At 41.5% G+C, this 1,106,365-nt stretch overlaps 5 protein-coding genes and 1 long non-coding RNA gene across 15 annotated transcripts; 2 read left to right on the plus strand and 4 right to left on the minus strand.

Annotated features, from left to right (window-relative positions):
- The first annotated feature begins 4,756 nt into the window (after window positions 1-4,756).
- cenpi (centromere protein I) lies at window positions 4,757-92,089 on the plus strand. 2 transcript variants are annotated; one of them, XM_048544597.1, is made up of 21 exons: window positions 4,757-4,864; window positions 5,839-5,971; window positions 14,558-14,683; window positions 14,964-15,082; window positions 17,901-18,008; window positions 18,791-18,839; window positions 26,735-26,781; window positions 30,376-30,465; window positions 33,624-33,746; window positions 34,071-34,220; window positions 36,982-37,102; window positions 39,546-39,637; window positions 41,624-41,735; window positions 45,449-45,513; window positions 59,272-59,381; window positions 64,559-64,694; window positions 70,379-70,503; window positions 77,782-77,830; window positions 88,304-88,537; window positions 89,588-89,626; window positions 91,472-92,089. In XM_048544597.1, the coding sequence occupies exons 3-21, from the start codon at window positions 14,668-14,670 to the stop codon at window positions 91,577-91,579; spliced, it is 1,893 nt and encodes a 630-aa protein (XP_048400554.1). In that variant the 5' UTR covers window positions 4,757-4,864; window positions 5,839-5,971; window positions 14,558-14,667; the 3' UTR covers window positions 91,580-92,089. The 2 variants fall into 2 exon arrangements, with proteins under 2 accessions (XP_048400554.1, XP_048400553.1); XM_048544596.2 differs by lacking the exon at window positions 5,839-5,971.
- A 4,157-nt stretch (window positions 92,090-96,246) lies between these two features.
- Window positions 96,247-136,825, plus strand: xkrx (XK related X-linked). 8 transcript variants are annotated; one of them, XM_048543980.2, is made up of 5 exons: window positions 96,247-96,358; window positions 116,085-116,182; window positions 123,218-123,555; window positions 130,077-130,336; window positions 132,455-136,825. In XM_048543980.2, exons 3-5 carry the CDS (start codon window positions 123,242-123,244, stop codon window positions 133,162-133,164), a joined length of 1,284 nt encoding a protein of 427 aa, XP_048399937.1. In that variant the 5' UTR covers window positions 96,247-96,358; window positions 116,085-116,182; window positions 123,218-123,241; the 3' UTR covers window positions 133,165-136,825. The 8 variants fall into 8 exon arrangements, with proteins under 8 accessions (XP_048399937.1, XP_048399940.1, XP_048399942.1 ...); XM_048543983.2 differs by lacking the exon at window positions 96,247-96,358 and adding an exon at window positions 100,464-100,910; XM_048543985.2 differs by lacking the exon at window positions 96,247-96,358 and adding an exon at window positions 100,901-101,000.
- A 12,265-nt stretch (window positions 136,826-149,090) lies between these two features.
- LOC125458851 (solute carrier family 25 member 53-like) lies at window positions 149,091-155,861 on the minus strand. The gene is made up of 2 exons (XM_048544605.2): window positions 155,194-155,861; window positions 149,091-151,486 (listed from the first exon to the last, which is right to left on the minus strand). The coding sequence occupies exon 2, from the start codon at window positions 151,473-151,475 to the stop codon at window positions 150,618-150,620; it is 858 nt and encodes a 285-aa protein (XP_048400562.1). The 5' UTR covers window positions 151,476-151,486; window positions 155,194-155,861; the 3' UTR covers window positions 149,091-150,617.
- Window positions 155,862-161,473: 5,612 nt separating this feature from the next.
- On the minus strand, window positions 161,474-209,251 carry LOC125458904 (ribose-phosphate pyrophosphokinase 1). Its single transcript, XM_048544731.1, has 7 exons — window positions 208,969-209,251; window positions 189,579-189,762; window positions 186,816-186,914; window positions 175,942-176,066; window positions 169,236-169,409; window positions 166,944-167,103; window positions 161,474-164,144 (listed from the first exon to the last, which is right to left on the minus strand). The coding sequence occupies exons 1-7, from the start codon at window positions 209,088-209,090 to the stop codon at window positions 164,052-164,054; spliced, it is 957 nt and encodes a 318-aa protein (XP_048400688.1). The 5' UTR covers window positions 209,091-209,251; the 3' UTR covers window positions 161,474-164,051.
- A 16,121-nt stretch (window positions 209,252-225,372) lies between these two features.
- Window positions 225,373-714,216, minus strand: frmpd3 (FERM and PDZ domain containing 3). Its single transcript, XM_059651432.1, has 17 exons — window positions 713,674-714,216; window positions 575,258-575,303; window positions 426,027-426,139; window positions 413,620-413,774; window positions 390,039-390,141; window positions 332,306-332,351; window positions 326,722-326,826; window positions 323,621-323,728; window positions 321,402-321,533; window positions 316,301-316,420; window positions 309,664-309,800; window positions 303,654-303,780; window positions 286,927-287,016; window positions 280,008-280,187; window positions 264,199-264,334; window positions 244,529-245,485; window positions 225,373-234,603 (listed from the first exon to the last, which is right to left on the minus strand). Exons 3-17 carry the CDS (start codon window positions 426,062-426,064, stop codon window positions 231,665-231,667), a joined length of 5,373 nt encoding a protein of 1,790 aa, XP_059507415.1. The 5' UTR covers window positions 426,065-426,139; window positions 575,258-575,303; window positions 713,674-714,216; the 3' UTR covers window positions 225,373-231,664.
- Window positions 714,217-753,132: 38,916 nt separating this feature from the next.
- On the minus strand, window positions 753,133-785,293 carry LOC125458620 (uncharacterized). Of its 2 annotated transcripts, none has more exons than XR_007248869.2 (3): window positions 785,212-785,293; window positions 754,655-754,854; window positions 753,133-753,441 (listed from the first exon to the last, which is right to left on the minus strand). It is a non-coding gene; the product is annotated as an uncharacterized LOC125458620 (long non-coding RNA). The 2 variants fall into 2 exon arrangements; XR_007248868.2 differs by lacking the exon at window positions 785,212-785,293 and adding an exon at window positions 776,397-776,475.
- Window positions 785,294-1,106,365: the final 321,072 nt, after the last annotated feature.

The raw sequence follows: 1,106,365 nt of genomic DNA on the forward strand, positions 1-1,106,365 counted from the left end.
AAAACAAGGGCATGCCAATTAAATATATATTTAGTTCTGTATTCAAAAAAGGAGAACACAAGATCTCAAATATTGGGAAACAGAATCCAGAGAGAGGAACTAAGTTTAAGTAGGAAAATTTATTAGATTAAAGGCTGATAGATACCTAGGACCCTATAATCTACATTGGATAATTTTAGGGGAAATCATGCTTGACAGAAGAGTTATGACCAAACTGAATATGGTAATAATAGATGGACCTCAAAACTAATGCAGCTTCAGTCTATAATATTTTGACAAGTTAGTCTAATATAAAAGGCAATATTTTATTTACCTCCTGGACTGCCTAAGAGTACATTTTACAGTCCAGCAGAACTATCCACCAAAACCTCAAGGTCCTTTTATGCGAGATAATGGGAACTGCAGATGCTGGAGAATCTGCGATAACAAAGTGTGGAGCTGGATGAACACAACAGGCCAAGCAGCATCTCAGGAGCACAAAAGCTGACATTTCAGGCCTAAATCCTCCATCAGAAAAGGGGGATGGGGAGAGGATTCTGAAATAAATAGGAAGAGGGGGATGCAGACTGAAGATAGGTGGAGAGTATAGGTGGGGGAGGTAGGGAGGGGATAGGTCAGTCCTGGGAGGATGGACAGGTCAAGGGGGCAGGATGAGGTTAGTAGGCAGGAGATGGGGGTGGGGCTTGAGGTGGGGGGTAGGATAGAGGAAGAAAGGTGAGGGAGGCAGGGACGAGCTGGGCTGGTTTTGGGATGCGGCGGGTGGGTGGGTGGGAGGAGGAGGAGAAGAGATTTAGAAGCTGGTGAAATCCACATTGCAGCCCAATGGTATCAGGGTTCCCAAGCAAAATATGAGTTGCTGTTCCTTTAATCTGCAGTGTTATCCAAAGCATATTGTTTGACATGTGTTGCAATTTTGCAGTATCTAAGTATTATCACAACTGTATTATCTTTGTTAACTTCATCTGCTCTGAAACCATCCCGTTCAGGTCCCCCTCGTCTCTTAAAAAAGTGGAAACATTACATCCACTCTATCAAGGCCTCTCAGTATTCGGAGTTTAAAATCAGATATACTTGTCATCCTTCCAAATTTCATGACTGCTCCTTAAGTGATAAGCCCTTCATCCCTGGCATAATTCTGGTAGACTTCCTCTGAACCCCATCAAGGCCAGCATATCCTTTCTTAGGTAGGAGGCCAAAAACTACTCAAAGTTCCAGGTGTAATTTGACCTGACCTTAATACAACCTCAAAAGTACATCCCTGCTCTTGTATCCTGGAGCTCTTGAAATGAACACAAACATTGCATTTGCCTTCCTAACTGCTAAGTGAACTTGTTCACCATAAGAGAAGGATGAGGGACCTCACTGAAATTTATATAGAATACTGACAGGCCTGGACAAAGTGAAAGGATGACCGTTTAGGATGCAAAAGGCATAATTTCTTCAGCTAGAGGGTGATTAACCTGTGGAACTCAATGACTTGGTCTCTACAGCCTTTGTGGCATGGAATAGATAGGTTCTCGATTATTAAGGGGAGTAAAAGGTTATGATCAAAAGGCAGGAGAGCACTGTTGAGAAACCTATGTGAGGATCAAATGGTAGAGTGGACTTGATGGGCCAAATGGTCTAAATTTGCTCCCACATCTTATGGAATAATGGTGGAAGAAACAAAATAAGTGGAATTTTCAGTTAATGATCCCTGCCAAAATGGCAGAGCCTATAGAAAGTTAGGAAGCCACTGATAGCTTAAGGGTCTTTGGCAGACCACTTCACTGAGCAATGACATTAGCATCTGCCTCCAGGTTCATTGGCCAGAGAGGGTAGTCAGGGCAACATGTGCCTTTGATTAAAAGAGTGTCAGAAATCATCAACTGGAGAAAAGATATCCAAAACCATAGCAACCACAGGAAAGAAGAGACATGGGTATCTTGTCCCTGAAGGAAATGCAGAGATCTGATGAACTACAGTGATCTCACCCAAACATTGGCAGAAGAGTTCAGATTTAGCTAAGCTGGACTTCATGGAAGTGGCCAAAAAATCAGCAGCAGAAATATTGTCCCTCCAGTTTTATTCAGTGCATCACAACAATCCAGGATAGCAGTCAGGTAAATGACCAAAGCTTTCAGATGTCAAGACCTAAATTCTTCTTTGTATATTGCTGCACACTGCTACTCAATACACTTGCTTTCCAGACACCTCCCATTCCCATCTAAATGTAGTATTTATGGTGCTCCATCCCACTCACTTCCTCTGTCTTCACCATATGTGTCCAAATGAGGTCAACTTCAACAAGGGAGCCTCCGAAACATCCACCTTCTTAGACAATTGAGGATTCCACAGCACCATTGTCAACAGGACCTGCAAACAGGTCAGAACCATCTCCTGCACTTCTGCCCTCACCCCCTCTTCCTTCTCACAACAGTGATAGAGCACCCCATTGTCTTTACCTACCATCCCACCAGCATCTATACTGATAAGATCAGGCACCATTTCCACCAACTCCAGCAAGATACCACCAGACATATTCCCCTCCCCCTCCTATTCCACCTGGACCATTCCCTCCAGGACACCCTGTTCTACTCTTTCACCAGAGCATGAAAGGATTTTTTCCTTTAGAGATGCCATCAGACCTGCTGACCCTTTTCCAGCAACTTCTGTTTCTGTAGCAATTATGGTAATTCTTTTGTACCCCCCACCCACTACCACTTGTCACACTATCATTGATAATGGGAACTGCAGATGCTGGAGATTCCAAGATAATAAAATGTGAGGCTGGATGAACACAGCAGGCCAAGCAGCATCTCAGGAGCACAAAAGCTGACGTTTCGGGCCTAGACCCTTCATCAGAGAGGGGGATGGGGGGAGGGAACTGGAATAAATAAGGAGAGAGGGGGAGGCGGACCGAAGATGGAGAGTAAAGAAGATAGGTGGAGAGAGTGTAGGTGGGGAGGTAGGGAGGGGATAGGTCAGTCCAGGGAAGACAGACAGGTCAAGGAGGTGGGATGAGGTTAGTAGGTAGCTGGGGGTGCGGCTTGGGGTGGGAGGAAGGGATGGGTGAGAGGAAGAACCGGTTAGGGAGGCAGAGACAGGTTGGACTGGTTTTGGGATGCAGTGGGTGGGGGGGAAGAGCTGGGCTGGTTGTGTGGTGCAGTAGGGGGAGGGGACGAACTGGGCTGGTTTAGGGATGCAGTAGGGGAAGGGGAGATTTTGAAACTGGTGAAGTCCACATTGATACCATATGGCTGCAGGGTTCCCAGGTGGAATATGAGTTGCTGTTCCTGCAACCTTCGGGTGGCATCATTGTGGCAGTGCAGGAGGCCCATGATGGACATGTCATCAAGAGAATGGGAGGGGGAGTGGAAATGGTTTGCGACTGGGAGGTGCAGTTGGTGCACTCTATCATTGCCTTGTTTTCTTATCCATAAAGGCCACTTTTGATTCTTTGCCTTGTGAGCATACTGTGTTCAAACAATCTCCCAAAGATAGCTCATTTTGGATCAAAGGAGTCACAAGGAACTTGAAACAAGTCTGTTCCCAGCACAAATGAAACTGGCCATTCTTCAGTCAATTAATTGCATGTCTTTTTATATTGTCTGAAAAAAATGCTCTCAAAATACCCCTATAATATTTGATCCACTTGACTTTATCCTTTAGAAACAAATCCAGCATTTTAATCCTAGATGAGGTGTACAGCTGGATGAACACAGCAGGCCAAGTAGCATCAGAGGAGCAGGAAGGCTGACATTTCAGGCCTAGACCCCCCTTCAGGAAATTTCTGAGGGGTCTAGGCCAGAAACATCAGCCTTCCTGCTCAGCTTGCTATCTCAGATTTTCCAGCATCTCCAGTTCCTACTAGCTCTGAAACAGCATTATGTCCTTCTTGTTTGGCCACTGTTCAAGAAAGTTATTTTAAAGACTAGTCAGAAGCTTGTTATCTCTCTTAGGGAGATATAGTCTCTACAGTATTAGGAGGACATTCTGCCCAACAAGTCCACACCACCTCCAAAGAGCATCTCGCCTAAACATATTCCCCTACCCCTGCATTTTCCATATCTAACCCACTTAACTTACACACCCCTGAACACTATGCACAATTTAGCATAGCTAGTCCACCTAAGCTGCACATCTTTGGACTGTGGGAGAAAACTGGAGCACCCGGAGGAAACCCACGCAAACAGGGGCGGGAGTGTGTAAACACCACACAACCATCCGAGGCCGGAATCGAACCAGGTCCCTAGAGCTGTGAAGCAGCCATACCAACCACCGAGCCACCCTTTTCCAAGATACATATTAGTCTGGTAAAAAGACTATGACAGCTTCACCTTTTCATAAGTCAATTAAAGTTTCACATTACCAATATTCTCGAACCTACGACACGCCTCCAAACTTGCTTCTCTTCATCCTCACCGTATCTAACATAGTCTGTTGAGGAATAACCCTGCATACCAGTACCTACTATTTCCTCAATCTGTATCAGAAAATTAGATTTTGACTTGACAGCCATAACTTGCCCAGTGTCCTTTTATTTATTCCCCAACCATCAATTTCCGCTCATCTCATGAACGAGAACCAATCTCTCTGTGCCCCGCACCATCGCGTTGTTCTGTCAGTGGCCTTTGTCCTCATTGCGCCAACTCCCCGCCCATATCCCCCTATTCTCATTGTGGTAGGTGCCTTTTCCCCCCCATTTCCGTTGTGGTAGGTGCTAACGGTTGGCCGGATGCGCGCGCTGGTTTGAATATTCCGTTTTGTTCTCTCAGTGAGACAGAGATGGCAGCTAGTTTGAGTGGAAAGGTGAAGACGCGATCGGGAATGGTCAGTGACAATGTGGAGCTCTTGCAGCAAGCGGTTGAGTATTTTACTACTGGTAAGTGTGGGGAGTGTTTGCATCATTAAACTCTTTTGGTGAAGAAGTGAATAGATTCAAAGTTTGCGGCGCAGCTCCTCCTGAGTAGTGAGGTTTTAGAAGCTCGGAGTGACGAGTAGGGCATAGGACTCGGTTCAAGGCTGGGGTGAAGCATTTATAAATGAGGGAAAGATCCTGGTTTATTTTAGGGGCATGGGGAGGGTCGGGCTGATGAGAGTGAATCAAGGTGCGAGCTGTGACAATCTGAAGAAGTTGCACCCTTAAAGGGTAGAGAGGCAGAGATGCGTTGATAGAAATAGATTTTTCAGAGTTGATCAAAGACGCGCAGGTAAATATTTGCAGCAATAAGGATCTTAAAAAAGGAGAGATTATATTGATGATGCACTGGATTTGTGAAAAGGATCACATGGGCCTAAAATATTAAGTTCTTTTACTGTCAGGCTTGACATAGGCTTACATAAGTAAGAAAAAAGTAACCACTTTTATCTTTATAAAGCTAGTTTTATTCATTCAATGTCATAGGTGTAGTGTCATTTTGATTAAACTGTGAATGGGTTCACTGGAGAGCAGGACTAACGTATTGTGACCAAGATAATTGTCAGTGGCTGGAGTTCGGGGTTGGCTGGAGTGCTTAGTAATGTTGAAAAGGTTCACATGGAACAGTGAACTCTGCTCAATTATACGTGGTTGTTATTTTCAGTAGCGTTATATCAATGACTTGAATTTTCAAAATCTGTCTGGCCACATGATTGGTGCCAGAAGAGTAGGCAACAGCTAATGGACTATTATTCAAGAAGGTTGTTAAAAAGAAAATAGGAAACCATGGGCCAATGAGTCAATGGGAGGGAAAGTATTAGAAAAAAATTGAGGGATAAAATTAATCTCCACTTGGAGACACCAGGATCAATCAACGATCCTTGACATGGCTTTGTTAGGTTAAATGATGTCCAACTAATTTGATTGAACTTTTCCAGGCAGTGATTGGGTGTGCGAATGAGGATACTGTAGTTGATGTGGTCTACCTGGACTTCAGTAAGGCGCTTTACAAGGAACCATACGGCAGAGCGATTTAAGAAGCTGAGACCTCATTGGATCCAGGGCAATTTGGTAAAGTGGATCAAAAATTGGGTTAGTTGCAGGAGGCTGAGGATGATGATCAAAGCGTTTTTGTAATGGGGTTTGGTGCTGAATCCCTTGTTTGTTATTTACATTAATGATTTAGACATGAATCTCAGAGTTATGATCAGTAAGTTTGCAGTGACACCAAAATTGATGTGGTAAATATTGAGGAGGAAAGTCTTTGACTACAGGATCACATAGGTGGGCTAGTTAGATGAGTTGAACAGTGGAATTTAGACCTGAAAAGTGAGATGATGCATTTTGGGAGGACTAACAGGTATGGAAGTACATGATGAATGATATGACCATAAGGAGTACAGAGAATCAGAGAGATCTTGGTGTGTATGTCAATAGATCCTTGAGGGTAGAAAGACAAGTAGAGAAAGTTGTGAAGCGGCCTCTGGGATATTTGCCTTTAATAATCAAGGCATCGAATGCAAGATTATGAAGGAACTGTACGTAACGTCAGTTCAGCTACAACTTGAATACTGTGTGCAGTTCTGGCTGCCACACAATAGGAAGGATGTAATTGCATGAGAGGATGCAGAGGAGATTCACCTGGGCTGGAACAGTTCAACTACGAAGAAATACTAGATAGCCTGGGCTTGTTTTCCTTGGAGCTGACAAGACTGATAGGTAATCTGATTGAGGTGTACAAAGTTATGAGGGCCATAGGTAATCCAAGATAGATAGAAATTTTCCCTTTTATTAGTTGAGTCAATCACTGGGAGGCGCAAGTTTAAGGTAAGGAACTAGATTTTAAAGGTGATTTGTGGAAAAATATTTTCATCCAGGAAGTTATGGGTATCCCACTGCTTGAAAGATGGTAGAGGCAGTAACCCTCGAGTATTTCAAAAAGTACTTAAATGCTCTAGCATTTGAGCAAAGTGCTGTAAAAAGGGATTAGATTGGTCTGAGCAATTCATCAAGCATCTGTCATGATTGGCCAAAGAGCCTCTTTGCATGCCTTAAAAACTGTGACACTAACATGTTGTCTACGAAGGTGATGCCAGGTTACTGGTGGCTATGTTGTTTGAAGCAAAAGTATTGTGTGGGACTTTACAGAGAAAAATTCCAAGTTGGTTTGTAATTTAAGAAACTTACTGGGGGTTTGCAGTTTTTAATGGTGAGAACAAGTGACCGCTGTTGGGATAAAGTAATAGTAGATGATGGTAAAAATTGGAAATTAAGAGCTTGAGAAGGAATTGATCATGTGGTGAGAAGGGATTGAGAGAAAAGAGCAAGAGCTTTCATGATTAAGATGAGTCTAGTAAAGGCAAGTTGTAAGATTGGAAGTGAACTATGGAAGGAAAGTTAATGGGAGGAATGGTGACCACGGTTAAGTTAATAGCTGAGAGTGGAGGGAGTTTTAGAGTCATACAACCCCGAAACAGACCCTTCGGTTCAACTCATCCTTGCGTACCAAGTTTCCCAAACTGAACTAATCCCACATGCCTGCATTTGGCCCATAGCCCTCCCAACCTTGCCTATTTGTGTACTTTTCCAAATGTCTTTTAAATGTTGCAACTGTACCTGAATCTACCACTCTCCTTGGCAGCTCATTTCAGATACGAACCACCCTCTGAGTGAAAATGTTGTCTCTCAGGTCCCTTTTAAATCTTTCTGCTCTCACTTAAAAATATGTCCCCCTGGTTTTAAACTTACCCACCTGAGGGAAAAGACCTTTGCTATTCATCTAATCTATGCCTCTCATGATTTTATAAACCTCTCTAAGGTCACCCTTCAATGTTCTTCATTCTAGTGAAAATAATCCCAGCCTATCCAGCCTATCTTTATAACGCAAACCCTCCATTCCCAGCAACATCCTTGCAAATCTTTTCTGAATCCTCTCCAATTTATTAATATCCTTCCTATAAAGGAGTAACCAGAACGGCACACAGTACGCTAGAGAAGGCCTCACCAACATCCTGTACAACCTCATCATGATGTCCTTAACTCTTATGCTTAGTGGTCTGAGCAATGAAGACAAGTGTGTTAAACCCTTTATTAACCACCCTGTCTATCTGTGATGCAATGAACTGTGTACCTAAGCCCCTAGGTCCCTCTATCTGACAGCACCACCCAGTGCCTTACCATTAACTGCATAAGTCCTGCCCTTGTTTGTTTTATCAAAATACAATACATCACATTTATATAAATTAGACTTGATGTGCACTCCTCAGCCCATTGGCCTAGTTGATCAAGATCCTTTTGTAATCGTAGATAACCTTATTCACTGTCAACTATACCACCAATTTTGATGTCATCTGCAAACATACTAACCATGCCTCCTAAACTGTCATTCAATTTGTTCATATAAACGACAAACTGAAGTGGACCCAGCACCAGTCCCTGCGGAACACTGCTGGTCACAGGCCTCCAGTCCAAACAAGTCCTCCACCACCCTCTGTCCCCAGTGTCAAGACAGTTTTGTATCTATGTTTCTCCTGATATCGTAAAAAGAAAGTTTGAAGAAGATGGAAGTGGGATGGGAGTGATTGTCATTAATAAGAGAATAGATGGAGTTGCTGCTGTTCAAATGATTTTGAGCAAGTAGAATTAACTAGGTTTGTTATTATTACTGACAATAATAGGATGCAATATCCTGTACAAGTCGATTTGTTTTAACTAGACAGATGTAGTTTTACATTTAGTGAATGAATAAATGGTGATTTGAGACAAGTATTTTTGCCCGGTGGCTATGCTGCATTATGATGAGAGATTGTTTAATTTAATTTTTGTTAAAAATAAAAGCAATTTTAATCTTTAACTGTACCATTGGCAATTTAGCCGAGCCTTCAAAACAGCATCATAATTGAGTGTTGTTTAAAATGTCATTGGCATTGACAGTTATGTTGATCTATTTGCCTGCGAATGCAGACATTCTGTCAGGTCCTCCTGCAATGTTAGAAAACTTGCATTATGTCCCACTTGTAACATGTATGCTTTTTCTCAATAAAAATTCTTTATGCAAATTAATGAAAAGCAATAGACATAATTGGCCAATTTATCTGTATGTTTTGTTACCTGTAAAAGGTGATCTGTTACTTAGTGCAGAATGAGGTCAAATGGTGTCTGCCTTTATTTGGTTCTCCCAGAAGCATATCTTTGTTGCTACCTCCTTTAATGAAACCATGAATCCATTTTAAAAAAAAGTATATGACTTTGGTGGGTTCGATTCAGTTTTTATGCATTTGTACCAAATATTTAAAAATAGATATGTGCGATTTAGATACGGAGTATTCTTCTTAAGTGATAATCCTTGAACATTTCCCATGTCAAGCACCAAAATCTCTGCAGACTTTCAAAGCTGTGTCTCCATGTATATAGTTCTTGCTAAATTTGATTTGATGAATTCTGACATTGTGGTCACAATGCACATGCTAATGATTAATTGATTTGCAGTGCAGTTATTTCATCAAATTCCTCATCTGTACACTTTCAAGTTCATAAGACGTACAGAGTTTTCTTGGAACTCTGTATTAGAATCAAAAGGATGAGTTAATGTATTTTATAGACTCTGAATATTTCTATTTTTTGAAAATATGACTGCAACAAATGTTTAAATTTTGCTGTTGTTCTGTAAATGCATAAGTGGTATTAAGATAAACTGGTCACATTATGTGCATTAATTCTCTGGAACTTCAAAATGATACAGAGCTACCAAACCACTATCAAATCTTCAGTTACACATATAAACGTTGTGGTCAGGAGCTGAGAATTTTTCAGCAAGTAACCCCACTCTTGACTGTCCAAAGCCTGTCCACCATTTCCAAAGCACAATTTTGGAGTTTGATGGAACAGTCTTACTTCCCTGGATAATGCAGCTTCACCGACATTCAGGAAGCTTGACACCATCCCAGACAAAGCAATCTGCTTGACTGACCATCCCATTTAATGCCATCAATGTTCACAATCTTTACTATAGATGCAGAGAGACAGAGCAGTGTGTACCATCGACGAGATGCATGGTGACAAACTGTTGTCTCCTAAGAAAACACCTTCCAAACATGAGCCCTCTACCACCTAAAAAGATAGGACAGTAAATACATGGAAGCACCACCACTTGAATTTCTCCTTTGAACTTCACACCATCTTGACTTGAAATTGTGTTGCCATTTCTTCTTATCGTCAGGTCAGGTTCTTGGAACTCCCTTCTTAAAGCACTGTGGGTGTACCTACATTACATGGACTACAATGGTTCACGAAGATAGCTCACCACCATCTTCTCAAGGGCATTGAGAGTTGGCAATGAATTTTAGCACAGCCAGCTATACCCACATACCATGATTTTTTTTTAGAAAAATGTCTGCTTGAACTTCAGCAAGAATTTTGATAAAGTCTTGCATTGAAGAGTGATAGCAAAGATAAGAGCCCATGAGTTTCAAGGAAATTTGGTGAATTGAATCCACATTTGGCTGATTCGAAGGAAACAATGAGTGATAGTTGAGGGGTATTTTTCTGACTGGAAGTTTGTGTGTAGTGGGGTCCCACAGGGTTCAGTGTTGGGACTGTTTCTGTTTGTGCTTTATACAGGTGATTTAGTCCTGAATGTAGGAAGTTCTCAGGTGATGCAAAAATTGACGGGATGGTAAGTGATGTGGAGGATAACCTCTAACAGCAAGATGAAAACTTTGGTTAGACCGCACTTGGAATACTGCGTCCAGTTCTGGGCGCCCTATTATAGGAAAGATGTGGATGCTTTGGAGAGGGTTCAGAGGAGGTTTACCAGGATGCTGCCTGGACTGGAGGGCTTATCTTATGAAGAGAGGTTGACTGAGCTCGGTCTCTTTTCATTGGAGAAAAGGAGGAGGAGAGGGGACCTAATTGAGGTATACAAGATAATGAGAGGCATAGATAGAGTCGATAGCCAGAGACTATTTCCCAGGGCAGAAATGGCTAGCACGAGGGGTCATAGTTTTAAGCTGGTTGGTGGAAAGTATAGAGGGGATGTCAGAGGCAGGTTCTTTACGCAGAGAGTTGTGAGAACATGGAATGCGTTGCCAGCAGCAGTTGTGGAAGCAAGGTCATTGGGGTCATTTAAGAGACTGCTGGACATGCATATGGTCACAGAAATTTGAGGGTGCATCCATGAGGATCAATGGTCGGCACAACATTGTGGGCTGAAGGGCCTGTTCTGTGCTGTACTGTTCTATGTTCTATGTTCTATGATATGAGTCAAAACCGAAAGAACTGTGGATGCTGTAAATCAGGAACAAAACCAGAATGCAGTGAAGTAACAGACAGAATATTGGAGTGGAGATTAGACAGATTGGGCTGTTTTCCTTGGAACAGAGGAGACTGAAGGGGGACATGATTGAGATGTGTAAAATTATGCTGGACATAGATAGGGTACACATGAAAGAACTCTTTCCCCTTTGTGGCAGGATCAGTGATTCGGAGGCTTAGATTAAGGCAAGTGGCAGGCGATGTGATGAAACATTTTTCACCAGAACGTGGTGAGAATCTGGATCTCACTGCCTGTAAGATTGGTACAAGCAGTAACCCACATAATATCTGAATACTTCTTGGGGTTAATGAAGGATATAGCAGGATATAGAGCAGTTGGAATGTTGGGCAGAGAAATAGCAGATGAAGTTTAATGTGAAAAATGAGAGGTGATGCATTTGGGAGAACAAATGCGAGGAAAACATACAATAAATAGCAGGATCCTTAGGAGCATTGACATATAACGGAATCTTGGGCTACAAATCAATGGCTCCCTGAAAGTGGCAACCCAACAGGATGAGGTGATAAAGAAGATGCATGGCATGTTTGTCTTTATCGTTCAGAGTTTGAAGCATAAAAATTTGCAAGCCATGCCAGTTGGGGAATTGTGTGCAGTTCTGGTCACCACACTATAGGAAGGATGTGGAGGCTTCGAAGAGGGTGGAAGAAATTTAAGAACAATAAAGCACAGGAACAGGCCCTTTGGCCTTTCAAGCCTGTGCTGACACATTTTGCCTTTCCGTAGTAAAACTGTCTTCACTTACAGGATATGTATTCCCCTATTCCCTTGCTGTTCCTGTATTTGTCCAGGTATTTCTTGAATGCTGCTATTGTGTCTGCTTCCACCATCCCCTCTGGCAGCGTGTTCCGGGCACTCATGACCCTTTGTGTAGAAAAACCTGCCTTGCACATCTCTTCTAAATTCTTTACCCCTCCAATCCCTGTTCCTTCAACCTACGTCCTCCAGTAATTGACCCCACCACCCTGAGGAAAAAGCATCATACTTTCCACTCTATCTACGCCATTCACAATCTTACAAACTTCTATTAGATCGCCCCTCAGTCTCCTGTGCTCCAGTGAAAACAAACCCAGTCTATCCAAATTTCTTCATAGCTAAAATCCCCCATATCAGGCAACATCTTGGTAAAACTTTTCTGTACCCTTTTCAAACACATTCTTCTGGTCATGTGGTGACCCGAACTGTGTGCAATATTTCCGTGATGCTGCCTGAATTGTGGTGTATTAGTTATAAAGAGAGGTTGGATAAACTTGGATTGTTTTTGCAGAGGCTGAGAGGTAACCTGACAGAAGTGTTTAAAATTAAGAGGCAGGGATAGGATGAATAGTTAGAGTCTTTTTGCCAGGGTGGAAATGTCAAATAATATGGGACATAGGTTTGAAGTGAGAGGGAAAATGTTTAAAAGAGATGTGCGAGGAAGGTTATTTGACTCAGGATGTAGTAGGTACCTGGAACGTGCTGCCAGTGGAGGTGGTAGAAGCAAAAAACAAAAACAGAAATTGCTGGAAAAACTCAACAGCATCTGTGGAGAGAAAGCAGAGTTAACATTTCAGGCCCAGTGAACCTTCAGAGATGTCATAAGCAGATGCAATAGTAATGTTTAAGAGGCATTTAGACAATGAACAGGCAGGGAACTGAGGCATACTGAGCATATGCAGGAGATGAGATCAGTTTAGAATGGCATCACGTTTGGCACAGACATGGTGCACTGAAGGGCCCTTGGTTTGGAAGAGTCTGTCTAACGGTTTTTGGTGAATTTCTGCACTGTATTTTGTAGATAGAACACACTGTCCATGTTTAAACCGAGGCTGTGATGAGGTCAGGAGCTGAGTGGCCTTGGTGGAACGCAACTGGGCATCATTGTTACTGAGCAGATGCTGCCTAATAGCACTTGATGACACCTATTGCTTTACTAATTATTGAGACTAACAGTGTGATAATTAGCTGGGTTGGATTTGCTCGGGCATGCATGGACAATTTTCCACATCATCGGGCAGATGCCAGTGTTCTATCTAGACTGGATGAGCTCGGCTAAGGGAGAGGCACCTTCAGGAGCACAAGTCTTCAGTGCTATTGCTGGAATGTTGTCATAGCCCTCAGCCTTTGCAATGTGGAGTTTCTACAATCTTTTCTTCATATCACGCAGAGTCAGTCAAATTGGCTGAAGATGGTATCTGTAATGCTGTGAACTGCTGAAGGAGGCAGCAATGGGTCATCCACTTGGCACTTTTGGATAAAGATTGCTGCGGATGCTTCAGTCTTATCTTTTGCACTGATATGCTGGGCTCTTCCATCATTGAGGATGAGGATATTTGTTGACTCACTTCCTCTCGTGAGTTGTTTAATTGTCCACTACCATGCCCAAGTTGATGTGGCGGGACTGTAGACCTTTGATTTGTACCATTGGTTGTGGGATCTCTTAGCTCAATCACTTGCTGTTTGGCAAGCACGTAGCCCTGTTTGGTAGATTCACCAAGTTGACACCTCATTTTTAGGTATGCTTGGTGCTGCTCCTGGCATGCACTCCTGCACTCTTCCTTGTACTAGGGTTGATCTCCTTACCAATAGTAATGGTTGAATGGGTGCTTAAGGTTGCAGATTGTGCTGCAGTACAATTCTGCTGTTGATGGGCTACAGCACCTCATGGATGGCCAGTCTGTTTGACGATTCTGTGAGACAGTTCTCCCAATTTTGGCTTGTGCTCCTGGAGGTTAGTGAGGAGGACTTTGCATGGTCTTCAGGGTTGTTTCAGTCATGAAACAATCTGGTTTCCTTTCTTTGAGACATTGGAGCAATTGATACAACTGAAAGGCTTGCTAAACCATTTCAGAGAGCAATTTCCAGAAGCCGCAGCTTTGATTACTACGATAGAGAAATAGTCGGAACTGCCGATGCTGGAGAATCTGAGATAACAGGTGTGAAGCTGGATGAACACAGCAGGCCAAGCAGCATCAGAGGAGCAGGAAAGTTTGACATTTCAGGTCGAGACCCTTCAAAAAAGTTTTTCTGAAGAAGGGTCCCGACCCAAAACGTCAAACTTTTCTGCTGCTGTGATGCTGCTTGGCCTGCTTTAAATACTAGATTGGGTTGGCTGGTATCAAATGGTTTCAGCAGTTGAATTGCCGCAATTGTCTGTGCTACTTCTGTGTTACTGGGAAATTTCATAAAGATTCCTGTTTGTGGTTAGCATCTGTTGATTAGCATTTGCAGGGGCCAGCTTGGAAAGTGTATGTATTTGCAAAGAAATTGAGATGTTTTTAAGTTTAATTGTGCATGTATGTTTAGACATGTAGAAAGTGCACTAATTGCTTTTTTTCTTTGTTCAGTGAAGGAACGAACTCCATCAAATGGAAATCTTCATCTAGACACAATTGAAAGCATTGCTTTTGACAAAGGCTTGTCCCCTGATGTAATTGAGTCACTTGTGGATGTGGCTATGAGTGCCAGACTTGGTAAAGTGTTCAATATTAATATTTAATACTTCTAAATTATAATATTTAGAAGGGGACAAAATGATCCCTTACCTGTTGACCTTACCAGGATTTTAATTTTCTGAGATGTTATTTTACCACTATCACGCAAACATTCAAGTATGACTGTTCTATGACATTGATGATGATAAACTTGGCTATAAACACAACACTTTGTGAAGTATGCGGTATCTTTATTTTTCATGAACTTCCCCTTTTCACCAAAGTAAAATGCTAATAATTTCTATGTTATTTTTCACAGTTGACAGATTTAATATACGCCTTTTAAAGTGCCTTATTCCTGCTTCTGTAGTCCCTGAATGCGCAGTGACAAATGCTATTTCTTGGATGTGTACAAGAAAACCTACCATTACTGTCCAGGTGAGTCAGTGTAGAAAATAAGAAAATTGTTAAAAAAAAAGCTGATATAGGCAGTTTGGCCCATTGAGTCACACTGATGTTCTACCTCAATTCCACTTACCTGCTTTGTATATGTATCACTTAGTTCGTTTTGTATCCAAAAATCCATTGACCTGTGTTTTGAATATATACCATGTCTAAGCATTCATGCCCACAATTCATATCCCTTTGAATTCCCGTTGATTAATGAGGGACAGAGGGCATTAAATGATAATATGAATAGAAACAATGTGCAGCAGTACAGGGAAAAGGCAGGATCTAGCCTATCTGTAGTTACAAACCCACACCCATGCATGTTACGAGTAATGATTATTAGACAGTACTGAAAATCAGAAACTCAAATGCTGCTTACAACATCTCCAGTCTAAAACCCAATGTGGGAGTTAACAATCGGCCCACATAGTTCAACACAGAGCAGAAATTAATTCGAGCAGAGAGGAAACACCATATAAGAAATTAGAATTGGAGTGAGCTGAAGGTGATGCTATTGCATTAAACAAAAAAATTCACAATCAACTGTTGATGCTGGAAACTTGAAACAAAAATAGAAATTCGTGGAGAAATTCAGCAGATCTAGCAGTATCTCTGCAGAGAAAGTAGAATTGATGTTTTGGGTCCTATGACTGTCTTCAGAAGTTTTTTCACCAATTTTCATTTTATATGCTATTACACTTGCATCTTAAAATCTGAGCAACGAAGTTTTTACAGTTTAAAGTTATACCACTAATTAAAAGTTTGACATGCCTTTTTTTTGTCGTGATATCAAGAGTCAAGTAAACTTATTTAAAATATTGGGCAGGAGCTATCATGTAGGTCAGCTGCCCATGCTTTGAAATCAATTGCTTTTATTTGGAAAAATTACAGTTTACGTTCTGTTATTTTTCTGGCAAGTGTCATTGTTTGATTGTTGGTATTTTAAATTTCATGGAAGATTTCTGCAGTAAGAGTAGAAGATGCGTATTAATTGCTAGAAAGTTCTGACTTCATTTACTGATGCTTCTGTTCTGCTATATGATCTTTGCCTTCGGATCTGCAAAAGGAGAGAATCCAGATATACTCCTTTTGTCAACTCTGATCGCAGTTCCTAAGGGATAGCAGTTGTACCATACCAGAATAGTCATCTTTTAAAAATCATCTGTATCTTGAGTTGGTAAACAGAGCCTTCGCTTTGCTCTCATAAATTGGGAAAGATGTTGAACACGAATTTAAAACCAGGCTTCTCTTGACATTGCCAATTACATGACTGTCTTAGTTCTACGTCTCTCTGATTGTGGTTAGAATCTTAAGCAACGTCTTCCCTTGCTGGCCGATACCGTACTTTGATGACCTGATGGTTTGTCTTTGGTACTTTCTTCAATCATATGGAGTTCAAAATAATGCCATTTAGGTTATAAGGTTTGTGCAAACTCTGTGAAAAAGCAGGGGAGTGGCTCTTTCCGGAGGCCTAACATTTTTTTTCCTCTTCAATTTTTTATCCAAGTTCCTTTTCGAATTTGTTTTGTTGCCTTTTTTGATACTGCATTCCCAATCCTAACAATTGTGAATTACACTGCAAGTTGTCTTTTGTGCTTTTGTTAATCCCTTTAGTAGTAACTTGCCAGTAACCAATCCTTCTGTTGCTGGAAACCATATTAACTATCAAAATATTTTAATGTTTTGAAAAATTATGATTTAACCTCTCACTTCTTACCCTTCTTTGCTGTGAAGAGAGCAGCCCATCTTCTCTCGTCTATCCATGTAACTGGAGCTGTCTAACTGGCATTATACTTGTAAATTTCCTCTGCAACAGGTTGAGAGATTCTGGTAATTGAGTGCATTTGAAAGAGAGGAATCCTGAGAGTTCTGGAAAGGTGTTTTTGCAGTGTTTGGTGAATCACTCAGAGAAGGGACCTTAGATTTGAGAGGATTAAGACACGGTTCAGGATTTGGGGGCATATGATGATTTTGTGATCAGTGTATAGAGTCTAGAAGTTTGTGAGCATATGAAGACATAAGGCTGGTGTTTTGAAGTAAAGGAAGGAATTGCTTTGTGGATGGTTAGTGAGAGGGTAAGCATTTCTGCAAGGGGGAGAAAGAGCAATGCTCATTTGCATGCAAATGGTCAACAGGCAAACAATACTGATTCTAGGAGCATGCTATGTTAGAGTTAGAAGTTGTGATGCCTTACAAATACGTTTAGTTACATTAATTACAAGAATTGACAAAAATGATTTGTAATTGAATAAAAATAGATTTTCTTAGATTTCCTCCTAAGAATTGTAGAATCCCTACAGAGCAGAAAGAGACCATTCAGCCCATGAATCTGCACCATCCTCCTGAAGAGCATCCCCCCAGACACAGTCCTCACCCTATACCTATTAGTCCACAATGACCATGGCTAATCCACCTTCCCTGCACCTCTTTGAACACTACAAACGATGTAGCATGACCAACCCACCTAACCTGTCCCTCTTTGGACTGTGGGAGGAAAACGGAGCAGCTGGAGGAAACCCAAGGACACTTAGAAAACATGCAAACTTCATACAGACAGTCAGCAATGGCTGGGATTGAGCCTGTAGATACAAATTCAAGTCCCACCTACTCTGGGATTGTGCATTAACATTGTTGAACAAGATGGTTAGAAAAATATCTCTGTTTTTGGAGCAGGAGGGACATGACTCCAGGCCTCCTGGTCCAGAATTAGGGGCACTACCAATGTTCCATGAGATCCCAATTTGGAAACTTCTTCAATTGACATAGAAATTGAACACCGCCTGAAGTTAATTTATCTCTTTTGCAGGTGCTGTTTATCAGATGGTTGATAACGGTCTTTGATCTTTTGGATTCAAAGAAGCAATTACATTCATTGTATGGCATCATTTTCTTCTATCTTCAAAATGACAAGTTGGTAAGAAATGCTATATTTTGTCTCTGATTAACTGAAGTGGATGCAATGGACATAACTGAATGCTAAGAAGGTAGAGTGGAACTGTTATCTGATAATTGACTAAAAGCTGTTGTTGTCCCACAATGAAGACTGGACACTTTATTGTTTTATTCGGAATAGCTGGTTGAAGATTTTGGAAGTTTCAAGAAAGACACTAGCAAGGTTGAAAAGAGGGAGTATGTGTAGAAAATTGGAGCCCAAGAAGAAGCTACCACTTTTAATGTTGAAAATTTCATGTGACCTGGCAGGGTTGTGTTTTCCAGATTTCCGCCATCCTTTAAGTGGGGGAAGTGCTTCCAAATTTATTTGCTAAATACATGGCACTAATTTCAAAAGAATATCCTCTTGCCTCGTACTTACCCATGAGTATCTCAGTAGCTAACATATTATTTTAGTCAACTAAACTCCATTCAAGCTTCTAAACACAAGAGGTATGATCAAATAACTTGTGCGGTAGGCACCTAATGAAAATTCTGTTTCTTTAAAAAGGAATTAATAATAATTAAACACTTTGGATGCGTATTAATTTTTTATAATGTACCACATGACTTAACTGTTTTTTTAAACCACACTTAATCAAATTTGGCCATGACCTGTAATAATAGCTATTTAGTGCACAAAGAAAACTTAGAATGGTTTAGTTTTATAGCTATTACTGTCTAAAATCATTCACATCAAAATATTTATCTTCAGCCTTTTTGCTTTTTCAATTGTGCTTTAACCAATATTTCTTTTTGTTTCAGTGTCCCTATATATGTCACCTATTGTACTTGCTAACTAAAAAGGAAAATGGTAAGTAGCAAAAGCAGCAGTAAAACATGCCATTACATGATAAACATCACTGTTATCAATATGTGGAGAATCAAATTGTGACTCTCTCTGTGATCCAAGTACATTCTTTGCTAATTATGTTTAAGAACATATTTCTAGTGGGTCAATGGCGTTCAATACAAGATAAAGTGATGGTAGCCAATATATACAATTGAGACATCGCATTTTTCTTTTGGCCCAGTTGACCCACTTGAAATTTGTTTTTGTTCTGTATTATTCAATGCAGTTTGTAGTTTAATAGCATAGGATTGATCTGGTCAAAAGTGGTTGTCATTTGAAAAATTGTATTTGATCTTGATTGCTATGATGCCTGAGAAACCATAGATAGATTTTGAAAGAATACCAGTGGAGCCTTCCAGATGACAGTATCAGGATACAAAAGAAACTGCAACCTATTGTACCTTGCCACTTACTCTAATCTGTAGCATTAAATTTTAGTGGCATGTTGTGTTATTAACAAGAGCGTGCGGCCGTACAACATAATTAACATACGAAAGCTGCATAAATTTCCTCACAGTGATGATGTAATTTTAAAAAACTAAACAAGTCAGAAGAGTTAATTATTAAACGGGGTGGCCAAAAGTGTGGTCAAAGAAACTATTTGGTTTAGAGAAGTTTGCAAAGCAAAATGAAGTAGAGTTGCAGTGTGCACTATGGAGAGAATTCTGAAGTGTTGAATCCGAAGGGTCTGAACTCATAGCTGCCAGTAGTGGAAGGAAGTTGGAGAAGATATTCTGGAGTCCAGTGTCAAATGACTGGTGAGTTTTGGATAGGTAGGCGAATATTCAAAATAGAAGAGAAATATCCAAGATTTCAGCAACAGATTGGCTAATGTAAGTCTGCTACTGTCCAGTGTTATTAGTGGAAGTATGCATCCTTGTGACTGTGGGTGGAAACCGGAGCACCCGCCAGAAACCCACACAGATATGGGGAGAATATGCAAATTCCACACAGACAGTTGCTTGAGGCTGGAATTGAACCCGGGTCCCTGGTGCTGTGAAGGAGCAGTGTCGTTGGAAGCTCACCTTAGAGTTTAATAGGATAGAAGATTGTGGACAGTCTGGGTTGGCACTAGGGCAGTATTTACAATGTGTGGTGAAATTAACATGGGCATGCAGAGTTTTACCAAGTAGCTTGAACATGGTTTGAGAGATATTTTGAGATTCACAAAAGCAGTTTGTGTCATTTAAAGTCAAAAATATATCCATTATGAAGATGGAAATACTCAAAAATGTAGGAGTAACTATGTAGTTGCTTGCTGGCAGACTTCATGACCAGTTGTGGATAAGATAGTTATTCCAAGGCTGGGATGATCACAATTATGTTTAGCTACAATGTGCCAAAACTTATACTTTCCTATGTAAAATTGCATTTGGAAAATACCTTACCTTCTTCCTAACTTGTCATTTCAGCATGTTTAATTTAGTATCCTGAGCTTCAAATCTATATTTTACTAAATAGTTTTATTTCTTTGTGCTCCTACGCATTTAAGTCTTGATTGTGGTTTTTTGTCAATTTCTTCCCCTCCAACCCTCGTGCTTGTTCTGTCATTTTCAAGTTGACTCCAGAGACTTGTTTGACAACAATTTATCTTCACCTGCAGAAGTGGCAAGTGGTGGGGCTGGGGGGAGCAAAGTTAAGATATTAAGCAGTTCTTAATGGATGTGAGTAGGGGAGCATGTTTTTTATTACTATTAGGATGCGTCATCAAAAGTTTGGGAAAAGATGAGCTTGAACTATTAACTTATCAATTGCATCCATAGATGCTGACTGACATGCTTATTGTTTCCAGAGAGTTTTTGTTCTTTGCCTTTGAAAAAAAAAGGAGCATAAGTAGGAACTAGAGTCAGCCATTTGACTCAAGCTCAATACATTCGTGGCAGATGTCTTTGTGATCTCAATGCCACTTTTTTACATGACCCCATAATCCTTGACACCCTTTGGATTACAAAGCTAATAATCAAAGTATTGATCATGGTTGGTGGTCCAGCTTTTGTTGTTCATAAGAAGAGAATTTCAACAATTAATAACCCTCTGAAAGAGGAAACTGCCTCATTTCCATCTTTAATGTGAGATCCCTTATTCTGAAGTTGTGCCCCTGATTCATGAGGCGGTGTATTAGCTTATCATATACCCTGCCATTCTCTCTCAGAATCTTATGTTTCAATTATCACTTCTCGTTATTTTAAACTCAAATGAGTAAATAAGATGGCGTTTGGACAGGTTTATAATGATGGAAAATTAGGAAAATGACTTTAAGTGTTTGGTTACATAACATGAGAAATAAGAGCAGGAGTAGGCCATCTTGTCCCTTGAGCCTGCTCTGCCATTGAACAAGACCATGGCTGATCTTTTGGTGGATTCAGCACCAATTACCAGCCTGCTCACTATAATCTTTAATTCTTTTACTGTTCAAGTATCTACCTATGTTTGCCTTAAAAACATTCAACAAGGTAGTCATAATTGCTTCAGTGGGCAGAGAATTCCACAGATTTGCAACCCTTTGGGCAAAGAAGTTCCTCTTAACTTGGCCCTAAATCTGCTCACTGTTATTTTGATGCTGTCGCCCCTCGGGCTAGTTTCACCTATCAGTGGAAACAACTTCCCTGCTTCTATCTTATCTGTTCTCTTCTTAATTTCATATGTTTCTGTAAGATCTCCTCTCATTCAGTTAAATTCTAATGAGTATAGTCTCAGTCTACTCAATCTCTCCTGATAAACTAACACTTTTAACTCCAGCCTCAACGTAATCAACCTGCTTTGCACCCCCTCCAGTGCCAGTACATCCTTTCTTAAGTAAGGAGACCAGAACTGTACACAATACAGTATTCTAGTTGTGGCTTCACCAGACCAAATTCGGCTGCAGCATGATCTTCCTGTTTTTAAACTCCATCCCTCTAGAAAACAAGGATGACATTCCATTTGCTTTTTTTAAAATTACCTGCTGCACTTGCAAACAAACCTTTTTGTGATTCATGCGCAAGGACACTCCGGACCCTCTGCAGAGTAGCATGCTGCAATTTAAATAACAGTCTGTTTTGTTGATACTCGTACCAAAATGGATGATCACGCATTTATCAACTTTGTACTCCATCTGCCCATTCACTTAACCTTTCTATATCCCTCTGTAGACTTTCAGTGTCCTCTGCACACTTTTCCCCACCACTTATCTTAGTATTGTTATGGTTCAGACCAGAACCTCTCAAAATAATTTAAGAAGGTAGCTTAAACCTTAACTTTCTCTTATTTTAAAAGCAAATGTAAATTGCCCATTCCAGGTGCAATGTGATTGGTCAAACTATTCAATGTTAAGTAAAACACAATTTATTTAAACACTTGTTAAAATACAACCAAAGAAAGAGGAATTTCGTATAACTTAACTCTTCTGGAAAACTTAACAGAATAATAGATACGGTAATTATTACTAATTCAGAAACAAAAAAAACAGAAGTTGCTGGAAAAGCTCAGCAAGTCGGGCAACATCTGTGAAGAGAAATCAAAGTCAATGTTTTGGGTCTGGTGATCCTTCCTCCACGACCAGATCCAAAATGTTAACTTTGATTTCTTATCCCAGACCTGCTGAGCTTTTTCAGAAACCTCTCTTTTCATTTCTAATTTGCAGCATCCACAGTCCTTTTGGTTTCTGACTATTACTAATTAACTGTTTCAATGTATTAACATCCATAAATACGTACCTTGGCAAAAAAAAGAAAGTTCAGATATAGATTCTTACATGCAGTTCTCCAATTCAGGAGGGGAAAAAATCTTCAGAAAATTCAGAGAGTAGCAGCAGCCAGGAGACACTCACTGAAGCTTCTAACTCTGAGACCCCAATAGCTTCTGATGCTACTGAAAAACCAAAACCCAGATATCCTGATTTGAGAGAGCTGGCCATACCCATTCAGGTAATCCAAAGCCTCCCAGTTGTTTACTCAAGAGATCATAGCTAGCCAGCTCAGCATCTCTGCTGTACGGCCTCTCTTCAAAACAAAACAACAAATTAACCCCTTAAAATGACATCATCTTTACAATGTCATCTGTGAACTTTGACGTAATAATTTGGTCCCCAACTCCAAATCATCTACATGAATTGTAAACTATTGAGGTCCTAACACTGATCCCTGAGGCACACCGTGAGCCACTGATCACCAACCAGAAAAATACCCATTTATCCCCACTCTTTGCTTTCTGTTAGTTAACCAATTGTCTGTCCATGCTAATACATTACCCAGAAGGCCATGCACATTTAACTTATGCAGCACCCTTTTGTGTGGGACCTTGTGGAATGCCTTCTGAAATCCAAATAGACCATATCCAACAGTTTCCCATTATCCATGAAGCTCGGAACGTCCTCAAAGAATTCCAGTAAAATAGTTAAACATGACCTGCATTTCAAGAGCCCATGCTACGTCTGTCCAATGGGACAATTTCTATCTAGATTTCTTCCTTATTAAATTCTGTAGTGGGGAAACTGCTTGAATCTAACCTAATGGGCCTATGGTTAGATGCCTTTTGTCTACCTCCTTTTTAAACAGTGGTGCCACATTTGCTGTTTTCCAATATGCCAGAACCGCTCCAGAGTTCAGTGAATTTTTGTAAATTAGTACCAATACATTTGCTATTTACCATTGTCATCACTTTTAGTACCCTGGGATGCATTCCATCGGGGCCAGAAGACTTTTTGTGCACCTTTTGTGCTAGTAGCTTGCCTAACACTGTCTCTTTAGTGATAATGACTGTTTCTAGGTCCTCACCTTCTTGTCCTCAATTATTGGCACGCTGTTGGTTTCTTCCACTGCGGACTGACATGCACTATCTGTTCAATGCCTCAGTCATTTCCTCATTTCCCATTATTAATGACCCTTTCTCATCCTCTAAAGAACCAATGTTTACCATAGCCACTCTTTTTCATTTTATATATTTGTAGAAAGTTCTGCTATCTGTTTTTATACTCTGAACTTGTTTACTCTCATAATCTATTTTATCTTTAGAGCTTTTCTCGTGACTTTCTGTTGACCTTTTAAAGATTTCCCAATCCTCCAGATTCCCACTAACTGTTTCTACTTTGTAGGCATTAGCTTTCAATTTGATACCCTCTTTATTTCCTTAGTTATCCATGGCTGGTAATCCCTTTTCCTACAGCCCTTCCTTTACACTGGTATATGCTTTTGCTGAGCACTGTGAAAAATTGCTTTGAAAGTCCTCCACTGTTCTTCCATTGCTCCACTGTATTGTCTTTGCTCCCACTCTCCCTTAGCCAATTTCTCCCTCACCCCATTGTTTCAGATCGGTGAAGAGTATACCATCTATACAGTTGTAAGGGCAAGTGGAAGATATATGAAAGGTCAATTTTATTGAACCTCAAGTGTTTAGGGAAGCATAAGTACCAACAAAAATCGGACAGAGTGAAACTAGAATTAAGAGCTAGGGTTTTATATTTAATGCGTTGAAGCAATAGACCATTTAGGTTAGCAATGATAGAATAATTGGTGAATTGTGAGATGTACTGTGGCTTTAAGAGGCGTATTTTGTCCTGGTGTCAGAGATAATGGGAACTGCAGATGCTAGAGATTCCAAGATAATAAAATGTGAGGCTGGATGAACACAGCAGGCCAAGCAGCATCTCAGGAGCACAAAAGCTGACGCTTCGGGCCTAGACCCTTCATCAGAGAGGGGGATGGGGGGAGGGAACTGGAATAAATAGGGAGAGAGGGGGAGGCGGACCGAAGATGGAGAGTAAAGAAGATAGGTGGAGAGAGTGTAGGTGGGGAGGTAGGGAGGGGATAGGTCAGTCCAGGGGAGACGGACAGGTCAAGGAGGTGGGATGAGGTTAGTAGGTAGCTGGGGGTGCGGCTTGGGGTGGGAGGAAGGGATGGGTGAGAGGAAGAACCGGTTAGGGAGGCAGAGACAGGTTGGATTTTGTCCTGGTGTTTTGTTTAATGATGTGAGGTTGAAACAGAGCTGCACAGTGCTGAGTTGCAAGCCAATAAAGTAAATAGCTTTTGAGGTCTTGGGGTTTTACTAAGGGTTTTTAGGGGATTTACAAAATTGGAACAGCTAATCAGTGGTAATTAACTTGGTAATATTATCTTGTTAAGTATTTCAATAGAATTACAGTTCAGCTTTTTTTTATTCTTATTTTGTCTGTGTTTTAACTGTAGTGTAAGAACGAAGTGTGTTTTGTTTCCAGCCTTGTAGCTTACCAATCAAATTGTATCTGGAACACAACACTGTACACTTGCCTTTAAACATTAAAAAAAATGTTGGGGTCTAGAGTATCTTCTTACTATTTTTTGAGTGTTTTAATCTGGTTCACAACAACTGGTACTGGTAGATGATGGGATACTGATTATTACATTTTGGAAAAATTGGAAACTGTGAAAGGCTGAATACATGTTGAAAAGGAGGCTAATGGCATAATTGTTTCTGGAGATGACAAGCAAAGCTGAGGGCTTCAGTGACGGAGGACAAAGGCAGGATGTATGAGATATAAACTATATGGTTCAAATTTAATGATTAGTCAGGAAGTGGACCTTTATAGAATGGGCACTGATAATTACCACTCATCTGTGTCTTGATATCAGACTACAACCTGCGAGACAAGAAGTGACTTGAGGAACAGAACCATTGGGATTAACCTATATCAGTGGATGATGTCACTAGTGGACACTATGAGCATAAAGAGGTCATGGCTAAGTGTAGATTCTTGGGTAGCTTCAAAACTAGGCTTGTTTTTGTGTCTCAGCTGCTTAAAATTGCCTTTGGATTAGCTTGAGTAAATTTCCCTCATTTAACTTGAGTCACATTGAAGTGGCCTATTTATAGTTTAAACTTAGGATGCCAAGAATCATTTGCACTGAACCCGAAGAGTTAGCGTTAGGCTGTGAAATGACTTGCTGTCTGTGGCGTGGATTTTTGCCTTTCCTGAAGTTACTTCAATTCCAGGGCCAACTATAGAGATCTTGGTGTCCAGCAAATTTGATTACAATATGGAATATGATATTCCATAAATATAAAATTCAAATTTTGATACTTGTGGATGTTTAGTAATTGTGAACTTAGTATGTAGTTATGCCTTATTCAGAAATGTATAACTTTTAAAATGCATTTTTGTAGTGAGACTATTCCACAAAAATGGAAACTCTTGTGATTGAGGAAAATAAGATCAGTAGTAGATCATTCTACCTTTTTGAGCCTGTTCGATCATTCTAGATCATGGCTGATCATCTACCTATCCCCATTTTGCTTGGTGTTATAAGTTACCAGTGCCCTCAATCTCTCATATGAATGACTGTTCCACCTTTCCAGAAATTGGTGTGGTGAACCTGTTTTGCAATCCCTAATAGTTACAACTATGAACAGTTCATCCTGTGGAACAGCACAAAATCACTGACAACATCTTTATGGATTTCTGCATTTATCTGCATAAATGTGGAAATCAGGTGTTGCAGTCTGTTTCACATTTTTATTGCAGCCACAGACTTGGACACATTACACCTGTTCCAACTCAATTCCTGGTTAGAGAATATAGAAATCCATCTGTGCTCTTGTTTAAAATATCCAACTTTTTTGGCAGCAGTTATAATGAGATGTCAGTTCCAAAGGTCTCCTGGATGGAACAATTCTATCTTTCAGTGAGAGGTGAAAGTCCAAAAAAAAGGAACAGAAGTGTACATTTTTAAACTCCAGAAACCTCTCGTATGCAATATGGAATTGTGACATTTGAGGCGATGCAATAATTCCTGATTTCTGTGGGTTTTTTTCTGGATCTTGAAGCTTTAGTGTGGGATTAGCATTTGCTTTTTGATTTGTAAAAATACCAGTTATTTATGTTGTACATTTCTGTTATTTCACAGTTAAACGATTCAGAGTCAAGAAGCTGATTGATCTGCAGGCCAAAATGGTAAGGTATATAATTTTGGCTTTGTATCTTCTTGTAGGTTGATAAATCTTTGGAACTCTTCTCCAAAAGCAGAAGAAGGCGGGCCTTTGAAAACTTTTAAGGAAGAAATGGGCTTGATTTTCTTTAAGCAAGAGAGTGAGGGGCTATTAGGTGTATCTGAGAATGTGTGTTGAGATTACAATCAGGTAAATTATGTTCTTAAACCAGTATTGTCTTTTGGGCTCGGTGACCTTCATTCAGAACTAATGGTAGCTAGAAAAATGTTGATATTTGTGCAGAAGATGTGGTGAGGAGGTTGAGGATTAAGTGCTGCTTCAACTGGAAGGTGTATCCCTTTGCTCCCTGCCCATCCATGTACCTGTCCAGATACATCTTAATCTATCATGTCTGCGTCTACCACCTCCGCTGGCAATGTGTTCCAGGGACCCACCGCACTCTGCGTAAAGAACTTTCCACTCATATCTTCAAAAGACTTTCCTCCTCTCACTTTGAACTCATAACCCCTTGTGATTGAGTCCCCACATGCACAAGGTAAACCAGGAAAATTACCGACAGTTTGAGAGGTCCTCTGTTACACTAAGAAAATGTACCCTGCCTGTATGGTTGTGTAATGTGATCTACTCCAAAAATGGAACTCCAAAGGCCTTTTATTTCTGTATTGTGTGCAATCCTCTCTGCTCGGCCATACAACAGAATTTGTCTTCTTTTGTCCTCCTTCATTAAGTTCCTTTAATCTATTTTCTTCACTTTGAAACTTAACATTTCTTTCTTTATTTATTTGTCCAAGAAAGAAATGTATCCTCGCAAGATTTTTAGTAAAAAGAACAGCTGTTGAAAGCTGCCACTTTTTGCTATATAGCAACATGATTGGATTAAATAGAAAAATGATATACATTTGCACATTGTGGACCAAGTACAGCATAAGTTAATAATCCAATTACCAATTTGTTCAATTTCATCTCACGTAAATGCTTATTCATTTGTGGGACTGTCTCACTTTAGCATTATCAATATGTTTTGAAGTGAAAGCTGGCACAACCTCCGTTTTAATGTACTCTTGAGGAAATTCCATTTAAAAACTTAGTTGTTCTTAAGTTGCCTGTAAATTGAACTATGTTTTTAGTAATCCACACTTGATCTTTGATGTATTCTTCTGCCTATCCCTGGACAAAGATATAAATATACACGACTTGCATATTTCTGAAAAACATGTTTTTGTTGAAACTTTTCACCTTCACGCATCAGAATATTTTGCAAGAATATCAATTCAATAGTCCTGTTATGCCACTATGTTGCTTCAATAAACCATGAACAGCACCTGTTTAAAACACAACCACACTAGAAACTCATTTAAACAGAAGGGTTTAGCAATGCAATTAACAGTGCCATTACACGTATAAATCTCTCTTACCTGTTCTGTTTAAAACCTTTGACAAAATCACTTTTTTTCCAGCCTATTCTCCAACTCAGCAGTTTTATGGACACCATTGCTGATACTAACTTTTTTCGATTGCAATTTTGTTTATTTCATCAATTGAATTCAAATTGAGTTATTATAGCAGTATTTGGGCTTGTGTCTCTAGACCATTAGCCCAGACATTTACTTTTGTTACTGAGCTAATAATCCATGCTGCTACCATTCTTGAAGTACATACATGCTGATTTGTTTGTTTTTCTTTTTAATCTGTGTTTTGTACTTCATTCTGTGATGTTGTTCAAATCAGTGGTGGAGTTGAAACATAGTTGTCAGCAATGTTGGGCAGTGAACAATGATGGACAATGTGAGTGATCCTGGTGATGGAGAGGAAAATCAAGTGAGAGGGCACTAATCAGAACATAACAAAGCTGTGTTAGAAACCCAGTACTCACCATTTTGCATTTCCAGTTGCATAGTGTTGCTGTACGTTGTGTTAAAGAAAGGCTGCATCTTTCTTCAGAACGCAGATAAATTAGGCTAGAATGTAGCAGCGCTGGGAGTAGTTAGAAGAAACAGTCTTCTCCATGTAACATCTTTGATGATCAAGTTTCGTCAAACCACAAGTTAATTACAGAGAAGGGCAGTGGAGGCAGACCCCAATTCGACATCTGTTGGAATGAGAGTCATACCATATACTCTTGGCAACAATCTGAAGTACACTGTAAACATATAACTGACTGAAGTGTATCTCTCACACAGACACTCTCCAAGAATAGCTACTGAAAAATTAAGCAGCCATTTCATGCTGCCATCAGATCAACTGAGACTGGGAGCTACATGTAGAAGTGATATCTTTTGCCATCCCACATATTGTGTGGAGAAGAATTTGTTAATGTCAACTAACCCTGACTGTAGACTTAATCTTGGTACACTTCCTAAGTGGTCCTCAGTTCAATAAAGTAGTAGTGAATAGTAGACAAGGAAGAGGAGCTGTTGCCGTCATGGTTAAAACACACATGGTTAAAGTGAAGGGCAGACCAATCCGATTGTCAGCATCATTACAGCAACAGCGTGTCATTTCCTTGGCCAGTTAAAGGCGGATTAAAACAAACCAGGAAGTATTGGAAATACTCAGCAGGATAGGCAGCATCTGTTGGAAAAGAAATGGTTCATTTTTCAGGTCTGAACTTCTGTCACACTGGCGTGTATGCTTTTTTTGAAAGAAAAACAGGCCTTCTCTCAGTTTTACTTTAGTTTTGGGCAGTTCTGTTAAGTACTTGGATGGAGCTGAGAAGGGGAAAATATTGCGAAATAGCTTTTAGAGTTAGTAGTAGCCGCAAACCAGAAACTTTGGCATAAAACCTTGAAGAAGTTACTTGAAGTTAGGTATGTTTAGCTTCAACAAAAGCTCAAAATAAAGGTATAAGTGTTTCCAGTCTAGTGATAATTGTCACAGTCACCTTAAACCTTTTGAGTTTTTTGGAAAGACTTCTTCCTCTGGTATGAGCATTGTACAGAGCATGTTGTTTAATTTTGGAATTTAAAAAGAGTATTTTTGGAATTAATGAGTTTATACTTTTTACTGTGTGTTTAAAAATCTTTTCAGTTTGAGTTAGAATAAATCAAACTACTTACTTATATTTTGTCACCTTTGTCTTGGTTGATAAAATTCTTTTTTATTGTAAAATAAAGTCTGCAACATTCTGTATTTACTTTAAGTGAGATACCACTTTCTTTTAAAATCAAAAATAAAACAAAATATGATTTATCATGCCATGTTCTAGTCTGGGATCTGTAAATCCATCAGCATGGATCACCATGGCTGAAAGTTGTCTCACACAGGATCGTGAAAATTTGAAATCAGTCATCCTTAAAGGCTGTGTATGCTTGGAATTGAAATTTCCAGAAATGGGATTGTGAGGTGAGGACATTAGCGATATGGAGCAAAGTCAAGTAAGTTGAAATGGAGTACTGATCTCTCAATCCAAGTAAACAATAGGACAAGCGTAAGTGGTTAAGTGGCCTACTTTGTTTATTTCCTGTGTTCCTGCTGTTACTACTTAGAATGAAGAATGGTAATGAAGGTATGAAAACCATATGTGTCCATATTATGCCTTAATTTTGTCAAAAGCTAATAAGCTGTCATGTGCATACAGATGTTGTCATCTATTTTTCAGGGAATGCAACCACACCTGATGGCTCTTCTCTTGCTGTACAAGATCCACGCACCTGAATACGTGTCTTTGGCTTGTGCTGGACAACCCAAGGTTTGTTGTTTTAAACCTTTGTAAAAAATTATATAAATATATACCAATTACTAGTTTACGTTTTTTCTTTGTTTGATGCAAAATGTTAATCTATTTTGGGATAGAATTGCAAATGGGTGCAAAATCTTGACTTTGGATGGCTTTCTTTACTGGGGCCCATTGACTACATGGCTGATTTGTGATCCAGAATGATGCCAACAGTGTGGGTTCAATTCCTGTGCCGGCTGAGGTTACAGTAAAGGACACCCCATCTCAACCCTTTCCCTCACCTAAGATATGGTGACCCTCAGGTTAAACCACCATTAGACGTCTCTGTCTCATGAGACAGGTGGAACCAAGGGTTATGGGGATAAGGCAGGAACAGGATACTGATTGTGGACGATCAGCCGTGATCATAATCAATGGTGGTGCTGGCTTGAAGGGCCGAATGGCCTACTCCAGCACCTATTATCTATTGAGACAGCAGCCCTACAGTCCAGAAAGACAACAATGACTTTACATTTATGTTTCTGAAAGACAGATTTCTTTTGATTTTGACAGGTTTTCTTTGACAGTGGAAGTGGGAGTTTGAAATTCTCTAACTGTGACAACCCAGTGAGAATTTTTGTTGGTAGGAATGTTGGAATTAAAAAGTAAATCATCAACTAATCAAAATTTTTCTTTTAACAATAGCTCGTATTTCCTTTCTTTGTAATGAGACATACTAGTATGAGATTACTGTCTGCCTAAACTGTAATTTTTAGGAGTCCGTCATTAAATTGTTCCACATGAAATTTTGTTGCATTAAAACAAATGTATTTAGAATCTCGATGTTGTTAACTGATTAGTTAGCTGAAAACACTGTATGTCATAAATCAAGCACAGTAGTGGAAATATTATTAATTGGACTTTTCCCCAGAATGACAGGGTAGTGAAGACGGCATTTGGTACACTTGCCTTTATTGGTCAGTGCATTGAATATTGGAGTTGAGAATCATTTTGCAGCTATACAGGTCATTGGCTAGGCCACTTTTGGAATATTGCATTCAATTCTAGTCTCCTTGCTATACGGAGGATTTGTTAGACTTGAAAGGATTTGGAAAAGATTTACGAGCATGTTGCCAGGGTTCGTGGGTTTTGAGTTATTGGGAGATGCTAAATAGGCTGGACCTATTTTCTCTGGAGCATCAGAGGTTTATAAAATTATAAGGGGCACAGATAGCGTGAATAGCCAAGGCTTTTCCCCCAGGATAGGGGAGTCCAAAATTAGTCAGCATAGGTTTAAGGTGAGCGGGGAAAGATTTAAAAGCGACTCAAGGGGCAACTTTATCCCACAGAGGGTGATACGTGTTTGGAGTGAACTGCCAAAGCAAGTGATAGAAACAGTTGAAATTACAACATTTAAAAGGCATCTGGATGGGAATTTTGAGTAGGAAGGGTTTGCAGGGATATGGACCGAATAGCAAATAGGACTTGTTTAATTTAGGATGTCTAGTCAGCAGGGACAAGTTGGATGGAAGAGTTTTGTTTCTGCGCTGTACATCTGTGACTCTGGGATTCAATTAAAACTTTGTCATCCTGAAAGCTCAGTACTTTCAATGTTGTGTAATGTAACAATTTGATACCAATTATTTAAGCTCACCTATCCTTTTACATTTGCAATTTGTTTGTACATGTACAACAAAAAGCATTTTATTGTTTGAAGCAAATTATTTGACTAATTTACAAGGTTAGCAAGACAGTTTATTTTATTTGAATGTGCTTTGACCTATTAATGTCAGCTGAGAGGAGGGATGTATGACCGAATGTTTATGCTGCCAGAACTTTTATATAGATGTATGTTGCACTGAAATGTACTAGCACGGTGCATTGCTTGCATTGTGAACAACAAAGTATTAAGAAATCAGTGTTAAGAAATACTCCTTGGAGTCTGAAAATTGTAGAACTTTCATATGTCAATACTTTTTGGACGGTATGATTTATAATAGATTGGACTCTTACTCCAAGAACATACAGCACCCTTTGGTCCCCCATATCTGTACTATCCATGTTAATATTCAAAACTAATCCTATCTGCGTGCATGAAGTCAATTTCCATCTTTTCCTGCCTGTTCATGTGTCTAAATGCCTCTTAGACTTTGCTAACATCTCTGCTTCTACCACCTCTCCTGGCAGCAAGTTCCAGGCACTTACTATCCTGTGTGTAAAACAAAAACTTTCTTTGCACATCTTCCTTAAACTTTTCCCCTCTCACTTTAAACCTGTGCACCCTAATAATTGACATTTTCACCCTGGACGATGTCTCCGACTATCCATACCGTCCGTACATCTTGTTATCTTACATACTTCAATCAAGTCTCCCCACAGCCTCCAAAGCTCTCGCAAAAACATTTCAAGTTTGTCCAAACTCTGCTTAAAGCTAATACGTCTAATCCAGGCAAATTCTGGTAAACCACTTTTGCATCCTGTACAAAACCTTGACATCCTTCCTATAATGTTTATGTGTGGTGACCAGAGCTGCATACAACACTCCAAACATAGCCTAATGGAAGTTTTATATAGCTGCAGCATGACTTGCCAACTTTTATATGGAATACCCTGACCGATGAAGGCAAGTATGCTATATTCCTCCGTTACTACTTATCCACATGTGTTCCCAATTTCAGGAAGCCATGGACTTGCACCGCAAGGTCCTTCTGAATATCAGATTTCCTAAGGTTCCTGCCATTTCCTGTGTATTTTTAATCTTGCATTTGACCACCCAACACACATCACCTCTCACTTGTCAGATTAAACTCCATGTGCTATTTCTCTGCCTCACTTTCCAACTGATTTACATTCTGTATTCTTTCATAACCTTCCTCACTAACATATTTTTGAGTCTGAGCGCTGATATTCAGTCTGTGGACTGTTCGATTTAAATCTGCCTATGCTGTGATTAAAATTCAATCCAGAAGCCAAAGATCAAAGTAATTCTGGTTGAATTCTCACATGAAATATTAATCTATTTTCTTCCCTTCCACGGATGTAAACTGATGTGTGCATTTCCAATAGTTAACTAAACTGAAAGCACGAACCATTATAATTTTGCTTTAAATCTGATATGTTTGAACTTTGGAATCCTGATTTTTGTTTTGAAGATTCCATCAAATAACTATGAAATCTCTGCCTTTTCACAGAACTTGCCAGTGTCTAGGTCATTCTGGAAGAAAGCCATTGAAAGAGTTCAGAACAATGGTTACAGGCAGTTGTCTCAAACACCTGAGCTAGTGAATTTAACAGAGCCTCCAATGCGGAAGAGGGTAGGTAAATTATTCCAGGTTTTACTTAATGTGTTCCAGCGCTGCTGAGGTCATTTAATGTGAAACACCTTGATCTGTACTTATTAGCACCCCCCCACTCAAGAATAAGCCAGAATGAGTTTGTGAAATCTTTTTCTGCCTTTCACATGAAAATTATGGTCCCTTGTCATTGACTGTTCAATGAAGGTAACAGATACTTGAGTAGCTGCCACCAGGCCTCCCAGAATAAGTTTGAATTTTTTTTACGGAATTGATAGCAATCACTAAGTTAAATCTTAAGAGATGATTGTCAATTAGTTTTAGCATTGTATTTCTTCATTTCAGAAAAAGAAGATGCATCGTGAGTTGATTCCAGTTGTCAGCAGTGCTCGACATTTAACAGAACAGTCTTGTTTCCTGATGCAGAGCAAAAGTTTTCCTTTGGAACAGTTAGCCACATTCTCCCAACTATTGGATAACTTTGACCGAATAGAGGTGAGGCAGAGAAAATGATATTTGAGTGATACAGCTCAATATATTTGTATACTGGTTTGGAATGGACTTAAACCCTGCAGAAGCAAATGTTTAGAGAAGTGTGGCAAGCCATTAGAAGTAGGGAGAAAAATTCCTGCTTTTTCCTGCTTAAATTAGTTATCCAGGAATAGGTAGCTATGTATTTAAACTAATAAAAGATGTGATAGTTTTTTGCTTTCAGTTTTACATAGCAAGTTGTCTTTTAGAAGAAATAATTCACTTGCTGACCTATATCCACAATTCCAAGTAATGTTAATCTCATATCCACACATGAATTCTTTTCAGCAGGCCTGTCTGGTTTGTGATCATGAAGGGAAATGATTTTTTTCCTTCCTTGGTATAGGAGCACTGTTACTTATTGTCAGACTTTTGGAAATGCCACTTCCAATGAACTAGCTGACCAGGATTCTGACATGTTTGACTGTTATTTAGTTTCACAAGTAGTGTCTTTACTCACTTAACCATAGAACTGTAGAAAAGTTTCATCACACAAATATGCCATTCAGCCCTGCATAGAATCGTAGAGGCCCTTCTGCTTGTTGAGTCCAAAAATGCACTACTGTCTACTCGAGTCTCATTTCTCTGCACTAGTCCCTTAACCTTGAATGTCATGATATTTCAAGTGCTCGTCATATACTTTTTAAAGGTTGTGAGGTTACCTGCTTTAAATACTCGCCCAGGCAGTGTATTCCAGACCCCCACTACCCTCTGGGTGAAAATGTTTTTCCTCAAATCCCCTGTAAACCTTCTGCCTTTCACGTGAAAATTATGGCCCCTTTGTTATTGACTGTTCAATGAAGGGAACAGATACTTAAGTATCTGTCAACATCCCGCTCTGCCCATTCTAATCCAATTTATCAACATCTGGTTTGTAACCTTGGAGAGTTACAGAGCTTTAAATGCAGATCCAGGTTCCTTTTAAGTGTCACCAAACTGGACTGTGAATTCTAGATGCCAGATCAAAAATTATTGTAAAACCTCAGTAGGTCTGGAAGCATCTGTGGACAGAAAGCAACATAACATTTCAAGTTCAATGACCTTTCTTCAGAACATAATATTTAATAATTTATGTTTATTTCAGCACAGTTTATACTACAAATGTGAAATGGCAAATTAGCTCTGATTTGCTGAGGCATTGCTACAAGGGATGCACCAAGTAAATACTGTATGCTATAATTTTTAAAAATTTATTAAAAGTCATAATGCTTGGATATGTTCCTGCACTCAGCTGAATAGCACTTTCAAAATGTTTCCCATTGTTCATCATCATTGTTTACCAATATAGTTTCCTCTTTCACTATTTACTTATAACAAGTCCCTCAAAGCATTCCTCTGCTTTAAGATAACAAGGTGTGGAGCTGGATGAACACAGCAGGCCAAGCAGCATCTCAGGAGCACAAAAGCTGATGTTTCGGGCCTAGACCCTTCATCAGAGAGGGTGATGAAGGGTCTAGGCCCAAAACGTCAGCTTTTGTGCTCCTGAGATGCTGCTTGGCTTGCTGTGTTCATCCAGCTCTACACTTCGTTGGAATGGAGGATTAGAGATAACAAAGTGTAGAGCTGGATGAACACAGCAAGCCAAGCAGCATCTCAGGAGCACAAAAGCTGACGTTTTGGGCCTAGACCCTTCATCACCCTCTCTGATGAAGGGTCTAGGCCCGAAACATCAGCTTTTGTGCTCCTGAGATGCTGCTTGGCCTGCTGTGTTCATCCAGCTCTACACTTTGTTATCTCTAATCCTCCATTCCAACGATGTCTTTTTCTTTTGTGTGTGTGTGTGGAAGTGGTTAATACTTCACGGAATAACGAGTAAGTTCAATGTTGACAGTTACTTTTTTTTTCCTCTCTGTAGAGAGAATCTATTTATCTGTCATAAATTATAGTTCTTGTGTAGTACTAAAACCTGGTCAGTGTTTTTTATTCACATGGCAGATAAATTGGGGATTTTGCGTACTTAATAACATTTTGCTTTTAGCATTTGTGACAACTCCAGCAATAGCAAGGTGTAATTTCCATTGCATTACTGTGTTGAGGTGTGACATATTTAATTCCCTATTTAATCAGCAGGCCTGGCAGCATCTGTGAAGAAAATAATCAGTGTTTATGTTTCGGGTTTGGTGATAATTCTGAGGAAATGTTAACTCTGACGTTTTCTTCAGAGATGCTGCCAGGCCTGCTGAGCTTTTCCAGCAGCATCCGTTTTTGTTTATTTACAGCATCTGCGGTTCTTTTGGTCCATATTTAGTCAATTTGCGTTCTTCTTCTTGTTCCTTCCACTTGTAGATGGTGTTTAGATTGCACTTGTTAGCATGATGGACCCTTTATTGCGCAGATGGCTGTGTTCCTTTTACCTACATGTATTACATTATCCTAGTATGTACATGTGCACGAACACCCTGCTCTTCCCCTCTTTCTCTTCTAAATATTATGCCCAGCAATGTTTAATTCCCAATCAAAAATTTTCTATAGCCACATCTCAGTAATTCTCACTGTCTAGTTAGTTCTGATGCTTGATTGCCTTCAGCTCCCCTGTTGCATTATGGACACACTATATCATTGCTGTACAGATATTTTGACTAATTTTCATTTACTTTATTTTTAATCATATGGTGTGGCATAATGGGTGCTAGCTTTCTAGATGTTCAGGAGCTGTTGTTGGCTTGCATTCTCTATTGCTTTCCTACTATTTTCCTCCATGTTTACTTTTATCATTTCTGTTCAGTTCCCTGCACAGATGGGCTCCATGCTGCGATCTCCTCTGTTGCTTCATTACATTAATTGGGTAAAAGATGACACTGCACTTCTGCGGCTTGATTTCTGGCTGGCGCAAACTCTTCATGAAGGTGAGGCACTGGTACTTTCCTAAAATTTCAAGTAAAAAGAAATTTGTAAAATATTGAGGAAATTATAACTTTGAAAATAGTAGCTTGGGAATATTGCAGGATGTAGTTCACGAATACCTAACCCACCACAAAGAAACAGGGTCGATAAGCATCGGCAGTTTTGTTTGTGAGGTCTAAATTGGTCAATGAATTGATTTGATTAAGGGCATCTGGGCATGGTGGAAATTAGTTTGTGACACAGGTGGGGCTACCAATGATGAGTAGTGGTTGGACTGGTATTTCTAGAGAAAAGGAACAGAAGGTAACAATCTTCTAATAATAAGGTTAGCCTGCTAGAAGGATTGGCAGGCAATAGCATGGAAAAGATGAATGGTGACTGTGGCGGAACAGGTGTGCAATGACAGTGTCATGGCAGTGGCCATAAATACATAGTTGTAGAATGAGGGGATGGAATAGATTGGTGTAAGAAGAGATGATAAGATGAACATACTATATACATGAATAGGAAAGGTTTGGAGGGATATGGGCCAAATGCAGGCACGTGGAAATGGTTTAGTTTGGGAACATTGTTGGCATGGAATAGTTGGACCGAAGGGTCTGTTTCCAAGCTATATGACTCTGTATGAGAATGATGAGTGGGATCGATTGGAGATGTTAGGAGAAGGATCTCATGAAGTGGACTGTTGCAATAGAGGTACTAACTTTGCTGTGAATGTTTTGCAGACTTCTGCTAGTTGACATATAAAACACCGAACGGCGACTTGAGTTAGATTTGTTGTATGAATGACTAAATTATTAAGATATAGAGGTTTACAAAATCTTTATCTAAATTCCTCAACTGGCTTCATTGTCGTCAGTGCTGTCAACTCTAATCAAGAACATATGAAATAGGACCATCATAGGCCAGTTAACATCCCTTAAATCTACTGCCATTCAATAAGATCTGAATGTGGCCTAACTTTGTTGCTTGCTGTCATGTAATTCATATCAATCAGAAATATATTTAATACTGCCTCAAATATATTTAATGACTAAGTCTGAGTTTCTGAACATTGGCATAATGACACTGAATCCTTGTTGGTAAATTGTCTTCAGTGGAATGGAGTGATTTTGTTCCTGTTTGGTTTTGATGAACATTATCCAACTAGTTTGCAATCGCTGAGGAAACTGAAGACTTTGAGATTTTTTATTTAGCCTAGGAATCCTGTGAATTCCAAATGGGCACCAAAAGTAGTTCAAATAAAACTGGATAACGATCAACTTCTTAGACTAACAAGAAATAGGTAATAAACATGACTTAATGAGCATTGCCTCTTATAAGAACTTAAATCCCTCAAGTCTGTTTCCTCATTCAATGAGCATGACTGATCTGATAATCCTCAACTACAGTTTCATTCATGTCTTTTTCCTATAATGATTAATTCAATTTCTGATTATGAATCTCCCTGTCTCAGCTTTAAATATGCCTAATGGCCTAGCCTGTACAGATTGCACCCCATTCTTCTGAACTCGAATGAATACAGACCTAACCTAATCAACCTCTCTACCTAAGACTGTCTGCTCCATGTAAGTTTTGTGAACCTTCTCTGGACTGCTCCCTGGTGCCCAGAACTGTTCACAGTATTCCAGTTGGGGTCTGAATAGTACATTGTATAGTTTTAGGAAGACTTTGTTGTGTATATGCCATTCCTTTGAAATAAAGGCCAACAATTCATTTATGAATTGCCTTCCTCATTGCCAGACCCTAGCTTTTCGTGATTTTTGTGCAAGGATCCAGATAACTCCATCTTCCGAATCTTTCTCCATTCAGCTAATAATCAGCTCCTCTGTTCTTTCAGACAAAGTGCATAATCTTACATTTCTTCATATTATATTCTTAAGACCAAATAATTTTGAAAGTAATATGCATTTTCAGCAGAGGGTGATTTCAATTTTCACCAAATTTTACAAAATCTACAAAGAAAACTTTTAAACAAATTGTTCATCAATTATTGGAATTCTCAATTTAATGGAATTGTAGGCTTTATTTTTTGTGAAGTCATTAAGCAAATTTTATTTGTAGTTTACTTTAAATCTTTTTTTTTCAAATAGCAAATGCTGGCTTACTTTTTACGCCAAAGTCCACATCAAGTTTTCCAGATACTACATCAATATGAAGTAAAATTCTTCATGTCAAGTCCCATCAAGTATTTCAAGTGTTGTATAGTTAATTTCATGGGAAAGTTCTTTCTTTATTCCTATGGTGACATGCTTCTGTTTCCTGTCCCTAAAGCATATTTAAACTATAACCTGTAAAATGAATATACAGTTTTAGGTGTTTTGTGCATGAATTTCCTATTGAATAGTAGTTGTTGTTATTATTATTGTTACTGAGGAGATTTTTTCCCCTCGTTCAGGGTTAAGATTGCTATTTATCAAAGCAGATTTGTTTCCTCTTTAATAGAGTTTGCAGATTGTAATGGTGACTCATTGCAGCGAGAAAAAGAATTCATTGAATTTCTAAATGTCATCATTAGAACTCAAGAATTTCTACAGGTAAGTACACTGGAAGCACTGAAAGAACATGTAGAGAAAAGTAGGCACCTGCTTTTGTAAACTGAAGACAAGAAAGGCAATCATTAGGAACTATGTCATTCCTTGGCTTTCATCATCTGATGTGTGTCTGAAAGTATCAAGAAGTGACAAGTGGTAGTCATGCAAATTTTGTATATTACACATTTTTCTTGTGTCAGATGATCACAACTAGCATGCAGCCATTGGGGCTGCGAGATAAGTTTTCTCTTGTCCATTAGGGTGCAGTTATTCATATGAACCTGTCAAGCTGCAAGGTTAGATTTTATGGTATTTTGATCAACAATTGGAATTTCTACTTTTATGGCATAAAAAGTCAAAATTCCAAGCTTGCTGATGACAAAATTTTGCAGTATTGTAGACAATGTTGAGGACAGTACAAAATTACAACAGGATATTGATTGATTAGGTGAATGAGGAAAGCTGTGGCAGATGGATTTTAATATAAGCAAGTGTGAGGCTATCCATTTTGGACCTAAGAAGGAAAGATCAGGTTTTTTAGAAGGCACAAAGTTTAATACAGTGAATGTCCAATGAGATTTGGGGGTTCAGGTGCATAGCTCTTTGAGATGCCTCAAGTAGATACAGAAAATAGCCAAAAGGCAAATGGAATGCTTACCTTCATGTGAAAGGGCTGGAGTTTGGGATATAGAAGTTATGCTGCAGTTATACAAAATCCTGGTTAGACCCCCTTAGAGTGTGAGCAGATCTGGGCACCATTCTCTAGAATTCAGAAGATTAAGGGTAATCTAATCAAAGTCCTCAGAAAATCAACGTGGGAAGACAGGGTAGATAAACTATTTCCACTGGTTGAAGATTCTAGAATCAAAGGCATAGACTAAGTATTTGGGCCAGGCTATTCATGAGAGATGTTAGAAATCACATCAACATGCAAAGAGTGGTAGAGATTTGGAACTCTTCTTCTAATGGCAGTCAATGCTAGCTTAATTGTTCAATTAATTCTGAGACAACTTTCTTATTAAGCATTGGTATTGAGGAATTTGGGCTGAAGACAGGCATATGGAGTTAGATCAGCCACAATCTTAGAACCCCAACAATATGGAAACAGACCATTTGGCCCAATGAGTCCACACTGTCTTAGTGACCATCCAACCCAGACCCATCCCCCACCTTGTCCCTGCATTTCCCCTGGTTAATGCGCCTAACCTCCACATCCCTGAACATTTTGGGTAATTTAGCATGGCCAATTCACCTAACTTGCTCAATGAACAGTGGAGGAAACTGGAACAACTGTTGGAAACCCATGCAAACATGGGCAGAAACGTGCAAACTCCTCACAGGCTGTTCCCCGAGGGTGGAATTGAACCTGGGTGCCTGGCACTGTGAGGCAGCAGTGCTAACCACTGAGCCACTGTATCGCTCCATTCTTATTGAATGGAATAGCACAGCAGGATTGGTGGTTCTGAATAGCCTATTCCTGTACCTATCTTCCTATGTACTTGTACACTAATGTGTTTATATCATGGCAATGGCTAATCACCACTGTTGCAGGTATATACTGAAAGATGGTATACAGAGAAAACAGCCACTCTGGACTGAAAATTGATGAGGTTTCTGGTAGATGCATGTAATTGGGAAAAATTACATTGTGGGTTCTTACAATGTTGAGATTTTTGAGAGTTGGATGGATGCTGACAAATAAGTTGCATATGTCTGACCACAATTAAACCATAGGAAGTGCAATTTAAGGTTTCTGTACATTGCTGCATTTCTTCACCTGGGACTTAATAATCATTTTGTAATATTTTAACATGGTCCTAGAAAAATTTTGATCTTCCTTCCTTTCCCATTACTTAACACCATCTTATTTAGTTACTATCAGAGTATGTTTGAGCATTTGTTCTGGGTTAGAGTCAAAGAACAAGTAGCTGGTGGAGGTGGGATTATTTCAAATTTGATACTTCAAATTGTGATGCAATTGTTTTTCAGGAAGGATTTTCATGCTGTGAGGATTTTGTGTTCAAGAGCTTATCTCTTTATGATAGTTTGTGGTGTAGCTCTCAGATCCTTGCCTTACTCACAAGGATTTCCCCAAGCACAGGTAGGTAGCAATTTTATGTTTTGGGAGAACTTGTTCAAGGTTTATTTCTGTCACTTATTTTTCTGATATGCAATACTTCACAGCTGCTAAATTTTATTTACAGCTCGTTTTCTTCAATCTAATTTTTGAAGTTTGAGCTGATTTATCTGATTCAACTGCATTTCTGATCTGCTAATTATTCCAATTTACATTGTGTCTCTGAATCTAAATTATCAATGTAAATCAGAAACCAGAAAGTCCCCGACAACCTGCCTCAATTTCTGCACCTAGTACCTCCTATTTCTGTGCAGCTAATTTCTTTATCCATTTTCAACTTCTGGCAGCACTGAGTTCTTTTTTAGAAATCTAAATCTTCTAGAAGTTTATTTTCTGCAGAGTACTTGGAACGTCACTTTCTCAAAATGAAGGAGATTGGTTAGGTAGCTCTTCTCTATCTGAATTCACATTTTGGGCTATCGTAAATGTAATTCTTAAATTTATTCAAGATTATTGCATTATTTCACAATGTAAGTAGTTTCCACAGCTGTTTTGTCACCTGTTTTGAAAATGGGAATTAAAGTAACTTGTTTCAATTCACAAAACTTCTCTCTTATCTGAGATAAATAGATTTTATACCAGATAAACACTTGTTTCAACCCTTAAAGTTGTCTTTGACCTCGCTTATTGTTAGCGTTAACGAGAGAAATATCAAAAAAAACTAGCAGGTATAGACCATTGGTCCCTTTTGAGTTGTACTGCCACTTGGAAGGAGAGTCTAGCAGGGAAGGAGGAGTGACAATGGCAGTACTTTCTGGGGATAATTTGGGAGGATAAGCAGAAATCCATCCCAAGGAAGAAATATACGAAAGAGAAGGACCAGGCAACCACGGCTGACAATGAAGTTGGAAACAGCACAAAGCGAAAGAAAATTCTTATAATGTGGTGAAGATTGAGAAGCCAGAGGATTGGGATGCCTTTTAAAAACTAGCAGAGGACAACTGAAAAAGCAAAAAAACCTGCAAGCTTACTTTCAGTGACTGCTGTACAAGGAGATCATATCTTGTTGCACCACCCCTTTCCCCAAACTAATGCCATTCAGACAATCTGTCTTCCAGTTTTTGATACCAAAGTGAATGACCTCACATTTACGCACTCTGTACGTCATCTTACACGCAACTGTCTACTCACTCACCTTATCCAAATCACTAAATCATCTCTGCATCCACCTGACATTTCACCCTCCCATCCAGTTTTGTGCTGTCTACTATGAGATATTGCATATAGTTCCCTTATTTAAATTATTAATGTATTTTGTGAATAGCTGTGTTCCAAGCACTGATCCCTGCAGTACTCCACTAGTCGCTGACTTCAGAAAAAAACCCATTACTCCTACTGTCGTTTCTTGTTTCCTGTCTGTCAAGCAGCTCTCTATCCACGTCAGTACACTACCCCAAACGCATTCCCTTTAGTTTTAAAGGCTAATCTCTCGTCTGGGACCTAATCAAAAGCTTTGAAAGTCCAAGTAAACCGTATCCACTGGCTCCCATTTACACCCTTGCAAAATTCCAATAGATTTTCAAGCATGATTTCCATTCAATAAATCCTTGCTGACTGTGAGATCCTGTCACTCTTTTCCCATCCTATTAAATCTTTTATGATGAATTTTTGCATCTTCCCTACTACTGCTGTCAGGCTAGCTGGACTATAATTCCCTGTTTTTCCATACCATCTTTTTTGAATAGTGGGGTTGTAGTAACCACCCTTCAGACATAGGAACTGTTTCACAGTCTGTACAATCTTCAAAGTGACCATCAATGCATCTGTTATTTATGGGACCACTTTCTGAGCATGTAGTTTATTGGCCTTTAATCCTAGCAATTTCCCCAACACCATTGCCCACTAACACATACCTACAAAAGCTTTTATAATCTGTTGTACGTTCCTGCAAGCTTATCCCTGCACTCTATTTTCCCTTTCTTAATCAATTCTTTCATCCTCCTTTCTGCAGTCTATCTCCATACCTCCATTTCTCATCCATGGAACCCTTCTTGTAAATTTCTTCTCCACTTTCTCTGATGCATTCCCATTGAGCCATTGTGCCATTGTCAAGAACAGTGGGTAGCACTGTTGCCTCTCAGTGCCAGAGACACATGTTCGATTCCAGCATTGGGTGATTGTGCAAACTCCACACAGACATTCTCTCTGTGTTCATGTGGGATTCCTCCAGGTGCACTGGTTTCCTCACACAGTCCAAAGATGTGTGGACTGGCCAGGTTACATTTCCCTGTCATGTCCAGGGTTGTGTGGGCCATGTGGATTAGTCATGGTGAATGCTTGGTTAACTACAGGGATGTGATGGAGGGGGTGCTCTTTGTAAGTTCACTGAGGATTTAATTGGCTGAATATCACTCAACCATTGTGTAGAGGAGCTATATGTTGACATACTAACATGAATGTAAAAATCTTGAAAACAGCAAATAAGATCTAGAGAAGCACATTTGTGCTATTTGTGAGATTTATTTTAATATCTCCAGTGACATTGTATAAAGTGTCAGGTTTCCATAAAACAGCATGGGTAACTAAGAATTATAAGTAATATATTGCACAGATTTTTTTTCAATTTTGGAGAAGGGACGCAACCTGGGGCTCTCTGAACATGCAGAAGTTGAGATTCTATGGCGTTGTATTGTGTGGAAATATCTAAGACCTTTAAGACCATGTGGAAGTCCAATTAGGCCATTCGACCCAGCAAGTCTGTTCTCCCATTCAGTCACTGCCGATTTGTTTCTTAACCACATTCTGCTGCCTTCTCTCTGTAACCCTTGATTTCCTTACTAACCAAGAACCTATCCCTGTTCAAATACACTTAATGGGCTTGGGTTCAACAGATTAACCATTCTCTGACTGAAGGAATTCCTCCTTATCTCAGTGCTGTTGAGTCCTAGTCTCTCTTCTTCATGTCCACGCTATCCAGCCTCTCTGTATTCTGTCAGTTTCAATTAGATGCCCCTCATCCTTCTATACTCCATTTGAGTATAGATCCAAAATCCTCAACCACACCTTGCATGACCAGCTTTCATCACCAGGATCATTCTTGCGAATCTCCTTTGGACTCCCTCCAGTGCCACCACGTCTTTCCTCAGAAAAGGGGCCTAAAAACTGCTCACAATGTTCCAAATGCAGCCCGACCAGAGCCTTGTACAACCTCAACAATACACCTCTGCAGTTGTATTCTAGTCCTCTTGAAATTGATGCCAATATTGCATTTGCCTTCCTATCTGTCAAATGATCCTGCATATTATCCTTCAGAAAAAGCTGAAAATAGTCGAAGGCAATTTGTAAATGTTGAAAGGGAGGGGCCAGTGTTTGGAAGTATTGAAAGCAGTAGAGGTATAAAACAGTAATGCACTGTAGTTCAGGGAAGAAAGTGTACTGTGAAGGGTCTTGGGATCTAGGTTGAAAACAATTCCTTGGTCCAGTAAAGTCATTCTGGCATTATTTTAAAATAATGATCTTTTAACAGCCTTGTGAAGAGTACCTGTAAAATGTCAAAATTTGATAATTTATTTCTTTCTAGAAATAAGCAATTGGCCTCTGGCTATTTGCATGGTGGCATTTGGAAGTTCCAATATTTTAAATTTTTTTTTGGAAAACCTTTCTACGCTCTAACCTGTCTTTCTTAAATAATTCTTTTGAGTGTCAAAATATTGTTCACATTGTTTTGTACATTGCAGATATGATTTCTTTTTATTTTGATCCATTAATGAAGCTGTTCTTCACTTCCTCAATTTATTTTAAGGTAAGGAGACATCTGTTTATCTACTCCCACTTGATTTTCCCTTGAAAGAGTGTTCATTAACTGCGATTTCTGTGTTTTCCGTTACCAAGAAGGATATTTTAAGCCACCTTAGCATAAATAGAAATACTGCTTTTTTAAAAAAATGTATAGGTCTTATTGTGAAGTAGGTCCTGTTGACAATTGCATAGTGTTAAAAACCATGAGTATGCTTCAGAATAGTAACTTCTTCGAGATCCTTCTTCAGAAAATGTCAAACTTTCCTGCTCCTCTGATGTTGCTTGGCCTGCTGTGTTCATCCAGCTTCACACTGTGTTATCTCAGATTCTCCAGCATTGGCAGTTCCTACTATCTTTGTAACACTTATTTAATCACTTCAGTTGTGTTTGCCAAACCTTTGCTTCACATCTGTTGAAATTTTATTCTTTAGCCATTTGATTATCTTCAGTTATTTTGAAATTAAGTTAGTGGGTTTTTTAAATTGTTTTGATTTTCATTTGCTGGATATGCTAGATTCTTGCCCACTGCTCAGGGATGCAGGAATTTGAATGTGTTGCTTTGTTATTGTACACAAAAAAATCCAGGAAAAGGAAAAGGTAAAATATCTTATCAATCTGTCATCTATTCCGTCACATGCGCATGCACACGTATATGCACACAGATACATGTTTATGTACACATATGTTGGAAAATATCATCTCCAACACACCCACAATTTGCCAGGTATCTTTCAAAGGAAAAGGAATTGTTTTTCAGTTTTTTCTTTCTTACCCAAGACTTAAAGATACTTAAATACTTGAGAATGGTGAAAGAACCTGTAGTGCTTGTAGCCTGAAGGCAGGACCAATTAAGCTAACGGTCAGCTAGGATGCAAGTGAGTTCTGCCTCGGCTGGTGGAATAACATTGTATTTTTATTCTTTGATTTAAGGGATAGCAGGAAATAGCTGCATTATGCTCCAAAGATAAGTCAGAGTTAATTGTTAATTTTCATGTAAAATGATACAATTGTTGATTTACTTTAAACTTTGTTTTGCCAGATGCTTTTCAGTAACTTTTTCATAAAGGTGTGTATGCCTATGCTGGCATGAGATAACTGAAGCAGAACTAATGAATCATTTCATTTTTGCCATTGTTGGGTAATACCGTTGTTTAAGCAGTCATTTGGCTGTAAATATGATCTAAAATTAGTAGTTATGGGAGATGAAATTGAGATTGCCCACTGTGGACCTGTGAAATTTATTGCAACAGTTACACATTTTCCTTAAAATTTAAAAATATGTTTATATTTTAAACCAACAGTGATGCACGTTTCCTTATAATGTAGTTTGCTATGAGTTCAGAATGCATTTAAGCATTCTTTTCTACTGATTTGGTGGCTTGCAGCAACCCTAAGGAGTTAATCATTGTAAAATTATTTTGGATGCAAGACTGAAACTCTCTTACCATTGGGTAGTTTTGATATCTGCAGAGATCTTTCATTCAAATCTTTACTGTGGGAGGTGTGTAAATGCTTTTTGGAGTGATGTATATCTTCAAGGATAGCACCAATTTGGTAAGATGACAGAAATTTAAAAATCTTCCTTGTGCATGAAAAATATGAGCCATCTGCACTACAAAGGATGTAGTGTACTACCTCTGTTTTCTGATGAGAAAACATTAGGTCGGAGAGTAAGTTCTCGGATGAACAGAATTTACAAAACAGTAGAGATAGATTAAGCAAGTGGGGCAACAAAATGGCAGATAGTGTACAATGAGGAAAAATCTGGGGCAGTCCACCTTGCTAGACTGGAAAAGCAGATTTGATTTTTAATTGGCGACACTGCACAATCCTGTGGTATAGAAGGATCTAGACACGCTTGTGCATGAACTATAAAAGTTTGGTATTCATGTCCTGCAAGTAATCAGGAAAGTAAATCTAATGTTGGCCTTTTTTACAAGGAGAATGAAATATAAAAGTAGGAAAGCCTTGCCACACATGTACAGGGCATCAGTGAGTCTACACCAAGAGTACTATGTACTGTTTTGTTCTTTTCATTTGAAGTGGGATATACTCACATGAGGAGCAGGTTAGTGAAGGTCCACTATACTCAGGCTGGCACAGTGGCTCACTGGCTAGCACTGCTGCCTCTCAGCGCCAGGGACCCAGGCTCGAGTCCGTCCTCTGGCGACTGTCTGTGTAGAGTTTGTACATTCTCCCTGTGTCTGCATGGGTTTCCTCCGGGTGCTCCGGTTTCCTCCCACAGTCCAAAGATGTACAGGCTAGGTGGATTGGCCATGCTAAATTTCCTGTAGCGTTCAGGGATGTGTAGGTGAGGTGGGTTATATGGGAATGTGTCTGGGTGGGATGCTATGGGTTGGTGTGGACTTGTTGGGCCAAAGGGCCTGTCCACACTGAAGGGATTCTATAAAATAAAAAAATTCTATTCTACATTGATGGGATGGAAGCACTTTCTTATGAGGAAATGTTGAGCAGGTAGGGTGAGATGATTTTATTAAAACATATAATCTGAGGAGAGCTTCATAGCATAAGTGCCAAGAGGGTGTTTCTCTTCGGTAAGGAATTTGGAACTAGGGAATGCAGTTTCAGAATAAGGAGATCTCAATTTAAAATTGAGGAGAAATTTGTTCTGAGGGTTGTCCAACTTTGGAATTTTCTTTCCTACATCTTTGCATGTTCTCGGCTGGATTACAGATTCTTTATTCACAAGAGAGTCAGAGATCAGATACGAAAGTGAAGTTAAGGCCACAGAAAATCCAGCCAAGATCTTAATGAATGGCAGAGCAGTTTTGCCCAGCCAAAGGGGAGGCTGCTTATTATGTTCTCATACCCTTCAAACTTTTTGAATTTCTTTGGAGACACAGGTGACCTTTGTGTCCCAAGCCTTCACCTGAAAGTGTCCCTTCGTTCACAAACTTGTAAGCATTCATCATTACACACTGACAACAAAATGTGAGGCTGGATGAACACAGCAGGCCAAGCAGCATCTCAGGAGCACAAAAGCTTTTTCCGCCGTCTTCGCCTCCATGCCTACTTCTTCAACCGGGAACCTAACCCTCCCTCCACTGACCCCTTCACCCGCTTCCAACACAAGTCCTCCTCCTGGAAGCTTTTGTGCTCCTGAGATGCTGCTTGGCCTGCTGTGTTCATCCAGCCTCACATTTTGTTGTCTTGGATTCTCCAGCATCTGCAGTTCCCATTATCTCTGATACCATTAAACACTTCTTGGGTGTCAAGTTGCTTACTATATACATTGTCTTCATCCTCATTATGAACACTGGTACCATTCCATGTGTTTCCTTGCAAAACTGTGGCCAGTACTTGGGACATGGCAAGGATATGTGCTCATAAATGTTACTATTTATCAGGAATAGGCATTGGTAGTGGAAACAAATATTAATTTGCACAACCATCTGATGCTAATCACAAGGAAGAGGCACATTAGAAAAAGAGCACACTTTCTAGATTTTACATGTCTGATGAGAGCATTTATGGATATATGTCTGCAATCTGTTTCACAGTTATTAAAAATTGCAGAGGTTTGGTTTGTGAATGCCATTTATTCTTGATGTGGCAACTTCAAAATTTGCTTTTATCGTGGAAATGTTGATGGAATTATTTGCTTTTACACAACAATGAATCTATAATCGACTTGCTGAATTTTTGTGTGCAGATGATTCTGTGTACAGCCTAGGGATGTTAAAGATAATGGTGGTCATAAACTGTCATTACAGAATAGTGCATGCTGTGGGAGAAGACTGCAAATCCACCTGAAACACATCTTTAATAGCCTCTTTTAATAGCCTCTTGAATCTTTAATAGCCTCTGCTGTAAAGCTCTTTTTGACTGATGGTTCTGAGTAGTTGGTTGGTATATTTGTATGCCCTGCTTTAGAGTTATCAACAATTCTGAGCTATATCCTTCTAGTACAGCCTCTAAGTCTCCTTTTTATATTACCACTCTCTTCCTTCCAGAAACAAGAGCATTACCAAAGGGGTGCAAATAGTGAAAAGCTGGGAGGTAGAAGGTAAATTGGACCTTCTTAGGAAATAGAATGATGACAGGAGCCCAAAAAAAGATGAAACTTTTAATAGTTACTGTAAATATAAGCCGTGTCTTTTTAAATTTACTTCAGTATTCATAGTAAGTAAGACATTAATGACCAAGAAGGGGTCACATTTGTCTCTTGAGATAAGCTTCTGATTTCGTGTACATGCTATCACTGAAATGACCTCTTTCCATTTCTATAATTTCACCTGCACCTTCTCAGTTCTGCCAGACTTGATGACTCCAATACAGAGTAGCTTGGTATTATCACGATGTGACATCCAGGTCGATGCTTCGGGGACAATGGTATGAATTCTCCCCATGGCAGCTGGTGAAATTTGAATAAACTTAATAAAATCTGGGTCTAAAAGCTGTCCTACTGGTGACTATGACACTATTTTTGATTGTTGTAAAAATACAGTTCCCAGTGACTTTGAAAAGAAAAACCTTTCATCCTCACCTGGTCTGGCATCCGTGTGACTCCAAATTTAAAGCAACATTGTTGCCTCTTAAATGCCCTCTAAAGTGACATAATAAAGCACTTAGACTGGATAGTGGTTTGATACAACTATTAAAAGAAATGAAATAGGATTGGCGACCCAGCATTGACCAAGGTTCTGGCAGCAACAATGACTGACCCAACCTTGTCTGCTCTGCAATGTTCTCCAGACTGACATCCAAGGGCTTAGAATCATGGAATTTTACAGTACAGAAGGAGGCCAATCTACACATGTTGTCTGTACTGGCTCTTGAAAAGACTGATCCACTTAGTCCCATTCTCCAGCCGTATCTCCGTAGCCGCTTAAATTGATCATTTTCAAATATATATTCAGCTCTCTTTTGGAACCACACATGGAATATGCCTCTACCACTCTCGCAGGCAGCATGTCACAAATCCTAAAAACTTTTGGAATAAATAGTTTCTCATCTCACTCTAACTTACTTGCTGCTTACCTTGAAATTGAGATCCCTAGTTACTGACATGCCAACTAGTGGAAGCAGAACATCCTCTATGCTTTTAAAAAAACCTTGTAATTTTGAACACGTCAGGAAAGTCACATTATAATCTCCTCTACTCCAAAGAGAATAAGCCCAATTTCTCTAATCTTGCCGTGTATTTATAATCCTTCATTTCTGGTATCATTCCAGTAAATCTCTTTTGCCCTCTCTCCAAGATTTTAACATTCTTACTTAAATAAAGTACTCAAAACTGAACACAATACTCCAAAAGGGATTTGACCAATGATTTGTAGAAGTGCAGCATCACTTCCTTGCTTTAATGTTCTATTCCTCTATTTATAAACCCCAGGATCCTATAAGCTTTCTTAACAAGTACATGGGGCAAATGCTGGCAAATGGGACTAGATTAATTTAGGATATCTGGTCACATTAGATGAATAGAACCAAAGGATCTGTTTCCATGCTGTATAGCTCTGAGACTCAATGATTCTAACTGTTTCAACTTGCTTAGACAACTTCAGAGAATTATGGCCTGTATTCCTGTGTTCTACTCATAGTTGTACTATTGAGTATTTGTTGTCTCTGTTTCTCCTCTCGAAATGCTCTTCCTGAAATTTCTCCACGTTGAATTTTGTCAGTGTCCCTCTGAAGTCACTCAGCGTTACCCTTGCAATTCACTGTTCTCCCTGGGTTAGTATCATATCCAAATTTAGGGATATTGTCCTGAAACACTCATTTCCAAATCATTTATAAAACTCCAAAAACCAAACCTCCCAACACCAATTCCTGGGGAACACTTTCTATTCATCTTCAATCCAAGAAATGCCCACATACAAACTGTTTCCTATCTTTTAACCAACTTTTAATCCACACTGCCAAGGATCAAACCCAAGCATTGTTAATTTGCCTCATTCTGCCACATAGCACAGTGTAGATGTTTTCTGAACATCCAAATGTACAACATCCACAGCACTACCGTCATCCATTGCCTATTCCACCTCATCAAAGAACTCAAATCAGTTTGTCACACATGACCTGCCCTTGGCAAAGCCATCCATGTTGACTGTCAATTATTAACTTATTTTTCTGTAAGTTTATATATCCCTTATCCCACATTATGATCTCCAGCAGTTTCGCCATTATAAACACCAAACTAACAGGTCTGGAGTTAGCTGTGTTATCCTTTGCCCCTCTCTTAAACAACAGCATCACATTTGCAGTCCTGTGTTCCAAGAGGACTGGAAAATTTCTGTCAGCTGCTCCACAGTTTGGTCCCTTACCCCTCTCAACAATCGAGGACGTATGTATCCGGGACTGCTGACTTCTCTACCTGGAATGCTGCCATCCTTTTTAGCACCTTTTCTTTATCTATCACTATACTATTTAGTTGCTCAACACTTAGGGTATGACAGAAATACTTTGCTTCAGTGGGCAGCTCACCCAGTTTATTTTTTATGGGCTCCACTCTATCCTTCACCAGTCTTTCATTATTAATTTGTTTGAAGAACATTTTTCTATTTGTTTTAGTGCAGTCTGACATCCTTTCCTTCTGATTCCTCTAAGCCTTTCCTTTTCCAGCCTTAGCTTCTCTCCTGCATTTGAGATACTCTTTCTGATTTCTGTTGCTATTGTTATTCCAGAATGAATTTTATGCCTCCTTTTTCTTCTTTATTTTCTGATAAATATCCTTACTCATCCAGGGTGCTCCAGCTTTGGATTCCCCGTATTTATTTCTCATGAATATGTATACAAGATAATGAGAGGCATAGATAGAGTTGATAGCCAGAGACTATTTCCCAGGGCAGAAATGGCTAGCACGAGGGGTCATAGTTTTAAGCTGGTTGGAGGAAAGTATAGAGGGGATGTCAGAGGCGGGTTCTTTACACAGAGTTGTGAGAGCATGAAATGCGTTGCCAGCAGCTGTTGTGGAAGCAAGGTCATTGGGGACATTTAAGAGACTGCTGGACATGCATATGGTCACAGAAATTTGAGGGTGCATACATGAGGATCAATGGTCGGCACAACATTGTGAGCTGAAGGGCCTGTTCTGTGCTGTACTGTTCTATGTTCTATGTATCTAGCTTACAATCTACTCATCTCTCTTTTGAAAATCTCCCATTTTAAATCTACCATTTTATCCAAAACTGTTCCGGTTCAACTTTTAAACAGCTAAAATCTGCCCGTTTACAGTTTGGGATTTGAATCATTGACTGATTTTTATCCTTTACCAGCTTAATATTGAGACTTATATTAAGGTCTATTTCCTAAATGCTCCCCAAATCTGACATACTCCACTTGGCCTGCCTGACTTCCTAGATCCAGATTCAGTACAGCTCCCTCCCTGGTAGGACTGAAATGTACTGTTCCAAAAGGTTATCCTGCACATGTTGAAGGAATTTCTCCCTTTCTGTACCTCACACTCTATCTTTTTCCCAATCTACGCTAGGGTAATTGAAATTAGCAACTACCACAACCCTACTTTTCCTCATTTTCATAACCTGCCTTCAAATCGTCTCTTTTACTTCTTCCCCACTACTTGAAGTCAATAAAAGTACCAAGCAAGATCACTGCTACTTTACTGTTCCTTTCTTCGAACCATACAGATTCTAATTCAGGAAGTGCATCTCGTTCAAGGGCAATATATCTTTGACCAAGACTGCTACATATCCTCCCCTTTTACTCACCCTGTTTTTACTAAAATCCGTTTAACCCAGAATGTCATGTATCCAGTCCTGTGTGGCTTGAGCCATATTTCTGTTAATGCTACAATGTCATGTCCCCCAGAGCAATTTCTGATACCAGTTTTCCAGTCTTGTTCATGATTGTTCAATGTATTTCCATACATAAAATTTAACCCTGTCCTTATCTCTTCCTTGCAACTAGAAGGTGACCATTTTCTTGTTCACTGTCAACAATCAAGCCTTCCCTCACTTCTTTTCCCCATTCCCTATCTCTCTTTTTGCCTTTGCTGATACTTCCAAAACTAGGCCCATTAGTCAACTCACTCTTACAAGTTTTAATCCACACCTACTACATATTTACTCCCTGAGCCAGGAGATTAGTTCCACTTCTGCTCAGGTGAAGCTCATCCCTTCTGAACAGTTTTCTTTTTTCCCAAAAGCGAACCCAGTGTCCCAAAAATCTAAACTCTTCCCTTCGGCACCAACTCTCAAGCCATGATTTACTGTCCCGATATGCTTTTGTAAAATGGTGCCGCTTGTAGCACAATTAGTATTTCTGACATTACTACCCTGTAGATCCTGTGTTTCAATCTACTCCCTAACTCCTGATACTGATCGTGCTATCCCTCCCGATGTTGTTAGCACCCACATGAACCACAACTACTGGTTGTTCATCCACCCTTTCATGAGGTTTATCCAGCTGCTTTGTTTCATCCAAAGCCCTTGCACCCAGGAGACAACAGATTATACTGGACTCACAATCTTGGCTGCAAATTCAACTGTCTATCCCTTCAGTTATTGAGTCATCCACAACTACAAACTTTCTACTCTGCCTAACAATTTCACTCTTTTCCCAGAATATCCTTGGGCATCATTTTCCCTCGTGACATCCACCCTCTATTAAGTTGTATTGCTCACTAAATAAATTTCAGATCTGTTAGACAGTTCCAAGGACAACTGAGTTTCCAGGACTTGTTGTCTCCTTTCCTTTTGGCAAATGGTCACCCACTCGTTTGCCATCTCTGTACTCTTCATTGCCTGCCTATCATGCAAATGCTCCCCCACTCTCTGGCATGACTATTCCAGAAACCCATGTCCTTGTATAGAGCGCATTGAGTAGAGTCACTACGCTATATCAGTCACATGTTGTTCAAAGAGTGCAAATGTGACATCCTCGATGTCCTGTAGATTGAAAACCATTGACAGTTTACAAGCTACACACATCTGCTTTCCTAGAGACCCTGATATCTTGACAGGTCAAGATGATGCACACTGTTTAAGCTCTGTTGTTTCTATGCTACAAATAAATTTTCGAACAGGTCCTTTTCTTTTTGTTCAAAGAGGAATGTGAGAGGAAAACACAACAGTCATGTATTACTTGGGGCTTCACCATTCTTTGACACCAGGTTCTCCATAATTCCTTCTGAGATGTGATGCGTGAGTCAACTTGTCAGGGTCCCAGTTACTTCTTACTCCTGCCCTTTGGATGCTGTTCCTCCTGCTGAGCATCAGGTCCTCCATGATTCCCTTCTCAGTCATGGTGAGTGAGCCGACTCTCCCAGAGTCCTCACCAGTCGTTTCTCACAGTTGCCTTATTTGGAGAGACAGATTTGGAGAGCTGTCACACAGACTAAGGAGGCTACAGCCTGGCAGTCACTTTCATGGAATTCTGTGTTTCTTCAGTGACACTGACATCATCCTCGAGTGCCCTGTCCCAATGACAGGACAGACCCACTAGAAGTGTCAACACTGTGGTATACAGTTGAAAGGGAGTTGCCCTGGAAGTCTTCAACATCAAGTCAAACATGGGCAAGGAAGCTTACTGGCTACTACCCAATGCTTTCTTTCAGCCGATGAATCCTTTCTCCATGTTAAACTATCAAGCCAGGGGAATCAACTTTGACTCAAAGAAGAGTGCAGGACAGCATGCCAGGAGCAACACCGGGCATGTATTTAAAGAAACAGGTGTCAACTTGGTAAAAGTAAAATGCAGAAATACTTGAATGCTAAACATTGGAAGCAGCCTGCAATAGACAGGACACAGCAATCTGACAACCAACAGATCAGATGTAAGCTCTGCACATCATGTCGCACCCAGTGGTGAATGGTGGTGGACAACTAAACAATTCACTGTGGGAGGAAACACTAAATAACCTGATCCTCAATCATGGGGAAACATTGCACATCAATGAAAAAGATTAGGCCAAAGCAGTTGTAAACAGCTTCAGCCAGAAGCATTTGATGGAACGGGTTCCAAAGAAGTGTCACAAAATATTAATTCTGTTTCTGTCTCCACAGATGTTACTAGCTCTGCTGAGTTTCTCGAGCCCTTTATGTTGGATTCTGGAGCTTTTGCTGCCGAGAATGACAATGGCAGAAAGTAGATGCAAACAGCACTACTTGAAATTTCTCTTCCAGATCATTCATCCATCCTAACTTGCAGCTATATTGTCATTCTTCACTCACAGGGTCAAAAACCTGGAACCCTATCCCTGCCAGCACTGTGAGGTAACCCCTGCGCCATATGGACTACAGTAGTTCAAGAATACTGCTCACCAGTGCCATCTAATGGACAATAAATACTTCCTCAGTAAACCTCCAGCATCTGCAGTTCCCATTTTCACTAATACTTCCTCCGTGATGTCGCCATCCTGTGAATGAATTATAATAATATACTTCAAGTTGGTCTCCCACAGTCTGCCTTCAGCAAACTTGAGATCACCCAAAGCTGTGCTGCTTGTAGCATCATTTGCCGGAGAATCATTTCCTTATCCCCAGTGCTTACTGAATTCCATTGTTTCCAGTTAAACAATGTCTTGATCGATCAATTATCAGATATTTAAATTCTTGTTCTTGTTTTCTTTTGCCTACATCGCCTTGCGCCTCTATAATTTTGAAATCTTCTCCTCCAGCCCCAAAACACTCCAGGATATCTTTGCTCTTCTAGTCCTAACCTCCTTTGCATTCATAATTCTAATTATTTCAATGTTTGTGGGCATGCTGTCAGTTCAAGAGTCCTAAGTTTTAAACTATCCTCCCTATCCCTCTGCCTCTTTACCTTGATTTCCTCTTTTAAGACTTACCTTTAAAACTGCGTCTTTAGCAAAGCTTTTGGTCAACTGACCTCCTATCTTGCTATCATACTTTGATAATGCACTTGTGAAGTACCGTAAGTCCTTTCGTTTCAATGAAGGCAGTATATAAATGTAAGCTGCTGTTACTACGTTAGTATCGTCCTCTTGAGTAGAAAGAGCTTGACTACTCATGTTAAACAGAAACAATTGCTCCCAACTCTGCCTCAAATGAAAATATCACATTGCTAGAGGCAGTGGGGGTCCCAGTAGACTGGAAAATTGCTAATGTGACACCCCTGTTTAAAAAGGGAGTAAGGCAAAATATGGAAAATTACAGGCCGATTAGCCTAGCCTTTGCCATGGGTAAGATTTTGGAGTCTATTGTAAAAAAAATTTAGATTTCTGAATATTTGGAAGTGTATGGTAAAATAGGGCAAAGTTAGCATGGTTTCATCAAGGGGAGGTCATGCCTGACAAATCTGATAGAATTCTTCGAGGAAGTAATGGGCAGGGAGAGCCAGTGGATGTTATCAAACTGGACTTCAAGAAGGCCTTTGACAAGGTGCTGCACAGGAGGCTGCTGAATAAGATAAGGGCTCATGGTGTTACAGGCAAGGTGCTAGCATGGATAGAAGATTGACTGTCTGGCAGAAAGCAGAGAGTGGCGATAAAAGGGTCCTTCTCAGGATGGCAGCCGGTGAGAAGTGGTGTTCCGCAAGGGTCAGTTTTGGGCCACAACTTTTCACTTTATACATTAGTGATCTCGAAGGAACTGTGGGCATTCTGGTTAATTTTGCAGATGATACAAAGATAGGTAGAGGGACAGGTAGTATTGAGGAGGTGGGGAATTGGACAGGTTAGGAGAGTGGGAAGAACTGGCAAATGGAGTACAATGTGGGAAAGTGTGAGGTCATGCACTTTGGTAAGAAGAATAAAAGCATGGACTATTTTCTAAATGGGGAGAAAATTCAGAAGTCTGAAGTGCAAAGAAACTTGGGAATTCCAGGCCAGGATTTTCTCAAGGTAAACCTGCAGATTGAATCAGTAGTCAGGAAGGCAAAGGCAATGTTGGCATTTATTTTGGGAGGACTTGAATATAAAAGCAGGAATGTACTACTGAGGCTTTATAAGGCTCTGGTCAGGCCACATTTGGAGTATTGTATGCAGTTTTGGGCCCCATTTCTCAGGAAGGATGTACTGACCCTGGAGCGGGTTCAGAGGAGGTTCACGAGGATGGTTCCAGGAATGGAAAACTTAACGTATGAGGAACGTTTGAGGACTCTGGGACTATACTCATTGGAATTTAGAAGGATGATGGGGGAACTCAGTATAATAAAGTCTGAGGTAGATAGGTTCTTGATTATCAAGGGTTACAGGGAGAAAGCGGGAGAATGAGGTTGAGGAACTTATCAGCCATGATTGAGTGGCGGAGCAGACTCGATGAGTCAAATAGCCTAATTTCTGCTCCGATGTCATATGGTCTTAAATTCCCCAACACTGATCCTTCTGTGTGATATTGAACGTATGCTGCATTACAAAAGATATGTCAAAATAAACATTAAATTGAGGCCCGTTTTGTCTCTGACCTGGATCAGTGCATTAGTCTGTTGTCCTGGCCAAAGTTTATAAATTATGCATTCATAAGTTATACATTTAATAACAAATCCAGTAATTTTGTCTCCTGGCTGTGCAGGGCGCATTATTGTGTGTTTCAGTTGTTCTATTTGAGTACGTACAACTGATTGCAACTCCATGCTTTTAATATAGTTATATTATGAAGGTGGAAATGGGTATTTTTAGCAATGGCACAGATGCATGATCAGAAGTTCATCTTTTGAGTCAAATGTTACAGCAGGTTTGTAAGCAGTTTGGTTGAGTCTTAGAAATTGCCAGACAGAGAGATGATAGTTTCAGTCTTTCTAATGTGCAGTTGGAAGGTATTTCTGTTTATTCTGTGTTCAGTTTCAAAAATGGTATCTGAAAGTGGCGTAGTTGGCTGGGAAATTTACATGAAGATGAAGATATAGTGATGATGGCAGGTTTGTGAACTCAGAGAGAGCATGATACAAACAAAAAGAACTGCGGATTCTGTAAATCAGGAATAAAAACAAAGTTACTGGAAAAGCTCAGCAGGTTGTGAGGAAGGGTCACCGGACCCGAAACGTTAACCCTATTTTCTCCTCCACAGATGCTGCCAAACCTGTTGAACTTTTCCAGAAATCCAGAAACTTTGCTTTTGTTCCTGAGAGCATGATACATTTTGATTGGGATTGAAATCACTGAGAATGAAAATCATGTCAGCATTGGCTGAAGTAGTAGTGACAAAATTTTTACTGTGGCGTTAGATGGGGAGGATTTGAATTGAGATGAAATGTTGAGGAGGGGTAAATACCAGAGGAGTAGAGGGATCAGGCTATGGTATGATTTGGTAGTAAGTGCTAAACTGATGAAGTGACTGGATTAAAATCATGGAAGATAACTAGGTGCAAAATTAGGATAAAGGGATCGTTGCATTCAGCTTTTGATAAATATATTGCAGAATATGGATTGCAAAACCTTGATAACAAATGAATAGACATTTCTGCAGGGAAATGTATAGAGGGGTGGTGAGGGCTGATCTTGGCAGAATCTACAAAATCAGCAGTGAGAGGAGTGATCAGCAGGAAGGAGATTGATGAAATTCATTTCCAGCAAAGAAGCTGGGTGGCTGCTCAGCAAGAGAATCCAAAAAAAAAACAATCAAAGGAGCTTAGGCTAAACAGAAAAGACATGTTTTCGTAAGAATACAACATAGAGGATGATGAGCTGAAGCCTGGAGAAGCAGCCATAGCGGACAAAAGGAAAGTTGAGGATTCAGAGGCTTAGTTACTATAAAAGTTAGGAAAATACAATAAAATCCGTGAAAGTTAATAGACATGTTGAAAACTTTTTTCAAATATATACACTTTCAGCAGGTTAGTCAATGACTGTGCTAACCTTTCTTTTTTTATTTATCTACAGTGCAGTGTAATTGAGAGTCTGACTAGCCTGCTGATGAAATGGCTAACCTGGCATTCTGTTTGTGTAGCTGATTTGGACAGAGATATTCCCAATGCTTTACAAAGTCCACAGTGAGTATCTATAATGTAAGAAATTCCCACAAAAATTGCTGACAGTCTGGCTCTTCGCTTATAGATTAACTTTAAAATGGCTTCGTATTGAATTTCCACAAACTAGAAATATCCTTGCTAATTGAATAATCATTGGAAAAGTTAATTAAGTCTGGACGACCCCAGTTTTCTGCTGACTGATCTCAGGAAGGCCAGCAGAAAACTTGTAATTCACCACAGCACATCCAGATTCTTCTTCTTGAGTTCTCTGCCTGAGTGCAGGTCTGACTCTTGGTGCTGCAGTCTCCACCATGATTGGACAGGGAGAAAGGTCCCAAATCCACTCCTGCTGAAACACGGATTAAAACTTCTACTGTCAACATCAATCTAATCCTCACTGGTCATTCAACCAATTGGCTAGATGAGAATTGAGTTGCTGTGCCATAAACTTTCACATGTGAGCTGTGGAGTTCTAGATAGTCACGGGAGAGCTACATAATTTTTCCCTCACATCACTGAGCCGGAACCTCTCCCACATTTTTCTGCCTGTCATTAGTCTATGTTCAATGGATTTATAAGTTGGCAGTGAATCTGTTTGGTCATGTTTAGAACACAACTTCTTTCGCCATAAAGTCAGTCCTGGATTGGAACTTGAACCCAGAGCTTCTGACTCTTTGGAAGGGATACGGGACACAGTACTCTGCACCACAAGAAATCCACACCAAGATTAGGGAGGGGGGAAAGAACCAACTGTTTTCTCATTTTAATTGCTCTCCAACATCTTTCTAAAACTTCATACGAATGGACGTTAGCTGAAGGTATATTGTGGCTTTGCTGCAAGATCTTTTGATTGAATGTTTTGTTATCTGTCAAAGTCAAAGTTTAACATGAAGATTGGCTAGTGATTCTGAAATCATACTCAAACAAGCAGTTTCAGAGATAATGGGAACTGCAGATGCTGGAGAATTCCAAAATAATACAATGTGAGGCTGGATGAACACAGCAGGCCAAGCAGCATCTCAGGAGCACAAAAGCTGACGTTTCGGGCCTAGACCCTTCATCAGAGAGGGGGATGGGGAGAGGGAACTGGAATAAATAGGGAGAGAGGGGGAGGCGGACCGAAGATGGAGAGTAAAGAAGATAGGTGGAGAGAGTGTAGGTGGGGAGGTAGGGAGGGGATAGGTCAGTCCAGGGAAGACGGACAGGTCAAGGAGGTGGGATGAGGTTAGTAGGTAGCTGGGGGTGCGGCTTGGGGTGGGAGGAAGGGATGGGTGAGAGGAAGAACCGGTTAGGGAGGCAGAGACAGGTTGGACTGGTTTTGGGATGCAGTGGGTGGGGGGGGGGGAAGAGCTGGGCTGGTTGTGTGGTGCAGTAGGGGGAGGGGACGAACTGGGCTGGTTTAGGGATGCAGTAGGGGAAGGGGAGATTTTGAAACTGGTGAAGTCCACATTGATACCATATGGCTGCAGGGTTCCCAGGCGGAATATGAGTTGTTGTTCCTGCAACCTTCGGGTGGCATCATTGTGGCAGTGCAGGAGGCCCATGATGGACATGTCATCTAGAGAATGGGAGGGGGAGTGGAAATGGTTTGCGACTGGGAGGTGCAGTTGTTTGTTGCGAACTGAGCGGAGGTGTTCTGCAAAGCGGCCCCCAAGCCTCCGCTTGGTTTCCCCAATGTAGAGGAAGCCGCACCGGGTACAGTGGATGCAGTATACCACATTGGCAGATGTGCAGGTGAACCTCTGCTTAATGTGGAATGTCATCTTGGGGCCTGGGATGGGGGTGAGGGAGGAGGTGTGGGGACAAGGCCTCAAGGCCCTCCGCTTCTTCCTGTCCCGCAGGCCCGACCAGTCCCCCTCCACCGACATTCTCATCCGCCTAGCTGAACTCGTCCTCACACTCAACAACTTCTCTTTTGACTCCTCCCATTTCCTACAGACTAAGGGGGTGGCCATGGGCACCCGCATGGACCCCAGCTATGCCTGCCTCTTTGTAGGTTACGTGGAACAGTCCCTCTTCCGCACCTACACAGGCCCCAAACCCCACCTCTTCCTCCGGTACATTGATGACTGTATCGGCGCCGCCTCTTGCTCCCCAGAGGAGCTCGAACAGTTCATCCACTTCACCAACACCTTCCACCCCAACCTTCAGTTCACCTGGGCCATCTCCAGCACATCCCTCACCTTCCTGGACCTCTCAGTCTCCATCTCAGGCAACCAGCTTGTAACTGATGTCCATTTCAAGCCCACCGACTCCCACAGCTACCTGGAATACACCTCCTCCCACCCACCCTCCTGCAAAAATTCCATCCCCTATTCCCAATTCCTCCGCCTCCGCCGCATCTGCTCCCACGATAAGACATTCCACTCCCGCGCATCCCAGATGTCCAAGTTCTTCCAGGACCGCAACTTTCCCCCCACAGAGATCGAGAACGCCCATGACCGCGTCTCCCGTATTTCCCGCGACACATCCCTCACACCCCGCCCCCGCCACAACCGCCCCAAGAGGATCCCCCTCGTTCTCACACACCACCCTACCAACCTCCGGATACTACGCATTATCCTCCGACACTTCTGCCATTTACAATCCGACCCCACCACCCAAGACATTTTTCCATCCCCTCCCCTGTCAGCTTTCCGGAGAGACCACTCTCTCCGTGACTCGCTTGTTCGCTCCACACTGCCCTCCAACCCCACCACACCCGGCACCTTCCACTGCAACCGCAGGAAATGCTACACTTGTCCCCACACCTCCTCCCTCACCCCCATCCCAGGCCCCAAGATGACATTCCACATTAAGCAGAGGTTCACCTGCACATCTGCCAATGTGGTATACTGCATCCACTGTACCCGGTGCGGCTTCCTCTACATTGGGGAAACCAAGCGGAGGCTTGGGGACCGCTTTGCAGAACACCTCCGCTCAGTTCGCAACAAACAACTGCACCACCCAGTCACAAACCATTTCAACTCCCCCTCCCATTCTTTAGATGACATGTCCATCATGGGCCTCCTGCACTGCCACAATGATGCCACCCGAAGGTTGCAGGAACAGCAACTCATATTCCACCTGGGAACCCTGCAGCCATATGGTATCAATGTGGACTTCACCAGTTCCAAAATCTCCCCTTCCCCTACTGCATCCCTAAACCAGCCCAGTTCGTCCCCTCCCCCTACTGCACCACACAACCAGCCCAGCTCTTCCCCCCCACCCACTGCATCCCAAAACCAGTCCAACCTGTCTCTGCCTCCCTAACCGGTTCTTCCTCTCACCCATCCCTTCCTCCCACCCCAAGCCGCACCCCCAGCTACCTACTAACCTCATCCCACCTCCTTGACCTGTCCGTCTTCCCTGGACTGACCTATCCCCTCCCAACCTCCCCACCTACACTCTCTCCACCTATCTTCTTTACTCTCCATCTTCGGTCCGCCTCCCCCTCTCTCCCTATTTATTCCAGTTCCCTCTCCCCATCCCCCTCTCTGATGAAGGGTCTAGGCCCGAAACGTCAGCTTTTGTGCTCCTGAGATGCTGCTTGGCCTGCTGTGTTCATCCAGCCTCACATTGTATTATCAACCAAGCAGTTGTTTGCTAGCGACCAAACAGGAAAAGAATTAGGATGACAAAGTGTGGAGCTGGATGAACACAGCAGACCAAGCAGCATCTCAGGAGCACAAAAGCTGACGTTTCGGGCCTAGCCCCTTCATCAGAGAGCTCTCTGATGAAGGGTCTAGGCCCAAAACGTCAGCTTTTGTGCTCCTGAGATGCTGCTTGGCGTGCTGTGTTCATCCAGCTCCACACTTTGTTATCTTGGATTCTCCAGCATCTGCAGTTCCCATTATCTCTGAAAGAATGAGGATGATACAGCTCTGAAGGAAAGTCATTCGACCTGCACAGGATTTCTCCAAGAGCAACTCAGCAATGCCTTTTCCCCCCACCTTTTCTTTGAAGCCTGCTAATCTCTATTCCCTTTGTGTAATTATTCAATTCTTTTTCCAATCAGAAATTAGTCTCTTCTCAAACCCAACTATCAAGGAATATTTTCTCCACATCTAGTCTGTCCAGATCCCTCGTGGTTTTGAGTAGCTCTAAACAAATCTCCTGCCAGTGCTCTATTCTGGACAAAGAACAACTCAGTTTAATTTATTCACATAATTGAAGTCCCTAATTCTTAGAATTTGTTTCTATATCTCTATAATGTCTTCACATCCTGTCTAAAGTAGGATACCCAGAATTGGATGCAAGTGTCCTCCTCCTTGGAGTTTGTTGTCATCTGTGTAGTTTGTCTTCTCCAATTAAGCACAAAGGAGGAATGGGGTGCAGATCCAAATTGATATTGCAGCAATCTCACTGCAGAGTCAAAATTCTTTTCAATGATACAAATCATTTTCAACTAATATGTTCTTTATGTAATAATTTTTAGGATTATGGAACTATCTAAGAAACAGAAAACCAGACAGCTGAGGTAGACATCACTAATCATGCCATGGAAAAAGTGGCCAAACATTTTAAGTGGAGGACAGTCCAAGATTTTATTCAGCAAACATTTCAGTAGAATTAATTTTGGATTCCAAGCAGACAGACAAAATAGGCTAAATGCTACCAGTTATGTTGTAAGCTTCTTTAGTTCTGTGATTAGCAGCAAGGCAGTGACTAACTTTTTTTTGTCATATGTAAGTTGAGGTGTTTTGAGCTAGGTACCGGATTTGCAAAATCGTTTGCTCACATTTCAATTATCGTGCATTCACAAAGTAACTGCATTTTTAATTTTAAATGTTTTGTTTTCCTAAATTTTCCAAGTCATCATTATTCCTCTCATAACACCACCTGAATTAGTAATTCTGTAGCTGTGAGAAAAGGGCTACAATTGTTTCTTGTAACAGAGATAGTGGGAACTTGTAGTTGTCTCCAAATATTTCTGGAGACTACATGATCTTTCCTTACATTGGACCCCATCCTACTGGAGAACTTTTTAATTCTGTTTCAAGGTTCAGATTGTAAAATGACTGGATTCAGACTTAACTGTTTTGCTGCCTGTCTGCTTTGTAATGTTGAGCTCAGTAAACTTACACTCAACTGCACCACACTTTCCAAAGAATGTTTCAGATCTCTTTCTGTAGCTCTATAATTAGTTGGCTTTGAGATTGTGTGAATAATAAACAAATTAAAGAGAACGTTTCTTTGAAAATTGTTTGTGCTTTCAGGAATGTTTCCCTTTCTGGATTGGTGAATTCTGTTTCTGAACTTGTGGAATTTACCGCAAGAATTTCAATTGTAGCACTTCAGATGGAGGCTTACAACAGTCTGCTGTTGCATTTCATACTCAATTTCTATGAGACGGTGAGAAGAGTTGATTCATGTTTAGGAAACTATTTTTGACTGTTAGATTATTAATTAGTACAGATAAATTAAATACAATTTAAGAGGCATGCAATTTGTAATTTGAATCCTTTCCCGTTCCTCCACACCTGTAAAATCTGATATATTATTAGAGATCAGCTTTTTTTAAACTTGTTCATGGGGCTTGCTGGCTGGGCCAATATGTTTTGCCCTGAAGAAGATGCTGGTGAACTGCCCTCTTCAATTGCTGCAGTTCCAGGGAGTAGGTGCACCCACGAAGCTGATAGGAAAGATTTTAATCCAGTGATGTCAGAGGAATAGTGATAAGAATCGAAGGGCGGTTGGTGTGAGATATTGCTATTTTATGTCAATGTATTCCACTTTTTGCTTTTACAAAATAACATTTGTCGATGTTTCAACCTTACTATTTCAACCTTTCAACCTTAACAATTCAAAGTAATTTCTTGTGCTTAAGATTAGTGTCGCTGAATTTGAATTTTACGATGCAATTCACACGCCAAACAGAAATTTAGGGTGGAATGTGTGCCTCCCTCAAGCAGCATGGACAATGGCGCAAAAGTTGAGGAAACTACAGTAAAATTGGAAAGAACAGATTGTTGACCTTGAGGGAATAAATGCTGATTTTTTTTTCTTGAGGACAGTTCATGGCTTATAGCATGACTCCACAAGTTAGGTGCTGAAGAGCCACAGCATAATTATTCCATATTTAATGAGCTGAAGCACAGAAGAATGCATGAGAGAAGTCGACAGGGGCCATGGCAGACAAGCCACCAGGAATCTCGTGTCAAGACGCTTTGCCAACAAATAGGAAATTTTAGCCTGTGGTGTTAAATTCGGAAAAATTTTAATTAGTAATATTGATTTAAGAATGTTAGACTAATTTGTGAAACAATAAACCAGAGGCAGGAGAAGTAAAATTGTTTTGAGTTGGATCTTTTGAAAATATTTGATAACCTTGAATTGTTATTTTTGTAAGAACCGAAAGAACTGTGGATACTGTAGATCTAACAAAAACAGAAATAGCTGGAAAAGTTTTGTGTTGTGATTTATAATGGGTGCAGCTGATTGGACAAGTTTAAGATAAGGAATTCAGTTGATTTGTGGTTCAAATGCTTTTTTCTAAATTCTTAAAATGTTTGAGAGTTGTGGTGCAGTATGTAATTACTGCCACTAGATGGTACAGTTGTTTGGAAACCTATCATTTGCAGTCTCCAGCAAAATACACAGGTAGTCAGGTAAAAATTATAGTCTGTAGCATTTTTGAATGCTAAATGCCAAAATAGACATTTAGTTCATTTAGTACGCACTGTTGTTCCACAAGTTACCTAGTCTAATTGTAGAGTCATGACCACTCTCCTCGCTCAATTTTTTGCTCCTTTTTTCTAGCATATATTTAATTCCCTTTGAATTAAGTTGAAAGAATTGCAGTGGAAAATAATCCTGCTTTCTCGATGCTATTTGTGTAAAAACAAAAAGTTTACAATTCTGTTTGTCATTAACTTGCATTTTGTAGTGTTGTCTGTAGTTCGGTTGGTAGTACTCTTGCCTCTGAGTAGAGGGTTGTGGTTTCAAACCCACTCCAAAATTTGAACAAAATTGAAATGACGCTCCATTTCAGCACGAAGAGAGGGCTACATGGTCAGAGGTACCATCAGACTGAGACCTGTTTGCTCACTCAGGTGGGGATAAAAAATCCCATTGCATTATTTTGAAGAAATACAAGACACATATCCCCGTGTGTCCTGATCAGTGTTATCTCTCAGTGAACATTATAAATGTCTGCCTGTTATCACTTTCTGCATGCTGAAGCTGTGCTTAAAGTTTGAACATTACAACACTTCAAAGTACTTATTTTGGCTCTAAAGCACTATAGGAAAGGTGCTTGTTGGAGATGTATAATTTTTTTCATTTATTCTTTTCTGGGATATGGATAGATGAAAATTTATTGGCATTCTGAATTGCCCTTGGTAGTGAGCTCCCTTAAACCCCTGAAATTTGGGTGGCATAGATATACCCACAATGCTATTAGGGCATTACAGGATTTTGATATGGCAACATTGAAGGAATGGTGATAAGGTTCCATGTCAGGATGGTGAGTGGCTTGGAGGGGAACTTGCAGGTGCTGGCATCTGCTGCCTTTATCCTTCTAAGTGGTAGAGGTTGTGAGTTTGGAAGGTGTTGCGGAAAGAGTCTGGGTGAGGTGCTGCTGTGCATCTTAAAGGTGGTACATGGTACACTGCTCCTCATTCATAGCGAATTAAGATATTGGATGGAGTACCAATCATGTGGGCATCTTTGTCTTTACGTACATTCTCAGTGTGTGAAAGTGACGCACTGAAAAGAGGGACGTGAATTTGACTGGGACAGCACATTGATAATCGCACAAACCAGAGACATGCTAAGGAATTCCTGGAGGCCTGGAATTCTAACTGGAACTCCATCAGTAAAAGCATTGAATTAGACCCTGTGTACAAACCACTGTTGTTTGTACACAGGGTCTAATTCAATGCTGACCACTGAGAAACAAAACTGGAAGTAATACCAACCACTCCAGAAAACCGAAGCATATAAATAACAAGTGGAACAGAACACAGACGCTTCACCAGAAGCGCACTGACGATGTTACCTCGCAGGGTGACTAAAAGTTTGCAGTCAAACCGGCTCAGTGAGCATGTCTACAACCTTGAATACTATCTTGTTTTGGTACAACCTACTGTTGTGAGTCAACATTTTCATATGTGACACAAATTAAAACACGCTTGAGACCTCATGATGGGTATTCACCTGGAGGACCAATTAAAGCTATGGTCAGTGATGTTTTGGAACCAAATATCTGATTTCTATCTCGCAAAAAGCAAACACAAAAGTCATTAAATGGTTTGTTGACGTTTTTCACTTCCTGTTAGTTCTGTTGTTAACTTTGCCAAACAAGTAATTGTGTCTTTGCTGAATTTTTGTTTTGTTTAAAGTCCTCATGTAAGATCAGGCTTTAATTAAAATTAGCAAACATGTCGACAAAAAATGACCTTTTGTTGTATGTGTTAAATTCTCAGCATGCAGCCTAATAGGATCTCGGTTAAATAAAATGTGCTCTCCTCCTCTGTTCTAATCAATGACAGCCCTCAGGGTGTTGATTGTGGGATATTCAATGATAATAATGTTTTGAATGCTAAGTATTGAGGGAATTGCCTGCCACTTGTATGGCAATACTGTTATGCACCACTTATCAGTCCAAGCCTGAATGTTGTCCAGGTCTAATGGAATGTCAACACCATCTGCCTCCATATATGAGAAGCCATGCATACTAGTGAACATTGTGCAGTGATTAGGGAAAATCCCTGTGTTGGATCTTCTGATGAAAGGAGGTCACTCCTCAAGCAGCTTAAGATGGTCTAGGACACCATCTTGAGGAACGCTCACAATGATCTCCCATTGCTGAGCTGATTAAATTAAATCTTTTTTTCTACTTTGGTTAGCAAGACAGAAGCAAGAGTGTGCAATGTACTTAATTTAAATTGTTGAACACCTCATTTAATCATGAAAAGAAATTAAGTACTTGAAGGAAAATAAGTTAGAGCTTTCTGTCAAAAGCTTGGGGGTTAGAATTACTTGTTTGGCTCTACCAACTGTTACTATCTCTAATATCTTAATGTTTAATGAGAAATTCAAACACCCAGTTCTTTGGTCAAAAGAACCATACTACAAGACTTGACATTTTTAAACATCAGGTTGAAGAAACTTGAGCTGTTCTCACTGGAACAATGGAGGTTGAGGGGTGACCTGATAGAGGTCTACAAGATTATGAAGGGCAAGGACAGAGTGGACAGTCAGGAGCTTTTTCTCAGGGTGGAAGAGACAGTTAGTAGGGGGCATAGGTTTAAGGTGAGCCGGGCAAAGTTTAAAGGTGATGAGCAAGGCAAGTTTTTTTTTAACACAGAGGGTGGTGAATGCCTGGAATTTGCTGCCAGGGGAGATAATGGAAGCAGATACAGTAGTGATTTTTAAAGGGCATCTGGACAAATACATGAATAGGATTGGAATAGAGAGATATGGTTTCCAGACGGGTAGGGGGTTTTAGTTCTGGGCAGCATTTCAGTGCGGGCTTGGAGGGTTGATGGGCCTGTTCCTGTTCTGTGATTTTTCTTGTTCTTTGTTCAAACTTTGTGTAAAGGAGCACTTCTAGTGTAACACTACCAGAACTTTGAGTATAAATTCAGTTCCTCTTTACTACTTAATTCCACTGAGACATCTCTTATCGTAAGATTTCATTCACTTCCTGAGGCAAATCAAAAATGTTATGTAGGCCAGGCAGCATCAGAATAAAGGAAAGTTAACATTTCGGGTCAGGACCCTTCTTCAGAAATGGTTCTGAAGAAAGCTACAGCTTTCCATGATTCATCTGAATTTCTCTTCAGTGTTCTAGCTATTCTCCCGAGCTATGAGATTTCAGGGGCAATCTACTATTAGTTTTTGGCCAAGCGACCCTCCAATTTTCTTCAAACTCCCATTATACTGAACATCTTGGCTCAAGCTTGGGACACACTGCACTTGTACCTAGTGACTGTAGTGGCCACTATTGGTTTGACTTTGGCCATATGCAAATTGTTCTCTCTCAATTTACTTCCAGGCCAACTATCTGGGGGATGCATAACTCCCCCTGCACCTTTCCAGTTGGCAGCAGGAAAAACATATAATTTATCCCACAAATAGCTTTCCCTTTTCCAGTTCTCCAGGCAACAGAAAACACCTTATCCTTGTCTCCAATAATAAATGTTAATTGGCTATCTCTGACTGCAATCGCTTTTCACCTTAGGAACGAAGGGCAGATTTCAGCGCAACAACCCGATACTGGTACCAGCTGTATTAGCTTCAAGAGGCTTAAAATCTTTCCATTGAGGACAGAGCATGGCTTGGTTCCCCTCTGATGTAAATATTAGTCAAATCCCTCTTGGTAACACAATTTAAGTTATCCCTTTGATCTCTACTAATTACCAACCAGTTCTTTTTGATCAGTCAGACTCCTGCACAGATTACATATTTGGTTTTGATTGCTCTAAATTTAAAGGTTCAGACCCAAACTATAATTCTGTCTTGCAAATCAAAAAATGTAGTCCTACTGCATAATGATTAAAAGACAGGCCATACATGTATGATGGGCCAAATGACTTCTTATGTTCCCATTAAACTGCATGGCTCCACAGTAATCTGAAACATTCCTCTCTAGAAACAAAGTGCAAGAAACTGCAATCTACTATTCGATGAAGCTGGAGTCAGGAGAATAAAGAGTTCAGAGGTGTACATCTGGTCTTGAGTTCAGTAAGGATATATAGATGGCTGAGGTTCTTAGAGTCAGTGTAGATGAGTTAAGATGAGAAAAATTTGGAGTTTGTTGGGGTAGAATATTGGAAGTAGAGAATAGATGAGCTGAAGTTTATGGAGGTTTGCAAAATAAATTATTGGTGTGGTAGTCATGAAAGGCATACATTAACTGTATAAATTAGGTTTTGTTTTTAACCGGTGCGCAACAGCTGTGCCGATGCTCTTCAAAAATATAATTTGTTTTGCTTTGTTTAGGGACAATCAGTCTCTCCCATATACAATTGTTTATTATCATAACAACATTTCTAGTTAACTTTGTGGTTTTTATGTGATTTCATTCTCAGGTATCTGATATGTATTTGAAATACAGTCTTCCCCTGGTGATTTTGCCACCTGCTGGTATAATTTATCCAGCATTATTGAGTTTGGAATCGGTGAGTCTGAATCAGCTGTGCCACATTATGTATAGGTAAGTACTGCATTTCCTAAAGTGCATCTTATTGTATATAATACCTCTACAAAACTGAGGCATTTAACTACATTTGCTACATTAAACCATAAAAATGAAAGGTACCAATGTCTAAATTATTCTCTAGCCTTCAGATACTCGTGGGGCCATCTTCAAATTAACCAATGCTGTTTCTTATTCTTATGTAATTTCTGTCATTGCATTTATTCCTGGTTACAGATAAAGATTTGCAGGTGGCTCGAGAAATGTACTGTTACTAATACTATTTGTTCATTTATCAGGAATAATGAGTGCATGTACAGGAAATCATATTGAATCTCCCTTGGTGACTGATGTTGGAGACAAGGATGTTACGAGCATTCAAGTCACAGAGCTGTTCAAAATGGAAAAAGGCCCTTTTACCCATCATATTTGCACTGGTCATCAAGCACCTATATTCTTGTGTCCCATTTTCCAGCACTTGACCATGACCTTGAATGCTGTGGTATTTCAAATGTTCATCTAAACACTTCTCAAAAGATGTGATTATTCGAATCGTACCACCATTTCAGACACCTACCATCCTGAGGGTGAAAAAATTCTTTTTTGAATTACCCTGTAAATCACCTGCACCTTACTACAAATCTATGGCCCTGGTTACTGAACCCTCTGAGAAGCTACTCCTATATTCAAGTCTAGATCATTAATGTACACGTCAAACAGCAAGAGACCCAGTAGCAAATCTATATCAACTATTGCACTGAAGTTAACAGCTCACAAGAACTAACCTTCGACCATCACCCTCTGCTTCCTTCCAATAAGCCAAATTTAGATTCCAACTTATCAAAATGCCTTCAATTCCATAGGCTGTACCTATACCAGTTTCATACTAGTGTTGTTAGGCTTACTGGCATTTGTTCCCTGATTCATCCCTACCGTGCTTCTTAAATAGTTGTATCACATTAATTGTCCTCCAGCCATGTGACACTTCTGTGCCCAGAAAGGATTAGAAAATAATGTTTGGGTCTCGCAATTTTCCCACTGGACTCCCAAGACCACCTCGCTTGCTTCCCACAGCAAGCTGAAATACGTTTCATCGGACCTTAGGGATTTATCCAGTTTTAAGCCTTTGAAAACCACAAACACCATGTCTCAAGTGTATCACAACCCTGTCCCGGATTTCTGTACTTCATCATCTTTTTCTTTAGTGAATACGGTTATGAAGTATCTGTTTAAAACCTCACCTAAGTCTTTTGGCTGCACCCACAGTTTGCCTCATCAGTGTCTAATGGGCCCTATTATTTCCCTGGTGATCCTCTTGCCCTTAATACACTGAAAAAATGCCTTGGCTTTGTTTTATGATTATTTTGTTTTACCCATTAGGATTTTTTCATGCCATCTCTTTGCTTTCCTAAATTCTTCTTAATGTCACTCTGTATCTCTAGAACTTTCAATGTTTTCTGTATTTACAATAAGTTTCCCAGTTTTTCCTTGACATCCCATAGACTTGTTCATTCACTTTTCACCTTTATAGGAACTTTCACTGTTTCATTTTGAAGGAGTCCCATTGCTTTAAATTAGATTTTCTTACAAACAGCTGCTTCCAGTCCACTTTAGCCAATTCCAGTCTTGTCACATTAAAGTCGGCCTTCTCCCAGTCCAAAACCTTTATCTCTAGTCCATCTTTGTCCCTTTCCATAATCATCTTAAATCGTACAGAGCTAAGGTCATTCATCAAAGTGCTCTCCCTCTGATAGTTCTATTATTTGCTTGGCTTTATTCTGTAAAATTAGATCCAATTCTTGAACATCTTTCTACATGCTGTCATGTTATGCTTACCCCATCAATATTGAGGGAGTTGAAATTCCCCATTATTAACTACTAATTTTACACTTCTGAAAGTTCCCTGTTTGACAGCAGTAATGTCATATCTCCATGTGTTATCCAGCACCTTCAACTCATCTGCCTTCCTTCTATGCGTCCTTACTCTAAAATAAGTGCCATCCAAATTGCCTTGTGCCTTAACTGCTTCTTAAATTCGTTCAAGGAATGTGGGTGTTAGAGAATTTCTTCTAATGCACAAATAATCAGACTGCAGCTGTCAGACTTTGAAGTATAGAGAATTTTTGATTTGTGATATCACGGAGAATCAACGCTAACAAAGGTTAGATACCGAAGACTCTGCAGCAATGCAGAGTTGCAGGATATTTATGGAGACAGACAAACAAATCGACATGACAGATAACAGTGATCTTCTAGTCCAAAGTTCAACGTTCTCTAGAAATTTCATCATCTTCCTGAGTTGCAGGCTTTCTTCTTCTGTTAATGTTTAGCTAACATGCACTTATTTCACTTACTAAGGCAAAAATGTGATTCGGATTCACTAAGATAGCAGTTACTAAGAACTAATGGGGGCTTTGAATACCTTGAGTTGACAATTCGTTTTAATGTTCTGTCTGTCACATAGTCTTTTTGCCTTTTTGATACTGACTTTTCTCGAACCTTCTACAACTTGCTAATTTCTTCCACAGTGGCCATCACTGGCATTTATTGCTTTCCCTAATCACCCAAAGATCAGTAAGAATTAAACACATTGCTGTGGGTTTGGGGTCAAAGGTAAACCAGACTTGATAAGGACAGCAATTTCTTTCTCTAAAGGACATCAGTGAACCAGATGCATTTTTCCAATAATCGCCAACAGTTTCATGGTCATCATTAGATTCTTAATTCGAAGTTTGGTATTCAATTCAAATTCTACAATCCGCCATGGTAGAATTCAAACCCAGGTCTCCAGAACATGACCTGGATCGCTGGATTAACAGTCCTGCGTTAATTCCAATAGGTTATCGCATCCACCCCACTTGAGAACACATGCTCGGTGTGCCAGATTGCCTTGGCTTTTCTGTGCATCACTTCCCATTGCATCTCCACTCTTTATCCTGCTCCCCTGCCAAATTAGTTTACCCCATCAAGACTAGAAAACCCACATTAAGGTTCAGATGCAAGCCACCAGTCTTGGACAAGTGCCACTTTCTCCAGAAATGGACCTAATGATCCAGGAATCTAAAGTTCCCACTCCAGCACCAGCACGTCAGCTGTGAATTCTTCTGCTCTAACCACTATACCCAGTACTCATTTGTACGTGGAACCAGGAATAACCCAGAGATTATAACCTTTAAGATGCTGCTTTTCAATCTGCCACCTAAGTCCCTAAATTCTTGTTGCAAGATCTCATCTCTTTTGGTGTATGTTGTTGTTATTAATGTCAGCCACAACCTCTAGCTGTTTGCCCTCCACCACCAGGATGCCCTACAGCCTGTCAGTGATGTCTTGATTCTTGCTCAAGGAAGATAACACACAATGTGGGAGCCATGTTTACAGTTGCAGACCTCTTGCAATGGAGTCTTCTTCCACTGTTGCTCTTCCTTTCTTTCTGTTTTCCCATGTGTTGTTGGGCTCTGGCTGCATTTCCCGGAAGAACTGTCACACTTAGCTTTTCTGTACTAGAAAATCACGTTTTGTTGAGTGAGATGCATTCTGGTACTTTTCAGACTACCTGGCTGTCTTCCTTCAAACTGGTGGTCACCCATTCCTTCTCGGAATGCACTTTCTTATGTTGTGGATGACCACATCTAAAAATATGCATCCAGGTAACTCTCAGTTTTGTTAATACACTGCATTGCCTGCAGATGTGCTTATCCAGACACTTCCCCCCCCAACCCCAATTTTATGTCAAGTAGAAAATTAAATGTCTTTAGAATTAACTTTAAACTGAATAAACGTTATTTTCACCCTAACAAATCTGGTTCCTCTCCTGTGCTGTGGATGCAAGAAAATTATATCTCAGTAATAAGACCATAAGACATAGGAGTGGATGTAAAGCCATGTGGCCCATCAAGTCCACTCTGCCATTTAAATCATGGCTGATGGGCACTTGAACTCCACTTCCCTGCACTCTCCCCGTAGCCCTTGATTCCTTGCGAGATCAAGAATTTGTCGATCTCTGTTTTGAAGGCATCCAACGTCCCAGCCTCCACTGCACTCTGTGGCAATGAATTCCACAAGCCCACCACTCTCTGGCTGAAGAAATGCCGTCTCATTTCAGTTTTAAATTTACCCCCGCTAATTTTAAGGCTGTGCCCATGGGTCCTAGTCTCCCCGCCTAACAGAAACAACTTCCTAGCGTCCACCCCTTCTAAGCCATACATTATCTTGTAAGTTTCTATCAGATCTCCCCTCAACCTTCTAAACTCTTATGAGTACAATCCCAGGATCCTTAGCCGTTCATCATACGTTAAACCTACCATTCCAGGGATCATCTGTGTGAATCTCCGCTGGACACGCTCCAGGGCTAGTATGTCCTTCCTGAGTAATCTGATGCCTCATGAAAAGGATATTGCTATATAAATTAATGGTCAGCTATTCTGCCCAAGATTGTGTCTAATTTGAACTCTGCTTTGGGTTGAATAAACCAATGACAGTGAGGCCATTAATTAAGAAGTTGAATTTAGCAATTCGTCTGCGTATTGGAGAAAAAATAAAAACCCCTTTTTTATTGTTCAGCACCACTTGCTTGAAATGTGTACGAAGGGCTCTTGTGGTGCAGTGATAATGTCATTACCTCTGGGCCAGAAGGTCCAGATTCATGTCCCACCTGCCCTTTGAGCAGGTTGATTCGAAAATATCCTGAAATGAGTATGATTTACTGTCAGGTTGGTGCTCAGCTGGCCTAAATTGTACTGATTCATGCTTTATTAGAATTAAGAGTAATTCTTAATGCAGCAATCTGGATAGTGACTAAACAGCTCGAATTTATCACAAGACAAGTCAGAATAGTTCTTTTAAAAAAAAAAATTCTTGACCCGAAACTTTGACTGTGTTTCTCTCTGCCGAGTTACTGCAAGACCCATTGAGTAATTCCGCCAACATTATCTGCTTTTGTTTGTATTTAACAGCCTGTTTTTACGTCTAAAGATTTAATTGATATTTTTGAAGTCTTTAGCAAGAGTTCCCAAACTTCCTTGTAGCTTTCATAACTTTTAACTGCTTTGCTTTCTTTATAACTCTCCATTTGAGTTTTAGTTTTCATTTTTGTGGACTTATTATTGGCTGTTTCCTTCAAAATTAGCTTCCTAGCCTCTTTTTTTCATAACATTTTAAGACTGATTGTAATTTCCCTTTTTAGGCCATAACTTATGCAGTCGCACTTTCTTCTTTGACTTCCTCAATGTTAAGCCCACTGTTGTTCTACAGTCCTGTGCTACTTGATTCATTTTTGGTGAGCTGCTTGTTCATTCCAAAATTGAGATTTACGGAGTGCAACATTACAAATGTCTGCCTCCCCATCCCAAAAAAATCCAGTATTCCTGAAGTGTCTCCTCATTCTAAGCTAATTTTAATGAATTGAAGGGGAATCAAACCTGGATAAATTGGAGTTAAAGACTGATCAGTAGAAGTGTAACAATCTGATGGTTAACATGCTCGATAAATGTTTGGCACTTAAAGAGGGATGTTTTGAATGAGGAATCATCAGCCAAAACTGACAGTTTGCAAGAATGGGATAAAGCAAAAAATGAGGTGGATGACAAATGTTAGTATCAGGCTATACATAAAAAGTACAAAGGAGATATGTTTTTAAAAGAAGCATTCAGGACAAGCAGACAGTAAAGCAGTCGATTGATGTCTGGTATAAAAGGGAACATAACATCCTTTGGCTCATAGACAATAAAAGTTGCCAGAGGAGTGATTAGTTGATTGGGAACCAAAATGGAGATATATGGTAGCAGGTAGAAGGCATGGATAATGCGTTAAATGAATACTTGACATTGGTGTTTATTAATGAAGAGGGTATTGCCAAAGTGAGGTTTCCACAATACTGGAAGAGATAAAAACAGTTAAAAGACAATGAAATAGAAAGTCTAGCAGTGCTTAATGGTTATGTTACCTACTCAAGATGGAGTGCATCATAATTGCTGAAAGAAATTAAAGAATAAATTGTAGAGATGTTGGCTACAATCTTCCCAGTCATGCTTGGATAGAGGAGTGCTGCCAGTGGACTGGAGAACTACAAATATTGTACCCTGCTGCAACAAGTGGGAGATGGATAAACCTGGCAATTTCACACTGGTATGATAATTGTCAATGGTGGAGAAGCTTTTAAAAAAATATTTTGGGAGAAAATTAATTCTCCACTTGGACAAGCAGGAACTGATACATGAAAGCCAGCACAATTTTGTCAAAGTTTTGATCAGGGCACACAGGATAGATGAAAGCAGTGCTTAAACTCATCAGCTGCCAAAATAATCTTTGTCTGTCAGCTCCAAATTTGACTGTTTTAGTTATCTCATAGTTGAATTTTCACCTGTCACTAATTTTAATTGATCCTAAAGTGCAAATTTAAAACCCTCCCCCCCATCCATTCTGTCCGCTCTGCAAGGATCTTGTTAATTTGTTTCCACTGTGGCCTTGATCTTCCCCCAGTATCTCTCATTTTAAATTCAGATCCCCTTGTTTTGACTCCTTGCAAAGCTTAGCCTCTCACTAGTTCTGTAACCTTCTCCAACCGCATTCCTCCTTTCTTCCAAACTCATTTTGGAAGCCTTTGTACCAATTATCCAGATATTGCTGATCATCTATCTTTGAGTGTCATTGGACATGCTTTCAGCTTCTAAGCTCTACGAAGTAAAATTCTGTTCCTAAACCACTCCATCTCCATACTCTGTGTGATACCTCTGATTAAAGCACACCTTTTGGACCAAGTGTTTTATCACATCCCTTGACATCTTTGATCCATTTTTTCTTGATCTGAGTATGGCTTTGGATGTTTTTCTATGATAAAAGCCCTATATGAAATGCATATACAGGCACAGTAAAATTCTTGTTCTTTGGTGTGCACATACTAGTTCTGGTAAATCAAAATGCAGATAACCTATTACAGTTTGTGATGCTAGTAGGAATTTTAAAAATGCCACCACACATACTGCAATTTGGAGGGTTAAAACCTCTTTTTTAACCTTTGACATTATTCCTCTGTAAATACAAGGGAAAATACTTCAACATTCACTTGGCTCCTTTACATTTACTTCAGACAACACACCATTATTGTATGTGGTTACAGTGAGCACTGCAAGTGGATATCGGAGATTTGAGTGTGGTGCCGCATGATGCAAATTCCAGTGTACACATTTGATTAATTAAACAGGTTGCATTTATAGTTTTTACTGATTACAATGCATTATATTTTGATATGAAAACAAATTGCTTGTAAAACAACAGCTCTTAACCTTTGTTTTCTTTCAGGTACCGGACAAATCTAACAGCTTTGAAATCCTTGGATTCAAGTACAAATGTAAGGTTGTTATATTTGAAGTGTCATTGTGAATCGTAATATTGAAAGCTGAAAACTGTGCTTGTAATGTGATGCTGTGGTTTGATTGATTGTTTTGAAATGTAAAATGACTTTTGCTGTTCACTTAGTTAAGTGAACATCATATAAATGGCATTTGCTGGAGCTTAAAATAGCTTTTAAATCATGCTGAAGGAAATCTGCAAGCAGTTGTCTGAACGTGAACCAACTATCCTTAGTTAGTAACTGATGTTTTACATATTACCTTTTTACAAGTTTGAGGTTGAATCCAAATGATTCTGAAACATTTTACAAACTGCTAGATCATTAATCACGTAGCTGTAGGCAATATCGTAACATATATGTATGAAAAAATAAAAAGTGCACATGTTCCAGGTATTGATTTTATGCCTTGACATAGTAAGAGCATAAGACCTCTTCCTTGTTTATGGTTGTATAAGTTTATTTCTGCATATTTCCACATTCTTTTCAGCACAAGTTTCTCAACAATATTAATGAATAAATTATAGCATAATACTAATCGACAAACCCATCCATTATATTAGCATGCCATTGGTACAGTCAAGAGTACTGTTGTATGAGTATCAGCAGCCATGTGGACAACAGTTGACATTTATGTAGTGCCTTTAATATAGTAAAATATCCCAGGCTTCTGCTGGTCACTGAGTTTCAAACAAAATTTGACACCAAATGTGTAAGAACTAACGGAAAATTTTATCAGTGGTGAAGTGGTAGCTTTCTCGGAAACAAAGACAGAGTGAAGAAATTTATTGAGGAAAATCTAGTGCAAAAGGCTGAGACAGTTAATGATATGGCTACCAATATTGGCGCTGAATTTCATGTCCTATGGATTGCTCTCTGTCCTCTCGAAGGGATGTTGTCTGGCAGAAGATATAGTGGAAAGAAACCTGCTTCACTGACATCTGAATGGTTGGCTGCTGTAATAGTTTCAGCAGTGCCAGAGTTCAGTATTGGATACTGCTGTGACTACAAGGGAAAGAAAGGAGGAGCAGAACACAGCTTGATGTCTTTTGGAGGGTGGTGGGTGCTAATGGACAATGCATCTTGAATGATGTGTTCCCTGACCAATTTTGTCTTTTTTTCCAACTTTTCATCAAAAATTAGTTTGTTCATTCAAACTGTATAATGGCATGGACAGTGAATTATACTGTTTGCTTGACTTGGTAACAAGCTCAATTGACTGGTATTCATTTGAATGAGTTTATTAAGGAAGAGGGCGTCGCCAAAGTGAGGTTTCCACAATACTGGAAGAGATAAAAACAGTTAAAAGACAATGAAATAGAATGAGGTAGTCAAGTTACTAATTACGATGTATGCCAATTTATCGTATTATGGGAGCAACTTGGAGGTTGGTGCTAGGTTTGCTCTCAGCACTTATCACCCCCAAATTTTTAGAGTTTAGATTAATTTAGATTTGTTCAGTTTAGTTGACTTCATTTCATTAAAATTCAGTTGCATCTTTCATTGAGACAAAACTCTTTCTCCATTTCTTCTTTCCATCAGAAAAAGTACCTGACTAGCAGGACTTGAGACAGCTTGAGGCTGAGGCTGAGATCAAGTCCTCAGTGTGCTTCTGCAGAGTGAAAGTGTTAGGCTTGAAAATTCACTTAGGAGAGCACAGTAATCATATTGTCACTTACAAATGAGGTTGGTGTTATTTTCCTCCTGGATTTCAATTGATTTATAGAATCATAATATCCCTACAGTGTGATAACAGGCCATTCAGCCCAACAAGTCCACACTGACCTGCTGAAAAGCATCCCATCCAGACCTATCCCTGTACCCTTTCCCCGTAACTCTGCATTTCCCATGGCTAACACGGCTAACCTAAACATCCCTGAACGCTATAGGCAATTTAGCACGGCAAATTCACCTGGTCGGCACATCTTTGGACTGTGGGAGGAAACCGGAGCACCTGGCAGAAACCCACGCAGACATGGGGAGAATGTGCAAACTCAACAAGAACAGTTACCCAAGGGTTGAATTGAACATGGGTCCCTGGTGCTGTGAGGCAGCAGTGTTAACGACTGAGCCATTGTGATGAGTTTGCAAATTTTTCTGTCTGTCCTGTAGGTGATGTCCACACTATTGGGAACCTTGTCCTTGATAAAATGAATAATGAAGGTGATGGAGAAAAGTGGGGGTGAGGGGGGCACAAAGATTCATCCCTGCTTGACTCCTGTCTTGACCTTAAAGATGTCAGTTATGTCAGGTTGTTATTGGTGAGGATATTTCCTCCATGACAAGACATTGGTACTGGGGGAATGTTAATGAAGTTTTCTGGACAACCAGCCTTCGACAGGGTCTTCCACTTCCAGATTGGTCTGACCAAGACTTTAGACTCAGTCACTAAAGGTCATATAGAGTGGTTGATGTTATTCTTGGCATTTCTCTTGAAGTTGCTGAACAGTGAAATCATATTCCTAGTTCCATGGTTTGGTTAGAAGTTATACTAGATCTCAGGAAGAATGTCCTCAGAGACTGAGAGAAGGTACGTACTGAGGATTCAGACGATGATCTTCCTAGTAATGGAGAGTTGATGATTCTCTTGGTACTTCCAATTTTGTCTCCTTTCTTGAAGACAGTGGTAATGGAAGCATGCCTGAGATAGGCAGTGATTTCTTTTTTGTCCCAGATTTTCAGAAACAGTTGAAGATGATGGGTAAGCTGTGCTCCTCCAAAGTTAAATCTCCACTGGCATCCCATCCATTTGTCATATATCTAATGATGGATTCATTTCTGTCACATTAGATAAGAATCCAAGAATTAGGGGCTTTTCTCAAATGTGTCCTCATTTACAACTGTATAATGTTTTTGAGGTTCTTTGTAGTGTTCTCTCCATTGGAGAGTGGTGTTTTCTCTATCTCCGTAAGGGTCCCATCCTTATTGTGCACTAGTTTGAGGCCAAGGATGTTGGATTTGTGGCACTGAAGAGGCCTTTGGTGTCATACTTCTTGAAACAGACTTGCAGATCCTTAGCTTTCTTGATACACCATTGGCACTTGATTTCCCTTGTTGTTATTTGTAACTCTATCTTTGTCTCACTGCAGATGTCATTTTGCCAGTCATGGAGAGCTTTCCTCTTTGTATTAGCGGGGTCTTTTGGATGATGTGGTTATTTTTGTCAAACCAGTCTTGGTGTTTCATGGTTTTGCAGCCGGTGGTTTATTCATGAGACCTTAGCTGTCTTCACAACTTTCCAGATTTCTTCCACTCCATTAAAATGATTTCTTCGGAGATTTTGGTGGAGTCATTGTTGGAGGTTTGGTAGTCTGCTTAAATCTTGAAGGTGCTCAATCTTGAGCTTTTCAAAATATACTTCTTCACCTTCAGCTGGACAGATACAAGATGACTAAAGGGCTTTTTGTGTTGCATTGGTAGTGTCCCTACATCTGGACAGGGATCTGGTTCAAGTTTCAGCTGAACAGGGTACGTAATAACACAGCTGAACAAGTTGACTGAAAGTATCTAAGATAACTGAAGTCTGAACCACGTCTGACTGCCTTATCTCTTAGAATGAACATGTTTGCCAATATTTCAGTGTAAGGATGATGTTATAGAGTCATGTGGCATGAAAGCAGACCCTTCGGTCCAACCAGTCCACACTGAACATAATCCCAAAATAAACTAGTCCCACCTGCCTGCTTCTGGCCCATATCTCCTACTCATGTAGTTATCCCAGTATCTTTTAAACATTGTAATTGTGCCCACATTCACTGCTTTTTCAGGATGTTCATTCCACACGTGAACCACTGTCTGTGCTTTAAAAACAATTGCCGTTGTGTCTTCTTTAAATCTTTCTCCTCTCACCTTAAAAATGTGTCCCCTAGTCTTAAAATTCCCCATCCGAGGGAGAAAAACATCTATTATTAACACCATCTATTCCCCTCGATGTTATAAGCCTCTATGAGGTCACTTTTCAACATCCTATGCTGCAGTGAGAAAAGTCCCAGACTATCCAGCCTTTCTTTATAACTCAAACCTTCCATGCCTGGCAACATCCTGGTAAATCTCTTCTGAATCCTCTTCAGCTTAATAATAATCTTTCTATACCTGGGCAAGCAGAACTGGACACAGTATTCCCGAAGAGGCCTCACCAATGACTTGTACAACCTCGACATGACTTCCCAACTCTTCAACTCAAAGGACTGAGCAATGAAGGCAAGCATGCTAAATTGCTAAGAACCTGGAGTTATCTTATTCACTTTGATTCCTTCCACGGACAGTTTGTTTCTTAGAATTTTAAAATATTTACAGCTATTAAGATATATCGAGGGGGAAAAAAGTTAAGCTGCTTTTATTCAGTATTGATAATTTATTTTCAGTTACATTGTAACTAGTGTTTAATTATTTGTTGCTAACTGCTACTCAATTCTAGTTTATCAATGCGTTTGAGATGGCTGTGTGGTTATATGGCAACATAAACTGGTTTCATTCAAAGACCATGTATTAATATGGAAAATAGCCTAATTCCCTTGTTAGACTAGCATAATACATACATTTGTAAAACATTGTTAAAATACAAGATTAACTAATTCTAACATCGCACTGTGGGTGTTGCTGCTGTTTTGATATTTTTAGTTTCAAACTGAAGAATAACATATATCTCCCTCTCCCAAAAGAAAATTTATAAATCCTCCTGCATGTGAGAACTCATCTTGGAGATTTATGGAAGTATATTAAAAATAATAAGTTTCATGTCCCAACATCCCATGTCCCTGGCATCTCCCAACGATGGAAATTTCAAAATAAATGCCCCATTTTGTTTTTTTTATTGTTTTATTTGCCCAATTAATATTTTCAATTTTGGGTTTTTCCTAGGCCTCAAAACTGGCATCTGATCTCAGATGGCCTCAAGGCCCTCCGCTTCTTCCTGTCCCGCAGGCCCGACCAGTCCCCCTCCACTGACACCCTCATTCGTCTAGCCGAACTCGTCCTCACCCTCAACAACTTCTCTTTCGATTCTTCCCACTTCCTACAGACAAAGGGTGTTGGCCATGGGCACCCGCATGGGCCCCAGCTATGCCTGCCTCTTTGTAGGTTACGTGGAACTGTCCCTCTACCGCACCTACACAGGCCCCAAACCCCACCTCTTCCTCCGTTACATTGATGACTGTATCGGCGCCGCCTCTTGCTCCCCAGAGGAGCTCGAACAGTTCATCCACTTCATCAACACCTTCCACCCCAACTTTCAGTTCACCTGGGCCATCTCCAGCACATCCCACACCTTCCTGGACCTCTCAGTCTCCATCTCAGGCAACCAGCTTGTAACTGATGTCCATTTCAAGCCCACCGACTCCCACAGCTACCTAGAATACACCTCTTCCCACCCACCCTCCTGCAAAAATTCCATCCCCTATTGCCAATTCCTCCGCATCTGCCGCATCTGCTCCCACGATGAGGCATTCCACTCCCGCACATCCCGGATGTCCAAGTTCTTCAAGGACCGCAACTTTCCCCCCACAGTGGTCGAGAATGCCCTTGACCGCGTCTCCCGCATTTCCCGCAACACATCCCTCACACCCCGCCCCCGCCACAATCGCCCAAAGAGGATCCCCCTTGTTCTCACACACCACCCCACCAACCTCCGGATACAACGCATCATCCTCCGACACTTCAGCCATCTACAATCCGACCCCACCACCCAAGACATTTTTCCATCCCCACCCTTGTCTGCTTTCCGGAGAGACCACTCTCTCTGTGACTCCCTTGTGCGTTCCACACTGCCCTCCAACCCCACCACACCCGGCACCTTCCCCTGCAACCGCAGGAAATGCTACACTTGCCCCCACACCTCCTCCCTCACCCCTATCCCAGGCCCCAAGATGACTTTCCATATTAAGCAGAGGTTCACCTGCACATCTGACAATGTGGTATACTGCATCCATTGTACCCGGTGTGGCTCCCTCTACATTGGGGAAACCAAGCGGAGGCTTGGGGACCGCTTTGCAGAACGCCTCTGCTCGGTTTGCAATAAACAACTGCACCTCCCAGTCACAAACCATTTCAACTCCCCCTCCCATTCTTTAGATGACATGTCCATCATGGGCCTCCTGCAGTGCCACAATGATGCCACCTGAAGGTTGCAGGAACAGCAACTCATATTCCACTTGGGAACCCTGAAGCCCAATGGTATCAATGTGGACTTCACCAGCTTCAAAATCTCCCCTTCCCCCACCGCATCCCAAAACCAGCCCAGTTCGTCCCCTCCCCCCACTGCACCACACAACCAGCCCAGCTCTTCCCCTCCACCCACTGCATCCCAAAACCAGTCCAACCTGTCTCTGCCTCCCTAACCTGTTCTTCCTCTCACCCATCCCTTCCTCCCACCCCAAGCCGCACCTCCATCTCCTACCTACTAACCTCATCCCACCTCCTTGACCCGTCCGTCTTCCCTGGACTGACCTATCCCCTCCCTACCTCCCCACCTATACTCTCTCCACCTATCTTCTTTTCTCTCCATCTTCGGTCCACCTCCCCCTCTCTCCCTATTTATTCCAGAACCCTCACCCCATCCCCCTCTCTGATGAAGGGTCTAGGCCCGAAACGTCAGCTTTTGTGCTCCTGAGATGCTGCTTGGCCTGCTGTGTTCATCCAGCCTCACATTTTATTATCTTGGATTCTCCAGCATCTGCATTTCCCATTATCTCTGATCTCATTTGGTTGCCCACTTGTCTATCTAGACTTTGCAATTTTTCCATTTCAGTTTTGGAAGTGGCTGTATCTTTTTGTGAATCTGTACTTTGACAAACTGTAATAAGGCTATTGTATTATTTTCCAAATAAGATTGCTGATGCAAATCAACAGTCTATCGATTCTGCTGGACTTCCATTCCAATGTATTTAGAAGCCCCAGAACCTGACTTAGATTTTGAATTCTGAAATTGATTTAAGAAGTAGTTTCCAATCCACTGCTTCCATGCTGCCTAAAAAAAAACCATGTGCAAGATAGAGTTGCCTGAAAGCTGCTCCCCACATTGGTTCAGTAAAATATTGTAAAATCAGTTTCAAACTTTAATGAGATGGATCTTACTGAGAAATATCAAACCCTTGAGGCATTATTTCAGCCATTTATGAATTTATTTAACTTCCAGAGTATCCCCACTGTATTTGGCAACTTTGAGAGCAAAGAAACATTTCCCTTTTGATTAGAGCTGACCTCCCTTAAGGTTGGCATCTTTAATCAAATGATCTACTTTCCCAAGCTAGTAATGCCAAGAAAATGTTTAAAATTGCTTTTCCTGCCATTTGTGAAACTACCCTTTTAGTCCAATCAGTAATCATTGCACACGTGCGCAGCAGCTCCAACATTACACAAAAAGCACTCTGATGCAAGTGCAGCATTGACTTCCAATTTCAGAAGTCACTGATGTAAACAGACCTTGGAGATCTGCACAATGAATAAAAAAAGGGGGAATGCTTCCCATCAAGGAACATCATTTCTGTGCATATTCACTCATTAGATAGTACTGGCTGTTCTGTATCCTGTACTTCTGTATCCACTCAAATTCTCTGCAGCTTTGTATTTTTTCCCTGTTTAATACCTTTTTATTATTCTGTCTTCTGATTTGTTTGTAGCCACTAACTCTTGCCCATCACAATGGCTTCTGATCTGGGCCATCTGTTTGATATCCCTTTCCTATTAAAAGCATTCCTTTCAGCAGTTTGTGATCTCATGCTTGGGGTAAGTTCACTTCCAGTATCAGTGTCCAAGAATACATTGTGTTATCTTACCTTCCATTTTTTAAGTTCATGATCACCCTCCTAACCACACTAACCTCTTGGCCCTCAACTTGTACATTCAACCAATTATTATAATTTCCAGTTGCTTCCCTTGGTCTATAAATAGTAGTTCCACTGCTTCTTTTCCCAGCACCTTCTTGGTAAATATTTTATTTTAATTACCAGTTTCGATAATTGTCTTTGCGTTTGAGCCACATTTGGAACTTCGGAACTGATCAGTCCTTCATGGGGCATACTTACTAGTGCAACTGTTGGTATTCAGTTATGTACTCTTCTATGGAGCTATTGTCAAAATCTGACCGCATCTCAAAATATTTTCCTTTTGATAAATTTTTACATAAATATAAGGAACAAGAGCAGGAGAAGGCCACTTTGACCCTCAAGCCTTCCTTGCCGTTCAACAAGATTATGGCTAATCTGCCCCAGGTCTCAAGTTCTGGTTTGTGCCAACTCAGGATAGCCATCAACTGTGATATTTTAATAATCTATAGCAACGTCTTCTTTAAATACTCTGTGATCTAGCCCCTACAACTCTCTAGGCTAGGAGATTCCAACTTCTAGCCTCTGGAAGATGAAATTCCTCCAATTTGCCATTTTAAATGAGTGTCCTCATATTTTGTAACCTCTTAATTTGAAATACCCCACTAGTGGAAACACCTTTTCAACATCTACCTTTATTAAATCCTACAGAATTTAGTATGTTTCAATAAGATCATTCCTCATTGACATTGATTCTGAAATGAATAGAGTTTAAAAGGAGGAGAATGTTTTTGTAACTAATGAAGCATTTGTGACACTGCACCTGGAGGATTGCATACAATTTTGATCTCCGTACTTGAGGCCTGTAGCTGCATTGTTGACAGTTCAGAGGAGATTGGAGAGAGGGGTTTGTCTAATGAAGAGAGATTAAGCAGCGTAGGCCAATGCGGTCTGGAGTTTAGAAGAATGAAAGAAGATTTAATTGAGACATGCAAGATGCAAAGGGATTTCCTCTTGTGGGGCAATTGAGAAGGAGAAGTCATAGCTTTATGGGTAGGGCAAGCAGATTTAAAATAGAGATTGGGAGAAATTACTTCTTTCAAATGGTTGAGAATTTGTGTAACTCACTACCCCAGAGCATGGCAAATGCCGGGACATTGAGTAAATTTAAGGAGGAATTGGTGGATCTTTAAATCAGTAAAAGGTTAAAGGGATATGGACAATGTTTCCTCTCAGGCTACAGGAAAATTGCAGAGGACTTGAGGACAACCAATATACTGTTAATGACATTTAAGAAGTATTTCGATTAGATTTCCTACAGTGTGGAAACAGGCCCTTCGGCCCAACAAGTCCACACCGCCCCTTGGAACATCCCACCCAGACCCATCCCCCTAGAACCCACACACCCCTGAACACTACGGGCAATTTAGCATGACCAGTCCATGTATCCTGCACATCTTTGGACTGTTGGAGGAGACCGGAGCACTCGGAGAAAACCCACGCAGACACGGGGAGAATGTGCAAACAAGGCTGGAATCGAACCTGGCTCCCTGGCACTGTGAGGCAGCAGTGCTAAGCACTGAGCCACCATGCTGCCCCTGTGGATGTGCAATTACAAGGCCAAGGCATACAAAGCTGTAGCCAAGTGCTGAAAACTGGGTTAGAATTGGTTGGGTTAATAAAGTGTGAAGCTGGATGAACACAGCAGGCCAAGCAGCATCTCAGCTGCTTGGCCTGCTGTGTTCATCCAGCTTCACACTTTATCATCTTGGATTCTCCAGCATCTGCAGTTCCCATTATCTCTGACAGAATTGGTTGGGTGATTGTTTGTGACCAGTACAGACAATAGGCAGAAGCAGGTTTTTCTGTGCCGTAGATCTATGATTCACATTGTTGCATATTATAATTTTTCTGCTTTAAAGTACAAATAGCAATAACACTAGACACCTGGTGCTAGAGATGGAAAAAAATTGTTCACTGATATACACTGCTTTACTGACTAAATAGGTCACAGTGGTTGCTGTTCTATTGTCAGTAATTACATGCTACTGAAATGCTTCTCCCAAAAAAAGGGAATGGAAGCTTTCTGCTGGAAACTATCCCATTGACTCCTATTCAAAATCATATTCGCAATTTCACCATTTACAACATCCTCTAAAGTGCATCCCTCGAAATGGTGTGACTTTGCTGTAATTGACTGTTTCTAAGCTGCTTGTCTTTCAAACTTTAGTTACTTCAGTTTTGTGTCACCAAAATATTGGAAATACTGAGTAGTCAGACAGCATGAGTTTTCCAACCTGTACATTTTCTTTGCTTTTGTATTAATATTTACATTGTGGATTTAACAAAATCTTTTGCCCAACAGTTTCTTTAAAATGATCACCAGATTAGTTGTTTACCATTTAAAACCATTATCTGACTTGCCTGTTATGAATATTTCATGTATTTTGTTTAAGAATATGTCTAGATATTTGTTACTAGTGCAATGAAACATTTGCTACCAAAGAGAATGGCCTTTAACTTGCATGGACGGATCATGTTCATTTAAATACTAGCTTTCTTATTTTAATTATAAGATACAGCATTTTCTATACTTTTGATTTACCTGCACAATTTTACAGAAAGAAATTCAAAATTTTTATGGGATTGGTTCTGGATAAAGAATTTGATCAATTGCAACATTCTAAATGTACCTATTCTTCATGTTTTTCAGGCGCAAATAGGTTTGAAGGTGAACAGAAAAACATTTCAACAATATAATGCATTTATGAAAGCTGCAGTCAGCTGCTTGTGGACAACAAGAAACTTTGAACAAGATATTCGTCCGATGGGTATTGGAATTGAATATAATCTGCTAGCACAGACCAAGGTTCCAGACTCTGTGAGCAGTTTTACTCTTGTTAATCATCCAGCACTGATGGGACATGCCATAAATTTTACCCAGAAGGTAAGACCCAAGTGCAAAAATTATGATACTGGTACATTAATGAACTGCTGTGTGCCAGTTAATTTTATTCTGCTTCTGCCGCGGGAACCCTGTACTTTTCTGGGAATATCATTGTTGAAAGACAAAATTGTACAGTTATCTTAGCTGTGCATTCAGATCTACAATGATCTGAAATTGGGCTTGAGTCTATGAACTTCAATTTCTGGCATGCTACTTTTTATCATATTTCATGTTTTGATGTGCTTTCCAAACTATAGAGCAAAAGCCAATTCCTTTAATATTAATACAAAATGGTGGTTACTCAAGAGCAAGAGAGAAATCCATGATAGAGCAGCTGATAAAGGAGGCATATAACAACACTGGTGCAGATTTGCCCAACCATAGTAATATCAAAAAATTATATGTGAATTGTTGTTTGATCATACAAATCTTGAGTACTTTTCACCTTATGCTGTTCAGGACAATTCACAAGAGATACCAAAGTACAGGCAATTCATAAGTGATACCATATTAAAGGGTGGAAGCAAAAATGTTGTTTTTGAGGAGAGTGTTGATTGGTTGGCAAGTGGACACTGATTAGCAGAGATGTTCCATTGAGAATATAGTTAAGTGCCAATCAAATTTTAATCCTGGCACTTTAGCACTGGTCTGTTTGTTCATTTCTCAGGGCAATTTTAATAGGTCAGGTTGATTTTAATGACATGCATTTGTTTGTAAATTTTGTCTGATTGTCATCTGAATCGGTTTGCCGTACATTGTAATTTGATGGTTCAATGGGAGCAGAGTTTAAACATATCTTTGATTATGGCTTACACAGAAATTGTGCATACAAAACATAATTTCAGTCATCTTTTAAACCCATGGTTGAATCTTAATCTCTTGAATGCTTTTTGTGCATGATTTTCCATGGATCAATACTGAATCCATATTTTGGCTAACATGCCCTCTGCAAAGTCATTATGATTTTTTACACTTGGATATTAAGACAGTGAATCAAACTTCCAAATCAGATACAGTTTTACCATAATAATCCCAGTTTTTTTTTTGCAGGGATGGCCCAATGGAAAGAAGCAATTACATGCAATACAGGTATGCTAAACAAATTATTTTCAAGAATACAGATGAGGGTATATAATTTGACTGGGGCCTCGTGCGTGCAAATGTTACGATCTGTTACATTTTGAAATAATTTGGTAGTTTATTCATCATTTCTACTTTGGATTTTAAAACTCCTCACTTTTGCTGCATTCCTTTCTTGAACTCTTCTCTCTCCCTATTTTCATCTCTCCTATCCCACTGTTTTGCCAGTTCCCACCGCTTCCTTTCTACCACGGTCTTATTTCAGCCATCACCACTACCTTTTATGACAGCTCTTTCTGACTGCTGTCACTTGTTACAACCTACAACCTATTTTCTCACTGTCATTCTCTTGATTTCCATTCCTCTGTAGAAGTTATATATTTTCACTCTCCCCCTGTACACCTTCGCTTAATAGTAAGCTCTCCAGCCTTTGAATCGGAGGTTTGGGGGTCCAAACAATTCACAGTCTTTAAGATCAGATATTAAATAATCAAACTACCTGTCCTGTTAGGTGCATGTAACACCTATGTGGAAATGATAATTGCACTATATCTGGCAATGACTTTGTCCGACAACAAAGTCTAACCAGTTGCCTTGACAGTACCATAAATGAATTTGCCCACCATCTGATTACCATTTTATATTTTATAGCAAGAAACTCATCGGACTCCCTGTAGCTTTTCTATCAACTTCAAAGCACAAGGCAGGGTTATGATGGAATACCTTTCACCTACTAGATGAGTGTAGCTCCGACAATACACTCACCGAATACTGTGCCGGATAAAGTAACTGACTTGATTGGCAGCCCAGCTGTCTTAAACATTCACTCTTTACCACTAGCTCTGTGAGTAATATTTAAAGATACATTGCAACAATGGGCCAAGACTTTTGCCCAGCATCAAGTTATAAAATTCTTATAGTACCAAATTATTTCAAAATTTAGCCGATCATAACATTTGTACCCACACATCCCAGGAAGCAATATCAACTCCAAGTTTGTTTGCAATTCACACATCTTTGTGTTCCTTGCCACAAACAAAAAATTTTTCCTTGTGGATTGCAATGATTCAAGTGGGTTGTTCTCCACTGCCTATTTTCCATGCACAAGTTTTTTCCAAGGAAAGAGCAGGAAAGTTCTCTTCATCTCTTAGCGGATACACATGTTTCCATTAACACTATGAAAAGCTATTGTCTTACTCTGGGGCTTTTCTTTGCACATGTTATAACAATAAGCACACTTCAAAAGTACCTTTGTTGCTTGTCATTTGGTTAATCTGAGTGAGGCAGTATAAATGTAAACTTGATTTATTTTCTCTCACATGCTTTGTTTCTCTCTCACATGCTTTGTTTTTCTCTCTCTCTCCTTGTCATTCTTCCAAATCCTCCATCTCAAATTTTTGCTCCTACTGTCAATCCTGCATGCTATTTGTTTATTACCCTGGTCTCAGTTCCTTTCCTCAGTCTGTTTTGTCTGCCTTTGTCTTTGTCTTTGTCTTTGTTTATTTTTAATACTGAAGTGGTGCATATTGTTATAACAAAATATTGTAGATGTTGCTAAGCATTTCAGCATTTTTTGTTTGTTTAATATTATAATGTTTTCTATCTCTAGGACCTATCTCAATATGGCTGGAAACTTACTCATTCGATCTTAGAAATCTATGATTGATGTGTACTTAGTTACATTTTACAATTAACCATTTTGACTTTAGTATGTGTGTATGAGTGTATCTATAATAAGTATCTTATTACTGGCTGAATCATAAAATAATGTTACTATTATGTTTATTTCTCCTGTGATGGTTATATTCTGTGAATTTGTTTTTAACAATTTGTACTTTTTTTGTTTTTGGCTAGGGAAAGATTTGGAACTGGTATGTTGAGTACTTATACAACCAAGGACTTGATGGACTTAAACATTTCCTTGAATCTTGCATCCACACAGTGTCCAGTTCAGAACATTAAATGATGAGATATTGCACTACTGAACTGTACTATTGAATAATTGATAGATTCCACAGCATCCATCTGCTTTTGCTAAATGCACAAGATACCCAGCTGCTTCCTGAATAATTGTCTGGACAGTAAATGGAGGATTGATATTAAACAAAGACAAACTGGTACACCTGTTGATCCAAACACATCATGTCTGATCTTGCACTGTTCAGGAACCTGCAGAACACACAATGTGTAAGAAGTAAAATGCAATGTTGCATTGAACTATATTATTAATGATCCAGGATAGCTAAGAAGGATGGCACAAAACACCAGATTATGTGGAAGTTTTCACGCTACAGATATGATTTTATCGAAATATCAGTCGTGTATAGTACATAAAAAATAGTGAATACTGACAGAGCATAAAATGATTGAGAATGGTATTAGACAGTTACTGTGAGAGGGCTTTTACATTTTGTGAAATTGTGTTTATAAATAATTTGATTGCTGACTTATCAGTAAAATGTTATCTTTGCATTTAGTGTTATTTTTTATGGATTAGCACTATATTGTTTTCCACTAGCAAGGTGGACCATTGCAAGATCTTTCTGAAATCACCTCTTACTCCACTGTAAACTTTTGGAATGCACAATTGTACTTTGTAGATGTCCCAGTGGATGGACAAAGTATCTTGCTGAGCATTTTGCTTTTTAAAGTATTGTTAGGTTGGTGAATGTATTGATTATTTGAGTAAGTTGTTATTACAGTGCTCACGATTTAATGTTGCCACAATTGATCGAGTGTCTTTTTAAAACAAAAATCATAATTGTAAAATGTAACTTGTTGATGCCTCAGGTATTTGAAGAACAAAAGATGAAATTACATTTTTATAGTGATGCCCAAAATTTTAGTTGTCAATGGCATTTTCTTCCCAAAGTGTTACAGATTCAAGATAAATATATTTCTAATAGTTGTTCGAGCTAATCTCTGAAATGGAACCTGACAGCTGAAAATAGTAGGGTTACAACCATCCAGGACTTTGGAAGCAAAATTTAAGGAGTGTTATTTATTATTGAAAGAATACCTTACATTTTCTTTTTCCTCAGTTCCAAATATGGGAGATGTAGAATCTAAACAGCTGTGTGTACACACTTGAACTAAAAGATTTTTTGCAGGATTCTGTTGCTCACAGTAATGTTAATGTCATTTTTTCAGAGTTTCAGCAGTTTTACATTTTGATGGTTGCCTTTGCATTTATGCCTATGCTGATGACAAATGTGTTAATTTCCAAATCAGAAGTGTTTGTCCATGATAAACAATGGGAAATGGTATTGATATTTATTGGAGGAAGTTGACTTAAGAGGAAGAAATTAAGTAATTGTTTTTCTTCAGGAATCATCTGAACTTGCAATGTCAAGTAAAGGGGTGCCAGCAGCTTACAAATACCTGACTTATGAATGCTCATGCCAATGTACATGATCCTATATAGGGGCATAATTTTAAAGATCTGACATACAAACATTTCCTGTACTTGTGAATGGCTACTTTATATTATCCTGCATTGTGTTCTGTCTCGTGTACAAATTGACTTGTGATTGGACAAGTTTACAGTGACACGAATATCAACTGGGTTAATGTGACTAAACTGCACATTATATACCAAACTCTATTTCAGAAGGCAGTGGAGGCATGGTCACTGAATATTTTTAAGGAAGAATGATTTGATTCTTGTTAGGCGAGGGAATCAAAAATTATCAGGGTTGGATTGGAATGTGAAATCTGGAACACAAATCAGCCGTGATCATCTTGAATTATTGAGTGAGCTTGTGAGGAAAAATGGCATATTTCTCTTTTTTTGTGTGTGTGTTCATACCTTCAGAGCTGCTTCTGTGAAGTGAAAGTTAACGGCAATTCAATCAAGGGGTTTGGATGATTTTATGCAAAGAATAGATCCATGGTAATAAGCTATAGCGGGGACTTAGTTGAGGACTCAACTAATTTGAATATAGAATAATGGCGATAAAATGTCTAATAGAAGGTGTAGGAACATTACCCACACACCCCCCTCCACACTCTCCCAGCGACCAGGGACAAAGACTCAGGAGGCAGGCAGGATTCAGGCAATGGCAGATTTTTATTCAAGCAACAACTGGTTAATGCAGGGAGAGGATCATAGATCTTCCCCGAATCTGGCCTCGATGTGAGAACTGAACCATTCTCTTAATCTATGACTCACATCAGCAAAGAGATCGATGACACACTCTGATTTTTACAGTGAAATACAGCATTTTTATACATTGTGTTACAATAATTACATACAGTGTGGACACTGTCCTTCCCCTTTATTCCATACACCCAATCCTGTGAAACACCTTATCAACAACGGGCATTTCAATGGATAGCCCCAAGTTCACATGATTTTGTAGTGTTTAACATGTGTAATCTCCAGGCCTTGGGATCTTTCTATGCATCCTATTAATTCACATTCCTTCATTACTGGCTATACTACTTCTGGTCTGTCCCAGGCTCGCTTATCTGTCAAGATTGCTTGAATCTTGTCATTCCTTGTATTCCATGAGCTATCTCAATGAAATTCAGTTATTACTCATATATTTTCCACTGTGCCAATTATATAAAATATATATAATAAATACAAAAATCTGTTGTTTTTAACTGACTGGTTTAAGATTTTTGGCATTTGTTTCCCATTATAAAATTAATTGTACTTTTTAACTTTTCAGTTGCAAACAACATTTTTCATTCAGGGCATACCAGTTTAAGAGACAAGTGTTTTCCGAGATTAACTAACTTTCACATCTAGGTTTTAAATGTTTTTTTCCCACATTTAAAACCTAGATGTGAAAGTTAGACCAAAGTTATACATGTATATACAATTACATTGACGTCTATCCCTATGATTGTCAGAAGGATCTTCAACTAGAACCTATTTCTTAATATTGTGAATTATTTCAAAGATACAACTGATTACTGCAAAATAACTTTAGCTTTTGTTTTCATTGCTGTTTTAGTGACTTAGGCTGACTGGCTCATGGACTGAGATTTACAGCACTTGTTCTGACTGGCAGTGTTCACCTAATTGGATGACATCCTTTCATTAATGAGGCTGAAATCAGACGCAGTGTTTTAATGAACATGTGTGCATCCTTTGATATCCTCTTATCAAACTGTCTTGGATGCTTGCTTGTATGACCTCCTGTTCATCTTGAAGTAGCCTTATTGGAAAGTACCATTATGTTTCACATAAATGCTACAGCAGGCTACTTTAATTCTGTTTATCCCTTGTCAGCTATTTTGTGTCTTTCAAACATGGGCAGCTCTGACAGAAGGGTTGAGGAATGGCAGGCTGGAATTTTTTTTAAATATAGGCGTCAGTTGAACATTGAGATTATTTTTAGTGGTGTGTGTTACAGATTGACTCAACATTTATTCCCTGTCCCTTGAGAAGGTGGTGAGCTAAAATTGAGTCACATTGGAAAATAGTTTGTAGAGAACTACTGCCGCCTTTTTACTCACTTTGCATCTACGTAATCCAACAACATTACATTCGGTTGTTGGTGCTAGCGGTAGGATGAAAGCCATAGTAACAGCAGTGAATGCAAACGATTCACATCAGTAATGGTAACAAAGTAAACGAAGCGTTAACACATTTTCCTGTCTACGCGATGTCAAATAATTTTATCTTTTAAAATGGACTCGCGTACTTCCACTCAACAACATGCTCTATGTATTTCAATACATAATAGCTCAAAAACAATTTGTCTTCACCCACTTCCAGCCCTGCCCGTGTGCTGCATTGAGCTGTTTATGACCTTTATTTCTCCCCGCTACAGTGGTTCTCGTATGCTGTTAGCCTCTTATGCTTCTTCCCAGCAACATCCCAAATTTTCCTTGTTTTCGGTCGAAATGTTATTATTGCACCGAAGACGTGAAATCTCAATTTCACATTACAAAATCGTCTCCGGATCGTGGTCACTTGTCGAAAAATTTCGATTATACCTGCATGTGACCACTTTGTGTGTACCTAAAACAGTTACTGATTATTATTCACAATGACTAGTGAACATTTGTTATCCACGGCTAATAAATAAGAACAACATCCACAGTTTTCGCGTTATCTTTCCAGCGAATTCCAACATGGGAATCCTAGTTGGAATTCGCAAATGACAGACCTGTCACTTCCTCTGCCCCTACGGCATCGGAGCCAAATTTAGCTGCTCAGCTGCCTTCCCAGCTGAAATCTGATAAATCCGCACAGATCAACAATTTTTAAAGCTTGGAAGTTTATAACAATATACTGAGTAACTGGAAACAGTATTTTCAAGGTATTAAAGGTAATCTATAGGATCTTGTCTTCACCCATTGAACAAGAATAATGAAGAATATTAATAGTATACTGGCTCCACAAGATCCGATACCCCAGTCTCGGAAGACCTGAGAACATTTCAGCCTGACTTCTAATTTAAATCTGCAAACAGTATTTAAAGATTCAATCAAATTGCGTTCCACTTGACTAAAAGAAAATCTATTATACCGATAATTTTAAGGAAAGTGAACTCGGTGAACATTTTTTTGGAATAGCAATGTTGACACCCATCTGATCTGGTATTTTCCTATTTTGGAAGTAATCTTTGAGGTATTTTTACAATGCGTTCTGACGCCGCACCACAGTGTGTCTTCTGGGTCCCAGTGCCATGAAGTTATTAGTTGGCGTTTCCTATATTAACTTTCCGTAGACATCACCTCAATCGACATTGATCTCGAAACCAAGTTGCATTTTAGTTATATGTAAGTGAAGATTTCATAAGTTCTTGTTTTTTTTTAAAGAAATCATTACTGTCAGATTCTAGAGATCTGTTACTATGCTGTCTGATAACTTTGGGCAATGCTGCGCATAAATGTTCGGAAGCAGGGGATTCTCACAAACCCGGGTTCAAGACCGTTTAATCATTGAGCCAACGTGTCCTGAAAACAATACAATCAAAGCAATTTTGTTTGTTGCATATTTCTATATAAATCGATTGTTTATGAAATTCCTCAAGTACAGAACGAACTAATTTTTGTATATTCGGTTTGTAATACAACAGTTTTAATATGTATTTATCTCGCTTCTTGATAATTCCCACGGAGGTCTGGAATTTCCATGCAGTTTTGATTCACATCTTTGTTCACATGTCCATTCTCCAACGATCCACTACTGGAACATTTGGGAGAGTGTCTCTACAGCAGACCATTTGCTGTTAATTTTTTTTACTATGCTGTTTATGCAAATGATCATCATGCTAACATAGTCAATATTTGGTAAACTTTTGCACTGCTGCCCAAATACTCTGCAATACTGTTCTAATTCATCCACGACTCCTGATCTCATTGACCTATGTTGGTCTGGAGCCCTCCAGCCTATCATTGACTTTAAAATCCCTCAACGACTTCCCCATTACACCTTAATAATAAAATGTGAGGCTGGATGAACACAACAGGCCCAGCAGCATCTCAGGAGCACAAAAGCTGACGTTTCGGGCCTAGACCCTTCATCAGACCTCTGGACCAGTCAAAGAAGGAACATTCCTCGTTACAATGGATGTTTTGGCGCTCTACACCGGCATCCCTCATGACGATGGCATCGCTGCAACAGCCTCAGTATTCAATACCACCAACTGCCAATTTCTAGACACCATCCCACAACTCATCCATTTCTTCCTCGAGCACATTGTCTTCACCTTCAACAACAAGTTCTTCATCTAAACACACGGAACAGCCATGGGGACCAGATGTGTACCCCAATATGCCAACATTTTCATGCATAAGTTGAACAAGACTTCTTTGCTGCATAGGACCTCTGGCCAACGCTCTCCACCAGATACACTGACATTTTCTTCCTTTGGACTCGTGGTGAGGAATCACTGAAACAACTACATTGTAGGATGAAACTTGTCGACATCACTATCAGACTTTCCATGGACTACTCTTTGGCATCAGTCTCATTCTTGGACACGCATCTTCATCAGGGACGGGCACCTCAATACCTCCCTCTACTACAAGCCCATGGATAACCTCATGATGCTGCACTTCTCTAGCTTCCACCCACATGTTAAAGAAAGCCATCCCCTTCAGACAAGCCCTATGCATATACAGGATTTGTGCAGATGAGGAGGAATGCGACAGGCACCTGAAGGTGTTGAAGGACACCGTCATAAGAACAGGATATGACGCTCAACTCATCGATCACCAGTTCCAACATGCCACAGTGAAAAACTGTAATGACCTCCACAGAAGATAGGCACTGAATACAAACAATAGGGTACCCATCATTGTCCAGTACTTCCCTGGAGCAGATAAACTAACATCATGTTCCTTGCAGCCTTCAAGATATTATCAATGACAATGAGCACCTGGCTATGATCTTCCCTCTGCCTCCACTCTCGCTTTCAAATGATTGCCAAACCTTAAACAGCAAACTACCCAGCCTTCAGGACAGCATTGATCACAACACTATACAACCCTGTCATGGTAACCACTGCAAGACATGTCAGATCTTCGACTTGGACACTACCATCACATGTGAGAACACCATCCACCACATGCACAACAGTTACTCATGTGACTCAGGGAATGTTGTCTAACTAATATGCTGCAGCCAAGGATGTGCTGGGGCATGGTATATTGGTGAAAGCAGATGCTATGACAACAGGTGAATGGACGCCACGCAACAATCGCCAGACAGGGATGTTCCCTTCCCATGGGGGAACACGTCAGTGATCAAGGGCATTTGATCATAGAATCCCTACAGTATGGAAGCAGACCCTCCAGACCAACAAGTCCATACAGACCCTTCCAGCATCCCACTCAGACCCATTTCCTCATAACACACCTAAGCTACACATCCCTGAACACCACCGGAAATTTAGTCCGGCCAGTCCACTTAACCTGCACATCTTTGGACTGTGGAAGGAAACCGGAGCACCTGGAAGAAACCCACGTAGACTCAGGCAGAATGTGCAAACTCCACATAGACTGTCACCCGACTGTGGAATTGAACCCGGGTCCCTGATGTTGTGAGGCAGCAGCGTTAGCAACTGTGCCACCCTATTTTGCCTCAGAATTTCCAGTAAATGTCCTCCAAAGCAGATTTGGGATACACAACAATGCAGAGTCACGAAGCAGAGACTGATAGCCAAGTTCGATACCTACAAAGATGGCCTCAACCCTGATCTTGGGTTCATGTCGCACTACAGGTGACACCACCACACCCTACATTCTCAAACACACACATATACACACACATATACACACACATATACACACACATATACACACACATATACACACACATACACACACACACACACATATACACACACACACACACACACACACATATACACACACACACACACACACACACACATATACACACACACACACACACACACACACATATACACACACACACACACACACACACATATATACACACACACACATATATACACACACACACATATATACACACACACACACATATACACACACACACACATATACACACACACACACATATACACACACACACATATACACACACACATATACACACACCCACACACACACACACACCACAATCTCTCTCTCCGTCTCTCTCTCACTTAAAGCTATGGGGTGAATTTGTATTTGTAGATGCATTTGTTCAAAAAGCACACAATTTATAGGCACTGTCAATAAAGCATTTTATAAATTCCTGCTCTGGAAATAAAACCATTCTTACTCCAGGTTAAAAGACAGATTCTAAACGATGCCTTACACCGAAAATGCATTATCTGACCTGAGATGTCACCTCTTGTATAAATTGACAAAACCTTTAGTTATCTCGGTGCAGTGACTTGAAAGAAATTCTGGGATTTGCATTTTAATGAATCGAAACCAGCATCTCCTTCAGAACTCGTTAAAGATCTAACGTGAGGTTGTCAGCTAGCCACGTTAGGTTTATTCAATACATTCTCATCAGTTGTATGATCTTTTACTTTATAAATTGTGTCCTGATGCCTCTTCTCTCACAACAGCTGAGGAAGGAGCAACCTTCCAAAAACTAGTTTTTTTTCACATAAATCTTTTAGACTATAACCTGATGTCGTGTGATTTTTGACCCGTTCCTAGTAGATTGTGTAACTTCCACTTTCTGGTCAGAAGTATTGGCTAACAGAACCACAGTAAAACTGCAAAAGCTCAGCAACCAATAAAATAGCTGATACTGCTCCACCATATAACATTATGTCTGGTCGTTGACATCAGCTTCCACAGGGTACATGACACATCGGCATTACGTTTCATAAATTTGCTGTTGGTCACAATATGTTTGTGCATTACTCTGTATATCTTATTACAAACGATCCATGTAGGAAGCAACGACTGAATAACAGGCAGAACATCACTGAATTAAAGCAGTAAAGCCTCAAATACAGAAGAGTAGTAATATCCGATGAGAAAATACCAAACCCATGTGACTCTCCTAAAAATTGATAAGTTAGTTTGCTGAATACGATTGAGAACACAAACTCTGCCAAGTCGCACCCATGCCTCACTAAACTGCCACAAAGTGGGGCCCTTCCCTCCTTTACACATTAGCCAAAAGAAACATGAACATCTGTCCGTTTGCAGATGGTGGGGGCTGTATTCTTTGGTCGTCTTCCATCCGTTATCCTTTCATAAAATGTAAGTTTTAGCGATTGAGAATCTAATGAAAACTGCAAGTCAGAGATTTCAGCTGCCTCTCGTTAAATAATTATATGACCATAATGCGTTCAAGATTAAGAAATAGATTTTGTCCCGTATAGATCCACATGGGACGTGAAATTCTAAGACAGGTGACGTGCCTCCCCAGAAGCTGGCAAAGCCTGTCCAAAAATAGAAGTTACATTTAATGCGTCAGAGGGGAATCTATCAGTGTCTCTATGTCCGTGTGACTGAAATAAAAACATACTCCACAGGTCTGGTAACATCTTTGGAGGAAACAAATAGAATGGTCTATGCTTTTTCTAACCAACTTGTCCAGCAATGCCATTTTTTTAGCCACCCCTGGAACAGGTGAGACTGGAGCCCGAGCCTGCTGACTCAGAGTAACTGGGTGTAACTGCGTTACAAGACCCAACATCGAAGCCAATGACACTAGCCTCAGTGCTGTAATAAAATGCCGAGGCTGCACCACGCCAAGTTCATGCAATGTGGGTTCTCTCTGTCGACATGAACAGACTCTCCTGTGTTTGATAGTCCCCGGCTCACAATGAGGCAACCGGAACATCGTTTGAACAACCTTTCCGGACTTTCGAGTTCGAACGTTCCTACGGTAATACGGCGGAGTTTTTCGAAGTTCATACCGTGTCAAAAGAAAGTTGTGAAAGCAAATAAACAAACAGCAGGGGGTAGGGGTCACGAGGTTGGTGTTTATCTACTCTATTTCTTCCTCTTTTCACACAAAGTGTTCCTGGTGGCGGGGAGAGGGGGTGAGTGTGCTGGGCTCACTGGGAGGTGTTCGTTTCGCTTAGGTGCGGGTTTTGCCTGAGTGAGCTTTGAAGTGACTCTCCAGGGGGTGGGGAAAGGGATACCGGCTGAGAGCAAGCTCAGGCAACCGGGTAAGTGGCAGAACGCGAGACTTACTTTCCAATTAGAGAGGGAGCTCGATTCAGAGCTGTTAGTCCGAAACTGCGATGTAAATGCAGCCTTTTACCGGATTGGTTCGGATCATGTTCAAGCGCCAATGGGGGTTGGTGTCTTAGGCAAATTTACTTGTTCTGGTCACCCTCTGATTGGCGCCTTCAATATATTATTCGTTGTGTCGGTGTGCAACACTGTCAGCAGAGTCCTGGAACAAACAAGGTGTGTAAGTAATGTCTGGGATTGCTTTTGGCGGTCTCAGTGTGGAGGCAAAACCTGAGAAAAACCATTCCAGTATGAAAGTGTTCCCAGTGCTGGTGCTTAAGTTGGAAGGTTTTTTTAAAAATTACGCTTGGGACGTGGCTGTCGCTGGCTGGTCGATATTTGTTTGTCTCCAGTCCACTTGAGGCAGTGGCGGTGAGTTGCCTTCTTGAACTCCCAATGCTGTAGGTTGGCCTTTAGGGAGGGAATTCCAGGGTTTTACCAGCAACATCCAAGGAGCCACGACATACTTCCACGTCTGGCTGGTGAGTGACTTGGAAAGGAACGTGAAGGCGGTGATGTTCCCTGCTACCTCTGTCCTTCTAAATGGAAGTGGTCGTGGGTTTGGAATGTGCTTTGAAAGGATATTTGGTGAATTTCTGCAGTGCATCTTGTGGATAGCACACATTGCTGCTGCTGAGCGTGGGTCGTGGAGGGAGTGGATGCTTGTGGATGGGGCACTCATCAGTGCTGCTTTGTCCTGAGTGTCAAGCCTCTTGAGTGTTATTGGACTTAACCATCCAGGCAAATAGTCTGCATCACATAGTCCATCACATTCCTGATTTATATTTGTAGATAAGCTTTGGGGAGTGAGGAGATGAGATACTGGCTGCAGTATTCCTAGTCTCTAACCTGCTCTCAACCATTGTCTTTATGCAGCAAGATCAGTTGAGTTTCTAGTCAGTGGTGTTGTGGGTAAATCACCTCAGTTACCTTTAATTTGTCTACTTATTAAAGAATCTCTTATAAAATTATGTACTAAAGCAATGATTTAAACTTCATTGCATGTAGCAACCAAAATAAGACACTTGAAGCTCAGCCTCTCAACGCAACTTGACTATTACCTGATTAATGGTGGAATTTAATCATGATTCCAACCAACACTGAGTCTGTGGAAGTGTTCAGGGTTTGATCCTCGTGCAGTGTTGTTCTTCAAAGTTCTGCTCATGAAAGATTCTGCAGTAGGATTCTTATAAAGTTTTTCTTGCCCTTCACGTCTATGGAGTGATATTATTCATAATCTTTTAGTTTCTTATATCCAAAGCATTGACTACCTCTCTGAAAACATCAATTCTGCAGTTTGCCATCTTATCAGAAGTAGTTTCCCTGTTTTTTTTGTTACATTTAGCATTGACCGTCTGTTTGAAGACACAGCTTTCCTTTGATTAACACCTTAAATTCTTCTGCAGGACAGTCATTTGACCTTGTGGCACAAAATCAGCCAGTTGTCAAGCAGGTGTCAAAACAGTTTTGTTCATGTAGCTTTGACTCCTTCATCTCCCAGGCATGGCTAATTGCTTTCAGTTCCTCTAAAAGTTTGTCCTTGTCCTTTAATCGTTTATGCCAGACACAGTTATTGCTGATTCCTTTGCGTGTAACAGTTTATCTTTGATTCTTTCAATCCATGAACAGTTACGAAAAGTCTGAAGTGTACTATCATAGGCCCTTCTCTTTTTTTAGTTATTTTTTAATATGATGAACAAACACTAGTACAATTGATCATTTTCCACCTGATCGGTTTGTATCCAAGGTGGATTTCTACACCATGTGCAACTTAAAAATGCACCATTTCATTATGCAGTATAGATATATGCAAACCAATAAATGAATATTTGAAGCACAGAATAATGATTAATAAATAAATCAGAAACATGCCAGTAAAGACATTAACTATTATTGTGAAATACCACAATGCAATACCCATTGTAGTTTTAAGATTCTTACTTCTTAATGAAACTAATATTCTTTTCAACTGATGTATTTGTTGCTGATGCTAATAGCAAAAAGCGCTAGTAATGGAAACAAGATAGACCCAAGTACACAGAGTCACAGTAACAAAAAGGTGTGAAATAATATGAACCCATGTGGCCGTGTGTGTTACTTCTCCAATTCCAGACATCATCCTGCCAAGAATGTTCCTTAATGTTTTTATAGCTGCCTTGATTCTTTGATTATTCTGCTAAAAGGGATTTTGAGAAAGGTACACCAGTTACAGTTAAATATAACTTGTGTATCTTTCTCAAAATCACTTTCCTATAAGATGCATCTTATAATTTTATATAGACTTCTAAATCAAGCCCTCAGCCTCTGCTACTCCGAAGAAAAAAAAAACCAAGTGTTTCTAACCTCTCCTTATAGGTCAAACTGCCTAATCCAGGCAGCATCCTGGTAAACCTCTTCTGCACTCTGTCCAAAGCCTCCACATCCTTCCTGTAATGTGGTGACTAGAATTGAAAGCAATAGTCTGTGTGGTCTAACCAAAGTCTTAACCTGCAACATGACAACCTGACTCTTGTGCTCAGTTCCCAACCAGGTGATTTCTTTACCATCTGATCAACTTGGATGGCCACTTAGGGGGAGCTATGGACTTGAACCCCAAGATCCCTGTATAATCAGTGCTGTTTCGGGTCCAGCCATTAACTTATACTTTTCCTTAACATTTGATCTACCAAAGTGCAGCACCTCCAACTTTGCCAGATTAAATTCCATCTGCCATTTCTCCTCCCATATCTGCAGCTGATTTACATCTCGCTGTTTCCTTTGACAACCTTCTACACTATCCACGACTCAAGTGATCTTTGTATTGCCTGTAAACACACTAACCCACCCATCATGTTACGTGGAACAGTCCCTCTTCCGCACCTACACAGGCCCCAAACCCCACCTCTTTCTCCGGTACATTGATGACTGTATTGGCGCTGCCTCTTGCTCCCCAGAGGAGCTCGAACAGTTCATCCACTTCACCAACACCTTCCACCCCAACCTTCAGTTCACCTGGGCCATCTCCAGCACATCCCTCACCTTCCTGGACCTCTCAGTCTCCATCTCAGACAACCAGCTTGTAACTGATTTCCATTTCAAGCCCACCGACTCCCACAGCTACCTAGAATACACCTCCTCCCACCCACCCTCCTACAAAAATTCCATCCCCTATTCCCAATTCCTCCGCGTCTGCCGCATCTGCTCCCACGATGAGGCATTCCACTCCCGCACATCCCGGATGTCCAAGTTCTTCAAGGACCGCAACTTTCCCCCCACAGTGGTCGAGAACGCTCTTGACCGTGTCTCCCGCATTTCCTGCAACACATCTCTCACACCCCGCCCCGGCCAAAGAGGATCCCCCTCGTTCTCTGACACCACCCCACCAACCTCCGGATACAACGCATCATCCTCCGACACTTCCGCCATCTACAATCCGACCCCGCCACCCAAGACATTTTTCCATCCCCACCCTTGTCTGCTTTCCGGAGAGACCACTCTCTGTGTGACTCCCTTGTGCGCTCCACACTGCTCTCCAACCCCACCACACCCGGCACCTTCCACTGCAACTGCAGGAAATGCTACACTTGCCCCCACACTTCCTCCCTCACCCCTACCCAAGGCCCCAAGATGACTTTCCATATTAAGCAGAGGTTCACCTGCACATCTGCCAACGTAGTATACTGCATCCATTGTACCCGGTGTGGCTCCCTCTACATTGGGGAAACCAAGCGGATGCTTGGGGACCGCTTTGCAGAACACCTCCGCTCGGTTCGCAATAAACAACTGCACCTCCCAGTCGCGAACCATTTCCACTCCCCCTCCCATTCTTTAGATGACATGTCCATCATGGGCCTCCTGCAGTGCCACAATGATGCCACCCGAAGGTTGCAGGAACAGCAACTCATATTCCGCTTGGGAACCCTGCAGCCCAATGGTATCAATGTGGACTTCACCAGCTTCAAAATCTCCCCTTCCCCCACTGCATCCCAAAACCAGCCCAGTTCGTCCCCTCCCCCCACTGCACCACACAGCCAGCCCAGCTCTTCCCCCTCCACCCACTGCATCCCAAAACCAGTCCAACCTGTCTTTGCCTCCCTACCCTGTTCTTCCTCTCACCCATCCCTTCCTCCCACCCCAAGCCGCATCTCCATCTCCTACCTACTAACCTCATCCCACCTCCTTGACCTGTCCATCTTCCCTGGACTGACCTATCCCCTCCCTATCTCCCCATCTATACTGGCCTCTCCACCTATCTTCTTTTCTCCATCTTCGGTCTGCCTCCCCCCTCCCCCCTCCCCCTATTTATTCCAGAACCCTCACCCCATCCCCCTCTCTGATGAAGGGTCTAGGCCCGAAACGTCAGCTTTTGTGCTCCTGAGATGCTGCTTGACCTGCTGTGTTCATCCAGCCTTACATTTTATTATCTTGGATTCTCCAGCATCTGCAGTTCCCATTATCACTCACCAACCCACCCGTCCACATTTTCTTCCAAGTCATTAAGATATATCAAAATTAGCAGAGGTTCCAGTACAGAGCCCTACAGAACACCACTAGTCACGGACTTCCAACCTGAAAAACACCCTTCTATCATTACCTTCTATGCTCTATGGGAATGTCAATTCTGAATCCGCATGGCCAAGTCATCATGATCCCAGATAATAAAGTGTGAAGCTGGATGAACACAGCAGGCCAAGCAGCATCTCCGCTCCGAACAAGTTAGTAAGACATGACCTGCCCTGCCCAAAGCCGTGCTGACTGTCCTATATAGGTCATACTTTTCCAAATGTGCACAAATCCTTTCCCTAAGAATTCTCTCCAATAACTTCCCATCCACTGACATGAGACTCACCGGTCAGTAGTTTCCTGGATTATCCTTATTTCCCTTCTTGAACAGAGGAACAACATTTGTTACCCACCACACACAGAAGATCATCAGATGCCATTTCCGCCACCTCCAGCAAGATACCACCATCAGACACACATTCCCCTCCTCTCCCTTGTCCGCCTTCCGCAGGGACCGTTCCCTCTGGGACACCCTGGCCCATGCCTCCTTCAACCTCAACACCCCCCACAGCCCTACGGCATGTTCCCCTGTAACTGGCGAAGGTGCAACACCTGCGCCTTTACCTCCTCACTCCCCAGTATCCACGGGCCCAAACATACCTTCCAGGTGAAGACAGACAAAGTGTGAAGCTGGATGAACACAGCAGGCCAAGCAGCATCTCAGGAGCACAAAAGCTGACATTTCGGGCCTAGACCCTTCAGAGAGGGGGATAGGGAGAGGGTTCTGAAATAAACAGGGAGAGAGGGGGAGGCGGACCTAAGATGGATAAAGGAGAAGATAGGTGGAGAGGAGAGTATAGGTGGGGAGGGGATAGGTCAGTCCGGGGAGGACGGACAGGTCAAGGAGGCGGGATGAAGTTAGTGGGTGGGAAATGGAGGTGTAGCTTGAGGTGGGAAGAGGGGATAGGTGAGAGGAAGAACAGGTTAGGGCGGCGGGGACGATCTGGGCTGGTTTTGGGATGCAGTGGGGGGAGGGCACGAGCTGGGCTGGTTTTGGAATGTAGTGGGGGAGGGGGAGATTTTGAAGCTTGTGAAGTCCACATTGATACCATTGGGCTGCAGGGTTCCCAAGTGGAATATGAGTTGCTGTTCCTGCAACCTTCGGGTGGCATCATTGTGGCAATGCAGGAGGCCCATGATGGACATGTCGTCTGAAGAATGGGAGGGGGCGTTAAAATGGTTTGCGACTGGGAGGTGCAGTTGTTTGTTGCGAACCGAGCGGAGGTGTTCTGCAAAGCAGTCCCCAAACCTCCGCTTGGTTTCCCCTATGTAGAGGAAGCCACACCGGGTACAGTGGATACAGTATACCACATTGGCAGATGTGCAGATGAACATCTGCTTAATATGGAAAGTCATCTTGGGGCCTGGGATGGGGGCGAGGGAGGAGGTTTGGGGGCAAGTGTAGCACTTCCTGCGGTTGCAGGGGAAGGTGCCGGGTATGGTGGAGTTTCCACTTCACCTGCACTTCCCAGAATCAAGTCTGCTGCATTCGCTGCTCACAATGTGGTCTCCTCTACATTGAGGAAACGAAGCATCGACTTGGCGACCGCTTTGCAGAACATCTACATTCTGCTCGCAAAAATGACCCTGAACTACCTGTTGCCTGCCACTTCAATGTACCACCTTGCTCCCTGGCCAACATCTCTGTCTCCAGCTTGCTACAGTGTTCCAGAGAAGCCCAACGCAAGCTGGAGGAACAACACCTCATTTTCTGCTTGGGGATCCTACAGCCTTCCGGACTCAATATTGAGTTCAATAATTTTAGGGCCTAAACTCCCCCATGTCCCAGACCCCAACCCAAAAAAACCAGGCCTTGTTACCACATAGCCTGCCACTACACACTCCCTGTTGTTAGTCACTAACAGTCCCCATTAACAACTATTCACCCTCCCAGCCTGATCATTAGCAACTCCTCTGTCTGTCCAACTGTCTTTCTCTCTCTTTGGGCTCCATCCTATCGTTTACTCCCTACCCCACCCACCTCCCTATTTTCTACATATAAACTGACTTTTTCCCAGCCATCATCAGTTCTGAGGAAGGGTCACTGAACCCAAAAATGTTATCTCTGTTTTCTCCTCCACAGATGCTGCCAAATCTGCTGAGGTTTTCCAGCAACTTTGTTTTTGTTAGTTACCTTACCAATCTATAGAGACCTCTCCAGTGGCTAGTGAGGATACTTTGCCAAGGCCTCAGCAATCTCCTGTCTGGCCTCTGTAAATAACCTGAGATAGATACCTTAGGATCCTGGGGACTTATCCAACTTAATGGTCTTCATGAGATCCAACACCACGTCTTCCTTGATCTCAAAATGCCCTAACCTTCCATTTCTTTCTGCTGGGGGAATACTGAGGCAAAGTACTCATTTAGGATCTCATCCACATCCTCTCTCTGCTAGCATAAGTTTCCCTCCTTTATCCTGGAGTGGTCCTACCTTCTCCCTAGCTATCCTCTTATTTTTTAATGTATTTGTAGAATGCCTTGAGATTCTCTTTGAGCCTACTTGCCAAGGTCATTTCATGGCCCCTTCTTGCTCTCCTAATTCCCTGCTTGAGTTCTTTCCTGCAAAGTAGTTAACTGTTTCATTACCACTGGACTCAAGTTGCACGTGGCTTGTCTAAATGGGTGTGGGACAAACAATAGTTTTATCAGTCTGCTGGCATTCCTTAAATGCTGCCCCTTCAGCTCTGACCAGCTCTTGGGGTGACTGAGTTTACGTGGCAAGTCCAGCTGAGTTTCTGGTCAATGCTAATCCCAGTGATGTTGATAGTGGGGGATTCAGTGATAGTAACACCATTGAATGTCAAAGAGTGGTGGATAGATTGTTTCTTATTGGAAAATGCCTGCCATTTTATGTAAATCGTGACTAACATTTTCCACTGCGCTGCCACCTGCTGAAATTCGGAATTTCAGAAGTGTATATTCTTGTTTGTACTTTTTACAGTTGGCAGATTTTTTTTCAAAAGTGAGTTTGGAGGCTAAATTAGCTTCAGGCAAAACAATGCATTTTTATATTTATGCAAAAAACACAACATGGGTGAAAATCATTTGCAGAATTCATATGAAATTCTAGATGGAGTTTATTTCTAACTCGAATGATAGCTGTGAAATAAACACACATGAAAAACATTATCACCAGTCCTTATAAATGAATTACCAATTTACACTGATCCCAAACAGAATGTTTCCTGACACTTTAAAATACCTTGATTCTAAGTCGGAATCTCGGCTTTGAATGTGCTTTATGAGTGAGAATCAGTAGCCTTCAGGCGTAGGGAATTGTTCTCATGTAGCCCAAAGTAATAGTCCCATTACCTTGTAATTACATCCTCTGTTTTAGATATTCCAGCTGGAGAAATAGGCTAAGATAATAAAATGTGAGGCTGGATGAACACAGCAGGCCAAGCAGCATCTCAGGAGCACAAAAGCTGACGTTTCGGGCCTAGACCCTTCATCAGAGAGGGGGATGGGGAGAGAGGGGGAGGCGGACCGAAGATGGAGAGTAAAGAAGATAGGTGGGGAGGTAGGGAGGGGATAGGTCAGTCCAGGGAAGACGGACAGGTCAAGGAGGTGGGATGAGTTTAGTAGGTAGATGGGGGTGCGGCTTGGGGTGGAAGGAAGGGATGGGTGAGAGGAAGAACCAGTTAGGGAGGCAGAGACAGGTTGAGAAATAGGCTGTCAGGTTTGTTTCAATTAGATCACTTTTTTGATTCAAACCCCCCAGGAGATTATTTTATTGAATCAGTCCTCCGAGGACAACCCTTTCGTTTCCAGGAGTCAACCTAGTGAGCTTTCATCGAATTCACCTCCAAGGTGAATTCATTCTTCCTCAGACACAAACACCAAGTGTGGACTCATCAAATTTCTGTGCAAAAGCACTCAACTTTACAAGAGGGGGGGAAAAAAAACTCCCATTGGTAAAAATAAGACATCTTCCATTTAATACGCAGTTCCTGAGTTCTCGCAGCTCTCATAGCAGTCACAACCTTTCAGAATCTGCACTGTTAAATCCCCTCAGGATCCAGTGAGTCTTAATGAGAAAACCTCTTATTTTTCTTCTAAACTTCAGTGGTTGCAGGCCCAGTCTGTCCAATCATTTGTCACAAGATAAACCCAAGTGCTTGCACTCATCCCTCAAATTCTAGTTAACAACGAAGTGAGCCATTTTTCCATCTCCAAATAGTGTTTTTGTGCATTTTACATCCTTTCCTGAATGAAGCAGAAAATGTACACCATGCTCCCCGAGGTGGCCTCACCAATGTCCTCCATAATTGTAAGAAATAATCCTTGGACTTATTTATTTCAATTCCCTTGCACAAAACAGTAAGTTTACCTGTCTTCCTAATCACTTGCTGTACTATTGACATAGTGATTTAACAATCGGAAAATCCAGATCTCTCCATACCTCTGCAATCTCTCAATTTAAATAGCATACTGCTTTTCTATTTTTCCAGTCAAGGTGGACAGGTTCACAATTTTCCACATTATACTATATCTGCTAAATGCTTACCCACTCACTAAAAGTGTCTGCAAAGGCATATCAAGAGGTTATGTACTCTTCACAACTTACTTTCCTAACTAACTTTGTGTCATCAGCAAATTTAATTTAATAATCATACATTTGGTTCCTTAATCCTTGTCACTTGAAATTAGTTAGGCCGTCTAGAAATCTAAGTACAGCACAACAGGTTCCCCTTCGTTCGCATTAATTAGATGTTTTGAGGAAGGGTTCTAATAGTAGGGGGTCTTAGCCTTCCTAATATCGACTGGGACTGCCATAGTGTTAGGGGTGTGGATGGACAGAAAGTTTGTTCCAAACACTCCGTGTTTTCAAAAAAAAAACAAAAGCCCCTATGTCTTTTTAAAATCTGTCTCCTCTCACCTTAAACATTTGCTTCCTACTCTTGAAGTCTCCTACCCAATGGAAAAGACACCTGCCATTCACTTTATCGATACCCTCTATGATTTAATAAACTCTACAAACGCCACCCCTCAACCTCCTACACTCCAGTGAAAAAAAATACCACCTTGCTTTATATCTAAAACCCTCCCTTCCTGGCAAAACTCTGGTAAATGTCTTCGGAACCATCTGCAGCCTTCCTAGAACAGGCTCACCATATCTGGACACAGTGCTCTAGAAGAGGTGTTACCAATGTCTTTTAGCCCCTCAATGTTATGTCCTAACTTCCATATTCAATAGTCTGAACGATGAAGGCAAGCATGCCAAATGCTGTGTTAACCACCCTCTCCATTTATGGTGCAAAATCCAGCCCTTGTTTGTTTTACCAAAATGCCATACATCACGTTTATCCAAATTAAACTCCATCTGCCACTCTTCAGTCCATTAACTCAATTGATCAAGATCTCTTTGTAATCTTAGATAACCTTCTTGACTGTCTACTATACCACCAATTTTGGTGTCATCTGCAAACTTACTAACCATGCCTTCTATAATTCTCTTCTAAATCATTTCTATAAATGACAAACAAAAGTGGATCCTGCAGCAATCCTTGTGGAACACTGCTGGGCACAGACCCTTGACAGAATTTAATTGTTAACTGCTTTGTTATGGATCTGGAGTGATCTGTAGGCCAGACCAGGTAGAAATGGCAGATTTCCTCCCTGAAGGACAGTAGAGAACCATGTATATTTTATATCAATTGATGATAGTTTCATGGATATCATTCCTGAGGCTAGTTTACAGTTCTAGATTTTTAAAACTAAATTTCAATGAATTCAATTTAAATTCCACAAGTTGCCATGGTGAGATTTGAAAAACCCTTAGTCTGCAAGGCCCCTAAAGATATAGAAGATATGAAATTAGCTGTTAAAATTACCATTTTAATCAAGTAACATTGAAACTCAGTGATATGTTAAAAAAACTTGCATTTCTTGTTTTATTCACATGAAGGATTATTGCATGATAACTTCATGTACTGCAGATGAAGCGTTACCTGAAAAGTGCTCCGTTTAAAAAGTACAAAGATCTAGATCTAGCTAGACTTGAAATACACAAACAAACCATTTTTCGGTTAAAAGGTGTAGAGCTGGATGAATACAGCAGGCCGAGCAGGAAAGCTGACGGTTCAGGCGATAGGTGGAGAGGATGCCTACCCTGAATACTAACCTCATCCTGTCCGACCTATCTCCTCCCTACCTCCCCACCTACACTCACCTTTTACTGGCTCCATCCCCGCCTCTTTGACCAGTCTGTCTCCTTTCCACCTATCTTCTCCTCTGTCTATCTTTGATCCGCCTCCCCCTCTCTCCCTATTTATTTCAGAACCCCCTCCCCTCTCCCCACTTCTGAAGAAGGGTCTAGGCCCGAAACGTCAGCTTTCCTGCTCCTCTGATGCTGCTTGGCCTGCTGTGTTCATCCAGCGCTACACCTTGTTACCTCAGATTCTCCGGCATATGCAATTCCTACTATCTCTGAAACCATATTTTGGTTGCTTACTTTGAGCAAGAAAACAGTGGGAAAACAACATGAACAAAATAGTGGAGGATACATAAAGCTTCTTTCTCCTTTCCCTTTGATCTCAGTAAGCCATTGCTGGTTGGGGGGGGGGGGGGGGGAATTCAACTTGAAAAAACATCCATTGACTAAGAAATCAAGGATATTTGTAAATCTCGCCTCTTCTGAGGAAATTGCTAAATAGTGGGGACTTGGGTTTCGCTCCGAGGACTGAAAGATTGTTCAAAAATTGTAAACTGCAATTGTTTTCATGTTGCTGGCTGTGCAAAATACAGCTCCTTTCCCATCATCTTTGTTAGTTTGTCAGAACACCCCGTGTTCTACGTGTGTTTGTTGTAACACTTTTGAGGGGTAATAAAATTCCACTCTTTTTCACTCATGAAAACCATGGAATTGGCTCACCTTCATTCTTGATCTGGTTAACTAAGTTTAATTGAAGTGTGATTAAATGCGTTAAAGAGGAACAAATACGCAAGATATTTTTTCTGATTGGCATGATTAAACAAAAATTAATCTTCTCATCTATTCATAACAATATTAAGAAAGATGAGGAATGAGAGTATACCACAGTTACAGGATGTTGTTGCAGCACTGATAAAAGTGGTTTTAGTGTTGTGGTAAGTAATGTTGCTTGCACATGGAAATTTCCATGCAGACTTGAGGAAGGCAGTTGCATAGCAGTATTATCACTGGACTATTAATCCACAAATTCAGCTAATGTTTTGGAGACCTGGATTTGAATCCCACCACAGCAGATGGCAGAATTTGAATTCAGCAGAAAAATATCTGGAAGTAAGAATTTACTGATTACCATGAAACCGTTGTCAATTGTCAGAAAGACCCATCTGGTTCAGTAATGTCCTTCAGAGAAGGAAATCTGCTATTCTCATCTGGTCTACATGTGACTCCGGATGAACAGCAATGTGGTTGACTCTCAATTGCCCTCTGAGTGGCCCATCAAGGCACTCAGTTGCATCAATCAGTACGCAGCCTGAACAAAGAATTGAAACTGGATGGACCAACAGGCATTGACCTAGGCAATGAAAAATACAATGGTAGAAACAGCTCTGTTGACCTGCAAAGTCTTCCTCGCATCTAGTGGCTAGTTCCAGATGTGAGCAACTGCTCAGCAATAACCTGCTTAGCTGTCTGAGGATCTGTGGTAGATATCTGCAGTGCATCTTATAGATCGTGCACACTGCTGCTACTGAGCATCGGTGGTGGAGGAAACAGCTGCTTTGTCCTAGGTGGCGTCAAACTTGTGTTATTGGAACTGCACCCGTTCAGGCAAGTGAGGGGTATTCCATCACAGTGATAACGGGAACTGCAGATGGTAGAGAATCCAAGATAATAAAATGTGAGGCTGGATGAACACAGCAGGCCAAGCAGCATCTCAGGAGCACAAAAGCTGACGTTTCGGGACTAGACCCTTCATCAGAGAGGGGGCAGGGTGAGGGTTCTGGAATAAATAGGGAGAGAGGGGGAGGCGGACCGAAGATGGAGAGAAAAGAAGATAGGTGGAAAATTCCATCACACTCCTGACTTGTGCCTTATAAATGACAGACAGGCTCTGGGAGTCAGGTGGTGAGTTACTTGCTGCAGTATTCCGAGCCTCTGACTTGCTGTCGTAGTCACTGTTTATGTGGTGAGTCCAGTCGAGTTTCTAGCAACTAGGGTGGGCAATAAAATGCTGGCCAGCCAGCAACACCCACATTCCATGAATGAATTTAAAAAAGACTAAGCACACATTACCACTCCCTATTTAAGTTCCTGTGTATGTGCAAGCCTCAAAGTATTTTAAAGTCCTGCGCCCTTAAGTGAAAAGGCTGTGCAAAACAGAAAGCAAGACAATATTAATGGCAGGACAAACATCTGGATGGAGTTCTGGGGGAAAAAAAAACTGTCTCCCCTAAATCCTGACCCGTTTTCGAAGAATTTGAAGGAGTGCAAATCACATACGGCTAGTACGTTTATGAGCAAGGTTTTTTTTTGCAGGAAGTAAGTGGTATAACAGTTCTAAACAAGATGTTTACATTCACATTATGTTGAAACACATCAGAAGAATAGAGTTCTTCTTGGGTGTGGGGAGGGCAGATGCTGTTATTTCCTGAAGTTTCAAGGAGCCATAAAGAATGATGGTTATTCCTCAACTGAAAAAAATATTTAACGTAATCTAGGTGTGACTATATCTCTAAGGATATTGTTTTCAACATGATTTACTGCATATTCTGACATTGGGAATAACTTAAATCAGTTTGACAAAAATACTTCTAACAACAAAGTACAACATAATCCCCTGTTGCTTTGTTTCCAACTAGAAATATGAAGACATTTTCACTTAAGAAATAAATGCACTCCAGTTTTGGTTCTTTTAAGTGTTAGATTGGTAACATCCTAATTGGATGGGGCAGTAATAGGTTAACGTAACAAAAGGGAAGTAGTTTTATAACAAAGTGTGGAGCTGGATGAACACAGCAGGCCAAGCAGCATCTTAGGAGCACAAAAGCTGACATTTTGGGCCTAGACTCTCTGATGAAGGGTCTAGGCCCAAAATGTCAGCTTTTGTGCTCCTAAGATGCTGCTTGGCCTGCTGTGTTAATCCAGTTCCACACTTTGTTATCTCGGATTCTCCAGCATCTGCAGTTCCCATTATCTCTGAAGTAGTTTTATTTTGGTTTGGTGGCTATCCGTTTTAAATCAATTCATAATACATAAAGTAGGTAAAAGGTGAAATCTCACACTCATACCTGGATTGTTTCAATGAATTTCAGGTTTTAAGGGAGAGGCCGCCATGTTCAAACAAGCATATACTTGTTCAGGTTTAATGGTTGTTTTCTTTTGAATCCAGATAGTATTTATTTAATTCTGTAATGTATGTGTCTGAATTCAACTGTGTGCAAATGAGTTGAGAAACTTTGTTTTAGGAGTTTTGGTTCAATTTCCATGATGGTAAGAAAAATACAAAGCCACTGTCAATTTACAGCAATGGTTGTTTAGGCACAAAAAAAATGTTCACTATGCTGAGTTTGTTCTCTTTTCAAATGTATTGTTACAGTAGCTGTTTATATGCCTCACTTCTTTTGCAGTAAGTTCTGTTTAATAATTTAAATGATATCTGTTGTATTACCATCTTGATTATTGAAGATGGGGGGGAATTATGTAAGGGCACAAAGTAGTTCAATTGGTTACTTGTATGGTTTCCGGTTTGTTGTCCTAGGCATGTTTCCTAAAGCTCACCTAAACTATTAAGACTAATGGAGATACCATCCAAGAGATTGACAACTGAAACTCTAGCACAAAAAATGATAACGTTAGAATGTAGTGTGAAGGAATTCAAAAATGCAATATATGCTGGACTTTACTCTTTCTCCTTCTATGTGCAAGATGCTAAAAAAAAATCCTAGGATCTCTGGAGTCACAATCTTTCCATAATAGATCAAAGCTATAACTTGTTTAACTAGTGGACTATTGATCGTACAGTGATGTCAGCATTGAAACCTGTTTAATTTGTTTTCTATGACCTCAGGCTGGGAGCTTTTTTTAAAACTGTGTTACTTAGAATTGAGGAATTGGAGGTAGTCTTCTGGATTGAATTGCGATTGAGAAATCATGGATGTATGTTGCTCTTAGTGCTGAGTAGCTCAATGGGTGGAGAGGTTTTGGGGTTTTGGGAGAGGTAGTAGTCTTGGGAGCGGGTGGTGGTAGAAGTGCAAGTCAGGAGGTGGTGTAAACATGCCATCAGAAAACATGTTGGGGAGTTTGTGTGGCTTGGAAACCTATCTTGATCATTAAGTTTGTCTTTTGCAGAGGTGACATTTTCATTTTCTTCACCCTACGTTGAACCTCAAAGCAGAACTATAACGCCCCCTGGAATCACAACACTCACGGTGAATTTCTGTTTCTTGGTAAGTGTTGAGCTTAAGACAGTAAAAACTGTTGACTATGTCATTTGATGTATAAACTTCACATCATAGCTAAAATAAATGATTTATGTTAGTGATGATAGATATCGCGTTATTTTGAGATTATGTAAATAAAGCATTCTGATCTGACCTTCTGATTTTGTCCTGAATATCTCAGACTATATTGTTTATTTTTAGTTAGAGAAACTAGGAGACTATATAGCTTGGAGTTAATATCATTGGAGTGGGGGAATTCAGCCTGTTATTTCTGAGGAAAAAATTGGCTAGTCCTGTAGGTCCTCACTTAAAATTGTGGCTGTGTTCCTAAAATGTCTTTTTTTTAAAAAAAAAACACTTGAAATGAAACAATGGTTCACTTATGTTAAAATTGTAGTTAGATTTTGTAGGAACTTTCTTACCAGAAAGAAACAAATATTAAAAATTTATACCCTAACTTACTACATTAGCCAATGAAATAGCTTTCAAAATGAAATAAGATTAAATATCTGAAAGTAAAACATAACGTGCTATTTACAGTTCCTCTTCCTTACCAGTGATCCTGCTCCCCAAAACTCCTGCTTCTCGATGCCCTGGTCATTGTAGACTTTCCCTCCTACTGGACCCTCCAAATTGTGGCCTTTTTTCCCCTCCATGAATTGCAGCCTCAGGATGCTACCATGCTCCCAGGGCTCATTCCCATTTATTATTGCCCATTAGAGGATGGTCAATAAAGGCCAGTCACGAGAGCTGTGCTTGCACGCTGTGAACAAAATTTTTAAAAGAAACTAAATGACAGGCATATTTTTCAGTGGAAACTAAACTACTTTGAAAAGCATTACGAAGCTTTACAGATTTGCATAATGCTATGACCATGAGTCAGAACCTGCAAAATTAACTTCTGGATGTTTTTAGCTTTTAATTTCAAAATGTGTTTTTCAAAGATGACTGGTACAAGGTCAAAATGACTACAGATATGGAAGAATTCTGTGGTACCAATGGAATGTAATACCTAAAGGTGTCAAAGAAAACCCAAAAAGATTTCTTATGATTTCTTACGACGACAAACTTAGCGATGGATTGAAACCTCTGTTCAACAGCAAATTAGCCCTGTGTCCGAAGCTACAGACATATTATGTGTGTGTTTTTCCCCCCCTGCCATGAAAACTGCACAATGACAATGAATAAGAAGTGAGTTTCAGTTTTACTGGAGGGACTGAATGTTCATGCGTGCTTCAGCCTGTGTTTGAGTGATAATGTATTGTGAAGGTCATGGTTGAAGAACTACACCCAAGTTGCGCTTGTGTTGCTGGCAAAGACATTCTCCCATTCTGAGAACTAGAAGTCAGCTAGCTAGCAGACCAACAACAGGAAGATCCTCTCTCACTCAGTACCGCAAACCAGTTGAAATAGGAATCGGGACAAAGCAGCATGCAAAATGAAGAATCAAGAAGATTCAATTACCCACGGTAAAATTACTAGTAACAAAGCCACAAAGTTCAATTGCTCTTTGCAAGCAATTTAAAGACCGATCGACATTTGGATATTTTAAATCCATCTACAAGTTACGTCACCCCAATGGAGCAGCTGCGCCTTGAATCTGTGCCTTCTGGCCCAGAGGGAAGGTCACTACTGTTGCACCACAAGAGCCCCTGATCACTATATATGATTAATAGATTTATTGTTGTCACATGTACTAAGATACAATGAAAAGTGTTGTTTTGCATGCTAAATAGGCAGATCATACCATACAAAGTGTATCAGAGTAGCAGAATAGTGTTGTAGCCACAGAAAAGGTGCATAGAGAGCGAGATCAGAATTAACATTTCAAGAGATTTCTTCAAAAGTCTGATAAGAGAAGAAACCGTTCTTAAATCTGTTTACTCAACGTGTATCCAACATATAAAAACCAAAAGAACTGTGGATGCTGTAAATCAGGAACAAAAACAAAGTTGCTGGAAAAGCTCAGCGGGTCTGGCAGCATCTTTGGAGGAAGAAAAAAAGTTAACATTTTTGGTCTGGTGACCCTTCCTCAGACCACAGACCTGGTTCCTTTAAAAATGTCAGTTCATTTGGATCAGGGAGAAAGGTAGCCACAACGGCAAATCTTTTTCCAAACTCTGAAAAGATGGATAAATTAAGAAGGGGAGGCCAGTTCATTCCTCCTTGGCTAGGATCTTAACACTTCTGGGTATCCAACCTGAAACTGTAATGAATTGGGAAACCTTACCTAGCGTCTACATGTAAAAATAACAATATTCTGATCAGGGAGGATGTGGCGTGTTTATGAAATGCAATATGTGGTGTTAGGTGTAAAGTTGAATGCCCATCAATTACTTCAAGCTCTAATTCAGTGCCTTGTATCCAAAGGATTGAATAGCTTCACTTTACCTCCTCTGAACTAATTTAGTAGTCAGCATAATTCAGTTGAATTATAAGATACTACAAACAGCCACTAATTTTTTGAAATTATCGCCATTATTAGGTATAATCCTCCAGAATAAATTACTGATTTTTGCCGAGAAAACTTAGTTTTGGTGCAAGACAATTAAACAATGCAAAACAACACAGCTGTGTATGCCCATATACACGTGTATATATCTATCAGAGGAGGCAGGATGGGTAGGCTACTTGTTCCTCAATACAGCTGAAGCTTGTGGGAAGCTTTTTAGCTTTGTCAAAGGAGAGTTTAACTTGATTGGGAGACAGCCATCAAGGTGAAATATTAGAGAAATTGGGAACTGCAGATGCTGGAGAATTCCAAGATAATAAAATGTGAGGCTGGATGAACACAGCAGGCCAAGCAGCATCTCAGGAGCACAAAAGCTGACGTTTCGGGCCTAGACCCTTCATCAGAGAGGGGGATTGGGAGAGGGAACTGGAATAAATAGGGAGAGAGGGGGAGGCGGACCGAAGATGGAGAGTAAAGAAGATAGGTGGAGAGAGTATAGGTGGGGAGGTAGGGAGGGGATAGGTCAGTCCAGGGAAGACGGACAGGTCAAGGAGGTGGGATGAGGTTAGTAGGTAGATGGAGGTGCGGCTTGGGGTGGGAGGAAGGGATGGGTGAGAGGAAGAACTGGTTAGGGAGGCAGAGACAAGTTGGACTGGTTTTGGGATGCAGTGGGTGGAGGGGAAGAGCTGGGCTGGTTGTGTGGTGCAGTGGGGGGAGGGGACGAACTGGGCTGGTTTAGGGATGCAGTAGGGGGAAGGGGAGATTTTGAAACTGGTGAAGTCCACATTGATACCATTAGGCTGCAGGGGTCCCAGGCGGAATGAGTTGCTGTTCCTGCAAACTTTGGGTGGCATCATTGTGGCACTGCAGGAGGCCCATGATGGACATGTCATCTAGAGAATGGGAGGGGGAGTGGAAATGGTTTGCGACTGGGAGGTGCAGTTGTTTGATGCGAACTGAGCGGAGGTGTTCTGCAAAGCGGTCTCCAAGCCTCCGCTTGGTTTCCCCAATGTAGAGGAAGCCACACCGGGTACAGTGGATGTAGTATACCACATTGGCAGATGTGCAGGTGAACCTCTGCTTAATGTGGAGTGTCATCTTGGGGCCTGGGATAGGGGTGAGGGAGGAGGTGTGGGGGCAAGTGTAGCATTTCCTGCGGTATTTCCTGCGGAAATTCCTCCGCCTCCGCCGCATCTGCTCCCACGATAAGACATTCCACTCCCGCACAGCCCAGATGTCCAAGTTCTTTAAGGACCGCAACATTCCCCCCACAGTGATAGAGAACGCCCTTGACCGCGTCTCCCGTATTTCCCGCAACACATCCCTCACACCCCGCCCCTGCCACAACCGCCCTAAGAGGATCCCCCTCGTTCTCACACACCACCCTACCAACCTCCGGATACAACGCATCATCCTCCGACACTTTCGCCATTTACAATCCGACCCCAGCACCCAAGACATTTTTCCATCCCCACCCCTGTCTGCTTTCCGGAGAGACTACTCTCTCCTTGAGTCCTTTGTTCGCTCCACACTGCCCTCCAACCCCACCACACCCGGCACCTTCCCCTGCAACCGCAGGAAATGCTACACTTGCCCCCACACCTCCTCCCTCACCCCTATCCCAGGCCCCAAGATGACATTCCACATTAAGCAGAGGTTCACCTGCACATCTGCCAATGTGGTATACTGCATCCACTGTACCCGGTGCGGCTTCCTCTACATTGGGGAAACCAAGCGGAGGCTTGGAGACCGCTTTGCAGAACACCTCCGCTCAGTTCGCAACAAACAACTGCACTTCCCAGTCGCAAACCATTTCCACTCCCCCTCCCATTCTCTAGATGACATGTCCATCATGGGCCTCCTGCACTGCCACAATGATGCCACCCGAAGGTTGCAGGAACAGCAACTCATATTCCGCCTGGGAACTCTGCAGTCTAATGGTATCAATGTGGACTTCACCAGTTTCAAAATCTCCCCTTCCCCTACTGCATCCCTAAACCAGCCCAGTTCATCCCCTCCCCCCACTGCACCACACAACCAGCCCAGCTCTTCCCCCCCCCCCCCCACCCACTGCATCCCAAAACCAGTCCAACCTGTCTCTGCCTCCCTAACCGGTTCTTCCTCTCACCCATCCCTTCCTCCCACCCCAAGCTGCACCCCCATCTACCTACTAACCTCATCCCACCTCCTTGACCTGTCCGTCTTCCCTGGACTGACCTATCCCCTCCCTACCTCCCCACCTATACTCTCTCCACCTTCGGTCCGCCTCCCCCTCTCTCCCTATTTATTCCAGATCCCTCTCCCCATCCCCCTCTCTGATGAAGGGTCTAGGCCCGAAACGTCAGCTTTTGTGCTCCTGAGATGCTGCTTGGCCTGCTGTGTTCATCCAGCCTCACATTTTATTAAGGTGAAACATTAACCAAGTCAATGTGCACTTAGAGGACTTGAGAGGCAAATAGCATGAGAGTCAAGATCATTCAAAAGTATAAAGGAACCAGTCAAAGGAAAAATGTGAAACAGGTCAAGATATGTTTTGGATTGATGTTGTGGGCGTGACCTTACCCTTGACCGCGAGGCCCAACTTCAAGTCGCACCTGCTCCAGAGGTGTGTACTAACATCTCTGAACAGGTTGATTAGAAAAATAAGTTGAGTGTAAGTACATGTAGAATGGTAAGTGAAGTTTTATTTTCTGTTTCTTGTGAAATGATCTGTAATCAATGAACATGAGTGCCTGAGGAAAGCTGTGACTCTTTAGGGACCAAAAATAAAGTATTCTTACAGAAAGACACCAGATGATGAGGCTGAGGATGTAGATGAAGAAGTAAATGAATGATTTCCATCTGTTTCACCAGAAATCAATGCTGCAAACGCGGCAGTAAAGAATGAGAGACTAATTATACTGGACGGGATAAAAATAAAGAAGGGGTCCTTAAAAGGTTGGCAATCCTCAAAAGAGAAATGTAACCTGATCTGGATGGAATGCATTCCAAGTTATTGAGAAAGGATGGAAATTCTGAGGCTATTTCCACATGCTTTCAGTTTCACTTTAAGTATGGAGATTATTCCAGAGAATTGAGAATCGCACCCTGTTCAGAAAAGATGAGTAGAATAAATTTGGTAATCAGAGGCCAATGGCCCTATTATCTGTGGAAGATTTTGGAAACTACAGGAAAAAAATTAATTGATACTTGAAAAGTTGTGGACTAATAAATGAAAACACAGATTTGTTCAAGGCTGGCTGTGTTTGATTAAACTTAATCATATTCTTAAATGGAATAATGACTAAAGTAACAGTTCTTTAAATATGAACTTTCAAATAGTATTGTCAAAAGTACTAAAAAAATCAATTTGTTATAAGATTTAATGTGACATGGCAATATGGATACAAAATGGCTAGGGAGCGGAGAACAGAGTAATAATGGCTAATTGTTTCCACGGCTGCAGGCCCTATGAATGGGAATTCTCCAAAGGTCGGTATGAGAAGCACTGTTCTTTTTAGCATTTATTAATGACCTGCAGGTTGTAGTGTTTGGTAGCCTGGTTGAGCAAAGCAATCCTTTAAATGGTTTGCATTTTCCCATCCTGTTGAGACCTGTTATCTGTCTGATTATGTCTGTCAGAGTTGTTTTTGGAATTCTGATAAGTCAGGCTGTAAAACACCATATTATCATAGCATAACAGCCATTTTTCTGTGGTTAACTTTTAATTATCATTCCACAAAACATTCCACAGCACAGTGGTTCAGTGGTTAGCACTGCTGCCTCACAGCACCAGGGACCCAGTTTCGATTCCACTCTTGGGCTACTGTCCACGTAGATATTGCACATTTCCACCCCACCCCGTGTCTGCATGGGCTTCCTCTGGGTGCTCCAGTTTCCTCCCACAGTCCAAAAAATGTGCAGGCTAGGTGGAAAAGTGCCCATAGTGTTGAGGGGTATGTAGATTAGGTGGGTTACAGGGGGGTGGGTCTGGGTTGGATGCTGTGTGTCGGTGTGGACTTGTGGGACCGAAGGGCCTGTTTCCACACTGTAGGGATTCTACGATTCATTGGTTTAATTGTGAGAATTTCTTTACTTTTGAAAATTAAGGATGACTTTGCTTTGATCATTCTGAACGCTTAGCAAAAAAGCTAAGCCTTGTTAAATATGGATGTTTCTAGCTCTTGACTCTAATTTGGACCAACAATGAAAAGACCCTTTGTCTTCATAGTAAAATGATTTTTACCTCTTTCTCTCCCATGCACAGCAGGTTTGTTGCAAACACCACTTTAATATATCTCTGGACATTAAGGCATTTTCCTGCATATTTGACTTGATACTGGGCGATAATGATAAATTCTTAAGTATAAGAGATGTGCATTCTGCTTATGGGAGAAGGTGATGATGTTGAATCTGAGAGAAAATCTCATGCAGAAATGAAACCTTTGAACAGGAGTTCTGTTCTTATAAAATATTAGTAATGATAAGTCAAAGGACATAATGTCACAGGATATCCACTGTATAAGATTGTAGCTTAACATAGTCCAAACCATTTATTAGTCTTTAGACCATACTATGTTTGGAAATAATGTAACCTTTTGTGTTTCTAGATGAGTCTTCAACTCTAAATTGGAATGGAGAAGATAGAGACAAGTAACGGCAATGAAGCTCATCACAACACAGCAACTCTTGTACTGCACCGGGCAAAGATGCCAGCCAGCATTATCATCTCCACGGTTCTGTTCATTGCAGAAGCTGTAGCTGGTGGCTTTCTATGTGCAGTGTACAGTTATTGGGGTGATTCATATTGGTTAGGACTAACTATCTCCTTCATGTTAGTACCATCTGTACTGGTACAGTTTACGTTGATCTTAATCCATCGTGAACTGGGCATGAACAGGCCTTTCATATTGCTGCTTCATCTTCTGCAGATGGGACCCATCATCAGGTTAGCAATGAGTGCAACTCATATAACAACATTCATTATCAGTCAAAGTAAATAAAATATAATGTTTGCAACTTGGTAGTAGCACTACTAAAATATTTTGGCAAGATTTTGTGCTTATCAGTACTCTTAACAATTATTTCGACCATGTGGTCAGTCTTGACTTCAAAAAGGTAAACTGTATTGCATTTTTATAATTTTCCATTTCCATAGATATATCAAGGGTAGTTTTTTTGTGTAATGTATTTACACACATCAAGATTGAAAGTTAAGACTACGCTTGAAACAAGCTGCACCTTAAAAGTCCTCAAAGTTTCAGTCCCCTTGTCTAGAGTTGGAACACAAGCCCAAGTGGTGACAATAGTTGGTCAACATACTTTGCTAGTCAGTTTGAACTGGAAATTAATTTAGACCATGTTAGAATAGAAGCTGCAGAAATTTGAAAAATATGACCCATCATTTGGGATGTAAACTACCAGGTACTGGAAACTTACTAACCATTAGTCTGAATATTTTGTTAGTTACCATTTCGAGTCATAGAAACATGCAGTTCAGAAACAGACCCTTCAGTCCAACTTGACCAAATATACATAAATCTACATAAATTTAATCCCATTTGCCAGCATTTGGCCCAAATCCCCCTCAACTCTTCCAATTCGTAAACCCATCCAGAAGCCTTTTAAATGTAATTGTAGCCTCCTCCACTTCCTCTGGCAGCTCATTCCTCACATGCACCACACTCAGAGGAAACTGTTGCTCCTTAGGTCAGTTTTGTGCTGTCCCCCTCTCACTTAAACCTATACCCTGACAACAAAATGTGAGGCTGGATGAACGCAGCAGACCAAGCAGCATCTCAGGAGCACAAAAGCTGACGTTTCGGGCCTAGAACCTTCATCAGACCCTCTCTGATGAAGGGTCTAGGCCCGAAACGTCAGCTTTTGTGCTCCTGAGATGCTGCTTGGCCTGCTGTGTTCATCTAGCCTCACATTTTGTTGTCTTGGATTCTCCAGCATCTGCAGTTCCCATTATCTCTAAACCTATACCCTCTAGTTTTGGACTCTCCAGCCCTGGGGAAAAGACCTTGTATATTTACCCTATCCACAGCCCTCCTGATTTTATAAACCTTTATAAGTTCCTCCCTCAGCCTCCAATGCTCCAGGGAAAATAGCCCCAGCCTATTCAGCCTCTTCTTATAGCTCAAACCCTCCAGCCCCGGCAACATCCTGATAAATCTTTTCTGAATCCTTTTCTAGTTTCGCAATCCCTTTCCTAAAGGAGGGAGACCAGAATTGCAGGCAATACTTCAAATGTGGCCTAACTGATGTCCTGTACAGTTACAACATGACCCCTCGACTCCTTACTCAATGCACTGTCCAAAAAAGACAAGCCTACCAAACTCTGCCCCAGCTATGCCTGCCTCTTTGTAGGTTACGTGAACAGTCCCTCTTCCGCACCTACACAGGCCCCAAACCCCACCTCTTCCTCCGGTACATTGATGACTGTATCGGCGATGCCTCTTGCTCCCCAGAGGAGCTCGAACAGTTCATCCACTTCACCAACACCTTCCACTCCAACCTTCAGTTCACCTGGGCCATCTCCAGCACATCCCTCACCTTCCTGGACCTCTCAGTCTCCATCTCAGGCAACCAGTTTGTAACGGATGTCCATTTTAAGCCCACCGACTCCCACAGCTACCTAGAATACACCTCCTCCCACCCACCCTCCTGCAAAAATTTCATCCCCTATTCCCAATTCCTCTGCCGCATCTGCTCCCACGATAAGACATTCCACTCCTGCACATCCCAGATGTCCAAGTTCTTCAAGGACCGCAACTTTCCCTCCACAGTGATCGAGAACGCCCTTGACCGCGTCTCCCGTATTTCCCGCTACACATCCCTCACAACCCGCCCCCGCCACAACCGCCCTAAGAGGATCCCCCTCGTTCTCACACACCACCCTACCAACCTCCGGATACAACACATCATCCTCCGACACTTCCGCCATCTACAATCCGACCCCACCACCCAAGACATTTTTCCATCCCCACCCCTGTCTGCTTTCCGGAGTGACCACTCTCTCCGTGACTCCCTTGTTCGCTCCACACTGCCCTCCAACCCCACCACACCCGGCACCTTCCCCTGCAACCGCAGGAAATGCTACACTTGCCCCCACACCTCCTCCCTCACCCCTATCCCAGGCCCCAAGACGACATTCCACATTAAGCAGAGGTTCACCTGCACATCTGCCAATGTGGTATACTGCATCCACTGTACCCGGTGTGGCTTCCTCTACATTAGGGAAACCAAGCGGAGGCTTGGAGACCGCTTTGCAGAACACCTCCGCTCAGTTCGCAACAAACAACTGCACCTCCCAGTCGCAAACCATTTCCACTCCCCCTCCCATTCTCTAGATGACATGTCCATCATGGGCCTCCTGCACTGCCACAATGATGCCACCCGAAGGTTGCAGGAACAGCAACTCATATTCCGCCTGGGAACCCTGCAGCCTAATGGTATCAATGTGGACTTCACCAGTTTCAAAATCTCCCCTTCTCCCACCGCATCCCAAAACCAGCCCAGTTCGCCCCCTCCCCCCACTGCACCACACAACCAGCCCAGCTCTCCCCCCCCCCCCCCCCCGCCCACGCCACCCACTGCATCCCAAAACCAGTCCAACCTGTCTCTGCCTCCCTAACCGGTTCTTCCTCTCACCCATCCCTTCCTCCCACCCCAAGCCGCACCCCCATCTACCTACTAACCTCATCCCACCTCCTTGACCTGTCCGTCTTCCCTGGACTGACCTATCCCCTCCCTACCTCCCCACCTATACTCTCTCCACCTATCTTCTTTACTCTCCATCTTCGGTCCGCCTCCCCCTCTCTCCCTATTTATTCCAGTTCCCTCTCCCCATCCCCCTCTCTGATGAAGGGTCTAGGCCCGAAATGTCAGCTTTTGTGCTCCTGAGATGCTGCTTGGCCTCCTGTGTTCATCCAGCCTCACATTTTATCTTGGAATTCTCCAGCATCTGCAGTTCCCATTATCTCTGCCTTTACTATCCTATTTACCTGTGACTCCACTTTGAAAGGAACTGTGAACCTGCACACAAAGGTTTCTTTGTTCAGCAACACTCCCAGGACCTTACCGTTAAGTGTCTAAGTCTTGCCCTGATTTGCCTTTCCAAAATGCAGCACCTCACCTTTATCTAAATTAAACTCTGTCTGTCACTCCCTGGCCCACTGGTCCATCTGTTCAAGGTCCCATTGTAGTCTAAGGTAATCAGCCTCTGTTCACTGCACCTCCAATTTTGGTGTCATCTGCCAGCTTACTAACAATGCCTTCCTTGCATATGAAATTCATCAAGATCCTTCACTGGAGTTAATTTGCATTGCCTTATTCTGGTAATCCTTCTCCTCTACTGTGAAAACTGATACTCACTATCATTACTTTAATTGAACCCATACTCCCCTTTACCATGTTTTTATCTTTTAATATTAAAACGTTTCTTATTTGCATTGATATTCATGATTTCCTTTTGTCATATTACCTTTTTTTGCCTCCTTGTTGCTTATTTTCTATGCCTTTGCTGTTTCTTTTTTGATCATCGCACCAACTTCCAAAAGACCTGTTCCTAAAATACTTTCCCAATGGATGCTCAGCTCCTGCACTATGGCCACAAAACTAAGGAGGCTACAAGTTTTTTTGGAATTTTCTGGTTATTTGGCCTCCTACATGTATAATGCTATTAGACTAGTGGAGATGTAAATCAACCAGCATTTCTGCTCTAACTCACTATCCCTTAACTGCTGTTAAAATGTACGTGAAATTTGGAGGTTTTGAAATTTTTTTTAATGGTATCTCTTAAGAACCTTGGGATTTATTTTAATATTCTGCCAACGTCTGCATATGGTGATTCAATTTTGGTTGAGGTAATAAATGGGTGCAACAATGAGTTCATGTATTCAAGTTTTGGAAATAATTTGCAAATTATAATCTACAAAATGGTTTTTTTTTGAAAACTATTCTTAATTGTCAAATGCCTGTAGTTGCCACGCTTTCTGAAGCATAACTTTTTTTGGTCTTGTGTACGTAAATGCAACTAGTACATGTTTTCTCATCTGTTAAACTCTAGGTGTTACTTTTTTTATTGAATTTTCTTGCAGCTCATTCACCCAAATTCTGTTTTAATACCCTTTCTCAAAAAAGGATAAGAAATTTCTTTATGTGGAGAATTCTCCAACCTGAACCAGTAGTAGATGTCTTATTCTTAATAGTAGCTTCCAAAAGAGAAATAGATAAATTTTTGGGGTGGGGGGGGAGCTGAGAGTGGAATGGGGGAAATCGGGAAGGGCAGAGGAACGGAACTGTAAATAGTGCATTTATGGAGCTAGCACTGGTTTCTTGGGCCAAATTCCTCCCTATTTTAAAAGTTTCATAACGTGACTTGTACCAAATCCTAACTATGACTGAGTCAGCTTGGTTGCACATGGCTTTCCTTGTCCATCTTTTCCTAAATCTGTATTTGCTGTGTGTCATTTGGAATTGAAGATCTTGCTATATTCTCTTTCAGAGCTTCTTATTTGATTTGACTGAATAACTTTAGACGGCATGGTTAAGTTATTTGACAGTGTTATTAGGTGGAGTGTGCTACTTGCATTGACCTTTTATCTGAACGTATTAAATACATTCCCAATCAACTGCTGTGGAACGATTTTTTAAAAATTAAAAGCAAGTGTTAATTATCAAGAATAATATTACATTTGTAAACTTATGAATTCTAAAAGTCACAACATGTTTCCCATTTGAAACTGATCCTATTACATTAAAATAATCGTGTTGTAACATTTCAATTGCTTCTTGGTCCCCAGCATCCCTTTACTTCCTTAACACCAGCTATCTCCTGAGACATGATCCATCCAAAGGAGAAATCATACAAGCAATGTGTTTTTTATGACACACAATTTTTGACAGTGACCGTCCAGTTAATTCATCCAAAACTTAGTAATGCCATTGGAAGAAGCAGGAATGTTGAAAGTGATAGAAACTTGACCTAGATCAAAGTGGAATTAGTGAAACTGTTACATTCGCGTAATCAAATTATTTTAAGCCTAACAGAGTTATTCCAAATGTGATCTTTCATCCCTAAAGGATCAGACTGTTAATCTCGATGCATGATATCTGAAAGCGCTACCCTCTAAAGTGTTGAACATACATCTTTGCTGCAAAAGGATACAGCAGATACTAGTCTCTTGTGATTTCTGATTTCAGAAGTGTAATCAATATCGTATTGGGCTTTGGACTTAACGACAAGCAACACTCTAACTGATGAATGAAATTTAAAATATCATTACCACAATCAGTCAGAAAACGTTTACTGAATGGCAAAAGTATCCATATGAAGGTGCAGCTTTTCACAGATTTACATTTTAACCAGTTTAACATAAGTGTAGAACTGAAATTCCTTTGTACTTACTATAAATATTACAATGAAATTGGGTCCTAATCATAAACAAAATCCCAAAGGAAATGGTGAAACTCTGACCTCCCGGATTAACAGAATTATGTGGTCCACGTTAATGGGCAGTGCCATTACTAGACAACATACAGAAAATACTGGAGAAATTAAGTTAATGTTTCAGGTCAATGGTCTTTTATCAGACTTTAGATTTCCACAATCCACAGTATTACTGCTTTTGTTTTCATTATCTTGCTGGGCTTTTTCAGCACAATGTAGTTTAAGGTATTAAAATTAAGGAGCCATTTGGCCTTCCTTAGACCTCAAATATACCAACAATGACATGCACGTCTGTAGACCCTTTACTATGGTAAAGTTTTCAAAAGTCCTTCATCGAAGCATTGTCAAACGTAGTTTAACACCACATTAGAGTGAATGACCAAAGGATTAGTAAAAGAAGGAGGTTTGAAGAGTTTAGAGAGGGAATTCCAGAGCTTAAGGGCTTGGCAGCAGAAGGCAAGATTGGCAGTGATTATTTGGTGAAACAAGTAAAGTCAAGAACACTAAAGAAGATGGAATTGTATGAAAACAAAGGATTGGAAAGCCTTAGGTAAGATTACATTCTCTCATAGGACTGAAGGGACTGAAAATCATTCAACAACTAGATTGATTCCTTCCTTCTCAAACAAAGGTCAAATATGATGGTTTGCCCTCTTTTTACTCCCACCATTCTTACCACTTTTAGCACTGACAACCATGTCTTCAGCTTGCATTATGCTTTGTTTAAACTGACGATAGGCAGTGGAGTAATGGTGGTTCTGGGAATGGATTTATATTCTGAAGCTAAGACTTACAAACATTCAAAATCAAAAGCATTTATGAAGAATTTTCACAGAGGAAGTTCAGCTCACAATGGGCTAGATAATATATCTATGGGGGGGAAATGTCTTTCTTCATTCTGTTGCTGATTATTTTCTTTTGAATGAATGCAGGTAATCCCTCCTCCATGATATTTCATTAAAGCTCAGATTAGACGCTGCATTTTAGAAAAACATTCTTTCTGTTTTTGTCAGGTGTGTGGAAGCTATAATTGTGTTCTGCAAGTCTGGGAAACATGAAGAGCCTTATGTCAGTATTACCCGCAAGAAAAGACTCCATCATGGCCAATCAAATGAATTTGAGAAAGAAGTGGGCCATTCAACAAGAAAGTTGACTATCCACCGTAATGCATTTCAGCGGGCGTCTGTAATTCAAGCCTTTCTGGGCTCCACCCCACAGCTAACCCTCCAGCTGTATATAAGTATAGTGGAAAAATACATTCCACCAGCACGAGGTAATGTGTTTGCTCTTGCTGTCTAACGTCTAAACAGGGACTCTGTAGCGCTTCTAGTGATATTGCCTGCCAAATCCTGGAGAAAACAACTGTGTAGATTTTGCAAAATTGTTTGAAAATACCAAGCAAGAGTACTCACTGATCTAATTTACCTTGACTGTTTACAAATATAACAATCTTAATCACCTCCATGGAAAATTTGCTTCATTGTATTGTATCTTTCATACTCCCTGCCATGTATTTGCCCACGCAAGCAACTTGTCCAAATCACACTGAAGACTTTCTGCATTGTCCTTGCTGTTTACCCTTTACACCCCAGTGATGTGTTTTCTGCAACCTCCAACTTTCACCATCTGTTGTGTTGAGACTTGAACCCATGTTCTCAGAGCGTTGGCCTGGGCATCTGGATTACTGGCCTAATGACATTTATCACTGCAACCCGCAACATTTGCTCCTAAACATAGCGTTAGAATTGTCAAGTCGTGGTGTGAGTCTCCAAGATAAATTTAGCAAAGCTGAGATTTTGTTCTCTTTCAAGACCTTTTGAAGAAATGCATTACCAAAATTAGATGATTTTTTTTTACAAAGAGATAACAAAGTGTGGAGCTGGATGAACAGAGCAGGCCAAGCAGCATCTTAGGATCAGGAAAGCTGATGATTCGGGCCTAGAAGGATCTGGGTCCGAAACATCAGCTTTCCTGCTCCTTAGATGCTGCTTGGCCTGCTGTGTTCATCCAGCTCCACGCTTAGATTCTCCAGCATCTGCAGTTCCTGCTATCTCTGAACCTTTTTTCTTGTACTTTATGCACTACGCTTCAAAACCAGTTGTAGCTGAAGTCAGACGAAGAGTGAGGCCTTGTGCTGATGTTCCTAATTTTTGAGATGCTGTCTCATTTCATCACTGTGACATTTCTTCAGGTTCCTGCTGACCTCAAAGTTGTGATGCTTCCGGCCTCTAGTTGGTGTAATCTGAGCCAGGAGTATGCCATATAAGCAATTCCGTGTTCTTTATTTGTTCAGGAATTTATTGCTAAAATCTTATTGCCCTTGAACTGAGTGGCTTGGGAAGCCATTTCAGAGAACATTTGAGAGTCAACTACATTGCTGTGGGTCTGGAGTCACATGTGGGCCAGATGAGATGTGGGTGGCAGATTTCCTTCCCTAAATGTCAAAACTGGAAACCTTATCTTTTCTATCTCTGGATGTGAGTTTGCTCGCTGAGCTGGAAGGTTAGTTTTCAGACGTTTCATCACCATTCTAGGTAACTTCATCAGTGAGCCTCCGACGAAGCGCTGGTGTTATGTCCCGCTTTCCATTTATCTGGTTAGGTTTCCTTGGGTTGGTGATGTCATTTCCTGTTCTTTTTCTCAGGCGATGGTAGATTGGCTCCAAGTCAATGTGTTTGTTAATGGAGTTCCGGTTGGAATGCCATGCTTCTAGGAATTCTCGTGCATGTCTCTGTTTGGCTTGACCCACTATCACTCGTATCCTTACATACAGATAAGGAAGGACACCACTTTGATTGGGACTACACATCCATCCTAGGACAAGCCAAACAGAGACATGCACGAGAATTCCTAGAAGCATGGCATTCCAACCGGAATTCCATCAACAAACACATTGACTTGGAGCCAATCTACCATCCCCTGAGAAAAAGAACAGGAAATGACATCACCAACCCAAGGAACCCTAACCAGATAAATAGAAAGCGGGACATAACACCAGCACTTCATTGGAGGCTCACCGATGATGTTACCTAGAATGGTGACGAAACGTCTGAAAACTAACCTTCCAGCTCAGCGAGCAAACTCACATCCAGAACCTCAACCTGAGCTACAAATCTCCTCTCAACTTGCTTTTCTATCTCTTGTTCTCTCGCTCATTTACAACGGTTTAAATGTGTAGTGAGTCAGGGTATTGACGTGAATTGTTGAGTACCTTTCCTGTAGCTATTCCTAACTGGGATCAGTTACTAGAACACAGTTCATGACCTTGGGACTCTCTTTTTATTTTGTATGATTTGTACTAACATTTTTAGCCAGCAATTAATTATCACTGGACTTTCTAGACTTAGTTTTTTTTATATGTATCCACTGAGTCATGTCTCTTTTTGTTCAGTTGCTCTCATGGTGATGTCATTGCTGTCAGTGACCTATGGAGCCCTGGTGTGTAACATTCTTTCCATCCAGATCAAGTATGATGACTACAAGATTCAGCTGAGACCAGCTGCTTACGTATGCATCATCCTGTGGCGCAGCTTGGAAATTGCTACACGAGTTACTGTGTTGGTGCTGTTCAGCACAGTGTTGAAGCAGTGGATCTTCGCTGTGGTCTCAATTGACTTTCTGGTCTGCTTTTTCCTACCGTGGGCGGAATTCTGGTATAACCGCTCACCATTCCCTGAAAACATTGAAAAGAACTACAAACAGTTTGGGACTGCTGTTGTACTGTTGCTTGTAACCACTCTCTATGCTGGAATTAATGTGTTCTGCTGGTCAGCAGTCCAGCTTCTGCTCAGTAATCGTGACTTGATTAGCAAGAATCAGAACTGGGTTAGGTTGTCTGTCTACTATATATTGCGATTTGTTGAAAATGCAGTGCTTCTAATTATTTGGTACTTTTTCAAAACAGAAGTGTATGAATACTTCTGCTCCCCCCTGCTGGTAGTTCAGTTAATTATTTGCTACAGCCTAGCCATCATCTTCATGCTCCTCTTCTACCAGTACTGCCATCCATGTAGGTTGCTTTTCACACACAACGTTGCAGACTGTCTCCAGTGCTCCTGTTGGAAGGGACCTTGTTTTGAGTCTACAGTTGAGGATCCATAATTCAGCTATGTTACAACAGGAGATAGCTGCAGTGAAAACATGTGATTTTGTTTTTTTTTCCACATCACCCTTCCCATAGGTATTGAAAGGTTTAGCAAGCTGGTGAATTTCACAGGAGCATGAATGATGAACAATGAAGAGACCAGTGTGACCTTGGAGATCAAAGCATTCTACTCTGTAATCTGGAACAGTGCCCGGAATGCTGCCTTCTACATGTGCTCATCACAAGAAGGTAAAGGTGATTTGTAGCTTTCTTTTATGTGAAAACTGGCAGCCAAAGGAGTTGCAATATTTCTGGGATAGTCATCCTCCAGAAAGCCCTGGACAACAGATGCTTCCATTAACGACGAAAATACCTTGGATCTGGTTAACATTTTGGGATATCAAAGCTGGATCCATGTCAGACAACGATATTTGTATTTAATGAATGTTTGTTTGTTTGTTTTATTTTGCATTGAGTTTTTCCTTCACCTCCTGAGTGAACTTTTTTGATTTCTGTGTGGTAGCCTCATAATTAGCTTTAAAATGTGACTTTTCTTAAAGTCTCAGAGTTATTTAACTTAATGTGAATTTGTGATTTATGGTGGTAAAGGTGGTTTATGTTTTCATTTATTGTCAAATTCTTCTTCATTCATTTTCCACAAATTCTGTCTTCCTTTCTTAGATACGGACTGATTTTGCATTCTGATATATATGGGTATTATCGAGCTTCTTTCATTCAGTCAAGGGATGTGGATGGCTCTGGCTAGGCCATCATTTATTGCCCATCCCGAATTGCTGGTTATCCGGTGTCTTAAACAAATAATGTCATTACACTGGTGAAGATGTAAATCACCCAGCATTTCTTTTCTAGTTCACTATCCCTTAACTGCTGTGGAAAAATGCACACAAAATTTGGAGGATTTGAAATGCTTGTTATGGCATCTCTGAAGAACCTTGGGATTTTTTTTTAAAACATCCTGCTAAGGTTTGCAAATGGTGATTCTGTTTTTGGTTGAGGTAATAAATAGGTGCCACAATGTTCATGCATTCAAGTTTTGGAAATAATTTGTGAATTATTATCTACAAAATGCTTCTGTTGAAAACTATTCTAATTGTCAAATGCTTGTGGTTGCCACACTTTCTGAAGCTTTTTTATTGGTCTTGTTATATGTAATTGCAACTAGTACATGTTTTCTCATCTGTTAAACTCACAGGTGTTACATTTTCTTATTGAATTTTCTTACAGCTCAGTCACCCAAATTCTGTTTTAATACCCTTCCTCAAGAGAGGATAACAAATTTCTTTATGCGGAGAATTCTCCAACCTGAACCAGTGGTGGATATCTTAATCTTAATAGTAACTTCTAAAAGAGAAATGGATAAATTTTTGGGGCGGGGGCAGGTATGGTTGAGAGGGCAGTTAAGAGTCAATCCCATTGCCATGAGTCTGGAAACACACGTAGGCCAGACCAGGGAAGGATGGCAAATTTCCTTCCCTAAGAGGCATTAGTGAACCTGGTGGGTTTATCCAACAATTAGCAATGCTTTTATGGTAATCATTAGACTCTTAATTCCAGTTTTTGATTTTTTTTATTGAATACAAATTCCACCATCTGCCGAGGCAGGATTTGAACTCGGGTGCCCAGTAAATTACCTGGGTCTCTGGATTAACAGTTCAGTGATAATACCACTAAGGCTGACACCTCTGTGACTGCTTTATCTAATCACAACATTATGTTTGTGAAGTTGTTTTGCAAAGAACATTACGTTTGGCCTACATCTTTCTTTTACCAAATGCATAATTTCCAGCAAGAGTCTGCAGATATTACCATACATGTGTTTGAAAAATCTGGTTGAGATCTATTTTTCTAGTTTGTTCACAAATTCATTTTGTTTTTCAACTTCCCATTCCGCACAGGCCTTGGTCAATTTCTTTCCAGCAGGAGAGACAATTTTGTCATTCTGAAGTTTTAATTTATACTTGAATGCTGTATAATATCAGGATTGCAGTGGAGCCATTTTGTATTAAAGCATGGTTTTCTCTTGTTTTGTCATAACTTGAAGTATGCCAGTATCTGGTTTTTCATACCTTTGTACTTCCTGTACATGTTTATTTCAAATAGCCTTGCCTCCTTTCCAACTACCATTAATGCTTTTGGGGTCAGTTTGATAACCAATGCTCTTTAAAAGTTTAAGCTTTTGATTCTGCAGACACTTTTTTTTAGTTGAAAGATTAATTTCTGTAGCAGGGTTACAGCAAGTCTCAGATTTTTGCACGTCAAGTGATTTCCATTAAATATATTCCTTTCCAACAGCTACACTAGCTTGCCTGAAATAACTGGAGATGGCAACATCTTATTTCTAGTTCAACAGAAATTCAAAATCTTTAGTAGGTAACTTGAGCACAATATACATGATCATTAGAATATGCCTACTCATGCACCTATCACCCATCAAGCCTGCTCAACCATTTAATACAGTTGCAGCTGATGTTAGGCTTCAACTCCCACCTCCTTGCCTGCTTCCCATATCCTGTGATCTCCCGAGTGATCAAAAATATATCTATCCTGGTCTTGAAAGCATTCAATAGTACATCACAGAACATGCTTGAATAGAGAATCCCAGAGATTCATAACCTTCTAAGTGAAGTAATTACTCATCTTAATCCTGAATGATTGGCTTATCTTAAAATCATGCTCCATATTTTAGAATCCCGCATTGGATGGACACATTGTTTGCACAATCAAGCCCCTTTAGAATCTTGGGTGGGATCTTTTTGGGCGGCTGGTTCGGACTCAATGGGCCGAATGGCCTGCTTTCACACTGTATGGATTTTGGAAGCAAAACTTGTATGATTTCCTGCACTCTCATCGATTCCAACTGGTAAAACATTCAACGCTATCAATTTGTCACAAGCTCTGCCTTCTGCTATAACTTTTTAGAAAAGACGTCCTGCAAATAATGAATGCTTACCTTTTCAATCAGTCGGCTATGTCAACTCTCATCTATAGCCAAAATAACTTGTTGCATGCTTTCAATAATATTTATCATCTAACTAGGTAGCTCCCACTTTGGCAACGTGAAGCAAATCACGGAAATCACAGGATTCCACATTAATCCCCGGTTCCTTTGCGTTATCCAGGCAAGAAAATATCCAACGTACAAGTTGAAACGTAGTATCTCACATGTTTAGCACCGTGCATTCCCAACTGAAATATCATGCAAAATAAAATGCATCAAAAAACATAAAATAATAAATATAAAACAACACTATAGCCCCTTACCATAAGTTTTCTAACAATACACCATATTGTGCATAACTCTTAGATTTATCAGGCTCGATCTAGTGGCAGAAATCATTGGTGCAGGGGATTTGATGCGTTTTAGCGCCACTTGCACTGACCAACATTCGCCACCAGGTGGAGCCCTTCAAAGGGAATTCCGAGTGGCAGCCAGGATAGAGGAGTGGCTTCTGGGCTGGCTAATTCTTAATGATCGACCTCCGGAAACTTGAGAATAGGTTTTTGTCTATTTTAATTTAAACGTCCTCAGGGAGGGAGGCCAATCCAGACCAGGTGGAATGCAAACTCTGATGCAGGAACTTCATCATGTTATACATCTGTAATCACATTCACAAATTTCAACCTTGTCTGTTCTTAATGATTCAATAAACAATGTTTCCAGACCTAGGTACAAATCTTGATCCATCTCGGCAGGGATGACTAATTCTGTCCTAGTCTGGTACTGTTTGCTTCAATCCTTATCTGTTTATTCTATTCTCTCCCCCTCCCCACTCAGTCTCATAAACCATTAATCCTTTGGTTCTTGAGGTTTTGTAGGGAAGGATGATCTCAACCATTATGGTATATAACGTTTATCTGGCAGCGTCTGCTATTTTACTTTTACTGTGAACATAGAAATCCCTGTCTAATCCGTTATAGTTTAATCTCTCACTTCAATGAGGAAGGAAGTTGCCCATGATTGGAACAGCAGAAACAAGGTAAGATCAAGGCAAAATCAGAGTGAGATAGCATCAGATTGGAGCAAGGCCAGTGTGGCTGACGAAGCAGTGTTTAGGTAACGCCTGAGGCTTGTGACAGGCAACAATGTTTGAAAACTGGAAATTCCAACATAAAATAAAAAATATCCTGAATATGCTAAAAAATCTACACATAGCAAGCCCAACAAGAAAGGAGATGTTAGGACATGGTTTTAAAGAATGAAGCTTGGAACGGATCTCTGGTGGAAAGCAGGATGTTATTTATAGGATACTAATGGAAAAGGACAAAGATGGAGAACTGAATTCTTACTCTATTTCAGAAAGTTAATTTTACAAACTGAGAATACATTGAGCTAAAGTGGATTGCAAGCAGCTCACAGAATCATAGTTACACAATGTGGAAACAGACCCCCTGGTCCAAACAGTTCATCCCAAACATAATCCAAAACTAGTCCCACCTGCCTGCTCCTGGGCCGTGATTGAGATTCCATGGTTCCTAGAGGTTCAGAATTTGAAAAGTTCACCACCCTCAAAGAAAAAAATCCTCATCTCTCTGTCTTAAACTCTTTCCGAGGCCATGTACCCTGACTTCAGTTTAAATAACTCCAATCCCATTAAAAGAAGCCATTGGGGATAAAAACTTCTTTAAAATCTGTTAAAACTATCTCTGTCACCAATTTCAGTTTGAAGACTTAACATAGCTGGGAGCAGTATCAGAAGAATTGATTTTGTCCTCAGCATCCCTTTGAGAAGTGGGTGTGTGGCAATTGGCAGGAATTCCAGGAAATGGGAGTGAGGGAAGAACTTGGAGAGAAGTATAATGAACAAAGAAATAGTACTGATTACCCTGTGCAAGTTGCAGGCTGAGAAACAATCGAGTCCTGATGCATTTCTTCCTAGAGTATTAAATGAAGTGGCTAGTCAGATGGTTGATGCATTGCTTTCAATTTTTCAAGCTCCCTAGGTGTAGGGTAAGTATCTTCCAATTAGAAGACAATAAATGTAACTCCTTTGTTCAAAAAGGGAGAGAGAGAGAGAGATCAGGAAACAGCAGGCTGGTTAGCCTAACCTTTGGAAAATGTTAGAAGCTATAAAAGGTATAGCTGGGACTTAAGTGCAAGGTACTCAGGGCAGAGACAACAAGGGAAATCATGTTTGACCAGTTTACTTGAGTTATTTGAGGAAGTAAAGTGTTGTGAACAAAGAGTAACCGTTGGATGGACTGTATTAGATTTCTAGAAGGCATTTGGTACAGTGTCGCACCAAAGGCTACAGCAGAAAATAAAAGCATTTGGTATAAGGGGTAACATATTGGCACGGGTAGACGATCAGCCGACTGATAGGGAGTATGTGTAAATGGTGTTTTGTAAGTTTGCAAGTTGTAATGAGTTGAATGCTACAGGAATCAGAACTGGAACCTCAACCATTTGGAATTCATTCTGGATGAAGGGACAGAAAGTATGAATGCAGAATTTGTTGATGAGACAAAGATGGGGAGGAAAGTAAGTTGTAAAGAACACACTTCTTGGGCTACAAAAGATGAAAGTGGAGTAAAAATGTGAATTCCTCCATTTTGGAAAGAAGAATAAGATGTGATTTGTCTAAATGGTGAGTGATTACAGTGGTCTGAGATCCAGAAGCAACTGAGTGTCCTGACGCCTGAAGCACAAAAGGTTAGTATGCAGGTACAGCAAGTGATTAACTAAGTTCATAGAATGTTATTTAGTGTGAGGGTATTATTGTGAATACATAAATAGGGAAGTTGTGCTTATACCATATCTGGAGTGTAGGGTGCAGTATAGGTCACTTTGTTTAAAGAAGAACGCAAAGGTATCAAGGATTGTGGGAGACATAGAAGAGTTGTGTAGAGAGAGGATCAGCCTTGATCATATTGAATGGCAGAGTAGCCTCGGTAGACCAAATGGCCTATTTCTGTTTCCTTGTTTGTACAAATGTGTCGGAAGCAGTTCAGAGAAGATTTCCTAGAAAAATAGTTGGAATGGACACGTTGACTTATAAAGAAAGGTTGGACAACTTAGGCTTGTGTTGACTGGAGCATAGAAGGGTATGAGGTGATTTGCTTGAGATATATAAGAACTTGAGAAATCTTGACAAAGTACATGTGGAAATGATATTTCATCTAATGGGACAATTTAGAAATAGGGTGTCACTGTTTAAACATAAGGGGCAATGCAGTAAAACAGATTTTTCTCCCAGTATTGCAAGTCTTTGGAACTGGTCAGTTTTAAGTTAAAGGTGGATAGATTCTTGGTAAACAAAAGGGCGAAAGTGGTAGATGGGAATGTGGACTTGGGCTTACAGTCAGATCAGCCATGATTTTATTTAGTTCTGGAGTAGGTCTGAGTGACTGAATAGATTACTCTTGCTCCTTGTTCAAATATTCATAACCACTGCAGTTCACGTGATGTCAAGTACACCCTGTTTAGAACGAAGTTCCAGGATTTTGACCCAATGACATTAAGGGAATATAGTTCAAGGCAGGACAGCATGTGACTTGGAAGGGAGCTTTTAGAGGGTAGTGCTTTCATGCATTTGTCTTTGGCCTCCTTCATAGTTGAGGTCTTAGGTTCGCAAGGTACTGTTGAAGAAACATTAGTGAATTGTTGCAGTGCATCTTGTAGATAGTATGTGAAGTAACACCACACAGGCCAGTATTCTGTCACAAAGTCACCCTTTATTTACACATGAACAGTCCTTAACTTTAGCGCTGCCTCTTCAGAGCCAGCTCTCAGAGTGGCAGTATCACAAACACTTTTTTATTATCAGTCAGCCAGAGCTCCCTGATTGGGCTGGATTAACATCCCCAAACAGGAAATTTATATTCTGAGGTCCAGCTGCCTGACCGTGTTACAATCACTGCAGCTCTCTCTCTCTGAGTCCCAGAATGTTGGCCAGTTCCTTTTCTGGGGGGGCCTCCTAGGGCATTTCAGCACTGGATCAGGTTCTTCTGACTTGGCATCTGATGCGGGCAGTATATAACCCACTGAAGTTCGCCTCTTGCACCAGGCGTGCCTCAGAGGAATTTCACTCATGTCTTCCAGCAGCAAAGGCATCTAGATGGTTATATCTGTCATGTCTGATCTTGAGGACTCATCAATGCTCAACAGAGATGGTGAACTCAGGGTTCCATACAGCCTTTCTGACTGCTCAGAGGGGCAGGGCATGTTTTACTCCTGCGTAACTTGCGAATTTTCAGCTTTCGTGTGGACCACATGCTTGTTCAGCACCATTGCACCTATCTGAACTTTATACGTAACTAGTCCTGACCTCATGTAAACCATGCCTCTTAACCATGTAGGGCTATTTCCATGAATCTTATATAGAACTTTGTCCCCTGTAGTAAACTGTCTCTCTTCACTTGGTGTTGTATGGAGTGGTCGAGTGAAATGAACTAGGATATGATGATATCCAATGAAGCTGTAGGCTGTTTCTTTAAAACTGCCGTCAAAGTTCGGACTGCTCTTTCTGCCAGGCCATTGGCTGATGCGTGGTACAGAGCTGTCCTTATATGTCGAACCCTATTTGACTTTAGGAAATACCCCAATTCCCTGCTGCAAATAATGGCCCATTAGCTGTGACTAACACTTGCAGGACTTTGTGTATTGAAAAAGATGTGAGCAGATTTTCTTTTGTTGTCCCTATGTTTCATGAATGGACCCTATGCATGTCCGATCACTTTGTGTGTGTCTGCAATGACTAAGAACACTAAGGCAATTGACCCATAAGTAGTTGACGCATAATCAAATCCAAAGTTTACCAGCTGTTTCCATAAATGTGGAACACTGGTGGTAATCTTTATCCTTGTTGGCACTCTGGGCACTGCCCCCACCATCACAGCATTGTCTGTATCCAATCCTGGTCACCAGAAGTAACTTCTCATCCATAACTTCAGTTTGGTCACCCCTGGATGGCCCTGTTGGAGTTCAGCCAGTGTTTGGCTGTGACATTTGCTCATGAAAGTCACTCTTGCTCTCAATTATAATATGCCACCCTTGACTGTGAGCTGCTCTCTCCAGGTCCAAACAGGTTTCAAATTCGGTTTCCCCCATCACCACCTGCTGTTTCTGTTTTTAAAGGACCAGATCTTTCTGTGTCCAAAGACTGAAATTGTCAGCTATGACTGGGAATGTGTTCAGAAAACTTAATACCCTTACTGACTCTTCCATTGTGGGTACCACTGGTGGTGTGCCTGCTAATGGGAGGTGGCTACTTGCATCCCTATTCGCTACTCAGCCTCCCAGACAATGTTCTCACATGTGATTATAAGCACTTAGTGTTAGAGCCCACTGCTGTATGTGGCCTAAAGCACTGGGCAGCACAGCCTTGTCTTCATTAAGCAGACCAGTAGGGATTTGTGGTCTGTTATTAACACAAATTTTCGTCCATAAAGGTATTGGTGATCCTGACTCCAAATCCTTCCCTTTCTAGATGTATTTATGCTCTGCATTAGGCCAAGTCATGGATGCTCCTCTCCACTGGGCTACCTAAGAGTAATGCCGTCCCAAAGCTGTACGGGGAGGCATTGCAAGTCAATACCAGATCTTTGTTGCGATCATAGTGCACCAACTTGTTACAACATGATAGCTATTTCTTACGGTGGTTAGCACTGCAGACACATAGCACAGGGACCTGGGTTCGATTCCACCATCTGGTGACTGTCTGTGTGGAGTTTGCACATTCTGTGTCTGCATGGATTTCCTCCTGGTGCTCCAGTTTCGTCTCTCAGTCCAAAGATGTGCAGTTTAGCTGGATTGGCCATGCTAAATTGCCCACAGTGTCTGGGGTGGGATGTGCAGGGATAGTATAGGGGGTGAGTCAGGGTGGGCCTGGGTGGAATGCTGTTCGGAGGGTTGGTGTGGATGTTCAGTGGGCTGAATGACGTGCTTCCGCACTGTGGGGATTCTGTGAAAACTAGGGCTTGTGTATGTGACTATTTCCAAGGATGGCCCTTTTTTTATCGAAAGTGCCAGGATGGAGGTCCAGTTTATTTATGAACTTTCCATAATTTACCAGCTCAAGAAATGACTTAAGCTATTGGGCACATGAAGCAGCTAGGGCACCTTTGATCACCCTCACTTAATCTTCCAGTGGGTGTAACCTGGTCTTATCAACTCTGTAGCCCAAGTAGGTCACTTGGAGGACCCGGAGCGTTCACATTTTCCCTTCATAGATGTACACCCACCTTGGAAAATGCCTTAGGGCTATATTCACGTTCCCTAAATGTTGGGTGTTTGTTTTCTCTGTTATTAGAACATCATCTAGGTTAATGGTGACCTGAGGTAGACCTCGCAAAATAGTCTCCATTGTCTGCTGAAAAATTGAACAGGCTGACAATATCCCAAATGGCAGTCTTGTATTTTGGTACGAGCCCTCCTGCATATTAATTATAGCATTCTTCTGGGAATTCTTTGTTTAAATGCAATTGCAAGTAAGCATGGTTCATGTCCATCTTAGTGAAGGACAGATCCCTGCCAACTTTGCACATAAATACTCAAAATCCTTGGATGGAGGATTTATCCAGCTGTGAGAAGTGGTTGACCATTTGTTTAAAATCCCTGCAAAAGTGAACTGACCGGTCACGCTTCACAATTGGTATGACTGGATTCTGAAAATTTGACTGGTTTGATGATTCCTCCACTTTCCAGCCTCTTGATCTCACCCCTACTTTTGCCCATAAGGCAAATGACACTGGGCAGGCCTTGCAAAACTGTGGAATTGCTTTCTGGCCAAAATGCAAGGTGGCCTTGATGCCACTGATGGTCCCTACACCTTCCTGGAAGTCTTTGGGCATTTGATTAGACTTCACTCAGGCAGCCATTTTCTAATTGAAAAATGTTGAGCCAATCTAGGTGAGTTTTTCACATTCAATTTCACCCAATCAGGCATGGGCTCCAGCCTTTTACTACAATCATTGGTAACTGAACTAGCCGCTTTTCGTGAGAGACTAGAACCAAAGTTGTACCCTTTTATGTGTAAAGGTTCCCCGATTTATGCTCTCAGTCTGGCCGAGGTCTGACACAAACTTAAGGGCTGGAGTCCAAAGCAAATTTTGTTAAAGACTGGTTCTGTGATCACTGATACAGTTGTGCCAGTATCGACCTCCATTAGAACATGAAGACCATGTAACCAAGTGTTTATTTTGATTTGGTCTGATTTGGATGTTGCTAAGCAATTTAACTGTTCCAGTCCAGATGTAGGTGGACATTCCAGGGTATGAACTCTCATGGGCACATTCCGAGATCCTGGCCTATGACCTATCTTACCCAATTTAGTAGGATCCTTTGGCTGTCTTGAGTCTGCATACCTGCAGGAAGTGCAATGGCTGAATAAAAACCGAAAGATGTGTGGATGTTGGAATCAGAATGAGAAACCAAAACAAATCGCTGGAAAGGCTCAGCAGGTCCTGGAGAGAAAAATCAGAGTTAATATTTCAGATCCAGTGGCTGAAGTGCAGGTAAGGCCATGCTTCACCTCGAAGGTATTTTTGGGGCCCAAGGAGGGAGAAAGTGAACAGGGAGCTGTCTCACCTATGGTTGTAAGGGTGTCCCAGAGGGAATGGTCCTTGGGGAAGGCTGTCTGGGAGAGAAGGGGAATATGTGACTGGTGATGGAACCCCTCTGGACATTGGGGAATTGGTGACTAATGATGCTCTGGATGTGGATGCTGGTGGGATGGTGGGTGAAGACAAGGAGACCATATCGCTGTTGTGGGAAGGAAGGGGGTGAGGGCCGAAGTGCGGGAAATGGGTTGGACCTGGCTGAGGGCCCCGTTGACAACGGTGCTGGGGAATCATCCGAAGAGATACAACGGAGGTGGAGGAATTGGGAGAATGTAATAGAGTCTGTACAGAAAGCAGGGTGTGAAGATGTATAGTCAGGGTAACTGCAGGAGTCATTTGCTTTGTAATGGATTTGGTGGCTAGCTTATCCCCAGAAATGTAAACAGAGATGTTGAGGAAAGGAAGGGAGGAGACAGAGATGGACAAGGTCACGATGAGAACAGGGGGAAGTTGGAAGTGAAATTGATAAACTTTTCCAATTCCGGATGAAAGAGGGAAGCAGCACCGATGATATCATGGAAATACTGGAGAAAAAGTTGTGTGTGGGGGCCGGATTAGGACTGGAACAAGGAATGTTCCATGTACCCCTAAAAGAGACAGATATAACTGGGGCACTTGTCAGAGGGGTGACCATGGGTACCCACCTGAAGAAAGCAAGAGGGGTTAAAAGATAAATTTCTCAGGATAAGGATGAGCTCGGCCAGATGGAGGGGGATGGTGGTGGAAGGGGACAATTCAGGCCCATTTTCCAGGAAGATGTGGAGAGTTCTGAGACCATTCTGATGAGGGATTGACATGTAAAGGGATTGTATATCCATGGTAAAGTGGAGGTGGGTGGAGCCCATAAACTGGAAATTCTGAAACCAAAGTAAATCCATAGAGGAATTGAGGATGTAAGTGAGAAGGTACAGGACTGTTTATGGATTTTAGGAAGGAGGCAGAAGCAAGCTGAGTGGGGTTGGGAGACTGTGAGCTTGGAGGTTGGGGGGTTTGTGGGGGTGATCACCAGATGAGATGAGGTTAGTGATCATAGTGGACACAATGGCCTGATGTTCCATGGTGGGGTGATGGTCTGGTGGGGAGATAGGAGGAGGTAGCTGAGAGCTGGCACTCAGCCTCTGCACTGTAGAGGTCAGTATGTCAGATAATAACAGCACTACCCTTGACAACAGGTTTAATTATAGGGTCAGAGCTGGATCTGAGAGCATGGAGTGCAATCCGTTCACGGGGAGATAGGTTGGAATGAGAGGCCAGCCAGGATCCCAAAGAAAACTTCAACCATCTGGCCAATGGTATTCCTCAACATCAGTTGGACTGGCGTGAGTGTCTATTTCCATCGGAATACTCATATGCTCCACTTGTCGCATTTTCCAATGATAAAGCCAGTTGTAGCATCTGTTTGAAGTCCAGTATGGCTTTCAGCTAGTAGGATTTTTTGCAAAGCTACATCATTAATTCCACATATCAAAGCATCGCATTAAGGGTTAAACCAAAGTCATAGGCTTCTGCCAATTATCTTAATGTAGTCAAAAATCCTGATACAGATTCCCTGGTTCTCCCATTGCCAAGTAAAAACAACAGGGTTTCAGACTTAGAGGAGACTTGGTGTCATAATATTCTTTAACTATGTCCATCAATTCTTGAAAGGTTTTAATATCTGGTGCCTCAGGGAAAGTTAGGCTCCTAAATAAAAGACTACAGCTCCACAGGCTATCAGGATAATTATTCATTTGTTTTTCATCTGCCACAATGTCATTTGCCTGGAAAAAAATAACACATTCTTTCCATTATACTGGGCCCAATCCTTGACATCAGGGTCGAATGAGTCAAGATTCCTAAACAAAGCCATGATATGAGAAATGGTTACCCCAACTCAAACTCAACTGTTGCGAACGAGTTTCTTCGGGATTGTTCTTTACTCTCATTGTCACTGAAATAGCTCCACAGGGGCTGGTATTCCATCACCAAGCCACCCTTTATTTACATATGAACAGTCCTTGACTTTACTCCTGTCTCTTCAGGGTTAGCTCTCAGACTGGCAATATCTACGGTGGTCCCCTTATTTTTATGTCAGCCAGGACTCCCTAATTGGGGCTGTTAACCTGGTCCAATCAGAGAACTCATATTCTATGAAGTCTAGCTAGGTGCCTCATTACAATCACTACAGTACATACTGTTGAAGCAGTTCATTGGTAAGTGGTTATCTTAGGGATGCCAATCAAGCAGGCTGCTTTGTCCTGGATAGTGTCAAGCTTGTTGGGAACTGTACTAATTTAGGAAAATTGGGGGCGGGGGGGCTATTACATCATACTCCTAATATGTGTCTTTTGTAGAAGTGGACAGACAGACATTTAAAAGTCAGGAGGTGTGTTACTTACTGCAGAATCACAAAATCTCTATGTTTCTGGTCAAAGGTAACCTCTAAGAATTAGGGATTCAGTGACGGTAACACCACTGAATATAAAGGACTTATGGTTAAATTCAACCTTGTTAAAGATGGTCGTTGCCTTGTTCTTGCACATCACAAATACTATCCAGGTCTTCCTGCAAATGGACACAACTCCTTGGATACTGAAGTACTCCATGACTGGTGCTGAATGTTGCACAATCAGCAGAAAGCATCACCAATTCTGTCTCTGGAGTGCAAATCCTTGCAGATGCAGTTGAAGATGGTTGGTCCAAAGACACAGCTGGGAGGATTTAGTGTAGCAAAATCCAGTGACTGAGATGATTGGCATTCAGCCACCACAACCACCCTCTTTTGTGTTAGATATGACTCCAATTAGAGGAGAGTTTTGTTCTTAACTCCAGCTGAATCCAGTCTTGTTCAGGATCCTTCTTGTCAAATGTAATCAAAGGCTGCCTTGATAATAAAAGGCAATTACTCTCACCTCACCTCTGGAGTTCAGTTTTTTTTTCCACATTTAGACCGAGGCTATAAGGTCAGGAGCCAAGTGGCCCTGCTGGACTCTGGGCTATCAGTGAGCAGATCATTGATGTGTAAGTGTAGCTTAGTAGTATTGTTGATGGTACCATCCATCTGTTTGCTAATGATCAGGAGTAAACTGACAAAACAGTAATTTGCTGGATTAGGAAGCCCTACTTTTTTTTGGGCTAGACATACCTGGATAATTTTTCATATGGTCAAGTGGATGCTAATACTGTTCTGGAATAGCTTGGTAAAGTTACAGCAAGTTCCGGAGAACAAGTCTTCAGACTTTTGTCAAAATGTTATCAAGGGCTCATAGGCTCTGCAATATCCAATACCTTCAACTGTTTCTTGATAGCACATGGAATGAGCTGAGTTAGCTGAAGGCTGGCACTTGTACTTGTGGGGCCCTTGGGAGGAGGCTGAGATATAGTGCATCTAAGAGTCAGTAGTCTAGTTAGGCACAGTGGGATTGATTTTCATATATGAATGAGGTAGGATCTCAGAAAATGGCAATGCACCGTTTCCCTTCTCGCTCCTTCTACTGACTTATTATCAAATATGGGCGGGCAATTTCTGGACAGTGATATCTGGGGCTAGCTTTATTGACATTTATATATAAACAGAGATTAACATCTATGCTGACTGCTTTACATACATACAAAAGCTGCTGCTCGTCTGTGTATTTCTAAATGGGAACTATAAGGTGTCTATGTAGTGTGAGGAAAATGGTTTGCACTAAATTGTGTTGGGATCACGGCAGGCACTGTTACAGCTATTTAAGCCAGACATGATGAACGTACCCTAGGTTATTGTTGTCATATGCATCTCCAAGAAAACTCTTAATTGTCAACTCCTGACTTGAACATTGCCATCAGCACTGAGTTTTGCACATCACTATGTTGGGAGAAGGATCAAATTGATTATAAGGTTAACTAGATCAGCCCTATGAGTACTGGCAATGAGTAGAAAAGAAGCTGTGCACTCTGTGCTCTGACCTCACAATCCCGCTGAATCATCTGTTAGGCCCACATTTTCATTACACAATGGAAGCAAAATTCAGGATGCTCAATAGCATCTAAGACAGAACAGATTTGAGCTGCTACCGCTGACCTCAGTATCCATGCTCTCTACAACTGTCACATTGGCTGCTCTATGGATTATCGGATGCGTTGACATAACTCATTTAAGTCTAATTCAAATATGCAAGGTGAATCTATGTCTTCTACTATTAAGAATGGCAATCGCATAGAAAAACAGAAGCATAGAATCATAGAAGGCAGGGGCAGGATTCAGCTATTCAACTCCTCAAATTTGTGTGACCATTCAATTTGATCATGGCTGATCATTGAGCTCAATACCCTAATCCTGCACTCCGCTGTATCTCTTTAGCCACAGGAGCAGAATCTATTTCTTTCTTGAAAACACAATGTTTTGACCTCAACTACACTCTGTGGTAGCAAATTCCATAGACTCACCACACTCTGGTTGAAGAAATTTCTCCTCATCTCAGCCGTAAAACGTTTACGCCTTATGCTTCAGCTCTGACCTCTGGTTCTGCACTCCCCCATCATCAGGAATATCTTTCATGCATTTAACTACTCAACTCAGTCTCTCCTCATATGTCCATTCCTACCATCCCAGGAATCAACTTGGTAAACTGTTGCTGCACTCCCTCCATAACAAAAACATCTGTCCTCAGACAGGGAAACCAAAACTGCAGTCAATATTCCAGGTGTGGGCTCATTAATGCCCTGTGTAATTGCAGCAAGAGATCCCTGTTCCTGTATTGAATCGTTTTGCTATGAAGGACAACATACAGTCGGCATTCTTTACTGCCTGCTGCAACTACACACTTAGATTCAGTGACAGGAGCACAGGACATCCAGGTCTCGTTCAACATTTTTCACTCTCAGTTTATAGCCATTCTAATAATTTTGCCTATTTTTTGCTACAAAAATGGATAATTTCACATTTAACTACATTACACTGCATCTGCCATGCATTTGCCCACTCTCCTAGCTTGTCCGAATCACATTGCAAAGCAGTGTGCATTAACACCACACAGGCACCCACTCCTGTAAATTCCCCTCCAAGTCAAACACTGTCCTGAAAAAAAGCCTATATTGTTGCTCATTAATGTCCGGTTGATCAAAATCCTGGAATTCTCTGCTAACATCATCGGCGAAGTGCTATCACCGTCAAGACTGCAGCGCAGCAAGAAGGTCTAGCACTGTCATCTTAAGGCAATTGTAGATAGGCGATTTTATTCTCTTTCCAGTGTTGCCCACATCTGAAGACTAAATAACTAAAAAGTGATAACTTATACCAAACATCCTAAGGTATTTTATGCAATATTATCAATATTATCGGGCCTAGACCCTTCATAGGCCCAAAATGTCAGCTTTTGTGCTCCTAAGATGCTGCTTGGTCTGCTGTGTTCATCCACCTTCACACTTTGTTATCTCTATAGCTTGAACAAAGAGGTAGGTTCTAAAGAAAGTTGTGCATGAGTCAAGAATTGGAAAGAATTCTGGGTTTCAAGGCCTAGGCAGTCAAAGACATGGCTGCCAATGCTGGATCAATTAAAATCAAGAATGTGCAAGTGGCCAGGATTGTATGAGCTCAGATAGGTCAGTGTGGGATAGGAAAATTGTGGGACCAGACGATATTACAGGTATATGGGTGAAACAAAGGATAAAAAATTGAAAACTAAGGGGTTCCAGACTATTAGGTCAGTAAGCACAGCAATAATGTGTGAATGAAACTCGGTGCAAGTTACAGACACTGGATAGCATAATTTGGATGAGTTCATGTTATTGGAGATGAAAAATGGGATCACAGCAGGAGAATAGTGTGTCATGACGTAATGGGAAGAATGTGCTGGAAATCAAACCCTATTGTTCCATGAATCATGAGTGAGAATTCTGAGCAATTTAATCTGAGTGTACCACTATTCAAGATGAATGAAACTTATCCTGGGTTTCATCAAAGAACAAGAAAACAGAAACTTATTCATTGTTACAAATTTAGCCTCTAACATAGCAAAATGTATTTTTAATTATGAATACGCAAACTTCAATTATACCCCTTTAAATCCAACAATGCACACATCCATTCACAAAAAAGTCAGGCAGGAGAGGTGAGAGTTCTTTCAGGAAAATTGAGGGTGCAAAATATTGGCAAAAAGGAACAAAGTCTGTGGTTGAGAGATTCAACTCAAAAGAGGCAGAATTAAGTGACTTCCCCACGGGTCTTTTATTTTTGGTGATGCTATCAAGCTGTTGTCAACTGCGAAGATCCTCAATTCAGTTAATCCTTTGGACCTAGGTCTCGGTTTGAGTTGGAAAGTTTCTTCCTTTGCAAAGTCTTTGCATGATATTCTTTTTCCACTCACAGTATCAAATTTTCAACAATTCAACAATTTTATAGCTTGAGGCACCTTCTTCCATGTCCATACACCAACTCGCACATACCTGGCCTTGTTGTCACATGGTGCACTATTATACATGACCCATTGTTAGCCATTAGTAGAACCCATTAGTAGCTATTCATTCTCCTAGGCTAATCACTCCTTTGTCTGTCCAACTGTTCACCTTTCTCCTTGGACTCTATCTCTACCCATCATTTAATCCTTATCCCCATCCTATCTTCTGCATAAAAACAAACATTTTCCTAGCTACCATCAGTTCTGAGGAAGGGTCACTGGGCCCAAAATGTTAACTCTGATTTTTCTCTATGGATCAAGCTAACATTTTGATTCTAATAAGAATCTTGTTCAGAATTAAAGACTCAGAATGTCTTGCTCTCTCTACCAAATTACAACACTTTATAACTCTGTCATTTCCAAATGTTGTTATACAATTCCGTATATGTTCATCAAAGTTATTCTAAATAGCCTGAAAAATGTATGGGTTACTCAGTTTGTCCAGAAAAAGAAATCTTAAATTATTCTAAATAGCACTAATTTTCAGAAAAATGTGATGCCTTTAAAAATTCATAAATAGTTGTGGTTATTCCCCAGGTTATGCAGGACCTCAGTATGACCAGGGAACCACCTCTGTATATGTACAACAAGCTTCGGGCACGAGATACCCAGAATTTTGCAATGAAATTCCAAAGGCTCATTTTCTTTTCTCCAATGTGAGACTGCACGTTTGCAATCACTGCACTAAGTGGATAGAGGATGAAACACACCATCATTCCATTGAAACTCCCAGAAACAAAAGCAGAAATGCCACTAGGTATGCCTCGCTCCAAGAATAAATCCTTAACTGGGTCTTTGAAAGAAAAATAAAGGGCACTGCCTGTTCCATTCCTCAGGAGAATGGAGAGGAAGCCTCGATAGTACCCAAGTTGTAACTTATTTTTAAAGCTGTAAGAATTAAACTCCTTTAGGATACTATGGGTATTGGGAAACTTGACATCTTTCCTGTGGTCCTGAAGGACATTTTGGACACGTTCAAATGGGGTCAAGGCCAATGCTTCGATGATTCCAGATAGGGATCCTGCAATGCAGCGATGGTACAAATATGTATCCTCTGTTGAGATATTTCTAATGAGGCTATCGTAAACACCAAACAGCAAGGTACCTTGGATGGTCTTGGCTAGGAGTGGAGGAAGAATTCCTCTGTAAAACTTGATAAGGCCTTCTTGACAGAGTTGAGTGACAGCTTTTCGGATAACAAAACCATGGATTTGCTGTCGGAAAATTGTCTTGTGAATTGGAAACGTCAGAAATGTCGCAAGACAGCTAGAGATAGCTCCAATTCCACAGTTCTTCAGTGAGTCTGCCACTGAGTCTTCAGAATCCTGCTGCATTTTCAATTTTTCTGTGTAATATATTAAAAAAGTATCGATATTCACTGCATAACTGTCTTCGTCACATACTATTTTCACTCAAAACAAGAAGAAAACGTTGTTTGATAATACACATTGGTACATATATCGCATATTGCATAATAACGTTCTCTGTTCGTTAGATGAACTTAATCATAATCCTGGATAAATTTATTATCACAATCAAATTAAGTGAAGTTTGTTTGTTGTAAATGTAATTTTTTTATTATCAACAGGCACCATCACACAATAGGTTTGGTAAACTCAGGTTTGTAAATATATAGCAAAAGCAAGTGCCTTTATTTTTATTTCATACACAAACATTCTAATTTATCACATTCTCGAACTCCCATCCAGGCCGACATCTGTTTCATTCTTGCTTCATAATCAACTTTACATTATAGACAGCCAATGGTCCCCAGTCGACTATCTCCCACACATGACTCTACCTATCCCAATTTGCATTGGCTGATGGAGCTCTCCAGCTACAATTTCACCTTCTACTTTGAAGTTTCACAGCTTATCAGCTAGTTAGATGAAGCTCCTACTTGATCTCTCGTCCTGACTTCAGCTTCACCTTCAGTGTGCATAAAAATATTAAAACACACCTATTTTCTCCAAACCACTCAGGGCACTATAGCCACAATGAAAAATGATCAAGATCAAGCACACAGGTCGAGGCCATCATATACCATTAACAAAATAAACAGGTGAGTGTGACTCAAGTTCCAAACTCCAAATGTTGAATCATAAACATTATTGACATCTCTATCACCTCAGCCCTCCTCTGTCATCTTGCACAGTGCCTATTCTTAATCTCAACCATCCGAATTTTATTAACAAGTCACCTGTTCTATTAGTTCTTGCCTGTTCTATTTGTAATGTCCATTCTGTATTCCTCCTCCTAATGCTCTTTGCATCTAGGTAAACTAAGCAACAAGAACTGAAATTATTGGCAATCAAGGATATACAGGATTGGATAAAGAGAAGAAGGGAGGTTTCCAGCAGATACCCGGGGCTGAAAACAGCAGAAGGCCAGGAGGAGCGTAGAATGTGCAAGATGAAACTTGAAAGGTATATTAACTTAGCTAAAAACGAATACTGATGGATACTGACAGGTAAAATAAATGAAACTCCTATGTTATTTTACAAGTCTAGTAATGGTAGAATGATAACTAGAGAAAGAGTAGGGCCCATTGAGAACCACAATAGTAGTTTGTGTGTGGAGCCAGAGGACATAGGTATGGTTCTAAAGTAAAATTTTGTGTTGGTGGTCACTAATTGGAGGGATGATGTGGGTATAGAAATCAGGGGTAACTATTAGGAATAATTCTGAGGGTCGGAGTTCATTTCCACTTGGAGAGGCAGAACTTAATCATTTGATGTAGTCTTCTTGAACTTCAGCAAGGCCTTTGATAGAGCCCTGCTTGGGGGATGTCACAGAATCCCTACTGTGTGGAAACAGACCCCGTTGAGTCCACACCACCTTTCTGAACAGCATCCCACTCAGACCCACTATCCCTGACTCCTGCATTTCCCAGGGCTAATCCACGTAACCAGCACATCCCTGGACTCTATGGGCAATTTTAGAATGGCCAAGCCACCGAATGCGCAAACTTCACACAGTCACCCAAGGCTGGAATTGAACCTAGATCGCTGACACTGTGAGGCAGCAATGCTAACTACTGAGCCATTGTGCCACCCTGGACTGGGAGCAAAGGTGAGAGCCTATGAGATCTACAGGATACTTGCCTTTATTAAGGTTAAAGTTTAAGAGTAGGGAGGTTATTCTGGAACAGGATAAAGGTCACAGCTAGAATATTGTGGATAGTTCTGAAATCCATGTTTTAGCAGGGATATGATTGCATTGGAGAGGAGACTTACCAGAGAGTAAATCTGGAGCCTTTTAGTTAGAAGAGAGATTGCCTTGGAGGAGAGAAGACTCAGGGGGTGGGGTAGGGGCTGGAGAGTAGAATATGAATCATAGAATCCATATAGGTGGAAGCTGACCCTTCAACCCAATGAGTCCACACTGCCCCTCTGAACAGCATCCACACCCAGACCCAGTACCCCGACCCTGTATTCTGCTCATCCCTGGACACGATGGCAATTTAGCACAGCCAACCCACCCAACCTGCACATCTTCGGACTGTGAGAGAGAACTTGGAGCAAACCTCTGCAGAGACAGGGAGAATGTCCAATCTCCATCCAGACAGTCACTGAAGAGGTGAAAGTGAACCAGAGTCCCTGGTGCTGTGAGGTGGTAGTGTTAACTACAGAGCCACTATGCTTACGTGAGTGAAATGTATAAAATAATGAAGGGCCTAAACAGGGTAGACAAGAAGGTAACTTTCCCCTTGATGGAGGGATCACTGACCACAGACGTAGATCTAAGGTAATGAGCAGAGGTTTAGAGGAGATGAGGAAAAGCTTTTTCACCCAAACGGTGGTGGGAATCTGGAACTCACTCTCTGTAAGGGTGATGGAAGCAGATACCCTCAAAACATTTAAGAAATATTTAGACATGCACTTGAGGTGCGAAGGCATACAAAGCTATGCACTAAGTTCTGGAAAATAGTTTTAGGTAATTGCTATTCACTGGTGCACTCAATGGGTCAAAGGTCACTTTTCAGTGCTGTAGACCCCCATGACTCTGCAGCTATCTGAGGAAATGAACAGGACTTATTCTGTGACATGCGATTTTCATGAATTGCAGGTCGTGGTGACTAGAAAAAGGCAAGTTCCTAATGAGTGTTGGGAGCAGTTATGTCTGAATTGAAAGCACCAAGCTTAGTGTTATCACCTTTAGAGTGATATCATTTAGACAGCTCAAATGCTAATATGGCCAATACGCAGATGTTTTTAAGTGGCTCTGCACGGTGATACTGGAGGCATAGGCTGTCTGCATTTCACCTTGTACATTATATCTCACTGAAAATAAACCCATCAGAGATCCTTAAAAGAACGTCGCGTGTTAGATTTAAATAACACAAGATTATTATTATGATGTTACATATTTGCAGAGATCACTGACACTGATAAGACGGAGGGAAGCTATGGTACAGAGGATGTGGGGGCGGTGTTCAATTTCACCCTCGGACGACTGTCTGTACGGAAATAACAAAATGTACAGCTGGAGGAACACAGCAGGCCAAGCAGCATCTTAAGTTATCTCCCGCAGTCCAAAGATGTGTGGGTTAGCTATGGGAAATACGGGGTGGGGGCGGTGGTCTGGAAGGGATGCTCTTCGGAGGGTCGATGTGCCGAATGGCCTGCTTCCTCACGCTAAGGATTTTAAGATAACGACTGGTACGAAGCCTGTGGTTCAGCCTGGATACACGTTTTCGAGTAGGTGGGGCGGTATGTCTTCAGACCCATTAAGAAGAAAATCGATGCTGCACGTTTAACTAAACGCATTATACTTTTTATGCTACCAATTCCCACAAAACGGAGAAGAAAATTCGCTAAGATTCAAATGATGTAGTTAGAAAAAAAATTAAAAACAATCCTAATCCACCAGTTTCTTTTTAAAATAAATCGAGAGCCACTGTTGTAGAATTGGACCCAAGTATCCTTAAATTAAGTGGATGTTACAACCTGTAGGAGACAAAGGATTGATCAAATATTTTCGATGGACAACAAAGAACAAATTCGCCCAAACTCAATTTTCCAAAGATGGAGCTAATGTTCTGAACTATACCTTGCTTGAATTCGGCATTTAATGTTTGAGGATGTTGGTCTAAAATCGTTGACAGCTGCTATGATGAGTATTTTCGATTCCCCCTGGTTTTCCTATTAACCTTCACAGTCAATCTTTACATGATGAGCGCAGTACCAACTCAGAGGACAGGTCCATTCCCTCCAATTTTGATTGGGCTATTCTGTGGAGTGACAGGCAGGCTCATGCTCTGATTGAACGACAATCGGGCCGGAGAGCATGAGATAATACGTGTAAGATTGCGTTGGGAGATTATTCCTCTTCGGAAGGTTTTAAAAAATAGTTTGAGGTGTTGTTTCAAGTGCGCCTCCCGAAAGCAACTGGAGCTTAATTAATAAATTGTATTTGTTTTTCCTCGTCGTTGTACCTTCTATTCTAGTTGGGATGTGACAACCAGACGAAATGAAGAACACTGTTCAAACCACCATCAAATTGCGTTCATATACAACCAGGCTCGAAACGAAGGAAACCATCCCACAGGCGGGGGAGTGAAGCCATTCATCTCGTTCTGCCCTAGGGCGGCACGGTGGCTCAGTGGTTAGCACTGCAGCCTCACAGCTCTAGAGACCCGGGTTCGATTCCAGCCTCGGGTAACTGTCTGTGCGGAGTCGGCACATTCTCCCTGTGTCTGCGTCCCACAGTCCAAAGATGTGCAGGTTAGCTGGATCGGCCATGCTAAAATTGCCCGCAGTGTTCAGGGGTGTGTCGGTTATAGGGGGATGGGTCTGGGTGGGATGCTTCAGGGGGCAGTGTGGACTTGTTGGGCCGAAGGACCTGTTCCCCACACTGTAGGGAATCTAATCAAAAAGCCAAAACACAACTATAACGCAAATGAAAATCATGGGTTATTTATACTTAAAGGTTGGAAAGGCCAGGGGAAACGTGCTCATAGCTTTATCTGATCTATATTGTAGAAACAAAAGATTTAGGACACTGCAGCACTGCTGAAGTACAGCTTTGAATTTCCTACGAGTTACCATTTGTGGTGCATTGTTTATTCCCATTGTTCTTAGCTGTTTTATCCTCGCGTAAGCTGCTGCAGTCGTGCAATTTTTACTTTTACCCTTGGGAATTCCAACTCCGATCTGGCTACTGGTTTTAGAAACTTCACACATTCCATCATTTTGGTTAATTTCTGATTTGTGTTTGCAGGTTCTCAATTTTTTTCAGTTTGGTATTTAGATGCTCAAGCAATACATGCACATTCTTGAGTGAAACAGCAAAGGACAAAGAAATTAAATTGTAGGTACCATCTCTGAAGAAAGCCTGGGCTATTTAAATTGTCTGTTCTAGCCCTAGGGGACAACAAGTACCATCATGTAGCTTCAAAACATGGATGAAAACAAGTAGTACAAGCATAAGCAGTTTAGGAAAGGCACATTAGTATGAGGTAGAAAAGACAAAGTAACACCAAGAGAGTTCTAGTGAGAACATATATTTGGCACATCTATGTGCATAATGGTTGAGATGGTCCTGGCATTGACCATAGTTACTGCAGCAGAAGAGGATTTGGGTTCCTGATGGCATCTGCATCCAACGCAGATTCATGGAGGTGGTGGCAGAGGCAGGTTTGCATTAGTGCAAAACGCTGTGATATTAGCCACAGCTGCAAGGGCTTGCTGCTATAATGCATCTTAAGTGTAAAAGTCTAGTTTAAGCAACTTCAGGAAATATGTGGTTTATCTTGCCCCGTGTGTTTGGTCATATCAGAAGTGGAACATATTTGCATACTTACACATAGACAGCTCGTTGGATAATTCTCAAAGTCTTATTTTATGGCTTGATTTCCAATGTCTTGAGTTCAAACTGCCCACACACCATCGTGATACACTAAGCATTATCAGTTACTTATAACATTCCCATTTTGATCAGTGTGTGATGATCCCCTTGTTTGAAAATGTAGTAGAAACTAGCTGTGTAATGTTCTGCAGTATGGAAATGATGCCTTACCTATTTCTTTGCTGGGGTACTTTCCATTATGCCAGAGGAAGTGTTAGCCTTTCTAGATAAGCATTTCAGTTGTCTGGCTTTAACCAATGTCAGAGTTAAACATTTACTTTGATATGGTTAGTTTCCTTTAACTCTAATATTAAAATGACATTATTCACAACAAAAACAGAAGTTGCTGGAAAAGCTCAGCAGGCCTAGCAGTATCTGTGAAGAAAAAAAATCAGAGTGAACATTTCAAGTCCGGTGACCCTTAAGTCAATTATTCTTTTTTTATTTTTTAGCTTGAATAGTTTATGCACGTGACTGTGACCTGTGTTTTTGCTTTATCTTAAAACCTGAATATTCAGTGGTATCACATTACTCAGCAGAAAGAATAATGAACTTTTTAAAAAAATTAAACCGTTTAAACTCCAATGCTGCGTTCTGCCCATTTATCCTTGTAAATTTCTTATACAGATTGTGACTATCTATTCCTGAATTTTGATAACTGACATTTTTGACAATATTTTCCTTTTACAGAAACTTGCAGCAGACTGCTGCAAATATTGCTTTGCTTTGGAATTTCCACAATGATCTGGATTGTCCAACTGCATACAAATAATTGAATTCTAGTTTACTAAGATGAAAATCCAACTACCTAATTTTTGTGGATGATCTCAAATAAGGCACACCCCTATTCAACAATTCTTGGAATACTATAAATTACATTACAACTGTTCCTACCCATGCAAGGTACAGGGTAACAAGTCAAAATGACCACTAGCATCATATGTTGCCCCAAGACATTCCAAATACAGACAATATGATTTTTAGCAAGATGGTGACAGAGTAAATTTTTAAAAATTCATTCACGGGATGAAGGCATTTATTACCACAGAGACAGAAATTGCTGGAAATGCTCAGCAGGCCTGGCCCTGGCAGCATCTGTGAAGAAAAGATCGATTAACGTTTGGGGTCTGGTGACCCTCGGAACTGACGGTGGCTGGGAAAATGTCAGTTTGCAAGCAGAAAAAAAGGGAGGGGGAGTAGGACATGGCGTAAACAACAGGATACAGCCTAAAGAGAGAGAGAGGAGTAATTGTACAGACAAAGAAGCAACAGGTAGATCAGAGATAACAGTGTGGAGCTCGAGGAACACAGGACAGGCAGCATCAGAGGAGCAGGAAAGCTGGTGTTTCGGGTTGGGACACTTCTTCAGAAAAAAAAATTCTTGCTATTTCTGAACAGGTAGTTCAGGGATTTTTTGCGAACAGAACTACCTGTTGCCTACCACTTAAACATGCCACCCTGCTCCCTGGCCAACATCTGTGTCTCTGGCTAGCTGCAGTGTTCTAGCAAAGCTCAATGCAAGCTGGAAGAACGACTGCACATCTGCCAATGTGGTATACTGCATCCACTGTACCCGGTGTGGCTTCCTCTATATTGGGGAAACCAAGCGGAGGCTTGGGGACCGCTTTGCTGAACACCTCTGCTCGGTTCGCAATAAACAACTGCACCTCCCAGTCGCAAACCATTTCCACTCCCCCTCCCATTCTTTAGATGACATGCCCATCATGGGCCTCCTGCAATGCCACAATGATGCCACCCGAAGGTTGCAGGAACATCAACTCATATTCCGCTTGGGAACCCTGCAGCCCAATGGTATCAATGTGGACTTCACCAGCTTCAAAATCTCCTCTTCCCCCACCGCATCCCAAAACCAGCCCGGTTCGTCCCCTCCCCCCACTGCACCACACAACCAGCCCAGCTCTTCCCCTCCACCCACTGCATCCCAAAACCAGTCCAACCTGTCTCTGCCTCCCTAACCTGTTCTTCCTCTCACCCATCCCTTCCTCCCACCCCAAGCCGCACCTCCATCTCTTACCTACTAACCTCATCCCACCTCCTTGACCTGTCCGTCTTCCCTGGACTGACCTATCCCCTCCCCACCTATACTCTTCTTTTCTCTCCATCTTCGGTCTGCCTCCCCACCTCTCCCTATTTATTCCAGAACCCTCACCCCATCCCCCTCTCTGATGAAGGGTCTAGGCCCGAAACGTCAGCTTTTGTGCTCCTGAGATGCTGCTGGGCCTGCTGTGTTCATCCAGCCTCACATTTTATTGTCTTGGATTCTCCAGCATCTGCAGTTCCCATTATCACTGGAAGAACGACACCTCATTTTCCACTTGGGGACCCTGCAGCCCTCCAGACTCAATACTGAATTGAATAATTTTAGGACCTAAACTCTCCCATGTCCCAGCACCCCCACCCCACACACCAGGCCTTGTTACCACATAGCCTTCCATTATACACTACCTGTTATTAGTCACTAATAGTCCCCATTAACAACTATTCACCCTCCCAGCCTGATCATTGTCAACTCTATGCCCAACTGCTCTTCTCTCTCTCTAGGATCTATCCTATCATTCACTGCTACCCCACCCCCTCCCTTTTTTCTGCATTTAAACTGACATTTTCCCAGCTGTTATCAGTTCTGAGGGTCATCGGACATGAAATGTTAACTCGACTTTTTCTTCACAGATGCTGGATAAGTTCAGCAGGTCTGGCAGCAACTTCGTTTTTGTTTCTGACTTACAGCAGCTGCAGTTCTTTTGGTTTTTATTTAGGATTTATTGTGCACCCCTAATTGCCCGGAGGAATCAACCACATTGCTGTGGGTCTGGAAACACACGTAGGCCAGATCAATTAAGGATGGTAGTTTCTTTCCCTAAAGATTCTTAGTGAACCAGATGGATTTTTCCGAGTCATTAAACTCTTAACTACAGATTTTTAGAACTTGAATTCAAATTCCACCATCTGGCCTGGTTGGATTTGAATCCAGGTCCCCAGAACATTATCTGTGTCTCTGGCTTACTAGTACAGCAATAATACCATGAGGCCATCACCCCCCACAAAATATTCCAGCAGGAGCTCCTCTGCTTTTTCTTTTTTCTCTCTTCTTTTTGAATGTTTTTCAATAAATAATGACTTGGAATTAACTGAAGCAGAACAGAGGAGCTAGCAAGCCCTGGAAGAAAATCCTGGGGTGAAGGCTGACATGGGGGAAGCAGTCCTGAAGAAAACCTACTTTGGAGCAGCTGACAGCCAATGTGGAGTGGGCTTGAGGTAGGGATGGTTGTTGGACTGGGGTCTGACAGGAATGGTGAGAAAATGTGTTCAAAAATTTAAGCCTCTGAAAAGAAATCCCTCAGCTCCGTCTTAAATTGGCATTCCTTAATTCAGAGACTATGCCCTCTGGTCTTAATTTCTCCTAGGAGGGGAAACCCATCTCTGCATTTACCCTATCAAGCCCATTAAGAATCCTACTTATTTCAATCAGATCACCTCTCATTCTTCTGAATTCCAGTGAGTCTCAACCTGTTAAACCTTTCATCATAAGACAATCCCTCCATTCTGGGATTGTCCTAGTGAACTTCTCCAATCTGCCACTAATGAAATATTTTAAGAAAGATGACCAAACCTGCTTTACATATTCCAGGTGTGGTGTCTTCAGCACCTTGTATAGTTGCAAGTCTTCCCTCCTCTCCTCCAACCCCGTAGAAAGAAGGGCTAGCATTCCAATTGTCTTCCTGATAAAACCCATTTAGAATGCTGGTATAGCCAGGCACACACACATCCCACGAACAAAAAAAAAATCACCTACTGCACTTGTGTACTAGCTTTCTGCTTCATGCCCCAAGTTCCTTTGTGTTAGTGTTCTCAGTTTAAATAATACTTTTTGCTCTGTCATCCAAAATAAGCAACACAGCAGTTGGGGCCCAGGCTCGATTCCATCCTTGGGCAAATGACCGTGTACAGTTTGCACATTCTCCCCGTGTCTGCGTGGGTTTCCTCCCTCAGTCTAAAGATGTGCGGGCTAGGTGGACTGGCCGTGCTAAATTGCCCGTGTTCAGGGAGGTGTAGATTAGGTGGGTTATGCAAGATGACTCTTGGTGGGATATTCAGAGGGTCAGTGTCAACTTGTTGTGCTGAATGGTCTGTTTTCACACTGTAGGGATTCTATAATTAATGGAATATATAGTAACTAACTGAATTGTAAAAACTCAGGACACGTGAACTCTTATCCAAGGAATTGGTTGAAGGCACAAAAAATCTTCCATGAACGGTAATGTGGCAAGACTTACTATGAAAGCTCAAGCTACTAAATGAGAACTTGGACAAGGTACTGAATGGGAACTGCTGCTCAGGATATTATGTCTCAAAATGTCACACGAACAAGACAGAATAGAAAATTTTAAAAAGGTAAATCAAATTGTAGCTTTTTTACATTATGACAATGAACACAGTAAAAGTGAAAATTAGAACACTTGCATGACAAACAACATCACACATTTATTGCAGCACATGATTGAACAAACATAAGCTCTTCAGCTTTTCTCCATATTGTAGAAAACAAGCTAAAAACGGAGTAACAATTGCAGACTTGAATTTGTAGAAATTGTCCCAATATAACTGTACAGGGTTCAACACCAAATTTATCAAGATAGCCTTAAAAAAATCATTTTTATGCTCAGATTGTAACATATGTTTGAACTGTATGTGTATATACGGGAACTCCAATCCAATGTTTAACCAAAGAACCCAAAGGCTACATTTCGCTTATTTGAGGTAATGTAGCTCTATACGGCACTAAATCAGATTTTCCATGCATTACCACTGCTCAATCCAGACAGACAGTTCAGAATAGCATTAGCTAGTCCAAAACATACAAAACACTGGGGTCAGCTGGAAGCAAAGCCCAGAATGAGCAACAGCATCATCCAGGATATTGATGAATGCACAGGACAACCCTTCCCTATCCCTCCCTGTGATTCAATATTGTTTTAATAAAGGAGTACATAAACAATGAATATGAACTGTGTGCACAAATATAGAAAATATTTCAATTTCTTGCTTACATTCACAGTAGGGGAATGCTGTGCAATTTCATCTAAAACAGTAGACAGAAGTTTCAACAAGTTTTAGAAATGCAATTTTTATAGAATTTTATTCAGCAATCCCAACTCCACAATGTCACAACATAAATTTGCACGTGGACAAAGCTGAGATTTCCCATGTTTTTCCCATGACCTGCCTGAGTGCCAGCTGGCTAAAATAATTCCATTGTGTATGCTCTGGGCAACTGAGAAGTGGCTTAAAGGAATCTCGTTTCACATTACAGTCAAACAGTAGGTAAATGAAAATGTTTATATCCTTGGTTGGAAGCTAGTCCCCAAGTGTGTAAGCCAGCATTTTAACACTCCCAAAAAACATTTTCAATCATGCAACATTTATGAAATAGCATCTACAACTTTATGTCATTTGATGCTGTTGAACAAACAGCAACATCCAGAACAGAACCAGCATTCCAACAGAGACAATGTCTGGAAATTCTTTTTGTAAAGCTTCAATGTACCGATTATGCCTGGCCTTTTTGAGCAAAGACACCTGGAAACCTAAGTTAAGTTCATTCTACAGCTTCAATACCTATAGATTTCCACTATATTTAACAGATTAAGGAAAAAGATGTTCATTTCAGGATGACATAATCTCTTCAGGTTTCTAACTTTGGAAGGGGAGTTGCAGAATAATTACCACAGTTGCAGTCTTCAAAATTCTGCACATGTCCATATTAAGAAATGACTTTTCAAGTCTCCTTTAAAAATATTCCAAGATATTCTCAACAAGATTTCACTCAAATGAGTTCTTCCAAGTTGCATTACTACTAAGTAGTAGTATACACCAGCACTATAGTTAACCATCAATCTAGGGGCAAAATCAATTTACTACTCTTCTGGATTATGTGCAAGAAACTGGACAGATTTAGTGTCTTTCTATCCACCCACAAGAGTGAGAACAAAACTACAAGAGTTGCAACTCAACTACATGAGGTCACAACTGTTGTTCTTAAATATATGGCTCATATATGTGTATGCAGATTAAGAAATGTGTCAAATAAATCAAATTGCAACACTGATTAAATTTGTATTGGTTTATCCAGGTTATTTGAATATGATGGAAATAAAGTACAATTCTCTTCTCATTTCCCATAAGAAAGCAGTTCATTTGGTTTTCAATGAAAGTGTTTTAGATCCAGGTTTAAGGGCAGATAGACTGCCTCAAAGAGTTATATTCAGTAAGGTTCCAATTAATTTAAAGTTTCTTGGAAAGTCAGCTGAATCATCATCTTGCTGACTGAAAAGAGCTCAATCCAAACCAATTACAACTCAGAAGGAATATACTGGTATGATGCATTAATGAAATTATTCATAACTATTAAATTACTGTACAGTTAGTAAGGCATAAAACAACATAAAACCAAGACAAAAATCATCTGTTCTTTCTCTAACAGTATACTGTTGAGCTGTTTCAGGTGGAAAATATACAGAACTTGATTAAATGTACTATTGCATTGATAGAAACAAATTTTACAACATGAAAAAGCAGGGAATAAAAATGATTTAATACATTAATTTTTCCCTAACACACCAGCTCTATTCCAGTTTTGCCAAAATATTTGTAAGCACCTAGTAACAACCTGCTCCATGTAAAACAGCGGCAAGCTTACACTGTGGCAGACATGGAGCAATCAATATTGCAACACAGAATATGGGGGGAAAAAAAAAGTTAGGCATGATTTTGTTTTAAGGTAAATACCAGATATATATAGCCCTATATATCAAAAAAAGTTAAGTTTCATACATATTAAACCCAATTATAGCTGCTGCTTTTAATTGGAAACATCTAACATACTGAAATGTCTACTCAATTTCAGTTCAGATAGAAGTGTACCACAATGTGAAGCAGAAGCAAAAGAATACTTTTTAACTTTTTGGTCTGGCAGGTGCAACAGAAGGACTAGAGGGGGGAAAAAAAACAATTTTGGTAAAATAGCATGGACTGCACAGGTATTACAATGGAACATGGCTGAACAGATAAGAGACAGATTCTCCATTGTGGGTTCTTCGAATTGCCTCAGCAAGGATCATGGAGATATCAATAACCTAGAAGAAAGAAACAAAATGATAATTCAATGTGTTGTGTATTGGAATACAGATGGATCAGTTTTTAATTTAGTCATACTACAAACTATACGAGAAACCAGTAACAGGCAGTATGTTAATTGAAATACAACTCAGACCAACTACACTAGTTTGACAATCTTGAGAAAGAGAGAGTCGGGGGGGGTAAATATACAACATTAAGCTTTACATTACAATTTGATGGCATTTACATCATGAAATTTACACTGCACTCATTGTAGCTAGTAACTTATCCTCATAATAATAAAGTAAATTGAAATTTTACAGGCCAGTTGAGTCATTTGGCCCATGACACCCATGCGAGCTCTCAAACTGCCGTCCATGTAATACTATTCAATGCCCTTTCTCTTACATTATTTTTCCCCAAGCAGTTACCTGCTGCTTTTACAAGCTGTTGTGGAACTTGAAATGTAGGGTAACAGAAGGAGGAATAGGCAGAAAGAAGTGAAAGGCTAGGCGTGAAGCAAACTGAGCAGAAATTGATGGCAATATCTCTAATTGCTGAGTGCCATGGTCTGGAATTTCCTCCCCAACATTTTCTCTTCCAACATATTCCTTTGGACCATTTCCTTTAAAATTATGGAATACTTCAATGAATTACTTAAAAAGGAAATTCACACTTCTGCAATACTTAGCATGGGATTACATTAGGGCCTGATTCTGGATGAAGCAACTGCATAAAGTCAGATCCTGAACACAGAGGCTCAATCTTGTGAACGAAGGGCACATAGACACCAAGTGATATTTCACTTTGGGATCTGTTTCAAGACAACTGCCGTAGCCAATGTGACATAAAGCTTAAACCTTGGCTGCCAACCATTAAAAATTAGGTTGAAGCAGATTAGGAAGCATATGATATATAGAACGAACAGCACAGAAACTGACCACGTCATTAGTTATGTTCGGTCAAGGTTCTTCCCGTTCTTTCTCATTTATCAGTATCTCTCTCTAATCCTTCCTCCCAGGAGTACCTAGCCTCGCCTTAAATGCATTTACTTCGACCATTTCAATAGGAGCAGGATCCACATTCACGATTGCATACAAAAATGCTTATGAATTTAGTGTACATTTTCTTGGCGATTTCTACTAACAGCCTCTAGTTTTGCTCTTCCCCTTAAATAAAATCTCTGTAGATTTTATTTTTGCCATGGAGAGGGTCCCTCTTCACAGGGCACCTTGCCAGAATTCAAATCCACACACTGCCACTACATCACACCCACCAAACTGCAGATGGAAAGTCTTTTGAAGGTCAAGTTCACTCTCACTTTTGTGTACCTGACTTGAGAAAGAAAATCAGGGCCTGCATTTATTCCAATAAAATCTTTGGTAATTTTTAAAAGCTACTACTACTGGGTCAACCCCTTCATATTATCTTTTTAAGACCCAGACAGCAGTATTGACCGCAGTCAGGTAAAAGCACCCCCCAATTCTCCGTTGGCTCCAATTTTGTGAGAATTCCTTAACGACACATGACACATTGTTAATCTGAAATGGCAGTCACTGATTTCAGTTCTCAAATTTAGTTCTTTTGTCAATTTTTGATCCAAGGTTGCATTTAAATCAGGAGCTGAATGGCTGTGGCAGAACCAAAACAGAGCACTGGTTTTTGCTGAGCAGATCTAGCACTTGATCGACAACACCTTAAAAGCACCTTGCTAATAACAAACAGTGGACTGATTAGGTGCTGAAGGGTCATACTATACCTGCCGTGCTGTAGGATCAGGACAACCATGACAGTCTTCTACATTATCACCAGATACCAATACTGTAGCTATATTAGAACAGCTTGGCCAAGTTTGTAGCTTGTCTGGGAGCACAATGCTTCAATACTACAGTCCTAACATTGTCAAGGCTCATAGCCTTTGCAGTATCAAGTGACTACAGCTGTTTCTTGATACTACGTGCAACAGATGGTTTGGCTGAAGACTGGCTTCAGTGTTTCTGGAGACCTCAGCAGGAGGCTGAAATGGATCATTCACCAGGCACATCTGGCTGAAGATGATGGCAAATGCTTCAAACCATTCAGCTAGAAAGAAGACCTGTGCACATAGTAGGAAATCCATTTCCTCTGTCCATCGATACAAGAGGTAGCCAGAATCCACTAAGATTATTTAATATTTCTTTACTCTATTCCCTAATTTGTCTGCATATTTATTCCTCAACCTCACTTCCAATATTGTTGTTATTAATTCGTTATCTATATCCATAAATTGTATTTTAGTCTTGTTTGTGGCAACATGTTATTCCAACCAAGTAGAGATATGCCACTTTCCAGTTCTCCTACTCTTTTGCAATGTTTAGTTCCCAGTTCTGGTTCTTCTGCGGCTCTCAGTCTCGGTATGATCTTGTCATTCACTCTAGTTCTTCTCAGTGTTACTTAATCCTCCTAATTTAATACTACCTACAAATTTAGAAAACATTAGAGTTAAAAATACAAGTTGTTCCAGCAGTTGTGTTCTCACTTTGAGAGGACTCTATAAATATTTGCTTATCCTAAGCAGTTCTTCCTTTATTTCAAAAGGTTAATACAATAGTTGATGACCACCCTCCTGCAGCAAATAGAGGAAAATCCTCAGCCATGTACACTAGAATACTTCCATAGATAAACGCTACTATTGGCCAAAAATCAGACAAAGAACGACTGGAAAATAAGCTTCAAACTTTATTCCAAAACAGTTCTAAAGGAAGTACTAAGGGAATTATCTCTTGATACTGCATCAGAGTTCCTCCCTGGTGCAGAAAAGCTCATTCTTAACATACCTGTATCTTGGGACAATGTTTCATCTTATCCTCTTGAGGTATCGTGTTGGTGACCACCACTGCTTCAAAACAGGCATTGTTGATACGGGAGATAGCAGGACCAGAAAAGATTCCGTGTGTGAGGATTGCATAGACTTTGGTTGCTCCAGCAGAAAGTAGCCTATGATGCACAGATAAATCAAACCAAAAACTAAGCTCCTTTCCTCTCACCAACTGCAGCATTTCATTTCTAATTTTTGATGTGTCAGTAACTGCTTGGAAAAACATGCACAATTACAAATTAAACAGAACGTTGGAGAGTTCAATTAAGTTACTCAATACTTTTAAACAAGCTAAATCAGTGGTCTATGCTTCTCTCCTACTTCTCAAACCAAAGCAACTCAAATTACTGAGTTTTACAGATCAGCACTTTAGTCAGTCTTGAGAAGAATACTGAAATTAAGTTCAACTGATAGTATTGGGAACAAAAAGAAGAGGCTGTTTATTAAGGAAATTTGTTAGAAACTGGTCATAGTTTGCTTCCCAGCATTTTATAGGATTTTGGAACTAACTTTAAAAAAACTTCAAAATGAAACAATGCAGTGAAGGCACTCGAATATATTAAAGGCAAATCAGACTACACAATGGGTGCATATCAACCTAAGACTTAAATTATTTGTTTTGGCCACACTGTAGATTTGTAAACAGCATGTGAAAACAAACAAACTGCAAATTCTAGGATGTGTGGGTGTGAACCCTGGAAATACTAATTCTAAGAATAGTTTAATTATAGTGAAGGCCCATTCTCGATGATGGTGGTAAAATAGAATATTTCTCAATGGACCATTTTATGTTATGTGTTGCATCATACGTAGGAGGAATTGGCAAACAGGACGGCAACTTAAGAAGTCAACTGCAGGAGGAATTGATCATTGGATTCACAGGAATGTTCTCCTGAAAAATCAACATGATGGGTGGAGATTGGAAGTCAAAGGAATAATAATTATACATATTGATTTTACTTGAAGGGAATAGGATTCTAATGTTACCAAGTTAGCAGTAGCACAAGAAAACTTTAAAAAATACATGGAGATATGCAAACCTTGACCATTTTCTCCACTTAAAGCTCAGATCAGACCTTCAAGTTAAAAGGGAAGGTGTAGGCTCACCTACCTACAGTATATTATTTGCAAAACTATTGCTATAATATTTGCAGTGCTGTTACGATATACCTCCTTTATTTCTGTCAAAGGAAGTTGCCCACTGCAAGCACATCTTCAAATATTGGCCTAATCTTCTGACAGCCAGACAATCATTATTCCAGCATAAACGAGAGTTGTGCACGGTGCCCCTGTGAATTCCCATTGCAGCATACTTGGAAGGAATTGCCTGGGAAATTGAGGACTCCATTGGGAGTTCCCAAACCCTCTGGACGTCACCATTTAAAAGCAGGTAATTCAAATAGTTTTGACAAAATTAAGCAAATAGTTACTATTTGCTATTAAGATGCTAGTCAGCAGACTTCATACTTACCTCTCAGACCCGCAAGTGCATCTCCTCCAAACTCTGACCCAACAAGCCCTCCCTTCGCCTCTGGGCTAGAACAAACACTCTACTCATCCACAACATTGGACCTCACCACCAGACTGTACTGGGCCAGACCAAAGATCACCTCCCTGCCCCTGGAACATTCCAATGGCCAAATTAGATCCAACCCAACTGCCCCAGCACTCTGCTGGACCCAACCTGGCCCCAGTGCCTACCCTGCCCTGGACCTGAATTCTCCTACCCTACCCAGATTGACGTTAAACAATGCATCACTTGCTTAGCCCCTGCAAACTGCATCCTGCCCACTCCCCACTTGGCAGCTGGCACCATAATATCAGTTACCTTAGGTAATTGCTATTTGACAGCAGCTGTCAAGACCTTTACATTTCAGAAAATGACAGCTGAGTCTTGTGAAAAGGAGGCATGGTTTGCCTTCCCCTGACATCTGTCAGAACTGAAATATGGGTCCACAGTTTTGAAGGAAACCTGATCAGAATCTTCTCCCAGAAATTTCATAAAAATGGGCCAAAGTGGCAACTGGCAGAAAATTTGTCTCATTAATAAATCACAACAGAAGTGTTGGAATGGAGATCTTTTGTTTAAAGGCTGTCTTTGTGAACATTGCTACAAAACAGAAACTGATCAAAGACGAGATTAATATTGTTAGTGCAACAAGCGCATTTAAAAAAAAGGGGAGTTTGTTTCCTTTGAAGGTGAGGTTGATATAAGAAGTGTACTTTTAGGTTCTGCAATTCAGCAACTCACTTGTCTGCAGCATGGCAAATTGTACCACAAGTATCGGCCATATCATCAACAAGGATTGCCACGCGGTCCTTCACATCACCAACCAGAACCATTCGGTCAACTTCATTGGCTTTTTTACGCTCTTTATGAATCAGTGCGAAATCTACATTCAGCCGATCAGCAATAGATGTAACTCTAAAAGCAAAAAAGGAGAAAACAGAATACATTTGATGTGCATGCGCTCTGCCTTACTTAAAATGACAGAACATGTACAAACTATGAACACTACATCTTTATGGCTTTTTTCCCCCTCATCCAGCCTTCGAATTCCTAGTTATCATAGTAATTGGATACAAATGTTGGCATAATTTAGGAATGGCTTGGAAAGAATAAGCACTGGGAAAGCAGAAGTCATGCAACTGGGCTTAAATTTAATACAGAGACCCTCACTAACATAGAACATTATAGCACAGTACAGGCCCTTTGGCCCTCGATGTTGTGCCGACCTGTCATACCGATCTCAAGCCCATCTAACCTCCACTATTCCATGTACGTCCATATGCTTATCCAATGACGGCTTAAATGTACCTAAAGTTGGCGAATCTACTACCGTTGCAGGCAAAGCGTTCTATTCCCTTGCTACTCTCTGAGTAAAGAAACTACCTCTGACATCTGTCCTATATCTTTCACCCCTCAATTTAAAGCTATGCCCCCTTGTGCTCGCCGTCACCATCCTAGGAAAAAGGCTCTCCCTATCCACCCTATCTAACCCTCTGATTATTTTATATGTTTCAATTAAGTCACCTCTCAACCTTCTTCTCTCTAATGAAAACAGCCTCAAGTGCCTCAGCCTTTCCTCGTAAGACCTTCCCTCCAGACCAGGCAACATCCTAGCAAATCTCCTCTGCACCCTTTCCAAAGCTTCCACATCCTTCTTATAAATGCAGTGACCAGAACTGTACACAATACTCCAAGTGCAGCCGTACCAGAGTTTTGTACAGCTTCACCATAACCTCTTGGTTCTGGAACTCGATCCCTCTATTAATAAAAGCTAAAACACTGTATGCCTTCTTAACAGCCCTGTCAACCTGGGTGGCAACTTTCAAGGATCTACGTACAGGGACACCAAGATCTCTCGGCTCATCTACACTAAGAATCTTACCTTTAGCCCTGTACTTTGCATTCCGGTTACTCCTACCAAAGTGCATCACCTCACACTTGTCTGCATTAAACTCCATTTGCCACCTCTCAGCCCAGCTCTGCAGCTTATCTATGTCTCTCTGCAACCTACAGCATCCTTCGTCACTAACCACAACTCCACCGACCTTAGTGTCGTCTGCAAATTTACTAACCCATCCTTCTACGCCCTCATCCAGGTCACTTATAAAAATGACAAACAGCAGTGGACCCAACACCGACCCTTGCGGTACACCACTAGTAACTGGTCTCCTGGATGAACATTTCCCATCAACTACCACCCTCTGTCTTCTTTCAGCAAGCCAATTTCCGATCCAAACTGCTATATCTCCCACAATTCCATTCCTCCGCATTTTGTACAATAGCCTATTGTGGGGAACCTTATCGAACGCCTTGCTGAAATCCATATACACCACATCTCATCTACCTGTGTGGTCACCTTCTCAAAGAACTCAATAAGGTTTGTGAGGCACGGCCTTCCCTTCACAAAACCGTGCTGACTATCCCTAATCAATTTATTCGAATATCCCTATTCAAGTTAGGCTTGATGACTCTGCTATGTTCAAAATTTGGGCTGACTTCACGCTATTCAAAAAAAAACTGAAACAAGAATGCCAAAATTTGTTTATTATTTAATGTAGAGAAAATGAGCAGTGATGTTACAATGTGAGAAAACAAATTCAGTTAGCAGTTAGAATTTAAAAACACAGGCTTGTCATGGTTAAAATGAAAAGGCCACAGCCCTGGCTAATTTGAAAATTGCAAATTTACCACCTAACTTCAAGAAAGGAAGAATACAGAAAACTATGGGTTAGACAGTCTAACGTCTACCATTGGGAAAGTGCTATGATACATTACTAAAGGGATATATAAATAACGGTCTGCTTGTACAGTGGTTGAGCATTTCTGAAAAAGACATTTTGTCCAAGCTTTTTGTCATACACCCATCAGGATAGTTTGCAAAATACTAACTTAAGGGGAAAACCAAAACTTGCACTACATGAGGAGAGTGGTGACTGGCTGGCCAGTGAAGTCTGATTTGTAAAGGCATTGCTGTGGCGAATGTACCAATTAATAACGACTTATCAGGACACTGCCTGAGAAATAAACCAGTGAATGGCGATTATCCACTTTGCTGATTTGAAACAGGTGCAGTCTGTACGTGGTCTTATGTGTTGACGAAGATAAGGCCCTATGTATAAACATATATAACTTCTGGTACACACAAGAGCACCCCACAGAAACTTCAGCTTTTGAGTTTGATATTGAGTTTGATTTATTGTCGTCAAATGTACTGCGATACAGTGAAAAGTGTTGCTTCCTGCGCTATACCATACAAAATGCATCAGGGTAGCAAAGCAGAGTGCAGAATACAACTGCAGAGAAGGTGCAGACAGAGAAATCAAAATTAACATTTGAGGGGCCTGTTTAAAAGTCTGATGAGAGTGGGGAAGAAGCTGTTCTTGAATGAGTTTGTACATGTATGCAAAATTTTATATTTTCTGCCTGACAGAAGAGGTTGGAAGAGAGTATAACCTGGGTGGGAGGGGGCCTTTGATGATGATGATGATGATTAGGAAGTATAGCTGGATTATGTAAGGCTGGTTTGTGTGACAGACTGTGGCAGGGATGGCACAACTCTCCGCTGCATACTCCCATTATTTGTTGGTGTATTTGTATGAGCACTCAGGATTATCCAACAAATGTACTATTCAACATCGTATCTCTTTCAACAAGCAAGGTAGAATGGGTAGAAGATTGCGCAATCGGGAACCTTCCTGTTCCGAGGAAGGGCCACTTGAAGCAAAATGCTAGCTCGGATTTCCCTGCATATGTGCTGCCATGCCTGCTGAATATTCTCTCCAAGCACATTAAATCAGTGGAATTCTCTTCTATTGCAGTCTAGCTGATTGAATATATACAAGGTTAAGTCAGACAGATTTTTGACTCCTGAGGAACTCGAGGGATATGAAGAAATCAGGCAGTAAAGTGGCGTTAAGGCTACAACCAGATTAGCTCTGATTTTACTAAATGGCAGAGCAGTGTCAATGGACCAAATGGCCTTCTCCTGCTCCTATTTCTCATGATCTTATAATTATTGTCTGTTGAATAAATGAGGAGTTTGGATGAAAGAGAGGTAATTGAGTCAATAATTGGGTCTTGAAACATTGAAGATCAAAAGATGAAAGGATCTTTCACTAATAATCTGGAAAATCATGATCCTGAACTGCTCTTTTACATTCAGCTTACAGCTCAATAAACATTTTAGAGTAATGAAAACGGCCAGCGGGGATAAGGGATTCTTCTTCAGGTTGACAATAGAGTTCCACAGGGATAATTGCTGGGACTGCAACTCTTTACAATACATAATTAATGACTTATACAGTCAGAACTAGACACCACAGAAACATACCTCTCGGTCCAACTTGTCCATGTCAATCGGCTATCTTAAACTGATCAAGTCTCATTCGCTAGCATTTGGCCCATATGCCTCTAAACCCTTCCCATTCTTGTAACTATCCAGATGCTTTTTAAATGTTGCAAGCCTCCACCACTTCATCTGCTAGCCTGTTCCATACATACACCACCATCTGTGTGAAAAAGCAGCCCCTCAGGTCCATTTGAAATCTTTTTCCTTTCACCTTAAATCTATGCCCATTCGTTTTGGATTCCCCTACCCTGGTAAAAGGCCCTTGGCTATTCACTGTTTGCATGGCCCTCATGATTTTATCAACCTCTAAGGTCTCCTCAGTCTCCAACGTGTGTGTGTGTGTGTGCGCGCGTGCGCAAGCAGCCTATTCAGCCGCTCCTCATAGCTCAAACCCTCCAATCCTGGTAACATCCTTGTTATTCTTTTCCGAACCATTCCAAGTTTCACAACATCTTTGCTCATAGAAGGGAGGCCAGAACGCAGTATCCTACAAGTGGCCTAATCAACATCCTGCAAGCCACATGACATCCTAACTCCTATATTCACTGTTCTGATCAATGAAGGCAAGCGTACCAAATGCCTTCTTCATGACCCCGTCAACCTGCAATTCCACTTTCAACAACTACTCACCTGCATCCTTAGGTCTCTTTCTTTGTTCGGCCACATGCCCCAGTGTAAAGTCTTGCCCTAGTTTGCCTTACCAAAATGCAACACATCACGTTGATTTAAATTAAACTCCACTTGTTACTCCTCAGCCCATTGGCTCATCTGATCAAGATCTTGTTTTATTCCGAGATAGCCTTCTTCACTGTCCACTACACCACAAATTTTGGTGTCATCTGAAAACTTATGAACCATACCTCTTATGCTCACATCCAAATAATTTACATAAAATGACAAAAAACTAGTGGAACGAGCACCAATCTTTGTGGTACACTACTGGTCATAGAGCTCCAGTCTGATAAACAATACTCCACCACCATCCTCTGTCTCCTACCTTCAAGCCAATTTTGTAAACGATTGGTTAACTCGCCCTGGACTCTATGTGGTGTAACCTTGCTAAAACCTATCATGCAGAACCCTGTCAAACACCTTGCTGAAGTTCAAAAATACAATGTCTACTGCTTTACTTTTAATTAACCTTCTGTCATTTCTTTAAAAAAATGTATGTGCAGCTCTTTGTTTTATGTTAACACTAACCAACCCTTGTTTTAATTTAATATTGCTGTTCATTAAATTTTATATCGAATGTAACGGTTTGCAGCTTTATCCTGTTTTAAAGGAATCTTGAACTAAATAAAAAGAAAAAAAACAAAAAAAAAAATCAAGAGAGATGATTTTCCATGCCCAAAGCCATGTTGACTATCCATAATCAGTCCTTGACCTTCTGAATGCATGTAAATCCTGTCCAACCAAGGCTGGTTGCGAGAATTCAAACAGTTTATACAGAGATACTGAGTGGTTATGTGGGCACAAGTTGGTAAATGGAATATAATGTGAGGAAATGTGAAGCATTTTGAAAGGCAGAGCACTTGGGGGTATTTATCATGAAACACAGAAAGCTAGCATATGCGTGCAGCAGGGTATTCAAAGCAGCTCATGGAATGCTGGCTGTTAATTTGGGGGCGTGGGGGTGGACAGTATAAGAGTAGGTAAGTCTTACAGCAATTGTAGAAGATGCTCGTGAGGCCACATTTGGAGTACTGTGAACAGTTTTGGTTCCTTTACTTAATGAAAGGAATGATTTCATTGCAGACGCTTCAGAAAAAGCTGCCTAGGATGATAACAGGAGGTGCAGATGCTGGAGAATCCGAAATAACAAGGTGTAGAGCTAGATGAACACAGCAGGCGAAGCAGCATCTTAGGAGCAGGGAAGCTGACTTTTCGGGCCTAGACCCTTCCACATAACCACTCAGTATCTCTGTATAAACTGTTTGTATTTTTGCAACCAGCCTTGTCACCTATTTTTGTGTCGTCTGCAAATTTTGTCTGAGGGACAGGATTTACATGCATGCGGAAGGGCAAGGACTGTTTATGGATAGTCAACATGGCTTTGTGCATGGAAAAGCATCTCTCTTACTTGATTGAATTTTAAGTTAGTTCAAGATTCCTTTAAAACAGGATAAAGCTGCAAACAGTTACATTCAATATAAAAGTTAATGAACAGCAATATTAAATTAAAACAAGGGTTGGTTAGTGCTAACATAAAACAAAGAGCTGCACATGAATTTTTTTTGAAGAAGGAAAGTGGATGTGAGAAATGTCAAGATCAGCAATGACCCTACTGAATGATGGAGCAGGTTAGATGGGTAAATGGCCTAACTCCTGTTCCTATTTCTTATTGTCTAATGGCTCCATCAGACTGCCTTTCTAAAATATAAAGATATTACAGAATGACCAATATGTTTCCCAGCCTAAATAAGCATATGACCACATTTGCTTGAAGTATTCACATCATACAACTGAAATGCAAATCTATTGTGATTGGTCAGTAGCTTTTCTGAATCAGGAGAGAATTATTATTGTAACCCGAAAATGGTCCTGCAATTCAATTCTGGTGGAACATCGGCACGTTTCCAGACTTGTGTTGACCAGATATCTTTCTAAGAAAAGTTTAAAAGGGCACCAAGACTACAATTACAACAAAACATGAATTTAACCTTTCTATTTAATTAATTTCAAAACTAGTTCAAAAGCTCTTAAAACTGAGCCACCTTAGTTCAAGATTCCTTTAAAACAGGATAAAGCTGCAAACAGTTACATTCAATATAAGTTTGATGAAAAACAGTATTGAATTAAAACAGGGATCGGTCAGTGTTAACATAAAACAAAGGGGTGCACATGCATTCTGATGATGCGCCATCGGACTTGAAATATTAACTTTCTTTCTTCCCGTCGATGCTGCCAGACCACCCAAGTTTCTCCAACATGTTCTGTTGTTGTTTGATACTTAATGTCAAAGAGAATCCTTCCCACAGTGGCAAGGAAACCACAAAGGGATGTATAATTAATCACTATACTGATACTGAGAATTTTACACTCCTCAAAATTGAACGTTTGACCTGTAATTTTATCTTTTGCAATCTTCTGGCCACCTACCTTTTGGCTCCACCAGCATCTGGAGACACTATGATGCCATTTTTCCATTCTGGAATATTCTCCTTAATCCACTTTAGCACTGCTGGTTCAGCATACAAGTTATCTACTGGGATATCAAAGAAACCCTGTGGGACAAGAGTTAATGAAACTTGGGGTAATATAAGCATAAACAACAGGGACTAGGAAGTTTTTAATACTGTAATTTGAGAAAACATGCAAGATATTTTCATAAAAAGTGTTAAATAGCATGACTTAACAATAAATTGACAAAAATATCATAATGACACACAGTTGTCATTCTACATAAAATGTTGCAAATTTCTCCAGTTCTAAAAAAGCACAGATCCACACTGGGTTATGGCCGTTGGTCGCTCCTCTTCCACTTTGTGTTAACTGTCTGGGGCATTCAATTCCCAAGGCTTATGTACACTTTCTAGTCCTGATCACTAGAAGTTTAGAATATATAAAACTTGTGCAGGAACAACCAGCAATGGCAGATCAGCGGAACACATTGGGAAAGTAGAGCACTTAAAAGCAGTTCAAAAGAAAGGGGAATATATTCCATGTGTGACATCACAGGAAAGAAAGTAAGCAATTCTTTTGTGAGATTTTATTTTCTTCTCAAAACAGCACACTGACTTAGAAGACTACAAGACCCAGGAACAGTTGACAGAAGGTTACAAACTACAAATCAGAATAATTAAAACAGTAAGCACACAAACCAATCGCAGGTTTTATTAGATTGCTCTGGAGTTTGACAAGTTAGCAAGTTGGTGAGGTGTGCTTGATTTTATCATCGGAATCAATGGTGTAGTGGGGCATTGCTGCTCTACCGGAGATCCAGACATGCAGGTAGTGCTTTTGGGCCTCAGTTAAAAATCCCATCTCAGTAGATGGTGTAATTAGAGCTCAATTAAAAAGATGATGGAATTAAAATATCTACTGATCACTGTGAAACCATCAACAATCATCTCAAAAATTCAAACCAAAAGAACTGCGGATGCTGTAAGTCAGGAACAAAAACAAAGTTGGCAGAAAAGCTCAGCAGGTTTGGCTGCATCTGTGGAGGAGAAAACAGAGTTAATGTTTTGGGTCCCGTGGCCCTTCCTCAGAACTGTTCTGAGGCAGGGGCACTGGACCGGAAACGTTAACTCTGTTTTCTCTTCTACAGATGCTGCCAGACCTGCTGCACTTTTCCGGGAACTTTGTTTTTGTTCCAGAACTCAAAAATTCATCTTGTTCACTTGCTTAAGGAAAGGTAATTTGTTATATGATCTGGTCTGCGTGACTCCAGAGCCACATCAGCTTGGTTGACACTCAAGTGACCTCAAACAGCTTAATAAGCCACTCAGTTACATTAAAGAGTTACAAAGGTCTCAAAGGAGCCTCAAAATGTCCACCTTCTTCCTCAACCAAGGATTCCCCAGCACCGTTGTCGACAGGGCCCAAAACCAGGTCTGACCATCTCCTGCATTTCTGCCCTCAAACCCCTCTTCTCTCCTGCAACAGTGATAGGATTCACCCATGTCCTTACTTACTATCCCATCAGCATCCACATACAAAAGATCATCAGACAGCATTTCTGCCACCTCCAGCGAGATGCCCCTACAAGGCATGTATTCCCCTCCACTCGCTAGTCTGCTTTCGACAGAAACCATTGCCTCCGGGACACCCTGGCCCACTCTTTCCTCACCAACAACACTCACAGCACTTTCCCCTGCAATGGGCAAAGGTGTAACACCTGCCCATTTACCTCCTCCCTCCCCACTATCCAAGGGCCCAAACATACCTTCCATGTGAAGCAACGGTTCAGCTGCACTTCCCAGAAACTAGACTACTGCTTTTGCTGCTCATAATGTGGTCTCCTCTACATTAGGGAAAACGAAGCATTGACTGGGTGACACTTTGCAGAACTTCTAAGCTCTGCTTGCAAAATAGACCCTGAGCTTCCAGTTGCCTGCCACTTTAACACACGACCCTGTTCCCTGGCCAACATCTCTATCTCAGGCTTGCTGCAAACCTCAGTGAAGGGTCAAGGCCCGAAACGTCAGCTTTTGTGCTCCTAAGATGTTGCTTGGCCTGCTGTGTTCATCCAGCTCTACACTTTGTTATCCTAGATGAGCAATTCCTCATTTTCCACTTGGGGACTCTGCAGCCTTTTGGACTCTATATTGAGTTCAATGATTTTAGTGCCTAAACTCTCCCATGTCCTAGTTTCCTACCCCATACACCAGGCCTTGTTGTCACATAGCCTGCCATTACGCACTACCTATTGTTAGTCACTAACAGTCCCCATTAACAGCTATTCACCCTCCCAGCCAGATCATTATCAACTCCTTTGCTTATTCAACTGCTCTTCTCTTGCTTTGGGCTCTGTCCTTTATCCTACCATTTACTTCCTTCTCTATGCCCCTCCCTATCTTCTGTACATATTCAGATATTTTCCCAGCCACCATCAATTTTGAGGAAGGGTCACTGGACCCAAAATGTTAACTTTGATTTTTATTCTTTACAGTTGCTGCCAGACCCACTGAGCTTTTCCAGCAACTTCTGTTTTTGTTCCTCAAAAGGAACAAAAATGAACAGATCACCCAACATTAATCTAGGTACTAGAAATAAAACATCGCATTCATTAGCGAGTGCACTGGGAATTCTCAATGTTGACTATAGACCAGTAAGTCAAACATGGGAAAGGTAATCTTCTGCCAATTACCACCTACTGCATACCCTCAGTATTCAATGCTTGAGTACTTCTTGGAAGCGTCGACAACGGCAAAGCTCAGGATGTAAAATGTCCCACCCAGAGTATCATATTCACCACTAACAGTGGCTTGACAGCACCACTACTCATTGAACTGGTCAAGTCATAAAAGGTGTGACTGTTAAGGTAGCAAACAAGAACGTGAACAGCCTGTTTACCAAACTGTCTGCTGCAGATGCTATCTGTCCATGACTGTATTGGTATGCCCTGTCCTAAATTGAGGATTATGTCTTGTAATCTGTTATACCACCACCATGCTAAATTGGGTAGACTTCACAAAAACATCCAATAATTCAAGTCTGGGCATCCACAAAGCACTGTCAGTGACTGCTTCCTGAATATCCACATGTTCAAAATGGTGGGACAATGCAACATATCAGTGCAAAAAATATCAAAGCTCCCGAGCATCACACATGCCAGCTTCTCTTCAGCTAATTCAATTAGTCCATTGATATCAAGAAGCAGTTGCAAGCACTCAATACTGCAGAGGTTTGGGGACTGATAATATTTCAGAAATAGCACTGAAGACTTCTGCTCCAGGACTAGCTGCATTCTTGGCCAAGCATTACAGCTACAACGTTTATCCAGCAACGTAGACAACTGCCCAGGTTCATCTTGTATACAAAAAGGACAAACCCCAATAGCTTCCATCATCAGTTAAACAATAGATGGTGTCATCAAGACTACCATCAACCGGCATTTGCTTAGAACATAGAACAATACAGCCCAGAACAGGCCCTTTGGCCCTTGATGTTGTGCCAACCTGTGAACTAATCTAAGCCCATCACCCTACACTATCCCATCATCATCCATATGCTTATCCAATAACCTTACATTTAAGTTTGGGTTCAGCCAGAGCCTCACAGCTCCTGATGTCATTAATCCATGTTTGTTCAAGGTTGCAAAGTGCTGAATTCCTAAAAATGAGGCAAGCGTGATTGAATTCAGCATTAAGACACCATTTTACTGTGTTGAGCATCAAGGAATTTTAGTAGAACCACCGCCAATGGGAATCTCTCCACTGACTGGATTCGTACATAGCACAAAAGATGATTGCCACGATTACTGGAAGCCAGTCATGTCAGCTCTAAAACACTGTTGGAGTTCCTGAGGCTAGTGTCCTTGGCCCAACCATCTTTAGCCACTTCATATGACCTTCCTTCTATCATGAGGTCAGAAATTGCATTGTTTGCTGATGGCTACACAATGTTCAGGAATCCTCAGATACTAAAACAGTCCATGTCCATATGCAGCAAGACCTGGACAATATCCAGATTTGTGCTGACAAGTAACATTCACATTGCACAAGCGTCAGGTAATGACCATCTCTATTTAAAAAAAGCCAACCATTACCCCATGACATTCAATGGCATTACCATTGCTGAAGTCCTCATTATCAACTGCTTGGGAACTACCATTGACACTAAAGTAGACCATTGTTTAGTAAAACATTGGCCACAACAACAGATCAAAGGGTAAGAATCATGAAGCAAATAGTCACCTCCTGACACCCTAAAACCTGCTCTAAACTGGCACTCCAATCACATTCAAATCACACATAAAAGACATCGCTGTTGAGGTAGCAAACAAGAACATGAACAGCATGCTTACCAGTCCACCTGCTGCAGATGCAATCTGTCCATGACAGTACTGATATGTCCTGTCCTAAACTGAGGATTATCTCTTGTAATCTGTTACATAGGAATACATTATATAGAAATTCTCCTCCAAGCCACTCACCATCCTGACTTGAAATATATCCCTACTTCCTTGATGGATTGAAATCGTGGAACTCCCTCCCTTAACATCATTTTGAGTCTACAGACACCAAATTGACCGCAGTGATTCAAGGCAGCGGCTCAATGCCACTTTCCCAATGGCAGATAGGGATGCATAATAAATACTGGCCCAACCAGCAAAGCCCACATCGTTTGAACACAAAAAAAAACAAAAATCAAAAGCATTAATTAAGACTATAGGCCAAGGCATTTAGCTAAATTTGTTAAAACAAATTTTTATTTATTTTTAATATGGATCATAGTGATACTTCAAACTAATTCGGCTTTCAAGTTTAAACGAAATATAATTGAGATGGCAGGACAGATTATTGCAGCCGGAGAATGAGTGAGATGATGGACACCAGTGATTCACAACATCTATAGCAAACGTTTGCAGGTGAAGATGATATAGTTCAGAGTGGATAAATTTAAGTTCAAGCTTCAGGCATGTGAGAATGTTATCTTGATGCTTTGCTCCAGCCCCTTTAGGTTCAGCACTCGAGATGTAACCCCTAATCAGAGACAGGAAGGTATTGAAGAACGAGGTAGATATGAGGATGCAGAATTTAACACTGGCGGAGCCTCAACCTAGTAATTAATTACCCAACAGCAATGTGATACAAGAAGCTATTGAAGTGGCAATGACAAAGTATGCAGCTGAGCTCGGGGACATATTAGGGGGGAACAGATATTCTTCTCAGCTTCAGAGAAGGATGAGTCCTGAAAACCAAACTGCGTGCCCACTGCAAGGTTAGCGTCATCTCCATGGGGTCAGAAAAGAACTTGAGGTAAAAGGAAAGACTTCAACGTCATGGTCCACATGGGTACCAAGGCCACAGACAGAAGTAAGAAAGACAGTGGTGAATGTTTTTTTGGACTTAGTCCCCAAGATAAACAAATCTGAGAAAACAGCAACTAGGTATAGGGCAAATAAGGTCAAAGTTGAATGCGTGGCTCAAAGATTTCTGTGGGGGTAAAGGATTTAAATTCATGGGGCACTGGCACCTGTCTGGGGAAACAGTGAGAGATATCACTGAGATGGACAACACACGAATCAATTTAAAGCTAACAGGGTGGAGAAGTGAGAGATGGGGACAGTTGCACTTTTGTTGGGCTTAGGTGAAGAAAAGTTACAAAATGTAAAGATAAAGGCAAGGTAATAGGGCAGGGAAATGATATGGATGATGATAACCAAGAATCTGACAGAAAGGAACAGAACACACTGTTTTTACTGTGCTTTCATATTTATAACACAGTGTTTGTGACTAGGTAAACTGATGGCACAATTAGATGGGGATGGTTAGATAACAATTACATTGCTGGGGTTGAAAAGTTACCAATGCTCAATGATATTTGACATTTTGGAAGAGTAGCTAGTCAGCTTAATTGCCAAAAGGACAAGATTAAATTTGACCTTGGTCTGGAAGATTAATAGATATCTAAGATTAGCTTGAGTGAAAATTAGAAATAACATGGGAGAGAAGTATAAGGAGGGACCTAGTGTGTAGGTCTCCTAATTATAGCTACATTATACGACTAAGAAATGCTAGAGGCTTACTCAGCTGTACAGAAAAATATTAGACAATTCCACATACAGCGGCTTAATCAATCCGTCAGCCTTGACGGAGAACTTAGAAAATGTGTTAGAGAAAATATCCTGAGTAACGTCTTACTAAACAAACTATGGCACAGTATATTTAAGATCTGAATAGCTGTAATGAACCAAGAACAATTAATATTCTCAAAGGATTCTCCAGGCAAAAGTGACCATAACATGTTAAATTTCACAATCAGTGCAAGAGTGAGAAATCTGGGTCTAACATCAAAGTCTTAAAAACTCAAAGGCAATTAAAAAGGGAATGAGTTGGTTAAATTAGGCTGTGAAAATATGTTAATAAAAAAAATAACTGCAGACGCTGTAAATCAGGAACAAAGAACAGAAGTTGCTGGAAAAGCTCAGCAAATCTGGCAGCATGTGAAGAAAAAAAAAATCAGGGTTCACGTTTTGGGTCTGGTAACCCTTTCTCAGAACAGAACTGATCTTGTTTTATTACGCCTAATCAGCTCTTAAATATGCTGTGTCATAATTTGTTCCATAACACGTTACTCAGGAAATTTTCTCTAACGCATTGTCTAAGCTCTCCCTGCGGACTGACTTTATCAGCTTTATTAAGTCACTCTATATGAAATTGTTCATTATTTTTCTATACAGATGTATAAGCTCCTAGTGTTTCTTGATTTATACTCTGTCCTATAATGTAGCTATCGTTAGGGGGCCTACACACTAGGTCCCTCTGTATACTTCTCTCTGTTATTTCTAATTTTCACGCAGGCTGATTTTGAATATATATTAATATTCCAGGCCAAGGTCAAACTAATCTTGCCTTTCGGCAGAGTTCTGAGGAAGAGTCACCAGGCCTGAAACATTAACCCTGATAGGTTCTGTCAGATACTGCTGAACTTTAAACAAAAACAGAAGTTGCTGGAAAAGTGTTAATAAGGTAATACAGAAGAAAACCATGGTAAGTATTCATGGTTCTACTGCTGAACAAAGACAAAATTGAACAAAAAAAAGCATATAATGTTGCAAGGGTTTGTATTAAACCAAAAAAATCTATGGTTTCCAAATTTTACAGAAATAACAATTAGAACATAAAGTTACAAGAAATACAAAACCAAATGGTACTAAGAGGATGCACTGAAAGAGAAAGTAACTTTGAAGACACTAACAGCTTTTCAAATATAGTGGAATATCGAAGGACAAAAGGAAATAAGACAGTAATTATTTTACCTGTACAAGAGAAAAGCTAGGTTAATTAATGGGACCAAAGGCCATCCAGTTCCATGGATCAGATAACCAATATACTAGTCTTAAAAGAACTGGCTGCAGAGAAATATGTTGGAAGCACAGCTAGTAATGCTTTGAACATTCTCTAGATTCTGGAAAGATCCTATTAGATTGGTAAAATGCAAGCGTAATGCTCTTAATCATAACGAGAAGGAAACATGAAGCAGGGAAAGAGATGTCAATCATTCTGACGCAAATTTCAGCAATTTTGTGATGACATTAAGCAAACAATAGCAAAGCATGTAGAAAATCATAACTTAATGAAACAGAGTCACTCTTTTTTGTGAAAGGAAAATTGATGTTTGTCAAAATTCAGTGGCAGAGAGGTTGAGGCCTCCGCCCATAGCCGACACCAACATTGCTCTGCCCTCGGCCTCCACATCCGGCAGCTGCAGAGGAGACAGTAACACTGAGCCCTGCTGAATCTTCACCAACCCCCCAAACCTCCCCCTTACTGAGGACGAACGGTCAGTCCTCAGCAAGGGGCTCACCTGTGTCGCCCTCCCCACACATCAATGAATACCAGTCACATTTGGACATTGAGCAGTTTTACTGCCGCCTTCGCCTCCACGCTTAATTCTTTAACCATGAGCCTAACCCTCCTTCTACTGACCCCTTCACCCACCTCCAACACATGCCCTCTTCCTGGACATCATCCCATGGCCTCCAACCCACCCTCGAGCTGTTCATCTCCAACTGCCGTTGAGACATTAACCGCCTCAACCTCTCCACCCCTCTCACCCGCAGAACGTACAGCCCAACGCTCCAATCCCAATCTCAGCATAAAACCCGTGGACAAGGGAGACACAGTGGTAGTATGGCACACTGACCTCTACGTCACTGAGGCCGGATGCCAACCCTCCAACACCTCCTCCTGCAGCCCCCTGGATCATGACCCCACCCTCAAGCACCAAACCACCATCTCCCAAACCATCCACAACTTCATCACCTCAGATGACCTCCCACCCACAGCCTCCAACCTCACTGTTCCCCAACTCCACTCTGCCCGCTTCTAACTCCTTCCCAAAATCCACAAACCTGCCTGCCCTGGTTGATCCATTGTCTTCGCCTTCTCCTGCCCCACCAAACTCATCCCCACCTATCTGGACTCCATTTTCTCCCCCGCGGTTCAGGAACTCCCTACCTACGTCCGTAACACCACCCATGTCCTCCACCTCCTCCAGAACTTCCAATTCCTTGGTTCCCAACACCTCATTTTTACTATCGACGTCCAGTCCCTATACACCTGCATTTCCCATGCAGATGGCCTAAATGCCCTCTGCTTCTTCTTGTCTCGCAGGCCCGACCAGTCCCCCTCCACCGACACACTCATCCACCTAGCCAAATCTGTCCTCGCCCTCAACAACTTCTGATTCCTCCCACTTCCTACAGACAAAGTGAGTGGCCATGGGTACCCGCATGGGCCTGCCTCTTTATAGGTTACGTGGAACAATCCCTCTTCTATACCCACTCTGGCCCTAAACCCCACCTCTTCCTCCATTACATTGATGTCTGTATTGGCGCTGCCGCGTGCTCCCACAAGGAGGTCAAGCAGTTCATCCACTTCAACACCTTTCACCCCAACCTCAAGTTCACCTGGACTATTTCTAACACATCCCTCACTTCCTGGACCTCTGTCTTCATCTCAGGCAACCACCTAGAAACCGATATCCATTTCAAGCCCACTGATTCCCACAGCTACCTCCTCCCACCCACCTTCCTGCAAAAAAAATATGCCATCCCCTATTCCCAATTCCTTTGCCTTCACCGCATCTGGTCCCAGGATGAGGCATGCCACTCCCATACATCTTAGATGTCCTTGTTTTTCAAGGACTGCAGCTTTGTCGCCACAGCAGTCGAGAACGCTCTCAGCCAAGTCTCCCGCATTTCCCGCAACTCATCCCTCACACCCCGCGATAACCACCAAAAGAGAATCCCCCTCGTCCTCACGTACCACCCCACCAACCTCTGGATCCAACGCATCATCCTCTGACACTTGTACCATCAACAATCCAACCTCACCAAAGACATTTTTTCCTCCCCACCACTGTCTGCCTTCCAGAGAAACCACTCTCTGTGACTCCCTTGTCCGCTCCACACTCCCCTCCAGCCCCACCACACCTGGCACTTTCCTCTGCAACCGCAGGAAGTACTACACCTGACCCCACACCACCTCCCTCACCCCCATCCCAGGCCCCAAAATGACTTTCCACATCAAGCAGATGTTCACCTGCACAGCTGCCAATGTGGTATAGTGCATCCACTGCACTCGTTGTGACCTCCTCTACATCAGGAAACCAAGCGGAGGCTTGGGGACCGCTTTGCAGAACACATATGCTCGGTTTGCACCTCCCACTCGTGAACCATTTCAACTCCCCCTCCTGTTCCTTAGATGATATGTCCATCCTAGGCCTCCTGCAGTGCCCCAACAAAGCCACCTGAAGGCTGCATGAACAGCAACTCATCTTCTGCTTGGGATCTGCGCAGTCCAATGGTATCAACATGGATTTCACAAGCTTCAAAATCTCCCCTCCCCCTACTGCATCCCAAAACCAGCCCGGCTCATCCCCTCCTCCTCAAACGGCACCCCCATTTCCTACCTACTAACCTCATCCTTCCCTTTGACCTGTCCATCCTCCCCTATCCCCTCCCTACCTCCCCACCTACACTCACCTCTACTCGCTCCATCCCTGCCCCTTTAGCTTGTCTGTCTCCTCTCCACTTGTCTATCTATCTTCCAAGTGCCTCCCGCCATTTCTATTTATTTCAGAACCCTCTTCCCCTTCCCCATTTCTGAAGAAGGGTCTAGGCCCAAAACGTCAGCTTTTCTGCTTCTAAGATGTTGCTTGGCCTGTTGTGTTCATCCAGCTCTACACTTTGTTATCTCGGATTCTCCAGCATCTGCAGTTCCTATTATCTGAGGCCAACATTAAATGCTTTAGGTTCATGGTGCAGGCTTGAGGGACCAAACTGTTTACCCCTCTTATGTCTTATGTTTTCAAATGGAGAAACATTGGCCTGTTACCACTGACGTTTATAAAAATTATTTATGGACAGACTCAACGTAAAAGAACCTGGTCACTGTCCCCTTTAACTCTACTAAATGAGGTTATGCAGAATTGTAGCAATTATTTTGTACTCAAAGTCTGTTGGTAATTTACAGGTTTTATATAGGTAGTTTAATATTTATTTCTGTATGATTACCTTTAATTGGAAAGTAAAATAGGATTTGCTTCAGCGGGTCTCAGGACTTTGTGCAAGATTTTAAATCATTAATTTTAACTCTCTGCTTTGCTCCTGAAACGTCGTTAGTAATACAATGTTGTACTCACTGATAAGCACATTGAGCTATGACATTAGTTTATTGCTGTGAAAGGAAAATTGCAACAAAATTGAATAGTTCTAGAAAACTCAATGCGTTTTATACCCATATTGTCCCAATAAAAAAAAACGTACCCATCTATCCAAGTATAGCAGAGCTTCTCACCTGTATTTGAGATGCATGCAGATCCATGGTGATAATGTGATCTGCCCCGGCCACAGACAGCATGTTAGCAACCAATTTTGCTGAAATAGGAGCTCGACTCTGAAAGCAAGACCAATTGAGTATAATAATCAAATCTCAGGCACTGGTATACAAATTGCAAAAACAATTTTGATATGTTTTAAACATCCTATCCAAAAGTATTTTTGCTATTTATTTCATAAAGTGTATGTTTTAGATATTTCATAACAACATTGTCAAGAAATTATAAAGAAAGTTTATTTTAGTTTCCTGTTCAACTGTAAGCACCATTATTAGAACTCAAAGTTTTATCATGACTGAGAAAAATAGTTAAAACCTTAGCAGTATATTGCTGTGAAATGGAAAAAGCTACTTCACCGCTCACCCCACGCACTTGTTTTTACATGATAGCTATTCTCCCCCACAAAGCCTGTCTTCCAGTCTGCAGCTCAAATGGGACAAACAATGTTGCATTCCACGTTTAGCTATCTAACTGTAGACAAGAGCATCATCAGAGGCTTTTCTTCACCTTATGTGATTACTTTTGGAGTTCAAGACCCTTATGCCTCATCATTTAATGGAAATAAGGCTGATTACTGACCAACAACCATACGCCTTATGATATTTGGCTACAAAAGTTCTTTTTGAAAAGCAACGTTTCAAAATTCTACTAACTTTATGTGGAAAACTGTTTCCTATTCCACTCCTGAACGGTTTGAATAATTATGGTCCTTTGTGTTAGATTCACCAGTGACCAGAAGTTGTTTCTCACAATCCAAGCAATCTGTTCCCGTTCTACTGTGAATACTTCAATCAAATCAAGGAATACAATTCTAGCTTGTTTTAACTTCACCTTGTATCTTAACCCTTCAGTACGAGTGTCATTCTGGTAAATCTACAGTGCTCTCAATTGAAGGTCAACACCGCTTTCTTAACATCTGATGCTCAGACCTGCTCGCTCCTGGTAATTTCTGAGAGTACTGTCCATAGCTAAAAAAAAGAGGATTTCTACCCAACAGTACTGTAGCATTCAGAGGTAGTAGGAACTGCAGATGCTGGGCAATCTGAGATAACAAGGTGTAGAGCTAGATGAAGACAGCAGGCCAAGCAGCATCAGAAGAGCAGGAAGGCTGACGTTTCAGGCCTAGATGCTTCTTCAGAAATGGGGGAGAGGAAGGGGGTTCTGAAATAAATAGGGAGAGAGGGGGAGGCAGATCGAAGATGGATAAAGGAGAAGATAGGTGGAGAGGAGACAGACAGATCAAAGAAGCGGGGACGGAGCCAGTAAAGGTGAGTGTAGGTGGGGAGATAGGGAGGACATGGCTCAGTCCAGGGAGGACGGACAGGTCGGGGGGTGGGATGAGGTTAGTAGGTAGGAGATGGGGGTGGCGCTTGAGGTGGGAGGAAGGACAGGTTCGGGAGGTGGGGACTAGCTGGGCTGGTTTTGGCATGTGGCAAGGGGAGGGGAGGTTTTGAAGCTTGTGAAATCTACTTTGATACCATTGGGTTGCAGGGTTCCCAAGTGGAATATGAGTTGCTGTTCCTGCAACCTTTGGGTAGCATCGTTGTGGCACTGCAGGAGGCCCAGAATGGACATGTCGTCTAAGGAATGGGAGAGGGTGTTGAAGTGGTTCGCAACTGGGAGGTGTAGCTGTTTAGTGCTAACCGAGCATAGGTGTTCTGCAAAGCGGTCCCCAAGCCGCCGCTTAGCCAAAGTTTTGACAAAGATCTGTACAGTGCTGTAGCATTTTAGAAATCAGATTAAGATTAAAAGTCTGCATTCATGAACTTTTAAAATTGTTTTCTGTACTTGTTCACGATATCTAAATGTTTTTAGTACCTGAATCCAGATCAGCCATCATTGTGTCATTGAAAATCTGTGTAAGGGGCATTCCACCCATTGTTTAACCAAATAGTGACCACAGGAAATAGTTATATTTCCTGTACAGATCCTTGAAAAGACACCAACAGTTGCATCTTGCAAATTGTTGTACTTGCCCATTATTTCCATTTCCTTCTCCAGTCTTTCATTAAGTTTCCAAGCAGGTTAATAATTTATTTTAAACTTGCTTCAACATTTGGCTAACAATCACATGTGCTGATCTTTAACAAATGGCTCCCGCAAGCTCTCAGTGAACATCCACAGACATTCCCTTTCTAATATTTCAATCAACTCTTCTAAATATTCAATCTGATTCATTATATTCTGAACTATAGGCTTGTAACTTCCTGACACAGGATTTTAAGCTAATAGGTCTAAAATTCCATAGTTTTCCTAACGCCTTTCTTAAATATTGGAGGTTGTAAAACTGTGCAGTGTGAAGGAACAGTTCCCAAATCAAGAAGTTTTGAAGAATATATTTAGGATTTCTATGATGATCTTCCCTATTTCTTTTTAAAGCCTAGGTTGGAATCCATCTGGTCCCAGGCATATCACTCTTTTACTCTTTGTATCTTCCTCATTTATATATGCTACATTTGTCAGATTCCCCATGCATGCTAATAACAGGTAGCAGTTGGTCAAACTGCACTTGCTGTTCCCCCAAAACCAATCCAGCCTGAATTCTGCTGGCAGTATGCTACACCACGTTTTAGTCATCCATTCATACTTGTACTTTTTAACTCACATTACTCCTTTTTCCCTCATCAGCTCCTATTTATAATTCTCATGCTAATTTCATGCTAACCCTAAATAATCGCTTAACATGAACTGAAAGTACTTCTAATTCAGAGTATAAATCTTACCTTGTCCTTCTTGTCTTGCCTGGCATAAGGAAAGCAGGGTATGACTGCAGTGACACGGCAGGCTGAGGCAATTTTGCAGGCATTAATCATGATGAGTAACTCCATCAAATTATCATTTATTTCTCCGCAACCACTCTGTACAATGTAAACATCTTCACCCCGTACGCTCTCGCCAATCTCCACGCTGTTGGGCAAAGATAAGAAATCCATTAACTTTTCTTTTGATTATGCAAAGGACAGTGCATCACAAACTGTAAACAGCATACATGAAACACTTGACTTATTACTGGCACACCTGAAAGGAGTCTGGATAGACAAGGGAAAAAAATAAATTTTAAAAATAACCAAGTCAACAGTGTCCAACTGCAAGCTCCCAAACCATCTCTGATTACATATCCAAGGGATGTGATCTTGAGCACTCATCTCTCACACAAAATAGAAAAGCAATCCATCACCATATTCAGCTGGAGCAGATCAAATTCTCACACTCTGCTCTGATAATAGTCCATAACTGCAACCCTAGCTCTGAACTCTCACCTACTCGAGTTTCTCTACCAAAGTCCTGTGTGCTCTGTATCCATGAGGCTTGCCTAATCTGTCAATCCCATTTCTTTAAACAGCTAGCTATCCTTCTTGGGAGGTGGGGGGGGGGGGGGGGGGGGGGGGGGGGGGTGTCATAGAAATCTAAAATTCTGACAGGTCTAGATGGGGTAAACGCAGGATGTTCCTGATGACCGGGGTGTCCAGAACCAAGGTCACAGCTAAAGGATATGGGGTAGCCATTTAGGACTGAGATGAGTAGAAATTTCTTCACCCAGAGAGTGGCGAGTCTGGAATTCTCTGCCACAGAAAGCAGTTCAGGCCAAAACAAAGAATGTTTTTGAGAAGATAGATACAGTTCTTAGGGCTAAAGTGATCAAATGATATGGGGAGAAAGTGGAAAGAGTACTAAGTTGGATAATAAACCATGATCACTGAGCCTAGTCTGCCACTCAACAGCTCTAAATGGACTACTCCTGCTCTTGTTTTCTATGTTTTTACATCTCAAAATTTTAATGTCTCCCCTGCTCCCAGGTACTGTACCTTTCCACCACAAAACTCTCTCCAATTCTATTTTTGAAACTAATATTCTGACCTGAACATTAAAATTGCACTAGTACAGAAAAAGGGTGCAGAGATTTGTAATCAAACAATAAATGGGCAGAGACGAGAAAAAGAAACATGACGAGTGGTGATCAAAGGTGGGTGAACGTTTTAGATGCCAGGAAAGTAGCACTGGAAATTAACAGAGTTAAAGAAAGTAAGAAAACAGGACATGGGGTAGTGGCTGCAGGGTTGGGAGGTGGCTATACAAACGGACAAAGCAAAGACAATGATTTTTAGAGTCAGCCATGTTAGTGGTCCAGGAACCAATGTGGGGTCAGGGAAGAAAGAAGTGTTGGGGGTGAGCAACCTGTATATGGAGTTGCAGTATCAGATGACGTGATGTTTATGGAAGATGAAGGAATGACGTAGTCAGCCTTGGAAAAGGTCAAATTTAGAGGTAACAAAGCAGTGCATGAGTGTTTCAGTAGCAAATGGCTCAATGCAGAAGGTGGAAGTAGGCCTAAAATTTTCTGGAATGAGAATCAATTGCATTACAAATTGCCCCATTCCCTGCTGCAATTTTCCAAGTGTGAACTAACAAATGCAAATTGCACAAAACATTGTCAACATAACAGCAAAACAGGGCCCTTAGCCACTCCAGCTGAGAAGTTGCTCCCATTGTATGACCATAAATGCTTAAACTCTGAATTTTAAATCCCGTGTGTAACTTAACACAGTGCTTTGCATGCAATTATAATAATTTGCAACTGTCTTATTCAGTTTTCAGCAACACAAAGTATTCATGACGAGATAAACAGGGAAAATTAGACATCCCATAGCTTATTTCTTAGACAAACAACACTCAATTCATGGCATATGTGATTATCTGAATATATATTCTTTGCATGACATTCAAATATTCTTGCCGCACAGATGTTAGGCCCTTACATTTTCAATGAGGGGTGGGGGAAGTGACATATAAGGGCACATCTTCAAATCAGTCTGAAATTTGAATGTTCCTCCAGACATCGTATCATTATGGGTCTGTGCTCCTTCCCAGGAACAAAAGATGGCCAATATTAGTGGCTTGGTTAACAAGAACAACTAATAAGCTGCCTCAGGAAAACCAAAAGGTTTGCTAAGAGTATTCAGAAGAGGCCATAAGGCTAACTTCAAACAAACCAGGGAACTGTGGCTTCGAGAGCACTAAAAGCATACTAATGTTTTCTTGGTTCCCCTTAAACCCAAAGGAGGCATACTTGTGCAATAATAATTTGTAGATTTTTTTCCCCCAGAAATCATATTAAGTAATCATATCCAAGCTCTGCTTCTCACTTTTCTACAATGGCCTATTACTACTAAATTTATGACCATCAGAACTAGCCCCAAGAAGACCGTCCACATATAAGCAGATGTTCACCTGCATATCTGCTAACGTGGTATACTCTATCCACTGTTCCAGATGTGGCCTCCACCACATCAGGGAAACCAAAAGGAGGCTTGGGGACCGCTATGCTGAACACCTACACTAAGTTCGCACTAAACAACTACACCTCCCAGTTGCAAACCATTTTAACTCCCCCCTCCCATTCCTTAGATGACATGTCCATCCTGTGCATCCTGCAGTGCCACAACAATGCCACCCGAAGGTTGCAGGAACTGCACCTCATATTCCGCTTGGGAACTCTGCAGCCCAATAGTATCAATGTGGATTTCACAAGCTTCAAAATCTTCCCTCCCCCTACTGCATCCCAAAACGAGCCCAGCTAGTCTGCACCTCCCTAACCTGTCCCTCCTCCCACCTCAAGCCCCACCCATCTCCTACCCACTAGCCTCATGCCACCCCTTCGATCTGTCCATCCTCCCGAGACTGACCTATCTCCTCCCTAACTCCCCACCTACAGTCACCTTTAAATGGCTCCACCCCCGCCTCTTTGACCTGTTTGTCTCCTCTCCACCTATGTTCTCCTTTATCCATCTTCTATCTGCCTTCCCCCTCTCCCTATTTATTTCAGAACCCTCTTCCCCTCACCCACTTCTGAAGGGTCTAATCCCGAAACATCAGCTTTCCTGCTCGGCCTGCTGTGTTCATCCAGCTCTATACTTTGTTATCCTGGCCTATAATATTAACTGCTTTCCGTCTTCAGATTTTGTCTCTCTCTCCTGCAGGTCTGCTACTAACACTCCCTTCCACCCAAAATACAGACCTTTGTGAATTAATCACCTCCATCTCCACCTATTAATTCATTGTCAAAGACCTTGAAGGTGTTGTCACCTCCAAAATCACCATTCCCTGAACTAAATATGAATTCCTTTGATCAGAATTCCACCTCACTGCAGTAACAAAATAGCACTCACAGTCACAAATGATATTCCATGGGACTGTGCCAAAGATAAAAACCACACACTCTTGTCACTTGTGATCTGCTTTCAACCTCAAACAATTACTAGACTATCTTATTCCCAGATCTCCCCTGTTGTCCAGCTGTGTGTGACTGCTTTTGTATGGTTTCATTCATGTATTTTCACGAAAATATCACTGAAATGATTTTCCTTCCCTATGCTGTGCCCCATTAACTATAGTTTTTATTATATATTGATCTCTGATGCCCCTGCCACGTCTTATTGACTTGATGCATCTCCACATTATCCAACAAGTGTTAATATTTACATATTTTGAAAAAACCCAACCGTACCTCATTGCCACATATAACAGAGAGGGTGAGCAAACTTATCAGACTGCTTATCAAGTGTCCAGTCCTGTTGGAGCAGACATTTCCTTCGATTAATTGGGAAGGCTGATGCCATTGCACCATCAATTTCATCTACATTCCTGACAACAACTAGAGATTGAACTAGGAAATTCACATCCTCTGAGCTGCAGTAAATTGCAACAACACATATAAAACTAATAAGACTGCCCATTTTTCCTTTGTAACAATCAAAACTGATACCATTTCAGCTTGTCTGCTGCAGAAAGCCAAAATCATGCCTTTATCATCTTGAGATTTGACAATTTCAAGAGTCCTGGCTAGTCTCCCACATTCCGTTCTCTGTAAAGTTTAAATCACCCACAAATATTCAACTCTCAAGCTGCTCACTCCTATTTATTGTCATCCCTATATTTGCAGGTCTACACTGGCACACAATCAAGCAATATCTTAATTTTAAAATTGTTGTCCTAGTTGCCAAAAATTTTCCTTGGCCTCATCCAGATTTCTGTAATGTTCTACAGTCCCACAACCCTTCAAAACATCTACACTCATCACATTCTGGCCTTCTGAGCTTCCGGATTTTAGGCAGTTCATGTTGGTGGCTGTGACTTCTGTTGCCCAGGCCCTAAACTCAAGGAAATCCTCTAATCACACTACTACACTTCGTGCTCCTCAAAGACACACCTCAAAAGCTACCACTTTCACTAAGCTTTTGGTCTTCGGACTGAATGCCCACTTGAGGTTTGATGTAATGTTTTTAAAAAAATGCTCCTAACCTAGATAACAAAGTGTGGAGCTGGATGAACACAGTAGGCCAAGCAGCATCTTAGGAGCACAAAAGCTGACGTTTCGGGTCTAGACCCTTCATCAGAATCCGAAACGTCAGCTTTAGTGCTCCTAAGGTGCTGCTTGGTCTGCTGTGTTCATCCAGCTCCACATTTTGTTATCTCGGATTCTCCAGCATTTGCAGTTCCCATTATCTCTGATATAAATGCTCCTAACCTATCCTGCATTTAAAAAAGGTTTTTACAGAACCGGGTTGCTAGATAGTGTCATATATGCTAAAGGAAAATGTCTGTAGTTACAGAGATCTCTTCTTTGTCGTAGCAACTATTTAAAAAGTGAAGATTACCTTCTTTAAAGTTTAATTGGCCGGAAATTCCATTGTTAAATCTACAACGGCTCCAAAGGTTTGTTTTAAATGTTATAAAAATGCCATTATCTTGATAATTTGTTCCTGTATTCTGCAACGAATGCAGCTTAATTAAAATTTTAAATTAGATTTAAATTTCTGGTGAGGGCAGAATTTGGTTATTTTAATGAGTTTTCCCTATGGTGTGTGCTCCATGAGCAGCAATTGCCTCCATCCACTGAAGTGTAAATTAAACACTCCCTTTGCCTAAGAGCAGTTAGTATTACTACTAACTTTAAAAATGACCCTGAAAGGGAGTTTTCAGCCCTTATTTCTGAGTATTTGAAGAAAAGGAGAAAAATCAATGGGAAGTTATACACCAAGAAGTATCCCTTATAATGGAACAAACAAGAGAGTCTCCTTGAACTTCTGGTTTTAAAAGTAGAAACTGATTTATCACTCTTTGTTCCGTCAGTCCTCAAAACTTCAAAGATTTGACGAAAACCAATATTCAATCAAGGCAGTTTGAAATATGGCTTTTGGAGATAAAAAGAGCTAGCAACAGTACAACAAGCCAATTAAAAACAGCCAGGGTCAGCACACTTGAATGAAAATCACTTGCAACTTCAAACATTGACAATGGTATCTGCTTTCAAATTTATGCATTAATGGCCGTTGAAATCAGAATTAAACCTCAAATTAGCTAATTTCATTTTGTTGATGTTTAGGCTGTTACAATGGGCACAAGAAGTTTCATTATGTCAAAATCTTATCTCTAATTTAAAATTTTATTTAAGCTGCATTCATTGCAGAATACGAGAACAAATTAAGGGGTGCCAATGTTTGTAGCTTTCAGTTGCAACTGTTCAACTGAAATAGTCAAAGCCTAGCCAGTGAACGATTAACAAAATCTATAACAGAAAGAAAATTTGTTACAGGATATGGAAATCTTCTGAGGATGGAGATAGAACGAACTACATTTTAAACAAAATTTTTTTTTTTAAACATCATTTCGGTTCCAAAAGCCATACTGCTTTCATCTAATATTCAGCATTTCAATTTATTTCCTATGCCAGATCTCACCGTATGCAAATGAGCACTCAACTGTCTGGGAATATCCTAGCATTAATGCATTCGTTAAGTGTTAATGCTGATTTCCCTATAACCACTTTGAACTCACCATCTCATGCATAGTTCAGCAATATGACTTTATTCCTGTTTACAAAACTCAACTGTTGTTCTTTCAGGTTCAGAATACTAAATGCCTCATAAACTAAGTAATTAGTAGTTAAACTAAAATCCCAGTAAACTAAAGCGCATATCAGATTAATTTACGTAAACAAGCAATCCGTGCAAAGTGGTTTCGACTCTGAAAAAATGTTCAAGTACTAGCATAATTTCAGAAGATGACCTTAATCTGCTTTCAGAGTGCACAGGAGAATTTTCACACCCTTCAAATGCAACAGTTATTGATGAGAAGTGTGGGAAAATACACCGAGAATGAGAAAAATCTAATTCACGACAGTACAAAATCTGATTTTCTCAAAGATTAAAACAGCAAGTTCTAAATCACACTAATAAGTGGCGACTACCTTATTTTCATGTACTCGCATACGATTAATATCAAAGCTTGTCTCACTTTTTCGCAGTTTGCAATTCTCCCACACAGTGCCGAGGAACTAGATGGAGCTAATTCTTAAATAAAAGTTGGTAACAATTACCTGCCACAAAGCTTGCTCCTTGTTTCTCTAAACCTTCACCTTAAGGTCCATTCACCAAAATCCCTTCATGTGCTCCATGAGCAGCAATTGCCTCCATCCTTTGTCCATGAAGTTAGCATTCGCAACACGTCAGCCTAACTACATCATTGTGGGTGACCTCAGACTAACTCATAATACACTTCAGCAATTCACTACCATACTTTGGATGTCACATACAGCCTAAATTGCAATGTCTCCACCAGATCATTCAGTATGCAGATATTTTGTGCATCTAAACAGTTCACCTTCTTAGTGTGCATCCACTTCATGTATATTTGGAAGCTCTTAGCATCCAAGTTGCCTTGTCTCTTAGCAAGTGCACACACAAGCATACTAGAGTACCAAGACAGAGGCTGAAGTGGTTTGGATTGAAGGCAATGTAGGTTTAACAGCTTCCTGTCTGTTCTGTAAGTTATTACTTGGGTCATTTGCAGAAGATTAAGTGAGGCAAGGTGAAGTGGCCTTCTGTTTTTGCATAAATGATCACCTCTTCCTTTACAATCAAACACTCGCCCTTTTGTCAATTCTGTTGCTCCCACCCCAGTTTCTATGCCATCAGTTGCTTAAACCTTGTGCCAGTTCATATGGAACGTCACTGACCATTGACCAAGATCATCCAACAAGGAAATAATTGCAGCAGCACGCACAGGCGCTGTATAGAGGTCCAACTGCAGCTGACTGCCTGGAGATTACTACTTCTGAGGCAATTCCCAATGGGGAAATTAGCTGGTGGTTTTAATACCGGAAAAAAGTCCCCCAACTCTGAATTAAAGTCAGAGTGCAAACTCATTTAGCTTAATAATTACTCAAATAAAAAACGAGGCCAGTGAGCTCACATGGCCAGACATTTGGTTTGTGATGCAGAGTAGCACCAACAGCATGGGTTGAATTCCTGCACTGGCTGAGGTAACCACAAGGGACTTGCCTTCGCAAACTCTCTCCTTGCCTGAGGCACGATGACCATCAGGTCAACTCTCATAAGTGCGCAGACTTGTGGTCTGATTGGACTATGGCAACGTTATCTTTTTACTTGGATAAAGTTAGGAAAATTAAAATCTGTTCTAACTCCTGGTTAACTATTAAACCAACCTTCCCTGCATCCCCAACTCACTGCTGACTGTTTCTGCTAAACACCCATCCCAGAATGACCTGGCCTACAACTTCTCCCCCCATCCCAGGCCTGACTCAGATCCCAAGTTTCATATCTATCTTGGACTATACCCTAATCTTCACCTGCAGCCTCACCCCAGAACCCCCACACCTCCCTCAGGCCCAAAACCATCCTACCTGTTCCACACAAACCCAACCCGCCACCTGATCTTTTCCCCCCAGCTCTCTTGGGCTGACCTATTTCCCAATCACTCCTACAACAACCTGACCCCCCACTTGACCTTCAACGCAGCCTAAGTGCCCTGACTTCTCTCAGACTGAAACCCTGCACCCCTGCCACAACCTGTCTCGAAGACCGTAGCTACTGGAAGTACTCACCCACTTACTTGTCATAATGTACCCTTATCCACTAGCCGTGCCTAGTTCACTCATGCAACAAGCATCCTGGTCCATTCACTCACCAAAACCATACCACCTCACTTATCTTTCTTCAGAAGTTGTGAAAATGGCTTCAAGGCCTTTAAATCCCTAAATACAATAGGAAATGTCAAAGAAAACGGTTTCAACACCCATCCAATTTGCTGCTGACTGTGTGGATTCTTGGGCTGTGCTAAGAAGGCTCCTAGCCCAGAGGTTTGTCTGGAGAACTCTTCTAAAAGACGGGTGTGTATATTTTATCCAATGAGGATCAGAAATAGGGCTCTGCTCCAAGAACTGGTCCATTAACTGTTGTTTTGTGCTCGTGCCTGACTTGTTTCTAGCATTTTTGTTTTTCACCAGATTTGCGGAATCTGTAGTATTTTGTTTAATTTAGAAAAAAGTGGCGGAGTCAGACAAAGACTGTACAGATTTATGAAAGGAAAATCATGCTTGAGAAATCTACTGGAATTCTTTGAGGTTGTATCTTGTAGTGTTGATGAGGGGGAGCCAGGGGATTTTTTTTAATAATTTGGACTTTCAGAAAACTATTAAACGAAAGTCCTATAAGAAATTAGTTGTAATACAAAAGCACGCGGTATTGGGCGTTTAGTGCATGGAATTGAGATGGATAGAAATCTGGTTGGCTGACACGAAACAAATAGCTTCAAAGCTGATCTCTGCAGTCATGATGGTTTATCTGGTCTCTCTGAATTATCAATCCATTTTGTCTATAAATACAAATCATTTGGACAGCAACTGTGCGTTTGTAATGTGCTTTTAAGAGCACCATTGTATAGCATCATACAGAAAGTCATACAGCCCATCGTACCTGATCATGAAATAAACCAGTCAAACAGTACATGTTCAAATCTCTAGATTATACGCAATTCCTTTCTGAAAGTTTCAAATTGCACAATATAAGGTGGATTCAAATTTCTTGTACAATATGGTATAGGTCATATTACCATGACATGTACACAGCGTTTCACACATAGTCAGACCAGAAAGTCAGCAATGTTACAATTAGTAGTTAGGTGTTGAAAATGAAACGGATCACGAGGAGTTAGAAAATGGTCCAACTGTGCTTGAATGGATTAGGGAAAGGTTATAGAAAAACAGCAAAGTCCCTGGGAATGGCAAAAAATTAGGATCAGGATGGATACAAGCTTTGTTTCACAACAGTGAAATTATCTGGGTTGGCACGCAGACACTCTCAATCTTTGAAATATCTAAATCCATGAGAAGAAGTGCCAAGTATGAAATGGATAACAGGAAGGGACTGGGTGCAGTAAATTTGTCAAAGACATTGATGTTTCCCTTTGTAGCCTAGTCATCAATTGCAAACCAAAATGAATGAAGCAATCTGCACCATAGCAACTTTTTTTTGGCACAAAGTTCAACTGCAGGATGACTCGTGCAAGTTCTACATTAATTCAGTATGCTGTAAGTAGTTTATTCCTAATGCATATAGCATATGGAACATGGACACTTAGAAATGAATCAGCTGTACACTCAATTTACATAGTCCGAAGCACAAACATTTTTAACGAATTTCTGCATCACTCAAGGTCAAGTGAGTTTTGTAATTTATTTGAATACGTTACATCACTAATTTCCAGATGCATCTGCCCAACTAAATATTCACTCCTGGATGACTGCAATAATATCAAGTACACCAGTAAAGATGAAATATTCCACGACTAATCATGTAGAAATTATCCACAGATTTGCATTAACTACTTATTCAGAACAGTTAATTTATTATGAAGAACTGTCGCTGCAATTTAAAGATAGAATGACACTGAATTTCTATGCAAAATCATTAGCATGTCAATGAAACATACAGCCCATCGTACCTGATCATGAAATAAATGTTTGTAGTGTTTTTTTTTGGGGGGGGGGAAGGGAAGGGAAGGGGTAGGTGGTATTAGAAGCACCCAAAGAGTCAGCAGGAAATAGAGGAGCAAATACATAGTCAGTCCACAGGGTGTGCAAGAGTAATAATCAGGTAATTCTAACTTTCCCAACATAAATTGGGATTGTCACAGTGTTTAGGATTTAGAGGGGTGGATTTCCTTAAATATATCCAGGGAATTTTTTGTATCAATATGTGGAAGACCCAACAAGGGATGATGCAGTGCTAGATCTGGTTCTGGGGATCAAAACCAGACAGTTGTTCAATGTGGCAGTGGGGGTACATTTCTGTGATAGCAGCCATAACATGGTACAGTTCAAATTTGTTACAGACAAGGTGAAAGAAGCCCTGCAAAAGTTGGTTTTGGATTGTGGGGAGGCAGGAAGACAGATTTTTAATAAAACAAAACAGGGTCTGGGGAGAGTACGAGTCCAACACGTAACTTCTAGGGGGAAATTATAACAGCAACATGTTCAGGGAACAAAGACAGAAGTTGCTGGAAAAGCTCAGCAGGTCTGGCATCATCTGTGCAGAGAAAATCAGAGTTAACGTTTTGGGTCTGGTGACCCTCGGGTATCTAAGACAATTCAGGACTGGATGACAAATAGAATAGCTTTTAGCAATCCAAAGGGAGCAATTCAGCTGCTGCCCTAAAGGAATATCAGAAGTGCAAGAGGGAACTTAGGAAAGCAATAAGATCAGCAAAAACGGGGCAAGAGAAAGGACTTATGAACAGGATTAAAAGGGGAATCCCAAGATATTTTGTGAATGCATTAAAGGGAAAAGATTAACCAGGGAACGAGTAGGGGCCATTAGGGTCGAAGGGGGCAATCTGTATGTGAAGCTGCGGTTCATTGGAAGGGTGTTAAATGAATACTTCTTTTTGGTCTTCATTCCGGAATGGGAGACCATGAGGAGCTTGCAGTTTGAAACAGGAAATGGGGAGGAATTGGAGGTTCTTAAAGGATAAGTGCCAGAGGTCTGGAGGACGGCTGATGTAGTTCCACTTTTCAAGAAGGGCAATAGTGATGGTCCAGGAAATTCTAAACTGTAAAAAATTATGACAGAGAGAATTAATACCAATTTGGAAAAGCACAGGTTAATTAGGGATGATCAGAATGGATCTATCAGAGGGAGGTCATGCCTAACAAATTTGTTAGAATTTTTTAAAAAATGTGATCGTGTGTGGATGAAGGAAGTTCAGTTGATGTTGTTTAAGTGGACTTTAGCAAAGTTTTTGACAAGGTAGCATATGGGATACTGATTGAGAAGGTTAAAGCATGTGGAATTCAGGGAAGCCTGATGAGATGGAACAGAAACTGGCTTTGTAGTAGGACACAAAGGGTAGCGGTAGAAGGCCGGTCGAGTGACTGGAGGCTGGTGTCCAGCAATGTCACAAGAAGGATCAGTACTGGGACCCTTACTGTTTGCTATAAACATAAGTGATATAGATTAAAATGTTGGGGGTATGTTAAATTAATCAAGATTGGCAGGGAGGTTAATACTGAAGCTTCATCAGAGGCTCACTGATGATGTTACTTAGAATGGTGACGAAACGTCTGAAAACTAACCTTCCAGCTCAGTGAGCAAACTCACATCCAGAACCTCAACCTGAGCTACAAATCTTCTCAAAACTCGCTAATAACGAAGAAGATGGTTGTAGATTACAGGAAGGTATAGGTGGGTTGGTCAGATGGGCTGAGCAGTGGAAGATGGTACTTAACCCTGATGAGTGCAAGGTGATGCACTCTGGAAGAAGAAATAAGACAGGAAAGTATTTAACAAACGCAGGACACTGGTTAGTTCAGACGAACAGAGGGATCTTTGTGTAAGTAGTCACAGATCCCTGAAGTCAGAGCACAGGAACAGGATAGTTAAGGTGGTAGGAGACAGTAAGGACGGTGGATGCTGGAAACCATAGTCAATAAACATGGAGCCGGACAAACACAGCAGGTCACACAGCATCAGTGGAGCAGGAAAGTCAATGTTTCAGGCCAAAACCCCTCAAGATTGAAACGTTGACTTTCCTGCTCCTCGGATATCACCTGGCCTAGTTAAGGTGGTATATGGGACACCTGCTTTCATCAGTCATGGGCATAGAGTATAAGAGTAGTGAAGTGATATTGAAGTTGTGCAGTGTTGGTTAGGCCACAAGTGGAGTAGTGCGCGCAGCTCTGGTCACCTCACTAAAGGAAGGATGTGATAGCATTAGAGTTATTGTTGGTGCAGATTCAATGGGCTGAAGGGCCTTTGTTACACTGTATGACTAACTCAGTGAAACATAATGTTCTGAATTTGCAACACTGAGGTAATGGAATTTGTTCAGTACACTGCCCTGCTTAACAGAATCCAACAGTAATGGCTACACTGATTATTTACTCACATTGTATCACACACACCTAAAAAGAGTCCTAAAGCACTCTCTCTCTCGAAAAGCACCCAGCCTACTTCAAATTACACTGGATCGTTAAGGCAAAGTACCTCAAACAAAATGAGCAACAGCTGAAAGTATCATTTCATCCTGCTATTTTCAGTAGTTAGGAAAGGTATTTTCCATTAATAGAACCCTGCTGTCAAGTCAAAGGGATGTTTTGCCCACCGAACAAATGAATAATGTGGTCTATGAATTTTTGTGTCAGTGCGATGTCAGGAAGACAGGCTGTAACTTCAAATGACTGATGGATGGTATCAAACAGCACATCTCTTCAGCTATACACAATAAACAGAGTACTGGCTGTACTTCGAATCAAAGAAATCTTAGTGTGGAAGCAGGCCATTCGGCCCATTGGGTCCACAACACCCCTCCAAATTGCATCCCACCCAGACCCATCACCTTACTATAACTCTACATTTCCCGTGACCAATCTACCTAACCTGCACATCTTTGGACTATGGGAGGAAAACACAGCATGCAAAGAAAACCCACACTGACACAAGGAGAATGTGCAAATTCTACATAGAAAGTTCCTCAGGTTGGAATCAAACCTCAGTCCCTGGTGCTGAAAGTTAGCAGTGTTAACTGCTGAGCCACCATGCTGCTCCTTAAATAGTGGAGGGTGGTTTCAATCCATCAACCCTGGGGTACGGGCCTAGCACACTCCTGCTGTGCCACTCTGCTTGCACTTATCCAATAGATCACTGTATCTGAAATCTCTTCCACAACCCAGCAAGATCATAGCTGATTTGTGACCTAGTTCCACATACCCATCAATTCCCCACATCCATTACCTTTCTCATAAAACAAAAAAGTTTGTTAATGTCAGGTGAAAATTTAATACCAGTAACTGAAATAGCAACAACTGTTGCTTGCAGAACAAAGTTCTAAAATGTTACTGCGTTGTATACAGGATTCACACTTCGTTCCTAAAATGTTTAGCTCCCTTCCTTCAACACTGCATCTCCCCCTCCACCCCCTGACATGACTTGTCAACTATAAATTAGTTTTATTTACACTACAGTTCCCCCCTTGACACGCTTAAGTCTTTGATGTAAAGGCTTCAACTTTGTCTTTTGCACGGATATGCTGGGTATCACTCTTCCTCTTGTTGGTTGTTTAATTTTCCGCCACCATTCTCAAAGTGATATGGCAGGACTGCAAAGGTTAGATTTGATTTTTGGTTGTGGGATTAATTTAGCTCTATCAGATGCTAATTCAGCTATTTGACATGTAAGTAGTTCTGTGTTGTTGTTTCACTGGGCTGACACCATGTTTAAATATGCCTGATGCTGCTTTTTGCAATCTTCAGTAAACTGAGGTTGATCTACCAGCTTGATGGCAATGGTTGGACAAGCATGGCAGTTACAGATTGTGGCTCAATACAATTCTACAACTGTTCACACCAACTCAATAATACATTATTTTGAGTTGTTGGATCTTTTTCATAATCATCACAGTAGGAGTGCCAGACAACTCAGTAGAGGGTACCCTCAATGCGAAGATGAGACTTCATCTCCACAAAAATTGTTTAATGGTTACTCCCAGCAATGCTGTCAAGGATGACTGTATTCATGACATAAAGAATTTGCCAGGATGAGGGAGTTAGGAGCCAAGTTAAAAAGCAGGACATCAGAGGTAGTAATCTCAGGATTGCTACCAGTGCCACATGCTAGTCAGAGTAGAAATGAAAATATATGCAGGAACAATGAGTGGTTTGAGAGATGGTGCAGGAGGGAAGGGTTCAGACTTTTGGGACATTGGGACTGGTTTTGGGGGAGGCCGGACTATTACAAATCGGACAGTCTACACCTGGACAGGCCTGGAACCAACGTACTAGGGGTTGCTTTTGCTACTGCTTTTGGGGAGGGTTTAAACTAATGGGGCAGGGGGTGGGAACCAAATGAGGTTAGTGGACAGTAAGGAAGCAGTAACTAAAGCCTGTAAGGAATTAGATAATGAAGTCAGTGTGACTAAGGGGAACAGTAGGCAAAGAGCAGATGATGCCTGCAAAGGGACAGGTGGTCTGAGGTGCATTTGTTTTAATGCGAGAAGTGTAGTGGGTAAGGCAGATGAACTTAAGGCTTGGATTAGTACCTGGGAGTATATTACTGAGATTTGGTTGAGGGAAGGGCAAAATTGGCAACTCTATATCCCAGGATATAGATGCTTCAGGCGGGATAGAGAGGGAGGTAAAAGGGGTGGAGGAGTTGCATTACGGGTCAAAGTGGATATCAGAGAAGTGCTGAAGGAGGGCACTATGGAGAACACCAGCAGTGAGGCAATATGGGCAGAGCTCAGAAATAGAAAGGGTACGGTTACAAGTTGGGGCTGTACTACAGGCCTCCCAACAGTGGGCATGAGAGACGCGCACATATGTAGACAGATTATGGAAAGATGTAGGAACAACAGGGTAGTTGTGATGGGAGATTTTAATTTTTCCAACACTGACTGGGATTCACTTAGTGTTAGGGATTTAGATGGAGCAGCATTTGTAAGGAGTATCCAGGAGGGTTTTCTCGAGTAGTATGTAAATAGTCCAACTCAGGAAGGGCCACACTGAACCTGGTGTTGGGGAACGAGCGCGGCCAGGGGGCTGAAGTAGGGGATTACTTTGGGAATAGTGATACAATTCCATAAGTCTTAGAATACTGATGGACAAAATTGAGAGTGGTCCTAAAGGAAGAGTGCCGAATTGGGGTAAGGCCAACTATAGCAAAATTCGACAGAAGCTGGGGAATGTGGATTGGGAGCAACTGTTTGAAGGTAAATCCATATTTGATATGTAGGAGGCTTTTAAAGAGAGGTTGATTAGAGTGCAGGACAGACATGTCCCTGTGAAAACGAGGGATAGAAATGGCAAGATTAGGGAAACCATGGATGACAGGTGAAAGTGAGAGACTAGTAAAGAGGAAAAAGGAAGCATACATAAGGTCTATGCGATAGAAAACAGACGAAGCTTTGGAAGAATATCGGAAAAGTAGGACCAATCTGAAACGAGGAATTAAGAGGGCAAAAATGGGTCACAAAATATCTTTAGCAAACAGGGTTAAGGAAAATCCCAAAGCCTTTTATTCATACATAAGGAGCAGCAGGGTAACTCAAGAAAGGGTTTGCCCAATCAAGGAGAAAAGAAGGAAGTTATGCGAGGAGTCAGAGAAAATGAGTGAGATTCTTAATGAGTACATTGTGTCGGTATTCACTGAGGAGAGGGACAAGACAGATGCTGAGGTTAGGGATAGATGTTTGCTTACTCTAGGTCAAGTAAGCATAAGGAGGGGGAAGTGTTAGATATCCTAAAAGGCATTAGGGTGGACAAATCCTCAGGTCCGGATGGGATCTATTCGAGAATACTGAGAGAAGCAAGAGGGGAAATAGCTGGGGCCTTAACAGATATCTTTGCAGCATCCTTGAGCATGGGTGAGGTCTTGGAGGACTGGAGAATTGCTAATGTTGTTCCCTTGTTTAAGAAGTGTAGCAAGGATAATCCAGGAGATTACAGACCAGTGAGCCTGATGTCAGTGGTGGGGAAGCTGCTAGAGAAGATGCTGAGGGATAGAATCTATTTACATTTGGAAGAAAATGGGCTTATTAGTGATAGGCAGCATGGTTTTGTGCAGGGAAGGTCAGATCTCACCAACTTGATAGAATTCTTTGAGGAAGCAACAAAGTTGATAGACGAGGGAAGGACTGTAGATGACATGTACATGGACTTCATTAAGGCATCTGATAAGGTTCCTCAAGGTAGGCTGATGGAGAAATTGAAGTCGCATGGGGTCCAGGGTGTACTAGCTGGATGGATAGAGAACTGACTGGGCGATAAGAGACAGAGAGTTGTAGTGGAACGGAGTTTCTCAAAATGGAGAGCTGTGATCAGTGGTGTTCCACAGGGATCTGTGTTGGGACCACTGTTGTTTGTAACGTACATAAATGATCTGGAGGAAGGTACAGATGGTCTGATTAACAAGTCTGACACTAAGGTTGGTGGAGTAGCAGATGGTGAAGGGGGCTGTCAGAGAATGCAGAATATTGATAAATTGGAGCGTTGGGCGGAGAAACGGCAGATGGAGTTCAAGCCAGACAAATGCGAGGTGATGCATTTCGGAAGATCCAATTCAAGAGCGAACTATATGGTAATTGGAAAAGACCTGGGGAAAACTGATGCACACAGAGACCTGGGTGTTCAGGTCCATTGTACCCTGAAGGTGGCAACACAGGTGGATAGAGTGGTCAAGAAGGCATATGGCATGTTTTCATTCAGCAGCCGGGGTACCGAGTACAAGAGTTGGCAGGTCATGTTACAGTTGTATAGGACTTTGGTTCGACCACATTTGGAATACTGCATACAGTTCTGGTTGCCACGTTACCAAAAGGATGTGGATGCTTTGCAGAGCTGCAGAGGATTTTCACCAGGATGTCACCTGGTAGGGAGGGCGCTAGATATGAAGAGAGGCTGAGTAGATTATGATTATTTACATTGGAAAGATGAAGGGTGGGGGGGGGGGGGGAGAAACCTGATTGAGGTCTACAAAATCATGAGAGGTATAGACAGGGTGGATAGCAAGAAGGTTCCCACCCCCACCCCCAAGAGTGGGTGACTCAATTACGAGGGGTCACGATTTCAAGGCAAGGTGGGGGGGGGGGAGAGTTTAAGGGAGATATGCGTGGCAAGTTCTTTACGCAGAGTGTGCTGGGTGCCTGGAATGCTTTGCCAGCGGAGCTAGTAGAGGTAGGCACGATAACGTCATTTAAGATCTTTCTAGACAGATAGATGAATGGGTAGGGAGCAGAGGGATACAGATCCTTGGAAAATAGGTGACAGGTTTAGATAGAGGATCTGGATCGACACAGGCTTGGAGGGCCGAAGGACCTGTTTCTGTGCTGTAATTTTCTTTGTTCTTTGAAGCCTCTTATTCATTTCCTCACCAAATGCTGCAGACAGTCTGGCAGCTATAGCCTTTAGGACTCAGCCAACTCTGTCAGCAGCAGTACTACTGAACCCTTCTTGGTAATGGGCAATGAAGGCTCCTGCCCAGAATACTTTGTGCCCTTGCCACTATCAAATTTCTTCAAGTGATGTTAAATATGAGGGGTACAGGTTCATCAGCTGAAATGTGGAGGTGTAGTAGATGATAATTATGTTTGTCCGTATTTAACCTGATGAGCTCGAGTCAATGTTGAGGGCTCCCAGGGCAACTACATCTGAACTGTGCACCACTGAAGTGCCACCTCCAGTGTCAGGGACAGTGATAGTGGCATCTGGATATTATCTGCAAGATATGATTCCCAGATAATTACTGTGTCACATTTATCTGTTGTACAGCTCTTTAACTTTAACATAAGCCCTCAGCTGTAAGTACAGAGGACCTTGCAGGGTTGACAGGGCTGGATTTATTGTTATCAATTCTGCTGACTAGGTTGATATCAGGTGGTCTATCCAGTTTCAATCGTTTCTTTAGACTTGTAGCAATTTGAAGTGACTTGTTAAGCCATTTCAGAGTCAACCACAGTACAATGTGTCTTTAGTCACATACAGGCCAGATCAGGCAGATTTTTTTACCCAAAAGGACATGAGTGAACAAGGTTTTTTAGAAAAATGACATTTGACCATAATAGTTGCTAAGATACCTCTACTTCTACTAGCTCCGCTGGCAAAGCATTCCAGGCACCCAGCACTCTCTGCGTAAAGAACTTTCCACGCATATCTCCCTTAAACTTTCCCCCCCTTGCCTTGAAAACGTGACCCCTCGTAATTGAGTCACCCACTCTTGGGGGTGGGGGTGGGAACCTTCTTGCTATCCACCCTGTCTATACCTCTCATGATTTTGTAGACCTCAATCAGGTTTCTCCAAGATTTTATTAATTAAATTCAAATTTCACCATCTGCCAAGGTGGGATTTAACCACATCACATAACTAGAGTGTATCAGAGATAATAGGAACTGCAGATGCTGGAGAATCCGAGATAACAAAGTGTGGAGCTGGATGAACACAGCAGGCCATCCAGCATCTGAGGCGCAGGAAAGCTTTGGAGCTGGATGAACACAGCTTTCCTGCTCCTAAGATGCAGCTTGGCCTGCTGTGTTCATCCAGCTCCACACCTGGTTATCTCCTTTGGATCACTCATCCAGTTACATTATCGCTATGCCATCTCCTCCCACTTCGCGCGATGATAGAGCAACGATTGTGTCCTGCAGTGTTGAGCGGGACTTTGAAACCACAACGTTCAGAGCTAGTGCACTCTGACATTTTTTAATTATACTAAAAGGTTTAATTCACGAAGGAAAATCAAACATCACTGAGCATAGCTTATGGGCTACAATAAATTATCCAGTGTTGATAAGGTTACACTACTGAAACCGTTGGCAAGACTATATATTTCCCAGTAAGAGACAATGAAGACATGGAAACATTCCACGTTCCACGAAAAGTGTTACTAGGTAAGTGAGGTTGCCCGCGAGTTCAGTTCCAGAATCTCAATTATTACAACGGGCCTCTTAATGCTGATAGTTATTTCCTACAAACTGCCTGTGGCAACGTGTTCCATTGCCGCCAGGGTGTGGCCATATGGGGGTTGTAGTTTTTCGATGGTGAGCGGCGCGCTCCTCAGTATGAAAAGACGTAGCAGGAGGGACTACAAATCCCGGCAGCACCCGTGCAGAGCTAGCGCGCTCTCACACACCTGCACCGCAAGGCCGCAGCAAGCAAACGACTTCAACAACCGTGTTGCTCCCTCCTTCATTCAGACCCAGAAGGAAGCTACTCCCACAATTAAAAATATATTATCCACGACGTACTCGCTCCCTCCTCATGCACTCACCAAGTCTCCTGATTACTGAATTTCTTGGTGACCACTTTACCAAGCTCGAGCCCCAGGCGATCAGCGATCTTCTGTGATAAATCCTGGTGAGAACTGCCGCTAAATATCTTGATGTTAGGCATACTTTCAATTTTTCTTATAAAACGTAAATTACAACGAATTAATACTTTTTTTAAAAAAAGACCGTAATGCCAAATTGCAGCAGTTATACAGTTGCAATTGAAGCCTACGCCACCATCTTTGGAGAGCGGCTTAGTGGTGCGCGTGATTTCCTCAGCGCCTCCTGGCGGGCCCCCCGTTAGCGGCCTGTTGATAGGTGTACAAATCTGTCAATCACACATCCCCGCCCCTTGGTTGGCCATCTGTGCAGGCTGTTTATGGGATTGGTCCTGGTTCCCTGACAATCAATGGATGGCTTACACAGCGAGTGGATCGTAGCACTGGTTGGTCAGGTCAGGACCAAACTGGTAACTTTTTCCCCTTCGGCTTGCAGAAAGCAACGACTCATTCAAAATCGCGTGGAAGGCAAACGCGTCAGGCTGTACACAATAGATAACGTTTGATGTGAATGTTTAAAATATCAATACTACATGAGCCAGTTTAGTGAGGCATCGGATGAACTGTATTTGGAAAACAATGATGTATGTCACACTTCATTTAACGTTCAAATTCGAACAATTATGTAATGTTCCTTTGAAAATTTTATGGGTAAAGTATATATTTTTGGAAATAAATAAAATCAGTTGATTCCAAGCTGACAGTAATGGTAATTGGGACTTAAAAATAAGCAACCCTAAAGGGACTCTAGTTTGCTCCGGTCTATTCAAACAAAAATCAGGCACAAAATGTCCCTATTTTAGAAGGGAGCAAGCAGTGTAAAAATTAAAGCAATAACATTACAGTTTCAAATAATATGGTCAGTTGCAAAGGAACAAGACTTTCTGTTACCTTGAAAATTGACCCTGAAGGTTTAGTGGGTGGTTAGCGTTGTGTATAGGGCTAGCAGTCTGATCAACCAATTAGACTGAACAGTAAAATCAGGATGTTTAAATTATTGTACAGGAAGTAAATTTAGATTAAGTTTACGTGTAATCAATAACTTTGAACTGATTCCATTTATAAAGACTGCAATGGTGATGACCTTGTGGCATGATTTTCAGCTGGACTGTTCATTCAGAGATAGAGGTAATGTTGTGGAGACTCAGGTTTGAATCCTGCCACAGCAGATGGAAGAATTTGAAATCAATAAAAATCTGGAGTTAAGACTCTAATAGTGACTGTGAAACCATTGTCGATTGTCAGAAAAACCCATCTGGTTCACTAGTGTCCTTTATGGAAGGAAACTGTCGCCTATACCTGGCGTAGCCTGCGTGTGACACCAGGCCCACAACACTTGGTTTACACTTAATTCCCTCTCCCACCCCCCGTTGGGCTGGCGTAGCCAGTGATGCCTACATCCTGTGAATGAATAAATAAGGAAAAAGCATATACTGTGTAGAAGCAGAGTAGATCTGGAATAAAGAAATGAAAATGCTGGAAGTATTCAGTGGTTGGACAGCATCAGTGAAGAAAGAGCAAAACTCATTTTTCAGATTGTGACTGTTTATAAGAACTTGGGTCATGACCCAAAATACCCTTTCTTCTAACAGTTGCTCCATAGTGGTTCAGGCAAAGTCTGCAAACTTAGAAAAACCAAGTAGAAAATAAAACAAAGAGCTGCTAATACTAAAAATCTGAAACAAAAGCAGAAATTCGCTTTGAGACATTAAAATGTTAGCTATGTTTTCTTCCCACTGATGCTGTTAGATCTGCTGAATTTCACCCGCAATGTCTGTTTGTGGTAAAGCTACGTGCTCACTCAGCTTGCTTCTTTCTGGTGCAGAAAGAATGAAATGTACCAATCTCCCTTTGAATAATGACTGATGTCCTTTATACAATATCTCCAGCTGCAGCCTGGAAGAAGCCAGGTACAAAAAATCAATTGCCAGTCACCACCACAGTTCTGCAATCCCTGAGGGTGCAGGTGAGCTTGCAGTAATGAACAATTTCAGTGAGAATGTCCTTACTAAAGCTGTGGAAAATTGTAAATATTAATTCACTTATGAAGATATCCTGATTACTATGTTATTTGTATTATTTTTTGATAAATTCCAAATTTAAGAATTCAGTAGATTCTAGAACAGTCCCAGCAGATTGGAGGTTTACAAGTGAGGAGAAAGGAACAAAACCAGGAATCTCAGACTGGTTAGCTTAACATCAATATTTGGGAGAATTCAAGAGTTTCTTAGGGAAGTGGTCACTGCAGTTGTTCAGGGTCACACCTAGAGTGTTCCTGCAGTTTCGACCTCCTTACCCAAAAAAGAAAATATTTTCTTTGGACTGAATTCAACAAATGTTCACCAGGCTGATGCCTGGGGTGGCAGGTTTGCATCAGGAGAGAGACAAAAAAACTGCGGATGCTAGAATCCAAGATCGACAAACAGGAGACTGGAACAAAACAGCAAGCCAGGCAGTATCTGCAGGTCAACGTTTCGGGTATTACCCATCTTCAGAGATTGGTTTGATTGTTCCTTAGCTCTGGCCATATTGATTTTGTCCTTGAACCCTGGAACATCCTCTTTCCCCAGTACTGCCATCCCCTCTTCAAGCAAAAATGCCACCCTGCAACCTTTTCTTCCTTTTCAGTCTCTTCTATAGATTGTGTAACGGTAAGTATTTAACATCCAGACCTCGCTTCCATCAGCACAGTCTCCATTATTGTCTCATCATAAATCCTCAAGGGATTCTGTACCAGTGACTGGACACCGATGTAAAGGGATGTACCAAAGTGTTCTACAGGTGTATGAATAATAAAAGAATGGTAAAAGAAACAGACTAGTGAGGGACCAGAAGGGGGATTTACGTGTAGAGTCAGCCAACATGGTTAAGTGTGAAATAAATACTTTGCATCTGACTTTACCAAAGTGAGAGATGCTACGCAGGCCATGGTGAAAGTATGATAAACTGTCACTAGAAGGGTTCAAAATTGATAAGGAAGAAGTGATGAATAGACTTTTGATATTAAAGTTGATAAGACACTAGGACCAGATGTGATGCATTTGAGGGAAGTGAGAATGGAAATTGCAGGAACACTGGCCACAATTTTCCAGTCTTCCCTGGACTAGGGGAGATGCCAGAATATTGGAAAATTGAGTGGAGAAGAAGCTTCTAAAAATAATTATTGAGGATAGAATTAGTAGTCACATGAAAAAGGGTGGGTTGATTAGGGAGAGTCAACATGGGGTTGTAAAGGGGAAACTGTTTAACAATAGAATTTTTTGAAGAGATAACAGGCTCACTGAAAGTAATGGTGTTGATGTGATGTCATTTACAAACTTTGAAATATGTACATGTAGATGAAACTTGGAAGAATTTTAAATTGTGAAAGGGACAGTGCAGAACTCCAAAAGGACAATGATAAGTAGTTTTTATTTCTGCTTTACACACCAAAGTCAATCATCTGCCATTTTCCACATTGCATACAATCTGCCATAGCTTTGCCCACTCACTTAGCATCTCCAAATCCACCTGAAGTATCTTTACATTTTCACAACTTTCACTTCCACCCCATTTTGTATCATCTGCAAACTTGGAGATATTACAATACCTTTAATCCCTTAATAATTTATCATAGTTCTGGGAGGGAGGGTAAAGATTAAAAATAGAAATATAGGGTCCCTACAGTGTAGAAATAGGCCATTCAGCCTAACAAGTTCACACCATCTCTCCGAAGAGTATCCCACTCAGACCCATTCCCGTACCCCTGCATTTCCCATGTCTAACCCACCTAACCCTAACATCCCTGACCACTACGGGCAATTTAGCATGGCTTATGCGAAAATTAAAACCTGGATGTGAATAACTTTTTGTGGATCTTCACCAGGATGTAGTAGAGAGGTTTTGGTGTTCTGATGCTATATTAAACAATGCTGTTGAGTGAACCTTGCTCTTAGTAAAGAGGCAAGCTCAGGTGAATGTTCAAAAGACCACCATTGATGAGGCGCACTGAAATCATATTAATTCATCCTTCCCATAGCAGGAAGCGTTTGACAACAATGATCTCCGCAAATCAGTAGCAGTCCTAGTATGCAGAGCAGCAGTTATCAGCACATTGCTGTCCTGCAGCAAGTCTTGGACTGTGCAATTCCGCAGAGTGCTGGAATAATTTTGTCAGTAATGCCTTTGCAGTGTCCTTTTGATTTGTTTGTGTCTTTCTTAAGCCAGATACACAGGCATTCAGGCAAAACTGCAAAATCATAATCTCCCCCGCAGAACGTGCAGCCCTCCACTCCAATCCCAACCTCACCATAAAACCCGAGGTCAAGGGAGGCACAGTTGTAGTATGGCGCATCACTGAGGCCAGACGCCAACTCTCCGACACCTCCTACCGCCCCCGGATCACGACCCCTCCCCCGAGCACCAAACCATCATCTCCCAAACCGTCCACAACCTCATCACCTCAGGTGACCTCCCACCCACAGCCTCCAACCTCATTGTTCCCCAACCCCACACTGCCCGCTTCTATCTCCTTCCCAAAATCCACAAACCTGCCTGCCCTGGTCGACCCATTGTCTCCACCTGCTCCTGCCCCACTGAACTCATCTCCACCTATCTGGACTCTATTTTCTCCCCCTTGGTCCAGGAACTCCCAACCTGTATCAGTGACACCACTCACGCCCTCCACCTCCTCCAGAACTTCCAATTCCCTGGCCCCCAACACCTATTTTCACCATGGACGTCCAGTCCCTATACACCTGCATTTCCCATGCAGATGGCCTAAAGGCCCTCCGCTTCTTCCTGTCCCGCAGGCCCGACCAGTCCCCCTCCACCAACACCCTCATCCGCTTAGCCGAACTCATCCTCACCCTCAACAACTTCTCTTTTGATTCCTCCCACTTCCTACATACAAAGGGGGTGGCCATGCGTGCTCACATGGGCCCAAGCTATGCCTGCCTCTTTGTAGGTTACGTGGAACAATCCCTGTTCTGTACCTACACTGGCTCCGTTACATTGATGACTGTATCGGCGCCGCCTCATGCTCCCATGAGGAACTCGAACAGTTCATCTACTTCACCAACACCTGTCACCCCAACCTCAAGTTCACCTGGGCCATCTGCAACACATCCCTCACCTTCCTGGACACCTCGGTCTCCATCTCAGGCAACCAGCTAGTAACTGATGTCCATTTCAAGCCCACTGACTCCCACAGTTACCTAGAATACACCTCCTGCCACCCACCCTCCTGCAAAAATGCCATCTCCTATTCCCAATTCCTTCGCCTCCGCTGCATCTGCTCCCAGGATGAGGCATTCCACTCCCGTACATCTCAAATGTCCTCGTTTTTCAAGGATCACAACTTCCCCCTGCAGTGGTCGAGAATGCCATTGACCGTGTCTCCCGCATTTCCTGCAACTCATCCCTCACACCCTATCCTAGCAATAACCACCAAAAGAGAAATCCCCTCATCTTCACGTACCACCCCACCAACCTCCAGATCCAACGCATCATCCTCCAACACTTCTGCCATTCTCAATCTGACCCCACCACCAAAGACATTTTCCCTCCCCACCCTTGTCTGCCTTCCGGAGAGACCACTCTCTCCGCGACTGCCTTGTCCGCTCCACACTCCCCTCCAACCCCACCAGACCCGGCACTTTACCCTGCAACTGCAGGAAGTGCTACACCTGCCCCCAAACCTCCTCCCTCACCCCCATCCCAGGCCCCAAGAAGACTTTCCACATCAAGCAGATGTTCGCCCGCACATCTGCCAATGTGATATACTGCATCCGCTGTATCTGTTGTGGCCTCCTCTACATTGGGGAAACCAAGCGGAGGCTTGGGGTGTGCTTTGCAGAACACCTATGCTCGGGTTGCAATAAACAACTGCACCTCCCAGTCGCAAACCATTTCAACTCCCCCTCCCATTTCTTAGACAGTATGTCCATCCTGGGCCTCCTGCAGTGCCACAATGATGCCATCCGAAGGTTGCAGGAACAGCAACTCATATTCTGCTTGGTAACCCTGCAGCCCAATGGTATCAATGTGGATTTCACACGCTTCAAAATCTCCCCTCCCCCTACTGCATCCCAAAACCAGCCCAGCTCCTTCCCACCTCCCTAACCTGTTCTTCCTCTCACCTGTCTCCTTCTCCCACCTCAAGCCACATCTCCATTTCCTTCCTACTAACCTCATCTGCGCCCTTGACCTGTCCGTCCTCCCCGGACGGACCTATTCCCTCCCTACCTCCCCACCTACACTCACCTCTATTGGTTCCATCCCAGCCCCTTTAACTTGTCTGTCTCCTCTCCACCTATCTTCTCCTCTATCCATCTTCGATCCGCCTTCCCCTCTCTCCTTATTTATTTCAGAACCCCTCCCTCTTTTCTGATGAAGGGCCTAGGCCCAACACATCAGCTTTTCTGCACCTAAGATGCTTGGCCTGCTGTGTTCATCTAGCCCTACACTTTGGCATCTCCTCACAGACTGGTGACTGTCCACATGGCTAAAATCCATCCCCACTGTTCGGGTCTGACCTTTCAAGTGTCAAATTGCTGATGTACCAGTGGACAACAAAGCAAATTGTTCAAAGACGTTTAACATTCAAAGAAGAATTCGACATCTCTGTTATCTACTGAAAGAATGCAGCCAAATGACTCCATGGTTGAAAGTATGTGAAGTTTACTATCGACTATCATCGTCAACTCATTCTTTCCTTTTCCATGATAATGTCCTGCACGATAACACAAAGATAAGTGACTTATGACGAGGATTCAGGACCAAAAGATGTAAGAGCAGAAGTAGACAACTTGGCTGATGGAGTCCATTCTGACCTTCAATGAGATCATGGCTGATCAGGTAATCCGCAACTCCACCTTCCTACCTTATCCCCATAACCCCTTGATTCCCTAAGTGATTAAAATCAGTCTATCTCAGTCCTGAAAATACTTCGTGATCCAGACTAAATATCCCTGGGTTAAGGAGCTCCACAGATTCCTCAGAGTGGTGAAAAAAAATGCTCATCTCTGCCTTAAAGAGCAAATCCTTGCTCTGAGATTGTGCCCTCTGCTCCTAGATTCTCAATGAGAAGAGATAACTTCTCAGCATCAATTCTGCCCACTACTCTAAGAATCCGATATTTTAATAAGGTTGCCTCTCAAATGTCTAACTCATTCATATTAAATAGCCAAGCAAATGGCCTGCTCTTGCTCCTAACTTGTATGCTTCTATATATATTTATATGTATGTCTTTGGCTACTCCTCATGTTCTTGAAAATTATTCAATTTTGTGAGGGGAACTTCTGCCTTTTCCATAACTTCTTTGTAAGATCAAGCCTAAGTTCACTTGCAATTGCGGCGCAGTCACTTAAACAGAAAATCATGAACATTTCTGACTTATAACAGTTCTCGTGCACTGTCTACAGCTTTGCCATAGCTGTTGACAAATTCCTTTCCTCTGCCTTCTGCATGTTAAACCGTTCTTCACTATGAGAGTTGCTGTAAATTTCTTTTTCCTAGTTCCAACTTAGGCATATCTTTCAGACTTTTCACCCCTCACAGAATTTCCCAACTGTAAGTCCCCCATGTTCCATATGATGAATGATAAAGTAAAATTTTCCGCACTAAGTGTGTAGACCTCGTTAGCATTTCAACTCTTTTACTCCCTTGACAATCAGTCTTCTCCAACGTTGATTATATGAGCTAGAACACATAGGAAAAGCCCACATCAAGGGGACATTCCCTAAAACCTACCTCCAGGGCACCATAATATATCTGGGATGTTTCTAAGAGAAATTTGAACTATTTTCCATATATCATCAATAAAGCATATTAACTCTGTGATGCATATGACTACTTTGTGATTCTGCTCTTTTGCTTGTCCAACTAGCTCAGCCAAGAAAACTCCCATTGTTTACAAAGATGATTTTAGTTTCTTTTATCTGGGAACTACTGGAATGATTACCTTATTAAAGTAACTCTCGATCTCCCGTTCACAGCAAGTTTAGAAATTGGTTATCCATTGTTTAAACGTTCTTAGTTGCAACCATGACCTTAACTAAAAACAGTCTACCCTTTGAAATGTAATTATCTCAGGTCTGTTTACCAGTTTCTCAACTCAACTGTTTACATTTGTGGTCATTTAAGTTTTAATTTTTAAACTAGAAGTTATTACATGAATCCTGAAATTAGACATTTTTGCAACAAGGCACTCTGAGACTTCCCTGGAAGTTGAACTAAATGACAGGAGATGTTTTCTACCCACTGTTAAGAATGGTGATGAAGGGTCTAGGCCTGAAACGTCAGCTTTTGTGCTCTTGAGATGCTGCTTGGCCTGCTGTGTTCATACAGCTCCACACTTTGTTATCTTGGATTTTCCAGCATCTGCGGTTCCCATTATCACAAGAATGGCGATGAGTTGTTCCACAAGCAGCATTGTGCTTGGTGTCCCAACACCTTAACGAAAAGGCAGAGCAGTGGCAGAGGACACGAAATCCAGCACTCCAGATTCCACTATCACAGAGGCCTTTCTCCACCATGAGCCCATATATCTGTTAGTCGGGAATCAGCCTGCTCAGCCACATGTAGATTCATGACAAAAAATAGTTTAGTTCAATTCAACTGAAATTGCAATCTCCCAATATTTTTAATATCCTAATTGAGTGATTACAACATAGCCACAAAATATGCACACTATTCAGGTTCAAAAGTGCAATAAAAGCTTTATTGAAAGATGTAAACAACATGTTGGAAGTCAAGATTTGTCAAAATGAAGCACAGATTGACTCACCTGGTGACTCTGTAAGTCTTCTCATTAGTCCTGGAAAAGCATCCGTTGAAAATGGATAGCTTCAGATCACAGTCCATTCCTTACTTTACTGAATGTTAGTTTGGCTTACAGCTATTGCCACTGTTTTTGCTGAATTACTGTACACGTGTTTAAACCCTACTCCAAAAGATAACATGGGCTGCCAGTGGAGCTGTGCTACTAGGAATTGGTACATTGTGGAAGATGTCCTTAAGATGATGTGTGAAACTGAGATCCTGTCTGCCAGATTAAATGAATATTAAAAATTAAATGGCACGATTACTATTCTGAAAGATGGGATAAAATAGATCCATACTATCTAGTATACTAAATGCAAATTCAAAATTCTAAATTTCTGTATCTTACATGTAATTTAGGCAGTAAATTTTGTTTTATTCATTTTTATTTTTCAGGTGCCTGCCGAGCCATCAGAAATATAGAAAATGTAGAATTGTATCGAGAATAACTGCTATATTGAGGGATTTGAAATAAGTTCTACCTGTAGGTTGTATTACCTGTCTATTGTAAAATATCATTGTTTGTTCAAAATCATAGAATCATGTAGTTTTATCCTCTTAGGTAATCCTTGGATTTCAATTCTTCTCTACTTTAAAAATCAAAACTATAGATCTTCAATAAATCATAACAATAAATCTGCACCAGTTCCATGATCATAAAGCTGTGTGAAGTTTAGAACAAAAAGAAGTGATCTCATTGAATCTTACAAGATTCTGTAATATTATGCACTGAGAGATTGCTTCTCTTGATTGGACAATCTAGAAAATAGAGTCAATGTGTCAAAATTAAGAACTAATCATTCAGGACTGAAATGAGAAATTTGATTGAGACTATTTGGAATTATCTGCTTCACCAATGAATATATTTAGAGCTGAGATAGATAGACTGAGAAACCAAAAATCTATGAAATGGTATGGGAGTGGATGCAAAAGGGAGTGGATGTCAAAGATCAGCCATAATTGCATTGAACAGCAGAACAGGCTTGAGGGGTTGAATGCATAACTCCTCACTTCCTATGTTGTCATCAGTTAAGGAAGGTAAAAGCTAATGGGCAAATCTATCTGTTACTATATGTTGTTTGACTCTCTGGGGTAAAATTTGGCGTTTGGCTGATTGACTGACAGAATGCACCTTGATCTGAAGCAGAAATTTCCTGACATGAGATGGTCATGGACACATAGAAGAAACTTATCAAAGTCTCATTTTTACTTGAGAGGTAATATTAAAAACTCAATTTGAGGCCATTTGCCCCATTAATGCCAGGCAACAGAAATGAAAGTTTTCTTCTTTATACTGAAGTTTGAATTATCGTGGCTCTTAATATATTTTGTTGCATTATTTTGGCGACAAGCTACAATGGGAGAGAGGACAGTTGTTATTACCTGCTTAGGTAAGTTGGGCAATGGTGGTGACCCAGAGGTTCCAGGGAGAGTAGCAAACAGGCTATGAAAGCTTTACAGGTTGCAATTTCAGTATCATAGCTGTAGATAAAATTCTATTATTGAACCATGAAATATTTCTCAAGTAATAGTCACATTATAGATGTAAAATGGGTAATCAAATGTAATTTACTTACATGGTATATCAGACAAGGAAAAAATGGTTTTGTGTCATTTTTAACAGGATGGATTTTCATTTATGATGTAGGGCAACTCCAGACTGCCAGTGCTTGATCAAGTGCATATCTGCTGATGCCAGGAATCTCAGGAGATGTTCCGGCAGTAGCGAGTGCTTCCAAGAATAGTATGTTGGGTGCCGTGGAGGTATGGTACGTAGTTAATGAAGTGGGTTTGGCATGGAAGCATGGGAAATCTTGCTAGACATCATGGAGACAAAGTGGTACGGTGGCTCAGTGGTTAGCATTGCTGCCTCACAGCACCAGGGACCCGGGTTCGATTCGAGCCTCAGGTGACTGTCTCTGTGGAGTTTGCATATTCTCCCCGTGTCTGCATGGCTTTCCTCCGGGTGCTCTGGTTTCCTCCCACAGTCCAAAGATGTGTAGGCTAGGCGGATTGGCCATGCTAAATTGCTCGTAGTGTTCATGGGGATTGGTCTGGGTGGGATGCTCCAAGGGTTGGTATGGGCTTGTTGGGCCGAAGGACCTGTTTCCACATTGTAGGGATTCTAAATAAATAATTTAACTTCTAGCAGGGAATGAAGCACCTTCAAGTCACCCTCTACCATCGGTTAGGCTACTTTTGGAATACTTGCTAAAGGAAAGAGTTCCAAAAAGATTTACAAGGATGTTGCCAGCATTGGAGGGTTTGAGCTGTAGTGAGAGGTTGGATAGGCTGGAGCTATTTTTTCTGGAGCATCTGAGGCAAACCTTATAGAGATTTACAAAATCATGAGAGGCATGGATAGGGTGAATAGTTGAAGTCTTTCCCCCAAGACCAGAAGGCATAGGTTTAAGGTGAGAGGGGAAAAATTTAAAAGGGACCTAAGGGGCAACTTTGTCACACAGAGCGTGGTGCATGTATGGAATGAATTGCCAGAGAAGTAGTGGAGGCTGGTGCAAGTATAATATTGAAAAGGCATCTGGATGTGAATATGGAATAGGAAGAGTTGACAGGTATAGGGGCCAAATGCTGGAAAATGAGATGAGATTAATTTAGGATAGCTGCTTGGTATGGACGAGTTCATTCATAGGTTCTGTTTCCATGCTGTACATCTCTATTGTCTTGAGATGACTGTTGAAGTGAGACTTCCGGAAAACTGCTGAACGTTGTCTGTTTCAAGTTGAACCTAGCTGAATTACTGTAACATTAAGCATAACATGATTGAGTCCAGCAGTGTAATGGTATTATATAATTTGGTAATGACTAAACATGGAATTATTTATCTCGATTCGGGAAAGGTTAGGTATCAGATTAGATAAAAGGATCCTAAACCTTTACCTTTTCTCTTTTTACATGGATACATGGAATTATGAGCAACACACCTCCTCTCTCACCCCTATCCCAGGCCCCAAGATGACTTTCCACATTAAGCAGAGGTTCACCTGCACATCTGCCAATGTGGTATACTGCTTCCACTGTACCCGGTGTGGCTTCCTCTACATTGGGGAAACCAAGCGGAGGCTTGGGGACCACTTTGCAGAACACCTCCACTCGGTTCGCAATAAACAACTGCACCTCCCAGTCACAAACCATTTCCACTCCCCCTCCCATCCTTTAGATGACATGTCCATCATGGGCCTCCTGCAGTGCCACAATGATGCCACCCGAAGGTTGCAGGAACAGCAACTCATATCCCGCTTGGGAACCCTGCAGTCCAATGGTATCAATGTGGACTTCACCAGCTTCAAAATCTCCCCTTCCCCCACCGCATCCCAAAGCCAGCCCAGTTCGTCCCCTCCCCCCACTGCACCACACAACCAGCCCAGCTCTTCCCCTCCACCCACTGCATCCCAAAACCAGTCCAACCTGTCTCTGCCTCCCTAACCTGTTCTTCCTCTCACCCATCCCTTCCTCCCACCCCAAGCTGCACCTCCATCTCCTACCTACTAACCTCATCCCACCTCCTTGACCTGTCTGTCTTCCCTGGACTGACCTATCCCCTCCCTACCTCCCCACCTATACTCTCCTCTCCACCTATCTTCTTTTCTCTCCATCTTCGGTCCGCCTCCCCCTCTCTCCCTATTTATTCCAAAACCCTCACCCCCTCCCCCTCTCTGATGAAGGGTCTAGGCCCGAAACGTCAGCTTTTGTGCTCCTGAGATGCTGCTGGGCCTGCTGTGTTCATCCAGCCTCACATTTTATTATTATGCACAATCTGGAGGCTTTGAACTTAGTTTCACAACTGCAGATGATATTTGTTAAAGCAGCACTATTACACAATCTAAATTGTATCATTTGTGCTGCAGCATGATTTGCATCCCAGAATAACAAACAAATGAATAATTATCAATACCCAGTAGAAATCCTATTGTATAAGTTCACCATATTGTAAGCATTCATTGCAGCTGTGCACAAACGTTCCTCACATTAATATAACTGATCCATAATTTGTGTTGGAAAACATGTTACTTCAAGAAGATCTAAAGCTGTCTACATCTTCCACTAGATCGATGATGGACCTTTTAAAGTGGGTTTTCTTTCCAGAAATATGTAAGGCAACTTTTCTTAGTGATTTGTTTCTTGCAGTGATGTACAGCAAAGATTAGAGACCACTACTTTGTAGTTGAAATAAAGATATATTTAATACACATCTTTTGTCTTTTATTTACAGAAAATTCTGTTACATTAGTACGTGAATACATTTCTGTATCAGCTTCTCGTTACATATTATACATTACAGCTGATATCAAACAAAGAAGGGGAATTTGAAATTTCCACTTTCCCAAGTACTCTATTTATGGGATGGTCCTTGCTGGGGCTGAACCAGCCTGAATTGACACAAGACATGTTATGAGCCTTGGCAGTAGTACATTAACTGCAATGTAGAAGTGGTGTCTATGATAGAGTAGAAATCAGACAGTAGCTGCAAAGGTCTCTGGATGCTCAGATGTACATTGCAGATTGACCTGCAGTTCACCTTTTACCAAAAAAAAATGCAGCGTACCTATTTGTGGATGTGAGTTTGCTCGCTGAGCTGGAAGGTTAGTTTTCAGACGTTTCGTCACCATTCTAGGTAACATCATCAGTGAGCCTCCGACGAAGTGCTGGTGTTATGTCCCGCTTTCAATTTATCTGTTTAGGTTTCCTTGGGTTGGTGATGTCATTTCCTGCATTGGTGATGTCATTTTCTGTTCTTTTTCTCAGAGGATGGTAGATTGGCTCCAAATCAATGTGTTTGTTGATGGAGTTCCAGTTGGAATGCCATGCTTCTAGGAATTCTCGTGCGTGTCTCTGTTTGGCTTGTCCTAGGATGGATGTGTTGTCTCAATCAAAGTGGTGTCCTTCCTCATGTGTATGTAAGGATACGAGTGATAGTGGGTCATGTCGTTTTGTGGCTAGCTGATGTTCATGTATCCTGGTGGCTAGCTTTCTGCCTGTTTGTCACAGTTCTTGCAAGGTATTTTGTAGATGACGTTCATTTTGCTTGTTGTCTGTATAGGGTCTTTTTAATTCCTAGGAGAATTCCTAGAAGCATGGCATTCCAACTGGAACTCCATCAACAAACACATTGATTTGGAGCCAATCTACCATCCTCTGAGAAAAAGAACAGAAAATGACATCACCAATGCAGGAAATGACATCACCAACCCAAGGAAACCTAAACAGATAAATAGAAAGCGGGACATAACACCAGCGCTCCATCGGAGGCTCACTGATGATGTTACCTAGAATGGTGACGAAACGTCTGAAAACTAACCTTCCAGCTCAGCGAGCAAACTCACATCCAGAACCTCAACCTGAGCTACAAATCTTCTCAAAACTCACTAATACCTATTTGTAGTCAATGATCTGCTGTCACAGAAATGTGTTACTTTGAAACACCTGTTTCTGAAGAAGTAATTTTGTTAACAGTCCATCAGTAATGTAGAAAAACAGAGATGCGGGGATGTGAATTTACTACAGAAAAAAACAACATTTTGTGGACATTTTTTTGAATGGCCATCCATCAAGAATCACTGGGTAAGTTGCCGTTACCAAGTACAAATGGACTGAGCGAAGGTGGTTCTTGCTGTCCTTATTGTATCAGAATATTGCAAGCAGGGTCCTACAATCAGCATAGGACCCTGGTTTATAATTTTAAACATTGCTTTCCTGATTCAATGAGGCAGACTAACACATCATTTACAGGCCACTTGAAAATTTAAGCAGTATGGTTTGTGTGTTAATGGGATGGCCAAGGTGAACAGCCCCATTTCTGACTATCAGGTGGCTAGTGGTTAAACAATCAACTGTAAAAAAATTGCAATAGTATCTTAAAAAGAGGAAATTTCTTGATTTTCAATCAAGATTTTTTATGATTCCTCCACTCAAGTCCTTTAATTATTAATCAAATTGACAATTTTGCCAAAGTAGTTCTCAAGATTTCTGGATGTTACACAAAGATTTAATAATGTATAATGGCTTTGAAAAAGACAAGATGATGAGGGACAGAGTTCACTGTATTCTCATACTGCACAAGATTAATTAAAGCCAAAGTTTATGTAATGGTATCATTCACTGAATCCCATTGTTGCTATGCTTTTGGATATTATTCATGGGACCTGCAATCTTGAAGCAAGACTTCCTAAGGTGTTGTGGGAGATTGCTTCAATTCAGGCGTTTGATGGTTAACCACCCAAGCAGAATGGGACCAAATTTAAATAGTGAACTCACACCCCAATAATGGCAACTATACAAACCCTACTTTAGATGCTGGCATGACTAACTACAGCAAAGTCTTGAATCCACTGGTAAAAGCCAATAGCAGCAATGATTCTGGCTTCTCAGGGCCAGGTAAAATTCAGTACTTCTTGTTTTTATTTTGAAGGTTGCTTGGGAGTCAGGAAAATCAAAGTACCCCCCTTGACTGTATATTAATAGCTAGTACTTGGCCTACCCCGGATTGCAACATCCCTGATCATTGAATTAACCGAACAACACAGCCTCACTCACATTTACCTCTTTAGTGCTTCAAAGAACGCCTGACTCACCCCACACAAACTTCAACTTCTCCCATTGACATTGATGTCATTTCGACTGGCCAGGTGAGTATTAATATCAGAGTATTAAAATGAGGCTTCTTATTCTAATGGGGCAGATGGATCACCTCTTGCTTTGAACTTTGATTTACACCTTAGGTTAAAATCAGGGTTCTTGTGTAATCAACCTTGAACACCCCTTGTAGAAAGCCAGATCTCCATATAGACTCATACCATGCATTGTATGGTATGGTTCAGGATCCTCACATGCTTTATCACACTATGGAGATAAAAAGCAAGGAAAAACATACTAGAATCAGCAAAGCTACAGGTCTTCATGGTAGTGAATAAATACAGTGCATAAGACAATAGTATGCTGTTGTATTGCAGCGTTATAACATGGAAACAACTCCTCACAGCAAAGCATGACTGCATTTTGGAATTTTAATTCTGTTTGCACTATGCACAATATTAGAACAGCAGGTAATGGAATGATTTGCAATGTGAATAAATGGGAATTTATTTCATCTGCATAAACTACAATACAGCAGTTCCATGTGTTTCAAGATCTGGGTAATTATAGACAGGTACAATTAGAAGTGGGCAGTCATGGGATTTTGGTATGTTGTTGGGTTGGGTGGTGTACTTCATTTTTTTTTATTTGACAGGAACTTCCTGTGCAAATGTGAATCCTGGATTGAATGCTGTGCATACTGTTTATCTACTTACGGTTATCCAAAGTCTGAGAATTATAAAATTACTGCACCATTATACACAAATATGTTAGCTATGCATCTTCCTATAAATATGTTTAAAAACATACAAAAACTATGTAAATTGGTAACTTAATGTACAATGTTTGAGTATTTTCAAAATATAGTTAAATATTGATTATCAATTCTTAAATTTGTCTTTTCAAGAATAATAATAATTCTAAGGAATCAAAATAAAATGAGGAGACCATGTGCTTATCCAGTGTCAACTGTGGTCATTTATGCACCATTTTGAACAGTTTAAATTCGTAACAAGTTTGTTAGTTTATCTAAATCTCCTAAAGAGATAGCGGTTTAATTGTGGCTTGTTAGATATTGGATTGGGTAATGATCTTATAAAATATTGGTGCAAGTTAGCTTGGTTGGTAACTAGGTTGTTGTTAAATGTGATGTTAGTTAGGAATGCTCTAAAACTCTTGTATGAGAAGGATCAAAGATTCCTCAAGACAGTGGTAAGTTGCAAACCCTTGAAATTGTCGTTAAAAAACTTGAATATGTCAGGAATGCTAGTACTAATTGTGATCTATGTATGTGAGTACCTGGTGTCATTATTTTACTCATGTTAGTGAATATAGCTCTAAATTATTTCCTTACTTCTCAGCTTCGGAAATGCCATTTAACACACTTGTTTGTCCCTACATTACCACTGTTTAAATTTAGGTGGCTTTTATTCTTCAATAGTATAGGCTCCTTAATCCCTGAATCTGTCCTGCCTGCTGCAACCTCAAAACTTATAAAATTTAAATGTGGAATTTCTGGCCACTACCTTGAGTAATTTTTTATTTAGAATTACTGTATAACTTTTGAGCTTTCCTTTGTTGTACCATAAGCTTTTATCAATTAACTAGAAAACAAACAAGCTTGCAAAGCCATTGTAAGATAAAACTTGCCAGTGGCAGCAAGCCCTCTGCAAGAACTTTGTCACAAGAGTCCATAAACAATTTTCAAAATCACTGGTTCAAATTCCTCAGGTTCTGAGGAAGGGACACTGGACCCAAAATGTTAACTCTTCTTTTCTTCGCAGATGCTGCCAGACCTGCTGAGCTTTTCCAGCAACTTTGTTTTTGTTCTATGTTTTATGTCCTATTTAAATATTGGTAGGGATTGAGGTTATATTTTTAAAACACTGGTGTCACAAATGTTTAACCTTATTTTTTGACTGTCTGTCTCTCTCTGCCGAGTTTAAACAATAAACTGTTTTGTGCACTAACTGATCTGCATTATTTCGAGTCGCTGGTATTGCCCTTTGGACAAAGTTCCTATGTGTGTGCCAGTATTTGCAGGGATGCCCAAACAGAGAACTTTCCAAACCATGGATAATATCAGCTTGCTCAAGAGTATTCATTTTTATATTATTGAGTAGTGTGTATATTTACAAAATATATAAAATTTTAATTGAAAAGAAACACATTTTAACTCTTCACAGCTTTACATGTCAATGTATTTTGATTTTTCATCAAGACAACTACATAATTTCACAAATCTGCTTAGAGGGCGGTGAGAATATGAAATTCACTACCATTGGATTGGTTGAGGCAAGTAGCTTGGATGCATTTAAGGAAAAATTAGACAAGTACAGAGGGGTAAAAGGAATAAATGAATATACTGCGCCAAATGCAGTAATGTGGATAGACCGTAAACATTGGAAAAGACACATTATGCTAAATAGCTTGATTTTTCTTATAAAATTGATGTGATTTTGAACAATCAATAAAGAGATGCTTCATAACTTGGATTTTTAACACTAAACCTTTTTACGTTTTATGGCAGGTTTTACCATTTGTTCTATTATTGGACTGCATTGGTAATTCTCTCCTAGCAGTTTTCAAATGACTATCTTGGAATTATCCCTCTTGCTGAATAAGTGACTGTATCTGATAGCTGAAGTTTGTAGTGTAGATTATTCTGCAAAGCAACACCCTGATTTTAAGGCAGGACATTATAGTTATTTAGGTTCCTGCAGTCATACTGTATGGTCTGGATTTAAAGAAGTGGGGATTTGTATGATGAAAGCATATGCAATCGACAATACAAACAAAACCTCTAGCTTTATAGATTTGGGAAATTTGCGGGTAAACATAACATAAGTCATCCCACAGAAAGGGCAAACTCGCCCTGTCTGGTTGACTTCATCCAGTTGAAAAGCTGGTGCACTAATGACGGGACAGCACATTTCTCTTTTCACAAAGTCATTGATAATTATGTTGGAATTCTACTTCTCTTAACACGACTACAATGAAACTTGGTCAATTATAACATTTGTACACATCTTTAAAATATTTCTGACTGCATGCATTTGCATAATATACAATCATGTTCTAACGTGTATTTGCATCAGTAATTTCCACTTTTATTTCGATATGTGGTTCAATGTTGGAAACTTCTTATGTCAACTTGTAATGTTGTAATCTCCTTATTGATTGTAGTGATGTGATGCCTTAGTTTTGTGTCTCTCACCTCCTCAGCATGTATTGAAGAGAGATAGTTATGTTCTGGCTCCACTTCTCCACTTCCCAAATTGCCTTATATCTATTTAACTAAATGGTATCAAATAAAGTTTTTATTTAGAAACACATACACATAAATGAGTTAGATTCAGTAAATAATAATTAAAAATCATGGATTAGCGTGCCCTTGCCAGTTATTCTCTGGTGCCTAATTCAACTTCACTTGAAGAGTACATTTGTTTTTAGTTCTCATTTGTAATGCTTTGGGAGCTCATTAAGTGTACTTTGAAATAGATTAATGTGATACCAAGCCATGTTTCATACATCAAACTCAACTTCTGCCTGCCCTTCTGCCTGACTCAGTGTCTGACAATTCGAACAGAGTTGTGTATTTTTTGGCTTAGTGGTTGACTGTTGTGGAACCTGTTTCTGTATATTGGTTCATTACGTTTTGTTATGAACATGGGAACATAGCAGCAGAGGTAGGTCAAATAAAAGTAAAATACTGCAGATACTGAAAATATGAAATTAAAACAGAAAGCACTGGCAACTTAGCAGGTCTAACAGCACCTGTGGAAAGAGAAACAGAGTTATAATTTTGAGTCCAATATGACTCTTTTGGAACTGAAAGCAGATGGAATTATATGCTGGTGACAGAAGAGCTAGTGAAACAGATTGTGAGGGTGCTCTAAGAAAAAGACATAGCGATAATAGTAGTAAAGAAGTAATAGATGTATAAACTAGTTGCAAATGTTCAATGAAATGAAAAGGAGAGAATTGGTCCATTCTGCTGAAAGCAAAGCCAACAAGATACAGCCAGTGGTCAGAGGAGGATGTAAGAAGAAATAGAGTACAGAAGTCATTTTATGAAGTTGTGGAATTCAATAGTGAATTCTAGAGGCTGTAAAGTTCCTAAGTAGAAAATGAGATGTTGTTCATCCAGATTGCCTTCAGCTTCATAGGCAGGCTGTAGCACACCCAGGATGGACATGTTAGCAAGGGAGCAAGGTGATGCATTGAAATGGCAAGCAACCAGATCATCAAAGTCATTCCTATGGACAGAGTGGAGGCATAATGCAAAGTGATCAATCTGTGTTTGGTCTAGCCAATGTTAAGTAGATTGTATTGTGTTCCTGGTGCAGATACATTTAGTTTCTCATAGATGGGGTTTTCCTGCATGGTGTTTATGCGGTGTGAAGATGTATATTTTAAAATCTGAGCTCATGAATATTTTTAATTAAAACTTTGCACTACTTGTGCCTTGCAGAGGTAGTGAATTTGTATGGAGTAGACAGGAAATTCTGTAATCAGGCAGTGGTTAAAAAGCTGTTAATTAAAATAAAACTGATCAAATCCCTTAGAAATGAATAGTTGTTTGTGGGATCCCTTTGAAGGCTGGAAGCCTCTGGCACTTGTTCAGCCATTTCAAAGGTTTTCAAAAGATGAAGGGTTATGGTAGCAAAGTTAAGGACAGAACTTTCAATGTATTGCAACTAAATGGAGCTTCCATAAAGGTAAGGTGGCACAGCTCTCACCTCTGAGGCTTATAATGAAAGTAAAGGTGGATGTGAGGTAGTTTGTCATATTTGACACATTTGAGGAGCAGGAGCTTCACTCTTGTATGTCTAGGAAGAAGTGACAGTGAGACTCTATGTTTCTACAGTACCTGTTTCACATGGAAACAAGTAGAGGTGAGGATAGATAATTTGAAGGGACCTGACTGAGTAAGATCGCTTAATGCATATACTAGGTATTGGTATTAAAATTCCATGCCAACATGTTTTACTTTTAAACCTATTTCATGATTAATATTAATATGTCAACTTCACACAACTATATTGCTGTCATTTTGATTCATACATATACCTTACGATATGGTACACTTTCAAGTGTTCCTGACAGCTTTTCACATCAATTCATGACAGCATAATCTACTTGCACGATGATGGCTGCTAACACACAGGTGCAGTTTTTAATGCCCATTCACTGGGCTGCGTGGAAGGAGTTAATATCCCTGTTTTGGTCATATAATATTCCAATGGGTCCACCATGATATCTCTTATAGTGAATGTCTGAATTTCCTTTATTTATGCAATGTTGCTCCTCCCCTTACACGATGGTATTAACGATTATACCATTAGGAATCCTAACTGTAAATAAAGTTTCAGTGGTTGGCATGTGAGGCGCTGAATTTCAACAATATCAGTGTAGATTTTGTAATCAAAATAACAGCATGAACAAATAGTTGAAGAAGTGTTTCCAGCTTCAGAAATCAGTACTCAAAGATCCCCAGCCTCGTCTGTGCCTCACCTCTTGTTACTGACAGCTACCTTACTCCAAGTGCATTAGAAGTTTTAAGCCAAGAAAATCGAGTTAATTCACATCTTGGTAATTGCACAAACCAGGCAACTCATGTTGGCAGTTTGTTTAAGTTTCACTTGCCATTTAATTCCATTGACTACATTGGAGGTAAAACTTGCTCATGCATATAATCAGGCAAATAGTGGGATCCTGCTTATTTTCAGTTCTTGTGCAAGACAAATTTTTATATCATTAATCAAGTGAACCATAGGTTAACCATTTTTAAAACATATTCATTGATGACATTTTGTGCAAAAATGGAAGCTTAACTGAATTCTATACAAGAGGAATGAATGGGGAGAAGTTTCATACTTTTGTATGTACAGTAGAGTGAAAGTAGAGGCTCATTGGAATTTAAGACACAGATCATGAACTGGAAAGAATTCTGAGTTATCAAAATTTCATACAAAACGACCGAATGGCTCTGCTGACAGGAACAAAATTATGCTTGGCTCAGTTGTATGTTTATTTGGCATCAACTAAACAATGGAGAAGTGCCAGCACTTTAGCAGATTAAAAAAAGAGTTTCATAGTAGCAACTAATCAGCTAAAATAATAGCAATTCCTGTTTTGGCTATAGGGTACCATAGTAACTTTTAGTTCTTTTGACATAACTTCTTTAATTTTGTACATGTAAAATATTCTATAACCTGTACGAAGTGACTTTGCTTGAGACCAAAACAAATGTCTTCATTCTGGCTTTTATTTTGGCCTTTCTTTTATTTTCTGTTGAACATTCATGCTCTCAAAATTGTAATTAAAACTGCAAACTTTAATCAATAATAATGAGTTATGACTTTTCATTCAAAATATTGTAACAATGTCATTTAAACCCTCAGGAAATATGCATTGCTCTATCATGTGATTGTGGTAAAAAATTGGCCTATGAGTTTCTACTACTAAATATTGCGTGAAATTAAACAAATGCACAGAACATTTCAATTCCCAATATTCTCTTAAATAAATTGCTTCAGATATTTCTCATTATTTTGATGAGGAAATAATTCTGTAATCCTTTACTTAATAAGACTTGAGCAAACTGCAAATTTTTCACATGAAAGCCTCAATATTCAAACAACAGAATCTCTTAACTATGTGTCAACGTAGAATGTGAACATTCTAACTTGTATGCATCATTTTATTCCACATAGTTTATTATAATAAAGTAAATTATAATGGAAATAAAGTCAGAAACCACAAGTTACAAGGAAATGAAAATATTTAGATTAGTCACTCTGGTTTAGGCAGTCCTTTGGGCTTTTGTAGCCCTGCAACAGCCAACAGCCCCCTTATACACTTGGTCACTTTTTTTTCTCTCTTTTGTCAATCTTTCTCTCTACTTATGCCTGGAACTGAATGGTTTCCTTCTTTTGTTGAAACATCTGAATTTATCAATAACTTTGACATAAGAATGGGGATGAATTACTGCAGGTTAAAAATGAAAGACAAAGTTGGCCTCTAAGTAGTAAGATAGAATAGGATAGACAGGTTAAGTGTGTTTAGGAGAAAGACTTAGCACATACATTCAAGGTAACAAAGACAGATAATGTGAGAATAAAGCAAGAGGGAAGTGGTAAGATACTAGACACATGAATAACTGCTAAGCACAGAACACTGGAGTGTATTTAGACAGCTTTAGTAACTTGTACACAAACAATGGGTGCATAGATTTATGAAGTTATTTGTTCATTAATGTTTTAATTGAGTGAGTGAATGTGCTCACCACTGTAGTCACCGATGCTGATTGCTTTGTTAAATTATGTGCAGCTGTCTTATTTGACGATTCCTCTGCTGCTCGGAGTAAAAATGTGTAGTTTACTACAACTTCCTCCACTTTTGAGAGGAGCTCTCTGCACTGCCTTTCCGATCGCACAATGGAAATCAAGTGCACAAAGGTCTCAATGAGACCACACAGCACTTGAAAGCTAGTTGAGATAGCTGCAAGCATGCGTGTTGGACTTTTATCTACTGCTGCAACTCTCCTACATGCAGTTCGCAAATCTTTAAACTTCTGTGTGAGCATTTGCTTGTACTCATCCAGGTGAGACATATAAAGTTTAGGACCATAGTTTCCACGGTTCACTGTACACTGCCTTAAGATGGATAGCAGTTCACTAGTATCTTCCTGGGCATCAATAAAACCAGCAGGTAACACATAAGCTCTGTTCCGCAAAGCATTAATTTTGTTTATGTTACTATCAGCATCACTCAGTACTGTCTCCGGTTGTGCATTGTCCCCAGTGCTGTTGGAAACATTTTTGTCTGACATTTGAGAAGGTTGAGCTAATGTTTCACTGAGTGTCACAGAACTGTCAGTCCGCAGATCTGGAAGAAGCTGCATTGGTACTGAATATGAAAGTTCATCCTTATCACTGCTGTCATCAGCCACGTCACAATTTCTATAATAAAAACAGTACCTAAAGGAGCAGCATCTGTTATTGTCTGTTATGTCTCCTTTGAGAAGTGGTACTGACTTTGAAGGTTTGAAATCCCCCTGAATAGAGAAAATTGCTGGAGATCTTTGTTTCTTGTCTACACTGGAAATGCTTATGTGAGATGGGACATCAAACTGGGCTGCCTCCTGAGACTGGTTTTTAAGGACTTGTCTTATAAATTCACTCTCTTTATCCAAATTCTTGGATTTTTCTGTCTCAGATATCGCCATATTTGTGCCGTTTTCTGAACATTCTGGTATTATTTCACTTACTTCTGCCTCAGAGATTATGTTGGTGACACTGTGGTGCCGCTCCAGTTTCCTGCCTTGGGGCATTTTCAGGCACTCACCTTGCGCTATCATGCAAAATACACCAGGCTGCTGTTCAGCTTTATAGTCACTGGACTCCAAACTTGAGGTCCGCCGCCGAATGGCCTTTTGTTTGGTATTGATATCGGGTGCAGCAGGGTCAACGCTGGTTTTGGGTTGCTTGTGAACACAAGGCCCTTTGGCTGTCTCTGATCTTTGTGATTCTAAAGAGCTAGGAATTGATGGAAAACACATTGAGTTACAAGCCAATCCTCGACGTTTACAGTCACAGCTACGACGTTGTTCTCGGGACAGTCCTGGAATGTTTCCTACTGGACTGCTTTTGATTTGACAAGGGCAATGCCCAGATGCTACGCGATATAAGTAATCCTCTGCAAATACATCAACTTTGGTTTTGGGCTTTAGTAATTCTTCAAGAAACTCGAGTTCATATTGTTTCACTTTTTGTAGTTGCTCCTGTCTCTCATCACTCTCTTTCTTATATCGTGCTGGGAAAGTAGCTGAGAAAAGGTTTTTAAAATTCAGCAAGGAACCTTTCTGTGACTTAGCTTTATCATGGATAAGTGACGCGTGTTGTTTAGCATCAAAGACATTTTCTGGAGATGATGTAACATGTGTCAAGGTGACACCACTCAGACTGGAAGGCTTGGAATACATTGGGATGCTAGTAGTTTTTTCTGAGCTAATGCTGGTTTTACAAGAACATATGTGACCCTGACGCTTCACCTTTTCAACTGTATCTTGCTGTGCTGCATTGTTATCTAATCGTGATGTGCCAATAGGGCACCTGTAAGGACTGAGATAATATTCTTGATTTGGGGAGCCGGTTCTTTTGGATTGAGTTTCGTTGTCTGTTTCCACGTGATCAATAATTTGACCAGCTGGTATATCCACCAAATCTATAAGATTATTATTGAATAATGCTGAGATTTCCTTACCTGTTGCTGGCTGATACTTCCTATTGTTTACTTTCATGTATGTCACTTCATTGTTCTTTGGTGTGCAAGTATGGAAGACAGTTGTCCTGTGGCCATGAGAATCTATTTGCTTTTGTGCAGCCTTCAGCAAATGACATTCACATGGTCTGGAGTTGCTTTGCATGCTTCTTTCATATTTCCAATACTCATTTTTTAAAGAATCACACTCAGCACAGATATCTGAATGCCCAGAAATTGTGGGAGGAGAGTTATCTGTTGAACCATAAATTAATGAATTTTCTTGTTGGGTTCTGGAACTATTATCGGAGTTTCTGCCATTCAACAACTTTTTGATACATGATCGGTCATGTTCTTCTTGAGTAAATGATCTGTCTGCACTCTGAATTGTTACCTCTTCAGGACAAGTTGGTTTCTTGGAAGAATCTTCCTTGGATTGAACGGTTTGTGGTTTAGACGTCTTTTCTTCGACTATTTTTGTACAATGAGGACAGTTCTTTTGTAAAATAGTCTTCAAAATACCATTACCTGGCCTGTTTATGATTTCATTACAATGAGTGAATACCTGAGGTCTCATGTGAACTTTACAATATCCTGTCACTTGCCCAGGTTTGAACTGCATGGACCCAGGCAAGGGACTCTGTTTTGTCAAAGCAGGTGCACTTAAAGTATTTGTTCCTTCACAATGTTTCTTTGGACAAGGAACTCCTCTGGAGGAAGGGTGGGCACAGCATCTAACAGCAGTCAGGGGCATATCCTTTTTAACAATTAGACCAGTTCTGTTCCCCTGATAAGTAAGTAAATGGTGCTGTTTAATTGCTGAAACCATTTCAGAGATGTCTGTCATTTCTGAAGAATTTGTTTCATGACCAGAATCCAGTGATGATTCTGGGGTCATAGCTGCCAATACAATCAAACCTGTGGATCACATAGAAAAGAGAAGTATTTTACAATAATCAAATAGCAAGTGTTGAGCTTTATATATACTCTGTACACCGGATAGCAAGTGTATTATCTGAAGGAATACTAATTATCGTCATTATATTCTTTATTGAAAGTAGCTTCAACCTCTTTAGAAAATTGAGTGAGGTACTTAGGATACATTCCAGTTCCTCCTTTATTTTATGTTATATGTTATGAGAATTAGATTGGTTCAAGTGAGCAGATTACATGCATTTTTGTTAATTGTTTCATGGGACATTCTTGATAAGGCCATGTATTCATACATTTTACTACGGTTAGATGTCAACAGGTTTTCTTTTCATATGAGAGTCATTGGCCACTGGAACAAGTTGCTGGTGTGTGTGATAAGGGCGCTACCAATGTTGGTGAATTGTTGATAATGCCTTGATGAGTTCCTAATGGAGACTGATATCATCACCTACAAAGGGCAGGGCTACTGGGTGAAATGCCTCATAATCACTCATTTTCCAGAACTTGTTTTGATCATCTTTCAAAGTCAGAAAGAAATCATGACAACTATGCTTTCATTTGAATTAACCTGTCTTTATTAATGTATATTCCCACCTCTTCCTGGAGATATGTGGCTGATAATGTATGAAAACATTGGAAATCATGATACTCAGGTGCAGTAATTCTTTGGGGTAAGGTGCACTTCACATTTTTTTTTACATATTCCTAGGTATTTTTATGTTTCAACATCATTTATAGCAGGTGCTCTCCGTGACTCAGTATTAGGCGCATAAGAGAAAACAACTGTAAGTTGTATATTAATGTCTTACTCCAGATCCTTGAGCACAAAATCAAGATTGACCCTAGAGTGCAGTAGTGAGGAAGTACAGTATCATCACATGCCATCTTTAAGATGAAAATGTAAAATTGGGGTCCTTGAGTCCTTTACAGATGATGGAAACAATCCCATGAAACAATGTTGAAAAGCAAGAGAATTTTTTCTGGTGTTTAGCCCAAACACACACATTGTCTGATCATTGTCATCTACTACTTGTGGCAGGTGCTGTGCACTTGTTAACTGCTGTGTTTCCTGTGTTATGACAGTGATTTACACTGTAGTAGTCCCTAGTTGGTTGGAAAGCTCTTTTGGACTTCTTGGGGCCATGGAAAGAAAAATGTATTTTTACATAACTTGAGGTGTACCTTGTTTTCTAAAATTCACTCATTCCTCATTTCTACTTTTTTTTAACTGAATTGAACCGCTTTGATTGGTGCATCTTTCCATTATTGGTACAGACATGTCCTAATTTCAGCCACTCAGATTTCCTCTCGTATAATGCTGCGTGCAGTGACACCTGAAATATAATGCTTTCTCATAAGTATTTAACCATGATGTGATGGGCAAGTTCTAAATGCAAAACTCTTTAGTTGACCATCTATCTACATGTTGTCAATCCTGACAGTTCAGTCTATGCAGGAAATAATCTATCCAATTTTAGCTGTGGGGATCAGGTGGTCAGGTGGACTATTTGCTGTCAATTTTTTGACTTAGTATTTGTTCAGAGACAAGTGCAGACAGAGCACTGGCAACAACTTGAGACACACTGTCTGACCTGTGCACTGCCTAGGTGTTGCAGTATATATGTTGACCACTGAGTGAAAATGACTTCTGAAGGTCTGCATTTTCCTGGGGATGTCATAACCCTAATTTTGGACCATTCAGGGTCTTTAACTGCCCACGTTTTTATCACATCCTCTGGCGAAACCTTCTGGCATGAGGCCTTGTAATAGGATAAGAAACACAGAAGGGCCAGTTAAGGGTGTCAGATGGGGTCTCAATGACACCGATCCAACTGGAAAGCAAGTAACAATACCAGGATGTTAGCTCCCAAACAGAGGCACCCTGTTCCATGCATTCAAGTTAGAAATTAAAAGTTGGAGGGGAAACACCTTCACAGACCTATTCATAAGTAGAGCTGTGGCTCATTGTCTTTCTCCATCGTTGGGGCATGGAGCCTCTGGAACCATTGACAACTTGGTCTGGTACTGGAAGGCTGCCTTGATTGATTCAATAGCCTTTGTACAGGGCAGATGACAATTTAGACAAATTTACCTCTTACTGGGATTTCAGTTGGCCTAGTGGTTGCCCACCTTTTGGAGCAGGTAGCTGAATTGGTTCCCAGTCTGGTCTTGGTGAGGGCTGGGTGGCAGAAAATGTATTTGATGCTGTCCAAAAGTGTCATCTTCCTATTTTGACAGCCTCCCCATCTCTAATCCCATCTATATAGGACCAAGAAAATCCAGCCAAGATATGCAAACTAATTCCTCACTATTTGATTACTAGATCTGTCAAAATGAATTTTATTCTGTTGATCATAGTACTTTGGCATTTTGAAGATATTACAGCTTTGTTACGTTGCAGATGCTACAAGCTCTGAACAAAATTCAAATCTATGAGCTCTGCCTTCTAGAAAGAAAAGGGCAGCTGGTGCATCGGAACACTTCTGCCTCCAAGTTCTCCTCCAGGTCTTATACCATTTTGATTTGGAAATATATTAACATTCCTTCATTGTTGCAGGGGGCAATTTCTGGAATTTACTCCATAAATGTACAGTGTGAAAATCCTCACCACATATAGTTCATATGACTCTTCACCACCACCTTTTGAAGGGGTAATAAAGAATGGGTAATAAATGCAGGTCTAATCAGCCATGTCCGTATCCAATAAAAGATTTTAAAAATTGTCTGCACAGCAAAAAGCTTTGTGGCCTAAAAGTTAGCCAACCCTGTACTGTGTTCTGTAACGAGCTAAGTGGATTGTGTATTCATAGGATACTGTAGTTCCTGTTGCTGCACAGCTAGCTGGTCTGAAACACAAAGTGACTGATCAGATTCCTTAAAGGATTTTTTGTTATGTGGCCTTCTTTAGTCTTCAATGTGGCTCCTTTAATATTTTTGCAAAGTTATGCACACTTTCAGTCTTGCTGTAATTCTGTAATACCCCACATACTTTATGTATCTCTGACTGTTGCACACTTGTAGGGAGGATGGTGCAGTGTTGTGAGGATGTTGCTGAGTGACCTGTCTTGCTGCTTTTACACCATACTGGTAAGAGGAAGAAAGGGGATACAAGTGCATCAACAGACCACTGTCGTGATGTCCTTGCAAGGCAATAGGTGGCACATTTTTCAGCAGACAGCATTCATTGATTCATTTGAAATAATTGCACAGTTAAGATATAATTTCAGTTGCACAAATCAGGAAGTGCATTCATTTTTGCAATTTTCATGTCACCAGTGCTCTAAACTGACTTCCAACTTATGTGTTGTATTATTGTCTTCATGATGGAGTGAGCAGATAGGATTGCTGAGACCCTCCAACTATCTGTACTCTGTGCTCAAGTTGTATGTTGAATCTTTTCTATATGGACAATAAAGATTTTATATTGAATGGGCATTTTGTACTGCATATTCCAGTTAGTTTGACTCTTTTTTGCTGTCTCAAGTCGATGTACTAATAGCTATTACAATAGCTTGCTGGCCCAGATCCTGAAGAAAATATTAGCTGAGGCTTGGCTTTGTTTTGGGGTTTTGCCGTGAGCTGTCCTAGAGTGCCTCAGTTCAAGATATATCCTGAGTGAAGCCTTGCAGTTTTCTTTACTCAGTTATGAGGATGTCCACTTCCATTGGCTTACCTTGTAACTCATATGCTTTACTTGTTGCATTTTCTAACGACAAAACCAGTTGCAGTGCTTGTTTGAAGTCCAGTTGGGCTTCAGCTAGTTAGCTGCTTTTGCATGGTTACATCATTAATCCCACATACTAAATAGTGTTTCCACATCTCATAAAGGTTTAAACCAAAGTCACATGCCTTTGCCAGTCATCTTAACTTCATTAAAAATTCTGTCACAGATTCCCCTGGTTCTTGAACTGTCAAGTAAAACTGATAGCATCTCAATTAAGGAATATTATGACCCCAAGCCTCCACTAATTCTATGTCCATCAATTCTTGAAAGGTTCTAGTATCTTGTGCCTTAGTAATTAGGCTCCTAATAACTGAAAAAGCTGCAGGTTCACAAGCTGTCAGGAGAATTATTCATTGCTTTTCATCTGCCCTAACATTGCTTGCCCATAAAAATAACACATTTTTTTGACACACTAGGTCCAATCTTTGATGGCAGTATCAAACTAGTCAAGCTACCCAAATAATGGGCATGACACCAGAAATGTTTACCTCAACTCAAAGATTACTCTCGCAAGCAAATTTCTTCAGGAGTGTATCTTTTTTTTAATTGCTACTGAAATAACTCCTTAGAGACCTGTACCTAGTGCCTTTTATTTACATATGCACAGTGCTTGGTAGTGGTCTGGCTTTCTCAGCATGAGCAGAACTGCTGATACTCCTGTTGACATTTGTCAGCCAGGGCTCCCTCTTGGACCAGATTAACAGCCCCAATCAGGAAACTCATATTCTATGAGATCTACCTGGATGACCCCATTAAAATCTCTACAGACCTTGAGCTGGATAAGGTACCAGGCACATAAACTGCAGGGAAGGTCAATGTTTAATAACATCTGTTACTGTAGAGTGTCTGAAATGCCCTGGAGTTGTAGTGAGCTTCTGATTCGCCAAAATATGTTGTTATATTCTCATGGGGACAGAAGAGAAGTGTATTAATAGTCAACACAAAGCCTGCAACAGGAGGGCACAGCTATGGCAGAGCCTCTTGGTCTGCAGTACAACCGGAAGGTGGAACAGACTGTGGAGAGGTTGAACTCTGCACAATTTTCTCTGCAAATGTGGAGTCACAAATTTCCATGCTTCTTGACAGTGGCATGGAGGCTGTCTGGAAGATCTGTAAATACATTCAGCATCTTAATGTGTTAACCCACCAGAGTTATGTTGTAAACCACCCAATCAAGATGCTTATTGGAGTACTCTGAAAATCTGCACTGTGATCGCACCCACTGCTCAGCTGGCAAGAAAACTGTCCTTTGCTCCTGGCTTAGCTGCGGCCTACTTATGTCCGATGACTCACCACCTTCTATTTCAAACATGAATTTGCCTTCAAGATTTGCACAATACCTCATCTGAAATGCTCAAGTATTAGATCAAGTGTTAGATGTTTTCAACAGTGTGATGCTGTTGCTCTCACTTTCTTGCTTCTTGGGCTGCTGTCGCTGAGCAGAAAGATGCCTGAAAGCAGGAGTGGAATGTGGCTATGAGAGTCAGAGATAGATTAGGAAATAAGAAGTTCATGCCACACCATCAGCTTTTGCAGTATGTCTGATTACAGAATGAAGGTGAGCTGGGAGTTGAGTAAAGGCATTAGGGGGAAACACATCAAAATAATTTATGCTCTCAGTAATTCTTGGCTCCATAATATTCGATCCATTGTTGCAGAAAACCACTTCTGCAAGAAGTGCAAATAATCTTGGTCACCAATGGTTTCATTCTGCTCTCTGCTACAATGTACCACCTTGTTCTGTGAAAGACTGGGCAGAATGTTGTGCAGCACTGTGTATGATTTCCTTGCCACTGCTGAATAGCTGGAGATGTGCAGGGAAAGCGAGGTGGGCCTGGTGGGTGAGTAAGGCTGACGCAAAGCATCTGGTTATTAGATTTCAAGTACCGGGAATGTTGCTGGTTGGGTGAGATGGATATGTGGTGCCTTAAGCTGTATGAGGGGCTGGTGGAATAATACATTCAAACTAACAGGTGGAGATGCATTTATTGACATTGACAACCTTTGTGAGATCATTAGACATCTTGTTGCACTATTATCGGGTTCTTTGGACCAATCTCTGGGGATTGACTGATGTTCTTACTTCCTTCCAGATCCCTCAGGGCTCCTTAGCCTGTCATGGAACAAAGGTGTCTTTCATTGTGCACAACTCATTTACCAAGGGAAAGTAGGGCTTAGAAGTATTATTGCTGGACTATTAATTCAGATACCCGGGTGACATTCTGGGGTTCCAGGTTCAAATCCCTTCAGAGCAGATGGTGGAATTTGAACTCAATAAAAATCTGGAATTGATAGTCTAATTTTGATTATGAATCATTGATTATTGTTGTGAGGAAAACCCCATCTGGCTCACTAACGTCCTTTCGGAAAGGAAACTGCCATCCTTAACTCATTTAGCCTACATGTGACTCCAGACCCACAACAATATGGTTAACTCTTAACCACGCTGTAGGCAACTAGGGGTGGGCAATGAATGCTGGCCTAGCCAGCAGAACCTGCATCCTATGAAATTATATATATGTGTATATATGTGTGTATATATATATATATATTTTTTTTCCTGGTATTTTGTTTTCCATAGTTTCAGTTCTGGTAACTCACTGTAACCATAAGAAAAGCAGTTATCTTATTCGTACAGTCCATTTCTGAAGAAGGGTCCTGACCCAAAACGTCAACTTTCCTGCTCCTCTGATGCTGCCTGGCCTGCTGTGTTCCTCCAGCTCCATATTGTATTGTCTCTGACTCCAGCATCTGCAATTCTTGCTAACTCTTGCTTAAATACATTCTGTCAGCACATTACTGTGCAGTCTCTGCTAAATGCAGAGATAGTGCATAAAGGATGCAGTAGCCAGGAACCCACTCACTCTCATGCTACAATCAGGTAAATAATGTTGGAGGACTAATTTTGTGAACCAGCAAAGGCAGGTTACAAACTGCTAAAAATAAGGCAGATTAATTTCAAATCATCAATGAGAAAAGGGATGATGATGGAAAACAGAAGTTAGCATTAATGAGACAAGTAAAGAAACAAAAACTGAATGCCAGTAATATCTGAGTGTAATGCCATTAATTTATTCCAAGTGACCTCCTACCTGAAGCTGCTAGTGCTAAAGTTGCTCTTTCAGGCTTCCATCCAGGAAGTGACAACAACATTGTTTTCAGCTATTAGCACCTCATCTAAGCACTTAGTAATAGGACACAAAAAGTGTGAATTATTCAATGTGAGGTAATTATATCTGAAATCACATTTGTCTACACACAGACGTAAGATGCTAGAGGATTTCAATTCAAAGGAAAACAACATGCAGAGAGCTGAAACTTTGATTAGTCATTTGATGCATTACTGCTGAGTGCAAAGTATTGCCCAATTGTTTTTCTTGGTCTTCTTCTACAGCTCTGCTTCCCAAGATTCGCAAATACCCAAATAGCAGAGCGAACACAAATTTTTTATTCCTTCTTGGGACCAAGGCACTGCTGGCTAGGCCAGAATTGATTGCTCATTCCTTGATATCAATGAGAAAGAAGTGAACAGTTACTTTCTTGAATCCATGTGGTGTGTTTGCACCCAGAATGCTGTTTGAAGGGAGTTCCAGGATTTTGACACACCAAAGGAATAGAAACATTGTTCTAAGTCAGACTAGTGTGTGTTTTGAAGGGAAAATTTCACATGTTGGTGTTCCCGTGTATCTGCTGGTCTTGTCCTTCTAGATGGAGAGGTCATGCATTTGGAAGTTTCTGACAAAAAAGCCCTCCTGTTGCACTGTAGTACAAATCTTCATTTGTATGGTTGCTGTTGTGCCTTCATGGTGGAGGGAATGAATGTTGAACTGATGGGTATAGTGCCAATCAAGCTCACTTTTTGTAATCTAACCTTTTGAGTCAACTACCTTGTGTTTTCATATAGAATTGTGACAAAGTTATAATATCAACTTCACTAAACAAGGAATGACTAGAAACAATGATATTTCATTATTAAAACTCCATTTGTTCATTCATCTATTTCACATTAGTTTACCTGGTATCTTATATTGGTCGCATATTTTTCAATCTATCTTCCATGAAGACTGGAAATTATGTATATAAGATTACTGTAATAGTAGGATTTTCGTGTTACAATTATCAGTTAATGCTAACCTTTATCTTGAGATTGGGAAGTAAAAGTTTACTCCTTATCATAAGGGAACACATCTGCTTCCAGCACTGATCAGGTCCTAGAGTTCAAAGAGTAGCTGGTACAAAACTGTAAAAGGGCACAAGTAAGCTGTTTTCTTCATAGCCATTCTCATTCTTCAAAGCAGTATTTTTCTTCAAGCTTCACAACTTCCTCAAACAACCCATTCATAGTTCTACGATGATTAACTCTGTTCATTGCCAGTGCAATGACTATCAATGTTTGTTTGACCCTTTGATTAGTAATGGTCTGGCTTTCTGTATGATTATTGTTCAACAATATTAACTATTAGTAGTATACCTTCAAAATATCTAACTTTCTAATGTTTAATTTGTTCCTTTCTCATCTTTGGAAATTGAACAATCCAACCAGAACAGCCCATAGCATGCTACTTGTCTATAAATTAAAAGAAAATGTTGGCTGTTCAGTTAATTGATGCAGGTGCATTCTCCAGATTATTCTGAATTAGCTATATATTTAGGACTTCCTTCTAGTACATCCAGTAAAATCATCCATTCCAGCTTTTATTGTAAGGGGATTGGACCACAGGAATAAATGACCCTCAGGAATAAACAAGGAATAAATGCTACAGCGGTGCAAGGTTTTGTTGAGACCACATTTGGAATACTGCATACAGCTTTGATCTCCATATCAAAGGTTGGTCATACTTGTGTAGTACAATGGTTAGCGAAAGTTCATTACATTTGTCCTTGAGTGAAAGGGTTGTCCTGTGATGAAAGCCTGAGTAAATTGTGTTTATATTCTCTGGAATTTAGAAGAATGAATGACAATCTTATTGACACACCCAAGACTGTGAAAGGCATTGACAGTGTGGATGCTGAGAGATTGTTTCTGCTTGATCAGGGTATCTAGAACAGAAGGGCAGTGTCTCAGCATTAAAGGTTGATCATTTAGGACCGAAATGTGGAGAAATTATTTCACTTAAAGGTTTGGGAATGTTCAGAATTTCCTACTTTGAAAAGTTGTGAATGCTGCAACTTTGAATGTGTTTCGAACCAGGGATAGCTAGAAGTTTGATCCCTCAAGGAATCAAGGGATATGGAGAGTGGGTGGGAAATTAGTGTTGAAGGTGAAGATTAGCCATGATTGTTTTGAATGGAGGAGCAGGCCTGTCAGGCTATATGGTCTACCCATATCGCATATCTCGTATTCCTTTGTAGGCATCAAAATGTGCCTATCATTTAAATTCTAATTACACACTATTACTATATATATAGCTAAGCAAAAGATGCTTTCGTCCTGTATAGCGCTGACCAAAATTCCTTGACAGAAGCGAGCTGACATACAGAAGATTTATCCCAGATCCAAGGAAACCCCAATGGATAGCTTTGATGAATATCAGACAAATTGCACTGTAATTTACAGAAGAAAGAAACAAAGCTGCAGTCTAAAAGACTTTCATATAAACTATTAGCAAATTAAGCAGAAAGGTTTTGCAAAGAGAATGATGTTAAACTGATGTGATGAATGTTATTAAAACCCAGATGCCAAATATTACTTGCAGCATTGTTTCCTGAGATCATGCAAACTTCATTGCATCTGTGGCCATTTGAAATTGCAACTTCCACTGTATGAAATAAGATTTGCCAGTGAAAATGCTGTCTGTAATGGATTTCAACAGAATGTCCTCATTGAGGGGAAAACCCAATGAGCTAGTGATGACACTGATATTTTTCAAGGGTAAAGAAATTCATGGTCATTCCCTCAGATGGGCAAAGAGGATATTTTGGGGAAAAAAACTCTTCGTCAACATCTATTTTCCTTGTAAATGTCACATGTAAATACATTTTGTAAGAATGTTTGTAACCAAATCCCAAAATACATTAACAGCTTGGTGCATTGGAGCTGATGCTTGACAAAGCATAAGAAGAGTTTGATTACCTATTGCCAATTTTGTTAAACATATTGTTAAATAGTAAATTGTTATCTGAATGAAATGCAATTTTGAAACTTGAAAGCTTTGAAATTTAGCTAAAATCTGATAATTGTGTTACCTGAACCTTCTTGTGGTTGACTATGAGGACACTCTTCAGCTGCAGCTAAAGCTTCCAGGGCTTGTAGTGTAGAAACCAGAGCATCATCCAGTTCCTGGGCCCGATGCCTGACAGTCCTTGTTTGAACACCATCAATTAGTGACACTGGAATGTCATTGAAGTGTATCTCACAAGGCTGTGGACCAGATGTGAGACTTTGATCGGTCCTTCGCTTAGAATCATCTTCATCTGAACTATTATCCCTGAATCCTGGTGGAGGAGCAGCCAATATAGGAAGTAGAAAACAGCATTCATCTCCTTCTTGTTCCTCATCGCTTCCAGGCAGAGGGAGAGTTGTCAGGTCGACAATGTCATCCCGATAATTGCAAGAGTTTAAATATTTCTCCGTACTGTTTCCTTTGGGAATAACATTGCTTTTCTTTTTGACTTTACAGGCATCACAAAGCAAGTCATCATTTTCCTTGATTACTATGGGAACAATCTTAGCACTATTCACTTTGGATAGTTGCATTGGGATTTTCGGACACATACAATTATGGTGATCAGTGGTGTAAGCAATTGCCATTTTCATTTGGCTGTCTAATGTATTGGCTCTTCCCCTGCTCAGAAATCCTTGCAACCCAGAACCATTCTTGTCAAAGTTGCTTTGTCCAGTTTTTGACGTTTTCGGTGTAGGGTCAGACTTTGTTCTTGGTCTTGACTCCTCAAAGAAGATGAGGTTTTCATTAATATCAATTTGATTTTCAAGTTCCTTTCTTTTTTCTTGCATTTGTAAAATGTGAAATCTTAACAGATTGGACTCTGGGGTGCTTACCATCAGGTTGCATGGAGTCTGAGACTCATTGTTGTGTGAGAGTTTGTGAGGACAACTCATACCTCTTCCCTCGGTTTTTAGTACAGGACCTGATGACGAAATAGCCCATTCTGGTTGCAGAATGTTTTGTATATTTCTGTGGTCTGTTAATGAAAAGGAAAAATATCATCATCTTCAATAATAAATTCTGCCTTCCTTGTCTGTTTGAAAAATATTTGACACATCCTTCTGTTTGAGAAAGAAGAAGAGATGAGAATTTAACCTCTATTCCACCTGGCAGAATCTGAGCAGGTAGGCAGCAGAAATCAATTGAATGACTTTCCATGGCAACTTCATTGCATTCTTGTTGTAACTTTGGCAGGAGATTTGCTGAACTATTTCAATAAGGGCTAAGACCTGAATACACGTGTTCAGATCCTAGCCTTACCACTGGTTCTCACCTGAGTCGGGAAATCCCGATTAGTGGAGGTTTTCCTTTCCCTTGCTAGGACACAGGGGTAGTATGGGGTTAGAAATGATGTTACAAATCATTAAGAGCTTGGTGTTAGATTGGAGATTGATACAATATGTGAAATGAGGTTTGAAGTTGGCCTTGTGAAGAGGGAAGGCATGTCCAGAAGAGGGAAGTGACCTAGACAACCAAGCAAAGGACAATTTCTTTTTGAATTTATGATGTTTTGTACATTGGGAGTCAAAAGATGGTGAAATATAGAGTTGGATTGAATTGCAAAACCTCACTTTCAAATAAAAGTTTTAGGCAGAGGGTGACCAATTGAGTCTATTGCACTTGGGTGCATGTTGGCCCCATGCAAATGAATTGTTCTTTCATTATCCTGCAAACATTGGTGAGGCCAATGCCAGGGGTATGATGCTAGCATAACTTTTTAGATTAAATCTTGAACATTTTGGGATTTTGTCTGCTGTACACAGGTTTCTATAAATCTCTGGGATTGCATTTTTTATGGCGCATTGTTCTACTGAGGATGATGTGCATTTTCCTAATATACATAGCTGGATTAAGAAGAAACATAATTTAGGAGGAATACTAATACTATATAATTCATATAAAAATGTATCTTAAAGTACATCAATGTATCCATGCCCAATATTTCCAAATACAATGTGACATATTTCACCATTATCAGAATGTCAACCCGAACTGAACCTCAGCTATGTGTTCAAACTAAAACTAATCAAGTGGCAGTTTTACATGTGAAAACACCAATTTGTACAGCATACTAATGCATGTGAAGGTATTACATGTTCATATTGATAAGCAGTGCAATGTGTGTAGCAAACTCACTTCATTTTGCTTTATTTTTATGAACTGCAATAAATATGGATGTCTGCTCAATATTTCTGTGAATGACTTATCAACCACTAATAGCTCATATCCAAATATTTGCGACATGATTAAATTAAAGAGGCAGGACTTAAAAAAAAGAGAAAAACAACAAAGTGAATGAATGTAAATAAGTTTACAAATGTTAGCATTCTTATACATTCGATGTGGATTTCAGAAGTTAATATTGATGGTAATGAAGCCATTCAGGACAGAAATTAGAAAAATAAACTTTTTACTTCAATGGTCACATAAAACTTGGAGGCAAAATAAATGTAGTTCACAGTCATCATACATATCATTGTCTAATACTTTATCTGTAACCATTGTTAAAATTTAATTTCAGTTTCAATCAATAATTTGGTTAAACAATTGCCAAGTATTTTAATATTTCTCCTTTATTCCCTACAACATTTGTATTTTCATAGAAACCAGGGTCATTATTTAATATAGTCTAAATATCAACATGAAGCATATTAAAAGATTACAGTAGCAGCAACATATGTTCATTTATCATGCTCTGGTCTAGAATCAGACAGAGCATTGGGTATCAACTTTTTGATGAATCAATTAGCTGACAGGTCTTATATGGGAGAGAAGTCTGGATCAGAATCACGTCATTAACAGAAGAATTAGATGTTTTGTCAATCTCCCCACATCTCTTATCTTCCACTTTACCACTACCCCATGCCAAGGAATATTATGACAGTTTTATTGCAAGTACTTGGAATTGCATAGAAATTGGATGGTTCAAATTCATGTAGAAACCAGATTGACTGGAAAGCCAAAACACTAGCCCAGCTATTTTTAATCTAGAAGCATAATTTAAATTGGATGAATGTGAGGTGGCATTATGCCACAGTTTGATATTGATGGGTACGACAATCACCTGATGAAAATAGCCTTTTCCAAACAAAGGAGAAACTATGTCAGGGGTAGAACTTCAAACAAACCTCATGTCAAATGCCAATTAACTATCACGCTACATTTTAACTTTCACTAGGCACTCTTGAACCTGAAGTTTGGGCACACTTGAGCTGAGGAATTATAATATAAGATTATTTTGTTCATTAGGGGGCTAACCTTTTACAAGTTTTATTCCTTTTTACTTCTTTTAATTTAAATTTGATCATAGAATTCCTACAGTGTGGAAACAGGCCCTTTGCCTGAACAAGTCCACACAGACCGTCGGAGCACCCACCCAAGCCCATCCCCCTACAACCCACCTAATGTATGTACACTACGGGAAATTTAGCATGGCCAATCCACCTAGCCTGTACATCTTTGGACTGTGGGAGGAAACCAGAGCACCCAGAAGAAATCCACGCACACATGGGGAGAGTGTGCAAACTCCACACAGGCAGACAACTGAGGGTGGGATTGAACCCCGGTCCCTGGCGCTGTGAGGCAGCAGTGCTAACCACTGAGCCACCGTGCTGCCCTAAAGGTGCAGTTAATTTTTGAGATTCTTGACTTGTACACAATTGACAACACTGTTAAGTTATTGATTGAACCTTAATTATGTTAATGACAAGGAATCATTAAAAGCCGCACTTTATAGCAGTCAACTACTTAAAACAATTTGAATCATCTACGTAGATTGAAGATTAATTGTTCTTAAAATACTGGGATTCACTTAGTCTCATCAAATATTTACATGTCTAACCTGTAATGTGTAAAATTTTTCTACCTTGTTTTCATTGAACAAAAGAAGACCAACTGAGTCCCTCAAAACACATCAAATGAAAATCATCTAACTTTTTAAAATCTATGATTAAAGTTAATATTGGACATTGCTTCTCTAAAAGACTGGCAGAAAGATATGATTACAGTATAACACTTATACAGAATAACATAAGCTAAAGAATGTGTGTAGATACATATTGTTAGATACTTTGGAAATATTGTTGCAATCTGTGATTTTGTATCCTTTCCATAGTTGTATGGTTTTAACCTAGATTAATGTCTGGTCAAGTTGTTGTTAGTTTAAAGTAAACAATTAAACTTGTTAGAATAGAGTTTTGCAACTGACTTACTTTTTGTTAGAAGTTGCTTTTTTTTATTTGGAAGTCAGTTTGTGAATCTTTGCATGTTGTATCACTCTACAGTCAGACAATTATAGTTATGATATTCACATGATTCAGGGTTTCCTATCCTTCTTGGTGGAAAATTTATTATGGCAGAGGTTCTAGACTAGACTGGCCTGTAAACTTAAGGCAATTGCATGATATTCACAACGTGTGATATTCTGGTATAGAGGTACCAGCATCATCCTCAGTCCCCTCTCTCTACCTAATAGAGTGAGTGCAATCTGTCGGTTTATGTATGTAATGCACAGTAGCAGCTGTACGCAAGGACGTAAAACTGTGATATTGTAGCTTTGCAGGTAGCTAGCGTTTCAAATAATCTTCAAAATATGACTCAACAGAAAAACTATCTCTTTTTTGATATTTAATAAACCACAAAAAGCATCATGATGGCAGCAAATGGCCACAAAAGCCAGTTGTGACAGGTCGGTTGTGGCAGTGGCAGGATGCCAAAGGCTGAAAAGGTGACAGTGTTTTCTTCCTAACAGCCAGCCATCAATCTGTTTAAATTCAGAGCTGAAGTTACAATGATAACCAAAGCTAAAGGCTACAACCTGTACAGAAGCACAGCAAGATCTCTGCCTTTCCGTCTCACTCTTTTAAAAGGGAAGTAACTGCTGATCCAATTTTTTCAAAAAGGTAATTTTAAATGGTCCTGATAGGACAGCTCCAAAGTGTTTCTAGAAGAAAGTACAGCTTATAAACACTTAAAAAACTATTTTTCTACATTGAAAAGGCTTATGTATACAAACATTAATCTAGTCGGCCATTTTCTTTTTCCAAATCAGCATAAAAATTAAAAACAAGTCCATAGATTGTCATCCCTCCTTTTTTTGGTGAAAACATCATCTACAGGTAAAACCTACCTCTACAAGTCTGCAATTTTTACAAGGGACAGTAATGTACAAGAAAAATACCATGATAAGCCAACAAACAAACAAATAAAAGCTCTACACAGCAATACTGATTCTTAGACTAGCATTTTAGTGAGCATAAAGCGAAACAAAAGAATGATAGAAAGCAACCATCTAACCATGGGCTGTCATATTTTCACATACTGCTCGAACTTCACTTACTTAAATGAAAAATGAATCTTTATGAAACACGATCACTGTCAAAGAACAATAGGCAATCAAATGTGTTCTTGCTTTGAGCACCAGACGGTTCAGATGAATAAAATCCACTGGTATTTCTGATGACGACTGCAAAGATATTGATCAGGCTTTTCAGATTTTACAGAATTAACATAAACTGAGTTAATTCCAGGATACACAGGCTTGAGTTCATGTTTTATCTGGCTATTGTCAGAATGGCAATCAACCAATTTTTAGATGTTGATACAAAGATACAGAGCGTGATTTCACCAAAGCTAGCTTATGGAATGCTTCTGGAAGAGATCATTGCCTTTACGCCCATTGACTCATTCACAAAAACATTCTGGATAAACCTAAAGGATATCCCTTTGATACCCTACTAGAAAAACAATGCAAATTCAAAACAATTGAAGGAGGCCAGTGGCATTGGCAAGTGCTTTGGTCTAGAACATCTATTCCAGCCATTAACAGGTACAGAGAAACATCAAAATCTTGCATCAAATGACCTTTGCTCACTTGGAGGAAATGTCCAGTTGTTTTATAACATATGGAAGTTATGTTTTTCAAGAAGTCATTGAGCTAAAAATGTGTAGGCATATTCCAGAGAAACATGAAGAACAACACAAAAGTTCCATAACTGAATGTGAAGAACTGATAACCAAACAACAATGCATATAAGCTTCCACAGTTCTGACCATGGCACACAAACTTGAAAGTACTAGAAGTAAGTGCAACAGTACCCTTGCAGACGCCAGTCAGACAGTACACATAGTAAATCTGACACCACATAGAATCATCCAAAAATTTGAAGCCTTGACCTCCATTCAAGTGATCTCTCCAAAAAGAAATGAACAATACACACCAGCTGCCAAGATTGACAGTGGTGCCACTGCATCTTACATAAGATGTACTCAGGAAACCAGCATAATATCATGCAGTCCACACAAAGTAAGTTAACTGTTTTCAAGTATATGCCATCATGTTACGATCACTATCCATCTTAAATGCCAATATGGATCACTGGGACGGTCATCTGAAACTCTTTCATGGTTGATTCTCTAAGGCTTTAATCATCAGTCGACTGACATGCATGGATCTACATATTATTACAAATCCAACAGGTACAACTCCAAAGATTCCAAATGTTAACATCAATCTCTTACACATTTGTTGCAGCAGCAAGCAAGTTGGATTAGGTGCCGCAGCTCAAAAAAAGTCATCATCAGCCAGAAGGCATCCAACAAGACCCTAAGTTGGTATGCTCATTCTAGTCATATAGAAACAAGCTTGTGACTGTCCAAAAAACAAAATCTTCAACAGCAAACAATTCATAATTCTGTTAACATTAACATTGAGACATGCTGGACCATAGGTGATATGGATGCAAACAAAAATGAAGAGGCCAGTGCATGACGTCATATGTTGGTCCAGCATTAATAAAGCCATCATTGCACAAATCAAGTTGTGAGAAACATATTAATTCCATCAACCTCAAAAATCAAAAGAACCTCACCATCTATCCGGGATTCGTTCTGAATCATGGTGCATGATTGTGTTGAATATTTTCCATGTTCAAGGATACAATTACATTCTGGTGACTGACTACTTAACTAAGTTGCCTTTAGCATGATAAATCAAAAATACCAATAGCACAATAGTTGTTGAAACACCGACTCTCATATTCGTTACTACGGTGTCCCTCAACAAATTTTATGTCTGGCAATGACATATATTACACCAGTGAGTCCTTCCAAAACATGTACAAGAGGTGGAATGTTCAACGCATTGCCTCTTCTTCTCATTAGAACATAGAACATAGAACATAGAACAGTACAGCACAGAACAGGCCCTTCAGCCCACAATGTTGTGCCGACCATTGATCCTCATGGATGCACCCTCAAATTTCTGTGACCATATGCATGTCCAGCAGTCTCTTAAATGACCCCAATGACCTTGCTTCCACAACTGCTGCTGGCAACGCATTCCATGCTCTCACAACTCTCTGCGTAAAGAACCTGCCTCTGACATCCCCTCTATACTTTCCACCAACCAGCTTAAAACTATGACCCCTCGTGCTAGCCATTTCTGCCCTGGGAAATAGTCTCTGGCTATCGACTCTATCTATGCCTCTCATTATCTTGTATACCTCAATTAGGTCCCCTCTCCTCCTCCTTTTCTCCAATGAAAAGAGACCGAGCTCAGTCAACCTCTCTTCATAAGATAAGCCCTCCAGTCCAGGCAGCATCCTGGTAAACCTCCTCTGAACCCTCTCCAAAGCATCCACATCTTTCCTATAATAGGGCGCCCAGAACTGGACGCAGTATTCCAAGTGCGGTCTAACCAAAGTTTTATAGAGCTGCAACAAGATCTCACGACTCTTAAACTCAATCCCCCTGTTAATGAAAGCCAAAACACCATATGCTTTCTTAACAACCCTGTCCACTTGGGTGGCCATTTTAAGGGATCTATGTATCTGCACACCAAGATCCCTCTGTTCCTCCACGCTGCCAAGAATCCTATCCTTAATCCTGTACTCAGCTTTCAAATTCGACCTTCCAAAATGCATCACCTCACATTTATCCAGGTTGAACTCCATCTGCCACCTCTCAGCCCATCTCTGCATCCTGTCAATGTCCCGCTGCAGCCTACAACAGCCCTCTACACTGTCAACGACACCTCCGACCTTTGTGTCGTCTGCAAACTTGCTGACCCATCCTTCAATTCCCTCGTCCAAGTCATTAATAAAAATTACAAACAGTAGAGGCCCAAGGACAGAGCCCTGTGGAACCCCACTCACCACTGACTTCCAGGCAGAATATTTTCCTTCTACTACCACTCGCTGTCTTCTGTTGGCCAGCCAATTCTGTATCCAAGCAGCTAAGTTCCCCTGTATCCCATTCCTTCATTACTCTCAAAAGAATGGTCTTGCAGAATATATTGTTCATACCAAAAAATCCATTATCGTTAAATGTAAAGTGACTTGCCAAGATTTTTGGATAGTTATGTTAAATTTGTGTTACCCCTCTAGGCAATAATTTACTATATCCAGCAGAACTTCTGTTTGAGAAACAGATCTGCAGACTCTTTTTTGACTCTCACTACCAAACAACATGTGCACAGCTCATGGTTGGAAAGAGGGGAGAAAATAGTACAAGAACATACAGCCAGTCATTCAACCCAGAGAAGAACAAGGCATACATGTTTCACACAAACAAATTGATTCATAGAAAGCTACCAGATCATTGTGTCCAGCCTAGATCAAATGACTTTGTCATGAGAAATGGTCAAGGCTTGTGAGAAAATAAACAACATATTCAAACTGCATATTGTTAACTACCCACCACACAGGATCACTACTTGGATGCTGAAGGTATCATGCCAGGCAAAATCCATTCACGTATGGTAAGTGATACATATTCATTTGCAGAGGCAACAGAGCATGTCACAGAGTGAAACTACTTTACCATGTCATCATACTTGTATAAGGAACACATCTGGTCATGTTTTATGTCTGCCAAAGTGCAATCTGAATGTATAGAGGCAACTGGGAATATTTATCCTTGTACATAAATGTTTCACCGCATAGCTCCCAGGCCAGACAGGCCTGTGTATCTGAGAGACAGCTACACGACGTCACAACATCTAAGCTTTTGGTATAAAGATTCCCGTCTTATTTTCAGTCACTTTGTCTGTGCGATGGAGTGAGTCAATTGTGTGAAATGTACACTAATATCTAAGTGCAAAATCCAAGCTGTGTTTAAATCTGTGGTATCATATTCTTGTAAATTATTAGTGTTGTAAATAAACTGCAAGATATCTTGATTCAACTGAGCCCAGCAATCTATGATGTATGTTACATGCTGTAACATATAGTAAACCACAAATAGCATCAGGAGACTTCACATCAAGCTGTGATTTGCTGCATGGAGCTATCTCATTTCCCTTTCAGGGACCTGTATGTTGGTGAATACAGGATAGGTGCTGGCATTGTTACAGAGATAGTAGAAACTGCCGATGCTGGACAATCTGAGATAATACGGTGTGAAGCTGGATGAACACAGCAGGCCAAACAGCATCAGAACAGCAGGATCCTGACCCGAAACATCAAGCTTTGCTGCTCCTCTGATGCTGCTTGGCCCGCTGCGTTCATCCAGCTTCACACCGTGTTATCTTAGGTGCTGGCATTGTTTCTGTTTTAGGATAACATTGTTTTATAGTTCCTAGACTTTGAAACTTCATAGCAGCATTAACTGCCATTTGAATGAAATGTTCCTGAGGGAAACTGCCATGGCTCAGAAGAGAGCTTCAGTTGAAGGCTGCAGAAATAGAACATTGATAGGTAAATTTTCTGGATAATTTTAATGGCTCATGCATCTACTTTCTGACCAGAAAATCCAAGATGATCATAAAGTGCCATATCTATCCATGCTTCATGGGAACATTCTTGAGTGATAGGCTATCTGTCTTGTATTTTTGTTAAGCAGTACTAAAATTCTAGGAGGCAAGAACAATGAGGAAAAGTAAAATAATCCCATTCTGGAAGTACTCAGAAGGTCGAGCAGCAGCTGTGAAGAGAGAAACCAACTGTTTCACAACATGATGAAATAGTACTCTCAGTGTGAAGAAGGGACTTTATCTTTACAATTCTCACTAATACTGTCATGGACAGAGGCACCTATTACAGTCAGGCAGAGGTCCAGTCAACTTTTCCTCCCTGCTGGTTCAACTGCTGATGCATTCCAACTGATAGATACTTCAGGGTTTGGCCAATAGTAGCGTTACTGAGGAGCTCCTGGTGGTAGATTGTGAAGTCCTCCATCCAGAGTTCTTTTTGTGCCCTTGTTATCCTCAATGTTACTTCCAAGTGATGCTCATCACGAATGACTACTGAATCATTCATTGAGGGAGGGCAATCGGTGGAAACCAGCAGGAAACTTTCTCGCCCATGTCAGTACTGAAAAGAGGTTTATCTTTGATTGGAAATTCAATTTTTGAAGTGAGACTTGATTTGAATGACTGTTTAGAATAGGCAGCCATTTGTGCCATTCAGTCTTTTTGGCTGAACAATAGTGAGGTTCCAAATTTATAAACTGCATGATCAACTTGCTTGAGCAACTTTAAGCCTTTCAAAGCATGTATACTATGATCCAATTACACTTTCCTAAATACAAAAATAACTTGCAAGGTGTTGACAGGAGGTATTATTTTAAGATTGTGTAATAAAGTGGATGCAATAAATAGATCAATGCAGAAATTGCTTTATTCTATCACAGTTTGCGATTGCTAAGTAATAAGTTATCACTTGCAGTAAAAATTAAGGAAAAGGAACAGTTTGCCAGAATTAAATGTACCAACCCATGTAATTTAGCACCTTACAAAGAACATGGCTTGTGGCTCAATTGCTGATTTATACTGTGACGGGTTAGCAGGACAATGGGAAAACACTACATTTGATTAGAGAAGAAAAAGTCAGTGAAGAGCATCCAGCTTGGCTATTATTCTGTGTTCCCTGCTGGAAGGGTGCATGTATGAATAGCAATGAGTACTGCGCTAGGCTCAGCTATGAAGCACCCAACTGTAAGTAGCCTGACAATGTTTACTGTCAGGTTCACTTAAAGAATAGCCACTTTGCAAGATATATCAGCGAGTGATTCCGTATTTTCTTGAGGGGTGGGGAGAGTGAATCAGTCAAATGCTAAGACCTCAGCATAATCTTTCAGTATACTTCCTTTCTGTTCCAAAAACTGAATTTATCTGTCTCACCAAAATTGTTTCCTCAGAAACTAGCTAAATGTAAATACTAGTGAAGCAATGTCAACATGTTAAGGCTTCAAGTTTGCCAGCATTGACAGAAAACGGGGTCAGAGTTGCAGAGTTTTGACAATGTGGGCAGTGGGGTGGTGGTGGAGATAGAACAGCTGCTTAAGTTGGTTAGCTTCAAACAGTAATTTGGGAATGTATTGCAGTTACATGGCAGTGTTATGCTCACTGCATCTCATTGGTGGAAATAAATGAATGAAATGCCTCGACCCACATCTCACCTTCCAATACGTCAGGACATTGAAAATACTTAATAGCTAAAGAAGTACTTTTTAAGAGTAGTCATTGTACTTGGATAATTTACAGAGTAGCCAATGTTTAGTCAACAAGGTCCTATAAACAGCAATTTGCTCATAGTCAGGTAATCATTTTTAGTGATGTGGATTGGGTGATTGAACAGGACATGAAGCAGAACTGCTCTCCTTCAAAATAGTGGCATCTGATCTTTTAAAAAGAACAAAGAACAAAGAAAATTACAGCACAAGAACGGGCCTTTCAGCCCTCCAAGTCTGAGCTGATCTAGATCCTCTATCTAAACCTGTCACCTATTTCACAAGGATCTGTATCCCTCTGTTCCCTGCCCATTCATTTTTATCTGTCTAGATACATCTTAAATGTCGCTATCGTGCCTGCCTCTACCACCTCCGCTGACAATGTGTTCCAGGCAACCACCGCCCTCTGTGTAAAGAACTTTCCATGCATATCTCCCTTAAACTTTTCCCCTGTCACCTTGAAATTGTGACGCCTAATAATTAAGACACCACTCTGGGAAAAAGCTTCTTGCTATCCAAACTGTCTACACCTCTCATGATTTTGTAGACCTCAATCAGGTCCTTCCTCAACCTCTGTCTTTCTAATGTAAATAATACTAATCTACTCAACCTCTCTTCATAGCTAGTACCTTCCATACCAGGTAACATCCTCTGCACCCTCTCCAAAGCATCCACATCCTTTTGGTAATGTGACAATCAGAACTGTACGTCGTATTCCAAATGTGGTCGAACCAAAGTCCTGTACAACTGTAACATGACCTGCCAACTCTTGTACTCAATATCCTGGCTGATGATTGAAAACATGCCGTATGCATTCTTGATCACTCTATCAACCTGTGTTGCCACCGTCAGGGTAAAATGGGCCTGAACACTCAGGTCTCTCTGTGTATCAGTTTTCCCCAGGACTTTTCCAATTACCATATAGTTTGCTCTTGAATTGGATCTTCCAAAATGCATCTCTTCACATTTGCCTGGATTGAACTTCATCTGTCATTTCTCCGCCTAACTCTCCAATGTATCTCTATTCTGTTGCATTCTCCGACAGTCCCCTTCACTATCTGCTACTCCACCAACCTTACTGTCATCTGCAAACTTGCTAATCAGACCATCTATACCTTCCTCCAGATCATTTATGTATATCACAAACAACAGTGGTCCCAGCACGGATCCCTGTGGAATACCACTGGTCACAGTTCTCCATTTTGAGAAACTCCCTTCCACTACAACTCTCTGTCTCCTGTTGCCCAGCCAGTTCTCTATCCATATAGCTAGTATACCCTGGATCCCATGTGCCTTCACTTTCTCCATCAGCCTACCATGGGGAACCTTATCAAACGCCTTACTGAAGTCCATGTATATGACATCTACAGCTCTTTCCTCATCTATCAACTTTGTTTCTTCTTCAAAGAATTCTATTAATTTGATAAGACATGACCTTCCCTGCACAAAACCATGCTGCCTGTCACTAATAAGCCTGTATTCTCCCAAATGTACCTTCTCCAGCAGCTTGCCCACCACTGACATCAGGCTTACTGGTCTATAATTACCTGGATTATCCTTGCTACCCTTCTTAAACAAAATGACTACATTCTCCAGTCCTCCAGGACCTCACCAATGCTCAAGGAGTTTTACATTCATCTGAACTGGCAAATCAGGCATGGTTTCACACTCAGTTGGAGGACAGCACCTCAAATGGTATACCACACTCACAATATAGCAGTGGATTGTCAGTTTAGATTTGTACTGACGGTTCCAGTGTGGTGTCTGAACGCACAAATTACAGTCAAGGGGTACAGTTGCTTTAAACTGAGCAACTGTTGATAGCTTACTAGAATATCAACACTGTTTTTGAGAGAGGAGAGAGAGTAACACCAAAACCACGAAAAAGCAGGTGGAAATGACTATTATGAGGGGGCATAATGTTAAGGTGATTGGAGGAATGTAGAAGGGAGATGTCTGACGTAGATTCTTTACACAGAGAGTGGTGGGTATGTGGAAAGGGCTGCCGGTAGTGGCAGTGTAGTCAGATACATTAGGGACAGTTAAGCGACTCTTGGACAGGCACATGGATGATAGTAAAATGTACTGATTGCAGGGTAGTTTGATCTTACAGTAGGATAATAAGTTGGCGCAACATCATGGGCCAAAGGTCCTGTACTGTGCTGTACTATTCTATGCTCTATGTCCTAAAATGAAAACATGTAGCAACATTTTTCTATGACCATTGACTATCGATGTCAATCCAAAATAATACCTAGCCAGGTTTCTAAGATGATAATAATTTGGTGTGTTCCAGCTCCCACAGGGATTGCAGGTTGCTGCGATGGAAGTGCTTCATGCATTCTTGTTATAATCTAGAACAATGGATTCTGATAATAGAAGCTCCAACTTTGTTTCCATAATGTATTAAACCAGGAATCTCTCCTTTTCTTACCACCGGTCGTTGGCAAGTTTTGGAAGATTTTGCTGTTTGGCTCCATTATGAACACACCTTCTCTGGCCAACAAGTCCAGCAAGAAATGGAACTTGTGGTTAGTGGTCTTAGTTCGAGGCAGGATGCTACCCATTGTACCACAAAGTTCATCAGAACAAACAACTACTATTAATTATAACAGAGTTTAGTGTTGTATGTATTGTGGAACCAACCATTACCAACTAATAGCTTTGGTACAATCCTGTCACGAATCCTCTTTTATAGATAGTTCTTATATCAAAATTTTCAGAGATATAGTCACTATGATTCCATGATGATTAGCTCTGAAGCAAATGGACTGTAACCCAAGTCTCCAGGATCAAAGGTAGGAACATAATCACTGCACCAGAAGAGCCCTTTCAATTGTTTTTTTCTACTCTCTTAAAACAACAAATGGTTAGACAGTCCATAATGAGGCACTACAACAAAAATGCAGTCAAACAGTTGACAGAAACATATAGAAAAGGAATGGAAATTTATTAAACCAAAGTAACATTGTCTGGAGTGATAATGCACCCCAGACCCTGTGGTGCCCACTGGTCTCTAGTGGCCTCTATTGTGCTGGTGGACACCACATGCTCCCTCTCAATGGATGCCCAAGTGTGGGTGTAACCATGAATAATCCTCTTGTTTTCTTCTTTTTATCGAGGCATGTTTCTATGCACCTCTGAACTTATTATAAACTATCAAATCACCTATGTTACTTTACTTATATCCCCATCACTAAATCACCCGTGTTTTTAATTAAACAAAGAAAAACATTACCAGCCCTGCCCTTCAACAAAGGTGAGGAAAAGTGGATATATAGGATGGGCTGAAGGGCTAAACTTGTTGAGGATATTTGACAGCTGCATGACCTTGAATGCGTCCTGTAAACATTCCTGTATGTGCTGAAGCCAGTGTAAACAACATGCTTTTCAGTTGTGGTTTCTTCTGTGCCTGGTTGTTTGTTACACCATATAAGAGACAGAATTTTGTTCCAAGTCATCAGACTTCACCTTGGACTGGGATCACAAACGGTGCCAGGAACAACTTAAGCCTCCAGACCAGTCTTCGATCGCGTGGTCCCCGACGTGCAGGAGGGCATGAGGCTTGTGCTTTCTTTTCCTTCCTTTTTCATCTTTTATTATTACTTAATAAACGTGTGCATTTAAGCACATTGCTGTTGTCAAACCTTCTCTCAACTGCATTTCACAGAATCTGAAAAGAACCACGCGGGTGCACTGTGATCCAAGATACTTTGGGCGACAAGGATGTGATTTGGGAAAATGTGTAAGTGACAGGTAAAACAAACTGATGCTCCAGAGACCTTCTGTATTCCAGGGTGGAATGTAGCAGACTCTGAATTTGGGTCTGTAGCTAATATGTTAGCACAATTAGAACCCCAAAAGGATGGAAGGCAGTTATAACTGGAAAAAGAGAGAACTGGAGGTCAAGTTTCTGCACTGTGCAAGTGCACTGAGCCCTGTAGAAGTGTTAACTCTTCATGGTCTGGTTTGAATGCACCTCTGTTGGTTGCTCAATGTCATCCTATACAATTTGTGTCTTTTTGTTCCCAAAGTAGCTGGGGATACTCTGAAGTCTTAGTTTGCATTTTGGGAATGTCTGGTAATTTGAAAGTGTTTTGTGTGCCTGCATCAGTGGGAGACATGTATGGTTACTGTAATGACCTTTCAAGAAACTATCAGTGGTTGTGTAAAGTAAAAACAAAATTTGCAAAATGTTGATTCAAAAATTTGTTTTGTAAACCTTGGTAAAAAAAACCTTTTGGAATTGGCTGTGTGTTGTGTTTAGGCTTGGGTAAACTTTAATTCCAGAAATTACCATGTTTGGAATTTCATTTTCTGGCCAGAGAGAACTTCCAAATATTGTTTGAACATGAATGAATCTTTAATGCTGGATGATTAAATTGACTCATTGTTAATGTCCAAGTGATGGGGACTTTGAAGCATTGAAAATGCAACTCCCTATGAACAAGGAGTTTAGGAAAGGCAACTGTAACAATGGATGGGCTTTTCTTTCCTTCAAGGAGGAGGAGAGATGGATTATGTAATAATGTGCAGGAGTTTATGTCCCATCCTCCTTTTGAATCCAAAGTGGATTAATACTAATTAGCCCATTCTGCTTGATATGGAATGCACAGAGCATGTTTGTTTTTTTTTAGAAATTGGAGACACTGAAGACTGAACCCATTTGCAGAATTTCAATGTTGCAACACAGTGATGGATGAGGCACCCTCAACCCATCAAGCCATTCATCAATAACACATTTCAGTGATAGGGAAGTACTGTGGAAATATTAACTATAGCCAAGAATCTCAAAATCACCAACCTGGGAAACACTTAAGCATATCATGATAAAAATTATATTAAAACTCACACTCCCCAGTATTCTAAAATATTTAAATGGAATAGTTACCTGAAAACTTAAAGATATTTTGAGAAATGATAAAGACCATGCAGACAGTCTCAGCAATTTCAATGAGTATAAAAATAATTAGTAATTTTAAGGGAGTAAACAGAATATTAAGTGCGGACAAATTTACATAGGGATATATCAAATAACTGGGAACAGTTATCAAGTGGGTAATTTTAGCAAAAGAACAAACTGAATATGGTGTGCATGAGTCAAACAGAAATGTTTGACTAATGTTTTAAAATATGATAAGATTATGTTCCATAGACTACAAATCTCTACAGATCTTTGGAATTAGATACAGTAGTAATAGTTAAGTCACAAATTTGGATGAGATTAAATAATTAAGGGTGGGGACAACCAAAAAGGATTTAGAATAATGGGTTGAAGTGGCAGTTTAGGTTAAAATGTTACTAAAAGAAGGTTTAGGTGAGAAATGGATGGTGTAAAGGAGCAGCCCGTACAGGAGAACCCTCTGAACCAGGCAGAAGGCATCTCTGCGGTGGCTTAGGTGGTGGGAGGCTCTGGATCCTGAGACTGAACTTGCATTCTGTGTGCACAGGCAGAAGAACAGCACATACCTGAATGTCCTCTACCAGTGCATGATATCTGGTCTGAGTATCACCATTTTCAAGTAATGAATGGTGTTGGCCATGAGCTGGACATTCTCCTGGTGCTGCACTTGCTGACTCCTGTGGCAACATCCAGCCCCAGGCCTCCACAAGCCAGCACGTCCCCATCTCTGTCATCACTTCAAACTCTAATGAAGGTGTGGATTCCTGTACATTAATCCCAGCAGCAGGAAGTTGCGATATGAATCGACCTATGTTTTAGACCTTGATCGGGTCCTTTGTAAAAGACAGCAAGTGTCCTGAGGGACAGACCCACATGGTTATACATAGGATCTGTATGTCATAATTACGGTTGTTACCTGGCAGAAGAAATCTGTCACCAGGACTCACAATGTGCGAGGAGGTTTGATGTAAGTGCATTGTTGTAGGGTCAGGAAGGGGGAATTTGCCACCTGGGTGCAGAGGCATGTCAGTAACAGACATCCCTCCTTAATGGGGAGACTTAGAATCTCTGCGATAACCTAATTCATCATCTTGCCCTAGAAGAAGTTGACCTACGCCCTCTAGATGCTCAATAAAAAACTGGAGAGGTGCCAAATGGGATAAGCTGCAGCATGGAGGTCACCAATTTTATGACCAGCCCTCAGAATAATTATGTCTGACACTCCAGACAAGCTGAAACACCTCAACAGACAGACACAATGGTATCAATGGTACTACACTGCCAACTTGAAGGTCGTAAGCTCTAATTCTACCATATTAGATATTTTCCATTTGACCTGTTCAGTGATGTTATTACACTCTGAAGCAGGTGGTATTTGAACCTGGGCCTCCTGGCAGGGACATAACACTGTACCACAAAACCCCTTTCAATTCTCTTTTCTACTCTTTTATAATAACAAGTAGTTAGACAGGCCCTTTGGAACAAAAACATGATCAAACAGTTGACAGAAACTTTTAAAAAATGAGCATAAAATTATTGAACGAAAATAACAATATCTGTGGTGCTGTTGCACATCATGTGCTTCTCTTCAATGAACAGCCAAGTGCAGATGTAACCACAAGCAATCATTCTCTCTATATTTCTTAATTTGGTTTAAATTTCAGCATCTGCTATGGTGGGATGCAAGCCCATGTACTCAGAAAAATCAAATGTAGGGTTCTTGTTGAGTAATCTGGTGATATCACTATCATCTAGCACCTCATTTTCCTAAAAGTTCTGAGATGCTGTTACACACCTCTGGAGCAGGTGGGACTGGAACCCAGATGTCTCGGTTTAAGGGTAGGGACATGATCACTTCACCACAAGAGGGCCTACTATTACCTTCCTCATGATTAAGGCAATCAATAATAGTTTCATGATCACCATCACTGAAACTAATTTAATCCTGTTTTCTATTTTGGGTTAATGGGCCTATTTGGTTAACAATTATAGATGATGAACCACTAGTAAGTGTTAATGAAAAGAGGTACTTGTCTTACCGAGATGTGGTTTACTGCACGATAGAACAGGTACAATTTAGATTGGCTAATAGGACCTAATAGCTAAGACTATAAAAGATAATGATGACACGTCTGTCACCATTAGGATCTTGTGCTAAAATTCTCTTTTTGCCTCTCAAGAATATAAGACATCTGGTTAGAGAAGCTTAATGCAGTCTCTAACATTTATATGTTCATCATCATGAGTTCTGCTGATTGTTCGTTTGTGTAAGCCCTTCCCTTGCAACTGCTGACTGAGTATTTCTAAAGCAGTAACATTTATAAAGCTTAAATGCATTTGCCCTCCGGCACTTTCTTTATCCTCCTAGGTCCAACAGATTTTCCAATATTGTTACCTTGCCATGTTTAAACAATGATGCCACCACTTTCACTGTGTGTATGTACTTTGGAACCAACCACAACCTCCTAATAGTTAATGCAGAATGCTTCAGGTAATCCTCCTGATCTAAGTTTAAAAGTTAAAAGCTATGGATAACTGCATTGGTTGCTTATTTAGATGTAATAACTAAGACTATCAGGAGACAAGGATGACAAATGTTTCCATCAGGATTTTGACCTTGGCTCCTCTTTACCCCACACAAACTGCATGATATTGTCAGATTGGGTGGGGCTTAATGTAAACTCCAACATTAACCCTTCAAAAATCATTAAATATTCTGGAGGAACGGGATTCAGGGTATTTCACTCTACCATATCTTTCTTGTATCATCATTTAACACTGTCGCACTTGTACAGTACAAAAATGTCTACAATATAGATCAAAGTCCTTTAAGGATCTATTATCTTGTATGGTGTAGACAACTTGCACTCATATTTTGGGTTACTCAACTGCTTCAGACCTAAACACATTAATGATTTAATCTTTGCAGACATATTGCATTTATTCTGTGGCTCGATCTACTGCTGAATTGTCAACTGAATCAATTGTTTTCGGCAATCTTGACAAGGAACATGGATGAATGAGTCAACAGCTACAAGTATTGCAAGCCTCAACTGTGATTGACAAGATGATTTAAGCATTTGCGGGTGTAACTGATGATAACTCAGTCTCATGGAACAATTAAATCAAATAGATACATAAAAGGGATAAATAATAAAAATCTCAGTTTGTGTGATTATATTTGAATTTAAGAGGACAGAGTTTGGATTATTAGTTTCATTTATTTAAATCATTGTGATAAATAACCACAGAAATCATGCTTACAAAAACTTTATCGGTAGGTGGGACTAGTCTGTAAAGTAACTTCAGTATTGAAACTGTTAATGTACCAACCATACCTGCCTTATTCACTTGTGGTTGAACTTTGGCACTACAGAATATCATCTTCTTTGCATCAATGAATAACCGGTAATAACCGGCTATCAAACAAGCGAAGTTTACAGCTTCTGTTGATTCCATCAGCAACACGATAGGCTGAAAAAGAAAGTGTCAAGATTAACATTGCAAGTTGTCAAGAGCGATTAGGATGGACTTAATAAAAATGGCCATGTTGTCAGCACAGCATTGGATGGTATTTTAGCCAGCTTCTGAGTGCTGCATGGATAATTGCGTAACACCAAGTGATATTGAGTTAATAAAGTCTGAGATTTAATTACTGATTTTGACTGGGTTCAATCAATCCAGGAGTGCAGCAGTAGGATTCCTAAATATTTCTGAATCGACCAGTTAGAGATGTTATTACACTCCTTTGGAGAAGATGGAAATTGAAACCAAGCTTCAATGTAAATTATACAATTGATCGCATTGTCAGAGTAAACACGGAAATACACTGGTCATTGTTATTAAAATTGAGGGCTTTTGAGTAATAACAAATGCAAAGTGTGTGTGTGTGTGTGTGTGTGTGTGTGTGTGTGTGTGTGTGTGTGTGTGCGCGCGCGCGCGTGCATGTATGTGCGTGTGGACAATGTATGAGAGAATGCTTAAGCCTTAGCTATTGACTGTATTCATACATAACCAATGGCTGCATGGAAGCAGTGTTGAATGGTATGATGAAGAAAAATAGAAGTAAAACATTTTACATGGTGGTGGGCACATAATGGCTCATTTTTGACTGATATACTGAGACCAAGGAACTAAAGATATATATGGAGTTATCTGAGATCTTAGCTGCTTCATCAATATTGATGGATCAAGGAATATGATAACAGTAGATTGATAAGGACAGATAGTTTGTCAAGTCTATCTCATTCAGCCAGGTTGTAAGATGGCAAAACAACTTGTAAAACTCCCCACCTGCCTTCAATCTTGTCAGATTGTGCTGCTTTACTGAAATACTGGTGGAACTGGCTATACCACTTGGGGCACAACAAAAGATTTTGTTTCCACTTCCAGGAAACAAATTGCCAGTTCAAGGGATACAGGCATCCACCACAGAAATATCTTGGCAATTGCTCCTCTATAACTAGATCACAATTGTTCTTTTTTAGTTATTATTTTCTTCAGAGGCCCAACCATAATCCTGACCTGGACTCTGGCTAACATCCATTTCTGCCTTTCAGGAGCCTGGTCGGTGTTCCTGGTTATAAAATGTCACAGATGAAATTCTGATCCAAACAGAGAAAAAATGTCACAGCACAGAAACAAATCATTTAGTCTAACGAAGTCCATATATTCTGCAGTAAGTAAAGCGTTCTAATCAGAAGGCGTATGGGATATTTGTCTTTATTAGCTGAGGCATAGAGTTTAAGAGCACGGAGGTGATGCTTATACTGTATTAAATGTTGGTTTGTTCACAGCTAGACTATGTGTGCAGTTCTGGAATCCATGTAATGGGAGGGATGTGTAGCACCGGAGAGGGTGCATAGGTGATTTGCAAGAACGTTGCTTGGGCTGGAGAGTTTTAGTTATGAAGTGAGATTGGATTGAGGGGGACAATGAGTGAGATATATAACTTATGAGGGGCCTAGACAGGGTAGACAGGCAAGAACTTTTCCACTTAGTTGAGGGATCAATGAAATGAGGCATAGATTTAAAGTAAGGGGCAAGAGGTTTAGAGGGAATGTGGGGAATTGTTTTTTTCAGCCACAAGGCGGTGGGAATCTGGAATTTGCTGCCTGTAAGGGTGGCAGAGACAGAAACTCCCAAGACAATTATAAAGTATTTAGATATACACTTGCAATAGGAAGGCATATAGGCTATAGGCCAAGAGCTGGAAAATGGGATTAAAATAGTTAGGTGATAATGGGAACTGCAGATGCTGGAGAATCCAAGATAATAAAATGTGAGGCTGGATGAACACAGCAGGCCAAGCAGCATCTCAGGAGCACCAAAGCTGACGTTTCGGGCCTAGACCCTTCATCAGAGAGGGGGATGGGGTGAGGGTTCTGGAATAAATAGGGAGAGAGGGGGAGGCGGACCGAAGATGGAGAGAAAAGAAGATAGGTGGAGAGGAGAGTATAGGTGGGGAGGTAGGGAGGGGATAGGTCAGTCCAGGGAAGACGGACAGGTCAAGGAGGTGGGATGAGGTTAGTAGGTAGGAGATGGAGGTGCGGCTTGGGTGGGAGGAAGGGATGGGTGAGAGGAAGAACAGGTTAGGGAGGCAGAGACAGGTTGGACTGGTTTTGGGATGCAGTGGGTGGAGGGGAAGAGCTGGGCTGGTTGTGTGGTGCAGTGGGGGGGAGGGGACGAACTGGGCTGGTTTTGGGATGCGGTGGGGGAAGGGGAGATTTTGAAGCTGGTGAAGTCCACATTGATACCATTGGGCTGCCGGGTTCCCAAGCGGAATATGAGTTGCTGTTCCTGCAGCCTTCGGGTGGCATCATTGTGGCACTGCAAGAGGCCCATGATGGACATGTCATCTAAAGAATGGGAGGGGGAGTGGAAATGGTTTGCGACTGGGAGGTGCAGTTGTTTATTGCGAACCGAGCGGAGGCACCTTCCCCTGCAACTGCAGGAAATGCTACACTTGCCCCCACACCTCCTCCCTCACCCCTATCCCAGGCCCCAAGATGACTTTCCACATTAAGCAGAGGTTCACCTGCACATCTGCCAATGTGGTATACTGCACCAACTGTACCCGGTGTGGCTTCCTCTACATTGGGGAAACCAAGCGGAGGCTTGGGGACTGCTTTGCAGAACACCTCCGCTCAGTTCGCAATAAACAACTGCACCTCCCAGTCGCAAACCATTTCCACTCCCCCTCCCATTCTTTAGATGACATGTCCATCATGGGCCTCCTGCAGTGCCACAATGATGCCACCCGAAGGCTGCAGGAACAGCAACTCACATTCCGCTTGGGAGCCCTGAAGCCCAATGGTATCAATGTGGACTTCACAAGCTTCAAAATCTCCTCTTCTCCCACTGCATCCCAAAACCAGCCCAGTTCGTCCCCTCCCCCCACTGCACCACACAACCAGCCCAGCTCTTCCCCTCCACCCACTGCATCCCAAAACCACTCCAACCTGTCTCTGCCTCCCTAACCTGTTTTTCCTCTCACCCATCCCTTCCTCCCACCCCAAGCTGCACCTCCATCTCCTACCTACCAACCTCATCCCACCTCCTTGACCTGTCCGTCTTCCCTGGACTGCCCTATCCCCTCCCTACCTCCCCACCTATACTCTCCTCTCCACCTATCTTCTTTTCTCTCCATCTTCGGTCCGCCTCCCTCTCTCTCCCTATTTATTCCAGAACCCTCACCCCATCCCCCTCTCTGATGAAGGGTCTAGGCCCGAAACGTCAGCTTTGATGCTCCTGAGATGCTGCTGGGCCTGCTGTGTTCATCCAGCCTCACATTTTATTGTCTTAAAATAGTTAGGTGGTTGTTTTTGACTGGTATAGACTGGATGGGCTGAAGAACCTTTTTCTGTGCTGTAGCCCTCTGACTCTATGAACAACTCATTGTCTATGTCCTTTCTTCACCTTTTCTTACATCCACCTAACCTGATCTTGAATGATGCTGCCACAGTTCTGGCTGAGCTATAGTGACAGAAATTCTGTGGAAATTCAGGGGCGTATAGTTTCTACATTCATCACTCAGTCTGGAGTAGAATTTCACAGCCTTACAATTATTCAACTTGGATAGGCATTAGCCCTTTTGTTTTAATGCAGTAAGCATTTAGACAATTGAACTTACAGTCTTTGGACCATAAGACAGAGGAACAGAAACAGGCCAGTCAATCCGTTGAGTCTGTTCCAGCATTTAATGAAATCATTGCTGATCTGATAACCCTCAACTCCATTTTCTTGCTGTTTCCCCAGATTCCCTTATGGATTAAACATCCATCTTCGTGTTGATTATACTTAACAACCCAGTCTCCAGAACTCTCTTTGGAATAGAATGCCACTATCCTCTGAAAGAGGAAATTCCTTCTCATCACTGACTTAAAAGGGCAACACTTAATTCTGAGATTATTCCCTCTGGTCCTAGATTCTCCCACAAAAGAAAAACAACATTTCTGCATCTAACCAGTGAAGTCCTGAAGAGTCTTTCATATTTCAATAAATCTCCTCTCATTCTTTTAAACCCTGAGTACAGGCTCAACCTATTCAATCGCTTTTCATAAGGCAATCCATATCCAGTATCAGCCCAGCAAACCTGCTCTGGATTGCTTCCAATGGCAGGAGATCTTTCCTTGATAAAGAGCCCAAAACTATTCACAGTATTTCAGCTGTCATCTGACTAGTATCTTGTATGGTCTTGGTAAGACTTTCCTATTATTATGCACTATTCTGTTTGAAATGAAGGCCAATATTCTATTTACTTTCCCAATTGCTTGTCTGCTAGCTAACTGAGACTTATGAATGAGGACTTACAGTTTCTTCCTGCTGTAGCTTTTTGCAGTGTTTCTCCATTCAAATAATATTCTTCATGCCAAAGTGCATAATCTCACATTTTCCACATTTATAATCCATCTGCCAAGTTTTATTGTCTCCTTATTTAACCTATTTACATCCATCTGCAGACTCCCCATGTCAAAGTTACCTCTTGTCTTCCCCCTCTACTTTTGTGTCATCCACAAACTTGACAATAATAAATTCACTTTCCTCATTCAAGTCAATACATTATATTGTAAATAACTGCAGAACAGCACTAACGCTTGTGGTACTCCACTCGATACAGGTTGCTATCTTGAAAATGCTCCCCTTATCCCAAATCTCTTGTTTTCTATTAGATTACCATATTCTGTATTCATGCTAAAGAATCAGCAAGGTGATTAGCATTGTTGCTTCACAGCACCAAGCACACGGGCTCATTTTTACCCTCAGGTGAATGTCTGTTTGCACATTCTCCCTGTGTCTACGTTGGTTTCCTCTGGGTGCTCTGGTTTCCTCTGGGTGTCTAAAGATGCGTAGTCTTGGTGGATTTGCATGGTAAATGCAGGTTTATGGGGTCAGGGTGGGTCTGGGTGGGATGCTCCTTGGAGGGTTGGTGTGGACTTGATGGGCCGAATGACCACCTTCTGCACAGTGGGAATTCTATACTACCTCCAACACCACAGGATTTTATTTTATTTAGTTGCCTAGCATGTGAGACCTTATCAAAAGTCTTCTGAAAATGTAAATTACATACATTACTTTTCCTTTATCTAACCTGCTTGTTATTTCCTCAAAAATTCTAATAAATTTGTCAGACATGATTTCACCTTCAGGAAGCCATGCAGAATATATGCTTGATTAAATTTTATACTTCTCAATCCACTGCTGTTACATCCTTAACATTTTCCCAAAACAGATGTTAAGCTAGCCTAATCTGTTGCTTTTTTGTCTCCTTCCCTTTTTAAATAAAGATATTGGCAGTTTCCCACTCCACCGGAATTTTTCCAGCACCTAAGGATTGTTGGAAGATTACTATTAGTGCTTAAATTGTCTCTTGACTTACTTCCTTTAAGATCTTTGGATGCATCCCAGCTTGTTCAGGGGACCTATCAGTCTTTAGCCCCGTTAGTTTCCTTTGAACTTTTTCTTGAGTGGTATTTAGTATATTTATTTCCTCTCCTCCCTTTTCCCTTGATTATTTAATATTTTTGGAATGCTACTAGATGTCTCCTAATGTGAAGACTGATGCAAGCTGTTTATTCAAGTCCTCTGCCATTTTCTGGCTCCCCATTGTTATTTCCCAGCTTTTTTTTAACTTTGGCCTCTCTCTTCCTTTTTATATATTTAAATAAGCTGTGGCTGTTCTTGTTGACTTTACTTGCAGGTTTGCCCTCAAAGTTTATATTCTCTTTTTTGTTAGTTGTCTTTTGTTGGTATTTAAAACTTTCCCAACTCACTGGCTTACTCTTTGTAGTGATTGCAATGAGGTCCGCCAGGTGGACATCATAGAATATGTGGTCCCTGATTAGAGCTGTTAATCTGGTCCAATCAGGGAGCCTTGGCTGACAGATATAAACAGGAATGTCAGACATCCTGACTTCTGAGAACTCGGAGGGAGCTGGATCAGTGTCAAGGGCTTTCCATGTGTAAATAAAGGGTGACTCGGTGATAGGATACTGGCTTCTGTGGAGTTATTTCACTCCTAATATTTGCCATACTGTATATCTTTTCTTTCAATTTGATGCTTACCTTAAATTCCATGGTTATCCATAGTTTGCTTATCTCCTTCCTAGGATCCTTTATCCTCACTGGGGTGTACCTTTTCTGTGAATCATGACTATTTTCTTAAATTTCTCTGATTCTTCCACAACTAAGTTGCTGCTAAACTTCTTTCCCAGTCCACTCCAGCCAGCTCTATCTTCAAACCTTTGTAATTACCTTCAGACCTTTGTAACTACCTTCATTTGAGCTTAGCACAATTCTGACCCAAGTTCCTCCCTCTCAAATTGAATGCAAAATTCTACCATATTATGGCTACTGTTTGTAGGGATCTTTTACTCTGACATAACTTCATAAATTTGTCTAATTTCACATTACTAAATCCAAAATAGCTTGATCCCTGGTTAGATCCACAAAATTGTTCTCGTAACTTTCCTGAATATTAATTTTTCCTGTGGCTACTCTGACAAACTGGCTAACCCAATTAATATGAAGATTAAAGTCACCCTAAATTCATGGACTGTCCTTTTCACATTCTCTCACTACCTCCTGATTTATATCAACACTACCAAATAGACCCTGTCGGGGGGATTGTAGACTACTCCTATGAGCGTCGTCTTTTCCTTGTAATTTCATAATTAGATCCAGATGGATTCTACATCTTCAGATGTAAGATCATATTTTGCACTAATACCTATTCCATCCTGTGCTAACTAGGCTATTCCACTACCCCCTTCCTTCCTGTATGTCCTTTTGAAAAGTCAGTTAGCTTGAATACTTAGTTCCCAGCTTTGACGTCCTTCTAACCATGCCTCCATAATGGCTATTAGTTCATAACAACTTACCTGTAATTGTGTCATCAATTAATTTAATTTTCTTTTGAACACTATGCGTAAATGAATAAAGAGCCTGAATTTTGCCTTTTTACTGTTCCTCCCACTCCCACCCCTTGTCCTTATTTACTGCAATTTTTCTATGATTGTACATTTTGTTCCTTCCTGAACCACTCTGTGTATCATTATCCAAACAGTTGTCCTGTAATACTGTCTTATCCTCTTGCTTTCTCATTCCCTACTAATTAGTTAAAGCCATCTCAACAGCCCTTGTTATTTTATTCACCATTCTATTGATTTAAGGGGGACAGGAAAATTGTATTGTTCAGAGTATTAGCTTTTCACATATAGCAGAGGTCAATTTTCTTGTCACCACACGTGTGCATTAGGAGCTTTTTGTGGATGTTGACAAGTATAGTTAGGAGTTAGGTATTTAGCAGCTTGCTAAAGTGATAGATCCAAGACATTTCCATCTCTAATTCAATGTTATGCAGCTTGTAAAAGTTTGGCATTCCACGGAAAATCTTAGAAGCTCTTCTTTTTTTGCTCCAAGCTGCTCTTGGTATTGGCTCAGCAATATGCAAAAAGACAACCTTCTGCACAATACAGTTTTCCTTTCCCCTTCCAATATATATTAAATTTTACTGAAGTTGCCTGAAAGGCTGTAGTACCACAGTAACTCAAAACAAGGACAATACTACAGTTATCAACAAGGAGGCTTAATAGCATTGCTTGGAAATGCTATTACTGAATTATTACAGTGGATAGAATTTAGGAGCATTTTAGATACTGGAGAGAGGATAGAACATTACATTTCCATAAATGTATTCCTACAATTATCTAGATTTAATTTAGTAGACATCTCATCGTGAATGCATCTTACTTTAATTTAATGGCATGCTGATTGTCTCCCTGGCAACAGTCTTATATTAAGTCAGCATAGTTGTTTGTTATTACATTTGATCCTGAGATGAGCTTCCTTCTCACATTCATACTGTCATAAAGTCTGCCTATTTCACCAAAGTAATGATTTCTGACCTCTCTCATTTCAACTTATAGAATCTCAGAATCCCTACAGTGTGGAAACAGGCCATTCGGCCCAACTTGTCTACATCACCCCTCCAAACAGCATCCCACCCCGACCCATGCCCCGACACTTTCCCTGTAACCCGGTGTTTCCCATGTCTAATCCACCTAACTTATACACCCGAGATGCTACGGGCAATTTAGCGTGGCCAGTCCATCTAACCTGTACATCTTTGGACTGTGGGTGGAAACAGCAGCACCTGAAGGAAACCCATGCAGTCACAGGGAGAATGTGCAAACTCCACACAGGCCAAGGATGGAATCGAATCTGGGTCCCTGGCATTGTGAGGCAGCAGCGCCAACCAGTGAGCCAACGTGCCACCCTAAACATTTTTGCCATGACATCTGCTGCTGGAACCCTCATCGTTTGTTTCCTCCTACCTGTTACAACTCCACCACACACTTCTATCCTTCATATATTTAAAACATGTAGAATGCTGCTTTCCATGTCTTAATTTGAAACAAGCCCCATCCCCTATCCATTGTGTTCACTGACCTACATTAGCTCCTGGTCAAGCTTCTGAAGACATTCAACAGCAGCAATGTGGATTGTCGATATCAGATGCAAGCACTTGACTCCACTAGGATCTCGAAGTGTTCCAATGTTCCCCCTCATAGTTTTCAGAAAGTAGTACCGTAACTTTTCTATTTTTATTATTCAAGTTTTAAACTTTTCATAAATTTAGCTGGGGGAGCTATGAAACTCTCTCGACATGTCATAGTGAATACATATGGTTTATATGGACTTCAGTAAAGCTTTTGACAATGTTCCACACAAAAGGCTGAAGGGAAAGTGAAGAGTCTATGGGATCCAAGAGAAGTTAGCAACATGGATCCAAAAATAGTTCATAAATAATGTTCATAAACATAATAGGAAGCCCGTGACTAGCAATGTACCATAAAGTTTGATGCTGGGACCCTGGCTATTTGTTATCTTTATTAATGACTTGGATGTGAATGCAGAAGATAAAATTAGTATGTCTGCAGTTAATATAAGAATTGGTAGTATCATTGATACTGAGGAGGATGGTCTGAGGCTACAGTCTGATATTCATCAGCTGGTAAATTGGGCAGAGCAAAGATTTTTCGAATTTAATCCCAGGACGTACAGGGAGATGTACTTTGTGAGATCTAATAAAGGAAGGATATACACAGTCAATGGTAGATCCCTAGAGAATACTGAGGAACAAAGGGACCTCGGTGGACAAGTCCACTGATCCCTGAATGTGTTGGTACAGGTAGACCGGGTGGTGAAAAAGGCATGTGGGCAGCTTGCCTTCATTAGCCAGGACGTAGAATATATCAGCAAGGAAGTCATGTTACCAGTTGATAAAACATTGGTTCGGCCACAGATAGAATACTATGTGCAGTTCTAATCATCACACTGTCGGAAGAATAGAATGCAGAGGAGATTTACCAGAATATTGCCTGAGATGAAAATCTCCGTCATGAAGACAGACTGGGTAAGCTGCATTTGTTTTCTTTGGAGCAGTGGAGGCTGAGGGGGAATCTGAATGTTGATTATGAAAGGCATAGACAGAGAAGGTTTTGAGAATGTTTTCCTCATGAAAGATGTGTCTAAGACCAGAGGGCAGAAGTTTGAGGTGAGGAGCAACTGGTTTAGAGAGGATATGAGAAAGTGATTTTTCCCCCAGACAGTGGCAGAAATATGGAATGTGTTGCCTGAAGGAGTGATGGAGGCAAATACTTTTGCAACATTTGAGAAATACCTTGTTGCGTGCTTAAAATACCGAGGCATCGTAGGCTATGAATCAAGTGCAGACATATGGGGTTAGTGTAGATTGGTGTTTGATGGTTGGTATGGACATGGTGGGCTGAAGGGCCTGATTCTATGTGTATTACTCCATATTCAAACATAAGTAACCTCTAACAGATAAGAACAAAAGCAAGTTAAAGGTAAAGTTTACGAAGATTACTGATGCTGGTGCTCCAAGTTTTTTAGGAGTGCTGGGAGTGGGCAAGGGAGTGACATTATTCTTAATAATTGTCCTGTTTTTATTGGCTAGCAGTATTCAAATGGTTGGTTGATATAGGGTAAGTTACCAGCCCTGGAAATAAGATTTTTCAACAAGCTTTCAGGTACAGGGCCAGTCCTTGTCAGATGGCAGTGGTTGCTAGGCAGCTGTCTTCTTCAGATGTAAGATAGCTTAGAAGTTAGAACATAGAACACAAACCGTAGAACAGTACAGCACAGAATCGGCCCTTTGGCCTACCGTGGCTGTGCCGAACACGCCGCCACTATTAACTAATCTAGCCGTACATGTTTCATATCCCTTTGTGCCCTGTCTGTTCATGTATCTGCCTAAATGCCTCTTAAACATTGCTAACATATCTTCTTCTCACATCTGCGCTGGCAGTCTGTTCTAGGCATCTACCATTGTCCTCCCACATCTTTCTTTAATTTTTCCCCTCTCACCTTAAACTTAAGCCTCCTTATATTCTACTTTCCGCTCTGGCAAGAGACTCAATCCATCCACTCATCCATGCCTCTCTTAATTTTATATACTTCTATCAAGTTTCCCCTCAGCCTCCGATACTCAAGTGAAAACAATCCAAGTTTGTCCAGTCTTTCCTCAAGTCGAGTACACTCCAATCCAGGCAACTTCCTGGTAAACCTCTTCTTGCACTTTCTCCAAAGCCTCGATTCCCGTCCTATAGTGTGGCAACCAGATCGGCACATGATATTCCAAATGTGGCCTAACTAAAGTTTAAACAGCTGCAACATGCCCTTCCCATTTTTATTCTCAATATCCCATATTGAGATATCCATTGGTGCGCTCAGCTAGGATTTGCACACTGACAAGGGTGACACTAGTATGCAGGGAGGTGCCATGATAATTGCTACCATCACTGTGGTCAGCATTGTTCTTGCACAGGGTCATGATCTTTGAACTCAAGCATGCCATATGCCTTATTGACTTGTGTTGCCACTTTTGGAAGCTTTGGATTTGGACTCCAAGATCCCTTTGTATATCAATGCTCCTAATAAGTTCTTTTATTTACCATATACTTTCATGTTGTGTTTGATTTCGCAAAATGCATCACCCCACACTTGTCCAGATTAGTCTGCCATGAGAATTATTACAATCACTGTGGTCAGCATGGTTCTTGCACGGGGTCATAATCTTTGACTGATACATACATATCCTTGGGCAGATACACCTCCTGCTAGTGAAAGGCAAGTTGTGCAGATACAGCAGAAACACCAGTTTGTTAAGTTTGGTGAGATTGGCCAGTATAACATCAGCATTTGGAGTTCTACCCATGAAAATGATAAGTAAACTGTCTGTGGTGTCTTGAATTTCCACAGTGACTGAATCTTCCCTAGCTAGTGTTCCATTCAGCTTTTTATATGTTTATTGAAATCAGTGATGACCTCCACTGCCTTTATTCACCAACACATTCCTTGTGTTGAAGGTCATCTCAATATGTTGGCCAAGTCGTAACCAGTACTTATTGGTACACTACTTAATTGAGTCTTATCAAAGGGATAATGGGTGATGCAAATTTGATGCAGAATGATACATTGGTGTTAGATGAGATGAAATATATATAGAGGAGAAGATTAGGAGGTGAGTCAGGAGAATAGTGCAATATGCGCACATAGGACTGACAAATGCAGTTATCACGGTTTGAGCATGTTTAGGAGTGCTGAGATAGGGCCAGAGATGGATTGTAATATGGAAGTGAATTGAGGTAGTTCTTACGTGAATATAAAGCTGCAAGCTGACTCTGTGTCACATCGAATAATGGGGTTCAATCTGAGATAGTGGCTGGTGAAGAGATTGAGAATCTGTGGAAGGTATATGCAATTTGTCATGGCAGCTCAAAGCAATATCTTTGCTCTTTCCATTATTTAACTGCAGAAAACTGTGACTGTTCCAATATTGGATGTCAGACAAAGAATCTGTTGTCAGAATTTGACAACAGCAATGGATTTGGTTGAACTATTACATTTTGTACCTGCAAAACTCTGAGGTCTGGGGAAGCTAAGAATTTTAGCCACAACCTGTGGTTATATACTAGACTTGAGACTTACCCTCAATGCATAATACATAGATTGCAAGGCCATAAGATCTAGAAGCAGAATTAGTCTATTGAACCCATGGAGTCTGCTTTGCCAATCAATCATGGCTGATATGTTTTTCAAACCATTCTCCTGCCTTCTCCCCTTGATTCCATTACTAATCAAGAGTCTATCTATCTCTGTCTTGAGGACATTCGATGACTTCTGTGACAATGAGTTCCACAGATGAACTACTTTGTGGCTGAAGAAATTCCTCGTCTTCTGTGTTCTAAGAGGTCATCCCTTAACTCTGCGGCTGTGCCCTAGGGTCCTGGTCTTTCCTACTAGTAGAAACATTTTCTCCACATCTATTCTATCTAGTAATCTGTACGTCTCAAAGAGAAACCCTCTCATCTTTCTAAATTCCTTTGAGTAATGACCCAGAGTCCTCAACTGCCCCTGACATGACAAGCCCTTCATCTCTGGGATTATTCTTGTAAACCTCCTCCTCCAACTCCAGCACATCCTTATTTAGAGATGGTAACCAAAACTGCTCACAATATTCCAAATGTGGTCTGACCAGTGTCTTATACAGCTTGAGCAGTATATCTCCGCTCCTTTATTTTAGTCTTCTTGAAATGGACGCTAATATTCAGATATTGAAAGCCTTTCCTCCTTTAGAAAATAGCGCATTCCTCTATTCTTCCTGCCAAAATGCATAACTTCACACTTTTCCACATTATATTCATCTGCTAATTCCTTTGCCCACTCTCCTAGGCTGTCCAAGTCCTCCTGCATGTTCTGGCTTCCTGAACGCCACGTGTCCCTTCACCTATCTATGTGTCCTCTACAAACTTCACAACAATGCTCTCAGTTTCTTTGTCCAGGTTGTTAGTGTATAATGTGAACAGTTTTGGTACCAAAACTGATCCCTGCAGTATTCCATTAGTCGCCGGTTGTCATCCTGAAAAATATTCCTTTATGTCTGCTTTCTTCCTTCTGCCAGTCATCCAATCCTCTGTCAGTACCAGTACCATGCCCCTAACACCATGGGCTCTTATTTAGCAGCCTCTTGTGCGGCACTTTGTCAAAGATCTTCTGGAAATCCAAATAGATCACATCTACTGGCTCTCCTATTTCCAATTTGCTCATTACCTCCTCAAAGAATTCTAACAGATTTGTTAGGTATAACCTACCCTTGACAAAGCTGTCCTGACTTAGCCCTATTTTACTGCGTACTTCCAGATACTCCACAATCTCATCCTTAATAACAGGCTGTAAGAAATTACAATGACTGAGATCTGACTAACAGGCCTGTAATTTCCTGTCTTCTGCATCTCTCACTTCCTAAATAGGTGGCAATTTCGCAGTCCTCTGGCACCGTCTCTGACTCCAGTAATTCCTGAAAGATCACCACTGATGCCACTATAGTCCCTATGGTCCGGCTGATTTATTGACCTTCAGAACCTTCAGCCTTTCCAGCTCCTTCTCCTTTGTGATGGTAGCTATACTCACTTCTGTCCTGACCTTCTTGAAGTTCTAGTATGTTCCTTCTATATTCCACATGAACACTGATGCAAAGTACTTGTTCAATTCCCCTGCCTTTTTTTATGTTCCCCATTACTATTTCTCCAGCCACACTTTCCAGCTCCATATTCACTCTTGCCTCTCTCTTACCTTTTACTTATGTAAAAAAGCTCTTGAAATATTGCTAGCTACTAGCTTACTTAGCCATCTTCTCCTTCCAGAATTGCCTTTTTTGTTATCCTGTGCTGATTTTTAAAGGCTTTCCAATTCTCTGGCTTCCCACTAATCTTGACCACATTGCATGATTTTTCTTATGCTTTCAAGCTGTCCCTGACTTCTCTTGTGAACCATAGTTGCCTCAACCTCCACTTAGCATGTGCCCTTTTCCTTCTGATTAGTTTGCACTGTGCCTCCCAAGTTACCCCAGGAAGACAGGGAAAGTTCCTGCATCAATGAGCAGCTGTTTATTATGCCTGTGCTCAGCTTATTAAGGTTTCAAAAGAAAATTAATTAGGTTTCAGCATTTGAATCATGAGAGTTGAATTCCTATTTAAACTGAATTTAGGCCTATCTGCCCTATTGGTCCCTGTTTATTAATAGAGATTACATATTTTGATCCAATAATTTCATTAGAATTATCTCATACTGCTTTTGCATTTAGGCATTGCAGATATTCACATAAGCCCATCTACATTCTGCAGTTCTGATAAAATGTCACGATCTAAAATAGTAACTGTTCCTTTCTCCAGACATGCTGAGTATATCACCACTTTCTATTTTATTGTATTCTGAAGGTGTTTGTCAATGGAACTATAATTGTTGGTAGACTAAATAGGAACAATATCTTGCCAGCTATTCTTTCTCAGGACAATAAGAGGCAATGGAGGCTATGACCTGGGTTTAGCTATTCAAAATGATTGTGATTCGATGTGGCTTGCAATCTCACCTTCAAAGGGCAATCATCGCGGAATGAAAAAAAGAACAAACCTCAACCCAGTGACAGAAGATGACCAGCCACCTTTTGTGTGTCTGTAAACTTGCAGCAAGCAGGTATCATATTTTGTCCACAGGACTGTTTTTTCTTCATCATATTTCAAGAATGATAGCAATATAAGAACATTTGAAATAAGTACAAGTGGGCTCATAAAAGACCTTGAGTCTGTTGTGTCATTTAATAAGATCGCAGTTCATCCTCTATCTCAACTCCACTGCTTCACCTGGTTCCCATTTCCCTAAATGCATCTAGTAATAGAAGCACAGTAGAAATGCATTAGCACAGCAGCAATACAGAATACTGGGATATGGGAATATTTGTAATTTGGAAAGTATAAGAATAAATGTTCTGAATGCACACTACCGAGTTTACAATGAAATGTGTTTGGTATATTTTTAAAGGAAATATTGCGAAATTGAGCACAGTAAAAACAGCATTTAAAATTGGGCGAAAGTGTATCTTGGCAACATTTCTGAACCATATAAATTTCTTTCTCATCTACTCCCAGGGAACACTGCTGAATAGTCTTTACTCTTTTTGATAACTACATCTAGACTGCTTTAGTAGTCTTTGTGTTGCCCTTCAGAGATGTGTGTTCTTGTCTTAAAAACATTCTTTTCTGCACTTTCTGCAGGACATCCAAACCTACCTCCTAAAAGATTATTAATTGTCACATTTATATTGCTGCAGGAATTTTCCCTTTAAAAATACATCATATTTATATGCTGATGACAGTCATTTATAAATTATGATTGCTGAGAGTTCCATGGTTTTTGCAAAAACAAAGAATCCCATATCATTATGTGAAGCCAGCTCATTGCATTCCTAGTGCATAAAATAGAAGAGATTGTCGGAACTGCAGATGCCGGAGAATCTGAGATAATAAGATGTAGAGCGGGATGAACACAGCAGGCCAAGCAGCATCAGAGGAGCAAGAAAGCTGACATTTTGGGCCTAAACCCTTCTTCAGAAAGGGTCTAGGCCCAAAACATCAGCTTTCCTGCTCTTCTAATGCTGTTTGGCCTGCTGTGCTCATCCAGCCCTACACCTCGTTATCTCGCATAGAATAGAAGGCCCCTTATTCACATACAAATTTGACTTTCTGGCTATGATTTTAAAGTAAAACAAAATTACGTAGTCTCATACCTTAGCTTCTGATATGGTTAGCTCAACCCGAGCTACATTCTCTTTCTCTCTGAACAACTGTATACGGCTCACGCGACCAAATTCTGCCAGAATGGTGGTGAGATTCGTTTTCAGGTCTATAACATGGCTGATGCCGTGTTGTGGACCAACTAACAGCGTCATTTCTGATTGTTTTGCATCCTGTAAGGCAGTAAATTACACATGTCACTTTGCTGAATAAGTACACCACAAGTATTCATGTTACAGTATAATGTTAAAAGCTTTCAGTAAACAATCTCATGGGATTTTTCACTTTAGTGTTGATGACATTAACTTGATATATACTGTTAGTAATATCAACACACAAATGCATAAAGGTTTTGAATGAAATTCTCTGCTCTGTCAACTTAGCCATGAACTAATTTATTTTAAATTGCTTAATGCTATTGTTGAAATAACATGCCAGAATATCAAATGCTAACATTAAGAAGGTCATTTTCAGTTTGGACGCAGGTGTGAAATTGATCATTATTGATTGACTGCCTGTTAAAAATCTTATCCAATTTCACTTTCCACTGACTGCAATATCGTTCCAAAATGGTCAATTTTCTCCCCAGGATCCAAAGTGATAATAAATCCTGTGCTTGTCCACTTATAGAATCGACAATCATTTCTGGATTCTTAAATGTCTCTTGCAAGTGTTGTGTGAAGAAACCATAAAGACATTAAAAACAAAGAATAGGAAATTATTTTCAGCTGCGCCACTTCACTTTCTGTAACTTTGGGCATTTGGACCCTCCAGTGCATTCCAATTGCAGCTTCCATAGATCCTATTTAAACACAGGAAGAAGTTGTATTTGTGGAACCACGTTGCCGAGCTTCAGAGTTTGGCAAATCACTTTATGGCCGATAGGTACATTTGAAGTTTAATCTTTTTTTTAGTGTATGGAAGTACAAACAAAAGGAGCTTTTATCAGCTTGCTATAGAGCTGGATTGGTTCGGAGGAAATTTTGGGCTAAAATCTCAGAATTAGAACCCATATAAAGCAACAGTTCGCCATTAACTCCCTACAAAGAGAGAGTGGGGGAAAGAACATTTGAATCTTCCAGTTCATTCCTATTGCAGCTTCCAGAGATTTCTATTTTGGAAATTAGATGCAAACTAATGTATTGGACTTACTTAGTGCAGAGTTTTATGACATGGAGTTTGTATTCAAATATGTCCAGCCAGTTTACAGTGAGCGTGACTATTTTTGTCTTGGAATAGGATAAACCCTCTCAATGGCACTCTGCCTTCCTCACAATCACAGACCTTTCCTTCCATTCTTTTCTCTCAACCCTCTTTTCTGTATCTATGCACTTGCTTAAAACTTGTTACCTTTCCACCCTTTTCTCATTCTGTCAAGAGATCCCTAGCCTGCAACTTTTTTTCTCCATAGATATTGCCTGTGTTGTCATTTCTAGCGTGAATGAGCCCATCATCCATACATGTAAATAATAAGCAGCGATTCAAGATTTCTCAGTTTCACGTACTTTTCAGTCTTTGATCGCTCCAATGATTCATTTTTCTCAGAAGATTTGGAAGCTTTGGGTCAAATTTGCCTACTGCATATGTCTATTTTGAGCAGCGCTACTACCATTTTTGATCTTGCATTCACTATCAGTTTAACCCAGGGGAAGGTGTGGCATCTCTGATGGCCACACCCTTAAAGCAGTCACCTCTTAGCAGCATGGAACAAAGCAGAATCTGCAGCATTTGAAGAGGATGCCTCTCATTCGATGTTACCTCAATGGAAAATACAGACTGATTAATTCTATGACTGCCTTTGTTTTTTCTTTCTCAAATGGTCTTTGTGAATAGCATGAACTAATTAATGAATTGATGATCATCACTCCCAGACTGTCAAGTAATTTGCTGGGTGTTCCCTTGAAGAGACAGCATGAGTCATTCAATGTCTGTCCAGCTGGTACACAAAACCCTGATTCCTCAACAAGCATCCAGGTAACAGATCTGTGATAGATAGCCAGGAAGTTATTATGTAGTAGTCATCCTTCAAAATTTGTCTCTATCTCTTTTCCTGGAAGTATTCAAGGTGTTTTGGGAATACTTCCTGTGTCTATAGACAACGATCCTGCTCAAAATAGCCTCAACAGCAGTTTGGCCATTCCAGATGTGTTAGTCTGAGTTCCCAGACAACTCCAGGTTGTGATCCAAAACTATCCAGTCTCTGCAACCTTGGTACATCAGACTTCAAAATGAGCTCTCTCATCTCACATTTGTGCCATCATCAAGGCTGCCCATTTCTACGTTTGTAATATTTCTTGAGTTTGCCCTGAGTCAGCTCATCTTCTGCTGAAATCCTCACCTTGACTTTATTACCTCTAGATCCAACTATTCCAATACATCTCTCACATTCTATTATCTGTAAACTTGAGGTTGTCCAAGATGTGTGACACTGTGCATTCACCTACAGCCAATCCCATTCCACAATCATCCCTATGCTCTCGACTTTAAGCAATGCCTCAAGTTTTAAATTCTCAAACTGTGTTCAGATCCCTCTTTGACCTTATCCCCTCTCTGACTGTAACATCCATCATCAATTCAATGCCCCAAGATACCTGCTTTCCTCTAACGCAAAGCTCCTTCTAATCTGCGTGACGGCTTGTACGTGCAGTTGTTCCGATGTTCTGTGCACAGCGATTGATAACTTGCAGCACAATCGGTTTGCTAAATACTTCCCTAATGATTGTAATTTCACTAACTTCCTCTCTCCCTTCCACTTCTTGATTTACAGCTATTTCTGGAATACTTTCGGTATCCTTGATGGTGAAGACGGACACAAAATATTTGTTTTCATTTAAATTCTGAGGCGTGGTTCAGCTGTGAACTACCTTGTGCAGACAGGTGGTAAAATATCTACATCATTTAATGAGCAATGAGAAACAAAATAACATTCTTTTACAGAATCTTATAACTGACACAAGTACCTAAACCAATGACTCCGATCATTCAGATCAGACATGTGTGTTAGATTTTTGAAACATCTGCACTACTCCTGATAAGGTTCCCATAGCTACATTGTTTTCTTTTTCAATTTCATCTTGAAAGTTAATATTGAATTTGATTCCCCACCATTTTAGAGAGCACACGTCAGATTAATTTAAATTTTTTTTCCTTCTGGTTCTTAATTATCTTCAATCCAGTATCTCAAAATTCCTGATAATTTTACGATAGTAAGAACTGCCAATGCTAGAGTCAAAGATAACAGTGTGGAACTGGAGGATGCTGCTAGGCTTCTTGATAATTTTGAATTGTTTTCTTCGATCTTGCATTATCTACTGTGCTCAAAGGAAAAAATAGCACAATGTATTCTCTCTGCATAACTTATGTCTCTCAGCCCTGTACATCTCCTCTGTAGCCTTTCCAAGCCTTAATATCTTTCTTACAGTATAGTGCCTAGAATTGGTTACATTTCTGTCTAAGTTCAGCCGGCACTTTACACTTTTCTTGCTTTTTTTGTGCCTTTAGTATAAAGTCATGATCAAATATGCTTGGTTACAGTAGTAATTTTCTTATGTATCTCACCTGCACCTTTCTCAACTCCACTGTTGCAAAATTATCAGGCAGCTTGTATGATATCCAATAATGTGGGTGCAGATATTTCTTCCACTTTAATATGGTGAAAGTGGAAGTCATTGTTTTTGGTTTCTGCTCCAAACTGCATTCCATCACTGTCAACTCCATCCCTCTGCTTGGTAATGGTCTGAGATGTGGTCAGTCTGTTTGCAACTTGAGGTGCGGTAAGAGCAACAGCCCTTGATATCCAGGCCACATTCAACTGAGTGTGACATTAAGAAGCCCTAGTAAAACTGGATTCAATGGATCTCAAGGGGCAGACTCTCTGCTAGTTGCAGTCATAGCTGGCACATAGATGGTTGTGGTTTTTACAGGTCAGTCATCTCAGCTCCAGGATATCTCTGCAGGAGTTCCTCAGTGTAGTGTCTTAGGCCCAACAATCTTCAGCTGCTTCATCAATGACGTTCCCTCCATCATAAGGTCAGAAGCGGGGATGTTTGCCGAAAACTGCGCAATATTCAGCGCCATTCACAACACCTCAGATACTTAACAGTTCATGTGAAATTGCAACAAAACCCGGACAATATTCAGGCTGGGGTTGACAAGTGAGAAGTAACACTGATGCCAATCAAATTCAAGGCACAGCCATCACCAATAAGAGACATTCTAACCATTGCCCCTTGACATTCAATGGTGTTACCATCACTGAATCCCCTGGATCAACGCTCTTGGGGTTACTGTTAACCAGCATCTCAACTGGACTTGCCACATAAATACAATGGCTACAAGAGTAGGTCAGATGCTAGGAATACTGCAGTGAGTAACTCACCTCCTGACTCCCAAAGGCTGTCAACCTTCTTCAAGGCATAAGTCAAGAGTGTGATGGAATACTCCCCCACTTGCCTGGCTAAGTGCAGCCCCAACAATACTCCAGGACAAATCAGCTCGCTTGATTAGCACCACATCCACAAGCATCCACTCCCTCTACCACCAATGCTCAGTAGCAGCAGTGTGTACTATCTACAAGATGCACTGGAGAGTTTACAGAAACTCAGCACCCATGGAGCAGTTGAATCAGGAACATTCCTTATCACAATGGACATTTTGGCACTTTACACCACCATCCCCCGATCGATGGCATCACTGCAACAGCCTCAGTACTCAATACCAATAACTGCAAATTTCCAGACCCCATCATACAACTCATCTGCTTCATCCTCAATCACAGCATCTTCATCTTCAATAACCAGTTCTTTATCTAGCCTCATGAGATACTCATAGAGACTGAACTTGCATCCCAATAAGCCAACAGTTTCACGCACAAGTTTGTGCAAGACTTTTTTGCTGAATAGAACCTCCGACCAATGCTATACACCAGATAAATCAATGACATTTTCTTCCTTTGGACTCATGGTGAGATATTACTGAAATGACTACATGACCATATCAACTAGTTTCATCTCACCATCATACTTACCATGGACTACTCTTCAGAATCAGTCTCATTCTAGGACACGTGCATCTCTGTCAAGGTTGGACACCTCAGTGCTTCACTCTACCACAAGTTCACAGATAACCTCACGATGCTTCACTTCTCTAGCTTCCATCCTAAACATGGTAAAGAAGCCACCCCCTACTTCAAGCACTGGGTGTACACAGGATCTTCTCAGATAAGGAGTAACGTGACAGAGACCTACAAATGCTGAAAGACGCCTTCATAAGAACAGGATACGATGCTTAACTCATCGATCACCAGTTCTGATGTGTCACAGCAAAAAAAACCACAACAACCTCCTCAGAAGACAGACACAGGACACAACTGATGGAGTATCATTCATCATCCAGTACTTCCCTGGAGCGGAGAAATTATGCCATGCTCTTTGCAGCCTTCAACTTGTCATCGATGACGACAAACATCTTCCAAGGTCATCCCTACACCTCTACCTCTTGCCTTCAAACAACTGCCAAACCTCAAACAGGCCATCATTCTCAGCAGACTACTCAGCCTTCAGGAGAACATTTGCCTCAGTGGCTTTGCCACTCCCTATTTATGCAATCTCTGCCTTTCCCTCAACCCTCCAACATATCTGCACTTGTCTAATTCTGGCTTCTTGTGCTCTCCTGAGTGTATTTGCTTCACCGTTGACAACCATTCCTTTAGTTGCCTAGGCCCCAAAACTGAGATTCCACCTGCATATCCCGCCATCCTTTTACTTCAATTTCCCCCTTTTCAGCTTCTTTATAAATCGTACTTTTGGACCATCTGACTAGCGTCCATGTGTGCACGTGTCATTCCTTGATTTAAAGTGATTCTGTGAAATGCTTTAGGACGTTTTATTTCATTCAAGGCACTACATAAATATCAGTTGCTGTTATTGTTAAACTGCATTGATAAACTTGTCTTGTCACATTCAAAGACACGCTCATTGAATGCTAGGGTCTGTGTTCCTTCAATCCCTTTAAAATTGCACAACTTTGTTTATTTTCTCTCTCCTTAATTTTTTTGTACCAAATGCACTGCTTCATATTTCTTTGCTTTATGCCTCATTTGCTATGTATTTTTCCATTTTGCCATTCTATGTCCTTTCTTACGATTTCTACTATTTTCCTCACAGTTCCAAGATTTGTTTCTTCTGCAATCTTCTAAGTTGCACTTCCTATATACAAGTCCAGGTCAGTAAAAAGCCAAAAAAGCAGTCGTAATGCACCACAATTTTAAAAATAAACTTGTAACTTAGTTGGTTTTGCATCTGTGCTAAAACTGGCAATTTAATCCCAGGGGCTCCAATTCAGCTAACAAGTCTACTATGGAGCACTTTATCAAATGCTTTTGAATGTCCATAAACAAGTCAACCACCATTGTCAACTATCATCTTGAAGCATGAAAGCAAACTGGACGGATGTAGCTTGAATTTACCAAATTTGTGATTGGCCATTATTATATTTACTATGTGCTTTTTCGAAAATATTTAATGTGTCTTCAAACATCTCCATCATTGACATTGGACTGCTTGGCTTGCAGTGACTGGATATGAATCACTGTAGTATGACTTTCCCTTAATTCATTTGTAGGTCCAGGCCCACAGTGTTGACTGGGTATTTAGCAATGGGGAAATCACCCCTGAATCTGTTCCTATCATGATACAATATTCAGAAATACTGTCATCCATCTGTGCCCCATGAGCTCTACAAAATTTTCAACTGAGAACTCAGCAAAATATTTGAACAAGCTTCTTCTTCTGTAAAGCTAAGCTGGCTCAACCAGATTGAGCTATCAAGAACTGAACTGGAGTAGGCTTCTACTATTATGTTGCTAGCTGTCAGGAATTAACAAATAAGTAGATGACATATTGGTAACATTACCAGTACAACAGAGTTAAAGAGTCCTCCTGGATACAATGGGAGTTCATTCAGGATTCGTAGGTACTGCAGTTTGGCTTGGGTTGCAGAGATCTGTATGAAACGTAAAATACATCATTGTGGCTTTCAGGAAATTGTAACATGTCAGAATATGTAACAATATAAGGAAACCCATGCTAAGAAATTTACAGAGTCACTTATGATGGAATGAGTCTTTTTATCAACACTAAAACAAATATTAAGTTTAAAAATCTCTAAACTTTATAACAATCATTCTGCAAACTAACTTAAATTGAATACAAAATGTTTTCACGTTTAGTTCACAAAGAAGTACTCCAGGAAAATGTTTGCAAAAGATTATTCTTCCTCATGCAGCATTATCTTTAAACAAAATTAGATAGCAGACATTTAACATTTTAACAATTTATTTTCCAAATGTGGGTGTCACTGCCTCCGTGAGCATTTACTGCCCATGTTCAATTACCCTGGAGATGGTGGCAATGAACTGTCTTCTTGAACCATTGCATTCCATGTTGTGCAGATGAATCTATTGTGCTTTGAGAGAGAGAGTTCCAGGATTTTGACACAATGATGGCAAAACAATGACAAAATAATTCCATGCCAGATTGGTTTATGGTTTAGTGGGGATTTTGCAGTTGGTGGTATTTCTATACATCAGCAGCCCTTGTCCTTTTGGATGGTAGACGTTGTGGATTTGGAAGCTAGCATCAAATTTGTTGAATTTCTGCCATGTCTCTTGCAGGTGATATACATTACTGCCATTGTGTGTTGGTGGTGATGGGAGTGCATGTTGAAATTGTTAGATAGGGTGTCAATCAAGCAGGAACAAAAATTGAAGTTGATGGAAAAGCTCAGCAGGTCTGGCAGCATCTGTGAAGAAAAAATCAGAGTTTATGTTTTGGGTCCAGTGTTCTGAGGAAGGGTCACTGACCCTTCGTTAATTCTGACATTTTCTTCACAGATGCTGCCAGATCTGCTGAGCTTTTCCAGCAACTTGTTTTCACCCCTGATTTACAGCAACCACAGTTCTTTCAGTTTGTATTTTGTCAATTTAGCAGGTTGCTTTTCCTGGATGGTGTTGTGCTCCTGGAGTGTTGTTGAATCTATACTCCTCAAAGCATGTTGAAAGTATTCCACCACACTCTTGACTTGTGCCTTGTAGATGGTGGATAGGTTTCGAGGAGTCAGGAGGTGAGTTATTCATTGTGGAATTCCTAGACTCTGGCCTTATTTTGTAACCATGGTATTTATGTGATTGGTCCTGTTTATTTTTTGGTCAATAGTAATCTCTAGGATGTTGATAATGGGGGAATGCAGAAATATTAGAGCCTTTGAATATCTAGAGTGATGGTTGGGTTGTGTTATGTTGGAGATGACCACTGCCTGGCACTTGTTCAGTCGGAATGTTACCAGTCACTAGTTGGTCCAAGCCAGGGTATTGTCTAGCCTCAGGTACACTTACAGCAATGCCCTGCAGCTGAGATGGTTGAACACTAGTAACCACTTTGAACTAGGTATGACTATGATCAGTGGAGTGTTTTCCTGAAATTTCCATTCATCTCGCAGAATCTCTGAACTGTTGCAGTGCAGAAGGAGGCTATTCAGCCCATTATGTCTTCATTGGTTCTTCAAATATGCAAGATGACTAACTTCCAATTTCTTGCCTTTTCCCATTAACCTTGCACATTGCTTCTATTCATCTATTGCTATTCAATGCCTTTTTTAAGCCTGTCACCACTGGAATTCCAGACTGTGGCATTCCAGACCCTAACTACTCACTGTGTAAAAAGATTTTTCTCACACTGCGTCAGTTTCTTCTGCAAGTTATTTTAAAACTGCCTTCTCAATCTCAAATAACACAGTGTGGAGCTGGAGGAACACAGCAGGCCAGGCCTTTCTGAAGAAGGGTCCCGAAACGTCAGCTTTCCTGTTCCTGTGATGGTGCTTGGCCTGCTGTGTTCATCCAACGCTACACCTTGTTATCTCATAGTCTAACTAGTGTTTTATGCAAATTTAGCATAATCTCTTTGCTCTTGTACTCTATGCCCCTTTGAATAAAACCGAGAATACCGTATACTTTATTAACTACTCTCTTCATCTGCCACCCTTAATAACTTATGTACATATACACCCAAGTTTCTCTGCTCTTGAACACTCCCTTTTAGAGTAGTACTCTTTATCTCACAATAGAAACAGAAAGCACCGGAGATAGCCAAGAGGTCTGGCAGCATCGGTGGAGAGAAAATCCGAGTAAGGGTTTCAAATTCAATTTGACCTTTGTCAGCATTCTGAAGAAAAGCCATATCAGGTGTATAATCTCAATTCTGTTTCTCTGTCCACAGATGCTGTCTGACCTGCTGAGTTTCTCCAGCATTTTCCTTTTTTTTCAGATTGCTAGCTTTTTATTTGACCCATATTTCATACTGTGTCCTCATGTTCTTTCTTCCAAAGTGTATCATCTTACCACACTTATCTGTGCTGAACGTCATCTGGTACCTATACACCAACTTGAATATCCTTTTGAAGTTGTACACTGTCATTCTCACAGCTTACAATGCTTCCAAGTTTTGTATTGTCCTCAAACTTTGAAATGTTCACCTTTTCACTAAGGTTGAGATCGTTATGTACCAGGAAAAGTAAGGTTGTGAATACCAACCCATGGGGAACACCACTATGTATCTTCAACCCTGAAAAATATGCATTAGCCATTAGTCTCCATTTCCTATCACTCAGCCAATTTTGTATCTGTATTGTCACTATCCGTTTTGTTCCATGAGGTCTAACTTTGTTTACAAGTCTGCTGCGTGGCCCTGAATAAAATGCCTTTTGGAAATTCATGTCCACCACTGAAACAGTATTATCCTTATCAACCTGTTCTGTAGCACCTTCAAAAAACCCTAGCAAGCTCATTAAACTTTCTTCTTAAGTACTCAATTCAGGCTCTCCTTGATTAACCCACATTTGTCCATGTGACCCTTTAATTCTAACCTAGATTATAGTTTTGGAAGCTTCTCCACCACAGATGTTAAACTGAGTAGCTTGTAGTTGAGAGGCTCATTCTTACAAGCTTTTTTTGAGCAAGGGTATTACACTTGCGATTTTTTTGTCCTCTGACACCAACACAGAATCTTAAGAAAGACCGAAAGGTTATAATAAAACAAAGAATCTTGGATGCTGGAAATCTGAAACAAAGGTAGAAAATGCTGGAGAATGTTGACAGTGTCTGTAGAGTGAGAAACAAAGTTAACCTTTCAAGCCCAGTGATCATCAGAATTGAAAATTTATGAGTGATAATGGGAACTGCAGATACTGGAGAATCCAAGATAATAAAGTGTGAAGCTGGATGAACACAGCAGGCCATACAGCATCTCAGGAGCACAAAAGCCCGAAATGTCAGCTTTTGTGCTCCTGAGATGCTGCTTGGCCTGCTGTGTTCATCCAGCTTCACACTTTATTATCTTGAAAAATTATGACCAGTTTTTCCACAATTCCCAATTACTTCTCTCACTTCCTTTAACCTCTGTGGAATCTGGTTGTGTAAAGGCAGTATCACTGGAGTAGTAATCCAGACGTTCTGGCAAAGGGTGTGAGGAACAAAGACAAAGTTGCTGGAAAAGCTCAGCAGGTCTGGCAGCATCTGTGAAGGAAAGCACAGAGCTAACGTTTCGGGTTCGGTGTTCTGAGGAAGGGTCACTGGACCCAAATGTTGACTCTGTTTTTTCCTCCACAGATGCTGCCAGACCTGTTGAGCTTTTCCAGCAACTTTGTTTTTGTTCCTGATTTACAGCATCTGCAGTTCTTTCAGTTTTTAGAGGCTGTAAGGAATTGGGTTCAAATTGCAATTTGACAGCTGGAGAAATTTCAAGTCAAAAAAATCAAGAATATAAAGCTAGTTTCAGTAATCATGAACATGAAATTATCATTAATTGTTGTCAAAACCCACTCATGTCCTTTTAAGAAGGAAATCTATCATTGTTTGCAAGCCTGTACTGACAGTTTACCCAAAACCTCCCTCTAATCAAGTGTTTGAAATTTTCTCCACTGTCATCAAGACTGGGTATCATCTGTTTTCTTGGTAAAAACGGTCATGAAGTGACAGTACAATACCTCAGTCATGTCCCTGCTTTCATGTCAAATCCTCATTCTGGTCCATTATCAACCCTACACCTCTTTTTCCGTTATTTCATGGGATGTGGGTGTCACTGGCAAGGTCAGCATTTGATGATCATCCCAAATTCTTCTCAAACTGGATGGCTTCCTAGGCCATTTCTGAGAGCAGTTAAGATGCAAACACTTCTTTTCAAAGACAGTATATTTTCCTGTCTAAAGTACGCTGGCGATTAGGATGGGTTTTTTTTGCCCTAATTGTTGATATTTGTCATGGTCATCATTACTGAGACTAACTTTACATTTGAGATTTATTCATCAAATCCGGTGTGTCCAGTGCACGGATGATGTTACCAGTAATGTTACCACTAAGCCACTAGCTGCCCTTTTATAATCCTTCTAATATTTATTTGGCTACTATAATCAAATATTGATTTTGCCATTTCCTTTTTAATGAGCTACCAATCTCTCCTTGCTTCTGTTATTTGTTTCTTTCCTCTTTGTTCTAAATGCTATATATTTAGCTCAGGTTTCAATGATATTTCCTACCTGTAACCTGCTAGAAACTCACTTCCTTTTACCTTTACCTTAATTTCTATCACTGTTTGTTTGACCTACCTTTTTCCTTTCTGAGGGAATATACCTTGACTGCACTTGAACTAGCTCTTCTTTGAAGGTATCCCCTTGTTCAGCTATGGGTTTTTGCACCAATCTTTGGCTCCAGTCTATCTTGTCTTGTTCTAGTCTTGGCCCATTGAAGATAGCTCTTGCCTCATCAATTATTCTTACTTTGGTTTTTTCAGTGCTCTTTCCACCATCATCCTAAACCATATGACACATTGATCATTGTATACTAAATGTTCCCTCACTGATACTTAATTAACATGGCCCAATCATTCTCAAGAACCAGGAGTAGCAGTGCCTCCTTTCTCACTGGACTGGACACATACAGCTGTTTAAGAAAAATCTCCTGCACACAACCGAGGAACATCACTATCCCTTGCGCTACCACTTTCTCAGTCTACATTTGGATAATTAAACTCCTATTTTGCTTGGGCTCTTTGCCACTCTTGGTATACAGCTCCTTTTGACAAGTGCAAAATAAATATAGTATAGTAGAGTGATGTTAAAGTGGCTGGATCATGGCTTGAGTTCTAATTATGGTTTTCTGATTGCTAGCGCCCAATTTGAAGACCTGTTTGTGATGCAAGATGAATGAATGATAAACACACACACATATCTAAGTTATTTAGCTCCGAGTTTGAATTTGAATTTGTGATATATGGGTTTTGTGTGTATGAAGGGTTCATGAGTAACTTTTAAGTATTTTTGTAGCCATAGTGATTCTTTAAACAAAAACACAGATGAAGGGGAAGGCTTCCTGGAGAGAAATGGATGTTTATTTACATTGGGACAACTTTAGGAGTGAACAGAATAAACGACTACAGGAATGTAGGAACTAGACCATTCAGCCGCTGAATCTTTTTACATCATTTAATGAAATCATGGCTGACATGTGATCTAACTCCATATACCATTTGTCCCATATGCCTTAATATCTTTGGGTAATAAAAATATATCTATCTCATTTAAAATTAGCAACTGATCTAACATCCACTGCCAATTGTGAAAATGAGTTCCAAATTCTGCCACCCTTTCTGTGTAGAAGTACTTCTAAAAATCTCACCTGAATGGTCTGGACCTAATTCTCAGCTTATTGCAGTAGATGTTAGTTTAGAAGGTCAGGGATTGATATCTTTTTGATTGGGGGCCACCCATTGTTTAAAAGCACGAGATTATTATAACATTTCAGTTTGGGCAGTTTTACAGTGTGCTTGGCTGAGTTGGGTGTGTGAAGCAATGCTTCTAAGCAAGGGCAATATTGCTTAGAATTGTTAAAAATTGGTTACTTCAGTGTAAGGAGTTTTGAAAAATATCCAGACCAGAAGTGTGCTCCTAAATTTTATGCTTGACCTGCTGTGTTCATCCAGCCCCACACTTTGTTATCTTGGATTTTCCAGCATCTACAGTTCCCATTATCTCTGGTCCAGGCCAGAAGTGTTTGGTTAAAAACCTAAAGGGGTTATTTGAAGCTGAGAAAATTGAAGCTCACTTGTATGAAGGCTTGAGGAAGAGGCTATCAGATTCTCAAAGTTGGGAGTTTAAACCACATTTAAATGAAAGCCCATGGGGTGATGGAAAAGGGAATTCTCTCTGTATGAATACTGTGAAAGAGCTCCTTTGGAATTAATGAAATTATATTTTATATATTTGTTGAAATGTTTAATTGTGTGTTATATAAATAGTTTGGTTTATTCTATTTTATCTTCATTTCCAACTTTATTGTTAATGCCAAATCTGCAGCCTTGTGTGCCTATGTTTCAGTGAGAGAAATATGATCAATCAAGTCAGATTTCAGTATGGGATCTGACTGGACCAATAAGAACATCAACTAGGGTCATAATATATTGCATTAAAACTCTTCCCTCTTTGTTCAATGAGTTTCCAGGGAAGAAAACAGGGACTGGGGTCTTCCAAAGAGGGTGTTTTATTGCAATATTAAGGGGAGAGACATGTTATCATTTCTCGACATCTTTATGTTTTATGCTTAATGGAAGTGGTTTCTTTTTCCATTCCTTTAGGAAAGAATTACAATGATAGAACAGATTTTACAACCGTAAAACATCACAGAGCATTTTATAGCTGATAATGTACTTTTGATGCACTGTATTTGGCAAACACAACATCTGATTGTTGTGTTTGTGGCTCACTAGAACCACAAATTAGACTGAAGGAAAATTAGAACAGGCAATATTTTATTGTGCATCCTCTCAGCTTCACAGTCAGTCTTAAACGGACCCTTTAGCATTCAGCTCCAGGTCACCTGACCCACACTCTTAAAGCAGCAATACTCACCCAACTACATACATAACATCCCTGCCCCTTTCACACACATATATAACAATTATGACTGTTATACAAGCATTGTAGCTAATATATATAGTCAGTAATATATACAAAAAGAAACATGGCAAAAGAAAATGACCCTTCTGCATCTACATTGACATGGTCAGTCTCTTGGTGGAATGGTGATTACTAGGAAACTGTCTCATCTCTGGAACATTTTCCAGTATAGTCACCTGTGCTTCTAGCAGCTCCAGTTGTTTCACAGGTACATATCTGATTGGATGGCCATTGTTGTCCTGTGACACTGCCATCGTCTTCTCCCTGGGATTGAACAGCCCTGGCTCAGAGACACATGGCTCAGTTGATACCACGGATCCTATCTGGACTGGTTTGGTGTTCTGAGGAACCTCTTGCCTGCCTTGGTGAGGTGTGGCAACAAGATGGACCGCGTGTCTCCTACAGACCAGTTCATCCCTAGTATGGACTGTATATGACAATGGTCCTGTTGGAGCCACCACTACCGCTGGGATCCATTTCTCCCCAGATGAGTAAATCTGGGCCAATACAGTCTGTCCTTTTTTGGAATACACTTGACCTCATGGTTCCTGCTCTTCTGACTATCTGTCTTTCTTGATTTCACTCTACCACCTCTCTGGTCTCTTTCGCCCGCAGTAAGACAAACATGGTTTTCAACTGCTGGTTGAACATTAAGGACGAGGTGGCAAGGGTGTGGCATGTTCCTGTTTATGCTGAGGAATGTGTTGACTTGCCATCTTAGTGACCCCTCCCCTTGAGAGACCTTGTAAGGCCCGCTTCAGGGTTTGTATGAATCTCCCTGTCTGATTGTTTGCCACAGGATGATACAGAGTGATCTCACACGTTTGACTCCATGATCATAGAATCCATACAGTGTGGAAGCAGGTCATCTGGCACCAAACCTCTGAAGAGCATCCCACCCAAACCCACACCCCTCCTGGTATTCCTGTAACCCTGCATTTCCCATGGCCAGTCTACCTAGCCTGTATACCTTTGGTCTGTGGGAGGAAACCCACGTACACATGGACAGTTTGTGCAAACTCCACATAGACAGCTGCTCCAGCGTAGAATCAACCCCTGATCCCTGGTGCTGTGAGGCAGCAGCACTAACTACCGAGCCACTGGACTGCCCATTATTCAGGTGGTACTCAAACTCCTGTGCCACAAACTGTGGACCTTTGTCATCATTGCTGCTACTGATACTGACTTCATGACCGCCACCTCGGGCCAGTTGGAGTGGCTATCCACAATCACAAGTAACATCTGTCCCTCTGCTTCTCCCACAAAATCGATGTGAATCTGCTGAGGTGATTCCTATGGGCGAAGGGGTGACAACAGTGGCACCTTCCTTACTAATGGGCAGGATTCATGTGATCCCTCTTTCTCCTCAATTTGGGACTCCACATTCAGCCAGCAAAAAGGGCGCCTGGCTATTTCTTCGCATAACACCAAGGTTTCCTTGGTATACTTACTCCATCACCTTTCCTCTTAATGGGGAAGGAATAATAACTCTCATTCCCCATATTAAACACCTGTCTGATATAGATAACTCCCACCTCTTCGACAGGTAAGTATGCAATTCTGGGCAGTTTCCATGACAAATCCTTTCCTCTCGGGATTCCACCTCTAGGCTCAAAAGCAGGTCATTCCAGGTGGCATTCCACACCTGACTTGCTGACACTGGTACCCTAGGAAAGGCAGATCATTTTCAGGTTCCAGTTGGGAACATCGTTATCTCCCGGTAGTAGTAAATTTGACAATTACTGTGCTTCTCCGGCTATCTGTATCAGTCTAACAGAGCCAGTGCCCATTTCTACAGGCATGCTGCCACCATCGATGGAATTCCTGTACACAGGCAAAACTGGAGGTTAGCTGCCTGTGGTCTCTCAGCAGCACTAAGTGCCCGCTGTAAAGGGAAGGGTGAACTTCTTAACACCGGACATGATGCCCAATCCTTCCTTTTCCACTTGGGCAAACTTCTCCTTTAACTTTGTGAGTGACCGCGATATGAACTCAATGGACCTTTCCTTTCCATTAGGCAAGATATGTGACAGTACAGCATCAACCTCGTAAAGCGAGGCATCGCATGTCAACTGCATAGCAACTTTAGATCAAAATGAGCCAACACTTCCAACCTTTGCGCAACTTGCTTCACCTCCTAATAAGTCTCCTTACATTCTTGGGCCCATTTCCCCAGTTGCCTTTTTCTCAGAAAGAGATGCAGGAGTTTTTCGCACAGTTGCCTGGTCAAACATGTTCTTGCCATTGTAATTTACAAGTCCCAAAAATGATCTCAGTTGAGACACATTGTCTGATGTGGGGGCCTTCATGAAGGCCTCCACGATCTTGGGTGCCTTGTGTAGTCCCTCAACATTGAATATATGGCCCCTGTTTTCTATGAAGTTTTTAAAAAACTCGTATTTCTCCCTTTTTACTTGAGGCAGTGTTCTTGTAACTTGTTCAGGGTGTCTTTTAGATTTTTAAAATGATCCTCTTTGGAGGGTTCAGTTAACACTGGGCACCTGGTGATCCATTCAACATTTGGGTCCATGGCCCTCTGGGATTAGCGCTGATGTGATGCCAAAAGGCAGTTGCTTGTAGTGACACAGTCCTGTGTGTCACTATTGTCAGGGGAGGCTGGGATTCCTTCACAACTCCCATCTGCCAATAAGCCTGTGACAGATTCATTTTTAAGGGTCATATTCCCCTGGACAAGTCCTCAATGTGTGGAAGTGGGTATTGATCTGCATTCAGGGCTGGGTTGACTGTGGTCTTAAAGTCACCACAAATTCTCATCACACCATCCCTTTTTAAAACTGGGACAATTAGAGTGGCTGATTCACTAGTGGTTACTGGTCCCAAAGCTCCCAGGTTCAGCAGCCATTCCAGTTCGGCCTCCGCTTTAGGCCGGATGGTGCATGGTAACAGACATGCCCTCAGGCTCCTTGGAGCAGCCTCCTGCTTCAACTGAAGTTTAATTTTTACTCCTTTCATTTCCCTTAGTAGCATCCTTATACCGGTCCAAAATCTCTTCCAAACTAATTTCTAAGACTACCAGCATATTAACCATGTCCCAATGGGTCTAGGCCCGAAACGTCAGCTTTTGTGCTCCTAAGATGCTGCTTGGCCCCACACTTTGTTATCTCTATCCCTAATTAAACTAATTTCTGTAACCAGAGCATCTGAATAACGCAGGGTTGTCACTTTTCACTACATACAGATGCAGTTTTGGCATACCAGTCTCTTAGCTTTACTTTTACCAGTATACACTTGTTCCATGTAGGTATGTGCAGTATAATCCTGGCAGGCCTCAATGGCAGTGCCTTTACCTTTTCCCTGTGTACTGATCTGGGAAACAGAGACACTGCTGCACCCTCAGTCTCTTCTGTCTTCGCTGTCTTCCTCTCTAACTTGGGTAGCACCCAGAATTGATCAGCTTCACCCTGTTCCGACAGAATGTTTAACTCAAACTCTGCTGTAACTGGGCCTTCTGCTTCTCCCACAGACCCAGCTGACCCCCAGTCCACTCTCTAGCTGTTGGCATGTGCCTTACGTCTTGTCCTCTCACTTGTCTCCTTTAGACATCCTTTCTCCTGTTTGAGTTGGACCCAGCAATTTCGGGCAATATGGTCCACTTGCTTACTCCTGTGGCACTGGGCTTCTCGTGTCCAAAACATTGTCTCCTAGTGGCCTCTCCTGCCATATCAGTGACATTCTACATTTGGTACTGTGCTCTGCTGAGATTCCCTGAGCTTTTGTACCTGGGTGTTGTCACTCAACTGTGTGGTTTTGCTGGTGGCAAACTCCATCAAGGTAGCAATTTTGAAAGCTGCCTTGAAGTCTAGGCCTCTCCTTGTTAGTAGCTTCTGTTGAATTGCTTCATGTCAGAGGCTATAAACCAAACTACCCCACAAGGCAACTTGGAGAAACCCTTTGAATTTGTAATATTCCACTAACCTCTTTAAGGTGTTCACAAATTTGGCAATGGACTCTCCTTTGTGCTGTACCTGTTTATCAAAATGGAAATGTTTTGCGATCATCTGTGGCTTTGGTACAAAGTACCTCTCAACACTTCACATCATTCTTAGTATGTCTTCTCTGTGGATTTCTCTGGTTCTGCCAGACTCCTTAGAAACATGAAGGTTTTGCTCCTAACGGTACTGAAGAAAACTGGTACCATTATATGTTCAGCCACCTTGTTTGTCTTTAAATACACAGCAAAACATTTGACATACAGCGTCCAACATTCTATTGCTTCCTTCGCTCCAAACGGTTCCATCAAATGGTTCCACTGCTCCAAACTGGCCCACCATTTTGTTCTCCCACCAGCAGGAACTTTTCTGCCACTTGAGTTTAGTGGCTGCTCACAGCCCGAGTCCCCTGGGTGAATTCCAAGATAACAAAATGTGAGGCTGGATGAACACAGCAGGCCAAGCAGCATCTCAGGAGCACAAAAGCTGACATTTCGGGCCTAGAACCTTCATCAGAGAGGGGGATGGGGTGAGGGCTCTGGAATAAATAGGGACAGAGGGGGAGGCGGACCGAAGATGGAGAGTAAAGAAGATAGGTGGAGAGGAGAGTATAGGTGGGGAGGTAGGGAGGGGATAGGTCAGTCCAGGGAAGACGGACAGGTCAAGGAGGTGGGATGAGGTTAGTAGGTAGATGGGGGTGCGGCTTGGGGTGGGAGGAAGGGATGGGTGAGAGGAAGAACAGGTTAGGGAGGCAGAGACAGGTTGGAGTGGTTTTGGGATGCAGTGGGTGGGTGGGAAGAGCTGGGCTGGTTGTGTGGTGCAGTGGGGGAAGGGGACGAACTGGTCTGGTTTAGGGATGCAGTTGGGGAAGGGGAGATTTTGAAACTGGTGAAGTCCACATTGATACCATTAGGCTGCAGGGTTCCCATGCGGAATATGAGTTGTTGTTCCTGCAACCTTCGGGTGGCATCATTGTGGCACTGCAGGAGGCCCATGATGGACGTGTCATCTAAAGAATGGGAGGGGGAGTGGAAATGGTTTGCGACTGGGAGGTGCAGTTGTTTGTTGCGAACTGAGCGGAGGTGTTCTGCAAAGCGGTCTCCAAGCCTCCGCTTGGTTTCCCCAATGTAGAGGCAGCCACAACGGGTACAGTGGACGCAGTATACCACATTGGCAGATGTGCAGGTGAACCTCTGCTTAATGTGGAATGTCATCTTGGGGCCTGGGATAGGGGTGAGGGAGGAGGTGTGGGGGCAAGTGTAGCATTTCCTGCGGTTGCAGGGGAAGGTGCCGGGTGTGGTGGGGTTGGAGGGCAGTGTGGAGCAAACAAGGGAGTCACGGAGAGAGTGGTCTCTCTGGAAAGCAGACAGGGGTGGGGACAGAAAAATGTCTTGGGTGGTGGGGTCGGATTGTAAATGGCGGAAGTGTCGGAGGATGATGCGTTGTATCCGGAGTTTGGTAGGGTGGTGTAACCCCAACACACCCGTCACGTTCCCCTGCAACCGCAGGAAATGCTACACTTGCCCCCACACTTCCTCTCTCACCCCTATCCCAGGCCCCAAGATGACATTCCACATTAAGCAGAGGTTCACCTGCACATCTACCAATGTGGTATACTGCATCCACTGTACCCGGTGTGGCTTCCTCTACATTGGGGAAACCAAGCGGAGGCTTGGAGACCGCTTTGCAGAACACCTCCGCTCAGTTCGCAACAAACAACTGCACTTCCCAGTCGCAAACCATTTCCACTCCCCCTCCCATTCTTTAGATGACATGTCCATCATGGGCCTCCTGCAGTGCCACAATGATGCCACCCGAAGGTTGCAGGAACAGCAACTCATATTCCGCCTGGGAACCCTGCAGCCTAATGGTATCAATGTGGACTTCACCAGTTTCAAAATCTCCCCTTCCCCAACTGCATCCCCAAACCAGCCCAGTTTGTCCCACTGCACCACACAACCAGCCCAGCTCTTTCCCCCCAACCACTGCATCCCAAAACCAGCCCAGCCTGTCTCTGCCTCCCTAACCTGTTCTTCCTCTCACCCATCCCTTCCTCCCACCCCAAGCCGCACCCCCATCTACCTACTAACCTCATCCCACCTCCTTGACCTGTCTGTCTTCCCTGGACTGACCTATCCCCTCCCTACCTCCCCACCTACACTCTCTCCACCTATCTTCTTTACTCTCCATCTTCGGTCCGCCTCCCCCTCTCTCCCTATTTATTTCAGAACCCTCACCCCATCCCCCTCTCTGATGAAGGTTCTAGGCCCGAAACGTCAGCTTTTGTGCTCCTGAGATGCTGCTTGGCCTGCTGTGTTCATCCAGCCTCACATTTTGTTATCTTGGAATTCTCCAGCGTCTGCAGTTCCCATTATCTCTCCCCTGGGTGAATGTTCTTTGAGCTAGCTGCCCGCTCACCGACTGTGTCAGCCTTCAGCTGCTACCCTGGACCCCTCATAACCACCACTCTCGGCCTGCTCCCATACTGTTCTTCACCAATATCACCTGCAGCCCGAGACCCCTCATGACTGCTTCCCTTAACGTCACCTCCAGAATTCTGCGCTATTTTCAGAGTCTGGCAACATCCTTTCTCCCCTCATACAGTTTGCGGCCCGAATCGAGTCCTCGTTGCCAGTTGTTCTATTTCTGGTTGTAGTGAACCACAACACATGAGGTGGATGGAGGTTAAACTTGAATATTTTGTTGTGCATCCTGTCAGCTCCACGATCAGTCCCAAGCTCTCTCCTCTGGGTCACCTGACCTGTATCTCTTAAAGTGGCAACACGCACTCAGTGACATACTTAATACTGAAATGCTCACGGCAAGGTCACAAGTATGATAGACACAATCTGGACAGATGACTAGATTATCTTTTTTGCTGATGTTGGCTTCTAAATACTGCCAGGAAACCAGGAGAACTTTCCTGCTTTACTTCAGACTTAGATTGATCTAAGAGATAGAAAGCAGAATCTCAATTTAGCTCCTCATCCAAAACAGCGTCTCCTAAACACAGCAATCCCTCCAAACTGCACTGAAATTATAGAATGCCTACAAATGCAGAAAGAGGCTATTTGGCCTTTTGAGTCTGCACTGAATCCCCCCTCACGAGTATCCCGCTCAGATTCTCCCACCAGCAACGTAACCCCACATTTACTCTGGCTAATCCACCTAGCCTGCACACTATGAGCAATTTAGCACAGCCTATTCATCTACCCTGCATATCTTTAGACTGCGAGATGATAATGGAGCACTTGGAGGAAACTTATGCATATATGGGGAGAATGTGCAAACTCTACACAGACAGTTGTCCAAGACTGGAGTTGAACCCGTGGCCCTGATGCAGTGCTAACCGCTGAGCCACTGCACCACCGAAAAATGTTTGTTCAATGACCAACTCAGCATCAGATTGGTGCTGGAACACAAATCTTTTAAGTCGGAGGCAGGAGTCTACTGCCACTAAACAAAAGCTGTTACAATATGTGTAAAGCTGCTGGGAAACAAGCTATAAACAAGTAAAGATAACAAAATGTGGAGCTGGATGAACGCAGCAGGCCAAGCAGCATCTCAGGAGCACAAAAGCTGACATTTTGGGCCTAGACCCTTCATCAGATGTCTAGGCCCGAAACGTCAGCTTTTGTGCTCCTGAGATGCTGCTTGGCCTGCAGTGTTCATCCTGCTCCACACTTTGTTATCTTGGATTCTCCAGCATCTGCTGTTCCCATTATCTCCTCTAAACAAGTAAATACGTTTTTGCTGCCAACATTAATTGGGAGCAGTTAAGAAAGACAATGATTCAAAGATACTAGTTATAAATGAACAAATCCCCAGCATTGAGAAAGGAATGTACTGTGGGGAGTCACCCCTTTGCTCTCACCTTCAAATAATGACCTCATTAAGCTGCATGGCCGCACTGCCACTTAGAGGTTCTCTGTACGCAAAGACAAATTGACATCTGGTTCTGGAGTCACTGCCGCACACAGATTTTGGAGGCAGCAAAAATTAGAGGGAATGTAACCATCAACCTCTGTCTCCCCCTTGCCTTTGTTCAACCCCACAACCCCATTCAATAAACAGTCTCGCATGAGTCCTGATTCTGGTGGCTGATAGCCATTTGACCAGCAGCTACCATTCCCTTCCTGATGGCACTGCATGAAGTTAAGGACTGATTGGGTAGGACCTCTTAAGTGGGTAGCATTCCCACTCACATGGTCTTTAGTTCTGGATAAAAATGACAAAATGTCATTTAATATAGTGGGGTTTCACATTGGAGGCAACACCAAATTTTCCAGTTGCTGAGACCCTTGACAACAAAATTAAATTTTATCCGTATATCTCACTCTGGAACCGGATACACATTAAAGTAGGAGTCCATTAAATTTTACACAGTTAATTATGTAAGGCAGCCTTACTGCATGATGGACATCTATTTTCGGTCACAAAAACAAAGTTGCTGGAAAAGCACAGCAGGTCTGGCAGCATCTGTGAAGGAGAAGACAGAGTTAACGTTTTGAGTCCGGTGATCCTTCCTCAGAACTTCAGACCCAAAACATTAACTCTGTTTTCTCCTTCAAAGATGCTGCCAGATCTGCTGAGATTTTCCAGCAACTTTGTTTTTGTTCCTGATTTACAGCATCTGCAGTTCTTTTGGTTTTGATTAACTATTTTCTGCCATATGTTTGTCAGCACGAGTGGGCTTTATCAACACACAGTATCTAAATTTGACTAATTCTCATTAGAATTAAAATATCCAATTTTTGCTGCTGATTCTTAGGAAAGAAGATGTGCCATTGTATGGGGTGCAGCACAGATGTTCCAGAATTATGGAGCAGTGTAAATCATTACATTAGAAATGAAGTATTCTCATGAATTTAGAAGGATTATCTAATCAAAATATTTGCTGGGATTTGGTAAGATTCGATGCATTAAAACTGTTTCTTCCTGGTCAGGGAATATACATTAAAAGTCTATAATCTGGAAGTTAGAGACAAATCAATTGGGAATGAAATCAAAATGCAAAATACAAAGCTATCTTTGGTTTCGGGTCAATTAATAGGGTGGCACAGTGGCTCAGTGGTTAGCACTGAAGCCTCACAGCGCCAGGGACCTGGGCTCGATTCCAGCCTCCGGTAACTGTCTGTGTGGAGTTTGCACATTCTCACCGTGTCTGCGTGGGTTTCCTCTGGGTGCTCCAGTTTCCTCCCACAGTCCCCAAAGATGTGCAGGTTAGGTGGACTGGCTATGCTAAATTGCCCGTAGTGTTCAGGGGTGTGTGGGTTATAGGGGGATGGGTCTGGGTGGGTTGCTCCAAGGGGCGGTGTGGACTTGTTGGGCTGAAGGGCCTGTTTCCACACTGCAGGAAATCTAATCTACTCTAAATAACACATTCAAAGTTGGGCATGATAGATTTTTGTTGAGTAAAGATGGCAAGTCAAGTCACAATGGACCAAAGTACTTCCACTCAGTCGATGTAGAAGACATAGTTGATTGAACAGCAATTCAGAGAGAAACTTTTGCCCAGTCTGCTCTCCCAAGTTAGCATTTCTATGCATCCATTGCACACCTATTCTCCTGCCACACAGGAATCCTGGGTAGACCCTTTGATTTTGAATGCAAACATCCAATAAAGCTAACATAACATATTGTCTTCTTTTGAGAATCCTGCTAAGGTATAGCTTTTATTTGTTTTACCTTTTTGCCTGAAGGACCTGGGGCTTGAGTTGCTTTGAGATGATGCGCAAGGATTTTCCGTTTGTGCTTTTCTTTTATGTACAGCAGAAGAGATGATGGTAAGAACATCTCTAGGCCCCATTCCTTCCTAAAAGATTTAACAAGAAAAATACTGAAGTTTTGCATTCGTCATAGGTGAAGAAATAAAGAAATAGGATCTAAAAAATGGCAAGCAACTTTTTTCTACAGGGGCAACAATGGAGTGGTGTGAACAAAAACACAAGTTTTTGTATACCAAGACTTTGTGCCTTCATATTATTCCGTTCATGTATTTTGAAAATTGTCGCTTTCCATCGTTGGCGGAGCACGATTGTGAGGACATGCTTAGGGCTGTTCACAGCAAATCAGTACAAAGGAATAAAAAATACAGAGCTAATATACAGAAACACAGAAGACAGGAGCAGTAGGAGGCCATTCGGCCCTTCAATTCTACTCTGCCATTCTTCACGATCACGCCTGATTGTTCAACTCAATAGCCTAATCCTGCTTTCTCCAAATAACCTTTGATCCCATTTTCCCCAAGTCACCTCTTGAATACATTCAATGTTTTGGCATCAGTTACTTCTAATGGTAATGAATTCCACAGGCTCAGCACTCTTCTGGTGAAGAAATGTCTCCTCATCTCCGTCCTAAATCGTCTACTCTGAATCCTCATACTGTGACCCCCGGTTCTGGACACACCCACCATTGGGAACATCTTAACTGCTTTGTTTGTAAAGTCTTCCTTTCTCTCATGTCTTGGGACATGAAAATAAAATGACATTCTTAGTCTTTCTGGAATGTTATTTGGGTGGGTGCAGAGAGTGTTTAGATAGAATTCAAAAAATCCATTCCCTGTTCTTCTTGCTGCTCATTACAACTTTTGACCCATGTTGTTGCCAACAGATAATTTGCCCACTTGCAAACACAAAAGTGATTCTTTATGGCTTATTTACAGCACTAACATAATTAGCAAAACCAACTGCAAAGGATATCATTGGGTTTTGTGAGCTCAACGTCATTAAGACCAGAAGCAATCAAAAATGAATAGGCTTGAGTTTTAATATTACAATTGATTGCAAAGTAAAATAAACACCATTTTTAAAGCAAAAGTAAAATATTGTGAATGATGGAAATCTGAAATAAGAACAAAGTACTGGTGAAATTCAGAAGGTCTGGCAGCATGTATGGAGTTAATATTTTGAGTCCAATATGACTCTTCTTTGGAACTGAGGAGAGAGGTGGCAAAATAATGTGTTTTCCTTTGTAGATAAAATGGTCAGGAGAAGTGGAACAAAACAACAAAGAAACAAGACACTGCTGGAGGATGGGAGGGGGTAAAGACAAGGGAAGCAATATGGAGAACAGATTCCAAGGATTGAAGCTGTTGAACTTAATGTTCAGTACAGAGGCTGTAAAGTGTCCAAACAGAAAATGATGTGCTGTTCTTACAGTTTGCATTGGACTTGACTGAAGCATTATATCAGACTTCGGAGAGAAATGTGAGCATGAGTGTGCCGCAGAAAAGAGGAAGGAGTGATTTTAATTATTTTACTATTCTTTTATGTCATGTCCATAATAGATACGGGTTTTTAATTTCCTTTCTTATTTTCTTTTCCCATTTAAAAATAGGTGATGCTGTGCTTTTCCCAAACCTTGTTCACCAAATCCAGTTTAAAAAGAGTTCACATCAATTTTTTTAACGTTAAAACAAAGTGGGTTGATGAATACTTGAACCATTTGCAACAGGTATTCACATAAACTCGTGTCCAAAGATGAAAGCAAGAGAAAGGAAAGAAGTTACAAATTATTTAAAATCAAAGATGCTGGCATTAATGTATGTGAAATAGCAGCCAGAAATTTTATTAGTTTTACTTGGCTGTGTGCAGAAGTTCCTGGAGCTCAGATGTAGTCAAACTGCAGGTGAAGATGCAATTGTTGTAAACTGGGAAGTGGTTCACTTTGCAGGTGAAAACAAAAGAGTTCCATTCAGAAATCAGGCCTTTAAGAATGACTGAGATCAGAGGCAGACAGTAGCTAAGATTTGACCTGTTTATGATATGCTCTGTTCTGGTGTTACAATCAGATTGATGAAAGAAGTCAAAGATGTGTAATTAAAGCTGTTTAAAACCCAGCATTTTCGATGAGGACTGGCATGTCATGTTGAGCCACTTTGGTTAACAATGTGGATTTGATATAAAAAATCATCATCAAAACCTATTATGTTGTCTCGTTGTTATCACCATCTCTAACACAATGTGTTTCAATTTATTTTATTTGTTCTGAGGCTGGCTGGTGTAAATATCTATGTTTTCTATGTATTGGCTTGGCTGAAATGTCTATACAATGCAAGGTCTGTGACATTCCAGGAGGATAATGAAAGCTTTTGTCTCCTTGTAACTACAGATAAGAACTTTCCAGAAATTGGGGTCAACCGGCATCATGTGATTAATGATAACCATGTTGTTAGCCCAGCAAAGTGATCATTTGAACAAGATAATTTAAAAAACATTCGAATTACCCTCTTCCTGAGTATTAACAGAGCAAGCTTGTGTATTAAAATGGCAAGTGACTGGAAGGTAGTAGACTAAGTGGACATGTTCAGTGCACCGAAAGAAAAATAGGGAAGTATTGCCCATGGTATCTTCTCATACAATTGCATCAAGTGTAACGTTTACCCTTTCACATCCTCCCTCCTCATTCTTCAAGACCTCAGTGATTTAATCGTACATCTTTCAATCTATTCTATTGCATTTGCTGTTCTCATTGTAGTCTTCTCTATACTTGGGAGTCCAATACAGACCGGTGACTGCTTTGTGGAACACCTTCACTCAGTCCACAAGCGTAACTCTGATTTTTCAGAAACTCAAAACAAAAAATGCCTTGACCTTCCAGTGCCATTTTAATGTACCATTCATGCTAACATTTCTCTCTCAGGTCTGTTGCAGTGTTCAGCAGAATGAAGCCTAACACAAAGTTAAGGCACATTCATGCATTTAGGACACAACTTTAAGTTCAACAAAGTCAGACCATGAATTTTTCCCTCTATTTTGATTCCCCTAACTCACCACCCATGCTCACCATGTCTATTTTTTATTTGGTTTTCGTTCCAGCAGAGCTGACCTATTTTCTGTCATTAATACCTAGTATCAATGCCTACGTTACTTCTCCCCAACCATTACTGCCCTTTTGCTTTTGCCTTGTAACATCTGTGATCTCTAATCTCACTCACCCACGAGATCTTTCTCTGACTTTCTCCTCTTTATCTTTATCCACTGTATAAAATCCATCACTTCTTCACCTTTCTCTTCAGTTCTTAAGAAGAGTTATATTCTGCCATAGAAACATTAACTCTCCTTCTCTCTCCAAAAATGCTGCCAGAGTTGCTGATTTCTCCAGCAGTTTCTGCTTTAATTACTATTTGTTTAAATATATTTCGTCGATTACAATGACAATATGGTAAGGACTGTTACAGCTTTTCATCCTGCAACTTAAACCATGTGCTCTAGTCACAGTGCTAATGGTGCAGATATGCACCTGACCTATGCAAACAAATTGATCCACATTCGGCAAAGTGGGTATTTGGTTCCATTTCAGAAACAACCGCAAGTGTCATTAATGGAATTTTGACCACATGATGCTGCTGTTGTAATGAAAAACATGCAAGTTCCATTAGATTACTGTTTAATATCTCCATGTGCTTTGAAATAGCTTGAGACTGATCATTTAGTGATGATTAAGGCATATTCTGTTGTCTGATGAAATTCTTCAAAGTTTGAAAGTACATAGTTGATACGTCTAAAATACATTACACTACATTTAGAAACAAAGCTTTTTATTAAGATTCATAACAAATAGAATTGTTGATCCCAATAAAGTTAATTTCAGAAACATGTTTCTTACGAGAGAGGACAAGTCGCAGACCTGATAACTCTGGGTAGATTGGAGACAATCACTGCAAATATATTTCCACCTGTAAAATACTCATTCAGGATATACTCATACTTTCCAACAAGTGAACATTGAAATTATAATGCTTCCGCTGAAGAGAGAGAAGCGTTGACTTTAACACTCAGCCTGCCGGAATTAGAAAGTTGTTGAACTTCTTATCATATTTTTTGATATGTTGGTGTTTTTATAAGCCAGCATGACCCATCGATCAATGCAACCAGGGGTCCTACTGGGTGAAGTTTTATCTGCAGATTTCTTTTCAGTTTATCCTGGTGGTCACAAGGAAGAGAATTGATCTAAATGATTTTGTTGGTTTTGTGTTCCTCCAGGATTCCCAAGAATGGACTGTTGTTAGTCTTGCATTTCCATATTGCTGTGCCCCACTATCCCTTCCCTTCAATTCACAATGTCAACTTTCGGCCGTGTGCTCATTTCATGGGTCAGGAAACTGGATGGCTGAGAATTATGACAGCAGGAGGTTCTGTTTTGGTAACTGGCATGTAGTAACCTTCCACTAAGGCAAGTCGGGAAAGCTGGAAAATTTCCTAACACAACCTTGTCGCAAAATTCTGGGCCACAGGCACTCTTCTTACTCCTTACTCAGCCTTCAGTGCAAACTACTTTTCACAGCAAGCTAAAGGATTTATCTTATTAGATTCCTCAGTTGTCCCATGCTCAGCGACATAAATTTTACCGACTAAACTGTCAATCAGATCACTTACTCAACATTTCGCAGATTTATTTTCTGATTGGTCCTTTACTGGAAGTGGGGTTGGCACAGAAGGGGCAGCATGTGTATTTCTGAGAGGGTACTAGGAGGAGTGGATCTCCTTTTTGTTTGAGTGCAACACTGCCCTAGTAGTTTACAAGATTGTTATGGAGTGCTTTTTCTCCTCCATCAATGCATACTAATCTGTTTACCTATCTGTTGAAAGCAGTACAGTTTCCCCTTTACTGTCACTTCATGATAGAATCATTCTCCTATTCTGTGTTTCATATTGACATGTTTCTTTCTGTGTCCATTTAATTAAAGCTGTTACTCTCTTCTGCTTTGGTGCCACTTCTACCTCCAATCTGATGTTATTTTGAGGAGTTTAATGGTATCACTGGAAGTTTTTGATTTTGCCAAACCATGCAAGGAATTCTGCCATAGTGACCAGGTTCACACACCTAGATCAGCAGCACAGAGGAGCTGGGAGGTAAATTGAGGGGCAGGGCCGAAGGCAATGTGACGCAGAGTGATTACTAGAAATAAGATTGATGTTTGTTCCTGAACACAGATAAAGAAATGATAGCCACAATGTGCTGATTTCTCATTCAGGCTATCTCCTCCCTTCTTGCTAACAATTCTGATATGTTAGATATGCAATTATATATGGAAAATCTCAGATAAACTTTTCATTTTTTTGTCTACGACTGCTGAAGGCAAGTTGCCTTGGCAAAAATCTCCATGAACCAGTTTGTATCCAGCTACTCCATGTTACTCGTAGAATTTTCCAACACAGAAACAACTGACTGTCACCAGGGGTTCCTTTTGGGTCAAACACTACCTTGACCACTTTCCCTTGCCCTCTGGATTTTGAGCAGGCTACACTTTGTGATCTAACTCCTTACAACGTGTTAATGACAACTTTAACCCTCAGACTGAGTGCTTTCTCATCGAATTTTTTTGAGGATCTGTGGATTTGTTTCATTCATATATAGATATTTGACTTTTGGGTTCTTTTGCTTGTCCTGCATTAGAAAAGTATCTTATTTCAATGCCCTATCACCCAATGTTGCACTGTGAAGCTTAGAAAAGAAACTTGCCTTTTATGTCTTTATTACGAATTATATTGAATATTCTGCTTCCTGCAAATTCTAGAAGATGTTATTGTAAAATCTTGGTCATCTTCAAGATGTTAAAATAAACCTTTGATAAACAATAATCAAAATGTCCAAAGCCAATTTAAGCTAAAGGATTTATCTTATTAGATTCCTCAGTTGTCCCATGCTCAGCGACATAAATTTTACCGACTAAACTGTCAATCAGATCACTTACTCAACATTTCGCAGATTTATTTTCTGATTGGTCCTTGCATTGGAGACGGTGATGTAGATATGCAGTGCAGTCAGTTGGAGCATTACATCATCTGATAGATCACCACTGAATCGTTCTTTCATCACATCGCTGCAGCTCTACGGAAGGAAAACAATGATTCTTGAGATAAAACAGTAATTATTAAGCAGAGTGGAGCTTCATAGATTTACACATTCATCAGGTTCCCAGTTTTGGTGATGTGTCAAGTTGAAGCCACAATCAGAACAGTCATGATCTTATTTAATTTAGTTGTGGGCTGAGGGGCAATCGGCCTACTCTTGCTCCTAAATTGCATGCTTGTATGGTTATTCTTGTTCCTCTTTATGAAAATATTGAGTCTTCTGGATATGGTTGCATTATGGTACCTTTCCCAAGTAGGCATTTCTCAAATATAAATCCAGATAGTGAGTCTTGCCTGGCTACCTGCCGGGGAAGGCATTTCAGTCATATCAGGGTTCACAAATGCACACCAGCTGTAAATGAACAATAAATAGGGGCAGGAACTTGAGCTTTTTTTTCTATCACTAATCTGTGATGTTGAAGTGAGCCACAGCAAATTATATCACTGATGCAGCTGAAGTTGCCCAACTCAGCACCGTACAGTTTAAACATGGGAGATTTCCTGATTTGCAAAGTGTGCTTTTCCCCATTCACGTCATTGAAGGACCATTGCAATGAGCCTTTTATACCAATCATTTGACATCATCGCTTTTCAGAACATGTTCAGCTGTATGACTACATTTGGTGCCATAAACATCATGCTATATATGCTATTTGTCATACAGTCACTGAGATGCTTCTTTCTTCATGCCCACTGTAGCCAAATTCTAGAGGAAAGCACCTCCTGGTTCCCTTTAATGATCTATCTAAACATCGTGAGAGGTATTCTTTGAGTCTTCCTTTCCAATGAGCTGTCTGGAAATGGCCAGTAGTTGTTCACAGCTTGCTGACTTGATGAAAATAAAGCTCAACTCCTAATATCGCATGCATATTGGTGCTACCCAAGGCACAGGGATCATTCCTATATGTCTGTTTTTGCCTATGCTTAAGTTTCCAGATACCAATGTGTAAGGTCACAATGAACGCTGCCACATGTTGGATGGTTGCTATTTATTTCGAGAGGACTAGAATATAAAAGCAAGGATATACTTCTGAGGCTTTATAAGGCTCTGGTCAGATCACATTTAGAATGAAACACAATGTGGGAAATTGTGAGATAATGCACTTTGCTGAGAAGAATAGAGACGTAGACTACTTTCTAAATGGGGAGAAAATTCAGAAATGTGAAGTGCAAAGGCAATGCAAAGTGTGAGTCCTAGTCAAGGATTCTCTTAAGGTAAACCTGCAGGTTGAGTTGGTTGTTAGAAAGACAAATACAATGTTGGCATTTAGTTTGAGAGGACTAGAATATAAAATCAGGGATGTACTTCCAAGGCTTTGTGAGGGTCTGATCAGACCACATTTAAAATACTGTGAGCGTGTTTGGGCCCCGTATCTTAGGAAGGATATACTGGCCCTGGAATAGGTCCAAAGGAGGTTCATGAGATTGATCCCAGGAGTGAAAGGCTTAACATATATAAGGAATGTTTGAGGACTCTGGGTCTATACACAATTTCATCTCGAAAGATGAGGGAGAGCTAATTGAAACTTACAGAATATTGAAAGGCCTTGATAGAGTGGATGTTAGTCGGCGAGACTAGGAACTGAGGGCACAGCCTTAGAGTGAAGGGAAGACATTTTAGAAAGGAGATAAGGAGAAATTTCTTCAGTCAGAGAGTGGTGAATCTATGGAATTCATTGCTATTTAGGGCTGTGCAGACTAGGTCATTGAGTATGTTTAAGACAAAGAGAGAAAGGCTCTTGATTGTTAAAGAGAGCAAAGGCTATGGGGAGAAAGCGGGAGAATGGGGTTGAGAAACTTATCAGTCATGATTGAATGATGGAGCAGAATCGATGGGTCACATGGCCTAATTTTTGCTCCTATGTCTTATGGTCCTACCTGTGGAGGAGTTACCTCTGCATGACTCACTTCCTTAAAGAAGTGAAAATTTGATTTGGGCGCATAGCTACTGTTGAGCACATTTCAGGACATGAATGAATGACTTTGGGTTAGAAAATTGTTTTAGGTTAAAAATAGTCAATTACTATTTGTTTCTGTGGAGCAATTTCAGAAGTTTTATGTTTTAGCATTTAATTGGGAAAACAGAAAGCTATTTACTCTCAAGCAGACATGCAAGTATTATCCTAGAATCATTATTTTAAGAAATCTTAATCATTAAGATAGCAAATAAAACTATATTAATATATTAGCTTTCAGATGTTAATACAATACAACATTGATTTCAAGAGATTTCCAAGAAAAATAAAGATTTACAATTCATCCACAAAATTTACTCTACCAATCAAATATCGATAAATTGTAGCATTTCCAAAATTTAAAGAATGGTATGTTGTAAATATGGAGGCAGTTCACTCAGTTGGCAAGATTATTTAAAGAAATGTCAAGAATGTGAGTTCAATTCCTGGTCCAGCTGCTGTAGTCATAGGGTCTACCTCCTTGCCCCCTTCTTGAGAATGAAGGAAGCGGCAAACCATTACAAATTAAAAAAACTACCACTGCCACAATGTGATACAAGATAAAGTGCCAAGGACCTGCTTTTGGACAGACCACACATATATACTGCCAATGTAGACCAATCTCCTAGAAATTCTTCTTATTGTATAAGTTGTATTATTCAGGCTGGGAAGAGATGCATCATGATATTGATGTAATTGTCATTTCTGTAATAAAAGGTAGAATGGTCTTTGCTATGGTCGATAATTAGTTAATTTAGATAACTACTTTTTGAGGCACTTGAGAAGGAATTGCTTTATTAGAGGGCAAGAGATACTGATGCAATGAAAATGAGTGAACCTATCAATGTAGTTTACCTGTTTAGTGTTTTACTGTAAGGAATTGTAAAACAGGATGTTATATTCATGTAAAATTGGAAAGGTAGTTACTCAATATAGGAGCTGAGTGTGGCAGTAAATGCATTGATTATTCACAAATTCAATATGCGCTGTAAAAATATTATGTATTCGAGTGCAGTAACCCTGATCAATGGAGCATGAACAGATAACTCAAAAATGCAGCTCTCATGCAGCCTCATTGTGACTATCTGCTTTTTATCACTAAAGTGTGAAATGTTTAGGAAAAAGGATTTCTTCTCTTTGTAAAACTATCTCCAAGTACCTATTAAATACAGTCGTCATTACCTGAAGAAGAAAGTAAGATCTCCTTCAAGTCAATATTCAAGCAAATAAATGTGCCCATTCAGATCAGAATGTCATACAAGTGAGCTACATTAGTTTCTAGCTGTCACTGTTTTAGTGCCTAAGACTATATGTCAGAATTTATTATTAAAACTAAATGCAGACCAGAACCTCTCTCTAGCAATGCTTCTTTAAATTCTGCTGCAAATATTTTGTACTGTAGGTAGAATTCATGCCAAAGCAGAAATTCATACCTGCAATATGCATTAGCTGACATTATTCAAAGCAAACAGTAACATTTGGGAAAAAGGGTGAAAAAGAGTAATGAGTTATCAGTATCAGTAAGGCGTTTTATCACAGTGCAAACACATACAGATGTTCTAGGGTACCCATATTAATGTGTTATAGAAGTAAGAAATAGAATGGGACTCAAATCTTCACAATATTTCTCTATTTACAGAGTTGACAAACCTGTTAAGTTTTTAACCAGGATTTTCTATTTTTATTTCAGACCTTAAGCATTTGTAGATTCTTTTTGTTTATTTGCTTTGTGTCTCAATTTGAAATTTGCTCACATTTTCTGTTTTTAAATGAGTGTTAACTTTTAGCTTAACTTCAAACATCCATCAATCCTTCACCTTTTAAGCAGTGAAGTGATGGTCTTGTAAGTAAAACAGGAGGTCAACCATCAAAATTCTATCCCAAAAATAATTACATAACTTGCCTCTTAAATCTCACTGAACTGCCTGCTAGATGCTGTACTTAAACAAAATAGGAAAGTGCAGCCAAGTGTCCTTGAGATTTCCTTACATTTATATTCACTTACCGCATCATAAAATTATTGTTAGAATAAAGTTAGTGAATCTGAGTCTGTATAATGCTTCCCTGAAGAGAGAATTTAGGGAGGTGAACACTGTGCAATTCAGCAATGCTGTTTTAGTTGGGAGAACATCTACAACCTTCTGCCAATTTTGAAGAATTCACTGAAAGAAAGAACATTCACCTTCTCCTCAGTGGTTGTATTCCCTCAAGTGTGGGTTGCTATTTGTGTTAAATCTGAGGATATAATGGCTCATTTTAATGCCTTATAAACTTCATCTGTGGATTGGTTTCATTCCCTGAATGTTCAGGTATTGAAATATGCAGGCCATTTCAATCTGTCTCTTAATATAAACTACCTTAGAAGTAGCCCCAGTATGCTTATTCTCAGGCAATTCAACTTATCTACAGAGCTCAGAAAGGCAAAGTGATAGTGATGCTACATTGGTTTCATTTTTGATTTTGGAAACCAGGGAGAGAGACTGTAGAATTGCTCAATGGGCCCTTGGGCATAGCAGGTGTGGAACGGATGATCAGGATTCTAAAGTCCCATGGACAGTTAGTGTGACTCCTGTGGTGTGGTACAGAAAGAATGCTCGGAATTTTATCGGACTGCTGCATCAGCAATAAGTTGGTCAGTATAAAATGAATGGGACATTCAAGCACAGAAGGTAATGAGAGAGAAGCGGCTGCTCATGGCAAACAGTGCCAGGGAAAGTTCTGGGTCTAAGAATATTATTTGGGCTCTGAATGACATAGGCTATGGCGAGATTTGTGTCAGAATCAGGTAAGAATTCTCAGTCAAGGAGCTGCAAAGATGTGTCTGCTGATCATTTAGGAGGGTGGCAGTGAGTGGCAACACTGGATTGCTGAAGCTTGTCTGGGTGCACAGTAGTCATTCAGAGATGGCTTGGGTGCAAGGGCTGATGGTCTTTTGGAAGATAGGTGCTAAGTCAGTTGTTCTGAGGAACGATGCACAGTAAGAAGTTCCATCATTGGAACCAAAAGTGGCAGTGATCGCACTTTAGTCAGAAAGGGGTTTGGGGAACTGCCAGTGGATCCACCTTGAAATTAAGTATGGCAACTATCCATGACAATGATGGCTATTGCTGTGACTCCAGCTCCAGTGGGAAGCTGCTCCAGAGTCTGCCAGCCTTGATGTAAGCTAAGTACGATCAAGGAATGCTGGAGCCAGGCATGCATGCTCCTGCAATTGACAGGGGGTGTGACAGAGGGAGAAAGGTTGTGAAGTACCAGCAGGGCTATTGCCACATGGAACTCCTTTGTGGGCAATTGTGTACTGACAGGGGAGCGCAACCACACCCCAGGAAACAGCTGAAAGGTTGCCAGCTTTAAATGAGAAGTCTCCCCATTTAAGAGGTAAGATAAAATGCCTATAGAGTTCGGAAGTGATCCTTAATTGGCCACTTAAAAATCTCAACTGGATCCCTAGGAGTAGCCCATCTCCAACTTTCTCACCTTTGCAAAATGGATAATAGCAGAAGGATGTCAGTCAATTACCTTCTTATGCCATTTTGCCAGCCTATCTGTCTTCCAGCCTACTACTGAAGTGCCAAAAAGATTTCTGAAGAAGGGTCCAGACCCGAAACATTATCTTTCCTGCTCATCTGATGCTGGCCTGCTGTGTTCATCCAGCTTTACACCTTGTTATCTTTAAAAAGATTTTGCTGTCATTTTAACAAAGTTAGAGCTGCAATAGCACGCCTCAGAGAACAACTTTTGGATTTCCACATATAACTACCCATTTCCACTTGCCATAATATTTATACTTAAATTTAGAGTGAGTAAAATGAATGTTAACAGAATATTGTGGTTCTTTATTTTTGCCACAGCTTTCTAAAATAATTCACTATTCTAGTTCTGCTTTTCTTAAATCTTTATGCATATTCATCTCTATTTCATTCCAATTTGTCATTTGTAAAGGACCTGTGTGAATTTTATCATTTTGCTTCATTTTCCTTAATTTTATCAATGTGGATCATTCTTTGTGCAATCAAATAAAATATATTTGTGTTCTGATGCTTTGACAGAACTCTTTCATCATACTTTTGCACATCTATTTGTTTCAGTTCTATTATTCTTCAATAAGGGTCCTGGCCTGAAACATCAACTTTTCTGCTTCCCTGATACTGCCTGGCCTACTGTGTTCCTCCAGCTCCACACTATGTTATCACTGACTCCAGCATCTGCAGATCTTACTATCTCTGCATTACTTTCATTTTGTCTATTCCCATGCACATGAAATAATATAAAATAGGTTCTCAAAAATCTTACCAAATTTATCATTGAGATAGAGGTGGAAACAGTAGAAACTTTTCTTTGGGAAATTAAATGGCTAGATTTGTTCTTTAATAGGTAAGGGTTATAGAAGGACTTAATACATTAATCAAGATGATTTTTCTCACTGAAACTTTCTTACTAATGGATGCGTGCCTGCTGTCTACAATTTCACTGATCCGTTCTCCCTGTAATCTCTGAACTCCCATTCCCTAACTGTGCTTACCTGAGCATAGAGATAGTCAAATGCCACAGGATCTCTCCTCAACAGGTCCACTGGATCCTTTGGAAAGAAGGTAATTCTCAGGATACATTTCATGGTGTGAAAGTGACTGCGCTGCACAACCTAAATGAGAGTCACAACAAAAACTGATGAATGCACTTGAGTCTCAATAGAAATGTTAAAGTCAAACAATTCACACTTTATAATAAAAGCTAATTAGCCGATACATAAGATTGCTATTTAAAAATTATACATAAATTCAAAGAATGTAGTTTGTATTACATGTCAATTTAGTTTGTTTATGCCCTGCAAATGTATAATAACATACATGTCGTATTTTGGCATTCACGTTAGACTAGATATTTGTAGGATGTTTGGTGATTTTATTATATACACATTGCATTTTCACCACTATCACATAGAATCCTTGCTGCTGATAGTTTAACTGTTCAACTGCTAACTGTAAGCATCCTACAGCAAATGCTGTATGTTCAACTGATATCAATTGACCAGAAGCTTACTCATAACTTAGCCAAATTTGCATAAGGTTAGGACAACTATGCATAGAAGAATTATAATGGTAGCTAAAGTAAGAAAGGGAAATATCACAGAAGTGCAAAATGAGGAGTACTTTCTTATAGGTAAGGTATATTTCTGAGACAAGTAGCGTAGCATTACTCTGCACCACTACAAATATCTGAAGAATAGTATAGGGAAAGCTTTACTCTGTATTTTAATCAGAAAACTACTGAACTGGGAGTGCTTCATATGAATATTAGATATCAGGCTTGATATCAATGAGTGAAGATTTTAATTTTTCTGCAAACCAGCACAGCTAATCCCACACAATAGATTTTCGAATGCACACAAATAAATCACTTAAGAGCAGGAGTGGGCCATTTGCTCTCTCATGTTTACTTTGTAAGATCATGGCTGATCAATTGTAATCGCAAGACACATTCCCTCCTATCCTACAGAATCCATCTATCCCTTGCTAATCAGGAATCTATCCATCACTATTCTAAAAACATTCAAAAACTCTGCTCCCACTGTCTTTTCAGGAAGAGAGTTCCAAAGACTAATGGCCATATGTGAGAAAAAATACATCTCATCTCTACTTTAAATAGGCAAACTTTTAGGTTAACTGGTGACCGCTAGTTTTAGATTCTCCCGACAAAGGGAACATCATCTCCACATCTACACTGTCAAGACCCCTCAGGATCTTACATGTTTCAATCAGGTCACGTCTTACTCTCCTAGACTCCAGCAAATACAAACCTAACCTGCAAACTTTCTTAACAAAACAATCTGTCCATTTCATGTATTAATCTGATAAACTTCTCTAAATTGCTTCCAAGGCATTTGCATCCATCATTATTAAACAAGCTGACCAATACTGTGCAAAATACCACAGATGTGTCTCTCCAATGTTTTGGATAACTGAAGCACAACCTCCCTATTTTTGAATTTAATTCTCTTCATCATAAATAATAATATTATTTAAGCTTTCCTAATTGCTTCTTGATTTTGCACATTAGCATTTGTGTTTCATGCTGGACAACACTTAGATTGCTCTGAATCTCAAAACTCCACAATCTTTCAGTATTTAGACAATAAGCTTATATTTTTATTCTTCTTCTGAAATGGAAAATATTATATTTTTGCATAGCCTTCTCTGTTCGTCAGATCTTTGCTCACTCATTTAATTTATCTTTATCTCTTGTAGCCTTCTTGTTTTTTCACAACTTACTTTCCTACCTACCTTGGTCACCGGATTACAGAGTCATACAGCATGGAAACAGACCCTTCAGTTCAACCAGCCCATGCCAACCACAATCCCAAAATAAACCAATCCCCACCAGCCTTCACTTGGTCATTACGCTTCCAAACATTTATTATTCACTTACGTATCCAAATGTCTTTTAAATGTTGTAACTGTACCCACATCCACCACTTCCTCCGGACGTTCACTTCACACATGAAGCAGTCTCTGTGTAAAGAAGCTGCCCGTATGCCTTTTTTAAAACTTTCTCCTCTCACCTTAAAAATATACCCGCTAATCTTGAAATCCTCCATCCAAGGGAAGAAACACTTGCCATTCATCTTTTCCACAGTCTACAATATTTTGAAAAATTAAAAAGAATGCATCAACTATCTCACTTGTCACTTCTTTTAGACTGAAATCTATTAGGACGTAAGCACTTGCCAGCCTTCAGCCCCAACAATTTATTCAGTACCACTTCTCTTGTGAGTATAATTTTCCTGAGCTCATTCTTCCATCCTTTTATATAACTGCTTCTAGGATGCTCCTTGCATTCTTTATATTGAACACTGAAGAAATATATCTCTGCAATTCATCTGTCATCTCCTTAGTTTCCATTATCAGTCCTCCAGATTCACTTATTATAAGTCTAATTCTCACACTGTCAACAGTTTTCCTTTTTAATTATTTATAGAAATACCTGGTATTTATTTTTATATTTGTGGCTGGCTTTTACTTGTTTCCCAACGTTTCCTTCTCCTTTAATCAATCTTTGCTGTTTTTTACATTTGGTAAAAGTTTTTTTTACAATCATTTGACCTATCACCTTTCTTTGCACAATTGCAAATAGTTTGTAGGTCAATCCCCTTCAGTTTAAAGGTGATTTCGATAAGTATTTTGCTTTTTCTTTAAGTTTGATACTACCTTTAACCTTTCTAGTTAACCATCCATTTGGAATTTTTCTTTCTACTCAGAATTTATCTTTTCTGTGAATTCTGAAATTTCCCCTTAAATATTTGCCACTGTATCTCTATTGACTTAAACTTCAATCCAACTTGTCACCATCACCAGTTCTGCTTTCACATCCTAATAATTGCACTTATTTCAGTTTAAAACATAAACAGTCTCAGATCCACTCCGCCATCCCTCAAACTGCATGTAAAATTCAATCATGTTTATGGCCCCTGTTACCCAGGTCCGCGTTCGTTACGAGAACATTTATGGATCCTATCACATTGCATAGTGTCATATCTAGAATAGCCTGCTCTCTGGCTACAAAACATGCTGCTCTAACTGTTGCTCGAAACATTTTATGAACTCTCATCTGGACTACCTTTGTTATTTGGGGTTTTCCAGGTGATATGAAGATTTAAATTTCCCATGTTTATTGCCATGCCTTTCTGTCAAATTCCCACTATTTCTTCTATGCTCCCCTTTAGGCAGGACAATACAGTCCTCCCACAGGTGACTCCTTGCTTTTATCATTTCTCATCTCTACTCAAACTGATCCCTGATTTCCTGAACTTAGGTCCCTCACCGTTGTGTTATTATCATTATTAACCATCAGAGCCACCCTGCAACCTTTTTTTAACTGCCCATCCTTCCTAAATATTTTGAGCCTTTCAAGATTCAGGTCTCAATCCATTTCAACCTGCACCCATGTCTCGGTAATGGCTATCAGATTCCACTTATTTCTTTCTACTTGTATTTTCAATTCATCCATTTGTTTAAGTGCTACTACATTCAGTTGCAGTGTCTATTGTTTTATCCTTTTATTCTTTTTGTAATCTTTAATCTTATCTGTTTGATTTGAATTCTCTTTTGCTCCCTGTCATAATCTATTTATAATTCCATACTCATACCTTTCTCTTGTGTGTTTTGTCTATACTTTGATTTACCACACCTTCCTAAATTTGATCTTTTGCTTCGGTGACAAAATTGAAAATCATACCAATCCTGACATTTGTGACTGTGCTTATGTTTCAGAGGAAGACCACTAAGTTAAATAAAATAAATAAAATCCTTCAGCCAGATTTCATTTTGGATCTGATTTGTCCGGTAGTAATATCAGTTGAGATTGTTACACCTACAAGGTATATTTTTCAAACAAAAGATCATCACTCATTAATTGTAGCAGAAGGTTTTCCTTAAGTAATATTTCACAATGATCTGAGATCTCTGGAGTATTTCTGTGAAAGATAGGCTTTCCACTCTCTGTATTAAATGTGTGAAGACATTGGCCATTTCATTTTTAAGTCTCAAAGGAATGATTGTATTGTGTGACTGCTAATTATTGGGATTTTGGGTCACTGGTCTGTTCGATTAGTTAGACTGGTCCAATTCTTGTTGAATTTGGTCTGGTTGAACACCTTTTGATGCTGGGCATTAAATATCATCACAGCATTCTGCATCTCTGGAAATACTATAGAATTCCTGAATGCTTTCAAAGGTTGCTGAAATATAGTCTTTAGTTGGACTTTTCTGTACAGTAACAACTTGTGAATGTATTGGCCTGAACTGACTTGAATCCAAATGTGTCCTTTTCCTTGCACTCTTACCATTGTTGAACTGCCACTTCTCCCAAGAAGAATATCTATGAGTTCATGGTAGCGTCTACATCTTGGACAGTTTTAGTCAGAGCTGGTGTGTTTTGAAACCTCCTTGCTGCAGGCTGAAACCTCTCATTGTTGTTTTGGCAAACAACCTTAAATTGGCCTATTTTTGCATGGTGTGTGGCATTAAGCATTGCTCACTAGCAGGGTTGGCACTAATGTGGAGATTTCCCACCAAAACATGCTCAAGAAGCAAGAGAAGCCCTCTTCCCCTTTTGGCTGTTGTTTTCCCAATGCCTTAATAGCCTTTTGATTAACAAATTTCACAGGGATTCCCACTTCTTTCAAATACATCTAGGTGAAACAAAAAAGTGACAGGATGATGTTGACTTTAAGGTATTTATTCCATGTATGCATCCAAAACCACTTCTCTTGTGTTTACAAGCTACCAACTGTCTCCCCTCAACACATCTAGCCTCCACTCCCCAATCTCTGTATCATACAGAAAGACAAAAGATTTAGGATCACTGCATCCATTCATTATCTAATAGTTGTGCCAGAAGTGAGTATCAATCAAGTGAGGGGAGTGTCAAACATGAATGGACAGATGGTACCATGGCCCACTCAATAATAATACAAAAGTACTTCTTTAAGATCAGAAGGGCAGAGAATCATATCCTCAGATGTGTTGCTACTATATACAGAAAAGAGAAACCTTGACAAAAAGACAAAACAAAATAGATGCTGAGACATGAATGTGAGAATAGTATTAGAAGCAGCTTGTACTGACCTGTATCAGAGTCTCTGCCTCATGAAGCAGAAGAAGTTTCTTCTCTGGCCCTTCATTGCCTACCTCCAGTACTAGGGCAAAGTGTTCTATGCACCTGAGACACAGCTTATCCTGCAGCGTAAGAATCACGTCCTACAAATACATAACACTATGTAAATCAGAAGCGGCAAACCTCTGATAAAGAGTTCTCAGGGGTGAAACAACCAACACTATTATACAATGTGAGTGTTACACTGTTGTAAAAAGATATGGTATCGAATTTCCATTTGGAGTTGTATACTGTAACATTAGTGGAAGACCCATGGAAACCCTAGATAAATCTTACAATATTCATTCCATTGACAACTTTCCACATTTAATTGTATCATTTTAACAACTTTGAAGAACTGTGTAAATTACTTAACTACCATGTTTTATATAGTACAGAGTCAGGTATGGACTCCACTTGAGTATAAGTTTCCATTGTAATTCTTTCATCTCCCTTTGTCAGTACTTTTACTCACGGAATCAAATGTATAGATATGAGCATAGTACAAGATTCTTGTTTTGCAATGACTGAATACTGAAATCATTTATACTAATGCACAGAACAAATTGTCACTATCATCATAGGCACTGGTGTTAAGTAGGCATCAACAGGTATGGTATCTGTAATTTTAAGTTATGTATGCCATATTATATTTACTTTCTTATTTGGACACTTGTACAGCAATAGAAGATTCAAGAGAAATCGACTGCCACAGAAATGATTGATTTAAAATACCCATATTCCGTATAGAATTATCATAAGTATGGTGAAGCTTAAACATATAAACAGCCTATGTTATCTTACAACATATTTTCAAACACCGAAACTTAGGGAGATAGCAAAATGTGGCAGTTATAATAAAAGCTAATATTGCAAATTCAGGATTTCTATGGATAGTTCCTTGGGTTCATCAGCATCTATTGATCCCATTTATGGTCCAAGTATCATCTGTATGGAGATGTACTAACATTGCCCTTGTACTTCTATATAAGTGATGATATTTATACCTTTTGCACATACACTTCTTTAAACTCTCCAAAGGGAAACCAAGCAAGCAATTGGTGAGACAAAGTCAGATACAAAAAAGATAAGAGCTTTATTTCATGGTAAAGTGGTTATACACAGAATATTTAATTTAATTCAATTAGGACAAATTGTCTTTGTGCAATCATACAAAATATATAGGACATGCCACATTTCGCCATGTCACTTGTGACATTTGACTTAAATAAGATTACTTCCAATGGTACATCAGAATTGCAACATCATGAATCTCAATATAGCTTTCTACTTAAAAAGAACCTGAATGTCTACTTGTCTGCCTTTAGAGTATACCCTGACGTTTTGAAATAATGCTAACAATGAGTTGGCAGCTCATTTTACACCTCTCCCCAGTTTTTATTTTCATTGATAGGTGATAATTGCTATCATACATTTTACATCATCACAAAATTCAAGATTCATCCCTTTGAGCATTTTTCGTCATTTTTTTATGACTAGAAAACCATTAAAGACTATCTCTCACCATGTTATGAGTTGTATTTGATTTCCAAGGCAGGTTAATAAATTGTTTATTTTTACAGTCTATGGAAAAATAACAGCGACTTCTTTAGCGTCTTCATTACCTATTTTGCAGCACGTTTTAACACACATGAATGTACTACACTTTACAATATAACATTTAACTTTTCTGAGGCTTTTGCACGCGAAAGATCCTGTTATAAAAAAAGTAACTATATGAAAGGGTAGCAGGACTGATGTAATTATACCGAACATTATATGACTCGTAGCAGTTAAAGAATGGAACTGAGATACATGATGATACAATTGTATCTACTTTAGAATATGACACTTGCAGCTTTGCACTTTCTGAGTACGAAAGTTGAAGGTAGACATGGAAAGCGGGAGGAGTGCCTCTCTGCAGAAAGATTTCATTTTGCAACATGACTTGGTGCATTTTATATCATGTTAGGAGTTAAATATAACGTTCAAAAATGGGTGGGTTGGGTTTGGTTGGGATATAAAAATATTTTTAAAAAAATGCAAACCTAATCCAACCCGTCTTGAAGCTGCCCACATCTGATTTAGCAGAGGTGGGATTTGCCTGTCAGGCAATAAAGATAATTCTGTATTTGCTGGTTAAAAATAAATTGTGGGTTTAAGCTTCCTTTTTCTTCTGAGATGGCCTTACCCTTACGGTTGTTCTGCTGTCAAAGGTGAACGATTTCATCTGACCGTTTTCCAGGTACACATTCAATATGTTCGAGATCAACATCAGAGTTTCCTCTTTCATAGGGTCCTAACAGGAACAGAAAATAGTTGCATTTATTTGAATAACTTCTGTAATATCTTATAGATTTTGTCCAAGAAATAGCATAACGTTTATTGCACTACAATTACTTTTCATATTTATGACTCTGTCGCTGTTCTAATTGTTTAGCACATACTAGAAGTTTGTGGCTTTAAATCACAATTCTGTATAATTCTGTAATCCAGGATGAAATGAACATTTTCAAAGTGGTATCTTTTGAATGAAAGCTTAAATTGAAGTCCTGCTTGAAAGTTCAGGGCAAAGTAGTGGTCTGAGATCAGCTGATAGCATAGCTTCAGTGAAAATAGAAAGTCAGAACACAAGCTGAGTCTGGATAGGTGAGGAACGAGTTTTCAGATGTTATTTTTAAAAAAAGTCATAGAGCCTGAAGGTCTGGGGAGGCGGGGGCGGGGGGGGTGGCGGTAAGAGTTCACAGGTAGAACAGCAGAAGACTTTGTGGAATCAAGGGCTATGAGGATAGGGCAGGAACAGGATACTGATTGTGGATGATCAGCCATGATCATAATGAATGGTGGTGCTGGCTCGAAGGGCCGAATGGCCTACTCCAGCACCTATTGTCTGTTGACTATTGTCTATTGTGAGAATTATGGGGCATGGTCATGACATTGTATTACAGCAATACAGGCGAATATTCTGGAGACAGAATTCAAACCCCATTGTGGCAGCTCAGGAACTTTATCAATTAATAATTCTGAAATAAAATCCTAACCTTGTTTATAATGGTCATGGAACGACAACAGTTCCATAAGTCTCATTGTCATCCATGGGCTGAAAGCTGCATCCATACCCAATCCAAAATAAAAACCGAAGTTGCTGGAAGTTCAGCAGGTCTGGCATCATCTATGAAGAAAAAAATAGAGTTAATGTTTCAGGTCCAGTGACCCTTCCGCAGAACTGGACCCGAAACATTAACTCTGGTTTTTTCTTCACAGATGCTGCCAGACCTGCTGAACTTCCAGCAACTTCTGGTTTTGTTTCTGATTTAAAGCATCTGCAGTTCTTTCAGTTTTGATTTAGAATCCAATTCAGAATACACGTTTTTCAAGATTCATAGCAAATGACAGTTAACTGCCCTCTGAAATAGTGTCGTATGCCATTTTGATGTTTGAAACCATTACGTAGTTCAGATTAAAATTTAGCAGACTGACCTTCATTCATTGAGGCAATGGAAAAGAGATACACAAGCCTTGTTGTGTCAAACCTGCAAATTCTTTCTCACTAACATATTGCGTGAGTTAAAATTGGAATTGCATTTCCACAGACTAGTATAGGCATAGGCATACTCATGAAAACACATGTTTGAGCCAATGTCCCAGAATTCTCCATCACTGTACTTGGATATGTTCTGTCTCACGAGCAGAATATACCACAGGCAGCAACATAATGATATACAGTAGGGAGACAGTGGTTCTGGAAGTTGTTAGCAAGTACTCGAGACCCCATGAGGGCTCTGCTATTAGGTCAAACATGGGCAAGAAGGTATCCTTTTGAGTATCATAAATTGCCTTCCTCAGCTGATCAGTCAGTAAAGATAGAAGGAGTACAAAATTTATTCTGGGTGGGAGACCTAATGTCTATAACCAGAATGGTGCAAGAGTACTGATGATCTGTTCAAGTCCTAAAGCACACATAGTAAGGACTTATGTTAATTAGCTTCATGGTAAATTGTCTGGTTTAACATTGTTCAGTTAATAAGGATATTTTGTGTTGGAGGTTTCATTTTAACATCATTTTATGCCAGGTCTAATGCAGAGGTGTGTTTCTGATCAGTGTTATTCTGGACTGGCCTTTTCCACTCCTTAAACGTCCCATTCACTGCCAAGCTTCTTTCTGACTGCTGATCCTTTTTGGCTCTGTAACCCTGCAGCTCTAAACTGCTCCCCTTATCCATAGTCACAGGCAATGTCCCAGAGAACTGGAAATAGCCAACTTTGTTCCTTTGTCTAAGAACAGCAAGGGATAATCTGGGAAATTACAGCCAGTAAGCCTTACATCAGTGGTAGGGAATTAATGAAGAAGATGCTTATGATAGGATTTATCACATTTGGAAAAATATGGACTTATTAGTGATAGGCAGCATGGTTTTGTGTGGGGAAGTGACAAGTGACAAAGATGATTGATGAGGGCAGGGCAGTTGGTGTTGTCTACATGGACTTTAGCAAAGTGTTTGACAAGATTTCTCATGGCAGGCTGATACAAAAGGTAAAGTCACATGGAATTCGCAGTGAGCTGGTAAGACAGATACAGAACTGGCTTTGTCATAGAGTGATAGAAATCAGATAGTAGTGGTGGAAGGGTGTTTTACTGACTGGAGATCTGTGAGCAGTGGTATTCCATAGGGATCAGTGCTGGGACCTCTGCTATTTGTAATATATGTAAATGATTTGGAGGAGAAGGGAGGTAGTCTGATTGGTAAATTTGTGAAGACATAAAGATTGGAGGAGCTGCAGATAGTGAGGAGGATTGCCAGAGGATACAGCAGGATATAGATAGGCTGGAGATTTGGGAGTAGAAATTGATATGAATGCTCCAGTTCTGTGAATTTTCCAGGTTCAGCCCAAATAACGTCACTGAGCATTGTTTGTGGGTCCACATGGCAGTGGGAGGAGTTCTCTGACTGCCACAATAATACTATACAAATGTCCATGGAAAGGTCATTCAAGAAAAGGATGGGAAGAGTTACTGAGAGGCATCAGGTATGTCCACAAGTAGATTAACTGTGGTGGAAGCCAGGACTAATGGCAGTCTGAAATATTCTTTTGAGTCTAGACCAGCAATTCCTGTATCACCCAGTTTGAAAGAGTATTCCTGTGCCTAATCTTGGGCTGGTTATGATGGAGGGTATGGGGTTGCAGCATGATGTCTTTCTATTATCTTTACTCCTGCACTGCTACCACTGGGTAGGGTGCAAGCATTAAAATTCATCTTTTCAGACTGAAACAGAAATTGTAAAGACTCACAGAACCGTTTCCATTGATCGTGACCTCTTCAGAAAATCGTACTTTGACAGGATTCGTCCGAAGCTGTTCTTTCTTCGCTGCACTAATAAAGGCAGATTTTGGAGACTGAAAAAGTAGGAATATTTCCTGGGTTATGTTAACATGGCAATATCCTAGCTGTAACCCAATACCTTGTCAAATAAACAGTAACAAACGCGTTGTTTCTTGTCTTTTTGAAATGGTAACAATGTGTACTTTATAAAAGGAAATACTATACAAGTGTAACCACAGTCTCATCTGTTTTACTCAAGTCTATTTTCTAACCTGGACTTCATTTTTTCTTTAATTTTTTTTACCTGTCTAACCAGATTTTGAAATTTTCATTAATATCCCTGTGATACACTCTAGTCCCAATTATGATAACAGGCTACAAATCTGCAGTTAAGTTTCAAATAAGGCTGTTTACTGTGGGTTAGAGAGATTTGGGAGAATCTTCTCGAGAGAAACGCTTAGAATGTTGTAACAAAGAAATAACAGATACTTTCCATGTGTCTTTGTGGTGTCTTCGCCAGTGGATGATACAGCTGTCTCACAAAACCGTACTGTTCTCCACAAAGTCAAGGCTAACAATTAACTGACTCTTGCTCAGAAAATAATTGACGTTTCAACACTGACTCTGCTGCCTTCAGTAGTGATAGTAAGGCAATTCACTTTATAAACATATTTCGGGATAGCTGTGCTGCTTCAGTCACATGATGTCATTTCAGATACCCTACAAAGGAGATTGGAACTGACATTAGCTGCAATATTTTAAAATAATTATGATGGGTATATAAGGTAATGTAGAATATAATGTTATTAGTAGGATCATTGTTCCTAGAAAGTTTAATGTCCGTCGATGGGTACATTTTGCTTTTTTCCCTGTGTGCGTGCAGAACATAAGTTTTTATGTCATAACTTATGTTCACTATAAAATGTTTTATCTTGCATTTTGCTCACTTTGCATTCCTGGCCAATGACTACTGAGAGATGCATCATTATTTATCTTTGGTGCCAGAAAATTAAAAGAAACCTCAAAATATTAATTGAGATTGCTTCTAAACTCCCCAATGAATTGACTGCAGCAAGTTAGTACTAGGCAAAGTGAGCTCAAACTATTAAGAGGCAATGTTTTGTATCTGTCCAATAGTGTTCATTAAGTTGGCCTTTTGCTGTTAGCAGCACATTTATGCTTCATTTGCGGCCATCAATCTGAAAGTCCAATAGACACAGACATTCTTAAAAGGTGTTCGGAATTCACTTCTGCCACTTAACATTTTATTTTCCATTCTTCATTTCAAAATCTTCATCTATAACTATTCATCTCATCTTTTCTGCAGATTTGGCAAGAAAATGCTCTTTCAATTTAAAACTCCAAGGTGATAGGAATTTTAATGGATGCCTGCATAGTGATTTTATGATGGGAGTCTGTGAACAACCTAAGCACTTCCTTCCAACTACCTGTGTAATAGTAATATAAAACAAAGAACTGCAGGTGCTAGAGACCAGTAACAAAAACAAAAAAAGAGAAACCCAGAAGGTTTGGAGAAGGGGAAAATTTCTTCTCTGATTTTATAGAAAAATCTTACATGAGTTCTTCGTCAATGTATTTCCAACTTATTTACGAATGACAATCATTTTGTTTTCCAAGTTGCAACTTATTCTTAAATTAGAGTACTTAGGAAAATATCAGAGAAATGACAACAACATGAAATAATGGAAATGTTTATTCCTAGCTTAGTTGAAATAAGCCAGATATAAATCATGAAAGTAAAAGCTCTTAGAGATGCAAACTTGTATACCTTTATTCACTCACTGGTGCCTGCTGGGTGCTAATTATAGATACCTTATGCCTCACAAACCTTAATTAATCGTTACTCTAATTGGGAGATACTAATCAGGGATTTTTGGTTCAGTACTTGGCAATCTTTGATCTTCAAGCCAGAAAGCTGACTCATGGTTGAACAGACCACATACTGAATATTGTAACACAAATGTAGATAAGGCTAAAAAGCATACTGAATAAGAGGAATAGGGTGAAGATTAGAGAATGCAAATAGATAGTTGAAAGAAAAATTAGATAAAATTATCTATATTGTTTGTTATTAGATTAATAATAACATAATTTAGTGATTTTTGCAATTTTGACCATGTAAATGTTTTATAATGCAGGACATAGGCTATATAATGATAACAAAATGGTTTGTGAAGTCCATTATTAGGTCTAATGCTCCTGACAGTCTGACCTCACTTGTACATAAATGAACTGCCCTCATCTCATAATGTGAACTCTGTTGATTTACCTAAACTGTACCCTGTCTCATTACACAAAACATGATGCATCAGAACCACCATGTAGAGTGGGAGCTAGTAATCAAGTGTCAGCAACTAGTTATGGGACAGTTAGCTATGCCTGTGAAGAACCATCATATTTTGGCATTGAGAACATCAGCTATTATGGGAAAATGTTCTAAGTTCTATAACTTCTTCAACTTTTTGAGACTTTGATACTGTGCCTGGCTAGGAAGTCTTAAAATTGGTTCGTACATTGAATATCTATTCCTATTCAGTGGTGATTTGTCAGGATTACTTCAATTTTGTTTGACTAAGTTGTTTTACACATGTCTGGTTCGACCTGTATGTGATTTCAAACCCAGAGCAATGCGCTTGCTTCTTAATTGAATTAATCCACTGCAGCAGAGCTGACTGAGATTAAAACTGGATGATCCACCTGATGTTCAAGTGCTGTAACCTGAAGGGCTATGAACAAAAAGCTGGAAAATGGCAATAAAGTGGGTAGCTCATGGTGTACCAAATGGCCTGTTTTGGTGCTGTAAATGTTCAAGATTATATTATTACTGGACTGAATAATTGAGAAGCGTGTAATAGATGCATGCATAATGATTTTATGATGGGAGTCTGTGAACAACCTAAGCACTTCCTTCCAACTACCTGTGTTATAGTAAAATAAAACAGAGAACTGCAGGTGCTAGAGACTAATAACAAAAACAAAAAAGAGAAACCCAGAAAGTTGGAATGACAATTAATAACTATTTAGAATTAGTGTTCAAGTGGCCAATTGTCAGGTAGGTTCAAGCAGCTTAGTCTTCAAAATTACAGTGATTATGTACCTGAAGCTCCTTAACTACTAGGGATCTGGACCAATCGTTGGAAAATGTGATTAGCCTGCATATCTTGTTTCTCAGAAGGCCGACACAGCGCCATTTCCTGCTGTACCCTTCTAAATATTCAAAGTATTCAGAGATGTGAGGAGAGGACTGCAAATTGGCAGAATGTAATTTTCTCCTACTGATGGCCAGCACCAACATGAAGAGTTAAATGGCCTTCTTTTGTGCTGGTAATGATTCAAGGCATTGGAAGTGGGCACAAATACACCCTGCCCTGTCAATGATGCAAAATTCTTCTCACTAACATTTAGGGACTTGTAAATCATTGAATCACAGTTTACAGTTAAAATTCCAGCAGCCACCATCAGCATCCACCATCCCTGGATATATCTGGAAAGGTTAGACCCAGCTGAGGATTTGAGGAAGGAATGATCCAGGGAGTCTTCAACACTAACTCGAGACCTGATTAAGTTTTACGGCATCAGGTCAGACAAGGGCAACAAGGCCTCTTTCTTACTATCCCTTACTGGGCTCCCTCAACTGATAAATCAGTGATCTCCTGTATCAACACCATGAGGAAGAAGTACTGAGGGTAGCAAACAATGCAGTTTGCCTGAAGGAATTCAATATCCATCGTAAAGACTAATTCACAACTGATCTATTAACAGAGTCCTTAAGGGCTCGGCTGCCAGATTAGGCCTGTGGCAAGCAGGGAGCCAACTACCAAGAGGGAAAATCTATTTGATCTTGTCTTCATCAGTCTGATGTATATAATGTCTGTTGTATATAATACATTCAACACAACGTTCGTACAATTTATGTGAAAATCATGTCTTGTCTTTACATGGATGACACTCTCCATTCGATTGTTTGGGACTAACACTGTAGGACATGGGATCAATTCAGAGGAGATCTAGCAGCTCAACACTATGCATCTATGAGGTGCTATGGGCTATCAATAGTAGAAAAATTACATTTAACCACAATCTATAATCTCAAGTCCAGTGTATTTCTCACACCACAATTACCATCACACTGTTGTTTAATGAGGAATGCATGACAACCAACAGGAGCAGGGCTAGCCATACCTAAAATTGTGATGCTAGACTGATAAAGTTATGTTTGATGTAGATCCTGAAGACAATGTGGTTCCGGAAAAGGTTAGCTCATTGGGAGAGAGCAGGAGACAAGTGAAGAGGAATTGTAATTGCCAAAGGGAGATGGCGCTGAAGGAAAAGGTGCCCCAGTTTCTGGATGAGTAGATCTCCTCTTACACCTTTGAGGATGAGGGGGCTTTTTTCCTTCCCCACGTGGGTGCGAGACTGCTAGATTCAATGTGCCACCTCATTGTCTTTGCTGCAGTGGCAGGCTATGGCACAAACTCTCTCCCTAAGGGCAATCAGCAGCTTCAGAGATGGCTGCCTTGGATAACTAAAACTCGCATTCATTCCTGCTCCTGCAGGACACCTGCCTGCATTTCATTTAAGATCTCACACTTTGGAACATATAAAATTCAGCCACTTTCATATTAGAGGCAGAAAAAGAAGACCCCGGTCTGGTTTTCCATCTCCAAAGTGAAAAACAAACTCTTGGTTTATGAAAATATTTTTGCAAAGTAACAGAAAATATCTATAATCATCCTCGAAATTTCAAGTACATAAAATTAACAAATTATTTTAGAAGACCCATGTTGTGTAACAAAGTTTAGAAACCTAAAGATACATTCATCACTCGATCTAAGCAGCTCCTATCCAATGTGAGCGTAGAAAAATAGGCGAGATTTTAGCTGTGCTGACAAAAATGCCAACAATCCCTGAGAATATGCCATTTAAATGACCATCGGTCTTAATTTAGATTGAATTTTGGTTTCATGGTTGTCAAACACTTGGAGTGCACTGAGCAGACTAGTTCAAAGTAGCCCTGCTTCAATGAATTTATTTTTACATAGTCAGGACACGACTTTGGAGAAGTGAGTTACCCTGCGGCTTTGATGACAGGACAACGTGTGGGCAATCAGATACCTATAGAGGGTTGGTCATGTGCTCTGGATTATGAAAGGTAGACAAGAATATAATGAAAAAGTACATAAAACTACCAGAGCTGTCAAAATTTCAAACAACTTAGAATGTAAATACTTGTTTTCATAAGAATTTAGCTTAAAAATATTTCAATGCACAGCTTTCTTTTAGTAATGAGTGTTATTTTTAAATTAGTGATGCTATCAATAGACACGCAACTCTACCTTATGTCAGTAAAACTCCGGAGTTTGCCCTTGGTAAATATGAAGTGGACAAATTCAGTTTAAAATCTGGAATCAGACCTGGAATATTTCTCCAATCTATGAGGAGCATTTACCAACTGATGCCCAATCGATTTTAAACCATCCCTCATTAGATCATGTGCAGATTATACATGACAGAATTAAGAAACACACTCACTTGATGAGGCTGAAGGACAGTTAGAATAATGGAATCCTTGCCATTCCTACAAAAAAAAGATAAATTACCAGTTATTACTGGGTACAGATTTCAAAGTTCGGAAATTTATCTACTGATAGCATTTGAGAATCAACATTTTACATCCCTTACTGTGTTACACAAATTTTCTCTGAGCTGAATACAGTTTATATAATTAAATAAATTCTGGTAAATAGCTAAACCCACATCGAACTCATTTTGAATTAATTAGTTTGAGAAAGCAAGATTCATGGGTACTAGCCTGCATGGCTGAGGAAACGAAATTAATTTTCAAATGCAAAACCGTGCAGAGCATCAACTTCCCTGCCAGTTTTTATGCCTGTCCGTAACAATGGCTGGATGGTTATGGATGCAGTGAAATTATGGAGGAACTCAATAGGGAGTTGGCATCAATTTTCACAGTGGAAGATACCAGCAGCGTCCCACAATATCAAGACAATCTGTCAGTAAGGAGATGGTGCTGGGGAAGCTGAGAAGTTTTAAGGTGGATAAATCGATCAGATCAGGTGGACCAGACCCCAGCATTCTGAAGGAGGTTGCTGAGAAGAGTGTGGAGGCATTGGTTGTGACATTTCAGGAATCACTAGAGTCAGGGAGGGTTCCAGAGGACTGGAAAATGGCTAATGTAACACTCGTATTTAAGAAGGGAGGGAACCAGAAGACAGGAAGCTATAGGCCTGTTAGTCTGATCCTGGTTATTAGTAAGATGTTAGAGTCCATCATTAAGGGCGAGGTTGCAGAGTACTTAGAAGTGTATGGTAAAATAGGGCTGTGTCAGCATGCCTTCATCAAGGGGAATTCATGCCTGACAAATCTGAGGAGGTAATGAACAAGTTAGACCAGGGAGGACAATTAGATATGGCCTATTTGGATCTCCAGAAGGCCTTTGACAAGGTGCCACACAGCAGGCTGCTAAATAAGATTACAGCTCATTGTGTTATGGGCAAGGTGCTGGCATGGATAGAGTTTGACTGATTGGCAGAAGCAGAGAGTGAGGATAAAAGGGTCTTTTTCAGGTGGTAGTCAGTGACTAGTGGAGTTCCACAGAGGCTCATGTTGGTACCACAACTATTCACATTATACATTAACAATCTGAATGAAGGAACTAGAAACCATTGTTGCGAAGTTTACAGATGACACAAAGATAGGTGGAGGGACGCATAGTGTTGTGGAAACAGGGATGCTGCAGAAGGACTTGGACAGGCCAAGAGAATGGGCAGATGGAATACAGTGAGGCAAAGTACGAGGTTTTGCATTTTGGTAGGAAGAGTAGAGGCGTAGTCTATTTTCTGAACAGGAAAAGACTTTGGAAATCTGAGGCACAAAGGAACTTGGGAGTCCTAGCTCAGGATTTTCTTAAGGTTATCATGCAGATTCAATTGTCTGTTAGGAAGGCAAATGCAATGGTGACGTTCATTTCAAGAGGGTTAGAATTCAAGAGAAGAGGTATACTGCTAAGGCTACATAAGGGTCTGGTTAGGGTGTAGTTTGAATATTATGAGCAATTTTGAGCATCATATCTAAGAAAGCATGTGTTGGCGTTGGATGGGGTCCAGAGGATTTTTACAAGAATGATCCCAGGGATGAAGGGCTTATCATATGAGAAGTGGCTGAGGACTCTGGGTCAGTACTGAATGGAATTTAGAAGGATGGGAGTGTGATCCGATAGAATCCGATATAAAGAATACAGCACCTAGGGGTGGCACGGTGGCTCAGTGGTTAGCACTGCTGCTTCAGTGCCAGGCACTCGGGTTCAATTCCAACCTCGGGCAACTGTCTGTGTGGAGTTTGCACATTTTCTCTGTGTCTGTATGGGTTTCTGCCAGGTGCTGTGACTTTCTCCCACATTCCAAAGATGTGCAGGGTAGGTGGATTGGCTGTGCTAAATTACCCATAGTGTTCCAGGATGTGTAGGTTAGCTGTGTTAGCTATGGGAAATGCAGGGTTGCAGAGGTAGGGTAGGGGGATGGGTCAGGGTGGGGTGGTCTTTGAACGGTTGGTGTGGATTTGTTGGGCCGAATGGCCTGTCTCCACACTTTATAGATTCTATGTTTAGAGATTTAATGTACATAATTCTATCTTTGAATTCATGTCTCCCCAAGCCATTCAAGAATCATATTTATACACAAAACAATAAATGGCTTGTTGATGGAAAAAGAAAACTTCAAAAAAAGGCAACAATATACATCCTCTCCTGTTTGACATTTTGTGTGGATTAATTTTCAAATTGTGGAATGCTACCAGTGCATCAAATGTTATCAGATCGTGCAAGAAATATGGAATATCTTAGTCAGTTGATGGAGAGGAAGATGAGGAGGGATTCTGCTGAAAGCAAAAATGCCACATCTGATCCAGAGTCGGATTCTTTTGATGATGCCATAACTAAAGTGACTCAATAAATTTGATAAACTCTTTGCATTAGATACAGTTTCACTTTGCTTTGACTGTGCTGAATGTGACTTGTGCAGTTATTTCATTCAGTAAACCCTGCCACATGATTTTATTATGAATGACTGGTGTTATGCTTTCTTTTCCCCACATTTCAAAATGAAAACAATTTACAGATTTATATTTTATACTCTGTATATAAGTGGAACCTGGTTTGGGAAGGATTTTTGGAATTTTCAAAGATCAACTAATATGCTGTAATCTGATAGTTGAAAATAAGGGAATGGGCTAGACAAAAATGCGTAAGAGTAATCAGCTGCATAGTAAGATACTTCACAACAGGCCTGTTGGAAAACTTTGGGCTCATGACATAAGACTAAATGAAGTACATATGCAATACCCTCACAATTTTTCTAAAGTTGAACTTCACCACTCATGATGCTGCAAAACACCAAAAATGTCCTTGAACATTTAAAAAGATTACAGCTTTCAAATCAAGTAACTATCATCCATGTGTCACTTAATCTCAGCAGGACTGGTTGTTCAATGCAGTTGACACTTGTAATCTTTCCATATTCCTGTTAAATAATAGATCCTTCACAAGGTCCCTTCAAACTCTGAAAAACAATATCTCAATCTGGTTCAAAAACAAAGTTGCTGGAAAAGCTCAGCAAGTCTGGCAGAATCTGTGAAGGAGAAAACAGAGTTAACGCTTTGGGTCCAGTGACCCTTCCTCAGAACTCAATCTGGTTCAGTTTGCTCACCACCTTGCCATGTATTTTATGCTCAGAAGAAAGTTAAGAAGTGAAATTTGATCACACAGCTAAAAGAATGTCTTTTAACTATCAACAATACCATGGAAGTAGCTTCACTAGCATTCTTGTGTCTGGTACTCATTCTGTTAGATACATCACCTTGTATGAACACAAATAATTACAAAGAACATTTAACAAATACAAATCAACAAAAACCTACCAAATATTTTCAAAAATTATTTCAATCACCAATTTCAACTCTTGCCAAAATGAATAAGTTAAAACTAAACAAGATTTGTACCTAATAAAGGCATAAGGTGAAACTTACCAAAATATAAATAAATGTAATTTTTATTATGTTTCATTGGGGTAGTGTGCTGGAAATGAAGTTCTGCTTTTCCTGAAGTAATCACTATAGTTAAAGTATTTTATGTAAATACCCAAAATTTCCCAAGGTGCTTGCATTTTCAGACCTTGGTTGACAGAAAGCATGGACCACATCTTTGTACTTAACAAGATTGGCTATTCATTACAAATAGTTTCTAGCTACAGGTAAACAGTTATGCATTGCAAACATTTATGTCCACAAGATAAAACTCATAAAACTCCCCCTAAACACAAATAATTCCCCTTGCAGATTTAAAACAAAATTGCTGTTAAGGTCAAAGGAAAAACGAGAAAGGCAGATCAATCATCTCTGTTCACAGGGTTCACTTAGATGATGATTTTTGGCCTGTCAAGACTTGCTGTTGATTGATTTCTCTTTCTTTTTCTCCAGGCGTTTTTCTCTCCTTTGCATGAAACACAGAGCAATTGGTTTCCAACTTATTACGTATTGGTTAAAATCCACAACTTACAGCAATTGTCGAGGAAAAATGTACTGGTTTTCTTTAAGCTTTAGGTCTTCTTTTACTGAAAAGGTAAAGGTAGCACCTTCTTTTCTAAGGTCCAAAGGTCCAAATGTTTCTGGTTCTTGATAACAAACTGTTCAGCTACCTGGGAGCCAGCATATAGTTGTTAGCAGGCAGAAGGCCTTTGTCATTGACAACTAGTCAGAATTCCCCAGACCAATCATTTGCTTGCTGCTGGGTGCATCTATCCTTTTATGAGCTATCTGGCTCTAGTTCATCTGCCTCCGTGGTTGAACAAGCAAAAGGATGAACAACACTTACAATAAGTGCCAGCAGTTAGCTTTTAGAAAGTGAAGCAATCCCTTCCAACACAGGGATAGGGTAGGGGTTAAGTCTGGCTGGAAAGCTCAGTATGGGCTTGATAGACCAAATGGTCTGCTTCCACACTGTAGGGTTTCTATGATTTCTTGTTTTTTAAAGTTGTTCCTTTCCCATATTTACATTCAAAAATACGGAAGAATAAAAAAGTCTTGACATTTTACAACATTACCTCCTGTGTTTAGAATATGTTAAACAAAATTCTCCATGGCTCCTGAACTTCTGAAAAACCTACAGCTTGATTTCATGTGGCTGGCATCCCAAAGCTTTATTGGTATAAGAAGACAAATGAGTTACAAACCATAATTTTCAATTATGCCTACAACTACGATAATTTTGATGGCAAAGCTGACAGAAGGACAATGGCACTCAGTCCAGCAGCTTTACATTGAATTCCTCCCCTTTACAACTCCATTCATGGCCACCATTTCTCCAACCCCTTAAAATCCTAAAATCCCCATTTTCTTTAGCAGACATATATTAACTCAATTGCCAAATTTAAACTGCAGATTAAAAATATTTGTCCAGACCCCAATCCATATTTGTTCTCTGCTTTCACTTGTGGTCTTTACGGCTGTATATCTCATTCATTTTCTGGATTCCAAGAACTAGTTGCTCTTTTCATTCACTGCATGTTTTCGGGTGCTTTTGTGTTGCCAATCACAGTAAAATGGGGCAGCATTATCCACTGGCACAATGCTGCACCAGATTTGTCCTGAAGAAAATGTATTTGTCCCCAGTAAGGTCTTATATTTAAATTGAATAAAGTGGGTATTGTCAAGCATTCAGCTCGATTGGTTTTGCCCAAACCCTGATCCAAGTTAAATACCAACACTGTAAAATGGCATAATGAGTAGCTCAGTAATATTCTTCAGGTTGATGTTACATTCAAGAAACCATTTGTTTCTTAGAACATTTATCTTACTTTGCCTATGTATTGATTTTCACTTCAGGAGTGAGAGTTTATGTTCTTTGCTGGACTAATTCTACTGCAGACCTGGCATCCTTCTGTGAGCTTAGTTTCTGCTCCAGTTTTGACATACCTGATTCACATTGGTGTGACTCTGATTGCCCCTATAGGCTCCCATCATAATTAGGATGCTACTTCCACGCTCACTGATCTCTGCATTCCTGCTGATTGCTTACTTTCTAGAATCACAATCTGTGATCTGCCTTATTTATTCTTTTGACCTCCTTCACTGGATTCACTTGATCAGAATCATCAATCTTCTGGTATAAGAGCAGGTTACAGAGTTGATTGATCAGTTACCATTATGCTGAATGATGGAGCAGGCTTGAAGGACTGGATAGCTGACTCCTGTTATTTTCTCTGTTTCCCATGTTCCTGAGTCTGTGAGATCCTTGCTGCCCTGCCAATTTAACTGAGACAAACTCCTCATCTGCGTTGATTTCAGGGATTTATCTGTCATCTTCATACATTGCTATTAGAACTTCATTTTGACTTTGGCCACTCCTTGCCTTCCTCTTGGTCAAATGGAGACATTGATACACAGTGCTGAGCACAGGGCAGTGGATACTCCACCTGACCCCAGGATCAAGGTTTCCTTCCCTTTGACCTTCTGATTCCACTGGACAGTTAAATCAGTTGATATTCTGCCCCTCAAATAACTCCTGTACACAATCCCTCTCCACAGCCAGCTCTGAACTCATACAATAGTTTGTGGACTGTCAAACTGATACCACTTTAAAATGCAAGAAATGACAAAGATTAAACAGGATTAATCCAAACAGCAAAAAAAGTGATAAAATACATGGTAAGAGTCAAAAAAGTACGTATGCAAACAATTTACAAAGGCTATTGAAGATTAGTTAAGGGTTAATATTTTAGTTAAAAGTGTTTATGGTAAAAAGTAAATGGAACAAAGCTGAAGGATCACAGCTGTGCAGATATAGAGTAAGGGATGGGAACACAAAAACAAAACAGCAAGGTCAGGAATGCAGGCAGTATGGGTCAGGTAGGCCACACAATCAGTGAAGATAAAGAAGACCTTGGTCAAATACAAATATTGCCTGTTGTGTGTATTGTGGGAAATGAGTAAACTAACACTGGGACATCTGTGAATTGATCAAATAAAGAACTTAACACACGACCTGTTGTCATAAAAGCTGGGAATCTACAGGACTTTGCAGAGTTTAGTATTAGACTGATAAGGCTGACTCTCCTTGTATTCACTCGAATAAACAATTGTAACATGTTCTTCAATCTCTTGGCAGATGTCAAGGTAAAAGATAACTATCAAAATCAAAATATCAATAATTGCACTTAAGTTAAGAAAAATTAAAAGGTGATGAGCAATGTGAATTTCTGGAAAGTATTTGAGGTGATACTATCATTGGAAATAAGATAAATGGCGGATGGGTCAAATAATTACATGACATCAGAATTGACTGTGAAGAATCATATAGAATCCCTATACATGCCATCCACCCCATCGAGTCTCACTCACCCTCCAAGGACATCCCACAGAGACCCACTCCATTCCATTCATTACTCTGCATTTCCCATAGCTAATCGAGGCACCTGCACATCTCTGGACTGTGGGAGGAATCCAGAGCACCTGGAGGAAACACACACACAGACACGGGGAGACTATGCAAACTCCACGCAGTCACCCAAGGCTGGAATGAAACCAAGCTCCCTTGCACTGTGAGGCAGCAGTGCTAAGCACTGAGCCACTGTGCCTCAGGAAAGGGTTGTTAGACTGGGTCCTGATACTGAATGTTTGGAGATCAGCTGGATATGAGATCAGCCACATACAGGGGCCATTTGCCTTGACCCAGAAACCACCAACATGGATCTGGCAGGTAGGGGACAATCTAATTCCCATCCCAAGTTTCTTCATTATTCATGCTGTCTGTTGTGTGGACTGACCTCCAGCCTAGGAGATGGTTAGAGTACAGACTGTGTGTGCAACAGCGCAAATGGGATCACAGCCAGCCCACAGACTGAACAGGATGTCCTGAATTCATAATAATACAGTATCAGGCTGCCCCTTTTCCATTCTGCAGCAGCTGCTTATAACTAGGCTTTGAATCATTAAGTGTCCCTCCCTTGTTCAGCCTGAGCTCTCGTATATTCCTCTCTTTCTTCCAGATAACTCCTCTCTCTAAGGGTTACAGGGACAGACAGAACTGTGTGACAATGTCCAGCTCATTTCAGTGCAGGACATTGTCTGTCTTTGATGACTCAAAAATAGACTTTTCTACGTGGCCTCTCCTCAGATTTACAAAATATCTCTGATGACCCCTTTCTCTCAAATCTTCCCAATTAATATTCTCTTGGGAAATAAGGCAGGGCAAGTGACCTAAGTGTTAGTTGGAGAGCACTTTGGGACTAGTGATCACAATTCTATTACTTTCAAAATAGCTATGGAAAAGGACAGGCCTTATAAAAAAAAGTTAAAGTTCTTTATTGGGGTCAGGCAAATTTTGACAGTATGAATCAAGAACTTTCAAAGGTTGATTGGAATAGACCATTGCAGGTAAAGGGACAACGGGCTTTCAAAAGTGAGATAATGAGAGTTCAGTGACATTATGTTCCTTTTAGAGTGAAGGATAAGGCTGGTTAGAGAAGGGAACAATGGATGAATAAAGATTTTGAAGCTCTGGTCAAGAATAAGAAAGAATTGTATATCAGGTATGGACAATTGGGATCAAGTGAATCTCTTGAAGAGTATAAGGAGTGTATGAGTATGCTTAAGAGGGAAAACGGGAGGGTGAAATGGGGATATGAGACAGTCTTCGCAGATAAGGTTAAGAATAATTCATAGAGAGTAAACAAGTACATCAAGAGCAAGAGAGCAACTAGAGAGAGAGTAGAGCCCTCTAAGATCAAAGAGGTCATCTACATGTGGAACCACAGGAGATAGGAGAAATAATAAATAAATATTTTGTATCAATTTTTACTATGAAGAAAGAAAGAGATTAGAAAACTTGGAGAAATAAATATTGATGTCTTGAAAACAGTCCACATTACAGAAAGGGAAATACTGGAGCCTTTAAAAAAAACATTAAAGTGGATAAATCTCCGAGTCCTGAGAAGTGTATCCCAGAACATTGTGGGAGGTTAGGGAAGATAATGCAGGACACCCAGCAGAGATATTTGTATCATCCAAAGCCATGGTTGAGGTACCAGAGGACTGGAGGGTGGCCAATGTTGTGCCTTTAAGAAAGATTGTAAGAAGAAGCCTGGGAACTATATACCAATGAGTCTGACATCAGTGGAGTATAAGTTCTTGGAGAGGATTCTGAGAGATAGTATTTACATGCTTTTGGAGAGGCAAAGACTGATTAGAGATAGTCAGCATGGCTTTGTGCATGGGGGATTATGTCTCACAAACTTGATTCAGTTTTCTGAAGATGTAACCAAAAATATTGTTGAGGGCAGAGCAGTAGAGATTGTTTACGTGGACATTAGTAAAACCTTTGACAAAGTTCTGCATGGTACAGTAATTAGTAAAATTTGATTGCATTGGATTCAGTGATTGGATCGCCAATTGGATACAAAATTGTCTTGATTGTAGGAGGCAAAACAGTGTGGTGCTGGAGGTTCACAGCAGGACAGGCAGTGTCAGAGGAACAGGACCTGAAGGATCCTGACCCAAAATGTCAGCTTTTCTGTTCCTCTGATGCTGCCTGGACTGCTGTGTACCTCCAACTCCACACTGTGTTACCTCTGACTCCAGCATCTGCAGTCCTTACTATCTCTGAGGGAGGTGGTGGACGATTGTTTTTTGGACTGGAGACCTGCGATAGGTGGTGTTCTGCAAGGATCAGTGCTTTGTCCACTTCTGTTTATCATTTATATAAATGATTTAGACGAGAATATAGGAAGCACAGTCAATAAGTTTGCAGATGACACCAAATTGGTGGTATAGCCAACAGTGAAGAAGGTTATCTAAGATTATATAGGGATCTTGATCAACAGGGCCAATGGGCTGAGGAGAGGTGGATGGAGTTTCATTTGTAAAAATGCAAGGTATTACACTTTCATAAAACATATAATGGCAGTGGTAGGGTTGTGGGTAGTGTTGTTGAACAAAGAGATCTAAGGGTTCATGTATGTAGTTGCTTATCTTTATCACTCAGACCATTAACTATAGGAGTTGGGCCATGTTGAGGTTTTATAGGACTTTGGTGAGGCCACTTAATTTTGGTCACACTGCTATGGGTAGGATATTATTAAACTGGAGGGAATTCAGAAAAGATTCACCAGGATGTTACTGGGACTGGAGGGTTCGAGTGATAAGGAGAGGCTGGCTAGGCTGGACTATTTTCACTGGAGCACAAGGAGATTGAGGGGTGACTTTATAGAGATTTATAAAATCATGAAGAGTATGGATAAGATGAATAACAAAGGTCTTCTCCCTCGGGTGGGTGTGTTTAAAACTAGTGTGCATATTTTTAAGGCAAGAGGAGAAAGATTTAAAAGGGACCTGAGGGGTAGATTTTTCACACAGAGGATGTTTCATACGTGGAATGAATTGTGAGAGGAAGTGGTATTTGCAGGTATAGTCACAACATTTAAAAGACATTTAGATAGGTACGTGACTAGGAGAGGTTTAGAGTGATACGGCCCAAATGCAGGCAAGTGGAGCTAGTTCAGTTTGGGAAATCTAGTTGACATGGACAAGAATGTGCTGGATGACAATATATCTAAGTCAGAAATCCTAAAAGCAACAAATATTGAATCTGAATCAGAGACTCAATAAAAATAATATCACTAACATAGCAGTAATGAAGAAAATAATGGCACTAAATGATATCAAATCTCCAGGACCAGACAATTTCTCTCTAAGGGTTTTTAATGCAATGAGATGAGAACATGATTGATAACTTAGCATTTACAAATTCTCTGATTTGGGAACCATTTCTTCAGACTGAAAAATTGTATTACTGTGCTACTCAAGAATGGTAAGAAAAAGGTTAAAGTAAAGGGAAGGCATTTTCGAACAGAGAGAAGGAGAAATTTCTTCAGCCAGAGAGTGGTAAATCTCTGGAATTCATTGCCACAGAAGGCTGTGGAGGCCAGGTTATTGAATACATTTAAGACTGAGATAGATAGGTTCTTGATTATCAAGGGGATTAAGGGTTATGGGGAGAAAGCAGGAGAATCGGGTTAAGGAACTTATTAGCCATGATTGAATGGCAGAGCAGACTCGATGGGCTGAATGGCCTAATTTCCACTCTTATGTCTTGTGGTCTTAAAATGAGGAAATTATGGATTAGTTAGCCTTTTATCTACTGTTGGGAAATTGCTAGAATCTACAGTTGAGAATAGGATGACTGGGCCCCTTGAAAATGTTCAGCTGCTCAGAGAAAACAACACTGATCTTTAAAGGTAACAAAGTGTGAAGCTGGATGAACACAGCAGGCCAAGCAGCATCTCAGGAGTACAAAAGCTGACATTTTGGGCCTAGACCCTTCATCAGAGAGCTCTCTGATGAAGGGTCTAGGCCCAAAACGTCAGTTTTTGTGCTCCTGAGATGCTGTTTGGCCTGCTGTGTTCATCCAGCTTCACACTTTGTTATCTTGGATTCTCCAGCATCCGCAGTTCCCATTATCATTGATCTTTAAAAGATTGGTTATGCCTAACAAATCTGACTACATATTTTGAAGAGATAGGTAAGGTAGTGGACAAGAGAATTCCATGCATGTTAATTAAATGGATTTCTAGAGGCAAAGGGAAAGCACCTCATATGAGACTGTAAGTGAAAGCTGAAGCTAAAATTGAAGACCAACTATTGATCTCTGTAATAAATTGGCTGAGTGGCAAGAGACAAAGAAGAGGGATAATGGGCCATTACTGTGAGTGACAGTATCGTACTGGTCATGTTCGGGAAGGAACTGTATTGAGGTCTTAAGTATTCACTGCCTTTATTAATAAGGTGGATGATAGAGAACCACATATCTAAATTTGCCAATTACACGAGACATTGGTATTATGAGCACAACAGATGACGCATAAATTATGACAAGACGATGATTAAGTAAAAAGGCAAAGTCCATGTCAAACGGACAGCAATATAAGCAAATGTGGGGTTATTCACATGAAACAAAGTAGGATAAAATTGCATTTTCTGTTCGATAAAAAGCTAGAAACTCTAGACATTTAAATTATGCAGATATCATGAACAGTTACAGGAAGTAATTGACTAGAATACTCACCTTTTAATCTGAAATATAACAGCTAGAAGCTATCCTTCTGTTGTATAAAGCCCTGGAACATACTTGAATTATTTTGAAAAGCTCTGATCTCCAGATCTTAGGAAAGAATTAATGGCCTCGTAAGGAGTGCAGTATAGATTTCCCAACATGATATCTGGACCCAAGAGTTTAAATTACAGGCAGAGTTTCACAAACTAGGGTTGCACTCTCTGATTTGAGAAGGTTAAGCGGCAATTTGCTTGAAGTTTTCAAGATAATGAATGGAACAAACAGAGTTGATGAAGAAATTATTGGTGCAGATATTCTAATTAGGGTCAGAAACCCTATTTATGGATTAAATGTTACTCATTTATTGTCAGATATTCACTGTACTGGATGATTTTGTGTTGAGTCAGTATCAGGTGGGAGGCTTTTTTAAATTCATCCATGGGACCTGGGTATTGCTGGCTGGCCAACATTTATTGCCTATCCCTAATGCCCTTGAGAAGGTGGTAGTGAGCTGCCTTCTTGAACCACTGGAGTCCACCTGCTGCAGGTTGACCCACAATGCCATTAGGGAGTGAATTCCAGGATTTTGTCCCAGTCACAGTGAAGGAATGACAATATATTTCCAAGTCAGAATGGTGAGTGGCTTGGATGGGAATTTACAGCTGATGGTGTTCTCAGGTATTTGCTGCACTTGTCCTTCCAGATGGAAGTGGTTATGGGTATGCAAGGTGCTATCTAAAGATCTTTGGTAAATTTCTGAAGTACATCTTGTCGATAGCACACACTGCTGCTGCTGAGTATCAGTGGTAGAGGGAGTGAATGTTTGTGTGTATGGTGCCAATCAAGCAGATGCTTTGTCTTGGTTGGTGTCAAGCTTCTTGAGTGTTTTTGGGGCTGCACTCATCCAGGCAAGTAAGGAGTATTCCATCACACTCCTGATTTGTGCTTTGTAGATGCTGGACAGGTTTTGAGGAGTCAGGAGCTGAGTTACTCACTGCAGTCTTCCTAGCTTCTGACCTGCTCTTGTAGCCATGGTGTTTATGCACTGAGTCCGACTTAGTTTCTTGCCAATGTAACCCCCAAGATTTTGAAAGTGAGGGATTCAGTGATGGTAGCACCATTGAATGTCGACGGGGTTGGTTACATGGTGATAGTCATTACCTTGTATTTTTGTAGCGTGAATGTTACTTGTCACTTATCAGCCCAAGGTGTTGTTAGCTCTGGGGTCTGTTGGAGTAGCAGGTGTGGGTGATCGTGTCAGTTCCTAGGGTGGTGGTGGGGGACAGGGTCAGACCTTCCTCAGAGTGTTGAATCAGGATGGCTGTCGTCAGGCCTGGCTAGGTATTGGTCTACAGTCCAGTTGAGGGCACGGTATGCCATGTCTGAGGAGTGGGAGAGGGTATCGACTTTGGTAGTGTGTGGAAGGGTTACAGCCTGTTTGGGGGAGAATCAGACCACAAAGGAGCACGGGACGTTGGGTTTGCAATTGTTGTAAGGATTAAGGGGAGTTTTATTTGCCCAGGGGTGAGTGGGGTTAGTTGGGAATAATAGTAGATTATGGAGTCTACTTAATACTTACCCAGGAGATACAGTAGGTCTTTAATGGACTGTCTTTGGAGAGTTCCAAGTATAGAAGAACATTGTCCATTGGAAAACGCAGTTTACTGGACAACTCCCACAGTGTCTGCTCTATTGAAGATTCCGCTTAGTTCCAATGCACAAATCTAGAATTACTATCTGGAAGTCAGAATATTTGGGCCATTTTTAGACAATAATGCATCTTGGATTATAAATCCAGACTATTCAGCAGTAAAATTATGCAAGATTTCTCAACAAAAAAGCGACAAAAATTTGGAACTCTCTTTTACAATATCAACTGGTGAGATAAAGTGTTGAATGTTCCCAGAAAGTAGCTTAGTGTTGTTTCATTGCGTGTTATAGATTTGCTTTGTACAACCTCACAGGCTTTCCTGCTCATTTGTCAGAAACTCACCTCATTAACTAGAGATTATGCCCTTAGAGTGCCCCTCTGGTCTGATATTAGCTCCATTCTCCCACTTGCTGATGTGCTTGCCACTGCCAGGACACTCCAAGATTCCTGGGGCCAGCGCCATATTTAAATGGCATTGTGCTGGCATTCCAGGTCTGCCCTGCATGATTTGTGACATTTGCCCCAGACATTGCAGGTAAGAGGAAATGGGCATGCTATTTTGTGCACAGGGACCTGGATGTCCAGGGGGACAGGGTAGTACAGAGAAGGGCTGTCCTCTTCCCCCACAATCTGTAGCAGAAGAAATGACACCAGAACCTGTGAACTTGGTCTGAAGTTGCCACCCAGGTCAGTGTACTGTCAATGATCTGAAGAAATACCCAGCAATGCCTCAAGAATGTCAATATCCTTCTCTGCTCTCTAGAGTAACTGCCACTATTTTCTCACTGCTACGTAAACTCACTCCACCTCTGCCTCTGCATCCATTTCCAAACAAGGCTCACTCTCTTCGCCTCTTGCTATCACATATAGCAAGTTCTATCACTTGCTCTTTTCCGCCAATCCCCACAGATTACTAATCCTGTGTGGCCTCTGAATTTCCTATTCATTCACTTGGGACAGCCCACAATTTTTTCCCAGTTAGCACCAGCTATTACAAACGTGCCTGCCACTGTCATATCATTCAGTTCCTCCCTTTATCTAATTGCAGGAGAAATTGGCCCCTGATAGGGCCAAGAGAGAAAGACCGTTGATGAGAAGCCTGACATTTGGCTCCACACCCCATACAAGGAGAGGATCTGACCACGACTGACCATGCTCAAGGCTCCGCACTAATAATGGACAAAGTCCTTGATTGACTGTATTGGAACACCATGACTGATGACAAGCTTCTTAATTTGACAAAAGACTATTATTCTTCAGTTTTCAGTCACATCCATTTACTTGATGTGCTTGCAGTACATTTGCCACATAGACTTCAGGTGCATGTTGTAGGTGTGACATTGAGAAGAAGGTGCCAGACAGCACACTGTGTATCCCCTTGACTGATGACTGCTGACAACCACGACAAGCGGCCTGGCTCTCTGTCTGTGCTAAATGACAAAGCAAGGAAAATATACTATGAACATTTAAACTGTGGCTGAGATCATAGGACCGTAAATGTAAGTGCAGAAGTATTTAGCCTATTGAGTCTACTTGCCACGGCTGATTGGATAACCATCACCTTCACTTTTTTAGCTTCTCCATAACCTTTGATTCCGTTATTGATTAAAAATCTGCCTTAATATACTTAGCGAGACTCAACAGCCTCTAGGTAAAGAACTTCACCGTTTTACTACCCTCTGAGAGCAGAAATTCCTCCTCAGCACTGTCTCAAATGTGTGACCACTCATTCTGAGATGATGCCTTCTGGACCTAACCTCCTCTACCTCTCAGCATCCACCATGTCACTTCGCCTAAGAATCTTATAGGATTCAATAGGTCACCTCCCACTCTTTTAAACTCCAATGAGTACAGACCCAACCTGCTCAACCTCACCTCATAAGACAATACCTCCATACTTGGTATCAGACACGTGAGCCTTCTCTGGGCTAATTCCAATAGCAGCATATCTTTTCTTCGGTAAGACGTCCAAAACCGTTCACAGTATTCAAGCTGTCGTCTCACAGCGTGTCTTGTATAGCTTTAGCAAGACCTCTCTAATTTTATACTCCACTCCCTTTGAAGTAAAAGTCAACTTGCCAATAGCCTTCCCAATTACCCACTGAACTTCGATACTCATTTTTTGTTATTCATGTATGAAGACTCTAAAATCCCTCTCTTATGTGGTTTTCATCAGTCTTTCTCATTTAAATAATATTCACCTCCTCTATTCTTCCTACCAAAGTGCATAACTTCACACTTTCCTACGTTAAATTCCATCTGTCAAGTTTTGCCCATTTATTTAACCTGAGTCTATCACTGTGTGCTCTTTATATGATGCTCACTATTTGCCTTTTCACTCCTTTTGTGTCATCTGCAAATTTGGTGACAGTGCATTCACCTTCCACATCCAGATGAATAACATGTATAGCAAATAATTTTCGGCCCAACACTGTTCCCTGTGGCTCTCGAGAAGTTAGAGGTTGCCACCCTACTCTCAACTCTCTATCTTCTATTACTCAGCTGATCCTCTATTCTTGCTAATATACTGCCTCCAACACCATGAATCCTTACCTTATTAAGTAGTATTATGTGTAATACTTTATTAAAAGCCTTCTGAAAATGCATATATGTTACATTCACTGCTTTGCCTTTATTAATCCTGCTTGTTACCTCGTCAAAAAATTTGCCGGGCATGATTTCCCCTTCATGAGTCCATGCTAACATTGCTTGATCATTTTATGTATTTCTGAAAGACCCAAACATTTTCGCAATAACAGAAGTGAAGTTAACCGGCCTGTAGTACCCTTGTTTTTGTCTCCTTCTCTTTTCAAATAAAGGGGAGAAAGTGGAAAAAAAAAGCAAAGTAACTGAACGTCGAGATAGGCACAAAGGGAGTGGCCACTAAGCAAGTGTGCAAACAGCCCTGAGATGCTCCCTGGTCCAGTCCATGAGCTGGGCACCAGTCCCTGGATGAAAAGTATCTTTGCAGCAACATTCTCTGGAAAGGTGCTGGTGTCTCCAAAGTTCAGCACTGAAGTGCCGAGCCGTACTGTAGGCACATTAGGGATGTGCTGTGATAATATGGAGAGTAGCGCATGATGGTTGATAATATCCATGGTTGAGAGGGTACAGTCACTGCCCATGGAGTATTCTGTGAGATACTGGTGCCTGGAGCCCAAGATGGAGTTCTGGAGGACTAAGAGGTGAGCTTGAGTAGCAAGGTACTCTGTTTGACTTTTGTTGGGATTGATTGCAGTCTAGTTTCTATCCAGCAGGTGGAAGAATGGGAGATTGCATATCAATGATGCTAGATTAAGTATTAATGTGGGTGATAGTGAGTGGCAATCCATACTAGTTCATCTCCTCCTGCTTAATCACAAGTATCTCATCTCGATATCCAGGACTTGGTTGGAAAATGTGACTTTTTGGGGTCTACATGGAAAAGGGCCTGACTTGACATCTCTCTCAATTTCCCCAAATTTCTTGGTATTCAGAGGTCAGGACGACTCTGCCCAATGACCCACTTTAAAACTGTGATCAGCTTTTTGTTAGTCATCGGGATTAAAGGATGCTGGCGAAAGTGGGTTACTAAGATTTAGCAATTCATCCATGAGCTTGTTGAATGGCAGAATAGGCTCAAGGGGGTAAATCTCCTGCTTCTGTTCCATGTTCCAATGCACACTGTTCTTACTGGCATTTCACAGAGTATGTCAGGATTTGCTGTTTCTTATCTTCACTCATGCATCGAGTGACAAGATCAGTCAGTCATGAAATCACTTTTGGGCTCTTGAACATTTCTTGCATGAAATTTCAAAACAAAATACAGCAAGAATTTTCAACTTATTAATAGTAAACTTCACTGAAAATAATTGTTTTTATCAGTTGTAGTCTATTTTCTAATTTTGGTTCATGGACTGTGGTGTCACTGGCTAGGCCAGCATTTCTAGCACGCCTGCAATTGGCGTTGAGAAAATGGTGGTGAGCTGCCTTCTTGAACTGCTGCAGTCTTGCTGATGAGATGATTGGTCTCCAAACATCGCAATAATTCTCCTTTGTGCTAGATTAGACACCACAAGAGCTTTCCACTCAAATTTCACTTATTCATTTTTATTGGGACTCCTTGATACCATACTCAATCAAAAGTTGCTTTGATGTCAAGGTCAGTTAGTTTTACTTCCCCTCCAGAATTCAATTCCTTTGCTCATATTTGTTCAAGGCTGGAATGAAGACCAGTGTTGAATGCTCCTAGTTTAACCAAACTAAACATTGATGATCAGTTATGATCAAGTAATTGTTAATTGATGGCACTGGTGACAATATCATTCATAACTTTGCTGATGATTGCGAGTGGACTGATGGAGCGGTAGTAGATGGATTGAATCTGTCCTTTTTTTGGAAAGGGCATTCCTGAGTAATTGTTTACCTTGTTCAGCAGATATTAGTGAGTTAAAAAACTGTTATTCATGACATTGGGATCTTAGCAGGAGATGAAGGTGATTTATTTGCTTTAAACTGTATGTAGCTGAAAATGTCTCAGTCTTAACTCTTTCGTGCTCTCTGGTGTTGGGATTATTCATGGAGTCTCCACATCCTGCTAATTGTTTAATTGTTCACCACCATTCACTATTGGATGTGACAAGAATGCAGAGCTTTGATCTGATCTAGTGGTTTGGGATTGCTTAGTTCAGTCTGTAGCATGTTGTTCATGAAGTTTAGCATATATGTAGTTTCGTACTGTAGCTTCACCAAGTCGACAATTTTATTTTGATGTGGAGGTGCCAGTGTTGGACTGGGGTAGACAAAGTCAGAAATCACACGACATCAGGTTATAGTCCAACAGCTTTGTTTGAAAACACAACCTTTCGGAGTCTTGCTCCTTCTTCAGGTGTTAATCTAAATTTGTGTTTTCAAATAAACCTGTTGGACTATAGCCTGGCATTGTACGATTTCTGACCTATTTTTACTTTGGGCATGCCTTGTGCTATTCCTGGCATTGTCCCCTGTATTCCTTATTGGAAGTGGGCTAGTTCCTTGTCTTAATGGTAATGATAGAATGAGGTGTATGTTCTGTTATAATTGGTTATAGATAATACTAGGATACAATTCTGTTGTGGCTCATGGCCTATGGATGTCTACTTTGTTGTTAGGTTTGCTATGAATCTATCCCATTTAGCCATTAGGTGCTGCCACACAGCTTTGTGGAGAACATGCTCATTGTGAAGTTGGGATTTGGTCTCCAGAAGTGTGGTATTGTTGTTACTCTGATCAGCATAATCATAGATGATTGGGATCCATCTGTGAAAAGTAATTAGTGAGGACAATGTCAAGTAGGTTCTCTCTCATTTTGGTTCTCTCACCACCAGCTAACTCAGTGGTATCTAGACCCTTCAGGACTTGGTCCCTAGGACTGCCTGTGCCCCTCCCACCCTAACTGATTTGAAGAGACAGCCCTGAATGATATCTGACCAATCCATTGACCATTCTCAGTGCATCTTCATGACTGATAGTCCATTATTTTCCTGCCTGTTTGCACTGCACCCACAGGAGTGATCATTGCTTGGTTGCAGTGAGATTGACCCCTAACCCAGATAAGTGCAAGCAGAGGTCTGGTCACACCCAAGCTCCTTAACTGAACATTACACTGGGCTCGACTAACAGCAGCCCCTCTGACTTGACCGAGTACTACTCTCCTTCACCTTTGAGGGGTGTCCACTTGGTTGATGTACATGCAGCATATTTGTTGTATAGGTTGCTGGTACATGCTTTGGGTGTACGCTTGACACAGAACAGTGCCGTAAGGCACCATATCTACCCCTTTGGTCAATGACTGCTGACAACTATGATGGACTATCTGGCTTTGTGTCTGCACTAAACAGCCAGGCAAGGCAGAAGAACTGTGGGCCATTAAAGTACAGCTGACAGGAATGCTCTGAGTATCCAGGAAAGAGCTGAATGCTAGGCACTAAGAGAGGAAATGAGCAGCCCTGAGATACAAAATAAAAACCAAAGAACTGTAGATGCTGCGGATGTTAGCCCTGAGATACAGCCTGGTCCAATCTGTGATCTGGATGTCTGCCCCTGCACACACAATTACAGCAGCACTCCAAAGATAGTTGCTAGTTTGCTCCTGCAGCATGGTGCTGCAGAAGTGGATCAGATTTGTGCAAAGATGGTGCAGTGAAGCTGGTACCAGTCAGATGCCAGTATCCATGGACATAGGGTGCTTGTGGCTGCTTCCCATGGTGTGCATCCAGAAATGTTGGTGCTGGATGTCTACGATAGAAATTCAGACGAGCAGGCAGTGAGCTGGAGTCACTAGGTACCCATTTAGGAATTCTTGGAAGTTAGTTTTTATCTGGTGGGTGGTAGAGTGAAAGAGAGCATATTAATGAGGTGTGATTAAGTATGAAAGAGGATGCTAATGATCAATAATTCCCTGTTAACAGGTCTCTCACCTCTCCCTGGTGAAAATCTTGTCTCAATGGTCAGGTCTGAGTTGGAAAATGTAATCTGTTGCTCCCGAATCAAGAAAGGCTTCTCAAAACATTCTTCTAAATTTCTCGCCACAGTCCATGTCACTCAGGGCCTGGGAAGATTTTGTCTTGTGACCCTGGCTATAATAGGTTATATAGTTTATAAATGACTAAGTGCTCAATTTTCAATTGAATCTCACTAAAATTCTCCTTCCTGATTGTGTGAGCAAATGGCTGGCAGCCATTCCATCTGCTGTTGTTTGGGTGGTGTCTGTCACATCTAACATATAACAGGTGGGAAGTCAGCCAGTGAGATTTAACTGAGGCTTCGCTTTTAATGTGAACAGGTTTCATTCCATCAGAAATAAACTAGCTATTAAAATCCAGGCTATGTTCCAAGTAATTACAATAGTTTCATATCTTTGCATTGAAAATCCAAAAGCAAAAGATAAATTTAAGTAGCAAATGCAAATCTATTATTAAATTAAATGCTTGGTACCATGTTTATAGAATTACTTTATAAATAAATAATGTAAATCAGTGTAATATTTTCTCAGTTTTATATATTTCAGCATACATGCAGCATATTTGTTGTATAGGTTGCTGGTACATGTTTTGGGTGTACGCTTGACACAGAACAGTGGACTGATAGATGACAAGGTAAAAAGCTGCTTTCTCATGTTACATGCAGGAATTTCTTTGTCTGACTTTGTTAAATGAGGAGAACAATTTTTTTTTCTTTCCGCTATACATATTCCTATGTTTTTATGGTGGTATTTTTACCAGCCTTATGAACACAGGGCAGCATGGTGGCTCAGTGGTTAGCACTGCAGCCTCACAGCACCAGGGACCTGGGTTCAATTCCAGCGTCGGGCGACTGCCTGTGTAGAGTTTGCACATTCTCCCTGTGTCTGCATGGGTTTCCTCTGGGTGCTCTGGTTTCCTCTCGCAGTCCAAAGATGTGCAGGCTAGGTGGATTGGCCATGCTAAATTGCCCATAGTGTTTAGGGGTGTGTGGGTTATAGGGGAATGGGTCTGGATTGGATGCTTCAAGGGGCGGTGTGGACTTGTTGGGCTGAAGGACCTGTTTCCACACTGCAGGAAATTTAATCTAAGCTAACACACTGGAATTGGTCTTATCAACAAAGAAAAATAGCTTTAATAATTGTGCCCGGCCTTCAACTTAAGACCAAAATGATTTATAATCTCTGAGAGCAGCTTATAAATTATAAGAAATCATTAATGGTTTTGTCAGTGCCCACTGGTCAGTTTCTTTGCAATTTTTAAAAAAAAGAAATCTAACAGGTTCTAAAATATGTATTACAATGCTTGCGCAGCTAGGAAAATAAACAGAATTTGGAAGCGTACTTCCAAATCAGCATAATCAATAGTCTTGTAATTCAGATCAGGGCTGTGGCCCTTTATGAAGGAAGCCTGATCCAGATGAATTAAAAGGTGAACATACGTTATTGGTAGCAGGATAACATGAATGAAAATGGCTTTGATGTATCTCTCATTCAGCTAACATGTGAACAGGGGTGGGGTTAGCAACTGTTTGCACCAATTTGGCTGATTTTGCCCAGACTGAGCTAAAATTATTGGTGTAACTGTGCAGAAACTCTACTCCATATTTATTTTTCAGCAACTGATCAAAAGACACATACTCTACTCTTTGAGGGTGCCTTTTACAAACTTTTTTTCAAATTCCTCCAACGGAGATTTACAGTAACCATTGTGTCACATCTTTCAAAGAAAATACTACTGTAAAAGTAAATTCAAGCACTTTACACTACCAAATGTGTGGTGCAAAATACTGCTCAAATAATCATAAAGCTGTCAAATGATCAAATATCTGAATGAATCAAAAGTGCAAATAATAACTAATTATTGAATAACTAATAGAAAAACAATGAAAATTCCTGATTTCTAAGTAAGAGTCTTGAAACAAACTCTGTTTTTCTTTCTATAAATGTTGCTAAACCTTCTGAATTTCTCCAGCATTCTCTGTTTTTATTTCAGGTTTCCAGTATCTGTAATATTTTGCTTTTATCTTAATGAAATCCCGTTTCTTTCAAAATTAGTTCTCAAGAGCAGCAATGATTATTGAAATGATCATCCAAATTGCTTGCTAAGTATCTTTACACTGCCAAGGTCATGTTTTCCAAGCTTATCATCACTCTCTCTGTTATATCCTCTCACATGACTTAAATGCATCCAGCTCAAATGCATCCATCCCAGAGATACCATAGAACATAGAACATAGAACATTACAGCACAGTACAGGCCCTTCGGCCCTCGATGTTGTGCCGACCTGTCATACTGATCTCAAGCCCATCTAACCTACACTATTCCATGTACATCCATACCTTGCTCCACACCTTGTTATCTCAGATTCTCCAGCATCTGCAGTTCCTATTATTTCTGGACAACTCAAAGCTGTTTACCAGTTGCCTGCCTGAATAAAACACTTTATCACCACTGTCACAGGACCGCTTTGCAAGGGAAACAGGACAGAACACATCTCTATTCGGCACAGTATCATCACATCAGTCAGAAACATAGGAACATAGAAACAAGAGTCAGCCACTCAGGCCCTCAAGCTTATTTTGTCATTCAATTAGATTGTGGTTTATCTCTACATGAACTCCACCTCCTTAAATTGATTGTGCAACTTAAACTCATTTCTGAACAAAGCTCTATTGATCTTAATTTTCAACTTTTCAAGTGCATGAACCCTCCCCTAGTGAGGGATGCTGTGTTTGTGTATGATACTTGCTAATTTTTTTTTAATGGACTGTTTTTAATTTTAAAACTATGCCTCTATATTCAGGGCTCCCCACCCTATAAAATCCATTAATCGTCTTTAATGCCTCAATTAGAGGAACCCTTAATATTCCATATTCAAAAAGTGTAAAACTAGCGCACAACCCTTTCTCCCTAAAGAGTGGAGCACAGAACTGAAAATATCATTCTAAATAAGATGTAACCAGATTATCATAATAATTGTACTATGACTTTATATTCTAATCCCTGTGAGAAAAACATCAGCATTCTATTTCATAACAGAACTGTGAATGGCCTTTTAGAATAGAGTATCAAGTGGATGGAAACAAGATGGTTAGGCAAAGGGAGGTTCCCCTGTGTCAGAAGATGTGATCCTGGTTCGTGAACCATTATTTTTAAGTGGATGAAACAATAAACTGTTATAGTATTTGGGGGATGAAGCTGACATTTCTGACATGGCTACAATTCTATGGGAGCCTAATGGTTGAATATATGAGATTCTACTACAGATAATGCATAGTTTCCAGATTGTTTTGATATGAATGACAGCACCTGGTCAGTCTCCAATGCAATTAACTGTAACTGATGTTACTGTCTTGACTTTTGCATCTCCAGTCAGCTGCAATTTTGTCATCACTGCAGTGTCACCTTCTCTTGTACTGTTTTTCTTTTATTTAGTGAGGCCAGATCCTTGGAGCCAAGCTACAGCCTCCTCATTTGGTGATTAGTCCACCAACTAGTCTGTAGAAGTGAACTCCATAGTGATGTGCAGTGTGGTTTGTGTCTCTCTATCAGCACTTAAGAGGCTTGTACTGAGTCCTCAAGAGCAGAAATTTGCTGCGCAGAGGCCCTAGCTTGTCCTAACCATATCTGGCAAAGATTAATCTTGCCAAAGCAGCTCAATGCCTGCCATGTGACAGGTGGGCTTGATCACAAGGAACCTGTTTATGACTTCCTGCTTTCCCATTCGTTAATCCAAAGAATGTCTGCTGGTTGATCTTGCTCAGGTGGATTGCTCAACATGGGGCTTAAATCGAAGGCAGGCAGTAGCTTGATTGAACATGTCACTACGGAGAGTAAGCAAGGTTCAGCACGTGTGATTCCAACCCCAGTTTGTGGGTTCTTGTCAACCAGTTAATCCGTTGGGGAGTGATTTTGCAAGCACAGCAAACTAGGTGAGTGCTGTTGACTGGGGCATTTCCATTATAATTTATATTGCTGCATTCAGTTGAGTGTCAACTGATGTGTATAATGTATTATGGTATTATGGTGGATATGTGCACAGTACTCTGGACCACAACACTTGTCCTATCATGCTCTAGAGCAAAGTGGTGAGGTAACAGCACCCTACATTGACCCAGCAAGTTTGCTTACTAAGTTGATTCTGATATTGACCTTTGTTGCTTTTTATTCTATGTTCCTGGAAGGACAAAGTCCTCTGGAGACATGCTTCCAATTGTATTTGGAAGCACGCATTAGTTTCTGACCATCCTTATGGATCTGCAAATATTTTCTGGCAAGGGTATTGTGGAGGTTGAAAACATTGAATATGGTTTGAGAAGGAATTAATGTGAGACACCATATGCTGTAATGATGACACTCAAACAACTTTTCAATGTCTCTGTTAAGGATCTGGTCCAAGGTATAGAAAGATGAAGTTTGGATAGTCTCACAGTTGTCATCAGTTTAGGTGAGCTTGTGAGACATGATTGTTGGTAGGTCATTTATATGTGTGTTGAGCAGTGTTAGAGCTTGTTGGCCTTCAAGGTCCATATGCAACAGCAGCTTCTGGAAGTGAAAGCCATTCATCAGCATACTGATCGACATGCAGGGAGCTTCACAGTAATGGCAGTTTTAGAAGGTGTATTGCCTCACCTGGTTCCCTGTGATACTCCATTGGCCAGTCTTCTTGCTCATTTCCCTTGTCCAAAGTGGGCTCTAATCCTTCTTTTGCAAAGGAATGCTTCATGCTTCACCAACTGTGCTGATCCAAGTTAGAAGCAGTTTGGATAGTTTTAGCAGCAGGGACATGAGCTACACTACATCATAGAATCCTTACAGTGTGGAAACAGGATCTTTGGCCCAACAAGTCCACACTGACCCTCAGAGAATCCCAACCATATCCATTCCCCTAATTTACATATCCATGAACATTCTACATGCAATTTAGCATGACCATTTCATCTAAACTGCACATTTTTGGGCTGTGGAAGAAAACCGGAGCATCTGGAGGAAACCCATGCAGACAAGGGGAGAATGTGCAAACTCCACACAGACAGTCACCTGAGGGTGGAATTGAACCCAGGTCCTTGGCGATGTGAGGCAGCAGTGCTAACCACTGAGCCACCATGCTGCCCATAGGCAGATGTGAGATCTAGTTGAACTATACCTGTCTTCAACTTTTTAAAAGCCATTTTTATGAGAGTCAGAGCTTGATCACAAGTTTCATACCCATTATGGAAACCAACTTGATCAGCATTAAGGAATGTCTGTACATGTGGACATATGTGTTGCAGAATAAGATGTTCAAAGATCTTGTAGAACACAGAAAGTAGGGAAACTAGTCAATTACCTGGCTGCCCTTGCAAAATCATTTCCGTATTTTAGAATCAGAATGACTTCTGCCAAATGCTTTGGGACTGGGGTTGAGCTGAGTTGATTATTCTTGTGTCAAATTGAGTCAGACAGGCACACGCAAGGATCAAGTTGTTTAAGGAATTCTGGTGTAATGTTGCTTTACCACATCACTTTACCACATTTCTGGTCCTTTAATGCTTTCTCTTGCTCTGTGATCTTGAAAGAATCAGGACCACCACATTCTTCATGTTGCTGCTTTTTTCAGTTATGTACAGGTGATGCATTTTATTTGCTTTTTCATTTGAGTCCTTGGTATACTTTATCCATCAATGACCTATATAAAAATTATATAAATACTTTTGTGATGCCTTCTATTCTGCATGTCTACCATGCCAATTACATCCTGTTCTTTGATATAGACATTGTTTTACTACTAGAGGAATGTGAACCAGCTGGTGACCTCAATGTAGCAAACCACTTCATCAAGGTACAATTTACAATCTATTTGATAACATTGATTTATCTCACCAAATATCAACTGCTTCTGGTGTTAATATTAAGTACTGCCTCAGTAGAAAACTCTTAAAAGTCAATCACCTTTATTCCAAAATTAAACTAACCACTACTAATGTGAATGATCTACAGTTTGCAGATGACTGTAGTGGATCCACAGCACAACAATGCACCTCCCCTCGTGCTCTGGCTATCATATTACACTATGAGCTACTGGACAGTGTGAATTCATTTCCATGCTTTAGAAGCAGCTGTCAGAGTTGGCAGATTGATGATGAAATTCAACATCACCTTCATTTGCCATCACAACCTTTGGCCACCTGAGAAAGTATATGCCTGATGACAAAGTTCTCAAACCTAACACCAAATTTATAATCCACAGGCCAGTGTTGTTCCAGCCCTCCTGAATGCATCAGAAACATGGACAATGAAATTCCTTGAGAGATATGCCCAGTGATGCTTCTACAAAATCCCACAAATCTACTGGCACGATGGGTGTTCCAACATCAGTGTTCTCTCAGGCCACCATCCTCACCAAGCTCTCTACTCTAAGCTTTGTCATTGAAGGTAGAGGTATTGCTTCAAGAACATTCTCAAAATCCCATAGAAATAATGCAATATCTCCACTGATTCATGGGAATTTCTAGCCCAAGTCCCCTCAAACTGGAGAAAAACCCACACGAGGTCCCGAACATTTTAGACATCTCTGACGGGCTAAGTGAATGCAAATGACAGAAAGTGTGTGCAATAACTCAAGCATCGCACCACACCACCTGAACAAACACCAGCTACGCCCAGCTCCGACAGGGTCTGTGGATCTAGTATTGGATTGTTTAGTCAGACCATAGAATCCACAACACCCGACTGAAAGAAAGTCATCCTTGATTGTGAGCAGTTGCTTGAGAAGAAGAGTTGATTTGCAAGCACCTTTTGGCATGGGAGTACACAATAAAAGGTAGAACTCTAGGAATCTTGGAGGAACAGAGGGATCTTGGAATCCTCATCCACATACCCCTGAAGATGTCAGGACAGCTTAATAGGGTAGTTAACAAGGAATATGGGACACTTGTCTTTATCAGTTGAAACACAGATTATAAGAACAAGGAGATTATATTGGAGTTGTGCAGGACCTTGGCTAGGCCACAGCTGTTGTACCGTTTGCAGTTCTGGTCAGTGCCCCATGGAAAGGGTGTGATTACACTGGAGGGGGTGCAAAGGAAATTCACCAGGATGTTGTATCAGTGATAATGGGAACTGCAGATGCTGGAGAATCCAAGATATTGAAATGTGAGGCTGGATGAACATATCAGGCCCAGCAGCATCTCAGGAGCACAAAAGCTGACATTTCGGGCCTAGACCCTTCATCAGAGAGGGGAATGGGGTGAGGGTTCTGAAATAAATAGGGACAGAGAGGGAGGCGGACCGAAGATGGAGAGAAAAGAAGATAGGTGGAGAGGACAGTATAGGTGGGGAGGTAGGGAGGGGAAAGGTCAGTCCAGGGAAGACGGACAGGTCAAGGAGGTGGGATGAGGTTAGTAGGTAGGAGATGGAGGTGCGGCTTGGGATGGGAGGAAGGGATGGGTGAGAGGAAGAACAGGTTAGGGAGGCAGAGACAGGTTGGACTGGTTTTGGAATGCAGTGGGGGGAGGGGAAGAGCTGGGCTGGTTGTGTGGTGCAGTGGGGGGAGGGGACGAACTGGGCTGGTTTTGGGATGCAGTGGGGGAAGGGGAGATTTTGAAGCTGGTGAAGTCCACATTGATACCATTGGACTGCAGGGTTCCCAAGCGGAATATGAGTTGCTGTTCCTGCAACCTTCGGGTGGCATCGTTGTGGCACTGCAGGAGGCCCATGATGGACATGTCATCTAAAGAATGGGAGGGGGAGTTGAAATGGTTTGCGACTGGGAGGTGCAGTTGTTTATTGCGAATCGAGCGGAGGTGTTCAGCAAAGCAGCCCCCAAGCCTCCGCTTGGTTTCCTCAATGTAGAGGAAGCCACACTGGGTACAGTGGATACAGTATACCACATTGGCAGATGTGCAGGTGAACCTCTGCTTAAATGGAAAGTCATCTTGGGGCCTGGGATTGGGGTGAGGGAGGAGGTGTGGGGGCAAGTGTAGCATTTCCTGCGGTTGCAGGGGACGGTATCGGGTGTGGTGGGGTTGGAGGGCAGTGTGGAGAGAACAAGGGAGTCACGGAGAGAGTGGTCTCTCCGGAAAGCAGACAAGGGTAGGGATGGAAAAATGTCTTGGGTGGTGGGGTCGGATTGTAGATGGCGGAAGTGTCGGAGGATGATGTGTTGTATCCGGAGGTTGGTAGGGTGGTGTGTGAGAACGAGGGGGATCCTCTTTGGGCGGTTGTGGCAGGGGCGGGGTGTGAGGGATGTGTTGCGGGAAATGCGGGAGACGCGGTCAAGGGCGTTCTCGACCACTGTGGGGGGAAGTTGCGGTCCTTGAAGAATGTGGACATCTGGGATGTGCGGGAGTGGAATGCCTCATCGTGGGAGCAGATGCGGCGGAGGCGGGGGAATTGGGAATAGGGGATGGAATTTTTGCAGGAGGGTGGGTGGGAGGAGGTGTATTCTAGGTAGCTGTGGGAGTCGGTGGGCTTGAAATGGACATCAGTTGCAAGCTGGTTGCCTGAGATGGAGACTGAGAGATCCAGGAAGGTGAGGGATGTGCTGGAGATGGCCCAGGTGAACTGAAGGTTGGGGTGGAAGTTGTTGGTGAAGTGGATGAACTGTTCGAGCTCCTCTGGGGAGCAAGAGGCGGCGCCGACACAGTCATCAATGTAATGGAGGAAGATGTGGGGTTTGGGGCCTGTGTAGGTGCGGAAGAGGGACTGTTCCGCGTAACCTACAAAGAGGCAGGCATAGCTGGGGCCCATGCGGGTGCCCATGGCCACCCCCTTAGTCTGTAAGAAGTGGCAGGAATCGAAAGAGAAGTTGTTGAGGGTGAGGACGAGTTCGGCTAGGCGGATGAGGGTGTCGGTGGAGGGGGACTGGTCCCAGGCCCCAAGATGACTTTCCACATCAAGCAGAGGTTCACCTGCTCATCTGCCAATGTGATATGCTGCATCCACTGTACCCGGTGTGGCTTCCTCTACATTGGGGAAACCAAGCGGAGGCTTGGGGACCGCTTTGCTGAACACCTCCGCTTGGTTCGCAATAAACAACTGCACCTCCCAGTCGCAAACCATTTCCACTCCCCCTCCCATTCTTTAGATGTCAGGTCCATCATGGGCCTCCTGCAGTGCCACAATAATGCCACCCGAAGGTTGCAGGAACAGCAACTCATATTCCGCTTGGGAACCCTGCAGCCCAATGGTATCAATGTGGACTTCACCAGCTTCAAAATCTCCCCTTCCCCCACTGCATCCCAAAACCAGTCCAGTTCGTCACCTCTCCCCACTGCACCACACAACCAGCCCAGCTCTTCTCCTCCCCCCACTGCATCCCAAAACCAGTCCAACCTGTCTCTGCCTCCCTAACCTGTTCTTCCTCTCACCCATCCCTTCCTCCCACCCCAAGCCGCACCTTCATCTCCTACCTACTAACCTCATCCCACCTCCTTGACCTGTCCGTCTTCCCTGGACTGACCTATCCCCTCCCCACCTCCCCACCTATACTGTCCTCTCCACCTATCTTCTTTTCTCTCCATCTTCGGTCCGCCTCCCCCTCTGTCCCTATTTATTCCAGAACCCTCAACCCATCCCCCTCTCTGATGAAGGGTCTAGGCCCGAAACGTCAGCTTTTGTGGTCTTGAGATGCTGCTGGGCCTGCTGTGTTCATCCAGCCTCACATTTCACCAGGATGTTGCCTGGGATGGAGCACATTAGTTATGAAAAGCGGATGGATAAGCTCGGGTTGTTTTCTTTGGAGCAGGCAAGGTTGAGGGGGGGAATGTAATAGAGATATATAACATTGTGTCTTATGGTCTTATGAGGCATGGACATGGTGGATAGAAAGCAACTGCTCCCCTGGTTGAAGGGACAAATCAAGGGGGCTTAATTTTCAGGTGAAAGGCAAGAGGTTTACAGGAGGCTTCAGATAATATTGTCTTACCCAGTGGGTGCTAGGGATCGGGAATTCACTGGATTGGAGGGGAATTGAGACGGGTAACCCAAAAACTTTTAAAATGTAATTGGATGAGCACGTGAATTGTCATCATTCAAGGCCAAGCGCCTAGTGTGGAAAGTAGGATGTGTGTAGCTTTGGTATAGTTTTGACAGTACACTCAATGGCTGAAGGGCTTCCTCCATACTGTATAACTTTATGATTCTATGATATTGGCATACTAAATTGGCATTATGGGACAGTACCGAAGTAATGGGTGCAAATTAGGTCCTGCACTCAGGAAAATATATCCTTCGAAATTTCACAGAAATATTCCTGAATAGGGTCCACAGCACAGTTTCACTTTCAAAAGAGTATTACAGAATTCTGGAAAAAAGAATAATCTTAACTTGTTATCCTGCTGAGAGAATGAGAAGAAATTGAGAAGATTTCTCTCTTTCCATACATTACAAGCAATGATACATGGTAACAAAATAATAGATACAACTGAATTAAAAATAGTGCTGGGATTCTCACATATTGCAAATTTTTTATCGTGATTATATCATATTCTTTGGCCTTAATCATTGGATTGATATTGGATTCAAATGAAATAAAAGGATGATGCATGACTTTTAAGTCTCACAAACAGCAGCAGTTAAAGCAGTACATGACATTTGTCTGTAACAATGAATAGTTATTACAAATATACTTGGGTTAAAACAATTACGGTTGACGGAATAATAACTGAAAATGACTTCTTTTACCTGTTTCAGTTGAAGTGCTCAATTTATTTTCTTACATTTCTATGTTGTCTGTCTCTTTGTAAACTGTCTGTCTGTTTCACTCTATTTCAGTCTCTTGACTGTATCGCTTCCTCTTGGTGTTCCTTATGTAACAGACCTACTTCCACTGGTAGTCAGGAGAAGCTGCCCTCAAGTCTGCTTGCTTGCAAAGCCCCTCAAATGAAAATTGAAATCACCTAGCAACGCAGCAGCTACAGGCAGCGTTAGAGTGAAACATCTTTGATAAGCACTGCCCTGCTGGAATCGAGATTCAGCTGCAACAGATGGAAAAAGCGACTGTTTTATTTTACCAATCTTCCAATGAGCTAGTGTTTGTTGAGACGTGCAAATGGTTTATTATCACTCCGTGCTCTGTGTAAATTTTCATGGCAGTGAGTAGAGTTATTTCAATTGTAGAAGATAAATCTAATAGCTTTTTCTATTATTAAGTCTTCCTGCTTCAACATTGCTTTGAATTATTTTTATTTTCAATATTTTACAACACGATTAAGAACTTTTAGAGTCATAGATGGAAAGAAAGCAACACGGCAACACTGGAGGAGAGTGTCTTCAAATGCAGCCGCTGCAACCGAGACTGTCACTCCCATGTGGGCCTGTACAGCCACAACAGACACTGCGCTATCACCAGCAGCTGAATCAAAACACTTCAGGCGCGGATCCATGGTCTCTCGAGACTGACGGATGCCACACACACAGAGTCATAGAGTTATAATGCACAGAAACAGATCCTTCGGTTCAATCAGTCCATGCCAATTCCAAATTAAATTAGCCCCACCTGCCTGCAGTTGGCCCATTTCCTCTCAAACATTTCTTATTCATGTATTTATCCAAATGTCTTTTAACTGTTGTAACTATACCCACATCCACCACTTCTCTGATAGTTCATTCTGTACATGAAACACTTTCTGTGTAAAAATAATTGCTCCCAGGAGATTTCTAAATTTTTCTCCTCTCACCTTAAAAATATGCCCCTAGTCATGAAATCACCTGCCATAGGGTAAAGGCACCTATCATTCACCTTATTCTATACCTGTCATGATTCTATAAATGCCTGTAAGGTTACCTCTCAACTTCTTACCCTCTAGTGAAAATAGTCCAGCCTATCCAGCCTCTCCTTATCACTCAAATCTTCCATTCCCAGCAACATCCTGGTAAATCTTTTCTGAATCCTCTGCAGCTTAATAATATCCTTCCTATAACAGGGTGGCCAGAACAGGATGCAGGATTCCAGAAGAGGTCTCATCAAGTTCCTGAACAACCTTAACATGACAACATTGGTTCACTAATATAATAAAATGTGAGGCTGGACGAACACAGCAGGCCAAGCAGCATCTCAGGAGCACAAAAGCTGACGTTTCGGGCCTAGACCCTTCATCGACCCTGCAGTTGGTTCACTAAGTTGATTCTTGGGACGAAGGAACTGTCTTATAAGGAAACATTCACAAGGTTAGTCTTATACCCACTGGTATAAAAAAGGAGTGGCTATATAAGATTCTGAAGGTGTCTTAGCAGGGTTGATGCTGAGAGGATATTTTCCTCATGGATAAGTCTGGCACTTGGTGGCAAAGTTTCAAAATAAGGGGTTTCCCATTTTAGATGAAGATGTGCTGAAATTTTTTTTCTCACATTATTCTTATCTTTGCAATTCTCTCTCCTAGCAAACTGCAGAGTCTCCATAATTGAAAAGATTCATTGCCCAGTGGACAGATTTTGGATCCACAACTAAGTCAAAGTATGGGGACAAGCACAATACTAGAGTTAGGGCCACAATCAGATCAACCTTAGTGAATGGTGGAGTGGGTTTGAGGCGCTGAATGACATATTCCCATTCTGATTTCTAATGTTCTTTCAGATAAGATGTAAACTGAAACTCCAAATGCCAGCTTGGATGGATGCAAAAGATCCCAGAGCACTATTTTGAAGGTGAGCAAGAGAGTTATCCCTGATGTCCTGACCAATATTTATCTTTCAAACAACATTACAATGACTTGATTTACTCATTATATCAGGACTGTTTGTTGGATTTTGTTGAGCTCAAGTGCTGTGTTTCTGACAGTGAAAAGTACTTCCTTGGCAGGAAAGTGCTTTGAGACATCCCACAGAAAGGCAGGTCATATAGTCAGAGAGCTGTACAGCATGGAATCAGACCCTTTGGTCCAACTTGTTCATGCTGACCAGATATCCTAAATAAATCTAGTTCCCATTTGTTAGCATTTGGCTCATATCCATCTAAACGCTTCCTATTCATATACCTATCCAGATGCCTTTTAAATGTAATTGTACTAGTTTCCACCACTTCCTCTGGCAGCTCATTCCATACGCATCACCCTCTGCATGTAATAGTTGTCCCTTAGGCCCCTTTTAAATTTTTCCCCTCTCACCTTCTACATATGCTTTCTAGTTTTGCACTCCCCCACCTTGGCTATTCACCCTATCCATGCCCCTTATGATTTTATAAACCTCTATAAGGTCACACCTCAGCCTCCGGTTCTCTGGGGAAAATAGGCCCAGCCTATTCAGCCTCACCCAACAGCTCAAAGCCTCGAACCCTGGCAACATCCTTGTAAATTTTTTCTGAACCTTTTAAAGTTTCACAACATTTTTCCTACAGCAGGGAGACCAGAATTGCACACAGTATTTGTAAAGTGGCCTAACTAATGTCCTGTACTGCTGCAACATGACCTTGCAACTCTAAAACTCAATGCACTGACCAATAAAGGCAAGCATACCAAACGCCTTCTTCACTATCCTGTCTACTTGGAACTCCACTTTCAAAGAACTATGAACCCCGACTCCAAGGCCTCTTTGTTCAGCATCATTTCCCAGGACCTTACTATTAAGTATGTGAGACCGGCCCTGATTTGCTTTTCCAAAATGCAGCACCTCACATTTATTTAAATTAAACTCCATCTGCCAATCCTTAGCTCACTGGCCCATCTGATCAAGATCTTGGTGTGCTCTGAGGTAAGCTTCTTTACTGTCCACTATACCTCCAATTTTAACGTCAATTGCAAACTTACTAAACATACCTGCTATGTTCACATCCAAATTATGTACATAAATGACAAAAAGCAGTGGACACAGCACTGATCCTTGTGGCACACCAGGTTGGTCACAGGTCTCTAGTCTGAAAAGCAAGCCTCCACCACCACCCTCTGTCTTCTACCTTTGAGCCAGTTCTGTAGCCAAATAGCTACTTCTCCCTGTATTCAATGTGATCTGACCTTGCTATCCAGATTACCATGGAGAACCTTATTGAGCGCCTTACTGAAGTCCATTTAGGTCACGTCCTCTGCTCTGCCCTTATCAATCCTCTTCATTACCTCTACAGGAAACCCTCCAAAAACTTGCCCACCACCAATATCAGGCTCACCCATCTATAGTTCCCTGGCTTTTCTTTACCACCTTGCTTAAGTAGATGACACCTTCCAATCTTCCAGTATCTCAAATACAAATATCTCAGCAAGGGGCTCAGCAATTACGTCCCTAGCTTCTCAAAGAGCTTTAGCGTATAAATACAAATCTATTTCATTTCTTATTTTTTGTAGGCCCATCACTTGTATAACTTAATAGATTGAAATATATTCCGTCAATGTTCGATTGTTAACCAAACTTCACACTTTTGGCAACTACTCAGCTAAGGTCCTGTTGTTTCTTTCTCCAAGGTCATTGTTACCCTTTTAGGATTTCATTTGAATGAACAGTCCACAGATCTGCAGTAGTGCTAGACATAGAGATAAATTAAACAGTAAGTATATTTTATCAATAACAATAAGTTGTTAAATGAACAATAAAGGAAAACAAGGAATAACTTAATGATGTGATGTACAAGATGTGCAGTGCAATTTTAAAGGCATTTTTTTCTCCTATAGAATGGTTTATATTGAATATTAAATGGTAGCTGGCAGGCTTTCTTTACTTTAGCTCAGCCATTCTTTCAGCGCCACCATAATTGTTTATGGCAGGAGTGATAGATGAAGCAACAATGGAAAGTTTATATCCTAAAAATCTAGTGGTAAACAGATTTTGGATTGACAACATTCAGACAATTCGTGGTGACTTTTATTAGAATCAGTCTTCTGAAAATAAAAACTGAATTTAAGTTCTTATTGTCACCTTGGTGAGACTGCAAGTCCAGCAACATAATTGGGACTCTACAAGCACTGCTAACAATTATTGACTGCCCCATAAATTTGCTTTATAAAAATACATTGCTTTCCATCAAAGACTCCAATCCTTTCATTTTTGAAGGTCATTTGTAGCCATCACACATCAATCCAAAAACAGTCTCTTACATCAAACAATTGTCAGCCTGAGCGATAGGTCATCTAGTCATGTATGATAACAACATATGCTCATGGTTTAATGTGCTGGTTTTCATCTTTTGCAGTGATTTTAGTGCATTTTATCTGGAATGCATATTTTTTGTTTAAAATCCCCCCCCACCCCAGTAGATTTGCTTCTTGCAAAGTAGTGGGGTTAAATTCTAAGCACTCTTTAGCAAAGAAACCGAATATAAGGACCTTCTCACATTTCAAATCAGAAGGCACTGAATAGAAAAGCGAAGGTCATATGATGATTCTGTATACTTCTAAATATATAATCCAACCAAAGAAACAGATATAATTCAGCAGAACCTGAGTGTATATTTTCGTCCTTTCCTTGGTTCTTATGTGATTATGACAAGATTTTAAATATCTGCTGATCAAAATGACTGCCAGCACTTATTTTATTTTCATTAAATTCATTCTTTCAAGAGCAATATCAACAAAAAGAATCCTGTCTCTCTATTGTTGCTGTTTTTGCATCTTCTATCACTTAAATTGAAACTTAGCATGTAAAACTGAGGCAAAAGCTTTTATGTAGCTATTAAATAGGCAAAGCTTCATTGCAAGGCAGTCAACAGATTTTGCTTGAGCAGATACCTTTTCTCACCTCACCGCTGAGATTAACAGTCCTGACTGTATCCAGTTACTGGGGCTGGATTTTATGGCTTTGCGGCATGTTTGAAAGTGGGTGGATTTTCTAAATTTCAGCTAATGTTCCATCCACTATCTTGATGCTGACCTCCATCCTATCTTCTATTTTGCAGTGGAAGCACCAGTTGGCCAGCTTGCTCTTGAGGCTTTTGAGACCCTTAGGTGGTCAATTAGTGTTTCATCTCAGTCCTCCTGGACTGTATACAGCAGATACCTCAAGGTGCTGGAGCAGTTTCACGAATGCTGTCTGCTCAAGATCCTGGGAAGAAAGATGCACCAACACCAACGTTCTTGACCAGGCTAACATTCCCAGCATTAAGCCATTGCCAACCCTTGATCAGCTACTATGGGCTGGGCATGTCAGAGACTCCACACGCAGGTGCTCTGCTCTCAGCAGGCAAGCTCCAGGTGGGTAGAGAAAGTTCTTCAGTGATACTCACTGGTGAAGTGCAGCATTCCCACAGGCACCTGGGAATCACTGGCCTCCACCTTTTACCCCAAGTCTAACAGAGCCTGTGGAAGCCACATCTGTTGGTACAGCTACCTACAGACTCACCGTGAGAATGGAATACAGTCGTACTGGTCCGCGAGGGGCCACCATGATGACGACGACCACAATTTTATCCACGGCAGGCTAGCCTGCCAGATCTTACACAGGCTCATGTCAGGCAAAAAAAAGTTTCTCCGCCTTAGGGGTCATTTGTGTCCATTAAAGGCAACTCCCAAGGTCATATGCCCTCTTTAATAACATTCCCAACAGCTTTATAAATACTGCATGCCATATCTGTCATCCCTCTCACTATGGTGTGCAAAACAGGGCCTGCCAACATCCTGGGCATCTCTGAAGTCTGGCTCCATAACCTCCTTTTGTTTGGGGACTGCCTGTGTTCCTAGCACTGGCCACTGCATGAAGCTGGCACTATTGGCACTACAATGCCAGGAGGTCTCCAAGTAAACAGGCAATGACTGACTGAGGGATTATGGTGCCCCTCCAGCCTTCCTGGCTGGACTGAACTCCTTCATTTAATTTACAGTGTGTGCTACTCTTAAACATGGGTAGCTTGATTACATATGGGTAAAAAAAAAGCCAATATGTTTTTGTCGAAAGCTTAAGAGGATTAAAGTAAATTTATATTACTGTACTGTATGAATGGTGCATTTGTGAGCACTAGGGGAATTCTTTAATGTGCAGAAGACAGATGTTGGAAACTGCATTTGATGAGATATGCCATTGAAAGTTAGACTGTATGGAGACAGCTGACTTCAATCAGAGATAGCAGGAACTGCAGAAGCTGAAGTCAGCGATAGCACAGCGTGGAGCTGGAGGAACACAGCACCCCAGGCAGCAATGGAGAAGCAGGAAAGTTGACGTTGTGCATCGGGACCCTTCTTCAAAAATGAGGAGGGGAAAGGGAGACAGTATTGCCCTTGTTCTCACATATCACTCCACCAGCCTCTGCATCTAGCTTATCATTCTCCGCCAGTTCCACCACCTACAATCTGACCCCACCACCAAAGAAATATTTTCTTCTTCACCCCATCGGCCTTTCATAGGGATCGCTCACTGCGTGGCTCCTTCGTCTGCTCCATACTCCCCACTAACCTCACCACACCCAGCACCTTTCCCTGCAACCACAGGAAGTGCTACACCTGTCCCTACAGCATCCCACGTCACCTCCATTCACGGCCTAAAGCAAACCTTTCATATCAGACAGGAGTTCACTTGTACATCCGTCAACTTGGTCTCAAGCATCCGCTGCTCCCGATGTGACCTCCTCTACATCCATGAAACCAAATGTAGACTCCGAGACTGTTTTGTAAAGCATCTGCGCACTGTATGTGACAAACAACAACTCCCTCTGGTCACCAACTATTTTAACTCCCCCTCCCACCCCCTGGGTGACATCTCCATCCTGGACCTCCTCCAGTGCCACAAATACAAGACGCACAAACTGGAGGAGCAATATCTCATATTCTGCCTCAGGAGTCTACAGCCTGGTGGCCTAAACATGGAATTCACTAGTGTTAAAATCTCTCCACCCTCGGCCTCAGCCCATGTCCAAGCCTCCCTCTCATTCCCGCCTCCTTGACCTGACACAACCTGTCCATCTTCCCTCTCACCTCGCCACCCCTCCCACCTCACTGACCAATCCTCACCATTCCCTACCTGCACTTATCTATCACCAGCCCACCTATCTTCCCTAGCCCCATCCCTCCTCTCTCTACTTATTTCCCAGCTCCCTTACCTCTCCCCCTTTCTGAAGCAGGATCCCAACTCGAAACGTCAACTTGCCTGCTCCTCTGATGCTCCTGGCCTGCTGTGTGGCTCCAGCTTCACACTGTGTCATAGCTGACATCAATCTCTGAGTTGGTAGAATAAGGCTGACATCAAAAGTGAAGCTGTTTGTAGAAGACTGACAGGAACTGGGCAAGGGAAAGAGGGCACATATTGGGAGAACAAGTTAATATGGGTGATGCAATTGCATACTCTGCACCAGCACAATCCTGCAATGATACCTCTTCAACAATAACTGTTATCTGTGCTGACCTTGTCCTTCTTTCATAAGTCTCATTGCTTTTCAAAATGGAAATTTAGCATATCCATTATTTTCATTCTCTCTGTGCGATCTTGTTTGATTTTTAATATGGATTTTTGATTCTGTTTTCATAGTTGGAACATTTCTTTAATAAGCAATTTTCTTTATCTGTTTGCAAATTTCCTCACACATATAGCGAGCTGTCAGCAAAACTAAGATCTATGTTAATAATGGAAGAAACCGCTTAGCATTTTGTTTACCATATTATTAAATTTTTAATTGCTATTAACACTACAAATGTCAGTTTTGTCTATTAATATCCGCACCCGGATCATTATTACTGTGTCAGATAAAACATCCCATGGGACATAAAGGATCACACCACTTTGCACTTGTACTCAATGCCCCTACTCATGCTGAGAATTTTGTATGCTTCTTTTAATCACATTCTCACCTTCAGTGATTTTTGCACAAAAATCTACAGGTACCTCTTCATCATCATTATACCTTCTCATTTATACTGCCAATATTCATGCTTCCTAGAAAATATACCACCACCTTACACTTCAGTGCTTTTAATGTCACCTGCCTATTCATGCCCTCCTCCAGTTGTATGCTGACATCTTCATATGTCACTAAACTTCCTAAATTTGATCAATAATATTTAAATTGCGTCCTTTACATCAAGTTCAAGTAATTGTTGTATGTCAGAAAAGCAGTGATCTTACTGTTAATGATCTCTGTACAGAACTACTAAAAGAAATTTAAACATCCATTCATATTTCAAAATCAGCAGAACATTTACATTTGCTTGGTAGGCTATGAAAAAAAATTCGATTGTGTTTATCAACAAAATTTGAAGAATAGATGTGTGGTTGAAATGTGACAACATTGTCCAGAGCTGATATTGAGACCAAGTAGTGAACATCAGCCTAGTGAAGAGTCAATCAGACACACGTGAAGTGAACAGAAGAGCAAGACAAAGCTGTGGACTGTTGGCAAAATTATTCAATCTGTACACAGCTCTCAAATTTAAATCATTAAGTGTACCTTTTGTCACAGAAATTAGTCATAAATGTAATGAGCTGTGTTACATTGCTGATACGCTACTTGAAGATTCACAAGAGACAGGGCTGGCACTTCCTTGAGGAGAATGAGGCAGCAGCCGCAGCACAGCTGCATGGCCAGCAAGAGTAGAATATTGAACTTTAAATGAAACCGTTGGCTAGGTAGTTCTGCCCTTAACAGAGTCAGGGCAGTGTTCAGTAAGATTATCCTCCTTTCCTGATTCTTCACTGTCTCTGCTGAATAACAGCCCCTGCTTCTTGATATGGAACTGCAGGCAACAACAGTGAACAGCAGCAATGAGGTCAGTATAAGAGCCATTTTCCCTGGCACCAGCCTGACACCACCACATGTATTTGCATCCTCACAATCATGTTCTTTGTGTTAATGGTGTGTATAAATGTTCTTGCTCCATCCAATCATTTCCCCCATTCCCGTTTAGGTTGTTTCCGGCTTGCTGCAGTGTTCCAGTGAAGCTCGACACAAGCTCATTTTCTGCTTGGGGATCTTGCAGCCCTCTGCACTCAAAGCTGAGTTCAATCATTTTAGGGTCTAAACTCTTCCTCGTTCTAGCCCCCTACCCCACACACCAGGCCTTGTTACCACATAGCCTACCATTACACACTATCTTTTCTGAGTCACTCACATCTTTGAGTTGTGGGAAGAAACCGGACCTCTGGGGGGAAATCCATGCAGATTGTGCAAACTCCATGGAGACAGTTGTTCAAGGCTGGAATTGAACCTGGGTCTCTGATGCTAGGAGGCAGCAGTGCAAACCACCATGTCCCTCTTTCAGTGAAGTCTCCGTAACTGGAATAATATCAGAGTTCCATGTACTAATCAAAGCTCTATACTTCTTGCATTGAAACACATGCATTTCAGAACACTTTCCCATCTCACTTCAGCAGCATTTCCCTGTCTGTCTTGTTCTTCGTAACGTTTGCCTCGGTTTCTATCTCTCCTCACAGCAAGCCCAGCAGCATCTCAGGAGCACAAAAGCTGACGTTTCGGGCCTAGACCCTTCATCAGAGAGGGGGATGGGGAGAGGGAACTGGAATAAATAGGGAGAGAGGGGGAGGCGGACCGAAGATGGAGAGAAAAGAAGACAGGTGGAGAGGAGAGTATAGGTGGGGAGGTAGGGAGGGGATAGGTCAGTCCAGGGAAGACGGACAGGTCAAGGAGGTGGGAAGAGGTTAGTAGGTAGAAGATGGAGGTGCGGCTTGGGGTGGGAGGAAGGGATGGGTGAGAGGAAGAACAGGTTAGGGAGGCAGAGACAGGTTGGACTGGTTTTGGGATGCAGTGGGTGGAGGGGAAGAGCTGGGCTGGTTGTGTGGTGCAGTGGGGAGAGGGGACGAACTGGGCTGGTTTTGAGATGCGGTGGGGGAAGGGGAGATTTTGAAGCTGGTGAAGTCCACATTGATACCATTGGGCTGCAGGGTTCCCAAGCGGAATATGAGTTGCTGTTCCTGCAACCTTCGGGTGGCATCATTGTGGCACTGCAGGAGGCCCATGTCCATCCTGGACATGCCCTGCCTGCAACAGTAATAGACTCGCCAACTTTAAGGGCATTTAAATGGTCATTGGATAAACAGGTGGATGATAATGGAATAGTGTAGGTTAGATGGGCTTCAGATTGTTTTCACAGGCTGGTGCCACATTGAGGGCCAAAGGGCCTGTACTGCGCTGTAATGTTCTATGTTCTATGTTCTAAATCATGCAAGGACAGCAGATTTCCTTCCTAAAGGTTATTAGTGAAACAGATGGGTTTTTACATTGTCACCATTAGGCGAGCTTTTCATTCATGTTTTTAAAATTAAACTGAAATTTCACCAAGGTAGAATTTGAATGCATGTGTGCAGAACACCAACCTGGGGTTCTGGGATTACTAGCCCAGTGGCAATATCACAATGCCAATATCTACGCCCTTGTGTATTTCTCCTCGGTAAATTGTTTTCTGCCTCTGACGTGCATGATGTTAAAAAACTTTCTTTTTTATGTTGTGTTGGCTAAACTTCTTGAATCTCACTTTGGCTGCTGTGGTCTGCCGGGCCCTATCATTGCAAGCGTAATCATTTACCCTTATGTCTAATCACTCTGGAGGATAGAATTGTTGGCAATTGGGTTAATTGCAGTGAGAAAACCTCTCACACCTGCTCTGCTGCATGCATTGAGCTCAAAGTCAATACCTGGTAAATTGTAGCTCAGAGGATAAACCTGCAAAGACTTGAAACTGAGATGACTGTTTTACTTTCTGTGTCACAAGTTGAATTTGAGTTTGAGGAACACCTAAATGTAGAAGATGGATTAGATAAAAGAGTCCAATAGGAACATCAAAAGGTTTAACGTACGATGAATGGCTAAGGATCCTGGGATTGTACTCATTAGAGTTTAGAAGGTTGAGGGGAGATCTAATAGAAACTTACAAGATAATGTATGGCTTAGAAGGGGTGGACGCTAGGAAGTTGTTTCTGTTAGGCGGGGAGACTAGGACCCATGGGCACAGCCTTAAAATTAGAGGGTGTAAATTTAAAATGGAAATGAGATGACATTTCTTCAGCCAGAGAGTGGTGGGCTTGTGGAATTCATTGCCACGGAGTGCAGTGGAGGCCGGGACATTAGATGCCTTCAAGGCAGAGATCGACAAATTCTTGATCTCACAAGGAATCAAGGGCTATGGGGAGAGTGCAGGGAAGTGGAGTTGAAATGCCCATCCGCCATGATTTAAATGGCAGAGTGGACTTAATGGGCCGAATGGCCTTACTTCCACTCCTATCTTTTGGTCTTAAAATTTGAAAGGATGTGAGTTTGTTGCCAATGAGCCCAGTTCAAACGAAGGTGACCCTGCTACTTGGCCAAATGTAGTGATTGTTTAGGAGAGATCATGGTGGAACACAGAGCAGAGCAATTCAAATAAGTTTGGTTTCCCTGTACATTACTCTCAACAAATCATCACAAAGAGATTCTTGCCAACGAAATTGAAATGTACTATCAGTGGCTACAGTAATCCAGATCAAAGGGCTTCAAGTTTTGCTTCATTGCAAACTCTTCAGTGGTAATGCACCATCCTTTTAATCTGATATAAATTTGAAGGATTGGAAAAGCATGACTGTAATTCCAGCAGTGAGAGTAGCACTGCAGATTTGGGGAATTTTTCAAAGTGGAAAAATTTTTAATTGCGATTGACAACACAAAAAACATGAAGAAAATATGTACCTCATTAAACAAGAAAAGTATTGATGACAAATCTTAGAATAATTGATTGCTTTAATGAGAGTTCTTGTTTTCAAAATCTGGCCTTTTGGGGAGTTTAGAAAAAAAGCACACTTCTGTAGTGCGGACTTCTTGAGGCTTGTAGAATATCTAGTTTGTTTGATCCACTTACAGATGAGCATCTTCACAAGATAAAATACAATGAGAAATGTGTACATTAAGTTGGGAAAGAATGAACTCATTCAGATGTGATCCAACAACAGGATAAAAAAAACCGATCATGCTGCCAACTACATATGAATGTATAGACATACAAAGTAGGAAGATGAATAGGACATTCAACCCCTCTAGTCTGCTTTGCCATTCAGTATGATCACAGCTGATCTGATTGTGACCTCAACACTACTCTCCTGCCTGCCCAGAATAATTATAGATCCTTGACTGACAACGGAGTCAATCTACTTTTTTGTTAACATATTTAATAATTTTGCCTCCACTGCTGTCAAAAGAGAGTTCTGAAGTTCATGATTCTCTTGAGAGAAAAATAAATCTTTCTCACCTCCATTTGAAATGGGAGACTTCTTTATTAAAACTGTATGCGAAAAGTTCTAGTTTATCCTGTAGTAGAAGGAGATATGAATAAATTAATGGTGATGTGTAGGTGAAGATACTAACTCTGACATCACTGGAGCATGAAACAAGTAGAAAGAAGCATGTAACGGAGTAAGAGAAAAATTGCTGTAGCAGAAAGCTGTGTTCAGTAACATATCCATAAGTGTAAATGATGAGTTTACAGTACTGAGGAGAGTGAGAGAGACTTACTGTGGGATAAGCATAAATTAGGAATGCTCGGGCTCAGACAGCAGCAGGCCAGTGAGTCAAAACAGCCTCTAAGATTGAAAATGCAGACATTCCACATTCCAGTGAACCAAGAGAGTATAAAACCCATGGCGGGGGCGGGGGTGGGGGTGGGGGGTGGGCGGGGGCACAGTCAGCAAGCAAAAATCTTTGTGACAAAGCGGTCTAATATCAATTATTATAATTTGGGAACTTGGATTTTAAAAAAACTAAAGGTAGCTGGGTTTTGCCTTCAGTTCTGTAAAGATGTAACTGTGAACTGTTTGAAATCTTTGACTCATCTACATTGAGAAAGTAAGCAGCTAAATTAAAGGCAGAAATAAAAACAGGATCCCATAAAGATGATACACTGAAAGTGTCTACCTAACGTTTAGAATTAAAAGGAGGGAGACATTAAATTGATGCCTTCACTAGAATTGGCTAAGATTCAGTTAGAAATGAAAGAAACAACCTCTAATTAGACAACAAAAGAGAAAACCTTATTGAAAAGAAAAGATCAAAGTGAAAGGCAGGAGAAAATAAAAACCTTGAATTAGAGAGTGAGGAGAGAGGAAAACAAAGGGAAACGGAAACAGTTAAAAATCTTGATGACAATGAAAGAGAAAAGCTTAGAATAAAGGAAGAAAGAACAGGTTCAAAGGATGATTCTGATTCCATTGAGAGATTTTATACAATTAATCATCTCTGTCTAGTACCTAAATCAACAGAGAATGAACTGGAAAGACATTTCACCTTGTTTGAAAAGATGGCTGGGAAGAGGAAGTCGCCAAAATGTGTATGGAACTTAATGTTATAGAATGTTTTGACCCATTAAAGCGATCAATGTGTTTACTAGTTTGTCAGAAGTACAATTTGCAAATTACATAACTGTTAAAAGAGTGATACTCAATGCTCATGAGTCAGTTCCTGAAATTTATCTATTAAATTCAGGATTTGGAGAAAGAAATCAAATCAGACATACATAGTAACTTTAAGAGAAAGAAAAGATAAATAGTATGGTATCAGAAGTTTGATCACTGTAAGTTAGAGAAACATTTCAAGAGCGCAAAGGATATTATGATTGTGGAAAAAATTCAAAAATTGTATTGCAGTAAATTTAAAGATTATTTAGAGGAGTGTCAAGTTTCAAAGAGGCAGCTGAGAAACAGCAGTTCTGGCAGACACTTATGATATTTTAGACAAATTATTATTTGTGGGGAAATGAACACATGGGAATTAACAAGGAAATTGGAAGAAACAATCAGAATTATGCCAGAACAGTAAGGAGAAAAGCCAGAATCCAAAGGATGCACAAAGAAAACAATATGTTTCATTTTAAAAAGACTAGACATACTAAAGCCAAATGCTTGAAGTTAAATGGGGAACCAACTGCAGTAAAAGGAATACTTTAAAAATCCTCAGAAATTGGTACATCAGGAAAGAAAATGGGTATTAAAACTAAAGCCACAGTATAAGTGGAACATGTTCCTTTAGAATATGTTAGACAGGAACAAAAATGACTGAGGAGAGTTAAGAAAATTCTTCTTTAATTATTGATAAAGAGAACCGGACTAGCTGAAGTTTCAAATGTTTCATAAGGAGACATAGTTCCAGATGCTTCTAATGAGGAGGTAGATCAATAAAGACATTGAGAGACACTGGACCATATCAGTTGTTGAAGTGTTTGATATTACAAAATGTTTTTCAGTGCTTCAGGAAGGAAGATATATTGTTTGGAGGTATACACGGAGGTTACGAACTGTCTCATTATAGAGAGTTATATTTACGAGTTACTTAGTAAATGGAGAAATTACAGTCAGAGCGATAAAAACATTGTTATAGAAGGAATTGCTTTTATCTTGGCTGCTATGATCATAAACTAGAGGAACAGATTTAGGCCTTTTGGCCCATGAAATCTGCTTTGCCATTCAATCACAGCTGAAAAATTTCTCAAACTCATTCTCCTGCCTTTTATGTATAACCCTTGATACTGTAACTAAACAGGAACCTATCTATCTCTGTCTATCAATGATGAGGCATCCAGAGCCTTCTCCAGCAATGAGTCACACTGATTAACCACATTCTGACTGAAAAAATTCATTGTTATCTCAGTTCTAAAGTGTTGTCCCTTCACTCTGAGGCTGTGCCCTATCTCTCCTGCTAGTGGAAACACCTTCTCCATGCACACTCTATCCAGGCCTCTCAGTATTCAGTAAGTTTCAACAAGATCCCCTCCTTATTGTTGTAAATTCCGTTGATTAGAGACCTAGAGTTCTCAATCAGTCCTCATATGAAAAGCCCTTCATTCCTGGGATCATTCTTGTAAGCCTCCTCTGGATCGTTTCTAACACGAGCACATTCTTCCTTAAATACAGGGCCTAAAACTGCTCACAATATTCCAAAAGTGGTCTGAGCAAAGCCTTATACAGTTTCAGCAGTACATCACTGTATTTGTATTCTAGCCTGTTGAAATGAATGCTAACGTTGTATTTGCCTTCCTAACTGCCAATTGAACCTACATGTTAACCTTAAGAGAATCCTAAGTTAGGAGTCCTAAGTCCCTTTGTGTTCAAAGTTCTGAAGTCTTTCCCTGTTTAGAAAATAGTCTATGCCTCTATTCTTCCTACCAAAGTACATAACCTCATACTTTCCAACATTGTGTACCATCTGCCATTTCTTTGCCCATTCTCTTAGACTGCACAAGTTCTTCTGCAGCCTCCCCAATTTGTCAACATTATCTGTCCCTCCACCTACCACCTATCTTTGCATCATCTGTAAACTTAGCAACGATGGCCTCAGTTTCTTTGTCCATGGGTTATTGTGTAACATGTATAGTTGTGGTCCCAAACTGCCGCCAACTGAACTCTATTAATCATTGGCTACCGTCCCAGAAAATGTTACTCTCTGCCTTCTGCCAGTCAACCAATCCTCTTTCTTTGCCAGTTCCTTACCCCTAACATTATGGGCTCTTATCTTATTTAGCAGACTCCTGTGTGGCACCTTGTGAAATGTCTTCTGGAAGTCCAAATAGATCATGTTTAGTGGATCTCCTTTGTCTAACTTGCTCATTACATCCACATAGAATTTTAACTGATTTTTCAGGCTTAACCTCTTGTTTATGAAGCCAAGCTGACTCAGCCCTATCTCATCCTTAATAAATAATTCTGAAATCTTATCAATGACTGAGGTCAGACTAACTGGCCCTTAGTCTCCTGTCTTCTTTCTCCCTCCCTTCTTAAACAGGGGTGTTACATTAACAATTTTCCAATCCTCTCGGATCGTCCCCAACTCCAGTGATTCCACCAATTAGGCCTCTACAAAAACAAAGTTACTGGAAAAGCTCAGCAGGTCTGGCAGCATCTGTGGAGGAGAAAACAGAGTTAACATTTCAGGTCTGGTTCTGAGGAAGGGTCACTGGACCCAAAATGTTAACTCTGTTTTCTCCTCCACAGATGCTGTCAGACCTGCTGAGCTTTTCCAGCAACTTTGTTTTTGTTCCTGATCTACAGCATCTGCAGTTCTTTTGGTTCTTAATAAGGCCTTTATAATACCCTCAGCTAGGTCCTCCAGAACTCTGTGGCGTAGTCCAACTGGTCTGGGCGATTTATCCACTGGTACACCTTTCAGATTCCCCAGCACCTTCTCCTTAGTGATAGCCACTGCACTCACCTCTGTCCCCTGACTTTCTTGAAGTTCTCATAAGCTGCTGGTGTCTTCCACTGTGAAAACTGATGTAAACAATCTATTCAGTTCCTCTGCTATTTCTTTGTTCTTCATTACTACTTGTCCAGCCTAATTTTCCAGCGGTCTAATGTCCACTCTTGCCTCTCTCTTAGCTTTTATATATATTTTAATAATCTCTTATAATCTTCTTTTCTTTTATATTACTAGCTACCATACCCTCATATTTCATCTTCTCCACTCTTATTGCTTGTTTTTAAAGGCTTCACAATCCTCTGGCTTCTCAATATTCTTGACCACATTCTCTGGTTTTTCTTTTGCTTTTATGTTGTCTCTGACTTCCCCTGTCAGCTATGGTTGCCTGGTCCTCCCCTTACTGTGTTTCTTCTTCCTTGGGATGAATTTCTGCTAAACCTCTCAAATTACCCCAAAAACCTCCTGCCATTGCTGCTCTACTGTCTTCCTGCTAGGCTCTTTTTCCAATCAACTTTGGCCAGATCCTCTCTCATGTCTTTGCAGTTATCTTTACTTAATTTGTAATACTGTTACATGTGATCCAGCTTCTCTCTCTCTCATTGCAGGGTGAATTCTACCTTATTACGGTCACAGATTACTAGGGGTCCCTTTGCCTTCAATTCCCTAATCAAGCCTGCCTCACTACACACTGGCAAATCCAGAATTGCCTGTTCCCTAGTGGGTTTTACCACAAGTTGCTCCCAAAAAAACCCATCCTGTAGATATTCCATGGATTCCTTTACCTGGGTTCAGCTACCAACCTGATTTTCCCAGTCTACCTGATTTTGAACTCCCCCATGATTAGTGCATTAGTGTCTTTTGTACATGCCTTTTCTTTCTCCTGATTTATTTTCTGCTCCACATCCTGATTACTGCTAGGAAGACTGTACACAACTCCCATCAGGATCTTTTTCTCCTTTGCACTTCCTCAACCAACACATTCTATGTCTTCCTTCTCCTCATAGCTGAAGGTGGTCGAACAATCAGTGGAAGTAACAGAAACGGAAATGTTAAAGGAAGCACATTGTGGATTTTTTCCTGAATGGGTTTTAACTACATTTCAGGACTGTAGAATTAAACAGTAAAGAGAATATTTGAAAAATAAAGATGACAAGCTCTGTAGCTTGGGTTGTGGGTGAGGTTTTTGACTTGCTCGCTGAGCTGGCTTGTTTTCATTCAGAGATTTTGTCACCATGCTAGGTGACATCATCAGTAAGGCCTTTGACGAAGCTTCATTGGAGAGTTCACTGATGATGTCACCGAGCACGGTGATAAAATTTCTGAATGAAAACAAGCCAGCTCAGTGAGCAAGTCAGCAACCTGAAACAAAGATGACTTAGAAATTCAATTATGTAACATCATTTTTGAAAATCAAATAAAAAGTATGAAGGGAAAGAGAATAAGGCTGAATGTTTAGCCCATTTTTGATTGAACTGCAATAGATAGTACTCTTTCAATTCAGGATCCAAAATACAGCTTATTCAGAAATTGAATCAAAACCAATACCTGAGTGTTATTATTTAGAATGTTAACAAGAAAATGGAAACAAACTACTAGCCAACAAGGAATGGGGAGTATTGGGAAAACACTAGCTGAAATACTAAAACTTCTATTGACCAGGATTACATAAAGACATGACAAAATGTCTGATGTGCCATGTGGATCAGGTACTGGGGAAACCCTGACCATAAATTAAACATGTACCTTTAATTCTGATATCAGCTTTTAAAGAGTCATTTAGCAGTGTCTTAATTTACTGTCTGGGATGGCTCATGAAAACTTTGAGTGAGAGCCTATATCTTTTGACAAATATGGCAAGGTTACATAATGCAGTGCTTTTGGGATAAATTGCTGCAAGAATAGACAAGGAAAACTCAGTTCAATTTTTTTTTACAAAGTGTGGATTACTTAAAAGAAACGCAGTCAAATCAAGATTTAAAATTTATATCACAGATATTCAAATAAATAATAAATCGTTCGGAAATTAGTTAAATTAAACCTTCAGCCTATCATCTACTATCTCAAGGAAAATTAGAAAGATGGCATCAAACATTAAAGACTGTGTCTAGAACTCATTGTCAGGCATGTATAATGATGAGAATAAAAGAATTCCCTTGTTACTACAGAAGGCCCATGACGAATTCACAGCATTCAGTTCATTTGACCTGATGTGCAGACAGGAGGTGATTGGATCCCTTAAAATAATAAAGAAGACATGAATAAACCAAAGTTCAGATACTTTCAACCTATGCATTAAGTTTTACAGAGAAACTATTCAAAGCATCATGTCTGAAAAGCATTTGAAAAGTAATCCAGAATGATAGCTAGAGCTGATTAAAAGGTCAACATTCAGAAATTTGTTGCTGAAGACAAGGTATTATAATTTGCTTCAGCGGACAATTAGAGTCAAGGTTCACTGGTCATTATCAAATTAGAAACATGAGTTATGCAGTTAATATTCCAGACAGAGGGAAAAATCAATGTGTGTATTTTTAATTTTTAAAGCAAAGTTATGACAAGGAGTTTAGTCGAGAGTTAAATAATATATACAGTGGTAAAAGAAACAGGGAGTGCAACATAAGTAACAGAACAATTTTAGAATGAATCAGAAATTGAAAATGCTAGAGTTGATCCTCCATGAATGAGATTGGATAAGATGGAGGTGCTCAAAATGTTAGGTGGAATATTATGCCATTTTCCAGAATGCCTATTCGTGAATCTGATACAAATTGTAACAGACTTCGACAGTTTTCTGGAAAATGAATGTCTGAATAGGCAAGGATAAATGTCTTTTGCTGTACATGATGTTAATGCAGGGAGTGTGTTAACAATAAAATAACATTCCTTCCAGACTCAAATCAGAGAAATTAACTCAAGCGAGGGAGGAAATTAAGAACATGGTGGGCAATTGCATTATTCAACCAGGTAGTACCGTCTGGAGTTTACCTATTGTGATGGTGCTCCGATCAAATGAATCACAAAAGCAAGTTATTGTTTACTGCAATGTCAACACTATATCAAAGGTGTTTTCACATCTGATTCTACAATCAGAAACTTGTGCGCATGATTTGTTACAAAAAATGACCCGTTAAATATCTATTATCAAGTTCTGCGAATTAACATAGGCAAAGAGACACTGGAAGTGTAAAACTGGATAGACTTGATCAAGGTAAAGTCATTGTGTCCAGAATGAAAATATACATGTAACTTTTCAATGGTTCACATATGAACATTAGAACAGGGAACAACAGTAGATGTATTCGAGATAATGGGAACTGCAGATGCTGGAGATTCCAAGATAATAAAATGTGAGGCTGGATGAACACAGCAGGCCAAGCAGCATCTCAGGAGCACAAAAGCTGACGTTTCGGGCCTAGACCCTTCATCAGAGAGGGGGATGGGGGGAGGGAACTGGAATAAATAGGGAGAGAGGGGGAGGCGGACCGAAGATGGAGAGTAAAGAAGATAGGTGGAGAGAGTGTAGGTGGGGAGGTAGGGAGGGGATAGGTCAGTCCAGGGAAGATGGACAGGTCAAGGAGGTGGGATGAGGTTAGTAGGTAGCTGGGGGTGCGGCTTGGGGTGGGAGGAAGGGATGGGTGAGAGGAAGAACCGGTTAGGGAGGCAGAGACAGGTTGGACTGGTTTTGGGATGCAGTGGGTGGGGGGGAAGAGCTGGGCTGGTTGTGTGGTGCAGTGGGGGGAGGGGATGAACTGGGCTGGTTTAGGGATGCAGTAGATGTATTCTTGATTTTGAAGGGGATGGACAATTTCTGGGGATATGTAGGAATTGTTCAAGTTAAAAGCAGATCAGCTATGATCTACTGAATGGTGGAGCAGGCTGGAAGTGCCGTGTGATCCACTGTTTTGCCTTGTTCAAATACTCATATGTGATAAGGACATAATGAACCTGTAAGGGGAAGTATACTTATAGGTTGAGTGAGCAGGCAAAAACTTAGCATACAAATTTAATGCAGGATAAAATGAGGTCATGCACTTTAGTAGGAAAAATCAAAATATAGACTTTTAAATAGAGAGACTTCAAAAAAGTGTAGTACAGAGAGATGTAGGTGCTCTTGTGCAAAATGTTAGCATGCACGTGCAATAATTAAGAAGGCAAATAGAATAAAGGGGCTGGCTTATTAAGAATGGATAAATAGGTTAGGTCTTTATTCACTGGAGTTCAGAAGATTGAGGGATGATCTTTTTAATAATCTGAGGGGGCTTGATAGAGCAGATATTGTAAAGATGTTTCTACTATTTGGGGAATCTCGCAATAAGGAGACATATTTATAGGATAAGGGGACACCTATTTAAAACTGAGAAGCAAAGGAATTTCTTCTCCCAAAGGGTAGTCACTGTCTATAATTCTCTTCTTCAGAGAGGTGTGGAATCTAGAACACTAAAAGTATTTAAAAATGCAGTAGAGATAATTTTGAAATATCAGGGAGTTCAGGACTATGAAGAGGTGGCATGAAAGGGGAGTTGAGGCCTGGAGCCCATCATTTTTGATCCTTTAAAATGGCGGGGGAGGCTTGAGGGACCAAATGATCTATTGCTGCTCCTGTTTCTTATGGTTTTAAATTCTCACAGAACAGGGTGTCAATTGCTTGAGCAGGTGGACCAGGGATGGCTGAGACTGAGGACTGAGAGCACAGGAGGTTGCAGAATAAGTGAGAGTTATCTAGGCTTTCTTTTAGCAGTTTAAATATTGATTATTCAAATTATTTTGGAGCGGCAGGGGCAGGTATGGATGTACAATGCCAAAAGGCTTGTCCGAGGTGCCAGTAGAAAACCTTGCACTGACCCTGAAGAGACTTCCTACAATGCGTCGTAAATGAAGTAAAATAAACAAAATCAAATATGGTTACAGAAATACTAGGAACTGCCGATACTGGAGATTTCTGAAGAAGGGGTCCCGACCTGAAAAGTCAAACTTTCCTGCTCCTCTGATGCTGCTTGGCCTGTTGTGTTCATCCAGCTTCACACCGTGTTATCTCAAAATCAAATATGGTTTGTGTATTAACATCGAAAAGACAGAAACAATGGTAGCCAAAAGAAATAATTGGAAGAAACTGGAGTGAAGATTGAAATGGAAGATGCCACATTGGAATTAGTAGATACATTTGTATGTTTAGAACAAATGATAACTGGAGATGGTAGATAGATTCCAAAGTCAAAGAAGAACTGAGATGGCCAGAAATAATTTTATAAAGATAAAGGACATGTTAACAATGAGAAATCTCAAGCATGTAACAAGGAAATGCTCATAACAATGTTATATTCTGACCATTTTCCTGTATCCTTCAAAAATCCAACAACTGGTAAAAATGTGTAGAGGAAGAAAGACCTTTGAAATGTCGATGTCAAGACAGATGCTTAATATTTGATATCCATATCATAAGATGAATGAATAAGTAACAAAAGCCAAATGCTAACAGTGCTGTAAATAAAGTGTAACTCAGCAAGTCGAGAAACATCTGTGGAGAAAGCAAGAAAGTTGACATTTCAAGTCCGTATGAATCAGAAGACTGTAGGTTCAGATTCCAATCCAGAGGCATTTGTTAAAAAAGTCATTTATGAGATGTGGGTTTTATTCATTTCCCTAGACGCTCTGGAGAAAGTGGTGATGAGCAGCCTTTTGGAAGCGCTGCAGTCCTTGGGATGTAGGGACATTTACAATGCTGTTAGAGGGAGTTCCAGGAGTTTAATCCAGTGACAGTGAAGGAATGGCAATATAGTTCCGCACCAGGATGGTGAGTGACTTGGATGCAAACTTTCAGGTACTGGTGTTCCTATGAATCTATTGCCCTTGTCTTTCAAGGTTTGAAAAGTGCCGCAGGTGGAGCCTGGGTGAGTTACTGAAGTGCATCCTTCGTGATGGCACAGCTCTGATGTGCTCTTGCAGCCACAGCATTTGCGTGGCTACTTTACCTTATTTTCTGTCCAATGGTAACTTCCAGGACGTTACTAATACAGGTTTCAGTTATAGTAATGCCATTGATTGACTAGGGACAAGGTTAGATTCTCCTTTGTAGGAAATGGCTATTGCCTGGCAGTTGCATGGCATGAATGTTACTTGCCACTGATAACCCAACTTGAGCACAGAAATTTAGTTTGGCACTTCAGCGCAGTACTGAAGGTGTGCTGTATTGTTCGAGGCTCTGTTCTTATTAAAATATTGAACTGATACCCCATTTTCTCCTTCAGATGGATGTAAAAGATTTGATGTAAAAAAAATGTCATGGTTAATGTTTATTCCTTCATTAACATTCCCAGAAGAAATTATCTAGTCAACAAGGGACTGCAAGGGATTTTTGTGAACAATTTTCTGAGGATGGTGATGGTATTATCATTGGTCTCGAAATGCATAGACCTCAGTAATGTTCTGGGGACCATGGTAGGATATGAATTTGATAAAAAAACTTGGAATTAGATTTGAATGTTAAGCGTAAAACCATTATGGATTGGCATACAAACCCATCTGGCACACTAAAGTCTTTAAGGAAAGAAATCTGCCATCCTTACCCGGTCAGGCATACATGTGGCTCTAAACCCAACCTAAAGTGGTTGACTCTTAACCAGTCTACAAAATCACTGGAAAACTTCAACAATGTGTGAAACTGGATGGGCAACATTACAGGTGGTTCTACCATATGACATTGACTAAGGCGCTAGAAATGGCAACCGTAAGCTGTTGGCCCTGCAACGTCCTCCTTACTAATAACTGGGGGCTAGTGCCAAAATTTGAAGAGCTGTTTCACTGATTAGTCAAGAAACAACCTGATATAGTCAGAATCACAGAATAATTCCTTCTAGACAATGTACTCGATAACATTGAAACCATCCCCACTGGGAAGGCAAAATTGGGAGAGTCTAGGACCTGAAGGCATAATCTCAAAAAAGGGTGTTGCACATTTAAAACAGAGATGAGGAAGAATTTCTTCTTTCTGAGGGCTGTGAATCTGTCAAATTCTTTAGCACAGAGTCATTAAATATTCCAGGCCAAGATAGATTTTTAATCATTAGGGGAATCAAGGATTATGGAGAAAAGGCAGGAAAATGGAATTGAGGATTCCTCACTGGATGGTGGAGCAGACTCACTGGGTTGAATGGCCTACTTCTATACCTGTCTCGAGGTCTTATGAGTTGAAACATACTGTCATGAGGGAGCTGTCCTGGGACTCCACAACATAGAGTTAGGACGTCATGAAGTCTCATGCAATCAGGTCAAAATGGGCAAGGGAATGTCCTGCTGATTACCACATACTGTCCTGCACCCTTGCTCTCAACAGATGGATCATTACTGTTGAATGGCACATTGATTAAACTCTGATGGTGGCAAGGGCACACAACGTAGTCCAGGTGGAGAACTTCAATATATGCCAGCAGGAGTGTCTTAACAGCATTATTAATTACTGAGTACTGGTCAAGTATTATTGGACATTGTTGCTAGCCTTGGCTTCTGGTAGGTAGTGAAGGAGCCAAGAAAATAAAAGGAAAACATACCCAGCCTCATCTTCACCAATCTCCCTGTTGCAGATGCTTCTGTGTATGGCTATATTGATAAAAGTGACCACTACATGGCATCGTTAGTGTCAAAGTCCCACTTCACATTGAGAATACTGTCAGTGGTGTTCTCTAGCATTATCATCATGCTAAATGAGGTAGAAAAGATCTAGACACTCAAGACTGGGCAACCATGAGGTGCCGTGTAAAAACTGAAAGAACTGCGGATGCTATAAATCAGGAACAAAAACAAAGTTGCTGGAAAAGCTCAGCAGGTCCGGCAACATCTGTGAAGAAAAAAGTGAGAGTTAACATTTCGGGTCCGGTGACCCTTCCTTGGAACTGACCTACCCTCCGTTATATGGTCAGAAGTAGCAATATTTGCTGATGACTACACAATATTCAGCACCATTCATAACTCCTCAGCAATCCATGTCCAAATGTAACAAGATTTGGACAATATCCATGTTTGGGCTGACAAGTGGCTCGTAATATTCATGCCATAAGAGTGCCAGCTTATGACCATTTCCAACGAGAGAAAATCAAACCACTTTCCCTTGACATTCAATGGCATTACTGTCACTGAATTCTCCCACTATAATATTCCGGAGCTTTACCATTGACCAGAAACTGAACTAGACTAGCCACATAAATACAGTGGCTACAAGATCAGGTCAGAGGCTAGAAATCCTGCAATGGTAACTCTCGTCCTGCCTCCCCAACTCCATGTACAAAGCACAAGTCAGGAGTTTAATGGAATACTCTCCATTTGCTTGGACGAGTGCAGCTCCAATGACACTCAGGAACCCTGACAACATCCAGGACAAACCGGCCTGCTTAATAAGCACTATATCTATAAATATTCAATCCCTCTACCAATGGAGCAGCAATGTGTACAATTTCCAAGACATACTGCAGAAATTATCCAAGGCTCTGGAGAAGGGTCTAGGCCCGAACGTCAGCCTTTCTACTTCTCTGAAGCTGCTTGGCCTGCTGTGTTCATCCAGCATTACACCTTGTTACTTCATTGGATGTAACAACTTCTTGTGAGATTATAAAAACTGTTAGTGAAATGCAATTACATTCAATGCAAACTTTACGTCGCAATCTGAAGTATCCTGTAAGACCCTGTAAATGAACTTTTGTAACGATCCACTTGTATGGTTTGCACCTTCTCTTTTTGTTCTTCAGTCAAATCCATACCTCTGTCTATACTAATCACCTGCAGTATTGGGTCACTATTTTGCTTATGGCATATTGTAAGCTGTTTTCTAAACAATCTGACAGCTGAAATATTGCTGAAGCATTTCAAAATATATGCTTAGCCAATTCTGGTTCGCATATGCTTCACTACATTTGTATGGTGCACCTTCTGTAGAGGATGCATGTTCTAAGCAAAGCGCTTAGTTCTCATTTCCATCAAAAAATACAAATATGTTAATAAATAACCATGAATGCTCCCTAATGAATTGTTCATCCAATCTTTCAGTCATTTGAATTATTCCTGCTTTGCCTTATAATTTTATAATTTTGTTAAGTTGCCTTATCTTTTGAAGTGTTTGATGATATTAAACTGCCATTAATTATAATTATCATACATGTCCTTTGGGAATTCTGAGTGGTAGGTATGGCCTTTTGCTGGCAGTCACCCATTTGGTTAGATATGGATGAAAATGGAAGCCTTGTTGTCAGTTTCACTTCAGATGAGAGTATAACAATCTTGTTCAGTATGGAGGCAGTGCTACAATGCTGAAAGTGCTGTCTTTCAGATGAAAAATGGAACTGAGTCCTTGACTGTTCTCTGAGGTGGGTGTGAACAAACCCCTGACGAAAAGAGTGGGGTTGTCATCCCAATAGTACTGGCAAATATTTAATCACTATCACTAAAACAGATTGCCACATTGTAGAAAAATATGAATGATTGTGCAGGTTTCCTGAATGCAACCTGGCTGTTGTATTTTCTTTGTTACAACAATGGCTGCACTTTTTAAATATTTACTTCACTATAAAACACTTCAGGTCACCCTGTTTGAGAAAACACTTGGCAAATGCAATTCTTTCCTTTTTATGATGATAGATTATAGGATCACTGATCGCTCTCTTGGGAAAGACAGCACTTTAAAAAATAACATTGGCTTTCAAACAGAAGAAATGTTGAACTTGAAAGGTGCTTAATAGAGGGAATGTTTTTGTTCATTACTTCTACATGCATCAGTGAATAGCAGATGCCTTGTGAAATGTAGATGCCTGGAAACTAAACACAACAGTGACTATCCTCTTTGAATATCCCCCCCCCCGATCCTGGCACTTTGTTTGACATGATGTGTTAATCAATCTTTCTGTCATGACTTTGAGCTTCATCACACGCTGCATCTCTGTGAAATCAATGTAGAACCTCCTGCCGTGTTGCTCTAGGCAATGGAACAGTGCAGACTTGGCATCATGCTAATGACAAAGAACACAAATTACCCAAGCTAGTGTCACATTGAGGGTGCCATGAGAATTTTTGAAAATCATCCCAGCGCTGATACCTGATGTTGTTTCGGCGTTATGGGTAAATAAATTCAATTCCAGAGTGAGAGTGAATTCTTACTCAACAATGGCTGTTTTACCCTGCAGGAGAATGAAAACTTTGTTGTACGGTATAAACAAGCTTAAATTGTAAATGGTTACATTTTCATTAGTATTTATAGCCATGATATCAAAATTGCCAGAAAACTCAGGATAATTTTATTACCAACAATAAATTCTGCTGCTAAATTTTATGTGGTTTTCCATTTCATTCAATCCACTATCCTATTGTTGTGAATGTTAACATCCAGTGGTTAAAACAGTTTCTTTTGTTGTTACTGAAATATTTTCTTTACTCCCTGCTATGGAAGCATTGAAAGCTTCAACAATGCAGTTTGAAGCTACCAAAAATTGGATAAAATATTGTGAGATTAGGGGCTGGATCTTACCAAATATTGGCTAAGTGTCACTTTTGACAAATGGCTATGGCCCATGGAGCATGCCCTGAGATCCTAGTGATGGCTGAAGGTCTGGAGGAGCAAACGGTGAGCTGGGTTTGCCAAATTACCACTTTGACTTTCAAGTTTGGATTTGTTGCCATCCATGTCCGGTGGGTGGGAGAATGGGAAACTGTATATCAAGAAGCAAGATGGTGTAATATTGAGGATGTTAATGCTTGATAATGCAAATGGACTTCAAGCTGCTAACTAGCAAGTATTTTGTCTTGCCATTCAGCAATTAGTTGGAAAAACGAACATTATAATCTTGATGTTAAGAAACTCCTGACCAGTGACCTCATGCAATTCTCCCAAATTTCTCACCAATGTCCATGTTTTTCAGGGGCTGGGAAGATTCCACCCAATGTAACTAAGTGTCTAAAATAATCAGAGACCTGATTATTGCAGGTAAATGACCATTTGTATGAATATAAGTTATTGTTATTAACTGGCTGAACAAACAGAAGATTACCTTACAAGGTCTATGACTCTTTCCCTCGGGGCACTGCTGACGCCCTCATCATTTATGGCTAGAATCTGATCGCCTGGTATGAGTCTGCCCTCCGATGGACCGCCTAACAGAGAAATACAGACATTTACTCCAAACAGAAATTTGGTTGATCCCTGGTGAAGATAGTTAAATAAATAAAGTTGCTTTCTAGCCAAAAAATCTGTCGGTTCCTCTGTTGATAGCTCAATCCATTAACAATTCTTGCAGTGAAATATGTTGCTATTATCAAGTGACATATTCCATTGTGTGTTTTTAGCATAAGACCTTATTGGAATTACTGGACTTTATGCAATAGTGGAAAATTAGCAGCGCATTTTACATCTCATCAATGAGTGGTATTATGCTCCGTACCTGGTGGCACCCCAGACTGACTGAGGCAGCCCAGTCTCGTATAGCATCTTGTCTCACATGCCAGCAAAACAATGTGGGTCAGGGGGTGAGATGCTCACCAGGAAAAACACCCTTGCCAGGTGGACCGTTTGAATGCATTCAGCTGGATTTTATTGAACTGCCACGCGTAAACTGTTACAAATATTGTCTTGTCATTGTAGATGTATTCAGTAGGTGGATAGAGGCTTTCCCAACGACAAACAACAAAGCCTCAACAGTAGTAAAACTGTTATTAACCGAAATAATACCAAGGTTAGTTCGGACAATGGCCCTTACTTTGTGGGGAAAATTAATAAGGAACTGTGTGATACATTACACATCCAACAACAATTCCACTGTGCCTACCACCTTCGGGCAGCAGGGATAGTAGAGAGAGCTAATGGAACACTTAAAACTAAACTGACCAAGTTGACATCAGAAACCGGCCTTAATTGGTTAAAGGTTTTGCCACTAGCCTTGTATCACATGCGAATAACGCCCCATTTTACTACAGGGCTCTCAGCAGCGGAAATAGCCTATGGCCGACCCAGCAGAACACCATGGATGTCAATATCAGCCCACCCACCCAAACTGACCTAAGTGTGATGGGAGAAGAAATGCAAAGGTACTTCCGACAACTAACATCATCTTTAAAGTTTCTCCGTTCGCAGGTGAAGTGCGCCTTCGGACCACCTCCGCAGACACTGGAACAAGACTTCGAGATTCAGGATCGATCTTCGTGGCTGCAGATTGGAGATTTTGTACTTGTCCGGGACTGGGGTCGCCCCAAGCTTGGACCAAGGTGGAAAGGACCGTACCAAGTGCTTCTTCAGACTGTGACAGCCCTTAAAGTTAAAGGACAGAATCGCTGGATCCACTTAAGTGACTGTAAACAATAGATTTCCTCATCAGCGTGCAGTTAACCATTGGGCTGAGTGTTATTCTGCCCATGCATAGCCAGCAGGACAATTTGTTTTATAGAACACACATCCAGCTGCTCGGGAATCAGACAGCATGTTACCCACTAGTACGGTCCGTAGAAGCGTTATTTGTGGCGACACCTGCCTGGCACCCTAGTCAGCTTTATGAAATAGAGTATTCTGGTAAGCCTTGCCGAGGGGAGGGGGGATCTTGGACGAGGGGTGTACAGGGTACATGTGTGAAACTGGTAGTTAGTGGTCTTTCTGGTTGTGGGGACACTAGACCTGGGCATGGGAAGAAAGGGGATAACTGTACAGGTCCCAATATCTATCCGTTTTGCTTCAGTGGAACTGGGACTTGTTGTGTGCCTGCTATAGTCACTAATCACCCCCCAAATGTTTCCTGGCCCCATCGGTACGTAAAGAGAAATTGCACCACTAGAGGCGGATTGTTGAACTGCCCCTGCTTGAAATCTAAGCCCATAACTGTGACCCCGGGCATATAGTGGGCTTGTGGGGATTGCAATGGCACTCATGTAAAAACAGACTATGGGTCACTTCCATTTAACTCTGCAAATTTCCATCCACATAAGGGTCAGTCCTCCTGGCATAGCTATCAAGAAATACGTGAGTCTGTTACCTGCTACCGGGCTAAAAAGGGATTTGTTTTCCTCCTTAACAGGACCTTCAGTACTGCCACTCCTACCCTGCCGGTGCTGTTTCCTGTTGGGACCATTGGGCCCCTCATGGTCCCTTGTCCCCAACAAGCACGAATTCAACAGCGAATTGTCACACGCTACCTGAGCCGGGAGTTTTGCGCTGCATGGCAGAACCCAGTTGCCCTGGGCTCTTCCTTGGGATACAGCTTCCTGGGAACTGGTGCTTGGGAGGCTCCCCTGGGGTGGTGGCCACAAAAGAAAATTCGAAATTACCTTGTATGTGGACTCACCGCCCTGGGGAACAGCACAATGACAGCATTGGAGGCAGTCAGCCAAGAATTGGCTGAACTTTGGCTCTATGCTCAGCAAACCCGGTATGCAGTGGACTATCAGCTGGCTCAGCAAGGAGGAGTATGCACTATTATTGGGGACAAGTGCATTACCCACGTCACCAACGAGTCCTATAACATTACCCAGGTTATCCAAGCCATACAGGGGCAGTTGGAACAGTACAGTGAGGGACCCTGGCCTGGACAGGGTTTGTTGGGATGGCTTATGCGCGGTTCTTGGGGCTCATATTTGCTGCATGGGTTAGTTGTTCTAGTGATTGTCATTGCTGCCTGCTGTACATTTATGGCATGCCTGAACCCTTGCTGCAGATTTGTGTTTGACAGGCTGGCATCTCCCTTCTCGGCCCCATTATAGGTTATCATGAAATGATAAAAGGAGGGGATGAGATGTTAATGTGATAACATCCCATTGATTTCTATACTTCTATAAATTAAAGTCTTTTATCTGCATTTGATTCCTATACAGAGACTTTAATTTATAGATGCCCTGAAGCTTCCTGCCCAGCTAGGAATTCAGTGTAAAGCTTTGGTAACTCCTTATCTTCTCACACATCGGTATGCAGACACTGTCTTAAGCTTCCTGACTGAATTAAAATTAGAATCAAACTGTTTCAAATAGGGTTAGGTGGGTAAACTTTGTAAAGGTGTGAAACCTCTAAAGCATGTAACTTCTGTTGCCAGGGCACTGACTTTGTTCTAGCCAGACACACTGCCAACTTGAAATCAAAATCTGTCCCGGACAATAACTCAAAATCGCCTCCTGCCATTAGCAGCTACTTCACTAGCAATTGATACTATATCCTGGTCTTTTATGTTGTTGATGTAATAATTGCTTGGTATCATGTTTTTGTCTGTTGTAGTAATTGTTTTATGTATCATGCCATTGTAAATTGTGAAATCGTTTTATGTATCATGTCTTTTGTAAAGTATAAAAAGCGGGGACTGTCCGCTGCTCGGGGAGAATTACTTGCGAGACTCTGCACTCTGTGCCGGGTTGACTACAGTGATTCTCCACAGCTTGTACTTGCTTGGTAATAAAAGGATTTGTGTTTTTCTAAACAGGTCAGTGTCTTGTTATTGCAGCAAGTCCGTGAGGGTCTCCAAAAACGAGCATGACAGCCTGACTTTTATTTTCATTATAGATAATTAGGTAAGCAAAGATCAAACAGGAAATTATAAAATCCAGGAATATATCAGAGCTATTTTCTCATTAACATAAAGCAAATGAACAAATGAATAGGGCCACTAAAAGATGAACAGGATAAATTCACCAGAGATGCTGTTAAAATAGTATGGATGCTGAAGAGGTATTTTGCCTCAACTTTCACTGACAAAGGAAATTACAATAATAAAAGTCAAGGGGAACATTACAACTGCTAAGATCAAAAGAAAAGAGACTGTACATAAACTAAGGAGGATAAAACTTCATGTTCAGATATTAAATCTAGAAAAACTCAGGGAAACTAAAGGAGTTAGCACAGAAACTAGTGTCCATTTTTGAAAGTTCAAAAGAGAAAGGAATGATGACAAAACACTGGAAGACAACAACATGCTTGTTTTCTTCAAGAAAGGAACAGATCTAATCCATAGTACTTTTGAGCAAGTTGGTTAATGTCACTGGTAGGAAAGATACTGGAATCTTTGCCAAATCACAAGGAAACTAAATATTTAGAGGTAGAGCATATTATTAAAAAAAAATTGAATGCATTTCTGAAAGGAGGATTACAGCCATAATTTTATCTATTAAAAGCTTGTGGAAACTGGGTTTTGGGGGTAGGAGGCCAGGGGGAAGTGGGGAATGCAAAAGTGGTTTGTTGGTGTGGCTACAGTTAAAATAAACGATGCTAATTACCCCTAATGATTCCACTTCCATCCAATTTTTGTTACTTCCCTTCCAGATCACAATCACTTACTGCCTCCCCGCATTTTGATAATGTTTTGCTGGTTTCTTTAAATGGTTATGACCCGGATGCAACTCCTTAGTTAGCTTGTAAAAAGGAATTCAGCGTAGCAGTGACAATACTTTCAGGGAATATTGTGTAAGGAACTGCAAAGGGAGTACAGATAAAGGACATGTGAAGTTGTGGAATGGATTCAAATTTAGATAGAAAGCAGAAATATTTGTGACAAAAGCAGAAAGGGGGTGTGTTATCCTGCATGAGTCTGAAAATGAAAAAATGTGTTTTTCATGTTTGATTAACCAATGTATAGTTTACTTAATTCAGGAATTGCAAGTATCTTGACGTTTATAAGTGATGAAAGTAAGGGGAGCCTTCGAAAAAACTGACAGGATATTGGTGATACCCCACTTGGAGTACTACATAAAAATTTGGTCTCCTTGTCTCATATGATATACTTGCACTGAAGACAGTTTAGAGAAGGTTCACCAGGTCGATTCCTGGGTAAAGAGGTTTGTCTTATGAGGAACTGTAAAGCAGGTTGAGTTTTTACTTGGAGTTTTGAAGTATGAAAGCTGATCTTATTGAAAAACATAGGGTTCTCAGAGTGTTTGACAGAGTAGGCAATCAAAAAATGTCTCCCCTCATGCATGAATCTAGAACAAGGAGCAAAGTTTAATATTAAGGGATTTTACATTAAAGACTGAGATTAGAAGGTTTCTTTTTCTCTTGAAGCGTTGTTAACTTTGGAATTCAGCAGCCTGAGAGCAGTGGAACCTTGGTTAAGAATATATTTGAGGCTGAATTAGACAGACTTTTCATCTATCATGGGGTCAAAGTTTGTGAGGAATAGGCAGGAGAGAGAAATTTAGGTCATAATCAAGTCAGCCATGATCTTACTGAATGGCAGAATAGGCTTACATGGACTAATGGCTTAATCCTGACCTTATTTCTTATCTTCTTATGTCTGAATATTCATATGAATAGATAGACTGTGATTTAATGAAATAAGGTTCCTCATGGGATCAGAGATAATGGGAACTGCAGATGCTGGAGAATCCGAGATAACAAAGTGTGGAGCTGGATGAACACAGCAGGCCAAGCAGCATCTTAGGAGCAGGAAAGCTGATGTTTTGGGCCTAGGCCCTTAGGGTTTGGTATATATTTGTTTTCTTGAAAAACTAAAACAAAACCTGAGCATAATAAGCATAAAGCCAGGAAGCTCCTTTACGTTTGTACCAATTTTTTTACTAACATAAATGAGTGTAAGGTAATATACCCTAGAGCATTAAATTTGACTTTGTATGTACTTGACTCTCATCAATCGATAAATGTGCAGTCAAACATGAACATCTGCAACTTCAGTTTATATAGCATCTTAAACAGAAAAAAACATCCCATGGCATTTCACAGGAATCTAATCAAAAATAAATGGTCACTGAACCAAAGATGGAGATATCTGGAGGTGAGTATTAAAGAAAATCTTTAAAGGGTGAAAGGGGGTTTGAATGATGAAGTGGTTAAGGCAGGAATTGTTTCATTTTTATATTCATTGGTTGTATGTGTTGCTGACAAGGTCATCATTTATTGCTCATTCTTAATGATCCAGGAGAAAGTGGTGATGGGCTGCCATTTTAAATGCTGCAGTCCAAAATGTTGCTGGGGAGGGAGTTCTAGAATTCTGATCCCACCGACAGTGAAGGAATCATGATAATATTTCTAAGTCAGGATGGTATTTAAATGGTGAGATAATAGGATCTGCTGATGCTGTAGAATCTGAGATAATAAAGTGTAGAGCTCTTTGAACACGGTAGACCAGGCAGCATCAGAGGAGCAGGAAAGCTGAAAATTTTGGGTCTGGACCCTTCTTCAGAAAATTCTTCTTCTGAGGAAGGGTCCAGAAACGAAACTTCAGCTTTCCTGCTCCTCTGATGCTGGCTGGTCTACTGTGTTCATCCAGCTCTACACTTTATTATCTCTGGTATTTAAATGGTGATGTGTTTGTCCATTTCACATCAGCATAACTGATCATATGGCATGGGTTGGTTAAAACGAAAATGTGGATTCTTTACTTGAACATGAGACAGTATGCATACAATGTTAACTGGGAGAGTGGAATATAAAATTACTTCAACTGTTGCTGCTACAGACTGAGTAGAATCATGGGACAACTACATTACACTATGCAATTTTTCTCATGTTCTTCTTGGTGGTAGAGATCATTGGTTTGGAAGGTGCTAGGCAATTTGCTGCAGTGCTTTTTCAAGATGTTACATGCGAGTGCCACACCACACCAGTAGTGAAGGAAGTGAATATTTGAGGTGGTGGAAGTGTGACTGTTAAGCTGATTGCTTTAACTTAAATGTAAAGATCCTGGAGTGTTCTCACAGCTTCACTCATCCAGGGAAATAGTGATTATGCCATCCTACTCTTTATTTGTGCCTTGTAGATAATAGGCAGGCTTTAAGAACTCAGGAGGTCAGTCACTAACCACAGGATTCCAACCATTTGGCCTGCCTTTGAAGGCACAATATTAATGTGACTTGTTCAGTTAGGTCTCTGGACTATGGTAAAGCCTCCATGACGTTTATGGTAAGGGATTCAATGATGGTAATGCCGTTGAACATTAAGGGGGACAGTTAGATTCTCTGTTGTTTAAGGTGGTCCTTGCTTGGTATTTGTGTGAGCATAAAGTTTTCTTTCAAAATAGTATCAGAGATAATGGGAACTGCAGATGCTGGAGAATTCCAAGATAATAAAATGTGAGGCTGGATGAACACAGCAGGCCAAGCAGCATCTCAGGAGCACAAAAGCTGACGTTTCGGGCCTAGACCCTCTGATGAAGGGTCTAGGCCCGAAATGTCAGCTTTTGTGCTCCTGAGATGCTGCTTGGCCTGCTGTGTTCATCCAGCCTCACATTTTATTATCTTTCAAAATAGTACATTGTTCTTGTCTTGCTGTAATAAAGCAGAGATTGCTTCATTATCTGAGGAGTTACTTGTGGAACTGAGTACTCAAATGGTCAGCAAATAACCCTTTCTCTGATAATGGTAGTAAAGTTATTGATTAAGCAGCTGATGATGGTTGGGCTGCTGAAGAGCTCCTGCGTCAGGATTCTGGCGTTGAATTGATTGGCCTGCAACAACTATGACTATTCTGCTTTGTGCTAGGTACAATCTAAATAATGGAAACATTTGCCTCATGCAGACTTCCATTTTATAAGGCTACTTGATGTTAAACTTGTCCACTTGCTGCCTTGCTGTCAAATGCAGTTACTCTTTAACTCTGGTTGGCCATTTAAAGGGCTCGAGAGGATAAAGGAGGACGAAGAGGGATAGTCCACTTCAGTCACAGAGGATCCCAGTTGTGACTTAGTCTGCGAAAACAGGGGAAATCTGAATGGAGAGATTCACACGAACTCGCTGGAAAGATATGACATCAAGCAGATAAATTCCAATTTCGATTGAATCATACCTGGGATGTGATTCACTTGATCAAGAAGTTAGGATAATACTGAAAGTGATATTGAACTATTAAGTTATGGAATGTTTAGCTTTATGGAAAATGATGCCCTTGCACAAAAAAACGAATAAATTCAAAGGATGAAGAAAATAAAGAGCATATAGAATAGTTCATGATCTCAGGACATTTATTTTGATGTGTTGTCACAGTTGTGATGAAGAATATGTGGCTGCCAATTTATGCTAAATTCCACAAATAGCAATGCGATCATGACCAGGTGACCATTTCTAGTCATGTTGTTTGAGAGATAAATATTGGCTAGGACACCTTGCAACTCTTCTTTGCATAGTGCCATGAGATCTTGTGTATCCATCTGAGTGGGCAAATAATGCCTAGCTTAAAGTCTTTTTTAAAATGCAACATTTCTTCAATAATGCAGCACTGTGGTGTCAACCTGGATCATGTGCTTAATCAAATCTCCGGAGTGGAGCTTAAACTGACAATCATCTGACTCCGAAACAAATGTGCTGCCACCAAAATAAAGTTACAAAGGCTACTTAAATTTAAACATAACCATGTTGAAAAGTTTGATAGTAAAGTACATTGTAATTCATTGAAAACAAGAGAAAAGGAAATAGTACGACCCACTTGAATTGAGTTGTGAGACAATAAGAAGGCATTTGAGGACTGACACTGAAAATGAGCGCTCCAAATGAGGAGTGATGTTGACAAGGAATGCAACTTGTGAAACTGAATGCCTGGAATGCTCCCTGTATACATCATCTGTCAGTGGAAACCCTAAATTGCAGAATCATTGTCTTGGTTTATTGGAATTCAATACAATACAAGCAAACCAGAGGGGATTTAGATCACTGGGGCAGTAAATAATGGGAATGAATGAAAAATTGTTTGGTCCATTAGAATACTTCACATTCTGGACTGAAGACTGTTTAATATGAGGTAAATGAATGGGAGTTCTGCTTTTAGACAAAAAAGAACAATAAAATTTGTAACCGATTCAATGGGGTCACTAAATGTCATACATAATTAAGTTAATATCCATACATGTGATTAGTGACAGCTTGTATATTAGAAGCAAGTATTTTTCTGCAGCAAAAGGCATTTTAGATTCATTTTAGAAATTCTTCCTCATCTTTGTCCTAACAGGGAAATCTGTTACTCTAAGGTTATACTGTCTGGTCCTAGAATCTCCCACAAGGGGGACCAATCTCAATTTCTACCCTGTCAAGTCCCCTAAGTATGATGTGTATTTTAACCAGATTGTCTCCCAATCTTCTAAACTGTAATGAGTACAGGCCCAGCCTGCTTGAGCTCTCCTTATCAGAAAATTTCTCCATACAGCGGATCAACATAGTGAACCTTTCCCGACTGCCTCCAATTTCACGGTATTTTTCCTTAGATAAGGGACCAAAACTGTTCAGAGTATTCCAGGCATGGTGTAATTTTTGCCTTGTATCATTTTTTTGCAAAACATTGTTACTTTTATGTTGTATTTCCTTTGAAACAAAGGTCAGAAGTCACATGGCACCAGGTTACAGTCCAACAGTTTTATTTGAAATCATCAGACATCACATGTCAGCTGATGAAGGAGCAGCGCTCCAAAAGCTTGTAATTTCACATTGTTCACTGCAGTCCAACACCAGCAATAACACCTTTCAAACAAAGGCCAATATTCCATTTGCCTCCTCTATTATCTATTGAACATGTGTGCTGGCTTTATGAGGTTTCTGTACAATGATTCTCAAGTCCCTCTATATTGCAGCTTCCTGCAGTTTTCCTAAACTTAAATAATATTCAGCTCTTCTTTCCTTCCTACCAAAGTGTAAAACCTCACATTTTCTCACATTTTGTGAGTTTTTACCCAGTTGCTTGACCATCTTTAATCCTCTGCAGACTCTTGGATCATCAACACTTTTCCAATTCTTTGTGATTTTTCCTGAATCAAAGAGTTTTTGGAAGATTGCTACAAGTGTATCCATTATCTCTGTACCTACTTCCTTTAATATCCTAGGATGCAACCCGTCGGTCCATGGACATATTGGTTTTTAGCACCATTAGTTTCCCTACTACTTTATCTTTGGTGACAGTAATCATAATTATTTTTTTCTCCTCCTTTTGCCCCTTGATTATTAGTATTTTTGGAATGCTATTAGTGTCATTTACCCTGAAATCTGATGCAAAGTATTGATTCAATTTCTTTGTTTCCGATTACTATTTCACAAACCTTATTCTTTAAGGTGCCTATGTTTACTTTGGCCTTTCTTTTTCCTTCATATATGTTTAAACAAGCTCTTGCAATCTGTTTTTAGTGCTACTTGCAAATTTATCCTCAAAGATTACTTTCTCCTTCTTTGTTTATTTGGTTTTTTTGTTCTTTAAAACATTCCCAATCCTCTGGCTGACCACAAATCAATGCCACATTGCATATTTTTTCTTTCAATTTGATACTACTGTTAACTTCCTTGGTTAAACAGGGTTGATTTATCCCCTTCTAAAAATCCTTCTCATTGGGATATATCTTATTGTGAGCCATGAACTATTTTCTTAAACATCTACCATTGTTCCTCAAGCATCTTTTCTGTGAACTCAGTCCACCCCAACTAACTCTGCTCTCATTCCTTTGTCATTATTTGGGTTTAACACATTTATTTGTGACTCACTTGTTAAACCCTCAAAATGAATGCTAAATTATATTACATTATGGTCACTGTTTCCTGGTGGATTTTTTTATTCTGAGATCATTTATTAAACCTGCTTCATTACACATTATCACAGATCCAAAAATGGAACATGACATTATTATACTCATTCTAACTTGTGACTAAATGAACTGATTATTAACAAAACGAGTTACATAGTTCATGCTAATGCTTGATGAACATTTTTGCAAAGAAATGCTGGGATACAATTTCAAGTTATCACTTGAGTCTGAAACTAATTTACAAATCAGCAACTGCACAATCTATATTTCCATTGAAAAGTTTGCCAATATTTATTTCCAACCAAAAATATCAATCATTCATTTTCTGTAACCAGTGCTGATCTGCAAAACTATTTTTACACTTAGATTGCAAATATGCCATCAATCTAAGCTTCTTTAATCCTTTGAAAAATGACCTACAATTTCTGGACTATAATAAATATTTAATTATCTTTCTTCTTATAAAGTCCAAAATCATAATAACCACAAAGAAATATGCCGCAGGTTGTTTCAGAGAATAAATGATGGTTGTGAGTATTTGACCAACAGAAGTAGAAACATTGTTCAGGCTACCAGATTACAATGAATGCCTACAAACACTGTTTGTCTTTGATGCAATAAAATCTGTGATTTACTGCCTACCTCCCATGTATCAAAAAATTATACAAAACAGCAGAATTGTAACTTTTGCTCAGCTATTTTTGTTTGATTGTAATCTGCAACTTTTCAATTTATTAATCTCATATTAGACTTACAGTTTTATCTGCTCTTCCCCTTCCAAAAGTCTGGTTGAGGTAAACTGCCCTTCAGTGAATCTGTCAAAAAAGCCATGCACCACAGAATGCACCAATAATTGTGTGTGTGTGTGTGTGTGTGTGTGTGTGTGTGTATGTGTGTGTGTGTGTGTGTGTGTGTCTAAGTGTGCCTTGTGACTCTTGACCAAATCTGTGCTAGTTTTGCTTGAAGTTAGCAGCACACAAATTTGTTGCTGGTACATCATTTTCATAAGTGTAGCAAAGAGAAAATGTTACCATGTGTCTGGCTGCCTCAAATCTCAGTAGTATTCCAAACAGTGTTCTGCAGATTGTATACAATGCAACCAGTTTGCTCTTCTTAAAGACAGTCTGTCCTTCATATAGGCAAGCAGCGACTGATGATTTGCTCTCTGGGTGAGGAGGCAGAAACATACTCTGCCATATCTAGGAATTCACCACAACACTGCCAAAAGTACTTCAGAGATCTTCCAGATGCTTTACAAAGCATAAATGGTTAAAAATACACTTCAGTTACAAGTAGAAGGTCTGACTTTTTAGATACTGCTAGTGTTGTTCCTTCTTTGCAGCTACATGTCTAATCTTTAATTATTGAGGAAAAAAATCATACAATAGATCTAAGATAATAAAATGTGAGGCTGGACGAACACAGCAGGCCAAGCAGCATCTCAGGAGCACAAAAGCTGACATTTCGGGCCTAGACCCTTCTCTGATGAAGGGTCTAGGCCCGAAATGTCAGCTTTTGTGCTCCTGAGATGCTGCTTGGTCTGCTGTGTTCGTCCAGCCTCACATTTTATTATCTTGGAATCTCCAGCATCTGCAGTTCCCATCATCTCTGATACAATAGATCTATGTGGTTTGTATTTAGACAAGTGGCACCATATTGTCCAGTAAGATTGTGTAACTTCAGGACAGCAAACGTTCAGTTGCTTTTGTATGTGTTTTTCTTAACATAGCTTACTGTCCATGCTGTGTCTGACATGGCTACAGATGCAAATAGGCAGCCCAAGAAGTGTATTGCTTTTCATAATGTCCGCAAGGTAAAATTTTCATTCTTTGACCTTGAATGAATTGCATTTGTGCAGATTTTGGCCACACAACATCTATTTACATGAAACTTACAGCGAGAATCATTCAGGACTGGAATTTCTGTCAAAAATGTAATCTCCCTAACACAGGACCAATGTAATCAAAGATATATGCTGTGAATTGCCCTTGAGTCTTGGTGCGTAAGACAGCAGAAAGGGCAGATAATCAGGTGCTTGGCGCTATTTGCCCCTCTCCGCCATCTTATCATTGAAGTTTATGGTGGGAAGTTCCATGTTTGACTTTTCTGGCTTGCCACTAATTAAAGCCCTTATTTGGTCAATGGATAGTCACTTGAGGACCTTATGCTGCTTGCAAATCAGCTCTTGGTGAGTCAAGAACCAGCTGGTCCACCTGACTGGATAAATCAGTGAGTGGAGTCTGTCAGTTTAAAGGGGTGGCAATGGAACCTGTGACCTGCTCTTATTTGTGCATGATTAAAGGATTTGACCAAGGGGAAGGAGGTGCCCACTGAGAGCTACACCCTGCCCTCACTTTTGAACCCCCTTTCACCCCTTTAAAAAAGAAAACTCAGGCATATGTAGGATTTAGGAAACTAAAGACAGACAGAGCCCTCAAAAAATATAAGGAAAACAGGAAAGAACTTAAACAAGGAATTAGGAAGGCTAAAAGGGGCTGTAAAATGTCTTTGGCAAACAGGATTAAGAACAATCCCAAGACATTGTATATGTATATAAGAAGCAAGAAGGTAGCTAGGGGAAGGATTGGGCCACTCAAGGACAAAGAAGCAAATTTATGTGTGTAGCCAGAGAATGTAGCAAGGCCTTTAACCAAAGCGAACAGCAAAGTGGGTGGTGAATCCAGAAAGGGGTACATTAATATTGTGGGGCATGTTGAAGTAAAAAAGGAGGTGGTGATGGGTGTTTTGAAAAACATTAAGGTAGAGAAGTCCCCAGAACGTGATGGGATCTATCCCAGAATGTGAGGGAAGTGAGGAAGGAAGGGGCCTTGTGTGAAACTTTGTATTCTCTTTCGTCATAATGTCCCAGAGGACTGGAGAATAGCCAATGTTATTCCTTTGTTTAAGAAGGGCAACTGAGATAATCCTAGAAATTACAGGCTGGTAATCCTTATGTCAGTGGTCGGGGCATTACTGGAGAAGATTCCGAGTGGCGACAGGCAGCATGCCTTTATGTGGGGAAAGTTGTGTCTCACAAACTTGATTGCATTTTTTGAGGAAGTGACATTGATGATCGATGAGGGTGGGACAGTGGATGTTTTCTACATTGACTTTAGCAAAGCCTTTAACAAGGTCCGTCATGGTAGGCTGATGCAGAATGTGATGGCATGTGGGATCTGCACTGAGCTGATAAGATGAATGCAGAACTGGCTTGATCATTGAAGATAAAGAAAAGAAGTGGAAGGGTATTTTTTTGACTGGAGATCTATGACAGGTGATCTGCAGGGATCAGTGCCAGGGCCCCTTCCTTCTGAGGAAGGATCACTCAACTGGAAATGTTACCTCTGATTTCTCTCCACAGATGTTTCCAAACCTATTGAGCTTATCCAGTAGCTTCTATTTTTGTCTCTTGAACCCCTGTATTTGATATGTATATTATATAAAATATATTTTATGATTTGGCAGAGAATGCAGGTTGTCTGATTAGTAGGATTATAGATGACGCAAACGTTGGGACAGCTGCGAACAGTGAGTAGGATTGCCAAAGAATATAGCATGTTATAGATAGGCTGGAGCCTCAGTTAGTGAAATGGCAGATTGAATTTATTCTGGACAAGTGTGAGTTGATGTATTTTAGAAGATATCATACAGATGGAAATATATAGTTGATGGTCTGCCTTAGAAACCTCAGTAGCATCAACATACAATGGAACCTAGAGACATACAGGTCCATAGTTCCTTAAAAGTGGCAACACAAATGAAGAGGTGGTAAAGGAGGCAAGTGGCAAGCTTGGCTACATTGATCAGGGTGCAGAGTATAAAAATTGGAAAGCCATGTTACAACTGTATAGACCTTTTGTTAGACCAATTTGGAATATGCGTTCAGTTTTGGTCGTCATACCACCAGAAAGATGTGGAAGCTTTGGAAAAGATAGGGAAACGGTTAACCAGAATGCTGCCTAGTTTGCAGGGTGTTAATTATGAGGAGAGATTGGACAAACTTGGTTCTTTTTCACTTGATTATTGAAGGATGAGGGACAGCCTGATAGAAATATACAAAATTATGAAAGGCATGGATAGAACAGACAGTTGGAGTAATTTTTTTCCCCAGAGTAGAACTGTCAATTAATAGGGAACATAGGTTTAAGGTGAAAGAGGGAAAATTTAAAGGAGATGTGACAGGCAAAGCTTTTTTTTCCACACGTAGGGAGTGGGCGATGCTTGGAATGCACTGCCAGAGGAAGTGGTGGAGGCAGATACAATAGCAAAGTTTAACAGGCATTTTGACAGATACATAATAGGCAGAAAATAGAGGAATACAGACAGGAGAGAGGCAAAGGCTTTTAGTTAAAAAAAAATCATGTATAGACGCAGTCTTGTGGGCCGAAGTGCCTGGTCCTATGCTGTACTGTTCTTTGTTCTTTGTGAATGATCATTGCCTGAAACTCGTTGGGTGTAAAGTTTACTTGCCACTTGTCAGCCCAAGCCTTGACTTGTCCATGTTGCTGTAATTGGACATAGACTGCTTCAATATCTGAGGTGTCACAAATAGTGCTGAACATTTGCAATCATCTGCTGAAGTCCCCTCATTTGACCTTATGATGGAGGGAAGTTTACTGATGAAATGGCTGAAAATGTTTGGGCTCAGGACATTACTCTGAAGACCTCCTGCGGCGATGTCCTGGAGCAGAGATGACTGACCTCCACCAACCATACCCATCTTCCTTTACACCATGTATAGCTCCAACCAGCAAACAGTTTGCCCCCTGATTCCCATTGACTCTGGTTTTGCTTGGACTGCTTGGTGCGCACTCAGCCAAATGCAGCCTTGATATTAAGGGCCGTCACTCTTGCCTCACCTGAGGAATTTAGCTGTTTGTCCATATTTGAACCAAAGCTACAATGAGGTCAGGAACTGAATGGCCCTGTCAGAATCCAAACTGGGCATGACTGAGCAGGTGCTGCTTGATAGCACTTTTAAGACAACTCCATCACTTTTTCTGATGATTAAGAATAGTCTAAATAAAAACTGAAATAACTGTGGATGCTGTAAATCAGGAACAAAAACAGAAGTAGCTGGGAAAGCTCAGCAAATCTGTCAGCATTTTGAAGAAAAAATTAGAGTTAACGCTTCAGGTCTGGTGAACCTTCCTTGTTCTGAGGACAAACCTGGGCAATCTTCCATGTTGTAAGCTGGATGCCAGTGTTGTAACTGTACTGAAAAGTTTTGCTACAAGTACAGCATATTGGAAAACATATCTTCAGTACTATTGCTGAAATGTGAAGGCCCATAGTCTTTGTGGCATCAAGCATCATCAGCTGTTTCCTGATATTACATGGAGTGAATAGAATTGGCCAAGACTGGGCATCTCTCTGGCTGGGAATCTTCAGAGAAGGCCAAGGTGGATCATCCATGATCCACTTCTATCTGAAGATTGTCAAAATGCTTCAGTCTCATCATTTGCACTGATGTGTTAGACTCCCTCATTATTGAAGCTGGGGGTATCTTTGGAGCATCCTCTTCAAGTAAATTACTCCTGGCATGCCTCCTGAGCTTATCATTGGGCCAGGGTTGATTGCCTTGCTAGATGGTAATGATAAAGCGGGATAAACCAGACCATGCAGCTACAAATTGTGTTGGAGCAAATTTTGCTACTGTTGATGGCCCATGGCCTTTCACGCTGCACATTCTTGAGCTGTGAAATCTGTTCTAAGCCTATCTTATTTAACATGGGAGGAGTGTCATACAACATGATGGAGGGTATTTTCAATGTGAAGACCAGATTTTGATTTCACAAGGATTGTGCAGTAGCCACAGTAGTATCAATACTGTCATGGATAGATTGTCTCTGGCAGGCTGATTGATGAGAATGAGGTCAAATATGTTTCTTTCTCTGAGTGGTTCCCTCTCCATCTGCTGCAGGCTCGGTCTAGCAGCTCAGTCCTATAGGACTAAACCAGCTTAATTTACCGTGGTTCTGCTGAGCTACCCTTCATGTCAGACTTTGAAGTCCATCACCAAGACTGCATTCTGTACCCTTACTACCTTTAGTGCTTCCCGTAATTGGTGTTTAAAAATGGGAGTGTACAGATTTATTAGGAGGAGAAGGTTTGTTGATCAACAGAATGTTTCCAGAGGTTCTGAGGAAGGGTCACCGGACCCGAAATTTTAACTGTTTTTTCCTTCACAGATGCTGCTCGACCTGCTGAGCTTCTTCAACAACTTTATTTTTGCTCCTGATTTACAGGATCCACAGTTCTTTCAGTTTTTATTTGGAATGTTTCCTTGTTCATGTTTGACCTGATGCTCTGAAACTTCATGGGGGCAAGAGTCAATGTTGAAGACTCCAGAGCACTTGCTCTTGCCTGTATACTACTGTGTAAAGTGGAACAGGACATACCAGGGATGATGATGTATAAAACATTATGCTTAAGGTATAATTCTGTGAGTATGAATATGTCAGCCTATTGATTGATCTGTGAGACAGTTCTTTCAATTTTGGTGCAAGACCTGAGATGTTTGTTTGGATGTTTTGGTAGGGTCAACAGGACTGGATTTGCTTGAATTGATTCCATGCCACCCCCTTGATTTCATTCTTAATCGGAGGCTTTTTAACCAGCTCACTTCAGAGGCAGTGATAATGGGAACTGCAGATGCTGGAGAATCCAAGATAATAAAGTGTGAAGCTGGATGAAGCAGCATCTCAGGAGCACAAAAGCTGACGTTTCGGGCCTAGACCCTTCATCAGAGAGGGGGATGGGGTGAAGGTTCTGGAATAAATAGGGAGAGAGGGGGAGGCGGACTGAAGATGGAGAGAAAAGAAGATAGGTGGAGAGGAGAGTATAGGTGGGGAGGTAGGGAGGGGATAGGTCAGTCCAGGGAAGACGGACAGGTCAAGGAGGTGGGATGAGGTTAGTAGGTAGGAAATGGAGGTGCGGCTTGGGGTGGGAGGAAGGGATGGGTGAGAGGAAGAACAGGTTAGGGAGGCAGAGACAGGCTGGGCTGGTTTTGGGATGCAGTGGGGGGAGGGGATGAGTTGGGCTGGTTGTGTGGTGCAGTGGGGGGAGGAGACGAACTGGGCTGGTTTTGGGATGCGGTGGGGGAAGGGGAGATTTTGAAGCTGGTGAAGTCCACATTGACACCATTGGGCTGCAGGGTTCCCAAGCGGAATATGACGGAACCCCGCCCACGGCCGACGCCGACAGAACCCCGCCCACAGCCGACAACCTCATTGCTTCGCCCACAACCTCTACAGTCAGCAACCCCAGAGGAGACAGCCACACTGAGCCCTGCTGAATCTTCACCATCCCCCCAGACCTCCCACTGACTGAGGACAAATGGTCAGTCCTAAGCAAGGGGCTCACCTTTGTCCCCCTACAACCACACATCAACGAATACCAGTCACATTTGAACATAGAGCAGTTTTTCCCCCGCCTTTGCCTCCATGCTTACTTCTTCAACCGGGAACCTAACCCCTCACTCCACTGACCCCTTCACCCACTTCCAACACAAGTTCTCCTCCTGGACACCACCCCCAGGCCTCCTACCCTCACACGACCTCTTCATCTCCAACTGCCGTCGAGTCATTAACCGCCTCAACCTCTCCACCCCTCTCACCCACTCCAACCTCTCCCCTGCAGAATGGACAGCCCTCCGCTCCAACCCCAAGCTCATCATCAAACCCACAGACAAGGGAGGTGCAGTGGGAGTATGGCGCACTGACCTCTACATCGCCAAGGCCAAACGCCAACTCTCCGACACCTCCTCCTACCGCCCCCTTGATCATGACCCCACCCCCGAGCACCAAACCATCATCTCCAACACCATTCATGACCTCATCACCTCAGGGGACCTCCCACCCACAGCCTCCAACCTTATTATTCCCCAACCCCGCACGGCCCATTTCTATCTCCTTCCCAAAATCCTCAAACCTGCCTGCCCTGGTCGATCCATTGTCTCAGCCTTTTCCTGCCCCACCGAACTCATCTCCACCTATCTGGACTCCATTTTCTCCCCTTTGGTCCAGGAACTCCCTACCTATGTCTGAGACACCACCCACGCCCTCTACCTCCTCCAGAACTTCCAATTTCCTGGCCTCCAACACCTCATTTTCACCATGGACGTCCAGTCCCTATACACCTGTATTCCGCATGCAGATGGCCTCAAGAAACTCCGCTTCTTCCTGTCCAGCAGGCCCGACCAGTCTCCCTCCACCGACACCCTCATCCGCCTAGCTGAACTCGTCCTCACCCTCAACAACTTTTCTTTCGATTCCTCCCACTTCCTACAGACAAAGGGGGTGGCCATGGGCACCCGCATGGGCCCCAGCTATGCCTGCCTCTTTGTAGGTTACGTGGAACAGTCCCTCTTCCACACCTACACAGGCACCAAACCCCACCTCTTCCTCCGTTACATTGATGACTGTATCGGCGCCGCCTCTTGCTCCCCAGAGGAGCTCGAACAGTTTATCCACATCACCAACACCTTCCGACCCAACCTTCAGTTCACTTGGGCCATCTCCAGCACATCCCTCACCTTCCTGGACGTCTCAGTCTCCATCTCAGGCAACCAGCTTGTTACTGATGTCCATTTCAAGCCCACAGACTCCCATAGCTATCTAGAATACACCTCCTCCCACCCACCCTCCTGCAAAAATTCCATCCCCTATTCCCAATTCCTCCGCCTCTGCTGCATCTGCTCCCACGATGAGGCATTCCACTCCCGCACATCCCAGATGTCCACGTTCTTGAAGGACCGCAACTTTCCCCCCACAGTGGTCAAGAACGCCCTTGACTGCGTCTCCCGCATATCCCGCAAACACATCCCTCACACCCCGCCCCTGCCACAACCGCCCAAAGAGGATCCCCCTCGTTCTCACACACCACCCCACCAACCTCCGGATACAACGCATCATCCTCCAACACTTCTGCCATCTACAATCCGACCCCACCACCCAAGACATTTTTCCATCCCCACCCTTGTCTGCTTTCCGGAGAGACCACTCTCTCCGTGACTCCCTTGTTCTCTCCTCACTGCCCTCCAACCCCACCACACCCGGCACCTTCCCCTGCAACCGCAGGAAATGCTACACTTGCTCCCACACCTCCTCCCTCACCCCAATCCCAGGCCCCAAGATAACTTTCCATTTAAGCAGAGGTTCACCTGCACATCTGCCAATGTGGTATACTGTATCCATTGTACCCAGTGTGGCTTCCTCTACATTGGGGAAACCAAGCGGAGGCATGGGGACCCCTTTGCAGAACACCTCCGCTCGGTTCGCAATAAACAACTGCACCTCCCAGTCGCAAACCATTTCAACTCCCCCTCCCATTCTCTAGATGACATGTCCATCATGGGCCTCCTGCAGTGTCACAATGATGCCACTCGAAGGTTGCAGGAACAGCAACTCATATTCCGCTTGGGAACCCTGCAGCCCAATGGTATCAATGTGGACTTCACCAGCTTCAAAATCTCCCCTTCCCCCACTGCATCCCAAAACCAGCCCAGTTCGTCCCCTCCCCCCCACTGCACCACACAACCAGCCCAGCTCTTCCCCTCCACCCACTGCATCCTAAACCAGCCCAGCCTGTCTCTGCCTCCCTAACCTGTTATTCCTCTCACCCATCCCTTCCTCCCACCCCAAGCCGCACCTCCATTTCCTACCTACTAACCTCTTCCCACCTCCTTGACCTGTCTGTCTTCCCTGGACTGACCTATCCCCTCCCTACCTCCCCACCTATACTCTCCTCTCCACCTATCTTCTTTTCTCTCCATCTTCAGTCCACCTCCCCCTCTGTCCCTATTTATTCCAGAGCCCTCACCCCATCCCCCTCTCTGATGAAGGGTCTAGGCCCGAAACGTCAGCTTTTGTGCTCCTGAGATGCTGCTTTCAGTTCAGAGGCAATCACTTTTCTGTAGATCTCAAGTCACGTACAGGCCACAGAAGGTAGAGATGGCAGCCCCTGAAGGACATTAGTGAACCAGATGGCTTCTCTTGACAATCAACCATGGTTTCTTTGTTATAATTAGACTTGTAGCTGAATTCTAGAATTTTATTGAATTCAATCCTGGTATGTGATGTGCTGTGCTTACCAGGCCATTAGCTGGGTCACTGGATTATTCATCCAGCAACAATACCTCCACAACGTCATCACCCCTTGTTTCTCCCGCAGTTTCTGTTTTTATATTAGAAGAACAAAACTGGTTTGTTTCACTTTTTGTTGAAAATATTCCTTTCTGATGCTTTAAACTGTCTGATCTGAAATTGGTTGCAATAGGGTTTTATAATCATTAATTTATTAGAGAGCTGAACTGACACTTTTTGTTTTTTTATATTAAATAAGGGAAAGTATGCATTAAGGAGTGACTGCAAGGAAAGGTACGAATTAGGATTCAGTATCAGAAGTCACAAGATCAACTTTCATGTGAACTTCAGGATTATAGGAGTGTGTGAATAAGGAGCTGAAATAGGCCATTCATGAAGACCATGGTGGATACTTCTGTGTTTTGAATTCCACATTCTTATCAACCACTAACAACCTTTAATTCCTTTGCTTAACAATCCACAACCACCCGAAAAACATTCAATTACTCTACGTCTTCTGAGGCAGAGAGTTTCAAAGTCACACAATTCTCTGAGCGAAAACATTTCTCCTCATATCTGTCCTAAAAGCTTGAGCTCTGATTTCAAGCAGTGCCCCGAAGCTGTGGACGACAAATTTGAAATATTCCATTGCATTGGTAATGTCAGATAATACGATCTGAAGAGACCTGAGCTATGACAGGACATTAACAAGAAGTTACCCAGTACTTCTTTCAAGCAGCTGCTTTTCTTAATGGGACAGTTATCACATTAATTTGCCATTGGGATCAACAAATCTAAGCCAAATCCTGCATTTAATCACACAGATATTTCAGCATGAAGTCACTGGATAGCCATGAACAGAAGGACTGCTTGGTGAGTGCACCCCCTTACCTGTTTAGGGCCACTGAGGCAATTATACAGGCTAATTACTTCCTTAGCCAATATCTCTCATCACAGCATGGACACAGGATCAAATCTCAGATCGGTCCTTGCCTATATAGCCCAGTTCCAGATTAGTTAGTTTAATTAATAAGTTAATTCATTGGGGAAACACATTAATAACTTTTAAAAAAAGCACAGCTAATTTTTGTTCTTCTATTTTTCTAAAGTTGTTTGAAAATGACCACCCAGAGTTTTCCCAATATCCTAAATATATTTATTCAGTGTTTAATTGAACTATCATGATCTCAGGCTTAATTTAGTTGATTGCAGCCTTGGCAAGAATAAGGATATCTAAGCGCACTTGGGCTAGAAAAGAATAAGCCTTGCTCCTCATTCTATTTTCTATTCATTCATAGGACGTTGGCATCACTGAGTGAACATTTACTGTTTATTTCTAATAGCTCTTAGGAGTAAAGATGTTTTACTTCACTAGAGCTTGGCAAGATCACACCTGGAGCATTATGTGCAACTTTGGTTTCCTTACCTAAGCAAAGCTATCCTTACAATAAACGGAATGAAACAAACATCCACCAAACTTATTCCTGGGATGTAGGGATTATCCTAAGAGGAAAGGTTAAGTAAATTAGCACTTCATTCTCTGGAGTTTGGTGGAATGAGAACTGATTTATTTCTAAGATACAAAAATCTTACAGGAGCCAACAGAAGTAGGTGCAGGAACCCCTGGCCGGGGATCTAGAACAGGAGATACCATCTCAGAATAGGAGGTAGGTTATTTCGAGTTAAGATGATGAAGAGCATTCAGAGGGTGGTGAATCTCTGGGATTCTCTGCCCCTAAGGATGTGAGGCTTAGTTGTTGAGTTTGGCTTGAATAGATCAATTTCTACAGTTTAAAAACATTAAGGGACCCAGGGATAGTGCAGGAAAACGTTTTTAAAGTAAAAGATCAGTCATGATCTAATTGAATGGTGGATCAGGATTGAAAGGCTGCATGGGCGACTTCTGCTCTTTATTTAAAAAACAATCTTGCCTAACATAGAAAAGTGAGCTGTTCTTTTGACTGCCACAAAGTGGTTTGCTAGGCCCTATCAGAACGAAGTGTCAATCACATTGTTGTGGAATTGGAGTCATACCTAAGGCTGATTTTCTTCCCTAAACAATGCTAGTTTACCAGTTGTGTTTATACAACACTGCCGTAGTTCTATGTTTATCCTTCTTACTCCAGATTTTGTCTAACTAATTGAATTTAAATTGCCATTACTATGGTTATATTCAATATCATGTAGTTAGAGCCTTTATCCAGGTGGCTGAATTACAAGTCCAATAACACACCGTTCCTCTCAATGACTCCTCTTGCAACTTCACAAGTGTTGATGTTTGTGATATAAGGGTGGTCAATATTGTAATGGGCTTTGTGATGAAATGGCCTGTCAGCATTCACTGCCAAAGTCCACACATTAATAGTTATACATTGAAACCAGAATAAGTCAGCTATGGCACTGCATTTCAGCAAGGAGTCAATACATTAGGTCAGCAGGGATGAAAACAAATTGATGGAAGTTACTGAGCGTAATACATGAACATTAAAATATGAAGACTCAGCATTTGAGTTCCATTATTTAATTTCACATCTGAGTTATCTTTCAACAAACATCAATGGAACAATTTTTTCAGCGAATGGCAGGAGTAGAGCAGTCGCTTTTTCAAATAGATCATATTTCCAAATTTGATAAAATTCTATTATACTCTGTAAAGTATCTCAAACCATGTTAACTTAGGTCCATTAATGGAACTATTCGGGAAAATAGAAAACCAAAGTTTCTATTAACAATGGGGAGGACAAGTTGGACCCTGGCAGTGGTTTTCTCTTGATAGACTACCATGGTATTATTCACTGAGTTCACTCAAGTGCAGTTGCCAATTGAATGGAGTACTTGAGAGCAGCTATTGATTATGTAATCACACTGAATCATGAATCAGCATTTTTGGGAGAAGTGGGGAGCTAGTCAAGCATGAAGGACACATTGTAAAAATAATTTCAAGTCATTAATACCATTTAACTGAATGAGGAGAGGAACGAGTAAATCTTCATTATTAGCTAAGAATGTAGGACAGATAAAGATGGATCAAACACTCGAGCATAATAAAGGACTCTCAAAAACTTTTATTGTCTCACCTGGTGACACAGCTCGCACTATCACAGGTTTCTCACCGCCAGCGATAAATCCAAATCCGTAGACAGGGTCTCGTTTAATCTTTACTTGTCGGGTGGCTAAGGCAGCTAAGTGGTCACATTCCATGTCACTGAGGGATACAGCTGGCATCACATGACTGTAAATGAAAGGTTATTGGTTTTAGATTCCTTTAAAGATTGAATATTTTGCAATGTCCAGTTGAGAAAAGTAATTCAGGTCTCCTCAGTTTAAGCCGCCTTCATTCCATTGCAACAAATATTTTTGTTTTTTAAGCATTTAGTCATCATGCTTCAATTTCAACAAAAGAATTAAGAAGCCAATTAGAAAGGTTTCTGCAGTGAAAGTAAAATTAATTTTATTACCTATGAGGCCCAAGAACAGGTAATAAAAATGTGCCATCAACATTACATAAATACAGGTGATAAATTTAAAAGGGGCCGAGTGACTGGCCCAGATAGGAAGAATTAAGACTACATCACAGTTCTGAAGAAGAATAATTTTGAACTTGAACATTTAACTCTACTTTAATGTGTTCAGATGCTGCCAGACCAGTTGAGTTTCTCCAGGATTTCAATTCTTATTTCAGATTTTTTTTTATTCACTTGTGGCACGCAGCTTTCACGGGCTGAGCCAGCATTTATTGTTCATCCCTAGTTACCCTTGAGAAGATAGTGGTCAGTTCCCTTCTTGAATTGCTGCAGTCCCTGCACTGTAGGTTGATCCACAATGCCCTTAGGGAGGGAATGAAGGAACGGTGATATATTTCCAAGCCAGGTTGGTGAGTTGCTTGGAGCAGAACTTGCAGGTACCAGTTCCTCTGTATTGGCTGCCCTTGTCCTAAATGGAAGTGATTATGGGTTTGGAAGGAGCAGACAATGGATTCTTGGCAAATTTTCAGCATCTGCAGCACTTTGCTTCAATTAAGATTTTTTAAATTAAGACAGTCATTGATTAATTATTGACTGGTACCCTCAGCAGTGGTGAAGTTTATTGATACCTTTGAGTCATCAATGAATTTGCTTTTTCGCTGAATGTTGTTTTTGAGTTAATGTGATGGAAACAGGAAGGGAGGGAAACGGAGAGAGAGGAAACAGGGAGGATGGGAGACAGGGAAAAAGGGAGGAGGAATGAGAGAGAGTGGTCCAGCTCTTGTCAGTACTAATTTGTTTTGACATTTCTCTGCTGGGCTGATGAAAAGAGCTGCTGAAGTATGTATGTATATATAAAGGTTATAATGCTAAGTCTGACTTCACTATTTTTCCAAACTAATTAACTGGCAATGAGATTTTTTCTTTTTTCAATATGTAAAATTATCATTCAAATGAGAATTAAAACTGGAGATGTAAATTTCTTGATGTTGACTGATTTCAATGTCCTTAGATATACTAATTTCAGTGCATCTGGTTTTTGTTTATTCCACATGGGTGCCTTGAACTCGCTTCAAACTATGGTCAGGTCATTTTAGGTTATAATGTCCTTTTTGACAGTGATTTTAGACTATGAAAGTTGGTAGGCATGATAATCAGGTGATGGAAATTGATAGTCCATATTTACCACTGTTGTAACACAGGCAGCTTATATACCCAAGATTTTTACAAACTGCCGTACCTGAATATGGAAGTACCTGTCAGAAAGGTTAGTGACTATGGTTAGTGCTAGCTCCAATTTTTCCAAATTTGTTTCAGAGATATGAATACCCACTAGTTGCAGCTAATTATATCCCTATTAAGAACCGATGACCATTCAGATATACAAACATTTTCCAATGTTCATATTACTTCAATTTGTCCACCTGCTCAGAAGCGTGCAGAACTATTAAGGTCGCAAATAATGGAAATGGATTTTAAGAATGGCATGATAAAATCATAGGAGCAACTTAATACTATCTGTGAATTTTTTGGCTATTTATTTTGTTCATTTGCTACCTCCACTTAGTTGTTTAGTCCATCTTTGTTCTGTTTGCAATAAATGTGTTTCAAAATGGAAATTGCTCCTACACTTTTGATTTTTAAATGAAGACTAAAGGTAAGAGACAGCTATGTAGGCCAGGATGCAACACAGACACTTACCAGCATCCTGCAAAAGCAAAGTCAAGGGCTTATCTAATTGATAAAAATTATTTAAACTGGATGCATAGTCTCAGTTGCAGTTATATAGCTATACTGTTGTTAGAACAGCCATAGCAACTGGCACTACCCATTGTATAATATTCAAGTTTGTGTTAAAATGGACTTCTTCCACCTCCAAGGAATGACCAAAGTGTCTTGTACTGGTATTGGCAGGCAAACATGGAAGTAGGTCATTCAGCCCATCAAATTTGCTCTGCCATTCAAAGAGATCATGGCTAATTTGAGAATCCTCAACTCCCACTTTTCCCATAGTCCTTGTTTCCCTTACTCAGTCCTCACTATTTTTAATGAGCTGGTTTCGGCAGCCTTCTGTGGCAAGGAATTCTACAGATTGGTTTCACTCTGAGATAAGAAATGCCCATTATCTCTGCTGTAAGTGTGCGGTCCCTTATTCTGAGATTACACCCTCTCGTCCAAGACTCTCTTACAAAGGGAAACAACTTCTCTGCAACACCCCTGTTAGTACCCCTAAGAATATTGCATGCTTCAGTAGGTTCACCTCTCATTCTCCTAAGTTCCAATGAGTACAGCCACACGTTACTTGATCTCTCCGCATAAGACAATAACTCCATAACCAGGATCAAGCTAATGAACCATCTCTAGACTGCCTCCAAAATCAGTCCATCTTTTCTTAGATGAGGTGCCTAAAACTATTCACTATGTCTGACTCTTGCCTTGTACAGATTTAACAAAACCTCCCCACTTTTATATTCTACTTGCTTTGAAATAAAGGTCAACATTTCTGTTGCCCGCCTGCTGAGCTCAGACACCAACATCCTGTGATTCATACACGAGGACTCCCAAATCTCTTTTCTATAGCTTTCAGCAGTCTTTCTCCACTTAAATAATATTCTGCTCCTCTATTCCTCTTACCAAAGTCCATAACCTCACATTTGCCCACATTATATCAGCCACGTTTTTGCCCAATTGTTTTAACTGTCCATATTCCTCTGTGCTCTTTGTTTCACTTCACTGCTTTCATTCCCATCTATTTTTGTGTCATCTGCAAACTTACTATATTCAATTTCCTCATCCAGCAAATAACAGGCATAGGGAGCTCTGTTGCTAGTGCGTGTTCTGCAAAGTGAATTGGCTACAATACAAATGACAAATGACAAATAGAGAAATGCTATTTCTAAAGTTCAAACTTCTGTTGATTATAACGTGATTCCATTGGGTAGGCATTCTGCTGTCAGGAGCTCTTTGTTAATGACACCTACAGCATACTTGTACAGTGCTGTGATTCTGACAGCCCTGGAGAAAGTCTCCCTGTCCACCTTCATTAAAACTGACAAGAAAGAAGCCAGCAAGTCTGTTATCAGGAAAAGTACGGTGTCGGGGAGAGTGAAAAACAGTATATTTATAGTGTGGTCATAGGATAGCTGAATGAGTCTCAGTTGCTATGGAAACATCCACATATGTATATGTTACAGCCTGGAACTATGGATAGTGATAGTGGAGTCTCCAGTATTCTTTTAGTCACATGGCTGACCAGGATCTCTCCCAACTTTACAGTCTGCTATTGGCAGTGTTGGAAGAACTTACCAATAGATACTCAATCTCTTTAGTCACAATGTGAACGCATCTTCCCTGGCCATTGAGTTCTGAGGCAGGACCTGAACCTAGATCTTCTCGCTTACAAAAACTTACACATTTCACAACCTCAGGATGTTACAAAGAACTTGACAGCCACTGATGTACTTTTGAATTGCAGTCATTGTAAAAAATACAGCAGATAGTTTTCACACAACACTGTCCCACACAACAATGAGATAATGACCAGGCAATCTGTCATTGTATTGCTGACTTAGGGATAAGTATTGACCAGGACAGCTGGGTAACTGTCCTGTACTTTTTGGAAATAGTGAGGACAGTTGTGCCAATCCAAGAAGGAGCTGCAAAGCTGCTTTTATGGTGGTATATCCCTAGCCCCGTGTTTCCCATCGGCCCAGTTATTTATAATTTTCAATAACATGTGGTTGAGCTGGAATGCAACTATCGCGATATAACAGAATCCCCCGCACTGAAAATAATTGTAACTCCAATTCTGACCACAGTAGCACTCTACTAATTACAGGTTGCCATTCTGAAAATGTCATCTTTCTCCCAAATCTCTATCATTTATTAGTTAGCCGATCCTTTATTCATGTTAATATACCACCTCCAACACCAAAGGTTCTTATCTTATTAAGTAGCTTAATGCATGTACCTTATCAAATGCCTTCTGAAAATCCAAATGTACAGCAACCACTGTTTTCCCTTTATCTATCATACTTATTTCCTCATCAAAGAATTCTAATAAATTTATCATGCATAATTTCCCCTTCATAAAGCCTTAGACTTCTTGAGAAGCTACAGAGAAAAGGTAAGTGTCAGAGGTATGTTGACAGGTAACTGATTGAGGGGTTAGGTGCCAGGCTGGTATAGGTGTTAAGTGGGTAGTTGTGTAGGTAAAAGTATAGGATGGCAGTTGGCTGACGGCATGGTGTAAATTAGGGGCTAGTCAAATCTGGCCGGGGGTATTATTGGGATGCATGGTCAAGTTTGGGTAAATGCGTTGGATTGAGGGAGGTGAGGTCATGGGTGTAGCTGGGTGGTTTGACCAGCGTAAATACTTGGATTGGGACAATGGTAGAGGTGTAAAGAGTCAGAGGGTCCAGTGGGGAGTCAGTGAGGTGGAAGAGATCAATTGTATAGTTACTCAAAAGTTACAACTGTTTTTAATTTTCTCAACGCTTCCTAGGTAACTATCCATGTAAACAAACCAGAACCTTTTGAAGCTCCAAAGTCTTCAATTCTAACTCAGAGTTGAGTAATTACCCATGTTTAAACTTTGTGGGCATTTTCTGCGTAGTCATTTCATGGAGACATCTGAAGGATTCCAATGTTTCTCTTGTGGAATACAATTTATCTCTGAGGATCAGTGGACTACAAGATCCAGGCCATTATAGACTGGGAATGGGTCAAAGCCATGAAGAATGAAACCTCTCTGGCCTTGAGTTCAGAAAAGTCTAACTAATTTTTTAGGCAATAACAATAACTTGAAAGTTACAGAGTACTTGTAAGTAGGAAAAGCTTAATCAGTAGAAATAAGCACGACAATGCTAAATCACTGCTGGGAATTCTCAATTAACTTTCATTTTCCCCGGTGAAATACTGCAGCACTCGTAATGCATCTTTTGGCAGATTCTAACCGATTAAAAGCCAAGCACATCACTCCATTTTATTTTGATAATTCATTGCAATCAGTGTAGAATGATTACATACTGTTGAGTTCAGTATTTTTTATTCAAGTCAGTGCTTCTCACATTCTTTGAATGCTCTCTTCCTAACAACATACACTTTTGACATTCATCTTTTGGAAACTAATGCATTGCTTTTACCTTGATTAATGGAGCAAGACTTAACAAAAAAGGTCTTACTGAGTTGCCTACGAATGACAAACTTTATGAGCTAATAAATGGCACAAAGATCTGAATGGATGAGGGAACCAACTTGCTTATAAAGCAGTTTTGAAGCCATTAAATACTGTCCAATCTTGCAATTCTGACTTTTATCCATGTTATATTCCATTGTTTCATCTACAGACTTTCAGAGAGTTTTCATGTAATTCTGAAAAAAGAAATAGGTGAACATTAGTCTCACTTACATATATTATTTGGGGTGCTATAGTTCAGTGGTATTCTCTCTATCTCTGGACTAGAGTTCTAGGTTTGACTCCCACACTAGGACTTGTTGTCCATGGAAGCTGTATTTGTAACTTTTCTAAACAGATTGATCAATTATTAACATGTAAATGTTTCCAGTATGATTGATGTCAATAAACTAGTGTGTGAGCGTTTCCCAGTCATCCTGCATACTAATAAGTGTGAATCAATCCAATGGATGTCCATACACAATCCTCCACAGCAAGGATTGAGGAACAGATAGGCATTTGTGTGTGACAAATTGTATTCTAAATTAAAGTTTTGACATGTGTCTTATCTGATAATTATTTTGTGGATCAGTCTGTAAATAACAATTGGTGAGACACTTTTAAGTCGTGATTTACCAGTTGTACTGTAACTGGCATTTATCAATGTTTTGATATTTAGCAGTTACACATTTTTAATGTTTTTGGTTAAACTTATTCATAAGCAATGAGGAGGATATGAAATCTAATTGTCACATTCCACATTAGTTGAAGTATTCTCTTTTAATTTACAGAGATAAAAAAGTGTGGAGCTGGATGAACACAGCAGGCCAAGCAGCATCTTAGGAGCACAAAAGCTGATGTTTCAGGCCTAGACCCTTCATCATGAAGGATCTAGGCCTGAAACGTCAGCTTTTGTGCTCCTAAGATGCTGCTTTGCCTGCTGTGTTCATCTAGCTCCACACATTGCCATCTCAGATTCTCCAGCATCTGCAGTTCCCATTATCTCTTTTAATTTACAAAAGTGTTTTATTGCAAGTGTAAGAGATGAGAGACATTATTCTACATTGCTACATTTTGATTCACTTACTGTGCCATAGCTTTTTCAAGCACAGGTTTTGTATATATTTGTGACTGAACTCAGCCTGTACACTAAAGGATGGCAGACCAAGCGTGATGCTTTATTCCAACACTTTGCTTAACTCTAAGGTTTGCACAAAATATTAATTTGAATTAATTTAAAAATGGAATTATTTATTGTTGTGGTCTGCGAACTGTCAAAGAGTGTTTTCTGATCCAATGTTAAATAACTATTGGGAACGTTAAAGAGCTCACTTAGTGTCAGTGTTCTTCATGCTAGGGTGCGAGGGCATGATGACTTCTCCTTTTGGAGCTGCTTGATATGGCTTTCTGTAAAAATGATCCTGGACATCAACAGTGCACCCGCTATATGAGAAATGTGCCTGCATAACAGTACGATGACTATCTCTACAAAGCTAGACTGTAGAAAACTGTACCAATCAGGCTATTTCATTGACATGCTCCTTCAGACACTCAGCATCTTTCCCCTTCTGCTCCACCAAGGAAATCATGTGCTCACCATCACAGATCCACTCTTCTCCGAAGCACCATGTTGCGTAGGGCACAGCAGACCAAGAGAGCCTTGACAATATTGGAGAATACTGCGGTACGTTCAAAGCACCAGAAATGAATTTTGAGCAGGCACAGAGCCTACTGCATGGTGGCGCTGATAGTCAAATTGCAACGATTGTATTTCTTTTGTGCCTCTGGGGTGGGGTTCTGGACTGATGTCATTAAACATGGGCTTAGCAGATATTCCTTGTCAGACATCATCTACAGTGGCTAAAGTGACTAAAGGAATGGGTCTGGGTGGGATGTTTCAAGGGGCGGTGTGGACTTGTTGGGCCAAAGGGCCTGTTTCCACACTGTAGGGAATCTAATCTAATCTAATCTAAAGTGTTGGGGCAACTGAACCTCTTAAAATGGAAATGTCATGGTGGCGTTCGGGTTCCTAGCTCAAACTTGAATAATCCTTTCATATTGATCACAAGCCAGCCAGGTGTTGAATGAATAGAATTCCAACATGTTTACAAATGCACCTTGATAATCTGAGGAAACATAGATTGTCAGTTATATGCAGTCTATCACATCCTGCATCTTAGGAAATCCTGCCAAGAAGGTGCGAATGACAGTCTCTTCTCTTATATTGCAGCTTCTATCTGGAACCTAATGTTATCTGATTTCTTCTCACACAAAACATTCTTTACCTCTCCAATGCACTCAAATGATAAATTTTTATGGGCTGAACCTTAAGAGTTTTGATTAAATATCAATTTTGCTGAGTTTGTTGAAGAGTTCCTCTCCCCAAGGCTGAGTGGGTTTTCTTATTGTATCTTACCAAATACATCTTATTAACTACTGATCCCATCCCTATGGCGCCCCTCTGTCTGATTCCAGCCACAATCTACTACTTACTGTACCCAGAATAGCTCACTACTGCCACATGTTCCTACAAGAACCTGCATCCATGGCACCAACACCTTCTTTAAAAGGCCATTGTGCACCTGGACATGCACCGTCAGAGTGGAGCTGTCCTGACATTTGCCTCAGATGTAGAAGATGAGTGAATATCAGCTTTGCAGGCAGTGATCTGGGGTTCCTAGTGGAAAGGGTAGGACAGAGATGGACATCATCCACTCCATAACCAGAAGAACAGACCACAACAGCAGACTGGTCTGAGGTTGCACCCAGGTTAGTGCAATCACAGCCAAGTGAAGAAATACCCACCTTTGAAGAAAGAAGGTCAATTACCTTCTTGACTCCACCAACCTAAGTGGAACCTCACACTCTATCTCGGTATCCACCAACGGTTTATGTTCCATCCCTCTTACTATTGCCTGAAACTCCTTCCCTCACTCTAATGACACAATCCACAACCCCTAACTCTGCATGTCCTCTGCACTGCCAAGTCACTCCTTTTGGATACCTCCTCACCTGCATTACAAGTAACATCTCTGGCAAACACTTTCATCTTTAGTCATACCTGCACCACTCTCATACCAGGAGGAAGGCGTGCCAAAGTAGGGCAGACAGAGTCAGGACTAGCAGTGGGTTGACCAACATTCAACTCACCTCTTAACAGGAGAGGACTGTAAGGATCAGGATCCTAAGTGGCTGAGCGACAGTGGTCAAATTCCTGTATTTCCTTGGCTTACTGTGCTCGGAGCCCCTGACTGAAGCTGCCCTCCTTAAGTTGAACGAGGATTTCTGATAACGGTGACAAACGTCTTGGCTTTACATCTGCACTAAACAGCAAGGAAATACAGCTGTACTAGGAGCTTGGTAACTGGCTGATGGACATGGTGCAAAGGGCAAGTCAAGGCAAGCAGGGATGCTGTCAGCATCCAGGTAAGCCGAAAGTGAGCGAGTGCCAAGAGGCCAAATGACCAGGCTGGAGATGTAGACTGGTCCAGCCCATAAGCTGGGTGTGTCCCCTTGCAGGAGCATTTCAATGTTACTTGCAATTCAATCCTGAGGTGCAGAGCCAAAGTGCAGATGTGCCCTGTGAGTAGATTGGAAATGTGCCATGTGGGTTCTTAGAGTCTGATGCATGTTGGATGCCAATGCTTATGGACATGGATGCATGAGACTGGTGCCAATGGCTCGTGTCTTGAGACGTTAGTGCATGGTATCCAACCAGATCATCCTCTGGAGGAAGTGGCAAGTTGGAATCACCAAATGCCAGTCCCATTTCCATGGCGACCACAGTCAATGCTTAGTTTGCTTACAGCAGATGGTAGGATTAAAAGTCACACATTAATGGGACAGATTTGCATTTACTAAGATCATTAATAAACAATAATCCCCTTTAATAGACAGCTCTTTGCTGCCTGTCTTCACACTCAGAACGCTTCTGTTTAGTTAATGTCCTGAAAGAATTCAGATTGAAGTTGCATTCGCTCCACACAAACTGATGAGCCAAACAATCTTTGGGCAAAGAAAAGAAATCAGTCTTTCATGAAGCCCCAAGGGAGGCATACATGACATACCTCACTCTTGATAGTCGTTATTATGCCTAATTAATTAAAACTAATTTTACCTATTGCTATTTTGCACCAAACCATACCTTGTGTAAGGCTAGTGCTTTTTTTGTTAAGACTCTGTAAGGTCTATTCTCTACCACTGATAATTAGACAGGATCTTAGACTCAGCAGCTGTCCCACTTGGTCAAGTTGGTGACAATATATCAAAAAAAGGGAAGATATGGGAGTGGGAGCAGTGGCAGTGTCCTTACCTCAGATCCAGAAAACCAGTGTCCAAGTCCCACCCACTCCAGACACGTGCGATCACATCTTTGAATATGTTGATTAGAAAACGTTTAAAAACTAAAGATTAGGAGTTTTATGATGCAGTGGTAGTAGCCCTACCTCTAGGCCAGGAGGCCTGAATTCAACTCACATCTATCCTGGAGGTCTGTCATACATGTCTGAATAGCATGTTTCGAAATATCTAATAAGGAAGGATCAGGACTTGTTGTGATGCAGGTGGCAGCGTCCCTACCTTGGGATAGAATGTATGGGCTCATGCTGCACCTGTTCCAGAGATGTAGCATCATATATCTGAACAGGTTCATTTAAAATTAACAAAAAGGAAGTTTATTCCCCGTTAAAGGGAGTTGGTTAGGATGAGGACAAAGCAGACCCAAGTTTATATTTTGTTTAGAAAGATTGATGGCAGCAAACGACTTCAGCTACAAGCCACCATTGGCTGGTAAAGAGAGAATGATGACGTGATAACTCGCAGTGCAGATTCAAATTCCATTTGATGCTGAAGAAAAGAAAAATGAAGACAAGTGACTCTACCAATTTAAGAACATTCCCATTTTAAGAACACACAGGCAGTCAGTCAGCAACTGAAACTGGCAGTCAGCTGCAGCTGTTGAAGCAATAGGAGGGTGCGAAAAACACCCCAGAAAAAGGAATCTAACAGAAAAAACATGTTTTGTCAATTTTAAGACTTTTTTTTAAAAGAAGTGGATACTTGGACTTCATCTTCAGTTGAAAGATTCACCAAGACTGTAAATAAAATGCGTTGTTTTAAAACTGAACAAGAGGATGTGCTTGGTGCTTAGACCTGTATCTGGAAGTGGAGAAAAACTCCATCTTAACTGCAAAAAGTTAGAAAAGCCCGCTAGAGTTTGGGAATCACTGTTTTGACCATTAAAACATTCAGGAAAGCTCTTTGCAAGTGGTACAGAGATTCAGTATTTCCATTTAGTATAATTTTAAACTGAAAAAGTACCACAATACAGTATTCGTAGTTAATAGAATTTAAAGATTTATTGAAAGAATATCATAGTGCATTGCTGTAACATAATCTAAATTCTGATGACTTTAGGACTGCAGAATCTAAAACGAGGCTAACAGCTATGGACGTTGGAGATCTGAAACAAAAGCAGAAATTGGCAGCGAAACTCAGCGAGTCTGGCAGCATCTGAGGAGAAAGCAGACTTTGCCTTCTGCACTTCTGTATAACTCTGTTTCCCCGCACAGATGCTGCCAGACATGCTGAGTTTTGCCAGAATTTAGAAAGACATTGATTTAATATAAGAATACTAAATAGAAGGCAGTAGATTTCAAACAGTACTGAGGTGCTACAGATTGTAGCCCTTCCAAAAAATAACAGACAGGATAGTGGAGAGGACAAATGAAGTTCAAAAGAGAGAAGTTTGAGGTTGTGCAAATTGGCACAAAGAACATGGAGAGACAGTGCAAGGGATACTATTCTAAAGGGTGTATAGGACTAGAGAAATCCGGTGTATATGTACTTAAGTCATTAAAAGTGGCAGGAAATACAGATTTAACTCATAATAAAACAGACTACATTCTAGGCGTTATCAATAGGAGGCAAAGAGTACAAGGGCAGGGAGGTTGTGATTAACACATACTCTGGTTAGACCTCAGCTGGATTATTATGTACAGTTCTTGGCTCAACGGAACAGGAAGGAGATGAATGCATTGGAGACAGTGCACGGTTGTAAGAATGGTTTTAGGGATGAGACACTTCAGTTAAATGGAAAGACTGGAGAAGTCGGGATTGTTTTCCTTAGAGATGAAAAGGCTAAGAGGAGATTCAATTGAAGTCTTCAAAATCATGAAGGGGTGAGACAGTGTGGACAGCAAGAGGCTATTCCCATGCATAAACAGAGAGGGAACTGATATGTTTTGAAGTGTGTTGCAAAAGAAACAAAAGCAAAGTGGGAATTTTTTTTATTGACTCAGCAAGGAGTTAGGGTCTGGAATATATTGCCTGGAAATGTAGCTGAGGCAGGTTCAATCAAAGCATTCAAGGAGGCATTGGATGGTTATTTAAATAAAAAGCAAGTTGCATGATTATAAGGGAAAAAAATGGAAAGATTGGCACCATGCTAAAATGTTCAAAGAACCAATGCTGACACGGTGGGCTGAATGGCTTCCTTATACATCTCTGAGACTGTTTAACATTTAAATCAAGTATAAGTTGACACTCATATCAGTGAGACTGTTTTATCAGATAATATGTATTTGATGACATTATATGATGAAACTTTAATACACTCTATAGTTTATTGTTCTAATCCGCATTAAGTAGAGTCTCTTATTAGTTAATTTTGCTTAATAAGTTAGAATTGCCCTACTACTTGTTGCTTGTGTTGATTACTGGTAACCCTTAGTCAGTTAATGCTCCTTTATCAAACAGTCTTCCCATGTCAATGAGCATTCTTTGATCAGCTGGTATTTCTTTTTCAGTTAATTGTTCTTTTCCTTTGAACACTCTTCTATCCTACCTGCCTTGTTGTTTGTGTCCATCTTGGTCTTGTGCCATCACCAGTATGGAAAGTTTGAAAAGTCCTTTGGATTTTTTGGTAGATCCTCACAACTGCCAGACATGGACCTGAGGCTGAATGAAATAGGTATCACATAGACTGTATTCCCGATTAACATGCAGTCAAGAGACAGGTGTGGTTTGAACGAATAACTCTCTGGAACAGCTTTGGATTCAGAGTACTTGCAAATTTTAGCATTATGTCAATAATTCATATCTTTGCATTTCTGTGCATAGCATTTCAAACACAATGTTGAATGACTTTTTATCTCCCTGTCCCTACTATATAAAAAGAAATCCATATTGAAAAAAACATTTTATGGAATTTAACACATAACTTAATTAATAAATGATACAGTAATAATGAAATATTATGATGCCCTGGTTCAATCAATTCCCTGTGAGCAGTGAAAATTCTCTTCTGGAGCTATGTAGCAGTGTGGGTCTGCCTTCCAAGTGTGGAATTTTCTGGTTGTGGTAAGGTTGTCAGTAGTTACCATAGGAAACGTGCAACACTTCTGCTTGGAAGTGGTAGGTGGCAATGCATGACCATGTGATGGTCAGCTAATCAGTTATGCATAGTTGAGCATCAGAATGAATAATATGGCAGGCAGACAGGAAGATGACACTATTAGCTCTTGGGTCGAACGGTGCCCAGCTGTAAAGCCACCCAGACTGCCATTCATTCTCTACAAACCAACGTCATATGTCTCTCCAAGCAAGCATCACGGTTACTGTTGAACCTTTCATATTTTCCCCCAGCCCTTAGCTATGTCTCGATAGAGCAGAAAAAGTGTGGCGCCAGAGTATAGCAACGCCTCGCTGTAGGTTCTCTTCTAGGCTGACCAGGAAAGACAAAAGGTCCTGTTTCGCACGTACGGTTTCTCTCCTGAACAAGGCAGATTAGACACAGGTCACAACACAGGTTAACACCTATCGAGTCAACTCCAGAACCTGGTGCAGTGCTAAAAGATAATAACCGATTTACTACACTGAGTCAGTTGTCACTGCAAAGTGACACTTGTAACAGCATCAGGCAGTGTAAGTATGTGAGTGCAGAGGTTACTCAGATAATCTTGAGACAGTTCTTGGTGTTGAAGTTGGTTGGCTTGCCGAGCTGGTTTGTTGTTCTGCAGATGTTTCGTTACCGTGCTTGGTAATATCCTCAGTACAGCCTCTGATGAAGCGTCGGTGTGTTTTCCTGCCTGATTTTTAAACTCTGGGGTCCATTGTGATGGTTTGCCTCACTTCCAGGTTTCCTCCATAGTGGAATGTTTATGGGGTTGAGTTCAATGTGTTTATTAATAGCCTGCTTTGTGGAGTGCCATGCTTCCAGGAATTCTCGTGCTTGTCTCTGTCTAGCCTGTCCCAGGATTGTGGTGTTGTCCCAGTTGAAGCCGTGGTTCTCCTTGTCCATGTGGATTGAGATGAGTGAATATTGGTCATGTCTTTTTGTAGCCAGTTGGTGCTCATGTACTCTTGTTGTTAGTTTCCTTCCTGTTTGTCCGATGTAGTGTAGGCAATGTCATCTACAAGATCACCTGCAGGGACTGTGAGAAACACTACATAGGACAAACAGGAAGGAAACTAACAACAAGAGTACATCACCAACTGGCTACAAAAAGACATGACCAATACTCACTCATCTCCATCCACATGGACAAGGAGAAACATGACTTTGACTGGGACAGCAGTAAGATTCTGGGACAGGCTAGGCAGAGACAAGCACATGAGAATTCCTGGAAGCATGGGACTCCACGAAGCAGGCTATTAATAAACACATTGAACTTGACCCCATATACATTCCACTGGGGAGGAAACCCGGAAGTGAGGCAATCCATCGCAACGGACCCCAGAGTTTAAAAACCAGGCAGGAAAACACACCGACGCTCCATCAGAGACTGCACTGAGGATGTTACCAAGCACGGTAACGAAATGTCTGTGGAACAACAAACCAGCTCGGCGAGCCAACCAACCTCAACACCCACAACCCGAGCTACAAATCTATTCCAAAACCTTAAGAGTTCTTGGTATCTTCCACTGAATGAATATCCATTCCCAGTTAACTGTCAATGGTCATTTATTGATCTTATATGCTGGACTATTTCAAAGAAAATGTCTTCATTATATATATATATCTACTATGAGCTTTCCAATGTATTACCTTACAATTATCCACATTAAAATCTATCCATTCGTTTAAATAGTCCAGGTCTTTAATGAATGCTATTTATTTTTCTCATATGTGTTACCTAGTGTTATAATTGTGAACCATCAGTTACTTTTAGAATATTAAATGATACATTTTCCTCCAGATCACTTGCGAAAATTGTTACCTGAAGAAAAAAACTTGTGGAGTGGAGGTAATAGTTCCACATGTATATTTGCATGTTTCATTTTTACAGAACCTCGATTTTTCACTTAGTAATGTATTTATATTCAGCTAATACAAAGCACAGCACTGAGACTGAAATGCCTAGCTAGTCAATGTTCACACTGTTTTTCTGTTATATTTCATGTGGAATGCTTCAGTGAGGTTTTGTCCCTCCACACTCAAATCGTACAAATTGGAACTTTGAAAATTTTGCAGCTGGAACTGTCAACATCATCCTACTGTCTGGGACTAACACTTCTAAGAACGAAAACCATCTAAGTAGAGATTTTGTATCAGACAGTTTTCACAAGAATGGTCGGATCAAACTTCTAGAAATAATGGGAATTTTTGGATGAAGGTTCTCGGCCCGAAACGTCAGCTTTCCTGCTCCTAAGATGCTGCTTGGCCTGCTGTGTTCATCCATCTCCATACCTTGTTATCTCGGATCAAACTTCTAGTTTTTTTTGTTTACTTTGTTGTATTGAATAGCCTAAGATACATTTGAATATAGGAACAGGAGTGGACATTCTACTCCTCAAACTCAATCCAACATGGCTATAATGTAACTTAAATACATCAATCTGCTTAGGTTCCATAACACTTAACACAATGTCAACAATGTAAAACACAAAAATAATTTATGCATTAATAATAGGCAAGGCAATAAGTAAGGGAACTAGAACTTACTGAAGATTAAGAAGGAAATCCATCTATAGAAGTGGAAAATATTGATATGGTTCTCAGTTAAGGCTTTTTGTGTATATTCATAGAAGATAGGGCAACACAGAGATTACAGATAAGAAGGAGGAATTTGAAATATCAGATATTAGAAATAGAGTGAGAGAGGAAATATTAAAGCATCTACCAACTTCAAGTGCAGTTAAAATGCCATTCCTGGGTGAAATTTATCACTGTTTGTTAAGAGAAACAAGGGAAGAAATATTGGAAAACTATACTTTTATTTTCCCATCCTTTCTGGGTAAAGGCAGAATATTATACCAATGTTTAAGACAGAAAAGGTTAGTGTGAGTAATTGTAGGACAATTAGAATAATTTGGGTGGTATGCAAATCATTGGGAAAAGTTCTGAGGAATGCTATTACACATTTAGAAGGATAACAATTAATTAAGGATAATCAACATGGATTTGTAAAGAGAAGATCATCTGTGACTAACTTGATAAAATCTTTTGAGACGATAACTTGGAGGGTTGAAGAAATTAATTAGCATATTTTATGCAGTATAAATGGATTTTAGTAAGATTTTTGATGAGGTTCCACATGACAGACTGGTCATAAATGCCCATTGGATGCAAGGGAAAGGAAAAATAAATCCAAAATTGCCTCAGTGGTGGGAAGCAAAAGATCATAGCTGACTTGTGTTTTGGTGACTGGAATCCTTCAGTGTGCTGTCCCTTGGTGTTTGTGGTGCAATTTGAACTTGAAATTAGAAAGCATGATTCTGAGCATACATACATAGAAACACATGTGTGAGGACCAGAGGTGAGCTACTGTACCATTCACACAGAACACGTCTGATCTGCTTACTGCACAGTCTTACTGGCTGTTAACGATCTTTCACCTTTTCACCCCTTGCTATCAATGAAGATGTTTGCCCATTGTATAAAATGGCTGTATGGTTAATGGTGAAGAAGAAGTGATACATTGTAGAGAGCTATCAATGCATTAGTCAGGTGGGCAGAAGAGTGGAAAATGGAATTCTGAGAAGTGTGAGGTAATGCATTTGGGGAGAGCAAACAAGGTTAGCAAGTACTTAATAAATTGGAAGATACAGCGATGTGCAGAGGAATAAATGGGCCTCAGTGTGTATGTTCAATGAAAGCTGCAGGACAGATAAACTTTTCTTAGCAGAGATTTCAAGTAGTTGATAGATTGAGGGAAAGTTGAGGAAGAATTATTTTGTACCTGAGGATGGTGGTTGCCTGGAACTCACTGCAGATAAACATGGTAGATGAAGGAACTTTTGTTAAATTTATGTGCTTGCACATTCATGACAGCCTAACAGCTGGAAAGTGGGATTACGCTGGATTGTTCTTGCTTGGTTCACACTCATGAACTCTCAGCTTTAAATTCTATGATTCTATAGTGCAGGCAGAGTCATGTAAGTTCACGGGCATTTGAGTTCCGGAAAGGGAGGAAAGAAATGAAAAGTTAAAGCATGGCACAATACATCAAGCGGTGGGCGACTAAGAGGACTCATTTCATTTAATCTAGTGCATATTTTGCTCTATTTTCAAATGGTGCAAGCTGGTATCCTGAGTGGCTATTAATGTGGGAACAGTTATCAACTCTAGGTTATTAATATATTTAGATGCTACTCAGTTAGTCAGAATTCATTTGTAGAAAAAAATATAGGTGAGTTCTGCAAGTGGTTAATATTACAGTGAAGAGGAGAACAGGCTGTAGCAGCACCAGCAGCAGGCTAGCTTTAAACAAGGTAGTGGTTATCTGACAAGGTGCTGTAAAATACAAGTGAAAGATATTTTACTTCACTCAATGTTCAAATTTTGTATAATATCTCAATGATTAAGTACTTTACAAAATGATAACAGCAAATGTGACAGAAGAATTTTACGATATTGCATTTATGAGAAATAGTATGCAGGCTGTTACAATGCAACAACTAACCTCAAAAGCATCAGGTTCTGTGACCTTCACTGAAGATTTCCTGCCCCAATCCAAGGTACTTCCACACTCATTAATGAACCAGTTCCCAGTCTTGACGAATCACATTGCATATGCCAAAATATTTTGTTACATCATTTTGAAAAAAACAATTTTATTCAAAGCTTCATCTGTCTCTGACAATGCCATACGTTATCTTGCTAAAATCCTTCCAAGCTATTCTCGCATCGACATCAACGCAGAGAGAAACAGGAGCAGCAGAGAGCCACGTACTTCAGAAAGCAGCTCATGGTTCAGACTGCATAATGAAGACTTGTACATAAGCTCGCAATCTTACACTGTGGACCAGATATGCTGGAGTGCAACAAAAACTGGATGAGACAGTTCTTTCAGTTGTGTAACAACATTCAGCATCACCTGTCGTGAACAATTACTTTTAACATACATCTTGTCAAACACTACAGAGTATGTCATATTAACTAAACTGTCAGGTTGACAGTACAACAATGTTCACTCCTCATTTAGGTATGCTTACATGCACCCTCTTTACATACATCTTCATTAATAAATCTGGTACAAAATTAAACTGCCCGTCTGTTCCTCTTGTGCTTGCACTGCAAAAGTGGAGGTGCAATTTTAAATCCATTTTATGAAAGGCCAGTGTTCAAAGGACTTGCTTTGGTCACCAAGTAACGTTTCTCCTCCTGGACATCCAAGTGAGTTTCTATGTTGTTATATTGGCTTGTTAGGCTGGATTGCAAATTGAACATGAATCATACAGACTCAGCGAACACGTCTCATTACATAATAACCTTGGTTGTCAATTTCTGTTCTTTAATTAATTTGATTTTTTAAATAAAATTTTATTAATTTATGGGAAGTGTTCTCCAAAGAGGGTAGAAAAGCAACTATAACTATTTTTATAACTGTTCTGAACTCCTGTTGCACTTTAAATTGCAATGAAGATGCTGTAAAGTGACTGTTGTACATGTTGTGCTATCCTATTTTAGTACCAGAGATGGTGCAACATAAGGAGAAAAGGGGAAAGAGACATAGCACATATGACAAGAAATCAAATTTAGGGATTTTTTAAAGTGCATTTTCCATTTATTGCTAAAATGAAATTGTTCATTTTCCTGTAAATGTCTGTAATACACAGTGACGGATTGCCTCACATTTACCTGTCTTACTGAAGTTAAAGATTGTGGTCTTATATTCCACCAGCCTGCACACAATTAGAAGTTATAATCTATAGCAGTCCAGGCAAGTCCCATCTGATTCAGAGATGTGTCATAACATCTCCTTGAATAGGTTGATTGGGAAATACGTATCTAGGAGTCCAAGGATTGGTGATGACCTAGTGGCATTATCACTGGACAATTAAATCAAAGACCCAGATTTGAATCCAGGGTCAAATCCCAACATGGCAGATTGTAGAATTTGATTTCAATTTTAAAAAATAAATCTTGTGATGCAATGGTAGAATCACTGCATCTGGCCAGAAAGTCTGGGTTCAAATTCCATGTCCTCCAGAGGTTTGTAATATACAACACTGAACGGGTTGATTGGAAAATATAGTACTGCAGTACAGAGCCGTGGCAGCACTCGTTTGTGACGTTGTTAGATGTTCTAGCCTCGAAATGAAAGACCAAAACTTGTTGGTGTGTGGAAAGTTGCATCTCACGAACTTGATTGAGTTCTTTGAAGAAGTAACAAAGAGGATTGATGGGGGCAGAGCACTGGATGTGATCGATATGAGCTTTAGTAAGACGTTCAACAAAATTCCTCATGGTAGACTGGTTATCAAGGTTAGATCACACAGAATAGAGGGAGAGCTAGCTGTTGGGATACAGAATTGGCTCAAAGGTAGAAGACAGAGGGGGAGGGGTGAAAGGTTGCTTTTCAGACCAGAGGCCTGTAACCAGCGGTGTGCCACAAGGATTGGTGCTGGGTCCACTGCTTTACATCATTTATATAAATGATTTGGACGTGAACACAGCAAGTATATTTAGTAAGTTTGCAGCTGATACCAAAATTGGAGGTGTAGTGGACAGTGAAGATGGTTACTTCAGAACACAACAGGATCTTGATCAGATGGGCCAATGGGCTGAGGAATGGCAGATGGAATTTCATTTAGATAAATATGAGGTGTTGCATCTGGGAAAGGCAAATCAGGGCAGGACTTATACACTTAATAGTAAGGTCCTGGCGAGTGTTGCTGAACAAAGAGACCTTGGAGTACAGGTTCAAATTTCTTTGAAAGTGGGGTCATAGATAGACAGGATAGTGAAGAAGGTGTTTTTGTATGTTTGCCTTTATTCGTCAGTGCATTGAATGTAGGAGTTGGTAGGCCACTATTGGAATACTGCATACAATTCTGGTCTCCCTGCTATAGGAAGGATGTTGTGAAACTTGAAAGGGTTAAGAAAAGATTGCCAAGGTTGGAGGGTTTGAGTTACAGGGAGAAGCTGAATAGATTGGGACTATAATGCCGGAGGCTGAGATGTGATCTTATAAAGATTTATAAAATCATGAGGTGCGTGCATAGGGTAAATAGACATGATCTTTTCCCAGGATTGGGAGTCCAAAACTAGGCAGCAGAGGTTTAAGGTGAGAGGGGACAGATTTAAAAGGGATCTAAGGGGCAAATTTTTTACATAGAGGGTGGTATGTGTAAGGAATGAGTTGCCAGAGAAAGTTGTGTAGGCTGGTGGAATTACAACATTTAGAAGGCATCTGGATTGGTATATGAATAGGAAGGATTTAGAAGGATATGGGCCAAATGCTGGCAAATGGGACTAGATTTATTTGGGATGGTTGGTTGGCATGGGCGAGTTGGACTGAAGGGTCTGTTTCCATGCTATATATCTCTATGACTCTAAGACTATCTGCAAGTTTCAATGTCTCAGGTGAGTAATATTTATTCCAAGACATTAATTGAAGGAAAGGAGGGAATTCTTTTGATATCACAGCCAGTAGTTCATCTCATCTTTGGTTGTGTGGCCTTACTGCTTGAAAATTATTGTCATTTTTGCCTACATTAAAAATAGATGCTGCATGTCACACACAGAAAATACATTCTAAAAAGAGGAGATTTGGTCTAACAAAACCAATTTAGTTACAATGTAATGTTGAAGCAAAAATCTCATTTATGCATAGATAATTTTACAGGCTTAAAGAAAATATTTCTCGAGACAACAGGAATATTTATTGATCTCAACTAAAGGCTACAATAACTGCTCTAAGAGAAATCAAAAAGGGCATTGGACAGGGTGTTGGATAGCTGTGGCAGCAATTAAAGGTATTTGTCACCTACGTTTGGAGTCAGAACATCATCAAGGACAGTATATAATCATTGAGTAGTCCCTAGAACAGATCCAAAAAATGGCAGTTTGCCAATGGATGCTTCATGTCACTGTCAGCTGCAGAAGAGATGCTGAGTTACTAACAGTGCATTGTGGAGTTTGATGTTAAATCTGCAAATGCTGATATAATGCTCGCAAAAATGAAGGATTTCAAGATAGGTTGAGCTATTCTTCTTGTCAATATCATTCAAAGATTCTCAAAGTTACGAGGCTGCGCTCTCACTTCCATTCCCCAAATATTTGGCAGCCCAATGAGATATTGGATTGTTTTGAAGGATGACACTTGTGGCACCAATATTTTAAATGTCAGTGATCAGGACCTAGAAATCATAAGCACATTGGCTTCTGTTCCAGGCCAGGCTTCTAGAAAGGATCGTTAAAGATATGTAAACCTTCAAGAAAATTGGGGCAGAACCTTATAGGGATCTGAGTGACACCAGTGATTTTGTTGCCCAAGTCTGACAAGGCCACCTCACTGTTGGGAGCTTCTTACACCATCTGTTCCTGCATTTGAAAAGTGATGTGGTGAATTTCTCGCAGTGGTAGCGAGTTGCCAATATAGGCAGATTACTGCTAGTTAAGCTCCTTTTTAAATGCCCCAACTCGTCTCATTAAAATTCAGCTTTCTATCTTACTAAAATTACCAAACAACTACCAGAAATGTTGACATGGAAACCAGAGCAGTAACCTGGCAAACTGTGTGCTCTGAAGGACCTCAATATTGGACACTAGGCATCAACATCTCAGGGCATCCTCCATTGACACCAGTCACACTCGCCCCTCATCCTTGGATATTGGCATTTGCTATACGCCAGCTTGCCACAACTCACATGGTACATTTCAGATCCAGCTACAGGGGATTTCTGCACTCTATTGCTACACCTTGGGTTGCACCGGTAACTATCATTGTAATGCTGCAGCATTAGCTCAGGAAGACACATCCAGTCTGGGTGTCACGGTGGCTCAGTGGTTAGCACTGCTGCCTCACAGTGCTAGGGACCTGGGTTCAATTCCACATTCAGGCAACTGTCTGCGTGGAGTTTGCACATTCTCCCTGTGTCTGTGTGGGTTTCCTCCGGGTGCTCCAGTTTCCTCCCACAGTCCAAAAATGTGCAGGCTAGGTAGATTGGCCATGATAAATTGCCCATAGTGTTTAGGGGTGCCTAGGTTAGGGGGATGGTTCCAGATGGGATGCTCTGAGGGTCGGTGAGGACTTGTGGGGCCGAAGGGCCCATTTCCACACTGTAGGGATTCTATGATTCATGGACAGGACAAGGCTGCACTGCCAGGCTATTTGCTCACTATCATAAGTGCTCAGTCACTCCGATGGCTATAGTATCACTGCCCTGCATTATCTCGCTTTGTCTTTGTGCACTTTGTTCCCTCAGCCAGAGCTACTAGGCCCATATTACTTCTACCTGGTTGTGAAGCACAGCCTTCAATGCAGGAAGCCTGTCATAGTTGTCAGCAGTCCTCAGTCAAGTCAAGACGCTTCAGTCAGGGGCCCTAGCACAGTAATTTTAGGGCAACCTAGAAGGGCTTTGAAACAGTCTGTGAGCTGCCTGGGGTGGTCAGAGTCAGAAATGTCTTCAAATAAGCGGTGAGGAGCCACATGTCAGGCAGTACACTTGACTCTTGACTGCCCCATTGGGTTTTGTTTTAATCCTGGAATGAAATTGAGGCAGGTATCACAGGAAATGAAAGTGAGTGGCACTGATTTTACTTTCAGTGTGAGTGTGGAGGTGTCCCGAGTGAGCGATTAGGCAGCACAATGTGATCTCAGAGTTTAGTGGTGTCAGGGGTTGGGGTGGGTGAGAGTGAGTAGGGAAGGTGTTGCAGGCAATAGAGACAGTGGTAGAGCATGAGCCTTGGTGGGAAGTGATACAGTAGCAGAGGCAGAGTGAGTGTGAGGTATTAGGGAGAAGATTTGGCACTTCGACTAGCGGAGTGGAGGTCATTGACTTTCCTCTTACATTGCTGGTCATTCTTCCAGAAAATCATGGCAGCTCCAACCCAGGTTGCAACCTTAGACCAGGCTGGCACGGTCTTACATTATGGACCCCATTGCTGACGTCCCATCTGGGTGAGATTATAATGTGATAACATCCCACTGATTTCTATACTTCTATAAATTAAAGTCTTTTATCTGCATTTGATTCCTATACGGAGACTTTAATTTATAGAAGTAAATTCTGATCTACCTAGACACAGGTATGCAGGCACTGCCCTGAAGCTTCCTGCCCAGCTAGGAATTCAGTGTAAAGCTTTTGTAACTCCTTATCTTCTCACACATCGGTATGCAGACACTGTCTTAAGCTTCCTGACTGAATTAAAATTAGAATCAAACTGTTTCAAATAGGGTTAGGTGGGGAAAATTTGTGAAGGTGTGAAACCTCTAAAGCATGTAACTTCTGTCGCTGACAAAGGGGCCAGGGCACTGACTTTGTTCTAGCCAGACACACTGGCAACTTGAAATCACAATCTGACCCGGACAACAACTCAAAATCGCCTCCTGCCATTAGCAGCTACTTCACTAGCAATCGATACTATATCCTGGTCTTTTATGTTGTTGTGGAATAATTGTTTGGTATCCTGTTTTTGTCTGTTGTAGTAATTGTTTTATGTATCATGCCATTGTAAATTGTGAAATCGTTTTATGTATCATGTCTTTTGTAAAGTATAAAAAGCGGGGACTGTCTGCTGCTCGGGGAGAATTGCTTGCGAGACTCTGCACTCTGTGCCGGGTTGACTACAGTGATTCTCCACAGCTTGTACTTGCTTGGTAATAAAAGGATTTGTGTTTTTCTAAACAGGTCAGTGTCTTGTTATTGCAGCAAGTCCGTGAGGGTCTCTGAAAACGAGCATGACATGGGCACCACCCCATTCAGTAGGACCTTGAAGACCCACACTGGGATGCTGATTTACCCCTGCCTATCAGGTATGGGGAAAATGTCAGGAGCCATGCAGGGCAGCTCCAGGCTTTGTTCAGCTCCAGTGTTGGTTCAGTTGTACAATTTTAAAGGTGGCACAGGTGCCAGGGAATTCTGGTAAGTACCAGGATATCCCAGAAATGGCAGTCTGTTCTGGGAATGTCGCATGATAAGCTGGACTGGAATTGGACAATGGGGGTGCTGTAGGGGTTGGGTAGGTAGTTAATGAGGGCAGTTTGGTGAGGTACAGTGAGAAAACTCACTCAGCCTCTTGGTGAAAACCCTCCAAAAATGTCACACAATTTTAGACCAGGCTGGCATAGTCTTATATTAAGACAGTGGGCCAGTGTTTGAGTGGAAATGCTGAGACCTTTACTCAAGAGGTTTTGACATGAGCAGGGATAAAAGTAAGAGCAGGTAAGGGTTCTTTAACTCTATTTTCTTTCTGTCTCGACTGAAGGCAGTGGGGATGGGAATTAAGACAGTGGCGTACTCCTCTTGCAGGATGTGAGAGATCAGGGTCATTTCCAGTTTTCCTGGTGCTACACCTTAAGAAGTTAGTGAGTTTTGAGAAGATTTGTAGCTCAGGTTGAGGTTCTGGATGTAAGTTTGCTCACTGAGCTGGAAGGTTTGTTTTCAGATGTTTTGTCACCATTCTAGGTAACATCATCAGTGAGCCTTCGGTGAAGCGCTGGTGTAATGTCCCGCTTTCTATTTATGTGTTTAGGTTTCCTTGGGTTGGTGATGTCATTTCCTGTGTTGATGTCATTTCCTGTGTTGGTGATGTTATTTCCTGTTTTTTTCCTCAGAGGGTGGTAGATGGGTTCCAAATGAATGTGTTTGTTGATGGCGTTCCGGTTGGAATGCCGTGCTTCTAGGAATTCTCGTGCGTGTCTCTGTTTGGCTTGTCCGAGGATGGATGTGTTGTCTCAATCAAAGTGGTGTCCTTCCTCTGTATGTAAGGATATGAGTGATAGTGGATCATGTCTTTTTGCGGCTAGTTGATGTTCATGTATCCTGGTGGCTAGCTTTCTGCCTGTTTGTCCAATGTAATGTTTGTCACAGTTCTTGCAAGGTATTTTGTAAATGATGTTTGCTTTGCTTGTTGTCTGTATAGGGTCTTTTAAATTCACTAGTTGCTGCTTTCAGCAACAAACCCAAACAAACAGACAAAACATGCCCAGAAACCATAACCACTCTCCCCTACATCAAAGACATTTCCGAAATGACTGCCAGACTACTCGGACCACTTGGCATCATGGTAGCCCACAAACCCACCAACACACTAAAACGGCAGATAATCTGGCAGATTAAGTTTAAGATAATTAAGATTAATTTAATTTAAGATTAAGATTAAGATTAATTTAAGATTAGACACGAGTTAGGAAGCATGGACTGGGAGCAGTTGTTCCATGGTAAGGGAACTATAGACATGTGGAGATGGTTTAAGGAACAGTTGTTGGGAGTGATGAGTAAATATGTCCCTCTGAGACAGGCAAGACGGGGTAAGATAAAGGAACCTTGGATGACGAGAGCGGTGGAGCTTCTAGTGAAAAGGAAGAAGGTAGCTTACATAAGGTGGAGGAAGCTAGGGTCAAGTTCAGCTAGAGAGGATTACATGCAGGCAAGGAAGGAGCTCAAAAATGGTCTGAGGAGAGCCAGGAGGGGGCACGAGAAAGGCTTGGCAGAAGGAATCCGGGAAAACACAAAGGCATTTTACACTTACGTGAGGAATAAGAGAATGGTCAAAGAAAGAGTAGGGCCGATCAGGGATAGCATAGGGAACTTGTGTGTGGAGCCTGAGGAGGTAGGGGAAGCCCTAAATGAGTTTTTTGCTTCTGTCTTTACGAAAGAAACGACCTGTGTAGTGAATGAAACCTTTGAAGAGCAGGTGTGCATGCTGGAATGGATAGAGATAGAGGAAGCTGATGTACTGAAAATTTTGTCAAACATTAAGATTGACAAGTCGCCAGGCCCGGATCAGATTTGTCCTCGGCTGCTTTGGGAAGCGAGAAATGCAATTGCTTCGCCACTTGCGAAGATCTTTGCATCCTCGCTCTCCACTGGAGTCGTACCTGAGGACTGGAGAGAGGCAAATGTAATTCCTCTCTTCAAGAAAGGAAATAGGGAAATCCCCGGCAATTATAGACCGGTAAGTCTCACGTCTGTCGTCTGCAAGGTGTTAGAAAGGATTCTGAGGGATAAGATTTATGACCATCTGGAAGAGCATGGCTTGATCAAATACAGTCAACACGGCTTTGTGAGGGGTAGGTCATGCCTTACAAACCTTATCGAGTTTTTTGAGGATGTGACTAGTAAGGTTGATGAGGGTCGAGCTGTGGATGTGGTGTATATGGACTTCAGTAAGGCATTTGATAAGGTTCCCCATGGAAGGCTCATTCAGAAGGTCAGGAGGAATGGGATACAGGGGAACTTAGCTGCTTGGATACAGAATTGGCTGGCCAACAGAAGACAGCTAGTGGTAGTAGAAGGAAAATATTCTGCCTGGAAGTCAGTGGTGAGTGGGGTTCCACAGGGCTCTGTCCTTGGGCCTCTACTGTTTGTAATTTTTATTAATGACTTGGACGAGGGAATTGAAGGATGGGTCAGCAAGTTTGCAGACGACACAAAGGTCGGAGGTGTCGTTGACAGTATAGAGGGCTGTTGTAGGCTGCAGCGGGACATTGACAGGATGCAGAGATGGGCTGAGAGGTGGCAGATGGAGTTCAACCTGGATAAATGCGAGGTGATGCATTTTGGAAGGTCGAATTTGAAAGCTGAGTACAGGATTAAGGATAGGATTCTTGGCAGCGTGGAGGAACAGAGGGATCTTGGTGTGCAGATACATAGATCCCTTAAAATGGCCACCCAAGTGGACAGGGTTGTTAAGAAAGCATATGGTGTTTTGGCTTTCATTAACAGGGGGATTGAGTTTAAGAGTCGTGAGATCTTGTTGCAGCTCTATAAAACTTTGGTTAGACCGCACTTGGAATACTGCGTCCAGTTCTGGGCGCCCTATTATAGGAAAGATGTGGATGCTTTGGAGAGGGTTCAGAGGAGGTTTACCAGGATGCTGCCTGGACTGGAGGGCTTATCTTATGAAGAGAGGTTGACTGAGCTCGGTCTCTTTTCATTGGAGAAAAGGAGGAGGAGAGGGGACCTAATTGAGGTATACAAGATAATGAGAGGCATAGATAGAGTCGATAGCCAGAGACTATTTCCCAGGGCAGAAATGGCTAGCACGAGGGGTCATAGTTTTAAGCTGGTTGGTGGAAAGTATAGAGGGGATGTCAGAGGCAGGTTCTTTACGCAGAGAGTTGTGAGAGCATGGAATGCGTTGCCAGCAGCAGTTGTGGAAGCAAGGTCATTGGGGTCATTTAAGAGACTGCTGGACATGCATATGGTCACAGAAATTTGAGGGTGCATCCATGAGGATCAATGGTCGGCACAACATTGTGGGCTGAAGGGCCTGTTCTGTGCTGTACTGTTCTATGTTCTATGTTCTATGTTCTATAATCCCAAGAGGTTTTATAGCTAAATAAGAGTAAAAGGGTGGCCACAGAAAGAATAGATCCCCTTAAAGATCAGCTGGCTATCTATGTGTGGAGCCACAGGAGATGGGGGAGATTTTTAATGAATGTTTCTCCTCAGTGTTTACTGAAGAGAGAATCATGGATGCTAAGAAAATAAAGGAAAGAAGTGAGGATGTTTTGGGCTGCATACACATTACCAGAGAGGAGGTATTTGCATCCTTAAAGCGCATTAAAGGTGGGTAAATCCCCTGGGTCTGATCAAGTCCATCCTCAGACATTGTGGGAGTCTAGGGAAGAAATTGTAGAGGCTCTTGCAGAGATTTTTGCTTCATCTTTAACTAATTGAAGTTCTGGAAAACTGGAGGGTGGCTAATGTTGTTACATTGTTTAAGAAAGGTAACAAAGACAAGCCAGGAAACTACAGGCCCCTGAGCCTGACATCAGTGGTAAGAGAGTCATTGGAGAGGATACTGAGAGACAGGGTCAACCAACTTTTGATAGTCAAGGTCTGATTAGGCACAGTTACCTTGGATTTGTGTGTGGGAAGTCATGTTTGACAAATCTTTCAGAGTTTTTCAAAGAGTTAACCATGATGATGAATGTGAGTAGGGCAGTGGATATTGTCTGTATGTAGTTTATAAGGCCTTTGACTAGGGCCTGGATGACAGGCGAGTCATGAAGGTTAGGTCGCATGGGATCCAGGGAGAGCTAGTTAATTGGATTCAAAATTGGCTTGACGGAAGGGAGCAGAGGGTGATGGTTGAAGGTTGTTTCTTGGACTGGAAGCCTGTGAGTAGTGGTGTGTCACAGGGGTCGGTGCTGGTACCTTTGTTAGTTGTTATTTTCATAAATGATCTGGATGTGAATGATACAAAATTAGGAGGTTTTGTTGATAGTGAGGAAAGTAATCAAAAATTACAGAGGGATCTTGATCAGATGGGGAAGTGGGCTGAGGATTGGCAAACACAATTCAATAGGGATAAGTGTGAGGTGTTGCATTTTAGAAAGTCAAACCAAGGTAGGAATTATGCAGAGGGGAGCAGAGGGGCCGAGGAGTACAAGTATATAGTTTGTTGAAAGCAGTGTCACAGGTGGATAGGGCGGTGAAGAGGGCATTTAGCATGCTGGCCTTCATTGTTCGAGGCACTGAGTATCGGAGTTGGGACATTATGCTGCAGTTGTATAAATCATTAGTGATGCTACACTTGGAGTACTGCGTATAGTTTTGGTTTTCCTGTTATAGGAAAAACATAGTTAAATTGGAAAGTGTGCAAAGAAGATTTACGAGGCTGTTGCCGGGATTAGTATGCCTGAGTTATAGGGAGAGGGATTTGATTTTATTCCTTGGGACGTAGGAGAATGAAGGGATAACTTACTGAGTTGTATAAAATCATGAGGGGCAAAGAAAGGATGAATGCATATTGTCTTTTTCCCAGGCATGGAGAATTGAAAACTAGAGGGCATAGTGGTGAAAGTGGATAGATTTAAGAAGAACCTGAAAGGCAACTTCCTCACACAGGTGCATATATGGAATGGGCTGCTGGTGAAAGTGGTTGATGCAGGAACAACAGCAACATTTAATAATAGAAATTGGATAGGTACATGAATGAGGAAGGTTTGCAGTGTTATGGAACAAATCCAGAATTCTGGAACTAGCTGAGTGGGCACCATGGTCGGCATGGACCAGATTGGGCTGAAGGGCCTGTTTCCATGCTGTATTACTCTATGACTCTATAATTAACACTTAGCCAAAACAAGTAAGATTCAGACCCATGATTATTGGACAGAATCATGCAGTTTCTGGTAAAAAAAATGCCAAGTGGCAGCCACTGAGTTGAATTTTGGAAACATAATAGGGCTGGCAATCGGGCTGACACTGTATAACTTTACATTCAAAGTCCTTTGATGAGGTGTCGCACAATAGCTTTGTAATAAAATTGAGCTGTGTGCGGCTGGTGGGCACATGTTGTGTCAGACGAGGAATTGATAATATTCTCAAAGACAGTTGATAGATGGTTGATCTCAATGGTAATTTAAATAAAAATTTCGGGGGAGTAGGCTCCATAAATATTCCCTTCAAAATGCTGGGGAGCCCAGTTTATCAATACAAAAGTTAAGGCTGAAGCATTTGCAACAATCTTCAGCCTGAAGTGGATGATCCATCTCAGCCTCCACAAGAGGTGATGTGGAGGTGCCGGTGTCGGACTGGGGTAGGCAAGGTCAGAAATCACATGACATCAGCTTTTAGTCCATCAGGTTTATTTGAAAACACAAGCTATTGAAGCGTAGCTCCTTTTTCAAGTGTCGTGTGATTTCTGACCTTGTTCACTAGAGGGCTCCAGCATCATAGATTCTCTTCTCAGTCAATTCGATTTACTGCAATATGATATCAAACAATGGCTGGGGGCACTAAACACTGAAAAGGCTACGGACCTTGAAACAGTCCTGCAATAGCACTGATTTAGAGTTTGTGTTTTAGAGCTTGCCACCTGATTAGTTGAGCTGTTCTAGCATAACGACAAGACTGGCATTCACTCGACAATGTGAAATCTTTCCTAGATGTATCCTGTCCACAGAAAGGTAGGAGAAATCTATACCAACCAATTACTGTCCCATCAGTCTATTCTTGACCATCATATGATCAACAATAACCTATTCACTGACACTCAGTTTGTGGTCTGTCAGACCACTCAGCTCCTGACCTCAATACAGCCTTGGATCAAAGATGCACAAAACAGCTAAATCCAGAAGTGAGGTGAGAATAACTACCCTTGACATTAAGACCACTAGTAACATGAGTGTGACATCAATGAATCCCACTGAAGTTACAGCCAATAGAAATCGGGGAAAATCTCTCTACTGGTTGAACGCATTCCTGGTGCAAATAAAAGATGGTTGTGCTCGTTGGAGTTCAGCTATCTCAGCTCCACTACATCTCTGCCTGAGTTCCTCAGGCTGGCTTTCACCCAACCATCTTCAGCAGCTTCATCAGTGGCCTTCCCTCACAATTAATGATGATGTTTGCCCAACGATTGCACAATGTTCAATAGTATTCGCAATTCCTCAGCTACCGAAACAATCCATGTCCAAATGCAGCAAGACATGTACAATATCCAGGAAGTGGGCTGGACAGTGGCAAGCAATATTCATTCCACATAAGCATCAGGCTGTGACCATCTCAAACAGGAGATAATCTAACTACAGCTTCTTGGCATTGAATGGCATGATCATTGTTGAAATCTTCATGATCAAAATCCTAGAGGTTTCCATCGATCAGAAACTGAACAGGACCAGTCAGAGAAATACTGTGCCTACAAAAGTAGGTCAGAGGCTAGAATTCCTGCCACAAGTAACTCACCTCCTAAGTACCCAAAGCCTGTCTAACATCTACAAGGTACATGTCAACAGTTGATGGAACACTTCCACTAACCTGTTGAATACAGCTACTATAATATTCATGAAGCTTGTCACCACCCAGGACATATCATTCTGCCTGACTGGCACCATATTCACAACCATTCACTCCCTCCACCACCAATGCTCAGTAGCAGCAGTATGTACTATTTACAAGAAGTGCTGCTGAAAACACCAAGGCTCTTTAGGCAGCACCTTCCAAACCTATAAACATTACTGTCCAACAGGATATCAGTGGCAAATATATGGGAACACCATCACCTATATTCCCATTTCTTCATTGTTGCTGGGTCAAAATCCTGGAATTGCCTCCTTCATGGCATTGTGGGTATATCTAACAGCAAGTGGACTGCAGGAGTTTTAGAAAGCAGCTCAGCGCTCCTTCAACACGGCAATTACATTTAGCAATAAATGTTTGCCCAGCCAGTGATGCCCACATCCCATGAATGAATAAAAGGATATGCGTTTGACAATCATTTGCACAAAGGCATTGGGAAACTGTTTGCAAATTGGAAGAGGAAACAAATATTTGTGAAAGCCTTAATCATGAGCTTAGAAAAGAAAAATGGATAACAGTGCGATCATAATATAATGAAGCAATAGGCTCTTGTCAGGCAGGTGGCATTTAACTTAGACAAATGTAATGATATGCATGGTGATGGAGTCAGTATTAAGTCTGTGTACAGAATACAGGATTGTAAGTTTAAGGCTAAACAGTAGAAGAGAGATCTACGAGTTTCTTTTGTTTAACAGCTGATATCATAAGCAAATGAAAATTAGAGCTTGTTAGCTTCTCATTATGCATGAAACAAGCACAATGGAAAAGAGGACTGCTGAATAAAAGCAGAATGCCTTCAAAATAATATTTGGAGTCCATCAGTAGCAGGGAAGAACTGATGCAAGATATGATGCAGGATATTATGAGGATAAGTGAGTTATCGGGGAACTGAAGTGAGGTCAATGGATTCTTTTTCATCCATAAAGATGTGCAATTGCATGAAATTACAAAAAAAAACTTCTGGATCATTAATTCATTTGCTAAAAGCTATTGCTATTCATACAAATTGTTTCTGTGGTCTACTGCCAATGTTGGTTAAGTCCAGTGTTTGCCAACAGGTCCTTGTACCTGAAAATATTTGACATCTGACTTAACAGGTGTGGTAAGGACTTATCTGCATGGAGGTTGGATAATGTTGTAGAGTTGCTTGCACGTTTTAAAGGCTTTAATAAAATAGCTTTATGGGAGGAATTATACTGTATTTCACCACTTTGCAAACAATACAGGGGCTGGCGTGGCTTGTATTCATTCGAGTTGTTTAAAATGTGAGGGAGGAGGAGGAAAGGTATGGCTCTGGATAACAGTCAACCCATCTCAAGCAACCCTTCTGAATAAAGTGAATAAGATCCGCTTTGAGACATATCTACTCAAAAGCATAACCGTGGTTCCTTTCTTAAAAGTAGATTGATTTGAGTCGGCCCAAATTTAATCAGGTAGCAACGAGTTCTGCGGCCTGCATAATCAAGTGTTTCAGCTTTGAACCTGGGCATTCACTGTAACCAGTAGTTGGACTATGGCCATTATCTTTGAGGCATCAGGCTCCTTCCAATATCACGTGTCTGAAATGATTAGTATCACCATTTGCCCTGCATACTGCAGTAAAGAATGTCATAGGTACAGCATTTTCTAGGCGCCATGAATTCATCAACTTTGCAATGGACGCTGTACAGCAGGAGGTGAGAGGAGTTGCTTGATATATTCTCAGGCACAATGGATGGTCCACTGCACTCACGTAGAAATACAGCACCAGGAGTAGGCCCATTTAGCCCCTCGGGCCTGCTGTGCCATTTAATAAAATCATGTCTGAACAATCACTTCATGCCTTTTACTCATACAATCTGCACAGCCCATTATGCCATCAATTTTTACTTTGTTCATACTCATCAATTGAGCTCCAACAGCCCTCTGTGGTAGAGAATTCTAAAGGTTCACAACCATCGAAGTAATCACATTTCTCTTCATCTCAGATCTAAATGGCAACTCCTTGTTTTTAAATTGTGCCTCCAGGTTCTTGACTCCTCAACCAGGGGAAACATCTTACTTGCAGCTAATTGATCTATCCTTTTAAGTATTTTGTAAGTTTCAATGAGATCAGCCCCCCATCTTTCAAGCTCCAGAGAATACAAGCCCAAGTTTGTCCAGTTTTTCTTCACAGGACAATATCACCAACCTGGCAACAAGTCTAGTGAACCAATGTTGCACTCTGTCTATGGTAATATTATCTCTCCTGAGATAAAGAGGCCAAACTACATACAATATTCCACAAGATTCTCTATAGTTGAAAGAAGACTTCACTACCTACTACATCAATGGCCCAAAACCACACAAAGTGGAGGAGGAGCATCTGGGAATGCTCAAGCATCTCGAGAATTGTCATCTGAAAAAGCAGAGGACAGGTGAAAACAGTGTAAGGAGCGTGCTGCCACACCAAAGCACTACCCTCCCCTTAGTGCAACCATCTTCTGCCTCAAGTGTAACAGAGCCTTAGGAAACCACATCAGTCTGTACAGCCACTTATGAGCATGGAAGAGTCATCCATGTCTGTGAAGGACCGCCAACGATAACTTCTGTACATAAATCCTCTTGCCATAAAGGCTAAAATTCCATTAGCCTTTTAATTCTTCCTCCACCTCTACCAAAACAGGTGATTTCTGCCTCATGCATTCATAATTTCACTTATTCAAATTTAATACCCTTATTTCAGATTCAACTGCCTCGCTTCAAACCTTTGGTAATATTCTTCCCTGTTGTGGTTACATTACCCTGTGTGCTTCCCTAAAAGACCAAGCCCTGCATTACGAAAGGAAAGGATTCCATTCCTGAACTATCTAAATGTATGCATTTTGGGGACATCAAATTATGTGGTATTATATACCTGGTATCCTGGCAGTCCTCACAATGCGTTTGTCCTTCAACAGTCATCAATACTTTCTGTCTTCTACTCAAACTATGAAGTGTCAAGTTGATTGCTTGTAGACAAGAATTTTCCCTTAAATGACTGGCCTAGGATACCTGTTATTAACCTGGATACAGACTCACACCACGAAACAACAGGAATTATGCAGAACCAGGATCTTATAAAGAGGCCACCATACTTCTCAATCAAAGGTTCCAATGTCTCCACAACGTAAGAAATTGAAACAGGAATAGGCCATATTGTTTTACGAGCCTGCTCTGCCATTCAGTAAGAATATGGGTGATCATTGACATCGATTTTCCTACCAATTTCTTTAATACTTGATTTCCCTGAATCTGAAATCTATGTATCTCAGCATCAAATATACTCACGAACTAAGCTTCCAAAACCCCTTGGGGTTAAAATCTTCCTGAGGATTCACAAACGTTGAAGTGAAGAAATCTTAAATTATTGATCCCTTATCCAGATACTATGATCACCAATTGTGGAACCTCCATTCAGGAGAAACCATGGTCTTCATATACCCACTTCAAGCCCCCTCAGAATCTATAAGTAAATGTCAAGATGTGTTTTATACACTGCATTTTGTACATTTCCTTGAAAACGAATAATGTGTTAGAGTCACTAAAAAAAGTTGACAAGAAAAAGGAAGACAGAATTCAGGAAGCTAGTGCTTCAAAGCAACTGCTGTTTGCCAGAGCTGTCAACAGTTGCGTACAAACACGTACAAGATTCTGTAAGGTTTTGGAGTAGATTTGTGGCTTGGATTGTGGGTGTTGAGATTGGTTGGCTCTCTGAGCTGGTTTGTGGTATTGCAGGCGTTTTGTTACCATGCTGGGTAACATTCTCAGTACAGCCTCCAATGAGGCGTCGGTGTGTTTTCCCGCCTGGTTTTTAATACTCTAGGGTCTGTTGAACTGGATTGCCTCACTTCCGGATTTCCTCCGTAGTGGAATGTATATGGGGTCAAGTTCAATGTGCTTATAAATAGCCTGCTTCGTGGAGTGCCATGCTTCGAGGAATTCTCGTGCCTGACTGTGTGTAGCTCGTCCCGCGATTTTGGTGTTGTGCCATTGGACAAGCTGGGCAGAGACAAGCACACGAGAATTCCTGGAAGCCTGGCACTCCACGAAGCAGGCTATTAATAAACACATTAAACTTGACCCCATATACATTCCATTACAAAAGGAAAACGAGAAGTGAGGTATTCCAGCTCAGCGGATCCCAAAGTTTAAAAACCAGGCGGGAAAACACACCGATGCTTCATTGGAGGCTGCACTGAGGATGTTACCCAGCAGGGTAACGAAACGCCTGTGAAACAACAAACCAGCTCGGTGAGCCAACCAACCTCAATGTACAAGATTGTTTGGACTTGTCCAAAAGAGAAAACACTGGGCAAAAGCTTGTAGGGGATGAGTGAGGTGCATCAGGGTGAGATTTGTTGCTAAGTTGGACAAGAAATCTGGCAAGGTCCATCTTGGTGTAGAGAGCACCTTGCTCCATCTTTTAGACATTTCATAAGCAATGTACTGAGTTTCTTGTGAGCCATAATTAAGCAAGAGAGTTGTCTGGTAAACAGCTTGTTGACATGCCAACTCACCTCATTACAAAACAACTACATCACTGGCATCTCTCCATTAATGTGAAAAATTGTCGAAGTGTATCCTGTACTCAAAAAGCAGGGCAAATCCAACCTGGCCAATTACTGCTCCATCTGTCTACTTTCAATCATCAATAAAGTGATGGAAGGTGCGATTGAGTAGCATCTGCTCAGCAATAATGTGCTCATTGAGACCCAGTTTGAGTTCTGCCAGTACCCCTCAGCTCATTGCAGCCTCGGTTCAAACATGACAAAAAAAGCTGAAACGCAGAAGAGATAATAAGAGCTGCCGATGCTGGAGTCTGAGATAACACAGTGTGGAGCTGGAAATGAGGTCAGAGTGACAGCGTTTGACATCAAGGTGTGGCATCTAGGAGCCCTAGCAAAACTGGAATCAATGGGTATCAAGGGGGAAATTTTCTGCTGGTTGGAGACATAACCTGGCCATAGGAAGATGGTTATGCTTGTTGGAGGTAAGTCACCTCTGCACCAGGATATCTCTGCAGGAGTTCCTCGGGGTATTGTCCTGAGACCAAGCTATCTTCAGCTGCTTCATCAATGATCTTCTCTCCATTATAACTTCAGAAATGGGGATACTTGCTGATGACAGTGGTGTGGTGGCTCAGTGGTTAGCATTGCTGCCTCAGTGCCAGGGACCCAAATTTGATTCCAGCCTCAGGCAACTGTCCATGCGGAGCTTGTACATTCTCCCTGAGTCTGTGTGGGTTTCCTATAGGTGCGCTGGTTTCCTCTCACAGTTCAAAGATGTGCAGTTTAGGACGGAATGGCCTGCTTCCACACTGTGGGAATTCACAAAAAAGACAACATGATGTTCATATGTGGTTCCTCAGATACTGAGCCAGTCATTTTCAAATGGACGCAGCTCTGCCCACAGCCAACGCCGATGTTGCTCCGCCCATCGCCTCCACAGCCAGCAGCTCCAGTAGAAACAGCAGCACCCAGCCCTGCCAGGCTTTCACCATCCACCCAGACCCATCCCTTGCCGAGCGCGAATGGTCAGTCCTCAGTAAAGGGCTCAACTTTGTCCCCCTCCACCCACACATCAACGAATACCGCTCACGCTTGGACGTTTAGCAGTTTTTCCGCCGCCTCTGCACTGACTTCTTCAACAGTGAGCCAGCCCTCCCCCTACTGACCCCTTCTCCCGCCTCCAACACATCCCCTCCTCCTGGACACCACCCCAAGGCCTCCTATCCTCCCTCAACCTCTTCATCTCCAACTGCCATCGAGACATCAATCGCCTCAAGCTCCCCACCCCTCTCACCCACTCCAACCTCTCCTCCGCAGAACGTGCAGCCCTCCACTCCCATCCCAACGTCATCATTAAACCCGCGGACAAGGGAGGCACAGTTGTAGTCTGGCGCACTGACCTCTCCATCACCGAGGCCAGCCGCCAACTCTCCGACACCTCCTTCTAGCGCCCCCTTGATCATGATCCCACTCCTGATGAATAAAACATAATCTCCCAGACCATCCACAACCTCATCACCTCAGGTGACCTCCCACCCACAGCGTCCAACTTCATTGTTCCCCAACCCCGCACTCCCTGCTTCTATCTCCTGCCCAAAATTCACAAACCTGACTGCGCCGGTCAACCCATTGTCTCCGCCTGCTCCTGCCCCACCGAACCTATCTCCACCTATCTCTACTACATTTTCTCCCCCTTGGTCTAGGAACTCCCTACTCCCTGACACCACCCACGCCCTCCACCTCCTCCAAAACTTCAAATTACTCAGTCCCCAACACCTCAAGTTTACCATGGACGTCCAGTCCCTATACACCTGCGTTCCCCATGCAGATGGCCTAAAGGCCCTCCGCTTCTTCCTTGTCCCGCAGGCCCGACCAGTCCCCCTCCACCAATACCCTCATCCGCTTAGCTGAATGCATTCTCACCCTCAACAAATTCTATTTCAATTCCTCCCACTTCCTACAGACAAAGGTATGGCCATGGGTATCCACATGGGCCCAGCTGTGCCTGCCTCTTTGTAGGTTACGTGGAACAATCCCTCTTCTGTAGCTACACTGGCCCCAAGCCCCAACTCTTCCTCTGTTATATTGATGACTGTATTGGTGCCACCTCGTGCTCTCACGAGGAGCTCAAACAGTTCATCCACTTCACTAATACGTTCCACCCCAACCTTAAGTTCACCTGGACCATCTCTGATACTTCTCCCTCCTTTCTGGATCTTTCTGGATCTCTCTGTCTTCATCTCTGGCAACCACTTGGAATATCTATTTCAAGCCCACTGACTCCCACAGCTACCTAGAATACACATCCTCCCACCCACCTTCCGACAAAAATGTCATCCCCTATCCCCAATTCCTTTGCCTCCGCTGCATTTGTTCCCAGGATGAGGCATTCCATTCCCATACATCTCAGATGTCCTCGTTTTTCAAGGATAACAACATCCCCACCTCAGTGGTTAAGAACGCCCTTGACGGTCTCCCACATTTCCCACAACTTATCCCTCACACCGGCTCCCCACAATAATAACCAAAACAGAATCCCCCTAGTCGTCACATACCACCCCACCAACCTCCGGATCCAATGCATCATCCTCCATCACTTCTGCCATCTGCAAACCGACCCCACCACCAAAGACATTTTTCCCTCCCGACCCCTATCTGCTTTTCAGAGGGGCCATTCTCTCCAGGACTCCTTTGTCTGCTCCACACTCCCCTCTAGCCCCACCTCACCCGGCACCTTCCCCTGCAACTGCAGGAAGTGCTACACTTGCCCCCAAACCTCCTCCCTCACCCTCACCCCAGGCCCCAAGAAGACTTTCCACATCAAGCAGATGTTCACCTGAACATCTGCCAATGTGTTATACTGTATCCGCTATTCCCGTTGTGGCCTCCTCTACATTGGGGAAACCAAGCGGAGGCTCCTATGCTCGGTTCGCAATAAACAACTGCACCTCCCAGTCGCGAACCATTTTAACTCCCCCTCCCATTCTTCAGACGACATGTCCATCCTTGGCCTCCTGCAGTGCTTCAACGATGCCACCGGAAGGTTGCAGGAACAGCACCTCATATTCCACTTCGGAACCTTGCAGCCCAATAGTATCAATATGTACTTCACAAGCTTCAAACTATCCCCTCCCCAACTGCATGCCAAAACCAGCCCAGTAAGTCCCTGTCTCCCTAACCCATCCTTCCTCCCATTTATCCTCTCCTTCCACCTCAAGTCCCACCCCAATCTCCTATCTACTAACCTCATCCCACCCCCTTGACCTGTTCCGTCCTCCCTAGACTGGCCTATCTCCTCCCTAACTCCCTACCTACACTCACCTTTACCGGCTCCATCCTCGCCTCTTTGACTGGTCTGTCTCCTCTCCACCTATCTTCTCCTCTATTGATCTTCTATGCACCTCCCCCTCTCTCCTTATTTATTTCAGAACACCCTTCCTCTCCCCCATTTCTGAAGAAGAGCCTAGGCCCAAAATGTCAGCCTTCCTGCTCCTCTGATGCTGCTAGACCTGCTGTGTTCATCCAGCTCTACACCTTGCTCATGTTCAAATGTAACTAGATCTGGACAATATATAGGCTTAGGTTGAAAGGGGCAAGTAACATCTGTGCCACAGGAATGCCAGGCAATGACAATCTCCAATAGGAGAAAACCTAAACATTTCCCTTTGACATTCAATGGTGTTACTATGACTGAATCTCCTACTTTCAGCATCCTGGGGATTACCATTGACTAGAAACTGAACTGGACTCACCATATAAACACAGTTACAGCTACAAGAGTAGGTCAGAGGCTAGGAATTCTGCAGTGAGTAACTCATCTCCAGTCTCCCCAAAGACACAAGTCAGAAGTGTGATGGATTACTCCCCATTTGCCTGAATGAGTGCAGCTTCAACAATACTCAAGAAGCTTGACACCATCCAGGATAATGATTGTCACCACATCCACAAACATCCACTCCTCCATGACAGTCTGCCGCAGCAATGTGTACCATCCAAAAAATGCCCTGCAGAAATTCACAAATACTTCTCAAACAGCACCTTCTGAACTCACAATCACTTCCACCTAGAAGGACCAGATTAGCAGATACATGGAAACATCACCACCTTCAAATTCCCCTCCAAGCCACTAATGATCCTGACTTGGAAATATTGCATACTTTCAGAACTGTTGGGCCAAAATCCTGAAATTTCCTCCCTAACAGTATTGTGGGTCCATCTACAATGGTTTAAGAAAGCAGTTTCCCTCTAGCTTCTCAAAGGCAACTAGGGACAGGCAATAAATTTTATCCTAGTCAGTGACGCCCACATCCCATAAGTTAAATAAAATGGCTTAATATAAACAAAAAATGCTTAGAGATCTCCCTTCTGAATCACAACAAATGCAAGTTCATTTATCAATTAAATCAGAAAGAAATGTGGTACTATACACTCAAGAAACACAGCGCCATCCAGGGCAAAGCAGCTTGCTGACTGGCACCATATCCAAGAACATTCAGTCACTCCACCATTAATGTTCAATAGCAGCAGTGTGCACTATCTACAAGATGCACTGCAGAAACTCATCAGCAATCCTCAGACAGCACCTTCCAAACTCTCAACCACTTCAAGGATAAAAACAGCAGATGCATGGGGACACCACTACCTACAAGTTCCCCTCCAAGTCGCTCACCATCCTGACTTGGAAATATATGTTTGCTTCTTCACTGTCATTGAGTTACAATCTTTGAATTTTCTCCTGAATGGATTTTGAGCCTTCCTACAACACGTGGATTACAGCAGTTCAAAAACATGGCTCGCCACCATCTTCCCAAGGGCAACTAGGTATGGACAATTAATGTTGGTCCAGCACGAAATGCCTACAACCTATCAGTGAATAAGAAAAATATCAGCTTTCTATCTTACATGTGTATGTTATGAAACTTGACACGCAAGCAAGATGTTCAGAAATCTCAACATGGAAGCCAAACTGGATACCTGGTAAATTCAGCTTGCCACTTGTTTTGAAGGACATCCAGTGGACCACAGACACTAACATCTCAGGGCATGATCCATGGTCACTGGCTACATGTACCCACATCTATGGAAATTGGCCACTAAGAATCCACATGTCACATCCCCAATCCATTTAGAGAACACTTCTGCACTTCAATGCTATAGCTCAGACAGCATCAGCAACTATTATTGTAATTCTGCAGGATGGATATTATCTGCTCAGGGACATACATCCAGCCCGAGGCTGCATTTCATGTTTGTGAATGTGATGCCAGGCGGGCTGCTTGCTCACTGTCACAGTGCCCACTCATGCTGAGCCTATATTGCCTTTCATTGCCATGCTTGCCTTTGAACACTTTGCTTTCTCAGTCAGAGATCCCAAGCTCACATTGCTTCTGTATTGTTTGTCATTTAGTGCAGATGCAAAGAAAGTAAATCTACACCTGAACCATGTCAAGGGAGATTGCCTTTGGTCAAGGGGTTTTGTCATAGTAAGTCAGGGGCAAGATAGTGTGAGTGTGAGGTATTGAAGAGAGATCATTGGCACTTATGCTGGTCATTGACCTTCTTCCTACAGTGCTGGGCATTCCTCCAGACAGCTGAGACTGCTTTAACCCAGGTAGCAACGTCAAACCTCTTGGCACTGTCTTATGCCACAGCCTCCACTGTTAGTTCTGGGAGTGTAGGAACTCCCATGCCTGCAGCAACCGAACCACCTTGAGGTGCCTGCCCACAAAGCGTGTTGTTGAAATGCCCCTGTTTGCCGTATGTGGAGCAAATGTCAGGAACTGTGCGGGGCAGCTCTGCATTGTCAGTGCTTGTCCAAGTTCACACAGGCCTTTAAAGGTGGCTTGTATTTATGGAATACTGGTGAATTCTAGAATATCCACTTGAGTGATGAGTTGTTCTGGGAATGACGTGTGGTAAGATGAGACCAGAACTGAATGTGTCAGATATCATACAAGTGGGATAGGTCGAGAATGAGGCAAGTTTGATAACATATGGCAAGAAATGTGTTTGGGCCCCATGGTGGAAAATCTTGTAAACAGCTCAGTACAATTCGGACATAGACAAAAAAATAGCAGGGCTCAGCCCTTTGAAAATTGTCATGCCAGATTGATGCTTAACAAGTTTGTAAAGATTTTAAGGAGCAGTTAGTTGATGTCAACTGCTTTCCCTGTTCCTTCCTCTCACCACTCCTTTGAGAATTCTGAACTATTCCAGAGAGATCAGGATATTGAGATGGTCTTCAGGTCCATGATTTTGAACTCTTGCCCACAGAAACACTTACCTCATGATTCGTTGAACATTCAGCTTCTGGTGATCATCTTGCATGGTTATATTTTCAGGTACTATCCTGAAGCATTCCCATACAGCTTCTACAGGAGAGGTACAAGTCTGGGAAACCTCTATTGAGGGCTCCTTAGATGGTTTTGCTGGGCAACATTAAAGTAATTAAAACAAAATATCAAGGACTCAGCCAGGGGCAGGCTATTATAAACCTAATATTGTGTAATGAGACAAGGTTAATTAGTAATATTATAGTAAAGGATCCTCTGGGAAATACTGATTGTAACATAATAGAATTTCAAAGTAAGTTTGAAATTGATGTGACTACATACAAAACCAGGGCACAGAATGAAAGAAAACCAAAAATTGGAGGGAGGTTGATTAAATTGGCTGATTAGATAAGGAAATTTGATTTAGAGGTATAACAATAGACAAGCAATGACAAGCAACAAATAATATTTCAAATTCTCAAATACATATTTTATCGAGACAAAACCCACTGTTAATGTGATAAATCCATGGCTAACTAGAGAGGCTAAGACCGATTTTTAAAAATATTCAAGTTTTAATTAGGTGACACTGGCTGACCACTACTTATTGCCCATCCTGAGGTACCTTTGAGAATGTCAACCCACAATGCCATGAAGAGAGGGATTTACAGAATTTTGAACCAGTGACATTAGAAGAACAGCAAGTTTATTTCCAAGTCCGGATCATGAGTGACTTGGAAAGGAACTTGCAAGTGGTGTTCAGATATTTCTGTCATTTTTGTCCTTTTAGATGGTTTTTGAAGGTGCTTTCTAAGGAGCTTTGGTGAATATCTGCAGTGCATCTTATAGATGGTATACATTACTATAACTGAGCATTGGTAGTGGAGGGAGTGATATTTGTGGGTATAGTGCCAACAAGCAGGTTGCTTTGTCCTAGATGGTGTCAAGCTTCTTGAAAATTATTGGAGCCACAGTCATTGAAGGAAGTAGAGAGTGTTCCATCACTCTCCTTACTTGCACTTTGTAGATATTGTACAGGCTTTGGGGAGTCAGGTGGTGATGTACTCACTGGAAGAATCCTAGCCTCTGACTTCTCTTTTAGCTGCAGTATTTAGATGGCTTGTCCAGTTCAGTTTCTGATCAGTGGAAACTATTAAGGTTTTGATAGTGGAGAATTCAGTGATGGAAATGCCATTGAATCTCAAAGAGCTATGTACAGCCCATCTGCTCTTTCAGATGGTCACTATGCTTGTGTAGTGTCAATTTTTTCGAATGCCTTACATCCAGATAAACTATATCCACTTACATGCCTTCATCAACTCAACTAATTATATCCTTGAAGGTGTCCAGTAGATATGTCAAACATGATGTCCCTTTTGTAAATCCATGGTTTGTCTAATCTTGTCACTGTTTTCCAATTGCTCAGCTATTAATTCTTTGACAATGCACACTTGCATTTTTCCCATTACTGTTCTGACTGTTCTGTAATTCCTGGTTTTCTCTTTGCCTCCCACCTTAATCATCATCCCTTCAATCCGAAGGAATGTTCCAGGGACTATAGAATCTTGGAAGATAACCATCAATGCATCCAATATTTCTAGGCCACTTTCTTAAGTACTATGGGATATGGATTATCAGTACATGGGGAGTTATTAGTCTTCAATCCCATCAATTTCCTAAGCACATTTCCCTACTAATACTGATTTTGTTCAGCACATCCGCCTCACTAAACCCTGTGTTCCCCATCATTTCTGGTATGTTATTTGTGTCCACAGATGCAAAGCATGTGTTTAGTCAGTCAGCCACTTCTTTATTCTCCATTATAAATTTGTCTATTTTCCACTAAGGGAGTTTTTCATCAATCTTTTTCTCTTCACATATGCACAGAAACTTTCACAGTCAATTTTTATGTTCCCTGTATACTCCATTTTCCTTTTATTATTCAATCTGCAGTTGTTATAGACATTCAGCATAGATTTATTGAAAGGTGAAACAGCTTGATTGGCTAACTGTTATTTTTATTTCTTATGTTCTTTTGTTGATTTTTGTCATAAAGGGCCCGGATATATACTGCAGTATTTGGAAAGAGCCCATGTCAAATAGTGCCAGCTGGAGTTTAGCCAGCAGTTGAGCATGTAGCATGCAAGCAGGAGTGAAATCCTTCTGAGAGAAGACAACATCTGTCATTTAGTGGTTGTGCCTCAGTACTCCCTTCATTCTGAAGAAAACAGAGTTCAGGAAAGTTGAGATGCCAAAACTCCTATCACAATTTCTAAGCCAGGGAATATTTTGGAGCATAGAGCTAGAATGGCAACATCAGAGCTTTCATCAAAGCCATCAGAGGTGGATCTTGCCATATGATTCATTATTTAGCTGTATGGTCTGAATGTTAGGAGTAGGCATTAAGTGTACATGTGGAAGAGGGATTGAGTAGATCAACAGCTAGAGAGTGTGAAAAGAAGACAGCATAATTCATAAGTATGGTTGTAAAGGATTTGAGTTAGTGGGATGGTTGTTCCCAGGCAGAGTTGCAGTGTTACTGAAAGAGTGTAGAGGAATACAGGTGTTAAAGGGTAAGTGAAAGTGGCTGCAGATAGCCTGATTCAGGATTAGTACAATGGCAACGAAGGAGGCTAGACGATATGGTAGGTTATAAGATGGAAAATTTACCAGAAATGACAATTTTAGGAAGGAGGAAATGATTTCAAAGGAAAGGGATCAAGAGAACTTGAGGTAGAGATTATAAAGTCTGAAGCTGGATGAACACAGCAGGCCAAGCAGCATCTCAGGAGCACAAAAACTGACATTTCGGGCCTAGACTCTTCATCAGAGAGCTCTAGGCCCAAAACGTCAGCTTTTGTGCTCCTAAGATGCTGCTTGGCCTGCTGTGTTCATCCAGCTTCACACTTTATTATCTTGGATTCTCCAGCATCTGCAGTTCCCATTATCTCGAGGTAGAGATTGGTGTCTGCAAGGATGGAATGCTGCTTGGCACAGAAACTGAGGGAGAAAAGGAGGAGGAAAGAAGGAGGATATCTTAGAGATAATTCCAGTGTGGAATTTGAATGAAAGAAATGTTTCAATGTTTTGATCATTAAAATTGGTAATTCATTCCACTGTTGTTGCTTCTAACAACAGTTATCATTTTTATTATGATACAATTTATATTCTGAAGGCTGAAATTGAGCTTCATTGCATGGGGCATTAGGGATAAAGTCAGAGAAATTGAACGTATAATGTGGCTGTAGATCTGTCTATTGTTTCAGCACCATTTGTTTTGCTGCTGAAGTTTAAGTTCACATCCTGATGTCTATGTATCGAGAAAGAGCGAGAGGGAGAGAAAGAGAGAGAGAGAGAGAGAGACAGAATGCAAATAAACATTTGATGAATAAGCACAGGAAGTGCATGATCCCACCCCTGATTAAAAAAAACCATAATCTCCCAGACCCTCACAAATAAATTAAAACAATTAATGTAAAAGAAGATTATTAGATCTGTTCTGATATAAATCACAGAACTAAAACTCTTAACAGTTTTTCTCCGGATGGTCCCATATCAGCTAACTACTTTGAGCATGTTTTGTCTTTATCTCTGATTTCCGGCAGTTGCAGTATTTTACATTTGTGTTGTTTCATTGTAGAAATTTTGTTGCAAAATAGAGGACTTGATTGAAAACCAGAAGTCTAGCCTCTTGTCATGGAATCTACCCTTTTCATGGAGATGGGAATTGGAGCATATCAGGTTTAGCAAAGCAGTGGCAGTGATATGTGAACGTGACTGAACATTTTAAGACAACTATCTGAAATAACTCCACAGAGGCTGGTATCCCTTCACCAAGTCACCCTTTATTCACACTTGGAGAGTCCTTGACACCGATCCAGTTCCCTCAGAGCCAGCTCTCAGAGTGAACAGGATGTCTGACACTCCTGTTCTTATCTGTTAGACTGAATTAACAGCCCCAATCAGGGAGCTCATATTTGGCGCGCTGGTTTCTAAATGCTGCGATCCAAGTTCAAATCTGGATGCAGCCTTCTTCCTGGTGAGGTAAGTGCCGAGCTTTGGAAAGTCTTGTTTATTTTTCACCTGGTGGACCTCATTATGATCACTACGCTATCTAAACCTAGCGCCCATCCCAAGTCTGTTGTTGTACTTCCAATTCTTTTTTAAGTGTGTCGCCTTCAGATCCAGTAATTCAACACTTTGCCTTATATTAACAGATATAATTGTGTTTTTCTAAATGATCATAAAAATTGGAACCATTAGTTTATTTCCTTCTTTTAATATTAATTCCAAATACCTAATTTACTTGTAGCTATTTAGTTACTGTTATTCTCATTCTTCAAACTTAGCTTGACCACTCTAATCAGCTGTCTCTTCAATTATTTCAAAATCAAAATAAATTGGTACTTTCTACCTCCATGCATGTTTAAATTTATCCATTTTTTTTCTAGGCAGCTCATGGCTTCCATAAAGGAACAAATCCTTGGCTGAGCAATCTAATCATTCTGAGACAAGAAGGTATAGAGCTGGATGAACACAGCAGGCCAAGCAGCATCATAGGAGCAGGAAGGCTGACGTTTCGGGAAGGGTCCAGGCCTGAAACGTCAGCTTTCCTGCTCTTATGATGCTGCTTGGCCTGCTGTGTTCATTCAGTTCTGCACCTTGTTATCTCAGGTTCTCCAGCATCAGCAGTTCCAACTACTCTTAATCATTCTGAATAAATTTCTATGTACCAGTCAACTCATGTTGTCACAAACTACTGTGATAAATTGCAAAGGTCAATTCCTCCACTCTGAATCTAGAAGAACCAGTCCAAATTCCACTTTTTCTGTTATGTGTATATCATACAATTTTATTTTAATAATCTGAAAATGCTCACAGCTAACTGAGGTGAAGACAGATTTACACATAAATTTATTTTCTTACAATGTAACCAAAATCATAAATTAGATGTAGATGCTTTGAAAAAGGTTATGGATAATTCTAACAAATAATTAAAGATTTTCCATTCATTTAGTTGACTGATATATTTTCTTGTATAAAGTTCAGGACTTTTTGTCCAAATTTGACTTTGCTCTGGAATAATTTTAACAAGCAATGGTTAAAGACAATTCTCTTTTACCTAATATGGGAGCAAAATATGCCATAATGATCCCAAGAAAAGCTGTTACAGTTTGTTGCCAGTCATGCACTTTGCTTGCTCACAACTACTGTATTGTTAAAACTAACACAGAGAACAAAGACAATGGTGCTTTAACATTGAAATTATGAGGGCAGGTGAATAAACGGGTTGCCTGAATATGTAGAAGATTAAGGGGTGATCAGGCTAAGCTGGAATCAATGGGAACTGTGGGAGCACTTTTGTTGGGAGTATACCTGGCACAAAGTGGTTGTGGTTGTTGGAGGTCAGTCATCTCAACTGCAGGATGTTTCTGCAGGATTTCCTCAGGCCAATGTCCCAGGCCCAACCATCTTCATCTGCTTCATCATAATTCCCTTTATCTTCCCTTTATCATAAAGTCAGAAGTAGGGGTGTTTGCTAATGATTGCATGATGTTCAGTAGAATTCATAACTCCTAAGACACATGCTGCAAGAGCTAGAAAACATCTAGACTTGGGTCGATAGTGACAAGAAATATTCGTGCCACACACGTGCCAGATAATGACCATCACCTACAAAAGAATCTAACCATCACACTTTGACCTCCTTCAATGGCATTACCATTTTTGATATCATTATTAATATTATCAATATCCTCACTGTTACCATTGGACAGAAACTGAACTGGAGCAGCTATATGAAGATGCGGCTCCATGCACAGATCAGAGAGTAGGAATCCAGCAGTGAATAACTCACCTCCGGTCTCCTCAAAGTCTGTATATTATTTAGAAAGCACATGTCAGGAGAATATTGGAATATTCTCCATTGCTTGGATAAGTGCAGCTCCAATAACATTCAAGAAGGTGGGCAACATCCATGACAAAGAGATCCGCTTGATTGGGACCATATCTCCCACATTCACACCTTCACCACCAAAGCACATTGACAATGTGAACCATCTACAAGATGAACAGCAGAAACTTATCAAGGCTCCTTTGACAGCAGCTTCCAAACTTATTATCTCTAACACCTATGGGGGCAGGACAACAATAATATCACTACAAATTCCCCTCCAAGCCGCATTCCATTCTCAGAGAAGGTGCCTCCAGCCCTGAAATATTTGAACTCTATATTGAGTCCATAACACTGTAGAATTCTCAAACGGAAAATGAGGTGCTGTTCTTCCAGCTTGCCCTGAGCTTCACTGGGGCACTACAAGCAAGCCTGAGACAGAGACGTTGGCCAGGGAACAAGGTGGTATGTATTGAATAGAGGCCTTATAGAGACCAGTTAATTGGCTGCTGGCAGCAAAATGTTGCCCTTGTACCTCTACACACTGCAAGGTCTCCTTTGGCAATTCAGCTCATTAACTCAGTCTTTCTCCACGGGTGCTGCTTGATCCTTTGAAAATGAAGGTTTTTCAGTTATCATTTCAGATTTTGACCTATTTCCCCAACTTGGGGTGTGGAAATCTGGATTGCTTTTTATTAGTAGGAAACGATAGCAAAAGATGTAGCTAAATGAAGATGAGATAGAGATGGCATGCTGACTGAGCGGTAAAATTGGTTCCAGGGCTTCAATGGCCTATTGTTCCTAAAGTTACTCCTCATTATTAATTCTTCAATATATGTATGTTGTGTTGCATTCTCCTCAAATTTGTTGGCTATCACTTCTGTCTCTTCACCAAAGTTTTGTATTTAAGATAGCTCAATGGATGTGTTCATACAATATTACCATAACTAAATTACTTTACACAGTGCTTCTATCAATAACTCAATCACCAAATTTGCTTTGCAAATAATTTTTGCTAAATATTGTGCTATGCTGGCTTTTAAAGACCTCAGAATGCAAAAATTAGCATGAGCTCAGTGTTTAACCAAAAATTTTAATATCACTGAAAGCTTCCAGACATGCTGAGACTTTCTTTTTAATTGTATGGGATTGGATTCTGTTACAATACTGCTCTCCTCAGGTCAACATTCAAGGATTAGATTTTGGCAGCATTCAAATTGAATTCTGGCTCTGCAATTACTGTTTTTTTTGGTGAAAAGGGATCTCAGGATGTGGGTGTAACTGGCAGAATTGATGTTTAGTGCATATTGTTACTTTTCTCAAGAGGTGATTATGGATTACTTTCTTCTTCACTGCAGTCTGTGATGAAAGTGCTAAACTGTTTGTTCTATTTTTATACAACTGAATGGTCGGCTAGACCACTGCAAAGCGCAAATAAGTGCCTGCCACATTCAAGTGGACGAGACACCTGCACATAGGCCAGAATGGATAAGTTTTGCACGCTCTGTTTCATAACAGAAATTAGTGATTTGTTTTTGGTTTTTAAAACAATAGGATCATATGGCAGTTTTTAATTTACTCTTTTTAAAATTTCCAATTTCATTAACTGAATTCATACTTTAAAAACTGTCATGGGAGGTTTAAGTGCAAATTCTATGGATTAGAATCAGCATCAAAATCTTTCACTGTGGAAGCAGGCCATTTGGCCCATCAAATCCCATCTAGACCCACCCTATCCCTGTAATTCTGCATTTCCCATGGCTAATCCGTCTAGCTTCCATAACCCTGGATGCTACGGGCAACTTAGCATGGCCAATCCATTTAACCTGCACATATTTGAAATGTGGGAGGAAGCCAGGCACCTGGAGGAAACCCATGCAGATACAGGGAGAATGTGAAAACTCCACACAGACAGTCGCCCGAGGGTGGAATTGAATCTGGGTCCCTGGTGTTGTGGGCAGCAGTGCTAACCATAGTGCCACCATGCCGTCCTATTTAGTTAAGTAAAATGACTACAATTTTTGATATTGCCTTGTAAGTAGTAAACCTTGCCTAATTCTTGATTTGTATTATATGAAAATGTCTGTGAAATATGGGATACTGGTGTTTCATTCTACTGTTGCTGCAACCATCTGTTAACTGAAGAGGTCAAGAACATCATTCCTGCCTCATTCATTTAATTAAAATACTTATTAAGACATGTTTTTGTCTGGTGGCTTAACTTTCTGTTGGGAATTAATTATAATGCAGAATGGAAAAACTAGCTTTTAACATATGCACTTTTTGCAGCTGTCAAAAAAACTAAGTGATAACAATACTGTGTGGAGGCTGATCCTGAAGTTAAATCCTTTTAGGAGCAAGGTAACTCCAAGGTTAATGCTTAACAATGGAAGTTTGTAATCAAATCAAGCACTGTGATTGACTAATTCAATACCTAAACCAAGCAGATTTACAGTACTCTGGTGAATAGTTGATGATTGACCAGCCAGTCTGGACACAAATGGAAGCTGAAGGGGTAGATTGTTTATGAGGGGGAAGGTTACTTTCCATTCAGCTCTTAATTGTTTTAAAGGACACAGTTGAGCAAAAATACTTAATGTTCTGGCAAAGCTCCAGCAGTGACCTTGTGTGGACTTATGGACCCTAAATCTTGGGTCCACCAAACAAACCTGATATTTCATATGGGGAGTGAGTGTGTGTCCATGCCCTATAAGGAAATCAAACATTACAAATATGAATATTTCAAATATATGCTTCAGGTACCCTTAATCATAAATACATTTGGAGCTTTTAGACATTGAGCTCGACTAAAATCGAATGAAGCATTTTTGACTTAGCCTGCCCAGAGGGAAAACAAAATCCACAACAGAAATTGCTGGAAAAATTCAGCAGATCTAGTAGCATCTGTGGAGAGAAAGTGACCTGAACTGAACTGAACTGAACTGAACTCCAGTTCTGAAGAGTCACTGGATTGGTCACTGAAATGTTAACTCTGCTTCCTCTGCTCAATCACTGGCAGGCCTGCTGAGTTTCTCCAGCATTTTCTGTTTTTATTCCAGCCTACCAAATCTCTCTTAGAAGGCTTGGGATCAAGTCCTACCTACTCTGGAATTGTGTCATAACATCTCTGAATGTGTTGATCACAAAGATCTAAATGCAGGAAAAAGAGATGTAACATGTTTGGAGGCCAAGATAGTGTGAAAATCAGTCCATCTAGAAATTGTTATTTTGGGTTTTCAGTAGTAGGGCAGTTGGAAACAGTTAGAAGTGTGCAGATGGATGATAATAGCAATGGTGGTGTTTCAACAGTGAAAAATAAGACAACCTATTAAAAGGAACAAGTAATGCATTTTCAAATCTGAAGCTCAGCAGATTCTTGACTGAATTTCCACTCTGTGTTCCAAGTACAAAATCATGCAATTTAGTGTCGTAGACTGCCAGGTGATTGATCAATCATCCACATTTGGAGTTTTGTTATGCAAAACATATTATATTTGGCTTGATTTGCCTCTGTATTAACTTGATCATCGAGTACTGATTAAGGAAAAGTACACATGTTTGAAAACTTAAAAATCTTTAGCCAATTTTCTCTGGCATTGTTCAGTGTGGCATCTAACATTAGTTTGTAATTTTTAACATGGCCTTATTTTCAAGCCGCTGCAAAGACCAGTAGGTTTTAGGAGTGGGGGTGCTATCAAGATTAAAAAGGGAGTGTCTATGGTTGTTATTTTTGTGGACTTCAAGAAGGTGTTTAATAAAATTTTCTGCAAGAGCAAAGATGAGGGCACATAGAATTCAGGGATTTTTTTAACATTGAGGTGGTAATTGATTGGGAGGTAAGAAACTGAGTAGTGATAAACTGAATTTGATTAATTATTTGAAAATTGACAGGAGACAAAATTGAGGCATTCAAAAGGAATAAGAGGATGTAATCTTAAAATCAGAACATGGTTATTTAGGTGTGGAAATAGGATGGTTTTTTTCACCAAAAAGATTACGGATATTTAGAATTTCCTTCCCCAATGTGTTAAAGGAATTGGGTTAACTGAATTTGACATGACTGAGATCAATGAATGTAGGTTAGTTAAGCAAATCAAGGATTATGTACCAATTATAAGTGAGTGGAGGAAGTGTTAAGCCATAGGGTCATAAAGTTATACCTCACAGAAAGGGACCATTTAGTCCATTGAGTCTGGACTCATGCATCATATTCTTAAATTTTCTTTGAAAAAGCTATCTAATTTGTCTCACTCTGACTCTTTTCACATAACCAATCTTCTTTTCTTCCAAAATAGCATATATCCAATTTCTTGTGCAAAATTATGATTGATTCTTCTGCCGCATTTTTGTTTCAAAGGCCAATTCATCAATTTAGTCATTAAAAAAATGAAGAGGCCTATCTTGTCAGGACAGGAAAAAAAAACTTTGCTGAGGAACAAGCAATAAGAAAATCCTGTATGACATTTCCAACATCACTGGCCAGAGATCTTTTCATTATTTGTATTTATTTATTCATTTCATTTTTCTAGGAAGTGAAGGTGATGTTAAATAAAATGTGTTGCGTAATCCTGGTTCTCAATATAAGTGTTTTTTGTTTATCATGTTATTGATCCAGCTGGCAGCAGAATGGCATTTTAGCGGAAGACTGACATCAAACTCTACTTGGCCATTGTCCTTATTACCTTGCTGGAGTAAATCTGAGACTGACAGAGGACCTCATCAAAACTGTATCATGCCTTCACTAAAGAAACATGAGGAGATGTTTGGAATTCATTGGCTGTACAAAATCATCAACAGTGAAGTCCTTATTTGTTCTGGGCTCCACAGCATGGAGATGAGTCTCCAGAATATACTACTTAGATAGGCAGGACATGTTTCCCACACAGATGAATACAGGATCCACAAGGACATTTTCTGTGGGAAACCTCTCTCAGGAAACATTACAGCAGTTTGGCCTGTGTGAAGGTAAGCACTAAAACTTTGTACAACATGCTTCACGGACCATCAATACCAATCTCCCAACTTTCATATGCCCAGAGGAAGGCCAGAGGCAGCACAACTGAAATGTTCCCCTAAATATGAACATCAAGAGCATGAACTGCCAGTTTTATGGATAGCTCCTTAGTTATAAGAGGGCCTGCAAAAGACAATGAAATCTTTGACAGTTTTAATTTAAATATTGAGGTGTCTGCCGTTACTAATTAATCTGCTAATATTTAACTTCTTTTAATTGTAAATTAGTTATGTCCATTGAGCTTCCATTTGTGATTTATTCTTCATTTCTCATCTTTTCATTTCCCCACGAGATAGTCAAGAGCATCAAATTTCTGGGAGTGACGATACACATTGATCCGTCCTGGCCCTCTCCTGTAGATGCATGGCCAAGAAGGCATAGTAACGCCTCCTTTTCCTCAGATAGCTTAGGAAATTTGGCATGTCCACAAGTACCCTCACTAACGTTTATAGATGCACTATAGAAAGCATTCTAGCCAGGTGTATCAAAACCAAAAGGACTGCGGATGCTGTAAATCAGGAACAAAAACAAAGTTGCTGGAAAAACTCAGCAGGTCTGGCAGCATCTGTGGAGGAGAAAACAGAGTCAACATTTTGGGTCCAAAAACCCTTCCTCAGCACTTAACTGTTTTCTCCTCCACAGATGCTGCCAGACCTGCTGAGTTTTTCCAGCAACTTTGTTTTTGTTTTCTATTCAGGTACATAATGGCCTGATATGGCAACTGCTCTGCCCAGGACATTAAAAACTGCAGAAAGTTGTGTGCACAGCCCAGACCAGCACAGAAGCCAGCCTTCCATCCATGGGCTCCATTTACACTTCTTGTTGCGGAAGGGCTGCCAAATTCATCACAGACCCCTCCCACCCTGGTAATGCTCACTTACAACCTCTACCATCAGGGAAAAGATACAAAAGTTTGAACACATGCACCAACAGATTCAGGAACAGCTTCTTCCCTGCTGTTATTAGACTGCTGAATGAACCTTTCTAACTTCAAATGATGTTGATCTTTCCCTTGCTGATCTTGCATCGTGCACCTCTTGTGTAGTTGTAACCTTGTACGCCTCGGTCTGTCTAAGCACCCTGTGATCTGTCTATACTGCTCACAAAACAAAATTTTTTTACTGTAGTTAGGCACATGTGACTACAATAAATTAAATCAAAATCGAGTCGCAGTGCCTTTGATTTTGATTTGCAATATCCAGTTTCTCAGATCCAGGATTTGCTTTTCATACACTTGATATGTAGGAGCATCTGAATGCCAGGTTGATCAATTAAAGTTCTGAATTACACTGAAGGAAGTATGAGTGTTACTCCATGGAAACAGGTCACCGTTCCCAACTGGTGTCATTTAGTTTCAACTTGGAAATTAGCTTCAGGAGAGAGAGGTAAAGTTAATGTCTCACTTTGCACATTTAAAAACTATTATAATGGAGGGCAAAAAAAAATGCATGACCAATCTAGTTATATAAACATTTAAGTTGGATGTCCTCCAGAGGTGTGCCACATTATAGATACCAGTCTTCAGCCCATTCCATTCATTCCATGTTGTATCAAGAAATGACTGAAGGCAGTGCAAAGGCTGTGAGCCTTGACAACATTCTGGAAATAGTGCTGAAGACCTGGGCTCCAGAGCTTGTTGCCCCATGGACAAGCTATTCCGGTATAGCTACAGCATTGGCATCTCCCTGACAATGTCAAAAATTGCCCAAGTTTGTCCTTTACACAAAAAGCAGGACAAATCCAACCTAGCCAAATGCGGTCCCTTTAGTCTACTCTCAATCTTCAGCAAAGTTATGGAAGGTATCATCAACAGTGCAGTGAAGCAGCAACTGCTCAGCAATAACCTGCTCAACAATGCCCAGTCTGGATTCCATCAGAGCTGCTTGGCTCCCAATCCCATAAGACAAAGAGCTAAATTCCATTGCTGAACTAGGACTGACTGCCCTTGTCATGAAGGGCAATAAATACTGGTCTTGTCAATGATGTTCAGTACGGCATTAAAGGGATCCTGTAAAGCTGGAGTTAATGGGAATCGGGCAATAACTCTCCTCTGACTGGAGTCATACCTGGGACATTGGAAAATGTGGATATTGGAGATCAGTCATCTCAGTTGCAAGACATCTCTGTAAGAGATCCTCATGGTAATGTCCTAGGGCCAACCATGTTACATAGAAGATAGGAGCAGGAGTAGGCCATTTCACTCTTTGAGCCAGCTTTGCCATTCAATATGATCATGGTTGATCATTAAGCTCAATCCCATAATCCAATCCTTCCCCCATATTACTTGATCCCTTTAGCTACGAACGATTGTTATCAATTTTCTTGAGAACACAATGTTTTGGCATCAGCCACTTTCTGTAGTAGTGAACACCACATGCTCACAACTAAGTGAAGAAATTTCTTTTTGCCTCAGTCTTAAAAGGTTTACTCCTTATCCTTAAGCAATAACCCCTGTTTTGGACTCCCCTATCATCAGGAACATCCTACCTGCAGCTAACCTACCCAGTCAGGTTAGAATTTTATAGGTTTCTATGGGATCCCCCTCATTCTCCTAAAACTCAAGTGAATACAATCCTAACTGATTCAATCTCTCCTCATATGTCAGTCCTACTATCTGAGGATTCAATTTGGTAAACCTTCATTTAACTCCCTCCATAGCACGAACATCTTTCCTCAGATAAGGAGAACAAAACTGCACACACCAGTGCCCTGTATAATTGCAACAAGACATCCTTGTTCCTGTACTAGAATCCCCTCGCTGTTAGGGCAAACATACAGTTTACCTTCTTTGTTGTCTGCTACACCTGTGCACTTACTTTCAAGGATTGCATGAGGATACCCAGGTCTCATTGAACATTCCCCCGTCTCAATTTACAGCCATTTAAACAATAATCTTCCTTCCTTTGTTTGCTACCAAAATGGATAACCTCACACTTATCCACATTATTCTACATCTGCCATGCATTTGCCCACTCATTCAGCCCTGTACAAATCACACTGCAACATCTCTGCATCTTCTTCACAGCTCACCCATCCACCCAACTTTGTGTCATCTGCAAATTTGGAAATAATACATTTAACTCCCTCATGTTAATCATTAATATATACTGTGAATAGCTGGGGTCCTAGTACTTAACAGTGCAGTGCTAATCACTGCCTGTCATTCAGAAAAAGACCCATTTATTCCTCCTCTCTGTTTCCTGTCTGCTAACCAAATTTTTATCCACCTCAATACACTATCCTCAACACCATGTGCTAAATTTTACACTTTAATCTCTTATGTGGGTCTTTGTCAAAAGCCTTCCGAAAGTAAATAAATTACATTTACCTCCTCCCCTGAAACTCTACTGATAACATTCTTGAAAAATTCCAGTAGATCAGTCAAGCATAATTTCAAGGTCAAAAATTACACGACACTAGGTTATAGTCCGACAGGTTTATTTGAAAACACAAGCTTTCAGAGCATTGGGCCTTCCTCAGGTGTTAGTGAGAGAGGAGGTACCAAGACACAGAATTTATATGTAAAAGATCAAAGGATCACACAACTGATGCAAATATATTTAATAATCTTAAAATGGCTGGCTGACTCCCTCCTGTTAAATCTTTAATCAGTTAGAAATGAGATACAGGTTTTGATTGATTAAAATGCAAATTCCTGGATTTCTTTTAAGTCACTGCCCTGAGATAACTAAAGGCTTTATCAGTGTGTACCTCTTCTCTCACTAAACCTGTGGAAGGAGCAATGCTCCTGAAGCTAGTGTTTTCAAGTAAACTTGTTGGAGCATAACCTGGTGTCGTATGATTTTTGACCTTGTCCAACTCAGTCCAATAACAGTACCTACACATCAAGCATAATTTCAATGACCTTCCCTCCCTTATAAAGTCTGAAGTGGGAATGGTCGCGGATGACGACACAATAATCAGCACGATTTGCAACTCTTCAGACACTAAAGCATATTCAAATGTGGCAAGACACAGACAATATTCAAACTTGGGCTGAAAAGTGGCAATTAACATTTATGCCACCCAAAAGGCAGGCAAAGGCCAACTCCAATAAGAGAAAATCTAACCAATGATCCTTGACATTCAATGGAAGTGCTATCACTGAATCCCATATTATCATCATCCTGAGGGGTACCATTGGGCAGAAACTGAACTGGACTTACCGTATGTATACAATGTGTAGAAGAGCAGGTCAGAGGCCAGGAAGACTAAACTAAGTTTAGTATTCTAAGTTAGTAAACTAAGTTGACTCCTGAAGCCTGTCTGCCATCTACCAGGCACAAGTCAGACATATGATTGAGTACACCCTACGTGCTTGGATGGGTGCAGCTCCAACAATACTCAAGAAGCTTGACACCTTCCAGGACAAAGCAGTGCACTTGACTGGCACCACATCTACAAACACCCACTCCCTCCATTGTTGGCAGTCTATAGTGACAGTCTACTGCAGAGATCCCCCGCGACCCATTAGATAGCATATTCCAAACTCACAATCACTTTCATCTAGAAGGACCAGTGCAGCAGTAACATGGCAACACCACCACCTGCAAGTTCCACTCCAAGCCAATGGTGGCTCATGGGCGGCACGGTGGCTCAGTGGTTAGCACTGCAGCCTCACAGCGCCAGGGACCTGGGTTTGACTCCAGCCTCGGGTAACTGTCTGTGTGGAGTTTGCACATTCTCCCCATGTCTGCGTGGGTTTCCTCCGGGTGCTCCAGTTTCCTCCCACAGTCCAAAGATGTGCAGGTTAGGTGGATTGGCCATGTTAAATTGCCCGTAGTGTTCAGGGGTGTGTGGGTTATGGGGGATGGGTCTGGGTGGGATGCTTCAAGGGGCAGTGTGGACTTTTTGGGCCGAAGGGCCTGTTTCCACACTGTAGGGAATCTAATCAAATCTAATCTAATTTCAATTTATATTCCTGTTCTTTCAGTGGCATTGGATCAAAATGCTGGAATTTCCTCTGAAATGGCATTGTGGGTCTTCCTACAAGACATGGACTATAGTGGTTCAAGAAAGCAGTTCACCACCACCACTATCCTTCCAAGGCCAACTCGGGAAAGGCAATATTGGTGGCCTAGCCAGTGACATTCATGTCCCATGAGTGTAAAAAAAGGCTTAATTTTAACCATAAAAACTCAGAGGTTGCCCTTCTGAATTACAACAGATGAAAGTTCATTTTTCAATTAAGTCAGAAACAGCTGTAGTCCTATATCACAGTAGTTTTGTACAAAATCAATATTTGATGACGGGAACGTAAAACAGCAAACATGATCATATATCAGAATGTCTGCTTAAAATAACTTCTATTTTTGTTTAATTTCTCATTTTGATTAATTCAGCATTTCCAAGGTATTTCTAGTTTATTTTATTCAATTCCAGGTTATCAATCTAACAATAGGTGACACAGTGGCTCAGTGATTAGTACTGGTGTCTCATGGCTCCAGGGACCCGGGTTCAACTCCAGGTGACTGTCTGTGTTGAATTTGCACATTCTTGCCATGTCTGCGTGGATTTCCTCCCACAGTTCAAAGATGTGCATGTTAGGTGGATTAACCATGCTAAATTGCCCATAGTGTCTAGAGTGGGATACTCTTTGAAGGATTGGTGTGGATTTGATGGGCCAAATAGCCTGCTTTCACACTGTAGGGATTCTATGAATACAGTCTATATTACTTTACTGTGGCTAACTGGTTTCATGAACGAAATTCTTGCAATCGTATGAATCCAGGAACTGTGGGACTATATTTTTGTGTTGGAAATTAGTCTGGTCCTTTCTGGACTTCCAAAGTATACAACCTACACATGAATTGTTTTGCCTGAAATTTCAGTCTTATCATTTAGATTTCAGATTCATGTAGAAGATAGAGAGCAGACTCAAAATGTGGATTGTTTGAAAACAACAGTTGGGCTCTCAACATTGAAAAAGACCCACAAAGCCCAGCCCTGACACCCCTATTCCTATCCACCTCCCATGTCATCCCAAGACCCTCAGATTCTTAATGTTGCTTCTATGTACCATTACTACCTCCTCATCTTTCTTTCAGATCCCTCATGTTATCCTATCTCCTCTCAGATCCTCATGCCATCTCAAACTCCCTCCACAATCCTCTTTCAAATACAATGGTAAAAACAGCAAACCTGTTATAATCAAAATAATTCATGTTCAAAAATCTGACAGTGATGTTTCAAAAACAAGCTGTACTCTTGTAAAAATAGCTTTATCCTTTACATGGTCACAAGGTTGTATAAACAAACAACCATGTGCTCAGTTACCACAAAGGTATAAAATGTTATCACAGTCACTTTAAACTATCAGTTATTTCCCTGAACAGCTGTGCCTGCAGGCTACTGGTTACAGTTCCAGCCATTCAAGTTTATGGAACTCAGCCAAATATTCCTCGTAGCGACAACTGTCAAAGCATATTGTTACAGCTAGAAGACCCTGAAACAGACTTAAAGAACAGATAGCGTTATTTTCCATTTCAAAGCAGCCTATTAATAAATGGAGTACACAGGTGCTTAGGTATCTTTTAATGTTCAATGGCAAGGGATTTGCTTTTCAATTTTGAACTGTATGAGTATTTAAATTCAGACAACAAAAAAGATTGCCAGGAGAATTCATCAATACATTTTCCACATTGGAGGAAATGTAATAATGCATTCATAAATGAAAAATGGAATGTAATACATGCAATCAATTACAGAACACACCAAGTGCTCTGTGCTGTATCGTTACATTAAAAGCTCATCTTTGTTTTAACATAGCATCTAATGGTGACATTTGAAGGTATCAAAATATTTTACACTTACCTGCCAAAATGTTTGCCACACATCGTCAAGCTTTTCTAGTTGTGATGAATAATGAGGAACATGTGCATGGCCTTTCAAAAGCCTTCACCAGCAATGAAAATGGTGAGCAGGGAAATGTGCAGTTTTATGTGCAGGTTCTCACAATTGGTACCCCTGACCTTGGAAAAGGTGCATATAGAACATAGTACAGTACAGGCCCTTCGGCCCACGATGTTGTGCCGAACTTTTACCCAAAACCTAGGGTCTACCTAACCTCCACCGCTACCTTATACTATCATCCACATGCCTCTCTGATAGCCGCTTAAATGCCCCTAATGAGGCCGACTCCACGATCCTCTCCGGCAATGCATTTCACATCCCTACCACTCTCTGAGTAAAGAACCTATCTCTGATTCTCCCCAATATCTACCTCCTTTCACTTTTAAGCTATGACCTCTCGTAAAAGATACCTCCACCCTAGGAAAAAAAGTCTCTGGCTGTCTACTCTATCTATACCTCTGATCATTTTGACCACCTCTATCAAATCAGAACATTGTATACATTGTATATATGTTGTTTTCCTAACTCATGCACGTTTTTTAAAGAGTTGGGGAAGCACAGAAGAATCATTTTTTCATGGAAAATCCAATGTACTTCTTTTTGCAAGCTGAATGCTGCTTCATAAGGGGACATGGTATTTGAGTATATAAAGTTACTTCCAAAATTTACAAAGCACATGGGAAATGAGAGTAGAGTCTGCCAGTTAAAAATTCTGTACGTAAAGAAACATATTTTGCCTGTCGTAGTAACAAATACAAATCTCATAACATCACACAGATGCACAAATGCCTGCTGGATAAGAATTATCATTAATGGTAGGTTAATAGAAGATGTAAGTGCAAAGCAGCGCAGTATGCCAGGCAATGTTACCAAGTGCAACATCAGAATTGTTTTCGAACATGACTAAAGAGCATAGCAAAACCAGTGGGCTAGATTTTCATTTGTCGGCTGTATTCTGCCATTATGTGGTAATAGGATTCTTGGTGGTACTGTTTGAAGTACTCATTAAAGACCTCAACCTCTCTCTCTGGCTTCATGCATAAATTCTCTGCTTTTCGCTTGAGTGGACCTACCCTTTCTCTAGTTACCCTTTTGCTCCTAATACATGTATAAAATGCTTAGGGATTCTCCTTAATCCTAATTGTCAAGGCCATTTCATGGTTCTTCTGATCTTGTTTAAATTCTTTTCTGATTTCTTTATACTCCTCAAGGGCCCTATTTAACTGTAATTTCCCAAACCTGACATAGGCTTTCTTTTTCCTTCTGACCAAATGCTCAAAATTTCTTGTCATCAACTGTTCCCAAATCTTGCCATCCTCACAGGAACATGCCCGTCCTGAATTCTAATCAACTGGCCTTTAAAAGAGCCCTAAATGTCAGATTTGGATTTACCCTCAGCCACCTTCAATCTAATTTCTCCAGTTCCTGCCTAATACTGTTGAAATTAGCCTTCCCCAGTTGAGAACTTTCACCTGGGGACCAGTCTTGTCCTTGCCATAGCTACCTTACAAACAGGGAGTTCTGAGGGGCATGAAATGACAGGGGAGGTGGGATGGGGTGGGAAACGTGTGGGCCTTTAAACAATGTTGGAAGCTGAACTGCTGTTGCAAAAAATTATATGGACTTTCCAAACAATCTATATCTGCTGCCTCCACCCTTCAGCTTCAAAGGGATACTGTCAAACTCCAGTCAGCTGACATGTGTAGAGTTTAATTTATTGTATAATTGGAATGACTATCTACTCACTGTTTGCATATGCATCTTCATCACCCCGCCAATCCTGCCTCCATGAAAAATTGCACTAAGGCAGGAAATTATGTGGGAAATTGTAAGTCTGTCCTTTTCTCATCCTGCCAAATGAGATCAGGTCTTTCTATACAGAAGTAAACATTTACAGTGATAATGAACATTAATCATTCAGCCTCACACTTGTATTAGTACTTGAAAGGCCATAAGCTTGGAAAACCTTTTAAAATATCAGTGTAATCAAGAAGAGAGACTTTAATTTAGAAAGGATGCTAAAAGTAGCAGATGAATGCTTACTTCATTTGCTGGATATTTCTCCTTTTGTTTAGTTAAAAGATTAAAGCCACTGGTAAAATAGCAGACAGATGACCAATAGATAAATTGCTAATATTTGGTAATAATAATGTTCAACTTATATCTGCAACTTCAGCAGAAACAAGCAAAATAGTTGGACAATATTGTATGACAAATTACAAAGATTAACATTGACCAACAGCAATATGATTTATGTTACTATTTTATAAACAAATGCTTGATAATTTCTTTTTCTTGAAGGCATTTCCCTTTTAAATTATATTGAGACTTGGAATGCAAGCAACAAGAAGATAATCAGACTGGAATGTCTGATATCGAGATGCAGAGGCTGATGCTATAAAACTAACCCAATGTAGTTCTGTTTTCGGTAGTAAGATTCAGAAGAATACAGGGTGTAATTATTCACTCTTCATTACTCAATTAGTATGCCATCCATTCTAGACAAACTAATTCATCATGGAGAAACAAAAATCAATGATATGTTTAAAATAACTTGGCATATTCTGCAATTAATTATCATTTCTGTTGGTTTATGCCAGTTCAATGCTCTTGTGCTTTTTGACTACAATTTATCACTGGCTTAGCTTCCTTGCGAGTACCTACATATAGTTCTGAAATAATCTATGACATACCTTCTTCAACTGACATTTCTTAAATATAGTGTAGCATAATTGGAGTCAAATGGAGCTTAGCACATCTTATTTCTGATAAACTACCATATCAGAGTTATTTGGCAAAATTTATGAAAGTAATTATCGAACAAACTAGTTGTTTCTTTCACTTTTCTAGTGGTTCATATTTCCCTTTTAGAAAGAAAGGTTAGAATTTATACAGCCCCTTTCGCTAACTCAGATCTTCCTTTACAGACAATAAATATGTTAGGAACACTGTCACTGCCATAACATAAAAAAAGTTGGCAGACAATTAATGTACACCAAGCTCCCAGAAACAGAAATGAAATGACCAAGATGCTGCTTAACCCGTTGAACATTTCCAGCCATTTCTATCTTTGCTTCAGATTTCACAAGGAAGAATTTTGAACCTGCAGCATTGCTATAATGGCATAATTGAAGAAATGAATGTAGGCCATACGAGTAGTAGCCTAGACAAGTTATAGCTCATCTACTATTTTTCCCCAGTAAATACATAAGCCCAGTGGCTGGCACTGTTGCCTCACGGTGCTAGGGACCTGGGTTCATTTCCAGCCTTGGGTGCATGTTCTCCCTGTATCCACATGGGTTTCTGCCAAGTTCCCTACTTTCCTTCCACACACCAAGGATGTGTAGGTTGGATGAATTGGCCATGCTGAACTGTCCCATAATGTACATGGATTAGCAGATTAGCCATGGTAGAATCAGGGTTATGGGGATAGACTAAGCTGCTGTTTTGAAAGTCGGTGCAGACTTAATAGGCCAAATGGTCTCAATCTTTACTCTGAGGATTCAGTTGCAAAGTAATACACAGTGAAGTTGACTTCTTTGGAGCACAATGGAAGATGGAATACATCACTTTTCTTCATGTAATTAGCTGCCGTGCTGTAATTTTAAAGGTCCAGCCTTTGAATGTTATTAACTGGATAAGTGAAATAATAGCTGCATAAATGAGTGTGTAAGTGAATGGCTGAGTGGGTGGATGGGTGATGTGGATTGACTGATAGGTGGGTGATTGAGTAGGATGGGTAGGAGTGAGATGTGAAGATCAGTAGATGCGTAAATTGATAAATAGTTGAGTGGTTGGTTCAGGGAGGATAGTTGAGGGTAAAGTTACGTCAGGAGTAGTTAGTTGGTCGGGGGTCATTGGGTAATTGGATCATTAGTGGGTCAGTCCGCCTGGGTGTAATTGTGGTGAGATAAAGGTCAGTTGTGTCAGAAGGGGTAGTCAAACCAGGGGTAGTTAGGCTGAGTTTGGGGAATGGTTGGCTGGTCAGAGAGATAGTCAGGGGATCAAGAGGAGATGAGGGAATGACTCGAATAATAGACCAAATTTTTTTCGAAAATTTCCTTGGTAATCATCCAAGTAAATGCCACAGGTTTGTCTGACTTGAGCTTAAGTCAGATGCTGTAGGAGCTGGGGAACTGCTTAATGGAAGTTTAAATTTCCTGGGCAATTCCCATGTAGGTCTACATGCCAGAACATCCATAATGTTCTGACATGTATCCCCATTTGATTTGTCCCTGAGAATCCAGAGACAGGAAATTTTGGCTCCACGCATCAATTTCATTTTTATTTCAATGTATGCCTTGGACATAATTGGAAATTATTCAATGATAGGTATAAGTTATTCCTTATTGACTTTATACTAACATTGTCACAATAAAGAATTTGTGCATTGCATATCATTTCTCATTGTCTCCTGTGATTTTGTTTCACCAACTTATACTCAGTCAAAATGTTGTCCAGTGAATAGTTTAATTTTATTGAGTTTTAGATTTGGACTGAATGTACAACTGTGTTGTAATCTACAAACCATAGAAAGAAGGCCGCCAAAATATTATCCATTTTCCTAATTTTTTTGTGTTTTTTGATTCAGCCTCTTTACTATGTTGTGACTGTTGAGTCCTTGGTCAATTTCTGGAAGGGTAGCAATGAAAAATGTAGAGGATGGGGCTCATGAGGTTACCTATCGCCTGCCACTTCATCCCCAATTTTCATTCAACAACCCACAGAAAACACTTTTGCTGGTTTGTTCCCTGTTGCATTGACTTGTCAGTGAGGGTGCAGAGTTCAGCATTCTATCTGATTTCCCTTCTAACTTGGTTCAGGATGCACGGAGATAGAACATTTCCTGGATTCACAAATCCAACCTGGTAAAAAGTGGCATGGATAATGGCTGACAGACATCTGAAGGATGGACATGGAGATTCCAGAAAGAGAGGAGGTGGGCTGCACATAGTGCTTGCCTCTGTTTATCACACTGTGTTGAAGTTTAATTTAAAAAAAAGATAAAAAAATCCTTCTAGCCCTCAGCTCACCCATCTATGGCAACTCATTTGCTTAATACCAACCTATTCCCAACATCCATCCCCAGGATTCCTCATGCTCTCCACACCAACCCATTTGTTGTACCCCCATCCTGTGACTCTCTACAGTTTCAGTGCCAACTTTGTACAAAATCATGCCAACTCGTGTCCTTCCACCTACCAATGAGTTTATGCCCATTTTATGTACATTTATACCACATCTAACAATTCCAATGGTTACCTTAGCACTCCTAAAGGCACCTGCCCTTTACCAATGGATAGCTTAGTTCTCCCAATGGTGTCGCAGAATCACATCCAAAGGGGTACGTTACCTCTCCTTTGCTGTCCAAATTAATCCACAAAATTCAGAGCTGTTCATACCAGGTCTAATCTGCACATTTTCATTTTCATATTCCAAGGTTAACAAAATCACACTGTAGATGAGGCAGAATTGATTTCTACAGTCAGCTGTCTCCATCAGCCAAGCATGAGCAAATCCTCCCCAAACCTCTCTTAGTTCTAAATGCATGAAAATGTTTTGAGAGTTTTCTGTCATGGCAAAAATCTAAGCATTGTTGCTTCCTTTTAATTTTCCTGTGTTTACATGCACAGGCCTGGCCTACATACATCACAATAGGCGGTCAACAGACACACAAGCAAACATGGAACTAACACACCATTATTTCTTCCTTTGTAAGTCTAAAGGACTTTATTTTAGTTAAAACATCCTAAACAACAAGGATATGTACATCAAGTGATTTCTTAGATTCTAGAATTCCATTTCCTCCAAGTATAGACATATAGTTTGACATTAGTCTGATTGCTGACGACACTGTTGAAATTTGCATATGCGAGATTTTAGTTTCACGCGATATTCTTGATGAGGCAGCATCAAACTGCAGTCATTCATTAGAAAAGAAAATGTCTCCTCTTAATTCTAATCTTCAAAGCATCGTGATTTGCTTCCTTTCAAGCATCTCACTTTCCATATTTTGTACTCATCTGTTATTGAGAGAAGAGACAGATAATAAGCTCAATTCCACTTTTACCAACTCTCAACTGACCAAAGACAAATGTGTTTTAAAAAAGAGTTCTGCGTTAACTCACCCTGAGTGCCTTGCATCTCAAACATAGGAAAAGAATAGGTAAGGAAGGCCTCTGGGTGGATTTTCAGTACAACCCTATTCTTTCATTGCTCTGGAACTCTTTCTTTCCTCCTGCCTGCTGCTCCCAAAATGTGTCTTTGTCCGAAATCTGGCTTCTGTAAGGGATCCATTGTATTCTAATTCCATTGCTGTCACAAATGTTCTCAGGCCAGGTAAGGAATTTAATGAACCAGCTGGGTTTTTATTCAAACACGATTACATGATCACCATTACTCTAGCTTTACACTCCAGATTTTACTGAATTCTACTGTCAAAACTGCCATTGTAGGATTTGAACCCATCTCTGTCAGCATTAGCCAGTGGTTCCCGATTGTCAGTCCAATGACATTACCACTATGCCACAATCTCTACTTGCGTGTGCAAAATAAAAGGTATTCTTGTCACTCTCATTCTTTTGAATTTTACTCCATTTTCAAAATTCTGTAAATATATTGTGAACTAGTTTGTGAACAATTTTATAATGGCAGCCCATTAATCCACAGAAAAGGTCTGTTCCATATTAATGCCTTCTCAGTGAAATGTTCCTAAAGGTTGTTAGCATTTTAATGTCTTAAATGGCATGCTAGCTTCCTGGGGGGTCTTGTGCAGTTTCATGTATTTTACAGAAGAGAGACAAATGTCACCTGGCCATTCAATTTTGTTTCAAAAGCAGCATGTCTATTCTCTATTTTCTTTTGATGTAAAATATAAAAAAACAGAAATACACAACATCTAAAATTTAAGTATGTGAAATAAATCCATGACTTCATATTACTAGAGTGTTCTGATATTTCTGATGATACTGATTAAGATTAGATAGCTTGTTGTCATGATTCTAAGTCCAAACCTATTACTCAGTTGTATGAATCTGTAGGATACTCAACTGACAATTATACTGGTGAAGACAATTTGACTAATTGTGGATATACATGACCTGATCCTGACACTGCCAACAATGTAGTCAGCCTGTGGTGATTAGTAGAAAGTTCAGTGTTTTATCATAAGGTCTGAGGGTAAGCTGTGAGGACTGCAGAAATGCTTCAATGTTCAGTGCCAGGTGAAGTTTAATGTGGATCAACGTGAGGTTCTCCACTTTGGAAGCAAAAATAGGAAGGCAAATTATTAGCTGAATGGTGATAGAATTGGGAATGTGGCATGGGGTAACAAGAACTGGGTGTCCTTGTATGCTAGTCACTGAAACTAAGCATACAAGTGGTGATGTAGAAGGCAAATGGCATGTTGGCCTTTATAGTGAGACAATGTATACAGGAGCAGGTATGTCCTGCTGTAATTGTACAGTGCTTTGGTCAGACCATATCTGGAGTATTATGTACAGTTTTAGCCTCCTTATTCTAGCTATTGAAGGAGTACAATGCAAGTTTACCATGCTAATTTCTGGGTTGGTAGGACTGACACATATTACCTGGCAAATGATACATATTCACTGGAATTTAGAAGAATGAGGGGGGTAAATCGCATATTAACCTATAAAGTTCTAACAGGGCTAAATGTAGGAAGGATGTTCCCAATGACTGGGGACTCAGTTCTGAGGAACGGTCATCGGGCCTGAAACGTTAACTCTGCTTTCTTCTCCACAGATGCTGCCAGACCTGCTGAGCTTTTCTGAGCTTGTCCCTGATTTACAGCAACTGCAGTTCTTTTGGGTTTTATTTAGTGGATCAAGTATGTTGAGCATCCCCTAAAATGTGACAAGTCAGAAGAAACAATCTTCTGGAATGTGTTGGTACTGAGCTTAATCCATAGGCGATTATGTGGACATGAGCATATAAATCTGAAAGGTTTGACTTTGCTCTGTTAGTAGTACCTGAAGACAGCTTTGACAAATGTCAAAATAACTTCAGAGAATCAAACTGTTAGAATGCAGGAAGCCACTCAAATCTGTGCGGGCTTTGGTGCAGCTTTTCTCCAACAGTGTGCGAATCATATTAAAACCTGTGCCCTCTGGTTTTCCATCACCAACAGCAAAAGTTTTTCTTTTTCTCCTCTAGATCCTTCATGGTTCCAAATGCCTCTAATTTCTCTCAATCTTCTCTTTCCCCAGAATAAAACTGATTTGCCACTTCAAGGCTCCATCCTTTAGCTACTTAAAACACAAATTCATCTACGTTGATTATTTTAGTGTGGTTGTCCCCAAAACTAGAATAATAGAGTCATCACAAATTTGAACAGTGCCTGTCATGGGCATGAGAAAAGGTTGTGAAAAATAATGATGGTGTGGCTGCTCACTCAATACTGATACATTTACGTTAACGTTGATGGAGTGTGATACTGAAAAGTCTTGATGGAGCATTCCTTAAAATGATCTGGTGCTTTACCATCTCTGATGATATCAATGTGTTGAACTGATGTATTGGTAAAGAAGGGAAGGGTGCTAGAGCTAACAACTTTCTTTCCTGTTATTATGCATGTGCCTCAGAGATATCTAGAGATGACACACACCAGTTCTATGAATAAAAATCTTGCTCACACAATATTTTTAAAATACTTGCTTTCCCATACTTACTGTTTAAGTTCTGCTTCTCTGTACTGTATCTGCAAGCTTGACTCAAAGCACAGTGAGCAGTCAACATGCAGACTCAATATAACACCAGCAAGTGAGCAACTGAAAACACCATCTGTCTAATATGTTCTTTAACAGCAGCCTCGCTATATCTGAATCCAACCAGCACTGCCATTGCTTTTCTTACATCAAACTCAGCCTACAGCTTTCCATTAGACAAATAGGAGCAAATCAATAGTGTTGACGTAATCAGGAATTTAACTTGGACTCTGGATCCGAAATTTTAATCATATTGATGGAGCTACAATAGAATAAATAGACATCCAACAAAATAAGTTAATTAAATTCTTCATTTAAAAAGACTGGATATGCCTAATTAAAACAGAGACTGAAAGCTTTTTAGCAAGAAGACCTTTGTAATCTTATCAAGGAAATATAGCTTTTAGAAGACCTCAGGTAAAGCCAAAGCCCAGAGTAATATAGTTTTCTCTGTGCATCACAATCATTCAATACAAAGGGGAATTACCTTACTGCTTCATGAGGAGGAAAAGTCAAGTAGGAATCTGAAGAAAGAGAATACCAGCATCCTTAAGTAAGATGGCAGCATACACACAGACTGCAAGCTTACTAAGTTGCATTGCCAAAGACGATTAGTCTATATGGCCAAGAGAGTATTCTTCCATTATTTTGTTTTATTGTGATTAGACCAATGGACAACTCCTAAGCTAAATAAAAAAAAAAGAATTACGGATGCTATAAATCAGGAACACAAACAGAAGTTGTTGGAAAAGGTCAGCATCTTGAAGAAAGAAATCAGAGTTAATGTTTCGGGTCCAGTGACCCTTCCAGAGAACTGACATCCTGTCTAAGAAATAAAAGATTCCATGGTGATCTCATGATGACTTCATATCTATCACTCTGGTAGTCTCAAGATACTTCACCGTTGATGATGTCCTTATTTGTATACCAGTTTATTTTAAAATTAACACTGATGATTTGTGAAAACCCAAATGTCAGATTCTTTAAAATTAAAATACTTTATTCAATGTCTACTGTTCATAGAAAAACAAATCTTTATAAAGCATGTTTCTGATGTACCACAATAGCCATCACGATTCATAGAGTTTACGTTGTATTTATATATAAAATATGCAGAATTTTTATTAATGTAGAATCCATTATGTATGGTCTCCTTATAAAATGCACTTTCAGTAATAAAGCATTTCTGCAGCATACCACAGAAAAGTACAGGAATTGCTATACCATGACAGGTTCACTATCAATAGCTCAAAGCCTTTGAAATAATGGTTTTGATAAATATTAAATTACAGAAATTCATTGATGGAAGTGATATGACTATTACTGACTAGTACAAAGATCCTGACCGCTTAAAGTTTTGAATAGATGAAGTATATCATTTTGTTTTACAAGATGAATCGCAAATGTCTGAGGAGGGCAAAAATCAATACTTTTTTAAAAAACAGAACAAAGTAGCAAATCAGCAAAAGTAAGCCTCAAGGCGTTAAGAACAGTGATTAAACTAAATTATACTCAGAAACTTATAATTCTCCCAAAATTTTAATACAATTCTGAAAACATGTAAGTATTTTGTTGATAACAATAATATGCAATCAAATCCTCTCCTTAAATTCAAGGGGCACTTGTTGAGTTGAATTCCTGAAGTGCAGTTGTCACAGATTTCTTTTGCCACTTATCATACGTGCAAGCTTCCAAACATCTACTTGTGTACTCGATGAGGTGGTATGTAGGATACATGACCACCACAGTCCATTGTCCACACAGGGCATTTTTAATAAAAATGTTGTTGCATAGTTTTAGTTCACCCTGATTATATCTTCCTCCTGGTTGCTAAATCTTTCCTTGTCTTTTTCTGTTCCTTCCCCATGATAATTCTCATGTCTTAGATAGCCTTTTGTTTTTGTCTTTACCTCAGTTACTGTGGGGATTTGTCCTGAATCAAGCGTCTGCAATTGAGATGTTTTCTACACATCTTTTCTGTTTGATTGATAGCATTTCCAATCTGTGCCTTTAGGGCATCGATCTGAGAGTGGCTGATGTCTTAGTGCTTGTGTCATCTGCCAACTCCTGGCTCATGATCAAAGAACTTGAAAATATGTTGTAAATGGACTGAATTATTAAAAGGCAGCTGTTATATGCCTTACCTTTTGGAACTATGCAAAGGTGGCACAAGTTTCTATGTGTGAAACAGGAATTTATTCATAGGACCTTAATATGTCTACTCCATGTTTCAGTTCAAGCTTCTAGCTTTTCCAACAGCTTTGTATGCTGTTCTCTGAGTTCCCACCCAAGGTTAACTGATTGAGCTTGGTGAACATCAATTGTGACAGACAGGGAATCAAACACAGAACAATTGAATGGCACAATGGCCATATCAGATATGAGCAGCAGAGAAGAGAGCTGAGCTTATGTATCCACAGTGTGACACTGAGGATGTCCAAGTGAGGCCAACTTTGATTTGGCATCATCTGAAACGTTCACTTTCTTCTTCAACCAAGGATTCCCCAGCACTGCTGTTGACAGGGCCCTCAACTGGTTTGACCCGTCTCTCATACTTTCGCCCTCACCCCTCTTCTCTCCCATAACAGTGATAGGGTTCTCTTTGTCCTTACCAACAATCCCACCAGCATCGACAACCAGAAGATCATCAGTTGCTATTTCCGCCACCTCCAGCGAGATGCCACCACCAGAAACATATTCCCCTCCCCTCCCTTGCCCACCTTCCACAGGGATCATTGCCTCCGGGACACCCTGGTCCACTTTTTCTTCACCCCCAACAAATACCCCACAGCCCTGCAGCATATTCCTCTGTGACCAGGGGAGGTACAACACCTGCCCATTAACCTCCTCCCTCCCCAACATCCAAGGGTCCAAACATACTTTCCAGGTGAAGCAATAATTCACCTGCACGTCCCAGAATCTAGTCTACTGCATTCACTGTTCACAGTGTGGTCTCTTCAACTTTGGGGAAACAAAGCGTAGACTGGGTGACCACTTCACAGAACATCTACGTTCTGCTCACAAAAAAGATCCTGAACCTCTAGTTGACTGCCGCTTTAATACACCACCCTGTTCCCTGGTCAACATCTCTGTTTCAGGTTTGCTGCAGTGTTTCAGTGAAGCTCAGTGCAAGCTGGAAGAACAATGCCTTATTTTCTGCTTGATGACCCTGCAGTCCTCCAGGTTCAATATTCCGTTCAATAATTTTAGTGTCCAAACTCTTCCATGTCCTAGCCCCCCACACCAGGCCTTGTAACCACATTGTCTGCATCATACACTACCCATTGATAGCCATTCACAGTCTCCATTAACAGCTCTTCACCCTCCTAGCCAGATTGTTATCAACTCCTTTGTCCACCTGTTTTTCTCTCTCTTAAGGCTCTATCCTCACCTCTTGTTACTCCCTAACCCCTGCCTCCATCCCCTCTGCTGTATATAAACCATCATTTCCTAGCTACCAGCAGTTCTGATGAAGGGTTAAATGTTAACTCTGATTCTTCTTCGCAGATGCTACCAGATCGGCTGAACTTTTCCAGCAACTTCTGTTTTTGTACCCAAATTTCTGGGCCAGCTGCTCTCTAGAATTAATGATGTCTTCAACAATCAGGTCAGTTATATAAAACTGTGCAGATGTTTCAGTGGGTACATACAGCTTTATCTTCCTGGCTTGAAAGCAGAATCGGTGGAAAGTATACACATAGCTCTTCTGCTAAACGCCATTTGCTGGAGTAGGTCTAAGCCCATTAGCAATTTAAAACATAATTCTTAATTTCCAAATATTCCCTAAATTGCAAATAAAACTGAGCATTTTTAGCTGCCAACGAACATCAATTTTAGCTAAAGGATGCATTTGGAATTGTAAGAATTGGATTATTTCAATGCATTCCCAAAATCAGGGTAAAATGGCATGACAAAACTTGCAATGAACGGTTTTTAAACAGAACAATAATTTTCTTCAGGGGGATTGAACAAGGGTATAACTAAATGAAATACTTTCAGTACCTCAACTATCATTCAATGTGGATTCCCTAAAATAATCCTATTCTGTTGAGTCCAAATTTCCACGATGCCACATTATAGTCTAACAGGTTTGTTTGAAATCAGAAGCTTTCGGAGCATAGCCCCTTTGTCAGATGAAGTGAAGTGATACTTCACCCGATGAAGGGACTATGCTCTGAAAGCCTGTCATTTTCAACAAACTTGTTAGACTATAACCTGGTGTCACGTGACTTCTGCTCGGCTTAGCACCCACTGAAATGTCAGTATCTGAGCTGGTGGAGGGTGCAAGAGAAAACTCTACCATTGCTTCCTCTAACGACTCTGATTTTTGTTCCTCAGTACTTGGAGGAGATGATTTTGGTGGGCCTGCACTCTTTTGGGAAAATATTCATTGAATGTCCGTGGTGTGTAGAGAAGTTGAGAAGGAATGAACACTGAAATCAGTGCAGTTCTCGTGAATCTTAAGAATATGTTCACAGAGGTATAATGGCTAAACAGCATTGCAGTATAACAGTTTATAATAAATCTTCTTGGTTGCTCCCAGATGGAGGCCATAGCACTCCCACCTGAGAGGTCATGATCTTTTTCTGGGGGTTGCAAAGGTCATGGATAGATTAAGTAAGTGGACAAAACTAAAGTGTGTTGTTTTATTTGATTTGATTTGATTTATTGTCACGTGTACCTAAGTACAGTGAAAAGATTTGTTTATGAGCAGTAAAGGCAGATAGTAATAAGCAAGAACATACAGGTCATTAGGTGAAAAAGCAACTTGGACAAAGGCGTACAGGTAATATCGCACTGGGTGTGGGCTAGGTAAGATCAACATTAGCAAGATCAGAATTGTTTGAAGTCAGTCTGTTCATCAGTCTGATTACCACCAAGAAGAAGCTGTTTTTGAACCTGCAGGTACGGCAAGGAAGGCAAATTAGAATGTTTTCAGAGAAGTGAAAAACAGAAAAATGAATTTCTTCTTCCCCAGAGGTAGAAGCTGGCTGTATAGCTAGGCAGAAAGGTACCTAGTATTTCAGGGGCCAAGGGTGGTCCTTAACTGGTCATTGAAAAGTCTTATTCATTCACCGTGACATTCAACCAGAGCAAGATAAAGACCATGCCCCGGGGCAACCAATCAGGTTGGGCGGCATGGTGGCTCAGTGGTTAACACTGCAGCCTCACAACACCAGAAACCTGGGTTCGATTCCAGTTTCGGGCGACTGTCTGTGCACGTTCTCCCTGTGTCTGCGTGGGTTTCCTCCCACAGTCCAAAGATGTGCAGGCTAGGTGGACTGGCCATGCTAAATTGCCCATAGTGTTCAGGTTTGTGTGGGTTATAGGGGGGTGGATCTGGGTGGGATGCTGCAAGGGGAAGTGTGGACTTGTTGGGCCGAAGGGCCTGTTTCCACACTGTAGGGAATCTAGTCTAATCTAAACCAGTGTGGATATATCTGTGGCCTGGGGTCAGGGTGTTTTTCCTACTTTGATAGTCTATAACCAATGGAAAGGCCAGCTAGAAGCAAGGAAGAACCACTACCTATCGTTGTAAATAATACTGCTAATTTGTTCCTAACTCATTTGCTCAGACATCACCATTCCCTTTATTGAAGTCTCTCCAAATGGTCCTGGTAATTACCTCATTCTGGGTTGTGATGACAAATTTCAGCTTAGGTCCATTGCAGTTCGGGGAACGGCCAACACTCCCATTGACACTGCTGGTCCTCGGAGAGCTGCTGGTCTCTTATTGAATGGAACACTTGGAAACAGGATATTTGCCCTGACCATTAATTACACTCCAATTAGCAACCAGATCAGTAGCAATAAATTGAGTTGTGGGGACTTAGAAAGGTTCTAGTGTGGTTTGCATCAACTTTGCAGTCCATGTATAGGCTCACTACAACAAACATTAAATTCCACCCTGGGAGCTGTGCAGGTATAAAGTCATTTTGTTCTCATCTAATAACATCATTACAAGCTAAAAGTAGGTGTATAAAACTTAACCGATAAAGCTAATAGAATTTCGGTTAATTTACGAAGATATTGAAATACAAAAGTATGAAATGATGCTAGTTATACAGAGGCTTGCTCAGTACACATTTGAAATTCAATTTATATCTTTGTTGGCACAGCTGTTCTTTTGAATGTAGTTTCAATATGGTGAAGTGGTGGTGGTAGGGGAGTGGTAACATGGGAGGGAGTTAAAAAGCCAGCAAAAATTAAAATGTTGGACAGTCACCAAATGCCATTTGTGTGATTACTTTATTCCCTCGGAAAGTGTTGGACCAAGTGTTGCGCTTATCAACTGTTGTGTTTAAAAGCATTTTCACATTTGAAGGAGAAGGAAAATACAACCATGTGGAAGTTCTGCTGACCTGGCTTTATGCCAGGTTTTGTCAAGCTTTTCATAGATGGTGATCAACCTTCCCAGTCAACGGGGGATAAAAGTACTTGACCCGTCTCATCCTTTTTAAATGAGCATTATTCTGCGTTGAGTCAGTGATGTGGGAACAAGTAGAATGCAAGGCTAATTAATCATTTGCAGTGACATTGTACTTCTCAACAAAGAGATTCTACTATGAAGAAAGTAAGTTATAATTTTCCATTTAATGCACACGTCTAAATTAAGCTTTCAAAGTTCTATAAATGAAATATTGCACCTGTGTGTACTGGAGAAAAAAGTGTTAAAATCTTGCAAGGAAGTTAAAATCAGAAGAAAGGAAGGTAATTCTTCCTGATTCCAAACAGATTTATAACCAGGATCTCAAGTGTCTGCTCAAGCATGTTTGATATTTGCAAAGGAAAAAGAATTGCTGGGAAAGGTCAGCGGATCTGGCAGCATCTGTGAAAAGAAAATCACAGTTAGCATTTCGGGTCCAGTGACCCTTCCTCAGAACTGTTTGATGCTTTTTGTTTTAAGTTTTGGTTCTCACTATTATGACCTCACCTCTAACACAATGGAACATCATGACCCAGATCTCCCAGTTTCCAGGTGGTCAGAAATGGCAAATACTCTGGAAGATTAATGTAGGTATAAAGCTGACACTTCATCACTCAAGTAGACCCCCTGACACAGACTGTTGCTGCCCCTTGCTTGGAGAGATCAGACTCAACCCAAACACCCCAAACCTGAGCACTGAAGCTTACCCAAGCACTCTCGACTCTCCACACTCTGGACACAAACTGAGACACCCCTCCCACCTCATCCCACAGCTTCAACATCCTCATCAAGCCATCTGAAATTACCTGACTCCCATGGACCTGTAAGCCTGACCTGCACCTGACTCACACACCAAACCAAACTACCACCTCCAAAACCCCAGCCTACACTAAGCCCTCATCCACCTACCTTCCTGTCTATTTGCCCATCACTCCTCCTGTACTCCTACCTGGCAAATACATGCTACCCCAAAACCTCACACCTTGCCACCCTACTCCCTATCCCATTCACCTTATAGGCGTAACTTCCCCCAGCTATTATCAATGTGGCCTTTAAGACATAAGGCAGCTAGTGTTAAAAAAAAACACCATTTCTATCCTGCTGCTGCCTGTGTGAATTCCAGAATACACTAGACTACATCGGTTCAGAAGGCTCTGGGCCCAAAACGTCTTATGGAGAACTCCTCCAAAAGTACATGTATTTTTATGTACTTTCAGTGTCATATACAAGATTTCCAATCTTGATCAGAAGATCTGGGATGTTGTTTAGTTGATAACTGTAGCATGACCAAATGATAAAGTTCAATGGTGAGCAGAAGTTATCTATAATCACCTTAAATGAAATGTCATTGTGACAGAAGCAGACTGCAGAAGAAAGAAAGGGAATTAGAAACACAATGCAGAGTATCCATCATACTGGTCAGATTTTTTAAGGATTAAGTAGAAAGTGGAGTCATCTCTGCTCTGTGATTAACACTTAATTGCTGAACCCCAAAAATTCATGTGCACCTTTGAGAAACATTGAAAATTCAGTCGATGCCAAATTTTTGACACACTTGTTGTAAGGGTCCATATTCATTAGTAACTCAGATGAGTCCACCCAAACTTTACTCATTTGTAACTTTAACATGATTTCCAGGAGTTTGTGATCCCCGGCAATATTGTTGCGCTCAAAGTTGCCTACAAAGTTTTATCGTCCACTTGACTGCAGGCATCCTCCACACTGACAAGTTAGATTTTAGTGCAAGGTTTCGAGAATCCGTGGCATCAGCTGCATGGCAAGCTGAATAGCCAGTTATATTGAAGAATTCTCACAAATAGATGAAAGGCAAGGAATCTCAATCACATTTAAATCATTGTAGAAGAAACAAATTCATGTTTGCACAAATGCATGCAATTAAGAATAAAGCTTAAATAGCAGAACACTAGCTTTAATATATAGACATAGTTCAGCAATTTTAAATGCTCTTCTTGGGGAATAGGAACTATCTTGTGAAATGAGATTTTTAAAAGCAGACCAGTGGTTAAGCAGAAATTGTGCCTTAGCATGCTGTTGTGAACACAACTGTTCCTGATTGAATAAGGCTTAATATTGTCAAAATTCAAAACAGAGATAGCTGGAAACACTCAGAAGGTCAGACAGCTTCTACGAAGGGAGAATCACTTAGAGCCTCAGGTCGGTACCTTTTCCTGGGGATTCTCTTGGGTGTCTGTAACAATGTCAATGTTGTTTGATATGTGAATAATTCAATGAATCATGCATTTTATTTCAAGTTTCTATTGCGGGGCCATCTTCATTGTTGTCTTCAGGGGATTAGTATGCATAGAACAGAAGATGAGCAAAAGTTTACGAATATGATAACAGAATTTATAACTTTATGAATAATGTGTGTTTAAGGGGGAAGTGCAATTTTAGACACCCTCGCTGGTAAATCCTGGTGGACAACTCAAGGGCATGGTGGCTGCAATCTTCAGCGACCCAAAACATATTGCATAATTACCCTGTGCTCACAAGGGTCTGATTGTACCTTTCCTCTATATCAATGACAGGCCTCCTCGCAGGCAGTGTCAATGACATCTTCAGAGTCATCTACTCACTCTTGTTGGAAGGTGCAAAGACCCGTGGGACATCAGATTGTCAAATATTAAGGCATCACAGCAGCCTCTAGATAATCATGCACAGACATATATGAAAGTGTTTCACAGGTAATATTGGAGTAGAATCCCTTCTGATAATAAATAATCTAAGGATGACTTCATTGACACATACCTGCAGTCTACCAATGGGAATTCAGCCAATCCAGCAAATGTGACATACTTTGAGTCTGATAGGTCAATTTGTTTCGAAGCAGATTCAACTGGCAGCTCTGGCAAACATGGCATAAGTTGCTCCCTTGTTGCATTGAAGATTGTGAGCGAGTAAACGCAGATCAAAGTAGATAATGTCCAAGGTGGACAAAATGATTTCCAAAAGTCAGGGGCTCAGCTTTGTAGTTTCACTCTTTTGGATCCAATAGCTGCATGACAGTATCCTGCATATCTACAACAATGGGAAAGTTGGAGGAGAGTGAGATGTCAGGTTTTTAACACACTGGGATATTTTTCAGATGTAACCTCCCTTTTGCTTATTCCTTCTAAAAAGGTACAACAGCACTGGCATGAAGTTGCCCGGCCTGCTGTTGCCAGGTTTTTCAGAATCTTCACAACTTTTCCTCAGGACAGAACGTGATGTAGCGCTAATGTTGCTGGAGCAGTAATCCAGAACCTCAGGCTAATGTTCTATGGCAATTAAAGAAAAATTGGAATAACCTAATTTATCCTGCATGTAACTCCAGACCAGCGCAATGCGGTTGTCTCCTAACAAATCTCTGAACAATGAAGAATGGGCAATGGATGCTGGTCTGGCCAGTATCGCCTACATCCCATGAACAAATTCTGTTGTAAAAAAAAACTTCGAATGTATCCCTTATAAAATGAGAAGCTTTTTTAAGCTTGTGAAACTTTAAGTAACTCCTCTTTAAGTTAGAGATAGGAGGAACTGCAGATGCTGGAGAATCCAAGTTAACAAGGTGTAGAGCTGGATGAACACGGCAGGCCAAGCAGCATCTCAGGAGCAGGAAGGCTGACTTTTCAGGCCTGGACCCTTCCCGAAACATCATCCTTCCTGCTCCTATGATGCTGCTTGGCCTGCCGTGTTCATCCAGCTCTACACCTCTTTAAGTTAGTTTAGTCCTATCTGATAGTTCTACCTCTTCTCTTTTACTGTTACATTGGCAGCATCTTTTTATCTAATGAAGATAGATGCAAAGCACTCTTTTAGTGTCTCATCCATATCCTCTGTCTCCACGAGCATGCTACCTCCTTTTCCATTCTCAGCCATCATTCCTTTACCTGCATTTTATGATCAGAATGACTGGTGAAGCACATATTAGGCTCGTGTTTATAATATGAATTTTGTGAGGCATAGAGTAAACATTGTTATATCACATGAGCTTTGCTATTGTGTATGCATATATTGGGCAGAGAGTCAATTGTAGAAGATAACAGATGTGGGAACTGCATAGGGAAATCATTCAAATCACCACAAATATGAAGTTGTAGTATACTGAAATCATAAGAACATTGCCACACATTACAATGTACTCGAAGCAGGAATTAGATAGTGGCATGCCCACCATAAGATCCAGTTCCATTTACGTTAATAGAAAACCACTAGTTGCCATCTTCATTGAATCAGGATCAAATACGTTACAAGTGGAATCACTGAAAAAAAGGCAAGGCCTGAAGGGGAACAGGCTCTATACCTTTATGTGCTAATATTTTAATTAAAGGAATAAATATCTAAAGTTTTATTGATATTTTGTATCATTAATTTGCAGCTGCTCACATTTAATATGTGTATTGCTTTGAGGATGAAATTTATTTAAGGAAATTACTGCTACACTTGTGCTTAAGTCTTATTAAACATTTAAGACTCATCAGTTGCGTGCTTTTCAGTAGTCAGCCTTTGCACCAAACTCAGCAAGAAAAAAATTACAAACTCTTTCCAGCAGAGGGCAGGTCAGATACAGGAACTTTGCAAAAACAGGTTTAAATATTGAATCATAGGGCAAGCGTCTCTTCAATTTCACTTGCTTCAGTAACATGAGCTTTGCCCATTCCCGGCCAATCAGGCACTTTAAAATCATTGCCTTTGTTATGGCCCAGGCTAAAACACCTCAAAATATATTAAGACAATAACCTAGACCCTAATTTGCCTTATTTTAAAGATAGGTATAAGGAATTGTGTCCAGATGCAATTAAGATTGGTCAAATTATCAAACTGAAGCAAAACACATCTCATTTTTACACTACTGTTAAAATATGGATAAAATAAAAATAAAAGAATGGAACTGGATTAATTGTAACTTGATCGAAATGCTTAACAAAATAACATATATACATTAACGATTACTAATTAACTGCTCCAATATTGTAACATCTGATAAACAAGCCCTTTTCAAAGGCAAATTCAGTAAAATAGATTGTCTCACATGCAATTCAAGCAGCAAGAAGAGAACGCCCAGCTTTTATCTGTTACACAGGGAGGAAAAGCCACCTCCACCCCCAGTTTCAAGATCCCAGCAGCAACTGCTACTGAAGGCTAAAACTAAAAATGAACTTGGTTCTGTGTGAGATTGACCCATTTAGCCTGCTTCTAGTGTTCAAACTTTAAAAGATACCCCAGGCCTCAAACTGTTTATTTTATTGAATTTGGAGAAGACTGCTCTGTCACAACTTTTCTTCATAAGACAAAACAGGACAAAATACACTTCTGAACACCATAGTTTCATCAAACCTTCTCTGTTTAAAGGAGCTTTCAAATCCTGAAACATAGAACATAGAACAGTACAGCACAGAACAGGCCCTTCAGCCCACAATGTTGTGCCGACCATTGATCCTCATGTATGCACTCTCAAATTTCTGTGACCATATGCATGTCCAGCAGTCTCTTAAATGACCCCAATGACCTTGCTTCCACAACTGCTGCTGGCAACGCATTCCATGCTCTCACAACTCTCTGTGTAAAGAACCGGCCTCTGACATCCCCTCTATACTTTCCACCAACCAGCTTAAAACTATGACCCCTCGTGCTAGCCATTTCTGCCCTGGGAAATAGTCTCTGGCTATCAACTCTATCTATGCCTCTCATTATCTTGTATACCTCAATGAGGTCCCCTCTCCTCCTCCTTTTCTCCAATGAAAAGAGACCGAGCTCAGTCAACCTCTCTTCATAAGATAAGCCCTCAAACATTTAATTATTTTCTAAATTTTGCTCAAATTTGCCTTCCATCCACAAACTTCATATTTCTGAAAGTCAAATGTGGCTAACTAAATTATCAACTCGTGGTTTCACAGGTTTTTGTAACTTTTTGAACTTGATCTGACCTCTTGTATTGGCTTCTCCATAAAATTCATTATGAGTTGCCTTGTGAATTAAGGCACAAAGGACAACTTTAAGCCTGTCCACCTCAATGAAACTGTTGGGTAGGTGGGTCATTATGATCATCTGGGGAACTCACCTACAATATCCTACGCAGTCTTTTCAGTAATTTTTACCCACTCTTCAGAATACACAAAAGAAGGCTTCTGCTGGAAATTTGTATGCTTATTCTCCAACTATGAAATGTAGACTTCAATATTTGTGACTAGGAGTAGAGAAAAGATTGTAACTTTCCAGATTGAAGAAGAGCTGGAGGCAAATGAGATTCAAATTGTTATGAGATAACAAGGTGTAGAGCTGGATGAACAAGCAGGCCAAGCGGCAGAGGAGCAGGAAAGCTGATGTTTTGGGTCTGGACCCTTCTTCAGAAATGGGGGAGGGGAAAGGGATTCTGAAATAAAGATGGGGGGGAGGCAGATGGAAGATGGATAAAGGAGCAGATAGGTGGAGAGGAGATGGGCAGGTCAAGGAAGGGGGGGGATAGAGCGAGTAAAGGTGAGTGTAGGTGGTGAGTTAGGATGGGGGTAGGTCAGTCAAGGGAAGGCAGACAGGTTGAGGAGGTGGGGATGAGGCTGAAAGATAGGAGGTGGGGGTAGGGGATGAGGTGGGAGGAGTGGACAGGTGAGAGGAAGGACAGACAGTTTAGGGAGGCAGGGATGAGCAGGGCTGGTCTTGGGATGTGGTAGGGGGAGGGGAGATTTTGAAGCTTGTGAAGTCCACATTGAGACCATTGGACTGCAGGTTCCCAAGCGGAATATGAAGTGCTGTTCCTGCAACCTTCGGGTGGCATCGTTGTGGCACTGCAGGAGGCCCAGGATGGACAAGTTGTCCAAGGAGTGGGAGGGGGCGTTGAAAAGGTTCACGACTCAAAGATGCAGTCAGTTGTCACGGACCGAGCATAGGTGTTCCACAAAGTGATCTCCAAGCCTCCACTTGGTTGCCCCGATGTAGAGGAAGCCACATCGGGAACAGCGGATACAGTTTAACACATTAGCAGATGTGCAGTTGAACATCTGCTTGATGTGTAAAGTCTTCTTGGGGCCTGGGATGGGGGTGAGGGGGGAGGTGTAGCCCTTCCTACGGTTACAGGGAAAAGTGCCGGGGGTGATGGGGCTGGAAGGGAGTGTGGAGCGGACAAGGGAGGCCCGGAGAGTCACTGAGTTGTCTTTTTAACCCTGGATGCCACAAGGCTTACAAGTCTCATGTGTTGAGTTTTCCCCTCCATTCATTAAAACCCTCGCAGAATCCCATCTCCTCAACCTGACTGAGTGTCAGGCTTGAACGTTCCCTGTCAATGGCCTCATGTTGCATTTCTGCCCAAGAAGACGGCAGCTGTATTTTTGCTGCAAACTCAGTGGCCGTTCTCACTGGTTTTGCGTGAGAAGCTGATCATGGATATGCCTTGGCACCCATCCAGCCAATTACCATCTTGAATTAGAATAGAGTTATACAGACGTTCTGTCAGGAGTTTAAGGTCTGAGATAAATTATCATAAAGAGATAGTAATGGTTGATTTGTTTGGCCTGCTGGTGGAAATCGGGTTAAAATTGCCCTGGAGACCAAGGTGTCAAACTTTGTAGTGTTTCCCTTGTCTGTCTATCATCTTAGCCCAACACTCTGAAGATGTGACAAAGACACCTGCTTGAGACCTTAAGGAGTCCTATCCGTAATGTTAATCGATGGTCTGAATGGAGAAGTGAGATAGATAGGAGCCAGAATCAATGGAGGCTCAGCAGTTCCATTAACTAACTGTGCCAAGAACAGCAGAATAATTGGAAATGCTTACACTCTATCTGTAATAAAAAATGTAATAAATGGACTAATGCAAATTGGAATATTTGTGGCTATTACAAAACATGATTTGCTCATTTTCTATCCAAAAGACTACACTAACTCAGTGGCATTTCTATAACATGGAAATAAATAGAAACTGTACAATTTTGACCTTTTTACGTGATGATATTTTTGCTCCATTTTACAGGCTCATCCAAAAAAGAGCAGTTCATACTGTTGATAATGAATTAGCAATGACAGTTACAGGAGAACTATAATAGGCTGGTCCAACTGTTTAAACCAATGTCTAAAACTCATTTTTATGGATCTTGCACTGTTTATTATACTTGAATAACAATATTTGCCATTTTGGTGCCGAGAGGTCAATGATCAAGGAAAAATATTATCCTGGACCGTTATAAAGGATGCAATAAAAATTTTTTAATTGGTGTACTTTTCCCTTTACTGTACAGAAACTTTGTGCCTTATTTTGAACCAATTCTCTCTGTTTTGCTTGTAATAATTACTCAATCATTTCTTTGGACTGCTACTGCAGTGAATCTGCATTAATTCCTTTTGGAAGAAAGCTATTCATCAATCTTTCCAACAATTCCATTGCATGGGAAACCCAAAGAATGAAACCATTTGATCCAAAGTGTATGAGTTGTTTGTCTGAAAGAGCTATTCAATGAGTTTCATGATCTTGATCTCTTCCTATTGCCTTGCAAGTTTTCCTACTTCAAACCAAAATGTAATTTGGGAAAATTGGACTGAAACCAGTTACTCAAAATCAAATCGGTGTCAGAGAAATGCAAGGATGTGAGACTAAATTTCAGAATGAAAATATTCGCACAAAGAAAATAGGATGAAGCTCCCAAATGTCAAAAAGTTAACAAAAAGGAGAAGGTTAAGTGAGAACTAAGACCTCAAACCTGCCCAAAGTTACTTGAGCTACTAGCCCATTCAACCTTAGAATCAAAATCTTAACGGCCCAGAATGAGGTCATTCAGCTCATAGTTTGTGGACTAAACTGTTCTTCCATTTCCTATTCTTATACCTGCAGCTCTGAAAGTCTATTTCTCAAAATTTCCCATCTAATTTCCTTATAAATTATCCATCTCTGCTTTTACCACCCGTTTTAGCAGAGAGTTTCAGAGCATTACTGTTCACAGTGTGAAAGTGTTCTCCCTCACAACCCCAAACACCACCCAACCTCAGATAACAAGGTGTGGAGCTGGATGAACACAGCAGGCCAAGCAGCATCTTAGGAGCACAAAAGCTGACGTTTCAGGCCTAGACTCTTCTAGGCCCGAGACATCAGCTTTTGTGCTCCTAAGATGCTGCTTGGCCTGCTGTGTTCAACCAGCTCCACACTTTGTTATCTTGGATTCTCTAGCATCTGCAGTTCCCATTATCTCTGATCACCCCTCCCCCACCCCACCCAACCTCACTTCTTTTCACCATACCATACGTCTGTGTTCCCTGGTGCTTGTACAATCAGGTAATGTGAACAACATTTTCTGCTTTAAAACAAACCTGTCATAATCTTGTACATCACTGTCAAATTCCAAATAATCATTGATCGAAGGAGCAAACATCCCTCATAGCTGGAACCCATTCCGGTAAAATTTCATTGCACCTTTTCAAGCACATTCTCAGCCTCCTTATTGTGTGGGGACTAGAATTGAATACAATATATTTCTTGTTAATTAATGGTGCAACCTATGAAGCCCAAGATCCCATATGCTCTGTGAACAACTCTCTCAAGATATCTGACCATGTTCTAAGAAGCAAATGTACTTCCTTTAGGATTGCATATCACTAACGCTTCAGTTAAAATGTATCACCTCACACTTCTGAGTAAAGTTTCATCTGTTATCTGCCTGCCTATTCTGATGTCCTAACCATGTCCTGCTCCACTGAGAGGATCACAGTCAGAAGCAACTGAGGATTCTGGGAGAGGTTGGCTCACTCACCACGACTGAGAAGGAGTTTGTGAAGGTCCTCATGTCAAAGATCAGTGAGCTGGAGTTGGAGATAGAATTTCAGATATCTGGATCATTGGGATCTCCTCCAGTGCAGGAGGGATCTGTACAAGGAGCATGGATTCAACCCAAGCTGGGAGGGCACCAATATCCTTACAGGGAGGTTTGCTACTGCCACTCAGGTGAGTTTAAATGCATGTGGTGGGGGTGAAAATGAAGCAGTAGGCAAGCATGTGCAATTATTGAGAAAATAGGAGTTCAGTCAAGTAAGTCAAATAGGAAGAGCAGACAGAACCAGGTTAATGAACATGGCAGGACTGGTAGTTCGAAGTCCATTTATTTCAATGGTAGGAGTATAATTGGTAAAGCAGATGAGCTTAGAGCTTGAATTAATACTTGGAACTACATGTACATTGTGGGGTTTGAAAGACTTTATTTCAACGCTATCCTTGTACTGTCTGTACTAACCATCTTGATGTTGTATGTCTTGAGGCAGTTCAGAATTGAAGATTATCTTCAGTATTTCGGTCACTCTAGTGGGAGATATGAACTGTGCGTCTAAATTTTTTTTTGCAAGGTGCTTGCGATGCTATTGAGATCAACATGATGCTGGCCCTCATTGTTGGTGTGGCTTTGTTGGCATCCTTGAGATCCTGATCCCAGATATTCTTGAAAATAGCTGTCAGCAAACTGTGTTACTACACTTTCAAATTTTTGCTGGAATTCTACCATGGCAAAGGTTGCCTTATTCGATTACATTTAACAATTCTTCACATGAAGGAAGAAGAAATTAGCTTTTCTTTCTCAGACACCTGTAAAATTTGATACAGAGAATTTGCTAAGAAGTGGCAGTCTTTGTTCAGGAGATACAAGTTAGGGCTCACATCACTTTCCCTCTGCAATTATTGCATCAATTTGATCAATTCATTACCATCAGGTGTATGGATAGGAGCAAAAATTATGGTGGTTGGCCATATGCTCTCTTCAGCACATTAAAAATTGACAAAAAGGGAGCAAAAGGAATGTCAAGAAGAGTTTCCACTTCTCATAATGAACCATCAACATGAAACTCCAAAAGATGCCGCTGAAAAGAAACAGTGAAAGCATCAGATAAAGCTTCTGTAGTCCTGGACTACAGAATCTGACAGGCCTCTGAATTTGTTCAGGCTAAAAATAAACAAATTTAAAGAAATATAATGAATGAATCTAGCAAAAGAAAAAACGCGAGGAAAAGGTAAAGGTTTTATAGGACAAGAGCACAGTAATTAGATCATAATTTTGGCAGAAAGATTTCTAAGGGCCACAGTCAGAAAATCTTAGTTAAAATTTGTGAAGAAGAAAGTGCTTGACGTTTTAAAATTTAAACGTGGGAAATCATTGATTTTACCTGTGGAACCGCCAGAAAACCTTTTTGTTAATTCAGCCGTAGCGTGTGGGTATCACTTTCTGGCCAGTATTTATTACCCATCTTGATTGCCCTTGCAAAAGGTGGTGGTGAGCTGCCTTCTTGAACAGCTGCATTCCACCTGCTGTAGGTTGACTCACATTACCCTTAATTCAAGGATTTTGACCCAGCGACAGTGAAGGTAATACACAGTGCTGCTACTGAGCATCGGTGGTGCAGAGAGTGGATGCTTGGTAGATGCGGTGCCAATCAAGCAGATTGCTTTGTCCTGCGTGGTGTCAAACTTCTTGAGTGTTGTTGGAGTTGCACCCATCCAGGCAAGTGGAGTGTATTTCACTCCTGATGTGTACATTGCAGATGATCGACAGGCTTTGGGGAGGCAGAAGATAAGTTACTTGCCACAGTTTTTCTAACCTCTGACTTGTTCTTGTATCCACTGTATTTAGGTGGCAAATCCAATTGAATTTCTGGTCAATCATAACTCCCAGGATGTTGATATTGGGGTGTTCATTGAGGGTAACCATATTGAATGTCAAGGGTGGTAGTTTGATATTTTCTTACTGCCTGGAATTTGTATGGTTCAAATGTTACTTGTCACTTGTCAGGCCAAAATTGGATATAGTACAGATCTTGTTGCATTTGAACACGGGACTGCTTCATGATCTGAGGACTTGTGAATAGTGTTGAACACTATGCAAACGTTAATGAACATTTCTAATTCCGACCTTCTGATGGAGCGAAGATAATTGATGAAGCAGTTAAAGATGCTACTGCTGTAAATGTATTGGAAGAGCTTGGCTAGGAGAGTGCTGAGTTCTGGAGCACAAGTGTTCTATATTATTACTGTTGTCTGGGCCCATAGCCTTTGCAATATCCAGTGCTCCCAACTTGATATCACATGGAGCAAACTGAATTGGCTGAAGACTGATAACTGTGACGCTGGGGTCCACTGGAGGAGGCTGAGATGGATCATCTACTTGGCACTTTTAGCTGCTGAAGACCGCAAAACCATAGAAGGAGTGGTTCATGACCATTTAGATTGCTTACAAAAGGTCAGAAATACCCTGAAAGTGGCCAGAAAAGACAGTAGGCAGTATAGAGATACAGTACTAAAATGAAACAAATTTGAAATGCCTGAAAGCAGTAAATTTCTACAGCACATTTTTTTTTCTTTATTCATTCACAGGATGAGGGTATTGCTGGCTAGGCAGCATTTATTACCCGTGCCTAATTACCCAGAGGCCAGTTTTCAGACGTTTCGTCACCATTCTAGGTAACATCATCAGTGAGCCTCCGACGAAGCGCTGGTGTTATGTCCCGCTTTCTATTTATCTGGTTAGGTTTCCTTGGGTTGGTGATGTCATTTCCTGTTCTTTTTCTCAGGGGATGGTAGATTGGCTCCAAGTCAATGTGTTTGTTGATGGAATTCCGGTTGGAATGCCATGCTTCTAGGAATTCTCGTGCATGCCTCTGTTTGGCTTGTCCTAGGATGGATGTGTTGTCCCAATCAAAGTGGTGTCCTTCCTTATCCGTATGTAAGGATACGAGTGATAGTGGGTCATGTCATTTTGTGGCTAGTTGATGTTCATGTATCCTGGTGGCTAGCTTCCTGCCAGTTTGTCCAATGTAGTGTTTGTCTAGTTGAACATCAACTAGCCACAAAACGACATGACCCACTATCACTCGTATCCTTGCATACAGAAAAGGAAGGACACCACTTTGATTGGGACAACTCATCCATCCTAGGACAAGCCAAACAGAGGCATGCACGAGAATTCCTAGAAGCATGGCATTCCAACCGGAACTCCATCAACAAACACATTGACTTGGAGCCAATCTACCATCCCCTGAGAAAAAGAACAGGAAATGACATCACCAACCCAAGGAAACCTAACCAGATAAATAGAAAGCGGGACATAACACCAGCGCTTCGTCAGAGGCTCACTGATGATGTTACCTAGAATGGTGATGAAACGTCTGAAAACTAACCTTCCAGCTCAGCGAGCAAACTCACATCCAGAACCTCAACCTGAGCTACAAATCTTCTCAAAACCCAGAGGCCAGTTATGAGTGAACCACATTGCTGTGGGTCTGGAGTCACATGTAGGCCAGACCAGGTAATGATGGCGGTTTTCTTCCCCAAAGGACATTAGTGAACCAGATGGGTTTTTCCAACAATTGACAATGGATTCATGGTCATCATTGAATTCTTAATTCCAGGTATTTATTGAATTCAAATTCCACCGTCTGCTGTGACGGGATTCAAATCCAGGTTTCCAGAATGTTATCTTGGTTCTGGACCGACAGCTCAGCGATAAAACCACTAGGCCATTGCTTCCCCTGATACTTCCACTTGGTACAATTTAAAGTTTTATTAAATAATTTTCTACAGTGTAACAGCAATGGAGAGTACAAAACCTCTGGCTCACAAATGAAATGTTGTGTACTCTCTAGGAAGAGCTATAGCCTTTCAATTTAAAACCACATTCAGAACACAAGCTTAAGGAGCAGATTGTGAACACAGTGAGATGATAGTGTACTTTTACAGCAATTGGAATAGTGAGTACATTGAGGAAAAACAGGATACTATAAATTGTGACGATGATGTGACTTTAAGAAGTTATGATATCCTGGTTTTGATTTGAAGAGATGTTGGAAGGCAGAGGCGCTGAGCAGGCTACCAACACTACTAGGATAAACAGTTTGAGAGGCCCTGCTTTTTTAAAAAAAAACAGGCTGAATTGGTGTGGCCAGTTCTCATTGATCAGTATTTCTGGGTTTTTAGGTTCAGCTTTAAACAGAACCTGTGGAGATCTCAACTGAGTTGTAAGCTTCAGTGAATGTCTCCTGGCTGCTATTTTCTGATAATATTTTTGACCTCAGGTTGGAGGAACTGCATGTGAGAATCTGTCTGAATTTTGCTTTTTGCTAAGGTGTAGTTTACGTGATTTTACTGTTATATTGGTTAATTAGTAATAGTTACTGTATCTTTTATTCTGTCAAGTTTTACAATAGAATTGTTATTCTAAATTCCTCTTTCTTTGGTTGTATTTTAACTATGGTGTTAAGTAAATTGTATTTACCTTAACACTGAGCAGTTTGAGCAGTCGCATTGCATCTGAAACAGGCACTTTTATAATAAGAACAATCTAGGGTCTAGGCTGGATTGTTAAAACACTTTGAGGGAGTCTGGTCTGGTCCATAGCAATATTTCCCAACAGACCAGGGTCAAGAAAGGACCATATGGAACATAAAATTGGATTCCATGGAGTCACCAGTTCTTAAGAGACTAAACTGCCACAAAATTAAACACGAAAATTAAAACTAACCAAAATATTGCAAAAGTTGAGATTGTAGATGATGTTATTAATAGACAAAGTACAGATGGCCTGACAGCTTTTTACAATTATTTCAATTTAAAAATAAATAAAATTTTTGTACAAGCAAGATTTCATAGAAATGTCTTTCAGGAAAAGCTGTAGACAACTTTCTTAATGACCTTCATAGATTGATGAAAAAATGCGAACATGGAGCTTTGAAATCAGGGGTCTTAAGAGACAGAATTGTCATGGGAATACTTGACGAAACATTCAGAGCATTATTTAACTTTGGAGAAAACTATTCAAAGCTGCTGGAAACAGAAACCAGAAAAACTCATGGGCAAAGCCTGAGAGGAGAAAACCAGCAGTAATTCAAGATGGCAACTTCATACTTCTTTTATGAAGTATGGACAATCCAAAGAGGCACATGAGATATCTACTTCAAGAACAAGCCAAACACTTAACGCAAAAATCTAGTATCATTGCTGCAGGTCAACAAGGTTTCACAAGCATGGATAGTGTCCAGCCATCATGAAGGAACGGTACATAAGTATAACAGTAGGTCACGTCCAGAAGATATCTAGAAGTAAGGCACAGTTTCAGAACAGTGAATGTATTGGTGGTAACATACATAAAGGTAGCTCTACTGCAGAATACTCACATCCATTGGAAAAGATGCTTGAACTGATGAGCTATCCCCATTGGAGAAGACACTTGAGGCATTCTTAGTAAAACTTATTAATCCAGACAAGCCAGAAGAGGTAGAACTTTATCATCAATGGGTATCTTTTTGATTTTGTGCTTGATATAGAATCAAGTGTTAATGCCCTATCAGGCCAAATCCGACGGCTGAAGCAGAAGTTACAATCTACAGAAATAAGTGTACAGGTGGAATAACTGTCAGAAATGTAACAATGCTGCATGTTACATGACAATGCTGAATGGGAGTTGCAAATACACATACTGTTTGCAAACAACCAACTTTTCATTTCAGACTGTATGCTTATGTCATCAGAACAGTTGAAGGAAATCAATGACCTCCAAGTGAACAACAGAAGCGAACATGTGTCCAAACTCTGGTGCAGGAACAAACTGTTGTTGACTAGTCAAAAGACGACTAGCAAAGACTTTATTGAACTTCCTAGGCTCATCGTGGAATCCAAATTTTGAAAAAAGTCTAGTGAGATTTACTTACATTGGCACAAGAGAGCTGTTCGCATTGTCAACACAAAGGGCACTGAGGTTACAAGAATGGTGGCAAAAGTTCAAACCTCTGTTTTCAAAAAGACAGCAGTCAATGCCAGTGACAGGGATAGTCTTGAGTGAACAGGACTCTTTCAGAAAGATGACCAACCCATCTGAAAACGTTTGCCTCATCAGCCAAACAACCACAACAGGTGACAGAAGATGCCGAGGCTTATCTACATCTTGAGTTAGATAAGCTGCATGGAACTCCACGGAGTTAGACAAATTTTTACAGGTCTGAGACATGGTCAGGGAGAAGAATTTATCTGGTCTAAGTGTTCAGGATATTACAAAATATTATAGAAAAAATGCAGTACATAAGTCTGAATGACTCCATGAGAGCTCTTACATATAGAAATCATGAGTATGTCGTTTTATTTAAGACATAAAACTGTAACAATGCAGAATTATGTTTTAGCTAATTTAATGTTTAAGGTAAGATAATATATTTGAAAACAGAAACACAAAGAAAAAGTACTAAAAAGATTTATGTAGTATATTTCATGGCTATAAGAGGTCCTACAGACATTGTACAGCTAATAGAATACATATAAATTGTAAAAATACAGCAATCTTCACAAATCACCGTGATTATCTCCAGGTGATCTGTTTTTGACATACTGATGGAGTGATGGACACCAGCTCTGCTCTTCTTCTAATACATAGTATAAAAGATTCCTTGGTGCTAAGCGGTTTGAAGTTTAATTCGAACATGGTAACTCTAACAGTGAAACACTCTCTGATACTATCAGCTTTGATAATTGTTTTTAAGTCCTGGCATGAGATCTGAAGAAGGGTCTAAGCATGAAATGTCAGCCTTCCTGCTCTTCTGATGCTGCTTGGCCTGCTGTGTTCATCCAGCTCCACACCTTGTTATCTTAGATTTTTAAGCAAATTGTGTCTAGAATCAGAGCTGGGTGGCAGCATACACTTTGGCATCATTGATATCTACACCTCACTTCTATCTTTACCCAAGCGAATGAGATAAAGGTATGGAACCAGGTTTGGAGTGGGGCGGAGGTGTGCTGCCACACTGGAGGTATTGGCAGGTTTTAAAGTGGACAAATATCCAGATTCAGATGAATTGTGGGAAACAGGAGAAGAGATTGCAAGGGCATGGGCCAAAATTTTTAATTCCTGTCTAGCCACAGGGGAAGTGCCAGAGGACTGGAGAATATGTAATGTTGATCCAACATTTAAGAAGTATTGTAAAGACAAGTCAGACAGCTAAAGACCAGTGAGTCCGTATTGGAGAAAATTCTGAAGGGAACATTTCTCACCATATGGAGACAAGAGGGAGGTTATGCCGAACAACTTTGATCTAATGTTTTGCGGTCATGACCAGGTGTATAGATGTGGGTAATGCAGTTGATGTAGTTTATATAAATTTTAGCAAAACCTTTGACAATGTCCCACATAGAAAACTTACCTAGAAGGCAAAAGCATATGGGATACAGTATAATTTCATAAAGTGGACTCAAAATTAGTACACTAATAGGAGACAGAGGTTGGTGACAGAAGACTGCTTTAATTATGGGAAGCCAGTGTCCATTAGCGTAACACAAGGATCTGTGCTGGGTCCCACATTATTCGCCATTTACGTAAATGACATAGGTGATTGTGTGGGGGTTGGATTAGCAATTTTGAGAATGACAGAAAGTTTGATCGGGTGGGTAACAGTACGTTGAGCATCTTGGGCTGCCAAAAGATAAAATGGGATGGTCAAAAGAGCAGATTAATGGCAGAGGGAATTTAAACCTAAGAAGTGAGGTGATATATAGAACAAAGAACAAAGAAAATTACAGCACTGGAACAGGCCCTTCGGCCCTTCAAGCCTGCGCCAATCCAGATCCTCTATCTAAACCTGTCACCTATTTTCCAAGGATCTGTATCCCTCTGCTCCCTGCCCATTCATGTATCTGTCTAGATACATCTTAAATGATGCCATTGTGCCTGTCTCTACCACCTCTGCTGGCAACGTGTTCCAGGCACCCACCACCCTCTGTGTAAAGAACTTCCCATGCATATCTCCCTTAAATTTTTCCCCTCTCACATCGAAATCATGACCCCTAGTAACTGAGTCCCCCACTCTGGGGGAAAAAGCTTCTTGCTATCCACCCTGTCTATACCTCTTATGATTTTGTAGACCTCAATCAGGTCCCCACTCAACCTCCATCTTTCTAATATAAATAATCTTAATCTACTCAACCTCTCTTCATAGCTAGTGCCCTCCATACCAGGCAACATCCTGGTGAACCTCCTCTGCACCCTCTCCAAAGCATCCACATCCTTTTGGTAATGTGGTGCCCAGAACTGTATGCACTATTCCAAATGTGGTCGAATATGTTGGAAGGAATAACTTGATAAGGAAGCATTCAAAAAACAGCTTGGCACTAGAAAGTTCTCTGGAACAAATGGATCTTGGAGCATTTGTTTATATATCTCTGAAGGTGGAAAGGCATGTTAGTAAGGTGGTGAAAAGGGCACGTGGGATGCTTTTATCAACTGAAGCAGAGATTGCAAAAGCAAGGAAGTCATTGATGGAGTTATAGAGAACTTTGGTGACACTATAGCTACAGTACCGTGCACAGTCATCACGTTAGAGGAAGGATCTGATTGCACTGGAGAGGGTGCAGAGAAAATTCACCAGGATGCTGCTTGTATGGAAAATTTAAGTTGCAAGGAAAGCTTGGATAGGCTTGGGTTGTTTTCACTGGAGCAGAGAAGACTGAGGGGGCAATCTGATTGAGGTCCACAAGATTACAAGGGACAAAGACAGAGTGGATAAAGAGCAACTGTTCCCCTTAGTTGAAGGGTCAGTCATGATGGGACCTGGCTTCAAGGTGAGGGGCAGGAAGTTTAGGGAGGATGTGAAGAAAAACGTTTTTACCCAGAGAGTGCCAACAATTTGCAAGGTGCTGCTTGGGAGGGCGGTAGAAGTAAACTGCCTCACATCCTTTAAAATGTACCTGGATGAATATTTTGCACATCATAACATTCAAGGCTATGGACCAAGTGCTGGTAAATGCGATTAGGTTGAAGGCCAGATGCTTTTCACATGTTGGTGCAGACTCGATGGGCCAAAGGGCCTCTTCTGCAAAATAAATGATTCTATGATTTTCACTTAGTCACTCAAATTTGCAAATGCAGCCTTTTCTGGCAGGCCTACTGTGGAAAGTCTGCATCAATGGAAACAGAACTGTCCAACTTCTACTTGCTGAATGTCAGCGTTAAATCTGAGGCTAATCAGGGAGGAAGAGAACGTCAGCGTTACTTAGTTTTTTTATTTGTTTGCGAGGCAAGGGCATTGCTGTCTAGGCCACTATTTATTGCTTATCCCTAATTGCCCAGGGGGGCAGTTAACAGTTAACAACATTGCTGACAGAGTCTGAAGTCACATGGCCAGGCTGGGTATGGATGGCAGATTTCCTTCCCTGAAGGACATCAGTAAACTGGATGGGTTGTTCATGACTGTGAAACCATTGTTAATTTATCATGTAACCAGCCATGGCTTCATGCCTTATCAGTGCACTTACAAATGTATCATCCATCTCTATTCATTTGGTCTTTGGCAGATTGGCAGAAGTATTGTGCTATTCATGCTGGAGAAGGATGAAGAAGAAAGTGGTCATGAAAGTGGAAACTTCACTCATAGTGCTCCTATTCTCATCTATCACACTCCTTCCCCCTCACCCTCTGTCCTCAATCAGTGTCTGACATGCCACCTTGTCCTCTGATGGCCACATCTGCCCATATGCAGTGGAAAATGAAGCAGTCATTGGTGGAATCTTCAGCAGCTCCATAACACACCGTGCATAGATTAAAAAATAATTCAAGGTGTGTACACCATTGTGATAGGAAACCCAAGTCTAACAAGTTATAAGTTAACAACTGTATGCACAAGTGTAGTGTTGCTAAAGTTTCCTTTATTATGCCACATAAAACATCTTGATTAACATCACTTCCTTGTCTTGGTCATTACTGCAGCCCAAGTATCAACTTACCCCTTCAATCGATTCTTGAGAAAAGAAGTTTTTGAGACTCAGGGAGTGAGTGAGATAAGTAAATTACATTTCTGGTGTATTTTCTCCAAGAAGCAAAGACTTGATGGACCTAATAACATGTTTCTATGTTATAATCTTCTAAGATTCAACAGTGTGAAGTAAGTTTGATCTGCACTGAATAAATTGTGCCATGTGTTTTTTTTTAAATCATCATCATACTGCCAGAAATAGGTTATTTGAAGAAAGGATTGCTGACAAAGGAAGAAATGTGGATCTTGACTTGGGGAAACTCCAATGAAGCGGACAGGAATCTCAAGCAACCTTACTTGTAAGACAGGCCTAAGTCTATAATTCACGTAATTTAATGTTATATTGTGTTAATTTCACTTTGATGGTGTTTTATTTTGTGGAAATAGGTGGTAGGTGAGGCTCCAGTAATTGGATTTGGGAAGGCTTAGAGAAAATAGCACTGTCATGGTATAACATAAAGATGATGCTATATGTCTGTACAATGATAAAGTTTAAGGCTGCATGGTCACAGTGCAGGGAAGGTAAGCACATAACAGCTTGCTACAAACTGACTAGTTCCTGTTTCCTGGCAAACACATTGAGCCGGACAGCACACAAACTTCCCTTCCCTCACTCCTACTGTCCTCTTCTGACTTTTTGCTATCAGACTTACAGGAACTGCTGATAACCCAGCCTCTGCAAGCTTAGGAGGAGGACAGAGAGTGATTGCACAGCACTGATAAAGAAGTTACACTCAATTGACATTATCTCAGAATATTAGTTATGTGCATAGATTTGGGATCTGCAGGGCAGTGATCTGGGTTTTATTCTAGCCTCAGGTGACTGTGTGGAGTTTGCACATACTCCCTGTGTCTGCATAGATTTTCTCTGTGTGCTCTAGTTTCTTTCCACATTCCAAAGATGTGCAGGTTAGATGGATTGGCTATGGGAAATGCAGGGTTATGGGAAAGGGTGCATGGCTGAGATGTTCTTCGGGAAGGATAGTGCAGATGTGATGGGCCAAGTGTTTTTTTCTGCACTGTAGGGATTCTTTTATTCTACAGTGCGATGAGTCACCAAGTGCCAGTGGGTTGCAGCCACTGCAGGTGTAAGACATAGATTTTGTGCCAACTCACTAGAGGTTGAGGATGCAGATGAGTTATACTACAAGAGAATCAGGTGAGGACTTCGATGGAGTGGCTTACTGTAACTGATGAACATGCACACCAAGATTCTAGTTCTATTGGCTGGTCTGCCGATCTTCGGTCACTGTCATGCAGAATGGAAGAATCTGACCTCAGTGTGTGGTGTAATGATTGCTTCATGTCACTTATGATGATGTAACAGATCACATGACTCTGACATTAGTAATGACTATGTAGAGCGAGGCCTTAGCCACTTACACTGGAGAGCTGTATTTGATAATCTAAATTCAGATGCAAGATGCTGCAAGGCTTTGTTGTGAAGCTGCAGTCCTCTCTGAACATCTTCTGCACCTACCACATCTGTACAAGATGTCAATGTGACAATGATAGCTGAATCAAATATTCTGCAATGTATTGTAGTCATAGTTCCAATTTCTACTGCCTCTCAGGAAAAATGCACATAGTTTTACTGACCTGAAGTGGCCACTCAGATGCGGGTCATAAAGATCCCTTCCTTTAACCTCTGCTTCCATCTTTTACCCTTTCTTGCAGAGCAACAATGCTTGTCCTGACCTTCCTTGCCACTAGACTCTATATTCATCTTCCTCTGCCATATCTATCACATCTAACATGATATCACTCCCAAACAAACCTTCCACTCTGTTTCCAACATTCTGAAATGACCATTCACTACGTAACACCCTGCATCCTTCTCACAACCCTTTCAGAGCAAACATAGGAAATGTTACAGCTACTCTTTCTCTCCTCATCATCCAAGGTCCCAAACATTCATTCATTGCAAAGCAGCTAATTGTATGCATTCTTCCAAATAAGTTCACTGTATTCACTTCTTACAATGTGACTTCCTCTACACTGTGGAGATAAAATGCAGATCTGGTGACTAGTTTACAGAGCACCGCTACTCAGTCTGGACGCATGATCTTCCAGTGGTTTGCTGTATCCCTCTGAACTAACTGTACTACATGCTGTCAGGTTAAACTTTGACTTCGTAATCAAATGCGCCAACAAGGTGATGTTATCTGGCATACTGGTCTCTACATTGCGGAGACTGAATGCCAGCTCTGAGACACCTCCTCCTATCTCTCCTTGGACCATGGTGCCACCATCAAGCATTGGGCCACTGTGTCCGCCGTGGTCACTGATCTCATTTCATCCAGTCATCTCCCCTCTACTGTCTCCTAGTTCATAGTTCTCCAACCCCACACAACCCACTTCTAACTCTTTCCCAAAAACCACAAACAAGACTGCCTGGGCAGACAGAGGTTCTGTCGGCTTCTGCCCCACAGAACCTATCTCTTCCTACAGCTTCATATTTTTCTCCCTTTGTCCAGTCCCTTCCACTTATGCCCACAATTTTTCTGATGCTTTACATCAGTTTCATAATTTCTAGTTCATGGACTCCAGTCACCACCTCTTCATCAGGGACATGAAATCCCTTTACACCTCCCCAGGATGATCTCAGGTCTCTCCACTTCCTCCTGGAGAAAAGGCCTGATACGTTCCCATTCACCACCACTCTCCTCCACCTAGTTGAGCTTATCCTTAATTTGAATAACTTCTCCTTTAATTCCTCTCACTTTCTTCAGATCAAAAGTGTGGCTATGGGTACCCACTGGGGCACCAACTATGCCTGTTTCTTTGTGGAGTACATGGAATATGCCTTGTTCCAGTCCACTTCTGGCCCCTATCCTCAACTCTTTCTCCAGTACAGCAATGACATCATTGGTGCTGCTTCCCTCTCTCATCTTGAATTGGAAAAATTGATCAATTTCACTTCTAATTTCCAACCCGCTCTTACCTTCACTTTGTTCATCTCTCAATCCTCCCTTCCCTTCCTTGGCATCTCTGTTTCCATTTCTTGGGACAGGCTGGCGACCAATATTAATTACAAACCCACCAACTCCCACAGTTATGTGGACAATACATCCTCACACCCTGCTTCCTGTAAAGACTCTGTTCAATTATCCTACTTTCTCTATCTCTGTCACATCTGTTCTGATGATGCCAGCTTTCCAAAGTTTCCAGCTTTGTCCTCAATTGAGGATTGTGCATCATCATGGTTGGCAGAGGCCTCAGCCATGTTCAACCCATCCCTTCACCCCTACCTTTGCACCCCATAACAGCAAAAATGTCCCCTAGTCCTCATATACCATCCTACCAGCTTCAGCATCCACATTCCCGCTCCCTCTTTTTTTCAGCCTTCCATTCCCTCTAGGACACCTTTGTCTATTCCTCCTCCACTTCCAACAAATCCCCAACCCACGTGGCATTTTCCCTCAATCATAGAAGATGCAATACCTGCCTGTTTACTTCCTCCCTCCTCATTATCCAAGGGTCCAGTTGCACCTTCCAAGTGAAGCAATGATTTACCGGCACTCCTCTCAATCTAGTCTACTGCACTTGCCGCTTTCAGTGTGGTCTCCTCTACAGTAGGGAAATAAAGTGCAGACTGGGAGACCGTTTTGCAGAAAACCTACACTTTGTCTCCAAAAATGACCCTGAGCTTCTGGTTGCCTGCACACCAACACACCACTGTGTTCCCTATCCAACATCTGTATCAGGTTTGCTGCAGTGCTCCAGTGAAGTTCAGCACAAGCTGGAAGAACACCTCATTTTCCACTTGGGGACACTGCAACCTTCCAGACTCAGTTTTAAGTGCTATAATTTTAGGGCCTAAGTATCTTCTCCCACGTCCTTATCCCAAACCCCACACACCAGGCCCTACCAAAATGTGGGCTCTGACCACAAACGACGTATTAAAACAAAACAAAAGAACTGCGAATGCTGTAAATCAGGAACAAAAACAAAGTTGCTGGAGAAGCTCAGCAGGTCTGGCAGCATCTGTGAAGGAAAAAACAGAGTTAACGTTTCGGGTCCGGTCACCCACAGAAACAACCTATTGTTAACCTCTAGAGATAACAAGGTGTACAGCTGGACGAACACAGCAGGTCAAGCAGCATCAGAGGAGCAGGAAGGCTGATGTTTCGGGCCTGAAACTCTAATGGTCCCACGAGCAGCTACTGATTCTCTCAGGTTGACCTTTACCCATTCCTTTATCTGCCCAACTGTTGTCCTCCCTGTCTGAGCTCCAGCTCTACCTATTGTTTACTCCTCTCCCACCCCATTTCAGTATGTATACAAACATTTCCTGGCTACAATCAGTTCTGAACTCAAAACGCTAACACTGCTTTTTCTTCACAGATGCTGCCAGACCTGTTGAGGTTCTCTAGCAATTTCTGCTTAGTGTCAAAGTTTTCCCACTTTTCCTCATTCTCCTTCTCCACTATTCCCCTCCCTCTTTTGTCTCCTCTACTACTCTCTCCTTTTTATCCTATTGTCTCTTGCTGTTCATACTAATTCTTTCTCTCCTCCATATTTCCTGTTTGAAAATCTCTCCTCTTTTGATTCCTTCTGTACTCTTATACTTTTGCCAAGCCCTCTTCCCTTCTTCTTCTTCTATCTGGTTGCTTATGGGAATTTGTTGTGCACAAATTGACTGCACACTTACTACTTTACACAAATGGCTGCATTTTGGAATTACTGCATTGACTGTAATGTGTCTCAGCACATTCTGTTGTATGAAAGAAACTATTACTCTTTCTTTTGAAGATTACACAATCGTTGTTCCTTTGCCTCACTTTCCTATCATTTACCACCCCCCCCCCCCCCGCTTTGTACGCCTGTCCCTTGTTCTCCTTGCCCTATTTGCTTCCCTTTCCAAATTGCAACTGGAGCCACTGCCAGCCAGTCCATGTTCATGTCTTCTCCCTCACAGGGTTTGCCTACCTGTTGGCCAACTGAATTTTCTGATTGTTAGAGCTATGGCTGGGCTCTGGTTTAGTGCCTGTAGCTCAACAACAGAATGGAAATGTCTTGGCCCGCCTGGCAATAGGTGAATTCTTCTTGATGCCTCCGTCCTGCTACTTGTAAAAAAAATTGTCATTTCATTTCCTTTATTAAAGCCTCAACACAGGAACCTGTTCACTGTTAGCTGTTAAGTAAAAGTCAATCACTAACTGACAGTGTGAAGGTGAAGGCTTACGAGAAAGACAGATCATGGAGTTAACAGATAGTAACATTATATCTCATTTCATACTTGTTAATCCTCTCAGGGTTAGATTACTGCACCAATTAATTCTGTGACTGAAACATGTGAAACTATTGCTAATTTTTCTATTCTAGTCTAGTCTAATCAATTTGCATATTTAAATGAAGAGAGTTAGATGTTATAATTGTAAACATTTTCATGATAATATTGCTGTCAAGAATTTTGACTCTTTTCTGATTAACATATTTGTGGAGCTCAGTATTTTTTTTACGTCACCAGCAGAAAAGCACTTACTCATCTACAAATACAGAAACAAAGGGGTTATCCTGAACCTATCCAACTCATTGTTTAAGATGTAGATAAAATAAGAAGATTAAAGCTATGGATAAGGACAAAATAAATAATGCCAGTGATAAGGCTTTAGATATAAAGACGTTCTGGATGTGAGTTTGCTCGCTGAGCTGGAAGGTTAGTTTTCAGACGTTTCGTCACCATTCTCAAGGTAACATCATCAGTGAGCGTCCGACGAAGCGCTGGTGTTATGTCCCGCTTTCTATTTATCTGTTTAGGTTTCCTTGGGTTGGTGATGTCATTTCCTGCTCACTGACGATGTTATCTAGAATGGTGACGAAACGTCTGAAAACTAACCTTCCAGCTCAGCGAGCAAACTCACATCCAGAACCTCAACCTGAACTACAAATATAAAGACGTACTCAACTGATTTACATAATACAGAACATGTTAGACAATGCAGAATTATTGCGCACTAAAGTGAAAATTTTTTAAAAATCATCATACCATCACAACTAACATCCCAAAAATTAAAGATAATGGGAACTGCAGATGCTGGAGAATCCAAGATAACAAAGTGTGGAGCTGGATGAACACAGCAGGCCAAGCAGCATCTCAGGAGCACAAAAGCTGACCTTTCGGGCCCAGACCCTTCATCAGAAAAGCCACACACATACCCCTACAAGTTTAAGTCTTGGAGGATATGCCTTTTCTGATGAAGGGTCTAGGCCCGAAATGTCAGCTTTTGTGCTCCTAAGATGCTGCTTGGCCTGCTGTGTTCATCCAGCCCCACACTTTGTTATTCCAAAAATTAAAGCATGGTTAAAAAAAGTACATCTTGTTGGGTGGCTTCTCCACTATAGAGCAGGGAGAAAGAATGAAGAATTTATACAGAAACAATACTGTGAAATGATAGTACATTTATGAGTTATACCATAGATGACACGTAAATAAAAGATTACCTTTAACTGTGCAAGATGAATGTTCCACTAAACAGCAAAACAGGCAGCACTCAAAGCCAAAGAGCAAGGTAAGATCATTGGGAAATACATGAAAAATCATACACAGTACAAAGCAAATTTCTTCTCAGTAGTCTTTAGGTCATTTGCCTTGTTTATCTTCCAATGTTAGCGTCTTGTTTCCTACTGCATCTCCTATTCATCCACTGACTTCTTATTTTTCAATGCTTGTTAATAATCGTAAAAACACATTGGAACTAACAACATAGGAAGAGGAAAGGACGAAATTCTGAGGACAGTAAGTTAAAAAGTAGGTCCTTGAGGACAGTTATATCTGGATTACTCCTGGTGCCACAAGCTACTGAGGGTAGGAACAAAAAGATAGAGTAGATGAATGCTTGGCTGAGGAGTTGGTGCAGGGAGAAGAATTCACATTTTTGGATCTTTGGAATTTTTTCTGGTGCAGACGTGACCTGTATGAGAAGTATCGATTGTACCTTAATTGGAAAGGTCTAACATACTGGCAGGGAGATTTGCTAGAGCTGCTCGGGAGGACTTAAACTTGTAAGAGTATGTGTGTGCCTGTCTGTCTGTGATCCAGAGAGATCGTGAGGAAAGAGATCAGCCTTAGACTGGTACAGTTGGGAAATGAAGTAAGTCAAATAGTCAAGACAGGCAGGAACAAAGTAGAGAATGAGGTAGGATTGAAAAATTAAACAGCATTTATTTCAATGTAAGAGGCCTAACAGGTAAGGCAGATGAAGTCACGGTATGGTTTGGAACATGGGACTGGGATATCAGGCCCTTTAGTGGGGTGCAAACAGGCCCTTCAGCCCAACAAGTCCACACCGATGCTCAGAGCATCCCACCCAGACCTATCCCCCACAACCTACCTAATCTACACTTCCCTTGACACAATTGGGCAATTTAGCATGGCCAATCCACCTAGCCTGCAGATCTTTGGACTGTGGGACAAAACTGGAGTACCCAAAGGGAACCCACACAGACATGGGAAGAATGTGCAAATGCTACACAGACAGTTGCCAAAGGTGGAATTGAGCCTGGGTTCCTAGTGCTGTGAGGCCACTGTGCTGCCCAGAACAAATTGAAAACAAAAATTTCACATATGATCAGTATGTCTCCTAAATATGTTTTTGATTATCAGCTCCTTTTGAATCTGAAAGCTATTTCATTTCAGTAATTGTCCTAAAGTAATTATGAAATTACTCAAAAGAAATAAATTGTAGAAATTGGCAGGCATTGCAACCACTGCTTAGGCACGAGTGGGGCACAAACCTCATCAATTTAGTAACTGTTGGCCCGCTGTTAAATTTGAGAGACTCTCTTTAGATGTTCCCAGAGGAAGCTTAAAATCTGAATTAATTCTCGAAGATATTGCAAATACAGGATTGCATCATTGTTGAAAGGTCGAGCCCAACAATTTTGTTTGCTGATCAGCCAGACAAACATTAAACTTGGGTCATGAATTTTCAGCTATTATGTTAAAACAATAGACAGAGATATGCTATAACTCCAGAGTGATTCTATAATTGATCAGTAGGAATGTAAAAAGTTGGATCTCCAACAGTTTACAATGCAAGAAAAATGTGAAAGGAATGATATAACTACTAAAGGGATGATGATTGCAGTGATTTAATCCTTGGCGGGGTCAAAGAATTATTACAAGTGCTACTGACTTGATTTGGCTATTTGCTGGGCAACACTGACCACATTGAATCTCTAATTTTGGTCGAGAAAGAAGCTGAACATGGGTTGGAATCATTACCAGGGCATTATTCAGCATGGAATCGTAAATCTTTTCCACTATGACCTTACTGATGATTTTACCAGAGCCCAAATTTAGATCATTAAAGAGGAGAAAACATGACAGCTGGATTAACAATGGTCCCTGCAGCACACAATAACAAACTAGGTTCTGCCTACAAAAGTGCAGCTATTTATTAATCCACTGCTGTTACCTCTCACTAATCCCACATGACTCTATCTTCTTGTAGAGTTTTTTGTATTTTGTGCTAGTTCTCCAATGGCTATCTGACAATCCCCAAGTACACCTGGGAAAAGATTATTGTGGGGGAAGAGGGGGAAGTGGTGTTGGTTGAGGAGTGGGGGTGGGGTTGGGGGGTGGTGGTGGTTAAGTTGGGCAAACTCCTAAGAGAGAACAGCTTTAGAAGGCCCCTGCCTCTGCTTTCTCACTTGGGTGTGGCTTGGCGTCAGATGAGGAAGAGTCGTAAGAGCTGAAAGAAGCAACGGCAAAGGTGGCAGGCTGCAATGCATGCCTGTATTCGTATTGGAGATAGGCTGGGTTTTAATGATGAATGTCAGGCCCTCAAGCCCTTACTCCTCACCAACCACCCGCCCAACCCCACCAAAATATCCTCCATGCCTCCATGGCCACTTCCACCTACGTTCAGATCCTTGCGCCTCCTCCATCCTGACTTTGTTTGGGAGTGGTGATGGGTCATTTTGCATGATTTAACATCTCATATTACATGATCTCCCTCATTTTTTTGCAGGTTTTTCCAGGTAGTGGAATCAAACTAGATGGTGCCAATTTCTGACAGGAAAGTCAGAGCAGTTGCTTGGCAGCTGCAGCTTGCCAGCATCTTCTCCAGCCATTCTTAACGCAGGCCTACATTGATATGTTGGGTCATGCTCATCAAGCAGATCCTGTCTACATTGAGGTTGGCATTGATAAAGCATCAGCCTTAACATATCTGCATGGCACATCTTTGACTTGCTTATTATGCAGTCCAGCAATTCAGTATTGCACTTTGGAGTACAGATGTATAGCTGTGTGCTACATCAATGTCACACCTATTGCTTATGTAGCAATCTTTCATGTCTGAAAGTCTATAGGTTTATGGTCAATCGGGGGTTCTGCCACAGTCTGTCAAAGGTAGTGTCCAATTTCAGTCCAAGGGTTTGGCTAGAGTCGGTTGATTGCTTGGTTTGATCAGGTTCTGGGTATCTGTCAATACTGACTTGAAATTGGGCCATCATCAGTCCTGCAGGTTGAGTCCAACCAGTCCAAGGATTACAGGGATGTCAGTCAGGGACTTGTTTAGAAATCACGCAGGGATCCAGTCCATTTATCAGTGGCAGGTTACTGATGCCAGTCTTCAGTGTCAGGGATGTTTCTTTCTTGGTCAGCTGCTGTGATATGACAGTAATGTGCTGAATAGAATGTGGTCCCAAATCTAATCTCAACGAAATCCTCATCGAGGTGAAAGTCTTGGAGTTGGTGAAGGATTCAGGAGCCAACCTTGTTGGTGCATCTTCTGCAGTTTGTGTGGCTTCTTCCTCCGAGATCAAGGAATAACTGAAGGCCTGAGGACTGCTCTCTTGTGGGATCAAGCTGTTTGGATCTTGTTAGTGTCTCAGAAGAATGAATGCACACTGGAGGTGGGAAAATAGATTGTGGTGATAATGGGGGAGCAGTGCAACACACCACATTGACAAGTAATATTCACACTACACAAGTGTTAGGCAACAATCAACTCCAACATGGAATTAAAAATCATCCAATGACATTCAATGGTATCATCATCAAAATTCTGACAGGTTACCATTGATCAGAAACTGAACTGGACTCGCCCTTGGACTAGGGGTGGCACAGTGGCTCAGTGGCTAGCACTACTGCCTCACAGCGTCAGGCGCTTTGGTTTGATTCTATCTTTGGGTGACCACATGTTTGGAGTTTGGATGGGTGTGTGTGTGTGTGTGTGTGTGTGTGTGTGTGTGTGTGTGTGTGTGTGTGTGTGTGTGTGTGTGTGTGTGTGTGTGTGTGTTGGGGAGGGTGGGGGGGGGGGGTGGTTTCTGCTAAGTGCTCGGTTTCTTCCCACAGTCCACAGATGTGCATAGCAGGTGGATTGGCCATGCTAAATTACCCATAGTGCTCAGGGATGTGTAGGTTAAGTGTGTTAGCCATGGGAAATGCAGGGTTACAGGGATAGCGTAGGGGGTATGGTCTGGGTGGGATGCTCTTTGGAGATCAGTGTGGACTTGTTGAGCCAAATGGCCTGTTGCAATGGTGTAGGGATTCTAAGGATATAAATAATGTGGCTACAAAACTAGGAATTTTCTAGTGAGTAACTCACATCCTGACTCTCTGAAGCCTGTCCTCCATGTACAGCCATGGAATATTCCCAATTTGCCTGGATGAGTGTGGCTCCAACAACACTCAATTGACACCATTCAGGACAAAAATCACTTGGACAGGCATCGCATCCAGACCCTCCACCACCAATTATTGCACCTTCATCCCAACTGTGAATAACGTAATGATCATGTAGCAACTTTAGACAAGCTGACAGGGTCTGGGGTTGTGGTCTCCTCAAAATCCTAGCAAAAGAAGCCATCTCTCCTCTCCACCATCCTATTCACCAGGACTTTCAGGCGCCAGTTGTCAAAGCATTTCATTTTAGCTCCATTGTATATTGCTTTTGCAGTTATTGAGGCCAAAGAACTATGAAGGACAATTACTGGCTTGTAGCATTTGAAATACTGCTCATTCTGAATTAAAATATGACACAGATGGCATAGGTGCTGGAAGGCTCTGGCATTGACAAGAACATTCACCACTGTTTGCAACATAGCATGAGAGTGGAGGTATGTGCATACTTGAGGGTGGCAGTGAGCTCTCCCACACTGACCTCAGCCAAAATTAGGAAACATTTAGCCTCATGTCTTTGAAATGGAAATTTGACAATTTAATAGAGGGATAAATCAAACAATTCATAGTGAAAAATGTCTCTCCTTCGAAAACATCGTTCATAAAAATTGTAAGTATGCACAAGTGGTTAATTTGTTGTAAAGAACAAATATTAATTTTCAAAATATTATCTGTATTTGATGTAGTTAAATACGTTTTTAAGAAAGGCTGTTAATCAAGCATGAACATAACCCACTACTGTGTAAAGTGGTGTGGTAGCATTTGAAACTTAGTTCAGCATTGTAATGGTTTCAGTTATAATGAACAATTGTGGCTCACAAGCAATGAAACTGATTGAACTTGGAAAACCAGATGGTGATGTTTTCCTAAACTACACCAGATGATCTATAAATCAATGGGCTCCATTACCAGGTGTCTATTTTTCTACACTACACAAAAGAATATAACTGTTCTTAAAGTAAATGGCTTAGAATTTAAAGCATTTCAAATTGCAATACTTTGAGTTCCCAAGCAGTTAGTCTTCAGTTTCAAAGCATAACAACACTTGGTGGACTTAATGGTAAAGTACAAAAACAGACATTGCTGGAAAAGTTCAGCAGGTCTCACAGCATCTGTGAAGAAAAAAAAATTAGAGTTAACGTTTCGAGTCTGGCAACCTTCCTTGGAATTTGTTTCTCAGGAAGGATCACTGGGCCCGAAATGTTAACCCTGACTTTTTTCTTCACAGATGCAGCCAGAGCTGCTGAGCTTTTCCAACAACTTCTACTTTTGTTCCTGATTTACAGCATCCGCGGTTCTTTTGGTTTTTTAATGGTAAAGTATTCTATTTTATCCCAACACTTTCACAATATTGGTGACTGCAATGCTTAATTTGTCTTTGCAGGACAGTCTTAAAATATGTTTTTACTACAGTAATTGATTGTATGTTCTGAAAAAGGGTTACTGCATGCAAATTGTTAACCCTGATTTTTCTCCACCGATGCTGCCAGACCTGCTGATCTTTTCCAGCTATTTCTATTTTCATTTTTAATTTATAATAGTACATTGAACTACTGACACTGACAGAGAGATGCTTTTGAATTTCAAAGTCTCTCAATGAAAGAATTCCAGGAGTTGCATCTTCTTGGTCCCTACTTGGGACTACAGCTCTCCCTTGGTTCACAAATCCTTTGAGGGGTCAATAACTACAGTCCTACAGAAGGAACCTGGGTCCAGAGAGGTTGCAGAGAAGAGGAAGGGTGTATCTACTTACCCCTTGTAATATAGCAGGCCAGTTAGGGAGCACACCATCCTGGTGGCCACACCAGAGAATGTTGCTGGACATAAAACCCAGATTTGAATTTTTAATGGGTTTCTGTTTTAGCCTGACTTGTTGAAACCTGGGCCCTGCTTGGTCAGCTACCCTTGCTCATCAACACAATGCCTTCTTCAAAAAATGTAATCAAATTAGTAAGGCCTGACTTTGTTATCCAGAAATCATACTGTTAGTGTCAAATAGCACAATATACATGTGGGCAATCATTAAGAAGCATCGCATGATTTCTTCCAGCAGCTTCCCTTTGGTTGAAGTCAAACCAAAATTTTGAAAATTTGAGCAACCTTCCAGTTATGGGGAAATAATCCCTGATTTTAATGAGCCATGAGAAATACAGCCAAACAGGATCGTGAAACACCTGCCTCACATTTTATACATCCTAAGGTGAATGTTGGAAACTAATATTGTATAATCCCTATGTGGAAATCCATGAGACCCGTCCTTATCTCTTCCTTTGATTTAATACCACTTTCCACATAGATGTCCCAAGAAACGGCAGCAACTTGGCTGTAATAAACTAAACAGCTTGAGAGGCCGAGGTTTTTTTTAAGTTGGAACAATAGAAGCAGCATAAGTAGGTGAAGTCAGGCTGCCACAGGACCAGGGCTTCAGTTTAGTTTTTACTAGTTGTTGGGGTTTTGAAGCTGCCATACATCAGTCCCTACTACAACAAAATGTTTGATTTCTTTCTGCTAGAATTTTCTCTTGATGTTATTTCCTCCTGGACTGGAGAAACATTGTATGTGAGACAATCTGTGTTACTGAATTTGCTTTTTCCAAGGGTGTGTTTCCTGGATGTTACTGTCTTGGAACAGTTGTTTAGTAGTTAAGTAATCTATTATTCTGATTAAGTTTCCAACAGAGTTAAAGTTATACCAATTCCTCTTTGTATGTTCACTGTAGGGTAAAAACAAAAAAAAGTGTGTTTTGCTTAAAGCCAACTAGTGTATCCATTCAAATTACACCTGGAACACAACATCTTAAACTTGCCTTTAAATAAGATAGATGTTAGGGTCTAGGCTATCTCCCTGATATTTTTGAAGGAGGTTTGGTCTGGTCCATAACAAAGTGGATGCTAAAATCTAGCATGGCAGCAGCAGCAAGTGGAAGCTAGAAACTAAAAAGGTAACAGCTGCATGGCAATTATGACAAGTCGTTTTCCTATCAAGCCTCCATTTATCTGTCTCAGTTCATACCTGAAGTTGTAAATAAAACCAAAACTGAAGTGTTACAACCAACATGATGGGCTGTCAACCTATCCTGAAATATAATGGACACTATCTCTTCAAGAAGAAAAATATACTGACACCAAGCAGCTGCCGATCTGAATTTTAAAATTAAGCTTTAAAAGGAGAGTTCCAAAGAACTCCTAAAAGGAAATGCCATTTTAAAATACTGAAAGAATTTCTATAATAAAGCGGCCTTACCTGTTGTAGATGTCAGTCAGTTCTACCATTTTCTTTTTTCTAAACTAGTGCAAATGTAAAAGAGTCCATATATTTCCATTACTTCTTTTTAAGTACAAATTCCACCTTCAAGTAGAAACCCGAACTACAAGCCCTCAGTTGTTAAAGGCAGCATCATAAAGAGAAGCAGAGCCAACAAAACACAGAAAAGCACTAGACTGCAATATAGATTCTTACACCGGCATTTTGAAGGGCAAAACACTGTAAATACCATAACCATAGAGTCACATTCCGTGATAGTCCATTAGAGCTTGTTATTTAAAGAAAACATCAATCTTTGCTTTGTGGATGAGTGTACAACTGACAAAGAACATCAGGCAGTTAAACTTCACAGAAGGGCACAGTAGGGTTAAGAACAAAAAAATCCTTCAATATTTCTGATGATTCCAAAGATTCTGACAGAATGCTTCAGATGTCACAAGATCAATTTCAAGTCTCAGTCAATTTCAGGGTACACAGGCTTGAGATCACATTATAGTACAGTCAGGTAAAAATACTGACCAATTCATAGGCACATGATGATGCTCAGGTATGGAATGTGATTTTGCTAAATTTAACTTAGTCAAAAGGCTTATTGAATTTTTCATTGCCTCTACACCCACCAAATCATTCTGAAAATCACTCTGGACAAACCCAAAGAATATCCCATCCATGTTCTAATGGAAGACACACGCAAGTCCGAAGCAATTACAACAGTACAGCAACATCTGCAAGTGTTTGACTCTGGAATAACTATCACAGCTGGCAACGTTTTCACTGGAATAAATGAACCTTGTAAGTGGCTAGTCTAACCCCACCAAGACAGTATCCAACATTTTGTCACATACACAAGCTGGATTCCAGAAGATGACATAGGGCTAAAATGTGCAGCAAGTCCCAACACCCGGTGAAACCCAAAGTATAACACAATGCTCCACAGCAACAAGTGAAGAAGTGACCACAAAGGAACAATATCAAAGAATCTTCCAAAGTTTCATTGACGGTATGCAAATGTGTCAAAGCGATTGATACAATTGCACACCAGTCAGACATTGCATGTGGTAAAGTTAAATGGATGCTGTCAGCAAAAGAAAAACTGAAACATTTATCTCTGTTCAAGAGATATGTTCCAAAAGGAACACACAACATGCACTATGCATAAGATTTACACTAGTGCAAATGCAACTAACATCCTTTTACACATTTTACATAAGATATACTCAGAAAACCGGCATACGTTGCATCCCATGCCTGATAAGCTAACTACAGAGAACTGGTCTGACATCCTATTCATTGGCATTTTCAGTCTTATGAACCAACCAATATGGATCTGTGGAATGGTCACCTGAACTGTTTTACATCATTGATACAGATGGACTAGCTATCATCAATCTGCTACATGTGTTTGATTCTGGAATAAATATAACAGTGGTCCCGGTGGAATGAGAAATATGAATGTTGAGAGGGCAGTGAGGAAGCTGTATGCTTTAGCAATGTGTTTTGCATCAATATTTATCATGAACCTAGTTCAATGGGATCACAGTGGAGAAGACAGTTCACGGTTTCTTAAAGTTTACCAATAACCAATTTCCCTTGCAGAAGAGAAGTCTACATTGCCATTTTCAGTCTAGCATCATGATTTTTATTTCTATAGAAGTTTGAAAAATTATTATATAGCTTTTACTACTTGTTCCTCTCCTTCCGTCAGGATCCTCAAGTCCTCCCTTCAAGTGGCATCTATCGAATGGTTTCCCATTGAATAATAATCATACTAAAAGCATCCTTAGTGATTCTATAATGTCAATATTCGCCTTCTCCACTCATCATCAGCCTCGCTTGCACACAAAATTACTTCCTTTCTTTACATTGTGTTTAATTCATTATTTGTGAAAATCTTGCTTTTGTCTCGTTGCATTTTTTCTGATATCTTTTCATTATGCCCTTGGTTTCAAAGAAATTTGCACTCTCATGATTACACATAGTCTTTGTCTCTACGAAAGATGACTTGTCCCTATTTCCATGGTGATAGATGAAATATAAATCTTTCATAAGGAATGAAGTGCATGTTCTAACAATTGCATTGCAACAGGTTGAGTGCTAAACCCTTCTTTTCGTTGGGACCAGTGAGAATGGTATACAGAAGAGGTTCAACTTTAAAAATTCTACTCCCTGCCTCCAAACCATCACTTGCCTGGCTATTAACTCTTTGTTAACCCAATACTCATCCAAGTCTAGACAGGCTACTAGTTAACATTCAGGTATCATGGTTCTGTGAGATGGAGTTGACTACACATAGGAGGATGTCCAACCTTTAACTGCTTGGTAGCACATCAAGGAGGAGAGACCAACTGGTAGGTATTTCATGACCTTTCTAGGTATTCAATCCCCTATTCCCAATTGCTCCGCCTCCGCCGCATCTGCTCCCACGATAAGACATTCCACTCCCGCACATCCCAGATGACCAAGTTCTTTAAGGACCGCAACTTTCCCCCCACAGTGATCGAGAACGCCCTTGACCGCGTCTCCCGTATTTCCCGCAACACATCCCTCACACCCCGCCCCCGCCACAACCGCCCTAAGAGGATCCCCCTCGTTCTCACACACCACCTTACCAACCTCCGGATACAACGCATCATCCTCCGACACTTCCGCCATTTACAATCCGACCCCACCACCCAAGACATTTTTCGATCCCCTCCCCTGTCTGCTTTCCGGAGAGACCACTCTCTCCGTGACTCCCTTGTTCGCTCCACACTGCCCTCCAACCCCACCACACCCGGCACCTTCCCCTGCAACCGCAGGAAATGCTACATTTGTCCCCACACCTCCTCCCTCACGCTTATCCCAGGCCCCAAGATGACATTCCACATTAAGCAGAGGTTCACCTGCACATCTGCCAATGTGGTATACTGCATCCACTGTACCCGGTGCAGCTTCCTCTACATTGGGGAAACCAAGCAGAGGCTTGGGGACCGCTTTGCAGAACACCTCCGCTCAGTTCGCAACAAACAACTGCACCTCCCAGTCGCAAACCATTTCCACTCCCCCTCCCATTCTCTAGATGACATGTCCATCATGGGCCTCCTGCACTGCCACAATGATGCCACCTGAAGGTTGCAGGAACAGCAACTCATATTCCGCCTGGGAACCCTGCAGCCATATGGTATCAATGTGGACTTCACCAGTTTCAAAATCTCCCCTTCCCCTACTGCATCCCTAAACCAGCCCAGTTCGTCCCCTCCCCCCACTGCACCACACAACCAGCCCAGCTCTTCCCCCCCACCCACTGCATCCCAAAACCAGTCCAACCTGTCTCTGCCTCCCTAACCGGTTCTTCCTCTCACCCATCCCTTCCTCCCACCCCAAGCCGCAACCCCAGCTACCTACTAACCTCATCCCACCTCCTTGACCTGTCCGTCTTCCCTGGACTGACCTATCCCCTCCCTACCTCCCCACCTACACTCTCTCCACCTATCTTCTTTACTCTCCATCTTTGGTCCGCCTCCCCCTCTCTCCCTATTTATTCCAGTTCCCTCTCCCCATCCCCCTCTCTGTTGAAGGGTCTAGGCCCGAAACGTCAGCTTTTGTGCTCCTGAGATGCTGCTTGGCCTGCTGTGTTCATCCAGCCTCACATTTTGTTATCTTGGAATTCTCCAGCATCCGCAGTTCCCATTATCTCTGGTATTTCATGACCATCTCCTTTTACAATTCCTTGTGGAACAGAAGAAGCAGGAATGTTTCTGCGAGCTCGGCCAAGTGTCACAGCCTCCCAGGCAGTCAATCTGGCTTGGTGTAAATCTCTATTTGAATGAAGCCTTGACGTTAAAATTATCCTTGATTGGATAGTTGCCTGCTACTGTGCTGCTCTGATCCTTCTTTCCTTCCTGTTAAATCCAACTTATTGACTTTGATATTATCAGATGTCACTACATGCAATGTGAATGGAAAATCACATGTTCCGATGGATATAATCCAAACTGTGCTGACCTGTTTTATATGTATTCCTTTGTGCAATTAATAGACAATAAGAAATTAAGGAATCTACATTCACAGATATTAAATAATTTAATGATATCAGTGCACTATATTAAACAACACTAATCAAAATATAATCAAGTAAAAGAGGATTGAAAGCTAATTGTTAAGCCAAGGTTCTAGCATGAAATTACAATGGTTATCAGATGAAATAGTGATGAAAGCAGACACTGCCAATGCACTTAAATTGCTAGAATGATAAACAAAGAGCTACAATAAAGCTTTTTTTCCAACAAAATCATCAACAAGCTCGAACTCTTCACTGGAGCAAAAAAGTTATTGTTTCATGTTAGCAACTAATGACCACTTGGGGTTTAGCCATTTCTGTCCTTTCCATAAAAGCCAGTTGAGCCTAATACTGTCAAAGCGTTCGAGATAAAATATTGCAAAGCAATGGCAAATTGGAAAAGGAAATGAAATGCACAGGTGGAAAGCTTAATGAAGAGGTTAATAAACAAGGGCTGCCTAGACTGTGAGGGAACATGTGAAGATAGTAAAACATATTATGTGAAAGGAGAATTAAAATTAAAGTCTATGAATAATCAGTTTTGAATACAATAGAAATGTCAAGAGCAAATAACATTAGTTTATATTTAAGATGTTCGATCAGTACAAGCAAATATTATCATCCTGAGTTACATCTGTATTAAGAGGAAGGTTGATTTATTGAACTATCATGCACAGTATTTGAAATGAGAAGAGTCAATATGTTTTCCCCTGTATTCCTGTTCATTTAAGTATTTTATTTTTTCAAACTGCTAGTATAGGCCAGCCTGGAAACAGTCATTGTAGGATAACTCATTTAATAGTACCAGCACTTTATCTTCTTGCATTGTGTTGCTGAACCAGGGTTCCTCATCAGAAGATGTAATGCATCAACACTTCCAAAGCACAAAGTGCTGGAATAAGGAAAACAGTGAGAGAAGGGCGTCAGTCATTTTGTACAGAAATCATTCATCATAGCAGCTGCCCATTTTGGAGAATCCATCATTCTCAGCCAGGAGTCAATGATACACCTCACATAGGTCACTATAACATTAGCTTCTTCAAGCCACTAAATTCCTCTGTTTATGGCCACAGGTATCAAATTGCATATTTTGGGGATGAGGAAGAAAATGAAAACCAATGAAAAGTATTGCACCGATTTGATTTGAGTATGCACGGAACTCTGCTTTTCTCCAAAATCAAAATAACACAAGCGAGAAATGACAACTTTAATCACTATTCCCTCATTAAAAAAATCAGTCAACATTTGTCCTCAATGAGGTGTAAAATTCATTAAAATATTTTTCTTCTCTTCTACCTATTCTTTTCTTTCTCATTTTCATCCTTTTTTCATAATCTAGTCTAAGTAGTCTTGTACTTTCGACCATGTCTAATCCTCTTTCATTAGCATCTTCTCACCTTCCTCCCATGATCCATTCCTGAGAGAAACTCAATATAAGCAAGTCCTTATATCATATAGCACCAGAAGCTGGGTTTGATATGATCTTTGTAGTGTGCTTTTAACTTGTTTGCACTCTCCCTTGATCAATGGTGTGATGCTAGCATAATGCCGCTTGTTTATTTTTGTCATAATTATTTGCATGTATATTTCAACAACTCTCAGGATGCTCATACAGACCATTTTTACTCTGCAGTGCAAATTAACCCAAGCTGCAGATAAAGGTGACTATGTCTATCCGTCTGTGTAGGACAAAAGATTGAGACAGTTGGCATGGTTGTCTTTAGTTAGCTCATAGAATAGAGAATCTACTTTTATTCCCCAATGTAAAATCCCTTTTTAAAAATCCAGGTAATTATATTTACTTGAGATAATGGGAACTGCAGATGCTGGAGATTCCAAGATAATAAAATGTGAGGCTGGATGAACACAGCAGGCCAAGCAGCATCTCAGGAGCACAAAAGCTGACGTTTCGGGCCTAGACCCTTCATCAGAGAGAGGGATGGGGGGAGGGAACTGGAATAAATAGGGAGAGAGGGGGAGGCGGACCGAAGATGGAGAGAAAAGAAGATAGGTGGAGAGGGTGTAGGTGGGGAGGTAGGGAGGGGATAGGTCAGTCCAGGGAAGACGGACAGGTCAAGGAGGTGGGATGAGGTTACTAGGTAGCTGGGGGTGCGGCTTGGGGTGGGAGGAAGGGATGGGTGAGAGGAAGAACCGGTTAGGGAGGCAGAGACAGGTTGGACTGGTTTTGGGATGCAGTGGGTGGGGGGGAAGAGCTGGGCTGGTTGTGTGGTGCAGTGGGGGGAGGGGATGAACTGGGCTGGTTTAGGGATGCAGTGGGGGAAGGGGAGATTTTGAAACTGGTGAAGTCCACATTGATACCATATGGCTGCAGGGTTCCCAGGCGGAATATGAGTTGCTGTTCCTGCAACCTTCGGGTGGCATCATTGTGGCAGTGCAGGAGGCCCATGATGGACATGTCATCAAGAGAATGGGAGGGGGAGTGGAAATGGTTTGCGACTGGGAGGTGCAGTTGTTTGTTACGAACTGAGCGGAGGTGTTCTGCAAAGCGGTCCCCAAGCCTCCGCTTGGTTTCCCCAATGTAGAGGAAGCCGCACCGGGTACAGTGGATGCAGTATACCACATTGGCAGATGTGCAGGTGAACCTCTGCTTAATGTGGAATGTCATCTTGGGGCCTGGGATGGGGGTGAGGGAGGAGGTGTGGGGACAAGTGTAGCATTTCCTGCGGTTGCAGGGGAAGGTGCCGGGTATGGTGGGTTTGGAGGGCAGTGTGGAGCGAACAAGGGAGTCACGGAGAGAGTGGTCTCTCCGGAAAGCAGACAGGGGAGGGGATGGAAAAATGTCATGGGTGGTGGGGTCGGATTGTAAATGGCGGAAGTGTCGGAGGATAATGCGTTGTATCCGGAGGTTGGTAGGGTGGTGTGTGAGAACGAGGGGGATCCTCTTGGGGCGGTTGTGGCGGGGGCGGGGTGTGAGGGATGTGTCGCGGGAGATGCGGCCCGACCAGGCCCCCTCCACCGACACTCTCATCCGCCTAGCGGAACTCGTCCTCACACTCAACAACTTCTCTTTTGACTCCTCCCACTTCCTACAGACTAAGGGGGTGGCCATGGGCACCCGCATGGGCCCCAGCTATGCCTGCCTCTTTGTAGGTTACGTGGAACAGTCCATCTTCCGCACCTACACAGGCCCCAAACCCCACCTCTTCCTCCGGTACATTGATGACTGTATCGGCGCCGCCTCTTGCTCCCCAGAGGAGCTCGAACAGTTCATCCACTTCACCAACACCTTCCACCCCAACCTTCAGTTCACCTGGGCCATCTCCAGCACATCCCTCACCTTCCTGGACCTCTCGGTCTCCATCTCAGGCAACCAGCTTGTAACTGATGTCCATTTCAAGCCCACCGACTCCCACAGCTACCTAGAATACACCTCCTCCCACCCACCCTCCTGCAAAAATTCCATCCCCTATTCCCAATTCCTCCGCCTCCGCCGCATCTGCTCCCACGATAAGACATTCCACTCCCGCACATCCCAGATGTCCAACTTCTTTAAGGACCGCAACTTTCCCCCCACGGTGATTGAGAACGCCCTTGACCGCGTCTCCCGCATCTCCCGCGACACATCCCTCACACCCCGCCCCCGCCACAACCGCCCCAAGAGGATCCCCCTCGTTCTCACACACCACCCTACCAACCTCCGGATACAACGCATTATCCTCCGACACTTCCGCCATTTACAATCCGACCCCACCACCCATGACATTTTTCCATCCCCTCCCCTGTCTGCTTTCCGGAGAGACCACTCTCTCCGTGACTCCCTTGTTCGCTCCACACTGCCCTCCAACCCCACCATACCCGGCACCTTCCCCTGCAACCGCAGGAAATGCTACACTTGTCCCCACACCTCCTCCCTCACCCCCATCCCAGGCCCCAAGATGACATTCCACATTAAGCAGAGGTTCACCTGCACATCTGCCAATGTGGTATACTGCATCCACTGTACCCGGTGCGGCTTCCTCTACATTGGGGAAACCAAGCGGAGGCTTGGGGACCGCTTTGCAGAACACCTCCGCTCAGTTCGTAACAAACAACTGCACCTCCCAGTCGCAAACCATTTCCACTCCCCCTCCCATTCTCTTGATGACATGTCCATCATGGGCCTCCTGCACTGCCACAATGATGCCACCCGAAGGTTGCAGGAACAGCAACTCATATTCCGCCTGGGAACCCTGCAGCCATATGGTATCAATGTGGACTTCACCAGTTTCAAAATCTCCCCTTCCCCCACTGCATCCCTAAACCAGCCCAGTTCATCCCCTCCCCCCACTGCACCACACAACCAGCCCAGCTCTTCCCCCCCACCCACTGCATCCCAAAACCAGTCCAACCTGTCTCTGCCTCCCTAACCGGTTCTTCCTCTCACCCATCCCTTCCTCCCACCCCAAGCCGCACCCCCAGCTACCTACTAACCTCATCCCACCTCCTTGACCTGTCCGTCTTCCCTGGACTGACCTATCCCCTCCCTACCTCCCCACCTACACCCTCTCCACCTATCTTCTTTTCTCTCCATCTTCGGTCCGCCTCCCCCTCTCTCCCTATTTATTCCAGTTCCCTCCCCCCATCCCCCTCTCTGATGAAGGGTCTAGGCCCGAAACGTCAGCTTTTGTGCTCCTGAGATGCTGCTTGGCCCGCTGTGTTCATCCAGCCTCACATTTAATTATATTTACTTCGCAGCTTTTCCCAAGTGTGTTGAAAATTTTCTTGCATTCTTCTGGCTAAACATGGCTATGCTTTTTTCAACTTGATACCATGCATTTGTCTTCTCAAACTTTTTCACCTTGAGGAGAATGATCTGGACGCTTCTGTATAATTATTTAGGAATGTCAGATAGTCAGCTACAAAAGCAGTAAACTGGACCGTACTATAGAAATCCATTAAAGTGTCAAGGCAGGAAAATGGTTCAGAGTTAAAGCTTGTAGCAAAATTACCATACTTCCAATAAAAAATAACTTTAACATTTAGTGATTCACTCTTACCCACATCTAGCCAATGAATACTTTCACCTTCATTCTGTTTAAACTGCAATCTTCCACCTTATTAATCTCAGAGACATTTGTCACCACCTGAAAGTGAAAATATTTTGCAGCATCTTTTTTCGATTTGAGAAAAGCTCAGTGGTTTCTGCGGAGTACAAGGTTAGCTCTTCAGCGTGCGTACAGGAAGCTATGTCAAAGGTGATAACGTGATCACATGATGATTTAGAAACCCTGAAGAGATGAGCAACAGTCCAGATTTGTTTTTAGCCAGAATTTACATACTAAATATTTTTTATTTATATTGTATTAAAGTCCTTAGATTCGGGGAACATCTCTTTCATACAGTAATGCACCCTAAACATTCTCTACGACACTGCACAACCACAACAGATGGTAGCACCAGTTTGCACTGAACAACAAGTCAGACCAGTGGCCACAACCTCGTGGCAATTGGACAGAGCAGAAAGAAAAGTTCGAAACACAGCCCCAGCAGTTGGTGAAGAGGCAGTATGAGCAGAAATGCTTTAATAAAGATAAGAATAGATTTGATCAGATTGTTTTCATAAACACTCAAACATGTGGCCAGTCAACACTAGGCAGAAAATTGGGAAAACTGGCACTCTGATTTACTTATTATAGAGATGTTTCAAGTTTGGCAATGAAAATCAATATAGATCAAATCAAAATCCTGGCAATACTGCAGGCGGAATTAATGGTGGCAATCTAGCAAGACAGAAGGTAAATGAAGAGACAGCCTAACAGAAGTTATTAGAAGTTTTGTTTTGTGTTTTGTCTGTGTGGAGTTTGCACGTTCTCCCCGTTTCTGCGTGGGTTTGCTCCGGGTGCTCCAGTTTCCTCCCACAGTCCAAAGATGTGCAGGTTAGGTGGATTGGCCATGTTAAATTGCCCGTAGTGTTCAGGGGTGTGTAGCTGAGGTGGGTTATAGGGGGATGGGTCTGGGTGGGATGCACTGAGGTCCAGTGTGGACTTGTTAGGCTGAAGGGCCTGTTTCCACACTGTAGGGATTCTATACAATTCTATAATTCTATACAATATCAATATTGAATGAACAAAATTAAATAGAATGTGACAAAAGCCAGGAGAAGGCGTAGACTATTTATTAATGACCATTATCTTTTGGCAGGCAGCTGCAAATATGGGACAACTTGGCCATATATCGGATTGAAGTTGGTGTTTCAGGGGAAACACTTGCAGATTCACTGCAGTCTACTGAAGATCTAACTTTGACTACAATGGTGTAATTGATTAGACAGTCCATAGGACAAAAACAAAATAGAGAAGTTAAAAAGGAGAGAAAAAGTTATTTGATGCCAAACAATATTGTTAGTGCAAAATGGAAACTCATTGAGGCAGAAGCCAATATAGTCCAATAGTAACTGCAAACTCAGTCACAATTGATGTACTGTGTGTTTGTTAAGGATGGTTAGTCTGCAATGTTGGATTTTTGCATACCCCTTCTGCTATTTGCATTTGGCCTCCATCTGAACCTGTCAGAGTGTCTTGAAGCAGTTGGTACCTTTGTAAATGCTGCTTCTTCAGTTTTAGTAGTCTTGGGCCAGTAATACCCATGAATCAGTGGAGATGATACTTTTTTAAAAATCCTTGAAGCACTTCTTCTATTGGTATCCACTTGCTTTGATGATGTTAAATTTGGGACCTTGTTTTCTAGGTGTGGGCACAATGCGGTGTGCCCATTCCAGCCATTTTATTATAACTAATACTTTGATGCTGGGGATATTTTCTGCAGAGAGGCCACTGATATTGGAACACCTATTCTGTCATTGAACATATAGGACTTTATGATGGCATCGATGGTGATATCTCTGTAGGGTTTTGAGGAGTCTGCTGTACATCATCTATGATTTTGATACATACAGAAGGAAAGATAACGTTGCTGCCATGTAGACAACAAATGTAGTGCCGAGATTGATGTCTTTGTTGTCAAACATTCTAGTCCTCAGACAATCAAAAGTTGAACTGGTACATTGGAGACAAAAGTGAATTTCACTGATGTCTGTACTCATTGAATGGATGCTCCTAAGGCATGAGAACTGACCCATGTTATTCAATAGTTCATTGTGGATTTTGGGGAAAATGTTGCATAGTTGAACCTTTGTCTTCCTGATGTCTAGATTAAAGCCAATTCTGTCAAATGCTTCTGTGAAGGCATTGATGATGCTTTGGCACTTATCCTCTCTGTGTGTATATGAAAGGAGCATCTGCATACTGCAACTCACTGACAGAGATTCGGATGATTGTGGTTCTGCACTGGAGGTAGAACAGTTTAGCATTTATCCTGTAGAGAAGTTCTACTCCAGTAGGAAGCTCCATAGATACGAGTAGAGTTTTGTAGTGAGGAAGATGGAGAAGCGTGTTGGAAAATGACACATGGTCTTGCTTCACCACAGTTTGCATTTGTATTGGTGCTTACGCTGGTGAGGATTAGGATTTAAAAAGTGGATTGAGTGGGGAGCTGATTAGCTATTCATGAAACATTTACCATGCTGTGGCCATAATTTGATTTTGATGTTCTTCCATGTTTCTGGCCGGAAACACTGATAAACACTCATGAGAAACATAGAGCATATCTGTTGAGGAAGCCTTCCACTGCAGCTCAAGGATGGTGTGTGGAGGCAGGGGTGGAGAGAATGGGTGTCATAGGGCTCAGGACAGAAACGTGGAGCCCAAGCAGGGCAAGTAATGAAGGAGTGGTGTGCAATCTGATTATGATTACCACTCCTGGGAAGATTCAGCCCAGGGTATCCAATTGTCACTCATGCTCTAAATTTACAAGAACAGGGGCAACTTCTTCTGGCCTCCTTCTGTGTCTCAGCCATGGAAACACTTCAACGTGGAGCTAGTTGAATTCAAAGGGAAACTTTTTCTCATTGTAGGAGATTTACTACTTCCATTGATTCGAGATAAAACAATTCCTGGAACGCATTTCTGAAACTATCAGTCACCCTAAAGAAAATCATCTTAACACATTGAAATCCAGACATTGTCATTTTCCATCGTGTCAAAATATGCTGAAACCCTTTTTTGTGCATTACAGTCCTATCAGAACTTTGACTCTTATTCCAACAGTTTGTTCTAAACCTATGTCAAAATCAAGACAGATTATTTATTTACAAGTAATACAGCTACTACACACTGATTCACGACCAACTAGCCATTTCAGAAACCCTTATTAATTTTCAGTAGCTAACAAAAATTGACAAGTTGCCTTTTTTCACAAGTCCACTGAGAATTTGGCTATGGTGTGATTTGAGGTAAAATTAATGATGGCAACACCCCAACTTTATGAAAGTACAGAGGGAACAGCATGACTGGTGGTTTTTAATTATGCTACAGTTTGATGTATTGGACAATAAATATTGATTCATCAATGCCTGTAGCCTCTGCTTGTTTTTCTGCTGATAACAAACTTCTGTCTGAATTTAACTTCCTTAGAATAACATGAAGTGCAGTTTTAGCCTTACCTCAAACGTAGTTTATTTGCTGACTCTGGAGTTGGAGTCATTAGGAGGTAAGCAGTTGCAATTATAACTGGCTCATTTGAGCACATGTCCAAGATACCCAAACAAATTTGGTGGGTTCCTTTTTCAGAAATGCATGAGAGTCAGACAGGGAAGTAGACTGAAGCTGAAAGAGGTAAAAATGTCTTCATTCAAAATTGTTTTCCAGGCCAGAAGAACCAGGATTGTTTCTCTGTCCACCACTTAGAATTTTGAGGACTCAAGCGTCATAGACTCATCACCTCTTTCTGATTGCAAGGCCTACTCCTCTAGGTTGAGAAAACTGACTTCCAGCTTAAAACCAGCTATGGATGTGGATGCATGGCACTTATTAATAAGCAAAGTAACTTCAACCTCTAGAACTGCCAACTGTGGAGACCTGTAGTAAGTGTCTATTCTTTTGAACTTGTTGCTGAGATATAATGAATTGGTACTGTTGTGATCAATACATATACTATTTTATTGACTTGCTCGCTGAGCTGGCTCATTTTTGTTCAGACATTTCATCAACATGCTGGGTAATATTATCAGTGAGGCCCCTGATGAAAAGATTTTGTTCTAGTCCGCTTGACATTTATACTGCCTGATCCGTTATGGTGAGTACTGTCATTTCCGGCTTTGTTCCATATGGATTTGTATATGAGGTCCAATTCTATATGTTTGTTGATTGCATTACAGATTGCGAGCCGTACCTATAGGAATTGCCATGCATGTGTATGTTTGGCTTGGACTACTATGGTTACTTTGTTCCAACGTAATTGACAGCCTTCATTGTACGAGTATACTGACATTAAGGAAAGGTTGTTGTGTCATTTTGCTGCTAGCTGATGTTCATGTATCCTCATGGCTAGTTTCCTTCCTGTCTGTCTGATGTAGTGTTTATGGCAGTTGTTGCGTAGTATTTTGTAAACTACGTTGGTTCTGCATGTTTTGGGAATGGGGTCTTTAATCCCTGTGAGTGTTTGTCGGAGAGTGGCTGTGTGCTGTGTGGCAGCATGATTCCAAGTGGTCTTAGGAGCCTTGTTGCCAGTTCTGATATGTTCTTGATGTAAGGAAGTGTAGCCAGAATGTTAGGGTGTACAGTATCCCCTTGTTGTTATCTATTCAGTAGGCGTCTGCAGATAGTATTTTGAGGGGATATCCATTCACAGTGAAGATTTTGTATAGGCGCTATTCCTCTTTCTTGCGTAGTTCTGGCATGTTGCAGTGAGTAGTGGCCTTTTAAATAGCGTCCTAATAAAGCTTCTCATCCTCTGAGAAAAAGAACAGGAAATGACATCACCAACCCAAGGTAACCTAAACAGATAAACAGAAAGCGGGACATAACACCAGTGCTTCGTCGGAGGCTCACTGTTGATGTTACCTAGAATGGTGACAAAACATCTGGGAACAAACCTTCAAGCTCAGTGAACCAGTTTACATCTGGAACAAAATAAAGACCCACTCTCTTGTGGACTGAGAGGAGGAGAGCGCTGTGTTGGAGGTGGAAGGAGGACGTCAGGTTGGCTGTGCACCCTTGCAACCAGTGGATCTTAATGCTGGCTTCAGCCTAACGCTGGCTCAGGGGAGCAGCCAACCTGCAACGATGGCTGCGGCAAGTGCTCGTGCCCCAGGTCAGGGGGTCCGGAACACCATCCGCGTTTCCGTGAAGAAGGTGGATGAATGTGCACCTGTGGACCGCACCTTCTTCGTGAAGAGGGTCCTGTTGGACTGTTGCGGGTTCGCTGCTGCGGACATTTACTGCCTGCAGGATTTCCCCGGGAGGTTTTTACGATGTAACCTTCAGGAGTGCCAAGCTTTGCGAGTGCTTCCTGGAGGTTTTCAAGGAGAAAGGAGGCGAGGGCCCCCTCTCTGTATTGAACGCTGTCCCGCTGTTCGTGATGCCAGCGCAGAGGAGCTGTATGGTGACTGCACACATGTACAACCCCGCATGTGCCAGCAATTCATGTCCTGACCTTCCTTGGAAGGTAAGTGAAGGTGGAAGGGGACCTAACTGACATCATGGACCAGTAAGAGGCAGGTCAAGGTGACGCTGAGGATGGGCGCGGACGGGAACGTCATACACCCACCGTCCAGCTTCGCGATTGGCGGGAGCAAGGGCTACCTGACCTACACTGGGCAACCTAAAGTCTGCCATGCCTGTGGTAGGTCAGGTCACGTGGTGGACGACTGCAAAGCCACCATCTGCAGGAACTGCAGGGAGGAGGGACACCTTGCAAAGGATTGCCCACAAGAGAAAAGCTGCAACCTTTGCGGGGAAGCGGGCCACCTCTATAGGGCATGCCCACGGCGGGGGTCCACCTACCCCCAGGTCGCCGGCAGGGGCAATACGGGGCCAGCACCCCCGGAGGAGAGCAAGGCACCAGGGCCCAGCAAGGACCCCACTAATGTGCAGGAGGGCCAGGTCGTGCAGGGGGGCCCAGCTCCGCAGGATGGGCCCGAGGCCAGCAAAGCGCCCCTGCAGGCTCCGCTTCCCCCCGACAACCCGGAGTCAATAGAGGCAGCGACAGGCGACCCAGGGGAGTGGATGACGGTCCGGAAAGCGAGGAAGAAGGTGTGTCGGCGGGCCCAGGAACCGCAACCATCAGGCGGGAAGAGGCAGCTACAAGGGGGCTATAAGAGCTCCTCTGACGAGGGAGATTCGGAGGGGGCCCGCCCGAAGCAGAAGTTAAAGATCTCAAGGGAGAAGGAAAGCAGCACCACGCTTCCAGGTGACGGGAGGCATCCTGAGGCTCCCTCCGACACCCAGTCACGTGCCGCTGGGGCACTGGAGGGCCCCCCGGAACTTCCAGGCGGGAAGGAGGAAACAGCGCGTCCCCAACCTGACCAAGAGCCGGACTCTCCTGCCTCTGTACCCCTGACGGGGGGATGCCACCCAGAAGGCAGCACAGATGGTTTCCTCAGCCCGGAGAGCGTCCAGCAGTTAGCCCGGGCAATGGGCATGAAGGGACAGATGGAGGGGCTGGACCTTGGACTTGGGGAGGGTACTGCGGTCACTGCCCACAATGGGGGTACGAGTTGCGAGCATTAATGTGCGCAGTGTCATGTCCACCACAAGATGTGTGTCCACGTTGGCCTACCTGACCACCGTCAAGGCGGACCTCCTGTTTCTGCAGGAGTACGGGATACCGCACCTCGGCAGGTACGGGAAATGGTCCGGCGCCTGGACCTGTGGGCCTTCGATCTGGTCGGGGGGTAACGACTGTCGCTCCTCGGGCCTGGCTATTCTGCTGTGGGGGCATGACTTCACTATCTCTCAAGTTCAGGAGGTGGTGGGGGGGGCGCCTCCTAGTGGCTGACGTCACCTACAGGAACGCTCCCCTGAGGCTGATCAACATGTACGCCCCAGCAGTACGGAGTGAGCGGTTGGCCGTCCTGCAGCGGCTTCCACCCCTGCTGGCTACGTCCAGTCCGGTCATCCTAGGCGGAGACTTAAACTGCATCATCGATGCAGATGGAAGATCCGGCGTGGGGACAGCGGGTGGGGGGAGTCAATTGGACGTCACGTCCAGATTCCTGATGGGCATGGTGAAGGACGCCAAGCTGCTCGACGTCTTCAGCACCCCTGCAGATGGAGCGCAGCGGAGGTACACCTGGTCGCGGCCAGACGGGTCTATTCGCTCAAGGATAGACTTGCTGTTTGTGTCACGGGCGTTCTCGGTCAGGTCCACCGGCGTCGAGCCGGTGTTCTTCTCTGAGCACTGCCTTCTGCTGGCGGACTGTCACTTACAGGACGACCAGCCAGCCGGCAAGGGGACGTGGAAGCTCAACACGACTCTGTTGACCCCAGAGAACGTCGAGGAGCTTAAGAGGGAGTACGCCGGTTGGAGAACCATGAAACCCCTCTTTGAGTCTCTGGGCGACTGGTGGGAGACGGTGAAGGAGAACATCAAGAGGTTCTTTGTCCTCAAGGGTGTTCGGAAGGCGAGAGAGAGGCGGTGAAAGCTATCGCGAATCCAGAAAAGGGTGCAGAACCTGCTCCTTCTGCAGTTGATGGGGGTCGATGTCACGGAGGACCTCCGCGCAGTGAGGGGCCAGAAAGCCTCGCTCTTCGCCGCGGAGGCCTCCAGGATAATCTTCTGGTCCAGGGTCCGCTCCGTGGAGCAGGACGAGACGTGCTCGCGTTTCTTCTTTCAGAAGGTGCACAAAGAGAGCTCTATGCTTAGCCGGCTGAAGGAGGACGACGGCTCGGTGACGTCGTCTTGGCCCGACATTTTGAGGATCAGCAGATCCTTCTATGCCAGACTGTACGACACGAAGCCCATGGACAGCACGACCTCCAAGTTGTTCCTGTCGTCTATCACGGAGGTCTTAGTCGACGGCATGAGGGAGTGGCTGGACTGGCTGATATCCCTGGACGAGCTGACCAGAGCCCTCAAGTCCTTGGGGAGGAATAGGACTCCCGGGAGCAACGGCTTACCGGTCGAGCTGTATTCCGCTCTGTGGGACCTGGTCGGCCAGGACCTGCTGGAGGTGTACGATAGTGCGCTTCAGGCAGGGGAAATGTGCAAGTCCATGAAGAAGAGCATCATCACCCTCATTTACAAGAGGAAGGGGGAGAGGGAAGAAATTAAGAATTGGCGTCCCATTTCACGATTGAACGTGGACTACAAAATCCTGGCCAAGGTCACAGCCAGAGAGTGGTGGGCTTGTGGAATTCATTGCCGCGGAGTGCAGTGGAGGCCGGGATGTTGGATGCCTTCAAGGCAGAGATCGACAAATTCTTGATCTCAAAAGGAATCAAGGGCTATGAGGAGAGTGCAGGGAAGTGGTGTTGAAATGCCCAACAGTCATAAATTAAATGGCAGAGTGGACTTGATGGGCCGAATGGCCTTACTTCCACTCCTATGTCTTACGGTCTTATCGCCAACTGGGTCAGGTCTGTCCTGGAGTCGGTGATTCACCCTGACTAAACCTGTGCTGTGCCGGGCAGGATGATCGCTGAGAGCCTTGCGCTCATCAGGGATACAATCGCCTATGTGCAGGACAGGAGGGTGGACACCTGCCTTGTCAGCCTGGACCAGGAGAAGGCCTTTATCAGGGTCTCTCATGCTTACATGAGGGACGTCCTCTCCAAATTGGGGTTCGGGGAGGGCATCCGCAATTGGATCCGGCTGCTCTACACCAACATCGTTAGCGCAGTCTCGATCAACGGGTGGGAATCAGACAGTTTTCCCGTCAGATCTGGAGTCAGGCAGGGCTGCCCGCTCTCTCCTGCCTTGTTCGTGTGCTGTGTGGAGCCCTTCGCCGCATCCATCAGGAAGGACGTGAACCTGAAGGGCGTGACTATCCCTGGCAGCGGAGGCCTTCAGGTCAAGACCTCCCTGTACATGGACGATGTCGCTGTCTTCTGCACCGATCGTCGGTCAGTGAGTAGGCTGTTGGACATCTGCGGCCAGTTTGACCTGGCCTCGGGTGCCAAAGTCAATAGGGGTAAGAGCGAGGCTGTGTTCTTCGGGAACTGGGACGACTGCTCCTTCATCCTCTTCACCGTCAGGACAGACTACCTGAAGGTGCTGGGTTTTTGGTTCGGTGGAGCTGGGGCATGCACTAAGACTTGGGAGGAGCGTATCACCAAACTGAAGCAGAAGCTGGGCAGGTGGACGCTCTGGTCCCCCTCCATCGTGAGTAAGAACCTGGTTGTCAGGTGCGAGGGGCTTTCAGTACTGTTGTATGTGGCGCAGGCCTGGCCTGTTCCCTGGACAAGCGCCGCTGTGGTCACCCGGGCCATCTTCCACTTCATTTGGGGGTTGAGGATGGACCGGGTCTGCAGGGACACCATGTAAAAAGACCTGGAAAATGGCGGGGAAAGAACGTTCTGAATGCCACCCTCGCCCTGATGGCTACCTTTGTGCGCGGCTGCATCAAGCTGTGCGTAGATCCTCAGTACGCAAACACCAAGTGTCACTGCTTACTGAGGTTCTACCTGTCCCCGGTGTTGCGAAGGATGAGCCTGGCCTCATTGCCGCGGAATGCTCTGAGTAGTTGGACCATCCCGTACCACCTGTCCTTCGTGGAGAAATTTTTGAAAGGAAACACCTTTGACCACAAGGCCGTCAGGCAGTGGTCAGCACATAGTATCCTCGAGACCCTTCGGGAAAAGGAGAGGGTGGATCCTGTCGTGTGGTTCCCCAAGCAGACCGCCAAAGTCATTTGGCAGAATGCCTCATTGCCAGAACTTTCAAACAAGCACAAGGAAATTGCTTGGCTGGTGGTGAGAGGGGCTCTGCCAGTGAGATCCTTTACGCATGCCCGGAATCTCTGCGCCACCGCATGCTGCCCTCAAGGCGGCTGCGGGGGGAACGAGACTGTCGATCACCTCCTTCTGGAGTGTGTCTATGCGCAGGAGGTCTGGAGGGGGATGCAGTGGCATTTGTCGAGGTTCGTCCCAAGCAGCTCTGTGACACGGGACTCCGTGCTCTCCGGCCTGTTTTCCGGGATGCACACCAAGGCCAACATCAACTGCACCTGGAGGACCATCAATGTGGTGAAAGACGCTCTTTGGTCTGCCCGCAACTTGCTGGTCTGCCAGCTGAAAGAACTGACCCCGACCAAATGTTGCAGACTGGCGCACTCCAAGGTCCAGGACTACGTGCTGAGGGACGCGCTAAAGCTTGGGGCAGCCGCTGCCAAGGCACGGTGGGGAAAGACCACCGTATGAAACCCCTTGTCCAGAATGGAACCAAGGGACCTATCTGGTAACTGGGCCCAGCTGGCGCCTTCCCCAACTGGTCAGGGGGCCAACGGGGACTGTGCGGGGAGATGACTGCCAGGGTATTTTCTTTGCTTTATTTTTTTTCTTTGTTTTGTTTTTTTTCCTTTAGTTGGTGTACGTACCCCCTGGGTAACCCGGAGCGGCTTGCATGACTGGGTAGGTGTATAAATGTTTTTTTTTGTAAATTCTATGAATAAAGTATATTCTTTTTCAAATAAAAAAAAGTGACGAAACGTCTGAAAACTAACCTTCCAGCTCAGTGAGCAAACTCACATCCAGAACCTCAACCTGAGCTACAAATCTTCTCAAAACTCGCTTGGTTTGTGGACATTGGGGTGGTTGCTGTGGAAGTTGAGGATTTGGTCAGTGTGGGTTGCTTTCCCATATACTGAGGTTTGGAACTCCCCTTTGGTCATATGTTCAACTCTGACATTCAGTAACGGAAGCTCATTGTTGTTTTCTTGTTCTCTCATGAATTTAATCCCTGTGAATATGTTGTTGATGAGGTGGTGGCTCTCTTCTAGTTTGTTGCATTTAGTAATGACAAATGTGTTGTCTACACACCGAATCCACAGTTTAGGTTGAATGTGGGGAGGGCGGCGTGTTCTCATCTTTGCATGACTTCTTCTATGATGAGTCCTGAGATGGGTGATCCCATGGGTGTGCCACTGTCTTTAATGGTCAAGTATACAAACAGATCAAAGTGTGTAGTGAGGCACAAAGCTAGTAGTTTGAGTATGTTGTCATTGCTGACGGAGTTGTTGGTTGGTGTTCCTGTTTCCTCTGGTAATTTGGCCAGTGTTTCTTTCGCTACTGGGATGTCAATGGATGTGAATAAAGCTGTGATGGCAAAGGATACCGTAATCTTGTCATTGCTGATTTTTATGTTCTTGGGAATATTGAGGAGTTCTTGGGTTGAGTGGATGGCATTGACTGAGTGTTTCAGTCTTTGTGGTAGGTCCTTGGCCAGTTTGCGTGAAGGTGTGCCCAGTAGGGAAACAATGGGTCTGAGGGGGACGTCTGGTTTCTGTGCTTTCGGAAGATTACAGAAGTGGGGAGATGTTCATGCCAGAGATAGTAGGAACTGCAGATGCTGGAGAATCTGAGATAACAGGGTGTGAAGCTGAATGAACACTGCTGGCCAAGCAGCACTAGAAGAGCAGGAAAGCTTGACGTTTTGAGTCAAACCCTTCTTCAGAAATGGGGGAGGGGAAGGGGATTCTGAAATAAATAGGGAGAGAGAGGGAGGCAGGTAGAAGATGGATAAAGGAGAAGATAGGGTGAGAGGAGACAAGCAGGTCAAAGAGGCTGGGTTAGAGCCAATGAAGGTGAATGTAGGTGGCGAGTTAGGGAGGTTGGTCTAGGGAGGACAGACAAGTCAAGGAGGCAGGATGAGGTTAGTGCGTAGGAGATGGGGTTGGGGTTTGAGGTGGGAGGAATGGTTAGGGAGGCGGGGACTAGGTGGGCTGGTTTGGGGACGTGGTCAGGGGAGGGGAGATTTTGAAGCTTGTGAAGTCCACATTGATACTTGGACAAACACAGCAGGCCAAGCAGCATCAGAGGACCAGGAAAGCTGACGTTTTAGGCTGAGACCCTTTTCTCCTTTCCACCTATCTTCTGCTTTATCCATCTTCTATCCACCTCTCCCTCTCTTCCTATTTATTTCAGAACCCCCCCTTCCCCTCCACCATTTCTGAAGAAGGATCTAGGCCTGAAACATCAGCTTTCCTGCTCCTCTATTGTTGCTTGGCCTGCTGTGTTCATCCAGCTCTAAACCTTTTTATCTCAGATTCTCCAGCATCTGCAGTTCATACTATCTCTGAAAACATAATAATTACAGACCTATTCTTTTTATTATTGTGCAAGAGTACAGGGAGATATACCTTTTCCAACTTTTCAGTACTGGCTTTAGACACACTCAATGCTAAGAAGCTCAGGTAGTGTAGTTAACAGGCATGAAATGGGCGATGTGTTCAGAAATAATGGGAACTGCAGATGCTGGAGAATCCAAGGTAACAAAGTGTGAGGCTGGATGAACACAGCAAGCCAAGCAGCATCTTAGGAGCATAAAAGCTGACGTTTTGGGCCTAGACCCTTCATCAGAAAAGAGGGATGAGGAGAGGATTCTGAAATAAATCGGGGGGACGGGGTGGGGGGCAGACGGAAGATGGATAGAGGAGAAGACAGGTGGAGAGGAGAGTATTGGTGGGGAGGTAGGGAGTTGATCGGTCAGTCCGGGGAGGACCACAGGTCAAGGGGGCGGGATGAGGTTAGTAGGTAGGAAATAGAGGTGCGGCTTGAGGTGGGAGGAGGAGATAGGTGAGAGGAAGAACAGGTTAGGCAGGCGGGGATGAGCTGGGCTGGTTTTGGGATGCAGTGGGGAGAGGGGAGATTTTGAAGCTAGTGAAATCCACATTGATACTATCAATGTCGATATAACATTGATGAATGCGTTCAGAACATATGTCCAGTGACAAAAATAAGAGGCTGTGTTGCAGCATGAGCCTCATGTGGTTATGACTGGTGTGCAGCCATTATTACTTATACAGTTCATTGGTAACTCAATAATTAGGAGTTCAGTAGTCAAGTTGTCACCCTGATTGCAATGCTTGAAAAAAAAATGATTTCTAGAAAACCGTTAAGATCATACTCTTGCTTATATGTCTTTTACTCTCCACTTAACTTTGTGTGATCCATTGTCCAGTAGTCAATACACCTTCCCATTCTTTTTTCCTAACACTTTTTCTGCCAATAATTTTTGCGTCCCTTCCGAGGAGTCTGGTTCTTGGAATTCTGAGTTGGACACGTGGCCTTGTCTGTGTTTGCAGTTGACAAGTAGCTTTTGAGGGAAAGAAACACAACAATACATATGGATCCACTTGGGAGGAAGTTACTCAGATTTCCTGCAAGACTTAGGGAGGATTTCCAGATTCAGTCAGTCTAGACTTGGAAACCGTTTAAGGGAGAAGCACATAAGTCAATATTTTTGAATTGTTGAGAAGCTTTTCAGCAAATTTGTATGTACTAAGGAATGTTTCTAAGAAAAACAGTTTAAAGTAAAAAATTCATAGAACAAAAAGTTATTATCAATTCCAGAGTTGAGAGTTAGATTAGATTAGATTCCCTACAGTGTGGAAACAGGCCCTTCGGCCCAACAAGTCCACACCGTCCCTTGAAGCATCCCACCCAGACCCATCCCCCTATTACCCACACACCGCTGAACACTACAGGCAATTTAGCATAGCTGATCCACCTAGACTGCACGTCTTTGGACTGTGGGAGGAAACCCACGCAGACACAGGGAGAACGTGCAAACTCCACACAGACAGTCACCTGAGGTTGGAATCGAACCCGGCTCCCTGGTGCTGTGAGGCTGCAGTGCTAACCACTGGGCCACCGTGCCGCCCCAGGATACTGTTGGTTGGAAAGAAGTGAAGTTTTTGACGTATTAAAGGAGGTGCTTTCATCAGGGATGATATAGCACTGGAAGGAACCTAAATCAGGGGCATAAAGCAATAATTAAGAAAGACTTATTTACCATGTTAGCAAAGAGTTAAAATTTTAATCACGTCCAGCACAAAGTATTAAAATAAGCTTAAAAATCTGCATCTCGTTTGGGTTGGGTTTTGCTGGGTACAGCTCTGGATGTTCGTGGAGTTTTAACAAGTGTTTGTACGATCCATCTTGCCTGGGTTTTTATACTTTGAGTTTAAAATACTGAGTTGATGTTGTGATAAGGAAAGAGAGTGTTTCCTTTCCACCTTGTTGATCTTCATTCTTGCTCTTAATGAACATTTTTTTTGTTGTTTCAAAAAAATAGAGACTGCAACATTGCATGCTTGTGTTTTAGTAAAAGATCAGTGCGGTAGAACAGAAGTTACAAAACGTCAGCTTTTGTGCTCCTGAGATGCTGTTTGGCCTGCTGTGTTCATCCAGCCTCACATTTTATTATCTTGGAATCTCCAGCATCTGCAGTTCCCATTATCTCTTACAATCTATCCAGCCAGGTTCCCGTTTAGCATCGGATTTGTCCAGTACCAGGGCTGACTGGAAACTGCCCTATAATAATTTGAGCCTGAAGATCATATTTACTTTTTTTAGATGACCATTTCCAAGGTCTTTGAATTAGTGAGTATAATGTGGTGCTGAGACAAAGTGGTTGCATTGTGGGTATGTTTATGACACAACTTTTAAAGGTGGCTTTGAGTGTTACTAAGAGTTTCCGGGAAGCAGAAGGTTAAGTGAGTTATTTAAAATCTTTAACTAAAGCTAAACTGAGGAATATAGCAGATAATCTGAAGGTTAAATTCAAAGCAGGATCTCATAAGGATTAGAGATTTCAATTATGATAAAACATTTAGAATTGGGAGATTGGAAGTCTGAAATTAAGATGCCACAGCTCAAATTAACTGCAAAAGAATTAGACATCAAAAGATTGGAATTAGAGGAGATAGAAAATAAAAATCACAGAATAATGGTATGTGAGGAAAGAGAGACAGCAGAGGGAAATATAAAGGGTGATGGAGTTAAGGAAATATGAACTCCAAAGACAGAAGGAAATTAGAAAACAAAAGTTAGCGAAATAAACACTTAAAATAAAGGAGAAAGTAAAAGGGTAGTTGTTCAGATGATATTTCTAATTTCAATGTGAAATTTGTTTTAACGAAGAATCTATGCTTGGCCCCTAAATTTAATAAAAGATGCAGTTGAAATATACTTTACATCATCATTTGAGAAGATAGCCAGACAAATTAAATGGTTGTACCTTCATGTCGCAGAACATTTTGACAGGCACAGATTATGGCATTATACACCATTTTTTCAGAAGAACAAAGTATGAGACTGTCAAAGAGGTAATATTCAATTGTTATAAGCTTGTGCCTGAAGCTTATCTTATCGAAATTCATGACTGAAAAAGAAACCTGATCAGATATGTGTAGAATTATTAAGGGAAAAAAGTGCTGTGGGATCAGTGGTTTAGATCACTCAAGCTAGAAAATAAATTTAAAAATAAAAGAGAAATTATGATTGTGGAAGAATTCAGAAATAGCATTTCTGCAATTTTAAATCTTATTTAAATATTCAAGATCAAAGAAGCAGGCATTTTGGCAGTGATATTTTTATGTTATTTCTCATAGGCAATTATGTGTAGGGAAATGGTCATCTGAAAATCCACCAGGAAGCTGAAGAGGTGGAAAATTGATGGACAAGGAGCTAGTTTTAAAGAGCAAACAGAAGTTATAATGGAGAAAGGCTAGAACTGAAAAGTGATTTAAAGAAACTAGCGTGTATTCATTGTTTCAGGCTCAAAACGTCAGCCTGCCTGCTCCTTTGATGCTGCTTGGGCTGCTGTGTTCATCCAGCTCTACACCTTGTTATCTCGTGTATTCATTATAATAAGAGTGCATCCATCAAAGCAAATTGCTGGAAAAGTCTAAGGAGTTTTCAAAAAAAAGGAAACAGCAAGAAAGGAAATAGATACTAAACTGTAGCATTAATATAAAAAGAACATGTTTCCTTCGAAGGTATTCAGAAGAGCAAGATGGTACATGATAGTAATGAAAATTAAATTTTGGAGATTGACAAGCAAAAGCAAACTGAAGATTCTGAATATTCATACAAAGTGAAGAGGTGTTTCCTTAGACTTTGAATCAAGGAGGTAAGCAATAAAGATATTGAGTGACAGTGTAGCAGGTCAGTCAATCATGCTGGCTGATGATGCCATGTCTTAAAGAGGAGTTAATGAAGTAGTAAATATTGACTAGAGGTATACATGGAGGTTACAAACCCGTCTCATTACACAGAGTGGGATTAATTAGTGATTTGGTGAATGAAGAAATTGTACCAGGAATAGTGAAACAAATCCCTGAAGAGAAAATTGACTTTATTTTGGGAAATTTTCTGGTAAGTTCAAATATTCTACCGCCCTTCGTGAAGCCATTCAATGGAGGTAAAAAAGACTAGACTGGTACAATTAGAAAATCCTGTATTATTTCCTGATTGTGATAAATAGATGTAAAGCCTATTAAACTAAACAGAAGGAAGAATCCATGAAACAGGGAGATGAGTTGGAAATTCAGTTACTGGATAAAATTTTTGAAAATTTAGTTCAAAAATGATAAAGGAGAATGAACATGGCTGAAATGCTTAGCCCATTTTCATTAGTAGAAATATCAGAATTTGAAAACACAGAGGTGTCTAAGAGGTTGAATAGTATCTTGACTCATCTTCCAGCGAATTATTGAAGATCCTTACAGAATTATAAGTCAATTAGTGGGAATGAACCAGGGCTGTTCATGATGTTAATGTGGGACAACACTCTGGGAAAGACTCAAGAAGTTGGAACAAATGTGTCCTCAATTAGGATTTGATTCCCAGCAGTCATGTTACTCTGGTACTTGACCATTTCCAAAAATCAGTGGTGAACATTGGTATGATACAAAACTTTCAAGTAAGAGAATCAGGGGTTTGGGGGAAAATTAGAAAGAATGATGTTGAGGACCGTCAGATCAGGTTATGAATGGAAGTGCAGACTTGATGGGTCAACTGGCCTACTTTGTCTCTTGTGTCTTTTGTTCCCAAAAACAGGCCCTGTAGATCCTTGCATGAATGAGGAGAGTGGTAGAAAATTTACCAGATACATCTTATGCATGATAAGCTATCGTGGGAACTTATTTTCCGATAATGTTCAGCCAAACACCTCTTCACATTAATTGCTTAATCATCCATCAAGCTTCACAATATTGTGACTATCCCTTCCACAGGAGATCTGGTATTGAATGATGATGACCTAAAATCCAATTCTCCAATGCTGAATGCTGACCTGAAATTCAATATGACATGATCTAATTTCCTTTATTGAATGCCTGAAGTCAGAAGTCAAATAATTATTACTTTAAGTACAAAATCATCAATTAAGGAACATATGGTATCAGCTCTCCTAATATCTACATATGTGACATACTGTCCATTTCTTTATTTGATGGTGCTTTCATATAACACCTTGGGATGTTTGCCTGTGATTTAAAGTACTATATTACGTACATGCTTTTTCGATAGGCTCTCAAACTTAACCATTTTACTATTTAGCATTGTACATTGCATTGGAATTTAAACTGAGTCTCTAACTGTCATGGAGCCCTATTTCATAGCAGAGCGGACTGGAGAGTTTGAGAGACAGACAGGGACGTTGATACGCAAGGTTCTCAATTGTTCAGGTGTTAAAATTAATTGCTTGATAACAGCGGCAGAGTGCAGACACTGGAAAATCAAGGAAGGATCTGTGCTAGAAGTCTTGCCTTGCAAAATATCTTTTCAGTTATCAAATGCAGAATTCTAAAGACAAACATCAAATATTCATGAGTTGTGGTTGAGTTTGCCATTATATTATGTATTGCACAGCAATGAAGCATGACTGTGGAGTCATGGTGAATGAAATATTGCCTGAGGCTTCAAACATTCTTAGTACATTGAGATTTAGCTGTTTAGTTGGTTTGTCTCCCCCGACAAACATTCCAAAGAATATAATGATAAGGTTAGAATACAAATTTCAGTAAAACTTGTTCTGATGCTAAGAAACAGCAGAGTAGCAAAATTTTGTTTTTATTCTCTCATGGGATGTGGGTGTTGCTGGTTGGCCAGCATTTAGGCCCATCCCTAATTGCCCTTGAGAAGTTAGTCGTGAGTTGCCTTCTTGAACTGCTGGAGTCCATGTACTGTACTCACTCCCACAATGTCATTTTAGAGGGAATTCTAGGATTTTGACCTCGTGAAGTGAAGGAATGGCAATATATTTCCAAATCGGGACAGTAAGTTATTTCCACAACACTGTCAGAATGACAGTTTCAGTACTTTTCACCAGTAGTAATTACACAATAGCAATATTGGTCCAAATCAGGATGGCATGTGGCTTTCAGGGCAACTTGCAGCTGGTGGTGTTCCCATGCATCTGCTGCCCTTGTCGTTCTAGGTGATAGAGATTGTGGGTTTGGAAGGTGCTGTTGAAGGAACCCTTGTGAGTTATTGCCATGCATCTCGTATGCAACATTGTGCATCACTGGTGGAGGGAATAAATATTGGGTGGATAGGTGCCAAACAATTGGACTGCTTTGTCCTAAATGGTATTAAATTTTTTGGTTGATGTTCGAGCTGCACTCATCTAGGCAAGTGAAGACTAATCCTGTGCACTCTTGATCTATGCTTGTAAATGGATGTCAGACTTTGGGGAGGTGGAATGTGGGATGCTCCTCTGTAGGTCATATCCATAGTGAAACACAGCAAAGGCTACAGTTGTCTGTCAAAACACTTCAATGCTAGAAGTTTGTGGAGTGGAGTAGAGAAGCCTCAAGTTATAAAATGGCAATCCTGCTGTTTAGTGGTTCTGGTAATCTGTCCATCCACCTGTAATTAGTCATAATTTGTATAGGACTTGAAGGCATTTCTCTCTCTTTCTGTGTTACAAGGAGACATGTAGTTAAACTCTTCATATTAGGTATATTCAGCAAGGAATACTCTATTCTTACTGTCTGCCATGGGCCTATTGAAATGATTAGCAAGTTACTTAGCAACATCCTTGACTGTGTCCTGAACAGTTCTTTGACAGCCAACAAGTCCCAGAGCTGATGGACTTTCTGACTCAGATGCAGGGTCACTATCATCAGAGGCACAAGATCTCTCACTGTAATGTTGCTGGTGGATGGATTTAACCTCGCCAGCTCAGAGCTAGTATGTTGGTGCAAGTTGAACAGATGGTGGCACATAAAAGGAGGGTGGTGGTGTTACAGCATGGTTTTACCCAGAATACCGTCACACACAAGAAACAGAAGTTCAGGAAATTGAGGATATAATTCTTAGGGGGCTGGGTGCTGGGGATTTAAGAGAAATTAGTAAGGATATCCTGTGGACACTGATGGTATTATGTTCTCACTATCTGTGACAAGAAGAGAATGACAGCCCAATGTGGTCTGAGGTACCATGCCTCAGAAGTCTGGATAAATATAGCACAGTGTAGAGCTGGAGGAACACAGCAGGCCAGGCAGCATCAGAGGAGCAGGAAAGCTGACATTTTGGGTTGGGACCCTTCTTCAGAAATGGGGGAGGTGGAAGGGACCAGTGAAATAAACAATGGAGGGGCAGGGCTGGGGAAGGTAGGTGGGATGGTAATAAGTGAGTGCAGGTAGGCAGTGGTGGGGGTTGGTTAGTGGGGTGGGAGAGAAGACAGACCTGAAACGTCAGCTTTCCTGCTGTGTTCCTCCAGCTCTACATTGTGTTATTTCTGACTCCAGCATCGGCAGTTTTCTGGGTAAAGATAGGTTGTGGGTGAGTTTGGGGGGCTGTGGAGATATGGGTTAATATAAGTCATGTTTTTATAAAGGAATCCATAACTGGGGAATAGATGAGTAGTCAAGAACAAGAATCCCAAAGGGTACATTGCTTAGTTGGTGCCAAAGTGAATTGATTTGATTTGATTTATTATTGTCACATCTACCGAGGTACAGTGTAAAGCTTTTTTGCTGCAGTACAGGCAGATCTTATCAAAGAAAGTGCATAGGGTAATAGAACAGAACAAAGAATACAATGTCAAACCTGCACAGAAAGTGCATAGAGAACAAGATCGACATTAAATTTAAAATTTGAGTGGTCCATTCAGAAGTCTAATACAGGCAGGGAAGAAGCAGTTCTTGAATCTATTCATATGTGTATACAAAATGTATATCTTCCACTGAATAGAACAGGGTAGAAGAGAGTATAACTAGCGTAGAAGGGATCTTTGATTATGTTGTTTGTTTTTCCAAGGCAGTGGGAACTACAGATGGAGTCACTTGGAAGGTAAGGGGTTTTTCAGGGTAGTTAGAGAGCAATTTGAAGGGGTGGGGATAAGAGTTGCCCTGGGGCATGGTGGAACAAATGACACAGTGAAGAAGTCCTGATCAAACAGCATAAGGAGATAGATTCCAAACAAACTACAAGGAAAAGAGTCTCTGGATTATTGCCCAAAAGGCATGTAAATTATCATAGCAGCAGAGAGATCAGACCAGTAAGCAAGATAACGAAGTGCAGAGCTGGATGAACACAGCGGGCCAAGCAGCATCTTAGGAGCACAAAAGCTGACGTTTCGGGCCGAGACCCTTCATCAGAGTAAGCATATAACTAAAGGGCTGGTGTGTGAAAGTGTGGGTTCCTTTTAATTAGATAGTGGCACCAGATCTGGAAAAGGAAATAACTGAACAGATAGGACCAGGACCTGTGTCATAGTAAAAAGATTAATTAGGGAAGTGGCAAAGACTCTAAACACTAAAAATGCAGAGAGCATTCTACAAAATCTATAACGTATTACAGCATTTACATGTAATTAGACCGAGGCTGGAGAGTATAGGAAAAAAATAAAGTAAGGCAGAACATTGATGGCAGGAAAGTAAAGAGTTATAAACCAAAAATGTAATAAAATAGTTAAAGTTGGATGACTTTTTGATTATGTAAAATTATTTAAATGTCTGCATAGCAACCCAACCATGTATATGGTAAAATAGGATAACTGGAAAAAAGCATATGTTAGGAAGAGCCAGATATAATAGGGATTACTGAATTATGGCTATTTAATATGTATCATAAAGGAAGCAGACAGCTTTGACTATAAGTATATTTAGAAAACACAGCAAGGATAAAGGGGAAGTAGATAAATTACACACATTAGAGTTGAAATAATTCAATAAAGAGAAAACTTCCAGAAGTCATAATTAGAATCTATATAGACAGATTAAAACATAAGGTAAGTACTGCAGGGATTGTCTACAAATCATCTAAGAGGTGAAGGAAGATTGAGGAAGAAATGTGGAAAGAATCAGGGATTTGAGTATAAAAAAGAACAAATATGGGGCAGTTTTGCCAACTGGATATTAAATTGGTCTGAAGAGGTAGATTAAAAAGCATATGGAAATGCAATGTGTACAGGACTCATTTCTATCTAAAGTGCCGAACAACAGAAGTCTCATTAAATAAAAACCGAAAGAAATGCGAATGCTGTAGATCAGGAACAAAAACAAGAGTGCAGGAAAAGCTCAGCAGATCTGGCAAGATCTGTGAAGAGAAAAAGTCAGTGTTAATATTTTGGGTCTGGTGATCCTTCCTCAGAAATTTCACTATTGTCCTAGTAATTAGGAATGAATGAAAATAGCTGAAAGTAGCAATAGAGGAAATTCTAGAAAATAGTGGTAACATATTTTCAGATGATATTAGAAATGAACTAAATTAGTTGTACACTTAGGTGACTGTGCGGAGTTTGCACACTCTCTCCGTGTCTGCTTGGGTTTATTGAGGGTGTTCTGGCTTCTTCCCTCAGTCTAAAGATGTGCAGGTTAGGTGCATTGGCCATGCTAAATTATCTGTAGTATCCAGGGGTGTGCAGGCTAGGTGGATTGGCCATGGGAAATGCAGGGTTTCTCGGGATAGGGTTGGGGAACTGGGCCTGGATGGGATGCTCTTTGGAGGATCGATGTTGACTTGATGGGCCAAATAGCCTGCTTCCATGCTGAAGGGATTCTGTGATTTCTGTGAACAACAGAATATATAACTGATCGTTGTGTAAACCCAAGACCCTACCCTTGTAGGGCCTCCCACCCATCCACCTCCTCTAACCTTATACACCAGGGACAAATTAAGGTAAGCTTCTCTTTTTTTTTAACCTTCTGTTTAGGGGATTAGCAGGGATGGCAGTGCAGGTACAGGAATGTTCCTCCTGCACGATGTACGAGGTGAGGGATGCCATTAGTGTCCCATCCAAATAATTCTGCAGAAAGTGCACCCAACTCTTGCTCCTCCAAGACCACGTTAGGGAACTGGAGCGGGAGCTGGATGAACTTCGGATCATTCGGGAGGTGGAGTCAGTGATAGACAAGAGTTACAGGGAAGTAGTTACTCCTAAGCGTGAAGAAAGCTGGGTAACTGTTAGAAGGGGGAAGAAGCAGTCAGTGCAGGGATCCCTTGTGGTCGTTCCCCTGAAAAACAAGTATACCGTTTTGGATACTGTTGGGGGGTCGACTTACTAGGGGCATGCAGTAGGGTGCAGGTCTCTGGCACAGAGTCTGTCCCTCTAGCACAGCAGGCAAGGGGGGATAGGAAGACAGTGATAGTCATTGGGGACTCAATAGTTAGAGGGACTGATAGAAAGTTTGCCGGGAACGAAAGAGACTCACGATTGGTGTGTTGCCTGCCAGGTGCCAGGGTCCGTGATGTCTCGGATCGTGTCTTTGGGGTCCTGAGGGGAGAGGGTGACCAGCCCCAAGTCGTGGTCCACGTAGGCACCAACGACATAGGTAGAAAGAGGGATAGGGATGTCAGGCAGGATTTCAGGGAGCTAGGGTGGAAGTTGAGAGCTAGAACAAACAGAGTGGTCATCTCTGGTTTGTTACCCATGCCACGTGATAGCGAGGCAAAGAACAGGGAGAGATTTCAGCTGAACACGTGGCTGCAGGGATAGTGCAGGAGGGAGGGTTTCAGGCACATGGACAATTGGGGCTCATTCTGGGGAAGGTGGGACCTCTACTGACAGGACGGTCTCCACTTGAACCAGAGGGGCACTAATATCCTGGGTGGGAAATTTGCTAGTGCTTTTCGGGTGAATTTAAACTAGCTCAGAAGGGGAATGGGAAACTGAGGTGTAGTCCTAGTATACAGGAGGATGAGCGTAGGGAGGACATGGTCAGGGCCTCACTGTCACAGGAGTGTGCTGGCAGACAGCAAGCTGGATTGAAGCATGTCTACTTTAATGCCAAGAGTATCCGGAATAAGGTAGGTGAGCTTGCAGCTTGGATAGGTACCTGGGACTTTGATGTTGTGGCCATTTCGGAGACATGGATAGAGCAGGGTCAAGAATGGATGTTGCAGGTTCCAGGGTTTAGATCTTTCATTAACGTCAGGGAAGGTGGTAAAAGAGGGGGAGGTGTGGCTTTGTTGGCCAAGGGCAGTATAACGGCGGTTGAAAGAACCTTTTGAGGATTCGTCCACTGAAGTGGTATGGGCTGAGGTTGCCGAGGAAGGTTTGTCGACTGAGTCAGTATGGGTGGAAGTTAGGAACAGCAAGGGAGCAGTCACCTCACTGGGGGTTTTCTACAGACCCCCAAATGGCAGTTGGGAGATCGAAGAACTCATTGGCCGGCAGATTGTTGAAAAGTGCAAACGTAGCAGGGTTGTTGTTATGGGTGACTTCAACTTTCCCAATATAGATTGGAACCTCCTTAGTGCAGATGGTTTGGATGGAGCCGTTTTTGTCAGGTGTGTTCAGGAGGGTTTCCTTACTCAGTATGTGGACAGGCCAACGAGGGGGGAGGCCATTTTGGATTTGGTGCTCGGCAATGAGCCAGGACAGGTGTCAGATCTCATGGTGGGAGAACACTTTGGCGACAGTGACCACAACAGCCTCACATTTACCATAGCCATGGAAAGGGAAAGGAGCAGCTACCAGGAGAAGATATTTAACTGGGGTAAAGGAAACTATGCTGCTACCAGACAGTAGTTGGGAAGTACAGATTGGGAGCAATTGTTCCACAGAAAGGGCACAACAGACATGTGGAGGCTGTTTAAGGAGCAGTTGTTGCGAGTGATGTATAACTTGGTTCCTCTGAGGCAGGTAAGAAGGGGTAAGATTAAGGAGCCTTGGATGACATGTACAGAGGTGCATCTTGTCAAAAAGAAAAAGGCAGCGTACGTAAGGAGGAGGAAGCAAGCGTCGAGCACAGCTTTAGAGGATTACAGGCTTGCTTGGAAGGAGCTCACAAGTGGACTGAGGAGGGCCAGGAGGGGGCATGAGAAAGGCTTGGCGGGAAGGATTAGGGAGAACCCGAAGGCATTTTACTCATAGGTGAGGAATAAGAGAATGATCAGGGAGAAGGTAGGGCCGATCAGGGATAGCATAGGGAACTTGTGCGTAGAGTCTGAGCAGATAGGGGAAGCCCTAAATGAGTTTTTTGCTTCGGTTTTCACTAAGGAAAGGGACCTTGTTGAGAATGAGAGCTTTGAGGAGCAGGAAAAGAGGCTTGAACGGATCAAGATTAAGAAAGTTGATGTGCTGGAAATTTTGGCAAACATTAAGATTGATAAATCCCCAGGGCCAGACCAGATTTATCCTAGGTTGCTCCGGGAAGCAAGAAAGGAGGTTGCTAAGCCGCTGGCGAAGATCTTTGCTTCCTCACTCTCCACAGGAGTCGTACCGGAAGATTGGAGGGAGGCAAATGTTGTTCCTCTTTTCAAGAAAGGGAATAGGGAAATCCCTGGAAATTACAGACCAGTCAGTCTTACGTCTGCGGTCAGCAAGGTTTTGGAAAGAATTCTGAGGGATAGGATTCATGACTATTTGGAAAAGCATAGCGTGATTAAAGGGAGTCAGCATGGCTTTGAGAGGGGCAGGTCATGCCTTACAAATCTTATTGAGCTCTTTGAGGAAGTCAAGAGACAGGTTGACGAGGGTCGAGCAGTGGATGTGGTGTACATGGACTTCAGCAAAGCATTTGATAAGGTTCCCCACGGCAGGCTCATTCATAAAGTCAGGAGGTATGGGATACAGGGTGATTTGGCTGTCTGGATTCAGAATTGGTTGGCAGACAGGAGGCAGAGAGTGGTTGTAGATGGTAAGTATTCTGCCTGGAGGTCAGTGCTGAGTGGTGTCCCGCAGGGCTCTGTTCTTGGGCTTCTGCTCTTTGTAGTTTTTATAAATGACTTGGATGAGGAGGTTGAGGTGTGGGTTAGTATGTTTGCTGATGACACAAAGATTGGAGGTGCTGTTGATAGTATCGAGGGCTATTGCGGGCTTCAGCGAGACATTGACAGAATGCAGAGCTGGGCTGAGAAATGGCACATGGAGTTCAACCTGGATAAATGTGAAGTGATGCATTTTGGAAGGTCGAACTTACATGCTGAATATAGGATTAAAGGCAGGATTCTCGGCAGTGTGGAAGAACAGCGGGACCTTGGTGTTCAAGTGCATAGCTCCTTCAAAGTTGCCACCCAGGTGGATAAGGTTGTTAAGAAAGCATATGGTGTTTTGGCTTTCATTAACAGGGGGATTGAGTTTAAGAGCCGCGAGGTTATGCTGCAGCTCTACAAAACCCTGGTGAGACCACACTTGGAATATTGTGTCCAGTTCTGGTCGCCCTATTATAGGAAAGATGTGGAGGCTTTGGAGAGGGTGCAAAGGAGGTTTACCAGGATGCTGCCTGGACTGGAGGGCTTGTCTTACGAGGAGAGGTTGACTGAGCCCAGACTTTTCTCTCTGGAGAGAAGGAGGAAGAGAGGTGACCTGATCGAGGTGTACAAGGTAATGAGAGGCATGAATAGAATCGATAGCCAGAGACTTTCCCCCAGGGCAGGATTGACTGCCACGAGGGGTTATAGTTTTAAGGTGTTAGGAGGAAGGTATAGAGAAGACGGCAGAGGGAGGTTCTTCACCCAGAGAGTTGCGAGCGCATGGAATAGTTTACCAGTGGTAGTCGTGGAAGCGGAGTCATTAGTGACATTTAAGCAACTGCCGGACATGCACATGGACAGCAGTGAATTGAGGGGAATGTAGGTTAGGTTATTTTATTTTTGGATTGGGAACATTCCATGGCACGACATTGTGGGCCGAAGGGCCTGTACTGTGCTGTACTTTTCTATGTTCTAACAAAGTGATTATGCTAATCTTATACAAATTGCTGGTTAGGCTACAGTTATGAAATCTCATATTACTTTATACAGGAGATTTAAATCCTGAAGGTGGATGAAGTTGTAACAGTGGAAGGGGAGTGGCCAGTTTTCACAGACCAAGCCTTTCTAGTTTTGCTTGGCTTTACTAGTCAGAAGCTTTTAGGGGTCCCAGAAGGGTTAGAAACTTCAGTAAATGATTCCTAGCTGCTACCTTCTCTAAAATCTCTCTTGATGTTGTTTCCAACTGGATTGGAGAACTGCATGTAAGAATCTGCATCTGAACTTACATTTTTGCCAAGGGGAGTGTTTACGGGATGTTACTATTTTGGAACAGTTAATTAGTAATAGGTACGGTATCTAGTATTTGGTTAATTTTTCCAAGAGCAAAGTTATTCTAAATTTCTCTTCCTTTTGTTTAACTATAGTGTTTAAATAAATTGTGTTTTGCTTAATGTTGAATAGTTTGATCAATTGCATCACATCTGAAACACACACTTCACATCTGCCTTTAAAATAAGAAAAAGTTGGGGTCTGGGCTACCTTGTTAAAACATTTTGAAGGGGTTTGGTCTGGTCTACAAAATTAACATGGAACGTAAAACAATACAAGAATTTTTTTTTAAAAACAGGCTCATCAATAAAAAAAAATGGAAGGATGAGATGGGAATAGGCCCATTAAAGGATAGGCACAATAATGATAATAAGGAGATGGCAGAAATATTGAATCACTATTTTGCTCCACTATTTAGCAGAAAGATGAAACAGATAGACATGACATTGAATGATGAGTTCAGTAATGAGATAGTCACATTTAAGATAAAAATGTAATGTAATAAACTGATCAGCCTCAAAGGAGAATACCAGCATTGCTTCAGATGGATTGAATCCATGCATTTTGAAAGAATCTAGGGAAGACATAGCAAAGGCATTACTAACCATATTGAATAATTCATTGGAAAAATATGCAGTGCCAGAGGATATATCGTAAGTTAATGCCATTCCTATATTTCTGAAGGGAAACAGAATATACTTAGGGAATTTAAGCCTGTTTAGCATCAGTTACAGGAAAAAAAAAGAACCTTTCGTAAAAGAAGAGAATTGAAGAAACTTTACAATTGGGTTGTGTTATAGAACTGAGGAAGCTAGGGGTGCAGGTACATAATTGTTCAAATTTTGCGTCACATATAGACAGAATGGTTAAAAAGGCATTTGGCATGCTTGCCTTCCTTGCTCAGTCCTTTTGAGTACAGGAGTTAGGGTATTGTGACGTTGTACACGACATTGGTGAGGTCTTTTCTGGAGACATTGGTGAGGTCCAGTTCTGGTCACCCTGTTATAGGACAGATATCAAGCTGGAGGGGGTTCAGAAGAGATTTACCAGGATGTTGCTGGGTATGGAAAGTTTGAGTTATAAGGATAGGCTGGGTCTTTTTTCATTTGAGTGTAGGAGGCTGAGAAGCGACCTGATAGAAGTTTGTAAAGTAATGAGATGTACAGATAGAGTTGTTGGCAGCTGTCTTTTCCCTAAGATAGGGAAGTTCAAAACTAGGGGGCAAATTTTTAAAGTAAGAGGAGAGAAATTTAAAAAAGACATAAGAGGCAATTTTTTTTTACACAGAGGATGGTTTGTGTGTGGAATGGACTCCCTGATGAAGTGGTGATGTAGGTACAGTTATAACACTTAAAAGACATTTAGATGGATATATGAATAGAAAAGGTTTGGAAGGATATGGTCCAACAGCAGGCAGGTGGGACTAGTTTAGTTTGGGATTACATTCAATGTGAACTTGTTGGAATGAAGGGTCTGTTTCTGTGCTGTATGACTCCAAATGAGAAATGTAATACCAAATATTTAGGGTGGCATGATTGCTCAGAACCGGGGACACAGGTTTGATTCCAGCCTTGGTGACTGTCTCTTTGGAGTTTGCACATTCTTCCTGAGTCTGCATGTGTTTCCTCCAGGTGCTCTGGTTTCTTCCCACAGTCCGAAGATTTGAAGGTTAGGTGGATTGGCCATGTCAAATTTTCCCTTAGTGTACAGGTTAGGTGGGTTAGACATGGTAACAGAATAGGGTGGGGAGGGTTCTTTGGAAGGTTAGTTCAGGCCTCTTTCTGCACTGTAGGAATTCTATAATTCTATGACATTGGGGGCATGAATTTCAAAAAGGGAAAATCTTGCTGGATAATGCTTATTGTCAACATCATTATCTCCTCAGAATAATCAATCTGGTATAATATCGTAAACGTAATGTAACTAGATGTGTAAAAGCTTTTTGATAAAGTGCCTCATAATAGACCAATGAAAAGGGTGAGAGATATGGAAACCAGAGATAAGCGACAAAATGGATTGGTAACTTTCTTCAAGACAGAAGACAGAGTGGAAATAAAGAGTAGTCATTCAGGATGACAAAAGGTGAGAAATGGTATTCCACAACCTCGAATTTTTCATCTCCAACTGCTGTCGAGACATCAACCGCCTCAACCTCTCCACCCCTCTCACTAACTCCAACCTCACCCCCGCGGAACGGGCAGCCCTCCACTCCAACCCCAACCTCACCGTCAAACCCACGGACAAGGGTGGCGCAGTGCTAGTATGGCGCACTGACCTCTACATCGCCAAGGCCAAACGCCAACTCTCTGAAACCACCTCCTACTGCCCCCTTGATCATGACCCCACCTGCAAGCACCAAACCATCATCTCCAACACCATCCATGACCTCATCACCTCAGGAGACCTCCCACCCACAGCCTCCAACCTCATTGTTCCCCAACCCCGCACGGCCCGTTTCTATCTCCTTCCCAAAATTCACAAACCTGCCAACCCTGGTCGACCCATTGTCTCAGCCTGTTCCTGCCCCACCGAACTCATATCCACCTATCTGGACTCCATTTTCTCCCCCTCGGTCCAGGAACTCCCTACCTACATACGCGACACCACCCACGCCATCCAACTCCTCCAGAACTTCCAATTCGCTGGCCCCCAATACCTCATTTTCACCATGGACGTCCAGTCCCTATACACCTGTATTCCCCATGCAGATGGCCTCAAGGCCCTCCACTACTTCCTGTCCCGCAGGCCCAACCAGTCCCCCTCCACTGACACCCTCATCCGCCTAGCCGAACTCGTCCTCCCGCTCAACAACTTTACTTTCGATTCCTCCCACTTCCTACAGACAAAGTGGGTGGCCATGGGTACCCGCATGGGCCCAAGCTATCCCTGCCTCTTTGAAGGTCACGTGGAACAGTCCCTCTTCTTCACCTACACAGGCCCCAAACGCCACCACTTCCTCCGTTACATTGATGACTGTATCGGCACCGCCTCTTGCTCCCCAGAGGAGCTCCAACAGTTCATCCACTTCACCACCTTCCACCCCAACCTCAAGTTCACCTGGGCCATCTCCAGCACATCCCTCACCTTCCTGGACCTCTCAGTCTCCATCTCAGGTAACCAGCTAGTTACTGATGTCCATTTCAAGCCCACAGACTCCCACAGCTACCTAGAACACACCTCCTCCCACCCACCCTCCTGCAAAAATTCCATCCCACATTCCCAATTCCTCCGCCTCCGCCGCATCTGCTCCCAGGATGAGGCATTCCACTCCCGCACATCCCAGATGTCCAAGTTCTTCAAGGACCGCAATATTCCCCTCGCAGTGGTCGATAACGCCCTTGACCGCATCTCCCGCATTGCCCGCAACATATCCCTCACACCCCGCCCCCGCCACAACCACCCCAAGAGGATCCCCCTCATTCTCACATACCACCCCACCAACTTCCGGATACAACGCATCATCCTCCGACACTTCCGCCATTTACAATCCGACCCCACCACCCAAGCCATTTTTCCATCCCCACCCTTGTCTGCTTTCCGGAGAGACCACTCTCTCCGTGACTCCCTTGTTCGCTCCACACTGCCCTCCAACCCCACCACACCTGGCACCTTCCCCTGCAACCGCAGGAAATGCTACACTTCCCCCACACCTCCTCCCTCACCCCCATCCCAGGCCCCAAGATGACCTTCCATATTAAGCAGATGTTTACCTGCACATCTGCCAATGTGGTATGCTGTATCCATAGTACCCGGTGTGGCTTCCTCTACATTGGGGAAACCAAGCGTAGGCTTGGGGACTGCTTTGCAGAACACCTCTGCTCGGTTCGCAATAAACAACTGCACCTCCCAGTCGCGAACCATTTTAACTCCCCCTCCCATTCCTCAGACGACATGTCCATCCTGTGCCTCCTGCAGTGCCACAATGATGCCACCCGAAGGTTGCAAGAACAGCAACTCATATTCCGCTTGGGAGCCCTGCAGCCCAATGGTATCAATGTGGACTTCACAAGCTTCAAAACCTCCCCCACCCCCCACTGCAACCCAAAACCAGCCCAGCCTGTCTCTGCCTCCCTCACCTGTTCTTCCTCTCACCATCCCTTCCTCCCACCTCAAGTCACACCTCCATTTCCTACCTACTACCTCACCCCGCCTGCTTGACCTGTCCGTCTTCCCTGGACTGACCTATCCCCTCCCTACCTCTCCACCTATACTCTCCTCTCCACCTATCTTCTTTTCTCTCCATCTTCGGTCTGCCTCCCCCTCTCTCCCTATTTATTCCAGAACCCTCACCCCATCCCCCTCTCTGATGAAGGGTCTAGGCCCGAAATGTCAGCTTTTGTGCTCCTGAGATGCTGCTTAGCCTGCTGTGTTCATCCAGCTCCACACTTTGTTATCCAGGACCATTCCTGTTTACAATTTACATTAATGTTTTAGTTTTTACAATCAAAAACAAAACTTATGAATTTGGAGATGGTACCAAATTGAGAAGAGAATGGATAATTAACATGAAGGAGAACTACAGCAAATGATAGGAAGGCATTTATATGCTTTTACTTGAAAAATAGGTAAGTCGAGGATGAAAGTGATTTCAGAGTACAAACATACCAATCAATAAAATGTTGTGTTATAGTTCAGCAAGCATGAAAACAAAACAAACCAAGGGCTGTGCTTCATTTTAGAAGTGATAGATTTGAAAATTAAGTACCCTTTAAGAAATGTTGGTTAGACCACACTTAGAGTATTGGTGTTTTTATTAATATAATTGACAAAATCATCACCATTCTCATTGTCTATGATTTGCTATATCTAAACCATTTGGAATGCCTTCGGTAGATATGATATTACCACATCATGCTGATTGGCAGGTAATTGCCAAACTTTGTATAAATTTAAACCAGACAAGGTTAGCTCTGACTGCATTGCCGAGAGAAATGAATCAGTAACAGATGTCAACTGTTTTGCGGAGTTGAAAGAACTGTACATAAAGTACACGTTACAATAATTAAAAAAAAAATTGCTGATTCATTTAGTAGGACTAGGCAGATTCATCAGTAGTTCAAACTGACATTTCATAAAAAGGGTAAAAAGTAAAGGGTGCATTAAAGGATAAAACAATAAATGCAGAGATAGGCCCATCAGCAAAGTTTGGAACTGTTTTCTCTTGAATAAAGGTTGAATGCTGAATAATTGAGGTTTTTGAAATTGAGAAAGGTTTTGACAGGGAACATACAGCCAGGATATTTCTATATGTGTGGAAAGGTGTAACTAAAGGCCATCAATAGAAGATAGTTACAAGTAAAATCCACTGATGAACTCAGAAGAAGACATTTTTTTCCCTAAACAGTGGTCAGAATGTGGAACTTGTTACTGAGTTGAAAAGAATGTATAGATGCATTCAAGCGGAAGCTAGATAAGCATATAAGGGAGGCATGACTAAAGTTACGATGATAGATCAAAAGGAGAAAACCTGGGAGCAGGAACAAATGCAACACAAACATCAGTGCAAACTATATTTTACGGTCCTGTAGATCTGTAATTATGCGTAATTAAAAAAAAATAAGTGTTTAAGAGTCGGAGAAGGCAGTGACCAATCTCATCTGGCATCACTTCATTTCAGCACAGTTTGATGAGATTCAACTTTATCTGCTTGCTTTAAGGATTACGTAAAATAGATTAGATTAGAAGATCTCAATCCCGTTTCTGGTGGCGGTGCATATGCGTTACAAATCTTCCCCTAAATCAACACAAATTGTCAAACTCACTTAATATCAGTGTACAGGAAATCTGAAAATTGTCATGCTGATATAATAGAAAATGGATTTTCCGATAGTAAAAGTGAAATATATTATTAGAAAAGAACAGAAGGAACTCTAGTTCACTTCTGTGGATTATATCTGACCTTTCAAGAATTGATTTAGACAAGAGGTGCCCTCAATATAAAATGTTCCATTTGTCGCTATTAACAGCCTTCACCTTGCCTTTAGAGGATCAGTGAAATAGTTGTAATGCCAGTGGACTAGTAACCCAGAGCCCCAGGCTATTGCCCTCAGGGCATGGATTGAATTTAAAGTTGAATTCAAGAAAACCGGGAGTTAAAAGCCTGTCTAATGGCAACCATGTAATCATTGTCAATTTTTGTAAAAGACTACTTGGTTCATTAATGTCCTTTAGGGAAGGAAGTCTGTTCCAGTTACCTGGTTTGCGACTTTTGACTGCCCTCTGAAATGAGCAATATCAAACCACTACAAAGTCAAAAGAAAGGAATGAAACTGTATGGATCATCCAGCATTAACCCAGGCAGCAGGAATGGCAAACCTGCAAAACTCTGCTCACCAACGTGAGGGGCTTCCACCAAAATTTGGACAGATATTACAATTGAACAACCTGACATAGTCAAACTCGCTGAATCATATCTTGCAGGCAATGTGCTAGACACTAACATCACTAATCTTGGGTATGGCTTGGCACACTAACAGGACAGAGAAGGCAACATAATGGCATACTGTCAGGTGAAAGCTGTTCCTGGAATCCTTAACATTAACTCTGGATCCCATCAAACCTCATGGCATCAGGTCAAACACAGTGCTGGTTGCCAACTAAATCCTTGGCTGACTAATCAGTTCTCCTCCATATTGTCACTACTTGCAGAAAGCATTGAAGGTTGCAGGGGTACAGAAAGTACTCAGGAAAGGGAACTTCAATGTCCATCAGTACTGACTGAGCTGAGGCCTCGGATACTGTGAAGGCTGAGGGCCCTGACAACGTTCCAGCAACAGCACTTAAGCCTTGTGCTCCAGATCAGCATCACCATTCCACTACAGTCACCACACTGGCATCCACCCAACAATATGGAGGATTGTCCAGGTGTATCTTGTCTACAAAGGGCAGAATAAATTCAACCCTGCCAATTACCACCCTGTCGAGATACACTCAATTTTTAGCAAAGTGATGGGTCATCTATGGTGGTATCAAGTAGCACTTACCTGAGCACTATTTGGGTTCTCTCAGGGCACTTAGTTCCTGACCTTATTAATAACTTTGCTCAATTATAGACAAAAGCGCTGAACTCCACATGTGAGATAAGAGTGACTCTCCTTGATAACAAGGCAGCATTGGGCTGAATATTGTATCAAAGAGCCTTGGCAAACCAGGAATCAATGGGACTTGTGGAGTGGGCAGGGTGGGTAGTTGGGTAAGATCTCTGCTGGTTAGAATCACACCTGGAATAAAGGAACATGGTTGTAGTTGTTTGAAGTTAATCATCTCTGCAGGAATTCATCTGGGTAGGTATTTTCTAATTGATCTGTCCAAAGATGTTATGATACATCCCTGAAACAGGTAGGACTTGAACCCAGTGTACTGAGGAAAGGTCACTGGATCAAAAACATTAATTCTGATTTCTCTCCATGGATGCTGCCAGATCTGCTGATTCTGGTTATGCTCCTCCTCATTCAGAAGTAGGGGTTCTAGAGCTGCCACACAAGAACCCCACATTCTTCAAGATAGTGTCTTCGGCCTTACCACCTCCAACTGCCCCATCAATGACCTTCCTTTCACAATGAGGTCAGAACTAGGGATAATCATTGATGATTATACAATAGTCAACACTATTCAGAATTCTTCAGACACTGAAGAAGTCTATGCCAATATGCAGCAAGACCTGCTTGTAGTGGTAGGAACAGGGAAGTAGCTAGGAATTCTGCAGCAAATAATCCACATGCTGTCCACTCAAGACCTGTCCACCACCAACAAAGCACACTTCCTTGGAGGAATGCAGCTCCAATAATATTTAAGAAGATTCACATCATCCAGGACAAAGCAGCCTGCATGATTGGTACCCATCCACCAACTTCAGTATTCATTCCCTTCACCGCCAACACACAGTGGCAGCAGTGAGTAACATCTACAAGGTGCACTGCAGTATCTTCCACTGCACCTTCCAAACCTATGACCTTTATTACCAAGAAGGACAATGACAGCAGATAAGTGGGAACACTATTAAGCTCCCCTCCAAAGTACACACCTTCTGAAGTTGTGAGAAAATTGCTAACCCCTAACTGTGGCTGAATCAAATCCTGGAACTCTTCCTAAAAGCATTGTGATGTTCATACACCCCAAACAATGCAGCAGTTCAAGAAGGCAGCTCACTACCACCTTCTCCAGGGCAGTTAGGGATTAGCATTAAGTGTACAACCAGGCAGCAAGGCCCACACCCCATGAATGAATTTTAAGACAAAATTTGCATTGTGCAAGGAATAAAAGATAAAAGGCTTTACTATATGCAGAATAAAAGAAGAGCAAAAGTACAATTTTAAAATCATGTGAAGCAGCATATCAATAAATTAACAGAGCAGGCTTTATTAAAATTGAATGGGAAAACTAGTGGAATAGCACAAAAACAACTTGCAGCAATACGAGGGCATAGAAACCTCAGTATCAACAAGAATAGAACATTCGGTAAAAACAGATCAAAACAGAGAACAAGTAATTAAGATTAAAATAAATGTATGCACTTTTACACATTTTACCTAGAACTTCTGAGGGAGCCATGTTATCAAAGTCATTTTGGGCACAGACACATGTACACTTATATTCTATCTGGGCTCTCTCATGCATCAGCCTGAAGTACTTTCACTTTGGCACTTAACCATGAACATGACAGATTTTTTTTTGTCTTGTACATACTCTTGCTGATCTCATGTCACCTTGTTTCCTTTAGCATGTAATATGACTACTTAGAATGAAAACAAGCGAATCTGCTTCCTGTATTCACTCAGTCAAAATTAGAGACTGCATTTGTTCGTTGGATTCATTACTGTTGAACCCAGATTCAATGAAAAGATTTGCATCAGTAGAACTGATCCTAATATTTTTTAAACTGAACTGGAATGACTGACCTTAGTTTGCCTCAGTCTCTGCAAGTCCACAAGACAAATACAGGTCTCCATGAAGTAGATTCAGTAATTCATTTAAATCATGCAACCCGTGGCCGCAGAAGATTCAGTCATAGCACGGAGAGGGATAAAGTTGTTCACAACAGATTCAACTCAACTGTTAATTATCAATTTATCAGCTGACTTACTTTGGCAATCAAAATACTGGTAAATTTATTTGATATCTACTTTCTAAATGCAGCATGTGCATTTAGGAATAAAACAAAGTGCTGAAGAAACACAACAGCTTTGGCAGCATTTGTGGAGAGAAAAACAGAGTTAACATTTCAAGTCCGATGACTCTCCTTTGGAACACAAATACAAAAGTTTGATTTAAATGTGGGGAAAATTAAACAGCAAGTGTTAAGCAGAGCTGAGCAATTCCACAACCAATGCATCAAATCTAAGATCTACAGTCATGTTACATCTAGTTGCGAATAGCAGTGGACAATTAAACAGCTCATTGGAGGACAAGGTTCCGCAATATTCCCATTATCAATGATGGGAGATCCTAGCCTATCAATACAAAAGACAAGGCTGAAACATTTACAACAGACTTCAGCAAGAATTGCTGATTGGAAGATTCATTGTGGACTCCCTTGAGGTCCCCAGCATCAGAGATGTCAGTCTTCAACCAATTCAATTCACTCTACATGATAAAGAAATGGTTGGAAGCATTGGGCACTTCAAAAACCTATGGATCTGACAACTACAAAACTGGCATCTACTTGACAATGTGGAAAATAGCCCAGGTATGTCCTGTACACAAAATGCAGGAATAATCCAACCTGGCCGAATAATACCCCCAATCAGTCAAATCTCCATCTTTGGTAAAGTGATGGACTGTGTCATCAACAGCGATATTAAACAGAACCTGCTCAGTGTCCCCAATTTGAGTTCCTTCAAGGCCATTCAGCTTCTAACATCATCACAGCCTTGGTTCAAACATGGACAAAACGGCTGAACTCCAGAGGGGAGGTGAGAGTGACAGCCCTTAACATTGAGATTGCATTTGACTGTGTGTGGCATCAAGGAGTCTTAGCAAAACTGGAATAAATGGGAATAATGGGGTAAACTCTCCACTGATTGGAATCATATCTGGTACAGTGGAAGATGGCTGTGGTTGTTGAAGTTCAGTCATCTCGTCTCAAGGGTAACTCTGTAGGAGTTCCTAGAACAGTGTCATATACCCAACCATCTTCAGCTGCTACATAAATGACCTTCCCTCCATCATAAGGTCAGATGTAGGGATATTTGCTGATAACTGCACCATATTCATTCGCATTCCTGACTTCTCAAATACTGAAGCAGTCCAAGTCCATATACAGTCAGGAGTGGAAAATACCCAGGCTTGGGTTGAACGTAACAAGCAACATCCATGCTACACATATCCCAGGCAATGATTATCTCTCCAATAAGAGACAATCCAGTAACTACCCCATGACACTCAACAACATTACCATTGCTGAATCCCCAATTATCAACATCCTGGGATTTGTCATTGACCAGAAACTTGAACTAAGCTACCTGTATAAATATATTCTCATTAAAGCAGGTCAGAGGCTAAGAATCCTGCACAGAATAACTCACTGCCAGATTCCCCAGAGCCAATCCATCATCTACAAGGCTGAAGTCAGGAGTGTGATCGAATACTCGCCAGTTTCCTGGATTGGAGCAACTCCAACACCACTCAAGAAGCTTGATACCATCCAGGACAAAGCAGCCCATTTGACTGGCAACACATCCACAAACATCTACTCCTTCCACCACTAATACTCAGCAGCAATAATGCATACCATTTAAAAGCTGCACTGCAGAATTTCACCAAAAGAGCCCTAGATAGCACTTTCCAAACCCACAGCCACCACCATTTCGAAGGACAAGAGCAGCAGATACATGGGAACACCATCATCTACAAGCTCCCCTCCAAACAGCTCACCATTGTGACTTGGAAATATATTGCCTACTTCAGAGTTGCTGTGTCAAAATCCTGGGATTTCTGTCCCTAACAGCATTACAAGTCTACCTACGGCACATAGACTGTAGTGATTCAAGAAGACAGTTGAATACCACCTTCTCAAAAGCAGCTAGAGACAGGCAATTAATGCTGGTCAGCCAGCAATGTCAACTTCTCATGAATTAATTAATAAGAAGAAAGAAAAGCTGCTGATTTTGTTACTGATTTATATCAGTACAGTTAGAATTCATGGTGAATTGTGTGCTGGATGATCAATGCAACTACAGATTACCAATTATAACAAACTGTTCTAAATCTGAATTTCCAAAGCAGTCCTCATCACTTTCTTTTAGTCCTAATGTCCCTCTAATTCACCAACTAATGGTTTGGATACTCAACCTTTGCAATTGGAAAATGGCTTTATAGCTAAACCATTGACAGAAATCAGATTTATCATACATCTGTGATAATTCTGACTATTCAGGTATATCTTGTCAACTGAATGGAAAGTAAACGACTGCTAGTGATATCTTTATCCATAAATTTATTGAAATTGATCATCAACTGACTTTACTCTCAATCCAGACAATTGTGTTGCACATCCAATTATTCAATCAAGAAGGAGAATACCCTCTCTCTTAGATTCAAGTGTTCAGAACACCACTTAGATTTTAGCATGGTTGATACTAATTGTCCAGTAATTGGTTTGGCTTTGTTGCTTAGTTGTTTTAGTTTTGAAAGGGATGGATCATCATTAGAGTTTGAGTATCTGGTCTGAAACTTATCACATTGACAATGTTTCAAGTTCCAATTTAGTTCATACCAAAGATATTGATTTATATTATCTCTCATATATATATACTATGGACACACACACACAAAAAATCATAAATGTTCTTAAATAAATTAAGCATATCATAAATTAAATTTAAGATATTTAATTATAATTGAATTGCTAAGTGGATGAGATGGCCATTTACTGTCGGCTTAAAAAGGATATTTTTCCAGTTTCTGTTTCTGGATCAAATTTAAAAGTACAACAGTGATTCACCCTGAAACTTCAGACTATCAAGCTTTTCTTAATAATTTGCCATTTAACTAAATTATCTTTCTATAGCAGAATAAAATTTCATTGCTAGTAATGCTAAACCCTGTCTTTTTCAGGCTAATAGGCTGTCATGAGTGGTGTGCAGGGGAATTGGTGCTGTGAGGTTGTAGACATGCTCGCCAAGCCAGTGTGTTTGGTTGCAAACATTTCAACGCACTGCTAGGTAACATTGTCAGCGTGCCTCCGATGAAGCGTTGGTGTTCTGTCCCACTTGTTATTTACAAGCCTCAGTTTGCTGGAGTGGTCAGTGTTACTTCCGGTTTTGTTTCCCAGTGGTTTGTACACAGGGTCTAATTCAATGTGTTTATTGTTAGAGTTCCAGTTGGAATACCAGATATCCAGAAATCCCTGGCATGTTTCTGTTTGGCTTGTGCGATTATTGCAGTGTGTTTCTCAGTCCTTACATGGTACTTAGTACTAAAGAAACAATTGCTACACTGCTAGACGAATCAAGTAAACAGGCAACCCAGGACACCAACAACATTAATAAGGACACTACCATGAAACTACTAGATTTGTGCCTCACAACCAACTTCACCTTCAATGACAACGTATATAAACAAATCAACAAAACACCAATGGGATCCCCAATATCAGGTCTGATTGCAGAAGCAGTAATACAATGGTTAGAACGGACAGTGGTCCCCACTATATAACCCAAACTTTTGGTCCGATATGTAGATGACACCTTCGTGACTATTAAATGCTCAAAACTGGAAGAGACCCACTGAAATATAAACATCCTTACCAGGATAAAATTCACGAAAGAAGAGAACAACAACTGGCTACTCTTCCTGGGCGTAATGGTACATTGCAAAAACAACAGGGAACTCCAGACTAGCATATGTATGAAAACTACACATACAGACCATAGGCTCAAATACACCAGTAATCACCCCAGGCCCACACACAGAGCTGCATCAGGACACTATTTAAATGAGTTACAATGCATTGTAGCTACCCAGAACTACGCAAAACACAACAGGAGCACCTGTACAGAGTCTTCAAAGGCATGGATACCTGAAGAGCACAATCTGCCTTTACCTCCAAGACAGACCACACCAGGGAGACACAACATAGATAACAGTGTGGAGTTGGAGGAACACAGCAGGCCAGGCAGCATTAGAGGAGGAGCAGAGTTTACAGTTCAGTTTGGGACCCTTCTTCAGAAATCGGGAGGGTGAATATGCCTCAGAAATTGAGAGAGGTGGGCCAGGAGTCCTCCTCCAGTGTCACAATGATGCCGCCCACAAACTGGAGGGGCAGCACCTCATATTCTGCCTCAGGAGCCTACAGCCCGATGATCTAAACGTGGATTTCACCAGTTTCAAAATCTCCCCACCCCCGATCTCATCCCATGTCTGACCCTCCCTCTCATCCTCACCTTCCTAACCTGACAGAACCTCACTGACCAACCCACACCACTGACTACCTGCATTCACCTATCACCGTCCCATCTACCTTCTCCTGCCCTACCCCTCCTCTCTCTATTTATTTCTGAGCTTCTGAAACTTCAACACTTCCGCTCCTCTGATGCTGCCTGGCCTGCTGTGTTCCTCCAGCTCCACACTGTGTTATCTCTGACTGCAGCATTTGCAGTTCTTATTATCTCTGAGGAATAACAACATGACCAGAATCACTTTTCACCCAACCATACATCAAGGACATGTCAGAGATGACCACAGGACTACTCAAATCCCTAAGTATCAGAATAGCCCACAAACTGACAACCACCCTATGACAGCTACTGACAAACGTAAAGGATCCCATATCCAAACTGGGGATTATATATAAAAAATCCAAGCAAGGACTGTGAGGAACACTACAGAGGCCAAACCAGAAGAAAATTGACTATATGGATACACGAGCACCAATTAGCCACCAAGAGACACGGCCAATTCTCACTTGTCTCACTACACACAGGCAACAAGGGAAACGAATTTGACTGAGACAATACGTCCATAATTGCACAAACCACACAGAGAAATGCCAGGGAATTCCTGGATGTCTGGAATCCCAACTGGAACCCCATCAACAAACACATTGCATTAGACCTTGTGTACAAACCACCGAGAAGCAAAACCGTAAGTAATACCGACCACTCCAGCAAATCGAAGCATATAAATAACAAGGGGGGACAATACATCAATGCTTCACAGGAAGCGCACTGACAATATTACCCAGCAGGGTGACAAAACGTTTGTAACCAAACCCACTGGTTCAGCGAGCATGTATGCAAACGTATCCACAGCCTAAGCTACAAATCTTTTTGAAAAGGATTGGTGTTGAATTTACAGAAGGATATTCCGTACCTTCCTGTTACACTCTAGTAATTATTACCCACATTGCTTTCCTCCTTTATTGTATTATCAATTCCCTTTACCGTATTGTCACTTCTCTTTATCTATCTCCCTTCTTGTGATCCTTCTTCCTCTACTTATTTTAAACCATCTCTACTGCTTTAGTTATACATTCAGAACCAGCATGGTACAGGTATACGCTGTTCCGATGGCACACCTCTCACTTTCTCCATTATTGTCCTGCCACAGGACTCAAAACCTACTTCTCTCACACTAATCTTTCAGTCATGCATTCATCTGTCTTCAATCATCCTCCATGCTAAAATATTTTTAAGCAGAAGCATTTCACACAAACATGGATGAGCTTCAAGTCACTCCAGTCCTTGGTAGAGAAGTTAGCCTACTGACTCTAAAACTGAGTGCCCCAAATAGCGATCATAAGCTGGAGTGAATTTAACAAGTGGAGAGTGGAACTTCCATCCCTCAAGCATAGCAAGTTCTGGCCTTGACAGCTGTTAGTCAATCAGATTGGCCAGCAGCTCAGTAGCCCCAGCAGTGCTTGAATCATATAATGCCCACTGTTACAACTACAAGGCAGGTCCACAAAGAAGCTTTTGGATTCTGGGCTTACAAAGTATATCTTGGCCAGGGAAGGATTGTGGGCCCTAGTTTGAAGCAGAAGGGGAATGGGGGATTTGATATGAGGGGCTGGGGAAGAGCCGTAAATGGGGTCAGTGCATGTTGAGCAGCATGCACCTGCTGGGCCCGGGTGTCCCATCAAATGAAGTACATCTTTTTCCTTCCTGTCTTTTACTTTAAGATGGGAACTTAAAAGATTGGCCATTTTCCTTCTTCCTTCTCCTTCGCATGATATAATGGTGGTAGAACAGATCATGAAGTGACCTATACATGACAATGTAAGGGACTCAATATGTTTAAGAGTGAACAGACTAGCTGTGCTTTATCCATTCACGATAATGTGGAGGCAGCTCAGAGGAAGGTAGCAAGTGCTGGCCTAGCTGCCATGTGCACCTTATCTTCAAATAAACCAGCTGGGTGGGGGCATGTAATTCATCCCCTAAGTTACCTTCTTCAGAAAATGATGGCAGTTTCAGACTAGGGCCTGGAGATACTGGGACAGATACACTTCATACTGGGCCATTTTCCCATGCTGGGAACAGCTATCTACTTTCTAGGTGACAGTGAAACAAAGTGAAGTATTTAGGGTGGTACCATAGACAATGATAGACCATAAGGTATAGGGGCAAAATTAGGCCATTTAGCTCATCGTGTCTGCTCTACCATTCAATCATGATTGATGTATTTCTCAATCTCATTCTCTTGCTTTCTCCCTCTGTTCCCTTTATTAATCAAGAACCCTTCTATCTCTGTCTTAAATACCTCAATGACTTGGTCTCTACACTCTTCTGTGACAATGTGTTCCACAGATTAACCACCTATGGATGAAGAAATTCCTCCATATCTCAGTGCTAAAGGGTCATGTCTTCGCTGAGGCTGTCTCTCCTACTAATGGAAACATCTTCTCCACATCCATTCTCTCCAGGCCTCTCGGTATTCTGTAAGTTTCTATCAAATCTCCCCTCATAATTGTAACCCCATTGAGTACAGACCCAGAGAGTGTTCAATTTCTCCTCATACTGCAAGCCATTCATTCCCAGGATTGTTCTTGTAAACCTCCTCTGAATACCTTCTGAGGCCAGCACATCCTTCCTTAGATATATGGCCCAAAAATGCTCACAATATTCCAAATGCATTCTGATCAGAATCTTATAGAGTTTTGGAAGCACATCCCTGCTCTTTTATTCTAAACGTCTTGAAATGAATGCTAATATTGCATTTGCTTTCCAACTGCTAAGTGGACCTGCATGATAACCTTAAGAGAATCCTGAACTAGGACTCCCAAGTCCTTTTGTGTTTCAGATTCCTGAAACATTTCCCCATTAAGAAAGTAGTCCACTTCTATTCTTCCTGCCAAAACACATACTCACACATTTTCTCACATTGTATTCCATCTGCCATTTCTTTGTCTCTCCTAGCCTGTACAAGTCCTTCTGCAGCCTTCCTGCTTCCACAGCTTGATCTGACCCTCCACCTACCTTTGTGTCATCATCTGCAAACTTAACAATAACCTTAGTTCCCTTGTCCAGATTGTTCATGAAGAATGTGAATAATGTGGTTCCAACATTAACGCCTGGGGGACTCAACTGGTCAGTGGCATGATACTGGGATGAAAAAAAACCTTTAACCCTACTCTCTGTCTTCTGTCAGTCAGCCGAACCCTTATCCATGCCGGTACCCTGCCCCTAACACTAGGAGCTCTTATTTAGCATCCATCTGTGCTGCACCTTGTCAATGGTCTTTTGGAAAATCCAAATAGATCACATTTACTGGCTCTCCTTTGTCTAACTTACTGATTATATCCTCAAACAATTCTAACAGATTTGCCAGGCATGATCTCTCCTTGATGAAGCTGTGCTTACTCAGCCCTATTTTACCACGTACTTCCAAGTACTCCACTATCTCATCCTTCATAATGGACTTTAAAAATCTTACCAACGACCGAAGGAAGGCTAACAGGCCTATAGTTTGCTGCCTTCTGCCTCCGTCCCAAAGCAGGGATATCATACAAGCCATTTTGTAGTTTGCTGGGAGCTTCCCTGACTCCAGTGATTCCTGAACGATCCGCACCAATGCTTCCACAACCTCCTCAGCGTATAGTTCGTCTAGTCAGGTGATTTACCCACCTTCAGATCTTTCAGCTTCCCCAGCATTTCTTCCTTCATGGTGGCCACTACAATCACTTCCACCCTCTGACAGGGAAACAGTCAAGGAGAACTTGAGATTCTTTATCCTCAAAGATGTTCATAAGGGGAGAAAGATATGAGGAAAACTGCCCAAACTCCAGAAAACCATGTAGAACCTACTCCTGCTGCAGATTATGGGGGTCAATGTCACAGAGGATCTCCAAGAGGTGAAGCCTCACTCTTTGCCTCGGAGGCCTCCAAGATAATCTTCTGGTCCAAGGTCCGCTCCGTGGAACGTATTGCATTCTGGTTATAATCTCTCTTTACTGATTACAGCCTACTGATACCACCCACCTCACTTTCCGTCAGTCTTATTAGAGATGTCCGCAATGTATTCTTGCATTTAGCTGTATGAGGAACGCACCACCTTGTACTGGGCCAATTTTCACATAGTGACCTTCAGCAGCTTGCTAATGCCACAAACACTGGCCTCACATCTAGCTGATGTCCTATAGATATCCTAGCAGTGCCAATACAATGATAAATGCCTATTCAGTTTATTTAAATTACCTTCCCCAAGTACTTTAAGAAAGCAGGCATTAAATGACCAAGAAGGACGCTTCACTTCACTACTACTAAAGTGGTGGAGTGTGATCTATATGACCGTAATGTTCGACTCAACCAATGATCTGATGCTGGCAAGTCCTTACAAAGGCACACAGATATATTACCAACAATATTTAGGTCTGAAAATTTTGAGGCTGTTTTACTGTTACTTCCACTTAACAAGGCTAAAATTTTAGATGAAGAATTATTGTAACCCAATTTACAAAATATTTATACAGCCTTTATTTGCTTCAGTTCTTCAATATGACACTTGTCAACATAAGTATTTAAAACGCAACATGCAAATGTTATAAATTCTACATATTGAAAGCCACCAAAATATTAGGAATAACTAAATTTTGAGGAGAGGGTAAACCAGTTTCTAAGGAAGTTGACCATATGTAGCATCGTTCCCTCGATCTATTTTTTTCGAAGACAATGAAAACAAAAACTGGGAAAGCTGTATATCTAACAGTGTGGCAAAATTTCCATATTCCAAAAGTTAAACTTCTTCCATGTGACTTTAGGTTTCATTCATTACTGTCTTTCACCTATTTACCAAAAGCATGTACTCACTTTGTGAAGATGATGCTTGGAAATCAGCTCTCTATAGCCGTACCTTCTGTAATACGAGAAAGAGAGAGAGAACATTTTGTATTTTATGTTGGTGTAATTAAAGAACAATTAAGAGCCCTGTAAATACATTGATAAAATAGATCCTTTTTAACTATTGCTGTGAAAGCAATTGAAATTTCCACTGTAGGAAGTAAATACTCAGGCATGGAAGAATTGATACATCCCAGTATTTTACTCAATGGATTCAGGGAAAAGAATTACAACATGCAAAATGTTTAGGCCAGGCATTAATCACAAGTCATGATTAGTTGAAGAATAAATCATGAATGCTGCAAGTTTAAAACAAGACTTAACCTTAAAAGTGCAATAATTCTAAAATGAAAATTTTTCGTCGGAAAATGAAATCTACAACATTTTTTGAGTTTGCCAAACTAACTGCTATTAATAATTGTTGCTGCTCTGTCTTCCATCACAAAATGAGTGCTGATGGCACCAGTTATATCTCGTCAGATTGGCTCTTCTTTAGATTTAGATTGAATTTTAATTGCCTATTTTGCTCTATGGTGTTAAACAATTGAACCTGTCTTTATCACAAGTCCAAATACCATATACTGTACAGTGGATGAAGGGTAAGGTGCGACAGTGGGTCAAAACAGTGGTTATTTCGAATGACCAGGATCTCCACTGACTTTTTCACTATCCACAGTTGGGGGATTATACCAATTTTTACATCCAACCTCACACCCACTTCCAATCCACCTGCTGTTGTCCTGCTTGCGATTAAGTAATTGACTGCCAATCATAAAGAAAATCAGGAAGATTTCACTTTAGCAAATCGCAATACCTCTATAGAAGCTTACTCCAGGGATCTGCCACCCCATTCTAAATGTTTAAAATAGAAATAGCTACAAATTGTAGAGATCTGGATCACCTGTGTAGCTAACTTTCCCAATAACACCGCCATGAATAAAGTATTAGTTTGATGTGATAAGTTGATTTTCCTGCAAAATTTGGAGATAGTAGTCAGGAGAAGTGATCTAAGATGCTCCTGCGTAGGTCACGAGATTGTAAGATATGTCTTCATGGACTATTCTCACAACATGGCAGCCGTCCAAACCTCATTTAATCAGTGTTTATAAAACATGTAGATAGCTACCAAATATATGTATCATAATTCACTTTTCCTTGAAGAGTTCACTAAAAATTAATGCACAAAGAGAATTACTCAAATGGAATAGAAGTGACTTTATGAACTAACTAAACTATCTAACTAAATTGGGGTGGCACAGTGGCTCAGTGGTTAGCACTGCAGCCTCACAGCGCCAGGGACCTGGGTTCGATTCCAGCCTCGGGTAACTGTCTGTGTGGAGTTTGCACATTCTCCCAGTGTCTCCGTGGGTTTCCTCCGGGTGCTCCGGTTTCCTCCCACAGTCCAAAGAATGTGCAGTCTAGGTGGATTAGCCATGCTAAATTGCCCGTAGTGTTCAGGGGTGTGTGGGTTACAGGGGGATGGGTCTGGGTGGGATGCTGTAAGGGGCAGTGTGGACTTGTTGGGCCGAAGGGCCCGTTTCCACACTGTAGGGAATCTAATCAAATCTAAACATGACACCTGGGAACATCAAAAACAAACTCTCTTCAAATTGCTTTTGTGCTCCTGAGATGCTGCTTGTCCAGCTGTGTTCATCCAGCTTCACACTTTGTTATCTTGGATTCTCCAGCATCTGCAGTTCCCATTATCACCTCTCTTCAAATTGGTGTTGAATAACCAAGATGTAAAATAAATTAAGACATTTGAATGATTACCTCTAATTACTTTTAAAGAAACGCTGAAAAAAATCCATCAAACTATACTGTTACAACAAGAATGTTAGGATAGGATATTCTACAGGACAGAAAAATGACTGGCAAAATTCTTTTAAATGTATTGTTCAAGATATTTACTTTGAATCTAATCTGTAGTTTTTCTGATCAATGAGTGCTTAGAGGGTAGTATAAAGTAATTTCTATTCAGTGTGAATTTGTTAGATCTCACATTGCATTCAATACGGTTTTCATACACATACTATCATTACCTAGGCAACACAATTTGGAGCTGGAGCAACACAGCATCAGAGGAGTAAGGAAGTTGACATTTCAGCTGGGGACCCTTCCTCAGAACTGCGGAGTGGGAAGGGAGCTGGGAAATAAATAGAGGGAGGAGGAGTGGGGCTGGGGGATGGTGGGTGTGACAGTGATAGTTGGACGCAGGTGTGGTGGATGGGGATTGGTCAGTGGGAAGGATGGGGCAGATGGGTGGGAGAGAAGATGGACAGGTTGTGTCAGGTCAAGGAGGTGAGAGGGAGGTGAGGTGGGACTGGGGGAAGAGAGGTGGGATGGTGATAGATGGATGCAGGTAAGGGGTAGTAGGGTTTGGTTGATGGGAAGAGTGGGGCGATAGGTGGGAGCGAAGATGGGTGGGCTGTATCAGGTCAAGGAGGCAGGAATGAGAGGGAGGTTTGGAGGTGGGATGAGGCAGGAAGTGGGGAGATTTTGAAACTGATGAATTCTATGTTCAGGCCAGCGGGCTGTAGGCTCTTGAGGTGGAATATGAGGTGTTGATCCTCCACTTTGCGTGTGGCATCATTGTGTCACTGGAGGAAGCCCAGGATGGACATGTCACCCAGGGAGTGGGAGGGAAAGTTAAAATTGTTGGTGACCAGAAGATGTTTTTGATTATTGCATGGACAGCACAGATGCTCCACGAGACAATCCCTGAGTCTGCGCTTGGTGTCACCGATGTAGGGGAGGCTGTATTGGGAGCAACAGATACAGTAGACCAGGTTGTAAGATATACAGGTGAACCCCTGTCAAATGTGGAAAGTTTGCTTTGGGCCTTGAATGGAGGTGAGAGAGAGATCTAGGATCAGGTGTAACACTTTCTGCGGTTGCAGGGAAAGGTGCTGGGGGTGGTGGGGTTAGTGGGGAGTGTGGAGGAGACAAGGGAGTCGCAGAGTGAGCAGTCCCTATGAAAGGCAGATGGGGTGAGGAGGGAAATATCTCTTTGGTCATGGGGTCAGACAGTAGGTGGTGGAAGTGATGGAGGGTGATACGCTGAATGCGGAGGTTGATAGGGTGGTATGTGAGGACTAAGGGGATTCTGTCTATATTTTTGTTGGAGGGAGGGGATGTGAGGGCAGAAGTACAGAAAATTCAATGATGTGGTTGAGGGCATTTTCAATCAATAATGGGGTGGTAATGTTGCGGTCCTTGAAATAGGAGGACATCTGGGATTTTGGGGAGTGGAATGCTTCATCTCAGGAGCAGATGCAGTGGCGGCAGAGGAATTGGGCAAAAGGGACCACATTCTTGCAGGAGGGTGGTGAGTTGAGGGGTAGTCAAGGTAACTAAGGGAGGTAGTGGGTTTGAAATAGATGTCAGTGTTGAGGTGGTTACCAGGAGATGGAGATGGAGCAGTCAAGGAAGGGGAGGGAGGGATTGGAGATGCTCCAGATGAATTTGAGGTTTGGGTGAAAGATGTTAGTAACGTTGATGAATTGTTTAAGTTCCTCTTGGAAGCATGAGGCAGCATTGATATAGCCTTCAATGTAGTGCAGGAAGAGGTGACGGGTGCTGCTGGTGTAACAGCGGAAAAAGAGCTGTTCCACACATCCTATGAAGAGGCAGGCACAGGCTGGGCCCACAGAGGTGCCCATAACCAGCCCCTTATTTTGTAGGAAGTAGGAGGAGTTAAAGGAGAAATTGCTCAGGGTAAGAACAAGCAGATAAAAGTGTTGGTGTAGGGGATTGGTTGGGCCTGAGGGAGAGGAAGAAACAAGGGGTCTTTAGGTTGTATGTGTGGGGGATACAAGTGAACAGGGACGGGATGTCCATGTTGAAGATGAGATTTCGGGGGCCAGGGAATTGGCGGAGGTGGATGGCATGTGTGGTGTCCCGAATGTAGGTGGGAAGTTCCTGGGCTCTGATGGGGAAAAAGACAAAGAAAAAGTCAAGGTAAAAGGAAATGAATTCAGAGTGGGAGCCTACTGCCCTTTGAAGGAAAAGGATACTTGCTCATAGCATTTGTCTGTGGAGCTTTTTTGAAACATGGGAAGGTTGTTACACTGCAGCTACCAGACAGTTTTACCTGACCAAGAAACTCATCTTCTTTTGCCATAACATTGGTGTATCAGAGGTGTTCACATATTGATGATCAATATACTTGCTCATAACATGCTACATTTTCCATGGTCAACAAGTCATGAGATAGAACTTGAACCTAGAGCAACGGACATTACCACTGTACCACAACTTTGTCTTAGCATAGCTCCTGACATCTGCCCATGATGGCGAATGGATGAATTATTATTGAGTGCTTAAGGGTGAAGCGTCAGTTGAGACTCGGTACCTATATGGGGACATGGGGATAGTTGGAAGGATAGACTAGCTTAGGGGCTAAAAAAAAGGGCAAAGGAATCAGTGGAAGACAAAATCTTGCAGGTTAGTGAGGGTTTAAGTGTAAGCTAGGTCAGATGGTAGGGTGCCAGCTGGATGTGAGGGTGTCAGGATGCCAGGTGGGTAAGGTGGTGGGGTGGCAAGTGGCTAAGTGGTTGAATTGGCAGAATCTAAAGGTGGCACATAAACGTATGAGCAGGCAGAGTGGGTCAGGTTACATTTTCCTGTCCAGATGAACATGTTGGTGTCATGGATGGGCCATGTATCTGGAAAGGGCATTCACCTGTTAGAGGGTGGGATTGTATTACAGAGGAGTGTGGTTTATTGCTGCGGACCATCAGTGCATTTAATGGATAGTTGACACTATGAAGACTCAAAGGTCAGGAATATAGTTAGCTGAGAGTTACAGCAGGTTTTAATCTTTTTAATGGTATTAAAGAGAAGTGAGTGGAACCCTCTAATGTCTCTGATTCTAACTCAGAGTTGAGGACTTTCTCAGAGGATGCCTGATGCTGGATAGCTGCGCATCAAATGTCTGAACATATTGCAAATTTGCCATGTAGTCAGTGCATTGAGACAGCCAAAGCATCCCAGAGTTCATCCACCAGAGTACGTCGGCCTCTGACAATTTGAAAACCAGAGGTCTGGGCATCAACAAGGTCCACTGCTCCAAATGAACATGGCATTGAAAAAGAAGTCAGAGGTCCTTTGTAAGAGTCAGCTGGTCAAATTAACTCCATCAATTGGCACCCTCAAAAGAAATGAACTGCAGCTTCAGCAGGATCTTTCACTGCACAAGATTGGTATTCTATTTCCTTATACAACAAGTCATTGTATTTGCTCATTCATTTTCACCTGAGCCCGAGTACGTCAATTTGGCATCTGGCTTCTTCTCTAACTTTTTTCAAGTCTCACCCAGTCCACACCACAATATTATCCATCCATTTGATTTTTCTTCTCACCTTCTAGTTTTTACTTCCAATTTCTTTTATAATTGCTGCTAAGACATGGATGTCAAGTCTTTGATTCAAGTTTATGTACACACATATCTTTATGTCTCCAACACAATCCTTTTGATTCCTAACCATCTATTCTTGATTGAAACCACTCATTTATCTTCACTTTTGAACACAATTTACTGAATATGATGTGTCTCTGAGAGATGTGATAAGGTTCACATAAATGTAGGTCTTTGAAGTCCCCGTATTTCACTTGCTAAGATCATTTCCTAGAATGGATATTTCTTATTGATAGAGGAGCAGTATGTACAATGTGCTGGGAAAGTACAATAGATGAAGGCCTGGCACTTTCAATCAATTTATTCTCAGAATAGTTAGATTCTATAAGTGCCGGTTGAACAGAAATCAGTGAATAAAATAAAATCATGCTTTCTAAAATTAAAACTTATTTTTATGCCTTCATGCAGGTTTAGAGGCCATTTTATTTACTTATTTGCTAGTTCATCTCTGAATACCTTACACTTGCCTTGTATTGGTTAATCCACTAAACTGTGACTTGCATTCTAACTAATTGGTGATTCATGATTCTCTCGTAAGTCTTGATGGAAGATTCATTTCAGGCAAACCAGGAGACTGTAAAATGTTTTCTTGTTTGCACACAGCGCAATGATGTAAGTTTGTGACAAATATATTCCTTCATCACATACATATACACATTATTATAGCTGAAATGAATAATATCCCTTCTTCCTCTTTAATACAGTGTACAGGAACTTAATCATCTGAAACCACAGACCGTTCCCATGCTCAAAGAAATTAACAGCCTTTCAAAGCAGCCAGTCACTCTTAGAGAAGGGTTTACAATCAGTTATAGAGTCAGTCATATGGAAACAGACCCTTCCCTAGCCCAGACCAACCATATTCCCAAACTCAACTTGTCCCATTTGTCTGCATTTGGCCCTTACTCTTCCAAACCTTTCCTATTCATGTACTTATCCAAATATCTTTTAAATGTTGTAATTGTACATGCATCCACCATTTCCTCTGGCAGATCATCCTACATGCGAACCACTCAGTATAAAATAGTTGCCCTCGTGTCTTTTGTTAAAATTTACTCCTCTCACCTTAAAAATATGTCCCCAAGTTTTGAACTCAACCACTGTAGGGAAAAGACCCTTGCTGTTTTCTGATCTATGTTCATGACTTTATAAACGCCTAAGGTCACCCTTTAACCTCCCATGCTCCAGTGAGAAAAGTCCCAGCCTATTTTTATAACTCAAACCATCCTAACCCCCCTGTCTACCTGTGATGCATAATTTCAAAAAATAATGATCTCTCTCAATCCCTAGGTCACTGTGTTCTGTAACACTTCCCTGGTCCCTACCATTAATTGTATAAATCCTGTCCTTGTTTGTTTTACAAAAATGCAATACCTCACATTTATTCAAATTAAACTCCATGTGCCAATCCTCAGACAATTGATCAAGATCTCTTTGTAACCTTAGATAACCTACTTCACTGTCAACTGTACCATCAATTTTGATGTCATCCGCAAATGTACTAACCAAGTGTCCCAATTTCTCATCCAAATCTTTTATATCAATGACAAATGAAAGTGGACCACTCCCTGCAGAACACTGCTGGTCACAGGCCTCCAATCCGAGTGATAACCTTCCATCACCACCCTCTATCTTTTATCATCAAGCCAATTTTGTATCCAATTGGTAAGCTCACTCTGAATTCCATAAATCCAGTAAAGTCCAAAAACACAATATTAACTGCTCTGCCATCATCAATCTTATTGGTTACTTCCTTAAAGAAAAACTCAAACAAATTTTTGAAACATGATATCCCTCACACAAAACCATGCTGACTACCCTTAATCAGCCCTTGCTTCTCCAACTGCATGTAATTCCTATCTTTTAGAGTCACCTCCAACAATTTACTCATCACTGAGGTCAGGCTCACAGGTTTATAGCTCCCAGGCTTCTCCTTACAGCCTTTCTTCAATAAAGTCATCATGTTAGCACTTCACCTGAGGTTGCTAAAGGCCCTGCAATTTCTTCCCTAACTTCACACAATGTCCTGGGATTCACTTGATCAGTTCCTAGAGATTTATCTGCCTTTATATTTTATCAGACCTCCAGCATTACTTCTATTATGTGAACTGTTTTTAACACATCAATATCTACTCCACACCCTCCCAAGTTCTCTAGTTTATATTTCTTTCTCCACTGTAAAAACTGATGCAAAATATTCATTTAGTACCTCTCCCAGGCAGGTTATTTTCTCAGTCATTGATTATGCTGAAAAATTATTATAAATTTCTTGTTAGATCAACAACTCTGATTGTTGAACACTTTATCACCACTTGTATGTATTGTCAGTTAATCAAACAATCTCTTATTGTATATTACACTGACTTTTGCAAAGTAGGTGGAGATAAATATACTAAAAATGTAAAAATCAAATTACAGAAGTTTCAGCACGAAGGTGGTATACCATTAGCTCCTTTAGTAATACACAGAAGGAAAAAAAACAGCAAAATTAGCAAAAAAGATGTACTGATCTGATATGTTTTGTATGCTTCAAACCAGAGGTCCAACACCACCTGTATATTTATCTTCACTCTTTATTTTACCTATATTTCCCCCTCTGGGTAAATTGGAAATGCATTATCTAGGCTGGAATAGCTGACCCATTTATAACAAAAAATGTCCCAAAGTTTATTATCAGTCTGCTGTTAGTGAATCTCATCTGACGACATCATTGAATGAAGAGCCTCTGGATGAGATGGGAGAAAATAGACCAAGGTTTCACTTCTGATTGTTAGCCAGAGGCTCCTGTCGGAAATTACTCAAGTGTGAATGAATGGTGAGAACAGTGTCAGGCTTGGCGGTGATGCCTCATATGATAAAGCAGTTGCTGACAGCACACATTAAGAATGATCATTTGTGTGAAGCCTAAAGACCATGTATCCTTTTCCAGCAAGTGTCAATATCCTCAGGATAGGTGAAGAGACGATTGATGGTCAGAAAAATAAAGGATACTGTTGCTGTCAGGGGAATTAGGAAGTAAAATCTTTGCCAGTGATAACTTCAATAACAAAACAATGGTTTCTTTAAAGGCTCAAGAGATGCATCCCATTAGAAAGAATTAATTATCCTTTTAAATTGTGTAGTAAAGAGTGGCATTTCTCAATTTTTTTTCAACGGGAGCCAGGAGGTGGGTATGGCTGAAAAATCTACTCCAAGCCTAAAGTAAAAGTGGATAAGAGGAAAGACTGAGGCAAAGATACAGGGAGGCAATTTCAGAGGGAAACAGGCCTGGGTTGGGCATAGTTGGAGCTTAAGGGATGAACCAATGTTTGGGCCAAAACAATTCCAGGAGACAAAGCGTGGGTGGGGGTGCAGGTACACAATGCTGTGGGAGAGACATTGTCTGTTGGCAGGGGCAACACTGAGAGGCAAGGCTTGGGAAGGTGAGACGACATAAGGCCGGCCTCCTTGCAAAAGCAAACACTTCCTTAAGGTTTCTCTGAATTCCTCAAATATGGCACTGACAGGAACCCAATATTTGATGATTCTGGAATGCAATGATGAGCAACACTTACAATTATATTAAACTGAAATGACATTGTAACGTGAGAAATTAAGCCCTAAAAACAAAACTGTTCAAGTTAAATGATGTTATGTGGAGCAAGGTAAAATGGGGTTACAGAAACATAGAAATAGAAGATAGCTATTCAGTCCACTAAGTCTGCTCCACCTTTCAATTGAAGCATGGCTGATCATCTGCCTCTATGTTACTTTACCACTCTATTGCCATATCCCTTGATATCATCAGTCTTCAAAAATCGAGTGATTTCAGTCTTGAACCTGCTCAGTCATTGAGCATCCACAGCCCTCTGAAATGTGAAATTCCACAAATCCATTATTCCCTGAGTGAAGGAATTCCTTCTCATCGCTGTCTTAAATGATCCACTTCTTATTATGGGATTATTTCCCCTGGTTTCAGACTCACCAGTCAGGGAAACCTTTTATTTATATCATCTTATCATATTCTGCAGATTTTTGTAACATTTCATAAGATTTCCTCTTATTCTTTGAAATTTTACAGAATACTGTTCAGATTCTTCATAAAACAATCCTGCCATCCCAGGGATTAATCTGATGAACCCCCTTGCACACCCACCCCCATGGAAAGTGCATCCTTTCTTATATAAAGGGACAAAACCTTTATACAATATTGCAGTACAACTGAAGTGAGAAATGCTTACTGCTGTGCTCAAATCTTGTAATGATAGCCAAAATATCATTTGCCTCTTCAATTGTTTGCTTCATCTGCAAATGACTTTTAACTTGTACTGATATGCAAATTGATAACCTAACAGTTTTTAAAAAAAGCCTTCTGCAAAAAAAAATTACCACTGACCATAGGGTGTTTCAGTTTTCTCAAACATAACAACCAAGCCAGTAGTGCTTGAAGTGTTGCTGGAAGCTGTCGTCAAGAAAACGTACACAGATAACAAGAAGTAATCCCAACAACAAAGCGGACACAAGAGGAGTTACATCTGGATCAACGTGAAAGTTGCAAACTCCTACCAACCTGCACAACATCCCTTTCTCCAGATTGCTTCTACTGCCTCTGCATTTGCCACGTCTCCTAAACAGCTGTCGATCTCACTCCCTTGTGATTAAAATGATTGGTAATAAATAAATAAGGCCCGCATATTACTTTTGCATTGTTCTTCCACTGACCTCCTTAAGTGCATGCAGCTTCGTGACTTTAAATGTGAGTTGATTGTAATTGCCCATTACAATATAATTTTAGATGCAATTATTAAAGGATTTCCTCATACATCTTGGGGCAGCTAACTTTTTTCTTTTGGCTGTTTAGGATGAGGTGTGAAATGAATTGACTTTGCAATCTTATGACAAACATAATAATATATATATTACAAATATAAAAATATGACGTGGTTTTGGATGACTGCTAGAGTCTACACAATGTCTAGTGAGCATACATAAAAAGCAATTTAAAACTGTAGCAGAAATACATTGATCTGCTACACAGCAATTTTGAAGTGATTCAATCTTGGTATAGATTAAACAAGCTGACCTTTAAACCATCATTTTACTGTATCCGCATTCTTTCAGCATTTTCATTCTGAAACCGCTCACCGAAAGATTTAAATAAAGATTTAAGTCCTTTTCTCAGATATTGAAGAATTTATTTTAGGGTTTGCTTCATTTTTCAAATATGAGTCATGACATATTCTTGTATTGCCATTGCTGAAGCGGTCCCAGGAGTCTTACGAGGGCAACTTGTCTTGACTGCTGATATGTCCATGCCCTTATATAGAGGCAGGTCACTCATTGCTTGATGCTTGTTGTTTGACAGCACTGCTGAATTCAGGAAATTACTATGGTGGTGAATGAATTGTGGCTTTCAAACATATTTTCTCATCATCCTTTCCCTTTTCTGCAACAAGTTGTCTCTTTGCGTATGTGTTCATTATGGATAAAATAGATTTTTAAAAAAAATCCAACTAATTTCACTCCTTACTTAATGGAATATATACACACATACACATATTTTCACAGTTTGTTCTAAAGTTAATGAAACATTTAACATCCACAGTATCCCACTAATATTTTATTATTGTTTCTTCCTTTCAATAGTTAATACAGTCATAATTTGAAAACTGAATTATAATAAAATAATTTCAACTCTCCTGTAGTCTAAGTTTACAATTTTTTGCCAATTTTCTATCCAAACAGGAGACAAGGCAGGATTGATGTAAGGATTTAAATTTCCTTTGAATGTCCTTTAGCAATCTTTGTAACAAATATCTTTTGTTACTGAAGCACAGAAGAAAATGTAGGAAAGATCAGAATATAAACAGAACCATTAAGCCTTAAAATCGGAATCTGTAATCCTGCTGCTGCCAGTATTGCAGGAGACTGCAGATGTGAAAGTAGTAAACATTTTGGTTCTATCCACTTCTGGCGTACCCCACACAGTTAATCTTGCTTGGAAGGATGTTAGCATGGATGTGGTGTCACTTAGCACTTCAACTGGAAATTGTCTACCTGACAGACCATGTTACTAACATAACAAAGTGTTTCTGATGAAGGGTCTAGGCTTGAAACATCAGCTTTTGTGCTCCTAAGATGCTGCCTGGCCTGCTGTGTTCATCCAGCTCCACACTTTGTTACCTTGGATTCTCCAGCATCTGCAGTTCCCATTATCTCAGACCATGTTACCACCCTATCAATACTCTCAGCTAACACGGTTTATATCACCAATCACAGGTCTACCTGTTGTTCACATGGTTCAGGATACTTCTCCACCACTTGAATGCACGTAAATAAACAGTGGACTTAAAGGATTCATAAATGGGAAGTGGTTGGGAGTAAACCATCAGTGTTCAAAAAGAAAATGCTTGTTGTATGGGCCACCTGGGGAGCTCACAATTTCTGTGCTTCTTTAAATTTATGGTGGTCTGCTCCACAACCTCATCCTCAGTGACAGAACCCTTGCCAGTAGGACTTTACAGAGGTTGTTGGAAGGGAAGAAGAGGACAAACCAGAAGAGGTAAAGGAAGAAGAAAAAAAGAGAAGGAGGAAGATAAAAGAAACAGGGATTCCTTCAATTTGGATGGTCTCTCTGTGAGTGAGTCAACAAACCAGAGTTTTCCAAAGCTCATTCCTGCATCTCTGCTTCATGCTATTTTACTACATTTCCCTCTGTTCTCAGCCATCATGTCACTCTTTTGGCCAAAACCCCAAAAGTAAAGAAAATTACAAAACCACTTTATACAATAATAATTCTGAGCTACCTCAGCTTCAGAATCAACTCCAGGGTGAGTGGCATGGTTTGGCTTTCTGGCTTACAGGCAGCAATAGGGGCAGTGGCAGAATGATTGTGGTTGAGTCATGAATGCTGGTTTCCTGAGAGAGAACAGCAGATTCTATCACCAAGATGATGAAATGGACTCTATTGAGGATGCCTCTTGGTTTCCTTGTGTTTCAGTACAGGTTGCAGATAAACTTTCCAAAGCCTTTTAAAAAATGGAATGTGTAACCATGGTAATAATGGTTTAAGCCTGCATGATATTAAGTCAGCCATGCATAGTGTCACAAAGTTGGGTAGCGTATTTATGATTTGGGAGCCAGGAAGTTAGAATTTGGTATTTCTAAAATGCTACAGGGGAAAGCATTGCATGATCCCTTCAAAAAATGATGTGTTGTTTTCGATGCTTAGAGTGGGGGAAATGTTTCTTAACATTGCTGATGAGGCTTTGCTGGTCAAAGATGCTTCCCAAGCTTGCCAAGAAAGTTTAGAAAGAGAGAATAAAGGAGACACTTCTAGAATTAGCAGACAGGCTAAAATTGGGTTTAACTGAGGATAAAAAGAAAGCTGAAATTGTTATGGAGTTAGTCGAGCATTTAGATACATCAGAGAAACAGTTAAATGCAGAGGAGGCAGAAAAAACTAAATTGCAAATGAGTCAAACAGAGTTAGAAAATGAACTTAAAAGTCTGGAGTTAGAGAAGGAAAGGGAACTGAAACAGTTTGAATTACAATTAAAAGCAGAAGAAAAAGAAAAGGAAAGAGAAAAAGAAAGGATAGCCACAGGAGAAGAGAAAGCAAAAGAAAAAAGATAGGATGCTCAAGTTGGAAAAGATGAAGCAGATTGAACAAGAAAAAGAAAAAAATAAGAATTTGAACTTTGGATGTTGACAATTAGATGAGAAAGTCAACTTAAAAGAATGGAGATGAAGGTAGAAGATAGGAGGACAGTGATGATGAGCAAATTTGTTGTAGAATGGTAGGGATATATACAAATATATCAAAGCCTTACCAAAACTCGATGAAAAAGCTGTAGAAGCCTTTGAGAAATTGGCTAAACAGATGAACTGGCCAGAGACTATGATGAGTAATGTTAATTCAGACCAAGTTGGTAGGCAGGGCTAATGAAGTATTTTCAGAACTGGCTGAGGTGCTGTCAGGAGAACATGAAGAAGTAAAACAGGCTATTTTGAGTGCTTATGAATTGGTATCAGAAGCATATAGATAACGGTTCAGACATCTAAGAAAGGAACCAGATCAGACTCATATCAAGCCAGGCAGCATCTGGAAGAAAGGAGCAGTCAACGTCCAGGGTATTACCCTTCTCCAGGCTGAGTCCTGAAGAAGGGTAAATACTTTTGACTGCTCCTTTCCTCCAGATACTGCCTGGCTTGCTGTGTTCTTGCAGCCTCCTGTTTGTCTTCCTTGGATTCCAGCATCTGTAGTTTTTTTTGTCTCTAAGCAGATTTGTATCACGTTTGAAAGAATTAAACAGAACAACTGTAAAAATGGATGAGAGCATTAAAGATAGAAAAGACAAAAGGATCTTAGAGATGTTATTCTGCTAGAGGAATTTAAAAAGTCACTTGATAAGAACTCATGTTGAGGAACAGAAAGTTATAACAGTGAAAAGAGCTGTAGACATGGTGGATGAATGTGCTTTAGCGCACAAAACAAAATCTAGTTTCCAACAGTAAATCTATTCCATGAGGGATAAAAATTGGGAAAGAGGGCATCCTTCAAGAAAAAACAAAAAGTAGATCACACTGGGGACAGTTTACTATATGTGACAAAAGAAACCCAAGAGGGTGGAAAAGATGTGAAAGACCTCAGGTGTTTTCACTGCAATAAAGTGAGACACACAAAGTCACAGTGCTGGTGGTTTAAGAAAGGCACTGGGAAAGAAGATGTGATAAAAGAGGCTAAACCAGTGGGATTAGTTGAGGTAGTGAAGGAAATCCTAAGAGAAGTTGGGGAGCTGCAGGGAAGTGCACAGCCTAGTCACCGGCTGGGTAGTAAGATAGTGCCCAGTCTTTTCAAAGCCTTCACCTGTGTGGGTAAGATTTACTCCGGAAGAACTGGGGGAGTAGGTAAAGAAGTGAAAATAGAGAGATATGAAGCTGGTCAGTCTCTAATAGTAAGAGATGAAATTATTTGCACTCCTTCTGAAATATTGCCTGAGAGAGTGATAACCTGCAGAATAAATGGAGAAGGGATTATTGTTAAGCTGAGAAAGATAAGGCTCAAAAGTCCAATCAAGACTGGGGAAGTGATAGCGGGAATGATAGAAAAATTGGATACTCCAGGAATACAATTTGTTTTTGGATCACAGGTGAGAGTGATGCCCATTGTAGTGGAGAAGCTAAAAGCAAGTCAGGAACTGAGGAGTTAAAAGAAAAATACCTTGGAATTTTTCCGGACTGAGTTGTGACAAGATCTCACAGCCATAAGTAAAAACATGAAGGGAACGTAAAGGAGAAAGATAAAGGAGTTGAGGTCCAGTCAACTGACACTCTTTGATGAAATGGTAAAAGAAAAAAACCTGAGCATGTAGAGGATCAGGCAGAGGTGTTTAGTTCTGATAGATTAATGAAGTTACAACAAAAAGATGAGATGATAAAGAATATATATCATAAAGTGTACTCGGGAAAAAGAATCAGAATGTATTCCAGAATGCGATTAGCTGAAGGATAAAATCTTAAGGCCGAAACGGAGACTTCGGCAGGTTAGCGCAATGACAAATGGGAAGTTTACCAGATTGTGTTGCCAATAGAATACAAACAGGAAGTATTATGGGTGCCCCATGAATTATCTGTAGGAGGTCATCTATGAGTGAGGAAGGCTTGGCCCAGGATACAGAAGCATTTCTAGTGGTCTGGATTACATAGGGATTTGGCTGAATTTTGCCGTATCTGTTATACGTGTCAGATGGTGGGAAAGCCACAGGCAGTAATTTGTTGCCAATTCCCACATCTGAAGAACGCTTCATGTGGGTTATGATTGACTGCATAGGTACCCTCCCTAAAACCAAAAGTGGGAACCAATAGTTGCTAACCATAACAGATGTGTCTACCAGGTTTCCGGAGACAATTCCATTACGGAATGTCAAGGCAAAAATTATTGTGGAGGAGTTGTTTGCTTTTTACACCCATTATGGATTACCCAGGGAGATTTAGAAAGACCAAGGGTCCAATTTTACTGCCAAACTATTTAAGAAGGTCATGGATAACTTAGGGATCAAACACTTTAAATCAAGTGCATGCCACCCTGAATCCCAGGGAACATTAGAAAAGTGGTATCAGATGACAAAGACAACGCTGTGGGCTTATTGCCAGGATTACCCAACTGACTGGGATAAACACATCCCATTTATAGTATTTGCTATTAGAGATGCTCCAAATGAAGTGACTCAGTTTACTCTATTTGAATTGCTACTCAGATGCGAAGTAAGAGGGCCTTTAAAATTAATTAAGGAAAAGTTGATAGGTGCAAAGTGAGAGATCTCACAGTTAGATTATGTATCTGAGGTGGGAGAAAGATTAAACAGAGTATGTGAATTACCTGGACAACATTTGAAAGTAGAACTGCACAAAATGATGCAAGAAGCAGATAAGAAATCTAAAATTCGTGTGCTTGCCTGTGGAGATAAAGCATTGATGCTGTTACCAGTGCTAGGAGATCCCTTCAAAACAAGGTTTAAGTCAGTTGAATTATCTGGTAAAGATGCCAGGCAGGAAAATATTATCAGGTATGTTATGTGAGCCTGCTGAAACATTACTATGACAAGGAAAGGGAACCGGAAAAAAACAGGTATTAGTTACTGTCACAAAAACAAAGTTGCTGGATCAGCGGGTCTGACAGCATCTGTGAAGAAAAAGTAACAGAGTTAACTTTTCAGGTCCAGTGACCGTTCCTCACAACAGTTCCTGATTTACAGCAATCGCAGTGCTTTCAGGTTTTAGTTAGTTACTGCCACACAGAGCGAGGAATCAAATCCAGATTTGGATTTTGATGTGCCTCAGAATTAGCTGAATAATGAGGAAGTCGTTATGGAATAGAACTGGGTAGTGAGATATTTGACCCCCGAACAGAGAACGAAAGTGAGAGACTTGTTGCAGTGCAATGGGGACTTATGTAAAAATAGAATGGGAAAGATTAACACAATAGTACATGTGGTTGACTTAGGGAATGCTGTTCCGATAAAACAAGACCCCTACAGACTTAATCCTCTCAAAACAGCACAGGTTCAGAAGGGAGTGGAAGCAATGCTCCAAGAAGATATCATAGAGCTGAATGAAAGTGAGCAGAGCTCGCCAATTGTGTTGGCTCCCAACCCCAATGGTACTCAAGGATTCTGCATAGATTATCGGAAGTTCAACACTGTGACAAATCTGACTCATCTCCAATTTCAAGGCTGGAGGACTGTGTGAAAGCAGTAGGACAAGCTACTTATATCATGAGGTAGGACGAACTTCATGGTTACTGGCAAATACCTTTGTCGGAGAGAAGAGCTTTCCGTGTTCGTAACCTAAATGAGCTGTATCAATTTTAGGTGATGCCCTTTGTAATGAAAAATGAACCAGCCACTTTTCTGAGGCACCTTTAGACACTTGTGGAAAGATCAAAAGATGCAATTGGCAGAGCTCTTGGAGAGACTATGGAAGGAAAAATTGGTCATAAACTTGGCAAAAACAGAATTCACAAATGCAGAAATGACATGCTTAGAGCACAATATTGGACATGGATGGATGACACCAAGGATCGCGAAGATGAAGGCCACCAAAGAATTTCCAAGACCATCCTTGAAGAAGGAAGTGCTATGATTTTTAGGATGTGGATTCTACAGGAAATTTGTACCAAACCTTAATCATGTGGTGGCATCGCTGATGGAGTTGCTAAAAAAAACATGAAATTTTGGTGGACAGAGTAATGCCAGGAGGCATTTGAGAATTTAAAAGTAGTGTTAACCACCGCAAAAGTTTTAGCCACACAAAATTTTGAAAACCCTTCAGAGTTGCCATTGATGCAAGCAATATAAGGGTTGGAGCTGTGTTGTTACAGGAAGATGATTGTGGAACTGAAAGGTCAGTTTTTTAAAAAAAAACTCAATATCTATCAGAGGAAAACATCAATCATTGAAAAAGAGTTCAATGGACACGCAACATTTTAATGTTTACATTGCAAACACTGCATCAGAGATGATTGTGTATACCAATCACAATCCTTGAATATTTCTAGAAATGTTAAAGGACAAGAACACCAGATTAGCTCATTGCAGTCTTATGTTACAAGCATTTAACTTACAGACTTTACATGTTGAGAGTCACGAAAATATTGCTGTGGTTGCTTTATCGTGAATTTAAAAGAAAAATGTGTGTACAAGATAGAAATGATTGTTTTCAATGTTTTAGATTTATACATATATAGAATTAGTATAAGATGTGTAACTTTAGATTAATGAGCTATGGATGTAGTAATGCATTGTAGTAATACGAGGTAGTAATCTAGTTATAAGGTTTCAACAGAAAAAAAGCCATCTTTTTGTAATAATGATTCTTTTTTTTCCTAAGGGGAGAGGTGTTGCATACTTGTAGAACTTGTAGTTTGGGAGACAGGAAGTTAGAATTTGGTGTTTGTAAAATGGTAGCGGGGGGGGGGGGGAAGCTTTGTGTGGTCCTTTTAAAAGATGATGTGCTTTTCCTGTGCTGAGAAATTTTAAAATGTCTGTGAGCAGCAGCTTGAAAGTTTGTAAGCATATAACGATCACCCGAATTGAAACCTTTGCATCAAAAGGCTGTACATTTAGTAGGCCAAGCAGCAGTTTTCACCAAGACAACAAGTTTTGGATTTAGCTAATCTATTTCAGCCAGGCACTTGGATACCAAAAACCAATTAAATTTAAATCTGAAAATTTTGACCATAGGACCAATCCTACTGTAATAAACTGAAATATCATCAAGGTTATAAAAGAAAGGGCAGTTGGGCTAACTGCCATCTGCCAGAGTTAATAACCATCAGCTCTTAAGAAAGAATTGCTGGCTCTCACAGATTCCAGTCTAACAAAAAGTACCATCTAAAGAACAAAGGTACCGCAGCATAACTAAATGAATATTCCTGACAGAAGAATCGGCAGAGAAGGACATTCCAGAAGACACATAATCTGGCTGTGATTTTGAGAGTCAGAATTCCACTTTTTTTTAAAGCGAAGTGGAACTTATATTTATTGGAACTGCAATCCATTAGAATCTTGTTTTATTCAGGAATAGTTAGTAGTTAGAAGGGGTTTGTTCAGTTTGTTAATAGTTTAGTTAATTTGTTTACTGTTAGCGTTAGATAAATAAATTGCTACTTGTTGATGGTAAAGTGAGTGTCAGGGGTTTATTTTATTTAACCATTAGAGGTTGCTGAAAGGCAGGTTACACCACTTTTCACACTCCTTTATAGAGTATAGGGTGAGAAGCTGCTGTTTGGGTATTTTGGTTTTAATTCTCAGAGCAGGGACAAGCTCTGCTTTATAACAATAGTAACAAGAAGGACATCATGACCTCAGCCTGAGCTTGTACTGCAACAAGCTGACATTGGGTGGTTTCTACCTGGAAACTGAGATAGCAACCATCAGTCACTGCTGAATATGCAAGTGTGCTAATGGAGTTAACCAGAAGTTCCCATTGGAAGCACTGAGTTTGAAGGTCTGCGCAAAGCAGTATGCCAAGTTGCAGCCAAACTTCTCCTTGTTGCTTGACAGTGGCAACAGCTGTGTGACAAAACTAGATGATTGCTTCATTGTTGTCTTAGTCAATGCAGCAGTCAGTAAACACAGGCGTTTACAGGATTTTTATGTGCATTCCTGTATGTTTTAAATAAACAATTTCACACCTGCTAAAAGGAAGTGTTGGCAAGATTAATAGCTAATGATCATCCTCACCATAAATACATCTTCCACTATCAACATTTCAACTTGAACTCAGTGCTTATGGTTCAAAAGCCTTTCCTACCACAACATGGGATCTCCAGCAGTGCTTGTGACACATGTATTTGACACATATCAAACCAGTGGTATTTTTCTGTAGTAGAATGGTCTAGGTTTGCCAAACCTAGCAGATGAAAGATATTACATGATCTTCTTCTGTCCACTGCCCAGCTACCACACTCTCCCCATTGATTCCTAATATGACCAATGATCTGTTGAATCATCATTTTTGTGTGCCAGTTAGAAAACTAAACATAGAAAATAGGTGCAGGAGTAGGTCATTTGAGCCTGCATCACGATTCAACATGATCATGGCTGATCGTGCAATTTCAGTATCACAGTCCTGCTTTTTCTCCATACCACTTGATCCCTTTAGCCGCTAGGGCCCTCTTGAATATATCTAACAAAATGGCCCAAACAGTTTTCTGTGGTAGAGAATTCCATAGGTTCACAACTTTCTCAGGGAAGAAATACTTCCTCATCTCAGTCCTGAAAGGCCTACCCCTTATTTTTAGACTGTGACCCCAGTACTGAATTTCCCCAACATTGGGAACATTCTTCCCCCATCCAGTCTGTCTAGTCTCATCAGGATTTTATCTGTTTCTGATATCCCCTCTCATTCTTCTAAATTCCAGCGAGCTCAAGCCCAGTCGATCCAGTCTTTCCTCAAATGTCAGTCCTGTCATCCCGGACATCAGTCTGGTGAACCTTTGATGGACTCCTTCAATAGTACGAATGCCCTTCCTCAGACTAGGAGACCAAAACTGCACACAATACTCAAGGCATGGCCTTACTATTGCCCTATATAACTGCAGCAAGGCATCCCTAATCCTATGCTTAAATCTTCTTGCTATGAAGAAGAACATGCCATTAACTTTCCTCACTGCCTGCTGCATCTGCATGCCAACCTTCTACAACTGTTCCACCATGACACCCAGCCCTTGTTACACCTCACTTTTTCCTAAGCTGCCACCATTCAGATAATCTGCCTTCCTGTTTTTGCCAAAGTGGATAGCCTCACATTTATCCACATTATATTGTATTTTCCAAGTATTTATCCACTCAACCAGCCTGTCCAAGTCACCCTGCAGCCTCTTAGCATCCTCATCACAGCACACACTGCCACCCAGCTTAGTGTCAGCTGTAAATTTGGTAATATTGCATTCAAGTCCTTCATCTAAGTTGTTAGTGTATATTGTGAACAGCTGGAATCCCAGCAGTGAACCCTGCGGGAACCCCCTCATCACTGCCTGCCACGCTGAAAAGGAGTTCATTTTAAAGGCATTTATTTTAACTCTCTGCTTCCTGTGTGTCAACCAGTTCTCTATCTACGTCAATACATTACTTCCAATTTCATGAGGTTTAATTTTAATTTTACTGATCTCTTGAGCAGGACCTTGTTTTCAGCAATCTTTTCATTACCTGAGTAGTATTCAGGGAATTTATTTTCAATTCTGCAGGCTCAGAGACAATCCCAGAGAAGACCACTAATCTTGTTGGCAGCTGCTAAGATTTCGATTAGATACTCCAATTGTTGACTGGACTGCTCGGACTTTTAAAAAAAATTGTCTTTTTGGGATATATTATTGCTGATAAACCTAGGATTGTGTTGTGTATTCTTGTATTGCACTATGTAAAAGGAAATCAATAAAGTGGCTTAACAACTAATCATGATAATTTGGGAGATAATGGGAACTGCAGATGCTGGAGAATTCCAAGATAATAAAATGTGAGGCTGGATGAACACAGCAGGCCAAGCAGCATCTCAGGAGCACAAAAGCTGACGTTTCGGGCCTAGACCCTTCATCAGAGAGGGGGATGGGGAGAGGGAACTGGAATAAATAGGGAGAGAGGGGGAGGCGGACCGAAGATGGAGAGTAAAGAAGATAGGTGGAGAGAGTATAGGTGGGGAGGTAGGGAGGGGATAGGTCAGTCCAGGGAAGACAGACAGCCGCACCGACCCCTATCCCAGGCCCCAAGATGACATTCCACATTAAGCAGAGGTTCACCTGCACATCTGCCAATGTGGTATACTGCATCCACTGTACCCGGTGTGGCTTCCTCTACATTGGGGAAACCAAGCGGAGGCTTGGAGACCGCTTTGCAGAACACCTCCGCTCCGTTCGCAATAAACAACTGCACCTCCCAGTCACAAACCATTTCCACTCCCCCTCCCATTCTCTAGATGACATGTCCATCATGGGCCTCCTGCAGTGCCACAATGATGCCACCCGAAGGTTGCAGGAACAGCAACTCATATTCTGCCTGGGAACCCTGCAGCCATATGGTATCAATGTGGACTTCACCAGTTTCAAAATCTCCCCTTCCCCTACTGCATCCCTAAACCAGCCCAGTTCGTCCCCTCCCCCCACTGCACCACACAACCAGCCCAGCTCTTCCCCCCCACCCACTGCATCCCAAAACCAGTCCAACCTGTCTCTGCCTCCCTAACCGGTTCTTCCTCTCACCCATCCCTTCCTTCCACCCCAAGCCGCACCCCCATCTACCTACTAACCTCATCCCACCTCCTTGACCTGTCCGTCTTCCCTGGACTGACCTATCCCCTCCCTACCTCCCCACCTATACTCTCTCCACCTATCTTCTTTACTCTCCATCTTCGGTCCGCCTCCCCCTCTCACCCTATTTATTCCAGTTCCCTCTCCCCATCCCCCTCTCTGATGAAGGGCCTAGGCCCGAAACGTCAGCTTTTGTGCTCCTGAGATGCTGCTTGGCCTGCTGTGTTCATCCAGCCTCACATTTTATTATCATGATAATTTGGGACTTGAGTCACTTAAAGGCCAGACTGTGTCCAGACAGAAGGGACTAGATTTTCGATCCCAAGATGGATGCTCAATCAAGAAATTTCCTGAATCGCCAGAATCATCTCAGTGAAAAGTGCCTCACTATGTGCAATTTCCAGGGGTTTGAGTTACGAGCAGCAATGGGGGTGGGGGTGGCAAGAGACAGCCAGGTCCCTTGAGCTTGGAAGCAGAACTCAGGCTGTCACAAGAGAAATAAGTGCCAATGCAAACCAATTAGAAAATCTGTCTCAGTTTTTTCTGGGAGTTTGTTCCAGTTATTTTACAAGCCGTGAGGTCTTACAGCCCTCACTCTCCACTCGCTTTCCCTATAGTTCTTCTATTTTCCATTGAGTTAGCATGGAGAATAAATGTCCTACAGCCCTCCTTACATTCCCCTTTTAGCCTGTATATCAATCTTTAATCTTTCCCTCAACTCTTCATCCACTCTGACATCATGAATACCACTTCCATAGCCATAACCAGCATGTACCATGAGCAAAATTCGGAAGACACATGGAGATGAAAAAGAATACGTTTCTAATAATCTAATACAGCTTTCACTTACACATACCTCATTGTGAAAAAACATCATAAATGAAATCCATTCAAAGCTTTAAATTCTCCTAATGTAGATAATAACTAATAAAAGCTTAATTCTATTTATTCGCTACAACAAAGCCATCACATATAGTTCAGAGGTGTGTAAAAACATGGCACGGTGGGTCAGTGGTTAACACTGCTGCCTCACAGCACCAGGGGCTTGGGTTCAATTCCATCTTCGGGAGACTGCCTGTGTGCAGTTTACACATTCTCGCCATATCTGCGTGGATTTCCTCCAGTTTCCTCCCACAGTGCAAAGAGGTGCAGGCCAGGTGGATTGGCCATGCTAAATTGCCCATCGCATTCGGGGATGTGTAGATTAGGTGTATTATAGGGGAATAGGTCTGGGTGGAATGCGAAGGGTCGGTGTGAACTTATTGGGCCAAAAGGCCTGTTTTCACACTGTATGGATTCTATAGAACATTTCTGAACAGGTTGATTAAAAAATTGGTTAAATTAAAAAAAAATCTTTTAATAGTCTCTTGAAACTGTTACTTATTCAGTGACTTCAGAGCCCCTTGCTGAGATAATTTTAGCTTTGAAGCACAGCCATCTATTCATGTTCTATGTTCTATGATACAATACTAGCCTGTGTGAAAATGACAATCAAAACTTTTACTGAAACTGCATAAAACTGATGATTTTTTTTCTTCATGTGACAAATAGATATCAGTATAAGCAGTTCAACAGAGCAATTTTTAAAATCACTCACTGACAGCAGTAGTCTTTTTAAGGTTTAAAGAATGTGACATTTAAAAATCTTCAGATAATGACACATGAACAGACCTAATCTGCCCAAGTACCTAGTGCAACAATCCATGTGGTTTCCAAACATGGCTACATTTTAACTATGAAGGGAGGCTAGATATGCTCAGGTTATTTTCTTTAGAGCAGGGAAACCTGAAAGTGGACTTAACTGAGGTGTATAAGATTATGAGAGGCATGGACATGACTGATAAGAAGCAACTGTTCTCCTTAGTTGAAGAGTCAATAATGAAAAGGCTTAATTTTAAGATGAAGGACAAGTTTGGGGATTTAATGAAATCAATTTTCACCCAGATATTAAGGAAATCTGGAAAAGTACCATTTGGGAGGGTAGTCAAGGTGGGAAACCCCACAATCTTTAGAAATGGACATGGATGAGCATTTGAAATGTATAACACTGGAGGCTGTAGACTGGAAAGGGGGATTAGATAAGTCAGTGCAGACTCCATAATTGAATAGTCTCTTACTGCTGTATGACTATGACTAGTCATTCCCACAATGTTGTCCTTACAATTGAACAAAATAGAGTCTGTATAGAAAACTTACTATTAAGTTCAAATAGTCCTCAAGTTTGATTTTACCTTCTATTTGAGCCTGTGCTCTTCCCCAGTTGTAAAACTGGATCGGCTCGTAAAAAGGTAAACTTTCTAAATCTTACCATGTCATGTGCCATCTTTTAAGACTGAGGAGTTTTCCTGATTCTTCAAAAATCCAACTCAAACTTTCCTTGCCTAAATGTTATTCGTGAATATGTTGAGTTTTTAGTGACAACTCCACAGCTTCTTAGTTACATTGACTGATGTTAGTTTATATTCTCAAATTTCCTTATTTATCCTCAATCTCAACATTATGAGTCCAGGTTCTGTAATTTTAGAAATGTAGATGGATATCAAAGAGCACGTTTCAAAATAGAGTTAATCTTTTTTGATATGTTGAACAAGAAGGCACTGCCTGTCCTGCTAAACATTACATGTGTTTACAAAGCTGGTGCCTTTCCCCTTCTAATGCATTCTTGCCTTATTCCTCATGTCAGTGCATATTCAAAGGTCAAATGTGAACTCAAGGCATCTGGAAAGCATAGTAACATCCTAAAAATAGCCCATGGTAATTCAAAGGAACAAGAGCAAATAAAATTTGACACTGAGCCACATAAAGAAAGAGTAGAAGATGGTCAAAAGCTAGGTGAAAGAAACAGATTACAAGGAGTATCCAATAAGGAAAAGAGAGATGGAGAGGCTTAATAAGGTGACTCAAAAGCTTAGAGTCGAGACAATTATAGACCCGTGATTGTCTACATATGTTTTGGGAATGAATCAGAGACGAGCCAGAGGTCAGATTGAAGACGTGCAGGGTATCTTGGAGGGTTGTGGTCTCATAGCAATTGGGGAGTTACGGAGGATCAAAGATATTATTTATTTATTTTCCATTCATGAATGATTTCTGAGCTTTGCTGGTAAGGCCATATTTTATTCCCATCCCTATTACTATTGAGAAGCTGGTCATGAGCCATCTTATTAAACTACTGCAGTGCTTGGAGATAACAAAGTGTGGGGCTGGATGAACACAGCAGGTCAAGCAGCATCTTAGGAGCATAAAAGCTGACATTTCGGGCCGAGACCCTTGGAGTGTCTGTACATCACCCAACTGTTGGGTTTTTTGTAATCCAGTGACAATGAAGGGACAGTGATATAGTACCAAGGTAGGATGGTACGTGATCTCAACTGATGCCATATGCCTTCTTAACCTGTTATTGACCTCTCCAACGTTAAATAACTGTGGATATACAGTCCAAGGTTACTGTTCCTCCACCATCATTAGTGTCCTTTTTTTTCCCTTGGCCAGTTGGCTGAGTTCTCTGGAATAAATTCCATTTCATACTTTTCTGCCCAACTGATCAAAACATCAATCTCTTCCTGCAGTCTAAAGATTGCTTCCTCACAGTCAACCATTTTATATAATCCAAAAACTGGTCAAACACAATTTCCCTTTTGACAAAACCATGTGGGCTCTGCCTGATCAATTTAAGTTCTCCACGTCCCCTCCTATAACTTATTTAAGAGCAGCTTCTCACATTATCCCTACCTTCTGATAGATGTTAAGTTAACTGCTGGGTTGTTTCCTGTTTTGGAGTAAAACAGTTACATTCACCATCTTCTAACATAATTGGACAGTGCCAAAATCAAGGGAGTTTTGAAAATTAAATTCATTAGCTACTTCTTTTAGACCCTGGGATGAAGTTCATTGGGATCTGGGCACTTCAATCTTATCCATGATCCCATCAGATGTCATGTGGCAATTTAATGCCAAATGGCATTATTAATGGCCATAACGTAAGGCTTCGTCTACTGTCTCAGGAGGAAATGCTGGCAGACAATAAATTGGCTGACAGCTCTGCAGTCCCTTTAATGCTAACTGGGACACAGGTGACTGATGGAACTACAACCAACTCTACCATGATGTGGAGCCCAGGGAAGTATGTGATTGTTTGTGAGGTTTGGTTCTTCAAGATGGGTGGGGGGTTTAGAAGGGTGATCTTGGGGAAGGGATGCCTTTGATAGGCCCACAGGTCTTGGAACAGAGTCCTCTTCTTTTCCCTTTTACCCCAACCACCAGCTCAATAAGATGTCAGGTTTCCATGTCACATGAGCCTCCTTCACCATGGTTAGAAGATAATAGCACCAGAATGAGGTAGGGCACAGGACAAGTGGATCCCCTAGCTCTGCTTCACCACCCAAAGATTTCTGACAGTTTGGCATGGGCAGTTAGACACTGGAAAGGCCACCCACTGAATGTTATGCCTTCGTGTCTTCAAATCTGCCGGCAGAAGAAAGTGAAATCCAGCCCATTCTGTGCCCTTGGTTAATTTGTCTTATTTACTGTTTGCATTTAGATATGTACCTTTAAGCATTTTTACTTGGCCCTATTTTACAATCTATTTGCTCTGCCTTCCAAAGCCTCTTACTAACTTTATGTCCTCCATTTCTATTTCTGGTTTTCTTTGTTCTGTATCTATGTTTAATTATCCACACCTCTGCCGAACCAGTTTAAGACCTTCCCAAGCACTCTGCAAAGCTGCCCATGAGGATATTGATCCTAGCCTGGTCAGGTTGAGCTGAAAACCATCTGGCCTGTACAGATCCCAACTTCACTACTCGTGGTCTGAATGGTGCAAGAATCTAAAGCCCTCCAGCCCACAGTATCTCTTCAGTTGCATATTCAGAGGCTCTATCAATTTAGGAATTTGTGAACATGTGATATTGTGACTTATCCTGAGACTATTATTTTCGATGTTCTTCTTTTAAATCCCTTTCCAGACTCTGGCTGTGCGACCTCAATCCTTTTCAACCAATGTTGTTGATACATTTTTGGAGAAATGCAGTTGGTACTTAGTTTTTTGCCTGGCTTGTCATAATCATTTGACCTTTACCTCTGCTGTAAGTGCTTTTGTGTGCAGTCTGTGACAGCCATTAAAACGTTTTGTGATTAAACATGTATGAATTTGCAGAGCTGTAAGTGAACCAGCTTGTGTAAAAGACAGCAAAAAAGTAGCTAAACAAAAACAGCACTGTGCCTTTGAATTACTGGATGAGTCAAACAATCAGCACATTACTACTCCCAACTTTTATGCAACAGAAAACAGATATGAGATAGATATGGGGTAGCATGGTGGCACAGAGGTTAGCACTAGTGCCCCACAGTACCAGGGACCCAGGTTCAATTTCAGCCTTGGGTAACTGTCTGTGTGCAGTTTGCACACTCTCCCCACGTCTGCGTGGGTTTCTTCCCACAGTCCAAAGATGTGCAGGTGGATTGGCCATGCTGAATTGCCCATAGTGTGCAGGGATATGCAGGCTAGGTGGGTTGGCCATGGGAAAACCGCAGGGTTACAGGGATCGGGTAGGATGTTGTTTGGAGGGGCTGTATGGACTTGATGGGCCAAATAGCCTACTTCCACACTGTAGGGATTCTATGAGAATTGCATTTCTTTTTCTTTCAGTTGCATTTACGTCCAGGATTTTAATGCCCATGAAATGATTGTCCAATCAGATACAGTAAGAATGCCTGGCTATTAGAACTATCATATATGATCAGATGTGAGACACAAGGTTAAGGTGAAGTGACAGATAACCAAATTTCATTTTGTTAAAGCTGTCAAGTCATTCTTAGAGCAGAACATTCGAAAGCCAGTCAGAGCTCTGAACAAAGTCCATTCACATAGCAATTTGGGACCTGTGTACATCAGTTGTCACCCTGATCACAGATAATGATGGTGAATGAGTGAATATAACGTCACATATATATGCATACAAGTAGAGAAGCTATTTCTTCCTGATAGGCAGATCAGGAAAAAAGTGATCTCACTATCTGCGCAAAATACAAAATGACCATCAATTCCAGAGGTCCACTACTCCCCAGAGCAAAAATGGTTCAATAACGGCATACACCAAGGGAACAACACTTCCCAGAGCAGGAACATCACCCTAGAAATAAACAGATACCAGATGTACACAGTCTGTGAATGACAATATGCACACATTTCATTAGAGGAGCTGCATGGCTTAAAGACACGTATACAATGCATGTACAAAGGCTGATGAGGGTAAAACTGACTAAGTTTAACGTATGATTGTGATCATGCATCACAGGGTCCCTACATGGAAGCAGGGCCTTCAGCCCAACAAGCCCACACTGACCCTCTGAAGGGCATCAAAGGCAGAACTGTCCCTCACCCACTATTTTCCATGGCAAATGCTTCTATCCTACATATCCCTGGCCACTATGGGGCAATTTAGCATGGCCGTTCCACGTAACTTGCACATCTTTGGACTATGGGAGGAAACTGGAGCACCCAGAGGACACCCACGCAGACACAGGGAGAATGTGCAAACTCCACACAGACAGTCGCCTGAGGGTGAAATTGAACCTGGGTTCCTGTCTCTGTGAGGCTGCAGTGCTAAATACTGAGCCACCATGCTGCATGTTTGGTAATTTATGAAAAGCCTTAGGTCAAAAAGGCATACTGTTTTTGAATGAAGAGAGAAACATCCGAAAATAAAAATACAATTGGTGTACTTAAATACAAGCAAAATCCTGCAGTTTCCATACTGGAATTACGTCTACTATCACATATGTTTGATTGATCCCCATTATCTATTATTATTCAGCTTTGTACTCCCCTCATTGTACAGTGGCCCGCCCATTGTTCTTTGATCATGGTCCTGACTACAAGCCCTTGAGCAGGTGCCACTTTATCAGTAGTCAGAAGTAAATACTGGTTTCAGAACAAGATGCTGTCAGGGATCTCCTGAACTACTTATCTGCTTTTAATGGTCTGTCTGCCTGTCTGCCTGTCTGCCTGTATCTGCGCTGCAGGGTGAACATTTCCAAGAATCACTTATTCTTTTGGATGCACTGCTATGATGTCAACTGTTGCTCAGACTATACAACTTGGAATTCAAGGTCCTCAGGCTGACATGCAACTTGGTTGTCCAGGAAACAAGCTATATCTTGGAATATGCACATAGCACAGAATTTCACATTCCAAGTCCAGCATTCCATCAGTCTTCATTATTATAGTTTTGCAATTAATCTTTAATGACGATATGTTGCATTACTGAATTTCTCTGTCTTAGTCATAAAGTGCACTGACATCTGGAAAGGCATAGTAAAGAACGTTCAGCAGTACAATGCTTGAAACAAATAACGACATAAATCAAAGTCAGGGAATGGTTCAATGATACTGAGCGTATGAGATTCTTAAGTTGGGATTCGTAATGATGTAGAATCGGCCATTTTTTGTGACCTCAGTAGCTTATCAATCAGCGTGAGTGAGAACATGTTTCTAGCAAGCATCATTGCCCCTGATTCTTCCATTGTCAGCAAATGACAGGTTTACTATAAATAGTATTGTTAAATGCCTCACTGCTGCTGACTCCTGGTTATTAGCCAATGCATTATGTAGCCTTTGAATCCACCTCAGACATTTCACAGTTGCTGTACAGCCTGAAGGAGGGTAAAGTAAACTGAGAGACAGATTAAATTCTTATCTTTACTGATACCTCAAAATGACTGCCTATAGTCACAGAAAACTCTGGAATTGATACTATGGTCAGAGTAGGAAATAACAATATGATGTTTCAGGGAACCATTAGATTTTCAGAGGCTGCTTATGTTTAGCAGGAAAAATACACAATATTGTGTAGTTTTGTTGTGGTTGTGCAAGTCATAACCTTTCATTGTGCATTTATTCCATTATCTGGATTCAGTTTGCGCATAAATACTACATTGTGCATTGAACAGGACTTCATTTATAAAATATAGAATATAGCTAATGTGGTTTCCTTGTTCAAGAAGAGCAGAAAGGGTAAGCCAGGTAATTACAGACCAGTTAGTCTGAAATCAGTGGTCGGGAAGTTATTAGTGAAAAAAGTCTCGATGGGCCAGATTAATCAATACTTGGAAAGGTGGAGATTGATCACAGATGGTCAACATAGACTTATTAGAGGGAGATCCTAACTGACTCATTTGAGTTTTGAAAGAGGTGACTAAATAGATTGATGAGGGTAATGCAGTTGTTAATGGCTTGTACGAACTTTGAAAAGATTTTTGACAAAGGCCACACATGGAAAGCTGATCCATGGGATTCAACACAAGTTGGCAAACTAGATCCAAAACTGGCTTAAAAATAGGAGGCAAAGGGTAATGGTGGAGGGTAGCTTTTGTAATTCAAAGCCTGGTGGTATACCATAGGGTTTAGTGCTAGGACCCTTGCCATTAACAGTTTAGATGTGAATATGGAAGGTATAATTACTAAGTTTGCAGATGGCATGAAAATTAGTAGTGTTGATAGTGAGGAGGAAGTTCTCAGATACTGATCAGCTGATAACCTGGGCAGAGCAACGGCAGATGGAATTTAATCCCGATGAGTGTGAGGTGATGCATTTTAGGAGTCTAACATGCATAAGATTTACATAATGCATTGTACGTCCTTCGGGAGTACAGATGAACAAAGGGGCCTTGGCGTACAGGTCCATTGTTCCCTGAAAGTGCCAGCACAGGTAGAAAAGGCAGTGAAGAAGTCATATGGATGCTTGCTTTCATTAGCCAGGATACAGAACATCAGAGCAAAAAACATTTGTTATTTGACAGATGTGCGCAGATCTGGTTGTTACACTGTCAGAAGGACATGATTGCACTGGAGAAGATGCGGAGGGCAGTTACCAGCATGTTATCTGAGATTGAAAGTCCCAGTTATCAGGAGACGCTGAAAGACTGTGTTTGTTTTCCTTAGTACAGAAGAGATTGATGGGACTCTAATCACCAGCAAATTGGACCAAAACTGTGTACTAAATTCAGATTTTCAAACAGGCATAATTTATGAGCACTTCACCCATTTAATGGTAGCATTCATCCTTTGGTCAAGATAACCCCCGAGAATACGTGAAAATGGCAAGAACTGCAGATGCTGGAGTCAAAGATAAAGTGCGGAGCTGGATGAACACAGCAGGCCAGGCAGCATCAGAGGAACAGGAAAGCTGACGTTTTGGGTTGGGACCCTTCTTCAGAAGTTATGAGGTAGCACCCCAACCCAAAACAGCATTCATGATCCTCTGATGCTGCCTGGCCTGCTATGTTCCTCCAGATCCACACTGCGTTATTCCCCAGAATACGTAATGTATTCATAAATCAGATCACTACCTGGGATGTAGAGCAAATAATAGTTACACAATTTAAATATATATATCTGGTACTGCTGAGCAGTCAATTGTAAGGCAGTGCAAAATGCCAGGTCATATGTAAAGTAAAATCTAGGATCTTTATCAACAGAAGCAACAGAAATAGGCATTCGTTTCTCCATTTGGTTTTATTATAAATGCATGGCTGGCCTCTAAGAGTCACTGGTCACTTAGACTACAGGAGGATAAAGACGGGCTGATCAGCAGTAAATTGAATTCAATCTGGCTAAATGTGAGTGATGCAGTTGGGCAGGACAAACAAAGCAGTGGAATACAGGTTGAAAGGTAGTGTCAGCGATACCCTTAAGGTATCGGGACAGTGGATAAGTTGTTAAGACAACATTTGGTATACTTGCCTTTATTGGTTAAGGGCAGGGAGTTAATGCTTGAACTATATAAACAGTTGATTAGGCCTCAGCTTGAGTATTGTGTGTACTTCTGAAATTCACATTAGAGGAAGCGATATGATAGTACTGGAAGGGGTACAGAGGAGATTTACCATGATGTTGCCTAGGCTAGAGTGTTTTAGTTACAAGGAGAGATTGAAAAGGCCTGGGATTATTTTCCTTAAAGCTGTGGAGATTGAGATGGGAGATGATTGAGGTACATAAAATTATGAGGGGCATAGATATTCTCTTGATGGAGGTATCAATGACCAGGAGCATAGACTGTAGATACAGGCAGAGGAGATCTGAGGAAACATTTTTCACCTGGAGGGTGGTGGGAATCTAGCATTCAGTGCCTATAAATGGTGGTAAAGGTAGAAACACTCATAATATTTAAACAATACTTAGACATGCACTTGTGATGCCAAGGCACATGAGGTGATGGACCAAGTGCTGCAAAATGGGTTTAGAATAGTTAGGTGGTTGTTCTTGACCAGTACAGATGTGATGGGTTGAAGGAGATCAGAGATAATGGGAACTGCAGATGCTGGAGAATCCAAGACAACGAAGTGTGGAGCTGGATGAACACAGCAGGCCCAGCAGCATCTTAGGAGCACAAAAGCTGACGTTTCGGGCCTAGACCCTTCATCCGAAAAGGAGGATGGGGAGAGGATTCTGAAGTAAAGTAGGACAGAGGGGGAGGCGGAGAGAAGATGGATAGAGGAAAAGATAGGTGGAGAGGAGAGTATGGGTGGGGACGTAGGGAGGGGATAGGCCAGTCCGGGGAGGACGGGCAGAATGAGGTTAGTAGGTAGGAAATGGAGGTGCGGCTTGAGGTGGGAGGAGGGGATAGGTGAGAGGAAGAACAGGTTAGGGAGGCTGGGACGAGCTGGGCTTGTTTTTGGATACAGTGGGGGGAGGGGAGATTTTGAAGCTGGTGAAATCCACATTGATACCATTGGGCTGCAGGGTTCCCAAGTGGAATATGAGTTGCTGTTCCTGCAACCTAGGGGTGGCATCATTATGGCTTTGCAGGAGTCTCAGAATGGACACGTCATCTAAGGAATGGGAGGGGGAGTTGATATGGTTCTGAAGGGCCCTTTTTCTGTGCTATAGATCTCTATGACTATAACTACTGGGTTAGCTCAGGAGGGATCAGGCTGAATTGAATGCTTTCTTTGATTTATTGACATCATTGGGGTTATCATCCTGATCCTTTCTTTGATCCATTTGTTTAAATGCCTGCATGCTGTATTTTGAAAAGATTAAGCTGTTTGAAGTAAATATTCTGTTATTGGAACTGCGTATGGATGTATCTGATTTGAAAACCTGTTAAAGTTTTAAGAGCAGTATTTTTTTTCCAAACTTAGATTTCTAAACGAATGTTCTTTTTGCTGAGAAGTCAAGAATGACCATTGTTAATATGTTGCTCATTGGTTCTGGGCAAAGTGCATTTTGGGTGAATGTACAGGGAGGTGACATGGACGGTGGACTGAGGGGTAACCTCCCAAATGAAGTGGCCAACTTAGCACAGCAGGGGTGCAAATTCACGACAAGCAGCTTACTTTACAGTGACAAAAATTTGCAGTGTCAGAAACGAGGGAGAATCCTGGAATTGATTCATTCACACCACTTTTGATCTGACTCTATGAAAAGCCCCCCCGAACATTTTTCGGCAATGACCTCTCATCAAAACTGTAAAGTCATTGAGAATGAACAATGTGCCATGCAAGTTTAAGAGCAGCGAAACTGCAAGTAAAAGAGAAGGCAGAAGAGTGGGTCAACACCAAAAGCTCCCTTTCTATCAGTAACATGCAAGTACCTACACTACAACAGCAGCAGTGCTATAAATGGCTCACCATTATCACAAGGGCTATTACAGGGACAGAACTGGCCTAATCAGCAATGTGTGAATGAATAAGAAACAGAAGATTATTTGCCAAAAAGAATCATGGTGCCGACAGAAGTAGGATTAGGTTTATTGTCACATGCACTCAAATACAGGGATACATCAGTACAGGTGAAAAGTGAACAAAGTCACTATATCCAGCACCATCTTAGGTACAAAGGTGGCTGGGTACAAAATCTTTGGTATAAATGGTAATGGAAATGTAAAGAAACAAAGACTTATGTGGAGAAAGTGTAAATAAGAATAGCATCAGCTGCTGTCTGAAAAAAGAATGGGGACGGAATTTGCAATCTGAAGTTGAACATGGGACTGAGCAGAGGATCATGACAGACCAGAAGATTGGAGGGAGGCAAATGTTGTTCCTCTTTTCAAGAAAGGGAATAGGGAAATCCCTGGAAATTACAGACCAGTCAGTCTTACATCTGTGGTCAGCAAGGTTTTGGAAAGAATTCTGAGGGATAGGATTCATGACTATTTGGAAAAGCATAGCATGATTAAAGGGAGTCAGCACGGCTTTGTGAGGGGCAGATCATGCCTTATAAATCTTACTGAGTTCTTTGAGGAAGTCACGAGACAGGTTGACGAGGGTCCAGCAGCGGGTGTGGTGTACATGGACTTCAGCAAGGCATTTGATAAGGTTCCCCACGGCAGGCTCATTCATAAAGTTAGGACATATGGGACACAGGGTGATTTGGCTGTCTGGATTCAGAATTGGTTGGCTGACAGGAGGCAGAGAGTGGTTGTAGATGGTAAGTATTCTGCCTGGAGGTCAGTGCTGAGTGGTGTCCCACAGGGCTCTGTTCTTGGGGTTCTGCTCTTTGTAGTTTTTATAAATGACTTGGATGAGGAGGTTGAGGTGTGGGTTAGTATGTTTGCTGATGACACAAAGGTTGGAGGTGCCATTGATAGTATCGAGGGCTATTGCAGGCTTCAGCGAGACATTAACAGAATGCAGAGCTGGGCTGAGAAATGGCACATGGAGTTCAACCTGGATAAATGTGAAGTGACGCATTTTGGAAGGTCGAACTTACACGCTGAATATAGGATTAAAGGCAGGATTTTCGGCAGTGTGGAGGAACAGCAGGACCTTGGTATTCAAGTGCATGGCTTCCTCAAAGTTGCCAGCCAGGTGGATAAGGTTGTTAAGAAAGCATATGGTGTTTTGGCTTTCATTAACAGGGGGATTGAGTTTAAGAGCCGCAAGGTCATGCTGCAGCTCTACAAAACCTTGGTGAGACCACACTTGGAATATTGTGTCCAGTTCTGGTCGCCCTATTATAGGAAAGATGTGGAGGCTTTGGAGAGGGTGCAAAGGAGGTTTACCAGGATGCTGCCTGGACTGGAGGGCTTGTCTTACGAGGAGAGGTTGACTGAGCTCAGACTTTTCTCTCTGGAGAGAAGGAGGAAGAGAGGTGTCCTGATCGAGGTGTACAAGGTAATGAGAGGCATGAATAGAGTCGATAGCCAGAGACTTTTCCCCAGGGCAGGATTGACTGCCACGAGGGGTCATAGTTTAAAGGTGTTAGGAGGAAGGTATAGAGGAGACGTCAGAGGGAGGTTCTTCACCCAGAGAGTTGTGAGCGCATGGAATAGTTTGCCAGTGGTAGTCGTGGAAGCGGAGTCATTAGTGACATTTAAGCGACTGCTGGACATGCACATGGACAGCAGTGGAATGTGGGGAATGTAGGTTAGGTTATTTTATTTTTGGATTAGGATTATTCCACGGCACAACATTGTGGGCCGAAGGGCCTGTACTGTGCTGTACTTTTCTATGTTCTATGTTCTATGTTCTATGACATAATGGACAAATGAAGTGCTTGTTCTTGAACTCCATTGAACTTCTACATCAATGCCTGTTCCACTCTTTCTAATGATGAGCTGTAGATGCCAATTCAATCTCGAATTCCCAAGCCACTTGCACTGGATGGGTGCTTCCTGGAGTGGGCAGTTAATTTCCTGAGCATCTCAGTTGGTGTCTCAGGGGGAATCACTCTTTGCCTGGAAACTGAATTCTGAAACAGCAACAAGAGAAGGGAGAGAGAGATGACCACAAACCGTGACAATGAGGATCATAGGTTTGTCTGTTGCTTGCCTGACAAAACTGACATGCTGCACTCACAAGTATACTTCATAAAGGGATCTGATTTGGACATTTAAGTTGCATAAGAACTCAAAATAATTACAGCTTCATGCAGGTTCCCTGGATAAAATCAGGGTCCCCAAACCATGTAGTTGAGCTGTGTTTTCTAATGCAAGCTGAGAAAAAATATGCCACGCATCATCTTGGCTTCTGCAGCGCCTGTTTTTGGATGGAAAACCGTCAATGGGTTTTGATTTCTCAGCTCATATTCACTCGCTGAACTGCTCTGAACTGGTCTGCTCTGGAATGAATTATAGACAAGTATGTTCTAAGCCAGTTTTATTCCAAAAGTATTTGAAAGTAAATAGGTGGTGTTCAAATAGACCACTGTAGACATGTAAGGTGTTATGTGCCATGCTTAATGCCAGTGATAGTGAAAGAAATGATGAAGAACATCTCACTGATTCCTGACCTCTTCAAGTGTAATGTCAGATCACATCACCTTCATATCACAAAATGGAAAAATTCCATTAATTTGTCTCCCAGATGCCAAATGCTCTTTGTAAGGAAATGACCTTTGAAATAGATTATTGTTCTTACAATATAATGCTAATACAGGTCACCGGAGGGAACCTCAATGTAAAAGTTTAATGGAGGAAATCTTCTTAGATTTTCCTGTACAAGAAGCAAGCTCATATGATTCCAGTCACAGACTTCTCTTTTGCATTTATCAAACTTTTGACCTAATGGGAGGATTCTTTATGTTGTTAATACAACAGCCACTTTAGCTGTAAAACCTGGAATGTCATGGATCAGCTATTGCTGAACTGACCTAACTGAACTTCGAATATTATCTTTCTTAAATAGGCATTTTTTTTTATATGTGCCTGATTTAACTATTCAATGGCCACTCTTTAAATAACTGACACCAGTAAAAAAGTAAAAATAACTCAAAATGAATGCTTGGTATCTTTTGAAAAAGCTATGCATATTTAATTGAGATGAGGTCAAGGGTGTGCCACAAAGGAGACATAATATTAATGTGTTGTTACTATGCTTAGAATGTAACTGCATGACTAACAGTGGGAATTTTTTAAAAACAGAATCCAGAAGAATCCACAGACTTTGAAAAATGACCAAAAGTGACCTGGATATTACAGTTCAGTCCCCATTTCCAGTGGATTAAATTTCTGCCAACAGAGAGAAGGACACTGGGCATGATTCACATGAGGAGAGTGAATTCAGCAGTGCCATTTTAACTAAGTGCTGATTTTCATCAGCTCTCAAATGCTTTTAACTGAAGTGCGGGAGTCACAAATTGATGAAAGAGATGCAAATGTACATAAAGGGTGGTAAGGTCTTTATAGTCTCAAGGCTTCTAAATTGACTGATCTTTAAACTAAAATAAATATGCATAGCAGTCAGTGACAATAATTTTAAAAAAACCTTCTGCAGGACTACAGATATTAGGCAGGCCATTTGTTGCTGATTAGAGAAGAAAGTAGAATTTGATCATACGATACCAATAGATGTCTTTGTTGGCATTCCATAGGACTTTTAATATTTTTATGTCATTGCAAATGCTTGGCTGGGTTGCAAAAGCCACAATTATCTCAGCAAGCATTTTGTAATCACTGTTTGACAGATTAAAGTGGATATTAAAGGATTAACTTTCTTTGATGTGGAATTTGACAAAAGCTTGTATTTATAAGTGATTCATCACTTGAGATTTAAAAAATAAAAAGTGTTTCAAGAGTGGGGTTTTTTCACTAAATTGACAGCTGTGTTAGACTTGCAGTCTCATCTCCACATGGCTTATGAGGTCTGCTCATGTTGCATACTAGATAAGTGGCTATGGAGGTGTCATGGGTGACATTAAATGACGCAGGTATCAGTGATGGGCATGAAAAACCACAAAATGTTTAGAACATTGGACACAGGCAAGGTGTCATATATCCCAGGCAAGGTGCATTAATCAGTTTGGAATCAAACTGTCAAAATCATGATGGAGGTTCAGAACAGAAAACTAAGTTGGCCACATGAGGCCTCAAGCCATTTTAATGGCCCCATGATGTTCTTTTCTTAGATCACTTCCTGTTGTATACTGGAAATTCTAGAATACTTTGACGAAGGGGTTATGCTTCGAAAACTTGTGTTTTCAAAAAATACCTGTTGGGCTATAAGCTGGTGTCGTGTGATTTCTGACTTTGTTTAAGTTTGACAACGTTAGGAAGGCTTTTAATCTTTGATAGTTTTATCAGCTACCATGTTGAGATCAGACAACCCAATTGCTACTGAGCTATATTTTGTGATGCAGCAATATTGATATTGGTTTATTGTTTATCCCCATTTGCTTTCTTTTTGGATATACTATAAGTAAGTTGATATAATTTAATGGTTTAATGGTCTATCATCTGAGTGAGATATACCTGAGTTAGTTGTGTGCAAGGATAAGTAGAATTAGAAGAGGCCACATTTTCATACCTGAAGTTGGGAGCCCAATTCATAAAGTTTGGTCTTCATCATGCTTACAACCACCCACTGACATCTGATGAGCTTTTGAAAGACAATGTACGTCATGTAGTGATCCTTTTAATGCCATGCATATAGGCTGTTAGTTGGGTATAGGGCAAGCAACAGTGAGTGTCCTTGAAGAATGAAGTTGAAGAATTTTCACAGATGTGAAGAGTCTAAAACCATATGTATGTACAGTCACAGAGTCAGACATATACAGCATGGAAACAAACGCTTCAGTCCAACTTGACGATGCTGACAATATCCTAAATTAATCTAGTCCCATTTGCCAGCATTTGGCACTTATCCCTCCAAACCCTTCCTATTCATACACTCATTCAGATGCCTTTCAAATGTTGTAATTGCACAAGCCTCCACCACTTCCTTAGGCAGTTCATTCCACACACATACACACCACCCTCTGCATGTAAAGTTGCCCGTTAAGTCCTGTTGCCCGTTAGTGGCACCTCCACATCTTTTCTGCCAGTTTTGAAATGACTTTGACAGAAAGGAGGTATCAGTATAGTCAAATCAGAAGTCATGTTTCTGACATCTCAATAATAAAAATTACATGTGCAGCTGTATCCATCAACCACAGATTTGCAAAATATCCACCCTGTCTCAGTCCTTGGTGAAAATAGTGGGTACCAAAGTTTAGATGCAACACATTTCATTTTATACTGTTTCACTTTCAGTTTATCCATGTTCCTTATTTCCTGGCATCAGAGAGGTTCCTAAGGACTTTATCATAAATGTTGGAGTTTGCTGTGAGACTGCATTTTTCTGGCCAAGCTTTACAATTTTTTCCCAAACAGGATTGCATTCATTCATTGAAAGTGTAATGGTTTTTCAAATATCCCAATGATGACTGCACTTCCCCCCCACCCACTGCATCCCAAAACCAGTCCAACCTGTCTCTGCCTCCCTAACCGGTTCTTCCTCTCACCCATCCCTTCCTCCCACCCCAAGCCGCACCCCCAGCCACCTACTAACCTCATCCCACCTCCTTGACCTGTCCGTCTTCCCTGGACTGACCTATCCCCTCCCTACCTCCCCACCTACACTCTCTCCACCTATCTTCTTTACTCTCCATCTTCGGTCCGCCTCCCCCTCTCTCCCTATTTATTCTAGTTCCCTCTCCCCATCCCCCTCTCTGATGAAGGGTCTAGGCCCGAAACGTCAGCTTTTGTGCTCCTGAGATGCTGCTTGGCCTGCTGTGTTCATCCAGCCTCACATTTTATTATCTTGGAATCTCCAGCATCTGCAGTTCCCATTATCTCTGAATTAATTTAAAAGCATTGAATGTGACCCTCCTAAATGTATTGATTCATTATTGAGGGTCACCTGACAACTCAATGAGTTTGCCTGGTAAATAATTTGAGCCTTTTAAGAGTAGGAAGGTTTTGGGTTTAGTGCTGAGTTATTGTCCTTACTCAAGATGTTAAAGTCAGAAGTCACACAAGACCAGGTTATAGTCCAACAGGTTTTTGAAATCACAAGCTTTTGGAGTGCTGCTGCTGCTTCATGTGAAGTCTACACCTGACAAAGCAGCAGCACTCCAAAGGCTTGTGATTCCAAATAAACCTGTTGGACTATAACCTGGTCTTGTGTGACCTCTGACTTTGTCCACCGCCTTCCACCACACACATCTTCACATTGAAATGTTAACGCTACTAAGATCTGTAGAGGTGTGAACTGACTGACTGACTTTCTAGACCTGAATACTTGTTGGATATGCATTCGTAAGAATGCCTTATGCCTTCTCTTCAAATTTAAAAGTCTACTAAATATTAATTGTTAGAACTCTCACTTAATACATACTTTGATGATTATCCGAGAGTTCTCAGTTGCATGACTGCCCCTGGACAGAACCACGCTCTCAAGAAAAGCGGAAAGGAGAAGAAAGGAAACCTCGAAGGTACCTCACACATACTGACAACTTATTTTCTGTAAGATAGTATGAGTTTGGCTACATTTAAAAAAATTTAAAGGTAACGTGCATTGGATTGAACAGGTTGTACACAGCCATAAACAGAAAGAGGGTATTGTTGTTTCTGTTTTAATTATGAACTGTTTAGCAGTAATGGCCATTGTCTTAGGGTTAGGGATCAGTCATTTAGAACTGACATGAAGTGGGGCCATTTAAATCTTTGTCATCCTCAACCTGATGGTTATGGATCCTTGTTATTGAATACATTCAAAGCAGATATTGTTTTTGTTAAAACTCTAAAGGAACAAAGAGTTATAGGGATTGGACAGAAGTGTAATATTGTGGTCAAAGATTAAACACAATCTAATTAAGGAGCAGAGCAGGCTCGATAGGCCATGTGGCCTACTCCTGCTCCTAGTACATATCATCTTATGATGTAAAATGTTTGTGTATATGTACACATATATGTATGTATACAATATGTCAAAAGAGGTGGTTATATTAACCTAAATGTCTCAAGTGGAAGAGCTGTAATATCCTCACCAAAAATACTTTTCAACTGATTTGAATGAGAATCATTTCATGCCTGATGAAATAGTCTCAAACACTGAATACTAAATCTATCAGAGTGTCAGTGCCTCTGTGAATTATGTTTTAATAGCAATAGGTTTTCTCTGCAGGGCAATAACTTTGGGAGACAGCTAAATCTGAATAATTTTCTGAGCAGTTAAACTTGCTTGATGACTAATTTAAATTTCCCTGTCACAGAAAAAAAGAACTTGTTAGAAAAGAGGTATTTGAAGGAATAATCTCTGACCTTCAAAGGAATATTGAAATAAGAAATCAGCCATACATATCACATTATACAGAATACACAAAATAGACCTGGATCTTCTGGTATTGCCATTGCTGTGAAAATGACAATTCTAGACAGGTGGAATAGAAAATACATTGACCCATAACACTGCCATTGTTGTGTCAGTCTATGTGAATGTTCGACGTAGCATCATGGACCTGAAATAGCTACTTTCCGATGCATTTATCATAAAACAGCAATGACAGCGTGACATCTTATATCATTCAACATCATGACTTAATTTACATTGCAACATGACCTGTTTTATACATGGTCAATGAATTAATGGTTAGCAAAGAATTTAATTCAAAGATTTGGTAGGAAATATTGAAGTTCTTGGCAATTATTTATCTTGTCATGCTGTAGTACCATTTCTTTTATTATGTTAACAGTCTACTACTTAGCTATGTATTTTGGATTCTGTAGCTAAATTGCTTTTAATTTTTGAATCTTACAAAGGATACAATGGGTTTTTTTTTGCAAATATCCTCCCATTCTTTTTCTTTGGAGACTGTAGAAGAGGAGAATTGGAATGAAAAGAATACTGGCCAAGACATACAAGTATCCGAAGCCAGCCAACACCACCCAGCCACTATAATATTCAGACCTGCTGCTATGTGTAATTTACGAAGATTTAGTGCATGAGAAGATTGTACTTCACAAGGTAGGTCATCAGTGAGCTGTCAAATGAAGTTCATCATAGAATCCCTACAGTGCCCATCAAGTCTTCCAGTCTTCACACAGACAGTCACCCAAGGGTGGAATCAAACCCAGGTTCCCACTGACTTCCAGGGCTTTTCTCTTTAGAACGACGAAGGATGAGAGGTGACTTGATAGAGGTGTACAGAATGATCAGAGGTATAGATAAAGTAGACAGCCAGAGACTTTTGCCTAGGGTGGAGGTAGCTAGTATGAGGGGGCACAGTTTTAAAGCGAGTGGAGGTAGATATAGGGGAGACGTCAGAGGTAGGTTTTTTACTCAGAGAGTGTTCGAGGCATGGAATGCATGGCCGGACAGGGTAGTGGAGTTGGCCTCATTAGGGGCATTTAAGTGGCTATTAGTGAGGCAGATGGATGACAGAAGAAGGTAGGGGTGGAAGTTAGATAGATCTTAGGTTTAGGGTAAAAGTTTGGCAGAACATCATGGGCCAAAGGGCCTGTATTGTGCTGTACTATTCTATGTTCTATGTTGACCCTCCGAGCATCCCACCCAGACCCACACCTCTGTAACCCACCTAATCTATACATACCTGGACACAATGGTCAATTTAGTATGGCCAATCCACCTAGTCTGCACATCTTTGGACTGTGGGAGGAAACCAGAGCACCTGGAGGAAACCCACACAGACACTGGGAGAGTGTGCAAACTCCACACAGGCAGCCTCCTGAGGTTGGAATCAAACTCAGGGTCCTGGCACTGATGGAGCAGCGCTAACCACTGTGCCACTGTACATGTCAGAGCTAAGTGTGATGAATGGGTACTATGCTCATTAACTAGAATTGTGTTAGCTGTTAGTTTGTGCTTCGACATCAGCAAGCGGCACTGGTAATATTTTTTAAATGTAAAAATATACTTTTATTCATTAAAAATTGCATCTGTTAGTACATACGAAAGGTTCTCATACCATTTCATAGAGCCTTTTCAGGAGAAAAAAGAAACACAAATGGCACAAATGTGGCAGTGGAGTCCGCCTCATTAGGGGCATTTTAAGTGGCCATTAGATAGGCATATGGATGTTAGTATAAGGTAGGGGTGGAGGTTAGATAGACCTTAGGATTAGAGTAAAGGTTTGGCACAACATCATGGGCCAAAGGGCAGTGTTAGTACTACTGCCCCACAGCACCAGGGATCTGGGTTTAAATCCGCACTCTGGGTGGCTGTCTGTGTGGAGTTTGCACATTCTACCTGTGTCTGCGTGAGTTTCCCCTGGGTACTCCACTGACTAAACATGCAGGTCAGGGGGGATTGGTCATGCTAAAAATTGCCCTGTAGTGTCCAGGGATGTGCAGGTTTGGTGGTTAGCCATGGTGAAAACCACATGCAGGGTTATGGGGATGGAGTGGGTCTGGCTGAGATGCTCTTCAGAGGAATGCTGCAGACTTGGTGGGCTGAATGGCAGCTTTCTGCACTGTAAGGATTCTCTGACCTAATGGAATTTGACATTCTACAGAGCTGCAGTGCAGCTGGAAGAACAAAGGCATTTTTAAATCATGCCAGAAAAGTATTCACATTTCGAGGCAATGGGGACTTTGAGAACTGAATTGACACCTCATTATACTTTGGCAGAAAGTCCTTTATACTGTGGTCTTTCCCTGCTTTGAATCCGGTCTGACAATTCTCAATCAATTCTAAAGAGGATTTGTGGCAAATTTGAAATAGCAAACATTTCTCTGCCCACAGATGCGACTAGACTTGCCAAGTTTCTCTGGCAATCTGGGTTTGATCCAGATTTCCGGCACCCACAGTATTTTTACTTTATTCAAGAGTAACAAACTGCAGCTATTCCAATCTAAGAGCTGTTGTCAGGCAGGTTATCCTTAACTCAAGCTCTTGGTGCATCAATTGATATATCAATCTCGCTGTTTCAACATGTTTTGCACAACTCAATGTGAACAAATTGATTTTTCAAAGTTGCAAAACTCTCTTGGTACTTCAGCTTCATAGCAATCCACCCTCCATTCCAGTTCATCATCCAAGAAGAAAATATATGTGATCTCGAACACTGTAAACAGTAAGTACATCATGTAAGTTATGCTTACTTTCCAGTCACCTGCTGCGCTGCCTTCAAATAAGAACAGAGCACTATGTCAATATTATTTGATTTATAAAGACAAATGCTGCCTGGTTCCTGACAGATCAAGAATACCCTTTTATAGGGCTGACCAAAGTCGTCATCATGCTTTCCCAGATAGCAGTTGAACACCTGCATAAAGAGAGCCATGTTCAGTAAATACATTTTATAACATAATATTTGAATGTCCAAGATGGATATAGCATGATGAACTTGGCTTCTACGGCAAATCTTCAACATAGTTCATTTTGCAAAATAGTATTGTCAAGCAAGCAACAGAAGCAGAATGCCCTGAAATGTATCTGAGGGCTTAAAGGACGCCAAAAACAACAGTTGCTGAACTAGGAAGAGGAAAGTTAACACATTACTGGCTAGCAGATGCAGACAAAATAAACATTTGATTCACGAGATCTACTTTTAAATTCCCACCTACCCTTTTCATGGGATACCAGTTACCATGGGATACACATATTTCAAATATTCCATGGCGTACACAAACATCTTCAAGCACAAAGTAATAACTGTCATCATTTGGCAACAGCATCTTAAGGTGAATCACTACAGTACATTCTAGACCTACCATCTTTCTCCTACGTACATGAGCATTTTGAGGGTGCTATCAGAATCCAGATGTCTGTTGTAATCATGAGATGCAGCAGGGTTATTTAATATAGCTTCTTAGTACTTAAATTTGAGCTACCTTTGCATCGGGTGATCAATGCAAATAGTTTGAAAGGTAGCAATACGATAAGAAAAGTGCTTATCTTTATACCAATTCTGCAAGCCAGAAAGAGAAATCTTTGAAACCCTGGGCAAAATTATTCAAGTACAACAGTCAATACAGCCTTTGGATCACTTAGTCTGTTAATTGAGATCCATGCACTAGCCCTAAAGCTGACAAGCTCTGGAGTTGCCATGATGGCCTGCTGTGCAGGAATCTGTCTCAGATTTAAGCTGGGTGGTGCATTCGGTGATAACAACAAAAATAACAACCACTTGCAAGTTTACAAAACTATTCCATAGAAACTTTATTATAGTAAAATTTTCAAGATGCTTATGGAATGTGTACCATTTGGGGTCCATTCTTCAAAGTTTTAAATTTATCATGTACTCAGCAGTGGTTTTTGCACTCAAACCTGGGTCCAAAATGGCTTTGAATTTCATTTTGCCAATTGCTAATACTTCATAAAGAGTCACGTTAAATTGTTTTGTGTTTGTCCTCCTCTAGAGCAGGGAACAATAAGTCTATTTGAGCTTTGCTATGAAAAAGACATTTGGAGATCCAAAAATGATTTGACTTTTAAATAAATAAAAAGGAATGTCTGGAAAATTATTTCCTTTAATTTGGTTGCAGATAATGGTTTTCATACTTGGAATGGATATAATTCACGACAGATCTAATTCAAAGTACAGAACCTTTTAAAATATCAAATACAACTTGCTTAATTGAATTTTTTGAACAGTGAAGAAAATGCAAGCTTAGTAAAATCCAACGTTTCATTTAAGTTATGTTTGCGCAATTGAATCATTTTAAGGAAACTACATAAAGCCAAGCCGCAATTTTTTTAACAGACCATTAGGCTGCTCCCTCAGTAGATGCAGTTGGTAGTTTAAACTGAGGATCATCACACCTCAGGTGAAGATAGAGGTTGAGAAAAAGAATCCTGAATGGTAACGTCAGCCAATCCAGGATTTGGAAAATATGCTTTTGGCATCACTCTGCATCATCATGGTCCTACCTGGCTGGAGGGATTTGTACAATACAGGATGCACATATTATATGCAAACCAGCTATTGAGGCAAAGTTTCATATTTTGAATAGATAAAGGGAATGTAGATATGGTGTGTATGGATACAGATGTTTGATAACTTATCTCCATTGGAGGTTTGCGCCTGTATATATTCAAATGTACCCACATGGATAGAACATTAGTTTAAAGGCATGAATTTAATTACATTTCATGGGTGTTACATAAATCACTGTTGGATTCATTTTGCTCTGTATCCTTTTGATCAGGACATAAAGACTTAATGCAGTCTTCCATGTTAAAATCATGAATTTTTATTTCTAAGTTCCCATAACAAATTCCCATTACAACAATGATACAGGAAACTATCTATGTAAAGTTAGCACATTTTCTTGTCACAAAAAGCATACAAAGTAAATTCATCTGGCTTGCATCAGAGATGACAAATAGTAATAGAGAGAAGCTTCAGATAATGAAGATATTAGAAATGCATAAAATGAGTTTTGCTTTATCAAAACTATGCATTTTTTTAATATAAGTGTGGAATGTTTCATATGGTTCTGAAGTCTGTGACAAGGAAAGGACAAACAGTATAAATTCCTGTTAATGACTTGTTCAGATAAACCTTTCACATCTTAGTCAGAAAATTGTTGTTGTATTGGATTCTGTAAACAAAACCTGTGGAAGAGATGATTATGGTCTAGATCTTTGTTCAACCTAAGATGGACATCAGAATGTTGCGGATTCTAACATGCTGACCTCTGTGAGAATTATTCAGGAAATCTCAACTGCTAATAGGCAATTTTCATGCTCGCTGAAAGCCTGTCTGTTGGGCTCCAATTTGGAGCTAGAGTTGGAGGTGTTGGACAGCTCCAATTTACTTCTCTGGATGGTCATCCAGGAAATATTAGGCGGGAAAACCTTAATCTAATTCCTGCTAACTGAATTCCCCAATCATTCAGGCAACTGCCCCACATTATCTCATAATATATGCCTTGGTTTCTACTGAGCCAAATTTCTTGAAGTTTATTAGCACTAGTTATTTACACAGCTTCAACAGAGGTGTATACACAGTCTGAATTCTGTGTTTACTGATGTCACTGTACATTATACTATAAAAGTAACTGAAGGCACTACACTCACTCCATCATGTGGACAGAGCTACTGAAGATGGAGGTGGGTGCCTTTATAGTAAAACATCAGATTTTGTAGTGTAATGTAACTGTCCTAGAGTTATAGACCTGTCTGGTCTGCAATCTATGTTACAATGTAATACTCTCCCTTTTCCTTTTCAAGGATAAACATCCTTTTCCCAATCGTATAGATAACTACTGTTGTAAACATTTAAGATTACACGTCGGTGAACACACAATACAAACAGATTCAAAATTTATGCAGTTAACATGACTTGGCAGTATGGCTTCATTCTGTAGCATGCTGTCATTACAGATAGGTGTGTATCACCTTCATAGATGTGTGGTTGTCTGACATAATACCTTTAGCATCTAAGTCATCAGCTAACGTGATGGGTGTTTGATATGTCACCCGTTTGGATATGTCACCAATTTCTTCACCGAATTTAAACTTTGCTCATTACAATCCTGTATGATCTAGGTTGGACACAACTACAAAGTATCTTTCCATGGACCCATGCATTTGTGAGAAGATTTTAGACTCGCATGTTTTGTCCAGCTTCAAGTTAGCTTAACTGCCTGTATGATTGTTGGTCATGCTTTTGCACCATTATCGCCTGACAAATGTGTTATAAACATATTTTTGGCTGGTGACAGTGTTCCGGGAAGAATGGTGTGACCTGTCTTCCAGACATGAGAGCAGATGGTGAGATTAAACCTGCAGAAATGTGGAGCTGTAGTTCAACAAGAAACTCCAAAATAAGAAGTAGACATTCCATTTTTATGGCCCTAGCTGCCAAAAGACAAGTTTAACTGTCTAATTTGAATGTTGGTGAATGGCTGAATGGGTAACTGGGTGAATGAGTGATTGGACAGGATGGACAGGACCAAACACATGGATGAACGTGGAACAGTGGATGTGGTACACATGGATTTAAGTAAGGTGTTTGATAAGGTTCCCCATAGTAGGCTCATGCAGAAAGTAAGGAGGCATGGGATAGGGGGAAATGTGGCAGATTGGATTCAGAATTGACTGACCCTGAGAAGACAAAGGGTGGTAGTGGACAGAAAATATTCAACATTGTGCTCAGTTATGGGTGGTGTATCACAAGGATCAGCTGAGTCCTCTTCTACTTGTGATTTTTGTAAATGATTTGGATGAAGGAGTGGAAGGGTGGATTAGTAAGTTTGCAGTTGATACAAAGGTGGGTCACGTTGTGGGCAGTGCAAAGGGCTGTGCTAGGTTACCAAGGGGCATTGATAGGATGCAGAACTGGGCTGAGAAGTAGCAGATGGAGTTTAACCCTGAAAAGTGTGAGGTGATTCATTTTGGAAGGACAAATTTGAAAGCAGAAAACAGGGTTAACGGAAAGATTCTTGGCAGTGTGGAGGAGCAGAGGGATCTTGGGGTTCATGCTCACAGTTCCCTGAGAGCTGCCACCCAGGTGGATAGAGTTGTTAAGAAGGCGTATGGTGTGTTAGCTTTCATTAATAGAGGGATTGAGTTCAAGAGCCAAACCTGTTTCGGCCACATCTGAAGTATTGTGTCCAGTTCTGGTCACCTCATTACAGGAAAGATGTGGAAGCATTGGAAAAGGTGCAGAGGAGATTTACCAGGATGTTGCCTGGAATGGAAGGAAGATCTTATGAGGAAAGGTTGAGAGAGCTCAGGCTTTTCTCTTTAGAATGACGAAGGATGAGGACATACCTTTAAAGTGAAAGCAGATGGATAACGGGGAGACGTCAGAGGTAGGTTCTTTACTCAGAGAGTGGTCGGGGCGTGGAATGCATTGCCTCAGAGGGTAGTGGAGTCGGCCTTATTAGGGGCATTTAAGCACCTATTAGATAGGCATATGGATGATAGTATAGGGTAGCGGTGCAGGTTATAAAAGAGTGATAATGGGAACTGCAGATGCTGGAGAATCCAAGATAATAAAATGTGAGGCTGGATGAACACCGCAGGCCCAGCAGCATCTCAGGAGCACAAAAGCTGACGTTTCGGGCCTAGACCCTTCATCAGAGAGGGGGTGGGGTGAGGGTTCTGGAATAAATAGGGAGAGAGGTGGAGGTGGACCGAAGGTGGAGAGAAAAGAAGATAGGTGGAGAGGAGAGTATAGGTGGGGAGGTGGGGAGGGGATAGGTCAGTCCAGGGAAGACGGACAGGTCAAGGAGGTGGGATGAGGTTAGTAGGTAGGAGATCCTCCGACACTTCCGCCATCTACAATCCGACCCCACCACCCAAGACATTTTTCCATCCCCACCCTTGTCTGCTTTCCAGAGTGACCATTCTCTCCATGACTCCCTTGTTTGCTCCACACTGCCCTCCAACCCCACCACACCCGGCACCTTCCCCTGCAACCGCAGGAAATGCTACACTTGCCCCCACACCTCCTCCCTCACCCCTATCCCAGGCCCCAAGATGACGTTCCATATTAAGCAGAGGTCCACCTGTACATCTGCCAATGTGGTATACTGTATCCATTGTACCCGGTGTGGCTTCCTCTACATTGGGGAAACCAAGCGGAGGCTTGGGGACCGCTTTGCAGAAAACCTCCGCTCGGTTCGCAATAAACAACTGCACCTCCCAGTCGCAAACCATTTCCACTCCCCCTCCCATTCTTTAGATGGCATGTCCATCATGGGCCTCCTGCAGTGCCACAATGATGCCACCCGAAGGTTGCAGGAACAGCAACTCCTATTCCGCTTGGGAACGCTGCAGCCATATGGTATCAATGTGGACTTCACCAGCTTCAAAATCTCCCCTTCCCCCACCACATCCCAAAACCAGCCCAGTTCGTCCCCTCCCCCCACTGCACCACACAACCAGCCCAGCTCTTCCCCTCCACCCACTGCATCCCAAAACCAACCCAGCCTGTCTCTGCCTCCCTAACCTGTTCTTCGTCTCACCCATCCCTTCCTCCCACCCCAAACCGCACCTCCATTTCCTACCTACTAACCTCATCCCACCTCCTTGACCTGTCCGTCTTCCCTGGACTGACCTATCCCCTCCCTACCTCCCCACCTATACTCTCCTCTCCACCTATCTTCTTTTCTCTCCAACTTCGGTCCGCCTCCCCCTCTCTCCCTATTTATTCCAGAACCCTCACCCCATCCCCCTCTCTGATGAAGGGTCTAGGCCCGAAACATCAGCTTTTGTGCTCCTGAGATACTGCTGGGCCTGCTGTGTTCATCCAGCCTCACATTTTATTATCGAGGTTATAAAAGACTTAGGTTTTGGGTAAAAGTTCAGCACAACATCGTGGGCCGAAGGGCCTGTTCTGTGTTCTGTGTTCTGTGTTCTGTAGCTGGAAAGGATTTAGAAAGATTTCCAAGGCTGTTGCCAGGGTTGGAGGATTTGAGCTATAGGGAAAGGCTGAACAGGCTGGGGCTATTTTACCCTGGGGAATTGAAGGCTAAGAGGTGTCCTTATAGTGGTTTATAAAATCATGAGGAGCATGTATAGACAAGGTCTTATCTGTAATGTGGGGGAATCCAACACTAGAGGACACAGGTTTAACATGAAGTGATTAAGTGGTTTTGTTGGCCACCTTTCTTTGTAGTTCAAATGTACAGGTTGCAGTCTGCTATCCAACCTCATTTTTATACTGTTATCACCAGCGACCACCCAAGTTGAAGTAGAATAGCAAAGTAAAAGTCTGGCTTTGTTTGACCGTTAGATGGCTCTATTCAACTTTATTACTTTATCACACTTGTCAATTTTGAAAATATTATTCTGATGTTATTGTGTAACAGTCCTGTGATAGAAATATTACAGAAATTTATTTTATCATCATAAACCAGTTAAATTAATGCTTAAAGTTATTTATTGGGACTTAATTATCAAGTTAATTGTTTTGCAAAGGATTATTCAGTTCATGCAGCATTATATGTTAAGCACTTCTAGCATGATTTACCTAAACAGCAATAATCAGCAAAGAAAAAACCCACTGTGTAATCTGATGTGAGATGTTTTGATGCCCAATGATGTAATAAAATGTAAGTCACAGGTCATACATTGTATTCAAGAGAGCATTTTTGATCTCATTATACCTGAATGAGATGTATTAAAGGTTAGACACTAAAGATTGCTCATTGCATTTTTGTGTATTTATTAGTCTGAAGCCCAGGAGCTTTTAGTAAAGTGATAGCATGTTGATTCAAATTTTATGCTGCCTCAAAATTCCTCAGATGTATTTGCGTTTAGAATACTTGTGCTTCAAAGTTCACTGGGCAACTTGAACTATCAGGCTATCATTTAATTGCAGGAGTATTATTTAAGAGAATATCGAGTTTTGAGAAGACATTGATTTGGAGCCAATCTATCATCCCCTGAGAAAAAGAACAGGAAATGACATCACCAACCCAAGGAAACTTAACCAGATAAATAGAAAGCGGGACATAACATCAGTGCTTCGTTGGAGGCTCACTGATGATGTTACCTAGAATGGTGACGAAATGTCTGAAAACGAACCTTCCAGCTCAGCGAGCAAACTCACATCCTTAAGAGGATATGTAAAGCTGACGACAACAATTGTCTTCAGTGTTCCAGCTAGCAGAGGGAAATAACAGCCAGTAATGCCGTTTCTAATCACCAATCATTGACCCCACTTGAAAAGTGTCCATATTTGGATGCTTCAGATAAAGAATGAAACTGGAGTTTTCATGCTCTTGTGTGTTTTATTTAAATATAGAGTAGACTAGAACCTTTGATGAAACAGTTGGTAAAGTTTGTGTAAGTTTATCACGGTTAAGATTCATTTACATGTCTATTATATTATGTATATTATGTAATAACTGCAGTGGAAATCTTATTTCATGCATGAGTTGTCAGCCACATATTCAGCAGTAATAAACTTCTCATTACACAGTGATACATAAAATGATTTGCAAAATATTCAATGTATTTGTCAGAAGGATGTCAAAATATACTGTTTAATGAGATTATAACGCTGGGAAAGCATTCTAATATTTAACATTAGCATTGTGCAGGGAATTATATGTTTAAACATGATTGACTTTTATAATGGAATGTCATGGCCATTCTACAAAACAAAATAATACTAATTGTTCACAGTTCCTTTGATAATCATATAATTGTCTTCTCCTGCCTCAATTCTAAAATGGGAGAAAAATGTTTAGCAGATGTGAGAGAAGGAGCTGTAAGATTTAAAAGGGGGATGGGGTGGTGGTGGTCTTGTGGTTTAGTGGCAACATCTCTACCTTTGGACCAATGCAACTGCCTGAAGGAGTCATGGCTGGACAATGGGATGCCTGATCATTTAGGAGTAGGGTATATAAATATGTAAGGGAGCTATGTAAACAACCATGTCAATTTCAAGCAGAGGCTAGAGACCACCAAGTAATTGCAAGTCTGGATTCTGATGAATGTAAAGAACACCAATGGACCCCTCGAGTAGAAGACCAAGGTGATGGCTAAAGTAAATACAGAACAAATGGGTGTCACCACCAGATGGCATGGACCTTATGAGGTAATTGTAATACACAATGCATGCGTATTGGTAGAAGTAATGGAAGGGCCATATTGAATTAAATATACAGAGAAGCTGGAAAGTATGATGATAACCCAAAGAAAGGGAGGCAATGCTAATATTTTAATGTTGAAACAAAAACAGAAATTGCTGGAGAAACTCAGCAGATTTGGCAGCATCTGTGGAACGGCGGTAGAATTAACATTTTGGGTCTATTGGCCCAACTTCAGAATTGCATATAATTGAGAATACAGAATACAGAACCTATTTTTGTTAAGCCATTTTAATGTTCATCACCAAGAACGGCCCACTTGCATCACCACTGATTGAGCTGGCTGAGTTCTAAGGGCCAAAGCCATTAGATTGGCACTGTAGCAAGTGGTGAAGGAACCAACAAGAGGGAATATCCCAACTGAATTGGTCCTCACAAATCTAAATGTTGTGAATGCATCTGAACATGGTAGTTTTGGTGGCAGAGACCACAGTGTCCATTGTGGAGACCATATATTGATTTCACGCTAAGGATACCATCCGTCATGTTGTGTGGCACTAATTCTGTGCGATAGGGTTTAGTCTTTGACCAGATCCAGAACCTCAGATTAAGGCATTGATGAGGCATTATGGGCCATCAGCAGCAGCAGAATTGTATCCACCCACAATTTGAGACCTCTTGGCATGAAGTGTCTTAATTACTGGTTGAGAGCCAAAGCTTATAGTAACTAGTGAGGGAAATAAACTGGCTTTCTTCAGGTTTTAGGTATTTTACTGAAGAGAAGACATACCGTATTCTCTTGCAGCGATCTGAAAACTTTTGACACTGTCAAGCTATTGTCAGCCTTGAAACAGATAGTTGTTACCAGAGATAATGGGAACTGCAGATGCTGGAGAATCAAAGTGTGGGGCTGGATGAACACAGCAGGACAAGCAGCATCTTAGGAGCACAAAAGCTGATGTTTTGGGCCTAGGCCATTCATCAGAAAAGGGGGATGGGGAGAGGATTCTGAAATAAATAGGGAGAGAGGGGGAGGCGGACTGAAAATGGATAGAGGAAAAGATAGATGGAGAGGACAGTATGGGTGGGGAGGTAGGGAGGGGATAGGTCAGTCCAGGGAGGACGGACAAGTCAAGGAGGCGGGATGAGGTTAGTAGGTAGGAAATGGAGATGTGGCTTGAGGTGGGAGGAGGGGATAGGTGAGAGGAAGAACAGGCTCAACCTCTCCACCCCTCTCACCCACTCCAACCTCTCCCCTGCAGAATGGGCAGCCCTCCGCTCCCTCTGCTCCAATCACAACGTCACCATCAAACATGCAGACAAGGGAGGGGCAGTTGTAGTATGGCGCACTGACTTTTACATTGCTGAGGGCAGACGCCAACTCTCCGACGCCTCATCCTACCGTCCCCTTCATCATGGTCCAAGCACCAAACCATCATCTCCCAAACCATCCATGACCTCATCACCTCAGGTGACCTCCCACCCACAAACTCCGTCATTGTTCCCCAAACTTGCACCGCCCGCTTCTATCTCCTTCCCAAAATACACAAACCTGACTGCCCTGGTTGACGCAGACCCCGCAAGCTCCTGCACCACCGAATGTATCTCCACCTATCTGGACTCCATTTTCTCCCCCTTGGTCCAGGAGTTCCCCACCTACGTCAGTGACACCATCCACGCCCTCCACCTCCTCCAGAACTTCTAATTCCCCGTTCCCCAACACCTCATTTTTACTATGGATGTCCAGTCCCTAGACACCTGCATTCCTCATGCAGATGGCCTTCAGGCCCTCCGCATCTTCCTGTCCCGCAGACCTGACCAATCCCCCTCCACTGACACCCTCATCCGCCTAGCTGAACTCGTCCTCACCCTCAACAACTTCTCTTTCGATTCCTCCCACTTCCTCCAGACAAAGGGCGTGGCCATGGATACCCGCATGGGCCCCAGCTATGCCTGCCTCTTTGTAGGTTATGTGGAACAGTCCCTCTTCCACACCTATGCTGGCCCCAAGCCCCACATCTTCCTCCGTTACATTGATGACTGTATCAGCGCCGCCTCATGCTCCCAACAGGAGCTCGAACAGATCATCCATTTCACCAGCATCTTCCACCCCAACCTCAGGTTCACCTGGGCAATCTCCAACACATCCCTCCCCTTCCTGGACCTTCATCTCCATCTCAGGCAACCACCTACAAACCGATGTCCATTTCAAGCCCACCGACTCCCACAGCAACCTGGAATACACCTCCTCCCACCCACCTTCCTGCAAAAATTCCATCCCCTATTCCCTTGCCTCCACTGCACCTGCTCCCAGGATGAGGCATTCCACTCCTGCATATCCCAGTTGTCCTCGTTCTTCAAGGGCTGCAACATCCCCCCCGCAGTGGTCAAGAATGCCCTCGACCGTGTCTCCCGCATTTCCTGCACCTCTTCCCTCACACTCCGCCCTCGCAATAACTGCCAAAAGAGAATCCCCCAGTCCTCACATACCATCCTACCAACCTCCGGATACAACACATCATCCTCCGACACTTACGCCATTTACAATCCGATCACACCACTAAAGTCATTTTTCCCACCCCACTCTTGTCTGCCTTCCAGAGAGAACACTCTCTCCGTGACTCCCTTGTTCGCTCCACACTGCCCTCCAACCCCACCACACCCGGCACCTTCCCCTGCAACCGCAGGAAAAGCTACACTTGCCCCCACACCTCCTCCCTCACCCCCATCCCAGGCCCCAAGATGACTTTCCACATTAAGCAGAGGTTCACCTGCACATCTGCCAATGTGGTATACTGCATCCACTGTACCGGTGTGGCTTCCTCTACATTGGGGAAACCAAGCGGAGGCTTGGGACCGCTTTGCAGAACACCTACGCTCGGTTCGCAGTAAACAACTGTACCTCCCAGTCGCAAACCATTTCAACTCCCCACTCCCACTCCTTAGACGACATGTCCATCATGGGCCTCCTGCAGTGCCATAATGATGCCACCCGAAGGTTGCAAGAACAGCAAGTCATATTCCACTTGGGAACCCTGCAGCCCAATGGTATCAATGTGGATTTCACCAGCTTCAAAATCTCCCCTCTCCCCACTGCATCCCAAAACCAGCCCAGCTCATCGCCGTCTGCCTAACCTTTTCTTCCTCTCACCTATCCCCTCCTCCCACCTCAAGCCACACCTCCATTTCCTACCTACTAACCTCATCCCGCCCACTTGACCTGTCTGCCATCCACAGACTGACCTATCCCCTCCCTACCTCCCCACCCATACTCTCCTCCGCACCCATCTTCTCCTCTATCCATCTTCGGTCTGCCTCCCCCTCTCTCCCTATTTATTTCAGAATCCTCTCCCCATCCCCATTTTCCGACGAAGGGTCTAGGCCCGAAACATCAGCTTTTGTGCTCCTGAGATGCTGCTTGGCCTGCTGTGTTCATCCAGGCCCACATTTTGTTATCTTTAACTTATAGCTGTTGTCAGGTTGATAACCACTGACATCCACAATTAGTTCCAACTTCACAAACCAAACCAATTAGCATTCCATTCCTGGCTGAATCTCACTTTGTGGAAGTGTCAGCACCAAGGTCAGTCTCCCCAACTTCTTGAACAAAGTAGCAGAGTTAACCACACTTACAATGAGTTTCAGTACCTCAATGTTAAAAAGTGTTCCAATTCCTTCCACAATCGTTGGTTTTAAAGTTGTTCTTTTCCAATTTCAATCCACAAATCAAGCATACAGATTAAAAATGAACAGTATTTACAACTCAAGAAACTTGTTACCTTCATTAGCCACTCCATTCACGATCTCAAGCATTTTCAACCTTTACCATTGATGAACAGTGATGACAGTATGTACCATCTGAAGCATGTACTGCAACAACTCACCAACACGCTTTCAACAGTATTTTCCAAACCGACAACCTCTAACACTGGGAAGACATGGCAGCACCAACACATGCACACCACTCTCCAAAACACATCATCCTTACTCAGAAATATTTTGAAGTTCCTTTACTTTCAGTCAATCAAAGTGCTAAAACTCCTCCCTTGATAGCACTTTGGGGTGCCCACAGTGATTCAAGAAGACGGCGAACATCACCTTCTCAGGAACAATTGGGGATGGGCAACAATGCTATGCCCTGCATAAGGATTTAAAAAAAAAAGGCAGTTGTTACTGAAATACGTATTAGCATGAAAAGTTTGATTTATCAAATTTTCATTTCAAATGGAGTATTGCAGCAAGGGCAAAGTAGGGTTTGTACTTGGGCACGAATCTAAAGGACAGGCTAGAAAAACAATGCAGAAATAAGGTTCCCTGCCAGGAATGTTACACCATTAAAAGGAAAGATTGCGCGGAATCAGCCTGAAACTGTGATCGTTTTCTCTTAACATTAAAATAATTCACAGTCTAAAAAGTCAGGGTAGCTGCCTTTTGAGGAAACAATTCAAGGCAAATGGTTAAGGGTGATGCAATTTAACTATTACATGTTGACAGCCATTACCATACTGTTGCTATTACCATGCTAATCTGTAAGGTGGAAAATTGGATGTGGTTGGCAGTTCCTACTAATATGCTGTTTACATTCAGCTGGAAAATGAAATTAGAGCTAGTATTCTTTGAGGTATACTTTCTTTTCAGTTTGCTTGTTTGTGAGATGATGCCTTCTTTCAGGAATACACAAAATTAGGAGCATGAGCGCATGAAATAACAGATCAGATATGCCTGCATTAGATTCTTTGTCTTTTCAGCTGATTTTGCATTCCTGTGGCCCAAACTTTACAGACAACACATTCATTTGGGGGGAATTACACCTCGGCTGAAGTGTAAAATGAAGAATTAACCCTCAATCACAAAGCAAGGCAAGTGACATACGATTTGTTATTCCCATTTGTGTTACGGCTTAAGATCAATTTTACAACAGTCCAGGAAACAAATAATTTTAAGACTTCAACTACTCATTCTTCCCACAATGTACTCACTAAGACTAGGAGCTACCATTATGTTTTCTCCCCCCAGTTACTTACATTTGCTCACGGGACAAGGGTGTTGCTAGATAGGAAATAAATGGTGACCTATCTTAATTACTCTTGAGTGGGCTGGTTGTGTGGTGCAGTCCAGCCCAGCTCTTCCCCCCCACCCACTGCATCCCAAAACCAGTCCAACCTGTCTCTGCCTCCCTAACTGGCTCTTCCTCTCACCCATCCCTTCCTCCCACCCCAAGCCGCACCCCCAGCTACCTACTAACCTCATCCCACCTCCTTGACCTGTCCGTCTTCCCTGGACTGACCTATCCCCTCCCTACCTCCCCACCTATACTCTCTCCACCTATCTTCTTTACTCTCCATCTTCGGTCCGCCTCCCCCTCTCTCCCTATTTATTCCAGTTCCCTCTCCCCATCCCCCTCTCTGATGAAGGGTCTAGGCCCGAAACGTCAGCTTTTGTGCTCCTGAGATGCCGCTTGGCCTGCTGTGTTCATCCAGCCTCACATTTTATTATCTTGGCATTTTCAAGCAAGTACAGTTTACCAGAACAAACCTACTATGCTGCCCAAGAAACTGTTACATGAGCAATGCTGGAAAAAGGAGACAATTTGCTCTGCTGTTCATCTTGCATTCATCAGGACTAATGCACAAAACCAAATTTCAAATGATTACAATGCTCACAATTTGTTGTACAGAAGTAGATGCTAACTGCTAGGCATTTCAACACTGGTTAACGAGGCCATGGAGAAGGCAATAGGCTCCCTAAGCTCTTGATAAAAAAGTACATGATTGAGATATATTGCTTTTGCTTAAATAGAACTGGTCCCTGTATAAGAATGCATTTTACTTCAACCAAACTTAAATAAAACAGGTTATGATTTTTTCACGCAGAAGGTGGTGCAGATATGGAACAAGTTGCCAGAGGAGGTGGCGGAGACAGGGGCAATTGCAACAGTTAAATTAACATCTGGCTGCATACACGAATAGGAAAGATTTGGAGGGATATGGGCCAAATGTTGGCAAATGGGACTAGGTCAGATTGAGATGTCTGGTTGGTATGGACAAGTTGGACAGAAGGGTCTGTTTCCAAGCTGTATAACTCTAGGACTCTATGACTAATCATTTCAGACTTGTTCATGTAGCTTTTTAGCACACTCATGATTCTTCAGTTAGCATTGCTCATCCACTGAACCACATCTAATAGCTGACATTTTATTTAAGGTTTTGCAAGGTCAGATCAGTGGAGTACAATCTGTATTCTGCCTATTCTGAACAATCAAAGGAACACGCTATTTGATTCGATCAGCCTGTCACTGGGGCGTAAAAACTTATATAACTGGCATCAGAGAGGCATTGAAATTCAGAGACAAGGTTGTTCAACATTTTATTGTAGTGTTGGTAATATCCTGATAGTGGCAAATCCCACGCATGGAGCCATTCCATAGGAGCAGTCTGAAAGGTCTCCCTTGACATATTCAAATTGTTGAGATACTTGGCCTTTTCTGGATAATGTGGGATTGACTGTCTTTGACTTTTGTGCATTTGTGTTTGCACAACAGCAGTTGACCGTGAAGGATTTCAGCGGCGATCAGGGTCAAAGCCTAGTGAGTGGTTGTAAAACCTGGCATTCCTGATTATGGTTAGCAGTGTCAGTCAGCAGCAAAGCAGCTGGTGAGCCTGATTGGGACTTAGCTCAGCATGGGAAAATGTGGGGGACTGAAAGCTTGGAGCATCTGCAGTCCCATGGTTGAAGGAAGGATTGTAAAGTTTGACTTCAAAAACTTATTTCTTTATTTTTCTTCTTCTGTGCCAAAAATTTTGTACCTAGGTACCTTTGTACCTAAGATTGTGCCAGGAATGCTGACATTTTAGACTTTTCACTGTAGTCTTGTATCCAGTACTTCAGTACATGTTACAATAAACCTAAATCAATTCAAATTGTCCCAAGTATGTTCTGTACACAAAAACCAGGACAAATCCAAGCCAACCAATTACCACCCTATCAGTCTACTCTTGATCATCAGCAAAGTGATGGAAGGCATCATCAACAGCGCTGCCCAGCAGCACCTTGGTCCACTTTGGGTTCCACCAGGGCCACTCGGATCCTGATCTCATTACAGTTCAAACATGGACAAAAGAGCTGAATTCCAGAGGTGAGGTGAGAGTGACAGCCCTTTATATCAAGGCTGCATTTGACCAAGTGTGGCATCAAGGAGCCCGTGCAAAACTGGAATCAATGGGTATCAGGGGGCAAACGCTCGGGTAGTTGGAGTTATACTTGACATGTAGGAAGATGGTTGTGGTTGATGGAGGTCAGTCATCTCCACTCCAGGGTATCTCTGCAGGAATTCCTCGAGGTACGGTCCTCAGCCCAACCACCTTAGCTGCTTCATCAATTATCTTCCGTCCATCATAAAGATCAGAAGAGGAGGTGTTTGCTGATGATTGCACAATGTTCAGTGCTATTCGTGACTCCTCAGATACTGAAGCAGTCCACGTCCAAATGTAACAAGAACTGACAATACTTAGGCTTGGGCTGACAAGTGACATCACGCCACACAAATGCCAGGCTATGTCCATCACAAATGGGAAACTAATCTAACGAGTACCCCTTGGCATTCACCGGTGATACTATCACTGAATCCCCCACTATCAACATCCTGAGGGTTACCATTGTTCAGGAACTCAACTAGACTCAACACACAAACACAGTAGCTTTAAGAGCAGGTCAGAAGCTAAAGAATACTGGGGTGAGTAACTCACCTGATTCTGCAAAGGCTGAGCACTATCTACAAGTCAGGAGTGTGATGGAATACTCCCCGCTTGCCTGGATGGGTGCAGCCCCAACAACATTTAAGAAGCTTGACACCATCCAGGACAACATAGCCCGCTTGAGCATCCATTCCCTCCATACTGACACTCAGTAGCATTAGTGTGTACTAGCTACAAGAGACACTACAGAAATTCAAAGATTCTCAGTCGGCACCTTCCAAATCCATGACTGCTTCCGTCTAAAAGGAAAGGGCAGCAGATACATGGGAACACCACCACCTTCAAGTTCCCCTCCGAGCCACTCACCATCCTGACTTGGAAATACATTGTAGTTCCTTCGCTGTCGCTGGGTCAAAATCCTGGAATTCCGTCCCCAGTGGCATGGTGGGTCAGCCCACAGTAGCTGGACTGCAGTGGTTCAAGAAGGCAGCTCACCACCACCTTCTCAAGGGCAACTAGGGACGGGCAACAAATGCTGACCAGCCAACGTTTTTAATTAAAGAAAATACACTACAATAAGATACTGCAAAAATCTTATCGAGACAATGCTTACAAATCACACGTGGACTTTGCCAATGATCAAACCAGGACAGGGCTGTCTGAACTTCTTGAAACTGATCAATTTAACTCCTTCCAGCTAGCTAAATTTTTACTGTGAGGCACGTTGTTTTATACTCCTGCTGTACAAAGAAAACCTGTACATTTAAAGTCTTGATAGTGTCCAGTATCCAGCAAATGATCCAACTTGACCACTGGGAAATACCACAGATATTTTACATTTTCTGCATTGTTTAATTAATTAACTCATTAAAACTTGTTTGCATCTCCTCGGAAATACTAGAATCTCTTTTCCTTTCCTTTAATGAACTTTGATTAAATTTAGCTTCTTGTTGTTCACCATTATTACACCACTAAATCAACTGTATAATACTTACAGAGCACAATTCCACGACAATCACAAATTCACCCAATATACTATTATATTTGATACACTGTTTTAAATACAAGTCCACGTTTTAGTCACTGTTTATTTTAGATAATATTTCTGTGTTTCCGTAATTACTTTGACAGTTCAGCCCATTACTGCTGAGGTCAATACTAGATGAAAATGAGCATGCACATTCCTTCAGCAAAAACTCAAACCCTTTAAAAAACTGTGAACTTCCTAATCATTTGGACATCACCATGTTTCATATTTCTCCTGTTTCCTCACTCTCCTCATTCGTTTAACTTTAGCTAACACAGCAAATTTTGGATTAATATCTACATCCCCAGGTGAGGGAATGGGAGATGGCTAGAGAGTCACCAGCACCTCGGCAAGCGAGTGAGACGAGGATCCAGAGATTGACACTGTCACTAGTCCTTAAATAAAATGGAAGGGAGAACAGAACAGTGAAGGAGCTATGTAGAACTCAGGAGTGGGAGCAGCAAGGTTAAAAGGTGCAACTAGAATGGACAGGTCTCAGAAACTGACAGACCCGTGGCTGAACTGCTTCAAATGGTGTATGAAGAGAATGTTTCGGTAATCGTTGAGTATTTCTCTTTTGCCTCTTGTGACTAGATATTGATTTAGGGAGAGAAGTATAGCTTAAAAACAGTACGTAGATAATTAATATTTCAGAACTTCAAAACTGAATTTCTTCACTTGCTGGATTTAAGGGGTTTTGATTATTTGACATAAATAAGGACACTGTTCTAGTTTATACTTGGGTTGAGTTAGGATAGAACAAAAACAAGGGCCCATTCTATTTAGTTGGGATATGTCTAGGAGAGCTCAGGCCTGGTGGCATTACAGTGCATTCATAAGGTTGAGAGATTCAGGATTGCAAATTTCAAGATATGGTCACGCTGAACTGTGAGAAAGTACAGATAAGTGTGAACGGGTGACTGCCAGACAGAAGAACAGGATGAGGCAGGTAGTACGGGAGTCCCTTTGGTATATCTCATTCAAATATCAATTTTCTGGACTTGGAATATGGGATGGTTTCTTTCTTGAGGCCATCCAGAATCAGTGTGAGTAGTTTAGTTGTTCGAAGTGGTGGGAAGGAGCATAGAGGGCATTAGTGGTTGAGGATTTGATAGTGAGGGGAGTTGCCAAGCATTTCTGCAACTGTAGACATGACAGGGGGTTATTGTGGTTGGTCAGTGGAAAAGGTGGAATGGATGGATGAGTGGGAAGATGGACAGATTCAGGGTGGAGAGATTTTGAAGCTGGGGATGCAGGTAAAGGGTTATTGTGGTTGATCAATGGGAAGTGTGGACTGGATAGGTGAGTTAGAAGATGGACATGTTGGGGGAGGGTGGAGAGAGATTTTAAAGCTGGTGAAGTCAATATTCAGGGCATTAGCTGCAAGCTTGTAAGACGAAATATGAGGTGTTCCTCCAGTTTGTATCTAGCCTCACTCGGACAGTGGAGGAGGCCAGACAGGGAAATATCACCAGGGGAGTGAGAGTTAAAGTGGGTGGGAACCGGAAGATTGGTCTGGCTGGTGTGTGCAAAGCCGAGATGTTCTGCAAACTGGTCCCCAGGTCTGCATTTGGTGCTCCCGATATAGAGGGGGCCACATCAGGAGCAACAGATACAGTTGGTGAGGTCAGATGAAATGCAGGTGAATCTTTGCTGGATTTGGAAAGATTATTTGGGGCCTTGGGCAGAGGTTAGAGGGAGGTGTGGGACCAAGTGTAGGGACAGGTGTAGCACCTCCTGCGGTTGCAAAGAAAGCTATAGGGTGTCTTGGAGGGGTTGGTGGGGAGTGTGAAACAGACAAGGGAGTCGCAGGGTGAACAGTCCCTGCGGAAGGTGGACAGGGATGGGGAGGGAAATATCTTTTTGGTGATGGGGCCCGATTGTAGATGGCAGAAATGTCAGAGGATGATGCGCTGTATTCGGAAGTTAGTGGGGTCGTATGAGACGATCAAGGGGGCTCTATCCTTATTGTTGTTGGGGAGAGCGGATTTGATGGCTGAATCAGGGAAAATGGGGAGAGAGGCAGTTGAGGAAATCTTTAATAACAGAGGTAAACACACCGTTGGATGTGTACCAAAGGCCTCCTAACAGTCAGAGGGGGATAGGGGATCAAATGTGTCAATCAAATTTCAGAGAAGTGTAAGGATAATAAAGCACTAGTGGGTGAGGATTTTAAGCTTCCTAAATATTAACTGCGATAATGTTTGTGTGCAGGGCAGAGAGAGAACAAATTCTTAATTTGCAGAAGAACGTTTTTAGCCAATATGTAGAAAGCTTAATAAGTGAAGAGAAATTTGAGACCTAATATCCAGAAATGAGTCTTAGCTGATGGATGATATATCAGTTGGGGAACATTTTGGAGATAGTGATCACAACTCAATTAGAGTTAACAGTTCTGAGGAAGGGTAACTCAACCCAAATGTTAACTTTGATTTCTCTCCACAAATGTTGCCAGATCTGCTGAGATTTTCCAGCAATTTCTGTTTTTGTTTCTGAATTACAGCATCTGCATTTCTTTCGGTATTTATAACTCAAATAGATTTAGGATAGTTATGGGAAAAGATGGACTAGGAATAAGAGTTGTAAACTAGGGAAGGCTCATTTTACTAAGACATAATTTGGTCCAAATGAGCTAGGTGTCTACATGCAAATAAAACTGTCAGAACTGGAAGGTATTCAAGAAGGAAACCATAAGACTACAGGGCAAATATGTTTCAGTGAAGACAAAGGTTGAGGCGAAGGCTCGAGAGCCTTGGATGTCAAGGAACATAAAGGTTAGGATTTAAAAATAACTTATGAATTCAAGAGCTCAATACAGCAGTGGCCCTGGAGGTGAAAAATAAAGTGCAGGGGAACTTGAAAAGGAAATGAGGAAATCTATAAATGCACAACAAATGTTGAAAAGGTATAAGCTAATCAGCCCCTTAAGCTTGCTCTGCCGATCAATATGATCTTTCATCTCAATGCCACGTTCTTATTTTGTTTCTATATCCCTTAATTCCTGTTTATTTAAAAATGTATCAATCTCTTTTTTAAATATATTCAGTGACCTGGCCTCCACAGCCCTCGATGGTGGCGAATTCCACAGGTTGACCATCTCAGAGTGAAGAAATGATCCTCATCTCATTCAGAAATGGTCTACCTTGTAAACGGAGATTGTGGCCCTATGTTCTAGATTTCCCTAGACTATGGAAAATATCCTCCTTACATCTAGTTTGTCTGGCCCTGTTAGAACTTGATATTCTTCTAAATGTCAGTGAATATAGGCCAATCAGACCAAACTCTCCCCCATATGACAGCACTGCATCCCTGGTATTAACCTTGTGAATCGCCACTTCACTCACTTTATGGCTATTGTATCTTTTCTTAGGTAAGGAGAATAAAACGGCACGCAATACTCCAGGAGTGGTCTCAGGGCTAGGTCCTGTTTAATTGTAGTGAGGCATCCCTATTTCTGAACTTAAATCCCCATGCAATAAAGGCCAAAATGCTATTTGCCCACTTAATTGCTTGTTTCACCTGCGATCTACCTTCATTGACATCAAATCCAAATTTTCCAATCGAGCATTGATAAGTAGAATAAAGGAAACCCCAAAAGAGTTATTTTTAAATATGTAAAAGGGCATAAAATAAACCGGTGAAAGAGTAAGATCCATTAGGGACCATAGAGGTAATGTGTGTGTGGATCCAGAAAATGTGGGCATAGTCCTGAATGAATACTTTGCGTCAATGGAAAATAAATCTACTTATGTGTTTCCTCAACAATAAATGCTTTCAGTTTTGGTTTTGCACAGAATTGCACATTAAACCTCACAGCTAGCGGATTGGTGATGTTCATTTTGTCAGGCTACCCTGTTCAAAAGACAGTGGATGAATAATTAACAGATTGTATGTTTGTACAGGGATGTTCAAAGAGTCTAATTTCAAATGATTTGCACAGTCCAATAACCATTCAAACTGAGATTCAATCCTATTATCATATTTGAATTGAAGAAGGAAATCATCCAGTCAAACTAGCTTATCCAAATGACAGCCTAAAAGTGACATTCTTGACTATGATTCCATTTAAAACAGTTTTACTTTACCAGGCTTAGATAAGCTGCATTCTGTCAGGAAGTTCAAAAATGCCTCACTTTGTTGTGCTGTGACATTTAAAATGATAATTACATTTGCAACCGATTCTTGCAAAAGGTTCTCTTTCACTGAAGGTGAAAACTGGCTGGTTTTCAAAACTATATTCAAAAAATATGGGATGACTGATCTGAGGAAGTCACTCCTCCATTAAGTAGCAACACTGTAAACAGAAATAATGTAGGGGGTAGTGCACTGACAATGGCAGAAATAACTAGAAATGCTGTCGCAACTTGCAAACAAGGTGCCGCAACTATATACAAAGTACAGAAAGTCGCTTCAATCTCAAACCTGACTCCAACCTCCTTTTCCAGATTTTGTGCAATTAGTATGGGGTTGGGTGAACACACAGCCTCCTGAGAGCAATCAATACTAGAAATATTTCAAGGAGGTTATATACCTCCATTCCACATTGTGTTTTATTACATGGGGCTGGGATTCTCAGATCTCAGGAATCCCAGCAGGAATACGAATGTGAGTGAGGATGGATTCAATTAGAATTGCTTTCATTGCATGTCTTATTGGCAATGAGGGGCAGGAGTGTTAACCTAGGCCTACATGTGACTGGCCCCCTTCTCCACCATGCACAATGACTACTTTGCTCTCCATCACAATTTATCTGTGTGATGTTGGAATCATCCTCCAATGCAGGATGAGGACATATTTTATAATTATAATAGAACTGAGTATTAACTTGGATTACTAGTCTAACGATATTACCACTGAAACATCCCTTGCTGTTATCAAAGTATGATATTTTATAGCCCTCAAGGCCAACAAGTGAGCACAGCTTCCCATTTCCTAGAGAAAAAATTTAGAAAGGAAATAGACAGAATGGACAGGCTCTGGTTCAGCAGTCCTGCTCCACCGTCATCTTGGAGTTGCCATCATAAAAAGGCAACTAAGTGATTATTGGCCAATCAAGGATTTAGAAAAGGACATGACCACATGTTGAACAGACCCAGAGCCGGGAAAGGAGTATAAAATAAAGATCTGCAAGACACCAAAATGTGCATCAAGAAAAGGAGAAGCAAAACTTCAGATAGCAGAATGAGAGGTAGTATTGCAGTGAACTCAAAATTGCAAATAAATCTTCCAGATAAATTGAATGCTTGCCACTGTCTTTGTAAAGTATTACACTTTGTACTTATTGTGATTAATTTGATACATTTTATGAAACTTGTGACTGTACCCAGTCTGGTTTGTAGCTGGTCTGAACTAGAAATCTCCTTTACTGTTAGCTCTCCCAACTCAGTCTAACAATTGTTATTAACCTGAAGTCATTTTGTCCTCTTTAACCATGAGCCAAATTCCCTGGTGACTACGTTCATATGCACTCTCTCTGCATTCCACAATGTTGCACTTAACTGTCAATCTATTTCCAAGCTGCTTCCTCACCAGACAAACAGCTGTTGGAAAGCCTTAATCATATTTTTTTAAAGAAAGGTCTTCTGTCAGGCAGGACATAGAGGAGGTCTCTTCTTCCCAAGTTCCTAATGGAAATTATTTCCTGTTACTCTCTATCCAATTCTTGAGTAAATATTAAAGACTTTCTTTCTGATGTCATTCTTTTGAAGAATATTTCAAAGTGATTTATGTCATCAAATATCTGAGCAACCTTAGCATTCCCATTCAGCCAGCATAGCTCCCTCAAAGTTGCCCCCCAGGTGGATAAGGTTGTTAAGAAATATTGTGCCCAGTTCTGGTCGCCCTATTACAGGAAAGATGTTGAGGCTTTGGAGAGGGTGCAAAGGAGGTTTACCAGGATGCTGCCTGAACTGGAGGGCTTGTCTTACGAGGAGAGGTTGACTGAGCTTGGACTTTTCTCTCTGGAGAGAAGGAGGAAGAGAGGTGATCTGATCGAGGTGTACAAGGTAATGAGAGGCATGAATAGATTCGATAGCCAGAGACTTTTCCCCAGGGCAGGATTGACTGCCACGAGGGGTCATAGTTTTAAGGTGTGAGGAGGAAGGTATAGAGGAGACGTCAGAGGGAGGTTCTTCATCCAGAGAGTTGTGAGCGCATGGAATAGTTTGCAAGTGGTAGTCGTGGAAGCAGAGTCAGTAGTGACATTTAAACGACTGCTGGACATGCACATGGACAGCAGTGAATTGAGGGGAATGTAGGTTAGGTTATTTTACTTTTGGATTAGGAATATTCCACGGCAGAACAACGTGGGCAGAAGGGCCTGTACTGTGCTGTACTTTTCTATGTTCTAAAGAGAGGTGGTTTAAAGCAATTCAATCTTGTTCTTGATGTTTACAAACAAAAGTAACTTAGAGGCTGAGATTAGTGAGCTATTGAAAAAGTTAATGAAGTGTGAAGCTGGATGAACACAGCAGGCCAAGCAGCATCTCAGGAGCACAAAAGCTGATGTTTCGGGCCTAGACCCTTCATCAGAGAGGGGGATGGGGTGAGGGTTCTGGAATAAGTACGGAGAGAGGGGGAGGTGGGCCGAAGATGGAGAGAAAAGAAGATAGGTGGAGAGGAGAGTATAGGTGAGGAGGTAGGGAGGGGATAGGTCAGTCCAGGGAAGACAGACAGGTCAAGGAGGCGGGATGAGGTGGTAGGTAGGAAATGGAGGTGCGGCTTGAGGTGGGAGGAAGGGATGGGTGAGACGAAGAACAGGTTAGGGAGGCAGAGACAGACTGGGCTGGTTTTGGGATGCAGTGGGTGGAGGGGATGAGCTGGGCTGGTTGTGTGGTGCAGTGGGGGGAGGGGACAAACTGGGCTTGTTTTGGGATGCGGTGGGGGAAGGGGAGGTTTTGAAGCTGGTGAAGTCCACATTGATACCATTGGGCTGCAGGGTTCCCAAGCGGAATATGAGTTGCTGTTCCTGCAACCTTCGGGTGGCATCATTGTGGCACTGCAGGAGGCCCATGATGGACATGTCATCTAAAGAATGGGAGGGGGAGTGGAAATGGTTTGTGACTGGGAGGTGCAGTTGTTTATTGCGAACCGAGCGGAGGTGTTCTGCAAAGCAGTCTCCAAGCCTCCGCTTGGTTTCCCCAATGTAGAGGAAGCCACACCGGGTACAATGGATACAGTATACCACATTGGCAGATGTGCAGGTGAACCTCTGCTGAATATGGAAAGTCATCTTGGGGCCTGGGATGGGGGTGAGGGAGGTGGTGTGGGGGCAAGTGTAGCATTTCCTGCGGTTGCAGGGGAAGGTGCCGGGTGTGGTGGGGTTGGAGGGCAGTGTGGAGCGAACAAGGGAGTCACGGAGAGAGTGGTCTCTCCGGAAAGCAGACAGGGGAGGGGATGGAAAAATGTCTTGGGTGGTGGGGTCGGATTGTAAATGGCGGAAGTGTCGGAGGATGATGCGTCGTATCCGGAGGTTGGTGGGGTGGTGTGAGAGAACGAGGGGGATCCTCTTTGGGCGGTTGTGGCGGGGGCGGGGTGTGAGGGATGTGTTGCAGGAAATACGGGAGACGCGGTCAAGGGCGTTCTCCACCACTATTGAAAATGTTAGCTGATTGCTAAAGGACACTGCTGCGAGACTGAGTCTGCAGCAGGTGATGAGGGAACCAACAAGTGGGGAAAGGCATACAAAAACTCATCTCTTTAACAAAACTACTGCAAATGCATCAAAAACGACAAGGACATTTTATGCATCGGAACACAAATCAATAGCAAGTTTCCCTCCATGCCAAATCACATTTTGACTTGGAGCTATATTGCTGTTCTCCCTGCTGCTGGGTCAAAAAGTTGGAACATCCATCCCAGCTGAACTGTGGGTACACCATCACCACATGGACCACGATAGTTCAAATGACAGTTCACCACCAATTTCTCAAGGGCAGTTAGGATGAGCAATAAATGCTGGCCTAGCCGGTCATATCTACATGTTTTGAATGAATGAAGACAAAAAGAAAAGTTAGCCTTGCATATCTTGAAACATACAGCCAGAATGCAAGTTAAAAACTTTTGGAAATGCATTTTATATTTTAAGGACCATTGAACTGCTGAAACATAAAGCTTCATGGATATTCTGGAATGACAAGAAATTATCAAAGCTTTGATTTCTTGGAATTGTTCAGCAGAGGTGAGTGCTTGCAGCCTGAGGCATTTGATTAGCATGAAGCTGTCTCCTTTGAAAGTTACATTTTGCAGTACAGTCAAGAATCCGTAAGTATTGAAACTCACATGCTCTGTAGCCTAGCAACCAGGTTATAGCAGTAGCATAACAAAGTGTAGAGCTGCACGAACACAACAGGCCAGGCAACAACAGAGGAGAAGGAAAGCTGATGTTTTGGGTCTAAACTCTTCAGAAAATGGGTCCAAACCCGAAAGATCAGCTTTCCTGCTCCTCTGATCTGCCTGGCCTGCTACGTTCATCCAGTTCTACACCTCGTCATCTCAGACTCCAGCGTCAGCAGTTCCTACTATCTCTACTAGCATGTTATTTTTCTTGCTTGTTAAAACAACCCACAGACTGTCTGTCTTTTTATAGTAAATGTATATGTGCAAATCTTCATGGAATCATGCAGATGTTCTTGATGAGGGTTTAACAATCTTTTTGTTGTGATAGTGACTGGGACGGAATTTATTGGCTTTCACTGGAGTCCCTTGAACTGGGTTTGAATTGAAGGCTTTAAAGTAATGTGTTAAATACAACTGTTTTCAATGTGAAAAGGGAGAACAGGTAACTTTTAAGCAGAATATAGAAAGAGAAGACAGAGAAAAAAGAAAGGATCAAGTAGTTGTTGAAAGGTAGCTAACCCCTCAAATAGCCCAAAGCAAAAAGAGAGAAGATAGTCACTGCAGACTGATGGCATAGCCATGTGCACCAGATATGTCCAATTATAAACATGTGAAATAATTAATCTTGTAGGTTTCAAATAGTGAAAAGAACAGCTAGAGAGAGTGAAGGGCCTTTTTCCAGATGGTTGAAACTATTCCAGGTTGGCATAGGCCGGTGTTGTGGTCTCTACTGCTGGTTCTGGGGGAAGAAGAATACCACCTGTGTACCATGCCATTCAACAGGACCTCCAGGACCACATGCACAAAACCTGGTGCCAATTCTCCTGCTGTCTGCCATGTCCTAGGGCAAAGATCAGGAATGGTGCAAAGCAGCTCTTGGTAGACAGTGCTTGTCTGGATACGCATGGGGCATTTAAATATGGTGCTGGTGACAGGGATACTGGTCAATACCGATGAGCGGCATATTGCCGTGGGAACAGTGTGTGTGGTAAGATGGGGGATGCATGCAGACAGCTAGTGGTGATGGGAAATAGACATGATATCACCACCAGGGCTGAAATGTCAACTAATGCAGCAAGTTTGGTAAGATACAGAGAGAAGTCTCACTCCAAACCTGACGCCACTGGCAGCTATTGAAAAAAAAATCCATAAGACTCAGTCTTATTTTGGTTTCCTCAGTTGGGTGTATTTGCTCTGTGCATGAACAGATGGGAACAGATCTTCTGCTCTTCTCCTTCACAATCTCGAAAAGTGGTCTCGTTTTTAAAACTTATTTGTAGAAAAATAGTGATTGTAAACTTTTCCTTTTGAGTTGTTCCCCCTCTACATCTCACCCTCCATAACTGACCTTCTCTTTTCCTCACTTGTACCCTCTGTCCTTCTATAATCTTCCTCCGTGACTACTGACCTTTTCACTATTATTCAGATTCTTATTACACTTACCCCATAGCACCCTTCTCATCTAGTACTCACTACAGCCAGAAGAACCTGCCCCTGCTTGGAGATCTTGGGATAGACTAGCATAATTAGTGCTGGTTCCATGTTTAAAAGGCTGTTGAGAGCTCTTCATGGTCTATCGCATTTGCTTTGGACATGGCAGAGAAGGGGAGACCATCACTCCACTTTGTGGGCCGGACTTAGGGGCCCTGTGGATGGGATGATACAGACAGGGTGCTATTCATATCCTTTAGCGCTAGCACAGGACTGCGTGGCACCAGGTGCTGCCAGCCTGGCCAGAGATTTCCACTTGGGTCACTGCAGCCCTAGCGATCTGCAGAAAATACCCAGCCGTGTAGGAAGACCATCAATAACCTTCTCCACTTTGCCAGGGAAAGAAATTTTTTCTCTGCTACTTCACATTTACTCTATCTCTGCAAGGCATACACCTCCCACAAAGGATCATGCTCTATCACTCTCACTATTGCATCTTTCCTCACCCACTCAACCACAAAGTCTCCCCAGACTGCTTGCCCCCCCAAGGTCTCTGTGCTTCCTACTCACACACTCACTTAAGGTGCATCAACACCCTGTCACCATCTGCACCAGCACCAACAGCTGTGTTACCTGCCTTTAGTTCCTTCAATCCCTCACTTTCACTCAATCCACGAGAAAAGGTCCCACGACAGGGGCCCAAAGAGCCACAATGTGTAATGGGGGCGTTCAAAGTTTGGGTGCTCATCAAATACAAGGCAAGGATCCTGCTCTTGCCCACCCCAAGAGGGTGCCTGCCTGACTGTGTCCAAACTCCCTGCTGACATTGAGATGTGTCCGTGTGATGGGAGCACATACAGTGTGTTTGTTGCAGGCATACCACTGAAGGTTCTAAAGACTATGGAACAGGTCTGGTGGGATGAAGAGTAGTTAATGTAACCCCACTATTTGAAAATAAAAGAGGGAGAGAGAAAGAACACAGAATTATAGTCTGGTTAGGCTGATATCAGTAGGATGGAATATGCTAGAGTCCTGCATGGATTGGATCTGGGTCCACTGTTGTTTGTTATTTTCAGAATTGATTTGGATATAGGAAGCATGGTTAGCAAGTTTGCAGACAACACCAAAACTGATAGAACAAAAACCAAAGTTGCTGGAATAGCTCAGCAGGTCTGGTAGCATCTGTGAAGAAACGAAAGACAGACAGACAGAAAAACAGATGGAAAGAGCGAGAGAAAATCGGAGTTAACGTTTTAGGTCTGGTGACCCTTCCTCAGAACGGATGGTGGCTAGGAAAACATCAGTTTATATGTACAGAATAGGGAGGGTGTGTGGTAGAGAGTAAAGAATTGCATAGAGCCTTGAGACAGATGAACAGTTGAACAGACATAGGAGTTGACAATGATCAGGCTGGGAGGGTGAATAGTTGTTAATGGGGACTGTCAGTGACTAACAACAGGGGTTGTGTAATGGCAGGCTATGTGGTAACAAGGCCTAGTGTGTGTGGTAGGGGGACTGGGACATGGAAGAGTTTAGACCCCAAAATTATTGAGCTCAATATTGAGTCAGAGGGCTGCAGGATCCCCAAACGGAAAATGAGGTGTTGTTCCTCCAGCTTGTGTTGACCTTCGCTGGATCACTGCAGCAAGCCTAAGACAGATGTTGGCCAGGGTGGGTGGTGTGTTAACATGGCAGGCAATGGGTAGTTCAAGTTCTTTTTAGTAAGCAGAACGAAGATCACCCAGTCTACGCTTTGTTTCCCCAGAATGGAGGAGACCATATTGTGAGCAGCAAATGCAACAGACTAGATTCTGGGAAGTGCAGGTGAAACGTCGCTTTACCTGGAAAGTATGTTTGGGCCCTTGGATAGTGGGGAGGGAGGAGGTAAATGGGTAGGTGTTACACCTTTGCTAGTTGCAGCAGAAGGTGCTGTGGGGGGGTGGGGGGGCAGCATGGGGAAAGAGGGCTGTTGGGTGTGAAGGAAGTCCCGGAGGCAATGGTCTCTGCAGAAGGCAGATAGGGGAGGGGGAGGGAGAATATGTGTCTGGTAGTGGGATCTTGCTGGAGGTGGTGGAAATGTCATCTCACGGTCTTCTGGATGTGGATGCTGGTGGGGCAGTAGGTATGGACAAGGGGAACCCTTTCGCTGTTGCGGGAGGGAAGAGAAAGTGTGAGGCAGAAGTGCGGGAGATGGGTCGGGCCTGATTGAGGGTTGTTGGGGTAGTAGACAATGAAGGTTATCTAAGATTACAGAGGGATCTTGAATTATTGGGCCAAAATGTGCTGAGGAGTGAAATAGAGTTTAAGTGCGAGATGTTGCATTTTGGTAGGAAGAACAAGGACTTGGGGAGCCTTATAGAACAGACAGACCTCAGGGTTCACATACATAGTTCATTGAAAGTTGCATCACAGGTAGACAGAGTGGAAAATAAGGCATTCGGCACGCTTACCTTCATTTCTGAGACGATTGAGTTGGGGAGTCGGAATGCAATGTTGTGGTTGTACAGGACACTGGAGAGGCCACTTTTGGAGTACTGTGTACAGTTCTGGTTTCGCTGCTACAGGAAGGATATTAGTAAACTCAAGAGGGTGCAGAAAAGATTTAAGGATATTATTGGGACTGGAGGGTTTGAGTTATACGAAAATGTTGGATCAGATCGGACGTTTTTCACTGTAGCTTATGAGGTTGAGGGATGACCTTTACAGAGGTTTATAAAATATGATGGGCATGGATAAGATGAATTTTTATCTCAGGTGTTGGGGGGACGGAGTTAAAATTATGCCCTTTAATTTTTAAAGTGAGAGGAGAAAGATTTGAAAGGGACTTGAGGGGCAACATTTTCACACAGAGTGTGGTGCTTATATGGAATGAACTGCCAAAGAAAGTGAGAAATGTTGTAACCATACATGCATCTAAAAGACATTTGGGCAAAAGACAAAAGAAAAAGGAAGGATTATAGGAAAAGGGATAATCAGCCATGGGTGTCTAAGGAAATAAGGAAGGCTATTAAATTGAAAGATAAGGCTACAATGTGGCAAAGGCAGTGGGAAACTGGAAGACTGGAAAAACTTTAAAGGTCAACAGAAAGCCACAAAAAAGGCTGTAAACAGAAGTAAAATAGATTACAAGAGTAATCTAGCTCAGCATATAAAAGACAGATCGTAAACATTTCTGCAAATATATCAAATGAATGTGGCTAAGGTAAACATTGGACCTTTAGAGGATGAGAAGGGGGATTTAGTAATGAGAAATGAGGAAATAGCCAATGCATTGAAGAAGTATTTTGTATCAGTCTTCACAGTGGAGGACATAAATAACATGTCAGTAATTGATGATAAAGGAGATTAAGGTAGATGAGGACCGAGACATCATCATTATCATGAAAGAGGTAATGTTGGGCAAGCTAATGGATCGAAAGGTAAAGAACTCTCCTGGCCACCAAAAAAGACGGCCAGAGAAATAGTGAATGCGCTCATGGTAATTTTACAAAATTCAGTGGACTCTGGGGCAGTTCCAGCAGATTGGAAAAGAGCAAATGTGACGCCTCTGTTTAAAAAAGAAGGCGGACAAAGGATGGAGAATTATAGGCCAGTTAGCTTAACCTCTGTAATGTGGAAAATGCATGAATCTATCAAGGAAGAAATAGCAAGATATCTAGATAGAAATTGTCCCATCAGGCAGACGCAGCATGGATTCATGAACGGTCGATCGTGTTCAACTAATTTCCTAGAATTGTCTAAAGACATTACGAGCACAGTGGGCAATGGGGACCCAGTAGATGTAGTGTTGCGTGTGATGTAGTGTGTCTGGATTTCCAAAAGGCATTCGACAAGATGCCACACAAAAGGCTGCTGCATGACATAAAAGTTGTACAGCATTCTAGGCAATGTACCAGCATGGACAGAGGTTTGGTTAACTAACAGAAAGCAAAAAGTGGGGAGAAATGAGTGTTTTTCTGGCTGGCGAACAGCGACAGTGGTGTTCCTCGGGTTAGTGTTGGGACTGCAACTGTTTATAAATTACACAGATGATTTGGAGTTGGGGACCACGTATAGTTTGTCAAAAAGTTTGCGGATGACACTAAGATGAGTGGTACAGCAAAAAGTGTGCAGAGGGATACAGATAGTTTAAGTGACTGGGCGAAGGTCTGGAAAATGCAATTCTATGTTGATAAATATGAAGTCATCCATTTTGGTAAGAATAACAGTAAAAAGGACTATTTGAACAATAAAAACATTTGCTGCATGCTGCCGTGCAGAGGGACCTGGGTATCCATTTGCATGAAATACACAAAGCTGGTTTGTAGGTACAACAGGTAATTAAGAAGGCAAATGGAATTTTTTCCTCCATTGCTGGACGGATTGAATTTAAAAGCAGGGAGGTCACGTTCCAGCTGTATAGTGTGCCGGTGTGTCCACACCTGGAGTACTGAATTCAGTCTTGTTCTCCCTACTTGAGAAAGGATGCATTGGCACTGGAGGGGGTGCAGAGGAGATTCACTAGGTTGATTTCCAGAGTTGAGAGGCCTGGCTTATGAGGACAGACTGAGTAGACTGGAATTATATCCATTGGAATTTAGAAGAATGAGGGGGATCTTTTGTAGAAACACAGAAGATCATCTATTCCCTTCATAAGTCAGAAGCAGGGAGGTTGTTTCCACTGATGGGTGGCACTAGACTGAGAGGGAATAGCCTCAAAATTAGAGGGAGCAGATTTAGGACTGAATCAAGGAGGAATTTCTTCAGCCAGAAGGTTGTGAATCTGTGGAATTCCCCACTCAGTAAAGTGGTTGAGGCTTCCTCACTGAATGTTTTTAAAGCTAGGATAAATAATTATTTGAACTGTAAAGGAATTAGGGGTTATGGTGGGAGGGTGGGTAAATGGAGCTGAGGCTGCGAAAAGATCAACCATGATCTTAGTGAGTGGTGGAGAAGGCTCAAAAGGGCCAGATGACCTATTCCTGCTCCTGGTTCTGATGTTCTTATGTACATGAATAAGAAAGGTTTAGAAGGATATGGGGCAAATGAGGCTCATTTAGTTTGGGACATGCGGTTAGCATGGACGAGTTGGACTGAAAAAAATATTTTTCCTTGCTGTATGACTCTATGACTCTAACAGCAGATGGCAAGCAGGAGTCACCAGGTGCTGCTTTGGAGTTTAATGTTAAGAAGTCTCAGTGATTACTTTCTATCCATTGTATCGTATTAATGAGCTGAGGTTTGATGTTAATGAGGGTGATAACAAGCAATAATTCCCGTTACAAGGCACCATACCGCTCCTTAGCGAGAAACTGCTCTCAGCATCTCAATTCACTGTTGGAAAATGCAACTAATTGTTCCTGAAAAAAAAAGAGGCAACACAGCGGTTTAGCACTGCTACCTCACAGCACCGGGGCCTGGGTTCAATTCCACCCTTGGGCACCTGAGTGGAGTTTGTGCATTCACCCCACGTCTGGGTGGGTTTCCTCCCACAGCCCAAAGACTTGTGTGCAGCTTAGGTGAATTGGCCATGCTAAATTGCCTGTCGTGTTCAGGAATGTGTGCGTTGTGCGGGTTAGCCATGGGACATGCAGAGTTACAGGGATGGGGAGGGTCTCGGTGGGATGCTTCTCAGTAGATTGGTGTGGACTCAGTGGGCCGAATGGCCTGCTTCCACACTGTTAAGATTCTATGACTGTAAGCCTGGCCCAAATTCTCATGATAGTCTCCCAAATTTCTCATCATATCACTTCATTTAGGGCCATATAAGATGCCATCTTTCATGTCAAGACGTTTGTTTTGGTTTTGAATTGATGTAAAATATTTATTACAGGGATTATTATTTTGAAAGCGTGAATAGGTAGGACATGCCCATTTAAATACAAAAGGAACCTGTTGTGATTATATTTTAAATTAAGGATGCTGATGTGGATTTACTTTGACAGTAACTTGTGCATCTCTTGAAACACAGCAGGAGTATTTCATGATGGGGAACAGAGATTTAACCTTGACAAACTACAATTTGCAGCTTCTATCACGTCTCATTGTTGTGCATTTTGAACTTTACAAGGGACTTTGTTTTAATTAGATTATAGATAAAGAGTGCAATTTAAAGTAATGGCACACACTGTTCTGTTTTAAATCAAGTTCAGAGTGCTGCTGTCTTAATTTAGCTGCCGTCAAAGACCAAGTTCAAGATCTGCTTCAAAAATCACTTTATGAGCCATAAAACTGAGGCAAAAGTCAGTCATGGAACTGGAGATTCCCAAAAAATTCAAAAACCATCTGGAGGCTTTGAATGCCCAGATAAATCAGTTACCCTCTAAAGAAATAAGATCTCTGTTCTGAAAGAATTTACTGCCTTTGAAAGAATTAGAATATTGTCCAATCAGATGATGTTGTGCAATGAGAGGGGTGTGTGGGTTTGGGATTTAAAGTAGTGACAAATGTGTACTCCTGTGAATTTTTTTTTTAAAAAGCTAGGGTGGACAATTTTAAAGTCACCTAATCTAGTCTGTGTCAGTCATTGCGGACACCTGGAGTGGAAGATTGCTCATTCCATTGTTTATGATAGGAGGTGCAAAATTTGAATGCATTCTGTATAAATTGTAGCTTGTTTTCTGTACAAATTAAGCAAGGATTGCTTTTGGTTTGGTAAACCCAGAGACTGAAAGTTTTTAAGGACAGTTCAGGCAGACCTGAATGTTGTCAGAAGCAAGCTCTAACACATCTTCTAGAAAGGTTTTTCTTCTTGGAAATTTTTAAAACTTTAAAATCAAAAGAATCTCCACAGTGTGGAAACAGGCCATTCAGGCCAACACCAACCATCCGAACAGCATCCCACCCAGAACCATCCCTACAACCCTGCATTTCCCATAGCTAATGCATCCAACCTACACATCCCTGAACACTATGGCAAACTTAGTGCAGCCATTCCACATAATCTGCATATCTTTGGACTGTAGGAGGAAGCAACAGCACCGGGCAGAAATCCACGCAGATATGGGGAGAATGTGCAAACTCCACACAGACAGTCGTCCAAGGGTGGAATCAAACCTGGGTCCCTGGTGCTGTGAGGTAGCAGTACTAACCACTGAGCCACCGCGCCAGTTCCCTCAGTAGAAAAGATTAGTTTGTGTAATTACCAGACCACTAATATTTGGTTAAAAATCAACAGGTTACTAGTGGTATACCGCAAGGGTCGGTGTTGGGTCCACTGCTGTTTGTCATTTTATAAATGACCTGGATGAGGGCGTAGAAGGATGGGTTAGAAAATTTGCAGACAACACCAAGGTCGGTGGAGTTGTGGATAGTGCGGAAGGATGCTGTAGGTTACAGAGAGACATAGATAAGCTGCAGAGCTGGGCTGAGAGGTGGCAAATGGAGTTTAATGCAGACAAGTGTGAGGTGATGCACATTGGTAGGAGTAACTGGAAGGCAAAGTATAGGGCTAATGGTAAGGTTCTTAGTAGTGTAGATGAGCAGAGAAATCTCGGTGTCCATGTACACAGATCCTTGAAAGTTGCCACCCAGGTTGACAGGGCTGTTAAGATGTGAAAATATCCATTTTGGCATGAAAAATTTAAGAAAAGCATTTATCTAAACTGTAAGCAATGGCAATGCCCCGAGATGCAATGTGTTATGGGTGTCCTAGTGCATGAATTGCAAACTGTGGGTATCCAGGTAGAGCAAGCAATTAGGAAAGCCAATAGAATGTTCTGCGTATTGTGGGAATATTATATATAAAAGAGTAGAAAGATTATGCCCCTTTTAGACAGGGCATTGGTGAGACCACATCTGGGGTAATGCGCACATTATTGGTCACCTTAATTAAGGATGGAAAAATGTTGGAAGCAGTTCAGAGAATGTTTACCAGACTAATACCTGGTTTAAGTGGGTTCTCCTGAGAGAAGACTGGATAGGCTATGTTCCTATCTGCTGGAGTTAAGAAGAGTAAGTGGTACCTTGACTGAAAGGTATAACATTGTTAGGGATGTTGACAGTGAACATATAGAAGGGAGGTTTCCTCTTGTGAGAAAGTCTAGAAGGAGGAATCACTGTTTATAAACAAGGGAGATGTCCTTTTTAAGATAGAGGTGAGGAGAAATATCTTCTCAGACTCCTACATCTTTAGAACCCTTTTTCTTAGAAGGTGGTACAGTATTTTGAAGGTAGGTACACAGATTCCTGAAAAACAATGCATGTTTCTGTATATGAGGAAGTGGTGGGGGTGGGCATGGTGTGGTGATGGCACATGAGATGTTTACTTGGGGCGCAGACTGTAGTCATTGAGGCACCAGAGCAAACTTGTGTTGTTGCTTCACAAAAGATTTGTATCGCTGCGCAGATTTTATATTTTTAAAAAAAGAACTGTCACCCTTTAAGAGTATTAGGAATTCTGCCATTCACACATATTTCCACCACTCCCGTGAACACAAATGTGGGCAACTCCTATCATGTGCTCTGTCTCTGTATCCAATTGCCATGCCAACCACTAATATCTGTGGATCAATGGCTGTGACAGAGACATTTATCTTCTGGAAGTAAATATATCCTAGTGAGAAAAAGGAAACTAATAACAACATGAAGACCACTTATTTAGAATATCGTGATTCAAAGAAACAGAAGGCCAAGATACAAACTAAAAGGATCTGAACAATGCTGAGGGAAAACACAGATATCTGAAACTGACAAGTATGAAAAGAAGAAAAAATATACAAGACACGTTATAAAGTAAAAGGAGCAGGGTAACTTTACACACTGAAGTTCAATAAATGATGGATGTGTTACATTAATTCTTTTCTTTGAATTCTTTCTTGGAGGATTACAGATCAACTTCAAATCACTGCCAATTTAGCTCAGTAAGCTATAAAATATTTTAACACATTAAGAAGTTCAAAGCAATTAGGTGTCCCCAGGATGTTTGGGGTAGTTGAAATACAATTTGAATTCTTGAGGATATCTTGGGAAGTAGACAGTGCTGCAGTATTACAATCATATAGTTATGTGCTGAAATAAATTGATTTTGTATCTGACAATGAGAGTGGCTCTTGTAACTGTCATTCAAAAAGTCGTCTGTAAACCAAGGAGAACATTTGGAAAAGCATCATATAATAACCCTGTTGGCAAAACTAAAACCTCTAGGTTTAAGGAGCTGGTTCCAGCATGTTTACAAATTGGCCAGGAAATAAAATATAAATCTTTTATGAATGGTGGTTTTCATAATGCAACATGCTATGCTGATTCCCAAGAATTGGCATCAGGACTCTTTCTGTTTTCTGGTTTTTAAAAGTTTGCAGATTCCACACAATGGAAAATGTATTGGACTTTAGGAGAACGTAGACTAATGAAATATGAAGACACATGGAAGATTAAATTTAATGTGGATTGTGTACAAAGTATGAAACATTGCATTTGTAAGAGAAGATAGGCAACGGGAAGTAAACATACCATTCAGAAGTGTGACAGAGGAGGAAAGAGGGTTCTGAGTTCAGAGACATCTGTGAAGCTTGTAGGGGATGCCAATTAAATCACTTCTGCTTGAGAGAATTTGATTTGTGCAGAAGCCTTGAAGTCAACACCATGTCATTCAACAATTCCACATCACATTGCTGTAGACTGTTGTAAATTGAAACAACTCTAAAGGCACCATGTACAATTGTAGCAACAGCCTCCAGAAATCAATTGGCAATGAACCTGTAAGTATGATGATTCCTTTGTTACAGCACTGATAGGAGTCCTTTCTTCTGCTGAACATTTAAACATACATAGTTGAGTACAGAGAGAGCATTGGTGGAAGAATTCAGCTTGAAAATGGCAGCACTGTTGTCAAATCAGTTCTATACACTGTTGACATGATTTACCTAATCTACATACTTCTGGCAAATATCCCATCCATTGCTTATCAAAATTGTCCATTGTGACTTGACCCAAGGAATCCATGTGTATTATTTCGGTTTCTTTGGACACCAAAACAAAGCCATATAGTAGCCGGGCAATCCAAATTCTGTGCTCTTGAGCTATGGAGTGTGATTTCAGAAGCAACTGGCCAGACAGTGACTCACAAAATTAATTTAATTGAGACTTCACTACATCAGACATTGAAAATAATCCAGTGACAGTAAATTTTAAAGTTTGGAAAAGATTTGCTAATTACTACTCAGGAGTTTCAACAATGAACGGAATTATAAAACTGCAGTAAACATCATCATTTAACTAAATGGCAAATTGATTTGACGACACAAAAAGAAAAACTGATGACTGTAAAAAGCTTCTGTGGAACAGTAGTTAGTGTAGTTCTGGATAGATTTGTAGTAGTCATCAATTGTATGGAGGATGGTTAATACTATGATGTTGTATTTGACGGTATGAAGCTATGTGATCAATAAAATTCAAAAGAATACCAAGAAATGGTCAATGATTCGTAATTAAAGAAGGTGTTAGCCAAGAGAAAAGTCTGTACACATAATAAGATCTCCTGAGCAAGACTGAACAGAATGAGTGTTTTGGATGAATTTATTCATTAAAAACACCACCTTCGTGTCAAGGGCTGTCACTCTCACCTCGCCTCGCCTCTAAAATTCAGCTCTTTTGTCCATGTTTCAATCAAGGCTGTATTGAAATGAAGATAGTAGGAACTGCCGATGGAGAATCCGAGATAACACGGTGTGAAGCTGGATGAACACAGCAGGCCAAGCAGCATCAGAGGAGCAGGAAAGCTTGACATTTCGGGTCGGGACCCTTCTTCAGAAATGGGGGAGGGGAAGGGGATTCTGAAATAAATAGGGAAACAGGGAGGCGGATAGAAGATGGATAAAGGAGAAAATAGGGTAAGAGGAGACAAACAAGTCAAAGAGGCGGGGTTAGAGCCAGTGAAGGTGAATGTAGTTGGGGGGGATAGGTCAGTCCAGGGAGGATGGACAGGTTGGGATAGGGGGGTGGGGTGGGATGAGGTTAGTGGATAGGGTATGGGGGTGGGGCTTGAGGTGGGAGGAATGATTAGGGACGTGGGAACAAGTTGGGCTGGTTTTGGGATACAGTAGCGGGAGGGGAGATTTTGGAGCTTGTGAAATCCACATTGATACCATTGGGCTGCAGGGTTCCCAAACGAAATATGAGACGCTGTTCCTGCATCTTTTGGGTGGCATCATTGTGGCAATCCAAGGAGGTCCTAGATGGACATGTTGTCTGAGGAGTTGCGGGGGGGGGGGGGGGGGTGGAATTGAAATGGTTCGCGACTGGGAGGTGTAGTTGTTTAGTGCGAACAAAGCATAGGTGTTCTGCAAAAGTGGCCCCCAAGCCTCCGTTTGGTTTCCTCAATGTAGAGGAGGCTACAACAGGAACAGTGGATTTCACAAGCTTCAAAATCTGCCCTCCCTCGACCACATGCCAAAACCAGTCCAGCTAGTCCCCACCTCCCTAACCATTCCTCCCACCTCAAGCCCCACCCCCTCCCCTATCCACTAACCTCTCCCGCCTCATTCACCTTCACTGGCTCTAACCCCGCCTCTTTGACCTGTCTGTCTGCTCTCACCCCATCTTCTCCTTTATCCAGCTTCTATCTGCCTCCCCCGTCTCCCTATTTATTTAAAAATCCCCTTCTCTTCCCCCATTTCTGAAGAAAGGTCCCGACCCGAAAAGTCAAGCTTTCCTACTCTTCTGATGCTGCTTGGCCCGCTGTGTTATCTCTGTATTGACACCAAGTTTGGGTTCTACCAGGGCCACTCAGCCCCTGACTTCATTACAGCCTTCGTTCATACATGGGCAAAATAAATAAAAAAGGTGAATTTGAGAGGTGAGGTGAGAGCGACTGCCCTGAATATAAAGGTGCATTCAACCGAGTGTGGCATCACAGAGTCCTAGCAAAACTGGAATTAATGGTTATCGGGGGTAACGTTCCAGTGGTTCGTGTCATATCTGACACACAGGAATATGGTTGTGGTTGTTGGGGGTCAGTCATCTCAGCTCCAGGGCATCTCTGCAGGAGTTCCTCAGGGTAGTGTCCTTCGCCAAACCATCTTCAGCTGCTTCATTAATTATCTTCCTTCCATCAGAAGGTCAGAAGTGGGGATGTTCTCCAATGGTTGCACAATGTTCAGCACCAAAATCAAAAAGATCTGGACAATACCCAGGCTTGGACTGACAAGTGCCAAGTAACATTCGCGCCACACAAATGCCATGCTATAACCAATCACCAGTCACCAATAAGAGATAATCTCACTGCAGCTCCTTGACATTCAATGGTATTAACATCACTGAGTTATAATTGATTCTGAGAGAAACGGAACTGGATTCACTACATAAACGCAGTGGCTAAAAGAGCAGGTTAGAAGCTAGGAATACTCATAGAATCACAGAATCCCTACAGTGTGAAAACAGGCCCTTCAGCCCAACAAGTCCACACCAACCCTCAGTGTACCCCACTCAGACCCATGTCTCATAACCCACCTAATCTACACACCCCTGAACACTACAGGCAATTTAGCATGGCCAATCCACCTAGCCTGCACATCTTTGGACTGTGGGAGGAACCTAGAGCACCCAGAGGAAACCCATGCAGACACATGGTGAATGTGCAAACTCCACACATTACCCGAGGATGGTATTGAGCCCAGATCTTTGGCACTGTAGCACCCCTTGACGCTTAGCTTGTCTAAATACTGCAGCCAGGAGCTCACCTCCTGACTCTGAAAAGGCTGTCCACCATCTACAAAAGGTACAAGTCAGGAGTGTGCCGGAATACTCCCCACTTTCCTGAAAGAGTACAGTCCCAGCAACCCTCAAGAAGTTTGACACCATCCACTCCCTCCATCACCGACACTCAGTAGCAGCAGTGTGTACTATCTACAAGATGCACTGCAGAAATTCATCAAAGATCCTCAGTCAGCACCTTCCAAACCCATGGCCACTTCCATCTAGAAGGACAAGGGCAGCAGACATAATGGGAACATCACCACTTTAAAGCTCCCCTCTAAGCTGCTCACCATCATAGCTTGGAAATATATTTACTGTTCATTTACTGTTGCTGGATCAAAATATTAGAATTCCCTCCCTAATAGCATTGTGGGTCAACCCACAGCAGATGGACTGCAGTGGTTCAAGAAGGCAGCTCACCATCACCTTCTCAAGGGCTAACAGGGATGGGCAATAAATGCTGACCAGCCAGCAATGTCCATATCCCACAAAATGATTTTAAAAAGCCTCAAACATTACAAGATCCATGCAAGCCATTTGAACCCTTTAAAATGACAATAGGTTTTATGCTTAAAATGGCAAACAATTGGCGAGAGTGTTCAGAAGTCATGCTGCTAAGGACAGGTAGACCGTGTGGCTGGTGGTTAAACAGTGACTAGGGTTGGGGAAATGATGTTGCACATGTGAGAGAGTGTCAGCCATACTAGCTATGTGTTGGGAGTAGTGTGACTTTATGGCTGCTGTGACATTAGACTGAGCAGCAACACTGGTTTGCCAAGACTTGTCTGAGTGCAACTGTGACCCTTTTTTTTGAGGATGGTGTGGTGCAAGGGATATTCTTTTCCTCCTGTTGGACCAGTGAGATCCAGTATTGAGTGGTCCTGGAGGAACCCAATGGAAGGTCAGAAAAAAGGTTATTCCTTTGAGAGTGTTGCTTGATGGCAGCATCAGGAATTTCTTCCATCGTTTTGCTGATGATGGAGTGTAGATTAACAATGAGGTAATTGGAGAGGTTGGATTTGTCCTGCTACGTTTGTACAGGATATACCTAGGTAATTTTCTAAATTATCAGGCAGACAGTGCTGTAGCTGTACTGGAAGAGCTTGGTTCAGTGAGCAGCTAATTTCAGAGCACAAGTCTTCAGAATTATTGACAGAATTTCATGAAGACCCATAGCTTTTGCAGAGCTCAATCACCACTCAGATCTTTGGCCCACACTAAATGATTCCACTTATACAGAGACTGATGATTATATTCTTCAATGTTATGTATAATATTAATTTTAGTTAACAAGGGCTTTGTACTTGTTCCACACTCCAGGCATATCCAGACACACTCCAGAAAAATAAAATTCAATATTTAATTATGCTCCTGTGAAGAAAACTTGATGAATTTTACGACGGTAGAGTAGGCATCCATCAAATATCTAGTGAACAAATTGCTTCCATTTCAGGTTTGATAGACTGAAAATTAAAACCTAAACTTTGACAGATGAATATAAAATTTGATGCGTTTAATGAACTAAGATCTTTACTGATGTATCCTGGTCACTGTGAAATTCTCCACAGGGATCCATTTCATCCCACTTTAAAATTAAGCGTAAAAAACAGTTCAGAATATAAAGCACAAATTTTCAAAGCTGTTACTCTGAACAGTAGAGCTATCTTTACCAGTTATTTAGCTCATTTGCTCTGCAGCACAGACAAACTGTCTTCTTCTATCACTACAAAGACTCTTTAATGAGCAAATTCAAATCTTCTTGTCTGAGCTGTTGACAGATTTACTTTGTTTTGTTGACTATGAGTAAGTAATAAGACACTGTGACTGGTTACTGATCTTCTGAAAATGAAATGCAAGCCATGTAGAATATCATAACAATCAATCATCCAATCAGTAACGAGATGATTCTGAGGGGAGATGCCAAAAATATTTTAAGCGATAAGAATAAATTATACTACTGCTGTTTGGTTAACTTATTACTAATTGAATTTGATATTTATTTGACAGTATTAAACAATTGAAGAAATCTGTTCAGTTACAATTTGTTGGTTGTAGGTAGCTGAAGATCTTAAACACAGATGACAGTGACACAGGAGGAAATAAACATTTGTAAATTTATTTCCCTTCATAGCCTCAACAGATTTTTCTAAATGGTGGATGTCTTCAGAACTTTAGAACTGTTAACAATGTCAGTAATGACAAAAGGCAGCTAACATCATTGTAGGACTTCAGTGGAAAGAATTCTAAAAGCCTGCCAACTTCCTATTATTTTCAGAAGTTTGATCATTCATTAACTTTCTTCATATTAGCAGTAAGAGTCTTCAATTCAGCAATAGGTGAACATATATGTCCTAGAATTAACAACTAATGGTACAGCTGCAGACGAATCAGATAGTGACCTATTAATGAAGAATTTTTGAATAAACGTGTCGATTTAAGGGTAATAAAGTGTGAAGCTGGATGGACACAGCAGGCCAAGCAGCATCTCAGGAGCACAAAAGCTGACGTTTCGGGCCTAGACCCTTCATCAGAGAGGGGGATGGGGTGAGGGTTCCGGAATAAATAGGGAGAGAGGGGGAGGCGGACCGAAGATGGAGAGAAAAGAAGATAGGTGGAGAGGGTATATGTGGTATATATGGTTTGGTTTGGTTTGTGAAGTTGGAACTAATTGTGGATGTCATTGGTTATCAACCTGACAACAGCTATAAGTTAAAGATAACAAAGTGTGGGCCTGGATGAACACAGCAGGCCAAGCAGCATCTCAGGAGCACAAAAGCTGACGTTTCGGGCCTAGACCCTTCATCAGAGAGGGGGATGGGGTGAGGGTTCTGGAATAAATAGGGAGAGAGGGGGAGGCGGACCGAAGATGGAGAGAAAAGAAGATAGGTGGGGAGGAGAGTATAGGTGGGGAGGTAGGGAGGGGATAGGTCAGTCCAGGGAAGACAGACAGGTCAAGGAGGTGGGATGAGGTTAGTAGTGAGGAGATGGAGGTGCAGCTTGGGCTGGGAGGAAGGGAATGGTGAGCGGAAGAACAGGTTAGGGAGGCAGAGACAGGTTGGACTGGTTTTGGGATGCAGTGGGGGTGGGGGAAGAGCTGGGCTGGTTGTGTGGTGCAGTGGGGCGGGAGGGGACGAATTGGGCTGGTTTTGGGATGCAGTGGGGGAAGGGGAAATTTTGAAGCTGGTGAAGTCCAGCAACTCATATTCCGCTTGGGACAGCAACTCATATTCCGCTTGGGACAGCAACTCATATTCCGCTTGGGAAGCCTGCAGCCCAATGGTATCAATGTGGACTTCACCAGCTTCAAAATCTCACCTTCCTCCACCGCATCCCAAAACCAGCCCAGTTCATCCCCTCCCACCACTGCACCACACAACCAGCCCTGCTCTTCCCCTCCGCCCACTGCATCCCAAAACCAGCCCAGCCTGTGTCTGCCTCCCTAACCTGTTCTTCCTTTCATCCATCCCTTCCTCCCACCCCAAGCCACACCTCCATCTCCTACCTACTAACCTCATGCCACCTCCTTGACCTGTCCGTCTTCCCTGGGCTGACCTATCCCCTCCCTACCTCCCCACCTATCTTCTTTTCTCTCCATCTTCGGTCCGCCTCCCCCTCTCTCCCTATTTATTCCAGAACCCTCACTCCATCCCCCTCTCTAATGAAGGTCTATGCCCGAAACGTCAGCTTTTGTGCTCCTGAGATGCTGCTGGGCCTGCTGTGTTCATCCAGCTTCACACTTTATTACCTTGGATTCTCCAGCGTCTGCAGTTCCCATTATCATTGATTTAAGGGTATATGTTCTGATCTTGCAATTAAAGCATAGAACTTCACTGGATTCTTATTAGCGTTTATAAAAATATTTAGAGTTTGGAGCCATGTAGCTAGGTATGCATGTGTCCTTACAAAAGTTCTAATTTTTTCAAAATATGTTTCAGTCCATAGAAATGATACAAGTTTCATAACCAACCATTGAATTTAACAAATGTGAATGCGAAAAAAGCATGATAAGTCATAAAGAAATAGCATACATTTCCAAAATGCTTTTCAAAGCTTTAGAACTTTCAAATTACCTTACAGTCAACTAAATACTCTGAAAAGTAGTTACTGTCGTGCCATAGAGTGATAAAACAGAAAATGTGCGCATGGCTAGTTTCCACAAATACCACTGAGACTAATTACTACATTTGTTTTAGTTCAGGAGTCGAGATTAAGTATTAGCTTGAGCAACAGGACAACTGCCTGGTCCCTCATGAAATAATGCCTCCTAGGACAGCCGGGTTTCACTTTCTGCCTCATTTAAAAGTCATGCCATCAGCAATGGAACTCTCCCTCTGTAATGAACTACCAGTTATGTGCAAGGCTTGAACCTACAATTCTAAATTAGATGCAAGAATGAAACCACGGAGTCCAAAGCTGTTAGGAATTACACAGCAATACAGAATCTAATTCCTTGACTTGACAGCTTGGGTGAAGGGACTTTTCTTATTCAGCCGAATGTTATTTTGTCTTGTGGTGTGATGCTGCACTATGCTTTTGGGGTCAACACAGTCTGGTTGAGGAGAGGTAAAGTCAAGAACTGTCTTCGGGCTTAGACTTCAAAGTAACACTACTCATTATATGTTAATACTTAATATTGCTATACTTGGTAATCATAGATATACTGGCTTTATCTACAGAAACTATAAGAGCAAAGAGTAATCCATCTTTTATCCTCTTAAAGCTGTCTCCTATTCAGAGGGTTTGAAGAACACATGCATTGCAGTATTTATAGTCAGTAATTTGTAGCTATATGACATAATCACAACCAACGTTATACCACATACCAGATCTTGTTGCACAGTGGCAGTCTCCCGACCTCGGAGCCAGGACCGAGTCTTACCTGTTTAAGGGCTGTGTAATAACAGGTTTATTAGAAAATGCCTATAATAAAACTAATTCCTCATCAGACAAGACAGCTTCCATTATCTGAAAGAACTGTGGATGTGGGAGACCAGGAACAAAAACAGAAGTTGCTGGAAAAGCTCAGCAGGTAAAGAAAACAAAAAATCAGAGAGTCACTGTTGTGGGCCCGGTGACCCTTCCCCAGAACTCTATAACATTAACTCTGACTTTTTTTTCCTTCACACATGCTGCCAGGCCTGCTGAGCTTTTCCAGCAACTTTTGTTTTTGTTCCAGCTTCCATTATCCTACCTTTTCTCTTGTACAAACTATGATGCTCATTGAATAAAGAGGTACAGCTTAGCTCACAAGCTGCATTTGCTCAGCACAAGCCTTGCTATTTTGTAGCTTTTCTGAGTGGTATGATAGTCAAATAAAGAGTATTAAATCCTTACAGAAATCAAAAGCATTGAAGTGTCGAATGCAATATATGCCCAATGGTATTTTTAACTGGCTGCAGATGATAAATTAGAAATTAATTATGTTCACAGAGCTTTAATCAATTTTATATCTACCAAGTTGCAATATAGCTTACAGCCTAGTCTTAATCGAAAGAGAGCTGTAGGTCAAAGTATATTCTATTATCTAATTACAGTGATAGTGTACCTGTAGTTCAAAACCATCGGAGCCTGAAATTTCATATTGTCTGCAATTTTCAGGAACCCAAAAATTTTTGCAAAACACTTCAGTGACCACAGATTGGTGCAGAATCATTTCTGCCAGTTTGTCACATCTGAAAAAAAAGCCTTGCAAATTCAAATAACTTGATCTAACCTGTAATACAGGTTGCTGAATCTGCATGCGTCCAATTTAAAATGATTTAAATAGGGGTCCATCTGAGTGAAACTGTAAAGACTTCTTAATTTTAAACAGCAATTTGAGCAGTGAAAGATTACTTCTTGGAGTGACGACTTTTGAGGCTACATGAAACAAATTCAGCCCTGGAACTGCTTTGATTTGAAGTGGGAGTCAGTGTTGACTTATCAGTGTTATCCCTAATCTCCCAAGCCACAGTGCAAAATTCTTACAAATGGAGATATCGTTCCTCAAGGGCATAGTTTTGTGAGCCAGTACCAAGTGGGAAGAAAAATAGCAGGTGAAGATGGTCGCAAGAAGAATTAGGCAACATTTTAAGGGCAGTGAATCCCACCAGATATTTCTCTGGAACTCCCTTTTCCATGGTGAATTAGTGGCTGACACTGCTGACTGTATTTTCAGTTGTGTTATCTTTCTATCTGTTGCAGTGGGAACTTCCTGTCCCTGCTGAAGCATAGGTCCACTGCGCATGAGTAGGGATGTCAAGTGGCAAAGGTTGGTTGAAAGAAAACCACATTTTCTTTGTTACCATAAACAGAAACACACTTCCCATAACAGTTCAGTCCTTCTAAATGTGTTCAAGGTTATGTTTTATTCATTTTATGTTCAAGTCTCCACCACCAACTCACTTTTGTACTGCTCATTACACCCAAGCCCCTTTCCCCCCAGTGCTGCTCAACCTCCCAATTAGTGTATGTGCAACTCTACTGAGCACCTCCCACCTCCCCCCAATCTGCTGGCTTTTCATCCACCATCCTTTGGTCTAATTAAAAAAGAGAGTCTTGTATTTGGCAAGAAGTACTTGATTGCATGTTAAAAACTAGTTACAGGTTACAATGATATGGTAGACAATATTACAAACACAATGGGAGAGGGTATGCACCTGGATGTTAGGTCTTATTCCTCCTCTGCTGTTTGCTATCAAGTACATAAGGCAGCATTTCAAAGGGTGGCACTCAAAGCATTCCTCAGTATTAAGCCTTTTCCATAGAAATCTAATTCCACGTTGGTTCTTCCCTCCCCCCACCCTCCATTATTCTGTTAAATATAAATGAGTAACATTTACCAATACCCCATCTCCCTGACCACCCAACTATGATCATAGGTACATGAGTAGGACAGTGAGCCCTCAGGTCCGTTCCACTATTGAATGCAATTGTAGCTGTGATCTAGCTTCATAGCTCCCAGATTGTAGGTGAAACCAACAGGCTCACTTCTTCAGTTTTGCTAAGTGAGGACTGTTTCTTCCGGGACATGATCTCTGTTGTGGTTCAAATTAAAAGAAAACACACAGTTTTTAAAAAAAAATCACCATCAATTCACTCTAATTGAGCACCAGAGAAGCAAACTGTCTCTTTCAGTTCCATAAGTTCAAGCTGTACCTTTCAATTCCCAAACTTGAGAGTTTAAAAGACTGTTCCTTGATTAGTTGCACAATTGAGCTTAATCTTTCTCAGCTTCAAATTAGCCCATCAGGGTCTTAACCAAATGCATCTGGTCTGGAATTTCAAACAAAAATCTTTATATCAAGGGTAACTGTAGTGACTATAAAGAGGTCAGCCACTGGACCTGATTAATCTGATCCAATGTTTTCAAATCAAGGAGCCCTGGCACACAGATAAGAACATGAGTGTCAGACATCCTATTCATTCTGAGAGGTGGGTCTTAGGGAGCTGGATCAGTGTTGAGGATGTTTTCTGTGTAAATAAAGTGTGACTTGGTGATGGGATACCAATCTCTGAAGATATTTCACTGGCAGCAAGAGTAAAGCTCGCTCCTGAAGAGATTTTCACAACAGTCGTCTTTGAGTTGGGCTAAGCATTTCTGATGTCACGCTGTAATTTTGGAAGCTTGGCTCGTTGAATCATGCCATGAAAGACTGGGTCCAGTATTTACAAAGAATGCGTTATTTTTCCAGACAAATGACATTAGAGCAGATGAAAAGCAATGAGTAACTCTCCCAACAGCTTACATAGCAACACCTTAACTTTCCCGGAGGCACCAAATACTGAAACCTTTCAAGAGTTGACAGGTTTAGTCAAGAAATATTATGACCCTAAGACTTTTCTAATTCTGGGATGCTTTTGGTTTTATTTGGCCATTCAAAAATCAGGGGAATCCATATTTGGATTTTTGCCGAGGAGAAGAAAACTGGAGGAGGAGTATAGCTTTGATTTAACCCTTAAATGAGATACTGAGAGACCGTTTAGTTTGTGGGATTAATAATGTAACCATGCAAAAGCACATATAAGCTGAAGGCCAACTGGGCTTCAAACTGGCACTAAAACTGGCTTTGTCATGAGAAAATCCCGCAAATGGAGCATATGAGTTGCAGCACATTCCAATGGAAGTGGACACCTTCGCCAGGCCGACTGAGCTTGGGGAACACCACTTGAGTAAAGGCAATTGCACAGCCTCATTCAGGACATACCCTGAACAGAGAAAATCTAGGTCAGCCCACAGCAAAACTCCAAAACACAGCCAAATCTCAACTAAACAGTTAAAATTATCTTCAGGATCCAGGCCAGCAGGTCCCTGTGCAAATTCAGTTCTAGTCTCTTGAGAAGCAGCTGGTTCAGTTACCACTGCTTATACTAACAGGCTTGGGCCCAAGCGTGTTGGGGTGAAACTGGTTGATAAAGAGGTGCCTTGAGTGGGGTCCATATTACTTGATTGGAAAATGGGCTGCCTGAGTGAAGCTCCAATTAAATACCCTGAAGTTTTTTAGGAAGGTCTAGGGGCTTATCGAAGGGGCCAAGGCCACCGTACAAGTTGACAGGAAGCAAATCCAAGATTCTACAAGGCCCACCCATGGCATTTGCCTTACAGACAAAAGTAGAGGCTGACATCAGGAGGCTGGAGAGTGAAGAAATGATCAAACCAGTGCAGTTTGTGGAATGGGCATGGGCAGCACACATCACCTTTGTGGGGATTTTAAACAATCCCTCACATTGAGGATTTGTACACGAAGCTGAGCCTGAGCCATGCATGCTTATAATTGTGTTTAAATGAGGGTTCTCAGAAGTATGCTACAATTAATACCCATAAGGGTTTGTATCCAAGTGCATGGCTTCCATTTGGGCTATTATGGACGTGTGCAATTTTTCAGTGGATGGCAGAAAACAATTTACTAGGTCTACCCCAGATTGACACTTACCTAGGTGTTATGCTAATAACAGGGAAGACCAATAAGGTGCACTCAGAGAACTTGGACATAGTCCTTAGATGTTTCTCCCAGTTGGGTGTATGCCTTAGAACGTAAAAATGTGTGTTCCAGGCACTCGTAATAATCTGCTTGGGCTACAGAGTGGACAAGACCAGGTCACACCTGTTGGAAGATAAAGTGAGGTCATTCAAAGGTCTCTCAGCTCTTGGCCCCAACAAGGACAAAAGTTATCACCGTCAGCTCCCCCACATTTGTGGGAAAGGCTGACTAAGCCCTGGGCTCAGTTACACATCGACTGCGCAGGTCCTTTCAATGGGCTCAATGTTCTTAGTCATTACGGACACCCACTCAAAATGGCTGGACGTACATAGGGTTTATTCATCAAATACAGGTATAATGATAGAAAAACTGCACATACCTTTCGCAATACACAGACTCCCAGAAGTTGTTGGTCACAGAAAACAGGCCATCCTTTATCAGCAGAGAATTTGAAAGTTTCCTGAAGTCCTAATCACCGTATAAAGACAGCTGTATATCATCTACCATCCAATTGTTTGGCAGAAAGGCCCTTCCAAACTTTGAAGGCAGGCTTAAAGAAACAGCCTACAGCTTCACTAGATACTAAACCATCTTGGCTCCTGCTTGGTTAAAGGACCACCCTTCATGAAAATACAGGGATAGCTCCATTAGAGCTGCTAACGTGGGAAAGACTCCATACTAGGTTAAATCTGATCTTCGTAGACCCGTTTGGGAAATGGGGGTAGTGGGGAGGTGGTGAAGCGGCATCAGGAATACCAATACTGGCCACAAGGCTCTGCTAAGTGAGGACAGACAGTTTACCTTTAGGGGACAAAGTTTGGTGTAGGAACCACGGGAACAGCCCTACATGGATAAGGAGCATGGTCAACATGTGGTCAGGTCCAGTGATGTTTGAGTAGGTGCGACAGCCCTGAACAAGACATGGACCATATGAAAGCTGCAAACTCACAAGCAGTGTGGGAGTAAAATGTACCCAGTGCCTCTACTGCCTTTCCAGCTGTTCTGGAACCCATGGGCTCTCTCTCTCTCCATCAAGCATTGAAGATACCTTGGAATTTGAGATGGACGTGGTGGATATTGCTGCCTTGATGCCTTTACTGCCAGAACAGGAGAGTGAATAGTGCCACACCTCAGAATGAAGAATATTGTAAAGACAGTTCTTTTTCTTTTAATTTTAGCTTGGCTAAAGGACTATTTTAATGACAAATGGCTGAGTACGGAATTTCTGTACTTATCCAGTTCCTGAAACTCATTGAGAGTTGTGCTTATACAATTGTTTTTATTCATTCAGGGGGTGAGGGCATTGCTCGCTAGGCAGCGTTTATTGCCCATCCCTCATTGCCCAGAGGGCAATTGTGAACCAGACGGGTTTTTCCAACAATCAACGCTAGATTTACAGTCATCATTAGATTCCTAATTCCAGATATTTATTGGATTCAAATTCCAATATCTGCCGTGGTGGGAATCGAACCGTTACAAATAGTGGAGGAAGGAGGTACACAGAAGGCCCAGCTCCAGCCATTTGTTCAAAGTGAAACTCAACCAGCAATAAGCAGCTGATTGGCTTGGGCAAATGTGGACAGTTGTAGAGGCCAAATGTCATCAGCCTGACAACAACTCTCCAGTTCCTAGGTAGGTTGTGGGTATGACAACACAGGGAAAATCCCTATGCTCTCCGGAGGGCGAGGTGCTAATGTCTCTCACTGCAGTAAAAATAGCTGAAACCTGAAGAAAGTCTACTATTTTCTTCCACTTGTTGATGTAAACTATGACCTTTGGCTAGTAACAGGGGAATTTTGCAGTTAGTATATCAATCTGTGCCACCTGCAAAAGAAGTGAAAAGAACTTGGGGAAGAAAAAAAAAAGAGTTCAAAGAACAGAGTCTTGGTAAGTGAAATGATCACCTCCGTAACCCCAATGGGCTGCTCCTATTGAAGTGCGGGTGCGGGTGCATTGTGCGTATGGAACAAGGAGTGTACCGGTTGATCAAATATTCCAATTGATCAAGAGGTCCATGTAATCAATGTAAAGACACACACCACGTAATAGAAACACAATGCAGGGGGTATACATATGACCATTATACTTCATTTACAGCAATAAATTGCTTAAATAATATTGCAATTTTACCTTAACTTACTGGTAGAGAGCCTTCTCACCTGCACCCTTAACTGACTACTGAGGCATCACAGAGATGGCAATAATATAGTAAACTTTCAGTGTTTCAGGTATACAATTTTTGCCAGTTTTGCAGGAGTGCCAGTTCATAAGATGCTAATTAAAACAATGTGTGCTGCCATTCTTTTTAAGAACAATATCCTGGTCTGTGTCTTCTGTTAATCTCCGTCAATCTGACAGATAAGATTTAGGGACTTGGCATGTTTTGATAATTTGTTAATTTATAGTGGCTTGAGAGCCTGTGTACATTCCCAAGTGGATTGTAGCAAGGGATTGGCCACACATCTGGGAAATGCTCAGAGAAAATGAGCATTTGGTTATGATACTGCTAAGTGATAAGGAGAAGGAAAGCAGATGGTTCTCTACTGAAATAAGAAATGGCACAGCAAATCTCAATGGATTTGTTCAAGGTAGCTGAACTATCCCTGACAGCCTTAAGTAATCTTTCAAATTCCAGGGTGATTGAATTGGCAAGTAAACGAGAGAAGCAGCAAAGGGAAATTGAATAGAAAAAAAAACAAATAAAGGGAAATGGGATTGCAGAAACTAAAATAGAATTGTAAAAAAAAAGAGAACCTGAGGGTACAGGAATAGATTTAAATTATAGACTTGAAATAGAAGGACGTCAGTTGCTGATGCAAGTTCTGATGAATTGAATCGTAACTTAAAAGTCCAGAACAGAAATGTCTAAGCTTGCGCAGGCCCTACCAAAATTTTGAAGAATATCTCTGCATCCTTTTCCTCATGTTATTTGAGAAAATAGCAAGATAAATGATTTGAACAAAAGAAGACTGGACACAGGACACTGATCATGCAGAGTAAGGTGACAGGTGAAGCACAGGAAATTTATGCTTCGTTGTCAGAGACCATTTCACAGCACTGTATTTAAAAATGAAACTGTAGCTAGATTTGAATTGTATCTCAGGCATGAGGGCAAGAGTTTCAGAATTTAAGGAGCCAGCCTGGACAAAACTACATGAATGTGAAAGCGTTTGAACAAAGTAATTTCAACTGGTGAATCAGAAGTTGAAATCACAAATGATGCTCTTCGAGAAATTATTCTTTTAGAAGAATTTAACAACTCACTGCCTTCCTAATAAGAACTAAAAGGTGAGGGCCAAAGTTTGCAATTGCTAGACACACAGCAACAATGACTAATATTTATGAGCTGATTCACGGAACTCAAACTTTTCCTTGTCATTCCCATAAATTTGAGAAAAATAGAAAATGATTGTGTGAAAAGACGAGAAGCAGCTTGGGGAAAGAATGGATAGCTGGAAGTGCTCCACGATTTCCTCCTCAGATCTGAAGAAAGGGTACTGAAGGTTGAGGTGAAAATTGAATGCTTAGATATTTCCATTGAGAGGGACAAAATGAAAGGCTGAAGCACTTATAGCAATCCTCAGTGAGATATGCCAAGTCAATGATCCATCTAGGCCTCCCTAGTGGTCCCCTGCATCTCGAATGCCAGTCTTCAGCCAATTCAATTCACTCCTTGTGATATCAAGAAATGGTTGGAGGCAGGTGGTGCTGTAAAGGCTCTGGGCTCTGACAACATTCCCACAATCGTAGTGAAGATTTGTTCTCCAGAACCTACTGCACCCCTGGCCAAGCCCTTCCAGTGTAGTGACAACACTGGAATCTACCCAATATTGTGAAGATTATACAGATATGTCCTGTACACAGAAAGTAGAACAAATCCAACTGAGCATATCACTGTCCCATCAGTCTACTCTCGATATCAGTAAAGTGACAGAAAACATCATCAACAATGCTATCAAGCAATAACCTGTTCAGTGATGCCCAGTTTAAGTTCTGCTAGTGCCAATTAGCTCCTGACCTCAATATAACCTTGGAGCAAACATGGAAAAAAGGAGCTGAATTCCGCAGATGATGGGACAGTGGCAGCCCTTAACATCAAGGCTGCATTTGACCAAACATGGCTTCAGGGTGCCTTAGCAAAAGGGACTCAATCAGAATTAGGGGGCTAACTCTCCATGCCTGGCACATAGGAATATGGGATAACGAAGTGTAGAGCTGGATGAACACAGCAGGCCAAGTAGCATCTTAGGAGCACAAAAGCTGACGTTTCGGGCCTAGACCCTTCAATTGTTTGTTGGAAGTCATCTCAGTTCCAGGACACCTTACAGGAGATCCACAGGGTAGTGTTCTAGGCCCAACTATCTTTAGCTGCTTCATCAATGTCCATCCCCTTATAATAAAGGTTAAAGTAGGGATGTTTGCCAACGATTGGATGGTCAGCACTATTTGCGACTTCTCAGATACTCAAGCAGTCCATTTTCAAATGCAAGGTCTGGACAATATCCAGGCTTGAGCTGACAAGTGGTAAATCACATTCACGCCACAAAATTGCCAGGAAATGACCATCTCCAATTAGAGAAAATCTAACCACTGCTCCTTGGCATTCAATGGCATTACTTTCACTCAGTCCTCCACTGTCAACACCTTTGAGGTTATCTTTGACCAGAAGCTCAATTAGACTCACTATATAAATACAGTAGCTGGAAGCGCAGGTCAGAGACTAGGAATACTACAATGAACACCTCCTGGCTCCCCAAAGCCTGTCCATCATTAACAAGGCCCAAGTCATGAGTGTGATGGAATACTCTCCACTTACCTGGATGGGTGCAGCTCTAACAATATTCAAGAAGCTTGACACTATCCAGGGCAAAGAAATCCAGTTGACTGGCATCATACCCACAATCATCCAATTTCTCCACCACTGCTGCTCAGTAGCAGCAGTGCGTACTATGTTCAAAATGCACAGCAGAAATTCACCAAAGATCCTCAGATAGCACCTTCCAAAGCCACAACCACTTCCATCTAGAAAGACAAGGACAGCAGGGAGTTGACAACACCATCATCTGCAAGGTCCCCTCCAAGTCAAACAAACGTTATATCGACTTGGAAATTTATCACTGTTCACTCTAAAGGGCAGTGGGTATTAACCAACAGCGTGTGGGGTACAGTGCTTCAAGGAGGCAACTCACCGGCACCTTCTCAACAGCATCTGGGGGTGGATAATAAAATGCTGGTCAGCCAACCAACCAAGCCCACATTCTTCTAGTCAATTTAAACAAAAGCCAGGCCACATTTGTCATACGTGTTAGGAAACTCCATAAAGTGGCGTCGGTAGCAAAGATGTGGGTTTAATTGCATGTTGAAGAGTCATTTAGTCAAGTGTTAGTAGACTGCATAGTCAAAAACAAAAGCAGGTCACCAGTTTATCATTATAATTATGAATATGACAATTTGATATCCAGACACTATTCCTTAAAGGACCATTACAACTTGGGTACTAGTGGAAAATTTAATTCAGTTTTTTACTTGGTAAGTTCTACCACTTTAGAAATAATCTGATCAGAGTTTCAACTTTACATCTAATATCTTCCAAGGTATTATCAGCAGTTGGGATATGAGACAGGTGAAATCAACTGCGTATCAATTGCAAACACAGGGAGCTTTGGAGAGATATCAGACTCTCAAAACCATGATTAAGGCATATTAGTGCAAATGTCCACAGAATTGGAACAAAGCATTATATTTCTTACTATTTAATACCAGAAATTCTGCAAATGGATCAATTGGATTCAATCTATTTGAATTGATTTATAGTCCTGAGATTAGGGGTTCATTAAAGATCAATTATGAAGAAGTTCTTGCAACAAAAAAAACCCTCCTTGTTGACTTAGATTCCCATCTTGCTAGAAAGATTCACAGGAGTGTGGATTGGGAAGTCTTACAAGTGAAAATGGGAAAAAAAAATGAGCAGAGAAACATTCCACAACAACACTGTTTCAAATGGGAAATGAAGAATTGGTATTATTGCCTTTGCCAAAATTCAGTGGCCCATTTAAGGTAGTTAGGAAGGTGAGTAAAATGATTTATCTGATAGATGCTCCTAATTGGAGGAATAAAAATTGGTTCAGTTCCATTAACATGTTGAAATTGTATTATTGTTAAAAAATGGGGGTAGGAGTATTGGAGGATGACAGAGTCTTCTCAAATACTGAGATTGTTAGACACTATTCTCATTTAGAGATAGAGCAATGGGAGGATCTTGTAAGGCTACTTACTAAGTATAAAGTAATCTGCAGAGATAAACTTGGATGTATTATGTTAGCTTGGCATGACATGGACATAGGAGAATCAATGCCATAAACAGCATTTTTAAAAATTATTTGTGCCTAGAAACAAAAACAAGCGTAAACAACAATTTAATACTTGCTGGAAAATCACATTGTTGAATGTGGTCAAAATAGCTGGTGTTCACCAATTGACCAGATGGATTATCTAGATTCTGTATAGATTATAGAAAGGGAAATGTGGTTATGAAAATAGATTCATAAAAAGTTCCATGCTTAGAAGCTTATAACAATAGGGTTGGTGGTATCTCATTTCTTAAGACTGATCCATTGAATGGCAAATTACATTAAAGGTTAAGGAGATTCCATTTTTTTCACACCAACTAAGTTAAAATAACGTTGAGGGATGCCATTTAGATTAAAGCATGGCATAGCTATGCTCAAAGGCATGCAAATCAAGTTGTAGTTAAGGTCCAAAACTTGTAGTTTATTTAAGCAATGCTGTAATATACATTAATTGTACAAAGTGCTTTGTGAAATTGGAAGAACTGTTTAAACAAATATAGTTTACTGGCTTAGTAATAAATTGAGGGAAAAGTGAATTTGTGAAAGCAAGAATATTTCACCTGGGGCAAACGGACGGACAAGAATAAATGTCATAAGGACTGCGAAAGTGAAGGATCTCAGAATTCCCTGTTCCTAAAACTAAAAGGGGAATTGAGATTTTTACGTATGTGTGGATTTTATTGGAAATCTCTACACAATGCCAACGCCAAACTGTACCTTTTTAATGAATTTAAGGAAATGAGCAGAAGAAGTGGTATAGTCAGCAGCTTGCGAGGTTGTCTTTGAGAAGCTAAAATCATTTTTAATAAATGTAGTAGTATTGGCTGCTGCTGATTTTTCCAGAAATGTCAAAAGTAAAATGAGTGCACTGTAATCTCCTGTGCCTGCTGTGAATAGTGAAGAAACTGGAGAAAATTTTTTCTGGTTGGTTCCTGATGTCCTTGGCTCTAATAATGATCCAAGTTTCTTTTGTTATTTCGGTATGATTCTGGCAACTCATAGTTTAAATGCCTTCTGCCTTTCTCCAGCTTTTTCTGCAACCTTTATAGAACCTTCTAACTTTTTTTATCCTTTAGACCAGAACAGTTTAAAGTTCTGATCTGTCCATTTTGTTGCTTTATTTCATGTGTTGTGACATCCCTACGCATGCAGCCTCAGTTTAAATTGCTTTGCAGCCCTTGAATTGAATTAGATTTACTGTCACGTATTCACATCAGTGCAATCAAAGTCACCAACTTAGCTATAAAGGTACCTGGGTTCAAAATCTGAGGAATAAATTAGAAAAATAAAGAAATTTTTTTAAAAAGTTCAGCATTACAAACAGACCACCCCAGGCCTCAGCTCCAATCTGTGCCAGGCCTTGCCTCCGGTCCATGTCAAACTCAGCCTGGGGCTGCTTGTTCACTGCAGTGTCAGGTGCTGGGGTCTTCACTCTACACCACATTGGAGTCACTTGCCCCACGGTGACTTGACTCCACCGTGCTGGGCTCGCTCCCCTTTTGCACTGATCTCCACTTATGCACTGCACAAACTTACTCTTCACAGAAGGTAAGTAGATTAAAGTAAAATTAAACAAAAATGAGAGAAAAGAAAAGAGGAAGTGAAAAGAAGTGTATGGACCAGATGAGCTCCAGGCAGGAGTCCACAAGCTGTGCTAACTACTCTGCTGCCATCTTCGGAGTCGCTGAGTTCCCTTGTCTGGTGTTGTCCAGCTACTTGATCTCAACTGTAAGGACTTTCTTTACTCTTCTCATTCCCAGCCTGTAATATGGAGTCATTTTAAAAAAAAATACAACTTCAAAGCTGCATCATGCTTCGAATTCAAAAGCGTAGTGGTAGAGAAGAAAAAGGAAACAAATCCTGTATTCCAGTCCCACCACTTTGTAGGACATCATAACCCATGTGTTCAAAGATCTGAGAGTTCAGAAGCAGCCTCTTTAGCTACATGAAGACTTACAGCCAAAACTCTGAGCAGACATGACCTCCATATTAAGGGGCAGCCAAAGATGACATCAAACTGAACATAGTTATTGTTAAAGCATCTGTAGATATATCGATCAAGTTCAAAAACACAGCACAAAGTATGTTATGAAAGAAACTAAACTGAATTTAATCTGATAAAAATTGCACAATAAAATGTCAAGGCTATGAATACAAATAATTATGTTATTGCCCAATTTTTCCACTTGGGTCTTCTGAATCAAAAATCTGGAAACTAAGAAGAAATTAACATGCTTGTTGTGAGGTTATAGTCTCCAAAGACCAATCTCTGTTTCTTGGTCAAAAGTACTTATGGCTGAGGATTTTGGGCATCAAATTATTGAATCTTATCAGCTAGAACCAAACTCCAGTGTGACAGGAAATCCAGTCATTTGAGGGCTGGAGCACATAAACTCACAACTGGCAGATTGTGGGGAAAAAGCAAATGCCCTGGTGCAGCCTGCTGACAAAGTCTTGTTGTGCTCCATTTGAGAGACTAAGAATGGAAGTTAAGGTATAGGTCCCCGACGTAAAACAGCAACTTTCCTGTTCCTCTGATGCTGCCTCGCCTGCTGTATTCCTCTAGCTCCACTTTTATTTCTGACTCCAACATTTGCAGTTCTTGCTATCCCTGATGGAATTTAAGGTTATGTTTCCAATCTCATTATGAATGGTCATAAATACTCAAAGTTCTCAAGCAATAATATGGCAAATAGAAAGACTTGCTTAACTGGTCATTGAGAGCAGTTACAAATATAATTCAGTGTGTCACTGCAAGTTTGTACTAATGGATGTTGTTGCTCTAACATTATTTAGTAGTTCAGTAAGGTTATTTTAGGGTTAAATTGCTAGTCAGTTGAGCATGTTAAGTCATTAATGCATTGAATAGAACACAGCCTCTGTCCATAATTAGCAGAGCTTTTCCTAACATTCTCTTGTGAGCACAGAGACAAAGCTAATTTCTTTTCTTCTTTTGGATACAGGTATTAGTCTTTTTGGACCATTAAGTCCAGGAACCCCTTTGACAGTAAGGTGAACTGTTTTAATTGAATCTTCATTTCCAGTTGAATCGACATTCTGCATGTATGACTAAACTTGGTAGCTTAGATCTTACCTTTCTTGTCTTTGTCTGTAATGAGCTGAAACAGCATAGAATTTCTTGCTGTTGCTCTCTGACTGAAGGTATTTTGAGATGATAAACTGCTGCAAAAAAAATTACAAAAAAAGTGGCGAAAACAAAAAGGAGCTGTTTGAGCCTAATAAAAAGGTAAAGGAAGACTGCTTCTACTCTACAAGAGACCGAGGCTGACATCCTTCAAAACAGGGGAAGATTAGCTCGAATTAACTTCCTTCCTTATGTTTGAATCAAAAAGGGAAGTTATCTTTGGGAAACTATGGCCTAGTTGTCATTAATAACAATAAAAAGCGGTATTAAAATCACGCTTTTTACCTGGACATAAAATGTAGTCATCATTAGGGATTCCTACCTGAGCTGACGTACGGTCCTCATGGAAGGGACTGGTAGACTCTACAAACTGAACATGGCAAAAACATAGCAGATAGCTGAATGGATCTTAACCTCACCTCTACATTCCTGCACATCCCCAATAATCTTTTATCACCTTGGTAGTCAAGAATCTGTGTCTGTCTTAAAAACAATGAAAGATTTTACATCCGCTGCTTTTTGAGAGAGGGAATTCCAAAAGGCGCTCAACTGTCTCAGAGAAAAATGTTCTGTCACATACATTTTAAGTGGTTGCTACCTTATTTTTAAACTAGGATCTCTAGTTCCATATTCTTACATAAGCAGAAACATCCTTTCAATGTCCACCTGGTCAAGTTCCCTCAGGATCTTTTGTGTTTCAAAAAGTCACCTGTAACTCTTCTCAACTCCAAAGGATACAGGTATTGCCTTACACGGATAGCCTAGAAAGGCTATCTGCTTTTTGAGTAATGGAGTCCCTAAAAAACGGAATGTTCCTAGTACTTACTATGTAATATGGATTTCATTTAACAGGTCCTAACCTTACAAAATTCTGGCATATGAAACCAAAGGGAAGAATTGCAAAGTTTATACAGAGATTAGGAATGCCCAAGACAAACACTAATAATGCATCTTGTGCCAAACTCACCCTATTATCAGTGTTAATGGGAACTGCAGATGCTGGATAATCCGAGATAACAAAGTGTGGAGCTGGATGAACACTGCAGGCCAAGCGGCATCTTAGGAACACAAAAGCTGATGTTTCAGGCCTAGATCCTTCTTCAGAAACTTTCTGAAGAAGGGTCTAGGCCCAAAACGTCAGCTTTTGTGCTCCTGAGATGCTGCTTGGCCTGCAGTGTTCATCCAGCTCCACACTTTGTTACCTCCTCTTACCATTGTGTTGTTTTTGAAAAGAATGGTGGACTAACACTCCAGTGAAAGGGAACTTGGGGGTGACGATCATCCGATATCAATTAGCGCTGTCCCATGGCTACTGGCCAAAATGGTTCAGATGTTTGATTGACACAGAAATAACTTGCACCTAGACATATAACAATTAGCGTCAGGTTCACAAAAGAGTACTCAGGATGGGAAGCATGAGTGGAACCCCTCAGTAGCTAGGCCATGCTGGGGCCAAAGAAGTTACAGAAGCCATGTCTTTGCTGGAAAAGCTGTGAAGGGACCAAGAGAGTTGAGGAGCCAGGTTCTATGCTGGGGCAACTGTATTGGGGCTAGGTCCATCCACACTGGACGATCTGCTCAGGGACCAAGAACAGAACTAACTGAGGGCAGACAGGAGTTTCTCCAGAGGCAGTTCTCAAACATTCGTTGTAGGCAACAGTCATCGTTGACTAGTCCTTACCAGGCAGATGGAAGACAGACCAGAAGATGTCAAGGAAGACTGAGGGAAGAGTTCCCTAACACCCTGGTTTCACAGCAAATGCTGGCCCTCACCAATTTAAAAGGAAGTCAAGTGAAACAACCCCCACTGGCGGCCTGTTTGTCCTTCAGTATCAATGAACCAATCCCAATTGTCGCAGTTTTATACCTTCTTTATCCAATTAACTTACATATCGTGTCTAAACTACTGTTCCTTCACAAACTCAATATATTGTCAGAAAATTACTTATAAATTGCAAATTGCTTAACAGTGATTGCTGAAAACAATGTGCTCATTTGAGGTAAAGGCTAGTAAACTTTCTCTGAACTGCTTCCAATGAATTAACATTCTTCCGTGAGTATGGGGACCAATGTTCTAGATGTGTATCACCAATGCCCTGTAGAACTGAAGCATAATCTCCTTACTCTTACATTCAAACATAACATATCTATTAGGCTTCTTGATTACTTGGTGTGCCTGCATTTTAACCTGTGATTCTCGCACGAGGGCACTCGGTTCTGTCTGCATCTCAGAGCTTTGCAATCTCTCTATTTAGATAACATATGTTTGCTTTTTATTGTTTCTACCAAAATAGAAAATTTCTCCCATTGTACTCTATTTGCCAAAGTTTTTACCACTCAACCTATGTCCCTTTGTGGGCTTTTTAAGTCTTCTTCTCAATTCACTTTCCTATCTTTGTGTCTGCACAGAAATGTTTGTTTTAAAAGAGGTAAGTTTCATGAATTATAATTTGCTGACTTTTGCTGATTAATGATTTGCTTTCTCCTCAGAATTATGACATAATTAAAACGTCAGCATGAACATGGCAATCTGGTATGGTGTCAGTATGGAGAAGATGGGCAACTTTTGATGGGTAGGACAGGACAGTCAGCCAGCATTAAGTTAGATTAGTAACAAAAAGGATTTGGGTGGTGGATACTGGGGCGGAGGATGGCTTAGGTGACTATAAATGGACCATAGACAAAGAAGCATATTATGTAAATGGTGACTGGTCGTAGAGCTCCAAGATGCAGAGAGATCTGGCAGCCCACGTGTATGAATCACAGAAGGTTGGGTTTCATGGACACCAAGTAATCAGGAAACATGTTAGAAATGCTATGTTTCATTGCAAGAAAAATTGAATGCCAGATTAGGGAAGTTATACTTCAGTTATACAAGGCATTAGTGAGACTGCATCAGGGAGTATTGGTCACGGTACTTACGGAAGGATGTTAATGGAGGTTGACGTGGATAGTATAAGAGTCATGGAGATTGACAGGGATAGGATGATATGAAGGGTAAGTGGTGGCACAGATTGGCATTGATCAGCCATGGAGAATATGCAAGAAGGAAGGGTGTGACAGCAGGTAGAACATTTGTGGGGTTTTTTAATTAGTGTAGTAGAAAGCTTGAGGCAGGCCTTGTGTCCAAGCTACACCACAGCCAGCAGCCTCCGAACTCTGATTCCTTACACTGCAGAATGTAAATCCAACCCGCCACGACAGGTTTGTGGGATCAGGAAATGGTCTGTCTGAGCTTCTGTGCCAGGTGCAAAAGTCCAGTCCCAAGTGCTTTGAATACCAGCTCGGCAACTGGACAGGCCCCATATAACCACAGTGCCTTTCATATCATGACTGCCAATACTCCCTTCTCATGAGCAGCAATATAATCCATTTGTTCTTTCCAATGCTACATTGATGTTCACTAACTATCAATCAATCATTCATTCATCGAACATGAGCCTATTTTCCCACTGTATTGGTTTGCTGTAGAATGTTTATCACCATCTTAATGCTTGCACAGATTTTTCTATCATTCACAAATTATCCAGATGTACCCTGCAATGCCCACATTCAAGTGGTTAATGAAAATTGTTGAAACAAACGATCATAATAATGATCATTATGGGACAAACATGGTCTTCAAGTAGATCAACAATCGTTCATTATCTCTTCCTATTGACAGGAATGTAGTTGTTTCTTAAACCAATTTAAAATGTTCAAATCATTTCCACAAGATTCTATTTTGGAAAATAATCTATATGGTGCTATTTTATCAAATGTTTTATTAATATTCAAGCACCTAGCTTTTTTTATTCTCGCATTGTGGAACCATCGTGAATCATTCAAGAAGCTGGTTGTGAGGTCTACTAAATTTCTTCACCCGACAACTAATTTAATTTCATAAAATAAATCACGTTGGCAAAGCACAACTCCTTTTTCAGAAGCTAGTATTTCTAACCGCTCCTCTTTACAGGTAATCATACAGAGTAATTCCTATAATCCCTTCAGGACATCTCAGCCATAGGAAAATTAACAGCTTTGAGATTTGATCAATCCAAAACAAGCAAGGATTGAATGGAATGGAAAGGCCAAAGCAGCATACAATTTTGAATCATTAACAAATGCCTCACATTTGTGTTACATTTGATATGTAGGAACTGCTGCTTTGTACGTAATGCCGTAATTATTTTGTCCTATGAACATCCCATATTGCTAGAGAAATGAATGATCAATTAATTTGTTTTGAATGTAATTGATTGAGAGAGAAAAATAAGTTCTTTCCTCTCCTTAAAGTATGGCACGAAATTTTAATCATTCAGATAAGCAGATTGCATTTTAATTTTGCATGTTATTTGAAGTTCAGCATTTCTGCCAAAATGAGGTACTAACACACTAGCAATTCTATTTTTGCTATGATTTAATATTTTTACAAGAAGTAACAAGAGGTAAATCACAGATGTTGTATATTTTATGTAGCATGGAATGTTACATTTACATTCCAAATTAATTTTTACTAATCCATTTGGCTTTCCCTATGGGAGCCCTAGCTTAAGCATCATGGCACATGTTATGGTAGTGCTGCTGAACCTTGGATTTAACATAGGTTACATACAGACTTTGAGAGTCTTGTCTTTTACCTTTCAGTCAAAAAGTTTAATTCAATTTAATGAATAAAGGAGTTCTCAATATAATTCTTTGGAATACTGAATAAGTAACCTTTATGTTGCTATATATGCTGTTATGGATTAGATCAGACCCACTCAAAATATTTTAAGAAAGTAGCCTAGACCTTAGCCTTACATTTGTCTTCACAATAAGAAAAAAAATTCTGTCCCAGATGTAACATGACTGGTCAAGCTACTTGACTTTAATCAAAACACAATTTATTTAAACATTGTAGTCAAAATACAACCAAAGAAAGAGGAATTTAGAATGACAACCCTATTGGAAAACTTAACAGGATAAAAGATATAGTAACTATTACTAATTAACTGTTCTAATATAGTGACATACACAAAGGAACCCGTTGGCAAAAAAAAAACGAAAATTCAGACACAGATGCTCACATGCAGTTTTCCATCCAGGAGGGAAAAAAATGAAGAGAAAGTTCAGACAGAGCATAAGCCAAGAGACATTCACTGATGTTTCCAATGCTTTTCAAACCTCAATACCTTCTGCTGAAAGCTAAACCTAAACACTTAAAAAAAAGGACTGGAAGGCCTAGTCTGAGTGATCTGGCCACTCCCAGTCTGCTCCCAGTGTTCCAACTTTTCAAAAAAAAATCCAAAAGCCTCACAAGCTGCCTAATGAAGTGGTCTTCAGTAGTTGGCTCATTACCTCTGCCTTCCAATCTCTTTACAAAAACCTCTTGAAAGCCACAACATCATCATAATGCCATAAACATTTTAGAATCCTCCAGTTGAGTGGGATTGCAAAAGATTCCAACATATCAGACCCATGAAGAGCCTTGGGGTATTTGTTTGTGAATGTAATTTTACAGCTTGGTGAGCTCCTGGATGTAACAGTGCCTAGTGTAAAAAGTCTCAAAGAAAGACCAGGGTTGACAGGCAGGGTGATGGGTGCGTTTGTGGTTGTTGAGTACAGGGTTAATACTTAACTATGTTTAAAAAAAGTAGCCAGGTTATTCCAGTGGTGATGTAATAAATCATATGATGAAGAGACTCTGAAGAGTGAAGCAGCTATGTCAATTGTGTCAATAGCTATTAGGATGTGAATAGTTACTTTCGGATAGCTTAGACTTCAGAAACTTGTCCTTCCTAAAATAGTGCACCCAACCTTCTCCAAGATGCTCATATCAGCGGAAGGTAATAACGGTCAAGAGACGCTACAACAAGTTAAAACAGCACAAAGATACTTGAAGAGTGGGAGAAATTTCAACAGTAATCACAACAGCAAAGGACAGAACAATGAGAAAACCTGGAAATAAACAGGCCAGAGACTGAAAAGTGAGTAGCAACACAATGGCTGATAAGGAAATGACAATGAGAAGCATGCAGTTTTGAGGGTGAGCCATATAGGAGAACATACCACAGCAAGAATATTTTGAGCACATGGAAAGCTGATGGCAAGCTGAGAAGTGGCAGCACTGATGCAGATGGTTCAAATCAGCCCAGAAACACTGCAAGGTGAGCAGCAAACTCAAATAAGGACCAGATCAGTACCCTGCTCTATACAAGTGACAGAATCAGAGACATTGTCTCTACATTCACTCCTTGTCTTGCTAAAACAGTTGCTTACAATGACATGATTGACACATTTGATAATACAATATTATTTTTCAGTTTCTTCTTTTTTTAAATTGTTTTACTTTTTTCCCATCCTTTATTGTCTTTGAATAGAATGTCCTACTTGACCATTTTCCAATGCCTGATAAAAATCAGCCACATTTCTGTGGATCTGGAATCTATTTAAGCAAGCTTGGGTAAGGATAGCAGATTTCCTTCCCTAGAAGGCTTAAATACTCCAGATGGGTTTTTACAATAAATCGATGGTGGTTATCATTACTGAGATCAGCCTTATATTCCAGATTTACTCCTGAAATTCAAATTCCACCAGCTGTTGTGATAGATTTGAACCAACATCTCTGGAGCATTATTAGTCCACTGGTATTACCACTTTTTTTTGTTCCCCAACCACAGCAAAATTCAATAAACTGAAGGAAAATCTAGCAGAGGGTATAAATTATGTTATCAAGAACCTAGTGATAATGGGAACTGCAGATGCTGGAGAATCCAAGATAACAAAGTGTGAGGCTGGATGAACACAGCAGAGCCAGCAGCATCTCAGGAGCACAAAAGCTGATGTTTCGGGCCTAGACCCTTCATCAGAGAGGGGGATGGGGAGAGGGTTCTGGAATAAATAGGGAGAGAGGGGGAGGCGGACCGAAGATGGAGAGAAAAGAAGGTAGGTGAAGAGGAGAGTATAGGTGGGGAGGTAGGGAGGGGATAGGTCAGTCCAGGGAAGACAGACAGGTCAAGGAGGTGGGATGAGGTTAGTAGGTAGGAAATGGAGGTGCGGCTTGGGTTGGGAGAAAGGGATGCGTGAGAGGAAGAACAGGTTAGGGAGACAGAGACAGGTTGGACTGGTTTTGGGATGCAGTGGGTGGAGGGTAAGAGCTGGGCTGGCTGTGTGGTGCAGTGGGGCGGAGGGGAGATTTTGAAGCTGAAGTCCACATTGATACCAGTGGGCTGCAGGGTTCCCAAGCGGAGGCTTGGGGACCGCTTTGCAGAACACCTCCGCTCGGTTCGCAATAAACAACTGCACCTCCCAGTCGCAAACCATTTCCACTCCCCCTCCCATTCTTTAGATGACATGTCCATCATGGGCCTCCTGCAGTGCCACAATGATGCCACCCGAAGGTTGCAGGAACAGCAACTCATATTCCGCTTGGGAACCCTGCAGCCCAATGGTATCAATGCAGACTTCACCAGCTTCAAAATCTCCCCTTCCCCCAGCGCATCCCAAAACCAGTCCAGTTCGTCCCCTCCCCCCACTGCACCACACAACCAGCCCAGCTCTTCCCCTCCACCCACTGCATCCCAAAACCAGTCCAACCTGTCTCTGCCTCCCTAACCTGTTCTTCCTCTCACCCATCCCTTCCTCCCACCCCAAGCTGCACCTCCATCTCCTACCTACTAACCTCATCCCACCTCCTTGACCTGTCCGTCTTCCCTGGACTGACCTATCCCCTCCCTACCTCCCCACCTATACTCTCCTCTCCACCTATCTTCTTTTCTCTCCATCTTCGGTCCGCCTCCCCCTCTGTCCCTATTTATTCCAGAACCCTCACCCCATCCCCCGCTCTGATGAAGGGTCTAGGCCCAAAACGTCAGCTTTTGTGCTCCTGAGATGCTGCTGGGCCTGCGGTGTTCATCCAGCCTCACATTTTATTATCAAGAACCTATATTGTTTAGCAGATAACTGTGAATAAAGGACACTAAAAGATTGCTTGGAAGTATGAGTCTTCTGGGGTGTGGGGGGGAGGGGTGGAAAAATGAGGATGTTGAGCGCAGGAATATCCTTGCCTTCAGCATGATGAAGCAGGACAGTATCCATTGCACCAAGACTTCTGGGATTTAACTGATATCTGGTTCTGTTGACTAAATTTTTTGTTGCCTGAAAGTTAAGCAATTTCTATTTGTTCCTGAATGCTGGTTTTTACACTTCCTTTTGGTCACTTTTGCTGTTTGTTAAATAATAAGTTTCCACCATGAAATGCTTGTTACAAGATGTTACTCCATACTGCACAATATTAAAAATATGACACTCCTTTAGACCAGATCCCAACATGGTATGATGCTAACAGTGAGTAGCCTGTATAGCTGTATACTTTAGTTGCAGTTACAATGACTGTTGAACAGATAGACAGATGAAGTCAAATGACAATATATTTATGAATGTGAGCTTCTTTTTACATTGCGGTGTCAGCCATGTCAACTGTGTCCTCAGAAGCATTTACTTTTGTCCCTCTTCTGCGACTTGCCCTATGATGGGCTGCTCCTGGCTGGCTTAACCTGGTATGTGGCTGGGCTTTAATTGGTGCTGGCATTGAGAATCAGAGTAGGTCCAGCTATGGTGAGTATTTCTGCCACTGCTGAGTGTATCATTGTCTGAATGGGGTATCATTGAGATGTCACGCATACATTGATGAGGCCAGCAACAGAGAATTACCTGAGAAAACTTGCTTAGGCTCATGAAGAGAAACCATCCATGAAATAGACTGTAGTAAAGCCTTTCACAATGTCCAGAATAAGGGGTCTCAGCATCAGGATATGGAATGGGCTACTTTATACTGAGATGAGAAGAAATTTATTTCAATCTAGGGTGGTGAATCCATGGAATTCTCAAACAGATAAGGCTCCGGAGGCCAAGCCACAGGACAGATTTAAGAAACAAATAGACTTCCAGGGGTGAGCAGGAATATGGTGTTCAGATAGGGAATCAGCCATGATCCAGTTGAATAGCAAACTGGGCTCAACAGGTCAAATGACCTATTTGTGCTTTTCTCTTTACTATGTTTCTAATATTCCAATTAGAGATTTGGAGGAAACCCTAATCAGAAACCCTTACAGGCCAGGAAGACATAACTTCAGCAAAGATTGGGCAAGTAGCGAGACAAGCTGAAGAATGGAAATAAAACCAAGTCTACTTCCGGTGATAGAGAGATCATACGACATAAACAGCTCAAGACAGTATAATGTGTCAAGTGTAAAAACTAAAGTACACCAAATCTGTGGACAAAAAAGTGTGAAGGGCTGGCAAGAGTCACCACTATTCAGTGTGTTTGCAAATAAAGTACTCTCACTGTTGGGAGAAGAGAGCCTCAGCTTGAAGTTTGTTCCACCAAATGAGTGCCATACCTTTGGAAACGTGCACCAAATGAAAAAAACCTCAAAATAGAAGGAAAAAGCCATAAGAAACAAGAAATTGAAGAGCCAGCCAGCAGACCACATTCTTAGGGAAAATTAAAGAATCAAAAAGGAGACAAACTGTTGATATGCTAAATTACAAGTAATCTGGTGATCTTGTGGCACAAAGAGAGTGTCCCTATGCTTCTAAGGCAAGGGGTCTAGGTTCATGTCTCAACTGCTCTGGGTATGTTGGAACAAGTTGGTTAAAAATAATTTATAAGTAATGAAATGATTGTAATGAGGTTAGCCAGGTGGATCTCATAAAATACGAGTTCAATGATTGGGGTTGCTCACTTGGTCCAATCAGGGAGCTCTAGCTGACAGACATAAGATTGGCAGGCATTTTGCTCACTCTAGGACCCAGCTCAGAGCTAGCTGATTCAGGTCACGTACAATGCACATGTAAATAAAAAGGTGACTTGTTGATAGAGTAGCAGCCTTTTTGGAGTTATTTCAAGTAATTCACCAAGCACAATTTAAAAATGACAACTATTGCAGGGGTATTTGTGCTGTAGCTGTACTGAGAAACACTCCAGCTACCAACAGTTTGACTCCAAAAATCAGGAGTCCAATTACAAGTAAAATTAGTGCAACACCGCCTTATAATGATGGAGCAATCACAGAGTTTATATGTGATCCAAAACCAAGAATGTTCTCTACTGAGCAGAAAAGCATGCACAATTTGAAACTCATTTTCAAGGTTGATGTAGTCTGTGCAAGGAACAAAAGCAATGGATTCCAAATGGAATTCTCAAGAGATCAAGCATTTTAAACATAACACTTCATACTACTCACTGCAACAGCTTTTTCATTTTGTTCAATATACCACAATGTCCTCATGTCATATTTTATTCTTCATCTCTTTTCTCAATTAGTTTTTGTTTGAAACATCAAGTACCCTGAAATATTTAGTTCCCCTATCATGGTCACAATTGCAGCCACATCTCTGTAATGACTATCCTTATCTTTGTTTTGTGCCATTATATCATTTAAACCTGTTACAAATAATTTAGCTGATACATTCCATGAATTAGACTGTTAACCATTGTACAAGCCTCATATAATCAACATTTTTGTTCAATTGGTTAAACAGTAGAACTTTCAGACTTTTACTGCACAAAGGTAGTGTCTCTACCTCTGGGGCAGATAGGCCTGGGTTCAAGTAAATGCTGGTCCAGAAATATGATCAGAACAGGTTCAGTAAAAATACCTCAATCATTGGAACTGTAGGCCAGTCAGAATCTGTGGTACTGAGAAAATTGAAGGGGAGGTTTGAGGAAGAATTTCTACTGAAAATTCATCTAAATAATTCACTCAAAAACATTTAATACTACAGGAAACACTCCTAGGGATCCAACAATTAATTCAAAATGTTTTCTATGTTGCTTTCAGTAACGAAAAATTCTACTGCATTAATATCATTAACCTCCTGAAAGGAATGGCAAGGACCCTTTAAAAGCAATAAGATGAAAAAAAATCGAACCTGAAGCTTGGCTTCGTACTGCTCTTTGCTGAACATGAATACATTTCAGCAGTGAATTTCAGCTGAGATAAAAGCATTGATCCTGTACAAGTCTGATTCCACTTCAGTAAATAAAGATTCTATCAATTCTGTTCTTAGTCTTGTGCTCATTCAATGGCACTTGTTCCAGTACCTGGCTTTAAAGGCCAGCTGTTAATTTTATTGAAGAGCTTCGACACTCTCTTCTCCTCCAAATTATCCCCTTAATTTCAAATATACAATGTTTGTATATATTTATAATGCATTTTATTTAGTTTTTTTAAAAAATTGATAAATGAAGAAAGGCTTTTAATTGCAACATTCCGGACTCATGCACCCTATTACTCAGGCTTGGCAACCTTTTCACTGGAAGTGAGGGGGAATTTCAGGCAAAGAAGGGGGCATATCAGGGTCCTCTGCTGTGTTAGGATATTGGGGAAGTCAATTGTGGGGATTAGAGGCAGCATGCTAGAATGAAGATTGAATTAATTGTAAAGGTGGGCAATTTGACATAAAGAGTGGGAGCCAGGTTGAATATGGAAGGGGATATAGCAGGAGAGGGCTCTGTGATGTTCCCTACCATCATGGTTTCAATGGGAAACAGTGCATAACTATTTTTGACATGACTCGGTTGTGTACATGTGGAGGTGAGCAGTAAAATAAAAAGTTTGATGGGAAGGTAAAAGCCAATGGAATTGGCCAGGAGGGAAACGCAGAATGGAACATAAAAGTTTAGGAGTCCACCTGTATTGATGGGCTCAGCCTACAACACACTCCATGAATCTGTGCTGCTGTTGATCAATAACCAAATCACTCAGAATCGTACAGCACAGAAACAGACCCTTCAGTCCAATTCCAAACTAAACTAGTCCCACCTACCTGCTCCTGGCCCATCTCTCTCCAAACCTTTCCTATTCACATATTTATCCAAATATCTTTTAAACATTGTAATTGTACCCACATCCACCACTTCAAGACGGTCACTCCCTGCAAGAACCACCCTCTGTGTAAGAAATTGCCATGTCTTTTTTAAAATCTCTCTCCTCTCACCTTAAAAAGTGAGCCTCCTAGTCTTGAAATCCCCCATCCTAGGGAAAAAATGACTACCATTAACTCTAGCTATACCCCTCATTATTTTATAAATTTCGGTAAGATTATCTCTCAACCTCCGATGTTTCAATGAAAAAAGTCCCAGCCTTTCTTTATAACTCAGGCCTTCCATATCTGGCAACATCCTGGTAAATCTTTTCAGAACCCTCTCCAGTTTAACAATATCCTTCTCAGAATGTGTGAAAAGGAAATGAAAAGTGTCTGCTATCACACTCAAAGTACTCAGAGTTAGTGTTTTTCTTATCAGTGATGGAAGGACTGTACTTGCGAGTGGTGAGGCTATTCAAGGAGTAATAAAACAGACATTTTATACAGTACAGGTTAAACATGTTACCCAGGATTCTGAACGTGAACCTCGTGCATTGACCAACCATACCAACAGGTGAACCATCTCATTCAACATAACAATTAAACCTAGTAATGAAACATAAATCATGTCAAATGAGTTATAAAGCACCACTTCAGTTCCACAATTCACAATCACTTTCCACGGTCCCACAGCCTGCACAAGGTGCTCGCCTCACACCTTAGACCATAAAACGTCCACATTGTTATCCATTACACAACCTTGCCTTTCGTGGATAATGTGGAAATTGGGGTAGGAGCAGAAGTTCTCAATACTGCTACCACATGTGCAAACTCTAACTGTACAAGTGTCAAATGGCTGGACCAGCATGTGTCTGAGTCAGGTCAATGACGTAAAAGGCATTCCATTGCCTTCCCTGTTGGAGGCCTTCATGTCCTAATTGTTTAGAAAATGCTGTTCAGGCATTATTTGTGTGTATTGTGACTGCTGAATGTTCACATTGCTGAGGAGTTGCTTTGTCTCTGCTATGGACCTTGTAGTCTCACTGGAACCATTCCCAAAAGGATCCAGGCGCAGAGATTGCTGCACAGAGGTGACCAGGTGAATGGATGAGAAACATATGCATCTGGAAGCTAAGGACAAGCATAGACTTCTAGCACTTGTGTGGCAGGCTCCTAATGCCCTCATGCTAAAGTAAAAACACAGGAGATCCACAGGTATTCGTTTTCCATGAAATGCCACGTAAACCAGTGAAGGACAGAGGCACGATATTCTGCTTAGAGGTGGTGGTGTCAATGCTATGCAATTCAACACTTTCTTCCACTGTGACCAACAACCGCCAGACAATCTCATTTTCACAGCAGGTTCGCATGCTGGTCAAGTTTGGGGTTTCATAGTATAGACAGGGAATGCCTCTATCCTGAAATACTTTGCTCTGTACAGCTGGAGGATGTAACAAGGGTATGTAATGGAGGATGGCGGCTATGACATTATGCTAAGTAGGAAAATAAGAAAATTCATTAGACGGAACAGTATTTCAGTCTCCTACAATTACAGCAGCAAATCAGTCAAACCAATGCAGGCAGGACTTCTTTGTGAAGGTCATTCAATGGAATGGAGTTGTGTGAAGATATCACTCACTGACTGCAAATGTTTTGATGCTACAGAGGCCACATCCCCTGTGTAATCTGAACTGCAAATGCAGCTTATAGTTTGATCTTTCTACACTTTCCAGTGTTTAATAAATGTTAAGAATACAGACTGATGCAAGTCTTCTCAACATCTGATGTTCCTTCATTCAGTCATCACCTGTGCTACTATAGGATTGACGGAAAGAATATCTATCATTCAGACAGGTTTAGAAACTGTGTGGACCCAAGGATGACTGAGCTCTCTACCTTCATTCTCATAGCTACAGCTAAAATGACAGTCACTCACACATTAAGGGGGAGCATCAGTTGACAAATGTGATTATGTATTTACAATCAAGTTTCACTCGTGCCACCTTAAGTCTCCCCATAATTGTTTTCTTTTTTCTTTCTCCCTCATTATATCTAGCTGGATCCACAGATGAGATGGGGGATCTGACCCTATAATGAAGTCTGTTGGCCTGAGATTTTGGGAGGCACTGGCAAGGATGTTTGTTGCTAGAGAACCAAGACATGTTTGTCCTGCCAGAGGCAAGGGCATCCTACTCAGCTGGAATTTCCACAAGTTTGGGAATTAAAGGCAAGTTGGAGGTAGAGGGGCCAGGAACCTCCAAAGTGTCCTGACAATACAGTTCTGGTGTGCCAGTATCTGGTTCTGCCTCCAGCTGGAATATCACTGTCTTCTTGAGGGGAAGAAGCACCTGGAGTGAGATAAAGGCTCATTGTCCCCGTGTCTCTGCCATTGGTACTGAGCATCAATGGCAACAGCAACATGCCTGAGTCTCTAACACAGCCACACAGAGCCAGTACTATGCAGGTAGCGGTATTAGACTCCTTCAACCATTGATCCAATGTCCAGCCAGTCTCCAACAACCTGCCTGCATCTGTCTGTGCATTTTAATGCAAGTCACAGTGGTCTGCCTCCATGGGATCATCTTCTGCCTGGGGCTAAGCTGGTACCTGGGCTCCATCAGTTCGCTGACTGGCAAAGGCTGGAGGAATTCTGTCTTTGACCACTTGCAGAGATGTGTCAGTGATGTGCTCACCAGAATGTACTCCCAAGTCTAAGCTAGGCTAGGATGTGAAGGTGCCGATGTTGGAGTCAGTTAGACAAAGTCAGAAATCACATGACACCAAGCTATAGTCCAACGGGTTTATTTGAAATCATGAGCTTTTGGAGCGTAGCCCTTTAGTCAGGTGAAGTGAAGTGAAGTGGCTTCTGACTTTTAGCTAGGCTGAGCACCCACTGAGGTGTCAGTATCTGAGCTGGTAGAGGATAAAGGAGAAAACCTTGTCATTGCTTCCTCCAAGGACTGTGATCTTTCTCCCCCCTCAGTAGGGTAGGAGGAGATGGTGGTTGCTGTCTTCTGGGAAAGTATTCCTTGAATGCCCATGGTGCCTACAGAACGTAAGAACCAGGACCAGGAGTAGGCCTTCTGGTCTTGAGCTTGTTCCAGCATTCAATAAGATCATGGCTGATCTTTTCACAACCTCAGTTCTACTTACCCACCCTCTCACCATAACCCCTAATTTCCTTTACAGTTCAAAAAAATCTTAGCTTTAAAAACATTCAATGCGTAAGTTTCAACTACTTCACTGGGCAGGGAATTCCACAGATTCACAACCTTTTGGGTGAAGAAGTTCCTCCTCAAATGAAGTCCTGAACCTGATCCCCTAAAATTTGGGACTATGCCCTCTTGTTCTAGTTTCACCCATCAGTGGAAATATCCTCCCTGCATTCACATTATCTATTCCCTTCATAATTTTATGTGTTTCTATAAGATCCCCCCCCCCCACTTATTCCTCTAAATGCCAATGAATTTAGTCACACAGTCTACTCAGTCTCTGCTAAGTCAACCTTCAACTCTGGAATCAACCTAGAGACTGTCCTCTGCACGTTCTCCAGTATCAGTACATCCTTTCTCAAGTAGGGAGAACAAAACAGAACACCGCACTCTAAGTGTAGCCTCACCAACAATCTTTATAGCTGCAGCATAACCTTTTAAACTCAATCCCTCTAGCAATGAAGGGCAAAATTCCATTTGCCTTAATTGTTTGTTGTACCTGCAAAAATATCTATATCCCTCTGTACACTTTGCTCTACCACTCACCTTAGTGTCATCCACAAACTTCAATACACTATACGTGGTCCCCAACTCCAAATCATCGGTGTAAATTGTAAACAATTTCAGTCCCAGCACTAACCTGAGGCACACCACTGTCACTGTTCGCCAATCAGAAAAAAAACTCATTTATCCCTACTCTTTGCTTCCTGTTAGTTAACCAAACCTCAATCCATGCCAGTACATTGCCTAGAATGCTGTGCACCTTTATCTTATGAAGCAGCCTTTTGTGTGGCACCTTGTCAAATGCCTTTTAGAAATCCAGACACACCACATCAACTGGGTCCCCATTGTCCACTGTGCTCGTAATATCTTTAGAGAATTCCAGTGAATTACTTAAACATGATCTGCCCTTCCTGAATCCACACTGCGTCTGCCCGATGGGACAATTTCTATCTAGATGTTTCTATCTAGCTATTTCTTCGTTGATAGATTCAAGCACTTTCTCCACCACAGAAGTTAAGCTAACTTGCTTACAATTCCTCATCTTTTGGCTACCTCTTTGTTTAAACAATGGTGTCACATTTGCTGGTTACCAGTCTGCTGGAACTGCCCCAGAGACCAGCAAATTTTGGAAAAATTATGAGAGCATCTGATATTTCTCAAGCCATCTCTTTCGGTAGCCAGGGATGCATTCCATCAGGGCCAGGAAACTGGTCTACCTTTAGCTCTGTTAGCTTGCCCAACATTGTCTCCTTTGTGATAATAAACATGTCTAGGCCCTCACCTACCTTAGTCTCCTCGTCATCAATTACTGGCATGTTATTCATGTCCTTCACCATGAAGACTGACGCAAAATACCTGTTCAATGTCTTGGCTATTTTATCCCTTCCCATTATTAAATCCCCCTTCTCATCCTCCAAAAGTCCAATGTTTACCTTAGCTACTCCTTTTCGTTTTATATATATTTGTAGAAACGTTTACGATCTGTCTTTCTAATGAGCTAGATTACTCTCGTAATCTATCTTACTTCTGTTTAGAGCTTTTTTGTGACTTTCCTGTTGACCTTTAAAGTTTTCCCAATCTTTAAGTTTCCCACTGCCTTTACCACTTTGCATGCCTTATCTTTCAATTAAATAGCCTCCCTTATTTCCTTAGACACCCATGGCAGATTACCTCTTTTGCTGCAGTCCTTCCTATTCACTGGAATACACGTTTGCTGAGCACTTTGAAAAATTGCTTTTAAAAGTTCTGCACTGTTCCTTAACTCTCCCACCATAAAGCCTTTGCTTCCAGCCTACTTTAGCCAACTCCACTCTCATCCTATTGTCATCTCTTTTGTTTAAGCACAGGACCCTAGTATTGGATTTTATTTCCTCAATTTCCATTGGAATTCTAACTTTAACCATACGGTGATCATTCCTTCCAAGAGGATTTCTAGTAATTAGTGCTGCTGCCTCACAGTGCTAGGGACCCAGGTTTGATTCCACCCTTGGGTAAACTGTCGTATGTGGAGTTTACACATTGTCACCGTGTCTTTGTGGGTTTCCGCCAGGTGCTCCGGTTTACTCCCACAGTCCATAGATCCAAAGATGTGCAGGCTAGGTAGATTGGCTAAACTGCCCAGTGTTCAGGAATGTGTAGTTTAGGTGGGCTCTGAGGGATGGGTCTGGGTGGGATGCTCCGAGGGGTGATGTAGACTTATCAGGCCAAACCAACACTGGAGGGAGTTTGTAATCTGTGATTAATTATCCCTGTTCCATTACAAAGGACCAGATCTCGGACAGATTGCTCCCTCCTCGGTTCCACTCCATAATTATCAAGAAAACTATCACAGATACATTCAATGAATGCCTCCTCAAGGCTAATATAATAAAATGTGAGGCTGGATGAACACAGCAGGACAAACAGCATCTCAGGAGTGCTCCTGAGATGCTGCTTGGCCTGCTGTGTTCATCCAGCCTCACATTTTATTATCTTGGAATTCTCCAGCATCTGCAGTTCCCATTATCTCCCGCCTCCTCAAGGCTGCCTTGAGTGGCCTGGTTCAACCAAACAACATGTAGATTAATAACCCCATGATAATAGCCGTACCATTTTTACAGGCATTAGTTATTGCCTGCCCCAATGTGATGTTATTATGTGGGGGCCTATAGACTACACCTATCAGTGATTATTTTTTGTTGAACATTGAAATCAGAGTAACTCTCAAGAACACAAGCACATGTTCAGAGAGTATAATGGCAGAGCAGCATAACAGTTTACAATCAATTTTACTTGGTACATGTAGGACACAGTATTCCTATCCCAGGGGTTGTGATTCTCTAGTGAGAGTTCAAGAAATTTTACCAAAAGATGATGGGGAGATGGATGCTGAGCAGCAAACCACCAGTCTGGGCTTCCTCAGTCCTGGTGTGGGCTGTTGTCTCCTGTACTGAGAGATGAAAAAATGCTGGTAGTATGGGTTCAAGTGGAAAAACTGCACTGTGGTGTTCTGGGTGATTCAGTAAATAGCGCAGAGGGCAGAAGAGGTAAATAGTTTGGATGGAATTTGGTGCTCGAGAGCCATTGAGGGAAGATTCTGCATGTGATGAATGGAAGTGGTAGGGCATGAGCCTTTGTGGGAGGTGTATGCTGTGGCAGAACTAGAGTAAGTGTGAGATAACAGAGGGAAGCATTTAACACTCATGGAATGCATAAGGTCATTAACTTTGTCCATGTACTGCTGGACATTCTTCTGATGCGGACACCACTCTAACCTGGGTGACACTTTCACACGAGTTCGGCTCAGTCAGGTGGCATAACCACTTTGCCAGTTCTGAGGAAGAAGGATGACCCTCCTCTTCACCAAGCCTGCCATGGCCCTGTTGGAAAAGTTGTATGCCAATTTGCCGCAATTGACCATTACTAGGACAATTCTTCACACTGAAACAGTGCAGGGCTAAGTCTGTTTGAACTAGTGCACAGCAGGTATTTAAATATGGCATTGGTGGAATGAATCCCGAAATGTTCTGGTTAGAGTGTGTATTTCCACTGCTGATGAATGCATGATAGTGTGACCATAGGGACATGATGCATACAGACCACATTTGGAGTACTGTATGCAGTTTGGGCCCCATGTCTCAGGAAGGATGTACTGGCCCTGGAGCGGGTTCAGAGGAGGTTCACAAGAATGGTCCCAGGAAAGGAAAGCTTAACATATGAGGACCGTTTGAAGACTCTGGGGCTTACTTATTGGAGTTCAGAAGGATTGGGGGGGGGGTGGGTGGGATGTGATTGAAAAAAACTTATAGAATACAAAATGGCCTGTTAAGAGTGGATATTGGGAAGATGCTTCTATTGGTAGGCGAGACTAGGACCAGAGGGCACAGCCTTAGGAGTATAGGGAAGGCCTTTTAGAACAGAGATAACAGGAGAAACTTCTTCAGCCAGAGAATGGTGAATCTCTGGAATTCACTGCCACAGAAGGCTGTGGAGGCCAGGTCATGGAGTACATTTAAGACAGAGATAGGTAGCTTTATGATTATTAAGTGGATCAAGGGTTACAGGGAGAAAGCAGGAGAATGGGGTTGAGAAACTTAATCATCTATTATTGAATGGCGGAATCAATGGGCTGAATGGCCTAATTTCTGCTCCTATGTCTTATGGTCATACATTGTAAAGTGAGCTGTGGAAAATTGTGCCAGATAACACACTAGAACTCACTGAGGGAAATCCTCCAAGAAACTACTCAGAATTGGCTGAGTTTTGATAAAATTCTGTCCAAAATTTCAGATCCGGGACCTTTCTTCAACTGCTTCCAGGTCTGTGGAGTACTTTCTATTTTCTGATCATCACTGTGCCCTTAATGTGATGGAAAAAAAGGGGAAGGTATTGCAGGGGATTGTTCATAAACAGGAATCTGGATGATGTTCATTGATTCCGCAGTTCAATCTTTCAGTTATGGACAGCCTGGTCAGAATGCAGCTGTGTTGATATCTTTCTCCCTTCTTCCACCTCTTCCGTAGCTAGTCACCACCTCCCTAGCTGCAAGGACTACACCTCCATTAGTGGGAAGATTGTGCATTGGGCCATAATAGGACATGCTATTGAATGCTATGGGTCATCTCCAATCCATCCAGACACCAGAGACATAGTTGAAACACCTCAAAGATCTGCTCATATTTCCTGTAGCAGCAAAGCTTTCATTAATGCTGCCTGTGTGTGCTTGTCCTTGTCACTCTCAGGCTTGTTATGGCAGCTCAAATATCATGACACAGTGGATTGCTGCATAAGTGCTGTCAGGTGCTGGGTGGTGAATGTTATGATGGATGACTGGTGGTTGCTGACCTGCTGCATGTCATATAATCATACGTGGTTAAGGTACAGAAAGAAGCCATCTAGTCGACTAAGATACCAAAGTGTGGGGCTGGATGAACACAGCAGGCCAAGCAGCATCTTAGGAGCACAAAAGCCAATGTTTCGGGCCTAGACCCTTCATGGGTCTAGGCCCGAAACGTCAGCTTTTGTGGTCCTAAGGTGCTGCTTGGCCTGCTGTATTCATCCAGCCCCACACTTTGTCATCTTGGATTCTCCAGCATCTGCAGTTCCCATTATCTCTAGTCCACTCGATCTGTGCTGGTGCTCTGCAAAATCATCTAGCAAGACCGACTCCCCCACCCTTTCTCCACAGCCATGAAAAGCATTTTCTTTGCAAACAACAATCCAGTTCTCTTTTGATGGCCATTACTGAATCTGCTTTTGGAGGTATGGCATTCCAGATCCAAAACATTTATTGCATTGGTGTCTTTTCCTCATGGTGCCTTTGCCAGTCATGGGAACATACTGTAAGCTTCTAATTCTGGTGCATCTCACGTTGCTTTTCAGCAGCGGCACAGAGGTGTCTTGATGTCAATGTCATACTACACCATTGGGAAGCCTGCAATGCTCACAAGCCACATCCATGGCATGACAGAATGAAATATATTCAGGGATTTATATTTAACAATGCCTATGAAACTCCTTTGTACAGCAGTGCTTGGCAACTGACAGCTCCAGACTGGACAGTACCTGGTGCATAGATATTCATGAACGTCAGCAGCACTAGCAGTGTTATTTGGAGGCGATGGCCTAGTGGTATTATCACTGGGCTGTTATTTCAGAGACCCAGATTCAAATCCCGCCATGGCAGATGATGGAATTTGAATTCAGTGAATATCTGGAACTAAGAGTCTAATGATGACCATGAATCCATTGTTGATTGTTGGAAAAACTCATCTGGTTCACTAATGCCCATCAGGGAAGAAAACTGCCATCCTTACCTGGTCTAGCCTATATGTGACTCCAGGCCCACAGTAGTGTGCTTCACTCAACTGCCCTCTGGGCAATGAATGCTGCCTAGCCAGCCACTATCCCATGATTGAATAAAAAAGGAGAAAGTAAATGCTTACCTTGTTGGAAGGATGTAGCAGATGCAGGTTTCAGTGAGGTCATTTTTAGGGAAGAAGAAATACCTAACACATTTGAGTTGAGTTATAGTGGCACGTGGGTGTTGGGAATTGAAAGAGTTAGTAAAATAATGGGGAATCTCTTTGGGAATGCTCCCTGATACAGTTCTGCTGTAAGGAAAATTTCCCAGTGATGTGCTAAATGTAGCCAGTGCTCCTTAGAAAAAGGAAGGCCATCTGAATGATTAAGGCCACAGTTAAGAGCCATTAAGTAAGATTACTGGCATTTTGGTGGCAGGGAGGCAGCACCCACTTTGTGGGGAAGATGCCAGCCTCATGAAAGTGGTTTTCTTGTGGCAACCTGGAAAGGGGATCATGAGCAGACTAGGCAGTCCAAAAAGCCCCAAAAATTCCAGGGAGGAGATCCCCAACTGATGTTTGGCAACTTAATTTTAATGAATTTTTAGTCCACTTACCAGGATGCACCTCCGAATTCTCCTGATCATCTCTCCAGGTGGCACTGCTAAGGCCTCATATATGCCGGCCCTCCAATTGGATTAGCAGCATCAGGAACCCACCCAACATCCTGAATCAGGCAATGAATCTGGGGTGTTCAATTAAGAGTCCATGATGTCACTCTGCTAGCAAGCAGAGGCTTAAGAATCCGTACTGATCCCAATGTCAGTGTTGTATTACTTGCTTAGGTTCAAGGAGATTTACTCCCTCAATACTCTGATAAAGTATCTGCTGAGATCGCTTTTCCCTTTCACAACTCATCAGACTCCCAGCAATCTCTGTTCCTTCCCCAAGTCATTCTGCAATTGCAGAATGTCTGGAAGGAGGTAAATTCTGCAGAATAGTTTAAGTCAGAGCAACATTGTCCAGTACATCACATCAGTCACTATAGGCCTCAGCAATTTTACATAACCCTGGAAATTCGCCAAACACTATGACAATCACAGCAGCAGCCTCCAGATGTCAAACAATGCTTACACGTAGACCAAAGTTTGATATGATGGGACAGAGTTTTGCCATTATGGCAAAAATGATGGAATGACCTGAATTTGCAAGTCCCTGAACAAGATATGTCCCATTTTCATGGGACTGGAAGTGAAGTCAGGTTCGTGTTGTGCATGCGTGTTTTATGATGGCAGCTGGCCATTTGAACCTACTTCTATTAAAGTGCAATTTTGGCAACCTGCAGCATGGAGTGCAGACCTATTGACCCTTTTGGAGGTGCAAGGTATCTTTAAGCATACAATTCTGGGACACCTTTGGGAGAAACTCAGGTACCCCTGCACTGGGAGAGGTCAGGCGGTTGGGGTGGTGGAAAATTATCAGGTATCCAGGATGGGGAGGATTGTTAACTGTAAATAGATGGGTGTCTAAAAAGCGCATGGACACATTGGGATTGTAAAGTTTTTAAAACAAAAACAACATGAAAAATTATCAAGAACCATTAAGAAGTGTCAAACTTGTCAAAAGCAGTCACAAAGTGTCAAAAAAATGTTAAACTTCCCAAAAACTATCAGGAACTGTCAAGAAATGCCAACCTTGTTGAGAAATGTCAGGAATTGTCAACAGAGAATGTGTTCTGCAATACAAAAACTTTAACTAACAAAAGTTCATTTTTTTCCTCGTGTGTCCTTGGATTATAATGGTTACTAAGGGAGTTGGCATGCTAGGTAAGGAGCATAATGGATCAATGGGGATTGGTATAGTGGCAGAAGTTGTGATCGGAATTTGAAGAACGATGGGGGTGGAAGTGCAGAGGTCATTGTATTTCATGGATAGCGTGGGCAGAACTTGGTGTTTAAGGGTATGGGGAGTGTTTTGTAAATTTGGATAAATGTTTTATTTTAACTTTTGAACACAATGCTGGAGACGCAATGCAGGTTTTCTTCCTAGCCTGCCGCAGCAGCTGGCAGCCATGTTGGCTTTTCTTTGGTATCTAGTCCACCAGCCCGGGCCAAATCAAGTGCAGGTGGCCACTTTTAAAAAGGTCAGGATCAGGAATTCTGCCACTTCCGTGAATCCGACTTGGGAACAAACGTCAGGGCTATGGATTACCTACATTATTATGAAAAGTAGTTGATGATCACTTTAAATAGCTGTGGAAACTTTTTGTTACAGGGAATTCTTCCTGGTGCTGGATTCACGTGCAGTCATTTGAAATTAACAGAGGGCAACACGCTGTCAACCCTATCGCAGCTGCTACCACAGTCTTGTGAACCTCCGTACAACTGGCAAAACACTCCCTGCCTGCAATAAGGTTTAACCAAAATAACGTTCCACTCAAAGTTTAGCAAGCAAATAAATTGCAGGGTAAGGGCCTACAGACAGATTTTGCTGAATGTATGGATGATGGTCTTAGGCAGGGGAGACCTGACTCCACAAACTCAGATTTTATCCTTATGTGGACAGAATTCATGGCTCAAATGGAATCTGTCCTTTCTTAATAGTGTCACTTGAACACTAGAGCAAACACAGTGATAAAGCAGCATTCCTAGTCTAAATCATCCCTTCCTTATGCCAAAGGCACAGAATCAATATCCAGAACCTCAGTGACTGCCTTGGTTAACTATTTCAGTACCATCCACAGATCAAAGCTGAGACCTTCCTGACTTGCCTGCAATAAAATCTGTCCTTGGGAGGGCAACGTATTTATTGTTATTCTCTTTTTTCTTAAAAAGTATCATACCTTTGACCAGTAAGAAATAACACCAACGGCTTGGAAGAGTTCCTCAGTGTGAAAGTTACATTTTCTTAGAAATGCCAAACACTAAAACACTTAAGATAATAATTGCTCAAGTTTCCCCTGTATTTGGTACCTGAGCAGTAAGACTGAACACGACATTAAACAGATGGAGTAATTTCATTTCAGCAATAATGAAAGCCATTTATTGCATTTATTGAAACTAAAGGCCATTTTGTTGTTTTCCCTTTTATGCCTATTTCCTCTGACTCATTTTCCCTTCCTTAGGATGTGAGCTCCACATTGAGGTATGGACAGCTGGATTCAAGTACTTTGACCAGGCTTTTCAACTACAGAGAGCATTCTAGTCCAGCAAACGCATTGCCCAAACAAACATTCACTGTATTTGCAACCTGAGCCCACTAGACAAACCAGTTTAGAAGCAACAACTCCCCTTTCTTTTCCCCTTCTTCCTAATCCCCTGATATTGATGCTAATTGTGGCACTCAGCTGTTATGTAACTGAAATCAATAATTTTGTGCAATCCAGTGAATAAACCCACATATATGACATAAATGATTCGGTTCTACAATTATGAACAGAGATTTTGGGAGGGCAACTAGAAGTGGTTCTGGTGATTACACTCTCCAGTGCAGTTAGTGGAACATTCAGTGAAGACATATTTCACTTACAGTATATTAATGTATATCACATGTTTCTTACTACAGTAAAGACAAGGTTTAAAACTCAATGATTTCACAATTTATTTGATAAAATCAATAATACTCAACAAAATTAAGTGGCCAGAAATAATCATGAGCAATTAAGTTTCTTTCGTTATTAAAATGGAATGTTTGCCGATCTGAATTAAAAGTGGTCACTTTTGTTTCAGCAACGCTTTAAGTTCAAACTTTAATGATGACCTCGTTGCAATTGCATATGTGCCAACAATCTACATTTTAAATGGACATCAGCATTTTCAGGGGTGACGGTTACTCGTTTAAATTGGTTTATAACAAATCGGTGATCCATTAGGTTTCATCCCCAGCACTTCTCCTTTCTTCAAACCTACTCCCAGTTCTTACCTTCTGTTGCTGGTCCAAAGATTGAATACTACTGCACACAGTCAATGGTTACTTTTAAGAGATTATGAATTCTAGGTGGTAGGGAAAGAAATGGGGCTAAAAGGGAAAAGACAGTTTAAAAAAAAGACAAAAAGTGCCAACATAAATTAAATGTCAGAATTAACTGGTCTGGATAAGCAATGTGCCAACATGAGATGAAGTGTAAAGAATGATCCATGGAACGGCAACTTAAATTTTGGCAAGGCCACTGCATCAGGGAAAATGTAAATCCACATTTGGAATGACTGAAGATAGAAGGTCATCTGGTGGGGATGAAAACAGTGATGTTACTTTTGAATTGATCTAGCAGAGGCTTAAAGACAAATTGGCTGAGCAGCCTATTTCAATTCTGTAAACTTATCCAATTTCCTTGCATCCAAAGTACTTGTAAGGTCATACACCATTGTAGTTTCAGTGTAACTCCATGCCATTAGCTTATATTCCGATCTAATTTTGAAACTGTATCAGCTTTTAAACTGCTGGGTAGCAAGGTTTTTGAGAAGATTTGTATTGATTGATGTTCGCCAAGCTGGTAAGTTTGTTCACACATGTTTTGTCACTGTGCTAAATAACATCAGTGAACCTCTGGTGAAGTATCAGTGTTCTGTCTCGCTTGCTATGTGTGTCTCGGTTTGGTGGAGTGGTGGCATCACTTCTGGATTTGTTTAGTGGTTAGTAAAATAGGGTGCAGCTCTACCTGTTTGTTAATGGAGTTTGCGTGCCAGGCCTGTAGGAATTCTTGCACATGTCTTTGCTTGGCTTGTTCTCGGATGGCTACATTGTCCCAGTCGAATTGATATCCCTCGTTATCCATTGAAACAAATCGGGAAGTGATGCCACCCACCCCAGCAGAACATGGATGTTTCACTGGAGACACACTGATGTTACCTAGCATGGTGATGAAATGTTTACAAACAAAAACTTACCAGCTCGGCAAGCAAATCTACAACCACCGCTAGTTAGCTTTTGTTTGATCCTAGGTTGGGACAGGTACATGAACAATTCAGTTTTTGTGAGTAACTCAGCACAATAGTGGAAAGAGTTATGGGGTAATTGGGAAACAGCAGGTAAGTGGAATTAGTTATTCAATTCTCTTAAAGAACTGGCATGACACAAACGAGCAAATAGAATCCAGCAGCAGATTTGCTGCTATGGAGTTAAATCTCTATTGCCTGATGGTGAGACAGAAGTAGCGATATTGATAAATACTATTGGGGGAAAACAGCCTGTAGGCCAGCAAAGAGGTAAGTTTTTGGAGGATGTGGAGCTACAGGCTTGTTTAGACAACACACACTTTGCCTATAGAATGTATACCTGTGCTCCCAAACCAAACAACATCACTAGCCATCTTCGATCTCTGAATTGAAATCAGCATAGCTACAATACTGGTGAAATCCATTTTTTTTGCCTGAAGACAAATCAAACACCACATAGAAAGAACAGATTGGCACCTCACCTATTTGATCTATCCATTTTCATTTCTCAAAGATCACCTATGAAAAGCCTATCCTTTGGCAATATGGATAGTTCTCATGAGTATTGTTATATTAGATACAAAATATAAGGAAATGTAGCAGTCAGGTGTGAAAGTTAATCAAACAATAGGGAGTAGAAAGGATCCTCAAAATTCGACTCCAGGCTCTAATTCACTGGCTCCAATTCTTGGGGTCCTACTTTGGAATCCTTGAAAGTACTGAGGGCTGTTTTAGTGAAACCGAGACAGACTGGCAATAGTTATAGCGAAATTCAAATGCTGGCCTCTCTGCCAATATTTGAAGGATTAGAACATTATCCAGCTCTACTGGAACACGTAATAACACAAGAAATACTTGTGTACCTTCTACTTAACAGAGCATCCTCCAACAGGTAGTGTGTTCAGCGTGAATGCTTTATGATTTGGATGGTTATTTGAAGAGAACGATGCCAACTGACTTCTGAAAGCTTCAGGCAACTATTTTTCATGGCTTGCACGATTTAAACATAATCAGACCTGCCTCTCTTCTGATTAGCAAGCACACAGATCCTGGGCTTAGTACAAATGAGAAAATGAGTGTCTGCCTTTATAATGTATTTCTCTTTATGACGATAATTGCTGTGTTCTTTTCAGCAAACCTCCAGTTTTGTCAGTAGACGCCCTACCCTTTTATCAGGCTATACATTTCCACTGGCAACACAGCCTGATTAGGATTTCTTGGTGCTGACAAGACATGAGATTAGGGGTTGCTCATAAGCATCATGTCATTATAGAACAGCTAAGTAGCACTGGCACAAATTGCTTTCATTTGGATGGAGTACAAAGAGTAGTTTCCTATATACTGTCATTAAATCTTAGTGGAAAAGATGATGTGTGCACAGTAAAACCATTGAGCTTTATAATTCAAAGTATACAAATGTTTCTGTCCATTATTTGGATCTTGGGTGGGAACAGGATGTTGTTGAAAGGAGATCAGTTTGGAACTGAATAGGAGACTCTTTCTAGACTTGCTTGCTATGCGGTAAGCAGCTTGCATGGTTCTGTAGGCCTCTTCTGAAATATCTCCACAGTACAATGTGGTCTAGAGTCCACTGGATAAAATACCTTCCAGCTGGTGTAGTCTTATCCTTCATTATGCTCTACATTGGTCATATAGTCAGTCATTCGCTTTTTCATATTTTTCTTCTAATTTTAACCACCATTTTCTACTGCGATCCAATACAAGCACAGTTGTAACTTATCTAAACACCTTAAGTCTAGCAGGTTTTGAGAAGGTTTGTAACTCAGGTTGAGGTTCTGGATGTAAGTTTGCTCGCTGAGCTGGAAGGTTCATGTTCCCAGACGCTACGTCACTTTTTTTTTTATTTGAAAAAATATACTTTATTCATAAGATGTACAAAAAATAAAACATATTTACATACCTACCCAGTCATGCAGGCCGCTCTGGGTCACCCAGGGGGTACATATACTAACTAAAAGGAAAAAAAAAAGAAAAAAAACAAACAAAGCAAAGAAAATACCCCGGCAGTTGTCACCCCGCACAGTCCCAGTTGGCCCCCTGACCAGTTGGGGAAAGGCGCCAGCTGGGCCCAGTTACCAGATAGGGCCCTTTTTTCTATGCTGGACGAGAGGTTTCATACCGTGGTCTTTCCCCACCGCGCCTTGGCAGCGGCTGCCCCAAGCTTTAGCGCGTCCCTCAGCACGTAGTCCTGGACCTTGGAGTGCGCCAGTCTGCAACACTCCGTCGGGGTCAGTTCTTTCAGCTGGCAGATCAAAGAGCGTCTCCAGACGCTTCGTCACCATTCTAGGTAACGTCATCAGTGAGCCTCCAGTGAAGTGCTGTGGTTATGTCCAGCTTTCTATTTATCTGTTTAGGTTGCCTTGGGTTGGTGACATGACTTCCTGTATTGGTGATGTCATGTCCTCTCGGTCCACAAGAGAGTGGGTCTTTATTTTGTTCCAGATGTAAGCTGGTTCACTGAGCTTGAAGGTGTGTTCCCAGATGTTCTGTCACCATTCTACGTAACATCAACAGTGAGCCTCCGACAAAGCACTGGTGTTATGGCGTGCTTTCTATTTATCTGTTTAGGGTTCCTTGGGTTGGTGATGTCGTCACTTCCTGCATTGGTGATGTCATGTCCTGTTCTTTTTCTCAGAGGGTGGTAGATGGGCTCCAAATCAATGTGTTTGTTGATGGAGTTCTGATTGGAATGCCATTGGAATTCCTAGAAGCATGGCATTCCAATCAGAACTCCATCAACAAACACATTGATTTGGAGCCCATCTACCACCCTCTGAGAAAAAGAACAGGACATGACATCACCAATGCAGGAAGTGACATCACCAACCCAAGGAAACCTAAACAGATAAATAGAAAGCAGGCCATAACACCAGTGCTTTGTCGAAGGCTCACTGTTGATGTTACGTAGAATGGTGACAGAACGTCTGGGAACACACCTTCAAGCTCAGTGAACCAGCTTACATCTGGAACAAAATAAAGACCCACTCTCTTGTGGACCGAGAGGAGGAGAGCGCTGTGTTGGAGGTGGAAGGAAGACGTCGGGTTGGCTGTGCACCCTTGCAACCAGTGGATCTTAATGCTGGCTTCGGCCTAACGCTGGTTCAGGGGAGCAGCCAACCTGCAACGATGGCTGCGGCAAGCGCTCGTGCCCCAGGTCAGGGGGTCCAGTACACCATCTGTGTTTCCATGAAGAAGGTGGATGAAGGTGCACCTGTGGACCGCACCTTCTTCGTGAAGAGGGTCCTGTTGGACTGTTGTGGGTTCGCTGCTGTGGACATTTACTGCCTGCAGGATTTCCCTGGAGGAGGTTTTTACGATGTAACCTTCAGGAGTGCCAAGCTTTGCGAGCGCTTCCTGGAGGTTTTCAGGGAGAAAGGACGTGAGGGCCCCCTCTCTGTATTGAACGCTGTCCCGCTGTTCGTGATGCCAGCACAGAGGAGCCGTATGGTGACTGTACACATGTACAACCCGCATGTGCCAGCAGTTCATGTCCTGACCTTCCTTGGAAGGTACGTGAAGGTGGAAGGGGACCTAATTGACATCATGGACCCCTTTGGCATCTGGACCAGTAAGAGGCAGGTCAAGGTGATGCTGAGGATGGGCGCGGACGGGAACGTCGTACACCCACCGTCCAGCTTCGCGATCGGCGGGAGCAAGGGCTACCTGACCTATGCAGGGCAACCTAAAGTCTGCCATGCCTGTGGTAGGTCAGGTCACGTGGCAGCCGACTGCAAAGCCACCATCTGCAGGGAGGAGGGGGGAGGAGGGACACCTTGCAAAGGATTGCCCACAAGAGAAAAGCTGCAACCTTTGCGGGGAAGCGGGCCACCTCTATAGGGCATGCCTGCAGCGGGGGACCACCTAAGCCCAGGTCGCCGGCAGGGGCAATGCGGGGCCAGCCCCCCCAGAGGAGAGGAAGGCACCAGGGCCCTGCAAGGACCCCACTAATGTGCAGGAGGGCCAGGTCGTGCAGGAGGGCCCAGCCCCGCAGGATGGGCCCGAGGCCAGCAAAGCGCTCCTGCAGGCTCCACTCCCCCCCCGACAACCCGGAGTCGATGGAGGCGGCGACAGGCAACTCAGGGGAGTGGACGACGGTCCGGAAAGCAAGGAGGAAGGTGCGTCGGCGGGCTCAGGAACCGCAACCATCAGGCGGGAAGAGGCAGCTACTGGGGGGCTATAAGAGCTCCTCTGACGAGGGGGATTCGGAGACGGCCCGCCCGAAGCAGAAGTTAAAGATCTCAAGGGAGAAGGAAAGCAGCACCATGCTTCCAGGTGACTGCGGTCACTGCCCACAATCCGAGTACAAGTTGCGAGCAGTAATGTGCGCAGTGTCATGTCCGCCGCAAGATGTGTATCCACGTTGGCCTACCTGACCACCATCAGGGCGGACCTCCTGTTTCTGCAGGAATGCGGGGTACCGCACCTCAGCAGGTACGGGAAATGGTCCGGCGCCTGGACCTGTGGGCCTTCGATCTGGTCGGGGGGTAACGACTGTCGCTTCTCGGGCCTGGCTATTCTGCTGCGGGGGCGCGACTTCACTATCTCTCAAGTTCAGGAGGTGGTGGGGGGGGCGCCTCCTAGTGGCTGACATCACCTACAGGAACGCTCCCCTGACGCTGATCAACGTGTACGCCCCAGCAGTACGGAGTGAGCGGTTGGCCGTCCTGCAGCAGCTTCCACCCCGATGGCTACGTCCAGGCCAGTCATCCTAGGCGGCGACTTCAACTGCGTCATCGATGCAGATGGAAGATCCGGCGTGGGGACAGCGGGCAGGGGGAGTCAACTGGATGTCACGTCCAGATTCCTGATGGGCACGGTGAAGGACGCCAAGCTGCTCGACGTCTTCAGCGCCCCTGCAGACGGAGTGCAGCGGAGGTACACCTGGTCGCGGCCAGACGGGTCTATGCGCTCAAGGATAGACTTGCTGTTTGTGTCCGGACGTTCTCAGTCAGGTCCACTGGCGTCGAGCCGGTGTTCTTCTCTGACCACTGCATCCTGCTGGCCGACTGTCACTTACAGGATGACCAGACGGCCGGCAAGGGGATGTGGAAGCTCAACACGACTCTGTTGACCCCAGAGAACGTCGAGGAGCTTAAGAGGGAGTACGCCAGTTGGAGAACAGTGAAACCCCTCTGAGTCTCCGGGTGACTGGTGGGAGACGGTGAAGGAGAATATCAAGAGGTTCTTTGTCCTCAAGGGTGTTCGGAAGGCGAGAGAGAGGCGGGGAAAGCTGTCACGACTCCAGAAAAGGGTGCAGAACCTGCTCCTTCTGCAGTTGATTGGGGGGGGTGGGGGGGTGTTGATGTCACGGAGGACCTCCGCGAGGTGAGGGGCCAGCAAGGCTCGCTCTTCGCCGCGGAGGCCTCCAGGATAATCTTCCGGTCTTGGGTCCGCTCAGTGGAGCAGGACGAAATGTGCTTGCGTTTCTTCTTTCAGAAGGTGCACAAACAGAGCTCTGTGCTTAGCCGGCTGAAGGAGGACGACAGCTCGGTGACGTCGTCTCGGCCTGACATTTTGAGGATCAGCAGATCCTTCTATGCCGGACTGTACGACACGAAGCCCACGGACAGCACGGCCTCCAAGTCGTTCCTGTCGTCTATCACGTAGGTCTTAGACGACGGCACGAGGGAGTGGCCGGACCGGCCGATATCTCTGGACGAGCTGACCAGAGCCCTCAAGTCCTTGGAGAGGAATAGGACACCCGGGAGCGACGGCTTACCAGTCGAGCTGTATTCCGCTCTGTGGGACCTGGTCGGCCAGGACCTGCTGGAGGTGTATGATAGTGCGCTTCAGGCAGAGGAAATGTGCAAGTCCATGAGGAAGGGCATCATCACCCTCATTTAGAAGAGGAAGGGGGAAGAGGGAAGAAATTAAGAATTGGCGTCCCATTTCACTATTGAACGTGGACTACAAAATCCTGGCCAAGGTCATCGACTCCAGGACAGACCTGACCCGGTCGGCTGTGATTCACCCTGACCAAACCTGTGCTATGCCGGGCAGGAAGATCGCTGAGAGCCTCGCACTCATCAGGGATACGATCGCCTAAGTACAGGACAGGTGGGTGGACACGTGCCTCATCAGCCTGGACAAGGAGAAGGCCTTCAACAGGGTCTCTCATGCTTACATGAGGGACGTCCTCTCCAAATTGGGGTTTGGGGAGGCCATCCGCAATTGGATCCGGCTGCTCTACACGAACATCGTTAGCGCAGTCTCGATCAACGGGTGGGAATCGGACAGTTTTCCCGTCAGATCTGGAGTCGGACAGGGCTGCCTGCTCTCTCCTGCCTTGTCCGTGTGCTGTGTGGAGCCCTTCGCCGCATTCATCAGGAAGGACATGAGCCTGAAGGGCGTGACTATCCCAGGGAGCGGAGGCCTTCAAGTCAAGACCTCCCTGTACATGGACGATGTCGTCGTCTTCTGCACCAATCGTCAGTCGGTGAGTAGGCTGTTGGACATCTGTGGCCAGTTTGAACTGGCCTCGGGTGCCAAAGTCAATAGGGGCAAGAGCGATATCATGTTCTTCAGGAACTAGGATGACCGCTCCTTCATCCCCTTCACCGTCAGGACAGACTACCTGAGGGTGCTGGGTGTTTGGTTCGGTGGAGCTGGGGCGTGCACTAAGACGTGGGAGGAGCGTATCACCAAATTGAAGCAGAAGCTGGGCAGGTGGACACTCCGGTCCCTCTCCATCGCGGGTAAGAACCTGGTTGTCAGGTGCGAGGGGCTTTCGGTGCTGTTGTATGTGGCGCAGGCCTGGTCTGTTCCCTGGACATGCGCCGCTGCGGTCACCCGGGCCATCTTCCACTTCATTTGGGGGGTGGGTCGAGGATGGACCGGGTCCGCAGGGACACCATGTACAAAGACCTGGAAAATGGGGGAAAGGACGTACTGAATGCCAGCCTCGCCTGATGGCTACCTTTGTGTGCGGCTGCATCAAGCTGTGCGTAGATCCTCAGTACGCAAACACCAAGTGTCACTGCTTACTGAGGTTCTACCTGTCCCCGGTGTTGCGAAGGATGGGCCTGGCCTCGTTGCCGCGGAACGCTCCGAGTAGTTGGACCGTTCCGTACCACCTGTCCTTCATGAGGAAATTTTTGAAAGGAAACACCTTTGACCACAAGGCCGCAGGCAGTGGTCAGCACGTAGTATCCTCGAGACCCTTCGGGAAAAGGAGAGGGTGGATCCCGTCGTGTGGTTCCCCATGCAGACTGCCAAAGTCGTTTGGCAGAATGCCTCATTGCCAGAACTTTCAAACAAGCACAAGGACATTGATTGGCTGGCGGTGAGAGGGGCTCTGCCAGTGAGATCCTTTATGCATGCCCGGAATCTCTGTGCCACCGCACGCTGCCCTCGAGGCGGCTGCGGGGGGGGGGGGGGGGGGACGAGACTGTCGGTCACCTCCTTCTGGAGTGTGCCTATGCACAGGATGTCTGGAAGGGGATGCAGTGGTGTTTGTCGAGGTGTGTCCCGAGCAGCTCCGTGACGCGGGACTCCATGCTCTACGGGCTGTTTCCCGGGACGCACACCGAGACCAACATCAACTGCACCTGGAGGACCATCAATGCGGTGAAAGACGCTCTTTCATCTGCCCGCAACTTGCTGGTCTGCCAGCTGAAAGAACTGACCCCGACCGAGTGTTGCAGACTGGCGCACTCCAAGGTCCAGGACTACGTGCTGAGGGACGCGCTAAAGCTTGGGGCAGCCGCCACCAAGGCGCGGTGGGGAAAGACCACGGTATGAAACCCCTCGTCCAGAATAGAAAAAAGGGCCCTATCTGGTAACTGGGCCAGCTGGCACCTTCCAACTGGTCAGGGGGTCAACTGGGACTGTGCGGGGTGACGACTGCCTGGGTATTTTCTTTGCTTTGTTTAGTTTGTTTTCCTTTAGTTGGTGTACGTACCCCCCGGGTAACCTAGGGCAGCTTGCAAGACTGGGTAGGTGTATATGTGTTTTATTTTTTGTGCATTTTGTGAATAAAGTATATATTTTTTCAAATAAAAAAAGTGACGGATTGGGAACGAACCTTCCAGCTCAACGAGCACACTTACATCCAGAACCTTAAATCTGTAGCACCAATTTTCTTTTAAAATCTATCACACAAGGTGGGCACATTTGGCAAGACCAGCATTTGCTGCACTTCCGTAAATACCCTTGAGAAGGTGCTGGTGAGCTGCTTTCTTGAACCACTGCAGTCCATGTGCTGGAGTTAGTTCAACAATGCCATTTGGGAGGGAATTCCAGGATTTTGGCCCAGTGATAGTGAAGGAACAGCAATATATTTCCAACTCAGGGTAGTGAGGTACATCCACAGCATTGTCAGGATGGCTGTTTCAGCATTTTGATCCAGCAGCATTTACATGATAGCAATGTTGTTCCAAATCAGGGTGGCGAATGGCTTTTCAGGCATCTTGCAGCTGGTGGTGTTCACATGCATCTGCTGCCCTTGACCTGCTAGGTGGTAGAGGTTGAGGGTTTGTAAGATGCTGTTGAAGGAATCCTTGGGTTATTACAATGCATCATGCATGTAGTACACCCTGCTGCCACTTTGAATCATTGGTGGAGGGAGCAAATATCAGAGATGATGGATGGGTTTCAAATAACTGGGCTGCTTTATCCCAAATGTTATTAAACTTCTTGATGGATGTTACAGCTGCACTCATTGAGGCAAGAGAAGAGTATTCCCATGCACTCTTGATTTATGCTTGTGGGTGGTTGTCAGACTTTGGAAGACAGAAGGTGAATTGCTCACGTCAGAATCCCCATCATCTGATCTGCTCTATTAGCTAACATATTTACATGGTTGATTCATTTTGGCTTAATGGTAATATCTAGGATGTTGGTAGGAGGACATTCAGTGAGGGTAATACCTTAGAACATTAAAGAGTGATTGTTGGAATCTGTCTTGATGATTATTATCTGACATTTGAATGATGCAAACGTTACTTGCCATTTATTGGCACAAGCCAAATGTTGCTGTACAGAAGGGATTGATTCATATCTGCACATCTTTGGACAGGAGGAAGAAACTGGAACACTCAGCAAAAACCCATGCAGACATGGGGAGAGCATGCAAACGCCACATAGACAGCCGTCCAAGGGTGGAATCGAACCCAGGACCCTGGCTCCATGGCAGAATAGTGCTAACCACTTAACCACCATACTGCCCTCTCAGTGAATGTCACCACTTCTGATTTATGATGGAAGAAGATAAATTTATGAAGCAGTTGAAAGTGTTTGGGCCTAGAACAGATCTTAAGGAACTCCTGCAGAGATGTTCTGGCAGCGAGATGATCGACGTTCAACAACAACCATGCTCTTTGCTAGTTGTAACTGAACTGTGAAGAGGTTTCCCCGATTCCCATTCGCTTCCATTTTGCTGGGGCCCCTTGATGTCACATTGAGTCAAATGATGCGTTGATGTCAAGTGCATTCACGGTCACCGCCATGTAATACACTCTGCAGTGCATGGTTTGGCACCCCTGTTATCAGATAGCATACTGTTTGAGTTAATATGGATAAAGCTATTGAAAATCCATCAGTAACATATTAGAAGCAATATCATCTGTACATCTGAATATTATGTATCTGAGATTTTTTTTTGGATGTAACAATATTGTGATGCTGGGTATTTCTTGGCTGTGACTGAAAGTGAGTGATAAAGTTCATGCTGGCCAAAACAAGAATTAGGTTCTAAATGGCTTATGATTAATCTTCATTTAGAACAATTCCACATTAAAAATGTGTTCTGCATTACATTAGTAAATCCCTGCTTTTTGAACAACTTAGTAGATCTGACAGCAATATTAATGTAAAGATTATACCTGGTGTATGTCAGCTGGAAACGTACAGCAAGCACTTGGTCTGACTGAAAAATCGTAACAACTTGAAGCCTTAAATTTACAAGCAGTTGTGTGTCCTGATATTGATCTAGTCAATTTATAAGTGGCTAGAGTTGCACCAGTCGGATTGGTGTTAAACATAACAACCAAACGTGGACCCAAGAGAACTTGAGAGCAATACCGTAGAGATATCGTCGTCTGAATGAATGAAATGACCTTCACCTTTGGCATTGCTTTATAACGAAATCACTTGCCTCTCCATTGCCCTGTGTTCCTGATCTGGCATGAGAAATTTACACTTAGAAAAAGTTTTTTTTTAAATCTGCAAAATTTAACGTTGCAACGTTATAAATTACTACAACCCTAAGCATATGTGAGCTGAAATAAAGGATTTGTTGGGGGGGGGGGGGTGCGCGTAAAGACAAGACGATCTAATTCTCCGGCTGACTAAATCTGTTGCTATTAAACACACAGGTTCCCTGTAAACTTGCTGTTGAATTCCAAGCAGCCAAATCTCTCATTTTCACAATCCTACCGAGTCGCCTCAGTCAGCTTCCACGTACCTACCTGCTGTACCATATCCGCGCAGAGACATTCTCCCACTACTTGATGTGATACTCCAGCTTGGTGCGTTAGAGAAAAATAAATATCAAACCGTAACGAGCAATGTCAGTATGTCAGTGCCGGGGGTTAGCGGTTAATTTCACATCATGGTTTTTCCTTCCACGCCGATCGCTCGTGAATGCAAGCCCCCGATCTGATAGCTGCTTTCCCCATGAGAAAACAATTATTCACTTTGGAAATTAAAGCGCACGGAAATTGCTTCCAATCAAACTTACCCGGGGTGGTGTTCAAAGCGTGAGGAGGATGTGCATCCCGGGGAACGAAGGCATATTTACAAACAGAGGACAGAGCTCGGCTTTCTGGTGCTGATCACAGACCATAGGAAACGATGCAGTCAAATTGAAACCCACAGCCAAGCGTGCAGCATGATGTGATGCACTAAAACCCTTTTTCCAATCAGACATGTTTCCCCGTTAGTACTGAATGAGGTGCAGAACGCAGTTTGACTTTTACAATAAACAATTGAAACGAAGAAAGCATTAGCAAACCGACGTACATTCGGACTCACGGTTTATACCGGACTGAATTTGTTTTCAAAGGGCAATGAACTTTATGGGTTTTATATTCGGAGACAGAGTTAAGACATAAATGAAAAAAAAATCCTACCTTAGCATAAGAGAACAAGTGTTGCTGCAAATCCTTTCTGTATTTCTGCAGGCATATTCCTGTCTGGGAATGTTGGCACACGGTGAAGTTTTCCACAGTGGGAGAAGCTGGAGAAGGGATAGAAACGGAATGAAGGCTGTACCCTTGCGGCTATATCCATCTGCAGGAATCAGTCAAAGCCCGCCGACTGCTTGTCAATAGGCAGAGCTGACTTTGCAGCTTAGTCTGAGCAGGTGAAGATCGGTGGAAATTGCATTAGCTCCTTCATAGACCTCTCCGAGCAAAACTCAACAAAAGGCTTCTCTCTCTTCCCCGCCTTTTATTAAAACACCATTACTCAGTCATGGATACAGCAGGCCAGTGCCCCAAGAACAGTCTGAGCTCAAAACAGTCTTTTTTTTTGTCACTGGCCGTCCAAATGTAAAAGCAAAAACACACACGCCCCAAGTCTACCTGCTTTCCAATAATTGAAACAAACAAGGGTCTCAATTGTCAAATCAGAAAAGGCAAACTGTTTCAGTCATGTTTCCTCCCTCCGCTCTTTCCGACCATCTCTGACAACTGTCTGCTGTGTGCTGAGCCCGAAGGGAAGAAGCCAGCGTCTATGCATCAACCATCGCGTACACATTTGATGAAGAATTAGGGACACTTAATGTGGACAAGGGGAGAATACTAAGCAGTGCACTTGGCTTGAATACTGAACGATTCCTGGTTTTACTGTGCTTCTGAAATAGCCCGTAGTGCACAGCAGATACAAATTAGATCTTTCTTTTCATTTGCCCCAGGTTTGGCAATTTCAGCATTTTATTTTGGCAGGCAATGCTCATTTTTCTTTGAGGATTTAAGAGGCTCTCAAAGGCCGAAATATAAACGTCCCAAGCCATCAGATATTTTCGCCATTTTTTCTTCTCAGAGCTTCTGAGTGAAAATTTTTCTGTAAATATTTCAATTTCAATTTGAGCAAGGGGAAGAACCATCTTTTTTTTTGTTCTGTGAAAAGTTAGCCAGAACAACGGATAATTTGGTGATGGACGAGGAAATCAGGTATTGTTAGCTCTTTCATTGCTGATTAGTGACCCCTGCTGGATAATACACAAGCAGAGTGCTTTGGAGTAAGGCGAACAATCCGGCGCGGGTGCGACTTACCACCTTTCTCTTGGTCAAACTGTCCACTCCGTGGCTTCGTGCATGGCGATTGGTCACTTGGGCAAACGACCTCGAATCTCTATTGCTGTAATTGGATCCACATTCAAACAGCGCTGTTTTGGGAAGAGTACAGAGAAAAGTAAAGTTTATGTTTGCCAGGAGCTAACGTGGAGTTATCTATTAAAAGCAGGTATATGTTTGCTCCTTCTCGAAATAATCACAACCAAAATAAAGGTATTATTTGTAACTTCACTAATGGGCTTTACTGATTGTACACAAAGCAATGGATCAAACAAAAAGTAACTTTTTTAACATCAATCTGATTTATAAAAAATGAAGAAAAATAAAAATGCAGGCAGACAAGTGGTCACAAACAAAAGATGTACGCGAGAATGCATGCAAAATGGAATCCTGAATGGATAGTCTGTGGACATGGGACATCGGGCATGAGACTTGGAGACCACTATCAGGTAGCTTAATTGAGCCACAAAACTTATAGCATCCGTTGCAGGATTTAGCAGACCCATCAGAAAAAAATAGCCTGTAAGCCAATATATCTCAGCCTTTAAATAACCGGCTATCTTAAGCCACCAAGATTTCAGATGGATTCATGCTGGACCAGCAGAAAAGCCAAAATCGTCAGCTGAGGGTAGAACTAAAATGTATTGATGTACAATATTTGTTTCATTTGAGATTTAAAAAGTTATAGTTTTATACTAAATTTATCTCCAGATAATTCGAAGTCTTCTAAATCAAAAGTTTGTGGATATGTGCTAATGCAGCATTAACTAAAAAATATCAAAATACAATCATGTTCAAGTGCATCAAAGTGGAATTCCAGTTGAAACTGGGTGTCACTGAATAGTGCACATTCACAAAAATGTGCGAAAATGTTGTACTTGCCGTAAGGCCAGCAACAGACCTGAAACTCTGTAATATAAATGGCTGACAGCAGCAAGATTTTACTGCCTATTTTAATAGAAGCATTAGTAGCTGGAATACCTGCTGTAAAAGATGATTAAAACTACATAGACTTGCAATTCCCATTATTTCAGACTTATGAAGTCCTGTGGTAATGACCACACAGAGTGGATGTTATGACAACTTTAAAATTAATGACTGTCATTCATTTAAAAACTAAGTGACACTGGTAAAAATTAATTTGTACTTTGGAGAAGTTGTAAAACATCAAAAAATAAAGGTGAACGGATATGGTAGTTGGAGGACAGACTGTCTGCTGGTGAAGGAAACTCAACCTAGAGGTATACTGTACAGTTATAGCCAGACCATTTGGGAGTTAAATTATGGAAAACTTAAGGGCAACACACAAAGGGTGGTAAACATTTGAGACCCTCTACTGGCAACTGATACCAGATCAATTGTAAATTATAAATCTGGGAGAAAGATACATTTTCAAAAAGGTGTTATATAGAGTTAGGTCACAACTTCACCCATGTTTTCATTAAATGGTAGACCAGACTCTAGCAAATAAGTAGCTTGCCAATATTTTAATGTTCCTCAGATCATTGATTTCAATTCTGCAGTAGGGTTTATTTTGTGCCTCCAATACTACAGCCAGCAGTATCTGCAATCAGCATGGCTTTTTAAGCTAGTCTACTGAATTGGTTACCAAGATTACTATTGTACATGTCCTTCAAGGTACCATTTATTATGTGCAGGACCATGTGTTTTTAAGCTCTGTTCTATTTTGAGGTCTAACTGTAAGTAATCAGCTAATAATTGGAAATGCTCAAAATAAAAAAATGTCTACTTTGGTCAGACTTCTCTTCTATATAGTAATCTGAACATGACAAGAAGATGATGAACTTGAAGGTATTATTGCTGAAGATCTCACACAAATGTACCAAATAATTGAAGAAATGCTAACCTGTAGCGCAGATACCATTATGCAGTGCACAGGTCTCTTGAAGATAAGTCTTAGGTGCCTGGAGCAATCTGTTGGTGCATTTCAGTATGTCACAGTGAGTGTCACCTGGATTATGCTGAACTGCTGCGAGAAGCATAACCCGCCACTGCAGAATGGTGAGGCTGTGACCATTGACAATAGAAATACATGAGGGACTACACAGAGACTATAATTATGTAGGTGCAAGGCAGCTAAGGATTATTAAGGATAAGATTGCAAAGAACTTGAAAGTAGATGGTAAAATAGGGCTGAATCAGCATGGCTTCATCATGGAGAGGTCATGCCTAACACATCTGTTAGAATTCTTTGAGGATGTATTGAACAAGTTAGACAAAGGAGAGCCAGTAAATGTGATCTTTTTGGATTTCCACAAGGCCTTTAACAAGGTGCTGCACAGGAGGACGCTAAATAAGATAAGAGCCCTGGTGTTAGGGGCAAAGTACTGACATGGATGGAGGACTGGCTGACGTGCAGAAGGCAGAGAGTGGGGATAAAGAGGTATTTTTCAGGATGGCAACCGGCAACTAATGGATTTTCAGGGGTCAGTGTTGGGGCCACAGCTATTCACATTATAACATAACAGCTATTCACATTTCACATAACAACCTGAATACGGGAACTAAGGGCATTGTTGCTCTGTTTGAGGATGATAAAAAATAGGTGGAGGAACAGGTAAAGTTTAGGAAGTGGAGAGGCTGCAGAAGGATTTGGGCTGACTGGGAGAGTGGATAAAGAAATGACAGATGGAATATAACATGAGAAAGTGTGAGATTTTGCACTTTGATAGGAAGGATAGAGATCCAGACTATTTTCTAAATTGGGTAAAGCTTCAGAAATTTGACCCACAAAGGGATTTAGGAATCTAGATTAGGATTCTCTTAAGGTAAAAATGAAGGTTTATTTGGCATTTACGAAGGCATGTGCAATGTTAGCATTCATTGTGAGAGAGCTAGAATACAAAAGCAGGGCTGCACTTCTGAGGCTGTATAAGGTTCAAGACCACACTTGGAATATTGTGAGCAGTTTTGAGCTTTGTATCTAAGGAAGGATATGCTGGCCTTGAGGGGATACAGAGGAGGTCTACAAGAATGAATCTGGGGATGAAAAGCTTGTCATATTTTATAACTTGTTCAGACTTAACTAACAGCTGCTAAACAATCTATTTACCGGTGAAATCTAAGTGCACTTCATGTGTTTTTTAAATTATGTTTTACTTGTGTTCGTATATGGTGGTCCTTGCTGCCTTCTACACTGGAAGCAGACTGCTGGTCATGCCTTTCAAAGGCCTTGGATTACCTTTGTAACTACCATAAGCTGCCTGGCTGAGGCCTAGTGGATGTGGCATGCTAATTGGTTCTTGCAGAGAAGCTTCCGCTGTTTTAAAACTTGAGGCACTGCTGATTTCCCCCCACAGTCCAAAGATGTGCAGGCTAGGTGGGTTGGCCATGCTGAATTTTCCGTAGCGTTCAGGGATAGTGTAGGTTAGGTGGGTTATAGGGGAGTGGGCCTGGGTGGGATGATCTGTGGGTCAGTGTGGACTTGCTGGGCCAAAGGGCCTGTTTCCACACTGAAGGGATTCTATAAATATAGAAATGAAAAATTCTATACAAGGTTGAGGAGTTACTCACAATTTGCAGGGTCAGCTGGAGGCAAGCCCCCAGCTACAGAAGGCAATCACTCTCTTTCCTCACAAAGCACATTGTATCTCCCTGCTTACCTAAGATGGGCAAAGAGCTGGTGGAATGCCCTGGTGCTCGCTGTCTTCTTATTTTGTGTCTATTGAATAGAGCTCCTAGATAAAGTGATGGGGTATATGTGACTGTATTTCTACTGCATCCAGTAATTGGTCCTCTGCATCTGGCTTTCCAGGAGATTCACCAATCTTTAACAAAGGAGATCATATTTGTTGATGAAAAGGAAATAGCAGCAATCTGTGCATAATTGTACTTCTCCCCTGTACAATTCAAGTTGCACATACCCTCTGGAAGTTCAACTATATCATCGTGCACATCATACTTTCTTACATGTACCACCTTAATAACAATGCAACAGACACATAATCAGACCTCAAGACTGATCTTTCCTCCTATGCTACCATTTTCAATAGTTCCAGCTATAATGGCCTTTAGCAAATGATGAGGCATGTATGTGGTTTTGTCACTAGGTTGTACATCCATATGTAAGCATGAACACATTCCCAACAATGTGAAAGCATCCGTCCTGGTGAATGGTAAAGTGGAAAAAATTGACTGTGCACTTTCTAAAGCCTCCACCTGAGGTAGACAACAGTTCCCTCATAGACAGAATGTCTCTGTCCTTGTATTTGGCATTGAGAGAGAACAGAAGGAGCAAAGGGTGTTGGCTTTCCAACCACTAGCCTCCAAAATTGTTAGCGTTCAGATCAAGGCGTGTGCAGCGCAGAACAGAGGAATACCATCTTGCATGCTCCTCAATGGCTTTGTCGTGCTGTTAATGGGGAAACTCACCCTGTGGCAAATGCTATCTTTTGCCTCAACATCTATGATAAAGCAGCCATCCTGCTACCCTGCCAGTTCAGAAGCCTTGTCCTTGGTCGGCTCTAGGATGGTTATATATGGGTCCTTGATGCTGGTCCACACCCTTTACTCTGTCTTCTGCTAAGGAAACACAGAGGAGGAATGCTAATTATTCCACAGGAACAACCACAAGTCTCAATTGGCTGCAACATCTTCTGCTAATATTTTGGCCAATGGTATGCCTGTTGGAGCCATCGTGTATAGGTCACCAGTGGTAGGCTTCCAACCTTTGATAGAGCAACATCCACGCATTTCATACAGGATGATTGCAGGGTCACTCGTCACTCTTTCCTCAGAAGACGTACCCTCATTCTTATTTACTTTCTGACCCCTGGAGTAAATGGTATAAATTATTTACAATATGGAGCGGACAAGACTGTTTACCTGCTTGTGTAATTATTGTCTCATTATCCGAATTACTGTACAAGCATGGTTGTTGACCTCCTCCATGATCTCTGACCTCAACCTTTTGCCCTGTCTGCCTTACTGTCTTTTTGCATTCTCCCAATGGCAGACCTGCATTGTGGTTGGTAGTCTTAAAGGAGAAGGCCCAAGTTTGCTGTGTAAGAAGTTGGATAAACAGACCTGAGGCAATGTTATGGTACTGGCAATCTTTTAAATATGATGCCAGTGCCTCTGACCACATCAGCTGATGACCCAAATGCCAACTCATTGCTGACCCAAGAACGTTGGTCATCCAGCTTTCCAGTTATTACTTGGTCAGCCACCCGTCCTGATATTAGGACAAGGGTCAGTACAGAAATGTGTGAGTCATTCACTTCTGACGCATTTTTGTATTCCCGCTGGGTGATCGAAGAATTGTGGCAATTAACTCTGTTTCTCCCTCCACAGATGCTGCCTGACTTACTGAGTTTAAAAATATGTTTTAGTTTGTCTCAGGAGAGAGTTAGTTAAATTTTTATATAATCAAGTTCATGTCATATGTTCTTTGTTTCCTTTTAATATTGTCAGCTTTACCTAGTCTCATCAGCAGTGGTATGATTTGAGTTCAGGAAACATATTTGCTCAAATACATTTGCAGAAGGTGGGCTAACTATTTGGCCAGAAAGATGATGTTGATTTGGAGGGCTGAACCAGCTTTCACTCTCCACTGTCCTGTTGCTGACATTGAAATGCAGATAATGGCATTCTGCTCATTTTGAAGCTGCTGCCTTCTGCACAGTGAATACAACATTAAAAAGAAACTGCATATTCACACCCTGTTAGCACTTTGCCTGGCAAAGCTGTGTGATAATTATTGTAGTTACTGCACAGTTCAATTATGAGCTTACTAAAAACAATTTTCTATGAAGGGCTTTCATTTGCTTTTGTTAAAAAAAACTCAAAACAATCAGAAAATCCATAAAAATCTGGAATTAAGAATCTAATGATAACCATGAATCCATTTTGTCGATTGTTGGAAAAACCCATCTAGTTCACTCTTGTCCGTTAGGGAAAGAAATTGCCATCCTCACTCGGTCTTGCCTACACGTGACCCCAGATGCACAGCAATATGGCTGACTCTTAAACAGCCCTCTGGGCAGTTAGGGAAGAGCAATAAATGCAATGATTCCCTTAGCCTGTAAATGAATTTTTAAAAAGTCGAATTTGACTGTAAAAGTGATAGTACATCATCTTTTCAACTGTCAAGGCCTTTATTTTCAATGTATGTGTAGTTTATCATTCTCTTGGCTGGTCCAGTCTCTAAAGAAATGCTTGTATCAAGACACTGATGAAGAAGCAAGTGGCTTGCATCCACAGCCAATGTGGCAAACAAGCGAATTATCAAGTACTAAAATATTCTAAACTCTTCAGAATTATGACTTCATGATTCTCTAACAGCTCAACAACAACTCCAGCATCCCACAATAATTGTTTTAAATATTGTGCATTGTACGTCAAAGCCTCATTCAGTAACAACTTTACACAGTAAGATAGGTTACACATAATACACTTCATAACAATTGTATCCTCAAGAATACAAACTTTACTCTTGTTTAAGGAAATTAGGTCACAAGGTTAGGTAGAAGTGTTCTGCTGGAATTGGGGAATTTATTAGGAATTTCACAAGCAGTATTTTGATTCACTTCCGCCCTCCTATGTTAAGGGGAAGTAAAAATGAGAAATTGCTGAATTTCCTCTTGAAATTCCAGCCATTAAACCCAAGAAAATCGCTGTCTAGTAAGAAGAAGCATAGATTCTGCCAGAAGCCTTCCTAAGGCATTAAATGCAGTTTTGGAAAGATAATATATTCTCAAAAATCCTTCCAGTGATGGTGCAGTGCTTCTCAGAGACCCTTTCTGGTCTTTGTGTGCTTCATTACAATGTCATGGCGTTATTGACAATGTGAATGATAATGTTACTGTATGCAAATAGGTGATTGAGGATTAAATTAGGCTGCACTTTTACCTTAGAATCACAGAATCCTTACAGTGTGGAAGCAGGCCATTTGGCCCATTGAGCTCACAATGAATCACCAAACCCATCTCGTACCCTATCCATGTACCCCTGCATTTCCCATGGCTAATCCACCAAGCCTGCACATCTCTGGACATTAAGGGCAATTTAGCATGGCCAATCTACCTAACTTGCATATCTTAGAACTGTAGGACGAAACCGGAGCATCCGGAGGAAACCCATGCAAACATGGGGAAAACATTCAAACTCCGTAGAGACAGTCACCCGAGGGTGGAATCGAACCACGGCCCATGGCGCTGTGAGGCAGCAGTGCTAACCACTGAGCTACTGTGCTGCCCTCACAAATATAATCCCCTGATTCAACTGCAAGATCCTTTGTGTATATGTAAAGGACTCTGACTGGGTGGGATGTAATTTTATCTTCGCTGCATGGGCAGTAAGAATAGCAGCAGAACGTGGGGCTCCTTGCTCTACTCTGTCCACTTGCACTTTTTTCTTCTCTCTCTTTCACTGCTTTTTAAAAATGTTTTCAATTTTTGGCTATTATCAAGATACATCTAACTTTTTTTTAAAGGCTTTGGAGGAAGGCTTCTCCCAGCCCAGAGATAAGGTGTCTGCTAGAGGTCTGGCATAGCAGTCTTGGCTTGGTGTGGCAATCTTGGCCTGGAGTGGCAGTCTTGGCCTCGTTTGGCAGGCTTGGCCTGGCATGGTAGATTTTGCCTGGTGTGGCAGAATTGGCCTGGCATGGTTGCCTTGGCCTAGCATGGCAGGCTTGGCCTGGTGTGGCAGCCTTGGCCTGGTGTGGCAATCTTGGTCTGGAGTGTCAGTCTTGGCCTGGCTTGGCAGACTTATCCTGGTATGGTAGACTTTGCCTGGTGTGGCAGACTTGACCTGGCATGGCTGACTTTGCCTGGTGTGGCAGTCTTGGCCTAGCATGGCTGATGTGGCCTGGCATGGCAGCCTTGGCCTGGCATGGCAGCCTTTGTCTGGTGTGGCAGTCTTCGCCTGGTGTGGCAGTCTTGGCCTGGCTTGGCAGTCTTGGCCTAGTGTAGCATTCTTGGCCTGGGGTGGCAGACTTGTCCTGGCATATCTGTCTTGGTCTGGCATAGCAGACCTAGCTTGGCATGTCAGACATGGCCTGCCATTGCAATCTTGGCCTGTATGGTAGTCTTGGCCTGGCATGGCAGTCTTGGCCTGGTATGGCAGACTGGGCCTGGTGTAGCAATCTTGGCCTGGCTTGGCCGTCCTGGCCTGGCTTGGCAGACTTGGCCTAGCTTGGCAGAGTTGGCCTGGAGTGGCAGTCTTGGCCTGGCATGGAGGCCTCATCCCTGTGTGGAGGTGCTCTTCGGTGTTGGGACCCAGGTGTTCCAACGGTCCAGCAGGTAGTCTTGTCTGTTAGTGAAAGTTTTGGCGTGGAATGGTGGTACCCTCCAGTGTGCATCTTCCCAGTTTTCCATCATACCTTAATCGGCTTTCTCTGAGCACAGGAGCCGTTAACTGATTTGCCATGAGCTTTGACTTAATTTTACCTTTGTTTTATGATTATGAATGACTTCTATCATTAATATAGAAGGCCATGGTAGGGCGACTTACAAAACCTTTCAGAGATAATGGGAACTGCAGATGCTGGAGATTCCAAGATAATAAAATGTGAGGCTGGATGAACACAGCAGGCCAAGCAGCATCTCAGGAGCACAAAAGCTGACGTTTCGGGCCTAGACCCTTCATCAGAGAGGGGGATGGGGGGAGGGAACTGGAATAAATAGGGAGAGAGGGGGAGGCGGACCGAAGATGGAGAGTAAAGAAGATAGGTGGAGAGAGTGTAGGTGGGGAGGTAGGGAGGGGATAGGTCAGTCCAGGGAGGACGGACAGGTCAAGGAGGTGGGATGAGGTTAGTAGGTAGCGGGGGGTGCGGCTTGGGGTGGGAGGAAGGGATGGGTGAGAGGAAGAACCGGTTAGGGAGGCAGAGACAGGTTGGACTGGTTTTGGGATGCAGTGGGTGGGGGCGAAGAGCTGGGCTGGTTGTGTGGTGCAGTGGGGGAAGGGGACGAACTGGGCTGGTTGAGGGATGCAGTAGGGGAAGGGGAGATTTTGAAACTGGTGAAGTCCACATTGATACCATATGGCTGAGATTCCACATCAAGCAGAGGTTCACCTGCACATCTACCAATGTGGTATACTGCATCCACTGTACCCGGTGCGGCTTCCTCTACATTGGGGAAACCAAGCGGAGGCTTGGGGACCGCTTTGCAGAACACCTTCGCTCAGTTCGCAAAAAACAACTGCACCTCCCAGTCGCAAACCATTTCCACTCCCCCTCCCATTCTCTTGATGACATGTCCATCATGGGCCTCCTGCACTGCCACAATGATGCCACCCGAAGGTTGCAGGAACAGCAACTCATATTCCGCCTGGGAACCCTGCAGCCATATGGTATCAATGTGGACTTCACCAGTTTCAAAATCTCCCCTTCCCCTACTGCATCCCTCAACCAGCCCAGTTCGTCCCCTCCCCCCACTGCACCACACAACCAGCCCAGCTCTTCTCCCCCACCCACTGCATCCCAAAACCAGTCCAACCTGTCTCTGCCTCCCTAACCGGTTCTTCCTCTCACCCATCCCTTCCTCCCACCCCAAGCCGCACCCCCCGCTACCTACTAACCTCATCCCACCTCCTTGACCTGTCCGTCCTCCCTGGACTGACCTATCCCCTCCCTACCTCCCCACCTATACTCTCTCCACCTATCTTCTTTACTCTCCATCTTCGGTCCGCCTCCCCCTCTCTCCCTATTTATTCCAGTTCCCTCCCCCCATCCCCCTCTCTGATGAAGGGTCTAGGCCCGAAACGTCAGCTTTTGTGCTCCTGAGATGCTGCTTGGCCTGCTGTGTTCATCCAGCCTCACATTTTATTATCTTACAAAACCTTTCACTGTGTTTTTCATTTAAAAGTATATGTGACAATAAATTTCTATTCTATTCTAACCCCATGAGTGGATTGCTCATCCGCTATTAGATATGTTTAAATTTCATTCTAAATGGGATGAAATTGAGGGTGGGGTACTTCTTTCACAGGTGGATGCTCATGTCACTACATTAATGCCCCGCTCTAAAGTTGGAATTTATTCCATACTTTGCATGTTTGATACATGTGAAAATGGTACAGTGACTTCAGATCTCTTTGACTGGATTGCTGGCTTTCTCATGTCTCAACTGGCGTACATTGAGGTTAGCAGCCACTGGTGGATTCTGTTTGGGGTAGAGTGTTGCTACATTTCTCCCTTCCTATGCTGAATGCAAAGATCTCTCTAACTAGCAGACATTCAGGATAAACCATTATTGAGTCTTAACAAGCAGAGGTATTTGTTTTACTCAAGATGTGGTTTATTGCACCATAGCAATAGACATGAGTTATGTTGACTAGTTAGGTATACTTATAAACACGATCAGGAGTCAGATGTTTGTTTCCACCAGGGCCTTGTACTATTTATTCTCCTTTCAGAAATTGTGGTTTTGTATGATAGCGTGGTACTTAATGCAGCTTCAGCATTAACCCTTTCACAATAATTACTTTATAAGACAGAATTATCCATATACAACGCACGACCAGGATTTTTCAGCGAAGGTTATAAAACTATTTCTGACATTGATCAGACAAAAGAAAAGTTACATATTTGCCTTTGGAAGAGCGCTTGTGTGAATCTTTTGGATCAGCAGCCTTTCCAGCTGAAGCTAGGACAATGAAAAAACCTATGCAGCCAACAGTGTGTGGACCAACCATGTCCTTTTTAAATCAACATTAGCTGTCATATTCCAGGATTTTAAGATCGTAAAGATCCATTGACAGATGCTGAGAGAAGGTAATTGTGTAAAAAATGTGGGAGAGGGGTTAGCTTAGCAGGTGAGGGTGAAAAGTGCCAGATGCATGGGTGTAAAGGTGGCAGGTGAGTGTAGATTGCTGTGCAAGGTGAGTTAAGGGGTTCAGGTGCCAGGCGGTTGGAGGATAGTGTGACATGGGTGGGTCCACAGAATGTGGTTGGAGGTGGGGAGGCCGGCTGAGGCATTTGGAGGGGGGGGTTATGTTATCAGGGGTTGGGGTGGGGACATTGGTAATGGTGGTGGGATGGCTGAAGTCCACTGCATGTCAGGCTGGTAGATGGGTTCAATACACTATAGATGGCGTTGATTTCAGGCTTCCATGGTAGACTCAGTGTGGGTGACCAGGAGAGAGTTCGTATCAATTTGAGGCAGCCTGATTTATAAGTAGGCAACAATTACAAAAAGTTTTAATTACTCCAGCTTTGTCTGATTAGGTATTAAAGTAAATCAGTCAGAACCCTCAAAAATCCCTGGCTCGAACTCAGAGTTGGAGAGAGTTCCAGACACTGACTAATTTCTCTCCAGATGTTTCAACAAACAGAAAACTGCTATAGAGTCAGTGCATTGAGAATTCTGCATAGTTCTGATGTATGGGGTATGTTGAGTGTCTGACTATCCGGTAACTAGAAGATGTTGGCCGGCATTCCCATTTAGCTGGATATATGTGTGCCAATGTAATAATCTGGGAAATGCCACAGAGTACAGTCAAAAATGTTGCCCCGTAAGTTGCCATGTGCATATGATCATTATGGCTCTATCCATTTTACTAATGTCGCACACCATCTGTGGTTGGAGACAAGGAGTTTTACTCCAGCTTTTGGAGTAAGCGCATGTTTTTGTTTCAGCTCCCTGAGGTCCTATTAATTTTGGCTGACCAAATGTCGTTATCAGGCAAACTTGTTATCGAAGAACAATGCCTCTTCTGAAGATACTCTATGATGGTACAGCCATTTTTTTTCATGAATCAGTCAATAGGCACGAAGACAAAACTAAAACAAAGAAAGATTGGTGGTGGTGGCTACCCAAATAACCTTTACCAGTACAACATAAAGGCAGAGGTGGCAAATACCACAAAGTGTCAGCAGTGATCAACTGGAAAAATACTATAACACTCATCTGATATTCTAAGCCTCCATGAGCCTGTTCATGAATAGTGTCTCAATTAGTCTCAGCAATGGTTAACTCCATGACTGTCTCAGACAATTTTGACCGCGTTTGTCATTTCTAGGCACATGAAAATCAATACGGTAAAGTAAAGCCAAAAGACATAAAAATATAGATGACCATTTAAAAATAAATGCCTAATACACTAATTTCCTGTTAATTGTTCACTGCACACACAACTAACAGGGAACAGAATGGGGGGGGCTATTGTTATAACTGCTTATTGTTTATTAGTAGAACTAGAATCTTGTCAGGAAAAAGAAGCCTTTAATGACTTGGATTTGACACTTCCATGAACTATTGCTGTATAAATATAACCAGAAGCTGTTGAATATTAGTTCCCATCTATATTTGGAAAGCATTTAATATTTAATTGCAAGAACATAGCTATTTACAAGTAATGTAGGCATGTGCAGGCTATTTATCTGAGGGTTTCAATCATAGACAGACAGTGGAGATAAAGTATCCTGTATCTTACTACACCAGTAATCCGAGATAACCAAGTCGAAAGCTGTAAACACATTTTATCATGGAGGAAATTGTGGAATTGTGCCTAACATAATTGATGTTGCACCATCTGACCAAAGATGCCTCTTCTGAATGCATCTGTTATTTCCTTTGTTTATAGACGTGATGGTTAATGTCTGATATAAATTGAATCCATTAATCTCCAGGCTGATGTATGGTCTTGACTTTCTGGCCATGTGACAGTATTTTTAAAACTGGGGGAATGGCTTGCTCGTAAATTATAAACTGGTTGGCCTGCCCACCATATTCCAGTCCTACCTTGACTTGTCTCCCGTATATGGTGGATGTGAAAGCTGTCAGACAGCCCACTGTCTTAGGAGACATTCAATCTCTGCTGGTTGTCCAGCAGTTTTTGTTGCACAACTGTTGTTGGGCTGGAAGAGAGTACCTTTCTTTGAGGGTACCCTACCTTCCCCTATGTTCATTAAAACAAGCACACACTCCTCAAGATCAAACTGTCTCCTTTAAAACTCCGCACTGTCCTATCAAACTGGCCTCTAGCGCACCCTATCTCTTCACTCTCATGCTATAGTCTTTCAGCCAGGCCCATCCAAAATCCCAAACTTCGCTTTAAGTTCCGGGTCCATCAGACTTCCTCCTCAAAGACTGCCCATGGTCTCAACATTGGCCTGTGCGCAATCTTCAGTCTTCTAGGGGAAGCACTTCCTCCAAGATGGGGGCAGATGTTTCACTGAAACAGCTGCTTCAAGCATATTCTGAGCTGCGGATGGCTGGGCTAACAAATGACTTTTCAGTTGGGGCAGGAGATGGGGAATATCTTACACCATAAGGTTCAGTTCAACATTAGTTTACAAGTTGCTTAATAAGAGTTTAGGGGTACCTCTCAAGCTCGATGCGAGCAAACATTAAGGGATTAGGGAGGCTTTGGATTTCTAAGTGAACAAATAAAAACTTGGCTTTCTATATTGTTTTAATTTGCAAATCCAAGGTGAGTTGAAATGTATATGGTCTGATTTACTTTTCCTCCTTCATACTTTTTAAGATGGGCTAATTCAATGGAGACTTTAGTAGGGGATTAGTCAAGGCAATTCAAAACCTTTAGGGGAGGACTTACTTAACGAGGTTGGAAGTTATGGAAAAGAATCACATCATTCTATAGCAAAAGGTCCTATTCAGCATATCATTCCTCTGAAGGGACTTGAGAAGGGCCAACCACATGCTCCAATTCCCTGGTGTTTTTGTCCAATGGTTAAAATATTTACTCACTCCACTTTCAAATGTTGGTATGGATTGTATTACTACTATTAAAACCAGTATCTTAACAACCAAATGGAAATCAAACATCTAAATTTTCCCTACATTCTTTGAGCAACTAACTTTAATTTCTACTCTGTAGTTACTGATTCAGTGGAAGCAATGGCTTCTTTTTATACTCATTAATACCTTTACTAATTCAGAAAGCCAATTTAAATGATCTGATTTTCATGAAAAGAGCCTTGACTTCTTCAAACTCTCCTCATGAATGAAACTTTTTATCAGTGCCATTAATATGGTGATCACTTTCTGTACCTTTTGCATGGTTTTGTGTCTTTCCTAAAATAAGTCATCAAAACTGGGCACAAAGCCAAAACATTGGATTGCACTGTATCTGTTTTTCAGACTGAACATTGTCTCCTAATGATCCAGTGTGGTGAGCGGCAGGCATGGATGACAATCAGGACGTTCATTATAACACTCAAATAAGGATTTTACACTAGGTATAGGACCATTTCGTGAAATTGAACCTGATTCACTACATGATAAACTTGCCCAGCAACTCTAGGGAAAGCTGGGGAAGGAGCAAGATGGACCTTGTGTTCTCAGCTATTCAAGGTCTTTGAAAGAAATAATTCAAGAGACCTTCATCTGAAAACCCTCAATGCACAATATGATCGTTCTACATTACAAAGTAGCTATGCAGTATTGCATACTGCCAAATTTTAAGGAATAATTTAAAGGTGAAAATATGTTTGATAATGCCTATAAATTATGAGGCTTTCTTGAACGGAAAATGTTTACTGTACGCAAGCCCCACTCCAGAGACTGGAACACATAATCCAGGCTGACACCTTGAGTGAGTGCTGCGCTTTTTGAGTTAGTAAATCAAGGCAAAATCTGCCCTCTCAGCTGTACATAAAAGATGCAATGGGACTATTTGAAAAAGAGCGTGAAAGGTCGAGTGCTTTGGAAAATATTCATTCATCAAACGACGCCATTAAACAAATGATTTGATTGCATTCTGCTAAAGTTGGTTTGACCAGGAACATAGCTGAAATGCTTAGGTTGCTAAGTTTCTGAAAGTTAAGAAATTGGCATTTATTTGCTTGATTCACCATCCCAAAGAATCTTTGAAGCTTTATGATGTTCCCTGGTGGTGGAAATTCTCTAATAGCCTTCTGAGGATCCATTGTGATTCCTGTAGCCTGGATTCAGATTAAGGCTAATGAAGCCTGACTAAACTATTGAATGTAAACAGCAAATGTATTGCCCAGCATATAATTGAGAGCATCAGAAAAAGAACATTTAGACATCATTAAAGAGGTTGAGGACTAGAAATTAGAAGTTTTAAACTATTTGCTGATTCAAGAAGATAGCTCCAAAAATTCAAGAAGCATAAGAAATGAATACAAAATATATCCAGGTAAAGAAAGTCCGTTTGGAAGGGTAGCCAGACTATTGCACCTAATAGGCTCAAACCATGCTAGTACTTCAAGCAGCATATCATTTCATTAGAGTCATTTGAGCATTACAAACTTGGGCAAGAGTTCAATTGTCAGTGTGGTGGCCAGTGCATAATTTTGAATTGATTTCTCTTGTTTCACTGCTGTTAGCCAGCAGTCACCCTACTTACAAGCAAAGTTATTCTTGGTTATGCAAACTTTCACTTGTTACACAATGTTAACCTTTCATTCTAAAGCACTCGCACAGCTGTTCTAACTCTTTGTTTATGTTCTTCTTCTATGGATCAATGTTTATCATTTATGTGATATTTACGCTGTCAATGCCTTTCAGTTTATTTGAGATTATTCTTCGAAAACCTTTTGGGGCATATCAATAAGATAACTTGTTAAAGCATTATGTTCTGACAGGTCTGATAAATATAGCCTGCATCTTCATCCTGAGGTAGTTGCCAAAATCCATGGTTCATATCCAGCTTGGAGATAGGGTACATTTCACTACTTTTGCAAGACTTTCATCAACTGAAATCTGTGGAGAATCTAACATTCTACTGTTTTATTTAATATACACAGATTCTTACCAAACAAGTGCCCTATCTTGCTAATAATACATCATTTGCAATGGTACCCACTAAATACAGCAATGCATTGACCTGATATCTTTAATCCTCCATATTCTATTGCTCACAAATCTTCTCTTCCAAATGTCCTACTCCTGCACCTGGTGCCATTCCTCGATCATCTAGATTGGTTCTGAGAGTGGCAGCTATGTCTTCATTTCTCGCCTGATCTTCAGATTTGCTTTGTCATTTGTGAATGGATTTGTTCTCTGCTCCAGGTCAACGATGATTACTTTTTGTTCTTCATGTCTGTTTTCCAGGTTTTTGCTGTGCTTACAATGTCCACTGACTTTCTGCTGAGTCTTGAAAAATCCTCTCATTTTCCCCTTGGCCATTTCCCTCTTGATCTCACTTGAGTTGATGCATTCAATATTTCTTCTTGCCTTTCTGCTGTCACTATGTCTTATTGTGTGTTTGAACCTGCGCAGTCTCCTGAAGTATTACCATTGGATTACATGGAAATTTTTGCAAGAATACTGTTATATGGCTTGATGTATAAATCATTCTCTCTGAAATAACTCTACAGAGGCCGGTATCACATCACCAAGTCACCCTTTATTTGGAAGTGGAGAGTCCTTGACACTAATCCAGCTTCCCCAGAGTCAGCTCTCAGAGTGAACAGGATGTCTGACAATTCTGTTCTTATCTTTAACCCAGGGGTCCCTGCTTGGACCAGGTTAACAGCCCCAATCGGGAACTTATATTCTATGAAGTGCACATGGCTGACCTTGTTACAATCACTACATCCTTCTCCCTGAGTCTGAGGATGTAGGCCAGTTAATTTTTTGCAGCTCCTCGTGTTTTAAGGCTAGGTCAGGTTCATTGAACGCTTCCTCTGATATGGGTGGTGTGTAATGCACTGTACTTTGCTTCTTGCACTCAGAACATCTTTTCTTCAGATGATGACATCAACCATGTCCATCTCAGATTCTGAGGTACCTTCAATGCTTGATGGAGAGGGAGAACCCATAGGTTCCAGAACAGTCGGAAAGGCAGTATAGGAGCCGGGGGTGTTTTGCTCCTACACCCATTTGCAAGTTTGCAGCTTTCATATGGTCCATGTACTTGTTTGGGACCATCACACCTAGCCAAACTTTATACATCACTAGACCTGACCTTGCATCAACCATGCCCCTTAACCATGCAGGGCAATTCCTGTGGTTCCTACCCCAAATTTTGCCCCATGAAGTAAACTGTCTCTCGCTTATTGGAGATAACAAGGTATACAGATGGATGAACACAGCAGGCAAAGCAGCATCAGAGGACCAGGAAGGCTGATGTTTCAGGCCTAGAACCTTCTTCAGACCCTGCACCTCTGATACTGCCTGGCCTGCTGTGTTCATCCAGCTCTACACCTTGTTATCACAGATTCTCCAGCATCTGCAGATCCTGCTATCTCGTTTATTGGATTCTTGGCATTGGCATTTCTGTTGCCATTTGACTCTCCTCCCCAGGTGAGGAAGATCAGATTTAACCTGAAGTGGAGTTTTCTCCCCCTTATCATCACATCTGGAGCTACGTCTGCAGTTTCATGAGGGGTGGTCCTATAATCAGGACAGTTTGGTATCTGGTAAAGTTGTAGGCTGCTTCAAACTTTGGGCTGTTTTTTCTGTAGACCATTGGATGGTGGATGGCGTGGAACTGCCCTTGTATGCAGAATGCCATTAAACTTTAGGAAATACTCAAATTCCCTGCTGGTAATCTATAGCCCATTATTTATGACCATTTTCTGGGAGACTGTGTATTGCCAAAGATGTGTGCAATTTTTCAATCATCGCCCCCGTGTTTGACAAATGAACTCTATGCGTGTCCATTCACTTTATCCACAACAATTAGGAACGTTGATCCCATGAATGGACCTATATAGTCGACGTGTAACAGGATCCAGCGTTTGCCTGACCATTCCCACTGTAATTTATGTCCTTGTTTGCAATATGAACACTGCCTCACCAATGAGGCAATGCCTGCATCCAATCCTGGTCACAAGGTAAGCTTCTCATCAACAATCTTCGATGCATACGCTGTTAGGTATTCCTCTCCATTGGTTCAATTATGAGTGATACTATCCCAATATCATACAGGAAGGCATTGCGTGTCAATACCAGATCTCACTTGGGATCATAGTGTGCCAACATCTTCGAGAATGATTGCCCTTTCTTCACTTACCAAAAAGCTATAGTTTGGTTTGGAAACCATTTTTCCCTTCTGAGGTATATGCTTGCCTTTGAGAATCATCTAAGGACTATGTCCAAGTTCTCTAAGTGCTCCTTATTAGTCTTTCTGGTTATTAGCAGGTCATTGAGATGATTGGTGATCTGAGATCGATCTTGTGAAACGTTTTCCATCATCTGTGAAGAATGGCACAGGCTGGTAATAGCCAAATTGGCAGTCTGGTATATTGGTACAATTCCATACAGCTGTTAATTTTAGCATATTTCTGGAAATCCTCATCTAACTACAAAGGCATGTAAGCATGATTCATGTCCAGCCTTGTGAAGGACAGCCCTTCTGCCAGGTTAGCCAACTGTGGACTTGATGGACCGAATTGCCTGCTCCACACTGTAGGATTCCACGATTTGCCAGCATTTGGCCCATATCCGGCTAAACCCTTCCTATCCATGTACCCATCCAAGTACCTTTTAAATTCTGTAATTGTACCTATCTCAATGACCATCTCTGGCAGCTCATTTCATACATGTACTACTCTCTGCATAAAAAAGTTGCCGCTTGGGTCCCTTTCCCCTCTCACTTGAAAGCTATTCCCTCTAATTTTGAATTCCCGTATCCTGCAGAAAAAGGTCTTGGCTGTTCACCCTATCCATGCTGCTCAATAGTTTATAAACCTCTATAAAGTCACTATTATGCCTCTATTATGCAAACTTAAGGATTGGAGGCCAGAGCGAATTTGATGGTTCCGCGATCACTGAAATGGCTGCACCAGTATTGACCTTCATTAGGACTAGGTGACCAATTAACCAGGCATTCATTTTGATTGGTTCTGATTTGGATGTTGCTAAGCAATTTGACTGTTCAAAACCAGATGTAGGTGGACTTTCCAGGGTATGAACTCTCCCTATGAGGAGAGTATAACCGGCTTATGAATTCTTTTACATAATTTAGGTCAAGGGGTTTTCTTTTGCAGTATCTAGTCTGCATATTAGCAGCAATTGCAAGGGCTTGGCGGCCCAGATCCTGAAGAAAATTTTAGCTATTTTGTCGAGGCTTGGCTTTGTGTTGGGGTTTTGCAATGGGCTGTTTTATAGTCCCTCTTTCAGATATGTCCTGAGTGAGCCTGTGCAATTGCATTCACTCAAGAGTTGATCCCAAGCTCAGTCGGCCTGGTGAGGGTGTCCACTTCCATAGGAATATCCTGCAACTCATATGCTCCACTTACTACATTTTCGAATGATAAAGCCAGTTGTAGCACCTGTTTGAAGTCCATTGGGTTTCAGCTAGTAAGTGCTTTTGCATGATTATGTCATTAATCTCATATACTAAATGGCCTCTCAGCATCTCATTAAGGGTTAAACCAAAGTCACACTTCTCTGCCAGTCATCTTAACTTGGTCAAAAATACCAGTACAGATTCTCCTGGTTCTTGAATTGCCAAGTTAAACTGATAGCATGTCAGAATTAGAGGACGCTTGGGGTTCATAAGTTTCCTTAACTGAATCCATCAACTATTGAAAGGTTTTAGTATCTGGTGCCTCACGAAACATTAGACTTCTAATAACTGATAAATACTCAGGTCCACGTGCTGTAAGGAGAATTACTCGTTGCTTTTCATCTGCTTCAATGTCATTTGCCTGGAAAAAAATAATATATTTTTTCCACATACTGGGTCCAGACTTTGTCAGGATTGAATGAGTTAAGCTTCCCAAAAAATACCACTTGATGCCAGAAATGATTACCCCAACTCCAAGATAATAGTTGTGAGCAAGTTTCTTCAGTAGCATACTTTTCTCTCATTGCCAGTGAAATAACTCTACAGAAGCTGGTATCCTGTCACCAAGTCACTCTTTATTTACGCATGGAGGGTCCTTGACACTGATCCAGCTCCCTCAGAGCCAGCTCTCAGAGTGAACAGAATGTCTGACACTCCTTGTCCGTTAGCCAGGGCTCCCTGTTTGAACCAGATTAACAGCCCCAATCAGGGAATTCATTTTCTATAAGGTCCACCTAACTGACCTTTTACAATCTCTGCAGTCACAAGTTCCTGGTAGTTTCTGCTCGCTTCCAATTGTCTCTGCATAACTGTGTTGTACCGACATCATCATCATTCACCATTATCCATATTGCTACTGCTAATCCCATTACACTACAAAGAGATTCTTCACATGAAACACTGCTGGTTCCAGCCTAACACCTTAATTAATTTAAGGAGATTTCAGCCAGACAGTGACTTTCAAGCGTGAATTATCCAAACAGTGTGGAGCAAAGTCAGAAGACTGAAAGAAACAGAAGAAACTACAATGCTTGCCTAAAAAGATCAGTTTCATCCATCTATTTGTTTTCCAATCAAATGCATGGAAAACTAATTGGAGGTGACTGTTACCCTGAGTTATGCCGATCAACATCCCTCTGCTTCTATCATTTGTTCATCCAATCATTGTTCTCTCTGCTACCTAGAGATAGCAAAAACCGCAGATGCTGGAGTCAGAGACAACTTTCCTGCTCCTCTGATGCTGCCTGGCCTGCGGGGTGCCTCTAGCTCCACACTGTGTTGTCTCTCTGTTATCGGTTATATGCCTTTTAGCTTATGTACCATATCTAAAGAATTTATTCTTAATCACCCATGAATTTGACTCAGAACCCACTTCTGGGTAAATTATGACTCCTAGACCAAAATCGTCTACTCTGAAGTCACCAGTTTTTAAAAAATAAGTGATTGCATTTCTATGTTAAGATGCATTTTCAGAATAACTTTGCTTCAAGCTTAAATCATATACTGTACTTAATTTGGAAATGATTGTCATAATTGTACAAAGGGAGTTTTACGTTGCATCTAAGTTGTGTTGTAACTGGCTTGAGAGACAATCCTAAAAAATGTTTGGCAACATTTCTCACAAACCTAGCACCTAAACTCTCCAGGCAGGTATTAGTCTAGAAGATGTAATGGTCCTGCTTCAAACATGCAGATCCATCTTGACTTACTTGTATGGGACTTAACTGCATTCGTAACTCCAGTTTCTATGAAGAATTAGAGGTGAGCACAGAAAAAGAGGAAAACTATACAATTTAATTGAAACTGTTAAAGTTCTCAATAAACATGTTGGCCTAAATGTGGCATTGTGTCAATCTCAATTCCTGGTCTCCAAGTTTAGGAGACAGGTAAAACCACGTACCGACTCAAAAAATGTTCTCAGTACTGATTTTACCAACCTTAGTGGGCACAACATTAAACGCTTTAAATTATAAAGGTGTAATTTTCTAGAAGCAATTGGACAAATTTTGGAACTGTGGAGCATTTTGTTATTCAGATAGTACTGTCATTTCCTAGGACCAGATCCAGCACAGCTTCAACCTGGTAGGATTGGAAATGTACTGTTTTAGACAGTTATCCTGCGTGCATTTCAGGAATTTCTTCTTCTCCATACCCCACACTCTACAATTTTTTCAAGTCTACCCTCAGGTAATTAAACTCACCAGTTATCTCAATCTTATTTTTCCAGCCTAAAATGCTCTCTTCTACTTCTTTCACACCATTTGAAAGTCTATAATAAATACACAATGAAGTCACTGCTCCCTTACTGTTTCTCACTTTCAACCAGACAAATTCTAATTCAGGAACTGCATCTTGTTCAAGGGCAATGTTACTATCTTTGACCAAGACTGCTATAGATCCTCCCATTTTACCCTCCCTGTTTTTACTAAAAGCCTTATAATGAGGAATGTTAAGTATCCTGTCCAAATCTGGCTTGAGCCACATTTCTGTCAAAGCTAGTACATCATTTTTGCCAAAACAATTTCTGCTACCAGTTCTCCAGTTCTGTTCATGATTTCCATACATAAAATTTAACCCTGTCCTTACCTCTTCCTTGCCATTGGAAAATAACCGTTTCCTTGCCCACTGTCAATGATTAAGCCTTCCCTCACTTCTTTTCCCCGTTCCCCATCTTGCTTTCGCCTTCTCTGGTACTTCCAAAACTAGGTCCATTAGTCAACTCACGCCATCACCTTACAAGTTTAAAACCACACCCACTATATTATTTACTCCCTGAAACAGGAGATTAGTTCCACTTCTGCTCACGTGAAGCTCATCCCCTCTGAACAGCTTTCTCCTTTCTCAAAAGTGACCCCAGAGTTCCTAAAAATCTAAATCCTTCCCTTCGGCACCAACTCTCAAGCCATGATTTACTGTCCCGATATGCTTTTGTAAAATGGTGCAGCTTGTAGCACAATTAGTATTTCTGACATTACTACCCTGTAGATCCTGTGTTTCAATCTACTCCCTAACTCCTGATACTGATCGTGCTATCCCTCCCGATGTTGTTAGCACCCACATGAACCACAACTACTGGTTGTTCATCCACCCTTTCATGAGGTTTATCCAGCTGCTTTGTTTCATCCAAAGCCCTTGCACCCAGGAGACAACAGATTATACTGGACTCACAATCTTGGCTATAAATTAGACTATCTATCCATTTAACTATTGAGCCATCCATTACTACTACCTTTCTAATTTGCCTACCAGCCTCTTTCTTTTCTCAGAGTAGCCTCAAGAACCATGGTACCCTGGATTTCCCTCGAGATATCCACCCTTGATTAAATCGTGTTGTCCACTAAATAGGCATCTAAAATTTCATACCCATAAGAAAGCTCCAAGGACTACAGCATTTACTGAATTTCCCAAACTCTGTCAGAAGGAATTGCTTAGCAAGATTCCATGATTTAAACCTTTTACTGTAACAAATAAAGTATAACCAACATCCACCAAATGTTACTTCAATAACTAATTAGCTCACTGCAGAATACATCCTCTCCATTAACTACACAATGCCACCAACAGCCCTACACCACATTATACTTTATTCTGCACTTTTAGCAGAAATGTAGTCTTGAATTTAAAGTCTCAAATTTCTCCTAGTTTCAACAGGGTCTCCTCTCTCTCCCATGATGAATTATCCAGTGTCCTTTTAAACAAAGCCAGCTTCACTCAAACTTCTAAATACCTTTGAATTGAATTTCTAATAGCAAGATTCTGGCAACTCCTTTATTTTTTTAAATCTCTATCAGCATCACATCCACAAACAGAGAGTCTATCCTCATTGGTACTGTGCTTGTTGGTTAATAAAGAAAAAACAGTCCTTTTACTCTACTTGGCATCTGTTTTTGCTCATCAAACCTCTTAGCCTTACTGGCTCTGAGAGTCTAAGGCTGTGTACTGCAAGACCAGCAGCCTTTTTCATTGTGACCAGGTGTCAAAATTACTTCTTACTTCCAAGAGGTTTTGTCCCGGGTGTCTGCCCCATGACTAACAGTGGGCTGAGTCGCCTTTTCTGTGCTATGACTATAACAAACCACGTCATGTGGATTTGCTTCCGGGTGGATTTTGTAGAAGGTCACCTTCTCTGTTCCAGGAAGTTTTAAGTCAAAAGAGACAGCTTAAAAGATGACTCTCTCATGAAATCATGCATTTGTAACACGGGCATTCAAAGCCCTGGTTTAACATCTCGAAAAGACAGTACATGTAACAGTATAGTGCTCTCTGCATACTTTGCTGGAAAGCAAGCCTAGATTGACATTTTATGTGAACCACTGGTCTTTTTTTTATTCATTCTCTGGGCATGACACTTTGGGAAAGGTCTGCATTCATGCTCCATTCCTAACTAACTTTGAGGAGGTGGTTGTAAGCTGCCTTCCTGAAGCAAGTTAGATTGAAAGCACATCTACAGTTCTAATTAGGAGTGCAGTTTCAGGACTTTGACCAAGTGAGGAAGCAATGGTAATATATTTCCAAATCAGGATGCTGAGAAATTTGGAGGAAAATTTGGAGATAGTGGCAAATCCATGCATCCTGGTACCCTTGCACATTTCAGTGGTAAAGGATGTGCCCATTATGTTATCAAACTATGTACAGTTACATAACAATCTGGAACCAGCAACGGATTCTTTGTATCGTGCAAATGCCATATCTTTGCAGCCAGACCAGGTATTGTTAAAAGAATTGAACATTGAGAAAACTTGATGCACACAATGACATAATTTTAAAGAATTACTATAGTGCATCTTTTAGTTGGCACACATTGTTGATACATTACCCTGACACTGGAGAATGGGGAGAGGATTCTATCATTCTCCTGGCTTGTGCTTCATAGGTGCCAAAAGATTTTGGAAATCAGCTGAGTTGTTTGTCACAGAATTCTTAGCGTCTTGCTCCTGAACCCATACCGTTTATGTGGTTGATCCACTTTAGTTTCCAGTCATTTGTAACCTCCAGAATGCTGATTGTGGGGAGATTCAGGGATGGTAATGCTATTGAATGTCAACAGAACTTGGCCAGGTTTTATTCAATGATAGGAATTATTGCTTCATTATCTGAGGAAATGAAAACAAAACAGAACACCATGCAATCATCAGCACACATCCCCATTACTGACCTTGTGATGAAGTGAATGTCATTGTTGAAGTAGCTGAAAGTGGTTGATCTCAGATACTGCCCTTAAGAATGATACCCATGAGATGAATGCCCTACAACAAACATAATTACCTTGCTTTGTACAAGTGGGATTTATAGTAGAAACTTGTTTAAAACAACTGAATTTGTTAATATAAGTTTACTGCATTTGACAAGATACTTCATTGCATTGAAATATTTTGACAAGTTTCTGAAAGATGTGAAAATACTGAATATCAGGGACTTCGATATGAGTGAAAGGTGCTAACATATCTCAAAACCTACATACGTGAGCTGTAAATTAAAAATCCAAACACAGATAGTGCTGCCTGTAAGAAACTAAACAGATGTACAGTGTCAGAAAATTTCAGTTTAGTCCGTTGATATTTACTGGCGTACTGATCAGTCAGAATGGGTAAAGGTTTACTCTTTGTGAACTACAATGGGGTTTAGGATCTCTTTCACATTTCAACTGTAATGGGTAAGCAGTGAGTGATAGTAGTGCTCCATTCATGGAATCCCGATAGTGCAGAAAGAGGCCGTTCAGCCCATTAAGTCTGCACCGATCCACTGAAGATTATCCAACTCATATACATCTTCCCACTCTATCCGCATAACCCTGCATTTCCCATGGCAAATCCGTCTAACCTACACACCCCTGGACAATATGGGACAATTTCCCAAGGGCAATCCACCTAACCTGAACAGATTTGGATTGTGGGAGGAAACCCAGGCAGACATGCGGGAAACGTGCAAACTCCACACAGACGGTTGTCCGAGGTTAGAATTGAACCTATGTCCCTGGTGGTGTAAGGCAGCATAGCTAAGAACTGAGCCACTGTGCCATTTCATTAATTCAAAGTGAATTGCTCTGGTGGGAAAAGATGCTTTAAGCCCAGTCACTGTCATTTCAGACACAGGAGTGACGGATGCTTAACTTTGCATGTTCATTTGGACGCAGTAGTGTTGTTGTAATGGGTGACTTTAACTTTCCTAATATTGATTGGAACCTCCTTCGAGCAGAAGATTTGAATGGAGCTGTTTTTGTAAGGTGTGTTCAGGAGGGTTTCCTAATGCAGTACGTTGACAGGCCGACGAGGGGAGAGGCCATTCTAGACTTGGTGCTCGGAAACGAGCCGGGGCAGGTACCAGATCTTGTGGTGGGAGAGCATTTTGGTGATAGTGACCATAACTGCCTCACATTCTACATAGCTATGGAGAAGGAGAGGATTAGGCAAAATGGGAGGATATTTAATTGGGGAAGAGGAAACTATGACGCGATTAGACATGAGTTAGGAAGCATGGACTGGGAGCAATTGTTCCATGGTAAGGGAACTATAGACATGTGGAGACTGTTTAAGGAACAGTTGTTGCTAGTGATGAGTAAATATGTCCCTCTGAGACAGACAAGAAGGAGTAAGATAAAGGAACCTTGGATGACGAGAGCGGTGGAGCTTCTTGTGAAAAGGGAGAAGGTAGCTTACATAAGGTGGAGGAAGCTAGGGTCAAGTTCAGCTAGAAAGGATTACACGCAGGCAAGGAAGGAGCTCAAAAATGGTCTGAGGACAGCCAGGAGGGGGCACGAGAAAGGCTTGGCAGAAGGAATCAGGGAAAACACAAAGGCATTTTACACTTATGTGAGGAATAAGAGAATGGTCAAAGAAAGAGTAGGGCCGATCAGGGATGGCATACGGAACTTGTGTGTGGAGCCTGAGGAGGTAGGGGAAGCCCTAAATGAGTTTTTTGCTTCTGTCTTTACGAAAGAAATGAACTTTGTAGTGAATGAAACCTTTGAAGAGCAGGTGTGCATGCTGGAATGGATAGAGATAGAGGAAGCTGATGTGCTGAAAATTTTGTCAAACATTAAGATTGACAAGTCGCCAGGCCCAGACCAGATTTGTCCTCGACTGCTTTGGGAAGCGAGAAATGCAATTGCTTCACCACTTGCGAAGATCTTTGCATCCTTGCTCTCCACTGGAGTCGTACCTGAGGACTGGAGAGAGGCAAATGTAATTCCTCTCCTCAAGAAAGGAAATAGGGAAATCCCCGGCAATTACAGACCAGTAAGTTTCACATCTGTCGTCTGCAAGGTGTTAGAAAGGATTCTGAGGGATAGGATTTATGACCATCTGGAAGAGCATGGCTTGATCAAATACAGTCAACACGGCTTTGTGAGGGGTAGGTCATGCCTCACAAACCTTATCGAGTTTTTTGAGGATGTGACTAGAAAAGTTGATGAGGGTCGAGCTGTGGATGTGGTCTATATGGACTTCAGTAAGGCATTTGATATGTTTCCCCATGGTAGGCTCAATCAGAAGGTCAGGAGGAATGGGATACAGGGGAACTTAGCTGCTTGGATACAGAATTGGCTGGCCAACAGAAGACAGTGAGTGGTAGTAGAAGGAAAATATTCTGCCTGGAAGTCAGTGGTGAGTGGGGTTCCACAGGGCTCTGTCCTTGGGCCTCTACTGTTTGTAATTTTTATTAATGACTTGGATGAGGGGATTGAAGGATGGGTCAGCAAGTTTGCAGACGACACAAAGGTCGGAGGTGTCGTTGACAGTATAGAGGGCTGTTGTAGGCTGCAGCGGGACATTGACAGGATGCAGAGATGGGCTGAGAGGTGGCAGATGGAGTACAACCTGGATAAATGCGAGGTGGTGCATTTTGGAAGGTCGAATTTGAAAGCTGAGTACAGGATTAAGGATAGGATTCTTGGCAGTGTGGAGGAACAGAGGGATCTTGGTGTGCAGATACATAGATCCCTTAAAATGGCCACCCAAGTGGACAGGGTTGTTAAGAAAGCATATGGTGTTTTGGCTTTCATTAACAGGGGGATTGAGTTTAAGAGTCGTGAGATCTTGTTGCAGGTCTATAAAACTTTGGTTAGACCGCACTTGGAATACTGCATCCAGTTCTGGTCGCCCTATTAAAGGAAAGATGTGTATGCTTTGGAGAGGGTTCAGAGGAGATTTACCAGGATGCTGCCTGGACTGGAGGGCTTATCTTATGAAGAGAGGTTGACTGAGCTCGGTCTCTTTTCATTGGAGAAAAGGAGGAGGAGAGGGGACCTAATTGAGGTATACAAGATAATGAGAGGCATAGATAGAGTTGATAGCCAGAGACTATTTCCCAGGGCAGAAACGGCTAGCACGAGAGGTCATAGTTTTAAGCTGGTTGGAGGAAAGTATAGAGGGGATGTCAGAGGTGGGTTCTTTACACAGAGAGTTGTGAGAGCATGGAATGCGTTGCCAGCAGCAGTTGTGGAAGCAAGGTCATTGGGGTCATTTAAGAGCCTGCTGGACATGCATATGGTCACAGAAATTTGAGGGTGCATACATGAGGATCAATGGTCGGCACAACATTGTGGGCTGAAGGGCCTGTTCTGTGCTGTACTGTTCTATGTTCTATGTTCTATGTTCTATTTAGTAATGCACGTAAAATTGCAGATGTTGAAGGCTGAACGATGATATTTAGCTGAGAAGGGTTTGCATCAGGATGCTTCTCAGACTGATAATGACCATGACTGAAACTACTGTGCAGCTGTCACATACCTGATCATGAAGGAAACTTCAGAAGTTAACTTTCCTTAGCACTGTACAATGTTATTATCCAGTCTGAATGAGTGCTACTCATTTCCCTAACACCCATCAGAACAGACAATGTTGCCACTCTTGAATATTGAAACAGCAAATGATATAGTGTTCAAATTACTGTTAACAGTGACTTCTATTGCACAACAGGAAAGGCAAAAATTGCCAAAGATGCATTTGCATATGCCACTAAACAGGGACTGCTTACCTTCGTAACAAAAAAATCTGCATTCAATGAATAATGTGTTTACTAATTCATGTCTCCTGGGGATATATTTCAATTAAGTTCTTCAGTAACAAGCAGACCACTGTTAATGTTGGAGATATGAAATAAAATAAGAAAATATAGGAAAATTGATCCTGGGACTTAAAATGTTAACTCTGCTTCTTTTTCCACAGATGCTTCCAGATCTGCTGAGCTTTTATAACACTTTCTGTTTTTAAATCTATTGGGTTTTGTATTGCCTGGAGAAGCTGCATCGCTGTGTCATTATGAAAGTCAAATTTTCCCTAGTCAATTGTACTCAACTTTCTCTTGCTCTTTGGAAAACTACTGCTGCTCTCTCAGCTCTTCAATATCCTTAGTATCCTTCTCTGCTCCAGTGGCGTAGAGTGCAGCATGTCAAGATTATGTGGCATACTTTATCTACAGGGCAAGCCCCAGATCGATCCAAGGATTGGAACCTCATCTTGACGACCCCTATCACCTGTCCTGTAATGGCTCAGGTGGAAGAATGGGGTCCATTATGTCTGACTTCCGCCCCAATTAGTTTGTTCTTTAAAAGGGTCATCAACCATAGTGGAGCGAATAATTCCCAAATATTATCCACATATGCCATTTAGCCCTTGCAATGTCACAGGAACTTGAATGTTATCAAAATATAGGCATCATGGCAGGATAATTCGTAGGATACGTAGCGGAGTGTCTTAAGTAGAGACAGCGGTGATCACAGATGGGTTTGGCATTGATCAAGTGGAACCCTTTCTTGTTAATTAGTTTGGTTTGTTGCAATATGGGTATTGTCAATGTGGTGTGTGTAAGTTTACAGTGCTCTGAGCCTGGGGGAAGCCAGTAATATTGGAAAATCCCACTGCCCAAGCTGTAGTATTGACTTTGTTGTGGAGAAAAGAGTTGTAATGGTGTGATCTTGCACAAGTTGCATTTCTGATATCCTTGATCTGTGGGTTGAGGAGAGGGAGATCCCACTCAGAGCCACAACAGATTCTTGGAAGGAGCTATTGTATAGAGATTAATTGGTGCCATCACATTGGTGGCCACCGTGATAGGATGGCCACGCAGTCCTTCAGAGCACATAAATGACATGGTTCTGTTGTGGTATTCCAGGGGATCCTCAGTTAGCACCTGCATTGAGCATTGCTTTGGGGCAAATGAGAGCAAGGATAGGTCACTCTGGACCTTCTAAACATTCTTGGCAACCTGAGGGTAGCTTTCATTGTGTATTCTCCATCTGGAAGCTGTGTGGCAGGAGGTTGATGTTGTTACCTCAGTTCGATGATGCCCTTTGTATCTTTTCAATGCATCAGCTCTGTCTTTGCATGACTGTGACAGTGGCAATAGCACCTCCCGTTGCTGGATCCATTCAGGATGGATGCATTGAATCTGTGAGGGGAATACCAGAAACAGAACCACTTCTCAATGATGTTATTCCTGAGTAGTCTTACCAAACAGAAGTGAGATGACAATGCAGGAGGCCTCCCAGAAGGAGTATCACATTCTTATCCATTGACTTCTGAGATATTACAAGTTATGCAGGTATATGAAGCATACACAAACACTTTGGGATATTATAATTATGGTAGGAGTATTCCCTCCTTGGGGCATCGTCCCAACCCCTGCAGCCAAGAAAAGCAGCATTTTACACAGGTCCATGTTCTCAAGTATTTATAGTTCACTGGGAGAGGTAAACAGCTCTAAGCCCTTGTGAAGCAATTAGAACCTTGGAGTGTGTTTGAGAATTGACAGCTGCTGGGAACACTTCTGAATTTGCCTGTGATCACTTCTGCTTCACAGAGATTACTGGAATTAATTTGCTGATATTCAATGATATTGCCAAGATTAATTGTGGCCATAATTTGTCATGTATATTGTTGGAGCTGTATGTGCAGAGTCATTTAATGCCAAATTTCTGTCTTCATTGAATCTATGCGTGCCTGATTAATGCAATTAGCCCATGAAGGGCCTTACATCAACCACAAGTGCAGTTCATACACACAATAAAAACAAAACAGAGTTACTCTGCCTGCTGTGAATGTGCTGGCAGCCAATACTCCTCCTCACTGGGTTTGGTGAAAGTCGGCATGCTGTCCTGGTCATGCCGCTGAAAGTATTCCAGGCTCTGCCTGAAAGTCAAGAATCGCCCCTTCCCATCTCCTTCATGTCCCTTTTGGTGTAGTTGTCCCTCTCAGCCTTATCACCTTTGATGCTCCTCACTTTCCCATCCAAAGCTTTTCTTTGATGATCAATATACCCTATTTCCCCCTTCAGTCCCAGTCTATTGGATTGTTGTGCCCAATGTCACTGTGCTCATTATCACTGTACACTGACCCTCAATGAAGACAAGGTGCTGGTGACTTATGAAAGCCAGCCTTCTGCTGTACCCTGTGTCCCCATGCATTATCGGATCTCACCCTCATATTTAGAGTTCCCCAATTCACAGTCATTATCTCTTCTGCGTAACATCATAATGACTTCAATTCCACACTTGAGTTTCTCACATACAAGTCACTGGTCCCTGATAACCCTTGACACTTACAACCAAACCTCCTGACTGACTATGGCCAATCCTTCTGGATTTGTGAAGAAGCCCCAACTAAGCATTGCCCAGACCGATAATGATCGGAACTCCATGGAGCTCCCCGATAGGCATTCAGTATTCCGTTCTGAAGAAGAGTTACTGGGCCTGAAATGTTGACAATACTTTCTCTGCACAATGCTGCCAAACCTGCTGAGTTTCTCCAGCAATCTATGTTTTTATTTCAGATTTTGTCTCAGCATCCTCAGTTCTTGAGTTTTTTTTTCTCCTATAATCCCTGGACTGGTTAAGCTTGAGCTGAAGGACTCACTAGGGCCAAATACCAGAGTGGATGGGCACAGATCTCTGGACCCTGATTACACTAATTTCCCAACTGACCATGGTCAACCACCTGGACTGAGATTGGATGACAACTCAGTTTGGCAATACCCATTGACTGATTATAGCCTCCCTTTGCCCTACTGAAGGCTGCTTCCCAGACATGGGGATTTGAGGAATCACATGCATTGTGTTTACAGTGTAAAGTGTTGTCACATACTCTACGTATGCCATGGAAGTAGCACAGTGACATACAGCAATATGTCCAAACCCTTAATTGTTCATTGCTGGCAACCATGACAAGCTGCTGGGTTTTCTGCTTGCATTAAAGGTAGGGCAGTGTTCAATGAAGGGAAAAGTTAGTGAGTACTAAGAAAGTATGCTGAGAGCCCTGAGGTGTGTCTTGCACAGATGCAGAAGCTGGTGTTCCTGTGTGCAGATAAACCTAGTAGAACCATTGCAATGTAAAATATTTGTGAGTTGTAAAGTGCAATGTTGATTTGTTCAGTGACTTTTAAGTTAAGCTGAGATCAGAAATAATGCTTTGTTGAGGCTAGTGTTTTTCTGATACTGACGTCTGTAGATGGAAGTTGGAACTTGGGCATAAGATATAAGAGCAGAATTAGGCTTCTTGGATCGTATGCTCTGTTTTTTGATCATGGCTGATATATTTCTCAACCCCATTCTTCTGCCTTCTCCCCATAAACTTTGATCCCCTTACTAATCATGAACCTACTTATCTCTATTGTGGATTCACTTGATGACTTGGCCTCCACAACTCTCTGCAGCAACGAGCTCTGCAGATTAACCACCCTCTGGCTGAAGAAATTCCTCCCCATCTCAGTTCTAAAAGATCATCCCTTCACTCTGAGGCTCTGCCCTCAGGTTCTAGTCTCTCCTACTAGTGGAAACATCATCTCCACAGCCACTCTATCTAGGCATCTTGGTATTCTGTAAGTTTCAATCAGATTCCCTCTTCATCCTTCTAAACTCCATCAAGTACAGACCTGGAATCCTCTACCGCTCCTCATACAACAAGTCCCCTTTCCCTGGGATTATTCTAATGAGCCTCCTCTGGGCCCCTTCCAAAGCCAGTACTTGCTTCCTTAGAAATGGGGCCCAAAACTGCTCACAACATTCTGTATGCAGTTTGACCACAGCCTTGTATAGTCTCAGCAGTACATCCTGCTTACGTATTACTGCCTTCTTAAAATGAATGCTAACATTGCACTTGCCTTTGTAATTGTGTGTTAGGACAAAGAAAACCCCGAACTAGGACTCCTAAATCCCTTTGTGCTTTAAATATTGGAGGATGAAGGTCACCATGGAAGCCCAGAGAAGCAACCAGCCGGTCAAATCTATCAGGCAACCGCTCAGACTTTGAAGGTATGAGTTGTCTCGATCTGGTTTCTGTCCAGTTCCTGGGAAAGCTGCAAATTGCATTCAACTAAAGCAAGTTTTGCTAATAATGAGCTGTAAATACATGAAAATAAGGTACTCAACACTAAATTATCATCAAGCCACTAAAGCCTAAAGGAGAATTCCTGACTTTTTTCTCAGTGTTGCAAATCTAATTTTATCATTCTCAGCTTATATTTTTAACACATGTCTTGCCATTGGGCACACTGCTGAAGGGCAGGGTAAAGTCTATCTTGTGGGAAAGATGAGGGAAGATTATATTCATGTAGCCGTACTTGAAGTGGGACTGCAAAATATGTTGAAACCTTGAGGGGGCAGACTGCAGCACAGACCTGTGTGGCCCTTGAAATGGTCTTCATTGGTACAGTTGAGGAAAACCAGATTTTGTATGCAGCTAGTGGCCCACAGATTATCTGTTCCTGGAGATTTGAAATTTTGAAAATAGATTTTTCTTCCATTTTGCTTTCATCTTTATCATACCCAACAAAAAATTTAGGGAAGGTGTGATTTCCAATGTCATTCTAAAGATTACATTAAACTTCTTTAGGGGCAACAAGAACAGTTGTGACCATAGAATTGGGTTGATACTTCAAACATTATACAGCCATAGAAACTTTGCTGTGCAAAAGCAGGGCATTCAACCCATCAAGTCCACAATAACCCTCCAAAAAGCATCTCACACAGACCGACCCCCCCACCTTATCGCCCAGCACTTCCAATGGCTAATCAAATCAACCTACACATCCCTGGACACTATAGACAACTTAGCATGGCCAATCCACTGCACATCTTTGAATCTGTGGGAGAAAACCAGAGCACCTGAAGAAAACACACACAGACACAGGAAGAATGTTCAAACTCCACAGTCACCCAAGGGTGGAATTGAACCCAGGTCCCTGGTGCTATGAATCAGCAGTGTTAACCACTGAGCCACTGTGCCACCCTCAGTGCTTGCCTTTATTCCAATAGCCTTATTTATTGACTTAAACATTCATTACTGGAAAGATATGAGATTAGTCATGGATGCTGTCAATTTAAAGAGACATCAGCTGCCTAGTTATGCCATTTCTTAAAGGTTAATGTGTAAATAATATGGCTGTGAAGACTAAAATTGCATTCCAACTTTGTACCACCAAACTTTTCCAACCTACCTATGTCAAATAATGCATCATAGACTGGAATTTAACTTCTTCCCCAGAAATGGGTGGGAAGGGGGAAAGGATTGGCGGTGCTGGAGATTGGAAGCCCATTTTCTTCTTGGATCCTTTCAATTAAGTCAGCGACTGACAAGTTCAATAATGTCCGTACACTCTGAGAGCACCAGAGAATCTCGGATGTCACTCTGCTGCTGCTACTTTCATACCAGCAATGGGAGGGATATCTACCACATGGAAGGCTGCCCAAAAATACTGGCAGCCTCCGTATAGATTTGCGGTTCATACACATCGATAAAATGTTTCAGAACTGGAGAAATGATGAAAAAATACTGTCCTTAACACCCAGCTTTATCCTCCTAGAGATGCTTTACAAACCAATATGTGGCGGAACGCAAGAATAATTGTCACCCTACTGATGGAGGTGGCGAGGGTCTCCCCTTGAGCACTAAATTCTCTGCCTGTGCCAATGAATGGGGATGTGGAGTCCTCAGTAACTTTCACTGATCTGGGCAGTGAATGTCTGATGAGACCCATGACTCTGGTCTGTGGAGGTTTTGCTGCAACAAGAACCAAAAAAGAAAGCTTATTTTTATTCTTTTTTAGGAAGGGATGGATTACACTTGCGGTCTCCTGCATTTCACATTTCAGGGCTTTCACCTTCAGTGTGAGAACTTCCCTGTTCTACCTCCATCTGTTTAAGGTGTGGTTTCCTTTACTCTCACTCAAGTTTAACCACTTTCATGGTGAGGGTATTTAATTCATGCCTGCCTGGAAACAGCTTTCTGAATTTTGGGCATCCTTCATTTTTCAGAAACACTCAGGGCTGTAGCAAACAGATATTAGACCAAATAGACCAACAATCTTATGTTGTGACAAGAACTACAGAAAGAAATCCACTTTCAGTAACAAATACAAGCAATGAGAAAGTAAACATACCTGGGGTGTACTTTTAAAATTCAGATTCAGATAATCTGACAGGGAAAATCACACGCTGCTTTAATAGATGTTACTTCCTGTGACTCACTAACTACATCCTCAAGAAATAAAAGAGAAATAGAGTGCTGCGTGATCCAAATTTTCTCTGACTATCAGCAATGCCAACAAAGCTTCCAGAATGATAGGAAAGGGAGAAATGTGAGAATGCTGGCTAGGCCAAAGCTTCTGCCAAAGCTTGCCGTGCAAAATCCTGTTGTAGACAAACATTTCAATTGATTTGACCTCATAAATAGCTAAGGACTGCAAGTCCAGGTGTGCTCTACAATGCCTTTCAAGTGGTACAGCATTGCCCAAGTTAACTTGTCACCAAATTTCTAAACAGGCTCTACGCGGCTGTTAAAAATCACAAGGACCATTAAGTTTCATACTTCAAGCTATGCTGGAATCATCAGCCACATAAATCATCGTTAAGTTAATAAGGGCAGTGCCAAACAGTGGAACTCAATACCAAAATCAGTCAATACTTTCAAGAAAGGGGAGAAAATTGGAAAACAAAATGTAATCATTCTTATTTTGGTTTATACATTTTCTTTAATATTCTTTTTTGTTAATTATAGGCGGCGGCTAATGATGTTTGCAAATCAATTCCCATATGTTCTTAGGCATGGAAACATCAAATGATAGAGCCAGGCAGGGTGTTTGCATAGATAACTGTCATGACCCACTACTCTTGGGATTATCACAAAAGTTAAAGATTTAATCAAGTTACACAAAGTTCCCAATTTATTTGGAGACTTGGATAACACAGAAGCAAGAATGGCTGTTGGCCATTCTGGGGTTTAGATTTTTCAAAAGGAATAGGGAGGGAGGTAAAAGAGGTGTGGGAGTGGCATTGCTCATCAGGGATGGTATCACAGCTGCAGAAAGGGAAACCATGTAGGAGGGTCTGACAACTGAGTCAGTATGGGTGGAAGTCAGAAACAGGAAAGGAGCAGCCACTTTATTGGGAGTTTTCTTTAGACTCCCACAACAGCAGCAGAGACATCGAGGAACAGATTGGGAGGCAGATTTTGAAAAGGTGCAGAAGCAATAAGGTTGTTGTATGGGTGACTTCAACTTCCCTAACATTGACTGGAACCTCATAAGTGCAAATAGTTTGGATGGAGCAGATTTTGTCAGGTGTATCCAGGAAAGATTTTTGACTCTATATTTAGATAGGCTGATTAGAAGGGAGGCCATATTGGATTTGGTACTTGGCAATGAACCAGGTCAGGAGTCAGATCTCTCGGTGGTAGAGCATTTCAGTGATAGTGATCACAACTCCCTGATCTTTACTATAGTCATGGAGAGAGATAACAGCAGGCTGTATGGGAAAGCATTTAATTGGGGAAGGGGCAAGTACAATGCTATTAGGCCAGAACTGCAGACCATAAATTGGAAACTGATGTTCTCAGGGAAATGCACAACAGAAATGTGGAGGTTGTTTAGGGAGCACTTGCTACATGTGCTGGATAGGTTTGTCCCACTGAGGCAAGGAAGGGATGGTAAAGTGAAGGAAACCTTGGAAGACAAGACTTGTAGAACATCTGGTCAAGAGGAAGAAGGAAGGTTGAGGAAGCAAGGATCAGACAGGGGTCTAGAGGGTAACAAGGTAGCCAGGAAGGAACTGAAGGATAGACTTAGGAGAACTAGAAGGGGGTATGAAAAAGCCTTGGCGGGTAGGATTAAGGAAAACCCCAAGGCGTTCTATACTTAAGTGAGGAACAAGAGGATGGCCAGAATGATTATACGGCCGAGCAGGGTTAGTGGAGGGAACTTGAGTCAGAGGAGATGGGAGAGGTCCTTAATGAATACTTTGCTTCAGTATTCACCAGTGAAAGGGACCTTGTCGTTTGTGAGGACAGCATGAAACAGGCTGATATGCTCAAACAGGTTGATATTAGGAGGGAGGATGTACTAGAAATTTTGAAAAATATGAGGAGAGGTAAGTCCCCTGGGCCAGGTGTGATATACTCAAGGTTGCTATGGGAAGCAAGGGAAGAGATTGCTGCACCTCTGGTGATGATCTTTGTGTCCTCACTGTCCAATGGAGTAGTATAAGATGATTGGAGGGTAGCAAATGTATTCCCTTGTTCAAGTAGGGATAATCCTGGGAATTACAGACCAATCAGTCTTACTTTTGTGGTGGGCAAATTATTGGAGAGGGTTCTGAGAAATAGCATTTATGATTATTTGGAAAAGCATAGGTTGATTAGAAATAGTCAGCATGGCTTTGAGAGGGGCAGGTCATGCCTCACAAGCCTTGTTGAATTGTGTGAGGATGTGACAAAACACGTTGATGAAAGTAAAGCAGTGGATATGGTGTATCTGGATTTTAGCAAGGCATTTAATAAGGTTCCCCATGGTAGGCTCATTCAGAAAGTAAGGAGGCACGGGATCTAGGGAAATTTGGCTGCCTGGATGCAGAATTGGCTGTCCAATAGAAGACAGAGGGTGGTTGTAGATGGAAGTTATTCAGCCTGGAGCTTGGTGACCAGTGGTGTTCCTTAGGGTTTTGTTGTGGGACCTCTACTGGTTGTGATCTTTGTAAGTGACTTGGAAGAGGAAGTGGAAGGGTGGGTTAATAAGTTTGCTGATGTCACGAAGGTTGGTGGAGTTGTGGATAGGTGGAGGGCTGTTGTAGGTTGCAACAGGACATTGACAGGATGCAGAGCTGGGCAAATAAGCAGCAGATGGAATTCAACCTGGAAAAGTGTGAAATGATTCATTTTGGAAGGTTGAATTTGAATGCAGAATACAGGGTTAATGGCAGGATTCTTGGCAGTATGGAGGAACAGAGGGATCTTGAGGTCCATGTCCATAGATCCCACAATGTCACTACCCAAGTTGATAGGGTTATTAAGAAGGCATATGGTGTGTTGGTTTTCATTGGCAGGGGAATTGAGTTTAAGAGCCGCGAGGTTAAGCTGTAGCTCGATAAAACCCTAGTTAGACCACACTTGGAATATTGTGTTCAGTTCTGGTCGCCTCATTATCGGAAGGATGGGGAAGCTGTAGGTGAGATGAGATTTACCAAGATACTGCCTGGACTGGAGGGCAAGTCTTATGAGGAATGGTTGAGGGAACCAGGTCTCTTCTCACTGGAGAGAAGGATGGGAGGTGACTTGATAGAGGTGTACAAGATGATGAGAGGCATAGATAGAGTGGAGATCTAGAGACTTTTTCCCAGGGCAAAAATAGCTATTATGAGGGGGTATAATTTTAAGGTGATTGGAGGGAAGGGAGATGTCAGAGGTAGGTTCTTTACACACAGAGTGTTGGGTAAGTGGAATGCACTGCCAGCATTAGTGATGGAGTCAGACACACTGAGGACATTTAAACAACTCTTGGATAGGCACATGGATGATAGTAAAATGTAGGGTATATTGGATAGTTTGATCTTAGAGTAGGATAATAGGTCAGCACAACATCATGGGCCAGAGGCCCTGTACTGTTCTAAGTTCTATGTACTTGTCTGTTGGACTCAGACCAACAAAATGCATGAGCCAGCTATCTGTACTTAACAGGAAGCTACTACTTATTACAAATAAATTAATTCTAACCACAAGCAAATACAAAAACGAATGTCAACATTTACCTTTATGAACACACATAGTTTTATTAATACAGGCAAACAAGCAAATGTGTACATCATGGGTGGAGGAGAAGCTACCAGGGACAACTGTTCAATAGCACCATTCCACAGGATTCAATGAGGTCTGTTGTTTGCTTCTTCCAAAACCTGTTGACCTCTGATCATTGTCGCCAAGTCCTTTCAGTTCTTTGCTGAATAAATTGTTTAGTTTCTCAGTCACTGATCTGATGTTGGGTGAATCTTGCTTCACATAAACTTCCATGATACTGTTAGGTCTCAAACATCTTCCCCCACAACCAACTGTGTAAATACAACTCCCAATGAGTTTCGTAACTTGTTTCTTACGAGCAGCAATTCATTCCACTGTCCTTGGTTTACAGCAGTATGCCTTTTCCATTTTGTTCCCTATTCTAAAGTGAAGAAAAATCAAAAGTTGTGAGCATTTTGGCAATTGTCCGTGTGGAGTATTTACTCTGAATGCTAAAATGGTTGCTGCCATATGGGATTAGTGCCATCAGCTCTCTGCAAGTAGGTTTTGGCTTCATCTAGGCGTGTGCTGCTGAAAGTTTTTCATAATTATTCACAGGGTGTTGAAGTCACTGATCTGGCCAGCATTTATTGCCTATACCTAATCACCCAGAGGGCAGACAAGAGTCACATAACCATAAAGATGTACAGCACAGAAAAAGACCCTTCAGTCCAACTCACCCATGCCAACCCAGATATCCTAAATTAATCTAATCCCATTGCCAACATTTGGCCCATATCCCTGTAAACCCTTCTTATTCATATATCTATCCAGATGCCTTTTAAATATTGTGATTGTACCAGCCTCCACCACTTTCTCTGGCAGCTCCTTCTAAATATGCACCATCCTCTGTGTGAAAAAGTTGTACCTGAGGTCCCTTTTAAATATTTACCCCCTCACCTTAAACGTATTCCCTCCAGTTTTGGACTCCCCCATCCCTGGGAAAAGACTTTGTTTATTTACCCCGTCCACGACCCTAATGAATTTATAAATCTCTGTAAGGTCACCCCTCAGCCTTTGATGTTCCAGAGAAAATAGTCCCAACCTATTCAGTCTCTCCCTATATCTCAAATACTCCAACCCTAGCAACATCCTAATAATTTTTTTCAGAACCCTTTTCAAGTTTCACAACATCCTTCCCATATCAAGGAGACCAGTATTGTACGTAGTATTCCAAAAGTGGCCTAGCCAATGTCCTGTTCAGTTGCAACATGACTTCCCAACTCAGTACTCAATTCACTGACCAATAAAGGCGAGCATACTAAACGCCTTATTCATTACTATATCTACCTGTGACTCTACTTTCAAGGAACTATGAACCCGCACTCCTAAGTCTCTTCGGTCAGCAACACTCCGCAGGACTTTACCATTAAGAGTCAACTTCATTGTCGTGGATCTGGAGTCACATGTCAGCCAGATTGGCAGAGTTCCTTTCCTAAAGGACGTTAGTGAACCAGATGCGTTTTTCTGACAATCAACAATGGTATCATGGTCATCATTAGATTCTTAATTCCAGATAATTGGTATTTTTTTAATTGAATTCAAATTCCACATCAAATACACCAGAATTTGAACCCAGGTCCCCAGAATCTTACCTGAGATTTACCAGTCCAATGATAATTCCACTAGGTTATCACCAGCCCCAAGAAATGTGCACACTGATGTTATCGCTAGCTAATGCTGAGACAGCCCCACTTTGATTTGATGGCAATTAGATTTTAGAAGTGATAACCGTTTTCCTGATGGTCCCTTGGCCTCTTCTTGTGCTTCCATCTGGCTCTTCTTGCAATTCAGTCTGGAGTGGGGGTTAGGAAGTAGGACAGGAGAGAAAGCTCCATTTACCAAGACCAATCAGAATTGTGGTGCAAAGTACTATAAACATTCAGAAGAAGTGTTTACAATCACAGTTGGCAGTGCATCATAGTGACAGGCTGCGACAGCATACCTAGTTGTTTCTTTCACCATAAATGCAGACAACCCACTTAACTCCAAAGGCTTCAGGTGTATCCAAAAAGCCAGTATACAAAGTGGGAGTGGGGTGGGGTGTGGGGGACAGTAGTTCAGGCCTTTGAGGTGGGCAAATCACCAGATAACAGACATGAATATTGCTAAAGCTATTAAGCAGTATCCATGAGAGAAATTTCATAGAGTCAACATTTGTATTTGTGACAGGAATTTACATTTCTCTTGGATTTTGGTTTCATTTCAGGGCTTCAGTAGCCAATAATTTCCATCGAAAGACTGAGAGCCAATTTCATACAACTCACTGGAGAGAACTAGGGATTGAGATTTGCTTCACAAATTTCTTCAGTGAGAAAGAATGCTGAGAAACAATGAGGGAAAAGTTACTTGTGCTCCAGCAGCTCAAGAGAGTAGCCTGACTGTATTCATTGATAAAAACAATTAACATTTCTGCTGTATTAGCACATCAAGGGCCTTTCCTTCTTTTGCTAAATTACATATGAATTGAATTTGACAACTGTCGAACCTCTTGTTAGTTATGAATTAAGACCTGGACTTCCTTTTTTAATTGCATCTAGATACACACGTAATCTGTATTAAATGCCTTAAAAATGCATAATTTTAAATAAATTCTTTTCATAACTCTGCTACGTCTATGTTTACTTGACATTTAGTATTCATCTGTCAAATCCTATGTTCAAGCGAACCTCTAGGCACAAAACAACCCTCACCTCCAACTTTCAAGTGTTAGAATTCTTCAACAACACTTATTCGGAGATGTCACAACATTCTGCCCAGGTTTTCAGATGCAGTAGAAATATCTGGTCTTTGACTTGCAATTATTTTGATGTTCAGAAGAAACTTCCTTGCTGAGACATGTTGTATGGCACCTGTTCAGTGGTTCACTACACTATATGAGCTGCTGCTTATGATGAAGGTTGCTGCCACCTTCCTCTTTAAATGTCAGGAACTACAGTGCCTGTTCTGATTTTGTAGAAGTCATCTTCCTCACTGAAGTGGGCAATTTCCTCCTCGCAGCACCTTGAATAGCTGAATATTTATCAGTCCTTCTCAGTGCAGGCTTCTGGAGACTACATAGAACCATAGAATCCTTACAATGTGGAAGGATGCCACACAGGGCAATAAAGTTTGCACCACACACCCCCCCCCCCCACCAAGCCTGTCCAAAAAGCATCCCAAACAGACCCAGACCCAGCTCCCCACCCTATCACTGTAACCCCACATATACCATGGTGAATCTGCCTCACCTGCCCACCTAACCTGCACTGTGGGGGGAACCTGGAGCACCCGGTGAAAACCCACGCAGACACAGGGAGAATGTGCAACTCCACACAGTCACCTGAGACAGGACCTGAACTTTGGTCCTGGTCCTGTGAAACAGCAATGGTAATCACAGCCGCTGTGCCACCTTCTTCGATCCGTGTCAGCAAATTTTTATTCTCGATCCCCCTGTAGATCTGTGCTGAACCAGGTAAACATTTTGCTTCAGTACCTTTAAAACTTTGGTTTCCACATTCTTATTCACCTTCAGCAATTGCATTATTAGCAAAACCATTCTGTTCACTTCCGCAATTTGGCTAATTGAGGATTGTATCTAGCTGGACATGATCTCTGTCACAATTACTCAGCATTACTCCTGGGAAGATAAAGAAGTCAAATATTTTGCTTGACTTTGCTTCTTCCAAGTCACCTCAGCATCTAACATTTGACACAGTTTATTGTTCACCAAACTGTGTTGCATGCCTGTTATATCAGTTGTAGATTTACTATTTCGCTCAAGTGAGTCTAAGCTGTTCATTGGCTGTGTGATGGTTTGTTTCTCCAAGCATACTTTGCTGGCTCTTGCAGTGTGAGCTATCTTCAGCATTGAAAGAAGTGGAAAACATTTGATCCATTCCAGTTGAGTCTCAGATTCCCATCACATTGACAATACAAAATAGATTTTTTTACCAAATTAACAAATCTCAATGAATTCTGTTATTTTGTTTAGGTTCTGCCATGAATCTAAAGGACCTATGAACTGGTTATGATCTATAACACAGGTCATGCTTTGACAAGTTAGTCTTTGACCAGTTATTTCTTAACTTTGTATCATTTTACTCCATCAGCTTTTTTAAAAAAAATTTAAGGTCAAGACCACCTCATCCTATGCTAGAGTGAGAATTTTTGTTTGTAAGCATATAGGTTTTCTAATATCTGAAGTACCGTATATTGAAGAGTTGGTTGAAACATACGTTTAAGTGTTATGAGTCCTGTACCATGTTGTTGAACCATTGTCAGCTTTAGACACTGTCTTCTTAAACATGGCTTACTATCTAATAATCAAGACACGTATCTCAGTGTTTCACTTGAAATTGATGGATGATCATTGATATAACTATCAGCTTGCCAAATATATGCTTGGATCACCTTTTTCCCATTGCAACCCTTTAGTTTTTCTTCTATTATAAACTGTTGTATTTCATTTACCTAAATATGTAAGTAGTATTTGATCTTGTTCTTCTGAAGTGGTATCCTCATTCTGCACATTTTCTGAAAGTGACCTATTATGTAACAGATAAAGTGTTCACTTTCAATAGCTGGGAATGTCTGTGTCTGCAAGGTTTCCTTGTTCCTCAACACTTGACATAGATTTTCATATGATGCTTGTCTTATTCACACTATCAGTATCTCACACGAGTGATTGGAATTTTGTATCTTAAGAATTGAATTGCCTCTGTTGATCACTTGTGCTAAGGTTGATCTTCGTGTCTTAGGATTTATCTGTGCTACATCTGGACTTTTGCTTCACTTGTCATCTAAGCATCTTTCTCCAGAGTCAGGTCTTTGCTCTTGGACTGTAGTAAATTTGACAAAGACAGATTGGCAATTCCTACAATTCTTGTCTTTCAGAAATCTGATTTTAAGCCACCATAGTTACATTTCTCCATGAATCCATAGAGATCATGACTGAAATCTTCTATGGATTCTTGTGGATGATGAATTCTTCGATTAAATCTTATCCTTTCAAAAATTTGGTTAGAATGGTATTTGAAATAATTCTTAAAAATTTCCAATGCCTCTTTAAAAGAATCCATTGCTTCTTTAAGCCCTTTTGCAATCCGTAATATTACCAGTATAAGCCAGAATAAGAATGGTTATCAAGAATTAATATGCATGGCATAAGGCAACTTCAGCAGATAAATTGATTCCTTGTTCTCTGGAAATATACATGCACAGTCTCTGGAATGTCTGTGTCATTTGGGCCTGCTTTTCATGTTGACATTCCCAGTTGGTTAATAGTGCCTAGTTGTAGCTTATTATATATGGAAATTTTTAGAAAGAGCCAAGAGATGTTTCTAGCATAATGTAAACTGATCTCAAGCTGTGAGGTGGACAAAGTAGGATGCAATCATTCTGACATCTGGGTTCTTGTCCTGTAACATTGACTGGAATGGGTCAAATTAGTAATTGAAAAGGTGAAATGGAAAAGGGGGCAGTGTAATTTTTCTGATAATCCCACAAGTATGTACCTAAGGTTAGTAGATATACTTACAATTATAAGATATAGAATGTTATGATATGACTGGATAATGCAATCTTGAGTACTAACCTGGAACATACACTATATGAACACTGTTGAAAAGAGATATGTGTAATTAAATGTTGGAACCTTTTGACTGGAAATTATTATCTGTAGAAATAGTCGACTGGAAGTTTGTTGTATGTAAAAACAGTGTAAAACCATTGCCACTAAAACAAAGGTTTGAATTGTATATTGTCTTTGATAATGTACATTGCCATGCATCATGAATAAACATTTAAACAAAGAGACCTGAGTCTTATCCAGTCTAAAGGGGGAAAAACGGTTAAAATGATCTTTTCTCTCAGAGACAGAGCACTCATTATGTTCCTGCCAGGCAGCTACCATAGGGTGGCTCAGTGGTTAGCATTGCTACTCGGACTGCCAGGAACCCGGGTTTGATTCCACTCTCGGGCGACTGTATGTGTGAAGTTTTCATATTCTCTCTGTGCCTGCATGGGTTTCCTCTGGGTGGTCTGGTTTCCTCCCACTGTCCAAATATGCACATATTAGGTGGATTGGCCATGCAAAATATCCCATAGAGTCCAAGATTGTACAGGTTAGATGGATTAGCCATGGCAAATGCAGGGTCACGGAGATAGGATAGGATAGGGTAGGGGGGAGAGCTGGGGATGGGGTCTGGGTGTAATGCTCTTCAGAGGGCTGCTGTGAATTTAATGTGCTCAATGGCCTGCTTCCACACTGTAGTGAATCTGTGATCTGTGAAATGAAAGATGGGACCATAAGAAGAGAAAGAGGAAAGCCTAGGGAATAGTTCCCCAACAGCTTAGTTAGTGAACAGAGATAGTAAGAGCTTCCAATGCTGGAGTCAGAGATAACACAATGTGAAGCAGGAAAGCTGATATTTTGGGTCAGGACGCTTCTTCAGAAGGGTCTGAGGAAGGGTCCCGGCCCAAAATGTCAGCTTTCCTGCTCCTCTGATGCTGCCTGTCTTGCTGTTCCTCCAGCTCCACACTATGTTATAGAACATAGAACATAGAACATTACAGCACAGTACAGGCCCTTCAGCCCTCGATGTTGTGTCGACCTGTCATACCGATCTCAAGCCCATCTAACCTACACTATTCCAAGTACATCCAATAACTCCTTAAATGTACCTAAAGTTGGCGAATCTACTACCGTTGCAGGCAAAGCGTTCCATTCCCTTACTACTCGCTGAGTAAAGAAACTACCTCTGACATCTATCCTATATCTTTCACCCCTCAATTTAAAGCTAATACCCCTCGTGCTCGCCGTCACCATCCCAGGAAAACGGCTCTCCCTATCCACCCTATCTAACCCTCTGATTATTTTATATGTTTCAATTAAGTCAACTCTCAACCTTCTTCTCTCTAATGAAAACAGCCTCAAGTCCCTCAGCCTTTCCTCGTAAGACCTTCCCTCCATACCAGGCAACATCCTAGTAAATCTCCTCTGCACCCTTTCCAAAGCTTCCACATCCTTCTTATAATATGGTGACCAGAACTGTACACAATACTCCAAGTGCAGCTGCACCAGAGTTTTGTACAGCTTCACCATAACCTCTTGGTTCCAGAACTCGATCCCTCTATTAATAAAACACTGTATGCCTTCTTAACAGCCCTGTCAACCTGGGTGGCAACTTTCAAGGATCTGTGTACATAGACACCGAGATCTCTCTGCTCATCTACACTACTACGAATCTTACCATTAGCCCTGTACTTTGCCTTCCGGTTACTCCTACCAAAGTGCATCACCTCACACTTGTCTGCATTAAACTCCATTTGCCAGCTCTCGGCCCAGCTCTGCAGCTTATCTATGTCTCACTGCAACCTATAGCATCCTTCGTCTGCAAATTTACTAACCCATCCTTCTACGCCCTCATCCAGGTCATTTATAAACAGCAGTGGACCCAACACCGACCCTTGCGGTACACCACTAGTAACTGCTCTCCAGGATGAACATTTCCCATCAACTATCACCCTCTGTCTTCTTTCAGCAAGCCAATTTCTGATCCAAACTGCTATATCTCCCACAATCCCATTCCTCTTAGTTAAAGAACAAGATGCTATCATTTCTACTGAAATGAGATCAATATATTACCTGCCAATCAACCTTCATCTTCCTGTATCAGTGAACTAGTGTCTTGAGCACTCTTGACATGAAAGCCGCATTTGACCAAAGTGTGCCGTGATGGAACATCTGCAAAACTGGAATTAATGAATATCGGGGGCAAACTCTCTGCTGGTTGGCATCATTCCCTGTACATCAAAAGATAGTTATGCTTGTTCAAGGCTACTCATCTCAACTCTAGGATATCTCTGCAGGAGATTTTCAGTGTAGTATCCTAAGCACAGCTGCCTTCAGTTGCTTCATCAATGATCTTCCCTCCAGCATGAAGTCAGGAGTGGGGATGTTAGCTGATGATTGTGCAATTTCCAGCACTGCTCGTGACTCATTAGTTCCTGAAGTAGTTCATGTTCAAGTACAACAAGACCTGGATAATATTCAGGGCTTAGGCTGACAAGTGGCAAGAAACATTCATGCCACACATATACCAGGCAATGACCATCTCCAAGAACAGATAACCTAACCACTGGACCTTGACATTCGATGGTATTACCATCCGTGAATCCCCCACAATCAACATTGTTGGGATTACATTGAAGTGAATCTCAACTGGACTTGCCATATAAACATAGTGGCAACAAGAGCAGGTCAGAGGCTGGGAATACTGCAGTAAGTCATCTCGTGATTCCCCAAAGTCTGTCCACCATCTAACAAAAACGCAAGAGTGTGATGGAATATGCTCCACTTGCCTGGATGTGTGCAGTTCCAACAACATTCACAAAATGTGACACAATCCAAGAGAAACCAGCCCACTTGATTGGCACTACATCCACTCCCTCCACCGCCGAAGCTCAATAGCAGCAGGGTCCACTATGTACAAGGTGCACTGCAGAAATTTGCCGAAGATACTGAGATAACACCTTCCAAATCCATGACTATTTCCATCTAGAAAGACAAGGGTAACAGATATATGGGAACACCACCACCTTCAGTCTCCCTTTAAGTCACCGTTCTGACATGGAAAAATATTGCCTTCCTTCACTGTTGCCAGTCAAAACCCTGGAAATTGCTCCCTAGAGCATTTTGAGCTGACCTACACCACATGGACTAGCAGCAGTTCTAGAAGGCAGCTCACCACCACCTTCTCAAGGGCCACCAGGGGCAGGTAATAAATGCTGGGGCAATCAGCAATGCCCGTGTGCTATGGAAGAATATAAGATTGCCACAGATTGTGCATCTTTTCCATCTATCTAATGAATTATATCTAAATTGTTACTTTGTAACAAACTTAAGTAAACTATCTGAATTGGTTGATTACCTGCCTTATGTCACTATGGGCACGATTATCAGACCTTACAGATTGGGATCAGGAGTGAGATATTCACAAGAGATGAGATATAATTGGTTGACTGTGAGACACAGAGAAACAGTAGTCTTAGATAGTCATTAAACTCATGTAAAGTAGTTATGATGTGAAACCATGTGTCACCATGGCATTGCGATATGCTGGGGTTCGACTGATAGAGCCTGAGTGAGAAAAGGAACATACCTAGAGCAAGCGATATCCAGCAAGCTGCAGCACAAGATGAAGGAGATAGGCTTTATGAAGAAAAGAATACATTGAGAAAATGTCTGAATAATTTAGCCCACAGTGTGTGCTTTAAAACTGAATAAAATGTATAAAAAACTTTGGGGATATGTGAACAGAATTTGTTATGAAAAGGGAATATTGATTTTTATGGAAAAGTACAGGGAGCTGCAGGAACTCAAACAGAATCAAGCACAAATCAGTCAACAATAAGCAGCTGCTATCTGCTATCTGCTATCTGAAAGCTATAATGTGGAGCTGCTGGTGTTGGACTGGGGCGGACAAGGTTTGAAATCACACAACACCAGGTTATAGTCCAACAGGCTGATTTGAAAACACAAGCTTTTGGAGCATAGCCCCTTTGTCAGGTGAAATGAGTAAGAAACAAACAGAATAGAGAATTTAGAAGCAAAGTAAAAGTAATCAAGGACATTCAGCCTCGGATCTTTGTGTTAACATCCTCCAAGGCAGACATCAGGACACATAGCAATGCTGACTTGCCGGCAGAAGCTCATGGCGAAGTTCAGTACCCATGAGGATGGCCTCAACCGGGATCTTGGGTTCATGTCATAGTAAAGGTGACCACACACCATTATACACTTTCATAAACACAAACATGCTCTCTGTCTCTGTCTCTCTCTCTCTCCCCCACAGGCACACACACACGTGTATACTTATAAATCTATGGGGCAAATTTATATTTGTAGATACTTTCTATCTTGTTCAAAAAGCACACAATTTTTGACTGTCAATGTGGTGTTTTATAAATTACTACTTTGGAAATAAAACCACTCTGACTCTAAACCAAAACACAAACATTTCTGTGTGCCTCTTCTTCACCTGACGAAGGGTCTACTATCCAGACGCTTATGTCTTCAAATAAACCTGTTGAACTATAACTGGTGCGGTGTGATTTCTGACCTTGCTACCTGAAAGTCAGAGCAAATGACCTAGGTCTCTGCTGGAGCACAGATTGAGAGCACTCCTCCCTCTGCTCCACCTCTCCTAATTTGTGAGTCTTCCACAGTCAGCTAAGACAGAGCAAAGACAGAGGGAGCTGACAATTGGCCATCCAGCACTGTTAACAAGATCACCACATTATACAACTTTGTTCACCCCAGTGAAGTTAAAGAAACCCCATCCCCATTGAAAGTCTGGTGTTTTCAAAGATAGATTCCATGACTATTACGAAGAAAGAATATTTTGCATTTGAGTTACAAAATTTTGAAAGGTGCTGCTCTGCATCAAAGATTCAGAACAATTGGTTTGAAAAAGAAGTTAATAATTTTGGAAACCATAGACATTAATATGAAAAATGGGAATATGAGTTTAACAAACCTGACTGTACATACACAAGCTGAGTCCTTGGCAAGGTCGACTGTTTCCTTCTGTTACTGATAGGTAAACAATTAATCTGTTTCTTATGCAAAGACCATGTCTTTATTTTGCTCTTTTTAAAATTGCAGATTTAAATGAGAAAGAACTGTTTCAAAACCAATGTTTAATGGACTGCTGAATGTCTTGTAAAGCAAGTAACCTGACGCGAAGCTAGTTTGGCTTGTAGGCAAACTGATGCCGAGGGATTATGTACAGATGCAGCTGGATTGCCGTGAGAAGTCGATTGTTCTATGCACCAGCGACCAGTTATCGATAACAAAAGCTCTTTGCCTGCCATCAGCTGTGCAATTGGTTGTCAGGTAATTGACCAGCTTGGGTTGGGATCAAGATAGAGGGAAGTGTTTTGATCTTCACCAGGAGCTGTCTGCCTCTTCTTTGTGGGTCAAAACACCTTTTGAACGTGAAATAAAGTTCATCATTCCTTCAACAATTGTAAGCTGTGAATCTTAACTGATAAGTCAGAGACCTTTTACAAATTAAACTGCCGCCTCATGTCTCTTGCAAAACTTTGGAAGCATCCAAAGAAAGACAACCTTTTGATCAGCATAAGAACCATAGAGATCAACTCAGCAATGCATGCATAGAAACCACAGAACTGCCTGACCAGTTTTCCTCTCTTCATAACCTATGTTTCCCTCTCTGTTTGTCTGTGTATATGTGTAAGGGGGGAGTTTATAAGGGAATTCAAGTTTTAATTTGTGGTGTTATATACAAACAGTTTATAATTGCTTACCTGTCACTAGAATCTAATAGTCTGTTAAATGTAGAAATCTGTGTTTGCACTTTTCATCAACCTGGGTCTGCAAATCAGGTAAATTGGGAAGTCTGCAGGCTGTCAAAGAAGTGTGGGGCTTGATTTCCAGTGCAATATACCAGTGAGGCATGACATTTTGCTTCTTCAAAAACAAGTCATTTCATTGTGAAAACATTTGCAGTGTTAGAGCTAAAGGCTCTCAATGTTTAGCAGTTCACAGAAGATGCATCCATACATGGGTAGTCTTTTTGCTGTTAAGCTCTTCTAGTGGTAGGGTGAAGTCTCTCCATGTTCAGTAGTTCATATAAAGGCGCATTCATAGGCATCAAGCACATTGCAACAGAGTTATTAGTGTTAGAGGTGAAGACAGATTGGTCACACTAGCTCACCCAATTTGAGGCAGCCGCACTGGCTCATTAACGTAAGCCTGACCATAGCAGGCACATTAGACCTGAAAAGGGGGTCAGTTTCAATTAATCTAAATGTAGGTGCAACCTAAATGCATCCTATAAGGTTCAGAGAAAGGTGGGCCGGATTCAAAGGAAAGGAAAGGACATAGCTGTCAGGTACAGTGGAAGGAACATAGGGAATAGATGCAGCATACTCAGATTGAAAGGGAAGAGTCAGGGTGATGGGATCAATGAAGGATGGAAGCTGGGTTTTGGTCAGGATGGGAGTTGACAGAATGGGGTTATTTGGTGCGATAGGGATAGGGAAGAACAATGGACCTGAATGATGCAGGGTGAAATAGCGAGGCTAAACATGATGATTCCATGCTCTCACTCACAAGTTGGATGTAAATGTGGCAGGTTTGTGCGGGGCAGACCCTATTACAATACATATTACTTCTTGGCCCAGTGTTACCTAGCTGAAGTGTAATGCCTAATGCTATTTTCAGTCAAGGAGTTAGTGGCTTGTCAACAATGAGCAATTCTTAGTTACTACAATGTCTATCTGTGGGATTTCTGAAGACATTGTCCATCTCTCAAATAGGAATAACTTCACCAGGTCCAACAGTGACAAAGATACGAGAGCAGACATTTTTGGAGAGCAAATGCAGATCTATCTACTGAAGTGCAAGAAGCTTTACAGTGCTGCATCAGACATACTTTCAGTGCCAGGAGCTGGCGAGTACGCCAGCCAGGAAGTGAACTAATGTATTTGGGCATTGGCTAAACCTGAAACACTCCACATGTAGTGTTTCCCACCCATCATCCTCCTCGAACCAAAAAAAAGGACTGTGTGGAGGGTGGGTGAGATAAGGCTTTTTTTTATTCTTTTGGAAATCTCAAGTAGATGGAATGGAAGCTAGGGCAGTTGCATGCTCCTCTTGCAGAATGTGGGAGGTAAGGGTCACTGCTGGTGTCCCCTCTGACCTCACCTGCGAGAAGTGCTCCCAACTCCAGCTCCTCAAAAACAGTGTTAGAGAACGGGAGCTGGAGCTGGATGAACTCTGGATCATTCAGGAGGCTGAGGGAGTGATAGAGAGGAGTTATAAGGAGGCAGTCATACCCCAAGGTACAGGAAAACGGGTTAGGAGGGGGAAAGGGAATAGGCAGACAGTTTAGGGATCCCCTGTGGCCATTCCCCTCAATAATAAGTATAACATTTTGGATACTGTTGGGGGGGACCTACTGGGGAAGGTCATAGCGAACGGGTCTCTGGCACTGAGCCTGGCCCTGTGGCACAAAAGGGAGGGGGTGAGAAGAGGAGAGCAGTTGTAGTGAGGGATTCAATAGTAAGAGGTATAGACAGGTGGCTCTGTGGACACGAACGAGATGAATGGATGGCAGGCTGCCTACCGGATGCCAGGGTTTGCATCTTCAAAATCATTAAGGGAGAGGGTGAGCAACCAGCAGTCATGGTACATAGCAATACCAATGACAAAGGTAGAAAAAGGACTGAGAATGTGAAAAATGAGTACAGAGAGTGAGGTTGGAAGCTGAAGTCCGGGACAAACAGGGTACGTATCTCTGGATTACTACCAGTGCCTCATGATAACGAGGAAAGAAATAGGGAGAAAGTGCAACTAAACACGTGGCTACAGGGCAGGTGTAGGTGGGAGGGCTTCCATTATGTGGATAATTGGAGCACATTCTGGGGAAGGTGGGACCTGTGCAGTAAGGATGGGTTACACCTGAACCAGAAGGCCACAAATATCCTGGGAGGGAGGTTTGCTAGAGCTGTACAGGATGGTTTAACCTAGTTTGGCAGGGGGTGGGGAACTGGATTTATAATTCAGAGGATGAGGTATTCGGCCTTCCAACCGACACAACGGGGAGCGAGGTTGTTAATAAAGAAATGCGGTCGATGGAGCGTAATTGTGGACACTGAGATGGTTTGAAGTGTGTATACTTCAATACTTGAAGTATTGGAAATAAGGCAGATGAACTTAGAGCATGGGTAGGTACTTGGAACTACGATGTTGCAGCCACTACAGAAGCTTGGGTAACTCAGGGACAGGAATGGTTGTTGGAAGGTCTGGGATTTAGATGCTTTAAAAGAAATAGGAAGGGTGGTAAAGGAGGCAGCAGAGTGGCATTGCTAGTCAGGGCGATTATAGCAGCTACTGAAAGGCAGTTTGAGAATGGTATGTCTGCAGCGGCAGTTTGGGTTGAGGTCAGGAACAAGAAAGGAGTAGTCACTTTGTTGGGGATTTTTTACAGACCCCCCAATAGGTGCAGAGAAGTGGAGGAGTGATTGGGAGGCAGATACTGAAAAGGTGCAAAGGTCACAGGGTTGTAGTCATGGGTGACTTCAACTTTCCAAATATTGATTGGAAACTTTTTAGCTGTAATAGTTTAGATGGAACGGATTTTGTCCAGTGCATTCAGGAAGGATTCCTGACACAGTATGCAAATAGACCAACACAAGGAGAGGCCACTTTGGATTTGATGCCTGGTGATGAACCGGGCCAAGTGTTAGACCTGTTGGTAGGAGAGCATTTTGGCGATAGCGATCATAACTCTTGTTACTTTTACAACGGTCATGGAAAAGGATGGGCACATACAGCAGGGTAAGATTTATAATTGGGGGATGGATAATTATAATTCTGTTAGGCAAGAACTGGGAAACATAAAATGGGAACAGATGCTGTCAGGGAAGAGCACAATAGAAATGTGGAGATTGTTTAAGGAATGCATACTGCATGTGCTCGATATGTTTGTCCCTAGCTGGCATGGAAGATGTGATCTAGTGAGGGAGCCTTGGCTCTCAAGAGACATGAAACGACTGGTTAAGAGGAAGAAGGATGCTTATATAATGTTTTGGAAACAAAGATTGGAAAAGGTACTGGGGGATATTAGTTAGCCGGGAAGGAACTAAAGAAAGGGCTTAGGAGAGCAATAAGGAGGCATGAGAAAACCTTGGCAGATACAATCAAAGAAAACCCCAAGTCTTTTTACACAGATGTGATGAATAAGTGAATGACCAGACAAAGGGTGGGACCATTCAAAGGTTGTAAAGGAATTTGTGTACAGAGCCTAAACAGATAGGAGAGGTCTTTAATGAATACTTTTCTTTTTGGTATTCACAACTGAGAGGGACCTATTGTCGAAGAGGACAGTGTGAAACAGGCTGGTAGGCTTGAGGAGGTGGATGTTAGTGAGGAAGATGTACAAGGAATTTTGAGGAAAATGAAGATAGATAAGTCCCCTGGGCCTGATGGATTTATCCAAGGATTCTATGGGAAGCAGGGCAAGAGATTGCAGGACTTTCGGCGATGATCTTTTTATCCTCACTGTCCACAGGTATAGTGCTGGAAGATTGGAGAGTGGCAAATGTCACTCCCTTGTTCAAAAACGCGAATACGGATAACCCCAGAAATTACAGTTCGTCTTACTTCAAATTATTGAAAGGGCTCAGAGAGACAGGACTTATGATCACTTGGATAGGCACAGTTTTATTTGTGATAGTCAGCATGGATTTGTGAGGGGTAGATCATGCCTCGCGAACCTTATTGAATTCTTTGAAGAGGTGACCAAACTCGTGGATGAAGGTAGAGCAGTGGATGTGGTATACATGGATTTAAGTAAGGCGTTTGATAAGATTCCCCATGGTAGGCTTATGCAGAAAGTAAGGAGGCATGGAATAGGGGGAAATGTGGCAGATTGGATTCAGAATTGGCTGACCCTTAGAAGACAAAGGGTGGTAGTGGATGGAAAATATTGAACATGATGCTCAGTTACAAGGATCAGTTCTGGGTCCCCTTCTATTTGTGACTTCTGTAAATGGTTTGGATGTGGGAGTGGAAGGGTGGATTAGTAAGTTCGCGGATGATACGAAGGTGGGCCGTGTTGTTGACAGTGCGGAGAGCTTTTCTAGGTTACAAAGTGACATTGATAGGACGTGGAGTTGGGCTGAGAAGTGGCAGATGGAGTTTGACCCTGAAAAGTGTGAGGTGAATCATTTTGGAAGGACAAATTTGAAAGCAAAATAGAGGGTTAACGGAAAGATTCTTGGCAGTGGGGAGGAGCAGAGGGATTTTGGGGTTCATGTCCACAGTTCCCTGAGAGCTGCCATCCAGGTGGATAGTGTTGTTAAGAAGGCATATGGTGTGTTAACTTTCATTAATAGAGGGATTGAGTTCAAGAGCCACGATGTTATTCTCCAGCTATACAAAAGCCTGGTTCAGCCACATCTGGAGTACTGTGTCCAGTTCTGGTCACCTCATTACAGGAAAGATGTGGAAGTGTTGGAAAAGGCGCAGAGGAGATTTACCAGGAAGTTTCTTGGAATGGAGGGAAGGTCTTACGAGGAAAGGTTGAGAGAACTCAGGCTTTTCTCTTTAGAATGACAAAGGATGATAGTTGATTTGATAGAGGTGTACAAGATGATCAGAGGTATAAATAGAGTGGACAGCCAGAGATCTTTTCCTGGGGTGGAGGTAGCTATTACAAGGGGGCATAGTTTTAAAGTGAGTGGAGGTAGATATAGGAGAGACATCAGAGGTAGATTCTTTACTCAGAGCGGCAGGGGCATGAGATGTATTGCTGGAACGGGTAGTGGAGTCAGCCTTATTAGGGGCAGTTAAGCAGCTATTAGATAGGCATATAGACGATAGTGTAAGGTAGGGGTGGAGGTTAGATAGGCCTCAGATTTAGGGTAAAAGCTTGGAACAACATCGTGGGCTGAAGGGCCTGTACTGTGCTGTATTTGTCTCTGTTCTGTGTTCTATACCACTTATGTGCGCTAGTAAATGTTTTTCTTCCTTTCTCTCCCACAAGGCTAACTGCAATCCTTGCATCTGCAGGTGGGTTGGAAGGATCCTGCTCTGTTGTTGGCTATTGGCCTGGAAGACTTGGCTGATCATACCCAGAGGATTTTGAGTCTAGAGACATCAGATCTGATGAGCGTGTCCTGCCCTGATACATCAATAGTATTTGCTTAGCTATCTTTGTATGAGATCCACATTCTAATCATTTTCTAGGTGATGCGTTTGTTCTAAATTCCTGATTAGATCAATTTGTGAAGATAGAACCATACCAATGTTGTGACACAGAAAGTAGCCTTTCAACCCTTCGTGTTTGCAGTTGCTGAAATATTTCTACGCCCTCAATCTATTCCCCACTGCCATAATTTTGTAGCCTTGCAGATTAAACACTTCAGGTGCAGATGCATGTATCTTTTAAACAAGTTGAGTGTTTCGACCTCCAGCACTAAACTGGGCAGCCAATACAAGACACCAATCACCCTCTGGTTAAAAAGTCTTTTCTCCAAGCTAGAATCAGAATAAATAGTCATTCAATTCTTCTGGAAGCAAGTTTTACACATACAACAATTAAAATGAAAAAAAAATCAAATAATCTGGCTCAAGAGATGTCCTGTCACATACTGTAGCAATTAGTGAACTACATAACTTCCTGTGGACGTTTTCACTGATCGTTGCTGACTGCACCAAATTCTCAGATCCATCATCCGAGTGGGTGAATTCAGAAAAAGGAGCCGCTGTTTAGAAAGAGGGAGTTTTCCAATTAAGACTGAGATAAGGAGGATATGTTTCTCTCATAGGGCTGTTAGTCTCGGGAATTCTCCTTCCCACAGAGCAGTGATGTCTGAATCACTTATTCAAGGTTTTCTGACGGACATGGCTGTGAAGGGTATTGGAGAAAATACAGGACATTGGAAATAAGGCCACCAGCAGATCAGTTACAAACTCACTAAATGATTGTGCTGGCTTGGAGACCAATAGCCTACTCCTTCACCTACGTCTTGTGATCTTGTGAACAATGCAGTGTAGTAGATTAAGATTAAGTTAATATTTTCACTTGTACCTATGAACAGTGGAAAGTGGCTATTGTCACCACGTTCTGGCACCATCTTGAATTATGGGTTAAATTCTTGAATATATTACATTAGTGGTGAAATACTGAATAAATTAATATTGAATCAATATTACTAAAACTGAAACAGCTTTAGAAGTTCATCTTTCCCTCTCCGTGGAAAGTATCACCTCAGCTCCTGTAGTCACCACTGTCCAACATCATCCCTGGGGTCCTTGCAATGTGCTCCTTTTCTCCTGTTACTGGTGCCATCACTTCCATATCCGTCACCTCGGAGCTGGAGAACCAAATTTAATGTGTGTCTCTTGTTATAAACTAGTTTATTTTTCTAATAATTTTTATTATTAGCCTGGGGAGTTGCATCTGCCTCAAACTGCTACCTGTTTGTAGTCTGAATGCTGTAGATTCTACTTTCTGAAGAATTGCATTTCTTGTCTTCCATTAACTAAACTGTGAAAGGCAATCTGGGTGGACGACAGCCAAATGGAGGCATATGCTATATCTTCACTGGGGTGTTAACTCCTGTCCTTGAGTTAATGCTTTGAAGTTAATGGCAAATTGCAGATTTCAACAAGTGATCTGCCATATGGCAGTTCCTTAATGCCTGGAAGTGCCATATGGGAAAACATCAAATATTTCAGAAGCCAGCTGCAGTGAATATGCACAGCATCCTTTAGATTAGCTGAGTGTGCTAAGTATAAACAGAACACAGGTATGCACATCTTTGATAATCTTTGGAGAGTCATAAACATTCACAGTCATACAACAGTATCAGTCAAAGACTATGCAGCCGTAGCAACAGGTGCAAAGTGTGGATTTTGATAATATTTGACTGCCGCACACCATTAAACATTCTGTGATGTAATAGTTGTATCCCGTCCTCTTGGGAATCATACAGTCACTGCCCAGTCTGACCAACTACTTATGGTTAGTTAGGGAATGGCCTGTGGTGCTGAACTAAAACAGATTTTTTTGGTCTAAAACTCCCAAAATAATAGGGATGGGATTAGATTGCTTACTGTTCACAAGGCTGCTCAATCGTATGAACAGCCAAAGGACAGATTTCAGGGCTAGAAATTTGTGTATCCTGGTTTTTGGGTGCAGGGATTGTGAGTCTGTCAGTGTGAATGCTTGTTCAGATTGAAGCACATAAGCTTGGTGCACTCAATACATCTGCATGATTGTAGCATGTGCTTTCTTCTGTGTGCAGCTGGATGCCTCGGTGCTTTGTAAGGGGCTGAGAAGCATTGTGAAACAAATCACAAAATACAGCCAGCTTATTTACTGAAGGTTCTTAAAAGAAAGCTACACCAAATTTAAATCATGTCAATTTCCACATAGGGTCATAGAGTTGTACAACACAGAAACAAACCCATCAGTTCAACTCGTCCATGCCAACCAGATATGTTAAATTAATCTAGTTTGATTTGCCAGTATTTGGCTCATATCCTGCTAAATCCTTCCTACGACACCTTTTAAATGTTGTAATTATACCAGCCTCCACCACTTCTTCTGGGAGTTCATGCCAGACACGAAACCCCACACTCTGCATGAAAAAACTCCCCTTAGGCCCCTTCTAAATCTTTCCCCTCTCACCTTAAACCCGTGCCCTCTACTTTTGGATTCCCCTACCCTGGGGAAATGGCGTTAGCTATTCACCCTATCCATGCTGTCCTGATTTTATGAACCTCTATCAGGTCAGCCCTCAATGAATGGATCATGTAGACGGAGATAAGAACAGGCCAAAACAGTTCCAGCAGGTGATGCCTACACTTGAACAAGACATTTTAAAAAAACTATCAATACTTCCAGCCTCATTCCCAACTATTGTTGCCTTCACATACATTTAGTTATTCGGCTGTGGAAGAAACATTATGCAAATATAGAACTGCACAATTACTCAGAAATAGCAAGAACTGCAGATGCTGGAGTCAGAGATAACCCAGTGTGGAGCTGGAGGAAGACAGCAGGCCAGGCAGTATCAGCGGAGCAGGAAAGTTGATGCTTTGGATCAGGACGCATCTTCAGAAACTCTGAAGAAGGGTCCAGACCCAAAACATCAACTACACGATTACTGACATTTTGTCCTTTCTCTTACAGGATAAGGTGGCAGGGTAGAGAGGTACAACCTTGGTAGAATGCCCATGTGCCATAAGCCCTGGACAGAGGGGGTGATTCTCTGCACATGGGCCTGGTAACCACAGCAAGGATGGCAATATGTTCCTGTCCTATGCCCCTTCTCAACTCCCAGAACACCAGTCTTCTCCTATTTGACATGATAAGCAAGCTACTGATGGCATTAATATGGAGTTCCGACTCAAACCCATTTTCCTCCCACAAAATCTCCTTGCTGATTGTCTGCCTTCAGACTACCGTTACCTGTCACCTTCCTAGCCACAGGAGCTCCAGGTAGAAACAAGGGGGAAATAAATCAGAACTGAGAAAAGGAACCTCTCATTTGTACTGCAGATGACCACACATGAATTATCAACACATGAATAGGCTGCAGCCAGGCCACAGGAAAATTATAGTTTATTTACCAACACATTAAAGCCGAATACCTGTTGAGGCCATTGTCTGCATAGATCACCTACTCCTTTGCCTTATCCGTAAGGATGCAACAGCAAATCCAAGAAATCACATTGATAGCTTCAAAAGGACTCCCAAATGTGACACAAAATAATAATGGCAAACCATCTTTAATATGAGAGATAATGGGAACTGCAGATGCTGGAGAATCCAAGATAATAAAATGTGAGGCTGGATGAACACAGCAGGCCAAGCAGCATCTCAGGAGCACAATTATGACCTTACTTGCCAATTGAGTAGCTGGGCTTTTAAGAACTGCAAATGCAGTGCACACTTTGCAGCTTTATGCCTGCAGATTGAAGGGAGATGGATAAATGCAGGATATCCTGGGTTGTGTCAACCATCTGGGGTGTGTTATGTCAGAATAACACGCATTCACGCCGTTATAACACAGAGCAAAGATTTCTGCTTGTGTCCTTTCCCAAACAGAGCACAATGTTAGCCATGCAGGAAGTGGCTTCTGGTCCTCTGTCGACAGGAAACCAGTACTTGGTTCCTGCACCTTCAGCGCCATTATGGCAGTGAATTCTGTACATTCAAAGATGTGGGTAGGATTTAGAATGGCTGTATTTTTGATCTCTACATCAAATAAATTTATTGACATAAAAACAAAAGTCTTTTTCCTTGATTTCCAATTTGGCTTGTGCACCAGATTCCTCATAAAATAGCTGTAATAGAGATTTGGGGAATGGTCTAACACCACTCAACTTTAAAAATTTAACACTTCCAAATCAGCAACCTCTTCTCTTGATAAAAACAAATCTTCAACATATGCATTTGATGTCCTGTAGGTTTTGGGGTAAAAATTCTCAAAGATTTTGGATACTATAATGGGGCAAGAGAGTTGTCAGATCACCTGCATGGACCAGCCAGGACTTACCAAATGGCCTTTCCCTGTTACATTTGTTTGGTGAGTTCTTCAATTGGATATTAATAAGAACTGGCTGTATATTTTGTGAATGGTTTTGTCCAAGTTTTCACTACGTTGAATTAGTTTTGACAAGAGAGCTCGTCTTGGTCAGTGGTAGTGTGCCCATCTCTGAGCTAGGACGTCCAGGTTTAAGTACCACCTGCTCCAGATGTGCAGTAGCATCTCTGAACAGATGTGTTTAAAAATATCTACAGTCACTCCAAACCTATTTCTCACAGGGCAGTAATTAGCTGGGACGGTGGCTTACTTGAACCCAATGGCCTTCGCACGTCTGCCAGAATTAATATCTGGACAGGAAGGCCCATGGTTTAATTTCATGACTTGGCCTTAATTGAGATCCTTGTATAACCTATTAATGATTATTTAAGGATGTCACCTCACAGTAGCAGGTCCTAACCAGGCTTCAAGTGGGCTTTTCAATATGTATGGCAGCTAAGCAAGATTGTCAATTCTGGGGTTAGGGTGAGAGAGGATCAATGATCAGGATGGGGTCCCAATGATAGCCCAATCCTATCCTTGCTTCCAACCTCTCTCCCTGTAATCCCCATCCCACAGATACCCTCTTCATATTATTTACCTAGGGTTTAGGTAACTCTACAATCCTAAAATTCTTGTGCTTGGCCTTGCAGCAGCAGCTAAGGCCTAGCTAGTAGTGCCACCCTCTGACTAGTCAACCACTTCTGCTGCTGGGCTCTTGATTCCAAGGGAAGGAGCTGTGTGGCCATACTACTGCCTGATTACCTTATAGTTCCGTGGGTCTTCTTAAATAAGGTTAAATAGGTTCTTATAGGCTTTTCATGTGACATCTGCCCGTTGTGTTCACATCAGCTGACAAAAGTGGTGCAGCCTAATTTATCTTCTTGTTCTTGCTTTAGCCTGTAGGTTTTATTCAGAAGCATATCCAAATGTTTTTTAAATGCAATGAGGGACCACATCCACCAGCCTTTCAAGCAGCGAGTTCTGAGTTCCTATCCACCACTGCTTGAGAAAGTTACTTCTTAAACCACCTCTGCCAATAACCTTCCCCCAACACCTTTAAATCTATACTTCCTAGTTATTGCTTTCACTGATAACGGAAATAGGTCCTCCCAGTCAACTCTATCTAAGCCCTCAATTTGGAGACTCATGTGGTGAGATCATTGTATCTGAGACAGAGGCCGAGGTTCAAGCCCTACATGCTCCAGAGATGTGCAATAACACCTCTGAACAGAATAATTAGAAAGTATCTACCTAGGCCGTTATAATTTAATAGAACTCAATGAAATCTCTCACCAAGCCTTGTTGGCAGTAATTTATAACAGGTTATGTGACCACAGCTACACTTCATGTAAAAGGACAGTCTAAAAACATGACCTTATCATCTTGCAAACCTGATTTAGAGACTAATAGCTTGACTCCTAGTTTTGCATCAGAAAGTCATTCAAAAATAGACTGAAGTACAGTGAATGAAGGAAATATAATATCTGATGTTATCATAACCTTTAAGTGCAATTCCTCACAATTTGACTATATAAATCACTCAGAGATGGTAAGAAATGTTGATGCTGGAGTCTAGTCTGATTTGTATGTTGAACCTTATTGACTTGTTTAAACAGTTTCAGAAGATGCACTGTTTGTTTCTTCTTATGCACAATCACAAATCAATATATTTTGCATGAAAATGACTATGCAACAGTTTGGAAATTTATTAGCTTGTTATTAAAAAGATGTGTTTGAATTTAAACTTGATGTGAATTCAGTAGAACTACACAAGTTCTGAACAAGGTCAGATGCCAGGGAGTGGGGAGTGAGTTGAATCCTAGCGATCTATTCCCTGGTGCAATAATGGATCATTTCTGGGGGTAGGCAGATTTCCCTCTGAGAGTGAAGGACTTACTGAATCCTGTACTAGCAATGCAGAAAGTCCTGGTTCAGCTAATGATGATGATGTGTATGATGAGCTGATCTAACATTTCCAGCTAATGATTAGTCCCCGAAAGTTGCTAATGGCTCATACAGTAGTAAGTCAATCTCCATTGACTGGGATAAAATCTAGTCCCAAGTTTTCCAAATGCTTTGCAAAATGCCACTGTTTTGCAACCTTTCTTCTGCTTTTAAAATAATACAATAACACTGGAAATATAAATATAGTAAGCTACAGAGTGCAAAATATTTATGCAAATATGTACACAAACAGTGAGCAAACAATGAAACCTCCTGTACCTTTCAAGATGCCGAGCTGATTGAGTGATTTTCCCTAGTCGCAATTGCATGAGTGCCTTTGTACTTAGTGTAGACGGCCTGCACCTTTGTTTAGTATTCATATCACATATGGATCGAACTTTCTCTTTACAGTGCAGAATCCTTGAATGCCTGCAGGACTAACTCTCCAGTTCAATCAAGTGAGCGTGACAGTCAGCACACAAATGTAGCTTACTGGATGAAGGCAAAGTTCACAGTGCAGCCACTCAGGTTAAACAACCGTAATTTTGAAGCAGTATATTTTTAACACTAGTTTTTTTTGCTAACATTAACTGAGCCAATAAATGTGAAAGGCTTACAAACCTGTTTGGCAACTTGCTTTTCTTTCTTCCCTCAGCTTTTCTCAATTCCCCCTTTTGCTAGTTTCGTGGGATTTATTGTTAAAAACACACTGTTTTCATTCCAAATTATTTTGGTAATTTCTGTTCTGTGGATGTGATAAAGCATATCATTTGTCATAATGACAAGGCAGACAAACAGTGATATTATTTCTCATTAAGCATCTTGTGATGTTTTGTCGAGCTGAATACAAATTATTCTTGTTTTGAATTGATGAGTATATTATTATTGGATATGAAAGTGAAGTTTCTGTGTGGTAGCGATGGTTTAGTTAAAGTCATCATAGTTCCAGAGGGACACTGGGCTGCTCCCTTATTAGAGGTAGACAACGTCATGGTGTTTAAACTAAGTGTCACCAGATCTCAGACAAGGGACAGGATTGAGAAGGTGGAATCTTCACGGTAACCTCAGTCGGTGTATAAGTTGAAATCGTTCCAATGGTATCATTCTGCACCACAAACCAGCTGTCCAGCCACCTGAGCTAACCAATACCTAGGTTAAACTTTTGACAAGATGAAGATTTACTAATCCCAACATTGTTGTGTGGCGAGGCTAAACACCAAATTGGATGTGCTACCATAAATATATGTTTTTCCAGGGCTTTTAGCCTTGCAAAATGGCTACTGTCTTGCAACCTTTCTTCTGCTTTCAGAATAATACAATAACACTAGAAATATAAATATAGTAAGCTACAGAATGTTTAACTGTTACAGTTAAATAAAGGTAATTACAGGGACATGAGAGAGGAATTGACGAAAATCGACTGGAAGCAGAGCCTAACGGGGAAGACAGTAGAGCAACAATGGCAGGAGTTTCTGGGTGTAATTGAGGACACAGTACAGAGGTTCATCCCAAAGAAAAGAAAGATTATCCGGGGTGGGATTAGTTAGCCATGGCTGACAAAGGAAGTCAGGAAATATATCAAAGAAAAAGAGACAGCCTATAAAGTGGCCAAGAGCACTGGGAAATCAGAAGATTGGGAAGGCTACAAAAACAAACAGAGGATAACAAAGAGAGCAATAAGGAAGGAGAAGATCAAATATGAAGGTAGGCTAGCTAGTAATATTAGAAATGACAGTAAAAGCTTCTTTCAATACATAAGAAACAAACGAGAGGCAAAAGTAGATATTGGGCCGCTCCAAATTGATGCTGGAATGTTAGTGATGGGAGATAAGGAAATAGCTGAAGAACTTAATAAGTACTTTGCGTCAGTCTTCACAGTGGAAGACATGAGCAGTATGCCAACAATTAGGGAGAGCCAGGGGGCAGAGTTGAGTACGGTAGGCATTACAAAAGAGAAAGTAATAGAAAAGCTATAGGGTCTAAAAATTGATAAATCTCCTGGCCCCGATGGGCTACATCCTAGAGTTCTGAGGGAGGTAGCTGAGGAAATAGCGGAGGCTTTGGTCGTGATCTTTCAAAGTCACTGGAGTCAGGGGAAGTCCCAGATGATTCGAAAATTGCTGTTGTAACTCCCTTGTTTAAGAAAGGATCAAGGCAAAAGATGGAAAATTATAGGCCGATTAGCCTAACCTCGGTAGTTGGTAAAATTCTAGAATCCATTGTCAAGGATGAGATTTCTAAATTCCTGGAAGTGCAGGGTCAGATTAAAACAAGTCAGCATGGTTTTAGTAAGGGGAGGTCGTGTCTGATAAACCTGTTAGACTTCTTTGAAGAGGTAACAAGTATGTTAGACCAGGGAAACCCAGTAGATGTTATCTATCTAGACTTCCAAAAGGCCTTTGATACAGTGCCTCATGGGGGGCTGCTGAGCAAGGTGAGGGCCCACAGTGTTCGAGGTGAGTTACCGGCTTGGATTGAGGATTGGCTGTCTGACAGAAGGCAAAGAGTTGGGATAAAAGGCTCTTTTTTGGAGTGGCAACCGGTGATGAGTGGTGTCCGGCAGGGTTCAGTGTTGGGGCCACAGCTGTTCACCTTATATATTAATGATCTGGATGAAGGGACTGGGGGCACTCTGGCGAACTTTGCCGATGATACGAAGATAGGTGGACAGGCAGGTAGTACTAAGGAGGTGGGGAGGCTGCAGAAAGATTTAGACAGTTTAGGAGAGTGGTCCAGGAAATGGCTGATGAAATTCAATGTGAGTAAATGTGAGGTTTTGCACTTTGGAAAAAAGAATACAGGCATGGACTATTTTCTAAACAGTGAGAAAATTCACAAATCAGAAGTGCAAAGGGATCTGGGAGTGTTGGTCCAGGATTCTCTAAAGGTTAACTTGCAGGTAGAGTCTGTAATTAAGAAAGCAAATGTAAAGTTGTTGTTTATCTCAAGAGGGTTGGAATATAAAAGCAGCGATGTGCTTCTGAGGCTTTATAAGGCTCTAGTTAGGCCCCTTTTAGAATACTGTGTCCAATTCTGGGCCCCACACCTCAGGAAGGACATACTAGCCCTGGAGCGTGTCCAGCGGAGATTCACACGGATGATCCCTGGAAGTGTAGGTTTAGCATATGATGAACGGCTAAGGATCCTGGGATTGTACTCATTAGAGTTTAGAAGGTTGAAGGTAGATCTAATAGAAACTTACAAGATAATGTATGGTTCAGAAGGGGTGGATGCTAGGAAGTTGTTTCTGTTAGGCGGGGAGACTAGGACCCGTGGGCACAGACTTAAAATTAGAGGGGGTAAATTTAGAATGGAAATGAGGAGCTATTTCTTCAGCCAGAGAGTGGTGGGCTTATGTAATTCATTGCTGCAGAGTGCAGTGGAGGCCGGGTCATTGGATGCCTTCAAGGCAGAGATCGACAAATTCTTGATCTCAAAAGGAATCAAGGGCTACGGGGAGAGTGCAGGGAAGTGGTGTTGAAATGCCCATCAGCCATGATTTAAGTGGCAGAGTGGACTTGATGGGCCGAATGGCCTTACTTGCACTCCTATGTCTTATGGTCTTATGGTCTTATGGCTTGCACATTTTGGTGTGGATGAGGATATCCATTCTCTAGTGTAAGTAGGCACTCTCTTGTAGTAAACAACATATTGTTGATTGTAGCTCAGTGAGTATTAATTCTTCCAGAATTTTTAGGATTTTTAGCTTTGAGTCCTACAATATCGTTAGTTACTCGCTTCACCGATCCTCATAACACCATCACAGAGGTAGTGCTTTTGGCGCTGTATCAGTATTAATGTTCTTAAGGGAAAGATATCAGCTGTTCTCACCTAATATGGCTTACATGTGATTTCATATACACAACAATATGATTGACTCTTAAATGTCCTCGAAATGGCTACTCAGATCAAAGACAATTAATAGTGAGCAACAAATGCCGGCCTTGATAGAAATGCCCACATCAACTAGTTTTAAAAATATACAGCTTCAAAATTATGGTTGTTTAACCTGAGTGGCTGCACTGTGAACTTTGCCTTCATCCAGTAAGCTTAGAAAGTTTAAATATATGAGTATAACTTCTTTGTTCCACTCAGGTAATGATTGTTGATATGCAATATTAAGTCAGGCACGCAAGCTCAGCAATAAATAATTCTAGATAATAAACTGTGAGGCTGGATAAACACAGCAGGCCCAGCAGCATCTCAGGAGCACAAAAGCTGATGTTTCGGGCCTAGACCCTTCATCAGAGAGGGGGATGGGGTGAGGGTTCTGGAATAAATAGGGACGGGGGGAGGTGGACCGAAGGTGGAGAGAAAAGAAGATAGGTGGAAAGGAGAGTATAGGTGGGGAGGTAGGGAGGGGATAGGTCAGTCCAGGGAAGACGGACAGGTCAAGGAGGTGGGATGAGGTTAGTAGGTAGGAGATGGAGGTCGGCTTGGGGTGGGAGGAAGGGATGGGTGAGAGGAAGAACAGGTTAGGGAAGCAGAGACAGGTTGGACTGGTTTTGGGATGCAGTGGGTGGAGGGGAAGAGCTGGGCTGGTTGTGTGGTGCAGTGGGGGGAGGGGACGAACTGGGCTGATTTTGGGATGCAGTGGGGGAAGGGGAGATTTTGAAGCTGGTGAAGTCCACATTGATACCATTGGGCTGCAGGGTTCCCAAGCAGAATATGAGTTGCTGTTCCTGCAACCTTCGGGTGGCATCATTGTGGTACTGCAGGAGGCCCATGATGGACATGTCATCTAAAGAATGGGAGGGGGGAGTGGAAATGGTTTGCGACTGGGAGGTGCAATTGTTTATTGCGAACCGAGTGGAGGTGTTCTGCAAAGCGGTCCCCAAGCTTCCGCTTGGTTTCCCCAATGTAGAGGAAGCCACACCGGGTACAATGGATACAGTATACCACATTGGCAGATGTACAGGTGAACATCTGCTTAATATGGAAAGTCATCTTGGGGCCTGGGATAGGGGTGAGGGAGGAGGTGTGGGGACAAGTGTAGCTTGAAGAGTTAGAACATAGAACAGTTTTTCCGCCACCTTCGCCTCCATGCTTACTTCTTCAACCGTGAACCTAACCCTCCTTCCACTGACCCCTTCGCCCGCTTCCAACACAAGTCCTCCTCCTGGACACCACCCCGAGGCCTCCTACCTTCCCCCGACCTCTTCATCTCCAACTGCCGTTGAGACATTAACCGCCTCAACCTCTCCACCCCTCTCACCCACTCCAACCTCTCCCCTGCAGAACGGGCAGCCCTCCACTCCCTCCGCTCCAACCCCAACCTCACCATCAAACCCGCAGACAAGGGTGGCGCAGTGGTAGTATGGCGCACTGACCTCTACATTGCCGAGGCCAAACGCCAACTCTCCGATACTACCTCCTACTGTCCCCTCGATCATGACCCCACTCCCGAGCACCAAACCATCATCTCCAACACTATTCATGACCTCATCACCTCAGGAGACTTCCCACCCACAGCCTCCAACCTCATTGTTCCCCAACCCCGCACGGCCCGTTTCTGTCTCCTTCCCAAAATCCACAAACCTGCCTGCCCTGGTCGACCCATTGTCTCAGCCTGTTCCTGCCCCACCGAACTCATCTCCACCTATCTGGACTCCATTTTCTCCCTTTTGGTTCAGGAACTCCCTACTGACGTCCGTGACACCACCCACGCCGTCCACCTCCTCCAGAACGTCCAATTCCCTGGCCCCCAACACCTCATTTTCACCATGGACGTCCAGTCCCTATACAAGTGTATTCCGCATGCAGATGGCCTCAAGGCCCTCCGCTTCTTCCTGTCCCGCAGGCCCGACCAGTCCCCCTCCCCCGACACCCTCGTCCGCCTAGCCGAACTCGTCCACACACTCAACAACTTCTCTTTCCATTCCTCCCACTTCCTACAGACAAAGGGGGTGGCCATGGGCACCCCCATGGGCCCCAGCTATGCCTGCCTCTTTGTAGGTTACGTGGAACAGTCTCTCTTCCGCACCTACACAGGCCCCAAACCACACCTCTTCCTCCGTTACATTGATGACTGTATTGGCGCCGCCTCTTGCTCCCCAGAGGTGCTCGAACAGTTAATCCACTTCACCAACACCTTCCACCCCAACCTTCAGTTCACCTGGGCCATCTCCATCACATCCCTCACCTTCCTGGACCTCTCAGTCTCCATCTCAGGCAACCAGCTTGTAACTGATGTCCATTTCAAGCCTCCGCTTGGTTTCCCCAATGTAGAGGAAGCCACACCGGGTACAATGGATACAATATACCACATTGGCAGATGTGCAGGTGAACCTCTGCTTAATATGGAAAGTCATCTTGGGGCTTGGGATAGGGGTAAGGGAGGAGGTGTGAGGGCAAGTGTAGCATTTCCTGTGGTAGCAGGGGAAGGTGCCGGGTGTGGTGGGGTTGGAGGGCAGTGTGGAGCGAACAAGGGAGTCACGGAGAGAGTGGTCTCTCCGGAAAGCAGAAAAGGGTGGGGATGGAAAAATGTCTTGGGTGGTGGGGTCGGATTGTAGATGGCGGAAGTGTCGGAGGAAAATGCGTAGTATCCAGAGGTTGGTGGGGTGGTGTGTGAGAACGAGGGGGATCCTCTTTGGGCGATTGTGACAGGGGCGGGGTGTGAGGGATGTGTTGCGGGAAATGCGGGAGACGCGGTCAAGGGCGTTCTCGACCACTGTGGGGGGAGAGTTGCGGTCCTTGAAGAACTTGGACATCTGGGATGTGCGGGAGTGGAATGCCTCATCGTGGGAGCAGATGCGGCGGAGGCGGAGGAATTGGGAATAGGGGATGGAATTTTTGCAGGAGGGTGGGTGGGAGGAGGTGTGTTCTAGGTAGCTGTGGGAGTCGGTGGGCTTGAAATGGACATCAGTTACAAGCTGGTTGCCTGAGATGGAGACTGAGAGGTCCAGAAAGGTGAGGGATGTGCTGGATGGCCCAGGTGAACTGAAGGTTGGGGTGGAAGGTGTTGGTGAAGTGGATGAACTGTTCGAGCTCCTCTGGGGAGCAAGAGGCGGCGCCAATACAGTCATCAATGTACCGGAGGAAGAGGTGGGGTTTGGTGCCTGTGTAGGTGCGGAAGAGGGACTGTTCCATGTAACCAACAAAGAGGCCGGCATAGCTGGGGCCCATGCGGGTGCCCATGGCCACCCCCTTTGTCTGTAGGAAGTGGGAGGAATGGAAAGAGAAGTTGTTGAGGGTGAGGACGAGTTCGGCTAGGCGGATAAGGGTGTCGGTGGAGGGGGACTGGTCGGGCCTGCGGGATAGGAAGAAGTGGAGGGCCTTGAGGCCATCTGCATGCAGAATACACGTGTATAGGGACTGGACGTCCATGGTGAAAATGAGGTGTTGGGGGCCAGGGAATTAGAAGTTCTGGAGGAGGTGGACGGCGTGGGTGGTGTCATGGATGTAGGTAGGGAGTTCCTGAACCAAAGGGGAGAAAATGGAGTCCAGATAGGTGGAGATGAGTTCGGTGGGGCAGGAACAGGCCTGAGACAATGGGTCGACCAGGGCAGGCAGGTTTGTGGATTTTGGGAAGGAGATAGAAACGGGCTGTGCGGGGTTGGGGAACAATGAGGTTGGAGGCTGTGGGTGGGAGGTCTCCTGAGGTGATGAGGTCATGAATGGTGTTGGAGATGATGGTTTGGTGCTCGGGGGTGGGGTCATGATCGAGGGGGCAGTAGGAGGTGGTGTCGGAGAGTTGGCGTTTGGCCTCGGCGATGTAGAGGTCAGTGCGCCATACTACCATTGCGCCACCCTTGTCTGCGGGTTTGATGGTGAGGTTGGGGTTGGAGCGGAGGGAGTGGAGGGCTGCCCGTTCTGCAGGGGAGAAGTTGGAGTGGGTGAGAGGGGTGGAGAGGTTGAGGCGGTTAATGTCTCAACGGCAGTTGGAGATGAAGAGGTCGGGGGAAGGTAGGAGGCCTCGGGGTGGTGTCCAGGAGGAGGACTTGTGTTGGAAGCGGACGAAAGGGTCAGTGGAAGAAGGGTTAGGTTCCCGGTTGAAGAAGTAAGCATGGAGGCGAAGGTGGCGGAAAAACTGTTCTATGTTCTAACTCTTCAAGCTACACTTACCCTCACACCTCCTCCCTCACCCCTATCCCAGGCCCCAAGATGACTTTCCATATTAAGCAGATGTTCACCTGTACATCTGCCAATGTGGTATACTGTATCCATTGTACCCGGTGTGGCTTCCTCTACATTGGGGAAACCAAGCGGAGGCTTGGGGACCGCTTTGCAGAACACCTCCACTCGGTTCGCAATAAACAAGTGCACCTCCCAGTCGCAAACCATTTCCACTCCCCCCTCCCATTCTTTAGATGACATGTCCATCATGGGCCTCCTGCAGTACCACAATGATGCCACCCGAAGGTTGCAGGAACAGCAACTCATATTCTGCTTGGGAACCCTGCAGCCCAATGGTATCAATGTGGACTTCACCAGCTTCAAAATCTCCCCTTCCCCCACTGCATCCCAAAATCAGCCCAGCTCTTCCCCTCCACCCACTGCATCCCAAAACCAGTCCAACCTGTCTCTGCTTCCCTAACCTGTTCTTCCTCTCACCCATCCCTTCCTCCCACCCCAAGCCGACCTCCATCTCCTACCTACTAACCTCATCCCACCTCCTTGACCTGTCCGTCTTCCCTGGACTGACCTATCCCCTCCCTACCTCCCCACCTTAACTCTCCTCTCCACCTATCTTCTTTTCTCTCCACCTTCGGTCCGCCTCCCCCTGTCCCTATTTATTCCAGAACCCTCACCCCATCCCCCTCTCTGATGAAGGGTCTAGGCCCGAAACGTCAGCTTTTGTGCTCCTGAGATGCTGCTTGGCCTGCTGTGTTCATCCAGCCTCACATTTTATTATCTTGGATTCTCCAGCATCTGCAGTTCCCATTATCACTGAATAAATAATTCTAGCCAAGTTTCTGAAAAGAAATAAGCAAAATTCCTTTGATCCTGAATTGGTAAATTCAGAGGACTAGAAATTTGTTTGCATCACAATTTACTATTTGTAGCTGGATTGCATTCTTCCAAATCAAAGTGAATAAGAAACAAAATTAATACACACATGACATCTGAATAATTGTTTCGTGAGCATATTTACCTCCATCGCTGCTTTCTGCTTCTCATCACTGCTGGTGAGCTTTATATACAGCTGGAAACTCCTGTCTGACAATGGTACATAGTACAGCGGAGGCTGTTTGCTCTTTCTTAAAGTAACCTGTCTCTTTGAGGGAAGCTACAAAAAGAAGATTTCTGCAATTAATACTTGAAAAAACTGAATGCCAGAGTTACCTTAGGAGATGCAGTCTACCTTTTAAGTCTAAATTAGAGTAAAGCAGTCTCAGCCTCATCAAACATGGACTCCCGGCTGAGACCGATAGCTAATCAATAGTGCACTTAGTATTGGGCTGAAAGCTATTTGGTAAATGAACAAAGGGAACAGAAATTAAAATGTTTGAAAATCATTTTTAATAACATATAAAACTATTTTCTTGTTATTTTGGGGTACAGTTGTCAAAATATAGGAATTCCTTAAAAACCATACAAAATCTGTTGACAACCAATGAATGACAATTCACCCAAAAATATTCCAGTTTAAGGTTTAGTGCCTCTTCAAAGGCATGCAGAAATGTAGCTAGCAGAATCTCTAAATTCTGATTAATTCACTATGGTTTTATAAACGGGGCTTACTTTGAGATAAATATTTTAATATCAAATGTGAAAGATCACAGGAATTCAATTTAAGCTAAATACAATTGAGATTAAAACTTCATGATCTTTTGTGTGAAGTTATCTTATGTCAATGTATCAAGTGAATTGCTCTGTTAAAGCCCAATCAATTGAATTGAAACTCCAGACCACAGATTAGGTCGGTACCTCAGTGAGGGAGTTTGACTATTGGATGTTGGGAATACTTAAATATAGGCAGCAAACTCAGTTTGACCTTTGACTGAATTCCAGCAGTTAATGGGTAAGAAAGTTGAATTTTTATGTCGAAATTTAATTATAATTACAGTTTGTAGTCAGCATTTAACTGAAATCAACAACAGAAATTGTTGGTGAAAAGCAGCAGATCTAGCAGTATCTATGCTTCCCTCCCACAGATGCTGCCAGAGCTGTTGCGTTTCACCAGCAATCCCTGCTTTTGTTTCAGATCTCCAGCATTTGCAGTTCGCTGTTTAATTTAATATAATTGGAATCAACAGTTTGAATTCTGAAGTCTCCAACTTAAGCAGGATTTTGACAAGACCTCCTCTGCAAGAGTTGTTCTGGTTATATAATCAAATTGATTCCTCAGTAAGTTGGTCAGATAGGTAGTAAAAACCAAAAGAACTGCAGATGCTGTAAATCAGGAACAAAAACAAAGTTGCTGGAAAAGCTCAGCAGGTCTAGCAGCATCTGTGGAGGACAAAACAGAGTTAACATTTCAGATCCGGTGATACTTCCTCAGAACTGATGGTGGCTGGGAAAACGTCAGTTTATATGCAGAAAGTAGGGAGGTGGGTCGGGTAGGGAATGCACGATAGGATAGAGCCCTAAGGGAGAGAAAGACAGTTGGACAGCCCTCTGCCTCCCTAACCTGTTCTTCCTCTCACCCATCCCTTCCTCCCGCCCCAAGCTGCACCTCCATCTCCTACCTACTATCCTCATCCCACCTCCTTGACCTGTCCATCTTCCCTGGACTGCCCTATCCCCTCCCTACCTCCCCACCTATACTCTCCTCTCCACCTATCTTCTTTTTCTCGCCACCTTCGGTCCGTCTCCCCCTCTCTCCCCATTTATTCCAGAACCCTCACCCCATCCCCCTCTCTGATGAAGGGTCTAGGCCCGAAACATCAGCTTTTGTGCTCCTGAGATGCTGCTGGGCCTGCTGTGTTCATCCAGCCTCACATTTTATTATCTTGGATTCTCCAGCATCTGCAGTTCCCATTATCACTGGACAGCCAAAGGAGTTGCTAACGATCAGGCTGGGAGGGTGAATAGTTGTTAATGGGGACCGTTAGTGACTAACAACAGGGGGTATGTAGTGGCAGGCAATGTGGTAACAAGGCCTGGTGTGTAGGGTGGGTTGCTTGGACATGGGACAGTTTAGGCCCTAAAATTATTGAACTCAATATTGAGTCTGGAGTGCTGTTGGGCCCCCAAGCAGAAAATGAGGTGTTGTTCCTCCAGCTTGGGCTGGGCTTCTCTGGAACACTGTAGCAAGCCGGAGACAGAGATGTTGGCCAGAGAGCAAGGTGGTGCATTGAAGTGGCAAACAAAAGGTAGCTCAGGATCTTTTTTGCGAGCAGAACGTAGACGTTGTACATAGCAGTTGCCAAGTCTATGCTTCGTTACCCCAAGGTACAGGAGACCACTATTCACCCTCCCAGCCTGATCGTTCGCAACTCCTTTGGCTGTCCAACTGTCTTTCTCTCTCTGAATAAAATAATTAAGTAGTTACTTGGAACACATTAAGGAAGGCAAGATGTGAAATGTGCAGGTAGGCGCTCCTAGATGCTAGATTTGTCCAGGGCAGCCATTTCTTGTGGTTGAAGTTGAAACGGCTTTGGCTCCAGTTTGATGAGCTGAAGGCTGAACAACTAACATCGACACATCAAAATACCTGGAAGTAGTCATGTTTCCTAGGATTGGGTTATCTGATATGGTGACTGTTCAAAGACAGGATATTGTGATTGTGGGTGAACTAGACAAGATACCCCAGAGGGCAGTGTGTAAGAGCTGTAGGAGCTAGATGTATCTTTGTGATAAGGTCATGGAGCTGGTCCCCAATGAACATCAACAGCAGGAGGTGATTAGTTTGAAGACAGAACTTTAGATAATTGCCTTCCAACAATATGACAGTATGATTAGAGCCTGGTATTTCTAGATTATTGTGAATAATTGTATTTAGCATTAAAGTTCAATAAATAAAGGAAGACTAAGCCTTAAGACATTTACCTGACCTTATTCTTGACCAGTTTGCCTTGAACCCAAACTCTTAGATGTGAGCATAAGGCCATGCAGCAAAAGATGTTGGAGCGCACTGGAGTCTCAGCCTCTACCATTAGCCAAAAAATCAGAGGTTCTTTTGCTTGGCTGGATGACAATGGATGTTGTTGAGTTTATTAGGAAATGGTTAGGAATTTGGAGTGGATGGTAGGGGGGAAGCAGAAAGTAATATATTGGCAGCACAATCAGAGGGATTGACACCTTCCTCTGCAGCAGAGAGTGGGAATCTAGACAGCTGGTTGTCAGCCCAGTGCCAAAGTTTGGGACATCTGCTCAGGGTCAGGGAGGAATTTGAATGGGAATGGGATGATCCAGCCTTTGTGTTTGATGCAGCATCAGTGAAAAAAGCAAAGATGCTCTGCATAGTCAGTATGGGTGTCAAGGCACAAAGTTGATGAAGAATCTGAAAAATCATAAGCTCTAGGTTCGAAAACATAAATTGCTTGAGAAACTCAGCAGGTCTGGTAACATTGGTGGAAATGAACCAGAATCAATGCCTCAGGTCCAGTGGCTGTTTTTCAGAACTAACTGTGGTGAGAGATCGATGATTTATATTCTGAGGACAGGTGTAGGAAGGTAGTGGGAGGGGAAGTAAAGGACTAACCTCCAGGTGGTGGATGGAGACCAGAGAGAGAGGACAGCAGTTGGCAAAACAACGAATGGATAATGGTGAGCCAAAAAGAAAGAAAAGCCGCTAATGGGGACCATGAGGGGGTGAAAATAGGTTAGAAGGAAAGATGGATCTATAACAACGGATTGGTATCCTTCTGAGCCGTGGTGCCCAAGTGTTCTTGCCAGCTGTATAACATGGAAAATAGAACACATTATAAAGTAAACAATGGGGGCAAGGAGCCAAATTTTGCTACATGTGGTAAATTAAAGATTACAGCTAAGGCCAAAGGCAAAGATATTAATTTGAGAAATGGTAAACAGACTGTGACATCATGTTGATCCTGCACATGGAACTGGTGGAAACATATACACTGAAACTTTTACATTCCATATGTTTAATCATAGATCCACATGGCTGTGTATACAAGTCTCAGGAGCTCAGAAGTCTCATCCTGGATGAGGCCTAGTCACTCATCTTCAGTTTCATATGGGTTAGCTAGCTCAGATGGTTAGGGTGTGGTGCTAATACTGTCAAGGTCATGGGTTCAATTCCTGTACTGACCAAGTCTGCAGACTGCTAGCCACAAATTGTCTAATTTCTGCTCCTATGTCTTATGGTCATATCAAGGATTACAAGGAGAAAGTGGGAGAATGGGGTTGAGAAACTTATCAGCCATGACTGAATGGCGTAGCAGACACAATGGGCTGAAAGGCCTAATTTTTGCTCCTATGTCTTCTGGTCTTGTGGTCTGAATTGTAAGCGTAGTATACTGGTATTTGCTTCTGTCAACCTTAACCAATAACGGACAGTTACCATTTTTCTGAAACAGATAATCTCAACTTCTACAAACACTTGGGACTGTTGGATGACATTGTTTTGATAAGATTAACCATGTGAAACATGTCAACACCACTGTCTGTCTCTTCTAATCAATTGATTCAGATTTGTCAATTTCTTCATCTATATGCCCCTAATGGGAAACCAGGTGGTCTTTATTGTACCTAGAAAATACTTCTCCCTGACACAGTTAGAGACTGTGTAACTGAACCCAGCCAAAACAGTGGAAGTTCACTGGTAGTGTTAGTTCATAAACTGGATGGATCAACTAGACTACAGCAGGATAAACGTAGATACAAAAACAGACAAATGTGACATAGTCAGCAGAATGACAATCGGCCTTTAAAAAGCTGAAGATAATTTTAATAAATGAAGCTGTGTTGGCTGTTCCTGATATTATCAAACTCGTTAAAAATGGCAATTGAAGCTCATTACTTGGGAGTAGCTGCAGTCTCATTGAAAGATGATGAGTCAGAAATTTAGAAGACAATGAGATACCTGCCCAAGAAATAAAATAATATCAGGGAAGTACTCTGTAGTAGCAAAGGAAACTTTGAGATTTTTATTTGTTTTTCAACATTTTCAGGTCTATGTTCAAAAGAGTTGCAATGAAAGATTATACTGGCTGTAATCTGCTAACATTCAGTGAAAAGTTTACATCTTGAAATGCAGGACAGTTCAAATGGAGTTTATTGATTCAAATTTTCCAGATAAAAATTGTTCACATTGCTGTTAAAAATAATGTGACAGATATGCTTTCTCCAGAATGCAACAATTATAAAATAAAGTAGGAATTTAAGAGATAGATGATATAAAATTGCAAAAGGCTTGCAAAAGGCGTGAATAAGGAAGAACAGATGTAAATCTCATGTTTTGCTGTCTATATGGTATATGCCTTGTAATGAAACATGTCTTTTGAAATGGCATCTCATCTCTTCTAAAGATGGAGGAATGTAAAAATTACATTTTTAAAAATTTTTGGATTGTTAACTTAGAAAAGGGAGAAACTGTTTTAAACTGAAGAAGTAATTTACAGTTTTGAAAATAAGTTGCTAGAACACATTTTGAGTTGTATTTATAATGTCTTATTCCAACAGTGAGGGAGAAGGCGAAATGAAATGGCACTGCTTCTGTGGGTTCAGGTCAGTTTTGACATAAAAGTCAATATCTGGAATTTTTTTAAAACAGGAGCAGTTCTTATGGGCTGAGGAGGCTCTGCATATTTATACTTGATTGGTTGATAGGCAGGTGAACAAAGACTCGGCGTGTGTGGTGAATAAAAAGAAGCTTTTAGGCTGAAATCTATTCACTGAAATCTATTTCTCACCATCTTGTGTGGAAACGTACCATAAAACCCTAGTAGCTATTCTCACTCACTATTTTTCTAAAAAAACTGCCCTCTCTGAAATAGTATCAGAGATAATGGGAACTGCAGATGCTGGAGAATTCCAAGATAATAAAATGTGAGGCTGGATGAACACAGCAGGCCAAGCAGCATCTCAGGAGCACAAAAGCTGACGTTTCGGGCCTAGACCCTTCATCAGAGAGGGGGATGGGGAGAGGGAATGGAATAAATAGGGAGAGAGGGGGAGGCGGACCGAAGATGGAGAGTAAAGAAGATAGGTGGAGAGAGTATAGGTGGGGAGGTAGGGAGGGGATAGGTCAGTCCAGGGAAGACGGACAGGTCAAGGAGGTGGGATGAGGTTAGTAGGTAGATAGGGGTGCGGCTTGGGGTGGGAGGAAGGGATGGGTGAGAGGAAGAACCGGTTAGGGAGGCAGAGACAGGTTGGACAGGTTTTGGGATGCACTGGGTGGGGGGGAAGAGCTGGGCTGGTTGTGTGGTGCAGTGGGGGGAGGGGACGAACTGGGCTGGTTAAGGGGTGCAGTAGGGGAAGGGGAGATTTTGAAACTGGTGAAGTCCACATTGATACCATTAGGCTGCAGGGTTCCCAGGCGGAATATGAGTTGCGGTTCCTGCAACCTTCGGGTGGCATCATTGTGGCACTGCAGGAGGCCCATGATGGACATGTCATCTAGAGAATGGGAGGGGGAGTGGAAATGGTTTGCGACTGGGAGGTGCAGTTGTTTGTTGCGAACTGAGCGGAGGTGTTCTGCAAAGCGGTCCCCAATCCTCCGCTTGGTTTCCCCAATGTAGAGGAAGCCGCACCGGGTACAGTGGATGCAGTATACCACATTGGCAGATGTGCAAGTGAACCTCTGCTTAATGTGGAATGTCATCTTGGGGCCTGGGATAGGGGTGAGGGAGGAGGTGTGGCGACAAGTGTAGCATTTCCTGCGGTTGCAGGGGAAGGTGCCGGGTGTGGTGGGGTTGGAGGGCAGTGTGGAGCGAACAAGGGAGTCACGGAGAGAGTGGTCTCTCCGGAAAGCAGACAGGGGTGGGGATGGAAAAATGTCTTGGGTGGTGGGGTCGGATTGTAGATGGCGGAAGTGTCGGAGGATGATGCGTTGTATCCGGAGGTTGGTAGGGTGGTGTGTGAGAACGAGGGGGATCCTCGTAGGGCGGTTGTGGCGGGGGCGGGGTGTGAGGGATGTGTTGCGGGAGATACGGGAGACGCGGTCAAGGGCGTTCTCAATCACTGTGGGGGGAAAGTTGCGGTCCTTAAAGAACTTGGACATCTGGGATGTGCGGGAGTGGAATGTCTTATCGTGGGAGCAGATGCGGCGGAGGCGGAGGAATTGGGAATAGGGGATGGAATTTTTGCAGGAGGGTGGGTGGGAGGAGGTGTGTTCTAGGTAGCTGTGGGAGTCGGTGGGCTTGAAATGGACATCAGTTACAAGCTGGTTGCCTGAGATGGAGACTGAGAGGTCCAGGAAGGTGAGGGATGTGCTGGAGAGGGCCCAGGTGAACTGAAGGTTGGGGTGGAAGGTGTTGGTGAAGTGGATGAACTGTTCGAGCTCCTCTGGGGAGCAAGAGGCGGCGCCGATACAGTCATCAATGTACCGGAGGAAGAGGTCGGGTTTGGGGCCTGTGTAGGTGCGGAAGAGGGACTGTTCCACGTAACCTACAAAGACGCAGGCATAGCTGGGGCCCATGCGGGTGCCCATGGCCACCCCCTTAGTCTGTAGGAAGTGGGAGGAGTCAAAAGAGAAGTTGTTGAGTGTGAGGACGAGTTCAGCTAGGCGGATGAGAGTGTCGGTGGAGGGGGACTGGTCGGGCCTACGGGACAGGAAGAAGCAGAGTGCCTTGAGGCCATCTCCATGCGGAATGCAGGTGTACAGGGACTGGACGTCCCTTGACCGCGTCTCCCGTATTTCACGCAGATGGCTTCAAGGCACTCCATCCCCTATTCCCAATTCCTCCGCCTCCGCCGTATCTGCTCCCACGATAAGACATTCCACTCCCGCATATCCCAGATGTCCAAGTTCTTTAAGGACCGCAACTTTCCCCCCACAGTGATCGAGAACGCCCTTGACCGCGTCTCCCGTATTTCCCGCAACACATCCCTCACACCCCGCCCCCGCCACAACCGCCCTAAGAGGATCCCCCTCGTTCTCACACACCACCCTACCAACCTCCGGATACAACGCATCATCCTCCGACACTTCCGCCATTTACAATCCGACCCCACCACCCAAGACATTTTTCCATCCCCACCCCTGTCTGCTTTCCGGAGTGACCACTCTCTCCGTGACTCCCTTGTTCGCTCCACACTGCCCTCCAACCCCACCACACCCGGCACCTTCCCCTGCAACCGCAGGAAATGCTACACTTGTCGCCACACCTCCTCCCTCACCCCTATCCCAGGCCCCAAGATGACATTCCACATTAAGCAGAGGTTCACTTGCACATCTGCCAATGTGGTATACTGCATCCACTGTACCCGGTGCGGCTTCCTCTACATTGGGGAAACCAAGCGGAGGCTTGGGGACCGCTTTGCAGAACACCTCCGCTCAGTTCGCAACAAACAACTGCACCTCCCAGTCGCAAACAATTTCCACTCCCCCTCCCATTCTCTAGATGACATGTCCATCATGGGCCTCCTGCACTGCCACAATGATGCCACCCGAAGGTTGCAGGAACAGCAACTCATATTCCGCCTGGGAACCCTGCATCCATATGGTATCAATGTGGACTTCACCAGTTTCAAAATCTCCCCTTCCCCTACTGCATCCCTAAACCAGCCCAGTTCGTCCCCTCCCCCCACTGCACCACACAACCAGCCCAGCTCTTCCCCCCCACCCAGTGCATCCCAAAACCAGTCCAACCTGTCTCTGCCTCCCTAACCGGTTCTTCCTCTTACCCATCCCTTCCTCCCACCCCAAGCCGCACCCCTATCTACCTACTAACCTCATCCCACCTCCTTGACCTGTCCGTCTTCCCTGGACTGACCTATCCCCTCCCTACCTCCCCACCTATACTCTCTCACCTATCTTCTTTACTCTCCATCTTCGGTCCGCCTCCACCTCTCTCCCTATTTATTCCAGTTCCCTCTCCCCATCCCCCTCTCTGATGAAGGGTCTAGGCCCGAAACGTCAGCTTTTGTGCTCCTGAGATGCTGCTTGGCCTGCTGTGTTCATCCAGCCTCACATTTTATTACCTTGAACATTTGTGACTGAGACCGGTGCCAGAGCAGTGCTTAAAGTCATAGAGTCATACAGCTTGGAAAAAGACCCCTTGGTCCAATTCATCCTCGCCGACCAGACATTCCAATCTCACTTACTCCCTTTAGCCAGCCATTGGCCCATATCCCTCTAAATCCTTGTGTTCATATGCCCATCCAGATGCCTTTTAAATACTGTGACTGTATTAACCTCCACCACTTCCTTTGGTAGCTCAATCCATACACACACCATGATTTGCATGAAAAGTTGCCCCTCAGGCATTTTAAAACCTTTCCCCTCTGACCTTAAACCTATGCCCTCCAGCTTTCCACTCCCTCACCCTAGGAAAAATATCTTGTCTACTTACTCTACTCATGCCCATCATGAACTTATAAATTGCTATAAAGTCACCCTTCAGTTGCAAATACTCTAGGGTTAAAAAAAAGCTCTCGCTTAGCCAGCCTCTCTCTATAGCTCAAAGCCTGCAGTTCTGGAAAAGTCCTTGTAAATCCTTCCTGTACCTCTCAAGTTTAACAATATTGTTTCTACAGAAGGGCAATCAGAATTGTACACAAAATTGGCCTTACCAATGTCCCATACTCAATGTTCCAATGAAGGCAAGCATGCCATACACCTTCTTTTCCATGCTGTCTACTTGTGACTCCACTTTCAAGGAGCTATGATCTGCACATCAAGGTCTCATTGTTTGGCAACACTCCTCAGGGGTCTACCATTATCTGTAAAAGTCCTGCGCTGGTTTGCCTTACCAAAATGCAACACCTCATATTTATCTAATTAAACCCCATCTTCCACTCCTCAGCCCATTGGCCCAGCTGATCAATGCTCCCTTATACTCTGAGGTAATCTTCACTGTCCACTATACCACCTATTTTGGTGTTATCTGCAAACTTACTAACCAAAGCACTTTTTAAATTCGAAGTCATTTATATAGATGACTAAAAGTAGTGGATCCGGCATTGCTCCTTGTGGCACACTACTGGTCACAGGCTTTAGTTTGAAAAACAACCCTCCAACACCATTCTTTGTCTCCTACCTTCGAGCCAATTTTATATCCAATTGGCTAGCTCCCATGTGATCTAACCTTACTAACCAGTCTACCATGTGGAACTTTCCCAAAAGCTTTGCTGCAGTCCATATAGACAATGTATGTCACTCTGTCTTCATCAATCTTCTTTGTCACCTCTTCAAAAACCTCAATCAAGTTAGGGAGATACAATTTTCCACACACAAAGTCATACTGACTATGCTTAATCAGTCCTTGCCTTTCCAAATACATGTAAATCCTGTCCCTCAGAATCCCCTCCAACAACTTACCCACCACTGACATCAAGCTTACTGGTCTTCAGTTTCCAAGTTTTTCCTTGCAACCTTTCTTAAATAATGACAACATTAGCCGATCTCCAGTCTTCTGACCCCTCACCCATAGCTATGAATGAAACAACTATCTCAGTAAGGGGCCCAGTAATCTCTTCCCGAGCTTTCCATGAAGTTCTGGGAAACACTTTTTCTGATGTTATTTTCATTTCCCACGCATAATACCTGTGTCTTGGCTTATATCTTTGTGTTTTAGCTTGTATTTGTATCAGTTTTCTTTTAAAAGAATTAGAGTTTAAGGCATAGAGTAGCAAATTAGCACTTCAGGCATATTTCATTTTACCTTTTGGTTAAAAGCAGTTTGATGACAGTAACCAGCTATCTTATCGTTATTGGAAAAAAATACTGCATCCCTGGCAGTAGAAATTTACCTTGAAATGTGTAAGCCTATAAGACTGAATTTTTGTTCTGGAAAACCAGCAAGTTTAGACACACCAGGGAACACCTGGTCCTGCAGCTGCAGTTGATGTTTCCTTATATGCAAATTCCTGGGAACAGCCCACAAAGCACAGAGTCTTGCAGCATGGAGCTACTCCGGTGAGCCTCAACAAAAAGCACTGCATTAAGGTGCATTGCAGAGAAGGTGGGCAATGATCTCTTTCACCAAAGACTGCTTGAATGAAATGTATGGAATGTCACTATGTTTGGAAGTGCCAGCGACAAGACATCCAACAAATTACATTAATAGTCCGTTCAGAGAACCATTCAATATGACCCACCATCTCCTTTCCCGCATGCATATAGCTTATTGCTTGTATTCAGAGTTTAAATGTCTTTAGTTATACCTAAATTATTTCTTTTCAAGAGATCATCTCACCTTCCATTTCACTTCTCCCAAGCATTGCGATAGCACATTATGAAATGTGTTCCTTCTAAAAATAATTATTCCTTAAAACAAAGTGTGTATTATACAATTCAGTTAGATTTCTTTTTAGACAAATGGTGACAAATCCAAACATTACTCCAAGGTTATTAAGTTCCTATTTAGAATAACTTTTTCATGAGCAAATCATCTATCTACTTAATTCAACCAAATTGCCTAATCTTCCCAAATTTAAAGTGAATGAAATCAGACTTTCAGAGATGCAGGGATTGCACAGTGTGCAAGCAAATTTGCAAGCTGGTTTCTTAAAAAAATCAGAGTTGTTTTGTTTTCTGTATATGTTAGTGTGTTTCTGTAGTCTTAACTGGCACAGATATACTGAGGGAGGAACAAGAAAAGTGAATGGGGCGGAAAGGATTCAAAACAAACGATGGTATTAAATTAAGACGAACAGGAGGGCGGCTCACATCAGTCATAAACCCCAGCATGAACTTGTGGTGCCAAGGGTATGTAATGATATGTGTACTAGTTAAAATATTTACTACATTGTTTTCTTTTGGTAATTGATGAAGAGTTCATTTTTGCTATAAAATAAGAGAAAGGCTAACAGTGTTTGTCATTATTTATAAGCAAATTGGAAAGAACTGGCAACTGTGCATCTGCAATTAAACGTGGAAATAATCCAAGCTGACATGTTTCTTCAAAGACTGCAAAAATCACAGTGCACCATTTGACTCAGCATTTAAATACATTGAGCTGCATGAAGTTCGCATAGCTCATATGACACAATATCTAGAAGTATTGTGACTCAGGGGGGCTAGTGATAATGTTAAAAGAATATAGCAGACTAGTGGAATATAACAGACATGTCGCAACAAAATTTAATTCCGAGAAGTGTAAAGTGATAACTCTTCTTAGGAATAATAAGGCAGTGTAATATAAAATACACAGTTCCAAACAGTAGGAGGGAGCAGGGGCTGTCAGGGATATTGCAAATAAGTCATTGAAAATACACTCCAGTGGAGAAATCAGCTCACAAAACCTGAACCTTAGGTTTTACAAATGTTGACTGAAAATCCAAAAAGCTAGAAGAGGGTATGATGAACTTTAATGTTAGACTGGTTCAGAATTGTGTCAAGCTCTGGACATTGTACAATTGGAGTTTATGAAGGCATGGGAAAGGTGTAGAAAATATAGATGGTAATGTTTACAGGGACGTAGAACTTCAGTTACTCAGACTGGAGAAGTTGATGCTCGTCTCTGCAGAGACAGCAGAATGCGAAAGCACAGTAAAGTGGTACTCAGTTTGTCATATCTTTACTCGTACCTTTGTAGAGCAAGCCAATTACTTTGACTCCCTGTCCTTCCCTCATTGCCTTGCAAGTTTTCTCTTCAGAATGTCACTTCTGAACCTACCTCAACCACCATTTCCAACAGTGCATTTGCAGATCACTGTTTGAAATAAAGCAGCTTTGCTGAATCAAATGTTTCAGCAATCATTTTCTGGTAGATAATGCAACAAATAGCTTTGAAAATGCATTGAGTTGTTGCAACATTTTTTGTGAAAGCACATTTCTCACCAATATTTGGCTCTTTTTAACATTCAACAGATGTATTAGATGTATTTAAATTGATTATACCACAGCAAAGGGAGGGGAAGACTAGTCTATTTGTCATGTATTAGCCTCTAATGGTTGTCAGTTTTAAATACAAGATTACCTTGTTAATGATGAGGTAACAGATGAAGATGAAATTTGATAGTGTTGGTCAAAGTCATAATGGAGTAGACAGTGTTACTGGAAAAAAAATCTTTGTCAGAATGGTTGAGAACCAGAGGACATTAAAGAAAATTATTTGAGGAGGTGGAGGTAATGTTTGGTCTTTTTGAATCTAAGCAATGCTTAGAGTAATGATGCTCCCTCAGAAAACCACAGGACATTGACCATGAATTGTAAATTGTTTATTGTTTTCAGCTTCATTCGCTTCATAATTAATTCAGGGTAGCATGGAGCTTGAAATGAAAGGTTAATGCAGTGGCGTTCACAGAAATTTGATTGTCTTCTCCCTGGGCACAATTATAATTTTCATGGACTATGTGATTTAGTGACCCGAAAGCCTGGAAGCAGAACTAACAGGAAGAAAGCTAATATATGGCTCGCTTGTGGGTAGAGAGAAAGTAGCTGCAACAAGGAAAACATTAAGAAGTCACTATTATAAGAAACTGTGTACACAATACATTTGAAGTGGACAGAAAGCTGAAGACAGTCCTTTAGCAGCAATTGTGATTTGGATAATGCAACTGCTATAATAAGACCATAAGACGATAGATATAGGAACATAATTTGGCCATATGGCCCATTGAGTCTGCTTTGCATACCAACATGGCTGATATGTTTCTCCTAGTAATGCTTCATCCCCTTACTAATCACAAACCTATCTTTTTTATCTTAATAACACTCGATGACTTAGTCTCCACAGACATCTGAGATGATGCGTTCCAGAGATTCCACATTCTCCCTAATGAAATATTTCCTCATCTCAGTTCTAAATCTTAGTTTTTCAAGAGATGACCATAGTTTTAATGAGGTTTATTAAATAAGTCAAATAAAGGAGTCTCTGGGTAATCAGTGTCAAAACAAGCCTTATCAATTTAACTAAGGAGATTCAGCAAGAGTATGCGTTTTATGGTGATGACTGACTTGGAAAAACTCAGAAGGAGTGAAGCTACTAATGGTGGTGACTCAAGGACCAAAGCCATTGAGTGGGAAACACAGAAAATCTGATGCAGTGGAACCCAAATCGGAAAGACTGTGAGATTGAATATGATGCTATATTTGGGTGGGGAGTATTGCAGTGTGTGACATGCTGTGATACAGATTTCATTATATCTGTAATTCCGTGTGTATTTTATAGCTCATAATAAACATAACTTAACTGTTATGGTAATTCAAGTTTAATTTAGATTGATTCTGATTTATGTTAAAGTAAACCTTATTAAAATTCTACTTGGCAATTTCTTCCTGGAGGGGTCATTTAGTAAATTTAGTTATTTGGGTTCTTTCATCTTGATTATAATAATTTCAAGACAGGGGAATGCTCTTATAGGATTCTGAGTCTATGAGAAATAAGTTTGATCACAGGCAATCCGATAAGTCTAGAAATACAAAAGTATGATTGAGTATAAATATTGTTTCAGACCTTTCTAAGACTTTAAGAGACAGAGAAATGTTATAAATTAGTATCACTTATTGTTTTTGGAACAATCCTTAAATTATATAGGGATATTAGTGTGATTCATGATTTCAGCAGACAATTTGGCTAGTCATTTAATAACTGTGCATCTGTGAAACATTACCAATTAGATGATTTTTACATCATTTACAGAACATTTCCTTATTGCCATCTAGAAAATAAATCATTTGAAAATGATTTACTGTAGAAGCAATGATCCCTCAAGATGAACTAACTTTTTTTATTGCCAATGGAATGTGGGTGTCACTGGCTAGGCCATCCTAAATTGTCCTTGAGAGGACAGTGCTGAGCCACATACTTGATCCATTGTAAGCCTTTAGGTATTTGTCATACTGCTGTTTGACAGCGTGCTTCAGACTTTTAATGTAGCACCAAGGAAATTGTGATGTTTTTCCAAGTTAGGGTGGTGTTTCTATGTACCAATTGTCCTTATTCTTTTAGATGATGGAGGTAATAAGTTGCAAATTTTTTGGGAGATGGCAGAGTAGTGGTAATGCCACTGAACAGAGACATGCATTTGAATTCCACCACAGCAGCTGGCAGAATTTAAGTTCCATCACTAAATCTGGAAAATTAAACAGGTTTCAGTAATGGTGACCATGACAACTGGAAACCCATCTGGTTCACTATTATCTATGGGAAGGAAAATATGTCCTCCTTACAGATAAACCAACATGTGTTTCTAAACCCAAGGTACTGTGCTTGACACTTAACTGCCCTTTGAAAAGGCCTACCAAGCCACCCCGTTCAAGGGCAATTATGGATGGACAACACATATTGGTATTGTTAATGGTGCTAATGCCATAGGAATGAAGAAATAAAGCTCTCACATTAACCCTGGAGTTTAGCTGTTTTATTTCTGTTTAGAGAAAGTCTTTAATAACATCTGGAGCTGAATGGTCTTGACAGAATCCAAACTGAATGTTGGATATCAAACTCTATTTGATAGGTCTGTGGGGAAAAAAAACATTAATTAGCCAGATTGGATTAACGTTAGGCATAGTTAACATCGATTTACTTAAAAATATTTTAATCCCAGGTGACATTCCACCACATTTCACAGTCACTTTGTAGGTAAAGCTAAATTATGCTAATGAAGTCCATTGAGTACATTCGCATCATTTAATTTATTGATGATGTGAGACATAATAGCATTGAAATGTTATTTATATGATAACAACAGTTCTTTTATTACATTTAGGTTTGAGGAATAAATCTGCAGATACATTGATCTTTTAAGGTTGAAAATTCCCACAGATGTCCCGGGTCATTCAAAACAGATGAATAGGTAGATTGTGTGGTGAGGCAGAGATACAGGATGCTTTACATCATTAGCCAGGGCGCATAATATGGGAGTAAGGAAGTTTTCTTACAACTTTATAAGGTATTGGTCAGGCCACAGGTGGAATTCTGGTCATCACATTACATGAAGGATGTGATTGCAGTGGAGAGGATGCAGAGGAGATTCATCAGGATGTTGCATAGGAAGAAAAGTCTCAGTTATGAGAAGAGACTGGATAGGCTGGATTTGTTTTCCTTGGAGCAGAGGAGCTAAGGAATCTAATTATGGTATACAAACCTTTGTGAGACATAGACAGAGTAGATCATGAGAATCTCTTGCCTCTGGTAGATGTGCCTAAGACTAGAGGTGTGTAGGTTTAAGGTGAGGAGTGTGTGGTTTAGAGAAAAAATGTTTCCACCCAGAGGGTGATAGAAATATGGATCATGCTGCCTGATCCGAGATAATGGGTACTGCAGATACCAAGATGCTGCTTGGCCTGCTGTTGTTCATCCAGCTCCACACTTTGTTATCTCATGCTGCCTGAAATGGGTGGTGGAGGAAAGTACTCTTACAATGTTCAAGAGCATCTGGATGAGTGCATAAAATGCCAACATGTAGTAGGCTATGAACCAAGTACCGATACATGGGATTGGTGTAATTTAGTGTTTGTTGGTCGGTATAGACACGGTGGGCCGATGGTTCTGTTTCTATGTGGTATGACTCTGTAACTCGATGACACCAGCCACGCTCTCTGCTTCCATGTGTAAATCCTCTTTTTGATCCCTATGCAGCATTACTCCTCTTTTTGCTACTCTTTTGTATAGAAGACTGTAAATTATGTCCTTTTTGAACAAAATAGGATGTATCTGCAAATGCAAATTCAACCCATGGATTTATGTGTGTGTGTGTGTGTGTGTGTGTGTGTGTGTGTGTGTGTGTGTGTGCGCGCTTGTATGAGAGAGAGAGAGAGAGAGAGAGAGAGAGTGTGTCAGTGTGTGTCTTTGACAGCACTCTCTCGACCTCTCTCTCCAACAGCATTGCAACTAGCTCAGGATTGCACCACTCTGCAGTTCCACTTCATCCTCCGGCACATTCATCATGCTAACAAGAAACATTTTCTTTTCCTTTCAGGCAGCAAGGCCCACAGGATGCAACAATTCAAAGATACCCATGGCCCTCTCGAACCCACCTCTCCTCCCCTTCCCTCTGACTCCATCCCCACTCATAAACCCACCTCCTGTTAGGAAGGATGGTGAATACCCAAGCTTCCGCTCTCCAATGCTGAACATTCTGTACTCAGCAAAGGCCTCAGCTTTATCCCTCTGTGACCCCACCTTAACGAATTTCAGGCATAACATAATGCTGAACTCTTCTTCCACCATTTTCACCTCCATGCCAATTTCGTTGGACAAAAGTCCTCTCACAGCCCCACAGTCTTCATCACCCCACCCCCCACACCAACACAGCTCGCTTCTACCTCTTTACAAAAATCCACAAACAGCACAGTGTGGTCAGACCCATTGTTTCAGCCTGCTCCTGCCCCACAGAACTCATCTCTTCTTACTTTGACTCAGTTTTCTCTCCCCGGTCCAATCCCTATCCACATACACCCGTGATTCCTCTGATGCTTTATGCTGGTTTCAAAACTTCCAGTTTGCAGGCTCCAGCCACCTCCTCTTTACCATGGATGTGTAATCACTTTACACGTCCACTCCCCACCAGGAGGGTGTAGGGCTCTCCGCTTCTTCCTGGAGTAAAGACCTGAACTGTTCCCAGCCACCACCATCCTCCTCCACTTGACCGAGCTTGCCCTCACCCTCAACAATTCTCTTTTAACTCATCTCAGTTTCCTCAGGCAGAAGTGTGGCCATGGGTGACCGTATGGGCCCTAGTTATGTCTGTCTCTTTGTGGTGTACATGGAACATACCTTCTTCCAGTCCTATCCCTGACCCCACCCACAACTCTTTCCCCGATACATTGATGATATAATTTGTGCTGCTTCCCTCTCTCGTCCAGAATTGGAAAAGTTCCTCGAATTCGCTTCCAGTTTCCACCCTGCCCTCACTTTTCATCTAGTTTATTCCTGACTCCTCCCTTCCCTTCTATGACATCTCTGTTCCTATTTCTGGACTATGCATCCCCACACCCTGCTTCCTGTAAAGGCTCCATTCCATTCTCTCAGTTCCTCCATCTCTGTAGCATATGTTTAGATTAGGCACAGGGAGCCTCCGACACATCCAACTTCTTCTTCAATCTAATATTCCAAAGCACTGTTGTCGACAGGGCCCTCAATCATGTCCGACCCATCTCCTGCACTTCCACCCTCACCCCTTCTCTTCCTTCCCACAACAGCGATAGGGTTCCCCTTGTCCTTACCTACTGTTCTCCCAGCATCCACATCCTTAGGTTATCAGCTGCCCATTTCTATCACCTCCAGTGAGATGCCAGATGACCAGACACACATTCCCCTCCCCTCCCTTCTCCGCCTTCCACAGGGACTTTTCCCTCTGGGATACCCTGGTCCACTCTTCCTTCACTCTCAACACACCTCCCACAGCTCCAATGCACCTTCCCCGGCAACTGGTAAAGGTGTGACACCTGTCCATTTACCTCCTCCCTCCCCACTATTCAAGGGCCCAAATGTACATTTCAGGTGAAGCTTCATTTCATTTGCACTTCACAGGATCAAATCTACTGCATTCGCTGTTCACAATGTGGTCTCCTCTACATTTGGGAAACAAAGCTTAGACTGGGTGACTGCTTCACAGAACATCTAGAACAGCTAGAGGAACAATTCCTCATTTTCTTCTTCGGGGGCCCCTTGCAGCCCTCCGGACTCAAAATCGAGTTCAATAATTTTAATGCATAAACTCTGCCATGTCCTCACCCCCTACCCCACACACCAGGCCTTGTTATCACATTGTCCACCATTACACACCCCCTGTCGTTTGTCACTAATAGTTCCCATTAACAACTATTCACCTTCCTAGCTGGATCGTTATCAGTTCCTTTGTATATCCATCTGCTCTTCTCTCTCTTCAGGCTCTATCCTATCGTTTATTCCCTATCAGATCCACCTCCCTATTTTCTACATATAAACTGAAATTTCCCCCGCTACCATCAGTTCTGAAGAAGGGTCACTGGACCCGAAACATTAACTGATGTTTTTCTTCACAGGTGCTGCCAGATCTGCTAAGCTTTTCTAGCGACCCTTGTTTTTGTTCCCGTTGGACTGCAGCCTGGTGTAATGTGATTCTCGAATTTGGTTCAATTTGGCAGCAAATGCTGCAAGATTCTTGGGTTAATATTTCTGTTCTGCTGTCTCATTTACACCCATGCAATATAATCAATCAAGGGAACCAATTTGCATGCCTGTCTGCCTGGCCTGAATTAATTCCCAGCACGCTACTGAGTTGGCCTGTTTTCCCAGCATGCTATTCAGCTGGCAAATATTACTTTCGGTGTCTCAAAAGAGCTGTTATTTTATTGAGAAGGGACATTACATTTTCTGTTGAAGGTAGCCTACCATTCAGTTAAACTTTCTCTTGGCAATCTGTTGTTCAACTCTTTCCTGCACAGCTCAATTCTTGACCCATTGAAGTCAATGCACCAGCAATCAATTTTTCTTGCTGTACATTGACTAATGTCATTGTTATTCTGAACCTTACAATGCAATGATCATTGCCCCATAAATCCTCCTTCACTTACACTTAATCCAAGTGGCCCATCTCATTTCCAAGAACAAGGTCCAATAATGCATCCTTTCTTGCTGGATTGAACTGTAGGAAACTATCCTGAATGCAACCTTGAAATATTTGTCCCTCACTGCCCTTAAACTACCAGTGTCCTAGTCTATATTTTGGTAATTAAAGCTGTCCACTGTAACTCTTCTACATCATTGTCATTGCTGTGTAATTTCCCTATGGATTGGTTCCTCTGCATCCTCCCCATTACCCGGTGGCCCGTAGACTACAAGTAGTGCCGTCCCAGGTCAAATCCCATTCCTATTCCACATGGCTCCCTCACAGGACAACTCCTGCTCTGTGACGCTTCCTTACAATATTGATCCCACTCTGCATTGCTCCCTCTCAGAGGACTGTGCCTAATCCCACTCCATACTCTCCGAATAAATCCTAAACTGGCAGTGTGCTTTTCTCCCTCAGGGCTGATCCTAATCCTGCTTTAGTACTGCTCCCTCTCAGGACCAATCCTGATCCTGTTCCAAACTGCACACTCATAGAACTGATCTTGCTGCTGTCTGCACTGTTCTGTCACAGAGCCGATCCTGATCCTGTTCCATTCTGTTCCCTCACAAATCCAGTCCCGTTCTAACTCCCAGATGGTATGCAAATATTCTTCATCCATGTGCAGATAGGAAGTTTTGGTAACAAATTTGTGGGAATATGGTGGGGGAGTGGTGTGCTGATCTGGAGCAGACACATTAGATTGAATGGCTTCCTTCTGCACTCTATGGTTCTGTGATTCTGTGATTTTTATGTCTCTGAGATAATGCAGGAAGTCACTGCTAATTGTTTATTTGGGGATCCTCCAGTGGCCCTCCTGTTCCTCCTAGAAACAGATGTCAGAGCAGAACATGGCTAAAAGAGATCCCGGTTAGTCTGTAACATTAAATCTTAAAAAAAAATGCATGAAAACCTTCTTATCTTTTAAAAGCACAAAATATTTTAAAATAGTTAAGGAATTTTAAAGGCTAATTAAAAGTTTATAAAATATTGAAATATACATGTTTAAGAAGTGCAATATCTAAAAAATAATTACAATCAACTATTAAGAATGCTACTTAAAAAAAGTTGTGTCCTTCTGGTGTTCTGGTCATGGCATTGCCCTAATGGCTAACTAGTAGCACCTCAATGCATTTTCTTCAGAGGTAGTTTCTGCTGTCAGGAGCTGCAGGGCACTAAGCAAGAGAATATGCCCCACCCACCACATGGCGATGCAAGCTACAATGAGCATCTGTCCTGAGCAAAATGCCCCCCTGTAGGCTTTTAGGGAAGAACACCTTTATTAGACCTCAAGTCCACTCCCTTGAGGATTTCGTTGTCTCGTCAGACCACAAACAACCGGAGAGGGAGAAGAGATCAGACATGGTCACTAATGAATGGCAGAGCAGGTTTGAAGGGCTGAATGGCCTCCTCCTGTTCCAATATTTTCTATGTTTCTAAAATCTAAGCCTTATTTTTAAAATGACGTGAAATTCACATCAACTGCTTCATCTAAATTTCAAGCCCACTACTGCAAGTTGTGCAGCAGCAATGTTTATGCCCAAACTGCATGAGCAGTTCCAAATGCAGAGATCTGTTCCAATTTCAATAAATTCCGTAGTTTCACAAAATAAAGCCTACATAAACAACATGACACTTTGCCAAACCAAATACATGCTTGAGAACATTGAAGTGAAATTTTTTTATCAGTGGTTCATTAATATGTAACTTCATTTAGCTTGTACTTAAAATCGAAAAAATGCAATTTAAAAATGTAATAGTTTTATGTTTCAACAGTTATCAGTATTTCAAACCAAAGTTTATTTCTCAGAGAGATTGTTTGGAGCAATAAAGAAGAAATAGAGTCTTCAGGTGTGGACACAAGCAACCACTTGGCACATTTTATTAAAAGGACAAGGGTCTTCTCTGAGTATCCAGTTAAAGGTTATTCTTCAATTAACAACATCAAAACAGATTATCTGGTTATTTATGCTATTGTGATTAATGGGGTCTCAGTGGGTGTAGCTTAGATAGAATCATTGAGTCTTGAAGTTGTACAGCAGCAGCACAGATCCTAAGATCCAACTTGTCCATGCCGATCAGATATCCATTTGCCACCATTTGGCCCCTCCTATTCGTGCACTTACCAATAAAGGCAAGTGTGCCAAATATCTTTTTCACTACCCTGTCTATTGATTTGCCTGACCAAAATGCAACATCTCTCACATTTTATCTAAATTAAACTTTATCTGCCACTCCTCAACCCATCTGATCAACGTCCTGTTGTACTCTGAGATAGCCTTCTTCACTGTTCACAATCTAATTAAGAGTTCGGGATAGTTTACATATAGAATAACAGATAGCTAACAGTGAATTACAGATTGGAATTGAATTGAGGGTTCAAGACAGTTTATATATAGAATCACAGATACCCAGAGTGCGGTACAAATTGTTTGCAGTGCCTGATTACATAGCGACAATGTCTGCAACTCTCAGCTTTCCATTTTTAATAGATTTACCACCATGTCTAGTTTCTGCTAACAACTCCTGTCCAACTCCCATCACCCACAGAATGGCTCACAATCACCCTTTATGCTCCATGAAAGGCCACTTTCACAATTTGTAACTGTATTGAAAATCAAGATGTAGTGAGCTTTTGCCTTTCTGCTCCATGGGAGTTTAAAGTCTTCATCCTGGGACAACAATGTTACAGTTTGAGAGGTGAATGTCCCCAGTCAAACTCTCAACTACAAATGACCCCAGAGTGGGCGCACTCAGTCGCCCATACTCTTCTGACTAGAAACAAAAATCCCTTGGACGTCACTTCATCAGGTAAGTGAAAAATGGTAATAACAATAGAATTTCACTTGCACCTGAGGCCTTCCACTTATTCCGCAGTGCTCACATTTCTGTACAGACTAGAGTCAAGCTCAACAGGGTCTTCGTTGACCACCGATTCCTTCAAGTCTGTTCCCTTGGCTATAATTTCACGAGATAACAAAAAAAGTAAATTAATTTGAATCAACCTGTTTAGACATGCTACAATACATCTTTAGTCCTGCTGAGACTTGAACCTGAGTCTTTCGGGTCAGAGGCAGGGATGCTACCACTGCACCACAAGACCAAATGTTTCTGTACTTTTTAAAAATCAACCAGTTTGGACAGGAGGTGACATGCCTCTGGGTCAGGTGAGACTTGAATACAGAACTTCTAATCTCGAGTTAGAGTCATTTCACTGGGCTACAATACACCTTTGATGAAAGGAGTCCACAGGAACCAGAAGAAATGTTTGTTTTTGCAGAGAATGAATTGTCACTTTAAGAGTATTACTGTTTTAGAACAGGCTAAGTTAGTTAGTCAATAGCAGTAAGCATTTAAACAGTTACCAGCGAGCACAGGTTCATGAAAGCTGTAACAGATCTGTAAAGCTGATGTTTCGGGCCTAGACCCTTCATCAGAGAGGGGGATGGGGAGAGGGTTCTGGAATAAATAGGGAGAGAGGGAGAGGCGGACTGAAGATGGAGAGAAAAGAAGATAGGTGGAGAGGAGAGTATAGGTGGGGAGGTAGGGAGGGGATAGGTCAGTCCAGGGAAGATGGACAGGTCAAGGAGATGGGATGAGGTTAGTAGGTAGGAAATGGAGGTGCGGCTTGGGGTGGGAGGAAGGGATGGGTGAGAGAAAGAACAGGTGAGGGAGGCAGAGACAGGCTGGGCTGGTTTTGGGATGCAGTGGGGGGAGGGGGAGGTTTTGAAGCTTGTGATATGATGTTTCGGGCCTAGACCCTTCTTCAGAAAGGGTCAGGTACAGAGGGTGTTGTTGCCAGGTATGGAGGGTTTGAGTAATAAAGAAAGGCTGGATAGGCTGGGACTATTTTCACTGGAGCGTAGGAGGTTGAGAGGTGACCTGAAAGAAGTTTGTAAAATAATGAGAGGTATAGATAAAGTTAATGATAGCTGTCTTTTCCCTAGGACGGGAGATTTCAAGACGAGAGGAGAGAGATTTTAAAAAAGACATGAGAGGCAATTGTTTTACTCAGAAGGAGGTTCACATGTGGAATGAGCTTCCTAAGGAGGTGGTTAATGTGGGTATATTTACAACGTTTAAAATACATTAAAAGGTTTGGAGGGGTATAGGCCTGGAACAAGTGGGACTAGTTTAGATTGGGATTATGTTTGGCACTGACTGGTTTGGTCAAAGGGTTGTTTCCATGCTGTACGAGTTAGTAACTCTATAACTCTGAGACTTAACTTTGAAGAAAGCAGTTCAAATTGTGCTGTAAGCCAAGACCAGGAGAAATTACAGACAAATTCTGTGAAGATAAGAATAACCTTACCTCAGAAAAGCAGTACACTACAGAAATTATCATATACTAACAGGCAGAATCAGCATTGTGATACAAAATAACCTCATAGATAAAATCAGGGTTTAACAATGTGAAAAGAATGTCACATCTTAAAAGTGACATGTTACAGCAGAAGTGCTATTTGATACAAACAAAAAGATCTCTAAATGCTACATCATTCACCTCTATTAGAAGAAACACCCACATTTGAAAATATACCTCCATTACAGGAGAATACTGAGGCATTCCTAGAGGAAACTGAAGATCGATCTGAACAGTTTGACAGAACTTATTTTCATCCACGGACATCTCACTGGCTTAAGCTCGATACAGAAGTGAGTGTTACTGTCCAATCAGACCAAATATCCATTGATGAAGCATGAGAAGGTACAGCCCACACACTTAAAGCTACATGGTGCAGGTAGAATAACTCCTAACGCTAAAAGTATATTATAAGTTGCAACGAAGTAACATAACCACAAAAGTTTAAAAGAAAGGATGGAATTCATAATCAGAAGTGTCACTTTTAAGCCTGCATGGATGCATTGATCTTAACATCCTGAAAATAGCAAATGTGTTCAGCTGGTTCGAAGATCATAACTGGTTCAGAAACAAAATGCTTTCAACCAACGATTCTATAGGAAACCAGTAAAAGACTTCAGAGTGTTTTTAATATTAATGGATGAACCTAAAAAGTAGACTGAAATAGCAGAAGTCAGTTACACTGATGTCTGCAATCTGTTTCATCTAAAGAAGAAAGCCCCTGTTGAGATTGCTTATGTAGGCATAAGAAAATTGTTAATCTTTACTGCAGAAAGGAAGTCACAGAACTAGTGTAAATGTTTTACAATCCTGAAATCAGGAAAGAACCTTCAGATAACAATCCCCATCGAAGCTTGTTAGAAAAATCACCTGTTGAGAACAAGAATGAGCAGTGTAATTTACCAAACTTTCGACTCAAACTATCTAGAGAGCACACAGTTAACTGAACAGACTGATCAAACAGAACAGTCAATGCCAGTGAAAGACTTCATGATGATTGAAGTCTCAACTTCCTGTAAAATGATTGAAAGTCTGAAAAAGGTCTATATCATCAGTCAAACAAATACAAAGTGTGACTGAAGATCTTCAACATTGCAGATTACAACTTGAGGGAGGAGAATAGCTGCACATCCAATAAATGGTCCAAATAAAAATCTGACAAGTCTGATTGTCCAGGATACAAATATAAAGAGAAACATCCGAAACAGGCTGCCTGATGCAGAAATCCAAGATATTGACTGGAAGAAAGCATTTGTTTCAACAGTTTGGCTCTTTTCCATGTTAGACACCATGTCATTAAACATCCCCCAGATAAGCTAATGGACCAACATCTATATCTACAAGACTTATATCCTTTGCAAATGATACCCACAAGATAAAAAGATTCTACAACAGAAAATGAACCAAAGATCGGAATCAGGTTCAACAAGCCTAAAGATGTGCCAGTCTTCCCATTCTGAAACTTAAATTTGCTTAGTTAGAGACTTGGTGGCAGAAGGGGTAAGGATAAATATACTATCATTAAATACGTTCATGTAATTGGCTAATTAAGGGGGGCTGGAGTAGTATGAGGGAGATGTTGTCTAAGGTAACAGCACTGAATGAATGAACGTTTCAGCTATACTGATCTCTGTCTATTTTGATGATAACACATAACCTCTGGGTAAAGAATCAATCAAGAGTCTAACATGGTCTTGTGAATAGACACTCATTGGTCTTCTCTCCTTCTTGTTTTCAATAGCTAATATGTCTAAGAGTTAATGTAACCTGTATAGCTATTCTAATCAACCTGTTTGTATTTACTATGATACATCCCCAGCGTAAGTACTTCAACTTGGACCTTCTGACCACTGCAACATGGGACCTAATGCAACTAGTAAATGGATACTGTAGTGCAATAAAGTACAGCTTGTTAACTAAAGAACATGCTCCTTCTGCTGAGACTTCTTTGTCATCATCCCTCACTATCGGCTATTAAACAACCTCTGGAACTCAGGATAGGAAGGAAAATTGTTGGAAGTGTTTTACCGCAATCAGAGAGGTTGGCCCCCAGGCACCACCTTTGAAATAGAATGTAGAGTAGACACAGGAGTAACTGTTTCAGGGAAAAACAAAGCAAGTTAGCGCAGATGCTGGAGCTCTGAAATAAAACCAGAAAATAAATGAGAAACACGGCAGGTCTGACTGCATCTATAGAGCAAGAAAATGTTACTATTTCAAGTCTAATATGACTGACAGTTCTAAAGAACAGTCAGATTAGATTCAAACTGTGAACTCTTTATTTGTTTGCAGCAGCTGCTTCATTACTGACAGACATATTCACTGGAGGGGGAGGGTCCACAAATATCCTCTTATTCAAGAAGGGACAGCCCAGAACCTAAGTGCAAAAAGATAAGGCTGAAGCATTTATAATGATCTTCAGCACAAATGCTGAGTAGATGATTCACCTTTGTCTATTCCAGAGGGACCAAACATCACAGATGCCAGTCTTTAGCCAATTTGATTCACTCCATTTGGTATCAAGAAATGGCTGAAGGTATTGGATGCTGCAAAGGTTATAGATTCTGACATTAGTTCTGAAGATATGCTCCAAAACTAGCCACACACATAGACAAGCTACAGTACTATACAGGAATGTCCTGTACTTAAAAAGTAGGTGAAATCCAACTCAGACAATTTTACGAAATGACATTTGTTTAGTAATAACCTGTTCATTACGTGTTCACATTTTGCCAGGGCCACTCAACTCCTGACTTAATTACAGCCTTAGCTCAAACATGGACAAAAAAGAAGTGAGGGGGTGAATGACTGCCGTTGACATCAAGTCTACACTTGACTGAGTGTGGTATCACTCAGCACCCCTATCAAAGCTGGAGGCAATGGGAATCAGGGGAACGCACTCGCTGGGAGGTGGTTGTGGTCACTGGAGGTCAATTATCTCAACACAAGAACACCTCAGTTTAGTGTCCTAAGCTCAACATCATCTTAAGCCACTTCATCAATGGCCTTCCCTCCATCGTAACGTCAGAAATGAGGATATTCAACACCATTCACAATTCCTCAGACGCTGATGCAGTCTACCTCCAAATACAGCAAGACCTGGACAACATTTAAGCTTGCGCTGACAAGTGGTAGGTAACATCTGCACCATTGAGATGTCAGGCTATGACCACCTCCAGCCACAGAGAATCTAATCATTGCCCCTTAACATTTCAGCAGGCCTGGCAGCATCTGTGAGGGAGAAAACAGAGTTAATGTTTCAGGTCCGGTGACCCTTCTTCAGAACTCAGAACTTGAGTCACCAGACCCGGAACATTAACTCTGTTTTCTCCTTCACAGATGCTGCCAGACCTGCTGAGCTTTTCCAGCAATTTTGTTTATGTTCCTGATTTACAGCATCCGCGGTTCTTTTGGTTTTTATTACCCATTTAATGTTGTTACCATCATTGAATCCCCTACTGTCAACTTGGATTAGAAACTGGATTGGTCTAGCTATATAAATACATTGATTACAAGAGAATCCAGAAACTGGGAATCTTGTAGTGTGTAACTCCCTCTGATTCCCCAAATCTTGTCACAATCCACAAGGCACAAGTCAGGAGTGTGATGGAATACCCACACTTGTCTGGAGGCACAGCTCAAACAGTACTCAAGAAGCTTGATACCATCCAGAACAAAACAGCCAGCTTGAATGGTACTACATCAACAGACATTCACCCTCTTCATCACCAATGCACAGTTGCAGAAGTGTGTATCATCTGGAAGATACACTTCATCAAGTTATCAAGGTTCCTCAGATAGCAACTTTTGAACTCTCAATCATTATCCTCACGAAGAAATTGGGCAGTCAATGCCAGTGCCCCTCCAAGCCACCCACTCTCCTGACATTGGAATATTTTGTTACTTCTTCACTCTTGCTGAGAAAAAAATAATATCACCTGCATTTACCCTGTCTGTATATGTAGGCATTTTGTAAAGTTTCAAAGAGACGACTTCTCATTCTCCAAGACTCCTGAGACTACACGACCAGTTTTCCCAATCTCTCTTCATAGGCCTGTTTGCCATTAAGTCTGGTGAAATTTGTTAAATGCCATCTGTGGCAATAATGTCTCTCCTCAGATAAGGACATCAAAACTGCACACAGTAATCCAGGTATGGGCTAAGCAAGCTCCTATACAATTGAAGGAAGACTCCTGCACTCAAACCATCTTGCAGTAAAAGCTAACATTTCATTAGCCTTTAGTGCTCTATTGACACGGACACATAGGTCTCTTTGTAGTTGATTATTTTCAACCACTTTTCTTTTAAGAAATAATCTGTACACCTGTTTCTCCTACCGCACTTTTAGATTATCCACTCTTCTTTCCTCATTATATTCCATCTACCACATTCTTACTCATTGACTATAACTGTCCAAATCCTCCTGAAGCTGCTTTATTTCTTCCTCACAGTACACATTCCCACTTAGTGTTGTATCAGCCACAAACTTGGAAATATTACATTTAGCCTCCTTTTCTAAATCAATCTGCCAATGTGAGAATAACCCATTTATTCCTAATGTTTGTTTTGTGTCTGTTAGCCAAATCATTAATCCATGCCAGTACCTTACCTTCTACCTCATGCGCTTTAATTTTCTTAATTGGTCTCCTGTGGAGGCCTTTATCAAGAATCTTTTGAAAATCTAAGTTTTTGACTTTCATTGTCTCTCCTTTCCCAGTTTAGTTAGTAATGTCTTCAAAAAATCCTCATATGCTCATGAAGGGATTTTTATTCACAAATCCATGCTGCCTGTTCCCAGTTGGATCACTATTGACAGATGTCTATTATTCCTTTAGATAAGATTCTAGCATTTCTCTTACACTATGTAAGGCTAAAAAGTCTGCTTTCTCTATTTTGTCTCTCATTCCCTTCTTAAATAGCAGGCAACATTTGCTGCTTTCTAATCCATAGCAATCATCCTAGATTGTATAGGTTTTTGGAAGATAATCATCAAAGCATTGAGCATCTCTATAGCTACCTCCTTCAACACTCTGGGACGCGATCATTAGGTTCTGCAGATTTATTAACATTCAACCCCTTTAATTTCTCCAGTTCAATTCTCACAGGTGCTAATATCCTTCAATTCCTCATTCTCTCTCGTAACTTGGATCTCTAGTTTTGAGAGATTTCTGGTATTTTCTTCAGTGAAAACAGGCACAAATAACCATTTAACTTCTCTGCCAATTCTCTGTTATAAATTCTCTTAGCTCTGTAATGGAGCCACATTCATTTTAGACAGAATGGTTTTGTTTTATACAAACTTTTACACTTTGATTTTATGTTATTTGCTAGATTGTATTCATATTTTATTCTTCTCTTCTTTTTCAGTTCCATAGTCCTTCTTCATTGGAGCACCAGTTCCTCGGATAGTTCCTTAGGTCTTAAGGATATTAGTTGGCTCAATTTGTTCCTCCTAACTTCATAACTTCCTTTACACAAATTTAACACCTTTGCTTCAGAATGAATTGCCTCACTTTCAAATATAACATAAAATTCTATCAAATTGTGATCACTCATCCCTAATATTTTTATAATATAATTTTACACTAGCCCCTTTTAGTACGTTACCAAACCTAAAATAGTACGTCTTCTATATGACTTGTTAACACACAATTCTAGAAAACCATTCCTAAGACATTCCATAAACTTGTCCTCGATAGCTGTAGTGCTCAATTGGTTTACCAAGCCCATTCACAGATTGTAGTCACCCGTGACAATTGCATTGCCAATTCTATATGCTTCTCTCATCTCCTGATTAATAACATGCCCCATATTATAATTACTATTAGGTGGACTGTAATTAACTCCAACCAATGTCTGCTGCCACTTGCAATTTTTAGTGCAACTCAGATTCCACATACTGTTTTTCTGATCTGAGATCCTCCATTACTAATATATTGATCCCATAATTTATTATTAATGCAACTCCACCTTCTTTTCCTTTGTACTTCTTAATTACTGAGTATCTTTGAATGTTCAATTCCCAGTCATTATCACCATGTAGCCATGTTTCTGCAATAGCAATTAAATCTTCTCTATGTATCTCAACTTCGGCCCTCGATGTTGTGCCGACCTGTCATACTGATCTGAAGCCCATCTAACCTACACTATTCCATGTACGTCCACAGGCTTATCCAACTTGTGCCTTCAGATCACCTGGCTTTTTGCAAATGCTGTGCACATTCGATTAGAGAGCTTTAATGTTGTTTTTGTAATATCATTCCACTTTTGAAGCATAATCAATGCCCTTCTGTGTACCCCCTGTCTGATAGTGTCCCTAGAATATTTTGGACTTTTTCACTCTCTTCCTGTTTGCATTACCTCACAGGTTTCCAGTTCCTTGACAAGCTAAATTAAACCCAAGCCTACAGCACTAGAAAATTTCCCTGCCAGGATATCAGTGCCAGTTCCATTAAGGTGTAACCTATTTGGTTTGTATAGGGCCCGACCACCTCAGAACTGATCCCAATTTGTCAGAATCTGATTCCTTCCCTCCTGCATCAGCTCTCCTATTCAATCTATCACATCTCTTTTTTTCTTACACTCACAAACATGCAACACTGGGAGTAATCCTGAGACTACTGCTCTTGACATCATGTTTTCTAATTTCCTTCTTAACTCCTTGAAATCAGCCTGGAAGACATCAACCCTCTTCCTTACTGTATTGTTGGTACACATGTAGACCCTAATGTTTAGCTGCTTTGCCCTTCCCAAAAGGATGTCCTGCAGCTGCTATATGACATTCTTGATTCTGGCACAAGGGAGACAACATACCATGCTGGAGTCACATGTACTGTTATGGAAACAACTGCATGATCTCCTGACTGTGGAATCCCTTTTTATTATTGTTCTTCTATTCTTCTTTCTCCTTGTAAGTATACCTGAGTCACACTTGGTGCCATGGGCTTGGGTCTAGCTATGATCTCTTGAGGAACTATCACCCCGCAGTTTGCAAAATGGAATACCAATTAACATGTCCAACAGACTCATGGCAGTCCTGCAATCCCTGCCTGATTTTCTTAGTCTTCCTGGTAGTCACCCAATATTTCTCTGGCCGTATGCTTCTAATTTGCAGAATGCCTCCTTTCCTCTACAAACCTCTGGCTTATGATGTGCAACAGTGACTCCAGTACTGTTCGAATTCCAAAATCTGGTGATCAAGTTTGTGCAACAAATACACTTCCTGTAGATGTGATTGTCTGGGGCACATGGTATGTCGATGACTTTGCAAATAGTACGAGATGCACACTCCACTTGGCCCTTCTGACTTCACATCGTATAGCTCTAAAAGCTTTTGTTAATCTTAGAATAAGTTTATTATTACTATGAAAACTCAAATCAGCTATTTCTCTGAGAGAGAAAAAGAAATCAACAGACTTAAACACAAACTAAACACGAACTTGCACTTTAAAGATTAGAAATACTGACCAACTAATCAACTGCTTTCCCTGCATTCATGATAACACACTGCTGTTGATCTCAGTGCAGATAGGTCTCTTGATTTGTGCCTTATTTTCTCTCCCATTCATCTCACAATTTGGAGACTTCAATTCTTGGAATAATTCATGATTAAAACACCCTTTTCCTTTCTACCCTAAATTCCCATGTTGACCCAAATTCCTATTAACCCACTTTGTGCCGGTCTCACTCAATGAAGTCTCTCTCACTCAAAGTTGTTAATCTCTTATTACATATTCCTGGTAAGCCCTGTAAACGAGTATTAGAGGAAGGCTTGGTGTCAGCACATACACCCAATTAGGCGGGATTAAAAAGGAACTGTTGGAGAAACTCAGCAGGTATAGCAACATCTGTAGAGAGACAAACAGAGTTAATGTCTAAACTCCAGTGAGCCTTCATCCAAAATTTGGCAGTTCTTGCATTATTAATAAAGTACTTACAATTAAGAAGGTACGTAAGAATGTGAAAGTAGACTACTGCAGTAAAGTATAAGAAGTAGAGAGAAACCTGGTGAAAGATTCGGGATAATGGGATCTCTGTAACTGATCAGATGACGCCGGCATCAGTCAGGGGAAGAGAGCAGCCTAGAATGGGCACGTGAAACGAGAGATCTGAGACACTGTTCTAGAGAGGTATAGTTGATAGCTCGGAATATCTACTGTGATTTTAAGGGGTCGTACCGTACATAAGGAATTGAAGAGTATTCTTTGAGCAATAAGCAATGAGCAGCCTCAGAGATAATGTGTAAGCAGACACCTGCATGCCAAGGTACAGACCAGCATCTCACTGTGTAGGTAGCAGTATTAGACTAAAACACAAGGTAAAATAAGGTTTTACCTGAAGAAGGGTCCTGACCTGAAACGTCATGCTTTCCTGCTCCTCTGATGCTGCTTGGCCTGCTGTGTTCATTCAGCTTCACACCGTGTTATCTCAGACCTTCCAGCATCGGCAGTCCCTACTATCTGGGTGAAATAAGCTTGTTGGCTTGCTTGCTGAGCTGGCTGGTCATCGTACAGACATTTCATCACCATGCTAGGTGACATCATCAGTGTAGCCTCTGATGAAGCGATGTTGTCTTACACCGCTTGGCATTTATACGGTCCGTTAAGGGTCTATTAAGTTGGGTTGTGTCATTTTTGTTACTGTTTTGCAAGTCCGAGTGCACTGAGATGAGGGAAAGATCATTGTGTTGTTTTGCTGCTAGCTGATGTTTGTGTATGCTGGTGGCTAATTTCCTTCTGGTCTGGCCGATATAATGTTTGCTGCAGTCATTGCAAAGTATTTTGTAGACTGCATTGGTGCTGCATATCATCGATATGGGGTCTTTGGTCCCTGTGAGTGTCTGTGAGAGAAAAGCACTCAAAGAAAGACAGAAACATGATAATCCTACCAGTGGACAAAGGGTGCATGACTGTCATTCTGAACAAACCGGACTACATTGAGAAAGCACAGGCACTGTTTGCAGATACACACACTTACCAACAGGTGGCATATACCTAACACCACAGCGAGCAAATAGAATCACCCAAACACTGAGGAGACAAAAAATGCCGGACAAATAACCAAGATTGACTGCATAAAAATGAAACCAGAAGACTTGAACACTCCCTGCTTCTATGGGCTCCCCAAAGTACACAAATCAGACACCCCCCTCAGACCCATTGTCTCCCTACTAAATACTCCTATGCACAAGCTCGCCAAGGACCCACAACAGAAACTGAAACACCTGTTGGATGGATCATCCCATTCCATCCACTCAACCCAGGAATTCCTTAACAACCTCAAGGACATTAAAATCAATGACGACGATGTTATGGTATCTTTAGATGTCACAGCAACATTCCCACCCATTGACATACCACTAGCCAAATAAACACTTACTGGATACAGCAGAAACACTGACTCCAATCAGCTCCATCAACAAGGACAACATACTCAGCCTACTGGACCTGTGCATCACCACACACTTCATCTTTAACGGCCAAATATAGAAACAAATCTGTGACACACCTGCAGGGTCTCTGTATTGCAGAGGTCATCATACAAAGACTGGAACGCATTATCATCCCCCGCATACACCCAAAACTGGGGATCCAATGCGTAGATGGCATATTTGTCATTATTAAACACACCAAGTTTGAACAGACACGCCATCTCATCAACAACATGTTCACCGGGATCAAATTTACAGGGAAGAGGAAGACAACAATCAACTTCTGCTTCTAGTTCTCATAGAACTAATGACCAGCAGGGAGTTCCAAACCACAGTATAGCAAGGCAAACTACACTGACCAAATCCTTAATTTCCACAGTACTTACCCCAATGTTCATAAACAAAGCTGTGTAAGGGCACAATTCAAACAGGCCGCAACCCACTGCCACATGCCAGAACTACGCAGGAAGGAGGAGGAGCACCTACACAAGGTCTTTGGTAACAACAGATATCTCAACAACTTCATTTGCAGGTGCCTACTAGATAGACAATCCCAAAAGGACACAACACACTGATCACACTACCTATATCAAGAACATATCAGAATGGACAATGAGACATCGGCAAGACTGGAAGGAAATTGGCCATCAGGATACATAAACACCAGCTCACAGCAAAATGACACAACAAGCTTTCCCGCATCTCAGTGCACTTGGACAATAAAAGCCATCAATTTAACTGGGGCAACGTGACCATCCCAGCTTAAACCAACCACAGACATGCACAGAAATTCCTAGAGGCCTGGTTTTCAACCCATAATGTAAACAACAAACAAGTGGAATTAGACCCCATATGCAAACCCATGCAGAACAGAATCGGAAATGACACAACCCAACCTAGCAGGCTGGATCATATATATATATATATATATCAAGCAGAGTAGAACAACTTTGCTTCATCAGAGGTCGCACTGACGATGTTACCCAGCATGGTGATGAAACGTCTGTATGATAACCAGTCGGCTCGGTGAGCAAACCAATAACCTCATCCACCACCCAAGCTACAAATCTTCACAAGAACCTTAAACAAGGTAAAATAAACACAACTGTAAATGACAAGTGTTCTTTCTTTAAAATTTTAAAACTTTCTGTTTCACAGACATTTAAAACTTCACAGGATCACTGTTTCTCCTAAAAAAATCTACATTTTGTAAATAAAACACATTTTATATTTAGTTTACCACTTGTTCCATTAGATATTTTCTGTGGGTCTACATTCAATGCATGCAATTCCCACTTTACCTATCTCAAAACAGCTCCCAAGTTTTCCCAAGAGTAATAACAACGCAACATGCTCAACTGGTGCCATAAGTTTAAGCGAAACCATGATTACTACCGTATGCTTCCATTTAGGTGTCAATTTTTGAAATGAGAATATTAAAACTTAATCTAGTACTTTTCTGAATTGTGTACATGCACGAGTCTGATACCCTTGAAGTTGTCCTCATTTCGTAGCAACTGAGTTGAGCGATGAACGCTGTGTTAATAGCGGTTCAGTTCTCTCTGCAAGACAAATAATAAAATAAATGATAAAAAAAGGATTACCCCTGTTTCAGTTTAATGCCACATTGTGAGTTTACATGCGTCAGTTATTGTAATAACTGCCTTACTGTGTTTCCAAGAATAAAATAGTTTGCCATATTGAATGCTATTGCACTTTCAAAGCCATATTAAGATTTAAGAGATTGTTAGAATCAACATAGCATCACATCAATCATAATAGGTACAAGCTACTGTTTCATTAATGCAAAAAATATATTATTGATTATTGTAGAACAGGTACTGTAATTTATTTCTGAGAGAATGGTTTCAGAATTGAAGCTAGGTTTCCACTACATACAAACAAGCAATCATGTTCTCCCAATCATTAAACAGGTAAAGAAACTGCTCAATATAACTCAAAGCCATTACTGCATGAACCAGATGTCCTGGTTTTCATCGCTGTCTAGCAAAACCAGTTGAATGTGGACTTCTAAAAAACAGAAGTGATAAAAGATCAGATTCAATTGTGATGTTCGATGAGCAGTTATGATTGAACTTTCAGCAAGATTTAGTAAGGCTATATTGAGCCTTTCGCTCACATTCGCTAGAAATAGCTTATGCAACACTCATAATTATTCAAAACTGCAAGTACAAATACAGATGAATGGAAAAACAACACAATTTGTAAAAGTGTGAAATTGTGGTGTGAGGGTTATGACATATGATTAACTTACAAATGGCAAATGTCAGAAATATCACCAAAATTGTAGCTTTCCATTGAAAATTAACTAAACTGACTTCAGCAGTCAGAGATCTGTCAGACTGGGTTGATATACGTGGTGAGAGAACCTACGAGTGGGAAAAACCTACTTGATGTTGTCACAGCGCCTGCTGCAGAAGTTGTATTGGTAGGAGAGAACATTATTTTTTTCCTCCACAAGAATTAAGCAAAGTATCATGCTGAGAATATTGTGTTGTACTGTGCAAAAAGGAATATATTCATAGCAAATCGAACTGCTCCAAACTGGGCATCCATGAAATGTTATGGGCCATCAGCAGCAGCAGAATTGTATTCAAGCACAATTGTCAGTGAAATTATAGAGTACAGTATAACAGACAATCAAGTCAGGTCAACTTTGGTTGCAATAAAGAATTCAGGAGGGCGTGTAAGGAGCAGCAGCAGGTATGTCCAAAAATGAAGTGGAAGCCTGCTGACGTTAGAAAACAGGATTGTACTTATTGATAAAGATCTAAGGCAACTTTAGATAGCCAGACTAAGTAACTGGATGACCAACAGATCAGATCAAAGCAGCCCTCTCACATCCTTTCATGGCAATGGATGATTAAACAATTAACTGGAGGAGGGGAACAAGTGTCTGTATCCTTAACATTTGGGGAGCCCAGAATGACAGTTCAAAAGAAAAGACAAAGCATTTGCAATCATCTTCAGCCAGAATTGCCAATGGATTATTCATTTTGGCCTCCTCCTGATGTCCCCAGCATTACAGATGCCAGTTTTCAATCACTTTGATTCGCTACCTGTGATATCGAGCAACATCTGAAGGTACTAGGTACTACAAATACTAAAGGCCCTGGCAGCATTCCGGCAGTTGTACTGGCGAATTGCACTCCAGAGGTTGCTCTGACAAGCCAAGCTGCTTCAGTATGTCTACGAAACTGGCGCCTCCCCAACAATATGGAAAGTTGGCCAGTTGTGCTCTGTTAACAATAAGTAGGACAAATCCAGCCTGGCCAGTTACAGCCTCATCAACCAGTTCTTAATTATCAGCAAAGTAATTGAAGAGATCATAAGCAGAGCTATCAAGCAACACTTGCTCAGCAACAATCTGCTCACCGGTGCTCACTTTGAATTCTGTCACTCAGCTCCAAACCTCATTGCAGGATCAATCATGAACTACACACCTTAAAGGTGAGGTGACAATGATGCCCCTTGAGTAGAATTTAGCCAGTTTTGGCATCAAGAATCCCTAGATAAACTGCAAGCAATGGGAATTGGTGGTAAATTCTTCTCTGTTCAGAGTCATACCTTACATAAAGGAAAACGGCTGTGATTGTTGGAGGCAATCATCTGATGCCCAGGATATCAATGTAAGAGTTCCTGAGGGATATGTTCTAGGCCAGACAATCTGCCCCTGCTTCATCAGTTACCTTCCCGAAGAGGGACATTTGTTGATGATTCCACAATATTCAGTATCGTTCATGATCCCTCAGACACTGAATGCATCATGGCCACGTTGCAGCAAAATTTATACAATATTCTGGATTGCATTAATAAATGACAAGTAACATTCACAAGAACACAGCTCAGTAATACCTCCTGAAGGGTAGTCAGGGGATGGGCAACAAATACTGGCCTGACTAGTGATCTCAACTACTGAAAGAATTGAAAGAAATCTACATGCTTTGAATATTTCTCAAGGATTCACATGTCAATGCCTTCATTGAGATGGCATCTGGATCAATTCACGGCAGGCGTGTGCATAATGTTTCTCATAACCAGGACCCACAGTGCCAAAATAAAATGAGTTACTGAACCCAATTTGAAATCTGAAAATTTGAACTTATGAAGACAATTTAGGATCTTACTTGGGTGCAAATATTCAGCTGTGGAAGAGCCTTAGATTATACCTTGGAACCTTTCAATATCTTTTGCAAGGAACTAATAAATGATTGGTCAAATATATGATTGAACTTGCAAACAAGTAATAAGGCAATCCAGCCTCTGGTCCTATTTGATGGACTTGCTCTGATGTTGTGTGAGATGTTACAAAAGAAGTTTGGTTTCCACTCTCCACAGCACTAAGCCCATTGTTCAGGAATGCAACATTTCTGATGTGCAGTTAACTTTCATGTGAAAACTTTCAGACAAACAACTGACACTGTCTGTTTATAAAAGTCTTGCAAGGTTGCTAGACAGATTCTTGGAGCATCTGTCTCATGAATGCTCTTGAGAAACAGGTCCCCACCTCATTCACAGGTAAATATACCAGGTTCAACAGAAGTGCTGGTAATGCTTTGCCATTGATCAGTCTGATGTGCTATTTTTAAATTCATTCATGGGTTGTGGACATTGCTGGCTGGCCAGCATTTATTTCTGATCCCTAGTTGCCCTTGAGAAGGTAGTGGTGAGCTGCATTCCTGAACTGTTACCGTGTATGAGGTGTAGGTAGATTCACAATGCTTTTAGGGGTGGAGTTCCAGGATTTTGAATGATCAATACAGAAGAAAAAGCAATATAAATCATGATAGTGAGTGACTCGAAGGGAACTTGCAGGGGACCATGTTCCCATGTATCTGCTGCTCATTTCCTTTTAGGTGGACATGGCCATGAGTTTGAAAGGCACTGTCTACACAGCCTTGGTGAATTTCTGCTGTGGATCTTCTAGTTAGTACATACTTGTGCTTCTGAGTGCCAGGAGTGAATGTGTACCAATTAAAAAAGATGCTTTGCTGTGGATGGTGTTGAGTCTGAGTGTCATTGGGCTCCATTCATCCAGACAAATGGGGAGACACTCATGACTTACAGATGGAGACATGCTTTGGAATGTCAGGAGGTGAGTGACTTGCTGTACAACTCCTAGTCTCTGACCTAACTCTTGAAGCCAAAAGTTTCATTTGGCTAGTCCAGGTCAATTTCTGATATCATGATACCACCACCACCCCACAACCACCCCTCCCGCACCCGCAATCCAGAACGCTGATAGGAAGGAATTAAGTGATTGTGATGTTACTGAGTAACAGGGGCAATGATTAGATTCTTGTTTGAGATGGTCATTGCCTGGCACTTGTGTGGCCAATCATTACTTGACACTTTTTAGACCAACCCTGGATATTGCTCAGGTCTTGCTGCGTTGAAACATGGGTGGCTTCAATATCTGAGGAATGGTATTGAATATTACACCATCATCAGCAAACATCCTCACGTCTGATCTTATCATGGAGTGAAGGTCACTCATGAACCAGCTGAAGAGACTGGCCTCAGGACTGTACCCTAAGGAATTCCTGCAGAGATATTCTGGGGCTGACATGACTGACAACCAACAAACACAACTGTCTTCTTTCATGGTTTACAGATTTGACCTCAATCAGAGGAGAGTTTCCCTTGATTTCCATTGACTCCAGTTTTGCTAGGGCTTCATTTGATCAAGTGCTTAGACATGATATCAAGGGTGGTCAGTTTCATCTCACCTCTGGAATGCAAGCCACTTATCCATGTTTGGACCAAAGCTGTAATGAGGTCAGGAGCTGAGTGGCCCAAACCATGTGTCAGTGAGCAGGTTATTGTTGAGCAAGTGTTGCTAAACCATGCTATTGATGACACATTCCATCATTTTACTGACAGGCAAAAGTAGACTGTTGGGGCGGTAATTGGCTTTGTACAGGACATAACTGCCAACTTTCCACATAGTCAGATAAATGCCAGTGTTGCAACTTTACTGGAAAAGCTTAGTTAGGGGCATAGCAAATTCTGTAGCTCATGGTTTCGGTAGAATGGCAGAAGGTTGTCAGGGCCAGTTTTCTTCAACAAAGAATATTGCCAGATTGGTGAGGACGATACAAAATATGTTTTGTTCCCTCTGTTGGTACCCTCATCCCTGCTACAGACCCAGTCAAGCAACTACATCTTTCTGGACTCGATCAGATTGGTCATTAATGGTGCTGGCAAGCCATTCTAGGTAATGGACTGGAAATCACACACCCAGTGTACGTTCTGCTCACTTGTCATTCTCAATGCATCCTCCAAGTGCTATTCAACATGGAGAAATATGGATTCATCAGTCAAGAGTTGGGTACAGCAGTATGGGGCAAATAGTAGAGGTTTCATTGCCCCTGTTTGATGTGAGGCCATGAGACACCAAAGAGCACAGATGTTTCGGACTCCCAGTGACCTCCGTCTCAACTGTATACCACTGTGTTGCCATACCTGCTCCTGAGACATGACATACTCAGGGATTGTAATGTTGTCACTACCATCACAGTTTGCAGTTAACTTGCTATTGGTGATCTTCCGAGTTTGTATGCTGTAGCTCTTCTCAAAATGAATATTCAAGGACGAGTGATATCCCCTGACCTAGGGAGATGTTGTAACTGTTGGAGCTTCTGAATCGAAAAAATATTGTGCCAGCAGACCTCCAATAACATCACCATGTGAATACCTGACAAATTGTCATTCTGTAACTTATTCAGGAGTCGCCCTCAACACCAATCACAATATGCAGTGCTTTCAAATAAGGGCAAGTGGTCGTAAAATAAGATACCCATGAGTATGGTTATGTCATGTTATTTCTTGACTAGTCTGAGAGATAGCTCAGTAGCCCCAAGATGTTGTTAAGGGGAATTTTGCATAGTCAGTGGTTGAGTTTGGTCTTGTCCTTTCTGTTGCCTCCTTTGAGACCAAGAGTTCCCTCCAACTTGTGCTCTTTTTAAAGTAATTGATACAAATGAGTGACTTGTGGAGTCATTTCAGAGGGCAGTTAAGAGTCAACCACTTTGCTGTGTGTCTGGAGTTATATGGAGGTAAGGGCAGCAGGTTTCCTTCCTTAAAGGACTTTAGCATTAGTAAACCAGTTGTTGTTACAACAACTGCTAATGGTTTTCTGATCAGTATTTGACTTTAAATTCTAGAATTTAATTAAATTCAAATTTCACCAATGCCGTGGTGGCCTTGGAACCCAGGTCCCCAAAATATTGCCTGGCCCTCTGGATTACTAGTCCCGTCACAATGCCACTACACGACCACTTGCCCTTATTTGAAAGCACTGCATATTGTGATTGGTGTTGAGGGTGACTCCTGAATAAGTTGCAGAATGACAATTTGTCAGGTATTCACATGGTGATGTTATTGGAGGTCTGCTGGCACAATATTCTTTCGATTCAGAGGTTAGAAAACTTGAAAGCAAGGACAAACATCAAGCATTCTTGGTTGCATAACAAGTAGCCTAAGCAATTAAATTGATTACTGTGAATTTTAAGCTACATTAACAACAAAGTACATGCATTAGATACCAACCTTAATTGTAGTAGTTTCACTAGATTGGAATAACGGTAAAATAATGAAATGGGAAACTTACACAGGACAGTCGATGCAGCATTACTAACATCATAGTCTTCCAGAAAGTCGTATATAAAACACAATTAGTTCCTCTGTCAAAACAAAGTGGTTTTATATGCATCCAGTCAGCAGGATTAATCCCCAAAAAGCCTGTAACAAATGGGATTGATGCTGTCCATATATTTATTGAGGTGGATTTATGGAGTGTGACAGTTTGAGGACAATCACTCGTGCTCTCAAAAAAAGCATTTCACTCTGCTAAGTGCAACTGGCCATATGTTGTCTTAAATTAAATCTGACCATATATAGCAATCTCTTGATTCACACACTTCTTTTGCGAGACTGGTTCTATTTATTCACTCATTTTTAGAATGAATGTATGCAACTCTTAATTAAAAACATCTGAGTAAATGCTCCTCCATTGCCATCTCAAGTTAAGTGTCAATAATAGTACCTTTTCTCAGTCAATGTTCACACATTTTCAAATGGGTATCTATCCTTAACTTAAAAACACGCACAAAGCTCTCATATTTTTGCAGTATTATATCGGAAAATGTTAAGTGGGATGAAGGTAAAATGAAAAGGGTTTTAAAATAATGTTGCCACAAGACAAAGAATGGATTTCTTTGCCACCTACTCATTACTTGTAAAATTACCCAGATTAAACAGTTATTCTGAAATATTTTACGGCATATGCTGGTTTAGGAATTGCGGTACTGAAGTACTCCTTCAATCTGCATTCAGTTGTATAGGTTTGAAACTGTATTGTGAGTGCAATATCTCTGGAGGTAGAGCTAGGCATTTTTCATTTTGATGACCTGTTCCTTACTGTTGCCACTCTGTCCATTTAGTAGTCTAGCCAAGTAGCAAAAACCAGATGAGGATGCATTCAAACATTTATTAATACTAGTAATCAATTTTTAGAGGTAGAAATTGATGCTGGTGGTAGCAAGAAGAGGCAATAACAAAGTTGGAGTTAATTTTACACTTCATTCAATTTAACAAAGAGGGCAGTTGGCAGTGTAATGTTGAGACGAGCTGCTGATTCACTCCCACCTGCATTATGCTGCTATTCAAGATCTGGAGCTACAGTCTTCTCATTGGGAAGATAATACTTTATTCATCAAGCAACAATGCCAACCTCATTAAATCATCACAAATGCCTTTTCAAATGACTCAATGTGATTCTTTTTTGTAATGTTAAACATTGAGTCTCCTTTATTTCCAGTGATTGATCAAGGTCAATAGCACAGTTCTGTGGAAGGGTCACTGGACTCGAAACGTTAACTCTGATTTCTCCTCACAGATGCTGCCAGACCGGCTGAGCTTTTCCAGCAATCTCTATTTTGTTTCTGATTTACAGCATCCACAGTTCTTTCTGTTTTTATTAAGGTCGCTACTTACAGACTACCCTGATATGTCACACAATGAAAGGCCATCTTAATTTTTATTTCAAATTATATTCATGAATTTAATAATAGAAATTTCTGTCTTGCTGTATAAAGTGAAAATGGAAATTTATAGACCAAAATGTTCTCAAATGAAGAACGAGAGAAATTTTCCAAAATCCTTTAGAGCACAACACATTGATAGGAATCAATGCCAGAAAAATCTGCTATTAGTCTCAAAAAGAGTGAAACTGATCAACGAATATTCACAGCACAGGAAGAGACTATTCTGCCTGTCGTGTCTACGGTGACACTCTGCAAGAGCAATTCATCCTTGGAACCTTGTAAGTCTTATCTCTCTTCATAAGTTCTCTTTTGAAGGCCACAATTAAATTTGGCTTGAAATCAGACTCTGAAAGTCCCTTTCAGATATTCACCATGCCTTGTACAACTATATTTTTCTTTATTTCACCACGCTTGATTTATTAATACTGTAAATTAGTACCCTCGGGTTCTCTACCAGCCCTTCCAATAATGGGAACATTTTCTTCCTGACCTAGTCTGCCCAGAGACTGAAAAAACAGAGATTACTGGAGAAAATCAACAGGTCTGGTAGGCTGTGTGGAGGGTTCTGAAGAAGTGTCCCTGGGCCCAAAACATTCACTTTGCTTTGTCTGCATAGAGCTGCCAGAACTGCTAAGTTGCTACAGTAATTTATGTTTTTGCTTCAGATTTCCAGCATCTGCAGTTCTTTGGGATTTTTAAAATGTAGACAGCTCAGAAACCTAGTTGATTTTGAACAAATCAAATCTATTCTTAATCTTTGCTTGCTGCTAAAAACAACCCCGCCTTGATAATCTATCAATGTAACTGAAATCCCTTGTTCCGAAAACATTCATGGTAAATTTTTCTGCTCCCTATCTTTGCTTCTACCTTCCTACAAAAGTGCTACGTCCAGAATTGGAGTCAATACTTCACTTGAGGGGTGAACAATGTGTTATAAATTTTTACCATACATCCTTGCTTTTATACTTCATACATTGATTTATAAAGTCCTAGGTCCCTTTGGATTTTTAGTTGCTCTCGCTATTACATTGCTAATTTCAATGATTTGTGAAATTACCCAAATGATTCTGCACGCAGCAGCACCATCTTCAAAATTGTATTCTTTATTTTATATTTTACATAATGATGGAGGAATATTAAGATGTGTCTGAATATCAAAATGCTCTCATTAGTAAGGGTCAGGAGTTAACAACATGAAATTCCACTTTATGATCTTTTGTCACAAGAAAGCATTTGAAATGGTATAATGAAAATGTCGCTTACTGCAATATGAATGCATCTTGTGGGTTATGCAAAGGCCTATTTCTGGATATTGCAATTGAGTTTTACAATTAATCTTCTCCTGACTTTATAGGTTACAGTGGAGCTAATGTAGGGTATAAATATTGTTTCTGCTTTGCTGTTATAATAGAACTGTGCATGCTATTAAGAGCTACAAAAGTATTGCAGAAATGTAGACAATGGGAGCAGAAGTAAGCCATTCAGCCCTTTGAGACTGCTCCTTCATTCATTATGATCCTGGCTGATCATCAAACTCAATAGCCTGTCCCTGCTTTTCTTCCATATCCTTAGATCCCTTTAGTCCCAAGTGCTATATCCATTGCCTTCTTGAAATCATACAATGTTTGGGCTCTGACTGCTTTCTGTGGTAGCAAATTCTACAGGGTCACCACTCTCTGGGTGGAGAAATTTCTCCTCATCTCATTCCTAAATGGTTTACCCTGTATCCTTAGAATGTGAGCCCTGGTTCTGGATTCCCCCACCATCCATAACATCCTTCTTGCATTGACACGGTCTAGACCTGTTTTAACTCTACAGGTTTCTTTGAGATTCACCTGCGATCCTTTGAATGCTAGTAAATATAATTTCAACCAATTCAACTTCTCCTCATACATCAGTCCACCATCCCAAGGATCTGTCTGGCAAGCCTTTGATGCACTCCCTCTATAGCAAGAACATCCTTTCTCAGACAAGGAGTCCGAAACTGCGCACAATACTTCTGGTAAGGTCTCACCAAGGCCCTGTATAATTGCAGCAAGACATCACTGCTCTTGTACTCAAATCCTTTTGTTATGAAAGCCAACATACCATTTGTCTTTTTTTAAACTGGCTGCTGTTCTTGTATGTTTACATTCAGAAACCAATGTACAAGGACACCCAGGTTTCACTGCATATTCCCCTTTCTCAATTTATAGCCATTCAGATACTAACCTGTTTTCTTGTTTTTGCCATTATCCACATTGTACTTCATCTGCCTTGTACTTGCCACTCACTCAGTCTATTCAAGTCACACTGATGTATTTCTGCATCCTCCTCACAGATCACCCTTGTGCCCAGCTTTGTGTCATCCAAATATTTGTAGATATTACACAGAAAAAAGTCCAGATGAGCTGCAGATGCTGGAAATCAGAACAAAAACTGACATTGTTGGAGAAACTCAGCAGGTCTGGCAACATCTGTGGACAGAAATCAGAGTTAACGTTTCGGTTCCAGTGACCCTTCCTCAGATCTAATGTTGCCAGACCTGCTGAGCTTTTCCAGAAATTTCTGTTTTTGTTTAGAGGTATTACGTTTGGTTTCCTCATCGAAATCATGAATGCATATTGTGAATAGCTGGGATCCTCACACTGATCCCTGCTGCACCCCACTAACCATTGTCTGCCATTCAGAAAAAGACCCATTCATTCCTACTGTTTGTTCCCTGTGTGCCAACCAGTTTTCTATTGCAGTAAGACGTCGCTGCTCTTGTACTCGAATCCTCTTGTTACAAAAGCCAACATACCATTTGCCTTTTTTTAAACCGGCTGCTATCCTTGCATGTTTACATTCAGTAACTGGTGTACGAAGACACCCAGGTTTCACTGCATATTCCCCTTTCTCAATTTATAGCCATTCAGATAATGATGGCTGTAATCTCCAACCGCAATCTCGTGCACTTTAATTTCATCCACTCATACAGGAATTCTATTGAAAGCCTTCTAAAAGCCAAAAATATAACTGTACTCACTGGCTCCCTTTATGAGCTTTACTAGTTACATCCCAAAAGAATTCCAGTACATTTTCATTTTGTAAATCCATGCTCACTTTGTCTGATCCCACCATTGTTTTCCAAGTGCTCCACCATTAAATATTTTATCATGGACTCCAGCATTTATTTCCACTACCAGCTCAGGTCCACTATCAGGCTCATTGGTCTATTGTTCCTGGATTTCTCTTTGCCTCCCTTTATAAATAGAAAGATTATATTAGCAATCCTCCAGTTTGTGTAACTTTTCTAGGGTGTTTAGCATCTTAGAAGATGGTCACCAATGTATTAACTTCCTTAAGTACTTTGAGATGTAGATTATCAGGTCCAGGGGATTTTTTGACCTTCAGTCAAATCAATTTCCCAAAGGCCATTTCCCTACTCATAATGATTTCCTTGGGTTTATCCTTCTCACTAAATCCTGCATTCACCAACATTTCTGGTATGTTATTTGTGCCCTCCTTTGTGAACAAAGAACCACAGTATTGATTTAGTTGTTCAGCCAGTTCTTTGTTCCCTGATATAAATTCCCCTTCCTTTAAATCTCATTTACCTTCACTAATCTTTTACTTCACACACCCTTAGAAATCTTTATAGTCAGTTTTTCTTGTTCTCTGCAAGCTTACCGTCATCATCTTTTTCTCTCAATCAATGCCTTTGTCCGCATTTTCTGAATTCGAGACTGTTCCCACTCCTCAGGTCATTTCTTGTCAATTTGTATGTCTTGTCCTTTGATCTCATAACATCTCTAATTTCCCTTCGAAGCCAACATTTGGCCATCTTCCGCATTCTACTTCTGCATCGGATAGGAATGAATGATTTTTGCAGTTCACCCACATGCTCTTTTGAATATTTGCCATTGCCTTTCCACTGTCAATTCTCGAATTAGTGTTTCTAAATTCATCATAGCCAACTTGTACCCCATACCATTGTAATTTCCTCTGTTTATATTCAGGAAACTCATCTCAGAATAAACTCTATCAATCTTCATCTTTATGACAAATTTTGTAATATTGTGACTGTTCTTCCTTAAGGGACCTCACACAACTTGAATGCCATTTATTCCTTTCTCACTGCACAATACCTAGATGGCCTGTTCGCCAGGTGGTTCCTCAATGTTTTGGTGCAGAGAACCATCCCCTATACACGCTAGGAATTTCTCCTCTATGGTACCATTACATAACAAGGCAATAAAAAGAGATAGCAAGAACTGCTGATGTTGGAGTCAGAGATAACACAGTGTGGAGCTGGAGGAACACAACAGGCCAGGCAGCATCAGAGGAGCAGGAAAGCTGATGTGCCGGGTCGGGACCCTTCTTCAGAAAATGCAATGAAAAGAATTCATATTTTACTTCCATTCATACGCACGAACATTTAACATTTTCCAATGAGTTTACTTTTTATCAGAATTAAGTTGTCTTTAACATTCTATGTACCGCATTTAGTTTAATCAAGTTTGATGCCTTGAATAAAACAATTAAGCAGCAGATGTACTATGAAGTAGATGGACACCATTATCAAGTTCGTTGTGATCATATTAAATGCTACAGTGGACTCAAGAGACTGAATGATCTAGTCCCCTTCCTAAATTTTCTGCGCTTATGTGAACAAATGAATAGCTAGATTACGCTTTTTTTAAACTTTAAGGTAAGTTTAAATTTGTCTTTATTTCTTATGACAAATGCTTTAACTTTAAAAGATGTGACAACAGTTGTCAGCCATGTGTATTCCACCATGGAACTATTAAAAAAAGTTCAGAATTTCTTTCTCAATAAGGACAAAACTTGTAGAGTCTGATGTCCTTATCCTTTAAAACTGACAGCAACATCTGGAGTTGACATGTTTAGATAACTTCACAAATCCGGACACTGCCATCAACGATTCCATGCTTCCCAGTGGTGCCTTATTGCCTCCTCGCCCAGCTCCAGATACAATCAAATAGAAATCACCTGATTGAAAATGATTTCCCTCACTATGCAAACAATCAAAAAGTTACACATTGTTGAATGAGGAGTAGCTGGGACTTTAACAGTGTACTACTTTTGTAATCACTGTTAAAATACCTCAATTGCCCATAAAAATCAAATTTTATATTTCGATATTTTAGAGTCCTAGAATCGTACAGCATTGATGAGCCCTTTTTGTTCATTGAGTCTGCGCTAACTTATCTACACACATTGCACTTTCTAGCACTTGACCCCTTGTCTTAACATTTTAAGTGTCCATCCGACACACCTTTCAAATGTTTTAGGGTTTCCTGCCCGTACGATCATCCCAGGTAGTGCATTTCTGATTCCCACCTCCCACTGGCTGAAAAGAAATTTCCTTAAATCCCCTTTCGACCTTCTGCTCTTTACATTGAATCTACATCCCGTCATTATTGACACTTCAGCTAAGGGGAACAGCTGCTTTCGATCCACCTTGTCCGTGTTCCTCACAAACATATATACCTCAATCAGGTCCCCCTCAATATTCTCTGCTTTAAAGGAAACAACACAAACCCAAAAAGCCTCTCTTCATTTTAGTAGATCCCTATCTCATTACTCTAGAGTTACACATCCAAAACAATTCTGTATACAAGTACAATATTGAACACAAATGTTTCTAACTTATAAAAATATTTTTATTGTAAACCTGTGATACAAAATCCACAATAACACTTTCACAATCTGCAACATGTTTAATCTGCAAATTAAATGCCTGTAAAATAAGACTCCAATGAAATAATCTGGTGTCTTGTCCGGAAATCATGCCAGAAATGTCAAAGCATTGTGATCGGTATACACAATTGTTTCGAAAGCATTGATTGTAGAGTAAACATTAAAATGTTGCAAGCCCTGACCAAACTCAATCACTCTTTCTCTAAGGTTGAATTTTTTTTTAGGTGGACGCTGAGTATTTTTGAAAAATAACCGGTTGGTCTTTCAATTCCACAATCATCCTCCTGGAACAACACAGCTCCAACCCCGACATCCTCCTGTAACAACACAGCTCCAACCCCTACATACTGTTGTAACAAGACAGCTCCAATCCACACATCCTCCTGTGACAACACAGCTCCAACCCCTACATCCTCCTGGAGCAACACAGCTCCAACGCCCATATTGTCCTGTAACAACACAGCTCCAATCTCTACATCCTCCTGTAACAACACAGATTCAAATCATACATCCTCCTGGAACAACACAGTTTCAACCCCCAAATCCTCCTGTAACAACACAGCTCCAACCCCCACATCCTCCTGTAACAACACAGCTCCAAACCCAACATCCTCCTGTAACAACACAGCTCCAACCCCCACATCCTCCTGAAACAACACAGCTCCAACCCCCACATCCTCCTGTAACAACACAGCTCCAACCCCCACATCCTCCTGTAACAACACAGCTCCAACCCCCACATCCTCCTGTAACAACACAGCTCCAAACCCCACATCCTCCTGAAACAACACAGCTCCAACCCACACATCCTCCTGTTACAACACAGCTCCAAGCCATACATCCTGCTGTAGCAACACAGCTCTAACCCCCACATCCTCCTGTAATAACACAGCTGCAAACCCCACGTCCTCCTGTAACAATTTAGCTCCAACCCCAACATCCTCCTGTAATAACACAGCTCCAACCCCCACATCCTCCTGTAATAACACAGCTCCAACCCCCACATCCTCCTGTAATAACACAGCTCCAACCCACACATACTCCTGTAACAAGACGGCACCAACCCCCACATCCTCCTGAAACAACACAGCTCCAACACCCACATCCTCCTGTAACAACACAGCAAAAACCCCCACATCCTACTGTAACAACACAGCTCCAACCCCAGCATCCTCCTGAAACAACACAGCTCCAATCCCCACATCCTCCTTTAATAACACAGCTGCAAACCCCACGTCCTCCTGCAACAACACAGCTCCAATCCCCATATCCTCCTGTAACAACACAGCTCTAACCCCCACATGCTCCTGTAAAAACACAGCTCCAAACCCCACATCCTCCTGTAACAACACAGCTCCAAACCCCACATCCTCCTGTAACAACACAGCTCCATCCCACACATCCTCCTGTAACAACACAGCTCCAACCCATACATCCTCCTGTAACAACACAGCTCCAAACCCCACATCCTCCTGTAACAACACAGCTCTAACCCAAACATCCTCCTGTAACAACACAGCTCCAAACTCCACATCCTCGTGTAAAAACGCGGGTCCAACCGTCACATCCTCCTGTCACAACTCAGTTCCAACCCCCACATCCTCCTGTAGCAACACAGCTCCAACACCCACATCCTCCTGGAACAACACAGGTCCAACCCAAACATCCTCCTGTAACAGCACAGCTCCAACCCCTACATCCTCCTGTAATAACACAGCTGCAAACCCCACGTCCTCCTGTAACAACACAGCTCCAATCCCCACATCCTCCTGTAAAAACGCAGGTCCAACCCCCACATCCTCCTGGAAAAACACAGCTCCAACCCCCACATCCTCGTGTAAAAACACAGCTCCAACACCTACATCCTCCTGTAACAACACAGCTCCAGCCCCCACATTCTCCTGTAAAAACACAGCTCCAACCCAACATCCACCTGTAACAACACAGCTCCAAACTCCACATCCTCATGTAACAACACAGCTCCAAGCCATACATCCTGCGGTAGCAACACAGCTCCAACCCCCACATCCTCCTGTAACAATACAGCTCCAACCCCTACATCCTCCTGTAATAACACAGCTGCAAACCCCACGTCCTCCTGTAAAAACGCAGCTCCAACCCCCACATCCTCTTGTAGCAACACAGCTCCAAACCCCACCACCTCCTGTAAAAACACATGTCCAATCCCGACATCCTCCTGTAACAACACAGCTCCAATCCCCACATCCTCCTGTAACCACAGAGCTGCAATCCCCACATCCTACTGTCACAACACAGCTCCAACCTCCACATCCTCCTGTAACAACTCAGCTCCAAACCCCACATCTTCCTGAAAGAAGACAGCTCCAACCCACACATCCTCTTGTAACAGCACAGCTCCAACCCCCACGCCTTCCTGTAACAACACAGCTCCAAACTCCACATCCTCATGTAACAACACAGCTCCAAGCCATACATCCTGCGGTAGCAACACAGCTCCAACCCCCACATCCTCCTGTAACAATACAGCTCCAACCCCTACATCCTCCTGTAATAACACAGCTGCAAACCCCACGTCCTCCTGTAAAAATGCAGCTCCAACCCCCACATCCTCTTGTAGCAACACAGCTCCAAACCCCACCACCTCCTGTAAAAACACATGTCCAATCCCGACATCCTCCTGTAACAACACAGCTCCAATCCCCACATCCTCCTGTCACCACAGAGCTGCAATCCCCACATCCTACTGTCACAACACAGCTCCAACCTCCACATCCTCCTGTAACAACTCAGCTCCAAACCCCACATCTTCCTGAAAGAAGACAGCTCCAACCCACACATCCTCTTGTAACAGCACAGCTCCAACCCCCACGCCTTCCTGTAACAACACAGCTCCAAACCCCACATCCTCCTGAAACAACACAGCTCCAACCGATACATCCTCCTGCAACAACACAGCTACAACCCACACATCCTCCTGTTACAACACAGATCCAAGCCATACATCCGGCTGTAGCAACACAGCTCTAACCCCCACATCCTCCTGTAATAACACAGCTGCAAACCCCACGTCCTCCTGTAACAATTTAGCTCCAACCCCAACATCCTCCTGTAATAACACAGCTCCAACCCCCACATCCTCCTGAAACAACACAGCTCCAACCCACACATACTCCTGTAACAAGACGGCACCAACCCCCACATCCTCCTGAAACAACACAGCTCCAACACCCACATCCTCCTGTAATAACACAGCTCCAACCCACACATACTCCTGTAACAAGACGGCACCAACCCCCACATCCTCCTGAAACAACACAGCTCCAACACCCACATCCTCCTGTAACAACACAGCAAAAACCCCAACATCCTACTGTAACAACACAGCTCCAACCCCAGCATCCTCCTGAAACAACACAGCTCCAATCCCCACATCCTCCTTTAATAACACAGCTGCAAACCCCACGTCCTCCTGCAACAACACAGCTCCAATCCCCATATCCTCCTGTAACAACACAGCTCTAACCCCCACATGCTCCTGTAAAAACACAGCTCCAAACCCCACATCCTCCTGTAACAACACAGCTCCAAACCCCACATCCTCCTGTAACAACACAGCTCCATCCCACACATCCTCCTGTAACAACACAGCTCCAACCCATACATCCTCCTGTAACAACACAGCTCCAAACCCCACATCCTCCTGTAACAACACAGCTCTAACCCAAACATCCTCCTGTAACAACACAGCTCCAAACTCCACATCCTCGTGTAAAAACGCGGGTCCAACCGTCACATCCTCCTGTCACAACTCAGTTCCAACCCCCACATCCTCCTGTAGCAACACAGCTCCAACACCCACATCCTCCTGGAACAACACAGGTCCAACCCAAACATCCTCCTGTAACAGCACAGCTCCAACCCCTACATCCTCCTGTAATAACACAGCTGCAAACCCCACGTCCTCCTGTAACAACACAGCTTCAATCCCCACATCCTCCTGTAAAAACGCAGGTCCAACCCCCACATCCTCCTGGAAAAACACAGCTCCAACCCCCACATCCTCGTGTAAAAACACAGCTCCAACACCTACATCCTCCTGTAACAACACAGCTCCAGCCCCCACATTCTCCTGTAAAAACACAGCTCCAACCCAACATCCACCTGTAACAACACAGCTCCAAACTCCACATCCTCATGTAACAACACAGCTCCAAGCCATACATCCTGCGGTAGCAACACAGCTCCAACCCCCACATCCTCCTGTAACAATACAGCTCCAACCCCTACATCCTCCTGTAATAACACAGCTGCAAACCCCACGTCCTCCTGTAAAAACGCAGCTCCAACCCCCACATCCTCTTGTAGCAACACAGCTCCAAACCCCACCACCTCCTGTAAAAACACATGTCCAATCCCGACATCCTCCTGTAACAACACAGCTCCAATCCCCACATCCTCCTGTAACCACAGAGCTGCAATCCCCACATCCTACTGTCACAACACAGCTCCAACCTCCACATCCTCCTGTAACAACTCAGCTCCAAACCCCACATCTTCCTGAAAGAAGACAGCTCCAACCCACACATCCTCTTGTAACAGCACAGCTCCAACCCCCACGCCTTCCTGTAACAACACAGCTCCAAACCCCACATCCTCCTGAAACAACACAGCTCCAACCCACACATCCTCCTGTAGCAACACAGTTCCAACCCCCACATTCTCCTTAAAAACACACCTCCAACCCACACTTCCTCATGTAACAATGCAGCCACAGCCCCAACATCCTCCTGGAACAACACAGCTCAACCCCCATATCCTCCTTTAAAAACGCAGCTCCAATCCCCACATCCTCCTGTAATAACACAGCTCCAAACCCACATCCTCCCATAACAACACCACTCCAACCCAAGCATCCTCCTTTAGCAACACAGCTCCAACCCACACATACTCCTGTAACAACACATCTCCAAACCCTGGTTCGCTCCACACTGCCCTCCAACCCCACCACACCCGGCACCTTCCCCTGCAACCGCAGGAAATGCTACACTTGTCCCCACACCTCCTCCCTCACCCCTATCGCAGGCCCCAAGATGACATTCCACATTAAGCAGAGGTTCACCTGCACAGCTGCCAATGTGGTATACTGCATCCATTGTACCCGGTGTGGCTTCCTCTACATTGGGGAAACCAAGCGGAGGCTTGGAGACCGCTTTGCAGAACACCTCCGCTCAGTTCGCAACAAACAACTGCACCTCCCAGTCGCAAACCATTTCCACTCCCCCTCCCATTCTCTAGATGACATGTCCATCATGGGCCTCCTGCACTGCCACAATGATGCCACCCGAAGGTTGCAGGAACAGCAACTCATATTCCGCCTGGGAACCCTGCAGCCATATGGTATCAATGTGGACTTCACCAGTTTCAAAATCTCCCCTTCCCCTACTGCATCCCTAAACCAGCCTAGTTCGTCCCCTCCCCCCACTGCACCACACAACCAGCACAGCTCTTCCCCCCCACCCAGTGCATCCCAAAACCAGTCCAACCTGTCTCTGCCTCCCTAACCGGTTCTTCCTCTCACCCATCCCTTCCTCCCACCCCAAGCCGCACCCCCAGCTACCTACTAACCTCATCCCACCTCCTTGACCTGTCCGTCTTCCCTGGACTGACCTATCCCCTCCCTACCTCCCCACCTATACTCTCTCCACCTATCTTCTTTACTCTCCATCTTCGGTCCGCCTCCCCCTCTCTCCCTATTTATTCCAGCTCCCTCTCCCCATCCCCCTCTCTGATGAAGGGTCTAGGCCCGAAACGTCAGCTTTTGTGCTCCTGAGATGCTGCTTGGCCTTCTGTGTTCATCCAGCCTCACATTTTATTATCCAAACCCCACATTCTCCTTTAACAACACAGCTCTAGCCACTACATCCTCCTGTAACAACGTTGCTCCAACCCCCACATCCCTCTGTAACAACACAGCTCCAACCCCTACATCCTCCTGTAATAACACAGCTCCAAACCCCATATCCTACTCTAACAACACAGCTCCAACTAACACATTCTCCTGTAACAAAACAGCTCCATCCCCTACATCCTCTTGTAACAGCACAGCTCCAACCTCCACATCCTCCTGTAATAACACAGGTGCAAACCCCACATCCTCCTGTAACAACACAGCTCCAATCCCCATATCCTCCTGTAAAAACGTAGGTCCAACCCCCACATCCTCCTGGAACAACACAGCTGGAACCCCCACATGCTCCTGTAAAAACACAGCTCCAACACACACATCCTCCTGTAACAACACAGCTCCAACCCCCACATCCTCCTGTAACTACACATCTCCAACCCCCACACCCTCCTGTAACAACACAGCTCCAATCCCAACATCTTCCTGCAATGACGCAGCTCCAACCCCCACATCCTCCTGTAAAAACACAGGTCCAAGCCCCACATCCACCTGTAACTACACAGCTCCAACACCCACATCCTCCTGTAACAAAATATCACAACTCCAACCCCCACATCCTCCTGTAACTACACATCTCCAACCCCCACATCCTCCTGTAACAACACAGCTCCAATCCCCACATCCTCCTATAAAAACACAGCTCCAACCCCCACATCCTCCTGTAACAATGCAGCTCCAACCCACACACCCTCCTGCAACAACACAGCTCCAATCCTCACATCCTCCTGTAACAACGCAGCTCCAATACCCACATCGTCCTGTGACAATGCAGCTCCAATCCCCATATCCTCCTGTAACAACACAGCTCCAATCCCCACATCGTCCTGTGACAATGCAGCTCCAATCCCCATATCCTCCTGTAACAACACAGCTCCAACACCCACATCCTCCTGTAACAACACAGCTCCAACCCCTACATCACCTGTAACAAAACAGCTCCATCCCCCACATCCTCCAGCAGCAACACAGCTCCAACCCCCACATCGTCCTGTAACAATGCAGTTCTAAACCCTACATCTGTTGCATCAATTGTGACTTTCAAGATTTTCAAGAAATTTGGTGTGCCTAAAATTGCTGCCGTGGTTAACATTGCATTTAATTTCTCAAAAGCCTCCTGGCATTGTTCTGTCCACCAGAATTTCACATTCTTTTTTAACAAATTCGTTAGTAATACCGCTGTGCTGTTAAAGTTTGTATCAAATTTCCTGTAGAATGTGCTCAATCCCAAAAAAAAATTCATCGTATTTCCTTCTTCGAGAATGGTCTTGGACATTCCTTGATTGCCTTCACCTACCTGGGTGTCATCTGTCTATATCCAATGTAATGCCCTAAGAATGTCACTTCTGCCTTTGCAAACTCTGTTTTTGCCAAGTTTATGACCAATTTCTCCTTCCATAGTCTCTCAAAGGTTCCATGTAATCTTTCCACGAATGACTAAAGATCATTAAGTCATCGATTCGTCGACCCTGCAACAACTCTGTTCAAAAGCCTTTGAAAAGTGGCTGGTGATTTTTTCATTTTGAAGGGCATTACTTTAATTGATATAACTCATCTGGAGTTACAAAAACAGAAACTTCTTTCATTCTCTCCAACAAAGGTATTTGCCAGTAACCACAAAGTAAGTCCAACATCGTGATGTAAGTGGCCTGTCCTACTTTTTGCACACTGTCCTCCAGCCTTGGAATTGGGTATGAGTCAGATTTGGTCATGGTGTTGACCTTCCAATAATGTACACAGAATCATAGAGTACCACTGTGTTTGGGAACCAACATGATCAGTGAACTACACTCACTTTGGCTGTACGACATCTTCTTGGAGATTCACTTCCACTTCCTTCTGAACCTGTGCTGCTTTGAGAAGATTAAGTCTGAAGGGGTCTTGTTTTATTGGAATAGCATTCCCTAAGTCGACCCCATGGAGTAGGGTATTAGTCCTCCCCATTCTATTTCTACATATGTTTTCATAGCATTGTATTAAGTTTTTCAATTCAGTTCTGTGTCCCTGAGACATATAGCTCACCACCCTACCTCATTCTTTAAGGCCTTCCTCATTATTCAATTTATTCTGAGCCACATTGAAATCTGAGACATCTTGATTTGATTCCTCACTCTGAGTGGCAGTAACTAATACCTGTTTTTCCAGTTCCCTTTCCCTGTTTTAGCAAGGTTCCAGCAGGTTCACATAACATACCCAATATTTGCTCTTTCCTATCTGGCATCATTACGAGATAATTCATCTGACTTAATTTCTCAATCTGATAGGGACCACTAAGCCTTGCTTTGAAGGGATCTCCTACCACTGGTAAAAGAACCAATACTTTATCGCCACGGGCAAATGTACAAATTTTAGATTTCTTATCTGCTTCTTGCTTCGTTAGATGCTGTGTCCCCTTCAAATGTTGTCCAGCTAATTCACTTGCTTTGTTCAATTTTTTTTTTCACCTGAGATACATAATCCAACTGTGAGAACTCTGACTTCGGACCTATCAACTTTTCATTAATTAATTGTAAGACTCCTCTTACTCTGATATCAATTCAAAGTAGTATACTGAACCAATTCATTTGGGGCATCTCTTAGAGCAAATAATATAAACGGGATACATTTATCCTAATCATTTGGGTAATTATAGCAATAAGCCCTCAGCTCTGTCTTTAGAGTCTGATACCACCTTTCCAGTGCTCCCTGGGATTCAGGATGGGTACCCACTTGATTTAAAGTGTTGGATGCCTAAACTATCCATGACCTCCTTAAATAATTTGGCAGTAAAATTGGATCCTTGGTCTGACTGAATCTCCCTGGGTAGTCCATAATGTGTAAAGAAAGCAAGCAACTCCACCACAACATCTTTTACCTTGACATTCCATAATGGAATTGCCTCTGGAAACCAGATAGACATGTCCATTTATGGTTAGTAAATACTGGTTCCCATTTTCAGTTTTAGGGAAGGGACCTACACAATCCATGAAAGGTTCTTCATATGCAGGAATTGGCATTAAAGGCACTGCTTTTATTACTGCCCATGACTTTCCTACCATCTGACACATGTGACCGGTACAGCAAAACACAACCATATCTTCAAGTAATCCAGGCCAATAGCAATGCTTCTGAATCTTAGCCTGTGTCTTCCTCACTCCTAGATGACCTTGTACAGGTAAATCGTGTGCTACTCGCAACACCTCTCTGTCTGTATTCTATCGGCAACACAATCTGGTCCACATTCTCCCTGTTTCTCACCTGCACTCATCTGCCTTAAAATTTTATCCTTAGGGTAATAGCATTCTGGAATACATTCTCATTCCTGTTCTGAGAAGGCTTTATGATATAAAGCCTTTATCATTTCATCTTTTTGTTGTAATTCCATTAATCTTTCGGAGCTAAACACCTCTGCCTGAACCCTATCCGCCTAAGGTATTCTTTTGCTATTTTATTACACAGAGTGTGAGCTAACTGGACCTCAACTCGTTCAGTTTTCTTTTTTGTTTTCCTTTCTGGTTTTAACTTATGGCTATGGAATTGTTACAACACAGTCCAGAAAAACTCTGGGGTATTTTCCTTATAACTCATCATTCCTGATTTTGTTTTGGCTTCTCTACAAAGGGCACCACTCCCACCTGCGATCCAGCTATATTATTTTCAAGGACAAACTGTATTCCTGGAATAGCTGATGTTTTTTCTATCACTCCAATTACACTTCCGCAGTCTTGATTAGACTTTCGAGCCTTATCTTACACAGGGGAACAATAACCCCCTCTCCATTAATTCTGCAGATTATCACTCTCAGGAAATATTTCAGAAGGAGAGCAAATAATTTCATCTCTCACTATTAGAGACTGATCAGCTCCTGTATCTCTCAATATTCTCAGTTTTTTCACTTATTTCCCCTGTTCAACCAAAGTAAACCTTACCCACACAGGTGAAGGCTTCGAAAAGACTGGGCACTATCTTACTATCCAACCCGTGACTAGCCAGTGCACTCTCCTGCAGCTCCCCAACTTCTCTTGAGATTTCCTTTTCTACCTCAACTAATCCCATTGGTTTAACCTCTTTCACCACATCCTTTTCTCCAGTGCTTTTTTAAACCACCAGCATAGTGACTTTTTGTCGCACTTTATAGCAGTGAAAATACCTAGGGTCTTTCATTTCTTTTCCACCTTCTTGGGTTTCCCCTTTCATGTGGTAAACTGTTTCCAGTGTGATCTACTTTTTGTTTGTAATTGAAGGATCACCCCGTTTCCTAATTTCTATCCCTCCCAGAAGGAAATTGCTGACAGAAGCTAGATTTCGATTTAAGCACTAATGCGTATTCATCCACCATCTGTGCAGCTCATCCCACTGTTTTAACTTTATGTTCCTCAACATGAGTTCCTATCATTTCTGGAAGTGAGTTTTTAAACTCCTCCATCAGAATAGCATTTCTGAGATCTTCATATGTCTTTTCTATCTTTAATGCTCTCACCCATCTATTGAAGTTGCTCTGCTTAATTCTTTCAAACTCAATAAAAAACCTGACCTGGTTCCTTTGATACATTTCTGAGCAATTGTCTGCGTGCTTCTTGTTTCAATTCATAGGCACTCAAAATAGCCTGTTTTACTCCTTCACACACTCTGACAGTGCTGCAAACACCTTGCTGGACTGGACTGCCAACTTGGTCTGAATTAAAATTACATACACAGTCCCTGGCTAGCTCATCTGGTTCGCCAATTTCTCAAAGGAAATGAAAAAGGCTTCTGCATCTTTTTCATCAGATTTTGGTAACGTTTGGACATATTTGTATCTATCCCTACCAGGCTGTTAGCTACAATGAATTTGCTTCTCATCACTTCTATCTCGTACTTTTGCATTTGAAGTCTATTCCTTCAAGTTCCAACTTCATCTTTTCCAACTTGAATATGCTTTCCCTTCCTTTATCTTTAAGTTCACTTTCTGCTTTTAACCATAATTCAAACTCACTTCTTCCTGTCATTCACTAACTCTAGTTGTTTTATTTGAAATTTAATTTTTTCTAACTCCACTGCACTTGATGGTTTCTCTGATGTACCTAAACGTTTGGCTAACTTCCTTTAAAATTTCACCTTTCTTCTAGTTAAACCCAATTCTAGCCTATCTGCTAATTCTTAAAAGTTTCCCCTTTTCTGCCTTTTTAACCTTTCTTGGCAAGTTTGGGAAGCATCTTCAACCCTCAGAAGCTCTTTAGCAATTTTAAGAGCCATTTCACCACTTTTGATTTAAACAATAACAAGCAACCAAAATTAAACAGATTTTACATTTCTCACTTAAGTTATTTTTTAAAGATCTATGACACTAATCCTCAATTCTGGTTAAATCTGCTGGGACCTTTGCACTTTAAATCTGTTCAAATCCATTCAGATCTGCTCAAATCCCAGACACAAGCTGGCCAGATCCTGGACCGAAGCCTCCAATATGTTATAAAGTAGAGGTTGACCCATCCACTCTGATAACTAAAACCGAAACACCCAGAAAGGAGTGCCTCGCCCTGTAATCTTTAAATATGGAATGTGAAAAATGGTGTAACCTGCCTTTTCTGCAACTTCTAGCGGTCAAATAAAATTAACCATTAACATTAACAACAATCAACAAGAAATAATTTACTTATCTTACTCTAACAGTGAACAAACTAACTAAATTATCAACACGCTGAATAAATGCATTCTAACTACTGACTAATCCCAAATAAAACAAGATTCTAATGATTTGCTATTCCAATAAATGCAAGTTCCACTTGTATATAATGCAACAAAAAACAATAGAATTTACTCTCTTGAAATTACAGCCAGGTTATGTTTCTTTTGAAATGATCTGTGCCTTCTCCATCGAATGTCCTGTCAGGAATGCCTTTCCATTGAATATTCAGTCATGAATGCCTTCTCTGTCAAATGCTCTGTCAGGAATATTAACTTGTTGTGCTGTTGGTACATTTGATTTAGATGATGCTTTCTCTAAGACTTAGAGCAGACTGTGAGAGCCGGTGATGCTCTCCTGAAAGCTGAGAGCTGTTAACTCTAGCAGATGGCAGTTAATTCTCCAACTTTTCCAATTGCCCACTGTTTTTATCCCCTTGATGATATATCAATTTCTAAAAATAGGATTGGCCCGATGTCGTCAAAGCCATTAAATTTAAATTTAGCTGAATTTTGGTCTCTCAATGCCTGATTTAAATTGATTGGCCAAAATTGAAACTTGTTGTCTTGATAACAAAACAAAATTGCTGCTTGGCCTGCTAACTGTCATGTTCTTTGATACAAATGTTTTAACTTGAGGGCTGTCTGTGCACTTGCAAATCCACAAGTTGTTGCCCACAGACATCCTGTTTGAATGTCAAAGCATAAAAAAAGTACATCATCTTTTAAAAGGACCACACACTGCTTTCTCCCTTAACATTTTACAAACATCAATGCTTAACAAGTTCCAAATAAAAACAGAGATAATGGGAACTGCAGATGCTGGAGAATTCCAAGATAATAAAATGTGAGGCTGGATGAACACAGCAGGCCAAGCAGCATCTCAGGAGCACAAAAGCTGACGTTTCGGGCCTAGACCCTTCATCAGAGAGGGGGATGGGGAGAGGGAACTGGAATAAATAGGGAGAGAGGGGGAGGCGGACTGAAGATGGAGAGTAAAGAAGATAGGTGGAGAGGAGAGTATAGGTGGGGAGGTAGGGAGGGGATAGGTCAGTCCAGGGAAGACGGACAGGTCAAGGAGGTGGGATGAGGTTAGTAGGTAGATGGGGGTGCGGCTTGGGGTGGGAGGAAGGGATGGGTGAGAGGAAGAACCGGTTAGGGAGGCAGAGACAGGTTGGACCTGTCTGTCTTCCCTGGACTGACCTATCCCCTCCCTACCTCCCCACCTATACTCTCTCCACCTATCTTCTTTACTCTCCATCTTCGGTCCGCCTCCCCCTCTCTCCCTATTTATTCCAGTTCCCTCTCCCCATCCCCCTCTCTGATGAAAGTTCTAGGCCCGAAACGTCAGCTTTTGTGCTCCTGAGATGCTGCTTGGCCTGCTGTGTTCATCCAGCCTCACATTTTATTATCCAAATAAAAACATTCTGCTTTCCAATCCACAAATTGTGTACCCAACTTTGCAATAATTAACCACTGTTGACCAATCTTCATATCATCTGCAAACTTACTTGTCATCCCACCCACATTCTTTTCTACATATTGTTTATAAATTATTATGAACAATAATGGACTCAATACTGATCCATGTGGCTTATCACTGGACATGAGCCATCTGACACACAAACCGCCTTCTATCACCAAACTCTATCTCCCACCACTATGCCAATTTTGGATTCATTTTGTCAAGGTGCCTTGGATCCCATGTGCTTTTTCTTTCTTGATCAGTCTCTCATGTGAGACCCTGTCAAAGGCTTTGCTGAAGTGCATATAAACTACATCAACTGTGTTATGCTTATCTGCACAACTGATCACCTCTTCGAAAATTTCTACAAGATTTAGTTTGGTTTGCCCAAACACCCTTCTTGAAAAGTGGAACCGCATTAGCTGTCGTCCAGTTCTGAAGCTGGAGAGGAATTACAAAGTTGGGTCAGTGCGCCTGTAATTTTATCCCAAAGTAACTTGAATACAACTCATGTAGACCTAGACATTTGTCCACTTTTAACACTGGCAAAACTTCTAACACCACTTCACAAGACTCCAAAATTATTACCTATTAAAGACAATTGTTTATAATATTATGTGCCTGTTTAAGGTGTGCAATATCATATATTGTGTACCCTAAAATTTTTAGAAATTGAATAAAAACAATTTTATTGAAAAGCGAGATGTGTTTGCTGGGTGAGTGATAATGGGAACTGCAGATGCTGCAGAATCGAAGATAACAAAGTGTGGAGCTAGATGAACACAGCAGGCCAAGCAGCATCTCAGGAGCACAAAAGCTGATGTTTCGGGCCTTGACCCTTCATCAGAGAGGGGGATGGGGTGAGGGTTCTGGAATAAATAGGGAGAGAGGGGGAGGCGGACTGAAGATGGAGAGAAAAGAAGATAGGTGGAGAGGAGAGTATAGGTGGGGAGGTAGGGAGGAGACAGGTCAGTCTGGGGAAGATGGACAGGTCAAGGAGGCAGGACGAGGTAGTAGGTAGGAAATGGAGGTGCGGCTTGAGGTGGGAGGAAGGGATGGGTGAGAGGAAGAACAGGTTAGGGAAGCGGAGACAGGCTGGGCTGGTTTTGGGATGCAGTGGGTGGAGGGGAAGAGCTGGGTTGGTTTTGGGATGCGGTGGGGGAAGGGGAGATTTGGAAGCTGGTGAAGTCCACATTGATACCATGGGGCTGCATGGTTCCCAAGCGGAATATGAGTTGCTGTTCTTGCAACCTTCGGGTGGTATCATTGTGGCACTGCAGGAGGCCCATGCTGGACATATCGTTTGAGGAATGGGAGGGGGAGTGGAAATGGTTTGCGACTGGGAGGTGCAGTTGTTTATTGCAAACTGAGCGGAGGTGTTCTGCAAGGCGGTCCCCAAGCCTCCGCTTGGTTTCCCCAATGTAGAAGAGGCCACACCGGGTACAATGGATACAGCATATCACATTGGCAGATGTGCAGGTGAACATCTGCTTAATGTGGAAGGTCATCTTGGGGCCTGGGATGGGGGTGAGGGTGGAGGTGTGGGGGCAAGTGTAGCACTTCCTGCGGTTGCAGGGGAAGGTGCCGGGTGTGGTGGAGTTGGAGGGGAGTGTGGAGCGGACAAGGGAGTCATGGAGAGAGTGGTCTCTCCGGAAGGCAGACAAGGGTGGGGATGGAAAAATAGCTTGGGTGGTGGAGTCGGATTGTAGATGGCGGAAGTGTCGGAGGATGATGCGTAGTATCCGGAGGTTGGTGGTGTGATATGTGAGAATGAGGGGGATCCTCTTGGGGCGGTTGTGGCGGGGGCGGGGTGTGAGGGATGTGTTGCGGGCAATGCAGGAGACATGTTCAAGGGCGTTATCGACCACTGTGGGGGGAAAGTTGCGATCCTGGAAGAACGTGGACATCTGGGATGTGCGGGAGTGGAATGCCTCATCCTGGGAGCAGGTGCGGCGGAGGCAGAGGAATTGGGAATAGGGGATGGAATTTTTGCAGGAGGGTGGGTGGGAGGAGGTGTATTCTAGGTAGCTGTGGGAGTCAGTGGGCTTGAAATGGACATCAGTTTCTAGCTGGTTACCTGAGACGGAGACTGAGAGGTCCAGGAAGGTGAGGGATGTGTTGGAGATGGCCCAGGTGAACTTAAGGTTGGGGTGGAAGGTGTTGGTGAAGTGGATGAACTGTTCGACCTCCTCTGCGGAGCAAGAGGCAGCGCCGATACAGTCATCAATGTACCGGAGGAAGAGGTGGGGTTTGGGGCCTGTGTAGGTGCGGAAGAGGGACTGTTCCATGTAACCTACAAAGAGGCAGGCATAGCTTGGGCCCATGCGGGTACCCATGGCCACTCCCTTTGTCTGTAGGAAGTGGGAGGAATCGAAAGAGAAGTTGTTGAGGGTGAGGACGAGTTTGGCTAGGTGAATGAGGGTGTCAGTGGAGGGGAATTGGCCGGGCCTGCGGGACAGGTTTGCTGGTGTAATTTTGCCTCTAATGTAGCGGCTTAACTGATTTAACAATACTAACGTTATCTCCTGTAACTCAGCGCACATATCATGGTATTCAAAGATCCTAGAGACATGTATTATGATGAGATATTCTGTGCAAACATTACATTCCTTAGGCGCATAAGTGTCTAATATTAAGTTATTTGATTACAACAGAAGGCACCCTTCTAACAGCATGTTATGCTTTGACTCATCCCAGGCTAAGATGGGTATGAGACGTTTATATTGACAGGTCACATGCTGTAGTACAGTGATGATATCATGAGCATAACATTCGAAAGGAAATACTAAAATGAAGACCATGAAACATTATAAAAAGACCCCGTTTTCAAACATAAAAACTTATGCCAAACAAACATGTCTGATTCTACATAGACAGGTGTTTTCAATTTGATAATTACGTAAATGTGGAAAATAGAGTTTGCAGGAGTAATACTTCAAATTTCAATTTAATGCTATGGAGGTTTGACAATTCATCCTGACGTAATAACCTTATGCCCATCTGGAGAGGTATTGTTGTTCTCTGTTGTTCTTGTTTTATGGCTTGATTGTCTTACTGCTCGTTGCTGTCACTCATATATCACCTATAATCATCATCATCATCAGAGTGTTCTTCCAAACTTTCTTGGTTCATGATTGGTGTGCTGTACATCGGTTTGATATGTGAATTTTGATTGTGGAAGCTTTTTGAATGACAGCAATGAGAAGCAAGACAATCAAGTCATCAAGTACATTGGTTTGAGCTGGCTTCTGTTCCTTCATCATGAAGTGTCATGATCAGCAATGATTTTGCATGATCCTGACTGGTAAGAAAATCTTTGTTCATATCCAAGTATTTGTATTCGTATTTCTAACTTGTGTCAGGTGTCAGACACTGCCTGATCCAGGACACCAAATAAACTGAAAATAACACTCATTGTGTCAACACTCATTCTGTTGCTAAGTTGTCAAACAATGGAAATTTAGACAAGTAATCTGTCACAAGGATGTTATATTCCCTGTGAACTGTAAATAGGTCTTTTGTTACTTTCAGGCAATGAGCAGAATGTAGGTGCTGTCTCTATTGTTAGTGGTGATATGTCTCTCATGCCTCACAAATATTCAGAAGGCATTGAAAATCCTGATACGTCCTTGATCAGTTCTTCTTTTTCTGTAGCTCCTCCTGAGGTGTTTTAGCACGGGGTCCAGTTCCTCCAACAGTGCCTCTAATACGGCAGCATGTAACGCACAGTAAATCACCTTGTGTGCCCGGAGTGTCTTGATGGAATTCACTCTCTTCTTCTGGTGGCAAAGGCATTGAGATGGTCACATCTCCTATGTCCATCTCAGATTCCAAGGTATCTTCAATGCTTGACAGAGATGAAGTACCCATGGGTTCTGGAACATTGGAAAGGCTGTAGAGGAGCCAAGCACAATATCCTTCCACACTCTTTGTGAGCTTGCAGCTATCACATGGCCCACTTGTTTATTCAGGATGATTGCATCAACCCGAACTTTATGTATCAGTAGACATGAGCATGATTCAACCATGCCTCCTACCCATGCAGGGCCATTCATGTGGCTCCTACACCCAACTTTGTCCCCTGAAGTAAACTGTCTCTCTCACTTAGTGAAGACTTGTGTCTAGCATTGGTCTTCAAGATGCCGTTTCAGCCTCCGCACCCTCGTACCCCCTCAGGGTCCAGAAAGATCAGATTTAACCTGGTGCAGAGAACAAATCTCATTAGCATCTCTGCTGGAGCTATTCCTGTGGTCGCATGAGGGGGGTCCTATAATCAAATAGGAACCAGGGCAGTGGAGCGGAGCGAGCACGGGCCGAGTCCCTCGGCGGAGCGGAGAGAGCATGGGCTGAGTCCCTCGGCGGAGCGGAGCGAGCACGGGCCGAGTCCCTCGGTGGAGCGGAGCGAGCACAGGCCGAGTCTCTCGGCGGAGCGGAGCGAGCGCGGGCCGAGTCCCTCTGTGGAGTGGAGTGAGCATGGGCTGAGTCCCTCGATGGAGTGGAGTGAGCATGGGCCGAGTCCCTCTGTGGAGCGGAGTGAGCACGGGCGAGGCCCTCTGTGGAGCGGAGTGAGCACGGGCCGAGTCCCTCGGCGGAGCGGAGCGAGCGTGGGCCAAATCCCACTGTGGAGTGGAGTGAGCACGAGCTGAGTGCCTCGGTGGAGTGGAGCGAGCACGGGCCGAGTCCCTCTGCGGAGTGGAGTGAGCATGGGCCGAGTCCCTCTGCGGAGTGGAGCAAGCACGGGCTGAGTCCCTCTGCGGAGTGGAGTGAGCATGGGCCGAGTCCCTCTGGGGAGTGGAGCAAGCACGGGCTGAGTCCCTCTGCGGAGTGGAGTGAGCATGGGCCGAGTCCCTCTGCGGAGTGGAGCAAGCACGGGCTGAGTCCCTCTGTGGAGTGGAGCGAGCATGGGCCGAGTCCCTCGGCGGAGCGGAGCAAGTATGGGCCGAGTCCCTCAGTGGAGTGGAGTGAGCATGGGCCGAGTCCCTCTGCGAAGTGGAGTGAGCATGGGCGGAGTCCCTCGGCAGAGTGGAGCGAGCACGGGCCGAGTTCCTCTGCGGAGTGGAGCGAGCACAGGCCGAGACCCTCAGCGGAGTGGAGTGAGCACGGGCCGAGTCCCTCGGTGGAGTGGAGTGAGCACAGTCCGAGTCCCTCGGCGGAGCGGAGCGAGTATGGTCCGAGTCCCTCTGTGGAGTGGAGTGAGCATGGGCCGAGTCCCTCGGTGGAGTGAAGCAAGCATGGGCCGAGTCCCTCTGCGGAGTGGAGTGAGCACGGGCGCAGTCCCTCGGCAGAGTGGAGCGAGCACGGGCCGAGTTCCTCTGCGGAGTGGAGCGAGCACAGGCCGAGACCCTCAGCGGAGTGGAGTAAGCACGGGCCGAGTCCCTCGGTGGAGTGGAGTGAGCACAGTCCAAGTCCCTCGGCGGAGCGGAGCGAGTATGGGCCGAGTCCCTCTGTGGAGTGGAGCGAGCACGGGCCGAGTCCCTCGGCGGAGCGGAGCGAGTATGGGCCAAGTCCCTCATGGGAGTGGTGCGAGCAAGTGCCTAGTCCCTCAGTGGAGTGGAGTGAGCATGGGCCGAGTCCCTCGGTGGAGTGAAGCAAGCATGGGCCGAGTCACTCTGCAGAGTGGAGTGAGCACGGGCGCAGTCCCTCGGCGGAGTGGAGCGAGCACGGGCCGTGTTCCTCTGCAGAGTGGAGCGAGCACAGGCCGAGACCCTCAGCGGAGTGGAGTGAGCATGGGCCGAGTCCCTCTGTGGAGTGGAGTGAGCACGGTCTGAGTCCCTCTGTGGAGCGGAGAGAGCTTAGGCCACATCCAGCGTCTGATTGAATAGGTGATTCCCGGAGCAGCACCAGAGTGAGCCCTGGATGGAGGCTGGCACGTGGAGCCTGGATGGCCTCTTGCTCTGGGGCCGGCAGCACGGACTGGAACTTAAATATATAAGGTCACTTATTATCATTCTGGACTTTTGCAACTGCTTTATGCTATTCTTACACCTTTTTTACTCTGTAACAATGCTATTTTGTTTTAATCTGTAAGACTTGTAGCTAGACACTTTCACCTAAGATGGTACCATTAAAAGCAGACATTGTAAAAATTTTTCACTGTACTGCTGTACTTTTGTTCTGGAGTACATGTGACAATAAAGGATATTCTATTTTAACAAAGCAGTTGGCTGTTTCTTTCAGTTTGCTTTCCAAGTTTGGACTGCTGTTTCTGCCAGGCTAATAGATGATGGATGAGTTGGAGCTTTCCTTTTATGTTGAATACCATTCGATTTTAGGAAGTTTTCAAATTTGTGGGTAAACAATGGCCCATTAACAGTAATCAACACTTCCGCGAATCTGTGTACTGCAAAAGATGTGCACAGTTTTTCAATTGTCATCCCTGTGTGTGACAAATGAACTCTATGTACATCCAGCCACTTTGAGTGGGCCTCCACAATGAACAAGAACATTGAGCCCATGAAAGGACCTGCACAGCCAATGTGTAACTAAACCCAAGATTTTCCCAGCTACTCCCATGAATCTAGGGAAGTTGCTGGTAGTTGTCCTTGTTGGCATTCTGGGCACTGCCTCACCAACATGGTTATGCTTGCATCCAGCCCTGGCTGTCAGACATAGCTTGTCATCAACATCTTCACCTTGGAGACCCCTGGATGAACATGGTGGAGTTTAGCTAGTATCTGGCTGTGACCTCTGCTCGGGACAATGACTCTTGCTTCCCGTAATAATATGCCACCCTCTATGGTGATCAGTCTCTCCAGATCGGAAATGGTTTTAATTCTGATTGTGACGTCCCTCTGGTTTCCCCTATCACCACCAGTTGTTTCAGTTTTGCTCGGATTAGACCTTTCTGCATCCAAAGTCTGATATTGCCACCTGTGGCTGGAAGAGTGTTCAAAAATTTAAAACCATTACAGACTCTTCCAGTGACAGTATCCACCAATGGGAGGCAGTTCAGTGCATCCGCATTTGCTATTTGGCCTCCCGAACGATGTTCCAATTATTTGCACTTACTGTTGGAGCCCACTGCTACATTCAGTCTGAAGCAATAGTTTGCACCACCTTGCCCTCTTATACCTAGCAGGGTTTGTGGTCCATTTTTATTACATTGTAAAGGTACTGGTAGAGCTTCCTGACTCTGAATATGACTGCCAAACCTTCCTTCTCAATCTGGGTGTATTTATGCTCTGCCATTAGCTAAAATCCTGGAAGCATACACGTTTAGGTGTTCCTCTCCATTGGGCCACCTATGAACTAATACTACTCCTATGCCCTATGGGAGGCATTGCGAGTCAACACTAGATCTTGCTTGAGATCATAGCGTGCCAACAACTTAGAGGATGATACTTGTTTCTTTGCTTTCCTGAAAGATACGTGTTCATTTCTGATCATTTTTTAGGGTTTGATGCAGAGATGCCAGGATGGAAACCAGGTTATGTATGAATTTTTTGTAACGATTCACCAGCCCAAGGAAAGACGGTACAGACGTCGGAGTTGGGATACCTTTGATTGACGTCACCTTATCTTGCAACAGCTGTATCCCAGTCTTGTTGATTGTGCAGCCCAAGTAGATCACTTGGCGGCCTGGAACACACATTTTTTCTTTCTGAGGTGCACACCCACCTGGGATAACTGTCTGAGGACTATGTCCAAGTTCTCTAAGTGCTCCTTCTTTGTCTTCCCTGTTATTAGTATGTCATTTAAACAAATGGTAACCTGGGGTAGAGCTTGTAGAATGTTCTCCATCATCTGCTGAAAAATTACACAGGCTAACGATACCCCAAAAGGCAGTCTCGTACATTGGTACAAACCCTTAAGGGATTTAATTGTAGCATACTTCTGGGAACCCTCATCCAACTGCAATTGCAAGTATGCATGGTGCATGCCCAGTTTCATGAAGGACAGCTCCCTGTCAGCTTTGCATGTAAGTCCTCGATGTGAGGTATCGTGAAAAGTGACCTACTGTTTGTTTAACATCCCCGCAAAGGCAAAATGACCTGTCAGGCTTCACAATTGGCACACCCATCGTTTCTGCCCATCTGATGAAGGATCTAGGCCCGAAACGTCAGCTTTTGTGCTCACAAGATGCTGCTTGGCCAGCTGTGTTCATGCAGCTCCACACTTTGTTATCTCAGGGTGAACAGGATATTTAACAGTCCTATTTACCTTTGTCTGCCAGGGCTCCCTGATTGAACCAGATTAATAGCCCCAATCAGGGAATTCACAGTTTATGAGGTCCACGGGCTGACCTCGTTACAATCACTATAAATAGTACCAGAAGCGCATAAGTGTTATTGGCCTGCCACTATGGCTTTATACACGCAACTATCTTCAAGTAATACTTCAATGCCTCATGTTCTTTTTTGCCGCAAGATCCATTCTTAGGGATTTTTATTGTGGAGGTACTGTGTAAAAAAATGTACCTTTCTGCAACCCCTCTTTGGAAAAATCACATTCTAATCAAAATCTTGTATTCTAATCAAAAGAAAATTAGCTGTATCTTATTGGTGGTCAATGTCCAATCTACAGATCTGTATAACTGTCTGTACATATAGAAACTATCTGAAGGATACGAAAATGTCTCTTTGTTCAAGTTCTCTCTTGTCCAGTTTTCCTCTGGTTGGTCTTCAATACATTTTCAAAATGTAGGCAACTAACATGTTCAGTCTTTCATAAACTGCCATTGATACTGATCATGATGTGATTTTTCTTCCAGCAAGGTTCTTTACCCGATTCAGCTTATGCTATCTGCTGCACCACAAGAAATCAAGCAAGGATATCGTGGTATTGAAGATTCTGAAAGACATTACTATCTAACTATTGTGCACAATCTTTCTATTTGCAGCTGTGTGCTAACATTAAGGTAATAGATTCCAACATAAAGCATGTTGGGTTCTATAGCATGTTATGCTTACCATGATCCCAGGGTAAGATACAGTATGAAATATTTATATGCCCACAGGATATAATATAGTGATGGTATCTTAAACATGTTTCTTAAAGGTATATTGACATGCTGTGAGGCTTAACAAAAGAGTCAGTTGTAATAAAACAGGCACAAGAATGCCAAATTTTAAATGATGTGGAGACACCAGTGGTGGACTGTGGTGTGCAAGGTCAAAAGTCGCACAATGCCAGGTTATAGCCTGGCAGGTTAATTTAAAATCACAAGCTTTTGGAACGCTGCTCCTTTGTCACGTGAAGGTTTCAAAGGAACAGTGTTTTGAAAGCCTGTGATTTCAAATTAACCTGACATGAGACTTCAAATTTTAAACGATCTATACAATTTATATGACAGGTGAAAGGGGTGCTGATTGATTAGCAAGCATTGCCATGGATAAATCACATAACTGTGGACTCTGTAAATTTCTAAACCTCCTGTGTGAAAGTTAAAAGCTTTGACAATGTATTTCACTTTCAGCAATATTCAAGATCTGAATGACCAAATAAGTGAGTGTGTTTTTTTTTATTTTTATGTTAACATTGAAAACACATCAATACGGTTGGCTGCTTACCATGCTTGATAAACTTACTGTTGTTGGACAGCTGGAGATGCCGTTCACATAGCACCAGATTTAAAGTGACATTAGATATCATTTGATCTTTGTCGGCTTGGGTTCTTTGGCAGTAATGGGGAGAAGTGGAACTTTACTGCTGACCATGAAATCCAGGCCATTAATGACACTAAATGAACAATGGTTTGAAACTGTTTCATACATCTAACTTCAACTAGAAATACAAACTGAAATCCAAAAGCTTCCCAAGTTTTGGATTTCTCTCTCTAAAACAAAAAAAAATCCTGATTGTTCTAATTGAAGGCAAACTAATGCTCTTTAATGTCACAGGACCCAAAACGTTAACTCTAATTTTTTTCCTTCATGGATGCTGCCAGACCTGCTAAGCTTTTCCAGCAACTTTGTTTTTGTTCCTGATTTAATGCATCTGCAGTTGTTTCGGTTTTAATGTTGTTTAATGTTTACTCGGTCCATCTGTAAAACTGCCACAATGCAAAATAATTTCCATTATCACTCTTGAAAATCACTGCCTCTCTCATTCTGGTTTGAAAATATACAATGGCTCCAGAAAGACTGACAAGTTAATCATAAACTATGAAAGTGACCATACCACAAGCCCTCAAAATCTATTAAGTAGCTAGCCAAAACCTTAACTACTTTTTTTATTTTAAAGGTGAGTGAAAGGCATTGTGTTCAAGATACAATTTAATTGGTCAAATTAGTCAACATTAAGCAAAACACATCTTATTTTTACATTACAGACAAAACAAAAATAAAAGATTTGACTTCAATGTAACTCTATCAAAATGCTTAAATATATATATATGATAGATTATATATGTAAATATAAAACTACTACTAATTAGTTGTTCAAACGTAGTAGCACCTCTCACTAAATGTATGGACTTGGACTCAGAAACATTTAGCTCCTCGCGTGTCACACCTTAACCAGATTGAGTGTCTCTGTCCCAGAGTAGGCAATGGTTTGGTGCTGCAATATTAATTTTAGCTCTGCCCCTACCGACTCTGGAATTGGCATTTCATCTGATACATAATCTGAATTGTCTTACTTATCTCTTGGAATAAAATTCCTCAGTAATGTAGAGATTTCAGCTTTTAAATTTCTGTTGATCTGCTGTTCTTCTAGGCACAGACCAGAGGAGAGCTGGATGGAGTAATAAATGATCAAAGCAGTCAGAAAGACTGGATTTTCCCTCAGCAGAGTTTTTGCTGTCGGACTTGCTTGTTCAATGCCTCCATTGGACTGATCGTACCTAGGTAAACTCGTGACATACTGAAAGTCCAGTGTTCTCTAAATGCTTTCAGCCTTTCATTAGCAACCTGTGGGCCATTTTCAGAAAGAAAGACATCCGGAACACGTGATGAACCATATCCCTTAAGCCTCTGTCGACTGTTTCAGTGATTGTTGATGTCAGTTTTTTAAATCTTAAATCAGCTTGATTAAATAATTGACCACTATGAGCTAAGAATAGCCTTCATTCATAAAAAAAGTCCATGTCCAAATGGGCCCAGGGTCAATGATGAAATTCTGTAGGAATAAAGATTGCCGTTGTTCATTTTTGTATGTATTATAATTATTGATGAGATCCTTTAACTATTTTAACTATTTTGGTCCATGTAAACACTGAAATTTCTTTCTTGATGCCCATGTACCTCGTTTCTGTATCAAATAATGCTCTGGAAGCATTCAATGGGCTTTTCATACCCTTCTGGTCATTCCTGAAAAACAAGCCTTTGACTGTGGCATCACAGCATGAAATTTTATGATTTGTAACAGGTGAAGACATCAATGGAATTCAGCACATACTTAATTTTCAGAAAGGCTATCTGCGGCTCTGCATCCCAATTCCACACTTGTGGTTTCTTTAAAAGATTCCTCAGCGGTTTTGAAATAGAGATGAGGTGTGGTAAAAACCTAGCTTTTTGATTCAGCACACGCAGATACCACTGCAGATTGCACACTGACTTTGGAGTCAAGAAGTCTTTGACTATCTTGGGTTTTTTAAGATCATCTTGTATCCCATCTATGCTGATGATGTAGTCGAGGAATCATTTAGAATCTCTAGAAAATTCATGTTTGTCTGGATGTGAGTTTGCTCGCTAAGCTGGAAGGTTAGTTTTCAGACCATAGAAGGAGTGGTTCATGACCATTTAGATTGCTTACAAAAGGTCAGAAATACCCTGAAAGTGGCCAGAAAAGACAGTAGGCAGTATAGAGATACAGTACTAAAATGAAACAAATTTGAAATGCCTGAAAGCAGTAAATTTCTACAGCACATTTTTTTTTTCTTTATTCATTCACAGGATGAGGGTATTGCTGGCTAGGCAGCATTTATTACCCGTGCCTAATTACCCAGAGGCCAGTTTTCAGACGTTTCGTCACCATTCTAGGTAACATCATCAGTGAGCCTCCGACGAAGCGCTGGTGTTATGTCCCGCTTTCTATTTATCTGGTTAGGTTTCCTTGGGTTGGTGATGTCATTTCCTGTTCTTTTTCTCAGGGGATGGTAGATTGGCTCCAAGTCAATGTGTTTGTTGATGGAATTCCGGTTGGAATGCCATGCTTCTAGGAATTCTCCTGCGTGCCTCTGTTTGGCTTGTCCTAGGATGGATGTGTTGTCCCAATCAAAGTGGTGTCCTTCCTTATCCGTATGTAAGGATACGAGTGATAGTGGGTCATGTCGTTTTGTGGCTAGTTGATGTTCATGTATCCTGGTGGCTAGCTTCCTGCCAGTTTGTCCAATGTAGTGTTTGTCTAGTTGAACATCAACTAGCCACAAAACGACATGACCCACTATCACTCGTATCCTTGCATACAGAAAAGGAAGGACACCACTTTGATTGGGACAACTCATCCATCCTAGGACAAGCCAAACAGAGGCATGCACGAGAATTCCTAGAAGCATGGCATTCCAACCGGAACTCCATCAACAAACACATTGATTTGGAGCCAATCTACCATCCCTTGAGAAAAAGAACAGGAAATGACATCACCAACCCTAGGAAACCTAACCAGATAAATAGAAAGCGGGACATAACACCAGCGCTTCGTCAGAGGCTCACTGATGATGTTACCTAGAATGGTGACAAAACGTCTGAAAACTAACCTTCCAGCTCAGCGAGCAAACTCACATCCAGAACCTCAACCTGAGCTACAAATCTTCTCAAAAATTCATGTTTGTCATTCAGCATAGTGTCTGCTGTTTGAAAGTGATTCAGGGCATCATATAATCTCCTATCGTGGAGCTGAGTAAGCATAGCATGTATCAGTATATCTACCAATTTGCATATGGTGGCACTTAGTTCATGTAAAATGTTGGTCGTGGTACATTGGAAACTCTCCCAGGGAGAGGTGATACCAAAAAGTAGTCTGGTGAAATAGTATAGATCAAACTGGTGATGAAAATGATGAGGAGCTCAGACACCTTGACCAGTGCATCTTGTCAAAAGCCACCAATCATATCCAGGTTCATAAATATTCCACAGATGGAAAGCTGAGCTAAACATTATTCAGCTGTAGATGTAGGATTAATTTCTTGAATAACTGCTTTATTGAGTGGCATGAGGGCAACACAAATTTTGAAAACTTAGGATTATTCTGTAGGTTTAGTCGTGGGGAGATAGTGTTCACATTGATCATGTACTTCAATTGTTTCTTTACCTTTTTCTTGTTCTCCAACAAAAAAGGAAATAAGCAAATAGTTACAAAAAATTTTATGTGTAGCAATGGATTACGTAACCAACCAATCATTATTAATACAATGCACTTAGGATGTAGAATAAATTAAAGTTTAACCTTACAATGCACAAGATTGTAGTCATTGAACTAGAAGTCATTCCAAATTGATACTTCACTTGAAAACCATAGATAAGGTGAAATAAATTTTTGCAGCTCATTTGGGAAATGTATTCATTGTCATTAGAAGAGAGGAGAGAAGTGCTTTGGCAGGAAAAGCTTTTATTTATTGAGGCACAGCTGCCATGCAGTTATAGTGCCAAATCTATAAACATTGAAATCTCACCCTTCTGTTTGCCCCAATTAAACAACCTTCTGTTTTAAGTGACTAATTGTTTTCCCACAATCAACAGGGTTGCTATTCAATTGAATCTTAGCCTCACATAATATCTTGGCAACCAAAATTACGTATGTTTAGAACTGCAGCAAAATTCAATTTACAATTCAATGTTAGTTCCCAGCCTTTGTGCTAACTTCAGTCCCATGCAGTGCCTTGCTTATGAGGTTTGTGCTCAGAAATATAATGAATTTGTGAAATGGAACATTTTCTAATTTTAGGCTCTCAGTGACTGCACCAAGTCTTGGAAACAGTGGCCTTCTAATGTTAAAATCATTTCCAAAAGCAACATTGAAAATTGAAAACGTTTTCTCGGAGACGATTTACGATCAAATCATAGGTGGTTATAGCACAAATGGAGGCTATTTGACCTATTGCATCCATGGGAGCTATCTGGAAGAGTAACTCACCTTGTCTGTCCTCTGCCTTCTTTGATATTGCTGCAAAATTTTTTTCAATTTAAACATTTGTATTTGCATCAAACATTAGGGAACTTTGAAGGAGAAATCAATTCAGTCATTTGTTTCCAAGGTAAGAATGTCAAATAAGTTAGCACAGTTGGGTATTTTAACATCCATAAATTACTTCTCCTGTTTCCATGCTAAGTAAATGAAGCTGTGTAAATTTCACATTGTGTCACAGGAGCAATGCAAACAAGTCTGATGTTTCATGTCATTTCAAATTATTGTTTTAACTTCAGAAAAAAAGTATCCTTGTAAATCAATAATCTTCTTTATTTTCCTTCACTTATACTGTGTGTGTAATCACATTCCTTAGGCCTTGCTTGTGCATACGCCACAAAATTTGGAGAAATACATGAATTTGCTGAGAAATTGAAAGAACTATGAACTCCTTTCAGAAGTCAGTTGGTTGAATATACTATAAATTGTTGATTGTTCTGGACAATAGCTAGCCTTCATTTTTAGTCCCATGTGTTATATCTTGCAATCATTAAGGAATTCCAATGAGTTTGCGTAAAATAGACTAAGAGTGGTATATTTTCAATGTTTGGTTTTCACAGGAAATGCATTCAAAAGGATTTAAGAAATAAGAACAGAGAATGACCAGAAAAACCTAATCAAGACTGCTTCACCATGTTAGAAACTTTTAGCTAAACTTCTCCATCTAAAAGTGTGCAACATCTAAAGTAGGATATATGAACTAGCAACATCAATACAGATGAAATGGTTTGGAACTAATTGCTATTACAGAGACATGGTCACAATTTGACATAGTTTGGGAAATAAACATTCCAAGGCATCTGACATACCAAAATGACACTCTGAATAGAAAAACCAGGGTGGAAGCACTGATATAAAAGCAGTCCACACGACAGAACAGGTGGTGCTGGAGGTCTTAAAACACAGAAAGTTACATAAATCTCTGGGACCTTTTCAGGTGTATCAGGACATTTTGGGAAGTGAAGGAAGAATTTGTGGGAGCCCAAGCAGAGGTATTGAAATCATCAACTGCCATGGATGAAGTGTTGGAAGCATGGAGGTCGGTTAATGTTGTGCAATTATTTACGAAAGGCTGCAAGGAGAAGTCAGGGAATTATAAACCAGTGAGTGTGAGTGGTAGGCAAGTTGTTGGAGGGGATTCAGAGAGATAGGATTTATATGCATTCATAAAAGCAAGGACTGCTGATAGATAGTAAGCATGGCTTTGTGCGTGGGAAATCATGTCTCACAAATTTGATTGAATTTTTTGAGGAGTGACCAAGAAGATAGATGAAGGCAGAGAGGTAGAAATTGTCTACACGGAATTTAGCAAGGCCTTCAACAAGTTTCAGCATGGTAGACTGATTAGTAAGGTTAGATCACATAGGATCAGAGCTAGCCAGTTGGATGAATAATTGCATGTATGGTAGGAAACAGAGGTGGTGGTAGAGATTTGTTGTTCAAACAGGAGACCTACGACCAGTGGTGTGCTGCAAGGATCAGTTCTCAGTCCATTTTTGTTTGTCATTTGTATAAGCAGTTCAGATGAGAATACATGAGGCATGGTTATAAATTTGGATGGCAACAAAGTTGGTGGCACAGTGGATAGTGAAAAAGGTTATCTAAGAGTACAATGAGATCTTGATCAGCTGGGCCAATGGGCTAAGGAGTGGCAGATGGAGTATAATTTAGATGAATGCAGAATATTGCATTTTGGTAAGACAAACCAGGGCAGGACTTTCACAGTGAATGGAAGGGCTCTGAGAGGTGTTGTCAAACAAAGAGAACTAGTGGTACCGGTACATAGCTGCTTTAAAGTGGCATTACAGGTAGGCCAGGGTGGTGAGAAGGGCATTTGGCATGCTTGCCTTCATTCATCAGAGCATTGAGTATAGGAGTTGAGACATCATGTTGTGGCTGTACAAGATATTGGTGAGGCCACTTTTGGAATACTCCAAACAATTCTAGTCACCCTGCTCTTGGAAGGATGTTATTAAAGTGGAAAAGATGCAGAAAATCTTTACAAGGAAATTGTTGGAACTGGAGGGTGTAAATGAAAGGAAGAGGCTGAATAGGCTGGGCCTTTTCTCCCTGGAGTATAGATGGCTGAACGATGACTTTACAGAAGTTGGTAAAATCATGAGAGGCATGGTTAAGGTGAATAGCCAAGATCTTTTCCCCAGTCCAAAACTTAAACCATAGGATTATGATGGAAAGGGAAAGATTTAAAATAGATGTAAGGGGAAACTTTCACACAGAGGTTAGTGAGCATATTGAATGAACTGCCAGAGGAAGTGGTAGATGCAGGTACAATTAGGGCATTTAAAAGACATTTGGATATGTATATAGATACGAAAGGTTGAAATGGAGATGGACCAAATTCAGACAAATGCGACTAGTTCAGGTTAGGAAACTTGAGAAATCATGTCTCATTAATTTGATTGAGTTTTTTGAAGCAGTAGCAAAGAGGGTTAATGAGGGCATAGCAGTGAACATGATCTATATAGACTTCAGTAAGGTGTTCAACAAGCTTTCTTGCAGCACACTGGTTAGAAAGGTTATATCATATGGAATGCAGGGAGAACTAGCAGATGCAGAACTGGCCCGAAGATTGAACACAGCGGGTGGTAGTAGAGAATCCAGGCATCTAGGTTGATATATGAACAGGAAGGGTTTGGAGAGAGAAAGACCAAATGCTGGCAAATGGGGTGAGGTTTATTTAGGATGGATGGGTTAGACTGAAGAGTTTATTTCTGTGCTCTACATCTCAATGACTCTATGGCTCGATGGTCAGCATGATGAATTGGACCGAAGCTGTATGACTATGAGTCTATTTGAGGCTATTAGTGCAAAGGACCTTCACTGAAAAGAAAACAGGACCCAGGGTTGGTAATTTTGGGAAATGTCTAAAGAAATATTCTGAGATATTAAACAGAAATATGTTCAATTGAAAAGCAAAAGGTCTGTGAGATAGATCTATCCATGTCTTGCTCAGAACATTAAGGATAGTAATAGATCAAAATAAGTGGATGATAATGTTGTAAAGAACAGTAAAAATTCAGATGATTGGGATTGTTTTAGGGATTGGCAAAGAGTCATCAAAAAGTTGATAAATAGTGTAAAAATATAATGGGAGTAAACTTTTCAGGTACATAAAAGACAGGTTGTAAGAACTTTTACAAGTAAATAACAAGGAGATAAAAATTAAACATTGATCATTTAGAAGCAGAGTCAGGGTATTGGGGAATGAGGAAATGGCAGAAATATTGAGTAAATATTTTCTGTCTGTAATCACATTAGAAGATGTAATTTACACACCAGAAATAGTGTGTAAGTTAGGGGCCGACAAAAGTAAGAGAATTAAGACAATCAATATCAGCAGAGAAAAATGCACTGGATAAAATCAAGGGATTAAACCCAACAAATCATCAGGACTTGATGGTTACATCCTAGCATACTGGAAGAAATAACTTCAGAAATAATGGACGCACCTGTTATGATTTTCCAAAACTGCCTCAACTTTGGCAAGGTGCCAGCAGAGTGAAGGCGCGAGTAAACAATGAAAAACAGACTAGTCAGTCTAAGATCAATCTTTCCGAAAGCCATAGAGTCGTAGAAATATGTAACACGGAAATAGGCCCTTCAGTCCAACTCGTCCAAGCTGATCAGTTATTCTAAATAAATCTAGTCCCATTTGCCAGCATTTGGCCCATATCCCTCTAAACCCTTCCCATTCATATACATACCCTGATATCATTTGAATGTTATAATTGTACCAGCCTCCACTGCTTCCTCTGGTAGCTCATTCAATATACGCACCATCCTCTGTGTGAAAAATTGCCCTTAGATTCCCTTTAAATCTTTCCCCTCTCACCTTAAACCTCTAGTTTAGGATTCCCCCACCCCAGGGAAAACTCCTTGTCTACTTACCTTATGCAGGCCGCTCATGATTTTATAAACCTCGATAAGGTCAACACTCAGCCTCCAATGCTGAAGGGGAAATAAACCTAAACTATTTAACCTCTCCCTGCAGCTCAAATTCTCCACCCGGAGCAACATCCTCGTAAATCTTTTCTAAATCATTTCAAGTTTCACAACATCCTTCCTACAGCACAGAGACCAGAATTGCAAAACAGTATTCCGATAGTGGCCTAGCCAATGTCCTGTACTGCTGCAACATGACCCCCACCCCCCTTCAATTCCAATAGTCAATCCACTGACCAATAAAGGCAAGCACACTAAACACCTTCTTCACAATCCTGTCTACCTGCGGCACAACTTTCAAGGAATAATGAACCTGCACTCCAAGGTCTCTTTGTTCTAAAACACTACCCGGGATCTTGCCTTTAGATGTATAAGTTCTGCCCTGATTTGTCTTTCCACCTCACATTTACCTAAATTAAACTCCATAAGACATAGGAGTGGAAGTAAGGCCATTCGGCCCATCAAGTCCACTCCACCATTTAAGTCATGGCTAATGGGAATTTCAACTCCATTTCCCTGCACCCTCCCCGTAGCCCTTGATTCCTTTTGAGATCAAGAATTTATCGATTTCTGCCTTGAAGGCATTTAACGACCCGGCCTCCACTGCACTCCGTGGCAATGAATTCCATAGGCCCACCGTTCTATGGTTGAAGAAATGTCTCCTCATTTCCGTTTTAAGTTTACTCCCTCTAATTCTAAGGCTGTGCCCAAAGGTCGTAGTCTCACCACCTAACGGAAACAACTTCCCAGCATCCACCCTTTCTAAGCCATACATTATCTTGTAAGTTTCTATTAGATCTCCCCTCAACCTTCTAAACTCTAATGAGTACAATCCCAAAATCCGTAGCCGTTCATCGTATGTTAAACCTACCATTCCAGGGATCATCTGTGTGAGTCTCCGCTGGACACGCTTCAGCGCCAAGTCCTTCCTGAGGTGTGGGGCCCAAAATTGGACACAGTATTCTAAATGGGGCCTAACTAGAGCTGTATAAAGCGTCAGAAGCACATCGCTGCTTTTATATGACAACCCTCTTGAGATAAACGACAACATTACATTTGCTTTCTTAATCACGGACTCTACCTGCAAGTTAACCTTTAGAGAATCCTGGACCAACACTCCCAGATCCCTTTGTACTTCTGCTCTACGAATTTTCTCACTGTTTAGAAAATAGTCCATGCCTATATTCTTTTTTCCAAAGTGCAAAACCTCACATTTGCTCATGTTGAATTTTATCAGCCATTTCCTGGACCACGGTCCTAAACTGTCTAAATCTTTCTGCAGCCTCCCCACCTTCTCAGTACTACCTGCCCGTCCACCTATCTTTGTATCATCGGCAAACTTCACCTGAATGCCCCCAGTCCCTTCATCCAGACCCATTTGCCACTTGTTGGCCCATTGGCCCATCTGATCAAGATCCTGTTGTACTCTGAGGTAACCTTTTTCACTGTCTACTGTGTGCTCAATTTTGGTGTCATCTGCAAACTTACTAACCATACCTCCTAGGTTCACATCCAAATCATTTATATAAATGACAAAAAGCAGTGGACCCAGCACCAATCCTTGTGCACTGCTGGTCACAGTCCTCCAGCCTGAAAAGGAACTTTCCACTGTACTGAGGAAGTGTCACTGGAGCCAAAACATTAACTCTGACTTTTCTTCACAGGTGCCAGACATACTGAGCTTTTCCAGTAACTTTGTCTTTTTTTGCCTCCACCATCACCCTGTCTTCTACCTTCGAGCCAGTTCTTTATCCAAGTATATACAGATAACGTCCACTGCTCTGCCCTCATCAATCCTCTTTGTGACTTGTTCAAAAAACTTAATCAAGTTAGTGAGACAAGATTTCCAATGCACAAAACCATTTTGACTATCCATAATCAGTGCTTGCTTTGCCAATTACATGTAAATCCTGTATTTCGTCCAACAACTTGCCCACCTTCGATGTCAGGTTCACCAGTATATAATTCCCTGGCTTTTCCTTCCCACCTTTCTTAAATAGTGGTGCAATGCTAGCCAACTTCCTGTTCTCCCGCACCTTATCTATGGCTATTGATGACACAAATGTCTCAGCAAGGGGCCCAGCAATCACTTCCCTAGCTTTCCTTACAGTTCTAGGGTATATCTGATCAGGTCCCAGGAATTTATCCACTTTTATGTGTTTTAAGACATTCAGGACCTCCTCATACATAATGTGGATATTTTTTTCCCCACATTCTGAACTTCCAAATCCTTCTCCATACTAAACATTGATGTAAAATATTGGTTTAGTATTTCTGTCATTTCCTGCTGTTCCACATATACGTGGCCTTGCTGATCTTTAAGGGGCCTTATTCTCTCCCTCGTTACCCTTTTGTCCTTAAAGTACTTATAGAATCCCTTCGGATACTCTTTACCCTATTTGCCAAAGCTATCTCATGTCAGCTATTTTACCCTCCTGATATGCCTCCTACTGCCTTTATACTGCTCTCGGGGTTCACTCGATCTCTGCTGTGTAAACTTGACATACGTTTTCTTCTTATTCTTAACCAAAACCTTAATTTCTTTGGTTATCCAGCACTCCCTACACCTACTGGCCTTGTCCTTCACCTTCACAGGAAAGTACTGTCTCTCAGCTCTTGATATCTAATTTTTGAAGGCTTCCCATTTTCCAACCGTCCCTTTACTTGAGGACATCCAAACCCAATCAATTTTTGAAAGTTCTTGCCTAATACCATCAACGTTGGCCTTCCTCCAATTTAGAGGTTTAACTTTTTGGCCTGGTCTATCCTTTTCTAACACTATTTTAAAATGAACAGAATTATGGTCTCTGGCACCAAAGTGCTCCCTCACTGTCACTTCAATCACCTGCACTGCCTTATTTCCCAAGAGTAGATCACGTTTTTGCACCTTCTATAATAGGTGTAATAATCCTCATACTGAATCGTAAAATTTTCTTGTACACAAATTCCTCTCCATCCAAACCCTTAACACTAAGGTAGTCCCAGTCTACATGTGGAAAATTAAATCACCTGCCATAAACACCATATTATTCTTACAAATAGCTGAGATCTCCTTACAAGTTTGTTTCTCAATTTTCCACTGACTACTGGGGAGGGGGTGCTCTAAGTACAAACCCAATGTGTTGGAATCTACTAATAAGAATTTTTTTTAACAGTACACTTAGAAGAATTTGGAATGTTTACAGCAAGTCAACAGTGTTTTATGAAAGAAAAATCCTGTTTGGCATATGTTATTTGTGATATTTTGAAGATGTAACTGTCAGGTGAGATAAAGGGGAATCATTTGACCTTCTGTGCTTGGATTTTCAAAAGACATCAATAAAGTAACACACAAAAGTTAGATACACAAGGTAAATGTTTATGGATTTAGGGTGAAATAAAATCATGGCTAGATGAATGACAAATGGAGATAAAGTGGAGAGGAGGGGTAGATGGGGCATTTTCAAGTTGGCAGGCTGTGATCACTTGCATTGGAGGCAATAGAGTGAAGGTTCATTAGTTTGGACCATGGATCAAAGGGTTTTTCTGTGATGAAAGACTGATTAAATTGGATCTATAATCTCTATATTTTAGAAGAGTAATAGGTAATGTGATAGAAACCTTCAATATTATGAAATGGCTCAGTGTGGAGATACTGGGAGTTTTTTTCTCCCCTTTACTGTGGGATCTAGAACACAGGCAGAGATCAAAAAGTAAATTATTTAGGATTAGGTAAGGACAAGTTTCTTCATTCAAAGATTAAAAGATTCATCCCATTAATCATGTCCAATGGATGAAGGATCATAATCAGCCAGGTTCCATTCCCAAATAACCAGCAAAACAACAGAACTCACGGCATCACATTCCAAAAAGATCTTATGAAGCTATGGAGTCATAGAGCATTGTGGTCTGATTGACATTTGCAATATGTAAGGTATTCACTACTGCCAATGAGGAATGGATATTTATATTCAACCATAAGTTGTTGCATTGGTACAGGAAAGATGTAGGAGCATTGGAAAAGGTGCAGAGCAGATTTACTAGGATGTTGCCTGGAATGAAAGGAAGGTCTTACAACGAAAGGTTGGGAGAGCTAGAGCTTTTCTCTTTAGAATGACGAAGGATGAGAGGTGCCTTGAGAGAAGTATACAAAATGATCAGAGGTACAGATAGATTGGACAGCCGGAGACTTTTTCCAAAGGTGGAGGTAACTATTACGAGGCATCATAGTTTTAAATTGATTGGAGGCAGATATCGGGGAGATGTCAGAGGTAGGTTCTTTACTCAGAGAGTGGTAGGGGCGTGGAATGCATTGCCAAAGAGGGTAGTGGACTCAGACCCATTAGAGGCATTTAAGTAGCTATTTGATAGGCATATGGATGATAGTATTAGGTAGGGGTAGAGGCTAGATAGACCTAACATTTCTGGTAAAAGTTCGGCACAACATCATGCGCCAAAGGGCCTAAACTTTGCTGTACTGTTTCATGTACTAGGCAACCATCATCAGCATTGCAAACTCAAAAATCCTAGCAGGAGGTTCATGGCAGATAAGGGGAACGGTGGAGGATAGGCAAGGGTGAAGGAGAAGGATTTTCTGGCTGTTTTATCATACTAAGGCAAAATTAAAGTTGTTCTACTGTAACATTCTTGAGGGGAACCTGACTATTGTGAATGGAAAAGTGCTTGGAGATGCTTTAGATATTGGATCCACTGTGGTGAATGTCTCTTTGATGGTGCAGGGTGCAGGTCAATGCTGAGCTAGTGCCTCTGCAGAGGTATCACAGACATCATCACAGAGAGGGTGGTGTTGCAGTGGTTATGGGAGGAGACTTTGATGCCTTGTGCTTCCTCCTTTTCTGATAGTCACTGGTACTGCAGAGGGGAAGAAAAAGAATGTGTTGGGGAGGATGCACAGTCACTTATGTGTAGTACTGCCCACACAACTGAGAATAGTAGTCAGGCTTCTTGTGATATTTATGTTTCTGTATCCATGCAGCATCAGTCATGGTCGTCTCACTCTACAGCCTGCTCTTCAAAAGGATTGAGAATCCAAATATCTAACACTCCTCCACCAGTTTGAGCCTGCCCCTTCCTGTTGTTAGCTACCCTTTCTTGAATGCAGAGAATGAAAAGGATTGAGTGTGATTGTAATGAGTGCACAAACACTTTATGGACATGCAAGGCCATGCCAGGTCCTGAGCGCTTCCCAGTAAGTGATTAGAAGGCACGCTGCCCAGGGAGTGTTTAGAAAATTGACAGCATGAGATGTGTCAGCTCTTCAGTGCACATTATCCACGGGGAGCTGTGTTTTGCTGCAGTCAGCCTTTATGACATGCTGGCACAATTACACTGAATGATGCTCCTGAGACAAGTATCACTTACTTGCAATGGGTAGCTAGTGCTGCTGCTTACTTTGGCAGAACACAAGAAGTCATCCATCCTCTACCTGCACTGTCTTTGTGTCCTTGTGTAGGTGCCTCTGGCACTGACCTGCACTGCAGCCTTGCCTCTGGCCAAATGAGTCTGATGGGAAAGTTTTCGGCTGCCATTTCTGAGGAAGAGGGCTCTTCCTCTTTCCTGGATTACCTGAACAAAACTCTTTAATGAGACATGACTAAACTGCAGTCTGTTTTTATCCGATCTCAGGCATCACCGGTGGAGTGGGGTAACTAACACAGGCTCCAGTGACACTTCAGGGCTGCAATGATTAAAAGTCTGTAAGGGTGACCTCTATGTGTGGTGTCCAAACCTTCAACCATAGAAAGTGCCAGTGTGCGGCCAAGAATTTCCTGTCTGTCCACCCCATAAGACTATCATTCAACTTACCCAATAATTCATTTGGATAAATAATGAGCTGAAAAAAAACTTGTGATTATGCAAAAGAAAACATATTATTACTTAGTTTGACACATCGGAAGCCATTCTTATAGTCCAAAGTGGAGAATTCCAGCCTGTATTACCACGATGATGTCACAAGCATTCCTTCTCCGTGTGCACACATGGAAGTGCATTCAGACCACGTGTGCATCCTCTGAAATATCTGATTATCCTGTCAGGGCATTCGGACTGAATGGCCAATCAGCAGGCTCAAAGGTGAATTAATCAGGGCGGTAACATAGTTCCTATTGTCAAGTCCGTTAGGAAAAGAATGCATAGCAGGGAGCTATACATGAAGCTGCCGGCGCTCTTGCTACATAACCTTCCCCTAATTCTTACTCCTCATGATAGCCCTTGTCCGCTGTATACAAAGTGTGCTCAGCACACAGCTGACCCCTTTGATTCGTATTTCTTGGGCTTATGGATACTGTCAGGCATCTCCAGATCTATTTATTGAGGTACATCTATTATTTATCTATTTATCGAGGAAAAGCTCAGCAGGTCTGGCAGCATCTGTGAAGAAAAAAAATCAGAGATAATGTTTCGGGCCCGGTGACCCATCCTCAGAAAGGGTCTGAGGAAGGATCACCAGAGGATTTGGAAATTGGCCAAGTGATTGAGGAAAAGCTGTAGAGGCTGCCAGTTACTGAGTCACACTGCAAAGACACCTTGTTTTGTGGCTCGAGCTCTGTCTTCAAAAATCAAATTAAAATACTGAAATATAATAGTTTCCTCTGTCCTTCACCCTGTACCCCTGCATCCCTCTCAATTCCATGCTTCATCTATGCCAACACTTAAGGCCCTGTACCCATTCCCCCTTGGTTCCTTGTAATTATTTCACTAATCTATGCCCTTCTACTAATCCCTCACAGCCCATGATATCTTATATACCTCTTTCGTGTCTACTTCAACCATGTTTCCCTCTTCACCTACCTTGTCAATTCAGAGTATGCACAAGTTTCCTTGCACACGGGAGAAAAAAGTAAAATTTTATCATTTGAAATTTTATATTGCAGACTGCACCCTATTGAGAAAAGCACTTTCATTCAGAAATACACATTTTACTATTTATTGACTCTAGATTCCAGGCACCAATGGTTCCAGCATCCATTTGAACTTTGGCAGCTGATCACTCAAATGAGCAGCTGCCTCCAAAAAAAGTGCATGTGCCTCCGATCTGACATCTAAGTGGATGGGTTACTTCGAATTTCCATCATCTTCTGTCATATTCAACGCAATAGAGACGGTCAGTATTGTGATGAAAATTTTGACCTTGGCTCAACTTATGAGGAAACTACCAACCCAGAGATGTATACCAGCTCTCCAACTGTGTAGTGCTCCCAACTTATCAAATTCCTAACAAATGAATCTGTGTTTTGTTGGTAAACATTCTCATACTTGCTGTTTTTCTACTATGTATGCACATTTGGATAAACCACATAATAATTAAGTAATTTTATTGCATTTCTACTGGGCATCAACAACATGCATTGATAACATCTTAATCAGATAACTGAAATCTCAAAGGGGCCATCTATTAAATCTGGCATGAGCTGTAAAAACCCAGGGGGCCTTGGCTGACACAGAATGAAAGTAACAAGCTATCTCCCTGGAAAACGTTTTCAGTGCCACATGAACTACACCTTTTCAAAATGGTAGTTCTTTCAACTGCCCATAACACCAGCATGACCAGGACAACTTATTGCCCATTGTATATAGACATTAACTTCCTAGACTGGTGAGAACCAGCTCGCTGAGCACCTGACTCACTCTGGACTGCAGTCATTTAATGGAAATATACATAAGCTGCATTTTGTTATATTATTACATTGGTCACCTATAAGATGCTGCACTTATATGCAGCAGATTATGATGTTCTGCAAACATGGCCTAAGGATACCTGGGAGGAACCAGAAGCAAAAGATCTTAAGCACAGTGACAATGCACCAGTCCATTCGGTAGGAGGCTTCAATTATCAAAAATGTCCTAACAGGATAGTTGGCCTTCTCAGGGAATGGTGCTCAGGCATATCCATAGCCAATATCATAATTAACCATTTCAGAGGCTCAACTGGGTTGTGGAGGGAAGGCTCTATCTTGGCCTTGCCCTGTGCCCTGTAGCTTTGATGACATAGAAGGGCAGGAAGGCCACAGAAGGAAATTTACAGACCCACTGTCAGCAAGCCCCCAGACAACACATCGTAAATTTTTTGCCAGATTCAAGAAGTGGAAATTTTATCATTAACCCAAAATCTCAATCCTGAATTCTATATGCAAGATGGAAATAAACATCTTTTTCAAATAATTAGTTGTTAAATTGTTAGGTCATATGTAACCACTTATTCTCTAAGGCCAGTCAATTATTGGAGGAACAATCTTTGCAAAATTGGGTAAAAGACATTAATCAATATTTATCCAAATGTCTGTAGACAACTAACAGCATTACTTAGAATTGGCCTCATATACAATAGAAGAAGAATTTCAGTGTGAAAATATACGTCTATCATCTATGTTCTTATCATATAAAGTGCTTATAACAACAGTATGGTTTGGCAATAGAGTTTATAATAGAAACATAATAATCAGCAATCATTTTGTTTTACTATTTGGTTTTAACAAGGCTGAGTTTTGAAGCTTTTACAATTTCAAGGGAAAATCAAAAAATGATATTTCTCATTGCTTAATGTAGCTTGAACACCAATGTTGAAATCTATTTACGCAATGAATGGTAGACAGCAACAGAAAAAAATCAATGACTAGGTATAATGGATAATGCAAATAGACAACATCTACAAGGTCTGGTTTCTATTTATGATGGCTGACAGGATATACATTTCTGTCCATGGTGTTAGGGAAGTACTGAATGAAATTGCATAGTTTAAACAATAACTCTGTGTCTGCTACACTACAGACTTCTAACACAAATCATGAAAATATATTAACAAACAGCAGGTAAAATGCTTTATCTCAGATGGATCCTTCTACTGAAATGCTGAGGGCTGCAAGCACGATGTCTATTTTCTGAAAACATAAGAAGAAACATACATGAGTAGGTTATTCCTGGCTGCCATTCGATGAGATCATGACTGGCCTTCCATTTCAACATCATTGTCCAACAGAAGACTCATACCCCTTGACATTTTTTCACATGTGGACCACAAAATCCCTACAGTGTGGAAACAGGCCCTTTAGCCCAACAAGTTCACACCAACCCACCGAGCATCCCATCCAGGCCCATCCCCCTGTACCCCACCTAATCTACATATCCCTGAACACTATGGGAAATTTAGTATGGCCAATCCACCTAGTTTACACTTCTTTGGACTGTGGGAGGAAACACACACAGACACAGGGAGAATATGCAAACTCCACACAGATTGTCATCCGAGGGTGGAATCAAATCCGGGCCCCTAGCGTTGTGAGGCTGCAGTGCTAACCACACTGAACCACCATGCCACCATGTAGCGATTGATCAATATCAATGTGAAATAAACTTGGTGACTGAATCTCCACATACTCTGAAACAGAGTTTCCAAAGATTCATGATTCTCTCCATGAAGAAAGTCCACTTTATCTCAGTCGTAAATGGCTTACCCCTTATTCTGAGACTGTGTCATTGGTTCTCAATCTCCCAACAGTGGAGACATTCTTCATGAATCTACCATGTTAAATCTTTTAAGAATTATGTATGTTTGACTGAAATCAGCTCTCACAGAGCTAAATTTCAGAGAATAAAAGTCAAATTCATTAATCCATCCTCATAGCACAACGGCTCCATTTCAGGAATTAGTTTGATACATCTTTCTTGCAATCCCTCTATGTTGATTAGATCTTTCTTTAAATACAGAGACTAAAACTGCTGTCAATACTCCAGATGTTGTCTCACCAGAGCTCTGTACAATTGCTGAAAGATATCCATACAAATCCTCTTGTAATAAAGGCTAACATACCATTTGTCTTAGAAATGTCTTAGAAACAAAATGTTAGACAAAGGCAAGCCAATGGATGTTATCTACTTGGTCTTCCAGAAGGTTGTTGACAAAATGCTTTACAGGAGGCTGAAGACTAAGATAAGGGCCTATGGCGTGAGAGGCAAGGAACTAGCATGGATAGAAGATTGACTGTCTGGCAGAAAGCAGAGAGGGGATAAAAGTGTCTTTCTCAGGATTGCAGCTGGTGACTAATGGAGTAGTGGAGCAAGGGTCAGTGTTGGGAAAACAAATTTTATCCATTGATGATCTAGATGAAGGAACTCAGGGCATTCTGGTTAAGTTTCCAGACAATACAAAGATAGGTGGAGGGACAGGCAGTATCAGGGAGACAGGGAGGCTGCAGAACTATTTAGACAGGGTAGGAGTGTGGGCAAAGATGTGGCAGATAAAATACAATGTGGGAAAGTGTAAGGATATGCACTTTGGTAGGAATAGAGATGTAGATGGTTTTCTAAATGGGGAGAAAATTCAAAAATCTGAAATGCAAGGTGACTTGGGAGCTCTGGTCCAGGACTGTCTTAAGGTTAACTTGCAGCTTGAATCAGTAGTTAGGAAGGCAAATGCAGTGTTGACATTTATTTCAAGACGACTAGAATATAAAGCAGGGATGTACTTCTGAGGTGTTATAAGGTGCTGGTCAGACCATATTTAGAATATTGTGATCAATTTTGGACCCAATTTCTCTGAAAAAATGTATTGGTCCTGGAGCAGTCCAGAGGAGGTTCACAAGAATGATCCCGGGAGTGAAAGGCTTAACATTGAGGAACGTTTAAGGACTCTGGGTCTATGCTCAATGGAGTTTAGAAGGATGAGGGGGTATCTAATAAAAGCTTACAGAATACTGAAAGGCTTGGGTAGAATGGATGTTGGGAAGATTTTCCATTGGTAGGAGAGACTCAGACCCAAGGCCACAGCCTTAGAGTAAAGGAAAGGCCCTTTAGAAGAGAGATAAGGAGAAACTTCTTCAGCCAGAGAGTGGTGAATCTTATGAATTCACTGCCACAGAGTGCAGCGGAGGTCATGACATTGAGTACATTTAAGATAGAGCTAGATAGGTTCTGGATTGTTAAGGAGATCAAAGGTTACAGGGAGAATGTGGAGGAATGTGGTTGAGAAATATATCAGCCATGATTGAATAGTGGAGCAGAATTGATGGGCCGAATGGTCTAATTTATGCTCTTATGTCTTATGTCTGTATGGTCTTATGGTCTTAATTATTTGCTTTACCTGTACGTTAACTTTCAAGATTCATGAACAAGGATACCCCGGTACCTTGAAAGTCCAACATTTCTTAATCTCTCATCACATAAGACATATTCTCTGACCAAAAAAAAACCTCATGTTTCCCCGCATTGCATTTCATGCTGTGTTGTTTTGGTCCACTCACTATCCCTCTCCAAATCGCTCAAAGCATCTATACATCTTCATCACAAAACAGACTTACGCATATGTTTCTGTTATCTGAAAATTTGGAAATATTATGTTTAACCGCCATATCCAAACCATAGATATAAATTGTAAATAGATCTGACCCAAGCATTCATCCTGCAGTATCATACAAGGTGTGGCCAGCAAACCTGAAAATCATCTATGTATTCCTAATATCTTTTTGTTTTCCTGTCTGTTAACTAGTTCTTAATTCATGGCAGTATTTCACTCAATCCCTTGTGCTATAATTTTATTTACTAACTTCTTGTTTGAGAGCAAATCCAATGATTTCTGAAAATTTTAACATACCATATCCATGGAATTCCCTTAACTGCTTTCCAAGTTACATCCTCAACAAGCTCAACAGGTTTGCAAACAGAAGTTTCCTTTTACAAGTCCATGTTGACTCTGAGGCATTATTGTCTAAGTGCCCTCTTAAAACATCCATTATTAGCAATTCTAGTATTTTCCCCACGACTGTTGTCAAGCTGGCGGGTCTGTAGTTCCATGTTTTCTCTGTCCTGTCTTTTGTTTTAATAGTCAGGTTACATTTGCTATGTTCCAATCTCCGGGAATCATTCCACCTGACCTATAAACTACTCACTTACCTACCTGACAGACTATCCAATATGTGAAAGATGCCTATTAGTGTATCTATTTGACTATGGACATCTCAATTAACACTTTTAGATGGTGATAATCAGGTGTAGTATATTTATTTAAATCCCAAGAATTTCTCTGGTACTTTCTAAAAAAAACTAATGTTAATATCTTGCATTTTGTGCCTACATGAGTCCCTCAATTCTCTATTATTTCTGGAAGGTTTTTAGTATTTTCCTCTGTGACACATATAAAGCATTTATTAACTTTCTCGATTATTTCCTTATTTTCCAATATTAATTCTCCTGATTCCACCTGCAAATAGACATTTGTTTTTGCTATTCTGTTGTTTTTCTGTTTAACATGCTGATAGAAGCTCTTACAGTCTGTAGTTATGCTTCTTGCTAGTTTATTCTCAGGCTAAAGTTTCTCTTTTTTAATCTTGTAATCAGTTTGAGTGTATCAATAATGTTTCTCATGGGTTTAAAGTCAGACTTTTTTGTATTAATTCTTGGTATGAGGACACTAGAGGCAAGGCAAACTCTTATTACCATGTCTATATAGCTTTGAGAAGATTATTGTATGGCTTCTTACACAATTTCAGCATAAATAGCAGATTATCTTCCTTAGAAAACAAAAACAAACCATAGATATTTATAGAAGTCTTACAGTTTCATTGTCACTATTTCTGATGCAAGCATTCTCATCCAAATTTTAATTAATTTAGTTTTACTTTCCCGGCTATTTTCGAACTTGTGGCCCAAATATTCCATTGTCGAGGAAGTTGTTGGCGTATTATAAGTTGTTGTTGTACACTGAGACTATATGGAATCTCTGACTCTGTAGAAATTTCCCATGCTCAATTCCCCTATACCTGGAATCCACTGAAAGTGCCCATTAAAGTCAGAGAATTCTGAGGATTCTCATTCATCTAAGCTTAATGATCTACCTAGGAAAGTTGAGAGGATTAAAAATATAGACTAGCTCTTGACACATCATTGATCCTCCCAACCATAACTCCACTCATCCTTTATATCCTCTGAATTGACACCCTGCAATCAAGACCTGAACTCCTGTCCAGCCCTATTGGACCTGACACCCAGATCACTGCCTGGCCTGGTCCTGCTGAAGCTGATACCACCACCACAAGCGCTGCTGCAGTGTAAACTACCCTGCTTGTCTCACACAATCCTGCTGAATCCAATCTTCACAAGCCCATTTCCCCAGTACTTGGTCCATCCTAATCTATCCTAAACTCTCACCTTGCAACCTACATCCTCACCCTAACCCTACCCCTTAATGCACCTGCAATCTTACCCCCACCTTATCCAGCTGGTACACTGCCCACCTGACCTATAAACCACTCACTTACCTACCTGACAGACTATCCAATATGTGTCCAACTATTGTCCCAGCCCCTCACTTAACTTATGCACTTAACATTCCTCAGTTACTGCCAAAGTGTCCTTGGGAGTTTTAATTCCTGAACTGTGTCAGCAAGTGTTGTGAAAAAAGGACGTGTCTTGGTCTGGAACATGACTCATGGGCTAAGCAGATCTCTCTTGGTTATTTCCAGTGGATACATTTGGGACAGGACTGACTTGGAATCTAGGCTGGAAATATCACTTGCTGGTATGTGCTAATTTTAAAGATGAGCACCAGCATTTGAATCTGTACCACTGGTAATCAGAATGGCTAAAAACTGAGTTCTGAGGAAGGGTCACCAGACCTGAAACGTTAACTCAGATTTCTCTCCGTAGACACTACCAGACCTGCTGAGGTTTTCCAGAAATTTCTTTTCTTTGTGGATAAAAATTGAGTTCCGTGCAACTCTGATCTCTAAACTGGGTTCAAAGAATTATTGTATAAGTGATTCGCTATTAGCAGCCTCAGAGGTACTATTCATATTTACACCACTTGTGATTTGAGCTAGTAGTAGTTAAAAAGATAAATGTAATTGTCCAATCACTACAAAACTATAAATTTGTCAGTATACAGTGCATTAATTGAGTACATGGTTGCAATCAGTTTAAATGGGAATATCAGAGATATTTCAGGGGCAGCATAGTGGCTCATTGGTTAGCACTGCTACCTCATAGTGGCAGGGACCCTGGTTTGATTCCAGCCTAGCGTGACTGCCAGTGTGGAGTTTGTATATTCTTCCTGTGTCTCTGCATGGGGTTCCTTTGGGTGCTCCAATTTCCTCCCACAGTCCAAAGATGTGCAGGTTGGGTAGATTGGCCATGTTAAATTGCCCACAGTGTGTGGGGATGTGCAGGCTGGATAGGTTAGACATGGGAAGCAGGGTTATGGGATGGGTCAGGGAGTAATGTTCTTCAGAGGGTTGGTGGGCCAAATGGTCTGTTCTGCATTGTAGGGATTCTATGATACAGGAGGAACCAAAGTGTTTGGCTGAGAGAAATTAAAGTTGCGCTGCCAATAGCGTGGAAGCATTATCTGGAGGGAATCCATTGCAGTGCTAATTATGAAAAGAGGTTTAATGGTGAATCACTGTTTCCTGATATGAAACTCTTCGCCTTTTATAAACGTTCAATATTCTACTCTTTTAGTTTCTGACAACAAAACATCTAAAGTCAAGCCACATGGCTTCTTATTTATTTTGTATGAAGTCATCAATTGTATGACCAACAATTAAATAATTGCTTTCCACAACAGCTCTGCAGACGAATTATATAAAGTTGCATTTTCAGACTTCATCACTTGTAAATTCAATTTTTCTGTTAGAATCATGATGGAAAGTAAGAAGCATCCACAGTAACCTTTAAAAATTGATAACTTTTCTTCCTACAGAACACACTCTATGAACCTAACACTGCAGCACAGTTTTACAAACTATGGGTGGAACCTTCAAGATAATAAAATGTGAGGCTGGATGAACACAGCAGGCCAAGCAGCATCTCAGGAGCACAAAAGCTGACGTTTCGGGCCTAGACCCTTCATCAGAGAGGGGGATGGGGGGGGGGAACTGGAATAAATAGGGAGAGAGGGGGAGGCGGACCGAAGATGGAGAGTAAAGAAGATAGGTGGAGAGAGTGTAGGTGGGGAGGTAGGGAGGGGATAGGTCAGTCCAGGGAAGACGGACAGGTCAAGGAGGTGGGATGAGGTTAGTAGGTAGCTGGGGGTGCGGCTTGGGGTGGGAGGAAGGGATGGGTGAGAGGAAGAACCGGTTAGGGAGGCAGAGACAGGTTGGACTGGTTTTGGGATGCAGTGGGTGGGGGGGAAGAGCTGGGCTGGTTGTGTGGTGCAGTGGGGGGAGGGGACAAACTGGGCTGGTTTAGGGATGCAGTAGGAGAAGGGGAGATTTTGAAACTGGTGAAGTCCACATTGATACCATATGGCTGCAGGGTTCCCAGGCGGAATATGAGTTGCTGTTCCTGCAACCTTCGGGTGGCATCATTGTGGCACTGCAGGAGGCCCATGATGGACATGTCATCTAGAGAATGGGAGGGGGAGTGGAAATGGTTTGCGACTGGGAGGTGCAGTTGATTGTTGCGGACTGAGCGGAGGTGTTCTGCAAAGCGGTCCCCAAGCCTCCGCTTGGTTTCCCCAATGTAGAGGAAGCCGCACCGGGTACAGTGGATGCAGTATACCACATTGGCAGATGTGCAGGTGAACCTCTGCTTAATGTGGAATGTCATCTTGGGGCCTGGGATGGGGGTGAGGGAGGAGGTGTGGGGACAAGTGTAGCATTTCCTGCGGTTGCAGGGAAAGGTGCCGGGTGTGGTGGGGTTGGAGGGCAGTGTGGAGCGAACAAGGGAGTCACGGAGAGAGTGGTCTCTCCGGAAAGCTGACAGGGGAGGGGATTGTAAAATGTCTTGGGTGGTGGGGTCGGATTGTAAATGGCGGAAGTGTCGGAGGATAATGCGTTGTATCCGGAGGTTGGTAGGGTGGTGTGTGAGAACGAGGTGGATCCTCTTGGGGCGGTTGTGGCGGGGGCGGGGTGTGAGGGATGTGTTGCGGGAAATCTCTTTCCCCCCCACCCACTGCATCCCAAAACCAGTCCAACCTGTCTCTGCCTCCCTAACCGGTTCTTCCTCTCACCCATCCCTTCCTCCCACCCCAAGCCGCACCCCCAGCTACCTACTAACCTCATCCCACCTCCTTGACCTGTCCGTCTTCCCTGGACTGACCTATCCCCTCCCTACCTCCCCACCTACACCCTCTCCACCTATCTTCTTTACTCTCCATCTTCGGTCCGCCTCCCCCTCTCTCCCTATTTATTCCAGTTCCCTCCCCCCATCCCCCTCTCTGATGAAGGGTCTAGGCCCGAAACGTCAGCTTTTGTGCTCCTGAGATGCTGCTTGGCCTGCTGTGTTCATCCAGCCTCACATTTCATTATCTTGGAATTCTCCAGCATCTGCAGTTCCCATTATCTATGGGTGGAACCTTTTCAGGTTTGAGTGACATGAGCTACTGTGAGATGTTAAAGAATCAGTCAAGGCATACGACAGGCCTCTCTCAATGTTAGGAACATCTTACAACATTTGTTTATGCTTTTCACAAATGGTGTGATGAGTTTCTCACTTGGCACTGGAGTGTTGCCAATTATAGAGTTTATTGTTTGCTTAAGTGCCTTGTTGACAGGCCAATCAGTTCAATAATAATTTGCTTTCCATCTGACCAAACATGACAAACTAATTTGACAATAAGAAAAGTCGACGCTGGATATCTGATGGAATCGTGCTTACTTTGAACAACCTCCACATTTGGTTTGATCAAACTGCAGCTAAGGGCATGATCCACAAGCACCAACTGCCACAAACTTCATCCACTGACATTGGCATCTAGCATTTGCCAACTGCTCATGACCATCATGACATCTCTGTAAAATGCTGACAGCGCACTCTGAAAGCATAGACCTACATTGCAAGTACACTGGCAACTAGAATTAGAAAGCTGCAGCAGATATAAATTAAGGACAAGCACAGGTCCTCACCTCATGGATTGGATTGGACTGCATTTTAGGACTGTTCTCTCGCTCTCCAAGCACGCACTCAGTTGGCACCTAACTGCTTGCTTACACAATCCATGCCTTGCTTCATCATGCCAATTAATTCAGTCACATGACCAGGCAGCTTGCCTTACTCGTCAGGAATCCTCAGCTAAGGGGGCATACATCAAGCTGTATGGCAGTATGCGACATCAATCTCACATCTGCATCATTTTCCAGTCATTTGCACCGCAAACACACTGCATGAGCTGAGGGAGGTGATGGCCTAGAGGATTTATTGCTGCAATGTTAATCCAGAGAGCAAGACAATTTTCTGAATACCCATGTTCAAACCCTGCCACGGCAGATGGTTGAATTTGAATGCATTAAAAACCTGGAATTACGAATTTAATGATGACTACAAAACCATTGCCAATTGCAAAAATCCATCTGACTCACTAATATCCTTTAGGGGAAGAAACTGCTGTCCCTATCTGCTCTGGCCAATGTGTGACTCCAGACTCACAGCATTTGAGTGGATATTTCCGTCTGGGCAATAAATGCTGGCTCAGAAAGTGATACTCACATCTCATAAATGAATAAAAAAAAGAAGCTGGCAGCCATGTTTTAGGGGAGTGGTCAATCTATTCCAAAGTTCATGGAGTTCTCATCTATCCTGGCACAGTAACTCAAGAACAGCCTCAGACACCAGTCCAGGAAATTGGCCACAATGATGTGTGCAATCAGGGTGTTCTTGGTAAGGGGGTCTGTGCCATTCTAATCCAGGGAATGGGTTACAGTGAATCCTGTGCCTCCATTATGGCCAGGTTAATTCATTTTTTTCCTTCATTGTTAAATTACTTCACTTTATTCACCACTGTCTATGCTACAATTCTTCTAAGTTGGACATTGCACCCCTTGTCGATTAGTTTGATTCATGGACGGGTATTTTCCTCCTGAACCTTGTGTTAGGTCTCATATGCATTGTCCAACCCATGGGACTTTAATTTAGTGCTCTTTCTCTATGTGTCAGTTTAAGTAGTGAATGATTGCAAAGTAGGACATTGCAACTGAATTTTATCTCGGTCTCTTTCAGCTCCTCAAATGTACACAGTGCAATTCCTGAATAAGAAACCTCAAAAAACAATAGTCTTTTCCTCCATCAGCTCAAGTACATTTAGGGCATTTATAATACCCCACGAGTTAAAGTTAAACTACTCTATTTTGATGTGTCAGTTTTCTTTGGCAGATCCATGTCACATCTATCCATGCTAATAAGGGACGTTCTTGCTACTTTAAGTCAGACGTGTTCACTAAGAGCACGTTTATTGCTGGTTGCACATTCTGATAACATTTGTGCACTGCCTTTATTGGAAGGAATAGAGACAGATTAATAACATATCAAGATATGATTGAGTGCCTTTTCTTTGGCAATCATCAAATTTTACAAACTTGACCTTTCAAAATATGAATAACAGAAAGATATTAATGTTAACATTTTTACTATTTCAATCTTCAATAGAACCAATGGTGTACTTTTCCTCTTTTTAGAATTTAGTGGATCTATCATATTCCTATACCTTTTGTCCTAAATCAAAACTTCAGCTTTTGCAATTTTTCTAAATTCCTGAACATAAAACAATTAATACAGGAAATCAGTAAAGCCACATTGGCACAACTGAATGTACTACTTGAGGTTAGAGTTGTAACATATTGGTTGGGCGGTGCAGAGAGTTCTCCTTTGCATGTAACAGTGTTAAATCCAAGATGAAAGTGCAGAACATTGTTAATGGTAGAAATATGATCTATTGCCCATTTATTGGCAAAGCTTTCTTTAATAAACAAAAATAGTACCAGGGAATTATTAAATTCTTACAATAAGAGGTATTTAACTTTTAGGAGGAAGCTTGATGTTGGCGTTCAACCCTTAATGGATTAATCAGCTTCTGTGGATGCAATGGAATAGATCAGTTGAATTGTTTTTCATTCAACATTTTCTTCTGTGCTCATGACAGGCTGTATAAGTGATTTTCTCTGGCTTTGCTCATTGCTAATCTGGGATTTGAAACTCTGGCGTGATGTATAGCAATTCTATTTAATATTCCCTGTCCCTTTAAGACTCAGTGGGGAAATGATTTAAATGGGTACATCGGCCAATTAGAGGATAATTGGCCCTGCTACGGAGAATTTATCACTGAACAGCTCCTAATAAATTCCAAGCTCCTTTATTTGGGTAGAAGCCAGAAAGTCAAGGTCAGAAGAAGAGGATGAGAGTTCTCTTTTTGATGCCTTGTTAAAAAGTATGCAAAGCAAGTTTCAATTGTTTGATTCTATCTCCATACCATTGGTTTAATCCTATTCTATTTAGATAGGCAAATTACCAAGAGTAGCTTTTAAATAAAATGTTATAAAAAGGTCTAGCTGGGAAAAGTGTTCTCAATTTCTTGCAAGAGATCAAGTTCAATTTTGTGATGTTTTGAGAAAGACAGGACATGAAAAAGGATGTTTTATGGTGAATGTCACAAGGAAGACACACTATTCCAAGAAACTCTGCATTATCTGACATGATGGACAGTGTTTGAATTGAGTACCCTTGCCTATAGTGAGTATAATGACAGAGGATATTTAATCTGCTGGTAGGATGCTGGGTGTGGGGTCACAGCATTTCCTATCACTGCTCCGTTGAGTCCATGGCAATAAGATCCAATTAAGAGCCTCATCTTACTGCTGCTGATATTCAGTCAGTGGTGGGCAGAGGATTTATCATGAGGGAACCCAAAAAGAAAGTAAGTACATCTGGCTGTACCTATGGAGCAAAAGCAGAGCAAATGGTTAGGGTCTAGTCACCAAACTGAAGAAGAGTCACTGGACCTGAATCATTAATTCTGTTCCTCTCCACAGATACTGCCAGACCCACTGAGTTTTTACAACAATTTGTTTTTGTTTCTGATTTCTAGCGTCTGCAGTTCTTTGGGTTATTAAGAAAGTGAGCTCCCCTCAGTGCGCATCATTCAAAGGAACATGCTGCCTGATCAAGGGACCCAGATTGGGAAAAGAGGGTAGCTAAGTGTCAGCCCCACTCCTTACTGCTGACCTTGCCACCCTAGCCTACTTCACCATCATTCACACATACTGGGCTTTTTTAGGAACACAGGAATCAGGAGCAGGAGTGGACAATTCAGCCCTTTGAGCCCACTCTGCCATTTAACATAGTCATGGCTGATCTTATCCTGGTCTCAATCCCATTCTCTTGCCTGCTTCTCATAGCCCTTTATTCCATTTTCCAACAGAAACATATCTATTTCTTCCTTGAATCTGTTTGGTTCTGCGTCCAGTGCACTCTGGGCCAGTGAGTTCCACAGATTCACAATCCTCTGAGAGAAGTAGTTTCTCCTCACCTCTGTTTTGAACCTACCTCCTCTCACTCTATATCTATGATTTCTTGTTCAAGACTGCCACACAGGGAGGATCATCTGTTCACTGTCCACCTTATCAATCCTCTTAAACGTTTTATATACCTCAATCAGATGCTACTACCCCCTTCTTCTGAACTCTAGAGAGTAAAAGCCCAAGCTATTCAACCATTCTGGTATGACAGCCCTTTTCATTCCTTGGAATCAATTTGGTGAACCTCCCCTGAACTGCCTGCAGTGTCATCACACCCTTCTTCAAGTAAGGAGGCCAAAACTGGATACGCTACCTCAAATGTGGTCTGACCAAAGCCTAATTGTAACATCACTTCTAAGTTTCTGTAAGTCAGTCCCTTTGCAATAAACACCAGGATTCCATTTGTCTTTCTTATTATATGCTGCACCTGCATACCTACTATCTGAGGTTCATGAACAAAGATGTCCAGATCCCTCTGCACTGATACACTTTGAATCTGCTACCCATTTAAATAATTTGCCTTTTCATTTTTCAAGCCAAAATGGACTTCTTATTTATCCACATTAAACTTCATCTGCCAGACTCTGGCTCATTCTCCTAGTCCATCAATATCCATCTGTAAACTCTTTGTTCCCTCCTCACAGCTTGTTTTCCCACCTGTTTTAGTATTGTATGTGAATTTTGCTATGTTATACTCTGTCCCTGTTTGCAGATCACTTATATGAATTGTAACTAGTTGAGGCCCAACAACTGAACTCTGTGGCACCCCTTTAGTTACAGTTTGCCATTCAGAAAAGGACCCATTTATCCTGAGCCTCTGCTTTTTGTTAGTCAGCCAATCTTCTATCCAAACTAATACTGTACCACCTGTCCGCCCCCTCTGAATCAAACCTTTTGGATCAGTGTTTTATCTGGAACTTTGTCAAAAGGCATTCTGGAAGTCTAAATACAGCACGTCCATTGGGTCCCCATTATTCACTTTACTGGTTACAACCTCAAAGAACTCCAGCATGTTTGTCAAACATGACTCACCCTTCATGAAACAGTGTTGACATTGGTGAACGGAGTTTTGTTGTTCCAAGTGTTCATTTATCTCCTCCTTTATGATTGACTCCAGCAACTGCCCTACTACAGAGCTCAAACTAACTGGCTTATAGTTTCCCAGTTGTTGCCTATCTCCTTTTTTTGAATAAGGATGTCACATTAGCGTGTTTCTAATCCAGTGGCACTTTTCCAGAATCCAGGGAATTTTGGAATATCATAACTAATAAATTCACTATCTCTGCTGAAGCCTGGGGATTTATTTGCCTTTAATCCCATCTGTTAACTTAATGCCTTCTCCCTATCTATTGTAATTTCACCAACTTCCTTCATAGTGACTGCATTTTTTTAAGAATAAAGTATTATCTTCTACTGTGAAAACAAAGATAAAAATATTGGCTTCATGCCTCTGACATTTGAGTTTCCCGTTATTACCTCACCATTTTCATCCCCTAAAGGGCCAACATTTACTTTCATTATTCTCTTTCTTTTTCTGTACCTGTAGAAGAGTGCTTATGTTTTCTCAGCAGGTTTAGCAGCACCTGTGCAGTTAAAAAGTCAGAGTTAATGTTTCGGGTCTGGTGACCCTTCTTCAGAACTGATGGTGGGCTCTGAATTTTACTGCACAGATGCTGCCAGACCTGCTGAGCTTTTCCAGTAACATTGTTTTCTTTTCCCTGATTTACAGCACCCATGGTTCTTTCAATTTTTATTTTGCTTGTGTTTTCTGCTAGTTTCCTTTCATAGGTCATCCTAATTCTTTTGATATTGCTTTTAGTAACTCTTTGCGAAGGTTTAATCCTCCAGAGTGCATCACCTTTTACAGTATGATGCGCTCCAGGCTTTGCCTTTGTCTTCCTTGTTAAGCCATGGATGATTTTTCACCTTTTTACAATTCTTCCACGAGGAATATACTTTAGATTAGATTCCCTACAGTGTGGAAACAGACCCTTTTGGCACAACAAGTCCACACCGCCCCTTAAAACATCCCACCCAGACCCATTCCCCTATAACCCACACACCCCTGAACACTACGGGCCATTTAGCATGTTTGGACTGTGGGAGGAAACCAGAGGAAACCCACGCAGACACGGGGAGAATGTGTAAACTCCACACAGACAGTCGCCCGAGGCTGGAATTGAACCCGGGTCCCTGGCGCTGTCAGGCTGCAGTGCTACCCACGGAGCCACCGTGCCACCCCTATTGAGAATTATTTAATATCTCCTTCAGGATTTGCCACCGTTCTTCAACAGTCCTGCCCCTTTAATATTTTCACCCAGTCCACTCAGGCCAACTCCTTCCTCAGGCCTGTAAAAAGTCCTTTGCCCAACACTAAAACCCTTGTGTGTGACTCTATCTTCACTTTTACAGTGCAAATTTGAAACTCCAGAGGATGAAAATGGTGATATAATAAGGGGAAACTCAAATGTCAGAGGCACTAAATCAATATTTTCTCTCTGTTTGCACAGTGGAAGATGGTCACTCCTTCCAAAAGGGTCCTTAAATACAAGCCCATTTATTCTATCCTTCCTTGTTCCATAACACCAAATTTAAAGTAGCCAGTTCTCTGGCTGACTCCATGACTTGTTGCTCTAAGAAACAATCCCCATGCCTTGCCAAGTTGATCAATCCAGTCAATTTTGCAAGTGCAAATCACCCACAATTACCAATTGACCTCTCACAAGTGCTCATTATTTTTTGGTTTATGCCATTCCCTACTTTAGAAGTACTGTTCAGGGGCCTGTAAATTACTCCTACTATTGAGTCCCTGACTATATCTGCTTGCCTGCACTTCGATCCCCATGCTGCACAACAGACCCAGTTGTGGTGCCACTGTTCCGGCTACTGGAGTTGTCATTTTGCTGATAGGCTGTCCACTGAATAGCACCTAAAACAGTAAACCTGTTCGAGAGGGGAGCAACCACAAGGGGCTCTAGCCATGACTGCCTACTCCTTGTGACCATTACCCATTTCTCTGCCTCTCCTTCACCTCCCTGAATCCCCTATTGATGATCCTTTCTGACTCCTGCATGCTTCTAAGTGTGTCCATCTGCTGCTCCAGACAATCAAAATAGTCTGTTAAGAGCTGCAGCAGTACACATTTCCTGAAAATGAAGCCACTTGGGAACATTGAACTCTCCTGCAGTTAGTCATTGAGGCTTAGAGATATATAGCATGGAAATAGACCCTTCCATCTAACCCGTCCAAGCTGACTAGATATGCTAAATAAATCTAGTCCCATTTCCCAGCATTTGGCCCATAGCACGCTAAAGCCTTCCTATTCATGTACCCATCCAGATGTCTTAATGTTGTATTTTTACCAGCATTCCGCGCTTCCTCTTGTAGCTCATTCTATACACATACTATCCTCTACATGGAAAAGTTGTCCCACAGGTCCCTTTGAGGTCTCTGACTCCCCTACCCTGGGAAAAAGGCCTCGAATATTCACCTTATCTATGCCCGTCATGATTTTATAAACTTCTATAAGGTCACCCCTCAGCCTCCAACACTCTAGGGAAAGCAGCCACAGCCTATTTATCATCTCCCTACTGCTCAAACCCTCCAACCTTGGCAAGATGCTTGCAAATCTTTTCTGAACCTTTTCAAATTTCACAAAATCTTTCCTATAGCAGGGAGACCAGAACGACATGCAGTATTCCAAAAGTGGCCTAACCAATGGCATGTACAACTGCAACATGACCTCCAAAATCCTATGACCGATAAAGACGACCCTGTCTGCCTGCGACTCCACTTTTAAGGAACTATGAACCTGCACCCTGGGTCTCCTTGTTCGGCAACACTCCCCAAGACCTTACTACTAAGGTCCATTCCTGCCCCAATTTGCCTTTCCAAAAATGCAGCACCTTGCATTTATCCAAAAGAAACTCCATCTGCCACTCCTCGCACATTTACTCATCTGATCAAGGTCCTGTTGTACTCTGAGAATAACCTTCTGCATTGTCTACTACACCTCAAATTTTGGTTACACCTGCAAATTTACTCACCATAATTCCTATGTTCACAACTAAACCATTCATGTAAATGATAAAACGCAGTGAAAACAGCATTGATGTTTGCTGCATACTGCTGGTCACAGGCCTCCAGTCCAGAAAGCAATCCTACACCAGGGCCCTCTGTTTTCTACCCTATAGCCAACTTTGTATCCAAGTGGATAGTTCTCCCTGTTCCAAATGATCTAAAATTGCTAAGCAATCTACCATGCAGATCTTTGTCAAATGCTTTCTGAAGCCCATATAGACAACGTTCACCACTCTGCCTTCATCAAACTTCTCCATCACTAATTCAAAAAACTCAACCAAGTTAGTCAGACAGGATTTGCCACCCACAACGTTGCCACATATCACAAGTAAAGCACCTGTGGGATGTTGGGGACCTTCAGCATTAGCAGCCACTGCCTCACCAGCTGCAATTGCTACTGGCCACTGATTGGGTAGAAGTTCTTGGTTGGCATTTCAATGACATTACTTGAAAAAGGAACATGCCAAAGAGCAAATAATCAAGATGTAGAAAAGGCTTGTCCAACCCTTTTACACGGAGTGGGGGAGGAAATTTCATTTTTTCTCCTGATCGGGGGTTTGGTTAGCCAGATTGAGAAAGGTAAAGCTTGCAACAACAGTAGAAAAATTGCCAAAGTCATAAATTCATAATTTACATGGATATTGAATAAAAATAGCCATTAAAATGTGCCAATCAGGTGAGATAACTAATGAGACATTTTCTTGTCTATTGGTTATGAAGCTTTCTCTATCACAATGCCCACAAAACCCTGTAACTCATTCACCCACACAAATTCCCAGTCGCATACCCATTCAGCCTCCCTTGTCAATGGCCTCCTCCAGCTGATGACCTGATTGTATTTCCTGCCTCCCTGAGCTCATGTTTTCCAAATACTCTATTATATTTACCAGCATGGCTCTGGGCCTCGGACTAAGTTGCTGATGTTATGCTGCTCACCACTTACAAATTTTTTCCTCGCTCACTTTTACTGACAATCAGCTCACTAGTGAACTGGGGAGTACAACTGATCATTCCCATAACAATAATTGCTGAACCTTGATTAAACAGACATATAATATGCCTTCAAACAAACAGAACTTACGTGTAGTTTGCGAATCCTGGTAGGAAATTGGTATGTTTGTGTGAGCAAACACAGAACAATAACAGGTGGGACTTGTGCTTCTAGGGTTCACTTGTCACTGTCCAGTTATGTGCCTAACTGACCCTTAATTCAGTGGGAATTCTCAAAGAGACAACATGCAGATCTTCTGTCTCTCCAGGCAATAAGCAAGTGCCCACTTGCTTCTATTAAATACCACGCATGGAATGGAACTGTAGATTTTCAGATTCAGTTTGGTAAAAAGTGACATTCTCAAACTAAAAAAAATTACTCATTTTATACAGTGAAAAACATTGATAGAGTATAAAAAAACAAAAGAATTGCAGATGCTGTAAATCAGGAACAAAAACAAAGTTGCTGGAAAAGCTCAGCAGGTCTGGCAGCTTCTGTGGAGGAGAAAACAGCGTTAACGTGTCGGGTCCGGTGACCCTTCCTCAGAACTGGTGGTGGCTGGGAAAGTGTCAGTTTATATGCAGAAAATAGGGAGGTGGGTGGGGTAGGGAGTAAACAATAGGATAGAGCCCAAAGAAAGAGAAACACGGTTGGATAAAGGAGTTGCTAATGATCAGGCTGGGAGGGTGAATATTTGTTAATGGGGACTATTAGTGACTAACAACAGGGGGTGTGTGGTGGCAGTCTATGTGGTAACAAGGCCTGGTGTGTGGGGTGGGGGTGTTGGGACATGGGAAAAATTAGACCCTAAAATTATTGAACTCAATATTGAGTCCAGACGGCTGAAGGGTCCCCAAGCGGAGAATGAGTTGTTGTTCCTCAAGCTTGTGCTGGGCTTCTCTGGAACACTGTAGCAAGCCGGAGACAGATGTTGGCCAGGGAGCACGGTGGTGCATTGAAGTGGCAAGCAACAGGTAGCTCAGGGTCTTTTTTGTGAGCAGAACGTAGACGTTGTACATAGCAGTCGCTTGATAGAGTATAGATCATTTCATTAATTGGTGCCAACATTTGTTTTAAGTTTATTCTTCTTCAGTTTGTAAAGAAAACAGAAAATATCAGGAAATAAATTAATGACGGGAACCATTCATGAAAATTGTAATATACAAATAAAACTATAATCTATATCTCTCTTGATACTGGTTCTCTACTGCATTTAATCTCTTGAACCAGAGAAATTTATAAAAATAGAAGTAAACCAACCTATCAGAAATATTATTCTCATTCTGTCATTTTGAAGTCTTGTTCGATTTATAGAATAGATCGGTATATCTTCAACTTAATTGCAATGCGCAGCATGTGAAGAAGGCACTCAGGCAGGAAATGAATGCACAGTTCAATATGTTTTATGTGCAATAGTGCTGTAAGGCAAATCCTGCTCTGGTCATGTTTGGCTGGACTATTTTTAAAATTGATATCTGGAAATTGCCGAAAGCTCTGGTCAAACTTAATGAACTTGTATTAATGCCTAATAATTGTTCGTCACAAACATTCTACTTACATTTAGAGCCTGGAATTATTTATAGTGCAGGAACACATAGACGGAAAGCTTTTTGTTTTAATTTTAAATTCTCTTCTTTCTTGCACCAAAAATTATCGCCTCCATGGTACACAGTATGTGTAATAAGTCATGTATGCAAATTAGTAGTTACAAATTTTGTCAGCTTGAAGCATCCTAAGGTGATAATGTTCTGATATCTATCTGCTGGTCATCTTTGCTTATATCCAGCTTAATGCATACATTACACTTAGTGTATCCTGACCCACTCTGCCAGTGTGGAAGAGCTCAGGCAAATTAGTTCCATAATCTTTGAGAGCATTTCATCATCTTTATCTAAACCTCTCATAGAATCATAGAATCTCTACAGTGTGGAAACAGGCCCTTTGGCCCAAAGGTCCGCACTGACCCTTGGAGCATCCCACCTAGACCCATCCCCCTATAATCTTCTTCTTTCATCTTCTCCCATTTTTATTTGTGTCCACCACCAGGATGGTTGATGATCCTGCTCTATCTCCTTTTGCCGGTTCCCCAATCCTCTCCCAATCCAACATGTTTAAATCTCCCACCACCTTGTTTTTCCATCTGTGCTCAGGCTTCCTTCTTATCCTTCTTTCTACTAGCTCAGTCTCTACTACTCACTTCCCCACATTTCCTTTCTCTACTCAAAATGGTCAAATTATTTTGAGTTCTTCTCTGTTGCTGTCCTCGATGCTACCCAATCTTAACTGACACTCCCCTCTGCCCAAAAAAAGTTAAGAACTGCGAATGCTGGAAATCTGAAACAAAAACAAAAATTGCTGGAGAAACTCAGCAGGTCTGGCAGCATCTGTGAAGGTGAAGCAGAGTTAATATTTTGAGTCCAATGACCATTCTTCAGAACTGATGGTGTTCTCAAGAAGTGTCTCTGGACCTGAAATTTTAACTCTGCTTTCTCTACAGAGATGCTGCCAGACCTGCTGAGTTTCTCCAGTAATCGTTGTTTTGGCCTTAATTGAACCCCGATATGCCCACAATCTGAAGTTGAGGAGGCTATTAAGATTGAACAGTCCGTAATTTAAAGTTTATAAGTAAAATTGTTTTTTAAAAAAAGCAGGAATTATGCTAACCTTTTGAAATACTGGCTCGGCCTAAATTGAAGTTTTGTGGCTGATTTTGGACAGCTAAAGATTTTAGCCACAAGTAAACAGTTACGAACTAACAACAAATAACTCTACAAGTTTAAAACTTTAACCTCTTAATAAAACCCCCTGTACACGCATACAGACAAAGGTAGGCAGACAAAAACCAAATGGTGTGGGTTGTAGGGAAAATCTGGGAAGACAGTTTAATCATTTCCAGAAATCACTGGAATGATCTTTTTGGCTTGTTTGAAGACATGCTGTTCATAAATCTCTCTTTCTCCTTCAGTGTTTTTGATTTCTTTATTGGAGACATAGAATATCTAGTTCAAAATGGTTTCTGAATTTTTTGGTCTAAGCAACAGCTAACTGGTGAGGGAAAATAAACTGGGACTTTTCTGATGAAGGGTCTAGGCCTGAAACGTCAGCTTTTGTGCTCCTGAGATGCTGCTTGGCCTGCTGTGTTCATCCAGCTTCACACTTTGTTATCTCCTTCTTCAGACTTTCAATGTTTTTACTGCAGAGAAATGGGCAGTAACTTTCTTTCAAGAGGTTTGATGGAATCTGTTATTTCATCCATACCTGCAAACTGTTCAGCTACCTGGGAGCCAATCACATGTGGGCAGGCAGAAGGCCTTTGTCATTGACAAATTAATCACCACTTTCTAGATCAATCAGCTACTTGTTGCTGACCATACCTCATTTTGTACATATCCCCAGTATGGTTCATCTGCAACTGAACCTTCCCCATGAGTCGGACAAACAAATGTAAACATTGGTGACATCCCAGATTCATTTTTGGGTTGAGAGATAGGATATGCCACATAGATTCCAGTTGTACTTTGAAATAAGTTGCCTGCATAAAATTTCAGGGCAGCTATGACCTTGATGACTAAGAAGTCGGGATTACCACTGTTTCCAAGCCTAAATTCTCCTTCAGCAGGATTCAACATTCAATGATGTCATGGTGGGACATCCTTAATTGGTGTCCGTTCTGTGTTTCAAATGGTAGAAGAATATTTCAATGAGAGCCTTAAATCCTGGGTGTCATCAACACTTCTGCCTCCTTGGTGGATCTTTACTTTTTTGCTGCTTGTCCCTCTGGGGTCTGTCTGGTAGCTGTTAGAGGTGTTAATCTTACTGGGCTTGCCCTTACAGTGCTGTCTTTGTAGCAGCATCATGTTCACAATGTATCTAATGTTAGTAAGAAATTTATCAGCGCCTTGCATCATTCTCAGTGAAGCCTCATGTTATTCCCTTGGTGTGGAATGGAGGCTTCCAAAGGAGTTTAATCCTCCGTAAGGAACTTTGACGTATGTGACTTTAACAAATTGTACATGATGCAAAGGAAGAGAAGGGATTGGTACCTGGATTGAACTGTAGTTTAACAAAACAGTTGTAAATCTCTGAAAGTCTTTGACTGCTTGACTCGGCATGTGGATTTCTGCCTCTCAACCAAAATGATGTCTTTCATTCCTTCCACAATATCTGTCATGATGCTCTGCAATGCTTTCAGCACAGAATTAATTCCAATGGGTAGGTTGTTAAAGATGTAATGTCCAAATATTACAATGAATGTCATTAAGTGTTTTGACCCCTCATATGATGGTAACTGCTATCATCCTTTATTTGTATTCAGTTTTAAAAACATAGTACTCCTAGAGATCTTAACGGGGTTCTTGTCCACTGATGCCATTGGATATACTTCTTGTTCTATGCCTTATTTTAACTTAATTTTTCCCAAAAATTCTGATAAAACCACTAGATTTTGAAACTGGTGTCCTGCCAGAATGCCACTTTATTGAACTGGTTACTGGCTGAATGAATGCTTGATAACGGATTACTCATGCTTCACTGCTCACTTCTTTTTTTCAGAAGTGGATGTATTACATTGCTGGGTATTACCAAATGAATGGGTTTAGTATCCACTCTTAGCATGAAGAGGTAAACTGTGTGTGGCTTTCTCAAGCTCCTGAACAACTTTGGAAGATTAGTTTTGAATGCAGTTCTTCAATGTATTGACTTCACCAACTTTTCAAATTGTTATAAATCCATCCAGGCTTTCTGCTCAGGAAGATGTTTTCTTGATTCAGAATTATGTATAATATTTCAAAGATTTCCTTGTATTTGTATTTCTGACTTGGAACCAGGTGCACATTTACTTTCAGTTTGATCCCTCCTTGACCTTGTTCAATCATTCCACCTTACTGGAAAGTATTGAGCCCCTACTCCAGTTTCATATCGACAATTGGTTGGTTGTCCTTTGACTTCTGTATTGACAAACCAGTATTTGTCTTGCAATTCTTTAATTTCCCTAAGGAATTTCATTTTTCTGCACTTCAGCTCTTCAATTTTCTAAATGCAGCTCCTTTTTAAAGATCTGTATTGGTAATTTAAAACTTTTTGGGACAACTTATTGATTTAAAATGGCTGATTGTCCGAGAGTTATGCGGCATTGCTTCTCTGGTAGGATGCTCTTCATGCCTGTGTACCTATTCCATGCATTAGTAGAGACATTACAAAGTGGTGTCTGCTGTTCTTTCTTCACACGGCACTAATTTCTGCCTCAATGTATTTTCAGTTTTGATCACAGGTCTTCTCTTTTCCTTAGTATAGACCAAGCTTTGTTTTCATTATTTGGTCTGTCTAGCCAGCTGTAACACCTTTGTTAAACTTTGTCTGTAGGAAGTCTGGATTTTCTTGAAAGCACCACCTTGAATTCTAGCTCTGATCATCTTCTTTTAATTTTCTACAATCACAATTCTGTGCTGAACAATACAATTCATTAATAAGTGAATTTGTCCTCATCAGACATCTGTTGCCTTTGACTCAGCATAACATAGAACCAGCACTAAAATGAGTCAAAAGCTGCGCTACATCCTCATAGGATGCTCTTTGTTAATCTTGTAGCTTGCTAGATCATCATTGCAAAGCTGGTCACTATTGACTAGCGAAGCTCGAAATAGATCAGTACAGTTTCATTACCATCATTACATCAAGTTTGCGGATTTAGTCATTGTGGACCCTGCATGCCTTTGAATGTTCCTGGGTGTGATGAGGTCAAATCCATTTCTTACTTTTGTTCGAGCTTGCTAGAAATGGAGAATGTTAGCTATGAGGCAAGATTGATCAGAGGAAGTTTAAGGCAGAATTAATCGAGGTGTGCAAGTTTGTAAGCAGCCTCAATTGAGTGAACAAGGAGCACTGATTTCCATTTATGGAGAGGGTAATAACAAAGGCTCAAAATTTAAATTTATTGAAGGAAGGACGAGAGGAAAATTGAAAAATATTTCTTTTCATTCAGAAGGTGATGGGAATCTAGAATTCACTGCATGGAAAGAGATACCTTCACAACATTTTAAAAATACTTAGAAATACACTTGAAGCATTGTAACCTAGGGGGCTATGAACTATGAATAGACATGTGATTAGACTGGAATATTGTTTTTATTCTGACACATAGGATGAGCCAAATGGCCTCATTTTATACCATTAATCTTTATATGTTCTATATTCCAAATACCAAACTGGAAGTGACATGTTGTTCCTTTAACTTCCATTGACCTTCATCGGAAGTGTCAGAAGCTAAGGAGAATCGGGGGGGGGAGCAGGGTGGAGAATTAAAATGACAGGCAGGGGCTCTGATTTACATTTGTGATGGAATGCAGGAAGGTAGAAGCATGTGAGAAGCAGAAAAATTGAGACAGCTAATAACACACCGGAATGTCTCAAAGAGAAGTTCTAGAAAGGATAAAGCCAGACTGAAGGATCGAAGTGAAATGACAATTCTGAAGATAAAAAATCTGCTATGTAGGAGAGAATTTCCTGTCAGAGTAGCCTTGGAAGTGAAGGCAGTGAAGGAATGGATCCATTTTTACCAGCACAGAGGTCACTGAGGTGGGCTGTAAAAGATAAAGCTGACCTTTGTGGAGTTCTGATTGTTTGAAGTTAGAATGGGGAAAAAAGAGAAGATGGAAAAATATACAGCAAAGAGGAAAGGGGTCAGAGGAAATTAAAGAGTTGAAGGATTCAGAGCAACATTGGTATCTGGGAGTTGATGAAGCATGTGTTCCATTGCTTCTGCTGCGAGTTGTTGTACAAGAGAAGTGGACTGAATAGGAACTCTGTTGCAGCAGAGTTGCTTTTCCCAGGTTCATTGGTAACAAAATTCAATGTGCTAGTAATATTTTCTCACTTAGAATTTTAAAAAGAGGTGTTTTATCAATTGCAGGTGCTTGCCTATGTCCTGCTGATTATTAAATTACTGGTTTGGAAAAATACTGTAAATTCATTACCAGGAAGTATAAAATAATATTCTCAGTGAAATGCATTGAATCATAAGTTAGATGCATATTCTCTTGATGTTCCAGAAATGGCCCAACACTTTTATCTCCATATAGATTTGGAGTCATTTGAAAAGAAAATGATTTGGTATTCAGGGCAGCACGTTGTGAAGTAAGTTACTGACCCTATCTTATATAAAACACCAGTGAATGAACATCATGATAAATTGATCTAATTTAAGGGCTGTCACGTTAAACTGATGACTAATGAAACTTTTATTCACATCCCATGTGACTGTTGAAGCAGTGCTGTTTTGAAAGATGCTTGCTTATGCCTATAATATTTTCTGAATCAGACACAGCAGGAGCTGAATGAACATACTGTGAATTTAAATGAACATTTGATCTTGAGGCAGATCATTTAAATTGTCACATTTATTAAAAGAATGGTTTTGGCCTTCAAACTGTATTTAAAACTGTAAGTAAAGACTTCTTTTTAAGTTTGTCCACATTGGTGAATTCTTCTGTAATAGCTGCAGCACTTCCTGTCAGAGCAATGTATGTGACGTTACTTATAGACTGCAGATTCCAACAGTAAAGTCTTGGGATCATCCTATAATAATGCAACTGCTGAGGGTGAAGATGTCACTACACTGCATTGGTTAAGTATGTAATTAAATTTAATCAATTGTTATCACAGTGTTGAAATTGTGCTTTGTGAAGCAGAAATAAATAAAGAAAGAACTTACATTTGTATTGTAATTCTTATGATCTCAAGATATTCGAAAGCTGATAACAGCCAATGAAGTACTTTCAAAATGTATCCAGCAATTTAAACATGACGTGGTCCTAATGTATTAAGATAAATGGTTCCATACCCTGTTTTAGTGGCATTTGATGGATACATTTTTGAGCCACAAAACAACTTGGACAATACAGAGGAAGGAGCTGCCTTTTGGATTGTCCAAACTTGCATTTTGCAAAGATTTAATCTATAATATTATTGAATAAATTCTGCATAATTAAATTCTGAAAGCAAGTTTGCAGATTGCATGGCAAAAATCTAAAATATTAATTAATAACCTTTTTCCCACCTTTAATCTTGATCCTACTCTTGACCAAGCCTGCTGCTTCACAGTGACAACAATTTTCTTGCTGCTAATATCATTAACGCTCAGTTCAGATATATTACAAGCATTATGGAGGAACTAGCTCTGGGATTCAACACAAATGCATACTGGTGATAAATTGCATTTAGGAAATGAAATCAGTTGTATTCAATCTTGCCCCATCTTCAAACTAAAATAAAAATGAAGAATCTGATTAGACGGAAAAGCAAATCATAAGCATATCCTTATCAAAGTTAATTTTGACTTTATTGCAGCTAAAATAGAATCTGTGAATTTTGATCATTTATCAAAGCTGAGGTCATTGAGAAATTGTTTCTTTACATACTTAGGTGAAGGAATATACTGACAGAATGACTGTTTGTTTATATTCCAAATTAGTTAATTTCTTCACACAACAACATATGCACATTTTACATATGTAACACCAGTTGTATTAATGACTTGTGCAATGAGTCTATTTAGACTACAGAACTATCAGATTTGGGTGCAGAATTAAGCCATTCAGCCCATTGAGACTGCTCTATCTTTCAATCATATCTGAAATGTTTCTCAACTCCATTCTCCTGCCTTTTCCTCGTAATCCTTGATCTCCTTACTAATCAAGAACCGATCCATCTCTGTTTTAAATACACTCATTGACTTGGCCTCCATCGCCCTTTGCAGCAATGACTTTCACAGGTGAACCACCCTCTGGTTGAAGAAATGCTTCTTTGTCTCAATTCCAGAAGGTTGCCTCTTCACTCTGAGGCTGTGCTGGTCTTTCCTACTTGTGGAAACATCTTCTCCACATTCACTCTATCCAGGCCTTTCGGTATTCTGTAAGTTTTAATCAAAACAGTAGATCAAAACAATCCTAACAATGCAGAAAGAAGCCATTTGGTGTAACAAGTCTGTAATGACCATTTGAACAGCATCTCACCTCACTCTACCCCTGCAAACCTGCATTTACAATGGATAATCCCTTTAAACTGAATATCCCTGGACACTATGAAGCAATTTAACATGGCCAATCCACCTGATCTGCAAAATGTTTGAGCTGTGGAAGGAAACTGGAGTGCCGAGCAGAATTCCACACAGACACAGGGAGAACATGCAAACTCCACAAAACAGTCATATGAGCCTGCCATTGAGCCCGGGTTCCCTCGCACTGTGAGGCAGCAGTGCTAACTGCTGACATACCGTGTTGCCCAAAGATTCTCTTCACAACACCCCCACCCCTCCTTCTAAATTCCATCAAGTACAGACTCAGAATCGTCAATGATTCGTCATACGACAAGCTCTCCATTTCTGGGATCATTCTTGTCAACATTCACTAAACCCCTTCTAACACCAGCACATCTTGTCTTAGGTACAGGACCCAAAACTGCCCACAATATCCCAAATGTGGTCTGACCAGAGCCTTACACAATTTCAGTGGCACATCCCTGCTCTTGTGTACTAGCCCTCTTGAAATAAATGTTAACATTGTACTTACCTTCCTAAATTTCCTAATGAGCCTACATCTTAATTTTGAGAGAGTCCTGGAACTAGGTTTCTTAAGACCCTTTGTGCTTCAGATTTCTGAAGGCTTTTCTCACTCAGAAAATAGCCTAAACTTCCATTATTCCAACCAAACCTGAACTTTATCACATTGTATTCCATCTGCCATTTCTTTGCCCGCTTTCCTAATCTGCCGAAGTCCTTCTGTGGCCTCCTCACTTCCACAATGCTACTTTTCCCTCCAAATAGCTTTGTGTTATCTGCAAACTTAGCAACAACACCCTTAGTTCTTTCATCCAGATTGTTAATGCACAACATGAATAGTTTTGTCCTCAACACTGGCTTCTGTGAACTCCATTGGTTGCCATTCTGAAAAAGACCCTTTTATCCCTACTTTCTGCCTTTTGTCAGTCAGCCAATTGCCTCTCCTTGCAGGTACCTTATTCCTAATAAGGGGTCTTCTCTTATTTAGCAGCCTCCAGTGTGGCACCTTGTCACAAATGGAATACCTTACCCTGCTGCCAGCTTGTCAAAGTTAAGAAGAAAGCATTTTATAAACAGTGCATTTAGCAAGGAGGGAATAGAATTAGCAAACTCCATCAAAATCCTCCTCCTGATGAAATGTCCAGAAAACTACCTTGTTCCGCTAGTGAGATACACACAAGTTTTCATAGCAATATCCACAATGCAAACTCTGGCACTTCCTGGAATATGTCAATCTTTGAGCAATGGACTATCAAAATGTCCAAATATCCTTCACTCTAATAGGCAACGAGGCTTGCTGGATCTAATACTGTGTTAGTCAATCTTCCGTTTCCATCAGCCTACCCCCAATATTGGAGGGTACGTGGCAAGAACATTTCCCATCAAAGTCCCAACAAAGTGATCCTTCACAATCTCACTCTCCAACTCTTGGGGTCCAATGACCAAGAGCAACAGTTTGATTCAGTTTCATGACAATATAACCTGTGTTGTGCACAAGTAAGGAGGGGTCAGATGGGCTCTTCCTTGTTTTAATTTCCTCAGTTGACCACAACAAATATTTTTAGTTCTTTTCAGCATACACTAATATCAGACTTTTGTTCAAATGTAATTTATTAGGCCAAAATGAAGGGGGCAGGCACAAGATCTTCATAAGTGAAAGGAAAAGACACTTATTACTTACTGACACCATGAAAATAATAAAACAATGTCAAACATATATAGACAAGGGTAACATTTACAAAGAGGAGTGCCTCATACAAAAAGGAGTATCAAGGAAAGCAGTTTTTAAAAAGACTTTAGAGCCCATAAGATTCCAAACTGAGATCTTGGTTGTTTAATTGATGTCTCGTATCCTTAGTTGTGATGGCATTTTTAGATATACTTAGTTCTTAGTGTATGGATGTTCCACAATATTTTTCGTTGTGTGCTAGTTTCTCTTAAGAGAGTCTGAGAGAAATTGGGTGGTGGTGTGGGGGGGTGTGGTGGTTAGACAGCGAGAATGCTGAGAATTCCAACTCTATTGTTACTAATCCATCTTTGTCATCCTCGCTCTGACCAAAAAAAAACTGTTGTCTGCAAGATAGTTTATTTTTGCATTCCTGCACCTGGCTTCACTATGCTTGAGAAGAGAGCAGTCCAGTTGTTGCCAGAAAGCTCCAGGCTGTTCAAGTCATTCAAGGTATATCTTATTCTTCATGATCCATTATTAATTATTTAAGTGATGCATTCCCATAAAGGTGAATACACAGGACATTCGGCACATTTTTAAATATTTATGTGCTTTTCCTTTTAAAAACTACAATTGTCACTGAAGCCCAGGCATAATATTGTCCTGTTGTATACAAATATATCATTTCCTCAACATAAACAAAGAAATGTAATTGCTGAAAATCATAATCATAATCAAAATCAAAATCAGATATTGCTGGAAAAGCTCAGCAGTCCTGGCAGTATCTGTGTAGAATAGACAGAGTTAACATTTCCTGCTAACTCTGCTTTGTCTCCAAGGGTGCTTCCAGATCTGTTCAGTGTTGCCAGTGGTTTCTAATTATGTTTCAACTCACCTTCAAGCTATTGAGTCATATAGCATTGAAATAAACCCTTGCATCCAACTAGTCCATACCAACCACAATCCCAAACCAAACTGGTCCCACCTGCCTATGCTTGGCCGATACTGCTCCAAACATTTCCCATTCATATACTTACCCAAATGTCTTTTAAATCTTCTAACCGATTCCACATCCATCCCTTCCTCTAAAAGCTCATTCTACACATTAACTTCTGTCTGTGTAAAAGTGTTGCCCTCATGTCTTTTTAAAATATTTCTCCTCTCACCTTAAAAATATGTTCCCCAGTCTTGGAACTCCCCCATCCTTGGGAAAAGACACCTACCTTCAACTGATGTATACTTGTTGTGATTTTATAATCATCGTTAAGGTCACCTCTCAGCCTATTATGCTCCAGTGAAAAAAAATCCCTGCTTCTCTTTATAACTCAAATCTTCCATTCCCAGCAACACACTGGTAAACCTCTTCTGAACCCTGTCCAGGTTAATAATATTGTTCCATAACAGGGTGACCAGAAATGGGCACAGTGCTCCAGAGGACACCTCACCAACAGCCTGTACAGCTTCAACATGACATCCCAACTACTATAATCAAAAGGCCTAAGCAATGAAGGCAAGCATGCTAGATGCCTTCTTAACTACCCTGTCTACATGTGACACCAATCTCAAAAAATTATGCACCTGAACATCTAATTGTCTCTGTTCTATAGCATCACCCAAGGCTCTACTAATTAACTTTGTTTTACCAAAATACAATACCACACATTTATCTTATTTAAAATTCAACTGCCACTCCTTGGCTCATTGACTCAATTGAACAAAATCTTGGATAATCTTTTTCACTATCCTGTATCACCATGAATTTTGGTGTAATCTGCAAACTTACTAACAACACCTTCTATATTCTCATCTAAATCATTTATATAAATGACAACTGATCCCTGTAGATCCCTTCACGACCACTCTCTATCACCTGTCATTAAGCCAATTTTGTATCCAATTGGCAAGCTCATCCTGAATCCCATGTGATTCAACTTTACTAATTAGTCAACCATGTGGAACCTTTTTAAAGGCTTCAGTAAAGTCCAAGTAAACAATATCTACCGCTTTGCCCTCAATCTTCTTGGTTCCTTCCTCTAAAAACTCAATCAAGTTGTGAGACATATTTTCCCTTGCTCAAAACCATGCTAACTATCCCTAACCATTTTTTACCTCTCTAAAAGCATCTAAAGCCTATCTTTCAGAATCACGTCCAACAACTTATTAACCATCAAAGTCAAAGTCAGACTCACACGTTTGTAGTTCCCAAGCTTCTTCTTACATCCCTTCTTAAAAAAAGGCACAATTTTAGTCTCTGTCCATTCATCTGGCATGTTACCTGCAGTTATAGATGATTGAAATATTTCTGCAAGGAGCCTCACAATTTTCTATTTGACTTCCCATAACATCCTTGGATACATTCGGTCAGTTCCCAGAGATCATTCACCTTTATATTTTCTAAGACCTCCAGCACTTTCTTTTCTGCTATGTAAATAGTTTTCATGACATCAATATTTATATCCTTGACTTCTCTAGCCTCGCTTTCTTTCTCTACAATAAAACTGAAGCAAAATATTCATTTAACACTTCTCCCATCTCCTGAGGTTCAACACAATGATAATCTCTTTGATCTTTAAGTGGCCCAGCTGCCTCTGTAGTTGTAGTCTTGATCTTCAGGTACTTGTAGGATCTCTTTGGATTATCCTCAATCTTAACTTCCAAGACTATGTCATAGCCTGTTTTTGCCTCCTAATTCCCCTCTTCAGATTGCTCCTACACTTTGGGCTATTCAAGACATTCATTTGAACCCAATTATTTCTATCTCATATTTAATTCTTTTTCATTCTTGATCACAGCCTCAATATCGTATTCATCCATTGTTCCATAATCTCACCATCTTTTGTTCTTTCACTCTGACAGGAATATAATGGCTCTGAACTCTTGTTATCACGTTTTGAATGTCTCCCACTTATAAGATATCCCTTTACCTGTGAATAGTATGCACCAATCAACTTTTGAAAGTTCTTGTCTCATACCATTAAATTTGCCTTACTCCAATTAAAAATTTTATACTTTCATGGAAGGCTTATCCTTCTCTGTAACTATTCTAAAACAAATAGAATTATGGTCACTAGGCCCAAAGTATTCCCTTACTGTCACTTCAGTCACTTACCCTGTCTTATTACTCAAGAGAAGGTCACAATTTGCTCCTTCTCTAGCAGGAATATTTACATATTGATAAAGAAAATTTTCTTGAACACATTTAACAAGTTTTTCATCTTCCAAATCTTTAACATTACAGCAGTCCCAGGCAATGTTTGGAAAATTAAAATCACCTATTATTACAACCTTATTATGCTTACAAATATATGAGATCTTTCTACATATTTGTCCTTCAATTTCCTTGACTTTGAGGTGTTTATAGTACAATCCATCAAAGTGAACTTTCAATTCTGATTTCCACTTACAATGCACTGGACCATTTTTTTAAGAACCATCTTTTCTAGTTACAGCAGTAATGTTTTCCTTCATTAAAAATTCCTCTTCCCCTCCGGTTTCGCCTCCCTTTCTATCCTTCCTACAGCATCTGAAACCCGAAACATTGAACGACCAGCCCTGTCGATCCCTCAGCCAAGTTTCTGTAATAGCAACGACATTCCAATCCCATGTTCCTAAGCATGCCCTGAATTCATCAGCCCTATCTGTAAGGCCCCTTGCATTGAAATAAATTCAGTTTAATATTTCAGAGTTACTTTATTCTCTGGCTTGCTGTTTTCTCTCTTTTCTAATTTACTTGTTATTTTCAGATTCAGAGCTATACTTATCAATCTTTCTATTTACTCTGCTACTTAGGATCCCTCCACCTACCCCCCTCCCCCCAACAAAAGTTTATATTCTCCCTTAATAGAACTGGCAAAGCTAGCAAATCTGTTCTTTGTGTGAAGGTAACTATTTATCCGGAGCAATTATTTTCAAGAAAGTGCCTCCAAGAATTCTGCATTCCTTTAATCTTAACCCTACTGCACCCTAAATTTCCAATGTTGCTATCATTGGCAACCATGTCTCCAGCTGCCTGGCCCTAAGCTCTGACACACCCATACCTAAAACCCCTTGACACTCTCACTTGCTTTTAAAGCATTTATTTAATAACTACTTCTTTGATGAAGCTTTTCGACATCCATCCCCAAGTATTTTAATGAAATTCATTTATAATTTAACTGCGTGGAACAACCCAGGCAATTTTCCCTTTCTTAAACAAAGATCAGTCAACATAACGCATTTCCTTATCAAAATTTTATTGGGGCAGAAAATAATGCATAGCTAAAATTGTATGACATCGATGGAACAGCTTCATGCAGATAAACATCCATGTCATGAGAAAGTTAAATTAATTGATTCCAAAGAAAGTATCCAGCCCTGAATTGGAGTGATACTTCTCATACTCTAATGAAGCCATTCTATTTTTATCGAGGAATCTCTCTATTAATAAATTCACGTTATACAAACGGTTAAAGGAAGTGCTATGAATTTGTAGAAGAATTCATTACAAGTGATTTCTATTTAAATCATTTACCTTTCACATTTTACTATTTCCATCACTCAGGAGTGCCTAAAATATTATTTTGCTATGTACAAGTTAGAAATTACAAATTACACGGAAACACAAAACAAGCGTAAAATTGAATTGTCATTTCATTTGACAAAAAAAAGTCACTGAAGATTTTCTAACATGTTTAAACATTTTTCTGTGAAGCTCACCTCATGTAAAAATTATGTTTTGCTTCTTATACAAGGTCATATAAAAAGAACATGCAAATATTTGTAAAAGCTATAGTTCTTGACCAATTAAGTAGTAAACTAGTATTGCAACTAAAGTTATTAGAATCGTTTGTTAACAGGGGCAGATTTTGAATTTTCTTTCTCTCCCAAGATAAGTATATATTCCAGATATGTAAGGGTCAAAAATAGGATAGTTTGTGAAAGTGGATATGATGGATAATTAACCCAATTGCTTCAAGAGTACCCAGCATGCAAACTTTGTGCAGTCCGCCCATGTTTGTAGAATGGACCCCCAGTGCTAAACATATTGAACTAGATATACGTGTCATAAACCTGTACACAAATCCAGCAGCTCTGAACTTTTCCTAGGCACCTCCTTTTGCAGCATTCAGTATGCTGTGGTCTTTGACTTCAAGGTTCTATAACATAAGCCAGACGGTCTTGACAGTTCCTATATGTAAGTTTGGAGTTAGTGCATCAGGTCATTGAGGGGTTTAGGGTGCCAACTGCGTTTGGTGAGATAGGATTCCAGCTCCATTAGATGGGTGGGGTGAAAGTGGGTAGGATGCCAAGGTGCCAGGTTTGTGAATGAGTGTTTAGGGTAACTATAGCTTTTGGAAAGTAGGCTGGACTAGGTGGGGGTGTACAGTTGTTGGGATTGGCGTGGTGGATCCTGTGATGGGGGAATGGCAGGGTGGTGAGGTTGAGTCAGTTTGAGTTGAGGGGATTGTCAAATTGGTTTGGGGCTGGTCCAATTGGAGAGACAGGAAATATCAAGTCAGACTGCAGTCAGGTCATGTGGATCAAGGTCACGTTGATTTGAGGTAAGGTGAAGGAAGAGTGTCAGGTCAGGGACAAGTTGAAGCTGAAGAGCCTCGGGTCTGGGTGAACAGGTGCAGGTAGTCCAGTACAGGTTTCAGAACAACTTGTTTGTCAGACCAATGGGATGCTGGCTGTCAGGGTGAAGGTGAACAAGTGATGCTGTTGAATCTGGCAGTGGCTGGTCCGGGGTTGGGAATTGGGTCAGGTCAAAGGAGGATCTGGTCAGAGTGTGGTTATCAGGGGTCCAGTGAGCAAAACAGATCAAAGGAGATGTAGTTGAGGGCAGCCAATAGTGAGGTGGGATGATTAGTTTAATACTTTGCCAGGAGTTAAGTGCAATATCTGTGAGCTTTAGAGCGTATACTCTCCCTTGTTATGTTTCATGAAGGCTGGACACTCATCCCCAAACATACCCAGCACATACTTCAACCAAAAAAAATTTCCTCACTTGATGATGAGCAGTTTGGATTTGAGTAAGCTACTTTTAAGTAGTGCTAGCTTTGTAAAACCTTAAGCTCTCTTCTGAGGCATTTGGTCTCCAAACAATGGCTCAGGTATTCCAAAGGACAGAGTGTTGTTTCTCATCAGGATCATGCAGAATCAGTAATGCAACTGATTTTGTGGGAAATGCCAACTGAAACTTCTGATGGACATTTCTGCTGCTTCTGAAACCTTTTAACAAAGCACCATAACATTGAAAACTTTGGTGGGGTCTGACTTGGTTTTTGCTTAATAGTTGCCGAAGAAATACGAGAAAATTAAAAGCTATTTTAACTCATACTTAAGTGCATTCAGTCATGTTTTAGTGGATTGCCTAAAGTTAAACTTTATAATCATGGATATGACCACTTGATTTAGAAATTGGCAGTTGGCGGTGAGAGCAGGGCCAGTAAAAGGGCGGTCAATGGTGAGAGCGGGCTGGGGAGGGGGCAGCAGTCAGGGGTAACAGCAGGACAGTGAGGGGGCAATTGGTGGTGAGAACGGGTTGGGGAGGGGGCAGCAGTTGGGGGTGACAGTGGGTCGGTGAGGGGGCAGCAGTCGGCAGTGAGAGTGGGGCCAGTGAGGCAGTGAGAGTGGGCCGTTCGCAAGGCAGTGCGCAGCAGCCTCCTCGGTGTCCTAGTGATTGGAGTGGCGCCTGCACTATTGTGGAGATGGGACTTGGGACTCTGAGATCTGGACCTCTCTTTTTCCTTGCTTACCATTTGGTTCAGTTAATCTTTTAATTATGTTTTTTGTAATCAAGTGGGTGCTAGTGAATGGCGGCTTTGCATACTTTTAGCTGTATTTATGTATTCCTATAGTTAGTACAAGTGACAAAAAATAAATTTAATCTAAAACCAATGACAATCTGAGTCTCCGCTTAAGGATTAATCAAAGTATAGAATTATCTCGCCTGTTGCCTCATGTGTCGGAGCATATCTGCCGATGACAGTGAAACACTTATTCCTCATTACTGAGTCACAAGATATTCACTAATAGTGTGTGCTGCATAGCTTATTGTATAGGTCACTTAGTTCTCCTTGCAGAGAAAAGGGCCTTGCTCCTTCAGTTGTACTTTTTGCAGGTTCACTTCAAGGGGCAAAGACAATATCGATGTGCTTGAGTTAATGTGCTGAGTTGAGATCTAAATTGCCATTTTATCGGGTCCCCTCCCCAACCTAAATGACATTGGACAACAAGTTAAATATGATCATTTCCATTTCAGACAACTCTATTGCGCAGCAAGAATTTTTTAAACCTGCTGCCATTACGAAGATAACAAAGTGTGGAGCTGGATGAACGCAGCAGGCCAAGCAGCATCTTAGGAACACAAAAGCTGATGTTTCGAGCCTAGACCCTTCATCAGAGAGGGGGATGGGGAGAGGGAACTGGAATAAATAGGGAGAGAGGGGGAGGTGGACCAAAGATGGAGAGAAAAGAAGATAGGTAGAGAGGAGAGTAGAGGTGAGGAGGTAGGGAGGGGATACGTCAGTCCAGGGAAGACGGACAGGTCAAGGAGGTGGGATGAGGTTAGTAGGTAGGAAATGGAGGTGTGGCTTGAGGTGGGAGGGGCGATAGGTGAGAGGAAGAACAGGTAAGGGAGGCGGGGACGAGCTGAGCTGGTATTGGGATGCATTGGGGGGAGGCGAGATTTTGAAGCTTGTGAAGTCCACATTAATACCAATGGGCTGCAGGGTTCCCAAGTGGAATATGAGTTGCTGTTCCTGCAACCTTTGGGTGGCATCGTTGTGGCACTCCAGGAGGCCCAGGATGGACACGTCATCTAAAGAATGGGAGGGGGAGTTAAAATAGTTTGCGATTGGGAGGTGCAGTTGTTTATTGCAAACCAATGCACTAACCTTATTCCACCCCCTTGACCTGTCCCTCCTCCCTGGACTGACCTACCCCCTCCCTACCTGCCCACCTATACTCTCCTCTCCACCTATCTTCTCCTCTATCCATCTTTGGTTTGCCCTTCCCTCTTTCCCTATTTATTTCAGAACCCTCTCCCCATCCCCCTCTCTGATGAAGGGTCTAGGCCCGAAACGTCAGCTTTTGTGCTCCTGAGATGCTGCTTGGCCTGCTGTGTTCATCCAGCCCCACACTTTGTTATCTTGGATTCTCCAGCATTTGCAGTTCCCATAATCTCTGAGCCATTACAAAGAAGCCCATTTACAGACACTGACGTTGAGTTGGCATGTTATATACCACACCCTATACACAGCTCTCTCAGAAATTGTGCAGATAAGAACCATAACTTGTAAAATTGATTTTTGAGCTCTCACCAAATTTTAACCCTAATCCTTTCGTTATTGGCTTGAAATTCACTTGACACATATCCATTTCCACGATTATTTGTGCAGACTAAGGTGACAGCTTGTCAGAGCTTGTGAAAGAAATAATTTTTCACTCTTGTTACCCAGAATCAACATCCAAGCCTCCTAAACAAAATCATGAAGTAGTCTCAGACCAGGTATGCAGCGAATCCAAATCGGTAGGGGCATTTTACATGTATTTTCAACATACTTTAGCCCAACCTCAGGACAAATTCCATCACTGCGTCAAAGGTGGCACTTCCATTTACACTTCCCAAATACAAACATAGCTGCAGACATACTATATGTATAACATTTTCTATGTTGTAACGAATAATTTCAGATTATCAATGGTTCTGTACTGTCACCTTGTTCCTCTGAGTACAGTGAGTACTCAATTCATGGATAAATGTTATCTCAACCATTTCCAATGCATTGATATCCTCCCTTACAAAGGAGGATAAAAAAGTGCTGGGTCCACTACTGTTTGTTATTTATATAAGTGATTGGGATGAGAATTTATGAGGCATGTTTAGTAGGTTTGCATTTGACACCAAAATTGGTGTTAAATTGGACGGTGAAGAAGGTTATCTAAGATTACAAAGAGATCTTGATCAATTGGGCCAATGGGCTGAGGAGTGACAGATGGAGTTTGACTTGGATAAATTGAGGTATTGCATTTTGGTAAGATAAACAAGGACAGGACTTATACAGTTAGTGGTCAGCCACTGGTTAGTGTTGTTGAGCAGAGAGACCTAGGGATTCAGGTACATATTTCTTTGAAAGTTGCATCACAGATAGACAGGATGGTTGAAAAGGTATTTGGCACTCTTGCCTTTATCTTGACTCCACTGAGTGTAGGAGTTGGTACATCATGTTGTGGTTGTACAAGATGTTGGTGAGACCACTTTTGCAGTACTGTCTAAAGTTCTGGTTGCCCTGCTGTAGGAAGGATATTATTACATTGAGAAGGGTTCAGAAAAGATTTCCCAGATGTTGCCAGAACACGAGGGTTTGAATTATAAGGAGAGGCTGGATCAGCTGAAATATTTTTCACTGGAGCATTGCAGGTTGAGGGGTGACCTTATGGAAGTTTATAAAATCATAGATAATGTGAGTAGCAAAGGGTTTTTTTTCCCCCTAGCGCAGGACAGTTCAAAACAAGATGGCATATTTCTTAAGGTGAGAGGAGAAAAGAATTAAGAGATTTAGGAGGCAACTTTTCACACACGATGGTTTGAATGTGGAATGAATTGCCACAGGAAGTGGTTAATGCAGGTACAGTTACAGTATGTAAAGTAAATTTGGACAGGTATATGGATAGGAAGGGTTTAGAGGGATATGGGCCACTCAGACAAATGGGATGAGTTTAGTTTGGGAAACTTGATTGGAGTGGATGAGTTTGACTGAGGGTGGCAAGGTGGCTCACTGGTTAGCACTGCTGCCTCAGTGCCAGGGGCCCAGGTTCGATTCCACCCTTGGGCAACTGTCTGTGTGGAGTTTGCACATTCTCTGCATGGGTTTACTCCAGGTGCCCCAGTTTCCCCCCACAGTCCAAAGATGTGCAGGTTAGTTGGATTGGCTATACCAAATTGCCTGTAGTGTTCAGGGATTTGTAGATTAGGGCTGGGTCTGGGTGGGATGCTCTGAGGTTCAGTGTAGACTTGTTTGGCTGGAGGGCCTATTTCCATACTGTAGGGATTCTATGAAGGGTCTGTTTCTGAGCTATATGATTCTATGACTTCTGAGACCCTGTTTAACATATCCTGTTAATCAAAACGAAACCCATTCATACAAATTTTCTATTTTCTGCCAGCAGCTTATCTTCTATCCATACTTATATGTAACTCTTAAATAATGAGCTCCTATTTTGTGAAATGTGCAAGGCACTTTATCAAATGTTTTCTGGAAATCCAAGTTCAGGATGTTAATGCATTCCATTTTATTCACAGTATATATCAAGCTTCCAGCAAATTCCAGTATATTGGGCAAAAGTCAAGATAACCAGCCTGTAGATTCCTGTTTACTGTCTCTTTCTCTTATTGAATAGAGGGTTGTATTTGATCCTTTCTGGTATGTTGTAACCTTTCCAGAATCTAGCAAATTTCGGGGAATTATATCTACTCTATCTAGAATCTCATTATCCACTTTTTCAAGACAATGAAGTCAGTCTGGACCAAGGGACTTGTCAACCTGCAGTTCCATTAGTTTGTTTAATGCTGCTCCCCTCATGCTTGCAATTTCACTGAATTCCTGTTTTCTTTCATCTCCTCATTTATCCCTATTACTTGGATTTTTATGTCATTTATAATGAAATTAAAAGCAAGACATTTCTCTGAATTAAAAAAAACTTCAGGAATTAATCTTGCTTTGTCAAGAATTAGTTTTGGGTTATCAATATTGTGTATTAAAAACATGAGCATTGATCCAAACCACATGCATAAGAAACATTATAAATAATATGGCATACAAACTGAGAAAGAATGTGTTATAGTAATCTTTTAACTTTCCAAAGAGAATATATTTTTCCTTGGACTTCAAAGTTCCTTCATAGGCTGTACACAATGTTGTAATGATTTAATCATTTGTAAATGATTTGAGGTAAGCTGAGATCTTAGAGAGCCACAGATATATGTGCATTACCTTTTTTTTTATCTCCAAAGAAGCTAAAGTAACATAAAGTCAGCTATAATGTAAGTTTTAAATACATTTTCACTTTCCTTAGTTGTGTTTTCTGAGAAGTCTCTGTCTGATGAATGACGTGAAGATTTTTGTTCATCAATATTAATTGAAGTTGCTTCTTTAGTGATAAGTAAGATGGTCCCTGAAGCAAGTGCATTAGTGTTTATTTTTTAGCATTCTAGTTCTTTTTTATTCATTCACAGGATGAGGGCTTTGCTGGCTATGTTAGCATTTATTGCCCATCCCTATTTGTCCAGAGGGCTGTTGAGTGTCAACAATGGAGCTGTGGGTCTGGAGTCACATGTAGGCCAGGTAAGGATGGACATTAGTGAACTAGATGCTTTTGTGAAGAAGTGTCTAGGCCTGAAATGTCAGCTTTTATGCTCCTAAGATGCTGCTTGGCCTGCTGTATTCATCCAGCCCCACACTTTGTTATGGTGAACTAGATGTGTTTGTCCTGATAATTGGCAATGACTTCATGCTCATCATTACACTCTTGATCGCAGATTTTTAAAAAAAATTCCACCATCTGCCATGGCAGGATTTGAACCCAGGACTCAAGAACATTACCTGGGTCTCTAAATTAGCAGAGCAGTGAAAATACCATTAGGCTATCAACCTTGCCTTGTTATACATATGGAATTGTCGTTATCATACTTCACAGTTTATAAAGTCAACAATGTTGACAATGTCAGAACAGTAACATGTAAATTTGAAATTTCTATTATTGAAAATAAGAAGTACTTAATCCAATCACAAGGCATTCCTTTGTTCATTATTGTAACAAACGTTTTTAGCTTGACTATTTTAATTGGATTAAATGTTGTTAAAGAACCAGAAAGAGGATAGGGTTAGGGTTAGGGTTAGGGTTAGGGTTAGGGTTAGGGTTAGGGTTGTTATGTGTTGAGTGCTTGTGTGTTATTTTTGCTAACAGTAACTTCTACATTGGTGTTTTAGGTTTCAAAACAAATGTATTGAAATTGTGCAACAGTTTGAGCAGCAATATTATCCACAGAGCCAGGGGATTAAAACAAAGAGAGCTTCACTTTCCATTGATTGTATACGAGATGATAAATTGATATTGGCCAATTAGATTAACATGTAGTGAAGTACATATTGGTCCTGAAAGGAAGGAATTAATCACAGTGTTAATCCAGTACAGTGTTCTAATGTAACAACATAACTGAATTTTCTTTAGTGTACTGTACAGGTTTTGGGCTTTGCTCTTGACCGTGGAAATATGATTCACTTTTAAAGTAATGGCCAGTGAACATTTTAACCAGGGCTGATCTAAGGGCACTGGCTAGTTTCAGTATGAAGTAATCATCTACTCAGAAAGGGAATTTAATAAAAAACTTGCTCTGTTATACTGATTGCAGCTCTGAAAATTAGCAATTAAAATATGTGTATTTATAGTGTTTCACAGAAGGAAGAGGCTAGTTAGTGCTGGATGCTATAAAATTAAACATATACTTTGGCTTCCACCAAGTGAAACACTATCATATGGAACAAGTGTAAAATTATTGCTCGCAATGGAAAATAGATCTATTAGGGGAGGGAATGATCTTGTTAATTGAAGCCATAATGAAACTCTTCCTGAAATCCACTAACTCGTCATGACAGAGATATGTTTAAACAAATCAATGCAAAATATTACAAAAACAAAGTTGTTGGAGTTCCTCAGAAGGATCACCGGACCCAAAACGTGAACTGTTTTTTCCTTCATAAATGCTGCCAGACCTGCTGACTTTCTCCAAGTTTGTTTTTGTTCCTCATTTACAGCATCCGTAGTCATTTTGGTTTTCATTAATGCAAAATATTATGTGTATGAAAATATTTTCAGAGCTAGTATTAAGAATAACACTTTAGTTCCCCATTAGCAGTGTAACTAATGAATTTGTAATTGGTTGTCTTTGTCATGGCCAATTGCATTACATTGAACTTATCTTTCTACCTATGCTTCTGAACAGTGATGGATCATTCATTTTAATTAATGCATTTCTATTGAAGATATCACATCCAGAAATAAATATGCTTATAATGAAACATGAATGGATATCTCATATGAGAAAATTCATTTTTAAGTTGCATTTGAATAATTTAGAGTGACATGAAACATTTTTGGCAATATGTATATATGGTATTTGAGGCAACAGCAATAACTTTATTAAATGCAAATCTAAAAGATATATTGTACAATTTGTTTAAGCCTATTCCAGTTCTTCAAACGAGATTTCACACTTGTGCAGCAATTATGGGTGTCACAAGTAGTTTCAAATTTAGCTTAGAATTGGAAAACACAAGCCATTTATTTCAACTGGTTGTTCAGATCCTAAAGAGGATGAATTGCCTGCAATCTCAACATGCTGTTGTTGGATTTAAGATTGGAAGCACACAATTACCCATTATTCAATGATATTCCATCATTATTTGGTTCCTGTGCCTGATTTAAACAATTTCAGCTTCAGAGGCTAATTTTGAAAGTCCTGGAGACTGTAGCTCTTTCTCTCCTTTTTGCTCTTCTTACACCCTCTCCAAATATTCTTCCCTTTCTATTTCTCCTGAAGATCTTGTCTCCTTATTACAGAAGCATTCCCTAGCATTGAAAATCCTCCAGTACTTCACAAATGCCACATTTCATGCATGAGGTTAAATCAGAAGAGGACCTTTTACTGGGTCTGCCCCATGAATTCCGGTTTGCTTGGGTGTACTGAATAATGGAAACTTCAAGTTCAAAGGCAAATCTGTAAAGCGGACTACCTGTTATTTTCTTTATTAATTTCAAAGTTTTTGTACTCCTTTAGCTAAGATCAGTTGATACAGCAAATATCAGAAATCAAACATGGGACAAACTTAGACAACAAAATGTGAGGCTGGATGAACACAGCAGGCCAAGCAGCATCTCAGGAGCACAAAAGCTGACGTTTCGGGCCTAGACCCTTCATCAGAGAGGGGGATGGGTGAGGGTTCTGGAATAAATAGGGAGAGGGGGGGAGGCGGACCGAAGATGGAGAGAAAAGAAGATAGGTGGAGAGAGTATAGGTGGGGAGGTAGGGAGGGGATAGGTCAGTCCAGGGAAGACGGACAGGTCAAGGAGGTGGGATGAGGTTAGTAGGTAGATGGGGGTGCGGCTTGGGGTGGGAGGAAGGGATGGGTGAGAGGAAGAACAGGTTAGGGAGGCAGAGACAGGTTGGACTGGTTTTGGGATGCAGTGGGTGGAGGGGAAGAGCTGTGCTGGTTGTGTGGTGCAGTGGGGGGAGGGGATGAACTGGGCTGGTTTAGGGATGCAGTTGGGGAAGGGGAGATTTTGAAACTGGTGAAGTCCACATTGATACCATTAGGCTGCAGGGTTCCCAGGCGGAATATGAGTTGCTGTTCCTGCAACCTTCGGGTGGCACCATTGTGGCACTGCAGGAGGCCCATGATGGACATGTCATCCAAAGAATGGGAGGGGGAGTGGAAATGGTTTGCGACTGGGAGGTGCAGTAGTTTGTTGCAAACTGAGCGGAGGTGTTCTGCAAAGCGGTCTCCAAGCCTCCGCTTGGTTTCCCCAATGTAGAGGAAGCCACACCGGGTACAGTGGATGCAGTATACCACGTTGGCAGATGTGCAGGTGAACCTCTGCTTAATGTGGAATGTCATCTTGGGGCCTGGGATGGGGGTGAGGGGGGAGGTGTGGGGGCAAGTGTAGCATTTCCTGCGGTTGCAGGGGAAGGTGCCGGGTGTGGTGGGGTTGGAGGGCAGTGTGGAGTGAACAAGGGAGTCACGGAGAGAGTGCTCTCTCCGGAAAGCAGACAGGGGTGGGGATGAAAAAATGTCTTGGGTGGTGGAGTCGGATTGTAGATGGCGGAAGTGTCGGAGGATGATGCGTTGTATCCGGATGTTGGTGGGGTGGTGTGTGAGAACGAGGGGCATCCTCTTTGGGCGGTTGTGGCGGGGGCGGGGTGTGAGGGACATGTTGCGGGAAATACAGGAGACGCGGTCGAGGGCGTTCTCGATCACTGTGGGGGGAAAGTTGCGGTCCTGGAAGAACTTGGACATCTGGGATGTGCGGGAGTGGAATGTCTTATCGTGGAAGCAGATGCGGCGGAGGCAGAGGAATTGGGAATAGGGGATGGAATTTTTGCAGGAGGGTGGGTGGGAGGAGGTGTACTCTAGGTAGCTTTGGGAGTCAGTGGGCTTGAAATGGACATCAGTTACAAGCTGGTTGCCTGAGATGGAGACTGAGAGGTCCAGGAAGGTGAGGGATGTGCTGGAGATGGCCCAGGTGAACATGAAGGTTGGGGTGGAAGGTGTTGGTGAAGTGGATGAACTGTTCGATCTCCTCTGGGGAGCAAGAGGCGGCGCCGATACAGTCATCAATGTACCGGAGGAAGACGTGGGGTTTGGGGCCTGTGTAGGTGCGGAAGAGGGACTGTTCCACGTAACCTACAAAGACGCAGGCATAGCTGGGGCCCATGCGGGTGCCCATGGCCACCCCCTTAGTCTGTAGGAAGTGGGAGGAGTCAAAAGAGAAGTTGTTGAGAGTGAGGACGAGTTCGGCTAGGCGGATGAGGGTGTCGGTGGAGGGGGACTGGTCGGGCCTGCGGGACAGGAAAAGCGGAGGGCCTTGAGGCCATCTGCATGCAGAATGCAGGTGTATAGGGACTGGACATCCATGGTGAAGATGAGGTGTTGGGGGCCAGGGAATTGGAAGTGCTGGAGGAGGTGGAGGGCATGGGTGGTGTCATGGACGTAGGTGACGATTTCCTGGACCAAAGGGGAGAAGATGGAGTCCAGATAGGTGGAGATGAGATCGGTGGGGCAGGAGCAGGCTGAGACGATTGGTCGACCAGGGCAGGCAGGTTTGTGGATTTTGGGAAGGAGATAGAAACGGGCCGTGCGGGGTTGGGGAACAATGAGGTTGGAGGCTGTGGGTGGGAGGTCCCCTGAGGTGATGAGGTCATGAATGGTGTTGGAGATGATGGTTTGGTGCTCGGGTGTGGGTCATGATCAAGGGGGCGGTAGGAGGTGGTGTCGGAAAGTTGGCGTCTGGCCTCGGCGATGTAGAGGTCAGTGCGCCATACTACCACTGCGCCACCCTTGTCTGCAGGTTTGATGGTGAGGTTGGGGTTGGACCAGAGGGAGCGGAGGGCTGCCCGTTCTACGGGGGAGAGGTTGGAGTGGGTGAGAGGGGTGGAGAGGTTGAGGCGGTTAATGTCTCGACGGCAGTTGGAGATGAAGAGGTCGAGGGAGGGTAGGAGGCCTGGGGGTGGTGTCCAGGAGGAGGACTTGTGTTGGAAGCCGGTGAAGGGGTCAGTGGAGGGAGGGTTAGGCTCCCGGTTCAAGAAGTAGGCGTGGAGGCGAAGGCGGGGGAAAAACTGCTCTATGTCCAATCGTGACTGGTATTCGTTGATGTGTGGTTGTAGGGGGACAAAGGTGAGCCCCTTACTAAGGACTGACCATTCGTCCTCAGTCAGTGGGAGGTCTGGGGGGATGGTGAAGATGCGGCAAGGTTCAGTGTGGCTGTCTCCTCTGGGGTTGCTGGCTGTGGAGGGTGTGGGCGGAGCGATGAGGTCATCGGCCATGGGCGGGGATCCGTTGGCGTCGGCCGTGGGCGGGGTTCCGTCGGCGGTGGGAGTGTCGGGGTGGGCGGCAGCAGCGGCTGCGGTGAGGGTGGCTGCAGCAGTGGTCCCGGAAGTGGTGTGGCCGGCGGAGGCGGATGTGACGTCATCGGTGGGGTCTGCGGCCGTGTCCTCATGGTCAATGGCGGCGGGTGCATGGTGGGGGAGGGGCAGGGACAGACTCGGGATTTGGGAGGCGCAGGAATCCTCTTGTGGGTGGCAGGGGCCCATGAGTTGGTTGTACTTACGATTTTTGGTGTCCAGTAAAGCTGAGTGAAACTGGATGTTCAGTCTGTGGATCCTGCGGAGGATAAAAAACAGCAGAGGTCCTTTGCAGGTCTGGGAGAGGGAGGCTCCGAGCTGGGGCAGGCTGGATTGCAGTGTGTGGAGGTGCCGGCGCTTGGCTGTGAGTGCCTGTTTCAGGACTCGCAGGGAGAAACGCTGCTGAAGGGTCTGGATTCTCTGGGTGTAGAGGTGGTCACGGTTGGGGCCAAATTCGGAAGGCTGAAATGTGGACTGTAGTCCCTTGGGGATGATCCGGTTCCGTAGGCAGGTGCTGAGGAAGGTGATGTGGCTGTGGTACCTGGTTTGCATCAGGACATGGTCGAGCAGTTTCAAGGCCAAAGATATTACAAGAGAGTTGCAATGGGAGAGAGATTCCCTGAGGTTGGTCCGGAGGGAGGAGGGTAACTTCTTCAGGTTAGGCATCCCTGGAAGAGGCTTCGCAGTGAGGTTAAAATAGTATCAGAGATAATGGGAACTGCAGATGCTGGAGAATCCAAGACAACAAAATGTGAGGCTGGATGAACACAGCAGGCCAAGCAGCATCTCAGGAGCACAATAGCTGACGTTTCGGGCCTAGACCCTTCATCAGAGAGGGGTTGGGGTGAGGGTTCTGGAATAAATAGGGAGAGGGGTGAGGCGGACCGAAGATGGAGAGAAAAGAAGATAGGTGGAGAGAGTATAGGTGGGGAGGTAGGGAGGGGATAGGTCAGTCCAGGGAAAACGGACAGGTCAAGGAGGTGGGATGAGGTTAGTAGGTAGCTGGGGGTGCGGCTTGGGGTGGGAGGAAGGGATGGGTGAGAGGAAGAACAGGTTAGGGAGGCAGAGACAGGTTGGACTGGTTTTGGGATGCAGTGGGTGGAGGGGAAGAGCTGGGCTGGTTGTGTGGTGCAGTGGGGGGAGGGGACGAACTGGGCTGGTTTAGGGATGCAGTTGGGGAAGGGGAGATTTTGAAACTGGTGAAGTCCACATTGATACCATTAGGCTGCAGGGTTCCCAGGCGGAATATGAGTTGCTGTTCCTGCAACCTTCGGGTGGCACCATTGTGGCACTGCAGGAGGCCCATGATGGACATGTCATCTAAAGAATGGGAGGGGGAGTGGAAATGGTTTGCGACTGGGAGGTGCAGTAGTTTGTTGCAAACTGAGCGGAGGTGTTCTGCAAAGCGGTCTCCAAGCCTCCGCTTGGTTTCCCCAATGTAGAGGAAGCCACACCGGGTACAGTGGATGCAGTATACCACGTTGGCAGATGTGCAGGTGAACCTCTGCTTAATTGTGGAATGTCATCTTGGGGCCTGGGATGGGGGTGAGGGGGGAGGTGTGGGGGCAAGTGTCGCATTTCCTGCGGTGGCAGGGGAAGGTGCCGGGTGTGGTGGGGTTGGAGGGCAGTGTGGAGTGAACAAGGGAGTCACGGAGAGAGTGGTCTCTCCGGAAAGCAGACAGGGGTGGGGATGGAAAAATGTCTTGGGTGGTGGGGTCGGATTGTAGATGGCGGAAGTGTCGGAGGATGATGCGTTGTATCCGGAGGTTGGTGGGGCGGTGTGTGAGAACGAGGGGCATCCTCTTTGGGCGGTTGTGGCGGGGGCGGGGTGTGAGGGACATGTTGCGGGAAATACGGGAGACGCGGTCGAGGGCGTTCTCGATCACTGTGGGGGGAAAGTTGCGGTCCTGGAAGAACTTGGACATCTGGGATGTGCGGGAGTGGAATGTCTTATTGTGGGAGCAGATGCGGCGGAGGCGGAGGAATTGGGAATAGGGGATGGAATTTTTGCAGGAGGGTGGGTGGGAGGAGGTGTACTCTAGGTAGCTGTGGGAGGGGTAACCATTTCCACTCCCCCTCCCATTCTTTAGATGACATGTCCATCATGGGCCTCCTGCAGTGCCACAATGTTGCCACCCGAAGGTTGCAGGAACAGCAACTCATATTCCGCCTGGGAACCCTGCAGCCTAATGGTATCAATGTGGACTTCACCAGTTTCAAAATCTCCCCTTCCCCAACTGCATCCCTAAACCAGCCCAGTTCGTCCCCTCCCCCCACTGCACCACACAACCAGCACAGCTCTTCCCCTCCACCCACTGCATCCCAAAACCAGTCCAACCTGTCTCTGCCTCCCTAACCTGTTCTTCCTCTCACCCATCCCTTCCTCCCACCCCAAGCCGCACCCCCATCTACCTACTAACCTCATCCCACCTCCTTGACCTGTCCGTCTTCCCTGGACTGACCTATCCCCTCCCTACCTCCCCACCTATACTCTCTCCACCTATCTTCTTTTCTCTCCATCTTCGGTCCGCCTCCCCCTCTCTCCCTATTTATTCCAGAACCCTCACCCCATCCCCCTCTCTGATGAAGGGTCTAGGCCCGAAACGTCAGCTTTTGTGGTCCTGAGATGCTGCTTGGCCTGCTGTGTTCATCCAGCCTCACATTTTGTTGTCTTGGATTCTCCAGCATCTGCAGTTCCCATTATCTATGGGATAAACTTATTTCAGAGATAGTAGGACCTGCAGATGCATTCCTGAGGAAGGGTCTTGGCCCAAAACGTCAGCTTTCCTGCTCCTATGATGCTGCTTGGCCTGCTGTGTTCATCCAGTTCGACATCTTGTTATCTCATGGGACAAACTTAGTTGCTTTTCTAACCTTCATGCTTTTACATGGCGTCTCTCGCAAATCCAGCATTTGTTGCCCAACACCAATGCCCTTGAATTGAATGATTTGCTGGGACATTTCGGACAACAGTTAAGAGTCAACCATAAACCTCTAGGGCTAGAGTCACATGTATGGCAGATCAGATAGGGATGGTAGGTTTCCTTCGTTAAGTAACATGAGTGAAATGGATCGGGTTTTTACAACAATGATAGCCACCATGGTTTTGATTACTGATGCTCGCTTTCAATTTCAGATTGTTAATAATTGAATTTTAAATACCACCAGCAGCTCTGTTTTGGATCTGTGTCCTGAGCATTAGTCTGGGCCTTTGGAATGTTGATTCAATGATAATACCACTACATCACCATTTCCTGAGATAAAATAAAATCACTGAACACTGGGGGCTTCGACCCATTTGATAGTGGCCTGTTTGCTTTGAAGAAAAGCTTTGCTAAGGCTCTTGCTTAAGATTTAGTTACTGAGCTTGAGAATGTATTATAAAAATGTTTTCAGTGAGATGTCACATTACGCATAATTGACTATTTTAAACATTTAATTTCTATAATGGCTGAAAATTTGGAAGGCTTCACAATGCAAATGATTTAAAGAGATTTATGATTATGTTAACTATGTCCTTAAAAATGGAGATGTTTTTCATGTGAATAGTTTGACATGTATTCTGATGTATTAGATCTATTTCTTCATCTTGATATTCGGGATACCTTGACCCTAGATTCACATGCAACATATCTTCCTATCTCCCAAACCTGAACTCTCATACTCTCCCAAGCCAACATACATTATTTCTGAGATTTGTGAAGCTATTTATAGAATAATTTATAAGTAATTACGTAAGCAGTAAGAATTTTTTAGCCCTAACACACAGTTGAGAATGTCTGTACACAGACCAGCAACAAAGAGGTGGAGGCATCAGAAACATTCTCAAACATAGCTGGGTACATAAATGCATGTAAACCGGATGGAAAATCTGGCAAAAGAAATGATGCTGACAGCCTAATATCTGATAAAGCAGACTGCTAAAAATTAGAAAGCTACTGCTGTACCAGTTTATTACTGTTCCTGATGTGTTGGCAGCATTGATTGTCAGCTGAGATAGCTTGGTTCCTATTTGCAACACATGGAGCCTGCTGCAATTGTGTTATAGCCTTGACATAACTCCACAAAGGCCAGTATCCCATCACCAAGTCACCCTTTATTTACAAGTGCACAGTACTAGACACTAGTCCAGCTTCCTCACAGCCCTCTCTCAGAGTGAACAGAACCTCTGACACTCTCTTGTTTATAACTGTCAGCCAGGGCTCCCTAACTGGACCAGATTAACAGACCCAATCAGGGAACTCATATTCTGAGAGGTCCATTTGGCTGACCACATTACAATTACCACATCCTGGTCAGTTTTCTGGAAATGATTTTTTGAACAAGATTTTGAACTTGCAGAAGAGCTGTTGCCATTTACTGGTCTGAAAGATTGTAAATGGAATATTGCTATTTTAGACTGTCAGAGACCGACATTTGAAAAATAAAGGTGAACCTGAAAAACATGGTTTTGGTCACCAATTATGTTACAAGCTCATACACCAACTGCCTTGTTTCTACTCAGTATTGAACTGACAATAATATGATGGCTGCATTGAGGTCCTTGTGGTAAAGATCATAACAAAGAAAAGTCATTTGTACATTGCTGATGTCTATCACCAAAATCCCACTCTTTGTATAAAATAAATTGGATCCATTATCATATACAGTGTGACTTACTCAAATTATGTACTATGCAGACAACTATTTCTTAAGCATTATCAGCCCATTATTTTCATCAATCTCTGCCCATGTGTTGCACTCAAAGTTCTTAATTCATTCTGATCTCATACAGGTAAACCTGCAAGTTGTTGTTAACTGCTCATCTGAATGATATTTCTTCTCTAGAGTGTGTCACTTTCACTGTATAATCAAGGCTAATAAATGCTCTACACAGGTCTGAAATTGACACTTGCAATGGCCATTTTTTAGAGCATAGGAGGTTTAAACTTTGACTGTGCCTTCAATGCTCACCTCTGACATGGATTTGGCAGTTTTGTCAAAATTAGATTTGCCTTTCTTTTGTTTCACCGATACTTTTTAACTCCACTAACCGCAACCACCTCCCCCCCACCACCCCCCCCCCCCCCCCACCATGACAACTTTGGACTGCAATAACTTTCTTTTCCTATTGGATGGGATTTAACATTAGTCTTCATAGCATACTATCTTCCATATCTTAAGCAGGTGTATTTTTCCACTCAAAGTTGACCTTGTATTCATTTGTGCTGAGTTTTCTTGATTTGTTAATGAATTCTTTGATGATTTTCGCTGCTGCTGCAGCCTTTCTATTTGAACGGGTATAGTGTGGAGATGATGTATGGTGCTTAATTTGCCAATTTATGAGGCAGCTGAACTCTTCACTCAGAAACTGAGGCTCATTGTTGTTAATCATAATACCTGAAATGCTGCAGGGATCAAGGTGTGCATGCAGGCCTTCTGCAATGTCACCAATAAATGTTGAAGTCATCTGGTCTACCTTGCAGTTGCCTGAATAGTAGTCTGCACTGACAAGCTAATACATTTTCCCAGGCCTTCTCCCAGCTTCATCCAGAGTCTGGGGTCTTGTGTGGCATCTGTGGCTCTCTAGCTTCCTTAACTTGGTACTGATTACACTCACTACACTGGCTGATTTGGTTTCTGACATTATTGTTCATGTTTGTCCAGGCCATCTTGTGCCTTCCTTAGATTTGACACAGTTTCTTGTTGGTTTACATGGATGTGCTTTAGCACTTCTCTTCTCTACTCCAGAGGGATTGTTACTCCACATCCTTTGTATAAAGTGCTACCATGGACTGTTGGTTATATGCCCAATATATTCTTTCAAGCGTGGAATGTCCTTGATGGTTTCAGGCTGTTGGATTCATATCCATTGGTTTGATGACTTCCAGAGAATGTTAAGCTGCTGATTCATTCTGAATCTGAAAGATTTCATTCTCCATCAGGGCATCCTCTATTCCCTCTATTGGGAAACCTCTCTTGCCAGCATGCCAACAACGTGCCTTTATTTCCCTTGCATGTCATGTCCAGGATGATACCTCTCCATAACCTGGGCAACATCGTCTGCAGGCACTTTACAGCAGAAAGTAGTAGCTTGAGAAAAATGCTTTGGAGTGGCATGTGGTCCATATTGACTGTCAATTTGTTGCTTCTAAGCAGATATTGATGAAAATGACCTCAAGCAAAGGACAATTGCCAAGCATTCTTTCAGGATCTGAGTGTCACATCATTTCATTTGTATTTACACAGTAGATGCAATTACAACCAGTTACCCTGGCTGCAGTAGGGTTGCTCCAAGTCTTCTTCTGCTGGTATCACACTGCAGGGTGACTTCATCATTTATGTCATTGTATTTCAACACTGGCGTTGCAGTTACCAGTTGCTCAATTTTAGTGAATGCTGCCTTTTGTTCTATGCAGCAATATGGGGAACATATTTGGCAGTGCGTTGGCTTTATATTCACACTCTGATGACAAATTGAGTAAGAATATTGCTAGATAGTTGACAAATCCAAAAAAATGTTGCACTGCATTTATGCCTGTTGTTTGCTGTAGCACGGCTACAGCTCTCGCATTTTCAAGGTCAGGACAAAGATCTTTGGTTGCAAGTACATGATCCTTATACTTCACTTCAGGCATTTTTAATTGTTCAGTAACAGGTACATTTGGTGAGCTCTGTCTAGCAGTCACACAAGATTTTCATCACAATCAACAATGATTTCTTCCGATATAACTCTGCATTCATGAACTAGTTGTTCATCCACTTTAGCTTCCAGTCGAAAAAGTTAACTGACTATGTTTTCTGGATTGATACATCTCTGCTGTGGAAATATCAAATGACATGCACAACTAGTTGTAAACCCTGAACCATTTCCAGAATGTAATTCAAAAGCTGCTGTTTTCATCCAGCTTCACTGGCAAGTAATCATCCTTCACATAACAGAGTTGTAAAATGATTGCCTTTGGAAGTTGTGACACAATTCCGATGATGGTTCGCTTGTGGTAATGAGATCATTTCAAAGTTTATTTATATCTTTCAGGTCAACGCAAATTCTAAAGATTCCAGGTTGTGTCACAGCTACTGTTATCCATTCTGTAGGACTCGTTACTTTCTTGATTGTTCCCCTCTTTTCCAGCTGTTCTATCTTGTCTTTCAGGCTGTCCTTTAGGGCAGATGCTGAATTGGATTTATACTGTCATCTCAGTTGAGGTGATATTCTTCAAGGAAGACATCCTAACCTTGTGAATACATTAATGTGCTCCTCTAGGATCTGTTCTGCAGCCAATGGTTAAGCTTACTGTGACACATTGCAAATCTCCGTTAGCAAGCCAAGATGGTGGCTGAGGAGCATCACTATGTTCAAGCTCCTAGTTCAGGGCTTGTCTGCTTCCATCTTCTTTCTTTGTTTTTTTTTAAACTTCTGGACTTTTGTTGTTTGCAATTATTTCTTTGTTTCTCTCTTTAAAAGCCTTTCTCACTGTCTTTGTCAGGTCTGGCCTCCTCAAAGTGAGACAGCAGCAGCAATGGAATCGGCTCCTCCGAGCAATTGGAGGCAGCTAGACTCATGGGGGAGAGACCAAGTCCAGTGCAGGGGAGGGGAGATGGGGGGACAGTGAGCCCTGAGTTGACATCAGCAAGGTGGGCCCCCAGGTGAACAACGGCGCCTGAAGATCAGCAACTTCATTGTTGGCTGGCTCCGGCACTGGTGGTGGCAAAGTGGGTGGCAGGAGGGCATCACAGCAACATTGACTGCAGCTTTAGGCTCTGACATCGGTGTGCATGGTGCAAGCACTGAAGCTTCAAAAGATGGTGCCTAAGGATCAGCAACTTCAGGGTTGGTTGAGTCTGGTAAGGTGGTTCTGAACTCGAATGTAGATGGCTTCACTTTAAACTATATCTTTTCATTTTTCTCTTATTCCTAAACAATCAAAATGGCACCAGATTATAGCAACAAATGAAAGCTTTTCACTGTATTTTATTGTAGTTCACGGTAAAACACACAAGGAAATAAAATCATTCATTTTCTCAAGTTGAAGCTTACTTGTCCAAGCTTTAGGCTCGATCTGGCTGAGATGAATGGCTTTTGATTGCTGTCAATGAATCGGAACCCCAAATCTTAGTTCACCTCATTGTATTGGATTCTCAGAGTATTATGTTATTTTGGTAAAGGTAGGATTCCACAATATAGCCTCAACTTACTTTTGAGGGCTTCTTTTTTTTGGATTATTATGGTGATCCACTTTTTGCAGGACTATGAAAGTCATGTTGTTATATGATGCAAATTTCATACTAACTTGATGTTTTCCTTCTACACTCATCACCTATTGGTCTGCCTGAACCAACTAGTTGTATGGTGAAAGTGATTCATCAGAATCTTCAGCTGGCACCTCTCTATTTGCCACCGACATCTTGTGCTTCCTTCCAGCCAAACATTTGTGTACAAAATGACTTAGCTTCTTGCAGTGAAAACACTGCTTTCCCTATTAACGAAATGCCTCTTTTCCCTCACATGATGTCCTCCACAGTATTTGCATTTGTTGGTGATCTTTCTGTTCTTTCTGCCTGCATTGACAATAGGCATCATGTGAAGCCTAATCTATTGTGCCATGAATCTTGCTGCTGATTTACAACCTCAGTGTTTCTCTGCATGTTAATCATTTTCTTGAGGTCAGTAGAAGTGCTCTTTTGTTTAATACATCCCGTCTTTAATTAGATCAGTTCCACTCGTTCGCAGGATTCTTTGAGCTATGTTAATTTTGGCACAAATGCATTAATGGCCTCTCGTTCTGTTTGGGCCCTAATATTGAACATATGCCATTCACAAATTACCTTCAGTTAAGGTGAAAAGGCACACCTTCAAGATTTACAAAATTTCTGTTGCCCCTGTCATTTGTTCCTTGTGGAAATCTGTAACAGTCTCTCCCGGCCACTTTGAGCACTTTTGGTTCATTAATTAAGTCTGTCATGATTTTGTAGTTACGCTATAGTGAGTGGAAAAACTGTTAGTCTATTCATAGCATCTTTCATTTTGACTGGAGAAAATCTTGCTTCTAGCATGTCTTACCCAGTGCTTTCAACATTGGCATACTTCGTTTTTCCTATTCTGTGTCTTTTAGCAGGTTTCAGCAGTTCTGAACATTCCTGTGTTCCCCTTTTAGTTGGTGCCCCTCTTTTCAACATTTCAACACCCAATCTCAGCTTTACCGTGACACCTTGTTATGAGATCAGAGGACAACTGCCTTGTTTGTATTGTCTTTATTGGTTTGTCTATGAGACAGACACCTGCAGGAAGTTCCTTGCTGTATCGCAACTTATGCCAAAGATTTGGTGAGTTGAAACTCTGAGTTTATTACATTGCTGAAAAAAAACATATGGAATAATACATAGCAGTCCCCAGTCCTTAGTTATGTCATTCACCAAACCAGCCTTTACACTCAAGAGGCAGCTGCTGATTCATTACACGGTGCAATAAAAAACTTGTAAACATCATCAATTTAAAGCGATCCAATGGATTAAATAGTTGGCAGTTTGTTGAGCTACTGAAAGATTGATGTCCCTCATTCGTAAGTAGTGAACTTCATTCATGTGCTCTCGTGACATTAAGCACAAGGATGAAAGGTTGGACAAAATGCTGCAGCTAGATATTTTCCTTTTCACAAGAAATGAAAACTGGGTGATTTCTTGCATTTCAAGAGTAAAGTTTAACTGCTCTATATTAATGTGAAATTCCAGGAAAAAGAGAAAGGCTCTTTGAGATTTTCCTCAAGATCGACACTACAGAATTTTGGGCAAACTGTTGTTTGATGGATGGAGAATAAGACTTAACTCAGTTCCCAGATTTGTAACATATTGGCATTTTGAGTGGCAGCTATTCCATTCAACGATTAACGGAAAAATATTGTGTGGAGATTTACTGCTTTGGCAGTTTTATTTGAGTCTTTAAAGTCACGAGCTATTCCACTCAGCTTTAATGTCAAAATTTCTCAAACAAGTGGAATAGCTATGTATAGACTGATATGTGGACTGTCGCTTTATCTATTGATGCTGCAAGACTCAGGCTGACTTTGAAAGATATGACAAAAGAAACCCTGATTTAAAATGATCTGGTTTGTTGACTTTCTCAGCAATCACTTTAAATCAAAATACTGCTTGCAACTGCTGGACAAAAACCTAGAAACAACATCAAAATGTGTTGTAGTTGATTAAGTTATGTAAGAAATCCAAACAGTTGTAATGAAGAAAAATTGCAAATTTGTCGATTTGTCATTGGTAAATGATTGAAAAGGAAATACACATGACAGACTTTTAGCTGAATTATGAACAAAACATTATGAGTGCATGTGATTTAAATGATGTCACTGTCATCACGTCTGTGCTGATTTTGATGAGATAACACTGGTCTGATCTCATTGCGTTCACAATCCAATTAAGGGAAAATTTAAGAGTGATTCTGATGATTCTTTCATCATTCTTTCATGATTCTGAGATTAAGTTTGTGGCTCAGAAGCAAATAATTCCAACAATCTGATGAAGGGACTAGACCCGAAACGTCAGCTTTTGTGCTCTTAAGGTGCTGCTTGGCCTGCTGTGTTCATCCAGCTGCACACTTTGTTAACCCTAACCTAATCTTTTCCTTACATTATAGGCAAGTTTAAACTTGTGCTGAGAAGTTGTTATTGCAGTTAAGATATCAGCATAATTTGTATTGATTGCCCTCTTCTTCTTTGAGTTAGACATTAGATAGGATGAACAGAAGAACATTTGACAGATAATTACGAAACCAAACTAATTCCTTATGTTATACAGTTCCATCATTCTCTGATAATGTAAGGAAATGACTTCAGTGTTTAGATTATGACATTGAAACTTTTAAAATCGGCTGAAAAAAAAACAGCTTTTTTTCTGTGATAATGGGAACTGCAGATGCTGGAGAATTCCAAGATAACAAAATGTGAGGCTGGATGAACACAGCAGGCCAAGCAGCATCTCAGGAGCACAAAAGCTGACGTTTCGGGCCTAGACCCTTCATCAGAGAGGGGGATGGGGAGAGGGAACTGGAATAAATAGGGAGAGAGGGGGAGGCGGACCGAAGATGGAGAGTAGAGAAGATAGGTGGAGAGAGTGTAGGTGGGGAGGTAGGGAGGGGATAGGTCAGTCCAGGGAAGACGGACAGGTCAAGGAGGTGGGATGAGGTTAGTAGGTAGCTGGGGGTGCGGCCGGCTACCTACTAACCTCATCCCACCTCCTTGACCTGTCCGTCTTCCCTGGACTGACCTATCCCCTCCCTACCTCCCCACCTACATTCTCTCCACCTATCTTCTTTACTCTCCATCTTCAGTCTGCCTCCCCCTCTCTCCCTATTTATTCCAGTTCCCTCTCCCCATCCCCCTCTCTGATGAAGGGTCTAGGCCCGAAACGTCAGCTTTTGTGCTCCTGAGATGCTGCTTGGCCTGCTGTGTTCATCCAGCCTCACATTTTGTTAGCTTTTTTTCTGTTATCAACTTTTAGATCTTTACCACTTAAGATTTCTTAGATATTGCTGTAACTTGTCCAGTCTTCAACTGAACAGCACTTTTTTTAACTTCTTTTAAACTTTGAACTTCATATTGATTCTCGGCATTTTCACTTCTCAGCTCAGCATTTTCTTTACTTGTACCTGAAATTTACCTGTAATCTGCAGGAACCTACATTTTATGAATTCTCTGTCGCTCACTGCTCAGAATTAGTCTCCCGAATTCGGGTTCTGTGCTCTTGTTCTCTTATTTCAAAACCAGTTACATCCTAGAATCAAAAGCTTTTGCGTTGACCAGTTTGTCAATCAATCACTAAGATTGGATTTTGCAGTGAAGCATCGGAAATGTTATTTCATGCAGCAGCTTCCAACAAACATACATGTACAGTTCAACTCATCTAACTTGTGCCTGCTAGAGTATTTCTAGAGAGCTGCACTCTTCCAAGCAAGTGGAAAGTATTCTCCTGACTTGTGCCTTGTGCCTTGTAGATGGCTCTGGGGAGTCAGGAGGTGAGATACCTGCTGCAGTATTCCTAGCCTTTGACCTGCTCATGTAGCTACTGTCTTTATATGGCAAATCCATTTGAGATTCTGTTCAATTACAATGCCTAGGATGTTGACAGTGAGGGATTCAGTGATGGTAGCATCATTGAATGTCAAGAGGCAATGGTTAAATTGCCTCCTATTGGAGATGGTCATTGCCTAACATTTGTGTGGCATGAATGTTAGTCACCACTTTTCAGCCCATCCCTGGATACATTTCGGGTCTTGCAGCATTTGAACATAGACTGTTTTGGTATCTGAGGAGTCACAAATGGTGCTGAACATTGCGCAATCATCAGAGAACATCCCCACTTCTGACCTTATGATTAGGGAAAGTCATTGATGAAGCAGCTGAAGATGGTTGGACCTAGGACACTACCCTGAAGAACTCCTGCAGGATATACAGTGGCTCAAATAACTGACCTCGAACAGTCATAACCATCATCCTCTGTTCAAGGTCATGACTCCTACCAGCAGAGAGTTTTCCCCTCTGATTCCCACTGTCTGGTTTATGTCAAGGGCTGTCATTCTCATCTCACCTCCAAAATTCAGGACTTTTGTCCATGTTTGAACCAAGGCTATAATGAGATCAAGAGCTGAGTGGCCCTGGCAGAACCCAAACTGGGTGTCAGTGAACAGGTCATTGCTGAGCAGGTGTTGTTTGATAACATTGTTATTAACACCTTCCATCACTTTTCTGATTTATTGAGAGTATGCTGATGGAGCAGCAATTAGCCTGGTTGGATTTGTCCTATTTGTTGTGGATTGACACACCTGGACAACTTTCCACAGGATTGGGTAAATGCTGATGTTGTAACTGAACCGAAAGAGCTTGGCTAGGGGACCGGCATTTTCTGGAGCACAACTCTTTAGTACTATTTGTGGAATGTTTTCACAGCTCATAGCCTTTGCAGTATCCAGTGTCTCCAACCATTTCTTAATATCACATGGAGTAAATCAAATTTGGCTGAAGGCTGACAACAGTGATGCTGGGGACCACTGGAGGAAGCCAATGGTGTTGTGCCTGCACAAAGCCTTTGGGCAAATCTTCAGGAAACCCCCAGCCATGCAAAGAGAATGATGATGGGACATTATGGGTCTCCCCCTTTATTTCTTCTTTGACTTTGCCTTTGGAGTTGAACATATACCAGTTCAAGACCAGAGGAAAGCCCTCCCTTTTGTGAATAAAGTTTTCTCAAATCCAATTTTGTGAAGACTATAAACGTATTTATATATATTTGGCAGATTATAATTTCTCCTATGGCTCCATCATAATAGTTTTCCTTTCTCCTAAAATCCATGCGCTTGTAACCTAAATTTGACAGTATCGCTGTTCAAAAATTAATTCACTTGCTTCACTTTCAACCTTGCTGCCTCTACCTTAAAGCTCTTAAAAAGAAGATGAACATCATTCCAATATGAAAGAAAATACAGTCAGAAACAATATTCATATTTTGGTACTGGCCACTGCAGACATATTTCAGTGAATTGAAAAAAAAGTATTTCCTCTATGCTGCATATTTTCTCCTTTCAGATGATGTGATTCACATATCAAATGATAAATTTTAAAATGATGTTTGAATTTCCAGGGACTAACTGGAAGCTACAAAGTTTAAGTTTTATAGGGAAACTAAAACAAAAATACATTTATTCGCTAAGTAGTTTATAACCCCAAAACAACAGCAATATTTCTCCACTTTACTCACAAAATGACCAAAAATGCCCCCACCTCATGGTTATACTTTCTCTATCCCTTAAGTGAACACTTCATTCTCCAGGAACCAAGTTAAAACTCTTTTCTAACCTCTTCCTTTCAGCCTGCTTCCTTTGTCCTTTCCTGAATGGATAACTTCTAAACTGATATTTCTGCTTGAGAGTGAACTAAAAGATTCCTCTATCTAGCCCAGGTGTTCCCAGATTATTTCTTTATGTGATTCATTTTTATGCCTTAGACTTCATGTGCACCACAGTGCAAATTGGGAGTAGGGGGCAAAGAGAGGGGATGGTTTCTGGTTTCTGAAGATGGGTCCAGACCAGAAACATCAGGTTTCCTGCTCCTCTGATGCTGCTTGGCCTGCTGTGTTCATCCAGCCCTACACCTTGTTATCTCGGTTGGTTTGTAGAATTGTTCGTCAGAAAGGAGCGGGGGGATTTGTGAGTGCTGGAAAAAAAAAGTTATTGAGCTGGGGTTGGGATTAGAGAATTATTATTCTGAGAAGTAAGTTGTTGGTGGGGGTTAAGTGAGTGATTGCTTTGATGGACGGATTTAAGGTTGCAGTGTTTGCCTTGATAGAGGCAAGCATCCACATTTTACAAGCTGTGGTAGAAGCAGGAACCGGGTCTCAGGGAACTGGTGATAAAATCGGCCCCATCAGCATCAATGGCCTCTCAAAATCTCCATGGAAATTCAGGCAATTTATAGCTCTTAGCAGCTCCCATGGCCACTCACCCATGCAAATTTAATGTTAACTGTTTGCAAGTTATTATTGTAGAAATAAACAAATCTCTGTTCCTACTCCTAATACGTTAACAGTTTTATCAATGACAATGGGAAACATTGTTTACACAAGAATCTAACCACACCCCTTGATGTTCAATTGAATTACCATCAGTGAATCTGTTATTATCAACACCCTGGGGATACCATTGACGAGAAACTGAACTAGACTAGCCACATAAATACTGTGACTACTAAGGCAGCTTAGCGGCTTGGACCAATTCAACTCCTGCCTCTTCAATACCCGTTTATTATCTACAAGGCACACATCAGGACTGTGATGGAATACTTCCAACTTGCCTGAATGAATATCACTCCAACACCGCTCGGGAAGCTTGACACTATCAGGGACAAAGCAGCTCACTTGATTGCCACCCCAACCACCATTTTCAATATTTACCCCCTTCACCGTTTTGCAGAGTAGCAACAGCATATACTGTCTGCAAATTGCACTGCAGTGTCTCCAAGCTGCTTCTAAATGCACTGCTCAATCCTGTGACCTCTACCAACCTGAATGAAAAGCAAAACAGATGTTTGAAAACCACCAGTTGCAAATTTCCTTCTAATTAGACACCAACATGATTTGGAATTATATCCTCAATCTTCATCTTTCACGAGTCCAAAATCGTGAAACGCTCCTCCTGAAAGAACCATTTGTGTTCCTATACCTCGAAGATTTCAGTGCTTCAAGAAAGCAGCTCAGCAACATTTTACCCAGAGTGATTAGGGATTGGCAATAACTGTTGGCCTGACCAGCAGTGTACATATCACTTGAATGAATAAAAAACAAACATGCACTAGTAACTCCTGCTGAGGTATGCAACCTCATTCAAGGTCAGTTTAGTACTGGCAACATAAGGAATCATGCAAATTAGCAGGCAACACAACACTTGCTTGCTGCCTGCAAAAGAAGCATCTATCGATATAACACACCCCTGCTCATTTTAAAGCCCTGTCCAATTTCATGGCCACATTCTCTTTCAGAACCAAAGAAAGTACTTTTTATTAAGGAACTTTTATCAGAGTAGTTATTTCTGCAAATGGTAAATGCTCTCCAGAGAATATCCAATCGTAGCCACAATATCCAATTTTTGGAGCTGTAAAGACATTTTTGTGAGATACTTTCAGGCTGCATCTGAAGGTGCAAACTAAATATCCTATTTGAGGGCACCTTAACACAGATACAGCTTGAAATTAAGTAGCTGCCATAAATGAACCTCCACGTGTGCACAGTTGTATACAAATTTCCCTTGTCTAGCACTTAACAAGACTAAAATCTAGCAAATTACTGTTTAATTAGCTGCTCACAATGCTCATTAATCCTTTTCTGCAGAGGTGAGAATCACTCATGAACCATCCCAACCATCCACCTATTGGTAACTTCCACTCTAATTCTATTATTTATAATGAAGTGTTAACACTAAGTATAATATGTTAACTTTTTCCTCTCTGGATTGTTAATAATGCATTTATGCAGAATTTACATTGTTTTATTACTTCTTATTCTATGGATTTTAATTGGTATACTTTCTTATGGTCACAGTGCAACAATATCCAATAAATCAGATTTTAATAAATACACAGTACATTATCCTTTCACAAACTATACTAAATATTTTGTGGGCTACAGTGGTTCAAGAAGGTAGCTCACCACCACCTTCTCAAGGACAACTAGGGATGGGCAATTAATGCTGGCCAGCCAGCGATACCCACATCCCACAAATGAATAAATAAAAAATTCTGCACAAGAATCGCCTGATTATCTATTGCGGAACAAATTCGCTACAGGAGGTGCCTGTTTAGTTGCAAATTCATCTGAAGAACCTGGAGTACTTGTTACTCCTGTGGATGGCGCTGTCATGGGCACAGCCAATATTAAAGCTTGTCAAACTGAGTCAATTATTGTTATTTTATAAGCAGAATATATCACTGAGTTTGTGCAATCTCCTTATTGGGTGCCAACATTACTCAATATAACATGATACTGTAAAACATGAATATCAGAAAATGCATCAAAAATTTAAATAAATTATAAAATACTTTAGGCAAAACATCAATACTAGAAAAATGACGCATGCATGAAGATCATATCTTCTAATATTACATGTTTGTCAGAGAAATTAGTTGCGCTTCTCTTATTCATTATTTTAGCAGTGTCACCATTGGGCATAACTGGCATCGAAGGGATGGAAGAACATGAAAAGCTGGAAACGGGACAGGAATAGCCTATGCAGCGTGTAAAGCCTATTCTGCTATTCAATGCAGACCATGGTTGATTTTCAGCTTTAGCACCATTTTTCTGTTTGCTCCTCATATCCCTTAATTCCCTGAGACATTGAGACTGATGTCCAAGTTTCAGATAGGGTCAAAGGAAATTTCTGGCAATGTTACAGGCCTTGAAGGATTTCAGTTTTGTGGAGATACTTGAAAAAAAAACTGTGCTTGTTCTCCGTAGTGATGTCAATCTGTACAAATGTTCTGGGTGAGAAATGCTATCAAAAGACTTATTGGCAATTACCATTGAAATCGCTGTGAGCTACTTACTTTGCTTTAATGCAATGTTCTGCTGCTAACAGAAGTCTGTGATATATCTTGAAACAGCAACTCTGTAGTTAGAACATAAGAACTAGGAGCAGGAATAGGCCATCTGGCCCCTCGAGCCTGCCCCGCCATTTAATAAGATCATGGCTGATCTTTTTCAGACTCAGCTCACCTACCCGGCCAATCACCATAACCCTTAGTTTCTCTACTGTTCAAAAATTTATCTAGCCTTGACTTAAAAACATTCAGTGAGGTAGCTCCAACCGCTTCACTGGACAGGGAATTCCACAGATTGACAACCCTTTGGGTGAAGAAGTTCCTCCTGACCTCAATCCTACATCTGCTTCCTTTTATTTTGAGGCTATGCCCCTTGGTTCTAGTTTTACCTGCTAGCAGAAACAACATCCCTGCTTCCATCTTATCTATTCCCTTCGTGATCTTATAAGTTTCTATAAGATCTCCCTTCATTCTTCGGAACTCCAATGAGCATAATCCTAGTCTACGCAGTCTCTCCTCATAATACAAACCTCTCAATTCTGGAATCAACTAATTGAATCTCCTCTGCATCCCCTCCAGTGCTAGCATATCTCTTCTCAAGTAAGGAGACAAAACTGCACACAGGACCCTATACAGCTGCAGCATAGCCTCCCTGTTTTTAAACTCCATCCCTCTAGCGATGGCAGATAAAATTCCATTTGCCTTTTTAATTACCTGCTGCGCCTGCAACCCCACCTTCAGCAATTCATGCACAAGGACACCCAAGTCCCTTTGCACAGCAGCGTGCTGTAATTTTTTACCATTTAAAATATGGTCCATTTTGTTGTTATTCCTACCAAAATGGATGACCTCACACTTATATAGTTACATGAATTTTGCTGAGGAAGGAGCAGATGACAATGGAAATAGTTTCTACCCTAAACCTATGGCATGGGTTCATGAAGGGTAGGTCATGTTTAACTAATTTGGTGGAATTCTTTGATGACATTACTTGCATGGTGGACAATAGGGAACCTGTGGATATGGTGTATCTGGATTTCCAGAAGGCATTTGACAAGGTGCCACACCAAAGGCTGCTACATAAGATAAAGTTGCATGGTATTACAAGTAGTGTATTGGCATGGTTAGAGGATTGGTTGACCAGTAGAAAACAAAAAGTAGGGGTAAATGGGTATTTTTCTGGTTGGCTGTCAGTGGCTAGTGGTGTGCCTCAGGAATCAGTGTTGGGACTGCAATTGTTTACAATCTTCATAGATGATTTGGAGTTGTGGACTAAGTGTGGTGTGTCAAAATTTTCAGATGACACTAAGGTGAGTGATAGAGCAAGTGTGCAGAAGACACTGAAAGTCTTCAGAGGGATATAGATAGTCTCAGTGAGTGGGCAAAGGCCTGGCAGATGGAGTACAATATTGATAAGTGTGAGGTCATTTACTTTGGTAGGAATAACAGCAAAATGGGCTGTGTTTTAAATGGTAAAAAATTGCAGCACGCTGCTGTGCAGAGGGACTTGGGTGTCCTTGTGCATGAATTGCTGAAGGTGGGGTTGCAGGCGCAGCAGGTAATCAAAAAGACAAATGGAATTTTATCTGCCATTGCTCGAGGGATGGAGTTTAAAAACAGGGAGGCTACGCTGCAGCTGTATAGGGTCCTGGTAAGGCCACATCTGGAGTACTGTGTGCAGTTTTGGTCTCCTTACTTGAGAAGGGATATACTAGCACTGGAGGGGATGCAGAGAAGGTTCACTCGGTTGATTCCAGAGTTGAGAGGTTTGTATTATGAGGAGAGACTGAGTAGACTGGGATTATACTCATCGGAATTCAGAAGAATGAGGGGAGATCTTATAGAAACATATAAGATTGTGAAAGGAATAGATAAGGCGGAGGCAGGGAGGTTGTTTCCACTAACAGGTGAAACTAGTACTAGGGGCATAGCCTCAAAATAAAGGGAAGAAGATGTAGGACTGAGGTCAGGAGGAACTTCTCCTCCCAAAGGGTTGTGAATCTGTGGATTTCCCTGTCCAGTGAAGCGGTTGAAGCTACCTCGCTGAATGTTTTTAAGGCAAGGCTAGATAAATTTTTGAATAGTAAAGGAATTTAGGTTTATGGTGAGTGGGCGAGTGAGTGGATCTGAGTCTCAAAAATATCAGCCATGATCTTATTAAATGGCGGGGCAGGCTCGACAGGCCGGATGGTCTACTCATGCTCCTAGTTCTTATGTTCTTATGCCAGAACTAAATCAAATTCATTCAATTTTATCTGCATTAAAGAGCAAAAGTTTCAAATAAATTTAGGGTCATAAATTATGTTTGGAAGGATAAAATGCATTTGTATGTATAACGTATTTTACATAGTACTGTATTTGAAACATAGAAATAGGCCCAACTGAAAATGTCAATATTTATGTTGCTCTATTTCATCCAAACCTAACAGAATATCCTTCAGTTTCTTTCCCCCTCCCACATTTATATTGAGGCTATATTGAAAACATTTGTTCTAATCATCTGAACTACTCCATGTGGCAGATTATTACACCTTTTTGTATTGCAACATGGTGGCTCAGTGGTTAGCATTGCTGCCTCACAGCACTAGGGACCCAGGTTCACTTCCAGCCTTGGGCTACTGTCTGTGTGAAGTTTACACATTCTCCCCATGTCTGCGTGGGTCACCTTCGGGTGCTCCAGTTTCCTCCCACAGTCCCAAGATGTGCAGGTTAGGTGGATTGGCCATGCTAAATTGTCTGCAGTGTTCAGAGATGTGTAGGTTAGGTTGGTTATTCAGGATGTGTCTGGGTGGGTTGCCTTGAGTATTGGTGTGGATTTGTTGGACTAAAGAGCCTGTCCCCACACTATAGGAGTTCTATGGGGGGGGGGGGGTGCGGGGGAAGAATGTCTCACCTTTCTCTGGTTAATGCTGTTCCTTCTGAATTTCTTATTGTATTTATTACTGATTATCTTATATTTATGACCTAGTTTTGGATTCTCCCACAACAGGTAACACCATGCAGAATTTTACCAGAAATTGACGAGGTGTCAAGTTTGCTGAGTTTCGTAGAGGAGTTTCTCTGAGCCTGAGCACATTTTCTCATATTATTCTCCACGGGTTGCCTTATTACCTGTGCACCACTTGTCTATGTCACCCTACTTACCTCATCCTTTCTCTTGCAAGAGGTGAAAGTAATCGCTACTGCTGGGATTGCTGCTGCCAGAACTACTATTAAAGCACAGCCATGTACCAAGTCATGTGGTGCCAGCCAAGAGATGCCCTTCACTGTGCACATAGTGGGCAGGGAACCAAACAGAACTGTTCTCAGGGTGCTCTGAATGTCCACAGCTGGTATTTCCTTTCAAATTTGTGAATGTATTGCTTTTTAAAAACCTATAGAAGTCGTTAACCTTAGCTCCATCCCATCTCAGAACCCTGTCTAGGGTCATGCTACAGTTTTCCCAGTATCCAGCATTGATTAACATCTTCTCATTGCTTAATATGGGAACACCACATACTAGAAAGCTGTTAAACAGTTAAAATTTGCTCATTTTTACTCAGCAACAACAAAAAGAAAGAATAAATGGAAGTTGCATTTGCTTATGGGAGCTGACCATGGTTCCTTGCCTTTCAAGCAGCAGCAAGTTAATGAGCGATTATTTGACCTAACACATACATATGGGATCCAGGTGTCAATTAAGTCCTAAATTAGAACTGAAAATGCTGGAGAAACTCATTAAGTTAGGGAATACCTGTGGAGACAGGTAACGTTAACGTTGAAACAGATAGCAGTGCATCGAAGTGCATGCTGGTTCAAGGTAAGAGGAAATCAGCTCTGTACCGTTGTGCAGCCTATGAGACCTTGGATAGTTTCTGTTAATAGTGATGCCTGCTGGTGCCACTTCTGAAGTCATCTGTGGTTATTTCTGCTTCACATCACAAAGCTACAATGGCCAATGACCTGGTTAAGATTGCTGTGACCAGATTTTGTATCTTATACAGTTGGACACTGCATGTATTTCAGTTGCAGGATGCTATGATTACATATGACTTTAACCTACCGTGTAAGTGCCCACTCCCCTCAAACTTTGAGACATGGTCATTTAGCTGAAACACATGTAATACACTGGTGCAGGTGTAGGTTTGAGACTGACCTAGCATGGTGCCATATATCAAAATGTCCACCCTCTTTGAGTGATCACTGCTGACAAACATAACAAGCCACCTTGTTTTATGTCTGCACTAAAAGGCAAGGCAAGATGGGAAAAAAATTGAAACTTTAAGTTCTGGCTGAGAGGACAAAATGCAAAACGGCAAAATAATACAAAGATGGTTTGAACCTCGAAGCAGAGACAAAGTGAGTGAGTGCTATGGTAGAAAGTGAGAAATCCTGAGATACACCCTGGTTAAATCCATGAGATTGCTACCTGTCCTTACACGCAAAGAACCTCGCCAACAGCCCTACGACAATAAGTGCTGATGTTCTCCAAAATGTAGCAATCAAATGCAGGACTGTATTGTAAGTGGGTCAGAAATGTGCCATAAAGGCGCTCTGTGGCCAAGTCATACTTGATGCCAATCTCTATGGCCAGGGGTGAGGACAGTTGCAGTTTACGTTCTGTCCCGTGAGATGTTGGTGATTGCTGTTTAAAGTAGGGGCCCAGAGGAGCAAGTAGGACAAAGAACAAAGAAAATTACAGCACAGGAACAGGCCCTTTGGCCTTCCAAGCCTGCGGCGATCTAGATCCTCTATCTAAACTGGGTGTTCAGGTCCATTGTTCCCTGAAGGTGGCAACGCAGGTCAATAGGGTGGTCAAGAAGGCATACGACATGCTTTCCTTCATCGGACGGGGTATTGAGTACAAGAGTTGGCAGATCATCTTGAAGTTGTATAAGACTTTGGTTCGACCACATTTAGAGTACTGTGTATAGTTCTAGTCGCCACATTACCAAAAGGATGTGGATGCTTTGGACAGGGTGCAGAAGAGGTTCACCAGGATGTTGCCTGGTATGAAGGGTGCTAGCTATGAAGAAAGGTTGAATAGATTAGGATTATTTTCATTAGAAAGATGGAGATCAAAGGGGGGCCTGATCGAGGTCTACAAAATCATGAGGGGTATAGACAAGGTGGATAGCAAGAAGCTTTTTCCCAGGGTGGGGGACTCAATTACTGGGGGTCATGAGTTCAAAGTGAGAGGAGGGAAGTTTATGGGAGATATGTGTGGAAAGTTCTTTACGCAGAGGGTGGTTGGTGCCTGGAATGCTTTGCCAGTGGAGGTGGTAGACGCAGGCACAATCTTTTAAGATGTATCTAGACAGATACATGGATGGGCAGGGAGCAAAGGGATACAGACCCTTAAAAAATAGATGACAGTTTTAAACAGAGGATCTCGAGCGGCGCAGGCTTGGAGGGCCGAAGGGCCTGTTCCTGTGCTGTAATTTTCTTTGTTTTTCGTTCTTTGTTCTAAAACTGTTGCCTATTTTCCAAGGATCTGTATTCCTTTTCTCCCTGCCCATTCATGTACCTATCTGGATGCATCTTAAATGACACTATCATGCCTGCCTCTACCACCTCTGCTGGCAATGTGTTCCAGGCACCCACCACCCTCTGTGTAAAGAACTTTCCATGCTTATCTCCCTTAAACTTTTCCCCTCTCACCTTGAAATCATGACCCCTAGTAATTGAGTCCCCCACTCTGGGGAAAAAGCTTCTTGCTATCCACCCTATCTATACCTCTCATGATTTTGTAGACCTCAATCAGGACCCCCCTTAACCTCCATCTTTTTAATGTAAATAACCCTAACCTACTCAACCTCTCTTCATAGCTAGCACCCTCCATGCCAGAAAACATCCTGGTAAACCTCCTCTGCACCCTCTCCAAAGCATCCACATCCTTTTGGTAATGTTGCGACCAGAACTGTACGCAGTATTCCAAATGTTTTCGAACCAAAGTCCTATACAACTGTCACATGACTTGCCAATTTTTGTACTCAATGCCCTGTACGATGAATGAAAGCATGCCATATGCCTTCATGACCACTCCATCGGCCTGCGTTGCCACCTTCAGCGAACAATGGGCCTGAACACCCGGATATCTCTGTGCATCAATTTTCCCCAGGGCTTCTCCATTTCCCATATAGTTCGCTCTTGAATTGGGTCTTCCAAAATGCATCAACTCACATTTGCCTGGATTGAACTCCATCTGCCATTTCTCCGGCCAACTCTCCAATCTATCTCTATTGCTGTGCATTCTCCGACAGTCCCCTTCACTATCTGCTACTCCACCAATCTTAGTGTCATCTGCAAACTTGCTAATCAGACCATCTGTACCTTCCTCCAGATTATTCATGTATATCACAAACAACAGTGGTCCCAGCACGGATCCCTGTGGAATACCACTGGTCACAGTTCTCCAATTTGAGAAACTCCCTTTCACTATAACTCTCTGTCTCCTGTTGCCCAGCCAGTTCTCTATCCATCCAGCTAGTATACCCTGGACCCCATGTGCCTTCACTTTCTCCATCAGCCTACCGTGTGGAACCTTATCAAATGCCTTACTGAAATCCATGTATACGACATCCACAGCCCTTCCCTCATCTGTCAACTTTGTCACTTCAAAGTAGTGAGCTACCTATCCCTGAGTTTTATATCAGGAATTGTTGCCACCTATCCAGCCTAATGATCAACAGGAATCTGCAAATCAATGAGGTGAGATTTGATGATGATGACATGCCAATGCATGAAAACGGCTGTGATTCACTTGCTCACCACTCACTAGTCATGTCTTGCTCTTCAAAACTTGGATGGAAACTTGGGCTGTTTTTCCCTCAGTGTAGAGAGTCTCATTTGTACTATTCTAACCCAGTTTTTCCAACTGGATCGCCTATATACAAGTCAGGGGGTGAGACAGTTCTGCCTTCTTTTTGTATCTACCCCTTCATGTTTTTAAAGAGCTCTTTCAGCTGCACTAAAGCCTTTAATTTTCCATAAAAGTTAGCCTCAATCTGTCTTGTTTATCGTGCTCAAATCTGGTATTGTTTTTCTTAATCTTTCACAACTTTTCCAGTGCCCCTAATCTTTTCCATCACAATGGAGACTTGATCCTTGCACAATACACCAAGCATAATCTAACCTAAGTTTTACATAAATTTAACATAACTTCTCTGCATCTGAATTCAGTTCCTTTGTAAAATGGACCCCAGTGTATTGCTTGTATTTTTGTGGTCTTGTTAACGTGCATTACTACTTTTTAATGATTTATGATCTTATTTGTTAACTGACAGGCAGTTTCTGTTGAAAGTGCTGTATGAATAATTGGACTTGGTTGTATTACTGATATTTCTATTTTGTCACTAAAATTACTAAAATCTATTAAACTTTACATTTGATGAAATTGGCTCCAAATAATACAATACAATAACATCAGAATTTTTTTTCCAGTGTTCCTTGCAGGACAATATTATACATTAAATGCTTACATATGATAACGATAACTAATTGAATCAAGTGTGAAGTGTTGGAATTGGATTGTGTTGTTATTCAATTTGATATCATCTTGTGTTACATTGTGTCATTTGAATGCATATACTTAAATAAATCGACAATAAACTACCCAGAGGATCGTCTTTTAAAGCCTTGATTAATATTCACTATGCAAAACCAGTTTAGTCAAACATCTGCAACCTTTAAGACTAATCTTCAACTCCATTAAAAGGCATTGATTCATGTGGCTGGGCTTCTCAGCTGATTCAAACCCATTTTACGCAAAGACAATAAGCAGCATATATACTACCAACCTTTAACTGAAAACAAATAGATTCAACTGGGCTGAGACGAAGGTAATGAATTGCATCACAACCCAAATGTTCAGGAACAAGAACTAAACAAGATAGAGCCTGTTTTGATTAAGATAGCATTCTTATTTCACCTCCATCTTGTTCGACATGAAGATAAATTGCTAGATGGTTGAGTGCTACATCTCAAAATGCTTTTCAGAGAAATCATTTCTGTTGAAGGGATAAATTCAATCCCTATTTATTGCCTTATATTCTACTCTTTTTTGCATATAGCACTTTGTCATTTAACTTTTACGGTATTTTTCAAACAAACGTATGGTAGTTGAGAAGCAGAGAATGAAATGATTGGTCCATTTGGGTTTCTCTACAGTAATAGACTATGGAACTCTGAAACACAAAAATGAGGTACTCCAGTGCCACCCCTGATGGGAGGGCCTTAATATATCTTTATTTTACACCAGCAGCTTGTATTTTAAACTAATACAGGTGAAATGTTTTTCATTTAGTAACAAACTGAAACTGTTTTATTTACAACTTTGGAAAGAATTTCATATGGTTTCATTCTGAAGGGAAATGAAGAACTCAAATGATTATTACATAAAGCTTGCATATTGGGTTCAACGATAGATAGGCCAGCCTAGTTTTATTTTTCTGATCTCTCTTGTTTGTTCTGGGATTTGGCACAAACCTGTAGCTGGATTGCTGGGGATGGATCTTAGCCATTGTAGCTCCTAATATTTCTGAGATTCTTCTTGCCTACCTGTCCTGGTCTAGGCCATTTGACCCTTCCAGTCTGCTCCCCCCTCTGATGTGATAATGGCTGATCTTACAGCTCAATGTCATATTCAGCTTTCTCTTCACACAGCTTCATGCCTTTAATAGCTAAAAAAAATCTCTTTCTGAGTAAAATCGGTGACCCAGCCTCCACAGCTTTCTGTGGCAGTGAATTCCACGGGTTGACTACCCTCTGAGAGAAGAAATGTTTCGTCATCTCTGTCCTAAATGCCTTATTTTGTATTCTGACACTGTAATCCCTGGCTCTAGACTCCCCACCCAAGGAAAACATCCTCTCTGTCTCTTGTCTGTCTCGCCCAGTTAGAATTTTATACATTTCAGTCAGATTCCTTCTCATTCTTCTAAACTTTAGTGAATACAGGCCCCAGTTGAACTAATTTCTCCTCCTACGACAGTCCTGTTTCAGCCTAATGAACCTTTGTTGCGCTCCCTCTATATTGTAGTTCCAAAGAAGGTTGTTTCAGTGCAGACACCAGAGGCAACTACGTGTAACAAGTGACGTGACGCGTGATACTAGATCAATAGACCTTGAAACTTTCTATGCCTCATCCTTTTCGTTCACCATGAAGAATAGCTACCATTGACCAGAAAGTGAATATCTTTTTAAAGTAAACCTCTACAGACAGAAACTGTTTGTTTTCCCTTTGTCAGAAGAGTGTGTGCTTAGTTACTTCGAGGAGTAAACATTTTTATGTTAAAACAGTGAGTATTAACCAATTCTGCACCCCTAGGTTTTGTTTTAAAATAAATTGATAATTTTGTGTTCATTAAAGAAAACTGGATGTAGATTTTTTTATTCTAAATTCTAATAATAAGAAGAAAACGTACAATTGGCTTTGTCAAGACATAGCTGTAGTGGACAGTATCCTATATGATACTGAACAACGTGGGCTACAGCAATATTTGTGGCAGAATCAGGTGAAAAATCTGAGGTAAGGCCTCACTTGATGCCAGGACAAACTCATTGCATTTTTTATATATTTACAAAGCAGTGATGCATATTTCTTACCAGACATTGGTGGGTTACCTATTAGGAGGGATTATAGCTTGTTAAATGCCTTATTACTGATATTCAGATTCCTATTTATGAAATGGCCTGAACACAAGCCAGGCATCAACAGTTTTTGGCATGGAAATCATAGTGGGGGTATCTGAAAACTTCAGCTCATTGTGGCTCCTCGTGTCTCATATCAGGGTACATCCATGGGCACCAGCCACAGACATCTCTTGTCCATTGGCATTGACATAATTGTCCAACGTGATACCTCTTTAATCCACTTGCAGGCTGCTTAGGAGCCACAGACTTACATTGCAGGCTGCACCAGCATGTGTTATACAAAAACGGCAGTAGGAACACTTTGCGCACAGGAATAGACACTCAGCTCATAGAGTGGATCAGGCTGTATCTCCAGGCTGCTCCCTTGTTATCTTAGTATTACCTCATTGAACCCCTACTTGCATGTTTGCAGCTTCCATGCAGTGCCTGGGAGCATATTGACACCTCAGCCAGGCCCCTAAAGCTCTCAGTACTGTTGATTTGATGCGCATTTTTTGCATGGATGTACAGACAGGCTGCTTGCCATGCTTGTCAGCAGGGATCTGTCAATGGTGGGAAGGGAATACCTTGTTATATGGCACATAGAGATATCAATCTAACACCTACAGCATGTGCCAACTGCCTGAACAGCAAACAAATTGCACATTTATTCAACCAAATCTCCATGATTGAAAGTGGGTGGGACCAATCCTCAGTCCAGTTAAGGGAGGGCTGGTGTACCTCAGCGGTACTAGTCCCATCCGAATTGGGGACAGGCCATACACACTTCAGGGGCTTGGCCACAGTGTTCAGCCATTTGGGCTGCTCATAGTCAGGGTTTCTGTCAAACTACAGTCCAGTCTGTCCTGTGGGACCAGTGCCAGCAGGCAGGGAGTTGGGGTACTGCGAACACAGTGATCAGGGGTTTGGTCAGTCATGTCCAAGGGCATTGGGAGTCTGGGGAATACAGTCCTAAGCGTTCATCTGTTGGCTACTAAGGATGGTGTAAAGGGAGCGTTTGGCAGCAGGAGAATGTCAGTCTTAAAGTGCGTGGGATAGTCAAAACTGAGGGGGTGGAAACTGAGGCATTTATGGAAGTCGAAATGAAGGAAGTGAATGAGAAAACCTTCGGTGCTTGGTGGGAGGTGGGGGGAGCTTATGTTACAAAGCTTTAGAGTGCATCATAAAATATGTGAAGGACAAATGAGATTTTGGGGCAAAACAATATAACTGGGGCTGGTGGGAGGGTGTGGGGGAGTGGTGTTGGTGACCACCAAAGCCCAATACTAATGGTGTTCACCACGGGCTACATAGTTTGCCATCACTTGCTGTACTCTAGATGGTGATAAATCTAACATGTTCTGAGGGGAATGGCTTATCCAGATGAAACGTTTTTGCAAGCAAGTATTTACTTCAATGGATATTTTACAAATTTCGAGTTAGACACAGAAGCACATGTCAAAGTTTTGGTGAATAGAGAGACTTGGAGATAAAACACTACTCATAGCCAATTTAGGTTCAGCTACATGGTCCAGGAAGCATTGCAATTATTGTAGAAGCTATACTAAAAGTAACTCTCTGACATAGGGGATACCAAACACTAGAATATGTTTGTGTTTCACAACCAAGAGTTTTTATTCCTAATTATGAGAATGTGCATTGATCTCAATCTCGCTTAAAAGATGGAGGTAGCTAAACAACATAAGTTCAAGGAGTAAAATATAGAAGATTTTACTGAGTTCCATAAGCACATGGTGGAACCTAAACAAAGAGGGCAATCTCCCTCGGTTAGTTACACTCGATTAAAAAAATGTTTCATATCATAAAGGTAATGAAATCTGTCACTATAGTGGTGTTGCTGAAGTATTTAATCCTGTTATCAAAGCTGAAGAGTTCAGATTCCAAGTAGCAACATTGTTTGAGAAGAGTCAGCAGAGAAACAGTAACTGAACCATCGACACCATTCGAAAGTACGTATGCTGTATGAGAAAGATTGTCATATGTCACAGTGAACAGCCAAAAACTCCAAATTCAAGACTGTCATTAGGAGCAGAGGTGATCAGGAAGGGACAAGTTTAAGGAAAATGCCTGACCACCTCAATTACCAAATAAAAATACACAACAACCATAAAAAATTATCGTTTGAAGTGAGCATAACTGTTGTCATGGCTAGATAACATGAAGAGGAATCCAAAAGAATACTATATTTTCTTTCCTGTATGTTTATGTTCAAATTCTGTTTCTTTTAAAGATGTACAACCTTGCTGATCTCATAAATGACTTCTGAATGGTTCAGAAGCCTCTGATCCCCCAGCATTGAATGTATGTTCAGCTAATGTTGACTTGAAGGTAAGCTATTTATTTTTGTCAAGCTCTAGGCAAAAGAAGTTTCAAGACCCATATTGCAAAACTGTGCACTAATGCTTTTACATTCACAATGGAAACTCTGGAGGTGAAACTATGTTGTTAGCTTAATGACCTTCCATTTTGTCCAGCCAGATGGGCTCTCAGTATTTGATTGACTTGGCTTTGTCAGATAATTCAAATCTTAGCTTGCTGAATCACTAAAATGTATAATTCCATAAGTCAGAGGCAGAAGAACTGCAGATGCTGGAGTTAGAGGTAACACAGTGTGGAGCATAAGTTCCACAGCAGACCAGACAGCATCAGAGGAACAGGAATGGTGATGTTTTGGAAAGGTCCTGATGCAAAACGTCAACTTTCATGCTGCTCTGATGCTGCCTGGCCTGCTGTGTCCCCCTAGCTCTACACTGTGTTGTCCCAAGGCTTCAGTTTGATCCGGCAGCCTACCTCTGGCTCTTCATTCCCGTCTCCAAGTTGCTGGTGGATAAGAAGCCTACATTTTGCCAGCAAGAAAGAAAACTACAGGACTCAGCTCACCAAGAAAACCACTAACAGATACTGACTTTTTACATGCTAGAATTACCAAAAACTTTCTCCTGTCTGCTCTGTCTTCCCTAATGAATGAAGTATATGTGTTTGTGGATAGGGTAGCAAAGCAATTAACACCATGTTTTGTATGTTTTATTAATAAATACAATACTTGACGTTTAAAATATATTTTAGTTGGAGATTTATTTCAAAAATTAAAATCTGAAAACTGGGGTTTTAGGAAATTCCTTCAGTGTAGTTCAGTTAGAACAAATAGGGATTGAAAAGTCAAACGATGTTGTGCTGTATTGGGCTTAAAGGGGACAAAGCAAATATAACTTTAGTTTACCCATTTTGCGCATGACACTCTCCATGTAACACAACTGAGTAACTGAACAGTCTGGTTTCACTAGTGGTTCAGACATTGACAGGAAGGAAGAAAGCCCAAAATATACAAGTGTCTACCTATTTCAGCACAAAACCCTTAGGTGGAAGAAATACCACTAGCACAACATGAAAATGTTATGCATTTAGCCCCATGGAATACACCATAAGAAGGGACAAACAGGGAGAAAAGTTCCAAGATATTGCAAAGTAAATAATTTCCTACCATTGCAGGAACCTGGTCATCAGTAATGAATAATAGATGTACATCATTTAAATCCTCCATGATAGAACATTGAAGATCCTCTAGTTCCTTTGAAAATCACACACCTCAGACAGTATAAAGAAAGACCAAGACAAGTATCTTCCACCTAACAACCTTCCATTTTACCAAGTGTAAAGAGAACACACTTTGGGAAAATAATGAAACCTCCAGGCTATCTGTCTGAATTTGTAAAATCAAAAACTTGGGGGAAGATGGCATAGGTAAAAGATGTGCATTTAAAGAAACGCATAGGAATTTAATAGTTAAGAGGAGAAAAAGGACATGGGGAAGGAATATTGTATTTGGGTCTCTAAAGATCTGAATGGATTGATATTTAATTGATTGCTGTAAGTTTGGGGACTTTGGTCAGAGCAAAGGAAGAGGTTATAGGAGACACGTTTGGGTCAAGCATGCTCTGAACAGTCTCTGTGGTACAGGTCACATTTGTGTAACCTGTAAATTGTTGCATTAATGCCATAAATGTTCCATTGTATCTTCAGCAATGTTATTTTAGTTAGAACAGGAAGGTGGATATTCTCAACTACACTAGATCACTTTAGACTTGAAGGAAACCATGCGCAACAACATTTATTGTTATATTGTGTTTTCATTCCATTACTATTTAGGAACTAAACATTCATGTGAACACATACAAAAGTATCTGGAGTGTCATATCATGCTACTACACCACAGTGGGTGAAATAACAATGTATCAGTCCATACCACATGTGGTGAATTGAGAAATAAACTTGACGAAGCTGCGGCATTTGCGTTCAAATGTACAATATTTTGAACTTTGGGAACTACAATGCCTAACACTTACTAAGTCTGTGTGAAATAAAAAGGCAGCAGGGGTTTTATTTTGTGGAGAGCTGCAGAATTAATTTCTCCATCTATACTTTTTCAAGGACACAATAGGTCTCTTACTGTTATTGATTTTTCATGTTCAGCTTAATCTTTAAACTGTGCCAAGTTTTAAATCAAGAGTAATTATAGAAAATTCAGGTAGCTGTCAACTTCCACAATAAAATTATATGATTGATACAGAGTTGAATACTTGCTCGTGGTTCTCAAAATCTATTAAAATTACTTCAGATTCTGTTATAATAGGGAATTTTACTCTAATTACAATTACCTGAAAAGTACTCGCTTGACTAAAATCCAAGTAACTTGATTGTCAAAGTCTTCTATATACAGTAAAATGCATGATTGGAAGCTGAATACTATATATTTAATTATTGCATGCATTATGAAGTCTCCATGTCTTTCACTTACCTAAAGCTTATGCTTTTTGTAGGACACGGAGGCCTTATAATGCATCTGACAGTTAAATATATTGCATTCAGGTTTGCCTGACAGTTCTACTCAGTCCACAGAATATCTTCCTGAGCTTCTTTTCATTACCTACCGCATTAATACTCTATCTGACTCTAGTTCTGTCTTGTCTGTCCATAGCTTCCTCCAATGTTCGAATGAAACTCAATGGAACATCAAGAAACAGCACCTCATCATCTGGCTTCAGTGTTGAATTCTATAACTTTAGCTCATAATCATCACATCCATTTTCTCAACTATAGTTGTAAGTTGTGGTCCTGCTGTAACCATCTATAACTTATCCAGACTAACTTTTCTGTATTTCCTTGTCCCATTGCTGCTCCTGCTAGCCTTGCACCATCATCCCTTTTGTTATTTAACCATTTTTGTTCTCTATCCTGTACAAGACATGTTGCTTTCTTGTTTCCTTCCCATCTGCCCTGGGTCAGTGCATGCTTTCACACTTTTTAATCTCTAATCTCTTCCTGTTCTGATGAAAAATCATTCTCATGAAATGTAAATGACTTTTCTGAAGAAGGGTCTAGGCCCGAAACATCAGCCTTCCTGCTCCTCTGATGCTGCTTATCCTGTTGTGTTCATCCAGGTCTACACCTTGTTAACTCACATGAAATGTTAATTTTGTTTCTCACTCCACAGATGCTGTCAGACCTGGAAGTCTTCCACCATTTCTGCTCTTATTTCAGCTTCATTGGCCTTTCATGATGAATAAAATTGTTATGAAAGAAATATTGGACACCCACTAATGTCCATGTAACTACAAAACGCAAGAACTGCCTTAAAATCGAGGACGGAAAGAAATATTCAATCAATTAAATTCAGTTTAAATGGCTTATAAGTTTTGCATGAAGTAAGCACTTTCTGATATTTGTGAAAACATTGCAGTGATGTATACACTTTTGGAAAGTTTCATTACATATTTGGCATTTCAAAAACAGTCTCTAGTCATATTCCAAAGATTGAAAGGGCACTCAATACAATGACCAAATTCACTGGCCAATCAGAAACAAAACACCCTGACTAATTCAATCAGAGATTGTAAGAACTGGTGATGCTGGGGTCAGAGATAACACAGTGTGAAGGTGGAGGAACACAGCAGGCCAGGCAGCATCAGAGGAGCAGGAAAACTGTTGTTTCGGGTCAGGAACCTTGAGGTTTGAAATTACACCCTAAAAAGCCAAAGGAATTGGTGCATTTGGATGCAAAGATCCCAGGTTTTTAAAATGCAGTGCCAGGAGTGTGAAGTCTCAGTAGTGGCAGGAACATATATTAAAATTGAGCTTGTAAAACATCGAGGCATTCTGTGCTACGTTTTGCACATTGCAATGTTCTTGGGGGAAATGAGACTTTTCCAGAAATGGACATTTATTTCTCAGATCACACTATGTAGCATGGACTGATACATTGTTAGTTCATACACGGACTATAGTACATTATTGAGTGATGTGACATTCCAGGTACTTTTGTGTGTATTCACATGATGATTTGGTTCCTAAATAATATTGGAATAAAATAACAATGTCACAATAAATGTTGTTGCACATCGATTCTTTGAAGTCTGAAGTGATCGAGAGTATTCACCTTCCTGTCCTAATTAAAATAGTTTTGTTGAATGAGCAAAAGTGGAAGTGTCATTTAAATGGTATGTAAATAAAGGCTGTGCTGAATTTCACTAAGTTTGGTGGAGTTAAACCTCCAGAATGTCTAACCATGTGATTAAGATTAGATTCCCTACAGTGTGGAAACAGGCCCTTCAGCCCAACAAGTCCACACTGCCCCTTGAAGCATCCCACCCAGACCCATCCCCCTATAACCCCACACACCCCTGAACACTACGGGCAATTAAGCATGGCCAATCCACCTACCCTGCACATCTTTGGACTGTGGGAGGAAACCGAAGCAAACCCACGCAGACACGGGGAGAATGTGTAAACTCCACACAGACAGTGCCCGAGGCTGGAATCGAACCCAGGTCCCTGGTGCTGTGAGGCTGCAGTGCTAACCACTGAGCTATCAAGGTAGTTCTTTTCCAGTATATTTCACTAGAGAGGCTACGATCAAGTAAATAAAATTCCGCTTTAATCTAAGACTATCTACTGAGCATGTGCAAAAGGAACTGTGCCAAAGTAATGTCAGATTACATGGAACTGGACATTCATTCTAGGGTGCCCCAAGTATGATGCCTGCATTCACTGTCATCTGTACATAGTGATGTTCAATAAAACATGTTAAACTTCACCAAAGTGAGTGTGAACCTCATCCTACCATAACTGCGCCAAGCTTGGCAGCTATCTGATTCCTCTGAGGATATTTCGCATTTCCTCCAGGTGCAGACAGCATTAATTCTCTCGGATCTTCTAGTCATTCAGTTTGAATCTGGAATTCAACAACTCTCAAAAGAGACCTTGGAGTTCAGGTTCATAGTTTCTCGAAAGTGGAGTTGCAGGTTGGTAGGATAGTGAAGAAGGCGTTCGGTATGCTTGTCTTTATTGGTCAGTGAATTGAATACAGGATTTGGGAGGTTATGTTGTGGCTGTACAGGATATTGTTTAGGCCACGTTTGGAGTACTGTGTGGGGCATGGAAAGGGTGACCAACCAAGGCCTCTTCCCCAGGGTAGATGAGCCCAGAACTAGAGGGCATAAGTTTATGCGGAGAGGGAAAAGATTTAAAAGGGACGTAAGGGGAAACCTTTTCATGTAGGGGGTGGTGTGTGTGTGCAATGAGCTGCCAGGGGACGTGGTAGAGGCTGGTACAATTACAACATTTAAAAGGCATCTGGATAAGTGTATGAATAGGAAGTATTTAGAGGAATATGGCCAAATGTTTGCAAATGAGACTAGATTAATTTAGGAGGTCTGGTTGGAACACCCAAGTTGGACTGAAGGGACTGTTTCCATGTTGTGGAGCTTTATGGCTCTGTAACTTTGTACGCCAGTCAATGAAACTAGATAGGTAGTCTCTTGGATCACAAAGTGCATCCAACTGGCTCTTTTCAGATTCGCTTAAAGAGAGTTAAGAGAAAGTTCAACAACAGCAGTTGGGCAATTTGGACCAAATGGACATCTCTACATTTTTTTTTTCAGTTAATCTATTTACGTCTCTGAAGCATCAGGTTGCTTTTCCCTTCTCTTACACATTTTCCTGAATTGCAGCATCATCACCAAAAGAACCACTTGGATGCACTCAGTGATCTAGGCAATTTTTGGTGACAAGCATGGTGTTCAGGAAAATGTGTAAAAGAAGGGAGAGGCAACCCGATACTTGGGAGACCTTCCATATTCCAGGTTGGAATATGGCAGGCTCTGGATTCAGGTCTGTAGCTAATGTGTTAGCACATTTTGGACCCCTGAAAGGATACAGGATGGTTATAACTGGAATGAGAAAGAACGGAGGCCAGGTTTCTGCACTGTGCAAGTGCACTGAATCTTGTAGAAGTGTTAACTGTTTGCGTTCTGGTTTGAATGCACCTTTGTTTGTTGTTGCTAAATGTTCTCTTGTACAATTTGTGTCTTTTTGTTCCCTGGAGCTTGAAATCTGGGGATACTTTGAAGTTTGGGTTTGCATTTTGGGAATGTCTGGTGATTTGAAAGTGTGGTGTTTTCCTAAATTAGTGTGGAACATGTCTGGTTAATGTAATGTCCTTTTAAGAAACCATCAGTGGCTGTGTAAAGCAAAAAAATCTGCGACAAAATGTTGATTCAAAAATTTGCTTTTTCAATCTTGATAAAAATTTATCTTTTGGAATTGGCTCAGTGTTGTGTTTGGGATTGGGTAAATTTTAATCCCAGAAATTACCATGTTTAGAATTTCATTTTTTGGCTGCAATGAACTTTGAAGGGTCTAGGCCCGAAACGTCAGCTTTTGTGCTCCTGAGATGCTGCTTGGCCTGCTGTGTTCATCCAGCCTCACATTTTATTAACTTCCAAATATTGTTTTGACACAGGATTGAATCTTTAATTTTGGATGATAAGATTTATTCATTTTTAATATCTAAGTGGTGGGGAGATTGAAATGTTGAAAATGCAAGTCCCTATGAACGAGGAGTTTAGGAAAGGCAAATTTAACATGGATGGACATTTCCTTCCTTCCAGGAGGAGGAGAGATGGATTATGTAATAATGTGCAGGAGTTTATGCCCCATCCCCCTTTTGGTGGATTAATACTAATTAGCCCATTCTGCTTGATGTGAAATGAATGGAGCATTTTTTTTTCAGAAATTGGAGACACTGAAGGCTGAACCTGTTTGCAGAATTTCAACATCGCAACACAACGATGGATGAGGCACCCTCAACCCATCAAGCCATTCATCAATAACACATTTCAGTGTAGGGTAATACTGTGGAAACATTAATTATAATGAGTGTCAGGAATCTTAAAACCTCTGAGCCTGGGTACACTTAAGCATATCACAACAAAAATCTTCAGTAATACTCACATGCCCCGATATGCTCAAACATTTAAATGGAATAGTTACCCGAAAATTTAAAGGGGTTCTGAGAAATTATAAAGTGCATACATACCATTTCAATGGTTTCAATGCATGAAAATGGTAAGTGGCTTTATGGGAATAAACAGAATATTGAATTCGGACAAATTTACAGAGAAATATATCAAATATCTAGAATAAGTTATCAAGTAACTTATAAAAGATGGGTCATCTTAAAAAAAAACAAAGTATGTTCTGCCTGAATCAAATAGAAATGTTTGACTTCTGTTTCAAAATATCATAAGATTATGTTCCATGGACTACAAATCTCCACAGAGCTCTGGGATTAGATATGGTGGTAATAGTTAAGTTGTAAAATTGAATGAGACAAAGTAATTAAGGGTGGAATACGAAATAAAAACCAAAAAAAAACTGAGCATGCTATAAATCAGGAACAAAAACAAAATTGACTTCTGAGGGAGGGTCACCAGACCTGAAATGTTAACTCTGATTTTTTCTTCACAGATGCTGCCAGACCTGCTGAGCTTTTCCAGAAACTTCTGTTTTTGTTCCTGATTAAGGGTAGAGGCTGGTGGCAGAAGACAAAAAAATTAAATGATGGGTTGAAGCAGCAATTCAGGTGAAATTGTTATAGTCGTGAAAAGGAGGTGAAAGCACGAAAGTGATAGCTTTCTCTTAGTGATGTTTGCGTCCATGTCTTTCCTTTCAAGAGAACAGATTTGGTGATCAAGCTATTACCCTATGCATTGGGCCATATGTGGAGAGATAAGTAAAACCTCACAGATCATTTGATAAGATCATGTGGGAGTCAAGAATACATGGCATGGTCCTGGGTTACTGATGTAAGTGTGCAAAAGTGAATGTTACCTCGGAAGTAACAAACGTGAAATGCGAAAAAACATGCACAGAAGAACTGGTCTCAGACGTGTACACCTACTTGATGAAATGATTAAGGTGGCTTGGAAGAGCACAAAAATATAGTTTAAATGATAACAAACTGACACAAAATCCATAGAAAAACTGATCTCAAAACAATGAAAGTAATATTCGTGAAAGGGATGTAAAAGATATTACGGACTTCAGAAGCTTCATAATCTCCCCTTCCCCCACTGCATCCCACAACCAGCCCAGCTCGTCCCCTCCCCTGCCACTGCATCCCAAAGCCAGCCCAGCTTGTCCCCACCTCTCTAACCTGTTCTTCCTCTCACCTATCCCCTCCCCCAACCTCAAGCCGTACCTCCATTTTCCACCTACTAACCTCATGCCACCCCCTTGACCTGTCCGTCCTCCCCGGACTGACCTATCCCCTCCATACATCACCACGTATAGTCTCCTCTCCACCTATCTTCTCCTCTATCCATCTTCAGTCCGCCTCCCCCTCTCTCCCTATTTATTTCAGAACCCTCTCTCCATCCCCCTCTCTGATGAAGGGTCTAGGCCCAAAACGTCAGCTTTTGTGCTCCTGAGATGCTGCTTGGTCTGCTGTGATCATCCAGCTCACACCTTATTATCTTGGATTCTCCAGCATCTGCAGTTCCCATTATCTCCAATTCATCCGGGCAGTCCACTTTCCCTTAAAGGGAGATTGTATTCCTTTAAGAGCAGTTGTCTGACATGATCATAAAATACTGCTGTCTCCTTGTGCAGCCTTCCCATGAGTACACATTAGATGAAGACAAAGGAGAGGGGCTTGAAATACAGAATTTGGAATGTTTTAACTGTGTTGTTTTAACTGTGTAGTACAGACACACTTGGGCTAAAGATGAGAATAGCCCACAATTTGCAGACCTTGTAGGTTAGGGTCTATACATGTCACTGACGGCGTAGAGGGAAGGGCTTTCAACTGAGACTGGGATGAAATGGATTTGGACCAGGTTGTTTTGAATAAAATGAAACACTACATAAATCTGTTCCTTGAACTTGATTTTGCAATTTTTTTGGGGAATATTTGAACTCGTCTCGAGAGGAACTGAATGTGAGAAACAGATAAGAAAATACAAAGCATTTGAAAGTCAAAATGCCACAAAACATAAGGTAATTCAGCAAAGCATAGCTCATGGAGAGAACAATGTAATCTTTGTGCTTGGCTGACAAAAGCTCATCGAATGATATTTGACTCCCATGGTCTTAACACACATTGTCTAGTCTTTTTTTAGAATTCGGTCCCTGGACTTTCCTCTGGCAAGCTGTGATGCAATTGTCTTGTAGTGCACAAAGATAAGAGAATCAGCATTGAGAAGTTCTGAAGTGCTATTTTGCTGCACTAAGTCATTGACAGTATGGATCACTAGTGACAATGACAATTATTTGTGTGATTCATCTTGTGTTGTGGCAGTTTAACTCTTACAGGATTCTAGCTACTTTTCTTGAGCAAACAGCCCAAGGCATTTAAAGGTTCATTTTATAAAATTACGCATCCGGCAAGAAATTATCTGGAGGACATGATTTTATAAATTTGGCCATGATTTTTTCTTATTTGCTTGTGGGACACGGGCATCACCTGTTGGCCAACATTTATTGCCGGTCCATTGAGAAGGTGATGGTGAGCTGCCTTCTTGATCTGCTGCAGCCCATGAGCTATAGGTTTAGCGACAATGTCCTCAGAGAGGGAATACCAGGGTCTTGATCCACGATGGTGAAGGAAGAGTTATATATTTCCAAGTCAGAATGGTGAGAGTTTAGAGGGGAACTTACAAATGGTAGCATTCTCATGTATCTGCTGCCCTTGTCCTTCAAGATGAAAGTGGTCATGGGTTTGGAAGGTGCTGTCTAAGGATCTTTGGTGAATTTCTGCGGTGAATCTGACTTACAGAATATACAGAGCTTTGGTGGTAGAGGGAGCAGATGCTTGTGGATGTGATGCCAATCAAGCAGGCTGCTTTGTCCTGCATAGCGTCAAGCTTCATGAATGTTGTTGGAGCTGCACTCATCCAGGCAAGTGAGGAGTATTCCATCACATTGTCACTTCTGAACTAATGATGGAAGACAAGTGGTAGGTGAAGTGCCTGAAGATGTTTGGGCCTAGGATACTACCCTGAGGAATTCCTGCAGAGATGGCCTGGAGCTGAGATGCTTGACTTCCAATGACCACCAGCACGTGCCTGTTATGACTTGAAACAGTGGAGAGTTTTCCCCTGGTTTCTATTTATTGCAGTTTTGCTCAGGTTACTTGATGCCACACTCAGTAGAATACAGGCCTTGATTGGTCTCACCTCACCTCTGGAATTATCTCTTTTTTCACTTTTGAACTAAGGCTGTAATGAGATCAGGAGTTGAGCGGCCCAGTGGAATCCCACCTGGGCATCACTGAGTAGGTTATTGCTGAGGAGGTGTTACACAGTAGCACTGTTGATAACACCTTCCATCACTTCACTGATTGAGAGTAGACTGATGGAGCGGTCATCAGCTGGGTTGGATTTGTTCTGCTTACCTGGGCAATCTTCCACATTGTTGATTAAAGCCAGTGTTGTAACTATCTGGAAGAGTTTGGCTAGGATGCAGAAAATTCTGGGGCATAACTCTTCAGGAGTACTGCTGGAATGTTGTCAGGCCCATAGCATTTGCAGTATCCAGTACTTCAAACCGTTTCTTAATTTCACACTGAGTAAATTGAATTTGAGACTGGTATCTGTGATGCTGGGGACCACTGGAGGAGGACAGGATGGATCATCCACTTGGCACTTCTGGCTGAAGACTGCTGTGAGTGCTTCAACTTTGCCATTTGAGCTGATGTGTTGAGGCTTTCCATCATTAAGGATGGGGATGTTTGTGGCGCCTCCTCCTCCTCCAGTAAGTTGTTTAATTGTCCATCACCAATCACAATCAGATGTGGCAGGCCTGCGAAGGTTAGTTCTGATCTGTTGGTTGTAGGATCACTTAGTTCTGTCTATCACTTGCTGCTTATGCAGTTTGGCATCCAAGTAGTCCGTTTGGCAGCTTCATCAGATTGATACCTCATGCTTAGTTACACCCGTTGCTGTTCCTGAGATGCCTTCTTGCTCTTTTCATTGAACCAGGATTGATCCCCTTGCTTGATAGTCATGGATTAGTGCGGGATGTACTGGGCATGAAATATTAAACTGCACCAACTTCAGGAGACTCTGGATATAAACAATTTGGAACAAGCATATTGCATTGAATTCTCCATTATAGATTTTGCTGCATTCAATGCAAAGAAGTTAAGAATAGCAAGCAAAAGTACAAGACTGAACAAAATAGCCAGATTCATCTGACCTCTGATTAAAAACCTATTGAGTCCACTGGAACCCAATTGAAAGTATGCTCCCCGTTTTGATGAGTATTTAGCCCAGATCTTATGATCTCTAGATCTTGGTATCTAGATAATAGATAAAGATCAAACCTCTTGGGTGCCCTGATTCACTGAATATGTGTAAATTGGCTGGGATGTTTAAACTTCTGATGGGCAATTACACAGTCTGTAGAACTGTCCAAACAAGTCTCCAACTTGGAGTTAGAGTCCAAGAGTATGGATGGTTTTGACTAAAGATACCTGAATGGTTACCAAGGAATGGTTATCGCGATTCAAATCTGCTCTAACTCCTGACCAAATATAAAACTGACCCCTGTAACCATTCAAGTTGATTTCATAAACCTGGATTCCTGAATGACTTCTCCCACCATAGACGCGAGATTTACCCACCCTCTCGCACCCAACTCCCAGCACAACCCTACGAAGAACTGAACCGCATCTAATCCTCACCACCAAACCCCAATCTGGACCATCATCGCACATCTCTACCCTCTCACACCTGCCACTCTTGGCCAGATACATATGAAGCATCTGGAGTCAGTAATCTGAAATGAGTGGATAGCCACCTGAATCCTTACAACTTCTCCAGCATCTACAAGCTTACAATGTGACGGAATACATAACATTTGCCTCCATTGATACAGCTAAAACCACACTCAAAAAGTTAAATGTTATCCAGCATAGAACTTAATCTGCTAACTGTCATCCCGGTTGCTGGACTCAGTACCAACTCCTCCTGCCACGAGGGGCACTGTGACAACAGTATGCACTTGAGGCAATGTGAACTGTAGCACCTCACTAAGGCTGTAAAAAAATGCACCTGCCTGATCATGGTCTCGAAGATCATGAAAGGCAATGGCACGAATGACTGCCATCATTTCCCTATGACCTTCAAATTCACAAGCCACAGATCTGAATACCTTACACATTGTTGATTTCTCATCCTGGAATTCCTGCCTCATACCATTGTGGAAACGCCTTCATCAAAACAATTAAATAATCCAAGAAGAATGTGCACCTCCAGGGGGTTAATTAGGAATGGAAAATAAATCTTGTGATCTTGTCAACAAAATCCAAATCTGAGAAGAGACCAACAAATAATCAGGTCCTTGAATATTTCTCCAAAGTTCCCATGATTTACAGGAGGACAATATGCTGACCATAGATTTGCATAATTTGCAGAGTTAAGATTAGAGTTAAAATCTTGGCAGTTTAATTATGTACAGACCATCATTAATTTTCTTTTATTTTCCTCTTTTTTTGGTTTGGAACTATGAGTTGAAGTTCAGAATTGCACTTTGAAGAGCAACTTGCTTTTAAATGAGAAGAACCTCCTGAAGTCTCCAATTTAAATTGTACTTCAGGCATAGAGGAATTGCTTAGCAGAAATTCGATTTCCCAGGCAATTCCTCTGGTGAATTACAATGGAAATTCTCAGGGACCTCATTCATAACTCCCATCTACTGGAATAACAACTGGACAGTGAATAATCTGGGCCCATGTTTCGTAACTGTATGAAAAATGTATTCCAGGATCTTATTCACACTGAATATTTCTATATCTGAGACATCTTTGCGCCAGATTCAATATCACACGATCAGATTTGTGCTCTTTTTCTTTATCTGACTTTTCCATATTTTAATGAATAAAATTGATAGGAGTTAGTCATTGATTAAAACTTCGAGGTTACTGTTCAGACAGTTGAAATGGTAACGATTTCATTAACTTCACTGTTAGGGGTCTGATGCTTCACATTACAATAATCATTCATGTACCCTTTTTCCACTTATTATAAATTTTCTTTAAAACTTCAGAAGAATAATAAACCACTATAATTATATAAAATAAAATAACTTCTCTGTTAGGGCTCAGAATGTTCATATTCCAATAAACAATTTTTATTCCCAGTTTCTTTTTTCAATTGATTTACCTTAAGCCTGTTTCAGAAGAAATGTCTTAACCTACTGTTGTCAACTTGGCCTTTTACGAAACAGTTTAGAAATTTGTTAATTCACTGTTAGGAATCTTAACGATGTTTATCAGTCTAGGTTTTCAGGTGGATACAAAACCTTTTCATTTCCCTTTGTTTTTAAGAGATCAAATTTTCTTTGGGTGTCTAGTGACTGGCCTCCTTTTTTGAGATAATTGATTTTGAATTTTCCCCTGAGCTGTCAGTAAGCTTTTCCTGCTCTTACTGAGTGTTGTGAAGACTTGTTCCCTCCATTACTGATTTCAAAAGGCTTTTTGAGACTGACATTGGGTTCTCTTGAAGACTTGCATGTTCAGAGTTTTTTCTTGTGAGTTGTTCAGACCTGTGGCAATTCTGACTGCCATCTGATCTTGAAGCTGAACTGATAGTTTCTTGCAAAAGGATTTATGAATTTTTCTCTTCTCCAGACAATCACAGGGCTGTTTCCTGATCTTAACTGCAGCCATGATATTCTAGGCAGTGTATTCCACACTGCCACCATCTTTTATTACATAGTTTAATGTCACACTATAGATTAACCTTCCCTACCACCTAGATTTGCATTTGGCCTCTGATTCCTCCTCCACATTGTGTATTGAGAGCTTGACTCCAGATCCTCAACAATTCAACCACACTACATTCACTGACAAAGGGCTCCTGTCATGGTTCATCCATAGGATTGAGGCACTGAATAGCAAGAGCTTGGGCCCTGTTTTTGGATTAGTACATTTCTACATGCTTTAAGATTGGCCTTATTGGCAACATTGTAAATAGGGCCCAAGCCGTTTGTTCAATGTACAAGATTTTCATGGTGGGAAAAAGCACTTGAAAACTAACCTGGCTGCTTGATCAAATCATGCCTTGTTGTACATCACAAAAATCATGAATATGCCAAATACCATATTTTTGGTCCTGAAAAGAACCAAGTCTCCCTCAGATTCCTCTGAAAGGAGGAATAATCTCAAAGGTTTGCACAACAATTAAACTAGAATGTTTGACTATACTACTATGAAGTAGCAACATGCGTGACAGGAGGCTTCCATCAAGTCACAAAGACAGACTGTCTTACACAGAAATGTGTAAGGTGCAATACGAATTTCAGTGCTGTGTGATGCTTGGTATGTAGCCCATCCTTCCTAGAAACTGATTGATCATATTAAATAGCGTCTCCCTATGGCTTTTAAGAAAAAGTATGGTACTGACTGATTCCTAACAACGGTGTCCAGTACTAGATGTGACTTTGCATTGGGACAGCATTTGCTATATTTGCAATCCTGATTATGCAAAGACTTATGGTGACAGTCAAATTAGGATTGTTAAATGGACACATAGCATGGCACGCTTGGATGTACTGAAGGCTATATATACAGACATGAGGTTCAATCTTTTATAGACAGAAAGAGCTTGTATTTACACTGTACTATTTTAATGCAGCAAAATAGGTGACAACCATACTCTGGTTATTTTTCTCAGGCAATTACTTGACTAATCAGAGTCAACCTGCTATATTTAAAATGCATACAAAGTTTGGCAGTTAACTGCTAGTCACTATTAACTGGTACATCCTTCATGGAAATATCTCTACAAGTTATAGTCCACTTGCCAACTAATCATCACTCTCACCTTATACAATATAGATTGTGATGATACTATGGCCTTAAGAAATGCATTTTGTCTTTTTTTTAACGAAGAATGGTTGAGACAGAAGTGACAAGCAGTATGCTTCAAGATAATAAAGTAAACAGCTTGTGAGGTCTTCTCTTTTTTTACATTTGGAACAATAGAAGTAGCCTGAATGGGTGGGGTCAAGTTCCCACAGGCCTAATTCTGCTCCTATATCTCTGGTCTGACATTGCATTGACTAATTATACATAATTACAAAGCTGACCAGGAACTAGAGATAGCACATCTATTTCCATTGGGACCTCATAATAGACTGCATCTTCATTCAAATACTATGTGACACGATCAAATTAAGTGGACTTTAATGCAAATTTAAAATTCATTTTTCTAGAAACATTATGTATGTAACAGCAATTGGAATACTGAGTAGGTGGACTGAATTGTCTGAGATGACATTAAAATTCTTGAATGTTGTTAAAACTGCCCTCATGGAAGCAAGTGGAGAAAAGTCCATCACACACTAGTTGAGGGCCAAGCAGATATGGCAAACATGCTTTAGGAGACAGGAAGCGAATTACTTATGAATTTTCAACTTGTATCATGGGGCAGCACAGTGGCTCAGTGGGTAGTACTGCTGCCTCATAGCACCAGGGATCCACGTTCAATTCTAGCCCTGGGTGACTGTCTGTGTGGAGTTGGCACATTCTCCCTTCTGTGCATGAGTTTCCTCTGTTTGTTTCCACAGCCCAAAGGTGTGTAAATTAGGTGGAAGGCCACACTAAATTGCCATAGTGTCCAGGGATGTGTAGGTTAGGTAGATTAGCCATGGGAAATGCAGAGTTAGAGATATGGTAGGTGGGTGAGTTTAGGTGAAATGCTTGTTGGAGAGTTGGTGTGGACTTGTTGGGCCAAATGGCCTGTTTCCACACTGTAGGGATTCTATTCTACATTCGTGTTGCCACTGTATTTATATGACTGTTCCAGTTAATTGATTATTTCTATGATTCAGTAAGTGCAAAAGAATCATAATTAATAAATTTTATAAATACCAGCCTGTACTCTGCTATTCCTTCCACTAAATTTATATTTTATGGAAACGACAATAGAAAAGCTATGAACACCTGAGATTTGATTAGTATATTCGAAGTACTAACGTGACAGAGCGTAACAATAACAGTTCTATCAAACAGCACCTGCGGAGCAATAACCTGTTCGGTGACAGCCATTTTTAGGTTCTGCCAGGGCCGCTCAGCCCCTGACCTCAATATTGCCTTGGTTCAAGCATGGACAAAAGAGTTGAATTTCAGCGGTGAGGTGAGAGTGACAGCCCTTGACATCAGGGCTGCATTTGACTGAGTGTAGCATCAAGGAGCCCTTGCAAAATAGGCATCAACGGGGGAAATTTCTCTGCTGGTTAGAGTCATACCTGGCATTAAGGAAGATATTTGTGATTGTTGGATATCAGTTATCTTAGCCCCTGAACATCTCTGCAGCAGTTTCTCAGGGTGGTTTCTGATGCCCAACCACCTTTAGCTGCTCCATTCAAAGGCCATCTCTCCTTCATGAAGTCAGAAGTGGTGTTGTTTGCTGATTTGCAATGTTCAGCATTATTTGTGGCTCCTCAGATACTGAAGCATTTCATGTTCAAATACCAAAAGACCTTGACAATATCCAGACTTGGACTGAAAAGTGTAAGCAACATACACACAAATGCTAGGCAATGACCCATCAACTAGAAAGAATCTAACCATCACACCCTGACATTCAATGTTATTAACATCACTGAATCCGCCACTACTAACATGCTGGGGATTACCATTGACCAGAGTTTGAACGGACCAAGCCTTATAAATAATTTAGCTAGAGGAACAGATCAGAAGCTAGGAATCCTGCAGTAGCTAACCTCCGGCCTGACTCTCCAAAGGCTGTCTAAAGCACCTTCCAAACCCAGAATCAGTACCATCTAGAAGAGCAAGGGCAGCAGATGCATAGGAATATTACCACTTACAAGTTCTCCTCTAAGCTGCTGACCATCCAGACTCAGAATTATATTGTGTTCTTCTATTATCATGGGTAAAAATCCTGGAAACTCCCTCCCTAATGGCATTGCAGCTCCACCTATATCAAATAAATTTCAGCAATTTAAAAAGTCAACTCACCACTATCTTCTTAGGGTGACAAGGGATGAGCATTAAATGCTTGCCCAGCCAGTGATGCACACATCCAAAGAATGAACTAAAAAAGCAAATATGTTTTTGCATAAACTAGAGAAACTGATCCAAAGCCCAGGAAATTGTTAACATTAAAAAAAACAGAACTTAAATGTCAACCTAAGAGCTCTCTAACATTATGTATTCCTGCACTGTTATCAGTTACAGAAACACATGGGTATGGGGAAATATTTCTTTAAGCCAAGAAGAACAACAGATGGAATTTCACCATCGCCAGAAGTGTTTTGATAAAATAGCAATCCGTTAAAGAGCTTAATGTGTGAAAGTGATTCCATTATTTCAGCAAACACATGCCAGATCACATTGATTTCTAAACGCCTTGGACAGGAATTTATTCAGCAACTGTGTGATGATAACAATATTGCATTTTACTGCCATTGTGATATGATACAGTTCTAATTCTGAATCTGCCAGCTGACTGCCCAATTTCTGTGTCTCTTCAAATGAACCTCAGTTAATTTTGAGTAAAAGGTAATGTGCTTCCACGTTGTAACAGCTCTTCTTTAAGTTGATAATATTTCAAATGTGGAGTAAATAACTCCAGTTTCACTCTATTGAGCTACTAACTAATGATTTTAATGTTGTAAAGTTTAAAAGATCACTCATTTTACTTATTCAATTTCAGGATTTATTTTCAATAATAAAGATTACTTTTTCCCTTGTTGTTGCCATAAACTATGGCATGCTGAATGTTTCTTTTTTGTGGGTAAAATTTACGCTGTGCTAAATTATTTGGGGACTAATTTTTGTGCTCCCAGTAGCTGAGCCATTGTGAAATTATTCCCCTTATTTATAATTTGGTCCATTCTATGACAACCAATGTACATTGCCTGCCAGGAAAGTCATTTGAGAATATATCTGGTGAATAACAGAGCAACACAGGACAAATAAGTTCCAGTGTTCACTCCTATCCCTGAGTTATCGTAACTTGTGGTGTTAACAAGGAGGGCTCTTCCACTGCCCTTATTTTCTGTGAATAAAGATGGAAAAATAAGTTAGGATTTTAGCTGTTGACCTGCTGGAAAATAATATATGTTGGTATTACTGTTCAGATTTCATAAATCCTGTTTCTCTTTCAGCTATTGAGCAGCTTACTAAGTGATGAAAATCTGTAGAACTGAGGGCTACTAATTACATGTAATCCATTTGAGGTTTTATTCAGATAATTACTTTGTGCTTAATCTCAATGTTCTGTCCCAGCTGCAAGCACTTATTGTTTCAGAACTGATGACTAGCATTGCACACATGTTGATGTCTATTGTTGCAGCAGTCACCAGAAGCAATGAATTGACCTTTCTTCCTAAAATTTAACTTAATAGATATGGTCAAATACTTCTCTTGAGCTTTTAGCTTTCTCAACTTAGCGTCATTAGACAATAAATCAGAGTACAGTCTGAAGAACTTAATTTCTAATTCCTTAATACTTTTACTTTTATTCAGTCCTTGGATGTAGGTGTTAATGGCTGGGGCCGTTCCCAGTTACCCCTGAGAAAGCGGTGGTGAGTTGCCTTCTTTAATTGGTAAGGATGGCAATTTCCTTCCCTAAACAACATTAGTGAACCAGAGAGGTAGTAAGAACTGCAGATGCTGGAGTGAGAGGCAATAATGTGTGGAGCTGGAGGAACACAGCCCAAAATGTCAGCTTTCCTGTTCCTCTGATGCTGCCTGGTCTACTGTGTTTCTCCAGCTCCACACTTTGTTATCTCTAATTAGTGAACCAGATTGGTTTTTCCAACAATGGATTCACAGTCGTCATTGGACTCTTAGTTCCAGAATTTTATTGAATTGGAATTCCACCATCTGCTGTGGTGAGATTCTAACCTGTGTCCCCAGAACATTACCTGGGTCTCTGGATTAACAATCAACCAATAACACCACAAGGTTATTGCCTCCCCTAAGTAAAACATTTCTTGTGACCTTTTCTTCTGATGTCCACACAGACTCATGTATTGCTGATCATAATTATCTTGTGTGATCCCACACAACTAGCTCGATTATTGATGCAACCCGGGTTAGCACCTTATCTCGCACATTATGTACCTCAGACTGTTTGGCTCTTACCTCTGCCTCTATGTCATGCAAGAGCTGATCGTCTCTTATTCCTTGTCTTAGGTCATGCAACTATTTGTACAGCTCCTGCACATATTGTTTCACTCACTCTCTCTCTCTCTCCCTCTCTGTCCTGTCGGTCCTAACTCTTAACTCTCTGCTACAATCTCATAGCTCTTCTTGTCATCACCAGTTCAGTCAATCTACTGGGCATTGTCCTGAGTCCCATCAGGATTCTATGTTAAAAAAAATCCATCCATTCCTCCTCTGTATCCTGAATGGTCTTGGCTAATATTTTCTTAAGGATTTTGTTAATTTCTGGGAAGAGTGTCCTGCAATCCCTTTATCACAGTGTAGCAGGCTTGTTAGAAGTGGGCTGTAGTCAGCATTGCAGTGAATCAGTGTGGAAAGACTGTCGTGCAGTGGCACTGCAGTAAAGTAGTCTGGGAAGTCAGCTCACAGTAAAACAATCTGGTAAGAGTGTCCTGCAGTCAGTTCTTGTTGATGAAAGAACGAGAGTGACATCACAGGAAATCTAAGTTCATTAGCTGGTGAGAAAGTACCATTAGGTGCTATCTGTAAATTGCTATAAATGAGAGAGTGTAGTATTAACCTCCAGTGATAGGGTTAGGAAGAGAAGTTAAAGTTAGGACCAATACAATAAACTGAGATAAGAAAGCCAAATTAGGGTAGGGGAAGAAGATTGATGTTAATGTAAGGGAATTAAATTTAAGACTATGCATAGCAGGGGAGCTTAGTCTCACGTCTTGCACTATATTGGAAAATTTAGATGCTCCTGGTAGTTTGAATGACTACACCATAATCTTATACCCATGCTGTATGTCTAGTCCTGCAGCCCATGTGCGATACCCATTTAATTACCATCCACTGAGATGCTTACTCAGAGGACCTTCTACATTTTAGTCTAAATCCCTCATTTAATATTTTTAAAAATACTTCATCATCTCATTTGGAATTCCACTGCTGTGATATCTATATGCCCCCCATTTCCTTTTTGCAGAGTTCATTACTGACTCTCCCTTTCACTGGGTAAGTGACATTATACAACCCCAACTGGTTTCCTCATAATCCAGAGCAGCTCTGAATTTTGCTTTAAATCATGTATATAATTCATGCACCCTGTCCCAAATAAGAATGTCCTAAGGATTCCGCTTTTCATCTTCCGGTGTTGACGATTCCAGACATTACTCAGGCAGTTTGTCTTTACTGGGATAAGTGCCTTTGGAGTGCATTCTGTGAAACTCCTGCACACCTGTTGTTTAGTCATACTGGCATTTAAGTCTGGGCAGATCACTTTAACTTCAGAGTAATCACATGAGTTCTGTAAGCTTTGTTTTGAGCTGATGTATTGCCAGACATCTTACTCGAGGGCTTCATTGTTTAGCCTCTACTCCAGCATTTTCACATGTGGATTGATGATACTCTGAATTATTCTTTTTTACCATGTCACTAGACACCTATCATTAAGCAACAGTCCAGTTCTTTACCCACTGCCTAAACTCTCGCCCCAGGATTAGCACACGAAAACACAAAATTATACATTAAATGTATCGATTGTTCTTAACACTTGCCCACTGGTAAAGAAAACTTAATATTTAAGATACATTCTCATTTTTCTATTACGATTGCCTCATCACTATTTTTATTCTATTAATACAGATTTCAGTTTAGCATTATCAACACATTTAAAACAAATACATAAGGATATACATATGCTAAACAAATCGATTTTGATCTACAACTTTCTAGAATCCAACAATTCCGCTAAATTGGTTATTTATACAGCCCATAGTTAATTTTGATCATGGCATTTATTTTTGTTCATATTTGTACTTGATGAAGCATAACATTGTCTTTGCCTGCTATGTGAATGATGTTCAGATTATGTGGTCATAGTGCTACACACCATCAAGACAATTTCAAATTCTTGGAATGAAACTTTTCTTGGAATTCTAGAGGATTATGGTCTGTATAAATAATCGCCATAGCAGAGTTGTTGGATGTATAGATTTTGGAATGTAATAAAGCCAAAAGCAAGCTCATAGTTATTTTATCCCCCACAGAGTGTCGGATCATATCCTTCAGCTGAATACATCAGCTGAGGAACTAACTATACACAACCAGTTGCACTTACAAAATTCACAATACAGAGTCTAAAATTAGATATGGTTCTGCAACTGGACAACATTGAAGGATAATCGTAGATGTGTGAGGACTTATCATTATAACCAATTTAGGATTATTAGTCAAGCATTCAACATGGCATACCTGCATGTATTGGAATTTATATTTGTTAACACACAGGGGCCTGAGCTTTGCAAACAGTAAGACCGTACACATGTACTGTGACTGTGTCAAATCAACAAAGTAAGTAACAACTATTTGCTGGTTCATTTTTTAGAACAATGCCCTACTGAATCAAATTCAATCTGCCCAGTTTAAAATTTAAATTGTTCGTCAGCATTAATGGATACATTCTCAATGATAGTGCAACTATCTATTTGGGTCCAATTTCTTGCATCAATGTATATTCTCACAAAACATCCTCATCAATGCAGAATGAAGTTTTAACAGAATGCATTTTTTTTCTGTTGGGTTATTCATATCCAATTAAAACAACAAATAATTTATACTTACAATTTTTGTTATGACTTTCCCCAAAAGCACAGATACATGAAATTTTTTAAAAAGTTTCCTTCACAGGTTGAGGCATTGCTGGCTAGACCAGCATTAATTGCCCATCTATAGTTCCCAGAGGGCAGTTAAGAGTCAATCACATTACTGTGAGTCTGGTGTCACATTTAGGCCAAACAGGTAAGGATGGCTGTTTTCTTCTGTAAAGGACATTAGTGAACGAGTTGGATTTTTCTGGCTATCAATAATGGATTCATGGTCTTTATTAGACTCTTAATGCCCAGATTTTTATTGAATTCAAATTCCACCATCTGCTCTGGTGAAATTTGAATGCTCGAACATTACCTGGGTCTCTGAATTAACAATCCAGCAATAATACCACTGGGCTGTTGCCTTCCCCAATCTGATTTAAACATCTATTATTGTTAAAATCTAGAGATTCCCATATTGTTTTTAATCAGGAATCCGTGAAATGTAATAAGACCCTATTAAATGGTTTTTCAAAGGCTGGTATTGGAATCAAGGGTGCAGGCTTGTAATTGATGGCTGGTGTTTCCTCACCACCTGACATGTGTGATATGTCTACCAAATTTAACCAGGTCTATATACAACACAAGCAATAAAAATACTTGCAACTGTATATTCCCAAAGCCTAACTGACCTGCCATCGGAATTTTATGAACCACTTGAAAAATATTATGATAGTCAAACGGAACTGACACCTGGCAGGTGACTGCCCTTTCCTCATTAGCTTACATTTGATATGGTCTCCGTTTCCTCTTTTGCATTTGGCTTTTAAGTACTACTTAAATATTATTTTTTCTTTGGTTTCTAACTAAGTTATTTAATTTGGTAATATCAATTAAAGAAGATGGAAACTATGCTACTACCTTTTTTTCATCTTTCACCTTTTTACTTAAGTTTTCAAAAAATGATGTCAGATCACTGAGTTTCTACATCATCTTCTTTATTGTACAGATTATTTCTCTTCCAACATACTTCTATGGGACTGAGATATAAAGAAACAGCCTTACCCTCAGCACTGCCATAATTTTAATATGCATTTTCTTTGCTGACACAAGATTCAATGAGGATCCCTGAGATGCTCCAATCATAGCAACAGGTCTTCAATTTCATATTTGGCAATTAGCTCTAGTATATCCAGTCTTATAGCAAGAGAAGACTAGAATTTTCTTTACATCATTTTTGAGTCATAGCATTTCCCCTTTATTATTGAGCAATATTCTGCTCATTCTTTTGATTAATATCCTTTCATCCCCAGGTTTTATATTCCTCCAATTTTGTTGATGATTTCCAGTTACATTTTTCCACATGTAACTACCTGTTTGAGATATCAAAGGTTTTTGTCAGAGCTATCACTTGACTTATCATGGAGAATTGATGTTCATCCTGTAAGACTTAAGAGTTACCAGAATGCTATTTTGGGACCCTTTCATAATCATAGTTATCCTCATGTTTTCAATTTTATTTTCTTTAACTTCAATGATCAAAAGCACTGATGCAACAGCACTGCATTTTCTCCTAAAAATTCTGCAAATATCAGACAAGGTTTCTTTTCTATTGCCCTAAATTTTAATTGATAATCTGCAGGGACATGCTCATAGATATTTAGTACTGTCCCTTAATAGCTTCAAAGTCCACAGAGTAAATTTGCACAGATGAATGCATACATTCATAACTGTACAAATAAGGATGATTTGTGACAATAGATCCAGAAACCTCTTGTCCAATTTAACTTCACAGTTACCTTTGCAAATGAGGTGAAATATCATTCAACTCCATCATCTGAAAACATTAGACACTAAAAAGAGTTATTTTGTTAAATCAAATTCTTCAGTAGAATCAGAATCATCATCTCAATTATTATAACTTCTTTCTCCCTTTACTTTAAGATTTCATCTGGCCAAGGTAATGTTAACTGCGGTCTCCCTCTCTCTGGAACTCAAGCTTTTAAAATTCCATTTCCTTTCCCATTGCTCTTTCCTTTTCTTATTCCTCCCTTGCCAATTTAACCTTTCTTACTTCTATTTAATTTCCCTTTTCTCATTCTCTTCTTTCTGCCTTTATCTATTTTCTCTGTCTTCTCTGTCTATTTATCATTCTTTCCCCTTTTCCCTTAAATTAACAATTTTTCATTTCTCCTTCTCTTTGTATTTCTTTAGCTTATAACTGAATTTTAGTTCATTCTAGCTGTGACACATCACTTTCAGGTTTCTTTAATTTTAACTCTAAATGATGGATACTCACTTTAAATATATCATCTTTACCAGATTCTGCTTTAAATTCTCTCTTCAATTTTTCTACTAACTCTCAGTTAAACCTGAGTCAATGATTTCACATAGTCGACTTCTAACTGAAAGCAGGCTGATGGTCTTTAATTTTTAATCTACTTGCAAAACTTTTCCATGAAAAAAAATTCCCATTAGCTCTCCAGGAACAGTCTCTCATGCTGGTTTTAAAAAAAAGCTTCAGAAATACCGACAAACTAGCCATTAATCCTTGTGTTTATACAAGGCGAGGGACTAAGTGCTGGAAAACGGGACTGGAACAGTTAATTAGTTGTTTTCAACTGGCATGTATATGATTCGCCAAGGAATCTTCCTTGTGTAGATCTCTATGATTCTAAACTCCCTTGTGCACACAGACCAAAACTGCATACCACTAGTTCAAAATCCAAACACTAAAATGAATTATATATATTATGCATAACTCACACACCTTACATCACAATAACCACTTCTGAGATGCCTTAAATAAACTTCAAACTAAGCTCCCTATATCTTCAGAATAATTGCATGTGTTCCATAGATTCAGTTTCCAGCAGTTTTCTTGCCAGATACCTTATTAGAAAGAAAAAAACCCAGAAATTACTGAAAAAGCTCAGCAGGTCTGGCAGCATCTGTGAAGAGAAATCAGCGATAACATGACTCTCTGGAGAGATTTGTTCTTCAACCTCTACTCTCTAGCGCATCCATGCATAGATTAGATGACATTTTGGGTTATTCAGTCTGTGTGTTACTGGGTCATGTTGCTGGGTAACAGCTTAGATTCCTTTCCTGCTCACAATTTTTACTGCACCAAATTGTTAACCTCCAACTCTTCAAGTCAGAGTTAAAAAAAACACCAACATTCAGCGAAACAAAAGGTTTCCAGGTTCTTTACCATCAGTAGCTAGGAACATTTCAAGTTAAGCTGAACTATGTTGCCTCATTGCTAATATAAATAAATACAAAAGTTAAACTAAACTTATATGTGTGTTGCTCCCAACACCATTCACTTCCATTAGTTGTTGTTCACATTTGAACTAAATACTATTTAATTTTCAGAATTATTCAATTTTGTGGTTTCAGTTTATGTGAACTTCAAACCAAAAAAATCCTTGGGCTGTTTTTGCGGTCTTGAAATATTGGAACACATCAGACCATAGCTATTTCTTATTGGAAACGGATTTAATTAATATTGAAAGCTTCATATTAAGATAATTATTATGTAGATACCTCATATTGTAAATGATAACGAGCTTCTTTGGTTTTACTAACCCATTTATTTTTAGACATTAAACCAGACAACGCAGTCCCATGCCTGCACAAATGATGCATTTGTAATGATTTTACTTTGTTGGGTGCAAAAATGTTTAATTTTTCACAATTTACAAATAACAATATTTTATATGTTGTAAGTATAAAGATTGTCCTGCCTATCTTTCATAGTAAACTTACTCGAAGCCTTCAAAAAACAAGGAGCTTTATTTTCATCCAACGCACGTTCAGCACAATTCGCTGTCACAGTGACATCGCCATACTGCGCAATGAAAGTACCACCTGATGAGACTCTTAGATAAATTCATCATTTTGAGAAGATGAACTGATAACCAGAGGTGGCTAGCAGGGCACTGCCATAAACACAGAAAATGGCCCCATTCCATATTGAAACACTGTACTGATGGCATTCTGTGAAAACCTAATCAGAGTGTACACGCTGTGCTTGTGACAGAGTCGTCCATAATCCACGAAAACACAGCTCAGTTTAATTCATTACTAAACTGTATTCTTTCTCGCCAACTAACTAAAATGTCCCTTGAGCATTTGCAATCAATGATATAAGATGCTCGGATATTCATCTCGGAGCCAATTTATCATTCAGTAACAGATACTACTGTAATTTAATTCATAAAAGTTAGAAAAATCTTTGCATCTTAAGTAGGTTTGACTTCTGATGCTAAGGATTACACAGAAGATAGCTTCAGTCAATCTTTACAATTTGGAACTGGAGGCTTCAAATGCTGAATTATGTATTGTGTGTGCTCATTTATACAGAACAGACAAGTTAAATCCCTTCACTACTGTGCCAATTTTTTCCCTCTCAATGAAAGGTAATTAAAATTATAGGAAAAACCCTTTAGGGAACATGCTTCTTCGTTATAATGAAAGTTATGACGTTTGAATATTTTACTTTAAGATATTATCATTGTCGTTGCATTACCAAAGATATGCTATTTGAATGAAAATACTGGTTGACTTAAATATTGGAGCAGGCTCTTGGCTTCTGAAATACACATAAGACTTGATTCTTTGCAATGCCATAATAATGCTCTCATACATTGAAGAGGAAGTCAGACAAGATAGGCTTCGCAGTGCGTCAAGGAGAAAGCCATCCAAGATTCAAATAATGTGACATCACTCTACACAATTAAAATGTTAACTTGGTAAACTGGGTGGGCACCCGGGATATTAAATTTTCTTGAATATTATGAAAAAAAATTAACTGCACAGCTATTACAGTCACTCAGTCATTTGCTTACTGTTGAAGTAGATTGTTTTATGAAATAATCTCAGGAATATCAGCTGCAGGTTTAATGATCATTTATTGAATCAGTGTTGGGTCAGTCTAAACAGAGTGCTGAATTTTCCTAGCTCCTGAATGTCATGGGCATTAGCAGGCCAGTTGGGAAAATGTGGTGAGGTTGGAAAAATGAGATTCTCAATGTTGAGAGATAAAAACCTAATCTTCAACCCAAGGTTTGAATAGTGACAATTTCCAACATGAAAGTCAGAGCGGGCACTTGGTGCATCCAGCTTGCCATCTGGTCCTCCAGGCCTCCATCTTGGACAGTGACATCTGCACCGTCTGTTCATAAAGGTTGGCAAGAGACACGCACCAGCTGCATCACATCCTCATGGCTCATCTCCAGCCAACTTAGAATACAGTTCTCCACTTCAATGCTGCTCTGTGGAATGCACTGACAGCTTGTATTGCAAAGCTGCTTCCAGGCCAGTTTTTGCATGATGATGGGAATTTATCTCATAACTCAGAGCCGAGGATACCTCAGGACTTAGTTTGTTTTCTTGGTGCTAATTCGCTTTGCACCTGGATGCTCACAGTATCTTTCTTAATCTTGCCCTGCCTTCGGCATTTAAAGGTTCACAGTCTTTCTGTGTTGCCTTGCCATTTAATGCAGAAACAAAGCCAGGCAGTTTGTCATAGTCATCAGTGGTGTTCAGTCAAGGGGATGAACACATTGCAGAACAGCACTGTGGTACATGAATATCAGATCTACAGTATGTGCCAATAGCTTATGTAGCAAACACACTGCATTTGCTTCAACCAAATGGCCATAACACACAGTCTAAGGGAAGTAGCCCTCAGTCAAGTCAGGGGAAGCAATTGTCAGTCAGGATCTCCCAGAATAATCAATAAACAGTATTATTGGAACTTGTCCAGAGGCTGGACCCCAATCAGTCAATGGGGCTCCATATCACTAACGTACAGGAAATGGGTTTTGGTGAGTCCTGCAGCTCCAGTGCAACCATCCCAGGATTGTAAATAGTCAGGAGCAGCACAGAGCTCAGTCACGGTTTTGGTCATTCATCAGTCAGAGCTGTCCGCACCCATACACCTCAGTCAGAAGGGGTAGGCCAGTTTCGGTCCTAGGGTCCACTCACTGAAAGTAAAGGAGGTTTATTTGGGACTAGCATCTGGTAGACATTTCAGGGAAGTCAATTGTTCGGGACTGGAGGCAGCATTCTGAGATGCAGAAGGGATAACATTGTGATGGGAGGCCATTCAATATATGTGTAAGTGACAATTGCCTCAGAGAACATGACTTGCTATGTGATGGTGTGTCCTTTACAGTCAAAACCATCTTGGTTTTGATGGAGGCCCATGCAGCACAACGTTTGATATGGCTAAGTTAAAAGGCTAAGGCTCAGGGGGTGATGCTGCAAGATGAAAGCTTGAATGAAAGAGGTGAATGGGAAGCTCAGAATCAACAGGGCTGTCAAAGAAGAAAGGAACATGTAGGTTCAGATGGGGAGGCATTCTTGATCACCAAGCTGATTACCAAGGTTGGTAAGTGCAAGTTGAGTTGTCTTCCATCGTCATCTCAATCACAAATACGCATAGGGAATGAAACATTGCTGTGACCAAAGCCAAAGAGGAAGTAATATTCTCTTCTGCTAAAGCATGCAAACTCTACTTGTAAGTATTGTGATGCATCTCCATTAATCAGGCACTTACAGGTTGAAGGCATCTATTATTGTTGCACCCTTCAAATTAAATACAAGCAGAGTCCATCTCTAAGGGATGTAATTCCTCATCATAAACAATCACGACCATCCCGTTGGTCATTAAAAATTGATCATAGCCATCTCTGTGGAGCAGAATAATCACAAATAAACGTCAAAGGGGCAACTGCCAACAACAATTCACAAAGACAGTCTCGGTACTCATAGGTTGCATGAGAAAATAGAGTTGATTTTCTCCCACCTTGAAGAGCATGTATTTGCCAGCATGCTTTTATATTCAATGCTGTGTTTCTTGGGTGATATAAGTTCAGGGTGTGTATGAGGACAAGATTTTAGCATTCTCTTACTGTCTTTGTGGATTTGTGCTGCATTCATTGGAATAAAATTCCTGTGTCAAAGGTCCACAAAGAGGCATCCCATTGCCCACCTTGTCAGAATCTTTCATGTTCCTTTGCATATTTTACTAAGGACTTTGTTAGCATCTCATTTATAGGTTACATAAATACTGCCTGGTCGCTTTACCTAGAGCCTGTTTGGCCTTTATTACATATCCCACATATTAGATCTACAGTAGCCCACAAAGGGTCATTGGAACTCTGACCAGAACTGGGCTGACCTTTGCTATGGGCACATTGCTATGAAGACAAAGAGAAATTGAAAAGGAACATAGGCGTCAACAAGCCCAGGACCAACAACAACCTCCAGCAAGTGGCAAAAAGCCTCTGGACAAATGCACAGCTGAAGATTTCCTCAGAATGCAGAGGAAAATACAGAAGCCCAGAGTCTATTGTCTTTGATGCCATTTCCTCCAGATGAGCAAGGTGCCTTGTGGCTGCAGACTGAAAGTGTGCCAGGATACGATCACAGAATATGCCAACTGCTGAAATGGCACTAGTGACCTGGAGGAGTGAACAACTATTCTGTCCCAGGGACAATCAAATTAACAGCTGCACCAAATGTTTATGCAATTAGATCCTTCCAAGGATCCATTGGAGACCCACGTGAAATCTCTGAAGTTCAGCCTATAAATGTACTAAAGTCTACTACCAATGTAATTTGTGCCAGGTCATATCACTTCTTCTCATTTCCTCATGATAGGTCAGTGGTGCAGTCCAGGCAGTTGACTCTGCCAACATAATTGACTTCCTCCAGGCGCAAGATGCTTAATTTCAAGGGCTGGATGCCTTACAAGGATACCTACTGGGAGACAAGGGCTACCTTCTGCGACCATGGCTGATGGCTCCATATGCAAACCTCTGAATGAGACCAAGCATTGATACAATGCAACCCATCCTTCCACGAAGGACATCGTGGAGTAGATGATAGTCCTTCTCAAGATGAGTTTCCATTGTTTAGTTTGATCTGAGGTTGGGGTTTGGGGGGGGAGGGGAAGGTTGAGGTTGCAGTGCACTCCTTGCAGCACAGGATGGTTCAAACGCTGTGCCATTGAGGTATGGGGTATACATAATGAGGTGAGCAATGTAGAATCATGTAAGGTAACTCATTAGAGTTCATCGAGAGAATCACTCCATGAAAACTGCTTGTAATTACAGCTTTCCTCCTTCTTGAAAGAAATTAATACCATAATGCCTCTTCATATCAAAATATCACAAAAATCTCTAAATGATTGTATAAAATAGAAGGATAATTCTGAAACTTTAAGATGTTTTTTCAACATATATATTTATTTAAAAATTAAATTAATACTTATTAATTCGCATTCTAACTTCATTATTAGAAACTATGAAAAGAATTGTAAATTTAAAAACAACTTACAAAAGAAGAAACCACTTAATACAATTGACGTGATCGTACAATTTAAAACACTGAACAGGAAAACCAATTACATCTACAAAAACAAAACATTAAATAAGAAAAACAATAGCAACTAAACACAATGACAATGCAGAAAGATATTATGCTGCCAGGCAGATTTAAAATCACAAATTGTTCACACAAAGATTTGGACGAGACTATATGGAAGAGCCAATTCCAACAAAGATGAATTTCTTCAGGATTATAGAAGAAGACCAGTGAAGCACAGTTGAATGCATTTCTTTAGCCATTAGGTCTGGTAGCAGATCTCATTTTAGAACAACAGAATGCAAGAGAAGAGCCAGATATCCTTGATAAAATGGTTAGCACATCTGATAATTAGTTTCCATCAAGTACCAATTGCGTACTGGACAGAGCAAGACTTAACACCAGCTTCCAGGAGAACCAGAAGACATCTTTATTAATGATCCTTGCACATTCTTGGCATCTTATGCTTATGTTGATTTGCAACTGGAACTAACTCGAGACAGAATTGTGATTAAAATTTCAGATGAATTTCTGTCAGATACGTTATTATTGAAACAGTGCCTCACATTGGATAGAGCAATCTATAGAGTGAAAGAGCTGAAATTCATAAACTGCCCAAAAGAATGATGGGAACAGGAAGCTCATCGAGCTCATCTGCTTTCATCTGCCTACTAAGATGAGAAAGTATCAAAATGTCATATTGGCCCACACAAAATGTCTTTAAATGCTTTAGGGTAAGAAGTTCCAGATATGGAGTTAAAGAAGAACAGACAAAAACAGCGTTCAGCTTTATTTTACAAATGCTCCTTAAGAAAACGGGAAATTTCCAGTAAATAAGGAAGAGTCAAAAGTAACCTTTGAACTACATACTTAGAGACGTAGTATAATAGAGATAAACAACACTGAAACAGACCCTTCTCTCCAACTTGTCCATGCCAACCAGATATTCTAGACAAATCTAGCCCCATTTGCTGCCATGTAGTCCATATCCGTCTAAACCCTTCCTATTTATATACCCAACCAGATGCCTTTTAAAGGTTGCAATCGTACCAGACTCCACCACTTCCTCAGGCACCTCATTCCATACATGCAACATGCGTGAAAAAGTCGTCCGTCAGGTCCCTTTTATATTTTTCCACTCTCACCTTAAACATAAGCGCTCTAGCTTTGGATTTCTCCACCTCTAGGAAAATACCTTGCCTATTTACCCTATCCATTCCCCTCATGATTTTATAAACCTGCATAAGATTACCCCTCAGCCTCCAATGCTTCAGGGAAAATGGTTCCAGGCTACTCAGCCACTTCCTATAGCTTAAACTCTCCAACCCTGGCAACATTCTTGTAAATCTTTTCTGAACTTTTTCAAGTTCTTCAACATCCTTCCTGTAGGAGGGGAGACCAGATTTGCACGTAATACTCCAAAAGTGGCTGAGCCAATGTCCTACACAGCCGCACTATGGCCTCACAACTCTTATAATTCATGCACTGACTGTTAAAGGCAAGCATACCATGTCAAACAATGCTTAAGGAATTAACAATTTAAAGCAAGCATCTTTGGTAGAAAACATAGAAAACAGTAATGCTGTCATGTGAATTTATTTATTGTCATGAAATAAGTTGATCATTGAAATTGATCAGGAAAAGATTTTAAGACAAAAAGCTGAATTTGCAATGTTGAATTATATGCCCATGCATTTTGAAAGGCTCGCAGGAGCATGTCAATTTGCACTGGAGCATTACAAAATGTCACAGGCCAAAAAATTAAAGAATAGGCAGAGAAATACACCATAATTAGATCATTTCAAAGTATAGGATAGCAGTTAGGTCGGCCCATGGCTGAAGCAGCATTAAACAGTTGAAAGTGGCTTTCAGTTGGCATAAAATGGCTGAGGAGGATATTTTTTGAAACAGCAGCTCATCTAGTTTGATATTTAAAATTAATCTATAAACCACAGCAATTGTAGCATTCATACAAAGAGTATACCTAAGGTAACAAAATTAAGATAATACGCAAAGGAGTCTAGTGAAATGAATACAATGAACCATGTTGAAACAGAAGCAAAAGTAGCTGCTGATATAAAGGCATTTGGTAAGGAACTCTCTTGAGAAATGCTGATCAAAATCCACACAAGGCTGGTCCAAACTGTGGTATTGATCATGGATTAGAAGGGAAGTCTATGATACACATCAATTAAGACCCTGAGGTAATAGTAGTCACAGATGATACATATATATTAGTGGAGTTTCAAGTATATAGTCATTACGGGATTTAACTGCACTCCCATTGATGCTCAGTTTAAGGCAGAGGGCCCCCATTATTTTTAGCAGGGGAGCACTGAATAACTAATGCAGAAGCTAAAGCATGGAATGTAGTTCAATAAGATGTAGTGTGAAATGCTGAGGGTAAGTGATTAGGGAATCTGGTAAACATTGGGGGAAGACCTAGAACTGACCATTAACTAAGTTTAGTCATGTGACCAACCTGATTTGATGTGTACATAATCAATTAATAATACGATTGATTTGTTACAGCCAAAGGCATTGTATGTTTCCATTTCTTTTATAAAGAAGCTTTTGGACTGCCAGAGGTTTTCTTCCCACTGGTGTAAAACTACCAAGCCCTTTGGCAATTGAGTGTACCCTGTGTTGAGTGATTAATTTAGTCATTCCATCCCAACTGCAATGGAATGGTGAACAGGGTGTGTTGTTTGATATGATCCTCAGAAAAGTATGTTCACCATTGGATGTTATTCTGCTATTGGAAGTCATTTAGTAGGTAACTTAGCCTCTACTATGAGTTAGTGTGTGGCAAATAGACTACCAAATTGTAGTGGTGATGTTGGGAATGGCATTAAATGGGAAATCAGAGATGCATGTGGTAATGGAGCATCTGTGCTTATGAGTGATTTTATTCTACACATAGACTGGGCAAATCAAATTAGTCACAATATTGTTGAGGAGGAAATCCTAGAGCATATTCAGGATGGTTTTCTGGACCAATACATTGAGGAGCTAGGTAGAGAAGAGATCATCTTAGTCTAGATTATTGTGGAATGAGAAATAATTGTTTGGTAATGCAGTTGTGAGAGACCCCTTAGAGATGATTGACCATACTATGATAGGATTCTTCATCAAGTTTGAGGAGTGATGTAGTTGATTCTGAGACTAGGTTTCTGAATCTTAATAAAAGAAACTACAATACTAAGAAGAGTGAGATGGTTACGGTGAATGGGAAATGTTACTGAAATGAATGACACTGGATAGGCAGTGGCAAATATTCAAAGGGTGAGTGGGTGAACTACAAAGATTGTTTATTCTTGTCTGATGCAAGAGTGCAAAAAGAGCAGATGCCAAACCATGGCTTACGACAGAAGTTAGCAATAGCATTAGATGTAAAAAAAACCATGCAAATTAGTAAAAGGAGAAAAAAGACCTGAGGATTGGTGACATTTTAGAAATCAGCAAAGAAGGATAAAGGGATTGATTAAGAAAGACAAAATAAAGTATGAGAATAAGTATGCTGGAATATAAAAACTGACTGTAAAAGCTTCTATTGATATGTAAAGAGAAAAAAAAGATTAAAACTACTGTAGGCCCATTATAATCAGAAGTGGGAAACAAAGAAATAGCTAATGAACTAAATTTACACTTTGCTTCTGTCTTCACAAAGGAGGATATGAATAATGTGCTTGAAATGATAGGAAACACATGGCTTTAGTAGGAGGGAAGAACTAAAGCAAATCTGTATGAGTACTGAAATGACATTGGAGAAATCAATGGGATCGAGAGCTGACAAATTCAAGGATCTGATAAACTACATACACTTAAGGAATGGGTCCTGAAGTAATGGATGAATTGATGGTCATCTTTCAAAATTCTTTAGACCTTTGTACAGTTTCTACAGATTACAGTGTAGGTAATGTAACTTCACTATTTAAGAAGGGAGGTAGAGTAAAAACAGGGAACTACAGACCCGTGCGTCTGATGTCAGTAGTGGAGAAAATACCAGAGTTCATTATATAGGAATTTAAAGCAGAGTACTTTAAAAACATTGGTAGAATCAGACACAGCCAGCATGGATTAACAAAAGGGAAATCAGACATGAGAAATCCACTGGAATTCTCTGAGGATGTAACTAGTTGAGTGACCAGGAGACCAGTGGATGAGGTACATTTGGACTTTCAAAAGGCTTTTGATGAAGTGCCACATGAGAGCTTAACATGCAACATTTAAACACATAGAATTGGGAGTAGTGTATTGAGATGGATAAAACATTGTTTAGCAGACAAGAAATAAAGGTTAGGAAAAAATGGGTCTTTCGCTGATTGGCAGGCATCAACTAATGGGATACCAGAAGGATCGGTACAAGAACATTGCCTATTCACAACTTATGTTAACGATTTAGATGAGGGAATGGAATACAATAATGCAAAGTTTGCAGGTGACACAAAGTTGTGTGGAAAAGTGAGCTCTGAGGAGGATGCAGAGATGTTGCAGTGTAATGGGCAAATGCATGGCACATGTAGTACAATGTTTATAAATATGAGGTCACCCACTTTCGTAGCAAAACTAGGAAGGCCCATTTTTATTTGAATGGCTGTAAATTGAGAGAGAGAAACATTCAATGAGACCTGCATACCCTCATGCACCAGTCACTGAAAGTAAGTGCACAAGTGCAGCAGGCAGTATAAAAAGGCAAACTGTATGTGGGACAGAGATATAATTTCAAATTAGAGTGGTCTGTGGCTTGGTCAAGTTCTTGAAGTATCATCTTCCCATGCATCTGGTTCCTTTGTTCTTCTAGGTAGTAGATATAATGGGTGTGCAAGGTCCTGTCGGAAGGCTGTGGTGAATTACAACTGCATTGCATCATGTAGATGGTACACACCACTGCTACTAAGCATAGGTGATGGAGTAAGTGGATGTTTGTGTATGTGATGCCAATCAAGCAGGCTGCTTTGGATTGGATGGTGTCAAGCTGCTTAAGTCTTGTTAGAGTTGCATTTATCCAGGGCCAGTGGGAGAATTCCACCACATGCCTGACCTGTGTCTTGTAGATGGTGGGCAAGTTTTAGGGAAACAAGGTGAGTTAATTGCCACTGTATTCCTAGCCTCTGACCTGCTGTTACATCCAAAATATTTATGTGGCCATTCTAGTTGAGTTTCTAGTGAATGGCAACCTCCAGATATTCAAAGTGGTAGACCTAGCAATTGCAATTCAACATTAAGGTATGATGGTTAAATTCTCTCTTGTTGAAAATGGCTATTGTCTGATAATATGGTACATGAATGTTACCCACTCTTCCACTTGATGTACTGCTCCATGACACAGCAAACTTGAAAAGCTGAATGCTCATCTCCAGCTCTATTGTTTACATCTTGCAAGCTTTCAGACAGCAGATGCTTAGGCAAAAACGTCGTTTCCTGTAAATCATGAATAGTGACAATGGTTTTGAACTGCATGATGCCACATATGGGTAAATTCACTGAGTAATCCCAGTGGGGAGCTGCGCTGTGGAGATCAGGGAATTAGCACAATAGTTTGTTGCACTTCTTCCAGTTTGCCTTGAAGCCAGCCTACCTGCTGGGAAAGTGAAATTGCCAAATTTATCAAGCATAGTTTTATATAAACCAGAATGAAAGTAATTTGTGACCACTTAAGGAGGCATGGTTCTTATTTTATAAAACTCTTTGCTCCCAAAGTGTTCTGTTAAAAAAAATCTGTATAAGATAATGTAGTAATGCTAAACTTTAGTATTAAATCTGTATCTGCCAAAGCCTTTTCTGGAGTTGCTGAAAATTGTAGATAATTATAGATAATAAGAAAATCAGAGGCAGGTTCTTTATTCAGAGAGTGGTAAGGGCATGGAATGCCCTGCCTGCCAATGTAGTTAACTCAGCCACATTCCTCCCACAGTCCAAAGATGTGCAGACTAGGTGGATTGGCCATAAATTGCCCATAGTGTTCAGGGGTGTGTGGGTTATAGGGGGATGGATGTGGGTGAGATGCTCCAAGAGGCGGTGTGGACTTGTTGGGCCAAAGGGCCTGTTTCCACTCTGCAGGGAATCTAACCTAATCTAATCTAATTAGGGGCATTTAAACAGTCCTTGGATAAGCATATAGATGATGATGGGATAGTGTAGGGAGATGGGCTTAGATTAGTTCACAGGTCAGCGCAACATCGAGGGCCAAAGGGCCTGTTCTGCGTTGTATTGTTCTATGTTCTATAACTCTAAATGAATTTCAATATTGTGGAATATTCTAATATTTGAGGCTGGTAAGACATTACATTGAACTGCGACATAGTTTGAAATATTTTTTTAAAAAATTATGGTACATTCAACTTTTATGTTTGTCTCTTTCATCTGCCTGTGTTCCACACTTAAGCAATAGTGAGATAGTGGCAAATTCCAGATCTACAACAGATCTACAAGATCTAAAACTTTACGTGTTAATGATACCTTATGACGATTCTAATATATATTATACCGAGCTTTGAAGTGGATAATGCAAAAACTGAACACTGTAAAACTTCCCGAACATTTATCTTAACACAGGCAAAAATTTGTCAAATCTTTTTAAAGTTTTTTTTTAAAAAATGGCTATCGGAATATATACTGCTAAGATATCAAATTATTGATTCAAAACCTCAGAACATAAATTAATACAGGAAATTAGCTGTGGTAAATCAGATGTGACTATTTTTACACTGATTTTAGGAAAAGATGCTGTTTATTCCCTGTGTTGGTGGAAACATGGAGACAAATAAAATAATGTTAAGAATTTGACAGAAAACCAATCTTATTCTGAATTTTCTATGGGATTGTTGCATGGTTGATTTATCGTGAAATTCAAGACAAGCTCCAAATAAATTTTGCAGAATTAAACCTTGAACACTATTCCCATTAGGCAAGTGGTTTTTGGCAGTGTTACAAAGCTACATAAAATTTTAGTCATTATGTTGAAAACAATATTTGAAAACTCAGGCCAGACTTCTAAAGCAAGCTCTTTGCTCTGAGCTCCATCAGGATAGGAGGGCAGAGAAAGCACATCCTTGAAGATTCCCTAAAAAACTGCAATGTCACTGACTCAAGGAAATCTCTCGCCCAAGACTGCCTGAAGTGGAGAAGACGGGTCCATGAAATAACCATCTCTGACAGATCCAAGTAGAGGCTCAGGTGGAAACAGCAAAAGGTGCAGAAGCACCTGCTGTCCTTCAAACACCTCCTGTCCTCCTGCAGCAAGCTGTGTGGATCCAGTACTGAGCTGTTCGGTCACCTCAGGCGGCATAACTCCACAGTAGGAGGAACTCATCCTCAGCCTTGAGGTGCTACCAAAGAATACAGACAGCACCCAATATTTGATATAGAGAAAGGCTGATTACGTAGCCCACAAACATGATAATGCAAAGCAATAAAATAAAACCAAGAACTACAGAGGCTGGAATTCCAAAACAAAAAATGGAAATTGGCTGGAGAAACTCAGCAGATCTGGCAGCATATGTGAGGAAAAGCAGAGTTAATGTTTTGGTTCCAGTGTTATAGCTTCCATCCATTCTGGAGAAGGGTCTCTGTTTAGTTTCTCTGGTAGTTTTTGTTTTTGTTTCATAGGCATGGTCTTCATTTGGTTTACATTGGGTGAACAGTCTATCTGCCATAAAATCTCTTTCTGCAATCAAAGAAGTTTATAAGGAATCAAATTGTGCAGGATATTCTGGAGTAACGTTACAACAATGAAAAAGCTAATCTCCCTCTTTTATGTTAGCACTGATGTATGGATTTTCACCTCCACACCAAGATTTGTTTCTCATTCGTGGGATGTGGGCATCACTGGCTTCCCTTGAAAATGTGGTGGCAAGTTGCCGACTTAAACCATTGTAGCCAACTGTCTGTAAATAATGAAATGTGCTTCCTGATGTAAAGCATGTAACTAATTTGAAATGACCATAGAGCCAGTTCCAGTCAACTGCCAGCCAAGCACAGTCATAAAAATATCATTGATACTTGGGAATGTCCCAGACCCAATGGACCTATGACATTGATTATATTTATTAAACAGCAACATTACAACACCAGCATTATTAATATCATTTCTAAGGAAAGGCTAACCAAAACAATTGAATATATATTTGACTTATGATAAAAATTCAATGGTGCCATTTTTTCCAGTCTTTCTTAAATCTCTTTCAATTGTGTGTGCATTTTCTCATAGTTTCCTTACATGAATAGGCATATTCCTTCTTGTTAAACTCATTTTTTTTTACTTTACAAAGGAAGTTTTATAGGTCTCTCTACATATAAATGTTTTCACACCAATAGCTGTCATTCAGAAGTGAAAATTGTCTGTCCTCGATTCAAAATCAATACCCTAGCTACTGAGCTATACTTGGCGGTGGTAACAATTTGAGATTAAACCAGTCTGCTGACAAACGTGATGTCACATTTCTCCCTAAAACAATCTTCTGAATTAATCTCTGTGCTATCACTTATCACCCATTTGCATTGCTTGACTTCTTTATATCTCAGCTCATCTGCTGAAACCCATATCCAGGCAGCTAGAAATTTTTCACCTGACTTGAATACAATGTGCTTCTAACTGGTCTCCAACATTCTACCCTCTGTAAACGTGAGGTTCTTCAACTGACTTGCAACAAGTCTTATTTGCTTTTCTCTCTAGTTTTTGATGGCCTACATTGGACCCTGATCAAGCAAGACTTTGATTTCAAAATTCTCACTCTTGTTTTCAAATCCCTCCAAGGTCTTGCCCCTTCCTACCTCTGTTACGTCCTGTAACCTGACAACTTCCACTTCACTGCACTCAACTAAATCTGGCCTCTTGAGCATTTCCAATTTTAATTGGCCAGTCTCTGAGGGTCATGCCTTCAGTTGTCTAGGCATTAGGCTGTGAAATACTCTCACAATACTCTTTCACCTCTCTAACTCATGTTTCTCCTTTAAGATACTCCATAAACTTTACCTCTGACGACAGTTTTGATCTGCCGTAAGATAATCCAATGTGGCTCAATGTCATACTTTGTTTAATAATTTTGTGAAGCATGTTGAGTGTTATATAAATAGCACTAATTGTTGGAGAGACATGAAGGCAGACTCTGTTCACCCTATTCCTTTAATGTATACTCCAGATCTCTTAATACTGACACAGGTACCAACCAAATTTTTTTTATCATATTATCATAAACCTGGAAACTCCAGCCCTGTACTGGCTCTCAGTCTTCTGGTAGATTGTGGTTCCCTCATTGACACAATATAGGTTTGTAGGAATTCTCATTGAATCTTCCCTGAACCTGCTGTGTTTTAATAGTTAAGTGACTGCAATACTCTGTACAATTAGAGAACTGAGAACACCTTTTGGCAGAGCTTTTTGCATGCATTTTAGGCAACTCCTTGGGATTGAGTATGAGTTGCTTCAACTCCAGTTTGATGGGTTCTGAGGTAGCTGGTAAGCCCTATGTGCAATCTGCAGACTCTAACTCATATGGGACAGCTTGGTGGTGGGAGGTGGGGGGAGCGCAGTTGGAAGAATGTGAGGTTTGGAAGTTTGAACACTTTTCTCGATACTTCTGTTTGATTGCTGTGGGAAAATGAAATCTCCTGATGTGTTTGATCCCTTCCTAAATGCGTCTTTTCCAAATTTGGTTGTCCACAAAATACAGGAATTGACAAAATCAATGTATAAACTAAGGTGTTAATTTAGTTAATAGAAATTGCTTCAAATAAAAGGCACCAAATCCAACATTTGAGTTGGTTCCAAGAAATAATGTACATCAAAATGTCAATCTTAAAGCAATGGAAGCCTCATGACTGTTGGCAAAAAAGCCAGGCACATTTGAGATAAATAAATTGAACCTGACTCATTCATTAAAAACTATTATAAACAAGTGATAAGACCTTTTGTGAAAATACAATGAACAATGGAAACTTGTTTAAACTACCATCGAGACAAAATATAATTTCTTAAAACCAACATAGATACACAGAGGCACAATAATGGAATGGCCGCCTTAGGACTCAACAGGTTCAGATCGACAATTAAGATAATGGGAACTGCAGATTCTGGAGAATAACAAAGTGTGGAGCTGGATGAACACAGCAGTATCTTGGGAGCACAAAAGCTGACGTTTCGGGCCTAGGCCCTTCATCAGAAAAGGGGAATGGGGAGAGGGTTCTGAAATAAATAGGGAGAGAGGGGGAGGTGGATCGAAGATGGATAGAGGAGAAGATAGGTGGAGAGGAGAATATAGGTGCGGAAGTAGGGAGGGGATAGGTCAGTCCCGGGAGGACGGACACGTCAAGGGGGCGGGATGAGGTTAGTAAGTAGGAAATGGAGGTGCGGCTTGAGGTGGGAGGAGGGGATAAGGCGAGAGTGGATTTCACAAGTTTCAAAATCTCCCGTCCCCCCACTGCATCCCAAAACCAGCCCAGCTCGTCCCCGCCTCCCTAACCTGTTCTTCCTCTCACCTATCCCCTCCTCCCACCTCAAGCCACACCTCCATTTCCTACCTACTAACCTCATCCCGACCCCTTAACGTGTCCGTCCTCCCCAGACTGACATATCCCCCCCCACCTCCCCACCTATACTCTCCTCTCCACCTATCTTCTCCTCTATCCATCTTCGATCCGCTTCCCCCTCGCTCCCTACTTACTTCAGAACCTTCTCCCCATCCCCCTTTTCTGATGAAGGGTCTAGGCCTAAAACATCAGCTTTTGTGCTCCTAAGATGCTGCTTGGCCTGCTGTGTTCATCCAGCTCCACACTTTGTTATACGGGACTTTGAGTATTTTTTTTCTTTAAATCTACTTAATTGATTGTTTTTAAGATGGATTTGTAAATTGTTTACATTTGAAGTAGAATAGTCATGTTATAATGATCATTATTCTATTACACAGTATTCATTATTATGACATAATTTAAAACTGTTTCTTACAAAAAACATTCATAAGCAAGTACAAGAAAAGTTGTAGTCTCATACTTAAATCGTCACAAGAACACATCCAGGCAACAAGATCTTAGAATTCTTGAGATACAATTATAAGTGCTGCTATCGCTATACTTTAAAAGTATGTTGTTTCAGCCCTATTGAACCAGTAGATATATTCTAGTCTGAGATTATTTTGCTGATTTGAAAACTCCAGGTGGCATGGATGTTTCATTCCAAGGCCCAGTCTGTAGCTGGTAAAGATAAATAAGTTTCCTGAATGATCTAAAATGTTTTAAAATTGAGTTTTAAAACAGAAAATAAAGTTGGCTTGGCATATTTACCTTGCTGGGGTTTAAAGTAATAGAATCAACAGGTCAGACAATCAGTGGTGGGAATGTTTGAAGATATTCCTGAAGCAATTCTGTTGTTCTCAAAATGAGCAAAAAGAGCTCCATCATATAGAGGAGAATTTGAGGATCAATACTCTATGGCATATCATGAACTTTGTTTCCATCATAGACCCTCGCATGCAGAAATTGCCCTTGCTATTAGTGAATTATCTTTCATCCCAATTGAGAACGATACGTTCACTGAAAAGAACTATTATGGTGAAATATATTATTCATTGTTGTATGTCGATCAGAAATGTGCACTCAGATCCCGCATGCACCAGCTGGCAGGAGTATTTTCTGACATCTTTAACCATTTCTTACTACAATCCAACATCCCCACTTGCTTGAAAAAGAACATAATCATCCTTGTGCCAAAGGAAGCTCTTGTAGTGTGCCTCAATGATAACTGTCCAGTGGCCCTGAACTCCATAATTATGAAGTATTTTGAGAGGTTAGTCATGCTCATATCAAATTGAGCCTGCCAGCCTGCTCTGATTGGGGAGGTAATGGCCTTGTGGTATTATTGCTGGGCTGTTAACTCAGAAATCCAGATAACACCCTGGGGACCCAGGTTCAAATCCCACCATGGCAGAGGGTGAAATTTGAATTCAATAAATACCTGGAATTAAGGATCTAAAGATGACCATGAATCCATTGCCGATTGTTAGGAAAAACCCATCTGGTTCACTAATGTCCTTTAGGGAAGGAAACTGCCATCCTTACCTGGTCTGGCCTACATGTGACCCCAGACCCACAGCAATGTGGTTGACTCTCAGCTTCCCTCTGGGCAAGTAGGGATGAGCAATAAATGCTGCTAGCCAGCGATGGCCTCATCCCATGAATGAATAAAACGAAAATAAAAAATCCCTTGCAATTTGCCTACCATCACAACAGGTCCACAGCAGACACCATCTCCCTCGCCCTACACTCATCCCTGGAACATCTGGATAATCTGATGATACCTATATCGGACCCCGATGTATTAACTGCAGCTCTGCCTTTAAAACCATAATTCTAATAAAACTAATCTCCAAAATCTGAGAACTAAGTCTCTGCTTCGCTTCTTTGACTTCCTGACCCACAGATCACAATCAGTGAGCATAGGCATTAACAGCTCCTCCCCAATAATCCTCAAGACTGGTGTGTGCAAGCCTGTATACTTAATCCTTTATTATGCCCCCTATACACTCATGACGGCATGGCCAAATTCCATTCAAACTCCATGTACAATTTCACTGATGACACCATCAGTTCAGGGGAGATCTCAAACAATGACGAGACAGAATGCAGGAAACAGATAGAATGCTTAGTGCCATAATGTAAAGACAAGAATATTTCCCTCAATGTCAGCAATATGGAAGAGCTGGTCATTAATATCAGGGAGCAAGGTGGAGGGCATATCCCTGTCTACATCAATGGTGCTGAGATGGAGATGGTTGAGAGCATCAAGTTCCAAGGAGTGATGATCACCAATGATCTGTCCTGGTCCATTCATGTTAATGCCATGGTCAGTAGAGAGCAATGCCCGTAATTCCTCAGGAGGCTAAGGAAATTCGGTATGTCTATTAAGACTCTGATCAATCGTTTTAGATGTACCATAGAAAGCATTCTATGTGGATGCAGAGATGGTAAGAACTGCAGATGCTGGAGTCAGAAATAACACAGCGTGGAGCTGGAAGAACACAGTAGACCAGGTAGTATCAGAGGAGCAGGCAAGCTGACGTTTCGGGTCAGGACCCATGTTCAGAAAAGGGGAGGTGGAAGGGAGCTGGGAAACAAATAGATAGCGGACAGGTGGGGCTGGGGACCTGAAACATCAACTTTCCTGCTCCTCTGATGCTGCCTGGCCTGCTGTGTTCCTTCAGTGTCACTCTGTGCTATCTAGGTTCATCACCGTTTGGTATGGCAACTCATCTGCTCAGAACCATAAGAAGCTACAGAGAGTTGTGAACATGATGCTTCTTGCCTTGGGATGGCAGCCAACATAATCAAAGAACATTCTCTTCCAACCTTTTCCATCGGGCAGAAGATACAAAAGCTTAAACACAAGTACCAACAGATTCAAGAACAGCTTCTTCCGCACTGTCATTAGACTTCTGAATGGACCTTTCAAATTTTAAATTTAATGCTGATCTCACTCTTTCTGTGCATCTGTAACATTGTATTCTTTACTCTGTTCTATTACCCTAATGCATTTTGGGTAGTTTGATCTGCCTGTTTTGCACACAAAACAAAACCTTTCACTATATCTAGGTGTGTGTGACAATAATCTATCAAATCAAATTGAAATGGCTTAGAAAGGTTAATACTGAGGGCTGCCAGTAGTCTCACCTACTATGATGGTGTAATATGGACATGTGGGTGGAAGAGCTGAGGATGCTAAAGTCCATCTCAAACATCTGGTCTTTTTCAAAGCTTCCGTGGCAATCTCTATCATATCAAAGTGAATTTCCTAACTAATTTTAAACAACAGCTAGATCTACTAATTTAAACGACTTGGTCAATCACAAGAGACACAAAAAAATGCACACCAATCACTTCCCTGTTTCCTTGTGATGTTACACAGTGGCCCATTTCTACCCGTTAGAGCCAAAGGGCCTTCTGTCGTTGATTTGTTCTCCCATCAAAACTGCTCTTCTCACATACATCTACTGTCTGTCTACTTCACTGACCTGCTGCACATTCCTCCCAGTCCCAGTCATGAGCAGCATCTCAAACAGCATAGTGAGCTGGATTATGATCATACCACATACACAAGAAGGAATAAGAAATTTCTCAACAGATTATTAACTTGTTAACTTGTGACTTCAGAAGTGATGAAGCAGCTTTGATCACTGTAATGCAGACATTATCCCAGGGCTCTTTGTCATAAATTTTGTTTATAGTATATTTTGAGTTGCCAATTAAAATGTGAATTTTGATCTTACCAGGAAACCAAATTAATGTGAGGCTTGCAAAGGAGTCCTAGAGGCATCACCATGAAACTTTGCTGTGTCTGTTTCTCATCTGTTCTTGTCTTCTCTGCACCATCTGCTCTTGATTGATGTTTTCACTGAATGACAAAACCAAATGCTAATTACTAGGTAGAGATGAAAAAAAGCTAGTGCTTCTAAGTCTGGTGGTAATTCTCTGTAAACCTGAAGTTCAACAATGAATGATTTCCTCACCTATCTGCTTCCTTTAACAATTCATAAACAACAAATTATCTTGAATGCTGTGGCTCATGCCTTCTCCACAGAACTCTCCAGGCTTCTAATGTTTAAATCAATTATTTTGGGCTCATCTACTTTGAGTCCAAGAAAGAAAAATTATAATATTTATTTGAAGATGAGAGTCTCTGCTTTAGATGACTATAGGGATCATGAGGTCCATAGACAAATTGAGGGTTTAGAATAGTTAGGTGCTTGTTTTTTGACTGATGCAGACTCAATGGACTGAAGGGCCTTTTTCCGTGCTGTATACCTCTCTGCCTCCAGAGAGTAGTAAAAGTTAGTTCACACGCACAACATACGGAGGCAGTGGCCTCCTGGTATTTTCTCAGAATATTAATCCAGAGACCCAGGTTACGTTCTGGCGAGCCAGGTTCAAATCCTGCCATGGTAGCTGGTGGGATCTGAGTTCAATAAAAGGTCTGGAGTTAAGAGTCTAACGATGATGATGACACAATTGTCAATTGTCAGGAAAACCCATTTGGTTCACTAATGCCTCCCCAGTCAACCCTCACCTTGATGGTTCTAGATTCATGAGGGGAAACATTGCTTCAGCATGTACTCTATGAAAGCCCTCCAGAATACTGAGTTGAATCTTCAGAGACACAGCAAACACGGCCATTCTTATCCAGACAACCATGTTTCTGGGCCAACAGGAAATCCATGGATGAAAGCAAGGTCTGTTAAATGTTGATGATCAGTCATGTGTCATAAGTTTCAGATACAGACCGTAAAACAAATGAGGAGGTGCTTGAAATTACAAGACCAAATATAACTTTGTAAAGTAACGTCCAGAAAATAACATGACAGTGCTTCTGCCATTTGATCATGGCTGAAAAGCTGCAGAAATCTCCTCTGGAGGACAAAGTGAAATTCCGTAGCCATGCATAGTTGGATGACGGATGTCACAGGGTGTTGACAAAAGGTCATACTGGATATGAGATGTTGGCCTTAGACACATGAATGAAACATGCCATGGTAACAGATCTCCTGGCAGGAGTAGACACAATTGACAGCATAGAATTAACCTATGGTCGCAATACTCAGGTTTGAGCTCATTCACTCTGCAATATTGTGCATGAATAGATGTGAATAAATGGAAATGTGTCCTGCTATATTAAACCACTCAACTTTTCCTTCAGAGATAGGAGGAACCGCAGATGCTGGAGAATCTGAGATAACAAGGTGTAGAGCTGGATGAACACAGCAGGCCAAGCAGCATCAGAGGAGCAGGAAGGTTGACATTTCAGGCCTAGACCCTTCTTTTTTCTGAGGAAGGGTCTAGGCCCGAAACGTCAGCCTTCCTGCTCCTATGATGCTACTTGTCCTGCTGTGATCATCCAGTTCTACACTTTGTTATCTCAACTTTTCCTTCTGACCTGTTCTTCCGATTTGTTAAATGATATTAAAAGATCCTGTCCTCATTGTGGTCAGGATGGGACCACCAATTGTCAACTCTTATCATCTGTTCTTAGTACTTTGGGTTTTCAGAGACTGAAATAGTTTTGAAGAAGGAGAAACTCTGTGATAAAAATGGCTATAGTAATCTCCTGAACACAGGTTGATCCAAACCTCATGAAATTATCAAAAAGTCAAATTAACATTCTGATCAAAACAAAGTGAATCCCACAGATTTTCCTTTCTCAGCTATGGCCCTGGTAAATGTCAGGAGACCAGCATCTGCAGTTCCTATTACCCCAGGAAACCTGTAAGGCAGCTCTGTTCGCACAGTGCTTGTCAGGCTACACATTAGCCTCTTAAAGATTGCACTAGTCCCAGGAATGTCAGTCAGTTAATGAAGGAAAATTAGAGTACAAGAGAAAGTTCGCCAAAAAAATAAAAATCAGACAATGAGAGTTTCTACAAATAGATTTTTAAAAAGCTTTAGCAAAATGATCCCATAGAAAGTTAAACCAGACAATTGATCATTGAAAAGAAGGAAATGGCAGATGAATTAAGCAGGTATTTTGCATTAAAATTCACTGTAAATAACATCCCAAAAGGAATGATAATTCGGAAAAGGAAGGAGGAACATAGAAAAATCAAAGCATGAAAGAAGATGTTCAGAGTAAAATGTTGGCCCCACAGGTTAACAAGTTCCTGGGCCCTAAAGGACTTCATCCTAGGGTCTTCAAAGAAGTGACCAGTGACAGACTTGATGCATTGGTTTTAATTTTCCAAAATTGCCTTGGTTTGAGGAAGGTCCTATTAGATTCAAAGACAGCAAATTTAACTCCTTTAAACAAAGCAGGAGGAAGACAAAATGGTCAGTTTGCTTAATATCTGTCATTATTGAAAAAGTTTGAGCAGGGCGTCTTGTTAAGTTCAAGGAATCAGGTAGAGCCAACATGATTTTGAGAAGGAAAATCATGATTGACTAATTAATTGTGGATAAGGAAGAACCAGTGAATTTTTATAGTTAGATTTACAGAAGGCATTTCACAAAAAGATGCATTAAAAATACCGTGGAAAATAATGGCTCATGGTGCAAGGGGAAAGCATATTGGCACATAGAGAACAAAGTGTAAAGCTGGATGAACACAGCAGGCCAAGCAGCATCTCAGGAGCACAAAAGCTGACATTTTGGGCCAAGACCTTTCATCACACAGGGGGATGGGGAGAGGGTTCTGAAATAAATAGGGAGAGAGGGGGAAGTGGACTGAAGGTGGATAGAGGAGAAGATAGGTCGAGAGGAGAGTATAGGTGGGGAGGTGGATAGGGGATAGGTCAGTCCGGGGAGGGCGAACAAGTCAAGGAAGCGGGTGGAGGTTAGTAGGTGGGAAATGGAGGTGCAGCTTGAGGTGGGAGGAGGGGATAGATGAGAGGAAGAACAGGTTAGGGAGGCGGGGATGAGCTGGGCTGGCTTTGGGATGCAGTGGAGGGAGGGGACGCGCTGGGCTGGTTTTGGGATGCAGTGGGGGAAGAGGATATTTTGAAGCTTGTGAAGTCCACATTGATACCATTGGGCTGCAGGGTTCCCAAGCGGAAAATGAATTGCTGTTCTTGCAACCTTCGGGTGGCATCATTGTGGCACTGCAGGAGGCCCAGGATGGACATGTCGTCTAAGGAATGGGAGGGGGAGTCAAAATGGTTCGCAACTGGGAGGTGCAGTTGTTTGTTGTGAACCGAGCGGAGGTGTTCTGCAAAGTGGTCCCCAAGCCTCTGCTTGGTTTCCCCAATGTAGCATAAGCCACACCGGGTACAATGGATACAATATACCACATTGGCAGATGTGCAGGTTAACATCTGCTTGATATGGAAAGTTATCGTGGGGCCTGGGATGGGGGTGAGGGAGGAGGTGTGGGGGCAAGTGTAGCACTTCCTGCGGTTGCAGGGGAAGGTGCCGGGTGTGGTGGGGTTGGAGGGCAGTGTGGAGCGAACAAGGGAGTCACAGAGAGAGTGGTCTCTCCGGAAAGCAGACAAGGGTGGGGACAAAGAGAAGATTGATTTACACAATGCAAATAGTAAATGGATCTTTCTCAGGCTGGCAACATGTAACAAGTGGTGTGCCACAGGGAGCAGTGTTGGAGACCCAACTGCTTCCATTTTATATAAATGACTTGGATGAGTGGATGGAAGGTATGGTTACGTTGCTGATGGCAAACAAGCGGGAAACTAAGCTGTTAAGAGGAATTAAGAAGTCTACAACAAAGATACAGAGAGTCTGAATGAAGGAGTATATTGTTGGAAAAAGCTTTTTTTATTTTTAGCAGGAAGAATAAAACAAAAGGGTGTTTAGGTAATAATGATCATGGGAACTGCAGATGCTGGAGAATCCAAGATAATAAAGTGTGAAGCTGGATGAACACAGCAGGCCAAGCAGCATCTCGGGAGCACAAAAGCTGACGTTTCAGGCCTAGACCCTTCATCAGAGAGGGGGATGGGGTGAGGGTTCTGGAATAAATAGGGAGAGAGGGGGAGGCGGACCGATGATGGAGAGAAAAGAAGATAGGTAGAGTTGCAGTGGGAGAGAGATTCCCTGAGGGTGGTCTGGAGGGAGGAGGGTAACTTCTTCAGGTTCGGCATCCCTGGAAGAGGCTTCGCGGTGGGGTTAAAATTGTATCAGTGATAATGGGAACTGCAGATGCTGGAGAATCCAAGATAACAAAGTGTGGAGCTGGATGAACACAGCAGGCCAAGCAGCATCTCAGAAGCACAAAAGCTGATTTTTCGGGCCTAGGCCCTTCATCAGAGAGGGGGATGGGGAGAGGGAACTGGAATAAATAGGGGGAGAGGGGAGGCGGACCGAAGTTGGAGAGAAAACAAGATAGGTAGAGTTGCAGTCGAGAGAGATTCCCTGAGGTAATGTGTCAGATTGCTGAGTACGAAGACGCAGAGGTTCTGGGTATCCTGGTATAAGAATCACAAGGTGCTAGCAGGCTCGTTCAGTAGGTAATTTGGAAAGCTGTTAGAATTCAGAAAAGATTTACCAGGATATTGCCAAGGCTGGAGGATTTGAGCTATAGGGAGAGGCTGAATAGGCTGGGGCTGTTTTCCCTGAAGCATTGGAGCTGAGGGGTGACCTTATAGAGGTTTGTAAAATCATGAGGTACATGGATAGGATGAATAGCCAAGGTCTTTTTCAGAGTTGGGGAGTCCAAAATTAGAGGGCACAGATTTAAGGTGAGAGGAGAATGATTTAAAAGGGACCTAAGGGGCAACTTTTTCACACAGAGGGTGGTGTGTGTATGCAATATAGAGTGAGCTGCCAGAGGAAGTCGTGGAGGCTGGTACAATTACAACATTTAAGAGGCATCTGGATGGGCGTATGAATAGAACGGTTCAGAAGGATATGGGCCAAATGTTAGCAAATGGCAGTAGAGTAATTTAGAATATCTGGTTGGCATGGACCAAAGGGTCTGTTTCGTTGCTGTACATCTCTATGGCTCTAATGTTATCGTTCATCTTGAGAGAAGTGAATAAAAAATATGGGAGGGTATATTTAATAATACAAGGCACTGATGTGACCACATCTGGCCTGCTTTATATATGAATGGTCACCTTATTTAAAGAAAGTTGTTGGTATCTTGGTAGCAGTCCAGGGATTGTTTATGAGACTAATACCTGGAATGAATGGGTTGTCTTATGAGGGAAGGTTGGACAGACTTGTATCTGTTGGAGGTTACAAGACGATGAGGTGACTTGATTGACATATAAAATCCTGAGGGGTTGTGACAGGAAAGATGTGAATGGGATGTTTTTTTCTTACGGAAGAATCTAGAGCTGGGGATCACTGTTTAAAAATCACTTACAACAGAGAGGAAGTGAAGTTGTTTCCCTTAGAGACCTGCAAATCTTTAAAGTTCTCTTCCTGAAAAGATGGAGAAGGCAGAGTTCTTGAAAAGTTTTATGGTGAAAGTAAGTCAATTTTTATTAAGCAAGACATGAAAGATTATCATGGAGAAGCTGGAGTGAGAATTGGAGATTCCAATATCAACCATATTCTTTTTGAATGGCTGGGCAGAATCAAGGGGCTGAATACTCTATTCCTGCTTCTTGTTTGTATGTTTGTAAATAAGCATTTCACTCTCTTAAAAATATGTTAGAAGTGAAGGGCACTGAGAGCAATTTTACTGTTCTGATTTGTTGTATATGAGCAATTCAATATGATTTGCTGCTCATCTTCTTGCTGATGTCATTGCTGCTGTATATGCGGAAACCTTTTTGACTTGGCTTGAAATTTAAGCTGCCTGTGGAAAGTGAAAAACCAATTAGACCTTTCTTTGAAGCCAGTGACAATATTTTGCTTTGCCACTGACCATCAAATCTTTCTCATTGGTCTGTACAACCATTTGCCTGCAGGCCATGTAGTTGAGGTCTACCTCTCTTGTCTATATCAGGAGACAAACTTCAGTCAGACATAGCTTTGAAGAGTATATTTGAGTATTAAGAATTGTTCCCCTTTAATTCTCTGAATAACCTTAATTAAACAAAAAATGTTGAATAAACAAGAGGTCTGCCTCAGAGGAATATCTAAATCTTTATTTGAAAGTTCAGTTAGTAAAAATGCAATTATAATCTGAGCACTTCAATAAACACTTCATCTCAGCAGTGTTTTTATCTATTCTGCTCCCCTGCAATTTCAGGCTCAGTAAGTCGTCACTGGTCTCTATTGATTTTAGTTTAGCATGTACACACAAGGGAATTAGATATTTACTTGTAGTATCCTGTGATGATGGTTTACCAAACACTGCATAAATTTGGTATGCTTGAGTCTTGTGGGCTGGAATGAGGCATTAAACATGATAAAGGATTTGATAGGATAGATCTTGAAAAGGATAGATCTGTTACCATAGATCACCTTATTGACAGCATCTATCTTGGTATCTCATCAGACTACATAACAGTTCTCTCCTTTGTCTTTAGGCCCAGCAGGCTCTTTGAAAATAAAATCAAGAAAGCAGGTGATGGAAACAATCTACCTAAACACATATTGGCATCAAAACTCAACAATTGTCTACATCTAATCAGTGTCACGAAAATGCAGAATACCAGGTTTGTCTCTTTGTAGATTCACAAATAATGAGGCCTGTTGTGTCTCTTTGACGCATATAGCTAGTCATCTAAAAGATGACAGGAGACAGACGGAAATCATTGTGCACTAACAGCCAACACAATTATAAAGTAAGTCAAAATCAAAACTTTCAACTGAAGGAAAGGAACTAGCAGAAATGTTTATTCATAATAGATTGAGTGTGTTTACCAATATCTTTACAGTTCTCTTACAAAGGGTTGTTTTGCTGGAGGGAAGGACTCCCATTGTTTCACCATATTGTAGTGTGTGCTGATGGATTTTATACATTGCTGTTCATGACAGATGAATTGATAGATATTTTGACATCTAACATTCCTTAAAAGACCTCATAAATCTTATGATTTCATACATTTCATGCAAAACTTGAAGGACAAATTTTAGTTTGGAGTTAATGGTCTGTGAGACAGCCAATGCAGACAGTGACCCATTTACCTACCCTCACCACCACACAGGCATCTAAGTGCATTTTAAAATCTGGGCCTCAGTAACACTCCTTCACTCAGCTTGAATCTGGCAGGAAGAACATCACGATCAGCAGTTGGGTGTCAAAGATTGTATAAAAGGATGGTAGCAGCAGACAGCCAAAGTATAGTAGATAGGTATTGAACAGATGACAAGACTGAGCTTTCTTTGAGGTACACATCATAGAAAATATGCAAAGTTTTGCACTACCTTAAAATTGTTATTCAAATGGAAGGTGTCACAAAGAGCATCCAAAGAAAGAATAAGGTATTGAAGTGGAGCATGAAAGAAGCACACATACATTTACTGAAACTGACCGCAAACACTCACAAAGGAAATATTCAAAAGGTGGCAGAGAAAAGAGGGGTGAGGATTGCTATTTGACATTCACTGAACATGCAGGTTCATGTGAGCATCATCACCAAGTTGCACACCATCCTTCCATGGGCATTTGCCACATTTTCTTAATGTCACTTGGTGGGTCAAAATGTAGCTGACAACTTAATAGCATTGTGGGAATATCTTTACAACAAGGCTCTGAGATTTAACAGCTGGCCCTAAAACCCCTGCTCAAAGTAGATAAATACAGGGAACATTTGCCAGAAAAATCACTGAAGTCCACATACTGAGAATTAATTTAAAATGTAACTATGCAAATTCATTTTATGTTATATCAGTGATTATTCCAACCTTTGGCACCGGCTGAAAAACTTTGAATTATACGAATGTGATAAAGGATTTTGAGAACACACTGGAAACTTTGAAAGAGTTGACTGAGAAAGAGAAAATCCACGTCTAATGCCTTGCCAATGTGGAGAGACAATTGAAAAACAAAACACCATGCTCAAATTTATGGTCAAACCTCAGGAGGCATTCTAGGATTTACAATATATTGATTAGATTACACTTGAGTATCATGTTCAATTCAACTTGCTACCTCATAAAGAAGATATATAAAAGCCAAGCCAATAGCTTGGTTATTTCTGGCTGCAATTAGAATTTCATTATTTGGATAAGTTGAACCTCCATTATCGAGAAAGAAAGTTATTGTAAGGGAATCTCACTGAGATATATTAAACATTAATTTATATAAACAACAGGAAAGTTCTTTACATTAAACTTGAACAGTGGATATAAGTCCAGCATCATAAGTTAGTGAAAAACTAATTTTAAATCCTTGCTATTCGTAGTTTTTTTTTCACTCAATTGACTATCATTTCTTGAAATGATTTGACAAGAACCACAAAATCACAAGAGATAGAAGTAGGATTAAACCAAATGGCCCATCATCTAATTTGGATTACAGTCATAAAGTCTTTGAGTCATCCAGCACAGAAAAGGCCCTTTGGCTCTCAAGTTTTAATGACCTATTTACATTAATCCCACTTTTTAGGAGTTGGCCCATTGTCTTGAATGTTATGACATTTCAAGCACTCATCCATGTACTTTTTTAAAGGTTGTGAGGTTTCCCACCTCTACTACCGTCTCAGGAAGTACTGTCCAGATTTCTTCCACTTTCTGGTTGAAAACATTTTTCCTTAAATGCCCTCCAAACTTCCTGACCTTCACCTTAAAATTATGCTCCTTGTTCTTGACCACTCTGTCCATGCCCTAGTAATTTTACACACCTCTATCAGGTCCTCTCTCTGCCTTCTCTACTCGAAAGAAAACAACCCAGGTTTATCCAGTCTGTCTTCATAGCTACAGTGCTCCAGCCCTGGTAATATCCTAATGAATCTCCACACCCATACACTTTCTTCACATTTCAACAGAGGGATTTCAAATTTATTCCATATTAATATTGCCTGTGTGGGCCTTAATTTTTTTTGCATTATTGCCATTAAACTCTCTGTCCCTTATATTCACAGTCTAGTTAGCATTAGCTGCAGCAATACCTTTATCCGTTTTCTTCAACTTTGCAAGTATCTCATCTTGTGAACTCTTGCTTCAAAATTTAATTCAAAGACCTGTTTCCAGCTCTAGCTTTGTAGTTCACCAGAATACTTAACCCAATGTGATTCAGGTGAAGACAACCCAACAGTATATTTCCCTCTACCCCAGTACTGGTACTCATGCTGCAAGAAGTGCATTCAATTCTCTAATCTTCTTTACCCTATGCTAATTTTCTTGTGGCTCATGTAGAACCCAGAGATTGTTACATTTCTAATTCTTTCTTTTTATGCTAGCTCCTATCTTCACAAACTCGGTCAGCAGAATCTCTTTCTTAGTCTGATCAATGTCATTGATACTTACATGTATGATGAAAATTGAATCTTTCCCTTCTCACTTCCAGGTTCCTCTCTGGGCTGAAGGAGATGGCCTCCACTCTAGCAAGGAGTTCCTAACACAGTTTTACTGACCTAACACAGCCTTCAAAACTCATTCCTGCCTGCAGGAAACCATATCCACCTCGCTGACTAAATGGTTCTATGCTATAAATACATTCCTTTTTATTTCTCTGATTTAAATGGCTTTGTGCCCCTATGGTCAGTGTGCTCATCCAGCAGTTGCACCTGCTCTCTGCCACACAAGCTACAAAAACAATTGCAAGATTTAAACTACTATCTCTGCAAGATTTAAAATTATTTTATGGGTCTTATACATGCCTCACTTGCAATCGCACCCACTGTTCCTGACTGCAGGCTAAAACTGAAGTAGCTAATCCCTCTCCCTGATGAATCAAAACTGAGTCTCCAGTTTATCAATTCTGAGCTGAAGTTGCTCAAGCTGTAGATATTCACTGCAGATATAGTTGCCCCGAATCACACTGATGAACCCTACCCACCAGCATTACTCCCGACAGGTTACAGCGGCAGCAGTCAGCTCCCTTACCACCGTCATTGTGCTTTATTTATCTGGATAACTTAGGTTTAGAAATATCCTTCAATTCTCATTTGTAGTGGTCTTTAGAAGATTAAGTATTTATCTAAAATTACTGTAATATTTTTACTTCCCTGGTGCTGGTTTAAAATATTACCCTGTTTAGTGGATGAAGTCTTAAAAAGGGAAACCTCATTACCTAGCAACTCTCTTCAATATAAAATGTGAGGCTGGATGAACACAGCAGGCCAAGCAGCATCTCAGGAACACAAAAGCTGATGTTTCAGGCCTAGACCCTTCATCAGAGAGGTCTCTCTGATGAAGGGTCTAGGCCCGAAACGTCAGCTTTTGTGCTCCTGTGATGCTGCTTGGCCTGCTGTGTTCATCCAGCCTCACATTTTATCTTGGAATTCTCCAGCATCTGCAGTTCCCATTATCTCTGATACTATTTTAAACTCTCTTCAATAATTAGCTTTGGGTACTAAGAAGTGACTGATGGCTGAAAAATGACATACAAAGTTTATACCTTCTTTGCACCTCTCCCAAATTCCCAAGTTATAGCTCATTCCTCACTGTAGCCTGGCCGAGTGGCACTTAATCAGTGCTCCCATTCTGTATTGCCATTAACACTGTCCACTTTCATTGGTGAGTATAAGCAACAGCTACTGAAATGAGACAACATTTCTTCAGCCAGAGAGTGGTGGGCTTGTGGAATTCATTGCCACAGAGTGCAATCGAGGCCGGGACGTTGGATGCCTTCAAGGCAGAGATCGACAAATTCTTGATCTCAAAAGGAATCAAGGGCTATGGGGAGAGTGCAGGGAAGTGGTGTTGAAATGCCCGTCAGCCATGATTTAAATGGCGGAGTGGACTTGATGGGCCGAATGGCCCTACTTCCACTCCTATGTCTTATGGTCTTATGATCTTATGTCTGTTGTGTTATTTCTCACAGCAGAATGTGATTTATCTTTAAGGGACATGCTCAAGATAACACCACCACATCATGACAGTTACCTATTCACAAATGTCTATTCTTCATCTGTTTAAGATTTCTTGTAGAATGACACACCGAGGAAAGTACTACAATACATCCAAATTGCTTAACTTAAGCCCAAAATCATAGGTGCCTGTGATTGTAATATACATAAAAAGTGCATTGAGGTGACCTACATATCATTCACATGTAATGGAAGATAACTTAAGTATCACATCATGACAGCAGAGAAGCATCAGCTTTCACATAATATCACGTCAATGTCAATTTCATGGCACAATAATTAACCTCAATTCAGGAAAATATTTACAAGTGATTGACTGCTGCTCATGCTGAAGGTTACTATCACCATCATCTAATACTAGAAATTAGCAGTGCCTGCTTGTGTAGTTTGATTGAAGAAAACCATTTCCTTTTCTAATTAGAAGAGTCTCTTGTCGTTGACAAAGCTAAAGTGATTGCACGGTAGCAACTAGTTATAAGTGACATTGATATGAAAGACATTGTTACAAAGACTTTGAGGAGGGCCAGCTATTAGCTCTCAATCGTTCAAGATCCAAAACTGTTTTGTCCATCATAATAATGGATGGTGCCTATGATACTCCTCAGTATCAACCCTTTTGGGACCATATACAACTATTCCTTACACTCACGGGTTTCCATGGAGTTGTGTGCACCATATCTTCAATCTGAGAGAGCAGATTTTTGTACTCAATTCCCATGTAGATTTTTGTTGAACTGGGTAAACGTTTTTATTTCAATATGTTCACTGGTTTGAGCTTGCTTAGTTGCAAGTGGTGATTGCATTCTTGGTGAATTATTTTGCTATTTGAGATAGTCTCTGGCTTGGCGTATCCTCTGTTACGGATAGACAGGATTCTTCCTGGGAAGATACGAATTCAGATACTCTGTTTGAACTTGTCTGTTTTGAGTCACTTCAGCATCAATATCAGACTTCAAAACTGTCTTAGCTATTTGTCCGCAACATTGAGGAGTTTAAGGAGTGCCTTAAACAACACTGATTCCCAATTTGTTGACAGAATAGAGAAAATTCCTTACAACACAACTTTTTTTTTTGTTTAGGCTCCACCAGAAATAACTCCACAGAAACCAGTATCCCATCACCAAATGATCCTCTGTTTACACATGGAGAGTCCTTGAGACTGAACCAGCTCCCTCAGTGCCTACTCTTAGAGTAAACTCGATGTCTGACACTCCTGTTTAGATCGGTCAGCCAGGCTTCCTGATTGGACCGAATTAACAGCCCCAATCAGGGAACTCATATTCTATGAGCTCCAGCTGGCCTCATTATAATCACACCACCACCGGGAGTCTAAGGAAACTGATGAAATATTCTACTACCTGTCTTTTGACCCACTGTTGCTCAACTGCCTGTTCCTTAATTATGTATGTTTAACTCCTTCCGCCATTTTAAGAATATTGAAATCAAGATATGTCTTCATATTCAAGAGTGAAAATTCTTGATTATTACATACTTATAAGATTTGAATTATTTGTATTCCCTGTGTGAGAGAATTGTAGGCATCATATCTTTAGTTTTCATTGCTATGTTTTCTGGACCATGAAGTTGTACTGTTTTCATCTGTAGACAGTATCTTCTTCATCCTGGCTCACTGTCTTTGTGTCCATTTACTTCCCTTTTTGAAGGTGTGCCTACTGGTGCCCACTTATCGAAGCAACAATACCTAATTTGAAATAAAAATGTTCAACTTTTCACTTTTCCAGTCTAGATTACTGTGGTGTTTTAAAATCTCCCATTGCCGATCATGAATTTCAATTTTTATTCACAAATGTCCAATGACTGCTCATTTACCAGCTGAATACTGATCGGGTGGGCTCCCACAAACCAAAATAGTGCAGCCTAGGTAACAAAGTGTGGGACTGAATGAACACAGCAGCCAAGCAGCATCTTAGGAGCACAAAAGCTGACGTTTCGGGCCTAGACCTCTGCTTTGGCATGCCTCATTCACATTCCTCAGGGCTCTGCCATCTCTCCTTTTTCAATGTGTGTTGCCCAACAAGTGTGAAATGCTCATGTACACTGGAGTATCTTCCTTGATGAAAATTTCCAGGACGGTATTTTTCTATTCCTAAATCTTTAGCTATTCCCTATGGTTGACTGCTGAATGAGTAGGCTGATTAAAGCTGAGTTTGAAGACCTCAAAGCGATGCTCATGATATATTGTATGAACAGTCAAATCAAACCTATGCTAGAGATAATGGGAACTGCAGATGCTGGAGAATCCAAGATAACAAAGTGTGAAGCTGGATGAACACAGCAGGCCAAGCAGCATCTCAGGAGCACAAAAGCTGATGTTTCGGGCCTAGACCCTTCTTCAGAGTTCTGATGAAGGTTCTAGGCCCAAGACGTCAGCTTTTGTGCCCCTGAGATGCTGCTTGACCTTCTGTGTTCATCCAGCTTCACACTTTGTTATCAAACCTATGTTAGATGGGAAGTTGTACTGTGGAAACTGCTGCTCACAATGAGGGTGACTGCCACCATCGTGTTTTAAGTGTAGGAAACTACAGGGCTTTCTTACATTAGTATATGATAGGAAAACCACTCCCTGGTCTAACTAAAAGCATGTCTTTAAGTTAACAAGAAATAGTCTAGGCATTTTTTTAAACAATGCAGGTTCAAAGTCTATTGTCTATTGCATGTTAGCAACTAGTTATAATTAGCATTGTTCGGATAGAAGCAAACACAAACAAAAATGGCTGGAGAAGCTCAGCAGACCTAATAGTTTCTGGAGACAGAGAAGCAGAATTAACATTTCAAATCCATTGACCCTCCTTCAGAACTGACTGTAGTTAGGAAAAGATGCAATTTATGCTGATGAAGGGGTGAGGGAGGGTAAGATAGGTGGAGAGGGAGTCTAGAGAGAAAGAATAAAAGGGATAGGCAGACAAAGGGATTGTTGATAGTAAACAAGAGAAGAGAAGCAAAGCTCAGTAAGTAATAATTGGGGCTATGAGCAGTTTAAAATGGGTTTGGTGCACTGAAGCAACTGATTTTATGTCAGGATCTGGAGTATAGGAGTAAGAAACAGGCTTTAGGAAGGAGGTAGTCATGTCGAAAATGATTGAACACGATACTGAGCTCTGAAAGGTCTACGTTCCTGAAGCAGAAGATTGGGTGCTGTTCTTCATTTGCATTGAGCTTCACTGCAGCAAGTCTAGAACAGAAATGTTGGCATGGGAACATGGTGGTGTGTTGAAGTGTCAGGCAACTGGAAGTTCTGTGTCATTTTTACATGTAGAATATAGGTGTTCCTTAAAGCGGTCACCCAGTTTGCACTTCATCTCCCCAGCGTAAAGAAGACCACCTTATGAGCAGTGAATACAATAGACGAGATGGAATGATGTGCAGGTAAAGGTCTGCTTGACCTGGAAGGTGCGACTGGGACCTTGGATGGTGAGAAGGGAGGATGTAAACGGGCAAGTGCTGCACCTTCTGTGATTGCAGAGTAAGGTGTTGAAGAGGGGTATCGGGTGTAGAGGAGGTGTGGGTTGTGATGTCCTAGAGGAAATAGTCCCTGCAGAATGCTGATAACGGAAGGGATGTGTGTTGGGTGGTGGTATCCCTCTGGAGGCAGCAGAAATAGGGGCTGTTGATCCCTTGGGTTTGGAGGCTGGTGAGGTGGAAAGTGAGGACCAGGGCGACCCTATTTTTGTTGTGGGAGGGAAGAGAAGGGAGAAGGGTAAAAGTGCTAGAAATAAGTCAGACACAGCTAGGGGCCTTGTCAACAACAGAAAGCAGAAATCCTCATTTGAGGAAAAACGGTGGACATTTTTGAGGCTCCCTGGCATTGTGTAATAATGTAATGGAGATGGAGAAACTGAGAGAATGGAATGGAGTCCTCACAGAAAGAGGGATGTGAGGATGTATAATTAAGGATCAGAAATGTCCACTGTTCAGTTCTGCTGTTTCCCCCTGCCCCAGGAGGTGATGTTCGACTTGACACTTGCTGGCAAAATTTGCACATCAGCAATAGTTGTGCAACAAAAATGTCAAAGCTGCCAACATCGGAGATCGTCAGACCAAAAGACGTCCCCTTCTTCAGGAAAGAAAGTGGAGAAAGTGAAAACGTGCTACTTTACTCAACAGATAATTACAGACCATTAATGTTTGTGCGCGTCAAGATCTTGAAAGGGCAAAGCAATCAATGTACGTTCCTTTACACATGCCCGTTTCCACTGTCACTTGTCAGTCAATATTAGATTTATTCCTTTTCCCAAATTGCAGACTAACATACATTTGTGGCCCAAAATAGCATGCAACACATCTTCAAAATGTTTTGTGCACCTTCATCAGAAATTTCTTGAAGGTGCCACTTGAATGCCTTCTTCTTCTGTTCACTACGGAGAGAGAGAAAGAGAGAAAGTGAAGGGAGGGGAGTGTGGGGATGGAGTGGAGACAGCAGAGTGGAGATTGTGGAGAGAGAGAGAGGACAAAGACAAAGAGAGGAGAGAAGGGAGAGGAGAGAGAAGAGAGAGAGAGAGAATGAAAAGGAGGGAGAGGGGCAGAGAGAGAGAGTGAATTACTTTGTGTTAATGATGTAGCAAAGAGGATTGTATTGGATTCTCTTCAGAAATTTTGAAATACCAATCACTCCAAAGCTGCAGGAACAGATTATGCCTTCAAAAAGACCTAAGTTTTAGCATAAATGATATCTTGTTAGGCCATGAAAATAACTTAAGTCTCTCAAGTGCACTAGATTAGCAAAGTCTTCTTTTCAAATAATGATGATTTTTGTGATGACAATCATGGGCTGAATTTACGTCTTCTTATTTTCTGCCTATGATTAACATGAAGTGCGTGTTCCAGTTAATATTTTGAGCAGCAAGCCTTTTGTTTCTCTTTTCAAAAATAAGCAAGGGATTAAATATTTCAGATTACTTTATTTAACATTAAATTTCATTGAGTTTCATGAAGGGTCCACAAAGTCTAGTGAATTTTCTTGTGCTATCATTCCAAATTGCAGAGCTTTTGGTTTTGATCTTTATGTCATCATTGTCTACAGGAATAGTGCCAGAAGACTGGAGGATAGTAAATGTTGTCCCCTTGTTCAAGAAGGGGAGTAGAGACAACCCTGGTAATTACAGACCAGTGAACTTTACGTCGGTTGTGGGTAAAGTGTTGGAAAGGATTATTAGAAATAGGATTTATAATCATCTAGAAGGGATTAATTTGCTGAGGGATAATCAACACGGCTTTGTGAAGGGTAGGTCGTGCCTCACAAACCTTATTGAGCTCTTTGAGAAGGTGACCAAACAGGTGGATGAGGGTAAAGCAGTTGATGTGGTGGATATGGATTTCAGTAAAGCATTTGATAAGGTTCCCCACAGTAGGCTATTGCAGAAAATTCAGAGGCACAGGATTGAGGGTGATTTAGTGGTTTGGATGAGAAAATGGCTAGCTGGAAGAAGACACAGGGTGGTAGTTGATGAGAAATGTCCATCCTGGAGTTCAGTTACTAGTGGTGAACTGCAAGGATCTGTTTTGGGGCCATTGCTGCTTGTCATCTTTATAAATGACCTGGATGAGGGCATAGAAGGATGGGTTAGTAAATTTGCGGATGACATGAAATTCGGTGGAGTTGTGGATAGTGCAGAAGAATGTTACAGGTTACAGAGGGACGTAGATAAGCTGCAGAGCTGGGTTGCGAGGTGGCAAATGGAGTTTAATGCAGAAAAGTGTGAGGTGATTCACTTTGGAAGGAGTAACAGGAATACAGAGTACTGGGTTAATGGTAAGATTCTTGGTAGTGTGGATGAGCAGAGGGATCTCAGTGTCCTTGTGCATAGATCCCTGAAAGTTGCCACCCAGGTTGAGAGGGTTGTTAAGAAGGTGGTCGGTGTGTTAGGTTTTACTGGTAGAGGAACTGAGTTTCGGAGCCATGAGATCATGTTGCAGCTGTACAAAACTCTGGTGCGGCTGCACTTGGAGTATTGTATACGGTTCTGGTCGCTGCATTGTAGGAAGGATGTGGAAGGATTGGAAAGGGTGCAGAGGAGATTTAACAGGATATTGCCTGGTATGGAGGTGAGGTCTTATGAGGAAAGGCTGAGGGACTTGAGGCTGTTTTTGTTAGAGAGAAGAAGGTTAAGAGATGACTTCATAGAGACATACAAGATGATCAGAGGATTAAATAAGTGGACAGTGAGAGCCTTTTTCCTTGGATGGCGATGGCTAGCATGAGGGGACATAGGTTTAAATTGAGGGGTGATAGATATAGGACAGAAGTCAGAGGTGGATTCTTTACTCAGGGAGTAGTAAGGGCATGGAATGCCCTTCCTGCAACAGTAGTAGACTCGATGACTTTAAGAGCATTTAAATGGTTGTTGGATAAACATATGGATGATAACAGAATAGTGTAGGTTAGATGACCCTCAGATTGGTTCCACAGGTCAGCGCAACATCAAGGGCTGAAAGGCCTGTACTGCGCTGTAATATTCTATGTCCTATGTTCTGTGTTCTAAATTCATCTCATTGACTACATTCCCACCCCATAGTGGCCCTCCTGCCCAATACTCCCTGACTCTACCAGTCAGCTGAGCCAAAAGATCTTGCCATTGTTCAGTTATTCAGGAACAGACTGGCATCACTGTTGATGGTCCCTCTTTGGAAAGGGGACTGCAAACCCATATAAAGGCAGTCAGGCCAGAGCTCCCCTGCATGGCACATCCCATTTACATGTGCCAGGCACGGCCGTGGAGGGCAATTTTACACAAATTAAAACTGAAAGAACGGCGGACATTGTAAATCAGGTGCAGGAATTGAACTTGCTGGAAAGCTCAGCAGGTCTGGCAGCATTTTTGAAGAAAAAACATGAGTTGACATTTTGTGTCTGGTAGCCCTTCCTCAGAACTGGTGATCGCTGGGAAAATGTTGGTTTATGTGCAGAAAATAGGGAGGGGGATGGTGTAGGGAGTAAATAATAAGATAGCTCGAAGAGAGAGAATAGTAGTTGGACAGACAAAGGAGTTGATAACAATCTGGCAGGGAGGGTGAATAGCTTTTAATGGGGACTGTTAGTGACTAACAATAGGTAATGTGTAATGGCAGGCTGTGTGATAACAAGGCCTGATGTGTGAGGTAGGGGTTTAGGATGTGGGAGAGTTAAGGCTCTAAAATTATCAAACTCAGTATTGAGTCCAGAGGGCTGCTGGGTCTCCAAGTGGGAAATGAGGTATTGTTCCTCCAGCTTGTGTTGAGCTTCACTGAAACGTTTCAGCAAGCCAGAGACAGAGATTTTGGTCAGGGTACAGTGAGGTGTGTTAAAGCGGCAGGCAACAGGTAACTCAGGGTCTTTTTTGCAAGCAGAACGTAATGTTCTGCAAAGTGGTCACCAAGTCTATGCTTTGTTTCCACAATGTAGAGGAGACCACATTGTGAGCAGTGAATGCAGCAGACTTGATTCTGGGAAGTGCACGTGAAGTATTGCTTCATCTGGCAGGTATGTTTGGGCCCTTGGATACTGGCAAGGGAGGAAGTAAAAGGGCAGGTGTTGCACCTTTTCTGGTTGCAGGGGAAGGTGCCATAGGGTCATTTGGGGGGGATATTGGGGTGAAGAAAGAGGGAACATGGTGTCCTGGAAGGAATGGCCCCTGCGGTAGGCAGACAAGGGAAGGTAGGGGAATATGTGTCTGGTAGTGGCATGTGGCTGGAGGTGGCAGAAATGGTATCTGATGATCTTCTGGATGGGGATGCTGGTGGGATGGTAGGTAAAACAAGGGGAACTCTATCGCTGTTGCGGGAGGGATGAGTAGGGGTGAGGGCAGAAGTGCGGGAGATGGGCCAGATCCGGTTGAGGGCTCTGTGGACAACTGTGCTGGGGAATACTTGGTTGGGGAAGAAGGTGGACATGTCGGAAGCTCCCTGTGCCTGATCTGAACATATGCAACTGAGACGGAGGAACTGAGAGAATGGAATGAAGTCTTTATAGGAAGCAGGGTGTGAGGATGTGTAGTCCATGTAACTGTGAGAGTCAGTGGGTTTGTAGTGAATATCAGTGGCTAGTCTATCCCCAGAAATGGAAACAATAGACAATAGGTGCTGGAGTAGGCCATTTGGCCCTTCGAGCCAGCACCACCATTCATTATGACCATGGCTGATCATCTACAATCAGTATCCTGTTCCTGCCTTATCCCCATAACCATTGATTCCACTATCTTAAGAACTCTATCTATCTCTTGCTTGAGAGTATCCAGAGAGTTGGCCTCCACTGCCTTCTGGGGCAGAGCATTCCATATATCCACCACTCTCTGGGTGAAGAAGTTTTTCCTCAACTCTGTTCTAATTTTCCTCAACTCTGTTCTAAACAGAGATATCGAGTAAGGAAGGGAGGAGTCAGAGATAAATCAGGTGAAAGTGAGGGTGGGACGGAAATTGGAAGCGAAAGCGATGAACTTTTCCAATTCCAGATGCAAGAGGGAAGCAGCACCAATGATATCATTCATATAACGGAGAAAGAGTTGTGGGTGGGGCGAGGAAAAGGACTGGAAGAAGGAATGTTCCATGTACCCCACAAACAGACAGGCATAACTGGGGCCCACGCAGCTACCCATGGCCACACTTCAGACCTGAAGAAAATGAGAGGAGTTAAATGAGAAGTTGTTGAGGGTGAGGACAAGCTCAGAGGGTGGTAGATGGGCTCCAACTTAATGTGTTTGTTGATGGAGTTCCAGTTGGAATGCCATGCTTCTAGGAATTCTCGTGCGTGTCTCTGTTTGGCTTGTCCTAAGATGGATGTGTTGTCCCAATCAAAGTGGGGTCCTTCCTCATGTGTGTAAGGATACTAGTCAGAGTGGGTCATGTCTTTCTGTGGCTAGTTGATGTTCATGTATCCTGGTGGCTGGCTTTCTGCCTGTTTGTCCAATGTAGTATTTGTCACAGTTCTTGCGAGGTATTTTGTAAATGACGTTCGTTATATAGACAACAAGCAAAACAAACGTCATTTACAAAATACCCTGCAAGAACTGTGACAAACACTACATTGGACAAACAGGCAGAAAGCTAACCATCAGGATACATGAACATCAACTAGCCACAAAAAGACAATGACCCGCTATCACTAGTATCGTTACATACAGATGAGGAAGGACACCACTTTGATTGGGACAGCACATCCATCCTAGGACAAGCCAAACAGAGACACGCACGAGAATTCCTAGAAGCATGGCATTCCAACCGGAACTCCATCAACAAACACATTGATTTGGAACCCATTTACCACCCTCTGAGAAAAAGAACAGGAAATGACATTACCAACGCAGGAAATGACATCACCAACCCAAGGAAACCTAAACACATAAATAGAAAGCGGGACATAACACCAGTGCTTCACCAGAGGCTGACTGATGATATTACCTAGAATGGTGACGAAACGTCTGAAAACGAACCTTCCAGCTCAGCGTGCAAACTCACATCCAGAACCTCAACCTGAGCTACAAATCTTCTCAAAACTCGCTTTAACTGTGTGTCTCAAAGTCTGAACAGCTGGTGTTCCAACTGTTCTGTGCCTGCATCCAGGAACTGAGAAAAAAATCTTAGGAACAATAAGAAGCTCAGAGATAAGAAGGACTTGGGAAGCAAAAGGGCACATCGCCTCATCCTGTGGACTGGTCTTACTGAACTGCCCTTCCTCAGAATTTTGACCTCTGCCTATCATGTGAGTGAGAGTGTGAACGTGTGCATGTGTAGGAGTTTAAGAAGGTTTTGAGTTTCAGCTACTGGATATTCCATTGTTTTGTTTGCTTGTACTTGGAATTGATTCTGTAACAATAATAGTAATTTCTGGGTTAAATGTAGAAAACTGTTAAGTTCTGTTAACCAGAATTCTGACAGGAAAATTGGGACACCATATGTAATTTGATTAAACCTTTAACTTTTGTAATGTTCCCAGGTGTAGTGGGGCTGGTGTATCAGCGCGCTTTCCCATGTGAGTCATAAAAAGACTCATGGAGAAGTATGAATAAGAAAGGGTTCTGATACCACTTAGATGGAATTCTCATTCTTCTTAATCACTCTAGAAGTCTTAAGTGAAAATAATTTGGGTCCATACAGTTCCTAATCGACATTAGATGTAAACTCATTCAAATGACAATATCGTTGATGTGAGAAATGGTGATTTAGTGAGACTGGGGCTGAGGGAGATGTTAAGACAAAGAAGAAATTTTACTCTTTATTCATCAGTCTCAGTACTATGTCTGGTCTAGGTGTTTACACTGATAAGCAAAATAAGAGAAAGAATACGCTTTATAACCTCACCTTAGATGTAGCGTTCTTTTTTACAGTAATCCAACTGTTCCTTGTATGCCAGGTTTCTCCAAACAGAACCTGTTCATTCTACAACGGGCAGGTGGCTCTGCCATTGGACAGTTTGATCTCACAGAACCATAATTGATTCGACAGATTGGCAATTTGTTAAACAATACTTCAATCTTTGTGAAAATTACTTTTTTTATTTGTTTCTTTTAAACCGACTATCATTTAACTTAGGTTAATAATGTCTTGCTGTTGCTTCATTTCAATTTTCCATGATGCTTTCTTACGGCACACCTGCATCATAACCTGCCAGAAAAATAAATTAATGGATGTTGTGTTTCCCAGCAACTTTGGAAGCAGTAAAACAAGAGATTAAAAATTCCAGGGGGCATTTATATTTTTTTGGATAAGACATTTGGTTTTAAAATCGAGATGGCGGAGGAAAAATTACAGATAAAAAGTACAGATAAAGATTAGGAACAATGGAAGAAAAGGTAGGGGCACATGGGGCCAAGTGTTTATTTTAATGACCGGCACATAGGACTGAATTTTACCAAAATATTGTGAATTGTTAATTTCAGGGAGTTCCATCAAATTCTATGCGCTGTGGCAAATTATTTCACACAATTGTCCACAGCTTGCCTCATTATGTATGTGTCAAGCCTCTCTGCCACCAATCTTGTGCATAAACCAATGACAAAAATGCTTTCTACTGCCCAGATTTTCAGGGATCTGTATGGCTGGCACCATACTTCAAGCTCAGCTGTGGACCTGGTCAAATTTTGACAGGACAAATATAACTTCATAGTCCACTTAGTGGAGGAAGAATGAGAAAAAAAAGCTACTGAAAGTACATGGACAACATTTCATTAGAAATAGAACTTAACAGGCATAAATCTTGACAACATCGCCCGTCTGATTGACTGCTGTAATAACTGCAGCTGCAAAATGAGGCTGCAGAGGCTCCCCAACCTTCGTGCCATCTATGTTAGAACATATCTGAAGGAGTACCAGTCTTAACCTTACATTCAGTGTAACATAACATCTTACCATTGGGCAATGCAGGAGCATCATTTAATGGAAATGCTTCAAACAATTGATTATGCTCAATTTTATTGAGTAATAGGAAAAAGAGCGACAAGATAACATATAGAAATTGCTTCTGGGAACAAATAGGGGCTTCATTCCTCTTGAACATCAACAGATTTACAGTTAATGAATGAGTACTTTATCCAACTCACTTATCATGGAAGCAGTGTAAATTCCATCATATCTGGCTCATGTGCTCACCACTGGCTTGCTGCACCAGTCTCTCGTGCTGAAAAATGATATTGCTCATGCTCAAAGTCTTATCTTCCTCCTTGGAAGATTACCACTCTCCCAGCGCTTCAGCCCCAATTACATCCTCTCTTTTTCTGCTCCAGTTGTCCAGAGCACAAGTTGCAAGGATTTTGAGCACATTCGGTCTTGGATATACTGCAAAGCTCCCTGAGACTGATCTGAGCACTGGAATGTTGCCATCAGGAGGTTTGGTGTCTGTCTGTGATGGCCCTGGTGGAAGAATGGGCTGCACTGCTCAGCCTCAGACAAGGAGTTACATGATGGAGTCATCAGTCATCTTCACAGAAGGTAATCTTTGTGTTACAGCAGCCATCCTTGTTAGGCATCTGGCCCTTGAACTGAAGCTGGAACCCAAGAATCAGCAAGGTTATAGGTATCATGGCAGCTTTCATGTTATTTGACATTGACCCCTGGGTTATAAGACTAAAGGTCTCAGAAGGCTTGCAAATTTACTGTAAATAATCCTTTTCTACTGACGAAGTTAGCCATACTATGATATGGCATTCTCAGTGCATTGTGTGTACAGTTTGTAACATCCTGTACCCAGGGAAAGCCAATAACTTTGGCAAAGTTTCCGCCCAGACTGCTGCACTGATCTCATCATGGGGAAACGAGATGAAGCACAGTGATCTGGTACAAATTGCATCAGTAACATTTGTGGATTGGGGATTGAGAAATCCCAAACAGGTCCCCAGTGGAGGCAGCCAGTAGGATAAAAATTGAGTGCGGCTGTCACGTTGACATCCAGTGATAGGATGGCCAGCTATTTCTTGAGGATCCCGTCTATGATGGCAATGCACATTAATCACCTGGAGAAATGGTACCAAGCATGATAGACTTGAGGCCTCCTACTCCTGCTCCACAACCTGAAGGGACCTCAGCTACAATGCTTCATGTGGACACTGGAAGATGCTATTAGTCCTGGGCTTGCAAACAGGTTTGTTTCCCTTCAAATTCTATGTACCTCTGTTGAGCTGTGGCCGCCGTGAGAATAGCCCTTGCTGTGGCAAGATCCATGGGCCATGGTTTCAATAAAACTATGTGAGGTTTATCAGAAACAGAACAAGTCTGTAATGAGCTGAGCAGTCAATATTTGCATCACATGTAAATAATTGGTAGCAGAGAACTCCAACAAGGAGGCTCTCACAAAGGCCATACAAGGATTTTGACACTGTGGACATTTGTAATGCCGTTGGGAGCTATTTAGATTCATTTCTGTTGGAGACAAATTCCTTTTTGTCTTCCACTTTCTATCAACCCCATCAAATTTAAGTCTCTCCATGTTCTCACTCAATCCTTATATTCAAATCTTCACCTCTCTGCTTTATCTCAAGCCTCAGGCTCACATCTAAGTTATTTATATTGTGTAATCAGCCCTTTACCATTATGTTCCCTGTGCATTCAAACATGCTGCCTCTAGTTCCCAGCATTGACATCCCTGGCTTCCCTGCCACAGTAGACAGCACCCCACCCTATCCCAGGACTGACTCTGGCCCACCTCAGATCGATTAGAAGGACAATCCTTACTGGTGACTGATGAGAGCCCTTACTGATTTGTATGCAGCTTCCTGGCTGACTCACCATTAATTCCTAGACTAGATGAATTGACCTGCAGAACTAACTGGAACTGACTCCCAAGACTGCAGTGACAGAGATCCCCTGAAAATGAACGTCTAAGTGGCCAACTGACCAAGGACAAACCCATGGATTGGTATTGAATGACGTCCTTGAGTGATTGTGGTGATAATCCCTGACTGACAGCAATCACCCCTTGGCTTAAATAAAACAATTGCCTTTAGATTTTGAGACATTTGGCTGAAGCACATGCAGTGCGTTTGCTGCATATGCTGCTGGCACATGCTGCGGGTGTGATGCTGGTATAGCACCGTGGAGTTCAGCGACACGTCTGCTGTCCCCTGGACTGATCATAGCTGGCGAATGTGAGAAGCTGCCTGGCTTTGTGTCTGCACTAAAAGTCAAGGCAAAACAGAAGTACTGTCAGCCTGGAAGTTTTGGATAAAGTGGCAATATGCGACAAAGCAAGGCAGAGATGTGAATATCCAGATAAGTGAAATTTGAGAAAGCAAACTCAGAACCTGAAGTGCAACCTCTCCCAATGCATATAAATCATGAAATAGAAGCAGAAGTAGGCCATTCTGCCCCTCGAGCCTACTCCATCATTCAATAAGATTATGGCTGATCTGTTTGTGTTTCAAATTCCACATTCCCACCTACCCTCAATGAATGTGCTAGACAAGAATCTATCCATCTCTGTCTTAAAAATATTCGCTAAACCCCGTCTCCACCACCTTCTGAGGTAGAGAATTCCAAAGTCACACAATGCTCAGAGAGAGAAAAAAAATCTTCTAATCTCTACCATGAAAGGGCAATTCCTAACTTAAAAACAGTGACCTGCTCTCCTGGACTAACCCACAAGAGAAAGCATCCATTCCACATCCACCTTATCAAGAGCATTCAGGATCAATCAAATTGTCACTCAGTCTTCCAAACTCCAGTGAAAACAATACCAGGCTGTCCAACCTTTCTCTCATCTCTCAATCTAGCCACTAATTTAGCAAACTTCCTTCGAGCCATCTCCAAAGCAGTTACAGCCTTCCTTAATAAAGAGTCCAAGTTATTGAGATTTGGTCTCCCACATGCTCTGTATAATAGCAGCAACCTTACTTTTATGTTCAATTCCTCTCACAAAAAAGGAGTCTATCCCAATAGCTGTCTTGACCGTGTGCTGTACCTACAGATTAACTTTTTCTGATACATACACTCGAACACCTAAATCCTTTGCATCTTAGAATTCTGCAGCCGTTTTCTGTCTACAAAATTCTCTGCTTTATCATTCTTCTTCTCAGACTGAACCATTTCACATTATCACACATTATACTCCATCTGTTAGATTTTAGTCCACTCACAACCTATTTATATCAGCATGCAATATTCAGTGGTCTCAATTTGCTGTGAGATACATTAATCCTAACTTACACTAGCCTCAGAAAAGCATTCCTATTCTGTCGGTGTCAAATTTCAATTTTCCATACGACCCATCCACAGGTTTTCTTCCACAGGAATGAGAGGGATATGATACAGTAAAACAGGGCTGAGTCAGCATGGCTTCATTAAGGCAAGCTTATGCCCAATCAAGTTGGACAAAAGACGTGATCTATCTGGATTTCCAGAATGCCTTTGACAAGGTTCTGCTCAGGAGAGAGCAGGGAAAACGTGGCCTTTTTCAAGATGGCAGCCAGTAATCTGGTTAATTTAAGATGGCGGTAGAGTAGGACACTCCAGCGGGAGCTCATCCGTTCTACCTGTTCTTTTTCTCCTCTTCTCCCCATTTACTTTGCTTTCCAATGCATCAAACACCCAGCCCCAGCCTCCGACTCCCAGCCTAGTGGCCAGTAGCCTGGTGCGAAGTGCGGGCAGTCGTCCAATGCGGACATGGTGGCAGTGGCCGAGAGTGGACCATGCTGGTAGCCAGTGGTCAGACAATGTGGAGGCTCCCTGTGCAGGTCTGCTGCAGCAAACTGTGGACAGAAACTGTGATGTTTGTCTTTTTACCTTTACTTCTTGTTTTTCTGAGCTTTGGTGTATAACTTTAATGTAACTTCTTTTCTTCATTTCTGTACTCTGTAATGAAAGATTGTACGTTGATACTCTGTACCTGAGATGGCGCCATGTGTTGGTGACATTGTTACCCTGTACCTAATCTGTAACTGAAGAAACTGTACCTAGGCACATTTGTACCTAAGATGGCAATGTAAGTAGTGACCTATAAATTATTCATTGTACACATTTCAGTACATGTGACAAGGAGGTCATCAATGCTAAACTTGCAGATGACATAAACGGGTGGAGAGACAGGCAGTGTTGAGGCGAGGAGGCTAAAAGATTGGACGAGCTAGGAAAGTGGGCACAGAAGTGGCAGGTGGAATATAATGTGGGAAAGTAAGAAGTTATGCACTTTGGTAAGTCGATTAAAAATGTAGACTATTTTCTAGATAGAGAAAGACTCCAGAAATTTAAATGACAAAGGGACTTAGGAGTCCTAGTTCAGGATTCTCTGAATGTTAACATGCAGGGTCATGTGGCAGGTAGGAAAGCAAATGCAATGTTAGCATTTATTTTGAAAGGTCTGCAAATATAAGAGTAGATGTACTGCTGAGGCTGTATAAGGCTCTGATCAGATCCCGTTTGGAATATTGTGAGCAGTTTTGAGCCCTGTATCTAAGCAAGGGTGTGCTGGTGTTGGAGAGGATCTAGAGGAGATTTACAAGAATGATCCTAGGACTGTAGGGCTTATCATATGAGCAGCAGTTGAGGACTCTGGTTCTTTATTCAGTGGAGTTTGGAAGGATGAGGAAGTGGGGTGGGATCTCACTAAAAGTTACAAAATGCTGTGAGGCCTGCCTAGAGTAGATGTGGGGAAGCTTTATCCACTAGTCAGAGACACTAGGACCCAACCTCAGGGTAAAGGGACGATCATTCACAACTGAGATAATGGAAATTTGTTCAATCAGAGATTAGTTAATTTGTGGAACTCATTGCTTCAGTTGGCTGTGGAGGTCAGGCCATTGAATACATTTATGTCACCAGTAGATAAGTTCACGATTTGTAACGGGATCACTGGTTATATGGGGAAGGCAGGGGAATGGAGTTGAGAAACAAATCAGCCATGATCGAATGGTGGCGCTGACTCAATGGGCTGAATAGCCTAATTCTGCTCCTATAACTTGGGATCTCATGGGCTAACAGACAAAACAAAATCTTCAAAAATTAACACTACCTTTGAAGATATAAACCTGTTATCTGGATTCATATAATTGAAAATACGCCAATTATCAAGAGAAATAATTCAAAATCATCATCATAGGAACTGCCAAGAGGAATCTGAATTCTAGGTTTCGTGGATTTAGTGTATACAACAGAACTGATAAACTGATACTGTGGTTGCTTAAACAAATACCATAGCACATAGAAAATAATTGTTCACTGACAAGGCTAGTATTCATTTCCGATCACTATCTGCCCTTTACAAAGTGATGGCATCTTCTTGAACATCACCAGTCGCTGTTTAAGTTCACTTAGAGCTGTCACATACAGATTTCCAAGATTTTGATCCAACAGCGATGAAGGAACAATAATTTATTCTCAATTAAACAATTTGTGGTTTTGAAAAAAAATTGGTGGGTTGCAACTTCCACGCACCTACTGCCCTTGTGATTTTACTTGATAGAGTTCAAAGATGTACTGGTAAGTTGTGGTGTATGTTGTATACACTTCAGCCACTGGCGTACAGTGGTGGTGGTGGAAAAAGTGAATGTTTCAGGTGTTGTACAAGGTACCCCAGAGTGTTTCGTCCATCCGGTGTACAATGTGGAAAACTACTGATTCATCAGTTGAAGGGAGGAGCTTGATTGCATTTAGTAGGAAGCTTTATCTGATGAAATGAGACTTTGTGGGGTCTGGAGGACTCCTCACTGTAACTGTCCTGTTGTTGCCTCTCATGAATCTGTGCTCCTAGTGAAATTGACATTCTCAGAATGGTTGCAGAAGGGACTGGGTCATTATCAATAGGTGTGATGCTGAGTGTGGCCTTGCGATGTTGTTACTTGATTAGTTTGTGGAGCAGCTTTCCATATTTTGGCAAAAAATCTCCAGATATTGATGAGATTCAAATCAGTGAGCAGGGGAATGTAAAATTCAGCACATGATGCAAGAAGCCTAGCAGATTTAGTAGTGAGCAGCAAGTTGAGGGGACCACTTTTGCTGATGAAATTCTGATCGTGACCACCACTTCCAGCTGTCAATTCTGGACATACAGAGCCTTTGGCCATCTAATTGATCAGGCATCTCTATAAGGTGGCAGAAAGCAAAAGACTTGGTTTACTCGCCTTAAAATAATTAATGCTGGTCCTAGTGTTAACTTGTTGCTTGAATTTTTAAGCTTGGCTACAGGGATTGTGCTCCCAGTAAAATCCAGCTCAGTGTTCGTTTTCCAAGGGAGATATTATTCAATTAAAAAGATCTCTGATGCTGCAGCTGTCTGTGTAATTTGTATTTTGCATTTGCTCTGCATTTCAACAAATTGAAAACTTTTCTTTTGCCATTCCTTGTTTCATGTTAGTCCAACAGTGATCTTCAGACATAGTATTTTTCATAAAATATCACTTTGACTTAGTTGATGGCACATACACCTGTGTGTGAGCAGCTTGGATGTTTGAGTCCAGATGAAGAATTTAAATGCATAATCTGTGTTGACATTCAGAAAAGCACTGAATCAGTAATGTTGTCTTCTGATGAAAAATTGGTAATTTTATGCGGCTGCTCGGTTGGTGGGAAAGCCTTACTTGCCAGGAGCATAAATCATTACTTTATCCATGACTCCTCTTGCCAATCATTTTATTACTCTAATAAAATTCAGATATGCTGTGCCCAAATTTCTAATTGCAATGGCTGATAGGCAAAGACTCCCTACAGGCAATGCAGACTAATAAAATCATTCTTATTAACCCAGCACCTGCTTGCCTTGCGGCTGTTTGCATAAAACTGAAATGGGGAGATGTGAGGGTTGGTGAGTGATAATGGGAACTGCAGATGCTGGAGAACCCAAGATAACAAAGTGTGGAGCTGGATGAACGCAGCAGGCCAAGCAGCATCTCAGGAGCACAAAAGATGACATTTCGGGCCGAGACCCTTCATCAGAGAGGGGGATGGGGAGAGGGAACTGGAATAAATAGGGAGAGAGGGGGAGGAGGACCAAAGATGGAGAGAAAAGAAGATAGGTAGAGAGGACAGTATAGGTGAGGAGGTAGGGAGGGGATAGGTCAGCCCAGGGAAGACGGAGAGGTCAAAGAGGCGGGATGAGTTGGTAGGTAGGAAATGGAGGTGCGGCATGAGGTGGGGGGAAGGGATTGGTGAGAGGAAGAACAGGTTAGGGAGGCAGAGACAAGCTGGGCTGGTTTTGGAATGCAGTGTGGGGAGGGGACGAGCTGGGCTGGTTTTGTGATGTAATGGGGGGAGAGGAAGAACTGGGCTGGTTTTGGGATGCAGTGGCGGAAGGGGACACCTCAAGCCGTGCCTCCATTTCCTACCTACCACCTCAGCCCACCTCCTTAACCTGTCCATCTTCCCTGGACTGACCTATCCCCTCCCTACCTCCTCACCTATACTCTCCTCTCTACCTATCTTCTTTTCTCTCCATCTTCGGTCCGCCTCCCCCTCTCTCCCTATTTATCCCAGCTCCCTCATCCCATCCCCCTCTCTGATGAAGGGTCTAGGCCTGAAACATCAGCTTTTGTGCTCCTGAGATGCTGCTTGGCCTGCTGTGCTCATCCAGCTCCACACTTTGTTATCTGTGAGGGTTGGTATTGGCTGAAGCTGTTTATCAAGTGACAGAAACAGAAAGGGGGAGTGTATAGACTTCTCCTAAAGATGACTGGTTCCAAAATTTTAATTGTTGTCAGGAGTATAAGCCACACCCCCTGATTCAAAACATAAAAACAGCATCATTATATCCTACTGCATTTATGCTCCATCTTGACTAATATGGAGAAGTAGCACCAAGAACGTCAGTGCCACAATTTGAAAGTGGGAGGTTTTTTACTCCTTCTAACTCTGCCTTCCTCCATTTCTTCTGCATGTATTGCATTCCTAAAAGTGTGTTCTCATATCTGTTTTTTACCATTCACTCTTCTTAGGGAAGGTGCTCATTTCCAATCAAAATCACAGCATGTAAATTGTAAGTGCATAATTTAAACTGCACCTGCTTAATTGTTCTTATAATTAAATCTCTAATGTGAATATCAAAATCACAGAGACATAGATTGGTATCTGATGCATAAGGAAACACCTTTCATTCAAGAGGTACACTGCAGACTGTGAACTCTGCTGCTGTTACTCTTTGCACTTGAAGTGAAAAAAAACAATTTATTTAGTCATTTATTTTGCAAAGTTGTGTGCAGATGAGGTCAGGATTCTGAGCTGCATTGATGCATTTTTAATATTTAACAAACAATTAAAAATTCCAGGCTGAATTTTATTAGAAATCAGCAAAAGGTCGATTTTGGTGAGTTTCATGAATAGTTTCTAACCTTAAGCTCTAGTGAGTTATCCTATGCTTTTCTGAGCAGCTTGCTTCATTACCTATGTGCCACGTCACTAAGATGCCACCTTGTGATATCTGGTTTTAGCCCCTGGTAGAAGTAGACACCGCTGCCTGATTCTCCTATGATTCCTGGAATTGATAGCATTTTTAAAATGTGTGTTTGCCCCAGGTCAAGTATTGTAGTGGGGAGTTGCCCTGCACAACTGTAGTGGGGAGTTCCTTTGAATTGCTCTGGGGATGTGGGCAACGATTAGCTAACTCCACACTTTACCAGCAGAAAAAGGAGGTCCATCCTCTTTCTCCACTGAGCTGCCAGAGGAGACCACAGCCTCAGACTCTGCCAGCCTGGTGTGAAGTTGTCATCTGGGCCAGTGTGGTGTCCGTGGTTTTGAGGAATATCTCATATACTATTTAGGACACAGCAGTGTGATTAGCACCATATCCAACATTCTTTATAAGTGTGTGGCTGCGTACCTTTTCAAATGCTCAAACGCCCCAGGGTTGGCATCTAGCAGACTGATGCAGAACGCATCAGAGATTTTCACTTCCTCAGAGGTCCACACAGAAGAGAGGAAAAAAAAGGTGGGAATGCTGACTATACCCACAAACATTCATTCCCTGTGATATTAGCAGATGGCAACAACTACCAGCGAGACTGCACACTTAATTTGTTGGGACATTCCAAACATTGCGATGAACAACAAAACTGACATATCACACAAAAGAAATTCAGGTCTTTCAATAAGGTTGGGAGAAATTCAACACAAATACGTTAGCTCCAAACAATTCACAGTTAAACAGAAATACTGAGGCTGCAATGAAAATCATCAAAGGGTTAATAAAACAATCAAACAGCATTTCCCGCGACACATCCCTCACACCCCGCCCCCGCCACAACCGCCCCAAGAGGATCCCCCTCGTTCTCACACACCACCCTACCAACCTCCGGATACAACGCATTATCCTCCGACACTTCCGCCATTTACAATCCGACCCCACCACCCAAGACATTTTTCCATCCCCACCCCTGTCTGCTTTCCGGAGAGACCACTCTCTCCGTGACTCCCTTGTTCGCTCCACACTGCCCTCCAACCCCACCACACCCGGCACCTTCCCCTGCAACCGCAGGAAATGCTACACTTGTCCCCACACCTCCTCCCTCACCCCCATCCCAGGCCCCAAGATGACATTCCACATTAAGCAGAGGTTCACCTGCACATCTGCCAATGTGGTATACTGCATCCACTGTACCCGGTGCGGCTTTCTCTACATTGGGGAAACCAAGCGGAGGCTTGGGGACCGCTTTGCAGAACACCTCCGCTCAGTTCGCAACAAACAACTGCACCTCCCAGTCGCAAACCATTTCCACTCCCCCTCCCATTCTCTTGATGACATGTCCATCATGGGCCTCCTGCACTGCCACAATGATGCCACCCGAAGGTTGCAGGAACAGCAACTCATATTCCGCCTGGGAACCCTGCAGCCATATGGTATCAATGTGGACTTCACCAGTTTCAAAATCTCCCCTTCCCCCACTGCATCCCTAAACCAGCCCAGTTCATCCCCTCCCCCCACTGCACCACACAACCAGCCCAGCTCTTCCCCCCCACCCACTGCATCCCAAAACCAGTCCAACCTGTCTCTGCCTCCCTAACCGGTTCTTCCTCTCACCCATCCCTTCCTCCCACCCCCAGCCGCACCCCCAGCTACCTACTAACCTCATCCCACCTCCTTGACCTGTCCGTCTTCCCTGGACTGACCTATCCCCTCCCTACCTCCCCACCTACACCCTCTCCACCTATCTTCTTTGCTCTCCATCTTCGGTCCGCCTCCCCCTCTCTCCCTATTTATTCCAGTTCCCTCCCCCCATCCCCCTCTCTGATGAAGGGTCTAGGCCCGAAACGTCAGCTTTTGTGCTCCTGAGATGCTGCTTGGCCTGCTGTGTTCATCCAGCCTCACATTTTATTATCTTGGAATCTCCAGCATCTGCAGTTCCCATTATCTCCAATCAAACAGCCCTGTTCAGACTTCTACAATCTTCTAACAGAGAAGTGCACTAGCTGAAAACATGGAAAGTACTCCAATCAAAAGATTAATGTCACACTGCAGCCAAACTATTCTTCCATTGCGGAAAACTATGAAAGGCAGAGCTAATAAGTCATGTTAAAAATCTCAGTGGATCAACAGAGAGCCAAATTTCACTGTGACAAAACTGCCAGGTCATTGCCAGAGCTGAGGATTGGTGAGCAATACAGAGCATAAATGTTCTCAACTAAAGTCAGAAAATGGGGCAATATTGCATCTGTGTTAAGCAGTTGCAGAAATGTATGTACAACCAGAGAAAAGGCTCCTCAACTGAAGTAGCAGATCAAGAAGAAGCGAAATCTCTCATCACCAGTACTGAACAACTATCATTCCAGAGGTTCACTATTCCCCTGCTGTAGAAATTGACTAGTGAGTTACCATGTCAACAGTATTTATCATGTCAATGATACTCCCTGGAGAAGGAACATTGCTCTAGGCATGGAGAGATACCAAAGTAAACCAATGACAATAATGCAGGAGTATCATGAGGAGATGAGCATGATTTACAGACAATATAGAAAATGTGTGCACAGAGACTGATGAAAGTGGAACTGATTTAGATTAAAAACTGTTTTGTTAATGAGCCATAATTTGCTTTATGACTGCTTAAATTGAGTAACCTGTGCAACATGTACCTACAGATAATGGTGCATTTACTTTTTAAAATGTTTTTTCGGAGAAGGGGATTTTGGTGAAATACTTAGTCTACTAGCTGCCTTGAAACAGTTATGTGACTCTTAAGTGTTTTCGTATGCAGTCTATGCAAACTATTAAACACAGCACTTGAAATGCCAAAATACTCATGACAATACATAGATACCTTTAACCTGTGCCTCCCCAGAACATTTTTTGAGGCCTTTTGAGATGTATAATGCTAACAAAAGCCTATGTGGAACAAACCATTTTGCTTTTGCTTAACTGAGTTGACACGGAATGATATTGTGAATCAGCTTTCCCTCAAGGGGTCAGGCTACCATCTGATTATTTTAGTGAGATAACAAACCTCATTTTAATTTCTCTATTTTAAGCCTAACCCCGACTTTTTGGGTCTCCTTGACCTTGAGTAATGCAGCAGCTAAAGTGAACTGAAGATGTGCCATTCCAGCAGCAATGATAATTTAGGAACATCAGAGTGCATGGGCCAGCCAAACTCTTTTTCTTTGCCACACTCAGTGGCCTTCCAAACTGCTTTCCCCCCCATTGGTCTCCAATTAAACATGCTGGTTCCCCAACACAATCCTTCTAATCTATAACTAATAGTTTAGTTCAGCATGATTTCCCTCTTATAAATCCACTACTAATGTAAGGGCAACAGGTCTGTCATTCTCTGTTTCTTTTTTCCCTCCCAGTTATTTCAATTAGTGGATCAGTAAGTTTGCAGACGATACAAAGGTGGGTCGAGTTGTAGATAGTGTGGACAGCTGTTCTAGGTTACAAAGGGACATTGATAGGATGCGGAGCTGGGCTGAGAAGTGGCAGATGGAATTTAACCCTGAAAAATGTGAGGTTATTCATTTTAGAAGGACAAATCTGAAAGCAGAATACATGGTTAGCGGAAAGATTCTTGGCAGTGTGGAGGAGCAGAGGGATCTTGGGGTTCATGTCCACAGTTCCCTGAGAGCTGCCACCCAGGTGGATAGTGTTGTTAAGAAGGCGTATGATGTGTTAGCTCTCATTAATAGAGGGATTGAGTTCAAGTGCTGTGAAGTTATGCTCCAGCTATACAAAAGTCTGGTTCGGCCACATCTGGAGTATTGTGTCCAGTCTGGTCACCTCATTACAGCGAAGATGTGGAAGCGTTGGAAAAGGTGCAGAGGAGATTTACCAGGATGTTGCCTAGAATAGATGGAAGGTCTTACTAGGAAAGGTTGAGAGAGCTAGGGCTTTTCTCTTTAGAACAGCAAAGGATGAGAGGTGACTTGATAGAGGTGTACAAAATGATCAGAGGTATAGATAGAGTGGACAGCTGGAGACTTTTTTCTAGGGTGGAGGTAGCTATTACAAGGGGGCATAGCTTTAAAATGAGTGCATGTAGATATAGAGGAGACTTTAGAGGTAGGTTCTTTACTCAGAGAGTGGTAGGGGTGTGGAATGCATTGCCGGAGAAGGTAGTGGCGTCGGCCTCATTAGGGGCATTTAAGCGGCTATTAGATGGGCAAGGGAATGATAGTATAAGGTAGGGGTGGAGGTTAGATAGACCTTAGGTTTAGGATCAATGTTTGGCCCAACATCGTGAGCCGAACGGCCTGTACTATGCTGTATTATTCTATGTTCTATGTTGTACATTGGCAAACTACAACTGTAGGAGCTGCTCAAGAGACAATAGAAGTTTGGAAGATGTCTCCAATATTTACGGGTCATTCCCTTTAGTACACTGGGATGCATTCCCCAACAACAGCCTAGTTTAAAGGTCTATTGTCCAAGAGAGAGCCAGGCTTTTATTTTTTGCTGGATTTGGCCAAAAAACAGTCAAAACTGTTAATCAGGTCCTGTCAAATTTCATTTCAGCAGAATCTGAGTGAAACCTGGATTTCCTACATACGCTGCTTCCCCTGTTTACCGTTCCACTGTTTCCCTACAGTTCATGAGGCTTATATTGGCTATTTTCACATATGCAAGTTTCTAATAAATTATCAGAAAAGATGAACAGGCATCCTACAGGGCTAGAAGTAATTTTGAAAATGTTCACCAGAACAAGTACTCTCACATAAAGCTTCTATTGCATGTTAGTCAATTGACTGGACCCAAAGCATCCACCTTTTAACATGAGGATGGTTCAGTGAGTTAACAACAATTAATCAATGAGCAAGAAACATGACTTTAATTAGTTTTTTTACTAAATAGTGTCTTGTATATTTTGCTACTAAATTTGAATTATTTTTGAAGCCAAATTCAATAAAAAGCTCAATAAAACCACAAGGTGAAGCTCAGTGGAAATGATGGATCTGCAGCAAGTATAGGAGTTCCATATCTCATACTGTGGTGAATCATGAGTTAGCAGGATATATTTGAATGAATTAAGGTGCACTTGGAGCTCAGTGTTCCATTCAAATTCTTGTCTCATTAATTGTTTTACGTTCACTTCTACTTAGTTGTCTCATTCCATGCTCAGCCAACTATTCGAGTTGTGTTTGTAACTTCTCTAGAAATAGCCAATAGAAAATGATCACAAATACATCTGACTTTACTAGACAGAAAGAAGAGGTGTCCTTATGCTCAGAATCATCAGGTGCAATTTTACCCTCCCTGGAGCTAGCGAGAGAAATGGCAGGAAAAGGAAAATTATTGGGCGCATTTTCCCTTGCTCCTTTCTCGCCACCTCACCAGGTTACTGGATAAGGAAGGACCATGGTGACCTTCTCACTCCGTCGCCAATTAAGGTCCTTGAGAAAGCAGGTAGTTTCAAAACTGAAAGACAAAAGTGACCTGACTGACTGGTGTGAGAGGCATAATTAATTCCAATCTGTGGGCACACAGAGGCACAGACTCGGGGCAAGGATGGTCTTTAAAATCCACACTGTCCTTGCCTCTGACCCCCATAACAAGCCCTCTACTTGTGAACACCCCACATGATAAGATGACACAGATCAGGTAGTTTCTTGCCATTGGATCCCCCAAGGTGGGCTTTATGACCCAAAAGCTGCTGATCTCTGATTGGTCAGCAGCATCTAGCAACCCAGTACACTGGTATCAAGGCCTGTAATGGGTTAAGAAATTCATCCGTGCTCACCTTAAATGAGCTGACTGCAAGACATGTTATCTCAATGGGGGTTGTGTTCCTGCCAAACACACCAGTCTCTTATACTTAGCCCACATGCTTCTACCCATCCTTTTGAACATCAAAGATGAATTACATCAGGTTTACATGTCCAAAGGCAGAGAGCTAATATCGGTGAACACAAGCAAAATAACGCAGATGCTGGACGTCTAAAATAAAACAGTAAACTATATATGTTTCCCACCTGTGCATGTAGATTTGCACCCAGGACAGAAATAAAATGTGGGAAAACACAGCAACAATTATCGTGAATAATTGTAATTGAATGAGAATTAAATTTCCTGCTTTCAATCAAAATAAGGCTCATCAATTTTCATACAATACCATATGACACATATGGAGAGACCAAAAGCTTAACTGTCAACAGAATTGCTATTTTGCAAACAGCGGGCCAAGCAGCATCTCAGGAGCACAAAAGCTGATGTTTCAGGCCTAGACCCTTCCTCTCTGATGAAGGGTCTCGGCCCGAAACGTCAGCCTTTGTGCTCCTGAGATGCTGCTTGGCCTGCTGTGTTCATCCAGCTCCACACTTTGTTATCTTGGATTCTCCAGCATCTGCAGTTCCCATTATCACTGCTATTTTGCAAAGGAAGTTTCAGGCTGATTATAATTCGTGCTGAGTTTTCACATACCTTACAAGTAATTTATAAGTGAATGTAAGAAATTGTCATAGCCTGGGTACTTGAGTCTTGCTTGGGACAAATTTTGTGCTCTTGACATGCCCACTTTTCCTATTGTACTACTTGCTCACATTTCACACCAGTAGACAATAATGCTTCGCCCAGCAGCAGTGTTTCCCGTGAACCCAGGCATTCAGAAGGTCAGAAAACATCTGAGGAAAGAGAGAAAAACACGGTCAGCATTTCAGGTTACTAAGATAGCATCAGAAATATTGATGAGATGAAGATGGAGAACATTATTATTGGATTCCAGATTAAGCAAGCAATTGTTGCAGTATCGATCCAGCAGTGCTTTAACACTATTTGCAAAGGGTTTCTTGGCTCTCTTCTCACTACAGAATTAAATATTTAATGTTCATCTTAATGGTCATAAACAGCCAGTCCAGCTCTTTACAATCTACTTCCTCTTTCATTCCAATAACATTAACCAGGTCAGTATTTATTCAATTTTACTGTAACCATCACAGTATTAAAGTTTATATTTACTTAATCAGAACATTGTTTAAACAAAAGATTGGGAAAGATTGGCTTACACAAAGACCAACAACACAAAGGAAGTGAACTTCTCACACCAGTAGAAAATCCCAATGAACAAGGTTTCACTTTTTAAAATTTTTACTTTAACAAATTGATGATGATCAAGATAAGGAAGAATTAATAATTGAAGTCTACTTTACATAGCTGATGCAACAAAGACAGATCTTACAGACTTCTCAGGCAGTCCCTTCAACACAGATGGCATTAATCTCAGCTATATTCTGTTTTCTCAGGTAGAGTTTCAATGTTTGTCTTCGTGGAGGAATTTGACCTGAAATCCCAGCTGACAGCAGCTTTACTACAATTGAGTTCCACTCGTACAATGTCCACCAAAAAACACACCTTTGGAGATCTTTTACTTCACTGCCTCTGGAACTAGCCTTTTCAGTTTCCTTCTTCAGCTCCACCACAATTTTCCATCTCAGCTATTCAATGATTATAGTTTCTCTACTGCTATTGAATAGTTCTACCATTGGAAAATCTGAGGATTTAGATTCTTTCCTGTTCTGCCTCCTATTTGAAATTTAACATCACTGTCTGAGACTTTTAGTTTAGCTTCCAATTACTCACATGCTGATTTCTGAAGTCTGATAAAACGGCCAGCAAATCAAATTAATAAACTTCTTCAGAAACCTGAACTTGATTTCTGTTTTGGGTTTGGGATTGTCTCAAAAAAAAAACACAGGCTTATAAAGCACAATGAATGCAGAATACAGCTTGCAGGTTTAGGATATCTTCAAGAGTGGTCTGCTTTATCGAATCTTTCAATTTTGTTTCCTCATTTAGCTCGGAACAGTCTCCAATCCTTAACCACTTACTTAAATGACTTTAGAACATTCTGAATAAAGAGTCATATCAGACTTGAAACATCAACTGTATTTCTCTCTGCACAATGCTACTGAGTAGTTCCAGCATTCTCTGTTTTTGTTTCAGAATGGCACAAAGTGCTTTACAATGAAAAACATTCAAAGTGCAAATACTGTTGTATTGTGGGATGTGAGGATAAGAAGAGTGCAAGTCACAAGAAGTGGGAGAGGCAGAAAGGAGGGCTGGAATGTGGACAACAGTGAGGAAAATATGTTTCAAGAGAGGCAATCCCAAAATGTCTCTTGGCATGTAGAAAAGTCCATGGCAGCAGAAAGTGGGTTTGTACCTTTCAGTGGTGCGGTGCATTTAAGTTGCAGCTCCTGAATAGCTTACTTTGTGATGTGGAATGGAAAGGGCAGACCCTAAGAAGCTCTACAATTAAGGAAATAACAAGATGGACGAACACAGCAGGCCAAATAACATCTGAGGTGCAGGAAGGCTAACGTTTCAGGCCTAGACCCTTCTTCAGGAAATTACAATTTTGGAAGGAGCCAAGAGCTCCAAAAACCTTTTAACTGTGTGCAGGCCTTTGTTCAACACTGCCACCTTGTGGACTTTTAAATAGAGTCACATGGACATTTAAAGGCCTTAAAATACAGTTGAGGGAGGGGTAATTTTTGCGGGTGGATTGGGAATCAGCAGGGTCAGGAAAATTTGACAACAAAAAACATACTGGGAGTTGAGCAGGACAGGATTGACATCATGGTAAGTAAGGTGTATGTAATCAATAAAGAATCTCAGTAGGTGTCAATTTGCCAAAGACGTAGCTTTGAGATATACTTCCCGCAAGAAGCCGAACAGTCAACTGTGTGCCCCCTTATATTATTAATTCATTTTCCTAATTACGTTTTGAAAGAGAAAAGGTTCAAGAGATGTGATTTATGATTCCAATTAATCTTTTGCAGAAGTCTGACATTTTTAATGACATCCTCCATTTCATGCTACTATAATCATTGATTTATATTAAGAGAAAGACCATAATCTGCTGTTGATAATTATTACCCTGAGATTCAAAGAGATTGAAACTCATGCAAAAATGAATTCAAAAAGCCTGGAGCTTTTTGAGATCTGTGACCATTACTGGGGGAACGCTCAAGTTGAACCGTCACTTGGCTGATGCCAAAAAAAAAGTTGTTTTCAGAAAATAATCTGACAACTGTATTGTCTTCAACACTGCCTGATAATATCTCACAAGAGACTAGAATCTTATTGTTTTCAGTTTTATATTGTAGATGATATCATTTGAATCTAATTAAAAGAATTAGCAGGTAAGAAAAACTGTCAGCATATGTTGCATTGGCTGGGTGGATATATTAAAATTTCTCAAGTTACCATTTAACATTAAAGCGCAAATGGACAGCTCTTCTATCAAACGAATCCAGAGTCTAGGATCTTGCACTCTCCGAACACATATTCCTGAGGATAATAGGGCAAAGAAATGACTTGGAAATTTTGTACAACCTCTCAGCCTTCAAAATCATCTTCCTGGTAATTTGCTGAGAACTGTGCTATTGTGATCTTTCCACAGCCATCTCAATGGAATGGAGAAGTGTAAAATACAGTCATTTAGCCTTTGAGAGAAATAAATGGAGGACTCTGTGCTGGTAACTTATTCAAAATTATGGGTGATCACAATTTGTAACTGAAATGTAGAAATTGATAAAAAATTATTAAACAAATTATTGATGACGAGAGGTAATGTACATCGATTCATGCTGGAAACCATGCAAGATCATCTGGATTTGGCAAATATACGTTAATTGAGTATCTAACACACAGATAGATCACTGGTTTGGAATCTCAGGATAGCCTCAAGTTTAAAACTTTACATTTTTGCTAACTCCAATTTGCATAAAGTAAGCCATTTCATTTTTTACCCTGTCCCATATTGATAACTATATCACATACCAGACATGTTCCTTACGGCCAACGTTTATAATCAGATACAAATAGCATTAACGTTAGTGCTTGTTTGCAGGTCAATTGTAACAAGAATGTAACACAACATAGAGTTGCCTTCTTAACAAATCAGAGCCTATTGTTATTAATTCAAGGAAAATTTGGCTCTGTCTCTGTTTGTAGGTGAAGTTAATGCTTAAGGGAAGAGGTTACATCTAACTGTAGCTATCATTTCTGTTTTTCTCCTAAAAATGTGAAGGTTGCATTATTCCCATGGGGAAACTAACTGTCCACATTTCTCAAATTAAAGGGCTGATCCATACCAGAGATTGCAATAGTCATTTCGGCATGTTTCATGGAGGATTTCTCACTGTGAGGCCTAAGGCTTTTTTATGCAATCTTCCAAAACATGCCTCATTACCTTTCCAACATGCCAGCATCATGTTCATCCATTTACTGCAGGCAGAAGTAATAGTTGCTACCAGGGCATCTCAGGATTCTTGGCAGCACTGCAGTCTTTAAAGTTCAACCGTGTGCCAGCACTACAGTCATTAAAGGTCAGCTATGCACCAGGCCAAATGCTGGCTATCCTTAGCTGCTCTGCATGGTTCCAGTTCATTGTTGTAGTTATGTCAGACAGAGGGAAACTGGCACCAATTTTGCTAAATTGGGCTCTGGTTGATTGATGCAGTGGAAGATACAAGGTGTCAGTGCCCTTGGACCATGCCCTCAGATGTTGGTGACTGATGGAGGTCTGGAGGAGTGAGTAGCAAGCTGTGGTCACCATGTTTTTGCTCTGAGTTCCATGTCAGGAGCTGTTGCTGTCTAGTTTCTGTCTGACAAATGGGAGAATGGGAAACTGCATATCAATGAGGTGAGATGAAGTAACATTGAGGATGTTAATGCACGCTAATAGAGCCTCTTGTTGCTCATTGACAGAAAGCTTGTTTCACCGTTCTCACTTGGCAAATGGGACTCTTTGACTCTCAGAAGCTCCTCACTGACCATTGCAGATGAATTCCCTTAATTTCCTACTCGTTCAGCACCGGAAAGATTCTGCGCAAAATATTTCAATGTTCGAATCATTTGAACTAAATTAACAAAAGAAAAACAGGGAAGCAGATGGGAGGAAACATTGCATTCCAAAACTTAGATTGATATTCTCTGTCTCTTTTAAATTCTCATTCATGCACCCAGCAGCTGCCTAGAAGTTCTTCTGTTATAAAGCAGATGTTGATCCCCCTCTGAGCACTAAAACCAAAGCATGTACCCTATAATCTGTAAAATGAGTATAAAAAGTGGTGTAACCTGCCTTTCAGTAACTTCGAGTGGTTAAATAAAATAATTTCCTGACATTCACTTTAAAATCAACAAATAACAACTTAATAATCTAACTCTAATAGTGAACAAATTAACAAAACTATTAACAAACCAAATAAACCCCTTCTAACTACTAACTATTTCTGAATAAAACAAGATCCTAATGATGTGCTGTTCCAATAAATACAATTCCCATATATATAATAGAATTTAGGTTACAAGTCTTTTGGAATGTTCAGTGTCTATTTTGTTGACTCTTCTGTCAGGACTGCCTTATCTGTCGATTTTTATCTCAGGAATATTCTCTAGTTGTGCTGTGGGTGCCTTTTTTTATTTAGATGGCACTTTCTCTAAGACATATAAGAGTCTGTGAGAGTTAGTGATTCTCTCTTGAGAGCTACACTCTGGCAGGTGGCAGTCCAACTGTCCCCTTCTTTTATACCCTTGATGACATATCAATTTCTTCCAATAGGATTGATCCTATGTTGTCAAAACCATCAGGTTTAAATTTAATTGTTCTGGTATCTAAGTGCCTGAGTCAAATTGATTGGCTAAATTCAAAACTTGTTGTCTTGGCAAAAACAAAATGCTGCTTGGCCCGCTAACTCTCTGGCCTTTTATTAAAAATGTTTCAATTTTGGGGCTCTCTGTATAGTTGCAAAGTTTCAAGCTGCTCACAGACTTCGTCTTTTAAATCTCTAAGCATAGAAAAAAGCATATCATCTTTTAAAGGGACCACACAAGCTTTTCCCCCAAACATTTTATAAACACCAAATGTTAGCTTCCTGCCTCCCAATGTACAAGTACTCTACCAACTTTACAACACTTGAGAATGAGAAAAATTGCTTCAAGCTCTCAGCATCCACCTGGCCTGCTGTGCATTCACAATACTTGCTCTTTGTATTTCAGCATCAACTGTCGTTTTCTTTTGTTTGAAATCCTGGACATTGATTGCACACACATGACGTTGCTGTAATTAGAAACCCCAGAAATTGTGGGTGAAGTATGAGTTTCAGCATTATTCTTTTTCACATAATGGAGTCATAGAGTTGTACAGCATTGAAACAGACCCATCGGTCAGTTTGTCCATGCTGACCAGATATCCAAAATTAATCTAGTCCCATTTGCCAACATTCGGCCCATATCCCTCTAAATCTTTCAAATGTTGCAATTGTACCAGCCTCCACCACTTCCTCTGGCAGCTCATTCCATGCACATACCACCCTCTGCATGAAACAGTTGCCCCTTACGTCCCTTTTAAAGCTTTCCCCTCTCACGGTAAACCTACGCCCTCTAGTTTTGCATTTCCCCAACCTAGAAGAAAGACCTTGGCGGTTCACCCTATCCATGCCGCTCATAACGGTATAAACCTCCCTCCAGCCTCTGATACATCAGGGAAAATAACCCCAAACTATTTAGCCTCTCCCAGTAGCTCAAACACTCCAACCCTGGCAACAGTGTTGTAAATCTTTTCTGCACTCTTGCAAGTTTAACAATGACTTTCCTATAGCAGGGAGATCAGAATTAAAACAGTGTTCCAAAAGTTCCAAAATATCAAAGTGAAGCTCCTAACTGTTTCTGGCAGGAAATGCTGTGTTGATTAAAGCAGCCAACAAAGTTGAACATAACATGAAGGACAGGGACAAGTGATCACTCCCACATTTCAATTTCACTACAGCTCTAATTGATTTTATATGTCAGACACAATCAAGTCTGAAATTAGAAAAATGAAATCACATTGTGGACAGATACGATGGTGTAGTGGAGAGAGTTCAATGTATCAGTTTAGAATTTTTTTTTTCCTGTCAGGACTTCCAGAGATCAGATCAACGAGGGTACCAGCAGATTTCATTGTGGATGATGAGCGCCCTGTTCGAGAGGAGTTTGCTTTGAAAATCAAGTAGTAACAAAAGGTAATTACAACTGATAAAAATTGTCAGCAGTAAGAACATAGGAAACTCTGTAAAAGGTCCTGCACCAGTCATTCAATTTCGAACAGGCGATAAATCCTAGCTTTGCTAGTAATGCTCATCTCTGATACAGAGAATGAAAACAAAAAGAAGGTAGAAAGATGTTACCTGAACTAAGAAATTACGGGTACTGAGCATTATGACCAGACTCAAGTGAGCTTCCCCAATTTATTACAGCCCTAGATAGGATAGTCCAATCCATTAAAATCTGGGTGAAAAGGGATGACCTGGCTCTCTTCTTTATTCTGGAAGTAAAACCAAAACAACCGCAGATGCTGTAAACTTGGAACAGAAACAGAGGTTGCTGGAAAAGCTCAGCAGGCCTGGCAGCATCTGTGAAGAAAAATCAGAATTAACGTTTTAGGTCTGATGACCCTTCCTCAGAACGGAGGAGGGCTCACTGGACCTAAAATGCTAACTGATTTTTCTTCACAGAAGCTGCCAGACCTGCTGAGCTTTTCCAGAAACCTCTGTTTTTGCTCTCCTCTTTATTCACCTGCCCCCTTGATTGGTCACAACAAGGCTAATTTCCAAAAGGATCCCTTCCTCTGTCAGTACATATCTCCAAGACCTAAATGAACTTTTAAAAAAGCGGCGAAGAAGAATCTTTTGAAGAACAGTCATTCTGGATTTGAAAATTAACTCTCTTTCTCTCTCCGCTGATGCTGCCAGACCCATTGAGTTCCTCTAGCATCTTGTTTTTATTTATATGCAGTGTATTTGTTCGAAATGAACTTCTGCTTCTATGATGAGCCAACTTATCAGGATTCTCTTAAATTAACAAAAGAATGAGTTTATTAATTGTTACATGGAAAAATAAATAATAACACAATACACGTGCACACGTATGAGAAATAAGAGGTGAGTCGGATAAAAAGTAAAATAAAAGTTGTGCAGATCAGTCTCTGAATTCTTCATGAAGACCATATAAGATGAAACTGCAGCCATTTTGGGTTGCACCAGTAACATTGATGTTGGCAGTTGAACTGTTGACTTTCAAGATTTTGGATGAAGTAGGTCAACTGAAGTTCCTCACTCCTGATTCTTTTTTGAATGTTTTGCAACACTCAGAGTTTCAGAAAGTTTCCTTTCTTTACCTGCACAGCACAGGTGCATACTGGCTGTGCCAAAGCTGTGGCTTATACATCACACTAGATCCACAGCAGCATAATTGTAACACAGCCTAGTACTGAAGGGCGCTTTTAAATGTGCTTTTACATGTTCCTGAAAGGGAAAATTGTAATATGTCCAAAACAGTTGGCTCTCTGCAAGCGGGGTAGGGGTGAGTGTAGTGTCACCTCATTGTCTCAAATTGCTTCTGTTCATTTGTTTTGACATATTTAGATGTTGCATTACATTGGTCCCACATAAAATTTTTGTCTGACAACTCTGACTTTACACCTGCAGTTATTTTGTTCTACAACAGTCCTCTTTTGAAAATCAAACATTTTTGAATTAAGGGCGAAAAATGCTTTGGGTTTCCAATTCATTGTTATAAAACAGAATGTAAGTTGGGGCTTTATTCACTGAGGAGCAAGAAAACGTGGATGTGATCTTATGAATGACTTATATAGTGTAGATGTGAAGATCATGCTTCCACTTGTGGGAGACGCCAAACCTAGAGGCCTTCAGCACAAGATGGTTCTGTACAGAATGTGGAACTTGTGACCATAGAAAGTAGTCGTGGTAAAGACTGCTTTAAAGAAGAGATGAGCGAAATACATGAGAGAAAGGTGTCTGGAAAGAAACACTAAAAGAATGAGATGAGATAATGTTGAATTTTGTGATGTATTAACATCATCACAGATTCGTTGGGCTGAATAGCCTCTTTATCATTCGCTTTCTTTTCAATATAATGCTTTTATTCAAGCAGCATGCGCTGAATTGAGAATTACATAAATGATTGTAGAATCATTTTGATCTACCTACATTAAAGATAATTCAGCTACTTTTTACTGTCAGGTTCAGTAGCTGCCACAAATCAGTATCAACACAGCTATCATCAATTTTCATTGCTTAGAACAGCAACAGAAATGGATGCAGAAAAATGAATGAAATTGCACTGTGCTACGCTGGTATACAACACATTTATCTACTTGTATGTTATTTCTGGCTCCTAAGTTTTCATTGTGGAAACGTAATTCAAATTGGTTAAATTTCCAGGAAAATAGGGGAGACGTTCTACAAAATATCCTTATCTGGCACATTGCAATTTCATCCAACTAACACATAGACTATTTGAATTGGGGGATCACACTCATTTGAAATAACAAGACACCAATAGGTTTTCCCTTCCCTGAAGTTATTTTCTGTCTTATCACCTATGAGACAGCTGTTAACATTGAACATCCATCACCATCGATGGTATAAGTAACCCTTTCATAATGATTGCTTTATTCTGACTTGCTATTCTTACAAATTCAGCTGAGGAAATCTTCATTAATAATGCATTCTTAGTTATTTGCAGAATGTGCTGGTGCATTTAATTGGTCTCATATACAACATAACACAAACACTGCTCGAATTCAAGAACCAAAGGTTATGAAGTTCTATTACAGTTGACATAAACATTAAATGGAAATGAGTTTTTCGTGCAGCTAAATAATTAATCAAGACAGTATTTTTATTATGTTTGTTCCTTTGTTTATTTTACTTCACCTTAGGGAACTAGTACGTTCCAACAAAATCCTTGCAAGTGAGAATAAATTGAGATGGTAGTAGAGGGTGCACTTGTTGAGAGGTAAAGACCACAAATGTGTAAATTATATGTGGTGCATTGAAGAACACATTTTTGGGTCAAATAGCCATTTGTCAATTAATATTTTATGCCAATTTCTTTCAGCATGTGGTAGTTGAGTGAGTAACATGAGCGGCATTTATACTTGATTGCTTATTATTATCCTAGTACTTGTAACATTAAGCTCCCAAATTGAGAAAATGTCATTAGTCTAGATTCACTTCTATGTCCGTATTGTTCAATTCCCAGGTCCTGGAAGACACAGAAAAGAATTGATTTCTAAACAATTCACAAATCCTCTGCCATAAGCCCCCTTCCCCTGCTCCCATTGCTCAAAGATTTATCAGTTTAAGTCAAGAAGCTGAAACTCCCTTGGGACAAAATGGATGGGTGGGCACGAGACCAGTCTTTCTCAGTCCATAGCAGCGGTATTAATGGCTCATTAAGTAATTCTAACGTTGTTGCAGAGTTTTTCTGGAAGGCTGCTTAAGGAGCTGAATGCCTCCATGGAAATCAGGACAGCATGCATGGCAAACCCTTCACTCATGTGAAAAGTGACAGTCAGAATCCTACACTTGATTATGGCCTTGAAGACTCCCCATTGGTTGCAGATGTAACAACTCAAAAACAAGTTGTGGTTGTTGGAGGCCAATCATCTCATCCTCGGTACATGCATCAGGCACTCTTCAGGAAGTGCTGTTCAGCTGCTTCACGGGCAAATTCACTTTATCATAAGGTCGTTAATGGAAAAGTTCAACACCATTCATAGCTATGCAAGTGAACAATCATGAAAATGGGTAGCTAAACATAGACAACATCCAGGCTTGGGCTGTAAAGTGGCAAGTAGCATTCAAACTCAAGTGCCAATATTTGTCCATATCCAACAAAGGAGAATCTAACAATCTCTTCTTGACATTTTTAGGATGCTATGATTGCAGACTTATCCACTATTAATATCCTGGGAATTATAATTGACCCATGTCCTAAATGGAGCAATCACATCTTTAGTGGAGCTACAAAACAAGGTCAGAGATTGGGATTTATATGTGAGTATGTCACTTTGTTTGGATTCAAGGAAAAATAGGGGTCACGCTGTTTGAAACAACAAGAGATTTTATTAAGGAGGTGTTCAGTGTACAAGACAACAAGCTACTCTGAGCTCTTTCCCTTCAAAATGGATGATGGTGTCATCATCACATCACATGATCAGACTGTTAAAGTGACAGTCCAACACACTTACATAAACATACAACACACCTCCTGAGTCTCCAAAGGCTATCTGCCAAAAATTTTGAGTGTGATGAATACCATCCACTTCCCTGCATGACTTAGCTCCGATAACACTCAAGAAGCTGACCACCTTCCAGCTTAACACAACAAGCTTGATCAGCACCCCACCTGTTATATCCTACTGTCCTTACATCTGCATACTGCAAAAAAGACCTGTTTATGATATTATTAGTGCATCATCATATGGAATCTAAGATTATAACCTCATACCCCATTGTAATTCAAATCATTTGAAGCATAAACATGACTTCTCTCTTGTAGTCTAATAGCTTAATGCTAGCTCAGACATTAATGTGCCTGTGAATGTAATATTTTTACACAATGGTTATTTGTAATAAATGTTCATTTGATACATCATCCCTAATGATATCCACACCTAGTTTTTATTTATATTGTGAAGGATAACATAATCATTGCTATATCAGGTAAAACACAAAGCAGGTAGCAAAATCCACATCACCATCGATCACTTTCAATGTTCACCTCCTTCACCACTAATATGTAATGGTAATCTTGTGTGCCAAATAAAAGATGCACTGTAACAACTCATATTGGGTCCTTCAAAACACCTTCAAAACTCATGATCACTATTACTTAGAAGGACAAGGGCAGCTGCCACATGGTAACAGTACATCTGCACATTTCCTTCCTGAATTGGAAATACAGTGTGATTGCTTCACTACAGCTGCAAAATCCTAGAACTCCTATTCTAACAGCATGGTGGGTGCATCAATCACAACATGGATTGCAGTGGCTCAAGAGGGCAGCTTGATACCCTCTTTCTTAAGGCAATTAAGATGTGCAATAAATTCCGCATCGGAAAGGAAATTTCATCCAATGAGTGAACAAAAGCAATTCAAAATTTAAGCAGTCAGAATGAGTTTCTGGGAGGCAGAATTCTCATTCAATTAGCCAAAATATCTCTGTGCACCGTGGACATTAATGGCCTGACCAACTGGCACTAAATTTGGATTGCTGTCGACCCGAGTCCAAAATTATTCTTGTGATGCATCCCACAGATACTGCTGCAGCTGCATTAACCTGTCACTAGGTTTTAATGCCTGCCATTTTGAGTAGGGCATCATTATTATCTTTGCACAAATCTCCTTTACACATTTTGGTTTCAATCATCAGAGAAACAAGATGAATCATATCTATTTTTCAGTTATTACTTGAAGTATAAAAGAACCGTATTCCATAGATTTACAATGTTAGATCATTATGTTGTCATTTGTGATGAAAAATTACTCAGCACTGTCACTGTTCTATAATTTTATTCTGCTTTTACACCTTTCAGTAAATTTTAGTATTTTTGAGGGATTGCTGTTCTATTGATAGGTGATGACACAAAACCTGGGAACATGCCATCTCTATAATATCATTCCTATTAGTGATCTTAACTTTATGTACATTGGTAATGTCTTCAAGCTTCTTCAAATGTATCTGATTGCAGGTCAGATCTTCAGAGAATTATGTGAAGCAGGACAGTAACAGCTCAGAGATTGCACAGTTGAATTGCGTTAGAATGCATTCACATCCCTTTAATGTATCACTTTGCTGCCAGTTAGAAGCCAAACCATTAAATATAGCCACCACACTGCAGCTTCTGATTAATTTTGACAATATTACTGAATTGTTTTATAGTGTGCTGAACCCATTTATTGCAGCCGATCATTGGTAATCACTGTATTTCAAATTGTTAAGGGAAAAGTCACAATTCTTTTGTGGGGAAGCTAACATGTGAAGTTAAATACGAGTGCACAGTTGAGATGAAGTCTTTCACTAAGCACTGTTGAGTACAGTACCATCAGGGTTTGTAATTTTGTACGACAGTGAGTCAAAGAAAACTCTGCATTTGATGGCATGAAGGAAGGGAAGTCAGAGAAGTCAAAAACCTAACATAATTACTCAGAATTCTGTATGTAATCAATAGGTCAGAAAGCATCTGTGCAGTATGAAACATAGTTATTATTTCAGATTAACAATGTTTCACTACAACATCAATTTAAAATGTTAATTTTAGTTTCTCACTCTGATTTCTGTCTAGCCTCCTGATTTCCAATATCCTGCATTTTCAATTGTAATTTCATGTTTCCAGCATCCACAATATTCTGCTTTTGTTACTCAAGATTCAGTTAGATCAACAAATCAAGTGCAGACTTTCAAATATAAAGGTACTCAATATAACTGATTTCCTTCTGTTTAAAGCCAACATTCTCACTGCAGAAAAGAACTCCAAAGACAATAAAATGATGTAATTAATTTTGTTTCATGTTTATTACTGTAATGACTAGAACAATATTGCACTGAATCTTGCCATTTTTGATTCACTTGCCCGATTGTCACATGAATTGTCGTTGATATGGAGCATTAAATGTTTCTTTCCACAGATAATGCCTCCATCCTCATTTTCTCTAGCATTTTCTGTTTTCATTCCAGATTTCCAGCATCTGCAGTATTTAGTTCCAGTGATGAATGCATCTATGACTGACTTTACCAACTATTTCAATGGGCTGCGGCACAACAACTGAACAACAACCATGAATACCTTTCTTCTCAAGATTTCAGTCAGCAAAAATGTAGCTGAGATGTGTCATTTTCTACAAAGACAGCTGTAATGGCCAAACAGTGTAGGGTTAGTGCTTACAAATGCTGAATCCTCCAATATCAACGTTTAGCAGTTTCCATCGAGCAGAAACTGAACTGGACCTGCCATATATATACCGTGGCTAATGTGACAGACGGAATTTAATCCTGATAAGTGTGATATGGTGCATTTTGGGAAGCCTAATAAGGGAAGGATATACTCAAAGAATGGGAGGTCCCAAGGGAGTACTGAGAAACAAAAGGACCTTGTTGTACAAGCCCATGCATCTCTGAAAGTGTCAGCACAGTTCGACAGGTTGATGAAGAAAGCCAGCAGGATGCTTGCTGTGCTAACTGTGGTGTAGAGTATGGGAGCAGTATGTCTTTTTGCAACTTTGCAGAGCATTCATTAGGCCACAGATGCAATAGTGCATACAGTTCTGGTTGCCACACAATTGGAAGGGTGTGTTTGCAATGAAGATGATACAGAGGAGATCCACCAGGCTGTGTTTTGGGATGAGAAGTTTGAGGAGAGACTGAATAGGCTATGTTTATTATCCCTGGAGCAAAGGAGGCTGAAGGAGAATCTGACTGAGGTACACAAAATTTTGAGAGGCATGAGTAAGACCAGAGGGCACAAGTTTAAGGTGAGGAGTAAGTAGTTTAGAGGAACCTGAAGAAAGACATTTTCACCTAGAATATGGCAGAAATATGGAACAGGCTGCCTGAAACATGGTTGAGGCAGGTAATCTTACAACAATTGAGAAGCATCTGGACAAGCATTTAAAATGCGAGGGCAGAGTAGGCTATTGATCAAGTGCAGGTAAATGGGATTAGTTTGGTGTTTGTTGGTCAGCACGGACTTGGTGGGCCAAAGGGCCTGTTTCTATGCTGTATGACTGTATGAGTCTAAGACCAGGCCAGAGGTTTAGAATTCTGCAGTAGGTAACTGACTTCTTATCTCCCAAATGCTTGTCCCCATCGACAAGACAGAAGTGAGGAATGCGTTGGAATACTCTTCACTTCCCTGAAGGAGTTCAGGTGCAACAACACTCGACAAAACTGAGACCATCAGGACTAAACAGCTTGCGTCTTTGGCACACCTTCCATAGTCACTCCCTTCATTACAGTGGCAGGAATGTATACGGTCAATAAGATGGACTGCGGCAACACTTCAAGGCTGAAAGCACCTTACAAATTCATAACCTCTGCTACCCACAAGAATAAGGATGCCAGATACGTCTGAACCACCATCTGCCAAGTCACACACCCTCCTGACACGGAACTATGTCACCATTCTCTTACTGCCACTTGGTCAGATTCCTATAGTTTCCTTCCTAATACCACTATGGATGTACTGACAACACGTGGAATACAGCAGATCAGGAAGATATTTAACCACATTTTTTAATGCCCACATCCCATGAATAAATAAAAGTAAAGGCATTTCCATTAAGTACACCACAACCAAGAAAATGAGCAGTGGTCACACAGAGAAGAAGAAACTGACACATAAGAGAGAAACAGAGAGTTTGGTGTCTCAGTTGAAGATCACATGTTTCAGAATCAGTTCCCATATTTGAAGTTCGACTCGGAACAACATGCAAGATGGCAGTATTTCAATAAGGATGACCACTTTGAAATCTGACAGATGCTGCTATCCTAGCTTCATCTTCAGGGAAAAATAAGAACTGCTTTGCCAGTTGTTGTGAGATTCCTTTGGCAATGAACATTTAATACATCTTGTTCCTTCTGAGGTGAAACTGGAGAACTTTGTAACATCTCTAAACTGCCATTTATTATTGTTTAGGAGATTTCACTGAGGTTCCCTTTTCAATCAGAGATAACTATGTTTCATAACAAAGCGTAGAGCTGGATGAACACAGCAGGCCAAGCAGCATCTCAGGAGCACAAAAGCTGATGTTTCGGGCCTAGACCAATTTTTTCAGCCTTTTTCTGATGAAGGGTCTAGGCCCGAAACATCAGCTTTTGTGCTCCTGAGATGCTGCTTGGCCTGCTGCGTTCATCTAGCTCCACACTTTGTTATCTTGGATTCTCCAGCATCTGCAGTTCACATTGTCCCTGATAACTATGTTTCATTTAGTCTTTCTAAGAGACAAGCAGGCAGAATTGGCATCAGTCCTCAATCAGATTTCAGCATTCCCCACAGTGCAGGGAGTTAATGAGTTCACCCAGTGCCTTATGCAGCTCATGCACTGGAACCAAAAATAATTTCACCCCTTCAGCTTGTAGGTGGGATGCGTGAACGCAAGTAGCAAAGCACACAGCTCAGTAGCCAGTATTCTGGCTGCAGTCTCACAGGTCATAGAGCCATTTGACACAGAAACAGACGCCTTTGATCCAACTTATCTACATCAAACAGACATCCCAATCTGACCAAGTCTAATTTGTTTGCATTTAGCCCATATCCCTCTAAACCCTTCCTATTCATTTACCCATCCAGATGCCTTTTTTAAATGTTGTGATTGTACCCACCTCCACCACTTCCTCTGGCAGCTTGTTCTATACACACACTACCCTCTGCATGAAAATACCACCCCTCAAGCCCTTTTTGAATCCTTTCCTTCTCATCTTAAACCCATACAGTATAGTTTTGACTCCTCTATCCTTGGGAAATGATCTTTACTGTTCACCCTCTCATGCCCCTCATGATTCTATAAATATTTATAAGGTCACCCCTCAGCCTCTGATGCTCCAGCCGATTCAGTGTAGCTCCCTCTAACTCAAACCTTCCAGTCCCAGCGACATCCTTGCAAATCTTTTCTGCACCTTATCGAGTTTAACAACATTTTTCCCATAGCAGGGTGAGCAGAATTATTTGCAGTACTTTAAAAGTGGCCTCAGCAATGCCCAATGACCAATACAGAGACCAGCATTCCCTTGAACTGCATCTAATGTTAGTACAGGAAAACAGAATGCAGAGGCACCTGTCATTTATTTAGAGTCGTAGAGTCACAGAGATGTACAGCATGGAAACAGACCTTTTGGTCCAACTCATCCATGCCGATCAGCTGTCCTAAATAATCTAGTCCTATTTGCCAGCATTTGGCTCATATCCCTCTAAAATGTTCCTAATCATATACCCATTGTGCCAGCCTGCACCACTTCCTCTGGCAGCTCACTCCATAAACGCACCACCCTCTGCGTGAAAAAGTTGTCCCTTAGGACCCTTTTAAATCTTTTTCCTCTCACCTTAAACCTATGCCCCTCTAGTTGTGGACACCCCACCCCAGGGAAAAGACCTTGTCTGTTTACCCTATCCTAGCCCCTCATGATTTTATAAACCTCTAGAAGAAACTAATTCATCGTGTTCTGCCTCCTTAAGTTCTATCACTTGAAGAAATATATTAAAAGATTAGCCTATAGCATTATCCAAATGCCGAAGGGAAAAGACTTAATATCAATTTTCTGTGTATTGTAGCTGATGATCGGAAGTTACTTCTAATGCTAAACACTGGGAAAGTATTCACTAGTAATTTTTTACATTATTCTGGCAGTCTCACAAATCGACAATTCCAATTTATTCCACTTGCTCCCCATTTCACAATACAATATTGTTGAGCAGTGAGTGTCTGAGTGCCTACATGGCCTTATTCTTAATTAATTGCACACTTTTAACATTTCATATGGAACACTGGAATGTGGACAGCTGGCAGCTATTCTAAATTCAGCCACACTATTATCACTCATCTTAATGTGCACTAATAAAATATAGTCATAATGCACAATGTTAACAAGGTCTTTTCATTTGACAATAACAAGACAATCATACATCCAATTATGTTACTTTCATTAGTTTCCAGCAATGCTGTTTCAGCCCTGGGGTGACTAAAAAAATGTTAAAATACAGACAAAAGGCTATCTATGCAGGCTCCATTGGAACCTAATTTTATATTTTGCCTATAACTTTAAAGGAACCTATTACAGATCGACCTCACACAGCTGTTTACCCCCCAGAATGCTATAACAAGGACAAAGGTTATCAATGCAATGTGAATATGGAGAGATGGTGCCCATGGAACATAGTGAAAGTGAAGCTAAGTCTAAGGATCAGGCTCAGAAGAACTTGAAAATCACTGATCAGATTGGAGTGTCATAGATATAGCCTGAAAAGCAGTAATGAAGATCGGGCCTACTGTGGCGGATATGGTGTGGCACTGCTAGTGCCTTTGGAAATGGAGATGGCTTGGCTTAGGAGAGAAACTAAGTTATAGATACCCTATTTGTGCTGGGTGGGAGGGAGTAGGGAGTACTCATATAAATAAGCTCAAAGACCACTGAGAAGGGATGTTGATGTTTGGAGAGAGTAGGGATTTGTCTGAGTACACGTTTAGATTTGAAAACAGTTAGACCATTGAATGATTTAGTATCTAGGAGGTGACACTGCAATTTGTAACAGTGCTGCTAAGCAGAAGAATCTGGTTGTATGTTACAGATACCACAGAGTAGGAATAGCTACAGAAGCTAGGTTGTGTTAGTATGGATGGATGGGCAGAAGAGAAGAAGCAAGCACAATTAAAGGCTGAAAACTACGGGATAGGTTTCTGATCATTCTTATGATGAGCAGGTGCAGAATCGGGGCAAATGATTCAAAAGTTGAATGGACTATGTTGTATATTAAATATGACCACAGTTTTACATCAATTCTATCCACTTTCAGTTTATCCATACATTTCAGGAGTGGAATCCCAATACACCAACACAAATTGATTCTATTGTGCAAATTGGTGTTATTTCATTTATTAGAAAGTGTACACTGTTGTGCAAGAGCACACGAGATGGGGGTCAGGACATCTCATGTGATGTTTAGAAGAAAATGTAAAGGTTTGTTCCCATATAAAAGTGGAGGAATGGCAAAAACTCTTTTGGTTTTCAAAAAGAGTGAACGTGTTGTTTTAGTTACCTATTTGTGTATTTTCTATCTTAATTGCAGCCACGATTGGAATTAGAATTAGTCGTGTGTACTCAAGCACATGAATACATGAGTACAGTGAAAAGTATACGGAGTTGCCATTTTCCCATGTCACTTGGACACAAAAGCAGAACTTTTAAAAAAAAGCAGAAATAAAAGAAAGGCCAAAAGGTAAGAAAAACATCCAGATTTTAAAATCTAAGTCTTATCCCCTTTCAGGAGTTTGGAACCACTGATACAGGCACCTGGGCCCAGCCATGGCCTGGACTCTTGGTAAGTCTCACATCGATCACAAGGAGGAGCTGTGTTCTTGTTGCTGCTGCCACCCCTCAGATCTCTGGAGGAGCTTTTCCATTGCTGCTGCCACTGCCACTGCCAGCCCCGAGCACTGGGACGATGCTCCTGCTGCAGCTGCCAGCACTAACCCCCATCACCAGGAGGAGCCACATCTGCTGATGCCACCTCCGACCTCCGGGAGACTGCCGTCATTTGGCTCTTGTGACTGAAGCCATGTTACTGTCACCTCCAATTGCCAAGAGGATCTCCACCGCCATCATCTCCGATCACCAGGAGGAAGCACATCCACTGCCACTGCTACCTCCAGGCCACCACCACAAACGAATGGGGGGCTACCGCCATTCTGTGCATGGTCCACTCTCACTGCTAATGCCGATGCCACCAATTAAACCACTGCAAAAGGCTTCAAAGGAAAGAAACGTGAAAAACAAAACAATAAATAAATAAAAGGAAAAGAGCAGAGGTGAAAAGGAGATAAAAGAATGGAAATGGTAGGCGTCAACGTGCTTTGGGCTCAGGACCCTGTACGCAGCCCTGCTACTCAATTGAATTGTAGTGTGAGTGAGAACAGAGATAGTAGAAAGAAGTATCAGATAAAATGCAAGGACAAGCATATCCAATGGTAAGGCACAAAACAGTCTATGGGCAAATGGAAAAGCCATGCAATCTCTAAGCTGGCTGAAGTTGATAGTTGTAAGAAGTCTTTCCCTTAATAGTGGATCACTCAGACAATGAAGGCCATCAGTTTAACTGGGACAAGGTAATCATAGTAGTCCAAAACAAACATAGACACGCAATGGAATTCCTAGAGGCATGGTTTTCCACCCATAATACAATCAACAAACATATAGAATCGGACCCCATGTACAAACCCAAATAGATCAAAACTGGAAATGACACCGCTCATCATAATGGACCAGACAGTATAAATTCCAAGTGGAGGCTCCATTGATGATGTCACCTAGCATGGTAACGAAATATCTGAATGAGAACAAGCCAGCTTGGTGAGCAAATCAACAACCTCAGTCTTCCCTGGATTAGCGACGCAGGTTTCAGAAAATAGCAGTGCACTGTGTCTGACAGAAGCTGGTGACTCAAAACTGTGCACAAAAACCTAATAGTAGACCTGCAGAAAGGATAGCAGCATTTTAAAATTTGACTGCACAATGCAACTCGGAAACCACAAACAGCGAAAGGATTTATTACAGAAGGGGCTGAAAAGAAAGCGACTGCAAAAAGAGAATCAACCGGTGTGTTAGATCTAAGCTTAGTCCCAAAACCTCTAAGCCTTCTTAGATGGATAGAGGAAAGAACTCAATGAATGCATTTCCAATAAAAAATGCACAATTTTCTAGATAGATTTCTAGATAGGATTTTGCTGATTATGCTTTAAATTTGATTCGATATATCTAGAGCTGGCAGGTTAATAGGCTTTAAAAATGTACATGTTCAGAGAAATTACATTGGTTACCTAGGCTCCACATGTGACAAATCGAAAGAAAATTGAGTGAAGCGAATTGTTTGATAAGAACACCAGATAGAACAAAAACTCACAGATTACGTCATGAGATTATGCTCAAATGGTATTTTGATTGGAGAAGAAAGTAAACAGTGAATGTGATATTTGTTACAACTCAGAATAAACAATCAAATCCAATTAAATCTGAATTTGATATTCCTCAATTTATTCAGTTACCTTCCAGAGGAAAATTGAAATGACCTGAAAGCGTTGTTATAATCACATCAAGAGATATGTGAGAATAAGCTGGGAAATGACAACATGATTATGTAGGATGTAGGTATAGGAAATACTGTTCCAGTTAAACAACATCCTTATAGACTTAACAATCTAAAATTGGCACAGGTTCAAAAAGTGAATGAAAGCATGCTTAAAAGCAAAATAATCGAAGTGAGTTGCAGTAAATGGAGCTTGCCCGCAGTGACTGTGCCAAAACCAAATGGCACCCAATGCTTATGTATTGATTACCAAAATGTCAGGGCAATTATAAAATCTGATTCACATCCTCTTCCATATCTGGAAGACAGTACTGAGAAAGTGGGACAAGTGACCTACATTTTAAAGTTACATTTACTCAAAGGATATGAGCAGATACTTATATCCAAGAGACTAAAGGACATTTTGGCTTTCATCACACAGAATGGATTTTACCAGTTTAAGGTTATGCCATATGGTATGAAAAATGCACCAGCCACATTTCAAAGACTAACCAATAACATCATTTTGGGATTACCCAATTGTGTGGTACACATTGACAATCTGCTGATTTTTAATCGTACATGGAAGGTACATTTGAAGCATCTATTGGAATTGTTCGATTGACTTCAAAAGGCATTCTCAGTAATGAGTGACAAAAGATAAACTGCAGAAGCTGGAATTCAAGGTAGACAAACAGAAGGCTGGAAGAACACAGCAAGCCAGGCAGTATCTGGAGGAAAGGAAAAGTCAACAATTCAGGTATTACCCTTCTTCAGGTTTGGTGACAAACTTGGCTAAGATAAAGTTCCTAAAAACACAAGTCACGTTCCTGGGCAATATCATTGGACTGTGTTTCAGTCAAATAAATGCTGTGTTCCTGGCACACTATTTTAGCACCTCTGTTTCTCGCACACTGTTTCAAGCCCTCTGTTTTTTGCACTCTACTTCAGCCCCTTTGTTTCTTGCAATTTGTTTCAGTCCCTCTGTTTGTCACACTCTGGTTCAGCCCCTTTGTTTCTCGCATTCTGTTTCAGCCCCTCTGCTTCTTGCACTGTGTTTCAGCTCTTCTGTTTCACGAAGTCTATTAAGTCCCTCAGATTCCTCGCACTCTGTTTCAGCCCCTCTGTTTCTTGCGTTACGTTTCAGGCCCTTTGTTTCATGCACTCACTTTCAGCCCCTCTGATTCTCATACTCAATTTAGGTTGTTTCTCACACCTTGTTTCAGCCCCTCTGTTTCTCACACTCTGTTTACTGGACTCTGCTTCTTGCACTCTGTTTCTCACACTCTGTTACTCGCACTCTATTTCTCCCACTTTGTTTCTTGCACTCTGCTTCTCGCATTCTGTTTCAGCCCCTCTGTTCTTCGCACTTTGTTTCTCATACTCTGTTTCTCCCACTTTGTTTCTCACACTCTGTTTCTCGCACTTTGTTTCTTGCACTCTGCTTCTTGCACTCTGTTTCAGCCCCTCTGCTTCTCGCACTCTGTTTCAGCCCTTCTGTTCCTTGCACTTTGTTTCTCGCACTCTGTTTCTCGCAGTCTGTTTCTCGCAGTCTGTTTCTGCCCTTCTGTTTCAGATGCTCTGTTTCTCATACTCTATTTCAGCCCTTCTGTTTTAGCCACTCTGTTTCTTGTACTCTGCTTCTCGCACTGTTTCAGTCCCTCAGTTTCACGTACTCTGTTTCAGCCCCTCTGCTTCTCACACTCTGTTTTTGTCCCTCTGTTTCTCGAACTCTGTTTCTCGTACTCTGCTTCTCACACTCTGTTTCAGCCCCTCTGTTTCTCGCACTCTGTTTCTGTCCCTCTGTTTCTCGAACTCTGTTTCTCGCAGTCTGTTTCTTGCACTCTGTTTCTGCCTTTCTGTTTCTCGAACTCTGTTTCTTGCACTCTGCTTCTCACACTCTGTTTCAGCCCCTCCTTTTCAGCCCCTCTGTTTCAGCCCCTCTGTTTCAGGCCTTCTTTTCTTGTTTCTATTCTTGTGTTCCATTGAAAAACTCAATAGTTATGTAAAACCAGGAAGTTCACAAGCACATGATCACAAGAAGGTAAGGTTTTGTGGAATTGAGGTCAAAGGTAAGACAAAGGATGCCCCGCCAGAAGCTTGAGCAGTTTCAAAAGGCTCCAATGAAAAGCAGTGATAGACTTTAAAAGGTTTCCACATAAAATTCCCCTCTGCAATGAATTCCTTCATTGTTCCAACACTAATGATGTGGCAGAAATAGAGAGGAAGTTCATTCTTGTAGGAACAAAAGCAAGGATATAACATCAAACTCACACAAGTTAGTTTATCTTAGTTGGGCCACAGTTGAAGTATGAGTACAGTTTGGATTCAATGTCCTGATAGTCACAGGGAGTTAGGGAGAATTCCAGGTCTATGGGACAAGGCTAGGGAAGAGGCCAAATTGATAGGCTGCTGCTTGGGAAAAGCACTAGCAGCAAGAAATTGCTGTGATAGTCTCTCATGAACAATCCTGACAAATGGGGAGTGGGAGGAAATGAGAGGCCAGGGCATGAGCTGGTGGGGAGAAGAGTGGCCATCATAGAGTCATACAGCACAGAATCAGACCTGCCTGTCCAACTCATTGTTGCTGACCAGGTTTCCCAAATTAAACTACTCCTATTTGCTCAGGCTTGAACAATATCCCTCTAACTCTTTCCTTTTCATGTACTGACCACATGTCTTTTAAATGTTGTAACTGTACCTGTGTTTACCACTTCCTTTGGCAGTTCATTCCATACACACATCACCCTCTGTGTGAAAACATTGCCTCTCAGATCCTTTATACATCTTTCTCTTCTCACCTTAAACTTATGCTCTTTAGTTTTGAATTCCCCTATCCTGGGGAAAACATCTTGGCTATTCACCTTATCAATGTCCCTTTTGATTTTATAAAACACTATAAAGTCACTCCTCAACCTCCAATGCTCCAATGAAAAAAGTCCCAGCAGATCCAGCCTCTCCTTATAACTCAAACCTTCCAGCCCTGCTGGACAGAAGATGAGGAAGGCATCGGCAATTTCAGCAGGATAGAGGAAGCTCAGAACAAGAAAGCCAAAAATCTTCTTTGAGGGGCTGGAACTTCTCTGAGCTCGCATCTTCCTTCTGACGAATCAAAAGCACTACAAAAGGTATTTATCTCAACTCTCGAGGATGGAGCAATTAGAGAACATGAAAATTATTGCTGGTAAAATAAGAATGAGCATGTAAAAATCAGGTTGGGAACGCATGCTTATTGTTCATTCTTAACCCCATGTATCCTCTCCTGCTTCTCCTGTTATAGAGGAGTTAGCATCAAAGTCAAATGAGAGTCAAATATTAATAAGAAGTGAAGTTTGAAAGGAGACCTTGTCTTATTGATTGACATAATATCATAAGTTTCTTATCCTTCTTGAAAGTGAATCTGCTCGTCGTATCAGCTAAGGAGTTACAGATTTATGAATCTGCGATGAGGAGGTAGCAATGGGAGATAACAGCAGGGACACTCTAATTATCAACTTACTTCAACTACTGAGAAGGGATGAGCAGGCAATATACATGTAACTCTAGGATCCATGTAGCGAGATGATGAGAAAATCTGTTTGTGTGGTGTGGATAAAAAGAAATTAAACCATAGCCAGCTGTTAAGGTAGTGCTGCAACTTTTAAATATTCTGAAGGTGAAGAAGTAAAATGTGCTCCTTGTCAGTGTTTCAATGTTTTCTAAATCTGGAAGGACTATTCAGAAGCTTTTTAATGCTATGCAAATTACTTGATCCTGTATGATTAAGCTGCCACTCTATAGTCTGACTACACAAAGAACGAGAGCATGGGTATTTTTTGGAATAGACACCAATGTGTAATTGTATATATGACATGGTAAGTACAAAGAATCATGCAAATAATATTATCAGTTAAACATATGGCTCAGCCTCTTATGAAAGAATATACTTACATTACCCATGTTAGACAATATCATAGACAGTGTTCTCACTTTAGGTGGCACCGCTCTCTCTCACTCTCTGTCTCTCTCTGTCTCTCTCTCTCTCTCCTTTAAATCTGCCAACATCAACCATCTCATCAAAAAACAACACTTGATTCCACATCCTTCCAAACTGTTGTCATTTCCATACTTCCTGCAACTCCATGTTTGAACCCCTCCAATCAGATTTCCGCTGCTGCCAAAGGAAAAAGATCATCTCCTATCAAAGTGAGTGTGACAAAGATACAGGACCATCTTGTCTTCTCAATCTACTGGCAGGTTTTGACATAACTGACTAAAACATCATTTCCAAAACCTCGCCACTAACATCCAGGTGGGTGAGCTTACTCTCACTTGTCCTATCTGCATTTACTTAATTGTGGCCAGACAATGATTTGCAATAGTTGACATTCCTGCTTTTGCAGTGTTGAATGGGATATCTTCTAGGCTAACTCCTTAGTCGGACTCTATTTCTTATCTATGTGCTGCTGCATATCATTCAAAAGCATTGTAGTAACTCTCACATGTATGCAAACAACACCCAGCTCTACCTCACCACCACTTACATAGGAATGTAGGAACAGGAGCTGGTCGTTCAGCCCCTTGACTCTCAACTTCTCCATGTTGCTAAATTCTAAAACTTCTTACCTAACATGCAGGACTGGATGAAAAACATGATCCTTCAACTTAACCTTGGGAGAACTGAAGGCACTTTTTGTAAACTCTGTTACCTAGCTACCAACTCCAGCATATTTCAAGCAACGGTTTGATATGAAACCAGTCTGTTTCCAAATCTTGGTTGCACAATTCACCTGAAATTAACATCCAACTTCATGTCTGTGTGAGCACTGAGACCATTTATTTCAATCTGTGTCATAATTCCTGATGTTGCCAGCTTGCAGCTGAGCTCCTCATTTATGTCTTTGTTATTTCGAGACTCAGTTATTGCTGGTTGTTCTTCTACATTCTACTATCAATAAACGTGATGTCATCTAAAACTTTATTTCCCACTAATTCAAAGCAAGTGTGGTTTCCCCTGCAATCTTTCTGCTTTCTGAGTTAAGTTGTGTCCTAGTAAAGTAATGTCTTGATTTTAAAATTCTTGTCCATAATTTCAAACGCCTCCTCCTTGTCCTTGTCCCCAAGCACATCACAATCTCCTCCAACACTATAATACTCTGAGATATCTACACCCCTCTAATTCTGGCATCTTATCCCAACTTTAATGCTGTAACATTGGTTGTTGTGCACAACTCCACCTGTTTTGTGAGATCCGTCATTTCCTTTAACACAACCTTAGACTCAGGGCAATGTTTTTGCAGCTGCTTGTGCTGAGTCTGATCTGGCTCATGAATGAGTTGCTTCAAGTCTTCCTGCAAAGTGATAATCTTTTAATCAATTTCATAAGTCCAGTTCACCCTGCTTCCTTTCTTACTTTTTCAGCTCTCTATTCGTATTTGCGAGCTGAGCGGAGATACTTCATAAAAACTTCATTAGCACTGAGATGGGTCAGCACGGTGGCTCAGTGGTTAGCACTGCTGCCTCACAGCATCAGGGACCCGGGTTTGATTCCACTCTCAGGCAACTGTTTGTGTGGAGTTTTCACATTCTCCCTGTGTCTGCATGTGTTTCCTCCCACAGTCAACAATGCACAGGCTAGGTGGATTGGTCATACTAAATTGCCCATGGTGTTCAGAGATGTGTAGATTAGGTGGGTTATAGGTGTGTGGGCTGCCCTGAGGGTTGGTGTGGACTTGCTGAGCCAAAGGGCTTGTTTCCACACTGTAGCGATTCTATAATATTATCAAGTTTGGATTTATCCTGAGCTAGTTATTCAGTCTTTTTTTAAAACACATTACAGAGCAGCGATTCCAGGGGAAAGAGAAAATTTCACCAAAGATCCTTAGATAGCAGCTTCAAAAGATTCAAACACTTCCAAATGGAAAGAGAAGGGCAACAGATACATGTGAATGCCACCTCCTGTAGATTCCCTCCAAGTCACTCATCATCCTCACCCAGAAATATATCACTGTTCCTTCCATGTTGCTGGGTCAAAATTCTGGAACATCTCTCCCGACAGCATAGTGGGTCTACCTGCAGCACATAGACTGCAGCTATTAAAGAGGGCAACTCACTGACACTTTTTCAAGGTAACTTTGGGACAGGCAATAAATACTGGCCAGCCAGTAGTGCCCATGTGCCATGAGTGAATAATGCTTTATTTTTGTTCATATTTGGTTCTGCCAGTTAATTTCTTGAAGTCTGCTACAGTTTCTGCTGTATTTCTGATGGTTGACTGATTCTGTGGACTGAGACTAGTGCGAGTTCACAGCGTGCTGTGATTGCTGGTCCAGTAGTAGCTATGGTGTGGAACAGCCATACAGATTGATGGCTCTTGCACTCCAACGCTATTGAATCTGCACAGAGACTTGGTGGACCATCGTGTGCTGAATGTTTTACATGCATATGTTTCATCATCTTTCCAATTTAATGAAAAATCTTGATTTTTCATGGGCATTTTCAGCCTCAAAAAAATTGTTCTGTGATCTAATCAGTTTCTATTAGCTTTTAGAACAGCTTTCTTAAAACATAATTCAGCTGTGCAGCTATTACATACAACACTCAGTTTAAACAGTTTTATTTTTCTTGAGCTATCTAACTTCTGTTTCTTAAAGGCATATTTCAAAAAAATTATACTCCCTGCTCTGTACTTGCTTCAGAATGTTCATGTATTCTTTACATTGTTGGCCGTTTCAAAACTTGAAACTAAAATGTCTATCACTGGAACAATATGTTATAGTTACAAATCAGACCTTACGGCAAAGAATCTGATTTCTGCATGTGTAAGCAGCACATTCCAGCCAGACTGCTTAATAGCAGAGTCGCAACATTGTATATACACACCACGTAGAGTCCTTTTAGGTTACGTCTCTTGACAGCAAGTTACATTATAACAGTGCCTTCAAGTTTCTTCCCTTAACGCTCTGGATCACCTCTCTACATTTCTCCACCTCTCTACCTCACTTTCCTTCTTTAACTTTGTTTCTTCCGGCAGGATGGTGGCAGATGAGGATGCTCCATCTGGTGCTCCTCTGCTCCACTTGTTCTTTTTCTTTCTTTTCTTTATTTTCTCTATTTTCAGCAGTCCCTTGAGCAGCATGAGAGGAGCAAGTCCCGGAGCAGCGCGAAGGGAAGCGTGTCATAGAATGGCATGCAGGGTATCGAGTCCTGGAGCAGAGAACTTACCTTGTTGCAGCAGAGTGCCAGTGAGGAATGGACTGGAGGCTTGGAGTGGATGAGGACAGTTGTTGGACTGGGGCCTGGCATGGGTGATCAGACCACATGCTCACCAGGCTGCTGTAATGTAAGGTCTATTTAAAATTCCTTACCAGACTGTAATGTCAAACCTTTAACTACATTGTGTCAATCTTATTTCTAACTTATTTCTTAGACAATGTAAATAATGCTACTACTTTTCTTTTATTCCTCTTTGTATCCAAGATTTGTACCTGCGTTCTTGAAGAACTTTTCATTGTACTGCTGTACTTCTGTAATGGGTTCAAATGACAATGAAGGATAGTCTGTTCTAGCATGCCTCAAATCCTATCTCTTTGGCCAAACTTCAGAGTTAATATATCTTATGTGTCTCGGTGCAATACTTTGTTTTATAATGCTGCTGTGAAACACCTTGGGCCGTTTTCTAGTGATGCAATCTGATGCTGACCTGGTTGATTTAAAATCTTATCTAAATAGATCTGCTGAGACTGTTTGAAATTGATAAGCTTCCTAGAAATCATTACTTTAATGGATAAAAAAATCAATATTAGTTACATATTATAGAAATATATGTAGCAGAGTTCGTTTCTTTGTGCACGGATTTTAGTTTGCAGTTTAATTAAAATCAAAGTACTGTGAATGCCAGAGATCCAAAAGGTAATCAAGAGGTAATCAGGGTGCTGGAGAAACTCAGCGTGTCTGACAGCATTTGTGGAAAGTGAAACAAAGTTAACATTTTGCCTGAGATACTGCCAAACCTATTGAGATTCCCAGCACTTTCTGTCTTTAATTCAGTTTTCAAGAAAGAGATAGATATAGCTCCTGCGGTGAAAGGGAGCAAGGGATATGGGGGAAGGTTAGGTCGATGATCAACCATGAGCATGTTGTCAGAAGTCACACATCACCAGGCTATAGTTCACAGGTTTATTTGAAATCACAAGCTTTTGGAGCATTGCCATTTCGTGAGCTGAAGGCACCTCCACATCATGATCATATTGAATGAAGGAGCAGGCTTGGGGAGTTGAATGGCCCACTGCTGTTCCTATCTTTAAGATTTCTATGTTTGTTGCTTATTACTTTCAAATTACATCAGCGCTGTTAATACAATAAGGCAGATTAAACAGAATTCAAATAAAATAGGAAAAATATTGCCTTTGTATTAGCCAGTTCATTACAAAGAGTGTTTGAAAGTAATGTAATTCTAAGACTCATTTCTTGATACTATAACTCTCATTTGCAGGTGAAATGAGAAATGGTTTCAGATTCTGAATATGCCCACAATCTCAGCAACATTGCTTCTGTAATCTGCTTTACTCATTGCACCACATTCAGATTGAAATCATATTTTTCTCAGTGTTGGGTGGACTCAGTTATCACGTATTTTCAGATAAAGGTTCGTGGTTATAATCTTATAGAGAATGTAAATTCTAATTTCAAGTGAATGTAAATGATCCTATAGTACTCATAGAAGAGGAACTAGGAGTTTTTCTGATGTCCTATACCGCTCCTCCCTCAATGTTCCTGCGCAACACAATAAGGGGTAATTGGTTTATTTACTGTTTGTGAGCCTTTGCTGTGTACAAAGTGTTTGCCCTCATAATGCAGTGCACTTCAAAACAAACCCATTGGTAGGAAAGTAATTTGAAATCCCCTGGGAATGTGAAATGACAATAACCAACTACAAAATGCAATTAACATTGAAGTGTATCCCAAGATATATCACAAGTGAAAAGAAATGGCCCTAAGCCAAAAGAAGGACAGATCAAGAGCGATAACCAAAAGCATGATCAACCCATTTCATTTTAGGTTGAATATTAAATGAGGATTAAATAGTACAGAGGAAACTAAATTTAGGTAGGGCAATGGAATAATGAAGTGTGAATTTGACAAAATAAGATTTTGGCCAGCTGATGTGTGGAGTTTGCATGTTCTTCCTGTGTCTGCATGGGTTTCCTTTGGATGCTCTGATTTCCTCCCATAGCCCGAAGATGTGCAGTCTAAGTGGATTGGCCATCTAAATTGCCCATAGTGTTCAGGGATGTGTAGATTAGGTCGGTTATAAGGGGGTGGGTCTGGCTGGGATGCTTTGAGGGTCAGTGTGAACTTGTTGGGCTGAAGGGCCTGTTTCCACACTGTAGGGATTCTATAATCTATGATCTGATGACTGATTTAAGGATAGAGGAGCTGGTTTAGAAGTGGAAGCAGGCAGTCTTTGTATGCTGATAGGAGAGTGCGATTTGATGAGCAGGGTAATGAAGTTTGAAGAAGATAGCTTTAATCTTCCCAATTTTTTAGCTGGAGGAAACAGCTAATTGCTGAATAAATAGCACAGAGACAGAGCATGGGTTAAATGAAGAGCATGAGGAGGTAATCTTGAATTTGTGCCACAGTGTAAAATGGCTAGGTTGTTCTGAATGCCATTACTTTGTATCGTCACTCAATGCCAGAATTAGAACTGTAGAGTCAGATACCATCATTGTATGTGTGGAAGCTGGATATTGTGACCAGAAAGTGGTATATGGAGGAACAATTGAAGTAGATCAGAGATAGCTTTCCAGAAGACTCTAGAACTGATGGTATAAAATGGACCGTCATCATGTTGTGGTGGAGAGGCCTGAGCATTCCTTTGATCCCAAGAGTGATGCCATTAGGTGCTCTCACCTCCCTGCAAGAACACTTGTTATTGTAAGGATGGAGAGGATGAACAAGACAAAGTGCTATCCAAAACAAGTCCTCAAAGCTGATCCAGACAGAAGCCATTTTGTATGATATCAACAATAAAGACTGCACCTTGTCAAGAGCAAGCTTCTTAGTGAGGTGGACACTGTCTTCAGGATGCATGGAAAGCTTTTCAACCTCAACTGGCTGAAATCCAAAAAAAAAATGATACTAACCTTGTTTGTGGATGTTGCTTGCTTCAGTTACTAACCTTGCTTCAGATACTAACCTTGCTTCAGTTTGTGAATGATCGTCATCTCTGCTCAAGTGGAAGACAACCATTAAGCCTCACTTAACGCTTCCACAGAAGGAAACTGAAAAGTTGGTCTCAGCCTCAACCTTAATAAGACTCAAAGCCTTTACCAACTTGTCCCAGGTCAGGTTCATGTCCGTCTCTCCATTAAGATCAACAGAGAAATCTCCCCAAATGTGGGGAAGCTACTTCTCATCCGAGGCTGACATTGATGCAGTGATGCAATATCTGCGTCCAATTTTCAGGTGCTAAAGAATGATCTCTTCATGCTGATAATAAGATCTCTGTGTCATCTGTCCAACTCTTTTCTATGGCTCTGAAATTTGCACTACATGTAGATGCCATTCAAGGCCCTTGAGAAGTATTGTCAACATTGTGTGAGATGGATCTTCCACATCAGCATCTTTGAATGAGTTAATAGCACCAGCAGTGAGGCCATGATCATCTGAAACCAGCTCCTCTGGGCTTTTCATGTCCTAAGATTCCTGAGTTCTAACTTCCAAAGTGAATAGAATATCATTTATTGTCTCTTGTACAGGAATACAGTGAAACATTTTTACGATGGCTCTCTTTTAATGGTGCCATCTTAGGTGCAAGTACCTAGGTACAAATTTTACAGAGTAAAAAACATTTCAATGTTGTTATAGAAAAGCTGATTCAAAGAGAAGGATTTACAGTACAGTCTGGTAAGCGTACCAAACAGCAGCAGCTCAACGTGTGGCCAGGCCCATGTCCAACGACGTGGTCTCACATCACACTAGCCTCCAGACGGCTCTTCACTGTCACTCAGCAGTAACAAGCTAGGCCACATTTTACTGGGACTTGCCTCGCTCACACTACTCCAGGACTTGGGATTCCCCATGCAGTGTTCAAGGGCTCAGAGCCCACTCACTGTATGGGCTCATTCCTTGCACTGTACTGGCTTGTTCCTCACACTGTACTGTCTCATTCCCCACACTGTTCCAGGGTTTGCAGCCCACATGGTGGTCCAGGGCTCACAGCCCTTGTATTGTACTAGCTCTTTCCCTGCACTGCTCCAGGACATGCAGCTCACGCGGTGTTCTGGTGCTCATTAGGAAGTCAAGCTTGTACTCTTAAAACTGCTTCAAACAGTTCACATAGATGTGGCGTCTGTGGCTAAGCGAATATTCCTATTTAAACAACATTGGGAAGGAACACTTCCGCCAGTTCTTCTCACATAAACAGAGAGATATGTTCGAGAAAGCTTCACGGGCATATTGAGAGATGATGGCAGCTGCTAAGCAGGTTAAATATTTTTTCTAGCCAGCAGAGAGAAGGCAAAGGAAACATTTCAAAGAGTACCCGAGGCATTCCACAAGAAATGCAACACAGATGTTAACACTTGGGAGACCCTTGTTCAGAAGAAACCAACTTGGAGTAAACTGTGAAGGGATGTAATACTTACGTAATACTTTGTAAATACCATTGACATGAGGAAGTTTGGAAATGGAGCTGGAGAAAGGAATGCCATGTACCTTAAGCCCAAGGATCAATTCTACCTCCTGGAAACATCTGCCAAATATATGCTCACATATGTGGCTCTCACATCTGGTTCATCAGCCATGCAAGGATCCGTAGACCCATGACCAGTGACACAGAACATCAGAGGTGAACAATCAAACTCATTAGTGAGTGGTTGCTGTTGACGTTGCTAAAAATGGGGACAGAAACCATTTCTGGGAACGCTTCATTTAGATCAGATCATAAGCTATCAAACTGGACAATGGAGAGACTGTACTGAACGGCCAGTACTGTGATTGTCTGTGTTGAAACCTACGTTACAAAAGTTGGGGAACGATAATATGCTATAGTCGCAGCAACATAGAATGTTGTTTATGACTGAACATACAATATAAATTCAAATGCTTTCTCTTTCTTTCTTATATTGAACACTTTCCAACATTCACAAATAACGAATACCGTTGTTTTAATACAGTCCTCCAAATCTCTCAAACTAAAAATAACAATGTTACTGAATTTTCAAGTAAAATGCAGGAGATGAAGATAATCACATGTCCAACTTGAAATAATTCCACAGACGCTGGTATCTTATCACCAAGTCTCCCTTTATTTACATATGCAGAGTCCTTGACACCAATTCAACTTCCTCAGAGACAGCTCTCAGAGTGAACAGAACCTTTGACACTCCTGTTTATATCTGTCAGCCTGGGCTTCCTGATTAGTTCTGGTTAGCAACCCCAATCAGGGAACTCATGTTCTATGCGGTCCACCTGGATGACCTTGTTACAATAACCACACAATTCCTCCTCCTTTAGAAGACTGTTGCAAGATGGGCTTTTGCAGGGGTTCAATTACTAGGTAGCCTGGATGCAGGCCTGCTGTTGAAATATGAAGTCAAGATGGAAATGAGGGTGGGCCAACTTCAGGGTGGCAGCTTAAAAGACCTGGGCTTGTTCCAGAAAAAAACCTTGACCCTATTATTTTGATGTAATCAGGGCTTGTTTATAGACAGGTAAACTTTAAATCTTCCCTCATTCTGTCCCTCATTGCTTTACATGCCTCAATCCCCTTATTTATTATATACATTATAAAAGAAACTGACATGCCCTATTATAACAGTTGAAAAGAATTGAGCAGTGATAAAACTCCCTAAATAACCAAATTGACTTCAAAAGCCAACTTTGTAAGCAAGGCAAAACATTACAAATTAATTAGGCAATTGGACTGCAACAAAGAGCCCATAACATTCCCAAATAAAGAGGGAATTCAGGACAGCTGGTAGGAATGGATCTTACAGATTAACCACTCTCTGGCAGTAGAAATTCCTCATCATTTCAGTATCAAAGCAGTCAATGTCTGATCAAGGGTTTGGACATTGGAAAGGGTGTCATGTTGAGATGGCAGGGATTCAGCTGTTTGGAAAGGTGATGAGCTATCTGCTTTGGGAATGCATGTTCAATCTGATGCCAAACACTAGTGATGCCCTCACCTAGAATTAAGACTCTGAGGAATGAAATCCCACCTAACAAAGGCTGCTGCCCAATCAGATTTCAAAAGCTGTTACATTGAGCAATGTCACAGTTAACAAAGCTGCTGTCAGAATGCCCAAACAATCAGAGGATAACAGAGTTATTGGATGATTTAGAAATGGGGGGGGGGAAGCGGGGACGGCTGAGGCTAGGGTTCTGGGAAGAGTGAGATTGGAAATTGGAATGAAGGGCAAAAGATAGCTTCCCCAATGGGCACTACCTTTCCTTTGTCTAGTCTCATCATTAGGCACTGACTTCTTTGCTACTGAGATGAAGAGGTATTTCTTCAGACGGAAGGTGGTTAATCTGTAGAAATCATTGCTACAGAAGGCTATGGGGGCCAAGTCATTGCGTGTAAATAAGGCAGAGGTAGATAGGATCTTGATTAGTAAGGGAATTAAGGGGTACAAGGAGAAGGCAAGAAAATGGGGGTGAGAAACATAAGAGCTGTGCTTGAATGGCAAAACAGTCTTGATGGGCTAAAAAGCTTAATTCTGCTACTACATTTATGGAGGGATCTACAGACGCTGTAGCTAATAAACTGTTCAAACAAGTTTGTTTGATGGTCTAGCACTCAGGAAGCTCAACAGCATTCAAGACAAAACAGGTCACTTGATCTGCACCCTCTGCACATTACAACTTTCACGGCCTTCACCACCTATGTACAGTGACAGTCTGTGTGCCATGTATAAGATACACTGCAGTAACTTACCAAAGTTCTACAAGTAGCACTTCCAAACCTGTGCCTTTTACCAACTAGAAGGACAAGGGCACCAAACCACATATCTTCTAGACTTGGATATATGTCTCTATTCCTTCAATAAGGTCAAAATCCTAGAACTTTCTTCATAACAGAGCCTTGTGTGTCCCTGCATGCCAAGGACAGAAACTGTTTACGAAGGCAGCTTGCCACTACCTTCTCCAAAGAAATTTAGGATGGTCAATAAGTACTGGCCAGGCATTGATACCCACATCGTTCGAAAGAATGAGAAAAGATGGAAGGTCAAAAAACATCAATACTCATTTTGGAATCTCAAACATGAAAAGGCATTCAAGAAGTTGAAAGAAATGCTTATTTCCTCTGGTATTTGGTTAGTATCAGATACACCTTCTACAGGGCTCAAAACCATACCCTTGCAAGCCCAAGATGAGGGCAAAAAGAAACTAGATCATTGACATAGACAGAATCATGTTGTGCAATCACTGAAAAGGAGACTTTGGCCAGAGTTAGGGCTTTGGCATAGCTTTCTTGTTTGTATTATTGGATTATTGTCTCAGATCCTGACTGTCCACAAACCTTTGTAACACTCCTAAATTCTAAAGAACTTATCAAGCTGTCACTTTGATGACAATATTTTCAACTAACATTAATGAGACATGACTCAAAAACAGATGTACCAGGAAAGATGCAAACAACCATAGACACTTTGGCAACAACTAATGTTGATGAAGCTACACAGCAAGATGTCACACTCATTTCCCGGGTGGAAGCATATTTGTTCATCTTAACAACTACTCTATCAGCTTCAGAGACAAAAACATAGCTGAAAGGGTCGGTGTTGGGTCCACTGCTGTTTGTCATTTTTATAAATGGCCTGGGTGAGGGTTTAGAAGGATGGGTTAGTAAATTTGCAGACGACACTAAGGTCGGTGGAGTTGTGGATAGTGACGAAGGATGCTGTAGGTTACAGAGAGACATGGATAAGCTGCAGAGCTGGGCTGAGAGGTGGCAAATGGAGTTTAATGCAGACAAGTGTGAGGTGATGCACTTTGGTAGGAGTAATCGGAAGGCAAAGTACAGGGCCAAAGGTAAGATTCTTAGCAGTGTAGATGAGCAGAGAGATCTCAGTATCCATGTACACAGATCCTTGAAAGTTGCCACCCAGGTTGACAGGGCTGTTAAGAAGGCATACAGTGTTTTAGCTTTTATTAATAGAGGGATCGAGTTCCGGAACCAAGAGGTTATGGCGAAGCTGTACAAAACTCTGGTGCGGCTGCACTTGGAGCATTACGTACAGTTCTGGTCACCGCATGATAAGAAGGATGTGGAAGCCCTGGAAAGGGTGCAGAGGAGATTTACTAGGATGTTGCCTGGTCTGGAGGGAAGGTCTTATGAGGAAAGGCTGGGGGACTTGAGGCTGTTTTCATTAGAGAGAAGAAGGTTGAGAGGTGACTTAATTGAAACATATAAAATAATCAGAGGGTTAGATCGGGTGGATAGGAAGAGCCTTTTTCCAAGGATGGTGACGGCGAGCACGAGGGGGCATAGCTTTAAATTGAGGGGTGAAAGATATAGGACAGATGTCAGAGGTAGTTTCTTTACTCAGAGAGTAGTAAGGGAATGGAACGCTCTGCCTGCAACGGTAGTAGATTTGCCAACTTTAGGTACATTTAAGTCGTCATTGGACAAGCATATGGACGTACATGGAATAGTGTAGGTTGGATGGGCTTGAGATCGGTATGACAGGTCGGCACAACATCGAGGACCGAAGGGCCTGTACTGTGCTGTAATGTCCTATGTTCTATGTTCTATGAAATCTGAACAGCACAGTTAAAAATTGGAGAGTTCAAGCAGGCTGTCAGTCAAGCCAACCTGAATATATTCCAAGTAATAGCCTCAAGACAACATTTTGAGCAATGGAAACACATTGTAATAGATGACTTTAAAACAGAAAATGCTGGAGAATCTCAACAGCTATGAAAGCGTCTATGGAGACAGAAATAGAGTTAATATTTTGAGACTGATCTGATTCGTCCTTCTTCAGCATTTTCAGTATTTTGCTTTTAGTAACAAGTGACTTGATTGCTTTCCATGAGAGATGGGTGATCCCGAGGCCCATGAGAGATGAGATTCTTCAGACAGTCCATGGAAGTCATCTAGGCATTAAAAAAAATGCAGAGAAAATGCACAGCAATCAGTATGGTGATCGAGAGGCCCAACAGTACAAAAATGTGATTTCAGCATACCAAATGTGATTTGTGGGATATGGGCATCACTAGTGGGGCCAACAGATGTTTTTGACTCTAGTTGCCACTAACAAGGCAATGAAGAGCTGTATTTTTGACTGCTGCATTGAATCTGTTGTAGTATTTCCACAGGATTGTTAAGGAGGGAGAGTCCCGATTTTGACCTGGATATAATTCCAAGTCAGGATAGTACGTGATTTTGCATGAAACTTGCAAGTGGCAATATTTCTGCGTGGTCATCACATCATGTCATGATGCCATATTACTTCACTTAAGCTCACTAGTTGCTCTGAAAATGCAATTGTCGAGTTGAAAGAGACAATAAAATTGTTCTATGATTTCTCAGACAATTTTTTAAAAATTCAGAATGAAGCTGATGATTTTTAAATTAAGTTCAAAAGTACTACTTTATAATCCTCCAGGAAAGGTCAGTCATCAGGCTTGTTCTCGTATGAGAGCCCTTGGAGGTGCCATTTTTATTCCTTTCGATTATAGTAACATAGAAACGGGAGCAGGCCACTTAGCTGTTTAAATCTGTCCTCTATTTAATTAGACCATTGCTGACCCCTAGTTGAAGTACATATATTTGTTTCTTTCCAATATCTGTTAACAATTTTGGTTGAAGAGTCCATCAGTCTTGAATTTAACATTAATAATTGACGTAGCATCAATTGCTATTTGCAGAAGAGAGCTCTAAACTTATATTACCACTGCTTTTGTGAAAATATGTTTCCTCATTTCATCCTTGAACAATCTGGCTCTAATTTTTAAACAATTTCCCCTGATCTGGGACTTCTCAATTTATGGATCTATTCACTCTCTATCTGTTCCCTTTAATATTCGAATGCTTCAAGATCATATCGCCTCTCAACCTTCTAAATTCCAGGTAATACAACATTATTTTGTACAATCTTACCTCATAGTTTAATTCTTGAAGACCTGTTATCATTCTGGAAAAATCTATGTTTCACTCCACCTGAGGCGATTATGTCCTTCCTAAGATGTGGTCTACCCAGGCCTTTGTCTGGGTGAAGCATGACTTTTACCCCTTGCATTCTAGTTCGCTAGATACAAGGGCCAACATTCTTTTAGCCTTTTAGGAGCACCCTCTTTTCAACTTCTAAAACTCAACATTAATGTGCTCCCTTACATTGCAGAGCCTTGTGTTGAAAAATAAAGGCTGCCAAAACAGTGAGGTAAGTTCTTGTGGGAATGTAGCATTATTAGAGGCACAGTCTTTTCTGACAGACATTCAATTATCAGTCTCCTCAGTTAGAAATAAAATATCACCTGGTATGATTCGAAGAACAGCATATTTCTCTCCAGTATCTACAACAATATTCATCGTTCAGCCAACATCACTAAAACAGATTACGTCATCATTATCACAGTTTTTGAGAGTATGCTGTGAGTAGATTGGCTGTCTTGTTTCCTGCATGAGTAAAGTAACTACACTTTAAAAAGTGCCTTTTTGATTTTTGGAAGGTCCTGTGGCTAAGAAAGATATGATGTAAATTCAAATTATTTCTTTGCTCTGACCAAGTTCAAGCTGCCAACATTAATAAATCTGCTTCTTCTGCATTTTAGACAGGTTTGACAGAACTGGTGTCAGTGCAAAAGCCATATTATGGCTGTTTAAAATTCATAATTTGGATACTTTGTGGCTTTTAGTTCAACACTCCCTCACATCATACTTCTTCTTCTTTCTCCCAGAAAATGCAGTACATGCTAAAACCTCCACTTATTTGCATTTTACTGTTCAGAATAGCTTTTTCTCCTCTTTTGCAAGACAATATGTGCACAACACAAAGATAGCCAAATAAGATTGCAGGTGCTACACAAACAACATGAGGGCCCTTCCCAGATGAACCAAGATACTCTAGAAATCAGTGGCTTTTCAAGAATTGAGCACTTTGGAGAAAATAAGGCTGCTGTCTTGAGTGGGCAGTTCATCTGATTATTATCTATTCGCATACCAAAATAATTATACATTTGCCCAGGTTAATAAGCACAAGCTTTAAATATTCTGTTCTGTTATTCAAAATAACATAAATATACATATTCAAATTTTAAATATTCTGTTCTGTTATTATTCCATCCAGCAGTGCCAGGCTCTTTGCCCTTTCCTGTAGGTCTTCCTTAGTAGCAAACCTCTGAAGAAGACATCTCACAAGAGGACAATTCTAAAGTATTCCATCTTTCTCAAACATTAGCAAGTAGTGACTGTGTTGTTGCCTTAAGAGGAAGCTAAAACTCTCAGCATGAATGAGCAGGAGCAGTAGTGGTGAAAGGTACAGCTAAGGGATATGTCCACAAAGGAAAATCCCATCCCTCCAGCTGTGCTCAGGACAGAGATACTGAGTTCAAGTTCCCGTCTTGAAAATAAACCTTCTTGTGATACACAAGCATACACAAGATATTGAAAAGCACTGGAAAAAAAATAAAAATTCTGCGATCATAGCTGGAAGGGTTAAAGAAAACATTTTCTATTTTGTGTGGCATTCTGTAACATAGCAGCTGCTCTCTGCAACTTGGGATGTCTTAGTCCCCATCAGAGGTGCTGTAGCAAGGAGCTCATGCCAAGACTCTGTGTGGTCAGCCTTCATTAGAATTCCAGGAGAACTTTATAGGCAGTCGATGAAGGAAAGATTGTATTTTCAAAGTGAGTTCTCTCTGAACCTCTTGCAATAATATTGCAAGACTCTGTGTGGTCAGCCTTAGTTGTTTTGGTGAAAGCTCAAATGAAGTTGGACTTGCATTACAATGCCTGAACCTAATCAGTATCAATAAGAATGCACATAATCAGCACAAGAAGCAATAAAACATCTAGACGCTTTGAGAAAATGTGAAATGTATTTTATAAATGAAAGATTCTTTATCTCATTCTCTTGTTCTCTCTTACTTTTTAAGATTCTCTTTTGCTCTTATTTTCTTTCTCTTGCTCTCTCTCGTCCCATTTTATCTTGTTCTATTAATTTCTTCCAGTCTCTTCTCTCCACATTGTTCTGAGTTTTGTCTTGCGCTTCCCCTCTGTGTTTCTGTTCCTCTCCCTTCCCTTCTTAAAAATATTTTCTAAAATGTCACATATTTTGTCAAAATCTGCTACAATAGAGTTCATTCAACGAGAAAATAATTTCTAGCTTTCATTTTTGTGCTAAACTGTATAGACGTTATACTATCTTGAAACTTATACCAAAATCTGAACTATCATTATTAATAAGTGAAAAGTAAATCTCAGTTTCTCACAGATGTTTATGACAATTTCTATCAAAGTGTGGAGACTTCAAATATGTCATTATACTACGTGCATTTGAACAGAAAGTACTTTTAACTATGCATCAAAATCTATCCATGAGAAAAGTACTTCTAAAGATGTTATGTGACTGAGGGCATTGAATAGACTACTTCACAAGGCTGTAACTTTAAAATTATGCATGGAAAAGTTATCTGAGGGAAAGAATTTGAGTCATTTGCATCTAAAATGCTTAGTTTCCTTATAGCAATTCTGAAACTATTTGGAGGATCTGTAGCTGTGCCAAAGCCAAGTGGCCATCTCCACAGGAAAGGGGAATTAGATGGTGGATTATACCCAGGTCCTGCTCCTGTATCTTCACATGACTCAACAAACATAACAATAGCAATTGTCTTAGCAGTTTTCTTTTTGTATGTGGAATTTTGAACAATGATGAGTTTCCAGAATGTACAATTTAAAAAGAAAACTAATTGCATTTAAGGGAACTTTTTTGTCTTTTTTCGACTGAGATAACTTCCATCAGTGTCGAAGTTCAGGCGTCCAATAAATCCAGCTGTTCATTCTATTTCAGTCCTGGTGGAGCAGAATTCAGCCTGCAGCAGCTGGTTAGGGTGATATTTGATGTTTATTTTAATGAGGCATGACTGTAGCCATGGAACAGTCTACTTTATCGTCACACAACTTTTTCACCAGGTCAACATGCTCAGTTAACTTTCCATCTGCCCATCTCAAAGTCATTTGACTTGTCTCCTGAAAGGATAAGGACAGTTTGAGGACAGATATACCAAAAATGACGTACAGCTGTACTTCTCAATTTTTATAAAGATACAGCATGGAAGCTGTCCAGCCAGCTACGAAGCAGGTCTTCTTTCCCATTATTGTATTTTAGCTTTCTTGAAATCACCGTGGTGTTACATAAAGAGTAAAGAGTGATGCCCAGAATTTGACAGAAGTTGAACCAGTTTTTTTTATAAAGTTTCACCTTAATCTCCCTGTTTTTGTACTCCACTCCCCTATTTATAAAGCCCAGCATACCTTATGCTTTATTAAATGCCTTCTCAACCTGCACTGCAACCTTCAATAACTTGTGCACGCGTACGTTTAGATTGCTATGCTGCAGGAACTCCTTTTGAATCTTTAATTTGACATTGCATTTCCTTAGTCGCCCAACCAAAAGGAATCACTTCATATTTCTCTGCATTAATCTTTATTCACCAAGGGTTGAATATTCCACCTCCCTATCCATGTCTTTTATGAATTACCATTGGTTTTGACTTGAAGCCAGATGCTGCAGGTTCAAGTATGGTATGCTGATACCTTGAGGTTCCTAATTTAATCAAATAATCCATGTCCTTAGATTCTGTCTGCAGCTGAGGCATCTTGCATCCTAAATATTGGCTGTTACTGACAACCCACTTTTATTTTAACTTCTGATAAATAACTTGTTGAACTTAAATGCAATCACTGAGCTGGATTTACAATCTAGAAATTAAGGGAAGATTGTAGTGACCTTCTCACTGAGTCAAATTTTCTACTTAAGAGCATTGTAGGACTACCTTCAGGATATGAATTATATGAGAGATAGTAGGAACTGCCGATGCTGGAGAATCTGAGACAAGACAGTGTGAAGCTGGATGAACACAGTACGTCAAGCAGCACCAGAACAGCAGGAAAGTTGACGTTTCGGGTCAAGACCCTTCTTCTTCTGAAGAAAGGTCTCAACCCGAAACGTCAACTTTCGCGCTCCTCCTATGCTGCTTGGCCTGCTGTGTTCATCCAGCTTCACACCGTGTTTTCTATGAATTACATCACTTTGAGAAGAAGGTCTTCTCAAGAGTAATTAGGCACAGTTCTCCAGATTCTTATCATCCCTTGGAGATTGAAACTGTTAAGAAGAGAAATGAACTTCCCATTGACTTTCAAAAAGATCATACGGCAATATTACAATAGTTTCAATAATTTTATTATAACAAATAAACTCAAATCAACATCAACTGAACATTACTATGTAGGCAATTAAAACACTCACTCTGAAGTAATAGTTTAATTACAAAACTCTGGAATTATAACATAATTATGATGTAATATTAAATTGTGACAAACAAAAGGTGTAGAGCCCTCTCATGGAGATGTCACTCTGGATGATAAATCAATGATTGTATGTAGCAGTAGTAGCATGTAAATAAGGGCTGTCATTCTAATGTATCTAGATGTTTGCAGAACATGACCTCCTATCAGAACAAGAACCAAAAGTTGAAACAGTAAACTACAGAAACAGTGTTCTTCATGAACTTTCCTAGCACAACCAATCCTGGCCACGTTTATACATTACACCATGCTGTCAGCAGAAATGTAGTCTCACAGATTTGAGTCCAAACTCCTTCCAGGAATTTATCAGGCTCCTTTCTCCTAACCATGCCTGTGTGAGTCATTCAGTGTGCTTTAAACAGTGTTCCTCACTCAATCTTCTGAATATAGGCTGATGGATTTATGTCTGGAAGATCAACTTTTTAATTCTCCAAGTATCCTGAATTCTCCATCATCTTTCCTCCAAACAGAAAATCAATTTGTACAAGCTTAGTAATATTTTTGACCAAGGCTGCTGTTCCCATGACAACCAGATCATGTGAGCTTATTGCCAGGCAGAATGCGACACAATATCACACCACTTTTACATTCCAAGGCATTTTGTTTTTCCATTAATTAAAAGAGACAGTTGAAACAAAACCAATATATAAAGCTGCATATTTGTAACAAAATGCTGATTTGGTCTATGATGCCCATATAACAAGAGTATTTTTAAATTCTTTCAATATTCAATAGACTGTGTACTTTTTATTTTAATTGGCCATCTAGGGTTTCTTCATCTTGACAGATTGCTGGATATTGTCATAACTCTGAAACTATAATATTATATATTTTGTAAAGAAGGCTAATTTAACATTTGAAAATGGACACAACATCATATAAGATGGCTCCCAGAAGTCATTAAACTCCTCTTGTTGATTCACTGATTGCCAAAGAGCAGACAGGCTTGTCACAGCATCAGTCACACAGAAAACATGTAAAATTCATTTAACAGTCAAAGAACAGAATGGGTACTTCAAATCTGTGAGAATTTAAAGCTTTGAAGAGAATGAGAGATTGGAAGTTGATGACAGGGTTATATTGTCACCAGATTAACACTGAAGTGACTCAATTAATGCTCTGGGAACGGGGCTTCAAACCCCACCATAGCAGATGATGCAATTTGATTTCAAAAAAATCTTGACTAAAAAGTCTAATGAACACAGTGAAACCATTGCCAAGTATTGTAAAAAAAAACTCATCCAGTTCACAAATGTCCTCTGAGGAAGGAAAATTGCCAAGCCTCAGACCTTCCCTCTGAAGTAACCTAACAAGTCACTCAGTTGTATGAAATTGCTTAAAAAGTCTCAAAAAGGAATAAAACTGGACTGACCATCTGGCACCAACCTAGGCACCAGAAATGACAACAGCAAATACAGCCCCGCTGACCTTGAAAAATCTTCTTAATAATATCTGAGGATTACTGAGGGAGGGCAGTCTCACAGATTAGCATAGTTAAACTAATAGAATCATACTTTACAAACCATGTCCCAGATACCACCATCACAATCCCTGAGCCAGCCCAGAAGTGGCCGTACATGGTATACAGTTGGAAAGAAATTGACCTGAAGGTCTTCAACATTGACTCCACACCCCACGAAGTTTCATGGCACCTGGGTAAACATGGGCATAGAAACCTCCTGCTGATTTACATGTGCCACCCTCGGCTACCCTTCCCCCGAATTAGCATGTCACCATGTTGATCACTTGGAGGAAGCACTGAGTGGGGGCAAGGATACACATTGTACTCCAGATGGGGAATCCCAATGACCCATCATCAAGAATGGCTTGGCTGCATTACTACTAACTTACTAGGTAAAGTTGGATATGGCTGCTAAACTGTGTCTGTGGCATGTACAAAGGATTATACCATCCGGAACAAAGCATCACAATTGATTGGCAGTACTTCCACTAACATTCAATCCCTTCAACACTGAAGCTCAGAAACAGCAGTCTGTACTTTGTACAAGATAATTCGACACAAAATTCACTACTACAATAATTCACTAAGTGTTCTTAGATACCACCTTTCAAACCCGCAACTACTACAAATCAGAAGGGCAAGGGCAGCAGATAAATGGGAACACCACCGCCTGCAAGTTCATCTCCAAGTCACTGACCATCCTGACTTGAAAATATATCATCCTTCCTTTGGCATCATTGGGTCAATATCCTGAAGTTCCCTCCCTAACAGCATTGTGGTTGTAGCTACACTAGATGGACTAAAGCCATTGTAGAAGACAGCTCACCCTCACTTTCACAAGGACATTAGTGATGGGTAATAAATGCTGGTCCAGTCAGTGACACACTGCTGCAGAGACTTCCACAGTTCCACTCAAATTAGGGAGAATGTAGCCAGCAATGCCCACATCTGATGAATGAATCTTAAAGAAAATGCTGACAATTCCAGCACAATTGATTGCTTCAAAGAACAATGATTCATTCAAATTGACATAGCAACCAGTTTTGATTTATATGAGAGCAGCTGTAAGAAAACATTTTGTCAGAGCTCCGAAAAGAGAGACAAACACTTAAGAGATCAGAAATTAGTGATGAGCAGTTATCAACAAAATGGAACACAAGGGAGAAGGCGACCCAGCTATCGGATTGCTATACTGAACCTGTCTACCAACACCTTTACTCGTGTCCTTGTCCCTGGCTGGCCTTATTTTGCTCCTACTGTTACCACATCTGGCATTATTTATGTTCTCTTCATGAATTCTGTTCTGTCCACAATGTGTACTGTGTAGCTCCTGGGAGGGCCTATCTTTGCCTTATCTTTTAGAAATGCAGCTGTCAGGTTTTCATAGCAATAAATGACTGACAAGTGCACTCTCATGAGAAATCACTTGTTCTTTCCTTTTTCTTTCCATTTTCTTTTCTGGGAATCTGCCAGCTTTCCCTTTAATTGTAATTTGCACTTCATGAGGGTAGCAATCTGACATGTCTGTTGCATTCGCATCCTGAATCGCTATATCTTCCTTCCTCTCTCTTGAAATATCTTTTACAGTCAGAGAATTCCTACTCTGCAGAAGCAGGCCATTTGGTCCATTGAGTCCACACCGCAATTCCAAAGAGTATCCTACCCAGACCCACACCCCTAACCTATCCCTGTAATCCTGAATTTCTCATGGTCAATCCACCTAGCCCGCTCATCTTTCACCTTTGGGACGGAATCAGAGCACCCAGAATAAACCATCGTAGACACAGGGAGAATGTGCAAATTCCAAATAGAGAGTCACCTGAGGGTGGAGTCAAACCCAGAACACTGTGTTAACCACTGAGCCACTTTGCTGCCTGCTTTGATCCACCTATCTCAACATTGTTTCTCTTAACATATGCTTACTTTTTTACACCATGAGATATGGGTGCAGGAATAGTCTATTTGGGCAAATGAATCTACTCCACAATTCACTGAGGTCTTGCCTTATCTGACAATCCTCGACACCGATTTCCGGTCTTTTCCCCGTGACCCTCGATGCCATACTGATTATAAAGCTTTCTGTCTTAGCATTGAATACATCTGATGATCTAGCCTCAACAACCTTCAGTGATAAAGAATTCCACAGCTTCACAACCCTCTGGGAGAAGGAATTCTTCTTCATCACTGTCTTAAACCTTATTCTGAAATTATGTCTTCTGGTCCTTGGCTCTCCTGCAAAGGAAACAACATATCAGTATCTAATTATAGTGTTAGATGGGACAGATGTGTAGTGATAACAGTTGAAAAAAACAATGATGATAACTGTGTTAACTGTTGTTGTCTGCTGCCATTATTCATGCAGATGACAAAGTGCTCTCCTACTGGCCTGCAACATGCTGAAGTGGTGGTTCTGATAGGCAGGTAAATATGACTAGGGCTGCAGAATGGCCCAGAGCCTGTTGCTGTCACTATCATACCTGCTTTCACCTTACACGGCTCTACCTATGATGCCGGTACTTTAAAAACCAACTTACCTGAAGAAATTGACAAAAATAGCTGCCAAAAATGAACAGTTTCATAAGAAATTTGGAAACGTGGAACAAATATCTCACGAAAAACATTTCAGTCTTAAAAGTGAAATAAAGTTAGTAAAAATAATATCACCAATAGACTAAATCTAGTCAAAAGAACCAGAAATATGAAACTAACTAGCAGTCCAATTTGAGATAATAAAATGTGAGGCTGGATGAACACAGCAGGCCAAGCAGCATCTCAGGAGCACAAAAGCTGACGTTTCGGGCCTAGACCCTTCATCAGAGAGGGGGATGGGGTGAGGGTTCTGGAATAAATAGGGAGAGAGGGGGAGGCGGACCGAAAATAGAGAGAAAAGAAGATAGGTGGAGAGGAGAGTATAGGTGAGGAGGTAGGGAGGGGATAGGTCAGTCCAGGGAAGATGGACAGGTCAAGGAGGTGGGATGAGGTTAGTAGGTAGGAGATGGTGGTGCGGCTTGGGGTGGGAGGAAGGGATGGGTGAGAGGAAGAACAGGTTAGGGAAGCAGAGACAGGTTGGGCTGGTTTTGGGATGCGGTGGGTGGGGGGGAAGAGCTGGGCTGGTTGTGTGGTGCAGTGGGGGGAGGGGACGAACTGGACTGGTTTTGGGATGCGGCGGGGGAAGGGGAGATTTTGAAGCTGGTGAAGTCCACATTGAAACCATTGGGCTGCAGGGTTCCCAAGTGGAATATGAGTTGCTGTTCCTGCAACCTTCGGGTGGCATCATTGTGGCACTGCAGGAGGCCCATGATGGACATGTCATCTAAAGAATGGGAGGGGGAGTGGAAATGGTTTGCGACTGGGAGGTGCAGTTGTTTATTGCGAACCGAGCGGAGGTGTTCTGCAAAGCGGACCCCAAGCCTCCGCTTGGTTTCCCCAATGTAGAGGAAGCCACACCGGGTACAATGGATACAGTATACCACATTGGCAGATGTGCAGGTGAACCTCTGCTTAATATGGAAAGTCATCTTGGGGCCTGGGATAGGGGTGAGGGAGGAGGTGTGGGGGCAAGTGCTGCTGGGCCTGCTGTGTTCATCCAGCCTCACATTTTATTATCTTGGATTCTCCAGCATCTGCAGTTCCCATTATCACTCACACAGCAGTCCAATTTGATTTCTTTTGTGCTAATGAATTGCAGAGAAAACAAAGTCAAGAATTTTAGCACCCATCACTGGGACTATTGCAGTTAGATTTGTTTTTTTCTTGCATTGCAATAATGTCAAAAATTAAGTAAACTGTAAAGTTAAATTAAAACCAGAAGAACTATGGATGCTGTGAGTCAGGAACAAAAAACAAAGTTGCTGGAAAAGCTCAGCAGGTCTGGCAGCATCTGTGGAGGAGAAAACTGAGTTAACGTTTTGGGTCCAGTGACCCTTCCTATTAAATTATTTTCCTTTTTTGATCTTCCTTGTCCCTCCTTTCCTGCATGTTTTGATTATTTGCTAGACCTATTGTTCCACATGTGCAGATCACACTTCACTCTCAATCTTCAGATGTGAGCCTAATCAGTAAATATCAACAGGCAAGAAATAAATTACAGTCAACTTTGATACTTTGTTCATTCAACACCCACCTGCGCCCAATTCCCAAGAGGCATCACTGAGTAATCAGCAGCAGAAACCATTGTCAATTACTTCCCTCCCTGACCATTGGGTACGATAGCTAATTCCAGAAATGCAAAGGGATGTTATATTTTGGTGCTATCCTTCTGAAGTGATGTTAAAACAAAGCTCCTTTTATCTGTCTTGATGGTTCATGTAGAACAATGGAAATAAAAAATTGGAGTTTCCATGATGTGCTGGAAAATTCCTCACTGAAACATCTCCAGATATAATTTAGCTTGTTCGTACTATTACAACTGTGATGTGAGGAGTGTATTGGTAATCAAGCCCCAGTACCCCACAAGTTGCACTATTGTTATGAATGTTTTGATTCAGTCATCAAAATGAGTAATTGTATCCCTTTGGCACTGCTGTCCAACATTTTTACCAGTCTTCTTTAAAGAACTCAAAATTAACTGCTTGTTATGAAACAAAACACATCCCTAAAAAACAAGGCAAAAACATGATTAACACCTAAACTATAATCTGGAATTAGAACTTTATTTCCTATTGCTGACAAACAGAAGCACCCACAAAAAAGAAAGGCATGGAAGACTCTGCAAAGTTTAGTTCTCAAAAAGGACAAACTAAAAAACCCTAGATAACAAAGTGTGAAGCTGAATGAACACAGCAGGCCAAGCAGCATCTTAGGAGCACAAAAGCTGACGTTTCGGGCCCAGAGCCTTCATCAGAAAAGAAGGGTCTCGGCTCAAAATGTTAGCTTTTCTGCTCCTAAGATGCTGCTTGGCCTGCTGTGTTCATCCAGCTCCACACTTTGTTATCTCGGACTCTCCAGCATCTGCAGTTCCCATTATCTCTGATACAAAAATAAAAACCTTATTAGCCATTCGTCTGAAAAACAAAAGATAGAATTTGATGAATTTTCACTCTCAACTTCTTTTTTGACAAATTTGACTTGCTGACAGCCAATGGAAAGTCACTGTTTGGATTGGAATAAGCTGAATCCAAGTCAAGTAATAGTCCATCAATAGATGACAGTTCAGCTTCTCAGAGTTTAGAACACATTAAATACTGAGGTGTATAAACTTTATCAGGTTCCTAAGTATTTCAGCCAAGAAAAGAAGAGAAACTTGCAGGTTTAGTCATTTTTTTTTCCCTTTTGATTTTCTAGATTGCTGGAACAGAAACCAAAGCCTAAATAGAGTTGCTACGTAGCCATCAGCACGTGGGCTCTATAGTTGCTACCAAAGTCAGATTTTCCAGCAATTAAACCAATTAACCCATTTCTAGTCTCCCAGAAACCTTTGCTTAGCTATTTTCCAAAGTTATTCGACTTTCAATAATTAGCAGGTAGATCACAACTGTTGACCAAATTTCTAGAAAACACATGAGTTCCCTTAGAAGGTATGGTTAAAAATCCCTTTTTAATTCAGAAAGTATTAAAACAGTGCAATATTGATCAGTTTTTCACATAGTTGATTAATATAAATGTGTTTTCCCAATAGTATCAATTGCTTTTAGATTTTGATGTCATCAATATGATTAGCTCATGCATAGACATGACATAGTCACTGCACAGAAAACGTTGTAGTTAGTGGGCCATCTTGGGGCACTTCTAATAGAGATGCTAAAATGCCATATGAATTTTCATCTTTTGATATGATGTCCACAGAAACCAATAATTTTTAAAAAGAAATTCAAATTTCTTATTACTAGTTGAAAGGATAACATGTCAAAATTTCAGGTTTTAAAAATCTTCTATTATATCAGATACATCATTATACAAACATGATTTTTCTTGGCATTGAACTTATGCTTTGACCTAAATAAGTAAGGACTTACTTGTTAGTTACCATTCTCCCCAGAATGACAAGTTTCAAAGCAATCACTTCACAGTTACGCTCAGTTTCCAGTGGGTTGTTTGTTTTCAACATTCCTGTCTGGATAACTTCTAATTTCAGATATGCCCCTCTCTGAGGGTTACATTGTAGATTTCATTCTCTACCTCTAAGGAAGGCAAATCTTTAAAAACCCCTCAGAAACTGAGACTGATTGCAAACTCCTACCTGCGTCCTATGTGCTGAAAAATACATTCAGAAATTCTCTGCTTAAAGTGCAGGTCTGACAGATTCATTCCTTTCTGGCTCTTTTCCTTTCAGTTTACTGCAGATCACACAAGACAAAATTACAACTCCATCTCTTTGTGATGTTCAATTACAGTGAAGGCTCTACTCTGATCACAAAATGACTTCCTTTACTCTCTTTCCATGGCATTAGAAAATACATTAACATTTTTTCTTAATTACAACACCAATAAGTGATCACTGATACCAACTGTCTTTTCGTCTTAGAAGTGAATGGGTATTTTACATTCTAACAACTATAGGACTTTACTAGGATTTGGGAAGACTTAGAGTCTGCTCATGATATTTGCTGGCATTTCCCCAAACAAACTACCATGTACTGCAGTTTGTAATAAACAGTTTGAGCTTTCCTCTGATCTTAACAAGTAAACCACACAGGCTTACCATCAGTCAGATTCCAGCACAAGAATCATGATCCCTTTCACTTACCTTAAATTTAAAGATACAGTTTCAAGCTGTAACACACATTCTTGAAAAGATGGCCCAAAACATAATAAATTTGGAAGCCTCACTATTGTAATACTTCTTGTATCTACTTCAATGGATATCAGTTAACTCTCATTAAAATTTAAATTCATGGAGATTTTGGGGTGATCTACCTATCAAAAGTCGTACTCTCAATGCCAGAGGATGCATGTGTAATCGCTCATGACATTCAACCTTTCCAATCTGAGTTGTCAAATAGGAAAGTGTCAGAGACTGTGACTCTCCCCTCCGGGTATATGGTTGCACCATTGTTACTATATCACTATTCTGCGTCTCCTGGCAACATGAGTTCTCATCCATTTTCTATAGCAGAGCGAAAGGACCCTGGTCAGATCTAATAACAGCAGAATTATAATTTCTTGTTGCTTCCTTTATTGTTCAATAAGCATTCTAGGCAACATTTTCGAAAGTGGAGGCATTTTACATGTTTATTCAATTATTCATTTGAACACTGTGAGACTGCAATCACTTGAAAGAATTAATGTTAGGATATATTATTAAATTATTAATATGAATTAGAAAATAGAACACAACATACAGTACACTAGAAAAGATCTAAGAAAAATAGCAATTCTATTTGAATATGCATTTATGTCTTGGACAAACAGGGATTTAAATTCACCTGGGCCTTAATATTAAACAGTGAACCTTAGTCCTCAACTAATCCACAGAAGAAACATTCTTTCACCTCGCCAAGACCATTCAAGATTTTCTTACTTGAATCAAATCACTCTTTACTCATTGAAACTCTGTGGGAGCAAGCCCGGCCTGTTCAACCAATTTTTTTTTAGTAAGTGAACACACTTGCTTCCAGCATTAATCTCGTAAACCACCTCTAGACTGCATCCACATGCTTCCTCAAATAAGGATAACAAAACTTACACAGTTTAAATGATGTGGTCTCACTGATCCCCATATAACATCCATTCCTTTATGTTCAATTCCTGTCGTACTGAAGGCTAGAAATCCATTAGCCTTCTTAATTATCTCCATACCTATTCAGTAACTTTCTTGTTATTGAGCACTAAAAACTCCAAGTCCAACTACACCACAGAATTCCAAAGTCATTTCCCATTTAAATGATACTCTTAAGTTTTTAATCTCCCTCTCAAAGTGAACAACTTCAATTTTCCTATATTTTATCTACTCACATTACTTATCTATTTGCATCTGCAACCTCTTTAAGTCCTCTTCACAGCATATTTCCAACAATCACTTGTATGTATCTTTGTTTCACTATGTTTCTTGATAAAATGGATGAAATGTGATGATCAAAGTTTTAGTTTTTTTAAAGTTTTCTAGTTTTCTTTTTAAGCTCTCAATTAATTCCGTCTATTTTTTCAAATCTTTGTTTTTTTTCTGTAAAAGATTTATATCTAATTTATATTTCCTGCTTCATATTTCTTGATGTGACAACATAGCTCAGTAATGATTCTTCTGTCTGATTGGCTGAAGAAACTCATGTTTTATTGTCACATTCACAGTTGCCACAGATTTCCTTCAGAGGGGTATTGTCAGAATCTGCTTGGGAAAGTGCACTGACTCATGCCCTACTACCCTTGGGATCATCACAAAACTTAAAGATCTAATCAAATTTCCTAAAATTCCTAGTATACTTGATAGATTCAGGTTAGCAGAAAACACTGACTAGGTTTCTGTGCTTAACATGAACTATTATTTATTACAAGCAGATCAAATCTAACCACAGATAAACAAAAATATCGTTTATCAACATACAGTGTAATTAGGTAAATCTCCAAATCCTAAGAGAATTGTCATGCTGATAACTCCGGCCTCCATAATTCGCTCTGATCACACAAAGCAATCAACAATCTGGGTAAACTTTGGTTTGCACTCACATGCTGCAGATTTTAGACATCCTCCCCCACTCCTTGAACAAAGCAACAATGTAAACACAACTCACAATGAGTTCCTGTAGCTTATCTTTAAAGTGCAGCAGCATCTTCCATAACCCTCAACTTCAAGCAGTTTTATTTTTCCCCTTTTGGTACCTTATCCAAAATAAAGAAAAATAAAAATATATCGTTTTTACAGTGCCATTCATACCATCTACTTGATAGCTGGAAGTCACGGCTCAAACCTAATTAATTATTTGGACAATAGTAAATATCGAAAACATTGTTTCCCTGTTGGCCACAAAATCAAGACCCTTTGCTTGGTTAAAATAGTAGGTAAAAGGAAACTAGGAAATTCATCAACAAATATAACAACAATTAATACGACTATGAATGTTGATACAGATCTTACCTCCCACAGGAGCCGAAATTTAATTTATGGTCCACGATTGGCCAATTAGGCTAAAGTCGTAGCTAATGAATTCAGAATTGAGCAGTTAGCATTGGAAGGAAGTAAATGGAAGTGAACATTGAGAAAGTAAAAACTAATAAATTTACCAGTGAATGGAGTATATGTAGATTTCTACGACATTGCCAGAGGAAGCAGATCAAAAAGTGATGAATTCGCTAAAGAGTTTTATTGAGTTTGTGTTTGGGTCAACCATTGAGCAGATGGCAGAAATGATTTTTGAATAAAATTAGAGATTTTAAAAGGAACTAGAAGTTTAAGGTAGTGCTGTGAAATTGTTACAAATTTTTTGGTGCCATACATACTTGCCTGGCTTTTTTTTTCTTATTTCAGTAGCTTGAAAAGCTTACTTGATAGAAATTCTCTCACACCTTTTCCCCTATTCCTTTACATAACACAGTGATGTAGCAATAGCATCCCCTTGTGATCAGAACTGGATATTTGTGCCTTCTATACGTGCATATTTTCAATCTGCCTAGCTTCTAAACAAAAGAAAATGAACACAGCTCAAGCTTAGTATCATCCTGACTTCCTAGTTTACATTTCTGCAATGCTTGCAATGCTTTACAATGTTTTTAAACATGTGATATAGGTACAGAAAGCTTTAAGTTCCGGAGCAGTAGGCCTCAAAATAAGGAAATCTACTTTGTGACTAGAATAAATACAGGAGAATTTCTTTATATTTAGATTAACTAGCTCCAACAGTCGGAGTCAGTCTTCAGTTTCAAAGGCTCACCTTAGCTGGCAAACATTTATCAGCATAGTAGTTTTTTTACATTGATTTTTGTTTTAACCTGCTGCATGTTTTATTAAAGTTTGACCTCCTGCATATTTATACATGAGATCTGTTAAGCTTAATAACTGATCCCTAGCTTTCAGAACTAAATGTGATATGGGCTCCAAACACATCTCTCCAAATCGAAGTAATTGGATTCAAACAAAACATTAATGACAGACATTTATCGAGTGATGTTATTTTCTGTTGGTGGTACCTTATGAAAAGCAGACATTGGATCCTGTTCCATGCATTCCCTTTCCCGGTGGTTTCCATTTTGTTTTATCTTAAAATTTTAACTTGAAAAATCACTTAACAAAACATTTCCACTAGTAGGAAGCTCCTCATTATAGATCATAGAAACCCTACAGTGTCAAAACAGGCCCTTCTGCCCAACAAGTCCACACTGACCCTCAGAGCACCCACCCAGATCTATTCCCCCTAATCTAGGAATTCCTGAGCGCTGTGGGCAATTTAACATGGACTGTCCATCTAACCTGCACATTTTTGGACTATGGAAGGAAACTGGAGCACAAAGAGGAAACCCATGCAGACATGTGCAAACTCCACACAGACAGTCACCTGAGGGTGGAATTGAACCCTGGTCCCTGGCACTGTGAGGCAGCAGTGCTAACCACTGAGCCACCATGTTGCCCCTTATGTAAGGTAACCGATATGAAAGGACGAATTAATGAGCAAAGCTGATTAATTGCTCATTAATTAATGTGTTCTGAGATAGAACACAGCCACGGGTTAAGAGCATAAGAGCTTTGTGCAGTTACCAGTAATCATCTACAGTTGTAGCTGAGATATAGTGCCCTGATGGATATGCACAAGTCTTACTTACCTCATGTTAGTATTAGTTACTATGAGGTAATAAAAACTTTATCTTGTTACCTAAGAAAAATGCGTCTTCTACTATGGCTTATTCACAGTTCATCTTCTACTACATACACTCAACAGGCCTGAAGACTAACCATGAAGGAGAATCAGATGGCAGGACTACAGCCTGACTACAAGCTACCGGTGTTTAGTACACCATAACATGATTGTAATAGAGTGGATTTAACCCCCACCAAGAGAAGAAAAGTTTGGACTGGCATGCACCCAATGGGTCGAAGGGCCATCTCCAAGAAACTCAGATGAATTGATATTAATGGAAAAAAATATTTTTACCGACAAGTGAGTTAACTTTTTAAAAGCCTTGCTATTTTAAGAAAGGTTCAAATAGTCAAGCAGTGGAACGCAGCGGGAAGCATTTCTAAAAATGTCACTCAACACAGGTTTACGGAAGCTGTGTTGTCTTAGCAAATTTACTCCAAAGGTGAAATGCAGCTGGACCTTGGGGAAGAAAAGCACATGAAAAGCCAGTATGCATACTGACTCGGGCACTTGGGCAGTAAGAAAGCAAATCGAAGTCTTGAAACAGACGAATTGAACATTGGATATTGGAAATGCACCCTTAAATTAGATGCCTAAAATAAAAAAGCAGAATGGTTACCTGAGCAGCAAAAAACCTAGGCTGGGAGGCTGGAGAATTTAAACAGGAGTACTTGCCAGTAAATGGAGCTTTGTTACAGTCTTGAACAGGCACTATAAGATCTACCTGCAAAATTTAAATCAGTCCATAATTTTACTTTATTCTAAAATTGGCATAGCAGGAAACAATGTAGACATCATTAGTCCACTACAGAAGAATATTAAGAAGTGTAGAACATTTCAGAGGCAAGAAAATAGCATAGTAAAAATCAGAATAGATTGTAATGGTGGAAAAAAAACATAAATGTGCCATTTTCTGAGGGATAATGGAGTGAATTATTTTAACAATGAGTGTAGCACTGACAGCCAGGTTTCTGGTTCCATGACTGGCTCTGCTGTAGTGAGGGATATGTCAGGTTCCAAGTGATCAATTGTAATGGGGGGGTGGGGGTCTCCAGTCAGGGGTACAGACATGTTGCTGCAGCCATCAGTCAGACATCAGGATGGTGTGATGTCGTCCTCTTGCCAGGGTCAAAGATGTCTTGGAGATGTTGTAAAATATTCTGAAAAGGGAAACTGACCAGCAGGATGTCATTGTGCATTTTGGTACCGACAACATAAGCAGAGAACGGGCTGAGGTTCCGTAGAGACAGTATAGAAATCTAGACAGGATGCTAAAATGTGGGTCCTCAAGGATGGAAATATCTGGACAGCTACTGATGCCACATGCTAGTGAAAGTAGGAATAGGAGGGTGGAGCAGATGCGGCAGTGGCTGAGGAACTGGTGCAGTGAGTAAGGATCCACATTTTTGGATCATTGAGATCTCTTCAGGTGTAGATATTACCTGTATGAGAAGGATGGGTTCCACTTCTCATGAAAAGGATCAATGCGCTTGCAGGGAAATTTGGTAGTGCTATTCACAAGACTTTAAACTCATAAGGGTGGGGGATGGGGGGGGGGGGTGCGGTGGGTGTGGTGGTGAGAACCAAAATGACAGTGAGGGAAGGGAAAAGGCCGAGGTTGATACCGTAGGTAAGGGAAGAAAGTCAAATAGTCAAAGCAGACAAGAGCTTGGCAGAGAATGAGGTAAGACTGATAAATTAAACTGCATTTTCTTTAATGCCAGAGGCCTAACAGGGAAGGCAGATGAACTCAGGGCTTGGTTGGGAACTTGGTACTAAGGAATGAGCTAGGACAGGTGATCGATGTTTCAGTCGGGGAGCATTTTGGGCTTAGTGACCAGAGCTCCATAAGATTTCGAGTAGTCGTGGAAAAGCACATGAGTGGCCCTTGGGTGAGGATGCCTAATTGAGAAAGGACTAATTACATCCACAATGGAAAGGAATTGGTGAATATGGATTGGGAACAATTATTTAACAGCAAATATACATCTGGTATGTGGGAGGCTTTTAACTACCAGTGGATTAAATTGCAGTTCATGCATGCCCCTACAAAACTGATCAAAAGGAATGGCAGATTCAGGAACCATGGATAACAAGGAAAATCGTAAGCTTAGTCAAAAGGACAAAGGAAGGATACAATGGGTCTGGGCAGCTACAAACTGGCGAAGCCATTGAAGAGTATAGGGAATGTAGAAAGGAATTTAAATGCAAAATTAGGAAGGCGAAACAGGGTCAAGGAGAATCCCAAGGCGTTTTATGCAAATATTAGAAGGAAGAGGGTAGCAAAGGAAAGAGTAGGCCTACTCAAGGACAAAGGAGGGAAGTTATACACCGAGCCACAGGAAGTGGGGGAGATCCTGATTGAGTACTTTGTAATTGTATTCACCAAAGAGGAGGACATGACTGATGTGGCAGTCAGGGATGTGTGTGTGAACACTTTAGAAATGTTAGTATACTGAAGGAGGAAGTTTTATGTATCCTAAATTGCATTAGGGTCAACAAGACCCCGGGACCAGATGGGATCTATCCCAGGTTACTACAAGTGGCAGGGGAAGAGATAGCAATGGCCTAGTGATATTATCGCTGAACTGTTAATCCAGTGACCCAGATAGCATTCTAGAGATCCAGGTTCAAATCCTGTCATAGCAGTTGGTGGATAACATGGTGTGAAGCTAGATAAACACAGCAGGAAAGCCCAACATTTTGGTTCAGGACCCTTTTCAGAAATCTGCCAAGCTCTTGACTATTTGACTTGCTTCCCTTACCTACAGTACCAGCCTCTTCCCTTCTGTCACTATCATTTTGGCTCTCACCACCCACTACCCTTATGAGTTTAAAGTCTTGCGAATAGCACAACCAAATTTATCTTCTGATGAAGGGTCCCAACCCGAAACGTCAGCTTTCCTGCTCCTTTGATGCTGCCTGGTCCGCTGTGTTCATCCAGCTTCACACTGTTACCTCAGATTCTTCAGCATCGGCAGTTCCTACTATCTCTGTAACAATGGCAGATGGTGGAATTTGAATTCAATTAAATATCTGGAATTTAGAATCTAATGATGACCATTGCCAGTTGTTGGGAAAAACCCAACTGGTTCATTAATGTCCTGTAGGGAAGGAAACAGCTATCCTTACCTGGACTGGCCTGCATGTGCCTCCAGACCCAGAGCAACATGTTTGACTCATGACTGCCCTGTGGGCAATTATGGATGGGCAATAATTGCTGGCCCAGCCAGCGATGCCCTCATCTAGTGAATGAATACAGAAAAAAATATATAAATGATCTGGTGGAAAATGTGAGTGGTATGATTAGCAAGTTTGCAGGTGACACGAAGATTGGTGGATTTACCAATAGTGCCAATGATTGAGAAAGGATACAACATGATGTTGATAGGTCGGTGACTTGGCCACAGAAATGGCAGATGGAGTTTAAGCCAGACAAATGCGAGGTGATGCATTTTGGAGGATGAAATTTCGGTGTGAATTATACAGTAAATAGCAGAACCCTTAGGAACATTAACATTCAGATGTATCTGGGCCTGCAGGTCGACAGTTCCCTAAAAGTGGCAATACAGGTGGCCAAGGATTAAGAAGGCATATGACCAGCTGAGCTTTTCAAGCAACTTTGTTTTTGTTCCTCATCTGCAGTTCTTTCGGTTTTTATTTATAAGTCCAATGAAGTCCAATGAAGATATCAGAAGCAACCCATTGCATCTTTTATGCATTTGCTGGACATTGAGGGGAGTTTCTCACTAGTGTGATAATGTAAACTTCATAACTTTAATAACTTCAGGGCTTAAAAGAATCAGCAATAACACTTTCTGCAATAAACTGTTTCTTAAGATGAAAGGGACGAGTTATAAATGAATGAAAAACAATTAACCACCCTGGGAAGAAGGAGTTAAAACTACATTAATAAGCTGTTTCCTTCCATAGACTCCCTACAGTGTGGAAACAGATCCTTCAGCCCAACACTTCCACACCGACCCCAGAGCATCTCATGCAGACCCATCCTCTAATAACCCACCTACTCTATACATCCCTGAACACTATTGGCAATTTAGCATGGCTAAACCACCTTTCTTTGGACTGTGGAAGGAAACCAGATCAAACCTACATAGATGTAGGGAGAACATGCAAGCTCCACACAGACAGCCACCCAAGAGTTGAATTGAATCCAGGCCCATGATGCTGTGAGGTGACAGTGCTAACCACTGAGTCACCATGCCACCCTGGACAAAGGGTGATCACAGCTGTTAGATAATCTGTTATCTCATGACAAATGGGCAATGAAGATTGCTGCGTAAGTAATATCCTGAAATTAATTGGTTAATTGCATGAAAAACTGTGTTTTAAAGAGAGAGCTAACCCTGAATGCAACAAGCAACAGGGAAGCTACTTTTGATAAGAAGGCAAGTCACAGCCTTGAGATCTACAAAAGTGTAATTAATATTGGGGATGAAAGAATCTATTGAATCAACAATAATGTCACACCAAACACTTGAAAGAGAGAAAATCATATAATAATCCTACACCAGAATAAATCAATTGCAGAAGTGTAAATCACAGCACTGCACAAGGCTCAAACCTTGGACATTTTAAGATATGGACACTGTTGGTGAAATCCTGGCAACTTCAGCCATTAGTCAGGTAATAGCCAAGTTGATTTGTAAGGCTAAACTTGCTTACCTGAGAGATTTTATTTTGGTTGCTATGTGTAAGAAAGTTTAAATCATTGTTTCAATAAATCACTACATCTTGAAATATTCTTATATTGTAGAGGATGAGGTGCTAGATGGCTTAAAATGCATAAATATAGATAAATCCCCAGGATCTGTACCTAGACCTCAATGGGAAGCGAGGGAAGTGATTGGTAGGCCCCTTACTGAGATATTTGTATCACTGATAGCCACAGGTGAGATACTAGAAGACTGGAGGCTGGCTAATGTGGGGCCCTTATTGAAGAAAGGAGGTAAGGAAAAGCTAGGGAGCTGTAGACTGGTGAGCCTGACATCAGTGATGGGTAATTTGTTGGAAGGAATCCAGAGGGACAGGATTTATTTGGAAAAGAAAGGACTGATTAGATTACCTACGGTGTGGAAACAGGCCTTTCAGCCCAACTGCCCCTTGAAGCATCTCATCCAGACCCATCCCCCTGTAAACCACACACTCCTGAACACTACAGGCAACTTAGCATGGCTGATCCACTTAGCCTGCACATCTTCGGACTGTGGGAGGAAACCGGGGAGAATGTGCAAACTCCACACAGAGGGTGCAATTGAACCCAGGTCCCTAGTGCTGTGAGGCTGCAGTGCTAACCACTGAGCCACCGTCCTGCCCAATTAGGGATTGTCAACATGGCTTTGTGCGTGGGAAATTGTGTCTCACTAAATTGATTGAGCTTTTTGGAGAAATAACAAAGAGGATTGATGAGTATATAGCAGTAGATGTGATCTATATGAACATCAGTAAGGTGTTTGACAAGGATTCTCATGGTAGACTGGTTAGCAAGATTACAGGAATACAGGGAGAATTAGCTTTTTGGATACAGAACTTGCTCAAAGGTAGAAGACAGAGGGTGGGGTTGGTGGGTTGCTTTTCATTCTGGAGGCCTGTGAACAGCAGTGTGCCACAAGCACTGGTACTGGGCCCATTGCTTTTTTGTAATTTATATAAATGATTTGGATGTGAACATAGAAGGTATTGTTAGTACGTTTGCAGATGACAACAAAATAGGTGGTGTAGAGGCCTGTGAAGAAGGCTACTTCAGAGTACAGTGGGATCTTAACCAGATGGGCCAGTGGGCTGAGGAGCGGCATTGGAGCTTCATTTAGATAAATGTGAAGTGCTGCATTTTGGAAAGGCAAATCAGGGCAGGGATTTATACACCTAATGATAAGGTCCTGGGGAGTGTAGCTGAATAGAGAGTCCTTGTTCATAGGTTTATAGTTCCTTGAAAGTGGATTAGCAGGTAGTTAGAATAATGAAGAAGGTGTTTGCCCTTATTAGTGGGTGCATTGAATAGACAAGTTGGGAAGTCGTGTCATGGCTTTACAGAACAATGGTTAGGCCACTTTTGGAATACTGCAAACAATTCTGGTCTCCCTACTATAGGATAGATGTTCAGAAAAGATTTACAAGGATGGTGCCAGGGTTGGTGAGTTTGAGCTACAGGGATAGGCTGAATAGGCTGGGGCTATTTTCTCTGGAATGTTGTTGGCTGAAAGGTGACCTTAATAGGGGTTTATAAAATCATGAGCGGCATGGATAGAGTAAATAGACAAGGTCTTTTCTCCAGGGTGGGGAGTACAAAACTAGATGGCATAGGTTCAAGGTGAGAGAGATAGATTTAAAAGTGATCACAGGGGGTACTTTTATCACAGCCTTCAATTAGGGATCTGAAATCTCGTCTGGCTCTGTCTATTTTGGTCGCACAAGAAGGAATGCTATAGCCTGTCTTTCAGTTCCATCCATAAAAAAGTAAGGGGAAACAGGGATTGGGAGATGACAGGGGAAGCTGCTGCCATAGGAACGAGACCCTATTCTTGGGGATTAGGAAAAGCAGCCTCTAGGGAAAGGAGATTACAGTTGTGAAAATGGGAATGGTGGGCAATTCTATTTGTAAGAAGGGATTTGATAAATTATTAGTAGGAATATGGTCAATGTGGAGGGGATCCAGATCATGCTCAGGAGCACCCTGGCTTTGATGGGAGTTAATATTTTCTGACCACACCTGGCATGATCACTTCACATGCCAGGGGCTGGGGAACTAGGTCAGCAGGTCATGGATAGATTTGGTGGTGATTTGGGGAGCTGCAAAGCTTACATAGTTTATGGGAACAGCCACCAGGAAGGGGATCTGGATGTTGGGACTCCATCAATGCATAAAGCTTGAGGCTGGGTACCACTGTCTGAAATGTGTTCACTGACACCTTCTATCATGCTAGAAATTGAAAGTGCAATGGGGAAGAAAATAGCTGGAATCAAACTCTAAGTGAACAGGTTAAGTGACTCAAGGGGTTACAGGATCTATTGATGTGAGGCCCCTTAAAGGGGAGCAATGTTATACATAGACCTATGCACTGCACAGGTCACAGACCTGCAAGGTCCCTTGTCAGTGCAGATCCTGATCCATTGGCCCTTTTTGTACTGTACACTTTCCTGCACCAACACTGCTGACCATGTCACTCATGTCATTACATTTGGACACTGATGCTATGGAAAGTGTTTGATCACAAGGTGCAATGATGCCGCATAATCCTTTGCTCTATATATACCTTGCTCATCTTGCTTCTACATACTGCATTTGGCTGTCTACGTAGATAGTGTTGAAAGTAAAGAATAGGAAAAGCCATATTCAAATCTTGAGAGGAGACGAATAACCTTATCATAGAAAAGCAATAAAGAACAAAGAACAAAGAACAAAGAAAATTACAGCACAGGAACAGGCCCTTCGGCCCTCCAAGCCTGCGCCGATCAAGATCCTCTGTCTAACCTGTCATTTATTTTCTAACGGTCTGCGTCCATTTGCTCCCTGCCCATCCATGTACCTGTCCAAATATATCTTAAAAGACGCTAACGTGTCTGCGTCTACCACCTCTGCTGGCAACGCGTTCCAGGCGCCCACCACCCTCTGTGTAAAGAACTTGTGTAAAAGAAGCTAACAACTTTGTAAGTCATGACAAACTAACAAAATCAGGCAAGACATCAGATATTAAGAGCCAGTGTTAGTGCCGTGGATTTAAAAGATCCTCATAGTCAAAAGCAGCATCCAGATATGACATAGTGTGCTACATCTGTAAATAAACTGGGGAAATGGTAATAGTTGCACATATGAAGAGCTTCAGTCTATTAGGATAGATATTCATTCTTGAAGATATACTTCAATTAGAGAAAATAACTGAGACGTTCTGAAGGAAATTGGAGATCCAGCTGCACTGGGCTTGACAGAATTTGTATTTGTCAATGGGCATCCAGCTTTAATTAAGGTTGATGCAAGGGTGAGCCTCACTGTCAAATCTGACTGAATATGTTATTTTAAATACATTAATTTAAACCCCACAATTCTAGAAACGCATGGTGTCTTTGGATTGACCCTTAAGTGAATAGAGTGGTGCAGGTGTCACTGTAACATAAAGAATAATGGATGGTGGAGAATTGGTGGCTCAGTGGTTAGCACTGCTGCCTCACGGTGCCAGGGACCTGGGTTTGATTCCACTCTCGGGCGACTGTCTGTGTGGAGTTTGCACATTCTCCCTGTGTCTCTGTGAGTTTGCTGCTGGTGCTCCAGTTTCCTTCCCCCAGTCTGAAGATGTGCAGGTTAGGTTGGTTGGCCATGCCAAATTGCCCACAGTGTTCAGGGATGTGTAGATTAGGTGGGTTATAAGGGGATGGACTTGTTGGGCTGAACAGCCTGTTTCCACACATTAGGGATTCTACGATTCATAATATACATCTCATCCAGAACTAAAAGAATTTACTCTACAGTTGGAACGTGGGAGTCTTTTAAAAGTAGCATAATGAGAAGTTAGGGCTAACATATTCCTCTAAGAGTGAAGAGCAGGGGCAGCAAGCCCAGTGAACCTTGGATGCCAAGTGATATTGAGAGTTTTGAAAAGAAAATGAAGGATGCATTTATCATAAAAGGCGGTATATTAGGAGTAAGAGGATTACAGAAAGAGTGGGACCTATAAGAAAACAAAGGAGTGATGTGTGCATTGAGCCATGAGAAAAACAGCAGCCAGTGATTTCAGTTTGGATATTAAGTTTCTAGAATATGTTAAGATTAATAGCAAAACAGTTTTAATGGGTATACAAGTGCACAAATCCATGGGGCCTGGTGAGATGTATGGGAGGCAAAGGAGAAGATTGTTGGGGGCCTGGTAGAAGTATTTAATAGTTCACTGTCTACAGGCGGTGTCAAATGACTGGAGAATAATTAATGTGTTTCCTTTGTTCAAGAAGGGCAGCGGGAATAAACCAGGTAATTACAAATCAGTTAGTATGATATCAGTGGTAGGGAAATTGTTGGAAAATATTCTGGAGGACAGCGTTAATCAAGACTTGGAATGGCAGGAAATGATCATAGATAGGCAGCATGGATTTGTTACAGAGATGCTCTATCTGACTAATTTAATTATATAGACTAAATATCTTGATGAGTGAAGTTGATTTGATTTACATGGACTTCAGTAAGGCCTTTTTCAAGGACCCCTATAGAAGGTTGGTCTAAAAAGTTAGACCCCATGGGGTTCAAGGCACATTGGCAACTGGATCAAAATTGATTTATGAATGGGAGGCGAAGGTTGATTGCGGAGTGTGGTTTTTGTAATTAGAAGTCTGTGACCAGTGGTGTATCACATGTTTCTGTGCTGGGAACCTTACTGTTTGTTATGTACATTAATAACTTGCGTGTGAATTAGAAAGTTTGCAGATGACATGAGAATTGTTGGCATTATTAGTACTGATGGGAATGGCTTCAAGCTACAGTTCGATATTGATCAGTTGGTAAACTGGACAGAGAGATGGCAGATGGAGTTCAATCCCTATAATTGCAAGGTGATGCGTTTTGGTAGTTCTAATAAGGGAAGGATATACATAATAAATGGTAGGTTTATGGGGAGTACTGTAGAACAAAGGGACCTTTGTTTACGTGTCCATAGATCCCTGAATGTGTCAGCACAGGTAGACAGTGGTGAAAAAAGCACATGGATTGTTTGCCTTCATTAGCCAAAGAGTAGAATATAGGAGCAAGGAAGTCTTTATAAAATATTTTGGGTCCTGCATTTTACAGAGATTATCCAATTATAATGATTCAAAATAAAAACAACCAAGCAATACCAGTTCATCAATGTCCTTGCTTTTTAAGGTGAGGTCCAAAAGTTCAAAAATGAAGTGAACAGTCTGAAATTTCATTCTGGGAGTGGGGCAAGTCTGTTGTTTGGCTAGCTGGCAGTTAAGGAGTTGTAGGCATTCTTCTCATCGAAAAATCCCTTTGTAGGTCTTCTGAGGGAGTTTTGATGGAAAATGTTTTGCTGAAAGTTTTTTTTCGTGCACAATTACACATTGTGTCCTGCATTTTACAGGCCAGAGATTTCTTCTTTGCAGCCATTGTTAGGAGTGCTGATTGTCTGAGTAAATGTGGAATGGAGCAGCACTGACACCTTAACTGCCTGTTATTTCAAAATTATATAGTTAAAAAGCCAGCTGAGTTTAACAATGCAAAACTCATGTAACCGAGGTTTCTTGGTTTGCAAGGTGGGGAGAGAAACAGGTACCATAAAGACAAAGGTAAAGAAAAATACAAAGAGATTACACACAGTTTATGGTCCACTCCATAGGCTACATATAAAAATCATTAACATATCTTATTTAATAAGTGTAATTTTCAATTCTGTTGCATAGCAATGTCTTCTTTCTCTTTAATTCACCATTATCCATTTCTCTATCTGCCCGATTGCTGTCTCTCTCTCAGGGTTACATCTCATAGTCATACAGCATGGGAACAGGCCTTTCAGGGCAGCGCATCCAATCTGACCAGTTTCTGAAACAGAATTGGTTCCATTGCCTGCATCCGACCCATATTCATCTGTACCTGTCCAAATATTTTTAAAATGGTGTATTTTATCAGCCTCTATCACATCCTCTGGCAGCTCATTCTATACATGCACTACCTTTGGTGTGAAAAAGTTGCCCCTCATGTCCCTTTTAAATTTTTCCCCACTCACCTTAATCCTATGCTGCCTAGCTTTGGACTCCCCTACCCTAGGGAAAAGACCTTAGAAATTCACCTCACCTATGCATTTCATGATTTTATTAGCCTCCATAATATCATCCCTCAGCTTCTATGGCCTAGGGAGAAAAGGTTCCAGTCTATCCAGCCTCTGCATATAATTCAAACTCTCCTGTCTCCATAACATCTTATAAATAATTTTTGGATCCTTTCAAATTTACTAGTATCCTTTCTGTAGCAGGGCGACCAGAACTGCATGCAGTACTCCAAATGTAGCCTTACCAATGTCTCATACAGCTGTGGCCCAACTACTATACTCATTGCTTTGACCAATAAAGGCAAGCGTGTCAAATGCTTTCTTTACCGCCCTGTTGACCTGTGACACCACCTTCAAGGAACTATGCATCTATACCCCTAGGTCTCTCTGTTTGACAACATTCCCTAGGACCGACTATTAACTGTGTAAGTCCTGGCCTGGTTGCTCTTACCAAAATGCAACACCTCACATTTATCTGCATTAGACACCACCTGTCATTCCTTGGCGCATTGACCCAGTTGTTCAAGATCCTGTTGTACTCTTAGATAACCTTCACCGTCCACTATGCCATTAATGTTGGTGTAATCTGCAAGCTTACTAACCATGCCTCCTGTATTCTCACCAATTTATTTATATAAATGATGAAAAATAGTGGACCTACCTAAAACTGAACTTGGTGGAACACCGCTGGTCATAGGCCTTCAATCTGAACAGAGATCCTCTACTCATCCTCTGTTTCCTACCATCAAACCAACTTTGTAATCAGTTGTTACAGAGATAGTTGGAACTGCCGATGCTGGAGAATCTGAGATGACAAGGTGTAGAGCTGGATGAAAGCAGCCGGCCAAGCAGCATCAGAGACGCGGAAAATTAACACCTTCCACCCCAACCTCAAGTTCACCTGGGCCATCTCCAACACATCCCTCACCTTCCTGGACCTCTCAGTCTCCATCTCAGGTAACCAGCTAGAAACTGATGTCCATTTCAAGCTCACTGACTCCCACAGCTACCTAGAATACACCTCCTCCCACCCACCCTCCCGCAAAAATTCCATCCCCTATTCCCAATTCCTCCGCCTCCGCCGCATCTGCTCCCAGGATGAGGCATTCCACTCCCGCACATCCCAGATGTCCATGTTCTTCCAGGACCACAACTTTCCCCCCGCAGTGGTCAAGAATGCTCTTGACCGTGTCTCCTGCACTTCCCGCAACATATCCCTCACGCCCCGCCCCCACCACAACCGCCCCCAGAGGATCCCCCTCATTCTCACATACCACCCCACCAACCTCCGGATACAATGCATCATCCTTCGACACATCTACAATCCGACCCCACCACCCAGGCCATCTTTCCATTCCCACCCTTGTGTGCGTTCCGGAGAGACCACTCTCTCTGTGACTCCCTTGTCCGCTCCACACTCCCCTCCAACCCCACCACAACCGGCACCCTCCCCTGCAACCGCAGGAAGTGCTACACTTGCCCCCACACCTCCTCCCTCACCCCTATCCCAGGCCCCAAAATGACCTTCCATATCAAGCAGATGTTCACCTGCACATTTGTCAATGTGGTATACTGCATCCATTGTACCCGGTGTGGCTTCCTCGACAGTGGGGAAACCAAGCGGAGGCTTGGGGACTGCTTCGTAGAACACTTCTGCTCGGTTCGCAACAAACAGCTGCACCTCCCAGTCGCGAACAATTTTAACTCCCCCTCCCATTCCTCAGACGACATGTCCATCATGGGCCTCCTGCAGTGCCACAATGATGCCACCCGAAGGTTGCAAGAACAGCAACTCATATTCCGCTTGGGAACACTGCAGCCCAATGGTATCAATGTGGACTTCACCAGCTTCAAAATCTCCCCTTCCCCCACTGCATCCCAAAATCAGCCCAGTTCTTCCCCTCCCCCCACTGCATCCCAAAACCAGCCCAGCTTGTCTCCGCTTCCCTAACCTGCTCTTCCTCTCACCCATCCCTTCCTCCCCCCTCAAGCCGCACCTCCATTTCCTACCGACCACCTCATCCCGCCTCCTTGACCTGTCCGTCTTCCCTGGACTGACCTATCCCCTCCCTACCTCCTCACCTCTACTCTCCTCTCTACCTATCTTCTTTTCTCTCCATCTTTGGTCCGCCTCCCCCTCTCTCCCTATTTATTCCAGTTCCGTCTCCCCATCCCCCTCTCTGATGAAGGGTCTCGGCCCGAAATGTCAGCTTTTGTGCTCCTGAGATGCTGCTTGGCCTGCTGTGTTCATCCAGCTCCACACTTTGTTATTTTGGATTCTACAGCATCTGCAGTTCCCATTATCACTGATACAATTTTGGGTCCAGACCCTTCTTCAGAAAAGTCTTTAAAAAAATCTGAAGAAGGGTCTAGACTCGAAATGTCGGCTTCCCTGCTCCTCTGATGCTGCTTGGCCTGCTATGTTCTTCCATCTCTATACCTTGTTTTCTCTTGTAATCAATTGGCTAGTTTTTCCTGGATATCATATGATCTAATTTTACTAACCAGTTTAACATGCGTAATCTTGTTAAAGGCCTTGCTTATGTCCACGTAGACAGCATTTATCACTCCACCTTTACCTATCTTCTTGGTAAACCTTTCAGAAAAATTCAATCAAATTTACTTTAACTTTTGGAGTTTGGGTTTCAAAATGGTGGCATATGGGTGTTAGCTACTTTTGTTATTTTTTACTAGAAAGATTAACATGTTCAAAGAGCCTTCTAGAACAGTGATCTGATCCAATATTCATCAGGGAGCAGATGACTGCTAACCCTTATGATGCTATTGGGAATATGTTTATACTGTTGGATTTATGACAGGTAGATTAAATATGTAAGATTGTTAGATTTGTGATCTATTCAGAAGAAATTAGGCTGAGCAAGTATGTTTTTCTTAAATTCAGTTTAGAAATAAGTTTGTCAGGTCAGTTCAGAAGACACCAGTATTGATGTTAGAAGTTAGTTTTGTCTCTCTCCTAGAAGTAGTACAGGCATTGATTACCTCAACAGTGCTGGTTGGTTTGTGATACTTCCAAACCAGGAAAGTTTGGTTAGAAATCTGCAGATTACTATAATTGAGAAAGGTTAGGGTCTTAAATTTCTGGATAACTCACATTGTCAAATTTGGAAAGGTTTCAATGAAATGTCCAAAATAAAGTCTATAAAACATTGAAACTCTGTTTTACCATATGTTTTGAAGGCATTTTAATTGTGCATTAATATTTAGATAGCTTTTTAAAAGAATATTAAAAGAAGCTTATTCTTTTAACACAATTCTGTTCCATTGTTAAAGAACATCTTCAGCATAATGTAAGTGTGTTCAGGTGACTGATTACCGTGTAAACTAATTGGGAAAAAAAATCATATAATCGATCGAGAGAGATAGTAGGAACTGCCGATGCTGGAGCATCTGAGATAACACGGTGTGAAGCGGGATGAACACAGCAGGCCGTGCAGCATCAGAGGAGCAGGAAAGCTGGCGTTTCAGGCCTGCTCCTCTGATGCTGCTTGGCCTGCCTTGTTCATTCAGCTTTACACCTTGTTATCTCATATATTTGATCAAGACAAGTTCCTTTCTGCTGGCAATATCAGAGGTACAACACCTTCCTTCCCTTTCTGGAGGTTTAATGGGCTAAATTTAACTTTTTGAACTACACATAGTGAAGGAGGTTAGCAGAAAGTTAAATTTATGGAAGTTCCTGTAATGTATTTTGGTGTGGCCCATTAATTTAAACGGACCATTAGCACCCTGATTCTAGGTCTCTCGATCAATTGGAGAGCTCAGACATGGTCACAATCCATTCCAATGAAAGGCCATTGGGTCCAAAACAGTAACTCTGCTTTCTCTCCACAGATGCTGAGTTTCTCCAGCAATTTCTAATTTTGTTTCATTACACATACTGACTGTTCAAGCCTCAAGTTTTAAAGAGAGCCTGTACAGAGACAGGATTAAATCCATTCTACAATTATTAGGAGGGAAGCAGTGACTACACTGATGGCATTTGAATGTGTGGGCGTTGTCCTTGATTCACGCAGCCTTTCTTAGAGATTTTGTGCCTTCTTTCAGGATCTGAAGAGAAATATTGTTTGCAGTGAATGGAACAGTTGTTGAAAATGATGGAGAAGAGGAGCAGTAGGAATGTGGTACCTCACACATGCAGTGTTACAAGTACAATGGCCTCTTTCCAACTTCCCCAAAATTCTCCTGCACAATGTTCCTCAGACCAAAACAATTTGCAAGCCAAACCATTCCTCGCTCCTTTGGGACATTTTCACATAAAATTGCTATATGTATAAAATTATGACGTTAACAAATTTAAAAAAACCATGATCTCATTGCATCAATTAGCCTCTATTCACTACATGAAACATCTCGTTGAATTAGACCTGAAAGAATCACTTGATGTTCGAGGGAATACTATATTTGTATATTTGACTACATTCTCTGAAATCATTGCAGCTCGAGAACTACATTTGTAAATATTGATTGAAAATCATTTCTGCAGCATTTGGTTTATTTCTAGATGAAATCAAGCTGGAAGGTTTGTATAGTAACCTCAGAATTTATGACTCATGGGCCATCAAGACCATTAAGCTTCATCTAGTCTAAAGTAATTTTTGTGTGCAGTATTTCTGTGGCTAGAACAGTTTTCTAACAGCGTAAGACCGAAAGGGGATTTGGGTCATGAGTTTTCGGGATCAAGGTTTGAAAATTTTATCCATTGAATGTTATAAAGAAAATCATAAGGTTCTCAAGAAGGTACCTCCAGATCTTGATCTTTTAATTCCTCCTTGCTCAGACACAACTATTGAATGACAGAGCTTTTGTAGTCTTATGTTCTAGTCTGGCCGCACATTCTACTGTCTACTCCTTCACTTGGAAGCATTTTGCTTTGCTCCTTCTTCCCCTTTCTCCAATAGGTCATTTCAAAATTAGATTTGTTTTTTCTTCTTAATGTTTTCCATCCTTTGTTCAGCATTCTTCTCCGTCTTTTTAAAAGATTCTGGTATTTTCCACTCGCTGAGGATTATCGTAGGAATGCAAGCTGTTCTGAAATGTGCCAAGTAATGGTATTTGAATGAGTTAAATATGACAATAAATCTATAGATGTTGCACTACAGCCTAAAATCTTAAACAATTTGGATGCAAATGATGTGCTGAATTTTAACAAAATCAGCTAAGCATCAATTTTAGTGAGTTTCAGAGGGTTTGTTTCAGTGAGTTCTCACAGTTAATTTGTGTATTTTATGCTGATGACCCCATTATGTATGCACCATTCCTCCACAGTGCACATGCATGCTGTTACTCTGCTGGAGCCATATTTAAAGCCCAGCCATGCACCAGTTCAATAACTGACAGTCACCAATAGTATTTCACAGTGCTTGCAGTGGCTGGGAAACAAATAAGAAAAGCCTCTGACAGCACATAGGTGGCACAGTTGAAGCATCTTTACAAATAGAAATGCACTTTCATAAATGTATTTCTTTTACATCATTACCTGTCTGATCGACTGTCATTGTAACAGCTCCTACAAGAATGAAGCTATACCAGCCATTGCATGTTGGAGCCTGTCAAAGGCAGTGTTACACTTCCCCACTGTGGTATAACACTTTTCATTGGTCAAGTTGGAAGTGTCACATGTTGGAAAGCCTTTAAACAGTTATAGGCATGGGCATTTATTGAACCATGACAAAAGTAAAAAAAGGAGCAAACAAAAAATGTGTGAACCAGGCACCAATTAAATCCTGAGTTACTTATGGTGTCCAGGGCTGTCATGCAATATCATACTGAAGCTAATGTTACTCCAGTTCAATGTTCTCTTCTTCCTCCTTGGAAAACTATTAGAGTCATAGAGATATACAGCACAGAAATGGAATTTCAGTCCAACTCATCTATGCTGACCCGATATCCTAAATAAATCTAGTCCTATTGGCTGAAATTTGGCCCACATCCCTCTAAACCCTTCCTATTCATATACCCATGCAGATGCCTTTTAAAGTTATAATTGTATCAGCCCCCACCACTTCCTCTGGCAACTCGTTCCATACATGCTCCACCCTCCATGTGAAAATGTTGCCCTTTAGGTCACTTTTAAATTTTTCCCTTCTCACCTTAAACCTCTGCCCTCTAGTTCTGGACACCTCCTCACTGGAGAAAAGACCTTGCCTATTCACCCTAGCCATGCTCCTCATGATTTTATAAACCTCTGTAAGGTCACCCCGCAGCCTTTGATTCTTTGGGAAAATAGCTCCAACCTATTCAGCCTCTCCCTGGAGCTCAAAACCTCCAATCCTGGCATCATCCTTGTAAATGTTTTCTGAACCCTTTCTAGTTTCACAAAATCCTTTCTCTACGAGGGAGACCAAAATTGCAGGCAATACTCCAACATTGGCTAAACCAACGTCCTGTGCAGCCACATCATGACCTCCCAACTCCTATTTTATAGGAAGCATGTGGAAGCATTGGAAAGGGTGCAGAGGAGATTTACCAGGATGTTGCCTGGTATGGAGGAAAGGTCTTATGAGGAAAAGATGAGGGACTTGAGGCTGTTTTCGTTAGAGAGAAGAAGATTAAGAGGCGACTTAATAGAGACATACGAGATGATCTGAAGATTAGATCAGAGCCTTTTTCTTCAGATGGTGATGGCTAGAACGAGGGGACATAGCTTTAAATTGAGGGGTGATAGATATAGGACAGAAGTCAGAGGTAGGTACTTTAGTCAGAGAGTAGTAAAGGCATGGCTACTGCCTCCCAATACCACTAGGCCACTTTCTGGGCCTGCTGTTGCATTCACTGTCTACCAAGATGAGGCAGGCTCCTCCGAGAACCTGAGTTATGGATTCTCTTATGACAGATGGTTTCAACTGAGTTCAGCGGCATTGCTATTATATTTATTTAACTTATCTGTCTTGCTTATCTGCCTTTAGAAGCCAATCTCAAAAAAAGCGCATTTACACAATAATACATTGAAAACAAGACAGCACATTATCATTTATCTGTTGAAGGATTTTGTACAGCTTGCAAATAGGGCCAGAGAAAATGTTGGGTACATTTAACAACACCTAACTCTCATCTGATGTGAGTTTAGCATTCTCAGGAAAAAAGTGATAACACTTAGGAAATGCAGTTCAATTTGAAAAATAGTTAAAATTGGTTTTATAGTGCATGAATAAGCAGGTGCATTTATTTTCTTTTAAGTACACGACTTAGTTAAAATGCTCAGAGGACACCATTTTATTTCACTTTTAATCAATTGCTGTGCATCTTTCTTAACTGGGATATTTGTCTTTTTAACTTTCCTTGTTTTTTTTCTGACCTATAGTCATACTGTGTATAGCTGTAATGTAACATTATTTTTCTTCATTTCTCTATTCTGTAACTGAGAATTGTGCCTAGGTACCTTTGTATCTAAAATAGTGCTGTAAGTGGCGACTTTATAAACTTTTCCCTGTACTCATTTGAGTACATCACAATAAAGCTAATCAATTCAATTCAATTCTAACAGTACAATAGGCTGAATCTCACAAAAATTTGGCTAAATATCAATTCTGGTGAGTTTAATGGGGGGCCAAAGCATCCCAGGATTCTTGGCACTAGTACCATCTTAGAAGCCCAGCCATGCAGCTGGTCAAGCCTTGGCCCAGGCATGTTAGTTAGAGGGTAATTAGAACTGCATTTTGCAGTGGGAATTGGGTGGTCCTGCTGGTAGCATGCCCAGAGATGCCAGTGACTGATGAAAGTTTGCAGGAGCAAAAGACAAGCTGGAATTGCCAGGTTACTGCTCTGACTTTCATGTTGGGAATTGTAGCTGTCTAATTTCAATGTAGCAGATGGGAAAGTGGGGAACTTCATATTAGTGTGGAGAGATAATATATGCAAAAAGGCCTCATGCTGCTCACTAACAAGAATCTTGTCTACTTGGTTGGAAAATAAGACATTTCACGCCAGATGGTGGGAAGTCCCTCACTGCCGACTTCAGTGGTTATTCCAAGTTTTGCTCCAATGACGTCATCGTTCAAAGACTGGGAAGATTCCATCTTTAGTTTAAGGAATCTCAGTTGTATAAGATTCAGATCTACTGACAGAAAGAAATAACTTGCATTTATGCATCACCTTTCACCACATTAGGTTACCCCAAAACATTTCAAACGTTTATATAATGCTCATGTATATTCCATGAATCATTATGATTATTTTCACTCTGTTTTATATGTTACACAGAGAAGAAAAAGAACACTTCTATCTTATTTCAAAATGCTTAGAATCATACAGTATAGAGGAAACACATTGGCCCATCACATCTGCACGGTCAAAAACTCTAAATCTACACTAGCTCCACTTTCTAGCACTTGGCTATATCCTTGAATGTTCTGGTATTTCAGCTGTTCATCCAAGTACTTTTTTAAAAGTTTGGGAGATTTCCAAACTAAATTACACTTGCAGGCAATGGATTCTAGATTCTCACCACCATCTGGATAAAAAATGTTTTCATCAAATCCATCTGCTTTCACCTGAAATTTATGTTCTCTTGTTATTGCCCCTTCAACTAAGGGCAACAATTGCCTTTTATCCAACTTGTCCTTGTCCCTCATAAACTTATACATCTCAATCAGGTCCCCTTTCAGCCTTCTCTGTTACTAGGAAAACAACCTGAGCCTACCTAATCACTCTTCATACCTAAATTACTCCTTGCTAGGCAACATCCCGGTGAATCTCTCCTACATCCCTCCAGTATACTCACATCCTCACAATGGTACAGTGACCAGAACTGTACATAATACTCCAACAATGGCTGAACCAAAGTCGTGTACAGCTCTTCTTATAATCTATTTCATGATTGATAAAAGACAAATGTCCCATATGCCTTAATTACCCTATTAGCCTGTCCTGCCACTTTCAAGAATCTGTGGCTGAATATCCCAAGATCCCACTTATTCCTCTGAGCTCCCTAGTGTTCTGCCATTCATTGAGTACTCCCTTACCTTATTACTGGAGAGAGTGGACATGAAGACGACATTTCCACTAGGACCCGAGGGGACAGCCCTAGTGGGAAGCGACAACCCTTTACAACTGAGATGGGAAGAACTGTCTTCAGCCAGATGTTGCTAAGCTGTAGAGCTTATTGCCATAGAGGGTTGTGGTGGCTCATTGAGTGTATTTAAGAACAATATACAGAGTTTCTTGATTGGTAAGGGGATCAAGGGTTATGGGGAGCAGGCAGGAGAATGCCATTGAGAAACCTATCTGCCATGATCAAATGGTGAAGCAGACCCAATGGGCTGAATGGCTTAATTCTCCTATGTCTTATGGTCTTACTTCTTCCAAAGTACATTACTTCACTCTTATCAGAGTTAAAGGTCATCTGCCATTGATCTGTCCATCTGATTGATCCATCTATAGCCTCCTTGAACCTAAGACCTCCTGCACTGTCAACAACACAGCCAATCTTCGTGTCATACATAAGCATACTTATTAATCAACACTGCCACTCCACCACAATATGGACCCAGCACTGATAGATCCATGTGGTACGCCACTGGACACCAGCCTCCAGTCACAAAAACAGCTTTCTACCACCACCCTTCTACCGTAAAGCCAGTTGTGGATTCAACTTGTCAAGTGATCCTGGATCTCACACATTTTTAATTTCTCTATCAGTCTCTCATGTGGGACATTGTTAAAGATTTTGATGAAATCCATATGAAACACATCAACTACACTACCTTCTTCTACACACCTGGTCACTTGTGAAAAAAATACAAATTTGTTAGCCACGACCACCTTCTGACAAAGACAAGCTGACTATCCCTGATCAAATGTTGCTTTTCCAAGTAGAATTAAATACTGTCCTTCAGCATTTTCTCCAATAGTTTCCCAACCACAGGTCTGTAATTTCTTTGTTTATTTCTATCCCTTCTTGAAAAGTGGACCCAGATTAGAAGCCCATCAGTCCTCTGGCACCTTCCCTGTGGTTGGAGAGAAATTAAAAATTTGGGTCAGAACCTCTGTACTTACCTCCCACATCTCCCACAATAGCCTGGATACAATTTGTCTGGATTTGGGCATTTGTCTACTTTTAAGACTGCCAAATCCTCCAGTACCTGCTCACTTCCCATGTTTGACTGCTCAAGAACCTCACAATCCTTCTTCCTGAATTCTGCATCCAATATCCTTCATCTCAAAAGTGGTCAGATGCAAAGTGCTCATTTACCACCCTAACCATGTCTACTAGCTGCATACACAGGTTTCTTCGTCCTTAAATGCTCTTCTATTGTCACTGTGAACACCTGTCCACCTTATTCCCCAGAATTGGGACCAGGATTGCACTATCCCTTGTTGGGGCTTCTAAAAGTTGATATATAAAACTCTCATGAATATATTTCATGAAGTCTGCACATTTTATACTCTTTGTACTATGATTATCTCAATTAATGTTAGGGAAGTTGAAATCCCCTAATATAATTATCCTATTTATGTTCCCCAACTCACTGAATAAAGGAAGGCCAGTTTTCACAGTACAAGGCAATAATTTTCAAATGTTGATGTTGTGGTGTCAGGGGGTGTTGTCGATGTTCACAGATAAAGGGGCAGTTGGAAAAGGGGAAGCATTCAAAAATGAGTTAATTAGAGTCCAGACACACGATGCTCCTATTAGGGCAAAGGGCAAAGCTGGTAGGTGTAGGGAATGCTGGGCACCAAGATGAATTGAAGTTTTGGTCAATAAGAGGGAGGAGGTAAATGTCAGGCTTAGACAGCAAGGATCAAGCGAATCTCGAGATGAGTATAAAGGTAGGAGGAGTATACATATGACAGAAATCTGGAGACAAAAAGGGGGCATGAGATAGCTTTGGCAAATAGAATTAAGGAGAATCCAAAGAGATTTTAAAAATACATTAAGGACAAAAGGTTAACTATGGAGAGAATAGAGTCCCTTAAAGATCAGTAAGGCCACCTATGTGCAGAGCCATAGGGAATGGGGGAGATACTAAATGAGTATTTTGCATCAGTGTTTACTGTGCTTAGAGATATGGGAGATACAGAATGTTGGGAAATAAATAGTGGCATCTTGAAAAATGTCCATATTACAGAGGAGGACATACTGGACAGCTTAAATGCATAAAAATGAATATATCCCTGGTACCTGATCAGGTGTACCTTAGAACTCTGTGGGAAGCTAGGAAAGTGATTGCTGGGTCCCTTGCTGAGATATTTGCATTGATAGCCACAAGTGCTAGAAATCTGAGATTGGCTAATGTGGTGCCACTATTTAAGAAAGGTGGTAAGGAAAAGCGAGGGAACTATACACTGGTGAGCCTGACATTGATGGTGGGCAAGCTATTGGAGGGAATCGTGAGGGACAGGGTTTTTTGTGGATTTGGAAAGGCAAGGATTGATTAAGGTAGTCAACATGCCTTTATATATGGGAAACTATGTCTCATGAATCTCATTGAGTTTTTGAAGGAGTAACAAAGAGGATTGATGAGGGCAGACCAGTGGATGTGATCTTCATGGACTTCAGTAAGGCATTCAACAAGGTTCTTCATTGTGGACTGGTTAACAAAGTTAGATCACATGGAATACAGGAGAACTATCCATCTGGATACAAAACTGGTTCAAATGTAGAAGACAGAGGATGGTGGTGGAGGATTGCTTTTCAGACTGGAGGCCTACAATCAGCCTGGTGTGCCACAAGGATCAGTGCTGACTCCACTGCTTTTTGTCATTTATATAAATAATTTGGATGTGAACATTGCAGGGATGGTTAGTAAGTTTGCGGATGACACCAAAATTGGAGTTCACCATCTTTAGTGGACAGTAAAGAAGGTTACCTCAGAGTACAACAAGATCTTGATCAGAAGGCCAATGGGCCAAAGAGTGGCAGATGGAGTTTAATTTAGATAAATGTGAGGTGCTGCATTTTGAAAAAGCAAATCGGGGCAGGACTTATACAGTTGACGGTAAGGTCGTGGGAAGTGTGGTTGAACAAAGACATTGGAGTGCAGAAACACCATTCCTTGAAAGTGGAGTCACAGGTATATAGGATACTGAAGGCAGAGTTTGGTATGCTTGCCTTTATTGGTCAGTCCATTGAGCATAGGAATTGGAAGGTCATGTTGTGGCTGTACAGGTCATTGGTTAGGCCACTTTAAGAATACTGTATGTATTCCTGCTATAGGAACGATGTTGTGAAACTTGAATGGGTTCAGAAAAGATTTACAAGGATGTTTCCAAGGTTAGAAAGTTTGAGCTCTCTGGAGAGGCTTAATAGGCCAGGGCTATTTCCCTTGGAGTGTCAGAGGCTGAGGGTGAACTTACAGTGGTTTTTAATTCATGAGGAGTATGAATAGGGTAAATAGTCATGGTGGGGTAATTCAAAGCCAGAGGCCATAGTTTTACAGCAAGAGGAGAAAGATTTAAAAGGAACCTAAGAGGCAATGTTTTCACACAGAGCGTGGTGCTTATATGGAATGAGCTGCCAGAAGAAGTGGTGGAGGCTGGTGGCACAATTACAACATTTAAAAGGCAACTGGATGGGTGTATGAATAGGAAGGGTTTAGAGGGATACGGGCCAAATTCTGGCAAACTGGACCAGATTTATCTGATTGGCCTGGTGGTGCTGTAAGTAATGAAGAGCCAGGTACCAACTGAAATTGTTAAAGGATAGGATCTCTGCTCTGAAGATGCATGAACACCAACACTGACTAGGTAGATGTCTGATGAGCTTTTAATTGCATCAGAGCAGGTAGAATTGGCTGTGGCAGTGTTGCAAGTAACTCTCAAGCTGGTGGATGGGCCCCATTAAATTAAGCTCAGTGTGAAGGTAGAACAGAACAAGAACAAAAAGTACCTCTCAGCCGGACAGAGGATCACTAATGAGGGACTTTATAATCTAATGTGACTAAATTATAAATAGGTTGGAGTATAATGCTCAAAATCATGGCCATGAGGTCATTTGTTACTTGGATTAGAGTTTTTTTCAATGCTATGTCAGAAGCAATATCTAATTGGAAGAATTTAAAATAGAGTAGAGCCAATCATAGATGTAGGAGGAAACAACATCATTAAATAGCCTGGAGGAGCAAGGGCAGTCACAGTTAGAGATAATTGTTTGCAAGTACAGGAGGGTCTTGGATGGTCTTTCTTATGATGAGGACTGATGGCAGAAAATTTGGCAGGGAACACTGAGTGATTATCAGCTAGCATTGGCCCAATAATGGTACAAAAAAGCTTCACAATTTTAACAATTTGTGGAAATAAATCGGTATTTATTACTGCAGCTGGTGATCTTTGGTGATATTTGTCTGGGTAATGTTGGGTAGGGTACTTAATGGGCTCAGCATTAGAATCACTAAGCTTTGTAATACACAAATTACTTGGATTAAACTATTCAACACAATGATCAGATTTAGATTACATCAAAACAGAAGGGGCTATGGATTTGGAGAAGGAAGCTTCAAAACAGCAGAACAATGTGGATAAATTATAAGTATACAGAATAGCAGGCTAATTTAAAGCATAAACTGGTCCAAGCACAAAGCAGAAGACGGATGAGATATCTAATCTGTGAAGGTTGCTGCCATAGCTAAACTGAAAGAGACCAAGGACTCTCATAGTAGGGTCACTAAATGCCTAATTTGTCACTGTGTCCAATAAAGCAGAGTGGCAATTAAAAAGTTGAACTAATTAGATAAAATAGAAACATTAAAAGCAGAAGAAGCTGTTAATTTTAAAATACTCTAAGCACATGTCAACTACAGCACTTGGTTTTGGTTGTCAAGATACAACGTTGACATTCAAGGTCCGGAGGCAGTGGACAAAAATCAAGATCATGGTTTATTTGTAACACAACTCCATACAACCATCTCTGCCTCAAATCCGTTAATTAGTTTGGGTAACAGAAATCTACCCCAATCTCAGATTTAAATTTAACAAGCATTCCAGCACCAATTGCTGTTTGTGGTAGAGTGGTAGAATTTGGAACTCTTGGTGTGTATGCATATTTTCATTATTGAAAGGCCAGACTTTTTTTTTAAACTGTGACATATAGT

The sequence above is a fragment of the Stegostoma tigrinum genome, chromosome 15 (genome assembly GCF_030684315.1).
Source record: "Stegostoma tigrinum isolate sSteTig4 chromosome 15, sSteTig4.hap1, whole genome shotgun sequence".
NCBI lineage: Eukaryota > Metazoa > Chordata > Chondrichthyes > Orectolobiformes > Stegostomatidae > Stegostoma > Stegostoma tigrinum.

Coding starts and splice junctions, on each gene's coding strand:
- cenpi (XM_048544596.2), top strand. CDS start 4,768: ATGGCAGCTAGTTTGAGTGGAAAGGTGAAGACGCGATCGGGAATGGTC. Junction 15,083..17,900: donor AACCTACCATTACTGTCCAG/GTGAGTCAGTGT, acceptor TCTCTTTTGCAG/GTGCTGTTTATCAGATGGTT. Junction 39,638..41,623: donor GAACTCAAGAATTTCTACAG/GTAAGTACACTG, acceptor ATTGTTTTTCAG/GAAGGATTTTCATGCTGTGA.
- xkrx (XM_048543980.2), top strand. CDS start 123,242: ATGGAGAAGATAGAGACAAGTAACGGCAATGAAGCTCATCACAACACA. Junction 123,556..130,076: donor CAGATGGGACCCATCATCAG/GTTAGCAATGAG, acceptor TGTTTTTGTCAG/GTGTGTGGAAGCTATAATTG. Junction 130,337..132,454: donor ATACATTCCACCAGCACGAG/GTAATGTGTTTG, acceptor CTTTTTGTTCAG/TTGCTCTCATGGTGATGTCA.
- LOC125458851 (XM_048544605.2), bottom strand. CDS start 151,475: ATGCAGCAGGATTCTGAAGACTCAGTGGCAGACTCACTGAAGAACTGT.
- LOC125458904 (XM_048544731.1), bottom strand. CDS start 209,090: ATGCCTAACATCAAGATATTTAGCGGCAGTTCTCACCAGGATTTATCA. Junction 189,763..208,968: donor TTCAGTAATCAGGAGACTTG/GTGAGTGCATGA, acceptor TTTGCCCAACAG/CGTGGAGATTGGCGAGAGCG. Junction 186,915..189,578: donor GGCAAGACAAGAAGGACAAG/GTAAGATTTATA, acceptor TCTTGCTTTCAG/AGTCGAGCTCCTATTTCAGC.
- frmpd3 (XM_059651432.1), bottom strand. CDS start 426,064: ATGGCACAAGACCAAGATGGACACAAACAACAAGGCAG. Junction 413,775..426,026: donor GGACACAAACAACAAGGCAG/GTAGGATAGAAG, acceptor TTTCATTTACAG/TCATGTGATGCCAGCTGTAT. Junction 309,801..316,300: donor TTGACTATCTCTATGCTCAG/GTAAGCACAGTT, acceptor TTCCTTCCGTAG/AGCTGCAGCGATGTGATGAA.